The sequence below is a fragment of the Fusarium falciforme genome, chromosome 3 (genome assembly GCF_026873545.1).
Source record: "Fusarium falciforme chromosome 3, complete sequence".
NCBI classification, from domain to species: domain Eukaryota; kingdom Fungi; phylum Ascomycota; class Sordariomycetes; order Hypocreales; family Nectriaceae; genus Fusarium; species Fusarium falciforme.
In genome coordinates this window covers 555,608-1,629,418 of record NC_070546.1, presented here as the reverse complement: position 1 = coordinate 1,629,418, position 1,073,811 = coordinate 555,608, and the positions used below count along the sequence as shown (strand labels likewise).

Genomic DNA, 1,073,811 nt, shown 5'->3' with positions numbered 1-1,073,811 from the left:
ACCTTCGGCGCAAAGAAGAAATTGAGCCCGTCCAAACCAACCTCGCCAAATAAGAGTAATCTTCAAATGTGGATTTGACCAGTTTCTGTTACGAATACTTTATCAATTACGGAGTAAGGAGTACACATTCGATTATGTAGTCACATGTCAAAACCGGGGTGAAGGTTGCTCTCTTCACCCATGTCTATCACGTGATATCGCGTTGACTGAACACGCCCTTCGCGTTCACCTTAGGTCCGTGACGCTACCAATCTCGTGTGGTGTTTGTACCAAACCAAGAGACTCGTAAGCTGAAGTCTATCTGTCTGCCAAGATGCCTGAGATCGCCGAAGGTTGGTCCGAGATCCATCGTTGTAACTAATCAGTTGCTAAAATCGCCCAGTCGCGCGCATTGTCCACTTTCTTCGTCTTCACGTTGTGGGGAAACGCATTGTATCCGCTTCAGCTATAGACGACAAGAATGTCTTTGGCAAGGTTGGTACAAGTGGCGAAGAGGTTGAGGCCGCTCTCAAGGGGAAGCAGGTATGTCACTTATAGCCAATAATTGACAACCTCAAAGCTAACAACTTCAGATCGTTTCCGCAGGAAGTCAGGGCAAATACTTCTGGTGAGTTGCAACAGCCAATAGCTACCCTGTGCAACGTTGACAACTCACCCATGACTAGGATCACTTTGGATAAACCCCCACATTTGGTGATGCACTTTGGGATGACGGGTAAACGCTCAAGTCCAACTTGGCTGCACATTTGCTAACAGGTCTAGGGTGGATGCACATCAAGGATGAGAAGACGGCCTACACAAACTACTACAAGAAGATGAAGGACAGCGAGTTCGAGCAGTGGCCGCCCAAGTTCTGGAAGTTCCAGTTCAAGACCGAGGGCTCCCCTGGCGTTGAGGTCGCCTTCACAGATGCCCGTCGATTTGGTCGTGTGCGGCTGGTTGACTGCCCGGGCGATCAGATCAGAAAACACTCTCCCCTCGTTGAGAACGGCCCTGACCCCGTCGTGGACCTCGATCGCTTCACCGAGGACTACCTCCGAGGTAAGATGCGCGCACGCCACGTCCCAATCAAAGCCCTGCTCCTGGATCAAGCCATGATCAGCGGCATCGGAAACTGGGTCGCGGACGAGACCCTCTACCAAGCCAAGCTTCACCCCGAGCAGTACTGCGACGAGTTTGATGACTCGCAGGTCACTACGCTCTACAAAATGATTCGCTACGTTTGCCAGACAGCCGTAGACAAGCTCGGCGATTCAGACGAATTCCCCGAGCACTGGCTCTTCAACTACCGATGGGGCAAGGGGTCCAAGGGCACTGCGACCAAGCTGCCCAACGGAGAGAAGCTCGCCTTCATCACTGTCGGTGGGCGGACTAGCTGCTACGCGCCTGGTGTCCAGAAGAAGACGGGCCGCACCCCCGCCGGCATCAAGGAGGAGCCCGTCGACGCAAGCCCGTACTTTGAGGAGCCCAAGAAGTCACGAAAGAAGCCGGCGGACTCCGACAAGGAGGTGCGCGCACCACCCGTGAAAAGGAAGCGTGTCGAGGCGGTGAAGAGTGAACAGAACGGGAGTGTAGCAAAGACGGAGGAGGGGGCAGACGAGGCACAGCCCGACCTTCGCAGGAGGTCTACTCGACTGCGGAAGTAGGCACTGGCCAAATGATGGACCGCACCATGGAGATGTGTCTTTGGAAAGGGCCCTCTTCTGCTTCTTGACTTGGACGAGCGAAGATATGGCGAACAGCTCACGGTATATATAGTCACTTTGACCAGCAAGCGCATGCTCAGAGGCGTCAAAATTACAAAATCCCTCACCTGTCATCCCCTTGCCATGCCACTGAGCCTGCTCACCACCACTTCCTGTGGAATTGAACCGTGGCCGACCATGTTGGAAGCGCCACCTTCTGTGAAGAGACAGCTCTTGCACCCAGAAGCTACAGAAGGGCGCCTCGGCTGCGTCTCCTTGCGTCGAAGAGGCCTTGGATTGGGCCATCACTTGATGCGCAATGTGTGAATGTCACACAGGGGGCGGCAAGTGTGGGTGTCGTCAACCAGGCTGGCGCTTGTCAGGACCAGCAATTCCAGAGACTTTCCCCCGCAGAGTCTCAGAGAGAGCAGAGACCAATACTGACATTGCCAGCTTTTCAATGATTCAATTGCCATCTCTGAAATGAATGTCGACGTTGAAAAATAGTCGAGTTGCAATACCTTTTTCTTTCCTCTCCTCTCCCCCACCACGCCCAGAGTCGTGACATGTCTGTTGGTGGGCTGGTAAAAACAGCTGTAAGGTCCACCCACACTCAATTAATGGCCCTCGCATCGCGGACACGGCTTGATCGCTTCCAAGACATGCTGCAGCGAACGGCTGAGTCGGCGCTGAGTAATAATGTGTGCGAACGAGGGAAGTTCGTTGAGATAGGAGCGGGGGCTGAATTGCCAGAGCAATAATATATCTAGCTGGGTCTTCCCAATTCACAAGATGAGTCCCCTTTCTCCGGAATTCTTGAGCCGCCGGGTGAGGCCAACTGCTAAGAGTGCTATGCTATCTACAGCTTCGAGGAGTCGGTCGGGCATTGTCCTCTCCCCCCCCCTCGTCTCCTCTCCTCTCCGCTCCGCTCCTCTCCTCCTCCCCTTCGCATCCTTACTCTCTCACCGGCCTACTCCGGCCGCCTTGACAACCAGACTCGATCAAATGCCCAATAAGGAACAATACCTTTGTTCGAAGAATCGAGCGTCGAATCGACTCCCATACGAAGCATGATTGGACGATTGCCACGCCGGTCCACAGGTGAGGTGGCCGAGCCTCAATCATCCCCCTCCCTCTCTTCGTCGACAGACACAGCAAGCATCTACATTGAGATGGAACCTGTCTGCCTTGCTTCTCTTCTCTCTTGCCAGGTTGGTGGTCGTTCTTGATTCTCAATATCATCCAATGACTAGATGATCAAGGCATCAAGACTTGGACGCTGACCGCTGACCGATTCGCACCCCAACTTTTTAATATCCAATGATGTTATACAGATGGGTAGCTTGGTCTAGACGGGGGACAGAACCCGCTTGGCTAAATCGCGTCCGCATCGGATACGAACGCCTTGTTGCCTCCTCTGACGATGCATCCATGGCACGTATCCAGCGAGTGGGATGGTGTACTTATCCTGCCTTGCACTTCTCCTGATCTGTCCGGCCTTTTTGTCAAACCCCGACCCCATCCCAGACCTCTCTCCTCGACAAGCCTGGCGTTCCCTTAACCCACCTCTCTACTTCACCCAGTCCATAGGCAATCTTTCGCGCGTTTTGTCTGCCTTTATAGCTTCTCTCCCTCCAGCGGACCTCCCTATCCGAGGCCTACCGCCAGCCTTGGCCAACTGGAAGCTGCCGGCAACAGCCTACATGCCTATACTCAAACCAGCTTTGTCCTCACTCGAGCGCCGGAGTCTGCCCCTTTCGAACCACCCCCGACCGTCTCGGAAGCTCCCAGTGAAGACGGCGTCGATTTACATCGCCCTCGACCTAGGTGCGTAAGCCTATCACCTCACCTACAGTCTCTACCAGCTATACATCTTCCTACATGGGCCGGCGTGCCAAGGGCTGGTATCCTAACCAGTTCAACGATCGCCGTGAACAACAAGAACGGCGCCCGATTGCTGCCGCTCCGAGCAGCATGGACCTTGCAGACGAGTATCCCACGTCGGCAACTGCACCGCCGTCGAGCTCAACCAACCTGGGCATGTCGACTTCACTACCCATCCGTTCCCGGGGTGCAACACCAGGCCCTTCGAGAGTTTCCAGGGCCAGGCGCAACAGGTCCAGAGCCAATAGGACCAGGTCCAACGAGAATCTTTGCATGCGCATCCTTGGGCCAGATCAGACTGAGGCGGTTGCGCGAGTCCTTCTAGTCGACCACATGAAGTACATAGGAATCAGTGAAGAGTTTGTCACTCGCCACGGCATATTCTCCATTGAGCTCCGCGAGGATAAGAAAAAGTACTTTGCTGAAGGGCCAGACTCAACGGGCATACTGCATGCGGAATCTTCTGCCGATATCACGATCCTCCATCACAGTAGGGATGGGAGCAAGACCACTCTCAAGCGCGCTCTTGTCTTCAGGCCGGAGACTTTGGGACAGCCCAGCCACGATGTCAGGGTCCCCAGGAGGATGAGACACCTCTGCGAGCCTATGATCGAGGGTAAGTAGTCTTGCTCGACCTCACCACTAGCGGAATGCTTGTACTAACTGATTCATGACAAGATGTCTTTGGACTTGAAGTCGCAACCCTCAGCGACCCAGGAGACTTCAGCTCTCTTTTGGGACCTCAACAGCATCCCTGTGTATCAGGGGGCGACGCTTGTCGTTCATGCTTCGACCATGCAATGCTAGCCTCGAGCATTGACTTACCCTATCCACCAGGACAACACAGCCTACCTCATGGTGGATATAGTCCAACACCAGCCACCTCCGACTCGTCTCTGACTATGTCATCCTATCAACCGCCGCCTGGCGCTGGCGACGGCCGATGGGACTATGAGATGCAGCCGACAAGCCAGCAGCCCTGGGACAATAGCCAAGGGAACTATGGGATGCAGTCGACGAACCAATGGCCATATGACGATGGTCAAGGGAACGATGGGACGCAGTCATCAAGCCAATGGTTCTGGGGTCCCTCTTCCAACATGTGAGAGAGATGGCCTTGGCAGGCAAGCCATAACCAGGGCAAGTAACGGTGTTCCTCGGTTGGGTTTTGATGCTGTCATGTGTGTACGATTGTGTTCTTTGATGTTATGGCCAACGGAGGCGTTATTGGGAATAACAACTGGGAAAAGCACAAAAAAACATAAAAAATAGTAAATAAAAAAAGAACGGGGGTCGGAGTTGACCTCGGCCTCGGCCTCCAAACAAATGTTGTCGGTCCTATGCCCATTGTGATGTTGATGGTCGAGGTATACCCACACGTAGTAAACAAGACAGGAGGCAGTACCCAACTCGTTTCAAAGCCTACCTCGTTATGGCAACATGAAAAAGAAAGTAGAACAATAGAAGACATACTCAAACAGTGCTCCATCTATCCCATCGTGGTTGTCATCGTAGCTTTGCAGCCGTCCTTGTGTCAGGTCAAGAGAGTGCCCACAGGTCCTCCAACCGGCCGGCCGAGTCACCCGGACCCGAGCCGGCGGATGACATCGGCACAAAGCAATGTGTAAACGGTCCGCTGAGTCTCCCCACGGCCGTGGCCAGTCGGGTGCTGTTGTACCTGGGCCGTACTGTGGGTGCCGACTCTTGGGAAATCCCTGCTTCTTGGGAACTGGGAGGGAACATACTATGTATGTATGGCTGTCTGACCAAAGCCAGCTCATCAAATGCAGACGACACGTAATAAAGCCGGGCTTTGACCGGTTCCTTGGTGACGCCGTTACATCCCCGACCCTGGCGATCGCGATGGCTGACAGGGAGTCGTGAGGATCGAGAGCCTGCCAGCCAAAACTGCCTGATGTAGCGTCAACCCTGTAGACACATGGCGCGCGGAGGGGTTTAATTTGGAGTGAAATTTGACAAAGTTTGAAGCTTTTGATGAATCCTGCTCGCCAAGTAAGAGTATAATTTTCTGTCAGATGATTGTGATGATCGAGCAATCATGCATCGGCAGTTCCATCGCTCGTCCTTGGCTCCATCTCCATCCCCCAACAGCATCCTCCCCTTGTTCATTCTCGCATGTGAATCGCCACGAGCTGCGAATAGAGTCACAAGACCTCCTTCTGCATCTCCAAGAAACCTGAAAGTTTTGCCCGAACGCCCGAATTATTCCTGCGCCCAAGGGCGGCATCTATGTAAACCATTCCCTTTTCGCCCATGCCCACGTAGCAGTGACTCCCAAAATGTTTCGTCATCCAAGCCCCGTCTGCTGCCAAGATCTAAATTCGTGTATTTCATGGGCGTGGATCATCAGAGTATGATAAGAGAATCAAAAAGAGAAATGACCGAGCTGTCAGCCGAACCGAAAAAAATAAACGAGGTTCCGCCCTCTACAGTAATGACCCCAACACCTTAGAGTGCTTCCATTGATACGATCTGATCTGTTGTCGTACATGGTAAAAAGAGAAATGCTTGTCAATGCAAGGGGTATCGTAAGTATTCGTAAAGCCTGAGAGCAGCGAAGTACCGAGACCGTGTAAGTGAATCCTGACGCCGAGGGCTTCTTTGAGTAATGTTGAGTGATGAGGAGAAAGCTGATCTGTAAAAAGTAGTGAAACCGAACATTTGCGTGTACGTAATAGTTGGGGGGTTTGTCGTGTTTGGTGATAAGGTTGGGCTCCTGGTGTGGTGTTGCGGAGCCACTATCCAAGGTGGAACATGGCTATCGGATCAGACGAGGGCATTCAGAATGCTTCGCGTCGACTTGTTGTTCTCCAAGATTTTAATCTGTCTCACAAAGGAACCCAACACAGTATTGAGAACCGCTACTATCCACCGGAACTGGGATGATGGACAAGAGGTTCTTGAAGGGCTGGCCGTGCTTCTTGTAGTTGGTCACGGACAGCTGAATCTCCTGTCCGGAGAACACGGCCTGACGCATGCGACGGATGGCAGACCTGTCCGAGCTCCTCTTAGAGGCTCGCTGGCCTCCTGGAGGGGATTGCAGGAAGCGACAGTTGCGGCCCATCACCTCATGGGAAGAGTAGCCGGTAAGCTCGGAGAAGGAGTCGGAGACGTAAATGATGGGAGCGTCGACCTGGAGCATGTCACAGAGGACAAGGGCGACAGAGCAGTCGACGGGACCGAGATCGACTTGAGGGTTTGGCCGTCCAGCGACGCGAAGCTGAGACAGTTAGGAGCTGAGACTATCATCGAAAGACAAAACCCACCAAGACCGTCATTATATCAATTCCGCTGGGAGCATAGAGGCCAGGGTATATGATGGGATCTTGAACCTGACGCCAGGTGGTAGCTGATGTTACCATGGTGCCATCGGGATTTAGAGAGCCCTGTTCGGGAAACTCATACTGTCGGTCGAGTCAGTGCGCTGCTCGTTCAAAGTCAACTTCACAAGATACTCACGTTGAGGGCGTTGATCTCCCATGGATTCATAGTGGGCGGCGCCCTGGGCGCCATGGCGGACTGACGAGGGGAGGATTGCCGTGAAGAAGAAAGATTCCGAGCTAGTGAGGGCGACAAAGCGTGCATTGAGGCTGCCATTTCGAGTTCGACTAGAGCTGGAGTGAGGTGATATATAAGCCGGTATTCCTCGTCTTGTAGTACGAAGCAGCAGGTGTGACGAGCAAAGGTAGCAGTAGGATTCGTATTATGCGGAAGACAAGGTTGGATTGGTACAAGTCGTAAAGGCGAGATGCGAGAGGACGGATGAGGAGCAGAGGAGAGAGGCGGACAGACGCATAATCAGCCAGGTAAGCAACGACACGTCCAGGATGCCGGCTTGATATTGTCCCTAGGGCGTGTCAAGTGCGCAGGAAGGAGTCAAACCTGCAGCTGGGAGCATCAACACAAGAGAGGGAACCCTGAGGTGAAGAAGGGGGCGTGGCAAAAGACAGGCGGAGTGGGTTTAGACAGCAACGTTTCTTGTCATGCTGATGTTTCTGGGCATTGGATCATGGGTATCGCTGCAGGAAGAAGGATTAGTTGATTAATGGGATCCCGGGGACAGGAAACTGACATGATGCAGCTTGATGGTGACTTCCTGGCCCATTCCTGGAATGGCTTTCGCCGTCGCTTAATAGCAATAACATAGCTAATAAGAGGGCACGCGCTGTTTAGACCAGGCGGTAGACACGAGAGGACGAGTCTAGACCGCAGAACTGGGGTGTGTAGAATGCAAGATGGGTAGGGGGGAAAACTCGATCTCCTGCTCCCCCGAGCACTTGGTGAGATCGCCGGCCACAGTCTCCGGGCCCGGGATCGGGAACATCGGTGAGCCCCACTGCGCTTGGCGCCGACACGCCGGATTGGCAGACTAGTCAAGGTCCAATCGACGCTGCCATCCCATCAGAGATTCAGAGGTACATGTGGCTTTGGCTGTAGATCGGTGCATTCAGGTTGTACCTCTGATCGTGTCATCGACAAATTATAGCTCTAATCGGGGTTTGGCAACATGCTGTTTCTCTCAGCCGTTGCCAGGTGGCTGGGTTCTCACAATCGGACACTTGAATCTATGTCTTGTCAGTTCACAGCAGCAATAAAGACGCTTGGCCGAAAAGAGAGTTGAACGCGACTGGTTAGTGGTGCGACTGCTAAGGATGGCAATGCCATCATGTTGACGACTCGAGACTGCTTCGAAGGGAGCGAGCAGTCCTGCAGGAACGAACTGCTGAAACGAAATTGCAGCCAGTCTGGACTGAGTTACCGCCTCGTCGACATGCGTACGGCTGATGCTGTAGCCGATGCACCATGGTTCAATCGAGACAAGTTTGATGGTGTTTTTGGGGCGATAGCTTGCCGAGCCATCGATGCGTGGACCCAAGTCTTTGGTCCCGCGATCACGCCGCCATCCTGGCCCATCACAGGCATCGGAAGTTTGATGGATGGGGCCATGCATGAAACAAGGTTCCTCACCGTTGGCGCTCTGGCCGAACATCGAGATGGAGTGACAGTTGCCGTGCCTGGCAAACTCCAGCTTGGCAGGCTCCAGCAGCGTCAGCGGTGATGCCATGATTCGATGATGCCTGCAAACAGGATGACCGTGCAGTGGGGAAGGATATCGGTCTGATGAGATGGGTTTTCAGACCCGGGACAGCTCACTCTTCCCTCGAGACTGTCTCGATCCATAGTTGCTGCAAACAGGCCTAGCATGGGGTGTCTCTGCTTTCATCCTTGCACCAGGCCGATGCAAGCCCTGTCTGGGCTTTCCAGGGAGGCTGATGAACTGGCAGACACGGACAAGGATATCGATGACGGTTGCAAACCAGATTCGGCCAGTAATGGATGGACCCTGATTGACAAAGGGGTCCGCCTCTCACCCAAATCGACCATGTTTTGAGTTTGGACCCTGGCGTGTGGCAACAGGGATGTGCCGTCATGAGATGGATGGGTGGATGATCGACTTTGAGGTCCCGTGACACCACACTTTGAGGCCAACTTATGCGATGTGGATATTAATACAGGGACACTTTGGGCGTAATATGTCTCAAGACCTGTGTCCATTTTTTACTCAGTAGGCATTCAAGCCGTTTAATCAGAATTTCAACAAAGAATGGGAAATGAAAATATCCATAGAACTCCCCTCGTATTCTTCCAATCCAAATTCTATTCGAATTTTTCCGAATCGTGTTGCTGTGGCATGCCAAGTTCCAGTTCTGGATGTTATCGCCTACTCGCCGTTAGATCCCGTGACACGACTCTCAGCCGCGTTCACTTTACACGTGCGAGCTGCCGTGTCGCGTCGCACCCTTCTCTGGCGCATTCTCTGCGGGACAAGGACCAAGCAGGACAAAGAAAGCCCACGATGCTGACTCTCTGCAACACCGTCCCATAATCGACCTCTTCCCATTCGCAATCGCCATGTCCCGCAGGCTCCTCAATCGCTCCGGCGTCTCCTCGTCCTCGACTGCGATCACGACCACGACCACGGCCTTGCCCGAATACCAGCCGCCCTCTTGCCCCCTCTCCGACGCTGCACGCCGCGATCTGAACGACCTGTCCCACGCCCGCACCACCGTCGTCTATCAGCAGCAGCTCGGTGACTCCGTTGGCCTTCTTGGTTCCAGCATTGGCGACCTGCACGAACAGCTGAGGGAGCAGCGCGATAGACTTGAGTCCCTCCGCGCGAAAAGGCAAGAGAAGGGCAATGAGAGGACGCCCGATGAGGAGCGCCTCGAGACCCATGTTGCCGATCTCGAAACGCGGGTCAATTCCTTGACCGACTCATTTGAGGAGGCCATCCGTGTTGTGATCGATTACAAAGCCGAGTTGGAAGACGAAGGCCTCATCATCACCGATTTGTATAACGCTGCTGCCGCCGATGTAGCGCAATCCCAACGCCGTCCCCGTCGGAGTGATGATGCAGAAGCTGCCGAGGAATCAGACAACGATGTCGATAGCAAAGATCTCGCCGCCCCGAGCATCCTGGAGCGCTTCAAGGACATGCGTGCCAAGAAGAAGGCCGATTACACAGCCATGGACATGCACCAGCGGTACGCCCTCAACAACGACTACGCCGGCTTCAAGAAGCTCTGGCACGACGCCATGGCCGGCGAGGATGGACCACCGCTCCCAGACGCCTCACGTTGGTTCCGCCCCGATGGCCGACCTGTGATGCGCGCGACGACCCCTGGCGCAGCGGATGGCGATGACGATGATGACATTGCTGTGGCCCGCGAGGTCCTTAGCATCAACTGCCCGCTCACGCTACAGCCAATGAAACAGCCTTACAGCAACCGCAAGTGCAAGCACACCTTTGAGAAGGCTGCCCTGCTCGACTACTTGCCACTGCGAGGTGATGCCCAGTGTCCACAGACGGGTTGCTCAGAGGTTAGTTAACTTTTCATCTATCTCACTCTTGGAGCTATTACTAATATCAAAACCCAGCGTTTCTCACGGTCACGATTCGACCACGACTTCTACCTTGACCAGGCCATGGTGCGCCGTATCAAGCGCGCCCGCCAGGCCCAGGAACAGCACGATATGGACGAAGACGATGATGACGGCGAAGAGGACGAGGATGTTGTGGTTAGAGGTCACCAGCCAGTCCCAGGAAGAGTGCCAAAGAAGGAGAGAGTGTAAAAATCGTTGTATAGTCTTGGATGTGGGATAGAGGGAGAGAATACGGCGGCGTCATGGGGTAAACGACTTTTGCCATATGAGGATACGATGAAATGATACCCGCAGCAGACTTGCACGCCGAGGAAGAGCAAGCTGTTGTAATACAAATCGAGTATGGGCGAGGCCCAAGACCATTTTATACTGAACACAAAGTGAGAGCCCGAATAAGCAGACTTAACTCGCATGTAGGACCAGGAAGCCTTGACCATTCGCCATGCATACTACGGGCTTGAGACTAAGACATGAGGTTATCATCAGAGATATGAGACATAAATCCGAGTGGAATTTTATAAGTGTACATAGGTATCCTACACAAGGCCCATTGAGTTGACATGACCCACGTTTGAGAGACGCAGGAGCGGGGATTACGCTGGGAGTGCAAAGACGGAGGGGGAAGAATGAGGGCGTCCTCTGATTTGATCTCGTCCTGCTCTTTTGACTGCCACTGTTTTCTGGACGCCAGAACAAACCCCGGTCTATGCCATGCCAAATACCCCATGGAATCAAGAAACAGATATAGCAAAATACATGTCAAGAGATGAGCCAAGCCGTTTCGTCAACCGTCAAGCCAGACTGCCGTCACCTACCGCGTTACTAGGTACGCAAAAAGATATGGCGGTATACAATCCGCCCTGCCTCGCTCCAAAACCACAACCGCAACTTCAAACCTCTCAGCTACCGTTGGCCTCAGACCCGTTGGTCTCGAGCTTGCCCTCAGTCTTCTCAACGTAGGCAACCAGGTCGGCGATAGTGCACACCTTTAGCCCCCACTTCCGGGCAAAGGCGATGCAGGCTTCTCCCCTCAGCATGCCGTGGTTGTGGCGGACCGCCTGGCCAGGCGTCTCTTCACCATCGTCAATCATCTCGCAGATGGCGGCAGCCTGGACCTTGCCGGCGAGGCGGCAGAACTCGGTGGCGGCCTCAGTGTGACCTGGGCGCTGACGGACGCCACCGGGGCGAGATCGGAGGGGGAGGATGTGACCCGGGCGGCGGAAGCTCTCTGGGCGGGCGGCGGGGTCGGCGAGTGTCCTGCAGGCGAGGGCGCGGTCGCGGGCGCTGATGCCAGTGGACACGGAGGGGTCGGCCGAGTCGACGGAGATGGTGTAGGCGGTTCCACGAGGGTCCTGGTTGTTGGGGACCATCTGCGGGAGGTCGAGGGCGGTGGTGAGGGCTGGTGAGAGAGGTGCGCAGACGTAGCCAGAAGAGTGACGGATGAGGAATCCCATCTTCTCGGTCGTGACGTCTTGAGCGGCGATGATCAAGTCTGCCTCGTTTTCACGCGAGGGGTCGTCGAGGACGACGAGGAACTCGCCATTTCCTATGCGCAGACACGTTAGACAAGGTTTAGGAAGTGAGGAATAGAGTGTCGCATACGGAAAGCCTCGATTGAGTCAGGGATCGAGTCGAATTGGTTGTGGTCGATTGTCGCAGGCATGATGAAGGATGTGAGAGGGTTACGGTGGTAGATGGAGGAGGAATTGAGCGCGGAGGTGTATGAATTGGAGATCAAGGGCTGATAGACCGACGCGTGACTCTTCGACCTCGGCTTGAAGGAGTAGCAGTAATGCGACTAGCAATGCGACGCTTTGCGATGGCAAGTACACGAGGAAAGCGGGCTCGGTTCCGGAGGCGGAGACGGAGGCGGCGGGGAACTTTTTTTCCAACTGAGGGGAGGGGTTCGGCCCGTGATCTAGAAGACAACAACGAAAGCTGTGGAAGGAGGATGAATTGAGAAAGAGGAACAAATGTACGATCAAGTGATTAAAAGAAAGGAAAATTTTATAAAAAGACAGGCTTTAGCGGCGCCCTCGCACATAATAACGGACGACGTGCTTCCACCTCGCATGATTCAGACCCTCTCTTTCATCCTCTCCCCCTCCTCCGCTCTCCGGCTTTCACCTGCTCGGTGCCGCGCGGTGAATTCCCGGCTCTCACACAGCAAAAACCCCGGCTTACCCGGACTGAGCCTAGGCCGGGGGAGGACAAGACGGTTCCATCTGCTTCGCTCACATGCCTGGGATGGCAATTGGTTAGGTTGTCTTGCCCGGTTTGGGGTAAACACTCGGGCTCCCTGGCTCTAGCGGCCGTTTTGGTTCCCCGTCGCGCGGTTATTATGTAAGCCAGCTGGAAAACGCAGTTGGAGTCAGGAATTGCGAAAGCATCAGTCAGCGAAGGGATTGTCCCAAGGGAAAAAAAGAGCGTCAATTGCGGCAGTAGTGGGACCGATGACGGAAAGAGAGCCGAGTTGTTGAATTGTATCTTGTCACTGGATAATCGATTGATTTCCCATCCTCTAGACCCCACCGCTGGTCTTTTTTTCTCCAGCGGACGGCTTTGTCATCCTCTGATACCTCGCACCACAGAGGTCTTGGGCTGGTTGCATCACCAACCACATAAATCCTCCTTCTTCTCCAACCACCAACCATGCCGGCTCCGTCCCGGCCGGCAGGTGTCTTGCTCCGAAGTCTGACCCGATCGGGTCGACGGCCAATGTTATCATCGGCCATCCCACCACCCTCCCTCCGCATCATCGGCGCCTCTGTCGCAGCTCCACGATGGAGCTCTACAGCCTCCCCCAACAACTCCTCTCCGAACTTCTCCTCCGTGAACCCTGACGAGGTTTCACACTTCAACGCCCTCGCCGCGGACTGGTGGGATCCCCATGGTTCTTCGCGGCTCCTCCATCTCATGAACCCTCTCCGTCACGACTTTATCCGCGCCTGCCACAGCGCCCAGGCCGATGCTCCCGCGACGACCGATCTTACTTTTCTCGATATCGGCTGTGGCGGCGGCATCTTTGCCGAGAGCGCCGCGCGGCTGCCGACGACCCGGCGCGTCACTGCCATCGACCCTACCCCCGAAGTGCTGGCCGTAGCCCGAGCCCACGCCCGCAGGGACCCAGGGTTGCGCAACAAGCTCGAGTATCGCCAGACATCGATTGAGAACCTACCCGTGCCCGCGACGCCCGAGGAGGCTTATGATGTGGTCTCGCTATTCGAGGTGATCGAACACGTCGATGCGCCGGCCGCATTCCTGGAAAAGGTGCGGCCATTCGTCAAGCCGGGAGGCTGGCTCGTCATGAGCACCATCGCGCGGACGTGGATGAGTTGGTTCACAACCAACTTCATTGCCGAGGACGTGCTGGGTATAGTGCCCAAGGGAACACACGACTGGAACAAGTACCTCAACGAGGAGGAGCTGCGGCACTTCCTCGCGAACCAGGGATGGAGTCATCCCATGGTGCAGGGCGTCGTGTACGTGCCAGGCTTGGGCTGGAAGGAGGTGAAGGGCAGCGAGAAGGTGGGCAACTACTTTTTCGCGGTGCGCAAGACGGGAGAGCCATGATGGAATATGTGGTATTACTGTATAATCTACCTTTGGTGTAACGGAAAAGGCGCATAGATGAGGTTGTACTCTAGTATTAAAAAAAAAACCAAGTTCTTTCTGGAGACGCTACCAATGCGATATCTGAAACGATCAACAGGCCAAATTTATAATTGGCTCCGTCGTATTCACTCACGAACCACAGCTAAGCTGAGCTTTGGTAAGAGAGACATCACGTCATGGGATCACAATCCCAGTGATCCTTGTTTCGGTTGGTAAGATGTTGGATGCTTCTGAGAGCAACAGGCAGTCATGATGAGATTGCAGGCTCTCTCTTAAGAGATTACTTGGGGTGCAGCATGGCCGGGTCACATAGACTTCCCTTCCGCCCTTTGCTTACTGCAACCGTCGTCAAACATCCGTTGCCACGCACGGCGACGGGCCGACCCCTGCTGGAAACATGTGCCGTTGGAGATTTGCATCCATTGCAGCTAACGATCAGCCGCACGTGCAAGGGCTGAGGAATTGGCATGTGCCGACGAAGTGTGCTGAAGGATTCTAACCAAAGAGAATCGCAAAAGGAAGTCAAGAAAGAAGTAAGAATCCTTTTATAAACCATTCTAGCCATATATATCAACGCCAGTCATTCATTCCACTTGACCCGTCCAAGCTTCACCGTTGCTTGACCATGGGTAGAGCTTCGTTCGTGTGAGCCTTACGAGGGGGACCCAGCTCCCCACATGACCACCAGCCACTCCGCTGTCTCTCGGCGCCGATCCCCACTGTAACCCCAGCGCTCAACGCCCGAAAATCCCCCTAGAGGGAGGCGATGCAAGGCACAAACGATGGACGACAGCCAGTGAGGGGGTGGGTGTCAGCTTGCGCGTACTGTAGCTTCCATCCTTCGATCCATTGTTGGCAGAGCCTCGTTTCTCTCTTCATGCACCATCCGACAAGGCTTTCTTCCTTTCTTTCTTTTTACGTACCAATATCCCTTCTTTTTCGTCTCGCTTTTTTGCATTTCCGCTTTCCCTTCGCTTTACCCCGTGTCTCGGGTGCTGTCTGTCTCAGTCGCTCGTGTCTCGCCCCGGGCTTTTCATGTCTCGCTACAGCATTGTTTTGCCCTGTGATGCGTCGTCGTCAGTTTGCTTACTAGCCTGTTGTTGAATGACGACGACTCCTACCATAGAATCTCTCACCACCAGACACACTCGACCGCCCCCGGCCAGACGTTGGCCGCCCGCCGTTATGGCGCCTCCTCTCATCTTGTCCCTCTCTCTGCATCTGCGGCTTTTGCTCCTAATTCCGCTCCTCGCGTTCCATACTTCGGCGCAGTTCCTCCCTCGCTCCGACGCCGAGGCGCGCAACCTCACCGTCGTCCGTTCACCTGCAAACCGCAATGTCACAGTATCTTATAAAGTCCCCGAAGGCGCATGCGCAACCGCTTTCGATTCGCAAAAACAGTACACGGGTTGGGTTTCGGTTCCCGGTGACTACCCAACCAATCTATTCTTTTGGTTTGTTGAGGCCCGCGAGCGAACCGAGAGTCTCACCATCTGGCTCAATGGCGGACCTGGGTCCAGCTCCATGTATGGATTCTTCACTGGCAATGGGCCCTGCGAGGTTGTCGAGAAGGGTTTGGATGACTACGACACTGTTGCTCGCGAATGGGGCTGGGATCGCGCTTCCAACATGCTCTTCATTGATCAGGTGTGTCCAGCTTGGGCTGGTATCGACTTACAATACTGACTAGCAACCTTTCTAGCCTAACCAAGTAGGCTTCTCTTACGATTCTCCCACCAGAGGCACTGCCAACTTTGCTCGGGGCACAGTCGACGTGCCTCCAGTGCCCAATCCCAATTATCCTGAATGGGTCTTCCGCAATGGCACCTTTAGCTCTGGTGACAGGGAACACACCGCCAACACGACCCAAACGGCTGCCATGGCTGTATGGCATATGGTCCAGGGATTCTTGACTACCTTTCCGCAATATCAGCCTTCCTCGCGCGGTCGAAACAGTTCTCTCGGCATCAACCTCTTTGCTGAGAGTTACGGCGGTCGCTATGGGCCCATCTTCGCCGAGACCTTCCAGGAGCAAAACGTCCGACGCCAGAATGGAGAGCTGCCAAGCAATTCAACCATCGATGTCCATCTTAAGTCGCTGGGCATTGTCAACGGCTGTGTCGACATGGAAACCCAAGTGCCCTTTTACCCCATCTTTGCCAGCGAAAACTCGTACAATTACAAGGCCATGTCTCCGACCGATACCAGTTATTATCTCGACAAGTATTCTTCCGAGGGCGGCTGTCGCGACCTCCTCCACCAGTGTGGTACTGCCGTTAGTTTAGGCGATCCCGAAGGCGAGGGTGACGAAGATGCCGTCAACCAGGTGTGCTCCAAGGCAAGGGACGAGTGCCTCGACATCCAAAACGCCTACTTCAGCTCAAATCGAGGCGCTTACGACCTGGCTGCCCCCTACGCGGACCCATTCCCGCCAATGACGTTCCAGGAGTACCTCAACCAGGCTGAAGTGCACCGTGCCATAGGATCACCTGTCAACTACACCATGTCCAATACCAACGTATTTTACGAGTTTGCCGAGACGGGAGATATTGCTCGCGATGGCAATATCCCGCGCCTTGCCGCTCTCCTGAACCAGGGTGTGCGGATCGGCCTCATGTACGGTGACAGGGACTACATCTGCAACTGGATGGGTGGCGAAGCCGTGTCCAAGAACATCGCCCAGGAAGCAGGCAATGCGTACAGTACCGGTTTCCCTGAGGCCGGCTATGCGCCCATCATTGTCAACGAGTCATACATCGGTGGTGTTGTTCGTCAATTTGGCAACCTATCCTTCAGCCGCATCTACCAAGCTGGGCACGCGGTGCCAGCCTACCAGCCGGAAACGGCGTTTCAGGTGTTTGCCCGAATTATAATGGGAACGTCGGTGTCGACGGGTAAGGACATTGACGCCGCGTCGTACAACACGTCGGGTGACGCAAACGCTACGCACACGGATACTCTGCCCAAACAGATGAAGCCAACGTGTTACGTCCGCGACTACGGTGGCACCTGTGACGAAGACGCGCAGCAGCTGGCCATCGATAACGACGGTGTCGTCATCAACGGCGTGTTGTACTCGTCTTCTGGGGACTGGCCTCTCAATTCCAAGACCACGACGGAAGCCAGGACGACCACGGTCACGGCCTCGCCCACGAGCGACTTGACAGGTGTGTACACGGCCACCGAGACACCCGACGCTGGAGCTTGGAACGCGCCCAGGCCTGGTATGGTGGTGGCCTTTGCTGGCATGGCTGGTTTGGGAGCCATGATGGTGTAATCTCTACTGGTTGGATAAAATATAGGCGTTGGGTTGTTTTGAGCAAGGGACATTGCTCATGGCAGCGTGTTTTGGGGGCTTTCCCTGGCTGGTATCATGATCCCGGTACCTACATGTATATAAAACTAATGATTGAAGACGATACCAGATATGACAACAGCTCGCTGGCATCCATTGTTGCTGTGTAGGGGGCCTCAAATCCCAACCCACAGGTCGGGCCTCGTTGTCAGACACACCGGCAGGTTCCATGAAACTATCGAGTCTGGCTCGCTGAAAGGTCTAGTCAGCCATACCTCATTCATGGGGTTGTCATCCAGCTGCATCCTCAGTGGACCGCGGATCTTTGTGTTGTAAGGGATCTGGCTGAGAAGCTCTAGTTATGCTACAGCCTGCCTTGGCCAAATCACAGCTCTGCCGCGCCATGGCGTCTGCATGCTCACCTGAAGAGTTGAGATTGGGTATAGTCTTGTTTATCATCAAACGCCCCCCCTCCCGTCCCACCCACTGGTATCCATTGGTTCAGCTATTGCTAAAGATCCCAGCTAGGGAGCGAGGAGGCAACACATGGTAGAGTTCATGCACCAGTCAGCTTTGATATAACCATATAAGCGCTGTTCTCTCAATTACCTGGCATTGCCCCTATCGTAGATGATTCACCACCGCGTTAAAATCGAGGATAGTATTTGCTCCCCTGCTCGGCTAGAATGCCTCGCTTGTAACCCTTCAAGCCATTCATAAAACGTCCGACTCTCGTGGTTGATACTGCGCCAGGTTGCTTGATAACTCAATTTCCGAGCCACATAAACCAGGCCAAGGGGGTATTATTTCGCTTTCAGGCTGGGGGATTGAGCATTGAGGGTGGTTGAGATACTCTCGAGAACATTGGACGCCGTTTTCTAGCGTCCAAGTGACATGATTCATGGTCAAATATGTCGGTATCCAAGGTTCAGAGGGTGTCCAGTCCAAATACCCGGGGCTCATTGACATGAAAGACAACGCCGTGAAGCCGCCCAACATGTCAAGGAGGCGCTTTCCAACGATCATGTCCCAACCCTCGGGCAGCAACTTTGTGCTCGCTAGATTTGTCGACACGGGCGACATTTCGGGCGAGGCGCGCAATTGGATGGCTGCACACGACCTGGGCTCTACCAAACCAAGGTGAGTAGAATATATCGAGTGCGAGAAATCTAGCGGCATCGGGATCAGCAGTATCCCTAGCCGGCGTACTGTGTCCTCTCTGACCAAGGAGTGTCCCAAGGACAGGTCGAATTTCACTTGGACGTATTTCCAGCAGCCCTCTTGGTCGAGAATCTGAAAGTTGGATAGTTGACTGTGATTGTCATGATAGCCATGCCGGGTCCAGTCTGCCACGGGATGCTCGCCACTGGTGGAGAGAGCAGATGGCGAATACTCCTCTATCCGATTCATGTGAGGAGAGCTAGAGGATATTAGACCTTTCCCCTGGTGCAGAGCGTTAATATCCTCAGAGGCCGGCGTGTGATTCCTCCTCGGTCTGCGAATCCCATCGGTATCATCCTTCTCCTCGGTGCATTTATCACCGATAACAGCCTTGACGTATCTGTCGAGTGACAAGGCGGCGGAAGACTCCTGACTAACAGAAGACGAGGCGCATTGGCATGCCCTGGGCCATTCCGAGTGACGTGAGTGATATTTCCTGAAGGCGAAGTCCAGCTGTTGCACAAGAGCCTCCCTCAGGAGTGAGCGTGGGGGAGGTTTTCCGGCCTGGGGGTTTCGCCGTCGACGCTTCATGAGTTCTTTGATATTGTATATCTACAGTGAATCAGTCTCTCATGGTGAAGTTTCTTTCAGCTGAGGTTCATGTTGGGGGGGGGTGGGTGAAAGTGAGGCTGTCGAGAGTAACAGAAACAAGCACATCATGCCTCAGACACTGGTAAGACGTACAATACAGAAGAGGTTGATTCGCATCAGGGGTTGAAAACCTGTCAAGAGATTGACGACGGGCATGGGCGGGTTCCAGCTCATTCGGCCTGGATCCAATTGTATCGAGTCTAAGGTGCTTCGCTACCTAGGTAGGCAGCCTTCAACACGTCAGAACAAAAACTGACCCTTGAGCTTAGAGATAACAATTCCAGAATGACGACTTACCTTGACTGAATATGGCTCCAATGCTATAACAGAATGATGCGTTCGTACGTTACACATTCCAAGCGTCTCCACGTCTCGAAGGCACAATTACAAAAGGCCCTCGAGCCCTGACATTGCACTGACACACAGCTGGGATTGGATATGATCCAATAGCAGCCGCGAGCTGTTCCCAAGACCATGATTGGTTAATAAAATCCGCTCTGATTGGCCAATCACCTTTTGTCGAGATCGGTTGGGGCAAGGATCCATAATCCCTGTCCCACATGCAGGCTTCCCAAGTGGTCATGGCAAACGCCCATGATGCAACTCGACACAAATAATACAGCTGTATATGGAGGTCATGAGAGGTAATTCGCTGAGCCGATAAGGTGCCCCCCTCCCTAACTGCCGTTTTTTGCGCAAATTTGTAATTACAATGTCTCTCTATTTCACACATGAGGCCCTCCAAGTAGCGTGGACCAGCTGTGTAAGTCGTGTCGTATATAGTTCTCAAAAGACCAGCCCAACATCAGGACTCGAACATCAAGACAGACCGGCCAGACACATTCTACACATAACAATGGCCCCCCAACCCTCTTTTCCCCCTTACGAGGTCTCCCTAGTCTCCATCAAATCCCCGAATCAGATCCTCACCTCCGACCCCTGCGGTACCGAGCCGTCCTACCACTCCCAAAACCCCAAGGTGCTGCACCTCACCAACAGCGGCGAGTCGAGCTTCATTGGCCTCGAATACCTCCAGAAACTCCACGCCGCAAAATTCGGCTCCGACAAGGCCCTGCCGGAAATAGACGCCAGCACAGAGGTGCAGCTCCGCTCCCGATTCGTCGACACCGACGAGGCCCAAGTGACGACCCATCGCATCCTGTACGCGCCACAATACGACATTATATTTATCAGGCATGACTGGGAACGGCCGGTACAGCAATGCTGGGCGAGGCTGAACTCGGAACCCAAGTCAGGACACAAGTCAAAGAAGAGGCCGAGCCAAAAGAAGCCTCACAAACGACACCAAGCCACGCAGCGGAGAAGACGTGCGCGGACACTCAAGCAATGCAATACCGTGTAGAGAGCCCGGAGCTGAGTACGGGAGGCTGGCAGAAATATCCTTAATCCAATTGACTTTTCTTTATCGCCATGTTACATATAATCCCGGCTTTGTTATAGGCGTAGTCTGGAAAGGGGTCGATTCATACGTAAATATTCAACCGGATATACACCATAAAAATGTTGAACCGTTTGCTAATATTCCCAATATATTTGTTCCGTTCAATATTTATCCCACATGGAGCAAAGCCAAATGCATTCACTCCCGCATCCGTCTCAAGTGCTATTCTCGGTTGACAGTCTAACCAATTCTACATCCAAGTCACTCTATCCTCCTCCAAGTCAGAGCGAAGTTCCGGGTACCCCTTCCGTGTCAGGTGGCCACACCATTGTCCCATCCGCATAAGGCCAACGGAAATATGCAGGTCAGTTGGTGCCAGATCCGGTGAGCTGCAACAATGGATACCAGGGGTGGTGTCGAGCTACGCCGTGCAACCAACCTCTTCTTCTCGTAAGATCTTCCCTGTTGGTATTCTATTGCGGTACCGATCTGACTGGTCGGGTGGGTTCCGACGGTTCCTTGTATCGGGGGAACTTATGACGTACCGAACGCTGCTTAAACCATCTCGCACCATTCAACTACGTATGCGTCTGCGGTCAACACGTTGTATACAGTGCTATCAATGTGTTCTAGTAGCGTATAGGTACTAGTTCCAATATTTAATAGCATATCATATCGGTTACAAACGAGTCGGATGACCGGAAAACTTCGTGGTGGCATGCATGCTTACATGGGTGCTTGATCATCCGGCCCGCCGGGAACAGGGTGTGTTATGCCTTCACCTGCAGGCAATAATAAATCACCTGGTCTCGTATATGTACTGTAAATGTTTACTCATCGGGGACAACCTCTACACCACTTTTAAATGTGTAAGAAGAGAGTCAGACCCCGAGAGGCGTCTGTCCCATCTTGAAGCTGTATATTGCAAATACGTACACCTATATCTCACGCCGCGCGTTAACAGAGGCAAAAGATACGGTCCAGGCAAAACTGCAGGTGTAAAAACATCAATCATCATCTGGACTGTGTCGTCTTACACAAGGCTGGTTGGCGCATAGCCTCTCGATTCGTTATTTTCAAGGCTTTGAATCCATACACATTGTCATCATGGGAAAGGTCCCGAGGCTCAACTTGTAATTGGTTGGCTTAAGAGACAGATATGCTAACAACAGAAGTATGCTGCGTACGCGCACAACAGGCGAACGCGTCTAGCTTCGTAAGCCTCCATTCCTCCATCATGACTCTACCAGTGTCAGACACCAACCCCCAAAACTCCGCCCTGTCATTATGATGCCTTCAGTAAGCGAAGCCTGGCGAAGCTATGAATAAAACGTAATGGGGTACATCGAAACACCTGACCATCATGAGATGGTATGCTGATGCCTCTCACCCTTCCACCTAGGCAGGCACCCATCCATTGTCAACTGGTCGGCCTCAATCAACCTGAAAATCCGATTTGCTGCCTCTCAGGCCATCACTCTGTTGAACTGCTCTTTCTGCCAGCCAACCACATTAGGCCATGAAGTCGTCCTCAATACTACCTCGCCCACTGGGTTGGTTGAGGTTCAGTCTTGCGGCCCCATCCACAATATCTGCAGTGTCCTGCGCTCCCGGCGCAGATGTGCCCGAACGAACCTGGACCTTGACCTCTCCCTGAATGCCGTCGACCCTTATTGTTGACACTGTAGTACCTCCAGGCGGAGGTCTCAGATTGGGTGGTGGCGAAAGATTGACAAGCTCGCGGAAAAAGTTGTTTGCGGCCTCACACCCATCCAACAGCCACTTCAGGCAGATGGTCACTCGCTCCTTGGCGAAGGGGTTGTGGTCGTCGTAGGCGCAGCAGTTCAGCAACGGCACTATTCCGTTGTACTTGACCATCTGCATCTGCACGTCAGGATTGCCGGGGCTGCTCTGTCCAGGAGGCGGCTGCAGAAGTGTGGCGATGATGGTGAAGATCTGACCCTTGATTCCAGACCAGGGAAACTTGTGGGCTGGCTCTTGCAAGGGTGGCGGTGGTGGCGACGGGGGAAGGCCATCATCTCCGGTAGAGTAGGGACGTTCCACCATGGGGTTGCTACCAGTCTCATTCCGAGGTGATCGCTTTGGAAGTTCGATGAGAGGCTTCTTTGGTACTCCAGCCTCGAGTCCGCTCAAGATGGTGATGAGATCGTAAACAGCCTCCCACTCGATCAGCTTCGCCCGTGTATCCATCATCTCGGCAACTGTGGTGAGGAAATCGAGATACTGAGCGAGACCGTCCTTGGCGCGCTCCATATCCCAGCTGTCCACGGGGAAATCGGACGGGTCACAGTTCTCTTCCCGAATCTGAGCTTGGAGATGCATGAGCGCTGCGCACTCGGGGACAATACGGCTCCGGAAGAAGCTGAAGAAGAAATGCACCAGCTTGATATCGCGAGCATTGTCCTTTGAATCCTGAGAAGAAGGATTGTTGACTCGGGCTCTGAACATGTGGTTGACAAGTCGCAACAAGACAGTCTGCGCAGGCGAGATGATATCCTTCGAGATGCGCAGAGAGTTCCACGCATAGGGAATCAAGGCGCTGTGATGAAGTGCCTCCACGATCTGGGTCGTAACCTGGAAAATAAGTGATTGCTCATCCTTCTCCCAGACGGCGATAAAGACTAGCATCTCCCGTAGAAGACTCTTGCCGCAGTCGAGCGCCAGGAACATGCGGCACCGAGTCTTTTGCAAGTTTTCGCCCGCCCTGGTAAGCCCTGAACCAGCATTGTCCAGAATACAAGACTTGACAATCATGTGCAAAGCCTCGATTTGCTTTGGATCCAGGATGTTTGGTACTTCAGTCAACAAGCCAGTCAACGGTCCCTCTCCATAAGATTCGTCGTCGTCGGCATCTTCATCGTCCATCATGTCCTCAACATAGTCATGGGCATACTCATGATCATGGTGGTGGTGATGATGGTGATGGCCATGGTCGCATTCGCACTCGCACTCGTGGTCATCGTGGTCATGATCGTGTTCATGGTCGTGATCATGGTCGTGCTCGTGCTCGTGGTCATGGTCGTGATCATGCTCATGATCATGCTCGTGCTCGCAGTGATGGCAATGCTCGTGATCAGAAAGCTCTTCTTCCTCCTCCACAACTCCAGGCGGTGGAGAATGGTCTGTTCCGCAAGAGTGAGCATATCGGTGAACCAGGTTGTTGCGGCAGTGCTCCGTACGTGTCTGGGCAAGCTCCACAGAGGGCATTCCAGCCACCCAGTCCTCGTAGTTGGGGTCCCGAGCATTAAGCCACCATGTGTCGATCTCTCGAGAGACGCGGCCATACGCGCGGTCTTGCTCGAACTTGTCCGACTCATCTGGCTTCCAAATCGGGTTGATCTTCTCCTCGGGGTTGGTCATATCAGCCGGAACATCCACAGAGCCATCAGGGAGCCAGTTCCAAGCCAAGGGTCGGATAGGAGCGAGGTTCCCAGGAGGCTTGTCCGCGTGATTCTCGGCGTAATCCTTCAGGAGCTTCCTCGCAGTGTCGCACATCTTGGAGTTACGATCGAGCCAATGCTGAACCTGGCGCTTTGCAACATCTGGGCGGAACCCTGAGCCATCACCTAGGGCTTCCTCAGGGCCAGAGAGCGCACCGTCGTCGTCAAAGAGGACGTCGAACCAGAAAGACATCTTGTTTCTATCATGCTTGGCTGTCCAGTTGTGCGCCTGTTGTAGTGAGGTTACAAGCAGCTTCTTGTCTAGGGCGAGTCAGTTTAAAGCCACCTAGATGAGTAACTCAAAGGCCAAACTCACAAAGTTCTGTGACATCAGTCAACTTGAGCCTCTGGTTCTCGTCGATAATCTCGCCGTCATATCCCTTGCTAGTAACGTTGACGCAGAGGATGATTGTCTGGTAAACCATCTGGTCGAAATGCACCGCCGCGCAGATATCTTGGGGCACCTCGGGCTCTGCATTGACGAGGAGGTTGCGGGCAATGTGCATGAGCTTGATGAGGATCCCGAGGTCCTCCTTGATGGACGCATGGTGGTTGACGATGCAGGCCGTACTCTCCTGCGGCGTGACGCCCTTTTCTGGGTCGTTGAGGCTCGACAGAGGTCCCACGGATCGAGTCGTGAGGCTTGGGATGGCAGCGGCGAAAATTCTCGTGAGCCAGATCCAGATCGCCACATTCCTCGAGATTGCCTCACTACAGGCTACCATCAGTGATGAAGCCCTTGGTGGGTGCGAGTCACTTACCGAGCCTTGCGGAGCGTATGTGTCTTTTCCAGCGTCTTTGAGATCATCGAGCTCACTTTTGCTGATGTTTGAGGTCCCATGGGGGGTGACTGAGTGTAGTGGCCCTCGAGGCAGATGAGAGCGGCCGAGAAGCATCGCTCCTCGATGGTCTCGCCGGTGCCATCTTCTTGGGCCTCTACTGGCAAGCTAACATAATCGGGTAGGCGTGTCATGGCGTCCTTTTTTATGTCTTCAATATGAGGACGGCTGATATCAAGTGTGCTGCTGGTAGTTCACCGGATGTTGTGGTGACCTAAAATTCGGCGGGGCGCGGAAAATTTTGGCCGGCTTGGTCAGCACCTGAGGAGAACGATGAGGTCGGTGTGGTAGCCTGTAATTCACAATATGCTATTGCCACTTTCCAATATTATTGTTTTTGACTAAAAACAAACAGAATGATGGTATCGGCAATCAGCTATGATTGAGGGGCCTGTATGATTTTCTTCTACTTGCTGAGATATGGATACTTTGATGACCTGGGCTGGGGATGAGAATTAACCTACACAGATTCATAAAACCGGCACTACCGGGCATCGACGTCAAACAATTAACCAAAGCAACAGAGTGCCTGCAAGCATATCTCCAGGAGTAAATATATATTCTCATAGGACCTTGGAGTGAAATAAATAGATAGGTAGGTAAGCAGGCAATGTCAAGATCGAAATATACTCACAAGGTAAATATATTCAGAATCCCCATGCGATGATATCATAGCCTCAAAATCTACGCCGAAGTGTCCACGCAACCTCCCCAAACCTTGTCCTCGTTGAACTCGAAACATGTAGGAACATTTCCTATTGGTCCCTGGAAGGAACTGAACGTGAGAAACCTTATTCCGTCCTATCGATACTGTCGTGAGAGCGATATCCCTTTCAAGGTCGATAATGCCCAACGTGCCGAGCCAATGAAAGAGCCCTGTGAGGCCCACGACCCCTCCATGGAGCACGCAAGCTTGGGACGTTATCCGTGGTGGGGTAAAGGTTCTCGTCAGCGTCGGGCACGAGAAATATCTGTGTCCCCCTCCAAGCGACGACGACAACTTCTTTCCTCCTCATCGACGTCGCTCTCCTCTCTCTGACCTCGCCCTCCAGCCTAGTTCCGAGCCCGCTCCTCGATTACAGCCGCCAAGATGGGTGACCTCCCCACCACCTTTGACAGTGCGTCCACCAGCCAGCTCCTTCACTGGATCTTCACCGAATAGGCCGAAGCGCAAACTGACACGTTCTCTCAGAGCCCGTCCATATTGCCGTCATTGGCGGCACTGGTCTTGGCCAGCTCGAGGGCTTCGAGCCCATCGCCGCCCTCAGCCCCATCACACCGTGGGGTGCTCCCGCGTCGCCTATCCAAATCCTCTCCCACAAGGGCGTCAACGTAGCCTTCCTCGCCCGCCACGGCATCCACCACCAGTTTGCCCCCCACGAAGTCCCCAACCGAGCCAATATCGCTGCCCTGCGGCATATCGGTGTCCGGTGCGTCATCGCCTTCTCCGCCGTCGGTTCGCTGCAAGAGGAGATCAAGCCCATGGACTTTGTCGTTCCGGACCAGGTCATCGACCGTACGAAGGGTGTCCGGCCCTTCACCTTCTTCGAGGGCGGTGTCGTTGGACACGTCGGCTTCGCCGATCCCTTTGATGCGGGCCTTGCCAAGGTGGTCAAGACGTGCGCTGAGCATATGGAGGGAGACGGCGTTGTCTTGCACGAGAAGGGCACGGTCATCGTCATGGGTAAGCAAGACATAGATCCCTGCCGAGAAATCTGGTCATGATCTGACGAGTAACATAGAGGGACCCCAATTCTCAACCCGCGCCGAGTCGCACATGTATCGATCGTGGGGTGGATCGGTTATCAACATGTCAACCCTTCCCGAGGCGAAGCTCGCCCGCGAGGCTGAGATGGCCTATCAGGTGATTGCCATGGCCACTGACTATGACTGCTGGCACTCCTTCGAGGATGTCAACGTCGAGATGGTTGGAAAGTACATGAAGGCCAACAGCAAGAACGCCAAGCGCCTAGTGGGAGCCGTCCTGGACCGTCTTGCCGACCTTGACAACAGTGACTTGGTCCTGGCTAAGCACTGGCAGGGTGCGTCCCAGGGCGCCGTCAAGTTTATGACCAAGCCCGAAGGCCGGGACCCCGAGGCGATGAAGCGTGTCGAGTACCTCTTCCCTGGCTTCTGGGAGGAGTAAAGCAGGAGCTGGGATTGGCTAGAGTTGAAGAAACGCCAGACTTTTGGCGTTGATGATCGGGCGTTCTGGGTTCAGCGGCAGAGAAAACATGGATGTCTGGCATGACTTGACGTGAAACCACCTACCTCAACTGTGGTGGCGGCTGGGAATTAGATTATAGAGGAGACCCTTGTGCATAGACGTGGAGGACTTTCGGGATCCAAGGCCGGACTTTTGTTTCTGAAATGCTGCATACGAGCAGCCCGACTTGAATGCGCCTGCGACGCCGTCTTGAGCACGATCCAGGGAAGACAAAGGTGTTGAATGACCCCTGGTCCTTGACAAGGGGGACTCTTCTCGCTGGGGCCAACCCCCAGATGGGACCAAAATAAAAAGTCTTTCAGGCGCTTCAGTGTCTGCTGCGAACCCTTGACGTCTTCTTTCCTCCTCTTGTTCTCTCAGAGCCTGCATCTGCCAACCGACGTGGCTTTAATGCGGCTCTCGAGTTGGAAATGGCAAGGCCCACTGCGGCGCATGCATTGTGTCTCTGTTCCATGTGTTTGCGACGGGGTATCGAAGACGAGGAGCGAGCAACTTGGAGAGCAAACACTGGACGCACCTTGCAAGGGGACCAAGCAATATGGTGTGAGAGGAATGAACAGCATGAACCAAGGTTCTGCAGAGACGGCGCCGACTGGGGTTCCTTCGGGTTCCTGGAGCGTTAGTGAACCTCGACTCGGCAACGGCCCGTCCTGAAGGCTTGTGTTTGCCGGGGTCCTTGACTAATTGCTCTTGGCATTTCTTGCAGCTCACATTAGTGTCGTGGGGAAGTGAGGGCAGGATTGCAACGACATCCATGACGCCCTCCGGCTATCATGGACCTTCGATTTCTCATCACCGTGCCCACACCCACAGCCAACAGCGGGATTCCCCTTCAAGGAAAAATGTCGATGCACCTCTCATGTTTGTCTCGCTTGGTTGACAGATCGTGTGTCGAGAAACGCCACCACTTGCACAGCATCGTTTGACGATGGGGGACATAACCAGAGGGGCATCTGCCACGCCTATGAGGTCTGGAACCTCTTGCTCCCTCACACCTTACGCCCTCCTTGCTGCTGCGTGCCCTCTGCACGCAGGCGCCGCTCGCTGGGGCTGAATCGACAATAACTTATCTCGGCCGGGTCCACGGCCCAAATCCTGCAGCATCAGGTGTCAGACCTGCTCCGACTCCGCGGTCCGTCCAGAGTTGTTTGTTGTCTCGCGCTGTTTTCTCTTTGAAGCAAACCAGGCACGCCCCAACAGCTGGGGATTGTCATACAGACAAGAGTGGATTGAGGACATTGCCGAAGACCATGTCCAGGTTGGGGGCCTCGAAGTTGAACATGCCCAATGAGATGCTCGGTTGATGACAGGGCCAAGAGCCACGGCAGCTGTTATCGTAGCTCCGTGAAAATCACCGTCATCGATGCAGGAGACATCCGTATTTTGTGTGTCCGTCTCGCCGGAGGCCCCGTTTTCCCTTCCTTGCCCATGCCTCATCCCACAATCCCCATCAACGGCCAGGGACCAGCGGCCGGCAGTGTCGACGCGCGTAGCTGCAGAAGAGCGGTAAACATTGGGTTGCGGCGCAGCACAAGGTATACATGGCAATGAGAAAATATGCCGGCGGCCTGGGTCCGTCGTCTCCATTCCGGCCCGGAGCGAATCGGTTCCCGAAGACTCGAGAAACTGGCCAGTTGTCGGCCGGGGCGCCTTGGCTGGATTGGGAGACCGAAATGGAACTTCGTTCCGGATGCGGAGCCCAACGCCCACGTCGAGCCAACACCTCCGCCGAAGACCAGACCCTCACAGGCTCCGGGACCGAGAGCAGCGCTCGGCCGGGGAGGCGGCGCGGTCTGAGCGACACACAGAAGCAGAGGTAGCTGAAGAGCGTGGCCACAGTCTCGCTCATGTCTCAATGCCCGGTGTGTCGTTAGTGTTGGTGCAATGGTCAGATCACCTTGTCTGGCGAGTTTGCTTCTCTAGCTTCGTCCGTCTCCAGCCAGCCGAGCGAAAACCCACCAACTGTGGGTTAGGCCTGGCGCCAGGCTGTAGCGACGGTGTCTTATAGTGTCCACAACGTCAACACTAAAAAGTCTTAGCATGCAATGGCGGCCTTCGTGCCGTGCGCCTCTTGGATCCGGCGTGAGAGCACGAGCCGTGGGCCATGGCTCGAGCTCTTGCTGATGGTCAGCCGACTCCTTGTCTGGTTGTAAATCAAAATCCGTTGGATCTATGCCAGCGCACGATGTTGCTGGTTGCGGGATTGCGAGCTCGAGCGATTGTGAGCGTGAGATGAAACAGGATTTCAGTGGATTGATGCCCATCAAGTGGTTGGTTGTGTCAGATTTGAGTCGCGTGCGCACTGCACAACCTGTGCAGGCTTTGACCTCCAGTGGCCTCCATCTCGGGCAGTTCTTGGCCAGAGCGGTCCACAACTGTGCCTTGCTTAACCCGCGTTGTGCATTTGCACTGCCAGGTGCTGTCAATGCTAGGTGCTGCAGGCACAGATGGCCCTTGGACGGGCTCTCTCATCTGCCGGTCTCGCAGTAGAGTGAGCTGGATACGTACATGAGAGCTGCAGTAGGCTGCTGTCAACGCCCGGCGTCAAAGCGGCCGGCGAGACTATCACCATGGGCAAGCCCCGATGATCCCTCTGCACGTCCATCCGTCGACACGCCCTTGCACATTGCAATCCCATCCTGCCGTCTCGGAAGAAGATGGTTCGCCGACAGAAGGATCCAAGCATCCTGCCGGAGAAGCAGAGCCTTCCGGCAACCAAGGAGCGAATGGGTAGCACCGCCGAGGATCGTCGGTTGGAACTTTTTAGTGGGCGTTAGCTATCAAACCCACGTGGCGTGTGACGCTCCGGAAAAAGCAATGCAAGGCGAAGACCGCAATGAACGCCCACCAGCCTCTGGTAACCCATGATGCCACCGGGTCGTGCCATCTGTCGTCTCTGACTTGCTGGAGAAACGGCCCTGGGACGAGCGTGTGTGCGAGCATGCGTGCAAGGCTAGTAAGCGATGGCGTCGGGGGTTGCTTGGGTCAGGTATTCTTGAGTACTGATAAGTTTGGTGCACTGTGGTGATGCCGCCATCTCATTTGTCCATCACAATCGACAGAAATGCACCTCTTGGAGCCGGCGAGGTTCTGGGGAGAGCGGCAGGCTGTTCCGTCAAATGAGGAGAGCAAACGTTTCGGTGGTGGCAGTAGGTTTAGCTCAACGGCCGTTAAAATGTCTTGGATTACGATGGGCTTTTGCCTGAGTCAGCCGCGCTACTACTGATTGGGCCGAGACCGTGATTCCAGCTGTCGCGATGAACTGTTCCTGCTGTGTTTGTTTTAGAGTGGATGTTGGTGATGATCAAAACTCCCCAAATGTGTTTGGCGACAACGGCCCAGGCACCAACGTTGACTAGCTCCAAGTAGGACCGCATCTCGCGCTCGGGCATCTCCACGATATTCCCGAGAGGGACACCGGACGGCGTGTCCGTTGAATTCCGGCTCGGGATCGAGACTGGCCGGAAGTTGGCGCCTCGTGAGCGATTATTCACCGTCATGTTGACGTTGTTGCTTGCCTCGGTCTGTGCTTGCTTTGTTGAGGCTCTCACCACGGCCATTTGTCTTCGTTTCTTCTGCCATAGCCGTAATAACAAGGAGTCACAATCCGGACACGTCCGGTACCTGGTCACGGGCTTCCAAAGTTGCCAAGCTGCCAGGGTGTTTTTGCTGTACCCCTGCTGGCCCACCTAGCGCGGCTTCGCTTGGTGGTTGTGCTACCGCCTAGGACCTTGTAAGGCGGCCGTGAGGGTAGCTCTTTGACATTGGCAGCACGATTGTCATGTCGAGACTATCGAATGAAAGGCCCTGAAAAGACTCGGAAAGGAGCCGACCAAGCCAGGTGAGGTCAACGTTACCAGTCTGTCGGGAGAGGCAAAAAGGGAGCTTTTGCCCGGTCGTCCTGCCGGATTCGAAGCCGGGCAGTAAGTAGTCCATGGCACGAGGTAAGGCCAGGTAAGGTGCCGCACACTCTTGCTCCCCCAGAGCTCAGGGCAGCGACCCCCTATCGCGATCTATCGGACCGCCGTCTGGGGCGCAAGATGGGGGGCAGCCCAGCTCAGCAAACCCCCCGCCCCTGGCTTCCACCTCACTGCTGCTAGGCCATCTCGGCCTTCGGGTTGCGGCTTGAAGACTTCTGCTATGTGCGTGCCGGGCGACATAAATCCCTCTCAAGCGGGTCATGGCCAGCTTGTCAGGCGAGGCGCCGGTACGGTACGGTACGTTGCGGCCTGTCAGCTGAGAGTATCAAGCTGGACGGGCGTGCTTCGGTGCTGGGTGATACAGCCTGATGCTGCTTTTGATGGTAGATGGATGTTGTTGGCTGTCTGTCAATGGCTTTTTGTTTTAGCTCGGTGTGCCCGCACGCGGCCTGTCGATCTCCATCCTCGAACTCACCCGAAATAGGTAGGTGTTCTGGTGGGATGCTCGATAGTGCCATCGTCATTCGTCATGAGGCTGCCGAGCTTTCATTGACGTTCCAAGTCGCAATGGGCCCTGGATGGATGTCAATGGATGGATGGATGGATGGATGGAGCAAGCTACGCTATTGTGCAAGCGCCAACCACATTGGGTCCCAGCTAAACCATGTCGATAATTCGCAGAGTTTGGCTTTCCCCATTGTGTCAAACACCACAAACTAGGGTCTGAAGATGGAGGTGTCTGGATGGAGTTCCCAGGATGGAGGGATGGGTGTCGGCCAGGGTTGTCGTGGAGGGGTGCCAGCGGTGGTGGAGGACAAGGGCTGGCGGCCCTTCCACGACGTCACTTGTCAACCCCTGCCCATCCATGGATGGTTGTACAACATTCTGATCATTCATGCTCGGTTTAATTCTTCTGGTGATTCTACTATTACAGATGACCTTGCAGATGTGACAGTGGCGCTCTCTGCATCGGCAAAATGAAAAATGAGAGCTGCATGGTATGGATGGATGGATGGATGTAGGTAGGGAGGTATTGTACCCATGGATCATGAGGAAGGGAAAAAAAAAAGTGCTCGTCATTTCCCACCGCCATCTCATCTCATGGGGAAAAAAGAGCTTCCCAACGTCCAATGCGGGAGCAAGGCACATCCCAGTCACCTCGATTCTGTTTTTCAAGGCCATTCGAGCTCACAGGCGCGGGTCTCACTTGGAGACATCCATATCTAGAGACCTAGTCCATGCTCACCCGCTGGGAGCGAAATTCTAAATATCTTTAGCACGACGGGAGTTCCCTCGCCTCGCCTTAGTCATGATAATTTTTAGAACAGCTCCATAAATTGATTGCGCGTAGGTTTCCTATCATGTCTAAGCACACATCTTCCACCAAGAAAGCTTCGAATAGCCGCCCATGTTTTCAAGACCACGGATATGTACGTAACAACCTAACCAACGAGATGCGATGCTTATCCTTGCCCCATTCTCTCATTTCCGAAACAGGCACCGGAACCCACGACTGCTGCAGCTCACCCACGCAGGACAGACAAAAGACATACAGATACAAACAAGCAAGATGGTCTCTGACAAGAATGACACTTGGGCCATTGCCTTGACTCACACACCCCTCCTGGTCCATATAAAATCCTCGGTTCTGCAAATGCAATCTCCATGGACCCCAGCCGAATCGCGACGCAGCAGACCACACCTCCCTCAACTCAACTCATTGCAACCTCCACACCACCAACAACGTCCCGACCTGGTGCTGAGCCGTGCCCATCCCCGTCATGATTTCTCCCACAATACGTAGCATCTACGCATAGCACCCCACCACTGCCATGTGACAGGACGTTGAGATGCGACAGTGATCTGTACCGCGGCATAATGGGGCAGAGATGGGGCCAGGCCTGGTCATGGAGCCTGAGAGCAGGCTCTTCCTGATGCTTGATCAAGAGGCGGTCAACGTGTCTAGATTTTATCCCAGCGAAACCGTCTCCATCGTCTCAGAGGCCTGCTTCCAAGGTATCTCGGGTAAATCTTGAAGGTGGGCTCTGATGGGCAAGACGGCCAGGAACGGTGCCCTCGACATTGCATTGAAGATCAACGGCGCTATTGCACCACCCGCGATGCTCGACATGGAGCTCTTAGGGGCACCGAGCCTAAGCCATCATGCCTCTAGGCTGCGCAGAGGACATGCCACAGGGCCTCAGGCCCAATCAAGCTGGGCGTCGGAACCACGCTATCCTCCTGCCTGTCATGCTCATGCTCCCTGTCTTAGCGGGACACTTCTTGAACCATGACGTGCATTTCCTCCCACCATCAGGGCCGGGGTTGAGAAGCGCCACTGTAGTGCAGCCACCCTGATCGGGATTCACGGCCAGCCTTCTTGCCTGCGCTAAAGTGACCAGTCATCTCGTCAATGCTTCCTCCCAACGTCGCCTAACAAACGAAACGTTGCGACAAGACCGTACCGCGGCCGAGGGGCGGAGAGAGGTGGGAGAGACAGCGGGGGATGACGGACGAGGCCCGGAGTAGACGGACAGAGACGGGACAAGTGGAGGTGGACGCGGAATAGTGCTGAATTTAGCACCTATGGAGCGAAAGCTTGCCGATTCAGTGGAGTCGACGGGTGTGCCTATCTCCATCGTCGACGACGGGAACGGTAGGTTGGCGCCTGGAAGCGCCGTAGGTAGGCTTGTGCTCCCTCATGAGGGCGGCGCTCCCTCCCACGCGAACGCGGGACCCCATGAGCTCTCCTCCCATGGAGGGCTCTTGTTTCTCACCACACCCTGGGGGCCGCGCCTGGGCTGCTAGCGCTTGGGGGGGACAGCAGGGGACCGGCCAGGGGATGGGTATCGTGACAGATGGAGTCCAAGCCGAAGCCGGATGCCGTTGGAGGCTCTGGCCCACTGTAATGGACGTCGAGAAGGCCAGGCGAAACACGCTCTACTCCGAAGGGGAGTGAGACAGTTGCAAAACCAGTGAGCCGGGGCCCGGATTGAGTCGACGTGAGAGAGAAAAAACAAGGGTCTCGTCGTCTTCCCCAGCGCACGACGGGTCCCCCATGTCTGACGGTGGAGAGAGAGAGCCATGTTGGAGCAATGCCACCCTCCATGCATCGCCCTAATGTAGGACGAACCACTTCTGGCCAGGTCCCGGCCATGGCCAAGATTCGCCTCAAATTACTACGCACGCAACACATGCTGGGGGGTGCTCTTCCAGCAGGTAGGTCGGTAGGTAGGTTGGTAAGTAGGTAGGAGACAAACAGTGGAGGTAGGTAGTGTAGTGAGTGGCCGTACAGGGACGTAGTCGAGTTGGCGAACCGGCAAAAGGCCATCATCATTTCACCAGTCTCGTCTTTTTTTTTTTCTTCGACTCAACTCGACTCGACATTGGATGTCTGGGCACTGAGGGGCGTGCTTGGTTTCGTCGTGATTCACAGCTGCATTTGCTCTTTTCGCTTGAGGCGTGCTTTCTCCTCTGCCGCTCGCTGCAACAACACAACAGTTCAGGCTCTTTTCATCGGGTGGAGTGAGCAAACCCCAGCGGCGCTTCCATTCCCAAATCTCCTCCTGCTTTGATCGCGTGCGTGTACCTTCCACTCTTTTCTCATCTCATCTTCCCGTCGACTTCCATTGATCCTGACTGAGGAAAGTGCTCCGGGTATAAAGATTCTCCCAGCGCACTCATGCGCCTTAACACACCAGGCTCTTCTCCTCCATCATCACTACCACCACCACTCGCTCAACCACGACCCGGGCGACCACAGTCCCCTTCTTCCAGCCTAGACCAACGAATCGTATCGTTCATCGTTGCGTTGCCGTGCTTGCATCGCGCCGTTTCGTTTCCGAATATATAGATCGCCCGACGTCAAGCGGTTCTAGTCGCGCGTAATCGGGCCCCGTCACCACCTAGCCTCACGTCGACCTGCTTCCCGCCTTGACCAAGGCCATTGACCACTCATTTCCTCGAGGCTCACCCACGAACCGCGGTCGACATCATGCACTCCAAGACTAGTGTCGCCACCAATGGCACTGTCGTCGACATCGGCGGCAGCAAAATGTACGACAGCGTCGCAGAGAGACTGGCCGAAACTCTCAACGCTCCATACTCGTCCACATCCAAGCCCGTTCTTCCTGACGAGCTGCTGTATGACGACGTTGGCTTGCCGATCTGGAACCAGATTATCTTCACCCCCGAATTCTACCAGACCCACGACGAGATAGCTCTCTTCGACAAGCATGGCGCAGACATTGCGAAGCGCGTTCAGGCTGGTGTCACATTGATCGATCTAGGAGCTGGGTTAGTCAATCATTTCCGAGCAGCACACCACCATTGACCCCCCGCACTCTACCTAACCCTCCTTGGTTGGAAGCTTACCCGTTCTTCGACTAACACCCCTTCCCTCTAGTGACACGCGCAAGGTTGGCCACCTTCTGGCCGCCTTCGACAAGGCCAAGGTTCCCACCAAGTACCTCGCCCTCGACATCTCTAGATCCTCCCTGGTTCACAACATTAGATACCTGGTTGACAAGCACTCCAAAGCCAACTCCTCGGTGACGTGTGCTGGTATTTGGGGAACATTCCAGGATGGCATGGAGTACGTGCAAAAGATCGAGACACCACGTCTCTTCCTCTCCCTGGGTTCCGTGCTGTGCAACGATCCTTGGCCTGAGGCGTTGTCCCACCTCAAGTACTGGGCGAGTGCGCTTCGGCCTGACGACCTACTGCTCATTGGTATGGACGGACACATTCTACCCAATAACAGGGAGAAGATCTGGGACGCGTATCACTCTTGCGACGACCTCTACCACACCTTCTTCCTCAACGGCTTCAAGCATGCCAACCAGCTAGCGGGTGAGGAGTGGTTCCGTGAGGAGGACTGGGAGTTTCTCGCCCAGCTTGAGCATGAGCCCACGACTCGTCACCGGTTCTTCTTCCGAGCCAACAAGGACGTCAAGCTCAAGATGGGGCGCACCATCAAGAAGGGTGAGGAATTCGACTGGTTCGACTCTCACAAGTACGGCGAGGATAGCGTTCGTCTCATGTGCTATAAGGCAGGACTGAGCGTGCTCGATGTCTGGCAGGCGCCCAACTCGGAATTCCGTGAGTCCCCCTTCCTTAATCATGCCGCCTGTGGCGCCGTTTACGATTCCATGCTGACGGATGCAAGGTCAATATCTCGTACGCCGGAGAGGCGACAAGGACGAGCAAGACGACGCCGATAGCGCCGTCTCAGGAGTCAATTAATCAACCCCAAGACTCCAGTGTCACATCTTCCCCTCCAAGCCCTATAATACTTTTACCCCGAAAAAAAAGGTGGGCAATTATTGCTGCGATTATCTGAGAGAATACCACAGAGGGACATGGGAGGCGCAAAGGCGAATAGACGCTGCGGTCATCTAGGTTAGGCATAGGGTCTCCTCTTCCTTTTCATGGACGTTTGCGACGAGGTGTTCCCACCAAGGATACCTCTTGCCGATAGACTTGGGTAGGACCGAGGGTTCAGGGGGGATCTGGACATCGTGATCGATCCAGTCCCAGATGCGCTTGAGCGCTTGGTACAGCGGAGGGACGCTCTGGTGAGAAGTGGTCAGCACTTTAATTCTGTAAAGCTATTGCAGTAGACCGAGGAGTGGCAGAACCAGGCTGCCCTATAAAACGGACTCAATAAAAAGGGGAGGGATTTTGACTTACGCTGCGAACTGGCGTCCGAACCACTTCCTCAAACCAGTCTCGTGAGACCTTCTTGTGGTCGGGATGAGTAGCGAGCATGCCCAGGAAGAAGACAGGCAGTAGAGGTGCCTGAGCCGTGAAATGCGAGCCCGACGTCGGCATGATGCGGATACATTTTGCCAGGTCCGTCAAATTGGCAAGAACGTCGGGGTGGTTGCGAGGGAGCCTAAGAGTTGATTAGCACACCGTGCCTCACCATGAATCATCATCTAGCAGGAAGGGGCAAACAAGCCTCCCCCTCCCCTCCACATGACGCTTCTTCCACCTCCACCTCCCCGGCTGTTCTTCTCATATCCATACCTGAAGAGTCGACATTGCAAGTAAATGATGGCGGCAAGTCTCCACGCCTCGGCCGTCACGTCCGTCATGGCCTGGTTCGAGTCGATGATCGTGTCGTCCGGGCTCTCCCTCACCCACTCTATCACCTGCGGATGTTTCTGCGCCTCCTCCCATGTGATCCCTTCGCGGCTCCATTGTCGCATCTCCTGCAGTTCGCGGTGAAGGTATCGTGCCGTGATGGGAACGATGGTGCTGTCGGGTTCCTGCTGCAGGCGGGCAGCGCAGTATGTCACTTGACTCATAGTGTGCAGGAGCTTCTTTGAAAAGCCACAGCCGCCATGGATTTCGAGCATATCCTTCAGCGTGCCATAGAGCAACCAACCGAATCTGCCTGACTCCACCTCGGGGTCAAGTGTCGCTGGCGAGGGGAGAGCCATCATTGGTTGGGCGAGGATGACGGCTCGACCGACGATGATGGACTGAGAGATTCGCAAATCGCTATACTGGACGTTGTCGTCTTTCCAGAAGCGGCCACCCGGATCTGTCGCCTGCAAAAAGTACTCGCCTTGCTTGAATCCTTCTAACCAACGAGGCTTGTATGGTTTCTTCAGCCGCCGTTCGGTCAAAACGATCTTCATGCTGGTTAGAGCCCACCACAACAATGCGAACAAAAAAACGCAGGAAATTTCCGTCACACTCACATCTTGCATTGAGAGAAGAACGGCCATGGTAATGACTTCATCACCACCCCCAATTCTTCTACTCTCTGGAGCGACGAGAAGTTTGCTGAAATACTCGTCTGCCATAATGTATCGTTCATTGATTCGTTGTCGAATGCGTTCATCCGGAAGGTAATCATAGATATAGACACCAGCCAAACTCTGGATGGCATAGCGGATGCCTTCGTTCTTATGCATCGGGGCCAAGTCTCTCAGCCACAGGTTCGTGTTACTGAGAACACTTCTCCCAGGGCACCAGTTTTTGGTATCTAATAAGATGATCAGCTCCGGATCGGTTTTCGCCCAACACACGCCGCTTGCTCGTGAGAAACGACTGAGAGAACTTACAAAATTCAAATAACCGCCTATCAATCCGATCCATCTTGGCCTGGAATCCGAATTGCGGTGGCAGCATTCTTGGCTCATTGGTCGACATGAGCTGCATTGAAGACTCCGGGGGCGTTATTGGCGAAGATGTTGGCATCGTCGGTGATGAACCAACTGACATCAATGTCGAATCTGTACTCACAGGGGACACAGTCCCGCCGGTCAACACGGATGGCACAGGCACGGGCCCGAAGATGGTCACTGTACTAGGACGGCGACTCGCAGCTGCTAGCTGAGTTGAGTTCGTCGGGATCTCTTCAACATCATCGTCTGATGACGGTTGTATAACGGTAGACGGCCGTCTCGATGGCGCTCTTGAAGGCCAGTTGAACTTGACATAGCCGTTCACCTGGCCGTTCTCTGGGCGAATATAGCGAGGAACGGTTGACACAATTAACCGCTCGCCATTATCAGTGAACGGGCTGACGGCAGGGACATCCGCTGGCACATGCGTCTCGATGTCTCGGGCCTCAACAGCAGGCTCCGGAGAGCTGACCGGGACCGCGGGAAGGAGACGAGGCAGACGAGGCGGTTGAGAAGCTTGGTGAGAAGTCGGTTGAAGTCGAGGCGATGTGGCTGAAGGAAGGTTCAGTCCCGCAGGCTGGGGTGCTGCATGGAACGTCAGCTCACCGACTCGATAGTCTACCATGGCATGACCGGGTCAATGGAAAGCTTTGATTCCTCTGGATCGGAACTGGAACGGGAACGAAGTCGGGAACAAGATGGATGAAGATGGGTTCTGAGCCGGATTGTGCGACGGGGTGAGAGTAGGAGCGAGAGCGGGGTGGGTGGGTGCATCATGTTCTCTCTCACCTCAACGCCCAAGGTTACACGTCCATGGCCCGAGACCCATCTCAAGATCCGCCACAGGGATATGACAGGGACGACAAGGCCAAGATGAAAGGGGAGACCCCGTCAACAGGGAGAGGGAAATGGGTGAGGAGAGAAGGGGGAGGTAAAAGGAGGCGGCGGAGGAGGGACAACAGGTTCGTTTCCTCACCTGGAAAAGACGAGGCCCAAGGGCCGCCGTTGAGGTCTTCGGAGAGGCTGAAGAGCATTTGCGACGGAGACGTCAAACCAGCCGGCAGCGGCCATGTACTGTCAAATAACGAGACATCGGTGGTCATGGACCCAGGTATGCCGTCGGGGGCCCGTATATCGGACGTGGCTATATTCACTGGGATTATATCGCCATTCTGCTGCGCGTACTTGACGCGCTTCAGTGGACGTTCTGACTCCGGCGAGTCCTCCATCTGAGCCGCCCACGCAGCAGCGAGCTCAACAGGCAGCAAGCAGGGCACGGCGGCGGGGGGTACTCCGATGGGCCTGCAGCGCAGGACCGAGCAGGAAACTGCGTGTTGCAGTGAAATGGGGAGAGAGATGAGAGAACAAGAAATGGAGTGGCACTCGGAGTTGGCCGGATCAGGGCACAACGGAAGACCAGCGGCAGCGGGTGGCGGCAACAAGAGGCAACGGCAGCGGTTTGACGACGAGAGAGGCCAGTGAGACGAAGAGCCGCCGGGCACTAGGGAGCAGCAGCGTTCAATCGTTGCGGGCGCGTCACTTGCGAGCCTGTTGAGATACCAACGGAGTGGTTCGCTTCGAAGCAAAAACCACGCCTGCCGAGAGTGGATTGGGAGGGGGAACCACTGGGATTGCGGGGGCGAAAGGAGACAACAAGAGAAGCGAAGGAGAAAACAACACAACCAAGGGGCCGGCAGAGGGGTGTTGAAGCAGAGTCAGGAAGAGCGTGAGGTCATGGTGTGAGTCTGGGGGAGAGTACCTGCATTAAAAGGCACGCCGACCGGGAGCGTCCAGCTCTCTGGGACCCGTTCATAACTATACTACTAGGAGACAGGCTCGAACAGAGCCGTTGGACAACGTCGAGGCTTGATGGTTGGATTGCAGCCCCTCCCCACTTGCGACCTGACGAGCCTAGGGCCCTTAACACAAGAGACGACGGGCGCGCTTCGAAAGGCTAGCATCACGTCGCCTCACGATAACAGATGCAGTGTCGCCCGGTCACGATCGGTAGGGCGGGAGACCTGAGGGCGAATCTCACCCACCATCCCCTCGCCTGCCGCGCCTCACGCGCCTGCTGGCGCCGTCGAAACATTGAGCGAACGGGAGGCGGAGGGGATGAAGGGGGGCGGCATGGGCAAGCGTGATGGACCTGGGTCTACGGAAGCCACTGGTCGAGATGAAGGACCAGGGGTGATTACGAGGGGGACCAAGATGAGTTTAAAGACAAGGCACGAGGTACCGCAACGAGCCACCAGCGGGAAACACGAGAAAAAGCCACGGTGGATCGCCATGCCTCGCCTGCCGGAGGTCCAGGGCCCAGTCGTCCGTCCCGTCACATTGGGGGTCACACACACAAGCTGCCGTGGCAGATGAGGCAGTCCAGTGCCAACAGTACAGCAAACGGTGCCGGGTACAAGCTGTGAGACGGGTCGTGGTGACCCCCGGTGCATTAGCGTCGCCCTGGCTCTGTTGTCTCTTCTCTCAATGTCCTGTTGTCTCTTTCCCCATCCCCCGTTGCCCACGCGAAAAAGCTGTGCCTGTGCCCGGCACCGCGTGTCTTGCCTCTCTACCGGCCTCATAAGGAGCAGATTCCAAGAGACTGACGGGTCTGGCCGCAGCATCCATATTGTCGACCGTCGCTGAGGTATTACCGTCGTCGTCCCCCGCGGATCCAGAGACGCAGGACGCTCACCGAGTGACTGACAAAGCGGCCCATCTCGAGCGCCTAACCTTGTCCCTCGCCTCTCAGTACTGGCTTCCAGGCCAAAGTACAACCTACCCAAGCAAGCAGTCAGTCAGTCAGTCGAACAAGCAAGGCCGCCGATAGGTGTCCAATCTTGGAACGGTTACGCTACACGCTGCCCTTCTCTATCCAGCCCGAGCGCGCGCATCCCTTTTCTTCTGTCTTAGCAGCCCGAGTGCGAACCCCTACGTCGACAGGCACAAATCCCAACTGCCAGTCCAGTCCCCCTCCCCCTCGTCGCCACAAAAAGATTTTGCGTTCCCGCCGTCGCCGCCGCGCCGCGCCGGATCCGGGACCTGCCCTTCCTTCTTCACTAGCTTCCGTGCCACAGCTTAGCCCGATACTACTAGGTCCCGCGTGGTTGGCCCAGTCCCTCCCGAGCATAGTACCGAGTACATCTGCTCAGCTTCCGGCACTAGTATAGTCTTGAGGCAAACTAAGAGCTTCAAGCTTCCGGGAGGTACCATGTCGATCCCGACAGTTGCCCACGTCTTCGAGTCCGGAATCAACGCTGCGCCTGCCAGCGCCATGGAGAACAACTCGCTGGATAAGCTGGACGCCTTGGTCCGGCTCCAGCTTGCGGCCGCTTCCAGGGAGTTGGCCATGAATGCTGGAGACTCTTCGTCTCCCGACAACTCCAAGAACCTCATTAGTGATGTCGGAGAGTATCTCACCCAGACAGCCCAGATGTGGTTTTCCTTGACAGATAAGCTTGTTCAGGGACCTCATGTGGCGGTGGCTGCTGAAGAGGCCCACGAGCAGAGCTTTTCTAAGACTCACATGTCCGACTTGAAACCCATGGCCATCATGGACATGAACATCACCAAGCTTAGGTAAGGAACTCTCAGCCCTCAAAAGCAACGCGCAGCCTATATCCTCATTGGACTAACCCCATATCTATAGCAAGATACGCGACCTGACCGAGAAGTTCTCCCGGGACGTTGAGGAGATCTGGCGGCGAAGACCTGAGCCTGGATCGGTGGTCTCTGCGCCATCCTACCAGACCGCTTCTCCGTTTCCTACCATCAAGACCGAGATGAGCTGGACCCAGTCGTCTATCGTGGGAAGTGATGTAGATCATAGAGTCCACAGCGGCCAGAAGATGTTGCTGACGTCGCACATCGCTGATGGCCATCCGTCGCCTGGGCCAAATGCATCCGCTTCAGATGATTCCGAAGAAGACGAGGATGAGCAGTTCGCCAAGATCGACATGGAAGCTCTCAAGCAAAGAGGCAAGGGCTCTTACTACTGCCCCTTGGGACACCGATGCGATAAGGGCGGGGTGGATAAGGAGGGTAAACTGGTGCTCTTTGACAGAAACTCTTCATTCGCGTATGCTTGCCACCTGGTGGTCCTCAAGTAGGACCCGGCTGAACGAGGCATCAGCCATTCGCTAACCCCAGTCACAGGCAACACTGCAATAAGCATCGAAAGCCATGGCGATGCGATGTTCCCGGATGCCCAAATCCGCCCAAGAAACGCAAGTTTGCGCGCAGAGATGGCCTGGAAAGGCACAAAGCAACAGTCAAGCATCGCGTCATGACATGAGTCCCCTGGTCATCAGCTCGATCTTGTGCTTTGTTATGGGGTGCATGACCTCGACCGGTCAGTTCCCTTACATTTAGAGACTAGGCTATGATTGGGGGAGGATGACGGCCGGTGAAAAACACCCATGCGGCTCCTCAGAGCCCGAGCTGCCCGACATGCAGCATGAACCAATGGCGCCGCGCCCAGAAGCCTCGGCCAAAGAACCCGTTCCAGCCAGCCCCAAGCGTGGTTGGCAACGACCTCTGGTTGCACCCAGCAACCAAGGTCGACCTACACATCCATCCATTGTCCTTACAGTCATGTAGGAGATGACAATGTGGTGATGACCTGTCTGTCCCTGGGGAGGTGGAGGTAATGGTCAACAGGTACAGACCATTGTCGCTCTGCTGAGCGTCTTGAGCCACCAGAGACGGTACAACTCAAATCGTGACGCTCCGTCATCATCTCTACTGTACATATCAGCTATCCAGCATCTAAGGAGGGAACACAGCTCATCCCGGCTGCCTCGATGAGGATATTGCAGCCGGTCATGGGCTGGGCTCATCACCGGTGAAAGCCACCAGACAAAACCAGTTCTTACATATGCAGCTAGCCCTTGGGCGAGCATGCAGGGCATCATCCAGACAATTGCAGACGACGTGCGTGCTTCTGACAAACATGGGTTATCTTGCTGGGCGGCAAAATAAGTAGCTCAGATGAATGGTGTTGCATACTTGGACAACGACTCGGAAGAGGCCACGCATCCAGGCAGGACTGGGCCGTCGAAGCCCAAGAAAAGCCCGAGGTGAGGCGAGGCGCGCAGAGTAGAAGACGGATAACGACATGACCAGAGCAGAGTCGGCAATAGATGACGGACCTTGACGCTTTGGTTGCACAGCCGCTGCGGGTCGCCGACGAGTCGTACGACCGATCTACACGCCCAAATCCTTCGAGAAAAGGAAGCACCGCCACGTCTGCGGGTGAAACGGGTTTGAGGTCTCGGCAGGGATACTGGAACAAAGCTGCCAGTTCCCGCTCAAGAGATGCGTGAGACAGCGGGGGGGATGGTTGGATGGGCTGGGCTGGGCAGGGCATGCTACGGTTTCGCCCGCCTGCGGCGAGAAGCAAGACGCATCCCAAACTCGTGGGACGGTCGTGCCAAGGCAGGGCAGGCAGGCAGGAGCTAGATGACCTGCAGCCGGAGCATCTCGAGTTGCAGAAATGCGACGTTTCGATTCAGGGTGCTCTAAGGAAACTCTCCGGAAGAGAGAGGAAGGGGGAGGGGGGCAGTTGTGCAGCCTTTGCTCACATTTTTTTTCTCCGTCATCTTGGATGATGATCTCCTAGCTAGGATCATGGGTTCAAGAGACGCTACCCTGGCGATCAAAGGGATGGACCAGCCAGTTGGAATCAGCGATACCGGGGAAATGCGCACGGTGACGGGACACACAGATCATTCTGGTGTCATGGCAGCTGGGTGATTCAGGGGCAGTGGCGAGCGTGATAGGGCAAAGCAAGCGTTGGGGGGAGATATCCACGATCCAAGATGGAGCCTCAAACCGGCGTTGCGATCCGATCTAAATGGCCAATCTACGCTTCTCCACACACCCTTGACAGGCCGACGTGACTGAGAACGGACTCGCTCCGCGCAACACCCTTAGTGGCGCACGTGGCTTCTTAACGGTGCGGGACTAGGGCGTTAGTAGGTGGGAGCTTGCATGGATTGGGCGAGTGACATCGACACCAGGCGGAGGGGAGGGAGATGAGAAGAGAGCAGAAGGAGAAGAGAAGAGAGGAGAGGAGAGAGAACAGAGACGAGAGAGAGAGAGAGAGAGAGATGGGCGGTGTGAGGTGAGCCGGATGAGGACGGAAAGGCACATTGATGACACAGCGCCAACTTGAGCTTCAGCTCTCGGGAAGACGAGACGAGACGAGTCAAGAGAGAACAATCGACAGTGCGCGCCCAAGTGTCCACACGGGCACCAACAAGTTGAAGAGAAGAGTGAGCGCACCGTACTGTCCCGTACTACATAGCAGGTATGTACAGCACCTACCTGTCAAATACTACGATTCGTAGCGTCTACCTACCGTACCCAGAGGCGTGGATGGGATGGGTATGTCCCGGGAGAGCAGATCTCGTGGAGATCCCAACAGGCCAGCAGGCTAATGCGTGGCGTTTGTGGGCTTCCCAGAGTTGCTGCATGTCAGGGACCTACTGTGTAGGAGCAGTGCGGTGACTAGCGGTGCAAGTTGCAGACCGACGGCAGCACGACACCTACACAGAGTGACAGCCATTGCGTTGTCTCAAGTGCTTTTGCAGCGCTTATGTCGTCTGTCTGCTGATGGATGAGGCGGGACCTGAAGATGGACTGCCCTTCCCTGCCCTGCCCGGGTGAGGCAAGGCAAGGCAAGGAAGCACGGCGGCGACGGCGGAGGAGGCCGTGGCACGGAGCGACAAGGACGTCAGCCATGCCGAGAGCGGCAGAGGTTGATGGAGCAAGGCGAAGCTTACTGACCAGCTAGCCGGGGTGTTTTACTTTTTTCTCTCTTTCCGGGGGGTGGTAGGGGGGTGGAGCAGCTGGAGAGGAGAAGAGAGTGAGGTGAGGGAGAGATGGAGAGAGAGACGATGGATGGTCTCTTTTCTCTCGTCGCAATCGGCCGGGCGTAGATGGCAGCTGGAGTTGTCGGGTCGGGTGCTATACAGTACGGGCCGTAGAGAAGGATGCCAGGAGACGCCAGGCCGGGGCCAGGCGACAGAACAGGCCAGGGTACCGAGGAGCGAGGGAGCTGGGCTGGTTGGTGTATGTACTCTGATTCTTGTTTGAGGCACCCCCGTGCAGCCAACGAACGATACACATTCTCTGATGGGTGTTTCTCTTGCCTCGTTTTGTTCCTTTTTTGGCGGCCCCCTCCCCTGCTGATGCTGAAGCCGTCGAATCGAGACTTGAGGCTGGGTCGACACGACACGACACGTCAATCAATCTGTGTCTGTTGATGAGGGCACCCGTCCCCGTAAGGAGTACGGATACATGGCTACCCCATGAGATTGGAGGCTACTCGCCTTCCCCTGCGCTTTGGGGTTGGGCGCCTTGCGACAACGACATGCCTAGCCTTGCACAGCGCAGACAGTTCGGTACTGTACGTAGTACATCGCCCTGCTTGAGCCTGGGCGCACCAACAAAGTACCTTTTTTTTTTTTTTGTTTCCTGTCCCCTCTAAGATCAATCAACGGAACGGACCATGGATGGGTTGCTGGCGTCAAATGAGTCGACCGCTACTTGCGCTGCGCAGACAGACAGACAGGCATGGCCTCCTCCGAGTCCCGGGCCGGCTTTGGTCTGGTCTGGTTTGGTCTGATCTGGCTTGGTTCGATTCGGGTTCGGGAGTTGGCGAGTAGTTAGAGTTAGGTTTGCGATGCAATATAAAATCGCCGTGCGCGCCCACGGCAACTCTCACGGCGAAGGCGAAGATCTCCATCTAAGCTAAGCTAAGCACATAGACTACAGCTCCCCTTCAAGAGGCAATCGCGACCTTTTCACCTTCCTTTTTGTTATTCATCCTCCTTCCTCTTGTTACTCTTGGTCGCCTATTGGACATTGCGTACTCAGACTTTTCACCTCGATTTTCAGAAGAGAACAATGGCTGCTACTTCTCCCTCCCTCCTCATTATAGGAGCCGGTAACTTTGGTGCCGCTACCGCTCTGTCCCTCCTCAGAAAGGACACCAACGCCAAGGTCACCATTGTCGACACGGCCGAATATCCCAACCCCAGAGCAGCCTCGCACGATATCAACAAGATCGTCCGCGATGACTACCCAGACAAGCTGTACATGCGGCTGCTGAAGAAGGCCATGCCCCTCTGGCGGCAGGACGATCTATACAAGAAGTGGTATCACGAGGTGGGTATGCTCCGGGCCGACGCTACCTCTTTTGGCGAGGACAGCATTGCCTCGTACCGCGACATGGGCATCTCCAACGACTCGGAGATGCTGCCCGTGGACGAGGTGCGCCGCCGCTGGAACGGTGCCTTTGCGACTGCCGACTTCAAGGGCGTGGACCGGATCCTCTGGAACCCTAGCGTGGGATTCGCCGAGGCTGACAAGGCGCTCGGCGCGGTTGTGCAGGCCGCCGTGGACCTGGGTGCCGAGTACGTCGTGGGCGAGATGGCCAAGCTCGAGCTCGGAGCCGGGGGCCAATGCACAGGCGTCATGCTCAGCGACGGCAGGACGCTTCGGGCAGACCAGGTGCTCATGTGCACAGGCGCGCGGACGGCACCGCTCCTTGCGCAAAGCGCGCCGGATCGACCGCAGCTCCACGCTGGCGACAGGCTGTTGGCCACAGGCGCCGTAAGCTTCTACGCGAAGCTGCACGGAGCGCAAAAGGCCAAGTTCTCTACGATTCCCGTGCTCAAGAACTGCTTGCCGCAGGTGAAGGGTAAGGTTTCGATGCAGTCTAGTGCATGACATTGACTGAGCAGGGTGGGCTAACATGCGTCGCGCTGCAGGTGAGGGCATGTCGATACTCGATGACGGCACTATCAAGTTCAACTGCGACCTATGCTTTACAAACTTCCAAGTCTTCCCCGCGACCGGCGAGGCAATGTCGGTGGTGCCCGACCAGTCCATGTACAACACGTGGACGGGCCCTCGCTTCCTCAAGTTCTTTGAAGATCGTGCGCGGCGGACCTTTAACGGGCTCTACGGCAAGGAGGTCGAGGATATCAAGATTGAGGCCTACCGGATGTGTTGGTAAGCAGTTAACCCCCCCTCCCTCGCACTCGCCCTCGGCCAGATGGGACTCGGACTCGCAGCTGACCGGTTTCTCTTCCTTCAAACAGGGACGCATCTACGCCGACGCACGACTTCCTCATCTCGCCGCACCCGCACTGCGACAACCTGTATCTGGCCACGGGTGGCTCGTTCCACGGATGGAAGTTCTTGCCCGTCATCGGTGACTACGTCGTCGACATGCTGCAGGGAACCCTGGACAGCGACTTCGCCGACCGGTGGGCCTGGGACAAGAAGGGCGGCGACGGACACTCGGCGAATCCCACGTACCAGATTGTCGGGGACCTGCAGGACTGGACCCGCGGATGGGCTAACTAAGCCAATAATTCTCTTACCATGACGAGGACGAAGGATGAAGGACAAACGACAACAGCAACTACAAGGCCGAAGCCATGGCGTTGGGAGGCGCCAGCCCCGTCAGAGGGCATCAGAACTCTCTAGTGGGATCAGGATCAGGACCAACAGGGACAGGGTCCAGCCTAGCCAGCCTAGGCCCCCCTGGTCGACTCCCCATTGATCTACCTCTACCCCATGTCTATCGAGAGATTCACCTGGTTTTTTCATTTCTGACGGGGGACGAGCATGGCCAGCAACTCGGGAGTTGGCAGCCAAGAGAGTCGACTGCAACCCAATCAATCCACCAACCGATTGACTACGCCTTGTGCCGAAACCCGGCGTCGGGATGAGTGCCGTCTATACCCAGCCAGCCAAGAAGCGCCTCTTTTCGCCTTGTTTTTTGGCGGTGGTGGTGGTTGTCCCTGCTACGGTTGTTACTGTTGTTGCTATTTGGGTTGCCTCACTTGGCCCCATGCTTCTTCCTCGTCGTCTCCCCCTTGTTCTTCCTTGCTACCCGCCCCTGATTTTTCTTTTTCTGGATCCTTTTCTTGTTGTCGGATCTGGAAATTAAGTGTACTGTGCGGAGTCTGTGGTGGCTTTTTCGATATCCAGGGTTTACTCTCTTCTCTTTTCTTTCCCCCCCTTAGAGCTATCTATAATCTCACCTTCAGCTCTATCCCCATTTTCATTTCCATATTTCTTTTTTCACTTTCATGGGGTATCTTGGGTCATCATACGGTCAGCATAGGGATTTGTATTGTATTCTTGCGCGAAAATTGGTGTGAGGGAACGAGAGGTGCAAAGAGAGGGATATGGACATGGCATTTTGTAAAGGAAGGGATCATAGCAACATTTATTTGCATTTACAACCAGATAATTCAAGCACACGCAATTCGAATCATGTCTGGACAGGACTCGAGTCTACACTACAGTATCAGAATGTCAACCGGCATCCCTCCCTCGTTTGCATTAGGGCGGTCTGAGAATGATAGGTCCAGAGCCGACCTGCTTCTAACCCTTGGGCTTGGCTGTCTGATCGATATGTGACAGAAGCCGCGGAAGAAAAAGAGACGAGTCAATCGCGGCAAGGCAGGGAGGAGAGACAAGACAAGACAAGACGGCACACACGCCCACACGGTCAATGCGCTCGTTTCAACTTGATCCTCGATGACGACATCCCAGGCCAAGGGATGGGAATAGGAGATGGATACTACATACCATGTCTGTAAAGCCAGGTCATGCTGTCAAGTCACGAGGATGCCGATGCCCCACGATACCATATGATGGTCCAGGCCACCCCTGGAGGAGTAGCAAGATAGCACCGAGATGGGCAGATGCACGTCGACTCGGTAGTTGGTGCCTCGCTCGTCTCGCGGACACCGCTAGATGATCCCGGCGTGGATTTATGCCAGGGATCAAGAGTCAGTCAAGTGCAACTTGTGGTGCTGAAAGTCAGGGATTTGATGCAACGCACGGCCTGGAGGGAGCAACTAGAAGGAAAAGAAAAGAAAAGAGAGCTTGTAGACGAGATCTCTCGCGTCTCGTCTCCTCTGTCCCCCCCACCTCACTCTTTACTCCTTTTCAAAGTCCTGCCCTCTCGAGCAAAGGCGGTCAGAGTTTCGTTCTTCAAAGAGGGTAGGGGTCTCGTCCCTGCAACATGCGGTGCGTCCCTGTAGTTCGGTAACCGTGGCTTGAGCGTGTGAGAGTGAGTGGATACGGATTTGACTTTCTGCGCGCGTGCGTCCATGTGTGCGTGTGTGCGAGAGTTGATGGGGGACCCTGACAGGTTAGGCACGTCATTGGCATGGCATGATGGAGGGAGATGTCATGAGTTGTGTTGCTCTGAGCAAGGGGGTTTCTGTCTTCTTTTCCGTCGCCTCGCGCAGAGTCAAAAACAAGCGAGCTATCCGTCGGGGCCGACACAAAATGTCTTCACACTTCAGCTTGCTGTAGATCCGCACTATCGACGCTGAATCCTCAGGCTGGTGCTTGCTCCGGAAATCCCCCACCCTTAGGGATGTAACCGTAGCTAGGGTTCCGTTCCCAGGGAACAGGGTCGTCTCCGTGCCTAATCGCCGATGACCCTTTTTCCTTTTCTCAATGTGACGAAGAAAGAGGGCTGCTGTCACGCGGTTGGTGCCGAGAGACACGACCAACAACAAGCAACGAGATGCCTCAAACACGGGATATGCAATCTCTGTCTTTCTCGCTCTCTCGTTTGGAATTTCCGTCTCCTGCCCCCCTCTCCATCTGCGGCTGCTCGCTTCTAGCGCCAAATGCACGAGCAGGGGAGGGGGGGTCCTCTCCTCTGGAACCAACTGAGCGGTCCGACCACCACGAAGCGCATGAAGCAAGCATGTACATTGCATGTTCCTTTTCCCCATACCGGTCTGAGTTTTGAGTGCCCCACGGTTACGTAGGTGGGAAAAACCCAGGCGGTGTTGGTTGGAGCGCAAGTCAGAGGTGCGCCGGGTGCTTGGCGACCGAGAAGATGCCCTGCTTGCCGCTGCCTCTCTCCCTGCATGATGTCTGTTCTGTCTTGGATGATTTGCTTGGAGTAGGTGTTGTTGTTGTTTTTTGTGGTTGAGATGATCTCTTGGCTCTGCGGTTGGCGGAAGAGCTTCTCCTATCTCTTGACAACTCAACCCTCAGCCATTACATCTTTCAGCAAAGCCATCTTGGTCAAAAAAAAACAGCCCGCGGAACCGCGCTTCTAGCTCCATGTCATGTCTCGGGCTGGCTCCACCCCCGGCCATGGTCCCAACGACGCCGACGTCCCCGGTATACCCAGTCAGCCGGGACAGCCCTGGAGAACGGAGTGTTCAAGGGGGGGACCCCACGAGCTGTGTAATCGAACACACCCATGTCAACGAATATAGGTACTTCTGCACCTTTGTAACTGGTACATCCAGAGGGGAACTTGTTCATGGGTGGTGGAGCAAGGACGAACATGTCGAAAAAGCAACGTTTGAGAATGGGTCCTCCCCCTTGGATCTGCGAGATTGCACCTGAAACAGACGAAATCTCACCGCTCCCCCCCTCGTGATGGGGGAACAGCTTTACTTGTGGTGAGAGAGCATGGTAAACATGGGAATCCCATGTAGATCTCAGGAGGTTGTTGACGAACGATGGAGATATCACGGTGAGAGAGTATCATCATCATCATACATGGTCCGCCTGATGTGAGCTGTCGATTCCCAAATCAAACTCGATATCCATGCCGCCGATCCCTCTTTTCCACTTCCCAACCAACCAACGCAGGGCGGGAAGTCTGCATCACCATCTTCATCATGTGATGATGGCGTTGCCTCTTGCATTTGCATCTCTCACTCTCCAAGCAAGTAAAGGACCGCCGCCCCCCTGTCCATCGTGGCAGGCCTCGCAGTAGCCTCATCTTTGACGGGTTATTTTACCGTCCCGTCGATCAGAAGAGTGATGTCTCTCTTTCGAATTTCCACAAACTTGGCGACGGGTCCGATGTGGCTGCCTCTTTGTGTTTTTTTGCTTTTTCCTTCGAGATCCCTCATGAGCCCATTTCTTTCATGCCATGACTCGTACCGTATCGGATCGCTTGGACTTGCTCTCACAAATTGCTTTTTGGTTATCCTGATTAGAGAGGGGAAACGGTTCAGGACTCGTCGGACGATGGGGGTCCATTCCGTGTGTGTCCACCGGTTGATGCGGGAATCACCCACATGTTCCCACCGAGTTTGATCTCGTTTCTCCTCGGATACCAATGTCGGTAAATTTTGATCGAGATTATGTGTTTTTTTTTTTTTTTTTTTTTTTTTTTTTTGGTTTAGCCCTGCGAGATTTGCCTTTGTTGAACTTACTCCAGAAAGAGACGGGTCCACGTGGGAAAAAGTTGGCCCAGAGACACGAGTTTCGACAGCTGCGAATGCAAGTCGGCGGGAGGACCCGCAGGAGTGAGCCTGTCTCTGGTGTTTTGTGTGTCTGTGTAGGGTATGTTTTCGGATGAGTTGTGGGGGTGATGGAGGAGAGTGTCAGACTGTTCAGGGAACCGGTGAGACGGTCTCGAAGAGTAGAGTACAGCCGGTGACAACTTTCTTGAGACTAGAACCTATCGGTTAAGTAGAGATTGTCCTATTGGAGGTCTTCGAAGGTCTCGACTGAGTGGATGGCCGCATAAGCCATAACCATGTAACAAGACACTCACCTATCGACGAGAAGTTGACGAACCTGGCTCTATCCTCTCGCCCGAACAACTTATGGCTGCATGTAGGATCAGTACCGGTCCCACCAGAAGATATAACTGACAAGAGAAACTCAAGTACGCGTATTTAACCTTGCAGGAAGCTACGTAGCTGTCGTGAGACTGGACTTTGCTCTATCAATGGTTGGGTCTAACGACTGGCGTTGTCTGCAAAAGCAGCAGGAATATGAATCCAAATTGGGATGTCCATCGTCATCAAGCGAACCAATCCCCTGTGGCTTAGTTGGCTAAAGCGTCCGACTGTTACTTGCAGACAATCGGGAGATCGGAAGTTCGAGCCTTCCCGGGGGAGCATTTGCTCAAGTTCATTTTTTTGCTGGCATTTCTTTTGATATCATCTATCATGTTGCCAACTTTCTCCAGGGTTCGTCTTTCTCTTTTTGCCAGGTGGTGGTGTGAGACCTATGTGTCTATGGACAACACCAGACATCCACCTTGCTTGATGTGCTGGCATACACCATCGCTTAACACAATACACAACAACATCACCGTCACAAAATCCGGGAATGCCCTCACTTCCATAGCCAATCCCAAACAGCCAAGCCCTGCGTCGAGACTGAAAGTGTAAAGCCGACCCTGTTGCCGGCCAGATGGTCATCCACCACCACCACCAGCCAGACATACAGACCAACACGCATATACCAGGCGCATGGCTAACGTCACTCTGCTTTCAAGCCACGTTTAAAAGACAATGTCTCGTGGCAACTGGCAACAAACCTCCCTCCTCAGCATGGAAAGTCGAATTAGGCATATCCCGAAGCCCGCCACCGTTGGGCAGACACTCCTAACCACCACGACGAATTGCTGCCCGACACGGAGCAACAAAGTTAATCAAAGCTCGGGTTTCCCATTTCGCCTTTCCTTCCCCGTGACAGCGGCTTCTCCGGCTATTAGCGGGTTTCACCATCTGAATAAACTCGAGGCCAGCCAGGTTGTCGACACCCTCACATGCTTCGATGGTTGGTCCTGTCATTTCGGCATATGAGATGCTCGACGTCGATCGAGGAACTTGGATGTGATACTCCGGTTAACACCTGGTTTAACCGTTAAGCGCGCTGAGGGTCTATCAAAGAGAGCTTATGCCCAACATCCGCCGTTGTGATATGTATGCCCAATGGGTTGACACAGACAGTCCTGCTCTGGGTTAGCCTGGATCCAACGACAAAGGAGAGGAGTTCCGTGTGGATGACACGGCATGGCAGTTCACAGTTTTCAAACACCGTGTACAAGTAGATGATACCATGACTGACTATATTCAAACGCTTCAATGCTGTCTATACAAATCCAAGCACCATTTTAGACATCAATCATATCGTGCCAACATAACAAGAACTCTAGTAGACCTCGAGGACATATCGTCCCTCCTCCTTGAGCTTCTCAATCTCCTTGCGGGGATCAATCTTCTTGCCCGCAGCCTTGGCCTCGTGGGCGATGGCCTCCTCGAGCACCTTGGTCACGTCAGGAACGGGCCAGGTAGGGCCGCACAGGTAGAAGCTGCCCTCGTCCTGGATGTAAGCCTTGGCGATCTCCTTGAGAGTCTGGCGCATACGGTCCTGGATGTAGATCTTCTGAGGCTGGTCACGAGAGAAGGCAGAGCCGATGAGAGTGACGACGCCAGCAGCCAAGTAGGCCTCCCATTCCTCGCCGTAGAGGTACTCCTCGCGCTGGTGACGCGAACCAAGGTACAGGAGGATGGAGCCGATCTCCTTGCCCTGAGCCTTCTGCATGGCACGGTACTGGACAAAGGCACGGAAGGGAGCGAGACCCGTTCCGAGACCAGCCATGATGAGAGGAGCAGTGTCCTTGGTAGGAAGCTTCATCACCGAGGGCTTGACCGAAGCAGTGAGCTTGGCGCCCACCGGCAGACGGCTGAGGTAGCGAGTGGCATGACCATATCGAGTGCGGCCACGGGGGTCGACCCAGTCGACCACGACAATCATCAGGGACACCGAGTTGGGAGTGACAGCCTGGGCAGAAGCGATAGAGTACTCTCGGCGCTTCAGGGGGCTGACAATCTTGACAAGGTCGTGGAAGTTGGGGTGAGCCGACTTGAACTCCTCCAGAATGTCCACATAGGTGAGGGTGTCCACCTCGGATCGGCGCTTGAAGTCTTCGGCACCCTCCTGTCCGCCAAGGGCCTCGAGCTTCTTCTTCTCCGTCTCGTCGGTGGCGAACTCGGCAAGGGCCTCGTAAAAGCGCTTAGGAGGCTTTCCGAGGATGTCAACGTTCTGGACAAGAGCCTGGTAGACGGTGCGGACCTCCATCAGAGAAGGATCCTCGCGAGAAGGCACCTGGACCAGCTCGGCGGGGTTGAGGCCGTAGAACTCAATGAACTGGTTGACCTCCTCCACGTCGTTCTCGGCGTGGATGCCCAGAGCCTCACCAATCTTGTAGGTAAGGCCAGAGTCGCCGAGGTCGAACTCGATGTGGAAGATGTTACGGTCATAGTCCATGGGAGTGAGACGTCGGTTCTCCTTGACCGTGATGGTGGCAGTCTTGACAGAAAGGTCAGGTCGGAGGGCAGTCTTGGTGCCATAAGCCTCCTTGAAAGCAAGGGACTTGGCGGCGACCTGCCAGTCACGGAGCTCAAGGGTCTCCTCGACCTCCTCCTTCTGGTGGGCGACGAAGCTGTTGCTCTGGATGGTACGGGGGAGGTTGGGGTTGACAAAGTCAGCCTCGACCTCGGCCCAGGCAGCGGGAACCTCGAACTGGCGGAGGCACTGGCCGATAGCATCAGTAGCCTCCTCCAGAGTAGGGGCCTGACCCTCAGCAAGGATGTACTGTCCAATCTCCTTGGGGGAGATGTCAGGGAGAGCAACCTTGAGGAAGGACAGCTCGAGAAGCAGCTTAGCGAAGAGAGGATCCTTCTCGAAAGCAGGGGAGAAAGAAGCGTCCAGGATGTAGAGCTCGGCGGCCTTCTCCTGAAGTCCCTTGCGGAAAGCAACGGGGAGTCGCTTCTCAACCTCGTCATCCTTGAAGTTGGAGAGCTTGACAATGACCTTGCCGCCATCGGCGAGACCTCTGATGATATCAACCTCCTTGAGGATCTTCTCATCACCAACAACAATGGTGCTGGCCTCGTTGATGTCATAAGGGGCCTCAAGAGCCTTCTTGGAGGCTCGGAGGTCACTGCGGACGATACCACCCTGGGTAAGGTTGTCAAAGACCTCATTGACGTAGACGTTGGAGGTAGACTCCTTGGAGAGGAGGTTACCAATGACGCTAGGGGAGTTGATGGCAGGTGAGTTATCGAGCTCCCAGAAGGTGAACTGCTGAGCCTGGATGAGAGAAGGCAGCTTCTTGGCCTCGCCGTCGTTGCCAAAGATCTTGTGCAGGGTGTTGACCAAGCCCTGAGGAGTGAAGGCCTGAGCGGGAGTGTACTTGATGTCAAGAACATCAGGCTCACTGTCAAACTTGCCAGAGAAGGCAACAGCGGTGAGAACGTCGCTGTAGAGGGCGGACTGAGTAGCCTCATCCTCAACGGCAAGCTCATCCTTGACCTGGCCAAGAACAGCAATGGTGCGAGCAGAGGCGGGGATGGCCTTCAGGAAAGCCTCCTCGATGAAGGGGCGGTAGATTCGCACATTGATGACACCAACCTTGGCGCCATCGGCAGAAAGCTTGGCCAGAACCTGCTTGGTGACCTGAGATTCAACGCTGCCAAAAGCGACGAGGACGACATCAGGGGTCTCATGGCCGTGGTACTCAAACGGCTCATAGACGGTGCCAAGCTCATCGTTGAAGAGCTTGAGCAGCTCAACAGCCTTGCCGGCGGTGTCGAGGCGGGTGTTGAGCTTGCCGACTTCGGCGGAGAGCTTGGTGTACAGGTCGGCAACGCCGTTCTCGCTCAGGGCATCAACGACGCGCAGAGTCTCCCTGGCGACGCGAACACCATCATAGATGTGAAGAGTAGGCAGAAGAGAAGCCAGAAGAGTGGCAAAGACGGACATGTGCTGGGCCTCATAGGTAGAGGTGCTGGCGACCAGGCCAAGACCGAGATCCTCAGCAATGCGAAGAGCAGTGTCGTAGTTGGAGATCAGACCCTTGCTGTCCGAGTAGTCGAGAGCGGCGATATGGGCGACGAAGGGGCTGGAGACTCCATAGAGGAGAGACAGCTGGTCGAGGGTTCCGCGCAGCTGCTGGAGGCTGCCCGAGGGCGCAACCAGAGACTGGGGGATGTGTCGCTTGGAGACATCGAAGTCGGGGGAGAAGATGTAGCCAAGGGCGAGAGCACCAGCGCCGACTCGGGTCTGGAGGGGCAGAACGTCGGTGGAGTAACCGTGGATGTTCTTCTCGTTCTGGGAAGCCCAGTCCTTAAGGGCAATATCGAGGTCGAAGGTCTCGGGGGAATAGGAGAAGATCTTGTCGGACAACTTGTAGGCGATCTGCTGGACGAGCAGCTGGGCGGTCACGTAGGTCGGGCCGGAGATGGAGGAGAGAGGAACCCGCTGGCCGAAGGGAAGGCTGGACGACAGCTTGGTGAAGTCGGACGAGTTCGTCTTGGCCACAGGGGCCGGCTCCTGATGAGGCATCCTGGAGAGGATTATTCGGTGATTGACCCGAGGAGTTGGAGGATCAGATCGATTGAAGGAGGGGAGAGGTCAGAGTATCGCTCTTGACTGCAAAGCAAAAGTCAAGTGAGTGCCTCCAACTCAAAACTGCTGACTCTCAAGAAGCGAGATGAAAGGATGTAAACACAGCGTTTCCCAGCAGCGAGGAGGATAAAAAGAGCGCTGAAGAGGGAGGAAAAGAGGGGAAGAGAGGAAAAGATGTGCCCTTGAAGAGGCGACTCAACGGGGCTGGATTTGTAACGAACTCCATCCTGTCCAAACTAACGGCTCTTCTTTTTTTCTTTCGTCGACGGATCTTGCTCGGTCTTGAGAATTGTTGATGCTTCGACAGAATCACGCAATTGGTCTAGACCGAGTTAGGAAAGGTGTTTCGATGTCGCAAGATGGCATTGTGGGGTGACAAAAAAGACTCAAACAGCCACTCTACAATACGCCTTCTACAACTGTCCATAATTCTTTCCCCTCCCCCACACAGAGTCTGGCTCCTGATGGAGACCCCGAAATCCCGATGTGCCAGCCTGCTTCGTCTTTTTCTGGCCTCCTCCGAGTGCCGGCCGGGCCGTCGGGGGTCCTGTAGCCGGTTGCCGCCCGAGCGAGACTCTATGTTGAGGTCAATTGATCATGTTGATGGGGAAAGGTCTGATGAGAGGATTGAATTAGACTTTTGATCCCTTTTACTCCTCTGAAAAGCCTGCTAAGGCTTGCTGTCTGTCATGTCTTGACCGCGTGCCTGGCGAATGCACCATCTGCCGGACTAATGGCGTCCCTTGATCAACGGTGCCACCACCGAAGCAGACTTTCTTCAACCGATGTAATTGGCTAGTCCCCAAAACTTAAATACTAGAATAGTCAGCACCAATAAGAGAATGAGAATAGATTGGCGATATCTGCATCGAGTCATAGTTGTGGCACCAAATTTGAACCTCTGTCCAGGACGGATTACTCTATCCCTTTGCCCTAGCCATTGGGCACCTTGCCCTCCAATTGAGCCCGAAAAGATCAAATAACCAAGACCGCCGAGAGAATGAGAAGGGTTCTTGGAAGAGAGTGAACTGGCGTTGAGTCAACCAATCAATACCAAGGACGAATACTGAGCATCGAGGGCAAACCCGGATCACTCTGTTATGGTGCTTAAGGTTCAAATAACTGAGAAGGGGCAAGTTTCGGTGAGTAATATTGAATCACAAAATCAGAATAATCAAACGATCATCCGAAGATAAAAGGGGCCATGGATTATAGATGCGATCTCTGATAACCCGCTATCCTGTGTATGGCTTGGCTCCAGCTCAGCTCTTGGAGAACTGAGCCATCATTATCACGGGTGATTATCTCGATATCTCATAGATATACGTGCTTCTATTAAATACTCAGGGATGCTATTCTGACTTTTGAGAAGTTGTGATATTAGCCTTGCTGTCCCAACAGCACCCCGACCAGACCCGAGGCTCTTTTCTCCTTTGCCCATCAATAAGTCTGAAGAGCCCCCAATGTGTTGTTGGCCTCTCTGCGCCATGTTTTACCATAAGGCGGCTGGACTGCCTTGTCACCATCAACTGCAACCGCTATTGGTTCGTAATCCTGGTCGACTCGACACTTGGCAGAGTTCAGCTGACAGGTCCAAGGCGCGTCGAGATGCGTCTCAAATCAGGCTCGGCAATTAAAGGCAACCAGTTTTCAGCCGTTACCCCTCTCATTGTGGCTTTTTTCTTTCTCCTCTTCTCTTTGTTTCCCTCTCCTGCAGGAATACCTCTAGAGGGAGCTAGTTCAATGGTGAGTGCCCAAGTTACAATTCGTTGTCACACTATTGTCTACCGAGAGCGATCCTTACTATACCTATATCTTGATCTCCAAAAGCTCAAGGGTCCAGGCTACGGTTGCCTGAGTTGGCGCCCAGAGCCGGGTTGGGGCTAGTTAGGGCGTAAAGCTTGCAGATAACGGTGTAGAAAACGCCCATACGGAATCAAATGTTTATGAATCATTTGGAATAGTTGCTGACCTGAAACTGTAGCCCTTGAGACAACTTTATCCAGACCCGGAAAAGACAGCGGAGGATGAGGCGATTGTTGAGTATGTGCTGAGAGTCTGCTTCCCGATATCCATTTCTAACCTGCCCCAGCATCGTCGCGGTCCATGGACTGAACCCCCGGAGCAAACCTGACCAAGAGCATGCCTGGGACACATGGCGAACTCCATCTGGCCCCGAAGGCAAGCTCTGGCTCCGTGACGAGCTCCCCAAAGAGCTGCCTCGCGCCCGAATATTTCTCTATGAGTACAATTCGACGGCAGTGTATGGAAAGGACCGCACCACCTTTATCGACAAGGTGAATGGCTTTTTAGAGGAATTGAGAATCGACAGGAGGAAGACACCGCGACGGCCGTTGCTGCTGCTTGGCCACAGCCTTGGAGGCCTCTTGATTAAGCAGGCTCTGATCAACGCGCACAATAATGAAAAGTACGAGGACATCAAGGATGCCACACAGGGACTCGCATTCTTTGCTACTCCCCATGATGGCGGAAAACAGTCTCTTGTAAACATTGGCAAGGTCGCTGCCAAGATCGCCCTGGAGTTGGGGTTCCAGAAAGGCGACAATATTCTGGAAACGATCAAGTCGGGCAGCATGTTCAGCGACTTGATGCACGAGCATTGGAGGCACCGCCTTTTGGAGTACCCCATAGTTTCCTTCTGGGGCGCATTGGACACTGTACGTAAATTTTTGTCGTATTTGGTTGAAGTTTCACTGACCCTGACCCAGGTCGTCCCTAGGGAGAGTACATCGTTCGGCCTCCCAGGAAAGCACGAGAATGTGGTTTCACTCCAGGCGAGCCATGGAGGTGTTTGCAAGTTCGGAACAAGTCAACTGGACCTGGATAACTTCAAGCTCGTCCAGGCCAACCTTCAAGACCTTTACGAAAGTGCCATCGCGAATGGTGAGTTGGTTACAGTTCCCCAAGAAGATCCCGTGGATGGAGCATTGGAAAAACGCTTTACTGGACTTAGGGAGAACTAGTCCACGTCTCCGTACTCGGGCTTCCTTGTGCCCCAAGGGGTGTCACTCAAGTGTAATCAGATGGTCGTATTAGGGAATTCAGAATCATCAGTAGTATTCATGAAATCATCGAACCCTCACTGACTAGATGATCAGGCCAAGATCAATTCGAGATGAAGAAGAAAGCCGAGCGAGCCAAGCAGGTCACAAAGTTCCTGAGGAACCTGTACAAGTCTTTATACCGTGATGCCAAAGACAGAAACCCCTGGCGTGTTCAAGGCACCTGCGAATGGTTCACAAGCCATGATCGGTTTTAAGACTGGAAGGATGGGAAAACCTGTGGCCTCCTCTGGGTTACTGCAGACCCCGGATGTGGGAAATCCGTTCTGTCAAGGTATCTCGTAGATGAAGTCCTACAGGGCTCATCTTCTTCCATAACGTGCTACTTCTTTTTCAAAGACGACTTTGAAGACCAAAGGAGTGCAGTTGGAGCACTGTGCTGCCTTTTGCGGCAGCTCTTTAAAGAGAAGCCAGCCCTCTTGCAGGACTCCATCCTCACACAGTTTGGCGAAGACGGCGACAAGCTCCTCGATTCTTTTCGCGATCTTTGGCATATCTTAGTTTCGGCTTCAAGAGACCATGGAAGCGGTCAAATTGTTTGTGTCCTGGACGCACTTGACGAATGCGAGGAACGAGACCGGCGCTTGCTGGTCGAGACGCTCAATGACTTTTATCTCGAAAAGGGCACCAATACGAGACTCAAGTTTCTGGTGACAAGCCGTCCTTATGTGAACATCGAGCGAGGCTTCCATGGTGTACAGACGCAGCTCCCAATGATTCATTTGCGGGGAGAGGACCAGTCCGAGTCGGAGAAGATTGCAAGAGAGATTGACTTGGTCGTCGGGGCTCGAATAACCCAGCTGTGCACGAAGCTACAGCTCGCAGAGCCACAAGAGAGGGTTATGAGGAGAGAGATGTTGCGAAAGTCGAACCGGACATATCTCTGGGTCTATTTGGTCTTTGAAGTGCTTGAAAACTGTGCCGGTCATTCTTCCGCCCAGATCGAGGAGCATATCAGGAACATTCCCGCGACGGTGGATGATGCATACGAAAAAATCCTCTCCAGGAGCCCAGACAAGAACAAGGCTAGGAAGTTACTGCACATGGTTCTGGCGGCAAAAAGGCCGCTGAGGTTGAAGGAGATGGCTGCGGCAATGATCATCGAGAAGGATCACACCTTGTACAGCCAACTGAATATCGAACCGAAAGAACGGCTTCACACTTGGATTCGAGAACTCTGTGGTCTTTTTGTATCCATCGTTGACGACAGAATCTACCTCCTCCATCAGACGGCCGTCGAATTCTTAGTGGACAGAGTCAAGGATGGAGAGTCTCGGCACAACCCCTTAAAAGAAGGCAACATTCGCTCCGAGTGGAAATATTCATTTCCTCCTGAATCATCGAACCTCATACTGGGGTCGGTGTGCGCACAGCTTCTTCTTTTTACTGATGTTATCGATGGCATCGGGAAACTCTGTGACCCCAGCCTCCGGATAGTACGCATGTCACTAGAATTTTTGGACGAAAAGTACCCGCTTCTTTCCTACTCTGTGGACTACTGGGCTGATCACCTTGGCGATGCGAGCAGTACAAAAGACCTTCCATTGAGCAACATGCTGCAGCTATGCAGTGGGAGCGAGTCAGCATGTGTCGTTCCGTCGCCAGGATTGTTCCACTACTTTTATCGGCACGCCAAAGCCCTGACTCCTCTTGTTGTCGCATCGATTCTAGGGCTTGCGGCTGTAACTCGACACCTGCTAAAGCTGGAGTCTACTGATGCGAATGAAGGGGACCCTATCTTCAAACTGCCTCCCTTGTTTTGGGCTGTGAGTGGCCGCCGGCAGGTTGTTCTCGATACGTTTATCGAAGCAGAGAACCGTTATCAGAAGAGAATGCACCGCCTGAAACGCCTTTTTAGGGGGCGCTATGTTGATTTTGATATCTGGCATGAGGACAAGCGTGGTCTTGGACCCGAGGGCACTCCCACACCCCTGGGATGGGCCGTTGGTTTCGGAGAAGAGTCCGTTGTTGAAAAGCTCCTGGCAACTGAAAGCGTGACTGTTACAAAGGAGATGTTGTTCGAGGCTGCTAGGAAGGACCACGAAGATATCTTGAGGGCACTGCTGGATACGGGCCAGGTTTCAGTTCGATGCAAATCCAAGAATGGGCGACGACTTCTGAATTGGGCCCTTAGGTATAGAGCTGTCCGTGTAACCAAGTATCTACTGGACACAGGGAAGTTTGAGGTAGACACGGAGATGCGGCCGTGGAAAGGCGAGTTATCGGGCCTGGCTTACGCTGCCAAAGGCGGCGCGGATGAACTTCTACGGCTGCTACTGGCCACAGATAAAGCTGACATCGACTTCCAAGACGAGGCTTCTCAAGGGCGGACAGCACTTTCGTTTGCTGCCGAGGCTGGTGCCCAAGAGTGCGTCAGACTACTGCTTGCTACAGACAAAGTCATAGTCGATAGTAGGGATCGGAAAGATCGGATACCACTTTACTACGCCGCCGACAGGGGCCACGAAGGGGTAGCTCGGCAGCTTGTTGCTATGAAGGCGAATATCAACTTGAAGGACCAATACGGGTACTCGCCATTCCTACTTGCTGCTTCGCGAGGTTCTGTTTCTGAGGGGGTGGTGAGACAGATGCTAGCCATGGCCTAGGGCCTGAAATATAGATTATCTTTTACATTTATTCTACCTGAAACAGGGATTAAAGGATATCAACAATAAACGCCTGATGCTTAAGCTTAAATATTCGATACATTTAAATTATCATGGGTGGCCCTCGTGTACAAGAGACTTGATATCGTTCAAGCTCTGCTTGAAGCCTATGGGGTCAACATCACACCACAGTGCTGTGACTTGGAAGCTGCGTGGAACCGAGAGTGTATGGTTGAGATCGCAACGAGGCTGGCCAGTGTATCAAGGTGTTAAAGGCATACGAAGCTGAATAGACACCATATGAGGTTTCGTGGTTCCACGTGATCTGAATCGGAGCACTCAACCTAATTGCCTGCAGCCACCCAGCACCTGAGAAAGAGGGGCTGGGATGCACTTGACACCGGGTATCATGGTTCTCGTTTGCCTTGAATTCTCAAAAGACTCTTATCCGTATCATCGCCTCCTTCCTAACTACCTCATGCCTTCTGTTTTCATCGGCGGGTTTGTGTGCGTCAAACCTGCACAAATTCCACAGAAGAAAGCATGTAGCAATATCTGGAAAGGATGGGCGACATGACGCTCATGGTCATAGGTATCTCTCGAAGCTTTGGTTCCCCTCCTGGAAACTCAAGACCCAACATCACCAATTCTAGAGCGAGCATTATCAACACCGCACCAAACATCACCAACCATGGCTCCGCCCAAGATCGAGTTCAGTTATTAGGGCTTTCACGATGGTGAGTTGATCAGTGCCGCCATTGCTCTGTACTTGATGCTAAGTTCGCTAGCTCTCCAAGCTTTGGATGCCGAGATCGCCAAATCAGACGACCTCAAGGCAGAGGCGCCTCTCAAGCTGGTGTCCTCGGGCGGATTCGTGGCCGTCGACATGCTAGGCACTCGCGAGACGACCACCGAGATCGACTACATCCTCAGCCCCGATTCTCCCGACCCCGGGAAGTTCAGGCGGGAGCTCTACAGAGCCATCGTACATGTGGCACAGAGTCACAACATCTCTCGAGGCTGGATAAGGAACATAGAGTCATTGGTACAGGGGGATGGCAATGAAAAGCAGCGTCTTGTTCGTGATTCCATCTCGCAGGACATCGCTCTCTGGCGGGGAGCCAACCTGACTGTCTATGCTGTTGAGTGGCATTGGGCTCTGGCCCACAAGTTGAAGATGATGGAGAATGGGAGAGAGGCCGATACACGCGACGCAGTTGCCATCTTGAGCGAGCTATACATGGTCTGTCAGGGCCCTCTTCCCCGGAATATCATCCAGTCTTGGGACAACCTCGTCCACGCGCCAATCAAGGACTCGGCCATTGACGTTCTCGCTGCCGCATTCCTTGCACGATATGGATATGCCGGCGTCGATAAAGCCTAGGAGATTCCTTGACGATACATCATTTGTTTTCTTGGGAGTCTGTCCGAACAGCGTCGGCACAGATGGACCACCAATGTTGGTCCTTCTCCTCAATGAGTGGGTTTGAATTTGGGCAGCCTCTCTTTCTCGATAGTAGCGCCACAGACAATACTAGAGTTCCATTAAGCAAGCCTGACCCGATTGTGATTGGTGTACAGAGCCAAGACCATTGGTGAGATCCTTGGCTATGGACTGTAATGCTTGCCGCGTATTTCGATGAATAGCATGACTCAGGAGCTTGACATATTGTGCTTGATCGCGGAATAGGCGTGACTCGACCGCGTGAGCTCTCCCATTGGTTTGCAAGTTGAATTGTTCTGGGTGTCGGTGCATAAATTTCTATTAACACCAAGGTGCCCTTGACATGTACGGAGATGGCTTGATAGTAATGTTCACACAGGGACTTCTAGCCTAATAGAGACGATTGATTGATAATGTATGGAAATCGATTGAAACTTGGAGACTCTAGTTTGAAGCGCTCGGCATTAATTCGACTCTTCAACGGGCAGTGACACCTTAGACCCCGCTTGAGCAGAAGACGCCGTATATTCGGCCGAGAGATGAGCAGTCACTTTCATCTTTCATGACCGCAATTGCCGACCGACTACCGACTAATGTGACATCAGGATCCAGGGTAGACATGGGGCTTTGGGTGAAAGATCGACACTCTGGAGGCATCTCTTGGAAGTGGGGTTGCAAATCCCGATGTTCGTTCCAGATCATCCATAGACAATCTTGGCCATGATCGAACCCCATGACATGGGGGGGAAATGGGATGACTTAGAGTTATTCAGGTCAAGCATAAACTTCAACCAGTAATCAACTCTGCCACAGTCAAACGCCCGTAACAGCTGGCACTCTGTCATTGTCCAGCCAGCCATAGACCTCGGGGGGGGGGGTGGTCCGATGGCTTGACCCTAGACCCCTGGGCGAAGGTCCATATTCCTTCCCCCAGACGACGAGAATGGGCTTGGCTGTTGATCCATGCTCGCGGGTTCCTGCGTGCGGGTTTCCATTGCAGACATGTGGACCTGAGACAGGAATGTTAATGGGGCGTCTAGACTGCTGAGCTTACCCAGACACAGAAGAAACCAGCCCAACTCTAACGAGAACCCTGACCTTGCTTCTTTTCCATTTCCGGTCACCCAAAATCTCCTACTGGCCCGACTCTGGGACTGAGTGTTCCTGGACCCTGATAGCTTCGTGGGAGGGCGTCATGATGGCGTACACCATACCGATCAATAGCGCGGCCACGATCCCACGAAGCCGGATCAACACGTTTGCCCATCAAACTACGCAACCCGAGGAATGCACCAGACCCCATCCTCCGAGCCGTACCCTGCCCATTGGAGAGGAATCTTCCGTCGAGCTTGCGTACATGTCCGATAGAGTCTCGGGTCCCGCGTTGGCGCCTCCATTCTCAGACACACTTGTCTCTGCCCTTCCCGCGTGCAAATCCTCCGTCGGTGGTGGCGAGCTTCTCCGGTATTTGGACTACGACGGGCGTTTCTTATCCTCCAAAGAGGTATGGCTGATGACGCCTCTTCAGGGTCTCGCCCGAGAACCTGGGTGAACGCAGACACTGTCTCTGATAGCTGTGATAGCTCCAACAGCTGTGTCTTAACCTGTATATAACTCCTCGATGATGCTTCCCAACTGAGACTCTCTCTATCCAACCCACCCACACCTTCATTCCCTCTCTTTCCTCTCTTTCCTTCCTTCCCTTTCCTTCTCTTCAATCCTTACCATTCATTATGGTCAACTTCAAGAACTTCGCCATCGTGGCGACCACACTCCTTGGCTGCGTAGTAGCAGCTCCAGCTCCAGCTCCTTCCTCTTCTTCCTCTTCTTCTACTGGCCCCAGCGATATCATTCCCGGCAGTTACATCATCACCCTGAAGCCCGAGATCAAGGTCGCCAAGGTCAAGGCCCACATCAAGTGGGTTAAGGACGTCCACAAGCGCAGTCTCACCAAGCGTGACGGCGACAACGGCATCGAGAAGACTTATGACAACGAGGCTGGCTTCCATGCCTACTCTGGTACCTTCGATACCTCCACCATTAAAGAGATTAAGAAGAGCCCTGACGTGAGTGCGACAATGACCCAGTTCTGAGACAGTGACTAACATGCCTGCCAGGTCATCGCCGTTGAGCCTGATCGTCTCGTGAAGCTCACATGGAACCCCCAGGCCGGAGAGCCTAGCGAGAACAACCAATTCGGCGAGCGAGACCATCATGAGGATCATGAGGGTGAGGATGAGACCACCGAGGACACTCACCTCTCCAAGCGATCCGAGACCAACCAAAAGTCTGCTACTTGGGGTCTCGGAACCATCTCGCACCGCGCCAAGGGCTACAAGAGCTATCTCTACGACTCTGACGCAGGTATCGAGTCCTACGCCTACGTCGTTGACAGCGGTGTCCGCGCCACCCACAAGGACTTTGGCGGTCGCGCCAAGCAGGTCTGGACTGCCTTCAAGAAGGACCACACTGATCGCCTGGGCCACGGCACTCACGTCGCGGGAACCATCGCCGGCAAGACCTACGGCGTCGCCAAGAAGGCTCAGGTCCTGGCCGTCAAGGTGTTCCAGGGCGAGTCTTCTGAGCTGTCCGTCATCCTCTCTGGCATCAACTGGGCCGTCAACGACATCGTCTCCAAGGGCCGACAGGAATTCGCCGTCATCAACCTATCCCTGGGCATCGACGCCCCCTCGGCCTCTCTCAACAAGGTTGTCGAGAATGCCGTCAAGGCCGGAGTCATCACCGTCGTCGCCTCCGGAAACGCGGCCATGGACACGGCCCAGACCTCCCCCGGCTCAGTCGCCAACGCCATCACGGTCGGCGCCATCGACAGCAACTGGAAGGTTGCCAGCTTCTCCAACTATGGCAGCCATGTCGACATCCTTGCCCCCGGTGTTGGCGTCGTCTCTTGCTCGTGGAAGTCTGACACTGGCACTGCTACCGCGAACGGCACCTCCATGGCTGCTCCTCATGTTGCTGGCCTCGTCCTCTACGCTCAGTCCATCGAGGGCATCTTTGGCGTCACAGAGACTTCAAACTGGCTCAAGAAGGTCGCCACGTCTGGCAAGATCACTGGCAACCTCCGAGGCACGAAAAACTTGATCGCTAACAACAGCAACTACCTCCAAAGGAGGATCAAGGTCTGAGGTAGTCCGCAGATAAGAGACGGCATCTAAGAGATAAAAGATGGAGGGGCACGGGCATACAGCAAGCAAGCACGCATAACAGGGTCATAGACGGGCGCAACGGGGTCATTTACTGCATTTTCTTTTTTCCTGCTTTTTCTGGGGGGTATTTCCTTTTGGTCCCTCGTTTTCGGATCTGGGCCTTCAAATGTCCTTAACCTCACCATATACTTGAATCAATCAACGGGTGACTTGCATGAAACACCATGCAACTTCAACGTCCTTATCTCTCTGTCCCTGCTCGTGAACATTGCCTCGAGGATATAACCGTTGGCCCTCATCTCGTCAATATCCCACATGCAGCTTGAATCCGTGCATTCGTTTAGCCAGCCACGGTTGCAAAGTTCTTAGCAACCACGCCAGAGCATCGGCGTGTGTCCTAATGGGGCAGGTCAGTAGAAAACTAGGTGTGTTGCCTCCAAGCTTATCAGAGACAAGAAAGCCGGGGTAAATAGGCCGCGCAACTGATAAAATTAACCCTAAAAAACGTGGCCTCCCTCATGCCGCGGTACTACGTACACACACACTCTATCCGAGCATGCCGAGCCCCCATGACAAGGGTCCATAAGTCTGGGCAAGATAAGAAGCAGCCTTGGCCCTCGATTTTCTGTCCCCCAAATACCATCCAAAAGAACTGCCGACTTGATCCTTCGAACGCCCTCTTATCTCTTGGAAGCGTCATGTCACGTCACAGCGAGTGCAACCATGTCGGTACTTTGCATGCTTGGCATCCGGGGTCGACTCAGCCAAGCTTCGCCCAGCTCCGAGCAGGGATCATAGCGGCCAACTCTTGATCAAAAGCCAAGCCTTCGACCACCAACTCGTTTTCTTGGCTCTTGATTCTACATCTCAGCTGTCACATTTGCACCCTTGATCGTCACTTCAAGCAAGCCATTCGTTCATCATCAATCAATGGGTTTGTCTTGTCATTCAGTTCCAACTACTCTGGTTGGTAATACTAAAAACGATTACGCTTCAACGCCGGGCATTACACTCCCCATACGTGGATATACACAATTCAAGTCATTTACATCTTAGACCTTGTTGGAGGCGTCCTGCTCCTTCAGATCAGCCTCACGGGCCTCCTCGTCAACCACCTCAGGGGGGTCCTCGATTCCGGTCATCTTGTAGACGATCATACCAGCAAAGAGATCGCCAGAGACGTTGACGGCCGTACGGAAACGGTCGAGGAACCAGTCGATGGCCACGATGACGGCGTACATGCCGGTCAGCTCGACGTTGACGGAGCGGGCAATCATGATGGAAAGGACCAGCGAGGCCGAGGGGATGGGGCTGACACCGATCGAGGCCAGGGTCGACAGCAGGGCCACGATGATGTAGTCAACAGGACCCAGCTTAATACCCTGGGTGGCAGCCAAGAATGTGACAGCTGCGGGGAGGTAGATGGCAGTACTATCATCCAGGTCAGTTTCTGTTTTGTGAGATGCAGAGTGTGTTGCAACTTACCCGTCCATGTTAATCAGGCAACCCAGGGGGCAGGAGAACTTGTAGATGGTGGCAGGGATACCTCGCGCCTTGGCGCATCGAAGCGTCACAGGCAGAGTGGCGGCAGACGAAGCAGAACCCCAGGCAGTCACCCAGGCAGGAGAGATCTTGAGCCAGTACGAGTAGGCGTTCATCCTGGTAAAGGCGAAGAAGATGATGGGGACGATGACCAGGATGTGGATGAGCATGGTGGAGAGGGTACCGCCGATGAGGATACCCAGGTTCAGACCAATCTCGCCGATGTCGAGCTTCATCAGGTTGGGCAGGATCAGGAAGAAGACACCGATGGGGGCCATCTTGATGAGCCAGGTGATGATCTTGGTGATCATGCGCTCGATCTCCTCAGTGACGCGGATGATGGGGGACTGAGAGCTCTCGATGAGGTATCCCACAATGATGGCTGTGATGATGATGGCAAGCAGCTGGTCGTTGGCCATGGCATACACGACGTTGGAGGGAATGAAGGACTGGAACATCTCAAGGACGACTTGGTGGATGGGTCGTTCCGAGGTGTCAACAGTTGACTCCTCATCATCATCCATCCTCAGAGAGTCCTCTCCGACCTCCTTGAACTGGTGGGCCCAGACCAGGCCCGTCATCAAGCATGAGAGGGTAATGGAGATGAGGGTGGTGATGATGTAGTATCCGACAACCCACTTGGCAAGCAGGGAGCCGCCGTTGGACATTTCTCGAAGTCTCGTCACGGCGAGAAGCATCGAACAGACGATCAGGGGAAGGACTGGGAGCTGGTTAGTCACTTGCACTTTGAGGGCATCATGGCTAATGTGGAAAGGTCATCTGGAGACTCACCGACAGCCTTGAGGGACCGGAGCCAGAGGTCACCGGGGATGGAGATGAGGACACGAGCAGCATCAGGGACCTTCTCGACCTGGGTGGTGACGATGAGACCGATGGCAATGGCAAGGAGAGCAGCGGTGATGATCTGAAGAGCTGATCCGGGCTCCTTGATGCTGTGCCACCAAGGCTTCTTGACCTCGTGCTCCTCAGTCTGGACGGCAGCGACGTCAGGGCCAGAGTTGGTCCCTTCATCAGAGCTCTTCTTGTTTCTGTGCCACCATTGCTTCTTGGAGGATTGCTCCTCAGCGGCGACGGTTGGGTTGGAGTTGGTTCGCACCGGTTGGGTCTCAGTCCCGGAGATATCCTTGGACTCTGGGGCCGACATTGCTGCAACGACTTGCTCGACTTGGGTATAACGGACGAACGAGAACAGTTGACTGACTGAATGGAGGTGGGAGAGCACACGAGAGGAGCAGACTCGAAGGGCTTCCCCGTCAAGCTTTATAGCCCATCCTGACCCCCTCTTCGCCAAGACGGCGAAGCTCTGTGGGAGCAGATGTTATGGGTCACCCAGAGACATTGGCATCCATGGCAAGGTAAGGACAGAAACAACGGGGGGGCGCACGCACGGGTGACGCGCCCAGTCGGCGGATCAGTCTCCAGAATGAGTAGCGATGCGACACAACGAGAGAGCTTGGCTTGGCCCGCTGGGAGGGGAAGGTTACGAGATTTCTCTCGAGCGCCAAGGCGGACAAGCATCAGGCAAGCAACAGTCACGGTCAAGGGCTCTGGTGTAGGTCTGGCGTCTGGGCATGACGAACAAACGTTGGTCCGCCGGCTCGGGTAGGCCGAACCAGAGGTGCTCGTTGGCAGACCATGTGGAGAGCACCTGTTGATGAGACTCTGGATTTGTCCGAGGAGGCGACGATGCCAAGAGAAAAGGCGCGCAGACGAGTCGTTTGAGAGAGAGGGCCAAGACTTGAGGCAGCCGTCCAGCCCATAGCATGTTGTACCTCGACCCCAAGCCAAGACGCCATGGACGGCCAAGTACCATGGATGATGGCGGAGAAGGAGGGAGGGACCAGGTCCCACGTCGCAACAGCAGAGAGATAGGGAGGGACTGCACGGACGGGTGATCCAGTATTCCTGTTTATCTGGCTGGGCATTCTTAGCATGCAGGAGAGAGCTGGTGAAGATGCAGTTGCAGTGCCGCGAATCTCTAGATGTTGCTGGCCCTGGCGCTTGTGCAGCCGCTGCCGCTGCCGCTGAGGCTAAGGCTGAGAGATAGAGAGATAGACAAGTGCCTCCTCCGCCTGCTGAACCAAGCTAGGGTGACAGAGCCCGGCCTGTGTGTGTGCGAGCGGGCGGGAGGGTGCCTCGCCGTGAGGGAAATAACCATGGAAGGCCGGCAGATCTCGAGGTTAGGGGGCATCGAGGGGAGACGCCACAGAGTCAGCGGTGGCGTGTTGAGTGCCGTGCCATTGGTCGGACCTGCCAAAACGAGGCCGCGCTGGCTGCTGCAACCAAAGCGGAAGCTGACTAACGGCATTGCTAGTCACTGACCTTATCCTCTCACCTTATCTCGACCGCCTTATTGAGACACACGACACACACAAACCAACCGGCAGTCATTGTAGAGAGCTTGCTTGTCAGTCTCACCACCGTGTGCCTCGTGCCACTTCCCAAGAACAGACGAAACCCCTGCGGACCCTTGAAGGACCCAGGACGTTCCTTCTGCTACGTAGCAGCCGGGTCGATCGATGGACGGATGCCAGTGTCGTCTATGCAGCACCCACATCCACATGGAAGTTTACCGTCAACGGCGGCGAGGCAAACCAGCGGTCGCCAGAAAGCCTGTGATGACCATGCCTGCAATGCACCTCGTGCAAACGACGCCCGTGCAAGGGTCTCTCCCTCGAGTGGACTCGCCATCCGTCGTTACCCCCTGGGGGTGGAACCCTTGGAAACCCTAACGAACCCCGGCATCATTTCCTTGCTCGCAACCGTCCACGGGGGTTGGACTTGAATGGGGGTCATTGCCTTTAATCGCGCTGTGATGGGGCCTAGTCAGGGACAGGACATTGCTCTCATCCTCCCCGATTGGCACGGCGGCTAATCCTCACCTCGGGGTACGTATTCGTCTCTCTCCCACATCGCGCTCCTGACCTTAACTTCGGGGACCCTCCGGTGCACACTGTGCTGCAAGTACTTACCCAGGAGAGCATCACCAGCCGCAGGGTGGATGTCTTGTGGGTATCTCTTGAGTTGTACAATGCTTATGCGCCATTGGCCTGTTTATTCGACATCACGAGTATTCGTTGCCGCTCCATTGACAGTTCTGTTGGCCCGGGGCCGTGGGCTGTCTCGTTGTCTGGTGTCAGCTTTTCCATATTGACCGGCTTTAAATCTGGTTTTTGCCTCGAGCTACAGAAGGTCCAACATGGGAATTGCAGACTGGTGAGTCAAGCTGACGCCCGATGATGGAGGCGCCAGCGTCAGGAGATAACCGGGCATCGCGACGCCATCCCGTCACCTCTTGCGGCTCAATGGCATTGGATGAGCTGCGAAATGCCAAACGAACTGCTGCAGCTAAAATCGGCAGAGGCCTTCTCGTCTGGTCGACATCCAATGCAGACTAGGACATGCAGCCGTCATCCGCAGACTAATAGGCTCTAGCAAGGGTAAGGAGCCGACTTCCAGCAGTTCTGGAACAGGCCCAGAAGAACGGTCGCGCCTTGTAATGACAACAAGGCGAAGTTGACTAGGGAAAGTGCAAGCTTATCTCAAGCTTGCGAAATTCACCCTGGGGAATAATCGCCAGGATTGTCATATGCACCTCACCTCGTCCCTCGCTTGCTATTAAAAACGAGGGATATTCGGTTGTTGTCTTATTCCCCATCAGCCTATCCATCTACGGCTGAACGCCCGGACGATCCTGCGGCTAATGCCCATACGGAGGAGACCCTCCTGCACCAACAAACGGCCCATTTCGCCATCGGGGCGGCCTGGCCTCTGCACCTTTAAACAGTCGACGCTCCCCGCCGAATACTGAGTTATTACGTTTTCGAATCCACCTCTGCCCGCTGAATAGAGTAAGTCAAGAAGCTCAGCGGACTGTACGCCCTGTTATCTTTTAACTTTCGAGTCCGTGTTGGCGCCTCGTCTCATCCTGCGGAGAAAGTATCCACGTTGTAATCTTGCCGTCCTCAAATCGACGAGGAATGGGTCACTTATCTCGACCAGTCTGACCTCGTTACCCTTGCAAACACACAGGACACGCCGAGATGAACTCATACAGCCGATCTGTCTAGAGAGACAGAAGTAGCCATCTCGTTTGCGGAGAGCCGGTAGCCTTGGCGGATGGAGATTGGAGCTGGCCATGCCACAACAGGCAAGTGGAAAAGTCTTGGAAGCCGCATGGAAACTCTGGGAGGGGGGGAACGCCTCATGATTTGGAGTTGGGGTCTTGGTATTGGGGTCAACTCGACGCGGCTGTCTCTTTGGAGGAGGTGATATCAACCATGTCAGCAAGGTTTGTGGAGACTTCTTGGGGATGCTCAAGGATTCCCAAAGGAATTCAAGGATTCACAAGACAATCCCAGCCCGCCTGTAACCGCCGCTGGCCTTTTCTGGCCCTTTCGCCCCTCCCCCAGACCAAGGCCAAGTCTCTATTATGCAATTGATTCGATCCCCCACAACCAACAGATGAGAGCATCTTCTTCCCCCAGAGTTGGTACGTAATGGAGTGATAAGGCCTCCGCATTTGCGGGCGAGAAGGCCTGTTCCCAAGCACGCTCGGATGGTGAAGAGGACGACGCCGTTCGATTGTTATCGCGATGGCTCTGGCTTCCTGATTCCTGGCGAGGCTCGCCTAATAGCTGGACGATCGACCATTGCAGGTGGCCCAAACATAGGGACTTGTGTGGGCATGGCATGTCTCGCGGCTGCGGCAGTCCGAATCCACCAGAAATGCCCGGTGAATGGGTCCTGGAGCCAGGCCCTGTCCGGCATCCTATTTCCCGCTCCGCTGGCCATGTTGTGTGTGCGTCCGAGGCGGAACCGTACCTAGGGATGCAATCACGCGTGCTGACTCGAGCTGTGACACATTGCGATGGGGAAGACGCCATCGAGTGCGACGCACCACCTGATCCTGTCCCATCCGCCTGGTCGACCTAGCAGTTTCAGCCGGACCTGCTGGTCGGATCATGTTTTGTCAACTGGCTTGAGTCGACACTCTGGCTGACGAGTTCTGGAATCCTTGGCTAAACTCAGGTAGTTTGGTTTCCGCTGTTTCGCCTTGACAAACTCTGGCTGATCTTTCCTGCTTCAACCTCCTGTTTCTGTTATACATAATTATCAACGGAATACGGACTTGGGCCTCCGCTAAACAGCAAAGGAGGTGCAGCTCCCTGTGCTAGATGGTTCATACCGATCGATTCGACAAGGCACCGAAATTGAGGCTCAAGCTCGTGTCAAGTTTGGCGGGATTCCGCTCCCTGGCATCGGTATTGCCTACATACGGATGCGACTCTGTTGTTTGTTAATCGAATTTCGGTAGCACGAGGACAATCCGTGCAACGTTGGTTCGCGGGAATTCATTCGGGCGCATGATGCATGAATCACCGCGACAAGGACGCTCTTCTACGGTTACGAATTGATTCGGGTGCCGTCGTGTAGGCGCCTTTGAGTCTTTTGCGTTGTCATGGCGAGACTCGCTACAATCGCGGTCTGTGTCCATGAAATGCCATCACCTTGATGAGACCGGGCAGAGTCGGAAGCACAAAGCCGGTGTTCGGTCACGTGATGGATCATTTCCGCTCTCGCACGTGATACACACCTCACTACTCCCGCCCCGCCCCGCCCCGATGAGAAGGATGGCTCCCGCTCGCTCATGCTATCAACAGGTCATGATCAAGTTGAGGAATGACTCCAGGTTGAGGCCCTCACGACCCCTCAGATGGCAACCCCTCACATGCATCTACTTGCCAAGTCACTACCAACAATGAACCATGGCCAGATGTCGTCTTGGCCTGCTTCTCGGCTTCCGTCACCCGCCACTCTTATCTGGAAGCATCCGTCTTGGCTGAGAGATGTGCATTTGATGACCAACAGCGCCGCACAAAGAACGCAAAAGCATCATCATGGTGCCTTGGCTTATTGATTGTCGAATTACATGGACCTCCAAAAACGCCTCCGCACAAAGAGCGCAACTGGACCCTGTCGACGCTTAGCCTGTTTTGGCCAGCTGCCTGACTTCCCGCCACCAAACGTCTCCACGGGCGCCATTCACCGGGAGGCTCACCGGTGGCTCACGGCAGGTTCAATGCATCGCAGGACGGCAGAAGCGTTGGATTTCCAACAGGAAGAATGCAGAGTTCAACGTCTATTCAGTGGGCCATGGCGAAAACCGATCGTCCACAGGCCGTTTGTTTTGTCATCGACCAACAATGAGATCGGTGATGAAATTTCTGGTGTCGCTAACCCTGCACCGCTAGTCGCAAGCCATCATCATGACAGCTCCAGATTTGCGAGATTTGTGCGGATTTTGATCACGAATGCCAAATGTTAAATATTCGCCTCTAGAAGCTGCTGGAGGGAGGAAGGAACTCTCGACTATCCATCTACACCACTTAATTCCAACCATCACTTGTTTTACGTCTTGAAAAGACCATCTCGCTGCTCTTCGCTCAGTATCGTAGGGCAGGTGAATCAATCATCCTTACGAGCATTTTCACTACACGCCTGAACCAATCACATTCAGAGCTTCCATCGCAACAACACAGCAACCTCTCAGGTGTGAGAGACATCAATAAAGATGGCGCCTACAGACGTTGTCACGACTTCCTATCTACTGGGCAACCTTCACTGCCCATCATGTGTCACCTTGATCCGTTCACTCCTCCAGGAAACATACGGCGACAATGTGCTCTGGGTATCTCCAAACCTCGTCACCTCGGTGGTGACGGTCGAACACAAGGACAACACTCCAGCATCGGTACGCAACATGGAAAAGACCCTCGAAGATGTCGGCTTCGAGGTGTGTGGCGTCAACACCACTGCGAGCTCCTCCATTGATCTATACCACACATCCCAAGTTGACCTTGGCGAGAGCAGCCGCGCCATGGAGCATCCCAACGGGTTCATCGACTCCTTCTTTCAGCTCTGGCGTCCTAAGCCGTCGCCTTCAGCTGCAGAGGCGGCCCGGGCAGCTCACATCGAGAACTGCGAAGCATGCAGATCCGAAGCAATCGGCCAAGATGTGAAACACTACGAGAATGAGAAACTGGCTCGCACTTCTTCCAAGATATCTGACACCTCCACAAAACACTCCTCCTTGCCTTATCCCCTTCAAAAAGTGGTCACGGACACGACTCCCTCTTCGCTGTGGCGAGTGACTCTCTCAGTCGGCGGCATGACCTGCGCTGTCTGTGTCAACACCATCACCGAGGAGATCCAAAAATACCCCTGGATATCAAAGGTTGTTGTCAACCTGGTATCCAACAGTGCTACTGTCGATTACACTGATGGCGATCGGACACAAGACATCGTCGACGCCATCGAAGACCTGGGATACGACGCTGCAATCGATCAAGTTGTCAACCTCGAGGAACAGAAGCAATCCGCAGACGAACGCGAGGTCGAGATTCGTGTCGACGGCATCTTCTGCTCGAGGTGCCCAGATCGAATTATCACAACTCTAAAGGGTCTTGCACCAGACCGACTCCAGATTTACCAGGAACCTACCGTTAAGAACCCCATTGTCAGGCTTCGATATACCCCCAAGGCGCCAGAGTTCACGGTGAGACATATTCTCCAAGCCATTGAGGCAGCGGATGAGGCTCTCAAGGCTTCCATCTACCACCCCCCGACCCTCGAGGAGCGTTCCAGGGCTATCAGAGCCAAGCATCAGCGCGCTCTGTTGTACCGTGAAATCCTCACCATCATCTTTGCAATACCTACCTTCGTTTTGGGTATCGTCTACATGAGCCTCCTGCCCAACTCGAACCACGGGAAGATGTACCTGATGAAACCATGGACCTCTGAGCTCAGCCGCCTTGATATCGCCCTGTTCATCCTTGCCACACCAGTCTACTTTTTCGCCGCCGACGTCTTCCATGTTAGGGCCATCAAGGAGGTGCGAACTATGTGGCGCTCGGGTAGCCGCATGCCTGTGATACAGCGCTTCTATCGATTCGGCAGCATGAACATGCTTGTTTCTCTGGGAACCAGCATAGCCTACTTCTCTTCGGTAGCACAGATGATTGCTGCGGCTACCACGAGCAGACATCACCAAGGTTCCGGTGCCGAGATGTACTTTGACTCGGTTATCTTTCTGACCATGTTCCTTCTCGCGGGAAGACTCATCGAGGGGTACAGCAAATCCAAGACTGGTGACGCGGTAGAGATGCTGGGCAAGCTTCGTCCAACAACGGCCCTTCTTGTTGAGAAGGACAAGGCTGGAATTCAGACAACTACAACCGTTCCTGTCGACCAGCTCGACACTGGCGATGTAATCCGCATCCCTCACGGTGCATCCCCAGCTGCAGATGGCATCATCGTCACGGGAGAGACCAACTTTGATGAGTCGAGTCTCACTGGCGAATCACGCCTCATCAAGAAGGCGGAAGGAGACCAGGTCTTTGCTGGAACCATCAACAAATCGTCTGCCATCACTGTGCGTGTCACTGGCACCTCGGGGAAGTCCATGTTGGATCAGATTGTCCAGGTCGTCCGAGAAGGCCAAACCAAGCGAGCTCCCATCGAGCAGATTGCCGACCTCCTGACCACCTACTTTGTTCCCGTCATCACGCTGGTTGCCATCCTCACCTGGGTTGTCTGGATGGTTGTCGGTTTCTCGAATGCCGTCCCAGATCACAAGGCAGAATCCTCAGGCGGCTGGGTTGTCTTTGCCCTCCAGTTTGCCATTGCCGTCTTCGTCGTCGCTTGCCCCTGTGGGCTGGCCCTGGCAGCTCCGACGGCCATCTTTGTAGGCGGCGGAATCGCGGCTAAGCACGGCATCCTTGCCAAAGGTGGTGGTGAGGCGTTTGAGAAGGCGAGCAAGATTGATTGCGTCGTGTTTGATAAGACGGGTACCCTCACTGAGGGGGGAGAGCCACAGATCACCGACGCTGCCGTCTTCCCGGATGGTTCGGCCGACGAGAAGGAACGAGGAGCTCTGATGTCGGCTCTCAAGGCCGTCGAGGAGAGCAGCAGCCATCCAATTGCCAAGGCCATCGTTTCGTTCTGCGGAGCCGACACCCAGGCTGCTGATGTTGAGGGCCTGGAAGAGTTGCCTGGAAGGGGCATGAAGGCCTCGTACAAAGGCACCGACAACCAGCCATGTGACATTATCGTCGGGAACGAGCTTCTCATGCAAGATTTCTCCGTGGTTATCTCGGGTCGTGTTTCTTCGCTCCTCCAGACCTGGAAGACCGAGGCCAAGTCTGTCGCCCTGGTCGCCACCAAGCCCTCGGCCGGTGACACCTGGACCCTCGTCGCGGCGCTCTCCATCTCCGACCCGATCCGTCGTGAAGCCGTCGCGGTGATCCGGGCCCTGACGGCGCGCGGAACCCAAGTCTGGATGCTCTCCGGTGACAACGCAACTACCGCCCGCGCGGTGGCGCAGCGCGTAGGGATCCCAGCCTCCAACGTATTCGCAGAGGTGCTCCCGTCAGACAAGGCGGCCAAGATAGCGTCGCTCCAAGCCTCGCTCCACGCACGCGGCTCGACGACGCGGCGGGCCATGATCGCCATGGTGGGCGACGGCATCAACGACTCCCCCGCACTCACAACTGCCGACGTGGGCATCGCCATCGGGTCCGGCAGCGACGTGGCCATCAGCAGCGCCGCCTTTGTGCTCGCGACATCTCATCTCGCCGCCGTCGTCACGCTCCTCGACCTCAGCCGTGCCGTGTTCCGACGTATCCGCGTCAACTTTGCCTGGGCCGTCGTGTACAACATGATTGCGGTGCCCGTCGCCGCCGGCTGCCTGTACCCCATCACGACGGGGGACGGGAGTCACGTCAAGCTGGACCCGGTGTGGGCGGCACTGGCGATGGCCCTGTCAAGCATCAGCGTTGTGTTGAGCAGTCTGAGTCTTCGGGCGGGGATCCCAGGGGTTGGATTTCGGCATCGGGAGGTTGAAGTTGATGAGTGAGCGATGACGATGATGCATGCAGCAGGCATTTTCTAGTATAATAAGCCCTTAATTGTAATTGAATAATCCGCCCCCAAAGAAGAGATAGATACCCCGGGGCCTTCCCCTGTCAATCAAGATGCACAGCTTACTGTTGTTTCTCCAAGATGCGTGCGTGATACGACCGTTGAAGAAACGCCATGCAGTCACCAAGATATATCCCGATACAGCCAATAGCTGAAATCTCGCAATCGCCAACGACAGCAAAGATGTTTTGCCGTGTAAACACACCCCCTCTTCAAGCGTGATGCCCAGCCTCAATCCTTCCTTCGGTCCCGAGCGCATCATTTCACCAGTGAGAAGGTCAAGTAAGCCCATGATCCATCGCCCGAGAGATCCGCCTGCATCATCAGCGAAAAAAAATGCACGACTGACCCAAGTTTAGTTCACAGCCACGACGCCTGTTCTTTTTCGCATTTTTCCCCTCACGCCAGGCATAAAACAAAACATTCGACAATACTTGCCCATTTTAATCATGTAAGAAGATCATACAATTGTAAATAAACTGATTACAAAGTACAGTAGCTGAAATGATTTTTTTTCCTCATGCTTCTAAAAAAAGACTATCGAAACGCGAAACGAAACACACCTAGTTCATGCCCAAGAACTCGTATCAAATAGATGGAACCACCTTTCTTTCTATCGACGGTTTGTTGTTCGGATGTTACCCACCCTCCACATCCCGTATTCTCTAAACAAGATCGCAAAGTAAATACGCCACGCAATACGCAACCCCGTACACGTACCCGCAGGTTCCGCAATCTTTGCCCCCTTCCTCGCGCAGAATTGATCATTTGTCCTTTTGTAGATATTATTTTCGACTCACCATGACTCTTTTTTTTTTTTTTTTCTTCTTCTATTCCCTGTTTTCCCGACGGCGCGGGTTAATTCCAATTCAAGCCTCATTCTGCTTACTCTGTAGCGTAGCGTAGGTGCACCGTCGGACTCTGACTTGTCCGAACACGGGCGGCGGGCAACCCCCCCCCCGGCCGTTAACGGCGCCGCTGACTCATCGTTGATTGGTCGTGGGGCTGCCTTAAATAGCGGGTCCCTCAAGGGTCCAAAGGTCAGCCTACCAAATTTGGCAATTGGCTGAAAGGGGAAAAGGCAGATCACATGGGCTTAGATCTCGCATCCATGGCAACCCAACAGCCAACAGCCAACAGTCATGAAGGCAGACCGCCAGGCAGTGAGGAAGGCTGATCTTGTCTGTGAATTGATTGACAAGAGTCAAATCTAATTGATTGAAGATTGCGGGTCGCACACACAAGGCAGAAGAGGAGGCATTGTTTGTAGTTCATCGAGGCTCTAGTCCTCTCTTTGTATTGGATCAGTGACGGTAATGTAATCTAACTGCACCGCCCAGTGTCTGTCTGGTTGATTCCCAATGATTAACTCCACAGCCCAAACCTGTTGAAACGTGGCAGTGTATAACCCATTCCCATCCTATATGCCACCACCCATGGAGCGTGATACCAAAGCGGCCGTCAAATAACACTTGTGATCGGATGCCAAAAGTCCAAATCCTGCCAATGCCAAATACTCCCCCCTGTAATGCACACGCCCCCCGATCACCAGGGGGGCTGCCGTCTCGATCGATTGATGTGAATCCCAACAACGCCTGTAGCTGAACACCAAAACAATAATAAAAACAAGTAGAGTTGGCGAAACAAAGAAAAACTGCCGGGGAGATGAGTGCCGAAGAATCATCGATCCCGTGGTGTATCTGGTTTTCTAAAAAAGCAGATGTGAAAAAGCAAACCGACGCCATGCCAAGCTTCTTCTTTTTCAATGCGGAAATGCGTCGTCATGCCGAAAAAAACTGATCCCGTGAACGCCAGGAGTATGCATTAAGTTATGAATGTCGAACAGGTCAGGTCTAGTCAGATGGTTCATCGCACAGCGACGCTGCCACCGAGGAGACGACCCCACATGCCTCGCTTGGGACGCTGCTGCTGCTGCTTCTTGGAGGCGGCGTCTTGCATCTGGTACTGCTGGTGGTACTCGTCGGCGGTGATCTCGTAGGGAAGCATGCGGCTGCTGGCCATGTGGGCCTTGGGGTAGTCGACATCCGGGACGATCTGGACAGGCGAGTCATAGAGGCTGCCCTGCTGCGACTCATAGTAGTAGTAGGGCTCAGGCTCCGAAGGCTCGAGAGGGGTTGTAGCCTGCGAGTAGGCGGCGCGTCCAGAGGAGACCGAGGAGGCGTAGGAGCTGGTAGAGCTGCTGTAGCTGAGGCCAGGAGGAGAGATGGACCCGCTCATGTTGCGAATGTGCTGCTCGGGAGTAGCACCGCGAGATCGGGAGTGGCCTCGAGAAGAAGGAGGGCTGGGGTATCGGGCGCAGGCAGCAGAGAGCTCCTTCTGGCGTCGCTTCTCCTCGCGGTGTCGCATCTTGCGGGCGTGTCGCTCGGCGATCTTGTGGCGGAGGGGCTCGAGGAAGTCGTCGAGGTCGCGGTAGAGGTCCTCCTCAGTAATTCGCAGGTCCCACTCGAGAAGGAAGAGAAGCTGCTTCTCCATGAGGTTGACCTCGGTGCGGCTGAAGCCAAAGTTGTAGCAGTCAGTGGTGATGTGGCTGTAGTTGGCCCAGTGCTTGTTCTTGGGCGAGCTGTCGTTGAGGTACTTGGCGGCGAGGATGAGAGCAGCGAGGAAGATTCGGTGGGCGGTACATCGCAGGCCTCGGGCCATGGGCTGAAGCTTGGACTTGAGGCGGCCAAGGTAGACGAGGGTCGACATGAGAGTGGGGACCTGGACGTTGGAAGAGACGACGAGCTGAGTGATGAACTCCTCAAGAGTAGGAAGGCCGCCATCTTCGGATCGAACGGTCCGGGGCTCGGGGCTCCGGGGAGGAGTCGGGAGGTTATGTCGGGGGTCGACGGGAGCGGGAGGCATGAGGGTCGAGTCGCAGGCAATGACGTGGTGGGCGGCTTCGGCAAGATAGGCGATCATGTCGCGACCCACAGGTTGGTAGACGAACTGCTCGAGGGCAATCTTGTTGAGCTCCTCCATGGTGAGGTACCGTGTTGATGAAGAGTCCATGTTGTATGTGGTTGTGTGGGATGAGGAGAGAGGAGGAGGATGTGGTCGAGTATTATACACGGGAAGGGCCCGCGTGTAAGTGAGTGAGTAGAGGAAAGGTAGGGATGGAGGGTATAGCGGTAGAGGGTATCAAGAGGATTAGGCCCAAGAAAGGATTGGATGGCCTTTAATCCAAAAGAGACAGAAGAGCAGATGATGGGTATCAGTGACTGAGGCACAAGAAGAAAAGTGCCAGGGGTGAAGGATGCGTGAGGCTTGATATATCAACCAGCAAGAGACAGATGGCTCATGTGAGGGTTGGGGCGTTTCTGGCTTCGTAACAAGTGACGTTTTGGGGTGGAGGGGGAGTGTCCGGGGCGTGCGTGTGGATGGCGGCGCAGTGAAGGGGGTGTGGAACAGTGGAGGACGGGGGGTGGGGAGGCTGACAGGGGTCACCAGCAGCGCAGGGGTCGAGTCTGGAAAAGGCCGTCCTTAGGTCAGGTCGACGGGATGGGCCAGGGCAAGCCAAGAGCTGGGTCTGTAGGGTCTGTAGGGCTTGGAGAGGGTCTGGTCGGCGGTCTGGCCGATTTGACGGGTCGTGACTGGGTGAAGTCGAAGAGAGAAGCAAAAGCCAGAGGCCACGAGAGAGTAGAGAGTGGCAAAAGCACCAGACAGGCGGCGTCTATGTCGGTGGCTTGGTGGTCGCCGGGGTTAGATGGATGTTCCAGTTATCCTTGTTCCTGCCTTGCTTTGCACTGCGTTGCAGATGCGGTGGTGGTAGGATCAAAATGAGAGTGTCTCTGCTTTTGGCGGCAAAGTCGGCGGTTTCGGTCGCTGCTTTGGCCGGTGTCTCGCTCGGTTTCGTGAAGCGCCCGCGAAGCCGAATCAGAAAAAATAGAAGCGGAAGTAGCGAGATGCGAACAATGGGCAAGAATTAATTGTTTGATTAGAATGCCAAACAATTAATCAATTACCCGTGGAGTGAAGCCGAGTCCAGTCCAGAACCAGTAGAGCGACGGATGGTGCACCTTCTTTTTCCGTACAGGTACTGAAAGAGTTGATGCCCACTGTAGCTTGCAGTGAACAGAACGGCGATCCGATCTCTCTCGGCAGGTCCAGATTCTTGCCAGTGGTCGAGGCCTTGAGGCTTGGCGCTTTACTCGCAACGGGTCGGTGATGTGCGAGGGGAATGGATGTGTGAAAGGCACCTTTCCAAAGACGAAAAGGTCTGGCGCGGGAAATAAAACAACAAAAGCTTTTTAGACTTTTACTGCTCTCGATTGTTGCGTTAAGCTTTGCGCACTGGCTCGCAGGATTGATGGATTGTCAAAGCCCGAAGCAGAGCTGTGGGGGAGGCGTTTGTTAGGCTGAGATCTTTGACGGAGAGACAGGCACCGGAATGGTGGTTAAAGTGAATGGGATGGGAGGGGAAATGATTTGAAATAGATGGGTGAGGCTGGTGTTGATGCTTGTGAGGCTGGTGTTTTGGTGTTGTTCGGTTGAATGCAGATGAGAACAAATGTCAAACAGCTGCGAACAAGACTGGATATTTAACCAAAAAAATTTTCAATCAAGACCAGCTTGACAAGGGAAGCAATATTGATTCTTGGTCAAATTGGCTCAACCTTGGAGTGCGGGGGTGAATGATCAAAATCGGAATTCGAGATTGCATACAAAGGGAGAGAGACAAGAAGAAGGGCACCCTCAATAGTATTGAAAGGGTTTTGGCCTTTTTCGGGTTTGGTGACCGGCACCAAGAGTCGATGAACAGCGCGAGGGAGAAAGAAAGCGAAATGACTGAGACGTGGAAATCGTCACGACGGCGTGTTCTCGCTGATGAACACGTTATTTTGTTCCAAAAGGGAGAGAGCGTAGAGAAGGCTGGTGACGACGGATTTGTCTGATTGTTCTGCGGTACCTGCCAGAGGTATGCGGGATGTGTCGGAACGTGGCAACGGACGAGGGAAAAAAATTGAAACAATTCGGAAAGAAATATAGACACGGCCCAAGAATAGAATTCCAGTCCAGACCAGAGGGTAAAGAGAAGGAAAAAAAGGAAACGAGGATTGTCGAGATGGGATGAATGATGAGAAGGGGGGGAAACAGGTCATGAAACGACGTCGTCTTAATACTCGTCAACTATTCGCATGAGATTCCCTTTCTACTCCAGAATTAATCCCCCCCTTGTCAGCTATACCACGCCCAGATCCGCTAATACTACACTGAACGAAAAGCCCTACGCAGCAAGGACTTGAGAGTCTACTGAATCCATTGGCTCCTGGGACGCTGGATCCTCATATCCTTTTGCCAGCTGCGAATGGAACGACAGCTGAAGCCTGGACATGAGCCTGAACATGTCTGCTCCAACCAGCCGCGGCCACGGACGAGATGCGATAAAAGGTGACGGCCAACCAAGATGCGATACTGCCCATGTCCATCAAACAGCAAGACCCCAGCTGTCGGCTTGACTGGTTCGGGGGAGCGTTTGACAGCTGCTGGAGGAGATGGAGGGCTAATGGGGTGCTCTGATTGGCTCGTGGCCGACGCCTTGGGCAATTCTCAAACGCACCAGCAGAGCGGCCCCCGTTGCAGCCAGCCATTGCCATCCGTCTCCGTCTTTTGCAGGTGCCGCTCGATTGGCTGGTCATCCATACTTTGAAACCGCGCTGTCTGATACAAGAGCCGCTCACGACCAATCGTGACGCCTCGGTGGTCAATTTTCAAGACTTGGAGGCGATGACACTTGCCAGTTTTGTTTCTTGTTGATCAAATTTGTCCGTCTCGTCTTTTCTTGATCTGCGAACAAAAGTCTAGACTGGAAACCTAAGGATGACCCTGCGTCGCGGATCCAGGAGAACGGAATCCTTTGGATCTGGATTAAACTTCAAACATGAATGCTCCCTCAAGTTTGTTTCCAACCTTATGCAAATCCATTTCTTAAGCGCTGTTCATTTGAAGCACAGATCACCGCTTGGGCCATCATGTAGACAAGGGGACGGACGGACGGGCGGCATCGACGCCTAAAAAAGAAGCAATCTGTAAAGCCATGCGCATTTAGCATAAACAACGATGCCCGTTTCATGGGCCGTCGGGTTCACTTTGGGCTATCCTGTCCCTTTCTTACTGATGCACAAGTCATCAAAGCACAGACGTACTGCTCGCTCGCCTGAAGCCCTCGCACAAGACAGGCTCCCTCGACGCTGCATCTTGCATGTTGATCGCATACACACACACAGGCACAGACACGCGTTTCACGCAGGGGTTGCATTAGAGGCCAACAATACGTGGCTGGCTCTGTGATCGCCGACAAGACCCTTTCTTTGCTGTACCCTCGAGAGTGCAGATCAGATGTTTAAAGGGCAATGGGGTGATCATCATCGGGCACTCTTTTAGGTTCCTCATGAGCTACCCTACGGTACAACATGAACAAGAAAACATTCTTTTAAAAAATGACTCTCAAGTTGTTTCTACAGGGTTATGCCAAGCCAGAGCTGACTTGCGACAAATTACCAAACGATGATCCATCCTCTCAGGGGGTTTTGAAAAAAAATCCGACGGCCTCCTACTTGTGGTTGCGGTTACACCGCATCATCTGAAGCGAAGCCAAGATGGAGACAAACGCCAGCGGTTTCTCATCCCGTCTTTTTTAGTTGACAGCCCACACCTTTTTCTCTAGGTTGCACAATAAAAGACCAGCGCCCACGTTTTAGGTCAGCCAGCAGCAGTAGCAGATGCAACCACCGGGTTGATATTACTCTAGATCAAAGAAAACCATTGTTACGCATGCCTTTCACAAACACCGAAGCCTTTCTCACCATCTCGTCGCCTAAACATAAGCCCCCCTGTGGCGGTAGCCTCAACCCCTCGGCGCCCGTCAGAACCGAGCCCTTGGGTTAGGGACGAGACTTTGTAGCGGATGCGGACTGGAGGGGGCGCTCGCTTGTCGTTCGTCCCTCTCCGAATCACATTCCTCATCCCCCCCCGGTGCCTGTCTTTATATCACTCTCCAGGTCCGAACCCGTTCGGCGATTGCAGCCACCGAGGTTTCTCGTAGATAGAGTGCGAAGCCTCAGAAAAATCAGGTCATGGCAAGGTTCAGGGCTAAAAAGTCACACACTTGGGGAGTTTGCATCGTGTGTGAACTGTCAGGGAACGGGTATGTGGAGTTTTTTGCTCAGAAACTTGATCGGATGGCCCGTGGAGCAAGTATCGTATCGAAAGGGATCAAGCCCGCCAAGAGCCTCGACACCTGATTACCAAATCAGGCCTATAAACGTCCTCTCTTGGCCCATGGATCCTGCAGGTCATACATCCGGGACCCGGCGGCGAACCCGTCAGAGGGCCTCCTGCTTCCTCCTTCTCTGGGCCATTCATGCAGACAGACAAGAGAGACAGGCGACGCAATAGTCCAGTCCAGTCGAGTCTGGCAGGGCTCGAGGTTCTCTACAACGGCTGGATACAACGCATCCCTTACTGATGCGTGGAATTTGAAGCCCTTCTCCTGCAGATTGTCACCGCCTCCAACCTCCTCGACACCATCAGACCCCTTAGCCCTTCTCCACGATCTACGCCGTTTCACCCTTCTTCTACCCGGACTATCGCAAGAGGGAAGGAGAGAGAGCTCCTCAACACAGAAACACCTCCCGTCCTGTCTCAGTCTCGACAATAGCCCCGTAGATAGCCCCGTCCAACCCATCCGAAACCCTAGGTACGCCCCCTGCCTTTCCCGGGGCGAGGGTCAAAAAAGCCACCCCCTGCACAACACACACACACGCAAGAGAAGACGCCATGCAGCCAGCACACCCAGTTCCGTCGTCGGCAGACGCCACTAGCTCCCTCGGGAACAGCCCGTTCGAGGAATGCAGAGCGGGGGGAGCACAGGTCTCCAAGCACAAGACGTCTCAAGCGAAGGGAGGGACACAATAGCCTGCCAAGAGATGGCATTCATCTATTATAGCGAGAGAAAGCTATTGACCGGGTTCCCAAGGGCAACCAAGAAGGTGATATAACTCAGAATACAAGGAAAACCTTGATTGATCGGGAGGGCGATCGAAAATGGCTGGAATCTGCGTGCCATAGCCAGCCCAGATCCTTGCGCTAGACCTGGGCAACGCCAATGACCCGCGAAGCTGGGATCCCTCGAGCGGGCCGCCCTCGTTGAGATGCAGGCCGGGCGAGCAAGGATTGCCTCTTTTTTAACTCCGGGTTTGGCAGCCAGCAGCAAAGAGGGTCGGGCCTAGACTCCTCGCCCTCTGGTTGGTCCCGAGGAGCCTCGGACGGACGAGCCACGATTCTCGACCCGTGAGCTGATGGGACGGTTAAGGCTGTTCGATTTACTTCAAGGCTATTGGCGATCCCAGCGGCCCTGCAGAAGTCACCCGAGAATACCTCACCACAAGAATATGGTCTGGTTGAGTTTTTAAACATGATTTACTGAAATGTGACTTTTGAAAAGCTCGATTGTTTCCAAAACATGGCATCACACCAAGAGGCGATAAAAAAAATTCTCACCGCCGTTAATCTTGGTGTTGTCATGAATCACGACAACCACTGACAGCGCAGTCCCATCCATCCCATGGAGGAGATATTTCCCTGACCCCTGACCCCTGAGCCAGTCACGACAGGCCAGTAGCATCTCCATCGTCGTTTGACTCGACCTTTCCTCTTTTTCCCTCCACCATCAACGAGAGGACAGCAGCACACCCCCTCTCTCTTCAGATCCCCATCTGATTCTGTCAAGTCTAGGCTCTGATTGGCCAGCCCCGCCTTTCCTAACCCGGCGCACGCCATCCCTGACGCCTGCATGCCAACCCTCGGACGCGTGGCTCTGACTCGCTGCAAGCAGAAGGCAAGGTCTCTTTGAGCTGGTCGGTTGTGGCTGGGCATGGCTGTCAAAATAAGCGTTGCAAGGCAGCAGAGACAAATGGCTGGTGCCTTGATCTGCATTAAAGTCAGTACCCCTACCTCCACATCATGTGGCTGCACCACACCGCGCAATGCATCCGTGGCTCAAGCACCAATGGCAACGGAAACAGTCCCGGATGTGGCTAGTGGGCTCCCTGTGGCGAGGGGGCCACGTGAGTCGGTGACGACGAGATGCCGCTTGCGCATACTGCTGCTGCTACTATTCTCCGCGATGCCTTCAGTACCTGAGCATGAGAGCTTGCACCGCCGCAACGGTCTGGCTGGTTTCATCGCCATACGCTACTGCACCTCTAGATTGTAGAGACATTTTACTCAACAGAGGAGAACGCACGAGTTGCAACGCAACAGTCAAACTTGACGCTATCATGCTAGCCCGTGACATGCTCCCCTCCACATGCTGTATCCACCGCCCCCCTCTACAAACCCCATCGAGATAATGAGAAGCAGAGCAAAAGGCATCACTTGATCTTGCGGCGTACCCATCATTGCCCCAGGATCACGATCCAAGGAAAAGCAACTCCATCATCAGCCACGCTAACCTTGCCCTACCGCGGCTCATATGCCTGGAGTGAGGGGTAATTAATTACTTGTAAGCTGGGATATATCCTGCGGGACTCGTCGAGGCCCTCATGACCTGGTGTGCGCGTGGGTTATGGTTGAGTCTAGCCTCCCACCCCCCTCCCAAGCTTGTGATGGGATGCGGGGAAGACCCCGCGGATCCGCGATCGGGGATCAAAATGACTCTTTTCTCTTCTTTCACATGTGTAATAGATTGCGGTGAAGGAAAATGACTAGCAAGATTTCCCATGGTCAATGCTGTATGGTTTTCCTTGCTGCCAGGCGAATTGTGCAGTCAACGTGCGTAATGGTCCCTCCAATACGAGCATCTCATCCTCGTATTTGCCATTTCATCCAACAGGATATATCCTTACCCACATATTACCAATCATTCCCAGTAAAAAAAAAAAAAATCTTCCACGGCCTTGTTTAAAGGATTCATTGTGCATTTGGCATACCCAGATTAGGTTTTCTCCTCCGTACCCCGAAGCTTTCCCTCCCTCCCTCTCCGCCCCGGCCGGTCCCTCCGGAGAGCGTCTCCACTTAAAACCCCGGGTTGCCTCCGGATAAAAAAGCCGAGGCATAGGGCCTCCAGCCCCACATCGGTGCTTTTCCCTCTCTCCCTCTCGGCTCAAGCCGAACCCCAGCTTGCAATGCAAAGCTGGGTTTTTTTGCACAGCCGCCAGAGCTTGCCTGAAGACTATATTTCAGCAGTGTAGGGATTCTCTATGCATAATGACGATCTATTCTGCAACGTTGCAGGATTCCTATCCTAGGACCGTTCTCTTTTTTTTTGTTACTGTAGCCAAGAGCGCTTGGATCGTTCTGCTGCCTTCTCGAGCATTTTCGCTGGTAACCAAAAAAACCGTCGGAATTATTTTTGGCGTTGGGCGCTTAGATCGCCTAGGCACCATCTGTTTGGCTGCCTCTCCCCCCAATATGCACCTCCAAGCGCCTTCAAGCAACCCCCAACATGGATGTAATGCACATGTAGAAGCACGAACAGCGTTTCCCCTGCAAGACGCGCCCGCTCGTCCGCCCGGCAGAATAACGCTTCCGGGCGCGATGTCTAACTTGTCGTTTCGGATCCTGCTTGAAACATGACACCCAATCCAGGCGCTTACATGCTGCCTTTCAACCCCCTCCACTCACCCCGCAAGCGCCCAGTTTCATGAACCGCACGTCTGACCCTTGCTCGGGCGTCTAATACACCTACACGCCGTGAGGTTAGTCTCTTTCTGGGGTGAGGATGGAAATAGATCATCGCAGGGGTACGTGAACGGGCGGCTCTTGGGCGGCTCCTCTGCCATGCTTCACCCTACGGGCGCTTGTTGAAGCTATACTCGCCGACCCAACTCGACTAAGAGACGCTCTATCGGGATCCATTGGTATGAACGACTAGATCTACTGGTCTAGTGCGTTGGTGGGTTGCTGTGGCAGTGCTGGCATGCCTGAGACGGTTGGAGCCTCATCTGTTGTTGGTTCGGTTTCATCTGAGAATGCCTTCGCTGAAACCAGACCAGACCCGCACCAGCTCGTCGCCCAAGCACACTCGCTCTTAGTGTTACCGATGGGCTGGAATTGGACTGTGTTTCTGGGCCATCAACTGTTGGCCATGCTCCCAACTCTCCTCCCCATCCATATCTGCATCGCCACGATGCGGCCGCTGTTGGCCATCTCCTGTCACCTGTTGTCATCTGCTGCATCCTCAACTCCTGTTAGGTTCCCATGTTCGCATATTACGGGCTGAGTGCCACGGATCAAGTGCCAACCGTTCATCTGATTTTGTCTCCTCTCATGCTCTTGGGCCATTTTGTTGATTACCCTGCCCTGTCATTCTGGAGAACTGCATCAGGCATTGCGTGCCACCGTCTATTCTGTACATTCAAAACCACAAGCCATGAAAAAAAAGAAATCCTGCCCGTCCTAAAAATGCCTTGTCCTCGCTTCCGTCTGTCACGCTCCTCTTTTCCACCCGCCCAACCACATAACAGAAGGAACTCGCTGTTGGCTCGCTTCATCGCACTGCCTCTCAAGTCCTAGATGATGAATCCTTCGTTGGTTGTTATTGGGCTCCTCACTATGGGGGTGGATGTTGGCTAGGCGGATATGTGAGAAGGGTGCGAGGGTAGACGAGGTCCAAGGCCGAGCAAGGCAAGGTAAAGCAAAGCAACCAATGCGAGTTCCGAGAGACCTCCAACTATGTCATATCATTGGCCATCTTTCGTCGCCTGATAACGTGTGTTCCGGTTTTACGCCCATATCGTTGAATGTCCCGGGGCTCGGTCGAGGTCTGGGCACCTCGCCGTATCCTGAAAACCAAAGGATACTGGGTAGGCTCCCGCCAGTCAGCCCCGTACTGGCAAGGAGACGTCTAATGCATGTGCGTCATCGCGAAGGATCCCTGATATCCCATCTAGTGATAGTACCCATTCGATTGATTGGACGCATGCTGCTCTTGCTGTATGTACTCCTCAAAGTAAGGGTGGTTGCAAGCTGCCTTGGCCGAGATGCGTCCGGCAGGGTCGTAGACGAGCATCATCTCGAGAAGCTCGAGGCCGGCGTCGTCGAGGCTGTGGCAGAGGACATTGTTGTAGTCACGCTGCCACTTGGGGAAGGATGACTTGAAGTCGGGGTACGATGTGACACCAGGCCAGACTTCCTCCGAGGGTGTTCCAAGCGTCCTAGAGATGGTCAGTACTTGTGTTCGTGAGGTCGCATAGAAGTCAGTGCTCACCGGAAGATCTTGAAGATCTCGTCAATCTCCGAGTCACCAGGGAAGAGGGGCTTTCGTGTGCACATCTCGGCAAAGATGCAACCGACGGACCACATGTCGACGCCAGTCGAGTACTGACGTCCACCCAGCAGAATCTCGGGGGCGCGGTACCACAGGGTGACGACCTCGTGGGTGTATGTGCGCAGCGGAACACCAAAGGCGCGGGCAAGACCGAAATCGGCGAGCTTGAGGTTGCCCTCCTTGTCGATGAGGAGGTTCTGGGGCTTGAGATCGCGGTGCAAGATGCGGTGGGAGTGGCAGTACTTGACGCCATCGCAAAGCTGGAGCATGAACTTGCGGACGACTTGGTCACCGAGACCGAGCTGCATCAGATGCGGCGAAGAGCCCTCGGGGAGGGCCTTGCCTCGACCACCATCGCTCACAGGAAGAGCCTCCATGTACTTCTTGAGGTCGAGGTCGAGGAACTCGAAGACGAGGTATAGCTTGTGGCCATCGGCGTGCACGATGTTAAAGAGACGGACAATGTTGGGATCTCGCATCTCCTTGAGTAGGGAGATCTCGCGGATGGCGGTGCTGGGGACTCCTTCATCCTCGGCCTCGAGGCGGATCTTCTTGAGGGCGACGATGCGACCATTGTTGGCGAGGTCTCGGGCCTTGTAGACGACACCGTAGGTGCCTGGGGAGGGTTAGCATTGACCTTGGCGGTGACATGTCGACGGCGGGCGGTAGATGGCAACGCAACGAACCTTCACCAATCTTTTCCAACTTTTGGTAGTTCTCCATGGCTAGAACTCGGATGGGTGACGACGGGAGGGACAAGGAATGGCAAGGCGGACGAGTCGCCTTTGAAGGATACCAGCAGCGAAAGACCCTGCGTCTGTGGCGTCGATCGTCGTCGAGCTTGGGATGGTCGTCGGTGGAGGTCAAGATGGAGATGCGCGCATGCAGCAGAGGGACGTTGAATTTATCGTCGAAACGGCGCGAGGGAGGCTGAATCGTTTTCGCCGGTGACCAGCGACAGAAGTAAAGTGTGATGACACGCGAAAGAAACAAAGGCTGTTGTTTCGGTCGAGAGTGAGGCGGCTCCAACGAAAGGTTCAGGTTGGCGGGGAGGAGGTTCCAATAGAATAGCTTGGGGACCTGGTCTCCAGCTACAACGATTGTAAGCGGGGTGAGGAAGAAAGGAAATGAGATGGCGATTCCCGACTCTTGACCGAGAGTAACCAGCGAAAAAAAGGCAAATGACTCTCGTATAAACTCTCGTACGGATGCACCCAGGCCGTTAAAGGTGACCCTTTTTCTTGAATGTCGACTTTGCAGGTGGCTTTGTTTGTTCCTTCAAAGGAAGAAAAAATAAATGCATCAAGTGTCACGAGTGTTTACTTTCTTTGTTTGGTAACGAGGGGCCTGCGCGTGGGTTGCCCGCACCAGTAAAAACAACAAGACACCCCCAAAAGTCCGCTAAAGCCTCAGCGCACTCTCTCGTCCATGACAGCGGATTAGCGGACGTGGCTGTCGACACTAGACCTGAGTTACACTGTCAGCTCTGGCTGGTCAATGGCCCCGGACCAATCATTGGCAAGAACCGCCTCTTCAATTTCAAATATTTGCAGCTTTGGCCTCGCGGTGACGGGCGGCGAATCCGAGTGCGCGGAGCTGGCCAACGCGTGTCAGACGCGTTCTCTTGGGTTTCGGATAGTGTTGATTCTACTTCGGAAGAGGAGAATCATGTTTGATAGTGATCTTTGGCTGTGACTAGCTGACATTAACAAAGGCATGCGCAATACAAGGCTGGTAGTTGCTGTAAACCTTCAACACCACGTATTACATCACCAAACAAAAAGGAAGCCATCTACGCCAACACCTTGACGCAGGCGCAAAAAGAATCAATCGACGTGGGCCTGATTCGAGCAGACGCCTCCGAAGAGAATAGATTTCTAGTCTATCGCATTAGACCACTCTGCCACCACGCCTTGTGGGATTGATTTGATGGCGGCGGGTCCGGTATTGTCGCTCAACTCCACAGACAGGGAGGGAGGGTGTGTGAGAGGAGAGGACTTGACATTCCAACTTGGGTGTTTTACGTACATCTGCGGCTTCTATTGCAAGTATCTTGGGACTATGATAAGTCAGAATAGAATAATAGTTGCTAGTTGCAGTGAGGAAGCGTACAGGCCGGTGTTGCATGGAGCTAACCTAGAGGACTATGAGACATGACAGATACAAGAATGAAGGAATGCAACTCTGGCCCGATCTTTAGTTGAAACTCACTGACGAGAACGTCCCTGCCTAGAAAATGCTTGGGAATGAGTCTAGATGAGGACTACAAGCTAAGGGACGATGCATGTCATTGTGGATTGCAGAAAACCGATCGATCCATAGTCCAGGGACAAACCGATACCACATACCTTTCTTCTATGCAAGGCAAAGAAACAAGGCAAAGATCTGACACTTCCCAGCCACTGTCTTACAGCGGGAACTTTAGTCATGACAATGAGTCTGACACGGCGTCCACCTGGGAATCAAACCTGCCAGTGAACAAGTTGGCAAACTAGTTCAGATGGAATGACACCTCCATCATAGAGTCTAATAGAGCCTCATTCGAGGCATTCCTATCGCCATTACCCTAATGTCAAACATGATTACCCAGCGCCCATGTCTCGGCAACTACTAGCTGACACACCAACGCCAGCCTCATCCTTGGACTCATAGGTATCTGTCTCACGCGCTCTCCTTACGCCTTAGATCCAGTATCTTTTCCAACTTCAACGTTCCCTTGGCACCCCAGCCTGCCGGCCCAGCATCCACGTCTGGCCGCACGCTCATATACCAGCTCCAGGCCCGTCTGTCCAGATCATCTCGGCCCAGCGTGTCTGCCCAGCTCGCAAACAGCAGCCGCAGCGCGCCTAGCACGCGGCCCAGGTGCTCTTGTTTCTCCTCATTGGCTGCGGCAACTGTCTTCTTGACTCCTGTTTCTGGCGGCGCAAAGGCTCGGAGAATGTAGTTCCGTGCTCCTTCGGGTCGGTGGATAGCCATGCCCACCGTCGAGGTCGTGGGCTTCTTATCCTCCGTGTCGAGTGCCCACACAGGTTCCCCGTTGAGGCTGGATATGCGCTTCTGGGATGACAGGGCGTCGTTGAGACACTCTCTCATGAGGCGCCATCGATCTGGACCAAGCATCACGCCGCCATACCATCTCGTGAGCACAACCAACGTGTTGCTGATGTCAAGTTCGCGCAATTGCTGAAGCAGGAAATTTCCACAACCCGACTCGCCATCGTCAAAAGATGCTTCTTGCTTCAGGGGCGAGTTCCCAAAGCTTGTCCGGATAGCCCAGGCGTTGTGAGTCGCAGTTTCGAGCTCGGGCTTCTCAGCCATCAGAGACTTAAAAAGTGCTGGCCGTGCAGATGGTGATGATACGGGGATGGCGTGAGCTATAAAGACGGATCCTTTCGAGCTCAGTTTCTGGCTTGCGGTCCAGCTCTTGGGTTTCGGTGGGCTTCCTTGAAGTGTGACTGAAGAGGCGTTGGACGACGACGGTTGTGATGAGCCGGACCAGGTGTAGCCGCCTCGCTTGAGGACCGGGACTTGACGGCCCATGATGCTGATCTTTGGCTGGCCTTCCGGGATCTTCTGCTCACCTCCTGGAGGTGCCTTTTCAATGCCTATACTCACAGCTTTCGACCGCGAGTTGGCGCTCACCACGGCCTGAGCCAGACTCAACCGGCTGCTTGGTGGTTGCTCTGGCATTGTGAATCGCAACAGCTCAACCACAAACGCCAACATCAGGGGCGCCCTGTTCGTCACAACAGTCGTATTCCGAATGACCTCTTCGTCCTCCTCTAGGGGTAGTTCCAACGCTGCCTCAAGCTCATCGCCGGACATGGCGCTGTAGTCAAGATCCCGTCGATGCGCCTCCAACTTGGGTTTCTTCGCCCCAGCACCGACTCCCCCATCCTCCGCCGCGCGTTTCCCGCCGGACTTCTTCCCGTGCGCCTTGCACGCCGTGTGCAGGCTCTTTGCCGCCTTGGCATCTCCACCGAGAGCTTCCTCGACTGTTGCCAGGGACGCATCGGCGATCTGCGCGATGCTGGGTGATTAGACGCGTCAGCCTTGCAGAGGTTAGGGCTGGGGGTGGTTGAAGGCAGACCTTCGGAGGTTCTTTGTCTGAAGGGCTTTTACTTGGCCCATGGCGGCCATCATGGACATTTTGCGCGCCGTGAACAGGCGTAGCAACTCTTGGAGGTCATTCTGAGTTGCCATGGTCACGGCGTCGCCAGCAGGAGCAAAGAGATCTGATGATGAACTAGTCGCGATTATCGAGTCTTCCAGTTTGTTGTCATGTCATAGAGTTGATAGACGAGTTGTCGATATCGATGTAAGTCACAAGTTCAATCCCCTCCGTTCACAGTCCGTCGCGATGAGCTGCCTGCGCCCCCAGGATCGGGTCCACTTTTCGAACCGGCCTGTCGGATGGAGCCGACCCGCTCCGGGGCGGGAACCCCGTTCAGCGGATTTTGAATCTATTTTCGCACAGTCATTCAAACCTCAGAGTCACGACGTTCAACAGCTGCGCCGGTCGCAGTCTCGCCCAATTCCTATCCTCAATGCATACACGACAAGTAACTCGATGATATCCCCGACTAGAGGCCTCATCGCGAGGTCCGTTCGCTCTCAATGGCGCCTTGCGAGCTCTTCCTCGCGAGCTCCCCGCCCTTCAAAGACACCACACAAACCTCCGCCCAAGACTACGAGGCCCTACAAGCCGTATATTCCCTTCAAAGCACCCAATTGCTTCCAAATTAACACCCTAACACTATCTACAGTAAAACTCTAGCTTCCTCACAACCGCCACCGCCTCCCCCTCCCCCTCCGAAAGCCGAAACCCTCCTCGATCTCTGGCGCTCGACCTGGCTCCCTCTCACCGGCGCAGCCCTCGCCGCTGGCGCCCTCGGCTTCTACATATTCGGCACCGTCGCCGCGTCCTTCAAGGCCTGCCCCTGCAGCGGACCATGCGAGCACTCCACCCCGACCGGCCGGCCGCCGGCGCTCGACGGCGACAACGCCGAGCAGTTTGACAAGGAACTCAATCTGCCCGAGTGGTGGATGGGCATCACCGGTCTGCGGAAGCGCCTCGCCGCGCGTGCGACGGGACATGTCTTGGAGCTGGCCATGGGTACGGGACGAAACCTCGAATACTACAACTGGGAGCCACTGAACGAGCGTGTGTCAGAGGCCAAGGGGGAAAAGCAAGGCAAGGCTCGCGCTGAGGCGCCTCACGGGATAACATCATTTACCGGCCTCGATATCTCGGTCGACATGCTCGACGTCGCCCGGAAACGCCTCGTCAAGACCGTCCCGCCCATGAAATCATCCGCCCCGATCGTCCGCGCATCCACTATGGCCGACCATACCGGTGGCCAGCTCTCCTACCTCGACGACCAGCTCCGCCTGATCCATTCCGACGCACACCATCCTCTCCCCGGACCCTCAACATCATCGACGAAATACGATACTGTTATTCAGACGTTTGGTCTGTGCTCCGTGTCAGACCCTGTCGCCGTTCTCACCAACTTGGCGTCAGCTGTCAAGCCAGGATCAGGGCGCATTATCCTCCTAGAGCACGGAAAGGGCTGGTATGGCATTGTCAACGGCCTACTGGATAAGAATGCAGGCAAGCATTTCGAAAAGTACGGCTGTTGGTGGAATCGAGACATACAGGGTATCGTTGAGGAGGCTGCCCTCAAGACGCCCGGCCTCGAAGTGGTCAAGGTGGAGCGGCCCAACATCCTTCAAATGGGCACCCTGGTCTGGGTCGAGCTCCGAGTGAGCGAAAAGGACCGATCATGATGCGTGCTCACCGCCTTGGGGCCATGACGTTTCAAGGAAACTTGAGTAGGAGAAAGTGAGAAGGGCTTGTAAAATATGACTATGTACAGTATTATCCAAGACGTAACGTAGAGAAGCTCAATCTGAGTGGCATTGCACATTTTCCAATCCAAGATACGCGCGCGTCCTTTTTATGCGCCAAATAAATCAAGTCATGAGGGATCTCCCCCGATCCCCAATCCCAATCCCATCCCCAACCAAATCAATCCAAAACACCAGGCAAGTCTAATAGTACAAATACTTCTGCAGACCCCGCTCCATGCAATTAATATGTATGTATCGTATATCCGCCGTCGCAGACAAGGCGGAGTCGTCATCTCAGTCATCCTCTTGTAACTCCTTGCGCCTGCCCAAAGGAGTTGTCGTCGTTCAGCATGCGTCAAACAAGCAGTCGATCTCGTCAATCTCGATGCTTTCGCATGGTCTATCCCATTCCATAACCTTGCTGAGCTTCAGCCAGTTGTCTGCCTCTTCGTCTTTGCGCGCGCTCGGTGTCATGGTCGACATCGGCTTCATGGCGGGGCTGGTGAGGGAGGCAGTCGAACCAAGCATTAGGTGCTCGCCGAACCAAAAGTCGTCGCGGTAGCCATACTCGGAGGTATGGGTGCGGTCGTTGGTCTCGGGAACAGGCGCCTCTTCCGTAAACTTGCGTTTCAGCAAGAAATCAGCCGTCTGGGTGAACTCGCGCTCATCCTTTTCCAGAGGCGGCGAGTTGCGACGGCTGTCGCGGCGGTTTGGTACGTAGCGGTGATGGGAGGGAAGAGAGCCAATGGGAGTGGCGGGCATGGTAAGGTCATCGTCGCCTTCGTCAAAGTTGTGATCCGACAGATCCACCTCGGGCGATGGGCTGAGCTCACGCCGTCGGGCATCCGTGTCATCTGAACCGGAATCGTCCGTCAGCGATACCGAAGGAGTATCGAGGGCGCGACGAGAGGGCACGACGGAGCTGGGGTCTGGAATAGGCTGACGAGGGCAGGTAGTAAGGAAGAAGTAGGTTCTCCGAGGATGGACGCTCTCGAGTTCTTTGGCAAGAGGGCATGATTTTTGAGCACTCCAGCATGTGCGCTTCAGATACGAAGCCAACCGTGAGGAAATAATAGCACAGGGGTTGGCGGAGCTATGATTGGAATGTTAGCGCACGGGAGGCGGAGGGGTTGAGGGGTGTGAAACTCACTGTTGGACAGAGGCGAGACGTTGAGCCAGAACGGTCGCCAGCTCTTTGACAAGATGAGGTCGGTTTCCGGTTGACTGTAGTTGAATAATAACAGCCTCGACAATGTCGTCTTTTACCGCCTCGAGGTCAATCTTGGGCTGCTCGATGTCTAGGTCGAGGCTCGAGTCCGGTCTTGGCGAAGGAGGCGGTGTCTGCTCAATGGCAACGTCGTCGGCGTACGATCGCTTCTGTCGCTTGCTGGGATGCGATTCGGAGCCCTCGGTGCCAGATGTGGGTGGCGACAAGGCGGGCGAGGCAGAAGAGGACGACGATGGCCGTGAAGCGCTCTTGGAGGCAGCAGCAGCAGCAGCGCGAGCGGCGTGTGTCATGGGAACGTGGATGCCCAGGCTGGGTAGAGAGAGCGACTTGCGGCGCGTATTGTAAGGCATGGTGATGATGTCTAGGCGAGAAGAGGGGTTTTGGGTTGATCTATTTGCGAGAGAAGCCAAAGTCGACTTCCATGGATCGGTTGCTGGGATGGGACGGTTGTTGAAGAGCAGGCGGGCTGTCTATCCGCACGTGTTGAAGGTAGATCGAGAGATCTATCGAGTCTATCGATCTAGAAGAGGCGGTGGTGACGAGCTAGCTGGGGATGAAGAGACGAGGAGGTGAAGGAGGAGGAAAGTCGCAAGGGGATACCGAAGGGGTGGGATTGTTTGTTGTTGACGGGGTCTGAAGGGTCGAGGGGGTGGAGGAGAGGAGGAGGAGAAGAGAGCGGTCTGTCTACGGGGGGGTCAACTACAGGAAGGAGCAAGGGAGAGGCGATGGATGGATGACAAGCACGAGGAGGAACATGGAAGGGGATGGGATGGGGGCGGAAGGTGGGCGACGGACAACTGGGGAAGGCACAACGGAGCTCTCAGGCAGTCAATGAATCAATGCTTGTAAGCTGATAGGTCCAAAGGCAAGGTACTCGGATCCATCACGGACTGGAGACTTGCAGGAGCAACGCCTCCACCTTCTTTTCCTGAAGGTGAGTGATGAGGAGGGAAGAGAAGAAGAGGGACACACAAAAAAGTGTGTGTGTGTGTGTGTGTGTGTGTCTCTGTCCCCCAGGCAAAGAAAGAGCACGAGAGCTCGAACTTTTTTTTTCGTTTCAGGAGGCGCCCATTGGCTGGCACTGGCTTGCATGGCTGCCGTGGATGGGGCGCGCTAGACGTCAGTGGGACCAACCTACAACCTAGCTAGTGGGCATCTGGGAAGATCCATGTCCATGGCTGATGGGGACCCCCTGCAACTGTACATCCAGCCGCAAGAGAGGAAAAAAAAAAAAAAAGCAAGAGGCACAAGAAGAAAAAAAAAAGTTGTTCGAGGAAGGAGGGGTTCCGCAGGCAGATGCAGGCAAAGAGCGCGCACTCTTCAGGCAGCGGTGGCCCCAACCTCAGCCCAAGCAAACATGTTGAAGAGAGACTTGATTGTTTAACTTGCCCCTTTTTTTTCTGTTCTGTTTCTTGATCATGGCAAAGGCAATTGATGAGAAGAGGCAACAATCACGGCGGCTCAATCATGGCCTCGGCATTACGTTTACAATTTTCCGTCTGACTCGCCCAGCGTCTTCTGCTTCTTTTCTGTTTCGAGTTTAGCCTATGCTACTCCAACGAGACCTCGCGATCGAGCCTCGCCTCATCCCTGGCAGTAGGAGAAAAAAAAAAAGGCAGCCGCTCGCTCGCTCGCTGTTTTTTTCCCGCCTCACCCGCCTCCTTCTGGCCCTTCCGGCCGCCGGGCCACCTCGGGTCGGAGAGGGGACCGTGGTCTCTCGTTAGTTTGTAGCGCTTGGGGGGACCCTGAAATCCCATCGGACCTCTTTTCTGGGTCTTTTTTTTGGGGGGAACCGCTGAGGAAGCGAACTCTGGCTCCGGACGTGGAAGCGAACTCGAAGAGCACACCGCATTGTTGCTCTCTGGTTCCGTGCAACTAACTTACACCGCATGCCCTGCGCTTATGCTGCTGTATCATGCACGAGCGTCACAGCGAATGCAAAAGGGTCCTGGGCTGGTAGGTACTTGCAGTAGGTACGGAACGGATACGGTTCAAGGCAATGTCCCTACCAATGCAATGTACCCACCCTCATCTTGAATTCGATGGAGATGACGAGTGGGCCGAATCATCTCGAGGTCCCTCTCTTGACTCCATCCCGCCGTCGCCCATGGCAATTTCTTGTCGCCGAGGACTGGTGTTGCAGATGTCGATACGTATGTAACTGCGCGTAGTCCCCATCCATGCCAGGCCAAGTCCCTGGCGCAAACCGATGTGTAAGAGAAAATGTCTCGACTGTCCAGCCTCGGCGACCAATCACGGCGCCGGTAATTCGGTGTCGTTTCCCTTTTCTCTCTCTTCCTGTAAATCCCTCCCTCCCTCTCCAGTGTACGAGTCCTGGTGGATTTCAAGCCGCGGCATCCGAATCTTCTTTTTTGGCCCACGGCCACGGCTTACACGGTTGGCGAGCGAGGTGGTCAGTTCTTCCCCAACCCTGCATTCGCTCTGTGTAAGTCGCGGGCGGGTTGTTTGTGTCCCATTGTTGTCGATAATGTCTCTGGCGTTCATTTCAACCTTTAATTATTTTTGTGTCGTTTCCCGGTGGCATGCTGCTGCTGGAACAGTTCGTCTCAGCCCTTGTCTGGCATGAGACATGTCTTTTGTCCGCCTGTTCAGACTTAACCTGCACATAACAAACACGACCAAACACCCAAATCTCGTACATGACTTACATAGGTACCTGGTCCAGCACCGACCACCGAACAGACCCTGGCCCCCAGCAGCAACCCCTCCTTCGCCTCGCCCTGGCCGCGTCGTCATCGCCATCTCTAAAAAAGAATTCGCCTCCTCCTGATCGTCCTTTCTTGTCCTCCCCTCCTCGAACCGAGTGATTGGCACGAACACTTACCCTACACTGCAACATCGAAACAGTAGCAACATGTCACTCTCCAAGCTGAGATGCCACGAGGTGGGCTTCCATGCAGCTACTAGCTCAAGCCCCTTGCCGCGCCAGTCTCCAACTGACATGGCCCATGGATCTCTCCACTTGCGCCTAGACCAGACTTCGACCTCTCCCTGATGGATCTCGCCCAAGCTCCATCTTTCTGGCTGAGCAAACCCCCCCAAACCGGGTCAACACCCATGCCGTATCGTCTGATGTTTTTGTTGTTAGTAGACTTGCGCTGCGCTTCCAGCGAGGCTGGCATTGCCGAAGGACGGCCTCGGATATAAGTCAAGATGGAGAGTCAGTCTTGTGAATGCTACTGTACGGAAAAAGTCATTTCCCCTTCATCCACATTCCACAGCTCAAATCTCCGCCCTCACCAGCAGCCCTCCACCTGTGAAGTCATTGGCGATAATCAGAGCTGTAGATCGTCAATCCCTTTCCCTTGCAGCTCCCTCGACACTCTTCACGTCCTAGCGCCAACAGCTCATCGTTCTCCCTACCTCGAGGCGCGCCGCCTCTGCCGTCCGCGCTGCCTCAGGCCGGACCGCGAGGCTCTGTTCTCCAATTCGTCAGATCACCCCTCCCCCTCTAGTCGACACAAGGCGTCGGCTGTTCCGCTCCGCTAGACTTTGGTGCCTTACACAAGTGTAGAGGCCATGGACGGTGGGACGGTACTTGGCGTGGCCGGGTCGGCTGATTGAGTTACCCTACACCGATGGGCTCAACTCTCCTGACTCAGGCATCGCCTATCATGCCCTCTTTGCTTTTTGCTTCACCTCGACCCCACCCCACCAACATTTTCACTTCGTCACATCCGGCCGCTATCACTCTGGTGACGTCTACGTCTAGATTACAGTACAGTAGCATCTGACACCAGCCTCATCCAGCGAAGCCATGGAGTTTCCCTTTGTAACTCTCGACGTCTTCACCACGACCCGTTATCGCGGAAACCCCCTCGCCGTGGTCACCATTCCCGCCGATGTCCCAAAACCCTCGCAGCAGCAGAAGCAGACCATCGCCCGCGAGTTCAATCTCTCCGAGACTGTCTTTGTCCACGACGTCAACCCAGATGGCCCCGAGAGTGATGTCACCCGCCGGGTGATCGACATCTTCACCACCGACGAAGAGGTTCCCTTTGCCGGCCATCCCACTATCGGCACTGCCGTCTCTCTTATCCCCCAAGGCGTCAATACCATCATAACAAAAGCAGGCCCAGTTGCTCTCGTCCAGACTCGCCCTGGTCATATCCAAGCTGCCATCCCGCACAACGTTCGTCGTCATCGTAGAACCCTCGCCCAACTGCCCTCTCCCGTGCCAGGCCAGCTCTCTGCCGACCCAGCGATCCGTCAACTTGAGCTCGAGGCCCCACTCTTCAGTATCGTCAATGGTTTATCGTTTGCGCTCATCAACCTGCCCGACCTGGAGCACCTTGCCAAGGTCCGGACATGCGTCGTGCCCTTCTCTGTCGATGGGCTGCTCGATGACGACTGGCAGACTGGCCCCTTGTTCAAGTACTACTATGTGTTTACTGGTCAACGTCAAGAGAACGGAGTAGACATCTTCTCCATCCGCACTAGGATGATGGAAGCAGCAATGGAAGATCCTGCGACGGGCAGTGCTGCTTGTGCCCTTTCCAGCTTCCTCACCCTTCAGCAGCCCAATCTCCAAGATCAGACCTTTCGTTATGAGATTGACCAAGGAGTCGAGATGGGTAGGGAGAGTAACATCGTAGTCCAAGTCACGGCGAAGGAGTCAAAGATTGACAAAGTCGAGCTCTCAGGGACAGCTACCACAGTGATGAGAGGCCATGTCACCATATGAGGGGATACGCTGGTCATCTCGACAATATTCATATGCCTTCGCCCAAAAGTGATACAGTTTCGTTCGTGACCAACCATGCGCCTGGTGTTGTTTTCCGACACATCCTCAAACTACTATCATACAGTGATACAGTATTACAGCAAAATGTGATGGGGTCATGAACCTCCCCGTCCCCCCAGACGAGGTTGTCCCTGGACCGCAAAGACACTGCTTCTCTATAATTCTCACTTCTTTTTGGACCCAACGCCCCTCCCTCTCTCAACTATGTGCCGTCCCAAACCAGAAAAGTCCACCAATGGCATGTGCTTCCGTATAGGTTCGTTCCTCCTTGTGCCGTTATACCCAGTTCCCGCCATATAGTCAGTCACATCATGCATCTTAACCTCGTTGAACCACCTGGCCAAACTTCTCAGCAACCTATGGTGACACTGTTAGCCTCCTGGAAGTCTCTGCCAAACACGCCTCAAACCTACCTCAGGAATCGCCTTAATAAAAGGGAGCTCAAAGAAATTGTACTTGTCGCACTTGACAATCTCCACAACCGTAAACAGCAGGCCCCATGGCTGCGGCCAGAAACTAACCAGCCGCTCCAGGAGGACCCGCGTGATTCCCTGTCGGATCTCCGTCTCCTCGGGATCCTCCAGGTCCTTGCTGAAGATATAGAGGAGGGCCTGGCTGAAAAAGTCGGTGTGCGCGTTGGGGAAGCGTAGCTGGTTCACCACGCTGACCAAAAGATAGTATCTGGCCTCGGCAGGGAGTTCGTGGATGATGAGGGACAGAGTTGAAACCTCATGCTCGTCTCCAGATACTGTGACAGCCGTGCCAGCCTGAGCTGCCTGGTCCGCGGCGTGCTGCCCAATGTAGATGACCACGGCATTGATGACGGCAAGGTTGACTGCAACAGGTACATGGCCATATGTTGTCACCTTGGGAGCGTTGTGTGTCATGGAGTGCGTGATGTTAGCCACAATGTCCTCTGACGGGCCACTCTGGAGGGCCTGGTCGACAACGCCTAGCAGGCCAGCATCTCGGAGGATTGCAGTGGCCTCGTTCACCAGGCCGGGATGGACCCTGGACTCGTCGGATCGATCCTTGGCATTCATCTCGACAAACTTGGGACTCTGCTGTGGGTTGGCGGCCAACACGGCGTTGATCAATTGTGTGCAGTGCGGCGGGATGCTGGCGCAGATTCTGACGTGGTTAGCCGCGACGAAATCGGGGAAGTCGTGTTGCAGGATGATCAGAAGCTTGAACGCGGCTCGGTAAATGTCCTTGGCAATGTTGGATACTTCAAACACTTTCAGTTGATCCCCAAGAGACTCAAAGAGCTGGCACACGAGGTCGACGAACAGTCCCCATCCGGCGCCATCGGGCAGTTGGAGGAGTACCGGCATGAAGGCGCGGTGCTGAACAAGAGAGAGCCAGCCATAGGTAAAGCCAGGAATGAGAGCAGGGCCCATGCCGGCAAGTCGGGAGGCGATCCTGAGCAAAATGTCGCGGCGCTCCTCTTCAGAAAAGTCCTCCGAGATGGCGTGGATCTCGTGTAAGAGCATCGACAGTAGTCGGAAGAAGACTCTTTGGTTCAGTTGCTCCCCTCGCTTGACGCTGTGATGGTTGAGGACCAGTGTGATTAGCGCCATGGTCGAGTCGACAAATGACGCTCGCGTAGATGATGTGTCAAACTGCAAGCTGACAAAGGTTCCAATCAGTTTGGCGAGCGCATCGACCGTGATGTAGACATCGGTGAGAGCGCCAGGGTGCATCGTGTGCTCGAATCGCTCAACCGATGTATCGATGGCGGTACGGAGAAAGACGAAGAAATCATCACGGTCTCGGATAACCTGCTTGGCCTGCAGTTGCTGCACAAAGATCGATCCAGACGCGTCCGAAGCATTGTGGTTGTTGCACAGGTGAACCCACTCGTCCAGCACATAGTCCATCTGATCTTGTCGATATAGCGCCTGGTCGTCTGCCTGTGAAGGGTGCGACAATCCAGAGCCGATCAGCTTGGACCTGACTCGTTGACCAATAGCCGAGCCGGGGTCTTCTCTGATCCAAGCCCATGCTGCCTCCAGGGTCCTGACAAAATCAGCATACAGGGCGATAGGGCGGTTGTTGAGAAGTGTAAGGTCAAGCATGTGCTCCAAGAAGTCGAGCGAGCCCTCCTTACGGGCTTGGAGGGCCTTGGACATGGCAAGATCGATGTTCCTCCAATCCAGCAAGTCAGTCCGAGTCAATGCCGCCAGTAATGGTAGGCTCAAGAAGGTGGGCCCTGGCTGTTGGCTAAACAAAGCCCGGACACGATTGTTAAGTGCAGGGCCGGATATCTTTCTCAACGTCTCCAAAACATGAACCAGGCTCTCGAGCGTCAAATTGTCCTCCACTGGCGAGAAGATGATCTGGCTGATCTGCTCAGCGGCGTATATGGCGAATTCCTCCGAGTTCTGCGATGTCTTGATGATGTGCTGAACCAAAGCATCGACAACGTCCAGGACAGGATGGGGTCGTGGCAGGCCTTGGAAATGATCCTCGCGAGCCTCGGTTGCTACCCTCAGGAGTTCCTGAAGTAGCTTGTTAACTCGCTCAGCTAGGCCGCGGACATCCATGGTGAACCCAGGCGACCTTCCGTTAGATATGGCATTGGCTCCTGCGTGGACCGGGGCATAGGGCTGCATCTGAGTGCTTAGATGTTGCTGAATTGCAGGGGTTTCAGCAGGAGTTGGTATATTGGGCATAGCCGTGAATTGCTCCTGCAAGACCTCGTTGGCGAGAGATCTAGTCGCGTCGGATGTCGAGGGACCGTGAGAGGGAGTAGGGGCAGCGGCGCTGCGGGGTTGTCGAGCAAAGTCCTCGTATATGGCCATCTGGTCGCTGTTCAATCCGTTGCTGGTTGGCGAGAGCTTGTACGGGTGCGGGATGGTCATGGCCCAGCGGCTGAGGCTCGAGTCGAAGTAAGGTTCGTTGGGTCGCTGCATTCGGTGTCGTCGACGAGCTTCCAGTTCTCCCTCCATCATCTCCTCAATCTCAGGCACCGCCCTTTCCTCCGCCTGCTTCTCGATGATGTTGCAGGCCAAGTCGAGGTTGGAGTTGACGCACATGATTATGGTACCCTCTGGCAGACCTTGAGGAATGTCGTTCGACAGGTTCCGCATGTAATTGGTAAAGTTGGCTCGAAGTGGCTCCTTGGATGTAACAAGCGCGAGGCTTCCCGCTGTGGCTTTCACCATATTGATAGCAGAGGTTCGCACGCGGTTCTCATCGGGCTCGGTAGCGAAATCCTTGTGAATCATCTGCTGCGTTGAGATGGCAGCAATAGTGACGGACCGGTCCACAACAGGCTGAATGATATCCTGCAGGGCTCGACTGAGAGCAGTCCGCACAATATCGTGGAGTCGGGTGGAGGTGACAACCATCTCGTTGGTTGGGGGAATGTTAATGAGAGGGCCGAGGTCTGGAATAGTCGGTGCAATGGCCTGGGGGGAGAGGCCAGCCCCGACGGCGGATCCCATGCCGTTCAGAGATAGATTTTCAAAGGCATCTATCTGTTCTTGAGGCGGTACATCCGCTGGTTCCTCGATGACCGGTCGGTTGAGGATTTCTCCCGAGGGCTCGATGCTCTTGTGATCGAGATTCAAACCCTTGCAAAGGACCTCAATCTCGAACTTGAGATTCAGCTTCAGCTCAGCATGATGGTACAACTCGATCAGTAGGTGGATAATATCCATCAGCCAAGGGTTAGGAGGCCGGAATACCGCCGATGTGGCACCTTGGACAAGGACTTTGCACACAAAAGGGATGACGACGATAAGCCTCTTCGTATCATGCGCTTCGATCAGTAGCTGCTTGAATGCAATGTTCCTGTGCTTGATCGGTCGGTCGCGCGCAAGAGTCATGAGACCGAGCCAGCCGCCGAGATTCTTGAGATGCGTTCTTTCCGTAGAGTTTTGCATCGTAGCCTCTGAGTTAAGCATGCGGGACACGCTGACGTACGTCTCACGCAGCACCTCGCCCCAAAGGGACGTGTCCTCCAAGAGCCGGACGAGTTCGAGATACACATGATGGTAGTTTGGCTGCATCTTGGCACGCTCCTCGACAAGCTGGCAGGCGAACCATTGCTGATGCCTTCGCTCCAGGGTCTCTCGCAGCTCGCTGGACATCGATACCAGTGTTCCTTCCGTGATGTTGTTGAGAACAAACTGGACCTTATCCTGCTCGACTTCGTTGGGGTCCTCGAAATCCATCTCGGGGGCCGGAGGGTCGACATTGATGGAGGAGAAAGCAGGAGCTTGGCGGTCTGCATTGGCTTGTTCTTCAGAGTTTCCGTTGGGAAACGTGTCTCCTGGATAGCGGACTCCATGTGGCGTTCCCGCTCCGTTCGGGCCGCGAGAAAGATCTTCTTCATGCTCCATCACGACCTCCTCGGCCTTCTTGTGCGCTTCTGTTCCCATAAGACCCGGGATCAGGACCAACTGCCGACAGAAAAGGGGCCATTCCCGGAACCGGACTAGGAGTTGCATCAGCGCTTGCAGACCGAACTTGTACATGGGATCCTCGGGCACATGGTCCCTAACTGCTTCCAAGATCATCCCAAGTCCTATCTGGAGAGGCAGCCCCGAAATGAGCTTGTGCGAGATGATGCCGCCAAACAACACGGCTGTTGTGGCAAGGGCTTCCAGTGGATAATCGACGTAGTGGCTGTACTCGTCGAAAAGTCCATGAATCATGCAGGCAAAGACATCTTGATCCAGAGCATCCTTGGAATGCTTGTACCGATCAAGAACTTCGACGATGTTTCGAACCTGCATTTCATCGCTGTACATCTTTTTGTAATGCTCCTCCATCTTACTGTTAGCGGTTGGGGGGAGGGCATTTCCATCCTTGCCATTGGCGTCGATGATGTCGTCGTAGCCTTCGCCATAATTGATCAGTCGAGGGTACGCTATAATGCAGTGCCGCTGAATTATGATGAGCTCCTGGACAGGACCCTTGGGCAAGAGATCTTCGAGGATGTGTAATAGCGCTGATACGGTTCGAACCTGCAGAGTTGTCGTAGTCTTTGCAAGCGGTTGCCCATCAGGGCCGCCTCGTTGGTATTGGCTTTCTAGGTTGGCCTTGATCATTAGGAATTGCAGAAGAGTACGAGACATCTCGTTTCCCCGGTCTGCGTAGAATCGTGCCCACTTAGACAGGTCCAGATATCCCTCAGCGTGAGCCAGCGCAGCCAAGTCGATACCGAACCCGTTGGCTAGGTACACAAGCGAATCCAACCAGTTGTGCTTGACTGCGTGCTCAAAAACAAGGGGAAGATCAACAGGCTTGATGGCGTGCGCGTCAATCAAGCGCTGCGTTACCCACTCCTTGTCCTTCTTCCACAGGCTATCGAGAACGAAGTCGTACTCAGGTGAGCGTTTGTAGAGGAAGTTCTCGAACAAGGAGTTCAGTGTATCAATGGCCATTGCTGCCCAATGCTGGCGAGGGACCTCGAAAGCGGAAACGAGAAAGATGTCGAGATTCGGGACAACCACTTCTTGAAACAGCCTCTTCGCTTCGACGCTTGTGGAGGCCACAACGGAACTGAGTGCGACATTGAAGATTGAGGAGAGAGCAGCCACAGAAACGAGCGGATGCTTGACAGCCACAGCAGCTCGCTCGCGAACATTGGGAGGGGAGTTTGCATAGTCGTCTAGGGTAATACTGCGCCGAAGCCCAGGGATCGTCGTCGCGTCAAGCTGTTCGGGGGTTAGAGAGGCGTATGCACTGACAAAGGATAGCTGCGCCTCTGGATGCCTCCACACGCCACCCCAGAGCCGCTGGATGTCCAGATCAGAGTTTGGGTCTTGCGCTATTGGTAAAAAGGCGTTATAGAGACGCAAGAACTGCTGGGAAGAGACCCTAGCGGACGGCTGATCGAAATAACCAATCACCTCCATCCAGTCAAAGGATTTCGGCAGTACCCTCCTGAGGGCCGCCACCAGGACGTTGGGGTCATGTTGCGGGGTTTGGGTGATAGTTGTGAACGTCAGGGCGGCGGAGACTTGTTCGGCGTTAAGCTGTAGGTTGCTGGCACGGTTCTGTAGATACGAGACACAAGTTTCCTCGTCTCGCGTGAATTCGATGCCGGTTTTTTGGAGGTACCGAACCAAGCCATTGGAAGGTCGATCGGCCAGCACTCTGCTCAGGTCAAGAGCAGCTAGAACCTCGGAAGGCGGCGGTTGATCCACGCTAATATATCGCTTTGCGAGGTAGCTCTCGAGATCTCGACGAGAAGAAGGATTAAAGCTGGGAGGGTGATACTGAAGGAATCGGTCGATGATTAGGGCGATGAAGGAGGGGGTAAGGTCAGCATGGGCTTCGAGTTCGGGTCGAGAGATGATATCGACAAAGGTTGGGAAGTTTGTCGAGAGTATAGCGTCGGCTAGAAAGAGGATGAGTCTGTGGTTGCGGGATAGTGTTGGACCGGATGCTCACCTTTGGTTTTCAAGTCGGTTCGGGAGCCAAGCTTGAAGGCCAGAGCTAACAGGGTCTTTTCCAGGGCGTCGAGCTTGAAATGCTCCATAAAGGTCGAGAGGTCAAAGTCGCGGAAGATGTCTTCAGTGCCGCTCTCAATTGACTCGGCGATCTTGCTCGCTTGCTCTGGATCGTGCGCAATCTTCCGCATCTCGCCGACGAGGATGTGATAGTTGCCTGGATTCGAGACAGGCCTGTTGAGGCCGGGGAATATCTGCGGCGCATTGCCGGCGACAAGCCGGGTGAAGTACTTTGAGAAGACTTCCATACCGTGTTCATCGATGAGCTACAAAGAGGTTGCACCGTCAGCAAGACGCGGTGGCTGAGATGGGATAGGACCCAACCTTCTTCAATTGGTCAACCTGCAATTCCCACTTGGCGCGGTCCTTATCCTCCTTGATGGTGCTAAGCAGAAGATAGACCTGGGCCACGACAATCTTGGTCAGGGAGTTGGTGCCCGTCGGACTGCTGGCGCTTGGGCTTGCGCCAGCACTGAGGATGGCGGCCTGCGATGGGTGGGGAGAATGGCTCGAACCCGTCTGAAGAGTCTGCGCAGGATTGGGCGAAAATGATCCCGCTCGAGGTGGTGGGACCATGGAGGTGTATTCGCAGCGTTGGGGGATGAAAAAAGGGAGCGCCTGCCCTCGGAGTGGTGGCAGACCGAGAGGCTCAGGAAGCGAGCGGGCGAGTGAGTCTGTGGGAGGAAGAGTCGATATAGAGGATTCCTACATGGGGGAGCGGCAACGCGGGACAGCGATCGGGATCGAGAGGGGGAGGCTCGAAACGGGGGAGGCTCAAGAGGGGAGTTCGAGAGCGCGCGATCGTGCAACCGAAGTGGCAGCCGGGAGGGGACTAGAGAGCCTGACTCGACTTGCGGGTGGAGGTGCGTGTCGTGTCCAGTGATTGTCGTCGCGAGGGGTACAGCGCCGAGAACGCAGCGTATTAGGAAGCTCTGGGGGGAGCCTGGAGCGGTTCGGCGTCGGTCGACGAACAAGTCGTGATGAATATGCGTATTGATAGTTCGTCAAGAGTTGTCCATACATGCACGAATGGAATGGATGTGGTTGGGGTTAGGTGCTCTGTAAGGTAGGTCGGAGGATAAGGTAGGGTCCTGAAAATGACAATGCACCGGATAAATCCCGGTCCTACAAAGTCGGGGTCAGCCTTCCCGCCACGGCAGCCCGCATCACGTGCTTGGGGGTCGACACACGACCGTCGTCACTCGGCCGGGTCTGCAGTGCCAGCGACGCATGGCCCGTGCTTCTTGGTTGTCCCATCAACCATGTCCACGCCACTCTAAACAATGCCAGGGCCAACCACCTGGCGGTCCCATCCTCCTTATCACAGCTCCATGGAACGCTATAGCTCATGTTTCGCTTTCTCCATCTGAAGCTTGGAGTGTAGTGCGACTGAGGCTGGTCCCTTTACCGTCCTTCTGTTTTTCAACATCAATTATTACACAATACATTAGCCTGCCTGTTCATTGACTTATTCCAGGCAAGATGCCTGCGTCAATGATAGAATCACCAGCCGTTGCGCTGTCTTGTAAGGAAGCTTGCCTCGCTCTTGATGGACAAGAAATCACTAACAGGAGCAATTGCAGTCGCAAACAACTTCTGGGGCAAGGACGATGCTGGAGTTACACCACTGCTGGCTCGCATGGCAGCAGCCAAGACGACATGCGATGAACTAAGGGCATTCTACGGTGGTATGTCAAGTCTGCAAATTCCTTCTCAGGGTTTCACTTCTAACGCATGTCTCTGCAGCGCGAGCATCGATCGAGGAAGAATACGCCCGCAAGATGATGAACTTGTGCCGGAAGCCGTTGGGATCCCAGGAGACGGGCACCCTGAAGACATCACTGGATACTGTCCGAGGCGAGGTCGAGCAAATGGCCAAACAACACCAGAACATCTCTGCGGAGATGAAGAGCGAACTTGAGGAGCCGCTCGCCGCCTTCACCGGTGGCATGAAGGAGCGTCGCAAAATTATTCAGAACACCGTTGAGAAGCTACTCAAGACGAAGACGCAACAGACACAGCATGTCAACAAGGTTCGTCAACCAACCGTTAGACATTCAAGCCACATGAATGTTAACATGATGATAGACTCGAGACAAGTATGAGCAAGAATGCCTGAAGATCAAGGGCTACTTGGCTCAAGGCCACATGGTCATGGGCCAGGAAGAGCGTCGGAATAAGGCGAAGCTAGAAAAGACGCAAATCAGCCTCGCAACCTCCAACACAGAATACGAGAACGCTGTCAAAGCCCTGGAGGATACGACAGCAAGATGGAACCGTGAGTGGAAGGCGGCGGCCGACAAGTTCCAGGACCTGGAAGAGGAGCGCCTGGACTTTACCAAGAGCAGCCTGTGGACCTTTGCCAACATTGCCTCCACGGTTTGCGTTAGTGACGACTCGTCGTGCGAAAAGATTCGACTATCTCTGGAGACGATGGACGTGGAAAAGGACATTGTCACATTCATCAACGAGAAGGGAACAGGACAGGAGATCCCCGATCCACCCAAGTACATCAACTTCTGCCGAGGCGACATCAACGACAGCCAGTCCGAGGCTTCAGAGGACGACGCATACTCTGTTGCCCAATTTCCCCGGAACATCAATCCCGCCTTCAGGTCCTCTTCCCCCCAACCCTCGACCTTTGAGTCTCATCACGATCCCAACTCTGCGTTGGCCAAGGACCTTGCTCATAGAGAAACCGGTCCTTTGAGCAGACGCGAGCCTAACCCCATACCTCAGAAGTTGGTTCAACCACCTCCCGATGAGACCATTCAGGCACCTATCCAACAGGCTGCCCAGCCTCAGCAGCTTCAGCAGTTGCAACAACTACAGCAGTTCCAACATCCTGCTCAACAGCGCCACCAGCCACCAGCCCAGCACTCGCAGCAAGTGGCTCACCACATGGGCCACCACATGCCCCAGCAGATGAGGCCTCATGAGATGAGACCCCTCAACACGCAGCCTGCGGACATGAGGTTGACAGATATGAGGCCAACTGATATGAGGTACCAAGACATGAGATACCAGGACATGAGGCAGCAGGATATGAGACACCAAGATATGAGGCACCAGGACATGAGACACTCTGAGAGGCATAGCGGCGGCAGACAAGCCTTGGAAATGAGGCAGCCTGAGACCAGACCAGCCCTTGAGATGCGACATTCCGGAGAGGTTCGACCTGCACTCGAGACACGACCTTCAGCCGAGGTTCGACCTCTGGGAGAGATCCGACCCACCAATGACATGAGGCAACCCGTGGATTCCAGGACCTCGATGGAGGTCAGGAAACCAGTGGAGGACCCTTACCGTCGCCAACAGGCGGCAGCTCACACGGGGTATGACATCAACCAACATGGCCCGGTAGCCTCAGTCCCCCACGATCCCTATCCTTTGGACGGCATGACCATGCTCTGCCGAACTGGCCCAAGCCCTATCTCGGACCGCAGCTCCCAGGTCACATCCGCGCGACCATCTAGCAGAGACTCCCACAGTGATTACTCGAACCCTACCTCGCTCTCTAGCATCGAGCCGCCCAGTGGAAAGACCTCGCCTTTCAAGCAAGATCCTATCATGCCTGACCCAATCAAGTCCAATCCGATGGTCAACAAACCAGACCTCGGAAGACCAGCTCCCGCCTCAGTTCCCGCCCCAGCTCCAGCTCCAGCTCCTGTTGCTGCTCCAGCTCCTACTCCTGCCTCAGCTCCTTCCCCAACCCTGGCATCAGCCCCTAGTCCCGCCAAGGTCGTCGCCAAAAAGAAGAGCGGTGGCTTTTTGAAGAACCACAGTCCCTTCAGGCGCAAGAGCACGAAGGATATGCAGACATCAAACAGAAACACATGGCACGCGCCCAGTGCTCAAAACTCTGGCAGTCCAGTACGGAAACCACTCATGTATAATCAAGAACCGGCAAGTGTGACGACACAGCAGCGCACTCAGAGCCCAGAACCCATCGATGCTAATGCAAGCCTGGCTCTTGGTGTTGGGCAGAACGTCTTCCCTGTTTCCAACCCAGATGCGAAGAAGCAGCCTGGAGCCGCTGCTAAGGAACCAGAGGAGACGGATCCCATCGCGTTGGCTCTTGCAGAACTCAAGGGCGTTACGCTAGGAAAGCAGTCTTCGGTTCGCATCTCTGCTGATCATTACCATGGCATCTCTACACCCGCACCGGGATCTGAAACTTCCAACTCTCGGGAAGCGGCCTCGCGATCAATTCCAATCCCCGGGAACAAGGACTTGGCAGCAGCAAAGAGAGGAACACCTCCTCCGTCGTACCAGACCCAAGCTTCGACACAAATCTCGAGGCTGGGTGTGCCTCCTCCCGCTGTAACCTCTAGGGCAATGAAGGAGGCTACAAAGAAGGCCACTGCCCAGACCAGGAATATGTTTACGGAAAATGCACGCCCTGGATCCGGTGGCTTCAATTCTACTGCTTCGCGATCTAACACTCGAGCCACAGAAACAAAGCGAGCTGAGCCTGCAGCGCAAAGCACCCCTCCAGTCACCTCCAGGCCTGCGACTCGAACTACCAACCACGGCAGGGGAGATAGTTTCAGCACCTCCCCCGTTGCCGCCAGACCGTCGACCCGGGCCACAGACCATGGCAGAGGCGAATCTGGTAGCTACAGCGCCTCTCCTGTGACACGACCAGCAACTCGTGCCACGGATACTGGAAGCTATGGCTCAGCATCTATGTCACGAACACCAACTCGCTCCACGGAGACAGGTAGAGCCGAACCGGGAAGCTATAACTCGGCGTCCATGTCACGAACGCCTACTCGATCTACAGAGATGGGCCGGGCTGGACCTGGAAGCTATAACTCCGCGTCCGTTTCCCGCCCACCAACCCGAGCGACTGAGATCGGGCGAACTGATACTGGAAGCTATAGCTCAGCATCCGTGTCGCGACCTCCTACTCGAGCGACAGAGACGGGCCGAGCTGAACCTGGCAGCTATAACTCAGCATCTATGTCTCGCCCAGGCACTCGCGGTACGGATATGAGCCGAGGAGAGACAGCTGGTTACCACACGCCACCTGTGACACGGTCAGGCACTCGGGCAACTGAGATGTCTCGTATGGATACTCGTGGTTTCGACCCCCCACCACCGCTATCACGACCTGGAACAAGAGGAAGTGACATGTCGCGAGGATCCGGCATCTATGGCTCATCCCCAGTCTCTCGGCCCGGCACCCGAGGCACTGATATGCCCAGAGCTACCTCCCCGGCGCCAACACGTAGCACTTCTCCTCAGCCACCCATGAACGATTCTTCCAACATGAGCTATAGGTCGGCATCGCCAAACCCCTATGCCCCTAGCCAACGCTCCCCATCTGTGATGAGCTCTCCTCAGAAGCGTGGGTCTACCCAAGGATACTATCCTCAGGAGGCCACGAGCCGAGGGCCTTCTCCGTCGCCATACGGCCAGTACAACCGACCTCAGAGTAGCTATGCAGGTAGCGATATGGCGGTCCAGCTGGCGCCAACTGACGACCCCTATGGATCTCAGGCAAGCCGAGGCAGCCGCCCTGCTTCCAGGGCCATGAGCCACTATGGCGAGGGCAGTCCTCGTCAACGCAGCCAGAGCGTGGCTGACCCCTCACGACTCTACACTACTGACGGTAGACCTATCTTGCATTATGGTGAGTTTGCAAATCCGACAAGTTTGATGAATGAATGTATGCTAACATGAGATGCTTGCAGCACGTGCATTGTACATGTATCAAGCAGCCATCCCTGAGGAATTGGGCTTTGCCAAGGGTGATTACTTGGCCATCCTTCGTCACCAAGATGATGGATGGTGGGAGGCCGAAGTTCACGGCGGAGATGGACGTGTCGGGCTGGTCCCAAGCAACTACCTCTCGGCATGCTGATTGATTAAAACGATATGAGCGATTTAGCGGCTTGTTTGTGTGGCTTTGGACACTGGACCATTAGGGATTGATGGTTCTTTCTTGTTGACGACTGGATTATACCTTTCTTTCTTTACGCTGTCTTATTGATGGTTGGTTGGCATGGAGCCGGGGCTTTGCTTTAAGTTGCTTGTTTTGTTGTATGGTTGTCCTTGTTACGACTTGACGTTTGGTATTTGTTACGCAGGCAAAATTGTATGAGCTGCCCTTTCTCTTAGCTAAGCTAGGGATGGATACTTTCTTAATTCTCAATTCAATTTTATTATTCTTGCTTGCTGTGCATTGCTGTTGTTGTTGCTGCTGCTGTTGGTGATGTACCTAAACTGCAGTGCCCTTGTTAGAGGCGCAGTACGTACCCTGGTATGACGTGGGAGCTGTTGAGCTCCAGCTGCCCACGTTCACATGCTACACACGGCCTCAGCTCCATTGCTTTGCTTCTCCCTTGAATACTACACTACTCCAACAACCAACCCTTCTCTCGCAACATCCATGCAGTCCGCACCGTCGGACATATTTGGCCTAGCATGGTGAGTTGTCGCTCCAGAATTGGACAGACAGATGTAAGCGACTGACACTTTACCTGCGCAGGATACCCTTCAAGAGACTGCCCGCATCGTCACGTCGAAGCCAGTCCAGCGGGCATTCGTCAATAGCGTGCTCCTGGTGTCTGGTGCTGTGATCCTCCTTTGTACAGCGGCCATTGCTTCGGCTCTCTTTTTCCAGAATTTTCTCCCCCATGAGGTGGTGACGATGCCTGTCCACCTCCAGTATGGGTATGTAGCGCAGCGCATCGCATCGTAATCAATTTCAAGTTGTGGTTCGCTGACATTGCTGGCCGCAGCTCCGGCGTCAACCCATATGGCATCGCATCACTCGAATTGCCGCCCATGAAGTCGCAGCAGGAATATGACGTATCGCTGAGCTTGACGATGCCGCGATCGAACCCGAATGTGGAGCGCGGCAACTTCATGATAAGCCTGCACATGCTCGACTCCAAGGCCGATTTTGAGCTTCAGGCTAAGGCTGGACAGCACGCAGCCGAGCATGGTGGTTTTGGAACTACCAATGTCCTCTTCAGCTCACGCAGGCCCGCCCTGTTCCCTTACGTGGATCCGTTCGTCTCTCTCGCATCTCGCGTCCTCTTCTTGGCCTACCATCTATTTGCGCCGGGGTCAAGTTCGAGCACAATGATGATACCTCTAGCAGAAAGGGTATGGTTCTCTAAGGGGTCCATGATCCCAAAGTCGGCTTATATTGAGGTGGAGGCGGGCCAGACAATTCAGATATACCATGCTGCACTGCAGCTTACAGCCCAGCTTCGCGGGCTCCGCTGGCTGATGGTACACTATCGAATCTCCACTTTCGTTGCCTTTACCTTTCTTTTCTGGATCTGCGAGATCATGTTCATGGCCGTGGCCTGGGGATTATGGAGTCTTGCCTCTGGACCACCCCCCGAAGAGGTTGACGGCAAGGCATGGCCACAAGGGGTCGAAGAAGACGAAGAAGAGACGGACCACCCAGAGACGTTTCCGACGTATGGGAAGCAACGGCCTCTCAAGTATGAGCCAGATGTTAAGCACGAGCTGGACCCTGAGCAACCATTATCAGAAATTCCTCGCGCGGGAGCTGATGCCGATGATGAGGATGAGGGGAGCTTTGAAGAGGAGGAGGAGGAAGAAGAAGATGTGCAGCACAAGGACTCGGGAATTGGCACAAGCTATAGTGAGGAGGGCAGCTCGAGTATCCGTAGACGAGCATCGCGGAGTAGGATGGAGTAGGGAGCGAGGAGCTAGCTCTGGAGGGATGTTGATGTATTACTAGTGACACAACAGGATACCTTGGGTTCAGGGGAATAACTCTCTTCTAATGGCGTTTCTAGAAGACGAAACATGTTGCAGCATACGTTCATAGCTTGTGTAAAGTTTACTTTTGAGTGGGTGCGTTTCTATGACGACGTGACAATTTGGTAGCTGTAGTTATTGAGCTGCCAGTTGAGGAAGGGGAATCACGAATAAAGCATAAATGGTTGAAATGGCTCTTGTAGGTGATTCTCGGGTTAACTATTGAGAAATCTCCAATTGCGGTTGTTTGTGATTATTTATCTTGACTTTCCGAATTGGGAATTGATATGGTTCTGATTGAGGTGCCCGGGCTCAAGGCCCTTGAGGCTGAAAGGCGGTCGAGGTACTTCTGTGATTGACCCAAAGTCTCGAACATGTGGTTTTGGCTGAAACTACACCGCTTTGCTGGTCGAGACGGTACCTCGGCTGTCACTGAAAGGTACTTTCAAGCCATCGGGGATATCCTCCCTGGACTGGGCACGTTTCACGGTAGCCAGCCTCCACTAATCTCGCAGCGGGCTTTCTTTCATGAGAGTTGGAGGGAGGAGATGACCCCTCTGAAGTGGCGGGCGCCCTGTCGTGACCCTCCATTGCACAGTTCCGTGCTGTACCTGCTGTACAGTACCTGGTGGCCCAGTCCAGCCGCCAACACCCCCCGGTCCTGCCTGGGCTCATCTTGGAGCAATCGTGAACCTCCCTCTCCACTTCAATCGCACCGCACCGCACCGCACCGCGAACAAAAGTCATCTCGCTCCTCCATTCTCGGTTCATCACCGCCGACTGGCTGGGCTGCGCTTTCCTTGCTCTGTGAAACCAGGTTCCTCTTGTCACTCTCCTCTTTGGCTGCTCGCCGATTCCAACTGTCGTCGTCGTCCAAAGAGACATGGCTCTCGACCATTGATCAGTCGCCCCCACAATCCTCCACCACCGACCGCCAGCAACCCATCCATCCATTGCTAGTACTTGCTATTCACTATTGCGGGCTAACTTTCAAACTACTGCGGCCACCTCCACCGCCGCCCGCTCGTTCCTCTCGACGCCTCCTCGAGTCACCTCCAGACTAGACCATCTCGACAAGGCTTGAGCTGAGCACACCAACTGTCTTGCTTGGCTACCATCGGCGAGCGACCGACCGCCTTTGCTGCTTGCTCCTCGCTTGCTTGCGCTGAGCTTACAGCAGCTCGCTCCTGTTCGGCCTCACCCGTCCCGTCTCGTCTCTCGCTTCCGCTTCCGCTCCCGCCTCCGTCGTCGTCCTCGACCTCGCTCTCCGCCTCTCCTCATCCCGACCTTTGCTCTGCGCTACATCCCCTAACCCGCTCCCGCCACGATGCCCTGCTTCAAGGGCATTGCGGTCAGCATCCATGCGAATGGAGCCCCGCTGCCAGAGCACGGCATGCAGAAGCAGTCTCGTCTTTCGCGGATCAGCACCTACATTCCCGTGCCCCAGCCTCAGCTGGCCGAGTCCAACAAGCCCGAGCCTGCAAAGTTCGCAATCTCAATCACCCTCCTCACCCCGGGTCTGCCTATTCCCTACTCGACCCCGAAGCCGAGCGAGGCCAACCCGTACCCAAAGCCTCAGTTTGTTGGGGGTATGAACCACGACTCTCATGGCGAACGCGGCAAGTACTCGGGCGTCGTGAACCCCTATTATCCCATGACCAACTCGGACAACGAGACCATCGCTGCCTACATTTACTTTGACGGCCGAGCCAAGGAGGAGGTTGCTACTCTGCTACGACCGGGCGAGGAGACCTGGGTGAATAGCCGTTGGGTACAGGTTCCCGATTCGGAAGGGGGCGGCCTGGCTGAGCGCGAGTTCCTGTTCCGCGAGGTCGGCCTTGAGCGCTGGCTCAACGGTCTCGACCTGCAGGGACATGACGCTGCCGAAAAGCTAGAAAAGCGTCGTCAGAAATTTGAGAAGCGTCGGCGACGACAACGGGCCCTTGAAGGCAACACTAGTGACGGCTCTACCCCTCGGAGAGACACACTACGCTACGGAGCCGACGACAAGTCGCCGATCGAGGCTGTCATGGACGATTCTGATTCCTGGTCCGACGACGACGACGAGCCGCCCGAGGCGACTGGACAGATCAAGGTCGCCATGTTCCGCGTCCTCGCCTCTGGTGAAATCAAGAAGGGCGAATACTCACCTCAGTTCGACGCCCACGATGGCGACGAAGATGACATGGGCTCCAACAAGGGCAATGGAATCGACGCTGATGTCGAGCACACCACGAGTTTTGCCAAGCCAAAGACTCTTGACCCTAAGACGATCAGCACGCAGACGGTTACAGGTATCGATGGGCCAGATAAGCCATATGCCACCTTCACCTTTTTCTACCGAGGCGAGCGTAAGTATCACGGACATTCATTCTTGACCTGACAGACAGCTGACACTGCATAGGGCAATTGCAAAAGATCGGTGTTTTGCAGTCTTCGAAGAATCCTCAGACGACACCTGGCTCAGCCAAGCGACGGTCTGGCCAGCTCGACTTTTCCAACTTGGGACCTCTGAAGGCTGGAGGTACCGTTGGTTTCTCGGCTTTCCGCGACCAGGCCACCGAGGCCTCGAGACGGCGCAAGGCAAGGAAGAAGAGCAACGGAAACATTGCCGACGACAGTGACGACGATGACGACGATGATTCTGACGAAGTCTTGGCCAAGATGGAAGAAGTGGATGATAAGGACATCCATACCAAACTTGCGCCAGAAGATGTCAAGTTCCAGGGCGAGCTTGCCGAGGGCGTGGATCGTATTCACGTAAGTTCCCTTGCTGGCTTGTTCTCCCAAAGCCGAGACTAACAACAGCAACAGCTTAAGAGGGCACATTCAGCAGACCCAGACGGCAAGGCGACTCCCGAGTCTTCGCAAACCCCCAATCCCGCAGGGGCATCTACCTCCCAGACATCCACTACAGGGGCATCTCCTCTCAACAACTACCTAGCCAACGCGGCCGGCTTCGACACGCCCAGCGAGTCGATTCTTCAGAGCCCACTCAAGAAGTATCGACCCAGTGTGGACCACACGGCCGATGGCATAAATCTGTCGGCTACGCAAAACCTGAGTGCTGCGTTGGACTCGGTTGTCGGTGGTGGTTCTGGATCGGGAACACCGTCAACGACTGAGGTGCATAAACCAAAGGCCGAAGAGGAGGAAGAGCTGTGAAGGAGCGAGTCTTTTGCCTTTTAGACTGATTTTTACTCATACAGCGTCCCTTTCGGCAGATGGCCTAACACCAAAATAAATCAGGAACTATGACAAGGGGACGGGCCAAGCACAGGCGGGAAGGCTGGCGTTGGGTGTCGATGCGAATGGTATAGGATAGATACAGACCACTGGCGGGCCATGGCATCGAGCAAAAACTGTGGACAAAGGGAGGCCCTCTCGGACGGGACTATTGTGGCGCTCGTCCACAATGACAGGACTGGTCGGACTGGCGTGGCTTGTTACTCCAGTGTTGAGGGGGAACGAGGCTTGTTTTGTATCGAGGCTTCGACTGTGTGTCTTTGCAGGAGACCGGAGGCTCTTGATGTTGGAGGCATTGGGAACTAGAGGCTGGAGGATCGAACAGGCCGAGCTCTTGAGCCCGCCAGGTACCATGGTTTTTGTGTAACAGAGACATGTAGATAGTATGCTGCTTGTTCAAACAGGATATGAATCAGGTACCAACCTACCTTACCTTGGCGCCATGATTTTCCTATTTCAGCGTGAGGGACGTCAACCGACTTGACTTGGATGACGATGGCGTTGACGTAACAAGTCTTGCTCAATTGAGCATGCACTGCGTGCTGTATGTTGGTGACAACCACGCGTGTAAAGAAATAAACGACACACCTCCCGTCAATATCAAGAGGGTTGCCAACTCCTCTTAAGCATTATGATTAATTCACAGAAAGTAAAAAAGGATAGTAAAATAGTTGAGGATATATAATAATCAATGATATACTTTAGAGCTCTCTTATCTACTTCTTACAGCACTTTATCGACCATCTCTAGGGGAGGATTATCATAGGTCCTGGCGTCTCTTTTTTTCCTTGAATAGGGTGACAACCTGCATAACCATCTCCCCATCCGCATGCATGGTACGTATGATGGTCTTGGCACTGCTACCGCCTTTCTGGATCTGTTTTCTGTGACGAACCATCCCCTTTGTTACTGAACATGTCTTATTTAGGCGGTCAATTTGGCCTGTACAGGGGGCTTACATGTCTGACGGTCTTGCCTGAAAGGGCAGGCCGATGACTCTACGCCGTACGCGTACACACAAAGGACTCTGCAGCTTTTGTCCAACGCACCTCGGGACAATATGACCCCGCATCGCCATGGGAGACGACAACAATGAGGAATGTAGATACAATCCTTCAGGCTAGAGATCTCTGCGGGGATGGATGGGGTATATAAGCCAGAAAGATATCTCGGGGTTTAAGAGTGGGCTTGACGGCATGCGTTCATCAATGGAATCTTCCTGGCTAGAGCTATACCGGGCACAAGAACAACGAACGATGGCTAAAGCTAAGAACCCCTTGACTGAAGAGCTTGCCAAATTCGTCAAGGAGAAGTTGGATGAGTGGAAAGTTCCTGGCATCTCGGTTGGAGTCATTGACAAAGATCAAGTGTTCACAGCGGTGCGTCTCTACTTCTAAAAGATATAAGTGAAGCTTGTGTCACTAACATTCGACTTGCAAAAGGGCTACGGCACTGCAACACTCCCAGATACACCAGCCACACCAGAAACGCTCTGGTACGCTGGGTCTACGACAAAAGCATTCGCAGGAGCCGTCATTGCGCAGCTTATCGACTCAAAGAAGTATCCTGCCCTGGAGAAGGGATGGCAGACGACCATCAGCTCTATTCTCAGAGAGGACTTTGTCCTACAGGACGAATGGGCTACGAACCACCTCACGCTCGAGGATGCGGTTTCTCATCGCACGGGGATGCCGAGGCATGACCAGTCGGCGTCGAGGCTCCTGGATGATGGAGATGGGGGCAAGAGACATGCTACTGTCAAGGACGTAACGCGCAACCTGAGGAACTTGCGTCTGTCTGAGGAGCCGCGCGTCAAGTTTCAGTACTGTAACTTGATGTACGGCGTCCTGTCGCATGTCATCGAGACGGTCACGGGGAAGCCCCTCGGCGAGGTGATGCGCGAGCTCATCTTTGAACCCTTGGGCATGACTTCGACATATCTCTCCCTGGATGATGCAAGAGCGAGCCCAAAACACCTCTCGGCGGGATACTACTGGGATGAAAAGACTGGCAAGTATGTTCTAGTGGAGGACGTTTCCGTGATTGAGCATGGCGGTGCGGGAGCCATCATCTCCAACACGGAGGACTATGCCAAGTGGGTAAAGTGCATGCTGTTCGAGAAGGCTCCCTTTTCCAAGGCTGTCCACAAGGATATCCGCACGCCGCGCATCGTCCAGAGCATGCCCAGGGACGGGAAGGATGTGACCACGTATGCGCTGGGCTGGGATCGGGTGCTGTATCATGGCCACCTCATGTACAGCCACGGCGGAGGCATGATGGCTGCTGGGAGTACAGTCATCTGGTTGCCCGACGACAAGCTTGGACTCGTGGCGTTTGGGAATACGTCGATAACCTCCAACGCTGTCATTGACACAGTGCTGTACAAGCTTCTTGATGAGAAGCTGGACATTGCGCCTGAGAAGCGGACGGACGCGGCCAAAGGGTATGTATGCCTTGACATTTGATAACAGACGCTGACCAGGTACAGGTGGCGTTCAGTGATTGATCATTTTATTCAAAGCTACGACAAGTCTATGGACAATCTGTTTCCCAAGAGGCCTAACCCTCCCGTCCCATCGCCGGTGAGCGTCAAAGACCTCGCAGGGAAATACTACGACCCCGGGTACAAGACGATTGAGCTACGGGCCGAGCCACACCCCGACAAGCAGGGCGAGGATATCCTCGTGGCCGAGCGCGACGACGCGACGTGGCGGATCCATATGAGGCTGCACCACGTCTCAGGCACCTGGTGGATCATGTACGCCCTGGAGATGGGCAGTCCAAACCTGTTCCGCGAGTGCGAGCAGGTCGAGTTCAAGATCGGGCACGACGGCAAGGCCACGGCGCTCGAGGTGGACTTTTACTCCCTCATTGGGAACCAGCACGAGGGCAAAGTCGTCTTCAACAGAGTGAAAGAAGCTTAGTACCTAGACTTGAGGCGCCAATGTTAGCGAGACTGCTTCTAGCACCAGATGAAAATGTGAAAAATGTGAAGATGGGAAACATGTCAGACTGTTGAGCTTGATAATTTGAAATCAACATGGTGATTCAGTTGGCCGTTCTTAATGGAAGATTTTGTCATCATGAAGGAGGTGAGGCTGGTTTTGGTGTGTAGGACAAGGCGGGAGAGCTGCCGTGTCGTGGCTGTGGAACGTACCTTGCAAGTTATTCGTAGACATTGCCATCATGGCCATGAACCAGATGTAGGCCATGAACTGCAGCTAATCAGGGCCATCCTCACTTGAGGCTTCCCATGTTGAGACAGCAAATCGCTGACTGTGATTGTTGGCAGTCTGTGGTTTGTTGTAGACGGAACAAGAATTTTTTTTCCTCCAGCGCGCCTCAATTTATTCTAAAGCCGAAGCAGGGGGTCGACCCATCCCAATATCGCCCTAACCAAGCTCCATCCCGCCATTTATGCCTGTAACGGGGCCGCACTGTGCCAGCCCAGCCCCGACGCCGCAGAATCGGGCACGTTTCCATGGCAGCGCACCAACGGGCAGGTTGACGTGTGTGCCCAATCTGCACTGTGCCCCTCCCCTCAACCCCACCATCGATCTCATCTCCGTTTGCTCGTCGTCCTCGTCGTCCCCTCCCCCCTCAGGCAGACTTTGCGACAAACCCAACCATCTCCCCCCGACTCTCGTCATCTGCGACCTTTTGCTTCCCTTTCCAAACACACATAGCGATATACCCAGACCAGAAAGGTCTCCAGATTTCAAAATGGCCAACAGTGAGTTCTCGGAATGCCTTGCTGAGAGTGGCATGGGAAGAAACTAACCGCGCACAAACTTCTAGACTTTGAGGATGTCGCCAGTATGTGCAGACAGCCTGCGAGCTCAGCCGCGAGCGAGCAAGTACGTGCCTTTGCGAGTCGCTAATACACTCCGACAGAGCAGTTCATCGAGTTCTACTATAACACGTTCGATTCCGACCGCAAGTCTCTTGCTGCCCTCTACGTACGTGATGCCATATTGTGGCGCTTTGCTTCATAGCTTACTGACAAGTTGAATAGCGCCCCGAGTCTATGCTGACTTTCGAGTCTGCTTCCGTCCTCGGTGCCGAGTCCATTATCGAGAAGTTGAGCGTATGCAACACTGCTCCGGTCGAAATTTAGGACGGCCCTTGCTGACTACGTACAAATCAGTCCCTTCCCTTCGAGAAGGTCAAGCACCAGGTCTCGACCCTCGATGCCCAGCCCTCCAACGGTGAGGGTGGTATCATCATCCTCATCACCGGTGCCCTCCTGGTACGATACACAAAATTGCCTGACCGCGCTTCGGAACCGTCTTGTGGACTAACAACTCTCTCCAGGTCGACGAGGAGCAGCGCCCCATGAACTTCAGCCAGTCCTTCCAGCTGGCCCGCGATGCTTCTGGCCAGTACTTTGTCTACAACGACATCTTCAAGCTCGTCTTCGGTTAAGCCAGTCAACGACGGCACTTCCAACGCCTTTTGTTGGGGGAAGGAGGAGAAAGCGAGTTAAACAAGACACACCAAGTGGGGCGACGACAAGAGGGCAAATTAAAGCAGCGACGGCGACTCAAGACGGCTTTTCCTTTTGACGATCTGATGAATTTTAGAGCACGGGGATGTGGGAAAGAAACCAGGGGTTGGGGGGGAATGCATGCTGGGTCTTTGACTGACAATTGGTCTTCCGACACGTCTTTTTGTTCAATTCGAGACGGGCAGAGGTACCGAGCTCAGCTTTAGGCCTTGTCAACAAGCAGTAACAACAAAAATGACTTGCATATTGCGTGAAGAGAGGAGACAATGCGGTTTCTTGCTGGTACCAAATATTTGATTGGTTCTCGTCAACAGCTCGCTTGCAGGCATGGCATCAGCAGGGGTACCTAATACATTGACGCACATGTGCTCAGAGACTGCCAGAGCATAATCCTTGGACTGCCCAACAGTATTCTCTCCCTTTAACTGTCAGAGGTAGGCTAACGGAGACGCATTGTTTGTTCAGGGCCCTACTTGGGTGACATAGCAGCCACTGAAATCTGGGCGAAACACAGTCAGCACAAAGGCTGTCAGTGAAGGGAAATCCTTTTCTAATCATTTACCTTGGTCGAGACGAGAAAACCTCAATTGATTTGATTCCAATCACTTCTGACCAACATGACTATGTCATCAGGACATGATGTGTGTCACATCACCAATGGACATGTCGAGTTTCCGCCCGGCTCATGACTGCTTGTGCCCAACAAGCCTACGGTGTGCCTAATGATTTGAACCTGATTGGGGTCTGGGCAATGGAGCCATGGCATTATGCCCTGGCAATTGCTCTCGCTACGATTCGATGGATGGAAATGAGTCGTGGGCCAATAAAACTTCACTTTGCCCTGCAAGTCTTATCCAAGAGCAAGCTCATCATCTATTTTTTGAGGTCCGGAACCGGCCCCACAGGTCACTGCGAGTGGGATGGGACAAAACGTAACCCGAGAAAAATTCATTCATTTTCCATGCCCTGAACCGTGCAACACCGTTTGATCCCAGAATCGCAATGCATTGTGAGGGGTATTAAGAAAAAGCCTTAGATCTTGGTAGCAGCCTCGAGAGCCTTCTGCTTCTTCTCAATCCGCTTCTGGGCCTTGGCGCCCATGATACCACCACCCCAGTGTCGGCGGGCCTGGTCGTGCTTCTCAAGGTAACCATCCTTGACAGCGGAGACGAGCTTGGAGAGCTCGTTCTTGTCCTCGGAGCGGACCTCGGTGATGGCGAGGACAGCAGCGGTCTGGTGAGATGTTAGAAAGGGTTCGGTCGATACCTGTGGGTGTCTTGACATACCTTCTTGTGGACAACAGTGCCGAGACGGGCCTTGCCCTTGACAATGGCGTAGGGGATACCCATCTTCTTGCACAGAGAGGGAAGGAAGACGACGAGCTCAATAGGCTCAACGTCGTTGGGGATGAGGACGAGGGAAGCCTTCTTGTTCTCAATCAGGCCAACGACGTGGTTGAGGCCGTACTTGACGGTGTAGGGCTTCTTGGAGACATCCTCCTTCTTCTTGCCCTCCTTGACGGCGGTAGCCTCCTGGAGGAGACGCTCCTTCTTCTCGGCCTTGGTCTCAGGTCGGTACTTGTTGAGGAGCTTGAAAGCCTGGGCGGCGGTGTTGCGGTCGAGGACGTGCTGGAACTGGGCGAGAGCAGGAGGAACCTTCAGGCGCATCTGAAGGATCTTCTTCTGTCGCTGGAGGCGGACATACTCGGGCCACTTGACCATGCGGGAGACATTTCGCTTGGGCTGGATGTCCTGGCCGACACCGTAGCTGCGGGGTCGCTTCTCGAGGAGAGGGTTCTGATGATTGTCAGTGACCGACGATCCTAAACGAAAGACAAGTTGACTAACCTTGGGGGCCTTGCGACCAGCCTTACCCTGAGGGAAAGGGGCGGGAGCGACCTTCTTGCCGGACTTGGGAGGCTGTCATTGAGAAAAGAAGATCAGCAAGGCGTTCAAGCCAAAAGGTCTTCTCTGAACTCTAACGAGAGCAGGTCGTGGCATTTCTGCGCACGCCGCATCTCCAGCCAAGTCTTCACCTGCTCGACACCGGTCAAGGTAGACGAACAGGCGGAATACCGACAGTCAAAATCGCGAGAAGCGACGACTGCGGCTTCAATTGCGCGCGAGGCACATTTGACTCACAAAACTGTGGCCATTAGAGTCCAGGTGTGTTGTTTCATGTACTCACCATCTTGGATCTGTGGGTTAGTTGCTCGTGGGTTGAAGAGCAGAGTCCGGGATGGCGATGAGGGATGGTTTTCAAAGGGAAGAAAAGGCACGAAAAGATTTTGGTGTTGAATTAATTAGGGCTTCCTGCCGCGAAAAGCCAGGACCCACTTCTTGCTCCACTTGGAGGGGCTGGAGCCGAATCCATTTTCGTGGTCGGTGCACGTGACTGAACCTTTCACAGTGCAGCCCGAGTCATCGCCTCGAGTCAAAGGTCAGGTACCAGAGAAAGTGAGAAATGAGAGCCTAGATTCGTAAATACATCATCGACAATAAAATTGAGCATCGCTATACTCCCAACGAACTTCAAGGAGAAAACATTCGCTGGTATTCTGATATCGGGTCTTGAAATCCCCAGATCTTGCGTCAGAGGGGCAAATCTCAGATCTCCAGTCTTCTCAGACACTTTCAGCAACACCGCGTTAACACAGAAGATAAAATGCCTCCTACGCCTTGCAACCGATGTCAGAATAACAGGGCCGTCGTAAAGCGGCCCAAGAATCACCACAAGCTATGCCGAGAGTGCTTCCTCAGAGTCTTTGAGGATGAAGTACACCACACAATCACCTCCTCTCAACTCTTCTTCCGAGGAGAGAGGGTTGCCATCGGAGCCTCGGGTGGAAAAGATTCGACAGTCTTGGCCTCTGTGATGAAAACTTTGAACGAACGGCACGACTACGGACTGAACCTGGTACTTTTGAGTGTTGACGAAGGCATCAAGGGATACCGAGATGATTCACTCGAAACGGTTAAGCGGAATGCCGTTCAATACGACATGCCCTTGGAGATTGTGGGCTACGACGAGCTTTATGGATGGACTATGGACCAGGTTGTCGAGACCATCGGAAAGAAGGGAAACTGCACCTACTGTGGCGTATTTCGACGGCAGGCCCTGGATCGAGGGGCAAAGAAGCTGGCCATCAAGCACGTCGTAACAGGTCACAACGCAGACGACATCGCCGAGACTGTTCTCATGAACCTTCTTCGAGGAGATTTGCCGCGGTTAGCTCGGAGCACCAGTATCGTCACTGGCGATTCCAACAGCGACGTGAAGAGGAGCAAACCTCTCAAGTACGCATACGAAAAGGAGATTGTGCTCTACGCCCACCACAAGAAGCTGGACTATTTTAGCACTGAGTGCATATACAGCCCAGAGGCCTTCCGTGGAACGGCTCGAGGCCTCATCAAGAATCTTGAAAAGGTTCGGCCAAGTGCAATCCTGGACATTGTCAGAAGCGGGGAGGACATGGCCCGGCTCACACCAGAGAAGAACCGGGGTCCATGTGCCTGCGACGAAGGCGAAGGAATTGGAGGCTGCGGATCAGCCAACGGACGCACCTCTGGCAACGAGATGGCCGAAGTTGAGGCTAGCCTCAAGAAGAAGGCCAACCACAAGGCCCAGGAGACAGAGATCACGGCCAACGGAACTCCCAAGGAGGAGGAGGCAGTGGCCTTGCCAATAAGGACTAGGCGGCAGAAGGAGGCTACGCCATTGCAGACTCTGGGCAAGTGTGTCAAGTGCGGATACATGTCAAGTCAGGCAATGTGCCAGGCTTGCACACTGCTTGAGAACCTGAATAAGAACAGAGCAGAGATAGCCATATAATAAGATACCCCTGCTGTGGACAGCAAACTCAAGCGTTTGTTCACGATGCACCATAGCAGACCAAGTCTAATGATTGTTTGATGTTCTCTTTCATTTCTTTCTCCTATCCATTCATCCCTTTCCCTTGGCCTCATGCCCCTCATCTCTCTCATGTTGTATATGTACATTTGCTGGCTTGCGGCACTTTGGCGATTCGCATCGGCTGTCGTGCCGTTCTCTAAGCGAAGCGTTTTTCCAACTATTGTCTCGAGTTAGTATTCATGAACAGAATGCTGGGGCTCAATGGCACTCACCTTCCACGGGTTGTTCAACTCGAACCCTATGGGTGCCACTGCTTTGTCCGTCTGTCCTCGTAGACTTCCTGTAAGTCGGCGGTCACGCTCCATCACTAGTAGCCCTCGGTCAGTATCCAGATGGTCAATCGCAAGTTCGTTCAAGGCGTATCATACTTTGCTGCAGAGACAATTAGCATCAACCCAACACTTTCGGCACAGACAACCTACCTTGTCCCACTGGTCCACGGAGTAACGGGGTCGCTTGCCCTCGTTCTGCCAGGTCTTGATGACGGCAAGACCGGTACCAGAGATACCGAACATCTATCACTCAATAAGCTTCCATATTGTCGTGTCGCAGGGCCGAACCGGACGTACGCCAATCATGATGGCGTAGGGAAGAAGGGTCTCGAAGGGGACGGGCATGGTCGCGTCGGTGCTGCCTGGGCAGACTTGAAAGTATCCGCTAGGTCTCTCTTCGAGGGAGGAATCGAATTGACTAGGTCTGACCTGTCGTCCGGGTCTGTCGCGGTGGTCGTAGGTCTTCCGAGCGGCCGGGCCTTGACTTGAAGCTCACGTCGTCAACCGAGCCATTGACGATTGAGCGATTGGTTATTAGGTTGGTGCCTGAGGCGCGCATCGGGCTTGGCCGTGCAGGTTGGGCGGACAAAAAGGACTGAGCACCGCGGGTTGATGGCAATTCTGGTGAAAGGAACTTAATTACAGCAAATCAATGCTTTTGAATGATATCTATGAGTTTCAAGAGCAAATAAGCCAACTTATTTGCAGTTTAGAACACTTCAAGTGTTGAAATGGAGGTCCTGAGCATCAAGAGCCTCTCTACATTCACCAGCTGGCTCCTAGTTATTTTTGCTCACCTCTGCTATGGCCCCACATTCATCCCTGCACGTCAGGACAGTTAGCGACCACAGATCTAGCACTGTACGCTACCAAAATCTCCGGTGCATTACCCGAGGCCGGAGTCGCACGCACTGTGGCAACAAGCTCCGCGACAGCTGGTTGATATCTCGCAAGTTGAACGCGCTTTACTCCAGCGCTTCGCCTTAATCGCATCCCTACTACGGCGGACTCTAATACGGACGCGTTTCTCGAACACAGTCGACTAGCTTGATGCAATTCTACAATTAGCCGAGGGCGACCTACCCTTATTGTTACGCGCACGGGACCCCTCGATCCAAGGCCGCGTCTTCAGCCCCAAATACGATGAGCCGAACGTGATCGCATCGCGAGAAAACAGTCGCAGCGCTCCCAGAACGATCGATATGCAATATCTAGGCTCTCGCCACTGGGAATTCTTTTCTGGGTTGCGGGGATAGCTATGACAAGCGCGCAAGTGATGGAGGAAGAGCTTCAACAAAGTGTAATGGTTTCCGACGAAGACGCCGAATACGAGACAGCGGGTGATATCCCGACGATGAATGCGATGACGTCCGACGCACTTGATGCCAATATGGGCGCTGGAGGCGCTACCGGAAACATGGACGATGCTGAGTTGAGCGATCGCGACGCTTCTGGCGAGGAACTCGACATCGATGCCGAGGGCGAAGAGGACAACGACTTTCTCCTGGATCAACAAATATCTGCCAATAACACCCACGAAATAACACAAGCGGAAACCCACCAAGACGAAGAGGAGGAGGAGGAGGAGGAAGAGGATGTAGATGCGGAGGGAGAAGAATACGACGAAGACGAGGGAGTGGGCGACGTCAAGATCCAGCCGGGTGAAGAGCATGATGAAGATGCGAGCGACAGTGAAAGATCAGAGTCACCGAGTGCGCTCGATGAAGAGTCCGACGAGGATGCTCCGTGGGAAGATGCTGGGGAAGCTGACGAAGATGAGGACGATGACGAGGAAGCGGGACCATCTAACAACTGCACGTTCTGCAAGCAGGGCGAAGATGAAGACCCAAGCGAGGAGTTTGAAGTATACCTGGCATGCGCAGGTTGTGGCGTAAATGGTAAGGCTCCCGTGCTGTGACGAAGAGCTCTCGTGTTAATGAATCACAGCACATCAGCAATGCGCCCGCGACGCTGCAGCAATGAATGAGGATAACAGTGAGTATCTGCAACGCCCATCTTCTGGTCTCGCCACTAACCAGCGCAGCCCCCGAGAATTGGAAGTGCCCCGAATGCTATCATAGGGATTCCGACGTTGAAGAGCACGATGAAGATATGGACGATCAAAGTGTCAATCACGACATGGGGCTCCCCTCCCAACAATCCGATGTTCCAGATCATTCTGGAGAAGTACGGTTTGAACCAGACGCAGATGACGAGCCCCTGACTTCTCAAATCGATGATGAAGCTCTACCGGAGGAGCCTGTGGACGAGACTCGCACATTGAGAAAACGAAAGTCATCGTCACTCGAAGATGACGATAATGTCATATCGTTAAGAAAGCGACGACGTAATCAGTCGAACGAACCAACGTCTTCACATGAAGGTACAACGCGCAATGGAAGCGCCGAGCCAAGTCGACACAACCCTTCTCGCACGCTTCGTCTCAAAGTCACGCGGCCCCCTCCCGTCACTATGGAGAAACGTACACGCACATCACTTGTCCTGAAGATCCAGGTCAGACCCGGAAACCTTAAGGAAATACTTTCTCGCAAAAAGCGCGACAGGCGACCGCCCGGCAGTGCTGCCAGACCTTCGTCGCACCGACCAGCAGCCACGCCCAGAGCTAATCCTATCCCTACCCCGATAATCGCCCTCCCAACACCTTTCACATCAGACAACTACTCACAACCATTTTATTCCTTCTTTGACCGGGAGACGGACGAGATGAAGGGCAAGCCATACGGCGGAATCCTAACCGAGGCGGAAGCCGACACCTCCAAGACTCTTCCAGCACCTGAAGATCGTCGGAAGTTTGACGACGCCAACAAAAAGGCCGAGGATGAATGGAGAGCACGGGTCCTCGCCATGCAGGCAGATGCTGACATGCCAGTTCGAAAGCACAAGAAGTCGAGCGAGAATGCCAGCCAGATCGAATGCATCGAGTTTGGCGGCTGGGAGATTGACACGTGGTATGCTGCGCCGTATCCAGCTGAATACAGTCGGAACCGTGTGCTCTACATCTGCGAGTTCTGTCTCAAGTACATGAACTCGGACTACGTCGCCTGGAGGCACAAGCTCAAGTGTCCAGCTAAGCACCCGCCAGGAGATGAGATCTACCGTCACAAGTCGGTGTCTGTCTTTGAGGTCGACGGCCGCAAGAACCCTGTGTACTGCCAGAACCTGTGCCTTCTTGCCAAGCTCTTCCTGGGCTCGAAAACGTTGTACTATGACGTTGAGCCCTTTCTCTTCTACGTTCTATGCGAATACAACGACACCGGGTATCACTTTGTGGGATACTTTTCGAAAGAGAAGAGAGCCAGCAGCCAGAATAATGTCTCGTGTATCTTGACATTACCAATACATCAGCGCAAAGGCTACGGCAACCTCCTCATTGACTTTTCATACTTACTTACCAAGGTCGAGGAAAAGACGGGCTCTCCTGAGAAGCCTCTATCTGATATGGGCTTGGTGTCGTACAGAAACTACTGGCGTTTAATTCTCTGCCGCTATTTCTTGAAAGTCATGGAAACCGGCAACCACAAGAGCGAGGGACTCAGTATCAAGCGGATATCCGACGACACGGGCATGACCCCAGACGATGTCATCTCCGCCTTGGAAGGCCTCAGGGCTCTAGTCAGAGATCCACAGACGAAGCTGTATGCGTTCAGAGTGGATGTGGACTACTGTCGACAATACGTCGACAAGTGGGAGGCAAAGGGTTACGTACAACTGAAGCCAGAAGCTCTCGTCTGGACGCCGTACGTCATGGGTCGCAGCAATGCGGTCAATTTCGAGCTCGGCCCACCCATCAACACCATCGCGCCGAGAGAGGACGATGAAGCCAAGGTTGATGAAGGAGTCGACACGGTTGGCACCGAGAGCCAACCAACTACAAATGGAGAGGGCAAGAGTGTACCCGATGCAGATACAAATGGGGAGCACCCTCTGGTGAACGGCGAAGCTGCATCAACCCCAGTTCAGTCCATTGAAGAGGTTGATCCAGATCAGGAGAAGCAGCCTGGATCACCAAAGGACATTGAGATGGGAGAGACAGTAGAAGATGGGCCACCAGCTTGGGTTTTGCCATACAAAGATATTCCTCTCAGCCGGTTTGAGGTCTTCCCCGCTGTCCCTGGTGGTCGGCGAGATCGTTCGCGGCAGAGCGCCAGCCGGCCATCAGCACCTCGAACTGTCAGCAGCGCTTCAAGGCCCAAACGCAACGGTAAGAGCCACCGACCTTCGTCATCCTCTCGGCCCAAGAGCGCCTCAAAACGAAAAACTGGTGGGACGGGCCGTGGACCCGGCCGCTGGCCAAAGGGGACCAAGAAATCAGACTACGGAAACGCTGATAGTGGTCCTGGTCTACCGCCTGGGTGGTTGGAGAAGCAAACCAAGCTGCTACCCATCACGGAAGGCAACGATGCAGAGCAGGAGGCGACGGGAGAAGAGCCAGCGGAGGACTCGGTCGTGGTCTCTACCAAGACAAACGGTGCTCCGGCCAAGGGAGACGCTGTTGAGCCCAACGGCGCTGAAGCAGCGACGGATGGTGAACACCACGAGGACGAGGAGGGTGACGTCGACGCCGAAGGAGAAGATGTTTGAACGATTATCAGCGAGGGCACGGGGAATTGGGATTATGGCTGTACTATACCATGGAGGATTAGGCGCGGATTGGGGGCTACTTAGTTAGTTAGCTAGGGTCTTGAGGTCATGGGGTATTTTCTTGTAGCGAGCGGACTGATATCGATTCACTTTAGAGAATAAAAGGCCCAGGAGTCACGTCATGGAGGTTTGCGATGTATGGAGAATAGTGGTGTATTTTGTAGTACAGACAAAGGAAATCTGATCTAGTCAGTGTTTTGTTTTGGCAAGGCAGCTTGGTTTCGTCAAAAGCTCGCGACATTACCTTTGAGTGCTGGTGACCATTCCACCATCCGTATAGCAAGGGGCTAACTGCTTTGCCGATGCTTTCGTGAGCAAGTATCTATCTATCTAGTGAGCAGTGGAAGCGGGTAGCATTATACCTCCCCTTCCTCCTTGGCGTCTGCTGCGTCATCAGTTGGACTATCAGTTCGGTTACTCGTTGGGCTGCCAGTTTGGCTACGGGACAAGAACTTGGCTAGCGGGTTGGTTGACGACTTGAGGTAAGGCGGGATCAGTGTGCTGAGGCTCTCCTGATCAATCCTACCCTCGATCGAGCACCTGTCAGTCCTGTAGAAAGTGATCTTCTCGGTCACCTTGGCCACGGTGCGGCCCTCGATAAAGGTGTTCTCCCTAGGCCAGTCCTTATCACGAACTGCCATAAGGGTACAGAACGTGTCCCTCCTCTCCGGGTCCGGGTCGTCCACGTCACGCACGTCAAAGTATTCGCAGGCCAGAGCCTCTCGGCCTGCGAGGCCTCGGCCGTTGTACGAGTACAGCGGTATGCAGACGACGTGCTGGGCCCACTCTTCCACGACTATCAGCTTGCGGTACTTGGAGTAGACGATGCCGAAGCCGGAGAGGGACTTGTTGAACTCCTCGATCGACACCGTGTTCTCGCGAGCCTGGTTGTGAATGGCTGTAGAGATGATGGTACCGAGCCTGAGCTCGCTCTCTTCGCACACCCGGTCAGTCGGGCGCATGTGGCCGTGAACTACATCACCTCTGCTAATGTCGCGGTAAGCTTGACGAGCGCCATAGTATTCATCGTCTCCATCGTCACGTTCTCTTCTTCCTGTCTCATCAGCATCCTCACCCTCTCGTGGGGTTTCGATGGAATCAACAGGCCGATCAGAGAACGAGCCGGTATTCGACTCAGAAGAAACCCACGAACAAGTCCTTGATGAAAACGAGGAACTCCTAGAACTTTGACAGCTGCTTGATGCAGGGGAGTACCTTTTGTTATCGAACCGGTCCCGTCGAGGTCTGTTGCGGACATAGGTGTTGAAGTTGCGATCTCGCAGGACGTTGCCGTTCCAGTGCCTGCTCCGGTCGTTGTCGCCAAAGGATCTGATGTTGATGTTGTAGTTGTTGCTGACACGGCCGTAGTTGTTGTGCACCAAGTCTTCCCCCTCATCTCTGGCGCCTCTGTGGTCCTCCCGCTCACCTCTACGATCTCTGTGGCCATCTTGCCTGTTTCTGGTGTCCCTGTAGCTCTCTCGCTCACCTCTACGGTCTCTGTAGTCATCTTGCCTGTCTCTGCCGTCCTTGTAGTCCTCCCTCTCATCCCTCTCATCCCTGCTCGGAGTCCAGCTATCGGTACCGTTGCGGCGGTTGTTGCGGCTCCGCCAGGTTGGAGGCCGCTTTGAGATGCGGCAGGATCCATAGTATGCGTGAGTAGGCATTGTGAAGTTTCTTGGACGACAGACAGGTAACTCTCGAGTCGAAAGATACAAGTGTTATCGAAGGCAGCCAGCCAGTAGTTATCTAGATAACAGTTCCTGCAGTCTTGACAAGCCAGTCACTATGAGTTGTGGCCGAGTGTGGACAAATCGGTTCGCAGAGCAGAGGTTGTGAAGTGAAGTACCGGAGAAGATATTTATACCACAACCTTAGTTTCTTATGGATCCCATTCTTAGAAACTTTTCCAATTGTTCATCTATCTATTATGGATAAGAAGCGTGTTCAGCGACCTGGGCATTGGTGAGTTTCGACCTAGGCATTGCTTTGTGATGCACCAAGGGACCTTTGTCTCGATTTCTTTGTTCCAATAATACAGCCAGAAGTCCGGGCCCTACCAGGTAATGAACAATAGGAAAGCCCAAGCCAATAGTCCATCTGTCCGAATTAGGTGTCTTCTATCGTCAGTTGGATATCGAAGCTATCCTAAATCTCGGGCGAGATCTACTAGCGCACGTCAGCTTCACCTGGCGGGGCAACTTGGACCTTTCATCTACATGTAAGACGGCTACGAAGCCATGTCTCATCGCAGTAGAGGTTGTCTACGGTGCCGTCAACGGCGAGTCAAGGTGAAAACTCCCATATACAAGTACCTAGACAGACGTCTCATCTGACCATCAACATTAGTGTGATCGCGGCCGTCCCTCGTGTCAACGTTGCATAGCTCGCAATGAACTCTGCGTTGGGTACAGAGAAGAGGGCGATCTCATGTTTCAGCATGAGACGGAAAAAGTCGTTCAAAAGAGTCAAACCGCTTCCATTTCTACTGCCTCAACTTCATCTCCGCCCAGTCGACGGACCAGGAGCCGGTCGCTTGAGCGAGCGTCTGAGAGCTCCTTCACCTCGAGAACATCCTTGAATCTCTCTTCCGCGTTTCCATGGCTCAAAGACCCATCATCGATCAAAACTCCTTCGGACGAAGACAGAGCTGCAAGCTTATTCATGGACAAATACGTGCTATTCCCATGTAACGAGTCGTCCTCCCCAGGCTTCCTGCAGCATCTCCCTTGTTTGTTCAAGGAAGTCAATGTAGAGGGTCGCTACGCGCTACGCTGGGCCGTTCAGGCATGTGCGTTTGCTGATCTCTCACGGGAACAGTCCTCTGAGGAGTTGGTCGGAAGGTCGCTAGAGTGCTATGGCAAAGCACTAAACGCACTTGGACAGTCTTTGGCTGAGAAGGACAAAGCCCCGGATGATTACGACCTAATGGCCGTAGTCATCTTGGATATATTCGAGGTCAGAGCACATATATGTACATCATTAATCTCAAGTCTAACTCGGGAGACAGTCTTTGTTCATGCCTGACTCCTCCTTGTCTGGGTCCCATGTTCAAGGCATGGCACACATTCTACGACTCCGTGGCCATGAACAGTTCCACGACCCTCGTGGATGGGGTCTATTCCGCTTAGCACATCATCGGTTGGTGAGTTTTGGTCTTGATATGCCTAGATATGATATACTAACTGGTGGGCAGCAAAAGCAACAGCTCGCCAAACAATTGAGCCCTCTTCCAGAATCCCATGACTGGCTCGAGGCACTAAATGAAGACATTTCTTCTGTGCGACTAGAAAAGGATGGTCTGGCGATCACAGATCTATGCCAAAGAGCAAATAACCTGCTTCAGTCTCTCGATTCCGATGTTCTCACAGGCGATCAGCTCCGTGGGTTAGTTGATGAGATGCTGCGCCTAGATAAGGAGGCTGCCCTCTGGCGTGCTAAGCCTGAGTGGGCATTCCGTACCATCACTAGGGCCGATATCTCGGGTACCAAGAAGAAAGTAGTCTGGTTCCCGGAAACAGTTCAGCTTCATCCGGATATATGGATGGCTTATGAGTGGAACTACCACCGAACAGCTCGGATCATCCTCCACCAAAAGCTTGTGGCTTGCTTACGCAGAGCCTCTTTGCTAGGTTATACAAAAGAGTCCGTTGACTCGATTCTAATACAAGGATCTATAGACATCATTCAGTCTCTAGCAGGCGAGGTTCTGTCGTCGGTCCCTCAGTCCTTTGGGGATGTCGATCAGTTAGGACGGTATTGGACTGATGAATTGAAACCTCCTCGCTGGCAAGCCGTGGGCGCCTATCTGTTGCTTTGGCCCATCAAGATTATTAAAAGTCCTGATGGGTTGGCGACAGAGTCACAGAAGACGAGTGCACAGTTGGTTTTTGATAGAATCCGAGAGTGTACAGGTATAAAGTCGGAGTTGGGTCATCTTTCGGCAATATAGCTATTATCATATTCTAGAATACTCTAAACCTTCGTCGTATGCCTCCCCTTCATTTAAATACAGTCTCCTCGAAAGTTGTTCCGTCTTTCAACGCGACCTTTTCCGCACCCACCATGACACAGACAATCTTGCAAGGCACATCCCCACGGTTAATCCACTGATGGTTCACACCCTGCTGAACAATAAGTTCTCCCTCTCTCACAGTCTTCTCCTCTCCGCCGTCGAGCACCAGCACGATTTCGCCTGACATGACGACGAGGTAGTCGAGGCTCTGGGTGCGGTGCATGGGCGCGCTACCGCCGGGCTGGATCTGCGTCATGCAAAATATGGCACCTTTTGGTGGGCACCGCGGAAGAGTGTCGGCAAAGGAAGGGATTGCGTCAGTGTTGTTGGCTGGGATGTATTGACGTGTGTCAAAGATGTTGAAGACACTGGCTTGGGGGCCAAAGGGTGCGTAGGGCGTGATGTGAGTGTCGGAGGAAAAGACAGAGGTACCATCTTCCGCATGGGTAGTTCGTACGACACGAGTGGTTGCGGATTGAGCACTCATGATGGAGGAATAGATGTGTTGGAGTTGAGATGGTTTATTGGTATGATAAAAGCGTGTGCAAGTTGGAGTTGAGTAGAAAGATAATACTCTAAGAGTTGAAGTCATGAGCGATGGGTTAAAAGGAGAAAGAAACTCCAATTGAAAGAAAGACAAGCCATATTTATACACATTTTCTACACAACTCGGTCTTTCGGAATCGCGAGGTTTACGTTGTCATCATGCTTCGCCATCATCTTCAACTCGATGGATGATGGTACAGGGTTGCTCGCGTTGCTTTCCCAATTCGGAAATGGGCACGAGCTTCACCAAACATGAGTGGACGATCAGCAAGTCGCTCGGTGCTCGGCACGGGTCAGCATATCCCTACCAATAGGCAGCTAAAAAGATAATGTAGTATGATAATAAACAAAAGAGATATAAAGTATTGGATTAATTTATTGTATCATCTTATTACTATGTTATAAAGCAAAGAGGTCTTTGAGACGAGTCCTATCACTGCTGACAGGGACCTCACTACACCATGACCCAGCTGTCTGGCAAAAGAACTCAGCCGTCCTCCGACTTCTTTTCTCGGCCTCTTGGTGAGGTCTTGTTTGATTCCGATCTCTTCCGATAGACAGTTGTGAGTGCATGAAGGCACAAAGCGAAAGCTATTTGCGTTAAGCCCATCAGATTCAAGCAGTATTGAAACTTCAAGATCTTGGACGTGTCGATGCAGTCGCGGGTGAAGAGGACGTTTGCGACGAGCAAATTGATGGCAACAAAGTAGACGAGGAACTGGCTCGCCTCGAACACGGCGTCAAAGTTGCTTTTGTACCGTCTATATCTGTCCGTTTCGGCTGCAAGACGGAACATGTCAGTGGAGCACCGTCAAGTTTTGGAAGAGCATGCTGTACCTTGGGCAATATTCTTATGGCGGTTGTTTTCATAGTGCAAGAAGACGAATTGCGATCCTACCCATATCGTGGAATAAAGCAGGTGGAGGAGTGCATTGACAGAATTCATAGGCATGGCTGAACCGACTGAAAAAGGCTGCATTTTGATATTGGTGGAGATCGTGAAAGACAGTAGTGTTAAAGAGTTGAAGAGTTCTAGATGTGCGGGTGGAGAGAGTTGAAGATGGGCAGCAGGGGACGTGAATGGGCCATGAGGACACAACGACGTATCAAGTAGGCCATGGCAGGTTTTTATTGAGTTCAGGCGCAGCACAGGCAGCCATATCTATAACAAGTGACAACAACACTGAAGAATTGCACCGAGGCTTCCAACTGACTTTGTCTCTTACAGTCGTGTCATCAACATCACGTAGCGTCTTGAACAGTTGCGCGTGAACAAGCACACTATAGGTAACCGCGTAAAAGAGAATGATTGTTCTTGTCGTCCCATGTGAGGTTCTGCAAGGCCAGAGAGACCAGTGCGGCAAGCAACATGATATCTTTGAGAGCCATCTTCAAGATTGGATGACAACACAGCCCCTGACTCAGAGAAATCGTGAGCCTAATTAGAGCAAAGCAGAAAAAGAAGAAAACAGGTTGTTCTAAAAGTATTCTCTATTTTCCTCATTTTGTCGTCGCACTTCGTCTGGATCCGGTGCCAAATTCAGTAGGCCGATTGACAAGAGCACGAATAGGATGCCAAAGCTGAGGCAGTCTGGACACTAAACGTTAGTTCATAATTCTAGATTGGTCAACGAAAGGGTAGAGTGCTTACAGGCCGCTGTAGGAACCTTGTTGGTTTGAAAGGGTGCTTCTAGTGCTGGTTCAGAGGGCAACATCTTGATGTGTGAATGTGCTTGCTTGAGGAGAGTAAGGCGAGTGTTCTTTCATGATGATGTCGAGGACAAAGAAATTGATGAGCTCAAGGTAATTGTAAGGGGGAATTGAATACTTGATGAAGAAACTTCCACAAAAAGAGCTCGTCATGCTGCTGAGTTTGTGAATGGGCACAAAGGGGTACGGCCGAAAAACTTGGACGGAATCACGCCGTAAGTGTGAAAATTCTAATGCAAAGGACAAATCACCTTCTATTTCTTCGTCTTAAGGAATTACTTTTACATCTCGAGGTTAAACATGCCTGTAGGTCTCCTTTCTGGTCTTTCCTCCTGCAACTTTCTCCCAAAACACTTGAACAAACATGCCACCAAACACTACCTGCGAAGTGAGAAGCGAGGATGGCGCTTTCAGTATGAGCTGCACTCACACATATTGATGCCAAAGCCCGATCTGGCTAACTACATCTAGTGGTCATCATGCTCCTTGGAGTGGTGGCCTTGATGCCGCTTTCCAACTTCTTTTCGATTCTTGGCGGCAGATATCGCATTGAACAAGCCCTTAAGAAGCTCCGTACCCACAGGGACCCGGGTGAGGATGACAAGCCGTTCAGCGCAGTACCCAGCTTACCTGACCTTGATGTGACAGATGCTAGACTTCAAGAGTATTACGAAAGGATAGAGATGCGAGAATACCTCTATTTCATCGTCCCGTACGCTGGATACCTCACTTCCTATGCTGCAGTTTGCCTCAACTATGGAGATGGAATGTCACGATCTGATCGAATCGCCTTCAGCGCGGGGTTTGGCCTGGCTGGTCTCTCGATATACATTACCACTTTTAGCATAAGAAGGAACGCGGACTATTACGAGGAATGCCTTCAAAAAGAGATTGATAATCTCAGATGGTCTACTCGTGAGCGGGAATGCAAGGGACGACGGAGAAGCCATATGGAGGAGAAATAGACGCAATCAAGACTCGGGTCCTTGGGACACGCAAAGAGTAGAGAGATTGGTCATACCTGTACTAACTATTTACTATTTATGATGCTCTTATGCATATACTCAGGGGAGCATAGTCTAGTGCTTTTATGATGATTTCGTAGTTCCTGGCAGATAGGCTCTTATTCGCACGCCCTGATAGGCATCTATGCAGCAAAAGACACCAATTTTCATTCTGACAGGAATTCGGACTCTACACCTTAACCTTGACATACAACAGGATATTACCAAGATGGTGCAAAAGAGAACAACAAGCCACGGTGTGCTCAAACGCACTCTATTCCCCCCAGACCCCGCCTCCCAACAGTTGTGGCTTCCTTTCGGTCCGAAGCCAAGTCATTGTCGTCCAAAAGTACCAGCTGTTGTTCATTGGAATCAATTTTAATGAAAGAAATTCGGTACGTGATGAAGCAGATGCAAAACCCCAGGAATACTGGTGTCAGCTGCGCCATCAAGTCGCCCTTCTGGTCACGGCAAACTTGGCGAACCGCAAGCCAAGCGCATACGAGACCCGTGGGCCAGAAGAGAGCCAGGGCGCGGTAGAGATCTCTCTCGTGGGCTTTTTGAGCCGGGTGAATGGGATGAGGGAAATCTGAGAATGATCAGTAGATAAACCTTGGAGGGGTGAACAATTCGCCTTACTAAAAACATAGCTTGGATAAACTGGATCATTGCAGATGCAGGCCCCAAGCATGAAGAACAAGGGCACAACAATGAGTAGGATGTAATCCAGAAGCATCACTGTACAAGTTAGACAGAGACAAGAACCAGAGACAGGGAGAAGCTCACAGCATACTACAGTTGCGTTTAGCTGAGAAGCCTTCACGATGGGCATCATTGGGGTCATGAGCCCCGAGTCATAGCCTTGAACCATCATGATGAGTGATTGTTGAAGGTTGAAGATTTGTTGGTGCTGAGAGTAGAGTTGAGATTTGGGTGCGGAGATGAGATTCTTGGTCGACCATATTGCAGAGAAGAAGTCCTTATATGTCCATTATCTATCAACAAACACGCGGCTCGAGATTCAAAATGCAACGGAGAAGTCAATATGACTACTATCAAAACATGGTTCTGAGTCACTCAAGGTTCATTCACGATACAGGAAGATTTTTTATTGAGTTATTGAGTGTTATTCTGCCTAAAGCAAAGGTAATTGTTGGTAGTTAGTCTCCAACACCACGAGTTGCTATCACGATGCTGACTCTTCATTCCCATCGACTTTGGCCTCCTCATCTACCTTTCTCTCACCGTGTTGCTCATATTGCTCATAATTCTCATACTCATACTCCTCTACCCTTCTTTCTCCCCAAAATCCTTTCCCATAACTGACCAGGATCTCTTCTCCCTTTCGAATACCCCCCGCCCCCTTCTTCTTCTTCCCACTCCCTAGAACCCAAACTCCAACACAGAGCTCACCCCAGCGTTCACACCACACCGTGCGAAACTCGGCATTCGCTCTTTCACCCACGCCTCGATAATCGTTCACGTAGCGCCCTTCGTTGCCCTCACGTGCAGCGTCCACCGCGGCATCCGCTTCACGGTCCAGCCATAGATCGTAGTCACTCTCCGTTGAAGAGGCGGCGCCAGAGTGCACGCGCCCAAGGTACGCGAGGATGAAGCTACCCGGTGCTAGATTTTGCGCTGCAAAGAGACCGCTCTGGCCGTTGGCTGGATGCGAAGGGTTGGTGATGGGTTGGATTCTGACAAGAGGACAAGGGGTTGCAGTAGAGGAGGATGGGATAACTGGGAGGTCGCTGGAAGGCTTGGTGCGGAGAGACTGTATATGGGCCGGGCTCAAGCTCTTGTCGTGGAGCGGAGCATGGAGGTAAGGGAAGCCATCAGGCCAGTTCTTTGGCCTGGACATGTCGATCTTTTGTTTCGGATGTTGTGCATGCGGTTGATGGTAACAGTCATGGATGGAAACTGGAACGTGAAGCTATGAAAGTGGAATTGATGCCCAATCACCTAGTTTTTCTCTCAAACCAGCACCAATAGTTGAACCTTTAATCTTTCACTATCAACACGAGCACAATGAATTATAATACCAAAAAAAAAACTATTGAAACAGGAACAAATTTCTCTTGCAACTGCCGCTTGAGATGTTGTCGACGCGGCTTGGTCCGGCCGGTAGGGTAAGGGTCTTTTAGACGCGGCCCGGCCGGCCGTGACGTAGTTGTGGCTAGTATTTCCTATTCAGACGCAACGCCTGTGCGAAAGCCTATCAGACACCGTAACTAAGCCTCATCCGCCTTGGTCAGCCACAGTCTGGGTCGAGGCCTCGGAGTTCACATCTGGATGTCTCGGTCCGGCAAAGCGTGATGGAAAAATTGATGGAAATGAAGGAATTCACCCATAGAGGAGGCATGCCAGCTGCGCCCGTGGCCCCCTCATTGCCTACCAATAATGGATGCCTTGAGAAGCACCCGAGATGCTGTTTCGCACTCTCGACCCCCGCAAACCTTGGCGTGGCTAGTGTACTCGCCAAGGCGCATCGCCTGTCACTGCCAGGCGCTTTGCTGGCAAAGTGTAAAGCTGGCACCGCTGAGTGGCCATGTACGAATACGTAATCACCCTGCGCAGCCACTGCCACTTGCCTTCCATTTCCATGCCTTGGGCCTTGGTTCCATTGCTCCCGTCGCCGCTCGCTCCCCAACCCGCCCGACAGCGCCCACCTACAGTATTCATCCTCTTGCTCCTGCACTATCACTTACGAGTCGCGTCCAGCGTCTTTTTTTATATCGCTCAGCTGAAGCTTCTTCTTGTAGGCGGCAGACTTTGCATATCTCGAACGCTGCTCTCTCATCTCCTGAAGCGCCCTCGCCTCCCTCAAATCCGCGCCCGAGCCGCATCCCAGATCGTGCTGGACATACGTCGTCTCTGGCCGGCTTCCCCGACCTCTCCAAACCCCGACACTACCTAACGCAGGTGGCCAGTCACCCCACGACCGCATCCGCCAGCCTCTCCTCTCCACAAACGTCTTTGGCCGTAATCGCCAATTCAAACCAAACACCGGAGTTTTTTTTTTTATTTGGGGTCTTCGACTGAACCTATCGCAAACGCCGCGTCGCCATCGTCGAGAGCGGGACTGAGCATCTCGTGACCTTGGGAGCTTATTGGGACCCTGGCATACCCCCTCCCTGCGCCTCCCTCCGTCGACTTCATCCACGGAGCGCATTGGAATTTTTGTCGCCGACATCGTCTTGCTTCAGGGCCTCTGACCGGAATACGCCCTCTGAGAGCTTCGCCGACTATTGAAGGAAACCTTGCGGCGACCGATCGATTGGCGCCCAGGACGCAACCCCCTACTTATCCCTACACCAATACCCCGACCGCAAATACCAAGACTCGCCCACCATGTCGAAGGTGATGCGAAGCGTCAAAAATGTGACCAAGGGTTACTCCAGCGCCCAGGTCAAGGTCAGAGAAGGTTCGCACTCTGGTCACTACTCCTGCGCCTCGGGACGCCCGCTGACGAGTTAAACAACAGCGACCAGCAATGACCCCTGGGGTCCGACTGGCACCCAGATGAGCGAAATCGCTCAGATGACCTACAACACGTACGTAGGCGTACCAAGACCTGGTCCAATTCTCCTTGTCGCAAAGCCCCGAGTACTGACTTGACATGGCGCGATTAGTTCCACAGAGTTCTACGAGATCATGGACATGATCGATAAGCGTTTGAACGACAAGGGAAAGAACTGGCGACACGTCCTCAAAGCTCTCAAGGTTCTTGATTACTGTCTGCACGAGGGCTCAGAGCTTGTCGTCACTTGGGCTCGCCAGAGCATTTACATTATAAAGACCCTGCGAGAGTTTCAATACGTTGATGAAGAGGGTCGCGATGTTGGACAGAACGGCAAGTGGATTGACTCAGTCGCATATGGCGGTCGCTAACGGTTGAAAAGTCCGAGTTGCTGCAAAGGAGTTGACTGCTCTAATTTTGGACGAGGATAGACTACGAGCCGAGCGAAGCGATCGGAGATCCTGGAAGTCGCGCGTTACCGGACTAGAGGAGTTCGCCCCCCAGCACGCCGAGCCCGCCGCCGCACATGGGAACCGGCGCCAGCGCGAGAGGCGGGTGGCGAATGATGAGGAAGATACCGAGTACCGCTTGGCTATCGAGGCCAGCAAGTATCAAGAGGAGGAAGACCGGAAAAAGCGAGAGAGCCGACAGCATGGGGTGGATGATGATGATGACCTGCAGAAGGCGATCAAGCTTAGCCAGGAGGAGGAGGAGAGGAGGCGCAAGGAGTTGGAAGAGAGCAATGCCCACTCTCTCTTCGATGATGATCCTGTTCCACAGCAGCAAACCAGCCAGCCACAGTACACTGGCTTCAACCAAGGATACCAGCAAGGAAACCCCGTCGACTTCTTCGCAAACCCCATCGATCAGAACCAACCCCAGAACACTGGCTACATGGCCAATGCCTATACCGGGTTCCCGCAGCAGGGACAGCCCACTGGCTTCCAGTCGAACCTCAACACCGGCTTCGGCCAGCCCATGAACATGGATCCTTATGGCCAGCAACAGGCCCAGCAACAGCAACAGCAACAGCAGCTGGCCTTCCAGCAGCCTCAGCCCACTGGCTTCAACCCCTACCTGCAACAGCAACCACAGCTGCCGCAACAGTCACTATCGTCACCAGCTTCCCCTGAGCCCACTCTTCAGCCCGGCAGCAACAATCCCTGGGCAACTCATAACAACCAGGCTCAAGCGCTGCAGCCCACTCCAACTGGATCCAACAACCCGTTTGCCCAGTTCAACCGTCCACAATCTGCCCGACCTAACCCCATTTCTTCCCTGGGCTCTCTCCCTGAGCAGAAGACCCTCAATACCTTTAGCAGCCAACCCCAGCTGCAACAGCAGAACAGCTTCCCCCAGGCACAACCGACATTCAACGCTCCTCAGAAGGAGATGAACGAGCACGAGACCCGACTCAACTCGCTGCTCGCTACTGGTGACGGTATGGACACCTTTGGCAACACAGGTAACCTCCGTATCCCCGCCCAGCACACAGCCCCCGGCACATTTGTCAACAGCGCTGGTGCGGGTGTGGCCCGAATCAACGCCGAGGCAACAGGAAACAACCCATTCCTTCGACAGCAGTTCACAGGCATGCCCACCGTCAACTACGGCGCCCAGATGCCTGCGGCTACTGGACCTGCGGGCTTGAACGGCCAGACCAACAACCCTTTCGCTGCCCACCCAGCACCGCAACAACAGCAGCAGAACCAAGACCTGATCCAATTCTAACCCCAGCTTTGAGATCTTGACTCACGTCCCTCCAACTCTGCCGGCCATCTCTGGCTGAGCGACTCCTCTATTTGATCATCCACCTTTTCTTTGTTACACCTTCACCTTCACACCTTCCGGACCCGATCCGATTCCCGTGTTTTGCGCAGGCGAAGTATGGTATTCCCCTGTTCACAGTACATTTTTGTGGCTTTCGACCAAAGTTGAGCTGGTATCTGGGAGGCCTAGTTGTCGGGAATAGGAAGCTATTGCGATGATGGACTATGGGGGATTTAGACAGCGCGCCTGACGCATTCAAAAACAATTCTTAGATCTCATTGAAATCTACTCCATACTCCGTTGCAATCCTTTGCGCCATTCCCTCCCTCCTCGTCCTTGTTTAAAGCCTAACAACTAGCTAGCCAAATGCTGGTAAAGACTGGACCAGCCACTTCGCCTGACCCAGCTGGTGTGTTGTTGGTCTTGTTTGAATTCGTCACATCCCAGGGTTATGTGGACGACTGTGAGATGAGTGCTTGTCCAAAGATGACCCTGACAGTGAATAGCCCTCGACCGTCGAAAGAAGGACCTCGAAAATTGAGGTCTTTGAAGCTTGACGCGGCGAGTGGGAGGCGCGTAAACCCTTCGACGATCTGGACGCTGGTTCAGGAACTGTGGCTCCTTGTCTGCCGTGGACTAGCATGTCCATGATATCCATGCCCTTGAAGGGCCCTCTTTAAATATGCGCTTACCCAGCCTCCTCCATCATCTGGATGAATTCCTCCAGGTTGACGCCGCCCTTGCCCTCGTGGTCCAGATGTTCAATCATGCTTTGGATCTCTTCGTCCGTCATTGTCCTCTCCTCTTTAATGTCCGAGGCCAAGCGCCGCATATCCTCAAAGGATATTATGCCGTCTCCATCGTAGTCAAACATGTTGAACACCTTTGTCGCTTCTTGTCGAGGATCTCGATTGGCTAATAACTTGGCGGCGCATAGCCTGAACTGGTCGAGATAGACGTAGAGACGGTTTACGGGACAGCTGTGAGGGTCCTGCCAGTCTGGAGGCACAGTGCCGTATGATTCTAGCTCTCTGAAGTAATCGGGCTTGGACATGTCGAACCCGAGAGCTGCTAGCGAGTGTCTAAACTCGTAGCTGTTGAGCCATCCCTTTTTTTTCATGTCCATGAGGTCAAACTAGTAGCGGCGGGTTGGATGTGAGCTAAGGCGTCTTGGTGCTTTCTGCAGCTGGATGGGCGCGACCTACGACTTCATCAATGTGCTCGCGATCCTCCTCGGGGATGGTGCTGTATTCTTCGTTGGATGAAACTTGAGGAGCCACCGGTTGTCGAGACTGAGGCGGGTGGATTGAGCCACCGCCGCCTATTGACCGCACGGGAAAGGCAGGGCGTGGTGTTGTGTGCGAATTCATTGTTATTGCTGTGAGACGCAGGTGGCTGGGGAGGAATTCCGAAAAAGGCGGCGCAGGTCGATGAAGAGGGCAATTGGAAAGATGACACCGCTAGAGGAGAGAGATACTGTCGAGATTCTGGTTTAGCTATGATCGCGGAACTCGATAATGGCGGAGCAGGTCGGCGCGAAGCGGTCGAGATCCAGGATGGGCGTGGCGCAAGGGTTGCTTCGTGGTGTTGTTGCTCGCAATGGCTATGGATCCATGAGCTGAGAGAAAGCTTGCGACGCGACCAACCAAAGACGCGCTCCTAGCTTCGCGCCCGGATGGCCGAGTCTGCCTTAGCAGCACAGCTAGGGGTGCAGGAAAAAAATAGGGTACCTACAGCAAACTGGCAACTCTAAAGTGTTGAACCCGAGAGAAAAGCGGACGAAAAAGGTTTAAAGGGAAAGTAAACGCATGAGCTTTCAAAAGGGCTTTCCAATTTTACAACATAATTTTCGAAATAATTAAACGCATTTGTCTAGAGATCGAATCTTTGCCGTAAAACAAATGCTCTGCGCATCTTCACCGGGTGTCTCAACTTGTACTGAGACTGCATGCCTGTGTACCTGCTGATCAAGTCACTCTCTAGGCATACCGCAGGCACCAGTGACTCAGCCTGCGAGTAGCCCAGCCGCCGCATTTAATTGGCCAATGTTAGTCAGCACAGTGGTCGAGGCCAATAAGGTACAAAGTTATTGTCTGAGGCAGCAACGCAGCAGCTGCCAACCTGCCTGAGCACAGAGGTCCGCCCCAAAAAAAAGCTGGCTGGACTGACGGCCGAGAGAGACTGACCTCACCACCAACTCATTCATCGCCACGAGCTCGAGGTGTATAAGGGCGCCCATCTGTTCTGGTCCGCTCTTTCTCTCACTGCTCTTTCGATCATCCCCTCCTTTCCCGTTTCCTTGTTTTCCCCCTTCCTTCGTGACACACGCAGCCCTTGCTGCGGCCTCTGGCGCTCGCCCGGAAGCGCTTTTTCCACAGCTGCACTCTCCCCTGTTCCTTTTTTCTGCAGTGGTGGTGCAACACAACAGCGCGTTTTCGCAGCTCTCAGTCTTGATAAGCTCGGCGCCATCTCACCATCGCGAGACTATCCATCGTCGTTTCATCTCCGACGATCAGTTTTGCGACTACACGCGCGATTCGCATCAATTCGCCCATCGATTTCGCATCGCGAGCTATCCACAGTAACGACAACAGCGCGACAGCTGCTGCAAGCTCGCCGCGAGAAGTACACACCATCCTCTCCCGAGCCGCGTCGATAGCGTGACCGACATCATGTCTTTCGGCGGCGGTTTCGGTGGCTTCGGCCAAAATAACAACAACACGAACCAGTCGTCAGGCTTTGGCGGCTTCGGAGCCAATAATACTACCAACACCTCAGGTAAGCAACACGCCTTTTCAACCACCCGGTGGATGATGATGATGGCGGCGGTGCTGATTGGAATCGCCCGAAAGGCTTCGGGACGAACAACACTGGCGGCGGTTTTGGCCAAACGAACACGTCCGGTGGCCTCTTTGGGGGCAACAACAACGCCTCGAGCGGCTTCGGCTCATCGACCGGTACGCAGAATCTGCTTCGACGCGCCGCTGCCATCTACGATTGAGAGAGGAAACGGAGCGGCGATCAGCGATCTTCGACACAAACATACTGACGATTCTTAGGCGGATTCGGATCCAACACGACTGGCGGCTTCGGCAGCAAGCCTGCCACCACCTTTGGTTCCACTGGCAACACTGGCACCGGCCTCTTTGGATCCTCCAATACCACGACCAATACCGGAACTGGCTTTGGAGGATTTGGCAACACGACCAACAATACCTCGACGTTTGGGAGCACCAACACTGGAGGTGGTATGTTTGGAAACAATAATGCCAACAAGACTGGTTTCGGGACCACGTCCAACACCGGCGGTTCGCTCTTTGGCGGTGGAAACACCAACACCACTGGAACCGGATTTGGTGGGGGATTCGGCACTTCCAACACCAACACCCTCAGCGGCGGCGTCGGTGACCCTCCAGGCACTGCTATAACCCCTTTCCAGGCCCACACCGAGAAGGAACCAAACACCACCTCGACCAACTCGTTCCAGAACGTTCTCTTCCAGGACCCTTACAAGAAGTGGTCGGCCGAAGAGCTTCGACTTGCAGACTATGTTCAGGGACGGCGGCATGGCAATGCCAGCGGCGGCGGTGCGTTTGGCGTGAGCTCGGGTTTTGGTGGAGGTTTTGGCACTAACACAAATACTACCACGACATCAGGCTTCGGAACGAACACGAACACAACTGGCGGTCTCTTCGGAGGAGGAAACACCGCCAACAACACCACAACCACAGGCTTCGGCTCTACGGGCTTCGGCTCTACAGCCACTACCAACAACACCACCGGTGGAGGCTTGTTCGGCAACAACGCCAACAAGCCTGCAGGTGGTCTGTTTGGTAGCAGCACAACGAACACCGGTGGTGGCCTCTTCGGAGGAGGAAACACCAATACCAACACCAGCGGCTTCGGCGCGACGAACAACACCGGAACGGGCTTCGGCCAAACCAACACAAACACCGGTGGTGGTCTCTTCGGAGGTGCCCAGAACAAGCCTGCTGGTACTGGGTTTAGCTTCGGCAACACCAATAACACGACCACTACAAGTGGTTTTGGAAACACCACGAACAGCGCCTTTGGAGCAACCAACACCAACACCAACACTGGCGGTGGCCTCTTTGGCAACAATACCAACACCAACCAGACTTCAAGCCTCTTCGGTGGTAACAACAACAACCAGCAGACGAACACTGGAACTGGACTGTTTGGTCAAAACAATGCCAACAACAACACTGGTGGAGGCTTGTTCGGCAACAACGCCAACAAGCCTGCAGGCGGCCTGTTTGGCAATACCACTCAGACCAACACTACTGGCGGCGGTCTTTTCGGTGGAGGAAACACCAATACCAACACCACGGGTTTTGGCGCCACGAACAACGCTGCCGGTGGCGGTCTGTTCGGAAACAAGCCTGCCACTGGGGGCTCTCTCTTCGGGGGCAACAACACTGCTCAGACAAACACTGGCGGTACTGGCCTCTTTGGTGGTCTCGGCTCCAACAACACGAACCAGGCGACGACTGGCAGCTCTCTCTTTGGAAACACAAACCAACAGCAGAAGCCCAATGTGTTCGGTGGCACCAACAACGTCACTGGATCTAGCTTGTTTGGCGGTCAAAACGCAAACCAAGGCTCGTCTCTCTTTGGCGCGAGCACCAACCAGCAGCAGCAGGTGAACGGCTCTTCGCTGCTTGGCAACAGTCAATCAGCCAATGCTCCCCAGGGACTCACGGCGAACATTAATGATGTCTCGGCGTTTGGCTCCCCTGGTTTGTTTGCTGGCTTGGGCGGCAACGAGGTCCAAAACCCCGGCCCTCTTGCTACTCCTCTCAACGGAAGCTCTAAGCCTAGGAGAAGTTCGATCTTGCCCATGTACAAGCTGGCGCCTGCATCCGCATCCCGCTATGCCACTCCCCAGAAGAGGGGCTTTGGTTTTTCGTACAGCACCTACGGCACTCCCTCAGGCAGCCCTGCTAGTAGCATCTCGAGCACGCCCGGAAACGGAAACCTCGGCCACAGCTTGCTGGGCTCTAGCCGTAATGGTGGATTGAGCAGGAGCATGTCAACCAACAACCTCCGTCGCAGCTTCAACACTGAGGACAGTATCCTTGCTCCTGGAGCGTTTTCTAATGGATCTCAGCCTCGGTGGTACGGCAGCACTGGCTCCAAGAAGCTTGTCATCAACAGAGATATTAGAAGTGATCTGTTCTCGACTCCGCAGAAGGACAAGTCATCTGACGCTGGCACCGGATCCCGCAAGCTTTCGAAACGCGTGAGCTTCGACACAAGCAACGTCGATGCCGAGGACAGTACTCCTGTTCGTGGTGCTCTTCCCGCTCCCGAGGATGTCGGCAGCCCCTCCAACGAGGAGACTCCCCGCCAGACTCGTCCGACTAACGGTTCAAACGGCTCCAAGACTCCTGAGATGGAGGAGGTTAAGGGCAAGGAGCTTGCCATCGTCCATGAAGAAGACAACGCGGCCACCCCGGAAGCTGCTTCGGCTAACAACTTCGATAATGCTCCCGGCCAATACTGGATGCAACCCCCCAAGGAGGATCTCGAAAAGATGAACCGTATGCAGCGACAAAAGGTTGACGGCTTCACTGTTGGACGTGACAATGTTGGATACGTCTCTTTCAAGGTCCCCGTTGACATCAGCAACATTGATCTTGACGACATTTGCGGTGGCTTGATTGTTCTTCAACCCCGATCAGCCACTGTCTATCCTGTGGCAGCCAAGAAGCCACCTGTTGGAAAGGGTCTCAACGTGCCCGCGCGAATTGCCCTGGAACAGTCCTGGCCTCGTGGAGCTCGCGACAAGAGAATCTCCAACGACCCCAAGCGATTCAACAAGCACGTCGAGCGTCTTAAGCGAATCGAGAACACGACCTTCGAGAGCTACGACCAGGATACGGGCATCTGGGTCTTCTCGGTTGAGCACTTTACCACCTACGGCCTCGATGATGATGACTCGGATGATGAGGAAGATGTCACCCAGCAAGAGCCTGTGGCCCCTCAAGAAATGGCTCTTGATACCACTGGCAGCACTCCAATGGAAGACGACACGTTTGAATTTCGGATGCACCGAGGCGTGCCCGGTGGCTTTGACGAGCAGGCGCAGATGTATGAAGGTGATTTCTCTGGCCAGCAGTCTTTTTTAGGGGTTAGCTCCGCGGATTCCGCGCCCAACGATGTCAGGCTGTCACTCGATGACGAGTACGCCGAAGACGTGGGTGAGGAATATGACGTGTCCGAGGATGAAGACATGGCGAGGTCTTCCCTTGAACACCATCTTGCCGCGGAGCATGACGATGCCTCGTCCGAGGATGCCCAGGAAGCCGTCAAGGCCACTCCTGGAGGTATCCTCAGAGCTAGAATGCGAGCTGTGAAGGACTCTGCTGGTCCTGTGCAGCTCGAGGTTGCAGATGGAGATGACTGGATGGAGATGTTGAGGAAGACTGTCAGCCCTGTCAAACGAGATCGACAGCTTCTCAGGGAGCTGAACGAATCCCCTTCGAGACAGACCGGTGTGCTGATCGACCTTGATAAGAGCGGGAACGACACATTGCGGAAGTCGTCGATCTGGAGGAAGAGCACAGCCAAGAATGACAGGATGGATAATTTTGCTGCCAGTACTATTGGCATGGACAAGGGACGTGGTTTTGCGACGAGTATCGACCTCATGAACTCTCTGTTCGAGAAGCCCAAGCCAGCACCCAAGAATCTTCGAGCCTCTATTCCTGGCAAAGGCTTCCCCAAGGTCGGTTCCCTAGCAGTTGCCTGAATGGCCCCAGATTGAAACACGCTGGAGGTTTATGTAACTATGACTTATATATGAATTGATGCTAAGATTGGATAATTAGTGGCCCTACGAGCGACAAGACAAGAATTTGACTATTGATCATGACGAAAAGGTCTTCCACGACGCAGGTCGGCCGACTTGGGGACCCGATGAGACACTCGTTGTTCCTCGACCATTTGACCCCGAGAGCGGTCGACGGTCGATTCTTCGGACCTCGGACCTCCTTTCATTCAAGCGTTCTACGATTCAGACGGAAACGCAGGAGCTTCGATTGGCCACCTTCTCTTCAGATGTCAGTTTCCCCCAAAACAAGCTTTCGTGTGATCCTACTGACCGGCATATGCAGTCCTCCAAGAGGTATCTCAACAGCCAGGATAAGCTGACCGAGATCCGAGTGGTTGACGATATTCCCGTAGCCTCACTGAAGGCAGCTAGTCTGAAGGATGTTTTCCATCAACAGGACATGAATGACCCGTCTAGTATGCAGGAGAAGCATGTCTGGGACCTGGCGAGCATTCTCTTTGACGACCTGGAACCCCATCCTACCCAGCCCGAACACCTGATCCGAAGGGCTGAGCTGTCTCATTTTTGGACCGACCTGGTTGATCAAGCTTCATCAACAACCATTGGCCTTGCAGGTTCGAGTGAAGAGAAGGCTGTCGCTTGCCTTGCCGGTCATCGGGTTACTGAGGCTTGCAAGCACCTTCTCGATGGCAAGAACTTCCGCCTTGCCACCCTCGTCCCCCTTATTGGCACCAATGATGCTGCCAAGAAGGATATGAGGGAACAGCTCAAGGCCTGGCACGACTCAAAGATGCTCTCAGAGTTCTCTGAATCGATCCGGACCATCTATGAGCTCCTGAGTGGCAACGCGTGTGTCTGCGAAGGCATGAAGGGAGTTCCTGTTGAGGACCGACTGGACTCGTTTGTCATTTCCAAGAAGTTTGGTCTGGACTGGAAGCAATCCTTTGGTCTCCGACTGTGGTATGGAATCGCGCAGTTTGACGACCTGGCGGCCGCAGTCCAAGGGTTCAAGAATGATGTGGACCAGGAGAAGGAGTATCTGCCACTCCCATGGTACATCGACCAGGGCATCAAGCCACTGTGGGATGATGTGGACTCTGACCGCAGACAAGATCTCCTCTGGGGTCTCTTGCAGCTGTACGCAAACGATGCTTCTGACCTGGAGGCTATCTTGCGGCCCGAAAACTCGCAACTCTCACCTCTTGACATGCGGCTGACATGGCAGCTGGGTCTTGCACTGGTGTCGACTGGCAAGGTCTCGTTTGGGGAGAGGGCCACTGAGAAGGCCGACGCTGCTACCATCGCCTATGCATCACAACTCACCAGTGCTGGCGAGTGGCTTGAAGCCGTGTTCGTGCTGCTCCACCTGAGCAACTCGGTTGCCCGAAAGATGGCCATCCAAGAACACCTAGCCCGACACGCCGGTTCGATTGGGGATGAGACAAGCACGGCATTTGGAGTTCTGGTCGAGAAATTCTGCATTCCCTCGTCGTGGATCTGGGAGGCTCTGGCTCTGTACATGCGAAGCGTGAAGAAGGATGCGTATGCTGAAGTCCAGTGCCTTCTGCGCGCTGGCTCTTTTGTCGAGGCTCACCGGGTGCTGGTCAAGGAGGTTGCGCCTTTGGCGATTGTGGAGCGCGAGTATGACAACCTGTCAGCTCTCATCTCTCAGTTTGAGGGCCGGCACATGGCTATTTCGAACTGGTCATTGGGTGGAGAGATTTATAACCTCTTCTTGACGCTGATTCAGCACCGAAGCAAGGGCGAGACGCCACCAGCTATTGTGTTGGAGAAACTTCTTGCTGGGTTGCATGCGATGGACGAGGATGTGGCAGATTCAGAGGTTTTGCGGTACGCTGCTGTGTCGGATATGGCAGATGAGACTGCCAAGGAGATTTTGAAGGCTACAAAGAAAAAACAGGTATGTCAAGAAGATGTGATGCCTCGTCATGGATCAGTACTCACAGACTTTCAGGACATGGAACTTCGGGCCAAGATTCTCAACTTGCCCCTGACACAGGACCGCCTACTGGCATACTCAGTGGACCTGGGCATGGATCGTTATCGGGAGGTGATGTCTCATTAAGAAGGAGTGCATTGTGGGAGTGGCTGTATAGGCATGTTGCCGCATTCGGGGATTATACGATTGCGTTTTGGTAATGTTTTATTGAAGAAGCCGAGGGCCTTGAAGGATGAGGCCGGGATTGTAGATTAGTTAGATAGTTACAGGAAGAAAAAGGATTGGGTCTCTACAGCTGCCGTGTCATCCAAGGAATCAGCACAATATGAGAACGATATTGGAAGTGAACTTGTATAAAACATCTTAAAAAATATCTTGTTCTTATTATTGTTGCTTTGCCCTAATTCTTAGATAGGGATATGCTAATAGGTTGTCCCATCTTCCCCTTCTTTTTCGACTGTGAGTTATTATCCCTTCTTGTGCAGCCGTGAATCACCGTCCCTTTTGAATATATAAACACCTCTTCCATCCCCTCTTCTCTTCCTCTTCTTCTTCTTTTCTCCTCATCCCCTCAACCCTTCCACCTCCTCTTCTCCCTTCTCATCCAGACATTATGCCGCGCGCCACCTCTGAAGAGGGCGAGGTCGACCACATTGACCTCACCGCCAATCCTGAGGACCTCATGGAGCTGGATGAGGATGAGGACCGAGGGAGAGAAGAATCAAGCCTCTTTCTCCCCAACAGCATGACGCCACCTCCTTCCACTGACGTTACCTTCGTTGATCTCGTCGCCAACGACGGTGAGCCGGACGATGAGCCAGGAATTCCTCGGGGGAGATCCGATTCTAGTCTCTTTGTCCACGACGAACCCGACGACGAGGGCTTCATTGAAAATGAAAACAACGATGGCGACGACAGCGACGACAGCGACGACACTGTCATCAACGTCGACGATGATGACAACGATAACGACATGAATGACATCGATGACAACAACGACAACGATATGAATGACAATGATGACGACAACGAGAACGAAGACAATGATGATAATCACATGAACGATAACAACAACAACAACGTGAACGACAGTGATGATGACAACGAAGACAATGAAGCCAACGAGGACAACGACGACAGTGACGATAGCGATGACAGTGACGACAACGACGACGACCAAAAGGACGCGGACGCTGCCCTTCACGTGGCCCTCCGTGAGGAAGGCATCACTGAGCCCGAGTGGGCTGAAGGGTGCTTGAGGACTTGCAAGCCTCACTGGGATGAGGTCGCTCATTCATTCCTGAGATACCGTAGGCGCTTCATCCACAAGGCGACCGAGCTCCGAAATGCCAAGACCAGACGTCGTCAACGAGTCCGTGAGCTCAAAGCCAGAATTCGAGTGCTTGAGGCTCGTAAGCGGCATCGCCCACACGAGAAGGTGCGTAGCAACTTGGTGATGCATTTTCAAGATGCACTGACAGGTGAAAGTCATGGCCCAAAGTCATCCGCCTCTGGATCGAGGATAGGGAGCAGCTGCCCCCGGAGCTTCAGAATTGGGAAGCCATCTACAGGCTTTCGTGCAAGGAGGAGAACATGTCGTGGTGCTTCAGCGCGCAGAAGCCCCCCAAGACGCACCCAGGCCTCAAGCTGCGTCGCCCCAATGAGGAAGAGGACAAAGAGGAAGACGATGAAGAAGAACTCCCTGCTCCAGGCTCCGGCCGAGGGCCACCTCCAAATCGACCGCCGCTTCTAGGTCAGTCACCGCCTCCAGGAGGTCCACGGCGATCCTCCCTTGAACGACTCGACATCGAGGTGCAGATCAAGATCTTCTCCTACCTCTTCGTCTTTGAGCGAGAGTTGGTATATGTCATCTCCCGTCTAGACCCGTACCGCGAGGCAAACGAGGTGCCTCGCGACTGCAACGGTCGAGTCGCCCTCCTGCGCCGCTTCCACATCGGACAGGAGAGCGTCTCCCTGACGTTTGGGACCATCAAACCACAGGAGCTCCTCGCCCCGCTCCTCGTGTCCAAGCACTTCAACTATCTCGGGGCCAGCCTCTTCTACGGAGCCAACACGTTCGCATTCTCTTCCATTGGCGAGTAGGGTCGCTTTGCAAGCGGAATTGGCGCCAGGCTCCAGCATCTTCAGCACGTAGAGATCCTGTGGATTGGCTCCCAGCGCCTAATCTACAGGCGCGACGAGAAGGGCCGGTACACGTCGCGACGGACGCATCCCCTCGCCTTATTCAGCGAGGTCCACCGCCTCAAGTCCATCTCCATCTACACTCCCGAGTCGTCCAACGGGTACATGCGGCGCAAGCACGAGCCCCCTCACATCGTCGAGTACATGGCCAAGAAGACGGCCGGGCAGCCCAACTATCGCCGCTTCCGCGCTCTGCGAACTATCCAGGGGCTCGACTACCTCCATACGCTCCGCGGGCTCAACGGCATCACCTTCTGGGACTACGATAAGTGGCGTGACCTAGGCCTCAAGCTGCCCGTCCGCGACTGGACCTTTGTGAGAGACCTCAACAACACAGTGCGCCGCGCCAAGGCGGAGGAGGCCATGGAGCTCTGCAGACTTCGCAAGCTGGCCCCTTTTGTCATTGGATATCGCCCTCGCAACCGCATCATGAACGAGATCGAAAATTTTGTCAACCAGTACTCGCCGGGCTGTGGTGGGCAGGTCATCGACCTAACTATGGACGATGACTAGACAGGTTGGATTGCGACGGGCAAGCACATGATGGAGATGTAGGAGAGGAGGATATCACATCCAGGTTGGTAGCTACATAGGAGGCAACAGTTAGCACTGAGGGCATGATGAGCTTCATTTCAATCGAAATCTCGATTTTTGCTGAACAAGGTAGCCCAGGGACCATCTCTAGCAATTGATCGCTTGCAGACATACTCATAGTTATCGTGCTCATCCAATGAAGCTCAACAGTAGACACAAGACTCACAAAGTGATTCAAAGACATTGAATTGGCTCGAGATCTATAGGTAGCCTAGCCTAGCCTACTCCAATGCAAACCGACCTGCCCCTGTCCCTCTTTGTAGGTATACAACCGGCCCAACACCATCCGACGCGGATTCTAGCTGAAACGGAACGTACCGTGCGCGGCACTTGCAATATTCAGTACACCACTCCAATTTCTTTTCTTCAGATGCCCATGCCCTCCGAAAGCCGTCCTTGTATGTGTAGCGCGGCGTGGTATCGTTGAATGCTTCCTCTCTTTTTTGATTCTTGTCTTCTGGCTCTTTTACCCCTGTACTCCAACATCTCAGTTAGTGGGGTAGTGCCACGAGCGGAAAGTATCCATGACGGTGGTGAAGACGACGAGAAGGATACCACCTCCGGGGCCAAGACGCAGAACCTGTCAACATGTCAGCACGAGAATGGCCTCATGCGCTCTCAGCCCAGAAACTCACCTTGGGCAGGAAACCCTTGTAAAGAGCGCTGAATCCCTCTTCCTTGGCCACGGTAAAGACCGCGGGCCAAGCCCAGTTGTACTTGGGAACCTGGCCGGGGACCTTGGGGGTGTTTTGGATTCGGCTCTTGACCACGTCGAGGGGCGTGTTGAGGATGGTTCCCACGGTACCACCGATACCTCCGGAAATCATGTCGTTGAACATCTGGCCCTGCTTGGTGTCGGACTTGGGGAGAAGCTGTCGGACCTGGAAGATACAGCCGAAGTAGCCGGCGTTCCAGAGGATGTGGCGCCACATGGTGCTCTCGAGACCCTGGTATAGAGTGAGGGGGCCCTCGTTCTTGACCGTCTTGACGACGCAGTCGACCATGCCGTTGTACTTTCCAGCCGAGGCCTTGTCTTGCAGGCGGATCTTGACGAGCTCGAAGGGGACGACCACAAATGACTCGGTGGCTCCGGCCGAGGCGCCTGTGAGGATGGAGAGCTGCTGGTTCATCGAGGTGACGCCAAACATGTTTCGGTAGATCTTGCCCCATTCGTCGTTGGCAGCGAACTTGGTGGCTCGCTTGGGAGCCTCCATGAGGATGGGCGCAGAGATGCCGCGGTAGAGTCGCGAGAAGCTATCGCGGGGTTAGCATCAAGAAGAGTCTGGAGCGCAACTGCTGGCGCATTGGGCATTTACCCCTCCTGCTTGATGATCTTGCGGAAGCAGTCAAGCATGCCATTGTAGGCGTCAGCGCCGGCGGCGTTGGTCTGGAGTTGGCTGTTGAAAATTAGCAATTGGCTCGTATCTTGGGCGCCATTGGAAGTATTACACTCGGGTCTTGACCACGTCAAGAGGGTACCTAGAGAGACTTGTTAGTTGAGTGTCTCAGAGGCACGCGACAAATGCGATCATACATGACCAGAATCTACAACAAGCGGCAAATTAGCAACAGCCAACTCCAGGGCAATCGGCGCAATCATACCTCCGAGACGCCAGCAATGGCGCCTAATCACGAAAAGTCAGCCATTGAGTCCGGGCGAAGCGCCAAGTTCAACATGGAGATGCCTACCTGCGGCGAACTGGTAGACGAAGGGGAGGGGCTTGTCGTTGTTGGACATTTTGGCGACTGGACTGGGCGGCCTAAGACGGGAGAACACGGGCAAGGACAAGAAGAGAAGAGAAGAGGCTGAGCGGAGATTGTCGCGGGTTGTCGAGAAAAAAGAAGAGAGGAAGAGAAGAAGGAGAGAGAGAGAGTCAGAGCAGAGATGGCGACCTCCGAGCGAAGACCGGGCCGGGGAGGGAATTTGTTTCGGTGGTGGTGGTGGTGGTCTTATCGGGCTTAGCGATAACGGGGTAAAAGCAACTCCCCCCCACAAACGGAGGAGCTTCACGGTGGAGGTCAACGGCTAGAAATAGGACGACGCCGAAGGGGGCCTAACAAGAGTGGATTATGTTAGGATTGGATGGGATGAGTTTGACTGTGGAGATGGGCAAGAGACGGCGAGAGAGCGAGACCTGGGGGAGGGGAAGTTATTAGCTTCTACAGACCAATTCCTCGGTGAGACGGTAGGTCAGCCAGATCCCAATACGCCGACTCTTCTCCGACCAGGTGACGATCGCTTGTCTGCTGTTTTAGGAAAGAGGATGAGATCACTTGTTCCATCCAACGGTTTCTACTTGAGCCTAATGACTTGAATTCAAGACACATTTTACTGTCAGGCATGCTCCTCTCAACCCTTTTTTCTACCCAATGATGAAATAATCCATCTTGTGCTACCCCAAAAACGCCGTCATATGCAAACCCGGCTGTCCGATGCCCGCCACCGGGCTTGAGGCTCCCGACCAGAGAGACGCCCCAAGAAGCAGGAACAGCGTTAGATTTCCGGACGGGGACCCCTTCAGCTCTCTCCTCCGGTACCTGAATGGGTAGGGCATCGGCACTGGAGGGAGGGGGAGGGACCCTTGTCCCTGCAGAACCTTTCCAAAACCCTCGCCCTGTCCCTCGCCCGATAGGCTCTGCTAAAGGGAAGCCCTGACTGCAGCCACGGCTCCACGGGGCCGGGACGTCAAAAGGAAAGAAGCTTTCTTTTGCTCCAAAAGACGTGGGATGGCGAAACCGGGCGTGGGAGGGACAAGTCGGCGCGGAGACTTGCCGGTTGTGCATCCGAGCCGACTTTTGGAGAGTCGAGGTTGACGACGAGTTTCGGCCATGGTTGATTTACAGGGCCAAGAAGCCGAATCCGACACCAAAATGGGAACCCTTCCTCGGAACATTTCTGATGTGCTGTCTCATGGCATCATCATCCCCCCCGCGAATTGCTGCGCACGCGTCCGGTCAAGACACCGGGCGGCCACGGCGTCCGTCCCCCGTCGACCGAGCGGATGCTGAGCGTCTCCCCAATCCGGTCTAGCCCTTGGATTCAGCAACGCGCTGAAGACGGGGACGGGGTTTGGAGTTGAGTGTTTGAAAAGGCCGCAAAACTTCATTCATTGGCATGGCCCGGTAATATGTGTGAGTTCAGCGTACGGAGTATAGGCCAGGGCCATCAACTCGCCGTTATACCACACTTCAACCGAGCAACTCGAAAACAACATCAGAAGTATGCCCAGTCAATGTCAACAGCACTTTATTAATCCTCTCTCTAGCGTGCGCTCGTAATGGCCCCTAAAGTGACCATCGTATGGTTTCTGCGGTTCCGTATCTCCTCGACTTGCCAATCCGTTCGTCCTTAACCTGCCTCTCCATCTGAGCGTGAGTGGTGATGCTGTCTCAGCGCCTGGACCAGCCAGCCCATCCTTGACCGAGAATCCCTGGCTCCCTTGTGTCCGGTTGCGAGGGATGCTTGCTCACTCACCCCAAGCTGTGAGATGCAGCAACAACCACCTCTCATCTCCTTGTCCCAGGTGCTTTGCACCCCATGCAATCATCGAGCTCCCCATTTCTACATTACGTAGCTGTTCCTCCTTCAAAGCTACCCTTGTACCTATGTTCGCCCAGGCCATAGGTACCAGCTCTCCAGCTGCACCTGCAAACTGACTCGATGCGGGTTCCCGAATCTTTCCTAGATTATCATGACGCTTCGACCCAGCTGAGGTAGAGGTGACACGTTTGGCAGCTCATCAACTTTCTGATGCCGGGAATGCCATCACAAGTCCCCTCGGCCTCCGACTTCATCCAGGAACAGAGTTCTACAACGGCAAATAGAAGACGCCAGGTCCGACCATGTGGCAGAAGCTCGGGTTGAGTAACAGAGCTCAACAGCTGCACACCTTGTTGCCGCGAGCCATTATTGGCTCTTCTTCGACTCAGTAAAAGGGACCCTTCTGTAAGTGGTACTCCGTGGCGGGGTAATAAGGCCAGGGCCAGCTTGAGTGCGCGTTTTGGGGCTTGTTTTTGGGGCAACTGACGCGCACAATCGGCCCCTTGGTACAGAGTACATGCTTCCAGGGCTGCCTAGGTCGAATCTCCAAGTCATCATCTACCAGTGCTTCTTTGCCCTTCCAACTTGACAGAGTCTTGACTCGCAAAGTTTTGCAGCTCAAGACCTTTATCGCACCCATCAAATTCGGCTGCCAACATCAAAATCATCGAATTTTGCTCCAAAACCTCCCCCGACGACCTTCAAACGCCCCTTTCGACCCCTTGTTAGTCGCTCCCATCTGCGCTCGGTGGCAACTTATATCCAGCTCAAAACCCGTTGCGACACGCCCTGCATCAACCTGACAGCGCCTCTTGCTTCATCCAGAGCTCGTCCGACCCTTCCGAGCTCTCCAGCGCCTCAATTTGCACCTTTAAACAGGCCGTGACCCATCGAGTTCACAGCGAGGTGCCTTTCGCGCGTGGGAGAGTCCTCTCGCCCCCTGCCCATGAGTCACTTACTGTGGAAATACTACTGGGAAGATGATGTCGATAGGTTTCGGCGTCTGCTGGCCCCAACCAGCTACAACGCGCAGGCTGTGTCAAGGAGCCCGGCCATAGGAGGGTCCGGCAGCTTCTTTGGAGGAAGTTATGGCGGCCCAGGCACCTCTCCACGATCAGCTACCAAGCAGCGCCGGGCATCCGGACACCCGCAGACTCCAGCCAGGTCCAAGGACGCCAACACGAACCTCGGACGAGCCGAAATCAACAGCCGCGACCATGCCGGCCTGACTGTCTTGCTGCGCGCCGCCTCCTCGACCGAACCGAATGCTTACGAGTTCGTCCGCGCCCTTATCGAACATCCTGCCATCGACCTCTACGCCCAAGACCCCGAGAGCGGCTGGAATGCCCTCCACCGATCCTTGTATGCTGGAAATGTTTCGATTGCGCGCTTGCTGTTGGAGAAGGAACGGATCGATTTGACGAACCACAACCTGAGCGCCGTCAACAAGGTTGGTCTTTTGATCAAGACCAAGGACCATGAAGGAAACAGTCCTTTCGATGTCTACAACTCGACGATTGCCGCGAGATCGCTGAACGATACGGACGATGGAAGCAGCTCGGATAGTGACGCTGATAGCGTGGATAGTACAGGCGATGGGGCACATCAGTAGGTTCACACAGAACATAGACCCCCTGACTTGGCTGACTGTGGTCGTAGAACGCTCAAGGTCCCCCATACCTTTCAGTCTTCCATTGACGGCGACGAGCTCTTTGTGTTTGGGAGCAACAAGAATGTGTCCCTAGGAGTTGGCGACGAGGATGATCGACAGTATCCCGAGCGCATCCACCTCTCCCGTCCAGACCTCCTTGTGCATCGGTTTCACCACTCGCACCTTGAAAGTCTGGATATGGACGCTCCTGCCTCACTGGATCTTGACCAAATCCCAACCTTGGTCCGCAATCGTCCTTTAATTATTCAAGATGTGACCATGTCAAAACTTCACAGCGCCATCTTGACGACCGACCCAGTTTCAAATCTCTACATATGTGGAGTTGGACGCGGAGGAAGACTCGGTCTTGGCCATGAGAATACCCAGTTTAGGTTTGTGCCTGTGGAGGGCCCCTTTATAGACAAAAAGGTCCATCAGGTTGCCCTTGGACAGAACCATTCCATGGCAGTCGCAGGAAATGGAGAACTCTGGACTTGGGGGTTAAACTCTTGCTCGCAGCTCGGATACGCGCTGCCACCACCGATGAAGGCAGATGAAGAACCAATGAGCCTCACGCCGCGCCAGGTTTTTGGTTCCCTCAAAAAGGAGATAGTTCTTGGTGTGGCTGCATCAGCGAATCACTCGGTTGCCCACACAGGATCCTCTCTCTTCACCTGGGGGCGAAACGTAGGGCAGCTTGCTCTCATGGACGCCGACTCCAGGTCGCTCGACGTGCAACCTACCCCCAGAAAGGTTGCCGCATCCCTCCTGGCAGCCCCGATTGATATGGTCTCGGCCATCGACAGAGCTACCATTTGTCTCCTCTCCAACCACACGGTCTGGGTTTTCAGCCACTATGGCTACAACCTGGTCAAATTTCCATTCCCCGACGTTTTCACAAATCACACTTTGATGAATTCTTCCTATTCAAATCGGTATGACCCGGGCCGAAGAGAAATCAGTTCTATTGCCTCAGGAGGCGAGACAATCGCTGCGGTGACGGCACGCGGAGATCTCTTCACGCTACATCTCAACCACAAGGGGGACCCCAGCCAATCTGCCGCGTCCACCACCAACCCGGTCAAGATCAAGAACGCCCTGACTCAGCCCCAATGCATCTGGGATTCACGCAAGGACGGGGTCGCCTCCGTGGGAGTCGGCGAGCATGGTTCAGTCATCATCTGTACCGAATCAGGGGCTGTTTGGAAACGAGTCAAGCGTACTAAGGGCAAAATGACTGGGTTCGCAGAGTCGGGAGCAAAGCGCAAGGACTTCAAATTCCAGCGAGTTCCCTACATCACCAACTGCGTGGCCGTTCGAAGCTCCATCTTTGGCGCGTTTGCTGCCATCAGAAAAGACAGCAAAGTGATGGCTCAAGAGATCAAGATCTCGGAAAAGTCACTGCGCGACGAAATCAGCTCTCTTCTTTGCCTCAACAGTTTCCGGGCCCCTGACCTAGGCGAGACCACGACTGGTCTTGAAGCCTTCGAGAAGGCCATCGTCCGCGAGAGGCCTGGTTCGGTTCCTTATGAAATCCTTCGGTCATCCAACATCGTACAGCATCTGCTGAATTGGCTTTCAATGAACTCGTTCCAGTTTGACGATATGAACATGGCGGTTTGCTCGTCTGATGCACCCGAAGTGAGGATACCAGTTCATAGCTGGGTTCTTGCAGGGAGAAGTTCAGTCCTGCGGCATGGTTTATCAGAGTTGCGCAGCCGTGGTTCATTGTTTAGCACGGATTCCTACAGCCTCCAAATCGACGAGGACAAGGCCTTGCTGACGCTGTTTGGGGTTGATATTTACACCGTTCTCAACATCGTTGTCCACGCTTATCAAGACAGTTTCGTGCCTGTGTGGAGGTACACACGCGAATCACCAGCGGATGCCCCCCGTTTCCGGCGTGTCAGGACTGAGCTGATGAAGATGGCGACGAAACTCGCCTTGCCCAAGTTAGAGGCAGCAGTTCGCTTGCAGACAGGGGTGGACGAGTCTCTCGATGCCGACTTCAAGCAGGCGATTTATGACCCTAGCTTCTTTGACGATGGTGACATCATCCTTGAACTGGATGGAGAAGATGTCACGGCCCATAGCCAGCTACTATGCCAGCGATGCCCGTTCTTCGAGGGCTTGTTTAATGGCCGTTCTCAAGGTCAGTGGCTCGCCGGACGTCGGGACGGCATGGGCGAAGCGGACAAGATCAGGGTTGATCTCAAGCACATCGATCCTGACATCTTTCACTACGTCATGTCATTCATCTATGCCGACATCGGGCAAGAGCTTTTTGACGAAGTATCGGTGGCCAACCTCGATGAGTTGTCAGAGCTTGTCCTGGGCGTCATGAGCGCTGCAAACGAGCTGATGCTTGATCGGCTCTCTCAAGTTTGCCAAAGCCTCATTGGAAAGTTCGTCACCACGCGGAACATCTCAAACCTGCTCAACGAGATCAGCCCGTGCTCTGTTACAGAGTTCAAGGACACTGGGCTTGAGTACATCTGTCTCCAGCTCGAATCGATGCTTGAAAACCACCTCCTGGATGACTTGGATGAAGACCTTCTTTTTGAGCTCGATGAAGTAGTCCGTGATAACCAGCTTGCGCGGCTTCCATTTGCCCGGAGCGGAAGGGCAACCTTGCTACTTCATGAGAAGTATCCAGAGCTGGCTGCTGACATTGACGAAGAGCGACATATCAGAATCAAAGAGATGGCATTCAAGGCCATGCAGAAGGAGGATGAAAAGAAGCTTTCATCATCCTTCAAGGCACGGATTGGGAGCCTGGATGATGGTAGTCCCTTACAGACACCAGACACCCGGCGCAAGTCAAGAACTGCACGCAACGAACCGTTCAGTCCTAACCTGCGACCCAAACAGTCACAGGCTGAGCTGATCTTTGATATGGACGACGAGGATGACCCGACGCTCACCAACACGCGGTCACCCATGAATGAGCCGTCCAGTCTCCGTCTCCCCATCGACACTGAAGACATGCCACAGCTACCCAAGGCTTGGAGGGAAGCCAAGGGCAAGGAACCTTTGGATGTTGCCCAGAGTCCAACGCCCAACGCCTTCTCTTTGTCGCCCACGCTGCAGCCAACAGAGCTAGAGGTTACGAAATCTTCATCAAGTGCCATGTCAAAATCCGGTGCGCCCTGGGCATCTTCTACGCTGGCCACGTCAAAGCTCGACTTGAAAGACATCATGTCAGAGGCATCTACATCTGCGCTGACCGCCGGACTCCAGGCGCAAAAGACAAAGGACGCAACTGCCAATAAGCCCCAGACGAAGATATCACAAAAGGAGCGGAAAAGACAGCTTCAAGCGCAGGCGGCGGCTGAAGCGGCGGCCAGAGATGAAACGGCCAACCGAGTGCCATGGGAACCAGTGCCGCCAGGTGGAAAGCCTGCGCCTTGGAAGACAGCTAGCCCAGGGCCCAAGACATCGTTGAAAGAGGCAATGACGGCAGATGCCAAGATCTCCGGAGTACCGTCTGTCAAGGCCAAGCCGCTGGTAGCTTCCGAGACCAAGCCAAAGTCTGCGACACGTCGCACCGCGTCACCCGACACAAGGTTTCCGGGACAGGGTCGAACAAACAGCTCCCCCACAATTGTCGCAGGACCCTCAGCAGCCCAAGCCAGCAAACCGTTGGTGCCACACTCCAAGTCGTACATAACACCAGCACCCAAAGCCGAGCCGACTCTCGGGTTCACCCTGGCGGATATTATTGGTCAGCAAGAACGCGAGCAGGAAGCTGTAAAGGAAGCCGTTGCGAAGCGGTCACTCCAAGAGATCCAACAAGAACAGGCGTTTCAAGAGTGGTGGGACCAGGAGAGCCGGCGGACACAAGAGGAGGAGGCCAGACGGAAGCAGAAGGAGAGCAGAGATAAGGAGAGCAAGGGGGCGCGACGAGGCAGGCGAGGCAGAGGGGTGAAGGCCAAGAATGCCGGTGAAGCGGCAATAGATGGTGGGCAAGGCGGCGGCGGAGGAGCCGGTGCCAACGCCAATAGCCGGCCATCGGTCAGTGGTCGAGGAGGAAGTGGTCGAGGCAGAGGGGGGAAGGGACGAGGTAATAAATCCCAGGCTACGTGAGGGAGGATATTGGATTGGTTTGCATTCGAGGAGCATAGGACTCGAGAGGAACTTGACCAGGTTGAAGAAGTTGAGTGCTGAGTAGATGGTGTTGAGTTTACGTTTCCCCGTATCTATTGGCTTAACCGTGGCTATCTAGCCGAGGACAATGTATATACATTCATGTTTGAATGGGACATGTGAAGTCAGGGACGTAGAAAGCTATAGCCTTTAGAAGTAAAGGTTATGCTAAGCATAACTGTTCAAGGTGGCCGTAATCTCAACAGACTACCCATATCACCATGCAGGTCTGATGGCTCAAGGGCCAACCTCGATAGCATTGATTGTCACAGTTCTTTCATGCCTCATGCTCAAAGTATAGCATACGTCCGTGGGACAAAGAAATGCGCTACTATCAATCAGTGCGCCGTTACTCCAGCAATACGTTGTCATGGCTCTCAAGGGATACAAAGACAACATGAGAAGAATGGATCCATGAGCATGGCAACACCACCATGAATGGGCCCATTCATGTGAATATGGATCTGCGGGGTCTGTAGCACCAAAGACCATCTACGATCTACCAACAGGCTAGACTGGAAAGAGAAGATATAGGAGCAAAAGTCCATCCTCGGATGAGGAGGTGGTCAGGCCAGGCAGCTTATCTCGAAAGCGCCTGAAGCGAGATAAGCCCACCTCACCTCAAAGGCTTGGAAGGCGGGGGGAGAAGCGGCCATGAGTCAACCTACCGTGACTCGTTTGCTCTGTGAACTGTCACAGCGTCCATCACGAGCCAACCAGAGCGAGGAGGAGGGAGCTGCACGTTTCCCATGTAGAGCAAGGTGCTTGTTCAATGCTTGTCCATGCCCTGATGTTGCCTGATGAGAGGCGAGAACCTCTGCGGAGAGGGAGACCCTGAGTGATGCCACGGAGGAGTGGTGGAGTGTAGGACTCCCGTCTCCAAAGGTGTAGAAGAGGTCGCCGGCTGTGGGGGCCGAGAACAGGCGCCGGCCGGGAGCAATCAAAGCGCTGGAAGTCAGCACCCTGCAGGGGTACCCACCGCCCAGACGCGATTCGAAGCATCCACTGAACCGCACTGACCACGTCCCCTGGAGGGCCATGCTCAGTGGCCGTCCACTTTGGATGGTGATCCCCCATTCGGCAACGCAGGCGATCGAGGCAGGCAGTGGAGGATGGATCCAATGGATCCGTTTGCCGGAGCCAAGGTCCATCCATTGTCGTTATCTCGTCTCTCTCTCGACCCCGTCTCATCCGCGTCTTCGTCTCCTCTCATCCTTCAATTGCCGCCTGACAAGGCTGCAGCATAATCAGTCTTTGTATCAAGAACTTTGGACATCCATTAGCTCACCATAATCGGGAGCGACTCATTACATCCCAGCATTGACGCAGGCTCGACTCAGAGAGAGACGCATATGGACCTGTGACGTGCGGCTCCAGCCGATGACGACAGCCGCCCGTCCAATCCACTCCCGGTCGCCCATCACGAGGCCCTTGGTTCTTGCGACGTCGTGACCTCCATCTGCTCTACTCTGCTCTGTCTGCCATCTCCATCGACTCGAGTAAGCAACTCGTCTCTTTCATCTAGACTTTTGTTGCGGCTGCAGCGACGGGACGAACGCTGCAGCAACCCGACCATCACCATCCAAATCGTCACGGGCACAGACATACAACAACTACACAAACAAACCGAGCTAGCCCTACCTACCCTTGCGTGGGACAGGACAGTGCAGTGCTAGGCCCTCTTTGCTCACCCATCCTGTACCTTCATTGACGACAACCCTGGCGGCTGCGTCTGGCTGCCTTGCGCTTATCCCCATTTCCCTCTAACTTTGCGCCTGCATCTTGCTGTCAACGGCCCAAGCCTGAGTCGCCAGCTCACCGTCGGCATCAAAGTGTATTTTTTATTTCCCACTTTCATGCGCCTGTCCCTGACCGACCCCGGACCGATACAACTTTACTCAAGAAGCTCGCCAATCCCTTGAAACCCTCTCCGCTCCCGACCATCCTGCTCCCAGAGATATGAACCATGGATGAGCAGGTCCGTTGGCCGACCAAGATCCCTATACGTTTGTGATCATTCCCTCCCGACACCTACCACGACCCTCCGCGCACACCACCACCTACAATGCATCAACAACCCCGAGTCCCGGCACGGGTCTCGAGCCCCGGCGCGAAGCCCCAGACGAATCTCCCCCGATCAAATACTGCCCGAGAAGCCGCGTTGGGCTCCCGGCCTCGCGCTGGGTCATCTTTCTCAAGTAGAGATGCTCCGAGATCACCGACTCTTGAGACCCCACCGCCTGTGGGACTTCCCGCCGATTCTATCAAGAAGCTCGATCAGATAATACAGGTACGAATGGGATGGATACATTGAGCTCGATCCCGAGGTGCTGATGCTTCATCTGCAGAATTTCTATGCAAAGACAGCAACATTAGTCCTCGATTCCCGTATTAAGATCAAGCCTGCACGAGGAGCCAACGGCGCACGGAAACCTAACAAATGGGTATGTCTACTGGCTCTTCTACGGTGGTGTGTTGCTGACCAATGAATAGTTCCAAATCGAGACGGATGAGATTGACGACTTTAGAGATGATCTCAAGATCTGGAAGACCTGTGGCAGTTTCGAGAACCACCCACCTGCGATGGTTATCGAGGTGTATCTGGACACATCTCGCTTAAAAGAAAGTCAAAGTCTCGTCATTGTTGATGAGAATGGCAAAAGATGGGACGTGATGGAGCAGCTCAACTCCTCAGGGTCCTCGACCGACAGCTCCTCTGGCGCATCCCGGAGGAGTTCTGAGGTCATCATTGAGAGATGGAAAGTTGAACTCAAGCACGCGGGCATGCCGCCCACCGACTTTGGCCTCATCCTGCCCACCGTTTACAAAAAGGCCATCGTCTTCTTCCGCTCACTCTTCACCGCCACCCGCCTGCTTCCAGCGTGGAAGTTTGCTAGCCAGGGACCAGCTAAGAGCTCCCATCCAGCACTTACCCCTCGATGCAGAGTACGCATGTCCGATTCAGAGCGTCCACGATATGATCAACTACGGTTTTCCATCGATGGGAGACCAGATAACGTAACAGAGTACATGTTTGGTGATTTGGAGATTCCCGTGGGACGACTGAGCACTGTTGTTACGTATCGTAACGACTGCAACTTCCGGGTCGATGACTCTGAGGCCCTATTGAGCTCTCGTTTCATGGGCGTAGACGAAAACTTCTTCCGACCTTCACTTCCTCAGCAGACTGATAGGCCGCGTGTGCCGATGGCCGAGGTCGGGTCATTACGAGATAACCGTGCACGCCCGAATCTGAGTGATATGCAACAGGTTTATGGAAGCCTTTCGACGTTCCATGGAAACGTTCCTTTGGGTACCAGCCCCATCTCAGCGCTGAGGGCAGTACGGGCCCCTGGATCTGACACCAGCTCACCTCCTGGTTCTCTACCAGTGCACAATGAGGTGGATGGGCCAAACTCGTTACCAACTCGGCAGGGCTCAACCCGAGTGCCGGCACGAACGGAAACTCCTCATAGTCGCAGGCCATCAGTATCATTTCAGCCGTTCAAGGCTGGCTCGTTGTCGGGATCGCCCGTTCCCCGCCAGATCGAGCCCGAGCCAGCCTCTCCCCAGTCCCTGACGCGCCCGGGGATGATCCCGTCTCTTCGGCAACCAGGCAACCGCACGTCCCTCACGGCCGGTATGCCGGCATCTCTACGGGGTGGGCCCCCTCAGTCTGTCGACAACGCCGTCACCGGGTCTCCTCGGCCGGCCTCGACAAGCCGATACAGCAGCAGCTTTACCCACCGCCGTGGTCGCCTGTCGTTTGGAGGTGCCAGCAGGGCGGGTGATGATGAGCAGGGCAGCAGTGGAAGACAGAGTCTGGCTTCATCAGTGGTCCAGCCAGGCTCGGGACTTCTCGCTGAAGTCGCCGGCACCAGCTCCGAGTCGCTCCAGAACGAGGATGATAACATCTCCGAGTTCCTCAAGGCACTCGACAGCAAGAAGACGCTAAAGAGCTTTGAGCCTTCGAAAAAGGGAGAATCGGCCACAAACAGGACGGTGGCACAGCTTTCCCGGTTTCACATGATGAAGGACTCCAACAACGCTCTTACTGAGTCGATGACATCGTCGGTGCAGATGCATCGATCATCAAGCTCCTCTAGCCGGCAGCTGACAAGTGTGCCGGGGATGGTAGCACCAGCGTCCATGTCTGCGTCGTCATCTCCAGGAAAGCCTTTATCGCCACATACACCTCACACTCCAGCGATCCCATCTCGGCTAAGCGAGAATTCGATCATTGACTACAACAACCAAGGCCGGATCGCTGCACAGCAGAGGCAGGCGCCAGATAGTGCCCTGCCCGGGCCCATTAGGGAGAACACGGTCACTCAAGATGGTACTGGAGCCATCGATATACCCCTGTCACCACGACTGGGGACCTACCAGCGACGGGCGAGCTCTGTCGCATTACAGAACCGCGCGATGGCTGATGAAGATGAGACGGACCTGGCATTTGCGCATCGCAGCATCAGCTTGGGGGCGGATGACAGAGAGGTGCCCAGCCTGAGCATCTTGCGGGGCCGACAGGCGCAGCTGGAGGAGGAGTCAACGGCAAGGGAGTCGAGCAGACTCCAGCCAGCTGCCGAGATCGAGAGTACTGACCCACCAGAAATGATGCAACAAGGACTCTCGGAAGACAACCCTCCTGAAGGGCTCATCCCAGCGGTGACATCCAGCTCTCCCTTTGGACGACGCCGATATATGGGAATGCCTTCACACAGGCAGACGCCACCGCAGTCTTCGCGTGGAAGCTTCACTGGATCCATCAACCGGCCGGGACGTGGAGATGATGACTCTGTCGGTGAAGAGCCATTAGTCTTTGATCTCTCAGAGATGGATGCCCAAGGCCGACGGAGCATTGAAGAGGGACGGAGTAGTGCCCAGGGCGCGCCAGGCATCGGCTCTGACCGAGCGGGATACGAGAGCCGCAGCGCCTCGCGACGAGGGTGGTAAAGGCCCTGAACAACAACAGCTTGTGTACATTTTATGTGCTTTTTCGGCATACTCAAGCCATTTACACGACGGACAGATACAGCATCAACTTGCTTCAGACAAGAGGAGGAAGATATACGGGAGCCATCTAGAGCAGAGCACGTAGGTTTATTTCGAGGACCCAGGAGTTGCTGGCAGGATGGCGCATGGGTGTCACTTGGCTAGGTATGTAGGAGGTGACTTGCTGTTGATGAAGTGATTTGGCGTCAACGGGGGCTTGTAGGTATGCATTACAACTTGGAAGCACAGAATGGATACGGAGTTTTTCGTTGCTTTGACGAGGGACGGGGTCTAGCCAGGGCTGACTGCAGGGCTCTGATCTCGGACTCGGAAGTCAGGTTACTATCAGGTTACGTCGAGTCGATACTGACCTATCCAATGTTAGAGTCCTTGATAGCTGAGGCGTCCTCTGTCGTGAATTTGTTCCCTCCCCTCCCACCTGTAGGACTCGGTCGCGGCCAGTTGCGCGTCCGCGGGCTCGTGACGTCTTTGGTGTGGCGTCTGCTTCTCCAATTGTGGCACCTCGGGCTCGGAACCGAAAGAGCGAGATGAGAAATACACGTATTCCAACCCGTATGTGGAGATTGCATGGGTATCTTGGAGGTAGCTCGGGCTAGTGCTTGTGTGGCGCGTGCGTGGCCTTGCTGGGAGGGGAGAGCTGAGCCCAGAGCTCTCTCTGCCTGGTCTGACTGGCCAGAGCAAAGTGAACCGGCGGGAAGGCAGCTAAGCCCCGCTGATTCCCATGGATGACGAACAGCGCGGCGAAGGAAGGAAGGACGGACCTGGAAGCCTGTTTAAACATCCGCCCACGCAGCCTTGGAGTCCCAAAGCCAATCTCTCTTATTGACCATCCATATCCCTGCAGTCCACGACGACTTCTCGCCAAAAGGAACAGAAAAGAAAGGCCTGAGGGACCGCTCTGTTCTATTCAGCCAGAGTGACGTGTGGAGAGCCACTTGCGCAACGACGCCGACGACCGACGATAAACTGGGGTTCCTGTCCTCACATCATCACCACCAACAACCTACCCAACTACCTACCTACACCTACACCATCTCCCTTGATACGCTCCATACCTAGATACCCCAGGCATCCAGTCAAACCAAAACACCTCGGCATCTCGACCCGACGCTGCTCTTGCAGTCCCCTTTCCCCGCCGAGACCTGCCCGCACCCACCGATAGCTTGATACCCAAAAGACAGCAGCCTGCTTGGCAGCACCAACCATCATGTTTCGAGCCTCAGCTGCAGGCCCTTACGACGATGTCGTCAGTACGTTATCCGCTCCTCGTCTCGAGCTTCGTCATGCAAAGGCGTCTAGCTAGGCACCTCTTTTTTGCCCATATGCTAACTCCAGGACAGTCAAGGCGACTGACGAAAGCTTCACCTCTGAGGACTGGGGCGCTATTATCGAGGTCTGCGACAAGGTCTCGGGCGACCAAAACGGCCCTAAGGAGGCCGTCCAGAGCATCATCAGGCGCCTCGCGCATCGCAACGCAAATGTCCAGCTTTACACCCTCGAGGTACGCTGGAGCCTGTTCACAACCTGCCTGTCTCCAACTAACTCCGATATAGCTCGCTCATGCGCTTGCGCAAAACTGCGGTAAGAGCATGCACCGCGAACTGTCTAGCCGCGCCTTCACCGACGCCCTCCTCCGTCTCGCCAACGACCGTAACACGCACACACAAGTCAAGTCCAAGATCATCGAGCACATGAAGAGCTGGTCCGACATGTTTAGCGACGACCCCGAACTGGGCATCATGAGCGAGGCCTACCACCGTGTCACACGAAGCAACCCAAACCTCCAGCCCCCGAGTGCGCCCCAAAAGCAGGGTCTCACCGACCTGGATCGCCAGAAGGAGGAGGACGAGCTGCAGATGGCACTCAAGCTGAGTCTACAGGAGGAGGAGCGCAAGAAGGTTGCCGCCGCCGGCCCAAGCACACAAGCCGGACCCAGTGCTCAGACAGAGAGTCCCCCCCCTCCCGTGCCCGCCGGCACCACAGCTGCCACCGTTAGCCGAGTGCGTGCCCTCTTCGACTTTGTGCCTTCGGAACCTGGTGAGCTCGAGTTCAAGAAGGGTGATATAATTGCGGTTCTGGAAAGCGTTTACAAGGACTGGTGGAGGGGCTCTCTCAGAGGCAAGACGGGTATCTTCCCACTCAACTATGTCGAAAAGCTGGCCGACCCCACGCCGGACGAGTTGCAGCGCGAGGCTCAGATGGAATCAGAGGTGTTTGGCGAGATCAAGAATGTCGAGAAGCTGCTCACTTTGCTGAGCACCTCCAACACGGCACCCAGAGATGAGGATAATGAGGAGATTGGCGTAAGTCTCTGGTCTTGAGCTTCCTGTGCTCAAATATGCTAACAACCCGGCAGAAGCTATATCACCAGACTCTCGCTATTCGGCCAAAGCTTATCAAGCTGATCGAGAAGTACTCGCAGAGGAAGGGTAAGTCATAGGATCGTCGCGGCGTAAGTCATGTCACTAATGTGGAGCAGATGACTTCACACAACTGAACGAGAAGTTTATCAAGGCGTGCCGAGATTATGAGGCTCTGCTCGAGTCTTCCATGGCTCATCCTCCTCAGCCCAACTATCAGCAGTATGCCATGCGGCCAGGTCCACCAGGTCAAGGCTATCCCCAGCCCGGCGGATATCCTCCTCAAGGAGCGCCTCCACAGGACCCAGCACGATACTATACTCCCGGACCAGGAGGTTAGTCACCCCGATTGCCGCTTCCATCGCTTATACTGACCAACATATCCCAGACCGCCCTCAGTATCAGGCTTCATCTCCTCCACCCAACTTCCAAAACCAGGGCCAGAACCCCCAAGCACCCTTCTATGTAGCTGGAGCTGAAGTCCCTCCTGGCTCGCAGCACTTCCCCCCTAGAGACGAGGCTCCCGCTGGCGGCAAACAGCCTGCTCCCATCAGCACCTCTCCCGCACAGAACTACACTCCCTACTCTCATCCTCCCCAAGGCGCCAACCCCTATGCTCAAGGCCCCGTAGGCGGTCGACCAGGCAGCACGTACGGAGCTCAGGAGTTGGCAACATCAGTTTACGACTCACCTATTGCAACCAACAACCCAGCCTCGACATACCCAGGTCCTGCATACTCGCCCGATGAGACAGCCGACAATGCTACAGCACCACCAGGCCCCTATACCTCCCAGCAACAGCAGCAACCTCAGTACCAAAGCTACAACCCTCATGGCCAAGCACCCCCTGCTCCCACCGGTTCTGCCCCTCCCCCACCTCAGAGCGTCATGACGCCTCCTCCTCTGCAACCCGGAAACGCTGCTGCTTACGATGCCCGCCATGGTCTCCCTAGCCAGAGCGGTGGTGCTGGCGGCGGTCAACCTCAGTACAAGCCCTATGTTCCGCCTGGCGATGGACCCTCTGCCCCAGCACCGGACAGCTATTACCAGAGCGGTGGTGTGTACTAGGTACTTGTGAGCGAAGGACATGGAACCGTCGTCGATACAGCGACAAGAGGATTTCTCCATAGCCTTGGTGTTTCTTTCCCCTCCACTGGCTCTGCTTAAATTTACTTGATCTACATAGCACATGTGTGTCTGTTGGGTGGTTGGTTTCCCCAGGTCTGTCTCGTCACGTCTTTTTTTGGGTTCTTTCGTGTATGATACCACGGCCGCAACCATTCATTCTTTGGGTGATGGATGACTGGATGAGGAGTTTGTGAGCAGAAGAAGGGAAGAGACGGCTTCTGCCTAGGTAGCTAGCAAGAGAAGACGTGAATTTCAGCTAATCGGCACCAAAACATACAGTGAAGGATGGCAAGAAACTTGACAACATGAAGGCTAAACTCGACAACGCCTTTTGTAAGAATATTGTAATAACTACTAAACTTCAACACGAGAACTACTGTTGCTATTTGTACAGTTGAGATCTAGTTAGTAGTTATAGCGAGTAGAGTTGACTGGAATAGGAGGCAACAAATGTCCTCAGGGGGCAGAAACTGACGGGCCCTCTAAATTTGTTTAAGGAGCTCTGAGATCAGGTCGGACTCCTTCTCAAAGAGAACGGTCGTTTGCTCTCGCCAGACACTTCAGTCTCCCGGCTAGCGGTAAACCATCTAGATCTAGTATGTTTATCCCATAGCACCAGGGTTATTCAGTAGTGCTTTCATGATAAACTCGTGCATATGTCATTATCGGTATCTCATGTTCTAAAAACCCTCCAACGCCATGTCCAATGCACTCTATGCACGCCATCCGTAGCTCCCCGCCCCTTTCCAAGCAACCAATTGCACACAATGGTACATAGACGCTCACCACCTACGCCCGTAGACGGCGCTCTCCTCCTTTCTCGGGCGTCCGGGCCTTCGCTTGATCATAGCCGCGGCCCTACGACCCTTGTCGTCGACGCTGTCGCCATCTTCGTTGGCGGGACCGAGGAGATCATCGTTCTGGGCAGAGCCTGGCTTGAACAGGGCAATGATCTCGTTGAGGCCAAGCTTGAAGCCCTCCTTGCGCATGCCACCCTCGATGGCCTGCTCAGCAAGGAGACGCTTCTTCTCCTGAAGGTCGAGGATACGCTCCTCGACCGTCTTGGTGACGGTGAGCTTGTAGATGATGACGTCGACGGTCTGCGTGAGACGGTGGACACGATCAATGGCTTGTTCTTCAACAAACTAGGTCATGTTAGCAGACTGTTCCAAACAAGTTACGGATACAAAGACACGTACTGGGTTCCAGAATGGCTCCAGGATGACGACACGCGTCGCCGCGGTGAGGTTGAGTCCCAGACTACCGCACTTGAGACTGCACAGCAGGATGCGCGTCTTGGGGTCACCCCTGAGGCGACGTAGGCTCTCTTCTCTCTCGTCGTTCTTCATGCTACCGTCGTAGCGCACGAAGGAGAATCGTTCCTTGCGGAAGAAGGGCTCGACGAGGTCAAGCATAGAGGTGAACTGGGAGAAGACGATAAACTTGTGCTCCTTGACCTCGGCTTGCAGGATCTTGATGAGCTCGCGGATCTTGGACGACGCGAGCACTTGAGGTGAGTGAGGATCGCGCGACGGGTAGAAGATGCTGTCATCCTCCTCGGACGAGAGATCCGAGTCGTCGTCAGAGCCGGAGTCTGTCTCTGACTCCGAGGCCGATGAACCCGAAGCGGCAGTCGTATCAGCTGCTGTGGTATCAGCCGTAGTAGTATCGGCTCCCGTCGTATCGGCAGTTGTGGTATCAGCGACGACTGATGGCTCATCGTCCAAAGTTTGGGCCGCCATCCGCTTCGTAATCTCCATAACAGACAATAGAGAGCCATCCGAGTCAGATGCCTCACCCATGGAGCGGTATCCCTTTTCCTTCTTCGCAGCCTCGTCGTCCACAACAAAGCTGCTCAGATTGCTCTGCTCCTGGACCTTGCTCTCCTCGTCCTCCGAGTCGTCAGAGCCGAGCCAGTCACCTCCGCCCTCGGCGTTCTCGTCCTCCTCACCACCAGCCTTGCCAAGATGGAGAGATCCTTGCTCGCCCTCGGAGACAAGCCAGGAGCCCTCTTCCTCGTCGTCACTATCGACGATGGCATTGCGGTGTCTGGGTTGCCGAGCTGCCTTCTTGGGTGACTCGTCAGCCTCCTCGTCCTCGTCATCGCTATCGACAACGGCATTCCTGTGTCGAGATCGAGGGGCCTTCTTTGGTGATTCTTCCTCGTCGTCATCGTCACTATCGATGACAGCATTTCGGTTCCGAGACCGAGCAGTCTTCTTCGGTGACTCCTCTTCCTCATCGTCATCACTGTCCACAACAGCATTGCGATGCCGAGGTCGTCGGGCCGTCTTCTTGGGTGACTCTTCAGCATCATCCTCAACGATCTGCCTGTCAACAACCTTCTCGTCGATAATCTCTTCCTTCACCGCTCTCTTGGACTTGTGCTTCTTCTTGCTCTTGTCTTTGGACTTCTTTGGCCTCTCTGGCCGCTCGTGATTGTTAAAGTACGCCAAATCATCATGACACTCGGTGCAGATGTCTCTTCCCGAGCTGGTGTCCTCGCTGCTCAGTCCTCGTCCGCAGATGTTGCAGTCTTTGGAAACAACGCTCATACCAGCAAACATGTCGGCCATGGCATCAATATCCGCGTCTTGCGACTTCTGGCTCGAGTCTGTCGACAAGGCGTCCTTGTCCTTCTCCAGCTTGCCTTCGACAAGCTTGGGATGGTTACAAGCCTGTCGCAGCCGCAAGAGCAAGGTCAAGGCGTTGGCGTAGTTGACCCTGCCACGCATCATGGCTTCGATGCTGCGGTCGGCGCGCGCCGCCAGTCGATCGTAGAACTTGCGCTCTGCAGGTGACAGCTCTGTCGCCACGGTCACGACCTTGCGCTCAGTGACCTTGAATCCCGTAGCGGAACCTTCGCCCTCGGCCGACGGCTTGCCACCGGGGTTGAGAGCACCGGCTTCTTTGAGGATGTCCTTGGTTCGGCGCTTCATGAAGCATCTGAGAAGACTGTGAAGTCTGCGGATGGCAATGTGTCCTTTGCCGTTCTTCAGGGGGAGGTCAATGTGTTCCTTCCACTCCTTGAGGTCATCGTAGGGTCTGATACGGAGGAACTTGACCAGAGATTGTAGCTCATCCAAGTTGTTCTGCATAGGAGTACCCGACAAGCACCACCTGTACTCGGAACGCAAGGCATAGCAGGCCTTTGTAGCCTTTGCATTGCGGTTCTTGATGGTATGAGCCTCATCAAGAATGACTCGCCACCAGTGTAGACCAAAGAATCCTGCCTTGACACCATTCTCGGCGTCGGATGAATTGCCATGCTCCGAGACCAGAATCTGGTAGGTTGTGACGACAACATCGTAGAGGGCGAGGTCCTTGAACCGCTTAGTGCGGTTCGGTCCATGATGAACACAGACTTTGAGCCCATGGGATTTTTCCACTTTGTCCTTAATTTCGTGTTCCCATTGTCGGATCAAGGCCAGCGGGGCCACCACCAGTGTTGTCTTTTCGATGTTTTCATACTGCTTCTTCCAGCCAGTGCCATCCTTCTCCGGCTTCTGGTTGGTGAGAATCAGCGAGATGGACTGGAGCGTCTTTCCAAGACCCATGTCGTCGGCGAGAATGCCACCTTTGGGCACCCTGCCTCGCTTGACGGGGCCGAGTTCTCGCCCTCTCATCCACTCGACACCTTCCACTTGATGAGGCAGTAGCTTCACCTTGAGGCCGTCGACGGAGCCATCGTTTATCTCCTTGGCCTCCTCAGGTTTCTTCTCACCATCACCTTTGGTCTCCCCCTCTTCGTCTTCCCCTTCGTCCATGCCACCCTCAAGCAGAGCTTTCAAGTCGGCACTGGCCTTGGCGGGGTCTGTATAGAACACCTCATCACGGGAGTACGAAGGCGGAGCAACGGGGGCGTTGGAGCTAAACATTTGCATCGGCGGTGGTTTGCGGTCTTGGTAGGTAGGCGCTCTGGGTCCCGAGACTCTGGCAATGCTGTTGCTGCCTCGGCCGTCGAGGTGATGCTCGGGGCGGGTCCTCTGGTGCAGGAAGACGTCTGCTCTCTGCTTACGAGACGACATCATCTTGGCAGGATGACCGAATGTGGGAGTAGAGGTGGCGTCGGTTGGATTGAAGGGGTCGTTCATGGTCTTGACGCTCCCCTTGACGGAGTCAAGGCCACGCATGAGGGCGGTGATATCATCGTCGGGGGACTTTTCGCGGGACAGGTTACCGCCATCCTTGGTAGGATGTAGGGGCGCCTTGGGCGGCGCACGTTCTTTGACCATGTCTCCGAGTCACGCAGGACGGTAGAATCGTTGCGGTTTGTGTTGATCGTCTCGTCGTCTGTCGAGGCGGGGGTTGGCGGGGGCAACTTGGAGAAACTAAAGTCTTGCGTCGACTCGAGGGTGCTCTGGTGTTTAAATGCACAAACTGGTACCAGGCTTGTCAGTCGTAGGCCTCAAAGACGCGTCGTCACGGCAGCTCATGAATGGTCAAAGCCTTGAGTGAGGTGATGTGCCATCTCGTGAAACCGTTGTGTACCTGGAACTTTGGCTAGGGTCCCCGTTTGAAAGCGTTTGTTTGCTGCCCGCCCTGGATGACATAATGCATTGCCCCAGCAACTGGACCCCTCGCCCCCAATCATACGGTCGCGTGTAGCCTGGGCGCGTAAAGCACTGTGAGGCCGTGAACTGCAGTGAGCCGCACCACAAGCCACGGCGTACCTGATCCCTGTTGTCACAGTGCCTTCAACTGGAAGTGACCTAGAATCGACATGCGCCACTCACACAAGCCACCCAACGACGAGATCTTGGACGTTGCTGTCCAACTTTAACAAACTACAAACACTGTAGCCAGGTTTGTAAATGATTAGATAATACTCGTATGGGCATGAGTATATATACTAATTTTAGGTTTCTTAGCTCTCCTATCGAATCCCCTGGTCTCAAAACTAGATCAGATGTCTGAACGCCAAGCTGGAAACCGACATATAGAGGACATCGATATCCGTAGTTACAACGCATTTTTAAGCATGGATAGAGTGAAAAGAAATCAAAATGACTTTGGGGGGGGTGGATAATGGAGAAAGAGAAAAACAAAAGTCAATCGTCGTAGGAATACGATATTGATGAGCACACTTGTTAAATCCCCAAGAGCTATAAGCAACGGAATGTTCAACCTCACTCCACAGAAATGGAACCAGATTTAGATGATATATACTTTTCTATTGCAGATTCGTAAAGCTTTGTTCATGCCTACATTACACACAATCTCATCCCTATAAACCTTTCAGACAAAAACATTTGGGCAGCCGGTTCTTTCGGCCGCCATGATATGACGCCGGACCCAGATGGAAAACAGTTGCTTTAATTTGTCATGACCCATCGAAAAAATTCGCTTTCCCTTTTCTTCTTCCTCTTTCTTCTCAATCTCCCGCTTAGACAGTGGGGCCGGCCTTGACAACGTCCTCGGTGGCCTCGCTCTCGTACTTGGTGAAGTTCTCGCGGAAGAGCTTGCCCAGCTTGACAACCTCGGTGTTGAAGCTGTCCTCGCCGGCGGTCCAGGCCTTGGAGGGGTTGAGGAGCTCCGAGGGGACGTTGGGGCAGGTCTTGGGGACCTGGAGGTTGAAGACACCGTAGTTCTCGTACTCGACCTTGGCGAGGTCGCCGGAGTGGATGGCGTCGAGGATAGCGCGGGTGTACTTGAGGGGGCATCGCTTGCCGCCCTGGGCGAAACCGGCACCGACCCAGCCGGTGTTGAGGAGCCAGGCGTTGGCGTTGTGCTGCTCGATCTTGTCGGCAAGCATGGAAGCGTACTTCATGGGGTGCAGAGCAAGGAAGGGCTGAGCGAAGCAGCTGGAGAAGGTAGCCTGGGGCTCGGTGACACCGTCCTCAGTACCGGCCATCTTGGAGGTGTAACCAGAGATGAAGTGGAACATGGTCTGGTTGCGGTCGAGCTTGGAGATGGGGGGCAGAACACCGCGGGCGTCGCAGGTGAGGAGGATGATGTTGGAGGGAGCGTTGGGGGACAGGCAAGGGATCTTGGCGTTGGCGATGTACTCGATGGGGTAGGCGCATCGAGTGTTCTCGGTGAGGGTGGCATCGTCGTAGTCGACATCGCGGGTGAGGGGGTCGAAGACGACGTTCTCGAGGACGGATCCGTAGCGGATGGCGCCGAAAATATCGGGCTCCTTCTCAGCAGACAGGCCGATGGTCTTGGCGTAGCAGCCACCCTCGATGTTGAAGACACCGTTGTCGCTCCAGCAGTGCTCGTCATCACCAATCAGGGCTCGGTTGGGGTCGGCGGAGAGTGTGGTCTTGCCAGTACCGGACAGACCGAAGAAGAGAGTGACGTCGCCGTTCTTGCCCTCGTTGGCGGAGGAGTGGAGGGTCAGGACGTTGTGCTTGATGGGCATCTCGTAGAAGAGGACGGTGAAGACACCCTTCTTCATCTCACCGGCGTACTCGGTACCGAGGATGACCATCTCCTTCTGCTCGAAGTTGATGGCGACCGAAGTGCCAGAGGTCATACCCTCAGTGTATCGGTTGGCGGGGAACTTGCCAGCGTTGTAGATGGTGTAGTCGGGGTGGAAGTCCTTGAGCTCCTCGCGGGAGGGTCGGATAAGCATGTTGCGCATGAAGAGAGCATGGTAGGCACGCGCGCAGATGACTCGGACGCGGATGCGGTACTTCTCGTCCCAGCCGGCGAAACCATCGATGACATAGATACGGCTTCGGGTGTTGAGGTAGTCGACAGCACGCTCACGGTTGATCTTCCAGACCTGTAGAGATAATTTTGTCAGCCATGATTGCTCGCAGGGATAAGCTCAAGTCGGGAAGGCGGCCGGAGACCTTGCCCGTTTGGGTAATCAAGGTCGGAATCGGGAAAAGTCGTGGTCGGGGGAGAAAAGAGGGGCAGGCCACGGCCGAAGGCTTCGGGGCTCGGGGCTGGGCTCGGTCTGAAGCCGTGGCACAAGCCGCCATGTGGCTACTTTGCCGGGGAAGAGAGGGGGCAAGAAGGAAAGGGAACGAGTGCGTGTGGGTGTGGTCGTCTGCGGGGTCACGATTGCCGACCCCATGACGCCAACCCCGACCAGGGGAAAGGACTGGGCCATTGAGAGTCTTGGACAACTGCTAGAAAACCACTGGACCAAGCCTCTGCCAACCAGCGACCAGGCAATTGGGTAAGAGAATAAGCACCGGTGGGCAAGCCATGGGAGGCCATGACGCTCACGCCACGGGTACCCTCGGGGCAAAGGCAATTCTGGTCGCTGGAATGGAGGTGCTGTTCCGACGAGGGTCTAGGCGCTCGCTCGTGATGTCTGCAAATTTTCTGCTGCTGCAACCGAGGGTGCAAAACAGGAGACAAAGTGCCACAACAACGAGGTCCATCTCGATGGCCAGGGGATCGGGATCATGTTCAGACTGCGTGTGCAAGCTGTTTCTTACCTCAGGAGTCATGGGCTTGTTGACGGGGCCCCACCTGGAGATTCCATGTTAGCTGCAAGCTCATCTCGATTTGTGCCCGGCACCTGGAACTCTATTGCCGAGTCTCGGGAAATCACGTACCAGATGTCGTCCTTGGAAGAGTCCTCCTGGACAATTCGCTTGTCAAGGGGCGAGCGGCCAGTCTTGGCCCCAGAGTAGGCAGTCAGGGCACCGCTGGAGGTGATAGCGGTACCGGTCTCGTAGACGAGAGCATCCTCGTAGAGAGCAGCAACGGAAGGGTTGGGGATCTGAGAGGGCAATTGTTAGCACAAGCGTCTCTAGCGAGGCTTTTGAAGCCCAATTGAGTGCTGGAATTCTTACAATCGCGACACGGTCGTAGTCGATGTGAGCCTTGTCGTGAAGCTCCTGCTCCAGCTCGGTGTGCTCCACGTGGGGACTGTGGCATCCGTGTTAGTCGACCTGTGCTCACAAAAGCATATTGAGAGGAAACGTACGCAACACCGGTGGGGTGAAGGGAAGTCTTGTTGACGTTGTTGGGAAGCACTGCGACAGAGTCAGCAACATTTTCGACTTTGTGTGATTGTCGAGAAAGTGTGTGGTGGTAACTTCGTCATGAAGCTGGGTAGGAGAGGTAGGTGGTCGTGTGAGGCCTTCAAGAGGCTGGAATGATGACGAGGAGGGCAGAGTCGAGACTCACTCTTGAATAAACCGGTTCCTGAAGCCTGAATCTGGGACCTTGGGCCTTTGACGTTTGGTTCAGAGTAAGGAGAAGCTGTTCTGTAGACGGGGTCGTTCATGGCTTTTATAAAAGCTTCACGAGCAGCTCGAGATCTAATGGTGTACGCCCGGGGGTGTGCGGTTCGCGGTGTGCCTCTCCACAAGGTGGGTTCCTCAGATAGTGCCCGCCCGCGAGTGTTGAAACCGAGGATGGAGAGGGACGGGGAGTGATGGGGTGGGAGGCTCTGGTACGGGCGTCGAGTGGCAGAGACAAGCGCGTAGTGGAGCCGATGAGGCGTCGCAGGTGACAGGCACGAAATTATACCGGAAGAGATTTCTTGGTACACGGTGACCGGACGGTACACCTGGTACAACGGGCAAAGCCTGGGCGCCAGCTGGGATTGCGGGACGGAGGAGGAGGGTCACAGAACGTACTGTAACCCCGGTCCAAGTTTTTCCTTTCCTTTGATGGGCGACGAAGCGTCAGAGTTTGGACGGGGGAGGGGCGTGCAAGGCCAGAAAGCCCAACCAAAGGCCGAGAGGTCACAGAGGGGGGAAGATGCCGGAGAATGCAGGAGCCAGATGGGCTAGATGGAGCTCGATGGTGGTCGATGCTCGTCGAGATGGTCGACAAGCACGGGAGATGAGTGGTTGTCTGTGGAGAAGTCCCGACCAAAAGTCTTGGGATCCTTGGATTTGTGGATGATGCCGAACGGATGGCGCCTTTGGTTGACGTATTGACGTTAATGTGACGGCAAGCCCATGTACACGATAGCAGAGTTAGTGGTGTTGCTAAGCCGCAGCGTTGTTGAACGGAGCAATTGAGAAGCAGCTGATAGTCAGGTTGTTGATAGATGTGTGAAGGAGAAAGTGGTGATGACGACAATCATGGCTGTCTCTCTACTTGGGTCATTCTTATATGCGAGTTCAGACGTCCAAATCCCCCCTCTGAACTGCCAAATTCCCCCAGATGCCCGCTGCAAAGCACCTCTTCTCGATTCTAGGTTGGCCGCTGGGAGCGCAGAGTTGCCCTGGTGGCTGTCTGTCTTAACCATCCAAAAGCATTGTTTGGTTGCTCGTGGGTAAACCCCAAGCACTGTGTCGTCATGATCGCCGGCCCAGCACGAGCCAACCAGGCCCTAAACGGTCGAACCCAAGCCTCCATATCCCCTCGTGTTGGCCGCCATTAGATAATGGCACAACCTCCAGTTGCATTGTCATTTTTTTCATACCTGATAGCATCAGTTTTCCAGTTCCAAGTACGTACTCACAAAAGCACAAAATCCCTTTCGCTTAATCCATGATTTTTGGTCAACGTGTACCCCCTTTCGGATGACCGTCTCTTGGTCCCGTTGTCCGTGCCGTAACCTACCGTACATTACCGTGCCGTGCCGATTCCAGGCTCTCTTCACGCCTTGGGTCCGGCTCCCCCGTCTTCCGTTCTCCGTATGCTTGCCAGGTACCCCGATGGGTGAAGGAGCGTTCCAGCCTCCCCTCGCTTCGGAGCAGCACGGGGCGGCCGCGGAGGAGACCTGGGGCAAAGGGGAGACACAGACAGAGCTGGAGGGGGTGAGAGCCCTCCGGACATTGATTCCCTGCGCCATCAGGAGGCGCCTGCAACCCCGGTTTGACGGTAGAGGGCTTCATCACGGGGGATTGGCTGAGTGTGCGGCCCATGTTCTTTCCAATTTTGGCGCTGCTGCTGATGCTGATTCCCTGGTTGCTTGCTTGTTCGCTTTGCCTCTGTTGGATGGTGGAAGGATACGGTACACACTGCGGGACGGGCGTGGTGTGGGGACATGCAAAAGCGACCTGCAAAAGATTCTATCGAACCGGATGAATCTATTGGCTAGGTATGCAGGTGTGACGACCTAACGGGCAATCAAGGGACTAGGATACCAGGGTACCTGGGCATCGTGAAGTACACTTCACCTTGAAACCCACGAGAAACGAGAGGCAAGGCAACAGAACGGGCGCCCAAGTCATCGTAGCAGGTACTTTTACGTACCAAGATATACATGGTACCCGAAGAGACTGAACCCTTGCCGGCCAAGAACCGGCAAAGGGCAAAAGAAGGGAAAAGAAAAGCCGTCTCGAAATCAGATCACATCAACAACACGTGAAGAAAACCGCCACAGTGACAAGGAAAACAAGCTCGCCAAGGCGTCGTCCATCGACAGGAACCCGCGACGGATGGCATGGAGCAAAAGGGGAATGACCCAGGCATGGGAGCTAGGGCTGAGATCAAATTGCGGAGGAGGTGAGGGAGGAAAAGCAAAACACCAAGCGTCAACCTCCGGGCTCAGGTACACGATGTCGAGATGGGTCTGTGCTGCTAAAACTGGCTGGTCACCAGACAGGAACAAGCAGGGAGACAGTGGAGAAGACACGGAGAGAAGAGGGCTCGTCTGAATCCACCGCCACGGGTCCGCCGGTGAGAAGATGCGAAGGCCCTGCAATGCAAAGCACAACGCAGCGCAGCACAGCCTGGCTCCGGCTGATGGCGTGGCTATTGCCGGCCGCTTGTTGTGGTGTTGTTGTCGTGGTCTTCACCGTCACCAATGCTGATTCTGGTGTAGTCGCCAGCGGGTAACTTACCCCGATCTCTTCCCGTCTTCTGACAACTCAGGGATGGTGTCTCGATGAAGCTGGGCGGTAAGTGAGGATGGGCGGGAGAATGGATGAATGGATGGATTCTGAGAGGCGGCTTTCTGTAAGTCGCGACTGACACTTTTGACAACGCGCATTGCAGGCGCCTTCCCTCGTGGCGGTTTCCCCTTACCCTTTACCCCGCGATTTCCCATCTCATGGCAGTGTGGTAGGTACTCATCATGTAGGTGTAAGTCGATTCACGGGAACAAAACGGGACGAACCACCTCGTCGTTACACCGCTGGTACATTCATGACTTGAGCCTTCCCGAGATGACAGCTCTCGGCTTTCGGTTGTCCGCCTCTCTCGTGTTATTGCCCTTTTTTCGCCTCTCTCTGACCATCAAGATCAATTTTTTCTTTTACATGAAAAATCATATCCTTGTAGTCCTGTATGCAGCGTCTACTTTGAGCCGGCCGCAGAAATTTCTAAAGAATATCTTCAATGTGGCTTCTCGTGCCTGGCACTAACACGAAGACAGCGGAGGAGACCGCAAGTCTCTGGGCTACTATTTCGGTCACCACCTGGCATCTCACGAGACCTGTGGTCAAGAACTCCCCATGCTTCACCGTGGCTCAGCTTGGCCTGCCCCCTTGACAATGATGAGCTTCTAGACTCTTTTTACTTCTGCGTTTTCCTCTTCCGGCCCCGCATGCCCTTGCCCCCCGTCAAAGTGCAGAGCACCGTAGCCCGAGCCGAGTGCAATTCCGGCGTCATTCGCAAAACAGGTCGCACATGACTTTGGCTACCTAGTCAACTCCGTCACGACTCGGTGAAGAAAATTCAAATTCGTGGAGCTAAAAGCTCGGAACCAGGCATCGTGACCTTGGTCTCACTGATATTTGGGCTCGATAGTGGACCTTCATTACAGTACGCCCCGGTCCCCGCTGTCTCGATCCCCCGGTGCAGGACCAAGCCTCCGCAAATCCATGGATCTAATCATCGTCACTCGTCACGCAAAAAGGGTCACGATAATGCAACAATATTCCCGTCGGTAGCCTCTGCCCCGAAGGGTCTGGCCTGCGTGACGTACCTTCAAGACCATGAACTTGCATTCCCCTGATTGATTTTTCAGGCTTTTTGCTTCCCCACTCCTCCCCACTTCCAGGTGCCCTGTCCATCCCCCGCCACGGCGACCTGCCGAGGCGGCACTTGTGATTGGCTTCACTTTCGCCGTGTCAACACACGCCCCCTCCACACACTGCTCTCTCACCTTTGCTCGCTGTGCTGGACTGTCCCGACATTCTCCGAGCCTCCGTTCGTCACCGTTCCCCCGCGCAGAGCCTCCGTCTCGTTTACGTTTCTGGGGCTGGGGCTCAAGAACTAAGCGGGGAACGGGGGGTTCAGGGAGCCTAGACCTGGAACACGCTGCCTTGGTCTGGAGAACCGCTGGCAAAAGGTACATGCCGTGACAATGCCCCGGGACGGTCCCCCTTGACGCTTGCCACACCCCTCTTGGACTTTGGGTTCCGTTGCGGGCGCTTGTCTACAATCACTCGGCTAACTTCCTGACCTCCGTGCTCCGTTACCCGGCTCCGTATACCTCCGTCCGCCTCCGTACACCTCCGGTACACGATACCAATAACAGCCATTCAGTCGCTGGATCACTCACCTTGATCAAACCAGCGTTGCAAGCCCCCTGGCTTTCCATGCCTCGGGCGTGCTGCACCGAGATAAGTCGCTGATACGGCGGATGGCGATCACTTCTAATCGCTTCTGCGCGCAGCAAGCAAACCTGCCGTGATTTACTGCCGCTTCGCCGTCTGTCCGCCCGTCAAATCCCCGTGAACCAACAAACACGGACTTCAGCTTTCTCGAACCCCATGATCCTAGCTACTGCATCTGTTCTCAACTGCAGCCAGCAGGGGCAAAGAAAAATAGAAAAAAAAAAATCGCATCAACACACAAGATCAGGAACCACTCACTCACTGCCTGGCCTCAAACCAAACAACATGGTCCCCAGAATGCCCCACCTAGAGCCCAACGGCATCCCGTCCATCTCCGGCCGCTCGGCAACCTTCCGTGAGCCCTGGCTTTGCCCTTTGCCATTGCCGCGCTGCCGCCGGGTCTCACCTTTGGCCCCTTGGAATACCTTCATCCGGGGACCGCACAATGCACTCCTCACCTCAGCGCTTCAGCTCTTTCCCACACCTCACCACGCCCCCAATCCCGATCCGCTGGGCCGCCGCCAGCCAGAATTGGATCCGCACCTACATAGAATTTCTTCCCTTCGGTGGACCTTGACTTCCTGACCACACTCATTTCAGGTTTCCCTTTCGTCACCGCTTCCCGCTTCTGTAACCAAGCTCCTCGGGAGATGACGCTCTTTACAACGCTTCTCTCTCGAACCGTCCCGGCTCATTATCGTGTCCGTGTCGTCGCTAACAGAAATCTTTGCTTGGTGCCTCCAACGACGATAGGAACTGTTCCCCGACGTCAGCACTCCTCCAGACGCTCCACTCTGCTTCCGTTACTCACTCTCGGAGACCGTCCCCCAAACCGTGACCCCTGCTCTGTCCTGCAGATGGAGGCTGGGGTTACGTATCGCGAACTCACAGGTCGAGGCTTGCCCGCGATTATCGTGACTTTGACGCACACTTTCGCTGAGGGGTGCATCAAGGACCACGGCGAAATGGCCTCGTTGGCCGAATCTTGCATTCTGCATACCTAATTGACCGGCTGGATTCCCATCTCTGCATGGACAACGGGCTCCCTCCCGACCCAGATCCTAATCTCACGATAACAACTCGGTCTACTGTTTTCGTCTTCCCCTTCTTCTTCTTCCTTCTTCGTTTCACCCTCGACATCTTGCTGCAATGCAATCTCACCGCCATCGTATCATCAGCTTCAAGTGAATATCCGAGGTCAATTATCCCCTTGTTCCATCATCTTCTCTCTTTCTGGGGTTTCCCTTCCCTCCTCCCATCTCCCCTCGGCTCTACTCAGTTCTACTTCTTCCTTTCAACCATCTCTTCATTCTGTCGGCTCTTGCCTTGGTGATACGTTCTTACTGTTGTGACAAAGCTGGTTTTCTCGTTGGCTTCTTACGCTTCTTCTTGCTCTTGTTCCTCTCTCAAAGCTTCAAGCATCTCTAGGGTCATCTCACAAGACTCATATCCACAAGAGCAAGAGCAAACACACATGTCTTGATACACTTTCCCTCTTTCATTGCTTGCATCTATATAGGTAAAAGCTCCGGGAATGCATGGTATCCATCATGTCGCCCACCGTCTCTGTTCTTCTTGTTGCCATGTCTTGACGTCCTTTGATGGACACGACACAGGTGGTCTTTTCATCACCCTATTCAAATCCGGTATCACGCCCCTGGTTTTTCCTCTCTTTTCCTCTCGTCTTCTGCGCCAAGTCGTTAAAACCGAGGTAATTGATGATGATGATGAATATCCTTTACATCTCCCATGCCGTTTTACATTCATTCATCGGCGTCTGTCCTTTTCTTTATTTGACACGCAGCCTCATCTGGGTGCGATCCGAGGAGAATCATTATTCATTTAGGCATCGTTAAAGACGAGCTTGGTGATCTTGCCAATGGCAATGGTTTGTCCCTGAGTAAAACTCGTGTTAGTGATCTTAGATCTATCATGATGAGGAGACCCCCCGTCGATCCCACGCCACGCCACACAAGTGGCAGGTCTCCCCTTGGTCATTCCGGGAGGACCAGGCGAGAGGGAAGGGTACGGGGTTAGTCGAGGGGGGTTAGGGGGGGTGAGTAAAACCAACCTGGTCTCGCAAGGTGAAGCGACCCATCTGGGGATAGTCCTCAAACCTCTCCACGCACACGGCGCCTGCTCCGCCAATCACCTGCATGCGCGCAATGATGCTGTCGCCTCTCTTGGCGTGGGTGGGTGGGTTCTTGCTCTTGCGGTTTGTTCCCTTTTGTAGCTTGTGCAGAAGAGCCGCAAACGTCACCTCCTCGATGGCCGAGTGGACGTGCAGCACGCAGTTGAAGCCGGCTGTCAGGATGCTCTTGAGCTCCAGGATGCGGATCTGCGCCTCGAATTCAGCCACAGTATGCACCAGTCGCTTGGGCGAGCAAAGCACAAAGCCGGGCAGAATGTCATCCTCCTCGATGCCCTTGAGCCTTATCCGCACCTGGTCACCACACTGGGCCAGCTGCACCTCGTCCTCCTGCTCGCCGTAGACAGCCGCAGCTTCGACGTTCTGCTTGTTGGGCATCATGATCATGCTCATGCCCTTCTTCACCACACCGGCCTCAATCTTACCCTCAACCATGGTACCCAGGTCGCGGTACTTGCCGTTGACGGGCAACATGAAGGGGGCGTTCAACTTGCGCTCAAGGGCCTTCATGCTATCCAGATACTCGAGAAGCGAGGGGCCGTCCCACCAAGGAGCCACATCCTTGGGGATGCGGTTCTTGATACCGAGGGTCTGCTGGGCGGCGATGGGCAGGAAGTAGACGTCATTCTTGAGGTTGTAACCGGTACCCTTGAGGAACTGGGACAGCTTGGTTGTGCACTCGTTGTATCGCTCCTGAGACCACTCGACGGTAGGGTCGTCCATCTTGTTGACGGCCACGATGAGCTTGTTGACACCCTGAGTCTTGGCAAGCATGGCATGCTCACGGGTCTGTCCACCACGCTCGAAACCAGTCTCGTACTCGCCCTTTCGGGCAGAGATGACCAGAATACCAACATCGGCCTGGGAAGCACCGCCAATCATGTTGGGCACGTACATCTTGTGGCCAGGGGCATCCAGAATGCTGTATCGGCGCTTCTCCGTCTCAAAGAAGCCACGTCCAACCTCAATGGTCTTTCCTTGTGTTCGTTCCTCCTTGTTCAGATCCATGACCCAGGACAGATACCAAGACTCGCGACCAAGGTCCTTGGCCTCCCTCTTGTACTTGTCCATAGTTCGTTCATCGACCATGCCAGTGGCATAGAGGATGGATCCACCAAGAGTCGACTTGCCGGCATCGACGTGGCCCATAAAGATGATGTTGACGTGCTCCTTGCCGTAGATTTCCTTGAGAGTCTCCTGGTCGACATCGGCAGCCTGCTCCTTCTCGACGGCATCAACCTCGCGGGCTACCTTCTTCTCGCCGGCTGAAGGGCTGTTGCGGCCAGAGGCAGGGCTGGGGGACGTCTTTCCAGAGGTCTTACCACCGGAAGCAGCCTTGCCAGCCTTCTCGCCGGTCTTCTCGATAGCCTTGGTGGCCGTGGCCTTCTGGCCAGCCTCGGGTTCGTTGCTGGGCTCAGCCTTGGCAGGCTCCTCCTGCTTGACAGGTGTGGCAGCGCCAGATCCAGAGATAGAAAGCACCTTGGCCTTGGGCTTGGGTGCGGAGGAGTCGGCGCTGATGCTGATCACCTTGGGCTTGGTGGCAGCTGGCTGAGTGGGAGCTGCGGCGGGAGCATTAGCCGGTCGCTGGGCAATCGTAGGGGCGGCGGCGGGTTGCTGAGGTGGTTGCTGCTGTTGCTGCTGCTGGCCGTACTGAGGGTAGCCACCGCCGGCTGTATGTTTGGTTAATATTGGTCAATTCTAGAGTAGAAGCAATTTTTTTCTGGGGCGCAAACATCATACCATAACCTTGGTTGTAGCCGCCACCATAGCCCTGGTTGTACTGGTTGAAGCCTTGCTGGGCACCACCGTACTGAGGGTAATAGCCTTGCTGGTAGTATTGTTGTTGCTGGTACTGAGGGGCATATCCTCCATATCCCTGGCCGGGCTGGAAGGACTGGGCAGTGGGCTGGAAGGCGGCGACATTGGGTCGGAAGCCGCCTTGCGCGGGGGCGGGGTTGTTCACATTGAGCTGCTGCTGAGCCTGCTGGGCGAGGTTCTCGTCCTGAGCAGCGGGATCGTCCTCCCAGGAGTTGGGGGTCGCCATTGTGAAGTTGTTTTTGGTAGAGTGACGTTTGCCGCGGGAATTAACGAAGTCGAGGGGAGGTTCTGCGATGGTCCGTTGCGGTCTGTGACGGGGGTTGCGGACTTAAAAAGGCCCTAGATATGCAACCTATCTGGGTCGTTCGTTGTGGAAAACGGGGCTGGGTCGGTAATCTTGATGTGGCCAGCAGGAGAATAGGTCGAATGGAAGATGACGGGGGCCTCTTTTTGACTCGGGCAATATGTTGTCGAGCGAGATCCTTGGGCACCAAAGAGGCAAGGGCCGAAATGTCTGTGCCTAATGATGGTGATGGTTTGTGCTTGGTGGAGAGAGGGAAGAGGTCAGGTTGTGAAAATTCGAGCCCCACCATATGACGCCGCCCCTGCCACAAGAGAGAAAAAAAATGTACGGAGTAGAGGGGTTAGGCGGGTTGTACAGTGTTTGAGTTAAAACTTCGCACGTACAAATGTGGCTGGTGGAAGCACCAAGATCCAGGCAGAACTGGCTAACTCGATGCTGGCTTGGGGAATCCTTGAATGCGATATTCGAGTGATGACCAACTCAGCCCTATGACCCTATGCTTGACTCACATTAGGCATGATTTCTGCCTTTGTGATCGCTAAAAAGGCCTGAGCCTGAGGGAGCTGGGTAGCCATGGCAGCAACCATGAAAGCACGTGCCACAAAGGAGCAGCCTCGAAGCCAAGCAAACGAGGGGGATCCCAGCACGCTCGCACTGTACACGTCGCCCCTCTACTGTGTGCCTAGATACCTATGCACCTAGATCAAAGATTTAACTTCTCTCAAGAAATGAGAATTGTATTGAAGATATTAGATTATTATTATTTTTTGCAATCATTTATTCTTTTCTTAATCTTACTACATCTCAGTAAATAACTAGCCTTAGAGATGGATAAGCTAATATCTGTGTCCTGGTGTCTCGTTTTTCTTCGTCCCGCGTGCCGTGGACCTCACTGTAAGTTGCCCCGGGCGCTCTGCGCTGGCGGCGGTCAACTGCAGCGAGTGAATGGCTGCCAGCAGGACGGGACGGGAATCAATGCAACATCGGCCTCGGATCGTGCATCACTCTTTGTTTCCTCTCCGCCTTGAATACATTCTATTCGAAGCTTTCACATCTCTGCAAGCTCCTTCCAGCATGAATAAAACTCTTACCTCTTCATGTCGCAAGTACCCCGGTCATGGATGATTTCCTCGCAGCGGTCGGTGTGCAGGCCATGAAATATGCCATACGGTCTGGCATCACCTTGACTTCCACCTACGCCCTGGGTCAGTGCTCGCGTCTGCTCAAGTCGGTCGAGGGTAGGGCCGTTTATTCTGAGCTGAAGTCACTGCAAAGTACTCTCGACAGCAAGATCAAGGTATGATTGCTGCTGTGTTGTGCATCATGCGAGGCCCCCTACATTGGTGGCTAACCAGTCCCTGCAGATCATTTCACCGGCAATAGACTTGATCGAGTTCAAGTAGGAACATCATTCGTTACTGTTGTGCGCCGACTGACAGGCCCCCCACAGATCAGGTAGAGGAAACCTATTCCTGGAATCTGCCACCCCCCTCGCGAAGTCGCTTCATAAGGATATCGTCTCGCTAGGGCGCCGTATAGAAGCAGCAACTACACTGAGCTCGGACTCGGATAGTGATCGAGCTCAATCCAAGTCACCTCCTATCAGTCAAGATGACCTTCTAGCCATCGTCACAAGCATCAAGGCCTTGTTGGAACGGATAGACCGTGACATTCCTCTTCTCCAGTTGGCTATTACTGCATCAGGGGAGAGTCTTTCGACTTCTCTGCCGACCGGCATATCACCTTCCAGACTTTTGCAAGCAAGCACACTTCTCATTGTCGGTGACACGCAGTTTGCCCAAGATCCAACAAGGCCGGTTCAGATCGGTCCAGCCTTTACCTTGTCCCTATACATGCTATTTCTCGGGCATGCATCTACACTAACACCACAAGGCGCAACTGGAACCGCGGCAAGCAACGCAGCCCTTGCACCCAGTGGCTCGGCCCAGTCTCTAAACGACAACGGAGTTTACGGCCTGGGTGAAGGGGACAGAAAGCCATTGTGGCAGGAGGTCTTGCACAAGGCACGAGTTCGCATCTGCAGAACCCGAAGGGACTTCTTTTTTGACAGCAGAACAGGCTATCATGCAGGCTGCTTGGCCTCTCTCCCAACTCCTGTGTCATCTGAAAACAGCTGGGAATATGCATACCATCTGGAGATCATTGAGGATCTCGATGATGGGCGCCTCCATGACGACGAGCAAGACACTCGATCGTATGATGACATCCCAAAGGCAGGAATTCGCGAGTCTATCCCGGTTCATGAATTATCCAAGATATTCTACACAGATACAGGCAGGATCTTGAATATTGGATCCACCACCGACAGCGAACAAAGGCCAGTGCTACTCTTGAAACGAGATAGTCAAGCTGCCCCCTCCAAGCCTAATACCGAAGGTATAGCAGGCTTCATCGAAGATTCAGGAGATGGCGCCAAGAGCACCATGATTGAGGCAAGTGATGCTGAGGACGACCAGGCCAATGTTGACAGACAACTCCTGGAGGAGTCTCGAAACTCTTCAACCAACCCCAAGAAAGCCGCACCTATCGGAGAGCACTCTAAATGGAAGTTCCCTGCACATCTTGATCCTGAATGGATCGCGCTGGAGGTGTTTGAGGAGGACGATGAAGAAGCAGCGGAGGATGACGACGATGCATCACTTGACTCTGGGACCATGGGCAAACAGGAGACGCCTCCAAGACAGGGGACTCCTCATGACAGAAGGTCCCTTGACTCCAGGGTTGTCGACCAGATCAAGAGGCTATCACTGAGTGGCCCCGAGCAGTCCAGCCCTCCGCAGCCAGTTACCGCGGCGGAGACGGAGAACTTTGTCGCCCGGTCCCCGTTCGGCGCCATCATAACTTCTCTGTCGCTGATGGAGATGTTGATCCGACTGGCTAGTCTCCAGGAGTTTCAGCAGGCATCCCACCTCTCTATTCCGGATCACATCTTGACATTCTTCCTGGAAGAAACATCGACGACGGGTTTAGTTGGGGAGACACAGTGGAGGGCGCGGAGCGAAGCGAAACGACGAATGGGATTTGACCCTTACACGGATACCCCAACAAAGTAATCGTTGAAGCATAGGCTGGGGAGTTTAGTGAAGAGTCCGACGGAGAAATGGGAATGTTGAGATGGGCGGTGTTGCGGGGGCTCGAGAGGTGGCATTCTGTGTTGGAGAAGTTGTTAGTTGAAACTAGAGGAGACATTGGTGCGAACCGCAGCGACGTTTAGCATCAACAACTATAATGATCCAGACGTAATTCGCGTATAGATTCATTACTCTAGAGTACATATGAGCATTTAATTACCTAGTAAGGACCCTAAGGTAGGGAAGACGAGAGAGGAAAAGAGGTAAGGGGGGTGGTTTTCTGTAGGTTAGCGGGCTAGTCTACCTACCCTACGCGGGCTGACGACATCACCGACGGGACTTGGAGTTGCCGACCGGGTTTCACATCAAAACATATAAAACACCAGCCCCCGACCTTTGAATGCTGATAGCTACCGTCAATCAAGTTAATCAGACAGAGGACAAGTCGTTTAATCAGTAAGAATGGCGCCTTTAATCCCTCGAATGCATCTCTTCGAGATTGACGACCAGCCCTGGTACGTATAAGCTAGGTCCATCCGTCACCACCTCTTCCCCGCTGGAGCTTGGGCTGTGATCCTACATCTCCAAGCTGCACATTCAAGTCTGAGAGCTCCGGAACACCTGGCTTTGGACCTGAAGCTTTGCGCTATGCTATCGGAATAGGACCTCAACTGTAACTGCTACTGCCCTACTCAATACTGACCTCGTCATAGGTTCCCGGCCTTCCTTCGCGCCCGTGTCCAAGATGCCCTCACCCGCGCCTGGATGTCCAACACACCTCTCCAATCCCAATCCCCCGCCAGCCTCGCCGCCTCCCTCCTGATCGAGCACCTCGACTCATCTCTACCTGACTACACCTTTGTTGACTTTTGCGCTGGCGGCGGCGGCCCCACGCCCTCGATCGCCCGTACCGTCAACACGCACCTGCACTCGCGCGGCGCCTCGCCCGTTCGCTTCGTCCTGACGGACTTGCACCCCAATGTCGAGGCATGGGATGCTGTCACCAAAAGGAACCCGCTCGTGACATATGAGCGCGAGCCTGTCGATGCGAGCGCCGCACCGGAGCATCTCTCAAGGAGGGATGACGGGACGAAGCCGTTCCGCCTGTTCAACCTGGCATTCCATCACTTCGACGATGACCTTGCCAAGGCGATCCTGCGCGATACCATCCAGACGAGTGAAGGCTTTGCTATCTTCGAACTGCAGGACCGCAGTTTCGCGAGCTTCGTGGCGGTCACGTTGCTGGGCATCGGCGCCATCCTCAGCGCACCCCTGTACGCGTGGAAATGGCGGTCTCCAGCAACATTTATCTTCTCATGCCTTATCCCTATCCTGCCCTTTGTCCTCGCTTTTGACGGGTACGTCTCGGCGCTGCGAACTCGGACGCCTGACGAGGTGGAGGTCCTGCTACGGAGCTGTGGCGCGGATACGAGCAGGTGGGAGATGCAGAGTGGTAGCAAGGTGCATCTCTGGCCTTGCGGGTATCTCAATTGGATCATCTGTAGGCCCGTGTCGAAAAGCTGAAGTATGGAGATCGCTGTAGTTGAAGTATACAAGAAGAGACGGTTCAGGTCATGATATCATCGGAACCACCAGTTGACGGACCCGTTCAAATGCCCCCTTGACCCTTTGCTCTTGACAGAATGCCACCAGCCATTTGGGATGAACAAGGCATCCCCGGGCCCCAACTCGGCCTCGTACAACCCTTCTGGCAAGGGATCATGTTCCCAGACAGCCTCATACAGCGCTTCCCGTTCCTTCCCCTCCATCATCTCAACAGTTCTTATACGGCTGTTGCCCTGTTGTCGGATCCGAGACTGCACCTGGAAGTAGAGCCTATCGCCTAACGCCGGGGCCATGAGACGGATGACCTTGCTGCTACACAGCTGACAAAAGACGTTGGGGTTCGGGTCGCGATGCAGGGGCGTGTACGTTGGCTCCGTGCCGAGCCAAATGCTGGAGCTGTAGATGTCGCCCTTGCCAGCACTTTGGACTACATCTGGAGCTGGAAGATCCCTCTGAAGAGCTTCGGGAAGATCCGTGAGAGAGGACTGGGCAATGTAGAGGCTGACCGGTTCTGGCTGAGCTTGGTTAAACTCGAGGGCTTTGAAAAGAAGCCTTAGAGGCGCAAGGAGTTGGAAAAATGATCCGGACTCTAGCTCCTCGATGGATGGCTCGAGGATGCTGGCGAGGAGTTGGTCGACTGGTTCCTCGCTTGAGGAGAGCCAATTGCGAAACGATAGCAGGGCTTCCTTGTTGGGAGCTGATGGCGTGACGAGCTCATAAGGAAACCCCCATTCCTGGAACTGGTCCATGTATGGTGAGAATTTTGTCGAATTCACATCTAAGTCGACTGTATGCTTCTCGAACCACTTGCTCGCTGCGGGTAGCAGTGCTGTGGGAGAGTCGTCATTTCGACCAAAGAAGAATGGTTTCTGAGGTTTAAAGGCCTGTTCACGGAATTTGTCGATATTAAAAAGTTCCGAAGTTGAGGGCGTCAAGGCGATTGGCCGAGTGACTTGTGTTGATAGTCGGCGACAGCAAAGAGTGGCCGTCTTAGACAGATGGCGGATCCATGATGAGTTGATGAGGAGACTTCCCATGACCATGAGATTGGAGAACGATTGGCTCAGAGAAAGTCAATCATATATAATAAAAATAAATAAAAATAAATTGAGTCGTATCTTACATGATATATCCGCCTTTTCTCGACTCATAAATAATCGCTGATGGTTGGGGCAGACGGGATGGAAGAGTGATTGTATTGGATGCAGGCCGGAACCCGGTAAAACCCTAGCGCCGAGCCCACGGTGCAGGTGCCGGTCCACGCCAACCTGAACCCATCCATCCATCGTCGACCCTCTCGCCAGTTGCACCAAAAGGTCAACCAAAAAAACAGCTTTACTCGACCCTCCTCCTCCAAAACTCCCCCCGAGTCGCTCGACGCCTCTGCGACGCTGGCGCTCTGAGCCTGACTCTGCGATGCGATAGATGCTCGTGCCGTCCCCCGTATATATCGTGTCCTGCCCGTGGCTCTCAGAATCGCGCCCCTCACAAGACCGCCGTCACCCCGCCTTCGATTAGAAGCGTGCCCGAGCACCCTCTTGACGCTATCGATACCACGCGCCGGCCACAACCTTTACCTCGCCTCACCCCGCGCCGGCCGCCGCATATCGCGTCCCTGCGCCAGTGGGCACCCTCCCCTGATCCCTGATCCCGACTGTGGCCTTGGCCTCACCCATCCCACGCCGCCATGTCGACCTCTTCAGGCGTGCCCGAGTCTTGGATCTCTAGTTTCTGTTCTCTTCTCGGTCACGAATACTTTGCCGAGGTCTCGGAGGAGTTTATAGAGGATGACTTCAACTTGACCGGGTTGCAAACCCAGGTGGCCATGTACAAGGAGGCGTTGGAGGTATGTTTTTTTTTTTTTTCCCCGTGTTGATCTTTGTCCATGATGCAAGACTAATGCTGTGCTCCCTTGATAGATGATCTTGGACGTGGAACCAGAAGACGACGAGGACGAAGATGAGGAAGAGGAAGAAGAAGATGAAAACGAGTCTGATCCGGAGCGCCTGTCCAGGCAACCTGGCGAGCGAAGGCATCACCGTATGGCGAGCGACCTGTCCGTCATAGAGTCTTCAGCAGAAATGCTCTACGGGCTCATCCACCAGCGCTTCATCTGCTCGAGGGCTGGCATCCAACAAATGAGCGAAAAGTACGAGCTCGGCCACTTTGGCTGCTGCCCCCGGACAAACTGCGACCAGGCCCGGACTCTGCCCGTCGGCCTCTCCGACATCCCTGGCGAGGATACGGTCAAGCTCTTCTGCCCATCATGCTTGGACGTCTACGTCCCTCCCAACAGCCGGTTCCAGACTGTTGACGGCGCCTTCTTTGGCCGCACCTTTGGCTCCCTTTTCCTCCTCACTTTCCCTGAATACGACCTCACTAAGCGTGGCATCGAGGTGCTCTCCACCTCAGGCTCTCGAGTCAACGACGGTGAGGGCCTCATTAACGGCATGTATGCAAAGAACATCGGCCCGGGACTCGGCCCCGGCCGCATATACGAGCCGCGCATCTACGGCTTCCGCGTCTCGGAGCGAGCCCGATCCGGCCCCCGGATGCAGTGGCTTCGCGACCGCCCCACAAACATCAACGAGCTCGACGAGGCTCGCCTCTACGCTGAGCAGAACCCGGATTCGGACGAGGACGAGGAGAATGGCAGCCAGGGCGGCGTTAATGGCCGCGTCATGGTCCGCCGTCGCCCCCCTGGAAACGCCCGCCTCCGCCAGAGGCAGAACCACAACGGCAGCCCCATGGCCCTGTCCACCAACGGCGCCGAATCTGAGCTGTAGCGCGGCACGGCGAGAGGGCGCGCCCCCGGACGCTCCAGTCGCGGGAGTCATCCGAGGACTCTGGGAACTGGGTAGGAACACACGGGGGGCTAATCTTTTATTTTGGGCACAACGAGACGAATTATGTGGCAACACCATTGACCAGCGTGCAAGAAAGGATAGGGGCAACGGTCTGGCGATACATAGCGTTGTAGATGGTTGGAGAAGAAGGGGGGAAACAGGTAGCAAAGCGAGAGGATAGGGAGGGGACTATTGGGTTTTGCGGTATTAATGCATAGACGGCGTTGAACGTTTGATAGGCTATGAAAAAATACACATCAACAACTGCACTTGCTTGATTCAGGCTGTTGGAGGGTGAGGGGGAATGTATTGCACGTCGTCTTGTCAATCCCTAGGCTGTTGATATAATGAATACTCGGTATTGATGTCATGTCGTGAATGCTGCTACCAGATATTGATGCCATCGACGCCGACCATCCTCTCGTCATCCGTAATTGGATTCTTCGACCCTCCTTTTTCTTGTCCGGATGCCTTATGCATGTATATATCTCTATCATGGGCGTGTCGCCAGCCCAGCCCAGCCCACCCCTTGCCGCCCCTTTACCTGGTGAACCCGCCATTCATCCATTGTCTAGGCCCGACGTTTTATGGTAGCCTTGTCTTGTGTATACCACCATTACCCCTTCATCAAGCTCATCAAGACCAACTGTGCATGGGAAGATGAAGGAATCGACGCCAAAAACAAAGCCAAGAACCCAACCAGCCAGCCACCCAACACCAGACCCCAAACCCATGCTTTTCGTGTATTTCATGGCTGTCATTCCTCGCCCCGTCTATGATACCAAAACGTAAAAGACAAAGCAAAACAAGACAAGAGAGCTAGCGACATAATTGATCCTCGCTCTTCAATGCCGAACCCCCCAACGCCGCGTGTGTTTCCGATCCAGTTATATCCGTCGCATACAAGGCGTGTATCCCAAGGGCCCAAACCATAAAAACACAGAGACAGGAATAAAAAGGAGAAAAGAACGGACAAGAAAGATGCCGGAGCATCTGAGATGTAGGTACTGATCATGCTGCAGAGTGGTGCTTGGTTGAGCGCCATCAACTGCTGGGAGCAGAGGCCTCGATGTCGCCCTTGGCACATTCGCCAGAGGATGTGCTGACGCCGAGCTCTTTGGCCGCATTCTCAGCCTTTGGTGTAGTCTCATCTTGAGAGTCTGACGTGACTTCAGTCCTGGACCCAAACCAGCCTCCACGCTCCCACTGGCCTGGCTCGTATAAGCATGTGTTTCGAACGTCGACATCAGTGATGCCTGCGAGCAGAATGTTGAGTCGCTTGAAATCGATGGGCTTGAGAATCCATCCATCGAATCCAGCATCTATGTAGGTTTGCTTCTCACGCTCGACAAGAGACGCTGAGACGGCAAAGATGGAGATACGATGGTTGGTGAGCGAGAGCACTGAGTGGCCGCGATGATCTGCCGATGCTTCTATCGACCGAATCATCTTTGTACTCGTGAGGCCGTCTACGATGGGCATCTTGTGGATTGATTAGCAACTGATACAAGACAGTACCGGGCCAAGAAAATTTTCTTACCTGCATGTCCATCAAGACAACGTCGAACTCGGTTGACCTTTCACGATAGACTGTGGCACAGTCCTCGCCGTTGACAGTGTGATGCACGCCGTGCCCCAATCTCTCCAACCTCTTTCTCAAGATTTTCATGTTGATTGGGTCGTCTTCCGCAACGAGAACTTGGAGATGCTGAGTATCGGTCGCGTGGGTTCCTCCGCTGGTCACACTCTCTGTGCCAGCCTTTGCGGTGCCGCGATCACCCCCCTTGATTTCGAAAAGCACGCCAGACTGCTCACCACTTTGTGGCCTTTGAGGCATATCGGTATACTCGTCAGGTATCTTAACAGCCTGGATCGGAGTCTTGGTATCTTGGACTTCTGCCCGGCCAGGCTGTGTCCCTGGAGCACTGACTGCAACTGGGCTCTGAGGTTCTTGACGAGATGGGCTGGAAGAACGAGCACCGGCACTAAGAGCCCCGCGAGATCCGGGTCTGGCAGAACCCCCTGAGCGTACGCTGCCTATGAGAGGAAACTCTCCCCCTTCTTTTTCATTAAGGGATAATGGCGTTTGGATAGCGTCAATCAAGCGATCAGCATCGCTTTGCTGGCTCCCGTGGCTGGCATGGCTGCCTCGACTCTGTCGACTTCCTATACTTCCTCGATCGCCAACGAAATCGCTATCAATAGGTCCTGTTGTACTTACTCGGTCAACAAGCATTATCTCGCCATCTGGTGCCACCGTCAAGGAAGCGGGAGCAGAGGTCACTGGGTTAGTTGATGCCGCCGTTTTGACAGTTGGTTCATTCTCGCCTCCTGAATTTGGCGACTCGTCAGCCAGAAGGAAAGGAATCTGGACCACAAATCTCGAGCCTTGACCAATTTCTGACTTGAGACGAAGTTGGCCGTCCATGTTTCGAACGATGCGGGCCACGACGGCAAGTCCAAGGCCAAGGGTACGCATCTCCCGTGGCATGTCGGCCAACTGCGAGGGTTGTCTGGGCAGCTCCTCCGTGCTCACTTGTTCCAAGTCACGGAAAAGGGCATCGAGCTGAGCTGCGCTCATGCCGATGCCTGAATCCTCCACGACGAAATCCACCACAGCACGCCGATCTTTGACCTCTGACACAAACACCTCGACCTTGACATGTCCGTCATCAGTGTGTGCGACAGCATTTGCTGTCACATTGGAAATGGCTTGTCGGATTCGTCGTTCATCTCCGTGTACGAACTGCGGCAGCCCTGGATGTTGCACGACCGTGTAATGAATCCCCTTTCGCTTGGAGTCAACCAGGAACGGACCAGTTGCTTCCCGAATACAACTGGCCAGATCAAACACCTCATCCTTGACAAGACTCTGCCCTTCCTCTGTCTTGGTCAAATCAAGCAGGTCATTGATCACGTAGATCAGAGACTTTGAAGCTGAATGAGATCTCGCGAGGTTTTCGCGGGTTTCTTGGTCAAGCGTACCCTCAAGTGCGATTTCGAGATAGTTGATAATAGCATTTAGTGGTGTTCGGACCTCGTGAGCAGAGTTAGCGAGCAGCAAGCGGGTGAGCTTGCTGTTCTGAAGGGCAGCCTCCTTCTGTCGCCAGACCTCGATAAATTTTCCTTCCTCATGTCAGCAGGGACATCTCACAAAGATACCTCGGAGGAGATAACATACCGTACACGAGACACAACACAGCGGCCGTCTCGACTTGCTCCTCATTCCACTCTCTGCACTTGCCCACCACTGTCTCATGCCATGTCTTGAAGCTTGTTCTCGGCTCAAGATAGTCGGCAGTACCCTCACGGACGGTCTTCTCGTAGGGATTGCCAGCCCATTTCACCTCCTTAATCTGTCCCTTGCGGAAGAATACGATGAAGTCACTGCCGCCGACACTCAAAGGGACGTACAGCAGACCTGCGACAATCTGGAAACCAGGCGGATATCGTAGGTCGGGAAAATCTTCTTTGACATCCTGCGACGCCACCACAGATGTGAGCTTGCGCATACGGAGATACTCCAACATGGCGAGAGCTTCCTGACTCTGCTCAATGATGCCCATGATTTTTGTCTCCCCTTTAATGGACAGTAACCCAAAGTCTGCATCAAAGAGCTTGAGTAAATCTTCTGATGACGCGATGATGTAGCCCGAAGGATTCTTGTCGGTGGGAGCAGTGTTGATCAGCTTTCGGGCTTGCAGTCGCGAAGCATATGACAGTCGTTCGATGTTGCGAGATGCAGTGTCTCCGACCAAACGGCACATCTTCCGAATTGGAAAAGATACCCGCATACCCTGCTTCCCGTACGAATGGCACGAGATGAGACCCCATAGCTCGTTAAAGGCGTTGATAGATATCGACATTGATGACCGGACAGCCATGTTCTTGAGGTACTTCAAGTGAATTGGGGACATGGCTCGGAGGTATGAGTGGCTCAGATCCAAGGGTACATCCAGATCTTCCTTGGTGCGGCAGACGATTCGGGACGTGTCTTGATCTCGATCATAGAGTAATCGAACCTTGTTGAGCTTGTAGAGATCACGAGCTTGACGTGGGATGTCGGACGCAGGAAAGTGAAGGCCTTTGTAGAGGTCTCTTGTCATGGAAGTGTCAACAAGCTCAGTCACAACCTTGCCGTTGAAGGAGGAATCGAATTGGTATATCATGACACGATGGAATCCTGTCAGTTCCTTGACAATGCCAACCAGAATCTTGAGGAAAGCCTCTAAGTTGGGGGCCGATGAGAGCTGCTCTTGAACCTGAGACATGATGTCGAAAACCTGCATGGCGCCCTGTTCACCCCTCCTCTTTCGTGCGCTTCTTAGGATCCTGAGGGGCTTGCTGAGGACTTCTGTGCTGTCCTCGATCTCCTCCAAGGTAGGGTTCGATTGTAGCGTATCATGGGGAGTATCCGGTGTCATCTCGTCGGTGGGTCGGAGGGGGTATTCGACGTCGTCGTCCATTTCGAACTCGCAGATGATCAAATCGGGGTGCGCTGGGTTGATATGAATAGCGCACCAAAGCTTCATGCTCTTGCGTTTGGGAGGCCGAATCGACAAGCTAAACACTTCGGGACCATTGATGGCTGGGTCGGCATCCTCGTCGCGGATGAAATCGATGTGGTCCAGAAGATTATCCTGCTGCTCCTCCGTCAAAATGTCCAGGAAGTTCTTGAGTCGGAACAGTTGCCAGGGGGTGTAGCCTAATAGCCTCTCGACGTTCTCGCTGACATATCGGGCAATGAAACATCCATCATTCTCCTCTCGCAGCGCAACAAGGACACCAAATGTTTGAACAGCACCGGGCGTGTGAATCGGTTCGTCTTCACATCGTTGGAGAACACCGTCTCGGCCAGTGATGACGGCGTGGCCTTCATCGGTTACCACGTGGGTAAAGCGTGTGGTTACATGATACACATCGGTACTCGCCTGGCCAGCAGATGCGCCTGAGGGCATTTCAGGTTCTTCCTCAGTTGGACCGTGTGCGGTGTGCCCCAATGGGCCCGACTCCTCCGTTTCGTGGTCTGAGGTGGATATGTCGAGTTGTAGCGGCACTGTGCTGCTGCCATGGCGCGCAGCATCCAGCTGTATGCTTGACATTGGCCCGCTGAGGGTGTTCTTCCTGCGCATGATGGCGGCGAGGCGTTCATTCTGAGATCGGGAGTGGTAGGAAGCTGGAACAGTATCTGAGCGTCTCAGATCTGGTCCCTTGTCAGTTCGGGAAGCACCTGGGAGCTGGACAGGAATGTTCCGGCCATCACCCTCGGGCATGACAGGGAAGTAATCGTCACCGGCAACCTTACTGGTGGTGGGATCGAGGCTGATAACAGATCTTATGGGGAAGACCCGGTCGCCAGAGATATCCGAAGCGGCAGAGTGATAGCCCAGCTGCTTGTCTGAGTTGATGCTCCAGGGAGAAAAGGGAGGGTCAGAGTTGACGACGCTGTTCTGCTCGCTCGGTGCAGCAGACGAGGCAGCGCGAGTCGGTCGTGTTGGTGTTGCGCTAGGAGTGTCGGTGCGAAGATCTGCTAGCAAAGCATGGCTCGCACCTCTGAGGGTCGATGAGGATTGAGTCGAAGATTGGGGCGGGCGAGGAGGAAAAGAGGGAGGAGGAGAACCAGGAGCAGCTGCCGGGTCTTGCTGCTGAGGCTGGGAATCGTTCAACTCCTCATTCTCACGCGGCGCATCCATGGCGAACCTGGCTAATCGCTAAACCTAACAGTCGCGAAGCTTTGAAGTTCAAGGTATGAAGGGAAGGCCTGGGAGGGGCGAGGAGAAATTACTCGGGAGATGATGACAGCCCTACAGTGTCGCACATTCCCGTGATGTCCAGACTAGTGAAATTGTTGTAGAAGAAAAGAAAATAGCGGAGGGCACCGAGAGCAGCGAGGATCGGAGACTGAGTGAGGTCGATGTCGTTGGAGACTCTGTTGGAGAAGGGCAACAGCTGAGGCAACGAGGTGGAATTCAAGATCAACAGGGGGCCTAGGGTGTATCAGACGGAAGCTATCAACGGCTGCAGAGGACGGGGCCAGGTCTAGAAGGAGTGACGAAATGCGCGATTGCTCTCAAGAGGCTCGAGTTGTTCGTTTAGGTGCGAGGGCATGGAAGGCAAGACGAGGCAAAGAAACAATTTCCTCCAGCCGTGGAGGTCTTGGTGGAGGATGATGGAAGCTACACGGGCTCGGTCGGTGCAGTACCTACAGAGGGAAGGTACCCTGGGCTCGGTGCTTGCTTGCAGCCCACCTCAGTGCAGCAAGTGCCTGCGCTTGTGGAGGTGGCGATGCACAGTGTGCGAGATTCATTACCTATCGAGGCTGCCCATCGCCCGTCGAAAGAGAGTCAGAGGATCAACATGGAAGTGGGCTATCGCGCAAGGCATCACTTGGCTGCCAATCGGCCTCACATGTTGCTCTGTTAGCCCCGTCGATCTCCTTTCCCCTCCATCGAGCAGCGCTCAAAATCCCATCTTGGGACCCCGTAATACGACCAGAGTGCGGTCCTTCTTCTGGCCCTACGACGAGGATCAGCGGAACACCCTAGTACGTCGCACCAGCTGCCGACACTTTGACTGGTCACAACAGTTTTTTACCTGTTGGTGGGCACGGGAGGGGATGACACGCTCCCGCTATCAATTTCAATGTCCACGGCGGATGCTTTCGTCTATTGTCGGCGGTCTCGTGGCGGGAATCTGATGGACTTGGTGATCCCGCGACCAGGACATCAATGGAGACCCAAGCCAAAACCCAAAACCGCGACAAAGGAAATGCAAAGAATCCATTTCAAGCAATGCCACGGCAAACACGGAGGACCGAAGAACATCGGAGGACCATGTTCAGTAATTACTGAACACTAGGGCTTGGCATCATTAGCTGGGTCGGCTTCAATCGCCAGAAGTCGCCCCATGACCCTTTTTCTGCCGGCAGATTGCAAACAGAAGAGTCTTTCATCCTTAGAGGAGCGATACCGGCCAGTCTCGGTGTGTAGGGAGAAACAGTTTCGACGCACAAAGTCAACAACTGCGTCCTCTCGGACTGGAATCCTCACAACAAAGGCCCATATATCATGTCTGGAGGACGGTCATGATACGCTGGCATGGGACTGGCGCGCTAATGTCAAAGAACACACCAGTTGTCACTCATAACCTCTGCTTCCCTTAAGAATACAAACGCTCCTGATGCCGCGAGTCGTCAAGTCTGGCGCGGATCGAAGGCTTCTAGACGCATGGCTCGATTTCTTTGGCCATTCTGCTGCTGACCTCCGATAGCCCGCGCACCGCGCGTCTAGTTGGGCCCATGGCTTGAGACAGATGCCAATATCGTACTTGCTCGCACGACAGGATTGCAGAGGCGACGATTGCCTGCAGGGCCAGACCGCTCAAACATGTCGTGAATCGGCGATCACGGCGCCTCCTCCCCACTCTACCCACCCAGGGTCGCTAGAGACTCTTGAGGTTTGCTGGACCAGCCCACAGTCGCCATCTTAGCCTGGACCCCTCTTGTGTTTTCCGGGTCCAGGGGCCCTCGCCGACCGACCCTGCCGTCCATCATGAGGAGATGGCGAGGCAAGGGGTTCTTGGTGGCCATCGACTTTTCGTCGCCGCGGACGCAAGCAGAGTTGTGCCACGTCTCAGAAGGTTATGGGCCCCTCTCTTGTGCCTTATGCTTTTGTTTGCGGTGCGGGCACCTTGCGTGGGCCTGCCTGACTTTGAGGCGGCAGACTGAGGCGACAGCTTGGTTGTCTAGGTCCAGGGCGAAGATGCCATGTCCCAGCAGAAAGAAGCAAGCTCGCAAAGACGGGCAAGACGTACAGTCGGCGCGAGGCCATGAGCACTGTATGTACGCCACACTTTGAGGTCCAAGATGCATGACATCATGCATGCCGGTATGTCTGCTCCGGACGACAAGCATTCTTTGCTCGAATCAGAGGCGTTGGACGGCTCGGTCCATACCAGGCGATCGCCCCTCATCCCCTCCATATCGCGAAGATCTTTGGGCACAACCACATATGTGGCGGTACGATCAGCCCTCCATCCCACTCTTAGCTTCGGCCGGATAATCGTTCTGGTCCAACTATTAAAGCCAAGCCAAGTCAAGATCATCTTCAACGGTTACAACGCTCTCAGAACAAAGGGGTCGCCGTGCCTTTGACGGCTGGATATCGCATGATTTCCGAGTCGCCTCCTTTTCTAGGTGTAAATCAAACTCCCGCTGGCTCTCGTTTCTTCTCAGGCACGCTAATCGGCATCTCACTTGGATTGGACATCAACATCCATCCTAACGAGGCCGGCTCACCTGTCTAACACGCGTCGAGTTGCACCGTCAACGTTGACAAGTAGCTCGAAATATCGTTCCAAGTGGGTCGTGGCCAGTCTCCTCTATTCTCCCTCCGGTACCGAGACTCCATGTTCGGACATGTTTTGTGTCCGTGATACCGCTCGACCGTCTTTCATTTCGCTAGTCAAGCCTCATGCATCAATGGTGGCCCTAATACCAAGTCATGTCTGGGCATTCCCCAGATCACCCTCTATAGGCAACGCCATATTACGTTCATTTGCGACGTCTCAATGATGGAGTTACCCGAAACTCGAGCCTGGTCATCAGAAGGTTTCCCGACCTTGTGCCAAGCGACACTCGATGTCTCACCCTTGGGTCGCCGCATGTCCTAGACCAGACAAGAGCCAACACATGGCTTTGCGGGAAGCCCATTCACTATTGGGTTTCAACACAATCGAGACCGCACTGGGATCATGGATAGGGACTAACGCCCTGCGACAGAGCGGGCACCATCGTCAAGACCATGCCGGGCAAGTCTTGAGGCCCGGCACTATGGTCCAGGACTGTTCAGTGACGCGTGAATAAAGTTCCAGGCGTAGAGCCCATGGTCCTATTCCCTCTACGCTTGGGGCGGCGGCGCAAGTGTAGCCTCCCGTCTTCAGCCTCGACTGACTTGCAAAATTCTGTAACCGAGCTGACCAGATCAGCCCTACACCCTGACCCTAGTCCTCACGTAGGAACCCCTCGAACCCCTCGTTCCAATCCCCCGGGTTCACCCGCACTATATACATCTGTAGCATGATTGGGGTTCCTTACTGATAAGAATGAACCTGAGGCCCGGAAGTGTCTACCGATGCCGAAGCTGTGACGTTGATTCAAGGCGATCCAAGATGGCACTCGGCATTGCTGTCGGCATATTGAGCCTCTTTCTCATTGTAACACGTCAGATTTCCATGTGATCATTTCGGAGAATAAATTTACAAGGGTCCCAGGAGGGGCTGCCGTCATATTGATTTTGTTACATTGTCATGTCTCAGCCCTCTCGCCTGTGCCCAAGCCATCAAGCAATCTCGTTCTCAGCTCATTCCAGTCTCAACTCTGACCTTTCCAGAAGTCATGTCTTATGCCATCGTAAACGTCCAAGAGAAGAATATGTCAGAAGGTAGTTTTATTCAAGGTATCCTTATTTGTGATTTTCCTCGATCCTGAAACTATCGACTGATCTCATGGATAGGAACGAGACTGGCAGTGTTCTGATCACAGTACATCCAACGTCTTGAGATACCGTTAGGGTTAATTTCCTGAGATGAGACTTGGTGGTTACGGCCCAACATCTGTTTGGTTCACTGGGAATAACAAACGTCATTCGGGCTCTGCCCCGTCGTGTTGATATCTTCTGTGAGAACCAGCCAAACCCCGCGAATTGGATGGAGGAGCCACGTGAGCCTCCTTTCTGAGACCCGATGATCGACTGTGCTGACGTCTGTGGAGAGACAGTAGGAAACTCACCATAGTGAATAACATGCAGTTGATAGGATGGGCACTGACCTATGGAGTACTTCTAAGGTAGATCAACGCCGTTTTTTATCTTTAAGTACCACATACCTGTTCACATACTCAACAGCGGCGCCTAGTCCCCCTACTCTAGTTCGGCCTGATATAGCAGTCGTCTTCAATGCTTAGTTGGGCCCTGCCCTAAGCGTATATAGGGATATAGATTTGCATAGATCATGCTCGAGATATGCCACCGATGTTGGGTCTGTCCCTCGACCTTGGTGATTGCTTTCTACAAACATAAAGTATGAATAAACCCGTGGGAGTAGCCACGGTGATTCCCAGACAAGAATGGTACTCTCATAATTCATCTTTGTATCCTGTTGGGATGAGGTGAAAAGTATGTATATTCACTGAGTTCTGGACGCCCACTACAACTAGAGAAGCCACCCCATAACTACCACCTGTGAATCAACAGCTAGATTCGAAGTTTTGGGCGGATAGGACTTACTAGATCAACTGCCACGTGCTTAATATCTGTTTGCTCCTTGTTACGCCGTTGTTGATGTTCTGTGTATGTCCCATGGGCTCCGGGCAGTGACTGCTAGTGTGCCTCCTACCTCAAGATTACAAGGAATTCTCTACCGTTGCTCGTTGAAATGAATACAAGGCAATTCGCCAAAGGAATTTTTCCTCCTTGAAATCAGTAAGGGCCCTCTTCGTCTTGTCTAGAGTGAAGGGGGGGATAGAAAAGTCGTGAAGTGATGGCACTCTGCCCTGATACCAGCTTCTAGAAAGGGGCCTTTGGTGTCCAGGGGGGGCTGTTATGAGCGGCATTCGTTTTTAGGCCACTGATTCTTGCGTATTAGTTAAGTGTCAGATCTCATCGCGGGCCCTACCTCTATAAGTCGTGAGTCTAATTATCTCATGAGCCGACTGAATGCGATGACTACACCAGGTTCGCGTTATTGTCAGTGTGGAATTCATTCAACATGGTCTCTTTGGGCCGCACATCAGAATCAGTATTAGTTGCACGTTTAAAATCGAATCGTGGTATCGACTCAGAGGATACTTACATGACGCGTTCACTGTCGACAATGGGACCAAGAAGTAGGTGACTGAAGAAATTGTCAAGTGAGCTGGGGGATGCTGGATTGAGACTCCGCGCATCTAGGGGGCTATAAAATGAAGTCGTACTTTATTCGAAATGAAATTGAGAAGTGATATGTAAAGCTTATACTGTCCAGATGATCCTCTGTCCTTGGTAGGGCAGCACGACTCTTGACCATCGACTTGAGGATACTGGTGAGTTTGTTCTACCGGTTTGTATACACACAACACTAGGATAAAGATACATACCCAAGAGGCAATCGAACGGCATAGATGGCCGCCTACAGCCCGAGGATACCTATCGGGTCTCAAGAGGCAGACTCCCGTCGACCTTGGCTGGGTAGATTGCTTCGGGGGCTACTGAGCATATGGACGGGAGCAGTACTGCACAATTTCGATGAAGTTGGGATATAGAAACCTCGTTCCTAAAAAGTATCACGATATATTACTTTGAGGAGACCTTGCAATGTCAACTGCAGGCTTCTGGGAAGCTCCTTCAGCTCGAGGCATAGGCTTACGGGCGCCATGACTGTGGCACCCTGGGTATCAAGAATCCGAACCCTTGCTTATACATCTGTAGCAAAGGCTCAAGGCCGTACAGGTCACCCAAGCCTAATTTCTGTATGATGGATTCCTCTTGGTAGGAGATAGGTTAAGAGGCATTGCTGGACGGCCTGCGAACTGGCACGAATTTGGGAGAGGATCAATAGTGAAATCTCGGACGAGGCTCTCCGAGAAACCTGTGATAAATGCGAAATATATATACGGCCAATCTATATAGACAATTCTTACAGAGCGAGCACAGTGAAGCCCCCTCTACTGGTATTGCGTCTCAAGCACGCACCTCGCCATGCTTCGCATGGCATCGCTCATAGCTTCCCCTTGGCCACCTTCCTCATGGCCTGAGCAGACCTCAGAAGCGCGTAGAGGCTCTGAAGCCTCGGCATCTCGACGCCCCTCTCCCTCGCAATCCTCACTGGGTTCCCGAGAATCACCTCGAGCTCCAGGGGCTTGCCGGCCTCCCAGTCGAGAAGCATGCTTGGACGGGCACCCTTGTTCCGCGCCGTGCTCTCGACAATCTTCTCTGGAGCGGCCATATACTCAGGGAAAGGCCGTCCCAGGATCCGCGGCACCGCGTCCCGGATCTCGTGCATGACGCCCAGGAGGTGTCGTTGGAGCTCATCATCGGCCACCATGTCAGCGTTACCCCGTCCGCCAGAGAGAACGGCCGAGGGATTCATGGCAGAGTTGATGCACAGCTTGTGCCACCGAACCGTCTGCAGCCCGACCTCGTCGTGCGGCTCGACGTCGCGGATGCCGCCCAGGTCCGTCCACCAGCGACGCAGGGCCTCGGTGCACTCGGTGCCGCGACGGCCGAGGTCGGAGTCTTCGGCACCGAGACCGTCGGTGTAAGGGCCGATGCTGATGCGCGTCCAGCGGTTCTGCCGGATGGTGCCGGGCGACGTCTGCTCCGCGCTGACGACGGTGACGGCACTGACGATGGGGGTGTCGGGGAAGCGCTTGCGAAAGGGCTCCTCGACGCCGACGCCGTTCTGGATGAGCACGATGCACGACTTGGGTCCGACCAGCGGCGTGATGATGCTCGAGTCATCGCTGATATCCGGGAGGGCCTTTGTGGTCACAAAGATGTAGTGCCAGTCGCGCTTTGCCCCTGACGAACCCTCCGGAGCGGCGGCAGCGGCATCAACAGAGGGGAAAGCTCCATCCGGAGTGAAGGTGTAGTCACCAAAGGTCCGGGTGAGGAGCTTGACGCCGTCCTTCTGTATAGCGGCGTAGTTTGAGCGCGCCACAAGAGACACATGGACATTGTGGGATGGCTATCACGGGGTCAGCTTGTGTGTATGCCGAGCACATGAGGACCACGTTACATGATGGAGGCGGGAAGCATAGAAGCAGCCCACGGCGCCCGCGCCGATAAAGACGACATTAACACGACTGTATAACGAAACCTCGTGTTAGCCATGATTTCTCACGTAAGTTCTAAATCCATCTCTCATGGCTGAGGGAAGGGGGATGGTAGGCATTCACCCGCTGTCCGCCATGGCAACGTAATAACAATATCCGCCCACGAGGCGTTCTCTTCAATCTCACCGGGAGGATTGAACGGTGGGTACGAGTTGAGCAGACTAGGCTGATGGGTTGGTCTGCTGGTGGGATGTGCTGCCGTCTCTGCTCTGCTGAAGCTGTCTCTCTGGCCTGATACGTTTACCCGCGAGGATGAGTTTAGCAGAGGAACCCCCCGCCACGACCGACGCCCGAGGTTCGCAGAAGGAGGCTTGAGCACACCATCGCCCAGCCAAGCAGCTTACACCGCACCAGGTAGGGGCCCCTGGCCGCTGTTCCTCGCCTCTACAAGGGATATACGAAAGCGTTTGCCCGACCGTCGCCAAAACGGCCAAACAGACACAGTCAGGACACACATCATGACGTTGTATCTATTTTCTCCCCTCTCCCTCGGGCGATCGTCCGTCGTATGAATGCCCCATCATGCCTGTCCTGACCGAAACAGGCCAGTCAAATGTTGGACACTTGGTCTGGAAATCCCACTCGGAGACAGATCATTTCCCCATTTCTCGCCAACCACTGACTGCCGTAGCTCGTGCTTGCTTGGATGAACCACATGTCCCTCTGTCGGCGTGTCCATCTGGCAGCAGCTTTGACGGATGGATGCCAGAGTGGGATAGGATAGGATGGGATGGGAGGGGATGGGATGGGCCACCAGACCTTGCAACCTCGTGATGGCCCCCGAAACCTGTCCACACGGCACGGGTCCTGTAAGCCATTTGGACACTGCGAAACCTGTCTGGCTTCTGCCATCGCGAACTACTCGTGGCGTTTTTGTTGCTTGCCTGATTGCACCCCACGGACCCATGCCCGTGTCAGCATCAATCACCACCACAGTTGTCGACCTCTGTCTCTCGGGAACCGTTCCCGCCCGTACCAATCGGTCATGCCGTTCTACCATCTCCGTTGCGGCTTCGGAACACCCCGCCGATCGTTGGCGATCTGTTCGGCGTGCGATCGGGTGAGCTTCAACCAAGCAATGACGGGCGAGAACCGTCACCATCCCTCCCACGCGGCGACCGTCATACTGGACAGCCCAAAGCCACAACCACCACGGCGCGGGCGGCACCCCACGAAAGCTTATGTCGTGAACCAACTGCCGGCTGGCTGAATCTCCAAGTCGGTTCGCTGTCGGTCCGTTATCTGTACAGATCACACATCTTCACGTCACCAACGGTCCAGTTATTCCCGAAGCATGTCACTGTGGCCGACATCGCGTCGAGCATCTTCGTCCTCAACCAACAATTCACAAACAGGTTGTCATCCTGACATGCATGTGCCTACAGCTGATTCCCGGCTTGTCCAAGAAGTCAAGACGACATTCTCAAAGCCGGGTGCCCAGCAACGAGTTCAATTCATCTATGCCAGAGCGAAAACAAGCAGGCCAATGGAGAGCAAGCGCTGCATGTCGATTCTACGTTGAGAAGTCTCAACGTAGGTGCTGGCAAAAAAGGTAATTGTTGAGTATGTATGTGGTTGCTGCATGGGGTTGGTTAGTGTTGGGCTGTCAGTGTTTCGTGTATCAACATGGTTCATCACATCTCATCGCTCGCGTTAGATGAGGCTCTGGCGGGAAGGCATGCCCGCCATGTTGAGATGCAGAGCGGGACGGACAAACTGTCCGTTCAGGCACGTCCACAAATGATGCTGCTGAAATGGCGGTCTCGCACGCACAAGGCTGATGCCTGTTGTCTGAGAGTTGATGCTGACGATCCTTCCGCATCTCTGCCAGGCCACCCGTCCGGGTGGCCATCACCGCTCCGTCTCCCGCAGCGCGGCGGAGGCCGAATCCAGGCGACGACGAGGCCAAATCATGGCCATATTGCAGGCGCGGAGACAGTCTTGTCCGGGTTTTGAGGGTTGCAGCATCTCTCGGCGATCAGCGGCGATGGATGGATGGATGAGCAGCGCAGAGCAGCTCGTGGCGCTCAGATTGAGACGGTGGTTGAGATTCGTCCCCAACTTGTGTGGTTGCAGGTGGAAAATTTTTCTGTCTTGGAGCGATACGGGCGAGTTTTGATTTTGAATCAGGCCTAGTCAGCGTGGGGGTCCTGATCAGGGCTCCGTGTCTGGTTGCCCAGTGGACCACCGGGCATTGGATTCCAGGCATTGGACCCATTACGGGCCAGTGGTTAGTCAGTTAGCCCTGGAACTGCTTGGCTGTCACTGGCTCCAGCACTCAGACGCCCCCAATCCCCCAGCCGCTGGGCCACGCTGGCCAATCAGTGACCGCAGCCCCAAAGGCCCGTTTGAGTTGCCCTTTGCGGTCATGAACGACGGCGCAGGTTGTCGGTGTCATCTCGTTGCTGTTCGTCCAAGGACCCCAGGACAGGGCGAAAAAACTGGAGAACATGAGCGCCGGCCCGTTTGAGAGATCCTTCATCTTGAAATTACATCCGCGGCCAATTCCATCTCCGAGAACCGCGGCTTGCCATGTCATACCGAGCACCACGGCAGCGGCCGTCGAAATGGCTTCATGTCCATGGACGAGGCTCTGACACAGCTTCTGCAGGCGCTCCCTTTGGGGTCGTGGCCAATGCACAAGCAGATGCCACTCGCAGTCTAGACTGACTGGGCTTGCTTGGGTGGGTGGCGCTTATCCCTTCGACCTCTGCCACCTCGTTTCGTTCCGCCCCGAGCTGGTACCGAAGCCTTCGCCATCATGATGGGATGGGTGATGGATGGTGGAAATGAGGACCCTGGCCTAGAGCACAAGGAATGACCCGAGCGCCCCTCCCCCTCCTGCTTGCACTGGCTGACCTGAGACGACGAGATTGGCTATGGATCGAGGCAGATGCGGCTAGACGGAAGCGCCATCGCAAGACTCGAGGGGCAGATGCCATCGGGTCCAATTACGCAGCCGCGCCGAGTCCAGCTGTGACCAGAACAATCACCAATGCCTACTCGACTGCAACAAGTCGGCAAGTCCAGCCGCCAGAGATCCCCAACGTGATGGATGTCCTCGAGCGAGCTGTCGTCATTTGCTAGTAGCTGTCTGCAAATCCCTATTTCCCAAACGAGCACTTACAGCAGAGGTAGGGCCTCCTCCCACAGCAGATTAGCACAACGGGTGGAGGTCAGCCACATTGCGGGCGATGGCTTGCAACAGCCGTTCATATCGGCTTCAAGCGTGGAGAACGACATGACACAGATGCCGAGAGACGGAGACATGCAATCACGGGGTTCGACCAAGTTTTCCAGCGGCGCCCGCACTGGTCGGTCTCGCTCAGTCCACGGAGCCATCACCACTGGTTGGTGAGAGCTGGCATCACCACACACACACAACCACACGCGCCCAGCTCTCGAGCTGCAGCATCAGAGGAGCTACGTACCTTGCCTGCAGAAATGAGAAGCCCCCTTGGCTGCTTGGTCCAAGCTCCTCATACAGGCTGCAGGGGCGCTGGCTTCTAGAAAGACTGATGGAACCCAGCGGGAGCCAGGGCCGGGGTGTGAAGCCAAAGAAAAGCTCAAATCCTGTTTGGGGGATGTCCGCTATGCCCTTGCGGGCCAATCATGTCTTGCTGCGACGATGCGGGATGGTGGGACAGGGGCTGGGGCCCCAATGGCACGTCTGGAGACTTGAACAATCCAGGCAAGGCTTCCGGTCCATTTTCGAGTGACTTGACAGACAGTGCGAGATGGAGGCGCGGCAGACGGCCCCAGGCTGCCATGGGGAGGATATGGGATGGGGTTCCGTTGTGGTTGTCTGCGAGTTGTGTGCAACCCATCCATGCGTCGTCGTTATGCGTGTGATGGCTGAGTCTTGTGTGCCTGTCTGTCCTTGGACCGGGGTTCACCAAGACGGTGCCACCAGACAAGTGACTGATGATGAGGCTGACCTGGTCTGACAATTCGCCAGGCCATGACTGACAATGGCGGTGTCCGTGCCATCAGAGAAAAGCTGGGGAGCTAATATTCCATGGCCGCGTAGCTAGGAATGCTGTGGGTTTTCCTGCAGAGAGTCTTGTGCCTAAATGTCAACAGCCGAAGTCGCACAGCCTTGAAGCGGTTGAAGGCGGGCTGGGAGAATCGGCGCCACCTTACCGTTACCTCTGAAGCATACTTGGATACTTCGGTCTCCTGTTTCGGTAATAAACACTATCGGTGGTGCGGTGTGATGCAATGCCAGCACTACTGGAGGGCATACTGTCCAGACATCAGGCACTTCAGCGACCAGGTCGGGATACTCTCATGGCATATGGGGAGACACGGTAATCTGTAAACCCCAAGCGACAGTGGAGCCAAGGGCCATCCCTATCCCAGTCGACTCCCTGAGGAACTGTTATCATGAACAAATTCACGATGCGACTGATCTCCAGTGTCGTATTTCTCCATCATAACCAGAGACCCCATAGCGAGAATTGCGCGAGCTAAGCATGAACCCCTGCTCTTCATCCCGCGGTTCCGCCCAAGACAAGTCACAAGTGACAGTAGCAGCAAGAGCAAGGAACGAGCAGCTCAGGACCCTGCGTGAGCCTCGTGGGCATGGGAGCTTTGCGCGAGGGCTTCTGCGCGGGCGCAGGATGTGGGGATCGAAGTGAGACCTTCATCAGCCTCTCAGTGATTAGTTGATGGGAGAGGTCACCACCTTTGGTACCTGCGTGGCTTCCGTGACACTGCAGTCTCTCTTGGACGTCTCGTGAGATTCGACCACCCACTCTTGCCCCGGACAGTGAGGACAGACCATCATCGATGACCGGTCGTCTGTTCCTCCGATGCTCGCTCGGCATCTTCGTAGAAGCGTGAGGAGTGGTGGGGGTTAGCACTGCGCCTGTCGCCTTGGGCGGCTCTCTGTCACCATTCGATGACGATCTAGCGGCCGGATCGCGGAGCCCAGAGACATTCTTCTGAATTAGACAACTCCGGCTTGTCGAGAAGAGCGTCAACCTCTTGGGGTTTCTCCGGCCGGTGAGATGGTCAACGAAAGTGGGGAGACCACCACACTCCTCTGTTGCATCGCATCATTGTCATTCGCACGAACTGTCATGGGCGGGGCCAGGTGGATAGCTCAGGGATCGTAACTCCTGTCTCCACTGGCTACTGGCAGTGGCCATGCCGGCCAGCCAGAGTGCAAGCTGGCAAGCTATGATCTCCAGAAGGCTGTAGCCCATCGAACAAGTCAGCCAGCGTCTTGCCAACACAGCAACGCCGCACCACCATGCATCTGCCATTTACATGCGATGCATCAATGCAGCGGTAGAATTCGGGGCCGCCCAGTATGCCTGCTCAGCATGTCCGCCCATGTCCCGGCCGGTTTAGGTTTCCGCCGGGGCATGATTTGGGGTTGGCATGGCCGGCAGGAGACATGTATCTTCTGACAGGTGGAATGCCAGCCGATGCAGACCAGGGACCGTAACCATGACAGCAGCCCGAGAAAGCAACCCGAGTTTCCATGGCCAGAGGATATCTGCGTACGCGTCGGAAAGACGGCGGGGCGATGGCAACGACGACGACGATGACGACGAACCGGCGACGATGGCACATCTCTGTGCCAGGTATCTGTTCTTGCGCTCAGCAATTGCTCAGGCTGTTATTGCCAGTAACACCTTCTTGGAGGAAGCATACATAGGAACTTGCCCCGGCACCCGCTCGCCCGCGCTGTCCCGTCGGGATCCGTGCTGACATCGCGGGGGAAGTTGGGGAAATAGTGCAGCCTCCGGCAAAGAATGCGAGACCACAATGCGGGATGTTCATGTCACCAATACATACCCGCGACGCAAGCCTCCCGCGCTTCGGGGTGTATCCGTACGCACGTATTCCGAAACCGAGGCCGAGTGACTGGTCCGTAGTGTGCACACACCGGGCAGAGACGGGCTCTAGTACAATGTTTATTAGACGGGAACGTGACGATGCCAATGGATCAAAGGATGTCTCACCTCGCGGGAGCAGAACGCTCCAGTGAGCCTATGATGAACGGGAGGTCAGTCACAACCCGGAGCTGAGTGTGCTCAGAGTGCAGCGAGGAGGATTTCCGCTATAGCCCAGGTTCAGCCTGAGCTTGAACCAACAAGGATAGGCTAGCCAAGGTGAGGCATCGCATCGTGTCCGAACGATTCTACCAGGCTAGGCAATGGAGCAGGCGTGAGGCTTGTGTCCGATTTGCGCAGGTGATAACCAACTTGGCCAAAGTTCAAGGGGCTATGAACACCGTCAGCAAATCCAGCCAAGACTGCTCAGCCTGAACCACCCGCCCCTGGATCGGCGGTCTGTACATAAGTGCGCTTGTTGTGGTAGCACCATCAGTGCTTAATTTGGATATTGAGAGGCGCCCTAGAGAGCCAATGATTTGCAGGGTCCAAGAGGGTCCTCAAGATCACCGTCTTTGCGCATGGCAAATCCGCCATGACAAAAGAAAGCACAAGATGTCGGCTAATGTCAAACACAACAGGCGGCTGCACTCCCGGCCCAGACGTATCTTTACACTGTGCCCTTAAAGGTAGACGAACGGGCCGGGGCGCTGGGCTTCATGGGTAAAGCAATCTGGGATTATGGATTTCTGACAGTCTGGGCCTCCACGGGACAGTCGCGTGGACATGCTGACCAGGGTCCTTGGAAGCACGATGATGTCGTTGCCTGCGGCAAAATGGAGTCAGCAATTATCAAGACGGCGATGATGAAGCGACGGTATCAGACGGCAAAGCAATTCAATCCAGATGCCACAAAGCAAAGCAGAAACAACACAAGTGCCAAGACATGTTGTCAAGGCATAACAAAGCAAAACAGGGCGCATGTCCAAAGAACAAAGGCAGAATTAGAGAAACGCAACAGCTGGCTGACCATGATGAACCTTGCAGCTCGCTGCCGCACCATGCAGAACCCGAATCTGATCCAATCAATCCTGGGAGGGGCGGCGGCGAGCCTCGTCTCTTCTTGGGCGTGCTGTTTCCGCCAAGGTCCAGGGTCGTACATCGAATCCATGATCTTTCGGGATAAAAGACGGATGTAGTCGAAGGGTGAGCGCGCGCCCTTTGGAGAGGAGAGACGAAGCCAACGTGGAGAGGCATTGCATTGTTGGTGGAGTCAAAGCTGTGCTAGTAGGTCCCGTGAGAGGAGAGCTGTAGACGTACGTAGGAGGGAAGGTGCTGTTAGTTGTCCATGTCCATCCGAGACAGGAGCAGCATCGAGAGGCGCCTTCCCTGGCTGGAGCTACCTGCCTACCTCTGGTCCGGCAGGTGGCACAGAGCCTTGCATTTGCATCTGCGCTTGTACGGAGCATTTCGACAGCAATTTACATGGTGCATGCTGGGATCTAATTGACCGAGGACGTCAATAGCGAATTAATTAATGAACCCGGTCCGGTGGTAGCTTTAGAGTAAGAGCACAGCGAGTTTCCGAGTAGAAACCGACCATCTTCTGCATGTCTTGTCTGAATGGATCGTCCCGAAGACGCTCCGTTGACGGTGACGATATGTACGTAAAAACTTTTTTTTACTTTTTCCCCTTCTTCACCACCTGGAGCCGCTAAGCTAATCCGCGATTAGATTGCCTCGAGAGGAAGCCTAGATGAAAGACGTATCCGTATCTGGAGCTTGGGTCCGGCCAATGATCTCAGGCTTCCCCTGCCCTGACCCTGCCCTGGCCCTTTCGTGCTGTGGTTGATTCGCTTTTCCAGGTCCCCGGCAGGACCCAGGCCCCAAGCCCCCAGCCAACGGCCGCTAGAGTGTGAGATGTCGATGCTGTAGTGCCGTGGGAGGTGCTCCGTCCACTGCAGCACAGGGCAGGGCATGTCTTCAAGCACACGACGATGCCTGCGTGCCAGGTCTCTGAGATGCATCCGATGTCCGGCTCTCGCGGGGGCACAGGCTTGCCCTTGGATCTGACGGGCCGAGTCACAACTGGCATTCTGGCAGAAAACACTCGACATCTGCTGCCACGCCTGGCTTCTCATTGCTTTGAAGCAGAGGCCTGACTGTCCAGCGCTTCCACGGTGGTTCAGCGGCTCTGTTGAACTGGATTCGGCTGACTCGAGGTGGCTGCAACGTGGTGGAAGAACGCTGTGGCTGTTTGACAAGTTCATATCGGCCAGTCAGATTCTCCCACGAGCCCGGATTCTCCCATTAAGCATATCCGATTGGAATTCCGATCATCCCTCCATACTAATTACCGTCTTCCCGTTGCCGTCTCCTTTTCGGTAGGTGAAACCGGGACGAGCTCCTTCCAACTCGCGCTTGATGCTGGCAGTACGTACATCGTAGTAGCATGTGCTGTCCTGCCCGCGTTGCGAAGTGGAAGGAAGCAGCAACTTACCATGCGTTGTGCTGTGCTGCGGCTGCTCCTTCTCGCTTTGTGCAGTCCGTCAACTCCACCGTAGTTCAGCCTTGACCAATCTCGCTCGTTCTCCATGATCCATCCACTATCACCATGGTGGACAAAGCCACCATCCCACCGTCCCCAAGCTCCACTGCTTTCCAAGGAGTCTTGTTGAAGGACATTTGGCTATTTCCGACCACAGGCGGAGGCCACCAGCGACAGTGTTTGTCCCTCAGCGGGAGGGAGGAACCTGCCCCTACGTCCTCGGAAACACCTGAACGAGCTGCCATAGTAGATCTGGCAGGAGAGGAAGCCGGCAGCCAACATCATTCATCTCCGGTCGCCCAAATGCTTCTCCAATGTCACAACCTGAACCCTTGCAGAGCAGTGAGAGGGCGCTATTCCTCACTTGGGACTGATCCCACTCTTCACCCACGGGCCATGGATGATGGGCCACAGGCCACGGACCACTGGACAGTTTGTCGTGGTGATGGTCTCTGACACGCTCGTCATGTTCACTTCAGAACCCTTGTCCTCTGTTCCAGCCCACGCTTCCCACCCCGGCGCCCCAGCCCGGTCGACTCGCCGCTTGCGCCATTCGTCCCACACACTGTACAGCCGAGTATCCTCGATCGTGCCCGTGTCCGCGCCTCCACGCCTCGCCTTGCTATTCCGGGCAAGGGCCTCGGGGTCTTGGGCCTGGGGGATTGTGGGCAGAGGAGCAGGCCGGCCGCGGGCAGGCAAGAGGCCAGCCATTCTCAGGCGAACGCAACCAGCGAGGAGGCAAGAAATCAAAGCATAACGGGCGATGGGGTTTGGGTCGGGAGTTGATTCGATTTGACGGGATGATCAAGGGACCATGACAGGGCAAGGGACCAAGGGGGCCAAGAAACTGATTCACAGACACAGAGCCCGCTGTGACCTTGCCGCCCGCCGGGGCGTGATACCGCTGTCGAGAATATTGGACCTGGGTCAGGCTCACCCGTTCCATCGAGATTCATAAAGAGCATCATGCCCGACTCGCTATCATCTCTGCTCGAACTTGGTTCTTTTTTCTCTGCTTTTTCGACTTCCCACCTTCTGCGCGCACTCCCATCTCGCTCCTTTGCGTGTGAGAGTACGGTGTGTTCCTGTGGGTGCGCGCTTGGTTGTGCGGTGTGCTCTTTTGTTGGAACCGGCCGCCGACGTCACCAAGCTACCAGGTCGACGAACGACGCGAAACGAAAGCCTCTCCAACACTCCGACCCTCCGGGCCGACATCTCCACCCACAACGTCTCCAGCAAGGCGGCTTGGTCTTGGCTGTCGACGACATCGACCCTAGGTGGCCCCCGAGCTGAAGGCGCCAAACCCGCTTGCACACACGAGACTGAGAGAACCCCGGTCCTGCCGCCGACCTCGTCCGCCCATCCATCATTCACTCATTCCTACGGCGCACTCCCCTCCACACCCACCCGCGCTCGCACACCCAGTTTAGCCAGCGATCCAACCCGGCCACAAAGCTAGGTACCGTACCTTCACAGGAAGGACCCCAAGGCTCTGCTCTCTCCAAGGGAAAAATCCCCACCCACCGGCCGGCGCATCTCCACTCCCGTTCCTCTCTCTCATCAATTGGCTTTGTCCAACTTGCCCTCGAAAAGTTTTATTGCCTTCTGCTTCTTCTCTTTCTCCCAGTCTGCCCGTTCAGCCTTTTCCAGCTCCTGCTCCAGCTCCGCCGCGACATGTTTTTATGACTGTCCGGTGTTCCAAGCTCTCTCGACCCGTTTTCCCCATCCCTATCCCACAGCACCTAGCGTGGAAGCCATCCCTACCTGTGTCGTCGGAACACTTACAGCAACCCCTCGAGGTCGGTGTTAACAAGACAACACGGTGCCCCAACAATTTCGACAACTAGTTTCATACAACTCGTCGAATCCTCCCCGAACATACGAAGTCGCGTTCCTCTACACGGAAACTACTTCGCACTTCAATAACTTCTTCCGCCGCTCAGCTCCCGATCCGACTCCCAGCCTTGCCAAGTCACAGCCCCCGCCAACATGATAATTGACGGAGAGAAATATGCTTGCGAGGCTTGCGTTCGCGGCCATCGTGTAAGCAATTGTCAACACTCTGGTATGTCATCGATTCTTCTTGAACATGTTTCCCGTTTTGAACCATGGTCACCGTCGTCCCACGGCTGGGCCCTCTCCCATGCCGCCCCGCTGTCCTCGGGCCTCATTGATATGCTAGCATTTGCTGATATCCCGTGCTCTATAGACCGCCCTCTTCAGCATATAAATAAGAAGGGTCGACCAGTATCCCAATGCGCACACTGTCGCGCCATGCGCAAGTCGCGTTCCGCTCACGTTAAATGCGACTGCGGCGAGAAAACCAGCAAATGTGCCCACTTGCAGCCGACCGTCGAAGGGCACACCGGTGAGCTTCCTCTCGTCTCCTCAATGACCATGGACCTGAGGAGACATGATGGATTTGAAATTTTCTAAACCTTTCGCAGAGACATGCTGCTGTAACCATGGCGGCCGCTGCAGCTGCTCTCTCAAGAAGGAGCCTGCTCTTGATACCGTCCCCGAGTCCGACTCGGAGCGAGAGTCCTTGACAATGAGTGCTTCCGGCCGTCCCAAGCCCCCGGGCCGGCGACGAAGAGCGAACACCGTTCACTCGGACGGTGTCTTGACCTTTGACCAGAATGGTCACCATAAACCTGCCCACCGGGGCAGCCGAGTCTCACAGAAGTGTGGCCCCTACCAGCTCAACAGGGTCAACTCAGCCCACAGCACTGGCAGCCTCGGCACCGATAGCATGCTGAAGGGCACTCGAGAACCTCCCAGCAGCCGGGCACGTGCCGCCTCGACCCGAGAGCAGCGACGAGTCAAGTCGGAAACTGCTTCGCCGCTCATGAGCGGTGCAACAGGGTTCCAAACCCTCAACGGCAATCTCCCTCCCCTGGATCTGTCGGGCATCGAGTATCCTCCCTACATGGCCAACAGCACGTTTGACCTTTTTGGATCAGGGTTCAACTCGGAGGCAGATGCTCCCATGTACAGCGCGGGACTGAGCGCGACATCAGTAGACTGGAGCCACTACGATCTCACAGACATGAAGGGCGACAGCTTCACCCCTTCAAGCTACAGCCAGGCCGGAACTCAGAGCTTCAACGGTCTCTTCGACTTTGGCAGTGGCTCAGAACAACTGCCCCATCTTGCCAACACCACCTCGACTTCGGGTGAGGTATCTGAAGTTGAAGACTTCTTGCCTGGAGGTGAAGGCGATTTTGACGGCCTCGACGGGTTCGGTCGTGGCAACAGCTTCATGCGACAGAGCGGTAGCCTCATGGCTAGCTCAGCTGACCTCAGCAGCATCGACTACGACAGCTTCTACAAGGGAGCCGACAGTGGCCCAATGGCTGGCGCAGGTCTCTCGATGGTCGAGGACGACCCTGCTTTCTGGATGCCCAATTACAACGAGCGCAGCATCACTACCATGGACGAAAGCCCGGATCACCTCGGCCCTTCTTCGATGCCCACTTTCTGGGACATGTGAAGATTTTGGGGGATCTCGAATATTATGGCGTACACTACAATACCAATACCCCTTTTCGGTTTTTAGTTTTGAAATCATTCGGGCAACGCAACGGAAGGCGTTGAAAATACCACACGATAGGAGGCCATGAGGGGCATGGCCTCTTGAATTGAGCGAATACCAACAAAATCCATACGTTTTTACTATGAGCGAGACAGACGCTCAAACACCTTGGAAAACCGAAAGTCGGCGCACACACGGCGGGAGTCAAGTCTCGTCCGCATCGACAGACCTCTCGGGCTCCAACAATGGTGATGATGATGACAGACGACGTTTTCATCGACGAGGTAGACCAGTTTTGGGTCATGACAATCAACAATTTTATTTCCTTTCTATATATTTCATTTGGGGGGCGGTTGGGACGGGTGGTACAGGCGTGATTGGTGTTTTGGATTGGACACGAAAACAAAGCAAGGACGCACGATATCATGTTGGCCGATACAGAAGGAAGAGCAACGGAATTGATGTGCTGAGTCGAGTTTGCGAAAGAATGCGAGACCAAGGCGGGGGATACGGATACCCAGAGTCGAGTGCTGAAGCGACGGCAAAGAAAGACGGATGGACAATGGCAGGTTACCTGGCTGGCCATGTCATGACACGACGCCCAGAGCTACGACGCCCGCTTTGGTTGATATGCATGCGAATCCATGTGCGTGGGGAAGATCGAGACCAGATCAGACACATACAAGATTGAGAGGGGATGAGATGAACTGCACATATGGGTCGAGATAGACTTGATTGTCAGGTGTTTTTTTCTTCTTTATTCTTCTTGCACCGACGTTATTCTGTTGCTCGTCATTCTTCTTTACTCTCTATTTACTTTGTCTGCCTCCTGACACTAGCCGGCTACGAAAAACAGTACTCGGCGAGGACGTTTTACGCAATAGACATATGACTGAGGACCAAGACCAGCCGAGTCGAGGTCCATGAGCCAACACCACCACAAACTGTCCCGTTCCCGTCGACGTGCGCGCACGCAATTGGTGACGAAATTGACAAGGATTAATTACATTCTAGCATACCTCATTCGACGAGCTTGCCTCGGGCCTAGACGCTGGTGTTGGTATTGCTAGATATCAGACATTTTGTACAACCTCTCCCCTCCTACAGTCCGTCGCCGGACGCCCGGAGATCAGTGCTCGGATGGACCGAAATCCCGATGGGATACCCGACAAGTTCCCCTCGTTTTTGGGGTTCCTGAGCGAAGAAGGGTGCTTCTCCAACAGAACAGGCGCCCTGTGTTCCGGGTTCTGGCGCATCGTGGTCTGGGTGGGCGGAAGCAGCGAGCGTATGGACCGTAGGGTTTTCTCATTTCTCTGGGGGTGTCAGGTCAGAGAGTGGCCCAGTGCGCCGCCACGCTCACGCTGCCCTGCCCTGCCCTGTCCTGGCCACTGAACTGTTCCCCCATCTTCCCCCCCTCCCCCCATATTCTTACACCCTGTTCGACCCCGGTCTGGAATCCCTGGAATCATGGGGAGACGAGGACGTGCACCTCAGAATAGCTCGGTGGGTGCCAAGACCATGCCATCTTGGGGGTGAGTTTGATGTGTCTTTGGTTACGTACAGGGCCCGCTGGGCTTACTGGCCATTCTCATATCAAAGCCCGACCATTGTCATGAAGATTTTGGACGAGGACGAATGGAGATTGGGGGGCTGGAGACCTAACAGCAAGGCCAGCTGCCCCACCGGGCACCATCTCGAATTGTTTGCCGCTCAAATCCGTGGATGGGGATTTTGGGACTTGAGACGTACATACGTATACGTGACCTGGAGGCATCAAGAGAGGCGAATAAGCGGTGCGGCGGCTAAGCATGGTCATCCAAGGCTGAACCAGCCCTCACAGTATTGGATAATACCCAAGAAAGCCCATCTGGTGTGGATAAGATCCTCTTTTTTTTTTTTATCCTTCGGGAGTTGAAAACGCCGTCTTCTGGGCCGTCCTGTAGTTGTACGGAGCAGGTGGAGAAGATGAAGTGCCCTTCATACAGCTACAGCTCCAGCTAACAGTTTCATCTACCAAACTCCCAACAGATAGGCCAATCCATGTCTGCTCTGTTATTTTGCCGCCTCAAGCCCCTCGGGCAATGATGCGACGCAGACGGAGCTGCACGGCATTCTTTCTCTCACGACGATCCCCGTACTCGAAACAAGAGCCCGGCCGGGGCGGACAAGACAGGTCAGTTGACCGGGGCCGGGCCGGCCAGGTACAGCTAACAGCCGACTTGAACCTGGGTCTGGGCCAGATCCTTTTTTCTTTTCTCTTCTTTCTCATATCACCTGCAGATGGAGGGGTGTACAAGTCAGTCACATCTTGTTCCTGATTCCCCAGTTGGACCTATTTTCTTCTCCACGTCAGGGATTGGATCGGATCAAGATCGAGGCCTGCAAAAAAAGGCCAAATTCGATGGGGAAACCAAAACCAACGGCGTCTCCCCAACTGACCGCCCGACAAGTTGCTAATTGCCCCCAATGCTAGCCATTAGCTTATTACCTAGTCTGCCTCGTCATGTTAGAGCCATCTTTTCAGAGAGTCATGCTTTGAAACGAGCAACTGTCCGCGTCGTTGGCGTCATCCAATCACAAACCTGCGATATCGGGCGACGTTTTGTGGCAGAAACTTCTTTTCATTCTGCAGATCAGGCACAACACGGCACTGGACAATCAGGGTCTTGGGGTGGGCGAGGATACACTTTTCCTGTTTTACTCGATACACTCAAAGGCGTGTGTAATGTAATTGAATGGGGATTAGAGTTATGACGACCTTGCATCGAACTGAATGCCGGCCAAAAGTCAATTCCAGACGTTGAGCCCTGGCTGTATCTGGCCTAGGTCCCTTCCATCTCTCGGGTTCCATTTCTGCTCCCGCTCAGTGAAGGATACAATATCCATGTTGCAATACCTATTACTGCCATCTACCCATATACAGGGCATCATCCCTTCATTCAATACAGCATGCCCTCGTTGTAGCAATAAATCTCATATAGGGGCATATTACTCGTACAGCGCTTCCCACTCCCGTTGTTCCGTATCGTGATATTTCCCTATGCAACATCCAGATACCCCGATGCCAGCGACGGGCCAAAGGCGATGTCATCACCTCCCGGGGCGATGCCTTCGTGTGCCGTCGCGAGATCCGCCAGGTGCTGGAGACCCTGGCTCGCCGTTGCCTCCACCGAGGACGTTGGGCGCGTCTGCTCCGAGAGCTTATCACGGACGCCGTCCCATATTCCGGGGGGTTTCTCCGCAATGTCCTTGATCAATTGTGTCGCTTCCTCTCGCGAGCTGTCAATCTTACACAGCTTCGTTAACGACATCGAGACCAGTGAAGCAAAGTGGTTGACCAGGGGGCTGCGCAGGTGTCCGTTTGCGAAGAGCAGGTTGACCAACTCCTTGGTAGGCCACATCGTCTCGGCTGGCGTCGCCCCGGGCCTTAGTAGAGTCACAAGGAGCTTGCAATGCCAGTACGCGAGGTGAACCATGGGGTGCGAGGCAGGTTCAATATGTGCTGGCAAGTCTTCCCTGTAGTTCTCGATATAGTCCACCAGAATCGCCGCCATCGGCTCCTCTGTTGTTGATGCTCCAGGTTGAAGTGTTGATACAACATGTGATACACGGTTGAGCAGTTTCGACAGTCCTGATTGAAATGTTAGCATTCAAAGACCCGCATTCAGACAACAGTTGCTATCACTTACGGACGAGATAGAAGCACACTTCTCCGAGCATGTTCTCGAGGCCAGGGGGCGCGACAACGCTACTGTCAGGTATTTGCGCCGGCTTTCCTGTGCCTGCCGCATACCAGCGATCCATGAGGATCAGGGACCACCATATCCGCACACACAGCTGATCATCAGAGTCTGATTCTGACGCTGATTCCATGGGGGTATATCTCCAGAGCTTCATCGAGTTGGCCAGCGCGACGGCTCGAGCCAGCAGGAATGGAAGAGTTGGAGATGATCGCCAGTCAGCGTCAATGATGAGCAACAACAGCGCTTGTGCATGGACAATGTTAGTGGCCTGCGTGTGCGATGCCTCGTTGCTCTCCCACTCGTTGAGGAGAGCACTCGCCAATTTTGTATCGCCACCAGACGATGTCACAGCAGGAAGAGCATTGACAAATGCCGTCTGAACAGATGACGGGCATTGCGCGAGGAGAGCTTGCAGCCGGCTCTTGTTGCTTGGCAGTATCGGATAGACTGGCTGGACGCTCGACAGGTAGCTACGAGATTGTTAGTTGCGGATCCCAAATCAGACACAAGCTTGCTTACCTGTGCAGCATGCCCTCATCGACATCAGTCACCTCACCGGTGTCAGACATGGTGATGTCCATGGCAGCCATGGGGGGCTTAGAGGGTGTTTCATCCGTCTTGATGGCGGTAGGCTGGGGAGCCAACGAGCTCGTGCTGTAAGGAGCATATCCCTCCGATGTCCCAGGGGACGGCTGGATCCGGTGCTCCGAGCCCCATGGTGTTTGGCGTGAAGGCGTGGCAAAGTCGTTTGTCGAGATACTCGAGAAAGGCCGTTTACGGTTGGAATCCTCTCCTTGACTTTGGCGTGGCCTGTCCGAGACGAAGAGCCTATCAATATCATCTTGGCTCAGTGCACCTTCTGACTCGAGCTTGTTCTCGATGCTGTGAATGCGATCGGCCAGTTCCTTGATATATCTGGGGCGTTGTCAGTTAAACACATGAACAGAGTTATCGGGAAGATGTACCCTTTGCTTGGACCTCGTTTCTGAGGCACACGGCTGAACAAGCATCTGATGGAAGATCGGGCACAGCTAGAGCAGGGGGCTTCTCCAGTATCTGACTGAGCGTCACACTTAATCTTCTTGCGCCGGCACTCATCACATGCTCTTGACACCTTGGACCGCTTGCGAGGTGGGATGCTGTTGTCGATGGGATACTGGGGAGGCATGGGCGGGCCAACTGGGACGGGCATAGCATGTGGCACCATCGGGTCGGTAGTGGGGGTGTCTTGCACATAAGACGGAGTTTGTTGCTGGTCAGGCTCGGGATGAGGCATGATGCTCCGCAGGTTGGGGTCTTCAACATTCATGTTGGGGTCTGTGGTGGGCATCATGGAGGTCCCAGCGAGGCCCTGGCCCAGCTGGGCGGCCAGCTGCAGCTCTTCAAGATTGGCGGGACGAGTGATGTGCTGCTGAGGAGTCTCGGGCTCTGGCGGAGGCAGTTCGCCCTGATCATGCTCGGGGACCGGCACATGCTGCACCTGGTCAGGGACATGATGCTCTGGCTGCTCGTGGTGCTGCTCGTGATGAGCCTCATGGTGCTCATGGTGCTCATGGTGCTCATGGTGCTCTTGGTGATCCTGTGCGCCCTCTCGGCCTCCGGTGTTGTAGAAGGGACCGGCCTCCATGGCCTCGGCTCCAGGCGAAGGGTATGTTATGTTGGCATCCTCCGCCTCGGTGTCTCGACTCGTGCTCATGGTGGTGTACTTTTAAAGATGCAGTTGACAGAACCGAACAAACGCGCTAATCACGGGACAGTACGATCGTCACTTGGCGCACAATAGATGCGCAGTAGAAGATGGTGGTTGAGCTCAACCGTCACGACAGATGAGACGCGATATGACCGCGACCCAGCTATACCCTTCGCGACGCGCAACGATGTCACTGGACGAAGCCATTGTTAGCAGTGGCTCAACGCGATGATGACGAAATATGCGTGATGGTGAACGTGGGAAAGCACGGTAGGCAAGAGTGCAACGTGGACGCGACGACGACGGCAATGCGCTCGTTCGTTCGTGCGGTGGACATGCAAAGGGCTACATCTTGGTCATGGCGACTTACACGACTCTCTCTTTTGGGGATCGGAGCAGGATAAATGCGATGCGACGGCAACGCCTCGACGGAAGAGGAAGAACTCGGCCCCGATGACTTGGGAGCGTCGGCGGGCTGTGTGGGTGTTTTGACGAGATCACGGAGAAGGAAGAATTTTTCGGAGGCGGCGGGGAATGCTCGGCAGGCAGCGAGTGGGTGGAGTGTGTCAGAGCGGGAGGTGGTGTGCTTAGTCATCCTAGCTGGACGTGAAGGAGATGGGAGTTGCCCTCATGCCTAGAAGTGGCTGTCTTGATGCTGAATCCGTGCCAAAGGATTGAGCAAACTCATATACTACAGAAAACGCAAGTCACTCTCCTGATGTTGGTATGTGATCTTTTTGTTCCTCAACATGGCTGGTGTTTGTTCAATTGATCCTACCGATGTGAACCACAGTGGGCTCTCCCGCCAAATACCTCACCTCCCTTTCTATCGACTGCCAGCATGAATGGTTGTCCACTTCACAACTCTATTAGCGCCATCTTCAAGCGAAGCATCAGAATATCTCAAGGACTCACTCAGATCAACTGCTTGGTCGAGTATTTAAAGCATTTCGCTGCAATACCCCACGCAGATTGTTTGCCTCTCACGTTGCAACGTTGTGCCAAAGGAACATTTGAAGCTTGGGCTTTAGATCCACCGACTCTTAGGTAATTATGATCCGACAAATCGCAATGCCCAGCCGTCTTGTGATGACTCCCGGCACGTTCTGGAAAGAGATCCTAGAAGGCATGAGTAACACTTGACTCCAGGCAATGACAACCAAGTTTACTCATATTCAACATTCAGGGGCACATGAGCTGGAGGTGCGCCAGACCGGTTTTGACCATGAACCCCTTGGACAGGATGACCAAGCACAGCCAACCTTGTTCCTGCGCCAAGCTGGATAGGTAGCCAATGCCGTTTCCAGCAATTACAAGACCCAAGAGCCGGGGGAATCGCTCAACTCCCCGAATAACCTTTCGCTTGTATGGGGCCTCCTGCCTTTAACCGCTAGAGCCGCTCGAAACCCTACATATTTATCCTATGCCATCTCTGGATTTGTGTGCAGCCTACTAAGTGGTTGATGACAAAAGTGCAGATTTGTGCAAAGTTGGTTTGGTTTGCAAGCACCGCCTTAGCAGAGTCGGGTCCGACACGGAAGCCGCAACAAGATAACAACAGCTCTTCCTCTACCAACAAAGGCCAGCCATGGCATCTCACATAGGCTAAAAAGGCCGAGAGATGGATCGGTGGCTTCGGTCCTACTGGTAACGTCGATATGAAGCGACCCAGTACCGGCGGCACGACGTTGGTGGTGATGGACCCCTGACATGCACAAAGTTCTCGGCGTCGGTTCCGAAGAGGCTAGCGGGCAATAGCCTACCTTGCCTTTGCAGATGGACCCCCACTGAACAACTTGGACAAACGAGTTCGCAACCAAGGACTTGTCTCACAAAGAGCTCATGTTTGCTTCTGCTCAGTGACCTCGAGTGATGACGACCAGACGGCAGGGCCAACCAGACAGGTCTCCTGACAGTTGATGGTTGACGGTACCGGCCGGGCAAAAGCATAAATGGCGTGTTGGGCGATCCTGATACGACCAAATAGTTTGCTTTTGCTCTCCTGGTGATAATGTTGTCTCTTTCCGTCCCGGAGTAAGACACGGCCGGGGGATCCGCCGGCAGCTGCGGACATTATGAGGCTCTGTCTGAGGCCCTGCGGTGCCGCGTCTTGGAGGCGCTGACTCGCCCGACTTGTTTGGCATCGGAAACTGCCCGGGCTGGGTCGAGGTGAGCCGCTGAGAGAAAAGGCTGGATGGATGGGGAAGAAGGGTTCGTCCGAGAGAGACGGGAGAGAACAGGCGCGCGCTGAAACGTGGACGCTTCAGCAGGTCGCTGCAGAGGCGAGCATGACCCCGGGGGCTCCTACTGGCCGACGGGCGCTGTCGCGTACTGTGGTTGCAGCGAGTGGGTGCCCTGAATGCTGCAGCCGTGGCAGCACCCTTGTCATTGTCTGCTGGTCGGTCAGCCACGTCGCCCTTCCAGAAGCCAAAAGAGATGGCCTCTATCATGGGCATGGGCATCTCGCGCGCGGGTGAATGTCATGGATCCTCCATTGAATGGATGGGTCCTTCCAAGGAGCGGGCCTTGCAAATCACTCCGCCGCCCGTCACCTCATCGTCGTCCCCGTCCGCCGACAGTTAATTTTCCTAGTCCAGACTGGCCTCACTGGGGCCATTCCCAGCAGTGTCCTCCAACTGCTCCCTGCTTGGTCAACTCCTGCTTCCATTCCTTCTACCCGCCGGCACCCTACCCTTGTCCCTTGCCTGGCGAGCAGGGCTGTTAGTCGATTTTGACGGCATGGAGACTACAACGTAAAGAGGATTGGGGAGCATTTTGTTCTTAACTCCCGTGTTAGCCTCCACTTTCTTGTCTCAGGGTTCTAGTTCCGTTTCCCTCACACTTTCCATCTTTGTCTGCGTCTTTTCCCTCTCCCTTGGATTCTTCTTGAACCCCCCTTGCCTCGAGACTACATCATCGCCTTGTCCGATGGCCGTCCTCGCGTGCTGTCGTCATCTCTCAATAGCTCAGACGGCGGTTTTCAGGTCTCAATGACCCCGACAAAAAAGCCCTCCCCCGTCTTGCAATACACCTTTCTTTCTTAACGCGGGACACCCAACCATCCCAACCCTTCTTCAACCACACAATGTTATTAAGCATGGATGTGATGAAGATGCGAGACTGGACCTATCTAGAGGATCCCCCTAAAGATATCGGTCCAGCTCGACATATTCTCGAGGTATACAGCAAAATTCCTTACAATGACCTCGACGATCACATCCGCCGTGTTGTAAGTGCTGCCCTGGCTCGAGTACCCCAATTTTCGACAACTAACAGCAAATCCCAATGATCAGCGCGAGAAGGCCTGGTGCATATCCCGCTACCCCTTTGTTGGACGATGGAAGTTCCTCTACATCCCCGACCCCAAGGACCCTCGCTACCAGCAGGTCCTCTTCCGTCTCAACGTCGCCGGCTCAAGAGATGTCCTGCTCGACCTGGGCTGCGGAGTTGGACAGGTCATCCGGCAGTTCCGCGCTGATGGCGTGGATGGCGCACAATTAATTGGCACAGACCTGCAATCCAAGTTTATCGACATCGGCTACGACCTCTTTCAGGATCGAGACCTGCTCGGTGCGACGTTTGTTGCAGGCGACATGTTGGATCCCGAGGACAAGGAGCTGGACACATTGCGCGGCAAGATCACCCTTGTCCACGCCGGCAGCTTCTTCCACCTCTTCAACTGGGTTCAACAACTGTACATGGGGAAGCGACTGGTTGAATTTCTCAAGCCCGGGACGAGAAACGCCATGATATATGGCCGCCAAGTCGGGACGAACCATCCCGGTCCCTCGTCTACCAGCAATCGATCTGCCTATCTACATGACCAAGCAAGCTTTCAACAGCTCTGGGATGAAGTCGGTGCGATGACAAAGACGCGATGGCAGGTACAGCTCGAACCGACTGGAGAGCCAGTCTGTAAACTGCCCGGCTTTAACAACAATGCATTCCCAGTCAACTTTACCATTTACCAGGTCTCTTGAGAAGCGACATTGAACGGCTGACTCGGATGGAACGGCGCCTGTATTACGACCCTGGCCTCGCCTCCTTTCTCTCCGCCGTCCGTCAATGTTTTTTGGCGTCGCTGTGTCGCATGCGAAGCTGGAACTCTAATTCGACAACGAGGATCCCCACCAATATCCGTCAAGCGACTTGCCTCAATTCGGCTGACGGACAGGTTCGACTTAAACTAGCGCCAACACCCAGGCTACACATCGGATCCGCGATAAAGAGGGCGGAAAAGACGGGGCATGAAGGAGCTGACAGAATTCTTGGTTGGCCTGGACTCGACCTCGTCGACTCGCGAGTCTACAACCCTCGATGCTTATCGATTTGAGTCCGGGGCGACACGTGCGATGGCGTCCGCCTTCAGTCAACACGAGCGACGATCAAAGCTTCCCTCAGCTCTCGGGCGTACGGCTTTCCCTCCTTTGTTTTTATTTCCGCGGACGATGCGATCCCCTGTCGAATCTGGGTTGATGAAACACGACCTCGTTTACGAGAGGAGCATCAATGCGATCCTGCAAGCGGGCTCCTGCGCGCGTTTGATGAAATGGCGAGATTTCGCTGTTCTAACTTGCAATATTTAATAATGAGCCATGCGCGTCATGGACCTCGTAGCATTTCCCCTTGGACGGTGTGGCAAACGCCGAAGGGGAACTACACCATCAGCTCAGCCAACACCATCCCGAGAAGAGTTTGGCTGAAGGAATAAAATCATGTGGCATAACTAATGATAGATGAGGCGTTTGGGAACACGTGGGCGCTTGATTTCGGGGTTTGGGGCATGTGTTTTCATTGGTAGCGGCTTGCATTGATTGGCATAGAACAGCGTCATGCTGAAGACATAGAAACGAAGAATAGAAGAAAAGAAGAGAACTTTCGACCTCATCAAAGATCGAGCGAGGCTTGGAGCCAAGAGCTGAGATTGCCACGTTCTCGGCCCTGCACATCTCGTCAGATCGCGTGTTGTTGCTTGGCGCATGTGCGAGAGATCCCAGTCAACGCGCATCGAATGCGAGAACCATCTCTGTGCCGCGTCAAGAGTAAGACGATAGGTATTCGTGGATAAGCAAATGTGAAATGCAGGCATGATAATAAGCTGTCTACGTCGAATTGGGATGATAGTGACAACCCCTTCAGTCTTCCAACTCATGAAAGCTGGCGTTTCGACACTAGAAAGTACAAACGGCTGTTTCAGTGATGTGCACCACGGGGAAGAAACATTATCATGAATATCTCCACGGATGCCAGGTTCATAAACAGACCAGGGTTTGCCTCTTCCCGCGCTCCAGTCGTCCCATCCTTGGTGGCCCCCGCAAGCGTCAATTCCACCCCGCCATCAAAGTACCTCCCTGTGTAACTGCAGTGGCTGATCCCAGCTGCCCAGGCAAACAAACACAATTTCAGTCGAGTATACTTCAAAAGCTTGATTGCAAAATATCTTCACTCTCGCATGTTAAAAGACAATTGAATTTTACTTCAGCTGTGCATTTCTCTCCTCACTGTTGCCCTGCCAATCAAGTATACAAGGACCTTGAGGATTGCCCGCCGGGAGAACATCGGCTGGACCCAAGCTCACCTTGAACCGCTTCCAAGCTCAGCATCCCACTTCTGCTCTTCGTAAACATCGATATTCCGCCCGATCAGCCGCCCATTTCGCCTCTATTCTCTCTATTCCGAGTCCAAGCTGTCGCCTAGGTCTTGGCCAGCCTGGTAATTGACCCAGAGCGCTTCCTTAAAGCTATGCGCTTTTGGAGAATGTGGATATTCTGCCACAATGGACGGTGATTGGGATGAGGTATGTCTGCCCAATGGTGATGCGGCCAGCCTCGGATTGCAGAGACAAGCCGTCCTTTCGCCCTGGTTTTCGCGATCGCGATAGTATATACATTGCCAATAAACATGCTGACGGTCTGGCTCTTCCTAGGTCGCCCGGATCCAGTTTCCGCCTCCGGGCGTGCACGCGCTTCCCACTCCTGTTACGACTATGACATTTGATACGTCGCAAGAGCTCCTCTGGACTGGCAACGACTATGTATGTTGCGCCAATCGAAAATATGATGTTGCCCAGAGCGGCGCTTACATGATTCTAGGGCCGGGTTACTTCTTTCTATGGCACTGAGCTTCAGCGATACACCTCCTTCAAAGCACACGCGTCCGCCGATGGCCCTGTTCGCCAAATACTGGTTAACGAGAAAGGTGTTGTGGCTCTGGGAGCCAAGGATGTTCACATGGCGATGAGGAGGGGGGTGCCAATGTGGCATATCAAGTAAGGAACCCCGAGATCCCGAATGGCGAGGCTTCTAATGACGAGTAGACATGATGATATGGATGATTTACGATGTATGAGTTTTACGTCAAAGGGGACTGCAGAAATCATTGTCGCTGGCTTACAAGATACAATGCTTGTTATTGACCTCATTAAGGGTGATGTCGTCAAACAAGTCAGTCGTGATCGGTTCCGATTTAATGCGTCGGTCTAACATGACTTGCAGGTTCCAACTGAACACCAATATGCTATCATGAGGCGCGGCCGCTACATTTGCGCCGCAACAAACAATGGCTCCGTCAACCTTCTCGATCCCGTCACATTCGCAGTTGTCAAGACTTGGAATGCCCACTCGGCCTTGATTAACGACATGGACGCCCAGCATGACTTTGTCGTCACCTGCGGATATTCTCTACGCCAAGGACAGAATCTGATGCTCGACCCCTTCCTCAACGTCTTTGACATCAAAAAGATGACCTCGATGCCTCCTATTCCCTTCCCTGCCGGCGCTGCATATGTGCGCATGCATCCTAGGATGCTGACAACAAGCATAGTCGTCTCCCAGGGCGGACAGATCCATGTGGTGGACCTGATGAATCCTAACACGAGCAACGTTCGCCAGGCCAACGTGCTCTCGTATCTTAGCATGTTCGAGATCGCACCCTCTGGCGAGTCGATGGCATTGACCGATGTGGAGTGCTATGTTCACCTTTGGGGGTCGCCCACCAAGCTTCACTTTGTTGATTTACCTACTCCTATCGATTTCGCAACCCCTGAGGAGCCTGTGCCCAGTATCGAATGGACATCGGAGACGCAAGTTGTCCCGGCCAATATGGACTTGCTCTCATGCTGACTGAAGTAGGCCCTTTAACACCATTGGGTTACCATATTATCGAGACACCCTTGCATCTGCTTGGCCAGACATACCTTGCGATGTGGGTGCTCCTCCCGTCAAGTTCGATGCGCAATTCCTCTCCGGACTCAAGGCCACTGAATTTGGATTGTACGGCCGCAACACTCGAGGACTTCGAAGAAACCAGGCCGAGGATACTCGTAATGTCAACAAGGCCGGTAGCTCCGGACTCAAAGCTCCCAAGTTCCTCAGCGAGAAGGCCCGCGAGCTCGCTACATCGCAGGCTGCGACCTCGGACGACAAAGCGGACGAACTTGCTGGTCCCTTTACCGAACTGGAGATTGAGAGCAAGAAGTCGGAGGTGCCGGTCATGTATCGCAATGTTGAGATCAAATACAGCAAGTTTGGTGTCGATGACTTTGATTTTGGGTTGGTTCCCCCTCGAGCGATGGCTATTCATGAGCTCTGCTTACCGGACGCAGATTCTATAATAAAACCCGACATTCTGGACTCGAGATTCACATTTCAAACTCGTACGCCAATTCCCTCCTTCAGATTATGCACTTTACTCCCATCATCCGAAATCTCGCCCTCCAACACGCTGCCACCGCATGCGTTAGCGAGATTTGTCTTTTGTGCGAACTCGGCTTCCTTTTTGATATGCTTCAAAAAGCCGAGGGATCTATCTGCCAAGCAACAAACTTGCTCAAGACGCTCAGCAGTCACCCACAAGGTATGCTTTCTTATGCACATGAGTGAAATCGGTCACTGACCTGTCTAGCCGGACCGCTTGGACTTCTTGAGGAGGATCCTCATGGCTCATCTTTGAACGTCATGTTGCAGGGCCTGACCCGGTTCCTCTTGGATAAGATTGTTCACGACCACAAGTCTATCAACCCAGCATCTTCTGCCATGGATCAAGTGCTAGCGACATCGGCAACCAGTTCGATCAAGTGTATGAACTGCCGAAGCGAGTACACGCGTCCTGGGTCAACCTATGTCAATGATCTACTCTATCCATCAAACGTGAGTGCTGCGGGTGACCGTGAGCCATGCCAACTGACATTGGATCAGAAACCTGGAAGTCGGGGCGCAAAGATGCCGCGAACCACTTTTTCCCAGGTCCTCAAGAATAGCGTCGAGAGGGAGACAACCTCCAAAGGATGGTGCAGTCGGTGTCAACGATACCAGACGATAGCGACTAGAAAGAGCATCCACAGTATCCCAGCCGTGCTCATGCTCAACACGGCCATCACCAATTCTGACCATCGGATCCTTTGGTCGACTCCCGGTTGGCTTCCTGAGGAGATTGGAATCATCGTTGAACACGGCCAATTCTTTTGCTATGAAGGGGAGGACTTGAAGCTCCATCTGCAACGAGGCATGCACAATATCATGGTGTATTCGCTGATTGGCATGGCCATCAACATCGAGAGCGGTCAGACGCAAAAGTCTCACTTGGTCTCGATGGTCAATGGTAAGTCCCCTGAGCTGCATCAAATTTCATGACTGATCAAATACAGTTGCGCACGCTGAAACCGAGGCACCTGGCGAGAGTCAATGGCATCTCTTCAACGACTTTTTGGTGAGATCTGTCAGCACGGAAGAAGCCCTCACGTTCAATACGTCCTGGAAGGTCCCCTCTGTGATTGCATACCAAGTGAAGGAGGCCAACAATAAGATCGACATGTCGTGGAAGAAGAACATTGACACATCGATACTATATCAAGATTTCAGGTACAACTCGCCTACTCATCTTCAAGCTACGGTACTAACAGGCACAAGCCCTACTACGGATCCGCAGTCAAAGACGTATCAGGTCCTCAATCCCGAAACTGAAGCACCTGGACCCGAAACCATTATTGCCCTCGACACCGAGTTTGTTGCCGTGCGACAGCCAGAGATCGAAATGAACTCGGATGGTGAGAGAGAGACCATCCGACCCATTGTGTATGCTCTCGCTCGAGCGTCAGTTGTGCGCGGGCAGGGCGAAGATGAGGGCACACCATTCATCGACGACTATATCTCCATCAGGGAACCAATCGTCGACTATCTCACGTCATATTCTGGAATTACCGAACAGGATCTAGATCCTCGAGTTTCAAAGCACAGCCTCTTACCCCTGAAGATGGCATACAAGAAGATGTGGATTCTTCTCAATCTTGGATGCAAATTTCTAGGTCACGGTCTGAAGCAGGATTTCCGAGTTATCAACATTCATATCCCCAAATCACAGATTATCGACACTATCGACCTGTTTTTCCTCAAGTCCCGCCTGAGAAAGTTGTCATTGGCGTTCCTAGCGTGGTACCTTTTGAAGGAAGACATCCAGATGGAGACGCACGACTCGATCGAGGATTCCCGGACGGCCCTCAAGCTGTATAAGAAATATCTCGAGTTCCAGGATGCCGGGATTCTCGAGACTATGCTGCAAGACATTTACCGTGCGGGTCGAGATGTGAACTTCAAGCCGCCTCGCAAGGATGATTCGCACGTGCCGAGGTCAGATACACCGCCGCCTCTGCCTGCCGACACTACAGAGCCGGTGACGCCAGTGAGGAACATTGGGATCCCGGTCCAGACACCCGGGTCAGCGTTTGGGGGCGGCTCGAGCTGGACCCCTGGGAAGGGATCACCACTACCGTAGGAGGTGGATCGTGGGAGGATTTCAGGGAGTGATGAGGCGGATGATCGTGATTGGTTTTTCGCATATTGAAAGTGCGGGCGTCTCATCTTGGAGCTGGCACCCTGTTGTCAAAAAACCTGACACCAGGACTGCGCTCAGTTAAGTCCATAAAGAGTATTCACTTTAGAGCCTAACTATGAGCTAAATCAGAGATAAAAATGAGAAATAATATCAAATCTTTGAATATTACACCAGCGTGGATAGCGTTGTCTCTGGTCTAGGGGAGCTATATACTGACGCATGACAAAGCAAAACCAAGTTCATTCCGAGTGTCCTATCATGGTCTAACCCTATGCAACGCTTATGATGAGATTGATATGATGTGTGTACGAGAGGCCGACGGAGCCCGTCTCCTTCCCGAGCAGTTCGTCTCGGAGTGAAGAAGGAAAGACTGCTTAACTAGGTATCTGCCCAGCCTGGACGCCAACAATTAGCTTCTTCTTTGAACGGTGCTCTCTCTGCCCATTCCATCTCCTTCTCCCATCGTGTTCAATCACTTCATACAGCACAGTCTCCCTCTTTTGTCCGCCCTATCCCGTTATCATGCCGACGTAATTCCCCTTTTCACCTACACACCAGCATTTGCAGAGAATACACCTACAAGCAGTATATCCGAATACTTGCCTCGACAACATGGACGCCAACGACGACGATGCGACCCGTTGCCTTCCTAAGTTCCCCCACATCTTCTCGCCTCCCCCTCAGGCCGAGATCATTCTTTACCCCGAAACCCTTGATGCCGGAGGTTCATCGCGCGGCATTGCTGGTCATGGAGCCACTCTGACCAAGAAGCAAGGCCACAACGAGGTCAAGATCGAACCTGCCCCCAAAGAAGCACTTTATTCTGGCCTCGTGAGCGATGGAAGTGGAAATGCCATGGTCTAGAAGGCCAGTGCGGAAGCGCCCCCCAAGTCCCCGAAAGTTCACGCAGTGGGGGGATTGAGGTTGGAAGTTTCGGAGGAATCTACGACGGCGGGTGACTCTCTTCCTCTCACGCCTGGCCCGGAAGATGCGCAACCAGATCAGGATAGTCCGGATGAAACCACAGAAGAGTCCTCCATGACTGCTACAGTTGCTCGTAGGTCAAACGTCAGTTTGTGCGACGAAGATGACGATACGCCCCAACAGCCAAAGTCAGACAAGAGAGCCCCAGATGTCGACTCTGCAATTCATGAGAGCCCCGGCCATCCTCCACATGCCCTGACAAAGAGGCATCTCAGATCAATCCCCGAAGCAAAACTCTACCACTTGGGTGCCATACCGAATCGGCTTCAATACGAAGCATCCAAGGCTGCAACTACAGGCAGTGACACCCCACGACTGAGAGACTTTGATACCGAGTCAATTAGCACATTTGGAACTCCGGAAGCATCCCGTGAGTCCGAATACAAAGTCCACGGCGTCTTTGATACACGATCCATTAGCTCAACATTCCGCGATTCTCAAGATGCAGAAGACAGAACTTCGTTTATTCTACACAACAGACCACGCCTTTCCCACAGAGCTGAGCGGAGCTCTAGCGACATGATGAATTTCGGCCCCGAGGTCAGTCAAGACATTGTCAGGAAAGTAAGCGATAGGCTTCAAATGATTCGACACTTGAGGGAGCACCTCCACTTCATCGATGGCAAAGGGAAGCATATCCCAGCGGCGAACGGGCTATACCTAGTGGATGACGAGGATATCCGCGACATTGTGAGGATTGTGTTGGAAGAAGGTGGGAAGAGAATATCAATGGTTGAGACGGAAAGGAAAAGTACCAAAGGTTCGGCTAGAAGTCGATCCCTCCCAACTCTTGACGAGTCTTCAAACGCCTTCATACCTCAGTCGGGAACATTGGCAGATCCTGCCACAACCATTAGTCTACCCAAGACAGCCTACACGAGCATCAACTCGACAGACATGAAAGTTCACACCAAGACTCGAGGGGCGGATACAGACACCACAGCCACGGTAGTCTCGCGTCAGAGTGTTGCCGAGATTACTTGGGCCCAGAACTATCCTCCAAATTACGATGAAGCCTCAGGAAGCCATGGTCGAGTCGCGTCAGACTGCTTCTCCCCGACTCACGGTCCCTTACCTTCGTCCTTGGACGATCGTCGGCAGAGCCATCCTGCAACGGCCAACAGCGACTTTGTCTTGCGACATTATATCACTTCAAGGAGCACAGCCGAGATCCTAGCAGACATTATGTGCAACAAAAGTTTCGAGAAGCATCAACGGATAAGCGACGGCACAGTCATCACGTCGTTCCCCAAGCTCTTGTCCCGCCACTGCACCAGCGACTGGCAAAGCCCACCTACTGAAATTGGAGAATTGAATAAGCATACTTCGTTCACTTTGTACCGCCGGGGTGTTGATGCACACCGCGGTAATGAATCGGCTAGTTCCTCGGGATCTCAGAACCTACCCCTGAAGCCAGGCAATACAGACCGCTCTCTGTTTGCCGAGAACCCCTTCTATTCCAAGTCAGACTGTGGAGGCACCGATACGTCCAGGCTGACAACAACTCTGGCTGCAGAAAAGAGGCTCAGCGCTTCGCTGGGGTTAGACTCGGAGAGGCGCCGCAGCACTCAGGTAGCTGGCATCACAAACGAGACAACAGAAGTTCACGGTAGAACGCGGCCCAGTTTTATAGAGAGAATCAGGCAAGGAAGTCACCGGTTTTTTCACCGACATCATTCTCGCAAGTCAAGTGAGGTCCATGGCGCAGTCACAGAGGGAGAAACCCTGGCAAGCAGTGCGCCACGGTCAAGGGACAGCATTGTGATCAAGAACACGCCGGAGCCTCCGAGGCCGGAAAAAACAGGGATTTACGAGGCGTTGACCGGGGCCAGGCTTAACGTCCATCGCCAGAAGAAGAACACTTGCTCAGAGGATAACCGGCCGCATGTTTGTGAAGACGATTTCCTGACACCAAGCCGAGCAGGTTCCCCAGCGTGATGCACAATGGTCATTGGGCGAGGAAGCTTCTTGTTTATGGAAAGTCTGAGATACCTAAAACCCTAATCTCGAGCCTTGAATAGATAATAGACCTTGTAATTATCAAACATTGTGCAACATGTCGGCGAACATGCGGCTTCAGGGACCTATACCAAGCGCCCATTTCATCGGTGTCATTGCCTTGATACAACAGCCAGAAGTGAAGAATCGGGTTGAAGAGTTGAAGATTATATTTTGCTTAGCCAATGTCCGACTTTTTCGAATTAGGAAGTACACGGCTCCAGTCAAGCTTCGTTAATTTCGTGGTTCACATTGGATGTTGTAATTGTCTTTGCCATGTTTGACCCTCGTGAACTTCCTTCTCTCATGTCGAGTTTTGACCACAATGTTCAGTGCAACAATCAACAGAAAACACAGTTTAGAAACCTGCAACTAAATTAAAAGGACCTATCTATAGTTGAGGCTAAGTAGTATGTCCGTCACTCTGAAAATGAACAAGTTGAGCACCTCAATAAAAAGTCATATATAGGGTATGCCACGCAAATCCCAACATCCAAAAAAATCCATGATGGACAGTATAAGCAGGGAATATCTCGTCATCGTATTGAATTATCGTTGATTACATATTCTAAACGGCCTTGTTGGCCCTCGCCTTGTTCTCCCGATGCCTCTTCTCCTTGGCAGCCGTCTTGCGCCGCTTCATCCAAGACCGGTTCAGGTCGCGTCTGTTATCCCAGAACCAGGCCTGGAAGTCGCTCGAGCCCGGCGCAGGGGCCGCCGCCTCTTGCTCATCGTCGTCCTCATCGTGCTCCCGCTCTGCCTCACGCAGGGCATCTGCCATGTCGGCGTCCTCGTCCTGCTCGTCGGCCCAGAAGTTGCGCATGCGAGAGGGGTGAGCTGTATCTGGTGTGGGCGCTGCGCTTCTAACGTTGCGCCACTCGATGTCTTGACGGGTGAAGGGGGTCATAGGGGCGGGTGTGCGTTCGACGTGTTGCTCCTCTTCAATATCATCACCGTCGCCGCCGCCACCAAAGAAGCTGAACGGTTGAGGCTCTTTAGCAGGAGTCTCGGTGGCGTCGCCGTCGGGCTTGGAACGTTTATAGAGGGCCTCGAGGGGGTGGACCTTTGTGGCAGAGGGGGTGATGGGAGGGGGTATCTTGATGGTGAGGCTTCTCGAGGAGCTCGAGGACATGGGTCTTGAGGCGTCGGCTTTGATGGCTGAGAGAGGTGTTGCGTGTTCAGGTTGCTGAGGTGATTCGTCATGGTCATCTTCATCGTCAGAGGAAGAGTCTTCGGAGGAAGAATCTTGGTCCTTTTGCGGCACTGCCTTGGGCTTCTGTCCCTCTTCCTCTCCCTCGTCTTCATCCGAGGACGAACCACTACTGCTAGTGCCGCTGTCACTCGTACTGTCGTCGTCCGACTCTTCCACCGGAGGAGGAGGCGTGACCTTCTTTGACTTCTTGGGCGTAGACTTGGCAACCTTCTTTGTCTTGACAGTCTCGACCACCTCGCCATCCTCATCCACCCAGCCCTTGCCCTCGACGTACTCGACAGCCGTCTTGGGCGCGTCCTCGGGCACAGAGTTCTTCAAAAAGCTCGGGAACTTTGTCGTCTTTTCAAACTCGTGGACCGTCACCTCGCGCGACTTGCCCTTCTTCTTGCGCTTCCGGGGCTGGCTGTCCTCCGAGATGTTGGCGACGGCGTTGGGCGGCACCTTTGTTTTGAGAAGGCACTCCTCCTGCTCCGTGTACTTTGACTTTTGCCGCTTCTTCTTCTCCGTGTGCTTGCCGTCCTTCTCCTTCTCCTTGTCCTTCTTGCTCTTCTTCCTCCGCTGGTCTGCCGGTTCTGTCCAGCCTCGCTTAACCTTGCGGTCGGTCAGGGTGACGCCGTCGACGACGTCTCGGTCGCGCTTCCGCTTCCTCGATCCATCCGTGGAGACCTTTGACTTTTTCTTGCTCTTTTTCTCATCCTCTTTGTCGAGCTCGCCTGTAGGTTCAACTCTCTCTTCAGGACGGGCCTTTTCAATCTTCAGCTTGGTGCCCTTGAGAACGGCGCCATTGAGCTTCTTCTTGATCTTTTCAGCTTCCATGACGGGCAGCTCGACAAAACCGTAGCGGCGCTCGGGGAAAGTCTCGATAGTATGGTAGGAGACGTTGCGCGCCTGGGAAGCGACCGAAGCTGGCAGGACGATCTTGAGCAGGTCGGGATCGAGAGGGGAGATGTGCAGTCGCGTGAAGTCGCTAGAGGAGGCCGACGATGCCTCTGGGGACATGGCGAACAGGCTCGCCGTCGTGGGTGGTCTTTTGCGACGCAGAAAGCACCGCGAAGTGGTGATGTCGCTTCAAGGAGAAGGAATGAAAGGGCTTGATTTCCCCTGCGACTGCTAGATAGAGTCTAGACTAGATTGGCTGAAGGGAAAAAAAGTTCCAGGGACCACGGGAGGGTTGCAGGCGCTGATTGGTTGAATGGAGCTACGTTGATCCGGGCTCTCACAGCACCTGGCTGCATGGACTTGAATGTAAAAGTAAAACAACAAAAACAGTCTGGATGATTTAAAAGGGGAAAAAAGGCTAAATATTCATAAATCTAGAAAGATATACAGGGATTTTCCCTGAAAGAACAAAGATCCAAGAGATTCAGGTGTCATCCTGGTAACCGAACGTCTCAATTGGCGCTCAGATCTCGACTCGACTCGTCTGTTACAGATTCGTTGCCTAATCGGGAAAGTAGACCACCAACCTGAAGCAACCCTCAGACAAAGGAAAGCAGGAAATGCCATCGGGGCTTAGCTCAAACGGGAAACGAGGGTCGGATATGGCTGCTGAGCCACTTATATGGGGGTTTTGTTAACGCTGTCAACTGAGCGACTGCGTGGTAGTATGGCCGAAGTTTCAGATGTCCAGTTGCAAAAAGGCTGGGGATCCTTGAAACCCTCCTGCAACAAACTTGCCGAGGGGATGACCTTTGGGACGAAGAGCGCTACTAAGTTGAGCTAGTGGGGATCTGTCAAGTTCATGGCTATGGCATACCGAGAATGGAGAGAGTTCATGCTCGTATAGTGACAACCTCGACAACAACAATGCCCACAGCTTAACAGGTACCCTGAAGTACTCCAGATTATCACGATTGAAGTTGTGTGTATTGCTTAATAGTGGAAACTTGGAGGGCTCTTACATAATATTGACACTGGCGAGGTAAGTGTTGGTTCTAACTTGTACCTAGGCCATGGCTGTGAGTATTGCCGCTCTTGCCGGATGCCTAGGGCCATTTGGAGGCATTGCCAAAACTCGGGTTAGCATAGCATGGAATTGACGGCTGGCTATGTCGAACCTCTAGAGCATGGTAAGGAACACTGGCAGGACCTTCATGAACGAAAACTTAATCATAGGCGTCTTTACGCCGCAATTCGTCCCATGTGTACACCATCCGGGAGGGGATGATCATGAATCTATCGAGTTTGGGAAATGTGAGACGCCAAAACGATCTTGGGATCGTGGTAATGAGGGTGAAGGCTTCAATTGGGGCGCTGCAAGAGGAAGGCTGGCCAAAGACGGTGAGAGCCCCCCTGACTGCCTCGTCTGAACTCCATTCGCATAAACTCAGTGTCTGCAGATAACTATAATTCTCTCTTCTAAGACATTCTCTGCCTAGTATGGTTGTTTCCACCCTGCCTAAAAGCGACGCTTTCCCTAACGATGTTGCACGCGCCTCTCCTGGCGCGTCCCATGTCTCAAGGAGACTCGTCAAGCTCGGTGGTGAGACGAACCTTGTCGGGAATGGCATCAAAGCTAGCCCAAGATGAGAATACGTCTCGGTAAAAACAACTTGTAGCGCTTGGTATCAAACTCGGGTTTCAATGGGCCTTGGCTTTTGAGATAGAGTAAATGGGTGTTTATAAAAAGGGCTTGGAGATGCCCTCTGGATGGAAATGTTGTAGCAAGCCTCATCTGTTCCATTCTTTGAGTTCTCTGGAGAACACTTTTTGTTTAATCTTTTATTTGCTTTCATTCTCTCTCTCTAACCCCCTCTCAGTCTTTATCTCGACTCGCAATTCATTACAGCTCTCGTTGAAATGTATTTCCCAACTCTCATCCTCCTCGCTGGCACTGCGCTCGCAGGTATGCCCCCCCTGGATGCTTCGTTGATAGTCCGACCCAACTCACAACTCTTAGCACCTCAACTCGCCAAGCGCCAGAACGCTTGCTTCATAGTTGGCTCCCAAGCCCTCCCCGAAGAGACCTCTGGACTGGCCGCCTCTCTCGCTAGCACCGTTACATGCGACACCTCTCAGACAACCATCGACGGCGTCCCGGACGTCTCCTCCGGCGGCGTCACTTTCTCCTCCATCAACTTTGCCACCTCGGGCCAGACGCCTCTCGCCTTCGCTCTCGACCGATTCGCAACGACTACGCCGCTGGCCAACAACGACTTGCTAGTGTTCCAGAACGAGCTCAATGTCTACCTCGCAACCGAGGCTGGCATCAGATCCGTCGGGGGAAACCTCGCCATCAAGGTCCCCAAATTCTTCATTCAGTTTCAGATGGCACGCATTCAACAGGCCCAGGGCATCGTGTCTGACGACCCCGGCATGACGGTGGATCATCAGCTTGGAAAGGTGCTCAAGAACGCGGCTGGAGAGGACCAGGCTCTGCTGGACCAGGTAAACAATTTGGCCGTTACTCTGAACTAGGCATTGTCGAGCCCAATGATCCTGTATAATACAAAAGCGATATAGTTTTCCCCCTTCGCGGCTCGTACAAGTGACATTCAGTCATGATTATAGAAATACAGCCCATCCGTTAAAATCAGAGAGGAGAAAAATGCAACAAGCGTCCCTAGCCAAAACATGCATCCGTCGTGACCCAAGCACCTTGAAATCGACATCCGTTACGAAGTACCCCGGAACCAGGGCTGGGGGTCCTGCTCCCGCCTGTCGCCACCAATGGCCTTCCACCACACATCCGTGCTCCATCGGATAATGCGCTCGGCCGCGCCTTGAGGAGTCATGGCAGGACGTACATCCAGGTAGAAGACGGGCTCGCCTGTGACCTCGGGCTCACCAGAGTAGTAATCGATGACATATCGGACCTCCTTCTTCTCACCGTTGATGTCCCGGGAAACATACCAGTCGTGTCGGTCGAAAGGAGGCTCGGTGCTTGAAGTTTGTTAGGCAATATTCTGTGATTTGTCAGGGAAAAGCAACTTACCCAAACTTGGAGGGGTAAATCCAGCCCAGGACCTGCATCATGGTGGCCTTGGGAGTCAGGTCCTTGGGTCGGCCCTGGAAGCGGACTAGAGTAGGCTCAACTTCTGAGCCATCCCACTGTCGGTCCAGTTCCTCATCGAAATGAGCCTCGCCCCTCTTGCAAAGCTGCCATCCCTTGTACAGTCCCTTAGAGAATCGCTGCTCCCAACCAATGATCTCCTGCCATGCGCCCTCGTTCAGAAAGTTGTGCACTGAAACCATGCCTTCAACGGCCGTGATGTCTGTGTCTGTGTATCCCTTGCGCAGGAGCGCATTGTACATTTGCTGAGGGGAGGGGTACTCCCAGTTCCCGTCGCCCGAGCCCTTGGGGATAGTTGATTCATCTCGTGTTGTTGGTAGAGCGAAAGCCTGGTTAGGCGCGGGCTTCTGGGATAGATCGGGGAACATGTAGTTGAGAGGGTTGAGTTGGGAGATCAATGATTTGGGCTTCTCCTCGGTTTTGGCGGCATGAGGGACGGGGCAGCCTGATGCAGCTGGGGCATCTTGGGGCCTCTGGCATTTGGCGTCGGGGTTGAGTTTATCGAGAGTCTTCTTGTGCATGGGGCAGCCAGACTGAAGAAGAATTAGCGACAAACGAAGAATAGCTGAGGATATGAGCGTACGGGAGGCGCCTTGTCGGCGTTCGCGGGGACAGGCGGATGTCCAATGGGGACATGGACGGTCGCGGGAGCAGCGTCAGCCCAAAACCAACCCATTGTGAAAGATTGTAAGGTAGAAAGGCAGGTGTGATGATAAATGTGAAGAATCAAGTCCCTCAGGGTCCAAGACAAGAGCGTCAAAGAGTCGCAAGATGTGGTTGTCAATGATGACGAGGATGAAGATTTGGAGATGGTTGAAAAGAATGGACAAATGGGCGAGCAGGAAATTTGCCTGACGTTTTGCGTTATCGCCGCCCATTAAAAAATTCTAGGCGCAAAAGGCAAAGACAAGAAAGGCCGTGCCTTCCCACTTCTGTGCCGGCGCCGGGGGAACCCGCGCGAGATCCTTGCATCCTTGCACCTTCCCAGCGTGCAGCCGGGATGAGGCACGTGTTTTTCCGATTTATTCCCGAGCCCAGTCGGAATAGAAGGTACGTCACTCGAGTCAGCTCGACTCCCCCGACGTCACTTTAGTCGGTTCATGTGTCTTTGCGGGCATCCTTGCAAATAAGTCTTCGCATCATACCTACAGCGATATTTTTATACCTTGGCACATGCTATTCACCTCCCTTGGATGTCGTCCCCCCCGGATATGAGAACATGATATTGTTCGCGTCTCTATACTTCGATAACCACCTCTTTCCTTTTCCGAGATGAGGGCTGGCTCCTTCGTATGCCGGTTCTTTGTCCGTCCGGGCTTTCGAACATGCCCCAACCTCAGCGTTACACTCCTTAGCCGTCGATTCGTCTCCCAGGGTGCCCGCCGATATCGACCGATACAATGGCCGTCTGGAAGGACGAGGACAATAGCCTTGCGCGCATCTGGTGGCGCGGCGGCGCTGGGAACGGCGGCATTTGTTCAACTGTCGCAACAAGAAAATGGGAGCGGGGATGATACAGGAGAGAAGCGCATGCTCGAGGTATCGCGGGCTGAGATTAAAAAGAGCGTGCCTGCCGAGTCTCGAGGTGCCTCGAACTTGGTGAAGCGCATCACATATCTGCTGGACTTGTTGATAGTCGAGCCCGTCTGTACCGGTATTCGCTTCCTCCAACTTGTCGTCATCTTTGTCCCTGTTATCATCACAGTCCCGGCCATCTGGTTTGGAAGACGACAACGAGATCGGGATAATGAACGCAGCGGTACGCTCTGGTGGTATGGGTTCTTGGTCAATGCCATGGAGTTGGCTGGTCCGGCCTTCATCAAGCTTGGGCAGTGGGCAGCCTCACGAACAGATATCTTCCCCACAGAGATGTGCGAGATCATGTCCAAGCTTCACTCCAACGCCCCGGCTCACTCGATGCACGCCACCCGTAAGACGGTCGAGGCTGCGTTTGGGGGCCGTGCCTTTGAGGACATCTTTGACGAGTTTCACGAGAAGCCTCTTGGCGTTGGAGCCATTGCACAGGTCTACAAGGCCAAGTTGAAGCCCGACTTGGCTCGCCCGGATGAGATTGATGCTCAGGACGGTCCTCTGCACCCGTTGGCACATAACGTGTTGCGCAATGTGGACACTGTACTCAAGAGCTCGCCGCAGAGAGTACCTTCGTCTTATGTTGCCGTCAAGGTCTTGCATCCGAATGTTGAGAGAACGGTTCGACGAGATCTCCGCATCATGCACTTCTTTGCCTCTGCACTTAACATTATCCCAACCATTGAGTGGCTCTCGCTGCCAGACGAGGTTGCCCAGTTTGGAGAAATGATGAAACTCCAGCTTGATCTACGCATAGAGGCAGCAAACCTGGCCACGTTCCGCAAGAACTTCAAGGAAAGGTCTACGGCTTCGTTCCCCTATCCATACACAGACTTTACAACACGCAATGTCTTGATCGAAGAGTTTGCTCAGGGCATTCCGCTGGCGGACTTTATGGAGAATGGCGGTGGCGTCTTTCAACATGATATCGCCGACGAAGGTCTCGACGCTTTCCTTCGCATGCTGCTCCTCGACAACTTTGTTCACGCTGATTTGCATCCTGGCAACATCATGGTCCGCTTCTACCAATCCGCTCACCCGGACTTGCGCCTGCGGAAAACCATGACCAAGGCGCACCCTGATGAGCAGGAAGATGTTACCGAGCAAGTGCTCGAGCGTCTTCGACCATATAGACACCGAAAGGACCCAGCGGCATGGGAAGCAGAGTTGGCCAAGATTGACGCTGAGGGATTCCGACCTCAACTGATTTTCATCGACACGGGACTGGTGACCGAGCTCAACTCGGTGAACCGCACCAACTTCCTCGATCTCTTCCGCGCTGTTGCTGAGTTTGACGGCTACAAGGCCGGCCACCTCATGTGTGAGCGCTGCCGGCAGCCGGACGCTGTGCTTGATGAGGAAGTGTTTGCCCTCAAGATGCAGCACCTCGTCCTGGGCGTCAAGAGCCGCACCCTGGCCCTCGGCAACGTCAAGATCGGCGACATTCTGCAGCAGGTGCTTAGCATGGTCCGGAACCACCACGTCCGTCTCGAGGGCGACTTTGTCAATGTTGTCATAAGCATCTTGTTGCTCGAAGGCATTGGACGTAGCCTAAACCCCGACGTTGACCTGCTCAGCAGTTCACTACCCATTCTGCGCCAGCTCAGTGCCCAGAGCGGTACAGAGATGGTCAAGCATGGTGACTTTTCCATGCTGATGGTATGGGTGGGACTTGAGGCGAGGAGGTTTATGCAGGCCAGCATTGAAGATGTAAGTGGTTCTCCTATCATCCATGTACACTCCCATGGAAGCTTCAAAATACTAATTCTCTACAGGTTGAGCGATGTGTCAAGTACGATCAACTCTCACCCAACGTATAATGTAACAATATAATCTTTATAAACAACCATTCACATGGCATCGGTGGGCGTACGGATGGGATCAAGCGTGGTGGGTTTTGCATCCATTTTGGAGGCACGAGAGGCATGGCTCAGAGCTGCATAGAGACATCTAGACGTACACACAATCACTTCTCATGTATATCCAACCTTGAAAACTTGGATATAATCCTCGCTTGCATTGATAATAGTACCGAGACAATTTACTCGTATCATGACGTCCAGACATGACGTCGTCTTGGCCAAATCCCTTCTCTAAGTATCCCCAGTAGTTGTACAGTTTCCCATTACCCCCCTCGCGCCGTAACGCCCTCGTATCCCAAAACGTATAAACACGTGCTCGAGCAGAGCACCTTTGACCTCTGCAGGCAACCTGCTCCTCTTCTGCGCCAGCGCCTTGCTCCTCCTCTGGGTTGATATCAAGACTCCTAATCTACGGGACCACAGAGTTCCTAGTCTGTGCTCGCACTCAACTCCATCGACTTTTCCCACAGATTCCTTAGCAGGGCTGCTGTGCCGTCCTCCTCCTCGCCGCCCACCAAGCTCGAGCCGCTAAGCCGGTCTGTCAACCTGCCGTCGTCATCGCCGCCGTCGTAGCTTGATGCCGCACCGTTCGTCCGCACCGAATTAGGCCTCTTAGGCGTCACGGGTCTCCGAGCGTCGGGCATACTGACGTTGCGGGTGTGGTGACGCATGGTGAGGTCGAGGGATCGCTTTCCGTTGGCGGAGCCGAGGCTGGCGGATGGGATACGAAGCGACTTGTCCATGCCCGGGAGGCGGTTTAGGCGATCGATGGACCGTGAAATCGGATTCTGATGTCGACGAACGACAAGGTATTCCATGCCGGTGCGCTCCAGAAGCTTGCCGACTCGGGGGTCGCGGCTGTTTGCCCCGTCATAGCCGGGTCCGCCGACGCCAATCAGCGGCGTGTGGCCGACCACACCTCCGACTCCGCCGACTGCCTGTCCCGGCTCAATCACAGAGCTAGCCCGCTGGAGATTCAGCTTCTGCTGTGTCCGTGACGTCTGGGCGGGAGGACCAGCTGTCCGCCGGGAGGACTTGGGCGCTAATGCACTGTCGTCGACCTCTTCCTTCTGTTGCGGCGCGCTGGTAGGGGCCTCACGATCTCCCGAGATGCTGGCAATGGAGCGAGGTTTTTGAGGAGTATCGTCGAAGCGGTGATAGTCTCCCCGAGGCGGCCGGTAGAAAGATCCCTCACTGGTCAATCCGGACCCTGCGGCCTCAACGAAGCGAGAGGTAAGCTCATCCTGGTTACTCCCCATAAGAGTACCCGAATCTCGGCCCTCAGCCGAGGCTGGAGCGAAGCGTTGGGGCGCAACCTGCGCCAGATCCGCGCTCATCTGGGGCGGAGCTCCGTGTGAGGGAGTGCGCTGTAGGATGCGGGATGTGAGGTAGCCTTTCTGGTGAGATGTGATGCGCTCCGGGCTTGACATGGGAGGTTGCTCAAGCTGGTCCTGGTGGCCCGCCTGGGCTGAAGGGACGGGATCGACGGGGGTGATCGGTCGAGAGGTCGCGGCGTGGTCGTCGGGATGATGGACAGAGTGATTGCTGCTGTTGAGGGAGCCCTTGCGGGAGAGGTATGGCGAGTTAGACCCACTGGCATCGACCCATTCGTCGTCCTGGCCGTCGTTGCCCAAGTCGAAGTGGACCTGTGACTTCCCACCGGAGGTCTGCGTCTGGTAGACAATGGTGGTGCTTGAGGCGCGCTTCAGCTCCGCGGAACGGTTTCGCTTGCCAATCTCTGTGTGCGAGCGGTTGCGCTTGAGCTTTGAGTGGGAGGGGCTCTTGACGATCCTTGATTGGGAAGGACTCTTGAAGAGCTTGGTTTGCGACGAGCTTTTGCCGAGCTTGGCCTGCGACGAATTCCTTGTGAGATTGGCTGATGAGGACTCACGGGACGATAGTCTCGCGTCGCTGGCAGTTCGGCGGTGGGAATTGTTGCCCGAGGATGCGGTTCGCTGTATCTGTTGCTGGTTCTCGTCGGCTGGGGAGGTATGGCGACGGTTCAGCTTGGGCTGTTTAGGAGCGTTCTTGGCGGCGGGCGCGCGAGCGTGGTGCAGGTGGCCGACGGTGTGCTGTCGCTGGTGATGGCGGACGTGGTGATGTCGGCGCTGATGTTGATGGTGGACGCCGCTGCTCTCGCTCTGAGAGTCGCTCTCCTGATGGTTGAGGGGAGGCCGTTTTGATTGGCCGCTTGTCGACGATGCGCTGTCGACGTCCCGTGTGTGAGGCATGATTGCTGGCGGTGCGAAGGCAATTCGCTCTCGATTGAGTGCTCTAGATGACCAAATCGGGTTCTTTTGAGATTGTTTCGTCTCTGCTATTGTGAGAATATGTGGTTATGATCCTCCTGGCTAACCCGACGACCCGAGTGCCTGTTATCATGGGCGCTGAGGCCGGCGCAGGCAGAGAGGAATGAATGCGTGATCGGATTGGGAGAGATGAATCGGAGCCGAATCACGGGCTGTTCTCGGCAAATAATAAACAGCCTTGCAGGAACTAGAAGCTGCAGAGAAAATGTTGTTGTAGCTAAATGTAGCGGCGTTCGCTTTATAACCCGAAAGTCGCAGTGATGTCAATGGATCGGCCGAGAGAAGAATCGGTGAGGGTCGAATGCAGTGGAGGAGCGGAGACGGCCGGCGATCACTTTTGCGATCTGGGGATCCAATGCGATGCGATGCGGTGCGCGTGGGGGTAAAGGATGAGGAAGAAGAGAGGGAGAGGGCGCGTGAGGGAGAAGGGAGGAGAGTTGAGCTTCCCGCGAAGAGGAGAAGCAACTTTTTTGGGTCAAGGAACAATTCCAGACGGGACCAGTCCAAGTCCAAGGCCAAGCCCCAGACAAAATGAACAAGCAAAACGGCGCGAGATGAACTAGTGTTGCCGAGACACCGGGCTAGGACTAGTTGGTTGGCGGCTGGGGCACGTCTCTTTTGGTGGGTTTAGAAATGCGCAATCTAGAGGAGACGAGATTTGAGAGGGGGGAAATAATAGGTAGCGAGTCAAGTCTTTTGCGAAATAAATGACTGAGTGGACGAGGGGCTCGTGAGTAGAGCGAGCGAGGTAGAAGCATGTGTTGAGTGAGCCTACAGTACCACTACAGTGGGGGGACAGACGTGTCCGTCGCTTGTACAAACCTACACCATCAGCCACAAAGGCAAATACTAATAAAATTGTGTTATCTCTGGTTTATATTGAGAGGCTGCTTCAAGATGGTTACAATAGAACGAAACACGTCCTAGCAACCCATTGCGTCAGTGTTGAGAGTGGATAGCTCTGAGGGTCCGTCTTTTCCCACTGTAAGTGAGCAACACGACACGTACTGCAGGATAAAATTACTTTGACCATGCAGCTGTTAGCGAACATCTAACGTTAGGTGCGTGAGAAAGAATGGGTAAGAAAAGATGGAGTCATTATTATGGGACGTGAACACGAAGTAGATGGAAGCCTGCGAAAGACCGTTCGACTATCAGAGACGCGACTGGAATTTTAGGAATCGCCTTGCTAGGCAGGCCAAGCGTGAGCATATGCAAGCAACGTACGAATCATCCCGCGGGGGTCTTGGCCCCTCTCGTGTTTTTTGCCAACCGACAGCGCAGCATGGTGCTGGATGCGTGTGTCCCAGTGCATCTTGCGTCACTCGCGAGATACACATTGCATTAGTCTGGGGCCCTCCTTGAACGGAGCGATCAAACTCGGGGCCACCGGAGCACACGAACACACAATTCTCATCCCGGGCCGACTGTAGGCGTAACCCGAGCATGACCACCGATGTTGCAATCCCCCCGGGAAATTCGAGGACTAGAGTCAGCTTTGTGTTGTGTGTTACCAGAGCACAAGTGAGAGTGGCCGACTAGCCCAGGATTATACAACCATAAACCCTGTTGTGAGAGACGTGTATTCGCAAGTCGTGTCCGTCATGGAGGTTTGTAAAGATAAGCAGATACGACTTGCTCGTATTAAAATGGCATTATATACGTCTTCTCTAATCCTGAGACTGTCCCTTGTATGAGACATGGTTATACTTTTATGAAAAGAAATACATGAGAATAGAAAGACGGTACAACGCGCTCTCAACCCCAGGATTTGAAATGCCGCGCTATTCCCGATTGGTTAGACCCATCTGTCGGAACTGCCTATCAACCCCAGAATAACTGTTCCACGTCCAATTGATCCTAAATAATGCGGATAGATAGTATAGCTACAGATGTTTCTTCATCTATTAGGCTTGAATACATTAGAAAGGGCGATTACAACTGACCAAGAAGCACACATCCCGCTCGTTGCTGGGCGACTTCATCGCACACAGCTGGTGGCCAGTGGTCACTTAAAACAGCACGTGACGTGCACATGCAACCACCATCATCCACTGCAAACATTGGATCCTCATTTGCCCAACCAACCCATCGCCTCCCACGTCAACTTCGACTTCTCTACCACTACGTCCTTACATCTAGCATCGCATTCTCCTCCTTCACCGAATACATACTCTGCAGCCATGTCGCCTTTATCCGACCTCGAAGATGAAAAGAAGCAGTACCAAGAGCAGGTGCGACATCAGCTTTCGCCTCAAATTTGAATCATACTGACTGTTGCCTCTACAGCTGGACATCGTCCGCGGCCAACTACGCGACGACCCCGAGAACGTCGAACTCAAAGCGCTTCAGGAGGAGTTGAACAACTTCATTGATCTCCTCAATGAGAACATTGCTGAGCTCAAGCCCAAGCAGGCGCCCAAGCCAGCTCCCAAGCAGCCGTCCCCGCCACCTGAACCGGAGAAGTGGTCCCGCGAGAACCACCCCGCCTTTAAGAAAGCGACCCCGGCCGAGGAGAAGGAGGACACGCCCGTCCACTACCAGGTCAACGACACAGTGTTGGCGAAATGGGTCACCGGTGACAAGGCATTCTATCCGGCGCGTATTACATCCATTACAGGGTCCTCGACAGACCCCATCTACATTGTCAAGTTCAAGACGTATGATAACACAGAGACTCTGCGATCTCGAGATATCCGCCCTGTCTCGAATAAGCGAAAGGCAGACGGTACCCCATTGTCCTCGGCACCCGCGACTCCCCCTGCCCCCGGATTGGTGACGTCGGCCGGCGCGACAGTGTATCCTGAAGCGAAGAGAGAAGCAGAGAACAACGGCGATGTGAAGCCCCCCAAGGCAAAGAAGCTCAAGGCGAAGAAGGAGCTCGAGAAGAACAAGAATAAGTGGCAAGAATTTAGCGCCAAATCCAAGTTCGGAAAGGCTCACAAGAAGGAGAGCATGTTCCGAACGCCCGAGGGTGTTAACGGTAGAGGTAAGCATCTTGTGTTGAGTTATGAGTGCAAATGCTGACATTTGTGGCAGTTGGTTTCACAGGCTCTGGCCAGACCATGCGAAAAGACCCAACTCGAAGCCGTCATGTCTACCAAATGAACGATGAGCTGGACTAATGAGCATTCTCTCTTAGCAGGGCATTTCCGCGATATCAAATTGGCGTGCAGAAGGCGTTTGGAAGTCTCGGGAGCTATTGCTTTGTTTGGTAACATGCCTTGCATTTGATCGTGGCAGAGGCTAACGTCTTATCTTTGCTGGCGTTTTAACCCAGTTGTCTTTTTTTTCAGAATCCAAGCACATAGGAAAGCTGCGGCCTGAATGGGCCAGCCGAGGTCAATTGAATACCTGCTTCATGGCGTACTTTACTGTCTTGGAGTTGAGTGCATACTAAACTGATACAGCAGGCCGGGTTAGTTGCTATTATGGACCTTTATTGTCCATTGCTCTCTATGCGTCGGCCAGATGAAGTGGGCATCGACCTAGATGCCCACTTCACTAGTACCTAGTTATTGCTAAGGTTGATCTTGGGACAGATGTCCTGTGCGATCTTCAAGAAGGCATTTGCCCTCTCACTTGTTGGCTCAGCGACAACGGTTGGCTTTCCTCGATCGCCATCGTCTCCAATGTTGGGATGCAATGGAATATCGCCGAGGAAGTCAATCTGGTGCTCCTGACACAACTTCTCCACCCTCGCATTTGACCCAAAGATGTGTGTCTCTCCATGACAGTGAGGGCACTGGAAGAGAGACATGTTCTGCACCAGGCCGAGAATGTTGACGTCGACTGTCTTGAACATGTTGATGCCTTTGACGGCGTCTTTGGTTGCTAGAGTGTGCGGCGTAGTGACAATGACGGAACCTGTGTAGCATCAGTAACAGTAGAAGGAATACCTCGTAGGCACGCACCATCCAGTATGACTTGCTGTGTGATGGTCAGTTGTGTATCTCCGGTTCCTGGCGGCAGGTCGAGGACCAAGATATCCAGACCACCCCAGTCGACTTCATGAAGGAGCTGCTGAATTGCCTTCATCACCATGGGGCCTCGCCACACGACGGGAGCGTTCTCGCCGACCAGGTAGCCCATCGACATGGTCTTGACGCCATAGTTTGTGAGGGGGATCAACTGGTTCTCTACAGAGTTGTCAGCGTTTCAAGAACTAGCTTGATACAACGATGTAACTGACTGCTGGATAACCTAGGCTCCCCTGAAAGATCAAACAGAGTGGGGATAGACGGGCCAAAGATGTCAGTGTCGAGGATACCGGCGCGGTAACCGAGACGGGCAAAAGCGAGAGACAGGTTTGCTAAAAATGCATCAACATGGGCGTATATGAATACGACATGAGGTGATATACCTGCTACTGTGCTTTTACCTACACCACCTTTGGCAGATGACACTGCAATGACCTTCTCGACGCCAGCTATGTGGCGCCTTTGAGGACGTCGAGGCCAGTTCGGAGGTGTACCGGACCGGGGGAGACCCTACCATTGGTTAGGGAAAGGGTGATGGTTTTGTAAAGATAGTCCAGGGCATTGGTTACCAAGGGATTCTCATGCTGGAGAGCCCGAAGGGTCTGAAAGAGGCGAGCAGAAGTCGGACGCATCATGGGAGGACTCGGGTATAGATAGCTTGAACGAGGCCTCGGTTCGGCACAGCCAAGCTCTACCCAAAGCCTGTTTGACTATATCGATGAGAGAAGACTTGGAATTCAGACTCTAAGCATCTTGTTAGAACTGGAGCTGATATATCATCCAATATTGGATCTCAGCTCAGGCTTCCATGCTCAATTCAGCTTGTTAGCGGCCCTCGGCGCTATCACTCACTGCCGGCGCCACTACTACTGAGCTGTGACAATTCTGCCACCTACCACCGCCTAAAAGTTCAAGACCATCCTAGAAAATTTCCAACCTACGTGGGGGCCGCTACCATTGGTAGGAGAGCTTTGCATCTGATCCAAGACACTTTTTGTCCAAGATACATATCGACAATGGCCAAAGCAAAGGGTCGCGCAAAGCAGTTCGAGGACTTGGACGAACATATCACCAAGGGTACGTAACTCGATTTCTCGTGCGCCACGTTGCGCAAGGTTTCTAACTCGTTCCTAGACTACGATCCTGAAGCCAATGTCGATGTGAGCGAGCACGGCAGCGATAGCGAATCGAGCGAGAACGAGAACGCTGGCACAGAGCACTATGTCTCCGTGGGAAAGAGCAAGCTGAGGCAAAAGGAGGGCGTGTCGCTCGGTCCCAAGTATCAAGGCTCGCGCGTCTCAAGGGCAGCTCTAGAGCAGGAGAGCGAGTCCGACGACGAGGGAGACGAGGATGAGGATGAGGACGACGAAGCATTCGACGATCCTGAGACTGCAGACTTGGAACGCGACGAGGCCGAGGCCAACGACTCCGAGATTTCCAGCGACAACGCCCTCGGCGAGAGCGACGAGGAGCGCTTCCAGGACTTTACCTTCCGAGGGAGCTCGAAACCCAAGAAGCCAGTGAGCAAGTCCAAGAGGGCCACTGCTGCTGACTTTATGTCTTCCTCTGACGAGGGCGGCGAGGGTGGTGCCGACGTGGACGAGGACGAAGACGAGATGAGCGGCGTGGAACTCGAGGGTTCTGACTCGGAAGAAGATGACATGGATGATGGCCTCGACGCTCTTGTCGACGGCGCTGGAGATTCAGATGACGAGTCTGAAGAAGACGACGAGGAAGACGAGGAAGATGAAGACGCCAGTGATGATGAAGAGGAAAGCGACGATGATGAGAAAGAGAAAAAGGCGAAGAGTGTAAAGCCCGTCATGGCAGCCTTCTCAAACCGCACCGACGTCAACAAGGGTCTTGCCATTCGAGAACAGCGCAAGGTCTATGACGGTCTGCTCAATCTCCGAATCCGTCTACAAAAGGCCCTCATCGCTGCCAACACCTTTGCCGCCATCGAAGACAGCCCCGAGCCCGAGTCTGAGCCCTACGAGGCGGCCGAGGAGGCTGCTATCAAGTTGCTGAACACCATCAGCAGCCTCAAGGACAATTTTGGTTCGTCTCGGGCTGGCGATAAGCGCAAGCGCGAGTTGGACGCCTCGATGACGACCCAGGAGATTTGGGAGCAGATGCAGGCGGAGGAGGAGCGGGCTGTCAAGGTCAGAGAGGCTGGCTTAGACAAGTGGTCGCGCAAGGTCCAGTCTGTCGACACCACAAGAGACGGCCTCAAGTCGCGAAAGGACACGCTCGTCACTGCGCTCCGGGAGCAGCTCTTGAACCCGGACAACCGCCTCGCCAAGCGCTCCCGCGTTCCTCGATCATGCGCTCCCGCGCAGGCGGCCAAGGGCGTGACGCAGGACGACGACATCTACGACGACGCCGACTTTTACCAGGTGCTCCTCAAGGAGCTCGTGGACCAGCGCACGGTGGACGGGTCCTCAGCGTCGGCGGGCGCGGTGCCGACGGTAATGCTCACGGCGGCCAAGGAGGTCAAGACGCGCAAGAACGTGGACCGCAAGGCGAGCAAGGGTCGCAAGATGCGCTTCACGGTGCACGAGAAGCTGCAGAACTTTATGGCCCCCGAGGACCGGCGGGCGTGGGAGCAGGAGGCCATTGACCGCTTCTTTGGCACCCTGTTTGGCCGCAAGATGGAGCTCAACGAGGACGAGAGCGATGATGATGACATGGAGGTTGACGCCGAGGAGGCGGGCTTGAGATTGTTTAGAAGCTAGACTGTGTACATGGATAACTCGTGGTACGGAGTTCTTTTTTGAGTATTTATCCCAAATACCAGGTATAGAGAAACATGGTTAATAAAATCGAATGCACTCCTAGATGCACAACCGGTCCTCCTAGTGTACTCCTCGTCTCAGGCGTATCCCCCTCCAAACCGCGTCCGCTCAGACGGGTGTAAGCGCGGTAACAGGGCCAGACATGCCAAAATGCAAAAGCGATGGCGACTTGGCGGCTGACGTCGTCGAAAGGTCGGCGAGCGAATATGAGGGCGATGAGGTTGGACGTGAGGAGTAGACCGCCGAGAGACTGGAGGAGAAGGGCGGCTGCGGGTGTGAGAGGTTGGAGGTGCAAGGATGGATACAAGATGAAGGAGAGGGCGGCTGGTGTTTCCACGAGGGCGTGGATGACAAAGGGGATTGTAGACATGATTGGAGCTGTCGTGTTGGTGATAAGAAATGTGTAGTGTTGAAATGGAAGATTTAAGTTGGCGGTGGAGGGGCTCGCTTAGAGTAAGCCATCATCATCGTTGAGGCTGACATTGTCTCATGCCTGTGCGATTTTATAATTGTGGAATTTATTGAACGCTTGAAATCCATCTGATATCCATGAATATTTTCCTGGTCGCTACTGTGATAGATGGCTTGCTGTTTCAGTTTTGCCAGAGGTTATCTAATGCTGGTCAATACTTGGAAGCAGTCTCCAAAAAATGCCCTCTACGCAACTTTAGCATAGGAGCTTTAAGGATAAGCCAATTCCAATGATTTCTCCTTTTTTCTTATCTGTTAAAGTAGCGTTAGAATAGTAGAGCACCTGGCTCTGTCAATTCGAGTGTTTGGGGATGTCTAACCCTCGCCTCGAGACCTTGTCTGGGGTAGTACAGGCGGTCTCAGGCTTCTGCTTCGTGTGTTTCAGAGCAGGGTCCTGTGCAATCAATCATTGTCATCATTTTATAACTGAACGCATATTAAACTACCCCTGGAAGCTTCCCATGACGCTCTTTCTTTCAACCTCTGGCTATGTCTAAATCTTGTGCATTTGGTTGTCTAGGTTCGCTGCTCCGCCAATATCTGAACCTACAGGTATGTATGGAGGCTGAGCTATCTCTCTTCCCTCTTCGAAGAAGCTTCGACACACCACCAAGGCCTAAGAGCTTTATCCATAGCTTGTACACTTTCTACAGGCCCCTGAAAAAGAGGCGAAGCCTGATCTATCTGACTGTAAATGCCAGCCACACTGAGCCCTCATCGCTTACACGCATCTTCACCCTCAGCCTTATGAACAACCCCCGGCAGCTTGATTCGCCCCGTCGGCGCAACTGACCCGGCATCGGGGCAACGCTTCGACGGGATGACGTCGCCCTCTCCTCGGGAAGCAGCACTGCCGTGAGCCAGAAAGGTCCTCTGTATATCTTGGGCGGCCGCCCGTGACTGGGGTTGAGAGGCTGAGCCACAATCCTGGCGCCCGGATAGTCTGCTTCAGGGCTAGTCAGGTCCCCGTTTCCGGCAGATAGTCCCGAGGTACTGACAAGAAGAGAAAAATCTCACAGTAATTGAGATTAATGAATTTAAATAGTGCCATTGGCGAGTGGGAGAGGTCCTGTGATTAGACTCCAAAGATGGTTGATGCAGCGCCAAGGCGGACACTAGCCCATCGCAAAGCTTTGCATGCATCGTCAAGGCTGTTTTCTGCTACAACCCCCCGCGAGACACTTTGTAACATGACGAAACCGAACACGCGGACCCAGATAAGGGTTTGAGAACGGAACGTATATTTATACAGGGAATTCCATGCCCTGAATGCTTTGCGTCACTCACCGCTTGGTGTAGCAATAACACTGTCTTGTCTACGGTTCCCCTCACCTCCCTACCTACCTAATCGAGGATATCCGAGACATTCCCGCATTGTTCTGTAACCAGCTTCGTCGCTGCACTCATCAAACCGTTGAAAACCTTCTCTTCTTCTCCCATCTTTTTGTTTCTCCTTCTTCCCGTCTCGTCACGATCGCCATTGAATCTTCTTCCCCTCACTTCAACCCCTGTTCGTATAAGCAGCCTGGCGTCGAGATAGCGTCATCGATATTGTCTCGGGATTCCTTCCCCACGCACAAACACGACAAGATAGGATAGCACCGGTTCGAAGCGTCAACGATATTCGCAGAGGACTCAATTGACCTCTCTCGAGTCTGGTCTTCTCGATTCGGTCACGTAGAGTGGCTTTCTTGTCGTTCAGGCTCTCCTCCAATCCTTCACGCTCTCAACCAAACAATCTGTTGGGGAAATAAAAGCCCCCGACAGCTTCAGCCATGACAGCACCCAGCACATTTGGGGAGCTGAACCTCTCCATCATTGGCATCGGCACTGAATACCCCCCTTACATGCTGGAGCATACTTGCCTCGACATTCTCAGCGAGAGGTTTTACCCAGATACACCATCGTAAGTGCTTGACACAACAATATGCGCCATCCTCGCTGACCACGCTCGTAATCTTAGCATGAGAAAAGTTCTTGGGATCAACAAATACACCGGCATCGAAACACGATCTTCCATCGGGCTCCCAGACCATCCGGCAGTCAACCAGAAAAATGCGCCATCGATATCAGAGCTTCACCAACTCTTCCACTCTGACGGTGTCCCCCTGGCCATACGCGCCGCTCGCAAGGCCATCGCCGAGGCCAAGATCGATACCCGCTTCATAACCCACATCGTCGCCACGACCTGCACAGACAGCGCCAACCCGGGCTTTGACCATTTCGTTGCAAAGGGGCTGGGTATTACCCATGGAGTCGAGAAGGTTCTGTTACATGGCGTCGGCTGCAGTGGTGGATTGGCCACCCTGCGTACAGGCGCGAACCTGGCCCTGGGACATAGAGCTCGAGGTTTGCCTGCTCGCGTCTTATGCGTCGCACTAGAGGTCAGCACTACCATGGTGCGAAGTGAGTTGGATAGCATCAATGAGCTGCAGGAGACGAGGATAGGCGCATGTCTCTTTTCTGACTGTGCCAGCGCTGTTGTTTTGAGCAATGGCATTGGTGAGCCTGCCGAGTCCGTCTATGACCTGCTAGGCTGGGACCATAGGGTAATACCAGACACCGAGCATGATCTAGGGTTCGACGTCGACCCTGTTGGTACGTTATTGACAAGTACCGCCAAGATATTGCATCACGATACTGACCCCGAGACAGGCTGGAAAGTCATTCTGACCCCTCGGGTCCCAAAGCTCACGGGGGCTGCAATTGCGCCTGCATTCAACGACCTCAAGGCCTCGTTGCCGCGTTTGCCTCCAGATTATCAGACCGCCGCCGACTTTGACTGGGCCATGCACCCTGGTGGTGCTACCATCCTCACCGGTGCCGAGCAAGCCATGAATATTACCCCGGAACATATGAGAGCAAGCTATGACACCTACATCAACCATGGAAACTCCAGCTCTGCCACCATCTTCAGCGTCATGGACCGCCTGCGTTCCAAGGACATGGATGCCATGAGTCCCGGTGGCCGTCTGCGCGAGTATGTCGTGGGATGTGCTTTTGGACCTGGCATATCCGTAGAGATGTGTATGCTGAAGCGCAATCTCAGCCTTGGCTCAAGTATCGTCGGCATACAAACTCCACCACAAACACCCCCCGAAACGGAGAGCGAGCCAAGTGAGGTCGGCGACGGTGAGTGGGGCCCCGAGATGAGCGGGTCTTCGGACGGGAAGGATGCGGTGATCGAGCCCCGGGATCAGGACGCGGCGTTTGTAGCGAAAGCATTGGAGCATCTAGACCTGGATTAGAGAGACATTGGGTTGCATTGAAGGATGAGCGAGCAAGTTGAGGCTGCTGAGTAATGCTGTTCCTAGAGATATAACAAGGAAAGGATATAGCCATGGCGAGGCTTTAGGTCCACGGCGGTCGTTGACAATTTTCGACACCCATATTGAACACTGTTTCTATCGTGCTTGCTGGATGTGATGTGGCTAATACAGCAGCTCGCTTGTCGAACCGAGAGACATGGCCATGCCTCTTGTATCAAGACCCATCATCGAAGCAATGAGTGCCTGGCGGTGAAAGGAATCTTTGAGCCCCCTTACATTCGATCGTGAGTAGCGACCTGGCGGTCAAGATCTGATCTGTCTCCAGACACGCGCGTCCTTTCTGCTGATGGGAGATGAGTTGCGGCTAAGCTTTTTAGCTTGGTCGAGAACCGAGTCCGAAGAAATGATATGATGATATGCTGCGGGGGGAGAGAGTCTTGCCTGCCGGCTCACTGGCTCGCTCGTCTATGTACGGCATTAGGTACTTGGCACAAGGCATAACAATCTACCTAGGCCGCGCCAACCAGCCGGCAACTGCCGTATTTCCCAGTACATGAGGGAGGTATGGAGCCTAGTTAGTGTCCAACACGAGGAGTATCGTGTTGCTGGCTCGAAAAATAGGCACCCTTCGTCAATCGGGCAAGCTGTTGCGTGTCAGACGTGTCAATATCCCGTCCCGCCTGACTAGGCTGCCCCTCAGCATCATCGCGTGGCTTCTGGCTTTTTTCGTGCCGCCCGTTTCTTAACGCCGGCCACTAGAGAGTGCGCCGGCCGCTGTTTAGCGGTGATAAACAGGTGCCAGTCGAGGCAAAAAAGCAACGAAAGGAAGACCAGGAGACGTCAAGTGGGAAAAGGCGTGGGTGACAAGAAACGGGGCGAAATTGCCAAGAGCACCCTAGATCAGCCTTGCGAGTGAGGTGACAGGGGACCATGCCAGGGGTTTGACTCTCGCGGGTCAAGCTGAACAGCAAAGGGTAAAACAAGAGGATGATCGTTGGGCTGAGACGTTAGGGCCCTGAAACCACACCATTCTGACGGAAGAAAGATCGTGTAGACGTCATCTCAGCAGAGACACCAATATGAGAATGTCGTGTTGGCGGGAGATCTGCATCTTCATCATCTATAAACCGAGGTTAGTGGAGATCTCGCTAAAGCATTGTACGCGGATATACGTGAATAAGTGGAGAGAAATGCACCCTTCAAGGGAGTCATCCATCGTGTCTTGACTGAATCTTTTGACATCGTAGCCACCATCGAACAACAGCAACATAGCACAGCTCTCAAAGAAGGACAAGACAACACCACACGGCCACCGAAAACGAGGGTCCGATACGAGATCTTGAACAAGATTAGCTCCCGACGAGGACCCAAAGGCCAAGAAGAGGGAGACGGAGTTGTCGAGCCCACCGATGTTACTGGCTGCTCAAGATCACGACGAGTGGATTGCTGGAGATTGGCCCTTTTGCGCTGGGCTTTTTTTGCTTTTGGGTCCTGCATATAAAGCTACCATGTGGATGGGATGGCCATTCACCTCGTGGCACCAGCATGGGGGCTGATAATAAGCAAGGCCTGAGTCCCCACGACTCCGCGCCTCTAGAGCATGGCTAGAGCTTCAAGAAGCTTCTTACAAAATGAATGCTCAAGTAAGAACCGGGATTCAAAGCTTGGACTCAACAAGGAACCAGGAAGTCTTGCTCTTCAAACTCAGGGGATCTTGGAAGCCACCACCTCATAAGAGCGACGAGGGCCAATAGGCGTCGAGAAGAAGCGAGAGGCTGTCCCGAAAGAGAAATTCGTCTAAAAAAGCGCCCTGTGGTTTGCGGTTTGGCAGCAGGCCCACTCCCACCAGAGGGAAGATGCCGCGGCGTCGGGTTGATATCCCACGGACGGTTGATGGAAGCGCGGCAGACGATGGAACTTGGCTCGAAAACAGCAGATCTAGAGTCGTATGCGAGATGGGGAGGCGGCTTCGGAGGTTTCAAAGTTTGAGTCAATGGGCACCCGCGATGCACGGCCCGCATGGTGGTTGTGTTGGTCATGGCTTCCGGGAGAAGCATCAAGCTTGGAACTCCAAAGCTTGACAGACGATGCCCCTTGCTGTCGTCGCCTCGCAACAGATGTGAGACCTCCCTGGTCCTCCGCAAAGTGACAGATGCGCAACAGCAATCAAAGAAGCAAAACATGTCCCATTCTGAGCATTGTGCGTTGCGTGCGGCGCCCAGGATGTCCCACGATAGGCAGGCTCGGCGTGTAGGGTGCGATGCCGGACCGCCCGGAGAGGCCCAGTTGACATCATGGTGGCCTGAAGAGTGAGAATTGCCCTCCTGATCGGGCAACCGGGGTGGGAGGCCACGAGGAGAGGGGCTGGCTTTGGACGGCGCCCAGGGAGGGCGTGAAATTCGATGTAGGAGATGAATGTTCCCGACACTGGGCGTGAGGCGCGCGAACGAGGTACGAAGTACTAAGGTAGGTATGTATAGTCAGTACGGAGTAGGCAAGGCAGAGAGCAAGGGCGCGAGCGCGGACGTGGGATAGGTGGCTGCTGCTGAAGCAGAGAGAGAATGAGTTTCATGATCTCTAGCTCCCTTTTGTTGTTTAAGTTGGACAACATCCCCATCCGTGACCGCGTCCCCAACACCCCCATACCACACCATTCCCCAGGATATGCCGCTCGCATTCCGCGGTCTGAAAGAGAGCTGCCTTGACATGCGCAGATGCGACAGAGTTCGGACTGGACGGGAAACGGGTTGATCGACCAGGCAGGCGGGTAACTTGCGGTTACGTTTACGCGGGCATTGATCGTCGGCAGGAATCGACACTCTTGACATACATCGCAGTACCGACAGATTGGCATCTCGTCTGCCGAGATTTGGTACCAACACTGCGACAGGAGGGCAGGATACTCGAGACAAGGTCCACGAAAAGCAGGAGAGGAGCGGAAGAGGCGCAAAAGCGCAGGGCTTTGAACAAGCCACCAGCAGCCAACCGTCGTCACCCATCAACCACCACCTATCATTTGTCAACATCGGAACAACATAACAAACAGCCAAGCAACAGAAACGTCGCACAATATCATCCCGTCGATACATACCCATCATTGCAAAACTCCGAGTCGACTCCTTCACTGCCCGCCATTGTCCGCGTCTGGCCGCTGAAACAGCCCGAGCTCGGCTCAGAAGACAGCGCAACCAAGCTGGTGGGTTCGGGCGTCCGCGGACTCCCTGTCAGATCCGCTCCAGAGTTTTGGGTCGCACGTACCACGCTTCACAGTCCATCTCCACACGAGCGAATCTGGTTCGCTGCGGCTGGGGTTCCTCTTACTGGCTGGACTACCAATCCCTTGGCATTGTCGATTTGAGGATCGCTCAGAGAGAGTGTGGAGAACCAGGCTGAGGCTTGGGCTTGGAGTGGTGAAGGGAAAGACGGAGAAAAGGCAAAATAGGTCGGAGAAAAAGGTCGGCAACCCTGGAGGACTATTATCCCGTGTTCGGGGTGGGAGGAGTGGGTGAGGGAGAGGGGGATGAACATGGGCAGGAGCCAGGACCGGCAGGCGCTGCAGGTGCGATCGGGATCCCAACTCCAGCAACAGCCGGCGCTTTCCAGGCCCAAACACTGATACTGACTCTTGAGGCAGGTACTGGGAGATACCCCGGTCACGTGGCGACAGGCCAGGCCAATCCCGGCATCCGCAGCGGCGAGGGTAACACCTGGCGCAATTCCCAGCGGGCTGCGGACCCGGCAATAATGCCTTATGATGGCGGACAATTCGTGCCAGCTCCAGGAGCGTCCACTCCTATTCCATTAGCCGTGCCCGTCCCAGTCCCAGGCCCCGTCCCCGGTCACTCTCACATCCACGCTCATCATCCGCATCCGCATCCGCACGCGCTTCCCTCACATCCGCATCACGCCCACGTCCGCGCTCACGCTCACGCCTCGGCCGGTGGCCCTTTCGGCGCGATGGAGCAGATCGAGACGCAGGCCAGCGACCTGAGGTTCCTCGCCCAGGTCCCCGTCCTGAATGCGACACCGACCCCGTCCTCCGGCCCCGGCCCCGGAGTTGGGCCAGGCGGAACTCCCGGCGGCACCCCCGGCGTCGGCGTGGGTGCTTCCGCGGCGGCGGCTGCTGGCTACGACACGACGCCGCAACCACAGACACAGGCGAGCCCAGGTTCCGCCTCTGTCGGAGAAAATTCCGCCCCAAGCGTGAGTACGTCCAACGCAAACAAGCGGAAGTCGCTTGATGATGGATCTACCGCAGCGGGCAAGCAGACAAGAAGTAAGAGGAATCGGGTGAGTTGTCCTTCATTTCTTTGTGTCAGTTCCAGGTCGTCATGAAGCCAGAGTGATGAGATGTGATGACAAGATATGGATGGAGTGAGATGAGATGGGGCAGACAGCTTGTGAGAGACACACGCGCAGTAGCTTGAGTGGACACATCGTCGACCCGTTGTACTACCTACACTGATGTCGACCTGTATGGCCAGTGTTGTCACAGCCTCGTCTGACTTGACACCATGCTGCATCATCTTCATCCATAAAACGTCACGCCATCTCATGTCGTCTTATCGCCTGGCCGACATCGATGCCTCTTGACACATGAAACACTTTGCTAACCTTCTTTTCTTCTCGTCGGTATAGTATATATCAATAGCTTGGTCAGTACACTCTCGTCTCATATCTCGCTTTCTCCGCTGAGGCGCTGTCCGCTTTGACACTGGGCTTGTGCCAACAAGCCTTGCAAGCAGAAGAAAACATGTTGCTGACCATTCACGTATAGCAATGAGTGCAAACGCCGAAAAATAAAATGTAATGGAGAAACGCCTTGCCAGCGATGCGGCAATCTCAACCTTGCATGCCTATACGCCCCGAACTGCTGCTCCAACAACTTCAAGGACTCGGATGACTTCAAGCAAGTCACCGCCCAGATCGGTCGTCTCCAAGACGAGGTTGTTTGGCTACATCAAACCGTCAAAGTTCTTCAATCTGAATCGACACGTCTCGCCTCCCTCAGTGATCGTCCTATGGCTCTGGGCACCTCAACTGTCGCCCCCTCACCCTCCCAAAGTTCGAGTTCACTCAATCGGCACGACGGATTGAATTCCAAGTACGGTTCATTTCGTGGCCCGACCAGCATGGCTTTCAGTCTAGACGTTGCCAACAATACCATCAACAACATGGGTTATAGAGGCATCTCAGACGGGGACGAGAATGCCCATCACAACGATGCCCTGGGCATGCCGCTGTCTCGCCCCTTGGATCCAATCCATGACTTCGACAAGGACGAGATGGTCCGGTTATGCCGACTACACGAGGAGGAGATCGGCATCATGTATCCGGTCCTGAACGTGCAAAACGTTATAGCACATGCCAAGACTCTTGCGCCTTTCCTGGAAACAATGCGACATCAGAATCCTAGGGAACTAATCAACGATGAGAAGACCCTTCAACTCAAGATTATCATGTGCTGTGCCCTAGTCGTGGAGGAGCACGGGCACAGTGATAAAGCGATTCGGTTGTACGACAGCATGGAGTCGGTGCTGAACCGCAAGCTCATGGCCGAGGCTGCAGATGTTGCCACACTACCGCTGCTGGCTCTCGTCGCTGGCTACCGATTTTTATCTAACGATGAAGTCCTAGCATGGCGTGTGATGGGCCAGGTCGCACGATTATGCCTAGAGCTCGGCATCCACCAGAGGACGGGTCTGTTGAAGATCCAGGACGAAGAGGAGCGCAAGAATGCCCTGACAAGCTTCTGGTCAGCATATGTCTTGGATCGACGATGGGCTTTCGGAACCGGGCTCCCTTATGTGGTTCAGGACGAGGAGATTGATTCACAACTGCCCTTTCCGGTGAGTAACTCAATTCTATTTTAAGGAGTCTAACTAACGACATTGTAGGATGAGTATCCATATCTTGTCGCCATGATCACCTACTCTCGGATAGGGGCAAAGGTTTGGCGGCAGGTTTCACATTTCGGACCAGTTCTGGCACGCGACTTGCGATCAGAGGAACTGGAAAGCGTGGACCAAGAGCTTCTGCAGTGGTACGAACAGATTCCCGAGGAGGTCAAGGTTCGCAACTGGGACAAGGAGAAGCAAATAACATCGACACCATCATATAACCTCCAGCGCCTGAGGATCTGGACATATTTACGGCTCAACCAGGTAAGTAGGAAGAGAGGAGCAAAAGTCAACGTCGCTGACAGTTCTAGATGCGTCTCTGGCTATATACGCCAGTGCTACATAGCGCAACAAGCATCATGGCGCATCCGTCGCAATCAGAGCGCGTGGTGGACATCGCCAAGGATACGATTCGATATCTCAACCACCTAAATAACACGACAAATCTTTACCGCCGGGTTCAGGTCTTTTACCACCAATTCCTGACCTCGGCGATCGCTGTCGTTTTTCTCGCCTCGGTTCATGCCCCAGTCAGGTTCAGCGCCACCTGCAGAGAGGAGTTTTACATGGCGCTCGAGTTGGTCAAGGACCTTTCCGCCAAGAGCTGGGCATCGCAACGGCTATGGCGAACAATACGTTCACTCAAGGACGTTGCGCCGCGGTTTGGGTTGGATTCGGAGGACGACCCTCAGTCCACGGCAGCCTTGGGGATGATAGGGCTTGCGCGCGGCCAGCAACAGCAGCAACAGCCGTTCCGCAAGCCGTCACTGCCTGGCCAACAATCACAGGCAGCAACACCGGACTCAATGGCCCAGAACGGGAGCAGGATCGGGGCCGAGATGTCGAGGATGTTTGAGGGATACGTTGGTTTGAATGGGTTCCAGTACAATGGGAACGAGGAGCAGCAGCAGCAGCAGCAGCAAGGGCCGGGATCAAATACTGACATGTCGGCCCCTGAGACGCCGGGAGGCATGTACGGAGGTGATGGAACTGTTTTCCCCCATTTCAGAGAAATGTACTAGCGATACCTGTTCTTGAGGGCTTGGGCAAGGTTTGGGAGCATAAATGATATCCTCTGTATTGTTCGGCATGGAATGGCTCGCAGGTTGAGAGGACTTGGAGCATTTGAATACGCGCTGGGAATGGCCAACATAGATTCCCCAACTCATAGTGGCATTCATAAAGTGAATCAGTACTATCTTGCACGTTGGTGAAACACATCCAGATTGTTTGCTTAAATGCTATCCATAGATTCCATCATGCTTGGACTTTACCATGCGGAGCACATTATTCTTAATTGCTGGTCCAGGTCAATTCAAGATATACAAAACAAGGCTTGAGAATAATTCTCATGTTTCGGGGTGCAATCTTGACCTGGTCAAATTCCTCCGTCGTAGTCGACTCGGGGTAACATCATGTCCGATCGAGACGCTTTACGTCGCACTCGTGTTTGGTGAGGCTTAGACATTTCGACTTTACATGCCATCAACACCACCGAGGATGACGCTTCTCAGCATCACGATGGAGAAAATATTACTTCTCATAGCGGTGATCGCTATAATCTTGGTGGTTAGGGAGAAGAGAACGCCCAGGATCACTCGCAATGGGGAGTCTCTCAGGTTCGTAACATGACTTACGTCAACACTCCGTGTTTCATCTCCACTCACTATTTCCCCTCGCCTCAATGAGCGTCAGACTCACCATCTTGCTAGGAAACCTCCCAACACACTCCCCTTTGTAGGAAATGGGATTCTCTTCCTGCAACCTCGTCAGCGCCTCTTTGCATGGTTTGCCCGCTGCGAGCGGCTCTTTGGCTATGAAACCCTCCACATCTCGGTTCCGTCCCTCCCGCCGGGCGTCATCGTCAACGACCCGCGCAATCTGGATTTCATATTTAAGAATGAGGGCGTCTTTGAGAAGGGAGACTTTTTCAAGCAGCGCTCCTGGGACCTCTTTGGCCATGGCATTATCAATGTTGACGGGGAGTTGTGGCGGCTTCAGCGAAAGGCTGGCTTGCGATTCCTCGCTGCGCCAGCACTGCGGGCTCTCACGAGTGTGCGCTTACCTGAATATCTGGAACAAGCTGTGAGGGCTTTGAAAGAGAAAGCTGAGGCAAAGGAGGCTGTGGATTTGCAGGCTGTGGTGCATGAGATTACGACGCAACTCATGGGGCGGATGGCGTACAACATGGAGATGCACGCTGACGATGACTTTACCGTCGCCTTCGAAGACGCCTCTGGGGCCACTGCAGAGCGCTTCCAGAACCCGCTGTGGTTCCTCACGGAGCTCGTTACAGGAGGTCGGATGCGTCAGGCTATCGCAACTGTCAAGGCTTATGGACGACGCATCGTGACGAGCGCTGTGGCTGACCGTGCGAGAGCTGGCGATGAAAAGGCCCAATCTGATTCACCAGGCAGCTTGATACAGTCACTTCTTGACTCTATTGGCGACGAAGGTCTTGTTGCTGATGCGGCATTGAACTATCTCTCCGCTGGTCGAGATACTGTTGCCCAAGCGTTGACGTGGACGCTCTATCTCCTCATGAGACACCCACATGTAACAGCTACACTACGACAATCGATTCAGAGTCTACGTGATGAGGCTGGGGTTGCATCTGACAATCCTTTGGATCCTGAGCTCCTCACGCCTACACGGTTGCCCTACGTCCTCGCCGTCTTCTACGAAACCCTCCGCCTCCGTCCTCCCATCCCCTTCGAGATCAAGCAAGCCCAACAAGCCACAACCCTTCCAGACGGCACCTCACTCCCCACCGGCGCCATTGTCGTCTGGTGTGCGTGGGCCATGGGCCGCTCACAAACAACATGGGGCCCAGACGCAGATGACTTTCGTCCAGAGCGATGGCTGACGACTTCGCCGTCTGGGGACATGACCGTCGCACAACGCCCAGCGGCCGAGTTTCCCGTTTTTAACGGCGGACCGCGTGTGTGTCTGGGGAAGAAGATGGCGGAGCTCGTTGCGGTGCAGACGCTGGCGAGGTTGGTGCCAATGTTTGACTTTGTGCCTGCGTTTGAAGGGGAGAGGGTGAGCAAGAGCAGCTTGACACTACCGATGGAAGGGGGTTTGCCAGTACATGTGCGGTGTAAGTCGACATCAACTATTGAACGATTATCGTAGGAAGTGCAAAACAAGCATACTTTTATCTACCCTTGGTATCTCTATGTAAACAGTACGCTCAGTCAAACGTAATCTTTGATCCCGCAAACGTCGCCGTCTTCTCAGACGCCTTTGCCTGCTTCCTCGCGGCCCAGCTGGGATGCAGTGGACCCTCGTCATCCTTCTTGGTCGGCGGCCTCTGGACCTCAGGCTTGGAATCGGCGGCCTGTCTCGTGAGCGGGTTGCGAATGCCCTTCTTCCAGGGCGTGCGCTGCTGCTCGTCTCCTCCGTCCACGGCGCCGCGCTTCATATCCCAGCCCGAGTCGCGGCCTCCGCGTTGCTTGGCCGGTCGCTGGAGGTGCTTCGCCCTGGTGCCAAACTTCTTCTCCCAGATGGCCTGGCGTTGGCGCTGGCCGAGACGCTTCTTGGAGGGCGCGACGTCCACGTCAGAGGCGGATTCGGAGCCCGAGATGTAGCCGCCCATGAGGGAGGGGAGAAAGGTGGAATCGCGAGGGCGGGAGGGGGCCGTCTTGTCCTTCTTCTTCTTCTTTGCCGGAGGTGGTGAGGGTGAGAGGGAGACTGAGGGCTGTTTACGAGCCTCTGGTTCGGAATCCGAATCTGAATCGAGCTCTGGCTCTGCGTCTGAGCCGGAGACGGAGATGTCGTCGAGGTTCACCTTCTCCTTGCCCCTGAACTGTGCGAATCGCTCGTCGTCAAAGTCTTCGTCTTCGTCCGAAGAACCGCCTAGCAGGTTTTCGTACTTGGATAGCTCTTTCTCCTCCTCGGCTTCATCCTCGCTGTCCATCTCTTCAACGTCCTGAGCAGCTGTGTCGACATCCGAGAAGCCCTCAAACTCTGACTCGTCACCATAGCCATCCTCCTCTTCCTCTACTGATGCCAGCACATCGTCCTCGGGAGCTTCCTTCTCCGTCTTGGTGGCATTTTCTATCCGGTCAGATGGCTGCTCCTCCTTCTCCTCCCTCTTGGACTTGCGTGATCGCTTCGCTTTCTCGGGGAGGGGGACGTTGAGTGCTTGGCACACGGCGGTAACGGCGCGGTCGACAGCTTGCTTCACGGGTTCTCGGTTGTACAGTCCGCTGGTAACATTATGCAGGGCGGCCTGCTCGTCGGGGGATAGCTCGGGCTTGGGGACACCGGCGCGGATTTCTTCGGGCAGGTCGGGGGACGCGGCGAGGGTCTTGACCTTGAGGAGGGACGAGTACATGTGTGCGCGAGCGGTCTGGTGAAGGTCGAGCGACTATCAAGAGGTCAGCCAGCATCAAAAAAGCATACTAAAGAGGCAAATCACCTTTAGCACAGTCACCTCCCGTTCCAATCTCTCCTTCTTGTCAGGCCCGATGCCATCCTCTCGAAGCCTCTTGCTGAGCCTCTGCCGCTCAAAGCCCTTGGCGGACTTGAGAGCCCGAAACACCTCATTGCAGTGCTTCTCGAGCTTTTCGCCCAAGCTGGGCTCGCCGCGCTTTCGCTTGGGCATGTTGCGTGTTGTGCGATTGGGCTTTTTATGTTTGACTCGCTTCCGCAGCTGTCGCAAAAAGTTGACATATCGGAGCCGCAAAGAAACGTCTGGTGGTGCGAGAAACAGCTGATTACTGTGCTGACCCTGCAGTATCTGGGTGCAAGCACAGTGCGAAGCTAATAATGCGGGCCAGGTAGCGGCCTCATCCTTGCCTCAACCCACATGGAGATGGTGGGGGATTCGGCGATGCGGGGGCAGATGCGGCACCGCATCGTCCCGAACGACTTCATCACATGGTTTAATAGTTGTTTTCTGTGTATTCAACGTTTTGTGTATAATGATTGGCTCTTGTCTTATCTGTAGAGACCTCTACGGTGTGAATTGGGGTGTGTGGCGGGCAGTGGTCAGTTTCAAACGAGTTCTACTGGCTGAAGGATCGTGAACTGGAGGTATCGTGACTTTTTACAGCTGCAAGATCCCGTGGCTGTCTGTCAAATTTGGTCAATTGAACTAGTTTAAGATCCTTGGCATCATTTTTATATAGAAATTATTAAACCTACCATTAAAAGCTGACGTTGAGCTCATGTCAATTGCAAGTCGATAGTTGGTACTCACACAAACACAGTTTTACAGACATGTCCTCAACAAAACGACGTTGCTTCAAATGCGCTTGCTGGTCCCTCCTGGACGGGCTGAAAGTGCTGCTGCTTCGACATGTGAGATCACAGGCTTCATCCTCCTCGGGTCCAATTGAGACGCCCTCAAAGCTGATCAACCGGAACATGCTCCCTGGGATTATTCTGCATCAAGCCCTCGGGCATCAACCGAGATCAAGACCGGCAACGCATCCGCCGGTTACTGGCCGTCAGCTGCGATGGTCGTCCATGAAACCGTGTTTCAATGCCCCTCCTCCCTTGTCAAAGCGGAACATACCCGGAGGCCTCGTAAGGCCGCCCAGCTATTCTCGAGGGAGAAGAGAGGTGATGCAGAAGGATTCGCTGCGTCAGATTGCCACCTGCTCGAGTTTCCAGTACGTCATTCGAGTTGTCGACATTGAGTGAAATTCCCACGGCAGTGCTCGGTTATGGTGTTTCGACAGCTTGGAAAACTGGACACCTTGACCCGGCGGTGTATCCGACAAGGTCGAGCACGTCTCGAGTATAACCTCGGATATAGATGAAGTAGTTGCTGCTTCGCCTCTCTCTCTGCTTGTCCTCCCTGCCAAGAAGTTTCCCGAGCTGGCCTTTCATCTTTCTCGGCACCTGCCAGGACGAATAGATCGCCGAGATGGGCATGGGGGTGCATCGAGTGGTGGGCATCCTTGACGGGGTTTTTCTTGTTCTGTCATTGAGTGAATCCCTGGCCGTGGCGGTTCCAACGAGGCGGGTTGGGCACCGCGCGGGCGAGACATGGCTGGCACGTTGCTATATCTCGCGTCCCGAGCGGCCTCTTTTCCTTTCTCTTGCTCGAGACGCCCGGCTCGGCATCTTGCCGGCGGGTCCCCCCATCTGTGAGAGATGCAGCGTTAGTTACGGAGTTCCACTAACAAGCAGCGACGTCAAATGGAGAGGGAGAGCGTTGACGATTCACGCTCCAAAGAGCCATGGTCAGGACGTGAGAAGTGGAGCGGCCCGAGTGGAGAGTTGACATGGATCAGAGACAAGGGAAGAGAGAAAGCCAAGAAATTCCCGCAAGTTGAAGTCCGGAAGGGGGTCCACTCGGGGGGTGGTTGAGATCCCAAAGTTGGAGCCGGGTAGAGGCCCAAACTCAGCCACGGGGTCTGGAGTCCTGGGGTTGAAGATGTCACAAATGATTTGATGATGGGACGGTGAGGGAGAGGAATGGGCGAATCATGGCCGCGCGCTGATTCAGCGTCGCCTGATGGGCTAGCCAAGGCTGTAGACGAAGATCCTGTAGGGCTGGTCCAGGCCTCGTTCTCTTCGCACTTTGAAAGCCGACCACCCAACCAGTTTGAGGACAAAGTGAAGCGTTTTGTATTACCGACTCGACCTACCCCTATAGCTGACGGCTTCGGAAACGTGGTTTCCTTCGGACGGGACGTCCGAGGTACGACATCTGGCGATGTTGCGTTGTTGAACGGTCAGAGTCGGGTGATTTCTCGGGTCGAGTCTGATATTGGGGGGAGAACGGGCGCAGATCATGGAGCATGGCAGCGAAACCTTGCTTGAAGGCTCACTTATTGATATAGCTACCCAAAGAAGCATCTCCACATGGGAGTTTGGTGAGGCGTCAATACCCGTCTCTTACCGGCGGCATGGGAGAAGCAGTGGGATGCGCCTGTGGCCCTTGTATGGCAAATGGAATGGGGGGCAACGTCGTCTATCTCTCTACGGCACCGGGGAAATTAACGAGACGTCCGCCCAGCATGATCCAACACGCAACGACCGGGAGGGGGAGGACATGGCTGCTGCAGCGGTCTGGGAGGAACATGAGGGCTTGCATAGGTAAGGGGGTAGGCGCAGATTTCTCATCATGAGAGGCTGGAACCCCCAAAAAACGAGAGTGCTACTGCTGCTGTGTCAGTCATGATGATGACGCCCGTAAAAACAGGTCCCTCGCTACCCACACGACCCCGTATCCTATGCAAGATGGCGTCCCCCAACGTGTCAGGGGAGGTAGGTCCGAATGCGCCGGAGATGTCATGAGAGATTTCAAACCCCGCGACAAGGGGACTACAAGATAAGCACTGGAGAAGAAAAAAAATCTCGAGATATTGGGGTTTTGGACTAGGGCTGAGCTCATTGGGGGTTGGGGTCTTGGAGATTTCTCCAGGGTTTGGTTTTTTTTTTTTTTTGTCTCAACTTCGGAGTCGAGGGCCGAGAAGATGTTGCCATATTGTTGAAGCCCCAACCTTCACATGCCTGTCTATTTGTTGCTTTTCTGTTTCGTTGAAAGGCTTATCATGGATGCTCATGGATGTCTTAGTCCTGGCCTCGTTTCGGGCTCGGTCATGTCGACTCCGAAGCTTGTTCCTCGGAAACATCTTCCTCGGGGCCGGACTTGCAGAGACGAGACAAACGACGACCACACGTAGCACCTAATATGGATCATGATGAGCCTTGTCTTTCACCCCCCAAGAACCCCACAAGAATGGGCCCAAGCTCTGTAGGACGCACGCTATCTCAGCTTGAGGCTCTCTTGTGCTTCTAGGGGCCCGGCTTGTCTCTCCACTGAGCTGTACCATAGCCGCCCACTGTTGGGGATGCCGGTTGTGTATCTGCGGCTAGAGGGTGATCCCTGGCATTCACTGGATGTGTGGCGTGGGCAAGAGAGAGAAAAAGCAAAGCCGACGTCAAACAGTTGTGTTCCAACGCATGTCGACATGTGCGCTGCAGCACAGCAAGTTGAGCGGTTTGGCGTCTAAATGTTGGGCGACGTCATCGGCTATGGCGATTTCACCAGTAATTACAGGTAGTAGACAGCCAACGTGCGTTTCATCTCGAGGTCTAGATCTACGCATGTGAGTGAGAGAGTCTTGGGGGTCGCTTCTTCAAGACGATCCCCAAGATTCACAGAGTCGTTCGTTCTGACCGTATGGATGGCATTGTCCTCCTTGAGGCCCGAACGTGCGCCCGCGCAAAATCTCACTCATCAACCACGTTCCTCGGGAATTTATCATCTTCCTGTCACAGCGATCAAGAGAATGACGTGTTGTCAATGTCCGGTGAGCCCATCCCATAGGCGTCTTGCCAGGTCTCATAGCCGAGGATATTTGGTTCGAGATGGATGGGACACGGGCGGCTTTAAGCGTTCGGCTTTGCCACGGCTGTTACTCTCCAGTAATAACTTACAGACGAGAAATAAAAAGAAGGTTTCTAACGTATCCGTGCATCGTTCTAGGATTTCAATGTCCTAGTTCCTCGGCCTGCAGTTCAAACGGGTAACTGACATCCATGCTTGGTCCCTGGCGATGACCAGGGGAGGGGGGTCGTAACGAATGAGTGACGGTAGTGTAACTTATGCTTGCAAGTTCTGTCAAATGATGGAATCAGACTGCGCGGTTTCTTTGTAAATGTCCATGGTTTGATGTCTATCAGAGCCGAGCTGGTCCAGCTCTTGCATCCGAGCCGAGCGGTGCTTGAATGGAGATAACTATTGGCGAGCCGAGAGAGTGATGGACACGAAATAGTTAGTGGAGTCTTTGCATCGACGGCCCGCATCCACAATGAGCCGCGTACGTTGGACGGGATTGTGTTGTCGATGGATGGCCTCTTCTCGCATTTGGAGCTTTACCCTTCTGAGACGCTTGCTCACCAGCTAACTACGCGACAGGCATTAGCAATTCAAGCCTCTCATACAAACAGCGACAGATGGCTGAGGGCCAATGCCGTTGCCTACAGCGCTGCAGTCTCTGTGGCGCCCTCCCCCCCGCCCCCCCATGGTTTGGGCACGGCATCAAAAAGAAACGACTACAGCTGTAGGATGCACGAGAGAAAGCCCGAGATGCTTGTCTGTATGGCAGCCCCGGGCCGGGGCCGGGCTTTTTGACAGAAGCACCAACCCGGCGCAAGCGGCGGCCGTGGATGAGATATTCAGGCTGATGCTGTAGAATAGAGGATGGCATGGATGCTCGTGGAGGTTTGCCCTGCCCTGGCCTGCACAGCCGGACCTGCATGGCCTCAACCATGATGGCCTTTTCCTCTCACCACTTTCCCATCTGTGACACGAGGTTTCTGGTTCTAGAAAATCAATATCCGAAACGACGCCCGCTGAAGGTTCTCTACAGGGCAGGGGTTCGAAATCTGTGAGAGGACGGCACTGTAGCTAACCAGCTGCCGTTTATTACCGTTGTGTCGTCATCCATCGGGCGGACATTCATTCCACCACCACCAGTTTAACAGCTGGTTTTCCTTGTTAACCAAGGTTAATCAACTTCTGGCTTGGCACCTTTGGGCTGAGCTCCTCCTCCTCCAATGTCCACACCCGGCGTAGCCGCAGCCACAAACAACGCTTTGCTTGCTTTTCTAGGCAGCGCGAAGCCCCTCATCTGGAGCAGCAGTCAAGACATTTGATTCGATGCAACACTCGCTGGACGATTGAGCTCCTCTTTTTTTTTTTCGCTGTCAATTCGCAGGCAGAGAGAGTGGAGAGTGGGAAATGCAATGCGACGACTTGTGGCTTGCTTAATCGACGACCATGGCAAAGAAAAACAACAAGAAAAACCATTTGGGCGCCCGCAGAATGGTCTTTCAACAAAGGATCGCCGGCCCGGGCCAGAAGAGAGTTGCTGCTGTAAGATGAGTGAGACTGTGAGAGAGCTTCACAAGTGAGGGGGAATGGACCAACGGGTGAATTGCTGATTACCAGAGCACGCACTCCAAAACGGCCATCACACGCGAAGAGGCGTTGCCAGTTTGATCGTCCATCGCAGAGACCGTTCCCGCAAAAAGCCAAAATAGCCTTGGGATCTGTCTCAACCCCGCAGTTGAGAAGCAGGCAAAAGGGAATGGGCGAGGCGGGAGAGCCGTTCAAGAATTGGTTGAATGCGACGCTGTGGCGACGTCAACCACTCGGCAGACGACAGCTCTCAACCAGTGGCCGTCTCACCCGCTGCATTGGGAAGCACAAGAGACATTCACACTGAGGGGGAAGGTATCGACGGTCTGAACCTTGGTATGTGACGTCCCTCGGTGTGTGGCTCGCCGTGCGCCCTTGGTGGAGGGTCGCCAGTGGTTGATATCAGCTCTCCTCGACTCTGCTCGACCGCGATGGTAAGCTGTGCTGCTTGGGGACCATCATGGGAGGTCTCGTGCTTCCCCCTCTGATGCCAATGCATCAAGAGACGTCGCCGAACACCGTTCAACCGCCGAGAGAAGAGCGAGAGGAAGAAGCATTTGTATCGAGCTCTTCCCCTCTTCTTCAGACGTCACCCTCCGTGTGCGTGTGTGTGTGTGTCCCCCTCAAAGAGTCAAAGGACCTGACCTCTTATTACTGCGTCCCTCCCACCATCCAGATTTCTGCCTCTTTCACCTCCTCTGACTCGCCGATCATCGATGTTCGTAGTGAGAAAGAGAGGCTGTTGAGTTCTGTCTCAATTCCCCAACTGATAGCTTAGCACGTCTTGTATTTTGGCGTGTCAGTTCCGAAAACACCCTCCCTCAACCATCACAAGTGGCTTTTGCGCCCTCTCATCGAATCCAGCCCGAAATACCCGTGCTGAGTGAGCTGGACAGCTACAGCTACAGCACAGCTTCAGCTTCATAGCTTTGATCGCCCAGCGCCGCCCATCAATCTCCGTCTGTAAGTCCCGCCCGGCATTCATCTCTCTTGCTGTTGTCGTCGACGTCGACGTCTAATATCCGCGGCAATAGTCGCGGCAGTATTACACGGGAACTCCACATCAGCTCCCGTCTTGGTTTCTCGTCGGGTCGCGCGCCTGAAACCCCGTCATCGGTAAGCTTTGCTTGTCCAAAACGTCGTCGTCGTCTTGCCCTTGCCCTGCATATTCCTGTCTCTGCCCTCTGTCTGGTCCACCAGGCGGCGGGCGGCGGAACCCATCGCGGGATTGCACCCCCGTTCATACTCCCACCTACACACACGCCCCTCCTCCCTCCTCTCCCCCCCTTGTCCTCCCCCGGGCACCCCAAGCCTCGAACCCCCCACACCCCAGGGCCGGGCGTCCTCCGGCCGAGGATGAACCTCCGGATCTCTTCGGCCTGGACGTCATGCTATGGCTTGCTCTGTGCGAGGCCGTAGTCGGCTGTAGTCAGTACCCTCTCGGCCATTCGTGGCCATGTGCCGTGATATTATAAAGCCATGGTCTTCCCACGACCTTGCCCAGGTTCTGCACTTACACCAGACCAGTCATCCCAGGCCCAAGCTCACCAACTCCTCCTCCTAGACGCCGACTTGCTTAAATCGATCCCGTCTGACCTGAACGAGATACGATACATCACACCCGAACTCGCATAGCCATCCTCAGACCAACCCACCCATCATGAGCTCCTCAGGCTTCAAGCAGGCGGCTGAATCAGCTCGCTCAAAGACCAGCGATGTCCTCGGTGCTGCCAGGGGCGACTCGGCTGCCCTCGCCAATGACTTGCTGCACTCTCCTGTGGCCAAGGCCATCCTCCCCTTCGTCAACGGTGGTATCAGCGGCATGGTGGCCACCAGCGTCGTCCAGCCCGTCGATATGATCAAGGTCCGCATCCAGCTCGCTGGTGAGGGAACAGCAGCCGGTCCCAAGCCCACTCCCCTCTCTGTCACTCGACAGATCATTGCCAGCGGCAAGGTTCTCGACCTGTACACTGGTCTCTCGGCCGGTCTCCTGCGCCAGGCTGTCTACACCACCGCCCGCTTGGGCATGTTCGACACTCTCATGGGATCTCTTTCCGCCCGAGCCAAGGCTGAGGGCCGTGCCGTTGGCTTCGCCGAGCGAGCAACCGCTGGTCTGACTGCCGGTGGTATCGCCGCCATGATTGGTAACCCTGCCGATCTCGCCCTCATCCGAATGCAGAGCGACGGCCTCAAGCCCCTCGCCGAGCGAAAGAACTACAAGTCAGTTATCGACGCCCTGGGCGGCATCGCCAAGAGTGAGGGTGTCGGTGCCCTCTGGGCCGGAGCCGCTCCCACTGTTGTCCGTGCCATGGCCCTCAACTTTGGTCAACTCGCCTTCTTCAGTGAGGCCAAGGCCCAGCTCAAGAAGCACACGGATCTGTCAGCTCAGACCCAGACACTCAGCGCCAGTGCCATCGCCGGCTTCTTCGCCTCCTTCTTCTCCCTGCCCTTCGACTTTGTCAAGACACGCCTGCAGAAGCAGTCCAAGGGTCCGGACGGCAAGCTTCCCTACCGTGGCATGGTCGACTGCTTCTCCAAGGTCGCCAAGCAGGAGGGTCTTGGCCGATTCTACCGTGGCTTCGGCACATACTATGTCCGCATTGCACCTCACGCGTAAGTCCCCCACGAAAACTTGAGATATCGACAAGACACTGACTTATTTCGCAGTATGGTGACACTGATCGTTGCTGACTACCTTGGCTGGCTCACCAAATAAACGAACGTCCCAAGAGTAAAGAACAGTAAACTGAAACGGTCGTACGGATAGAAATCGAGAATTCAAAGGCGTTTATGGGATGGTGGGGTTCATTGTCAATCGGGAAGGGAATTTCTGAAATCGAAGGGATACCATTGTTGTCATTGGGGAAATAATTTTCTTATGTCATGAAGACTTCTTAAAAAAATTCAAAGAACAACTTGTCAAAAAAGACGCAAGCAAATAAGTGATGATGTTCTCGTGCAGGGGGAGTCAAACCATAAAATGGGTAGAGGGAATTCAACTTCCTTTGCTCCGTAGCGCTGACTAAATGGAGAATGGGTCCAGCGTCGTATCGTCTCAAATGGAGGATATCATGAGAACTAGGATATCCTATTAGAGATATGAAAGATCAGATACGAATTGCAATTCAGAAATAGTAGGCTCTCATATTTGCAGCTCATCGTATCATGGATGTCAGAGATAGAAGCCAAGAAGTTTGACACACAGCTCCACCCCACGAGTGGACCTCTGCGAAAAGCCTTCATAAGTGGCATTTGGGCACCCGGGCTTCAACCCAGCTTGTGACAAGCCGTCATCGTATAGGGGTTAGTACATCAGTTTGTGGCTCAATTGAAGCACTGAAAACGCAAGTTCGAGTCTTGCTGACGGCAAAGCATTTCTTTTTGGCGTTGCTGGGTGTTGTTTTGTACTTGGTGATGCTCCAGGTGCTTTCTTTTTGGTGCTTAGGATCAGCAGTGACTAACAGGATAGGCATCACAGTGAGGATAGGGCAAGGTAGCAGAGTGTCAAATCGTATGGATATTTGCATGGTAGGCCGAGGCTATTCTGCAATTGAGTCAGTCGGCAGCAATCACTCTCAAGTATCGCTGTCTGGCCGGTGTAAGACGAGAAGCTCCCAACCTGTGCTAGTCTCATGCCAGAGCATGTAGAACAGTCGAAGGAGGCATCAATTCAGCCTGTTTCTTGGAATACATAATAAGGTACACATCTCCACATACCCATGAGCTCTACATCCAAGTCTCTCCAGTTGCCCAGACAGGAAACTTCCCGAAATAGCAGTTAGTATCGTGATCCGATGAGCTTATTCCAACGACTTTCGTGGATAAAGTCGTTGGGAGTCAAGGGGATCCTGACACGATCATTGTAAGAAGAAAAAACATGGGCAAAAGCAATGGATAATGAATATGGCGAGGTGGGTTGTTTATTAGGTAAACCGTCAATGTCCAGCATCAAGGCTCGAAGAGGGACCAGACAAAAATAGATTCTCAGGACGCACATGTGACGACGAGAGCCCAGCAGAACAAAGAGCAAAAAGAAATGATTTGCCGTCAGCAAGACTCGAACTTGCGTTTTCAGTGCTTCAATTGAGCCACAAACTGATGTACTAACCCCTATACGATGACGGCTTCTAATTGGTGACACTTGCGTGATTTATTTTATACTAAGTAGGTACCCTGTGCGTCCGGTCAACAAAGACTACTCCAGGGTGGGCTACCCTAGAACCGTACACATCAACTCAATGGCAAACAATATTTAACTTCATTTGCTGGGTTAACGACCTTGTCTTTTTAATTTTCGTGTATTATCTTAATAAGTACTCGTATTATAAAAGTTTCTTGGCATATCGCCCATTCCAACTTGTGGTCCAGATCACAGGTGGCTTCCTTCGGGCGACTTGGATGAACTAATTCATCAACCATACATTAGATCTCTATATTCTTTGCTAACGCTAGCTGGAACAGATTTCTCCTTACAGGAACTTCTCATAAGACTTGGCAGTGTCGATGATTGTCTGCTCCACAGGATAATAGTCCTTTCCTGTCACCCTGACGGCCTTTGAACCATCAATGACCCTACTCTCGTCGTACACATAGCCAGGGTTGTATCCCTTCCCTGGAGTTCCAACCTTGATGATGTCCTTGCGTTCAGGGAAAGCCTTTCGGAGAATGTCGGCAGCAGCCTGGGGAGGGAACTGTCCTGACGTGAGCAGGAAGCGCTCTCCGTTGGCCTTCTCCGGATGGTCGACACTGAAGACGGCAACACGGGCGATGTCGCGGACATCGACAAAGGACGAACCCGGTGAGATGGGCTCGGGGATTTCTTGTCCGGAAAAGACCTGCCAGATGAAGGCTGTTGTGCCACCAAGCTTGGAGAGTGAATCGAGAGCTGGAGTCGGTCCCATGACGAAGCTGTTGCGTTGCTCATTAGCAAACCTGTAGAATAGACGACTCGAGCATCTTGGTGAAACTTACGTAGGGTTCAGAGCCGTCATAGAGAAACTAGGCTTCTTCTCATCTCGGAAGTCCCAGAAGGCCTTCTCACCAGCCACCTTGCTCGCGACGTAGATGAGCGGACTGGGAGTGTTCTTGCCAAGCGCCTTCACCAAGTCCAGAGCTCCAAGGTTCCAATCGGCCTCAGTGAAGCGATAAGGGAGCTCCTTATCGTGGGCAGCAACGGCGGCAACCGAAGACATGAGAACAACTGACTTGATGGAGGGCTCGGTGATGGCAGACTCCAAAACACCTCGGGTGCCCTGGATCGCTGCCTCGAGGACAGGATCTGGGTCAGTGAAGGAGAGGCTCACAGGCGAAGCAAGGTGAGCGATGGCGTGGACGCCTAGGAATGTCAGATAACACTTGATGAGAGCACATGTTCTGGCATACCCTTGACAGCCTCGTTAAAGGCTCCTGGAGCGATAATGTCGGGGACCTCGACAATTTCAAGAGCATCGCCGTACTGGGACAGTGCCTTGACGAGGGTGTCTGCTGAGGCCTTGGAGCGGACAGTTCCACGGACAGCGTAGCCAGCTTCGAGGAAAGCGGCAATGACTGGGCCGGCGATGTAGCCATTGGCACCGGTAACAAGGACAATAGGCTTGCTAGACATGATGTGTGTTTTCGGAGGAGGCTAAAGTGAGTTGTTTATCAAGAGACTTGAGTTGGAAGTGATGCGTGTTGAGCTGAAGAGGATCTTTCACTTTGGAGGAGCTACATATGTTCTTATTTATGCCCATCTTCTCAACACATACTTACAAATGCCGCCCTCAATGCTTTCGAGAAGCCACCTGCGGCTGAATGCGAATAACCTTGTCGGAGAAACTCATGAGTGGATAGCTGTTGCGTGACGTTGGACTGCAGACGCCATCTACCATGAATCGCATCATATTCAGCCCTAAAAACTGCACTGGGGTCGGATAGTGTATGTGAAGAGTCCGATTTTAATTATTTCGGAGTGCTGACAAAGCTGCAAGATAAGGTGGCTCCTAAGGTCATGGCGGACTTTAAAGCATGGCGGTTGGAAAAAAGATTACTGATCGTTGAGACTGACTAGGCCTCCTCCGTTGCGTAGTGGAACTTTGTCATCAGGAAAGGAAATAATTGCTTAGATGAACCGAGGTATTGATTAGTTTCTATTTAACTTGATAGATAAGCAACTTTCAATGGCAAATGGGCCTTGGAAGTTGATGGAGGGAGCTGTCGTGGTCTTCCGTGAGTCGGGCAGCGGGCCTCTCTCCTCCATCTTTCTAGTGACATAACATGCCGCCGATGGCTCCAGAAATTCACAGGAGGAAACCGCACACTATTCGATGATCGAGATGCTGGATATGAAAGACAAGTCACAAGAAACGAAGCCTCCAGCTTCTGGATAAGATAGGGAGGCATGAGTTTGGGAGTGAGAATGTTTGGAGCCCATTAAGGGCGAAGGAGCACGTGACTTCGCGATTCAATTCTGTCAGCGCGGCCAATGACGCAACACCTTCAGAAGGCAATGACACGTTAATCGCGACCCTTCCCCAGCTTCTCCAGACCACGAATCTTGGCTAGTATTGGCATGATATCGTCATGGCCGGTCGAAAGCGAATCGCGACGAGGTCTAGCACCCGGAGGGGAGCTGCAGCGACCGCGCCGACTGGGGGAGAGATCTACCAGGATATGCTGGCTGAGGCGGGCGTGAATCCTCCGGATCAAAGCTCGCCAGAACGGCCTCTGAAGCGTCGCCGTGCTGGCACTAGAGGGACAGCGGTAGTGACCGAAAAGTTGCCCGAACCTGCTCCTCCTCAGCCAGCACCGGCTCACAATGAGGAGGAGGAGGAAGAAGACGAGGATGAGGATATCGAATTTCAAGATGTAGTCCTGCCGGAACCGACCATGCAAACGATGGAACTTGAGTCAGACGACGAAGACGACGAAGATGAAGACATCATGTTTGAAGATGTCGACTTCACTGCGCCCATTCAGGACTCGGCTTCATCACAGGAACCCAAAACCCTGGAGCTCAATCTCACGGCCCATCAATCATCTACAGCGCAAGGGAAGAAGGCTGCTGAGAGACGCAGACCAGTCACCCGAGAGGAGCGCATACTTCGGAAAGATGTCCACAAAGCTCATCTCCTCTGTTTGCTATCTCATGTCGCGCGCCGCAATCACTGGTGCAACGACGGCAAAGTGCAGGACTATTTGCGCCCACACCTGACGGATAAGATGGTTAACTACCTCAATCCTGGGACAAACCTATCGCAGTTTGGACGTACCGAGAGTCTAAAGAATGGGTTGAAACAGGCTGAAGGTGTTTGGAAGACGAAATTCGAGGTTACGGAGAGGGGGCTTCGAAGGGCGCTCTGGGCTGAGGAGCTAGACCACTTGAAAGATGTATGTGCCGTGTCTCATATGAGGGCCTTTGCTAATTCATGGCGTAGTATGAGCCTCCGAGCGACATGGAATCATGTCTCGATCGCCAAGACTTTCGCGAAGCGGCAAAGAAGCTGCAAGGTTCCCGGGATGTCGGTGCCCAGCTGTATTGTGCGCTTCTCCGAAGTGTGGGAGTGCGAGCACGGCTGGTCTGCTCCCTTCAACCTCTGGCGTGCACCTCTGGAGCCCCGACACTGCAAAAACCAAAGCCTTCAAAGGCGTCGGCGAAAGCTGCAAAGAATGAGCAGGTCAAGGCCACAATGGCTAAGTACCAAGATATGGCTAACGCTGGATATGGGTCACCTTCAGGCGGCTCATCAGCGCGCCGACGACTCGGCCATCCAAATGCAACTGCGTACAATTTTACACCAAAAGCCGCTCCATCGAGACCTCAACCGACGCTTGAGACACGCAAGCGTATTAAAGAATCGTCCTATCCGGTGTATTGGGTTGAGATCCTCGATGTCGGGCACCAGAAATGGCAGCCGGTAGATGCTGTGGTCACCAACACCTTTTGGAAACCCAAAGCTCTGGAACCTCCTATCACTGACAAGGAGAACTTTTTGTCATATGTGGTCGCTTTTGATGCGGACGGAACTGCAAAAGACGTAACAAGGAGATACGCGAAAGCTTACACTGCAAAGACACGGAGATCAAGAATCGAGACTGTCTCTGAGGGCGGTGAGGCTTGGTGGAGGAAGGTCATGAAACTTTATCGGCCTCGGCGAAGAACGGACCTCGACCAGATTGAGGACAACGAACTCGCGGGTATCGAGGCTAGAGAACCGATGCCGCGAAATGTACAAGACTTCAAAGACCATCCGGTTTATGCCCTGACACGGCATCTGCGTCGTCACGAGGTACTCGTCCCAGATGCCACACCCTCAGGGACTGTTGCGACGAGTAGTCGAGGCAAGCTCGAGAAGGTTTACCGCCGAAAAGACGTCCGGATAGCGAGGACGGCCGATAAGTGGTTTCGTCTTGGCCGAGAGGTCAAACCCCTGGAAATCCCGGTGAAGTGGCTGCCCAAGAAAGCTCGACCAAAGAATCCCTTGGACGAAGAGGACGAAGACGATGCACAGGGAGAAGCTGGGACACCGATTTACACGGAGGAACAGACCGAACTCTACGTGCCAGAACCAGTCCGCAACGGCCGGGTCCCCAAGAACAAGTTTGGCAATATTGATGTCTACGTGCCCAGCATGGTTCCTCCAGGGGGAGTCCATATCATCCACGAATATGCAACGCGAGCAGCGTTTCTGGCTGGGGTTGATTACGCACCCGCTCTCACGGGGTTCCAGTTTAAGGGTCGACACGGAACAGCCGTGTTAAGCGGTGTCGTAATCGCAAAGGAGTACGAGGAAGGCGTGCGAGCAATCATCGAAGGTCTAAGCGACTTGGAGCAACAAGTAGAGGACGAAAGGAGGAAACACCGTGCGTTGAGGGCGTGGAGAAAGTTCATGATGGGGCTTAGAATCAGGGAGCAGATCTGGAGCGGAGTAGATGCAGACGAGAGGAGGGCCGCCGACGACAAGGCCGCCAGGGAAGCTCAGCTGGACCAGGAGATTGAGGATGCGCCGAGCGATGTCACCGAGGAGTTTGATATGGCTGACGACAATGACATGGGAGGTGGCTTTCTGGTGGAGTGAGGCCGTGTGATAGAACTGAGCCGAGCGGGCGTTTGTTGGAGTTCATCGATAGCTGGGTAGAACTGCTTGATGCTTACGCGTCGTGTATATGCGTGATGAGAATAGCAACTTGAACGTACCTTGATGAGATTAATGTTTGGGGAGTTGCCGCCGATGGTAGGCTATTTGACGGGCTGGATCATTACTGCAACTCTACGTTGGGACTAATAGTGGCTCTTATTCGGGATGTCTCCGTCAAGATGCATCCCTAGAATAGAATTATACGTCGAAGGGATTAATAATGCCCGGAGAGTTGCAGCGGTTGAAAGCTCTGAACGGTCCAGATCATGGCTGCAACTCCATGATGTCCAACGGTGGCCCTTGTTCGGGATACTCCCCACTCAGATCCGGGCCAGACCGATAGGGATGCATCTTGACGCATGGTAATTTACAACTTAACTGCTGACTACGGTGGCAAGGATTATATTTCTGTAGCATTGCCCCCCTTCTTTGCAAGATCCGCGCCGGGGATGAGACGATAGTGTAGATAACTGCATCTATCCGTCCTGCCGCTGTGGAACCTGAAGAGACGCTATCAATGCTCATTATGCTTATACAATCAAGAGCGGCACCTTATTAAAGTCCGCGCTCGCCTTGAGGTTCTGAAAACTCAACTCCGGGTGAGTTCTCTCAACCGCTGCCGCAATTCGACATACGTACGCATTCCCCATACGCGAAGCAATACACCATAAGCACCCTAGAAAGCGGGTCATTTTTCGTATCAGCCGTGCAGTTACGAATTTTCAAGTCTTGCAGGGAGATTGGAATGCATCGTCCACGTCGCTGGGCTGCCTCACATGGAGTCAGATACGGAACACGAAGTCGAGGCGGTGTACCCGCTGCTTTCCCGTTTCATCACGGGCGTTGTGAGACGAGGCATAAACAGTTGATCAAGTGATTGAGGCAGATGAAGTTGATTTTGCGTCAAGTGTACGCCCGACTTGGCAGAAAGTTAAAAAAAAACCACAGGCGGAGAATAGAGAGATCGACGAACTCAGCCCTGATCTGCACGTGGGGATGGGTAAGCCCATTTTCGGGACGATACCGCGAGCAGACCTCCCCCGCAGTGAGTGTGACTTGTAACCGATGAGAACGAAAAAGAGATGGTGGTGGTCTGGGAGGGAGCATCGCGACAGGGGCATGGTGACGTACGCGCGGTGGTGGCTATGCTGGGCGAGAGGTCGGAATCCGGGGGAAAATCATGCCGTCTGGCCCAGTTTTGTTGTGATTTCCATGTTGTCAGCCCAGAAACACGGACCATTGTAGTGCGAAATCCTTTGTCTTGGCATCATGATGTGCGAGTCTTGGTTGTTGTTTGGAGATCACTTGGGACTTGATGCTTGTCGATAGGGTAAGTCTGAAGACCTGCAGCGAGTTGAGAGACTAATATTATCAGTTTAATCAAGAATACAAGGGCATACGGTAAGTTTTGATAGATATTTTGTACAAAAGATGCCAAGGACAAAGAATCAAGAATGCGTCTCTCCAAATCCCAGAGAGGAAAGCCATTCGATCTTGGAACCCTGGCCCGGCTCCGAGGCTCGGCATTGAACCCACTATTATACGGGCCTCAACTCCGTACCTGTGAAATGGAATGACAAACCCACTCCCAAAATGGTTCCTTGGTAGGGTTACATTCATCCTTTGTTATCGCTCGTACTTCGTATATGTCGCAGAAAGAAGCAAGATATGGATATACATTCACGTCTCACTTATACCCAAGCACAACTCGATTGCGTGGCTGCCTGCCAGGGCCGTCGTCTGCCCCTGCTAGGGCGCCCCTTCCATCGCCGTGCCCCAGCAGGTGGCTCCTGCTCTAATTAGTGGACACGCCCAAGCCCGCGCCTTCTGGCAATTGGCCAATCCGCACGGCGCTGTTATAGTGGTCGGCCACTAAAAGGCAACTGACGTTTCGGTCGGCGCCCCCAGCACCACCTTCCCGGCGCCAAGCAAGCCCCCCTCCGACTCAAGAGTCAACCCCCATCGTCCTCCGAAACTTAAACATCTCCACGTCCCCTCGGTTCAAAAACGACATCATCATCGATTCAGAGAAGCGACCTATTTCTTTCAACGTTGAGGCCACGACCAGCTCGAAATCAGCCAAGAAATCGGTCCTTCCTTGCCGTTTAAGACCTAGGGGTGCTTTCGACGATGCATTCTCCTTCATTCTAGGCTTTCCTTTCGGCAACGGTTTCGGTTCTTTATTCTTTCATTATATCATTAAGCCACCCACATACATACATATCGCCAGTACTCTATTACGTGGCATAAATACTCTCTTACATACTCCTCGTTTCCCCTCTCGGGCCTGTCTTGAACATTTCAACGCTTGACCAAGTGCTTCGTTTGACAGTCCTTTTGGCGCTCGTCGCCTTCAAACCGCCGCCATGGCCTTCGTCAAGCAAGTCGTTACCCTGATGGGGAAAAACTTGCGAATACTTTTACTACGGCACTTGGCTCTCTGCGTCTGGATGGCTTTTGTTCTACCCATCTTCCTCGCCTCTCTCTTCACCTTTACAAAGAACCTTCTTGTTCCTCCTGCGAAATTCGGTATCGGCCACCCAGGCCCAGTCTTGAACCTCACCCAAGCGTTTGAGAGTGCCCGCAGCAACGGCCGCCTAAAACTTGCTCTCGTCGACAATGGCTTCTCAAGCGGAGATATCGACCGAGTCCTTCGTGGTGTGGAGAATGAGATCAACAAAGCTGCCGACTACATCGAGGTTGTTCGGCTCAACGACCAAGACGGGCTTACGTCTGCGTGCCGTACCAACCTTAGGGGTGTGTCTAGGTGTTTCGGCGCAGTAGTTATGGTCTCTTCCCCCGATCAGGGTCAGGGGGGTGTCTGGAATTACACTCTTCGCTCCGACGGCGCTCTCGAACAAGCCGTTGCCAAGTTCAACATTGACAAGAAGGACAATGATCAGCAAGTTTACATGGCACCCATCCAGCGCACCGTTGACCAGGTCATTGCCCAGCTCAACTCGAGCTCCAACAGTGGCAAGTTGGCCAATACTCAGCAGTACCCTTTCACCAGCCTGAGCCAGGAGGAACGTGACGACAAAATTCGGCAGATGTTCCAAAAAACCATCAAGGGATGGATGGGCGTTGCTTTTCTGGGAACTGTTGTTTGGGTATCGTACCACCTTACAGGATTCGTCGCTACTGAGCGCGAAAGCGGCATGTCGACGCTGATCGACTCCATGATGCCAGTACGGAGGCCCTGGCTTGCCATGACGGCACGAATCCTCGCTCATCATTTTTCCTTCTCCCTTGTCTACCTTCCAGCTTGGGTTATTGGGTCCCTGATCGTGCGCAGCGGCGTTTTTGCCAATACCAATGTTGGAATAGTTCTCATATTCCACATCCTCGGCGGTCTGGCATTCTCCTCCATGGCACTGCTGTTTGCTTCTTTTTTCAAAAAGGCTCAGCTCAGCGGCATCACTGCTATTCTTTCAATCGCTCTACTTGGAATCCTAGCCCAGTCCCTTACTTCCCCTAGAACCGCCGTGGTTGCTGTTCTATCGTTCTTTTTCACACCCTGCACCTTTGTCTACTTCCTTACATTCATGGCGCGTTTTGAAGAAGAGGACAAGCCCACCAACCTCGGCGCGGTGGCTCCGAAAAGTCCCTGGAACATCTCTGGTATTGTTCTCTGGGTCTTCCTGATCATACAAATCTTCGCCTATCCGCTGATAGGGGCGCTCATCGAACATGCCCTCTACAGTAATGATACACCAGGCCGCAAGGTGCTGCTGAAGCAGGACAAGGTGGATGCTCTCGGGGGGATTGCTGTACGGCTGCAAGAGTTCACCAAGATATACAACCCTAGTATTTTCTCTCGGATTTTCAATCGAGGTTCCAAGAGGAAGCAGCCCGTTGTCGCCGTCAATGGACTAAACCTGGAGGTCGGCCAAGGACAGATCGTTGCCCTCCTTGGCGCAAACGGGAGCGGGAAAAGTACAACACTTGATGCCATCGCGGGAATGAGCAAGTTGACGAGCGGATCCATACACATTGATGGGAGAGCTGGTCTAGGCATTGCTCCTCAAAAGAACGTACTCTGGGACGACCTGACGGTAGAGGAGCACATTCGGATCTTCAACCACCTCAAAGCCCCGAATGCCCGCGCCACTACTGACGCTATCAATGAGCTCATCAAATCTGTCGATCTTTGGAAGAAGCGAAAGGCTTTTGCCAAGACTCTCTCCGGTGGCCAAAAGCGAAAACTTCAACTGGGGATGATGTTGACAGGTGGAAGTGGTGTCTGCTGTGTCGACGAGGTCAGCAGTGGCATCGACCCTCTTTCAAGGCGCAAACTCTGGGATATCATTTTGGCTGAACGCGGTCGCCGAACAATGATTCTGACCACTCATTTCTTGGACGAGGCTGATCTCTTGGCTGACCACATCGCCATCTTGTCCAAGGGAACTCTGCGCGCTGAGGGCTCGTCTGTGGCATTGAAGGATAGCTCGGGTGGAGGATACAAGGTTCATGTTTCCAAGGATACGGTCACCGGGAGCATGCCTGATATTGAGGGCGTTGAGAAGAAGGATGCCTTTGATCTTGTCACTTATGTTGCACCCACGTCACAGCTTGCGGCTACCATCATCAAGGAACTCGAAGCTGCTGGTATCGACGAATATCGGTTTTCTGGACCCACCATTGAGGATGTCTTCCTTCAAGTTGCAGAAGAGATCAAGGACGAAGAAGCTTTCCGCAATGCCAGCGCTGCCGCGAACGAGAAAGCGTCGTCGGATGGGGATGACAGTGGCAACCGAGGACTGAAACTCATGGACGGACGAAGGGTTGGATATGTGGAGCAGGCCGTCATTCTCTTCCGCAAGCGCTTGACTATCATCAAGCGGAACCGGCTTCTGTACCTTTTCGCATTTATCCTCCCCATTTTCGCCGCTGGGATGACCTCGCTTTTTGTCCAAGGAGAGGATCCGCCCACCTGCAATCCAGCAGATCAGTCCACCCGGAACGCAGCGACCGAAGATGCCTTCAGCCAGGCCGATAAAGATACAACCATAACACTCATGGCTGGGCCTTCGTCAAAGATTAGCACGGATGCTTTCGCACGAGTCATCGCGCCTCTCATGGCTGGCTTGCGCAGTGGCCCTGCGGCCACATCCGCTGTGTCGAAATTGAAGATTGTTGATACTTTTAGCGAGTTTGAAAGCTTTATCAAGGATCACCCGAAAAACATTACCACGGGCTTCTGGCTGGGAGATGAGAAGCAACCCCCGACCTTTGCCTGGGTTGCGAATCTTTTCCTCACCAGTCCCCTTCTCGCTCAGGGATACCTCAACACTCTCTTGACATTGGTCCCCATTGGTACGACATGGGCTGCCTTTGAACGCCCTATTAGTGCGACGGCGGGCGATGCTCTGCAGCTTGTTGTGTACATGTGTATCGCTCTGTCAGCGTATCCTGCCTTCTTCTCCCTCTACCCCAGCAACGAGCGCCGCAGGTTTGTTCGTGGCCTGCAATATTCGAATGGTGTGCGACCGTTCCCTCTTTGGATTGCCTATCTGCTTTTTGACCTCATCATTGTTCTGGTCAGCTCTGCCCTTGTCACGGTCATTTGGGCTGCCGTTTCCAACATCTGGTTCAACCTTGGCTATGTCTTCCTGGTCCTATTCCTCTACGGCATAGCTTCTACACTCTTTGCCTACCTGATATCCCTCTTCACCAAGACCCAGCTAGGGACATACGCCTGGGCAGCAGCTACGCAGATGTTTGTCTTTGTCGTGTACATTATTGCCTACATGTCAGTGCTTACCTACACCCCCGTCACAAGGGTCGATAGCAGCCTGCGCATCGTTCACTTTGTTGCTTCTATATTCGCGCCGATCGGGTCCATGGCAAGAGCTCTCTTTGTCACCACAAATCTGTTTTCTACTGCTTGTGATGAGAACACGGTCACTACAAACCCGAGCGGTATTCTCTACTACGGCGGCCCTATTCTATACCTCATTCTGCAGTCTTTCATTTTGTTTGGTTTAATCATTTGGTTCGATACTGGATCGGCCGGTGCCTCGCTCAGGGGCCTCTTTGAAGGTCGGAGGAAGAAAGCCGAGACTGAGGAGGAAACTCCAAACGAAGATGTCGTGGATGAGCTCGGCCGACTTACGGACAACGCAGACGACAATGGCCTTCGAGTGATGCACCTCACAAAGAGCTTTCGCAGAAATACTGCTGTCGACAACGTTACTTTTGGCATCAAGCGGGGTGAGGTGTTTGCACTCCTTGGTCCCAACGGCGCTGGCAAGTCCACCACAATCTCACTCGTACGAGGCGACATCAGACCTGATCACAACGGTGGCGATGTTTTCGTGGAAGATGTCTCTGTCACCAAGAATCTTGCTGTGGCACGGAAGAATCTTGGAGTGTGTCCCCAATTCGACGCCATGGATCAGATGACGGTGCGTGAGCATCTCGAATTCTACGCCAAGATTCGGGGCATTCAAGATGTGGAACATAACGTGAAGGCTGTCATGCAGGCCGTGGGACTGGAGTCATTCTCGAACCGCATGGCGAACGCTTTGTCTGGAGGAAACAAGCGAAAGCTTAGTCTTGGAATTGCACTGATGGGGAATCCTACTGTTGTGCTACTGGATGAGCCTTCGTCTGGCCTTGACGCGGCCTCGAAGCGTGTCATGTGGAAGACATTGGAGTCGACTGTCCCTGGACGGTCGATTCTTCTCACGACTCACAGCATGGAGGAGGCTGATGCGTTGGCCGGGCGCGTTGGTATTCTTGCTCGGCGAATGTTGGCTATGGGAACACCAGATGGACTCCGACATCGTTTTGGAGATGCTCTTCATATCCATCTTGTTTCTACCAGCGCACCGCGTACAAGTCAAGATGAGATGGCTCGCATCATCAACTGGATCCGGCAGACACTACCGTCAGCCGAGGTTGAAGAGAAGACGTATCATGGGCAGATTCGTTTCTCCGTCCGCGCAAGCCAGGTCATTGCAGCGACCTCTGGCCGTGACGCTCAAGAGATGGAGAAGAGTGGTGAGGATCTCAGCCAGAGCGCAATTGGACACCTGGTTGTCCTCTTGGAAGAGAACAAGGTACAGCTAGGCGTGGGCCATTACAGTGTCAGCCCGACAACACTGGACCAAGTGTTCCTTACGATCGTAGGGAGGCACAACGTCAAAGAAGAGAACTCTGAGGAGAAGCCAGAGAGCTTCTGGAGAAAGGTTTGGATGTTTGGACGGTCTTAGTTGTGGCCGATTGTTGTCCTCCTTCTGGGAGGTGTATTGTTATCCTCTCTTCCAAGGGTTGGGAAGGGGGCCCAACGCCGAGCGTGGAGAAGAATCGAAGGCCAAAGTACCTAATTTTAATAAGTATTGTTATATTCAAACTGTTTGATGCTTTGCGCAAGTGTCGTTGCTGGGGCCTGTTATTCTGGAGCACACATGGACTGCCTTTGTTGTCGCTACTGTGGTCATGTGGACAATCCAGACCACGGTAGCTGTTCGGAAAGGAGACGCTTGTGTGAAGAGAAAGGGGGAGAACACCAGAACAACGCTCACATAGGCACTTGTACATGTAGATATATATAATTACCTGCATGTCGAGTCTTGTGAAGCGTGAGAAGCCAACGTTTTGAACAACTGACGTTTCGTTTGGGATTGCGAGCCCTCTCTACAAGCAACAAATTTCGATTTTAAACTGGTTGAGATATCTGAAGAACAGGTAAGAATGTGCTGGCAAGTTATCACTCATACACTTAGATGTAGTGTGCGGCCGCTCATCTACGATGGCATGTACGGCAAATACATCGACCCATTCGCGACGCCCACCCCATGCAACTGCGCTGCTGAGCACCAGGCCCAGGTCCAGTGCCCGCATCACGGCTGCTGCTTCCTGACGACGAAAGTCGTGCCGTGCTCTCATACCAATTGTACACAGACCTACGACATTCATCGCTACGAGCGCCCACCACGGCAACAACAAATCTGGGGCATCAATCCCATCTTTTACACACAGCCCGGCGATGACTGGGAGAGCATAGAGTATGTGGATATAGCCATCTTTTCGACCAACATGCCGCCGCAAGTGATTGACTTGGCAGACGAGTTCAAGGAACTACTTGACGATCTTATCATAAAAGGCCGCGATATCGCCTCCAAGCACGAGAATCTCGCCCGAGTGCTCACCGAGACCGATGACAAACGGAAGCTACATGCAAAGCAGCACTGCATCGCGTGCAGTGGCAAAAACTGGGTCTGCCCGGTTGCTCAAGATATCGAAGGGGAAGAACAGGTGGCGGCGAACTTGCGATCCGAGGGCCTGACGCTGTCGTTCGAGTTCAAGAGGATATGGACCGACGTGAACAACAGGGTGGTGAGGCACATGGTCATGGAGCAGGTTAATGAGATCTTCAGGCTGAGAGGAATAACATGAGCATAATGAATGCAATGACAAAGTTATATGGCGTTATCTCTGTTTTATGATCCAGGTTTTAGAAATGATGTTATGACATTCAGAGTATGGAGTAGATTCCTTATTTGGATACTTATAGGAGTAAGTTGCTGTATATATGTGTTGTATCTTTTGCTATGGACAACTGTTCCGGTTGTTGGTACGCTGGGTGTACTTAGGAACAATACAAGTTGTCAACGGGAGAATATTCTTTTGTTTCTGGATATATATATATATTTGCTTCTTTCATTGTTCTTCGAACATAGAACATGACACAAAGTACAACCAGACATGCAGCTTTCCCGGTATCAACGCGGTTCTCAATCAGCACAATTCATTGCGTCTATAACAGTTCTTGTTCTTACCCGCTGTGGCCACAGACACTGGCTATGATAGGGAGACATCTCTTTGCTACTCATATACCTGCCAGTCTTTGATCTCTCGTTCATCACAGATGTGATGAACTATGAACATTCCCGTACTATGCCCGCCTCGGTTACAGTTTTCCGGACACTGTTGGATACTGTCCTTAGTTCCCCGCGGAAAAGGTAACTTTTCCATAACTTCCAACATGCTCCTCATTCACCTTGTCCTTTTATGCCGCGGGCATCTGATCGAGTACTGCAAGGCACCAAGAGACAAAGATGCAGCAGGAAACTCCAAATGACCGGCCGTATAGGTCCCACCTCCGGCCGGCCTGTCTCCCGTGTAGGAAGCGGAAATCCCGGTGCCAGTCTGAGGCCGCCTCCGAGACATGTCTCATGTGCCGGGCGCACCGCACCGACTGCGTGTTTCCCTCCGGGCCGAGTGGGACCCCTGGTGCCCGGCGTCGGCGGCAGACCCGGTCGTTCGGGGCTTCTGCTCGGCGTAGCACGGTACCCCCATCCACAACAGACACATCGGTCCTTGAACAGTCAAGTTCGAATCCGGAGACGAGCTCACTTCTTAACCAAGTTTCTGTTCCGATACCCAACACCCCTGTTGGTGCTGCTCAGGGTTCGTCAAGAAATAGAGAGTGGCCGCCTCATCAAGACACTCAACAAGACGAGTCCCCCCTGGCACTAGGATCAAACGATGAGCAACAGCACAACCTCCACATTGTCGGGCCAGCCGTCACCTCGGACAACCAGGTCTTGTCCGACTACCTATCTGCAATGCCCAGTGCCACGCGAGGCTCCAGGATGGTCATTCCAGTGCCGGGCAACAGATCCCGGCCCGTCTTATTCACCATGGTGCAGAAGCAGCCGTTGGGGCTCGACTCGAATCGCAGCCTTCCCGCGGAAAAGCTTCAGGTGGTTGAGAAGGTTCTGGAGCCTTTCATGGCTGATTTACTAGACGTGTAAGAGCTGTAACAAGTGAGCGCTGGCCGGGGCTGACATTTTGTAGCTATTTTGAGAAAGTCAACTCATCCTTTCCTCTTCTAGATGAGACGTCTTTCCGCAGGCAATACAGTATAAACAAAGATGGGATATCTCCTGCACTTCTGGCAAGCTTGTATGCGCACTCAATGACATTCTGGGGCAGCTCTCCCAGCCTCTCTCGCCAACGACGCCCTGATGGGCGCTTTATCTGGAACCTTGCCACAGAAGCAACTTACTCGCAGTTATATCGGTCTCCAGGAATGTCAATAATCGAGGCCATTCTATTGAATGTGGGTGGACGGCCGACTACCTCTCTCATCGGTAATGGTGTGCTGCTTGGGTCTGCCATAGCCACGGCTCACTCACTGGGGTTAAATCATGATCCAATGCCTTGGGAGATACCACAGTCTGAGAAGAATCTTCGGATGAGAATTTGGTGGGCTTTACTGGTCCACGATAAATGGTAAGATATGTTCTGTGGTGTAGCGATTGTTCTAATAGGGGAGCAGGACAAGTCTCTCCCATGGAACACCTCCAACCATCGCAAAGACGCAATACGACGTGCCTTCACCTACAATAGAGAATCTCTGTGAAAAGGGCTCTTCGGCAGAGAAAGTATTAAAAGCTTCCATCTATGTGGCTCTCGTTGGATTGACCGACGTCTTGGATCTGCACTTGAAGCACATCTACCAGCTGGGGAAGCCGGATGAACTTGGAGATGTCACCCATCTAGAGCTCGCTCTCAATAACTGGATTGACTCTATGGGTGACAGAGTCCGCTGGGTCATTATCCGTGGGACAAATCTCGACATTCCAGGTGCCCCGAATCTGCGCTTGGCTTATCTCACTGTTCGGCTCCTGCTCCAACGGATCGAGCTCGAGGCCGAGAAGCGCATCTCCAACGCTGGAGATGGTCGTCTACTCAATTGCTACATGGAAGCCCGAAGGACCTCGGAGGAGATGCTCATCTTGACTCAAGAGTTACAACCTGAGCATCTTGCTGATTTCTGGCTACCCAGCAGTGCCTTTTCGTTCCCAGCTGCCGTGAGCTTTCTACTGCGATGCGCCCTCGAGACGGAGAATTCACCTTCTGGTCTTTCACAGAGCAGTTCATTAAAGATCGCTTCTGATCTTCTCGCCGCTCTCCGATCTCATAAGGAGAAAAATGCATGGGATCTCGGTGACATCTGCCTCGCGCAACATACCGAGGTTGTGGACAAGCTTTTGGCCATGGTGCCTCCCGAGGACCCTGGGCCTGATGGGACTTCAGACTTTTCGGAATTTCCTATGCTTGATCCTTCTTTTATTGACCAGTTTCTTCCGAGTCTATGGGATCCTCTGCAGAATGCGTGGTAGAGGCTTGATTTTCCGCGGGAAAGTCGACAACGCGTTTTGCGTACTACAAAGAGTCAAGGTCTATTCGTTCAATGTGCTTCCTTTGTTATATGGAGGCCAAGAACCATGAATGCCTCTGAAAGCTTCGTTTCATCAGTCAATGCATTAACCTGACTGGAACCCGAACAGCCGCCCTTACAACCTCCCCAGGAAGTGCTCTCAGCCAGTCACCCTAGAGGCTGAAGAACGGGAAACCATCTACTCTGGCTAAGAAATGGGCTTTGATGATGCTCATAGCTTCTTATACATGAATTAGTAGATGGTCTCTCCTCAACGGTAACCGCGACTCTGAAATTGGTTGGATTGACTATGTGATATGATGACGGCCGTGGACAACATGACAGAACAGCGAGAGGATCAAAGACAGAAAGAAGATTCCTAGACAAGAAACTCGACGGAAAGCTCCAACAAAAAAAGGGCAACATGCTAGGAAAACAACCGCCGCAGAAAACTCAACACATATCGCCCCAAGCGCCGAACTCCTCCCAAACAAAACACGTCTCTCTAAGCGCCTTCGCTTCCCTCGCCTCCCTCGCCAATCTATCTTCATCGAATACGATATCCAACCCGTCGAAAATGTCTTCCTCCTCTGGGTCCACAGCCTTACGATCGAGAGCTCCTTGGACGTAGAGCTCCATACACCCGCCGCACGGCTGCCTCGTGTGCTTGATGCACTTGCAGACATCGCACATTTCTCGTCGTCGGTGTTCGATACGCGTGAGACTCTTGTTGCTGCAGCCCATCATGGCCACGCACCGCTGGCAGCGCATTTTCCAAGCTGTGTCTGGTTCCTTCTCGGCCATCCCAAGCTGCTTCCAGGGGAACTTTGCCTTTGGACGGATGCGGAAGCACATGTAGCAGGGGAAGTTCTCAATGTTGGAGAACTCTAGCTCTGCCACGTCCTTTGTCCACTTGTCCCGGACGAAGCGGTAGCGGGTTGGAAGAGAGACCCAGCTGTTTGGCTTGACAATATCGTTGAGGGTGTAACTTGCCTGGGCAAGACGGAGAATATCGCGAAAGTCCAGGAAGGAAGCAATGTTGAACATAATGTGTGTCGGGAGTGTTTCCAGTCCTTGGCATTCTCGACGAGGAGACTTTGTGCAGAGGGCCAAGGCCTCAGCAACCTCGTCCTCGCTAGAACTCTCATCGAGAAGATTGCCCTGACACTTGGTAGACTTTGTCTGATACCGACAGCAATTGTGACAAAAGTAGTACTTGATGTCTCTTGTCCCGTTCCAGATACCCTTGCCGTGCTTATAGTGCTTCAACTTGCCAGAGCAGTCAAGACAGAAGCGATTCTGCCAGGCATCCCGGCCAAACGAAGCAGGACGTCCAAACTTCTTCTTTGGAAAGAAGCGAAAGCACTTGTAGCAGGCAAAAAGCTCCTTTCCAATCTCTCGAAAGTGACGATCCTGGTTCTCGCAAAAGTCGGCGACTTCAGACCTGGAGAGGATGGCGATGGGGTCAAGGATCTGGTGGAAGAAGCGGTTCGTAGAGGCGAGGTTGACTATTCCTGGGTAGTCGAGCTGCTTTGCTACTTCAAAGTGAATGTCAAAGGGCAGGTTTTGGAACCTGAGGGGGTTGTTGGGGTCCATCTTGGCTTGGGTTGCCAGGTATGGCGGCTCAAGTCCAAGTGAACTGAGAGTTGATGGTGTTAAACCTCGAAGTAGTCGCTCACGGTTGATGCGTATGAGGCGGTTGCTCAGTTGTTGTATCTTGCTGTGTATGTTTCCAATGCTGAACAATCAGGTCACGTATCATCGCTTCGTTGGTGTAACCCATGTGTGTCGCCAGTACAAATCAGGGCATGAGTCGAAACAAAAGTAGAAAAGCTGGTATATACAGATCTTGGAAAAGCGAATGCGCTACATCTTGAGATGCTCACGCACCCGCTTTCCAAGCTTCTTTTATAATGAGTGTCGATGCTGAGGTTGGCCCCCATCGCCGCCTGACTCACACGGCACATGTGTACAACGACCATGCACAGTTTGGCTCAAGCCTAGGGAAATAGGCACTGCAGCCTAGAGATGATACTATTCCTCTACTGAAGTGCCAATCACCTTTCGAGTCATTTACGGGCACTATGTTGTCGTCTTACTCAGGGTGGCTGGGGTGGGCCGGGATATAGGCAGACGATGCTAGAGACCCTTGGCGGCGGGAGTGAGTCTGGATCACGACAATGCCTGAGATAGAGGGCAGAAACAATCAAGCAAGATGCCTAGTGACAATATGTTGTGGTTAGTGGTATGAGTACCTAACACACAATAACGAAAGGGAAATCTTGAGAAGTATCAATTTGTTATCTATTTGCCAGTGCAAGTAGCAAATAAGGAAAAAATCATCGGCTTGGATCGCGCTCATACACCATACGCACATTCAAATGCAGTTTCACACCACACTTATCATTGTACCTGCATCCGGTGGTAAGACCAATACACCTCTCCGATCCTCGGCTTCCCCAGGTGACTCAGTTGAGCTTTGAATGCTAGCTGTTGATGGTAGAGCATTCTCAAGCTCTTGTGTATCCTCACTACAACAACCTGGGTGCTTTAGGAACTTGGTCGCATGAAGCGTCATCATCCGATATGGACCCAGAGCTGGCCCCGTCACGCTGCCATCAAGTCTCTTAAGCCATGAGACCCTCTCCTGGGAGATTACATGAGTGAGCTCCCGCGGCGCGAACACGGCCAAGCCTAGCCGCTAGCTCAATCGTCGTCTTCATCCATACCAAGGCCATTCGGATGAATCCTTTTACTCCCTTTGTGGCCAAGCAAAGAGTGCCAAGCCCATCCGTATTCAGCAAGATGGTGCGTCTCAAAGTTCCGCACCACCCAGGTTCTTTGTTGATGCAGTCATGCTCCAGTAGAACTTCAAACAGCATATCATTCCACACCGTTTCGAGTGTTGTATCAACAAGCCTTGGCAGAGCTATCCTTGCGCAAAGGGTCCAGCACTGATACTCGGTTCCATCGAAGTGGCCTGTCGCCAGCTATACACAAATGCGCGCAGTCAATCTCGGTTGGTTTTGTATGTTGGCGATCATGGTTGCGTTTGCGATCCTTTTGTTGGCGCTCCTTTGTGTTGGCAAGTCAAATCTAGTAATCTTACCCGGCAGGGTTTTCAAGTAGCGAGAACTGTTGAGCGACCAAGATAGAGACAAGAAAATATGTGGAATTAGCTATAAGACTGGGGTATATAAAGTCGTTACTCATAAAGTTTAGCATCAAGTGAACATGTCCAACGTTGCTCCAATGATATCCTACTCAGAGGATGAAATGCCCTTTCCCAGGCATATCTGCTGTAATTCCATATACGAGCGCTTCTCACTCGCACCTAATTTCGGTTTATGCGGTTGAACAAAGGAACAGATGGTCGTGTCGTCGTGTGGTGGTGGTAAGTGGGCTATGCCCGGTATTTTCGAGTGTCGGTCGTCATAATACTGCTCTCTTTATATCGAGAGAGGAGAGATCGTCGACTGGAAGGTACGGGGAGGCTCTCGCTTTGAGCCGACGGTGTAGCTTGACTCGCTTGACAAGAGCCATGATGCAGACTCCAACGACCATGAGGGCTTCGATGCTGAGGAGGGCGATGTAGACGATGTTGAGAATCTTCTGCTCGCGCAAATAGGCAAAGGTTGACATGCTGCTGGGCAGCGGAGCTGAACTTGGGACGAGAGGCATGGGAAGTAAAGTCTAGATTTGTTGCATTCTCTTCTTTTTTGTTGGGATATCGTCAGTCGCGTGTCTCGATGGGCAACGGGTGGCTCGCCACTCTCACCTTTGCCCTCGATCAACAATCAAACTCCAGGCGCCTCGCAAGATTGAAAATGAAATATTCGCGCTCGCAAAAGAGAAAGTGTGGTTGTGTAAAGAAAAAAAACTCTTGGGTGGCGGTGTGGGATAGTATATCATCAGCGCCAGAGAGAGAGAGAGTCGGGGGGAGGGTTCCAGTTCCTTTTAGTTTGTTTCCTTGGCGCCGAAACGAATGGAGTCGCCCCCATGGATGGTGTGCTCCTTTGCAAGGACTATTTTAATGCTAGGGTTGCAAAAATGCAGTGCCGTCCGGGGAGGGGAACGACCGCTTTGACCGCCTGGATACCCGTGTTGGATGGCCGTTTAAATGCGAGGCAGATGGGCAATAAGCCTTTGATCAATGCAACGAGATGCGCAATTACCGGTGGGACGAAGGCAGATTGTGGCCTCATTGTCACCTTTTCGTTCGAGCCTCTTGCAGACAGAAGAGAAGAGAAGAAGAGAGGAGTCTTGCTGGTGCAGGGATTGCCTGATCCTGGTCTCGGGCGAGGCGATCGCCAACCTTTTTTGCCCTGTGACCAACTTGCTTGTCCCCCCCAACGCTCGTAAACCGCAGTGGGCTTGCTCTAAGCTTGGCTAGATGAGGAACCGACAAGAACAAGGCTGGCGGGTCTCAAGCGGGCTCTCCGTCGCGTGACAGCGTTGCAGTTGTATGTGGCATCATGGGAGAGTTTCTGGCCACTGTGACATGATGGCATGAAATTTCCCCTGAAATGATCGAATCTATGCTGCAGAGATGATAAGCGAGGGTTCAGACATGGTCAGATGAAATGGAAGGGAAGGGGAGAGGGAATGTCATCAATAAAATTCCCGCTTGTGGCTCTTGCATTTGATGAACAGGGGTTCATGGGTTAAGATGGAGTCGTTACCTCGAAGGCGGTGGCGGGATAAAGGCGGTGATGAGATGCAGTATCGGTCACTCCCACCAAGAGACCGTCATCATTCTTTCGCAATAGAGCAACATCGCCATATCAAAGAGGTAAGTTCAGAGACCAAAACGAAACCGAAATGCTTTGCCTCGAAGCATCACAAGTTACGCGTGTCAAGACGCGCAACCGACGCATCGCGTGTCTCATCCGCGTGTGGTGAGTGTGCCATGTAGATGACGCCGTCGGGTGGGCATGAAGAGAGGCTGTATGATAGAGAGAGCCTCGGGAATGGGTGCATGTTGCAGATAAACCACCATCGTAGAGGGGGTCTGATGCGCAGGAAAGGGTCTTTCACATGTCAGGGCCAGACATCCTTATGCGTACTTGTTTGGTTGAGATTGTCTCATTGCCTTTGCCATGCAACGTAAGGGATGCGTTCCTGAGCGAGCAATCATCAGTGACAGCTGCTTCTCCAACGAGCAGTTGATCCCAACATTTCTGGACAGACATAAGAGGATACTTGCAGATACACATTCCACAGTGGGACAGCCACGTATCTCTCTATCACTCAAGCGCTGCACAGCCACGCCTGCACCGCCCATCATGCGACCAACGTGTCGATGACGTCGCCCTCCCCCGCATCATCCATCAACAGCTCCCTCTCTCTCAACCGAGTCCCTCTCCAAGCGCCCAAACAAGCTCCCCACCAACTTGACCAAACACGCCTTGCCTCCCGTCATCACGATCCAGGTTGTGGTGTCGTCATTCCTACAAGTTTCCGCGTGTTATTATAAAAACCCTTTGCCGCGTCACAAAACTCAAGCCCTCCAAGCCAGCTTAGATACCCCTCCATTACCCCTCCTCACAACATCCATTCCATTCAACAGCATCACCATATATCATCTACCTCCCTAACAGACACATTCACCATGACTTCCAACGCTACCGTTCACGTCAAGAACATCGCCGTCGCGACCAGCGACAGCGAGATCAAGGACTTTTTCAGCTTCTGGTAAGTTCACGATGCCCACTGGCCACATGGCATCACGGACCTCCACTAACCTCGGCCACTAGCGGCAAGATCGCTGATCTCAAGGTCACCACCGAGGGCGAGACCAAGTCGGCCGACGTCACTTTTGAGAAGGAGACGGCCAAGAAGACTGCTCTTCTCCTCCACAACACCCAGCTGGGCCCCAACCACCTCGAGGTCACCAGCGCCGGTGAGGATGTCGACGATGATGCCGCTCACCCCACCAAGAACGCCGACCGCGACTCCGACGAGATCACCCAGGAGGAGAAGCCTCGCGCCCGCATCCTGGCCGAGTACCTCGCCCACGGCTACGTGATTGGAGATGCCGCCATCCAGCGCGGAATCGAGCTAGACACCAAGCACAACGTCTCGAACCGCTTCCTCACCACCCTCCAGAACCTCGACACCAAGTACCACGCCACCGACCGGGCCAAGGCCACCGACCAGAGCTACGGTATCACCCAGCGCGCCAACAACCTATGGCTCGGCCTCAGCTCGTACTTTGAGAAGGCCTCCCACACACCCACCGGCAAGAAGATTGCCCAGTTCTACACGGATAGCAGCCGACAAGTTCAGGAGGTCCACGCCGAGGCTCGACGTCTGGCCGACCTGAAGAAGGAGGAGGCCGGTGGCAGCGCCTACAAGGCCGCAGGACTCGAGAAGGTGTTTGGCAAGGAGAAGACCTCTGGTACCACTGCTCCCGAGTCGGGTCCTGGTGATTCTACCGGCACTTCCACTCAGCCTGCTCCTGCGGAGAATATTCCCAACGTCAGCGCTCCCGAGGGTGGTGAGAAGCATTGAATATCATGAAAACGGTTGACGAGAATGGGGATTGTTGGGTTTGATAGTATATTCCTTTGTTGCTTTGTAACGAGTTATCACCTTCAAGCATGGCGCACGTGCAACATGATTTCAAATTGATTCCTCGATCATGGTTTATTAGACTATATAATACGGTGATTCATCAAGCTGTCCCTTCGTCAAATGATTCTTCCGCCAACATTAACAATCCGACCACATGAGCTCTGCAACATGAAAATCACTCTTTCTTGAAGCCCTTGGCGAATTTTTCTTTTAGGATATCCTCAGTGATGGGCTTGGGGTTCGACACGAGGTTCTACAACTGGGTCAGAATGGTAAACTCGGGTATCGTAGCCCAGAGGGGACTCACATCAAGTTGGCTCTTGGGGTCCTTGTACTCTGCCCTTTCGAGACCACCCTTTCCAGATCCTGTAGGATCCTGTAGCTGGCGACCACTCTGGTCCTGAGGAGAAGGAGACTGACGACCCTCGGGCATGTTGACTGTTGTTCTTGGTATAGAGTTGAAGGTTTGGCAGCAAGTGTAGTTGAGTAAAGACGGTTGTTGAAGGTTGAAGAAGTTGCAACGGTATTGAAACGGCGTCTCTTAAATACAGCAGCAAGGTATGGAGCTTGTGCCGACTACGGAAGAGATGATTGAACATTGACGTCGAGGCGCGAGTGTATGCCGTCATAGGGAGAATTACATCATGGCGCCAGATCGAGATGGTCTCTGCGGGTCAATCAATGGCTGAAATGCGACGATAAGATTGCATTCATCCGGAATAGGAACTCTAGACTCTTGATGGTCTAGTGCCGGCATTTTAAAACCTCGGAGTTTGGTTGATTGGTGTGAAGCTCTCAAGATGCTTCCATCACTGATATGGAGCTTGGGTTTTGGTGGTGAGGTTGGTAGATGACCGGGCAATTTCCCTGGTCATGCAATGCAGCACTACATGCCGGCAATTGAAATAAAACGATGGCAAGTAGTCCTTAATACTCTATGCATGATATCTGGGCGAATTAATTATTCATGCCTTCGGGTAATGCTGCCCAGGTATTGACTCGTAGAAGCCTCGTCGTGGAACAATGACACATACGAGGCCTTCCACGTATCTCAAGGCCTCACAACTCCCTGATTGACTCAACAACAGCAATCTCAGCTCTTCATCACGGCTGTGACAAGGCGACCGAACTCACATCACGGCCCAAGCAACAGCTGTCACCGAGTTTCAGGGGCTCTGGCAGACCAGTCGGAACTCTCGAGCCAGTCCAGGGGACAGCCCCAGCAGCCTGTTTTAGCGCCCGCCTCATCCGTTCCAGTGGTGCCAGCGGCCCGCTAAACCCCGCACCCACGGTGGGAACGCGAGCCCGTAAGGCTCGGGTTCAGGGCGGTCGAGTCCCATTCTCAAACACGCGTCGGGGCTTCGGCTTTCCTCTCTTCATGATAAACCGCCGTTATCCTCCCTTGAGCATCTTTTGCAACTTAAATCCAAGCGACACTTCCACTCTGCAACATCGAGAAGCAGCTGTAGCTTCAGCTTCATCACCGGCATGCCGGATCTCAACTCGGTTCCTCCCTCGCCTCATTCTCTCGCGGCCTCTCGCCGCCAGTCTACGAACCAGATGGCTGCTCCGCCAGTTCCCCCCTCGCCGTCCCTCAACATCCTCCCTTCGAACCAGAGCGCTGTCAACCAGTCCCAGTCTCCTTCTCTCCCATCGCCAGTCCTCACGGCTTCACAACCGCCCTCTCATGCCTCGGTTGTTCCTGGATCGGCTGGTGAGCATGGCGTTGGACCTGGCCCTGGGCCGCTGAGACATCCTCGACCCTTGACCGCCGCGGAGCTCCATCTCCAGCTTGAAAAGGAGCAGGAGGCTGTGGTAAGTAGAGAACAATACGCAATCTAAACCCCCAGCATCTAATGTTCGTCATAGGTCAACCGCCTGACTCGAGAGCTCTCCCTTCTCCGAGCTGCCCAGAACGCCTCGGTCGTTTCAAACACATCGTCCACCTCGGCCGCAAACTCGTCCCATGATGTCGCCGAGCAATCTCTCCTCTCCGGATCAGGCTTCTCCATCCCGACCGCTCGCCATCAGCGAACATCGTCCACCGCATCTCAGAGCTACGGCAATCAGCAGCTGTCGTCGTCCTACGAGGCACGGATCCATGCCCCTCGCCCCTCCTCGCACGCTACCCCTCTCTCACGGCAGAACAGTTCCGCCTCTCGCAGGAGCCAGACAAACTCGCCCGGACCGCAGCACAGCCTTGATCCTTCGAGCTACTTTCAGCATCAAAGGATCCCTGCGCCCACGTTGATTCCCCCGAGCTCGGTCGGCGCAACGCCGGGAAGCGTCAGCGAGCAACTGAGCCCCGGCATGATGCCAGCAACGATGCGATACGAAGAGACGGCGTTTTATAGAAATGAGCTAGAGACGGCCAAGAGGGAGAATGATGCCCTGAAGCATCGTATCAGAGAGCTGGAGAGGCAAGTCCGCCAGAGGAGGACGAGCGATGCCAGTCGACCAAGGAGCGAGAGTGTCAGCACCACTGCCAGCTTCAGCGTCACCCCGGCCGGAGGAGTCAGCATCGCAGGACCCCGAGACGGAGGCCTCGTCCGACCGGGAGGTGAGCGTGAGCGAGGAATGACGACGCAGAGCGTGCTCAGTGTGGCCAGTGTCGGTGTGGGCGTTCCAGAGGAGGAGCTCAAGGTTGGCGAGAGCGCGGCCAGCGCTGGAGTTGCTCCGAGTGCACAATGATTGGAGGCTCTAAGTGTCGTTACGCAAGGCTCGTAGACAGCTCTGCTTTTGGTGGTGAGTTTGGAATGAACATGAAATCACGACTGGGTATGCTGGTATTGGCGTTGGAGGAGCCTTAGAATCACAGGAAGAGCTCTGTAGATATTTTTCTTTCACGAAGCAAATGCTTAGATTTTTGGTATTGCAACGACTGCCTTGGCCCAACTTTTGTTTTCAAAGAGCCTTAAACGCCGCTTTCTCGATCATCGAGCCCCCATCCCATCCTCCACCTACGAATCTCTGTCTCGGCTCAGTCTATCAAACTTGATTTGTACATTGCCTGCAAGTGAAATGCATCCCGTCGTCCTTTGGCCATTCTTCAGATATCGAGGCTGCCTTCTGGGTAACTGTTCCCCAGACACAGTCTCTACCTGGCAGGTATTCCTTGAAGGGGTCCAGAGACGGATCCTTTTTGTTGACAAAGTCCAGAACGAGCCGTTCGGGGATGATCCAGGGTTCAACAATATCCTGGAGGTACCCTTCCTGTGAGGGGAGAACGAGGAAACGATGCAGTTTAAGTTTCTCCGCCTCTGCCGCAGCCTTGATGATCTCGGCAGGGCTCTTGTTGCCCCCGGTACAGCCGTGGATCAGAATGTGCTTTAGAGTTTCCGTATGGCCCTCCATGAATTCGACGAAGGGCTTGGAGGTCGGCAACATAGCAAAGCTGATCCTGATGGTTTGCAAGAACTTCCATCGGCAACATAGCACCCCCTGCAACACCCACTTCGAATGGCTGCTTGGCCTGGAATAGGTTCCGGTTGGCCTGAATCGCAACGACAACTCGCGAATGTTGTTAGCTTCCATTAGAAAGAATTTCAGCATTCCCTCGGAGCTGGAAGTCCCCTTCCAGTGGCCTCCGGCCGAATCAATCCGAAGATCCAGCCCTCGGAGCTTCCTCAATGGCCATCTCCAAACCATGGTAGAGGTGGAATCTAGGCCAACCATGGGAAACTGGGTCATGATTAGGCCTTTGAGAAATTCCCTACGAGAAATTGGGGTGGGAAGACCCAGGTCTTCGCTAAACAATGAGTCGACCGTTCCGCGGAGAGGCCCGGCAGGGAACGAGGCAGGTAGCTCAGTGTGCTGACCTCCCATGGCTTGTAGACACTCGTAATTGAGCCATCTCATGTAGTTCAAGGGATCTTGGCACCTAAACGAAGTGATTCTCGACTTTCGCCTGCGCATGGCGGGCCACAGGGCGTAGACGAGCCCATCTATCTGGTCTCTCTCTGGGTGGAGGCCTAGAGGCCCAAGTTCTGAGGCAAAGGTGTGCAGATTGGGCATAGCATCGATGCTCAAGAAGAAGTGACCGCGGAACTCCTTGATGTAATCTTCATGGCCGGTCCAAGCGTTGACATGGCCATGGGGGTCATCGTGTGTATCACGCGTGCCAGAGGTGATCCAGATCAGCTGTTGAACGAGAGGGGCGATGTGTGGTGAAAGGGATATGCCTTGAAGCTTCTTGATGTGCTTTTCAGCAAAGTTGACTTTGATGGTGTGAAAGAGACGGGGGAGGATGAAGGGCTCGAGGAAGGGCCAGCATAGGCGGAGGACTTTGAGCGAGGAGGGAGGGAGGTCCTTGAGGATGTGGCGGATGATCTCAGGGGGGAGCTTCTTCATTGTTTAGAGGCGTCGGGTTTTCTTTTTGACAGACTTGGAACTTTCCACGTCTATCGTTGAATAACCTAGGAGGAGAAATAGAAGATGATGAGCAGCAAGCAGTTGGGCTTTTGAACAAAGGGGCAACACTCACGACAGAGACGTGACAAAGGAGCTGGATGTCATGTTCTGTTGCCGTGAGAGCGTCGGGCAACAACATGGCAAAGAGATTACAAGTCATGTTCATATATCAAACGAAAGGTTGTGAATTCTTTGTTTGTTTGTGTGGAAGCGAGCGAGGTAGGTTTCCGCCTGGATGGCTTCGGGAACCTGCATGTAATAAGATGGCCCGCTTGACCAACTGCGCATTGCCATCGGCAAGGTGCCAGGGAACATGGTAGACAATGTTTCATGTTGATGATGGAAACTGGGATGAGAAGAGGAAACGATAGGCCTTGCTAGGTCCGCTGTTTAGCTCTCACTGAAGCAACACTTGTTCCTCAAATTCACGATATTGCCCTGTGATACACTTGCTGCTTGATCAACCGCTACCTCTGCACATTAAATTTCAACGTCGCTAGCCTGGAAGTTTCCCTGTTCCGTAGGCAGCTCGCAGTTGCGTCTGCCTATCCGTTTGCCAGCCTGGGGACTCTGCGTTTGTTCGGGTTTGTGTAGGGAGAGCATGCCTTGATTGGATCTGGTCAATGCCAATACCGGAACAGAAGATTCAAGAGATGTAACATGCATGAAAATAGGCAGTAGTTTTTGATCAGCATACAAGGATACTCCAGTTATCTCCAACAGGCTTTGTTCCAGCTCAAAGACATCAGTCAAGGACGTATACATGATGACTGACCGATATCAACCCTGACAAACAAAGAAAAATGACCCGGAAAGAAAGAGTACAAGTGGCTTCCTATAGCTCCCAGCAATAAACATGGTTGTTTGGGCAGACAACAAAGGATAGCAGGTCCCCAAACTATCCAGATTGCCCAAAAGCTCCTGAATGGTACTCATATCCCCGTAACAATGTCGCAGTAGGACAAGATTCATGCGTGTCGCCTTCTCTTGAGGCGTCGTGTCTCTCCATCATCCGTTGTCTCCTCGGTGGGCGTCAATGAGGGTGTCCGTAGCGAGTCGTTTGCTTCGTTGGTCAGAACGACACCGGCCTCCTTCAGCACCGAATCAACATCCTTCTCAACCCATCGGGGCGAGGCTGCTTTCTCTGACAGGGAGTGTAGACGTTGAATCGTGGCTTGATCCTTGAGAGGCGGTACGATCTTGTAAGCTGATTTGATGGCGATGCTGGAAACAAGAGCCTTGCGCGTCTTGTTGCGGAGGACTATGACCAGTTTCTCGATCTGCTTTCGGTAGCTCAGAACGCCTTCTTCCAGGTTCTTAATGCGTTGTTGAGAGGACTCTTGTTTCGCCTCCAGGGTTTTGATGTCTTGCTTGGCCACGATAAGGCTCTCGTCAGAGACGCGGCAGCTCTCCTTCCATTCCTAAAGAAGTTCATGAAGCTGCTGAATTTCGGCGTCCTTTTCTGTCATCTTCTTCTCGAAGATCTCTCGTAGCCCTCTGAGAAACTCTATCTCGATCTCAGACTCCAACTTGTGGTCGTTCAGGCTCTTAATCTCTTTCTCCTGGCTCTTGCACTGCTCTCTCAGAATTGCCGTCTCTGCGAGAGCGTCGGTAACACCTGCTGACAAAACATCGAGGGGAATCTTTCGCGCCATGTTTGTGTTTTCTGTGTCCAGAGAGCGCGAGGTGAGGGAGGAAAGGTAATGCAGGATAGCACGGGTGCCCTGGTGAAGTTAGCCACTTGAAGAGAAGGAATATTCGGATAAGGGCAGTACCGACGTGTGTGACGCGGCTGGATGCAAGTGCGAGAAAATAAATCAACAAAGATTTGTGTCTTAAGGGTCATCTCTGTTGTGTTGACGGGGTAAGTGCAGCTGGCAAGCAGTGCCAGGCCAAGTGGCACTTCACTGACAGCTGTGAATCATTGGTGAGGCCGAGCAGACCTACCACGACCAGACTCTGATTGATAAAATCACAATGGATTTCATGGCCTTATTTGGTCTCCTCTCTTGTTATCGATATGCTGTTAGAGTGAGCCATGACAATCAACGCTCCGCAAATACAATGGACCACAAACCCGCAGTCTTGTCTAGGTATAAATAGAGGCAATGGACCCGGCTTGAAATGATTTATCGCCTCTACAAAATATCCGTGTTTCGTATATAACAATGCTAAATTCCCTCTCTTATATAGTCATCACTTCTCATGAGCACTTTGTGCCCCTCGCAATCATCTCTCCAACTTGGAGGTGTCCGCGAGTTGATCATCGACGACACAACTGTATCTCATTTCCTCATGAGCCAAGACAGACTGAGAGAAATATGCCAACAGATTCATGAACGAAAACACCTACTTCAAGTTCTTTGTCTAAGAACAACTCTTGAATCCCCAGTCAACATCACCTGGTTTGTAACCTGGCATACTGAGCCGGTCTGGGGAGTTGTCCAACGTATGGGCCCTGGGTACTCCGTTGGACTATATAAGAAGGCGCTCGCCCTGGGTTGTATAATGCTTCGCGGAAAGCAGTAGAACATTACCGCTAAGCCAGCCATTGGCCTCGAAGACAAGATGGCTAGCAACTCTGGGGTTTTGTTTCAACATAAGTAGTAAGTCGTCATGCAAATAATACTCTCCAACACTGAGCTAACGAAGCGACAGATACAGCATCAAGGCGATCCTAGAATGGCCCACTACTCGATGAGCCGCCAACACAAGATCCCTTTCAACTGCTAAATGTGAATCCTCCGATTTCTTTTCAATTCAACAACAAGGGACTCGAGGCAAGGGTCTCTCGCCGCCGTCGCGCTACGGACGATCCCTCCTCTGAGCTGCATCATCCAAACTACATTATATATACGCGACAGGAAGGAGTCAACCATCTGGGCTGATCATCGCGTCGTCTCCAAAGAATGGCGGGCCTATCCTCGAAGCATACAAAATCCGCTCCTCGAAGGTACCATCTCTCAGTACTTTCATCAGTTCGGTATGTAGAGAGCTGAGAAGGTCAGAGGTCCAGACACGCACGAAGTTTGGATCCAACATAACGATCCAAGTCAACGCATGGTCACACCTGCCAGGAGCCGCTCTCATCCACTTCCACGCCATACTTCTTTGTATCAACTTGCATTTGCCCGCTGGAAGAACGACAGAGTTGCAATACGAATGTCCAACCTCCCAGAGCAAACAAGTGTCTCTTCCTTTTGCTATCGCAATAAGCTACAGTGGACCCGCGAACCTAACCCCCCTCCTCGAGTTCATCTGTATATATATTCTTCTCGTCACAGTGGATTCTTTTCGATCATGCTGGATATCGTGACATCAACGACCATAAGACCTAGCTCTCGAAGCATCCTCCGGTAGTCACAGGAGCCTCAACCGGCTTCTCGTCAGGGCGACGCCAGAGATCGATAGCAAGGACGAAATTCCCATAAGGATCTACCTGCTGATAATGACTATGAGCGCGCTACTGCTCCAAACCATCTAGCTGTGAAGTCAGACCTTGAGCAACTACGGCCCCAGCTCACAGGCAATATATAGCAAATCCTGAGCAGATCCCGCTGCGGGAGCACCTAGAGATGCTGGCTATTCACAAGACTCCTATCAGCGAGTTCAATCGTTCACAGCCTATGCTCTCTCTTGACTTTGTTCTGTTATACCCTGCCTTCTGGTCGGCCTTCTACTGTCGGTTTATCAAGCCAGGTGTCGTCGCCTTGACTGATTGCGTCTCATTCACGCGTCCCCTGAGAGCTGATGACAGCCCTGCCACCAGCAGCTAGAACAATATCTTACCGAAGAAGCGCATATAAGTCCTTACTGTGTGGCCATATGATCGGTTTCCTATATACCAATGCATGGACAGAGTCATTTGCGGGTCGATAAGCACCTGCTTGCCCTTCATGCCGACTCAGTTTTGTCCCTCCTCGGTTCTATATAGATGTGCTGAGCCTTGCCTCGGTGCTCGGAAAGGCAAAAAAAGGCAATAGTCTGGGCATTGAACGAGGCTCTGGACCACGATTCGGTTGAGTGTACCTGGGAGCAGGTTGTTCCAGGTGGACCTCATGCGATGGGAACTACACGCGATGGGAGCTACATGCGACCGATTATATATGGGCATTGATGCCCTGCAGGATATATAGAAGTGTGCTCAAGCTCTGCCTGACATTTGGGAGCTGCACCACCAACGGTTGGTGTCCAACTGTTGACAGTTGCAAGAGATTCTCGAGAAGTCTCTCGAAGCGTTCGCTCACCACGATTTAAGAGTGACAAGAAAGGACAGGTTGAAGCCAGACGTCAGCACTCTCGCGACGGATGTCGTCGATTCTTCCGGAAAGAATGCCAACCAGTCCTTTCCAACGGACGCAAAAATGACACCGAACGGAAATCGTCGAGCAATGCCAGGTTGGGTGTGCTCCGGCAGCCATGCCGCGCCTACGAAGCCTTCGATCGAGGCGCATGAGATGGCAGTACTGCGATGGACTTAACGGTTGACTTTGCGACTACTTTCTGGTATTGGTTAAGAATCTAGAAGCCTACTGCCAATCATGTAGTCGATATATCTCTTGTGGACTCGTCATTGAAGACAAGAATAAGTATGTAGTCGATGTGGTTACGCCCCACCCGCATCTTGCTCCCACTCACTTTAGCCAAGGATGCCGAGGCTAGTTCAGATACCAATGAGAGAGATCCAGCTAGTCAGTCACCTTATAGTAACTCAGAATTGGAAATATTGAATCATGGGTATCATTTGTTGAGTATCTAAGTAAAGATTCCGCCTATCTCGCTTTCATCACCTGTGATCACAGCCCTTCTATGATGGATGAGATTCCGCCAAAATGTGCTTTATAGGGAAACCATTGGCGATAGCTGCGCCTTGTAATTGCTTGAGCCAGGGTGCTCCATCACCTTCAGGAACCGGTCGGTGAGAAAGACTACAGTCGACAAAGATGGAGTCGTCCAGGTATTGGTAGTCGGATACTTCAATTGCACACTCGGAGAGCGAGCCAGGGAAGGGCGAGGCACTAAGCGCAGCGCAGGTCCAGGCCATTTGCTGCAGAATCTCAATCATGGTGTGCGTCCAGGCTGAGACGCTGAGTCTGATGGAACCGTCTTCGACTTCAATGTGAAGTAGGCGGAGGCCAGGACATAGAAAAGGGTCTTCGGTGCCGTCCCAGATGGACATGCCCGTGAATGCGTGGCCGTCGCAACTAGATATAGATGCTTCCTTGACGGCATCCTCTATGCAGCCGAGGAGGAGTAGGCCACACTTGGGCCACTGCTTGGCCGTGTACTCTGATATTGTGGTGTAGACGCAATCGTTTGCCGTTCCAGTGATTGCTGGTAATGAGCCCATCTTGACGAGCTGTGGATCTCCGATGCCTTCGAGAGGGCCAAAGAGCTGACACTCAAACTTGAACTGAATGACATGGAAGCCATCGGGAGGTGGTCGAAAGGGTCTCTTTAAGAGGATGTCCCATACAGCGGACTCCATGAGATGCATCTGGACATAGTGAGGTGAGATGAGGACCTCACGAATCCTCGATATTAATTGCCTGGCCGACTCTCCTGTAGTGATGTATGTGTGCAGTGAGCGCGCGATCTCATCGGGCGATCCTCTGGGTGAGCGGGCAGGGAATTCTCGATCCCAATAGCTGCATAGGAGTTGCAGGGCGAGAGGAAGATCAATGCCTCGTGCAGTTGTCGACCATGTCGCCGGTCGTCGTGAGATTCCAGGACCCAGCGTTTCCAAGACACAATGCGGCGCCTCAGGTCCGTTGAGTATTAGAATTAGTTGACATATGGGTCCATCAAATAGTTTCTTGATCTGGTCTCTTGAATCCGGGTTGGAGTCACAGTAAAAGGACCACAGCTCATCCCACAGCTCCTTGGTAAACTCGGACAGCAACCGATCCAACACCCGATCAATGTTGATGCGGACCTTTTGCTCTGGGAGGTAATAGTGAGTGAGAAGATCGTTGTTCAGGCCATCCGAGAGGGCTGTGGCGAAGGCAGCGACGACTGCGCCTCCGATGAGAGGCGGGACGAGGACCTCGGCATTGTTTGGCGACTGGGCGGTGCGAGGACGTCTGCTCGGCAGAGGAGGCTTGATGTTTATAAGGGAGGCATTCGTGATATCGGTAGCTTGGTGCTCATGTGTGGTGGAGGACAGGGGCGGGTTCGGAGGGGGCATGTCTAGTCATTGCGGTAGAGTCTAGTGGGTGGTGAAACGAAGGGATCGAGACGTGAGGTCTCACAGCGAGATCATGTTGAAAAGTCCATTTTCCAGCCAAGAAGAGATAAAAGGGATAAACTCATAGAAAGAGGAGGAACTCCCCGAAAAGAGACGACAGAGTTTATTTGCTCCAAGAGTAAAAAAATGCGGTCGGGTGTGCGTCGTCAAGCATTGCGTGGCCCGCTGACAAACGGGGTAATTCCATTAGTCGGGCTCTCTCTGCTGCAAGAGATGACGCCACCCGACGATGAAGGAGAAGATCAATTTACCGAAAGTACACGAGAGAGATTGATAATGAAAAAGAAAGAGTCAACTCTATTGCCTTGACTTGAAGCTGATGCGGCCTCGTCGACGACCTTTCACTCTGGCTGACGTCCTCACCTCGTGTAAGTGCCTCGCGTCTTTTTTTTTTGGTGGATAATGGAGTCGAAGCGCGGGATATGAAGGCCGCGTAATGAGGACGCTATGGGGCGATAAATCACACCCCGTCTCCTCTTTCTTCCCCCTCACGAAACAGATCTTTTGCTAGTGAGATGAGAACCCCGGTCTCGATCTTGTTCGGGTCTGTCGTGTAAGGTGGTTAAGAGAAAGACGAGTGTTTTCGTAAAGGAGAGAGTCGAGGGGACGCCTGCCAAGATGTGTCCCTGCGAACTTGAGATGAAGGGTGACAGAAAGGTAGACACACTATACAGCAGGTGCTTACGTGCACTTGCGCCTCATTATTTTGTCGATAAGGCCAAGGGTGTTCCTTGTTCCATTTCTCTCCAACCTTTGCCCTCAAAGACCACGTAATCGCAGTCTCAGCTAACCGGCCTCGATGCCTACGAAAGGAGTAGATCGCAATTACCGTCTGTAGTCGCATTAAGCACGACTTTTAAACCCACTAGACCATTTCCCTTCGCACCTCCATCGCAGTACCCTTGAAAGTACCCTTGAAATGACGGCTATAGACATTTTTCGCATGTGGATGAACTTCCCAGGCGAGCCATTCAGAGAGTAGAGTCATGACGGCTTGCACAGCCTCGCCGAAAAGCTTGGGTCTGAAGCTTAACCTCATGCATGAATGAATGGTCTCCATCTTCCCCTGCCTTTTCAACGTTTAATGGGTCTTTACTCGGCCGAGAGATCGTGCAATCAAGACGTGCAGAGAACTCGCTCATCTTGCATGTATCAACAGGCTGTGTGTACCTTGACTCGTTAGGACACTGGCCGATCCAATCCACCAACATTCACACTTTGGCAACCCCTTTTTGAAGAGACGAAATCATTATTGTATTACCACATCGTCCATTTCCATGTCCGTGCCGTGGATTCTCCATGAGTAAATAAATGAAAGAGGCACAATTAATTAATGCAGTAGCCACCCAAGGACATTAGAGCGCCACCATGCCTAACGCCGCCGTAAATCATTTTCATCAACGCTTTTGAACGTGTCGCTTCTAAGCAATAGGAGCACAGGTAAATGGACCCTGCACCTCACCATTTCTGAATTTCCTTATCTGAGACCGAGTTAGCACGAGTCTGAGATCAAGAGGATGATGGTTTGCACTTACCACATCGTCAACGCTAGCATATGTGCCGCCAACCAAGATGATGATTCCAATGATGAAGATCATTCCGTTGAGAAGGCTCTTTAGGATATTCTCCTTGGAGTACCACGAACCCTTCCTGATCAAGAGGAACCACATCATGGCGGGGAAATAAAAGGTAAATCCTGAGATAAACAGGGAGGAGGAGATCGATAGCAAGTTGTTGAAGAAGGGAATGGCCTCAGCGATGATCCACGCGAAAAAGGTGATGAAGATGATCATGAGCAGCCAAGTAGCCCAACCCTTGGGCGTATTGATGTATCGAATGATGGAATTCTTAAAAATTCGGCCGTGGAGATATCGGCCAACGACAATCGTGTTGATCGATCCCGAGATGAAGATGACGGGCAGGGCAATGCCAAAGGTGACCTTGCTGACGAGCTCGCCGGCTGAGAGGAGGGCCGGGGACTTTACAGAGGGTCCAACAAAGGCGTAGATGAGACTTCCGGTGAGGGTGTAGATGGTGATTTCGAGGAGGCCGAGAGACCAGATTGACTTGACGAAATCCTTTGGCGTATGCATCTCGTCCATGAAGGAGAATTGGCAGATTGCGAAGCAATACGCAAAGACGATGTTGCTAATGGCAATAAATGCTTCGGTAAACCCAAGATCCTCTTTAGGCCAGGCTGACCACGGCACGCTGGAAAGTCCACCATTATCCCGAGCCTTGATGCCGGTTGCGATGATGGTGGTTCCAACAGCCGCGATGATAGAAGCAAAGTCGATGTAGCCAAGGATAGCAACCTCGGCGAAGCTGGGCGGAATGGCAACCAGCAAGAGAAGAATGGCGGAGACGAGGCCAAAGACGAGGGAGCAGGCTCCGTCATCAGTTAGCCTGAGGAAGGCGATTGTTCCTGTTAGGCAGTGCGAGCCAACGAGGAAGATGAGCTGAAGAGAGAACATGACGCTGATCAACTCGTAGCCAAACCGGCCGTGTCCGAAGCGTTCCATAAGCAATTGACCCGCGTCTGCATAGTGGGAGACGCGGGGGAATGCTAGTTTGACCTGTCCGACAACGTAGGACGTGTAGATGGCGATGAGGCCAATGCCGATACAGAGGATGACGCCGGCGACCATGCCAAGGGTTGCAAAGGCCGCTGGGAGACTCAGGCAGCCCAGAGCGACGGCCTCGACGATGAGGACGACCGTCAACCTCTTCCAGCCTAGACGGTGAAATCGGGCGTTGCCCTCTTCTGCCTTTTGCTGCTCGACGTCTGTGAGGCCGGCGGTGGTGACTAGCCTCGCCGTGTCCTGCGACGTCTGGCGGGATGATGTATTATTGTATGTCATGTTTAGGAGTGTCTTGATGTTGTTTGAATGTGTTGCTGTGGTACAATTGGGTTCTATGTTAACCCGGATCTACATTGTCTTATATAGCACTTTCATTACGAGGCACAGCAAACTACAAGTTGATGACTTGACCTCGCTCTCGGGCTCGGTGTACAAGCGGCCGAATCCGGGCAAAGACAAGACCGCGCGGTCACGAACATCATCAGGCGGGAATAGCACGCACAGCACGCAAGTACAAGTCCGCCCGTGCCATCGTGAGCGAGGTTCTATTCCTGACGAGGTTCCCATGATGGTGGTCGAGATCTATACAGGGGTTGCGCTCTGCAAATGGGTGATCTGGCGGGTTGTCTTGTCCGAAGGATCACGCCATGGCCAGACCAGCGGGAGAGGCGCTGCTAAGAAACTCGGCATGTCCCGAGGACAGGAGAATACGGTCTTGGCGGGAAGCTCGGGGGGGATTGGTTGGCATGCCAAGGCCAGGGCCAAGAAGGGTGCTCGAGAAGGGCCGGAGACGACGGCATTCTTCGTGCTCACATGACGGCCTGCTCATGTTGTTTACAGTCAGAGATTCTCAAAGATTCGATCGCAAATCAAGCTTAAACTGAGATGGATAAAAATATGGACCGAGCTTCTGATGTCTTGCACCGCCCCGCGCCTGCTGATCAAGTCACCTTATGGCCCATGGGGTCGTTATGATGCTGAATCTTGCTATCGGAGAGTTTTGTTCTCCGCGGCATCATCGTGAGTCAGTGTATGCGCGTATTCGCCTGGTGTCCACGGATAGAGAGTCTGCCCCAGAGGATTTGTTGTAAACTTGTTGCTGATTTTGTGTGTTGATGTGGTGCAGGGTAAACTGGGCCTCGAAGCGAGGTGGAGTTGGGGATATGCAGATGGTTTTTGTTGCATGTGAAGACGGTCAATTAATTAGTCATGAAAACGAAAAGAAGTGATCGTCTCGTGTCTTTCTAGATAAACATGATCTAGAAACCTTGAAGAGACTGGTGGTTTGCATAGATTCAAGTGGGCTCTGAAATGCGAGATGCATGATTGTCACCAAAGATTGACTCAGATTTCACCCGTCGCGACGGGAATTGACTTTCACCTATTTGAACAAGAAAAATGAACAAGTTTCAAATACTGAGCACTGATTGAGACATTCGCCGAGTGAGGTATGGTGTTCTTTGGATGAGGGAAATCTGTGGTTCACTTCATAGTGAGGGAGGCAGCCCATCAGGTAAGATACTGGAGGTGTTTTTTGCCCACTTTACTCAGACATTGTAGAGAGCGAAACTAGAGAATACTAATACGTTTGATTCGATTGGGTGAGAGAGAGCGGCGATAATACCATCCAGGCTTTTGGGAGAGCGTGTAATAGGCAGTAGAACGGTTTCTATGACAGCGGTGGGGGAGAGCACCCCCTTTGGCGACTTCATCATCCCATCGCCGTCACAACTCGGACCCAATCTTATTCCCCATTGTAAAAGCACGGGAGTTTCTCGCATCCGTGTCTGAGCTTATTTGGATCTTGTTGGTCGTGCTCTTTGTGACATGTCCAACCCCCCACAGCCCTTCAAATCCCCAGCCTTTGAAGGGGTGAAAGCGAATTTCTCGCATGGTCCACCCATGCAAAACTACGTCAGTATTTCAAGCCATTGCAGCTTTGACAAGCACAACCGAAGCACACCTCACTCGGCGGGTTTCCGTATCAGAGCTTGCCGGCCAAGCTAGCTGCATCAAGGATACCGAAATGGACCCCTCAAAATTGTCTCAGCACAGCCTCAGCCCCTTCCCTTCATCGACGGCTGGGATCTAAGGTTAGACAGGAACATGGCTTGGCGGTCACTAGGCTTGTCTCGCCAAGAGCTTATCTGTGAGCAGAGATACTTGGCGCCTGGATATAAAGAACCTCCTCCCCTTGACAACCTCCAACCTGCACCAGCAAAAAATCCACTGTTATGAGCGATTTATTTCTCTCTCGTCAAGCTCAGCGCCCGCTGGCTTTACGAGACAAGCCATTTGTGAGCGGTAAATGAATCGGATATTGCATTCGGAGGCGCAGCGTGACCTTGTTTTTCTTGCCCTAATAGGGGTTGGCTCTGCTGTTGTGCTGCCATCAGAGTGAAGGCGGTGATGATCAACGGCGGCCTCCTGATGCCTCTTCTCTCACACCAACATTTGTGGCATGAGGAACTTTCCCCTCTTCTCGCGAGGGCTGTGCATAAGAGAGGGGATGGACAAGTTGGGAATAGTTACTCTAGTGAATAAATGAGTATAAAGAGGTCCTTGAGTGTGCTGGTCTGCTAGAATCCTCACTCAGCTCCTCCTACTCTTGCCCTCTGCTCTCTCCTGCTCTCCACTCTACACTACTCTATTCTTTCTCCATGGCCGATCCTGACATCAAACATCCTCACCCGGAGCGCATCCACTGGGTTGACGATGAAGAGGCGGCAACCAAGGCCAGACCGCCCGTGAAGCGTGGCCTCTCGACTGAATCCACGGGCATCCGGTCCATCAGGTCCAGACGCGGTTCGGTCGATGCCTCCGCTGTGCTGCCCATTCAATATCGCGCAGTGTAAGGCGCTCGACTTGACGGTGAAGAGGGTTTGCTGAGATGTTTCAAGGTCGATGGACATTGAAGACTATAACCAAAAGACTAGTCTTGCCAAAACAAAGAATGAAGCCGCAGCAGGTACGGAATCTCAATAGGGCTTGTATCGTGACATTGTTGTCTGACTTGTTGCTCCCAGATCTCGCCAAACTCGAGTGGCACACCAACAACGTCGACGAAGTCATCAGACGCCTCGGTTCCTCCCTCATCGAAGGTCTCTCCCCTGATCAAGTCGAACGACGCATCGGTCGCTATGGAAAGAACGCACCTTCTCCTGCCCCGACGCACAATACTAAGAAGATTGTCGGTTACTTCTTCAAGGGGTTCGGTACAGTCCTCTTTGTGGCCGCCATTCTGGTTTTTATCGCGTGGCGACCCCTCGGAAAGCCTCCGGCGCCTGCGAACCTTGCCCTAGCTATCGTCCTGCTTGCTGTTTTCTTCATCCAGGCTGCCTTTAATATGTGGCAGGACTGGTCCTCGTCGCGTGTCATGAACTCGATCAAGAACTTGCTTCCTGAACACTGCCTGGTAATACGCGACGGACAGCAGGTCACGCTCTTTGCGGACCAGCTCGTCCCTGGAGATATCCTGTTGATCAAGGCTGGCAACAAGCTCCCTGCCGATGTTCGTTTTGTCAAGGTCTCTTCCGATCTCAAGATTGACCGGTCCATCCTCACAGGTACGCGACCCCCATAACCGATACGCAACACACTTGCTAATACCTCATAGGTGAATCTGTTCCTATCCACGGCACGGTAAACTCTACAGACGATAACTACCTCGAGACCAAGAACATTGGCCTTCAAGGTACACATTGCATCTCAGGAACCTGCACTGGTCTTGTAGTCGCGACAGGAGACAACACTGTATTCGGCAGGATCGCAAAGCTCACGAATGAGCCAAAGAAGGGTTTGACTACCCTCGAGCGTGAAGTCCTCCACTTTGTGTTGGTCATCTGCTCCATCATGGCTCTCATGATTATTCTTGTCGTTATTCTCTGGTATGTAACCTGTGTAAGGCGCCTGTTATGGATGCTAACAATTGCGTAGGGCTACATGGCTACGCAAGAAGTATCCTGACTGGATCAGCGTCCCGAACCTCATCATCTCGTGCGTCTCTGTGGCTGTGGCATTTATCCCTGAGGGTCTTCCGGTCGCTCTCACGGCCAGCATGACAATCAGTGCCAACATGATGCGCAAGAACAAGATCCTATGCAAGTCACTCAAGACAGTGGAAACACTCGGCTCGGTCTCGGTCATCTGCTCTGACAAGACTGGTACATTGACACAGGTTCGTTCACAATTGACCCGATCAAGGTAGAACAATCACTGATATATTATAGAACAAAATGATTGTCACAGAGTGCGCCATCGGCGACAAGCGCATGCTAGCAGACCAGGCAAGAGACGTCATGGTCCTCAACCAGCACACCAGTCCAAAGAACAACTCCCTCAGCCAGCTCCGCGCCGTTGCCGGACTGTGCAACGCCGGTTCCTTTGACGCGGCCACCATGAGACTTCCTCTTCACGAGCGTGTCATCCACGGTGACGCCACCGACCAGGCCATCCTCCGATTCTCAGAGGGCCTTGGAGAGGTGGCTGAGCTTCGACGGTGCTGGAAGGTCAAGTATGAGCTTGCGTTCAACAGCAAGAACAAGTACATGATCAAGGCGTTCTGCTTGGCACATCCTGATGGTCTTTCGCTTGCGTTGCCATCTGACATTGGGTCGATCTTTGCGCCAGGCGATGTGTAAGTGGTGTTTGCAACAACTCTGAACACTATGCTGACGAAAGTAGGCTGTTGACGATTAAGGGCGCACCGGAGATCCTTCTGGACCGTGTTAGCTCATACGTCAACCCCTCGGGCGTTTGTGTTCACCTGGACGATGATAAGCGCAAAAGTATCGAGATGATCAAGGATGACTGGGCGTCTCAGGGTAGGCGAGTGCTGTTGTTGGCTCGCAAGTCCATCTCCAGCTCTGTGTTTCCGCCAAGCATGTCGGAGACGGCTCTCGAGTCGGAGATGTACAACCAGGCTCTGACTGGTTTAACTCTTGTTGGTTTGGTCGGTATCGTCGACCCTCCACGCCCCGAAATCCCAGATGTAGTTGACACACTCCGTACTGCTGGCATTCGCATCTTCATGGCAAGTGGTTCGCATCGAATGAATGCTATCTCAGCTAACAAGAGACAGGTTACCGGTGACTTTGCCTTGACAGCGCAGGCTATCGCGCAAGAGTGTGGAATTATCACCAGCCAAAACATTGACACAGTGGAGGCTCTGCACCGTACGGTGACCATAGATCCATCCCTCCGTGCTCTGGAGCTTAACTATGGCGCTGATGGGCCTCGAGAGGCCATTGTCCTTAGTGGCCCCGAGCTCATCACCCTTAATGAGGGCCAGTGGGATCAGTTGGCCGAGTACCGTGAGATTGTCTTTGCTCGAACGACCCCCGAACACAAACTCCGCATCGTACGCGAGTTCCAAGCTCGGAACCAGATTGTCGGCATGACAGGTGATGGCGTGAATGATGCTCCGTCTCTGCGCGCCGCTGATGTTGGCATCGCCTTGGGTTCAGGCAGTGACATTGCAATTGAGGCAGCTGACATGGTGCTGTTGGATACATTCGCGAGCGTTGTTGAAGCGCTGCGGTATGGTCGAATGATGTTTGACAACCTCAAGAAGACTGTGGCGTATCTGTTACCCGCAGGTAGCTTCAGCGAGTTCTGGCCGGTCATGACCAACGTTGCCTTTGGCATTCCTCAGATCCTGAGTAGCTTCCTCATGATCATCATTTGGTAAGCCCAACGTTGGCCATCAATTACATGAGCTAACACACCCAGTCTCTTCACCGACGCTCTCGCTGCCGTTGCCCTCGCCTATGAGGCTCCGGAGGCCGACGTGCTCCTGCGGAAACCGAGGGTGCCGGGCAAGAACCGCCTCGTTGATTGGCAGCTCATCCTGCAGGCGTACGGGCTCGTCGGCTTTATCGAGACGGCAGCGTCGTTTGCCATGTCGTACTGGTACTTGCAGCGCAAAGGCATTCCCTTCTCGGACATTTGGTTCTCGTTCGGAAACCTGCCTGACACGATCGATCCCGACTACTACCAGGCGAGGCTGAACGAGGCGAGCTCCATCTACTTTGTGAACCTGGTCGTCATGTAAGTCGCACCGCCGAGATCGGGGCTGCCCAGACTGGGTGCAATTGGAGCCACCAACACTTTCTGACACCTTGCAGGCAATGGTTCAATCTTTTGGCCGTGCGGACCCGGCGTCTATCCATCTTCCAGCATCCTCCCCTGTTCAACAAGAACACCCAGAACTGGTATCTGTTCCCGGCCATGTTGTTTGCTCTCGTCATGGCCTTCTTTTGGTTGTACCCCAAGGAATTTCAGAACGTCTTGGATACGGCCGAGGTGCCTGTCGAACATTGGTTCCTACCCATGGCGTTTGGTATAGGTCTCATTCTCATTGATGAGGCGAGAAAGTATTGCGTGAGAACCTACCCAAAGGGCATATTGGCTCGGATGGCTTGGTAGGTCGAGTATTAGTGGACGAAGGGAGTGTATTCGGATTCGATAGGCTTCGATATGCCTCGGAATAACAGTACATTAACAAATTGACGATGTCGTTGCCTTTTCCTCCACGATACATGATTCTGAGCGTAACATGATGTCGATGAGAACATGATGCTGATGAGGCCAAACGTTAAACCCCTCCTCCTGCGGCATTGATTCCACCCCTGAGGCGCATTGGCGTTTACACTGATATACGATCGGAAGCGAAATGGGCGTCATCGAAGTCGTCACGGAAACGGCGGTGGAACTTTGTAGATAGGAAAGATTCACAAAAGGGCGAGAGGCGAGAGGATGGGACGTCGGTGGGTGTGTTCACGGAGTTGAATCGGCGCATCATGTTGGTCGCACGGGGCACGGCGAGCGAGATGGCGAGGGTAGACACTAAAACTAACTCGTACTATTCTAGGAAGAGGTCGAGGGCGAATGGATCGCAGCTTGAGCAAGTTCGAGGCCCTACATGGTTTGAGGCACAGAAACCTCGTCAGTTCCGCTGCCCAATGTCTTGACACATACCGTTCTTGGCCAGCTGGCCATTTTTTGCTGTCGAGTCCTGGTTTGGCAGTTATTCCCCTTGTCGCCGGCGTGGCTGGTTATTTGCCGTTTCTGGGCCATCGGAATCCGTGCTTGAAAGTCGGTGTCGAGAAAGGTGAGCTGAGCTTTGATTTCCTGACCTTGGAATCCTGGAAGGACGATGTCATGGGGGGTCGTATCACGTGGGACCTGTTCATGGGTTGAAAGGAGTCATGGCGTCTGGGCGGTCTCTGCGACGGACGTGTACGGAATTTGTGAGAATGCAACGGAAATGGCCATGGCCTGCGTTAAATGAAGGCGTCCTCATGATCAATGGTTCAACAAATCATCCATTTTCGGCGTCTAATCGCTTGTTCTTAGCTGCCATCGGCGCTCGCCTGCCGGTGCCGGACGGGGTTTGAAGGTGGCATGCTCCTGCCTGGAGCCAGGATCGATAAGGGATCCATCCGAGGTCTCCACCCGAGGTCGCCTGTTCCCGGCCCCACTATCGGATGTTGGCGTTGGTGATGTAAGACAAGGGGGAAAGAAAGATGATGAAGATGATAGCGAGAAGCTATACGATGTTATCCTGATGGAAAGAGGAGAAGAGATCGAGGCCCCGTTGTGAGGTTTGGAAATGAAAGTATGGTAGTATGGACTAGTGATGCCAGAGGGTGAGGGGTTGGCCGGAGGCCCAGAGATGCAGAACCGCCCTCTTTATGTGGGAATTGCCTCCTTGCATCTGGCCCAGCAATGGTAACAACAGGCATGAAACCAGGTACAGAAACAGCGTCAGATGTGCTCAGGTACAAGGAGCACCGTCACGAGGGACATGGCACGCGGGGGTCAGTCATGGGGAGACGCACGTATCGGACGCCAGCACGGCAGTCAACCTGGAACGAACAGCATGATGCTGGTACGATGGGCAAAGTCGACGACGATCGAGAGCAAAGTCTCGGGCAAGGGGGTCAGAGTCGGCTGTCAAGCTACGAAAGCTTAGGACCGAATTGACACCCATCTCGATACCACGGTTGCAGAAGGGCGTTTCGGCAGAGCGAACCAGGCGAGATGCTGTTGACACGGCGCATATCAGCGCGAGCTAGGGGCATCTTTGCGGACCAATCGTCCGACCAACTTCCCCTCAATTCCATCACAAGGTTTCACGCGGCGCCCCGGGGAGGGGAGCGAGGTATGATTGTCTTGAAGCTGTCCTTGTCTGGCCTCGGCGTGGGACATGCCATCAGGTGAGCTACGCCAGCGAGCGCCAAAGCACGCATCCGCAGGCCGAAGGCTCCGGGGGACACGAGGGAGAGGGGCGCAAACTGGCGATCGCTCGTCATAGGCCGTACTTGGACGTGCCAATGTTGGCAGGCTTGTCGCTTGCTCGAATCGGCCACACCACCAAGGGATTGAGGCAACCCCTCTCAGATCTGCATTCAGGCATTGCTTTGAGCGTTTTCTTTCTCTGAAGCTCACCTGTTTTCCCTCGCTGACCGCTCGCAATTCAGACCACAGCGCGGGCTTCCGAGCCCGTCGATTGCATCACTTGATTGCCGGGCTCCTCCACAGTCCATACACGCCACCAAAACCCACAGCATCCGATCCCGGTGGGTCTGCGACAAGCTTTCCCCGGATTTACGCCCCCCACGCTAACCCGAGATGGGCAGCAAGCGGGTACCAGACCGGTACGCAGAGCGGGTTCGGCTTGCACGGTGCGTTTTGCGTCACGCCGGCGCTAGTCCCATTGCGGCTCCAGGTCTGGTCTGCTGAGCGCCGGAGTCAGGGGCGTCACGCCTTCCGTCAGGCCAAAGTCACGCGATCGTCCTCTTGCGCTCTCCCGCCCGCCGCCTGCAATCAATGCCTGCGACCGAACGTGGCAGGGGTGGATGCGAGATATCCACAATCCAATGGATGCGTGAGAGGTGAGATCACTGATCAGGGTCGGAGGGCGGCGCAGGCGCAGGGCAACCGCGCAAGCTTCCCAGCACCTTCCCCTAGGTTGCGCCTTCCGGGTGTGGGCAGTTACCCCGCCCAGTCTGACGACAGCTCACTGGTAGCAATGGGTGAGGTCCTGGATGGATGACTGAGGATCCAAGGATGAAAGCGTGATTCGGAGATAGACGACGCCGGACGGCAGGTGCGCCTGTGGTTGCAATGAATAACAACCCCCTTCCCCCTCGCTTTGTCCTTCCATCCCTCTCTCTCTCTCCTCATCACACCTTCAGATCCCAAACAACAAATCAACCTCATCCTTCACCTGCCATCACCTGCTTTTGACGTAAAGGTTCGTGGTCATTGTCCTTTTTTATTCTCGGTCCTTCCTCTTGAGGACATCATCTCCTAGAAATCACCTGTTCCATCATCAACCCAGGCATCTCGCTAACATATCTACCCCTCACTACAGCAGGCCAAGCTATCACCAAGTCGATCTCACAGATCAATCACATACAGAACCAACAACCATCATGTCGGAACCTCTCAGCAAGGTCGACTCCGCCGTCCAAGGCTTGTCAAGCTCACCAAAGGAGGAGCAACCTGTCAAGAAGGCTGGCCGACGACAAAGCTCACTCTCACCGGATGTGATGAACATCGCCGACCTCGGTAAGCTTCCAGAAGCCCTCGATACCCCTCGCATAGCTCCGACCGATGTCGGACTGGATGTCAATAGCTCTCATACTGACATTGTTTACTCCAGAGGCTCAAGGCATTGAGCTCGAGCTTGCTCCCGAGACCCAGAAGACTGGATGGTACGTACATCTCATGATACCCCGCACTTCCATCTTAACCCTAAGATGGCATTGTCATGAATCGTTACTGACTTGTTCACTTACAGGAAGATCAACACAAGTCCCAACACTGTTGAGGACCCGGCACTCCTCAAGCTGCCTCTATCAAAACCTCTCGTCAGGAAGATCGACCTCCACTTCCCCCTAGGGAAGGAAGTAACAGCCCGAAACCTCAAGGGTGTAACAATCAAGGATGCCCTCGATGCTATCCACAAGGCATACAAGAAGCGGGTAAGTCTCGACCATGTATAGCCACTTGGCCAAGACTGGCGCTGACAGTGTCTTTTCAGTCTGATGATGAACTCGACCTTCCCTACCTCGCTGGCTTCGAGTGGGACAAGGAGGAGTCATGGACCCGACTTGTTGTGCACCTCCAGGCCCAGCCCTCAACCACAGGCGGCCACTCTGGCGGCAAGAAGAAGAAGAACAAGAAGAACGAGGAATAAGTGACTTGATGCCACCCTGATATCTGTTCCAATAGTTCCCTTTATTCTTGTTGTTCGTTTCGCTGGGTTCGTTGCGAGTCGGCGCTCGGGATATTGCGATTAGATATTCTGGCCGGGCCATAATCTGTGCGACGCTGGGAGCGTCGCCTGGTGTACTCCACTACCGTTCTGTTCATCGCTGGTCGATAGATCGGCGCTGCAAGGTTCCATGACGACATGGTCCTTTTACCTAATTGAGAATTCCTCTCGGCATCGTGTCTACCATTTTCGTGAATGTGAATGTTGAAGTTGGTGTGGAAGTTGAAATTAGCATGCTTGTGTCCACAATGCCAGAACCCCGCCAGAGTTTGGTTCGCTTGGGCCCCACCAACGCTTGTGGTTGTCAGCTCAACGCCAATTGTCTTTATCTTATCGTGATGATGGCTAACGTGGTGGATGGATACCCTGAAGTTGGAGGAGCGGCACAGAGTGTGATCAACTTTGATTCCGATTCCGCGAACCCCGCGATTCCGCCGTCTGGAGAAACAATCCACACAAGTCCCGTCGTTGCATTGGATTGTTCCGACGGCATGCGACGGAAGAGAGGGGGGATGAGGTCTATCAGAAGTTGTGCCGAAATGGCAGGCCATCTGTTAATGTCGTTAGCGGAATCGAGGCGCGCTGCCCCACGGCTAACATCGGGCCGGCCTTGGTCATCCTCTGAAGCTGCAACGCGGAACTGCCGTTGGACGGCTTACACGGCGGTTGGACGTCATGCTCGAAGAAGCTCAAAGCCGTGGTCGCGTAGTTAAAAAGATGGTGTGCGGACGCTTCGGGAGCTGATCTCCTGGGCTCGCCATCACACAGAGTCGACGAACAGATCAAGCTTTAGCACAATGCCCGTCACAAAGTTCGAGACGAAGGAGAAGTACAGGTATCAGAATGGCTTCAATTGCTACCTAGAGTGAGTATCACATGCTGTTTCTGGCATTGCCGCGCTGACTTGCTGGGTAGATCGGAAGCTGTCGAGGGTGCCCTACCGGTCGGACACAATTCACCCCAGAAGGTGCCGTACGGACTCTACGCCGAGAAGCTATCCGGAACTGCCTTTACGGCGCCGAGGAACGAGAACAAGCAGACATGGTTGTACCGTGTCCTGCCGTCCTGCTCGCACCCTCCGTACGAATACGACACCGAGACGGAGAATGGCTCCAACAAGACCTTGGACGGCGCCGAGGGCAAGCTTCACTACATCCCGAACCAGCTCCGCTGGGATCCCTTCGATCATGACAAGGCTAAGCACCTGGACTTTACTACTGGTCTTAGGCTGGTCGCTGGAGCTGGAGATCCTACCTTGAAGGAAGGACTCGGCATGTACATCTATGCTGCTGGCAAGAGCATGGATGAGAAGACGGCCTTTTACTCGGCCGATGGTGACCTGCTCATTGTTGCGCAAGAGGGAGTTTTGGATATCCGGACCGAGTTTGGATGGCTCCTCGTCCGACCCATGGAGATTGCTGTTATTCCCCGAGGTGTCAAGTATCAGGTCCACCTCCCATCGGGCCCTGCTCGTGGTTATGCTCTTGAGCTGTATCAGGGTCACTTCAATCTCCCGGAGCTTGGCCCTATCGGTTCCAATGGCCTCGCCAATGCTCGAGACTTCCAATCGCCCGTTGCCTGCTTCAGCGAAGACTTTGGAGCCACTGCTTCTGAGGGCCCCAACTCATACACCGTTGTGGTCAAGTTCAACAACACACTCTTCAAGACTGTGCAGGCTCATACACCCTTTGATGTTGTCGCTTGGCACGGCAACTATTACCCCTTCAAGTACGACCTTGGCCGCTTCAACACTATCGGCACCATCTCGTTCGACCATCCCGATCCCTCCATCTTCACTGTTCTCACAGCGCCGACCAACACTCCCGGAACGGCCGTGGCCGACTTTGTCATCTTCCCCCCTCGATGGCTCGTAGGTGAGGATACCTTCCGTCCTCCCTGGTATCACCGCAACACCATGAGCGAGTTCATGGGTCTGATCTGCGGTGGTTACGATGCCAAGCGTGGAGGCTCGGGGGGTTTCGTGCCCGGCGGCGCAAGTCTGCACAACGTCATGAGCGGGCACGGGCCGGACGCGGAGAGCGGCGAGGCGGCCCGCAACGCCGAGCTGAAGCCAGCCAAGGTTGGTGAGGGGAGCTGCGCGTTCATGTTTGAGAGCTGTCTGATGGTGGGCGTGACGGAGTGGGGTCTGAAGACGTGTCAGAAGGTGCAGTCGGAATACAATGATCACAGCTGGGGAGGAGTCAAGACGCATTGGAAGTTGCCAGAGGGGTTGAAGGTGAAGCCGCATACTTTGTAGGGACTGAAAATTGGTGAGATATGAGTGATACCTTGGTGGTACATAGCCTGGATATTGAATGCTGTCATGTATGAATGAAGCTTGCTGTTTGCTGAATATCATTTCTATTCGCTTCGTGATTCTTTGGTCTATGTCGTGTCTTATGTGCTTCATTGCCCACCCGTCCTCATGAATAGGTTAGATGGTAAATCACGATCCTTGAATTCAGGATCAACGTGATAAACCATCTCGTCTCCCTCCGGTTGGAATCCCATCTTGACATATGCCTTGCGTCCCATGCTCGACGCCTCGGTGATGGCCTCCAATCCACCCCGTCGCTTGGCCTCATCAAGACCCCATTGCACCAACCGCTGCGCAATGCCTTTCCTTTGATGAGCAGGGTCGACGACGCAGAGGTCAAACACCATGACTGCTGGTGGCGATGCAGTTGCCTTTTCCTTGATGACCTCAATGCGGCGTCCGTGGAGTGAGCGGTCCAGTTGGACGAGGTAGCGCTGCTCAGCTTTGTTTCCCGGGTAAAGAGTATCCAGATCCATGACCTTGCTAAAGTCTTCAGGCTGAGGATCACCGTAGCCTTCAACAACTGAGCACTGCTGCCAAATAGCAAAACCAGCAATAACACGGCGACCTTCGGAGTCGGGGAGAGTCGCCTTGAGGAAGACGGTGTTGAGGTCTCCGTCGCGGTTTTGCGTGACCGAAGACCAGCGGTCAACGAGGCGTTTAATACCAGCAGCTTCGCCCTCAGGCGTGTCCCACCCTGGGTTCATGGCGATCCAGATGCCATCGCGAGTCTGGCGCCCAAAGGCTGCGGCGATGCAGGCAAAGGCTTCGGTGAAGTCTTGGGCGTTTGTGACGGGTTCGACTAGGATATCTGCCATAGCTGTAGAAATTGGAGATGCTTTAAAAGAGGGATTTGAAGTTCGTGAACTGGCTTTCTTGGCTATTATACTGGTTCCACTTTGTGTGGGTGGGTTATCATCCATACTCGTTCGGTGTGAGTAATAAGCAGGAATCGGCTTTACCCAAGATGGAGACGAAGCCAACCGCTGATGCTGCATCGTTTTCCATGGGATAGCTACGCCTGAACAGGGCGTCAAGTCAATCGGTAGGGCTGGATCAATTGGATTATGTTGCTCACGATAGCAAAAGCCGTTGGTCCAAGCATTGAATCTCGAAGAACCCATGGCCATTATTGTACTAGCGGTTCTGTACCTGGAAAAAGAATCCAGCCTCTTATTCGAGGGTTGACTACCGCAGATGATGATTGTTGTGGGCCGCGGGGGGGGTAACAAGGCGGCCTTGGCGGCCTCATAGCAACTCGACAGAGATGATACAGCCGTGACACAAGGCAACGACGTGCAGGGCCAAATAGGGTTATGTTTTAACTCTGCACTGCAAAGTTAACATACTTTGACCTCGGGTCCTAGGCTTTGCCTTCTATACTGCCAAGATGCTGCCAGGATGCTTGCATGGCTGTCGACGAAGACGAATACTGTCTCTTCCCGGGGTGCTGGATAACTACCTATCATGTTATTTATTAATTCTGTGGCATTGGCTGTGAGACACCGAAACCTGACGGGGATAGTGTTAGTCCACCTCTAGTTTTGAAGAACCCTGATCTCTGTGCTCTGAACCAAGGAGTGGCAACAGCTAGAGCGTTAATGCGTGACGTTATATGGCACACTACTCCTAGACTGCAAGATGATCCTCTTAGAAGGATCAAGGAACTCGACGAGCGCGAGTCCTAAACTTCAAATCCCCCCCCCTTCTCCGGAGGTCGGACCCTGGCCTTCACCGTCTACGACGGCATTTCACTGCAAACTTAGCCCGTGATAGGATTTCCACGTTCGATCCTCGATCCATTGCGTAAACTATTGCACTGCAAAGTTAACCCCCCTCGGGGGCCTGAATACTGGGGCTCTCGGTCCCACTGGAGTTCCCCTACTATCTTGGCATCCATGGCCAAGATCCTGGGACAATCAATGAAAGCAGTCCCCTTCCTGGACGTTGAACGATTATCTCGAAGCCAACCGCTGATGCTGCATTATTTGCTATGGGATAGCTAGACCTGAACGGCGTGTCGAGCCACATTCATGTTTGTCATGATAGGAAAAGCCGTTGGTTCAAGTATTGGATTTCGAAGAGCCCGTCACCGTTGGACTCTGGAGTTTTATGACTGAAACAAGAATCTGGCCGACTTATTGGTGGTTTGAGTGAACTGGCACGTCGTACTGCAAGGGGGTTCGGAGACGATATTTCACTGCAAATTTAACGCACAACAGGACTTCCACGTTCAATCTTTGATCGATCGCTAGGTGAGCGATCGATCTCGATCGTTTGCACTGCAATTTTAACACGCGCCGAGCCCGAATCCCGGAGTTTAGAGGGCATAAGGTCTCAAATCCCGACGGTAGGGCGACTGGGGTTTAACTGCAAGTTTAACTCCCTCTGACTTGGTTTTGGAATTTGCCTTGTTTATCGAGACCATCACTAAAATGTTGGGTTGACTCCGATAAATGCGGTCTCTTACCTGGATGTCAAGCAACTATCATTAATCCTGCGGCATTAATCGTGGGACGTCTCAACCAGAATGGGGTATTAAACAACTCAGTTGATACGTCTGGATTAATGTAGATTAGGTTGGCCCCGATGCCAGGAGCCGGTGGCCTGGGTCGTAATTTAGAACAGCATCATCATGCCGAAGCTGGGGAGTTGTCATGGAGTAGCAAAACGTGGAGCTGGCAACCTGGGCGACCAGCAAAGGTGCCCTTCAAATAGTTGGCGCAGACTGTGATTGGGTCTTTTTTCGCTTATCGATGCATGGCCTAGCGTTAGATTTGTTTCACAGCAAATTTAACCCGCCCCAAGGCTTCTACTGTTGAGTACCACTCAACAACCCTTGTCTTCCTTTGGCCACAATGTGACAGCAACGTCGCCAAAGAACCAGCTAATCATGGAGGATGGCGACTCTCCGTCGGCCTGGTCCGGATCCATAACCACAACTTACAATTCATCCAGCGAAGATTCGCCTGCCAACAAACAAGGCGCCCCTCGACTAACGGACGAAGAGGATCCGTTAATACCAAACCCAGCTAATGTTCATCATACTTTCTGTGACGGAAAGGCGACATGGGGGGCTTTCTTGGATCAAGCGAGCAGAATACCTTTAGGTCTCTGGCCAGCAGATGCACTAGACCCATACATCACTCTGGTAGACGTCCCGAGTCTGCCGGAACATCTTCCTCGCAGCGCTTTTCTATACGGCAGGCCTTGCTGGGAACTGCCTCTTGACATCGGGGGTACAGTGTGCGAAGACCACCATCCCGATAGTAATGTAGCCCTCGTTCACGGTCGCCGAGTCTCGTTTCGATTACAGATCGAGAATCCAATCCGCTGTGACATTTGCACAGATGGAGCATCACACGCCTTAGGTGTTGATTCGGAGACAATCAACAGCCTCGCCGTATTGGTCATGTGCTGGTTATACATCCTGTCGGTTCGACTTCTTGAAATGCAAGGCCGGCAGGTACAATATAACATGGATCGTTTGTGGCCCGATACGCCTCAGCGCCAAAGCGGGCATGTTGTCGATCTCGATCTCGAAGGCGCGTCGCCCTCGCTCATTAGGTGGCTTTGCGCGATCCTCAGTCCCAAGATGGGTTGGCGAGCCAGGGATCAAGGACGACTACCGCCATGGGCAACTTCTTTCACTGCAGACGTCCAACTTGGCATCAAGGCTTCAACCCCAGCTGTAGAAATCCGTTTGCCCCCAAACTATTCTGAAGCTACGGAACTGCTCATCGAACTATGCCGGCTATTTAATCTTGGAGCCGATGCGACCGGAGCCTCTCGCTTGGAACCGATGCAGCCCTATAAGGCGTCGTTCCTAGCCGCACTGGTGCTCCCTTTTTATAACTTTACGAAGCTTCAACCCCGGCTACCTCCTCCACATCTCACCAGGCCACAGAGAAATGGCACATTCAGCAGTTCCCATGAGAAGAGCATTCGGAGGTACCTCGATGATATCCGATATTTCATGACTCTCAGCATCCATCCTCCTTCGATTGGAACCATTCTATGGAGCATCTTTTGGCAGCCAGATGTTGATTGCAATCTGGTTAGCCCGTGGCTTGCATCCTTCTTGGATACACTGGAGCCAATAATCAAGCAGAAACAAGCCGAGGTTATAGTAAAGGTCTTTCTTTCCCGCCGGCCTCGAATTGCCATTTGGTGGGTGGCTCTCTTCTTGCTTGGCGACCTGGCTATCCTTGACTGGATTCAACGATACGCAGTGAAAATGGAAGAGAAATATGGATCCGGCTCGCTATCGCCACCAGATCCGATGGTGTCTGCCTGGACCGGATCCAAACAGTCATTCTTGGATCTTGACAAGGATTCCCTTTATATGGAACCATCCGATCCGGTGTCTAGAGCCGACCTCCTTCGGTGCCGTTTCGATCTTAAACTTCAGGATTCGGCTGGCTCAAATCTATCATGGCGACCCTTTGGATACATACAGAAGGGGCGGGTTGAACTCGAACTTTGGCCGCAACTCGAAACCAAGTATACTCGCAAGTATCACTCGTTTACCTGGTACCTTAATAAGAAGCAACCAATCTCCGACAAGGGGTTTCGAGTATGTACCGGGCAAAGCGTGAGTAACGTGCCAGACAACTTGGGAATACGCACCTCCTCCGCTGAGTCTCCAGAGAGAAATCGCCAAGCCATAAATGTTCGGCCGTCAAAAGAGTCTACTCTCAGGATGATGTCTTTTCTGGTAGAAGACGCGGCAGGTAGTCGTGATTGGGCGAATGCTGATCTGCCGGGAAAGCGTGAGCAACTCAACTGGCGACGCGACTGGGAAGGCGTTGACAGAATGGATGGAGCAGCGGTGGGGCTTGATGAGGAATCAGCCAAGCCTCCATCATGGTTCCTTGAGGAATGGATTGAGGGAAAACATGAGTGACAGGAGGCATTATGGGAGTGATGGATCCGACGCACTAGTTGCTCTGGGAGTTCAAATCACATGGTGTTGGGAAAGGAGGCCTGGAGCACCCAGGCTGATTCGAATTCGGTAATCTTCTCGTTGATCCCCAATTGAGTTTCTTGCCCTGTAAAGGCGCACGTAAGGTCATTTCTATTGTGGCTCAGAAGCCTCGGCTTCGTTGTCGTTCTCCTCTTGTAATTGCCGTCCCTCTCCTCCTGGTCTTGGTACTGCGGGATAATCTGGGGTAACCTCGCACTATTTCTCTGGAACAGGTCGAGTATCCTTACTGTTAGGGATGTCTCTCCTTCTCGACGTATTTCAACTATTTGAAATGCCCTCTCGAACTTCCAAGGGCGAGTTGTTTCTAAATCGAATATAAACGAAATTCACCTTTCTTTATAGTATCTTCCCAGAACTTGGGCTAACACGGTTGCGATACTCATCCAGGCTTGGCTATCCCTCTTGCCTTTGATCTTTACTACACCTTTTCAATTTCGTCCGATAGTATTAAATTGTAGACACTATGGCGGAAATATTCCCTTCCTCCCTATCTGCTAACAACGCAGTTGCCTACTACACCGGCCGGGTGTATACAATCGACAAGGAGAAGCCATGGGCCGAGGCCTTTATCGTCTCCCCCAACGGCATTTTCGAAGCAGTCGGCAGCGATGTCGAGATCAAGAAGATTGCAACAGAGAGAACCCTCGTAATGTTCAACCTGCGTCAGAAGTTCATCATGCCGGGCATTCACGACGCCCACACGCACCTGCTGGTGGCCAGCATGCAGAGCTTGAGTGAGGCCCAGATCGGCCACGACGCAAACGAATACACTCTCGCTTCCAAGATTAACGATGCACAGTGCGCTTGCTCCTATAACAACGTCTTTGGGGACTGGGTCGTGGGCAGCTTCTACACTGCCGACTGTTTCCCAGACCAGAAGCCCGATAGGAAGTACCTCGACGAGACTTATCCTGACCAGGCTGTATTTGTTCGGGAGGTGAGCGTCCACAATGTGCTGCCCAACACTGCCGCATTGATTAAATGCGGAATTGATCCGGAGAATGCCCAAGACCCGCCTGGCAGCAGGTATGTTCGCCGTCCGGACGGCACGCTTACTGGAGAGCTGGTGGAGAGCGCCCAACTGATGGCCTCCCGTCATCTCGGACGACCTCCGCTGGCTTTCGTCAAGGAAGCCCTCCGCTTCGGCATTGAGATGTGCCACCGCTTCGGCGTCACCTCGTGCCAGGAGGCATCGGCATCGACGGCATACCTGCACGCCGTGAGAGAGCTCGAGGCTGAGAACCACATGGGTATTGATCTGTATACTCACATCGTCTGTTATCACGATTTCCACCTCACCACGTCGGAGCCCAGTGCCAGTCTCGAGGCACTGCTGGATATCTCCGAGGGGTTCCGCAGTAAGCATGTCAACACCAGATTCGTCAAGATGTGGCTTGACGGAGCACCTCTACCCCCGAACTTCACGCACTGCAGCCTGAAGGAGGATGGCCAGCCGGACGACTTTCTGCTCATCAACTGGGAGGACCTTTTGGAGAACTTTACGAGATATGATAGCCGAGGCTTCACAATCAAAGTACACGCCGCCGGCGATGGATCCGCTCGACGGGTTCTGGACGTTGTCGAGGAAGTGCGCAAGTTGAATCCTAATGGCCCGAGGCGTGAGATGGTTCACTGCAACGCCATTCACCCTGGTACGTCGAATTTGACGTCTTCTCGATTGTACAGGAAGGAACATGTAACGGATACGAAAAGGGATCGCATCTTTGCTAACTATGATTCATTCGAATAGACGACATTCCGCGCATGACGAGACTCCGTGTCACAGGCGAGATGTCACCTGCCATATTCCATCACGGACTGGAAGCTGCCTACCCCGACATCTTTAGGTGGCCGTTCAATGAGCTCATGGCCGATGGGGGTTTGGTCACGATCGGGTCCGACTGGGTTCTGACGCCTAACCCGAGCTTGTTCGATGCTCTGGAGTACATAGTCGACAAGCTCGAGTACGCTCCCGGTGGCGAGAGACGACTCGCGGACGGCTGCAAGACCAAGCGAGAGATTGGTGGTGAGATTATCTGCGAGATCATCACCTTGAATGGCGCGAGGGCAGTAGGCGCCGACATGAGAACGGGGAGCATCGAGGTTGGCAAGCGGGCAAACTTCATCGCGGTTGACAGGGACCTGAGCAAGGGAGAGTTTGCTGGTGCCAAGGTTCTCAAGACTTGGTTTGAGGGCAAGATGGTGTATAGATCGAATGTCACTAAATCTCGAACTTTTTGACAGTCACTGAAAGATGGAAAAAGTCTTGCAATTGACCTTGCAAATCTAACGGCCTGCCAAGAAGACCTCAAAAACATCCATGATTGCCTGTCCAAATCGGCCAAGTGTTTCGATTAGGCGTGAAGAAAAAGCCACCGGGAGCTGTACCCTCTGTTCTGCCTATCCGGGCAGAACCATCTGGTTCCAAGAGAGTCGAGTCGCGAGTAGGAGTACAAGAAGAAGGACGAAGACTTCAACCCTAATTTGAGCAACGCTGTGGGAGGGCGAGAGGCGCAAGAGCGCGGTAGCATAGACGGCAGAAGGATAGTGGATAGTAGAGGTAAGAATCCTCATGGTACAATAATCTATCATTTTAGGTCGTAACTATAGTCTATGCCATTATCATACCCCCATCGCCAGCTATACTATACTAAACCAGCCTGCTGGTCCTCCTCATTTTGTCTCCATCTCACCCATTATTTTCCTGCATGAGATCGCCAAGACGCAACTCGTCGGTAATACTGCGATCCTTCATAATCGACTTCCTCATTTTCCCACCGCGCTGGCGAGTAGGTATTATCCTGAGTGTTCAGGCGTACAGCATTAGGGCGGCTGGGCCGACCATCCTCTTCATCATCCGAATCATCGCGGTCGTGCTCGTAATCAGACGTCTCATCGTCCATATCGCGCCTAGTCTTGCCATATTTGGAGTTGTTGGGCACAGGTTGGTTGTGTGATGCGCCCTTCGAGGTCTTTGACGGCTCGAGATCCAACTCTAGATCAGAGAGGTCGAGCTCAGGGAGCATCGGCTGGGAGGATGAGTGTCCCGAATGACCGGCAACAGTAGCCGGCTGCCAATTAGTCTTAGCAGTACCCTCTTGCTGCCTGAATTGCTGGCTCTGCTCAACATTCTGATGGCGAAGCGCAGTGTTCGTAGGTTGCATATCTTCTGTGTCCACCCGACGAAGTTGAGAGGAAACGAGATATCCCAGGCCTCCACCAGCTGCAAGTACAGCAGCACGATCGACCTTGCCACCCTGCTGAGTGGGTGCAGGGCTGTCGCTTTGCTCTGGCTTTGTCTCCTCCTCCTTGTAACCCTCGGCCTTTGCTCTCTGCTCCGCGGCGGGCACGCTTCCGGACCTAGGGGCAGAGGCGGTAGGAGCACCTTGCATATGGCCAGGAAGAAGCACCATAGGAAGACCTGTCATCGGGGCTGAGACTGGTCGCTTCCGTTGTGCCGGTGCCGCCAGGTTGGTGTCTATACGGGCCTCGGGCTCGATAGCGGAAGGCGGCTCGATCTCGACCTCTGGTGGCTGCTGTTGCTGTACTGGCCTGGCGAATGGTGACCTATGCCCGCTTGAAGGAAAGCTCTCAGGTGTTCCAGGTTTCGAAACGGGAGGTGTAGGCTTTTGAAATGAGGGAACACGGCGGTGTGGTGCTGTTGGTCGCTCGGGGGGAAGATGCTGGGAAACTGATGAGGCCTCGAAGCCTTCGAGGCCCAACAAGGAGGGCATGCTGTTGTTGGACTGGGCCGTGATGCCGCCTGCGGGCATCGAGTATCTATAGTTGGTCTGATTAAAAGCCCCGGTGGCCAGACCTCCAAGCCCGGGTATCATGCTGGGTGGGTGGGCTATCTGGGGCTGGGCAGGCTTGAAAGGTTGGAAGGTCTTTGTCGAAGCCGCCATTGACGGTGCCTGTGTCGCGCTGGAAAAAGGCACATAGGCCTTGTCCACAGTCTGCTCTGGCGTAGAGTTGGCCGGGATCGACTGGTAGTAGCTCCAGCTCTTCCTGTGGTCTTTGGAGCTTGTCACTCCAAGACTAGAGGGCGCCGGTCCAGGCCATGCCACAAAGTTCTTTTCGGATGAAGGGCGACTCAAGGTGACGCCAACCTCCCCCTCCAGTTCGGCGATTAGTGCAGATTGCCGATCTGAGAGAGCAGTTTCGTCCTTGTGGTCACGGGTTCCGTCCGTTGATGAAGTTGTCGAATGTGCCCGTTCGCGAGCCCCATGGCCTATAGCTAGGCTCTGAGGCGGGGTATTGAATCCAGGGACTAAGCTCAATGGAACTGCGGTCGATTGGGGCTTTGTTTGAACTGGTTCCTTGCGTGTTATTGTCTTGGGCAGCTCTGACCCAGACCGAGGACGTTCTCGGAACTCGGAGACGTGAGCATTCAGAAAGCTAAGAGCATCGTGACCGGCTTTGTCGACTTCTGGGCTCATGCCAGGGCTCCACGAGACAGCACGAGGCCTTGAGCCTGAGGGAGCCAGTGAATTGCTGCCGGTGTTTATATGCAGCTTAGGGGGCTGTTGTTTTACGTGGTGTCCCGACTCATCGTGTTGAATTCGTAAGGTCGGTAAATCTGTGTTGGATGACGAAGTCGTGATGTATGAACGTCGCCTAAAGTCTATTGAAGTTGGGAATGGTTCCGTGCCGGATGTTGAGGCCGTGCCTTCGGGGGCGTACGGCTGGTAAGCCTTGAACGACACTGGAGCGGCGGAGCTCATATTGTATGAGACATGGGCTGAGTTCGAAGTCAGTAGAGAGAAAAGTGAGGAGAATAGAATTTGGGTCGGGCTCGAAGCTCTATTTCATAGATGGGAGCACAAAGAGGCGTAGTTAATAAGGGTCCATGCCCGCTGACGGCGCCAGGATTATTAGCTTTAGCATCGCCGCGTTTCCTTCTAGTTGGGAATGGATCTGGGCTCCGTGCGTATGGGCTTTAGACGTTGGATCCCGTCTCACGCACAGCCGAATCATCCCTGCCGTCTGGCTTGGCTGACTGCAGACGCCATGTAGTGGATGCTGCCAGCCTGTCATGATCCTTCGTGAACTGGCATCTGTGTCGATTTTTCCTTGTTGGGAGCGTATAGATAGGGTGACCTGTCCTGTTTGCGAAGACCGCAATTTGAGTATCCGACATGAGTTTCGTGGAATATTCCATTCTTAGATGGAGTACGCTTTTACGAGGAACTGGCCCACTGTCGTCAGCCACCCCCAAGGCTTGTTGTGCATGCACGGGGCCACGGGATAAATCCCTGTATCTTCACCAATTATAGCCAGAGGGAGACTCACAACTGCTTCTCAAAGTGCAAGAAAGAGGCGGTTGCCGATGCCATGTCAGTGGTTCTTCACCAAATGCCGACAGCCGGATTAGACATCCACTAGCCACAAGGTAAGACAACCATTACAGCCCGCTATTTGAAATGTCGAGATGGTTGCTCTGCTTTGTCAGGTCTCGGTTAAAAATAAACACAGCCCATGCCCATGCGCAGCAGCAGTTGCCAAGCCACCTGCTGCGCGTTTTCCCCATTGACTGACGAAATCCCGCCTTTTTGCAGCGGCTGGTATCCGTGGCCGCGTCTATTGGTGTCCGGCTCGTCTAGCCCGGAGTAGTATTGACGCCGAGGGCGGCCTTGGAGGGTTCCGTTGGCCGCGGGTGTGACAAGCGCTTCAGCCCCGACTTTTGGTGTTGTCTTATCGAGTATCGCAGGTTGGGCACACGTGAGCTGCAAACAAACTTGGGCGTTTTGTGGCTAACATGTTACATTAGTTCTGGCAAGCCCAGTTGTGCGCAGCAGCTCCCTCGATGTGGACGGAACGGGACGACACGAGCATCCTTCGCGCACGAGTGTGCCTTGCGTTTGATTGAAGTGTACGCGAAGAAGGTATCGGACCTGCCTGGCCTTATCTTAAGGTTAAATCGACTAGTTTCTGGGCTGGATCCCAATAGACCGGGGATGGGAAGCCCAGACTCCATTCCTGCATCTCAGCTCGGCGACTTGAAAAGCAGGCTCTGAGCTGAGACATCTCAACCCTACAAAAACGCAAACAGACAGACACGATGTAATGAGAAATCGACTCGAGACAGCTCGGCTCAGCCTCGATCAAGAATTCAAAAGCTCTATTTCCAGAAGTGCCTTGCATCGGCTGCAGCCCTATGGATGTGTTCCCCTCGACGTTTCTTGGTGGAGGCTATGCCAATCCTCCATCGCACACACACAATCAAGAGTCCAGACTCCCCAGAGCCTGCTTCTCTAGCCGAAAGTCTGCAGCCAAACAGCCGCCCCCAAGGCCCCATAATACCGCGGAGGGCTTTCTCCCAAGGCTCTGAACTATTTCATTTGAGGCCATGTTGACCAGGCTGTGGCGTTTTTCAGCTCTTGCCCCCTTGCACAGGACCTTGGTAGGACTATAATAAAGCAAACATGTCCCGCCGATTGATCCCCCGGCAAGGCTGCGATTCACATCATCCTCCCTCGACACCATGGGTCACAGGTGCGCGGGCTACTACATTAACTGCACGATCCAGTTTGGGCAGGATGGCAGCGTGAGCAGCGTTGGCAATGTCACCCGCGGCGAGTTCAAGCCCAACGCTGATGTCGCGGGGATCGGCGTGAGTTCTTTAGCCAAGACTCGGGGTTTGTCTGGGCATTGAGACTGACAAGAGGCTTAGACCGTCTTGGCTCTGGTTATTCCCACCGGGTTTGGCCTGTTTGTGAGCTTGATCATTGGCATGGCCTTGATCCTCGATCGTGTCCCGGGCGTTTATCGATTTCTTCGCAGGTGAGAAAGGCTCCAGAGAGGATGAGTAGAATACGGTGCTGATTCCTTTATAGACGCCCTGTCCTGCGAAATCTTGTTCCTAGCCCGAATCAAATTCCTGTTGAGCTTCCAACCGACAGCCAGCCCTTGATACACCACGCGAACTCGTCGGCCACATTGGCATCGAATACAGGTTACGAGCAAGTTCCCCTCCAGGACCATCCAGACCACTCTCCTGGTCATGCGCACAGCGGAAGGGGATCTGCTGCAACCTACTACGATGACCACCCAGAGAGACCCGAGCATCGCGCCCAGCGAACGGTTCACGCAAGAAATCCTCGCCATCACTGGCGTGGCTCCCGACCAAAGGGCACGATTTACTACCGTCCCATCACACAGAGAAATGTTGAACAGGCAGTAGCAAAGCCGTCGGCCACAAAAAAGCGAAGCACTATCATGATCAGTCTGTCTCAGCTTCAGGACTTTTCAGACCGAAACACTCTCTCAGAGACACGATACGACATGTTGGAAGCTATCATGCTCTGCATCCCTGATTCGCAGCTCCTCATCGCTCTGGCTCTCGGCCTGAGCTTTGCATCCCGGAGTAAATGCACCACTTCACAGTACCACATGAACGTCGTCGTCTGGCTAAGTCTGATCGCTTGTACAAACTTCCTTCTGGCTTTTACGTTGGTGCGCAACTTCTGGCGCTCAAAGCCGGCGGGAATAATCAGAATCTGCTGCTTTACGGGGGTACTGGTCTTCCTGATGTTTGTGTTTATCTGGCAACGCAGAACGGGTTGGACGACTGAATCTTGGCCCCCGGACGAAAGAAAGGATAGTTTGATCTTGTTCAACGCCATTTGCTTCATGCAGGAGCAGAGTCTGCACAACTTTACCCATCTCTCCGATAATCAGTACAGCAAAGTGGGCAAGCTCGTTTCGACCAGCCAACCCTTTTCAGAGCTGGACTTGCTGTCATATCTGATCATCTGCATCATCTTTGTGATCACCCTGATCATCAGAGTGTACCAGTTCTTCAAGTTCCGCACAAACGGCCCCCCACGAGGGTCCCATACCGACGACGAGACCAAAGGGCTCCGAAGCCTGCCCGCCAAGACGTGGCTCATCATGGCATGGTGGCTCGTCTCGTGGCTATGCTGCGGCATCATCTACATAGTCGCGGCGCGCCGCATCTTTCACCTGAGGAGCTGGATCGCCGACTCGGAGTGGATGGAGTCGGATGAGTTTTCGTCGAATCCTGAGAACGATGTTCGTGGATTTGGTCAGGTCACGCCGCTTGTAGCGACGGGGGCTATTATTCTTGCCGCGATGGACACGATGAAGCCTCGGTAGGTTTTACGAGACGCTTTCGTTTCAAGTAGCTTTTGCTAACTGTTGACGCAGATATGTGACTTGCAAGATAGTGGAAGAAGAGCCTGTCCAGGAAAATGAGGAAGCGTAGCAGGATATTACCAGCCACTGTTGGATGTACAAGGATGGCTTCAACCCCTTAGGCGGCTCGATCCATGAGTGATTGTCCTTGTATGGGTGGGTGAGCATGTTGACCTGGTTATCACGGCGTACAATGGCGTTGGTAAGGGTATTATGATATTGGATGTTGGGCATTTGGTTACAGCGCCCATTAACAATAGAAACGAACAATTACGGTTTCTTGAACAGGGCATCATTCATGCCCAATCAAAGTTAAACAAGCTCATAAACTACCATGACCATGTGAAGTCCAATCCTTCACTTCCTGCTGCTGTTCTTCCCTAGAACGGCATAAGGCTGAAAGCTTCCATGATAGCATCTTTTGAAGAACCTCAAGCTGTACTTTAACGGGGCGATGTCTGTTGGGTGGTTCTGGTTTCCCCATTGAGCCCACTTCAAGCATCTTCACCTGCATATAATCCTTCTACCGAGCTGACGGGCCTGCAGCCATGTCCGTCAAGTCGCCAAGAGCGGATTACGCGGAGGAGGAGGAGGAGGTCTCCGGACACCTCGGGTTGAACCCCGCAAAATGAGATCTTGAAGTAAAGAAGCGAGACAAGATCATCTCCTCGTGCATGTTCTACCAACTTCCCTGCTAATAAAGAAGGGCAATATCCCCGCTAAAAGCAAGACAATAGCGTCTTGTTCTGGTCTTGGTTCGGCAAATCTTCATGTTAGCAAGCTCGTGCAAAGCCGAAGGGTTGTTTTTGCATGTGACAGGCAGAAGTAGGGAATGACTTTCTGACTGCGCCGCGCCAGTTGAAAGGGCTCACGTGGGACGGTTTCGGACGGGAGGACTGGAACAATTCGTGGCTCTTTCCGTTTTCGAATCTGATTTCCATCTGCCTTCATCACTCTCCTTTTTTTTCTTTTCCTTTTGATCCGGTCAGGTGAAAAAGAGTTTCTTGTCTGCGAGACATGCTGCTCAAGAGTGCCCTGGAGTCACAAGAGTCGCTGACGTCGCGGGGCACACTTCCAGAAGGTACATGGCCCAAAGTACCTGGGGTACAGTAATGACGCCTGGATACCGTTCAGTGGCTTACAGTGGGTAGCAGCACTTAGCAAGGACAGGACAGGAGACTTTGAGGCCGTGTAGATGGCTGCCTTTGTGAGTTGTCTCTTTCATGAATGTCATCATCATTGTTATCACCACCACGACTGCCGTCTTTTTCCCTCCCTTCTTCACTTCTTCTTCTTCAACCCCTTGTCCTCCCCCCAGTCTATCCCGTCGGCACGGACAGCCCTAGCAGGCCCCATCAGCTAAAAGTGGCGCCCCCCATGACATAAACCGTCCCCAAGCTCTTTATTAGCCTCCACTGTTAGTGACTTGGTTTGTGACCCTCTGACGTCGCGACGCGGCCTGGCTGAGCGTTCACGGAACCGAGCGAGCACGGGGACAGAGAACACCTCTCCCTCTCTCTCTGTCTTGCCGCCTCGGATTCATCGGCGATAGCTTCACTTCATCTCTGGAACTTGCTGCTGACTATTCGACCATCCCAGGATACCCCTTGGCTGTCCCATCTTGGATCGTCGCCCATGTCTTCCCGCGACGATGCCTCCCTCGGCGCATCGCCTCCCTCCTACGAATCCCATCCCTCGACTGGCGGCGCGCCCCCGACCTATGCGACTTTCTCGCCCGTAACCCTCTCCGCAAATACTCCTTCTCGATCTTCCCGTCGATCAACCATCCTCGTCCATCAAAAGAGCCCGCTGCTCCTTGCGACTCCGCCCCAGATCACCCGAGCCCTTGCCTATAGTCACCCCTTTCTGCTCCCGTTAAACAACCTAGCGGGGTTGCTCACCTGGAGTACCGGAGACCCGTGGCAGAGCTTTCTATTAGTCTGCTTCTTTTGGGCCGTCGTTCTCTATGGAGACGTGGTAGTGACATGGGCTGGGCCTGTCATGGTAGGCGTAGCCCTTATTGCTGGCATGTATGGCCGGAGGTATAGTCCTCTCAGTAGTAGTGGGTGGGCCGAACCTCGAAGCCAACACAGAGATCCTGCATCCCAAGGCGCAACTCAGACTGGTGAGGCCAGCCACCAAAAGGGGAAGCCTAGCGTCAGTGAGAAACAGTCGAAACATGTCAGGGGAAACTCCGAGGTCACCAATACTAAGCACCAAAAGACGTTGGATGAGATTGTCGAGACCCTCAAGGAGTTCACAGGGAGATGCAATGTCCTTCTGGAGCCTCTCCTCGACATGACGGATTTTCTCAGCACCCAGAGAACACCGACTAGTGCTACAACTCGACCGGCTGTGACCGTCATCTTCATGCGCCTCCTCATAATTACACCTATTTGGATCGCTCTGACTGTACCACCATGGAGGGTCATCACAACAAGGCGGGTTATACTGGTCGCTGGCACAATCATCTTGACATGGCATGCAAGAGTCATGAGGGTTTCGAGGGCTATCCTTTGGAGAAGCTCCATGGTGCGGCGGCTTGCAGCCGGAATCACCGGACTTCAGTTTGACACTCCCGAGAAGCCATTCCGAAAAGATTTGGAGGTGGCTGCTACCAAGGGCTCAGAACGTGTAGCTCAAGAGTCAGAACTTACAAAGGCTCTGGGCAAGTCTTCGAGCTTTTCGACAAACCATGGACGAAGGAATGGCCACGCCAAGACTGCTGGTGTCAAGTTCACGTTTATCATCTACGAGAATCAACGACGTTGGCTGGGTCTCGGGTGGACGAATAACCTCTTCGCATATGAACGACCTGCCTGGACAGACGAGCATAATAACCCGGTACCTGCAAAGGATGACTTTGAGTTACCCGAGGTGGAAGACGGGAGTCGTATGGAGTGGCGGTGGGTTCAGAATGGTCGTTGGCGCGTTGATGGAGTGACCGATGATCAAGGGGCCGTCGACTATGATGGAGAGGAGGGCAAGAATGGATGGATCTTCTATGACAACAAGGTACGCAAGGACAACTAATGCGGTATGAAGGAGGATACTAACACTCGCAGTGGCAAAACGGACAGCGAGGCCAGGATGGTTGGAGCCGATGGACGAGACGACGGAAGTGGTATCGTGATGCCGAGTTGGTTGAGGTGGATCAGTCACAGGATGCTCACGCCGGTGATGCGGTAGAAGCCAAGAACTCTCCCACGGTGGCCAAGTTGAGTACTCAACAATACAACTCGAGCAACGAAACCATGGTTCCCACACGACCCGACGCGGCCGATCAGGCCCACGCCGAGGACCTCAGCATCGACGACGCGAGTTCCAAAGCAGCAGAGGATTCCCTGTCAGTACACTCGACATCTTCAAGATCATTCTTCCGGTCGCCATTAATGCGGAAGCGTGTCGCTGACCGATCCGTCACGGATAAAGAACGTACTAGGAGGGCCAGTAGGACCAGCAGCTTGTACAACGACGATGACGCGAGCTCCCTTGGAGCAACTCTTGCACTGGAGATCCAGAAACAGGGCAAACCGGGCGGACAGTGGGGGATTGGCGACGAAGCACGAATGAGCCTTGAGTGACGACGCGACGAGTACCTTGACAGCGGCATCACCACGGCCAGGTCATTGGCGTTGACGGGTTTTTGCAGGCGAGTTTGTTTTATTATCTGGGTCGACGGTGCTTTGCAGGTAATTCTGAACTGTGGTTCACAGGCGCGACTGATTTATTGGTACTCATGGCTAGGTACGAGGGAACGGCGTATGGAAGCTTGTCTAGGTATGCGATGGATGGATGAATGGGTGTAAGATAACGACGGCAAGGAGAGGATATGATGAATACCAAGTCTTTGATTGACTGCATTTCTGTTACAGGACAAAGGGAAACGGCATTGGGTGTCTCCCTTGGCACAGCCATGGCCTGATGACGCCCTAGTGGGAATCAAATCAGCGCCGGCGTGATGACCATGTCTAGAGTCTAGAACAAAGAACGGGCTTGTGGTGCGACTCAACGATGACGCCTTAAGGGGATACACGGTGCAAGAGTTTGTCACACTCGGAATAAAGGCAGATTTTTGGTGGTAGCACTCTCAGTCGTGCAGTGCAAGTAACGGTTCCTTTTATATGACGTTTTCTGTTTGTCCTTGACCGAGGTCGTTTCGTGGGTTTATGAGTTGGCAGTCCGACGCTTTGCACTTTGCCAGTGTTTGTCAGTGTTGGCGACTGTCGCTTGGTCAACATTGCACAACTTTTGTATTTTAAAACACGAATTATCTCACCTTCTCTCTTGCTTCTCAAACGAGATTATTGTTTTCTCAGCTTCAAACATCTCCAAGATGGAACCTCCTCCGCTTCGAGGCCCGATTCGCAAGAAGAGAAGCACCCGCACAAGCAACCTCACAATCTCTCTCGCACCCGAACTCGCTCCTCCAACTTCTCGAAGCATCACTTCGCCCGTGAGACGCTCTCCCGCAAGGCCCTCTCCCTCACGGCAATCAGCGCCCTCGTCTCTCGTTTCTCCAGTTCGCAGTACCACCATCACTCAGCAACGCAACTATTCCGGCCCGTCGCCCGACTTTCTGGCTCCTCCGCTCAGCGCGTCGCTTGTTTCTGCTGATTATGGATCTATTCGTTCGGAACCGCCTGAGGAGAGGGCTGATTCGACGGAGACGGTTCGAGGGCCATTGACTCTGGATAGAGGAGGGACACCGCCCCTGACGCCTTTTCCACGCTGGGTGAGCGACGACGAAGGTGATAGCTGTGATGTTCGTGGATGGGAAGAATCAGTTCAGCAATCCACATCACGAATGGACAATAAGCAGCATGGCTATGATGGTCGCCATATTCCCGTCACTATAGTTCGACTTGAAGGGAGATGGATCATCAGCTCTGCTATTCACGGATTCGTTCTTGTGATGCAGTTTGCTGTGTCTCTTGGTGTTTTCAGTGCTCTTATGTGGGTTACTGTGTGGAAGGAGGATGAGCCCGGGAATGACTTTACTGAATGGTGAGAGATGTCTTTTGGTGCGTCGAGATTTGTTCTAATCAGTTGCAGGCTATGGACCTTTGTCGATCCCATTCTCGTCACACTCTTGCTCCTGTGTTCCGTCACTCTCCTCGCCCACGAGGTGAAGCTTCTCTCATCCGTTGCCCTCTTATATCTTCAATCCCTCATTCTCGCCGTTACGACCGCCGCAAGCGTCGTCCTTTGGGCGCGCTGCTTTCAAGAGAAAAGCCCCGAGGTCAAGGGCGTCTTGATGGGATGCAACGTGATGCTTTGGGGTCTTGCGCTGTTTGGTTTCATCAGAGCTGCTGTGGTGTGGAAGGCTGAGTTGAGCGAGGACGGGGGTATGGATGTTGAGAGGGGTATGGCGTATGGGACGTTTGTGTCGTGGGGTGTTGGTGATGAGCGAAGGGGTTCTCTTTGAGGGGTTTGGGAGAGTTGTTTTATTCATAGCAAGTCCGGTGGCCCGTTTAAGGGCTGAGATATAGTCTATCCTGACACGACAATGCCTCCACCATGATAGAGGGCTCTAATCACATTGCTGCAGCTGTACTATCTTCCCCGCTTGACCTCCTCTATATTTTCACCAAGTCGGTCATTCCTGGGGTTCCACCAAGGCTTTTGCACATGCCCTCCGCGGCAACCACCAGATACTCTGCCGCGACCTCGACCTTTCTGACGATTCGGCGAGGGCTTTTGCGGTGCAGTCTCCAACTGAGTGTGATTCTTTAGTAACTGACCCAATGTGCGACAGGTTGATATGTAGAGATCAACTTACTCTCATGGGTGGCATTGCCGCCCTGAAGAATCTCTTCATTTGAAGTTTATTGTACTCAACCGCATGGCGATGCCCGTGAAAAGAAGCAAATTCGTCGTACCCGATCCAACGATCTCGCATCTTTGTCCGAAGTTTGGCAACCCTTTCATCATACGTTAGTAAATCATCAGATATAGTCCTTTGGGGTAGGCAGACACATGCATTGCGTAGCCCATGCCGGTAATGATGGACATGACCTGTTTCATTAGGCCGGGCTCTTCCCCTTTTTGTAATTTTAATATCTTTTTAACATATTCCCCGGCGGCATGGTAGACACGGCTGTTGATTGCGAACTCGCTGCGTGGAGGAGCTCTGGGCTTGCCTGCTGCCAATCTCTCCCTGATGGCCGTGCGATAAGGGTCCCCGCAGTACTCAGCTGTCATCACAGGAGGGGCACTCGCAATGGAATTCTTTCCCTGGCCGATGCCGAATCGCTGCTTCGGAATGCCCATGACGAATGTATTGGCCAGTTTGTCACGGACTGGGAGCTCGCCAGTCGAGTAACGGCGAGAGAGGGTGGGTCTTTCTTGGTAGACTCGCTGTAGTAAATAGACGGCCAGACGAACGGCAGTAGGGCTGGGGTTAAGGGTGCGGAATATCTTGGGATATTCTGAGGTTTGCAGTCCCTTTGAACGGAGGAGTTTAAGAAACTCGAGTTGTGGCTTTGGGGAGGTCTCCTCTGGGAAACAATCCACTCCATGAACACAGCCGTTCCGAGAATCCGACGGTGCGTGCACTCCCTTTGGGTTTTTCTGACTATTAGTAAACCTGGCTCCCCTCTTTCCGTTGTTCTTTTTGGAGTGGTTTCGTGCTTGACGAGTGCCCAGGTTTCCTGGGCTGTTACGAGACTTGGACTGTCGGTTTCGGCGGCTCTTCTTGGGACCATTGGCTTCTGGATAGTTTCCACTACGCGGAGACTTGGCCGATGGTCGTCCCTTTCCAAGAATACCCTTCTGAATTCTGGTCGCGGGGTGAGCGGCGATATTTTGAGGATTCGCCGGGGCATTCTGTCCCTTTAGTCTGGTAGGAATACGAGGAGGCCCGAACTGACTGTTTCCCTCGCGATAGCTGGCTACTGAATGACGGCCAAGATACTGGGGGGTTGACGAAGTGTTAGGCTCCTTGGGGTTGTTAGGAACATGGAGAGACTTAGGTTGAGGGCTCCCCACGGGATTGTTCCACTGACTGGGCATGATGGGCAGGACGGCGAGAGATATTGCTTGTTCGTCGACTGACATCGTCGATCAAGGTGATAGTTTGAAGCGCACAAGAGCAATGGAGATAATTTATATTTCTGTCTGTGTTCTTCCTACATCGGTGACTAGAGGAGTTCTTTCGTGTGTTTTCACTACCTAGGGACAGGCTTCCATCCTCTATCGCCTATCGTATCACTTCCATAGCGGCACTATAGCAAAATCAAGGTACAGAACTGAGTGAAACATGTCGCGGATGCCTTCTGATGGCTCACGGGATTTACTAGGGCATAAAGAACAAAGAAGGAAGCTGCCCTGACGACCTGGACATTCCCTTGTTCTTGCACCCGTGGATCTTGAAGATGAGTTAATATCCAGGCTAGATCGGGCCAAGGATCACGTCCCTTAAGTTGTCCAATTGACAAATGCATGCGTGAACCACGAGCTATCCCAACATCCAATGGTGAAGAGGCTATACCAGAAATACGTATCACTTGAATCGTGACGGTACTATAGGCGCGAGGAAGACATGATTGCCCGTTCATTTAGCATAGTCAAATCCACGAGAGGTTGAAAGGAGGTAGATGAATGCGACAGAGGTTGTGAACTCATACTCGAGTGCCAGTTGATGCGCACCAATAACCACTCACATACATGGTAAATACGATGATACAAGAGTAATTCCTCTTTTATTAGTTAGGAAGATTACTATAAAAATGTTGGAGGCCCTTTGACGGGTGATGGAGCTGAGTTGCCTACGCGAAGCCATCTCACGTTCACCAAGCGAAGCAACACAAGCGATACTCGAGACAATTTCGACAAAAGAAATATTTTTTGTTTCCAATGATGGACTAGAAGCTAGTGAACCCCAAATTCCCAACCACAAGATGTTCCAAAACCCAACCGTTCGTGAATCCACATAAACTCGTTTTTTCCGTTTCGTCAAAAAAGACAACGCCCGAATCTAGATAGACACCAACAAGAACGACCCAACGTCTCAGACAAAGGGGGAAGAATGGTGACAAATGTCACTGTGGTATCTCAATGATTTTCGACCATGGTTGTGGTGAGAGAGGGTGGTTTGAGCTGTTTATTTGCAGCCAGAGCAAGAGCCTGAGATGGTGTTAGCGAGGTGTCAAGGGTCAGGGTCAAGAAGATGACTTACAGCTAGAGCCGCAGTTGCAGCTAGAAGCGCCAGAGCATCCGCAGTCGCCAGCCATTGTGATTGTTTTGTGAGGGTTGGGTGTTAAACCGAAAGTTGAAAGAGATTTAAAATTGCTTTTGTTTGTTTGACAGTTTGAATCGCTGCTGAAGAAAGAAAACCGACAAGGAAAGGAATCTGCAGGGCCTTATATAGAGGCTGCGGCCTTTGTGCGCTCTGCGTGTTTTGTGCGTCAAAGATCCACCGGCTGATGCGGGATCAACGTGGGATGAGGGGTCGCCGGGCGCTGGTTGGCGATCTGAGATAGGGCGCTTTTGAGTGATTTTGGCGGTGGCTTGAACCTTTGGATGCCGCGTGATGGGGTCATTTGTTACTTGTTACTGTAGCTGTAGCTGTGGTACGAGATAACAAAGTTCCGCGTCGGAGCATCGAGAAGCTTCTCGAGGATAAGCTCATGACACACTAGGCAGACAGAAACCTTGTATGCTGTTCCTTGTCATTCGTGAATGGAATCACGCTTCTCTTTGCGAGAAACATCTTTAGGTGTCCACTGGAGTTACTGTAGTCTCCCACTCGTCCGAAGAGCCAGTCAAGGCCCTTCTTTGCCACTCGATTGACCGCCACCAAAAGATGCGTCACTATCGCCAGCTCCGATCCAACTTCCCTTGCCAAGTTTCACAGCTCGTCTACCATTTGTCAAGACACGCTTGAAGAACATCGTCTCCAGATGAGACATCCCTGAACACCCCTGTCGGCATGGATGACGGACATGGAACTCTTCCGAGACGGCTTCCAATCCACCAACCATAATCTTCTCGGGTTCCCGATTGCACCCCTCTCGTGCCCCTCCTACACGAGGTTGCCGGTGCAAAATCCGCGCCATCGGGGCGGGGTTCGCAAGTCGGGCTTCACAACGTCGAGGCCGGGTCCAATTGGGCGTCCATTTTATTCTCGTGAGGAATCGTGGGGTTCTGGTCGTGAATTTGGTCTGGGATCAACCGTTCATTACGCGATTTCACTCCCTTTAGTACAAGTCTTGAAGCCATTCGCACTCTACTGGTAGCTGGTGCTGCATTGCCAAGACGTAGTCATGGAGCCTGTCTGAGACCATGTCTTGGACCCTGAAACACGACTGAAGCAACACACAGTAAAATACTTAACAGGTAGAATAATAATACAGCGGCATGTTATCAATACGTACCTATATCACATCTGTTTCTCCAGAGCTCGGCAAGGTCTTGAAACCCAATCGAGACACAAGCAATCTGTCATGGCCTGATTGCTGTAACAACCCAAGATGAATCCAAGTATATAGAATCGCGTTCAAAGACTGTCAATAGCCCAAATTCCTCTACAATCTCAACATCACCGCCTTCCCAGCACATTGCCGGCGCATCTTTAAACATGAATCAACCTCAACAACCATCCTCAACCCCTCGCTCCAACAGCCAGCGAACACACCAACCTCGACGACGAGGCACTCGCGGAGGCGGCAGGATAATCCATTCAAACTCACCCAGAGCCAGTACGTCCTCAGAGGGTACAGCTCAAACCGTTCACGACCCTGCTGCTCGGCAACAAATGAAGCAGACCATGGCCATCGCCCTGATGACCAACCCGGCCATCCCATTGCCCTTTCCACTAGCCATTCCCCTGGGAATCACCATGCTGGCATTCCCAAATGGAAAGGAAAAACCAAACGAGTCCTCTGGTTAAGCCATAAACTTGAGAGCATTTTCCATTCCGAAATCCGGGTATACTGCCACATAATTCGACGTTGGCCATGATATTGATGGCCCAAGAAAGTCCCCGTCACATGCAGGATACAAGGCGGGCTTCCAGAGACAGAAGCTTCCAGAGACAAAAAGAAGAACAATCTCGCTCGTATGAAAGAGCAGATATGTAGTAAATAAAAGGGTCATTGTCTAGGAATCATTTAGCACACACGAGGGTGATGATTCAACCTCCGCACGCTGGTATCACTTCTCCTTCAAGACTATAGAAACATAAACATGGTCTCCCCACAAGCATCGATAGTACAATCCATATCACCACACCTAAACTTGGATCTGCTTCCCTTATTCAAAATGCCCCTTGAGTGAAGTTTCAGCTGTTCGCCAACAGGGGCCATATCAGCCACCGGTGCGATGGGCGGACTCCTTGGGGACGAAGCCTCCTTTGACGACTTGTTGATTTCATCGACGCAGAGACTACATACCCATGGTACAGGCCCAAAGGGACAGTTGTGGGACATGCGTCTTTTGGCTTGTTTGATCGCTCTGGTTTCCATCTGGTCCAGTGAAATCGCAAACGAAGTCCACGGGTCGTCGACTTCAAACTCATCCTCTGTCTGTGTTTTTCTCCTCTTGGACTCATCGAATGCTTCATCGGCATTCCTTTTCTTGGTGTCGATCTTGGTCCTTAAGTATTTGTCCTTTACGGCTCGTCTTGGCTGAATCCGGGTAGGCTGTGGAGGCTCCTCGATATTCTTCTCAGGTCTTGCAGCGCTGTCTGCTTCAACCTCGAGTTCTATCTGACGACGTGCATAATTTTTGAAGTGCTTCTTGCAGAGAGGTGCTTGAATGGGCACCTGATCATCAGAACTTGTGCTTGACATGTTGGAAGTGGTAGTGAGAGATTCAGATTGCGTTACGTTGCGTAGCGTTGTCTAGAAACCGCACTACCTTGGGTGATATATCCGGCTTATCCCACACCTCAAACCATATCTTTGTTAGAATCTCTGGGTTAGGTGAGAGCATAAAACCACGCGTCTTTCAGTTTCTTCGCTGTGGCATAGTGGACATCTTTCATCTCTTTGTTCGTTCTGGCTTTGTTGGTGCTCCTAACCCTACCTCCAAATCAGCACCAAGCCATGGGGCACATGGCAGAGATAAAGGCGATAGACAATGGGCTTCTATTTTAGGGAAAGCCGTGATGGATCTCAAGGGTATTCGCTCAATGTCTCCAGGTGAACATTCAACCCTCTCACAGCCAGTAAGACTCTGGATAGGGTAACTATCTTGATTCCCTTTTGACTATTTCTTGATGAATCCCATTTTCAGGCCCATAAACTAGTTTAGCCTATTATATGAAATCTATGAGGGTGTGAAAAATCCATTCCTAGCTATGTTGCCCTCTGCTTAATGCCACGAGAACGAGGGAAAGTGTCTGATGACCGGCCTCAAGACACTGCAACTTCCCCCAAAATTGCCATTAGAATAATCCTCTATCTCATATTCCACACATTTCTATAGCTTAAAAGTCCTAATATTCGATGATTCAAGTCCACAATACCCTGTGTATCCGCTATGCAATGTTTATAAGGCTATGTTTTAACTTGGACACTATTTCGTGGAATGTCCGACCTGATGTCATTCTGCATCACCAGCGCCGCCGTATCTTCTCTATTGTGTAGTATCTATCTAGACATTCAGCTACTTTTAATCCTTCACGATCCTTTCTGCCATGTCGTCGTTGCGTAAACTTGTCGGTCAGTTACCTCTCCCCTCCAAAAGCTAGAGCTGTGTTCCTTGTCTATGCGATATGTTGCAGAGATGCTGTTCTTTTCTGTTTATGAAAAAGGCTTAGACATGAATAGAACCGCCTAGTTCTTTATTAGCCATGAATATAACTTGGCGCGCCTCAGACATGAACCTGATAGCGCGCTCCTCCCACATCTCGACTTCCAAAGGACAACCTTGAGAAACCACGTGTACCATGACTCAGAGCTAATACTCCCCCGCAATCTTGATATCATAAACTAAGCCCTGCAATCTGCTCCGCGCTTCATCTCATCTTTCCCCCAGGTTCGAAGGCGTGGCACGGGGTTCGATGTGGAGTCGCGGCAAACGGCGGACCGAACGAGATAAAGCCAACCCAATGACGTCGTTTTCCGCTCTCGCGCTTCTTCCTAATGAGGACAACCCGAATGACAAATGCCGGTGGTCGGGGCGGCTATTGTCCAACAACCTCCGAAGGCCGGCAGAAGGAGGGGTGCTTGATTAAAGGCCCGGGGTAGGGCTGCCTTGAATGTTGGAGGGCAGGATAACCTTTCTAGCACTTCTCTTGAGATATTCGGATAACGATGACGCGCAACTTTCGACTTGCTGTGTTGGAGTGTGATACTCCCTTTCCCTCTGTCAACGCTTCGCGTGGCTCGTATGGGGACATCTTTCGGGACCTTCTTCTCAAGGGCCTCGACGGCCTGGGTGAGAAGGGAAGCGACGTGAGCCTTGATCTGAGCAAATGGGATGTTGTCACGGCGCAGGAGTATCCCAACGTCGATGATGTGGATGGCTTCTTGTTGACTGGAAGCAGTGCGTATCATACCCGCTTATCTCTGAGTTGCGCAAGCTGACCTTTACAGAGTTCACTGCTTTCCACGATGATCCTTGGATTTTGAAGTTGGTCGACTTTGTCAGCAAGGTGTACACAACCACCAAGAAGCCTATTGTTGGTATCTGCTTTGGTCATCAGATTATCGGCCGGGCGCTGGGTGCAAACGTCGGACTAAGCCCGGGAGGATGGGAGATTTGCGTTGACAGGATCAACCTCAACGAGACCGGACAGAAACTGCTGGGCGTTTCGTCACTCGTATGCCTCAACATCCTCCATTTAATCTTTGTATACTAACAAGTGCAACAGGGCCTGCATCAGATGCACCGAGACGCCGTCCTGGACGTTCCAAAGGGCCTCGTCAGCCTAGGCAGCAGCCCTCGATGTGAGGTCCAAGGCCTCTACGAGCCAGGTCGCGTCATTTCCTTCCAGGCACACCCCGAGTTTGATGACTTTATCATGTCGGAGATTATGGAGGCGAGATATGAGCAAAAGATCTTTGACAAGGACATGTACGAGGAGGGCATCACGAGAGCTCGGGCGGCGCACGACGGAGTGCTTGTGTCTTCCAAGATTTGGGAGTTTTTGCTGTGAGCGATGATTTTGAGAGTTGGTCATGTCATTTTATGAGTTTGATGAGCATAGAACAGGAATAGAAGGACTATTGTCTTGGTCACATAGCTGTTTGATGATACTACTCGTCTCATCCCACTACGTCAACGTCGCACGTTCCAAGGGTATACATTATCTATTATGTACTGATACGGGCTATATATTTACATCCAAAATGTTCCCTTTGCAAAAAGAACCACACAAATATCCAAGGTCCTTAGTCTGGGCGACCCAGCTACCGTTGCCCTTCATGTCGCGACGCTCGGCACGGGAACTAAGAACGCGTTGGCGGCGAGTCGTAAAATCGCACTCCTTAACGGTAGCTCGGGTAGTGTTACCAATACACTCACTCAGGGTCGGCAGAGCGAGCTGGTACAGCGTCACCAAGAGCCGCTGTGAGGCTGTAGCTATGGTGGCCAACAGTTGCTCTACTGCTCCAGTAGCTGTTTCATGGCATCCACTATCCCACAAAACAACATGTTTATGGAAAGGCTAGAGATGTGACATCTGGAGTCTGTCCTTTTCGGCAGGTGTTTTGGAAGCCATCGGGTGTTCCTGGTCAGCGGTGTCAAGGCCTTTCGGTCCATGATCAGACTACTCGACACTGAGCACCGCACGAGCCAGTCACTTCAAATGCCTAGGAAGTTGGCCCAGAGACCATTGGCCCTTGATAGAGAGATAGGATTCGGCGCTTCTTGTCTCACGCAAATGATATCCAGATCTGGTGCTCCCGCATCGCCCTGCACAAGGTCCAAGGGCTGACCTGCTCCAACGGCTCCCGCCAGATATGCTCAAGCAGCACTAGAGTTTGCCTCATGTTCCCCAGCCCGATAGTGTCAAGCATGGTCTGTAATCGGTCCCTTAGAACCTGCTGCACAATCGGGTCTGACGTGCAGCAGCCGATGACGGCAAGGGGCCAGCAGAGACTCGTGTTTATTCTCTCGCTAGCGGGAAACTGGTCAAGTAATGTGATTGCCTCTGCCACAGCAGAATCCATCAAAGCCTTGTGGACACTGTTGTTGGCTTGTGGCTGAGGTGTGCCCAGCACTGACCAGAGGTAGAGGAGGACGGCCTGCTTCCATACCAGGCCGGCGAGTCGCGAGTAGGGACTGACTGAAGGATCAGGGAAGAAACCCATGACCTGTGATTGGAGAAAGGCAAAGTTGACGATACTGTCGGGGCTTGGGGGAACTGTTTGTCCATCTACGACTGCCAGCATGCTCTGTCCGAGATGGAAGATTTGGGAGATGAGGATGAGTAGTTCCAGCCAGCACCCGCATAGCTGACCGACATATTTCCGAGTGACGAGCTCTCTGGCTCGAAACTCAATGTCCGGACTTAGTAGTGATTGCGAGTTGTACTGGGGATCAATGGAGATCATGCTGGTGGCCGCCATGTGCATGTAGTACTCGATAAGAAAATCCGGCAAGTCGCCGTACGGTTCAGTTTGGCCTCCAGTGAGTAGCGTGCTCACTAATGACTTGGAGGCTGTAAGATGGTCAAAGATGGTTCCGTGAATGTCTCCTTTGGCGACCTGCGACAGTGTCAGTATCTAGCGATTTATGAGAAGCTGCGGGCATTGCAGACCTCGGTCAAGCACATGATGAGACTCCCGACAGTCAAGACGAGAGCGTTCTCAGCATTCCCAGAGACGTATTCATCGACGACATTCCTAAACATGCGCAACGAGTCCGTGTAGTATCTCTGGGCGACCTCATCAGTTGGCAGCGATTCAGCCGACGCCTGACGATGAGCAGCACTCTGAGCGAGGATAAGCTGTAGAACTAGAGGTTTGGAAAAGGCCAGCGGGATGAGCTTGGCGATAAAGGGGTTGACGTCTGTTGAGCCGTTGCCCATGCTGTTGGCTGTCCGTGCTAGGTAGTAGCTGAGAAGCTCGTAGGAATGATGGCCTTGCTGAGGCAGCATCGACATTGGCATGGGGATGCCGCCGTTCATGGTGAAGCCTGCATCTGATGGCCCGGCTGAAGCGACGGCCAGGGCGAGAGCGTTGGTGACATCTCGATCATACCTGGCAGCAGGAAGTATAGTGGTTGGTGAGTCTGACGAGCTAGCTGACGATGTTGTGGTTGATGCGGATGGCGAAGGTTGACCTTGATCCTCAGCCTCGTCATCAGCCTCGGCATCAATCATGTGTGCATCATCAGACGTCGGGGAGGTGTCGTCAGGGGGACCAGGCCCGTTCTGGAGCAAGCCGGGATGTGATGAGGCGGAGACGACAATCGTCGGCTGGTCCTCCGGGTCCCGCTCGGGCTCCGGCTCATGGTCCGATTCAAGCTCGGTCTGATGCCGGCGATGCTGGAGAGGCTGCGAGAAGGACCGGCGCTCAGTCTGAACCTGAACTGGGCGATGGATACCCACCGACGCCGAGTCCGGGGCGACCGAGGCGCTGGCCTTGCTAGTCCGCGGCTGAGACGATGATGAAGAGGAGTTGTTGTTGTTACTGTTAGTCGGCTCGGGCCAGTGACACTCGAGCTTGTTGCGCTTGCAGCCGCTGCACACGGGCTTCTTCTCATCGCACTTCTTCTTGCGACGACGGCAAGTGAAGCAGCCCGTCCTGCTCCGGATGATGGGCATGGGCCGCATGCCGGAGAGGAAGAGTGGGTTGACAGATACAGGATCCGGGGGACGCAGCAGCGCATGTCCCGGCCTGCCTGCACGAGGTAGGCCGTTTTGCCACACCCGTAGGTAGAAGCCAAGCAAGGGGTGGCCCTTGGGATCTTGCTTGCTTGGTCGAGCAGCAGCGCGCGGTTTGATGGCGAGCGAACGCCGTATGTCGGATGGGACCTCCGGGGTGCCAGACAAGCGAGTGGAGGTGTTTGGGCAGTGGGGGAACTGCTCGTCAGTTCTTGGTAGATACGGTTATTACGTATGGGGAGATGTATGACCTGGGAGTGGAGGCCAGGATCCCTGGGCGCTAACCAGGAGCATCAGCGAGAAAGTGAGGCGAGCTACTTACCCTAGAGCACCACGCCGAGCTTCCTGTTTGTCCTTCCAGAGCCGTTCTAGGGGCAAAAGCCATGGCGGGTCTAGACACTCACTTGGATCTCCCAGGTACCTCGAGGTAGCTCACTTCCGGCTCAAACCCACCCTAACGCAAAACCTCGGAGCGCGAGTGGGGCACCCTCCCGGACTTCCATTCCTCCAGATTGTGACTCGGTGACGTTGTTTAACTCGGTGACAATGGCGATTGATTGTTTTGGTAGGTACTCATGATCCGGCGGCGGCGCAGGAGAGATGGCTGGGTTGGGCTACGGTACATGATGTGGGACCTTTTTGTCTCGGACATGTTCTTTTTCTTTTCTTATTAGATGATAAGCTCCTCTTGAAGATTGGTTGAAGCTGTCTTTGTCCTTTTGGGAGAGCTAGTTCACCATCTCACAATACCGTCGCCATGATCAACATGAGGGCTCTTCGACAGACCGGCCAATGCCTTCGAGGCAAGCCTTCTCTGGCCAGCCGTGTCTCTACGAGAACTTTTGCTTCTCAGACAGATGTGAGAATGATTTTTTGACGAGATCATGGCCATTGATAGCTGACTTGTATAGCTCCTGGGTGCTACTCTTCAGAATGGCGACCCTGAGATCCACGCCATCTTGAAGCGCGTAAGCATCACCACCAACCTCAATTGACATACTCTAACTTCTTTACAGGAAGAGACGCGCCAAAACCACTTCATCAACCTCATCCCTTCGGAGAACTTCACCTCGCGATCCGTCCTCGACGCTCTTGGCAGTGTCATGCAGAACAAGTACTCGGAGGGATACCCCGGTGCTCGATACTACGGCGGCAACGAGCACATTGACGAGGCCGAGCGTCTGTGCCAGAAGAGAGCCCTCGAGGCTTTCCGTCTTGATCCTGAGCAGTGGGGTGTCAATGTTCAGCGTAAGTAATCGTCAATGGCTTTCCTTGGGGTAGGATACTGATGGTTTGCAGCTCTTTCTGGCTCTCCTGCCAACCTTTACGCTTACTCTGCCCTCCTCAACACCCATGAGCGCATCATGGGTCTCGACCTTCCTCATGGCGGCCATCTCTCCCACGGTTACCAGCTGCCTCACAAGAAGATCTCGATGGTGTCCAAGTACTTCGAGACCTTTCCCTACCGCCTGGACGAGGAGACCGGCTTGATCGACTATGACAAGCTCCGCGACAACGCCATCCTCTACCGACCCAAGATCATCATCGCCGGAACCTCTGCCTACTCTCGCCTTATCGACTACGAGCGCATGCGTGCCATCGCCGACGAGGTTGGCGCATATCTTTTGTCTGACATGGCTCACATCTCTGGCCTTGTCGCTGCTGGTGTGATTCCCTCGCCTTTCGACAAGTCAGATGTTGTGACGACTACTACCCATAAGTCCCTTCGAGGTCCTCGAGGTGCCATGATCTTCTTCCGCAAGGGTGTGCGAAGCACCGATAAGAAGGGCAACAAGATCCTGTATGACCTTGAGGGTCCTATCAACGCCTCTGTCTTCCCCGGCCACCAGGGCGGTCCTCACAACCACACCATCACTGCCCTCGCTGTCGCCCTCCGCCAGGCCAAGAGCCCCGAGTTTGCTGAGTACCAAAAGACAGTGCTCACAAACGCGCAAGCTCTCTCCGGTCAGCTGTCTAGCTTGGGCTACAAGCTTGTCTCTGGCGGCACCGACAACCACCTGGTGCTCGTCGACCTCAAGTCCAAGGGCGTCGACGGCGCCCGTGTCGAGCGTGTCCTCGAGCTCGTCGGTGTCGCGAGCAACAAGAACACAGTCCCCGGTGACCGCTCCGCCCTCAAGCCCGGCGGTCTCCGTCTTGGAACCCCCGCCATGACGACCCGCGGCTTCACTGCCGAGGACTTCAAGCGCGTGGCCGACATTGTCGACCGGGGCGTCAAGATCACCATCGCCGTGGACAAGGACGCCCGTGCGGCTGCCGAGGCCAAGGGTGCCAAGAACCCCAAGACCGTCAAGGCCTTCCTCGAGTACCTTGGTGATGGATCTTCGGTCAAGGAGATTGGCGAGCTACGGAAGGAGGTTGAGGAGTGGGTTGGCGGATTCCCCCAGCCTTGGCTTCAGTCGTGAGACAGGGTTATGGACGTAAAATAATGATATCTTGAGCGTTTAACAAAAAAAAAGTATTCTATTGTTAATGTGTGTCTGAGCATGTGTAGCCGGTGTGGCTGTCGTGATACTCTGGTATCTGACATCTTGACGTGTTGAGTGTCAACTGACTACTTTCGTGTCTGCAGTTGAACCCTCCATGATAATTCTGCTGCACAACTTGTCCACACCATGTTTACATCGGGGATATCATTGGGCATTGGAAAGTAACGATGTGATCATGACACCGTTGTCATACCCGGCAACTCCCCTGTCGGAAGCGTTTCTGCGTCTTCCACCGGATACCTCAGGAAAACAAACTCCAACGTAATAAAATGCGAGTTTGCAATTACCCAATTACTCATAGACGAGCATCAATTGGCCTTCGCTTGAGCCATTGTTGGGTCACGATGTCCAACAATCCGGGGTTCTAGATGGCAAAAAGTCGTGAGCAACCCTCCAAGCGCGTCATCAAGGGCCGTGCTCACCAGATCTATACTTGACTCAGTGAAAGTGCTAGGTACCGTCTACTTCTCCCTCGAAGTGGAGCACCGGAAGTGGCATCGCGGTCAGAGATTTCGGCGGCGGAAAACGGCCGAGCTGCACGCGGCACCGTCTCTGATTGGCCACTCCCAAAATGGCGAGGCGCTCCTCGGCAGATAACAAGTACCTCTACAAGTAAGCGTGGCACCCACAAGTTTCCCCATGGCCTGATAGAGGGGGATCTCAGAAGATTGTGGGGGCCCTCCAACCTCCGCATGTGAATGCAATTCAATTCATGACAACTTGCAAAAAAAGCCAGGGGCCAAACTCGGTGCCGTAAAACGCCTTCTCCGTTACGCACTAATTGGACATGAGCCGGGCGGTCTGCCGGGTCGGCCAGTGACTCCGAGGTACATCGGAGGAACCCCGAGCACGGTCATATCTTTGCTGGGAAAGGTGTGGACTTGAAAGTCCAGGACAATCAAATGCCAGAGAAATAAACAAGAAACCATCATCAAACTTCCTCTTCTCTGTAAATCTTTACACATCACCAGTCACAATGTCGGGATTCATCGCTAGACAAGCTTGGGCTACCGCCTCTCGAGTGAGGTCTTCTGCTCTTCGAGCACCTCAGACTGCCTTTGCTTGCAAGGCTGCCAGCATTGCTCCTCGACGATGCTTTTCAGTCTCTCTCAACCGTGAGTCGCACCTCCTGATCTTTCATGAGAAGCTATTCTGACATTTCACAGTCCTCAAGAGGCGATACACTGAGAGCCACGAGTGGGTTGACCTGGCTGATGACGGCAAGACCTGTAAGCACCCTTTGACTCAACAAGTTCAAACAATTGACACCTCTAGGCACAATTGGCATCTCCAACTACGCCGCTGAAGCTCTCGGCGACGTCGTCTACGTTGAGCTCCCCGCCACAGGCGACGAGACAACCGAGGGCGAGTCCTTCGGCACCGTCGAGTCTGTCAAGTCTGCGTCCGACATTGTGGCCCCCGTTTCTGGCTCTGTCGTCGAGGTCAACGAGCCTCTGAACGACTCCCCCGCGGACCTTGGAAAGGACCCCGAGGGTGAGGGATGGCTCATCAAGGTTGAGGCTGAGGACGTTTCTGCGCTGGAGGGATTGATGGATGAGGCTGCTTACGCTGAGCACACCAAGGATCACTAAGTGCAAAGAGTTCGCTAGGTGTTTTTTAGTCGGGTTAATGGTGTTTTTGAAAAAGCGAATAGATATCAAGTCCTCAGTCAAATTTGGCATCATCATGGATTTTCAAGTGAAGAAATTTTGGTGTTTTAACTTTGGTGAATTGTTTAACTTGCAATTTTTTTTTAACTTGTGTGAATTGGTTCAACTTTTATCTAGTAAACTATTGCTCATCGCAAAACTCTGCCAACCAGAGATCAATTCGCCTTTCGTTGAAGAGGTTCTAACACTGAAAACCTTCCAAGCATGCAATAGGAGCCATCATGGTTGAATATGATCTTTTTCCCGCTTCCAAAATAAACAAACGCTACCAAATCTTAAAAAGCCATCATCTATCGTTTAACCTATTATCTCCCTTTTTTTTCCTTTTACAGGTTCTCACTTCCCTCGACGGGTGGGCATGTGCAGAACAGGTTGGTATCACCGTAAGCATCATCCACGCGGGCCACAGAGGGCCACATCTTCTTCTCCCTCAGCCAGGGCAGGGGATAGGCTGCGTCCTCACGGCTATAAGGTCGGTCCCACTCGGAAGAGACGAGATCCTCCTGGGGGTGAGGCGCGTTCTTGAGGAGGTTGTTCTCCCTGGGGATCTTGCCAGACTCAATGTCGGCAATCTCCTTGCGGATCTGGATGAGAGAGTCGCAGAAGCGGTCAAGCTCAGCGCGCGACTCGGACTCGGTGGGCTCAATCATGAGAGTGCCAGAAACGGGGAAGCTCATGGTGGGGGAGTGGAAGCCGTAGTCGGCCAGACGCTTGGCGATATCGGCAACCTCAACACCGGCAGTCTCCTTGAAGGGACGGACATCGAGGATGAACTCGTGAGCGCATCGTCCGTTGGCGTTGGTGTAGACAACCTTGTAGTGAGGCAGGAGACGAGACATGATGTAGTTGGCGTTGAGTAGAGCAGTGCCGGTCTGCTTGGTGAGGCCGTCGCCACCCATCATAAGGATGTAGGTGTGGCTGATGGGCAGGATAGAGGCGCTACCCCAGGGAGCAGCGCTGATAGGAGCAACAGCAGTCTCAGCCCGGGCGGCGTCACCTCGCTGAGGGTCGATCTCAGGGTGGCCAGGGAGATAGGGGGCAAGGTGCTTCTTGACAGCGATGGGACCAACACCAGGGCCACCACCTCCGTGGGGGATACAGAAGGTCTTGTGGAGGTTCAGATGGCAGACATCAGCACCAATATCACCAGGGCTGCAGAGACCGATCTGGGCGTTCATGTTGGCACCGTCCATGTAGACGAGACCACCGTGCTGGTGAACAAGGTCGCAGACCTGCTTCACCTCGGGCTCAAAGACACCAAAGGTGCTGGGGTAGGTGATCATGATGGCGGCCAGATCGTCAGCGTGCTTGGCGCACTTGGCCTTGAGATCTTCGATGTCCAGGTTACCAGTCTTGCCGTCGCACTTGATGGGGACAACCTTCATGCCGGCCATGGCAGCACTGGCAGGGTTGGTACCGTGGGCGGAGACGGGGATGAGGCAGACGGTTCGCTTCTCACCACCCTCCTTGGCCTCGTGGTATCGCTTGATGACTCGAAGACCAGCAAACTCACCCTGGGCACCAGAGTTGGGCTGGAGCGTGGTGGCGTCCATGCCAGTGATCTCGGAGAGGTTCTTGCTGAGCGAGCTGATAAGGGCCTGGTAGCCAGAAGCCTGCTCGACAGGGGCGAAGGGGTGCATGTTGGAGATGCCGGGGTCAGAGACGGGAAGCATCTCGGTGGTGGCGTTGAGCTTCATGGTGCAGGAACCCAGAGGAATCATAGAGTGCACCAGAGAGACATCCTTGGACTGGAGGAGGTAGATGTATCGCAGAAGCTCCGTCTCTGTGTGGTACTGGTTGAAGACGGGCTGCTCAAGGTAAGAGGACTTTCGCTGGAGGGCAGCGGGGATCTCGTCGTTGAGGAACTTGGCGGAATCAGACTCGAGAGCGGCCTTGAACTCGGCCTCAGAGACACCGAAGCACTTGACAAGGTTGCCAAGGCTCTCCAGGGTCACGCCCTCGTGCAGGGAGAAGCCGACCTTGTCCTCAGCAACACGGCGGAGGTTGATGCTCTGGAGGGAAGCCTTCTCGTGGACCTTGGCGATGGTCTCGGGGGAGGCCTGAAGGGTAACAGTGTCGAACAGAACAGAGCCGTCCTCACGGAGACCATCAGTGTGGAGCTTGAACTCGCCCTTCTCAAGGATGAGGCTCTGAGCAAGACGGGTCTTGCCCCAGATGTCCTGGGCAATGGTCTTTAGACCCTTGGGTCCGTGGTAGATGGCGTAAAAGGCAGACATGTTGGCCAGAAGAGCCTGAGCAGTGCAGATGTTGCTGGTGGCCTTTTCTCGGCGAATGTGCTGCTCACGGGTCTGAAGAGCGAGACGGAGGGCAGGCTTGCCGAGTCGGTCCTTGGAAACACCAACAAGACGGCCGGGAATCTTGCGCTTGTACTTCTCCGAGGTGGCGAAGAAGGCGGCATGAGGACCACCGTAGCCCAGAGGAACACCAAGACGCTGGGAGTTGCCAATGGCGATGTCGGCACCAAACTCACCCGGGGACTTGAGGATGGTCAGGGCGAGCAGGTCGGTGGCGGCGCTGAGGAGGGCCTTCTTCTCGTGGACAATGTCGGCGAGCTGCTGGTAGTCGTGGACACCACCGTTTGTGTCGGGGTACTGGACGAGAGCGCCAATAAGGGTGCCCTCAGCCTCCCTGACGAGCTTGCTGTTGTCGGCGAGCACGTCACCAATGACGAGGTCAATTCCGAAACCCTCAGCTCGCGACTGAAGGACGGCGAGGGTCTGAGGGTGGCAAGTCTCGGAGACGACAAAGGTCTTCTTGCCCTTGGCGCGAGGAGCGTTGGCCATGGACATGGTCATGGCCTCGGCGGCGGCGGTAGCCTCATCAAGAACGGAGGCATTGGCGATGTCAAGGCCAGTAAGGTCGGTGATAAGGGTCTGGAAGTTGAGCAGGGACTGCAGACGACCCTGGCTGATCTCAGCCTGGTAGGGCGTGTAGCTGGTGTACCAGGCAGGGTTCTCCAGAACATTGCGCTGGATAACAGCAGGGACCTGGGTACCATAGTATCCAGCACCGATGAAAGACTCATAAACGGTGTTGTTGTTGCCCAGCTTACGCATCTGCTTCTGGATAAAGGCCTCGGAGCGGCCATTGGGCGGCACAGAAGTCTCAGCGCCAGACTCCTCCCACTGCTCAACGAGGTTGAGGCCCTTTTGCTTCCTCCGGACCTGAGGGGGGATGGTCTGCTCGAGGAACTCCTCCATGGAGCTCACGGGCGGGTCGAGGACCTTGAGCATTTCCTGCTGCTCGGCCGACTCGCTGCCAATGTGCCTCCGCGAGAAGAGCTCATGCTCGGCAAGCTGAGTGCTGGTCTGGGAGTCGACGAAGCGACGGGGAGAGGCCTGGGCGAGGGGCACAGACAGTGAGAATGGCCTGCTGCCCGTCAGACGGAGGGACTGAGTGAGACGTGGCTGGAGGGTGTTGACGTTGACACGGCGAGACTGACGGCAGAGCCGCTGTCCGAGACGGGAAGCCGACATCATGATGGGCCTGTTGGAGTCGTCTCAGCCGGTATGGAAGATGTAGAGATCAAAGATGGTCACTCCCTGAAGCTGTGAGAGACGGTATAAGACGTGCGCCGCAGACAAATTTTAAAGATAACATCCATGGTGGCGTCGGCGGTCATGGTCCGAGGGCCAAGCCAAGCATGCGGCTTAACTGTGTCCCTCCCGGCGGCAAGGAATCATGACAACGAGAAGCCTCTGCCGGGGGGTACATCGAGGTACAAAGAGGTACAAGCCAGCCTCAGAGAACCATCGGGGGCTAGTTCCAGAAGGATCAGGGCACGTGCAAGGGTCTCTCAGGGCGGACCCAGTGACTCGGTGAAAAGTAGTTGCGGGAAATTATCGCCCATTGACTCGGTGAAAAGGACCCTCCCCAAACAAAAAGGTACGCGAATTTCTTGTGCGTCTTCACCGAGTCAACATGTCACCGAGTCAAATCGCGAATCAGGTGGTCGGCAATGAAACCACTGCGTGACTACTGCAGCTAAAGCACGTTGTGTCTAGTCTTTTTTTTCCCAGGGGCCGAGACCGTCTATCGGAGCTCCAACCGGAGATGTCTCCCCAGCCGGGAGTTTTGTTCGGGGTGTGCTAACCGATCCATCCCATGACATAATGGTTGCTATTGGTGATGCTGGCGAGGGCATCACGGTGGGAGCTTGATGGCACACGCAACGCAGCCACCACCTCAGTACGTATTCAGAACCTCTATGAGTACGTGATCATTGCCTACACGAGTATGTACTGCATTAGTACTGCGACTTCGGGGGAGATTTTGTTATCAATCGAATCCATTCGGGTTGTGGATCGGCATCTGGCATCATGTACCCCCAAATCTCGAGATGACAGTATAAGTGAGCGCGTCCTCGCGATCTAATCTACCATGACTTTGAAGCAGAACAATCTCAATCAATTCAACATTTTCTTCTCTTCTCTCAAATTAGTTCAACATGACCATCGACCGTCGCCAGCCCTGGGTCACCACCCCCCTGATCAAGTCTCCTCACCTCTCCAAGACTGCGGGATGGTACGTTGAACAATGCTCAACCTTCCTACATCCCAATCCCTTCCATCAATAATTCCCATGTCACAAAATATCCCACCTGTCTCGTTTTTCTGCTTGTAAAGCCCGGATTTCTAAATCGTAGAAGTAGAGTACTCCTTAAGCTCGACAACCTGCAGCCCTCGGGCTCTTTCAAGTCCAGAGGTATTGGCAACTACCTCCTCCACCGTATCCGCGAGAGCGAAGAAGTTGGCAGGCGCCCGCACTTCTATGCCTCTTCCGGTGGCAATGCGGGCATCGCCTGTGTTGTTGCTGCCCGATCCCTCGGTTACGAAGCCTCGGTCGTCGTCCCAACTACAACCAGCCCTGCGTTGATCGCGAGACTACACGCTGAGGGTGCTAGCGAGGTTATCCAGCATGGCCTTAGTGTCATGGATGCCGACAAGTACCTCAAGTCGGTTGTCCTCGCCTCAGACCCAGAGGCTGTCTACGTGCCCCCCTTTGACCACCCTGATATCTGGGAGGGAAACTCTACCGTGATGCACGAGATTGCAGCACAGATGAATGGCGAGAAGCCTGATGCTGTCGTCTGCAGTGTCGGCGGCGGTGGTTTGATGAATGGAATCTGCCAGTCCCTCGATAGCTTGGGCTGGACGGACGATGTCACCGTCCTAGCCCTAGAGACTGAGGGTGCAGACTCCCTTTCTCGATCACTCCAAGCAAAGAGGGTCATCACCATGGACAAGATCACGTCGGCAGCTAGAAGCCTCGGCGTCGCAACTGTCTCGAAGAAGACCTTTGAGTATGCCCAGAGACCACAGGTGATCAACGCTGTCCTACCTGATGGCGAAGCAGCAAAGGGTTGTCTGACCCTGGCCCGTCATGAGCGGTTGATGGTCGAGTTGACAGCCGGAATCGCTATCAGGCTGTGTGAAGACCAGCTGCTGGAGAAGCTGATGGGCCGGGAGCTGGGCCCAGATGCAACTGTTGTGCTCTGCGTTTGTGGAGGTAATGATATTTCTGTCGAGATGCTCATGAAGTGGCAGGAGCAGTATGGTGCTTGAGACAAGGGTTTTCATTTGATTATTTCTTCTGTTTGAGCGACGCTATGAAAAAGATGGCCACGAATGCACATGAATTATTGTTCTTTACACTTCGAGTTTTGTCACGTTGTTTGCCAGTATAGGTTAACTTGCTACCCATTCTTCAAATTAGCATGAGTTTTGGTACGTCTTGCGTTCATTCAAGTACTTGAATAATTCCCACTCGAGGCTGGTCGGTCACATCAGTCTTGATGTCCAACGTGGTTCGCTCGATCTCGCGCGAATGATTATCATGCGCAACACTCCCATGATAGTAAGCAAGAACAACAACTCACAAGAGAGACTGATTACCGTGACTAGCATAGCCTTCACCTTGAATATTGCCAGTGTCTACAGAAGCGCGCTCTTCGTCACTACCCTAGATCTTAAGGGGTAGTCTCTTTAAGCGCGGAAGTTATCCTCGGCACTTTTCCCATGTTCTGTAGCTCATTTAGAAAGAGTAAAGGTCTCTTCCTAATGGAAAGTACAGACTGAAAGCATCCTAGAGAAGATGCTTATAACTGCACTCAAAACTTGAATACGCGCCAGATGATCAAAAGTTCCCAAGAAGAACCAGAAGATTCGAACTTCCGAAGTCTTATCAGCTGCTTTTGGTTAAACAGGAAGTAATAACCTTTAACTTTATTAGCACCTCATCATACGAATAGGCTCATGATCGATCAACGCATATATCGCCCCTTGGAACGAGCCCAAGGAAGCCCAGCCCCAGAAACCCAACTTGATGGAAGGGCGGCATCGCGGCTCGCTTATCAGACCTCTTGAAACCCTGCTCCTCCTGAACCGCGGCTCGCATACAACAGGTGGTCATTGCTGCTCCAGCTAATCACACGTAAAGCGGGTCGAGCAGCATCAGAACCGAATGGGCTCCGTCCCGGCCAACCCGCTATCTAAGAGGAGTCAATGCGTATCTCGTCGCGTGGGTATTACCTTTAGTTTCAAATGTCCATTTGTTAACGTTTCTAGATATCTGACAACACCCCCCGGAAATGCGGACCGCGGTTGGCAACTCTATCAGCGCGGCAACGCCCGCAATTGGTCATTTCCCACGGATGAAGCTAGAAACCCCCTATCGTCCTCTGACATTAGTCTTGATGTTTTATCCCTGTTCCCCCGCGTTTTCAGCCCCGAACCCATGCACGCCATGAGCGTGGGTGGTTCCATGCCTTGTTCTAGACGGCGTCATCCGGCTCCTGGGGGAGGGAGCTTGGATGCTGATGCCTTGGCTAAAATGCGTCGTATCTCGCCTTGTTTTTTTTTGTTTTTGTTTTCTTCTTTTACTCTCGTGAGGGCCTGATCACCTCGGACAAACTGTACTACTTTACCAACTAATTCTATTGATACCCTTTCTCTGATCGTTGGATCTTCTAGTCCCCCCCTATTTTGAGTTCCTGAATTCCATCCACAGTCTCTTTTCTTGGCGCTGGGCATTCTAGTCCCCTATCTTGTCTTGGCACCTGCCACCAACAACCTCAACCCAATCACCATGGGGTCGTCCACCCAATTGGGGTATGCCGTTGAGCTGCCCAAGACTCTCAGCATGATGAGTATTCTCGGCATGTCTTTTGCAATTATGGCTGTTCCCTTTGGCTTGTCGACAACATTCTACATCACTCTTGTCAATGGACAAGCTGTTACCATCATCTGGGGCTGGGTTTTGGTCTCCTTGATCTCTCTCAGCATTGCCGCATCACTAGCTGAAATCTGCGCCGTCTATCCAACGGCTGGAGGTGTCTATTATTGGTCTGCGATCCTCAGTACTCCCAAATATGCACCGGCCGTTAGCTTCATCGACGGCTGGATGACATTGGTGGGCAACTGGACTGTTACCTTGTCTATCAACTTTTCAGGCGCCCAGTTGATTCTCAGCGCCATCACAATTTTCAACGAAGACTTTGTACCTAACGAATGGCAAACTGTCCTTTGTTTCTGGGCTGTCATGTTGGTTGCCGCTCTTATCAACGCGTTCGGATCCAAGTATCTCGACCTCTTCAACAAACTGTGTATCTACTGGACCGGAGCCAGCGTCGTCATCATCCTGGTTACACTACTCGTCATGGCCGACACCAGGAGATCCGCTGACTTTGTCTTTGGCCACTTTGACGCGTCTGCCAGTGGATGGCCAGGTGGCTGGTCCTTCTTTGTTGGACTGCTCCAAGGTAAGTAGACATTTTGGACTCTGCTCTCATTCTTGTACTGACAACGTTGTAGCTGCGTACACTCTTACAGGATACGGAATGGTAGCTGCCATGTGCGAAGAAGTCCAAAACCCCGAACGCGAAGTGCCCAAGGCCATGGTCCTATCCGTCGTCGCAGCCGGCCTCACCGGAGTTGTATATCTCGTCCCCGTCCTCTTCGTTCTCCCCGACGTCACCGCCCTCCTCGCCAGTAGCCAACCGATCGGACTACTCTTCAAGACCGTCACAGGCTCTGCAGCCGGAGGCTTCGGCCTGCTCTTCTTGATCCTCGGAATCTGGCTCTTTGCTGGCGTTGGCGCTCTTACCGCTGCCTCTCGTTGCACTTATGCCTTTGCCCGAGATGGTGGAATCCCTGGAAACCTGTGGGCCAAGGTCAACAAGACTCTCGACGTCCCTCTATGGGCCATCATCCTTTCCACAACCGTCGACTGTCTCCTGGGATGCATCTACTTCGGCTCGTCTGCCGCTTTTGGCTCCTTCACCGGTGTCGCAACCATCTGCCTCTCGGCTTCATATTGTGTGCCTATCCTGGTCAGCGTGGTTCGAGGACGACAAGCCGTGCGATCTTCCCCATTCCCCCTTGGCAAGCTGGGCTACGTCTTGAACTACATCAGTCTCGTTTGGATCTGCCTCGCCGTTGTTATCTTCTGCATGCCCGTCTCGTTGCCGGTTACACCTTCATCGATGAACTACGCCAGCGTTGTTTTTGCTGGATTCGGAGCCATCAGTGCTGTTTGGTACCTTGTATATGCCAGGAAGCATTTCAAGGGCCCAATTATTGTCGACATGGGCGCGGAAGAGTACAACTCGAATGCTGTAACTGATGCTGAGCATGAGAAGGGGTTGAACATCTCTGACAACTCGGCCGATGAGGAGTCTAAGAAATAAGCCTGTCGATTTGAGCGAATAAGTAGTATGTATTTTAAAGCATTGAGTTCTGTCAATTCATTCGTTAAGCTTTCCATGCTGAAGCTGAGACCTGACCGTTGAGTGATGACCAGACAGTGCTGAACAATAAGTGATCATTGCTTTCTATACACCTTTACGTTCCTCCGAATTACCTATGTCCTTTTACCACATAGCTTGACATGGCAAGTCTATTACTCTAACGTCACATGGTATCCTCGACATGGTCCGGTTCTGTGTCGCCCCCTTATGTGTCAAGTTACAATCTCGTGGTAAGATATGTGGCCGAGTCCTTCCACTCCTCAATGCAAATAAAACAACAGAGAAGAAATTAATCAGCCCTCTCAGCGTGTTGATGATCCTTCAGTGCTCCTCTTTCTTCTGTCAACCTGGGTTGGGCTTGGCGCAATGTTCTCAAGGGGAATGTTCTGCAGTCTGCTAAAAAGACCTGGCTTGCCACCGGCTGAGGTTGGTCGCGGGGTAACAGAGGCATCTGAAGAAGACGTTTCTGAGGTGGCATCTGATAGAGGCCGGTCGGCAGGTCTGATAGAGCCGGGCAACTGGCCATTAGTTGGCGGTCGCTCAGCCACTTCCTCCTCGGAAGATGCCTGGGACTTGGGCAAATACTGCACATCTGGGATATACCAAGAAATCCATGCCGACAGAAGCATCAAGGGTATCAAGGCAAGCAGTCTGATTCCAAGTGCCCTCTCCCGGCTCTTCCACGCAGAGATGATGCCACGGATCAAGATGGCCCCCATCTTGCCCGATGCTGCCGCGATGCCGTTAAAGGTTCCTCGGTAGGTTGTTGGGAAGATCTCCGCAGCGAGGACAAAGATGAGCGTGTTTGGACCAATGTTGAAGACGAATTGAAGAATCGCATAGCAGATAATGGCCGCAATATGCCCTTCTCCTTCCTTGTCGGTGAGAAGCGTCGCGCCGGTGATTGCCAGAAGGATGCTGATCACAAAGAAGGTGACGATGAGGATCACCTTTCTGCGGAAGAAGTCAATGATGAGGATAGACCCAAGACTGCCAAGGATAGAGGCAATCGACACAGTCAGGATGGACCTCATGGCATTCTGCTCGATCATTCCATCAATGGTGTTGTGGAGGTTCCAGTAATCCTTATTCCACCTCTGCGTTTCGCAAGTACCATTGCCTTGTAGTTTCGACTCGGGGAAGTCTCCAAATGTATGAAACGCAATCCCGGCACATTCTTTAGGGCCTGGGCGGTGATACAGTGTGGCCAAGGCGCTGCTCAAGTCCATCGTCAACCCGTACCAGGGGACGTCCATGATAGCCCAGAGGAGAGAAATGATAAAAAGAGGTCTCCAACCTTGCTTGGGACCTGTCAAGTATTCCCAGGCGGTAGAGTACCAGGCGTGCCAGGGCTTGTCGCGGTCGTCTTGCTCTTGTGTCGGAGCGGCATTGAGTTCCTGAGCCTCTTGGCCGGTTCCGTTGCGGGGGTAGAGCCTCATGGCAGTCAGCACACCCTTTCGTGAGTCCTTCATGATGGCCGCGTAGAATCGTGGGGTCTCGGGAATTGTGAGACGAAGTACGATGGCTATGGCGGCTGGGATGAGGGCAACACCGACTGTCCATCGCCAGACCTGGTCGGCGACCAACTTGTGTCCTGCCTCATCCTCGGGATCCCAGTTCCCAAGTGTGGTGCGAAGGGCGCCTAGACTAACTCCTAAAGACAGGAGGCGCCCAAATGACTGCATGGAGAATACTGCCGACAGCATGATGCCTCGGGACTGAGTCGATGCCCACTCGGCAGTGATGATACTCGATAGAGGATACTAGAAGACACTGTAAGCTCACAATTGCCCCGAATAGCTTTACCATTTGGTTACTCACTTCAGCACCGATGCCAAACCCGAGCAGGAACCGCCACCAGGATACCCAGGAGTAGATACTCATCGATCTGTCAGGTCCATTGCCATTCTCCGCCATCAGGCCCTCAGATGACTGCACCATGCCCATGGTAGCAACAATCAGAATAGCGAGCTCTGCCCCGTACCACTTCTTTCGTCCAGAACGGTCAGCAAGATGACCCATCACCAGCATACCCAGGATGGTGCCAACGAGGGTAAGCTCGTCAATCACCAGGCTAGGATCTCTTCCCAGCCTATCATTGGGTGGGTAGACGTAAAACAAAGCAATTGAGAGAAAGTCGACGGCAAAGAGACTGTAGGACGATGCCAGGAAGCCAGAGGCGGCGACAAAGAAGACCCTAAACTTGAAACCACCATCGTTGACGATCTTGGTGATCTGTCTCTCGATCTCTCGGGTGGTCTGAGCGGTGTTTTAGCCTCCCCGCCGTTGCAATGCATCAGACGGTGCTGGGATGTCTGTGGGGAAAACGTACATAGTCCTGCTCCGGTCCCAGTTCCTCGGGATAGCTCAACCAGAATCGATATCGATGTCCAGTCCGTCGATCAGTCTCACTCTCGGTCCGGGAAAGGGGGCTAGCCATGGTGGAGTTGCGCCGCTGCACGGGAGAGCAGTTGGGAGAACTTGCATGGTGACAGGAGTCGGTTCGTCCGAGTCCATATAGCGACGGTAGGACTTTTCATGACAGCTGCGTACACAGCCTTGTTTGATTAAGCCACGATCATCCCACAGGCTAATTTAACCAGGCGTGCCGAGATGTGATACTGCCTTGCAAGGCCTTTTCGCGAGACCTGGTCCCCTCGAATCAGGACGCGGCGTTGCCCCTCGTGATAGGCATGGCGTCTTTTATTTGCCCTCAACTCCACGACCTCGTCAGCCGCAACAGGGTTGAAAGGGTGTCATCGGGGCTCAATATCGTTTAGGTACGTCTGCAGGTAATGTGACAATTTGTGCCATATCACCCTGCCTGATTTCACTCAAAGAAAGCCCTACGAGGCCTCTTCCCCACCAAGAGAATCGATTCCTCACCGAGAGACAGTGGAGAGAGCCCACCTCTTGCAACATGTTCTGCAAAGCATGGCGGAACTTGCGTTAGGGGTCGTGTCACTGACCTTTCAGGTTGTTTCGCTAGTCAACTCTGTCATTGATAGCTTTGATCGCATCCAGAATGCCCCACAGGAGCTGCGAGACTTTCGCCAGGGCGTCGTGCGTCTGCAGCGGCACTTCGAGTTCCTCGGCGCAGACGTGTCCGGCGTGCCGGATCTTGGCTTCCTACACGTCGACGATGCCACGACTATCGAGGAGACCCTCACTCTGTGCAAGGACCTTCTGCAGCAGCAGGTCAACCGCCAGGAGGGTATGGTGACCAAGGTTGTTCGTGGCGTCTGGACCCTTCGGAACAGTCAAAAACTCGTCAAGTACAAGAACCAGATCAATGATCACTATACACAGATAATACTACCCAGCTGGCTGCGATGGATAAGGTGAGTTTGTCTCAGCAGAACCAACAGGGTATCCCTTCCTGTCACTGACCGGGATGGCGATCGACTAGTGCGAGGAACTACTACCAACCACCACAACAAGAGTACTTCGATCCGACTGTGGAGGTGGAACCGGACGATCGCAGCTCCTTGATGTCTGCACAGCAGTTGCAGAGCATGTCTCAGAGTCTTGATGAGCTTACAGCCGCCTACAGCAGGGAAGAGATTGAACACCGGCTGTTTGAGATCGACAACCAAGTACGAGCATGGCGGGTTGAGCTCGGTCTTGACGATGGGGCAGAGGACGACGACTATCTATTCCTCAGACGTAAGTGCAATATTTGCGACGAGCTATGGTTGTTGGAATCAAACGTTTACCGTGACTAACAGTGGAAACTAGGCCCATCCACCTTGAGTTACGAATATGCACCAACCACCCTGTATGTTCAAAATTAAACTTTTATCGTCCCTAGTATTAATACGAGTATAGATACTTAGAAAGTGCTCCCCCACAACACCGAAAAATCCGACTTGAAAGACTCCATATCATGGCTCGAGACGACGAGTCCCGCATCCTACAGTACCAGGACCACGACGCGACCATACACGTCACGCACATCGGTACGCGGTTTGCCTCTCTTCCCGTCACCGCTTAACCTTGTTAGTGCCCTTCGGGTCTATCCCCTGGACGCCAGAACTATCCTCGAAGCGAGTTTCCTTCCTCAAAGACCACTTAATCACCGTCGTCGATGGTGAAGGTTATCATCTCTACCGATTACATCCCAAGTATAAGTTCCACGACCAAGACGCCTGCGAGAAATTTCAGTCGACGCTCCGAGAGAGAGATTTTTGCGGGGCGTACGAGCCCGTCGAGATCAAGATGGGCAGTCGGAGTCTCCGGACAGTGGCTCGGAGGCAACTGATACGGTTCTGGCACAGATCTGGACAACAGAATGTCCCCACGACCAACACCATGACCTTTTACAAATCTTCGGGCAGCCAAACAGGGTGCCATGAGGAACTCAACCTGGCAGATTTTGAGCCTATAAATATGCTCCCCAGGCGCCGCAGTCTCTCTGGTTTCGGAAAGAAGCCCGCGGAGTCCAGCCTGGTTGAATTATACCCCTACAACCCAAACTCGAAGCGCCTGAATATCAAGTTTGAAACTCCCGAAGGTGAATATTCCATTCTAATACTTTACTCTTCCCCGTCTAACTGCAGCACCAGAAGCGGCAGAATTCAAACAGCGCTTTGACTCGATACAAAGAGGAACATATCCTCCACCTCCGCCGATACGGAGTGAGTCCAGAAATACAGGGTCATCGCTAGCCCCTACCCCATCTCTTACAACCTCTCTAACTAGTCCAACCCCTTCAACCGCACCCAGTATTACCATGGATATAGACCCGTATGACGAAGCAAACTCGTGGGGAGCCGCGTTTGTACATTTCAGGCCCCAGTCCTAGAATGTATAGCTGTACTAATACAACACTGTAAAACACTCTTTCACTTTACAGCTGATTTGAAGGCGGAGGCGAGGAGTAAACACATATTGAGAGGGATTGCACAGACTTTGTTGGTTACATGATAGCCTATTAATATGTTAATGCAACGTCTTATTCTTGCGCCTTGACTTGCGTTCACTGTTGCTGTTATGAGACGGGTTTGATTACGGCATTAGCATGAGCACACCCACTATAACTTAATGGCTTGAGTCTTTTTTGTTTTAGGCAAAGCTTAGCATTGTCTTCAGAATCCCCGGTAGAAATGGATGTGCGTGGCCACCGCGGAGATTCGGAGGAAGCTGCCAACAAAAGTGAATTCACTACCATCAGTTCCACAACATGCGGGCAAGCCAACTACCGCTCTTTCTTCCTCCCTACCACTCCAGTGCACTATATCATCAATCTGGGATGCATAGCGAAGTTGGGTGTCAACCGGAACCACCGGAAGGATGATATAAGGGCGCCATATGCTCATTGAAGCTAACTTTGAATCGATCGAGCCAGAGACTCGGTCAGGTCCGAGCTAATGGGTTCAATTGCACATGTGAGTTGGATGGCGTCTGACAAATCGATCCTTTCGCTGCTGAAGTTGGCTCTTGATAGCAGTGCCGAGGTTGACATGGGTGTTGGTTGTGTGTGCCTCGGCCAATTGGGAGTCTGCCGCATAACATGCTCTCGACTTTCTTGTCAATCCCAGGCACTGCCGTTTGAGTTCCTTGAATTGAGACATGACTAGCTTGGGGAGCAGGGGCATGGGCGGTTGACTAGGGCGGAACTATTAGAGCGCGGAAGCCAAGCGTGCGCGCTGTTGACGTCATAGAGGTGAAGGCTGGGTGGTCAATTGAGTCGAACTGGCATGATGACTGCTGCACTAGCCAAGCCTGGAGGTTGCAGTTTTATGCGGCTCTGGTCTCAATTCATCCAAGATCTTCGTCAGACTAGCGACGCAGCCGAGACATGGATGCTTGATTTGCTAGGATATGCTGGTTGATGGGCGGGGAACGCTTGCAAAAGGCCTCGAGAGAAGCTGGAGATCGCGATGACGGATTTTATGAAGATTTTTGACGGCGCTATGACGTCCAGAAAGTCTCATCGGGAGGTGACTCCGAGCTCTTATAAAGCTCTTGGTCGTTGCTGAGTTGGAACAGATATCGTGCCCATCCGAGTCAACCTTTGCCTGGGTCTTTCTCTTGCATCCTCATGCGACAACCTCAACTGCCGACACCCCAGAAAACATGGCTCCGCTCCTCTCCCCGCAGGATCTAGGCTTTGCCAAGCTTCTCGCTCGCGCTTCCGCGACGCTCTCCCCGCCGACGCTGGTGGTGCGACAGAATTCCCCAACCACGACCGTCGCCGTCATCTCGGACGACGACGGCGACAATGGTACACAGTTGAGCGGCGGTGCCATCGCAGGTATTGTCATTGGCTCAATCTTCGGCTTTCTACTCCTTCTCTGGATCTTCCGTTCATGCATGAACCTCGGTGCGCCGCCTCAAGAGCGCGAGAAGTGGTATCACTACAAGGAGAAGTCGCCGCCTCGACGACATTCTCACCGTTCGCGGAGCAGAAGACGACGTTCCAGCATTTCGGTGCCGCCATCGGTCGTTGTTAGGGACTCTAGACCGCGCAGTTATCGTCGCAGCGTGTCGCCTGGCTACTATTACAGCGACTCCGATCGCGGTCGTGGTTCGCGATACTACGTTTAAGCGGGCCAACAAGGCCTGTTTCCACATGTCGCCTTTTCGGATACCATCGATCAATTCAATTGCTTGGAATTGATTTGTGGAATAGACGGGGATTGGATCTGGTGAAAGGTCGACGCAATACTACAATGTGACGATTTATGAGATGAGCTACGACACGAAGCGAGGGAATGTGCAACAAAGAGACAAGTTTCGACAATCGCAATTGAGATAATGATACGGCATGGAATACATATAAAATACTATTTCGAGATCATCTTGCTGTCCATGTAATGACTGACTCGCGCCAGAGCATGGGATACAACTGACAGTGGTAAAGACGATGGCTGCTCTCAAACAAGCTTAAATCAACCCTTCCTATACACCCGACCGGACCCAAAAAGACCTTTAACGCCTCAACCCATATCCAATTTATGAATGCATTGGAAGGGCCTGATACTTGAACGGTGCCGCCCGACGTAGCACTCTGTTGATACCACGATGAATTGTGAACCGGAAGACAAAGACAATGCAGACACCAATTGCTGCGCCGAGCATACTGAGGCATAGAATGTGCAAGGGTTCCATTCGGCTCCCTCTCACCGGCGCATCAAGCAGCCTGGTGACGGTGTACTCGTTCTTCGACACGGGTGTCGAGTAAGTGAGAACATGACCGTCCCTGTCAAGGGCGGCCACGCGAATAAACTCATCCGCGTCTTGCGGGATGCTAATCATCATCTCAAAGGCCGTCTTCTCGGTGAACCCGAGATCGCGGAATTCATCAATCGAGGCGTCAGAGGCGCTCTGCAGCAACCAACTATACACCTCGGTGGCGCCGTTCCAGCTGACAAAAAGGGCATTCTTTTTTGGTCGCATTGCGACATCCGGAAGGGTCTTGGGGCGTCCGATCCATGGATACTTGAACGTGCGGTAGTTCTTTACCCAGGAGCAGACGTCAAAGTTGATGGGGCCGATGTGTGTGTCGCAGAGGACTTCGCCTTCTCGTGAGAACTCGGTGAAGGAGGGGACATGACCCCATCCAACAAGGACGTTGCCATTCGGGAGCACTTGGACGGATCCTTGGGAAGGTGAGAGCATCTTTTGAGGAGAGATGTACTCTTGTTCCAAGCTCACTGTCATTGAGTCCATGTCGAGATTGATCATGAGACCGCGACTGAGCTTTGCCGAGTTCTGCTGGCCGTTTGAACCATTGTCAAACACTGTCAAATTATTCTTTCCCTGCCAGGCAGCATGGTGGTTCCATGTAAAGTTGGAAGCAGCTCCGTCGGAGAGGTCGTCGAATGAGCTATTCGCACCGCCAAGCTGCCAGAGAACACTCCCATCCTTTCCGCCGATCGCGGCGACGTTGCAATAGTAGCGCGACGATATTATATAGTCTCCCGCCTCGTCCTTGTCAACGCTGTTAATATGGAAGAAGTCGAACGCGTTTTTCGCCGTCTTGCCCTGTCCATTGATGGGCGCGAGGGTGTCGCCGATGGGAAAGTGGTCGGAGGCGTGCCATTCGAAGACGAGCTCGTCCGTGTTTAGGTCGATCTCCTGGAAGATGCTGTCAAAGATCCAGCCGTCGGGGATTCCGTATGCGGACAGGTCGGCGGGCTTTCGATTGTAGATGGTCATGAGCGCGGTGCCCTCTTCAGTGATTCGGAACTCGTGAAGGTCGCCGGTGAAGTCGCCAATGGGCACCACTTTCTTGAAGACTTCATACGATTCATCCAACTAGCGGCGCAATGTTAGTTGCCTCTTCGCATCCGGAGTACGTGAGGTCTTGGGTTTGGCCATTGCTTCCGGTCGACTTTCAACTCACCATCAAATAGTATCCCTCACCAAATGTACCATTATCTGTTCCATGCCAAAAGGTGATGTAGTCCTTTCCGTTGAACCGCTGCACCTTGACATCCATGGCCTCTCCCCATCGAGTCTCCATCCACACAAGATTGCCGGCATTATCGAGTATCACGGGTCCCGGCGTGTCGACATAGAACCCTCGCGGCTCGGCGAAGATGTATCCGTTATCGCATCGCTGGTCCGTCTTCACCACCAGCGGCCATGGTGATTGCGCGCCAAACGATTCGTAGCTTCTGTGTGGATAAGCGCCGTACCAGCCCCAGTCGAACCACGACACTGAGCGCTCGTCGTTGGATTGAGCGACAAGACTCGACGCTGAAGCTGAAGAGAAGAATGCTTGTAGATGAAGCACAAGGGCCAGCATTAGCTGGACTCGGAGGGAGACTGGCAACATGGGAGAGTGACCGGGACTGTGGTCAAGGCTTCTTTGCGGGAGCATGAGATGGCGACCTGGGCATCTCTTTCTGGTTCCGGAAGCAGTTTTCCCTTTCTATCGATTTGATTCAGAGTGAGATATGTTCATCAGACAGGACGAAGGGGAGGAGTGGGTTCATAGTAACTCATTCGCCGTGGGTACCTCCAGGAGAGATGGACTGAGGGCACTCCGCACACCAGCAACCTCCGTCTTGGCTCATCTGAGCATCCCACTCTTATCCCTTGGCGGGATGAAACGATGTAGATTGATAGAGCCATGTCCCATGCTGAAAGAGCGTGGGATGCAAGATGGGGAGCGTAGTGTAGAGATCAGCATGCTGCGCCAGTGTGCTTGCGTCCATTATTGCGTAAACCTTTGTTCAAATGTGAGCGCGTCTAAGGCGGCATGTGGGATGCCAACTTGTGGTGATGCGGTCCGTGGGGAGGAGAGAAAGCTCCATGTGTTCCCCCACCAAGCTCCTCCATGATGGATGCCCAGTCAAAGCTCTGTTCCTGAGCACAGCTACCCAGATAATATCCGCTTCGGCCGTAAATAAGGTGATGCCGACAAGACTAACATCAAATGTCAGCGACATCTCACCACGCAGCCGGGAACCACCAGGGGCCCCATGGCCGACTCAACACCCCAAACAGGCAAGCAGTCACAGACATGGCTGCCAAGAGCTTCGATGTCCAGGAACCGCTGCGAGCAAAAGACTTGGCTTCTTACCAACAGGTGGGACACGGTGGTTTGTGCGTTCCTCGGGGCGAAATGACCAAGAAGAGGCATCGTCCTTCCGAGTGGAGGCCCAACACGCGTACAAAAACTGGGGATGCAAAGACGGGCATCCCACTTCCCTTAGTCTTCCGTCGACATGCGTGTAACGCGGGTGAGTCTTTTACCCGCGTGGCGCGTGTGTCATCTTGATGCTTCTTCCCAGGGTGCCAGTGCGCATGCGTCATCTGATTGCAAGCCGACAAGGGTTGAATGAAATGGCAGAGACGATAAAACCACCAGCGATGAGAATAGGCCGCATCGCATGCTGAGTATTGTTATTAAAGAAAATATTTATGCATAAACTATACTCTAAAGTCGTAGGCTAATTAAAAGCCAGATTATGAAACCAGAATTATTCCAGAGACGTCGGTACAGGACAGAGCACCTCCGTCGATCTTCGGGTAGGTAGCCACGTCGCCCAATCGTTTGTCCACCTTGGCCATTTGGCAACGTCGCCAGAGAAATTGGCCCCAACTCAATCGATGCAACAACAGTTGACCGCCCGACCGACGAACAGCTGGACCTAAAATCCCCGGGAAAACAGGGGACTCTGGCTACAGAGGAGACGGGCTTGTGGAACGCGTCGACGTGGGACAATCACTGTAGCCAAGGGCCAGGGACATGGCTACCGTTAAGACTACAATATCAATTCTCGATTAAGGCTTCAAGGCTTCCTACTCGCTCCGTTTGATGACATTCCCCGACACTTCCACATCACAGTCGCCTGACGGCCCGACAACCAACATCAACTTGAAATCGCATTGGCGATACGCCGTTCTGCCCTGCCAGGTTCGCGCGCCGGCACTAGGTATCACACCTGGGTGGACTTCGACATCGACGCCGTGGAGCTCCTGCATTCCTCGCTTCCATCCTTCGGCTGATTAGCACTGAGCGACGATTTAGCTTCGACACGGAACACTCACCAGCTTTCACCTCCTTAGGTAGGGATGATTTTTTACCATCCAACCACACAACCTTCTCTGTCCATCGCCACGGGTCACGCTTCTCCAGGCGCTTGGTGATGTCCACGGTTATTGGCCTGCCGACCTGGATGGTATCACCAAACTTTACCAGCCAACGAATCTGATCGGTGGCGAATATGGTAGTGTCCGCGGGGTATTGCTTGGTATTTTCGCTGGAAGAAGACCCTTTGGGTAGCTTTTCCTCAACGATGACACCATAGTTCGCTCGTGCTTTGTGCTCTCTGAGTGCGCGAGCCTGAGTTTTTCGATCGTAGAGAACGCCTTTGACCACGGCCGTCCGAGCATCACCCTTATCTCTGAAGACCTTTGATCCTATGACGCAACTGTTCGCTTCATTTGCCAAGCCCCTGAAGTACGTGGTCAATTCTTCCAAGACGTAGTCGGAGCTCCCCAGGCCACCTGAGAGAACGACGTAATCCTGGCCCCAGATTAGAGAACGACCGATGTCCGAATTGCGGCTCAGACTCACCACGTGTCTGACTGTGCGATCGCTGGCTTCAAATTTGTCAAGTGCGTCCTTGATAAGACCCTTGATTTCCTGCAGTGCAATATCGAAGCAGCTTTCGAGCTGCCGCCTATTTTGGGGTCAGCTGAGGCTTGGCCTCGTCTCTTCTTGCGGGCGCCTTTCGACAAGAAATCGTACCTTGTAAAGTACAAACAGCCTTCGCGGATCCCAAGGCCCTCGTGGCTGTACAAGTCTTTGCCTGTCGCCTTCCTGATAAAATATTCATCACCGAACTGATCGCAGTCCTTGGGCCCAAGTTTGTGCTTCCAGGTTTGAAAATCGAGGCTTTGTGATACTTTCATGGAAAAGTTTTTCGGCAGCTGTCGTCGAGTCTCGGGATGCTTCCTGATCCGCTCTTCGATGAGCTTCTCGAACTCGCTGTCGATTGTTATAGAACCGGTGCTGGCACCAGTGACGGGACGTATCTCCTCCAAGGTGAGTGAGTCGGCTGTGTCGGCTGTTGCCCTGACGAAGGCAAGGTCGGTTGTTCCTCCTCCTGCATCGATCGATAGGACGACGTCGCCCTTCTGGACTTTGCCGAATGTCCCCGGCTGGCATGTAAAAACCGCACAAGCCTCAGCCTCTGTTAGCCCTAGCATAACGCTGTGGAGTTTCTGCTCGCCAAAGCCTGCTTTGGAGACTATGCCCCTGAAGCATTGGCTGACGGTCGCTTTCCAGGTCGTTGGGGCGCTGAATATGAAATCTATTGCAATAGCGTCCCATTTCTTGCTCCTGAGCTGTTGGCTGAAGGTAGGATCGGGCTTGATGGTCTTGGGAATCTCGTTGCTGATGTGGGTGTAGATCTGACGCAGATACAGTGTCACAAGCTCGTGTAATTGATCTGTAGTCCTTGGCACCCAAGACGAAGGCTTGATATCTGTTAACTTCTTTTTGTGTAGCTTCGGGTCCAGAAGCAGCTTGAAGAACCTCCATTTTTTGTCCTCAGCCAACTCTTCACAGAGAAAGCCCCATCTCGTCTCCCCTCCAACTGCGTCTTTGGCCAACACAGTTGGGACCTTATCTTCGTCCCCAGCCTCTCCAGGCCACTGTTTGATGATGTGAATATCATTGCTATTCTCCTTTGGGGTGCTCCAAGAGACACCTTTGAATGTCAGACAATTGAGGTAGTTCCGTTCTTGGTCAGATCGAGGCATTCACATACCTGTATACGTGGTACCGAAGTCTATGCCGACACAAAGCTCCGGCTGACGGTTGTTCATAGCGACTACTCACCAATACCCAGCCAGCATCGAGCGAAACGGCGAGTAGGGAATGTGGTTGGAAGCTAGGAGATACCAGGAGTCGAAAACCAGAGGGGGGACTGCCAGCAGGTTCCAAGGGTTCTCTGTGGCATATAGCGACAAAAGTCAACCGGGTTGAGCGCAAGGTAAGATGGACGGAGAAACATGCAGCACGTTGGTCAAGGTGGAAGCCGAGCTGCAATTGATAGATCATACAACTACCGTACCAACTCAATAAGTTGATACATTAGGGTGGAGACGCCGGGAGGTCTTTCAGCTAATTAGCTATAGCACGAAAGATCACTACGAATGACAGCGCCAGATGTGTCTCTCCGACTAATCAATTTATTCAGCCGGTGTGGCTTTCAGCTTCAGACTGCCAAAGCAGACACCCGCCATTTTTCTCAGAGGTCGCAATTTAATTGGACGTCCCGCGGGGGCGTCTATCCGTCACAGAAATGAATGTTCGACGTGTATGCCCAGCCTCTCTCAGCCGCTTGCAAACAAAGAACCTCCTTTTCTCTTTTCCCACCTTACCAAGAGTCTCAGGAAGCCAGCATTTCAGAATTCAGCATCCATCATTTCCAGGCCATTTATCACGATTTTAACAGCAACTACTTTGCCAAGTTTCAAATTGCCAGCAACTCCCCTTCTTCGCAGAGCCATGTCGTCCTATCAGAGAGATGAGTCTTCGAGTCTTTCGGGAGCCTCTGCTTCCCCCTCCAGCTCAAGTTTGAGCGCGGCTTCGACTGGGGTGTCTCCGGATGCCACCGATACAACGTTAACGACAAAAGTCGTAACAGAAACAGAAACAAGAACGGTGACAGCGACAGGAAGCAGCACAGGAATATCAAGAGCTATCAGTGCCGGGATTGGGGCGGGAACGGGAATCGCGGTCACCAGCCTGATACTGCTTTTGGTCGCAGCCGTTGTCTTCTTCCGCCGCCGGAAACGACGCCATCTTGATCCTGCACCACCTACACCAATCGCCGAGACAAGCTCCAGTGTGTCGCTTGACCCATTGCCAGGTCCGCAGGTCACTGGACTCGCTGCGCTCCCATACAGTTGCCTGCTGTCGGGCAGAAGCCACAGTGATATCGGGGAGGATCTCTACTCTCAGGGCCTCCTGATCGAACATCACGTCAAGGGTAACTACCACCTCGACCCCGTTCTGGTGAGACCAGAGACTCTCTATGCGTCCCTGTGCCAGCTTCAGTTGAGTGAGGACACCTGCCGTACGGTTGTGAGATTGTCCATCGATCCAAACACCCGTCACGTCGCCATCCGTCATTTATTGGCGCTTGTGATATTCTCGAACCTCGATACTCACTCTGTTGGCTCTCTTTCTCTCCTGCCACTGGTTCTCAAGGAATTCTTCGAATCGCGGCCCGAGGCTCACAGGGAGAGTCAGGACTCTCTTGGTAACCATACCCATCCACCCTCACGCATCTTTTCCAGCTAACTCTGAGTGTCCGATCCAGTTGAAACGGCACTTGTGGGCTGGAATCGGCTTACCGCATTCCTCATGCATAACAATCCCCAAGCTGGGACCCCTTTGCCGTTACTACCAAGCGTGGAGTCCCAAATCAAGACACTTGCCACTCTGCTCCATGAACTTTTAGCACATTTCGCTCACACCGACGATGATGGCTCCCATGGCACCCAGCAGGCTCGTCTCGAATACACCATTAGAGATTGTGTCAAGTTCGGTTACGACCTCTTTTCGGATCCGTGTGACTGGAGGCTTACATTCCCACAACAGGAAAGGGGAGTTGTCGTTCTGCCAGGCCTAGAAAGACATAGCGGCGGGATGGTGGGAAAACTGTATGATTCACCAATAATACTTTTGGCTCCTGAGGTTGTCACGGTCGATCTCATCAACGACTAAGCGCTATTCTCATGGCGAAAAGGTCAACCGAGGTATTCGTAACAGCCGGACCTGGGGTCTCTGTTTGGGATACTACTTAGCACTACCGCAGGTGCACATGTTGCAGAGAAGAAGGACACGGAATACATGGCAAGAATTTAAGCTTTCATTTGATCTCAACCCACGTCTTGTCACTGTAGCCAAGTGATCGTCCTCTTGATGTAATGGTTCCTGGTGGTGGAACGTGAACCCCCTCCCTCCTTTCCTCCAGTCGTTTGCCACGTTTGAACTAGGCTCGTGAGCCTAAGTCGGAAACTCGCATAGGCCCTCATCATACGGTTCAGTAAAAGGTATTGTCCAGCCGATCAGGCGCTCATATAGATCGGGAGGTGCAGGTTGTTGGGAGCTGATGGCCCCCTTCATCTGTCGAAAATGCCTCTGCACTTGGCTATTGTTCTCTTCCATCACTTGCTGTAATTTTTCATAATCCTCCCATTCCCGTGAGCCAAAAAACTTTTTCCGAAATCGGGCGGTGGTAGTCTGATTTTTGTGCGCGTGAACAAGTTTTTCCGCCCTCTCCAAGGTCTCGAAGGTCTTGGTTATCGTGTTCTGAATGGTCTTGGTAAGGTTAACGTGTTTATTGAGGACGTCAAGATTCTCGTCCAAGAAATATTCTAGATTTGACACATTGGTGTCGTAGATGCCAATTTCTCTCAGAGCGTCGTCAATGCTGCGTTGAGAGGGCGAGCCGGACCCTTGGCAACCTCGCAAACGCACTTCAGAATCAAGGGCAGTATAGAGAAGCCAAGAAAAGGTACGAGGATGCAAAGACTCGGCGCAAAGAGCAGCTTGAAGACAACCATCCACATCTGCGATGGATTGAGGCTCGTCTCAACGAAGCGTCCGAGGAAGGAGAGGAGTGGTAGCCGGATTCCAATACTTTATGTTAGTTCTTGCAGATGAAAGCCACATTTTTAATTGCCTCTTTGATTCCTTTTTACCACAATATCTTGCCATGTAATCCTTAGCAACAGGCAGATATGGATGGAATGACGAGGCCAGGGAAAGAAATCCGGGCACCGTTCAACAGGACCGGCCAGGTGGCTCACGTTCAAATCACAGTCTGTCCCCCAGCAGAGAACAGGGAGGGTAGAGAATTTTTTCAAGTGATACTTTAAGTGCAATGACGCAGTATTGGCAACGAGGCGCTCCTCCGTCTTTCTACTTTGATCACATGTTGAAGTCTGTCTTGAGTAGTTTGACCGTACTCTGGCTTGTCGCCCAGTCGTCCCCCAAGAGTGAAGGTCCCAGTATTGTGCGCCACACTCGCACAGGCCAAATCAGGGCCGGAATATTGTCTGGATGTTTCCTGGGATTGCTTCATGAGACGTTGGCGTTAGTCCACAGTAAAAACAGAGTGAGTCAACACGCGCGCAGACTGCAGAGAGCACATCTCATCTCTTCTTACGTACACAAGGCGGTTAAGCATTCAACCGACAGCCATAACGCTTACAAACATTTCATCTCTCACTGGCCAAGAAAATTCTTTCTTCTTTGCAAAAAATCATCTTTCAGTCGTCTTCGCGGCACGATCTGCCGTACGCAAGGCCCGTGCCGCCATGCATGTCTCGCATTCATATACCGTATTTCCGTATATCCTAATTCTCCGAGCCTCTTGTTTTAAGCTTGTTTCTTGAAAATTTTCTTTCCATGTGGTGTTGATCCGTATTTCCATAATGCCGGATCCGTTTTTGTTGATCGTCATGTACGTTCGTGGGGCTACATGCTCAACTTGAATCTTGCATGACCTCGGAAAGATGCTCAACTCATGCGGTGAATCACAATTAGTCACATAATCTCTGTCTGGCGGGATATCCCACTTGAGGGTGTTTTATGGAAATGTTGCAAGTTGCAGGTATAAAAGCCAGGTAGTGAAGGATGAGTGATTTCAGAATCTTCAAGGACAGAGTGATATAGCTTGTTACAACTTCGGATCGAGATGTTCAGAGCCACTTTCCTCGTTTTCTTCCTCTTATTCGGTGCTGTTTTCAGTAAGATAACCTTCTTCCAGGACTTTCTTAATCATGGCTCACATACTGCCTTAGGTCACCCTCACAAGGAGCCCGATGCTGAATCAATCAGGGCTCATGAAGAAGTCCGCCGGAGATGCGGCCCTCGCGTGGCAAAGATGAAGCGAGATCGCCTGGCTCTTAGACGCCGCGATGATTCCGTTGATGCCGACTCAGGAGATACTGTCTACAAAATCAACGCCAAGGCACCCAAGTACAACAAGATCAAGGACTGGACCAACATCCTTACACCTGAGACGAGCCGTGGTCCTTATTTCCTGCCTAGAAGCCAGACTCTTCGTCAGGATATCCGAGAGGATGAGCCTGGCGTGCCTCTGTCTTTGGAAATAGGTGTCATCGACATTGACACATGCGACCCCTTGGATAGTGTCTTGGTTGATATCTGGGTAGGTTTGCAAAGGAAACATTGACACCAGATCAAAAACTAACAGTTGGAACTACTCAAGCATTGCAACGCTACCGGATCTTATAGCTCCTTCACGGGCCTATCTCCCAACACTCAGTTCCTCGATCTCTACTCCGAGCAGACTGGCAATGGGACACTTGATCTTCATCAGGGGCTTCCAGACCTATCCGTAAGGATCTCCATATTCTATTGCTCAACAACAGCTCTCTGACAGGTCTAGTGGCTCTCGACTGATGAGTCAACCTTTTTGCGTGGAATGTGGCCCACGGACAAGCACGGAGTGACCTCCTTTACGACAATTGTCCCTGGATTCTACGTGAGTTCTATGCAACCCCTCGAGGGTGTAATTTCTGACCAAACATCGCCAGGTTCAACGAGCTATCCACATCCACGTCCAGATCCATACCAACTGGACAATTCTATCTAATGGCACTCTTGCTCATGGGGCAATCGTCAGCACGGGTCAGATCTTCATCGACGAGCTCCTTTCAAGACAACTCATGGCTTTGGAGCCATACGTCAGCCACACCGAGATTGAGCGAGTGAAGAATGCAGACGATGGCATCTACAACCAAGAATCAGCTAGTAAGTCATCATCCCCTGAGTTTGATGTGTGCGGCGCCTGACAACATTCATTCTTAGCCGGTGCTATGACCCTCCTGGACACGGAGCCGCTTGATGGGAAGGACTATACGAAGGGCGTTTTCGGATACATCACTCTGGTATGCTATTCAAGCTTTTTTGCGGGAAGAGCCAACTAACAGACTCCAGGGTGTTCAAATGAGCCAAATCAGAAACGGAAGCACAATTGATGCCTGTAAGTCTCTCACTAAGCATGGGAAACCAATGTTCATGTCTAACCATAACTTTAGTACCCGAGGTTCCTGTTCCTGCTTGATCTAGAGCCGCTAGTAGCCTATCAAAAGGTGTAAAGAAGAACAATCATCATTAAAGCCGGGGAACCGAGTTGTAGATGGATCAGAGATTACATCTTTATTGTGCCATAGATTAAGTCAGGCAACTTTCAAGCCTACTTTAAGTATGCTTGACAATACTACATACTGACCACAGATATTCATTCTTCCTCAGAGTCCTATCCTAATGGCCGACCATGGCCTGATGGGCCGGACCATATCTGTTGCCATGTGGCTTTGTAGAATCAATGATGCGTCTCAACTCTGCCTTGTCCTCATCAGTTAGTTCAACATCCCTCGAAGCCCAGTTCTGTTCTAGACGCGTGGCCTTTGTGGTGCCTGGGATGGCGATGAATCCCTGAGCGGCAACCCACGCAAGTGCAATCTGGGTGAGTGTAACGCCCTTTCGGACGGCGATTTTCTTGATCTCCTCCACGATGGCCTTGTTCTGGTAAAAGTTGTCGCCCTGGAATTTTGGTGCTAAACTGCGTATTAGCCATTGTTTTAATTACTGGAATAACGAGAAACTCACACTTGCGACGGAAATCGTCAGGTGCAAAATCATCAGGGGTCTTATAGGGAAAGTCATCAACCAGCCAGCCGTGGCCAAGGGGGCTATAGGCGACATAGGCTATGCCAAGTTCTCGCGCAGTGTCGATGAGGCCGTCAGTCTCGTGCAGAGTCTCAAACGCAGAGTACTCGGCCTGAATGGCATCGATCTTGGCGACTGTGGGAAAACGTTAGTCTATTCCGCCTGGAACTAAGAGCACTGGCACTTACTAGAGTTGGCCTTTCGGAGAGTTGCAGCAGAACTCTCAGACAGGCCAATGTACTTGGTCTTTCCTTGCTTGCGAATCTCATCGAGAGCAGTGATGGACTCTTCGAGGGGAGTGTCTGTATTGTATTAGCCATCATGTTTCGGCCGCAAATTCGAATGACTAGTTACTTACTGGGGTCAATGCGGTGAAGATAGTACAAGTCGGGGGCAAAGCCAAGACGCTCGATGGTGCCCTCAATGTAGGTCTTGATGTGGGACGCAGAGTTGGTGACGCCGCCGTCGCCAAAGACGTCAAATCCGCACTTGGAAGCGACTGTTTTTTGTTAGGGATTGCGATAAAAAGGATCATTTATAGCTTACTAAAGACCTTGTCCCGGACATTGTGCTTCCTGACGAAATCTCCCAGGAGCTTCTCATTGACACCGGCTTGGTAGACGACCTGTCATTCGGTATGAGCCATTATAGTAGAGAAACTGTTTGAGGTCTAGGCGTACAGCAGTGTCCCAGAAAGTGCATCCCAGCTCAATGGCCTTGAGGAGAACAGGCTCGGCCTGTTCAAGAGTCAAGTTGCTTCCCAGACCGAAGCTGAGACCCATGGCTCCGAAGCCGGGGGAATTGACGGTAATGTCAGCGAAGGGGAGTGTCTTGACCATTTTGACCGATGTGAGAGAAGTGATATGAAGGAGAGATAGTAGAGTGAAGTTCGTTCATGTCATGATGTCGCCGAGTTTATATATCTCTCGGATCGCGATTTGTTCACAGCTAGAATGGATGGCGTGACGTAGCGATGTGTTAGTCGGCGTGCATGCTAAGTCCGCCATTAACTCCGAGCGCGGTCGTCATGATGGGGTTTGAATCATGAAGACGCAAACAAAAACGGACTAGATTATGAGAAACTGATAACTCTATACACGACGAAAGAGGGGTTTCCATGCTTCCAAAGCGAATTTTGGAGCACGATGACGCTCTCTACTGGTGGCCACGGTACGACATGATCCACATGTAAGCAGCTTGCGTTAACTCCAGACGCCAGCTTCAAGAGAATAAGGCAATATTTCGCCGAAGTTTAGTCGAGCAACACACAACTATTCTCTAGCTTCGGTTCAAGGTCGGCTTCAGAAGATATTTCGCCCAATTCTCCTGGTTAACGTAACATGCATGAAAATATGGGTGAATCTACTTGAGAATGCAACAGGTTTGGGTCGTCCGATTGTTGGAGTGCTGTCTGAAACACCAGCTATTTACACGCAATAGTGCTAAGATCCCATCCCGTTCTAGGCATGGGAAGCGCGGCACGACCTGGCATCGGATACTGCCGAGTACGAAAAACGAACCTTTTCGCAATCGGGGAGATAAATAGTTCAGCTGTAGCACAAATGTCTTTTGAAACACGGAGTTGTACCCCAGTCGGTCCAGTTAACAGGTACATGCACATAGGGCCAGACAGAGACACTGTCTAAGTACTTTTGACCAGCTCCTGCCCAGGTTGTTTCCCTTCAAGACTCCACAAGCCGCTCCACACGCCAAGACGGGGGATGAAGAGAGGATGGAAGGGAGGTATGAAAAAAATGGTAAAATAGACCTCAAGTCTTCATTCTTATTGAAAAGTATTTATTATCTTCGTGTTCTCTATCTAAATTCTTGTGAAAAGGAAGAGGTCTTTGGTCGGCCCTTAGCTCTATACTTGTGAGTTGAAACCCACCTTAATTCCGATGCTTTCTCCCCCAGAGAGGTGCCAAGCGATGCTCCTGCATGGGTGAATGAACCGGCTAAAGTCGCCTTAGATCTGCTAGCCCTTGTCGGTACGTCTTGAATGATCCCCGACTAAATAAGGATCGATGGCTTTCAAGCTCTCCATAATTTTTCCGCGGCTGCTCTTATTACCCACTCTCACAAACACCACGAAATGCCCCCCTCAAGGTCCAAAGCATCCCTGGCGTGTGACTGCTGTCGAAGGCGCAAGGTCAAGTGTGACGCGTTAAATCCGTGCGCCAACTGTCGTCTCTCGCATTTGTCTTGCGAGTATACCATTCCACAGAAGAGGCGAGGACCAAGAGTTCCCAACATAGGCCGTCGTCTCGGAAATGTGCCCGAGGTCGAGAGAAGCCCCGTTGTCGAGGAGGAGCAGCAGCCGCCGCCGCCTCCTACGAACCCTTCGACTTGGAGAGACCAGACTGTGCTGGCTCGTCTCCAAAACCATGTCACCGCGTCTCATAGAGGAGGTCCCTCTACCCTTACCAGACTATCCCGGATCATCGCCGAGGGTTTATCGGCCTCGATCAAGTCAGAACTCCCCGACCTATCCCTGGGAACTATCACCAACCACTGCATAGACCTGTACATGCGCTTCACCTTTCCAACCGCCCCGCTGATCCATGAACTCACGGTGCGGAAAGATGCCTCGATCTTCTTTTCGGATGCGACCGTTGATCCCTTTGAGACAGATGGCGAATATCAACAAATCGCACGGATGAGGGCCTTTGCCCTTGTCACCGCCCTTTGTGCCATGGTTGCGTCCGTCATGCCAGAGAGCCTGCTGCCCTACCGGGATCACCTCGCCGGACCGTTTCTGAGCGCTTCCCGAGAGATGCTCTCGTGCTTCGAGATTCATGACCTCGACTCTCCCACAGCAGCATCCTTAACCATCAGAATTTTTCAATCGGGGGCATTGCAGCACGTCACGGGTAAAGCCAACGCCGCGTGGCACATCCACGGGCATGCCACCCTCCTAGCTCAGCGCCTCCGCTTGTATAGTGAGCGCTCAATTGAGCAGTATGAACCCCCTGAGGGCCAGCTGTTGCGGTTCAATTTTTGGCATCTCTACTCATCCGACATGACCGCTGCTGCTCTGCGAGCGCGCCCGTTCACTCTCCACGAGACCCTCTTTGACGAGACCATGAGCGTCAAGTCTGAAGGAGAACATAATGTCCCCTTGCTTGATTCAACTAGTGCATTTCATGACGAGATATTTGAAACTCGGCTCCTGGTTGGCTTCCATCTGATCCGACGCATAGCTTCTGAGGCTTCACAGCTCGTCTTCGGCATTAGAGCTTACCAAAGAGAAAGAGGGGGAGCCGTCAGGGCCCTGCTACTGCGACAATACATGGATTTTATGAGTCTCTTGGACGATCTCCCTCCCTGGCTGCGCCTATCTAACATCATTAGCTCTTGTGGAAGTAGCGACGTCGGTACGGTCCATGAGTCGTCGTTCTGGGTTCAAAGATGTACCATACTGGTTTCATATCATTGTTTGAGAGTGGTCATCCTGCAGCAGTGCATCGAGTCCGAGTCGTATGAGATTGCTGGGTTCGATGGGTACACTCCGGCGTTGCTCTTTAAGAAGATGGAGATGGTCCAAGATTTTATGCGGACACTGGACGACATCCCACTTCTTTATCTACAGGTCAAAGGTGAACCTCATGTGAGTGGTGATCTTCCGTTGAATAAAGACAGGCAGCTAACGAGGTCCATGTAGGTAGAAAGAATGCGCAGAGTTGGGGCGATCCTCCTCGAGTTGATCCAAGTGGTTGAGGATGAACATTTACAGTCTCGAGCAAAGGCACTCCTACGGCGCCTGCTGGATACTTTGGCAAAGCTAGACTCCAAAGCTTGCGAAGACCTTTGCCCTTTGGGTACTGTTGAATAGAATCATGGAGCTGAGCTCGATGAGGTAGAATTAGGTTGTATCAATGCAGGCAAGCTAAGCCAGCCAACAAACAACCTACACTCCTTCCCATAAATAAGTCTCGGACAGATAGAATGATGCGCGCAAAATCTCATCCTTCGGGTTAGAACTCGATGCGATAATGACAACATACTCGCCGGCCTCGGCCTTCCACTTGGAGCTCTCTTGTGACCAGAAGGAGAGCGAATACCTATCCAGAGACAACTGAACAGTCCTCGACTCCCCGCATGCAAGGTGAACCTTGTTAAAGGCCTTGAGTTCCTTGATTGGACGCTGGAGAGTGCTTTCAGGATCCTGAACATACGCCTGGATGACCTCTGCTCCATCGTAAGGGCCGACATTTGCAACAGTGAGTGATATCGTCATGGAGCCATCCTTCCCTCCTGGAATCTCCTTTGGCACCTCAAGGTCTTTGTACTCAAAGACAGAATAAGAAAGCCCGTATCCGAACCAGAATAAGGGATCTCTGTCTACCATTTCGTAATAGCGGTGCCCGATGAAAACCCCCTCACCGTAAACGATATCATAGTCAGCCTTGGAAAAGGTGAGGTACGCCGGGGTGTGTTTGAGCGACTTTGGAAAGGTGATGGATAGCCTTCCCGACGGGTTTTGCTTCCCGAAGATGATATCGGCAAGGCCGTGGCCAGTCTCTTGCCCCCCATACCAGGCGTGTACCAATGTGGTGGCACTGCTCTCCCAGGGCATCTCAATCGGGCATCCAGACTGCGTCACAATGATCTAAAGGATTTATGTCAGAAGAGAGCACATAATTTCGATGGGAGAAAACCATACCGTGTTTGGGTTGGCCTCCAGAACAGCTTGAACCAACTCGTCGGTGCGACCTGGAAGACGAAGATGTTTCCTGTCACTCGCTTCATACTCCCAATCCGATGACAGACCAGTGGCAAGAATAGCAATATCAACATTCTTTGCCAACTCCACTGCGTCTCGGATGCGTTGGTCCTCATCAAAGGGCTCAAAGCCGCCGACGCGGCCAGCAAGGGTCAATGCAGTGCCGACACCCCCAGAGATAGCTTCGTTCACCATGACCACCTCGAGAAGAACAGGTTTCTCAGTGACATCGACCATGCAAAACTTTTCCATGCATAGTCTGTTGAAGCAAGGGGTTGAATCCGTCTTTGGCAGCTGGCTGGTCCATTGATCGATGATGACCTTCCCATCAACCTTCAGGACGCCTTTGCCGGAAACGCCAAATCCAAAGCAGAACTTTCTTGAAGCCTCAGGTTTATACATCGATCGAGCTCGGACAAAGTACTTTTTGGGGAGTGCGAGGTTTTCAGGCACATCGATCAGGGGCTTCTCGGCAACTGTCGTCAGGACAGGCTCGGCCTTGGGGTTCTCGTCTGGGTTTTCGCCAAAGATCTCGATAGACCATCCGAATTGATTCGTGCTGGGGCAGGCGAGGCGCTCTAGGAGGGGGCTAAACCGGAAAGCTGAGAGAAAATTAACAACGACTCCAAATTTAGAGCTGTGAATACGTACTGTAGCACCCTGGAGCATACGAGACGTTGGCTTCTCCGACCTCTTCAACTATCGCATCATATGGGGTGACGGAGTAGTAAGGCTCGACTTCCGAACTGCCACCACCGCATAGAGCGGGATGCTTGATGTGGTCTCCGATCAGACCAAACTTCTTCCCCTTGATGTCGGTGAGTGGAAGAAACTTGTTGTCGTTCTTGAGCAAAACTATCCCTTCAGAGGCAATCTTTCGGATTAAGGCTCGTTGTTCTTGAGAGTCGGATCTCGGCGGCGTGGAAATGTGCTCGACAGCTTTGGCTTTGTTGATCAGAGTCAAAACGTTCTTGGTTGCGTCGTCGATAGCTCTACGTGAGACCTTGCGGCTATTCACAGCCAAAGAAAGAGCCTTTCCACGCCACAGTGTCGGGCCAGGCATTTCCAGGTCCATGCCTGCTTTGACAGACTCGCTGGTGCTATAGGTGCCAAACCAGTCACTCATGACCAGGCCGTTGAACCCCCATTCGTCCCTCAAGATAGTTTTGAGTAGAAAAGAGTTTTCACTAACATGAACTCCATTGATCTTGTTATAAGATGCCATAAAAGTCCATGGGTTAGAGTATCGCATCGCAAGCTGGAAGGGGAGGAGGTGAACTTCGCGCAGTGTTCGCTCCGTCAGAACTACATTGTCCTCGACGGAGTTGTCTGACTGATCATGAGCCGCAAAGTGTTTGATACTCGTGGCCACACCTTGACCTTGGATCCCGTTGATATACGCCGCGGCGAGTACTCCACTCAGGAAGGGATCTTCACCAAAGGCCTCGAAGCCTCGGCCAATGAGAGGCGAACGCTGAAGGCAGACAGTCGGGGCTAGAAGCACGTTTATGCCTCGAAACCTCGCTTCTTCGCCGAGCAGGTTCCCGGCTTGACGGAGCAGGTCGATGTTGAAGGTGGCGCCCATGGACGTGGCCGACGGCAGCATAGGACTTGGTACACGGCTAAAAGAGCGTGTTCCACGGATGCCGTGGGGACCATCGGATGTCTGCATCACGGTTAGTCGTCATCGATCAGGATGGGGGTACAAATGTGACATACCATAAGAGAAGGAATTCCTCTATGCGGAAGCCCCGTGGTCCTGGAGGCACCTTGGCCAGCCAGCAACTGGACTTTTTCGTCAAGTGTCAACTCTTTAAGTAGAGAGTCGACATCGAGAGTGGTATTGGTAGCTGGGAGCGACATGATAGATGATGGTAGATAAGCACAAGGTTGGAGCAAGAAGTAACAAAGAGCCGAGAGACCAAGTACACTCTCACAGTTGTCTCTCTACCCATATATATATTAAAGTTCCCATGACAGTCTCCACCTTTTCTCCGCAGGATGCGGGATGCCAACGACGCTGAATGACCTCGTCAGGCGTCTTAATCGAGTGTCGAAACACTCTACCATCCAGTGTCAAATCAGAGACCCTCGACATGATCTCAGTTGGCTCGGAAAATTGGTGGGTTTGCATCCTCCATGTGAAGCCAAGGCCGGATTAAAGGTGGGTAAAGGGTTGGCCAATCGGGGGTGAAAAAGCAAGGGTCAAGTCACTAACCCCGGAGTTGAGCATCGGCAACGTCTCCGAGGCTGAGTGCCAAGTCCCGCCAACCCTGCAGTTACAGGCTATTTGTTCCTCGTTATAGTGTTTATGGCATCAGATTCCAATGCCGGCGTGGGATATGAATTCGCTTGTTATTGCCTCCCTCAGGCCCTCTTTTGAAAACAGAAGTCTTATTGCTATTAGCAAAGAGTACTGGCTGCCATGTTACTAAATCTCTATTAACACATGTAGTTATCTTGGTCTGCTCTAAGTACTCATCAGATATTCTCACTTAGAGGACAGTGGTAGAACATATCAAGTTAAAGTCACATCCAGACATGCCCCGACATATGCCAAGTCATTTCCCCGTCAAATCAAAGTTCTACTACCAGTTATTGTCGAATTAATCTAAGTAATGCTGCTTCCTAAGTTCTGAACAATATTATTTATATGTCTGATAGAGATATCTGACTAAATAGGAGGATTGACAAGGCCATAATGTCACATATCTTGTGCTACGGAGAAAAAGGCATAGTTGAGTCAAGTGGCAACCAATACAAGGACCTGGGCATCAACAGCCACACGGCTGAAAGAAATTGGTACTGCTGAGCGATTCTCTTGTTGCGAATATATATGAATGTAATGGTTTAAATGTATTTTTATCTAACTTTAAAACAGAATCTAAAATCAAAGGCCTGCCAAGTCTAAAATACGATTTCTAATCGTAGATCTATTCTATGGCTTAATGACCTTTCATATCATCCTCAGCATTGGAAGTGCAAGTCGTATCGGCCATGGAGGCTCCCTCCAGAGTAGCACCGTCTTGGTTCATCTCGATGAGGGGACCCTTATAGTTCTTCCTTCCGTCGACGATCCAGGTGACAACAGCGATGAGCAGGATGATGCCAAAGGCAGCGATACAGTAGTTCATGTTGGTTGCAGTGACGGGGAGCTCGGGGGGGAAGACGAAGAGGACGGTGGTGAGGATGGCCCAGGCAATACCGACCAAGCTGCAGATCCATCTGACGGGGGTGCTGAGTTTGAAAGGTCGGTCCTCGGGAAGCATGTTTCCGCCGCGGCAGAGGTGGATGAAGGGAGGGATGGCGTAAGTGACACCTATTGAGTGTTAGCGACAGTGACAAGATTATGAGAAAGGGCAAACTAACCAAGAGCAACGACGGAAGCGGCGGTAATGGCATTGAAAGCACTGGAGCTTCCCAGGAGAATCAGGCCAAAGATGATAACCCAGGCGGTGGTCCAGAGAAGGGCGTTAAGGGGCACATCAAGAGTGGGGTGAACAACAGCCCAAACGCTGCTGAAGGGCAGACCGCGGTCTCGGGCAAAGGCATAGGTCATTCGGGCGCTGGTGGTCATGATGGCGGTGGCAGTGAAGACCATGCAGACAATAGAGAAGACGATGAGGCAGACGCTTCCGGCCTTGCTGTTGGTGGCATCGAAGTAGATCTGGAGAAGAGCGCCGGCGGGAGACTCGATGACGGTTTGGACATCCTTGAGGACGAAGAGGAGGCAGGAGAGGAAGATGAAACCGGAGGCCATGCCGATGAGAATGCACCAGATCATGATGCGAGGGCCCTCCTTTCGTGCGTTGGGGATCTCCTCTGTGAAGGGTTAGCAAGAGTTGTGAGTAATAGATGCCAAAACCGGCACGTACCAATCATGTGAGCCGCAGCATCGAATCCAGTAAGAGCAAAGGCGCCCTGAAGAAGTCCAAGGAGCCAAGATAGACCATCGGGCCAGCCAACCTCATTGATGAACTTGCCGTAGACGAAGCCACCGCTCTGATAGTTGGGAGAGGCACAGGCAAGGACAGTGATGCTGATGATGACGAAACCAGAGATACTCCACAGGAACGCAGCCTTGTTGAACAGTGGGAGGAGGCGGTTGGCAAAGGCGTTGATGAAGAGGGCGATGAAGGTGAAACCGAGGTAGATGAGGAACTGATGCCAGGTCTTGGACTCGTAGGTCGGATGCATAAATGAGATGGTGTCGATAACGAAAGTGCTTCCGAGAAGGGGCGCGGTGGCAGTCAGGATGACATAGCCAGCAGCGTTGATCCATCCAGTCACATAGCTGATGCCTCTAGACCATCTAGGCCAACTGATGAGAGCACTCCAGTGATATTGTCCACCAGCTGTAGGATAGGCAGAGAGGAATTCGGCCAAAGGAGCGGCGAGACAAAGGTTGCAGATACCGGCGACCATCAATCCCCAGATGACGGCGCTAGGTCCACCAGAGGGGAGGGCGAGACTGATGGAGGCGGACAGGGCGGTCCAGGTGTTGAGAATGGCAAAGGCAAGACCCAGCAGAGAAACCTTTGAGAAATTTCTCTGCAGCTCTTGCTTGTGGCCAAGCTGCTCGAGGGCGGCCGAGTCGTCAAAGTGGACATTCTTGTCCGCGTGGTTCTGTTGCTCCTCCATGATGGATATTGTCGACAATTGCTGTGAAACAAAATACAAGAGTGAAGGAGAAGGGGGGAAAAAGAAAACTAGCACTGGGGCGGTCGGGCATTTTAAAAATGTTCCCAAGTCTCACTAACGAGTTCCGTTAACGGAGGATCACTCCCCTTGTTGGAATAGTAGTCCCCAGTCCCCCAGCTCCTTAGTAGAGGGGAGTAGTATCATGGAGACTCAGTAATGTGGTTGCGTAACAAGCTTTTTCCCATGCTATGCCCGAAAGCGTGCCCCATAGGAGAATGACGTTGTGGGTATTTTGCCCCGGGCCGGGAGGCGATTAATCTGTTTCCGTTCTAGAACGCTTTTTTCGAGAGAGGGCATTGCGGCTGCCAACGACCCTGCAGGAATAGCCGCGGCTCATGCAGGCCATGCGATTCCTTTGGGCTTCTAGAAGAGACGGGCAGGGGAACATTCCACCTCACGCCATCGTGTGATAGGACGAGAGGCTGTCTCGTGTTGGAGGGTGGGTGATGCTGTCAACGAGAGCACGTCAATGGAGGTTCAGCAAGCGGATGGATTTGATTTGATGGAGATTTTGGCCATTCGAAGTTTTTATAGTAAGCTTAAAGGGACTGTAGTTACTGTTCAGTACGTCTCTAGTCAATGATGGTGACATGGGAATCAACCAAGTGCCGAAAGCGACATGCATATGCAGATGTGTTCGGCACACTAACTCCTTACCATGCGCGTCCTTCTCACATCAGCTCTGTCCCTAATTCCCTTCCAAATCAGCTTGAAACATGGTCAATGCTTAAATCGGCCACGACATTATGGTCAGACGCGACAGATAGTGCAGAGCGCGAGCGCGCAATTCGGAAGTACGGCTAGACACGAGACGCCCTTGGGGACACACAAGGCGCGGACTAGCAGATAATACATCAGGAGACGAGGCAAAATAAGTCTAATCGGCCCCATGGGGGTCAAAAATACCTCAATGGTCTAAGCAGCAGATGGTATCTGTCCCCTGGAGATAGACAATATCAATCCCATTGCTCGAGAGAGGTTGGAGCCCCAGGAAAAGAGCTCTCCACCGAACCCCGGTCTTGGCTCCCTATGCAAACACGAGATCTAACTACGGCTCCGAAAAGATGTTACTCTTGGTTATTGCTCATGGTAATAAACGGCCATGGGCTTATACTGGCCTGTGCTTGTAAACCCCCCCGCCCATAGGCATCCGACTTAACCGACTGCTCGAGTCAAATGACGCAGCTGATCCGGTCGAACCGGGACATATCAGCGCCCGCTGGCAGTTGTAGTAGACTGCCTAGCTCTATCTAGGCGCGGCTCTGTGCCACGAGGACCGGCATCGACCGGCTACGCCAGCGGCGACTCCGTTCCATTAAAGAGGGTCTCGGTGGCAACATCTCACCTTCAGAGAAAAAACTCCACGGACCCCAGGTGACCGTGTCGAGACTCGTCCAAACCACTGGAGACGAACCCCTGATTCAGTGGTTTCTGTTACGTTTGGAATCCGCTGAACTGGCTCAACAGCGAGATTCTCGCCCATGGGCTACTCCGCGATGTCCCCCCGGACCCCGTGTACTCTTCCCCAAAGTCTCCAGGAATTCGTCTCTGCATCGGGTGGATTTCTATTGAGTAATGGATTGCTCGATTCAGCCATGGTTTGCTCTGCGGTGAGTATTGGCGACGTCGGAGGATGCCCGTTGAAGGACGCAAGGTGAGAGCACCGGGAGGGATATGAGCGCGCTCCGGCCATGATGAGATAGTGGAACGACGATGGTTTAAAGCCTTGGCGAAGGTTGGCCGAGGATAGGTCGGGAGGGATGCCGATCTTAATGAACGCCGAGAGAGCCGAGGAGAGCTGAGGGACGTGGAAGTTGAACGGGACGTCGTCGGGTTTTCTGGAAATTTCAAACAACTTGACGATTCAATATTGCAACTAATAGCACTCGTCTATTTAGTCACCATTTGAAGTGGCACTCCCTATTCAAGCTAAGCAGGGTGTGGCATCAGGCGGGAGGATGGGATTATCTTGCTTCAAGCTTGATTTTCAGACCAATTCAGAGCCAGACACTATGACCTTTTCGATCCCAGGCATCACATTCTGTTCCCGCGGCGTCAATCAATGATTTTGAGGCTCTGCTACGAGACGCTAGGGCGCATCGCCAAGCACGCCAAGAGATGATGCCGCAGGCCATCCCGACGGATCCTTGAGGCTCGGCGGCGGGTGGCGTCCTCAATCCTGATAAAACCAACCATCCACGATAGGAAGGCAGATAAGAAAATATAGAATCAGTGCAAGGGCTGGGTAAAAGAACCAATTTGAATATATAGAAGTGAATATAGTAAATAAGAAACTGCTATTTAAAACCATGCAGCATCACTTTCTATTGGGTCCACCCAACTTCGTGGATGAGAAACTTGCTCTGATATTTACAACATCGAAGGTCTTATCGCAAACCAAATAACGCATGCAAACAAGAGAACTTAATAGTTCAAGCTATCTCGTCACTACGTTCGCCCATTATTTGAACCTTTCTGCCAGTTTTCAGCATACCTCTTTTTAAGAACTCCTACCCGATACCCACTCACAGAATCTGTAGGTGGTGGCACACCAAGGCAACCACCTCTTGGAAAAATTCTGCTGGGGTCCTCATGGATCCTCTTAGAACATCCTTTCTCATTTATACTCTGGAAGCTCACTATCTGGTTGTTGGTAGTTCCACTTGGTGAGTAAGGCTTCGGAGGCAGGTTAGGATGAAGAGAGCAGTAGCCCAAAGGTTTAAGGACATTATATGGGAAGGATCATAAAATAAATTAAACAAACAAAAGATTCTAGCGCCCTAATCTTTATAATATACTCACTGCTTTTCTCACAATCGTTGTATATATTTCTTTATTATCAAACCCATATCATTTTACATCAGCATGGTCGAGTGGCCATGTGCCGAACCGTGGATAGGAGATCCAGCCATTGTGTCTGAAATGACTTCCTCATTTAACATTCATGCTGAGGAAAACATTCTTAATGTCATGTGAGCGGAGGCCGACGGCAGATACAATCTGTCGTATAGTTTCCTTGATCCGTCTCCCTCAGCCCGACCCTGAACCTGAGTCTAAGCGCCAAATGGGTGATGGTGAAGGCAAGGATAGCATTCACGATGGCGCCGGTAAGCTACTGGCACAGTATTCAAGTCGTCTCTCCTAGTTGATATCCTGATATCTCTGAATGAAATGGTTATTGAAGCTTCACTGTGGTATGTGTGGTGTTAGAACAAATTCACATCTTGCGAGAATGTCTACACCCTTGTACCAGGCCTGCTAAACTTGGAACTATTGCAGTGCATTCTCAAGAAGCAGGGCGAAACTCATCATTTAACCTTTTCTGTTTCCTTCTTCCATCTCTCTCCTGGTAGCAACTACGAGTGTTATACAGAGCTTATTCAGAAAACTCGCCAAACCATAGACGCTCCTAGAAGCGGCCCTCCCAGCAAGCACCAGAGATTTCATCTCGCCAACTCAGGTTCCGTGGTCTAGTTGGTTATGGCATCTCGTTAACACCGAGAAGGTCCCCGGTTCGATCCCGGGCGGAACCACTCTTTTTGCACCTCACCATACCCTAACAACCACAACTCCACCATCGACTCTCTTTTTTTTTTTCCCTACTCCCTCGGCTCCATCCTCAGAGGACATGAGCCCCATACGCTCGGCGGGTTTCCATCCAACAAGATAGCCTCGGTTCCGTGGTCTAGCTGGTCATGGCATCTCGTTAACACCGAGAAGGTCCCCGGTTCGAGCCCGGGCGGAATCACGATTCAGAAAGAATCAAATCCTTTCTTTTTGTTCATACTATCCAGGCTTGTCATCGCATTCACCGAGGGAGTGTGGTTGGCAAGATCCGACCATCAATTCCATTCGTGACTATCTTTCGAGTTCATTCTAACTATTCCCTGAATCAACGACCCTCCTCACTTTTACCTGCTCCTGTTTGTAAAGTAGTTGTAGCTGGAATCAACCATCTCGAGCGCCCTCTTAGTAGCCTCATCCAAATCTTCTTTGGGAAGTCCAAGCACATCGTTCGCAAGACCATATTTGGCCTCGATGTTGCCGTCACCGTTGGGGTAAAAGGTCCTGGCATACATGCCCATCGCCCAGCCCCTTCGATCACCCTTCTTTAGCATGTCCATCGCCCGACTCCAGCGTTCGTGAGAGCCCTCATACTCAATCTCCCAGTCCTTGTCGGTGGTGCCTGTCACGCGTTGGAGGCTGTCGAGCATTTGTCGCTGGGAGATGAGGAAGCTGGAGATCCACATAGGCTTGTTTCGCCACTGGGAGATGGTTGGTGACTTGTCGCTTTCGTCTTCAGGTAGCTCCTTGAGGCTTAGAAGAGCGGCAATAGCTCGACCGCACTGAAGCCAGGTCGAGGTGTTAATCTGTGTCTTGCCGTCGTCATAAAAGGTCACCTTCTTTTGGTTGTCGCTAAAATCGAAGCCATACCACTGCGGGCCCTGAGCGATGGAGAACTCATACCAGTAAGAGCAACCCATGGCGATCCAGGATGACACACCAGCATCCTCAATGGCCTTGATGCCTGGTAGAACTGACTGGCCAGTCATGTTCTCCTCTGCGAGAGATGCATTGGTGAAGTCAGTACCGTAGCAGTTGGGCATGACCCAAGGAACGCCGGCCTTTGCAGCGGCAGCGATGATCTTTTCCTGGGTGCCAGGGGCAGCGGTGACGGACATGGAGATGGCGAGGAATTGCTGGCCCTTGAGGGCGGCAACAATAGTGTCCTCGTTTTCGTAGTCGACGATGACGGATTTAGCGCCTTCAGGAATCTTGCTAGTGCTGCCTTCACGAGTGATGGCGGTGACTGTGTGCTTCCCGGTATTCAGCAGTGCCCTGGCCAAATATTGACCGACAGAACCACCAGCCTGAAGTTGGCTGTTAGTTGTTGATGCGCTTCGCGTGGGTTGAATTACTCACTCCGACGATGGCCACTCTCTCGATACTGTTAGTAAAGCCCTCAGGCTGGTCCTTGGCGTACTTCCGGGCCATGGTGTTTAAACAAGATACAAGATTATATGAAAGTGAAGATGGGGTCTTGGTTGATGTGAAGACGAGGTTGCTGGGTTGTGTATTGTATTGATGCTGGCGATTTCCCCTGCAATACAGAGCCCAAAAGCATCTTTATATGTCAACCTGGCCCGAAAACCCGTTCCGATGTCTCGGAGATAGATAGTTAATCGCCATTGAGGCTCTCTCGACTCTCGAATACATCGGACTCGGAGCGGACTGAGAATTGCCGGATTGGGTAATCGCTCGGCCGGCGGCTCTCCACATGCAGCCGGAGACGTCCAATCAACGACCTCTGAATACGACAAACGGCTAGAAAAGCGATGGGAAACACGCATCGACTTGGCGCGAACGTGTTAGTTGATTGGAAATTCGTCAGAGGCCGAAAGAGCGAGATGCCCGTGTAGCCTGATTCTCGCTTTTAAACCTCGCCCTTCGGAGTTTGCTAATGGCCGGATTTTACATGGTGAATCATGATATCTCGTCTCCGAATATCCGACACTCGAGGTTCCAGCTACGTCAAGAACTATTTGTGAAGGGCATTGGCCAGGTGAGTGTGATATTCCTCGGCTTTCATATGCATATTAAATTGCTGAATTGTGGTAACCTACCGAACAATGGTTATCCGTCACTCGGCAGGAGCCCCTGACAGCCACGATAAGACATGGAATTCTCGCCCTTCTTGTGTTGTAAAGCCGTGGTATCCGCTGAACTGAAGTCTTACCATGTTTTGTAGCTATTTTTATGTTTTACATCAGTATCTGAGTTTCTACATCCCCTCTCACTGTTCCCATTCTACCTAGTCTTTCTTTTGTCACTGCGGAGTCTTCATCAACCGTGGAGGGTGTTTGTTACCAGCCTGCACTCACAGAAAATGACTTCTAGACACTTTCCACCTATGCTAAAACTCCCAGCCTGTTAGCTAGAGCTGGTGTACGACTTTCCTAGAGGAGCGAACCCGGACTGTTTAATCCGCTTATAGATACTCTCCAGAGGCTATGCATATACTCGAATTTCACTGACCTCCTACACTCAAACACGAGCAGATTCAAAAGAGGTTCAAGCTATCAGACATTCAAAGAGCAGAGGAAAAGGCCTACGAGTATTTTCAGACCAATCTGGAGGGACGGCTGAAGAGCATCGTAGGAGATAACCCGAGATTCTCAATTTGTCGCATAGCACTTGCGGACACGGAAGAATGGACGCTAAAGTATACTACCACAGGTAAAGCAGTCTTATTAAGCAGGTTATCTCATATTAACGCTTGATACAGACTCTATGGGCTCGCAAGCCCTGGTTCAGAAGATGGCGCAGCAGCTTCGTAGCCGGGACCTACAAATCCTCTGGGTTGCCACTCAGCAGAGAGACAACTAGGCCAAGCTGATGGATACGCATTAGTCACGGTGAATTATACTGGGTACTGGCTAACCAACATCGGTAGATGGAATTTCCAACAGTATCTCCCTCTTCTGGACAGCGCGGCGAGTCACCAAGGTCTCCTACCATCCATACATCTGCCTCACCGGCCTCATCGGGGTTTGGGAGATCCTTCACAGCAAAGCCACCAAGTGCTGGGGTATCGCCTCATGGAGCTTGTTGCCTTCTCCTAGCAAAGCACTGGACTCGATCTTTCAAGGCACTGGAACCCTGAAAATCCTGGTCAACGCTTATCTAGCGGCATGTAACTGCTTCGTCTCAACCTCTCTCCCTGAAATCAGCAAGATTGTCATGAAAATGGTGATAGGCGTTCATCTCATCGGGTATTACCTGCGTGAATTGGAGGATCGAAAGGGTTCCCATTTGACCTCAAAGGAGGTCGAGGCAGCCATGAGGGACTTTGAGGGGAGTGTCGCTAGGGATAAGATGGTGCGTGGGATAAGCGAAGAGATCGTGCTTAATCCCTTTAAGGAGCAAGACTGCACCGAGGACGTAACTAGGGCTGCTATTCGGATTACGAAGGAGGCGGCTGTTGGTAGCTTAGGATTCCTGTTTGAGGAGATGCGTCGAAAAGAGTGAGGTTAGTTTTAAAGACTCGATAAGTAAATCAAATAAGAATGTTTAAACACTGACTTGAAAATATATAGCAGATGTGAGGAATTGGTTTACCTTTCTATGCTATTCAAGATATTGTAAAAGCAAGCACATTATTAGTTTCTTATCTGGCTAGTAGGAGATGGTAGCTATTTTTCCCTTCGAGTCTCGGGCTCTTGCAGTATTATAAAGATCTTTTAACATTGATTTAACCATCAGCCTCTAGCTTTGCCTAGCAGGATCAAGCGTGACCTTGTTCTTGGTTACAGCATCAATCTCGTCAAGAATCTCAGGCGTCAACTTGTCAAGGATCTTGAGAGCTCCTACATTCTCCTCCAACTGCTCCGGTCGGCTCGCTCCCGTGATGACGCTGCTCACGTTGGGGTTCTTCAGACACCACGCAACGGCGAGCTGGCTCTGGCTGACACCCAACTTATCCGCAATGGGCTTCAGTTGTTTGACCTTTTCGATCTCCTCCTTCCAGTCGTCGCTTCCCATACGATCGCGCATAAAGTCGGCAAACCCGTCCTTGCTCGCTCCGAATCGCGAGTCCTTGGGCGGTTGGCCGTCGACGACGTCGTTGTACTTGCCCGAGAGGAGACCCATCTTGATGGGGCTAAAGGTGGTGAGGCCGAGGCCGACACGCTCATACAAACGCTGGAACTGGCCTTCGACCTTGTCGCGTACGAGCATGTTGTACTGGGGCTGTTCCACGATAGGGGCAATCATCCTCAGGTCGCGGGCAATGCCAACCTAGTCTGTTAGTTATTGTATTGAGGAGCTTGCTGGGGAGTGCTTACAGCCTCTGCAATCTCATCGGGACTCCATTCAGAGGTGCCCCAGTAGAGAGCCATGCCCTGATCAATTACAAAATTGAAGGCCCTCACAGTCTCTTCCATGGGGGTCAATCTGTCAGGTCGATGCGCATAGACAATGTCGACATATTTTAGTTGAAGACGGGAGAGTGAAGCCTCCAAGCCCTCGATGATGTGCTTCCTCGAAAGACCGTGGTTGTTGACCAGGATCTCTCCATTGACGGCGCCCCAGTTGATCTCTTTAATACTATTAGTATACCAATTAGTTGATGGTAGAAAAAGGTCGCTTACTTGTGCTGATAACCAGGTCACTTCTCTTCCACCCAAAATGCTTGATAGCCTTGCCCATGACAACCTCCGACTCGCCAGCGGTGTAGTTCTCGGCCGTATCGAAGAAGTTGACTCCCAGGTCGTAGGCTTTCTTCATACAAGCAAAAGCCTGTTCATCTTGAGCATAACCTCCATAGGTCATCCAACCGCCGAGACTGATGGCAGAAACATGTAGTCCAGACCGGCCGAGACGGCGGTAGATCATGCCCGTGTTTCGAGGTTCAGCCCAGGCCATTGTGAAGGATGTTGACGACAGATGAGGAATGTCCAAAAGTGCTATGCTTCCTTCAAGATCTTTGACCAAAAGCTGCTCAACTCAATCCATATACACTCAGCCAAGCTGACGGAGAAATTCTCGGAGTAATTCACTAAAGGCGGGGATGGAGTCACACCGAGCGACCAGGGTAAAATGACGCAAGAAATCCCCCGAAAGGTGTCATCGCGCGGCCCTAGCGAGGTCTTTTGTTAGCTTGGGAGTGGCTGGTCCTCCTCTGAGACATCTCTGGGCATCGATTCCAGCAGCATCCGAGTCAGCGGAGACGGTGACCGGACGAGATATCCCAGGTCCAGCGGCGGCCAGCAAATCTGGGACGCTTGCTCCTCCATGAATTGATACGTAGGCATAGAAATATTTGACTGGTTCGCCAAGAGTTCAGCCGTGTCAAATCCAGGTTGGGCGTTCATCTGGAAGACAATGGCATCGTCGTTCGGAGTCTCAAGCATAAGCCTCGACCCAGACACGGCGTCCATCTTCATCGTGAGAAGCGACAAGAGAGTCCGATTACCTCCTCGACAAGAGGATAAAATGTCTCGCAGGCGGTGTAAGATTGGCCCTGGTTGATCAATTGGAATGGCTGAATGATTGCTGGCCATTGCATCTATCACCGCCGTAGCGATCTCAAACGTCTTGAACTCCTGCTCTGTGTTAGTGATGCATTGCCTTGGATCAAGAGCAGACAACTGCTTACCAGAGTTGGACCGTGAGACTCAAGTGCAGCCTTTGGAAGCTCAGAGACCAGGCTCAAAAAGTCCTTTGCAATGTCAATCGGATTCATGCCCGGAATGACAATCCCAAAGCGCAAAGACGCCCTCCAGAGAACAGCACGCATCCACTGTCGGGTGACAAACATGTCCGCGCGCTGAACTTGATTGACAGGGCCCCAATCGTCGTTGTCGACTGAGTCGAGAAGCTTCTGCTGGAGGAGCTCCAGACAGCTCTGAGCCACGGATGCCATGTTGGGAATGTCCGAGTCTGTGTCTGCATTTCGTAGAATCTCAAAGATTCCGGATTGATCGAATACCCAGAATAGATGGACCAGCTTTAGAAAGGCGGGCAGGACCTCTGCCTGGTCGTCGGCTCCGCCAAACCATGGGAACAGGATGTTGGGCCTCAACACAATGGGTAGTTTGTGAAGGAGCGCGACGCCTCTGAGATAGGCTGTCAGTAGAGGATATCGTGTGGTAATTAAAGTTATTTGGCGCACCTTTCTGTAACAAAGAGTAGCCAGAGAACTCGTCGCGAGACATGTTGATCTGCCTCAGAGAGCGAGGCATATGTCGACTCGCGATCAAGTCGGAGGATTTGAGCCTGCGTGATGGCCTCGCGAAGATAAACAAGCGACTTGGTACCTCCAGGTGAAGCGTTCTCGTGGTATATGTGTAAGAAGAATGAGATGCGAAGGCTGTCAAGGAGATCGAGTGTCTGATTCAGCCCACTGGTTTCTACCTTGTCCACGCTGGGCTGCCATGCAGTTTCCAGTCTCAGCTGGGCAATGGTGGCCAAGGCTACTGCATTTGCCAGTAATCTTGCTGAATCATCTCTGCTAGGGTTCTCCTTTATCTTGTTGCGCAGGTCAGCAGCATCGCAGATAGGCCAGATAGGGAACAGTCGTTCAGCGTAAACGTCAAGCACGTCAACCACGCAGGTTATCTCATCAGTTTGTTGTTCTCTGTCCCCATTCTCCCCACTGCGATCTGCACACTTAACATCAACTTTGCCTCGACGTCTCCGCTCAATCTTGTCAAGGGTCTTTGCTCGAAGCCCTCGAGGACCGCGAGTAGCTTGTAGGCGGTTAAAGGTACACTCTATCCCCGAGGCTGCACACCCCGTGCAGGGGGGTGTCTCTGAACATCGAATCTTTCGGATCTTGCATGAGTCGCAGGCTCTCCTTGCAAGTTTCTGGCGCGATGCTGAGGTGTTCGGAGTTGTTTTCGGGGGCTGATTCGGAGCTGGACTCGGAGCGGCATCCGGATGTGGGGGCATGGCTCCGGGGACTCGTCAAACCGCGACAGGAATGGATGAAGGATCGGCTTGTGAGAGGATGATTTCTGGTACAGAAAAAAAATCAGCAAATGAAGAATCCTCCGAGAAGCCTTCCCAAGCTGCCGGTACCTTGGACCGCATCCTCCTCGATGACGTGATTGCAGGTGATGAGCTCGCCTTCGACGTCTACCCCGGATTTGCTCCACTCAAGCTTCGGCAGCTCAGTAGCGCCTCGCAGCTAAATTCATCGTCGCTATAGTCTCGGTCGGGGAAATAAGAGTATGGTGGACACGGAGCGGACATGTAAGCAGCAATATTCGGCTTCCAATTCGCAACTGTCGAGGTCAATCAGTGTATACAGCCATGCCAGAAGGGAACAGGTTTGGCTTCACCTCTTGCCCAGGGTATATATCTCTTCCACTCTCTTTTGGCTTCCTTCCAAAGACGTGCAGCCCAACAGGTCACAATGAGGTCCAAGTCTCTATCGCTTAATACTTGCAGCAGCCTGAGACTTGGCGTGGACATCAACACTCCACTCTCCATCAGGATGGCCTCCTCTTCCACGGCTATAGTACGTCCGGTATCGTCCTTCCACTTCATCTGCTTGTTCTTTCGCCCTCGAACAGAACCGAGGTAGCCTGCAGCGCTACAGGAGGACCAGCCAGTAATCCCAGGATGGAGCTTGACATGGCTGTATGTGCGACTATCCCTTGTGTTCCCATTAATGGCAATGTGCCTTCGCGTGTGTAAACGGAATGAAGTATCTCGACAGGTATACAGGTCGTCCAGCCGAAAGCGAAGTCTTCCTTGTCCATTGTTCCTCGACAACCGATAACGGAGTTTCTTGATCGACAAAACTGAGGATGTTGCCCCACGAGGTGAGGCACTCAACTCATAGCGAGGGAGAGCGCTCCCAGCTGGATAGATGGAACGACCATCTAGTATGAGAGATATCAACTCGCTTGTTGGTAGTTGTACTCTTGGTCCATGACGGGACACTTCTTGGTATGTGGGTGGGCTAGGAAAGGCCATGAGGAATTGCTATCACAATCAACATCACAAGCCCAACAGCCAATATGAGCAATTAGGAATCTTCATTATTTAAACTATCAACCCATGCGTCCCTCCATAGGAACTTGTTATCACCCCCTCCATTGTTCTAACATGGTTCACCAGCTTGACGATAACTGGGTGCAACAGATCATGCTCGAGTCCCGGAACAGGCGGCTGTCGAGGGGTTGCTCCCAAAAGAGAAGAAAGCACGGCAAATATAGTTGGCAACAATCGAGTTGATGGGCAACAGTATGTTTCTTACATCACTATTCCCCCAGCCTTTCCATAACACCGATGCGACATCCATGGACCGCGTGACAGCGGCATAGCGAGGAGGCGCACCTGTCACTCGTGGTGGTATCGAGCTACGGGAACAAGGAGGGTATTAGAATGAGGAATGCCGAATGGCCGAGTATTGCAATTTCTAGAGGGATTTTTGCGTTGTATCTGAAGTGCTTTTGGCAATCAATCGGGTGACGAGAGTAGAAGCAAGGGTGTCTTCCCCTCTCGGCTTCTTTCACGGCTGTTCTCATAACTGATCACGATAGAAGAACATGGGGCATTGAAAGATTGAACCCTTTTAGAGCAGCTTTTGTGTCAACTTGGCAGGCGACAATCCTGGTTTCACAAATGCGGGAGACGGGTATCAGATGCCAAGAAATGCTTGTTTGCCTCGAAACTCCTATCGGCCGGCTTCAATCACTTTGTGGCAACGCCTCCAGTGAAGTGCCAGCCAATAGGGGCGATGATTTCAGGGTACAAAAGGGTGTCAGTTGGCATGCAAAAGAAATCCCGCTGCAAGGGTATCTGCACGAAACTAGTGACATATCAATGGTGGTGTAGCAGTGACGCCATGATGAGCGTGTCCGGATGGTCAAGAATCTTCAGAAGGGTGGACGGAAAGTCATAATGATGATGCCACCAGTTGTGCCGCATATCCGTGGCGAGAGGGATAAAGAAGGGCGGCTTTTTCGGTTCTGACGGATGCCAGACTTGAGTCGGCCATTCACAACCCCAACCCATGTACTCTGTTGGTTGCTCCCGCGGGAGTTGAAACGCTGCGATGGCATCTCGGGGAGGAGAGCCGAGGAATCACGAGAGTAATCCTGTTTACTGTGCATTGTGTTGTTACTGTGTCTATCAGCTTCCCGACCGGTCCAGGGTCCGATAACCTTGGTTTTGGAAAGGTAATGGAATCTTTCAGCCGCTGGCACATCCCGTTGAAGCTATTGCAAGGCGTCCGGATAACTCGGCCGGGATGGAAACCGCTCGCATGCCATAGGACGGATGCTTTACCGGATGTCGAGGAGGGGGAGCGGCATCTACGGGTGGTTACAGTTATGATCGTCACTCATCCAAATGGGTGAAGGCCAATTCTGGTGTGCAGACAATAAATAGCAAAGTCGCGCCGTGGGCAGAAACGAGAGATATCTGCAGATCATCCTGTAGAATACATACAGCTCATTGTAAGATCAATTGAAGTAGCAAAAGTGCATCAGCCATGCCTGGTCTGTTCCACCGCAAAAAGAAGGCTGGCGAAGGCGATCTCGAGGCTGGCGCCAGACGCCAGTCTCGAGGCCGCATCGGCAGCATCTACGTCCCAGGCGTGGAAGACCTCGGCGAATATCCAGCTCTGGACCGCTACATCAGCGTCTACCGCGATGAGCGACGCCGCAGCGCGACAGAGGAAGACACCACCGGCAAGAGTCGCAAGAAGCGATGGTGGCAGTTTGGAGGTGTCGATGCCGAAGAAACTGCCCCTGTTAAACAGGGGATACCAGAGTCTTGGCTCGAAACCGACATGACTACTGGCATTGCGTCTTCGGAAGTTGACATCAGGAGGAAGAGAGCTGGTTGGAATGAGCTCACAGCCGAGAAGGAGAACATGTTCGTCAAGTTTCTGGGCTTCTTCACGGGTCCAATTCTTTATGGCAAGTTGCTACTTTCTGTGCATGAGAATGGGATCGCTAACAAGAAGCCAAATAGTCATGGAGGTTGCTGCGCTGCTGGCTGTTGGTCTCGGCGACTGGGTCGACTTCGGAGTCATCCTGGGAATCCTCTTCCTCAACGCCTTTGTCGGGTTCTACCAGGAGAAACAAGCCGCCGACGTTGTTGCGAGCCTCAAAGGAGACATTGCTATGCGATGCACAGTTGTGAGGGACAGCAATGAGCAAGAGATTCCGGCTCGTGAGTTAGTACCCGGAGATATTGTAAGACACCCCTCCCCCTTTAACCGAGAACCATGTCTAACAGGTTGGCCAGCTCATTATCCAAGAAGGTGGCACCGTCGCCGCTGATGCGCGTCTCCTATGCGACTACACCCGGCCAGAAGACTTTGAGGTGTACAAGCGTCTCAGAGCCGAAGACAAGCTCGACCGCAGCGAAGAGTCGGACGAGGCAGAGGGAGACGAAGATCAAGAGCACGAACACAGCCAAAACACCGAAGCCAAAGGGGGTGATACAAATGGCAAAGAGCGCGATGGCGACTACCAACCTCAGGAACTTGGGTACCGCAGTCGTCCACTCGTTGCCATCGATCAGTCTGCCATCACTGGCGAGTCTCTTGCTGTTGAGAAGTACCTGGGCGACATGGTCTACTATACCACAGGCTGCAAGCGCGGCAAGGCATACGGCATCGTAACTCACACAGCCAGAGAATCCTTTGTCGGACGCACCGCAGACCTAGTACAAGGCGCAAAGGACCAGGGCCATTTCAAGGCCGTCATGAACAATATCGGCACTTCCCTCCTGGTTCTCGTCATGTTTTGGATCCTCGCTGCCTGGATCGGTGGTTTCTTTCATCACATCAGAATCGCAAACCCCGGATCGCAGAATCTCCTTCACTACGCCTTGGTACTGCTCATCATTGGTGTACCTGTCGGTCTGCCCGTCGTCACGACCACTACTCTTGCCGTGGGCGCTGCCTATCTGGCCAAACAAAAGGCTATTGTGCAGAAGTTGACAGCCATTGAGTCACTTGCTGTGAGTCTCAGACTTCCTCATAACATAGGTACACGAACTAACAAGGAATTACAGGGCGTTGATATCCTCTGCTCAGACAAGACAGGCACATTGACGGCGAACAAGCTCAGCATCCGTGACCCCTTTGTCTCTGAAGGCCAGGATGTCAACTGGATGATGGCCGTCGCAGCTTTGGCATCCTCTCATAACCTCAAGACGCTAGATCCTATCGACAAGGTCACCATCTTGACATTGAAGAGATATCCTCAGGCCCGTGAGATCCTGCAGCAGGGCTGGGTAACCGAGTCCTTCACGCCCTTTGACCCAGTCTCCAAGCGAATCACCACCGTGTGCCGTTTGGGCAGTGACCGGTTCACCTGTGCCAAAGGAGCACCCAGGGCTATCTTGAGGTTGGCAAACTGCTCAGAAGCAGACGGCAACTTGTACAGAGAAAAGGCTCAAGAGTTTGCTCGTCGCGGATTCCGTTCCCTGGGAGTCGCGTACAAGAAGAACGACGGCGACTGGATCCTCCTGGGTTTGCTCTCCATGTTTGATCCTCCGCGTGAAGATACGGCGCAGACCATCATCGAGGCTGGACATCTTGGTGTACCGGTTAAGATGCTGACGGGAGATGCCATCGCCATCGCCAAGGAGACCTGCAAGATGCTGTCGCTAGGCACAAAGGTGTACAACTCGGAGCGACTCATTCACGGCGGCTTGGCTGGCAGTGTACAGCACGACTTTGTCGAGCGTGCCGATGGCTTCGCAGAAGTATTCCCAGAGCACAAGTACACTGTCGTTGAGATGTTGCAACAGCGAGGTCATCTCACAGCCATGACAGGCGATGGCGTCAACGATGCCCCATCCTTGAAGAAAGCAGACTGTGGAATCGCCGTTGAGGGCGCTTCTGAAGCTGCCCAGGCCGCTGCCGATATCGTGTTTCTAGCCCCTGGCTTAAGCACCATCGTGCTGGCCATCAAGACGGCTCGCCAGATCTTCCAGCGCATGAAGGCATATATCCAGTACCGTATCGCGCTGTGTCTGCACCTCGAGATCTACCTCACGCTCTCTATGATCATCATCAACGAGACTATCCGCGTCGAACTTATCGTCTTCCTCGCCCTATTTGCAGACTTGGCCACGGTCGCAGTAGCCTACGACAATGCTCACTGGGAACCGCGCCCAGTCGAGTGGCAGCTCCCCAAGATCTGGGTCGTGAGTGTCATTCTGGGCATCCTCCTCGCCATAGGCACTTGGGTCATTCGCGGATCCATGTTCCTCCCCAGCGGTGGTATCGTCCAGAACTTTGGCTCAGTCCAGGAGATTCTATTCCTCGAGGTGGCTCTCACGGAGAATTGGCTCATCTTTGTCACACGAGGAGGCAAGACCTGGCCATCCTGGCAGCTCGTCGGAGCCATCTTTGGCGTGGACGTCATCGCCACCATCTTCTGCCTGTTCGGCTGGCTCTCCGGCAATGGAGAAGTGACTACTCCCAAGGACAACTTTAACCAGAGCAGCAATGGATGGGTAGACATCGTCACCGTTGTCATCATCTGGCTGTACTCGTTCGGTGTTACTGTCATCATTGCCATCGCGTACTATCTCCTGAACAAGATTTCCTGGCTTGACAACCTCGGCCGGAAGAACCGCAGCAAGAAGGACACAGCCATCGAGAACATCATCGGGCATTTGCAGAAGCTGGCTGTTGAGCATGAGATGGATGAAAAGACGGGCAAGAGCAGATATCTCCTCGTCGAAAAGGCTGGTGATGAGGAGGACGATATTTAGACGCACGCACACGATTCTACTGCTCTTATTCACATCTGGTCAGCATGGTATAGGTGGTTCATAACTCAAACATCATTTCTCTCGTATATTTTAGTTAATATACTTTCTTAAATTCCCAATGCTTCCTTGCGTCCCTTGCTCGTAGTATCAAGATATGGCGCTTCACCCAAACTGCAGACCCGGTCACCAGCCCGAGCCGCATCGTAGTCGTACGTAGCGCAGTGCAGCGTCGACCTATTATCCCAAATGGCGCAGTCATTCTTGCTCCATCGATATCTCACCTGGGCATCGTGGTTCTGCGTGACGAGGTTGAACAGGTAGCTCAGCAGCGTGTCGCTCTCATCTTTGGAGAGGCCGTTGATGCGCTTGGTGAAGCCCTTGTTGACGTACACTGACTTCCAGCCTGTGACTGGGTTCGTTCTGATGAGGGGGTGTACGGCAGAAAGGTTTTCGCCCTGGTTCAAAGGAGAACCACGGATGCCCTTGCGTAGAGGGTTGCCAAGACGGGCAGCTTCATCATGGAAGAAGGATGCGTCGTGGGTTGCAGTCAGTCCTTCGAGGAACTGCTTCATTGGTGGCGATAGCCGGTCGTAAATCTCGTAGCCAGAGGCCCAGAGCTAAGAATCACATTAGTACTTGCACTTGTTTGACTTGAGCGACCCAAGTAACATACTGTATCACCTCCAGTCGCTGGCAGTGTGTGAATCTTGAGCATTGCGTAGTCTGACGGGACCTTTTCAAAGGTGCTATCCTCTAGTCAGTATTCTTCCATCGTGCCATAGTTTTGAGGTGCATGTTAATTACTTACATGTCACTGTGCCAGCCTGCACTGGCAAACCGACTCACATCACTCAATTGATGCGTCAAACCACCTCCCTTCTTCTGCTTCTCGCTTGAGATGACACTGATCTGATCACCAAGCTCACTACCCTCCTCTGTTAAAGGATGAATATGCAGCCCAGAGCTAGCAGGACACCCAGCGACTTCTGTAAGACGAAGCATGAAATCCTTCATCTCTTCGGGAGTCACATCTTGGTTCTTGAGGAAGACAACTCCACGTTGCGAAATAGTGACAGCAAGGTCACGGATGAGCCTCTCATCCCATCGCAGCAGATCACGAATCTGGAGTCCAGTGTATTCACGACCAATTACGGGAGTGACATCGAGTTGTTGGACGTCGTCAAGGCTTCCCGTGTAAGTCAATGGCTGCGAGATCCGAGGCCGACTCTCTGGGTGGCCACCGAGGATGTGGTCGCCCAGGGTGGGATCTGCTAGTGAAGGTGCGGCAGAAGGCATGATGCAATATTTGTGTACAAGTTTTAATGAACAAGAAAAGGCATAGAAATGAAGGAACAAAGTCGTGCAATTGAATGGCAGTCAGTGAGGCTATATCAAAATCGGAGCGATCTTCCGCGATACTTGGTACCAAGTACAAGGACCGGCCAGGCTATCCCCGGACCGTTAAATGTCGAGTGGCAGCGTCGAATCACGGCGCGCGGCAAAGACGACATCGGGACTAGGAATGACATGCGAGGAGCTTTGGGCACGACGGAGAAAATCTCGGAGAGGAGAAGCCATCCCCACACCAACCCGAAGGAGTAGGTGAGATGACGCTAGAGGGGGGCCTCTGCAAGGCGCTGTATTGATGCTGCTATTCTTCAGTGTAAAGACGACCTCTTGCGTGAGGTACATGTAGCACCTTTGGCCGGGGCCCTTGAGATGGGTCATGAACCATTGCCAGAATTGGCTCCATGTCCATCTATGGCGTGCGCGGTCGCGCCACGCCCGTTCACTGGGATGTCGCCGCGGAGCGTCTTTCGGTAGACAAGAGGCCATGGGCAAAGAGTATATATCTTGACTAGAACCCCGAGTTGTGTTCCATTATCAGCGACAATCATCTCAGCATCGTTTCAGTGCATTCGATCCATTGCCAGTTGCCAATTGATTACCGATTACACCCGCATCCAACATGGGCACTGCAGATATTGAAGCAAGCCCTGCAGTAGCGGAGCGCTCCTCGGTGGATATCGCCAAAACCCAGGTCGGCGTCGGCAGACAAGAGCTTCACTCGGCTCTCCCTCCGCATGATACCTACGAGGGTGGTCACCGATGGGACCCGTCAGCCACATGGACTCCGGAAGAAGAGAAGAGGGCTGTGCGAAAGACGGATCTGCGTCTTCTCACTTGGCTGTGTTTGATGGTGAGTCTTGTCCTTGGCACTCGTACGAGATGGGCACTTACACGAGTTTCAGTTCTTTGGTCTTCAACTTGATCGTGGAAACCTTAGCAATGCTCTTGCAGATGACCTCTTGACCGACCTCGGTTTGACTACAGATGACTACAACAATGTGAGTATAAACGTACATCATTCTTGGGGTCTCTTGCTGATTCCGCTTCAGGGCACAACCATTCAGCTGCTATGCTTCCTCTCTGCCGAGTTCCCTGTGCAGTTCCTCACCAAAAGATTTGGCTTCAAGCGTGTCCTGCCAACAGTATGTCCACTTCGTTCTCTTGGATAACAAAACTCGGAAAACTAACTGGAAATTGTAGCTGATGGTATGCTGGGGGTTGGTCTGTATGTCTTCACTCTCCCTCACCCAACCCCAATCGTTTCGTTATTAACAACCACAAAGCAACTTTTCAAGCCTTCATGACAGGCAGAACCGGCTTTTACATCTCCCGAGCATTCATCGGTCTCTTTGAGGGCGGTTTCATCCCCGGTGTTATCCTCATGGCGACATATTTCTACACTTCGAAAGAGTTGTCCATTCGACTGGCTGCATTCTGGAGTACTCTCAACATTGCCAGTAAGCGCTTCTCCCCCTCAACACAAGCATCAAGCAGTACTCACACGTTTCAACAGGAGTCATCTCTGCCCTGCTGGCTGCCGGCTTCCTCGAAATGCGAGGCGTCGGCGGTCGCCCCGGCTGGTTCTGGCTTCTCCTCCTCGAGGGTCTCCTCACCGTCGTCATCGGCCTCGCCTCAATGGCCTACCTCCCCACCAGCCCTACAGGCACAAAGACGCTCATCTGGCGCAGCTCCTGGTATACTGAGCGCGAAGAGGTCATCATGATCAACCGCATCCTCCGCGACGACCCTGCAAAGGGCCTCACGGCGCTGACCGAGCCAGCCACCTTTGCAGATATCAAGGCGGCGTGGACTGACCCTTCGCTCTGGGGATTGTACTTCATCGGTCTTGTCGCTTATATCCCCGCGACTCCGGTTACGGCTTATCTGACTTTGACGCTCAAGCGTGTCGGCAACTTCAGCACCTTGGCTAGCAACCTCCTCACTGCGCCGTCGGCGGCCCTCCAGATCATCACCATGCTGGCTTTAGCGTACAGTTCAGAATACTTCAACGAGCGATCCTTCCATTGCCTTTTTGGGGAGATCTGGTCGCTTCCTCTCTTCACTGCGCTTCTCACGCTCCCAGATGAGGGCCGCGAATGGGGACGTTTCACCATCATCACCTTGATCTCGGGCTACCCCTACTTCCACCCTCTCGTCAGCTCCTGGATCTCTGAAAACTCATTCGACGTGAAGAAGAGAGCAGTAGCCGCAGCGACCTACAACGTGATCGTGCAAATGTAAGCCACCTCTCCAGTCTCTTCAGCCAAAACAGGTGCTGACAACCAAACAGCGGAAGCGTGATAGGCAGCCAGATCTACCGGTCCTGGGACTCGCCCTACTACAAGAACGGCAACAAGGTGTGCATATCGATCTTGTCGCTCTCGGTCGTCGTCTTCCTCGTGCAGCGCCAACACCTCATCCGCCTAAACAAGAAGAAGGAGGCACAGTGGGATCAGATGACGCCTGAGCAACAGATCGAGTACCAGACGGACAAGGAAGCCAGAGAGGTTGATGGAAACAAGCGACTTGACTTTCGGTTTGCGTATTAGAAGTAGATGTGCAAGATGTTGTGTATATAACTGCTGGGCAGGGCAGGGCAGCCACTCATTCTCTCTGATGGAGACGCACAATTGACTTACATGGTTCCTAGTCCTATCGCCCATCTTGCCAAGACTTTCAAACCACAGCCAAATCCGGTGGCCGCCACTCATGGTCGGTCAAATGCCCAACCTCGGCGACTCCGAAGGAAACAAGGTTGACTTGTCTCGTTTTTTCACATGCCCATGTCCAAGTCTCAAAAATGGTCTAGTATCTCTCGTATTTCCCCTTCGCATAATTATTCATCCGCTTATCCCAGTAATCTATCGTGAACCTATGTCTCAGGCTTCAAGCCAACCTCTCTCTCACCGCACACTCACTACAATTCACCTTCCAAGACATTTATAATCTTCCCCGGATAATCCAACCATCTCTCTCAAAATGGGCATCCTCGGAAACGTCGCCACCGGCCTTATCGGCGGCCTACACAGCTACATCCTCGTCCTCGAGATGTTCCTCTGGACAGGACCCCGCGGCCGCAAGGCATTCGGACTCACAAAGGAGTTCGCCGAGCAGACAAAGAGCCTCGCCGCCAGCCAGGGCCTCTACAACGGTTTCCTCTCTGCTGGGCTCTTCTGGTCGCTGCTCCACCCGAACCAGGAGTTTGCGACTCAACTCTCGACCTTCTTCCTTGGCTGCGTCGTCACTGCTGGCGCTTTTGGAGGCGCGACGGCCAACCCTCGCATTTACTACGTGCAGATGGCTCCTGCTGCCGTCTCGCTCGGTCTCGTTCTTCTTGGTCTCTAAATGCGAGAGTTTTGCGTTTTGGAATGGGGGAAAGGGCACAGCATCTGCATCATTGTTGTTTCAGTCGCGTGGGTGTAATGAGCAGGGTTGAGAGGACTAGGGTTCTCGCCATTCAAGCCGCTTCTTCAACGTCCATGCAGCGACATATCCTCGCGCAACGCTTGAAATGCGAAAATCGCCATGTCATCTGACACATGTCCCCCGCTGATCTTGTCAAGAGACACCTTGAATCTCACACACTCAGACAACTCAATCTCAACCTTCGGCTCTGCCCTACAAAGCCCCCATCCCTGACTCTCGACGCCTGTGACAGTAACAGACTGTATCCTCGTGAGGGCCTTGATGTCAAACCACATCAACTTGTTTTTTACAATTCGGACAAGGCGAAGATGAATACAGCATTGTTGTTGGTCGAGAATCGAGGCTGTGTGAAATAGGTGTGGATTGGATACCTGCAGGGCGGTGTGTCAGCGGACTCAGCCATCAATTCATTTACCATTTACCGATTCCTATTTTTGTTTCTCGCGATTCAACAACTTCAATTACCTATAATCCCTCCACGTCCTCGACACTACGTCCTTGCGACATGTCTTTCGCTTCTCTGCCAACCGAACTTCTTGAAGAGGTCGGGAAATATTGCGACGGTCAACAGCTTGCTTCCTTCGCTCAAGTCAATCGCAAGCTTTATGCCATCTTCAATCCTCTTCTTTACAGGCATAGCATTGCCAACGACTCGCCCTCCAAGGAATGTGTGAGGTGGGCCGTAGAGTATGGCTCGCTCAACACGCTCAAGCACGCTATTAGTCAAGGGGCAGACATCAACGGCTCTTGCGCGATAACGGAGGGATATGTTCTTTCTGGAATATCTTCAACACCACTGCATATCGCGACCGCGAACGGCTTCCATGAGATTGTGCAGTGGCTTCTTGACAATGGCGCAAGTTTGCATGAACCATCAGTCAAGCTGTGCAAGTGCAACGTGTTGGGCACTTATAAGTCGGGCCTCTTGTGGTATCCTCTGCATTTTGCAATATACCATAGCGATGAGGCCATGCTGCGGCTTTTCCTCCAGAAAGGTGCCTACTTCTCGGCGCACAGGATACCAGGCCTGCGATGCGCCATTGAGAGTGAACGGCTGGATATAATCGACCTCCTCATCCAGCAACCCAGCTTCGATCCTCATTACCAAGATCTGTATGAACAAAATGCCCTTCATTACGTCTCCAATGTCCAAAACCCCAGCGCCGCCTACCAGATCGTCCACAGGCTGGTCGATCATGGAGTGCCAATGAACGTCATAGCGCAAGGCATTACACCTCTCACGCTGCTCGTCACCGAGGCCAAGTACAAGCCTGCAATCGCATTGGTCGAGCGTGGTGCTGATCCCTACTTCGACGGCCACAATGAGAAAAGGTGTACACTGAGCTGGTGTTTTAATGATAGATGTATCGACCCGTCAGAGCCAGAGTCCGTGACCAAAGAGTTGAGGGAGGACCGACGCAAGCTGGTGTCCCTGCTCATTGCGAAAGGGGCCGACGTGAACAGAGTCGCGATTACTGGAGATGAACATCCCACGCCCCTCTGCTGGGCACTAGAAGGGGGTCAAGACGTCGAATGTATCAGGATTCTCCTCGATGCCGGAGCCAGCATCAGGAACGCTGTTACATATACAGATGGTTCCAAGACCGAGGGTCTGCTCCGTGTGCTCTTCCGCAAAGTCGGCGGCTTACCCCCATGGATTCCAAGGGTGGAGGGCCCTAGCGAAGCATTTTTTGAGCCTTACAAGGACTCTGTGCGTCTCTTGTTGGAGAATGGTGCGCGCATTGACTCGGTTGATGATGAGGTGTCAGCCTTGGGGATATGCTGTCAGATGGCAACTCCAAAGATAGGAACCTGGGCCCTCGAGTTTCTCGTGGACAATTCTACGCGCCGAAATGTCACGCTAGAGTTCGTTGAAGCTATTTTGGAGGATACGGAGGACGAGGCGGTACGCACGCTGTTGGGGCGGCTGCGAGACAAGTTAGCGGGAGATGGTGAGGATGATGAGGCAGAGACGGCTGACGAATAGAAAGAAAGATGACAATAATACAAGCAAGACTACAGCCTCACATCTTTCCGTTAATGCTTGCCACAGTTGCCAAGAAGCGATCCCTGTTTGTTCTTTATATGTTCCCACCTTGGCACCAGGACGATGTCTGTAAGTCTTAAGAGGAGTTAGGTCTCCAAGCCTCCTTGCCATTCTGGCGTCTCGTTTTTTCATTAACCCGTGTAACCAGGTAAGGCTTGTGCTCTTCGCCCATTGTACACAAAAACCCTTGTCTTGCCTCAGTTATAACCTTACCCAAGGTAAAAATGCGATATTCATCATGGCAATAATCGGCATCGGGAGTCTCACCCGTGTTGATACACGCTGATTGGCTGATATGTTCCACACCATCCTCGCCTTGCTCATCCAACGCGACAAAAAAAAATGTTGGACCCCGTTTGTGCTCCCAAGAACAAGACCAAGACGGCAACACACGTCGTCAGTGCCATTGCGAGGCGGATCACTATGACCCTTGGTCTACGCATCGCCAATGACTGAACCATGAAGACGCCATCAATATATTCAAGCCTCCGGGCGACGATGCGCCTGCCACAATTGGCTCGCGGCTCAGTCACGCCTTCCGTCGGGCCCAGCAACGCCGACCCGCCGATGATCCGTCACTTCCATCTGCAACGACCCCTCCCCCGCATCAGCTCTGGAGCTTCATCTCACCCATCAGCCTCAGCTTATTCTTCACTTCTCTCCAAAACACCTGTTGCTCACCATACTCGAGAACAATCTCGTTCCTTTTTCTCGAGCTTGACTGCAGCTTCCGCTCCCCGTACTGTTCTTTCTCGATCTGCTTGCGTCTCCCTTGGCCTCACCCCACCTACACCCTTCTCTTCTCTCCCTCGCCAGCAGCAGCGTCACTGCTCTTACCGCCGAGCCATGTATCGCAACGGGTCTGACGTCGCCAGTGCTAGCCTCGACATTCGTCGTGGTCGCGAGGTCCTCCCCAAGAACGTCAAGCCGCTGCATTACGATCTGACCCTCGAGCCCAACTTTGAGACCTTCAAGTATGAGGGTACCGTTGTTATCGATTTTGACGTTGTCGAAGACTCTACCTCTATTGCTCTCAACACTGTAGAGCTCGACATTCATGAGACCATCGTCGAAGCCAACGGCGCCACTGTCACGTCCTCCCCCACCCTCGACTACAACAAGGATACCCAGACCACGACCATAACCTTCGAGCAGACGATTCCTGCAGGACAGAAGGCGAGGTTGACTCAACGCTTCACCGGTACTCTCAACGATGATATGGCAGGCTTCTATCGCTCGTCATACAAGGATGAGCAGGGAAATACCAAGTACATTGCCACAACTCAGATGGAGGCCACCGATGCACGCCGTGCATTCCCTTGTCTTGATGAGCCAGCTCTCAAGGCTACATTCACCGTCACCCTGATCACTGACCACGACTTGGTTTGCTTGGGTAACATGGATGTTGCTTCCGAGAAAGAGGTCGATTCTGCGATTACAGGCAAGAAGCGCAAGGCCATCACCTACAACAAGACTCCCATCATGTCTACCTACCTCCTGGCTTTCGTCATTGGCGACCTCAAGTACTACGAGACCAACAACTTCCGAGTCCCGATCCGAGTTTGGTGCACGCCTGATCAGAATGTCGATCATGCTGTCTTCTCTGCTGAGCTTGCTGCGCGGACACTCGAGTTTTACGAGAAGCAGTTTGGCAGCGAATATCCCCTCCCCAAGATGGACATGGTGGCCGTTCCTGATTTCGCCGCCGGTGCCATGGAGAACTGGGGCCTCATCACTTACAGAGTTGTCGATCTTCTTTTGGACGAAAAGACCAGCAGCGCCACGACCAAGAAGCGTGTGGCCGAAGTTGTGCAGCACGAGCTGGCCCATCAGTGGTTCGGCAACCTGGTTACCATGGACTTCTGGGATGGTCTGTGGCTAAAGGAGGGTTTCGCAACATGGATGTCATGGTACTCTTCCAATGCCTTCTACCCCGAGTGGAGAATCTGGGAGGGCTACGTTATCGAGGACCTGCGCTCTGCCCTTGGTCTTGACTCGCTGCGCAGCTCGCATCCCATCGAGGTGCCTGTCAAGCGCGCAGACGAGATCAACCAAATCTTTGATGCCATCTCATACGAGAAAGGTTCGTGCGTTCTGCGCATGATTTCCAAGTACCTTGGCGAGGATGTCTTCCTTGAGGGTGTCCGACGCTATCTGAACAAGCACGCCTACGGAAACACAGAGACTACTGATCTCTGGGCTGCCCTCAGCGAAGCCAGCGGCAAGGATGTCGAGCGTGTGGCCGATATCTGGACCAAGAAGGTTGGCTTCCCCGTCGTTGCGGTCACCGAAGATGAGTCCAATGGCACCATTCACGTCAAGCAGAATCGTTTCCTTAGAACGGCCGACGTTAAGCCAGAGGAGGATGAGGTTCTGTACCCCGTGTTCCTCAACCTCCTGACCAAGGAAGGCCTCCAAGAAGATCTCGCACTCAACACGAGAGAGGCCGACTTCAAGGTGCCCGACTTTGACTTTTACAAGGTCAACTCGGCTCATTCCGGTATCTACCGCACTTCTTACACGACTAGTCGGCTTCAGAAGCTTGGCCAGAACGCCAAGGCAGGCCTTTTGGGTGTTGAGGACAGAGCCGGCATGATTGCCGATGCTGGTGCTCTTGCCGCCGCTGGCTACCAAAAGACATCCGGCTTGTTGGCTCTCCTCCAAGGCTTTGACTCTGAAAATGAGTTTATTGTCTGGGATGAGATTACACTCCGCATTGGCTCTCTCCGAGACGCCTGGATCTTTGAGGATGAAGAGGTCACCAAGGCCCTCAAGGCTTTCCAGAGAGATCTGGTCAGCAAGAAGGCCAACGAGGTTGGTTGGGACATCACCGATGCTGACGACCACATGACCCAGCGCTTGAAGGGTCTCATGTTTGGAAAGGCCGCCATGGTGGAGGACGAGCCCACCAAGAAGGCAGCCTTTGAGCTATTTGACAAGTTCATCAAGGGAGACCGAGATGCTCTACAACCTAACCTACGGCCCAGCGTCTTTGCAGTTGTGCTAACTTACGGTGGCGAGGCTGAGTACAATGCCGTGGTCAAGGAGTACGAGACGGCCAAGCAGAGCAGCGAGCGAAACACAGCACTTCGGTCCCTCGGTTTCGCCCAGGACCCTGCCCTCATCAAGCGTACATTAGAGTATACACTCAGCGATCAGGTCAAGACCCAGGACCTGTACATGCCTCTCAGCGCCCTCCGTGCACACAAGGAGGGTGTCATCGCACTCTGGACGTGGGTCAAGGAGAACTGGGAGGTCATCACTAAGCGTCTGCCGCCTGGCATGTCGCTTCTGGGTGATCTCGTATCCATCTCCACAAGCTCCTTTACTCAGGAGAAGCAGACTGCTGATGTGAAGAGTTTCTTCGAGGAGAAGGGCACCAAGGGTTTCGATCTTGAGCTGGCGCAGAGCCTGGATGCTATCAAGGCCAAGCAAAACTGGCTTGCGCGGGATAGAGAGGATGTCAAGGAGTGGCTCCGCGAGAATAAGTACCTGTAAACTAGAAGCACATGAACCTATAGAAAGGACAAGATGCTAAACATACGACACCACTAGAAATAGGTAGTCACAATCAAACCGTCAACATAGTAACGTGCTGTCTACTGTTGGCTCATAATTCGACCCTACTGATCATAATATATCTGCACAGGCAGGAGAGATTGACGGCTTACAAGAGGTCTCAACAAGCTTCGTCACATAGTCTCAAGTGAAACTGTTGATCAAACAAGGCATTTCTTAATGTGTCTGTTATACATGTACAAGTATACACGGTCGTACAACCTCGTCCCCATATATTTTTCTGTTCATATCTCATCTCTTCAAGCCTTGCCAGTGAGCCAATCACGCTCCATATTCTTGCCCAGCCCACCTGTACCAGTAACGGGCAGATCACGCTTCCGCAACTCCTCCTCAATGACCTTCCATCGGCCGACAGCGATCTCTCGGTCAATGGGGCCGATCCTCTTGCTGTGCACCTTGACGTTGGGCAGCGAGGGGAGATCAGTCCGGGCCTCGAGGATCTCGGCCAGCTTCTTGCCGCGCTTGGTGTTGTTGATGGTCAGGGCGAGGAAGTGGTGCGGGGTGCGGGCGGCACCGAGCTTGACGTCAGAGATGAGGCGGCCGGTGAGTTGGTAGAGACGCTTGCGGATCTGTAATGGTTGTTAGCATGTGGCAGTGGGTGTAAGTAGGGGATATCATACGGCAAACTTGAGGTGGTCGTTGAGGGCGACGGTCTTCCATGAAGCATCCCACGCCTTGACAATCTCCTGAGCCTCCTCGACGGAGATCTTGGCCACCTCCTCAGGCTGCTCAGCTTCGCTCGTCAACCGTCCAGTGACAGCTGAAACATCGCCCTTGAGCGTAGCCTTTCCATCCTGGACCTGGAGGTCCACGGCCAGTGTCTGGTCGAGCTCGCTCCTGTCGCTAGGACGCCACTTCTTGGCCACCAATCCCTCGAGCAGACCCGCCTCCTGTAGCGAAAGGGCCTCAACGACGGCCTGGCGCAGGTACACCTCCAGCACGGCCTTGTCCTGCACCTTGTCGGCGCTGCCGAAGCCGCGGAAATCGCTCTCCTCGCCCCAGTGTCCGGGCTGCTCCCACCACGTCTTGAGCGGCTCAATCTCCTCCAGACCATCGATAGTAGTAGCCGGTGTGTAGGACGGGTCGACAGACTGAATCTCTTCCTCTGTCGCAGCCTCTGTGCGTTTAGGTGGTAGAGCAAGACGAGATTCCTTGATGGCTCGAGGGGTCCGGTCACGCCGCGGCTGGTACTCCAAAGCCTCCTCCGGCAGGTTCGACTCGTCCACGGGCTCGGGACGCTGTGTGTAGGGATCCTCAGGCCCGGGGGCCTCACCCTTCCAGAGCTTACCACGGACCCATTCCGTGTTCTTGCCGATGCGGGCGGGGGACGACGTCGAGAGGGCGGCGGCGCGGGCGGCGAAGGGGATGCGATTGACGGATGTCGATGGCGCTACGGCCGATTGCAGGGACGATAGACCCCGCACCCGCGGTATTCGAGGCATTGTGAAAGTTAGGGAGTGGACTTTAGGACGTTCCTTTCGAGGATGAGGTCGAAAAGATGGTGGTACAAGGTCCAAAGGGAACTTTTTCCGGTGTGGTCGCATTAGCCAATGAGATGGGACGAGGCTGACAAGTGACCCACTTTGCCGCGGGCTTGTCGATAGCCTCAAGTGAGTGACGTGCGACCTTCCACTACATGAGGATCTATCAAGGGAACCTCGATCCGACACTTGAAACTCTTCCAGAATGGCGCGCATATCATTCATCATACTCCTACTGGGAGCCTTCATATCGCTAGCGGCAGCATGTACGTTCACCCCTGACGCGCGTCTCCAACAACGAGGTGTCTAACGAGTCGCAGCCGCGCCGACCTTTTGCAAATGCACATGCTTCAAGAACAGCACCATCATCCCCCTCGGCCCCAAGGGTGAACGATCCCCTTCCCAGCTCCGCCGCTCTGCAGTCCTCGACTACGGTGACTTTACCCCCGCAAACGAGATCCGCTCTGAGCTGGAGCCGCGCTCCAAGTCCAAGTCGTGTTCCGAGTGCACAAAGGCGTTCTGTCTCAAGCAGGGCATCAGCTTTTGCAAGGGCGCTACAGAGGAGGATGTCACTACCCTGTGCTTCCAGCGTGACAGTAACAAGGACAAGATCATTGTGTGGGGATTCATCATTGGCACGGTCGGCTTGCTGGGCTGGGCTGCATTCAAGAAGGTTGTTTCGTGGCGCGAGGGCCCTGGACTAGGAAGGCAGAGCTACGCCCCGATGCCAGGGAATTTTCGATGAGGTCACAGAGTTGTTTATGCGGTGGCTGGCTCTGACTGCGATACGGCTTGATTTCGCCAACACGAGGATTACTGGTATAGAACGGAGTTTGGAGTTTGATCTGGGAGGGTATCATGACTATCATTTTGGCTCCAAGTGTGTCAACTTTCAATACAGACTACACAGGCGCTTTCCTGGACGCTGTGTTTTCGTATCCATGCAAAGCATGCATATATCCAAAAGCATCCATCGTGACAATTTTTGAATGCAAACCTAGATGCGCCGACTCTTTTGTTTTCCACCTCTCGACGTATCCACGTGAGTCCAAGTCAATAACTCCCAAAGCCCGGCCCTCACAGCTCGACTAGATCCCTTTTTCTAGCTTGAAACTTTCGAAACGATAACACCGATCCCCTTTTTCCTAAACACTACATTGTTACGCCAGACACTTAGGCGCTGTTGACTGAGCGGCGAGTGCGGACAGCGTCAGCGAGATCCTCGAGGACAGTGACGGTATCCTCCCAGTTGATGCAGGCATCAGTGATACTGACGCCCCGCTCAAGGGCGGCGGGGCCCTCAGCAGGGACCTTTTGGTTGCCCTCGCCAATGTTGGACTCGATCATGACACCGACGATGGCCTTCTCACCCTCGCGGAGCTGGTCGCCAACAACCTTGGCAACCTTGGGCTGGTTCTTGTGGTTCTTCTGAGAGTTGCCTAGTTGTCAAAGTTAGCATTAAGAGTCAAAAATCAGTATCAGGGGAACACATACCGTGGGAGCAGTCAACCATGATGGCCAACTTCTGCTTCTTGTCCTGCAGGGTCTTCTTGGCAGCCTGGACGTTCTCCTTGTCAAAGTTGGGGCCCTTGGTACCGCCTCGCAGGATAACGAAGCAGTGCTCGTTGCCCTTGGTGCGGGTGATGGCGGCCAGACCCTGCTTGGTGACACCCATGAAGTGATGCTGAGCAGCGGCAGCGCCAATGGCGTCAATGGCAACGCCGAGGCCACCGTCCGTGCCGTTCTTGAAGCCTACGGGGAAAGACAGACCAGAGGCCAGCTCACGGTGAAGCTGGGACTCGGTGGTTCGGGCACCGATGGCACCGACAGAGATACAGTCGGCAAGGAACTGGGGGGAGATGGTATCGAGCATTTCGGAAGCAATTGGCATTCCTCGGCTGGTGAGGTCGACAAAGAGCTGTCGCGAAACTCGGAGACCCTTGTTAATCTTGAAAGAGTTGTCGATATCAGGGTCGTTGATCAGACCCTTCCAACCAACAGTCGTCCGGGGCTTCTCGAGGTAGGCACGCATAACGATGCAGAGGTCGTCCGAGAGCTTGTCCGAGAGCTCCTTGAGCCGGGCGGCGTACTCGTGGGCGGCGGCAGGGTCGTGGATGGAACAGGGGCCTACGACGACGAGAAGTCTGTCGCTGGTGCCGAGGATGATGTCGGCGGCATCGTTACGGCCCTTGACGACTGTGTTGGTAGCGGCCTCGGTGAGAGGGATCTCGGAGGTGAGGAGAGCAGGAGGGATCAAAGGATCCTGTCCGAGGACTGAGGGTTTGAAGTTAGCGAATGGGTTCTGTGTTGGACAAGACGAGGTTGCGCAAAGTCATGGGGAGAAGACAGAGGAGCCTATGTGAGCAGCACAGCATAACAGGAGCGGCGCATTGAAAGCATAGTTTCAGATCAGTCCGTCAAGCCATAATATCCTCGTGCAAATTTCTCTTGAAGAAGCATGTCCGTTCGACCGCGTCCCGCGAAGAAGTTTGTCGAGTCATCATGGCTCCTCCGACGAACCCAACCACCAAGCAAGGAGGGGAATAACAAGCGCAAAGAACCCAAAAACTAACCTCTGGTATCATCGGCAGCGATCGTCATGTCGGCTGAAGGCATTGTGAGCTGTTATTGTTCTCTCTCAAAGAATAAAAAAATCTGGATTTTTTGGAGGGGTTTGGTTTACATTGGATCGGTGGAAGGTGGGGGAAGCGGTAGTTCAAGTTAATATTTTAGTGCAGCTCCGGCGAGGGCGAAAGACGATCACGAAAGAGGCGTAATTCTGTGTTTGAAGAAACCTTCGGCAAGGGCGCCACGAGGCTTGAGATTCAAGGAGTCGATGATGAAAGATGAGCTGCAAGAGGATGATCACAGGTCAAGATTCGAAGAGAGAAGAAGCTGCCCAAGCAACATTCAATTTCAGGTTGTGACTCAAAAAGCCTGAAAGCGAAAGGTACACACTCATACGGGCCAAGCGACCGGAGCACCTTCGGAGGGGTCCCCACCGAGGGGTCACTACAGGGGCCTTTTCTGGATGGCCGTGGTTACTCTGCACGGGTCCAGGCCAGGGAGTTACATGCAAGCTACCTGGGCCACTACGTCAGGGTTCTAGAAATTTGCAATTGCCAATGGTCTAAGCTCAATTGGCTCCGGTGTGTGTCCGTGAGAAGAGCTCGAGGCCGTGGAGATTCATGTGAAGGTGAAGGAAGTGAAGAGAAAGTAAAAAAAAAAAAAATGGTAGAGTTGACGAGAATGGAGGCTGACCCTAGTACTTCGGTTGGGCTTCTCTCGTCCTTCTTCTCTGCAACGGCATTCCAGCCTCTCCCCGAATCGGAGCTTCGTAGTCGGCATGAATGCAAGGAACGGGTGATCTTTTTTTGACCGCCGTCTAGTTGACCTCTCACCTCAGGGTGCAACCCTCCGCAGTTGTGGATGAGTGGCCGCATGTTGGAGTGTTGCATGGGACATCTAGGTTTGCCCATTCAGGCAGGCTTCACGGCGATACCGGCTGGGGACAAGGTATGCAGATCAATCAGATGGGACGGGGAAAAGAGAGGAGAGCAAATCGTCAAGTCATGGCCAACCAACGAGGCACACCGGTAAAGATATTAGTGGCCCAGTGTTCAACCTCCTCTTCTCATGCGAGAGTGTGCATTCTATCCCTTTGCCTTCTAGTTGAGAGGATAGCGGCTCGGGCTTGCGGAGACTGCTCATGAACGGGTCCATGTCTCTGTTTGGAGGTTCAGGGTCCCTCCCCGACGCACTAGTTGGGACTGGAAGCTTAGTGCTCGGCACCACCACTTTTCCGAGCATCACACCAATTGACGCCTCTCAGAAACAAACGTGAACAGGCCCAAGTCTTGGGCAGATCGCTACACTCTCTTCCCTCATTTTGCGCTGATAGGAGTCGCATCCCCGAGATGGCAAAGGGGTAAACGTCGCCGTGACGTCGGTATGCAGAAAGATATTATGCCATGGCGATACGGTATCGTGGCTGCTCGTAAAATCTCTTTGCGCTCAGATCTTGAGGATCCCTTCGTGGCACCAGGAATGTGGTGTCACCAACAAAAGGGGGTTGTTGAGCATCACGGACCCTGCAACTCGCCTAACGAAATCTCCTAGAGACCACCCAAAGCCATTAGTCTTGCACCACAAGCCCGGATGGTGGCGATCGTGTTTTCTTTACTACTTCAGACCTGAGTCTCGTCACCAACTCTTGTCCGGACGACGCTACCCTATATCTAACTGTGGAACAACCGAGGGAACCCCAAAGGGCCCTTCCCTTGTCTAAGACACTGACACCAATGCCGTGTCGTTTGTGACGTCTCAGATGAACTCTGGCTCTGCTGAAACCGCAGCCAACCAAGCAAAACAGAACTGAAACCCAACAGACAAGATCAGTCAAGAGGATTGACAACTCTCAACTCCTTTCAAACATGGTGAACCGTGTCGTGTCTGAGCGAGCTATCTAGCGCACTCTTGGCCACGGTCCGGATCTCATGGTCCGTGTGCCCCGGGGCTGTCCACTGAGCCCGCCGATTCTCGTGATGGATGATGGGCATGACAGACCCTGGATAACCCATGACCTAACGGGGAGGCAGAGCATGATTACCTACAGCGCCAAAGATCCATGCCCTTGGAAGGGCAAACGCTCGGGTTCTCGGCGACCCCACGACTTGCCTTGCCTCGAGGGCCCTAGCATGAACAACAAACAGAATCGGATCGTCTGGTGCGAGACGAGACGCGCCATGGCTGGATGGGCTCCATACAAACTCTCTACCATGCTGTCTTGATTCTTCCATCCACCCACACACACACACCACACTCAAGCAAACGGCCCCCTTTTTCTCATATTCCATTCAACAGTGAACCATTGTAATTCATCGTCCATTTAGTTTCTTGCGAGCCTCTACTAGGCTATTCACAGTATTCACGGTTGTCACCAGTTTGTTTTTCTAATATCTAATTCGTCGGTTCTTATCCCATCATCCTCCTTTTTTTGTGGTACCTATTGTTTACACTCGCCAGCCGATCTACAAAAGTGGCTGAAGATACCAACAACCGACCCTCTGCACTTGCAAGACATTTCAGAGAACCCTCTTCACTCGCTCCTTTCTCTTGTCTCACCTCATTCTCTTATTAATCTCCTTCTCATCTCTGTCGCCCTCACCTTTCCCGCCCGCCTGCAAAGAAAAAAAAAAAAAACGTCAAAGCCGGCACTCCGCCCCAGCCCAGCCTCCGCCCATACGCCTCCGCCCGCCGGCTGCCTGCCTGCGTTCCAGGTTCCTTCCCCCTCACAGCCTGTGGTCCACCACCCGTGCCTTCCAGGTTCCTTCGCCGACCACGGGGCCGCCACCTTCCTCGTGAACTCAACTCTAACGACTCTCTTACGCCAACTCTCAACTCTCTTCAGCTCAGCCCAACCCCTTCACTTTTTTCCCACTCTTTGAAAGACGATTTCCGCATACATAATCCCACACCAAAGCTGTCCCGTACTCGACTTGAGCATCACATCACGCTACGACATCGCCTTGCATCGGATACCCCCGCGATACGGCTTCCCAAGGGACCTTTCCCTCCCTCGCCTGCTCCACCTGCATTAACACGCAGGGTCCGACAGCAGTGTCGACATCACTTGATCCGCCTGCTCGGTTTTTTCTCCAGTCTTTTTTCTGTTGGGCAGGCTCTTTCTACAGCAAACACCGTCAAGACCAGCCCAGCATGTTTGCCGTTGAATCTGGAATCGACCAGCGGAAACGGGCCCGTGAGGAGGAGGAGCTTGCCAATGGCAATGGCTCGACAAGTTTCGGCGAGCACCGAAACGTGAGTTTGCTTCATTTGATTCTGTCCGACATGATCTCTGAGTTCGAGTATTGACAATTGTGTAGAAACGAGTCCAGTGTCTCCCTCTCCGTACCTCTCCCCGGGCCTCGCAGCAATGGCTCCCCTCTTCAGCCATCACACCCCAGAGCTCCGACTCGGACGAACAGTACTCGCAACACAATTTTTCACAGTGGTCTTCGTCAACGGGCATATCGCAGCCTCAATCATATGCCGATATGGCTCTGATGCAAGCCTCTCTTCAGCAGCAGGGCCAATTCGGCCCTGTCGGCTCCGAGTCTGACAACACCAACGGCCGTATGCCGACTCCAATTCAACCCAGCTTTGCTGCGCAGGTTAGAGGCCAGCAGTGCGAGTGGGCAGGACCTGGCCCGACTGTGACCACCCTGAACGGTGTTGTGAATCTCGGCCATCAACCGACAGATTTCACTGATGATCAGTGCGTCCCTCGTACCATGGCCTCGGGCTGGCAAGCCGTCCAGAACAACCGACGTCTTCCCTCCCCCATTTCCGAGTGTGACGACTCCATGGGGGGCCAACCCATCACACCCACCGTCATGGAGTTCGACATCAGCGCCCAAGGCAACCCCACGCCGGATATGGAGCACCCCAACCTGCCTATCGAGTCTTCACCTTGCCACGAGATGGAGCACCCTAACGCGATGATGGATGTCGAGGCTCCTTCAGCTCAGTCGGGTGATGCTGAGGGTGATCCCACAACTCCCTCACCTCGGAGGAATCACATCCGCAACCGACACACAATTAATAATTGGACGTGGCAGCCCGGCATGAAGAAGAGCTTCAGCATAGGATACCGATCAGACTGCGAAAAGTGCCGTCTCAAGGTTCCTGGTCACTTCAACCACATTATCATTGGCTAGGGGGATCAGAGGATTATCGTGGACCCCAAGGAGAATCCGTCACTGTGGAACGATCATGTGGCGCCCTTGGACCAGCGAGCAGCACGGCGACGCCTTGGTCAGTCTGTGGTTAACTCAGAAACCGAGTCGATGATAGGCACGGCTGTGGAGAAAGAAGCGCCCAAGCCCAACACTCCGAGCATTACTGCCTACAAGGAAGAGCTGCACAAAATATTGGGCAAGGGAAATCGTTTTATTAGGGATATGATGCATGCAACCAAGGGGGTCCTATTTTGAGGAGACACGACCCTGGCCAGCAGAGTGCGTAAAGGCGTTTGATGGTTTCGGAAGGTCAATATTTTTATGGACTTTGGTACAGATGGGCTATGGATACGGACATACGGACATACGGTCTTTCAGCTTTTCTTTGTATGCGGCTTTGGAGTTAAGGTCCGGAACAAGCGGTCATTTGCAGGCAGCGTTTGCTCAGTCGACAGTTTAGTCGCCAACACGGAAACAGGGGGACAGGATTCACTAATACGATCTGGTTGATCGTGAGGTATAGATGAAAATACTAGTACCGCATAGCGTCAATACAAAACATAATATTAGAGCTGTTGACGAGCTCACAACTTGATAATCAAGAACCACCCGACGAGAATGTCTTTACTCTTTCATTCGCTTGGTATTTTGAATAGATATGGTAAAGTAGGGCTTGTTTCCCCGTGATAGTACATACAAGATGGTCCCCCGACGCCGTCTAATGCACTGCCAATCTACACGATATGATACACTCTTCTTTTTTGTGACCGTGTGACGTACACCATCCCTCTGGTCCCTTACCTTGTCTTTTGGTCTTTCCAATTCTCTTGCTGCAGCTTACCAAAACTTCCACCAGGACTTCTTCTGAGAGGATGGGCCTCCCGCCGTCTCGAGACCTAGCTGGTCCAGGCTGCCACCCCTCCTTTGGTTCTCCTTCTCCTTCTCCCAGGCTTGCTGTGCCTTGGCTTCGATCGAGCGCACCAGATCACTGTCTCGCACGCCTGTGGCATCGTCCTCCTCGCTCAGGCTCTCATAGCCCAGGCGCTCCTGTGACGAACCCACCTGCTCGCCCTCCTCCTCACGGCTGAGCTTGCTGGAAAAGAGACCCAGGACACCCTTGCCCCCCGCCTTTGCAGGCTCATCCTCCTTCTTGCTGCCCTCGAGAGCGGGCTTGATGTTCTCCTCAAAGTGTGTGCGGTGCGAGGGGGCGGCCAGAAGGGGTGGTAGCTTCTCGCCCTTGGCTTCGGCCTCGCGGTTGGCCTCCTCAACGAGGAGGATCTGCTCCTCTGTGGCCTCACCCTTGAGGTAGGCTAGACGGGCGCTGGCTAGCTCATCGGCTTCGAGTTGCTTCTGGGCCTCGACCCATTCGGCGCGGCGGGCGCGGTTGTATCGGAGCATGTCCCATACGGAGTAGATGGAGACGACACCGGCGACGGCTAGTGCAATCCTTCTGTCAGCGACAGTCTTCCACCTCGGTCCAGGTAAAGGACGTACCTGTGAATATCACGATGCCTCCGACGGTCCACCGGTGCGCAACATCGAGGAACCTCCGGGAGGCGTCGATAAACTTGTCCGTCTTGCTGATCTGGGCCTTTTGCGCAGCGAGGTGCGCCTGCCGCAACCTCCTCACGCGCTGCTCGGGCGTCTCGCCTGGGATGCGCGGCACCTTGGGCGCAACGGCGGACCCGCCAGTGGCCGTCTTTGAGGTTGCGTGGGGGATGGTGGACGTGAAGCGGGTTGCGTCCTTGACGCTCCTGGGGCCCATCCTGGAGGCCATTGTTGCTGGACAATGGCAATTGAGGGGGAGGAGGAGTGTCGGGGGGTTGGCGATTTGAATTGACGTTCGTCGTCGTCGTGGGGTTCCTGAGGCGAGTTCGGGATGGATGGAAGTGGTGTCATGAGATTTTTCGGGCGAGGTGCGTGGGACATGAATTGCGGGTCTGTGATTGGTGCGGAGTAGCTTCGGGTGAGAGGAGGTGAGGATGGTCGGCGATTGAAGCTTGACTTGGAGGAATTGGGGAGATTTTGAGATACATGGCTATGGGTGATGCATTGCTACGAGGATGTGCTGGTGTTGATGTTTGTTTTGATGCGGGATAGCTTCATTTGCAGCACAATTGAGGATGGATGGGAATGTCAAGCAGGGGTTGGATTTCTGCAGACACACAGACACGATGAGCAGAGCTGTTCGGGCAGACCAAGCATATGATATGCAAGGGCATCGCGCAGGAGAGCTGATGGTGTTGGCAAGCTGGTGTTGCATGTAGATTGATAGCGTCGCGAATACTGCGATGCAACGGCATCCGGCGAAAGATCGATTGGCAATCCATCACTGCTGGGACAGCATCAATACCAGTAATCGACTCAATATGAACGTCAACGAATAAACAGCAAATCTCCAATCAACACCCACAGACTGGCCACAGCTTAATTCAACAATATGTCCTATTTCATCCATCACGAATCACTGACACTCTTCTTCATGCCGTCACGTAAAGCGACGCACACAATGAAAAGATGTGATAAATCAAAAATTACACCCCCCATGGCCCCGAAGGACAATGGAGCGTGGAGCGACTCCGCGCTGTGCAATGCAGGCCCTCCACACTGATTCCCCCCATTCTTGAGCGGGGTGAATCGGAATAAGGTAAGTATGAAGAAGAAAGAGAAAAACAAGCAAACGCCGGGAGGGAGACGAGAATTTTATAGGCGAGGGAGCCGGGGGTTGGGGCCTGAGGGTTTAGGCAGAAGGGCTGCTGCCTGGGGCTAGGGAGTTGGCGCATGGGCCAGGTAATTTCCAGAGTGGGTTCGGAGTGTTGAGGAAGCTTCAGTCTGTGAATGCAAACCTTCAAGGCAAGAATTATGCTGCATAAACTGCAATGCGTCATCGACCAACTGTGATTCAGTTCGATTGCAGTCACAATCTGGATTTGCGCTCTCCTGACTGTCAATGAGAGGGTGAAGCCCATCCGATGTGGATGGCCCACGCCGTCATCCCCGGCGACTGACCATCTTTGAACTGCCTCCATCGACAACCTCAAACTTCACCCTGAGCCTGCAGATGTGCTTGGTATTGCACTGGTGCTGGCTTGTTGACATAGCCCGTGCATTGCTGGGATGATGGCACGCAACCTTGTGTCATCAATTACGCCTCCAACGAACCCTGGTGCTCCATCTTCCAGCCAAGCAAGACCAAAAGGAGCCTTTCCTTCCACATGCACACCTTTGCAACTCGATCAACGGACAGAGTTTGGATGCCATCACATGCCAAAGGGCAAACGTACTATATACCACATAGAACACAGGTGCAGCGTCCTTATCAAAAACGACGTTTTGGCTGTGCTGGAAGGCAAGCTTGTCGGTTACGTCAATAACCTTCTAGGGTCAGGATTACGTTCGTTCTGTCCACGATCCATTACAGAGCTGCCTCCCCTTTAGGGTTGTTCTAGTGCAGAAAGCCGTAAAGCCCGCCTTCCATGAGGTTGTTGGTAAGTTTTGGGGAATGTTACCTGATACTGGCTCCCCACTACGAACATTGAGAGGGAATCGTGACAGCGCATTTATTATCATGAGTGGTAACAGTGATGGCTCCGTCAGTGACGGCAACAGCACATGGTCTTGGCAGCCGTGAAAGTAGGCAGACGAGCACTTCCTCCCCAAGCATGCTCAAAGTTGACGCCTGATCTGCCTGTGGTTTCTTTGACAAGGGAGGCGTGTAAGTCATTGAGAAGGACATATGGTTGCGAGATCTCGTGAGGATACACTTTCCGATCCACTGCTGTACCACCAAGGCCAAGAATGTCGTTCGGTCTTTCCTTGATGACGCCGGGGCTGCAAAAACTTCTTGATCTCGATCGAACGCTCGTCACCAGAGTCTTTTCTCATTCATGATGGCTTCCAATCGATCTGACCACCACCAAGCGATTTGGCGCAAGCGAGGTTTTCCGGAGCCCGCTGCAACAATATTCCGCTCATGAGTGAAATCATGATTTTGATGGTCGTGCCCCAGCGCACAACACGTGACCCACACGATGCATTTCCACCTCTCGCCTAACCCCACCAGTACGTCGCACGTGTAGGGCATGAAAACCCTTCTTGGAATTTGACAAGCCTCAACTCTCCGAATTTCCCACGCCTCACGACCCGACCGACCATCGACAATCGGAGCACGTTTGATCGCAAGCAGACAAAATGGTATGGACTGGCGCACCCAATGCGATGCTCATCATCGCCATCAAAGGCATTCGCTGACTTGATTTCCCACAGGCGATCAAGCACAACCAGAAGCTTGTCAACAACCGTGAGCACCACCGACGATGAAAACCGACGAGATCAAGGACTCCAGCGACTGACCCCTCATACAGACTTCCGCAAGGATTGGCAGCGCCGGGTTCGAACCCACTTCGACCAGGTATGGCGATACCCTGACGAGAGAAGACGATGCCGTCTCGAAAAAATTCCATCATGAGCTTGAAATATTGACTTGTGTGGTATAGCCCGGCAAGAAGTCGCGGAGACGCACTGCCCGCCAGGCCAAGGCCGCTGCCCTTGCTCCCCGACCCGTCGACAAGCTCCGACCTGTTGTGCGATGCCCTACCATCAAGTACAACCGCCGTGTCCGTGCCGGCCGCGGTTTCACCCTGGCTGAGCTCAAGGTATGATTCTGCCACTTTCTCAGTCAATGCGAAATTCCACAAAAAAAAATCGCCGACGAGAAGAGTATACGAAATTTTGGCGCACAATCTAACACTCACACAGGAGGCTGGTATCCCCAAGGCCTTCGCTCCCACCATCGGCATCTCCGTCGACTCCCGCCGACAGAACCTCTCTGAGGAGTCCCTGGCCGTCAACGTCGCCCGCCTCAAGGCCTACCAGGAGCGACTGATCCTCCTCCCCCGCCGGTCCAACGCCCCCAAGAAGGGCGACACCAAGACCGACGTCTCCAAGATCGAGAAGGCTTCCGCCATCTCCGCTGTCCTCCCTATTGCCCCCACCGACATCGCCGTCAAGGAGATCAGCAAGAGCGAGATCCCCGCCGCTCTCAAGGAGGGTGCCTACCGAACTCTCCGTGTCGCCCGAAGCAACGCCCGATACGAGGGTGCCCGACAGAAGCGTGCGCGGGATGCGGCCGAGGCCGAGACGGCCAAGAAATAAACTTGCAAAAAGGGAACTGGTGTTTGAGGGTTTTGCTCTTTGCGTCTCTAAGGGAGGGGCAACGTCGGTTCGAGGCTCTGATGAAAGGCTTGGCCGGGTTTGGAGGGAGGATTCTCTAGGTCCAGCTCAAGAAATTTACTGCATGATCACCGGCTTTGTTCTGTAATCAGTTGGTCAATGGATGCATCGCGTGTGCACAGGTGTCTGCTTTGTCAAAAGTTATCCTTATCGGTTCCAACATTGCCCTGCCCTATCTTCCTTGGTGACTCTATCTTGTTTTGTCTAACACTATCCCTGACTATGGTTACTGACATGATGTTTTACTCCTCTGTCTTGGGTTGTGTGAGCAGCTGTGTGCCCTGTCGAATCAAGTCCTGCAACAAGCCCTGCTGCGTTGACTCGATGTCTTCCCCATTCTTGATAACTTCGGTACACAGCACCAGGCAATTCTCCCTGTCCACCTTGGTCATATTAGCCTTTTGCTTAGGGTCGACCTGTTGAGGCTGAAGGCCGAGTCCTTCAGGGACAACTACAGGAGCATCAGACTCGGTCTCTCCAAGAGCTTTCTGTTCATTGTTTGTGGCCGCTTTGCCTGTGACTGCATAGCTGAGAGCATCAGTCGCTCCGGGAACAGTGAGGACACCGCTAACGACCTTGGCGCCCTCCTTGGTTCGGGAGATGAGTGCAAAGACGAACCATGCCTCGGATCGAAGGATGGGCCATTTCTCTTGAGTGATCAGGAAAGCAAGCGCCTTGGACAAGTCATGCGTAGTATAGAACAGACTCCTCGCCTGAGTCTCGTCGGCCTCGGTTGAGTTACCCTCCTCTGCCTTCCAAGAGGGAAGTGCCTCCAGAACAGGTGTCGTATGGAGCACGCGGCAAATAGCAGCGACGCTACGGGCAGCTTCAAGCTTCGTTGGCTCCGTATCACTTCGATCAAACACTGAGAGAATATCATGAAGACTCGTGTGCTGATCCGAAGACTCTCCAGACCGAGGCTCACAAATTCGCCGGACATTGGGGGCGCAGTTGACAAGAAGCAAGCGGACCAACGACACGGCAGAGAACTGAACCTGAGGAAGAGTGTCGAGGGTCAGTATCCGTGGGACACTTGCCGGCTCCAGCGCATTGCCGAGCAGGGGCTTGTTCTGAGCCGGGATGGCGAGGTTCTTGAGGAAAGACAGGGCCGAGTGGAGGTGCTGAGCGTCTTTGACCGAGGCATCAGAGAGAACATCGATGAGAGGACGGTGAGCCTGGTGGGTCTGAACAAGAGCCAAAGATGTCTCATCGGAGCGAGAGAGATTTCCAAGAGCCAGGCAAGCTGCCGACTGGAGACTTGGGTTTGTTCCCTTGAGCCAGCTGAGGAGTTTCTGAGGGACAGAGCTGTCGAGGGGATAGTATTGAGGGAAAGCGTCGGCGGCTGTGAGGTCGGCGAGCGTTGTAAGCAACGAAACGCACAGCTGGCTCAGCTCCTTGTCTATGCTCTGCTCCTCGGCTTGCCCGTCGAACTGCGTGAGCGCCAACTCAAAGGCAGTCATGAATGTGTTCATCCGCTGTTCCTTGAGGAGGTTCTCCTGGAACGTCTCGTTGGCGAGATAGCTCGCTGCGGTAGAGACAAGAGCCATAAAATCCTCCAAGTCGTCATTGAAAGGAGGGCTGGCGGAAAGCTTGAGGAGGACTTCAACTGTGTCGGGGTCTGCGATGGCAGGCTCGCCGTCTTGGGTAATCAGGAGGGCAAGGATCTTGCAGAAGTAGGTAATGATGGCACTAAATTTGGAGATGCTGGGGGACTTGAGAAGAGAAATGAGATGGCTGTTGAGTCGTGATTGCGAGGCTAGAAGCTGGGCGGGTTCTACGGATGTGAGCATTAAACCCAGAGATCTTGGAGGAGATCACTTACCATAGTCGACAAGGACATTGTACAGGACAGGAATCAAGTACGGAACGAGGTTCTCGTCTTGAAGGTGGTTGATGATAGAGATGATATACTTTCCTTCGACAACTCGGGCACGGTTCTCATCGGTATCAGCGCAAGAGTTGCCAATGATGCGCAGGGCATGGACCTTGACACCATGCTTCTGCTGCTCGCTAGAGGCGATGATGTCGAGGAAGAATTCGAGTATCCCAGACTCTCCATATGGGATTCTCCAGGCCACTACGCCATATTAGTGGACGATGTTCTTCGTATAAGCGTTGGCTTACCGTCTCGACTCCCATCACCGAGAGCCTTGGCAATGGCCTCAAGGTCCGGCTCTGGCTGCTTGGATGCTTGCTGGCATGTTTCTAGTACACTAGATAACAGCTGAATCCTCTTGGGGCGGGCATCCTCAGGCTCCTTGGTCTCGTCGTAGGTATCCGGTGACAGTCCACTACCCTCCCGCTGGAGCAGTGCGATAACTTCCTCGGGGCTCATGGCCATGGTGGCAGATGGACAAGGCGCAGGAGAAACTAAAACTGAATGTCCGATGTGTATGTTCTGGATGTGAGATCGAAGTGTTGTTGTGCTTGGGTGAAGGCAGATTTACCCTAAGGTTGGTGCTGGGACCGAGGTGAAAGTCCTAGACCGTCTTTCAAGGAGGGCCAGGGGAGAGGCAAGGTAGTTATGCGAAGTCCTTTACCACAATTTCTACCCTGGGAGCTTTTGATTTGAATTTAATTGAAAGAAAAAGAGACACCTGCGTCTGCTGATGCTCGTATCCGTGAACCCAACAATCTTCATCAGCCAAACATCCCCTCCACCTCCGACAACCCGCTAAGCGGAGCTCTCGGTGAAGGTCGGTGAATCGCGGTGAACAATTCTCATGTCTGCACCACGGCTAAACATCGGCTGAATCGGAGGCGCCGGTCGGTCGGAGGGTGCAAAATTCCGACCTCGGAATGACCCGCCAATTCTCTTTTGCTCCCGGGGAAAAAGTCGAAGACCGGGTCTCCAAGTCAGAGAAGCAGCCCGCCCCATCCCCCACGATCCCTCCTCTTCCCCGTCGCAAACGAGGGTACAATTCTTTACGTCGCTTCCTAGCGATCTCTCGACATTGACCGAGTTCTAATCTTTCTGATTAACCCTCACAATGGTATGCGCACCTTGAGCCGAAAGCCGACAGAACCTCGCCCCTCTACCTCTTCCCGAATTGCCGCTCTCTAGCCCGGTGGTCTCTACACGAATTCACTGACACTCTCTCCACAGGCGCACAAGTTCGTCATCACAGCCTTCCTTACAGGCTCACGAATCCTCGGCCGCTCCTTCGTGGCCGCCTACAAGCAGGCCTCTGCCGCATCGGCGTACCAGCGCGCCCAGGCCAAGGCGGGCAACACCACTGGCGGCGCCTCGCTCTCGTCGGGCATGACCCTCGATGAGGCCTGCAAGATCCTCAACGTCAAGCCCCCCGCCGGCGGCCAGGCCAACATCGAGGAGGTGCTCGAGCGTTACAAGCGACTGTTTGACGCCAACGACCCCCAGAAGGGTGGCAGCTTTTACCTCCAGAGCAAGATTGTGCGGGCAAAGGAGCGCTTTGAGCGTGAGGTTGGCCCCGTAAGAGAGAAGTTGGAGCAGGAGGCCGAAGTTAAGGAGGGCTGGAAGCCCAAGGTCTACAAGGACCGGTAGACGAAACCATGAGGAGGAAGTCTCTGACTAGTCATGATACTGGTTGAGAGGCGACACTGTATGATTTGGCCAGGGGAGCACGACACCACCACACAAGCGTCTCAGGCCTCGAGGAGTTCTCGGCGAGAGGGGGTTTCGGAGCTCATATTGTGGGAGAGGGGAGGGTTTTTTCTCCGTGTATACATGTACATCTTCACTCGACTGCGGCATGGCACGGCGTTTTTTGGGATATCATGGCCGCTGGGGGCTTGGTTCTTAGACGAAGAAAAAAAAAGACAGACGACCTATGTTATGTGATAATACAATTGTACGATATCGACTGCGGGTAGAAGGAGATTGTTCGGTGTTGGTATTCCTGGGCAGGTGTAAAGCTGCAATACCCGGCCGTTTGTTGTACCTGAAAACTCAACAACTCTGATTCACTGAAGGTACTCGTGACTTATGTTTTGCAGCCAACGGAGAGTCATGAAAGTCAAACGGCTTGTTCAGTGTACCTCAACTAGTGAATATGCGTGATTCTAGAACCTCATGGATGATCCAACGCAGGGTAGCTGAACTCAAACACTCGCAGAAGAAGTGTTTGCAGAGTAAAGAACTACGCCCCCATCCCATGGAAGTAGGAAAACAATAGAAGTGTAAACTAGGTAACATGGATAAATATTCTCGCGATTTTTAATAAAGGGAAGCAAAAGGTAGAATTTCAAATTGCATAACAAATGTTCACCATGGCGTCAAACAATGTGAATAGACAAACGGCGTCAATGACTAAAATCTGCATAACTCCTAGTACCACCCCGAGAATCCCCCTGGTCACTCGGTTGACTATAAACACTGGAAGTATACCCATCAACTATCCCATCGATCGTGTCCCTGCCTTCAGCCGCCTCGCTGGGTGACAGCTCCGAGACGGTCCGGTCAGAGCGCCGAGACGGGGACCCACTTCTCCGAACTCCTCCGGCCAACAGATCTCTGCTGTCCACGACCTGCCGCTGCATCACGGGCAGGTATATCTGCGAGCCCCGTTCCGTTGGATCAGGGTCCGGTCCGCCGACTAGGCGGATCGTTGGTCGGCGTGACGCTGCCCGGTGTTTGCGACGGCGGCACAGCAGGAAGAGGAGGATGACCACTATGACAACCACCAGAGAGGCTATGGTGCCTGTGACGATGCCGATTATTTGGCCTGGGGAGAGACCAGGAGCAGTCCCAGGAACAGTTGTCGTCACCTCTGGGGTTGGCCACTCCTCCGCGGTTGTCGTGGCCCGCGGAAGTGTCGTGAACGAAAGGCTTGAACCAGTCGACGAACTCGATACCGATGGTAGTTCCAGCGTCGGTATCTCGAACGTCGTCTCGACATTGGTTTCGTTGGCGGTCTCTCTCCCGAGTGAGCTCGTATCATCCTCGTCCACCAACGTCACCGTGGGAAAGGCCGTCTCATCCTCATGAGTCACCGTCTCCGTAGACCAAGTATCCTCCAAAGACGTCTGCGGAGCGAGACTGATCGTCGAAATAAAGCCAAAGAAGTTGCCAGTCGTAGATTCCTCATCCCTATCTTGGTCAGCGTTCCACACTTTCGTGAAAGGACTCTCAGACCAAGGGGAGTCGGACTCTACGCTGCCAGTCGAACTTTGAACCTCGCTGTTGCAAAGTATGAATTAGTAAATGTAGAGACATCGAGTGTTTCTGAGCAAACTTACATGGGGGACCCTTCAGGAAACGGAAACAGAACAATCTCGCTGGCCGTAGTGGTATCGCTAGACAAGCAGCCAACTGACAGTACTTGCCAAAGGAGAAAGTAAAGAAACCACATATTAAAATGCCGATATGAGAGCATGGTAAAGTAAGTATCCTTAGACAACTGAGTAGTAAGAGAGAAGTGTTGTCTTTAACAAGGTATGGGAAGCATAGTTTGACGAGATTCTAAGAATTGAGAGATTCCCAGGGACAAAGGCCCAATATATAAACACGTCAAGCCCGACTGATTCATTGCGAAATAAGTCAACTATTAGGAGTAGCAGCACGTTTGCCATGAATGATTTGCGAACCATGGTCGACGCATGCTCGTTGGCAGACATTTATCGACGGTTTGCAAGTGTGGTGTAACGCCTCGACGGTTTGCCAAAAGACCAGACGATGGGTGTCTATTTTTTTATTCTTATTGTCTGGTTAAAACGCATGTGCTATGTCTTCCTCCTGACCAGACCCTTCCAGTAGTCAAAGCTATTCTCGTCACTCTGCAGGGTCCAGATTTTGCCCGTTGCCCTCCCGCTTGCGTCCGTTTCCTCAGCCCTCAACATGCCCCAGTCACGTGTGATGCCTAAAACGCGAGCCTTTACACCACCTTCAGCTTCAAGCGTGACGGCTTGGCCTGTGTGTAGCCAGTGACGGTAGTAACGGGCCTCGAGGTCGCGTGAGAAACCTTCCCGGAGGAACTGGGCATAGATGGCCTCGAGGCGGGTTAGTACACGGGCAAGGAGGGTCTCGAGGTGTAGCTCAGGGGCACCGGGCGGGACGAGATCGGATATAGACATTGTCGGACGAGGGTTTGTGGTGTTGAGACCGATACCAAGGATGATTTGGTAGGCGCCGTTGAAGTAGAGGCACTGAGACAGGATGCCGCCGACTTTGACGTAGTGAGGCTTGTCTGCCGACTTTGTGGGATCGAGAGCATCTATCAGACTGTCAGTATCGAGACTGTAACAACGATAGTCTACTACTTACAAAGGTCGTTGGGCCACTTGAGCTTGATGGGGATGTTCTCATAGCCGCGGTCGTACGACTGGACGGCTTCAACCATAGCCACGGCGGCAATGTACTGGATAAACACCACAGGGCGAGATACGGCGAGGTGAGCGGGATGATTGATAACGACGGAGTAGATGAGCATTCCAGGGGGTGCAATCCAGACATTGTTTCCACGACCTCGGCCGGCAACCTGAGTGGTGGCTGCAACTGTGAAGCCAGTCGGGAGTTTTGACATGAGCTTGGGGTTTCTAGCACAGTTAGTATTGACTGATAAATAGTGAAAGGGTATACAGCTACGTACTTCTCGAGGATGGTGTTTGTGCTGGTCAGGACCTCGCCATACATGAGCAAGTTACCCCAATCCTGAGCTGTGGGCTCAATCTGTCGGTAACGCTTCAACCCTGAAAAGTACAGGCCATGATTGAATTGAGGAGTAAGCTTCGGATGCGGATGGCCCTTCTCGTGGGGAAAGATCTTCTTGATGACTTTTGTGTAGTCGATGATGCCATTTTCAGACATGCTGGAGCCGTTCGTCTCTGCTAGGGACTGTTGCAGACCCTCAACACTCCAGATGGTATCCTCGTTTTGAATGTGGAACGTGTCCGTCTCTGCCCGGATCCATTCTTCGCCGTCTTCCTTGTCGATGATGTCGGCCCAGTCGGCTAGCAGCTCCGATACTCCAGTGTCGTCGATGGATGAGATGTGGAGGCGTGAAAGAGACGGGATACCAGAGTCATGCTGGCTGACCTCGAGGCCCAACTTGGTCAGACATGCCTTGAGAAATTCGGCTCGAGGCTTGTCAGCGTCGGCTAGCCTGCTGATCAGCTCGTCATAGCCGGGGATGGTCGGATGGGGGTGCAAGTTGATGGCAGCGAACCTGGACGGTGTTAGTGAGTTCATGGCAAGGAACACTGGGGATGGTTCTTACTCAGGGTGAGGACCAGTGAGTAATGCCTTTCCACTGCCAACGGTGCAGAGAACAACAGCCGCCTTGCCATCTCCGCCATCAACATCTGTCTCCTCTTCATAGGAAGCCAGAACCTCGACCTTTCTCTCCTTGATGGAAGCAGCATCAACAAAAATGCCACCACCGTTGTAGTACGAGACGATCTCGGATTCGACTTCCTGCTCAAAGGCTTCCTTGAATACCTTGAGCTGCACAACCCTAGCTCCGCTTTCACTGCGATACTCAAAGCCCTTGAAGGCTCCTCCGCGACAAGTTCCAGGGAAGAAGCCAAGCTCCCTACTGCCGATGACCTCGAGAGGCTTGTTTCCAACTTCAAATTCGCATCTTCGGCTTCCGTAGTAGCCTCCGGCGCAAAAGCCCAGGTATGCGCCGCCCTTCCGTACAAAGTCGCTGATGCGGCGATTTCCCTCGCCATTCAGCGCCTGGCAGTAGCCCAAGTCACCACCACCCGGGAACACGAGCATGGCGCATGTTGACGCCCATGGTTCCTTGAGTAGAATAGTCTCAGTGATGGGAATAACGGCATAATTAGGTCCGAGCAGACGGCGAAGAGTCCATATGCAATGCTTGACAGACTCGACAGTAGTGCCGAGGCCTTTTTTTGCAAAGTTGAATCAGCACGAGGGAAATCGAGCGAGATGAATGAGGCAATTCGAACCTGTATAGACGAGCACGTTGAGCTTGGCCGGGGCCATTGTTGGTCTGTGTTGTTCCGCTTCCGGGGTGTGTTGAAGTCTCTCGATGAGCTCGTCTCTTTTCTTTGTCACTTGACTTTTTGTTGGATCTCGCCTCGGCCAATTTTCCGCCTCGAACCACCTGACTTTCTCTTTGCAACAACAACGACGACAAGAAAAAGATACACGTGATCTTTAAATATACGATTAAAAAAAAATGACCAAGGAAGAGAGCCAGGCGCAGCAAAAGGCGGAGGAGGAAGACGACGATGAACCCGATGAGTGGTGAGTTTGCCCTCCCTTTGTTTTCACCCGAGAGTATCTCCTGCTAAAGCCGAGGACCTTTAATTGCCGCTGATGCAGGGACAAGCGGATCTTTAGCACCGGATGCGCAGGTGAGTTTGCAAAAGAAAAGAAATCCACACAAAGACTTGGATGGAGTTGCGCGGTTGTTGCGCTTTACTTATCCGGTCTCGGTGTTGGGGTTTATTGTTGGGGGTCAAGGGAGATTTTGGTGGTTGCTGACTCGGATGTATAGAAGAAAACACCAAGATGACGGATTGCTACTTCGAAAAGAAGGATTGGCGCGCATGCGCTTCAGAGGTGAGTTAACTCCCATATCTACTGCTTCTCTATCATTTTAGAGACTCTTCTCTAGGCTCATTAAGCAATACTGATGGTATCCAGATGGAGGAATTCAAACGGTGCTGGAAAGCTCACGACAACGACAAGCGCACCGATATGAAGGATGCTTAAGAGTCGAATACTGGACTGTACGATAAGAGTGTCCGATTATACCGGAAGTGTATCAAAAGTGTATCATTAGAGCTTCTCAAGCCCATCTCTTCACTCTACCTCCTCAAGAATGAAGCCATCATGACAAGCCCGTGCACTGTCTCCATACTGTGTCCCGGACTTTCTATTCGCCCGACGATACTGTCATGGACCAAAATTATCACCAGCGCTCTCAAGCAACTTTTCTAGGTGTATATCCTCGACGACCTCTCCCCACCCCCACCGTCACATTCACCATGTTCGTCCCTCGCCGGGCTCTCTTCGCGGCCCAGAGGCTGCCTTTCGCCCGGGCTCGCCCAATTGCACCTCTGATGCGCTATTCCACCGAGGCGACCAAGACCGCCGCACCCTCTGCCACCGCCGTCCCCTCCACGACGGAGAGCAGCGACAATTCGAGTGCGAAGCCTGATGTTACGCTTCAGAAGCCCTCCGAGGACGTCACACAGGTGAACCAGGAGGATGTCTCGAAGCCCGCTGTAAAGTCTGCAGCGAAGTCTGCCGCCAAGCCAGTCCCGGCGCCCACATACGCCAAAGCGAAGCCCGTCTCCAAAGCAAAGCCTTCTTCTTCCAAGCCGGCCGCAAGCACCTCAAGCGGCCCGAGCAACCCGTACCAGCCTGCGCCTGTGGCTGAGCAGTCACTGAGCGAGTCAAAGCCGCGCCAGGAGCCTCTAGGCTCGCCTCGCATTTGGGATGGCAAGCACGCGGATGCGCCCCATGAGGTTGACTGGGAGAAGAGCTGGTTTGGAATTGGGTCCCGGCCCGTCACTGCGGAACAGAATAGGGTCCTCGCGCGGCCAATCAACCCGGACGACGTTGAGGTTAAACCTGATGGTATCGTCTATCTGCCAGAAGTCAAGTACAGGCGGCGGCTGAATGAGGCGTTTGGACCTATGGGATGGGGTATGGTGAACCGTGGAGAGGTGGTTGTGGGAACTAATATCGTGACGCGCGAGTACGCACTCATCGTCAACGGCCGGTAAGTCTCCAATGCTTTGCCAATAGCAACAGAAACTAACACATGGCCAGCTTCGTCTCCCAAGCGCAGGGTGTCAACAACTACTTCTCTGCCGAGGGTCTCCCCGCCGCCATCGAGGGCTGCAAGTCCAACGCCCTGATGCGATGCTGCAAGGACCTCGGTATCGCTTCTGAGCTCTGGGACCCCGTCTTCCTGCGCTGGTTCCGCAAGCACTACATGGAAGAGCGCTGGGTCGAGCACGTCACGACCAAGAAGAAGAGGACCTTTTGGTACAAGAAGGGTCTCGCCGAGCCAGTGTTCCCCTACAAGCTGGTTTAAAGAAATGACATGTTTAACGCCATGACTAATTGGGTAGGGGAGATGTATCACTCCCCGTGTACTTTTCATGTGTATAGAACGAGGATTGGTTCAGGGTAAAAAAACGTTGGACGACTGTAAGATATATCAATGATGCACGGTATGGATGAAACAGAAACATGTGGGTTTGGCGAATGGAGCAAACTGTCGCATCAGGGGACATGACTGAAGAGAGGGGATATACACCTCGTCTATAGATGTGCATATCGATTCTGCTCAACCTAATTCCTGGATGCGATTATCAATGTCCTCCAATGATCCCAATCCCATATCAAGAAACACCTTCAGGTCCTATTGTCTACCCGCAAGACCAAAACTCCTGCAATGCCTGTCTCCGAGAACGGCGTCTCTATCTTTCCATTCCGGAGGACCTCGCTCCGCCCCCGGGAGAAGCGTCACCACCCCATCCCCACGGAACCCATGTGCCAGATGTGTTTCTAGTACCGGCTCCCATATTTCGTCGGCGCACCGTGCCGTCGTCCTCGGTACCGCTCTCGGCGTCAATCCTCTCAAAGTCGGTCTCGCTGCGGCTCTTGCTCATGCCGCTCCATCCGCTGAGACCGCTGGGAGGTCGCTGGGTCGGCTCGTCGTCTTCGGTTCCGTCGTAGGACATGGATGGTGCGCGGCGGTGGGCTGCGCGTGTTTGCGCCCGCTGGGTCTCGTTGCGCAGATCCTGAGCCTCACGGTCTAGCGCAGTAAGGAGAATGTTTAGACGGTCGCGCTGAGCAGAAATAAAGGTCATCCTCTCATTGGAGTCTCGGAGGTGAGGTGGGATCAGGGTGCCTGTGTTGGTAACATTGCCGCCGGCAGTCCTCGTGCCAGCCGCACTTGCACCCGCGTTGGTAGCGGCCGCGACAGCACTGGAAAGCAGACTGTAAAAGTCGGTGCCGGTGCTGTTGTTGGCATCGCCAGTCCATCTCGCTGCGGGGACGCTAAACCGCGAGAGCAGCGACTGGGTGTAGCTCTGGGCAGGCTCTGGAGGAGGCGAGGCCTGCTCCGAGGGCGGGAGGCCGAGGACCTTTGTCTTGAACTGCTCGATGGCGAGCTTGAGGTAGGCGATGCCGGCGGCGGTCAAGCGTTCGTGGGCGCTCGCGATAAAGTCGTCAATCTGGGTCTCGTTCTCCTCGAGCCACGGGTGGATCTTGTCCTCGTATATGCGCCGGGCGCCCTGGGTCTGGGGGAGGATGAGGTAGAGGAGGAAGAGGAGGCGGAAGTAGCCGTAGAGGGGGATCCTTGACAGGAAGTTAGCTAGAGCTAGCGGAAGTCAAACTGGCGCAAGCTCACCATGACACAATGAACCAGACCCAGGATTCAGCGAGGAGACAACAGCTGAGCACGACCCAGTACATGAGCCATGGTGTCAGCTCGGCGGGATCATGGGTCTTGAGTGCCTTGTAAGAGGCAAAAATGGGGAAGAGAAACGAGGCGACAGAGCTGGAGACAAACAGTTAGCGATCGGAGGTGGTTCTGGTCACCGTCGCGGGTCATGACGGCTCATGACGATGGTGGTGGGACAAGCTTACGACAAGATCATAGGGAAGAGGTCAAACATGATTGCGACAAAAAGTCGAGGAGCGCCTCGACGTCCTCGGTTCTTATAGAGATTGAGAGATGTAAACAACAAGGAACCGATGGACGTGTTTATCGGCCGCAGCGAGGAAGTGGAGAGAGGGAGGAAAGAGGGAAAAGAAATGTTGCGAGGGCCGATGCTGATGGTCAAAAGATCTGAGGATGCTCCTATTCCGGCCTAGACCAAGATCTTGGAGAGGTAGGTATGCACCGAAGCATCCGCCGGCGGGGGCGGGGTTGGAACGCGTGACGGCCGCTAAATTAGAGGGACTGACCCACTGAGAGCAGCGCCGCTAATCGCCGGGAGCGGACAGAGACTCTGACAAAGACACGAGGATGATCAGCTGAATAGGTTTGTCTATCAGTCATGAGACTAGAGGGAAATATTGTGCTGCTTTTCTATTGATTGCGGCCGTTCGTATGCAAGAGAACACGGTTTTCTTTCACTCTCAACCATTCGCTTCGTCATTTTGGCTTACCTTTATGGCTGCCTTTTCAGCTACCTGCGGCCCATGACGCGGCTTCGCAAAAGGCATATATCAACTTTACATCCTACCCAGGCATCACTTTATTTAGAGCAGGGGGATAGCTGGTTCGTCTATTCCTGACCTGCACAAGCGGCCACATTTGCATTCTGCATATGCGGGCGAAAAAGAGAGCGGGCCGGCTGAAAAGACGCGTTTCTACGACAACATATGCGACCTTTTTGGCCGAGCAAGTGTAAGCGATGGCCTCTGGGATCGGCCTTGTAGATAGATGGTGGAATTGCTTTTGGCCCGGGTTGCTGGGCGAGGGGATACAGACCTTTTCTTGCAGGTATTGACTAGCAACAGGAAATAAACATTGAAAATTGATTGGTAAATATGATGAGATTGATCTATTTTCTCTATGTTTGCGCAATTATTACTCTCTTGGTTTTCTGCTATTACTGAGAGAATTCCTCCACTCTCCTGCATCACATATGCAGTTCGCTCCTAAACAACAGAGCATGATACACGCGCAAGAACTTCCCTCAACGAATCAAGCCCATCTTGAGGTTTCGTCGCTGCTCTCCAGGCAATGTAGCCATCAGGTCGCACGAGTACAGCTCCAGTGTCGTCCACACCAAACGCCTCGCTGAATTCCCCCTGGTTCGTCTCATCGACCTCATCGCCAATCTTGACAAAGCTGCACTCGATACCCGTTGCCTCCTCGGCAGTAGTCCTCCATGCTTCATCCTTGGAGACGAGGACCCAGCCCTGACCAAACAGGTCCAGGCTTGAGATGGTTTCTCCTCCTCTCTGCATCAAGATGTGTGGTGCCCGTGTTCCAGGCTGTCCTTGCCACTCATCGGGTCTTTTAGCGGGTGGCAAGTTCTCGTCTGCTCCACTGATGGATTTAGAATGATAAATCTGTCCGAATTCCATGGCAACGTCATCTAGGATCTGCACGCCCTCTGACTTCCACTCCCGATCGACCAGGAACCGCTGGTAGTCATCCCGTGCAAAAATCTGATCGTGACGCACCAGAGCCACAGGATGACGCTCTGCATCATACGTGTCCAGAAGCTCTGGGCTAGAGTGTCCCTTAAGAATGGCGGCGAGCTTCCAGGCGAGGTTGTGGGCATCCGAGATACCAGTGTTGGCGCCGTAACCTCCTCTGTTAGGCGGGAGGGCATGTGCGGCATCACCAGCGAGAAAGATGCGGCCAGAGGAGAACTTTTCGGCTACGAGACCACAGAGATCCCACTCGCCTGTTGTGATGAGCTCGATGTCGCTGTCGGGTATATCCTTTCCGATGGCCTTCCGGATAGAGTCCTTCTGTGTAGCCTCGTCCATGGGGTTGTCTGAAGATCCTTCTGTCGGGTTCCACATCAGAGCCCATCGCCTTTCACCATAATTTGTCATGAAGCCCTTGAAGCCATCCTCTCGACCCTCGATCTGAAACTGAGAGTAACCACGGTCGAGATAATGGTCAATCGGGGCGCAGCGGAAGAGGATGCTGCGGAGAGTCTGCAAGAAGCCAACTCCATCGCGCTTGATGCCGAGCTGTTCGCGGATGGGACTTCGTGCACCGTCACAGGCCACGAGATACTTTGCCTCGATTTGCCTTTCTGTGCCGTCGCTGCTGACTGCGGTTACAGCCACGCCGTGGTCATTCTGAGACCAGCTGGTGACCTTCCAACCCAGCCTCAAATCAGCGCCACTCTCAATAGCGCATTCCCGCAGCACAGGTTCAATCTTGTCCTGAGCGCTCGCGATACCAGAAACCGGCGAGTAATCTTCCTGACTCTTGGGTTTCGCACCATCCTTGGGACCTGCGGGCTTGGGCGTCCAGTGCTTCTCATCCTGCCACTTGCCCGTCAAGCTCTCGACAACGATCCGACGGGGAGGACCGCCCTTCCACTGTGCCTTTGGGAGACGGGACTCTACGTCAAAGGAGCGTAGGATCTCGAGGGTCCGGGCTGTGTAGCCGATGGCTCGCGGGTGGGCGCTGCTGCCCTTATGGCGCTCGAGGAGGATGACGGGGACTTGCTGCTTGGAGAGGAAGAGGGCGGTTGAGAGGCCGACGAGGCTGCCACCGACGACGATGACTGAGGTTTTGTCTATGTTGCTCATGTTGATTCTTTGGAGGATTGGTTATATGATTAGGGGTTTCAGATTGTGTAAGTGGGTAGGCATTGGTAGTGATGGCTTGTTTGGTAGAATGATAGAAATCAGGAGATGAGGCCATCTTTATACTTGAATAATCAAAGAGAATCAAGTCTTTCAAATGCCCGAATCCGTCATCTACGATCGCAGCCTCGCCCGTCCCAAACATGTTTCTACCGACCGATGCGAATCTATACCCCGAACTCGGTCCCGGCAGATCAGCCATAGAAGTGGGTCCGTCGCAGTCTCCGGGACCGAAGGTAAGGGACTCGTCCGGGTTGGCTCAGCCCTATGACCGGGACTTACGGAGGTCCGAAACCGGGTCAGCCCGGGGATGTATGGGGTTTTCCTGCAGTTGGCCGATGTTTTGAGAACCCCGAGTAGGTGTGTGGACTTTTCCGACGCTCTTCGTTTCACATCTCATGATGTTGCCGAGACTTGTCGCGTCCCTACCCACCCAGGAGAGAGTACCACCCTCCAAAACCCAGCTGGCCGGAAGAGTGTGCCACAATCAGCCATCAGCTTGTTACCCTTGAGGATACTGATCCTCAGTGTTTGACGTGGATTCTCTGTTTCATTAGATAATATCGAGTCAAATACAAAGTTATGCTGCAGACCCCTGAATGCCTCAACTTATTCCCACGCCTTGGCATCTACCCTACAACGACGGCGAAATTCCGTCCCAAATGTTGCATTTGCAACTCTATTTATCCGCCCATCCACCCTTTATATTTGAATGGGCCAATCGCAAATTTTTATTTAATCAAAAGTGGAAAGACATCAGTGTTGCAATCACCGCCTCTGGACTGCATGGCGGTAGATCTTTGACTCGGCCCGATCTAAGCGACCCCAGCATCTTGGATGCAATATTTGAGATGTATCTCGTCTGTTGATGATTCCCCATCTTTCACGATATCGATATATATTCTACTATCATCCTGTCTTTCGTTCCTTTTTTCTTCTGTAAGCACTTTAAGTTGTCAACTGTTAATTCCTTAACCTAACCCACTCCGCTCGTCATCATGAACCACCTCTTCACAACCCCCCCTAACCTCCCAAGCCCTCAGCTTCTCTTGGCGAACAGGCTCAAGAACCCCATCTAATCGAAAGAATCTTATCAATCAGATCGCATTAGCCCTGACTATACCGAAAAGCATCGCCCACAGCCTCAAAACCCCCACGGCCCCCCGCGGACACCGCCCTCGACAAACGGAGGCAGCGGAGCAACTGAACCTCTCCGGCTCCGCCCCGGAGCACCTCTCCCATCCGTTCCCTCGGGCCCACCGAGACGTCATGAACCCTGACTCTGCCTTTACGGGTTCCGTTTCCGTCCTCTCGTGGTCTGACCCCCCTGGCTAAACGAGCTTTTCGGTTCGCTGCTTCTTTCATGGTGTAGCGTGATTTGACGTGTTTTGCCCCGACGGGGCATTGATGGATCCCGAGATCTTGGAAATATCTGACACCTTTTATTATTTTTCTTTTGGGTATTTTAGATTTAGATCTTGACTCCTCCCCCCTTCAAGTCTCTGACTTGTCTCCCCAACGGAGCTTTCGATGCATATCGCTCGATAAACGTCTACCAAGGGATAGCACGCTGCACTGCGTCACTCAGCTTGGATCCAAAACCCACGGATAAGACCACCCGCGCAGCAAAATCGCCCTTGTACTCAACCTCATCTCCCGCTGCCTAAACCACGCCAACAAACCGACCATCTTGACTCAACGAAGCAAACATGACGAGCATGACCCGACTGCCCAACGGGCTCATCACCTTTGGCCCCTTGGCCAACTGCACCCTCGATCTTTGTCCTCTCGAGGCCAGTCTCTTGCGATATCGGCCCAGCATCCCCGCCAACGCCGTCTTCATCGCCATCTTTGGACTGTCAGGGCTTGTCCACGCCTTCCAGGGCTACAAGTTCAAGACCTGGGGCTTCATGTCGAGCATGCTGGCTGGATGCATTCTCGAGATCATTGGTTACGTCGGGCGTCTCATCATCTACAACAATCCTTTCGACTTTAATGGGTTCCTGATGCAAATCAGTATGTGCATCCACCACCATGAGATATTCGGAAGAGGCGGCATCTCGCGAGAGAAGAGCTATTGAGAAAAAGAATGATGTACTGACTTACTCGATAGTTTGCATCACTGTAGCACCCGTTTTCTTTTCCGCCGCTATTTATGTTCTCCTGTCACAAGTGTAAGTTCGCTCGGCCAAGCCAGGATCCCATGTCATGCAACCAGCCTCTAACACCGACCCGCCAGCATCAACTTCGTTGATCCATCTGTCTCGCGGTTCCCAGCCGCTTACTTTTACTGGGTCTTCATCCCCTCCGATATCATCTCCCTCGTCCTGCAAGCGGTGGGCGGTGCCCTGTCTTCGACTGGTGCAGACAGAGCTGCCGTCAAGGTCGGCGAGCACATCTCCCTTGCCGGCCTCATCTTCCAGGTCGTCACTCTCCTCTGCTTCTGCACTCTCTTCGCCGACTACGTCGCTAGAGCTGCTCGCTCACCCTCCAAGTACCGACTCAACAAGTCCATGAGGACTTTCCTCATCTTCCTCTTCCTCTCCACCGTCTTCATCCTCATCCGATGCGCCTACCGTATTGCTGAGTTGGGCCAGGGTTACTTCAGTGCCCTCTTCCGAGACGAGGGCCTCTTCATCGGCCTCGAAGGTTGGTAAGTGTCACTCCGAATTTCTCAAAGCCTACGTGCTTTGTTAACACTTGTTTAGCATGATGTGCGTTGCTGTTCTCCTTCTGAACGCTGGTCACCCTGGATTCGCCTTTGACCATGGTGAAACAGCCGTCCATGAGAAGGATCCCCCTTTCGAGTCCCTGGCAAACGAGACCAACGAGGATATGTCCATGACAAGCCTCGACGCTGCCCAGAGGAACCAAAGCTGAAGGAACATTGGTTTTTAGACGACTCCGGCCACGGTCGAGGTCAGTGGTGAAAAGTACGACTCCGTACAGACTGTTTCATTTGAAAGATAGCGTTGGAATACTGGTTTCCCAGAATCCTAGACATCGCTTATCAGCACCTCGTTGGATCCTGGTAAAAGGCGTTGTGGCGTTTTTTTGGCAATGCCCGATATGTAAAAGGGCACATACACTCGCACTCGCAAGCATCCGCAGGTAGATTGGTATATAGATCTCATTATTCTCACCAATACCATGTCCTACCCCACGTCTCCAAGTCTCGAAGAGTCTGTGCCAGGGTCATACACACTACTGCTACGCTTGTGCAGCATCGCGAGATCCAAGGCGTCGGGCGTTCGCTAGTGCATCTTTCACCGTCAAGACTGAGATTGAGGCACTCTCAAGATCTGATGTTGGCTCCCCGTCAGTGAGCTGACCGCCAGTCGGGTGTGAGGACCCTGGACCGCCTCGTTGATTTATTCCGGCCGTCTCATCCCAGGCTTCTGTGGATGTTCCATCTCCCGTCAAGGGCACAATCAGGCCACCTGGACCCTGGCGATGGCGCGGGCTTGGGCGAAATGAACAGTGGCTGCATCCAGTCCAGTTTCTCCGCAATGGCGCTCATTCTGGAAGCCAGGGCTCCATTGCCATCAGCTGCTTCTTCAGCGGATGGGGCGAGGTCTCAAATGATGAAGTGCGGCGCCTGCATTCGCCCTGCAGAAGCCATCTGCAAGGACGATTCGTAACCTGGGTTACCGAGAATAAGTAAAAGAAACCAACGGTTGCTGTGAAGATGACGAAGAGCAAGGGAACGATGGTACGCATCTTCTGCCACTCGGCCATGAAGATCATACTTGTGCTGCCGTCTTGTGTATATGATCGACATACGTATTCTCAAGATAGCTGGTAGTCGATCACGGCTGTACCCGTTGGGGTTGTGGGACTGGAGCTGTCAAGGACATGCCGGCTCTGTCCCCAACCTCAGTTCGAGCGCTTGTAAGTTTTTTGTCGTCGATCAATGAGAAGAGCTCCTTTTCCGAGACCCTCATCGCTGGTAACTCGTGCCCCTGAAGGGAGAGCCGAGGGAAGCCAATGGCGCCGCTTTCATGATATGACAGAGTCGCATCACGCAACCACGACCCCATATCGCAACGAAAGATCGAGGATGCAACTTTGCCGACCCCGCGTCGCGTCGCGTCGTCGAATGCTTGTTTACTTTGAATTGAATGTTTGCTTCGTCATCCATCCCCGCGCAAGTGGACTGTGGTGGACTGTAGTGAGATTAAACGGAGCGGGTGGCTTTCGACAGCCAAAGTCAAACATCGACGGACCGGGGAAACAAGTTCAAGCCAGGCTAGCGTGGACCGAACAGTTCTTGAACCAGCTGAGCCGGGATCGACTCACCACCACAGAATGAACTGCTGGCATGGGCGAGATAGTTCTCGCCGAGTCGGCATCGTGGTCCAAGAAGGGAGCTGTATCACGAGGGCAAACGAGATGGAAGCTCATGATTTCTCGGCGGAGATTGTTTGCTCCCGCCTTGTTAGTGCGTGCAGGGGAGGGGGCGTGAGAGCCAGGGAGTCGGGTCTTGATTGAGACCAGCTGGGCGCAAATGAAGATGCTGACGATGACGCAGACAACTTGGTCAATACCTCGCATCGCGAACCGATGCAAGAAACCTCGTAACGAGCAGAATTGCATACCAATTCGTGGGAAACCGAAGGCGTAATGTGTAATTGCCAGGCTCGACCGAATGATTTCAGCAGCACACTGTCTGCGGTGTGGCGGAGAAAACGTCCGAGAGACACCATTTCAGCCGGGAGAGATGAGCTGGGAAATGGGCCTCACCAGCTGACCGCGATTCCTGATCAAATGATGAGCTATGCTGTTTGATGAGGCTCGAATATCTTGGCCAGAGTCGAGTACCGGGATTCCGGATGAAATGGAGGAATGAAGCGGACGTCACATTTAGAAAGCCTCGAGAGTTCCGGGGCCATTCCATGACCACCACGCTGGGTTTGCGCCAGAAGCTAGACAGCCTACCGTCACCACCGTAGCCAGGACCGCACGGGGAAATATTATGCGATCAACTGGGGGGTCATCGAAATTGAACCATAAGCTGTCCCCAGAAGACATGTAAGAAGCACGGCAGAATGGTGGCAGCCGGCAGGGCTTGACGCTCGACAAGACTTCTCGGACATGCCCAGCAGTCCAAGGCTGCATTTTGGCAGGGCGAGGGCCGAGTGTCATGTCGGTTCATAGCGAGGCGAGCCGTTAGGTGGTCCCGGCGAGTTGGGAGAGGTACCGGGGTGGGAAGCTCTACGCTATTCGCAGGCATGATCAGCGAACGACGAGACTGGACGAGTCGACAACCGGTCGATTGGGATGGGATGGGATGGGATGGATCGCTAAGCCGAGCGAAGTGGCCCCGAACCATTTTTGTGGGAAGGATGAAAAGCCCTGGAACGGACACCGTTTGTCATTGGGAACCGTCAAGAGAGGAATTCTTCTCGCGAACCAACTTGAAGGTTAGCGTTCAGTAGCCGACAACGCCACGACGGTTCTCTTTTCGCTGAACCGAACTGAGCTGGTGCCACGGATAAGGGGAATTAATTAATCATCAATAACAGCCACATGAATAGATCGGCAGCACATCGAGATGAAAAGTGAGGGAGGGATGACGCTGGTGGTTGCGATGACGGATGCTGAGGTCAAGATTTTCCGCGACACATGAGCACCTGTTCTGTTGAACGAGGTTAAAAGGCAGATCCGATTTCCGCGATGTCACCTTTTGCACGCACAAGCAGGCACGACCATGCGCGCGCGGATGCAGGCACCAGAGGAAGGAACCTGAACCAACGAACACACCTCTCCTTCCCCTGTCCAAAAGCATCTAAAATAGCGGGGCAGAAGATGGCTAGGGCCATATGGGGAATAGTGTCAGGGGAACTACCTCCACCGTTGCCGTTCGGACAGCTCCCAGGGGGCGTCTCTAGTAATCGGGGTTGGCGAGTGCCTGTGCCTGAGCCTGGCCGTGTCAAGGCGGCCCCAGAGAACCGCCCCCGAAGGCTAGGTCATCATTCCAGGCTCTTCTTCAGCAAAAGAAACTGAGTCTCCTGTTGCGACACGCCGAGGCCGCGCGGCGGAATCGGAGCGTTTGGAGTCAAGAAAGCGGCTGAGGCTTTCCAAGGGCGATTCACATGCTGCGCGGAGCTTGGCAATGACATCCGTTGATCCCTGAATGCCATCATCGTGTCTCGAACATGGCACTATGGCGGCGGCAAAAACAGTTAGCTAGAGTGTCTTGGACGGCAGTTTTGCGAGCCGCCCCCGAAGACGATGCACCGCGGCTTCGTGCTGAGTGAGATCGAAGCTCGGGAATTGTTTGAGCTCACGAGTGGAGTAGGCCATCTTAAAAAGTGCAATGATCGACCAGCCTAGGAAGGATGGAAGGATCAGGCTGGCTAGGCTTCTGGGATGGCGGTTTGAGATCAAGTAGGAAAAGAAAAAACCATTTGACGAAACTTCAAGACGAGGCACAACTTAGGGGAAGGGGGTTGTGCATTGCATCTGTGCCGTCGCCTCTAAACAAAGATCCTAGACGAGCTGAAGCTGAAGCGACACGACTACCAAGAAGATCCAACACTAGTTGGCGAGATAAAAGAAAGGTGAGCAGAGAGGGGAAAGACGTGAAGTCAATCCCAAGCTCTTACTCGTCCAAGAACCTCACGCAAGCAAGGACCAGTGAGGTAGTAGTAGCATGTATGTAAGTTGCAGGAGGCCAATGCGACTGCATATCGCCCGAGTTGCAGCACGGGAAGACGCTTGATCCTAGAACCCAATCCAGGGGGGCCAGTGGCGAGTGTGGAGAGTGTCACCAGGTTTGGTGTGCGACACAGAGAATAGTAAGGAGAGGAACTGGTTGGTCTGAGAAGCGGGATGCGAAAATTGATCTTCCAGTGACTGAATTGAGGCTCGAAAGGGGTGCTCTAAGAGGCCTGTCTGGTTGATGCAAGTTGTGAGATGTTGGATCCTGAGATGTGTAATGTGACGCTGCGATTTAGCGCTCTGAACTCCAACGCCTCACCCGGGATGACGGGGCTAGATGGGATTGAGCAATCAAAGTTGCTGCAAAGTTTTGTGGTGATAGACGCCCTACCATGTTACTGAAGTTCTCTCTGCATCAATTGACCCCTTAAAGTTTGGAATCCTTTACACAGAGCTCGGACGTTGCAAATTGACAGACAGAGCGTTCTCCTTACAGAAGGTCGAATTGACTCCAGGAGATGGATAACGGCTGTCAATCGATCCAATCCTCGTTGGTCAACTTCAGCGAGCTCTCGTTCTGCTTTGGTGCTTAGAGTTTGCGTCCGTCACAATTCCCACCTCGCAGCGAGGCCTAATGGAACCCTAGGCGTTGCACCCGCCGACGCACTAGGGGACGGATGGCATGGGACGGAAATGTGACCGGAAGCCGTTCCTTGCAGTAGCCTCCAACGGCTGCACTTGTGGCCTCAGCCTGGAAGCCGCCCGCTTAGAAACCCAAGCAAGCCTCACGCCGCCCCTATTCACAGCAGGAAGCTCAAAGAGATAGCAAGGACCTATGGCTCTATTCCCTCCCGCAGCCGCGTTGCTCTCTCTTCTCGCAGAGAAGTGATAGGGCGGTGGCATCTCCCCCAAGACACCATGGCTTCATGTCAGTGTCAGACCTTATCCCCAGCCCATGTCGCTCGCACTCCAGTCAACAACCCATGGCCATTTTTCCCATGCCGCAACCTGAAATCCGAGACTTGGTCCCTTGAGCCGTACAGATCCCACGGAGGTGGCGGGCGGGTATGTAAGACGGGAGAGACCTGGCGTTTGCAGGATGCATGTTGCCCTCTGGATGGGTGCGAGCAAACGTGGGTAGAGTCCCTGAGTGCGCGGTGGGAGAGTGAATGCCCGTGTGTGTCTCGAGGGCATCGAGACCTTTGGATCCCCTCGGGTGAGACGCGCATGGTTCGTGTCGCGCTTGGTATGTTGGACATAGGTAGCATCTTGTGTTTCGTGGGCAGACCGTGGTGGTGGTGAGGAGCGTCAATGCTGCCAATGCGTAGGTCGTGGACGTGTGAGGCTCATTTGTTTTCCATTGGCATGTCGCCGGCCCCTGAAGTCAACATGACGCGATGCTTTCGAATGATTGACCATCCCGCTCAGATCTTTATCAAACCCAACAGCTTGGAAAAATTCCAGAGGCTGTTGTCAACAACGTGGGTGAAAGTTGATGCTCACCACTGTTTGACCAGCCATTTCCAGAGTGGAGGGCTCCAGCGCATGCCCACTGGAAGCCTGGGCCAAGTCCGCTGAGGGAGACGCCCAAAATCCACCGACCGCGCCCCGGGCAGCCCGCCGAAGTGCCTGTTGGGAATGGGCCGTGAGCGGTGGGCATTCACCCCTGATAGCTCTTTCCATGGATGGTGCTTGTTAAGCACACACCCTGTCGCATGCCCCGGAGGTACGTACCGTGCACTGTTCATCCCGTCCCAATTTCTTCCAGGTTGTTCTTGCAGTCCTCAAAATCCTTGTCCACCATGAGCCATCGTTCCATTCAGCGCTACATTACCACTGGAATTCAGCGGTTCAAAGTTGATCGCAGCAAGGAAATGCATCAGAGTTAAAATGTAATCCCTCGTGTCTTACATGTCCCCTCAAATCGCCCGGGCCCTTGAATGGCATCACCGGAACAAAAGGAGTACGTACTCATCCTAAACCATCCCCTATCCCAGTTCAGGACTAGCCTCCAACGTCTCTCTGCCTGTCCCTGCTCACACCCCACTCCACCCCGGAGCGCCCTGTATCCCCCTGGAGTCATCTCCCGTCAAGGAAAACTCTGGGTTAGTTCAGCACAAATCATCCAGCGGCTTACCTTCGTTTGTTCTTTGTTCAACCATTCGTTTGTTCATTCCCCCTTCATCCCCAACTTCTCCTCTCGTCAAGGTCAACTCCAGCCTGTCGGGATCACGAGTCTTCTTCTCATTCGGAAGATCCTCTCCTGACCCCAAGGTACCCCCATATTGATGAGACCGAATCAAGCTGCCGGCCAGACAGTCCCCATTTGAGAGTCTCTTTTCTCGTCATTTATCTCCTTCTCTAGACTGCCTCGACTTTCGCTCACCGTCCTTCTCCCTTGAGATCCGCAAACCGGAACCATCCCAAGCCAAACAGGGCCCATCCGACTCACAACAACCGACCAGCGGCAAACTCGGGCGCCTTGCTTTGTTCATTCTCCTGCACCGAATCTGAGACAAACCTCCTTATCCGCCAGACTTGCCTCCATCGTTTCCCCTTCTGGTCTCAACGCCCGCCGGCTACTTTTTCTTACACATTTTTACTGCCGCCGCCCGTCCTCGGCTTGCAGCAAACTTGAGATCGTGCGACCTGTATTTACGACCCTGTTGAGCGACGACGGCCCCGACACGATTTCCCTCGCCGGACCTCACCACCTTCGAGCGAGTACAAGTGACCCCTCGCGTGCCCTGCTTTACGGCCGTGCTTCCCTTCGCTCTCTACAACCACGCTCGGCTTTGATCACGATCTAAGCTTCTGTACACTAGTCCTTTGACTGGGTCCATCTCATCGGGAGACAAACAAATACAGGTACGGGAAATATCTTCATGTTCTACAGCTGGGTGCACGCACTGTGGGTGGCATCGATCTCGTTGCAACCAATTTCACAGGCGCTCCCAAGGCATCTCTATGCCGAGGAGCTGGCGTTTACAGGATCCTCGATCAAAATCGGGCGAGTCTCAATCCGCTCAACGTACTCGGGCTGACTGGCATAGTGCTCAACGCAGAATTGGTATTGTTGCCAATTTCGATCGACCTCACCGATACCCGATCCTTGTGATGAATTAATCGAAGCACCGAAGCGTTTTCTCTTATCTGCCCTCGATTTCAAACGACATCACACATAGTGTTTCTGGGACCAACCCCGTTTCTATGAATATGAACCGATTCCGAGGCCGAAAGAAGGGCAAGGATGAGCTCGACGCACCTCGGCCGTCGGTCGAGTCCGAGTCGTCAAGCCCATTCAAGATGTTTGGCAAGAAAAAGGCACCAGAGGAAGAACCGAAAAAGGAGATCGACCTTGCCTCAGCTCTTCCATCAACCGATGAGTTCCGAACTAGTCTGCTCATGACCAACCTTTCAGCCCGCTTCTCCATGTTGCGTGAGCAGGATGACCCCAACACCAAGGTTGGTAAGGCTAGCGACGACAGCGTCCTCTTCCCTAAAAGGCAATCAAGAATGATGGACTTTGGTTTCAGCGCTGGGTTGGGAGATATTGCCGAGGTTGAATCTATCCGAGCCCCCTTTGCTCGATCATCCTTTCAGTCATCAGATGATGCCGCTTCAACATCAGGGAGCATGATGGGCCGCTCAAAGCCCACAGAGGGAAACAACCTTTTTGGAGGTCGCCAGAAGATTTACAAGATTGCTGCGGGAGGCAGTGGAGCCATGAGTGGTCGAGCCCTTTACGACGACGACGTCGCTCAGTCAGCGTTCCAGAAGTGGCGGCAGGCCGAAAAGGAGAGACGACAATCCCTTGAGGATCTGGACCAGAATGACTCGGTGGAATCAGAAACCGCTCGACCAGAGTCTCCTGCACAGCCGGATTACAACAGGAAGCGAGAGACCAACTCGACCACTTCCTCTGGCCCTCGAAACTCAACAGCCGCAACCTCGGTCAACTCCTCACAGCCTGCTTCTGTAAAGGACTGGCAATCCTTCGCTGGCACATCACGTACTGTCAGCCCAACTCCCCCGATGGAACGGAGTGTGACCCGGACACGTCGACTGTACGAGCAGAGCCTGAACCAAGATGTCCAAGATCAGCAGTCATCCGCTCTCTCGAGACTGGATACTCTCTCAAGGCGAACCCTGGGCAACCGAACACCAGACCTCACACCCACTCTCCCTTCTCCAGCCAGTGCTACGTTTGGAGACCGATTCGTGAATCGATCGATTCTCGCCAAGGCCAGTGCCCCGAATTTGAGGTCTTTCAGCCCCCCGACATCATCTCAGCTGGGCCCTGTTGACTCTGCCAACAAATACCCTAGCGTCGAAGAGAAGGCTTTTGGCGCCACTCCGCCTCTCAGCCCTCCTATTAGTGAGACGGGAGAAGCTCAGCCACTTGATCGAAGCAAGCTCCTCAACGGCAGGTCAAGCGGTCAATATGATGAGAACAGATATGCCCAGCGACAGGTGCAAATGCAGCAGGGTCGAGACACTCCTACCAACCGTTTCCGCGCCGAGTCAAACGCCTCGCAACCAGTTAGCGTCTCCCGATCATCTTCAACCAACCGAACTTTTGAGAAGCACGACTCTTCTCTGCTCAAGACGGAACCAACTGTTCAGGAGGAAACCCAACCTTCGACTTTCTTTGACGATGATGACGATGATCAACCCCTACCAAGCGAGGTCCCCCCTCCCCAAAACCCACCACCTCCCCCACCTCAAGTCCATGTTGAGAGGCCTGCCGATCATGAGCACCCAGCTTTCAGAAAATCTGCACTCCCAACCCCTCTGTCTCTTTCTGACAGACCCGAAAGCATAGCTTCTCGCGCCAAAGATGAGTCCCCCGAGGACTCACCCACCCTGGGACCCGCCTCTGGGGGCTTGAGCGGCATGGTGCGTCAACATCTGCGAAACGACAGTACTGCATCGTCTGTTTATGGCAGCCTGCCAAACGATGCTGATCTGGCGTCACGATTCCCACCTGAGCGCCCCGATGCGCACGCTTACGAGCCAATGACGGTTAACGCAAATGCTTGGGAAACCATTGAGAGGGATCTGGCCATGTCGATTGATGGCAGCGTCACTAGCCCTACGCGATCCTCAGGCTTGGTGGAAGCTCAGATCCTGTCTGCTCCTAACTCTGCTCGAAACTCCAAGTTGGAGAATGACCAAGGGGACGAGCCGGACGAGTTTGCTCGACATCTTGCTGATGGTGCAAGACGTGTTCGGGAGAGACTGACCTCATATGTTGAAGCTGACAGCAGCAAGTTGGTGCCGGCCGCTCCACCTGTTTCTGAGCTTCCCCCTCCACCTCGTCCCAATGCCCTGGGAATTCTGAAGTCCAAGTCAAGCCGTGGCTCTCTGGTTGACCGTGGCCGAATGGATCGAGAAACCCAGAGCCAGTCAAAGGCGAAGAAGCTGCTTGGCCTCCGTGGTTCCTCTCCAGCCCCTGCGTCCGCCTCTCCCCGACGTAGCTCGTTCGAGTTTAGCGATGAAGCCCAGCGATCCCCTGAAGACAGAGATGACAGAGATGGTCAACAAGGCCCCGAGGAGAAGGAGAACATGCATGCCGGTCTCAAGGCGTTCCGACAGGCTCGACGCGAGCTTCAGAGGATGAAGGAGCTTGAGGTCCAACAGCGTTACCAGGCCCCGCAGAAGGCCCCTCCAAGTCGAGATCGAGCACAGACGGCTGGCTCACGACCGCCATCACAGGAACGCAGGCCTCCCCCAGTCACGTACAACCGTGTGCCAAGTGAGGAGGTGAGAAACGGGAGCAACTCTCGTTCTGCATCCCGAGCGCCCTCCGAGCGCGACCGGAGCGGTTCCGAGGCTAGTAGTGGAGGTCGTTCCGGTAGTCGACCACCACGCTTGAGAAACGGCTCGATCCCGCGTGATGATCACCACAACCCTCTGGCCTCACCCATGGGCCCCAATGGTATGCCTCGACAGGGTCCGATGCTGAGATCGCAGATGATGCCGGGACAGGATATGCGACGCTCCCCACACGTGCCACCTCAGTCATTCGCTGTTGGCAATGCTTCCCCTGGGAGATTCAACCGCCCAGACAACAACTTGCACATTCAGCCTGGCCACGGATATGATGCTGGGCAACCATCCCCAATCACGCCTCTGAGCGGAGCCCCGTCCCCCTATGGTCCTGGCGCTGGTCCTCGAGGGCCCTACGGTGGACCATACCCTGGCGGTGTCATGCGAAACAGAGACATGTCGGAGCCTTCGATCATGTCACCAACGTCGCAGATGGGTCCTCGGGATGCCCTTCGACCAGGCCCTGGAGGTCTCAACGGCGGCGCGGCTTCAACACCCAACCTGCATGGCAACATGACTGCACCACCCCTGCCACCGATCAACCCTCGACGCAAGAACACTGGCACCACCTTGGGTGACGGTACAATGGGCTCTCACCACCCTCTGAGCGCTGCTGGTGGCGATGAGCACCGCGCCGGATTCCGTAGCGAAGATGACGATAGCGCCGGACTCTACCGCCAACGACTACGAAAAGCAACGAGCGAAGCGAACGGTATGAACGTACGAGCGAGATCGATGCGACAAAGCCCTCCCCATCCGATGGCCCCTCCGCCTCTGCCTCCTAGCATGAGCAGCAACGTGCTTCCGGGAGGCATGATCTGACGGCTTCAGCAGGAGCCATGTACCTGATATTTACCTTCTTTTAATCCCTTATTTGCCGACACAATGAGACTCACGACGAAGATACCTCACGGCCCTTTTCTTTTAGCCAACACTTTTATTCCGCTGTCCTCAATTCACCAAAAAAAGAATGGGACGACGGGTTCCCAAGCAACTGTATAATTCTCGGGGCGATTAATACCTCATTCCCTTTTTCTGTATCGTTTTCTTTGTGGAAGACAATTTTTGAATCAGTTTGTTGCTAGGGCAGGTTGGAATCTAGTAACTGGCGCAGACAGACACACCCGGCCGGCGAAATGGATCGAGCAGGCCTTTGATTCGAAGTGCTGGCGTCGGGGCGAAATGTGGAGGAAAGCAACAATGTTTGGAGGAAGAATGGAAAGGAATCAAGCGCGAACGCATTTCGACGGAGCACTGAGGAGAGGTGTTTGGTTTGTACCTATGTATAGGATGGGAAACTGGCGGAGACCTTAAAGGCGCGGTGAGGATACCACCTTGTTCAATTTACAAAACTTTGAAACTGAGCGGTTGTTTATCGCTGTGTATGAGTCCTGGATGATGATGAGTGGTATGCGATCGATATAGTTGCATTTGCAGGCATGGTAAGTATCGAGGAAGCAGATGTCCTCATTGGACCGAGAAATGAGCACTATTGCTAAGCAGATAGACAGTCTGGCACGCTATCTTGATTATCAGCCAAGTTGATAGCGCCAGGCCGGACTATCTGAGGTTGAGGTTGTCACGGAACTAGCGGGGTAGCACGTGACCGTGATGGGCTGCTCTTGTGAGTCGTATCCCCCGCACTTGACCTGACTTCCGCTTGCGCGCGTGCTCCGGGGACGGACATTTCACGGCATCTCGCAAAACACTCACAAAACACTCCCTTTCAACTCTCCTCCATCAATCCAACTCTCCCAAGTCATAGTCTTGAGCAGGAGACCCAGTCTCACCCTCCGACATGGCTCTGGTAACTGTCGCGGCGGCCACGCTGCCCAGCATCCCGCTCGACTTTCTCGGAAACAAGGAGCGCATTCTAGAGTCGATCCGGATCGCCAAGGACAAGGGTGCCACGCTGAGGACCGGTCCTGAGCTGGAGATTCCTGGTTACTGTGCTCTCGATCACCACCTCGAAGGTAGGAGCACGAGTCCTGAAACCCATGTTGAGGGTATCTCGTTAATTGATTGGTCGACTAACCACACCTGGTCCCCCGGAAATAGGCGACACCTTTTTGCACTCTTGGGAGGTGCTTGCCGACATCATCTCGGATGAGGTTTGCAAGGGGATGCTTATTGATCTTGGTGTAAGTCTGCAGTCCCTGATTGATTGTTCTGGTGTTGGCATGAGTCGACAGTCAACGTCTCAACAGCGAAATGATACCTGAATGCAATTACTAATGCAAGGATAGCTTGGAGTGCGCCATCGCAATGTTCGATACAACTCTCGCGTGTTCTGCACGTATCGCAAGATCTTTTGCATCAGGCCAAAGACTGCTCTTGCCAATGATGGTCTGTATCGCGAGGCCCGTCATTTCACTGCCTGGAGCAAGCCGCGACAGGTCGAGACTTACTATCTCGATGGCCCTGTGCGAAAGGTGACTGGCCAGGCGTCAGTACCTATTGGCGACATGATCCTGTCTACGCCGGATACGGCCGTGACTTGCGAGTCTTGCGAGGAAATGTTTGTCCCTCTGAACCCATCTACGTTCGCCGGCCTCAACGGCGCCGAGATCATCCTCAACTCTAGCGCCTCTCATGCTGAGCTCCGAAAACTGCGAACTCGACTTGAGCTTATCGCCAACTCTACCAGAAAGTTGGGTGGAATTTATGTCTATGCCAATGCGACAGGTGTTGACGGTGATGCTCGCATGATGCACGACGGAAGCAGCATGGTTATTCAGAATGGCGAAGTTTTCGCTCAAGGAAGTCAATTCTCCCTCGCATCTGTCGAGGTGACTGTGGCTACTGTCGACATCGAAAAAGTCCGCAGCTTCCGCAGCAGCATCAGCCGAAATGTTCAGGCTGCTGCACAGCCCGACTTCCCTCGAGTCGAGTGTGACCTCGTCCTATCGCGACCTGCCGAGGAAATCTGGCTGTCCAACCGGCCGGAGATTTCTCCAGCTATCCAGCTCAAGATCCTTGACCCTATGGAGGAGATTTACATGTCTACAGCTGTTTATCTGTGGCAGTACCTGACACGAACAAACTCCCCTGGCTTCTTCTTGCCACTGTCGGGTGGTCTTGACAGCTCGAGTGTGGCGCTGTTTGTTTACGGTATGGCTCGCCTTGTCATGGTTTCGATCAAGGCTGGCGAGAACACCACACTCGAGGCCCTGAGACGGGTTACGGGTGACAAGGAGTTCACTCCCACTACACCCCAGGAGATTGTTGGCCGCCTTCTCCACACGTGTTATATGGGAACGGTCAACTCGTCCGAGGAGACTGAAGGAAGGGCCAAGAAGCTCGCAGAGGTTCTTGGTTCTTACCATTCGACTATCAAGATCGATGAGACCGTGGCTGCCAACGAGCTTATGGTTGAAAAGGCGCTCAGCTTTAAGCCCAAGTACCAGGTTGAGGGTGGATCTCGGGCTGAGAACCTTGCCAAGCAGAACATCCAGGCTCGCAGCCGTATGGTGATTGCTTATTCCTTGGCTCAGCTGTCGACCACTGCCAGAGGTCTCCCTAGAGCTGGAGCAGCTCTTCTTGTCTTGGGATCTGGCAATGTCGATGAGGTGAGTAAAGTCGTCTATGGGTTCGACTTTCTGATGCTAACTATACGTAGAACCTGCGTGGATACTTTACCAAATACGTAAGCTATTGAATCCAATCAATAAATAACTAGGAACTTGGCTAATGTTTCAATAGGATGCCAGCTCGGCAGATCTTGCACCCCTTGGCAGCATTTCCAAGAATGATGCTAAGGATTTCCAGCGATGGGCCCGAGTCAACTGGGACCTCCCAATTCTCACCGATTTCATCGAGGCGACACCTACTGCTGAGCTGCTGCCGCTCTCTGCAGGCGTGCAGGACGACGAGTCGGAGCAAGAGATGGGTATGACGTACGAGGAGCTGTCTGTCTTTGGAGTAGGTTCCCATCACTTCCCCTGAATATTCCGGATGCTAATAGTGTAGATCCTGAGAAAGGTTGACAAGCTTGGACCGTGGTCTGCTTACCTGCGACTCCTGAGCGACTGGAGCCACCGTCCTGGCTATGGCCCAAGACAGATTGCGGAGAAGGTGTTTAGATTCTACAGATTCTACTCCATCAACCGCCACAAGTCGACCATCATCACACCTAGCATCCACCTCTGCCCCTACAACCCCGATGACAACCGACATGACTTGCGGCCCTTCTTGTATGTGGTTGACTGGCCTTGGCAGTTTGGCAAGATCAGGGCACATGTGGAGCAGCTGGAGGCGAAGCTAGCGGAGAAGAAGGATGTAGATTAAATTGTCAAGGCCAAGGAGGCATAGAAGTGTACTCGTGAAATACTCAATTTGGAGGCTAGATCAACTTGCAGAAGATACTTGGTTAACATTTTAGACATTCATGATCTGCTGTACTATGAGATTGGTCTCGTGTTTATGCGCATTCACTTGTCTATCAACAATTGGCCAGCAGTTGCTGCACGCATTTATGCTAAATGCGGGGAGTACATCCATGATGCGCTCCTTCGAGGCTGATTGAGGGGACATGCTTCATTTGACAACAAAGAGCACCTACACAGACGACGATCTCTGTGTGCACTGTTGGGATATACCTTGAGGACAAAGCACCTGATTGATATAAATATGGCTTTCATACGACCTTATGAGGTACGGGACTTTGACGCCATGACGCACATTGTAAGTCTTGCCTCTGTACCTCGTTGTCGTTCAATCTCACCCGTCAAAGTGCTGCGAGACTTTACCTCCCACACTCGACGCGTCCAAGGGGGCTCACCACTTTGCGCCTCTTCTGTGGACGCACCCATACACGTACCACTCGCCGTCGACGTGCCTCGTCCTGGACTCTGGTGACGGCACCGTCGTGGGCTACTGCATTGCCTGCCCAGACGTGCTCGCCCTCAAGGCCGCGTGGCCATCATACCTCGCTACCGTACCTCAACCAGAGATTCACCTCGACGCAGATGACGACGTGGGGAGACACCTGGCAGAACTACTCCACGACCCAGAAGCACTACTAACAAAGGGCTGCGAGGATCTCATCCGACAGGGCACCCGAGCGACGCTGCACATTGACCTCCTCGACGAGTGGCAGCGGCGGGGCTGGGGAGGCAAGCTGATCTCGGAGGTGGTGGCGAGGCTGACGGCGGCGGCTTGCGACGGGGTAGGAGGAGTGTACGTTGGGATCGCGGGAGAGAATGACAAGGTGGTTCCCTTCTATGAGCGCATGGGGTTTCGGATCTTTGGTGAAAAGGGCCGAGAGACCATCTTGATGGTGAGGGAATTTTCCGGGGCTGGAGAGGGACGAGATCGGGAGAGATCGGACTGAGCGCAAGAGAGTGGAGGGTTTCGTGGTGGTGGCAAAGGACGATGCGACAACAGAGGGTAATATGAACCGGCGTTGTAATTGGAGCGTTTATATCGTGGGTCTCGACAGAGGCTCAAGAGTCAAGCTTCGAGGTTGGTTCAGCCGAGACGGTTCAACGGAGACGGTCGAAGGGACAATATGCGCTGAGTGTGCAGTAGAATCGTTCGAGAGAATTCAATGTCTATTGAGAGGTTCAGCGTAGTTCTTGCAAACGTGCCCGTAGTAAAAATTTGCCAAGAAGGTTCAACAATACAGAGCCGTGAGGATCCAGTGTGTCAAAGATCGAAAGGCTCCATCAGAGCTTCGGCCTTATTGTGGGCTTCAACAAGTCAACACGCTTCACGTTAACAGGAAAAAAAAAAAGAATGCAGAAAAAAAGCCTTGGTTTCTTTCTCTAAATCGAGCCGTCCAAAGACCGCGGGTATCGATACTATACAATCAATCATCCGTTGCGATTCATTTCCCTTTCGCGTCCCATCCCAAGGCCCAGCACCAGTAAAACAAAAGAAGAAACGCCCTATTGTCCAGATCCAAAAACCATTTGAGGACAGGCGTTGGTGTTCATTCTTCGGCGCCGAAGCATACAATACAACAAGAAGCCGCCGCGTTGCTGAAGATGGCGAGGGTGAACGGTTGCTTTGACCCAAAGAAACTGGGGCGTACGCCGAACCGACTCCGAAAAATCAGGGTATCAAAATCGAATGACGAGTAAGAGAATTCCAGGTGAAAAATGGGAGGAAAAGGTGACGACAGGGTAGAAGTTGAAGGCTGAAAATTCCAAGAGCGAAACCCGAATGCGCCAGTCGTACAAAGTCGTCAAGTGATGGTTCAAGATCGAGCGAGCGTGTTTAGACTCTCATCTCGAGGTGTTTTTTTTCTTCTTTTTCGTTGTGATCCATGATGCGAGGAATTCGAGACATCTGGAAGCGTGTTAATGGGGGGTCCTTTGTTGAAGCTATCGACGAGGGAACGCACCAAGGAGTATGGTCAAACAGTCGAGAGCGAGCCCATTGTCGTCGCCGACAAGACTCTCCCATGGGCAATTTAGGACATGGGGCAGCTAGGGCACTGCTTGTGGCCGCAGGCGGTGCAGGTGGTGCTGATGACAATCATGCCTCCACACTGGCAGCAGTACTCGTAGGCAGGCATGTTGGTGATGGGGGGTTGTTTTGGTGTTTTTGGTGAAAGTGGTGAATTTGGTGTAGGTTGAAAGTGTAGAAGAGATGCTGTTGGCAAGTCCGTAGTCAAAGTGTGATGATGATGAGGGAAAGAAATCAGAAAAAAGGAGGGAGAGAGGAGAGTTAAAATAGTCGAGAGGAAGGAGAGAGGAAGGAGCAAACAAACTCAGGACTCATGCTTCGGAGGAACCCCCCCTCCTCCTCTGAGTTCGGATGCCATGGACGGATGGACGGATCAGATGGGGGTGGAATCCACAACCAGCAGAGCAAGGACAAGGAAGGACAAGGACAAGCTCAGCCTTTTCTCCCCGAGGGAAGATCTCACGGTGCAGCTGTACCCTCCATGTAGCCTCAAAGTTTAGCCTCAGGCTCTTCTCTTACATGGGAATGGCTGGGCTTGTCTTCCCACTTACACCCGCAGTTCCACCCTTGACACAAACGCCGAGCTGGGGGGCGGGCCCCGGTTTTGGGGGGAAGAAGCTAAGCTACCGTGAGAGTGGGTGTGGTTCCAGGGAGGGTTTGATTGCTCACCCACACACGAGAGAAAAGGCTCGTCTCTTACTGGTTAAGATGTTGAAGATGAAGACATATACTTTTTACAGAACGATTTTCCTTCTGGGGGTGGCTTGGATGATTATTTCTCTCTCTTGCCTTGTACAGTAATAATAAACCTTGGGGGGGCGTCTTCTCTCTCTCTCTCTCTTGGGGGTCCATTCTTTTTCTGCTGTCTGAGAGCTTTTTCGCCTTAAGCTTGACCTGTGCAGAGTGGACGCTTTCATTTCATTTACTCCTGGGTCTTGCAGAGAGATCATCCACCCCCGGCTTCGCCTCATTTTTCTTTGTTTGTTGGCGCTGCCACGGCCACGGTTTGCGGCTCGGGCTAGACCCTGGGCGTCATGGATTAGGACCTCCCCCCAGGCTTCTTTAGACGTCATCGTGGGAGTGACGATATGGGCAATGCCTGGGCTGGGCTTGAAAGGAAAACGACAAGGTGGCGAGGCTCTCCCGTTGAGAGACATCATGATGAGAAGGAAAGAGACATGAGACATGAGTGACGAGCAGCGGCAGTTGGGTTTCAGAGACAACCCTTAGAGCCAATCTTTCCCGTCCGTTGAAGATCCATGCCTCCAGACTCAAGCGCTCGATTTCCCTCGAGGCAAAAGATCCGCCCCCCAGCTCCATCCCCATCTCTCCTCCATGGGTGCTTTCGGCCAATTCCATTTCCACGTTGACGGAGGCGCTAGAGATTTTACCCTTGGCCCTTGTCTCAAACCTCTGTCCAATAACTGTCCATATTAACGTTCGCTTCCCAAATCGAGGCCCCCCTCACCGCAACCAGCAGCTCTGGGGGAACCCACCATCAGCACGCAGCCGAGAGTTGAACTCGGCTCTCTTTTTTGCTTGTGGACTTGAGCTGCTGCCCGCATCTACACAGAGCGTAGCATCCCATCCGCAGCCGCACATGTGCATATGTATGTATGCACGTACTTGGTCCAAGAAGAACGCCAATGCGACGCCCCCCGACCCACGCGGAAGGAACTCCAGCTCTTCCGAAAACGACTACGACTCGAAAAGTGATGCTGCCGCTGCCTACTTCCCGCCTCGAACAAAACCCCGTCATCATCGTCAGCCCGTCCGCCCGCTCTCTGACAAGATCGTCGTCGAACAAGAGACATTTGCCCATCTAGAGGGTCCCCTCCCTTCCCTAGGGTGTTTGCGGGGTAAAATAGCACCAAGCCCAGTCACAGAAAGTCAAACCACCACAAGTCCAATGCCGAGGGTGAGAGACGGCCGTCAGTCACTTTTTGTCTGGCGCCCGTGGATTGGATTGGTCCATCTGCCGATCTAACCCCCTTACTCACCCCGGATTTTCGCCTCCTTGATCTCTCGAAGAGAAGAAGCCTGAAAATCAACAGAAAAGCGCACACCCCTTCAAGTTCGAAAGCTGTGTCTCGCTTGCGCATTCCTCCCCCTTCTGCCTTGGATCTCCCCATGGCTGCGCACTACGCTACGTGCGTGAAGGGGCCTCACTAGCGGGAACGGGATGACGCATTGCTGTCGGTAATAGCAAGACAAGGACTCACAGGAGCACAGGCGGGCGACGAATCGGATGCCGCGAGAGGCACAACGGCCTGCATCTGGCGCCTGCGGCCATGCCCCCAGGGCATCCCTAGGGTCCTCTAGGGTCCCTCTGCGATGGGCCGGCGCAACGCTGATCTTGGCTCTGCGTGCTCTGGACCACCCCGGGCGAGGACAGACATGTGCTAGAGCGGCGCCAAGCAAGCAGCCCCCCGCGCCACCGGGCATCGAGTTCCACCAAGCCAAGGCCAGCCCATTATGAAACAGTATGGGGTAAAAGTGTCGAATTCGATATCTCTCGCCTGTCACCGTCGAGCATTTACAAAAAAAAAATGTTGCAGGGGGTGCCTGAGCTCCGGTCCAAGGTTTGTGGTGGTTTGCTCGGAGTTATGATTCGGACAACAACTCCATTTCTCATGGGTTCTGTTGGTTCTCTGCCGTAACGCCGGTCTTTCGGGCGAGTAGAAGCGAAGGGGGAGCTCGGCGAAACACGCCGATGTTTCTTTTCTTGTTAGGGGAACGGCGGCAAAGAGAGGCATTCTGTCGTGGCTGAATCTGTGGTGATGGCTGTTGGTCGTGGTGGTGAGGGTTGGGTTTCACATGCGCTGTTGGTGCCGTTGTTGCACGTGGAGGCTAGGATACTTTTCGTTGGTTGATGTCAACGCCGACTGGTCCGAATAGCGAGCATAGGAAAAGGAAACATCACCAGATCCATAGTTGTGGTGTTGTTAATGGCTCATTGCTCTCTCTGTGGTGTTGCGAGACTTTGTGCCCATTTTTCTCGTCTTCATTAATTCAGGTTTATTACCGCGTAACTCGGCTAGATTAACCTTGTATTTTTTGTGTCACCAAGAAATCACCAATGCAACGCAGCTCGCTCCTGCCCTTGCCCTGTCAATGCGGCAACTCCTCGAACGCCCCAACTCCAGTTTTTTTTCCACCAGGGCCCCCCATGCGCCGCCTCAACATTCGCAAACTTGCATCTCACTCCCAATGAAGCCCCCCAGGTCTCACTTCTTGCAGGCCCGCGAAATTCCGATCGTTTCCTCCTCCGCTCATCGGAGCCCCCGTTCAACGTCCGCCAAAGTCAAGTGTCTGAGGTCAAAAGTCAAACACACCTGGCTGGAGGAATCTGGTGTTGAATCTGCTGCCTGCAGCTCGCCCCTGAGGAGCCTCCACCATCTGGAAGTCACTGGTGGTGTCGAACGTGTACGAGGGCGCTGGCTGGTTGGCGATGACGGTGTAGGACTGCCCATGGGTCTGCGAACGCTGGAAGATGCTGGAGTCGCTCGACACGGGAGCGATTGTTCGTTGGATCTCTTGGCGGACGATCTCGCGGATCGTGGAGGGGAGGTTGACAAGTGCTCGACCTTGCTCGCAGAGGACACGACTGTGTTCGGCCAGTACTCGATTGTGCTTCCCTTGTTGTTCGGCGATGGAAGAGATCAGCTTCATGGTGGTCTCTGTTGGAGGGGGTGAGGTCTGGGTTCCGAAGTTGCGGGAACTGATTATTGGCAGACGTGTAGTTACGGCCTCATCAATTCTGGCTACGCGGGCTGCGAGAGCCTCGTGTTCGGCCTTGGAAACCGTTCGCTTGGGCGGGTGCTCGGTTGGGAGATCATCGGCTTGTCTCTTCAGCCCCTGAGCAGCGGTGGAAGAGGCATGAGGCGCGATTTGGTCGAACTCGATTGAAGGCAGGATAGTCTCCTGCTTGACCTTGGGTGGCTTCGGGGGTGTACGAGGCGTCTTTGGCAAGCCTTGCTCGGTCGAGGCGAGCCTATCCTTCAACTCCCTGATTGCCCACTCTCGCAGGCCGTGGCTAGCAAGCGCCGTGCGGAAGTTGGAGGGCGCGTTGCTCGAGTAGCAGTCAAAGATGGCCAAGACGGCGACGGCGTCCTCAAGTTCAGGACGGGCACCCTTATTGGTTAAAGCTAGCCAACCGATGAAGTTCCTGATGAAGCCACTCTCCCTCCACCTCTTTGGCTGGCTGATTTTGCTTGATCTGATCTTGGCGATGACCTTTTCGTATAGTTCGGGGTGCTTCTTGGCCTCCGGGAGGATGCAACGGATGATACGCTTTTCCTCTTTGCGCAAGGCCTTGAGGATGTCGGTCGCGGGCGAAGCCTTCGAAGAAGTCTTGGGGGCTTTGGGAGCCGAGTCGCTGTGGCCGGCCTCGGCGGTGTCAGACGGTTCGGAGGACATCGTGCGAAGGAGGCGTGGCGTGGATGAAGGAAATGTTGAAGGGTGGAAGAAGAGGTGAAGAGGTTGAACAAGTGAGAGATTTGCTTATATACTACGGGTTGTAGTTCTAGTGAATCACTGTCAAAGGCTTCAAGCTGTCTCCTTCCTCCTTCGTGTGAACACTCGAGCGAGCGTTCAAGCGCGCGAGACGCTCCAACCGCGGCCTCGGCGGCCTTGTTAGGCGCTGTCCAACCCGTCTCCTCCTCAATCTGATCTAAAGCTCGTATCAATCATCCTAAATCCCGACGAGTTGGTCCTAAGAATCTAAGGGTCTTAGACAAAGTCTGATCATAAAGAATCTAAATCAGATCGTAATATTTGATGATGCTCAGGAACGTTTGGATCCACGCACGCACGCCTGATCGGCGGGTGGGTTAGGGTAGCGTTGGGTATAAGGCACGCCAAGAGCAACATGATCTGATGCATCAGAAACATACCATCTTGGCTCGATGTGAGCCACCAGTTGATTTATGCCAATGCATGTATTCTCGATTGTTTCTTGGTCATGTGTAGGAGCATGAGGCCATAAGTGGTGTCAAGGATGCAGCAGATCGTGGGGTGAGGCGACGAACCTCGGGATATAAAAGTGTGGTATCCCGTCGGTTCACGACCACAGATTAATGTTCTTTGTTCTTTGTTGAGTATTATTGAACATTTCAACTTGCTTATTTATATCAAACATTGTTTTCTATAAGCTTTGACCTGAAAAGGTTGACCTCAAGTACACTTTGCGATACCTCGCCTGTCGACGACCTCCCGCATCACCCGCCAAAATATCCAACATGGCCCGTACCATTCGACTTATCGAGCCGACAGGCAAACGTCGGCCTGGCTCTGCATCTACCAGAAATTCTGCCTCCTTGACCCGCCAAGGAATCGCACAACGGCACCCGCATGCCACCCCGCCTGAGTTTGTATGAACCATCACCGACCTTCACCTTGCAAAAAAAAAATATTTCCCCCGAGGCTCTCCTTAACTCGACCGTTTTTGAGCTTGCTCTACAGTCACAAAGTCACGGATCCCCAGCGAACTCTCTAGGCAGTCTCTACAGCAAGAATCTTCTAGGCTCTGCCGCCCTACTCCTAGCTCTGCATCCGCGCTCAGCACTCAAGAAAAACAACAACACGACTCCTCGTTTTCTCGAAAACAGCACGCTACCGAAGCCCTTTGTTTACCCACGTCGACGACGACCTCATTTCTTATTTGGCTGTCTACCAAAACACTTGCTACGACTCCTCTGCAAGATGGCTTCTGCTCGCAAGATCCGCGGGCTTGAGATGCACCCTGACAACAAGAATCACTTCCAATTCCGCCGCGCCAACGAAGGTGCTGTGGCTCTCACTTTCACTATCCCGCGTCGACACAAGTCGCGCCGCGACCTGGATGACAGCATCGTCCAGATTACCAACCTCCTCAGCCAGGTCCGAAAGGAGATGACCATCATGGCCTCCGAAGGGCCCCTTAGCACCGACGCCCTCGGCGACCTCGTCGAGGAGGCCCGAACCATGGTGAAGGGGGCAGTTTTTGTTATCACTAGATTCTACCATGACCGTGAGGAGGGCCTCCGCACCGCTCGTCAGCGCGAGTACGCCCTGCTCCGCCAGGAAGGCCGCGGCTGTTTCCTCTACCGAATCCACCACGCCCTTATTACGATTCGCTACGACTTCGAATCCCACGCCTCGCAGATTCTCGCGAGCCGCGATTCCCGTATCGCCAAGCTTCACGACGCTCTCCACAAGGTTGAGGTTCAGAAGCTTGCCCTCGTGGCCCAGGGAGGCACCACCCCTTACTAGGCGTAGGGGACCGCCTAACTACGGCATCACTCAAGGAAATCTGTCACTTTTTGTTTTCTGCCATGTTTTTCGACACGAGGGACGATATTATGCGACACTGCCAGGGTTGGTCTGACTACTGGGTCACTGAGGGGGGATTATCGATTTCTGTTGATTTTCGGCATGGCACTGGAGTTTGGGGGGATATGGAACCATCTGAGCATTCGCTGCGGAGTTGGGGACTGGAATACCCGGAGTTTGGAGGGTTGATTGACGCTCATGGAAGGAAAGGGCAGTGAATGGATGATTTGTCCTCTTTGATTTGTATCTAGTGCAGTGTTCACTGGTCCTTGGTCCCCAGCGGTGAACATGGTTCCTCCGACGCTGTCCTCTTTCACGAACATTCAAGGGCTTTAAATTTTTGCAATCTTCCCAACTCGTGCTGCTTAAGCTTCTCGTAACGTATGGAGTGACTTGTCCGTCACCGAGGCTTCGGATGTTGATGTTTTCCTGGTTGCTGGGTCGTCACAGATAACGGTTGAGGCTCAAACCTTGTCCCGCAGACATGTCAACTTTAACCATGTCCCTGGTTCACGGGAGGAATGACAGTTGGCAAAATACTCGTGGAAAACTTTAACCCGGCCAGAATCTGACCTCATTTGAGGAGCACGCGCTTGGGTGGGTTGGCGTGCTGATGCGCAGGCTATGAAGCTACGTACGTCACCAGGCATCACCAAAGTAACGCTGAGGCAGACGTAGCGTCAGAGTTTGATTCGAGGAACATGCTCTGATATGGGAGCTGTTGGGCTTTAATTCCATGCACCGTTGACTTGTAATAAGTATCTATCGAGACTACCGCCGAAAAGTTACTACGCGCTGCTTTATTGGAATTCGAGGACTTGGGATGTCGTCGTCAGATAACCATAGATAAGATAAGATGTGACTTGGCAGGTCGGGATAGTCCGTCCCTAATCCTAGTCCAAACTATGTCCTCCAATGCAAAGGGGGGCTCCCATTCGCCATCCACAGACCAGATGCGACATAAGATGACGGGAGGACAGGCTGAAACCCGCCAAGGCGATTAAGCATTCAGCTCTAATCCATCGTGCGAATAGCATCCCGGACGCCTCCGCATTCCTCTCCACCACATCCATGTCGTTCGAGCTGGGGAACAAGCGCCCTGCATCCGCTAAGCCCCCCAGGCCAACAACACGAAATGCAGGTGCCGTCTCATGATGCTAACCGCCGGCTGCGGGGGCGTGATGAGGTGATGTGGCTCACGGGAGTCACAAACGTTGGGTGACCGAGCTTGCGTTTGTTCCTGTGGGCTTTGGGCGTTCTTGAGGTAGAGCACAACCTTTCGCGACACACGCCTCTCATTCACACAGTCGAAAATCTACTCGTTATCAGATCATCACGCCATGGATCGCGCCAGGCTTGCGGAGAATGGCATCTTTATCGAGGACGGCGATGGAGGCTGCGAACTGCTTCCTCCTCACGTCGAGTCGCTCCAAGACGCGTTGCTCGACTTTAGACGGACTATCCCAGACAAGTTCGGATTCACCGAAGAAGAAATACTCCAGCTCCTCGACGAGGACGGCATCAATGCGCGCGACGACATCCCCGGTGATGACCGCGCCGAGATCTCGGCTGACTTGGAGTTTTGCGCCGGCGTCAGGGAGTTGACGAATCACCTTGTCCAGGCGAACCAGCTTGGGTTTAGCGAGTATAGTGAGTATGACTGGAAGGTGCAATTTAAAGAATTGCTTCTTGATACGTTGGTGGAGGAAGCCCAAGTTTGTGACGGAGACACGAGGCAGTGAGTCTACGGTGCCCGGGTGCGAAAGGCTTGATTTACTGACTGTTGCAGAACAGCACGTGCTAAGTTCTACTACGACTCGTTCCAGGAGTAAGATACATGTCGTTGATCTTGCCAATCTGCTTGGGTGCTGATGACCTATGCCAGGGCACGAGATCGACCATGGACGTTATTCGGACCAGACGGCTCTGAAGGAACGCAAGGTGATCTACCAGCGCCGAAGCCAGGATGGGTTGCGCACTTCCCCGTCTACGTGATCTCACCGGCAGAATACAACCATCAGCATAGCGGTCTCCAACAGTTTGCCTCTAGTCACTCAATCGTTGACAACTTTTCGCAAGTGACCCTCGAACATCTTGCTGGTCATGGACTGCAGCCGAGTGCCACGGGAGTCACCAAGACGGGACGAAGGGGGGCTACCTTGTCCTCGGAGTATGTGCTCTTTCCGTGGCTGATTGTCGAACACATGAAGGATGAGTACAAGGGCAATGCGGAGCTTTGCTATAGCCATGCAGCAAATGCTGGCGCGGCTGCACTGAGGATGCTCGAGAATCTGTCCAGACACGACAACCAGTCCCTTGGGGACATTCCGCCTGTAGTGACAATGACAATCAGGCGTGATCTGGTTCGTGTCTGGATCATGCATTCATCACATTCTAAAGGCACTTGTGTAAGTAGGATTAGCTCATGGCTCTCAAGTTACTAACGCGTATCCGCCATGTAGGAGATGCAAGTCATCTGGAGGGGCTCCTTAACCCGCATGGTGGACATTCTCGAGCTGAAGGCAATTCTCGAAAACTGCCAAACCTGGGCGACTCGAGTGCTACGGCCGTGGATCTCTAGACAGATTGACCTCTGGAAACAGCAATGTCCAGACGATTGTCCCAGACCATTCGACGCCTCTCTTAGACGCCGAGCTGCGCAGTCCAGAAACTCGAGTAATCGCCCCACAAGCGACGAGGACGTCCCCGAGAAAGAATTGAAAAAGAACGAGAACAAAGACGTGGACTTGAGACAGATTATCAGAGAAGAACATGATTGGCTATTGCAACAACTGTCAAAGGACCCAGTCGAGACAAAGAGACCGACCCGATCGATAGCTACGCAGACAGGCCCCGATGACGACAGACACCCCCTGGAGAAGTCGGCCGTGCAGCCGATGACCCTGAATCCCACGACGCCCTTCCCTAGGAGGGAGATTTTGGATCCGAAGCCACGGCTTGCCAAGACAACTGCCCCCTCTGGGTCCTCCCTATCTTCCGACAAGGGGGGAACTGCACCAACGAACACTCGACAAGAGACGCATGGCAGACAACGACAAGCCAGTAGCGTCGATATTTTCAAGAATAGGATGAAAGTATATGATGAAAAGCGCATAGTTGTCATTAAGCTGCCTGATGTCTCGTCGGATGAGATTTTGGCACAGAAGCCTTGGCTAGGGGCAAAGAAGAGTTCTGAAGTTGAGAAGCAGACCGAGGCAGCGTTGACACAGGGGAGCCAAGAGAAAAAGGGTGAAGTGGAGGAGAACACAGTTGAGAAGGACAAGGCTAAGGAGCAGGACGACAACGGAACTCGTGACAAGGACGAGACAGAGGGGGATGAAACCAAGGCCAAGAACACTTACAACAAAGACGACAATGGGAATAACGGCAAGGTGGATGACGAAAAGGAAGGCAAAGAAACAGAGCTAATACCATCGCTGAAAGAAGCAACAGAAGTAAGTGCAACGAGTCTCTTGTACGAAGAACAAGAAACAAGACTGACAAGAACCAGGAGATCAATACGGGCTCGACTCTGACGACCGACGACAAAGGAGAGCCGCCAGAGGGCAAAACCGGAGCTGTACCGATTCCGGCGGAGGAAGACGCGAAAGGGGATTCGAATCCCGAGCCGCTGACTTCTCCAAAGGAATCTTCTACATATACCACAGAGACGACCGAGAACGAGAGATCTAGCGAGATTGTCAAGGAAGAGAACCCCGAGGAGAGTATCGAGGTCGAGCGAACTGAGGAGATTCCCGCGAAGAACCTTGACGAAGTTATCGAGAAAGGTAACTCCGAGAAGGGTACAGAGGAAGAAGAGAAAGCAAATCCCGAAAAGATTATGGAGGAAGAGAAGCCTGAGGAGGTCACCGAGATGGAGATCTTCGAGCAGAGAGCCAAGCACAAGAACTCCAAGGAGACCATCGAGAAAGAAGACTCTAGCGAGAGTATAGTCAGGGAGAAGAGCGACCAAAACCCTGGTAATATGCCAACCAAGCTCCCGCTACCGACACCCGAGCCCGAACCAGAAGATCCTTCATCTCCTAATCCGCCGGCACCAGCTGAGCAATTGGTCTGGCGCAAGGATTATGGACAGAACAAAGATGACGATCACAAGGAGTTGGATCAACCCACTGTCAAGCAAGATACACCACCTCCCAGAGATGGAGTGGTCAGTACTCCGCCAGGAGATACACCGAATACCTCCAAAACATTTCAAGGCATTCTTTCTCCTCCCGCAGAGACGAAGCCACCAACCGTATTCGACGCGACACAATGGACTCACACGAAGTTTGCATTTGGCTCCTCGAGCGATTCGAAGGAGCCGCCCTTCACATTCAAGATGAAGACGGAGGGCAGTGCCGAGGATCCAAGGAACTCTTCAATACCCAGAACTCAGGCAAAAGATGCCAGACTCTTCGACTGGCCTAAAGGAGACGACGAGGACGGGCACACGCTTTCAGAGAATCCCCGACCAGTGAAGCTGATCAAGGGGAGTGGGAGCTTGGCACGGACAGGAGGGGGGACGATAATAGGCGAAGGAGAGCCCGAGTTTCTCAAGACCTCCAAGTCCAACACAGGATCAAATCCTGGCCCAGGCAACGAGGACTCTCAATCTGGAGGCGGTGATGATCCGACTCTGAGTAGTTCGAAGGGGACCGACAAGACTCCCTAGTCTAGGCAAGAGGTGCCTCAGGGGGAGGCCTGTCCAGAAACCAAGATGGTGGTTGAACCTAGAGCGTCATCAAAGTACCAGCGCAGAGTTCTTCGGTTTGGTGTCCTTTGCGCCTTGTTCGATAGTCTGAATAAATATGAAGCCTGACCTTCCAATCGTCATCTTGTCCGCGAAAAGCCGGATCGTCAGGGGCAAAGTGTCCTCTCAAGCTTGAGCTTCCGGATACCGGCGAGAAACTATCTAGGCTACCGGGGCGAATATTGAAGTTGAAGGATTTTCGAAGCCAATGCCGTCAACTATGACCCGGGTTGTTAGCACGAATGTCTGCGCTAACTGAATTCTCCCAAGCCCAACCTGGTGATGTCAACGACGGGCCACGCGACCACCGAAGGATTCGCTCACAGTATCGAGACGAGTCGAATTAATCTGTTAACCAACATCTTCTGTTAGTCTGTACACATCTGTTAGTATGCAAACCCGACATCCGAAGGCTGCGAGTTGTTGGTTAGTCCTGATAGCACGGATGTTATGGAAGCAACGCTGCCATGACAGAATAGGCAAGTATTTGGACCAGCTCTTATCTACCGGAGGCTGAAAGAGACTGCCGTCCAGTCGTTCGCATGCTCTCTATTTAACATGAACCACAAACTACCGGCACCCGGCACTGTCCACGGTGGAAGAGGGGGAGTATTGAGAAATTGAGTCTTGGCTGCCTCTTACGGTCTAGCGTCCTCCGGTATCCGCTCCGCCCGGTTCCGGCCACGGGCCATTACAAGGAGCGCTGAGCCCGGCTGCAACCAAGCAACGTACGTACATACTGCAACTCCCCCTCCTAGACCACCAGACACACTTATTACCTTTACTAGGAAACGTGCTCATCGTTCGACTGATGAGCATGCGCGCCCTGTTGGTCAATAATTGTGGTTTCTGGCCCCTTGCTGCCGATTCCGCTGGCCCCTAGGCGCTTTGCTTGCTTGATGCTTATACGCCGACCCCTTGCTTGGTCGTCTGGATCTCCTCAGTTGCTCCCGTCTTGCTTTCCCATCCTCTACAGCGCCCCATGGCTCCCGGAGGCAGTAAAAAGGGCAAAAACGTACGATCCGGACCCGTTGCCGACAAGCCGTGCCACAACTGTCGCCGGCGACGGCTTCGCTGTGACCGTCTGGTCCCACACTGCGCCAAGTGCGAGGCCAAGGGCGTCGAGTGCCTTGGGTACGGGCAGCTCTTTCAGTGGACGGGTGCCGTTGCGTCTCGGGGTAAGCTCGCCGGCCAGCAGTCGAGCGCCGCCCTGTATACCCCGGTGAGGGGTGCGGCAGCCCGCTCGAGAGCCTCAATATCTTCCGTCTCGTCCCTCTCCTCTGCCTCTCCTGCATCTTCATCTGCCTCGTCCGCCTCGTCCTCCGCCGCCTCGCCGTCCATCCCGCCGTCATCGCCGGCTACCTACGTTGCTCCGAGTCTTCCTGAAGTCAGAGAGGTTGAGGAGCTAACTTCAGACAACTCGGACACGCCAGATGCCGAGTCGGAGTTTGACGTCTCTCATGACCATGCAACCCCCGTAGCGAGCTGTGACACACAGCTCGTCTGTACCACGACATCCAGCCATGCCCTGGCTTCGGAGGCGTCGACGTCGACGCCTTGGGTGCTTGTCGATCCGCTCTACCAAGACATCACGAGCAACCACAGGCAGTATCTCGCTTATTGTGGGCAACCCTTGGCCCCCCTCTTGGAAAATGAGAGACAACAAGTGATCAACAGAGACATGGCTGACCAGCTCTTGCAGTCGATGCGCGGCTCAGTCGAGACTTTGTAGCCTACGACGTGCCCGACAACCCGTTTCGAAACCTCCTCAAATTCACTCAGGCCCACCCTCTCCTCCGTCAAGTCATCATCGCCGCCTCGGCGACGCACATGTACAACCGCTCTCGGCCCTGGCTGGCCCCGGACTCTCTCGACAGGGGCCTGGGTCCTAGGAACCTCCTCATGGACGCCCTCGAGGCCAAGCACCAGGTGTTGCGCATGCTGCCGTCGGCCTTGCAGAGTATCGAGTCAATCGGAGGGGACATTGTGCTCGCCGCTATCTTGTTTCTCATCAATGTCGAGCTGATCGAGTCTGGCAAGCACAACTGGAAGGCTCACTTTGATGGGGCTGGGAGGATCATGAAGCTGCTAGGACCAGTGTCGGATGTTGACGAGAGCCTGAGAGATTATATCGTGTCTGACTGCTTTATGTGCGTCAAGAATCTTGCTCTAAATGACTCAATGGGCTGACAATTACTAGCTACTATATCCTAGAGTCCACATTCCGGCCCACGCCCACGGACTCGCACTCGTACTTTCAGTCGTGTCAGGCGTTGGACATTCTTGGGAAGACGACCAACAGCTACTACTGTTGTCCACCCCAGCTCCTCGAAATCATGTTGATAGCTTCCCGACTCTCTAATACGAGGCATGACGATCTTGTCTCGGCTGATATGGTGACGGCGGCTGGAGCAGCCCTGTTGGACCGAGCTCAGAACTTTGACGTGCTCCCTTGGGCACGACAAGTTAACAACATTCCCTCTACCGAGCCGGATCCAGTCTTGAGTCGATTCCGAGTAGCATCCTCTCATCGCCTGGCAGTGTGCCTCTACATCCTCCACGCGATACCCTCCATGCAAGCCTGGGTGGGCGAAGAACTAGCCGACACCATCTTTGACGAGCTCCACCAAACGCTGTGCACGATACCCGACGACGATACCAACTTTAAAGCCACGACGTGGGTGACTTTTGTGTTTGGGGCGTGCGCCAAGACACCCGAGATGAAGGAATGGGTCACGGTGCAGATCAAGAAGCTGATGCTCGAGTCCCCTTGGGGATTCCTCTACGCGGCGAGGGATGCCCTCCAGATGCTGTGGGGAGTTCAAGCCGAAGGCACACAGACGAAGAGCTGGGTCCAGACCTTGAGAGATCTCCACATGGATTTCTTGATTGTCTAATGCTGTAGCATGGTGAAGGCCATTGGGGATGATCTGTCTTGTGAGCATTGAAACTCACTTTGCAAGCAATTTGCCACCTTCTATTGGTAGTTAACGACGTTATTATACCCTGGACGATGGATTGGCGTGGGTAAGGTTTGGAGGAGTACGGTTTTGCCTTGATCAATCTTGGGAGCTTGATTTGAGCAATGGCTATTGAGTTGCATTCTTGAGAATGCATGGCTAACTAAATGTACAATAAGTTGAACGAATAACGAAACTATTTTATATTTTAACAATCCAGCAATTTTGATCGGCAGGCTGGCCATCGTCCTCTTATGCGATCGAGTCCACATGCCCTGGTCTCTCGCATGAGCCTCAACGTGGGCCTTGTGGCTAGGATATCGATCCTACACTTCAACCTCAGCCTGGACTCCCTCGTTCCACTCTCCCTCCCTCTGGAAGGACTGTCGTCGGAAATAGATGCGCTTGGCCCATTTCCAGGCCTCGGACAGAGTCATGAAGACGATGACGTCTATAAACACCACAGCCCACTCCCAGCTGATACCCGTATGCTGGAACACGACATGGTTCAGCTTGGGGATATAAAGAACGGGGAATACAGTGAAGAAGACACCAAAGACGGCCCAGAACAGGAACTGGTTACCCCAGAGATGAGCCAGCCAGGCCTTGAATCCCTTGGGCATGTAGAAGAGCGAGCGACGGAAGTCGATAAGACCCCAGGCGAAGAGGAGGAAGATCCAGGTCATGGTAGTGAAGCATGTGGCGCGAGCGCGGTAGACGGCATCGCATGCCTCTGAATAATCGCTGTTGCAGTTCTCGCCGAGGTTGCCGTCGCTGAAGCCAAAGATGACGATGGTGAAGGAACCGAGGACGCAGCCAGCCATGATAGTGCCGTAGACGACCATGTCGACGAGGAACTCAGGGGTGAAGACGCCGTATTTGAGCTGTTGATGGTTAGGATCTGGACTTGAAAGGGGGCAAGTAGACTTACATTCTGAGGGGGTCGGTTGAGGATGTCAGGGACAGCCTTTTCAAAGCCAAGGCCAGTCTCGCAGAAGGCGCCAGTGCCCATGAGCATCCAGATGATCTCGACGGGTGTGAGTTGATACACCGAGACTCCGTTCTTATCCTTGAAGGCGAGGCCGGCGAGAAGCGTCACGACAAAGCCAATGTTGGCGGCCAAGACGTGTAAGATGAACTTTTGGATGTTGTCAAAGATGCGGCGACCTTCCTCGATGGCGTTGAGAATAGACGTAAAGTTGTCGTCTGTGAGAATGATGTCTGATGATTCCTTGGCCACGTCTGAACCAGTTCCCATTGCGATACCCACATCAGCTCGCTTCAGACTCGGGCTGTCGTTGACGCCATCACCAGTCATGGCGACGTAGCGCTGACGACGGTGCAGAGCCTCAATCATCCTGACCTTTGTGCTCGGGGCACAACGAGCTACCACAAGAGGGAGCTGGGGCATGTCATCAATCTGGGCGTCGGTGAGGGCGTCGAACTCATGGGCAGCCATCATCATGGTCTCAGCCACATCGGCAGGGAGCAGCTGAGTCTGTTCAGGAGAAGGCAGGATACCAACGTCGATGGCGATGGCGCGCGCAGTCTGAGGATGATCTCCTGTGAGCATGTGGACGACGATACCGGCTCCTTGACAAGCGCGAACACTAGGAAGAGACTCTGGGCGAGGAGGATCGTAGATGCCAATGAGGCCTCGGAAGATGAGGTCTCGCTCAAACAGGTCGCGGTTGGGAACAATGTCGTCGACAAACTCGGACTCGGAGACGATGCGACTGTTGATTTTGTGGGCGAGGGCGAGAACGCGGAGGCCTTGACTTGCGAGAGCTTCCATGTTGAGGTGGATGTCTTGGCTGATCTCTGAGGTGAGAGGTTGGATCTTGTCGCCGATGGCGATGAACTTGCACGAAGAGATGACTCGTTCAACGGCGCCCTAGCAAAAATGTTAACAACAGAAACAAGAGCTTACGGTCATATACTAGCCTTGGTAAAGATATGAGTCTCGTTGGACTTGACATTGTGAAAAAGAACCGTCATTTTCTTCACATCCGAATCAAAGGGATACTCGGCGACATGCTTCCACTCAGCCTTTTGGCCCTGGGTAAGCTCCAGCCTGTTCCAACCAAAGCGACCAGCAAACACCTCGATTGCAATCTCAGTGGGAGCACCCTTGGCCTTCCACTCGCCCGGGTTGGCAGAGCTGCTGTCGCTCTGCTCGACGGTGGCCAGGTTGGCCAGGGACGCGACGTTGAGATACCACTGCAGGCTGGGATTTGAGGCCACCTCGTCGTGGGGAGAGATCAGGGACCCCTCGCTCTTCTCCTCAGCAGCCTGCCTGGGCTCGGAGCCGTCGAGAAGGACCTGGCCGGCCGTGGGGTTGTACACCTCACTCGTCGTCTCGACCGAGTATGTTCCACAGCCCGGAACCCATGCCTTTCGTACCACCATGCGCCCCTGGGTGATGGTCCCGGTCTTGTCGGAGCAGATGTCTAGAGGGGAAGCGGTTAGCCGTTTCGTTCGCACACAGGTGCATGATAGAGAGACTCAACTCGTCACACCGCCCAGGGCCTCGAGACTAGAGAGGTTTCGGACAATGACATGTCGTTCAAGCATCTTCTTTGTGCCGGCCGCCATGGTCAGGGTAAGGACGAGCAGCAGAGACACGGGGATAGTTCCGATGGCCGTCGTGATGGCGTAGATGATGACATCCCTGCGCGAGTCGAAGCTGTTGGCCCCGAGCACGACGATGGCGCACACGATGGCGAAGACGAAGAGGGACAGGAACAGCTGCGAGAGCTTCTTCTGCAGAGGCGTGCCGACTGTGAGACCCAGGAACTCGCCCATCCAGCCGCGCACCGCGTCCCACACCTTGAGGACTGCTGAACGCTGGGTATCGTCACGGTGCCCCTTGAGGTCGGCTCCGGTACTGCTGAGGGCTCCGGCGATGAGGCCGATCTCGGTGAACATACCAGTAGCAAATACTACACCGCGACCACGGCCCTTCGTGATGGTGGATGAGCTGTACACAACGTTGAGACGGTCGCCAGGGCCGGTATCGGCATCAAACGTCAACTTGGGGATCTTGAGGATAGGCACCGACTCTCCAGTAAGAAGAGCCTCATCAGCTTCAAGGTTAACAGCCTCAATGAGACGAATATCAGCAGGAACCGAGTCACCAGTAGCCAAGTCGACGATATCTCCAGGGACGACATCAGAAGTCTGAATGGTGATTGTCTTTCCGCCGCGAAAGACTTTGCAGTTGGGCGTGCCAAGAGTTCGCAGAGAGTCGATTGTCTTTTCAGCCTGAAGACTCTGGAAGAAGCCGATGAAGATGTTGAGGATGATGATGCCGGCCAGAATACCTCCCGGGATCCAAGCCTGGATGCCGAAGCTCGCAGCTAACGCCAAAACAAGTACCTGGCTAGCCCGGCGGCCACTGTTAGAAGGTGTCACAATGTAAAAGAGCTTGAGTGTAAGTCTAGGGTTGACGCACCAAAGTCATTGCGTTAAAGACTTGTTCAAGAAAGATCTTGACAGGTTGGACGCCCTTCTTTTGCTCCAGCTCGTTCGGCCCCATCTCCTCCAGCCGCTGGGCAATTTCTTCGGGTGCAAGACCTGTTGCTGCATTGCTGCGAAGTTCGTCGAGTACTTGCTGGCTCGTCAAGCTGTGGGGAGGTTGAGAAAGGGGCTTGTTGGACTGGCCCGAGACGTGCTCTCCCAAGACGGGAGCATGGACTGCTCGTTTGCCCATGGTTGAGAACTTGATCGATCAAAAGTTGAAAAGCTTCAATTAGTGACAGAAAGCTCAATGCCAATTGTTAATCAAGGTGGAGAGGGAGCTGCCATTAAATAGTCGAGGATCGCCGAGTCAACGCAGCGTGTCGTTATTCCCCCACGTAACCCTGAGAGATCAGTCACTCGTCATAGGATGCATACGAAAGATCTTACTTGGCCACCAACGATGACCCCAAACGGCAGGGCCGAAGACTTAAAATCGGAAGAAGCACCATCGCCAACCTCTCGGCACTAGATGGCGCCTAAACTCTATGGGGATGCCAAGAAACAAATTAGTGGAGCTTTCGAGTCAAAGACTAGACATGATTCGCCATCCTTCAAAACCTGGAGATCAGCAGCTGGCCCTAGCCACCTCCCGCCCGGTCCGTTGTCTTGCTTGCCCACGGGGTAGCATGTAACCAAGCAATTATATAACTTCCCAGTCCGGTCCATTGTCTTGCGATTGGGTAATAGAATGCTGAATACTCGGCCAGAGGGAAGGATATGATCCAATGAGTTTGTCTGGCTGTGAAATTAGGCTTTGTTGGAGGTTGTGCCCTGGCGCTTGAGTACGACATTTTGACATACCGCTACTCTGGATTCTTGTACGTAATAACTTGCCATTCAGTCTTGAAAACGATTTATGCTCGGTTTGCCTAAATGAGAGCCGAGCCATGACGGTGGTTCTGGGAATGTTCAATTCGAGAGTCGGCTATTAAGAAAAGTCGATTCTGTGTAACTTGGAAACACAGTATTCAAACAGTATTACAACGTGCCATAGATCGAGTACCTCAACATCAATATAGTAACGCCAGCAACTACCTGTACATGCAAACACTCTAACCCTATAGCAACCAGATATCTCCAAGCAACTACCACCTACCCATATTATATGGCCCAGCCATACATAAACAACCAATAAGAGAATAAACACATAGCCTGCAGTCAATGTCTCGCAGCAACCCTTGTCCCATTCTTAGAACACAACGCCAAGGCGTACAGCTCCATCCAATCCCTATCATCCCTCGACTCCAGCCGAGTATACGTCTGCGCCATCCTAGCCACAACGTAGTGTGTTTCCAGAAGCGCATACTGTTCTGTCATCTAAACCGTCAGCCTTGTACGACACACCTCTTGAGTCAGACTCACGCCCAATGCAGGCCCGGGCGCCGCCGTTGAAAGGGAGATATCCCCAGCCCGGTCTCAGGTCCCGCCACCGCTCGGGAATAAACTCGTCGGCGCCGGGCCCAAAGACGGCCTCGCTGCGGTGCATGGCGTAGACGTTGTAGAACATGGCGGTGCCCCTGGGGATGAGGAGGGGGGACTGTCCGTCGGCGCCGCCACCACGAGGGATGGTCGTGTCCCTGACTGCGACACGGGCGTTTGTGGGGATGACAGGATGCAACCTCAGGGCTGAGGAGGTGTTAGAGGGCTGACGGTTTGGAGAGGGTGGCTTGACTCACATTCGTTTACGCACCACTTCATGTAAGTCATCTCCTTGAGTTGGTGAGCTGTGGGGGGTTCGTGGCCAGAGATGGTGAGGACTTCTTGTCGAAGCTTGGCAAAGATGTCTGGGTTCCTGGATAAGACAAAGAAGAGATTGCTCAGTAAGCTCGAGGTAGTGTCTCTGCTTGCCAAGAGGATGTGGAGGATCTGATCACTTAGACCCTTGCGGTCCTTTGCTATAGCCATCATGTCTGCCAAGAAATTACCCTCAGGGTTGTTGTCTTTTGAGTGGTGAAGAGACTCGTCAATAAACTTGTCGAGATACTTATAGACTCTTTTCTTGGCCCTATTGGCTTTGAAGTTGAACTTGAGCTGGTGTAAGGGACCTAGTTGCATCTGCTGGATGATCTCCTCGGAGCAGACCATGTAGTCATCGACAAACTGTTGCTCCCGAGAGTGGTTGACTTTGTTACGGAGCATGCCTGTTGAATGTCCCATGAGAAACTCTGTTGCAACGTCCATGGTGAGACCTAGAAACAGGGGCTGAAGGTCAACTTCAGACCCATCACTTGGAACATGACTGGTAAAGGCTTGAAAGTTGCGCTCCAGAGTTTCAAGGAAAGGTGCAGGGTTTTCTTTCTTGAAGCTTCGTCTCAGAACGGTCCGAGCATGCTTCCATGTGTGCCCTGAGAGGACAAAGATACCCCGGCCGAAGACATGTCCAATGACCGAGGTGCGAAACTCTGGAAGATCAAAGTCCTCAGAGGCAGTGGCAAGAATCTGCTTGAGGTTTAGAGGGTCGCAGGTGTAAACACACTGCCAAGTCCACCTCTTTTCTACGTACGTGGTCCCCATCTCCTTGAACGCCGCCCACGTACTCTCGAGGTATCGCTCCGGGGCGTGGCCGAACAAGGCTCTGTACAGAAAGTCAAACCCGATGATGGGGTCTTTGACGGGAACTTTGCTTGTAGCTTCCTGGCAGCCTCGGGCCTGTGCGAGCCTCCATCTCCGCAAGTATGTCTCAAGGGCGCGGAGAGGGAGTGGGACGAGGGTAAGGACGACGGTGAGGACGAGGTGTTGCTCGAGGAACTTGGTCAACATCAGGCTCAGCATCTTGATAATAGACACAAGGAGAACATGCTAAAACAAGAAAAGTACAAGGGTCGATGAGAGTGAAGGGGAAAAAGAGGCTTGACAACCACCGGAGGTCCCGTGGTGGGCTCGGGGAGGTAAATGTAATGCTCTCGAATTATCCCCGACAGCCTGAATCAATGTCCCAGATCCGGGCCACAAGCATACGCCCCCTTATTGAGCCGTGCCAGCACCGAACTAGCATCCATCCATTCCTCTAGCTTGCCGCTGCTGGGCTGTGCCGTGCCGTAGTTTCAGCCTGCCAAGATGCCATGGCTTTGAAGGGAGGTAGCTGATGTCACCTACAGATCCTCTCCTCGTCGAGGACTTGTATATCTCGGCTCCCTATCGTATTAAAAAACGACAACACCAAGGGGTCCATTGGGGTCCAGCTTAGAATAGGGTCCCCTGGACTATGCCTTGCCCCCACAGCCTTTTGAGCCGGCACTAACAATACCTCCTGCGGTGAAACAAGAAAACAAGAAAGTGGCATCATGGGTATTCCTCTCGCCCTGAAAAAAAAGGGGGGAAGACGAGCTCGTAGGATGGAGACATGCCGTGTTCCTCCAGTGACATCGGGACCTGACGTGCTCAGGGCAGTAGCTCGCAGATCTAAGGGGGGCATGATATGTGCCTCGCTCCTGGGACCTTGTCAGCGTCTTCTTTTCCCGGCTGTGCTCGTAATTGCTTGGTTCCTAGATATAGTCAGCTGAATGTATTCTGAGTCTGACCAAGCCACACATAATGCCTGCTGTAGTGTCACGCAACTGCGTCCTAGGGATAGGATTCTCTTTTCCCTTCATGCTCAGGGGCAAAAGAAAACCGGGAACTGACAGCCGGCTTGCCGGGATCCCAATGACAGCGCAGAGAGTGCACATGAACACACACAGCACGCAAGATCCCAGATGCGGCACGGTCCGAGACAGCGTAATTGACCATGAGACAGGGTCTACCAGAAGTCTGCCGCCCTGGGGAGAAGTAAAGTAAAAAATGCTGTGCGCGGTGAGATTCCAAATTAGAGTCCCTCCTCCGAAAGGTTGGACTAGATGGCCTACCTACCTGAACCTGAAAGACGGGGGAACTCTTGCAGACGCCACTGAAGAATCTCGCAGCAAAACTTTGATGTCATTCGTTGTCTTGAGCCGAGATGCCTAGAAATAGCCTATATAGCACGGAACTAAAATGTCCTGGGAGTCGTAAACGAGGCAGCCGACGAGGCAGAGATATTGTTCAAGCTACGGGTTTCTATCATTGGAAACAAACGCCCCGTTCATGCTTAGAGTATCCAGAAACCGGTCTAACCTGGCGTCGATCCGCTTTCCATGCGTATCTTGCGCATTGCGACGGGGTATACGGCCCACAGATCCCCCATGCTTGTATGCACGGCATCGCAGCTTCACCGGAACGTCAAAGACACACGTACCGGCGGCCGGAGACGGGACCTTGTCCCGTGTGTGTGGTCTCCCCCAGAGCAGAAACCTCATAGATACTACGCTGTCAAGTGGAATTCCCCAATCTACAGGTGGATTCAGGCTGTTGGAGTCTATGAGCAGGGGTCAGATAGTAGACAGATCGATTGGTTTCTCCAGCAAGGTGCCCTCCGGTGTTGTTGTTTAGCCTATAAGTGATCGACATGCTACAGCAGGGATTCACATCCTGTTGGTTTGTTTCCCTTCTGTGGCGCCGCCCTTCCCTTGTTCTTGCAGAACTTCAACGGCCATCTCAAGCCTCTTATCATCAGCCCGGCGGGGACACATTTTCCACGTCGATCCTCTCATGTATCGAAAACGGTGACTGAATGTCTCAGATTGAGTTGTCTCAGTTGCCCACCACGCCCCCCTCCACAAAGCACCTCGACGATCCTGCAACTTGGGGGATACCGGCAAGCTTCCCCAAGAGAAAGAGAGAGACAACTGCTACTCAGTGCGTGATATCCGGAAAAGACACGCTGTATGACGGGACGAAAATAAATGCGCCTCCGCCGTTGGCTCCCAGGGCGAGTGGCTGTCAACTGGCACTGTCGATTGGATCGGGTGCACCACCTGTGCGACTGTCTCGACCTCGTCTCCGACGTGTACAGTGTCAGCACGGCTCGGGCGGCCCAAGCTGTCGGGAACCCTTTCAGATATGACAATCTGGAGTTGCATGAATCTGACATGGATACAAAAGCCCCCCTAGCAAGAGGTAGTGTCAAGATGCTGCCTGCGAGGTAACTCTTGCGCCGGGGACTTTTTATGTTGTCTATGGTTCATGTATCGTATTTAACCCTGCATTGTTCTCTCTTTTATGGGCATGAAATTTGCTGTTCATCATCGATCCATTCTTTGCTGGGCTTGTTTCAGTCGACAGCTGTACCACTTACACGCATGCTCAATATTGTTTCTGATTCAGCCTCTTTTGTTTCCCATCTCATAAGAGCAAAAGGCTTGCAATCTTTCTTGGCCATGGCGTCGACTGTCCCACCATCCATCGAGACACCAGACCAGCAAGTGCAGATCTCAGAGGTCTTTGGCAGCCTTGTTCCCGACTTGCATCTGACCCTCTGGGACCTGTTCCTCAATGCAGCCACTCTACACCCGCACCAGGACGCCATTGTCTCTCTGTGGCAGCCATGTGATTCTTCCGCAGATACCCTCCGTCATGCCCCAGATGGCAGTGACGTCTCATACCTCAGATGGTCTTACTCTCAACTCAGGGACAAGGCACAGCGTCTTGCAGAGTCTCTTCAGACCTTGGGCTGTCTCCCGGGCATGCGACTGGCCGTTGTACTATGTAACTCGGCCGAGTGGGGTCTTTTCTTCTGGGCGGCGGCCAAGCTTCAGATGGCGTTTGTGCCCATCGATGCAACCGTTGTCCAAGACTCCAAGGCTACGATCATTTCCGTTCGTCCACATGTGGTTGTGGTACAAGACGCAAAGAGCGCAACAGCCCTAGATTTGTCCAAGACATTTCTCTCAGAGCCAAGTCTCTGCATCTTATGCACGGGAGAAGATGTTGACGGGTGGGTTAAGCTATGTGATGTTTCGACTGTTCAACATCAGGCCGACTCAGCTTCCATCTCCAATGCTACAGACAGCATTGAAGATCATGGCAACGACGACCAAGCAGCTTTGATCGTCTTCACCAGCGGAACAACCGGCGAGCCAAAAGGATGCTGGCACACAACCCACAACCTTGTATCCCAATGCTGCGACTTTGACCCAGAGGTCAACACCATGGGACCGCTGAGGTGGCTCGTCCACACGCCCGTCTCACACATCTTTGCTATCAACAACTCCCTCCGCGCATGGCGCTGGGGTGGCACGGCCGTGTTCCCCTCGAGGACCTTCAACGTCGACGCGACCCTCGACGCCCTCGTTCGGGAGCAGTGCTCCGTCATGTCAGCGACTCCCACGTTGGTCAAGGCTCTGATGGCGCACCCTTCATTTCCGGCCGTTGAGAAGCTGGATCTGAGGATTGTTACTATTGGAGGGACCTTTATTGGGCCTGAGGATATACGTCTATGTCGTCAGGGGCTCGGCGCCAAGTGTGCCATTCAAGTGTATGGGATGAGTGAGGGAGCTCCTCTTATTACATGGCAAAGAACAGACCCTGATCTAGTTGATGGCTGGCATCCAGGGGTTGGAAAGGTTCTCCCCGGTGCTGCTGCGAGGATTTGCAGACCTAGAACAAGGGAGATACTACCTCGATTAGAGATTGGGGAATTGCATATTGGCGGGACATCTGTCATTGCAAAGTACCTGAACAAGGATAATGACAGCGCCATGTACCAGGATGAAACGGGGTCCTGGATGATGACGGGAGATCAAGCACGAATGGATGATAAGGGTGTGATATATATCCTTGGTCGATACAAGGACCTCATCATTAGAGGGGGAGAGAACATCTACCCTGCAAAGATTGAACAGAAGCTGCAAGAGCTCGACGGCTTGCAGGTGGGTTTCTCGCACCTTCGAGAGATAAATACTGATAGTGTACAGGTCCAAGTTGTTGGAGTACCTGATGATCTTGCGGGTCAAGTACCAGTCGCCATTGTCATCCTGCCTGAAGGCGTTACCACGGCTCAAGTGAGCGAAAAGGCCAGAAGCGCAGATTCAAGATACGCCCTGGATGAAGTCTACACTCTTGAGGAACTTGATCTCAAGACATTTCCGGCAACGGCCCTCGGAAAAGTAAAGAAGCAAGAGTTGAAGAGGAGAGTTCTGGAGCTCCGTCAGAAGAGCCAATCACAGGAACCACAGCCCAAAACCAAAGCACCTTCACAATCACTTATCGACAAGCTCCTCGATATCTGGTACAAGTTGACGGGGGCTCGTCCGACTATCACCGAGAGTGTCAAGTATCTGGCTGACAGCATCACTCTACTACGCTACTGTGATAACGTCTTACGTGCTTGCGGCCAGCGGCTTTACTTGCAAGACTTTGCAGAGAACGACACAGTTGAGAAGCAAGCGAATCTCCTCCTATCTCGAGAAATGCAACAGCTTCGTCTTGGTATCACCTCCAACACTCCAACACCATCCAAGCCCCTCAACAAGCCACACCTACCCCCATCCCCAAGACAAGACCAAGCCCTCCCAAAAGACACCAAAATCTTCACCGCAGCTCGAAAAGCCGCCATCCACGCCGGTCTCTCAGCCTCGGACATTGAAGACATCCTCCCCATCAGGGACTCGATGCACCGGACGGCCATTGGGCCGCGCCCGCAGTCCTACCACAGCCGCATCGTCTTCCGCGTCGTCGGTAACGTTGGGCAGCAGGAACAGATTCGGCGCGCCGTCGAGAGGGCGCTGGCTTCGCGGCCTATGCTGAGGACCATTGTGTTCCCTGGTTCCGATGGGGCACCGTTTCACGCTGTGCTTTCACCTGGTGATGCGCTGTTTGGGGAGATTGTTCGCGAGGTTGATGTTGATTCGGAAGATGAAGCTTGGAAGCGATTTAAAGACGACACGGCGCAAGGTCATTCATCGCCTTTTATGTTTCAAAGTGAATTGATCAAGACCAATTCAGGAGAGATCTATCTCTGCTTCACTTTTAACCACTCTGTCATCGACGCCCTCTCCCTCACCCAATGGCACCACGAGCTGGATCGTTGGATCCAGGACATCAACGTCAACATGCCTGCTCTTACTCCCTACAGACTCTTTTCGGATCTGTTCAGTCAGTACGAGGAGAGCGAGCCTGCGCAAAAGAGCGTCTCCTTCCAAGTCAAGCGCCTCCGAGGCATCTCACGCTTCAATCGCGCTTTGTGGCCGCCTCAAAGAGCACCCGGCATGATGATATGCAATGATGAGGGCGGGCCACATAAGAAAGAGCGTTCTATAATACGTGATAGAGTGTGGTCTGGCGAATGGGACACGCGCGCTCACGAGTTCCAGTATCCTCGCTCTGGCCGTGTTGTTGCTCTGCCGGGCCTCGCTAGCATGAAGGAGAGGTATGGCATACACCCATCTCTCTTTGCAAAGAGTGCAATAATTCTCTTCAACGTGTTACAAACTGGCTCGTCTCATGCTTTGCTCAACGTTTGGGAAAGCGGGCGCTCTTGGCCATTCGTCCCTAGTTGGATGGAGAAGCTTCTCCCACCAGCAATGAGCATTGATGGCCCAACCGTTCAATGGATACTGAACATGGCTGAAGTTGTCCGCAACGAGACACTATTAGAGTTTCTGCAACGGATGGGCTTTGAGCAAGAACAGGTCAGGGAACATGAACATGTCCCTTGGAACAAGGTTGTTCAGGCTCTTAGAGACGAAGGTGATGCTGCCGTCGAAGCGTCCTTCAGACAGGCATTTGTCTGGGATGTCTCCATAGCTATGAGCCTGGCACGCGGAGATCAGACAGATTTTTCTACTCTTGAGCCGATCGCTCGTTACGACTGGCCAGACTGGTAAGCATACATAATTCTCTAAAAGGCCATTACGGAACTGACATGGCTCAACAGCGGATTCTTTTGGAACGCCTTCATGATCGACTCTGTAACCTTGTATTTCATTGCTTCGTGGGACACAGCACAGATGAATGATATCGAGGTTGACGGACACTGCGACTCCTTGTCTGATGTGATGCGCAAGCTGGCGGATGAGCATAATTTGGAGAAGAGTGTAGGTGAAGTCTTTTCTATCTGAGTAGAGTCCTATGTTAGTACAGTTCTATCTAAGTAAAGTCTATCTGAAGGATATTGATACATGGAGCTGTTCCCTTTACAACAAGACCGAGCACATTCTATCTCTCTAAGAAAGGGAAAAGCCCTCCCGCGTGGGAGTTTACACCAAAATTCTATCTCACACACAGCCAGTCTCAAACCCCCAAGTTCTGCGCCTCACACATCTTCGCGTACATCCCGCCTCGACCGATCAGCTCCTCATGTATCCCGGCCTCGACTACATCGCCTCCGTAGAACACAAAGATACGGTCAGCACCTCGGATAGTCGACAACCTATGGGCCACGGCAACTGTGATGCGATCTCCCGCAGCTGCCTCCATTAGCGCCTTCTGTACCACCCTCTCGGACTCAGTATCCAGAGCACTGGTCGCCTCATCCAGAAGGATCACCTTTGGTTTCCGTACCAAAGCCCTTGCAATCGCTACGCGCTGCCTCTGACCCCCCGAGAGCTGGTTACCGCCTTCGCCACAGGGTGTGTTTAGACCCTCGGGTAGGGACATGACGAATTCCCAGGCGTTGGCCGCCCTGCATGCCTCCTCTACCTCAGCTTCCGAAGCCTTATTGTCGTCATCCTTGCCGTGGGATATGTTATCCCGGATGGATCCCGGAAACAGAGTTGGTTCTTGCTGGACCAGTGCAACATGTTGACGGTAGAGACGCGGGCTGAGTGATGAGAGAGCCTCAGCTTGGTCAACAACAATCCTTCCGCTTGTTGGGTCGTAGAACCGCTCTAGCAAGGAGATCATGGTGCTTTTGCCGCAACCTGATGCGCCAACAAATGCCACAAACTCTCCGGGTCGAATCTGCACACGGCCATTAGCTTGGGGGCTCGCTGACCCGGAGTTGGAACACTCACGTCTAGTGATACCCCTTTCAGCACCTTGATGTTGGGAGCCAAGGGGTACGAGAACTTGACCTTCTCAAACTGTAGAGAAGTGCACCCCTTTGCGGGTCCAACATCGCGATTGTCGTTATTCTCGGTGATCTCAGGCTCCAGATTCAGTATCCAGAAGTAGTAGTTGGAGGCCTGAACAGCCTTGGAGAAGCCTATCAAACACGTCAGCCTAGTCAATGCGAAGAGGTCAGCAACACCCACTGCTTGAGTACACAAACATCTGCCCCGCGCCCTGGCCGCAGAAGTACACCGCCATGAACGACGCAATGAACTGGTAGAATGTGACCTTGTCCTCACTGATGAGCTTGGATCCCCACCTGTACACCCTGTTAGTCAAAGACCCAGCAAGTAAAGGTTCAAGGTAATACTGACCAAAATCCCAATCCAAGGATAAAGAACTCAATAGACTGCGTCAACGCAAACCAGATCATCATGTGGAACAACCCTGGAATGGAAGTTGAGATGGCTGTATCTAGTTCATGGGCATAGCTAGCCAGAACACCCCGTTCCATGGCGAGCGAAGAGACTGTCCTGATAGCCATGACTGTCTCTGAAGCCACAGCTGAGCTTGCAGCGTACCTCTTGGACATGCTAGCATCGACTTTCGCGTCAAGCCGGACTCTTGCATAGCCTGCGACAAGCATCGGCGGGAGGGCCACGAATACGCCAACAACAGCAACTCTCCAAGAGATGGCCAACGCCAGCACAGAGCTACTGAGGACATTAATGCCAGCCAGAACAACAAGCCCAAAGTTTATACCCATGAGTTCCAAGATAGCTTGCGGGTACGAGTCCAGTCGGCTCATCAACGCACCAACAGCATTCTCGGGTCGATCGAAAAATCGCAGGTCTTGCTTGAGGACCTGGTCGAAGAGCTCGAGACGGGCTTTCCTACTCAGGGTCTGGGCGATGATGTTTGTCCCCCAGCCCATGATGAAGTAAGCGACGAAACATCCGAGGCCCATTACGAAGAACATGAGGGCGAAAAAGTTGCCACGGGACACCATGTTGCTGGATGTTGATGCGTCCAAGATCTTGGCTAGCAACAGAGCCTGCCCAGGGAAAATCGCAGCTAAAATTCAGGGGTCAGCAATCTGAAGGTGCACTCGAATTTCCATCAAAGGTAAACTTACCGCCCGCAATACAGGTGATTATTGTGACGAAATACCAGACGGCCAGTTCTGGGGTCATAGAGATCAGTTTCGCAATGGAGCGAATCAGTCCCAAAGGCTTGTAGCGATCAAAGTCCTCGCGGTGCCTAAGAGACTGCAGCGTTGTTGCCTCTCTCGTCGAAGTTTTCGTAAGGGAAACGGGAATGGCAGCTTCTGTATCGCTTGTGTCGTCTTCGTAGGCTGTGGAGCTCTCGGCATCGCTTGATGGTGCAAGGTCTTGAGCTCGAACCAGCTTTTCATACAACCCACCGCAAGTAGACAGGTGCTCATGAGTACCCTGCTCTGAGATTCTCCCGTGAGACATGACAACGATATTATCTGCACCGCGTATCGTGGCGAGCTTGTGGGCGATCGTGATGGTGGTCCGGTTCTTCGAGGCGTTATCCAGAGCTTGTTGGACGATATGCTCAGCTTGTGGATCGAGGGCGCTCGTAGCTTCGTCAAGCAGGAGGATTTTTGGATCAGAGATGATACTCCTGGCGATAGCAATCCTCTGTTTCTGCCCTCCTGAAAGCAGGCCACCTCTTTGGCCGATGGTGGTATCATATCCCTGGGCCAGCTCGGTAATGAACTCGTGCGCAAACGCAAGCTTTGCAGCATCCTCTACCCGTCTCTTCTTCTCCTCAACGGGGGCACCTTCCCAAGCTGTCCCTATCAGGCCGGTCACAATGTTGTCGTACACGCTTCCGTTGAACAAAACTGGTTCCTAAGTATACAGTGTTAGCCTTACATTGAGCTAGTCCACAAACAACATCCTCGCAAACCCATCCATGCTTAGGTACAGAGCATCAGCTATGGTTGACTTCTTACCTGCTGCACGAGACGGACGTTTGTCCTTAGCCATCTGAGATTTAGGGCCTTGATGTCCCGCCCATCGAGGGTAATTGTGCCTTGGGTTGGATTATACCACCGTTCCAAGAGGCCGATGATCGTACTCTTTCCAGACCCGCTCGGCCCCTTCTCTTGTCAGACTTATTTTCGTGAACGGGCCATCTGCAGGACTTACCACGAGCGCAGTAACTTTGCCCTTTGGTACCGTGAGGGCGAAGTTGTCCAGGACTGTGACATCGGGTCGGCTAGGGTAACTGAAGTGGACACCCTGGATCTCGATATTCCCTTCAACTTCGTTGGGCTTCTCGCCTGATTCTTCAAAGGGATTGATGGACGACTTTCGGTCGATGAGGCTAAACATCTCGACCGCAGCACTGGCGGCTCGATTGAAGACGAGCAGGTGTGGCACAATTGATGTGATGGTCTGAGCCGCGACAATGACAGAAAACACAACCCTATATTACGGTTAGCATAAGGATAGAAAGCGAAAGATCGGGTGACTTACGTGAAAACGGTGCCAATGTTTGCAATCTCGCCCTGGCTAAGCATTCTAACACCCTGCCAGAAGGACAGGCCCATTCCGCAGTACAAGACAGAATATTCACCACCAAAGGCGAATCCATACAGAACATTCTTCTTCATGCCGCGGTGGTATGCGTCCTCCAAGTATTCCTTATACTTGGCGACAAGGCGTCGACGAAGGCCAAAAGCTTGAACAGCGCGCACGCCACCCAGAGTGCTCTCAGCGTAGCCGCCAGCCATGCCATACACCTTGAGAATGCCTGTTTCGACGATAACATCGAGCCATGACACGACACCACAGATAAGAATGACCACTGGGACAATGCAAGACGTGATCAAAGTCAGCTTCCACTGGGTGCTAAAGGCCACCACAAAGGCGGCGATGAAGGCGGATACGGCCTGTACGAACATCCCGAGCTTTTCAGCCACACCCGATTGGATCAGCTTGCCGCTTGAAGTCGTCTGCATGGATATTGAACCGCTCGACCCTTGGTCGAAGAAGGCAATCTCCTGGCTGAAGGCAGAGTGAAGGTACCTCCAGCGGATGTTCCTTGTCAGTCGGTGGGCGACATATGTGAACAGGGACGAGTATATATATGTGCCTCCAAAGCGAGCGATTCCAATGTAGACGAAACGCAGTCTTCGAGTGTCAGTCTTTCTCCAAAGAGAATATGGATCGCGAGTGTCTTACGCAGAGGTCTCTACCCGGGACATGAAGTCTGCTCGAGCGGATTCAGAGGTCAGAGGCTCGCTAAGAAGTGTAACAAAGTTGCCGAGCACAACGTTTACCATGGCTAAGGCAACGCCAGCAGCAATTGCGGCTATTACGGCGATGAACTCGAGAGTGTAAAGCCATGTGTCGCCGTATGTGAAAACCCTCTAACAGACAATTAGATCATACTGCGAAAGAAGAGAAGCTTACTCACAAGATAGGCCCCAAACGCCGAAGGGCTTTGTTCTTCTCCATCGCCCGTTCCAATCCCTGCTTTCTTTTCCTCGGAATCTTTTTCTCCCATTGTGATCGAATGTGTGTCTGTCATTGGTGTCGTCGGCTTGCGTAGAGCCTGCTCGACAACAAGGAGTCTGCCACAGGTGATAGGATAGTATGTGGAAAACTTGCAAGGGGGCAAGACGCCCCCTTATATTTGCGATGAGTGGCCATAATCGATGAGTGTTTGAATTGTACCAGCACTGTCGACTGCGTCCTGGGTTGAATGCATCTGCGGAGCTCGGAGACCCCGCGCTCCGAAGTCATCATCGACGCGGAATCCGTGTTACATAAGCCTCGATTTGCGGAGACCCGGTGCCTCCGATTCCCGCCCACGGTATTAGAGCAGGACGGTTCCTACCCTTCATCACTTGTTCAACAACGGATGCTCCGAGGCCCCGAAAATATCGTCTACGATGGATCAGCAAATTCAAGATGACGACAGCCCGGGACATAACGATGAAAAGGAGGGCGTGACGGAGTTCTTGCTTGCTGTAAGCCCAACACCATTCCTAAGCGCTCCGACGTATACATTAACAAAACCAGTGCGACCGATGCCGTCGGAGAAAGGTGAGTCTCGTTCTTGTCATGTTTCCATCCCTTTGTGCCATCTGAGAGAAGTTTGCCAATACTTCCTACAGGTGAAATGTAGTCGAGGTCAACCCTGTGAGCAATGCACCACAGCGGGAGCATCATGCGCCTATACCCTAGGCCTCAAGTCGAGAGTTCGCAGGCAACGAGTCACACTCGCCAACGACATGTAAGCTGCAATCCCCCCTTCCTCGTAATCGGCCAGTTTCTCACCTCTACAAAGCGAGAAAAGTGTTGACCATATCGCTCGGACTGTGGATGAGCTGAAAATCATGGTGGAAGATCTCAGCAAACAACGTCCCTCATGTCCATCACCAGCACAAGAGGCGCCTGCGTCATCATCCAGAGGAATTATTACCCCGGCAGCCTCACTCCTGACATCCTCTCAACATCGACCAGCATCTGTTCAGACCCTCGGTGCAAGCCCAGCCAGTGCACCCACGGTACCGCCGACCGAGTACAATGGCGAGTCGTCTCCATTCGCACATGTCCTGTTCGCCACTGCCTTTTTCCAGAACGCCGTTGGGAACAGCTCCTCATTTCATGTCACTACGGAGATGGGTCCAGTAATACAAACCCTGAACAGCATCGCCAATGCCCAAAAACAAACCAACGATCCTGTTGAAGTGCTCTTCCCTTATGCCAGGCCGCTGGAAGACGGAAGAAAGCCCTCATCATTCCCGTCTCCGCCACTCGACAGCGTTTTCGCATGCCTAAAAATGGCCCAAGGTGGGTAGAATTCCGAGTGTGCCCCCTAATATCGAGATGGAGGACTGATTCCAAAGACAGAAAGCAACAAGGTCGACGCCATGTGGATCGCCGAGTTCGAAAATCTCAGTCATTTCACCGAATATGCGATCAAGGCCTGTGGTCCTGGCCCCTCATCTGAGGAGGAGATCATTATCGCGAACGCTGGCCTGTATTGGTTGTTCCTCGAATGTGCCAGTGTGGCCGATGACGAAGCGACTGTGCTTGATTTCGAAGCTCAGGCGACCTTGTGCCGAGAAAACCTCGAGACAGCCTTGGCTCATCTCGGATTTCATATAAAAAGCACCCTAGACACAGCATACGCCCTCAGCATGGCTGTGAGCTGAACATGACCAGACCCACGACGTTTCGTTGGCTGACATACTACAGGCAACCTATTGTCTTCAGACGATGAAAACATCTGCCGCATGGGGTTTCATCGTCACAGCATCCCACATTTGCCAGGCCCTCGGTCTGCACCGCGCGACAAACCTCTCTCCTGAACCTCCGGTCCAGCAACGGAGGAAGCTCCGGTTGTTCTGGGCGGTATATTGCTCGGATAGGTGGATCGCTTTGCGCATCGGACGATCGTCGTCATTCCGAGATAATGATATAACTGTCCCTCGGCCACAGCGAAATCCCGGGCCCGACCTATTGATAAACAGGCTGCTGCCTGTATGGATCGAGGTTGGGTTTTTGCAGGGGCGGATATACGACGACGTGTACAGCCCTGGGGCTTTCCTACAGCCTGAGCATGTTAGATATGCTCGGTCACGCGCCCTTCTCTCAGAAATTCACGGGCTCATGGAGGCTGAAGATGCAATTGAGGTTTGTGGTAGTTATGCTTCTTCATGGCAGATGCTAACTCAAAGTCCAGAAAGAGAATGAGGCACAGTTTGCGGCAGCCGGCCAACCAATTCTTACTCAGATTCTATGGCGATCAGACCGTATTTCGAACTTGAGCATGCTGACACTGGTCTATCGAAGCCTCCCTCCTGCCGAATACTCAAAGTCATCCTTCTCGGAGGAGTGCATCAGTAGCTGCAGGGAGGCTCTAGAGGAACACCAACAGTGCATGGCCCTGATAGAGAGTGACGGTGCAAAGACGGCCTTTATTGAACTTTTCATTGGCTGGTAAGACCTCTTTCATTCATGAGATCAGGTACTCAAAAGCTCACTTATTGGCATAGGTCCCTGCTACGGTCGCCCTTCATACCCTTCACAATCCTCTTCTGCCACATCATTGAGTCTTCAAACGCATCCGACTTCGGCGCTTTGAAGAGATTTATCGACGCCAGTGAGGGAACAACGTACACTGCGCGCCATCCCTCAACCCGGAATCAACTGCGACTTTTCCAGGCATTGTACAATGTGGCGGTTCGATTTATAAACCTCAAACAGGACAGTCTATCAGGAGAGGGCGCTTTGCCGAATACCGACAGTCACAGTGTCGCAGGCACTTCCTCCATTCCCACCACAGGGACTTTCGTGCCTGATGCGATGGACTACAGTTCAGCAGCTCCCGAGATTCAGGGGGCGGTAACAGAGGCAGCCACATTACAACCAGGGGAGGATCAGTTATTTGCCAATCATGGAGCACAATTTGACTCGTCAGGGGGCCTGTTAGCGAACTGGTTCATAAGCAATCAGGAGATCATGAAGATGCTCGAGAATAGCTAGAGCTTATCTGTCGGCGTATCGTTGCAGTGTCTGGGATAGTCGAAAAGGTGTGCCGACTCGAGGGAGCCTGGGAGAGCTTTTCCGCTGCAATCGCCTTTCGACTTTCGCCGTCCATGAACAAGGAAAAGTCGTATGCTCATGGCAACTGAAGACGTGGTGTGGTCCGCCCAGTTCGAGCCGATCTTGGAAGCCCTGAACTCCCAAACCTTGTCTTTCAGCTCTGCCAGAGACGACTCTGGAAAAGACAATATCCCCAGGGCCTTGGATCGCTCAATCACACGTGTAGAGCTTGATGACGGGAGTTGGGTCAGCACACAGGGGTTGGTCTTCTCCAGTCTCGGGTTCCTCTATTTGTCCGACCCCGCCTAACTCGCAAGTTCTATCAACCTCCCTAGTCAGGACCCTATGTTCCAGTTTTCCATTAAAGCCAATCACAGTTAGTCGAGTTCCTCAACAGACCAGGGGTAAGCGGAGCATTCGATGGCCGAGAACTACCCATTTATCACGTCAATCCCTTATCCGGCTCCCGCATCGCGCGGATCGCGAACTCATCAGGTCGGCGACGCCTGTCCATGGGGTTTGATTTCTAAACATTGGATGTTCGTCAAGTCTAGAGCTTACCAATCCGACGGCCGTTGACTACCGCAATCGGAGTATATAGAGGGAGCATTTCAATGGATTTGGCTTTTGAATACCCACACAAGAACTTATCCATTCACATCTTGCATGAGCAATATATTGGCAAACCATTACTGCCATGCTGGTTCTAATCGCGGGGGCCACTGGTGACCTTGGACAACGGCTAGCCAACGCCGCCATCGCTCGAGGGGCCCAAGTCAGAGGCCTGGGGCGTAATCCTTCGAAACTCCCTTCAACCCTGCTTCAGAAGCTCGAATCATTCGTTCAGTCCGAAAACTACTACGACATCCCAGCAATCGAAGAAGGGCTCACGGGGGTAGACGCCGTCATATGCGCCTATTCGACCGATCCAACTCTCTACCTTGATGGTAGTCTCCTTCTCCTACGCGCTGCAGAGCGAAAAGGAGTCAACATCTTTGTAGCTCCAACATGGAACAGCAACTGGACCAACATATCTTACGGCGACTTTCCGATATACAACAGCCTCATGGCATTTGCCGATCACGCAGCAATGACAAGCACCGTGCGCCCAGTCTACTTCATCAACGGCGCCTTTGCAGAATACACCCTCGTCCCGGACCAGGGGCCACTGCGCAAGAATGGCGAATCGCTCGAGTATCACTACTGGGGAAACGTACACGAGCAGAAAACACCTTGGACTGCCATGGACGATGCAGCAGCGTGGACGATTGAGGTATTGCTGACGGATGAAGGTGTGAGAGCTGGAAAGGGGGGATACTTCAAGTTTTACTCTGGGATGAACTCGGCGGTAGAGCTCGTCAACACTTATGAAAGTGTAAGTGGGACGGAGATCAAGTTTGTCTGTGACGGGACCGCAGAAGATCTGGAAAAGGCACTGGAGAAGGCAAAGGAAGAGGAAGTGAAAGTGGACTTTTTCGAATCTCTCCATCTCGCTTGGAGCAAGATTGCTCTTCGAGGTTTATGGCAAATCCATGACCCGATCGTGCTGGATCATGCCAAGAAGCCAACAACGTTTGAAGAGCACTTGAAAAAGCGTCTCGGGAAAGAATAGGATACTTAGTGGACGAGGTCCACTTAACGAGTCAGAAGATGTAGCTAGACTCCCTGGCCCGGGTTCCTCAGTCTAGCCTACTACTTCTATTGTCGTCCCACGATCGAAGTCAGGCGGGCGTTAATCATGCTATCCAAGTCATTGCAAGATCGATTAGAAATAGAATTAGAAAAGAATACTATATTTATAGACATTGGTGTTACTTATCTTTATGAACAAAGGGAACAATAGTATAGCAGAAGATTTACTTCTTAGAAGATGCAGAATCCTTTCTCAAAAACCCAGGCTTCAATGAGCTACCGCTCCTGTTCAGTCTTCCACTATCACCCTTCATCGAGACATTCGAAAAGACTCGTGCAATGCCACCCTGTGGCTTGAGGAACAGCTCGCACTCCTCGCGGTGAGTCGTGTATCCGTTCTTCTTGCGGAACGCAACCGCTTCCTTGACGAGGTTGCCCATCTCACGGGTTACAGCTGCGCGGAATCGGGGGTTGAACAGAACCGGTGCCCACTCGGCCTTGAGCTCGTTAGGAGTGCGGCAATTCTTCGTCTTGAGAAATGACTTGACCTCGTCGTCAAGGTGTGCAATTGCTGCCATGATCACACCATCCTGTGGGTCAGCTCCTCTAGGACCAAGCTGTCTATCAAACTCGGTAGACACGAAGGTAAGAAAGTCCTCGATACGGAGCAGGCTGGCTACGTCACTGATGTGGAAGCTTCTATCCTCATTGCGATTCTGCTCGCCGGGCTCATTGCCAAACAGGCGTGTCCAGAGTCTATCCTTGTACTTGGGTCTCTTGATACCAACAATACATCCTGCGAGCACCTTTGGCGGCTTCCCGCATAGGTTCAAATCGTCTCTAAGCATTAACTCGAGACGACAAAGCCGACGGCGCAGCACTGCAATCTCGACACGAGCATCCTCCTCCTTGAGATCCTTATCCAACTCCGTCTTGAGACGCCAATGAGAAACATCCAGGATGAGATCCACAGCCTGTGCGAGATTCTCAGGGTTGATGGTGATGTGGTTAGGCTGAATCCGTAGCATCGAGTCATGAAAGAACTGAACCTGCAACCACAGATCATCAAGCTCCATCCTCGTTCTTTCCATTCCAGTCTTTTCCCGCACGGATTCTAGGAACGTGTCTCCTGAGGAGGCGTAGTTCGCGTTGAAGAATCCTGCAATAGTTGAGCGAAACCTCGAAACGTCAACCAGGTCTCCCTCACTGACTGGAATACGTACCTTTGCCAGACCGTCCGTGGCACCTGCAAGTGCCTCCTTGCTACCATTCACAGTAGAGCCAGCCGAGATGGGAGCATCGGGGCGAGGTTCGGGATTTGGAGACGCCATTTTTGGCGATTGAGATGGACTAAGGATGGGATCTTGCGACATGCCCGTTCCAGGAAATGCCAAAGTGCTCGATAAATCGAGGTTCGCGTTGCTTGCTAGTGCGCGTTCCTGAGCTGGGTTCAGGAGCGTGAGACGGTTGGTGTTGAGATGCCTCACCCATTCGGACAGGGGTGCAAGAGATCACCAAGCGTCTAGTTATATGGTCTTCCAGGGAGACAAGTCACTTTAAATCTTTGTGGGGGGTTTAGTTAGTTCAATTGACAAACACGAGTGTTCATTGAAGGAATCTTCATTGCAGGCAGGGGACTTATGGGAACAAAGCATCTGCACCATGAACAAAGACTCACTGCAAGGAACTCCTGCAGAACTGTTCCACGTGTATTTCTAGATATGTCACTACACAATGTTTGTTGTCGGATAACACATTTTGTATCTTCACAAGAACACTCTTGCCCATATTCTCAGGTAAACCCAACTACGCAGTTCAGCACATGTCACTTATCATATTCTTCTTCAAGTGTATCTTTAAAGAGAACAACCTCATTTTTCGGTGCCATCTCTTTATCTAAAACGCCATTGTTCAAAGAATGAGATGGAGATTCACCCCCAAGCAGGCCTCTCATTTATAATAAAAGTTGATGCTGCAGCTCAACGGGACAAGAGCCTCTCTTGTCCCAATTTCTTTGCCAAACCAACAGCGCCAGTAATTTGCCAGCCCAAGATTGATTGCTACTATTCTAAGGCCTTCAGCGCCTTGACATCTCTATCGTCCTAGGAACCAAGCCTCTCGGTCAACACTGCCATGGCCTCCAGCCCGACTCAAACCCATCACGACTCCGAGGAACCTTCAACAAGTTCAGACTCGAGGACTAAAGCCAAATTTGCCGCCAGAAACTTGCGTGTTGACACCCATCTCCTCTACAAGGACGATGATCCAGCTACATGTAAGCTGGTCAGGGGCTCGCCAGTCACCACTATCCCACCGGTCCCAGCCAAGTCAGAGAAACGCAAGAAAGGCCCCAATGGAGTCCCTATGGACTCTTTACTAGCGCCCAAGTCAGTATTCACTCCGCCTCTGCCATTCAGGTGCCATAAGCCCGAGTGGCGCCCTCCTCGGTTCCACAGGGGTAGTCGGCCTCACTGTCCAGAGAAGCTCTGTCTCTCTGGCATTCGGAGGCGACGCTACATTGATAAAAATCAAAGACGAGTCTACGCTGCTCGTGGCACAGCCTCACTGTCGCCTCAGGCCATCCCGGCAGATGTCCCCTTGATTAGGGTTCCCGCAGTTCGTGTTCCCCAGGCGACGGTTTCTGGGGCGAGGGTCCCCAAGACTGAGGTCCCTCCAGCTCAAGTCTCCCCGGCGAAAGCCTCCCCGGCGAAAGCCTCCCCGTCTGTGGCCTCGACTGAAGCTGAATCGGTCCTGGGCGCAATACCGTTCACGGATCCACAAAGTCCCATCTACTCCTCCTCTGGTGACTCCTTGCCCGAAATCATGACAAGACAGAGGAAACAGAAGAAGCAAACGACGCACAACGAGGAGCATTGCGGGCAAATTTACCAAGCCCACTATGCCCGGTCATCCGCCACAGAAAGCCCATGCAACCAAGAGTCTGTGGTGTGTCGACGAGAGGAACGGGATGAGTGCGAGTGCACCTTGTGCGAAGACTGCTGTCTCGTCCTCGCGGCAATGGGTATGGGAATGGCAGTTTTACTGTCAGTGTCTACTGCCATTTCAAAGGTTGGAACCTGGCTGGTGAGTCTAACTCCTCCAGAGGAATATCGGCGATATTAAAGATTTGGGGCCTGTCCAAGAGTTAGACTGTCTGAATAGGGGCAAGTGTAACTTTTTATCGAATGGGATCAATAGCACAGTACCAGACCAATAGGTTTTCTTGTGTACATACATATACTGGCCTTTCTATCCTTTTTGTTGCTCAAGACCAACATACTTGTGGACAATGCTCACAGCCACGACCCTTCACTTGTGTTGAAGCAAAATGCACTAGACAATACATTAATTAAATGGATATCAAACTACCAACCATGCCGAGGCATCAAGCCTTTCCCGTCCAATTCTTATACAGCGACCCATATACGCCCAACTCCACACAGCCATGATCATACATCATTGGATTACTCCTCCTTATCCTGTCCCTCCTCGTCCTGGTTCTCATCATCATCGACGCTCCAGTCCCTCCAGCCCTGACCTTGCAGCCAGCTCACGCCCTTTCTCCAGTTGTTCTCCCGGATCGCCTGAGCATCCTTCTCGTACACCACACCGGTCACCATGAGTGCCAGCATGAACACCCACACGTCACCGCCCTTCATGCTTCTCCACCAGCGTCGCTTCACACCAACCTTCCAGAGGCTGTCAATGCTTGCGCGCGCGCTGTACAGGAACAGGCCACGGCCGCTTCGTCGCTCAATAAAGGCCCACAGACCAGCAAAGAAACCACCAAGGAAGAAACGCTGAGTAGCAAGAACATGACGGGGGAGCCAGTTCTGGAAGAAGCAGATAGAGGCCCAGGCTGTTGAAATGGCTCCTGTAGCGAAAGTCGACATGCGGAGAGCTTTGGTGATGATACGCTGGAAAGTGGCCAGAGGGCTGTGGTAGATTGATGAGAACCGGGGGATAACCGTCAAGGCCGAGTAGAGGAGGACGAAGAAGCGAGCAAGAGGCGGGAACGAATTAAGCCAGAATGTGAGATATGTTCGAGAACAAGATGGGTCGCCAGGGTGCAATGTCGCGCATGACAGAGATGTGATGAGTGGGTGAGCACGGGATGTCAATGGCGCAATTGTGCTGAGGCTCGGAGGAAGAACTTCCTTGTTGGGGAACAAGGTTGGAGAGATATAAGCACTATCAAAGTCAGTTATTGTCCCTTTTATGCAGGTTTCCATCACATACGGCCAGTTCAAGCGCGCCATCTGAGCCAGGCTGTCGACGATCTGAGACGTCTGAGGCCACTTGAGACCGGCTGGCCAGTCCTGCGGGCGCGGGTGGAGATAAGCCGATGAGCTCTTGAAGATAAAGTCGCCATAGGGCTACATCTGTCAGTACGTCGTTCTTACGAATCTCTGATGTTAAACGTACCTTGGGGAAGCAGTCGCGGTCAAAGACAGCCGCATGAAGAAGCTGACCAAAAGCAAGGGGCTGCAACATCCAGCTACCAAACCACCAAGGTCTATCCCTCTTGACGCCATTGCTCCGTCCCCAGATGAATCCCTCAGACTCGCACAGATTATACGCAAACTCTAGTGCGCGGAAGATGGTGTAGATGGCAATTGAAACGCGCATCTTCTCGCTGGGGTAGATACCAAGAGCGAGACCAGCGAGCGACGCACCGACTGCTGGCGCGTATGGCGATGTTAGTGTCGCCGCGGTTCGCGGGTTGCGCATACGGAAGGGCTCAACCTGGGGATCAAGCAGGTGTACGCGCAGACGAGTGAGGAAACGGAAGAGTAGCCTATAAAGCAGGAGAATGGTGGAGAGTGACAGTGATAGTCTCAGGGCGGGAGACTTGTAAAATGGCTTCTTCTTCGCGTTCGCATTAGATCTATCGCGACAAATGTTAGCAACCCATTGCGCCGCACAGAAAAGTCATACTCACTCCTCCTTCTTCATCCTCTTGGCCACGACATCCCATCCCTTCATACCCAGAAAGGTTCCCACAAACACCCTCAGCGCATGGCGCACCGCCCTAACATTGTAATCATCGCTCCCCTTGGGCGGTTGAAGCGCCTTCTCCACACGGCTAGGGTTAGGAGTCGCGCGTCGGAGCACTCGGGACCGCGAGAGGATATACTTGTGCAGGGAAGCGTACTCGCGCGCCGAGATGGTGTAGCGCAGCGTGTTGCGGAGCACGGGATCTGTGGTACCAGCCGAAGACCTCGAGGAGCGCGAGCTCGAGGCGTCGCCCGATGGAGAGGGCGAAGCCATTGTGATGGAAGCAGTTGCTGTAGATGGATGGAAGTCGAAAATCGCGGGTCAATCGTGTTGGTGTTTCGAAGTGCTCTTATGGCGCAGGCGATGCGGTTGCACGAGCTGAGCTCCTGTGGCGCATTCGGACAACTGTTGGAGGCATCCAAGCGACGGCAGAGTCGGAGACGATCAGTTGCACAGGCTCGTCTCTATCGCAAAGATTTAAATCGCAACGTCTACCGCAGAGCAAAGGAGTCGCGTCAGCAACAAGAAAAAAGAAAGAATGATAACACGCAAGGGGAGGGAGGGATGAAATGGATGGATCACAAGAAACCCAGGACGGGGGACCTTGGAAATGAGGGCCACGGCCAAAAGTGGAGAGCCTCGGCTGCTTGGGCTTATCACGGAGTCCACCCGCTTTTTAGCATCTGCACATCAAAAGAGATGGGGACCCTGGCACTGGATCCCAATTAATTCGCCCTGGCGAATTGAAAGAGGAGAGCTGCTTTAATGGGCTCTTGGTCCTACAGGGGTTCCCCGCCCCTACGTACCACAGACGCACTCGAGCTCCATGCTAATGATATCAGAGATGGGCGTGTTCCAAGGTTTCATCCCACCATGAACCACACATCTGAAAATCACATGAACAAAAGATGCCAACGTCAAGTTTCCGTTGCTTTTCCTAAATGAGACTATTCCCCCGATCGTAGTCTCGTACTAATTTCCCACCATTCCAGCAGAGGTTGTACAACACTCGGGGAGGCTGGCCGCATAAGCTGCATTCTCTAGACACCAACCACAACAGCTTGAATTCAAGTGCACCAAACAGACATCACCTCATCCACACCTCAGGCCACTCACCCGTCCTTGGCTACCTTTCATTCATGCAATTGTCTGCAAAGCAAACCATAGGCCTTCTTGCAGGCCTTATTATCGGCCTCGTTACAGGCTGTTACCAGCCTCATTGTAGTCAAGCAGTCGGGGTATCAAATCAGTCTTGAAGATGCTACCTACTACTGCCTCCACCAGCAGAATCGCAAAGCATACTCCAGCCAACGTCATTCATGATTTCCAGTCCAGTTCCTGGGCTAATCACTCATTCATCATCAAACCTGGCATCATCAGATTGAGCCTCCAAATCCTAATACCCTCAAGAATCATTAAGTGCTTTTTTGCTGCTTCTTTTTTTGTCCATCCCTGCCTTTTAATAATCCGGTCAAACAAAACACACCTGGCTCCAATTCCGCCGCGCCGTCCCACCAACGCCATCCATCAACCCAAGTTCACCCCTTCATCCTCCCCACAAGCGGTATCATATGCCATCCTCTGTATCGTGCCTACGACAGCAGGCCATGTTTGGGAATAAGAATTGTCTTGTTCCGTTTCGTTTTCTGGTCATCTCGGTCTCATCACTTTCCAGTCTTCGGGTCAACCTCATCGCATCCGTGGACATGCTTCCACGTTGTCTACCAACTGACCGCATTACTCACGACGCCTGAGTCTCGAAGCGGCTTCAATCCATCGAGCGGCGTTGTGTCTTGTCCCCAATTCACCAACCTCGCCTTCTGCACACGGCAGAGGATCGCAAGTCCCTCCAACCAAACTCCAAAAATCACCACTTTGTAGCAGTTCCCATTAAAGATTCATTTTTCTTGAGGAAAGAATGTGAATAGACCAATGCGCGGGAGCTCCAAAGGGCTCAAAATGCGACTGTGGTCAAAATGCAATCATGATGTGATTTCTGATGCCATATCCACAAAACCCACAACATTGCGAGTCAAATTGCAAGCCCTTGTCCGTCTAGCGTACTCAAGGATACGCAGCTTGGGCGCTGTTCTGTGATTCCATGAAGAGAGGAGTCCAGCTGCGGCTGAGGGCTGGGCTATCAGAAGGTCCAAAAGGAAGAACCTCCTCCTGCCAACCCAGAGCGGTCCACAGACCAAAGTATCGCGGCTCGGGGCTAGACAGCTGTTGCCAGATCACCTCCCAGCCGGGAACCAGTCCTGCTTTAACGGATGCGACAGCGTTGAGTCGACGTCGTTCCCGCTCGGCGATTGCATCCTTGACAGCGCGGTACACGAGTTCCGCGTTAGGCCACCCACTCGCCTTGTTGGAAGATGCGGTTTCGAGAATCATCTTGAGAGTCGCAAAAGGGACGTTGAGAAGGACACGAGAGAGCACCGAGGCGAACGGAGACCGTTGCTGCTGCGATGCCATCGAAGTATCCGAAGCAGGCGAGATCTTGCCGTCAGCCAAGGAGAGGTCTCCGAACTGGATGCCGGCGATTTGCTGAGATCGACGGCCCTTACCCAGGTGCACCGAAGATCCTCGAGCGATAGGAGGCGATACAGATGTCTGGGCTGGGCTGGTTGCGGGAGGGGCGGGGTGAGCTGGCAGGCGAGAGTAGTTGTCGGGGTCGGAGACTGAAGTGTCGAGAGCAAAGTTAGGGGTGAGGTTGCTGATGATGAAAGAAACCGTCTCGTTCAGAATCGCTCTAGATCCATCACCGTACTTGAAAACTTGATGCGAGCCCTCGTCTCGGTGCTGCTCCAGAGCAAACTCCAAGGCGCGCTCGAGAGTCTGCCAGGAAAGCAGCTGCATAGCGATCTCGCAGCCACGTCGGGTGACAGGATCCCAGTGAAGGAGATGGCCAGCAGCGGCGTAAGAGAGAGCGAACTCGAACCGTTCCATGATCGAACCAGCATCCGAAATAGCCCCCTGCTTCAGGCCAGCGGGAGGAGGCGGGATAGTAAACAGTGGCATGCCATACAGGCGCTGGACGGCGATGTAGAAGGAATCCGATCTAATCCACTTGCTTTTGGTCTCAAGAGTAATTTCAAGCAGAGGTGGGCTATCGCGGGTACGCTGAGCCGCCTTCTTCGTGATGGCGTTTGCAAGCTCGGCGCTTCGGGAAAACACGAGTCGATGACCAGGGATGCGAACAGGCGGGGCTCGATCCTCCGGGTACTTGAGCTCCAAGACGCAGTCAGCAAATTCGGGAGAGCCAAACTGCTGCTGGAGATGACCAATGAGGCCATCCGCATCGTCGACCGGGGACATGAGGGGTGGCGGAGGGCCAGCGTTCAACATCATTCTGGGATACTCGAGGCCACCAAACATTCTTCCTGGGTGGCTCGGGGAATGAGAACCATCAGGTCCAGTCACGCCGTTCCTGGCGGGTCCGGGATACTGGTTGTACATGCTGTTCTCATCGGGGGGGCCCGATGCCTGCGAATCATGGTAGCTGTGAGGAGTCGATGGGCCAAAGTTGTTACCAAACGGAGGGAACGAATCCATCGGCCCATAGGCCATGGAGGGCCTGCCATAGCTGTCAAAGGTAGTAACCGGGACCTGCTCAGAGCCATATGGCATCATGGGAGGGAAACCGTTAGCACCTGGGCCCATGTATGGAGGTCGGCCATCTGGAATCGGCATGCCAGGGGGAGGCGCAATGCCACCGGAAAGAGGTGCGGGTGAAGAGCTGGTAGAGCCATGGAAGGTGCCGAAATGGATGCTACCGTTGCTGGGATGTGGCTGATGCATGGGCGGCCCGCTGGGGATCGGGTGCCGGGGGCCACGATGCATGTCACCGTTCGTAGCTGGTCCCAGGGCCCTGTTGGCAGGTTGGAAAGAAGGAGGCATCTGGTATCGGGACGGCGGGACGGCGGGTGGAGGACGAGACTTGCTGTGAAGCTTCGGAAGAGGCTGGTTGTCTGTGTTTGTGGCATAAGTGTCTTGAACTTTGTATATCAGTCGGGATGCCTCACCAGGCCGATATCTAGGTTCATCGGCGGCTGTGACTCCGTTGACCTTTCCAATTGCATCGGCGGGGGCGTGCTTGTCGGAAGCTTGGGCGCGAGGATCGACTTGGGGGGCGGAGGTGGGCTGATCAGCATGGTCCGAGATGGGTTGAGCTTTGTGGTCGTTCTCCTGGTCACCACTGGTGGATGCCTTTTCCGAGACGGATGCGACTTCGGCAGCTGTCACAAGATGGGTAAGCAAGATGTTCCTGTTATTGTCTTGAGTAAAGGACATGTTTTCATGGCACATACCAGAAGTGTCTTGGTGGCTAGTCACATCCGTAGCACCACTCAGGGTCTTTGGGATATTGTCTGCCTGTTGTTCGGTGGCCTCTTTGACAGGCTTCGCAGCGCTGGAAGCAGGGCTTGGGATTGGGCTCGCAGCAGCTGGTGCGGTGGTGTCCTTGTGTGCCTGGGCAGTTGCAGCGCCATTCGTGAGCTTTGTTTCGGGTGACTGAGCGGCGACGAGCTTCTCTGTCGGGCTGGAGGAGGCAGCACTGGCACGCGCAGCAGCGGTGGCAGCCTGGCGCTTCACATGGGGCAGAGGAATAGCAGGGACGACAGGCTTGGAGGAGTGAGCAAGCTTGCTCCCTCCAGGTCGGCGAGTCTTCACGGTGCCGTTGAGGGGCGCCATCTCATCTGGCGAGGTCGTTGACGGTTCGGCGGGGGAAGGATATCGACGAACAGGGAGGGGGGCAGGCGATTCGAGCCAGCCCGCGCCAGACCTGGATGAAGGATTCGAGGGAGGGAGGGAGACTTTAGGGATCTCGAGAAAGAGGCATGGGGGACAGTCTTCGTCGCGTAGACCGCCCTGGTGCTGGATCTGGGCTCGAAGGTGGAGGCCGTGGATCGGACAAGGCGAGCTGGCGATGCAGTGGAAATGAGGGTCCGAGTTAAAGCTGCTTTGTGCGGAGAGCGGAAGCTCGACCAGGAGCGGGACAGGATTCGAGGGAGGACGGTGAAGGGAAGGAGAGTCAGGTAGAAGAGATGAGGATAAAGCCCAAGGAGCGGACAGGTACAAGAGGAGGAGATGCCGAGGGATGGGCAAGAAAATGAGAACAAGTTGCCTTCACCAACAAGGGGTGATGATGATGTCGGGGTTGGAGGTCTGGTCCTTCCAACGGCTTCCAGCACTGGAGAACAAGTCGCAAGGTGACAAAAAATTGGGGCTTTCGTCACAATTTTTCTTGAAACCCCCCCGCGTAAATGGCCTCCGCTAAGCTCTATAAGTTAGTGCGCCGCAACACTGAGTCTAGCGCCAAACGACGGGACCAAACAAACTTCATTGATGTGCCGGTTGAATTTCGGCTTCCGGCATCCCGATGCTTGATGTTTGAGGACAAGCATGGCTTTCTTTGTTGTTGAGTTCAGCTCGGATACTAACATTCTTTGTTTGATTCTACGCTTATAGCACACTCTAAACATGTCAGGCTTATGGCTGCCTGCATCGTTCTGGAACAAGTAATCGCTCTCACCTCCTTTACGGTGTGAGTGAAGCCAAGGGTGGAATGACAACTCAAAGCTCACACATCACATGAACCTCATTCACTCACACAACTCACATAACCACAAGGTCCAAGTCTATTAGTTGCTTCTACCTGATTACATCAACATGTCCAGGTGTCCATCGTCATTGCCAAACTCCATCGAATTTGAACAAATTATTGTCAGCGTGCCCCAAAAACGCCATCCGCAAAGACGCGAGTCCTTTGATATCTGGCTTGAAAAACCGCCTTGCGCCCGCCAACCCGCCAGCAATCAAACTAAAATCAATGAGTTGGGTTCAAACGCGGGGAACCCAGTGCACCAATCACTCTGGTTACACCGCTATTACGCATCGCCCCTCACAAGTCGGGCGATGAGGACGTAGATGAAGATGGCCGCTCCAGCTACGACGAGCTTGTTCCGGTATATCCACCCTGTTCCGGCATCTCGCTGCTGGTTGACCACGTCCACAACAGCTTGGGCCTGGTGTCCGCTAGTACCAGAGATGCCCAGCTGAGGTCGGCATGATCCATTGTTGTCGGCGTCTAATCGGTTGCCCGTAAGGGGGTCGACCTTGTTCTTCTTCATCCACTCCCAGTTCTCGGTATCCACCTCGGGCCACTCAGCTCGGAACTTGGCACCACCATCGCCGGCCTTGACGTTGCCCTTGTTGGCGGGATTGCTCTTAGCGTTAGAGCCGTTGCCGGTCGAATTCCACCAACGCGATCGCGCTGCGAGATATCGTCGTTCGGCCGCTGTACTAGAAACGGAACCAGTCGTCATCTCTTCGCTCGTCATGAAAGACAGCAATCCGATTAGGATGGTGGAAACCTCCCATGCGGGATTAAAAGATTTGGGGTGAAAGTCGGAGATGGACAGGCATAGTCGCGTTGAAGGTTGGAATCGGCCAGAAGGAGTGTGCATTCGAATGGCGGGCGGCGCAAACGGATAGTTCGGAGGGAACATCAGAGTACCCCAGTATTGTCCCCCATGATAGGGTGTATCCTCAGGACCAGTGATGATGTAGTGCCATCTAAGCAGACAAGTTAGCAAGTAATTTGATGTGAATCGGCGGTGACGACGTACTCGAGGATGTTTGACTCTGAAGGATGAGCAGTGATGTAAGGCGGTGGGTTCTCGGAGATGGCTTTGTATTCGCGTGTCAACTATAGAAAGTCAGCAAGTCCCATTTGTCTGAAAATGACGGTCAAGACATACACGCTTGTTTGCAGCCTTACTAGCCATGGCGGCGAGATAGACAAGGTCAGACTAGAGATTAAGAAATGAACAGATTGCAGGTCGCGTGAGAGATAAGGCAAAGCAGGAAAGGTTATTGAAAGTAGAAAGGAAAGGAAGAGCGACTCCGACGGCTCTTAAGGAGTGAAAAGAGAGATCCTTTGTAGCAGATGCTCTCGCTGAACGATCTACACTGTTCGCTGGCGGGTTTTGGTGATGAATGACTTGAGATGAACAAAGAGGGAATGCGCAGGGAGGGCGGCCGATGACCAAACACCCCGGATGAGCGCTAGGCTGGAAATGTGGCTGCGGATCACATGCTATGACGGCGTTTAGTGCGCCACAGAATCAACGCCACAGTTAGGTACCCAGGTACCCAAAGTTTCGCGGGCGAACCTGAGGAGCTCCAGCCCACTTAAGTTCTGTACGGTGAAGTGTACGTACCCACGCCCTAGCCGGTCCGTACCGAGACGAGCTTGGGTCCAGTGTCGTCCGACAATTTGGAAACGACATCGTGACGGCTATCACAAGCAGCAACTCGAGTCGTTGAGCCAGCGACAATGGCTGCAATTCCTAGCCCGAGCGGGGGCCTCGTCAGTCCATCATGGCATTGAAGTTGGGACGAGTGTATTGCTAACCAGCTGCAGTCCGGGGACCCCTTGAACAAGCTCCATACCGATACTGGCTCATTGCTTCACGAGGCCGAGTCGAAGCCTGAGTTTCAACGGGAACAGGAGGAAGCCAAGCAGCGACGCATAGCCCAACTAGTATGGATCTTGAGGAGTGTGCCGCTACTCTCTTACTGACCCTATCTAGGTCGCTGACCAAAATTTGGCTCCTATGACCGTCAACGAGATCCGTGTGCATGGCGCCGTCAACACACGCACCGATTTCCTCGATCCTCTCTTCCAACCCCTTGTCCGAGACGACCAGAATGCTACTTCCACGGTTGGCGAGGTTATAAATAAGCTTCGAATTGCAAGCAACAAGCTCGACGCACTTCGTACGTTCTCTCCGACCACCCGCTGCAATACCAAACTAACTGCAAGCCAGAGATCTTTCAGCCTCAACCCGAACTGTTCCTCACTTCTGCCCAACAGACCGACCCCTCCACCTCGCCTACAGACGTCAACGTTGATATCCGAGTCAAGGAGCTCTCTCGGTTCAAGCTTCAGACTGGCACGGATGTTGGAAATGGCGAGGGTTCCGCGTACGGCTCTTTGCTGTGGCGCAACATGTTCGGCGGCGCCGAGATGTTGACCCTGAACGCAAAGGCTGGCACACGTACCCGGTCCGCATACAGTGCCAACCTTAGCATGCCCGTCGCCAGTAACCCCGATTTGAGGATATCACTGGAGGGTGTTGCTTCGGCAGCCGAGAAGCCCTGGGCCTCGCATGAGGAGGTGCTAAAGGGCGGAACCGTGCGGTTCTCGTGGCTTAACTCTGAGCGAGATACTCAATCTGTCGAGTATTCTCATGCATGGAGACAGATAACCGGCTTGGGCGAAGGTGCCAGCCCGACTGTCCGCGCCGACGCCGGCGACTCTATCAAGGCCTCTATTAAGCACAGCTTCTACCGAGAAAGGCGCGATAACCCTCAACTTCCCCAGGACGGCTACATGGTCCGAACTGGACTTGAGGTTGCCGGTTTCGGACCTCTTGTTGGTGACGTCGCTTTCTCCAAGGGTGAGGTAGAGGTTGGCGGTGCCATCCCTGTTCCTCTGCCAGGTATTAAGGACCGTACTGGCATTTCAATCGGTGGTGGGCTCAGACTAGGTCTGCTCTGCCCTCTTCCACTTGGCTATGATTTTGGAGGCAAGCTTGGCCTCAGCCGCATCAACGACCGCTTCCAGCTTGGCGGGCCAACAGACGTGCGAGGTTTCAAGCTCGGCGGTCTTGGACCTCGTGATGGTGCCGACTCTGTCGGCGGCGATGTCTTTGCCGCAGGAAGCGTCAACATGCTCCTCCCCGTGCCATACAAGGGCCCCGACTCAGGTCTGCGCTTCCAACTCTTCGCCAACGGCGGTCGTCTGGTTGCTCTCAAGAACCCCAGCAAATCTTCCAGCGGAGCTGCCACCCAAGCACTCAGGCCATCCGCCGTACGAGATGGCATGCTCAATGCCGTCGGCGAGCTCTTCAACGGAGTACCAAGTCTCGCGGCCGGCGTGGGTCTTGTGTATGCCCACCCTGTTGCGCGATTCGAGCTGAACTTTAGCCTACCGTTGGCGCTGAGGAGGGGTGAGGTATCAACAAAGGGACTGCAGGTTGGCGTGGGAATCAACTTTTTGTAAAATAGAGATATCCCGTGAGAGCTGAAATTCGTAAGATAGCGCACAGCCATTCAATTCAATCCCAGAGATGTGGTTCTGCAGTCATCTAGCCATTGACGTAGTTACCACATGGGTTAAAGCCACAGTTCCACCAAGCAGGAGGGCTTGACGTTTGATATGCATGATAATGTATGATTATGCTTATGTACAGTTAAGGGCGTGGTGTGCTGTCGATCTCTACATGATCTGGTGGATGTCATTCAAGGGAATAGCTGGATACGTGATTGAGAACTATTCGAGACCAAGGGGCCTTCAGGATACCATGCCTGCGGCACATCCTTGTTTCTCTACGTGATACTTCACTTGGTTGGGCAATTTTGTTTTGGTGTGTGTGATTGATACATGATCCAATGATTTTTTTGCAACCATTTGTAGATGACCACCGCAACTCATGCATAACACTAAGTCATGATTTAACAGAACGAAGGGCAACATAGTGGGCATCCTAATACATCTCAGGCCCTTAATATGTATCTTTTCCCTGTAAAAATCCTCTATTGAACCTTTCCCATAGTCCCTTGCTTACTTCCATGGTACCTAGTGTAGAGTGTTGTGCTGCGGACTACAAACTACCCTACATCTTGATGAGATCCTATCGTCACGCTTGGGCATAACCTCCGATACATATGGCCCATATCTGGAGTACATCATTAGAAAGCGACTAATTGGACGTAATAATGACCTCGCTAGTTTTTAAAAATAGATGTGGGTGAGTCTTTGCACTCAGTCACCAATCGCGCACAATAACGGGTTGCTTAACGGACAGGCACATGCAAACAACCATAATGCATTAGGTTTCCTTCCATTGCCCGCTTGGAAACCAACTAGCCTACCCACGTAGTAGCGAATGACATTCATGGACGGGCAGGCAGCTATGCTGGGCTACTGTATACATGATGTACGCTTCCGTGTATCTCAAGCAAACTTGTAAAAGCTGCGATGCATTAGTTATTGGCCCTATGGAAACATCGCAAGTCGTTGTGCCATTCCCATAAGCAAACACGCAATAGATAGTCTGCCCACTCTGGATACCTGCAGCAGACGTTATCTCAACTCCGTCGGACTCGGTCCAAGCATCGTCCGTATTCCGGACTGTGGACCCTGGACCCGGACGAATGCCGGGCTCAAATCGGAAGGTCCACCTGCCCGGACAAATTAGAGCCCGGGCAACAACCGCTACTCACCGGAAACAATAGGCAGCAGAAGAGAAGGTGAGAATCTGCTCGGTCTATTCACGACCAACCTTGGGGGGGTAGGATCGGCGGGCTTGCATCCGGAAGCAATCTGCCCGACTTGGCGCACCCTTCACGAGCTCAGCAAACGGAATGGGAGAATTTGCTCGGCATTAGGCTATGATCCCCTGAGCTCCACGTGTTCCAGCTGTGCAAACCACGCTCTGGAGAGTGATTGACGACGGGGCGTTGGCGGAGTTGCGGAGCGGGCTTTGCTACCGTCTCGGGGTGTCGTGTGTCTGGTATTTTTTGCGTAGATCATCCACTGGGAGCTTATTCCCTGCTGGTGGTCTCTGCCTTGTGGAGAATTGAAAGGGGGGGCCGTTTGCTTGGGGCAGTGGGGACTTTGCATCAAGCAGTGAGATTGAGGGTTTCTTTCATTTCACTCTCGAGATCGCTTTCGGTTTCGCGGTTACATTGGCTTGGCGATACGCGGCAATGAGATTGTCACGGTGTGCATCGATGGAAGAGAACCTTGCTAGCTTTGTTGATTGTTGACCCTTTTTAATTCAGGTGCCTGCACACAAAAGAGTGTTGCCTGGTATGTGGTTCAGGTTATGTTCTGTTGAAGACGAAGCAGAGTTTCGCGGCTCTCTTGGCCGGGGTTAAACAGGTGAAGGAGAATGGATGGACGGGCCAGACGTGGCACCTTGCTGGTTGTACATACCATGCCCATGCCATGATCGGATCTCGATTACCCCGATGATGATGGCGTGCCATGATGTTGTCGGGCGGATGGACCAGTGTGATTCTTGCACATTTCACTTGGGGAGGGGCAGGTTGATAGGTATGGGCACTCTTTTTGGTAAAATCAGATTGTGATGATGCACGTGAGCGTGATTTCACTTAGACTCAAGCTATGAGCTGTGCTTTTGCTTACAGTACCCGTATAGACGGTGCTTGAACATGTCATGGTGCCCTCACACATCACAAAAGAAAACACACACCATCGGGTACAGTACCTACAAACAGAGACGAGACACATTTTTAGAGTGTCCCCATCGACAAACATCCCCGGGCGCTGACTAGCGGGACGGGTTGACAGGCCTCGGGGTCGCATGGCGGGTTGTCGGGCTGTTCGAAGACCCCGATGAGCTAGCAGGGGGTGTGTGCCTCGAACAGGGAAGAGATCTGTGATTGGTCCTTGGCCCTTGATCTCTTTCATGTCAATCAATCATCCTCACTGCAATGAAGGAATCCTTGGTGCTGACAGCCGAGCCTTTTAAGGATGAGTTGTCATTGGGCTGGTCGTAGCTCCTCTCGAGCAAGGATGAAAAGTCTGAGACCCCTTCCTTTTGGAAGATTTCGAAACCAACCGAGTAGGGAGAAAAGTAGTCCAATGCAACATTCAAAGTGGATGCGGCACGCTTCGCCCTACGCGCAGCCAAGCAAAGCATCCATCTTCCAGCCGGTCGGATTCGGTACGACGTCTAGCGTCTGATTGGCGGGACGGGACGGGTTCTTTCAAGGCCCCGACCACGAGGAAATACGCGGTTTCGTGTTGGTAGCAGGACAAGCTTTCTCTTGCTTCTGTTTCAAGATTTACATGGCGGAGGCGAGGAAAAAAAAAGGAGCTGAACTTGACTCAGGTTTGTCTGCCGTGTTACGGGAGTGACCGGGTCATGGCAATGTCTATGTTTAAAAGTATGCTCTTGTATGTTATTTAAAGAGTCGGTTGTTGAGGCGCACGGAGATGCCGTGAACGTTGATACATGGCTACCACTCATAATGACTCATTTTAAGGTGATCTTTTGCAACAACCATGACGAATCGGGAGAATGATGGCTCGCCGTCGCTTGTTTAGCCTTGATCGTGACTTTGATACAGATAGACACCTCTATAGGTAAACCGGGCCGTTGATCATATCTTAAAGCTCAATTAAGTTAACGATGTGACGGGAGCTGATGTGAGCCACCACAATCGCTCACAAACACCATGTCACAAATGGCCAATGTCTTGTTATTCACCAACAAAACAACAACAGGAAAAAAACAGGTCTCTGCCTCAACACCCCACGTTACATACGTTGCCCGTCGTCCAGGGGTGCCATTCCTCTGCGGAGTTCCGGCGGGTGGAGAGTGGAGTCCCCAATTCCCTGGAATCCAAGGATCTTGTCGCTTAGAGGCTGCATTGTCGGACTCTTGTGCTTGCCCGTTATCCGCTTAGACCTTTTTCTCTACTCACTCACTCCACACCAAGGGGGACACCTGGAGGGCTTTCCCCTGGACTGGCTGCAATCGTCGTCATCATGCTCCCCCTGGTCGTCGGGTCGGGAAGTTGATAGATTGCGAAAAATGCCTCCAGGTGTGAATTGGTGCTGATATCTCCCGGAGACTTCTGGCAAACGGCGTAAACTCCGTCGATACACTCGACCGAATTGCGGAGGAGGATGCGGGTTGTTCACAGCCAAGCACGGGAGATTGCGGAGTTCAAGATGGAGGCTGTAGAGATCACGACATGTGACGCCAAAGACGGGACGAGGAATCAACTCACGATAATATGTAAGAGAGCTATGTGCCTACTATTCCCAAGATGCACTATGTGTCCGAACACGATCGCCAAAGAAGCCCTTGAATCTCTCCGAAGGCGACTGTAAATCGGAGTCTATTGTTGCACGCCCCCTCCCAGGTCGGCCGCCCCTTAACACACCGAGACTTGTGTGTGAGAGGCAGACGCTGCAGCCGCACCCGCCTTCCGCCTGAATTTGCGCTAGAATCCCGGCCGAGCGACCCACTGGAGCATCGTTTATTCTTCGCTTTCAGTGCTAGTGCGAGGCCCCACGCGAGTTTATCGGGCTTCATTTGCTGAGGTACTGCTGAATGGCGAGCTGAGGCGACTGTACCAGTTGGTAAACCGACTCATATTTTATCACCAGGCGTCCTCCCTCTTCTTCTTTTCCTTCTTTGCACGCCTCTTCCCCTTCCCGCGGGACTGTCACCTCTTCTATCGTCGTCATCCCCTTTCTTAATCGATCCTTTCTTATTACTTTAATACCTTTTCCATCTTGTGCTGCTTTAGTCCTTCCTCGGTCTGGACTGACAGCCAATTCACCAAAACAAGCTTCGATACACACCACTCCGAGTCTCCTTTCGCATTGCATTACTGGCTACCGAAACGATCCCTCAAACTTACTGGGGCTTCACTCACCCTCCCCCGAGACTCAATTGCGAGATCCTAGAGTAGACCTGGCCGCCCCCTTCGCCCATCATGTCGGCCGTCTACGGGATCAACGCCAACAACGACGCCACGGCCGCTAGGCAGGGCGTCCCCGAGGCAGGCGGAGCCCACCCTGCGCATGCCGCCGACGAGAAGCCCAAGGCGGGCTCCGTCACCGATGCCGGTACCGAAGATCTGATCAACGAGAAGCCATCGTCTTCCCCCGCCGATACCCTGGGAAAGGAGGACGATGATGACGATTCCGAGATGGAGCGACGAACCTCGATTGTCCAGGCTCTGGCGCGATCTTACTCACATGCCTCTGCCGCTCAGTTTCCCGGCCAGAACCCCTTCCAGGCCGACGAGAACTCACCTCTCAACCCCAACTCTGAGAACTTTAGCGCTCGCGAATGGGCCAAGTCCATTGTTGAGCTGGTGAACCAGGACGGTCATGCTTTCCGACACGCTGGTGTGTGCTTCCAGAACCTCAATGTTTATGGTTTCGGCGAGGCCAGCGACTACCAGGGTGATGTCGCCAACGTCTGGCTCTCCGCCGGCAGTCTCGTTTCGCGATTGACTGGCAACGGCCGTTCGCGCATTGATATCCTGCGTGGTTTCGATGGTGTTGTGCGCAACGGTGAGATGCTGGTTGTGCTTGGTCCTCCTGGTGCTGGTTGTTCCACCACCCTCAAGACCATTGCTGGTGAACTCAACGGTATCTACGTCGACGATGGATCCTACTTCAACTACCAGGGTGAGTCAAGTTCCATATCTGAGACGGGAGAATCATATAGGTTTCACCGGACTCGATCTTCTGTTGCGCGTCTGTTGTTGAGCAACGTGGGTCTTGCCCGTGTGAAACCGACGATCACTCGTATGCGACTGTCAGCAGCGGCTAACACTTTTGCGCATAGGTATGACCGCCAAGGAGATGCACTCTCACCACCGTGGTGAGGCCATCTACACCGCCGAAGTCGATGTCCACTTCCCTCAGCTGTCGGTTGGCGATACCCTCACTTTCGCCGCCCGAGCTCGTCAGCCTCGCCAGCTCCCCCAGGGTCTGAACCGAAACGACTTTGCCGATCACCTGCGAGATGTTGTCATGGCCATGTTTGGCATCTCTCACACCGTCAACACCCGCGTCGGTAACGAGTACATCCGTGGTGTCTCGGGTGGTGAGCGCAAGCGTGTCACCATTTCCGAGGCCGCCTTGTCTGGCGCTCCTCTGCAGTGCTGGGATAACTCAACTCGAGGTCTGGATTCGGCCAACGCCATTGAGTTTTGCAAGACCCTCCGTCTTCAGACCGAGCTCTTTGGCAGCACCGCCGTCGTGTCCATCTACCAGTCTCCCCAGAGCGCCTACGATCTCTTCGATAAGGCCACTGTCCTTTATGAGGGTCGCCAGATCTTCTTTGGCCGCGCTGACGCTGCGAAGCAGTACTTTGTCAACCTAGGTTTCGAGTGCCCTGCTCGTCAGACCACCCCCGATTTCCTCACCTCCATGACAGCTCCCCTGGAACGTCATGTGCGACCTGGATTCGAGGGCAAGGTGCCTCGCACACCTGATGAGTTTGCTACCGCCTGGAAGAACAGCGCCGAGTACCGTGCTCTCCAGGCTGAGATTGAGGAGTACAAGGTGGCTCACCCCATCAACGGCCCTGACGCTGAGGCTTTCCGTGCCTCCAAGCAAGCTCAGCAGGCCAAGGGTCAACGACAAAAGTCTCCTTTCACCCTCTCTTACAAGCAGCAGATTCAGCTGTGTCTGTGGCGTGGTTGGAAGCGACTTATTGGTGACCCTGGCTTGACTGTCGGTGCTTTGATTGGTAACTTTGCCATGTCTCTCATTATCGGATCCGTCTTCTACAACCTCGACGAGAACTCTAGCAGTTTCTTCCGTCGTGGTGCCCTTCTGTTCTTTGCTTGCTTGATGAATGCTTTTGCCAGTGCCCTCGAGGTGAGTTGTTACGGAAGCATGGGTGTTACGTTACTGACAATTCTAGATCTTGACCTTGTACGCACAACGCCCAATTGTCGAAAAGCACAGCCGTTACGCTCTTTATCATCCTTCCGCTGAGGCTATTTCCTCCATGCTTTGCGATATGCCCTACAAGATTGCCAACACCATCGTCTTCAACTTGTCACTTTACTTCCTGACAAACCTGAAGCGTGAGCCCGGAGCGTTCTTCTTCTTCCTGCTCATCTCGTTCGCTACTGTCTTGGTCATGTCCATGATCTTCCGTACCATCGCCTCGGCCTCGCGCACCCTGTTCCAGGCTCTCGTCCCTGCTGCCATTTTGATTCTGGATCTCGTCATCTTTACCGGTTTCGTCATTCCTAAGCGTTATATGCTGGGTTGGTGCAAGTGGCTCTACTGGATCGACCCCATTGCCTACGCTTTCGAGGCCCTGGTCGTCAACGAGTTCCACAACCGCGATTACACTTGCGACGAGTTTATCCCCCGAAACGACGTTGAAGGCTACGCCGATATCCCCTCGGCCAACCGTGTCTGCAGTGCTGTCGGTGCTGTTGAAGGCCAGTCTGCTGTGAACGGTGACCGTTACGCCGAGCTCAACTTTGACTACAAGTGGGAGAACCGCTGGCGCAACTTTGGTATCGTCATTGCCTGGACTGTTCTGTTCCTCATTACCTACATGGTTTCTGCTGAGCTCGTCTCTGAGAAGAAGTCCAAGGGTGAAGTTCTGGTCTACCGCCGCGGTCATAAGCCTGCTGCTGTCGCCAACGCCGAGAAGAAGCACAGCGATCCTGAGGCCGCCATGGCCCACATTGGTCCCATCGTCACTGCCGAGCGAACCCGCAGCCGAACCGCCAAGGATGGTGGTGTTCTACAGGAACAGACTTCTGTTTTCCAGTGGCACGATGTCTGCTATGATGTCAAGATCAAGACCGAGACTCGTCGCATTCTGGATCACGTTGATGGTTGGGTCAAGCCTGGTACTCTGACTGCTCTGATGGGTGTCTCTGGCGCCGGAAAGACGACTCTTCTGGATTGTTTGGCCGACCGTACTTCTATGGGTGTCATCACGGGTGAGATGTTGGTTGACGGATCCCCTCGTGATATGTCCTTCCAGCGCAAGACCGGTTATGTTCAACAGCAGGATCTTCACCTTCAGACCTCGACCGTTCGAGAGGCCCTCAACTTCAGTGCCCTCCTGCGCCAGCCCGCCCACGTTCCCCGCGAGGAGAAGCTCGAGTACGTCGAGCAGGTTATTAAGCTGCTTGATATGGAGGAATACGCCGATGCCGTTGTTGGTGTCCCTGGTGAAGGTCTCAACGTGGAACAGCGAAAGCGCCTGACTATCGGTGTCGAACTTGCCGCCAAGCCCCCGTTGTTGCTCTTCGTCGACGAGCCTACCTCTGGTCTTGATTCGCAAACGTCTTGGGCTATTCTCGATCTTCTTGAGAAGCTGACCAAGGCCGGCCAGGCCGTCCTCTGCACTATCCACCAGCCTTCTGCCATGTTGTTCCAGCGCTTCGACCGACTCCTCTTCCTGGCCAAGGGCGGCAAGACTGTCTACTTTGGTGACATTGGCGAGAACTCTCATGTCATGACCAGCTACTTTGAGCGCAACGGTGGACACGCGTGCCCTCCCGAGGCCAACCCCGCCGAATGGATGTTGGAAGTTATTGGTGCCGCTCCCGGATCCCACACTGAGGTCGATTGGTTCAAGACATGGCGCGAGAGTCCCGAATACCAAGAGGTTCAGAACGAGCTCGAGAGGATCAAGCAGGAGAAGCAGGGCGTTTCTGACATTGACGAGGACCCCGCCAGCTACCGCGAATTCGCCGCCCCCTTCATGGTCCAACTCAAGGAGGTCCTCTACCGCGTTTTCCAGCAGTACTGGCGCACCCCTGTCTACATCTACTCCAAGGCCGCTCTTTGCACCCTCGTCGCCCTCTTTATCGGTTTCGTCTTCTTCAAAGCCCCCAACAGTATCCAGGGTCTCCAGAACCAGATGTTTGCTATTTTCAACCTGCTCACCATCTTCGGTCAACTCGTTCAGCAGTCGATGCCGCAGTTCGTTATCCAGCGCTCCCTCTACGAAGTCCGTGAGAGACCCTCCAAGGTGTACTCTTGGAAGGTTTTCATGGTCTCGCAGCTTATTGTCGAACTTCCCTGGAATGCGTTGATGGCCGTCATCATGTTCTTCTGCTGGTATTACCCTGTCGGTCTCTACAACAACGCCTCGGCCGCCGACCAGCTGACGGAGCGAGGCGGTCTGATGTTCCTGTTCCTGTTCATGTTCCTCATCTTCACCTGCACCTTCTCGACCTTCATCATTGCTGGATTCGAGACAGCCGAAGCTGGCGCCAACGTCGCCAACTTGATGTTCATGCTTTGCCTGATCTTCTGTGGTGTCCTCGCCCCCAAGGACTCGATGCCCGGCTTCTGGAAGTTCATGTACTACGTGTCGCCATTCACCTACCTAGTAGGAGGCATGTTATCCACTGCCGTCGCCAACGCCGATGTCGTCTGCGCCAGCAACGAGTGGGTATCCTTCACTCCTCCTAACGGTACCACTTGCGCCAAGTTCATGGAGAGCTACATTGCCCAGGTCGGCGGCAAGCTCCAGGACCCCGAGGCCACCGACAAGTGCAGCTTCTGCACCATCGCCTCTACCAACGTCTACCTTGGCGCCGTCAACATCGACTACGCCGACCGCTGGCGCAACTTTGGCCTCCTCTGGGTCTACGTCTTCTTCAACATGGCAGCCGCCCTGTTTGTCTACTGGCTTGCTCGCATGCCCAAGAAGACCTTCAAGAAGAAGGAGAAGAAGGCGTAAATATTGTCGGGAATGAAGAAAGAAAAGTAAATGAGATGTGGATTTTTTGTTTGATGTAACTGAGGCTCTGATGAGAGACCTCTGGACATAGAACGGCAAAGAGAGATTTTGCCCATGTACACACGATTTTTGTTCACTAGACACACACTGTAATACCTTCATGATACAGACAGACAGACAAGAGGGAGAGAAGAATACCCAGACCCCACTATTCAATGAAATCATTTTCTTTCGACCAACTGTAAAGGCATCTAGGCTGTGACTGTGACATGCGTCAATCAGGAGAGCTTCGCGTCGATAAGATAAGTCATGATGAGCATCATCCCAAGGTTTAGGTCAAGATGGTTTCTTAGTAAACAACGAGGCATCAGATGAGACAGCACACATAGGCGGGCACCTTGTTGGATTTGTTTTTCTTCATCTCAAACAAACCAAGCCTTCACATCTCTCAGCGCGAGGCCGACCAAACTGCGCTTACGGACCGAGCTACCAGCCCAGCCGCAGAAGAGGGCATCACCATAAGTACCTACTCACTGAGCTTGGTGTTTTGATTTCTCTGACCCCTGTGAAGGCTACTCTATCCCCGGCTTGAGCCCACCCGGCCTCCACGATTCCTCTCCCAGGTCCCGTCCCTGCCCTTGAAGAGGAAGACTTTGTTTATCCTGACGAGTGGCTCCACGATGAGGACGACCCTCGCCACTGTGCCGAAGCATGGCTTCTTGATATGAGCCTCGAAGATCCTTCTATCATAACCCACGAGGCGATCTTCCGGTTTCTCGGCAACTGCTTAGGAGCTTCTTCGACTTTGCGATTGCAGCTGACCTTTATGCAAGGGTCTGCTGCTGCAATATTTACGGATCTATCCTGGCGTTACTTTCTCGAGAGATCTTATTCTGCTTTTCCCCCCTTTTCATCATTATATCCCGTTGACCGGACCGGACAAGACGGGCTAACATGTGGAAGGCTCTTTCCTTAGTAAAGGAAACGCGTACCGCCCTCACGGCGCCGTTTGTCACTAGCAATGTGAAAACGGCTTCTTTAAATGATGGGTCGATTGGTCCTTCTTGGCCATGTACAGAAAATTCACGGAGTGCTTTTCGACAATGAGAAGGGGGTTGATAATAACCGGCGCGACGAGAGTTGTGAGGTGATTGTAAGAGCACCAGACAGTCTACCTTGGCAGCCCAGACCTAAAATCGTACTTCGCAATAGATGAAAGTGGAACCACAGTCAAATCTGATGGAGAATAGAGTTGCGAAATAGGGATGGAGTGTCACGGCGGCACGGGTCCTATCATTGCCTCAGCGACCACTACATACACACATGAGGGATCCTTTCGCTCGTAAAGGGATAAAAGAAGGATCCGGTTCACGCTTTCAATCCTCTAGCAACCTGATCTCATGGGGGGGAGGGAAAAAACACAAGGAGATAACAATCGAGTCGGCTCACGCCGCTCGACTTCCAACAACCTGATCTCATGAGGCAAAAACAGTAAAGACTGGGCCCAGGCCCCTCCACCACCTCCAACAACCTGTTTGCTCGCGACGGGAAAGACAAAATGAAGAGATGGATGTGTCTAGTCCATTGATGACATGAAATCGAGAACGATTTTCCCGAAGTGGGAAGGACTGCACTCAAGCTCCTCGGGCTTGCCTTCAGTGACCTCCTCTTTAGTCTCTGGCATTGCGACCTCGCGGTCGACAACACGGATATCTGCCTCCCATTTGTAGATATTAGGGTCCTCTGTCAACAGAGGTGCTCCCTTGGTTGCTGTTACTTGGCGAGGAAGGTCTTGAGGGATAGTATTCCCGAGTGCCTCGTATTCCAGCATTGCCTTCGTCGTAACGAGAGTCGCTGCCAGCTGAATGAGGCAGGGGGGTTATGCCCGGCTTGGCAATACTTTGAGACTGGAAGGCCGCTCTCGGCACGTTCCTTGGCTCGTTGGAAGCACTTAATGCGTTCGCTATTATCTTCCCTAGTCTCCGAGGTGAAGTGCAGTGGGTTGATGCAGAAACCCCAGCTGCACGTGTGGCTTCTCCCCTCCCGTCCGGTGAGGGCATGCTGCAGTTGGATGATGTCGAGCTTGTCGGAAGCGATCCAAGTCTTTCGGTATGGTCGTCCATTAACTCTGATGTCCAGGACAGACACGGTCTGGTTCATATACTAAATAGAACCTCCGGCACCTCATCGTGTGGTCATCAGTGCCTGGATAAAGAGGGTAAGGGTGGCCTCGGGGAAGGCGTGGAATACGCCAGTGAAGCAACGAGATTCTCCAAACTTGGAAATGATCCACTCAGAGTAGTCATTAAACCGACAGCGCTCTCACATGCGTAGGTAATCTTGGTGGAGTTGGTTGATATGGCCATAAAAAGCCGCTGGGTCTCGCTCATAGATCGCCTTGAGCTGAGTGAGGAAGTTATCACTCATCCAACCTGTTGCCCATCGTGGGGCTGGGAGTGTGGAGTTTGTAGATGACATTAGCGCTGAAGACGAAGACGAAGGCGTAACGGCGTTGATAATTCGTCGTCGCCTCTTAGTTGAGGGCCTCTGGGCTGGGGATGGATGGGCTCTTGCCCGCTTCTTTCCGTTTCTGAGCCGACTAACAGGCGGTAGTATATCATCTTCGTCAGAGGAGTTGTTGGATGGGTGGGACTCATTTCAAGAATCCTCTCCTATGCCACGGGTCGGGGAAGGGACGTCGTGCGATTGAGGGAAGGTACCCATGGTGTCTGAAGGAAGGACATCTTGTTCTCCAAGGACAGCGCCTTCCGTCGTTGTAGGAGCACTAAGATCTCGCTCCTGCGAGAATGCACCCTCTTGGAGGAGGTCGCCCTCGGTGGTGGCCACGGGAGAAATGGCTTGCTCTTGTGGAGTGCCTTCTTGACCTAGTGGCGGGGCGGATGTTGAACACACCGACCTGTCTCTTTGGCGCCCCTTAGGCCTGTATCTCATCATAAAGGTCGTGGAGAGTATGAGAGACCTAAACAAAGAATTAGAAGAAATCATAAAATAATTTAACTAATTTCCTCTTAATTCAGGATCACTCTGGTCTAAATAGACTCCCAGTCAATAGCATCTGACTTGCGTGATAGTGAGAAGAAGGGAGTTGGGAGATCAAGGGAACTGTATTCTCAATAAGGGAACTCAGCCATGGATGCATATGACAAAGATTATGAATTAGGGATTTATGAGATAGAATGACGAGTATCCCGGCACTGTACTTTATATTTGACCCAAATACTTTTATTCAGTCTGTCCTTTGGCTCAGGGAGACCGGAAAAGGCTAACAGCTCTGGTTTATACTTGTGCCAGAAATTGTGGTTTCATGGTGAGAGCTTGGGCTACTCATGCCTTCAGCCTACTGGCTCTCATAGATATACATTTGCATAGGTAGATCTTAAGACTAGACTCTGTGGACATTGCTGTAAGCCAGACTCCATGCGGGCCCTCATCCAGGGGTGAACGAAAGAAAAGGAATTTCGTCTCCCGAAGGAGGCCTTGGGAACGTGGATCGTCAAGAGGTTGCCCTTTGACAAGTTGCCCACTCACTATAAGAATATGAAACACATCATACACGTCTAACCGCCAAAGAAGGGATATTTGGTAATACCACAGTCCTATTCACGCAGGGTCCCAATTAGGACACCGCTATAGGTTTCATACTGCCAGTGTACCAATTGCTCTGCTCTCACTACTTATCGCCGCATTAACAGCCAGGATGTACCTAGGCAAGTATGTGCAACATCCGAAGCAAACCACCTCAGAGCTCCTTACGCTCCTTGTCAGGCACCTCCTCGATTCCTTCTTCCATCTTGGAGTCTAGAACGGGGTGCTCCGAAAACATCCGGGCGGTTCTCCTGTCCTGCCACCACACGACGCCAATCCATGCCGCGAGACTGACGGAAACAACCACCATGGCGATGGTACCCTTTTGAAAACCCTTTTTTATTTGGTCAGCATTTGGTGATGGGTTGGGGAAGCGGACAACTCACAGTGGCTGCGTCCTTAACGGGATACAGTGTGATGCCCCAGAAGGAGAAGAGTACGGAGGAGGCACCTGTGCATCGTTAGCAGATGTTGGCAATCAGACAGGAGCACACTGACCGTTCATGGCGTAGAGAATCACAGCTCGTGCGGCATCATCTCCGTCTCGGGCTAGAACTTTGTTGGCCCAGGTGAAGACGACCGGCTGAATCAAGTAGGCAGTTCCAGCAAGGTCTGCATAAGTCAGTAACACAAATCTCAACAATTTGAGGAAGGGGTTTAGGAGGCGTACAGAAGGCTGCCATCTTGGCTGCCGTGCCGACCATATTCCAGCAGAGCAGGACGACGCAGGTGATGATCTGAACGCCGCATGCAATGAAACCATAAGGCGCATGAACTCCTGTGGCGTCAATTGCCACGGAGGTGCACAAAGTAAGAAGAATACCTAGAGGCGTGTTAGATGTGTCGACCACGGTCCATTGATCTGGTAACGTACCGATTGCGGTGATTCCAAGAGGGTAGGTGTTGTTCTGCGGCACCGTGAACAGGCCCGAAGCCTTCATCCAGAGGACCATGCATGTCTGAGTCGAGTAGGCCTCGAGAGCACCGCCCAGCATCCAAAAGATGGTGAAGATCCAGCTGGATTACGCATTAATGCATGTTCGAATATATCTAGTGGACAATGCTCACAAGTTAGGAGTCAACAAGACTCTCTTGATGATGGAAACTCCAATCTTGTGACCCTCGGGGTTCTTGGGTGGCAGGCGGCTCAAGGCAAGCTCACGCTCGTGGGGCTTGAGATAGAAGGCCTTGGTGGTTTCAGGAAGATCAGGGAAGAACATGAAGCCAAAGATCGCCACAGGAATGGTAATGATGCCGTCGATGATGAAGGACTGTTGGTTTCGTTTAGCAAATCAAGATGAGCAAAGGGCGAGGGGGTAAAGCCTCACCCATCGCCAGCCGGGTAATCCAGAAACTCCATCCATAGTCTTCCAGATAGCCGTCATCAAAATGCCTTGTAAGGTGGGTTAGAATAGCCTGGATAGTTGGTGAGTAGAGCCACATACCGGCAAACATGGTACCAACCATGCCCGAAGCCTGGAAAAGTCCAACTCGCTTTCCGACCTCGGGGCCCTTGTACCAACTTCCAATGATATACTGGGTGCCACTGTATGTTGAAGCCTCAGCAATACCCTGGAAGAAACGCACGGCAGCAAGCTGGGAAAAGTTGTTGCAGGCGCCGCAAACCATGGTCAGGGCGGCCCAGACGAGGGTCATTAGGGGGAACCAGATGCGAGGAGCAACCTTCTGGATGACGAGACCGTGAGGGACCTGACCGATGATGTCTTTGGCTTGTTAGCAGGCCGTCCTGTTATGTCTACCAGAGAACTTACAGCCAACAGCGAGGCAAGTAACCAAAAGATTGTACTCATCACCTGTGAGGTTGATATCTTCCTTCATCCCAGAGACGTAGGCATTACCCAGTACAGCACGGTCTGCAAGATATCAGCCAAGAGACCCTTCATCATGGGAGATCAGGAAGACGTACCGAGGTAATTGAAGAAGAATGCCACACAGCAGTATGTCTGGAGTCATGATGAGAAGAGTTTTCAATCCAGCCTAACGAACGGCCACATACCAGAATGAAGAAGTCGACCTTTTGCAGAAGCTATAATTGATCATCAGTTTCCAATGCCTTTGCTCGAGTTTTATCCATTGATGGGTATGCTGACCTTTCGCTCCTCAGGGGTGTCAGGCGCTTCGCCCCAGACGGCGATGCGCAGCTTGCGAAGACCTTCGCCCATGATGAATTGATAATTGAAAGACAGTCCGAGAGCAAAGTTGGAAAAGATTCAGAAGTACTCGCAAGAGTTGACCTGTCTGAGGAATGAAGAGCGTCGAGGATAGACAGGAAGTCTGGCGACTCGCATGGATTTAATAGGAAGTGACAACTCGGCCTCACATCCGGGGAAGGCCTGTTATCAAGTTAGAGTGAACTTGCGGCTTACCACCTTATCTTGGAACAGATTGGAGCACAGATACCTAACCACCCTCCCCCAGTTTGAACCCCGCAAACTAAATCCTAGCGCGGAGAGACGGTGGGAACAGCTGAATTCCGAGGTCATGGGGGCGGAACCTTGCATTACTCGGGGTAAAGGCTTCCTCTCTCCAGGCCTCTAGTTGCCACCAGCTGGAGGCTTCTCTCCAGTGAACAGCCCGGCATGAATAACATTGGCCCAGCCGACTGAGTTCTCACCTGTCGTGTATGCTCTCAAGGGTCCTGGTCTGGTCCACTTTAGCTCAGTTGACCATCCCATTGTGGAGTTGATTAAGTTGGCATGGTTGCATCCGCCTTCCGAGGGCGGCGGCGGATAACCCGACATTTGACGCGGCACCTTTTTGATATTCAGGAAACCATTCCGCCCAACATGGGCTGACAAGGATCACAGTGTTGTGTAGGGTCGGAAGCGGCAGATTAGTCCGGGCTCCAGAGCAACGACCTCGCTCGCTTGGGGGTGGTTGAGTGTCCATGTAGCTCTCTTTGATATTTGATATCTTTTCACCTTCATCTACAAACCACTGATAACGAACGGAAGGCGCATATTTCGGTTCCGCGTGTTGGGCTGTCCTTATCCACACTTCTTCCAGCATGTCTCCTTCAGCTGTATGCGAGGCCTCGCCCGAAAGCCAAGATCTTGTGAAGGGCCACAATGGAAATGGTAGCTTTACGGCTGTTAAGCCCAGCAACGGCACCGTCTCGCTTGCAGAGAGTCTCGCGGGCCTCCAGACGGAGCAAAAGAACTCAAAGACAACAAATATTGATTCCATGAGTTCGCTAGAGCTATGTCGTAAGCTTGACTCCCTTGGGAAGCGCGGAAGGATACTGACCATTGACTGCCTAGGCGTTATCAACGAAGAGGATGCCTCAGTCGCACAAGCAGTTCAGACCTGCCTTCCGCAGATTGCTGATGCTATTGATATTATCGTGCCTCGACTCTTGAGTGGTGGTCGAGTCATCTACACCGGGGCAGGGACAAGTGGGAGGTAAGAGAGCTGGCCTAAACTGACTTGGCGATCCCTTCTGACTTTGATTGACCTTCAGGCTGGGCATCCTTGACGCCTCAGAAATGTGAATATCGCCTCTCTTCTCAGCTCAATTTATCATCAGCTTACCTATTATAGTCCCCCTACATTCTCGGCCCCTCCTGGACAGTTCGTCGGTCTGATTGCTGGGGGAGACTACGCGATCCGAAACGCTGTCGAAGGCGCCGAAGACTCGGAGGAGTTGGGAGCAACAGACCTGGCAGAACTTACGCCGCCGCTCAGCAAGAACGACACTCTGGTGGGAATCGCCTCGTCGGGGAGAACCCCATACGTGCTGGGTGGCTTGAAGTACGCCCGCTCCATCGGAGCTGCCACGGTCGGTCTGGCCTGCGTCAAGCCCAGCTCGCTCAGGTCCCTATGTGATGTTCTGATTGAATGTGTTACTGGGCCTGAGGTCGTGACGGGCAGCACTCGACTCAAAGCAGGAACTGCGACAAAAATGGTGCGTATTCTCTGCCGTGTCTTTCTTGTCTATTTTCTATCCCACCAACTCATCATGACTTGGTAGATTCTGAACATGATCTCTACCGGCTCCCAAATTCGCACAGGAAAGACATTTGGAAACTTGGTGAGTGATTCCCGAGATTCGAGACCCATATACAGAATCTAACCTTGGCAGATGGTCGACTTGAAAATGTCCAACGAGAAGCTACAAAACCGGGCTCGCCGGGTCGCCCGAATGGTGGTCCCTCCATCATCGGCTCTAGATATCGAGAGTGAAGAGGTTCTGGATGCCGTCCTGGCTGACTGCGATGGTCAGGTCAAGCTCAGCATCCTCGTGGCGACTCTGGGCTGCTCGCCCGCGGAAGGACGGGCTAAGTTGGAGGCTGCCTCAGGGTCATTAAGACAAGCCCTGCAAGGAAACCTAACCGATTGACACTGGAATTGTTGCTGTTCTTTTTTCCTGGGTTTGTATATAGAGTAAACTGCATAGAGTAGAACTTTCTTTATCCTACACAATCAATATCTTTTCAACTAGGAACTCTGTACGACAATTTGTGACAAGCTTGAAATGGTCACTTTTTGCGTGTAGATAAAGTGAAAAGGCAGCAGATCCCTGACCCCATCCAATCTCGTCACCAACATCCCAAGCCGTCGGGTTTTCCGCTTACTGAGGGGTTTTGGACCCGCGGAGAAGCCGTTGCGCGGGGAAGACCTGTCCCCCAGGCAGAGTAGCCGCCATCCTCATCCTCATCCTTGTGGCAACGCGAGAGGGGCCTGGCGTGTTCAGGCTTGCATGGAATACGCAGTCGAAGTGCCAAGTTCATCATTGGGAGAATCAAGCTTCACGCAAACACACTGGGAGGTCGCCTTAACCTAGACCTTTAAAAGGTTTGATGCTTGCTGCACAACCCTGGGTCGTTGTATTTGAGCCTTAGTTTGTGAACCATCTGATTTACTTGGTCTCAATATTCCGTCACTAAACAAGCGATATGGTCGCCCTCAATGTCCTCGGGCTCAACTGCGGCACAAGCATTGACGGTATGTCTTCCACTGTAGGCGGCGGCCATGGTGATGCACGCTGACAACCCTGTAGGTGTCGATGTTGCGCACTGTCGCATATCCTCTGTAGACGCTTCAAATGATATAAGGGTGCAAGTCCTGGCATACACCGAAGTCCCCGTAACCCCTGAGTTACGGTCTCAGGTCCTTCGCCTATGCCGTCCTAACCAAGAGGGCGCGGCCACTTCCATGGCAGAGGTCTGCGATCTCAACTTCGCACTCGGACGAGAGTTTTCTCGCGCCGTCAAGGAATCCGGTGTTGATATGTCAGAGGTTGACATCATCGCCAGTCATGGCCAGACTCTGTGGCATCAACCACTAGGTGAGCATCGATCTACACTTCAGATGGCCGAGCCTGCCGTGATTGCTCGTCAAACGGGAAGGTACGAACTTTCGAATGGGGAAGACAATTGTTGTTTGCTTGCTAAAAAAAGGCCAGGACTGTTGTGAGCGGCTTTCGAGTCGCTGAGCTTGCTGCCGGACGCCAGGGTGCCCCGTTGGCAGGTTTCTTTGAAGCGGCTCTCCTCTCTGACCCGAAGGCCACACGCATTAGCCAGAATATCGGAGGAATAGGTGTGTAGAGCCTCATAGTGGAGCGATGAACCCCCTTGTTGACGATCTCGGTGTAGGGAATGCAACCGTGCTGCCGGCATCGAGCGCCACACAGCTTGGGAAGTCGGAGTCGACATACATGGCCTTCGATACTGGCCCTGGAAATGTCTTCATCGATGCTGCCATGCGCATTCTAACTAATGGCAAACAACACTACGACCGTGATGGAGAGCTAGGCGCCAAGGGCGAAGCAGACATTGACACTGTTGTCGTCAATGACTACTTGGCCAATGAGCCCTACTTCCAGCTGAAGCCTCCCAAGACCACAGGACGTGAACTCTTCTCTGATGACATAGCCAAGGCCCTGGTCAACAAGTTGAAGGATGCGGGCAAGACCCCGGAGGCCATCATCGCCACCATCACGCGGATCACGGCAGAGTCTATCGCAAGAGCCTACGAGCAATACGTCCTGCCACATCTCGGCAAGGATGGGAATATTGACGAGATTTACATCTGCGGTGGTGGAGCTTACAACCCCAACATTCTCAAGCACTTGCAGCAACGGTTTCCCAAAAGCCGAGTGTTGAAGCTCGACGATGCACCAGTAAAGATAGATCCCAGCGCCAAAGAGGCCGTGTTGTTTGCAGTCCTGGGCTTCCTCGGGGTCTGTGGCCGTACGGTTCCCGTTGCTGCCGACTCGGAGTCGACGGATCCTGCCATCATGGGGGTCGTCACTCCAGGGGACAACTATCGCGATTTGATGGGAGCTGTGGTTGGGGACTCAGGATTCAGTAGCAGAGGCGTCTTAGGGCGCATCTTGATGTAGTTGAATAGAGTGTTCTGTTCCTTGTTCTCCCCTGACCCTACACTCATAAGCTATGTTTCCTCGGACCAGGGCTTGAACTCTCCAATTGAGCAGAAGAACTATCAAGCACCTGGCACAAGTTTAGTCATGTCTTGGGTACTGGAAACTTCGATATTACGCTTGAATATTTAGACTCGATCTGGCGCGAAATGTTCCTTGAAGTGGCCTTGGACTGTGAAGAAGAATAATCGGGTGTACGGCAAGTGGTCGAAATCCTGCCCATCTGCCCCCATGGGCCCGACGCGATATCCAGCTCCCTGGTTCTCTTGGATCACCATGATTCAGAAGACGTAGTTTAATTGAAGGATCAAAGTGATATCCAGCCGCGGTTTCCCAGATAACGCTATCGGCGGAGAACCCGACCGAGTCCTGGTCCAGGGGTTCTCGAAAACCTACCAAAGCCCGCTTGGAGGCGGAAATCCCGACGACCCAAGACCGTGGGCGTTGTCCACTGACGGCTAGGAAGAACAAATGGCGCCTTCGATCTGCGCGGTACAGGGCTCAGGCTTGACGCAACGTTGGATGGGGATTGAGTCCAATCCGCCCACTGCCCGACGACTTTGACAGGCGTGAAACTATTTGCACATGCAATAGGCCGGACAGAGACATATGTGTGGTCTCATGGAGCTTCAATGCCCCAAGTAGCAGAATACATAAACGTTCACGGTGGTGAAGCTGCTCCCTTGGATTGACTTAGACCCGAGCCGAGCTCCAATACGAAGAACCACCAACTCAGAAGACATCGCTACATCGCGCCCCTTCCGCTTACCTCTTCACTTGTTCCTACTCCTGGTTCCACTCAAGATGCCCTCCGTGATCTCTTCGGGCGGCATCACCAAGTTCACCAACTGCCGCCTCGCTCGTGGGGACAATCTTGTATGCGAGGACCTTTGGGTGAGCTCTCACACTGGTACTATTCTGTCTAGTCAGGCGACCTTTTTCGATTCTGGCACTCTGCCCGACCGTATCATTGATCTCGGGGGTCGTATAATCTCTCCTGGTTTGATCGACGTCCAGCTCAATGGGGCATTCGGCTTCAACTTCTCAACATTGCCCGATGACATTTCGGAGTATCCTAAGGCTGTCGCGGATGTGAATAAGAAGTTAACCACTACGGGTGTCACTTCATACGCCCCGACCTTGACTAGTCAAAAGCCAATTCTCTATCAAAAGGTGGGAAACCGTATGTGCGCGCAGCGAAGCTGGTGTTGACAGGCTCTCCAGGTGCTACCTTTTCTTCGTCCAAGTCGCCTTCGGTTTGCCCATGACGGAGCAGAGTCCCTTGGTGCACATGTGGAGGGGCCTTTCCTCAACCCCGGGAAGAATGGCATCCACGATGTCAACGTGCTCCAGGAGGCCTTCAGCTTCCAAGATATTGAAGCCTGCTACGGCATTGAGAATTTGGGCAAAAAGGGGGAGGCAGACGCTGAGCCCGCCCCGATAAAGAAGATCACACTTGCCCCAGAGCGCGGCGACATGACGCGCCTCATCCCTGAGCTGACAAGTCGAGGCATTATCTGTTCCATCGGACATTCCGAGGCGACGTACGAGGAGGCTTCGGATGCCGTCGCCGCGGGCGCTACAATGATCACGCACCTGTTCAACGCCATGAGGCCTCTCCATCATCGCAATCCGGGAATCTTCGGCGTGCTTGGCGTTGTCACCGACAAGCTCCCAAGGCCTTACTTTGGCATTATCGCCGATGGCATTCACCTCCACCCTACCGCCATTAATATCGCTTTTAATGCTCACCCGGAGGGCTTTATTCTCGTCACTGATGCTATGCACCTGGTTGGACTTCCAGATGCCGCGTATCCCTGGACTAACGGCGAAGTGGACAGTAGGATCGTCAAAGTTGGGCCGACGTTGCTTCTCGAAGGAACAAACAAGATTGCTGGAAGGTCAGTATCCCCTCCCCCTGTCAGCAAGTGTTACTGGCTTAGGTTCATCTAGTTCCATCACCCTGATCGAGTGTGTGAACAATTTTCTCAAATGGTCCGGCACTTCAGTCGGCAAAGCCCTCAAGACAGTCACTTCAACGCCAGCAGCCATGCTCGGTGTCGAAGACCGCAAGGGGAGCTTGAACGTGGGTGCCGATGCTGATCTCGTCATCTTCTCCGAGGAGCGTATGGCTGAAGGTATCACGCAGCTGGTAGTTGATGAAGTGTGGAAGCTTGGCACTCAGGTCTACTTGCGAGAAGGGGCTGCCGTGATGGGGAAGAAGGCATAGCACATTAGTAGTCCTGTTCACAATCTTGAATGTCCACCTATTTTTATTGGAACGAGGCACAAATATACGCACTTTCTAATTAATTGGTTCACAGATTGTGTAGCTACTGTTCTGCCTATGTCCATCCAGGAAACACTATGAGCTGGTTGAGCCTCGTCTCCTACCACATACGACCATACCCACTGGAGAACTCGGGATCCCGTCCGCTCTCCCATAGATAAGCCAGTGAGGGGCGGATTAGTAGTTGGGTCGGTGACGACCAGCGAATCCCCGCTGTTGTATGTTTTTTTCTCTTTTTGCTGTTTTTTTTTTTTGTCTTTTGTTAACGTATGGCCGAAGAAGAGTGGTAGTGGTGGGGCTGATGTTGAAAAAGGGGGGCGAGGTGAGACGACAATGTAAGCTGGGCATAACGTGGACGACAGAACGAACTGGCTAACATAACAGTATCCTCCTAATATCCTTACGATATCCTCATAGTATTCTCATGATATCATCATAAGATCCTTATAATACCCCCCGCGATATCCTCATGACATCCTCACAATACCCTCATGATATCCTCGTGGATAAGAGTTGTTACTGGGCTTGCTTCTGGGGAATAGCGAGTTCCGCTTTATCCATGGCAAGAATGAACCTTTCGTGGTATGCTCGAATCCGGGGGGCCACAGGTTTTGGCTCTCGCAGTTTCGGGCATGAGTTGATGCGGATGGTTGGCATCCCGTTTGGGGCTGAACCATCCTCTGCCCACTGGATAACCAGCTGTGACCAACTCTCGGTTGTAGTTGTCGGTCAGGCGTTGCTCGTGGTAGTCATAATTCTTCAGGCATCGGATCTTCCAACCCTCCAAGGTGAGGCCTTCGCGGAACTTAACGAGGTGGTTGGGGGCGGCCTGGCCGCAAATGTCCCTCCATTGCCACCTCGGCTCACCACTCTTCTCATTGACGATGACGGAGAGAAATGCCTTGGCACTACTGCGGCGTGCATCTTTCCGGTCTTGTCGCATCTTCTTCGGCGACCCTTGGTTGTCCTCGACTTGTCGCTTCCGCTTCTTGGTCGGCGACTCTGCGGGTTCGTCTTGTTTGGTAGCTCCGAAGAGGTCTTGGATCCAAGTCCCACACTCGACAGATGATTCCCACAGCTTCTTCTTCTTCGGGAACTCGCCGGGGGGGGGGGGCAGCCCCTGAAGGCAAAAGAGAGGCCCGCGCCGGAGAACCAGTTGGCAAAGGTAAGAGATTATCCACTCGATCTATCAATTACATAAATGCACATAAAATCAAGCTACATCTTACACCACAACCGTAAGCTACTCGGGTCTGCCCTACCTGACTTGCTATCGATCAAGGGTGTTGCGATCTCTCGGCCTACCACCTCACGGATATCTGCAACCCATCTATAGATGCCTGGGTCTTCGGTCAACAGAGGTGGTCCCTTGGTCGCTTTCAATTGAGGGGGAAAGGTCTGCCATATTCGTAAGAGCAGTAGGCGTAAGAAGCTAATGATGTCCTCCCCCATATTGTTGTGCCTCAACTACTCCTACACACCCTTCTAAATAATCTCAAGCAGCCCTTTTCTAGCGCCAATGCCTTGCCTTGCAGCAGGTAAAAGTCACTAGAAATGGTGCCCAGGGTATAAGAACGTCCTCGGCGACGGGCTCACCGACAACCTGGTCAAAGCCGGGAGCGCACTAGGGACGACTTACACTCGCCTGACTACGCCTCAACCAAAGCCCATCACGTTTGGGAGACACGGGACCCCATACTGTCTAGAGTGGGCTCCGGTGTGACTGACCTAGATGTAGGCTGAGCAAGAACAGGACTATTGGCCCGAAGCAAGTAGGCATCGATGTTCGCTGGCTTCAGGGCGATAGGAGAGTGAACCCCGTTCACCACAACGGAGCCATTGACGTGGACTCCATTGGCCCCTTTTCCTTTGCGGAGTCCTCTCGGCAGGCCCTGCTCAAAGCCTTGCTGGCGGGCGATCTGTTCGATGGACTTGAAGTACTGTAAAACTGTGTTAGAGACTTGCAGATCATCCGCCGAGGGTTGGTGGCAGGCTCACTTTAACAGTCTTGACTTGCAACTCGAGTGTTGCATCCTCGTCGGCCACAATCATCGAGTGTCGGTGTAGCTGAAGACCCGACAGCGTCCACATGTGGTTTACTCCTCCCTCGATGCACTTCTGAAGGGCGACGGCTTTGCGTGCGCCAAGAGCCAGCGTGACCACCTCTCGGGCGTCCAGGACAGTTTGAACACCAACCGTGAGCGCCATTCGAGGCACTTGGTTCACATCGTTACCGAAAAAACGAGAGTTTGCGAGTATCGTATCGTATGCTAGCGTCTTGACCCGGGTTCGGCTTGCAAGGCTGGATCCAGGTTCATTAAAGGCGACGTGACCGTCCTCGCCGATACCAGCGAGGAACAGGTCGATGCCTCCTGCTTCCTGGATAAGATCCTCGAATCTCGCACACTCGGCCTCGAGATCAGGGGCATTCCCATCGAGTATATGCACATTCTCAGGGCGGACGTTGACATGAGAGAAGAAGTGAGTCCACATGAAGGAATGGTATGTCTGTGGATGGTCTCGTGGTATCCCGACGTACTCGTCCTAAGCGCAGGAGCTCAGCTACATGTTGCCTAAACGTTGAAGCGAACCGTTTCTTACCATATTGAAGGTGACCACATTCTCAAATGAAACCTACCAATACCTAAGTCAGCCCTATTTAAGATAAGAGTAGCGCCTTGCCCACTCACTTCACCGGCCTTGTAACTCGCGGCAAGAAGCCTGTAGACCTCGGTAGGGCTGCCACCGGTTGGCAAGCCTAGGACAAATGGACGCTCGGGGGTTGGAGCATATTCTTTGATGCGCTGGAGGATGTAGCTGGCGACATATTCGGCAGCTTCAGTGTTGGTATCGCGAACAATGAGTCTCATGTTTGCTGTCTGGGTTGCGCTGAGGGCGTCTTTAGAACGCCGGGCGGCGCGGCCGCTTTAATATCACAGAGCATTCTGAGGCAACCCTTTGGTTATCGCAACGTACGAAAAAGCTCACCTTGTTGGATGATTATTGGACCTACCTGGAAGGGAGCGCAAGTTCGGCTTCAGTGTGACGATCCATCCGATGCTCTGGCGGCTTATCCGACGACCCGACTCCACATGTCGGGTTCGGATCAATCAACCCCAGCAAGTCGGATACAGCATCAAGGGTCGAAGGAAGCAGGGAATATGACCAAGGATTGCTGGTCGGACCAGTGGGATGGTACGAGTTGGGATGGTCATTCATCCAACTTAACCCTCTTCCAACAGGACGCAGACAAGGGGAGGGAAGTAGACCATTTCGTGAAGACAAAAGTATATTCGAATCTATACAAACTATGTACACGAATAGAAACGGGCCTTGCCCTCATTTCTCAATATTTCGCACCTTCACGCAGAAAGGCGCCGACTTCACAAAGTGATGAACAACCGGTCGATGCAATATGAGGCTAGCTTATCGCCATTCGTTGAACCCATTGCGTCCAATTCCTGTGCGAAGTCTTTTTCCTCTCTAGGGTGAATCTCCCACGTGCGCTTAGTTCGGCCATGGCACATTTCGTCCCAAGCTCTTGGCAACCCAGTAGCCCATAGCTCGTCGGGCTGGGTTGTTGGTAGCCCAATGTCTGCTGGGATGCACACGGTTCGCGAAATGGAGCCAAAAGGTACCAGAGGGACGGTCAATGGCGAGGGTGGTTCCAGTGAAGCCCGCATGGCTAGCGGTCTTCATGCTCTGCATGCTTCCCTGCGTGTATGTCTGGTTGAGCGCGAAGCCAGCGCCGTAGTTGTTTCCGGGGAATTGGGCGTTGAAGTCGGTGAAGATGAGATCCACGGCCTTCTTGGACAGCACCCGGTGGCCGTTGTAGATGCCGTTATTCAGGATCATCTGGCAGAAGATGGCAACGTCACCCACGGTGGAAAAGATACCCGCGTGGCCGGAAACACCGCCGAGGGCCCAGGTGTTCTCGTCGTGGACAGTGCCACGGACAGGCTGTGGGCGCTTGGGCTCTTCAGGACCCTGAGCCTCGATCTCAAACTCAGTTGGGGCGGTGCGGTTGTGGAATGGGTTGAGAGGGCCTTCGAGGTTGCCGCGGTTGAAGAAGGTCGATCGCATTCCCAGAGGGATTGTGTAAGAGTAGATGAGCAGCTCGTGGTTCAGACCAGTAACTCGCTCCAAGAGGTAGCGCAGGGTCATGAAACCGATGTCGGAGTAGAGGAACTTGGTGCGGCGCGGCTCTTGAGGAGCCAGAGTGAGCAGTGTGTGAACTCGCTCGTCGATTGACGAGTAGTATGACTTCCAAAGATCAGGAACCGGCAGGGGCATCAAGCCGCTGGTGTGAGTGAGCAGATCAATGACCTTGATGTTGCCCTTGCCATTGGCCGCGAACTCGGGGAGATAGGTCGCAACGTTCTCCTCAAGCTTGACGCGGCCAGCATCAACCTCCCGAAGCACGGCGACTGCGGTAAACAGCTTTGAGATGCTGGCAAGGTCGTAGACGGTGTCAAGTGTGGCATCCTCCTGGTCTGCTGGGTCGAGGAGGGTACCATTGGCGTCGGCGTACAGATTCCTCTTGCCCGTAGCAAAGGCGCTCACTATGACTCCATGACGAGCCACAATGTTTGCAGATCCGGGCTCGACAGCTCGGACTTCATTGTGGGATGCGTCGCCGTAGTTCCTTGGCTTGCTGTACTCGGTGATATTCTGGATCATGTCCTTGAGTGGCTTCGCCAGCATACCGACTGATGAGGGTTGGCCATGCCTGAGCACGAAATCGGCCGTGGCAGGGTTTGGGGTAGCAGCCAAGACGGCCAGCAGAGCAGCGTGAAACTTCATGAAGACGGATTGATGGGCAACAGTCCCTTGAATCTGAAATGCAAGAAGATCAATGTTGATACGATGGCCCTGAAGATCAGAATCGGGCCAAGAGAGGAGACTTGATGAATGATATAATGCCTCTTCACCTGGTCGCTCCCCTGCCTATCGACGTGCTATCCAAGCTGTCGGGTAATCCGCTATCTCGACGTTACCCCACGTTCTCGATGCATTTGATAGCCAGGAACGTTTCCACTCCAGGTTGAAGGCCATGAACGCCCCAGATTCAATCCCAATGCGAGTCATGGCCAGTCAATTTTGCTGGGGTTCATGATAACGTGATTAAGTTGGCCGGGGGCACTCTTATCCTTGGTCGGCGTGTCTGGGCTTATCGAGGGTTCGGAGCGGAAAAGCCGAGCGACCGGAAGAGGGTTGAGATGGAACCAAGAAGAGTATAACCCCATCGGAACCCGCATCTTCGGGTTTCCCGCTTACCTCCAGCTTTGACGCGCGAGACATCATCATGCGCCGAACATTTCTGAGGACTCCACAAGCATGCGATGCATGGTATGTTCCACTCAAACTTCTTGAGGCCCCTTGGTTGTCATTTTGTCAATCTAGATCCTGATTGGCATACAGTCGCCGTCGCAAGTCCAAGTGTGACGGCATCCGCCCTCGTTGCAAGCGATGCGCATCTAGGGGCATTGCATGCGTCTGGTCCACTCCAGATACTTCTCAGGAGCCCCGAGCAGCACCCCAGACGCCTTGTTCCGTCGTCCAAGAGCCTCAAGACGTCATCCCAGAGCCCAGGGTAACTGTCCAGACGCCCCGGACAGTCGCGCGAGTGCCCGTCGTCGACGCAGAGCCTCTCGATATCACCTCCGACGGCCTCAAAGCGTGCCTAGGCCTCTTCTTTGATCGTCACTTTGCCAGTGACTTTTGCTCTTTTGATCACCGACCGGACTTTGAGCAGAAATGCATGCAGGATCCTCTTCTTTCAGCTACTGTTGTCGCTCTCTGCAGTCGTTACCTCGAATCTCAGGATGCACTCTCCCTGTTCCAGCTTCCGACCGGCACTGCCGTCTCCAAGCACTATCTTCAACAAGCCCGATTCCTGGCAAAGATGTCATCGGACCGGCCGACCGGTAAGCACTCTTCGGCATGGCATTTAGCGAGCCGAGAGCTAATTCGACACTGTAGTCTCGAACATCCAGGGCAACCTCTTGCTTGCCCAAGCCGAACTCCTCTCCAATTCTGGATCCCGTCATTGGCTCTTTGCTGGAACAGCTATCAGGATGGCTGAAATCATGCGCCTCAACAAGGACTTCCACAAGAAGCACAGCCTCAAGGAGCAGGAAGTCCGTCGACGCACGCTCTGGGCTTGTCTCATCTTTGACAGAGCGTTATCATATTTCCTCGCAAAACATCGCACCATTGACCTCGAGAATGTCGGGATACCCGTTCCCAGCAATGATGCATCGCTGGTCTATCATGAGGAGACCAGGGGCGTCACTCTTGGTGATCTTGCATCCTACCGCCGTCCATCCGACTTGGGTTTGAGTCCGTACCTTATTAAGACGGTTTGTCTTTGGAGCGATATGGCCGACTTTGCTGTGTACTCGCGAAGAAACCTGGACAAGTTTGCACCCACGGATCCCCGAAGCATCCTCGCCGTTCGGTACCATGCGCTTCAGACCTGGGTCGAGTCACTACATCCTAGCCTCTGCTGGAGCACCGCGAATTTCCATGATCAGTGTACTCTTGGTGCGGGAACAACCTTTGTTGCCATGCATTTTTTGCTTCACAGTGCTGCCTGTGTTGCCCATCAATGTTATCTGCCTCATCTAGCCATGTACACCCAGCTTTGTGACCTCGTCGACGGCGCCGGATGGTCCTACCTCCACAGGGAGCAGTCACTTCTGGACATTTGTGTCTCGAATGCCCTGAAAATCGGGGAAATGCTTTCCTACCTAGCGGGCCAAGAACAAGGAGGCACGTTTGGCCGTTCTTCGCTACAGACCATCTGGGTTGCGTCCTCACTGCTTGTTGCCGCCAACACGTTTCTCTGGCTTGAATACGCCCAGGATGAATCCTACTCAGGTGAAGACATCCAGCAGAAAGCCAAGACCTACTTCCAACTAGCCGAACAGCTCATATCCTCGTGGGTATCCGAGTGGAAGGCCGCCAAGCAATGGCTGATAGCCCTCAACGTGATGAAGACCTTGTATAAGGCTGGCTACCGGGGTGAGATTCACGAAGACATGCTCAGCCCGGGATCGTCCTATTCTGATGATGATTCCGCCGATGACTTCCGACCCCAGCCTGGAGATGGGTATCCTTCACTCATCTCCCTGCCACATCTACAGGCTTCCATAAAGTTTGCCACGGGCGACACTTCGGCTAAGCTAATTGACATGCAATCGATCTGGCTGCAACTCTCTAATGGATGGCCTTATGGGTTCAGTGCGCCAGCGTGTTTATTGACATCAGCTGGCGGGACTGGTGAAGCACAGGTTAGCTACGAGATACTAGATAACTAGTTAAATGGAAGATACAACTTGTGGTGAGGAAGCATGGAGTCATTGAGCATTGGCAGCACCGGCATTACTATACACTGCGGACCACTGCGCCCAAACTGGTTTCTGCTACCCCTCACACCGGACGCTCGGCGATGACCCCCTTGAAATATACTTAGAGGTGATTTATAACACCATGGGTGTCTGTATCGTTGAAAAGTGCATCGGCTGTTCAGGATCATCAGGCTTTAGAGTTGTGGTTTTCAATGTCTTGTCCCCATGCAGTCACTTTCACATGATGGCGGACGGTTTGAATGGTTGAGGATCTTATTATAGCACGAATATTTATTTCCCATTCGCGGAACTGTTTTTTTCTAGCTAGAGATCAAGGATAGAACTGAGATGGCGAGGCAACTTGGGGGTTGAGAAAAGGGGGGGTTGAAGATCGTCGGTGCAAGTTAAAGACCCAACTCCGGAACCAATAGACAATGGACATCACTGTATCTGAATATTTTTAATGCTTGCTACCTATTTCTATTGCTCTCCATTGTTCTCTCATTGATGCGGCTCCGTCTGCATTCCCCTCCGGTTATTTACCCAAGACCATGGCAGTGCCAGCCCGTCAAACAACAGTGCCGGCCGGTCAAACAGCAGTGCAAACGCGTGAAAACATAGAAATCTCACGAAACTGATGAAATTAGGGCATCGGCTCGCTTAAATTTTGATTCTGTTATTATTGAGGCATCTCACACTTTTCTTTCTCTTCTACCTCCCCTCACCATCTCCAATCTCAACCTCCAACATCCACACCAACACCGTACCTCGCACGATCACCTTTCGGTATGCGCGCAATCTTTTCATAGCTGTACCCATCTATCATCTGCAGCAAATCTGGCGATTCAGTAGTCTTTATCATCTAATCGTCCATCACCATGTCTGGCGACGTTGCCATGCAGGATGCTACTCCCAAGGGGGAGCAGCAACGAGTGGTTGACATTGTCAACAACGACACCGACGTGAAGGAGTCACGTCCTCCCAACACTCTGATCCTCAAGGCTAGTGATCTCACCAGAGACGAAAAGATGCACCTGGCGGACCTTTTCGAATTGTTCATGACCGCCCACAAGCCTCTCCGCAAACAGTCTGGGGAGACCCTGTCCTACCAAGATTTCCTTGGTGAGATCTTTGCGTCTTGGTCATCCGACCACAAGGAAAACAACCCGCCCGAAATTGCGTCCCCCCGCCTCGAAGACACAAGCGTTCAAGCTGGCGTGCTGCGGTGTGACAGCTCGAGTGGCCGGTACCTGGGCAAGGGTTGCCTTCCTGGAGGCCCCCGTTTAGCTGGCGCGCCTGTTTTCCTGGATTTTGTTTTGATTCCGTACTCAGACGTTCTCATGAATGGACTTTGGGTTGATGATTGGTGTGACGACATTTGGGGTGGAGTGAACAGTCAGGACGGCGGCGACAGATGGGGGTTTCTCTTCCGAGACGAGAACGGCGAGCCTTGCAGCGAGTACAGTGTCAAGCTCACTGACGAGTTTGACGACGCGGTGGATTTGCAGGTCTCGGTCATGCAAAAGTACGACCAGGACAAGCGCGAGCGGGTCACAATGTACAACCGTGAACTGGTTGTCAACGCGGCCCGACGCCGCATTTGCAAGTGGGCCATCGACGGCACGGAGACTACAGCGAGAGTCGATGAGGATGACCGCGTGTCAAAGGATGAGATTGACGATAAGCCTATTCTTGCTTTTGGATGTGTTCGAGAATGGTTTGAGGACGCCGAAGAACTCTACACCCGCTTCAAGGCTGCCTCTTCTTGATTCCATCATCGACGACCGCTTCCTATCTTCTCGAAATCCGTCGCCCGATGCCAGTAATTCTCCGGTAAGTTACACCACCAACAACACATTCATACTTTGACCGGGCAACTCACATCTCATCCACAGCTAATACCCAGCCGATGGTGGTTCCCCGGCGGCATGAGCGCTCGTGAAACTCGCTCCGGCAAGTATCCCACACCTAGACCTTGACCAAGCTGCTTACATTTGGCAGAGAGAGGCTCCTAGCATCATGGGCACGACTAGACTTTCCTGTCGCCGTAGGCAGCTCTACAACCGCCTTTGGTATGTTGCTCTACCAACTCTGGATTCACGCAGGTCTTGATCGTGCTGCAAACATACCCTGTCATGGCTAGATACTCTTTGCATTTCCTTCGCGACACGAGATCCATGGGCTAGATAACTGGTACAGAGGAGAGAAAGGAATGGGATAATACAAATGGATGGCTTTCTGGGACCTGATTGTGGCTTGCTCTTAATAGATGCGACTGTCCTGCCGTCCAAGTTCCATTGCATTTGATCAATGCTTTCACTTTCATCCTTTGCGTAGTAATACCCACACGATGTTGACTGCCTCTGCCATAGCCAAGGGTGATCCAAGTTGAGCAGCCATCCGGCTAGCCAGGCTGAAATAAGAAGTGCTCGCCATAGCACTTGTCAATAAGGTGATCAAACATTTTCCGCTTGCCTTATACGCCAGCTGGCGATTAATAGTTTAAGAGCCCATGAACTTTAATAGCCTCATGCTTTTACTCTGTCCCTATGAAATGTTGCCCGCGTTGTTAGGTAAAACTGCATTGCCAGAGTCTTCGTGGGTGTGATTACTGCCATGGATGCTGGCCTACTGCCATAGAACGTAAGGCCAACCTTTCGTTCCACCTTAGGTCGACCTAACGTAGAGCTGAAGGTGGACCCAAGTTAGACAAATGGTTGATGCGCAGGAGAGTGCCGATTTGGCCTGCGTTTGACTACCTACCAAACGGCCCAAGACTCGCTTCGCCCTTGATCCCACTGAACGTCTTGATGGATCTTCTCCCCGTGATATGACTTCGGCTTTGGTACCCTAAGGAATCACTCTCGCCGCGAGAAGCGTCCCTGCCCCCCCCCCCCTGATCCTTAGTCTGTGCACCCTAAGGTCTTGCCTCTATCCACTTCAGCCAACTTCTACTGAAAGAGAGCTCCTTCCTCAAGTTGTGGAAGGTGCAAAATGGTCTACTCCTTCCTCATTGCTCTTGTCCTTGACTGCCACTGATGTCCCAACTGGTGCCCCAACGTATTTTCATCGACGACATGTCCCCATCCTTCCTTCTCGAAACCTCACATCTACAACCATACCAACTACAACTTGAAGTCACTGGGCTTCAATCGACTTTCAATCAACGGTAAGTAGTTATTGTTGTCTTTTTTGAAATAAGATTATTATTCACAATGCCTCAGCTCTTGCCATGTCTTCGCAGAGTCCCCCCGCCAGGCTGCCAGGTGCCGCCAGCAACCCCATCATCGTCCCAGACGATGAAAATCTGCCCTCCGCATCAGAGGCAAGGGCAGCCGACAACACTGCCGTCATCTCGGACGACGGAGATGAGGATGAGGAAGAGGACAACGTCCCCCCACCCAACCCTACCGACAATACCAATTCCAGAGCGCGAGCTCAACCATCCACCGTCCCTGGCAGTACTGTCTCCTCCAGTATTGTCATTGAAGACTCCGATGACGACGCCCCTCCCACTGGCGCTCCCCGGGATAGCAACAAGAGGGAGAGATCCCCATCCTCAAACAACAGCGCAGCGGCTCGCCTTCGCCTGCTGTGAAAGTTGAGAGTTCGCTTCCGCAGACTCGACCTTCTTTTGTTTTTTCGCCCTTCATGCCGACGACGGCACCACAACTGACCGACCGACCGACCAACTCTATCCCCCGTTGAGAGGTGATAGCCTCAGGCGATTTCTCAACTCTTTCAACCATTGGAAGGAATGTGTGTGTGTGTGATCTAAGCAGGATGGCGGACTTGGGCCATGAAGTTCTTTCTTTTTCTTTTTCTTTTCAGCGAGAGCCAGCCAGATGTATTCACTCTTCTCAGTTTGACACGCGGCGCGAGCCGGCGATTGTTGTTGGGGTCTTTTTTTCCTCTTCAGCGAGTCTGGTGTCCATCTAGGGTCTGTTTTCTTGTTCTTTTCTTTGCTGAGTATGGAGTTCTTAGTCGATGGGCGAGCCCATCCATGGCGCGAGCCATCCACTGCATTATCTTTAAGCCGCCCAGGCACCTAGCAAGACGTGACTGTACGGCCCATTGTCGGTACCTACAACAACCTGAAACTCCGCAACTACACTTTGTCAGCTGTCCAAGATCTTCCTCCCCTCACTCTAATGGAAGTCCGCCATTTCTTCCCGTTAGTGCTCGATCCAGGATGAGTGGCAAAGGCCAAGATGATTCAAAGTAAAAGTGTAATAATATTTATAGAGAAGTTTAAAGCGTAGGTAATATATAGTATTCTAGCCGTTTCGTCCATCATCGAACAACCCCTTACCGCCGAGGAGGGAACCCATCGCTGGCATCGCCATACGACCCGCTCGCAACATCATAAGGGTTCCAGATGGTGCCGCCACGACCCCTATCCTCACAGTTGTTGCATCCGTTAACAGTAATGTGGCATCCGTTGTTCAGATACGTGCTTCCGCAACCCTTGGCGCCGTTGAGGTTGTAAATGTTGAGCATCGAGTCCTTGATCTGCTTGCCCGTCATACCACGGGAGAAGGCATCGTCGTTGTCGCAAGTCCAGATGACTGTGCAGCCGTAGTTGATGCCAAAGAAATCTTCGATGGCTGGGCCGGCGATGGGGAAAATCATATTGGCGATGTCTTTTCCAGTGTCATCCGGCCACACAGCAGAGGTATATTGGTGATAGACAATGTCGTCGACGTAACGAGAAGCAGCCAGGAGACAGGTGTCCTTAGAGATGGACCTGCAGATGGCAGATCCGTCATGATTGCCGTGATCCTGCGAGGCATCGCCAGGGGCCGGAGCGACGTAGGGATTCGTGGCGGGGCCGCTGTTGTTGGGGTCAGGAGAGCTGCAGCATTGATCAAAGATCTTGTTGTTTCCAGCGTCGTAAAGACAGCCATCCTCGCCGAAAGTGACATCGCCATAGTTGGCGGGCCAGCGAGCTTGGAGCTGGCAAGTGGCAGTGGCGTGAAGGTGGTTGTCGTTGTTGGCGTCGAAGCCGGACAGGACTAGCACAGTGCTGTAGGGCTCATCGGGGCTGGAGGCAACGTCTATTGAGAATGAGGGTTAGAGTTTATTCTGCGTCGGTGATCTTGGAATCAAACAACGTACTGTAGGAGCTCTCGTAGACACTGGAGATGGCACCTGCATCGGAAGCGCATCGAGGGCTGTTGTTGATGAGAATGCATCCTTTTTGAACGTGCTATTGAACTTGTTAGCTAGCTTTCGCATTTGAACTTCGAGGTTAGTACTTACGACATTGGTTCCAGCAGGGTTAGGAGTTGGTGTCTCGAGAGGCTGACAAACGGGGTTGTTTGATCCCTCAATCAGCACGCAGACCATGCCATTGGTGGTAACCGTCTGCGCGTTGGGCCTCTTCTGGGTACTTGTAGACTCTTGTTGCTCCGTCGTCGTCGTTTCTTCAGCAGCTTGACTGGAGGTAGTCGCAGTGGAAAAGGTCGTAGACGTGGTTTCCTGGCTGGTAGATGTCTCGACAGCTTCTTCGGTTGTGGTGGTTGCCTCGGCGACTTCCTCCGTCGTGGTGGTGGTAGCTATAGCCTCCTCAGTGCTGGTCGGCTCAGCCGTAGATGTGACCTCCTCGCTAGTCGTCTCCGGCTGGTTCAAAGGGCATGACCCATCTCGTCCCCAGAGATCCCGCTTGGCAAACTTCATAGGATCTCCACCAGCGCCCGCCAGATCCCTATTGGCAAGGAACGAGTAATGGCCCTCGACGGCGTAGGGGCTCTTTGCGAACCCCTCATAGTTCTTCAGCAGCTTCTGGGTATCCTCATCGTCAGGGTCAAGCTCCTTGATGTCCGACTCGATTTCGGCACTCCAGTGCTGCACAAACTGCCAAGCCTCAGCCGTTCCGCGGTCAAGACGGTCAGCCATGAAGCTCTCGTACAGCTCAGCGAAGCTGAACTCGCCGCCGGAGATGGTAATCTCGTTGTCTCGCACACGGTCGTCGATGCCTCGGAAGGTGTTGTACAGTCGCTGGTTGGTCCTCTCGAAGAGTGCCTTGACAGGCCCCTGGTTGAAGATGTCGACAGAGATACCAATAGTCTGTAGGGCTTCGATCTTGAGATCAGTCGAGCCCGCAAACTTCGCAGTGAAGCCAGGCTGCTCAAGTTCGCCAATCTTGAAGAATGCGCCCTTCATGTTGTTGAGCTCTCGCTGCATAGCAACAAACTCGGCATTATTAGGGCCCGGGACTTGGTTCACGACCGTGGTCAGAATGCACTTGGGGAAGATGGCGTTGAACTCGTCACAGGTGAGCTTGGGGTTGCTGTTCCTGCCACCCGGCAAAAGCTGCGTCTCGAAGAAGTCGGTGAAAAACTTGAGCTCCCAGACATGGTCGACGTTGAAATTGGCAAGTCCCTTCTCCTGCGCCTTGACTTCGGCCGTGTTGATCTGCTCCCAGCCAGGTCTCAGATCCTCATCACAGCGCACCTTGCGATCATACCACCTCTGCACATCCCTATTATAGTTCCCGTTGGTACCGGCCCTAGGGTGCTGCTCAGCCTGGTCAAGACCTTTGGCATTTGGGTTGTTTGGGAACTTGGGGGTTTCGGCGGGCTTGCAGTCTCCAAAGAAGGGGCTTCGTGCCCTCTTGACAAGGACGGCGCGTTCCTCGAGGTAAACTCGTCCTGCGATAGACCGCTTCATCTCTTCTGGGTTATCCGTCCCATCAGCCTCGTCAATCTCGTCGGGAAGCTCGAGCTTGTAAGGGAGGGCGCTGCAGCTGCCGGTGCTGGAAGTCGTGGTAGTGGTCTCGGTTGATGACATGGCTGTTGACTCTTCTTGAGTGCTTGTCGGTTTGTCTTCAGAATCAGTTGTCTGATCGTCATCATCGTTGTTGTCGCCATCATCGTTGTCAAAGTCCTTGATGTCGTCCAAGGCGTTTGACAAGAGCTCGCCAGCAGCAACGGCGGCAAAGGCCGGCGCAAGTTCAGCAAAGACTCCAGTCGCCAAAGCCGGTGTGGCGACAACCGGAGCAATTGCTGAAAGCTGCGTCGAGTACCAGGCGAGAAGGGCAGCTAATCCAGCAATAGACTTTTCGACCTTGTGGGAGTCATCCTCGCTAAGGCTGTCCGGGTCAATCTGCTTGAGCTGAGCATCGATGTGAGAGAGATCCTCGAACTCATCCTGGGCTTGCTTCTGGAAAGCTTCGATCTCTTCGACAGAGGGCGATGGGTTGGCGGCGATGGCCGAAGCCGCAGCAGCGACGTCGGAGAAGGAACTTGCCGCGTTCGTAGCAGCAGGGCCCACTCCAACAAAGGCGGCGGTGCCGGTGGGTTGGAAGCCAGTAGGGAGACTGGCACTTGGGACAGTAATGACACCGGGGATGGTTACCTCTCCGCCAGGTCCGATAGAGATGTCGGTCGTGGGGACGGCGGTCTCAGTAGGTCCAGCCTCGGTCTCGGAAGAAACCTCTCCGCTAGTTGAACCAACCTGGCCAGCCGTGTCGGTAGTAGGAACAGACTCGGTAGTGCTGCTCTCAAAAGGGAGAGGGAAGTGAGACGTGGTAGTCTCCGGCTCGGGAGTTGTAGTGGCATCCGTCTCGGCTCGGGGAAACAGCCGGGGAATGCCGGCCTGGGCTCCGGAGAAGAGCAGGGCGGCCGCAGCCAACCCCAAAGAGGGCCGCATGTTTGTGAAAGGTAATGAGTGAATGGATGGTAATAAAGAAGGACTGTTTTGGGAAAGGAATGACAAAAACAAACAAGAGAAGGAGAGTTGGGTCAAGGCTGGCAGGCTGAAACCTGACTCGGTGATGCCATGATCGGGAAGTCTTATATCTTACACGCAGACACCCTCTCGTATCAGCCATCCAGTGACTGAAGTCGGGCATCTCGGCGGGCGGCACTTACAACTCCGCCGTCGCCGCGCCGCGAGTCACATCGTGAGCCGCCCGCGGCTTTGGAATCAACTCATTAGTCCCCTTAACTGCCGCGACCAAGGTCGGGAAAGCATGCCGGGACCTGCGTCTTCCGCTGATCAAAATCCCAAAGTCCCAATTTTTAATACAAGGAACCCTCTTGTGTTGCAATCGTCGGGTCGGCTCAGCAAATCACAACCGAATAACAAATACCTACCCATGAATGACCAATGTTTCTTGGTCAGCCCTAGACTGCCACTCTCACACGCTAAGTGGTCAACTTCGCTTCAGCTCTTGTTCAGGAGTCAAGCCTGAGCTGACAAGACAAATCGACTCCCGCACCATGGCTGCCGCTAGTCTGATCAGCCCTACCAATAAGCCATTCCCGTCCCCATTGTCGGAGATTTTGAGCCAGTCGCAACAGAACATGGTGTTTAATGTCATGCACGCCAAATGATGACGCCGTCCCTTCAATTTCCATTGTTTATAGCCGCCGGTTGCTCTCATGCAGAAGCCTTACAACTCTTGACCAAATGCACCCACCCTGATCAACTCCAGCTCGATTATCCCAACATGGGGTTCTCATTCGTCTATTGCGTTGTGTGTGGCTGTCCCTTTGACATCCCCCCTCGCGACGAAGTCTTTGATGAAGAACACAACTGGGCATCCGAAGACTCTCTCGAAGATGAAACAAAGCAGGTAAGCATGTTGCTTTTGCAAGACAAATCTCTTGAATCTGTCGTCCTGCCTCTTTGGGTTGTTGCAAGGATCGGCCGCTGTGGATGCAACTGCAACGCGCCCCCAGTTTTTGGGATCAAGGAGAAGCCCAAGCTTCGGCACCTATTTTCTTACTTGCTCAACTCTTGAACTCAGCCCTTTCTTCTTTCAGATTATTAATCGTTACGATATCGACCACTGACCTTACTATTTTGGCAGTGGCTATGTAGGTTTCGGCTTCTCGGCGCCACATCGAGCTTGGAGAAATTTACCACTCCTCCCTTTCGCATGTATGTAATATCCATGACCTGGAAAGACTAGAGGTTCCTTTACTCAATCAGTACACAAGTTTCATGGTGCTCGTAAGACGCTGACATTCCAACCCTCAGGCCGAGAAACGAATCCACAACTCCAGGGCTTTTCGTTTCCGATTTTGCCGACTGGGCCTTCACGGAAGGTTTGTACTTCCGACTCGGAGGAAGTTCATACCGCGTCCTATCCTCTGCTAAGGATACCAACGATGTCTTGTTCCCGTTGCATGATGCCTGCTTGACCATCGTTCAACATGTCCTCACGTGGTGTGCTCGATTCTCCCCTGAGGGTGGTTCACCTCCAAGCTTGAGCGACGTTTACAAGGCCTTATGCGCTCAGTTTGCCTTCAATGTGCAAGAAAAGAAGATAATCGCTAAAGAGAGAGGCTTCTATGGTTCAACCGACTACATGGAGTATGGCCTGGAGTTTGGCCATGGTTACTACGGCGCTCGCGAGTTCTGGGCCTCTGAAGGGTGGGAACCTACCAAGGCCAACGAGGTTTGTCCCTGTGAATTTGATTCTTTCAGTACCGAAACAAGACGTCACCAACACATGCTAATAAACTTGTCTCTTGATAGTGGTACTGCGATGATCCGATCAACGTTGAAAATCTCTCAGAGTTTGTCTCGACGCTGCTTGCCGAGGAACCCTTCGAGGCCAGGCATAAAGAAAACGCCAGGCCAGGTACCAACTTCGAGGTTTCAAACCTGAAGGTATCACTTCAGCCAAGTCTGGAATACTTGCCTCGGGAGATACTGGACCTTATTGCTTCCTTTCTCCCTGCGGCATCTGCTCAGCGCCTACGGAGGTGTTCCAAAACTCTGTTATCGCGCGTCGTACTCGACCAACAGTTCTGGCGAAGGCAACTGCTCGATGGCTGCGTAGCCCCTTACAATTGGGAACTCGGAGATGTTCACAGGTATTCAAAGACCCCAGTTATCCCAGCTGACAAAACTCTGGGTCACCATAACTGGGAGGGTTTGGCCAGAAAGTTGGTATGCAACAATCAAATTATGAGGGGGGATGAGTCCATGCCGTCTCCGCCATGGGGACTGCGAAACCGATGCAGGATCTGGTCCCTTGCTTCTCATCTCATCACATCCTCTGAGGGTTAGGTATGCTGATATCTCGTCCCTTTCTTTGACGCCAGCCACCGTACTGTTTGGTCTCTTCCAAGGTTGGTGTCTTTGTCATAACAACCAATCGTACAGACGCCGACTATAAATTTGGATCCAGAAAACGCAATACAATACTGCCAAAACATACCCATTCGCACCTATTGTCTTGCAAAGTATACAAAGTCTAGCACACGTCCCAGAAGTCACTCAAAATGGAAACCACTCCGGTGCTTTGTGTTTTCATCAGACGAGGCTGTGTCAGCTCATGATCATCTCCCGCAGGAACATCCCAATGTCCCGTCCGACTCCCCGATCACCTTCGGGTCTCCCGGGCTAAGGACCAACAAGGCGGATCGTCGATTACCTGTTCCCTGTTTCAAGCCATGGGTAAACCCCAATCATTAAGCTTATGAGTTAGCTGTCATCTGGCAGGTCAATCATTTTGCTACAAATATTGTCTCAACGGAACATTGAGGTTTGCTGCGCCTTGCTCAAAGCCATGGAAAGATTGCAGCTATCACAGGGTTCACGCCGAAAAGTCGCATAAAAATCCCGCACAAAACGTCACTGAAGCACCATGAGCAACATGAGATACACCATATCCGGAACCTGAATCCACAAGGTCTCAATTCCTCCGGCAACTGGTGACTGGTCAGCCGGCAAGGCTGTGCAACAATGTTGGATTCAGCTCGAGATTATGACGTATGCAGTTTGTTAGAGAGTGGGCATTGAAGGGCCGTTTGTATCCCTGCTTCCACGCACGTACGGACGCGGTATTGATCTACTATCGCGAAGCATGCCAAATTCGGCTTGATCCTTCCATCCATGCTTACTAGACTTCAACCAGTAAGAGAATTCTATTGTTTCCGTGCGCGACAGTTATAATCTTGTCGAAACTGCTCAATAACCTTATCAAGGATGAAACATAAACTTATCGTCCCCAAAAAGACAGCCGTATACCCATCTATAAGTCAACTAAGAGTCAGACTCTTATCTGATCTCGGTGCTGTCTTAACATTACTGCCTGTGCACAGACCTTAACAAAGGAACCTAAGAAACTAAATCTCCATGTCCTATTGGCCCTGTTTCAGTCCAAGCATTGTAATACCCCAGCTTTTGATCCATCGCATCACATTCACCCCCACAGTCCATCTCTTTCCTTTTCAACTCAAAACTGGACCGAGACTCAGCCCCAGGAGGTGACAGCTGAATCCTTTGAAGCATTGGCATATCCTCCGAGGCATTGATCAGCTCAAGGCAGCGTCATAGCTGGCCTTGATCGACGTGGTTCACTGGAACTTCGAAACGCGCAGTTGTTTCTTGTCTTGCTATTGGTTGGGAGTATCCACTGCGATTCAATTCCTAGATCCTTCAGCTTTATTTGCGATGATTAGAGGAGTATCCAGAAATGTTTGATATGCTACTCTTGCTTAAATCAAGGCAACGAGATGCCAAGACAAAGAAGAGAATTCAACTATAAAAGTGCCAATGGCTCCTCAGTATTTGACAAGACAAACACAGACAACAGCATCATTCACTACATCCCTCTACGAACAATCAAGACAAGATGAAGTTTCTATCTCTGACGCCCATCTTGGCCTTGGCCACTGGTGTCGCCGCAACTGAGTATATTTGCGAGACCACCAATGGAAGCCCCTACCTCCACCACGTCAACCAGTTGATCGACGGTCTTAAGGAGAAGAAGTTCGAAGCAGCTTGTCTCGACTACGGCCTCGGATCTAGCGACTGCGGTCCGACTATCAGAAGCTACTCAGGTGAAGACGGCGGTGCAGCTTGGCAGCTCTGCAAAGGCGACCACGCCGAAGAACACCAGCCACTCCGAGTATGAATTTCCCCGAGAACAGCGGTGAACTTTAAATAATAATATGACTCTTCAGTGCGAGTTTGACCCCGGTGGTATGCCCTGTGCCGCCTGCCGGCCTTCCATCACCATGGGCGTCGTCGCCGGTCACTTTGAGAACCTCAGAGATCAGTGCCAGGGCCCAGACTCCAAGGGTGACGTTCGAGTGGGAGGTATCGTCAAGCTTTCCTACGTCGATGAGAGCACCGGTGGGGGCGAGATCCGACTCTACTCGATGCCTGGTTAAGTTGAAGCATGGGAGAGGACTTGGGTTTGAAGAGAGAGGTCGGAAGTTGAGGTGGTTGCTGGCATTCCATTCAACATAGGCCTAACAAGGATTCACCCTGTACATATTCTTCTACAGTCTGCGATTTCACATTGATTCAATCTCAGAGCTAAACCATGATAACTGGAGACTCTGCGTGAATAACAACGACAGTCCATGTGTTGTGGCATCAGGGTATCGTTGTCGAGAATTCACCTATTCATGAGCATCTTTTGATTATTGTAAACTAAGAGCCATCTCAAGTGAAGATGAAGCTATCAGAAATTTTAACTAATCTTTATGAAAACCTTAGAAAAATGTCTGAGTATGTTTTTCTCTTACTTTAAAAGTACTATTCTCATTTAACCACCCCAAGTATACCATAACCTTCTCGACAAGCCTCAAGAACGATGCAAGGTATCGTCTTGCGTCAAGATTACGCCCACATCGATTCCGCAAACACCATCCCAGCCGCCATCAAAGGAAAAGTACCTCCAACACTCCTCATACACGGGCGACTTCATCTGTAAGACGTGAAGGGGTTCATGTGACCCCACCCACACCCACGTGATTTCCATCTTGTCATGATGCATCGCGACTGCAGCGAGCTAGCTTCCTCATCATCATCACAGTATATTACTCTCTTCGCCCTTAAGCCTTCTTTCCGCACCACTCTGTTCAAGGATGAACCAGGATCTCTCTTCAGCCGCGATCCGAGAGGGCATCAGGCAGTGGTTCTAATCGTGAAAGGGACAAAGCATGTTGTAGGCAAGTTGCGTTTCGTTTGAATCCTCGTTTCTTTAACTGACCTAATTTCCATAGTTGTCTTGCCGACCAGCATCCTCCAAGAAGACAGAACCTTTCGCACCCTCGCCAAGCAGACAGAGGATCTCCTGGACATGAAGATTACCCCATCCGTCAATCTCCAAGTTCAACTCTCTGGTTCGGTGTTTGACAACTTTGTGCGATCCTTCTGGTCCTCGCTCGCGAAAGAGACGAGCGCGCTGAGACAACTCCGCCTGAAACAGAGAGACATGGACGACTACTTTGGAGGCCCTCGTTTGCGTGACAACGTGGAGTCGATACTGTCTGCCGTTGTGCCTAAAGTCTGAGAGGTCCTCCAGCATGGCACGTTTTCACTTCAAGATCTCCTGGGTCTCCCTCAAGTCTACCCACACATGATCCTGCCTGGCCTATGCATCTACCTTCGGATCTACAGTCATCTTGAAGGGCAACTGACTGAGTCTCACGACGACGCGACACAAACGGGGATAAACCATGGAGTCGCGTTCTATATTGGGAAAGCCAATGACATTTGGCGGCGGGCAACACAGCATGAGACTAACACGGAAAATTGCAGCTTCTCGGGTCTACACTACTCTACTGCCCGGAAGTCACCCCGACAGCACCGACACATGGTCCCCCTCATCGTTTTCTAACAGCCGACTGTTCTCGAGGCTGTTATGAATATGGGTGAAATGAGGGAGTAAAGCTAAGTGTGGTTGGAAAGGGGAGCCCCTTCGAGGGCGGTTGTTCCGAGGCAATGGCAGCAACGACATCAAGTTCATACTTTTGCTCAACGCTACCTGACTATTATCAATAAATATTTATGAACATCCTAAGATGATTTCACTTAACAATAATCAAATGCCAAGAGAAAATAATCCAAAGAAAAGAGAGACTTCTTACAGAGTCTCTTCTAACTCTTTATTGAATCTTTATCTTAACGTACGCGGTTCCATGTGAGCCAAACTCAATGTCAACCCATTAACAGTTCTAGTTGAGAGGCCCAAAGATGCAATTATTGTTGAAAAATATGCGAGCAAGACCGCCTAGAACTCTTCTTCCTTCACTCATAAACACCACACGTATTTTCATCGACAACACCACGCTATGCAACAGGGGCTCTTCCATGTCCCACAACTCCTAAATACACTTTCTCTTTTATGCATAAGCCTCTCAAGGCTTGCCAGGCCAGATCTCATGAGCAACATCGTTGACAAGCTTCAGCTTGGCAAACATCTTCTCCTCAGTCATGCCCTCAGCGCCAACGGCGACACTGGCGAAACCGCACTGGGGGCTGACACCGACTTGCTCGAGAGCCTCCTCGAGGCTGCGGCCCTGCCCCTGGGCGATGATCTTGGCCGCATCCAGCACGCGCTGCTTGATGACCTGCGCGTCCTCGAGCTCAGGGTCCTTGGTGGTGACAACTCCAAGGACAACGTTCTTGTGCTTGGGCAGGAAGCGGAGGGGCTCGAAGCCGCCTGATCGGGGGTTGTCGTACTCAAGGAAGAAGGTGTCGTAGTTGAGGGTGGTGAAGAACTTTTCAGCAATCTTCTCGTAGGAACCCTCGCTGAAGTGCATCGACTTGGAAAAGTTGCCTGTAATTGTGAGTATAAAGACCGATTAATCGCTGAGAGAACTCACCTCTGCAAATGTGAAGTCCAACATGCAGACCCTCAGGGCGGTCAGCAATGCAGTCATTGTGAGCCTTCAGGTACAAGTCAAACAGCTTATCGGGATCGACACCCTCAGCCTTGAGAGCAGCAAGCATGTCGTCGGAGCAAAAGTAGGCGAGAGTGGGGTCATCGATCTGAATGTTGCGCACACCCTCGTCATACAGCACCTTGAGCTCTTGACGGTAGGCCTTTGTCAAATCGGCAAAGAAGTCCTCGTCATTTGAGTAAGCCTCAGGGGTGTAGCACTTGCCCGACGCCAGTCGAAGGTGGAAGTAGCAGGGTGGCGGCATGGTGAACTTGCACTCGCTCCATTGCTCCTTGGGCACACACTCCCGCAGCATCTTCCAGTTCTCGAGATAAGGGCTCTCCTTGTACTCGATCTTGCCCTCGCAAAGCGCGGCCATGGGGTACTGCTTGCCAGCCTTCTTAAGGGCAGCAATTGGGGGCGCAGAGATGCGCGCAAGCTCCCACGGCACAGGGCTCACCTCTCGGAAGCCACCGAGCTTCTCAAAGAAGCCCGAGAAGTAGTACTTGCGGTCAAACTCGCCGGAAGTGATAGCTCGGACTCCATGCTCCTGCTGCTTCTTGACAATGTCGGCAATGGCAGCCTTCTGCGCCGCGACCAGTTGCTCGGGCGAAGCCTCTCCAGCATCGGCTTGCGCCTGGGTCCGCGAGAGAGCCTCAGGCCGGATATAGGAGCCGATGTGATCGGCGTGATAAGGAAGCTTTGTAATGGCCATTGTGAGCTCTGTAATTGAACAATCTGTGAACAGAAATGGAATGAGAGAATCGGAGAAATTTGCAACAACCTTTCAACCGAGGTCAACCTTACTCCAAGGGCATCTTTCCTTATAAAGACCATGACGGATTCGCGGGCGAACCCTTACCCCATCTTGATGACATGCGTTTTTCCCCAGGAGCTAGAGAGTGGCCAAGCCCAGGCGTGATCCAATCATGGTAGTGCCGCGAGACGTTGGTCTCCATTCTTTTGCGTTGTAACCCCTCCCTCTCCGCAAAGCTTCGGCTGTCAGACACGGCTGTTGAGGTCCAGGGTTAGGGTTGCTAGAGGTGCGGTCGCGGTGGTGGGATTGGAGTTGGTGAATGATGGGTTCAGAGAGAAGTCATGACAGCGCAATTGATTGGAACAAACCCTCTCAATTGTTACTGGCATGTCAAGCAAATCTCTGTCCAAAGCATTGCTTCTCATAGGCCGGGTAGGAAACCCAGCGTCGGTCGTCAGCGCATCGCTAGGCGTAGTCGCAACATGGACATCACTAAAGAACAGAATATCTCAATCAGTCGCTGAATGAAGGGGCGCTGGTGTTGACATACTCACCGTCTGGAAAGGTCATGGCCCGGATGTCGCATTGCGGATGTCGCTAGGCCAAATGATGCATCTTCATGCAGGTCAATTAGACACTACAGGCCGCATCGAGTCCCTGCCCAAGGGCCGACCAGACATGAAGGATAGTCATCATCCTAGAATTGACGGCCTGGCTATTGTAGACACTGCAATCTCGGTCGACACATTGACCAGGGAAGGCCTCCTGATCTCTGCTGTTGAAGGGGGAAAGAAATGAGGGTCAGGCAATCTCAATGCATCGTCGAGGGGGATGTTGGCAGTATGCGCGCATCAAAGTGCAGTGCCTGCATGAAATTGCATTGCCACTGTTGATGTTGACCGATCTTGTTATTATCAATAACAAAACAGGGACAACGCTTGTTTTTGCACATGCACTGTCAAAGGGGGGGAAAACATCCCAGCAACCAGGGGCGAAGACTGCTGTCTCACCTCAATAAGGCATCGCGTGGCTTCCAGACTTGCATATGTTCCTGCATTTCAGTCGCCACGGAACTCGGCATCAGCGAGGAATCACTCCAGATCGCCCAAGAGGCAGATTGAGTAGACTTCTGCTGGGTGCTGATACGCAGGCGTTCCAACGCAAGGGATTGAGTGCGGGGATATCGACAGCCAACAATGCGCTCTCTCCCTTGACATGGCTTGGCGCAAGTCAGATCAAGCCATCTCTCCGTTGCTTTTTTACCCGTTGGAAGCCAACCAGATCAGGCCTTAGCTGCCATGCAGGCGATTCATTACAAGCCTGTCAGATCGAAAGGCCTCCCTCTTCGAAGCCCGGAGCTTGGCAAATCGGGTTTCGGCCTTTGAGGCGATGACACCAAGTTAAACGAACCTCGTTCAACCCACAAAAGGAAAAGGTGGAAATAGCAGTGGCCTCCGGGGCGTTTCTTGTGTTGACATCTGGTGCTGTGGAACGCGGTGGAACAGGCATGATACCTGACATTCCAGCCCTTCGGGTGTTGTTTTTCAGGATGCGCCCAGTCTATCAGCTGCTTTTCCAAGCCGACGATCCGTCGACTGTGGATTGCTTCAGGGGCGAAACGTTGCCACGCGATGATGAGGCTCCGATGCATGATCGACAGGGACGAGGAGAGTCAGGGTATCATCCAGAGCCTTAGCATGCCTGTCGTGATACAGCCGCGACATCGGGATTATTTCTGTCGCACATTACATGTTTCTTGCAATACACTGGCGCTCGAGGTTGGGAATGAAGGGGAGCTGGCTTGAGTTGGGCCGAAAGGGCTACACAAAAGCATGGTTTCAAGATGATCTCTCTCAATGAGCTGAAGCTGACGGTGCTACATGATGTCACAGGAACAGAGGATGGCTGCATTAGAGTTACAAGCTTACTCGATATTCGAGCATCACGCCGTTATTTCACCTCGTGCATGCAGCACGCATGGCATGGCCCTTGCATGGTGCAGCGGGTTAATCTGGTAGCCACAATAGGCTTTGTTCATGTTGTGCAAATGGGTTTGCTTATTCAGTGGAAATTGGCTATGTGAGGAGTCTCGAGAACCAATTAAGTCGTGTTGTGGTGATGGTATGGAGTCGTATTGTTTGACTCTGAGCGTTGCTTCTCTAAGCGAAGCCTCAACTTGCATCTTAAAATAGACCGATGAAGCTGGCAACTATGGAGGAGATCTAGACTGGGCAGAGCACCCAATAGAAGCTCGAGGAGGAACTGTGTAAACTGTGATTTTTCTGGCTGACTTGCATCATGGTAAACAATTGGCTCAAGTGTGGAGGATTCGGATCGCCTCGAGCTGGACTCTCCCTGCGTATGCTTGGCTTTGGACTATTGATGCAGACTCTATCAGCCACAACAAACAGGCCTCGAACAAGAAGTATCTCGAGGTCATTTGAAAACTTCAGTATTAGCATAGAAGCGATTATTCTACAACAAAACTGCTACTGTATTGGAGCGGTGTCGAGCGGTCAAGAAACTACCCTAGATGGCCTGGGCCAGCTCCGGGAGGGCCCACTTCTTCAACTGAATGCCCCACCCGGCGCCGGGCTGCTCGGCGGCGGCCGCAAAAAATGTCGGACCGCTCTCTGTTGACCGCGACCTGTCTCATCTTCAGCCCCAGAAATTCTGCAGCCTCTCCCTTGAGTGAAACAGGCTTTTCTGCCTTTCCCTCTTGCAATCTCCCGTCTACGAAACCCCCTCGATACCTCTCCCCGGAGACGGCGCTGTCTTAGACTGCGTGGATTGGACGGCAGATCGGAGATCGCCAGAGGTTGGGCCACACCGACGGAGGACCTTTTCCCCGGATGTCGCTTCGAAGAATGCTTGCTTTCGGCTGAAGGGGGAAGTAATCTGGAGAGAACGGCTGATCACCATCTCGCTCAATTCTATGCTCCTTCTGCGGCTGAAAACGCCCAGTGCCGGGTCAACATGATCTGAAAAGCACGGTTGGGGAATGGTCGCCGGATGCATTCGTGGAAGCCTCAAAGGTTGTCTGGCTATTCTTGGTGGAAAATGACGTGCATTCTCGCGGCAGATTAAACGCTTGTCACATATCAGTGAACACCTACGACCAGGGAACCTTCTTTTCTGGGGAGCTAGAGCTAGAGCTAGAGCTAGAGCTGTCACGCAACCGTGCCGTTGGACGCTTTCAGGAATTTCCTAGCTGCGCATGCGGAGAGACTGTTCTTGGCGTTGAATCTGAAGCCGATCTACCGAACACCGACAAGCGAAGTGTCATCAGAGCTGGATTCAGCCATACGGGAAATCTCGTGCGGCCCGGATTCGTTGGAGACAAGTGAAGTCGGTGTAGTCCAGCCGCAATGGCTCCGAACCTTTGTTGAGGGATGACCGAGGGAGCCGGAGAGCCATGTTTCAGCGGCCGCCTTGTGGCTCCGCCGACGGTTCCTAGGCGGCCGGCTTGGTCAATGCCTCAACGGACGACAAAGCCGCATCTGGAATTTTGGGTAATCTTAGAATGCGAGAGAGAGAAAAGGGTGTACTGCAAGCTTTGGACGGCGGGGAATTCTTCGCGCAACCAGAGCACAGCAGACTTCTCCCTCGAAGGCCATGTGAGACAACTCAGGGGCAGATTGGACCACTCGCAGGAGAGCTCACATTCTTGTCTCCTGGGAGGGAACGCCATGTCTCAACAGCCATAGCAGACTGACCCTCTTGCCCGTGCTGGCACTGGTGGATGCATTCGTCGAGACTCTGGAACCATGCGGTCGTACTTGGTACTCGAAGGGGGGAGAACAGCTGAGGAGATACGGCTCAAAGTGTGAGTCGAAATCTCTATAAAGAGAGGCCTCGAGTCCGGCCAAATCTCAACTTCTTCCTTCCCTCATCATCAAGCATCAATCGGCCTCGATTCCTTCGCTCCTCCTCCGAGAGCTCCCTTCCCAGTCGTTACTTCGCCTAGTCATTCGCTACAGAACAGAGATCAACCATCCAAGATGCGTTACACTGAGCTACTTGCCCTCGCCATGGGCAACCTGGCAGCTGCCCAGTTTTCCACCACTCAGTTCACCAACTCGTCTACCATCGCCACCAACACTGAGCCGGCGACTGACACTGCCACCTCGGCCAGCAGCACCAGCACCAGCACCAGCGAGCCTAGCCACCCTGGCACTGTCGGGAACTTCAGGTTCTATGGCTGTGTCGCTTCTGACGACGGCTTCCCGACGTTCGTCCTGGCTGCCGACACTGAGGACAACACTCTCGAGTCTTGCGCCGCTGCTTGTGAGGGTTCCAACTTCTTTGGTGCCTACGACAAGTGAGCTCACCCTCCCTTCTACTACATATACTTGCTAACATTCTCTCCAGCACTTGCTATTGCGGTGTCGTCCTCAGCGAGGCTACCTCTGACATCCTGAGCCCCGACTCTTGCGACATCCGCTGCCCTGGCGATGAGAGCGAGTCTTGCGGTGGCATCCGGTCTTCCTCTCGTCTCCGCCGCCGCCAGAGCGTCGACATCTCTGTTCTCCTCAGCATCTACATCTCGGTCAACTTCAACCCCGATGGCACCACCGACACCGTTACCAACACCGTGACTGCCGTCGAGACCGAGACCCTGCCGCCTGTTACCACCACCGCCACTGTCACCACGGTCGTTGACGGCACCACCACCGTCACTACCGCTACCACAGTCATCGCCGTTGTCCCCACTGATATCGTGATCATTTGCTACGGCAACTACTGTGCTCCTCAGGTTCACTGCCCTACTTGCACCAAGTGGCAGATTGTCTGTGAGGATGGACACTGTGCTCCCCGGGAGTGCCACGACAACAACTGGGACAAGCTTGTCATCTGCGAGTCTGGTCTCTGCCACTACGCCGATTGGAAGGATGAGGAGTGCAACCAGCGCATCGTCTGCTACGGATCTGACTGCACCTGGGACCGAACTCCCCACAAGGACTACCAGAAGAAGTTCATCCGTTATGAGGACGACTGGTGCTTCCATGAGGAGTGTACCGATGATTGCTGGACATACAATGTCTGCACAGAGAACTGTGTCGTCGTGCCCCCTCCTAAGAAGACCCCTATCACTCCTCCCAAGCCTTGCCTTCCCGGAGACAAGGTTATCCTTCCTCCTCCTGTCAAGGTCACTCCTCCTTGCAAGGGTGATCACTGCCAGCCTCCCGTGGTTATTCAGCCTCCAGTTGATTGCACCGGCGATAAGTGTGTTCCCGTCAAGCCCGAGCCCAAGCCGTCCAAGCCAGTTTCTCCTCCGGTTTCCCCTCCCGTCCAGCCCCCTTCAAAGCCCGAGACCCCCGAGACTCCCGGAAAGCCAGAGACTCCCGGAAAGCCGGAGACTCCTGTGACTCCCGAGACTCCTGTGACTCCCGAGACTCCTGGAAAGCCAGAGACTCCCGGAAAGCCTGAAACTCCCTCGACTCCCGAGACACCATCCAAGCCCGAAACCCCCTCGACTCCTGAGAACCCCGAGGTCCCTGTTGTGACCGCTGGCGCCTCTGCCATGCTCCCTGCCTCCGGCCTGGCCTTTGCCATCGCTGGTGTCGCTTTCCTCCTGTAAAGGACGAATCAGCGATTCAGCATAGCATCACACATCCTCTCTCTCTTTCGAGCACGCACAAGCACGCATAACGTTAACGTTCTGGTTTATTCTTACACCTTTCGGAAGTGGTTGGTCGCTAGGATGTCGACAACGATGGATTGGCCTGGTCAACTTGCGATGGTGGTATCTTTTGGCGATTAGGAAGTAGTATCGGCTTTAATGTGGCTTATGACATTTCAACACTTGTGTCTCTGTGCTAGTAACTGTGAAACTATCTGACAAACTCCCCATAGCGATCAGTAAACTGCAATAGACACTCATGGCCTTGACTTTGCAGTGAGTCATCCATTGGTGAACATGCGAAGCAAACATTCTCTCACTGACAGGCTTTCGCTGACAGCAATCATTCGAGTCTCAGAAAGCATGCAGGGAGTCACTGTTCCTTGCATATGCAAGCAGGTGATTCGCCCATTCAGTAGCTCACGTGAGACAATCCTCCCTACCTTTGTCAAGCACCTCTGTCAACAGAAAAGCATGTCGCTGGCCTTGGCAAGCCCATGATCCATTCAATTCTTCTTTGGGAATCTGTACCAACTTACCCAGCGAGAGGAGGCTTATCATAAAGGGTGGGGCGTCTCGTGGACTTTTCTCAGCCGTTGAACGCGACGGTTGCTCATGTTTAGACTGTGGACTTAGTCAGCGACCGACTCTCTTTCAACCCCCGGCTTGAAGATGTAGACAAATGAATGCGTCTCCAGTTGTCGCTTTATTCCAGAATAAGCAAGCGGGAATCTGAGGCATGCTGCAAGGCTTTGTCCGTGTCTTTGTACGATGTGCTATGTGACCTCCTCTCCCCATCGTTATGGTCCCCTCTTCCGATGGGTTTGCGTATTCTGCACCAAATCGTGATGATAGATGTAAAATGACGGACAGGATTGCTGAATGACTTCGACCAAATAGATGAATGGCCCAACAAGGTCCTCTCACAACATTCACAAGTGCTACGGAGTGCCTTGGCTGAGATGATGAAAAGCTCAGACCACCGGTTCGTTCCCTGTTGATATTGCCCATTTGGTACACCTGCCTTCCACTGATTGGCTGAACAAAAGGAAGCGGTCGGCGATCGGACACGGCGCCGGTTAGGTTATATTTTATATAAAATACATAAAAAATTAATAAGTTATTAGTTAATACTAAGTTAACTTTATAATAGTATTATATAAAATTACATAAAATTATAATAACTTAAAATTCTTCTTACTATTTTATATACTTAGCATAAGTTTCTTATAAAGCAAGTAATAATCCTTGTTTTTTGCCATACAGAAACTCGCATGCCTTGCTTAAGCACGTTGTGAGTCTACGTTGATACACGCCGCCCCTCAAATGGGCAGGCTCAAAACTTGTTTCCCTACCTTGCCGATGCCCTGCAAACGACATTTTGTTCCGTCAGCGTAGAGTCAAAGCATTAATTCATGCCATCAAGCCAGTCGAGAGGGAAATAGGTAGATTATAATCGGCCCATAGCCCCATCATGGTAACACCTGGATCGAAACCAAAACGCGCTGAAAACCCAGGCTGCGCGGTTCGTATCTACATGAAGGCGAGGGCATCAATAGAACTTCAGCAAGAGCCACACCCTCGCGGCTGGTTCTGCCCCAGCAAAACAACAAATCGAGAAAAACAAAACTTCGCACCCTCGAGGCTGGTATCCCGCAAATAACAAAGGTAAGAAATGCAACAACAGGAAACCCCATGGAAAAGCGCAGTCTCGCGGCTGGTACTCCATACAAAGAAAACGAACGCCTGGCATATCCCACATGGAGAGAAGAACGTCGGGGAAAGCACAGCCTCGCGGCTGGTTTTGTGCTTTGTTCAATGTGACAACCAGATCAAAATGAAGATGCCGGTGATAGCAGAGTGTCGCGACCAATCACTAACCATAGAGGGTGTGCATGAAATGTCGAATGCGTGTGCCAAAAGTTAGTGGGCTACATTCGAGAGGCGGTGACTTGCCGTCGAAAACACCTGGTTCGACCAAGGGGCATGTGATGTCGCGATCTAGAACGCGAACATGGTCTATTCAGCTGACGATTCGGATGTTGGTGGCAAACAGTGCCGGTCCCCTGGTGGGCTTAGTTTGCGGGGGCAGGTCCTGGACAGCTGGGTTCCCGAGACTCTCGTACTCGGTGATGATCTTTCCTGTTGACGGCTCACATGCAAGCTGTAGCAAGCATGGTGGGGAGTGTACTGCGCAATGTTTTCGAATCTTCATGCCCTTCTCAGCATCTGACCTCGCTTGGGCGAAGCATTTCCCCCGGTCCATGTTGTTGGCATGAGACTCGATGGTAAGATGCGTGGGGTTGATGCAGTAGGCGAAGTCACAAAGGTGTGAGGTCTCCCTCGTACCAGTCAAGACGTGCTGGAACTCGATGGGTGTGTAGTTCTTTGTCGCAAGGAAATGTTTCTTTGGGATGCGCGAGCCGGGCATGGTGAATTCTCGCAGCGCGATCTGCCACTTCATGTAGGTGGCAACTGCCCCGGTATGGCCCCTTACCATGTCGATAGCTTGCAAGCACTCAGTGAGACTTGCATAAGGAAACGCATGGATGATTCCAGTGAAACATCTCGACTCATTGTAGTTTAGGCGGATCCAACGGGAATAATCATCCACTCGCGCGATACTGATATTCGTCTCGACCCGTTTGAACCAGATATCGATATAGCGGTAAAACTCGTTTAGGTCTGAATCATAGACTTCTTTGAGGTTATCGAGCCATAGTGGACGCCTGAGGGGCCACTCTGGCACCACACGGCTTACCCCAGAAGATGTTGCTATGGTTGCTAATGATGAGGTCTGGTGAGACGAGGCGGAGGAGGAGGAGGAGGCACCATAGTTGTGGGCGGGAACAAGTGTTTGCCTTTTCGAGCATGAGGCAGCAGGTGGGCTGTGGGCTCTCGCCCGTTTCAGGATGATGCCGGCCCAGGGTAGCTCTTCTTCATCGATATCGTCTTTTACAACAATAGGAGTGGATGGGTTGGGTTGAGCTCGTGTTCGCTCCTTTCCTTTGCGTGTGGGACAGGTCGGGCAACCATCATCGTCCATGACCAGGCCAGAGGAGAAGTCGGGGGCGGCGCTGGGCGTGGCAGCATCGTGATTGCAGAGGCCCCCGCATGGGCATCTCCCAGGGGAAGGAGCGGAGGAGAGAGATTTCGTGCCGACAAAGATGATGTCGCCGTCTTCGTCAAGTCTGGGTTTCCCCTCGATCTTGACATGGGCGCCGCGTTTGGGGCAAGCTCGCGTGTGATACCTGTCTCAACCTTGGGAACAGGCTCGGTCTTGATGGCGCCGTTGAAGTTCATTGTGTAGGCTTCACCATGGTTAGTCTTAGCTTTGTCTCAATGGATGGAACGCTTGCCTTGGCGATGCCGTTGTTTCAGTTGTGTTTTTGCTAATGGTGGCAGTGTCTGTGTTGATGATGGTTGCGTCTGGGATGATGTTGGATTGGGATGTGAACGAGGCAGAAATGGACGTCTGTTGGGAATCTTTGCGCGCTCAAGCGCTCCTGGAGGAGCTAAAAAAAAGAGGAAGGAGCTTCCCGGTGACCAAGCAGATGGGAGCGAGATCAGGAAGATACTAAAGGAGGAAGGAGCTCTTGGGTGCCCGAGCAGATGAAGTGGGGCTGCGAAGCAGAGGAGGAAGGGCGGCCACCCCAACAAAGCCAAGGGATTGAATTGTGAAGGCCAAGGTGCAAATTGAGGACAAGGGTGTTGGGTTATCGTTCGTGTTGAAGTGTAAGAGGGAAGGTCAAGGGGGGGCAAGTAAGCTGAAGCCGAAGTGAGGGCAGCAGGGCCTTGAACAACCGGTATACCATTCGTTGACTCAGCGCTCTACAGTAAGTCGACCATGTGTTCGTCAGCAATCCGGCTTATACTTTGTGTGGTCGGCTTTTCACGTTGTTTTTGCGCTGGGCTTTTATTTACGGCACGGGTGAAGAGCGCGACGCATAGAAGGGCTCTTGGGCGGCAGCATGGCAGTAGGACAGCAAGGCGATCATAGGACTGAGCCATTCTATTTCTACCCACGACTATGTCCTTCTAGCTATGCCACTTAACTTGGTGTTAGTGATGGAGTAGAAAGTCTGGCTATAAAAGGATGTGTTAGCAGGTCAACAATGTAGATCTTGGACTCGTATGGCAACTTACGGAGAATGGCCAAGAGCCGTATCTCAGAAACCTTGAAATCGTGACGTCCAGGTTGCTTCTCGCTACCTATGGAAACATGTCAGCGGCGGTCAAAGCCACGATCTGGGCTTGGTGTCACAACATACCAGAGTGGGTGACGGTGCTTCTACTCGCCTGGGATGACTGGGACATCGCGATCCACTGTTGTATCTCCCAACTACGCAATGTCAGCAGTTTGGTCAAAGATCGAATGCAGGCCGTGTATTGCAACCTACCGGAGAGAACCGCGAAAACATTCATTGTCGGTTGGCCAAATGCAGATGCGGGTCTGGTGTTACAACTTACCAGAGGCCATCACCGAGGTGTTTACCAGGATGGAAAAGCGGGCTACGAGCCAGATCCACGGTAACCCTCACTGTGAAACGTAAGCACCCTAACCAGAATCTGAATGGGGGGTTCGTGGATTTAGTCGTCATCTGTCTGCTCGCGCGTGGATTAGTATCGCTCAAGCAAATCGACCAACTTGAGCTTCTCGTACGTCAAGTCACCGGATCTTCGGGTGGGATTGTCAGGAAGACGTGATTTTCCTACGTCGGTATCTGAGCCGATAGCATCAATCAGCAACTGATCCTTCGTGGTCCAGCAGTAGCTGACGAGACGACAGACATGGCGATAGAGGATGATGGTAGAACTGATGCCAGAGGTCGAACAGATGCTGGCGAATGCGGCGTCGGGCCGCGCTCACGACGATTCGGATGTTGTACGACATGATCCTCTGACGCTGGTTGTCATTGTAGAACTCGATGGCGGCGGCTCTGGCTCTCGGCATGCTGAACTCGTCATCGAGTCGAACATATCTCGGGTTGATGAATTTGCCATTGGTGTCTCGCCAGAGAAACGCGAACGATCCTTCCTCGAGGTACAAGGTCAGGCCAAGAATCGCTGGCGTGCCAGGAGCGCAAGCGGGCGACCTCGGGAGTTGAGGGATAACCCTTCCACTGCCTGGCTCAGGGTGGTTGACATCGAGTACACCAACTTGGACACTCGTCTCCGGGAATTTGGGCTCGACCAAGGTGGGGGGGGGGTGGTTGTTACGATGGTTGGATGTCCAGTTTTTGAAAACCTCTCTCTTAACCTATATGCTAGATACGCGACCGCTCGTAGAGTTGGGCGTCATTGTGTACAAGCTCATGCGCCACATGCTTACGCATAGACTTGAAATGAATAAGGAGGTCGGCGAGGTGCATTTTCTTATTCATGGTTAAATGATAGGCATGTAGTCATCTAAGAAAGTATGCTTCATACCTAGCCAACGGTCTAGATACCAAATATCTGATGGAACGGGTGAGAAGTTCTCAACACTCAGTATAGGCTATTGCTGACTGCTTCCAGCCTCGTCATGCTCAATCCCCCAGAGCTCACCAAAACGGCTTCCAGGTGTATCAACCAATTCTCTCGGCCCTCCAGATTCCACCACGGCGCCCTTGTCAAGCACGACAACCCTATCAAAAAAGTCCATGACCATCTCGAGTCGGTGCGAAACCATGACAATGGTGTAGCTCTCAAACTCATCACGGATAATCTCCTGCATCGCCCTGTCTGTCGCCTTGTCGACGCTGCTGCTCACTTCGTCCAAGAGGAGTAGACCACCCCGTTTTTCACTTCCTGCGAGTCTGTCTCTGACGCGGCGTCGGAGGATCGCCCGGCCGAGACTAAAGAGTTGCTTTTGGCCTGCACTTAGATCGTCAGCGCTCATACCAGCGTTGAGACCGCCACGGTCTTCGATGAAGCCGGACAGGCGCACGGCGTCGAGAACTTGGATGCATTCGGACTCTGTGGCCCCGTTGAGGGGATCAATGTTGGCCTTGATGGAGCTGCCGTCGGGGAGGAAAACCGCATCTTGAGGGATCGCGATTATGCGCTTTCGCAGGGTTGTTCTGTCGATTTGGTACAAGGGTATGCCATCGATCTCCATGTTTCTCGAACAGGACTGGAGAGGATCAAGGAGCCGAAGAAGAAGCAGAATCATTGTAGACTTTCCACTTCCCGTTCGACCGCAGATTGCGACTTTCTGGCCTGGAGTGATGCTCAACTTGAGGTTGCTCAGGGCAAGCTTGGCCGGTGATCCAATAACAACCCCATCTTCGTTCAGAGACTCGGGTTCATACGAAGCCGACACGTCGTTGATCTCGATGTTTCCACTCTGCGGCCAGCTCTCAGGCGGCTCAACATCTTCTCCAGGCTGATCCTCTGGCTTCACATTTTCGCTAAATGACCTTAAACGAGCTACAGCCCCGAGCGATGTCTCGAGAAGAGTGTAGCTTCGAATCAAGTTTGTGACGGAATCACTAAACGAAAGCAGAGAAACGAGACTAGCACCTGTGATTCCTGCATTGCTTCGCATCTGAGTCGCAAGCGCGATAAGCAGGACGGCGAGGCCCGTGACGACGAGGTGGAGCGTTGAAATGAGCCACTGCTGGATCGCACCGAGCAGGTAGGCGGGTCTCTGAGATGTATCGAGGAGATGGTGATTATGGGAGATATCGAGGTCTTGCCAACCAAAGGCTCGAATTGTAGCAACGCCCTTGATGGTGTCTATAAAGTGTGTGCTTTCATTTGTTAGCTTCTGGTGAAACATGGGGGCAGAGGACATACTATAGTGGACTCTTGGCCTCAAGATCCAAAAGTCGAACCTGGCGTGAAGTACGCAGATAAAACTTTTGCACAAAATACAGAATAATGAACAGGAAAGGATAGCCTGCTGCGAGATACGGCGACGCAGATGCAATGACGGCCGCCATGCCCATAGAGTCAGCTATGTCAAGCGTAAAGTTTGTGAGGGCCAGAGGCAAGTCATTGTCGAGAAGAGTCATGTCCTGCGAAAATAGGTTCGTCACGATGCCAGAGTCGGTGGTAGTGAAGAACCTCAACGGCGCTGCTACAACCGTCGTGATGGCGCGTTTGTGGAGCTCAGTGCCTGCTGACGCCGTCATCCAGATGGTGGTTGAGAGACCGTTGCAAAGAAGGAATAGGAGGTTCACAACGCGGAATAGAGCGTAGACGCCCACGTAGAAGGCTGTTGGTCTGTTAAAGGTATCCTCGGACCAGAACTTAAGCCACACGCTCGAAACGTTTGAAGTAGCTCCAAACATGATGCCCGCAAAGATGACTGTGAAAGCCGCCAGGAACCCAACACTCTTGAAGTAGTGCGTGTAGATGGACCAGTCGCCTTGCTGTCTCGACTTGTCATCCAGCTCGGTCTTGATAGCTCTCGAAGGGGGTACGGCGACAGTGTCGGCTTGCTCTTTGACGCTCTCCGCGGTTGATGGAGTATCTGTGCCTCCGTGCTTGACCCCAAGACTGTGAACGTACTTGTTGTTTTCCATCAACTCGGGGAATGTACCCTGTTCGATGACGGTGCCTCCGGAACCGAGAGCGATGATGTGGTCAGCGGTAGGCAGATGTCGAACCGAATGCGTGCAAATCACGACTGTGACGTTTCTTCGGCGAGTAATACCGCCTGGTCCATAGACACGACGAAACAGCTCAGCTTCTGTATCGTTATCGAGGCCACTCAGTACATCGTCAAAGATCATGACATCGGCCTCGGAGTACAGAGCGCGGGCAACAGAGACGCGTTGTTTCTGGCCACCACTGAGCATGATACCATTGCTCCCGATCTTGGTATCATGACCCTGTGGTAAGAGAGCAACATCGACACTGAGCATAGTAGCCTCAATAATCTCGTCGTATTTCTTCTGGTCAAATGCGCAGTGGCCGATGATGTTTTCCTTGAAGGTGGCGTTGTAGAGGAATGGGTTTTGTTCGCAGTATCCGATTCGAGAGGAGGGAAAGAAGGTCTGAATGGTTCCAGATGATACGGGAACCTCTCCTAGTAGAGCTTTGCAAAATGTTGTCTTTCCCGAGGCGACTTCACCAACCACGATGGTGAGCTTGTGGGCTGGGATGGAGCAGTTGATCTGGTTTAAGGTCGTCTTCTCACCACCCCAACCAAAGAACCCGTTCTCAACGGAGAAGGCTAGGACAGAGTCCTCTGACCCATCTTGAGTCTTTTCCGAGTTGGAAGAAGAGGACTGGGAAGCATATCGATTACGAAAGTCAGTCCGAGACTCGGCGACGAGAAACATCTGAATCCTGGTCGTACAGGTCAAGCCAGCAAGGACACGAGGAAGATTCTGGAACATGTTGATCAATGGCGAGCTCAGCAGGATAATGTAAGAGAGAGAAGTAAAGATGGTGCTGACGCCGAGGGACGCAGACGTAAAGGCGAGCGTGACGACCGGCGACAGGGCGAGAGGTGCGAAACCCAAGACCGCGGCGAGGATCAGTAGCAGACGGAAGCTATTGCCGACCTTGAGCTCACCCACGCGCAGGCTCTGGATCAGATCCGCTACTGGGCCGGTAATGCCTGAGATCTTGTACAGCTTCATGTGAGATATGGCATTGGCTGTGAGCCCGACTCTGTTCTGGATCCGCTTCATCCACTCGTTCTGTCTTTTGCCGACGAGGGCCAGGATCCATCCGAGTATAGCGCCGGAGATGATTATAATGACAAGAGGCGAGACGAAAGCCACGCCGACTTTGTTGTACAAGAGCCAGCAGCCCACAGAAACCTCAATCGTGTTGGCCCAGAGCTCGTGAGCCGCCTCAGCGCCGTGGAGCACTCGATCGATGTCGGTACTCATGAGCGTCAAGGCAGCAGAGTCATCAGCCGAAATCAACTTCATCTCTGTAGTCTTGCGATATATCGCAGCACACAGACAACCGCGGATCATTGTGAGAGCCTTCTGTCTGTAGTACCCGTAAAAAGCGAACGAGAGGGCGATGCCCGAGTAGATGAGGAAGACGGCACCGATCAAGCCGTAGCCAATGTTGTTTGTTGTAGGAGTCTCGGGCAGTTGGAGGAACTCGAGGGTTGCGTCGATGAAGAAGGGTTGGCAGAATTTAAAGGCGATGAGGGCGATGCGAGGGGCGACGGGGTAGAGGAACGGGCCTGGAAGTGTCCTACACAGGTCCTTCAACAGCCCTGAATTTGGCTCATTGGGGTACTTGTGAGCCCGAATCTTCTTTGCGAACCGGCTGTAGAGCTTTCCAGCAGCCATGCCCGCGTCAAGAGGGTACAGATCGTCGATATCCATGACATCGCGATATCCTCGCAGGAAGAGCTTGTTCAACCAAGCATAAACACCTAGACTAAGCACACTGCTCGATTCTTCAGGGCTGTGTTCATCCGCATTCCAGTGAATCCATCTCGTCTTTGGGATGGTTTCGAGACACAGCACCACAAGTTTGACGACGATGGACGCGGTAAAGAGGCGCGCTTGGATGGTTTGATGTGAGTTGGTGATGATGAGCCATGCTGTGCGGGCTTGGACAATGTCGAAGAGCAGGGTTAAGAGAATGTAAATAGCGAGCAACGTCGATGGTCGTCGGGCGGTTGAGTGTTCTGTGTATGACAACGAGACGGCAAAAAGCGAAGCGACAAAGGTGAGACAAGAGCCAGCAAGAGATAGATCATGGACGATGCCTCGAGTTCCCGTGGCCACGAGGATCAAAGTCGCAAGCTGCGCGATGGAATACACAATCAAGAATCCCTATCACATGGAAGTCAGATAAAAATGACACGACACTCGCATTTGTCAACTCACGGCCTTGAGCGACTGCAAAACAAGACCCCCAACAATCCTAGATCTCTGCGACAGCACAACCACACGCGCGAAAGCAGCCGCTATAAAAACAGCAGCAGGAATAATCTGTAAAAAGATGCGCTCAAACTTTTGCGTAAAGTCGAAATCCCCACGACATCCCCGGACACCTGGTCCAAGGGAGCCGTCGTTGAGACAAAGACTCTCACTCATGGTTTATTGCAAACTGTCTGTTTAACTCAAGCAAGACATGCGGCTACGACTCTCTCTTAAAGGTTACAGATCTTGAAGGATTCAGCGGGGTTAGGATCGCCGCGTGTTGTTCGTCATCTTTGACTGGGTAGGTTACGCACGCAAACGAACCGAGATAGCTGTCTTGGATGCAGGCGTCGTCATAGGGCTGATGAAGCAGCAAAAGGTCCATGAGTTTCCTCGCATTTTGCCTGGTCGCGTTGGCGCTTGTCCAAAGAGGCAGGTCAGATCATTGCTGGGGTTAGAGGTGAGATTGTTGCAGGGAACAGTGACGAATTCAGGTGCCTTATCAGAACAAAGGGTCCTGAAGCTTCACATGATGGGAAAATAGAGTGTTGTTCAAGTCCAACCGCATTAATTCAGTGACTGGTAGTGGTGCCTGGATGCAAGCAAGCTTAACTTGTATCCAAACTCGCCTCTGTCCAACCATCGCCTCCCAAACAAACCAAAAAGAGTTCACCGCTCCAATTGCGCCATTGTGGTGGCATCCAATGCTGGCCACTGGCCCCGAGGCCGTTCTAGAGGTAGGTAGGTAAAATGTAAACACATGGTACGCCAGTTAATGCCCCCCCCTCCCCAAACTTGCTTGCTTTGATTCGTGCTTGAGAAGATGTATGCAAAATGCACAATGTGTCGTTAGTCGTCATGACATTCGCAGCGGTGTCGTAAGCTGCTGTGTGGTAAAAACTGGTTGCAGATTTGCGCCTGCAAAGTGCTATCGGCTTAGCGGTCCGATCTCCCGACTCCGCTTCATGCCTCTTCGGCGCTTTCTTCGGCGGCTGGTGTCCTCCGCGGCGCTTCCGTTGAAGAGGGGTTCAGGGGCTTTCGCGCGTAGATGCTGTGGAAGGGGTAGTAGGTGTGGTACTTGGGAAGGCCGTTGACCTCTTCGGTGAGAGCCTTGCGGACCTCTATCAGAAACATCTCGATCTGGATCATGGTCCATTTGAGACCGTCGCGGAATGGCCTCCGAGACAAACCCACGAGACCCCACATGATAACATCGCGCAGGACGTGCCCGCACTCCTGGAGCCGTGGCTTTTTGGGCCACGGTCCTACGGGGCACTTGAAATTCTTTCTCGTGATGCCCTCAAAGCCCGCTTCTGCGAGCTCGCCCTCGACGTACTGGATGCCGTGGATGTCAGTACCCAGAGCTGCCATGCCCTCCTGCAGGTACCGGATGAAATCCCGCCAAGCGTAGGGGCCATCGCATGAATTGTCGTCGCAGGCTGCTATGTAGTGAAACTCTTGGACTTCGACATAGCCCCCCGGTTTAAGGTGTCTGCGCAAGAAGTCAGCTTGAGTGGCCAATCCACATGAAACTCGGCATCACTTACTGGTAGATGCGCTCCCAGAGCAGGGGCCTGTCCCTGATGGAGTGGACGGTGTGGCGAATGTGGATGTAGTCAAACTTTTCCTCTGGGTACGTCCAGCCGCCCTCATGCTCAATATCGTCGACGACAAAGATGGCATTCTCCGGGACCCAGTCAGGCTGAATCGGCGAGAGATCCATGCCGTGGAACTGTGAATTTGGATAGTTGTCGGCGACTGTCATGGATTAGAAATCATGGCCAAGTAAACGAAGCTCGCTTGCTGCGCTGGGAATGCTTACGGTCGATACACCATTTGCCTATTCCTGTGCCCAGATCCAATACTTCAGCGCCCTCTTCCAAAAGATCCTCGATGGGTGCAAAGAACATTTGGCCGTCGCACAAGTACACCGTCAGATTGTGCTTCAGCTCCTCTCTATCCTGCTCAGCCTCATCGTTGGGAAACAGGTACTTCCCCGCATGGTAGGCATGGTAGCGCAAGCCGCCGTCCACAATATGCTGTCGAATACTATCGGTAAGGCTGCGAGTCTCGTCGAGGTCGTTGGGAGCGTAGTCGCCTCGTTCGATGCTCTTTATTAAGGCGGCTTCATGCGTTGATCCGACGGCGAGGGGAGAGGTTGACGAGGACGGAGAGGGGGGACTGAAGGGGCGGTTGTTCTGTCTCGACTGGACTGTGCTGTCGTCACCATCTTCGGGTGACATGCTCGCAGTTCGTTCGCAGTCGTTGGGCGACCTCGAGGTGTTCTTCTTTGGCGAGGCAGATGCTGCTGGTTGGCCATTGGATTGGCCCAAGATGGAGTTTGGCGGCGAATTCATAGTCTGCCGCAAATGCGATTGCGCATGTCGCGCGACGAGGGGCGGCTTTGGATCCTCGGCGTTTAGCGAGGAGGGGGATTGAAAATGAAGCAAGCGATAGAGAGAGAAATGAGAGATCAACAGGTTGGTCAAAGAGCAAGGAGATAGGATGGGAATGAGGAGTGCGCTAAGCTAGGTTTCCCTGTGGAAGCTGAGACGGGATGGCGTCCGATGATCTTTGGGCTGACGTCACCGTCTGGATAGTAGAGTGAGCACTGTGGGCGATGCCGGAGAATGCGCCTGAAAGACCATGTTAGACAGTGTGCAAACGTGGGGGGAAGATATGGGAGTAGCAGCACGTACAGCTTCAACCAGCGAAATAGACTGACAGACAACCTGAGTAAGGAACAGACACAGATGCCAGGATATCAATATTGCATCCAAATAAATAATAACATAAATGTGGTGTCGAGAGGGGTCAAGAGAAAAGAAAGGGTCTAGGCGAGGGCGAGGGCGAGGGCGTGGGCAGAGCCTGGTATTAAAAAGAGACGGTGTGTCAAGACGAGGCTAGCACCAGGAAAGAAACCGGACTAGCGTAGCTTTTGGATAAGAAAAAAAGAGGAGATGCTTCTTTTTTGACTCGAGAAAAATGCCCATTCGCCCCCTGTCGGCTTTGAACCCCCAAGGAAAGGATTGTCGGTATCAGGGCGTAAAGAGGCCCAAGGCAACGGAAATGGACAACACCCGCTTTTCTTGACTCGCTGGATCTTGGAAAATTTACTTTTTCCCTTCCCATGAGATGGGTCCTCCCGTCTAGCCTACGCCTGGAAAGGGTCTGGAGACCCATGGGTGCATCCGCTGCGTTGGTAACCTCGGCGCGTAGCTCTTGAACAGCACTCGCTTGGGTCTTTGATGGTAACGTCACAGCGGGTTGGAATTTTCATCACGCAATCCAGATTTTGTCATGCAAAATCTCCTCTCCCACGGCCGCGGATGCAAAACCCAGTGCCAGAGTCCTGGGAAAGTCTCCCTCCCAACAGACAGCAAAATGTGGCTGTCCCAGGCCCCAGGGGAGTTCCAGCGTGTTGGTAATTGGTACAGGGTCCGGTCCTGCTGTATGACGACCCCTCTCCCCATCCATCACGCCGCAACACCACGGGAAGGGGGCTCCATAACGGTGGCCATGGCATAACCCAGAGGCAGGGCGGTCACACGGGGGAGCAGAGCAGCCAGACAGAGGGGCCACCTCGGTTCCGCAGTGGAGGGGTTGGACGTTACAACGGGAGGGGAGGGGTTGATCCCCGCAGGCATGAGTTGCAGGGCCATGGAAGAAGGGTCTTTTTTCTGGGTTATTGCTTAGATAAAGAGGTCGTCAGCGAAGCTATGGCCTCCAAGCCCAGGGGAAGGGCTAGACGATGGTGCTTACAGTTTGTGTCTATCCTAATATCTGTCCAGAAGGCGTTCAACTCAAAGCCATGTCTTCAAACATGGGCGTTCTCACAAAATCCCATCACGACGGTCACAATGTCCGAGCGGCCCGCGACCTCATCCTTGGGCCCTCCCTCATGCAGCCTCCCACAGAAATCGACTGAGACAGTCCAATCAATATCCGAGGCCCAAGACAAACAGCACTTGGCCTTGCCCACGGCAAAAAGCAGCTCACCCAAGTTTCGAAAGTAACAAGCATCAACTCGGTTCGGCGAACTAAGGGGTGGCAGACGCACTGGCGGTTCTTTTGTGTCGTCTCTTTTCCCAGCTTGGGCCAGTAATAGATCCAATGTCGTGATTGTGCCTCTTCGCCAATCTATAAACGGGAGGATTTGCTCCGTTGGCAAATTCTCCTCAGCAGGCCAACCCCTCTCCCTGATAGGAGGCCAACCACCTTGAACCACCGTCGTACCGACACAAGGGAACGCCAAGGCCCGCTGTGGGTTCTTCGCTGTCCGTTGCAGATTGCAGCAGCATGAGGCGATGTGCTGGCACCAGAGGGACCCGCCATGACGGGACACACACACTGGGGGGGTTCATTCCCTGAACCCTGAGAGCAAAGCCCGAATTCCACGAGATGCCGGTGCAAAAGGGGCGCCCTGGCAATCAGGGAACTTTGCGTGGCTGATAACTTGCTCACAAAACGCACCGTTGGTTCCTTTTCCTGTTTATTTTTCGCAAAAAAAAGTATATCTATACCAAGAAATCGTACGGGGGTGGTCCCTTTGTGATCAGTCACTTTCTGGCAATCGTCCCGCACCGTGGTTGGACCATGGGGGCGCTTCGAGGCCACACAACAACAGTTCGAGCAGGTTGGCCGAGAGCGGCCAATTACAGCCTCACACGGGCTTTTGTCCTGATGCGGGGTTAGGGACCGGGTCGTCGGGTTTGAGAAGCCACAAGTTCTGGCTTGATTTTTGAGCATTCCTGATGGTTACGAGGTGAATGCTTACTGTGGTTGTTCTTTATCGAATCACGTTCAGCTTGTGACAACATGAATGTAAAGCAAGCCCAAAGCAAACCGCCTCACTTTCCACGCTGACAGGCGGGTCGAAAAAAACACCACCAGTCCCAGCACCAAAATTGTATTGGGAGAGCGGCGGTGATTTCTTCGACACGCCTGGCTGACTCAAGAATACCAGCCGTCAGCCCTACTGGGTTACACATTCATCACCTTTTTAGGATTACGATAACGGTGTAGACCCGACACTTTGGGTCCCATGATCATGGCACCAACAGAGTGCGTCCACAACTCAGTCGCCGCAATGCGAGAGCAGCCCCATACGGTGGGTCACTGGACGTCGACCTGTTCTCGAGACCTGCGCGATGAACTGGCCCGCGTTTGGAGGCGGCTCGGGCCATGACTGTCAGTGACTTAATTAGCGGTATTTTTGTTAGCTTAGGGCTGAGTGCCGTGGTGGTTCACGATTCACGTTCACTCGATGTTGGTCAATGAAAGCGCTTCACTGTATTAGTTTCAGTATTACTACGACCTCGTAATTAACCACCGGTTTCCCTTTGCCTTTCATGAGCATAAAATAGGCAGCAGCCAGTTGCATTGACACGTCCCTGTATCTCCATTCCCCAAAGCTATCCTCATCGTCTCGGACCGTCGTAGTGCTCACCGTGGTGAGAACGTTGATGCCGTAAAGATCAACTCGGCTATTGTCAATACCCACTGAGAAGTGGCCCCTAGCTGCTAACTCTGTTAGAAACTTGATCAAAAACAGAAGCGGGATCATGTAGTAACTTACTAGAGCGAAAGGGGTTACTTCTCGTCGTCTTCTGCAGTAGCTCCCAAAAGAGAAGAGTGGATCTGGAGTTGATACAGTTCATCACTGTAGAACGTATCAGTAACTCGGTTAATATCTCGGTACAAAAATCGTGATTGACCTACCAGAGCCCAGGGATGCCCCATGACGAATATTCGGCGGACAGTAGTGCTCTTAGCAGCCATTAAGCAGCCACCATGCTACGCCGTTTCTTGATCTCAGCTGCTATTTCAGCAGCATCGCGAGCAGTCCTGAGATACACATCGCTTGCAAGAACGAGTGAGAGGATGCAACCTGGCCCAAGCTTGTCACTGCTGTCAATGGCATCGCCATGGGATGACCCAGCTCGAGCCCATTTGTGGATGCGACGCCGTGCCGCGTTGATAATCTGCTCGCGGTTGTACGAAGTGATCCGCTTTCGCTCGAAACTGTCGTAGTTTTCAATGGCCATGAGAATGGCATTATTCTTGGTCACGCCTTGGGGGAGCCAACGTTGAAGTCTTGAGGACTTCATGATCTCATCGTCGTCGTCCTCCCAGGTCCACGTGAATGTTTCCTCCGCAGCGTTGAACTCCATGGTGAGGGAAGTTGACTCGCAAATCCTTCGCTTGCGAGAAACTTTGGTACGGGGCATAGGAGCGCGATCGCAAGGGCTGTCGGTGGTCGCCTGCGGCTTGCTTTCGGCCCAGGAAGCGTCGATTACGATATAGGTCTGCTCCGGGGTTTGCTCTTGGAGAATAGGCCTGTTATTGACTCTATGGCTCGATACCCAGTACTTGAAGATCTCACCGAAGAACTCTTTGTAGAACTCAGGAGAAAAGGATACATAGGAGTCTTGGCCAGGCATGTCAACGTACTCGAGAAAAAGATCTTTCAGAAGGAGCTTCTCATCACGCGTCAGATCGCTAGGCTTGCTGATGATGGCGTTGGGCGGGCGCGAGCCCAACACGCCGGTATCCTTGAGGAAGAGATCCATGAGTTCGTCATACTCGTCGTCAGGCATCGCGATGGATCTTGCAGAAGTAGGCACCTTGTTGGCTCTATCCCGGAGGTCAGGTGCTTGGGGTGAGGGTCTGCATACGATGCCTTTCGTTGTTGCGTGGAGGAGGTTGTGAGAGGAGGAGAGTTGGAAAACCGAGAAAGTAGTTACGACATCATTTATATTCGCCTGGATGGCCGTGAACCCTCGGGCTTAGCTAAGTCTTTTTTTGCTCTGTCACTGCTATGCAGATGTTTGCAAACAAATTGACTCTTGCGTTGGCCTTGCTGGTTGGTTTGGGAACAAAAGGGGACTTCGCCGCCGTCAGTGAATAGGCAGACCAGCGCGATGCCTTCTCCCAATTATAAGAATAAGTAAATGAATACAAGCATGGTCTGAAATAAAATGGCTGTAACGCTCACCTCTGTCGTCATAGGGAAAGCTGGCGAGTAACCATCTCGTTCATCAGATACGGAAGCTCAGCAGCTCTATCAGTTACACCTCTTCCTCTATTTGCGGTCCATGATATATCTAGATGCAAACATACCTCAACCATTGCATTTAAAAGCTTCAATCCTATAAGGAAATCCATCGCCACCACTTCCCCAACGGATGATAAGATCCCGCACCTTTGTTCAGTTGCTTTCACCCAACTCACCGGGACTTCTTTTAGCAGAGGTGCTCTATTATTTTTCTTATGAAACCAGCTTGCAGGTGCTTAGATGTGAGATTCCTGAGTTTCTCATACTCTGCCAGAAGCTTAAATGAGATGGATGTTGCTCTGTTCCGGGGAAGTCAAGATTGCTTTGACACACTTCGCGGGCTGCCTATCAAGGCCTGGATACGCCGAGTGTGAGTGGCCTTTGGAAAAGCTTATGATAAACTGGAGAAATACTACAAGTCTCCAAAGCCCAGCCGTCGTAGTCTTCATACGTGTGTTTGGACACGGTTCAGCCGTAGACGGGGGAGGATTCGTCCGCTGCGCAATCGAACCCAGCTGACTTGCCACCCCTTGACTGTTTAATCCAAGCAATGCGTAAATATTCTCCTCTCTAGGTACCTAGGTAGTCTAAGGTACGTATATCTCGTCTTTGCGCTCTGCGGGAGTCCTCATCTTCGCTGTCGTTCACCTTCCCCACCCTCATCCTTAGCACGTACACCCTAAGGCTTCACCTTTGTCCACTTCCACTGACCCAAGTGCACCTTCCTCTTGAGAGTTCCTTCCTCAAGAGAGTCCCTTCCCCATTCTGGATCACTCTACCCTAAGGCAAATGGTTTCCCACAGAATTCTTTTGTCGCGTTCAAATTCCTCTCCCACATCTCACAACGCACCTGTCACGCCAGACATACGAACATCCAGAATAACGATACAACACATGTATATGCTCTTTCCACGGTGACAAAACTGTGACTGACCATATTGAAGCGCTCGATATGAATTTCAAGACTGAGCCAGTCAAGACCGAATCGGTCAACATGGAAGGTTTCATGGCGATCAAGCGCGAGCTTGTCCCTTTTCCCAACAAGAAGGCTGACCCTTCCGTCGACGCCGACAACGAAGTAGTATTCCTCGGCACCACGCTTCCACCTTCTGCGCCTCCGCTGGGTACATGTTCCTGTGGACGCCTGTGCGACCACGTTCTTGTCCCCGTCCTAGACACGAAGCCTGTCACCAAGACAGATGAGCCTTTTGCCGCAAGCTCCCGGGCCTTGGAAGTCATCGACCTTATCTCAGACGATAAAAAAGACGTCTACTTTTATTTGCCTCCCACGCGCAAGGGAAAGGAGCGAGCGTAAGCCTAGGCTAACCTATCCCCTCCTATTATTATCAAAGATAATAATAATAAAGAAGAGCTAGCCTCAGTCGGCATTATCCTAAAACAGGCGAGAATATATAGCCCAGCTATTATCACATCCTCAAGGAGGCAGAGACTTCTGACTACCTTCAAATACAGTGCCTCCTCCTCCTCCGCCTCGTCTCTCCCAATCTTCTCACCCTCTTCACCTTGACCGACCTCCTCGTCTGCCACCTCTCATCAGGCCTCACCGTTGGCAACCATGGCAGCATCTTCCAGAGTGAGCCGTGTGGTGCCAGCATGGCCCTCCAGGCGTCCACAGTGGCTCGATAACCTCAAAGGGGTCTACGACTCAGACCTAAACGAGTTTTATCGACACATCGATACCTGGTTCGAACAGGTCGAAACAAGTGTCAGCATCGCGCGAGCAGACGATTACTCCCGTTGGATCGGCTTGAACTACAATGATTCCAGATGCTTCACTGGAACCTTCCATTCCTTTCCTTACGCAAGTCTCACCGAGTGCTTGCAGTCTATCGACGTGTTCAAGGGTCATCAAGGACAGCCAGTCCCGGACCGAGCTCGATGACGAGGCCATCGTCACGGCCGGCCACGTCGTGAAGCTTGTCCCTACCAATGACTTCCCTAACGACTGGCGGGATGCTCCCAACGAGACGATGGACGGTCGGATGTCAAGTGTCGAGGAGCATGTTTCTAGTCTTTTGATGCCTGTAGAGAAGGTATCTTATTCACAGCATAGATAGAGCTGAAAGGATTATCGAGGCCAGTATCAAGTCATCAAGTCTTGTCCATATATGCAGGATATGTCCACAATATTATTTATTTAGTGCTAGGTGGCCAACTTTTGTCTATGTCATTACAAGCCTTCCCATTTATCCAAGGCTGCATTTTTGCCGTACGCCATATAAACACATCAACGTCGGTTGAAGTTGAGGAATCGACTCTGCGCAGAATTAGCATCATTCTTGTTACGGTACAATAGGTAAGACTTACACCCAGGAGGAGAATAATTATGTTGCTTCCGATGAAGCAGAGGTAAATACCCAGGTCCCTCCAGCGTTTGTCGAAAGACAGGTTAAAGGTGCTGTAGAACTCGTCGCCGACCTTGTAGGCACAGTACTCACACTCGCGCGTGTTGTTGTTGATGAGATATCCAGAGCCACCGTTGGCGAAGAAGGGCTCCATGTACTCGCCGCAGGTGGTGTTCTCGGGAGCTGTGAAGGGATTCAGCTCGCCCTGCTTGCAGACGACAGGGAGGTCGTGCAGTGCAGTCGTCACCATGCCACTAATGAGACGGGTAAAGGGGTCCAGCTGGTACAGCCAGGCGCGCCAGAAACCAGGCATCTGGGGAGGGGGAATGGTGACACCGCAGAAGAGGGCAAAGTTGATGATGATGAAGGGGTCGAACTGGGCAGAGATGAAGGGCGAGGGGGTGATGGACGCGAGACCCTGACCGAGAGTAACGGCAAAGACTTCAGTGATGAGAACCATGAAGAACTGGTAGCCGGCGCGGGAAGAGTCGGTCTGGAAGCCGGGCATGTAGTACAGGGGCAGGAAGAAGGCGACAGCGCAGAGAATCGAGTAGGGCATCTCGGCGGTGATGATGGACACGACAAAGCTGAAAGGCGAGTACATCTTGGACGAGGACTCTCGGAAGAAGAGGGCGCGCTTGATGTGGAACATGACTTCGACCTGGGTGATGATCAGAGCAGGAAGGACAGTCACCTGGAAGATGACAAAGACCCTGTACTGAAGCGAAGATCGAGAGTCATCTAGGTTGAGATAGGTCAGGCCGGTGATGAGAGCGACAGCGACGTGGCTGAAGACACGGGTGAAGAGGTAGTTGGGCGAGCGCCAGAAGGATCGGAACATGCGTCGAGACACAACCTTTAGTTGGTGGCTCATAGGGGAGGCATACTCCTTCTCGAGCTCAGGATTCACCTGGTTGCCAGCAGCCTCTCGCTCTCTCTTCATCCGGATGATAGCCTCCTTAGTTTCCGCCAGCTCGGGGCTCTCCTCCCAGATATCAGCCCAGTCACGGTTACCAACGCGAGGAGCGCTACCAGCACCGATGGCCTCGAGCATGTACTCGGCGACGTTGTCAGTAGGACCGGCCTCGGCTCCGTGGCTCTTGAGATAGTCTCGGAGGACGCAAGCATCCTTGCCAATATCACCAAAGTAGACGGTGCGGCCTCCACGCTGGAGGAGGAGGAGACGATCAAAGTTCTCAAACAGAGCGGCGTTGGGCTGATGGATGGTGCAGAGAATAGCCTGTCCAGAGGAAGCTAGCTTCTTGAGGAATCGAACAATGTTGAAGGCGCTCTGGCTGTCCAGACCCGAAGTAGGCTCGTCGAGGAAGAGAAGCAGTTCAGGCTTGGCAGCAAGTTCAACGCCAATAGTCACACGCTTACGCTGCTCGACAGTAAGACCAAACTCAGCAGCTCCAATGATGCAGTCGGCGATGGTCTCCATTTCAAGCAGGGAGATGATCTCTTCGACGTAGGCGTAGCGCTCGGCCATGGGGACGTGGTACGGCTGACGGAGTTCGGCAGAGAATCGGAGGGCTTCGCGGACGGTTTGTGTAGGCTCGTGAAGATCAAGTTGCTCAGCATACGAAGTGGAACGCTGAAACTGCTTGCCAGGCTTGACGGCATCGACGAGAACGTCTCCAGTAATAACACCAATGTTCTTTCGGGCAGCCAACACATCAAGAAGGGTAGTCTTTCCAGCGCCAGAAGCTCCCATAAGAGCAGTCAGCTCACCGGGTCGAACATAGCCAAAGACATTGTTGAGAAGTCGTCGAGTGCCGCCAGGGACAGGGACATCGTAGTTGAGGTTCTCCCAGGTGAGGATGCTCTCCGACTCAATCTTGAGCTCGGCACCGTTCTCGTTAGACTTGTCCTTGCGCTTAGCCTCACGCTTTTCGAGGAGCTTCTCGTTGAGCGTGGTACGCTCCTTGTTAGGCTTGTTATAAACCTTGATGCCGACTCCGCCCATACCGAAAGTGACAAACTCACCCAACACAACGTTGAGGATGAGGAAGAAGATGATGAGAGCCATGATGATTCCCCAGTTGCGCCAGAGGTCTCCGGGGAAGTAGGAGAAACCCTGGGCAATGTAGTCGCTTCCAGAAACAAAGGTGGTGCCGCCACGAGAACCGGGAAGGGTGCAGACCTGGTAGTTGATATCGTCGTAACCAGGGCCAGAAGGAATGAGCGAGTCGGCAGTACATGTCATATCGATTCGGCTAAATTCGTTCTGCATCATACTGGAAAACGCCAAACCCAATGCATTGATCCAGTAGATCCAACGCAACCAGACCTTCTCAGACTGATACTGGATGATATATCCTGATGTCGTAACGAATAGCGTTATAATAATTACGGCCAATTTGATAGCCGAGTCGAAATCAGGACTGATACAGCCGAGAATTCTGAAGAAAAGTGTCATGGCGATGTTTCCGGAGAGGATCATGAGGTAGAAGGTGAAGAACGCGCCAGCGTCACGCACCAGCCCAGTCATGAAGTAGACAATGATTGAGAAAATCAAAATCTGACTAGCTGCAAATGCCTGATCAACAAAGATCTGTGCAATCCAGAGGGCGGAGGGTCGGTGGAAGGCGTATGCTTTGTGCTTGTTGACGATGGCGCGGCCGGTCATTGTACCAGCAAGCTCGGAGAAAGCCTGGAAAGCGTTGAACAAGAGAGCGATGAACAAAAGACCACCTTTGCTAAAAGCACTGGCAGAGGTCTTGCCGAGGTTGAGGTACAGGGTTCCGAGAACAATAGCAATGACGATGCTGCGGAACCATCCGACGAAGAGGTTGAAGCGGTCCTGGAGCTTCAGGGTGAATTGGCGCTTCATGAGAGCCCAGACTTGCAGGTGGAAGCCGACCTGGTAAACAGAGCGCTTCGAGGTGCCGCGCTTGCTCTCCTTAACAGCAAGCTGGAAGTCGTCGTGCTTGTCGGTCTCCCGCTGAAGCGTGGCCTTGTACTCAGCCATCTCCGCATCGAGAGCCTTGCTAGCATCCGACTTCTTAAAGGCCTCCTCAAGAGTGAGAGGGCTGTGAGGCGCGTTATCGGGGGATCGTCCAGGGGCGTACTCGCGTTCGAACTCGTCGGTGCAACCAGTGAGGTAGTCGGCGCTGGTCTGTCGGGGACGGGGGGCGAAGCCGAGACCCTCAAAGTAGCTTCGTGCAGTCGTGGCAGGACCAAAGTAGACCTGCTTACCCTCATCGATAACCAAAACCTTGTCGAAAAGGTTGTAAATATTCTCAGAGGCCTGGTAGAGCGAGACAAAAGTGGTGGTCTTGTACAGGTTGGTCTGGATACGCAGAGACTTGACAAAGTCGAGAGCAGTACTGGCGTCCAGACCACGGGTGCTGTTATCCCAGGATAGAATACAAGCGTTGGTGATCATGCCCTCGGCGATACTGACTCGCTTGCGCTCTCCTCCAGAAACACCACGGACAAAGTGGTCACCCACGACCGTCTTGCGGGTGTGCTCAATGTTGAACATCTTGAGCAGCATGGAGATGACGCTCTCCTTGAACTCTTCTTTAGACATGCCGCCGGGTCGCTTGGCGGGCATCTTGGTGTCGAGGGCGAATCCGAGGGTTTGCTCGACTGTCAGGGTGGGATGGTGGATGTCGTCTTCGGCATTGTAGACGGCCTCACCACGGTACTGGTCAAACTCCTTGTTGGTCCATCGTCCGTAAAGGACTTCTCCCTCAACGCCAGTGTATCCATATCGCTGGTTGGCGATTGTCTTGAGGAAGGTGGTACATCCAGAGCCAGGCTTGCCCAAGACGAGAACCATCTCACCGGGCTTGCAGACACCACGGAACTTGTCCAGCAGAGCAACTTCAGTGGGCTTGGGACCAAGACCGAGGAGGCGGATCACGGGGGTGATGACGTCGAAGAAGCCAACAAAGGCATCAGGGAAAGTCGGGACAAAGTTGGACATGCCGCCGTAACCCTTGACAGTGAGTCCATCCCAGTAAGCACCGATGTGCTTGGATCGGATTCCAGCCTCCTTCTCAGCATCAAGACCACCTCGAAGAGCGGCCTCGAGATCAAAGATGGAGACTTCGTCGGAGCCATCAGCGCCGTCCTTTTCAGGGTCGACACTCTTTACGCTCTTGCGACGACTGGCACGGGAGACACCAGTAAACTCCCGCTGAAGCTCAGCAAATTCAGCTTCAGCCTGCTCGACCGAGACACCTTCATGGTGCGCCTTGGAGTGACGTCGCTCAGTGCTAGGACCATGGGTGGTCGACTCGGTATCCATAGACGCTCGGTACGCAGGGTCGGCCTGCTCAGTGTGGTGGTTGGCCGCGATGGCCTCTTCGGCCTTTTCGAGAGCCCTCTCGGCCATTGCGAATCGACAATGTCGTGACGGTGATGGAATTGAGTGTTGTTGGTATATAACTAACAGTGCTCTATACGAGACTGTGTTGGGAGCCCAAGGTCACCCACCGCGTAGTCCAAAGACTGAAAAGACGTGTAACCAAGAGATGAAAGAATGTAAGGATGAATTACAGATAATAGATATTAAAAGAGGGATTAGACACACAACCCAATGGACCAAGGCTTGGCCGTTTGCTCAATAACAAAGAGAGAGGCAAAAGGGGCGGACCTTAAAAGTTTGCCGATATCCGCGTTTACATACTCATCCCTCATCCCACCTTTACAACAAGAAAAAAAAATATGGAGAACACACCAGGGGATCCATCCTGACTCCCTCTGCAGCATTACCAATCACCAGGGAAGCCAAGCCCGCGCGGAGGTTAGGCCTTAAGACCGGGAGTGAAGAAGGTTGTTAGTCTCCACCCCTTCGAAGGAAGGGGAACCGATCAACCGCAGTTCTCCCAGACAGAAAGAAGTCTGCCTGCTTTCTCGCACATGCGGCCGAATCGCGAGGCAAACCCTTGTCACCGCGGGACCTTGTGTCAAGGCAGTGGGTCACGCTCAGAGATTTCGAGTCATCCGGTATCAAGCCCAAGCCTGATCGAGGCTAGAAAGGCATCTCTCGCAGGCCGATTGGCTATGGGGCCAGGGGTGCTAAAGATTGCCCAGACAGGGCAAACGTTGAGCGCATGGAGAAAGCTGAGAGGGTGTGGAGAGGATGCGGCAGAGATTGGATGAATGATTTGGGGCACGCACTGCGGCAGCACCCGCATTGTCGGTTCGGAACTTTATTTCCTAAAGCAAATGAGTCAATTGGACATGTTGGAGGCGTCGAGGTCGTCAGTAACATGTTCAGAGGGCTCGGTCTTATCGTTGTCCTCTCGCCAAGAGTATCAGATTCAGCTGGGGGCAATATCAAAACACGAAAAAGGACCCTGGAGCCGACGGCTCAATCTCAGCTTGTGGAGCCGTGTGGGACACAACAATGTTGCCTCCACCGGGTAAACCTCGCCAATAGTCGTCAAGAGCCGGTTGTTTTTGTTGTTCGTCTGTCGGAGCCATCTCAGCGACGTGGGGAACTCGATGCAAGCCCTTTCAACCAACAAACCAGCTAGACCACTTCTGGGCGCGTCATCTGAAAGTTGCCCGATGTCTGAAAGTCTTTTCTGCGTATTCGGTAGAGACAAAAGGCGTCAGGGTGACATCAGGCAACATTTTGCGTGCATTGCAAGCACACACGTCTTCTCACCGCACTTCGCGACGTATCTTTTTTCTCACGGTGGCAGTGAATAATCCTCCGTATCCGGCTCCCTCCCTAGCCAGGGAAGAGATTGCCGATGGAGTCCTTCATCACCGGCAAGGGACAAGGGTTGACCAGGCCCCTGGCCCTCAAAACAATCGCTCGCAATCTTGGCAAAGAGCGAGGCGACGCCCCCGTTCCAGTGAACCGGGAATAGACGGGAAATGTCACGTGGCTTTTTTTCTTTCGTCTTCGGGGCACCGGCATAGTCGTCCGGTCTTCGGCCGAAGAAGATTAAAAACATCGGCCGAGTGTCCTTGGCAGAGACATCTAATCTCGCCGTGTTGATATGGATTATGGAATCAGGACGCAAAGAGTTCATCCGTGTATTCTCAATTGACCCGAAAACGGGTGATATAAGCTTAAAATAACGTTAGACTTGACATCCATCACAAGCCCCCGTGCCTTCCGGCCGACTCCTGTCAAAACACTATCTCCGGGGCGGAGCATCGGCAAACGACCTCCGTCGCGTTCCGGTCTTCTTCTTGGGAGTCCCATTGGCCCGCATCTCCTCCCGAGCTTCCAGCACCGTGCCCTGATCGGACTTGAGGACCACGCCCTCGAAGATGACTTCGCTTTGGGTGACGACTTGCGGGAAGAGCACCGCCAATGATGAAGGCTTTGCGTTGCTCGTTGCCGGCTTGTCGGTGCTGGAGGGGTCATAGTCCTTGTGCTGACCGGCTTCCTCGTCATCCGGAACATCGGCCGTGATGAGATCACGGGAACACTGCGCGTCAGCCCAGAGTCCAACAGCCTGTCGAAACAGAGACGGCACAGCGTTGTAAAAGCCAGCCTGCTTGTACGCCACAACAAGTGGATGCAGCGTGCTTCGAACCTCATTGCTCGCCTTACGAACAATATCCTCTCGGATCTGGTCACCTTGCTCCGAGTCAGACACGGACCCGAGGATCTGGCACCGGTACACAGTCTGTCGTCTTTCGTCCCCGTCAAAGAAATCAAGCATGGCTGATGCCGTGGTCTTGATCTCGTTAGGGACGTAGAATGGGACAAAGACGTGCGCCAGGAGCGCCTCGGCGATGACGGCGTCAGCAACGGCGCAGCGCATCTTGGCAGCGGCTCGGGTTGTGCGGGTCGAGAGGGGGATCTTGGGGAAGCGAATGTTCAGCTCCAGAATCTCACTGGCAGAGTCCTTTCAGATAGTTAGTATTAGACGTAGATGGAGTGGAAATCGCTTACCTCTGCGCCGTCGTGGTCGTTAAAGTACTCATTGACAAAGCCATGAACCTTTTCCAAGAGATCTGCAAGGTCGAGGCGTCTGCTCTGGTCAGCAATGCACAAACAAGCTGCGTTGAATACTCACAGTTTCTTCAACTCTTCCAAGCCAAACTCTCTCAAGATGCCTTCTCCAAGATCACTCTGAGCCTCCCCGAGCTTCTTCTTACACACTTCAAGCTCCGCATCACTAGCCTGCATCCTCGACCGATGAAGCTCACACTCAGCATTCATCTCCCTCATCTCATCAACATGACTCTTTTCATCCTCTTCAAAAGTCTTGACCCTCTGCTTCAACTTCTCCAACTCCCCATTCCTCCCCTTCTGCGCCGCGTCCGACGCAGCCAGCTTCTCCCTCACCTCAGCAACCTCTGCCTCCATAGCCTCCACCGCGGCCTTGTTGGACTCGTAAGTCTTGAACTTTTGCTCAAACGTGGCAACAAGTGTTTCGCTCGCGGCGCTTGCGGCACTCGCCTGGTTCTTTTGGTCTGTCAGATCGCGCATCACCTTGTCGTTCAGCTCACGGAGGCGTTGGTTCTCGCCCTGCTTGGCCTCGAGCTCCTGCTCCAGCGCTTTCCTCCCCTCGACTGACTTTTCATAGTCTTGGATTGCCTCGGCGTCCTTGGACACCTCCTTTGCTAGGATAAGGAGCTGTCGCAGCTTGGATTGCTTGGTAGACGTCTTATCAGAGACATGATTGCCATTGGCATGGTTGCCATTGACGTTCTTGGACTTGGGATCAGCCATCATGTGTTGCTAGAGATACAAAGATAGGGATATTGAAGAAAAAGAACAAATTCTACCATTATCGCTAGGCATGTCCACGTTTAATAAATCTCATCACCAAGGTACATACAACATTATCGGGTGCTCCATTTTGAGGCCATCGCAGAGCCTCACTCTGCGTTCATGGGGCTTGAAGGACAACTCATCACCACACCACTTCCCTGCCCGTCATATCCCCCGCCATCTCATCCTAGTGGTCGCTTCTGAGCAATCAGGCTAGACCGCATCAAACGCCGTTACACAGTACGCGGGGTAACCCCAATGGCATCCAGAGGCGACCGTCTTATCATGCATAGTGAAGCTCTCACAGCAGCCACAAGGCAAGGCCGTCGAGGCTCTTGACCGTGTCCATCGTTACTCGGGCGTCAAGGCGAAAGCATTGCCCAGAGTATTGGCTGTCGTTTTCTCGGAGAAATGGCAGTATCTTCGCCTTGCCTCGTACGATGGTGGGAGCCGTGTTGCACTCAATCAATGAGGCCGCCTTGAAACTCGGTCAGAGCATCCACTAGACGCCTAATCCCTCTCCCTCTCCTTCCCTCCCCTCCCTTGGTCCCTGTCCTCGCTCAGGCCAGACTTGTCAAATAGGTAAAGCTCGACAGACTGAGGCGCACCTCCAAGCACAGGCAGTGGCATCACTTGTCTGTGAACGTTGTACCAGCCGTCCTTGTCCATCAGTTCAAACAGGACCTCCTCCGACTCGTGACGTGGCTTGGTGGCCAAAAAGACCTTTGTGGTAAAGGGCTCCCCCTCGGGGAAGTGGGTGAGGTTGTTGGCGTGAATGGCCGAGAGTGTCTCCACTAGAGCAGGGAGCATGTCGACATTGTAAGTGCAGTCGCTCAGCATCACCAAGTCCCAGGGCTGCGATCGGGCCTGGGGACCAAAACGGCCCTGTCTGCCCTCCTCCCAGTCCAGATTCTCGTACATCATTCGGACAGGCTTCTCCTGGAACCGGACGTGCGAGTTTTCCACCCTCTTCATGTTGGACCTAGCCCGCTCCTCGGCCTCGGGGAGATCCGTCATGAGGATGGTGCAGTCTCCCGGCGAGGGGGCATGAAGCTGGGGGTACACGGCAGCCAGTCCAACACTCAGGATACCCACGCCGCAGCCCAATTCCAGCACGCGGATCGTCCTTTGGCGACTAAAGATGTTCTTGAGAGTCCTCATGCAGGGGTCATTGCTGGACTCGCTATCGGGAGCCGTCTCAATGCCCACGATCGCCGACGTCGCCACTACGCCGGCATCCCAGACGTGGCGAGCGATGCTCTCCCCAATCTCTTCCTCAAGTTCGATGGTACCCAGGCCGTCGGGTGAGTCGCCCAGTTGAAGTCTTCGGATAGACACTTCTGAGCCAGGCTCGGTAAGCACCAAGGGAACCCAAGCTGGCATGACGGCGCCCTTTGCAGCAGCCTCTTTTCGATACCGCATCTTCTCAGCGGCCAGTGCCAGAACCCGTGGGGCACTTTCAGCAGTGTGAATGGGCTCTGCTGCCCTGACGCAGATGTGAACCCTCATACCCGTTTCGAGAGCTCTCTCAAGAGCAACAGGCAGCTCGAGAGCCGGCTTCGCAACGCGCATGCCAGGCTCCCAGTCCAAGTGGCCGGGGTCCGAGAGGAGCCATGTTGAGCTGCCCTCAGGTGACGCAGCGACGGCGACGACCTGCAGGTCAAGAAACCTCTCCGGGTAGAGGAACGAGTCTCCAAGGTCAGTGGTGATTGTGAAGAGCAGCTGGACCAAGGGTCCGCGGCGATTCTTCAAGACCTTTGGGGCCCGAAGGAAGCGGATGTAGTGCATTGTTGTGGTCTGATGCCGCGTGGGATTGGCCAAGTCTGGGTGGGCTCAGCTCGGTCCGGAACAGAGTCTTGTTCCGTGTATGTGATGAAAAACACCAAGATTCAAGGGATACGCGTCGCTCACTGCAGTTTTCTTTCCCTGATTCGTTTTGTTTGGCCTCGGTGAGGTGAAGCTGGATGTCACGCATCATCGGATTTTTGGCGCAGCGGCCAACGCGTGCTTAGTCATCGGGCTGGCTGCATATCCTTGTTCAGCTGAGGAGGCTGGTGAAGTCTCTGGTTTTGAGGGAGAAAGCTGAAATAAGTGATTGAGCTAATGGAAGTGATGAGACATTCTGGGATAAATGGGGAAGACATATGGAGGTAGGTAGATAGGCTATACTGAGCTGATGGGAATGATTCGTTCGACGAGTCGACAAATACCTCATTCTACAAGGTTCATCTAGCGACCGGCTAGAATCATTCCCGAGATGCGATGAGAAACGGTTTCATGGGATAAACAAGGTTCGCGATTCTAGACATTCCAATAACGATATCTTTTTATAGAAACTGAGTTGTGATAGTCCGGTTATGGTTGCGAGTTGTGCCAGTCAGACTCTTAAAACACACCCCAAAACAAACCATCACATGGCAAATCTACGATTGTAATTGTTCCAGTTCTACTTCAAGTAATGGCATTCTTCATTCTCCATGGTCAGAGGTTGCGGAGATTCGATAAGTGGAGGTAGTTATCCCGACTATCACGTCTTCGCCCTAATGCATCAACTTGAACTGAGCATCAACATCAACTCACCCTAGACTTCCATCCAACCCACAGATACAATGACTCCCTCTTTGGAACCAGATCAGAAGAAACTCCTCGAAACTCTGCAGACCAAGACCTGGTTTGGCTTTGATCTCGATGACACCCTCCACGAGTTCCGCCGAGCCAGCCGAGCTGCAGTAACTCACTGCCTTACTCGGATATCCAACGAGAATCGCCACATCAAAGTCGAGGATCTTCAAGAGCAGTATCAGATAATACTCAAACAAGGAACTTCAGGCGCATTCACAGATGGAAAGACTTCTCACGACTACCGTCGGGAACGCTTCGGTGCAACACTGAGTCATTTCGAACTCAATCATGGCTCGATCGAAGAGCTATTACAAGACTATGAACGCGTCCTAGTCGAGAACCTGACTCTTAAACTCGGCGCATTATCCCTATTCAAGGCCATCAAAGAGTCCGGCAGAAAGATTACCGTCATCACAGAAGGCCCGCAGGACGCCCAAGAGCGGGCCGTTCGGGACCTGGGGATCGCCAGCTACATCGACTTCCTAGCAACGACCAACCGTTTTGGCGTGGCCAAGACGTCAGGAATCTTTGGAAAAGTTCTGAAACATCTTGAAATTCAGCCTAGTGAGATTGTATATGTCGGAGACTCGAAGGAGCGAGATGTTGAGCCTGCGACTGAGGAGGGGATTTATACGATCCACCTGCGGGAGGATGAGACAGTGTCACTCGCTTTAAGTCCCCCAAGCATCAACTCTTTAGAAGTTCTTGCACAACTTGTACCGTTATTGGGACAAGTATAAAGCCTGATTATTGGCCGGGGCAATTTATTGATCAATCTAAGCTTACAAAGACAATTAAACAACATGCCTATATCACGTCTCCTCCATACCCTACACAAACACAACCAAATCCGATGTCCCGGACTGACACCCCATGATCCAAACACATTCATGTCGTTCGCCGGCAAATTCCCAATAAAGCCATCTACCCCAGCCTTCCTACTTATTCAGTATCAAATCAAGTTACACGCCCAGCAAACAAAACCACAAACAGCTGTGAATCCGTGTCACCCCAACCAACACAGTTAACCATCCCTGACACACAAACTCCCATCCAAGACCTTGTAATAGCCACAGTCGAGGCCAGAAACCTGTACTCTTTCCATCTAATAATATCCAGAATCCATGTCCCTGCACAACCACAGCTGACGTTATCCAGCGATGGAACCCCCTCCCCCTCCCTCACGATTCGGTCCGCACGCCAAGCCTCTCGCAGCTTGGGTACGGATACAGGCGGTTACATGTGAACAGCCACCCCAACGTGCAACCCAAAGTCTCGCGCGGGGTCGTGAATTTTTGGCAAAGAATAACCGAATACACTGTGAGTGAGGCTATATCCCTGCCCATCATCACACGCCAGCCTCCAAGAAACAAACGCAAAAGAAACGTGCAAGCGCCCGGATTAGGAGAGACTAGGATGTACCGTTCAGCCCTTCTTCTTTTCTGGTGTGAACATTGGCGTGTAGACGACGCACATGGACAGCAATGTGTGCTGTCACATCACAAACATGGCTTAAGGAGGGGTCACAGAGTCTGGGATTGGGCACTTCGGATCCGGGAACTTTTCTTGCACGCCCAACGAGCCCGTCCCAGCCCTGCGTTATTCCTTCCAGTGTACAGTGCAATCCTTCTCGAGTCTGGCTGGCTGGGGAGAAATCACGCATCGTTTTGAGCCTAGAAACTCTACTGCAGCCTCTCCCTTCTGAGACGGGATTCTCCCACCCCCTTGTGTAGTCCACCAAACTGCACGACATTCTCACTGTGAAGAGAGATCCTTCTCGCCCCCAACACGTGGGATAGATGGCCCTAATAGCCGCTCGCTGCACACCCACACCGGGTCGGCTCTCCATCCCGTCACAACGCCCCGGTGTCACCGTCTCCCCCTCCCCAACCTCCTCTAAATCCGGCGGCGGGACATCATCCCCCCGCTCAAGCATAGGCCGTGCGTAGAAAAAGCTAATAACAACAGAGGGCGGGGAGCAAGGCCCGTGGCTTGTCTGTGTGTTTTTGAATCAATGCACGGGATAAGAGACAAAAAAGCAAAGTAGGATAAGATGCGAGGCAATTCGTAACGGAGCGAGATATCCGAAAGGTGGCGTTGTATCAAGTCAAGATGTGAATGTCAAGGGAATCAAGTTCAATCTCTACACAAGCCAGCACCGCGACATGTTAATATACCATCGAACCTCACCTCACAAACGGCTCGCTGAAGAATTCTTGCCATCTGAAACCAATTCCAATTTCCCCTTCAACGTCGCAAATCCTACCCATCGAAAAAGCACATACTAACAAAGTTTTACCCGTTCCACAAGTTGCATTCCAGTACCGCCGAGCGCGCGCAAGCACAAAATTCGACACTCGCAAGTGTAAAAGAGGCGTTAGACTGACGTGCAAGTGAAACAACGCGATACTCTGTAGTTTACGGAGTAGCTCCCTTGCCTTTCTCAAAGCGGTTTGCAATTACATCACGCCCTCTGGATGAAAACGGCTTCCTTTCGAAAAAGAAGAGAGACAGCGGCCGACCCCGCGACCCATGACCTGCATGACGCAGCCCTCCAGGGGTCGTCCGTCCACTCATGACCTCATGGTTTCCCTCCCCCCTAGCAAAAGAGAAGTCGGATCGTCACCCCCAGCGGCACGCCGCTGCAAGACCGAGATGCTTGCCTGGAACCAAGCCAGATGCGTGCATTGCCGGCCTGGTTTTAGTTCCTCCTCGGCACACGCGGGGTTCTCCCACCGGGAACGAGAGGGGGTATCACCAAAGAAAAAATCAGGTTGTTATTCGAACCATGCGTTCAATGAGTCGACGGCTTTCTTCGTGATCCGACGGTTGGGATCAGTAAGACCACGACGTCGAATGTTGGCTGGGCTTCATGTCATGATCAAGGTAAGGATTAAACGAAAAAGTCACATCACAATCAGTCACAAGCGAGGCAAGACACATCAAGGTTAAGATAAGTTTGCAATTTTTTTCGAAATAATTAGAATCATCCCATAATATCCAAGCTCTGAAAATGGTATAATCAAGTCAATCAAAAACAAACAAGCCAATTCCATGGCTCCCCCAACTCCTTCATGCTCACATTGTTGCATGATACATTTCCCTTTCCTATCCATCAATGAGGAACATTTGTAAAGACAACGAAACCTCCATATTACCGTGTAGTAATGTCGTGTTCCATCCCGATCTAAGTGCGAATCACTTTTGATATCCCAACGCGCTGATCCCAAGTAAAAAGATCCAAGCTCCAAAAGACAAAATCCGAAACGAAAAATCAAATCCTTTCCACTTCTTCTCCGTGACAAAATGTCGTTTTTCACCTCTCCAACTGCTCGCGTCCTTCCAAACGGAAAAAACATTGTGGGTATCTCTAATTGGAAAAAAGTCCCCGTGATATCGATGCCCTCCTCCGCGTGCGCGTTCGCATTGGTGGTAGTACAGGTCGCCCCGTGATTCTTTCTGGAATTGTTCCGGTAGACAAGTCAAGAGAAAAGAAACCGCTTCCCCGGGACGAGGTAGAGACGTCAAAGTAAAAAATCGGAAATCCATGTGGCGGGGAGTCCATTGGAGATCCAGGAATGTGAGGTAGTGGTACAGTTTGAGCGGGCCATCCAATCCGGCGAGTATGGGGGGATGTGATCACTGGCCGGCGTCAAAAGACTCCTCGGGTATAGTAGATGTGTGTATGGTTAAGTGAGAACAGGAAACAACAGGGCCAAGTCCTGGATAGTCCTGTGGGGGCGTAATGTGGTCCGCTTATTTGGTAGGGTTCCGGAGAATCTCCTCGCAGTTGGCGTCGAACCGGAGGTTGAAGAGTCTCACGCTCTGCATGAACTTCTCAGTCTTGTCAAGCTCACGGTCACGGCCAAAGAGGGTCTCGACAAATTCGACACCGGCGTTTTTGCCAAGGCCAGCCTGTTTCCTCTTGGCGGCCTTGAGCATAGGGGCCTCGCAGGCCTTGAGGAGGGCACGGAGCTTCTCGGTGAGGCGCTCTCCGGACTCAATGAACTCGTCAACGAGATCCCGGTTCTCGGCGCTGCGAACTCGACCGACAGTCTCCTCAGCTCGCTTGACCTTGCCGGCAAGCTGGATAAGAAGAAGCCACAGCTCGCCGGCCATGTCAGAGATGGGGGTGGCAGGGCCCTGGTGGTAGACAGTCCAGTCGTAGATCCACTTTCCAAGGCTGTTAGCGTCAAAGACACTGCCTAGCAGCAGAATGGGCTCCTCGCTGGGGTCCCAGTTCTTGAGTGAGTATCCAGCCGGGATGCGGTGCTTCCGGGCATCGGCATCGGTGGCCTTGGGGGTGGCAGGGGCAGCAGGCTTGGCGCGGTGGGAGCTGGCTGGGCGCACGGTCTGGGGACGCGGCGGAGGGACAGCGGTGGAGGAGCGACGGCTGTGGCCGAAGCTGGTAGGAGGTCGGGGTTGGGGCGACTGCTGGTACATGGGAGGCATCTGCTCACGAGAGTTGTAGGGCTCGTCGTAGATAGCGGCGGAGGCGGCACCCTGCAGGTAGTCGTCGTAATTAGTGTACCATCCCCGATCATCATCAACAAGTTCTCGTGTGTAGAAGGCGGATCTGCGGTGATGATGGTTCTTGGAACGGGACTGTGCAGGAAGCACATAGGTGTGTCCCAGAGCCTCGATGATCTCGTCCTCGTCGGATTCTCCATATGGGGTGGAAGCCCGGACATAGGTAAACGAGAATCGGCGGTCGCGCTTGGAGCGCGGAGATGACCCGGAAGGCCTGCGCGACGAAGAAGTAGTTTTGGGACTCACATCTGCCGTGCTATATTGCCCGATGCTGTTGTAGCGAGGGGAGTCCTTGGGGGGACGCGGACTGAAGTCACCCTGCTGGGAGTAGCTGTTGAAGCGTCCATGGGCCGCTCGAGTCGCCGGTCGCCGTGGCGTCTGCTCGGCGGTCCAGGTTGGCCTCGGCGAGGGGGTGGGGGTTGCGGACGACATCCTCGAGTAGACGCTGTCGTAGTCGTGGATCGGCGTCGATCCAGGAGTTCGTGGAGAAGGGTAACTCATGATCTTGTGGTGTGGCGATGCCCAACTGACATCCGCTTTCAAGACTTGCATAGAACAACTGCTGCTCTCCTCCCAATCTCCCACAGTTGTCTGGTGTTGGTTTTTTTTTTCGATGCGCAGGTTCTTTTTCGCTTTTTTTTGTTCTTTTTCTTTTTTTAGTATGTGAGTGGTAGATGCGGTGCAAAGTTCGTCAAATCTGCATATAAGCAGTAATCAACGGTCAGGTTGCGCCGGGGAAGAGACGCCCGAGAGGAGGTGATCGGCCAGCCCGTCACCTCGGTATGTAGTCGGAAGAGAAGAGGTTAGAGTATTGTCTTGCGGCGGCGAACATGACCAATGGGTATTTTATCCTTTCCCAACCGAGGAAATCGAAACCAAATCCCGTAGAACCTGGTCGTTGTGTCGAGAAGGCGCTGGATGCTTCGAGAGCCCCAGCTTGGAGGTTGATTGGAAAAAAGAGCGATGACGTCGGCACACGATGTGCTGGCGAGGCTGAGATATGTTGCTTTGAGGGAAACTGGGTGATTGGCAAGCGCCAAGATACTGGAAAGAGAGGAGGAAAGGAGGGTAGAGCGGGAGGTGGTCGAGATATATATTGTCACGGTCCTGGGAGATTGTGTGCGGCCTCTGTGGGCACCGTTTTTCTCCCAAGCCTGCCTAGCGGAAGACGACAAGGATCCGGTAATGGAGGGAGGGGCCTAGCCGGTATGCAGCAGGGGGACTGAGAGACAGACAAGGGTGTGTGCGCTAAATAGGGGCAGGGATTCTCTCTAAAGGGCCGCCCGGGGTGGGAGTGTGTGGGACAGGGGTGCAGGGGGGCCCGGTTCTTGCAGTGTCCTCACTTGCACTCCCTCCTTTTATCCTTTTTCCTGGTCTCTTGGTGACTGATGTCTTGTATGACTTTTCCTAAGCCTGAGAAAGGAGAGCAATTCGTTGCTCGTGACGTCTAGAATGAACTGGCAAATGTGACTGAGCGAGGCTGTGTCGAGATAGAGTCAACCTCCGTATTGCGCGTATTGCTAATCTGGGTGTGCGATGAGCGAGGCTTAGTCACATCCTGCAGCCTCTCATCAGCACAAGCAAAAGGATTGGCACCGTGTCTCCTTTTCGCGCCGCACTGTCTTCTCTCTCGGAGCTTGTTTGGCGAAATGACGGTGGACGGTGACGCAGTCCGTACAGTACTAGGTAGCGTACCGGGAGTCCGCTGCAGGGCGCTGTGCTGCGGCCAAGTTTCGTTGGCTCTTTTTTCTCTCTCAGGATTTGTTGTGGATGGCTGTGTTTTTCTTTTCGACACCCTATTGTTTCCGTAACCCAATCTCTTTGGTTGGGCTCGATAATTCGTGAATCATCCAGATCCCACGCGCAATTATGAGTCAGTGCCCTTGGATCACTCGTCAGCTAATTCAGACCTTGTATGGCGAGAGGCGAAAAGAGATGCGAAAAAGGGGTAGAGATAGAATCAAGAGATAGAGCCAGCGATAGGCTCAACGGGAACGAGGCAGCCTCGTGAAAAGGAGGCAGCGCAAAAATGGAAGCTGGTAAAAATGGTGACTGATTGCAGCAACGGATCCGACTCGCTCAAGGTTCAGCTGGGAATCATGGGGGTGGGCATAACACTGTAATGTCCGGAGGGCGCTCTTTCTCTCAACAGACAGACAACAACAAACACCTCCGTCCCCTGAAGTGTACACCCACAACGCACAATTAAAATTTTTCGCCTCTCTTCTGTCACTTTTTGCTGCTGTTTTCTCATACTTCTTTTTTGCTTCGTCTTCTCTCTTACGAATTGAAACCAGCCATCTGAACGAGGGAGAGACACCTGCAAGGATGGACAAGGGAAAAAACTGCGAACTGAGCGGATCCTGCGACTGCGAAAAAGAAAGCATATGAGGGCCACAGAAAAGTTTTCCAGAAAAATAATATAAAAAATAAAAATATTACCGTACTTGTGGATGGCGGGGTCGAGTGCCGGCCATTGATTTCTTTTTCCTCAACTGGCTCGCTCTGGGCTCGTTTCTCCCCTGGCTCGAGGTTGTCAATAACAGACGCCTCGCCAGAAAAGGTCACCTTGGGGCGGAACAATGGACTTTTTCTCAACTCCACTGAAGTGCCAGTCAATTTACCAGCGGGGAGTAAGCGAGATTGACGGCCTGGATCCAAATCCCAACGTCCGCGGTCCCGGATGCCCGCAAGTCTGTTCCGGTGAAAAATTTTCCTTCTGCTTGGGCTTCTAGGCGCGCGCCGGCGGCAACAGACCCAACAGGGGTGCACGGCGGAAGACGGAGCAGCGCCGGGGGACGAAGCGGCTCGGTGTGATTCAGAGCCAGACAGGGCGCTCGGTAGGTAGGTTGTTACACCCCCTGGAAGGAATCCTGGACTGCGAGATGTTAGTCTCTTGCCTGCTGGGCCGTCTGCGAGATGTGTTGATGTTGAATTTTTTTCGGTGGCTTTCAGGGAAGAAGAACGAGGTGCGCACGGGAATACGAGCTGACGCAACAGCACCGTCAATAGAAACAAGGGTACGAGATGCGATGGCCTGGGGACACGGATCTTCTAGAGTCTGTGGCCCTGGCCCTCGTAACCCATGCAAACACTCACTCAAGCCCGGCCCTTAATAGACTTGGACTACACAAGTGCGACGCGAGGCTGGCAAAGGCTACCCAGCAGTCGTAGCGCCGCCAGCCGAGTCAGTTCGTGAGTGGTTGGGTGTCGCAAGGCAGCCGTGTGAAACCCACCCGTTGCTAGGGCTCGACGTTTATAGGCGACGACAATGTCAACAAGGCTGGAATGAGCGACCGCAGAACAGAGGCGAGACAGCAATAGAGTTGCGAGTGTCGATGCCTCGAGAGGCACGCGTGCCTGGTTGGGTTGCCAGGCTGCCAGCGATGATGCTGATCAACTGAGTTAATGACACGGCCAAGCGGTGATGCCTTCCAATGTCCGGGGAGAGACGGCGGCGGCTAAAGTGACGACTGCGACAGCGATCGATATCAAACCAAGACGTGGCGGAGAATTGACGTTGTTTTGGTGTTTGCCTCCGCCAGGCAGAGACGACGATGATGACAACTCCGCAAGAGATGGAGTTGCGGAAGGCACGGATGAAACCAAGACGGGATGGGGTTCCAACTCCAGTTCAGTTCCAGGGAAGGTGCTGCCCGGTCCAGCTTTATCAATCTGCCTCAGGTTCTCCCCACCATCTTGGACCATCCATCACACGCTCATGTCCGTGTCGCACTCGCAGGCAAGGCGCGCAGATGCTACATCATCAGCCAGAGCCTGGTGGTGTCGTGCATCTTATCTTATTCGCTTCGCTCGGCGGTCCATGCATGCAATGCTCGCTCGCCTTGTGACAGGTCCTCCTCCTCTCCGAGAGAAGCACAGCCCTCACGCTGCACCACGACCACCGTGAATATTCCAGCTGCCAATCGGTGCAAGTCGTCAACGAGCGAGGCTTCGATCCGAGAGCGCACCATTTTCCAATCGCGGCCATCATCTTGCGCATGTGATGAACCCCTCCACAAGCGAGCAGTCCAGGTCGAGCTTACGAATCCGGAAAGATACGGAGGCTTTCCTTTTCTTGCTTCTTTTCGATTTCTTCCTCTCAAAGATTCCTGATTCCTGAGGTTCTCCCGAACAACCCGGTCGCAAGCTCTTCTTGGTCCAGCCTTTGTCCGGCGTGCTCCGTTCGCCGATACCGAATCTACCAGGGATCCTCCGCTCGGGACTACGATGGCAAATATCGAGTTACATGACCCAACACCCAACATCGCGACAGAGAGAAGGCGAGGTTGGAGGTTCATGGTCCCCTTGCATTAGTGAGCAGCGAGCGCATCGGCTGCCTCGTGGAAGAGAGACCTTCCAAAGTTCGACATCATCGCCACCGATCTGATGCTTGCAAACTGCAACATGCCGGAAAGGAAACCAGATTGGCTCTAGACAACTTCTCCGCACGGCGGGGATCAGAACAGGATGGAGACATCGTGCATCGAGGTGCGCTCCGTCGGTACTGGGCAGTGGACGACTGGAGAGCGGCAGCGGAGAAGACACACATCAAAACCCTGCACCGGAGCGGCGGCTCGCGAATAGGGTCGTTTCCAGCAGCCTGCGACACTGAGACTAACGACTAACGACACCAAGGCCTCCTTCCCAGAGATGGACAAGCGTGCCCCCGAGCCGCAGCTGTCGACCCCGACTCCTCCGTTTCTATCCATCCATCCATTCACCCACTCGCCGACCCCCCTATCCCCCAGTCAATTCCGTCCGCATCTTTCTCAGTCGAGACTGCGCTAGTTCGTCTGGCCGCTGAAGACTTTCAAAAAGTCTCTAGTCCTGTCATCTTGACCTGCGACACACAGCGTAGTCTGTCCTGATCAGTCAACAAGTGAATCGGCGCTACTTCATGTCACGCACGTCAACCACAGGCCTCCCGTCTTTGGTACTTGACAACACGAGGAGGGGTAGCAGGAAAGGGAGACTGCGCCGCCCCAGGAATCACCTTTTTCTCCCGTGTATTCGAGTCGGCCGAGATGGGCCTCGGCCCTTGCTCCCTGTCTGTGCGACTTGAATAGGGTATTGGAGTTGGCATCTGCTCTTCATCTCCCCGGCATGCCATGATGATTGGCCACGATACCGCAGCAAAAGCAGGATTCGAAATGGAAGTCGTGTCTCACCGGCTCACCGTCTCGGCCCATCTCAGATTCCATGCCATGACCATCTCTCATTTCGTCTCAGATCTGGCTGGCAATTTTCTAGGACTCCTTTTGCGTCTGTGGCCAAGATCTGTAAAATTCCAGCTAACCTCTCAGGCCCCCTGCGTCATGTTTTACTCTCCAGACAAGACACAGCGAGGAGGAGCTCATGGAACGCCTGAGCCAACGTCAAGTCGACGCTGCCAATACCCAGACATGTCTCTGGAATAAATGTGTCTGCGGTCGATACCACAAGACTGCCAGTACTCTAGGGTATCAACTCTTATTGTCGTTCAAGCTCTGACGGTTCTGAGGCATCCTCCAAGCTTATTACGAGTGTCGGCGCTTTGTCCTACCCTACTCTCAACAACATCCAGGATCCTAGAAGACTCATTATCCGGCTCTGGTTCTCATTACCCACTCATTACCAAACCTGCTCTTTGCTGCTGGGGGATGACCGGACCGAAGATTGCCTGCGCCCCGGACACAGGGAGCCAGGGTTCAGATCAAAAACACCCATGGAAATGTCATGGATAGGGCTTTCATGCCCGGCGATGGGACGGAGACCAGGGGATGGAGAGAAAATTCCTGGAGCCGGAGCATGGAGCTGGAGAGCAAGTGCCCGCAGCTTGTCAGCCGCAGGGCCGGAGCCCGTGGTCAAGGCTAGGGGGGCACTCTCACATCAAGTCCATCCAGACTTGTCCAGGGACCCTGACTACCCGCCCAGGGTGCCCCATGCGCTGAGACGGCGTGCCTGCGTCCCAGAAGTCGGTCACTGAGGTTTAGCGGCCTTTTCCACCCAGCGATATGCCCTAATGCACCCACAGTGACAGCGGCCCAGCGATCCAGACACGGTGGACGGCAGACGGAGGAGTCGATGGGACGCGGGGACGAAATGCTGGCCTTCCAGAGGCTCGACACCCTCTCCAGAGGGCCTGGATGTTTGTTCAGTGGATGCGCGGACAGCGGATCGCAGCCGGAGGAGTCCACAGCTACACCAATATTACCCATCCTCAACCCCAGTCCTGCCCTCTGCGAGATTGGCAACCAGAGAGAGGGCTCGATATTTTTTTCCATGTGCTTTTTTATTATGTGTGTGCGTCCGTGTGCGAGGGGCGCCCACAATCTGAATCGTCAAAATCCGTCATTTTGCAGATTTTTCTCGACCAGGGTTTGTTTTCCACCGTCGACGGGCCATGGGCGTCACCCGCAACAACACCAAGATAACGACAACAACAATGCCAGCACAACCCTAAATAAGGGTTGACGATGCAACCGTACAGTGCACACACCCAGTCTCTGGTCGAGGACCCGGCGGCTCGGTCTGAGCTCCCTTCACCTTTGCCTCAAGTCGCTAGGCCCGAGATTAGGACCAGAGACAATGGGTCGACGGATCAAGGACACCCTAGCCGGCGGGAAACACACCCCTTGCACGCCCCTCTCCGTTGGGCCCGGCCGGTAATGATAAAATCGCGGCCCAACGCGACGACGCAATTATCCTGCTGGGCACCATGTTTCATACGCTAATAATAAGAAGGAAGCGGGCAACGACGCAATCACGCCTTGCCCTTGTTACGACGAGTCCCTGTCGGCATGTGGTGCACAGCCGGATCTAAGGTAAATTATCTAGGACTATCCATCTCAGGATACGGACGACGATGGTCATGTCTGTACGGCTCACTGGATGCGGGAGGCACAAGAACCTACAGAGTAAACCTCGACAAGACTCGTCTGGGTTAATGACCACGCCCTGTTTCGGTTGGGTTACACTCGTCCGAGGTTTGAGTTTTCCTTTTGATGCTCATCATTTGAATTGGAAGGACTCGGAACAGTAAAAGAAACGAAGGAAGGGAAAAAAAGCCACAGCCTCGGGGCTTGCTTGTGTCTTTGCGCCCTGCAACGGTCCAAGCTGACGGATGGACGTCTAACGCTTGCAACGCACACGCCCTTACAGCTTATTACCACATGCGCGCTCGGAGTAAGGGCCCGGGTCGACGACGATGGGCCTTGTTGTTGGCCTGTCGAAATGGAATTCCATCCCCATTCCCATCCTTGTCCCCATGCAGTCCTGTCTGTCCTGGATAGATCCTGGCCGGCCGGCAATCCTGGTCGAAAAGTTCGGACATGATTTTTTTTTTTCTCTTTCTGTTGCATTTTCCTTTTCAGCAGAGCTTCTGCCTTGTGCAATGTCATCCTTTGCCGAGGGATTCATTACGGCAGCCTCGCGGTTTGTCATACTCGTGGATGATAGATCCATGGAATGGCAACCTGTTGCTCCATGCTCGACTGTCGGCAATCCACAGCACTGTGGTGCAGTCTAGGACGGGACCTTTGTCGGCCTTGTTCAACGTCGTCGCGCCATGGCATCGCTTGTTGAAAGTGGATGAGCGGGTGACTCATAGAGCGCTTCGCTTGTTGCTGGCAATGGTTGTTAGGGTGGTTGCTGTCATGAAAATCTGCACCTTGCTGCTTGTGCCTCCCAACGAAGGTCTGGCTGCTGTATTCATGTCCAAACAAATGCGTCCGCCCCGTCATATCGGTCCCGCCATGCACCCCAAGATGGATGCCGATTGGCATCCACACCGCACACAGCCTGGCAGAGACACGTCGCTTGGTGCATGCTGATGGGATGGGATGGGTTGGTGAGAAGAAGGGCGACAAAGAACAGCGCCGGAATGGAACAGCAAGGACCCCCGGCGTGTCAGTCGGTGGAAAGGTCAAAGAGCCTTGGAAACCACCCAGATCGGGTCCCACCAAACTTCTGTTCTGCGGACTTTGATATCCAAAACCCTGGGCAGACCGCTGCGAAGGCCACACGGACACACAGACGCACACAGGACACTGCTTGTTGGTGTGTTCCCCGTCTACCCTAACCCAACGGCCGCTCTCGATTCGCTCCCTTGACCGAAAAGAAGAGCTCCAACAACAACAAAGGCCGTCGACCCTGTTTACCCCTCCAAAAATAGGGCCCTTGACAAGCGACGGCCCTTCCAGGTTCCCCTCGGTGTTTTGCCCCTCCTCCAGCAGCCAGCCAGCCTACTGCGGACACATGCACGCACTCCGGTAGCCCAGCCCAGGCAGGTTGGCGATTTGACCTTCTCCTCACCGACTCTTTTGGAGACAAAGAGACGAAGGCCGTTGCCCGGCTGCGCGCCGACGATGGATGCGCCATCGCGGGGCCTTGTTGGAGACGGGCCGCTTTGGTGAGCGACAGGCCAGGCCAGGCAGCGCTTCAAGGAGGGACAAGGACTCTTGGACCAGCTGAAAGTGGTGGCCCCGGCATGCAGCTCCCCGATTCCTGATACCGACGTGGACGTCAAACGGGCCAAGGCTGAAGGCATACATGGACGCAAGTTGGCAGCACAGTGACGTATGCAGGATGCCTCCCACAGATTCTAGGTCCTGGCCTTTCTTCAGTGGACGGCGCTGAGATGGGATAGATTGCGGCCTCTAGCAGGAGTGAGGTATCCCTGTGCCTGAGGGATCCTATCAGCTCCCTGGCCAAGGTTGTTTCAAGTTCCAGCGACGGGAGCAGATGCAGCCCTTGACTAACATGCTACATGCCCAAGCGCCAAAGATCTCGACACCGCCAAAAGACAAGCTCTAATAAATTTTACTCTTGCAGCCGCGGTTCGGAAGCTGGATGCAGCGCCCGGGCGATAGCGTCGACAGGGGTGGACACATAGAATGGATATCATGACGGGCATTGCTTTTTCGCACATTAGAAAAAGATGCACCATGGGAGAATTTTCCTTTCCTCGGCAGAGAAGGACGTTCCGAAGGGGGGCGTGTTTGCGATCTGGATTCCATTAGGGCAAAAGAACGCAGGCTGCATGCATATCGACAATGAGAGGAAAAGAGGGTCTCTCTCGCAGTGCAGGCTGCACTCCCGCCCGTGAGATGGATGAGTGAGAGGGAAAAATTTTGTACTGTGCCGGTTTGGAGCAGCAATGTCCAATCCGAGTTCTGATGGGATGCATCACGATGGAGTCGCATCTGGCACGTGTCGGTGACGAAAGAGAGGAAGCTCCCTTCTGACCCGGAAGTCCCGTGCTCGCCATCCAAGGATGATAAGAGTCATCCGCTGCGCAGGGCAAGAGTAAAGAACAGCCCCTCCAGTTCAAGGCTCAGACGCGTTCATGCCCAGCGGAGCGAGGTACGAGTGGTGTGTGAGTGAGATGCTAAGTGGTGTTGTCTGCGTTGTCAACTTGAGATGGAGGGCCCAGGAGGGGTCTCCCGGAGGCGGCCGTGGACAAGTAGATTGGGGCCGGGAGCCAATGGGCGGGATATCGAGGGTTGCAGTCAACGGCGGCATCTGCACGCCGGGAGCCAGGACTGCTTCTGTTCCCGCTCCCACGTCACATCTCGACCAGGCATTCTTTCGGGTGAGCCAATAGAGATGGCTCCTCCAGCAGAAGGCAAGGGCCGGTTGACGAGCCCTGAACAGGGCAGGGCAATTGGGGACGGGCATGAATAACCCTATACCACAACATTTTTGGATGAAATTGCCATAACTGGGCGAGATGATGTCTCATGTTCCAGTTTACAGTGGGAAAAGTCTAGACCTGTAAAATACACTCGGAGCCGCAGGTCCTAAAACTGCAGCAAGCAGCATGCGGCAAGTGTGGTCTGTCTGTCTGCTTGCCAAGTCTCAGTTTTCAGCGCTTAAAGATCAGTTGCCCGGTAGAGTCGCAGGCCTCAATTACTACGGCGCCTCCCTCAAGTTGCACCCTTCGGCCCAATCCGTAATCATGTTATTGTCAGAGACAAACACCACCACAAAATAAACATGTTCCTCACCGTTGTTGTCAAGCCACGTGGTTGGCGCCTGTGGCTGTGCTGCCGGTACTGCTCAGCCACCTCGACCACTCGGCCGGGACCACCACCCGCCACCCGATCTTGTTTCTCGCCCCCAATCCCGGAGTCCCGGGGGATCCACTTCGGGCGCGGCAGGTGATCGGGCCCTGCAGATTCGAATGTGCAACTCCCGGGTTCCCGGTTTTCTGGGTCTTTCATTCCGGGAGCTGCTGGTTTATGCTTTCTTGGGCAGCGAGCGAGTGACGCAAGAGCTTTGAAATCAAATCTGGCTAATCAATAGATCTGACTTGATGTGTTGGAGTACTCATCTTGGCACCCAGCTTACATCTCTTATCTGGACAACATATCCATGTCCTGTTTTTTTGCCGCCTTCTTCCTGTTTCGCTTTCCTGCTGTGAGAGGCCTCTCGCTGGGATTGGGCATCTTTCGCTCCTCGTGAAATAACCACCAAGACCAACCTACGCCCTTTTTTTAGTCTGGTACTGCTATTGATTCGACGGGCGCTGCTGCGTGAGTCACACCACTTCTCATCTCCGGAACCCGTGAAATTGCGCGGTTACCCTAGGGGCACAGGCATCGCCACAAGACACGTCGCGCATATCGACGAATAGAGGCACTTCTTTCTTTTTGGGGGGCATTCAGGAGCGCGACTGATATTGGGGAGATGACTGGTCCATAAGTGTGCAAGGGGGCTCGGTAGGCAGCAGTCGAGACATTCACGATGACGCGAAAGGAGATATCGATCGCGACGCGTCCGCCTTGCAAGGCAGAAGTAAAGTGAAACGTCAAAAGGAGATTGGCTGGAGCGAGTTGCTTCACATGCAAGTTTCCTAGACGCAGCGTCCAATGCCATCTCGCGGGGTAAAAGGACTCAGACTGACGCCCGTCGGAGCAACATTTCACGGTCTTATGGTCTAGTGGCAAAGGTGTCAAGGGGTAGTTAGGACTTTTTCGCCGTCGGGGATCACGGATATGCAGCCGGAGGAGGTTGGGATAGTGATAGCGACACTCCCAGATGGTGAGTCTGAAAGGAGAAGGCCGGGGGGAATCTCTCGCACTGGGTTGAGAAGAATCATCTTGGAGATGTTGATGGCTGAGGCTCAAGGTAAGGCAGACATGAAGAGTCACGGGGTGTAATCAGGAGGGATTTAATGGACTCAGAATGGCTCATAATGATCACGGGATCCGAGAAGGAACGGAGAAGAGATGCTGGGCGATGCTGCCTTGGATTATAGGTAACTCCTCTATAATGCGTACACTTTTCAGAAAGAACCCAAAAAGCCCAGCTATGGAATCAAACCTACTGGTCAAGAGCCTGGTTTTGACACTATTTTTTGGTTAGCCCATAATTCTACTAGTTATTCATGTGAGACGTACTATCTGGTAATAGACACCTCTCTTCTTGAGAAGCTGTCCATGACTCCCCTTTTCAAGCACATGACCACCCTCACCAAAGACATAGATTACATCAGCATTCTGCACGGTGGCAAGCCTATGAGCCACAGCAATCATAGTCCTCCCCTTTGCCGCGCGCTCAAAGGCAGCCTGGACGAGCCTCTCGCTCTCAGAGTCGAGAGAGCTGGTGGCTTCGTCGAGGAGGAGGACTTGGGGGTTGCGGATGAGGGCGCGGGCGATGGAGACGCGTTGCTTTTGGCCACCCGAGAGGGAGACGCCGCGGGAGCCGATGTTGGTGTTGTAGCCTTCGGGGAGGGAGGCGATGAAGTCGTGGATTGAGGCGTCGCGGCAGGCGGCGTGTAGCTGATCGTCGGTGATGGTGCTGGGGTCGATTCCAAGAAGGATGTTGTCTCGGAGTGTGCCTGTTGCAGATAGTTAGAGGATAGTGTTAGATAGAGAGAGAGAGCACCGACCCTGGAAGAGAGTGGGCTCTTGAGCGACGAGAGACAGATGCTTGCGATAGGTATAGATGTTAACATCCGAGATATCCTTTCCATTGCAGAGAATCTGGCCCTTCTCAGGCTGGTAGAGTCTCTCAAGCAAAGAAATAATGCTTGTTTTGCCACAACCTGAGGCACCGACCAAAGCAACAAACTGCCCCTTTTCGATAGTCATGTTTAACCCGTTCAGAACAGGCGTCTTTCGACCGGCGTACCTCAAGCGGACATCACGAAGCTCAATCGTGATACCACCCTCAGCGTCAGGGATATCCCCCTTCCCAAGAGGTTCCATCAAGTGAGACTCCCTCGCATCTAGGATACGGTTCGACGCAGCAGCTGCTTGGGCAGCGTTGGGACCGAAACTCAAGCTCTGGCCAAATCCCTCTGCGGCATTCATCATGGCCATCAGACACACAAAGAAGCCCATGACGCCAATCTCTCCCTGAGTGAGGAGCCGACCGCCGTAGTAGAAAATGAGAGCTTGGCAGCCTAGAGTAGCGCTATCAGAGAACCCGAGAATAATGCTGACCCAGCGAGCCTTTTTGAACGCCGAGGAGACGTGGCCGTGGCATAGCTTTTCGAAGCGAGCAGAGATAGAGTCCTCGAGAGTTAATGAGGAAACGGTTCGGAAGGCGTTGATAGCCTCAGACGCGAATTGCGAACTTTCGGCAAAGACCTCGTCGTTCATCCTCTCAAACTGTAGCTCATACCGGAACCGAAGGTAGCCCGAAAAGACACACACTGGGGTCACAGCAGCCATTGACACGAGGCCGAGCTTCCAACTGTACACGAGGGCCATTAATAGACCACCGATGACGTTGAAGACGGCGATGCAGACCTGGGCGATGTTGGTGCCCATCATTTCCTCGAGTTTCAGGGGGTCATCCCTCACGCGTGAGACTAATGTGCCGTGGGAGTGCCCGTCTTCGTCAAAGTATGCAGCTCGCTGGAAGATGAGCGAAGAGAAATACTGCGTCTGGTACTTTGCTCGGATGAAGGATGCGACGCGACCGGAGGAGATGAAGGTGAAGTAATAGGCGATGGCGGCAGAAGCTGCAAAAACAGTCCACATGATACCCATAAAGTCCACCTTGTCCATGAGCTTGGAGTGATCATCCTGATACTTGAATAGATCAATGGACCTGGAAAAAATCCAGGCGTACAAGGGCTGCGCTGTACCCGCTGCGATAGAAGCGATGAAGGAGAAGATCATGAGGCCCCAGTAGGTCTTGGACTCGAAAAAGAATCGGCCAAAGCTTCCAAAGAAACCACGGTCCTTTCCGCCTTGGTGCTTGTCGGATTGTAGGTGATCGCCGTATTCAGAGACTGCATGGCTCTTTTCGCGGCTCAGAGTGTCCATGTCTTCCGTGTCAAACCCATCATATATGTCCTCCTCTGAAGAGTCCCCAGAGGATAGAGCCTGAGCATTGACGAGGCCAGCATAGACACCATCTGCAGAGATTAAACTCTCGTGTGTGCCAGACTCAACGACCTTGCCCTTCTTGAGAACCACGATGCGATCCGCGTTCTTGATGGTGGAGAGTCGATGGGCGATGATGATGGTCGTTCGACCTTGGGCGGCCTTGTTGAGTGCCTCCTGTACGATACGCTCGCCACGGACGTCGATGGCGCTCGTTGCTTCGTCGAGAATGAGGATGGAAGGTCTCTTGACGATGGATCGCGCGATTGCGAGGCGTTGACGTTGGCCACCTGAGAGTCCAGCGCCGCCATCACCGACCTTGGTATCGTATCCCTAGAACAGAAAGTCAGCTGAGATCCTTGGCCTATTGTGTAAGCCTGAGGCACATACCTGGGGAAGCTTGTCAATAAACTCATCGGCAAAGGCCTCTTGACAGGCTTTCTTGACGAGCCCCCTCTTGACCTCTTCGGGCTCTTCCTCCCAGCGAGACCCGATTAATCCTCTGGCGACATTCTCGTAGATTGTATCGTTGAACAAGAACGGTTCTTGCTGAACGAGACCAATTTGCGATCGCCACCACTTGATGTCGATCTCGTCAAGAGAATGGCCACAGGTCGTGACACTTCCCCGCAGCTCAACTGCATCTCCAGTCTCCTGTAATTCAACGCCGGTCGACTCATCACCTTCCTCCTCCTTCTTCTTTTTGTTCTCCTCATCCTGTATCGCCTTGATAATCGCATATTGCTGTGTGAGGGAGTACCAACGCTCAATCAGACCAACGATGGTGCTTTTCCCAGAACCCGAGGGTCCCACGATGGCTGTGATCTTGCCAGCTTCGATGCGCAAGTCAAGCTCATCAAGAATCTTGACGTTAGGTCTGCTCGGATATGCAAAAGTGACACCGCCAAAGATAATATCGTCCGTAGCAGATACCTGAGGCTCCCTAAGTGAGCCTCTGTCAGGTGCAGGTGCGTCGATGAGGGAGAAGAACTCGCAGGCGGCGAGGGAAGCTTTCCCCATGGCTTGCATGGGGGCCGAAACACGGTCCATGGAAAAGAAAATGGTGGTGAGATTCATTAGAACACTGTTTTTGTTAGCTTTGATTGAGTTTAAGATCATGGTGTTCTTACACGATGATAACACCGACGTCATCTAGTCTGCCCTTGGTGAAGATCAGAGTGCCATACCAGAACGTGAGGGCGACAGTGGCAAAGACACCAAAGAACTACACGGTTAGCTATACAATCGAATCTGTGAGTCTTTTCATTGAGACCTACTGTCAAGGCAAATTGGAGCGACGTGAGCGGGATTGTAGCTCGTGCGTGCTTCTTGGCCTCCTCAATCGAGGCGCCATACCTGTCCACCATCTGCTGCTGCGCACCACATGCCATAATCATGCGAATACTAGCAAAAGACTCGCTGGCAAGGCCTGCTGCCCGTCCTTCCGACTGGGCTTGGCGGGCTTGGCCTTTGACGGTGAGGGGAAACAAGGTGCCGACGATCAGGACGATGACAACGAGGCCGGATAAAGTGACGAGTGCCAGTTCCCAGTTCCAGGTCAAGGCCACGATGAGAGAGGCGATGATGAGAGAAGTGTATTCGATGAATGTGCCGAGCTTCTCAGAGACGCCAATTTGCAGGGTGTTGCTGCTTGACGTGATGGTGCCGACGGCGTGGCCGGGTGGGAGGGAGTCAAGGACATGAATCGTTTGGTTGAAGAGGTGTCGAACATAGTGAAGTCTGATAGCTGCCGAAATTCGAATACCAGTCATGCGGAACGCAAACCTGTGAATAGCGCTTAGGCCGAAACGGGCGATGAAGAGGGCAAACACGTAGAGACTATCGACGGTAAGCGGATGGATGAAACTAGAGGGTGTCGACTTACCATAGCTTGTCGAGAGAGTCTCGGAACCCATCGAGGCCCTCGCTGATGTCTCCATTGGTAAAACTAGTAAATTCCCCAACAAAGCTTCCTGTACCTTTGTTAACGAGGCAAACCCCATGATACTTGTGGTATCTCCGCTTACCAAACATGACAAACATCATGGGCGTGGTGACTCCACAACCGATCGCAGCCACCACGCCAGAAGCGTAGACGATGAGATCCCAATTGTTTGCATAAGAAAAGACACGCTGAAATCGTGAGCGAACATTCAATGTTATTCGGAAAGGAGATGCTCACAAAGTAGTCTTTGAACGTCGCAGTTCGTGTAGGCGAGGGGCTTTTCTTGGAGTTGCCCTCTGCAGTGGCAGCTTGGTCTCCAGGAAGGAGATCCCGTTTATCAGATGCCATGATGCAGCTGCTGTTGAAGAAATTGAGCAAGGATCGAAGAAGAGTTGAACGAAAATGGTTGGGTTTGGGGGTGATGTGATCAACAGCGAGGGGAGAAAGGATCGAGGGATGGTGGCGGGGGCACGATGTGCAAGCAAATAAAGAGAGGAAAAACAGTTATTAGGAGATAGAAAACGACGGAATAATCGAGTTGGACGAGGAAAAAGAATGTGCAGAAGGGGAAGAAGGTGAAAGATATAGTACGGCTAGAATCAAGCAAGCCCCTTCAAGTCGCCATTTATCGCCCCCTTATTGCTAGCCCCTTCAAATTGACCAAAACTGCATTGGTTTTCATTCCCACATGAGTCATACTCGTGCCGATATTGTAATCACTCTTTCACTGTTTTACTGGGAACATCTCAGATGGCGCGGCGACGGGAAGCAAAATGGTGTCCGGGCAAAAGAGAGTTGGCACGGCCCCACTTTTCCGGACACCTTTTTGCTTCCCGCCCCGCGAGCCTTCAACCTCGCCTCCCCCGATCAACAGACCAAGCAGTTTTGCTTCCACCTCTTGACGGTTTACCTACCCCTAGCTTGCAGATATGTCTAGCCCCTTGCACGTGGACAAGCCCCGGGCTTGCTCCAACTGTTCCCGGGCCAAGGCCAAGTGTGTCTGGCCAGCCACTGATGACGAGGACGGCGAGCCAGAGACGTGCCAGAGGTATGTGCCTCTTCCTTTGCCTTTTTTTCTCGTATCTTACTAACATTGGTTACCTGTTTGCTCTAGGTGCTTCAAAAATAGCCTTGTATGTTCCAGGTCGCACTCTGTGTCAAAGAGAAAGCGAGGAAAGGCGACGTAGGTTACTCCAATCCCGAGGCTGACAGGAAGAGACTGACCAGAGCCGAATTCAAGTCAATCAAAAGTCATTGAGCAGAAACTCGACAACATAATGGCCCTGCTAAATCGAGAGCGTAACCAACCAATCGAACCCCCCTCCTCGCTTCCCAGCAACGGCTTTACATCTGCCGTGATACAAACATCCCATCAAGACATGACGTCGGCTCCATCACTACACTCCCCGGCATCATACCCACAACAAGATGCCTTCATCAATATTGTCCCGGGATTTCAAGTTTCCTTTACAGAGGCGGGTCAAGTGCTCCAAGAATACATGACCGAGATGCTCCCACAGTTCCCCTTTGTTCCCCTACCCTCTCTCGACGCCTACGATCTATACAAACGTAAACCTCTTCTGCTCAAGACCATATTGTGGGTATGCAGGCCTCCTACGCCTGAGGCTTACGCCGCGTTTGAGGACTGGTTTCGTCAGCATGTCGCCTATCAAACTGTCGTGCTGATGAACAAGAGTCTGGAGATTATCCATGCCCTTCTGGTATTTTTTGCTTGGTATGGACCCCTCGATGATGCGCCATCTGAAGAGTTCTCCCTCTATACCCTCTGCATGAAAGCGCTTTGCTTCTCACAAAACTCATATATTGCTAGGAACGACATCTTCTTTTACGCAAATTCCAAGGATACAAGTCTTCTACAGCTGGCTATAGGCTTGCTGGCAGACCTAGGACTACATAAACGCCCTAGCACCACGCACCCAGCGTTTGGATCAATCGTTGATGATGCAGCTGATTTGCGGAATGACCTTCAACCCCAACCGGGACACTCCAGTGATGATCGTCGAGCTGCACTGGGTGTTTACTACATAGCATCTATGTAAGTCTTTATCCACGGGTACCTTTTGAGTTGTGATATCTAACGTGGACATGTTAGACGATGTAGTATTCTTGGGAAACTCTCTGGAGTAGAGTACACGTCGCGTCTCGACGAATGCACTCGACAATTGCTGCAGGATCAAGAATATCCAACCGACTTACTCTTAGTCAACCTCGTACAGATACGGCAAATCGCGATCAAGGTGAACGATGCTTTTGGGAATACGGGCGATACACTCGGCGACAAAACTTCTGGGAGCGTTCGCGCAATAGTCGTTGCCTCGATACGAAACGAGCTAGATACATTTACCAACTCCTTGCCAGAGCATCTTCAGTCAAATCGTAGGCTTTCCCTACCACGAGTATATTGCGTCATCTTCTAACTCAATATATTAGACCTCTTACGTAGCCATTGTGCTGCCGTGCGCATACGCCTACTGGAGCCTGCTAACCACGGAAATCGACACGATCCTCTTGAACCCACCCACCTGAGATGTCGCGCAATGTGGGATTGCCTGGAGAGTACCCAAGCCCTCATCGACGCATTCCTCTTGATCCCAATCGAATCCTATCCTTCCCTCACCTTCGCCTCCATCCTCAATCTTGCCCTTGCAATCATAAAAGCCTTTAGATTACTCTGCGTGGAAGATCAAGCCTGGGACCTGCATACCGCCCAGACCATGTATAACCTCCCGGACATTCTGCAGAGGCTGAGCAAGCTGTTTGAGGAAGCCAGTCGTATTGGTAGACCACGGTGTGGCATAATGGCTAATGGTAGACCCCTGTTCTGCGAGTATGCCGAATCGTACAAGGGAATTGAGCATTGGTACATGTCCAAGGTGGGTGTGGCTCATTCCGACTTGATGGACTCGGTTGTTGCACATGATGGGGATCAGTACAAGGGCTTTGATTTTTGGAATCAGCTATCTGATTTGACGTATGGACTTGGGCCCTAGGATCGGGGCTCTTCTTAGTTTACTCGAGGAGTAGTACCGAGATGACTTGGGTCCTAAAGATTGGCAAGAATCCTCTGCGCAGGCTCTGGCCGACTCAGCTTCCATTGCTGTTCCCCAATTCCAACCCATGAATTAATTACCATTGCAGATTCTTTCTCGGCGGTTCTTGCGAGTCATCAGCTTCACAGTAAGATGGAGATGACAGCAGTCGTCACGGTAGGCGGGCCTCACGAGAAGCTGGCGAGGGTGGGCGACGCTCACGAGAGAAGCAAAGTTTCGGGGAGAATTTTATATCTTCAAGGCGTTCTCCCCAAAAACGCTATTGCAGATAAGGCGAGGCTGCATATCATGGTTTGACGGCGCGTGGTCAACGACGCATGGGACCATGGGCATCCAGGCAGCACTTGCGGTGGCTGTCGACGGCTAACTACGGAAGATGAAAGAGGATCAATGTGAATCCTCTTGGGGTTTGGCCAAGGAACTGGGGGAAAAGGGTGATGTCCTGGGATGTGAAATGAGAATAGCGTCATGTATCTATCCCCTGGATGCTACCAATGATGGGCCGGGCCGCCGGGCGATGCCACCTTCCGTCTATCTAATTCCGTCTCCCCATGGGGAATTCCTGTTCGGCAATTCATTGAAGGCTGCATAGAAAATTTTTTAGAACTTTTAAAGTTGTAAACGCCGTCGTCCCGAGGAAACGGATGTAAGTTCCAAGTCACGTGTGACCTCATCTCAACAACATGTTCACTGGCAGGATCACCACAGACCACCATCATATGAGTTCTGTGCGGTAAAACCTAGTCATAGCGTGGAAACTCACTGGGGGGTCATGTCTATTCACAGTGGTAATCGAAGTGGCTTTGTTGGGGACTTCTCGTGAGAATTTCATCTTGCATCGTCAAATCCACTCGGCCGAGAAATTTCATTTTGGAGAGGGTGTTTCGGGCGAAAGGTGCGGCTGATGTCTTGACAGCGCATATGGGCTGGCTCACATGAGCCTACGCACGGACAGGGATGCCATAATGAAGGACCGCTTTCTGGGGTGAAGGAATTCGCGCTGATAGCAGTCGTCCGCCATTGCTGGATAGGGACCGGACCATGGAATTAGCGATGATAAACGTCAATTCATTTAATAAATTATCAATAAATTAAAAAAATGAATTTGGCCATCTCATCAGCCCAAAAAATTACGTTCCCATCACTTTTACTGGCTTCAATTTCAAATCCTCGATGCGTAGGTGCTTCCGCTTCCCACAGCAGTCATTTTCATCCCGACATTGGAGGGAGGGGCAGGCAACCATGAGTCCAAGCCCCTCGCTCTCAATGTTTGAACTGATCTACTCTTGACTTCACTCTAATTCTCAAATCCCCCGATGCCGCCCCCCCTTCGGTGAGATGTCAAGGCTTCTCTGTCCGCCTCACTGTTTGCCTCTTCTTCACGTGAGTTCTTTGGCCAATGATATGCCATAAAGCTTTGGCTTTACGGGAAAATCTTGTATTGGATTTGCTTATTATCAGCACACGCAAATATCTCAAAAAAACTCTCCATTCATGGCACCTCCCCGACACCCCCTCCGACACTCCCTCAGATGATTACGACACCATGTGCCAAATCTAATACTGCACTCTGTAGTCCTGCTACCTGAAAATGGCCTGCGAGTCTTTCAGATCAGTGAGGTTTCTGGCGGAAATGGAATTGTAGAGTGTCTCGTCCGCGAGTCTCGCTCTCCTAATCCCTCAGGCTGCCCGAGGAACCTGTGACTGATTTGGCCCATTGCTTCCATGTGACAAGTAAGAACTGACGCACCTAGGCATATGGCTTCGGGGAGTTGTGAGTGCTCTTTTGGATTCGGTGGATCTTGGTCAAAGCATGCACCCAAATCTCAGTTCCTACCACACCAACCAACGACACCCACAATGCTCAATTGGGGCCAAGAATAGAACCAGATCAAATTTGAAAACATTTTTGTGCTCTCTTAATCCAAATTGACCATTACCATTTGGTTCTTTGTTTTCTGTGAACAGATGGGATGAGTGATGGGCAATGAAGCGGCGCGTGCTGCTTCCTTGGACAAGGACGTGTAAAGCTTCTTCTCCCGAAGAGTCATATTCTGCTCACAAAGATTAACCTCGCTGCGCCATGTTAGATTATGATGTTCTGCATCCCCTAATTCTACCCCCTCTTCCAAATGACTTCCCCGTGGCGTCTCCTCAACACCGTCAAACTTCAGATCCTATCTGGTCATGCCCCTTCTGCCTCTTCATTGATCTCAACAAAGTCAAATAGAATCTAGACATATAATCTCCCTGACTCCGGGGATTCTGATGTTTTTGTTCTCTTCTCTTAGCTATCAGAAATCTCGATTACGACCATCCAGCGTTCTGATATTTAAACCACACAACTTCCACTTCACTCAACTTCTGATATCTTGGTCACTTGACTTCTGATATCAAGACAACTCAACCTTCTGATATTCAGATCACTTCTCTATCTGATATAGACTTTACTTCACTTCTGATATCCAGATCACTCAAGTATCTGATATCAAGACAACTCGACCTCCTCAACCTCAACTACCCTCTGATATCAGAGCAACACCCCTCCTATTCTTCTCCTTCAACTTTCTCCTCTGAAGAAATGGACTCCCGACCTTCTTGTGGCCGCTTCGACATTATGCAGAACGGCCGACCAGTCTCCATCCTCAACCCCGTCCAACCAGAAGGACGTGGCCCCTGGGCCGAAAGGGACAACGGCCTTTTTGTCTTGGCCGACGCCGCCGTCGCGAGGGGGGACGCCGCGGTGATGGCTGGGAGAAGGGGGGCCTACGGCCCTTCCAACGACTCTTGGGTCCGGAGACGCTCGCAGGAATACCTCGACGAGCACTACGCCTTGGACGATAGTCCACCCGAGACTCCTTCCCCTCAATCGAGGAGTCTTCCTGGTTGTCCCTCCGAGCGCCCCAATAGGGGTCGTTATTCTTTGGATTCCTCTCGCCGTCGTTCCGCGCCCGTTCCTGCCCCTGCCCCCGCCCCCGATGCCGCTCCCGCTCCCGCTCCCGCCTCCGCCCCCGTCGTTCGACGGGCTCGTCCACGCATGGTTGAGTGTGGTGTCAACGGCTGCGTCCGCATGTTCTCGTCAAAGAACATTGCAGACCACCGGAAGACCCACATTCTGGAGGCTGCTGGTGGCTCTAAGCCAGCTCGCCAGCCATGCAAACCATGCGCTGGCACTGGCAAGGCTTGCATGGTGAGCAGCAGCCCAACCAACGTGGCGGTGAACACCTACTCCTGCCTGGCCTGCCTCAAGTCCCATCGGGGATGCAGCCACAAGGAGCATGGTCGAGCCCAGCCCCGACCTCGACGCCACCCTGCTCTGGACTTTCCTTCTCATTAAGGGGATATCTCCTGAGTTTTTGTCGATGGTTTAATCTTGTGTGGGAGTTTGAGTACTGGAGTCCAAAAGTTTTGGTGTTGGTTGACCGAGTGATGGTAATTCCACTCGAAGAAAAAGTTATTGGTTTCATTCTTGGTTTTGTTTTTTGGTTTGGAGTTGAGGATTATTGATTGACGAAGTGAGTCTTTTGGGAAGAGGGTTTGGTTATCAGTCATCAGGTGTTGTTACTTCTGCGTTGCTCTCGACTTGTTCCTGGGAATAGAGGTTGCTCATTAGAGCTGATTCTTAGAAGGCACCCAAATCGGGCACGCTATCTATACTCCTGTGTTGATGCAGATTAGCCAGTTTTGAGAAATCAATGTGGTTCTTTTTCACTCTTGTCCTCTCATAACTCTGTGCCTTGTTGCCTCAACTTTCATCTGTGACCTCTATCTCCTATTCCTCTCTACTCTCAAAGCCTACAAAACTTGGGATGAGACATGTTTTAGTCTATTTTAATACTTTGGTTTCCTGAAATTTCTCTTCTCTGCTGGTTCCAGTTAGCTTTCTTTTTATTCATGGATCTTGGACTGCTTTCGCTTGACAGAAGGTCCGTGACACCATCACATACACATGGATGGTCATGGTCAAGAGGCCACATTCCTCAGTGGAAAAGGCAAAGTTCTCACCTTCATAGATCAAGTTCAATATACTAGACTAAATTGATGCTCTGACGCGCGACATTCGGTCGGGTCCTCTTCGCCATGGTGCCTCGCGCGTTTGAAATTCCTTCTCGCTTACCATCCGATGCCAGCTAATAAATGCCAGCCCTTTGAGCAACCAAAGAGCAACTATCAATACACGCCAGGAAAGAAGATTAACTAAGTAAGAGTAAATCCTTATTTTCAATTTGATGATGTGCTCTTTCTCCACAAGCTCACGAAGCCTTTGCGAGCCGCTGATATGGAATCTTGTTTTTCCAAGCACCCAAATGGCCGCCTGGCACCTTGTGTTTGCCGCTTGCCATAATGAAATATGTTTTTGAATAATCAAACTGTATGAGTCCTTTATGCGCAATTCACCCAACTAGATTTCTTTTGATCCAAGACAGGTTGTTGGGTATCAGTACGGAGTAGGTATGAGGAGGATTGGACTCTGGCTAAGTGTGCCTGATGTGCGACCGTACCAAAGAGTGAGAGCGTGCACACATCATGAGGACTGGAATCATGGCATTTTCGACGGGGTTAAGCCTACAAATGAAGCTCTTCAATCACAAACAATGCACAGAAAATCCTGCTCCTGTCTTCTTGCTCATCATAGAAACATGAGCGAGTGTTCATCGTCGTTCCCACTTTTGCCCACCATTCCCAAAGTGCGACCGTAGTGGCGCGGCAATGCCTCACTGTTCCCCGCAACATGTGGAAGGCCCCCGGAAGCCGCCCGAAGCCGGATTGTAACATCAGATCATGCAATTCATCGGCCATGGCAATGACAAAGATGACCAAGTCTGACAGAAAAGCGTGGGTGCCGAGGTCCCGGTCGCCGCTCTCGCTCGATCCGAACACACGTTCTTTGAATGATACATGGGCCGACAGAGAGATCTCGTGTTCAACTCACCCCCGGTCGAGACCCAATCCAAGGCATGAATAAGGCTGATCTCTTTGGGGGTCGTCATCTTTTAAAGACCAATTCCCCCCACTGTGTCAGGTGCCTGATCGCCACATTCGCCAAAAGGTTAACAGAACGTCACTTCTACAACATAGCCGAGGACCCGAAGAACTAGGGAAACACCAAAAAAGCAAACACCAAAGAAACTACGTCTGGATAGGCAAGACACATCTGAAATCATGTGCATCGTTCTATTCACTACCGCGCATCCTGATTATGCGCTGATCGCCATCGACAATCGGGATGAGTACATCCTCCGCCCAACTTCACGGCCGAGCTGGTGGACCCACGCCACGTCTGGCCGTCCCGTTTTGTCTGCGCGAGACCTTCAGCGAGCGGAAAAGGGAACATGGATGGGAATCACCAAGGATGGTCTTTTGGCCGTGCTCACCAACTACCGCGAGACCAACGTTGAGGATGTGAAGCACCCCATCCACGCTGTCAAGAGCCGAGGCGGTATGGTTACCGCCTGGCTGGGAGCCCCACCTGAGGAGAGCATCAAGGACAGCGTCCACAACCTAGTCAAGGACGACGGCGTCAAGGGCGTCGGAGGCTTCTCCATGGTGTGCGGAAAGCTGAGGAAGAAGAGCGAGGGCATTGCCATCGTCAGTAACCGGGCGGGCAACGTCGAGGAGGTGCCCATTGTGGGCAAGGAGCGCGGTGAGATCTGGGGCTTGAGCAACACGGCTTTCGACGACACAGGGAAGCGGGATGAGTGGCCCAAGATTGCCGACGGCAAGAGAATGTTGCGGGAAGCTATTGACGAAGCCGTCTCCAAGGGATCGAGTGAGGATGACTTTATCGCCAGCCTCTTTACTATTCTTGACAGCGACACGCTGCCGCAGAACGAGAATGCCAGTCTCGTCGAGTACATCAGCCAACTCAAGCACAGCATCTTTATCCCACTTATCGGCGACGAAAAACATCGGAAAGCGATGGAAGAAGCCATGTCAAAGGGAGCTGGCGAGTGGGCGTCGGAGGACCAAGTGGCAGCAGAGGAGCTCATGGTCGAATGCCGACCGGACCCCTCCACCAGCTCCATCATGGGCTTCGAGACGGGGATGTACGGCACTCAGAGGCAGACAGTCGTATTGGTCGACTGGAAAGGCAAGGTGACGCTGGTCGAGAGGGCGCTCTGGGACGGCAACGGCCACGCGGTGCCTCGTGGGGAGGGCGATCTCAAGTTTGAGTTTACGATAGATGGATGGGAGGATGAGGCGTGCAACGGCAATGCAGTCAATGGGGAGAGCAACGGTCAACTGTAAAATGGATTCACTCGAGTCGGTTTTCGTGGAATCGGGGGCGGCGATAGACATGGCGGCCTGGCACTCGATGTAGAGGATATCACGGAATTAACGAGGCAACGATTGTTTTATCATGACATCCAATGGAAACGACGGATAGAAATCTGATAGGTAGAATTTGAGCAGAAAGAAGGAGACGACGCTATTTGTCGCTCCTTCCTCATCTTTTTTTTCGTTGTTGATGCTGGGACCGTTTTTGAGTGTCCGCCAGCTGGCAAACCTCCTCGCACTGCCAACCATCGACAACAACAACAAACAATAACAACACCGACCACGACCAAAAAAAAACTCGAGAAAAACATTAACAAAATATCCCATCCGCGCCTATCACGACCAACCCTCGATTCGCGACTTGTAGATGCTTTCGAGCATCATGGTCAACGCCTCTCACAAGCCGGAGCTCAACTAGAACTTGGCCGACCATTTCCGCCGCTGCATTGAACACTCTTCGGTCGCCGTCGCCTGCATCGCCTGCGTTGCCTTGGACTTTTTATTTCGGATCGGTTCGAGACTTGTTAGCACTGCATCTCCGAGCAAGAGACGCTTGCGGAAACAGCGCCAACACGTTGCCGAGTTGGGTGATCGCATGCGGATGGCCTCGCGGCTGCTCCTCGTGGTTGGTGGCACTGTATTGGGTGCGCTCCCCGTGCTGGCTCGTGTCGTCAACTTTCAGATCGTCGATTAGTTGAGACGGCTGCTTTTACTTGTTGACTAGGTCTCTCGACAACTAAGAGATCGTCTCAGCGCCATCCCGCAACTGAAGCTCAGCTAGATTGCCACAAGTCGGCTCGACATTCCACGTCCGACACTATGGAGTCCTTTCGAGCTGGACTAGAGAGCAGAATGGCATCTCGACCACGACTGCAAACTCCGGCCAAAGTCCTGGTCAGAGTCAAGAAGAAGCGCCCGACCATCTCGGCACCAATTGGTCCCATCAAGAACTCCCGTGGCCCCGATCTCACTCGCAGCGAGAACTTTATGATCGTCCCCGGTATCAAGGACTGCACCTCCGACGAGATCTTCTGCGACAATGACAATTTCGAAGCGAAGAAAGCTGCGAGACGCATCTCGGCCGGCTTCTCTGACCACGGGTCCCTAGCCAGTCCCCCGACGGTTGCCAAGTCGGCCTTCAACGCCACAAGGACATCCAGAATACCCTCATCGAAGAACTCTCCTCCGAGTCTTTTGTCTTTGCGACAGACTTCCAATGGCTCGTTGATGACAAGCTCGAGCTATAGCGGCTTCCCGAGTCTCGAGACGATCGTCCAGGATGAGAACGTCCCTCCTCTGGGCCATGAGGACTCGCCTCCCCTGAAGGAGAACACCAAGCCGAAAAAGAGTCGCCTTCCCAAGTCGCGGACTATGAACGCTCTGAGCGAGCTCAAGAACTCCATCTCCAAGCCGTCATTGAACGCAAGACCGGCCGGTATTCGTCCCCCCGACGACCAATCCCGTCAAGTGTCTTCATCATCATCGTCCATGTCAATTAAAATCTTCACCTCGAGCTCCTCACGTCTTCGCCTGCCACGACCCTCCTTGACGTCCCTCTCCCGCCGATCCAGCGGCTCGAGCACTCTTGAGAACCAGGAACCCCCTGATCCTCGAAAGGTTAGCACAGCGCAGCCATCAGAGTACTGGTCTGGTCGTTTCGTTTCCCTCAACGATCGTTTCGCAGCCGAGGAATTTGAAAAGGACATAGCAGCTTTACCCTTTTTGCCTCCATCCGAGCCTCCTCAGAAGCAAACCATCAAGCCTGACCGTGCCGCTGCCAACTTTCGACCAACTCACCTCTCGCACTCCACCACCACATCGGCGCTGACTGCCTTGACGTCGTCGAAGCCAGAAGAATCTCTCGAAGATGATGAAGACGCTCGATGTATCCGAATTTTCCGACACCTTGACTGCCTCTGCTCGACGAACGAGGCTCGTCGTTCGCTGCGAGATTGGCAGCAAACATACGCCCGTCGCATGGGGAAGCCCGGACTGCTTCCCAAAGGAGGTCGAATGGAAGACCAGACTCTCTTGGGAAAGATATTGAGTAACCTACCCCGAAAGAACGACAGACGAGTCTTGTCTGCGATGCGCGAGGCTCCGAATGTGCAGGGTGCGAGAAAGCCCAACGCTATCCCTACTGCAACTATCGCAGGGCGCAAGAAGAGGTTGACCATCCACTGAATGGTCGGTGTTGGAGTACAACCTGATTGTTGAATCAGCCGGCTTGTCTGTTTACGGGCCTGTTTTTGTTTGGACTAAAGAGGGAATTGTCGCGAGACATGCATATGGTTTACCATCCAATGTGGGAAGGATTGAGCCGGCAATAGGCGTTTTGGTTTGTGTTTTCGTCGACTCGTTTAGTATTATTTGCGAGGCGTTGGGGTGTGTAGGCGATTGTTTGACTGTCAGTGGATGGGATATGTACCTTGAACGAGTTCACGAGGGGATAGAATAGGGGGAGGGCTGTATCGATAAGTAGACAGACATTGTAGAGTGCACAAGACGCTCTTATCGGCTGTTAGAAAGCCAGTTAATAATGACCTTATTAGGTTGTATATCGGCATGTGTCATGTCTGTGATGGATGGCTTCAACTAGGTAGGTAGGCTACGGTATGCTTCACTGGACGACTTCAAACTGCAACTATTATGAATGCTTGGAGATTGGCAGTCTAGCGGTATACCTACACCAGCCTGACCCAATGAAATACTGGCATGACAACCCCAAAGCCATGCTGTTGTGTACCAATACTCCCTCCTTTTTTCGTGTGGTGCCCTGACCCTGGAAACGCAATCTTGGAGAGTTCATTCTAGATCTCCATACCAACGCCTTGAACTCCAATGCTGTTGATCACCGCCCCCCTCCCATCGTGTATGAATCTGTTTTTCGATATCCCGATGCATTATTCACAATGAATCTACTCGGCCTTCTTGCGGATGCGAAGGTAATCACGAATCTGCTCGTGCTTGCTCGCAAAGAACATGCCCTTGACGTCGTTGCGCCAGACTAAAACACCCACCTCCTCAGCAAAGCCAGCGACGGCCATGTACTCCTTGTGATCCTCGAAATCCTTGAACAGGAAACCGCTAGTCGTCTTCATGCGCTCGTTCTCGAGCTGCCACAGGCGGATCTGGTCGACGACCGTCGGGGGCAGGACGGGCTTGTTGTTGAGCGCGGCGGTGCGGTGCATCTGGTCGTGCGCGTGGGCGGCCAGGTACGAGATGATTTGATCGGCCGTAATGCCAAAGTTGATGGCTTGGCGGATCGACTGGCGCGAGAGGCGGCCGGCGACCATGTCCGGGAAGCGCATCGAGAGCTTGGAGAAGAGGGCCAGGACGGCGATCTGGAGGGTCGACTGGGTGTAGGCATAGATGCGGTAGTTTGTCTCGATAATGACACTGCCACGCTGCTCCTGGCCAGAACCTGTCGTGCTACCACCAGATCCACCGGATTGGCCTGGCTGGAGAGCAGCAGCCGTGGCGGCTGCTACACCGTCGCTAATGCTGCGCAAACTGTTGCCGCTCGACGTGAGGGTCGTTGCTAGACGAGTCGGGAAGAACATGGAGCGCTTGTGGTTAGGAATGTAGATGAGGCCAAAGTCGACGAGAGACGGAAGCATGTTCTTACGCTGCTCGGTCAGCGCATTTGTGTCATAAGCGCGGCCCAGCTCCATGCTAGCGAGAACAAAGAGAAAGGACAGCATATCGGTGGCCTCGAGACCAGCGCCCTTGTTAACGTCCATGGCCTCGAGCCAGAGAAGAAGCAGCGTCCAGACCTGGGCGTTGGCCTCTTGTAGCAAAAAGGTAAACCCAGCCTGCGTGATGCCCACCATGCCGTTGGGTTTGCGGTCGACCAGACGGCCCGCGATGAGGAGTTCCTTCACACTCTTATTAGGTCCGGAAACGTCACCCGCGCTCTTGTACCCGACACTGGACACGACAAAGTGCAGAATATCCTCCCATTTCCTCCTAGCGTAGCGGTCGAGGAAGGTGATGTCGATCTCGGGGGGGACCTGGAGGTTCGAGGGCACACCAAACGAGTTGTGGGTGCCTCCTCCGGAGAGGGCGAGTCGAAGGGAAGTCTTGAAGTTGGCAGTCAGCTGCATCTCCTGCGGCCTTTCTTTCGAGGGCGCCGTGATCTGGACGATGTAGAGGACGCGCAGGATGGAAAGGGCCTGGTCCTTTTGTCGTTTGGCGCTCGGTTTGACCCAGTCGTCGAGGTCGGTCAGAAGAATCGGCTTCGGGGAGTAGAGGATGCGCATGACAAAGGTTTTTGCTATTCAAAGAGAGAATGGCCGGGTTAGTGACTTGCGCTCAGCGAACTGGGCATCAGAGGAGACACACCCAGGTGCGGAAGCATGCGGCGGAAGATGGCAAAGGCTGTCGAGGGCTGCTGGTACAGCTTCCTGAACGTGGTACCAGGGAGCTTCTCCAGGTACTCGGCCAGCTGGAGCGACGGCGCCGGGCTGACTGACATGTTGGGCGACGGGGGGAGCGCGGCGCAATCAGTCAGTCAGGGTTGTCGTGGGGTGTTATCTCATGATAGATGGAGGTTGAGCTCGTGAAGAGATTTGGGGGGGTCGTCGGGCGAGGATTAACGTGAGAGAGACGGCTGAGAGAATGTCTACGTTTGAGGGGCGATATGGCTTCTGTGGGAGCGTACGTTTGCTTTGAGCTTCTCGTGTCCACGGTCAAAAAAGTTGAGATTGATCTCGAACTTCACGCTGGTGTTGAGCACGAGCTCTCCAGGCACCAAGGCCATATAGAGTTTAGCGTGGAAACATGGGAAGCTATCGGCAGAAGCTCGGCTAATTACGTCACCTACGACGGGCACGTACTGGTCGCTGCCGTGTCTGGCATTGTCAACTCTTCAACAAACCAACAAATGTGGTGGTGAGAACACCCGTAAACAAAGTAAGAATCTATTAGATCCCAGGGCTTCTCGAATGTCTTATGGCATGAGTCCCTGTCGGCTTGGAACACCAAATACGGCTAGCCCACAAGTGATGATGCCCACCCCTACGATCACACACCATCGGGAAGCCTCCCGAGATTGTTGCCCAATACGGCATGTCTGCACGATCGACATCGCTCACCCCCTGTCGTCTCATGCTCAGCGCCAAACCCACACAAACCTACAAGAATCCTGCCTCGGACGCCCTTCGAAGTCATCTCATCCTTGGCTTCGGATCTTGATTGAACCTTGGTCCCGGGTCGTGCGACGCGTACCCGCACTGCGTCATCCAGACCTGCGGAATTAGACTCCAAACACTGACCGCTTAAATTGGCAACCTGAAGCTGTGATCTTGGCGAGGCTGTAAGCTGAGCCCGGCTGGTCCGAGGTTTTGGGATTGAGCTGAGATGATGGCGGGGGCGTTCAGACCCCAGACGGGGTGGTATGCCAAGTCTGGGCTTGCTAGCTCATGTCAAAGGCCAGTGGAAGCATTCAGGCCTGCTCCTGCGTTGCTGGACGCTCTCTTGTACTTCATGCTGTGCTGAAGCTGACGCTGAAGTGTATGACTCAGCGGCCCCCTTCTATCACAAGTGTGTCAACATCACTGGAAACTGCCAGTGTAGATGAGATGATAAGTTCATGCCGGTCCAATTGTTGGCCAAAGTCTTCCGTTCTAGTCTGTACAGTATGAGATAAGCTATTTGGCTCTACTGTCCTATCCTTGCTAGTTCACTCTATGGATCAGTGGGATACTCTCTAAGCTATGGTATCATTCGGGCGAGATAAACACCAAAGACTCCGATGAGCGTTATCTTGATGAGTCACTGAGCGTGGGAGGGATGCAGGTAAACCCTTGCCGTAAGCGAGAGCAAGGCTCCCCACGTTCTTGTCTTGACCTGAGGATAGGAAGAATAAGGTACTCCGTACTATTTCGGACAAAGCGGTTCACTAGTGGAGCCAACCGAACTGGGTGTCATCTGGTAAAGGGTAACTCAATTGGACGCGTAGTCTATCTATGTTGAACTGGTCTTTAGGTCTTCAACCGCCAGCGACGAGGTGAATTGCGGGTTGAATCTATTAACTCGTGGAAATCACCCTCTGGCAACTCAAGTTGCCTTTATCGATATTCGAGTCTGATGATTCTATTCTGCTGCGAGCATTAATTTCCCTTTCACCTGTGAAGCGACCTTCTTCGTCCGATGTTACAACTATCAATGCATAAGGGGGCAAATACATAGCCCGTCAAGTCTAGATACCCAAAGGCTGGAAGAGGGCATTGCGGCTACACCAACGAGTTGACCATATTCTAATTATTACCACCTTGCGCAATCGAGAGTTTCGGGCTGTTGAGAATTGACATAACTGGTTCAACTAAGACCAAAGCCCACCACACACTAGTGCAAACCTATCTTGTTGCGACTAACCCAAGACCGGGTAACAAGCAACTATCTATGTGTTTCGAAAATGGTTTATAGACTAAAAAGAGAGGAGCTAGATGTTGTATCTGAGAAAAATCTATTTCACAATTTTCAACGTGGCTGAAGCTGGGATGGCCATAACAACTCAACTTGTAAGCAATGCCGATTCCAAACCCACAGTTGACATGACTGGATTGAAACAATAAGTAACGATGAGGATACATCATGATACTCTACATGCGCAAGTGAGTCAAAACGTGACAGGGATTTTGAGTCTTCAGGAGAAACCAACGTTCGTTATGATCTGACCCCCCTGCGCAGGCTGTTAAGGTAGTAGCCGAGACGAACAATTGTACCAGATGCTAATTATTCCGTTTAACAGTTGGTGGTGGCGTGCATTCCCTCGGCTAAGCTCCATGCTAACAGCTGGTACCCCAGATATCCTCGTCCGGGGTAGATGCTGTGCCGTCCGTCACGACACTGCGTGTGTTGGTTGGCAGCAAGTGGAGGCGACATATGCGGGCAGGTAACCCAACGGTTCCATAGACAACCTTGCCCGTCAGGCCAGCCACCCCACAAATGAGGGAATACAACTGTGACTGAGACAAATGCAAGGATGGCTAGGTCCAAATCAGCAGGAACTTGCAGACAACAGGTGAGGAGTCCTGCCATGTATTCTCTGGTAGCAAGGTTGTCCCACCTTTGCCGTCCGTTTTTAAAAAGGGCACAATGGGCCAACTGCAGAAAACCCTCAGCGTGAACCCCTTCAAATCACGAATTGTCCAGAGGTTCAAACATGTCTGGTCATAGCAGCCCCAAATCGCGAGCTGCAGGATCGCCCCCGGGTGAGCAGATCATCGAGGCTGACGACAACCTGCAGTATGAGGAGGATGGCGACTCGGCTCTCGGGCAGGACGCTAACAGCTCCACTGCGTCCATCACGTCCAGCATCCTGCACTACCGGACCATCCATGGAAGAACTTACCACAGTGAGAGGGGAAACGCTTCCTACTGGTATTTGCATCTTAGTTCCGTTGTCAGGAGTTGAAGTTGATTGGTGGCAGGGGATCTAACGATGAAGCGCAGAGTGAGGCAATGGACATCGCGTGAGCAGAATGACGATTAATTGATCGCGAGACAATATTAACGGCTCACAGCCATCACATGTTCACCTTGTGCAAGGATGGGAAAATGCATCTTGCGCCTCTGAAGCCCAACATCCAGGTAAAAGATGGTTTTGTGTTAAGCACTCTTGATAACTAACTGGGCCATAGAAAGCTCTTGACGTCGGGTGTGGAACCGGTAAGCACTAGTGGTCGCATGACTTGATCAAGGACTAACGCGTCAACCTATGCAGGAATGTGGGCTATGTGAGTTACCCAATGGCAACTCAACGTTCATCGATTAACTCCCTACAGCGACTTCGCAGACCAATATCCTGGCTGCGATGTCATTGGCACTGACGTTTCACCTATCCAACCAGCATGGATCCCCCCGAATTTGAAATTGTAAGCCCATATGCCCTCTACCGAGCCATGTCTTTACCCCTCGCTCACAACTTTTCTTCAAGCGAGATCGAGGACTGCACTCAAGACTGGACTTTTGCCCCCAACACTTTTGACTATGTTCATATTCGGTACCTGATTGGCTGCATCCCGGATTGGAATCAGCTCTTCAAGGAGGCTTTCAAGGCCATCAAGCCTGGTGGATACCTAGAGAGTTTCGAAACGGCTCCTTACATCGAGAGCGACGACGGCACTGTCAAGAAGGACTCGGCACTGGACCGCTGGGGAAACATTTTTATCGAGGCGTCTAAGAAGACGGGCAGGACTTTTACCGTGCTGGATGAGGGTATCCAGAGGAAGGCGATGGAGGAGGCAGGCTTTGTGGACATTGAAGAATGGAACTTCAAGGTACGCTCCGCGAGCTTATAGTGTTTGAAAACTAACAACAGGCTAGTGCCCCATCAACCCTTGGCCCAAGGACCCGAGACTCAAGGAGATTGGCGAGTTTGGGCAGCTCTTTGGCACACAGGACACTGAGGGCTTCATTGTGTTTGTGGCTGACATGCTGGGATGGTCCAAGGAGGAGGTGCAGATCTACATCGCCCTCGTCAGGAGAGAGCTTCGAAACACCAAGAACCACGCGTACTTCCGCCTCAGATCTGTGTGGGGCCGCAAGCCGGAGGAGAAGTAGAGAGACCTAGAAGTAGGGTATGGTGTTGATGTTGATTTAGCCTCGATGATAACAGTCATTTCCAATATACAAGCCCGTGCCAAGCTTCGAGTATTTATCTCCTAAAGCAATTTGTGTACCTCTCTGAATGTATATCTATGTTGACCATAAAGTTTAATAGGTAGCAGCCTGCAGAGTGAAGCCCCTTTCCCCAGAAGGACAATTGACTTTTAGATATAGACGTGACGATGGCTTGATCAATTAGCGCATAAAGGTGAAACGGATAGGTTAATAAAGCTCAAGCACGATAGTCTCAAGTTCAAAGAACGACGGAACATTTTCAAGAAAAGTCTCCGGTAATAAGAGGGCTGCTGTAAGTGCCACCCACTTTAGCTCCCCAATGCCGGCAATGACTTGTGGCAGGCTTAGTCCCTCCCCCTGAACATTGCAAACCATCGGATACCTTACCGACATCCTGGAACCCGCAGGAGATGCTTATCATGCCTTGGTGTGTCTAGATACTGCAGCCTTGAAGGAATCTCGGTGGAGTTCTGCGGATTTCCTCCGCCCTGACTCCGAGCGGGATAAGAAGTGGGATCATGGCATCTCGAACGTTCAGCCTCGGAGGTACAGACCATAAAGATCACAGCTAGGCGCTATTCAGAGTGGAAATCGGGTTAGCTTACGCGCCTCGAACCAACACTTGGCAAGCCCTCGGACTGTCGGGATTCTCCACGCCACTCCAGCTCCACCAGACGATCTTTGGTAACCCAAGCTTTTAGTCGTTTCCGATTGTAAGGGTAGGCCCCTGTTGATATTTGCTTACGCTATGAAGACGTGTGTAAATCACGTTGGGGAGACCTCGTTGATAGAGCGGGAGCTGTAATTCAATTCTATATGCGAGCTATTTGGGTATTTTCTTGAGCAATTGAAAACAAGCCTGGCATGACAAATAGGAAAAGTAAAAAGAGGTAGTATCAAACCACCTCACAAGTTTAACCAGCAATCTACTGAAGTATTCTTGACACTTAGCTGCTTAGCAGTTAGAAGATGGCATTGTCACCACAGTCAAAGACTCCACGGACTCCGCCTGCCTTGAAAAGGTCAAGCATCTCGGTTATCGAAGACCAAAGACCGGCACCGTTGAGAAGCAGAGAGAAGCCAACGAGGAAGACATTGACAAGAGTAAAGGTGATCTGTTTCCATCCGCTGAAGTAGCGGCCCTTGTTCAGGTGGAACCACAGGAGGGCAGAGATGCCGTAGGTGAACCAGGCATAGGTGGTGGCCGAGCTAATAGACAGAATAGAGTCAAAGATAGGAATGACGTTGGAGATGAGGAAGGACAGGATCCAAAAGACAGTCGCACAGCCGAGCCAGAGACCCCAGGCAAAGGAAGAGTTGCTCGTGACCTGGTCGGTCCTCTTGAGCCAGCGGAGGATCTGCACGAAGAAGTACTTGACACCGATGTGACCGTTTCCAAGGCCGGCAGTCATGACAGCGGGGATAACAATGCCGTAGGCAACCTTGGCTGGGATGATGGGAGCAGAACCCAGCGCAGGTGAGGTGGTGTACTCGCCAGCGAGGCAGTAGATGGCGATAGCGAGAGTCAGGTAGAAGGTGATGGAAATGGTGATGAGACCACTAAGGGCATAGGGGAAGTCCCTCACTGGGTTTCTCATTTCAGCCATGAAAGAAGGGAAGGTGATGTTGCCGGCAAAGGCAAAGACAATCTTCAGACAGGCGTTGAAGATGGTACGGAAGCTGGGAGAGGCGACGACAGTGATCTTGGCATCCCAACCATCAGGCGCCTTTGCAGGGTCTGAGACTCCGAGACTGATCATGACAACCAAGGCCGCAACGACGATGCTGATGACGGTCGGCACACCGCTGTAGGCGATGAACTTGGCCGTCCGGGGTACGCAGAGCAGGAAGCACGCGATGCAGGCAATGCCGATGAAGCCAACTGTGCAGGTTCCATGCTCGCTCAGGGTGTTGAGGGCGACTGAGAGCGTGACAGCGGTAGAGGCACAAGTCATGAGGAGCTGGATAACGAGGCCAATGGCGGCGACAATCTCCCAGGGACGTCCGCCCATGACTCGCACCATATCAATGACATTGACGCAGTGAGGATAGCGGGCGTGGAATAGGAGCAGTTCATATCCAGTATATCCAGAAAGGCAGCCGATCAAGATGATGGCAATAATGCCGGGGATAATACCCAAATCTCGCAGGGCACCAGGGAGGCCTAGAACACCTAGGCCAAACTGGTTGCACAAGAGGGCAAAGAGGGCATCCCAACGGCCCATGTTTCGGAAAGACTGTCCGTTTTCGCCGTCAAAGATACCGCCGCTGGCTTCCTCATGCTTGCCGGCTTCAAAGTCGTGGGTGCCAGAGGTGTCGGTGTTGTTGCCGAGCTTCTCGTCCATGGAGGAACCGTCCTTATCTTTACGGGCGTCGACGACGGCCTTTGTTTCAGGGTTCTCGGAGGTATGCATGGTGGCGTTCGATAAGCTGTAGCAGGGTTGCAACGCGGGAAGGGCTAGCTGCGAGTTGGTGATGTGCCGCGTTCTAGAAGGCGTCTAGACGCTGCAGGTGGCTTTGATGATCGAAGCTAAAGATTGAAGAATCAAAAGCTTGATGTTTAAAGAAGAAGGAGGAGATCTTGATGCTTCTGGTTTAGGAAATGAGAAAAGACCGGTTGATCGACTGTGGCTCCCAAGCATTTATATACCCAGCCAAGAGTTTTTACGCAGCATTGGGCTTTGACAAGAACGATTGAAAAGCGCTCAACAATGGGTTCTGCCCAAGACTCTTCAGTTTCAGGGTTCACACGCATTGGCATGGGTTGCTTGGGTATTCCCTCATGGGAAAGCATTCGATATCCACCTCCCGGGCTCCCCGTAAAAGGGCAGAAGACGGCCACCCGGCGACGTCATAGCATGGAGAGAGACTGGAGAGCCAAGCAGTTTCGACCCCGAGTATCCCACCTTCCCCATGGGGCGTCCACAGTGGTACTAGTTTCGCCAAGTAAGAGGAATTGGAGGTGGTGATAGATGATAGCGGCTACGCTAACCGTTGGTGTTGAGACCGTCGGGAGGACTCCCGACTTTGACAGGGGGAGTAAGTCCCACACGGGAGGGCTGCCGACGTTCGTGGGCTGATGATAAAGGACGAACTGCCTCCGCTTGCTTGAATCTGAGAGGAGCCAAGAGCCTTGGAACAAGTGTACGTAATTTACGCAGAACGGGGACCAGGCAGTGAATGGAACGGCAGAGAGGCAATGTCCTGATGGTGAGCTTACGGTTCGCAGAGCAAGGGTGACTCCTTGCAAGACAACCATTTGCCGCTATTCAGCCTCAAGAAATCGGAACCATGCCGCTGTGCCCACCAAGTCCACGAGTCAGCATAAAGCCTCACTCTTTCTTGCCTCGACCTCGTTGCCTAACTCGCCGCCGTGAGACCGCTGGACCACTTAATCATGGAACCGGCCAGTAAACCAGGTGTTTCCTCTCGCCACGGCCCCTCATCCCGGTGAAGCGCCTTTTATCTCTCAGACACCCTTCCAGACTGTCGTTGCCATTATGTAAAACAAGCCGAGCCTTGCTAGATGTTTGGGATGGAGACGCCGACGTTGCGAGTCTTGGCGAGCTCAAGGATGGCGTTGCCGGCGGCGAGGTCCGTCACGCTGACCCCTATACCTTTGTACACGACGAAGCCCTCGCCAAGCCAAGACTCGAGAGACTCGGTGGACTTGTTCCCCCGTTTCCAGCTTAGAATCTCTCCCACCTGTACGATCTGCTCAGCCTTGAGTCCGCTCTGTATAACCTCTCCCGACTTGACGAGACACTCCTCCAAATCGTCGACGAGAATGCTGCCGCCTGCTCCGTGTGGTCTGTAAGAGTCGTCCCTCGAAGCAGCGTGCCGGAGCATCTCTGGATCCAGCTCGATCATGTCAGGTTGCCATGAGCCGATGGCCCCAACAAACGGAAGCCTGCTTCGGGATCCTTTTCCTAGGATGGACTTGAGTGAAAACAGGGGCGTCGTGGATCCAACCGTGCAGAAAACGGTGTCAGCTGTTGACAGAAGAGCCTCCAACCGTTGGTCATAGTCTGACTGGGAAGGATCAAGGACATTGAGAGTGGCTGAGGACTTCCAGTTCTCCTCTGTAACTTGCTCGACCAGTGCCTGGGCTCGAGCCGCAGATCGATTAACAATGGTGATATTCTTGATCTCATCACCTCTAAGAGCCAGTGCGAGACGAGTATGCCAAAGCCCTTGCTTCCCAGCACCAAAAATAACAACTTCCTCCGTACAACGTCTCCACATCCACGGGATCAAGGCGGACAGTGTAGTCCGGTATCCGGTAACCTCCGCGGCATTGAGCAGGCCCGTGGGCCGGCCGCTCGCATCGCAGAGGGCCAGCACACCGTTTAGCGGGGGGTTGACCGTCTTCCCGGAGGCGTCCTTGACGGGGGCCGGGGTGACGACGATTTTTGTGCCCACGGCGTCCGGGGAGCTGAAGGTGCGGAAAAGCGTTTTTTGTCCGGTTGGTCGGTTGACGAAATCTGGTGTGGGTTGATACTTGCTTTCCTCACCGACTGTAAATTCGAGGAGTGAATCTTCGAGGGCGTGCTGGAACTTGATGATGTCGTCCTTTGGAAGGCTGATGAGGAGGTCATGCACGACAGAGTCGTTCAGCACCACCAAGTTGTTGGCCATTCTGAATAACCGGATTAGGAGCCGACGTTCTTCAAGATGACTGTAGCTGTTATTAAGATAGTTGGTAAACCGTGGGCTGTTGTATATCAAAGTGCTAATCCGAAAGTAATACCCTAGCAGAGAAGACGTTAAAAGATTCAGGATGAAAAACATGCGTTTATAGATATATAAACATGTGACCAGCAAGGATCGGGACACACTGCCGTCCCCGGGAACCCCGCAACTCCCGGCCGAAACCTCCGAGCCCACGATCCCGGGATTGGGTCCCTTATCAAAGAAGCCCGTTCCCCAAATGGGAAGTTGGAGAAAACGCCCATTGTACCCCCGCGAAGAGACGTGCGGCTAAGCTAAACACCTCGAGTGCGGGGAAGCACGCCACAGAAGTCTGATAAGATCAGTCACGGGAGAAGGACGAGATTGTTGTGTTGCAGATATTGGGTGGGCTTCTAGACGTTTGTGGAGTTTTTGAACTACGGCTATCGTTGCCGATGTTTTGACGGTATATCCGACTTTGAGGGGACTTTGGGGTATAAGATGCTCTTGGTTGCTGGTCTTGGTATTAACGGTTGAACCATAGACCCTGACTCTTCAACTCTTTTGACATCTCTTTTCTAACTTTCTATTATACGCAAAATGCCTTTCAAGCGTAGCTTCAACACTGTCGGCGTCCACTGTGGCGGCGAGGTGTGCGATGTCGTCGTCGGAGGCGTTCGCGACGTTCCGGGAAAGACCATGTACGAGAAGATGATGTACTTCTGGAAGAACGAGGACCATCTTCGAAACCTACTTCTCAATGAGCCCCGAGGATGTTCTGCCATGTGCCACAACCTCGTCCTACCCCCCTGCAACCCTGAAGCCGACTATGGCTTCATCATTATGGAACACGAAGATTACCCTCCCATGTCTGGAGCCAACACCGTCGCCACGGCCACTTGCCTCCTGGAAACCGGCATGGTCCCCATGCAAGAACCCGAGACGGTGGTAAAGCTAGACACTCCCGCCGGTCTCGTCACAGTTTACGCCAACTGTGAGAACGGCAAGTGCAAGAGCGTCCGGTTCCACAACGTCCCAGCCTTTGTCTTTGCCCTCGACAAGGAGGTTACGGTCCCCGGCCTCGGTGCCGTCAAGGTCGACATTGCCTATGGCGGCATGATTTACGTCCTTGTGGACGCCGCCTCAGTGAACCTCAAGATCAAGAACACCAACGGCGCGCAGCTCGTCGAGGTTGGAGAGCGCATCAAGCGGGCCGTCGTGGAGCAGACAGAATGGGCCCACCCCGAAAACTCCAGCATCACGAGTATCACAGTCCTCGAGTTCACGGAACCTCTCGAAGCCTACAAGGACGGAAAGAGGGCCGTCAACACAGTCGTCGTTTCTCCTGGGCGTCTCGACCGAAGCCCCTGCGGCACTGGAACCTGCGCCCGACTTGCCGTTCTGCACGCAAGGGGAGAGCTAGCAGAGGGCGAGCCTTTGTACCATCGCAGTGTTATTGGAACAGAGTTTATTGGCAAGGTAGAGGGTACTACCAAGGTGGGAGACTACCCTGCTGTGTATCCCTCTGTCACGGGTAGTGCCTGGATCACGAGCTTCAAGCAGGTCGTGCTGGACTCTACGGATCCCTTCCCGGAGGGCTTCCGAGTTGGAGATGTGTGGCACCTGGACCCTGAGGAGTAGAAAAATTGTATTTGCAGCGCATAAAAGCAATTAGTTCTTAGCCATTACCTCAGCACCACCGTCCCAGCCGATGACAAAAGATGGCGAGTGTTGGTACCATCAGAGCCTGCCTCGGAGCAATTGACAACCGCCAAACGTGCCTAAGTGAAAGGAGGGAAATATTCAAACCAGGCCTGCATCTTGCATCCATTCTAGGCTCCTGTACCAGGCGTCACAGACCAAGTCTCGGCGGTGTAAGCGAGATGTCCTGAACGCTCCAACCTTGCCGGGTTGACATAGACTCTCAACTGCACTGCGGCCTTCTCGACCTCATAGACGCGGAATACCACATAAATCTTGTCCTTGTTGTCTTGACACTCGTGAATCTACATCAATGGTCAGCGCAAGAGAGCGTGATTGGGTTGGATGACTTACCAATCTGTATTGACTCTTGCTCATGTAAAAAGGAGCTCCGCATGGTCCCGTCGTGGTCTTGACCTCTAGACAATACCTTGGCTTCTTGTTCTGCCAGATATCTCTCTCCAGGTACCCATTTTCGATCATCAACTCAGTCAGAGCGCCTTCTCTGTCATTGTATTCGAGGTCTGAAGTCTCTCTGTGATTCCAGGGCTGAATGTCGGTATAGTCTGGATGCGCCGAGACATATTTCCGGATCGTGCTCCTCCAGTTTTGCATGGAGAAGCCAGGGAGCCCAGGACTCAGGTTCTTCAATAGCTCAAACACATAGAGTTCACCAGCGGCACCGATCTTTCTGTCACGCTCCTGCTGGGATGAAGACCGGAATGGCAAGAACTGGTCGAACGCATCATAGCTGCTATGGTCCATAACATCAGGTAGGGCATGCGACATTCCAGTCATGTCATATGCCCCCTGGGATGGGAGCCTGGGACTTCCCCGAGCAGCGGCTACAACCCGCTCCAGCAGGGTCTGATACTGGGCCGTCTCCTGGCCAACTAGGGCAGGCAAATCAAGAATAGGTCGAGTGGCCGGTTGGTGCCTGGTGATGGTTAAATCACTTCTTGCTTCAATGTAGCTGAGATCCGGAGTAAGGTCGGAGACAGAGAATCGCGTTGGCCTTGTCGGTTGGTGCCAAACTGTAAGGCCTGTAGCCATTTCTCGATTGACTGTGCTTGGGGTAAAGAAAGGCTCATGAATAAGCTTTTGTCTGCCCGGCGTGGCAAGTCCTGACGAAACAGGGGTTTCCAGGCCAGGAGTCCCCTCAGCTTCCGTTTCGACCAAGGCTGGGGTAGCAATTGGATCCTCATCCGAAGAGCTAACAACATCTCCGACAATGTAGGATTCTTCGACAATGTGAGTCTTCTCAGCCACAAGACGTCCTTCAATGGCCTGCTCTCCCTCAACCTCTTCGGTCTCCTCGACCTCTTCGTAATTGTCCTCTAGTTCACCGGGAGCGATTCCCTCATCCTCCAAGATATCAGATAGAACAGAGTGACTGGAATTGAGCACGCTTGCTGTGACTCTGAGTCCTTTCTCGTCCAGTGCTACCCGGCTCCCGTCTAGAGGATTCATGAGCCATCTAAAGAGACCCAAAGGAAGCTTCCTCGCGTAGCATGACTCTTTGCTCCTCTTGGAGCGAGGAACAAAGATGTTAAGTTGCCCTCCTTCCTCCTCGATGTGAAGATCGCTTTGGGCTTTTTCGTAGGATCTTTCGTGGCCATCTTGGTTGATGTACAGTGTTGCCGCAATTCCGTCGGTTTCGTAGACTTGCGCGTTCTTGAGAGTCTCGTAGAGGATATCGGCGCCCTGGCAGAGTCGCGGACTGTTGTAGTGGTATGCAATGCTATATCAACGATTAGTTAGACGCTCAGCAGGGAGTTGGTTGGTTTGGGAATTACCGGTACAGTGCATGCGCTCTGGGCTTGATGCTCCATACAGGGGCGGAGAGAGGCTCCTCGCTAGCTCCCCGTATTCGAGAAACCTCCCGGACCGCCTCTGAAAGGTGTCTCTTCCCCAAACCTAGCCAGTTGAGAGTAGGTCCAAGTCTTCGAACTTGATCAAGGCCAAAGTCCAATGTTTTGGCCATGGGCTTGAAGATGTCCCCCAGCTGGGTACGATCGACGATGGCAAACTCCGCCGTTGCTGTCTCAAGCTGGACATGACCGTCTGGGTGCCGAACTGGGAAGATCCTTCTCCAAAGAAGTGTCTTTGGGTCTGGGGGCTGAGAGCCTGCCGAGATGTACGAGTTGAGGATCCAAATGTTGGGCTCAACCTGGTCTCGGGTGGTATTTGAGGATGAGCCCAAACGGTCAAGCTCACTGTAGACCAGCTCTACGCTCAGAGTCTTGACACCGAGGAAATTCACGAAGAATTTGTACAAACCCTTGTAATGAGGTTTGAGAATTGCCCACCCTGGGAGCTCGCTTTCGCTCGCCCACAGGCACTTGGCCACTTGGTGCCAGGTTCCATGCCCCCCCTTCTCGGCATAGATAAGGTTTTTGTTGACGAATACCGATCTGACCCGTGTTAGGCAAGACCGCATGTATAATAATCGAGGCTTACTCACTTGATATCCTCCTGGACCTTCGTGGGTAGGTTCCTGCTCATAGCATGTAGCCGCTTGTATAGACCAGAGACAATTTCCAGCTCCGAATCCTCTTTGTCGCTCAAGTATTCCAGCTCACGCATGATATGAGAATAGTCACAGTCTGGTATCTCTAGAACGTCAACAAACAAGTTTGGCAAACTTGTAAATTTGACTAACAAGGCTTTCATGCGCGCTTTGAGGGGATGTCTGCTTCTCGAGCATAGAGGGGCTTCCCACAAGCAATCGGTCAGTGGAGCCCAGATACACTCCGCTCCGTTCATAGAGGGAACTATAATTAGACTGTTCTCTTTGAAACAGGACCTAAGGAATGTCAGACATCGATCAAGGGTAAGAATGGGATACCACTCACTGAATGGCCTTCTTGCTAGAATCCTTGAACATGGTCTGGAGGTAATTGCCATGCATGGCACTGTATAGCTCAAAGGCTCTTCGACAGTCGTCTTCCGTCGGAGATTTCACGGTGCTGAATGCAAGCAGAACCCTCAAGTAGAATTCAAGATCGACTGTACTTTTGATCCCAAGGCTGCCGGTCATGGAAGCCCAATGCAGGCTGTATTCTTTCCGTTCTATCGGTTGTTCAAGCTGAAGGTACGGGAAGTCAGCTTTCCCTGTCAAGAACCTGTCGGACTGAAACAAGAGGTCTGGGAAAGGAAGGTATGTCTCTTCAAGTTCAAACATTTGTCCCCCTTGACACAAAACCTTCATCTTTCTCAATTTTTGTTGAAGTTTAGCGCTTGTAATAATGGAATTCCTTTCCTGTGGCCAATGGTGAACCAGGAAAGCAATAAACTTTTCTGGTCTATATTTTGAAACATAGTAGCAAGCCTGCGACAAATCTGCGGGCGATGAGTCCTTATTAGCGAGCCGCAATAGTCGTCGCACGCCCATGACTTCAACAAGCCAGTCCCTCCAGGTGAGAGAACCTTGCTCTGGGGGGGTTGGGACTCCCTGGAGATACAACTCGTGTAGAAAGTTGACTTTAAAACCTGGGGCTCCTTTGGCGGAGCTGTCGTCGCATACGATTGGTTTGAGGAGCTCTCGCGGCCCGAGGGGATCATCGTCTGGTAGGTAGACATCAGCACTGGCCCTCGTCCTCTGATTGATACCGTCATCAATCAGGAGAACTTCGCAATAACCATTCATATGATGGGTCTTGCGATCATGCGTAGAGTATAGGAACTTGAGCTGCTGCACGTAAAATCCAAGTCTTTTTCCAGGACCATGCCAGTACGACTTGTGCCGTTGGAAGATTCGTTCCCGAACACTATTGACACTGAGGGACATAACGCCAAGACATCCGAAGAGTTGACGCCATTCCGGGAGAGCTGCTGGCGACGAATTAACAAGGCTGAATTCAAGGTCTTCGGGAATTGCGAGTCCTGCTGTGTCCGGGAAGAAGACCTTCTCCTCGGTTGTCGCGGCAAGCCAACGGCCATCTCGCAAATGAATGATGGGCAACTTCTCAATCATGGACCTTGTCGAGTCATTTTTCGTTGTTGCGTAGTAACTATGAAGCATATGGGCCACCTTCGTTTGTACGGGGGCCCAAGAAATCCTAGCTTTGATCCAAGAATCTGCGGACTGGAGATCTTGGTCGACCATGCGAATGAAGTCTCGCCAATCAAAGTTGACCAACCCCAGGTTTTCGAGAATAGCAAGACTAGAACGACCATAGTGACGAGATATTCTGAGCTCTGGGGTAAGATCCCTGAGCAGAAGGTTGTTTTCCTCGTCAACGTACTGAGGACATGGATTGCGAAGGCTGTTGATGAAACGTAAAGGTCCTCCACTGTCCGGCCGAACCAGCGGCGTTTCGCGAACTTTTGCTTCAATGTTTGTGACCAAGGTGGACCAAAATTCAGAGTACACTTTGTTTTCCTTGTCGGGAAGGAACTGTATCCAGGTGTATTGAAGAGTCTCGTGGTTGCAAAACTCCAAGGCCGCTTTGATAAAGGCTTCGCAGATGCCGTCACGGAGACCAATGTTGCGCGCAGCAGTGGTGACGATGTGTTCTCGGCTGGCATTTGCCATGAAATCGCTTTGGATCAAGAACTGTCCCATTGGTTAGCTTAACAAAATAACAAGGGCAGAAGTCTTACAGAGAAGCCCGCGGTTTGGACAGGTAGGAATGCAAAGACCTCCTGCGACTCGATGACGGGCTCATGCTCGGGCGTGAGAGGGAACGCCAGGACGACTTCGGCAGTGGAGTACTCCTTCAGTCGATCCTCTTCCTCCGAGTAGGTACGATTCTCGTTTTTGGAGAGATTGGGTACTTGGTGTTTTGTGATGTGGTAAAGGGTCGAGGAGGTATCCGAGCTATTGCTATCGTCTTGCGCCACTGTCCTGAGTATCCTGATCCTGCCATCATAGGTCTCGCTTTTGGAGAAGACGGTTGAGGTTTTGGTCCCATCTTCGTCGATAATGATGTGAATCTCTTCCAGCTTCCTCATGAACAGCAGAACATTTCCGTTAAGCTTGCGGAGTTGCTGACGGATGTTATCCCGCTGGGCCGAGATGGTTTGAAGATCACCCTCAGTATGGAGATGGAGGGTCATTCTGGTCATGTGCTGAGGCAGCTCCTCAGTGGGCTCCTGCCAAATTGGTGTGACCATTCCAATGCCTCTATCAGACGGACGATGCTGGAAGTAGAAGGAGTAGGGGCCAGACTGAATGTGCACTTTCCACGCCGCCATGAACACAGACTTGAAGCCGATGCCCTTCTCGCCAATGTATCCCTTGGTGGCCGACTTGGAGCTTTCTCCAACTGAGCAGATAGCCTCCAGATTGGCTGGGGTGAAGCCATCTTCATTGCACTCAACGACCAACTGATCTTTGCTCAGGTGGAAGGAGACGTACGGGCGGCCTTCGGCGTGGAGAAAGTTGTTGTCTTCAGCATTCTGCAAGAGCTCAAACACAAACCGAGCCGTACTACTATAGAGACTCTTCGCTAGCCTAAAGATGATGTGAGAAACCTATCAAACTGCTGAATTGACATCTTGATTATCTTACGACTTGATGGCCGGCTCGAATTGGCCCTGGAGATTGCTGATGGTTCTCTGGCACACGGCGCGACCCTCTTCACTGAGCTCGTCCCAGTGCTTTTTCTGGACGAAGCCGTATTTACCCCTAAGCTTTGCGATTAACTCGCGAGCGCGAGCAGACTCTGACTGAGGTGTATCTGACTCCATTAGTGTTGTGCAGGAATGGCACCTTGCTGAGCGCAGTATCCATGGAACAGCATGACTTTGGGGACTCGGCTGGGTTAAATCACTCATCCTCTGCAGTTTCAGAAATTGCTTCCATGCACCTCCAGGGGGCCCAGAACATGAGGAATCTCTCAAAAAGGGAAGCAGCAGCGACAACCCTGGTCATTGTTGGTTCTGAATCTTTATCCCGGAAGAAACGTTAGGTTTTGGTATCCAAGCGTTCCAATTTAGCTTCCATTTTTAGCATAGGAGGAGATAAACCTTCTATGGTAGGTGGGTAGGTAGTAGACATCGTTCATTATCAGCCAGCCTGTGAGACAGACCTTGCCCGGCCTCGGATGCTACGCCACGGTGCATTTTACTCAGGAACCGAGACGATACCCATGTACATTCGATGAAACGCTGGCCCGCAAGCTGAGTTTTGAGAACGATGTCGACTCTGTTTCGTTCACGAGGGGAGGAGTGTGTGGTTACTTCAACCGTAGTGGTGTCATCAGCTGCATGTTAAAGGGGCTGTCATCTTAGCTCTCGGTGCCAAGTCAGCTCAACATTGCCTTGCCTGGAGTCTCATCTCATTGCCTACGCACCCTTCTCTGAGTTAGCATCAAGGCAAGTGGTAAAAATAACAAGGTGTTAAGAATCTGGGGAAGAGCCCAGTGTGATTACGTCAGTCTCGGCTCCGATGAGAAAAGCGGGTCGAGCAGTTCCGCGGGAACAACCCCGTGATCCGGGTATTCGAGGGGAAGCTATCTCGATAGTAGCCGAGTTGGAGCTTGCATCAAAAACAGTGTAGAGCAGTTGTGCCAGGGACAATTAACCGTTGGATCTTCACCATCCCGTGTGACTTATAAACTTTTTCGCTGCGTTTATCTGTCTCATCTGCTCTCACAATGGCCAAGAAGCTCAACCCCACGCAGTTCACCAAGGCGGTGCGTATTCCCTGTCGCAATCTCAGTCGCGTCGACTCTTCAGGGCATCAATTGCATTCCTCCTGATACCATAACCTGCTTGGACCCTAGGGCTAACATTTTGCCTCATCTCAGGTGGTGCGCTCCTTCATGGCCGACTCTGGTCTCGAGCCTCGGTACGTGGCCTGAATAGCATCAAAGGCTCGACCGGACATGCAACTCCGACAGCGGCACAAGACGAATTGCTAACATCAAACGCTTCACAGACTTCTTGGTAAAAACGTACATCTTCCTCTGCCGCTTTAACGTCACGGACAATGTTGACATCCGCACAGTTCCGCGTTCTGAGTGCCGCCGAAGGAAGAGTCGACTTTGAGCTTGACATCCACAAGGACCACACCGTTCGTGCCCTCAGACGAACCGTCAACGTATTTCAACTAATCCTCTTCAGAACCGCCTTCAAACCATTCACGGTGGCACCATCGCTAGCCTTGTCGACCTCGGCGGCTCCCTCGCTGTCGCATCAACGGGCCGCTTCGCAACCGGCGTGTCAACCGACCTCAACGGTGAGTCCCCAAGTCTGCGCCACCCGTGTATGTAGCTGATTCGGGCAGTCACATATCTGAGCCCCGGTGGCCGCGTGGGCGACACCCTCAAGGGCACTGCCATCTGCGAAAAGATTGGCAAGACCTTGGCATTTACACAGGTGACCTTTACCAACAGCAAGGGTCAGCTCGCCGCCCGAGGAAGCCACACCAAGTGAGTTATCTTGTGCCCCAACGTCAAAACTACTCCGTACTGATAACTACAGATACGTAGCTGGTACAATGGGCGAAGCCGGCCCCTACGTTGCTCCCCCCGAGTTCTCAGACGTGGATTAGATTGAGTCACCAAGGCGAAACGGGCATTGCGTTGTTCAATAAATGATATAGAAGGGTGTATTAAATCCCAAGCAACAGCAAACTAAAGCATAGATTTCATGGTATCACTTCGTTTATATCAACAGAAAATCCGAAATCGCGACGTTACCAGCCGTGTTTTCCAGTCAAATCAAATTGCAATTTCCATTATCCTAACCCCCAATCAACATTTACATGCTAGCCTTGTTTCCGTATGGCTGAGGTGAAGCTGATGGAGGGGTACCGTCGGCTTGGTGATTAAAACCCATGGTCTCCTCGTGGGGAGGCGGTGACCTTGTCTGCGTGGAGGGGGTGTACGCGCTGTATGTTTGCTGAGGTTGCTGAGGCTGCCAGCCTTGTTGGACTGGAGATACCGGTTGCGGCTGCTGGTATTGTTGTTGATACTGCTGCTGTTGTGGTTGCTGGTACTGTTGTTGCGGCGGTTGCTGATACTGTTGTTGCGGCGGTTGCTGGAACTGCTGCTGTTGGGGCTGTTGGAACTGAGGCTGTTGTTGGACCATTGGAGGCGCAGTCGGCTGAGGACCATTGTTGTAAGAGTACCCCCAAGCAGTCTGCTGGTTGCCCTGTGGAGCGTTGAAAGGCTGGGGAGTAGACCAGAGCCCGTTGCTCTTGGCGGTGCCCAAGGCAAAGACCATGCAGAGGACGGTGAATTGCGGCCAGACGCCAAAGACGACATCAAGGATGTTGTAGTAAAACTCGTAGCGGTCGTTTCTGCTATTAGAAAAGTCGGACCAGGCAGCGATGGACGCCATCATGTAGGTCGTGCGCAGGAGCCAGGCGACGGACATGGCGATGAGCATGGTCGAGCACTGCGTCGGGTTAGTAGCTGGAACAATACCGGGAAGCAGATAAACTCACCCAGGAGAGGGTCTTCTCGGCCTTTGGCTGCATCTTGACCATTACTGATCGGGCGACAATTCCAAGCGCTGCAACAAAGACCAAGACACGGAACGAAAAGTCAATCTGCCGGGCCTTGTTGAACGCATCCTCACCTGGCACCTCGTCTAAATCAGTGCGATAGAAAGAATCGCCGTAAAAAGCAGCGACGAAACGAATCTGAAGACCAAGAACAGCAATTGTCAAGATGGCCAACAGGGAGCCAAAAGCGTAGGACCCAAGTCGCAGGATCTTGCCAATCGGACCAGCATGGCCGGACTGGGCGATGACGATGCCGGTGCTGATGCGCAGGAGCATGATCATTACGAGGATGTCGACAATCTTGTCAAAAAAGTTGGCGATGACGCTGGTGCTGCTAGCGGTGATTTGAATGGCATTGATGGCATCGTACGAGTCGTAGTAGTAACCGTCGTTTCGTGCTCGCACTCCAGCGACGGTCAGGGCGGCTGTACAAACTTCGAAGAAGGCATAGCTAGGGAGGTTAGCCACATCCACGAGGAAGAGATATTCAGAGATTGAAATACCCGGCGAACACAAGCAGGGCAAGCTTGAGGTAGGTGAATGCCGTTCTCGCGGGATCCTTGCGACGACGGGTCAAGCAGAGAGCGCAGAAGAAGAGGATGCTGGCGGGGATCCAGGCCGTCACGACCATCAAGGCGCCGCGAGCGATCAGGTATTTCTCTAATGGATAGAGCGCCATGGTTATTGATGACGAGCCTCGTCGAGGACCGAAAATGTGATGTTGATAAGTGTGTACGATGCCGTGCGATGTTGTGAATGTTCAGCCCTGTGAGCTGCAAATGGTTGGATCGTTATCGCCAAGAGGCTGTGATTTGCCAAAGCACAACGAGACGCAGGTGCCCAAAACACTGGCAATCGCGCCTTGAATGACTGACTGCCAACGAACAATGGCTCACAGAGCGCAAACGGTGAAGATGGAGGAGCGGGAAAGGGACCTCGACACACGATGTGCGCCCTTGGACCATTTTACATTGGGCGCCTACATCCCTTCACTAGCCTCTCTATTGGTCCCGTTTCAGAGCAACGCCTCTTCCGCCAGAAGCAATCCATTCGTAGCAGCCTTTTTTCAGCTGCTGAAGTAGGTAATCACCACCCAAGGAGCGAACAATACACAGGCTGCCACAGTATAAGGCACGGACGCAGGGGTTGTCGATATTCAACCAATCAGAGAAGTCATTCCCATCTCAAGGATGCCCTGGGCTCATGGAAGGCCCCGCTGATGTACCGGCACTGCCTCTGTAAGGCGCTTCAGAGGCGTCAAAGCCGTCTCGTCATTGGCTCTCGTCGGCAGTGGCGCCACGATCGTCCAACGCTTGACTTGTAATTTCTTTCCTTCAATCTCTCAGCCAAGACCCCGAGCTCGACCCCGTGATTTGTTCAAGGCGTTTTACGAGGCTCTCTTCTCCTTGGCCAGAGTTTCGTCTTGACATTCGTGAGAGGTGGGCGCAGCTCCACGGCAATCCTTGTGCCTAGCGTTGCCGATCTGGCCTTGCTGGGCTCAACACCCACAGGGCGGTCGACTGGAAAGGGAAATGCCCGGTGCTACAATCATCCGTATTACTTTTACAGCACGCGCCCGTTGTAAGAACTGTAAATCATGCATGTTCGTTTGAGCCTCCACTGTTGGCTCTGTTAGGGAGAGAGCACGATGGCCCACCTTATTAATGAGACTGGTAGCCATCGTCCGAGGTTCTCGCTCATGGTAGATTCTCTATCAATCTGCAGAGTCTTCGGGAATGGCTTAGCCCCGACATCCGCCTCTGTCACGTCACAATGAGGCTCCGCCTCCTCCTCTCTGTTAAAGGGCTCCAAGACAGTGGCTCGACAGGTGGCTCAATATGAATCGTACCGACTCTTGTCGTAGACAACACGATAGAGTCTCCAACGTCTCAAACATGGCCTCCTTTCCGAGGCCTTATCCGAAACCCGTCTCATGTTCCATTTAAGATAGCTTATCTATTTGATCCAGCATTGGTCCTCACCCACACTAGATCATGAGCTCTCCAACCCTATACCAACATCACGAAAACCGTCGCTCTCCCTCATATCATCTCAAGTAGAACATCACCATAGACCACTGATAACATCCAAATGTCTCAATAACAAGCCCGAAGCTGTCGCGTGGTTTATTACAGCTCCATGAAAGTCGCCCAGGTGACGTCACACGGACATCGCACCTACACCATCAAGAAGTGAGCATGACGACGTCACGACTTTGCGCCCCAAAAAATCCAGGAACGGGGCAGAAGGACAGAATGTAAATAAAAAGCACGAGTACAGGATTGAACATGGAATTTTCATCTCTCGATTTACTACTACAGCTTTATACTTGCCAAACAAAAAATACCTGTCTACACACACAACAAGATCAAAATGGCCATCACTACTGCTATTAACGACCTTCTCAGCTCCATCTACGAGCTCCTCGCATCCGTCTTCGGAACCGTCTACGCAGTCATCCACTCCGTCATCGTAGCACTCCTAGGCTTTGTCCGTGGCCTCTTCAACCTCATCGGCGACGTCGCCTCAGGTTTGGTAGACGTCGCAGGCGGCGTGGGCAAGTTTGTTGCCGGTATGCTCTTCTTTCTCTTCTGTAATTGCGTTCTTGCCCTCCCCTGCGCATTCTGCAGTGGATGGATAATCCCAGGCGATGCTGTCTTTAGTACAAGAACTGACTGTTATAGGCAATGCTGCTCTTCTTGCTGTTGGCGCCATCGCGGCGTTTGCCTATGTGAGATACACGGCGCAGGGACAGCGTATCGCGAACAAGAAGACCCAGTAAAGTGCCAGATACAGCCTCGAGCTTGGAAACATGGGAAGGGGAGTTATACACGATACCCGGATGTGATTTGGACCATGGATGGGATTCTCTATCAGACAGGCCGGCTTAAGAGACGTGGAGTAAATAGGGTCAATGGGATTTCAACTTTGTGATTCACGTATTTCTCGTTGTAAATGTTGCCTACCTGCTCACCGTGACATTGCAAATTCCACTGTCAGGGCTTCTTATCTCGACACCTTCAGCCTTATTTCCAGCTGACCTTTCAGACTCTAAGCTCCGTAGGCTCAGTCTCACTGGTTATCGCGGCTAGTGCATGTTCTAGATCCACCATCTTCAAGTTCACCTTATGGGTTCATCTTATTGGTTGCTGATGCACATGTGATGGTGAGCCTCGTGATCGAGTCATGATGTTTCATTTGAGCACCATCCATGCACATAGTCAGACATTCACAAACTTTGATACAGGCCTGGAACCCTTACTGTCTGGGCAATGTATGAGGTGTCATGGCTTCGTTAATTCTTGTGGTTTTCCAGTAAATACCCAGAACAAGTCTATCTCTCCCAGTCTCGTAACATATCGTCATGTGCCATTCCTTGTCCTTTATCCAACCCCAAAGCCAAACATGTTCTGTTATTGACACGAGCAATCCGGTGCTCTCCCTCCAAGACGTAAAGACTCCAACTCCTGATAGATTCCCAATCAATTTCGCTCCGTTATCGTTCCCGTCCAACGTGATTTCATACATTCGATACATGTCCCTCAAGTCAGGGTCGCAAGCATGGCCCGCATGAGCTTGGGAGGAGGTCCTGTGCAGCTCGGTCAGCCGCACGTTCTCAAGATAGAGGATAAACCAATGCGCACCTTCAACGGAACTTTGGTACGCTAATGGAAAGCCTACCTTTCTTGTCCTTTTCAATTCGCGGAGGCTTGCGGTGCTCAACCACCTTCTCTAGCTTGTCCTCTACAATGACGACTTGTCCGTCAGGTAGTCGCTCAGCGTGGACGATCTCGCCGCCCGTGCTGGACCGTCCTCTGGGTCGGTGAGCGAGCTCACGCTCTAGAGCGCGAATCTCGGCACGAATCTCACGACGTCCATTACGAGATCGGGAGCGAGACTTGTGGATGAGCTCGCCCTGGTGATGGTGATGGTACGAATCCCAGCTTGACATGGTAGTCGTAGAACGAGATGGCGAAACATCGCGAATGATGGTCTCGGTCTCGTCCACAATTTCGACAGGAGCAGGCTGAGGGTTCATGTAGATGGGGCCTGGAGGAGGTGGCATGGGCATCGGGGCCGGGACAGGTTGCACCTGGACCGGAGGCGGAGGAGCCGGAGCCGGAACGGGGACTGGAGCGGGGGCCGTTTGGGCCGGCGGCGCTTGAGGAGGGGGAGCCTGGGCTGGAGGTGCTTGGGGCGGAGGAGCCTGCTGAGGTGGGGGCTGTTGAGGAGGAGGGGCCTGTTGAGGCGGAGCCTGAGGCGGTGGTGCTTGAGATGGTGCTTTCGGAGCTGGAGGAGCCTGCTGAGGCGGGAGCTGCTGAGGAGGAGGTTGAGGCTTGGCCTGGGGTGGAGGAGGAAGAATAGCAGCGGCTGGCTTGCGAGCCGCGGCGATCTCTGCCTCAACTATGGAGCTTGTTAGACATAGACTAAGAGATGGCCAAGGAAACATACCCTTCTTGTAGTCCTCGCTGACCTTGAGGAGCTCGTCAATGTTGTCCTGGCCGAGAGCCTTTTGCACAATGATAGTGTGACCCTGTTGAATGTTAGACATGAATAGACACGAGACGTTCATGTTGACAAACCTCTTCAAAGAATGGGTATCCGAGATCAATCAGAGCCCTCTTGGAGACGAGCTTGGCAGGAATGCGAGTCTTGCCCTTCTTGGGATACTCGCTGCGCACAGTAGTGCCTCCACTGCTGCTAGAAGACCGGCTGGAGGAAGACGAGTAGGAGCTGCTTCGCACGGAGCAAGTGCGGGTAGAGCGGGAATCTCGGCTGCGGCCACGGCTGACGGCACGGCGGCTGCGGGACTTGGTGTACTCCTTCTCACGAACCCTCTCAGGGTAGGGTCGGAAGTCGTCGTCGCCGTAGAAGTCGGGTTCGGCAACCTTGATGTCATCGTAGAAACCCTGGTCGGCAAATCGGCGGGGTGGAGGCAGTCCGCGGGTCTTGGGGAGCGGGATGGGGGTGTAGGCCGGAGCACGGTATTCATCCCGGCTGCCTCGGCGGACGTCCTCTCGGCGAGCGGGAGGAGGGTACTCCTCACGCTCACGGAAGAGACGGCTTGGTCGACGGTCAAAGGTGTCAAGAGAGGATTGGCGACGGAGGAAGCCAGGTCGTCGAGGAGGAGATTCGCGGCGAGGGAAGTAGTCGCGCTCCCTCTCCTTCTCTAGTACACCACGGCGAGCAAATGGTGGAGGTGCTTCTCTTTCTCGCTGAGGCATGTAACGAGGTTCCTCGCCGTAGTAGCGACGATCTCGGACCATGTCATCCTCGTCGAAAGAGCGGTTTGTTCGGCGATCGAATCGCTCTTCTGAGTGTTCACGGCCTCGTCCGCCGCGCATGTATGATCGGTCATCGTCAAAGCGAGACCTGTCGCGGGCTCGCTCAAACATGAAGCGATCCCGATCCCAGCGTTCGCCCATTGTGAATGTGTTGTGAGGCTGCTGCGAGCCGGTAGAAACGTATAGAAGAAGACGGCCTTTCTGGGCCTTTGGTGTAAAAGGCTAGACCCTAGTATAAAACAAGGCTGAGCCTCTGGTGTTGATGATGTCAGTGACGATCAGAGCCTGATGCTTGGATCGAGAAGCGATTTTCAGTCGTGCCTCGTCTGGTCTGGTGTGGGTGATGGAGGAAAGAGCAGAAGAGTGAGGAACAGAGGAGGAGAAGGAAGAAAAGATGTAGGGGAGGGTGGGTGGAATAGTTGATCAGGAGGGGAGTTAGCCTTCGATAATGAGCACGGATGACGGATGATGGAGGGTGGACGAGGATGGCCGATGACGTTGACAGACAGCGACGCCCCGCTTGTCGCGACTTTACACGGCGGAAGATTCCAGCGACTCGTTGGCTGATGACCCCGCTGCAAGGGTCCCCCAGAGCCGCTGGCTTTCGGGGGCTCTGCAGGCTCTGCACTGGAGGCTCAGCGCTCCAGTTGGCCGGCTGTAGTGGTGGTGTCTGCTGACGAGGGCCTGTGATAGGCTCTGGCCTGACGCTCTTTGGTGTTGGCCGAGGAGGTTGCTTTGCTGCAGCGTGAGACACTGCGAGACAACAACGAAGCAGACACCTGATACCAGAAATCTGGTAAACAGCCGAGTTTAGCAAGAAAATACTTGAGTGGATGGAATTTGACCCAGGTGTGCTTTCGTCAGGGTCCTGTCCTTTGTGAAGCCACCCACACGGGAAACCACTTTCTCGTATGGAGTCCCCTCAGGCACAGCGTCAGAAAAGCACGCCAATGCACAAAACTGGATCTAGAAAAGATTGCGTACATGCCGAGCACGGCTAGTTCAAGTCAAAGTGAAAGGGCACTTTTCCCCTTGGAACATGATTTTTCGCCGATATCTGGTTCTGATATTGACCCTGTCGTGCTTTGCGCCCAAACCAAGGCCAAGTGGGTCAGCATCCAAAAGCCGGATTTTTTGGCACATGAACACAAGGATTGGGGTGTAGTGAGGTTATGGTGGCCAAGCGTGATGGATGGTAGGTGTGAGATGGGGAGAGATAGAAATTACACAAATATTCTTGGAATTTTCCATTATCTTGCATGTTGATGAGGCATTCATGCTGGTAAAAGCCCCAAACCAAGCAGATTCTCATCATCCTAATGGTATTCAATCACGTGAGAGCCAAACCTCCCACCTGTAACTGCCTCACCATCTCCCTCTTATCCTCCTCCATCTCGACCCTAACACCCAACTGCAACCCTCTGGGGAACAGGCTTTCCATCATGCAGGGCTCTCCCCTGGAGCCACTCGACACCTCATCGAGCCTCAAAGCGCCATCCTCGTCTCTTCGCACTTATTTGTTATTCTGCCCCCTTGCTCACCTGCAATGCGCGACCTCGTTCTCGTCGCTGCCGAGCTCTAGCGTCGTCGCAGTCCTACTCTCTTTGATGCCGCCATCTTCCTGATCGGCCTAGTTTCGACCCAAGCTCCGCCTCTCGGGCATCTTTTGGTGATTCTTTGTCCTCGGGCCACGGGTTCCAAGTACCGCTGTCGTTGCGCATTGGCCAATGTCTGTCTGCGCGCGTACATGCTCGGTGTTGCCTTGTACAGCATCCCGATCATGCTGGCGGCCGTCTCCATGGTGATGGAATTTCCCTTTGTCTGTAGAGCTGCCACGATGGCCCATGTACGGGCCTGGCCAGCTACGTTCTGGAACTTACACTGCGTTTCCCAAAATCCAAAGACGTGCCGTCGGGGAATCCGCAACTGCTTCCTCGCAGAGTGACACATCCAACCAGAGCACTCGTTTCACCCTTCAACAGGCACGAGAGGCGGCATGGCTGAACCCTGGTCGAGTGTCGTGGAAGCAAGGAACTCGGGTAGTGAAACGTCCTGTGCGATGACGTCGGGCAGCCAGACGCTACACCCGGTTCGACACCTGATCCCCACACGACTCGCCGGCCTCGGCCCAATAATGGCGGCAGATCAGAGGACCTCACAATTGGCTTTGGGCTCTTGAGGACGCGCGCAGCGACAACCGCTGGGTTTACCCCAGAGTGATCATCACCAATCTCTCGGTAGGGTCCGACGTTGGGCAAACTTTTGCTGGTACCTGATCATCTTTCGTTTCTTTCGAGAGATCTAGCTCTCCGCAGGACCCCTGCTGGGCCTCCGCCTGCTTCTCTATCGGGCACGAGCACGAGCTAGGAGAGGCAAGCTCCCTTTGTTCCTTGGCCTTAGTTAGACCCTGCAGAAGCAGCTCAAGCGACGTGTTCCACCTTGGCTGCTCATGGAATTGGAATTTGCCCATTGTCGTCAAGGGATTTGGAGCTAGTTCCTGTCAGAATCACGGTCCAGCTCACATGCAGGGTTGTCCTAGGTGGCCGTTCTTCATGGGTTCAGTATGCCCCGTTCTGCACGACTAGTTCCCTTTATTTCGAGGTCATGATCGAGCTTCCTCTGCTCGATCTTTCTGCCCCTGAGGACCTGAAGCTCGTCGGGCAAGCTTTGACCCAGGAGAGCAATACAGCTCTGCGGCGCACGTACACACGATTCACAGTGAGGCTGTCAACATCGCACGAACAGCATGCCTTTTTACTTTCTTTGTTAACGGTTTGCTGAGCTCAGTCCTGGCTGGACCCAGCAAACATCTATGCACGCCACTCATAACGCCGTCAGCCATCCTATTCCTTAGATAACCCCAAAACTGTCTGATCCAAGCCCCTAAAACGCTGCATGAGCACTACTCTAACATCCAAGCTCGATGGCGTTGGCAAACAGGGCGTATGTGTCGGCGTGATTGATGTTCTGGTCAGCGCTCAGGCTCTGGATGAAGTTGTAACCATAGCCACCGTAGTCGGAGGTGCCCTTGATCTGGTTCAGATGGGTCATCTCATGCACGTTGGTTTGGGCCTGGTCCTGGCCGTGGCAGGAAGTGGTGGTGGCGGGCAGCTGCTGGAAGTACAGGTCGCAGTAGGCCATGTAGCTTGCTCCGGGGACAGTGTAGGCGAGGACACCGCTCTGGCAAGCGCCGTACACGTCGGTGCAGTAGTACCGGGAGTCGCCGGAGTTGGTGGATCCGCATTCGGAGGCGATCCGGCCGAAGACGTCGGCAACGGTCTGTCGGGTCTCGTAGCTGTCCGACTTGAAGTACTCCTTCACCTTATCGCCAGAACCGCTAGCGGCAGCCTGCTGAGCCTTGGAGGCCATGCTGGCGCAGCGAGACAGAGCCTGCTGAGTGATGGCGAGCTTGTCGCCGGAGCAGTCGCTCTGAACCTGGGTGCGCTTGTGGTGGAAAGCGGTGCGGACGGAAAAGGCCTGGGGACCGTCGACTTCGGCCTCGATGCGATTCGAGTAGAAGGGCACGGAGCCGACGAGCTCGGTGCTATCATCCTGGGCGAAGGAGAGGGCACCCTCGGCGAGGATGTTGAACTTGCCGCCAGCGGAAAGATCGTGGAACTCGGCGATGTCAAAGTCGACCTCGATGGACTCGCCGGAGGGGATGCGCTGGAAGGCAGTCTCTTCCAGGCGGCTGGTGTCGAGAGCGACGCGGACGCCGTCGAAGGGGATGTTCTTCTCTATTGGCTGTTAGTGGCTGGGTAGAGCAAGATGTTGGTGGTGGATGAGAGGGAGTCTAGGACCAAAGACCAATCACCCAAAGCATGAACCAGATCAACTTGATGTTGAGATTGTATCCCGTGAAACGAACTATTTTGGTTACATGAATCTCAGGGTGTCGTCAAGCTCATGGCAACATGCGCTTTTGGAGATCAAGTCTTGGCATTGTTTCCCTCTCCAACACAAGAAGAAAGCCTTACCTCCTGAATACACCTGAGCCTTCTCGACAGCAGTCGAATCAAGGAAAGTGCCCGACTTCAACAGCTTGAGGTTACTCTTGCCGTTGTTGGTGATGACGGCCTTGATCTTGGAGTTGCCCTGCATCTCCAGGCTAACATTCAAAGGGGTCGGGGCACGCTTCTCCACCAGGGGAGCGGCGACAGCCATCGAGGCGAGAGCGAGACCAGCAAGCAACTTCATTTTGAACGAGGGACTGTAAAGAATGAAAAGAACGAATGAATAGAGGGGAAAAAAAAAAAAGAATGAATAAAAGGAAAGGATGGGGTTCAGCTGAGAGAGAACGAGAGGCTTGTCGAGGTTGAAGCATTTGCGGTGTCAAAGAATACTTATAGAATGTTGCTCGCCAGATGCGAACCCCAGTCGGCTCGACATGATCCTTACCAGGAGGGCCTGTTGTTTCTCCGTGATTGAGCCTCGTTGGTGGAGACGAGATCAGGGTATGTTTCGAGGGCCTCCTAGCGACTTCATATGTTTGATACGGATGTCATGATTAAGGCTGTCCTGGGTAATATCGGTCCATGCCTTGATCTGGCCAACTGGAACGTCTACAAGGCACCTTTGTTTCTTTTGGTTCCCGATAATCTTTCTGTTTCGATTCCTGCAAACAATATCATTGTGGCAAACTGCATCACATTAAAGGGCAGGCGTTGTTATGCCCTCCGCTTTTTTTCGTCTCGACTCTGATGCGAAACCACCAACGTATCATCGCCGGCAGGGTTCACGACGCATAGCCTCGGCCTGACACGCCAAACAGGGGAGTATCGGTCGATTAGCGATTGGTGGGAAAGTCTACGACAGACCGGAGGCAGCACATTTAAGGCTGTGATGCGAATCAAGGTTAATTCTGGGGCGCATGCGACGGGAGATTGGAGGGTGCGCTGTGAGTATATTAACCAAGGGCTGTCCTCTATCTCAAGAGGCAACCAAGAAGGCTGTGAAACTCGTCAACCTGAAGCAGCGACGGCCTCTATTTGCTCGGCGTGTGAACCTCTTTTGCATGGCTTTTGCTCTTTTGTCGCCATGTGATGATGAGTTGGTGAGGGATGCCTTGGCGAGAGAGCACGGCGAGTCCGACGAGTTGGGCACATTCATCTGAATCGGAGACGTCTATGCGTGTTGGTTTGCAATTCAGTCGGCGAATTTCTGCTTGTGCGACCGATGACAAACTGTCTCCCGACGCCTTGGTTGTCAAACGAGATCGGAACGGTAACCGGAGCCATGCATATTGACATGTTCTCTCTGTTGCGGCTACTGCCTGGGATGAATCTCGATGCATCACACACCGCGATCACTGGAGAGCAACTCTAATAGCAACTGCAACACTTATTCATCCAAACCAGGCAAGGTCAACTGCGGGCCTATTTTAGTTTCCATGAGTCAATCTGACACAACGAAAAATAAACTTGAGACTGTCTAAAAAATCGAGGCCAGTTCATGAAACATTCCAAGCTGCCTATTCAAGAATCCATGAGGAGAAAGCTGAACATCCCCTGGACCCCGGCCCCTGTGTACTGTAATTAAAGTTGCCGGTTAGCGGGAATAATCATGCGCCGAAACACGTGAGGCGATCAACCCAACCCCCTTTGAGATGCATTCAAAGGAGGCCACCCAAAAACCGACTCAATCGATAGCGATTCTATACGAACAAGTTGTGCTTGCAATTACAATCGCTATACGGGCTACCTCATCCCCGTTCTTTAGCTTGATGACGTCAGCCGTCCCCCTTTAGAAACGCCAAGAAGAACACCACATATCATGGGTCTTCTCGCTTCAAACAGTCTCCGTCTACTCCTCGGCTTGATCATAACCATCAGCCTCATCGCCTTCCTATCACCATCTTCAGTACCAACCGTCAAAATCCCCGACTCAATTCCCTTCAGGATGCCTGCTGCCTTGCGCGGTTTGGAAGTCTCGCTTGAGCAGACGGAAAAGTCACCCCCCACGCTCGTGGTGAGCGTCAAGAACAACAATGAGGGACCTGTGACGCTCCTCACATACGGATCGCCCCTTGATCCTTTAGCGCCTCAGCTCGGTATGCTGTACATCACGCCCGAGGCAGAGACGGAGCCGTTGGAGATTACGCAGCTAGAGGTTCAGAGGCAGTGGCCGCCTGCCGACGACGCTGTTGTGGAGATTGCTGCTGGGGCGAAGAAGGAGCATGAACTCACTCTCATGGAACCTGTTATTCCCATGGACCTGGTGTTTGGGAAGGCGACTGTTCAGCTCAGAGGCAAGTGGCAGGCTGTCTGGCCCACTGAGAAGAGCGCTGTGAACCAGACGGCCCTGGAGGCTGGCGGAGCGGGAGAAGATGCTCTCACGGGCAGTTTTGAGTCGAACATCATCGACATTGCCACAGACTAAGGCAGTCGAGGGGTATCCAGATCTTGTATTATCGGGAAGGCGTTTTGGTTAGCAGTGTGAGCTTCACTCAGCAGGCTGAGCTCTTGAGGCTAGGATCGGGTAAAACATCTCGAGGGAAAACAGGCGTCTTTGAGAGAGTTGTTCAGTAAACAAACACGCTTGTCTGTGTCACTTAGCTTGTTGTCTTGATGTCTCTGCCTGGAAGTAACTTACCCTAGGTAGAAGATGCGGCTTGACCAGCGACGCACAACGCAAGCTACATCATACATCTGGATAGTTTACATAAGCGCAAAAAAGTTTCCTTTCGATATCCATATCTATGAACAAGATTTCACAGTCTAGGCTAATATGGATGTGATGTTGGACGTTCATGGTTCTTCACTCACCTACACTTGAGGCTGTCACACACATTGGCGTGCGGTCATCCAAGTTCAAGGCAGTCCACCAATCACTGTAATTTCTCACCACAAGGGAAACCGATATTGATGTTAAACCGTCAAGTGAATGAAGCTGGTGGATTATAAGTACGTGATGTACAGATCGTAACTCCTACGCCACACAGCCCAACACAGCGCGAACAGAGCTGCCTCATCACCATATCCTCTAACAGCGTCTCACCTCCCATAACTAACCCTCACAAAAGCAACCATGGGAGGAGGAAAAGCTCTCGGAAAGGTCGTCTGCATCTCCGCAGCAGACAAGCTCCCGGCCGGATACAGCCGCCTGGAGCAAGGCAACGCTTACTTGACGAACAACTGTCGCAAGCAAGCCACAGAACAAAAGAAGGACTACTACCAGTGGCAAGAAAAGGGACGCCAGATCATGGCCTTTCCGACCAGCATCTTGAAAGCCGCCAAGCAGGCAGACCGACGCACCAAGTCTCGACGACTCCGCGCCGTGCAGAAATCGGATAACAAGCTCCGGAAGGAGTTTCTCACCACCTTGCGCGCCGACTATCCCGGCATGCCGCGGGGAGAGCGGACTCAGCTTGCGAAACTACAGATGGAGAAGGGTCAGAACCGTATCGCGCGGAGCCGCAAGCTTCCCATGGCGAAGCGGGTTGAGGTCGCTGTTTGGGCCCATGCCTGGCATGTGCAGGAACGAGAGGGGAAGCGATCGGTTGAGATTCTACGAGAATGGCAGGGAAAGGCAAAGAAGATCTGAAAGCATGTCGCTAGTACAAGGAGTGCTTGGGACTTGATATGTCTAAGACGGTGAGATGAGGCTGGTGAGGGCCCTTGTCGGAGCGTCACTGGCTTGGGAGTCTGTCATCTGGATACGCGACTCGCCTTTCTTTGGGCTTGACTTATTATGATTGACAGTATGAAACTGTGTCTGTATTTAGAGGCCACTTGTGATGGTCTTTCCTCTCAGATAGATAGGTGATGGCCAGTGTTACGAGAGATCGATCAACCCTGCTGTTATCTAAGCACAATGGAAGAAGAGGAGACTACTTGACTAGAGAGAGAGATCTACACGCTTCTCCATACGAGGTGCGCAGTAGCCAAAACCTTGATGAACATGTATCCGCCATTGTATCATTGTTTACATGATTGATACCAATTTACACGTACCGCATGATCCTACACTCTCCCAGATCCTATCAAGCAACACACGATGCGGGGACTGAGCATGTGCCCAACCAACTGGCGCGATACGACTCGCGCATAGATACAGCTGCAGCTGCAGCATTTAGCCGGCTGGGGATGTCGATCAAAGACCATCGGGGAATATCGCCCTTAATTGTGTCACTGACCTGTGGCGTGTTGTAGCACGATGCCCCTCTCCCCGCTTCCTACTTGTCATATTGAAAGACACTGGATACATAAATGGGAGGAAGCTCTTTCGATAGTTCTCATATAACACAGAGCTGCATACCCTTTATTGCACCAAGTTTTGATTGATTCAAGAAAACCTATCATATCTTGTGAGAAGAAAGCAGCTGCGCACATCCCTCTAGTGAACCACGATGTCAACCGCAGCAGCGCCCCCCAAGATCGGCGATGGCTTCGACTTCAATTCAGCTACCAAAGCAGTACAAGATGGCGCCCTAAATCTCGACTCAGCCGCAAAGGCTTTGTTGTCTCGCCTTGACCTCCAAGAGCGCCTCGGACTTCTCGACGGCGACCAAGACTTCTGGCCTGGCCTGTACGGCATGAGCACTACAGGTTACAACCGAACACCCTACATCCACGGCGAAGTCAAACGTCTCGGAATCCCTGGCGTTCGCTTCGCAGATGGCCCTAGAGGCTGCGTGATGGGAAAGTCGACAGCTTTTCCTGTTCCCATGGCTCGTGGTGCGAGCTGGGATGTTTCCCTCGAGGAACGCGTCGGTAGAGCCATCGGTCGCGAGTGCAAAGCCCAGGATGCAAACTTTTTTGGAGGTGTCTGTGTTAATCTTCCTCGACATCCGGCCTGGGGTCGCATTCAAGAGACTTATGGCGAGGACCCTGTCATTCTTGGCGAGATGGGCGCTGCCCTCACGAGGGGCATTCAAGAGAATGTCATGGCTTGTGTGAAGCACTACGCCCTCAACTCGATGGAAAACGCACGCTTTCATGTCGACGTCAAGATAGACGAGGCTGTTCTGCACGAGGTCTACCTCGCCCACTTCCGTCGCATCGTGGAAGAGGGTGTCGCGAGTGTCATGTCATCATACAACTCTGTCCGCGGCGAATTTGCAGGCCAGAACAAGGAACTTCTCCTCGACATCCTGCGAGATCAATGGGACTTCAAGGGCTTCGTCATTTCAGACTTTATGTTTGGACTGAGGGATCCGGCGCTCTCCCTGAAGAACGGACTCGACATTGAGGCGCCGTTTCGCCAACAGCGCGCGTGGAAGCTTGAGGCGGCGTACAAGAATGGGGAGATTGACGACTCTCACATTGAAAGAGCTGGGGTTAATATCCTTCGGCGTGTCATTGAGGACCAGGTGGTTCGTGGAGATGCAAAGCCTCAGCCTGATGTTGTGTTCAGCGAAGAGCATCGCCAACTGGCTCGGGAGGCTTCCGTCAAGTCCATGGTGTTGCTCAAGAATGATGATGTTGACGGCATCCCGGCCCTCCCTCTCAAATCAGACATCTCCAAGATAGCCGTTGTGGGACGCCTTGCGAACTCGACCGACACTGGAGACAAGGGATCCTCAGCGGTGCGGTGCCCAGAAGTCGTCTCACCCTACCAAGGTTTGAAGAAGGCTTTTGCACAGGCAGACGTAACTCTTGAGGAGTCCGAAGATCCCGAGAAAGTCAAGGCTGCGGCGGGCGCTACTGATGTGACTGTCGTCGTCGTGGGCTACAACTTTGAAGATGAAGGAGAATTCAACGTGCCGGCATTCGAGACAAACCCAGCTGTGAACTCTGTCCTTCCGCCAAGTGACGGTTCGGAAGAGTCAAAATGGGTGTATGAACAGTGGACGGTTCCGAAAGAGAAGAAGAAGGAGAGCCATGCGGTTGCGACCGGAGGCGACCGGACGAGTCTGAGACTACGACCCCAGGACGTCGAGGTTATCAAAGCCGCTGTCGAAGCTAACCCACATACGATTGTCTCCATCGTCGCTGCTGGAGCCGTTATCACTGAAGAGTGGAAGCATCTCCCGCCAGCTATTGTTCTCAGCTGGTACTCGGGTTGTGAGGGTGGTCATGCCCTGGCTGACCTGCTGCTGGGCAAGGTCAACTTCAGCGGCCGGCTCCCATTCTCGATCCCCACGGCGGAGAAGCATCTCCCTCATTTCGATAAAGACGCGGCCGAGATTGAGTATGACCGCTGGTTTGGCCAGCGACTGCTTGATCGACTTGATGTCAAGGCGGCTTACCCTCTTGGCTTTGGGCTCTCGTACACGTCCTTCGCTGCGTCGGACTTGGAGGTCGAGAAGAGCAAAGAAAACCCTGAAGAACTGATTGTTAGGGTCAACGTCTCTAACACTGGAAGCCGGGCTGGCAGATACGTCGCTCAAGTGTACGGAGTAGTTGAGGTGTCCGACTGGCCTAAGAGGAGTCTTCTTGGATTTCAAGCAGTGAATCTCGATGCCGGGGAACAGAAGAAGGTGGAGATACGCGCGTCAACCAGACCTCTTCAGAAATGGAACCTGGGATCTTGGGAGCTTGTGAGCAAAACAGTCGAGGTCGAGGTTGGAGGCTCGTGTGGCGACGTCGAGAGTGTGAGGACTGTAGTTGAGCTATAAGGGTTCACTGGCAGTGACGAAAAGGTAACTCGAGGAATGATAGTACCTCGGTGATTGATAACCTGTAGTATAAAAATACTGGCTCTGTCCGATACACATAGCCCCGATGTATTGCACGCGACCTTCTTCGCCTCAGTCTCACTCAATTCTCTCCCACTATTGGCGTATTGGAGGGCTCATTGCTCTCTGCAGAGGCCTCAATCGCAGGAGAGACGTCCTTCTGGGAAATTTCCATAACAGGGTTGACCTGGTAGCCCTCGCTCAACGTTTCGTAGCCAAGACGTGTCTTGACCTCGTTGTCTTGCTGAACCAGAGAGCAGCAAGGACACCAATACGAAGCGCAGCAATCAGAAGTTCTCGATCCCTTGATGCCGAATTTGTCGCGTATCTCCGTTCGTTTCGTCATGTTGCGTCTACACAAGTTAGTTCTGACTAGAGCCAATTGCGAGGAGGACTCACATCTATCCGCAACAGGGGAGAGTCTGTGGGAGATAAGAAAAGATGCAATCGCTTTTGGCGTTTTCCACATTCTGAGAGCTCGAATTTCGTAGGCGCGCCGTAGTGCGTTTGGAAACTACGCACTAATCAGTCACCTCGAAATCGGTGCCGTGCTCCTCAAGTTCAGCATACGGAGATCTGGGAAGAGCAAACTGAGCACACATGAGCGGCCGGGAGAACAGCTACAGAGTGTGTTCTGCCATTCTTGAGTGCGCTTCGGGATTAACGTGGGGATGGAAGGGAAAAGTTGGGCGAGCTTGTTGGGGACGGCGAGGAGGATGACCATTGCGATAATGATGGAAGAGAGTGAATGTTTGATGATGACTGCCACTTCGGCGAGAGGATATACAGGGAGTATTGATGAGTATGATGGAGAAACCGTGGGATGGTGCATTCTCCTTGTTTCCTGCCATGGCTAGCGACAGAGCCCATGGAAGGAGCATCACTCGTGTTCTTTCCAGAGCGGTCATCCCAAGTCCAGTAGGATCAAAGATTTTCCTACGGCTTGTCGTTCGGGCTGAGCTTGCAGAAGGAGAGATAGTCCGTGTTCCTATCAAGCGATGAGTGGATTGACAGACCATATGCGAAGCGAGTGGAAGGTTGAACAGCAGTTATCGCAACAGAGTGAAAACTCCAGTCATGCATTGAAACCCGTGATTTGAACTGCCCGTGACTAAAATACGATTCACTCCACCAACACTGGCGAGCGGACCTATCGCCAACCCAGCTCTAACACGAAGCTGACAACACCACATCGGTATTCCCAATTCCGATACCAGGTTGTCTGAGAATGCCCATTTTTATCTCGTATTTTTCGTCAATCCTATAAGCTGAGAATAGTTCGTGCCGCAGTGTTACTTTGACTAGAAGCCCTGATATCATTGGTCTTTATGATCCTTGTCGAGATGTAAGATTGATGTTTGCGGACTTGTATAAAGAGGGTAGACACCCCGCACAAATGATCAGCATCATAAATCAACCGCATTTCATACTTAACCATGTCTGTTCCATGTGTCCCATCATCTTTCCCAGCTCCTAACCTCCTCGGAGCCGAATTCCTCGCCATAGAAGCAGCCATCGTAACAAACCACTCAGCCTCAGTCCCAAAAGGATGGCGCTTCTCCCAACCATCAGTCGACGTGCACAATGCCACCTTTTGCAACGTAACCTTGACATATACCCACCCCGGCCAAAACGACACCCTCAACGTCGAGGTCTGGCTTCCGCTTGCTGAAGAGTGGAACGGCAGGCTTCAGGCTGTCGGGGGAGGCGGGTGGAATGCTGGCCGGTTTCCGCTGAGCTGGATGGGTATGGCCGGGGCTGTCGCTGATGGCTATGCTACTGCGACTATGGATGCTGGGCTGGGTGATGCCTATGATCCGTTGCCTTGGAGCTTTGTTAGTCCGGGGAATGTTAATCTGTATGCGTTGCAGAATCTTGGGCTTGTGTCGTTGGGTGATGAGGTAAGTGAGTTGCTAGCAAACACTTGAGTTTATCTAACAGTCAAAGGCAATCATCGCAAAGGATGTCATCAACAGCTACTACGGCAAACCACCTTCATACTCTTACTGGAACGGATGCTCCCAAGGAGGTCGTCAAGGCGCAATGCTAGCACAGCAGTTCCCAACAGCATACGACGGGATCATCTCTGCAGCTCCAGGCGTATACTGGGCCGAGATGTTTTTCAGCAACATATGGCCTACGTTTTACATGGAAATCACAAAGCAATATCCTCGAGGCTGTGAGCTCAATGAGCTCACGGCAATTGCCACGTCGATCTGTGATCCTTTGGATGGTGTTAAGGATGGACTCATCTCGGATCCTGAAGGGTGTCTTGCTGCTTTTAATCCCTTTGATCATGTCGGAACTTCATTCAAATGCGTTGAAAACGGCTTTACCGATACAATCAAGATTACAAAAGCGGCTGCTGCTGTGGCAAACGCAGCATACAAAGGACCCGTCTTCTCCAACGGCAAACCCCTCTGGTACGGCTTCGAAATCGGCTCGGATCTCAGCTACATCGCATCAACAAACTGCACAAACACCGGATGTGTCGCCACAGGGCATGCGATAATCGAGCTTTGGCATAGTTCCTTTGATGTCACCAACACTCCGCTTGATTTCTCCAACCTCACCCACAAAGACTTTGACAACATGTATCGAATGGCAAAGAGAACGTATGCGCCTTTTCTCGCTACGGATGAGCGTGATCTGTCCGAGTTTCGGGACGCTGGAGGAAAGATGATTACCTTTCACGGTCTGGTAAGCCTCACTGGGATCAGGTTGCGGGAGTAACAGTCACTGAGCTTGATAGATTGATCCTATTATCCCGGCCAAGAGCTCTCTCGCTTACTACAAAGCCGTATCATCCTTCCTCGACGATACTCAAGAATTTTACCGGTACTATCGCGCACCAGGGCTCAGTCACTGCTTGGGAGGTTCTGGTGGTCAGCCCGAGCGACTATTTGCGCAACTACGAGAATGGGTAGAAAATGACAAGGCCCCCGAAGAATCACCCGTCCTCATCACGACGCCAGACAACAAGACTCAACAGCAAATATTGTGCAATTTCCCCAAAAAGGCAGTCCTGGGCTCTTCATGTTCCGACGCCAACAGCACAGAGTGCTGGTCCTGCACTGATGAACAACAAATCCCTTCCAAGCGGAATGGCCAACAGATACTATACTAGCCAGACTTTTGCAATTTCCCCTCAATCTAATCACGACCTCTCCTAACACATCAATTCCCGTGTCGGTTCCCCTTCTGCTCAATCTCACCCTCAAAGCCAAAAGTGAAGGGAACCTGGTGGCCGATGAGCCTCTCGGCCTCGTCCCGTTTCGCCGTGCCGTAACCCATCTTGAAGCCCCTCACAGAATGATTGACCTGGCCCCTATCAAACAGAGGACCTCCCCATTCCACCCTGTTCAGTCCATGTCCACGGGTGGCGGCCAAGATACTAGAGAAGCGCGAGTCTCGCCTCAAGCCGCCGTTGTGCCGCAGGGCAATGGTCCCGGCTGCGACGCCCAAGGATGCAAGCAGCACAGAGACGCCGTAGACTGCCCAGAGGGTAATAGCCCTGTACTGATATCTACTTACTGGCTGCGATCGCCTACATGGATATTCGCCGCTGTCCTCATTGAACAAGACTTGCTTCTTCATGTCAGCGGCCCAAACAACCGCAGCCCACTGCTGATTCGAGAGTAGAGAAAAGAGCATGTCCTCGAAAAGGCTAGGCACCACTTCTTGGAGATTCTCGGCTGGGAAATAGTCACCGTTGCTCGTAACCTTGGTGAATAGAGCAGGCGACTTTGCGCTGACAGTAGGCATCTCCACAGTGCCCCTAAGGACACTGCGGAAAATATAACCGAGAGCGTGGTATGCGGCCGTCTTCTTGTACTGGGTCGTATTCCCGAAGAGGACATAGTTCTCTTGAGGCGTCGCCGTGGTTGGGTCGATGGTTTCGTCGTCTCTGACGCCCCTGCGAACGGTTGTGTTGACCACAGGCGACAAAGGAGTGCGTTTCACAACCTTGATCGACTGCGAGCCGTCGACATACTGGTACTCCAGCATGTATTGCGTTTCGTAGTACTCGCAAGCCATGAGGGTGGGAATTAGAGCATCTCCATCCTTGCCGGCCCTTCTAGGATCGAGGGGCCTTTCGATACCCTTGGCGGTTTTGACATATCCGATCCAAACGACGGGCTCTGTGCGGATGGCGGCAAAGTTCTTGGGCCAGCGCGTCGTCGGGCGACCTTCGTCATCAATTTTCTCCATCTGCGGCGCACTATACTCTCCTTCGAAGACGAAACCGTGGTAACTTTCATTACCAAGTGGGAGAAGCACCTCGGTAAAGTTGAAAGGGGGACTTATCTCCCCGGACTGTTGGGAAAGGTTGCGCGCCTCCGATCCGACTCCAGAGCCGAGTTCAGTGCAGTTGTAGCCTGGACCCTTCATCTCAACCCTGACGGTGCAGTTCCACCCTCTTTCGCAAGTCTCGAGCGTCGAGTTGGCGTACGTGACTGGCCGCCGTAAGACCGTAGATGCCTGACCCAATGATACCAGCTGCTCATCAGGCCCGTTATAGTAGCCGATTGTTTTAGCCAGATCGCGATTGGTGTCGTTCCATGTTGCCAGGTTCAAAGGTCTTAGCCCGCTCTGCTCTTGGCCGGCACCGAGCGGCCAAGTGTACGCCTCTTCAAGGTCAAAGTTCAGACTTCTGACCCCGCGGCACATTCTATCTTGATGCATGAACGAGGGTGGTGCAACGAGGAGGGTATTTGCGGTGATGATGACGATAGCTGGGGCACACCTACACACACAACAGTCAGACGAGCCATGATATAGATGGGTAGCCGACTTACCATCCGAACAGCGCCATGGCAACGGCCATCTTGGCTTTTGTCAAAAGCTCAAGGTTGAGCATATCCAGTGGGTTCTCCGTGGCCGCAAACATCGAGTCGAGGGCAACGACAGTCAAAAACCTGGTTCTGACTGTTGCCCACACTTTTTGATCAAAGGCAGATAGGACTGCAGCTGTCAAGCTGGCCTTGCAGGCAAACGCGAGCGCCGTGCCCCAGCGCAGCATGCGAAGCTGGTCGTCGACGATCTCGCCGTCTAGTGAGGAGTAGAAGAAGTGATGGCCAATCGCAAAGCAGACGCCGACGACGAGAAAGAAGTACATGCTGTAGGTGGCGACCCATGGCGAACTAGGGAAGCGCAGCCATACCGCCCTCTTCTGAAACTTTGGCAGAGGCTGTTGAGTCGGGTTGTAGGTGCCATGCCCGTTGACATCTACTGGGACAACGGTAGGAACAGCAACAGACTCGAGAGGGATGGACTCTCCCCCGATTCTCTGAGCAGGTATATGGATCTCATTCCAAGACTCAACGTCCTGCGGCCTCGGTGCGGGGGGTGAGGCAGGATACCCGGGGGGCGGGCTTGGGTAACCGTCGGGCCTCTGCATACTGTATGTCTTTGTGGAACACGACTTGAGACGAAGATAATCCTTGGAAGAGAACATTTTCGCCAGAGCATGACCGATTCTTGACCTCTTCGGTTGACCAAATGTGCAAATGTCTAGACCCAAACATGCATGAAGCTGAAGAACTAAGCCCTCCTCCACACCAAGCATATGCAGCCGCATACATGGGACAAGAGGCTCTGAATGGACCCTGTGAAAAGATGTGTGACACGGGGCATATGGCTCCCAAAAGCCACTCAGAAGCTGGGCATCCCACTACACACATCCCGCGAGTGAGGATGGCGGACCCGTTATGTGACAACGTCGTTGATGCAGATGGTGGAGGCTCACGCTGTCACTTGATGTGATTGCCAAAAAAGAGCATTGGACAGAAGATCATGCATGTTTTTGGCTGCATGTTGGCGCCATTAGGGATTGGAATGATGATGAGAGGCGCCTGTCGGCTGTGACTTGATCCTCCAGATCCTATCAGGCTGAGGCATCGAGTTGCGCCCAAGGCTTTGATTCCATATGCCGTCGTAAGCTGACCGTCACTCAACAATTGCACAACTTAAGAATCACTGCCATGTTTGGTCATACATCTTTCTATTGAGGCCATTGTCGGTACAATCCTATTCCCTCGTGGCCGAGGACTAACTAAAAAGACGAGGAATAGGGCGGCCAACTTGTCACACCCATGAGAGAGGGTCGCCAGGGTCCGGAGTTGTCCTGTACTGAATCCACCACTGCTTTTGTATTCGAGTCGTCAAAATGTCACCGTAGATAGCTCGTTCATTGCCCCAGTCCTCGTCCTCGGGCCAGTGTGCCTCTCCAAACGCCCGCTCTGCCTCCTGCCATTCCGAGGATGACATCTGCTTCTCTGTTCTCGACCTGACCATTGAGTTCCATTCCATCTGAAGATTGAAAACATCTTCTTCGACTTCTATCCGCTCTTTCCAAAGTATAAAGTGCTCGAGAAGCGGCAAGACATGGACGGTTCTGGGACGCGGAATCTTCCATGGTATAATGACGTCGGTCGTTTCTGTAGAGATCAAACGGGTCATCTCGTCGATTAATGCGCTTCGAATTTTATCCTCTGCTTCTTCGAAATAAGTCTTTTGGTGCCTCATCACGTTGTGTTCGCTCAGAAGGAAACTGTTCAGGCCTGTTGATCTGAGGTTGCCGAAGCAAGGTGGCTCAGCGGAGAAGAGGCGAAACAAGCCATCGATTTTGGCAACATCTACACAGAGCCAAAGCCCACGAATATCGTATGGGTGTCGTCGCCGATGTGCTCCCTCCAGTTTCTCCTTATCGACGGTCCTTGTAAAATCACCCTTGGACCAATCCACAAACAGCAACTCGTCAAGACCGCTGAATAGCCTAAGAACCGACGAGAGCTCTTGAGCGTGACCACCAAAGGAGTGAGGATCGCAGTTGAACAGGGTTAGATAATTGGCAGCTCCCCACAACGCCAGCTTCCGGACCTGTCGCATCTCTCCGGGATCGAACTGGCCAATGTCCCACAGGCTGCTTCCTTTGAGTGACCGGGATGCGTCATCATCTTCTGGGGGTTCGGCTTGCAAGTACAATGTGTCTCGGTCGAAGTTGAACCATATTCTTGGCCCACTCGACCGCGTCCGAAAGGCGAGTTTGTAACCCATGTTGATGAGCATAATGCGGGACTCGGCGCAAGTGTGCAACAGTGCGGGGATGGGGGTGTGGCTGTAAAGGTGGCATCTTCTCGCGAATTCCCAGACGAAATCGGGATTCTCACATAACCAGTCGAGGGGAATCTCAGGTGCGGAGGATGTAGGCACCCATGGCTGAACCAGTGGTTTGGCGCCAGTGAAGCCGAAAGTATCAAGGGTGAGTTGCTTGCTTCGAGTCGGAATGTGGTCGCGCCAGTTGAAGGCAAAGTCTTTGAGGGAGCTGTCGAGTTTGATGGGGTTCAGGGTTGTGCGAAGACTGTCGCGGAAGTCCTTCTAGGATTCTTCGGTATGTTCTTCAACATGAACAACCCGAGGTGGTGTAGCCAGCAGGTATATGTCTCGGCGGATATCAGGAGGGAGTGATCGGAAGAGTTGGAATTCCTTGAGGGCCATGGTGCCGCATCGATGCGCTGTGAAGTTGTGGCTTGGAGTTGAAGGCTTCTGTTTGTTTGTCTCTCTGCCTGTTTATCTTTCTGCCTGAGAATTTGCCAAGGCAGCAAAAACCGTGTGGCTTGATATGCATGAGGCTCGTGACAGTGAATCAGTGGCGATGCTCTTTACCTAAGGCTTAGGTTTTGGCTCCTGTGACGCACTCTGCCAGCAGCTGAGGTTCTCACCAACCTCCATAACGACCGAATGCCCAAGCCCCTTTTCATAAACAAAGACTGGCGATCACGCGCTTTCTTACTAGCATACAAGATTTCAGATGACATTTTAGATTGTTGATACGAGCAATACTACTGTGTTTTTAATTCGTAGAAAATGATAGCAACTACGAAACATTGCTCTCTGAGTCAAGGTGAGATGGACCGGGAAGGTCTTTGAAGGACACCTGACGGTCCAGAGAAAACTACCAAATGTTAGCTTGCCTTGTCTTGAAAGGAGATGGTTTCACACTCTTATTCCCTTCCCCATATCCATAATTAGAGCTTCTCGCGAGAATAGGATAAAGCTCTTGTGCAGGTCAATAAGCCCATGCTGGGTAACAGCTCCTTCGAATTCCCTTTGGGCTCTCCTGAGCGTGGTCACAGATTCCGCCCCTGTGAGGAACAGCTTATAAACCAACGCATACTGAGGCATATCAGCACCACCAAAATACGCGTTCAGATCAAACTTGTCGGAAACGGCTCCGACATTGCAAACGACTCCCCCTATATCAGCCTGGCAGTAAGTCTCCAATGACTTCAGTAGAAGAGGAGTCACAGCTTGCTCTCGCTTGCTTCCGTCTCGAACATCATCCGGCGTGGAAATGAAGTACATGGCGACAGTTGCATTGCCGACATCTAAATCGGCGTTTCCAGCCTTGGCTCTCTCCTCAGCTGCTGTAGTTTGCACTGGTATAGCTTTTTCGTATGCCATCAGAACAACACTGGTTTCAAAGTCTGCAAAGAGAGGTCCATCCGGCCCGATGGTGGTCTTCACAAATTCCGAGGAAAAGCAGCTTGTAACGTGGTCCCAGTCCCGAAAGAAGAGCTCGGTAGTGTCGTCTCTTCCAACCCAATGTTGATTGGCATTTAGTGGTCCATCAGGGCGTGAACCGAAAGCTGAGTCGAAGACTTGAGTCTGGATGTACTTGCTGGTTTGGAGGTTTAGCGACGTTCGTCAAAACGCCATGAGCGCGACGTAACTACCAACGAACTTGACGGTCGGGGATTGACATACTGCGGTTTATCGTCCTTATTCTCGGTACCATCCGACAAGCTTCCGTGAATACGGAAACGGTGATCGAAGTACTCTTTGCGTGTCATGTTTGGCTTACGCCGACCAGCAGCAATTTGTTTAATGCAGCCCGCCATGTTGTTAAGAGAATCAACTAAGCCTGAAGTAACGATAGAGTAAGATTAGAGAGTAGTAAAAGTTCAGACCTGAGATTGTAAGACTACAAATATATGTGCATCCACCCAACTACTGAGAAATAGACTTGATGAACCCGAACTATCGGCTCCAACGTTTTGACATACATGATATTCGGCAAAGTGGAGCCGACGCTGCCATGACCACAATGCGGCTTCCCGATGGAGATGAGCGAATTCACCGACGGCGTTTTAGAATTGGAGTTGATTGTCTCGGTCATTCGGCTCCAACGCTCTGGGGCCGTCCAGAGGGCATGGCGATCCGGATGCTCGGCACAGATCATTAGGCACCTGACTTCTCCATGGAGAGGGAAGAACAGCGTCAAATATACACTCTACGGTCTCACTGACATCGTCGAAGAACTTTGGTCATTTGAGTAAGGGTTCTACCTATACTGGGTGCCTCTACGAGACAGTACCACCTCTCACACAATATACGTGACTAGCTTTCTGCGCGCTTTCCCGCTTTCTAGGACCTCCAAGCCATCCTGAACACTCTTAAGTCCATCAAGTTCTTCATACTCGAGCGGCGTGATCTGATTCGACTTTATCCATTGGTCAAGATTCCCCCAAAGCCACTTTCCAAGTTCAAGCCCAGCTGCTGATGGCAGACCGCCCATCGTCTTTCCCATGATCTCACCACTGTAGACCGGGGTTATCTGAACTCCGTCGATTTCAGGTCCATTATACTTGATCGCGGCAGCCACCTTTGCGGGCTTCTCACAGCATTCAACAATCTTAGCCATGGTGTCACCCGTGACAACCGTATCGAAAGCGTGTCGCAGATTTGGCGCAACAGCACGAATCTTTCTTACCAAGTCCGACTCGGAATTCGAGAAAACATGGTCAGCACCCCTTGATGCAACCTCTGCCTTGGTTTCATCTCTCGACGTAACCACAATGACAGAATAGCCAGACAACTTGGCAAGCTGGACGGCTAGTTTGCCGACGCCGCCATTGGCACCCTGTTACAAAGTCAGAACCTTTACCGACTGACGGGGAACAACACGAACCCAAATGAGCACTTGATTATGAGTGGTATCAGATTTATCGGCGACCTTCGCGAGGCCTGCACTAAGATACAAGCCACAAGCCGCAGTAGAGAGACTGAAGGGAAGAGTCGAAAGGCCAATGACGGATATGTCAGAAGTAATCTGCAACGCTTGATTAACATTTCTCTGTTTCTATTCTCTGGCCTATCGTTTAGAAAGGCTGTTGTGGATAGGTTCGCTGACCTTGGCGCAATAATCCTCATGAACCAGCGCATGTGTCTGAAAGGAGCAACCATCGCTGTAGCCGACCGTTCCAGGTGCTACTATCAGGTCCCCTTTCTGAAACTTTCGCGACTGGCTGCCGTCTAGGACATGCCCAACAATATCCATGCCAAGAACTAGGTTGCGTAAGTTGGCATTAATACAAGAGAGCTCGTCGGTCTGAAGCACGGAATTCCTCCGTGTGGTAAGTGAACATACCATGGGGAAATTCCGGGATGAAGAGATTTTTCTTTATTCTCTTCCAGTCAAGATGGTTTAAAGACGTTGCTACAATTTTGACCTGGATATATGAAGGTCCGGGGGGAGTCGGAGCGTAAGACTCAAGCTGCAAGCGCTCATAGGGGGATCGGAGGACAAGTCGTCTTGTTATGATAGCTGTGTGTGTAATTAAGGATGGATACTCGAGAATAGTCTCTTCTACTTGATGATAATCATTGATCTTCTGTCCTTACATGTTCCGGCCTTCCGGAATGTGGTCCGAGATGCCGACTCTGGGTCGGACATGTTAACTCCGCTCCCCCGCTCCCGCTGTAGAGGTTGAGGGATGAAAGACGATATATGCAGTAGCTTGAGAGATGCGGAGAGCAAAGGGATGTGGAGAGCATAGGGATGTGGAGGAAAGGGATGTGGAGGAGAAGGAGATAGGAAGACTAACGCCGTCGAACATATATACGTTCAACATTGGTGATGCACACCACCTGAGAGCGATTTCCAACGAAGTTTCTCAACACTTAAGAAACAGCGCCTATTAGCCATGCCTTCATCGCAGGAAAGTCCCCTCAACGTGGTTATCGTCGGTGCTGGTCTTGCTGGACTTCTCGCCGCGCGAGTCTTGCGCGAGAAACACAACGTCAAAGTGTATGAGCGGGCCTCTGCACCGGCCGAGGTTGGTGCCGCCATCAACATAGGACCAAACGGTGTTCGAATCCTTGACACCTTGGGCTTCGACCGTCTCAACGCGGGGTCACAAGCAGTCGGCGCCACCAAGATCTTTACGAGGGAGGGGAAACTCACACTTGATGAGAGGCACAACTACGCCGAGAAATATGGAGCCGATTGGCTCTTTCAACATCGGGCGGATCTAAGGAACGAGTTTCTGCGACTTGCGACAGAGGAGACTGCCACCTCTGGCATTCCGGGGAAGCCAGCCCAGATATTCTGGGATCAAAAGGTTGTTGACGTCTCGCCGGAACAAGGCTGGATTACGATTGACTCTGGTGAAAAGGTCCACGCCAATCTGGTCATTGGTAGGTCTTCATCAAAACTACTAAGGAGATCGGGCTAGGAGGCTAACTATGAGGAACAGCTGCCGATGGCATCAAGTCCGTAATACGCCCCCATGTAGTCGGCGACGCTGCATTTCAGACAGCGAGACCATCAGGCCTATCCGCGTTCCGATTCACCTTGGAGGTGGATGAGATCAAGCAATCGCTGAACAAAATCCCCCAGATTCTCCAACCTGACCAGCCGACGTGCTTGTCCATGGTCTATTCCTTTGACGACACCATGCGCTCTATCATCATGTATCCTTGTCGCAACTTCCAAATTCTCAATTTCGTATGCATTGTCCCAGACAGCAGCTTAAAAGAGGAAACCACAGAGTCATGGACCGCTTCTGGAGACAGAGAGGAGTTGCTGTCCCTGTTTAGTGACTTTCCGGTATGGGTACAGGACTATCTGAGGTATGAGCTGCAATTGCGCAACGTTGACACAATGGGAAGTGTCGCCAAGAACAATGCTAATCGTGTTTACCAATAGAATCGCAAAGAACATCAAACTGTGGCAGCTAAGAGACCAAGATCCGTTGCCAACCTACATTCGTGGGCGAACAGTCCTGATAGGCGACGCGGCTCATGCCATGACGCCTCACCAAGGGCAAGGAGGAACACAAGCCGTCGAGGATGCCGAGGCGTTCAGATTGTTCTTACAACCAGGCGTATCCAGTGCAGACGTGCCGCAATTGTTGCGAAATCTTGATTCGGTGCGAAGGCCGCGTGCAAGCCTGATCCAGAACAATACCAGAAAGGCCAAGAACAAGAGAACTGCAGAAGAGGTGTATATGTTTGAGAAGATTAACTGGACATACCCAGGTATCTTTGAGGGGTTGAAAACTGCAAAAGTAGCTTAAGAAATAACCTTGAATACATTAAAGGACTACTGCTTTGTGTAGCAAGAGACGCTGGAATAATTCATGCCGTGGCGGAATTATTTAGACGCGAGACGACATCCTTCTGTGCCAACGTTGAACTCTTTGCCGAAAGTAGCTCAGGGGCCGGTATTGACACACCCATGAAGCTATCGGCGTGTCAGTCCCATGTCTCTGGGCGGACGGCTTGGCATCAACGTTGGGGCGGGACAAACGACCAATTTCTCCTGTCAATAAGGGAACAGGATAAATACTGGGGTCTAGATCAACCTGAGGGCCTTAGTACGTATTTCGTCAGTTTAGGCAGTTATAGATCTCGCCTATTTGGCGTCGGAGGAGATGAGCCTCGTGTCGTGTTCTGGTAAAGGGGCATTGTCAACAACAGCGGGTAGAAGCATGCTCAACCAACAATGAAATGCCGACACCCGCGGGGATTGAATCTCCAGCCAGTCTCACCGGAAGACATGGGCAAGCTGCAGAATGCAATTGAACCTCTGCAAACAAAAGCAAAGTGAAGCCCTGCAACATGTCATTCTCAGGGGTTCCTCCAAATGAAGAACCAGTTCCCGTGGGACGGGATCCGCCACCGCCCAAAGCGGACAGCTTAGCGGGGGAAGCTCGTCCCGCTAAGCTGGGAACCCGCCCTCTGGAAGGCCGCTAAAGAGCCGCTAGCGACCTGAGGGCTCGCTTCTTGGCCGGCCCCACGTGATGTCAACAAGGGGAAGGAGCCCATCGCGTCGATGGCGGCCGGGAGTTTCTCCAGGGGCCCGACAGGGCAATTAAGATGAACCCCTGGAAATATGGATGTTTTGCTTGCTGACACTGCAGGTTGGACAATCACGTCTTTCTTCTCATGACATTGATTCAGATCCTCAACGTCTGCCGTTTTGTTTGCTACAACTTCCGTTTGACTCAAGGCTTGTGTGTTGTGGCTCGGGTTCGCCTTGCTCTTAGCTCCCGCAGCCATCCGCCGTCCACCCGCCAACGCTAGGACACTAAACAATCCATCGAAACATCCAGACCCCTCAGGACCCCTTGGTTTACAAAGGGGAATTCGTCCCATCTCAATCCGCCCTCGTCCAACAACAAGAAGCATTCCTCCCGGATAGACACGATAGGGGTCTGTGCCTTTTCTGGCCAGCTAGCTGCTGCGACACTGCTGTTACTCCAAGACGCTTCACGGGCCCACGACTTGGGCCTCCTGCATTGATCATGGAGGATTCCTCACAGAAGCGCATGAGCGCTATTCCTCGTCTCTCCAAGCTCCCCGTGCCACGTCCAACGTCTGGCATTCCGAAGCCCACGTCGGCCCTGCCAAGACCGGCTTCGATTATTCGCCCTTCGCCTTCAAGAGAGAGCCTAGGAGGTGGAAGTTCTGCCATTGGAGGCGAGCTGCGGAATCCACGGCTGCGGCCTTCCATGTCGCAAAACCAACTGCGTAGCAGCATTGGCAGCTCTTCAGAACTACGAAACCCTCGGTTACGATCCGCCACATCCCGAGAACAGCTCAACATTGGGACAAGACGAACCTCTCTAATCTCTAGACCTCCTCCCCAGGCAGCCGCCACAAGGCCCATTTCCGCAAGAGCCCCCTCCACGCCTCGACGGCCGATAGAGCGACAGCCCGATACAATCGAGGAACAGTCCACAACACCTCCTTACGACCCGCCAGGCGAGGCGATTGGTGTCGAGGATGACGGACACATCTTTCACCGCCGGTTGACTCTCACGCGGAGACCGTCAGAGGTTTTTGCAACCTCACCGCTTCACGACCCTGCCAACAACATCTTTGACCCCGAGCAGTCCAGACCGCCGACGGCCTCGACTGATGATGGAGACCGCCAAGATACTCTCAGAGTTCGTTCTCGGAAACCGCGGCCCTCGCTCTCGGAGCGAACGATTGAGACTCTTGCGTCAATCCCCTCTTCGCCAGCCTTGAGCAAGAAGTCATCCACCTTTTTCGATCAGGGTAGATCAAGATCTAGAGCCGAAAGCAGGCCACGATCCCGAGCCGATAGTAGGCCGCGATCTCGGGCAGACAGCGGAGCCTCTCGTCCAGGATCGAGCTATGCATCGGATACATCAGCAAGACTCTCTTCGAGGCCAGGAAGCCGGCCAGGCTCCAGCTCAGGCCCGGCCGACATCGGATTCTCGAGCTTCCGAGCTTCAGCAAGCTCTTACAAGCCGCCCCTGAGCACAATCAGCGGAACTCCGCAAAAGAGATCCTCAGTGATCTCGGGGGCCAGGAGCCCGGGTTTTCGAATGTCGACTCAGGGTCCCCCTGGTTCAGCCTCCAAGCTCTCGGCGCTCTCAGCTGCAAGGAGTCCAAGTCCAGGCAAGCCTAATATGCCTCCTCCAAAGGCAGCCTCCAAGTCATTGGCTGCACGACCGACCAAACCAAGGGCTCCTGTCAAGGGTCTTTTCAAGAAGCCATCCCTCCCGGCACTGAGCCAGGCGTCTCTGCATGGAGCCAATCGTGCATCTGGAAGTTCGTCAAACACCTCCTGGGACGGCACAATTCCGTCCAGCGCCTCAACAACAGCGTCCACTAACACCGCTTTGACAGGCGACTTGGCCGAACCAGGAACACCACCTTCTACCCGCAAATCGTCTGCCGCTCTCCGAGAGCAGATTGCAAAGGCCAAAGCGGCGAGGCGCGCTCAGTTGAAACAAGCCGCCGAGGCCCAGAAAGAGGAAGGAGACCAGGAGGCGCCAATTGTTCCATCCGATACTGGCTTCGATTTTGGCGTCAATCATGATGATCCTTTCAATACCCGCCGAGGTGAAGACCCCAGGAAAAAGGTCATTCAGAACCGTGTCAATGCAGGAAGAACCTCAGGCCGGCTCAATATTGCTGCTTTGAACCTCAAGGAGATTCCCGTGGAGGTGCTGAAGATGTACGACCTGGAGAGCATTGGCACTTTTGATGGCAGTTGGGCCGAGAGTGTGGACTTGAAGCGCTTCATCGCTGCAGACAACGAACTGGAAGAGCTAGACGACTTTATCTTCCCTGATACCAACCCCTCGTCATTTGATGAGGAACAAGCGAGTCATGGCAACATCTTTGCTGGCCTGGAGAACCTGGACATGCATGGCAACCTCCTTGTCGGGGTTCCCCTTGGTCTACGGCGACTCACCTGCCTGACATCGTTGAACCTGGTATGTAGACTACCAATACTCGTTTTCTGGCATCGCTAACATTCGTAGTCAAACAATCGTCTTACCAACAACAGCATAGACACGATAGCACAGGTTACCTCGCTCCGTGACCTGAAGCTGGCCAACAACCTTTTCTTTGGACCACTGAACTCGATCCTATCAAACCTCAACCAACTCGAGATTCTCGATGTCCATGGAAACAACATCTCTGCTCTTCCCCACAAGGTTGAGAACATGTCTCGACTTCGCATTCTCAACCTGAGCGAAAACAGCTTCGAATCACTTGCTTTTGACGGCCTTGCCACTCTCCCCATTACCGAGCTGAACCTGAGGAAAAACAAGCTGTCTGGCACTCTTATTGAGGAGCCAATTGGCTGCCTACCTCAACTGCAAAGCTTGGATGTTTCTACAAACCAGCTGCAAAGATTGGTTCCTCTAGGCTCCGCCATTGAGTTCCCTGTCTTGCACTCCCTGTCGCTATCGATGAACAGGCTCCAGGGGCTACCAGACATGACATCTTGGACAAGTCTCTTGACGCTGACGGTGGACGAGAATAATATTTCAGGTATCCCCAACAGCTTCATGAGTCTCGAGAAGCTTCGTCATGCCGACTTCTCCAGCAACGACATCAGAGTGGTTCCTCCCGAGGTTTCGAGGATGGAGAACCTTTCCATGCTTCGCCTCAGTGGCAATCCACTCCGTGACAAGAAGTTCCTCTCCATCACGACTGATGAGCTCAAGGATATTCTGGCCGGAAGACTTGAGCCACCGCCACCTTATCAGCAGGAAGCCGGTGCTCAGGTTGGCGTTGTGGGCATTTTGGGTGATAACAAGGTGGCACAGCCGCAAAACTCCGAGAAGGACATGAAAATTGATGATGAAGACTACCGATCTGATGATGACTTTGCAACACCCCCTCAAAGTCCCTCTCGGTCTCGCTCGCACACAGTATCAAGTCGCCGTTCACGGTCACACACACTTTCGAACCAGTCCTGGCCTGTGAAGCCAGGCGGTATCCTGGATCGATCGCGAACCGAGTCCTCGTCGCTGCATCCTGTTGTGTCTTCCAAGGTCGCAGCCGAGAACCAGATTCGACAAGTGTTTCTCCATAACAACCTGTTTGCTACGCTGCCCAACTCTCTGAGCTTCTTTGCTGAGACATTGACTGCTCTGTCGCTATCGCATAACCAGCTAGTAGGCGAAGCATACCTGACTGAAGACCTGGAACTCCCAGCCTTGAAGGAACTCAACCTATCATCAAATCACATTACCGGACTTGGGGCACTCACCAAGTTCCTCCATGCGCCCAAGATGGAGAAGGTGGACATCTCATTGAACCGCCTCAATTCTCTGCCCACGAATCTGAAAGAGGTGTTCCCTGCACTCAACGTCTTGCTTGTGGCTAACAACCACATCGTGGACCTTGAGCCGGATATGATCAGAGGGTTGAAGATTGTGGATGCTAGCAACAACGACATTTCCCATTTGAACCCCCGAATCGGTCTTCTTGGCGGCCCAGGAGGCCTGGAGAGGTTTGATGTTATGGGCAACCGATTCAGAGTGCCACGATGGAACGTCCTGGAGCGGGGGACAGAAGCCACGCTGAGGTGGCTTCGGGGACGTGTGCCGGTGGCGGAGATGGCGTCTTGGAAGGGAGATGACGAGGAGCCCGAGGCTGATTAAAACGGCGGGCGTTGAGTTGGATTGAACTGAGCATGAACCTCCTCCAAAGAGCAAAAAGCGCGGCGTATTTCTTTTGAAGCATTACGGGTTGGTTATTCTCTTCGCTATACATATTCACTGATAGTTGCTTTTATTACCGAGGGGGAATGTTGATATACCACGTGTACTTCTGAAATAGTAAAGCATTATCCAACTACACAGGCTGACATGTCTTGGCTGAGAATGTGGCTACAGTCTCGTGAAGGGTACCTCCAAGTCAAATTGGCGTTTACGGCCCTGATTCGGGGCGTCGTACTTACAGGCCGAGAGCATGAAGAGGGGAGTTTCAAAGCCCCCGTGCAAGGGGCAGAAGGCGCATATTAAGTTTACCTGTCGTTTGGGAAGGTGGCAGTGTGAGAGGCTCCTGCTCAGGAGGACATTCTGGCATGAAGCTTCAAATATGCGGCCAAACGCCGCCATGTTACGTTTGACGCGAGGGTTCTCCAGTGCTTTGCGCATCGGATTCAGTAGATATTTCGACGCGGTTGACGCGTCTTCATCACTATTCAACACGAATCTACGGTCTTCAAGTACGACTTCTCAAGACAGTGTCTACGACAAAAGAACAGCTTAACGAATCAGCACAACTCGAGCTTCGAGGTGCTCTACGATCATACTCACATACCTTCTCCACAACGACCAACACCAAGCTCAAGATCACATCCTCCATTTCGCTCAAATGCTGCTATTCAGCCCTTTATTCCCCCGAATGGTCCCGGGAGTATCCTCTGTCGACCTCCCCGAGGACAGCAAGAAATTCAACAGCCACTCGCCAGATCCACAAACAATCACCAAGATCGTCATCACGGCATCGGTAGTCGGCTGGTTCGTCTTTGGCATCATCAGCATCCTCGTCATCAACGGCAACGGCAGAGCGGGAAGATGGGTGCCCGAGTGGTACCTCGACTCGCGGGGAAGAATGAAGCACAAACTCGCCGTGCTGGGGTGGTGGGTGTTTGTGGTGCTGTTCTGGCCACTCATCTGGATCGGGTACACGGTGAAGAAGATTGTGGGGGTTTTTGCGTATTGTGTGGGGAAGTGGAGAAAGAGGGGTGATGGGTTGAAAAAGTTGAATTCAAAAGCGTCGGCGGATGAGAAAGTATGAGGTTTTCGGATGGGTTCTATGGAGAATCGTGAGATTCAGGATGTGGTGTTTTGGCGTTCTACAGGGCAAGGGATATGATACAGTCGTATAGTCTAGGATGTTTGAAACATCCGTTTACAGAATAGACGATTGCTGGATTTGTTGATTGTTTTGATTTAGCTTGGCGTTTCATTGGGTCATGTCTGTTGTGCGAAACGTCCGATGATCCTCCCCTCTCGGCATGTCTCACCGAGCATCCACCGTCGGATGCAACCGGACCCCTGTCAGTTCACCTGTGTCCTGATTTGGCTTAGATCGCTCATGCCAGCCTTCCGATTCATTATTGGCCAAATTTCGTCTCGCTCCACCAATCAGACAAGGTCCCTCGACCAGCCGCGCACACTCGACGGAACAACTCATGTTCCTTGCCCTCCCCCAGCTCTAGGTCGTTCCTGGGTCTGGACCTCCTCGACCTGCTTCATCCACCAAAAACGACGGCGTCACAGGCCGAAGCTTTTGATGCTTCTGCTTCACACGAGCTGTTAGACCGCTTTTCGCTATTGTCCTCTGAATGCTTCTATTCGCTATATTTTTCTCACCCTCGCTTGGTGTTGTTTGTTTAGACTCGCGTGTGTGAGATCCTGACCAATTCGACCTGGCCACGACGGTTGTTGGACCCATCGCACGCGACTTTTGGCGGAGGATTGAGCCACGACGGACGCGTGAAACAGGAAAAATATCAACAAGTTTTAAAATACCGCCTTTTTGAGATCATAGCTGCCCAAGCTTTTTGCCCTGAACCGACCCGGGCGACTCGAGCATCGGCCAGAGCCATTGTTGACGCGCGACTCACATTCAGGAGGCACCCATCCGCCGACCACGACCTCCTTGTCAACATGGCTTCCAACGTCGAGCTGCTCCATGGCCAGCAGAAGCCCGAGGTCATCGTTGTTGACGACGATGTCGAAGCACCCACTCGACCAGCTACTCCTCAAGAGACAGGTCCTCAAGATCCTCCCCAGGTCACACTACCATCCACCGAGATTCCACAATCACCTATCGATCCGAATGAGTCTTTCAAGACCGAGGTCAACGAAGACCGACCTCCCGTTACTGTCATCCCATCATCTCTCACTCCGCCTCCCTCGACACAGGTCAACAATCACAACGCCAGCCAGACCGGGCCCTCTAAACGCACCTTTTCCAACTCTCAGCAGTCGAACCTCTTCTCTCCCCCCGCGACCATTCTCAACAACATCCCCGAGCGTCCCTTGACGTCCGAATATGTCCCACCCGCTTCCCAGCAGGTGCTCGAGGCTTCAGCCGACGAGCTCCGTACCATGCTCCAGACATGCATCACAGAGAACCAAAAGCTCAAGATGGAGACAGCTCACCACAAGTTGCAGTACAATTTGTTGAGCCTCCAGGCTGACGAGGATTCGAAGAGAGCGGCTGTGGAGCACGAGATGATCCGTCGCGAGGTAGACGCGCTGCGGACTGCTGAACACACCCGCCAGGCTCGGAGGGAGCTCAGCACTTCGTCTGAGTCAACACAAGCAAAGTATCTGCAGATGAAGATGTGGTACGAGACTGCCCTCGAGGACAACGCGACCCTTCAACGTCGCGTCAAGACTGCCAAGAAAGTTATACAGCAGAAGGAGGAGGAGAACATGGCGCTCGCTGAAGAGCGAGACGTCTTACTCAACCGGATACGCGAGAACCGAGAACGCATGCAGATGCTCTGTAGCCCTGGCGGTATATTCCACGGAGCCTTGACCCCCAAGCAGCAGATGGCGGCAGCTTCGACACCACACCGCAACTCACATCGCCAAGCCCCTCGGACGCAAGCACGCCAAAGAGAGGGAGAGTATGGTCTCTCTGCTCTCTTGCAGGCCATGAGCCAGGATAACAACAGCGCTCCTTCGACTCCAATGGCTTCACATAAACCCGCGCCGCGGCATGTTGGAAGGCACAGCCGCAATGCCCAGTCCATGTCTTCGCTGCCTACAACGCCTATGAACCGGCCTCTAGGCGCACATGGTGGACTCTTGCCCTCAGTTGACTTGGTCCCTCAGTCGGAGCCTCAACGATACACACAACGGCAATTCATCCCCACAACCCCAGTTGCCAAGACGGACAGTAGGCGTAAGAGTCGCGAAAGCACGATTTCGATTGACGACACTGAGGAACTGGCTAGACAGGCTCTAGAATCAGTTGCTGCAGCTAAGACTTTCGCATCACAAGCATCACAGGGCTCGCAATCGCGGAGCCACGAGGAAGAAGACAAGGAGGTCTTTGACAGCCAAGCCAGTCAGGCGGCCACGGAGCTGCTGCGGCGGGATCCGCGTCAGAGTTTTGAGGTGGCCAGCTCAGCGGGATCCAGGGATGGAACACCAGGTCCTGTCGAAAAGTCAGCACGGATGCAGGCCAAGCTGCTCTCGAACTACAAGGGAGACCCCGAGAAGCGCAAGTTCAGCGGTAACTATACCTCCACTGAAGAAGCCCGGCGGGATCAGGGAAGTCCAGCTAAGAAGTCACGCGTGACGGGGTCATTCGTCGACGAGCGTAGAAGACTCGGTCTTGGAATCCAATACGGCCAGTAGATGATGGCATCTTGGAAGGGTTGGAGGAATGTAACAGGGAAACAGGTAGCGTGGATGGCGGAGTTCAGGGGATTTTGAGGGACAATATCTGATGATCATGGAACACGGCACAATGGCGTTTACAAACAGGGTCGGCGGGAATGACCTTGGGCTCAAGGACGCGGGATGGTATAAGCCAAGTTTGTCCCAGTCGGTTTTTAGGGGCTTCATAGAGGAAAAAGACTTTCTCACGATTTGTGCTTTGTTTGTCAGAGACATTTCCCCGACCCTCGGCATGATGACTCCATAGCTTCATGCAGCACCGCCACACTTGATCCTCCTTTGTGCAGTTATCAGCCACAACCAAGTGTCCGTTCCGCGGTTCAGGGGTGCTAGCCGATGATCAAGCCACACTAGAGTGTCAACAGCCGATGTCTGGAGCCGGGCGGAGACCCGCCTTCGGGTCGGGGGCCGGGGTATGTCGGCTTTCGGCGGGGGAGGGGGGACATTTAAAGGTTGGATGATTGCTTACCCGGCTTGAACATTTGCCCATCATGACCAGGAGACCTCTTTCCTTTCTTTTTTCTTTCCATTGACTCAATTGGCATTGATCTTGGATATTGGTGTTGATGTACCTGAAAGATTCGGGCTTGGACGATTGAGCTTCTGCATATCCTCTCTCTCAATACCTCACTCACCGCATAAACATCATGCCTCAGCTTCCCAAGGGCCTCTCGGCCGTCCTTACAAAGGCGCCCTCCGATACCGTCATCCTCTCCGCGGTCCGTACTCCCGTATGCCGGTCTTACCGTGGTCACCTCAAGGATGCCTACCCTGAGGAACTCCTCGCCACTGTTCTGAAGGGAACACTTGAAGCCAACCCTTCGCTGGATCCCGCTACTGTCGACGATGTAGCGGTCGGAGTTGTGCTCTCCGAGCTCGGAGGTTCCAAAGCGGCGCGCATGGCCCTCAACCACGTCGGCTTCAAGAACACAACCAGCCTGTACACTGTCAACCGCGCTTGCTCAAGTTCGCTGCAGGCCATCACGGCTGTGGCGGGCCAGATCAGGACAGGCATGATCGACACCGGTATCGCAGCGGGCATGGAGAGCATGACGAGAAACTACGGATCCAAGGCCATCCCCGTCGACCTGTGGCCCGAGCTGCGGGACTCGCCCAACCACCACGCCCGCGACTGCATCATGCCCATGGGCCTGACTTCTGAAAACGTCGCCGAGAGGTACAACGTCTCCCGAGCGGACCAAGATGCGCTCGCTGTTGAGTCTCACCGACGAGCTGCTCGTGCGCGGAGCCAGGGCCACTTTGACGGCGAGATTGTGCCGGTTACGACGAGGTTCCAGGAGGTGGATAAGAAGGGTAACAAGATTGGCGAGGAGCAGCAGATTACTGTCACTGCTGATGATGGTATTCGGGAGAGTGTCAGCATTGAGGCGTTGGCCAAGTTAAAGCCTGCGTTTAAGCCTGATGGTGCTTCGACGGCTGGAAACTCGAGTCAGGTGTCTGACGGTGCGGCTGCGACGCTTCTCATGCGAAGAAGCACTGCTACAGCCCTCGGTCTTCAGGATCAAATTATCGGCAAGTTTGTATCTGCCGTGACAGTTGGCTGCGACCCAGACGAGATGGGCATCGGCCCTGCCCTCGCAATCCCCAAGCTGCTAAACCAACACGGCCTCACAAACGAAGACGTCTCCCGGTGGGAGATCAACGAGGCCTTTGCAAGCCAAGCGCTCCACTGCGTGCGTGCCCTCGGCCTCGAGGACGCGTGGGCCAAGGAGAAGGTGAACCCCGACGGAGGAGCCATTGCCCTTGGACATCCCCTCGGTGCTACTGGAGCTAGGATGACGGCTACGTTGTTGCATGGGCTTAAGAGGGATGGTGGAGAGCTTGGTGTTGTTAGCATGTGTGTTGGAACTGGTATGGGTATGGCTGGGTTGTTTGTGAGGGAGTGATTTGGAGTGGGAATAGAGGTATTGGAATAGAGGGTATAGGTAAAAATACATTTCCGGCATTTGAGTATATGGTTCCAAGTGATGCTTTGGTGTCTCGATGTTCCTTTCGTGACCAAGTGTGTGCCTATAGGGGAACCGGGGATATTGTCTAAACTCTTTCAGACTAGGGATACTCGATGGCCTTTACTGCTTGCTTGAGATCTTCAAGATTGTAGCAATGCGGAGTGTTAGTTACCATACGGGGCAGGTTCATGGTAGTGTGTTCTGAGACTGTGAGGGAGCTCCCGGGTAGGCGATGGAGGTGTCTCGGAGAATGATAAAAGGCATCCATTTTCTCACATATCGCTAGCATGAGTAGATACTATTCTAATTGCTACACTGTGGGTACCTAGCGTTTAGCCGCAATGTGAGTTTATGGTACTACACAATTACCTGGCCTTGCAGGGCAAATGAAGGGCTTGCTTCTTCCAACCATGTCGAGAGAGGAGATCAAGACTGCACAGGCATGTAGCGAAGCAAAATGTAGTAGTAATAATACATTATATCCCCCGATAATATTAACTACATACTAAAATACTCATGTCTTCATACATCTTCATTTACACCCTTGTTGGGTGCTTTGAAGCCTCTAACCAATCCCGTGTCTTGATCTCTCTCAACACCTCCTCCAATCACGACACCGTGCCTGCGGCGTCCAAGAGCCAAAAGACTCTTTCCGACATTATTATAGTCTCCAAAGAAGGAGTGTGCTCGAACATCACTACCAATGGTCAAGCCATGGCCGAGAGTCACACCCCACATGTCACCAACGCGAATAGCGTGGGCGCTCGAGTTTCGGTCCCGCTCCAGCAGGACGGAGTAGACACATCCAGTGTAAAGCACCATGCCTTCAGCCGCGTTGGCTGGGAAGCTCCAGCGCTTCCCGTCGTTGGACACCGGATGCCACGGTGTCACAAGAACCTTGCCCATTCGGCATAGTAACTCCTGCTCAACAGGTGTCTTGAGAACCATGGCGACTCGTCTTGAGCCCCGGGGTGTTCGCACTTTCATACCCCGACGGAGCTTCCTGATCTGTACAATCCTACCCGAGGCGAGTGTCACGTCTGTCGAGGCTGCAAAGCACACGCCGCTGACGTTACGGTACTTGCTCATGTTGATGGATGAGGCCAAGAAGCTCGATCGTGTGCCGCTGGATCGTGAGCCACGGGCACGACCGCGATGTTGCGGCATTGGCACTGCTCGTGATGGTTCTGGGGCAGGCAGATTGTCAAATGCCTGGTCGAGCAGATCCCGGCATGAAATAAATAAGGGGCTCTCAGTGCCATATTGTAGAGGCCCAGGATCCTTGAAAGAATTGCATATTTGACGGGTGTGTCCGTTAAGGAGGGATGGGAGGAAGTGGCAGCCCCATTTGTTAAAGTAGGCCATACTCTCAAGGGCCAAAAAGACCTGACCCTTGGGGTCTTCAGACGAGATTTCTTTTTTGAGTGATTCATTCTTTGGGTCATCAAAAGGCTTGGCAGGAAGATTCTCGATGAGGGCGATTAACTCGTCCTTTTTAGATTCCGCAAGCTTCTTGGCGACCTCGTGTTCGCCGTCGGGTTGGATGGGGAAGATTGATGAGATGAAGCTGCAGATGATGGCTCTGGATTCATGGTAAGCAATCTCAGATGCGGGGAGGTCGCTGGTGTCGAGGACACTGCGGCGGACAGATTTCACGGGTGTGAAGGGGGTTTTCTTGGAAGCGGCATTGGGGGTTGTGGGTTCACCTCCAGGCTTGAGGTAAGCGATGGAGGCATTGACGAGTGAACTCGAAGCATCTTTCTCCTTCAGAGATTCCAGTTTGGATATGTTATTGACGCGGAGGAAGATGTCTCGAGACTGGCCATATTGAATGTTGCCGAGGTTCAAGGTCAGCTCCATCTCGCCATCATCGGAACCGTCCACGGGTTGAGGAGGCTGCTGTTCCACGGACGCGCCAGTCGTCTCCTCCAACTCAAGGGCTTTAGAGTATGTGAGTTTCAGGACGGCGCGGGTGGCAAACGTGCTCTGCAGATTTGCAACGGCGTGGACAAACACGGTGCCAATCATGCCGGCGTCCGGAATGAAGGCATAGTTGCCCCCGCCGATCTCGGCAATAGACTTGAGCAGCCCTGATCTGAGGTGGTAGCCAAAGCCAAAGGTGTGAATGGATGCTGGGAGCTGTCCCATGGCGCGGAGCTTGGGGACGAAGCCAGCCGCAGGGTTCCTGGGAAACGTTAGTGTGAGATTAGAGGACCTGCTTGGGCGACTTACATGTGGTTTGGCATGCCATCGGTAAGAACCATGATAGCAGGAACATTGGAGGATTTGACATTCTTAAACAGCTTGATACCTTCGAGCAGACCGTGCCAAAGATTGGTAGCATCAATGGGTCTCATGCTCGTAACATTCTCCCTGGAACGCTCCTTGTTCTCGCTGGTCATGGAAAGAAGCGGCTGCACAACCTTGGCCTTGCTTGCAAATGTGACTATTCCCAGACGGTCGCCCTCGTTCATTGTCTCGATGATTGTGCGGGCGGCATGCTTGGTGAGATCCAGGATGGAGAGGCCGGTGCTCTCGTTTGTTTCCTCTCCAGGGACGGGAGCAGCTCCAGCCATACTGCCCGAGACATCAATGACGAGAACAATGTCGCAGGGGACGTGTGGAATTTCCGTGGAGGGGGCAGTTGGGGGCTGGACTTTGACGATTAGGCCTTTTCTGTCGGGGACAGGCTCTAGGTGAAGGGATGCATCGTCGGATACGATAACAACAGGCGGTTGAATGGCAGAGGGACCCCCAACAATCTCTTCAGACTTCTTCTCGCGGATGGGCAATTTCTCATTGACTTGATCATTGTTGTCGGTGTCGCTCTTCTTCTTGCTGACTCCACCTGTAAGGGTGCTCCAGAAGGGGATTTTCTGCCGCGAGTTAGCTGGAAATAGTTGGAGTTGCAGACAGACTTACCACCATGATGGGCTAAAACAGACGTCTCAAAGGATTGATTTGTTCAGGTATATAATCCAAGGTGCAAAAGGAGGGATTGCTACCTTTTCTCAATACCTCGCCAAGTCCGAGAGGCCGTCTGTTGTGATGGAATGAGCTGACAAGACAACGCGGAGACAGCTGACCTTTAAGCTGCAACCTGTCAGAGCCTCGCAAAGGATGCTCGGACTAGGAAATCAATTCGATGAGTCGATGCAAGCCCAACCCACCTTTCCGGTGCCGGGGGCTGTGCGCCTCGTTGCCCGCGGGCGCATCAGCAGTGACGCCTCCTCCCAAGCCAAGCCGGCTCAGCTAGGACCTGCCCCTATCGCCTAGCGGAACTCGTAGGCTAATCTTTTGCCAGTTGCGGGGTTTCGTATGTGTTGGTGCCGGTTTGTTGTTATCCCGTCATCCAACAGAATGGTCCAGCCTAGACGCTGTCACCTGCGAGTCAGACTTTCAAGGCCAGACCATCCATCTACAGTACAAGACCCGTCATGGTGAGATTTGAGCTGCGGGGAAACATGTCTGCCTTGAAGGCAACAGGATAAATGCCTATATCGCCTCCTTTGTCACAAAGATCCCAAAAGGTCCGATTCGATGGATCGTATAGGTAGGAGCCAAGACATGAGGAACTAATGATTGGCGTTAATCTCGGTGGTGTTGAAGGCGATAGAGCCAAGAAAGCGGTACGTACCCCAAGGCAGAACGGATGGCGGACTGCAAGGCGGCGCAGGCTGCCCACTTACGAGGCAAGCCGCCACACCAATGTCACGTGAGCCCCCTGCAGGCTACACCCTGGGACATTGGAATCAATGGATGCAACTCACAGCCGGAAAGATGGGGTCGGGACTGATTGAGCCTCAAAGCATGCCCTTCACTTAGCCCTACATCTGGGAGTGTACACGCATGTACACGTGGGGTTCTAATTTAAGAGTGATTCGATGCCTTGTCTTGTTTCACTTGCATGTTGGGTGGTCGATGAAACCGCCTATCAGTCTGCCTTGACTGTGGTTGGATGAGGCTGTAAGTCGAGGGCATGACACATCCACATCCAGTTGCGTCTTTCAAGCAAAATACGGTCCCAAACAGCGGTGTCATCAAGATTGTGCCTGTATAGTTTCTCGCCGAACCATGATGTGATGGAACATGAGGGTGAAAGAACTTTTGTAAATGACTGGGAATCTTACTAACAACTACCTTGCTGGGTCGTGGTATATGACCTATTAGGGGAGTTGGACGAGGCTGTGCTGAGAAGTCACTGAACTGCTGTGCATTGTCGTACCGAGGATCAATTGATTGGACATCAATAGGGGCCATGGGTGAATGCATGACCACAGATAATATGCATGTCTTAGACTCTAATGAACTGCAAGAAAAAGAGAAGCTGTATTTTGCGCACAATTGTCAAGTTGTGAAAACATAGCAGCTGGTTTTGGGTGAGTGGACATAGGGTAGCAGTCTGACACTCGGCTAGAGGTTGGGAGGCATTGTTCGATGCGAATAAATTTGGAGTGCTGATAATAGTTACTAGCTTCTACGGACTATTTATAGGACTGTATGGAAGCAGTGCAAATCGCGAGGAGCTAGGCAATGAAGTGTTGTGTCGCGATAGATTCACGATGCCCAGCATGATCAGTGAGAGGCAGCGTGTATGATGCGTAGCTGAGCTGCAACTGGCAGTCTCTCACATTCGAGTTTTAAGCATCTCTTATTCTCAGCCCTACTAATCTAGCATTAGTGAGACAATTTCTAACCCTCAAGCAATTACTGTCAATGAATCTTGGTCGATGGAGCAATGAACAACAGCCGTCCTTGTCCAACTACCATCAATCAGACGTGAGTTCCTCCACGAAGTTCATGTTCGTCTGCATATATCAGAAGCTCTGTCCAATAGCTTAGTGCCTTGCCAAATCTCAGTGAAGACAACAAGATCTCAATCATGCCTACAAAAGTGAACCCTAGAGACATTCCCATCGCTATAGGCAGTTCAGCGGGCCTTGAAGGTGCGTTTGACCAGGCGAACAACGCACAGGTCGAAGAGGCTAGAAATAGATATCCGGCTGCTTTCCGTGATCTCCTCATCCCGAACGATCCAGGAGTCGCGAAAGTGGCTATCTTTAAGCAGTAAGTGCAAGAATATTGAGTTGGAGACGTTGGCCGATCAGCTCAGTTACCCCTTCTTCAGGGAGATGAGCGAAGGTGAAGACGAGCCTGTCATTGGCGGGCCGCTCATCGAAGGTCCGGTTCACGTTGACAACGGGTTCCGAATTAATGTTTCGAACTTTGCAAACATGCTCGGCAACTGTATAATCATATACACGCCGTTTTCAGATGTTAGGTTTGGTGAGCATTCGTGGATAAATCCAGGCTTAACCATTATCGCGGCAGAGCGCTCCCAAAGTGTCAACGACAAGAATGGTAAGCCATTGACTGTTGGCCGCAAGGTGACAATCGGTGGCTGCTCTTGGATTGGAAATGACGTTGTCATACTGTGAGTCCTTATACTGTCATATTCACAGGCTCATAGCTAATCAGGCATTTTAGGCCCGGGGTTGAGATCGGCCATCACAGCAAGGTTGGTCACGGCAGCGTGGTGACCGAAAGTGTGCCACCGTACCATTACGTGAAAGGAAACCCAGCTGTGGTGGTAAAGAGGTTTGACAAGAACATCGCAAGTGGGACAGAAGATATCCACTTCAGCGATCAACTTGCGGAGTGGGGAGTCAAGAGGTGAAGAGCTGATGGTAGGTCTCACGGATAGTGGAATTGCCGGAGGCGGAGCCGTCTTGGCAGGAGGCGAAGAGGTTTGAACGGGAGTAAGAAAGGCTAAAGACATTAATTGAGGCGGAGGGGGCCTGGATAAGGTTGAATCAGTTAGGTATTAGACTAATGTTATCCTCCATAAAAATGATGAAGCTGTCATGACAATTCTTGAACCGGTGATTTGACGGAAAGGTCGGCGTTGGAGTGCAATGTCACAGCGCGTTCCGCCCGCTGAAACAATCCCTGCGTCGGCGGCTTCCGACGGTGATTAGTGGATCCCCCGCCTCGGCCGCGAGCAAATCGCGGAGAGCTCCATGTCCCAAAGAGTGCAAGAGCCAAGGAACAGGGAAAGAAGGAAGGAGCCTGCCTGTGAGAGAAAAAAAAATTGTGATTGAAGATCCCCAGTTGCAGTTTTTTGGCCTCGGCCCTTTTTCCACTTCTTTTCTTTCTTTTCTTGGGCCTCAAATTTCTCTCCCCCGTCGCCAAACTCTCTCCTGCTTGTCTCCTCGTTTCTTTACCCTCTGCGACGCTGTGATACCCTGGAAAAGACCGTCAAAATGGTTGAGAAGCTCTACGTCACGTACAACGATGTAAGAACATTACCCCGCCACCCCGCCTTGATGATGAGGGCGGTGATGCGCCTCGAACGCGCCCGACCAGCGACGTGGTTTTTGATGAGGATTCTGCGAGAGCTATGAGCTGCAGTCGAGTGAGACATTGCTGGCTGTCAAGTTCTTGGCTTGATTCATCGTCTAGAGACATCATAAGGAAAGCTCCGCTAACATGGCTCGTGATTCCAGGTGCACAAGATGTGCCAGCAGTCGGCCGACAAGATCCTCGCGGATTTTGAGCCCCAGCTCATGATCGCCATCGGCGGCGGTGGCTACGTCCCTGCTCGAATCCTCCGATCCTTCCTCAAGAAGCCCGGTTCTCCCAACATCCCCATCCAGGCTATCGGCCTGTCTCTCTACGAGTCGCTCGGCAACGACGAGGTTGAGGCCCCCGGTACTAAGGTTACCCGGACTCAGTGGCTCGACCTTACTGCGCTGGGCGAGATGGAGAACCTTGTCGGCAAGCGAATCCTCATCGTTGACGAGGTTGATGATACCCGGACGACCCTCGAGTACGCCGTCAAGGAGCTCGAGAAGGATGTCGAGATTGCCCGTCAGCGCATGGGTGCCGGCGCTCCTACTCCCAAGACCGAGTTCAGCATCTTTGTGCTCCACGTATGTGCCAACCCCAACGACTCACGATCTATACTAACAAGGTGTAGAACAAGGACAAGGTCAAGAAGGGCAAGCTCCCCGACGACATGCTTGCCAAGCGTTACTCGGCTGCCTCGACCGTCGGCGACGTCTGGATCAACTACCCCTGGGAGGCTACGGACATTGACGAGCACGACAGGCTCGCTGGCCAGCAGCCCAAGTCTAACTAAGCGGCTTTTTATGTGAGATTTTGGAGTTGGGAATAAGGGCACGTCACTTTACGCGCATTGATTGATCATGATGAATGCATTATGGAGTAACAATCCAAAAGAACTAGATCATCATCTTTTCGTCCATTGACCCCTTTGACTCCTGTCTGTTTGAGTACAGACTTGGACACCAACGCCAACTAATCCATGGCATTAGCTCACCAACGCCTACTTACCTTTAGGTTCTCGACCACTGTCGCCAAGCAACATGCTTCGCTTCGGCCTGCTCGTTCATGAGTTGCTTGACCCAGACAAGCTCTCAACGTCGCTGCCAGCCTGTCGCCTCCTCCACGACGATTCAAGCTTGTCAACAAAGCGACGTGGGCTTTCAATCTCGGATAACCTGTTTTGTTTATATAGGATTATCCGACCCGCCTGTTTGTAGCCCTCTACAAAGTTTTTCCACGCCCGCCCGATGCCCATGGCCCCGTTAGGATCTCCGTCAGGGATGAAGTTGGGGGCGAAAGCAGGTCGTGGCCATGTCGGGTTATTCATGATAGCACTCAGACACTGCCGTGATTTCCATCCCTCGGGCTTCATGGGCTTGCAATCACCGAAATCGGTCGCCCACAAGCACGGTTTGGAATTCTTCCAACAGCCGAGAACAAAGTTGACACCCTCGCCGTCAAGACCACAGCTCCAGTGGAAGGTGGCCAGCATCACACCCATGCCCACCGCCCAGCGCAAGACGGCCTGTTTTCCTGCTTCGAGCCGTAGCTGGTTGAAGTAAACAGGACGGAACAGGAGCTGTGGATTCAGGTGGTCGTTGGGCGGAGACATTTCACCCATCCGGACCCGGAGTCTCACCTCTGATATCCAGGGATCATTCATGACCCTCCTCCTGATCGTGAGGTCCAGAAAAACCTTAATCAGGGGCATGCAATGTTGAGGATTCAGTGCCGGAATAGTCCGTGTCATGAGCCCTATCAGGACGTCGGTGATGCCAGCACGGCCCCGGGCAAAGATCCTTGCGGCAGGCCTCGGGACGCCGACACGGGGGCACCTGGTCCACCCTGCTGCTTTGAACTGAAGCCAAAGTGATTGCACAGCCGTGTACACTTTCACATGATTCCGGACCTCGGCTTTCAGGAACCGCGAATTTTCGTATAAACTGACGGTATAGGCCTTGTATTTTATCTTTGTCTGGCTTGGATGGACGGCTGGCCTGTACGTGACCCAAAAGAACGAGAGCGTATGCTCTGTTTCTTCTGACTCGGACTCGGGAGTCCGGTTCACGGCGCGGCTGTGTTTGTTGGTGGAATTGTTGCACTCTGCTTCCCTCAGGATACAGATATCGGAGCGGCGGACAGGTTCGGCGGGTTTAGCGCTGATGTAGTATGTGTCGCCGCGTTTCCCGAGGGCGTATTTCTGGAGCTCTTTTGTCTTCTGCTGTCGTCTCCAGGGGAAGATTGTCATGATGACTTTAGAGTTGAATCTGGATGTAGGCGCGAAGAGACAATGTTGAGACAGGTCCCCTTTGGTATAGTGCTTTGGTGAACCGTACGGCAAAGGAACTCTGGGATTGTTTGAGGGGGGAAAGAGCAAGATGGTGATGAGAATAAGGGCATATTGTGCTCATAGAGTTTCACTGCGTGGTGACGTTGAGAGACAGTAAATGACAATATCAAGTCTTTCCATGATTCTATTTCGTCTAATCGTCAACTCTATTGAATGTAACCACTCGGTACTTGAAAAGCCATGACAGGGTATATACTCTTTCGTTGATACGCACATCTTTTTGGTCTAACCACCCACCGTGCCCTCTCTAGCATGTCTCTCCTTGAGTCGCTTCTCCTGCTTCATAAACTCTCTGATGCCAACCGGCACGCTCTCGTACAGCCTCTCGTCCCAAAAGTCCTTTGCGATCTTGGTGTCGCCGACGGCCGGCGCTGGTGCGGTCCAGTTGCTCTCTGACCCGCCACCGTCCGAGTCCATCGACCCCTCAACCTTTTGCAGAGCCGCCTGCGCCTCGTTGTTTTTGAGTGACCACTCCTCCATCTCGTCGCGGAACCGGTCCCATACGCAGTTGACGCAGCCGCTCATGCAGCAGTTGTCCGGCTCCTCTGGCTTGGGGGGCACGAGGACGCCGGCTATCAATGTCGATTGCGCCTTTCGCGCGGCGAGGCGGTCGGCCTGCTCGATAGGTCCAAGCAGCCGAGAGCCAAATATGATCTTGACGCGCTCCTCTGGCGTCTGCGGCTGAGCTGCTGCTGCTGTTGTTGAGTCGGCTGGTTGCTTCTTCTCGGGCGGGAGGACCTCGGGGTCTGCGGTGTTTGGAGGATCTTCTGGCTTCTCTTGGGGTATCAAAGAGGGGTTGTTGAGTATTTGCTCGTAGTATGGGCCTAGTGGGGATCTCTGCGGCCATTCTTCTGCGGTCTGTCTCGGTACTGTACTTGCGAACGTTCGTGATATCGTCACGGAGAAGAGAGGGCGTAACCTCGGCGCTAACCGGGCGCGAATCGACATGGCTGAAGGAAGGGAAGAGCTCAACGTTCTATGATTTCGGCGATACTTGAAGTTGAACAGCAAAAGAAGCGCGAGGTGTGAGATTGAAATTGTAGAGGAATGGCAAAAAAAAGTTTTGGTTTGGTTTGTAATTGCGGCTCAACGGGGGGGACCAGGGGAAACTTGGTGTTGAAGTCTCGGAAGTCCGTCATTTTTGCCTCGGACGTCATCGGCCGGGGTGTGCGCATCAAGAGACAGGGGGTGGTCGGATGCAAGTTTTGAAGGGCACTCCCGCTTCTCCGCGATTGGAGAATGTTTATGTCAGCTGTGCCTGATTGTCAGCACGTGATACACGTCACATGCTTTCGCGTTGGCTTGTGATGGACAGAGTTTGGAATTGACAGCTTCACGAGACGCGGCTGGTGACTTCAATCACACGAAACAAGGCGTTTTTTTTTTTCTATCTTTGCCACAAATTGCGGGTGCTTTTGTCATTCAATCTCTGACATCTGGTTTCGGCTCAGTGAACACAGCCTACCCTTTTCGGCAGGCGGTGAAGCCCACTAGGACGCGACAGGGCCAAGTAAACAACGGCCAATGCGACAAGACCGAATACTGACAGGACTGTGGGATACTAACACGGACATGAATATTGTTTAAGGCGCTCACGACAAAGGCATCAATTTCACACCATGGAGGAGTCTGCGCCAAAGCGGAGGCGTACGTCGCCTCGCACTTCACTCGAAATTGGAGGAACTCCAGCATCGCCTGAACCCGCGTCACCGCGACGGAGGCGTCCATCTTATGCATCGCCAACAAAAGCGAGTCTTGCGCGTCATAATCCAGAAGTCTTGGAGAGGAGAAGGTCCAGATCACCACAAAAAGCGCCAAATCCGACATTACCTTCCTTGGACTTCGGAGTTGAGCAGAGCCCCTCAGAGGTTCTTGCAGCGCGCTTGGCCGGGAGTCGCTTGGTGAGCGATGCGCCGACACCAACGCGTCCTAATGAGGCGACGCCGGGTTCAGGGAGGTCGCTGCGGCGTGTTGGAGGCAGTTTGGGTGCTCCCGCCCGGCGAACTCCTTCAAGGTTGAACCCGCGCCCAGCACCCGCGCCGGGGCCTGAAGATGATGACTTTAATCCTTTCCGCGGCAAGATGCTGCGGCGATCACCACCTGCTGGAATTTCCATGCCGGCTGATGAGCCCCCGGCTTCTATGCCTGAGCCCGAGTTACCGTTGATTGAGGCTTCCTCACCTCCTCAGCCTCCAGCTTCAATGCCTGAGCCTGAGTTTCCATCAACAGATGGTCCTTTTTCTGAGCCTGAGGCTGGGGCTCCTCGCTCGCCTGAAGAACCTCCAGCGCCAGAAGCACCAATAGAACCCGAGAGTCCGCCTCCTGTTGAATCCCACTCACCGTCCGAATCCCCGTCTGGTCCTTTGCCTGAGCCCGAATCTGAGAACGATTCCCCAAGCCAATTTCTCGACCAAGCCTCTCCCTCACCCGAAGACGACTCTCCAAGTCGAGTCCTTGAACAGGCATCTTCCTCGCCCGAGCCCATTCCAGCTTCAATGCCCCAACCTGAGCTGCCATCAATGGCTCAACCTGATTCTCAAGAGGCAGCTCCATCCGCGTCACAGCCTGTACCAAAACTTCCGCCATCAGCTCGCGATGCTGCCCTGCGAAAAAGTTTTCGCAACAGTCCAATTCGTTTTCGGGAGTTGTCTCAGCCCAGGGATTCGCCTCTGGCAAAGCCGCCATCACGACTTCTGGACAAGCCGAGAAAGAGCTTCCAGCGAGCTGGAGCATCTGCTAGAATCACAGAACATAGGCCCCCCGTTGAGACGAATGTACCGGAAGCCAGGAAGCCCAAAGCCTTCGATCCGGATTCGGCCAAAAAGGCAGAGAGGGATGCTCTTCTAAACGAGATGGAAAAGCTTAAGAAAGATTTGGAGACTGCGCAAAAGGAGAATGAGCGGATTCGAGTGATGCAACAATCTGGTCGAGTGCTAGCTCCTTCGAACCAGGAGGCAGTTATCGATCTTATTCAACGCCAACATCTTTCCGAAGCCGACAAGGACCAACCTGTGTCTCAACAACTCGTCCAGGCGGCATTAAACCCTACTGCTCTCCTACCTTTCGGCAAAGCCATGGCTCCCACGCCTTCGGTGCCTGTCGAGGATAAGCAGGCCGAGATCAAGTCACACCACCCTGTCGCCCTGACAGCGGAAGAGGAGTTGCCTTATCTTGAGCTGTTCACTCCATTCTCAATATCATCAAACATCGCTGTCATGCCTGTAGAAGCAGATCAGCCTCTAAAGCAGCTTCATTCCATCACCTTTCGATCTCGCGAGATACCTGGGGTTTTTACAGCGCGAATGGACATGGTTGTTAGCGCAACTGACTTGACCATCCTGGACCTCAACATGACAGCACTTGAGCCGGCCTCGAAGCCCGAACTGGGTCCTTTTGTCGAAAAGATTTGCACCGGCGACTGCAATCGATCTATGCAACAGAACGTCGGTATCCTATCTTGGGCCATGGGTGAATGGCTCCGTGTTGCTGTGGACAGAGCAGAGCTCTGGTGCCAACTGGAAAACAGCCTTGGCTCCAAGGATGGCGTGTCGGAGTCTACGAGCCAGATGCGCGCACGCAAGTCAAGGCGGAGAAAGAGTGACGAAGAAGATGAGGAGTCTGGATTTACACACGTGGAGTCGGTCAACAAGGCAGACCTTATCCGCTACATGGGCCAGCAATACTTTGACATCTCAATACCCCAAAACGACACTGAGGACTCGGGCGTAGTGGTACGGTTGGAATGGAAGACTGAGTTTGACTGGACGGGAGAGGCCGAAAGCAAGCTTGCGGTTTTGACGGGCGTTCCAGGGAAATGTGAGTGCACACGATTATTACCTCTTGGCCTTTTACTGACATGATATGACAGGGCACCAGATGGATGAGCGAGGGTCTCTTGGAAAGATTCCCAAGCTTTTCGGTGAGCTTGTTCATGGCGGAGAGAAACCGGAAACGGCTATACGGACCATTGTGGCTTTGGTTGCGGGCGAACAATCATGATAGATGTCAGGATGCCAACATGGAATTCCACCACGAACGACTGTAGACCAAGATGAGTTCTTATTGCGCAGGTCGCATACGAGAAGACGAAAAAGATACCATAATATTGTAATTAATTTGTATTTTGGCCACGGCGATGGCCTCGTGTGCCTACTGTATCGTACCCCCTTTTCCCTCTATCCATTAAAGAAGTCTGGAGCGCAACGCAACGCAACGCCCGCGAAAAGCAGCTTAGTCGACAGTGACACCCATCTTTCGCAATTCGGTCTTGGCCTGGTCAATCTCGGCCATGAGCTCCTTGTGGGCTTCCGGCACGTCGTTGAAGGTGAGGATGCCCCAGCCGAGGCGGAAGAGGAGGAATGCGCCGAAGGAGACGAGCGCCCAGAAGGGGAGCTAGTGTGCACGGTTAGATTGGGGCGTCGCGAGAAAGAGGGAGGTGGAAAACGTACGACGGGGACGATCTGCTCCTGGATCAGAGGGGGGAGGGGGATGAGTTCGAGAAAGAGGGCGAGGTAGAGCTGTTTTGCGCCAACGGATTAGCAAACATGTTTTTCGTATCGAGGGGTAAAGGGGTTTGTTTTTGCGTACGGAGGAGACGAGGAGGGCGAGAGAGATGGTCTGCTGGGCGCGAGTCATTGTTGCGGTTTTGCTGCGGAAGCGTGAACGAGAGTGAAGAAGCGAAAGAAGGAGCGGCGGGTGGGCGACGATAATGCGATGATGTCGATTATCCAAATCTTGAGGAGACGTGTAAGTTGTCAGGGGTTTGGCGCGTTGGGTGGGAAATTTCGGATGACTAAGGTGGGGTGGGTTAGGTAAGCAGCTTTGGGCTTATGTCGAGTTCACGATGACTTCATTCCACTGAGGTCAACTAGTTACACGACGACACAGATGGATACGTGTATCCTCCATGTGTCGCTTCATAGTATGTTGAACTATTGATTGTTTCTCACTGCCCCCCGGGTGCAGCGCTTCAAAGTTGGTGCTGGACAAGATTCCCCAAGTGGGAGTCACGTGACTGATGTTCAGCCGGCGTGTCTTCGATTCACCCCCAAGCTTCTGTTAACCGATTTTTCGCAGAACTTGAGAAGGCATGCGCATGATTTAAGCCTCGTATCTACGTAGCTATATTTATGATACTTTAGTGAGAAGTATTACTTAGTCCGAGATTGACCGCTTGTTCAAATTACTGTTAGATATCAAGCCTCGAACTCATTGTGTGCCCAGGAGGAACAAAGTTAATTAGGAATGTCCACGGGCTGATGCCCACTCGGGAGTTGTCACAGCTATCTATTGGTGATTTCGATGACTCCAGCTTGACTTGCGTGTGTTTAATTGGCAACGCCAAGCACCAGGGTCCTGACCTTGTGTTAACCCCGAACTGTAAAGCAGTTAGTGGCCAGCAATGTGTGGATTATCTGCGCCCCAGGATGGGGAGAAAATGATAATCTCAGTTAAACCTAATCCACAACTGCTAGGATTATACGAGCAGTTGTTATAACTGAATTAGGCAATAGGGAAGAGATGTGACTCACCATTGAAAAACAAGTCAATGCACTCATCTAATTAGCTTACGACTTCTGTCAGTGACTCAGAGAGCTGAGAAACTGCGCCTATACATTGGTTAGAAATAAGTACTTAAGAACTATACGGTCTTCTTCAGCTCATTTTATGGCCCCAACCCGAGTAACTCCTCACCAATGCTCATTCGCAACGCTACAAGGGAAGACATTCCCGCCGCAGGGGCCGCTGCAGCAGCGGCATACATCGATGATGAACAGGATGCCTTCATGTTCCCCGGCCGCAAGAAGCACCCTCAGCGATATCTCAAAACAAAAGAGAGCATTGTTCGCCATGGCATGAATGACTCCACAGCAACGGTGATTGTTGCTGTACTCGAAGAGGGAGATGAGGGCTGGAGTGGAAAGCCTGATATTGTTGGCTTTTGCATCTGGTTTCGCGAAGATGGCGAGGAGGAGGGTGAAAAGGCCAAGGGTGTTGAGAAGAAGGCTTTACTATCGAGTGAGTCCTAGTGCTGTTTTCTGACACTACTACTTCTGAACATGACTGATGCAGCGGTCAGGGATAAAAACTTTCATCTTTGGCTCTGAAGTTTTTCAGTACGCATCCGACCTGATAGATCCACTGGTATCAGCTCAGAATGCCTCCATCATGGCTCGGACATGTCGCCTCCCCTCCTCTAACCTCTACTTTTGCTCCAAAATCGACAACTTGCCTCAGTACGGCATCATGGATATTGCTGTGCACCCCGACTTTCAGGGTCACGGCATCGCGAGGAGGCTCGTTGAGTGGGGTATTAATAAGGCAAAGGAGGAGGCTATTCCCATCGAGCTCTCTGCGACGCCTGCGGGATCGGGATTATACGCTAAGCTGGGTTTCAAAAAGGTTGGCGTTTGGAGATGGAGGCCGGGTATGGAAGGTAGTGATGGTAAGGGTGGATGGGATATCATGAGGTGGCAGCCAGAACAGTGACGTGTTTCAATACTGGATAGTCGGTTGTTAGATTCTTCTGGTCACTGTGAAATGGTTTAAAGCTGACGAGCACAAGGACTAATACTACGCCTCTTCTGGTCCCATCTCTCTGGGTGCGCTTGTATGATAAGCCTCAAGCAGTCTTGCTGGGTTCATCATTGCCAGGCTATTTTTTTTTTTTTTTCACATTCCGTGATTCCACGAGAACGCACACAGAAACGTGACCGAAAAAAGAAAACAAAGTCCCACTCTTTCGTGACTATCAAGGCTTGAACTTGCCCGAGTGTTAAGTCAACCGCCTGTCTGCCCCGTTCGCCACTCTTGCACACTGAGGCGCTGCTTTCACCGCTGGGCGGACAGCTTCTGGAAGCGCACCCCTGCGAGAAGGCAACCGGGAGGTAGTTAAGCGCCTGTTTTCTCCGCAGAAGCTGAATATATACTGTAGCTGGCTCAGCCACCACGACGCAGTGGGGGGCACACAGCCGAAGAAAAGGCGCAATGCCATTGGGAAATGCTTTGGGAGCTGGACGAGTCCATTTGGCTTTGGCGCGAGACAAGGATATCTGCAAGACTGTCGAGGCTGTCTCGTAGCTGGACCGTCGGCAGGCTGACTTGGATCCTACACCTCCACGACGACCATCATGTCCGACGACGAACTCGCTGGCAAGTCGTGGCACTGCTTCGCTGGATGTCGCTCGCGGAGTTCAAAAACGCCAAAACTAAGACGGGGAGACTCTAAGATTGTAAATGGGCCTGTTTTCTCATCACAGAGTAGGTGAACAAGTATCTATGAATGCTTCGCGAGAGCGTCTGCCAGTGCTCGCGACCCTGCACCTTCCTTCACCAATGCTCACATCCCCTCAATCTCGACGTTGCCATCATCCGTCATTACCAAGGCTGCCTCACCAACACCAATTCCAATTGACCGGCGACAGAGCGGACAACGTACCGCACTGAAAGACGCTGATGCCATCTTTCAGGGGCTTTGGATGCTGCACTTGAAAAGGCTCGACAGTCCGAGGAGGACAAGCATGTGGCTGAGATCATTGACGCATTCACAACCACGGCCATCGGAGATGAATCTCTGGGAGCTCGGAGGCATTGATATATCCTTGGACCCTGATATTTGACGCCGCCTAACACGTCAGATGAGGAACCTCAAAATGCAGTGGCTCACACGACGAAACGATTAGGATTGGCAGAACTTGCGGGAGCACAATGGGAAAAAAAGCGGTGCACCTTGGCATGATGTTTGTTGGGCGAGCAACGTGTGAGAGCATTGCATGGTCGGTCCCGTGAGCATCTTGCTTGACGAAGACAAAGGATTGGACCAGTGTTGCTCTTATCGGTCGGTCTTCTGGCTCAGCTATCTCATCAAGAACCGGGCTTCAACTATAAAAAAAAAACACAATATTCGCTCTTGTCTAACCTCCATCTCTACCCATCCCTAGAAGGACGGATCACTTCTGTGCTGCTAATCATTTGTCCCAGATTTTCATACATCCAGCGGCTCACATGCACCTCACTCTTGTCCAAGCCACCATTAGCCGTGGCATATACTCCCAGAAGCGAGCCTGTTGCAAATTCATATTAGCATCGGGCAACTCACAGCGAGAAGAGTAGGAATGTACTAACCTCCCCATCGCCCCGCGCCTCCGCTCGTGGTGGAAGTTAGGGCGGTTCTGGACATGTAGAAGCCTCGATCCTGGCCATTTTCGTCCAATATTATCACTGAAAATGTGTATTCGAGCGCGTTCTCCGCCTTGATGCTGAGTTTGATTCGACCAGACGAGCTATCCGGAAGAGGAGTCAAGTCGTCGTCGGAGCATGATCCGGTCTGGCGGAACCGAAGATGAGGGCGCAGCACAGAGTGTTCGCTTCTCACCCAGGTGACACCAATGCTTGCGTGCTGTAGCTCCGTGAGGAACACGGTCACGCCTACTTCTTCGTTCTCGTAGAGAATAAGCGGTGACTGGAGCTCGATGCTGAAGTTGAATAGGGTTGATGTTTGTCGACGACCTACAAACGTCAAGCCTTGGCCGTCCTTGAATTTTCCTGCCAAGGATTGCTGAGAGGATACAAGGCGAAGGCTTTTGACGTGACCAGGTGGTGAGATTGTGACGGATCCTTCAGGGGGAAATCGCCAGTGGACAAAGTGCAATGGGAGGTTCGAGCCTACGGAAAAGTCCAGCTCGTCTCCCTCGTCGACTAATTGCCTGTACCCAATAATTCCAGGATCGCTCTTGGGTAGGTACAAAGTATTCATTCGTCCTCTTACTGGCTCCGGTCGAGGCCAGTCATTCTCTGCCCAGGACACAGGGAACAAGACAGTCTCTCGGCCCATGGGGTAATTCACATACTCAGGTCCCGAACGTGTCGCCAATGCCACCCCCCACCAGTTCCCATCTCCGTCCCGAAAAAAGTCGGCATGGCCAATCGTCTGGAAGTACTCGCTCGTGTTGCGGTTCGTGAGTATGGGGTTGTCTGCAAAACCCTCAAACGGTCCACTCGGGCTTCGCGATCGAGCGATGGTGACGCAGTGAGGCAGGTCTGTACCGCCCTCGGCGATGAGAAGATAATACCAGCCGTCTTTCTTGTACAGGTGCGGACCTTCTGGCGCTATCCCTCCAGTACCCTTCCAGAGGGTCTTTTCAGGTCCTGTTGCTCCGGTGCCGAGGTCTATTTCGAACTGGACGATTTCTTGACGAAATGATGCCGCTTGGACGAGGACTCGGTCATCATCATCCCAGAAGATATCAGGGTCGAGGATTAACTGAGGCTGTCGAAAAACGATGGGATCAGTCCAAGAATCTGGGTCGAATGGATCTGACGAGGAAAAGATAAGGCCAAAAGAAGCTTCAGCATCTCCGATTGTGACGTATTCGACAATCACATAGAACCTCTCGTCATGATAGCGTATGGTGGGAGCGAATATGCCATTGTCCTGTGCATCATGTAAACCAATCTCAGGAATCTGTCCGCGGCGGTTCACGATGTTGCAGCCGAGCTTCCAGTTGACAAGGTCCTTGCTTGAATATAGAGGAAGGCCAGGGAATATCATGAAGGATGAAGTCACGCAAAAGAAGGTGTTGTCCCACTCTGGAACAAAAATGCAGCTGGGGTCTGGATTCCAACCCGGGAGGATTGGGTTGGTGAAACCCCGAGGTGGTGAATGCTGGTCCATAGCGTTACTCGTAGATAGATGTTTTGACGGATCAAATAAAACGTAAGTTTCAAGAAGATTAAACACGCTTCTGTCTGTTTTAAATAGTAGTCGCTCTGTTAGCCCAGGCTGTCAAGCTCGGGAGAGCTAGGGCCGAGCTGGATACGTAAAATCGTATAGGAGGGCACATTACTCGCTGCAGACAAGCCTGACTTGTAATAGAATCGATTGATTGAGCCATTGTTTGAACGAAAATTTACGCTAGGTAATTCCAGCCGTTAGGTACTGCGTCAAAAAAGACGCAGGGGGCTCCCCAAACCTGTCTGTTCAACTGGCGGCATCCCGTTCGTCTACACATCCAGTTCTGTGTAGTGGCCCATTAAGTTGAATGTTCCTGCACAGCTATGCATATCTATTTACGCTTTACATGTTAGCCGAAGAAGATTCTCTCTAAATTCATCCAAAGAGGATACAAGCCATATCCTTCTTTGACTGTCAAAACCAAATCCATGATGCCCGCTTACTCTAGTTTCCCACATTCGGCTCGCAAACCTCGGCTTTGGTGCCCTGAATAACACCCCTACCTGAACTGGCTTGGCCGGGGTCTGGATTGGAGGAAAACTGGTCAGCTTGACAGATCCGGTCAGACCAGGCGACGACTAACTACTCGTGTCATAAAGGCTAAGCGGTGATACTAGGCAAATAAATTCAGTCGCTCCCCTCATGGTCTGGACATTACTAGACTTGTTCTCATCTTTTATGGCCTCGCATATGTACAAAAATGCCGTCTATTGGAACTCTACTACAACTTGTCGGCTTGACCAGCATCGTCTTGACCACTTATCGAATTCTTAGCAATGTCTCGCTTTGGCTTCCTTTCAACACGAGCCTCAACCGCTACAATCGAGACCCGCGTGCTTGGGCTCTGGTCACAGGCGCCTCTGCTGGAATAGGACGAGGACTCGCCGAGCAGCTTGCTGCAAAGGGTTTCAACGCCATTCTACTAGGGCACAAATGTGACGAGCTTCAAGAAACACGCGATAGCATCATTGCGAAATTCCCGGACACCCAGGCCAGGATATTGGTTGTTGATGCGGCGCAGGCTTCACCTGCTGAGATTGAGACAGCGCTGGTTTCCGTTTCGGACCTTCAAATCACTGTCCTTGTCAACAATGTTGGGGGCATGCAAATGATTGGAGCACCAAGGTTTCGGAGACTGGATCAGTACTCGGCTGAGGACCTAGACGGCGTCGTATTCCTGAGTGCTCGATTCATGGCTCACGTCACGCGCCTTTTGATCCCGCTTCTGGCAAAGAACGGCCCGTCCCTGATCATCAACGTCAGCTCCGGTGCTAGGATGGGCATGCCCGGTGTTGCTGCTTACTCTGCTACGAAGGGATTCATAACCTCCCTCAGCAACGCCGTGGCCAGGGAGATGAAAGTAGACGGACTCCCAGTCGATGTGCTAGGTATTGTACCCGGTGATTTCGAGTCACAGTCGAACAATGTTGGCCTGCAGCCTGGCTCTCCTAGTTCGAGACAGTTTTCCAAGGCGGTGATGGATCAAGCCGGACGGGCTGCTTCCAGAGGAATTCTCGAGATTTGCCCATGGCCTATCCACGCGATTCAGATTGCCTTTTTCAACTCCTTGCCCTTGTGGTTGTCGCAGAAGTTGATGTTTGACGTGTTTGAGAAGAAGAGGGCTGAAGATGGGTTGAAGAAGGATTGAGGGAGTGAGCAGGCTTTTGGCACGTCCACTTGGCCATCTGACGCAGGTTCATGGCTTTGACCTCGTTCTAAGGATGATGTAAACGGTTCAAAGGAAAATCTTAAGCCCCGTGTTTTACATGCAGCTTTTCTTAGATTTTGCAATAGCTATAAAAGAGAATAGATACATAATAAGACGTTTTGATTGGCGGCGCCTGTTGTTCAAGAGCGCGCCTAGTGCTCTGAGCTCCTGTTACGAAAAGGAGGTTTATAGCATGCATGTGCCCACGTTTGTTATTCAAGGCTGGATAATATACATTAAGCAGAGAGAATAGTCGAACATGGTGACAGCTGACATCATCACTAGGAGGAGTAGAAATTATACGAAGACATATCATTTAGATGGATCGTTATTAGACTACAGTAATGTTCTCTCAGGCTAAAGATGCCAATCTGGTGGTTTTCCCCGACTCAAACTCGAGCAGTCCTCTCCGCAGGCTCCTTCTGGTCCTCACCACCGGAAGCAATCTCCTCAACAGCCCTATCCTTACCAGCCTCTCTATCCAGACCCCAGTCCTCGATCTCAGGGTACTTTCGCACATAGAACCACATTCCCATGATGGCAACAATGCTTCCAATGCTGAAGGCCGCAGCCAGAGGGAAGCCGATGGGGTATTTGGGGGAGTCAGCGACTCTCCAGGCACGGAGCGGAATTGTGGCGTGGCCAACGTAGACGAGCGTGACGGCCATGGCGACGAGGATGGACCGGACTTCGGGCTCCTTGCGGAGGATCTCTGCGAGCCAGGCAATGAGCGCATAGCCCCAGGCGGCCGTTGCAAAGGTCAAGAAGTAAAAGGCCATAATGGTCTGCCATGAGTTGGGCCAGCCTGACAAGACCGAAGTTGCAACGAGTTGAAGAGTCGCAGCGCCGACACTGACCTGCCATCGCCAAGCCTTCCAATCACTCAGGGCATTGAGGCCGATATTGCAGACGATGCTGATGGCGTATCCGCCCAAGGGAATCAGGTTGACCGTGTAAACCGAGTATCGTGGGGTTCCGTCCGCCTTGGTGAGGCCCTTGAGGAAGAGCAGGAAATATGCGTTGGCGCGCTGACTCCAGGCAAACTGAAGATACGCGGCAAGAAAGAGATATGAGAGCGGGCTCTTGACAAGCAGCTTCAACTTTTGAACCAATGTCTTGAATGGGATCAGCTTGGACGTCTTTGTTCCACTATCGCTCATCCGCTGTCGAGACAGCTCCCTCTCTTCTTCAGTCAGGTACAGCGCTCGGGTGATGGCTGGCGAGTCGGGGATGATGACGAGACCGACGAGGCCCCAGAAGATGGTCATGGCTCCGGAGACGATGAAGAGCCACTGCCAGCCTGCAAGGCCGAGGTGGCCGTTGAGGTTCTTGTACAGAGCTGCTTGAACGATGCCGAGAAACATGTTTCCAGCGACACCGCTGACACCAAAGATTGCCAAGCGCTTGCCAAGCTCCTCGGGGCGATACCTATATCATGTTAGAAATAACCAATCAAAATTTCTTTGGATGTTACAAGTACCAGTTGAAAATCAAGTTTACGATGCCAGGCCAAGACGTCGACTCAAACACGCCGAGGAAGAAGCGCAGCGCAAAGATAGTCTTTGCGTTGCCGGCCTTGTAGGTGAAGAGGGTGAACAAACCCCAGATGATCTCGCACACGGGGAGGAAGAGCGAGGGGCGGACGCGGGTCTGGATCAGCTGGGAGGGCACGATGAAGATGGCGTAGCCGATGGAGAAGTAGGTGGTGAACTCGACGAGCTCGTTGCCGAAGAGGGAGAGATCTTCTTTCATGCCCGAGACGTAGGCTGCGGTTGTGGCGGATTGATCCATGTCCTGAAGTTGTGTTAGTTGGTGAGATTGAAATGGGTGTGGGTGTAGCTTGTTACCTTGAATAGTCCGGCAATGAATGCCCAAACGAGGAGTAAAACGTCAAGCTTCAAAACCAACACATGGGAGGGATCCTTAAAGTAAGGATGCACCTTGGCGAGCCATGATGTCGACTCGACAAAGGCGACAGCTGGTCGCTCACCAGACGTCGAGTCATTCTTGAGACTGGTGGTCGGTGACATGTTGGGCAAAACAGTCAAAATATCACCAGAGAACAATCGCGGTTTGAATTGATCAACAGCAAGAGCAGGCACAAGGTGAGAGGCCCGTATTTAAGTTCACGGACGATATAAATGTTTTTACATGGCGTCTTATTCGTCTGGACAAGGGGAGTAAAAGCTTGTAGGCATGGTCTCGCTAATTCCCCCAGCTAATCGCTTCCTATGTCGAAGCTATTATGACGAGATCAGTCTTGACGATTCCGCAACGGGGCAGAAATGACTGTAGTCGACCGATTCAGCAGCAGATTTGTCCCACGGTCGCTGTCTCTCGCAGGGTCCAAACTCCCGCCTTTCAAAGCAGAAGCGATCCACATGAGACTCCAAGCGTTGAATCAGAAGCAATTCCATTGGACGGCTCCAAGGGGCGGTTACATGCTTCCGATGGAGAGTCGATGTCGTCTTCAACCCTTGAAATGATGATAGATTTTACCCCGTCTAGCGCTGCGTAGGACGTCTTGGCGGCCGATGACGACAGCCAGCGTTTCCGTTCTGGTATAGGTCGACGGTTGCTGGATCCGACGGCGGAGATAAGCGACCGGTTTAACAAGAGGGCACATTTGCATTAAACAGCATACGATTCTCAGCACAGATCTTCAGTCAACAGTCTGATCAAACCCGGTATCAATTCATCATGTCTGAACCTCTCTACCCTGCCTACCTCCCCACCAGGTCCGACGGCTACGTCGCCCCTCTGGCCGTACCCTTGTTCGACGGCGACGAGCCGGGGCTCCGCGCAGATCCCGCTAAGCCCTCTCTTCTGAAGGCCGGCGCTACTGTCACCGACATTACCCCCCGCATTGGCACTGAGATCCGGGGTGTGCAGATTAGCAAGCTGAGCAGCGAGGGTCTTGATGAGATTGCTCTGCTAGCGGCTGAGAGAGGTGTTGTTGTTTTTGTGAGAAAATACATTGCTCCTGCGCTTGCACACGAGCTAACAATGTCATTAGAGAGACCAAGATTTTGCCGATGTTGGGTTTGACCGACAGCGAGAGATTGTGAAGCATTATGGCCCTCTTCATCTGCATCCCACCATGGGATATCCCAAGGGCACCGGTCCCGAGTTTCACGTCGTCTATGCTGACGAAAAGTCGTGAGTTTATCATGAACACATATCTACATGCGACATTCGATATCTAACAGACCCCAGCGGCAACTTGAGAAGCCTCCTTGGTCCTCGCACAACTTACGACCTCTGGCACATTGACCAGACCTTTACCCCCAATGTCCCCTCAACCACCTTCTTTTGGGTTTTGGAGATTCCCAAGTCTGGCGGCGGTGACACTGCTTTTACCTCTCTCACACACGCCTACGAAGCCCTCTCGCCCGCCTTCAGGGAGACCCTTCTAGCGCTAAAACTCCAGCACACTTCCGCCTCTGAAGGCGAAGTCAGAAGAGTCGGCACCGAGCGTGCCCTTGCAGAAGCCATCAACACGACTCACCCCCTCGTGATCAAGCATCCCGTAACCGGCAAGCCCGCACTCTTCGTCAATCCCACCATCGCCCGCCAGGTCGAGGGTTTCCTGCCCGAGGAGTCACAGCACCTGTTGTCGTTCCTGCACAACCACATCCGCAGTCTAGACTTTAGCTGCCGCGTAAAGTGGGAGAAGGGGACGGTTGTTATCTGGGATCAGAGGTCGGCGGGACACTCTGCTGTGCCGGATTTCCAGGATAGTGAGAGGAGGCATATGGTGAGGATGATTCCTTATGGATCCAAGCCTGAGCCCGTGTCCAAGTAAATTCTGTGTTAGATACCATGAAGTATGATGTAAAAGCTTAGATGAATAACCTGGATCTAAAATCTTGCTCTGGATTGCCTGTTCAGTTGCGTGAATTAGGATATCTGTACTCTTTGATATCCATTCAAACGATAGCCACAACGAGTCTCACATCATAGACATCGCTAAAGCACTTACACTGACAAACAAACTTAAGCCATGTTTTTAGTTGCCGCCTCGTGGCTGACCCCTGCCCAGGGCGTGTCTCATCAAGCGCAGAGCCAAGGCCAGAGGCGTATGGTTATTGGACTCCCGGGCGTCCCGACAAAGAGGCACCTAATGCAGGTAAGAAACGACCGGTCAAATTGCGGAACCTATTTTGCTAGACTAATGTACAGTTGCATATTCCATATTCCACCCCTCCAGTTTTCACCAGTATTCTACTCGTACAATCCCCCTACTCAAGTTCAAGCTCCCTAGCCCATTCTGTTGGCAGTGGTCCAGCGATAGGCTGGATCCACGACGTGCTTCTCAACCTCAGTGACGGGCATCTCACCGAGCGTAGAGCCGCTTGCTGTTGAGTCGATGGATCGACGTTGCTCGTTTCGATGGCCCATGACTTGCTTGTATCGCCTAGAGGCAGGTGACAGGGCGCTGAGAGAGAAGCGGCGCTTAGAGCTATCGGTGTATGTTAGTAGAAGATTGAGGTGCCTGTGTCGGGTTGGTCTTACTTGGGAGCCATGATGAGTTCTAGACAAGTAAGAAGTTTATAAGGGTGTGCTCAAGATGAGGCAGATGTAGTTGTTGAGTTTTGTGAGGTTGATTGTAAGTAGTGTTTTTGAATTGTCAACCTCTTGATTTACAAGGAACACAACGGGGTTTATATAGACGAAGCTCATGATGATCAGTACCATCCAAAGACCCTCCGATTCCATATATGACTGCCTCGATCATGAACATTCGCCTCCATGTCGTACTCGTGTCGTCTATCATTACCCTCTTCCGCCACGCAAAGCCTCACATGAACACCACCCACAAGCCACCCAAGACGTTGGCAGTCGAGTTGAGTGTTAAAGTGACATCAGCCCGAGTGCTTAGTCCTTACATGTTTCCAAAAAGAGTACACCATGTTCTTGACCGTGCCGCAGAGATGACGTTGCCTAGCCATTTGGTGACGAAAGGTACTGTTTGGCGATTTATCCAGGTAAATAGCCGCCCAATAGCAGCCCCCTTTCCACAGAGTCTGATGACACCTCTGATTTAGATGAGTGCCTTCGATTATTCTAGTAATGATAATCACACGGTAGCTTTGCCTTGGGGATCTACCAAGCAGTGGCTGGTGGATCAAGGACCCTGGAGATCCCAAGAGGCGAAGTCATGAGAGGGAGGCGCATGTATTTAACTCCTTTTTTTTTTTTCAACTAAGATACATCCTAAATCCTGTTATGACTTATGTATCTTGGTTGTTATTGTGACGCTGGTCTCAGAGTGCTTCCAATCCCTAGCACTATTTGTCTCTTCTCGCAAGATGTTGCGCTGACTGTCCCCGTCGTCAGAGTCCATCCGGGCTGGGTCCGGGACATTGACATAATTGCGACGGCCCATTTCAAAATTATTTGTGCCACCGGTGCCTGAGGGCCCAGTCCCCGCAGAGGGCCCTCGGAAGCCAGAACTGCGTCCATGACTGCCAAACGGCAAGTATTTGATGAGTGGACGGAAGGCCACCAGGGAGGCGGTTAATATGGATAGACCAAACTCGAGGACAGAGCTGAGGTTATAGTCAGTAAGGCTGGGCTTGAAGTTGACTTGGAAAGGAAGATGGTTGGACATGAGGAAGGAGACGTACTAGATGAAAGATTCGAGCTGGAGATCCAACGCAGCGGCAATATCCTTGGACCCGACAATTTGAATCAAGCTCTTGAGCCGCACGATGCTGACAATAACAGTCCCAGCGCCAAGCCCCAGCAATATAATAATAGCGACCTTGGTCCTTGTTCCCATCTGCAAGCCCTTGAGCAAAAAGACCGGCAGTACGGCGTAGAATAGCGCCGATGCAATGTCCAGGGCCGACACAGCAAAGCCCAGCCCAGCGAGTTGTGAAGAAGTAAGACACCTCCCAGTGCCATCGCCCCATACTGCCTTCAGTGGGATGCACTGCAGCACATCAACCAGAAGGCAGCCCAGAGCGTAGACACCGACGAAGACCATGGATACCACGAGCAAACGTTGGGTGCGAGGCCATCCCTGAACAATTCGGTGCAGGACCAATGCCACGCTGATGCGAACGATGGGAAAGCCGGCGACGTAGGTGATCTGGGCGATGGTGAAGTACCTCGAGGCCTCCATGACGTTGTAGTTGTCGAGTTTGGCGATGACGAGCTGGTCGGTTTCGCCGAAGCCGTACGAGAGAGACATGAAGCAGAAGGAACACATGAGGATGAATCCTACGAGTGCCACTGCAATGACATAGTCGTCGTATCCGAGTGTGGTCAACTTGATACGCACGCCGAGTCGCGCGAGGACCACAAAGACGTCGATGCCAATGAAGGCGGCCATCACCGGAGAAAGAGTGTCGCGTGTGGCCATGGTTGTCTGTGTTGTCAGCAATTTAGTTGTTGTCACATACAGGAAAGGAAAAGGCGCTTCGCTTACAGAGAATAGACAACAGCAAGCCGTTTCGTTTAAAAAAGATAACAACGATCAAAGATAGGTAGCCGCAATCGACGAGCCGGCGCGGGACGGCGCTGGCTTATTTAGACCCGCCGATGGCCAAGAATAACTTAACGCACCGTTGATCGGCAACAGGCGAGAAGCTCACCATCTCCCCTTTATCCTCCGGAAACACTAGTAGTTCATCCGGGCCCAAGGCCCTGGTCCCTTGCCGAAAATTTTCTACTGGTGCTGTCGGGTAGTAGTGATCCTTCGATTGTGGGTTCATGGTGGGAGGGTGCAAAACGATGGTCTGGTACAAGAGCTGCAAGGGGTACAGAGCTGCAAGGATTATACCGCTATCCTGGGTCCAATATCCACAGCCAAGAGCGAGGTTTCTCAACGGGCAGAGAGCTATGCAAGATATATTGCCACAAACAGCCAATCCCTTCTTGTCATGGTGAAAGGTACGAGTATCAGTACCCTTTTCACACTTGTCATTCTTGAGACCTTTCCCAAAGGTCGGTTCCGTGGTTTTATGGGGTGATCTAGGATCCCCCCTGCTCCCTAGGACTGCGACGTTGACGACCCAGTTCAGCTAGCTGCTCTTGTCCAGGGCCAATGCAAACTAGACAAGACAAAAGAAAGGAAAAAGAACGGTGGCTGACAATGAGCTGATGAAGAAAACGTGAAACAGGGGCATGGAGTGACCTGGGGAAAAGCCTCATGGGTAAGGCGCTGATCAGGACGGGGGATCACACTGAGCTTCGTATTGAGTTTTCGGGAGAAATGCCTTGTTAGTTATAAGGCATGCTTGGCTCAATTCAGCAGCAGTCAACATGAGAAGAAGCTATCCCAAGCACATACCTACACATGGTGGATTCCGCCAGGGGGCATCGCTCTCACCACGAACTACCACAAGTTGCGGACCTGGTCTTTGAGGTTGCAAAATACAATGGATTATAATCGTGACTCGAATTGAACTCGGTAAAACAGACTGATTCCAGTCGTTTACGGATAAAGATCGGGGTTTTCGTACGAGACGCTGGCTAGGCTAAACTGCCGGCTTGTCCCGTCTTCCATAGCACGGGGATCACCCGTTTTGAAGGCAGGCGTTACATCTCTCGTCAGGGGGATCAGAATAGCCGAGATTAACCAGCCGCATCAAGAGGCTAGGATAACGTTCTCAGCTGATTTTCACTCATAACCCAGCTAGAAGAAGCTTTAGCTGTGTCGCGGCAGTGTTATGTCTGTTGGTTCCCCCCGGCTTCTTCGAGCCTTGACCAAGTAACCCAACTAGGGTCGGGGCAGGTTATACCCAAAAGGGAGACAGACGAGCCGATGGATCAGAAACCCTGGCTCTTTTTATCTTCGGTTCCATTTAGCGGTTCTGACCTCCACCCCCGGCCTCTGGAGAACAGCAAGGTACACTTATTGGCCTCGATCATATGAACCAACTATCGAAGTTGACATGTAAGAACCAACAGCCAAATAAATAAATCCACTGCCCAGGGGGTCGGGAAACCGGGGGTTGGGAATCCCCCGTCTTATCCTATAACAAGAGCCCCTTTCCTCACTAGCCCACACATTCTCCTCATTACTTGCTTCTTCCACGCCTTTACATGACGATCACCCAGTTCCAAGACGACAGAAACCAACAATGGCAACTACCGAAGCTCTCCCCCGTCTTCCCGAGGACATTACTGCCGAATGGCTCTCCCCCAAGATTGGTCTCAAGAATGCCAAGATTGAAGTGAACAAGACCGTCGCCGGCACGGCCACCTTGGTGCTCGTGACCGCCACGCCTGAGGATGATGACGAGAAGAAGCCGATGAACGTCTGCGTCAAGGGTGGTTTCAACCCTACTATGCTGTCGCAGTTCCCCTTCATATTGTCCCTCTACACTCGCGAGGTTGACTTTTACAACAACCTGGCACCTCGAGTACCTCATCTCAATGTACCAAAGAAGTTGTGGGCTGAGAAGAATGCAGAGAACGCCGTCCTGATTATGGAGGACATTGGTGCTGCAGGCTATTCGTTTGCCGACCCCGTCGACACATGGCCCGTTCACCGCGTCAAGAAGGTCATAGAGGACTTTGCCGCCTTGCACGCCGGCACCTGGGGATTCGACGCCGCCAGCGTCCCCTGGTTGGATAGTCACTACGAGACCTCGGTGTTGGGACTCTGCGCAATGTGGGATGCCATTGTGCTGGCTGAAGATCGGCCGCCTGTGCCCGAGTACATGAAGGACCAGAAAAAGATGACAGCCGCCATAGAGAAGTGGTTTGCCACCCGGAATCCAAAGTTCCAGTGCATCCTGCACGGAGACGCACATCTGGGCAACATGGCGTGGTCTGAAGAAAAGGATGCGCCCATGGTTCTCGACTGGCAGATCATTCACTCCGGATCGTGCTTCACAGACGTTGCCTACTCTGTCATGACGGCACTCACGATTGAAGATCGCAAGGAGCATGAGATGGATGTGCTCGACCACTACCTGGCCAAGTTGCATGAGTTCGGCGGACCAAAGCTCTCGAGGGAGGATCCTGAAGTTATGGAGGAGTATCGCAAGTCGTTGATGGCAGGATATTCTTGGGTCCTCTGTCCTTATACTATGCAGAAGAAGGAGCGAGTATGGGCTATTGTGTCCCGGTTGGTACCGGCTATGGAGGAGCACAAACCGGTTGAATTGCTAGAGAAAGAGTAGATAGATTAAGCTAGGCTTAAAGGGCTCATGCCATAGCCCTAAGATATCCCATGAGGTGCCATAAGCCTCCTCTCCGTCCCTCGTCCCAGTGTTAAATCGTTATCAGAATGAGCGTAACGACGGTGGAATGATGCTCTGATCTGTTATGTTCATATATGCTAAGCACTTTATCTAAGATGAGTCTGGGGATTCTTAGCTCCCTAGATTGCTTCATTTAGCTATTAAAGTTTAAAAATTGGTTCAACTAATCGAGGCCAATCGGCACCCCTTCCTTAACCCCAGGGGCCGGGGGATGTTAAAAACTAAGGGAGATCAGGAATCCCCCGACTGATCTGCACTACCAAAATTAGATTCCAAGCTCATGGCTATCAGATATTCCAACTATTTAGTTAAGTTTATTTTACATAACTGAGTTTTATGATATTTGAGTACCCGAAGAGAGTATATAGATCTCATAAGACTCGAGAACTTACCTACTAAGAGGCACCTGGATCTGATATTCAATCCTCTGATAATAAATTCCAGGAATCAGACATGGAGGCCTGTGTTGTGAAAAAATGATGCCAGTCCTGAATTTCACAACCTGAGTTTCTTTGGCTTCCAATTCAATCCAGAAGAATAAGTAAATCATACGCTGTCACAGCTGCCATGGTCATTTCCACCCTCATCTCACAACTCAATGTTTGAGGTTACATCCTTCATCCAGCCAACATGCCCTTCAACTCTCCCAAATACTCATCCATCTTAACTACAACAGTCATGTGCGTCTCCCCCTTCTGGACCCTCAACTCAGAACCCGGCATCAGCGCCACCGCCTTCTCGGCCATGCTGATCGGTACATTCACATCCTCATCCCCATGCCAAAATATCATCCGCCCCTTCTCAACCTTGATGTCCTCCAGCTTGAATCCCCAGTCACTCCCGTAGAGGCGAGCTTCCCATGCTGTCGAGTATCCGCCTGCCTTTGTGGCTTCTCGCATCGAGCGAACAATGACCTCCTTCATCTCTGGGTAATTCTCCCACATGTCTCGATCCTTTTCAGGACGCCCTGAAAACTCTTGGTCCAGCAGATTCTGCATCTTCTCCGGGTCCTCATCTCGAGCTGCTGCTCCCATCTGTCCATCCACCAACCATCCCAGAAGTCCAGTAGCCCAGGGTGCAATACCCAGCATGATGCGGGTCTTCATCAGCATGCCCGCCGTGCCCAATGACGAAGGCATCAGTCCAGCAACAAGACCAACGCCCACAAGACGATCACGTGGGATCCCTCTGAAACACGCGATGGCGTACGGACCGCCTCCAGACACGCCGATGATGGCAAACCGGCCAACAGACAGATAATCGGCCAGCGCTAGAATGTCGCTGGGATAGTCGGCGAGGCTGCGGTTGGGCTGAAATGTAGACATGCTGCTTCCAGGCCGCGACGGGGCGATGACGCGGATGCCATGCTTAAGAGCGGCGGCGTTGGATTGGTATCCCTCATGGTGAGAGCCCGGAAAGCCGTGAAAGTAAAAGATTGTAGGTGCTGCGACGTCGTCGACGCCGTAGATGGCATAGGCCATCAGCCTACCGTCGGGCAACGTGATGGTCTTGTCTTCGAACTTGTCCATTCTGGTGATGCTGTGAAGATGTCGGAAATGGTTTGGAAATGAGGCCACGACGCTCCAGCTCCCTCTTATGTGTGCAATTAATCGACACGTAATCTTAGGTGCACCCTTGCAAGGCACACTCGAGCTGAAGGATTGGTTTTAGCCTCATTCGCGACCCTGGCGGGCTGTCACGTGCGCCGTTGGTTCGATCAGAATAGGTGTTATCTGGCGACGCTGCAGATGAGACATCTTGGATTCGTGAGTGTAGAAGTCTTGATCGTATCGCGACCAAGTCCATCGAGCGGGGATATCGCAAGTGTAGATAATGGTAGAGCATGGTGACTCCGGAAGGAAGTGTAAACCATTCTCTCACCCATCTCCTTAAATCAACTAACGAGTTTGATATGATACCTAACTATATGGATCAAACGAGCAGTTCATTTCTCTACCTTGCAAAATTTATGTATCTACGGTGTTTTATGGTATTGGGTTTGGTTGTGGTCATGCATTGATAACTGTATCTTGTGCTGTGGTAACTGATGGCCTCTTTTGGAGTCGTCGTCAATGAAGAGAAAAGAGTTATATACACAGGTCAAGAAGATTGTGTTTCCCTTCACTGGAGACCACATGCCGTCTTTCACTGTTTCCATAACACAACAGTAGCCGATCCTTGTGCTACCTGCTTTCCTTTTGAATTCATCAGGTAGTCCACCATCTTACCCACCCTCCAAGACGATCTAGACTTGATCATTCAGTCTCATTCAGCCACAGAGCAAAGTGACAAGCATACTTCCGGGGGCGCTAACAAGTAGTAGATACCTTCACATTACGGACATGTTCCGGATCTCACAATGTCTTGTGGCCTCCAATCTCATGTCTCGGCCTCAGACCAGCATAAAGTAGATCCGAGCCCAACCCCCCAATCAATCAATGCAACAAAGCCATTGATTATTGAAGCTATAGATGCATCTATAAACTAGAGAAACGCCTCTTGTAGTTGGAAATATTTGAACATAATTCGCGGACTTCAAATCAAGCTCCGAGAAGCTACGTCAGGTGAGCGGAAACCCGGCGTTGTGAACCCCGCGATGCGATGCTGTGACATGACGCTTGTCAAAAGCCCGAATTTCCGAATGACGTCGCCTCAACAAGTGAAGACATGGCGCTAATGAAACCTTACAGAGGGTAAAACTCCGAGTCGGGCCCAACGGGGACCGTACTCGGAACCGATGGGGCCGATGATCGGTACACACTTTCAACACCAAGGGACAAGGCAAATGGTCAAAATCAATGCTCAATTGTGCCGGGAATATCATCAAAACTCTATATGGCCCAATATGTAGTACCCAAATCTCCGTAAAGCTTTCCTTTTCGGGTCCCACACTGACTACCTTCCTCCGCCCGCTTCTCTTTTTCTCTCGCTAATTATACACGTCGGCAGCGCATTTACCAAGGCTTGACCTTGAGCATGCTGCCCTCCTCGGCAAGGGCCTTGTGGAGGTCAAAGGCGTTGAAGAGCAGGTGAGGCTCGTGGCCCATGCCCTTCTTGAGGCACTCGAACTCGGCCTTGTCGTAGTAGTGGTTCAGGATGGGCTGGTACTTGGGGTGCGCGCACTTGTTGATGATGACCTTGGCACGCTCGCGGGGGCTGAGGCCGCGAACATCGGCGAGACCCTGCTCGGTGACGATCACGTCCAGGTCGTGCTCGGTCTGGTCGATGTGAGTGCACATGGGGACGATGCACGAGACACCGTTGGGGTCGGTCTTGGAAGGTCGGCTGGAGGGAGTGTGCATGATGGAGTACTTGGAGTTGCGGAGGAAGTCGGCGGAACCACCCAGACCGTTGAGCATGCGAGAGCCGCTAACGCAGGTAGAGTTGGCGTGGGCGTAGATGTCCACCTCAACGGGGGTGTTCATGCCAATGACACCGAGGCGGCGGATGATCTCGGGGGCGTTGGAGACGGCCTGGCTTCGGAGGAGGATCTTGTCGGCGTAGGCGTCCCAGTTGTCGTAGAAGCGCTTGAAGCCGTCGGGGGAGAATCGGATCGAGGTGGCGGTAGCGTAGTCGAGCTTGCCAGAGTCGAACAGGTCGAGGAAGGTGTCCTGGATAACCTCGGTCCAGACCTTGAGGTTCTTGAACTTGGACTCGTTCAGGCCACCGACGATGGCGTTGGCGACGTTGCCAATACCGGACTGGAGGGGAAGGAGGTTCTCGGGCATGCGGCCCTGGGCGACCTCGTGCTCGAAGAACTCAATCAGGTGGCTGGCGATCTGGCGAGAGGTCTCATCCTCGGGGGCGTTGGGGCCGGTGGCATCCCAGTAGTCGGACTCGACGATGGCGACAACCTTGGAGGGGTCAACCTTGACCGAGGGGGATCCGATGCGGTCCTCGACGGCGGTGATGTTGTAGGGCTTGCGGTGGGGGGGAAGGTCGGTGAAGGTGATGTCGTGGAGACCCTTGAAAGAGGGGATGGCGGTGTTGACCTCGATGATGATCTATACGGGCGCAGGCGCGCAATTGTGAGCTCCTGTCTCCATTTTCCTGTCCCCGTGGCCTGACAGGCGATAGCGGGGACTGGCTAGAGATAACATACCTTGTCGGCCATCTGGATGAGCTCAGGGGTGGCACCGACCGAGGCACCGGGCACAAAGCTGCCATCCTCGAGAATGTCAGTAGCCTCGACGACGGTCACGTCGAGGTTGGAGTTGGCGCGGTCCTTGGTGTAGTAGCCCTATTTCGCAAACAAGTCAGCTCAATTGCTTCCCAAACAGCTTCGCAACCTCGGTGTGAGATTAAGGCGAGGCCGAGGGGCTGGCCGGTGGGGCCGAAGGAGCGGGCTCAGGTCATACGTAGACAAGGTCACTGGGGAACATGGACAGATGCTTGTCGAAGAAGTTGATGCGGCCAGAGTTGATGCCCTTGGCAATGTCCTTGCCGACCTGGTGAGGGCTTCGGCGGTTGATCATGTCGAGAGCGGCCCATCGGTTCTCAGTCTCGGAACCGGCCGAGGCGCCAACGAAGAGAGAGTACTTGAGCTTGCTCTGGAGGTTGTTCTGCTCGACATAGTCGGCCATGGCGACAGGGACCTTCCTATTGTCATGGGGACGACCCGGTCAGCTCATGATCCCATAATTTCTGGTCAATGCTCGGGTAATGTGAGGCCGTGGCAGACAATAGCCGGTGGGGAGCCGTATTCCAGCCGGGATAAGACGAGGCGAGACAACAGCTTCAGAAAAAGGACACGCAGAACTCTGCGGTTCCAGCAGCAAACAAGACTTACTTGGGATAACCGACGGCGGTGAAACCAGACCAGCCGATATAAGCGCCATTGGGGAAATGGTGCATCAGATCCTCAGGTCGAGCGAGCTTCTTGAGGAGGGCGGGATTGCGAACGCGCGCCTTGAGGGCGGCGGATGCGACAGGGGACGCCATGATGGAGAGCTATGAGAGGAAACGCCGGGACGGAGGAGAAAGAAAGAGGAGCGGAGATTGTCCAAGAAGCACACGGAGAGAGTCGAGGATGAAGGGAAGAAGGAGAGAGGAAGTGGAGGAGGAGGAGGTAGAAGAAGAAGACCAGAATGCGGCAACACAAACTCCAAGGCCGGACTAGTTCGTCGGGGTGACGAGACTGTGGAGCTCCTTCCCACCCCTCGGTGGGTGCTTGTATTTTTTCTCTTTGCTGCTGCTCGGTGGCGGGCTTTAGTGGACGGTTCAAACCACGCGGTGGCAGATTTTGGGGGGTCTTTACTCCAAATTTAGTGGATCTGTCAGGTACCCTCCACCCTGGCCTCAGCCCACGAGGTACATTTCAGCCACAAGCGGCGGGGGTAAGGGAAGTTTTCTGCTGAACAAGACCCCGCATCGCTGCGCCACATGCAGCTTGACAGCGCGGCGGCTGCTTCGGGTTTACAACTCCGCCTGGGCCTGTACGTGATGCATCCCTCCAGACGAGCAGGTCGCAGTTACTGTTACTCTACGGTATCCTCCACCGCTGTAAAAGGGCAGATCTACCGACGGTGCCGAGAAAAAGGTGCATCGGCGATGGGATCTAACGCCGTAGGGATGGGTGTTGGCAATGGCCTGATTCCTGCTTCACGGGGCAAGGATCTGGGCGATTCAATCACACATGAGTTAAGATTGCAGAAGGCAATCTGGCCCAACACGTTGATACCTATTACGAACTTAATTCTTGCTCTTTCTCTCTCCTTTTCTCCCTGAAATTGACCTGATCAACTCACTTCCCTCCTCAGCCACACCCGGCCCTTCCGTTCGGGGCTCCGTCAACCGAGCCCGAGCCGGAAGTGGATCCCGCTTCTCCAACTCTGGGCGCCCCTCACCTTCCGCCCGGCCGAGACGGGCACAGACCATCATCGGCATCACTCGGTTATCAACCGACCAAGCAGAACCTGACAATTCAGTGATTCACGTCTCGGCTCCGGACGCCTCATTAAATTCGAGAACGGTCGGAGCCTGGTGTCGGTCGTCTACCCCGGGATCAGGTCGGCAATGGTCCTCGAATCACCGTGCTGGAATGATCCCGGACTCCAGGGTTTGACTGGCTTGAGATTTGCTAGATCTGGGGTAATGCGCTCTGGAGATGGTCAGGTTCTTGGGCTTGACTGTTAGTGGATGGTTTGCAAAGCGCTCATGGAGAATAATCACCGAAGGGACTGTTGGTGGTGTGTATCTGGGGAATTGTCAATTTACTACGCCACTGTTTCTGCAGATGCAGCGATATGCTCTACTTACTCAACTTGCCTATACAACATCACGATACTCACCGTGATAACATCTTACCCCCAGATTACGTCGAGCCTCCTCTTCTCACTGGGAACAGGAGCTTGGCAGTTGAGGACATGATCCTCGTGCCCCTTGGTGACATCTACAATGTCCTCGTTTTTACGAATATGGGCACCGATGGCTTGCGCCGCTCTCCCGAGAATCGTTCCAACCATCTCGTTCGTTAGACCCCAGCAGATGAGACGCGCAACCCGCTCCGTCTCTTCATGCGTCCACTCTTCTCCGCCTTGATCTCGAAAAGGTTCGGCGGTCTTTGGGTCGGCCATCATTTCGTAGATCGATGACCACTCACCTTCAAATTCGTCTCCAGGACCCGCGCTACGTTTCCTTTCCATGGTCTGTTGGCGCGAAAGTGTCTCATGGGAGGAGTGAAAGTCCAAGCCGGGAGGCCAGCGTCCATGCCCTTGTCGGCTCCGCCTGCGGATGAACCGTTGCCAGTCTCGGAGGTCGTACTAATCGCTGAGTGAGTGGTTTAGTTGATGCCTTGCTGTTGAGTTTGCCGTCTCGTAGTGTGATCCCCTTGTCGAGTGTAAATGCCAACTCTACAGACCCATCACCACACTATATACTTTCAAGGCAGTGTTCAATACAGCTCGATCTAATTGCCAGTAAGTACAAATATTAATGCACGGCTCTTTGTGACTGTTTAATACAATGAAACAATGCATTTAACTTGTTGTCTTGAGATATGCGTGTAGGTTCGCTAGGTGAACAGTATGCTTGCCATCCAGTTCAAGCGCCTCGGTCGATTTCTTCACTCGCCGAGATGTCACTATTCACACCGGAACCGAGCATAGAACAAAAGATGTGTTCCCGATTGATAACTTTTGACCCGTTCGGGAGATGTCCGAGGCCAAACGGCATGGAACTAGCAAAACCCACATCCTTTTCCACGCGTGGTAAGATGCACATTCAACATGACCCCTAGCGCCGGCAGTCAGATCGCATGCCCTTGCACTTCCCCGGACTTCATTTACAATCAAGGATCAGGCGTCGATATGGACCCGGAACTCGATGGCCTTGATGTATGTAGTCTGCGAGTTTTGGCCAACCACCCTAGACCTAGCCACCACCTAACGTGAGAATTGCGTTCGGCCGATGATGCTTCTTACACCTCGGTCCACATTCTTTGTTCAGTCAGATGTTATAGGCTTGATATGTGCTGTTCATCTGTTCATGTTGTCATCCTGTCCTGGACTCACCTAACCATTCCCGTCTCTTCCATCATCCCCAACACCATGCCTATACGGACCTCAACATGGATCAGGCATCGACAACATTGACAAGTAAGCTTTCATCATATTCGACATTATCAATAAACTAAACATTAGATATCCGAACGCTCAACGTGCAGGAAAATGTCATGAGTCCCAAGGCCGTCCGAACTACGCTCCGCTCGAAGCGACGCGACAGTCCTTTGTGTCACCTTCTCGATTGCGTCACCACCACATACCGCCACGGCAACGTTTCCGGGAACATTACCAACAGCAGTCCGGATAAACGTTGCGATGTCAGGTCGTCCTTGACTATGCTCTATTGATGATGCGTCGTAGGCATACCCTCCATCAAAGCCCAGTTCCACCTCTTCCTTCAGTAGCTGGTCATCTCGTTCGCTGCCTGATGAGCGCGAAGAGTCGATCGAAAAGCGTTCCAGCTCGATACTCGCCCTTCTACCTGCTTGTTGAGACTCTGGCTCAATCAACCTCTCGCGGCTTTCGTCGACGTCGTCATGCAGTGCCGTCTCAGTAGCGCTCTTGGAGCCCTTGGTGATGGCGACCTCGACCCTCACAGATATACCCATCTCCTTGGCCCTGGATAGCACTCGAGAGATCTGTTTGAGGTATGGATCGGCGTGGGCTTTGCGTCGGACGATGAACAGGGCATTGATCTTTCGAACACAGCCGGGCGTCTGTGATGAGAGTAGGTCCTCGAGGATAGGCGTGGTGAAGGATCCTCCCGTGGAAGCCGCAATGAGGACCAAGTTGTCGTATTGTCTCCAATTGGGAACGACTCCAAAAGGTCCTGTTAGAAAGACTCTTAGACTTCCATCGCCGCCACTAAACTCCGTCTTTCGAGCCCAACTGTTGAGCCTCCTTGTCAGCCCATTCTTCGCCTTTAACGTCAGCTGAACATCCTGCGTCGACGACTCGACATTCGGAATGTTGGAGATGGTGAAGGGATGTGGTGATTCCCACCGAAACGTCGGCGTCCAGAGAAGGACGTGTTGTCCCGGGGTCCACCTGAAGCCGACGTTCCGAACTGTGACGACAGTCAACTCATCGTCAACGGCCTCGACCTTGGCATCATGCGCGCATCGAATAGAGGGACCTGCCGAGAGTCGTAGCCGGATGTTGCGCCAGATCGGATTCGCCGAGCGTGTCACGACGTCGTACACAAAGACCCCCACGGCGCACCAGATGCTGAAGAGATGGTGTTCTGGGACATGGAGGACCAGGAGCACCAACAACAGAACAACGGAGAGGATATGCTGTAGCACAAACAACTCGTACTTGATGCGTCTGAAGATGGGAATTGTCGAGATGACGGTCCAGAGCAACACAAACCAGGCCCCGATGCCGGGTATCACCATCTTGACCGTCTGCAACTCTTTCCAGAAGAAGTTGGCGGCGAGCCACTCGTAAGTGAAGAAGCCGCCATGGATAGTCGCGCTGGCGAAGAAGATGCGAGATGCCCATCGGTGAAACCAATTGATCCTCTCGTAAGACGTGCCCAGTAGGAGACCGATGGGGTTGACACGGACGGCTAGTAGAAAGGGCAATGAGGTTTGCGTTACCGTGATCCAGGCTGCGCGGAAGCCGACTCGCTCGAGGAAGTTGCCGTCATGCTTGATAGACTTGTATGTTATCAAGAATGCGACAAACGCAGCATATGCGACAATGATGGTGGCTTTCCGTAGAGGGAGAGTGGCTAGCCAGAGTGTGCGTCGATTTGACTGTGCGACGAGATACTTTGGAGTCTCTAGCCACTTTTCCACCACAGAGACTGACGCATCCGAACTCGCTCCCAAATCTCGTTTCTTGATTCTGTAGACTTTTAGCTTCCGTCTCATGTTCTTCTCATGCCAGTGCTCACCTCTGCCGGGCGATAAACGCCGAGAAAAGCCTCGAGCCGAAGCCAACGGCTAGCACTGTCGCCAGCACATACCAGTAAAGACAAGCTAGAAAATGCTGCCTCACTGAATCTTCACTGGGATGTCCGTGTCCGTGACCATGTTCCTCCTCCTCATGACCATGCCCATGGTCGCCGTGTCTCTCAAAGAGGCTGCTCATCGGGCCTTGCAAGGGTATGGATCCGCAGCGCGACAGGGATGAAGAGAGACACAGCGTCGCGCCCGACGTTTCAAGTGACGGGAAGAAACGTCGAGATGAGACGAAATAGAAGGATATAAGGAATTCGAAGAGGTGAGATGTCCAGCCTCCTTCACCTGAGGAATGGAGGCTGAACTAACCAACAAGGTCCAACGCTTTGCCGATTACGTGATGCTAATTTTCGGAACCTCCGGCTTGTCGATTGGCTAATTGGGGATGAGGGAATCTTGCTCAAATGGACTCAGCCACATAATACGAGAGGGGCGACGCGGACGACGCTTGGCGATATATCAACGTCAGCTCTGGTGGGTTTTCTGTCGATATATCACTAATGCATAGTCAATTTGAACCTTGATGGAACGGTCATCACCATCATGAGAAGTCTAGTGCACTTCTGAAAGGCAAGATTCAGGAAACAAGTCAATTTAAAAGCTCTTGAATCAAGAGCGAGAAAGCGTAACATAGCCCTTCCCTCCAGTTCTCACCGATTTCATAAGTCATGATGCCCCGAGCTGTGTAGCTCTGCCTCGATGCTGTCCTTCGCACCACGCAAACTCAGCAAAGCCAGCTCGCACCTCAATGTAAGGGCCCATTTAAGAGTAGGTGTCGATGGTCTTGCCCAGAGTCTCGTCAAGATCCTCGAGGTCCTTCTTGGCGCCGTCGGCGCAGGTGGGAACGGTGCCGATGATGGTAAGGGCCACCTTGTCGACGACGTTCTCGAGGACACGGAGGACAGCGGCGATGGGCGCGGTGAAGGGGGTGTTGGAGAGGAGGCCATTCTTTCCGATGATGGTCTCAAGCAGATTCTGGTGGACCTTGACGAACTGCGACAACCCCGTTAGCAACCGTCAGTATTTGGGGGGCAAGGTCAATCATACGCCGGTGAAGGCCTCGCAGATTTCACTCTGGCCCGACTCTGGAAAGTCAGGGTCTTTGGGGAGATCGCCGAGCATAGAGATGGCACCGGTAACGGTGGATACGATGTTCTTAAAGTTACCGATCAGTTGCTACGAGCGTGTCAGCGCGATTCTCACGTCCCTTCCTCCGCCTGGGGGACGTACAGGGACCTTGGTAAAGATCTGGACCGGGTTGGTGATGGTCTTGGCAATGTCGTTGGTGTCGCTCGACAGGTCAGTGACCGTTTCGAGGGTCTTGACAATGTCGGAGGGCGCGATGGCGGCCTGCACAGAAGAGGCGGCCAGAAAGGTGGTGACGGCGGTGAGGAGCTTGAACTGCATTTTGGCGATTTGCTAAAGTGTTGGTGGTGTGTTTGTTGGTGTTGTTGGATGTGAAGATGCGATGAATGCTGATGGTAATGAGATTCGACTTGAAGACGAGAGCATCAACCTCTTTTATACCCATCATCTACTCCTTCGACTTCCCTTCTCCATAACTCAAACTCCCATAACCTTCACGTCTCGGAAGTCATCTCCTCCGCAAGATAGATCGATCGCCAACCTTGCTGACGATCTAGGAGGCAAGGGAGCCGGAGTCTCTGGTATCCGGATGGGAATATTCACCGGAGTCACGCCGCCAGGCCGTCTATGTTTGTTGGAGTTGAGCATTTTGCTTACGTTGTCTTCGAGACAGATAGACTGTCTGCCTTGGAAGTGAACTTGCGAAGCATCTTGTTGACTCACTTGAGCTGTAGATCGATGTTGTCGAGGATTTGTGCGGTGTTGTGGAGGACTTTCCTACAAGTTGATGGGAAGTTGGGATGTGTGTTTTGAGCCTCGGGATGCACCCAACTGGCGAGAATAGAGTCTTAAGACCTAGCATTGATGGGTAACTCTCCAATGTGGTCTATGAAGAGACAGTTACAAAGCGCCATGCCATCAGCAGCTCACGATTCTCAAGAACAACTCAAACTCGACCAAAAGAACTATTCTACTAGGGTTCAATAGTTTCGACAGCAATCGGCGCATCTGCGGAGAATTTCCCATCCTTCATGCCAGGAAGGGGGAATGTCTCTCTTCCCATGGCAACCCGTGTCTGAGATTGCCGACCCTTTTTTTGCGGTCAAGTTGACGATGATCCTTTAGAGGGGTTTGAGGGAACATCAATCATTTGTCAGCTAAAATGGTCGCTGCAGGTTAGCCTAGTTCCCGTCTGCGTGAGAACTCTGTTTGACTTGTTCAGAGTCGGGCTGCAGACCGTCATTTTGGCCTGGCGGGCTTGGAAGCTGCTTGGTGACGAGCTAGATTTCTTGGCTCACTTGATGGCGTCGAACGGTTTCTTTGATGATAATCGATCATTGGAACTCCTGCATCTGTGAGCGTTGTGATATCACTGCCCAGCCTCCAAAAAGTGCATTCATCACAGCTCCTCGTTCATCCTCACCCTAGAGTCCATGCCCAAACAACTGCCTCTGGTTCGCTGTGCGCTGGTGCACATGACCCAAGCCACTGATCGCCGTGGTGCATGAGAGAAGGGGGGGTTGCATTGTAAACGAACATGTGAAGGGCAATTTTCGCAAAAAGGATGCGACATTCTCCTTGATTTCCTGTGCGACGATCAATTTTTTAGCATGTCCGACATCGCCTCGACACGATCGAGATAGTTACTCACTAAATGTCTTGTTCACGGCGGGAGCGTAGATGGCGGACCGTCGCCCGACATCGTGACGCCCTTGGTCGCGACGCCATGTCTGAACGGGTAGATCCCGCAGTAGCTCTTGGACGTGCTCTTCCCGTCGTGCAAAATGTCGGTCGGCGACGAGCTGAGTGTGTGCGTGTGTTCGTGCCTGGCGACGGCCCCCAGCCTCGTCCTCGTCAATGGCACACGCACGCGACCTCTGCCACCATCATCTATTTACAGAGGCCAGAAATGTCTTAAAGGAGCAGCCATCATTAGGCATCATTGAGGGATGGACCCTCGGCGGCTAGGAGCTTCACATGTCAAGCCAGAAATATCTGTGCTGGGTCACTTCCAAGGCCTCGTAATTAATGACCTATGCACTGGAGCGGCTGGGACGCGTCTCAATTCTGCTGAGTTGTACTGCATCGTGTTTGACCCTGGCTGCCAAGAATGTAGATCTACCGTGACACGACCCTTTATCTTCAATCACTGACTGGGGGCTATCGCGATGCCTTCAGTGCTTCACAATCTTGACCATGGCGTCTGTCGGCCTGCCTCGGTCCGGCGGGAAGGCCCGGTAGTCATCGAGAAAAGCCTCTTTGCGCTAGGTAAGAGGGAATGGCTCATGTTTCAGACGTTGGATCATTGCAAGGAAGACGCTACTGACGTTGTTGCTACGTGACGCGGGTCCGACGATGCGTGAATTTCGGCAGAGAGGATTCATTCATTCATGTGCATGGAACTACCCAGTGAGTGACATTTCATGTTTAGCAATGAAACGCCTCATCACGGGCAGAGTGAAAGCTGACGAGTTGTCGCGTGTGGGAGAAGCACACGCCACGAGCTGGTTAGTCACTGGAGTAGCCCCCAGCTTGGGATGAATATGCCGGATGCTAATCATTCGGGCTGCTAACTAAATAAGAGGGACCATGCTGCATAATTTGTTATGCCGGCCCCCCGTCGCGTCTCGTCTCGCTCGTGTCCCACTTGATGCTGGACACGTGGGGACCAGGGCATTCAACCAGGAGGCAAACGGCTGAAATCGAGTCCACGTCGACGAGGGGGTCGAGTAGCTCCTTGTTATGGAGAGTAACAAGGTCCAGCCTTGGGCGGAGATGCCCAGTCCGTCTGGAACGTCACTGTGCCTCTAGGCTGCTTCTACTCCTCTTTGTGTGTGTGTATCTTTCACGTTTGTAGGACTGGCTGTCGCCATCCGTCGGGCGGGCCGGCCGATATGACAAAGGGCGCACGCAACAGAAGCGCAGGAGCGGGCCGTAGAAAAGCCAAGTCTGTTTCGCCAAACCCAAAGAGAAGGGCCCCTGGGCGTTATCGACTGGACGGTTATTCACCGGGAGGGAGTCTGTTCCTTGCTCTGATTGTGCGGGAACCTTTCAGGTCGATGGAGCTGAGCGAGTGAGTGAGTGGTACTGCTGCATTCTGCATACCAGACCCTGCAGGTAGATCGCTGATGTTGTGTGTGTTCTCGATGCAACGAATACTTGCTCTTACGCTTCATGTACGTTCCGTCTCTCGCCGAGTTTGTTCCTGACCCTTGCTGGTGGCACACCATCCTTCAAATCCAAGCTGTAGGAATGTCTCTGCTTAGGCAGTTGATACGGCATTGTCTAGCTAGCTGCTGTCGAAGTGAAAATACAGTCACCCCACACATCCACCACGCCCCGATCCCCCCCCAACTCCGCCTCTGACCAGGGCCATCCATCGCTAGTCAATGGGCACAAGGCGTTGGTTGAACAGTTCCCTCCCCGACCAGTTCACTGCTGGAACCAGTCTCTCTCAGCTATGGGACAGAGTAGAGAGCATGTGAAGAGCAATCTCACGAGTGCCTTGTTCGGTAGGACGGAGAACCCCTCACTGTCTCGTGCACGTCATATGACGGGCCTGCCACGCGCTCAGGCACCACAAGGAGATGTGCCATATTAAGTCCTAGAGGCCTCTTCCAAAGTCCACCTGAGCGTGTTATCGAGCTGCTTCTTTCTCGGACTAATTTCTTGATCCTGCCGCCGTCACGGTTGCTGCATGCAACCTGCAAGTCCCCATCTGTTGCCCTAGCCGATCATCGACAGTCTCCGCCCCGGCTACTGTGCCATTCATTTTTCGCATCCTCGCAAGAGAAGCCGTTCCGTCGTCTGCTCGCCACTGAGAGGCCCCACAAAGCGACATCGGATGGCATATTCTCGCTAGCAAAGGCGTTGGGAAAAAGGGTAAGGTGACATTTTAGCCTGCAAAAGAGGGGACCCGGCAAGAAGATCAACAAGACAGCGTCGGGCTAACAGGTTTGAGGTTAAAAAGAAGTGTATTCGAGACGACACGCGAGATACAGTTGATGGTCATTGTCCGTATCGTGCCACAAGCATCAGATCCGAGATATACAGGCGCCACCGCCCATCTACATCTCGGTCCAACCTCTAGATACTCCGAGTATCGTATCTGAACAGCTTCAAGGACTGCAGACTCCATCCTGTTACTCCATCCGCTAGTCAACCCGGCTTCACTGCCGGCTCTTCTTCATCTCCACCACCGGCTTCAGTCAACGACCTTATTCACAGAGAGTGGAGATATTCACAGACGAGACGCAGACCAGACGCTCCCCTCACAACGCTATTCTCGTGGTGCATGACACCACAGCCAACACCAGCCGTCCCCATCAGACATTGGCGAGTAGCCGTGCCTTGACCCCCAGCGTCTCGCTCTGTCTCTTGTTTTTTTGTCATTTTTTTTCTTGGCTTGTTCTATCCACCAGAGCGCATTCATCCATATCCCTCACCGCCCAATCATCCCAGCGGCAAAGTCCACACACAAGACCCCCCCTGGCCTGTCTCTCAGACCCGCCCCCATCAGACCCCTACAAGCTCCTCCAACTATTCCCGCATCCACAGCCCCCCTCCTACTCTAGGCTCTAGCCAGCCGGGTTGCGTTGCCCAAAGAAAAATAAAAGGGCCCTGGCTGTGCTTGTGCTAGGCCGCTACTGGACGTGTCGAAGCCTTGTTCGTAATAAGAAGGCCTGCAGACCGCAACTTCTTGAACCTGGTCGACTCGACGCACCCAGTGTCTCCCGCCAAACCAAACCTAACCTCTCGCTCGCTTGCTTTTCACCGCGACCGTCTCCTGAACTTGGCTGGGCTAGGGATCGGAGATTGCGTCTCTTTGCCCGCGTCCCGTCACTTTCGGGCTCCAAGAGAACGCGCATCAAAAGCTGTTATAGGCCGCGAGAATCCTCCAATTCCAACTTGTCCAAAACTTGACCGCCACCAACATCATCGTCGCCTTTCACCTTTAGTCGGTCCTTTGTTATACTTATCCACCAACCTACCTCCAACAAAACAATTAACCCCACCTCTTTTTATCCTTTCTTTAACCCCAAGTTCAAAGGTAGTCGTCGAATGTGTGCCCATCATGGAGGAGAGGTGTAGCTCGAGAGCTTCGGGAACAACCTACCACAGCTTCAACGACACTGAACTGTTTGTTGAGCCCCCGCGGCCTCCCGTCACATATGACAGCAAGAGTCTACAGCAGCTCGAGCACCTTCAGCTCGAGCTGCAACGACAGCAACGCGAGGCTGTGAACAGAGAGCAGCAGGCACGACGTCCGGGCACGGCTACAAAGATGCAGAGGCAGGACTCGGGATACGAGTCCAACACGCCTCCTCGACGTGCATCCACCTCCAACACATCCAGCTCCAACTCTCGCCCCTCGGTCGCCCGTCGCTCGTCTAATGGATCATCCAAGGACAGCAGCGTCGGAGGAGTGAGGTCACGCTTCCGCAACCGCCCTTCTCTTCGTCGCGCAGCCAACACGACGCATCCTGTTCAGACTGCCCGCACAAGCAATCAATCTCTTCACCTCGTCCGCACAAACACGGCAACTCAACAACCCGCTGCCTTCTTCCACTTCCCATCCCCGGACCCCGTCCAGCTCGCCGACGCCGCCCCCGAGGTCGACACGGCCCCGACGCCCGTCCCTTCGCCGCCTCCCCAGACGACGCATTACTGGACGAGCGACCGCACGCGCCGTCTCGAGTACGCGGCCATCGACGCTGCGACCCGAGGCGTCAAGGGCTGGATCATGAGACATCTTGTGCCAGACTGCTTCGTGTCTCGCGAGAACCGGCACGTGTCCTTCGACGACGACTCGGGCAGCGTGCGGCGGTACAGGCTGGAGCTCGAGGACGATCGCGATGAAAAGGTGGCTGGCGACAAGCCTGTGCGTCGACGCAAGGGATGGCGTTTCTGGCGCCGCCGCAAGGTCGAGGCCCAACCTGCCGCCTACATTTGAGTGTCTGGCGCATATCTCTCACTCCCCGCTGCTGCTGCCGCTTGCAGCTGGGCTTTTTACCTCTTGGATTTACTCGACCTTCTCGCATTGCAGACGGAGTAGCATCGTTGGCGTTTTATACCCGTTGGCTTATTTTGTTGTCATTGGCATATATACACAGGCACACAGTTCCGCATGATACAGGATAATGATTGAAGCATATGGAGCGTATACAGAAAGTATGAATCTAGATGATGGATGGTGCATGATTATGGTGAGGAACGTTGTTCTTTTTTATTACTTATAACTCTTTTTTATTATCTTGCTACTACTTCAACAAATATAGCAAACCGAATTGATCTTTGAACCACATTTAGCATTATCAAAGCAGGGGGATTGACCGCTGGCACCGAGAGGCTCTGCCATTCGGCGGATTGATGAGGTCTGTGATGTTCTTTGTTCTTGAGCCAAGCCAACAGGCGGTGTTGGTGTCTTGATAAGAGAGAGGGGTCCTCAATTGACAAAGAATTGCTTTTTCTTGACTACTAATCTTGTTGCTCCTTGTGCTTGAGGCATTGAGTGTAGAGTGCCTGTTGTTATTCACCTTACAGGACGAAGAGCCCTTTACCCAAGACGATATTCCCCGATGACCGACCCTATCGATCCTGCCCTCTACCTTCTCGCCCCGAGCAACGACGCATATCATACGAATGCCGCCCCCGTGCTTCTCTCCCCGGATCCATCTCCGGAACCCTCCGCTGTGGACCGCCCCGTCTCGGAGGATCCACACCGGCTCCCGGCTCCGGCCGCCTGCCCCCAACCGATCGATCCCATACTAGACCATCACTCACTCGAACTGAACTTTGATCTTTTATATGCAGATAAGGAAGGAGAAACCATTCGGGAGAAACACATCGATAATGCTGTAAGCCAGGTTCCTTTAAGCCTCGCCCGCGTCGTCATCAACATCCAGGAACACTATGCGTCGGAGCTCGAAGCGGAGAGGCAAAAGACAGATCAACTACTGGCACAAAATGCAATGATGAAGAAAAAGATGGATGAAATGGAAAAGAGAATCGAGATGCACGTCGTCATTATGGACGGCTTCGTAGGGTTCATGAGGGACGTCAAGGAGGGCAAGTTTGCCATTGGCAAACAGGCGGTTCCCACCGAGCTGGAGATCGCGAAACACTTGGGATGCGAACATGCCACAGAAGTCGAGACGATCGCTTCAAAAAGCCGGCCCAAGCCACGAATCGTCCACCCCAGTGTAGAGCATCCACTGCTCAATGAGCAGGCTCGGCCTACTTATGACGGGGAACTGCAAGAGGAAGAACCGCTTACGCTGGAGGGCACTACTACGCGGATCACGTCGCAATGCGTCGATGCTGTAGAAGATTTCTTTGATCAGTTGCCGCCTACCCCCGATATGGACACGGCTCCCGTTCGAAGTACTGGACGTCGAGCACCCCGGAGGAGGAATCCGCCCTTGCGGGTGAGGCGCCGAGCAAGGCGAAGCATTGGGACAGCATCGCGAAGAGCCCCCAGACTTGAAGAAGTTCCAACTTGGACTGCCATCAACGCAACAGATAGCGATCACGATACAGCACAGTCTTCGACGCCAAACCTTTACCTCGCGGCAAGTCCAGAACAGGAGGAAGACAATGGGGACTTTGACGATGAGCCCGCACTTGACGATTATGCAGAGGACGAACATTTGACCCTTGTTGCATCTCGCTCCTCATCGCCTTCTTCCTCGGTAGAGTCTCCTCCACCTGCACAAGACTACAAGCCCCGCTACTCCGTCCCCCGATCCGTCGGATACCGCCACGCCACCGGTCCTCCCGGCCGCCGCTTCAAATACCACCGTATGCCCAAAACTGTAGCCCTCGTTTGGGCAGAATGGAAAATAGGCCTCCACGGAAACCCAGCCATCGAGGAGCTTGAGCGCAATCACGGCACCACCTGGAGGCTCGGCACATTGCAGGAGCGCAAGTACGCAAGCAACTATGTTGGTGTGCGGCAAAAGATTGTGCGTAAAGTCGAGGAGATGTGCGAGGAGGGGGGTATTGGGGTTGAGGAGGCTTGTTGGAGGTTGGATGAGAGGGTTGACGGGAGAATGCAGCTTTTGATGGCGGCTTTGAGGAAGGGGGAGGATCCGCTTGAGGTGATCCCAAAGAGGAGGAAGAATGGGACTCCATAGCATGGTGTTTTGCCATCGCTTGAGGAGCTTGAGGAGCTTGAGGGAAATGATGATTGTTCTGGCCAAGTGGCCCCCGAACCCCCGAAAAGACTTGAGCACCCTGCGTGTAAGGGACATATAGAGAGGGGAGGCCTTTGGCCATTTACTTGACTTGTTTTGCAGCTGTCTCTGACATGATTTCTCGTCATGTATACATAGAAGTCGGTGGCAAACACTCTGTCAGAGGGCTCGAAGAAGCGTTTGGGGGAATGGCTTCTGAGCAATCCAACGGAGATAACAGCCGTAACACAACTGAAACTTATATATTTTATATACCTTGATTGCTATAGGTACTTGGCATAAGTACTATTTGCCAAGTCTATCCCTGGGCAGCAAAGCTGCACAATACTTTACTCCCAGCCAGCATACACCACCCCCTCGTGAGGCTTGAGCTCAACACCACCAGCCTTAAAGGTCTCGGTATTCTTTCCAAGCAATCTCTTCCACCCAGTATATCCCTCTAGCTCAACATTCTGTTCCTCTTGCGAGAAATTCAGCAGGACCAGCGCCACTCTCCCATCGTAACTTGTCATGGTATACGCAAAGAGCTGCTCACTGCGCTCATACTCGGGCAGTATGTCGAACCGACCGTACACAAAGACATCTTTCTCCTGCTGCCGGAGCTTCAGGACCTGTCTCCAAAACGCCAACACGCTGTCTTCATCATTCTCCTGCTGCGCGACATTCCAGTCACTGAAGTCGTCGTTGACGCGCATCCAAGGCTTCGACCCTTTGGTGAAACCACCGTTCTTGTCTGCGTTCCACTGCATGGGTAGTCTTCCATTGTCGCGCGCCTTCAACCTCATTTCTCTCATGACGTCCGACATGTCAGCGCCGGGACCTCTCTTGTCAAGTTCGCTCTTGTAGTAGTTCAGGCCTTCGACGTCTATGTAGTCGTCAATTGTCCACGACTCGGGCGCATTCGCCATGCCGATCTCCTGACCCTGCAGGAGGAACAGCGTGCCGCTCAAGGTCCCCAGATAGACGGCCAGCATCTTGGCCGCGTCCTTCCTGTACTCGGGAAGATCCGATCCGTACCGCGAGAGGGAGCGGCCCGAGTCGTGGTTGTCCATGTACACCGAGTTCCAGCCGTCGACCTTGGGCATGGCGCCCTGCCACCGGCTGGTTATGGCCTTGAGCTTGGAGAGCCTGAAGTCGTCCCGCTCGTACTTGTGGTTGACACCAAAATCCATGTCCACGATGTCGCCTGTGAATAGCATGTTCAGCTCATGCCTGTCCTTGGCGACGTAGCTTGCCACACTGTCCTCGTCCTTGGTGAAGCCCAGCTCGCCAACCGTCATGCAGGCGTATTTGTCCAGGACTTCCTCGCGCATCTCCCGGATATAATCGTGCATCCGTGGGCCGCTGGCAAAATACTTGTCTCCCGGTTGGAACTTCGAGTCGGGCCGCGTGATGGGCGCGTCAGGGAGGTCTGGGTGCTTGGACATGAGGTTCATCGAGTCGATGCGGAAACCGTCAGCGCCCCTGTCGAGCCAGAACTGCATGTCGGCGTAGGTTGCGCGGCGCATCTCCTCGTTGGCCCAGTTCAGGTCGGGCTGCTCGGGCAAGAAGAGGGAGAGATAGTATTGGCCTGTTGGCTCGTCCCATGTCCAGGCACTGCCGCCAAAGATGGAGGCCCAGTTGTTGGGCGGTTGGCGGGTGCCGTCCGAGTCAAACTTGGGGTCACGCCAGAAGTACCAGTCTCTCTTGGGGGATGTTCTCGATGAGCGTGACTCTCGGAACCATTCGTGCTCGTGGCTGGTATGGTTGACCACGAGGTCAAGAAGAACTTTGATACCTCTCTCATGGCAGCCTTGGATTAGGGCCTCGACGTCTTCAACTGTTCCATACGGGCGGTGGATATCTCGATAGTCTGAGACATCATAGCCCATGTCATGCTGGGGACTCTTGAAGATGGGCGACAGCCAGATGGCGGTGGCTCCTACTGATTGAATGTAGTCCAGCTTGGAGATGATCCCTGGCAGGTCGCCCAGTCCATCAGCGTCTGAGTCGAGGAAGCTTGCTGGGTAGATCTGATAGACCACCAACTCCTTCCACCATTGCCTGTCCGGAGAGGTAGATGTCGGCATAGCTGCTGATGGTGCGATAGTGGTGTGGTCTGCTCTCCAGATGAGCCTGAGTTTACGTATTGGGAGGAACTAGTAGTTTGTTCATGCGCCTCTTATACCCGATTGCCATTGTCGGTCCGCCGTGGCCTTGACGGTTGAACCGGTCGGTTGAATTCGTCATTGGACTTGACGCTGAGGATGATCGGCTGCACTATGATGGCTGAATTATGATTTGCTCGGGCGCTCCAAGAAGAAAGACTCTTGCCGGACCGTCAAGAGACAGACCAATGATAATTCAGCCTGCCCGCACCCACTGAGAGAATTCTTAGCCAATGGAAATTCAACCATTTCACCCACAGCGCTAGGCTAGGATATATCACCATTTTCTCGGTGCGAGAACATAGCTACCCCATGCCCATCGAGGGGCGGGCTTAAACCTATTCGATGGTTTACTTTTGTCTCACCTGATTCCCCATGGGGCGAGATGGGAGAAAGCTGGGGGTCACGAGTCATGATGCACTAGAGCCGACGACATGAGGACTGGACATATAAAGACTGGACATGATGCCCTCTACAGAATAACGGCAGCATCTCCCAGCCAGCCTCAGATCACCTCAACTCCTTCCTCAAATCTCTTTGCATCTCCAACATAATGGATACCAAACCAGAGCCGGCGGCGACTGTGTCCTACCACATCGAGAAGGGCCCTGTTGCAGACTCAACCGCCGTGCAAAAAGCCATCGACGCCCAAGATTTCACGCCCAAGCAGCAATACCAGCGCTTGTGGGCAAACCTCAAGAAGGACAAGTGCTATGTCTTCTGGTCGCTCTACATCATGTCCCTCGTCTTCGGATGGGGTTACGACTCTGGCCTCTCAGGCGTTGCCATCGCCTTTCCCGAGTTTCGCAAGGCGTATGGAGAATACTATTCTGTCGGCGACCAATATGTCATTCCGGCGCTTTGGCAGTCTCTCTGGAACGCGGCTAGCACCATCGGCCAGGTGTTTGGAGCCTTCCTGACTGGTCAGTTTGCCGACTATGTCGGTCGAAAGGCTGTGCTATGGACTGCTGTCGTGCTGTCCCTAGCTTCGTCCTTTGCGCTTGTCTTTTCCCCGAATCTGCCTGTCCTCTTTGTCTCCAAGCTTCTGCTCGGTCTCTCAGTCGGCCTGTCAACCGTCACACCTCCGCTATATGTCACCGAGAACGCACCTGCTGCCCTCCGAAGCTCCCTCAGTTCCCTAACAAACGTCATCATCGTGCTGGGCTTCTTCCTCTCCTCCATCACGGGCTGGGGATCCTCCAAGATTCACGGAGAATGGAGCTACCGACTTGCTTTTGTCATGACGTTCCTCGTCCCCACACTCTTCGCTGTTGTTCTCCCCTTCCTCCCCGAGTCACCTGTTTGGTATATCAAGAAGGGCAGAGATGACGATGCTCGCAAGGCTATCATCAAGCTCTATGGCAAAAGTGTAGACGTCGAGGAGCGGCTCAACTTTATGAAGTCCGAGTTGGAAGTTGCAGCTGGCGAGGCCAACATGGCCAAGCAGACAAGCTGGAGTGCTATATTCTCCAAAGAGCACCGATCGCGAACCCTCATTGCTGTGATGGGACTGCAATCTCAGAATTTCTCTGGAGGTTACTTTGCAAGTGAGTAACCTAAACCGCACACTTTGTCGACCAATTGCTAACCTCTGCAGATACGTACCAGACATACTATTTTGAACTCATCGGCCAGGCTGACCCCTTCGGGCTTACCGCGATTTCCTCGACCCTTCAGTTTCTTTCCAACTGCGTCGCCGTCTCTGTCTCAGATGTCCTCCCTCGCCGAAAATCCCTCATCGGTGGTGGCACACTGCTCTGCTGCTGGTCCATCATCATCGCCGGGACCTCGCTCGCTAGCCAAGCAAACAACGCTGCCAACACTGCCCTCCTCGCCTTCATGATCACATGGTCGATGCTTTACACGGCGACAGTGGGCTGCTTCGGCTGGGCGGTTGCTCAAGAGACTGCCTCGCAGGCGACGCGTCCCAAGACCATTGCCTTCAGTCTGGTGTGCCAGCAGCTCACTGCGCTCATGCTGTCGTCCGTGTTCCCATTCTTTATCAACCCGGATCAACTGAACTGGGGTGGCAAGGTCATGTTCTTGTTTGTTGGTGCTGAGGTTTTCATCCTGGCAACTCTGTTCTGGTTCCAGCCTGAGACGAAGAACAGGACTTATCACGACATTGACTGTCTGTACGCCGAGGGTGTTCCTCCGAGAAAGTTCAGCGAGTTTATTGTGGATGATGGAACCGTTGTTCGAAGACCGCGCGTGTAGAGCGGTAGTTGACTCAGGGGCTTTGTTGATAGCTTGGATGGATAAAGCAGGGTTGAAAGGATTCGTGTCTTAGGTAGAGGGCAACCCGGGAGTTTATATCTGCGGTGCAAATAAGAAGTGGATAAGTAAGCTTATAGTCTTTACTAAATTAAAGGCCATGACTGCACTGAAGACGAGTGATGATGTTAAGCTGGGTAAGAGTGGTGGCTAGGTGTGGCTATTCCTGAAGCTGGCAAGGAACTCCACTCCAACCAGGCCAACCAGGTCATTCCGGGGGGTTCAGGCCAGGAGTAACAGTCATAACATAGTGTTCTAACAGACGAGATTATTCTTACCGCCTAATTCAGTTACCCCAATAACAACACTAGGCCGAGGTACGAACCGGCCAGCTTTAGGGAGAGTGGCTAGATTTAAGCTGGCTTCTAATTGGCTATTAATAATGCTACCCCACAGCTCCCATTTTATTCTCCAGTCATGCAACTGTAATGTGTTCCCCAATCCCAGTCACATTCATACCATGACCCGCCCAACTGGTTCAACGGGACCCAAGAGGCCATACAAAGTCCGACAAGCCTGCGATGCCTGTCATGTACGCAAAGTGCGCTGTGACGGCTGCAAGCCATGTATAAACTGCCGTGAGACATCGGCCAATTGCACCTATCTGGCCGTACACAAGAAGACGGGGCCAAAGGGCGGTCCACGACATGCACGGAGGCTCCTTCAACGACAGCCTGCCCCGATGCCGCAATGCGACCAGTTCAGTCCCAGCGAAGCATCTAGTTGCTCCCAGGTGCCTCGCTCCAGGAGAAGATCAGATGCCGCCTTTCAGCCATCTTCTCGAATCACCAATCAAGTTATCCGATGGTGTCTTGACGCTTACTTCAAGCACAAGTATCCGCTCACGCCAATCCTCCATCGTGGGACAGTCGAGCAAACTCCAGTCTCGCCCGAGCAGTACGGCCTCATCACGGCCTGCTGTGCTGTCATTTCGCTTTCTCCAGAAATCCTCCCGCCGGCATCTCCCCACAATGAGCTAATAATTCCATCTGCCGACTTCCTCATCTCAGAAACCCTCCGCGCAAGGCAACACTGTAACCTCGTCGAGCACCCATCCTTGACCCATATCCAGACGTCATTTTTCCTCTACGCTGCCTTCTTCTCCCTGGATCAGGATAATTCAGCGTGGTACTACCTGCGAGAGGCCATTACCATCTTGCAGACGCTGCGGCTGCATGAGGAGGCCACCTACAGCGACATTGACGATCCGTTCTTGGCTATGTACGCCCGACGCATGGCCTGGGTGCTCTTCATCACCGAGAGGGGCTACGCACTGCAGAGGAATCGGCAGATTACGCTGCAAATTAGCTTGAACGTACCCATGGTCGATCCATCATGTTCGGGTGCTGAGATACTCCTTGGGTTCCTCGATCTCATTTCTCTCTTTCGCCACTTTGACGCCGATTTTATCGCACACCGGAACTCTGCGACTCCAGAAAACACTCAAGATCCTGGAAATCTAGCAACACTACAGAGTCTTCTCAACTGCACACCCCCCAATGTATCCAACTATTCCCAGGTCCAGCAAGCAGACCTCTTGGTATCACGGCAGTGGCTCAAGATCATAGTCTGGAAGCTCTGCGCGTCAAAAACTCTGCTTTCGAGCGCCTGCAGCGAAGACGCCATGTCGCTGCATTATCCCGTCACCATCGCACGCGGAATCGTGCTTGCCTCGCAGCTGGTGTCGACCCAAGCTTTCGAAGCCAATGGCATCGGGATACTGGAAAAGGTCTTTGAGGTAGCATGTTCGCTGGCTGATCTTTTGTCATTGGTGCCTGTGGGCAGTCAGGGATCGGCTATGGATATTGGTCCTGTTGATACTTTGATGGAGATGGTCAGGATTGTGGGCTCAAGATTCGGGGGCAGTTACAGGCACCTGAATATCTTGGCTGACAAGGCTAACAGGTGTCTTCTTATGAATATAGATAGGAGTCTGCCTCTGCCAGTCGACGACGACGAGCCTGTTGATAGCATTAATTAAGTCAGGCGGGGGGTAATAAGGGCCATAAAAGCGGCCATCCAGGGTAACCAAGACCTTAGTTGAGTTTGTCTCAGGATACGCAAGTATTCTTCTGCAACGTCTCGTTACCATCGAGCATGTATACACGTATTGTGGTAGTGCAAACTAATTATGCATACATGACCTACTTCATCTCAGGGTGGTTGCTTTGGCAGTCCTATCTGTTCTTAGGAGACTGCTGTGGCATAGCTGAACCACAATCAGCACATGTTTTTGACGCCTCCCTCATGATATCAATATTGGTTAGGTAAATACCGTATTTATGCATCAGCCACATTCTTAATCATTTAAATAAGAGTGACAGCCTACCCCCTTTGAATTGATAAGCTATCAACCCAAACAAACAAGGAGGCGCTCGCCCATTTCCACCGGCATGAACTTGAATCCAGCAGTGTTATTCTTCAACCAAGCGAAGCTAGTCGGGGGCTCGACGGCCGAGTTTGCCGGAAACGCTGCGACAGGTCTCCTCCAGAAAGCCAAGTTTTCGCGAAAGAAGATACCCAAGTTCCAGTACCGAGATAAAATCCAGGCAGACAAGATACGCCTTATCAGATTCGTCTGGGACCCTGCTTGCGACCTAAAGATATCTGATGTCGTCCTGTCTCTGGAGACGCATGCAATTGGCCCGACTTGTCCTAGCTATGTGGCCCTTTCGTACACTTGGGGCCCCCCAAAGCTAGCGGCATTTTTCACTAGAAACCAATACAGCGATCTTGAGAAGAAGGCTTTGTGGATTGACCGATGCCGGTTTGAAGTGCACCCTAACCTGTATGACGCCTTGGCACATGTTCGCGACTTGTACCCTCCCAACACGCTCTTTTGGGCCGATGCCATTTGCATCAATCAGGAAGATTCGGATGAAAAGATGCAGCAAATCCGGATTATGGATCTTGTATATGGTGGAGCAGCAAAGACGGTTGTTTGGCTAGGGAAAAAGAGCCATGATATTGCCCAAGCAGTCTCCATACTGAACCGCAACGCAGAAGCAACGCGACGAGGGGCTCTAGAGCTGCTAAAGACTCATGGCGAAGGACAGTACACAGAGCCTATTTTCATCACCGACACAACTGCCTTCTTACGCTTCGGCATCACACCATTGTCCTATCAAGATTGGAAATCGCTTGCCGAGCTGTTCTCGAGGCGGTGGTTTGGGCGAGCTTGGATGGTGCAAGAAGTCGCCCTGTCAAATCATGTTGAAGTTCTTTGCGGTGATATTTCACTTGACTGGGATGCACTCGCCTGGTTTGCTTCTTTTGTCTGTCTCACCCATACCGCAACCAGTGTGATGCAGTTCTACCCGAACAATACCGATCTCCTCTTCATGTCGCTAGGACTTACTTTTACCGTTGGTTTGCAGCTGGCTCGCATTTGGACTGGTAAGAGTTCATCTGAGGCGTTGGATCTGGTGAGAGAACTTGATTTCATGGCTGGCCTTGAGGAGAACGGTCCAGGTAGCGTTCTTCTCAAATTGGTCTTTGGCTGCTATGGGTTCATTGCCACAAAGAGGCGGGACAAGCTTTACGCCTTTCATGGCATCCTGCACGCAATTACCGGGTTCGACTATGCCCAACATCCCGACTTCACGCCCGATTACTCTACTTCGACCACGGAAGAGGCCGTCTGCATGCAAATGTGCAGAGCAATTATTGAAGAAACAGGAACTCTCAACCTCATCACCTTGGCGGGTGAAGCTGGATACAACGTCCTCTTCCCACGACTACACCCCCTTCCGTCATGGGTCCCAGATCTACAGCCTCTCCGCCAAGCTATTCCGCTCCTCTGTCCCAACTTCCGCCGCACGCGAGGTTACAATAGCGGCGGGTCACAGATACTGCCAGTGATGAAACCCGTCTTTGACCCATCCAACCCTAGCAAGCTCTGGGTCTATGCCAAGAAGCTTGGTACAGTTTGCGCCGTCGGAAATTCCTGGCAAGAGATGGCGGTCCGCAATCAACTGAAGAAGACTTTTCAAATGCTCAAGAGCCTCCCCCCCATCTACCCACCCACTGGGCAGCACATTGTAGAGGCGTTCTGGAGAGTGTTGCTGACCGACAGTGACATGGCGAACCGACCAGCGCACGACAATTTGAGGGCGTATTTTAGAGACTGGCTCATGTACAAAATAATCAAGCTGGTTCTCAATCAGGTCGATTCACTTACCAACCGGCGCTCTAACCCCGTGGAGGAGCGGATCAAGTTCTTCCAGGAATACGCCGAAATGGAAGACTTGGCTATGAACGACCCTACTTGTACCATCCCTTCAGAGGCTGAGGTTCAACGCCGTCTGGTGCAGATTGGTCACCCGGCCGGGGGCCAGACGATACTTGTCCCCAAGGAGACCAAGACGCGGACATTAGACCTCTGGAAGATGTTGAGCCATAGGTTCGAGCCATTCGCCCTCTACTTTGCCAACTACAAGAGAGTGTTTGCCCTGGATTCAGGGTACTTGGGGAGCGGGCCCCAAGACCTTATGGTTGGACGGTCGGTGTGGCTATTGTCCGGCTGTCCGACGCCTCTTCTTCTCCGTGAAGTAGGTGGTGGTGAGTCCTTTAAAGTGGTTGGCGAGGCGTATGTACATGGGGCCATGTTCGGTGAGGCCATTTTTGCTGGGATGTGGTGGGATCAGATTTGTCTCGTTTAGGTACCATTACATTATTACATATTCAACCTCGTTCTCACCAAAACTAAAGGCACATATCTCCCATGTGTCCTCCCGGCATCACTTCTTGGACCACTTCGTCACTCTGAACAGATAGTACGTGACAATCGCCACCATCATGTTGAACCCGATAAAAGCCCACATGATGCCGTAGTTGCGCCATCTTTCGGACCAGTAGATCCTGGAGCCTGCGAGGTATTGATCTGTGTAGCGGAACGCGCAGTATCGACATTGCTCCGTGGCAGAGGGATTCTGGAGCTGGCCTGGGACCTGAGATAGAATTGGGTTGAGATACTCTCCGCATGTTTCGCCTGATGGAGGATTGAAGGTTGATGTCTCGGTTGAGGAACATTCGACTGGTCTGCCGTGTAGCATGGTCGCCACGATACCGGAGATCCAGTATGTAAACGGAGACAGGCGATACATGAATATCCAGAAGCCAGGAAGAGCGCTAGGAGTCTGTAGAACACCGCTGAAAATCGTACTCATCATGGTAAGAATAGTGACGAGACTGCCCGCTGTCTGCGCATCTGGAAGTGCCGCGATGGTCATCTGTGCAAAGGCGCTGGCGTAGATGAACAGTTGGATGACGAAGAGCAGAACGAGAACTTGTCTGTCGGAGCTCTGGATGCCTACGACGGGGTAGTAGAAGCAGCTCCAGATCAGAACGCCTGTGACGACTTGGTATGGGATCTCGACGATGATGTTGGCGATGATAAAGGCCTTCCATGAGTATGCCTTGCTTGGCCGTTCTCTGACTTCGTAGAGAGACCGCTGAGTGACGAAGTGTGGGATAATCTAACATAGCAAGATTAGCACACGACTCTTCAAGGAGGTCACCTTGTCGGCTTACCTGTTGCACAAGTGTCGTAAAGATTGTAGTCAGCAAGAAGACGGAGAAGATGACATTCTGCATTCCCGCCAGCGAAGTCGACGCCTGGAAGAACGAGAAACCAATAAATAAGCCGGCTACGATGCCAAGCATGAACTTGGCAAAGATGTAGGCCGGCATGCGCCAGTACTGCTGGAAGACTCTGTACGAGACGGCCTGCAGCTGGGCAAAGAATGGCATGGCAAACTCTGCGTGCGAAGAAGCATCGTCTTCCCCAGCTGCTGCCTCATTTTGCTTCTCGGCGTGGATCCTGTCGATTTCAGTCTCAACTGCTTGATGCTCTTCGCTGCCTTTCCAGACAGAGTGCCAATCTTCACCCTTGTTGTTTGTGACGTTGCTGATGACTTCGAGGATGTACTCGGCTGGGTTCTCTTCCTTGTCGCATATTCTTGCTCCGTGCTGCTGGAAATAGTCGAGTAGTGTCCGAGAGTCCTCTCCAATATTGCCAAAGTAGACGGTTTTACCACCTTTGGCGAGGAAGAGAAGGCGGTCAAACTGTTGGAAAAGAATAGCACTCGGCTGATGAACTGTACACAGTACAGCCTGTCCAGAGTTTGCCAGTTTCCTCAAGAAGGAACAGATAGCCCAAGAACTCTGAGAATCGAGGCCACTTGTGGGCTCGTCAAGAAACAAAAGCAACTTGGGCTTTGCTGCCAGCTCGACACCAATGGTGAGCAACTTTCGCTGTTCAACGTTCAAACCCTCGCCTGGGACTCCGACGATGGCATCCGCATATTCTTGCATGTTGAGCATCTTGATGACTTCTTCCACAAAGGCGTACTTTTCCTGCTTGCTGACTGACTTTGGTTGTCTCAGCATAGCGCTGAACCGAAGGCTCTCGCGGACTGTGGCAGTCTGCAAGTGAAGGTCTATCTCATGTTAGCTTGATTTTCAAGGAGTCGATGGACATGTCTTGCCTTGTTGCTGTACGTAGCCAGTCTTGCGTTGAAAGCTGGCATCAAAGGGCTTTCCGTTGACCAACATGTCGCCCGTGATGACGCCCATCGTTGTGCGCTGCGCCAAAACATCGAGAAGGGTTGTTTTGCCTGCTCCACTAACACCCATTAGAGCCGTCAAGGTCCCAGGCTTGACCCATCCAGAGACGCCATCTAAGAGTCGACGTTGTCCATCCTTGACTTGGATATCGTAGACGACGTTGCGCCAGGTGAAGATGTCTTTCTGGGGTTCGATTGCTCCCACATCTCCGCTCGATGAAGTCTCTTTGCCAGCCGGGCGCTGGAGCGATTCTTCATCCTTTGAACTCTCGCTTTTACCGGCTTGGAGATGTGGTGGGATGTGACCTTTTTGGAAAACCAGCGCCTCGGCCGTGCTTGTCGATGCTGAGTTGAGCTCGGTGGCCACGAGGTAAATGACGTTGAACCCAATCAAGAAGGCAAACAGAATACCCAGGTTTCTCCAGACATTCGAGTAGTAATACTCATAGTTGGCGGCGATGAAGGCATCACCACTGACCGTCCATTCACCCGCCACAGCACCAGGAACTGTGCAAATCCAAGAGTCTCCGATGTTTGGCGTATACGGAGGAAAGATGCTCGAGCAAGTAAACTGTTGGCCGTGGAACTCATTAGCGACGAGAATCTCGAAGGCGTAGTAGATGGGGTTGATCCAGCGAATCCAAGAGAACCATGGTTTCATCTCTGGAACCGTGATGGTGAAGCCGACGTAGACAACCAGAGCTAGAATCATGACTCCCGAGAGGGCCATGGCCTGCGATACCGTTTTCGAAATCGCAGCCATTGTACGGAAGAAGGCGATGAAGACAAAGGTGCATATGTAGGTGATTAGGAAGTATAGGAAGAAGTTTCCTGGTTCGCGTCTGAGGCCTGCGAGAAAGTACAGAACAATGTTAAAGACGACTGCGGTTACAAATTTGATGGGGATCGCCGCAGCTATACCAGCAGCTCCTTCTGCAAACGGATGGTAGAAGGCAAAGGAGGCGTGCTTTGTCACGATTTCTCTCTGGGCGTACAAGCTTGCAATCTCGGAGATGGCTGTCAAAGCATTGAGAAGGACAGCCATGAACAGTACTGAACCCTTGGCATAGAAACCAACAGTAGCATCCGGCGTACCGTAAAAGATTGATCCGATGATGAGAGCCATGACGAGCTGAGTGATGCAGGCTGTCGCTGTTGCGGAGATGTCGTTCCAGATTCTTTGGTATGCTCTCTTGGTGCAGAGTCTCACTTGCATTAGGATGCTGATGGTGTATGGCGATCCTGGCCTCACGTGCTTTGACTGACGGAAGTTCTTTTGTTCTCGGAGTGTTGCGATGCTTTCGCCGGGTCGGTCGACAAGATAGTCAGTCTCGTATTCTTCGATTTCTTTCTGAAGAGACTGAAACTCGGGAGACTGCTTCCAGTAATTTTCGAATTCCTCGGGCGTGCGTGGGACTCTCTCTTCCATTCCAGGCAGGGCGGTTCTCTCACTTGGATTCGTGACAGATGTGAGGAAATCGCCGGTGGTCTGTCTTGCCGGGCAATGCCATCCTTGTCGCTCAAAGAAGCTCCTAGCCTCGTTTGCTGGGCCAAAGTAAATCTGCCGGCCCTCGTAGAGCACGACGGCTTTGTCAAAGAGATCATAGATGGCCTGGCTCGCCTGATAAATGGCAACGGCGGTAGTCACACCACCGAGGTCGGCCGCCATGCGCAAAGCTTGAACAAACTTGAGGGCAGTAGCAGAGTCGAGACCTCTGGTGCTATTGTCCCAAGCAGAGAATGGAGATCCAGAGAGGATCATCTCGGCAATGCTGACTCGCTTCCTCTCTCCACCAGACACGCCGCGGATAAAGTCGTTTCCGACCTTTGTGTCGGCGGCGTGACTGAGTCCATATGTGGCCATGACGACTCGGGAGATGTATTTGCAAAAGTCGTTGCGGGACATGCCGTGGATGCGATGCGATGGCGTTCGAACTGAGGCGGCAAACTCGAGGGTTTGGCCGACGGTCAAGTGCGGGAAATGCCTATCAACCTATCGCCAGTCCAGTTAGTCACATTCATTTTGGAAACGGGTCTTTAATTACCTCTTGATTGTAGATGGCCTCTCCCTTGAACTCCTTCTTCATGACCTTTTGCGGGATGCCGTTGTAGTGAATCGTCGAAGTCTCAGCAATACTCAAGCCATGAAGCTCGCCGCAAAGCGTCTTGAGCAAGGTACTGCATCCAGATCCAGGTCTGCCGAGGACAATCAAGAGTTCTCCGCTCTTTACGAGTCCATCGAAGCTCCGGAGGATGTGTTTTGGCTCCTTCTTTCCGAAGCTGAACAGCTCGCCCAGTCGAAGGGGTGCCATCAACATGGACAACACAGTCTCTTGGACTTGCAATGCGGCTCCTGTACCAGACACATTGAGGTTTTTCCAGGCCACACCCGTCTTTTTTGCTGTGATGCCTTGGTTTCTGAGAGTTTGCACAAAGTTCTGCAACCATTCGTATATGTCGAATTGACTGCTGGTTGGGTCGAGGGCGGGTACATTCTCATCTTCAGTCACGAGAGTGTGGACGCGGGACGGTTCGCCAGTGGCGATGGAATAGCGACGCGAGAGAGCTGTGGCGATACGGACGAGTTCGTTACGGTCGGCAGTATCGAGAGCGACGTGGGTCGTTTGACGCTTGTGAAGTCTGGGACGCGCTGGATGCTTGCGATGGCCGACTTCGTCTGGGGGGAAGCTCCCGTTGCTCCCGGATCCATCGTTGGAGGATGTCGACTGGCCATTTCCTGAGGATTCCGAGTCGTGCCGCTGGGGAGATTCCTCAGCCTCTGGTCTTCCAGTGTTGGAGCTCACTGATTGAATGGCATCATCCTCCTGCGACTGAGAGTGCGCCATGATAAAGGTATGAGAATTGATTGATCAATTGATGACCCGAAAGCGCATGAAGCATCGCTCAGCTGTCCAAGAAAAAGGGAGAATCACTCGAGGGGCGATCACGCAGAAGTACTCTCCAAAGGGTCCAATGTCTCACACCAATACGAGCCTCGGCAACTCTGTCAACAGCCATGGACAAACAAACTTTCTGATCGTTTCGTGGGGAAAGAAGGTGATGCTTGCGGCGCGCTCCATACCCAAAACAACAAAGGCTTTCGAGGTGGAAAGGCCGCTAGGGGCGACTGGTATGGAACTCACTGCGGTAACCGAGCAGATGTGATTGCAATGTCTTCAGCGGAAGCCTCCAATTCGCCGAGATGGGCCAGCTCAGCACCATGAGATTTTGGCGTGAAGTCATTGTGACAGGTGACTACGGTCGCGTCGAGGTGCGCGGCATCGGGGGCTGTCAGAACCCTCGCAAGGCTATCTCCGTTTGGTTGTGCGAGTGTGCCTCGAGTGACGAAGCTCCAAGCCACCTGGTGATGGGTGGTTGAATGCGATTGGTGTGTTGGACTAGGCTTAAATAACCTCTCGAATCGTTGACCTGAATCGATAAGAGGGTTGCAGTGCGCTGTCAATGATGCCCGAATGCTCCTGTGCCTGAATATCATTGGTACTGTGCAGGGATGAAGCTTCTATCTTCTGGCAGGATGTCTTTGTACTGTACGGGTTCGAGGTGCAGCTTCTCACAGACGTGAATGGCTTCCCAGCGTGTGGAGAACAATTGGGCCATGTTGGAACCGAGTCAGGAGCTGCAGAGCGCTATCTCGCAGCTCTAGAACGGAAGGGTCTTGAGGAGGCTTATCGTCATTTGAGTGAGTCCCAACGTTGGCTGAACTGACTTGCCGTGGCGTTTTGTGGGGAGCTGCTGCGGACGACGGCCTCGGATGGTTCCCATTCACATGTTGTGAGGGTGCGAAGCGAAGTGGCTACCCTGTAGTCGCGTGAAGAGTGAAGACGGAGGTCACGGGTTCGAGTCACAAAGCTTAGGGATTCTTGAAGGTCATGGGTTCGAATCGCGAAGATTGCTAGTGCGAAGACCTCGGGTTCGAATCCTGATGTGGCCACTGCGGTTTATACAAGGGTAAAATGCAACTGGAATCATAATATGAATGACGATGCAAGAGGTGCTAAGGTAAGAATGTCCAGGCCAGTAAAAAGGGTGGGATTAATCATGGGCGACTGGGGCTCTCCACCAACATCGTCAGCGCGCGCCCTTGCGCCTTACCAATGACATGAGCCAAAATGACCCACATGTTCGCTCTCTTATAAGAGCTTCAAAGAGATGTGAGTTCAAGCCATTCAATATTGCATCATCTCTCAAGTTCTTTCATTTCTTAATCCATCTCAATCAAAAACAAGCACAATGTTGCAAGCAACTTCTGTCCCAGGCGTCCTTGCCTCCTTCACCGAAAAATGGTCACCTCGCCTCGTCGCCGCCATCAACGATCACCACGTCAAAGTTGCCAAGATTGACGGCGAATTCATATGGCATTCACATCCCGACTCCGAAGAGGTCTTTTACCTCCTCTCTGGAAAGCTCAAGATGGAGATTGAGGGCCAGGATCCCGTGTTGATGAACGAAGGAGACATGTTTGTGGTCCCAAAGGGTGTTCAGCATCGACCTGTTGCCGAGAATGCGACAATTATGATGATTGAGCATGAGAGTACTGTGAACACAGGAGATCAGACCAACTCTGAGAGGACGAAGCAGGTGCAGGATGCGAGGGCGGATAGTTGAGGTTGTGCATGGCTGTTTACGAGGCGCTTATGGGTACTTGGGCATTGTAATACCATCGAATTCACGATATAGGGTGCGACAGGACGTCCGGGAGAGAAGGTATCGTCCGATGGTGCGGAAGTATTATTTCTCTAAGCCAGATAATACCATTTCGTGCTTATCATGTCGCAAAACACAGCCGCAACACCATGGTCGTGGCATGGTGATATCTTTCTACTTGCACGATGATTGACAACATGCCAACCATGAGAGGGGGGGGAAGAGAGAGCAATCGCCCTCTCGCAATATGGGCATTTCAATAAAAATACCAAAATTATGCAAAAAGTAGTCCGAAGACGTCTCCACTAGCACCTGTCTCGCCTACTGGAAAAGCCTGAAGGGTCATCGAGAGGCCGGGCAAGGGCTTAAGCCGCTACGCCAACGGACTGGGCCTGTTGGTGACAATAAGCTGCGAACATTTGAGCTATAGACCTATGCTTGGGTAGTTATCGTGACGCTTTGCAGGTGGTTGACAGTGCAAAGGGCCGTCGCGAGCTGTCGGGCGAGACGCCAGCGTGTGGAGCCAATTACGTGGCTCTACGGCATTAGTAAGCACGTGAGAGCTTGGAAATGACTGGAAAAAGGGGGTTTGACGGCATTGACGCTGTGTTGGGAGTGATGGTTTGCTTTTTGAAAGATCTGAGTGTTTTTCAAGGAGAGGAAGTGGACGAACTCAGATATGTGGAAGGGGTTCCTCTTGGCTCTCTTGGCTGTTCTTAGACGGACTTTTATTGATCCAGCCAATCAATGAGCCCCAAAGTCTGCCCTCGCGATTGGCGGTTCGCCCAGCAATTGCGTTCTTCATCTTCCCACTTGCGACTATCCCATCAGGTCTCGCAAATTCAGGAGATGGATGAAGTCAATTGGACGTATCTATATTCTCTGAGATTTTTGCTCAACAAGGGTTCTTTGCCAACTGTCGATTTCGGAGTTGGGGCTTTAGTGGACCGATCCCACCCTGCGACGGGCCGAGCTCAGTACAAATACCGCCCTGTCTGTGAGGTCTACACCCAAAAACTGGAAATGAACATCGCATTTCGATCTAAATAGTGACTATAGTAGGATATTCTCAAGTTAGGACTTGGTTGCAAAGGCGTCCTCTATCCCTCGAGGACCAGCCTCTTAACTATGACATCACATTGAGGACCGTGAGCGGCCAATGCATCCTTGACAACCAAGGATGTTGAAGCACTAGAGATGCATCTCACACATAGCTCCGGCTGCCCCCGTTTCGTATTACGGCTTACTCCTCTTCAAACGGCTTAGTCTGGCTGACGATGACTGCTACGACGCAAGTGGATATCGCGTGATGCCGAGGAGGACACCGCAACTTTATGTATCAACATTTCGGATCAGATAATCGGAAGACACTATCTCGGAATTCAACTAACCATGGGTACTTATTCTGTACAGGACGAAAGCTATCGCATCCTACGCGAGCATCTTCTGGGCGACTCGCGGCTTGCCTTGCCGCCCTCTTTCGCGGAAGCGGCGGAAAAGATTACTTTCACTGGCGACGATCCGAAGCCTTTTGTTCCTACGCCGTGCAAGATAACCGAGTCTGCGTCTTCGCTGACAGCTCTCGTTGCGGCTGCAGCTAGTGCTATAGCAGCAGATCGATATGGGATCGATTATCAGGATATCGAGGTCAATACGTGAGTTTACGGCGTGGGAGACTAGACGAGATGATTTGCTGACGATGTGTGAGTGACCTTGCAACACTGTTCTTGGAGTCGGTCATGCTTCCAACCATCAACGGAAAAATGTTTCTTCAGAACCCCCAGTTGATGGCGGAAATCAAGAAAGGGGATTTATACGACAACCAGAAGCCTATCCACCAGCAATCCACGAATGTCTACAAGACCAAAGACGGCCGTTTCTACCACCTCCATGGATCAATGAATGCGGGCCCGACGATGAAAATGCTTGGCGTCGAGGAGCAGGATATTTCCAGAGAGGAAGCCATCAAGATTTACGCCGACAAGGTAGCGCAGTACGATGCAGAGGTCCTTGAGAAGCGGGCCAATGACGAGTTTAAACAAGCTGGCGTGACTTGTCTCACCCCGGAAGAGTTCTTTGAAACGGAGCAGGGCAAGATTATAGGCGCTGAGCCACTATGGAATACCAGGTCTATTCCTGCACCGAAGAGCCAGTGGCCAGCAAACGAGAGCGAGGGCCCAGAAGCCTCGGGTTTCAAGCCACTGGCCGGCATTCGCGTCATCGACTTCTCGCGAGTTATCGCTGCGCCCGTCATTTCCAAGATCCTTGCTGTCCTTGGTGCGGATGTCATCAAGGTGACAAGCAAAGACCTTCCCGACATCTCACCACTGTGGGTGGACCTCAGCACTGGGAAACGAGACACCGATATCAATCTCAAGAGCGAGGAGGGGAAGAGGGTCTTTTCAGAGCTTATCAAAGGCGCTGATGTGTTGGTTGACGGATATCGCCCTGGAGCATTGGCGCGGCTTGGATTTGACTCTGAAAGTCTCCGCAAGGTGAACGATAGACTGATATACGTGCGGGAGAACTGCTATGGATTCAAGGGTCCTTTGAGTCATCGGTCTGGATGGCAGCAGATCAGCGACTGCCTTGTTGGCATCTCCTGGCTACAGGGGCAATTCCTCGGTCTCAATGAGCCGGTCGTTCCGCTTTTGCGTAAGTACTGTCGTTACATCAAGCGAGAAAGTGGCAAAAAGTGCTAACAGGGTACTGTAGCAAACTCGGACTATCAAACTGGGCTTGTTGGTGCAATTGCAATCCTCCAAGCTCTACTGCAGCGCACAAAGGACGACGCCACCTTTGACATAGACGTCAGTTTGACACAGTATAACATCTGGTACTATAGACTTGGCCAATACGACGAGGCGCAGGCAAAGGGGCTCCTGGAGCGCAACGAAGACTTCTCGGCTCGCCACACCGACGACATGCAGGTCTTGTTGTTCAAGACACATGCTGCGATGCACAAGGCCAGACCGGATCTGCTGAAGCATCCCGAGTACTTTTGGAGCATACCTGGGAAGGAGTGGGGTCTTGAAGAGGACATTACAATCTTGGCGCCTGCATTCAAGTTTGAAAAGTCGAAACTGGGATATGCTGTGCCTTCAGGGTCGAGAGGAAGATCCACGGCTGAGTGGTAGATTCTGAGCTACTCTCATGGAGGAACACTTGGAACTTAGAAACAATCGCTCTTGAAGTAAAACTAGCAGTTATCTCCCTCCAATCGGCGTCATCCCCTCGCCACAAAAGGACACATTGATAGATTAGTACCGAAGGTACCAAGGACAGTGAGAAGGCGGAAAGAGGAATCGCGACGAGGAATTCTGACTCATACACTAGTGTCAGCGGCTCAAATCTCCCTGCGAAAACACGACAGCTGAATAGGCACCTATGCCAAGAGGGATGAGCAGCCCTTTTGTTGTGCGTGTTATAAGGGTCGTGTTAATCATACCCTTTCTGAGTGAGATATGAGCGGGAGAGCTACGGGAGCTTGTCTCAGGACGGAAGTCGCCCCCAATTGAAGATCAACGGGGACTAATAATGTGCTCACCTGTCGGGGCATCGGGCCCTCTCCTCCTTTAGATGGCTAGGAGGTCTGTCTTTAGCAGCATCGCATTGGCCCTGAGCGTCCAATCATATCGTTACGCACGAGATACTTTGCTCTAATGCAAGTGAGCCCCGATACAAAACGGAAAGCCAAGGGCCGTGGACGAGAACACTTGTCAACCTCGTAAGCATCGTATTCGGGACCTCGGGGTGGCAATATCGGAATGCCAAGTGCTGAAGGACGGAATCTGTGTCATTTTGCCGTCCACATTGAAGACAAATCCACCTGCTCCATCATGTGTTCCATAACGTCGGACCCCCCACAACCGACCACTTTTTTACACTAAAAAGTTATTTCTCTAAATAATTAACAAAAATAGCTATAACTATATAATCAATATATAAAATTATAGGAAGAATTACTTAATATAATAAAGAGGATCTTATTTATTACTTTTAAGTCTTAAATTAATTAGAAATTTTAAAAGTTTGTTACGCGGCAGCCAGGCAGTGGCTGCAGGGTAGCAAGACCAATTGGTCACTTGACCAAAAGGTCACCTATGACCTCGATCCATCGAGGTCATGACTGCCTAACGCAGTATATCACGGAAGCTACCCTATAGGCGCCGGCAAATCAGCCGCGCCCTAAGACGGCACAACCGTAACAAAAAAGGTGGTCGGTTGTGGGGGGTCTGACGTTATATCACGAATTGTTGTGAGGTGAGGTGAGACAACAAGACCCTGTGGCGTCTCACCGCCCCGCCTCGCTCACTTGCGCCAATCCCGCCCTCGCTGCAGAGAGAAGATGAGGGATCGTTTAGGGTATTGACGGACTTTTGAACAAGTGTCTCGCAAATTCCGTATGGGGGAGCTGAACTGTGGGCCACCATGGTACGATCTCCCGAGATCTTGCAGCTCCATAGGATGAAGTCCAGATGAATCAATCAGCCATCGGTGTGCAACTAGGCCTGATGCTAATCTTGTGTTAGGTAGTATTCTTGTTAGTACTGCTGGATCTTCAAGAGCAGATCCTGTGAACCAAAAACGAAAGAATCAGGGGTTGAATCCTTGGGACTTATTTGGACTTGGGGTTGAGTAAATCCTTGGACACTATCATTAGATGATGCCGTGTTTTAGGTTTGAACAGCTAAGGAAACTGATATAATTGTTGCTGTAATCATTATATGCACAATGGATCGTCGTCTTACTTTCCCATTGATGGATGCTCTGGCTGCGGACGCCATATACCCAGGGGATTAGGTGATGTACGCAACCCCTCTCTTTATTAGAGAGGGGGCGTCAAAACCTAGAACTCCGTCGCTCCTGTAACCACTGTCAACCCATATAAAATTAGCTGCTTGACAAAAATAACCCTGTAAAATATTCATTCTAAAAGTGGGCCTAAAGCTTATTCTTTTTTGATCGCTTATTTTTGTCTGATAGCTAATTTTCTACAGGTTGACAGTGGCTACAGGAGTGACAGAGTTCTAGGTTTTGACGCCCCCTCTCTAATAAAGAGAGGGGTTGCGTGTGTCACTTACCTAACCCCCTGGGTAGTGCCTAATTCGGAATGTGAGGTGAGAATAATTCTTACACAGACCAGCCCGAATTGTCTCCATCTATGCATGCGAATATCCTCCCTTGTGAACACACCCCACGGGGTATCCCCACTGAGAGATGAGATCAACAGAGGAAACAACAGGAGGCAAGAGGGAGGAACTTGTATAAATTCGACCATCTGGCCATTAGTCTGGCATCATCATCAACCAATAGGCTCACTTCGAACATCAATCCCCACAACAATTACCACACTCAAAGCCCTTCCATCAAAAAACCATCCAATTCATCAACATGAAGTTCTCCGCTGTCGCTCTCCTCACCCTCGCCCACGGCATTCTCGCCATGCCCCAGATCTCCGACAAGACCAACGAGATGGCCAAGAGGAGTGCACAGATCCACAACCCGGACATTTGCTTGCGGGTTTGTTGGATTGAGGAGTCCCAGTGCCCTGAGGCCTGGGTAAGTGACATATCTAAAACCATCTTGGTATTGAGCCGTGCTAACAGTATCACAGTACGCGAGCCAGCAGGTACGACGGTCTCATGTATTCGTGACAGGTGAATTTACTAACATTGTGACAGGGCGAGTGCTGGACTTGCTGCCGGCGAGGAGAAGTAGATGGAAGCTTTTAGTATTTGAGGATACTGGCTGCTGTGCGGATAGGCGGTGATCTTTGCTTCAACGCTCAGACTTCACCTCGTGGTGCTGGGAGGGCTAGAGGCGTATACCCAACGTTCTATCGACCAGCATGTTTCATTCACTCCATCTTTCTAGCCCCCAGTTACTGGCCACCGGGCAGTTTTCTAATACGAGATTCATTCCTTGTCTCGAACATTGAAACCATTTCGTCGCTGTAACCGAGACACTGACCCGGGATATCTTTTTGAGATGACTGCGTTGCCGTACTACAAGGTCTTTGTTGGTCAACCAACCTCCCGTTATACATTGCTACATGACAACCTTTGCAAATGCTTCACCGACTCCCCTCTCATTTAGCCAGGCCTCGATAGCTCTCATGTCGCTGCGGTTCGCCCTCTCTCCTCTCTTTTCCCCAACCGTATCCGTAATCTCCTGCATGTCGACAAACGCTCGCTTCACGTCTGGGCCATCTTCTCGATAGCGCTCGCTGACCTTCTTGTGATGTGCTGGAATATCACCCCAACTCTCCGTCTTGATGAACTTCATAAAGTCATCGATGGCTTGGGAACCGCCTTCGAGGCATAGAATACCGGGCTTTCCAGCGAGAAGGAACCCGGTGAGGCCGTATGTGGGAGCGTAATTGACGAGGTCGTCTCGCTTCGCTCGGGTGCTGATTGAGGGGAAGTAAAACCATACGCGAACCGTTGACTTGTCCGTACTTAGTGTATCATCGTTTGCTTGCGTTTGTGATGACAAATGTTGAGACGCTGCGTCCTTGACGTATTCAATGACGGTCAATATGTCTTCATTGGGGATCTCGGCAGTCAGACTAGCGACTTCGCCCTTGCTCATCCAATCTGGTTGTTGTATCCTTGTTTTCACTGGTGGTGGCTCATCTGCTGTGATCTCTCCTCGATCAACCAGAGGGACGGACAAGTGTAGTTGCAGAGATTTTGTCTGGCTCTCTTCAGAAATCTCGAGAGTGAGAAGCATATTTATGCTTGATTGAGTGAATTTGGGCATCTCCCCGTCATTCTCGCACCAGTCCCGTAGCATCTCAAGCAGAGTTGAGGATGAGGCATCGGTCGAAATAGCGTTGTCCGATTCGTACATAGCCATCAGGAGATCGATCTGACCCAGTTGGAGGACCATGAGGTCTTTGGGTAAGACGCCCGGTCCATTTTCTTCGGCTGGCATTATCGATTTAAGCGCAATCGGCTCGGGGGACGGGTATTAAGAGCAGAGATGAGGTAGAGAGGCTTTGGATGAGTTCTACTTCGGTGCTAAATCTCATAATTGGCTCAAAAAGTGAGAAAAAAGAGACCATCACGTGATATGCGAGGCGGTGGCAGACGACTACAATTCAGCAAGACCCGACTCTTCATCTCTAGGTCAAGAATGAAAAATTAAGTATAATGTTCGTGTCTTTGCTGCGTTATATAAATGGATAGATAACCAAGGGATTAGAGAGATAGCATATAAACTTGGAACTTGTAATGACTTCACACGCTGTAGCCTTTGTTATCCTTTAGAAAAGCTTGCACGCTGGCGTGAGACGACGGATACCGTGTATCGCCAATGAGGGGTGGGGTTTTTTTCTAAAATAAGGTCTTGAAGATTTCCCAGAGGAAGACTTTATACCTACGAGTACTATCGTCGCCATTGAGCCTGAGGCATTGATTGGGCCAAGGCCTACGGGGCTGTCGTTGCCTTGCCCAGTTATACGCTCGCCCCGAACACCCCCTCCCCAGCGTTATGCATGGCTCTTGGGAAGTCCTAGTCCACCTTTACAAGGTTGCTAAGAATGATTTTGGTGCAAAGCTCGATGGCCCTGGTGGAGGCTTTGTATTGGGCGGTTGTAGTGCAGGTGCAGCCATTACTGCTACTACCTATGTTGGGGGTTCATGTTTTCGGTGACGGCAGGCGTGACTACGAGAAGCCGTCCAAGCCGCTCACGGGTGCTTTATCAACACGCCCGTCGTGGCCGTGGCAGTTATTATCCCCGAGAAATACAAGGGTTCGTGGAAGTCGAGAAAAGAAAATGCTATTGCAGAGGGAATCACGAGCGAAGGAATTCAACAATGCCTCCGAGACTTAAACCCTGACTATCGCTCACCATGATTTTCCCCTTGAATGCCATCGCAAAATGCGAGGATGCCCACAAGGCAGCGGCTTCTTGTCCTCGGGTGTATATCCAGACTGGCTACTTGGATCCGTCGCGAGACGATGGCATTATTCTAGGTAGAGCACTGTCCGATCTTGGTGTTAAGTCAAGGAAGACTGCTTCTCTGAGGATGGCCATGTGGCTTGGACAACGATGGGGATTCCTGCTAAGACTTCGGGGGTGCCTGAGTGTGCGATTGGTGCCATGGGTTGACTTTTGGGTAAATAGACATGCGAGCATTTACCAGCAGATACTCTTGACAAGCTATTTGAATAGTAGTATTACCAATAGCAACACGTGTGAGTCCAGATAATAGTACTCCGCACTCTTAAAGAATTACGAGCTGATGTGGGGTGCCAAGACTGTGTAAATCCTGCATCAACTTACGAGAGCCTGTTGAATGTGCACGTGGGCTCGGGAAAGGAAATCATTTCAACAAGTGGCTTCAAAATATCCTATCAAAAGGCGCATTTGATTCAGCTCGATTGCGCCTTGCTTCAGCTGAGGCTTTTTCACCGTCTCATAATCTAACGGCTATAAGATCTGGCCCGTATCCGACGGATAACAGCCAAGCGATTGATAGGAGACACCGCCATTATCGCAACCTCTAAAACCGCTTTCTAGACCAAATACTAAACATGGGCCAACCCGAAGAAGTCTTAGATACCGTGGCTCTATCCACAATACCGGGCAAAGATGGCATCGTGTTCCCCAGCACTTTCACAATTCGCCCTCAAGACGAATCAAAAATCAAGTTCAACATCCGAGGAGACAGTGGCTCTTCACCTTTATCAATCGTTTGCGAATATAATTCCTCAAGGGGATCGATGGATTGGGATGCGGAGGAATCCACTTTATATCTTCTCTCGGGCCAAAGTCGACGTCTGGCCACGATCAAGCATTTTAGAGGATACGCCAACGCCACGCTCCACGACTTCTGCGAGTTCAGAATCAGCTACAGCGTACAAGGCGATCAGAAGGCGGTGCATCAATTTTCGATTCCCCAAATTGGCCACTTTGAGTGGCGAAAAGGCGAATCGGGCTGGGAACTGGTGCAGCCTGCCGAGCCCGGCTTGGTGCTAGCAACGGGAGCTCTCAATGTTGGCAGCGACAAGCCTCCGCGTTTTGCGATGACAGAGATAGGGTCGAGGGCAAATTTTGGAGACAGTTGGGAGCTTGTGGCTATTGTGTCGTATTTAAGAGTGTGGGATAGGATGCGGCTGGCTTTTGGGAACCCGGAAGGTGATGAGGCGGCGATGGTTGCGTGCGCGTGTTGCCTATGCGTAATTTTGTAACGATTCTAGGGAAGTCTGTACCATATTAGATTACGTCTTTATTTACGACTTTTCTGCCCTTCTCCGGTTCTAGAATTGTTAGATGCAACAGGAGCTGTTGAGGCTATTCAGAACATGAACAAAGGGAAATATCGTTCCTGGTTGACCATGTCGCTTATCGCCCCATTCCGACTCGGTAATTCAGCTGTCGCAAAACTCATAGACGGAATGCCCCTTATTATATCCGACAGCTGAGTTGCAAATGCATGCATTACCCCAGCCCCCTGTTCCTGTCAGCCTATTATGACGAAGCAAGGGTTTTGAGTCTCGATGGTCAATCAAATCCTGCAATCTTTCACTGCGAAAATGAAAATGACCCGCGGCGAGAACCCCTTGCAAACTGTGGAATGGAGATGCCTCAAGTGCCGTTAAATACCCTGGAATGGCAGGGAGTGGCCGCAAAGCTCAGCAAATGGTTTATCCATACAACATCATGAGTCTATCATCGCTCTCGAAGCTTTAGCAGCCACAGGCTGTTTTCTCTGCCGGATATTTTATACACGTTACCTCGCAAAACTTGAAAATGGCAGAAATGACTCCATCTCACGGCTAGGGCCTTCTGACACATGCACGCTGTACATTGGCATGAACTGAGGCCCGGCTACAAGATCAGGTCTGTGAGCCTGGATCTCAAAGGCTTGCGAGAATCAGGCACCTACATGAACTTTCCAATAACTCAAAGGAGTCCGTACTCATGATATGATATGGAGGGATACTTTACATCAGGCTGGCACTTATAGGACTCACACCAGATACCTTGGACGAAGACCTGGAGTGGATGGTCAGAGAGCGTATCGACCCATGGATTGCGGAATGTCTCACGGGCATTGGCCACCACCAAAGGGGTGGCCTTCGAAAGCAACAAGACGACCAATCTTTTGAGCTTCCAACCCGCCTGATTGAGGTGGACCAGATTGGCTCCCCCATTGTCAGGGTGAAGGTACCTTTAAGATAAAAATGGAAGGTTAGAGCTATCATACAGGGTCCAATCCGACAATAATTGTCAGGCGAAATTGGAAGCGAAACCCTGTCGTAGGCAACAGGTATCCTAAAACTGTTACCGCCTATTTTCGGTATGACTATCTATTTGCCCACAGCGCGTAGCTGAAAATCGAAAGCGATAGACCCTATAACAACACCCATTGTGTTCTTTCTCTCGAAGTGATGCCAGTGTTCCAGCCCTTTTCTCGTTTCTTCTGTTCCAATATTGAGTTGTTCTAGCACCTCAGCCACCACAGCGTACAAAATCTCGAGGTTGCCGTCGTCGACCTTGACGGAAATACCCATCGATCCCTTTGCCCCCAAGCGTCTCGTCTGCTCAGACTCGCGTATGCCAACCCCATAGCAGCCATCTGCCCCAACCTTACCGATCAACTGTCCCTGATACGCTTCCATCAGCTCCGTACAGAACCGCCCATTTCCTCCCACAAACTCCGGGTAACGCGTCATAGCATTGAATACCCTAGCAAGATCCCTCGTCCGCTGGGAGCGTGACTTCTCTTGCTCGGTAGAGGCTGCTGCCCTCGCGAAGATAGCATACATATGCGCGAGGTATAGGAGGGGAAATGCAGGAGCAGGGAGATTACAGCCATCGATGCCCCACTGTACATGAGTGGGGTCGGGGCAAAGCTGCTCTACCACCTGTTTTACCCGAATTTGCATTGGGTGATCCGGGAGGTGGTAATCTTTGATACTGGCGCCCAAAGCGATAGCACCAGCCATCATACCGGCGTGTTTTCCAGAGCAGTTATTATAGATACCTCCTGTGATATCAAGACCCATCATAGTCCAAGCTTGATTGACGGCTGGACTTATCGAGGGATGCCCGCCGCAGCGGTAGTCGGCTTCCTGGGCTTTCGCCCTCGCTAGCATGCTTCTAGCTCGGTCGATGTGTCTGTCCTCGCTGTTGTGCGAGGCACACATAAGGGCAAGGTCGATATCGTCGAAACTCGCATTCTTGAAGCCGCCAGTCTCAAGAACGGCGAGGGCTTGAGCTGGCTTCGCCGCTGAGCGAGCTAGCGTGATTCTAGAGGAGTTGCCGATGGCATAGAGGATGTTGCCGTGAGAGTCCGTGACAGCGACATGGATGCGGTGGATGTTTTCGACGATGCCACCTCTGTCAGTGACAACGCGGTTATTATCGGTGTGCTTGGTTTGTGTCATGATCATGATACTGGGTGACTATCTTGCCTAGAGAAGATGCGGGGTCTCTAGATGTTCGATTTGAAAGAGGTGTAAGACAGAAATACAGCTGAGAGGAAAAAAGAACAGGAAATATTGAAGGTAATCGGAGTCGGCAGGACCTGCGCAGGCCATGATAACGACGTCTCTCCGCGGTTCCTTTCTGCACAAATCTGCAACGCCTTGTCATTCTCCATACCCACAGCCCGGGCTTTAGTCCTGGTCGTTTTCCGTATCCACACATCCTGCTAAACAACAATAGCAGTTCCGTACCCACCCTCGGTTCTCATCCGCTCGCACAGGCTCTCCGTACCCACCTAACTCCGCACTCGCTGCTTCCGGCACCCTGGTTCGATCGGAGATAAGCGGCGAGCTCAGTTGACAAATATGCATCTTGATAACAACAACAAACGTAGTATTAACGAAGCTAGTAACCTTGGTCCCAGAGCCCGTTTTGGAGACAGTCATGTGATAGCGACTCAATGTTGAAAAGCTCAAGGTCCCCAGGCATAGCGAACAGAGAGTCAACGGCGTCAATGGCAGAACTTGCTGGCTGATTGTCCTGGCCGGAGTCCTGATCCTCATGTAAGGGCATGACGAAGTGGCTCTTGAGGTACATCTTCGAGTCAAGATTGCGCGAGGCTAGCTCTGAACTTGGATGCGGTGAGCCTGTCAAGGAGGAATAAATCCTCGGATCCAAGAGGTCCCATAGCCAGGCAGGTTGAAAGCTGATCGTTGTGCCATCATTCGAGTGTTGTCTGCGGTTCTCGTCAGCTAGAGCCTGCAATTGCCGCAATGTGCCGAGCTAAAGGTCGATGTTAGCGGTCGACGTTGAATAGGATATCTTCCAATTAGACGTGATTGACGGCCTACCTTTTGAGCGAAATGGGGCCAAGTGACGGCTGCATGACTGAGAAAAGTATCGCACTTCTGCAAATCGTCCCGTGCCCTTTGGGCGATCTTTGCATCATTCGAGAACTGGAACAGCCACGGTACAGTTGCGGCCGCAGCTACGAACTCAGTGACCATTGGATCAACCACGTCCATCAGGTCCATGAACGACTGAAGGACCCGAAACAGCCAGCCCGTGTGAAATAATGCCATGTCCACCTTCTGCTGGAGAAAGAGACACGACGGTGGGACCTCCTTGGGAGACCTCAATAAGAACAAATGGATAAAAGGGTGGTTCAGGATAGCGTGAATGGAATGCCAAATGATCTGGCTCGCCATGAACGGATCCCAGTACTCGCGATGTCGAGACACCTCCGCTATCGTTCGGTTGGGTAAAAAAGCTTTGCAAAGGAAATATTTCGAGTCGATCAGGGCCTCGTGCTCGAGTAGCTCAATGTTCAGCTGTGATTGTATTGACTCTGGAGCCCATGGCTTCTCGGTCGCACCCTGCCGTAAGCGGAACAAGTACAACTTGAGCTTGCCCCAGATGCCAACTAGACGCAAGTGAACTCCGATGATACCAGGATCACTGCTGAGAACGTTCCTTGTTGGGGCTTCTCCTGATTGTGTCCGGCCTGGCGTGGCATTCACGGTGACAAATGAAGGCGGGGGTGGTGTTGGGGCACTGACGGGAAAGTCAGGAACTCCGGGGCCAGAGAGGTCGGTTGTCCAGGGTACGAAAAGCCGTTCCAGCATAAAGGTACTCCAATGAGCTCTAGAAATTGAGTCGTCCGTAGAAGCAGAGGTGGCATCGCAGGAGAGGATCCGTAAAGCCTCCAATCGTGAAGCAGTGCCGGTAGTCATCCAGGCCCGCGCCAGCTGTTGGGCTGTAATCCCGATAAGTTTTTGATTGCTCTGTGGAAGAGTAGTTCTTACTTTTGAGATGCTTCAGTGCAATAAGACACAGGGATTTTGTGAGCTCTGGTATTAGAACCCCTTCGGAAGCTAGGCTCTTAATCCTTTCCTCTGCCGTACAAGTGTAGAAGTCGACTGCAGCTGATTCTTGGCCCTCGTAGAATGGATGAGTAGAAAACATCATCGTGAGCGCCATGAAGCTCCATAGAAGAAATTGCGGCCCGGTTGCTAACTGTTCCTCAAGGCCTTGGACATTGAATAGAGGCAAAGGCTGAAGGTGTAGCTTGGTACGATAGACGTCGACAAAGTGCTTGAGCGCCTCTGGAGTCGGTTCGGGCCTTGCACGTGCAGATGATGTCAGTTGCATGCAATGTTGTTTTGGCCATCAGGAGGAGGAAGAACCTTGATGTCGAGAATTTCCGGGATTCGACCCCAGACTGGAAATCATCCTGCGGGTAATCCTGCTGCGGTGGGATGCCTGACAACTGGGACTCGTCAGGTCGTACGATGGAGGAGAGAGTGTCGCCATGGCAAGCCTCGAGCTGGTGGTAAGCCGAGGGCCCAGCGCTGACAGGATAATCGACATAACCCCTGTGGCCAGAGAGATCAGTTGCTGATTGCACTCGTGTACTCCTTCTTGTCGTATTGGCACTATTTGTGGATGAGCTTATGTGCTGCCCTGGATTTTTAGGGCAACAACTTACACGTTATTGGTCTTTCGTCCTTTGCCATCAGCGCGTGCTCTCGGCAAGTAAAAGCATTGAATTCGCAAACGTTGGCAATAAGAGCAGATGGGCCTCTCGGCGGTACACTTGGTCTTCTTCCGGCTGCGCAGCACTGGTAGTGAGCGGAAGAGTCGTGAGATGACACCAGGGTGAGCTGGACTTACCGACATGGCTCGCAGGCGTGGCGTGTTAGCGGTTCCGAGACCTTGCTGGTTGGTTGCATATCGTCTATTCACCCTGAGTAGTATCGAGCGGGTTGATTGCAAGATGCTTGGAGTGGAGAAGGATACGGAGAATATTCAAACGTGGGTACGGAGTATCGCTGTAACCGAGGTGGATGAGCGTGCTAGGCTCTTTCCAGTATCTACACCCAGAAGATAACCAGTAGAGCCCGAGACCAGCTTACAGCAAACCCTGCGGATGTCCGGCACTAGCAAACCCAGTCGTTCCGGACGAGACAGCATGATGAACATGGGGTGAACACCTCATGCACGAAGCAGGGCTTGCCCCAGATTTGCCCTCAGCGCGCACCGAGACCGATCCCGACCTACCTTCCCCGCGTTATGCCCCAGGATACTAACCAACAGGGAGACGGAACCTGGCTGGTTCCGGGGTAAAGGCCCAAAGTGGTTTGTCGCGACTTGTAGTTATAAAGCTCGCTTCGTCCGTCCGTCTTGAACCTCCTCTCACATATTAGTCTCTCATCCGTAGCATTATTCCATTGAGCTTTATCTCTCGCCCCTACTCTTTACTCTTACCATGTCGATCACGGCCGATGGAGAAAAGGCCATCTCTGCCCGTTTTGATGACGGGCAGAGCGTCAAGAATGGTGAAGGGACATCATCTCAGGAAGATGCTGGGCACAGCTTGCAGAGGAATCTCCACTCCCGCCATGTCACCATGATTGCCCTTGGAGGCGCCCTCGGGACGGGTCTCTTGGTTGGAACGTAAGTTTTGACACGAACGCTGGATTCTGGCTTCTCTTGGTACTGACGACGTACTTAGTGGTTCCACTCTCGTCAAGGCCGGTCCTGCATCCATCCTGATCGACTACAGCATCGTCGGCTTCGCCGTCTTCCTGGTCATGTCCGCCATGGGTGAAGTCATCTCGTTCATGCCGCTTGCTCATGGCTTCGGCGGATACGCGTCGCGCCTCGTCGATCCGGCCCTTGGGTTCGCTACAGGATACACCTACTTCTTCAGCTTCCTCGTCGCCGTGCCGAACCAGATCGCGGCGTTTGCTCTGATAATGAAGTTCTGGGTCGGAGAAAGTGTCAGTCCAGCCGTCTTCATCACCGTCGCTATTGTCAGTATCGTCATCATCAACAGCGTTGGCGTCAAGGCCTTTGGCGAGTTTGAGTTCTGGCTCTCGGCATTAAAGGTCATCATCTTGATTGGTCTCATCCTGCTGCTCCTCATCCTAGCAGCTGGTGGTGGCCCTACTGGTGACCGTCCGGGCTTCCGCTACTGGAGCGACCCCGGCGCTTTCGCCGCGTATAGGGTTGAAGGTGCGACCGGACGTCTCCTCGGCCTGTGGAGTGCAATGATCACCGCTGTTTACGCCTTCACCGGTACCGAGCTTGTGGGAGTGACTGTAGGCGAGACACAAAACGCCAGACTCGCCATGCCCAAAGCTATCAAGCTGACCTTCTACCGCATCCTGTTCTTCTACGTCACTTCTGTCTTCCTTCTTGGCCTCGTGGTCCCCTATAACAGCCCCGAACTTGCCTTTGCCACCACACACAAGACAAGTGCCGCCGCATCTCCCTTCGTGGTGGCTATCAAGCTGGCCAAGATCAAATGGTTAGATCACATCATTAACGGCTGTCTGGTCGTGTTCGTTTTCTCGGCGGCGAACTCGGATCTGTACATCGCCGCCCGCACGCTATATGGCATCTCGGTCGATGGAAAAGCTCCCGAGGTCCTCTCGCGCACAACCAAGAACGGCGTTCCGTATGTTTCAGTTGGGTTCTGTGGCCTCTTCTGTTCTCTCGCCTACATGTCGATATCTGCGGGCTCTCAGACCACTTTTCAGTACCTTTCTAATGTGGTGTCGGTCTTTGGTAGGAACGCAACACCCGGCTTTCCGTGCACCCCGCTAATAATTTGACAGCCATTCTAGCCTGGGTCTCTATCCTGGTCACGCACATCTTCTTCTGCCATGCCATAAAGGCCCAGCGTATCGACTCTGCGTACATCCCCTACCGAGCTCCATTTGGAGTGATGGGATCATATGTGGCAGTAACCTTTTTCGCGATCCTGGCTCTCACGCAAGGCATTAACTCATTTGTTCTGGAGTTTGACTACCGAGGGTTCATTGTCACATATATAGGTATTCCTCTGTATTTGGGCTGTATCTTGGGCTTCAAGTACACCCGCAAGACTAAGCGTGTTCGAGCATGCAGCGCGGATCTGGTTACTGGTGTTCCGACGGAGACTGTGAAAGAGGAGAGAGGCCGTGTTGAGGCGGCCAGGAGGGAAACAGAGTCGGCTGCTACTCGAAGGTATGCCAAGTTCTATAATACTATGATCTACTGGCTCTTCTAGTCTAGAGTTAGTTGGCTTGGGCCTTGAGTTGTTTATTACTTAGGATAAGAGTTTATATTTAATTTAAAATATATAAATATAATACTAGTTTAAGAATAATTTTTGTAACTTAAGAAAGGCTTAATTTATATATAAATTATCTAAGAAATATTATTTTATTAAAAGAAAGAGCTAATTATATAACATTAAGGTTAAGATATTTTACTTTAAGCATAATATATATATATTACCCGAGTACAATAGTCCACCAAGTATAATAAAAATCCCTTAACCTCTATTCTTACTATTTAATTAATTAATTCTTAACTACCTAGTATATTTTAAGGTTTTATTAAGGCTAGAATCCTTCTTGCCCTTTAAGCTGTATAAAATAACCTATAATTAAGCCTCTGACGAGTTATAACTATTATAAGGTCTATTATTAGACCTGATATTGCTAATAAAAAGGCATTTAATCTTAATGTAATACTATTAATTAGTCGTATTAATTATTTAATCTAGAGAAATAGATTTTTATTTAGTTTATTTTTAACCTAGATTTATAAGGATTCCCCCCTACCTATATAGTATAAAAGAAATAGCTAATTAATTACTTATTAATCGCAATATATTATTAGTTAATATATATTAGGCTTTAAATTTTATTAAGTAATACTTAGAGAAGATATTTTCTCATTCAGGGGATTGATATTAGAGCTGTGGTTGATGACAGGTGGCCACAGATTTGCTGCTTCGGATCTTGTCAGTTAAGTAACCAGGGAGGCACATATTGATCAAGCATTAGTTTACATCGCTGGAGGCTGATGAAACGAATATCATACTTGCATCATTTGAGGCAACTATGTGTGCTTTGGCATAATGGATAACAACTCCTTAGCATACGCAGCTGCTATTGCCGCAGCGTACCGTTGCCAGCCCTTGTTCTTGTGGGAATCAGCATAGTCGCATATCCCACGGATAACTAAACATGGAAAGTTGTTCATAAGCCCAGCCGCCTCCATCTCGACGCACAGTGCGTTTGTATCCTTGCGGAGTCGTTCTCGAGCAGCCCCGTCGCGCATCACTCTATTGGCGGATGCTATCATCCCATAGTGAACCTTTGGCCATTCGCTTCCACGCGGTGGGCGGAATTCCAACCGGGCTGGGTCACAATCCACGCATGTGAGAGTGTTTCCTTCGTGATCGTAATCGCTGTTGAACAATTGATCGTTCTCCACGCCTGGATATGACCAGTTGTATTCCGAATCAGGATATTTGGCTTCAAAATGGGCCAAGTGTCCTAAGATGGACAACGCCAACGCAGAAGATCCTATAGCTTCTTGGCTTGCCAGCCGTGAAACGGCGTTGAGTAAAACATTCGGCGGTCGGTTCAAATGGCCTGTCAGCACAAAGCGACCGTCCGTGATAGCTTTGCCATAATCATACTGGATGATCCGTTGGCTGACAACAACATCTCCCAAGCGCACGTCAGAGTTCTCGCTCGGCATACCACCTCCCACACCCACCAACAAAAAACATTCCAATGCAGTGAAGGTTTGGCGCATGTGTCCTGCTACCATGGTCGCGGACGTTGTACCCACATCCCCAGATGGCAAGCAAACCACGACAATCTTCAGATGCGCAATCTGGCCAACAACGTAGTTGTTCTCGTCCTGTCTATGTTGCGGGGGGGTTTGGTAGATTTTGTCGAGCATTCCTTGAGCTGCTGCCATCTCTGTCGGTAGCGCACATATCCACCCGACTGTATAGTCGTGAGGTTGAGGTGAAAATATGTTTGCTACTGCGCCTGGCCTAACATGCTTGAGATTCAGGCCAGCAGTCATCGTTTCATTCCTTTGGAAGCCTTCGGTGTGAGATCGAGCTTCGATATTATTGTCGACATTAGTTGCAACAGTCTTGTAGGTAGAGTCAGAATCTTGTATGCGACGGTGAGCCTTTGAATTAAAATGCTGTGCCGAGAGCCGTTAGCGTGAGAAACAACTCAAAGCATGTTTGTGAGCAATGCCAACCATTTTCAGATCATTTTCGTTCGAGAATCTGCGCTCGCAAGGCTTACAGTAGTTCTTGTAATGGTTCTTGGCGGTCATATGCTGGTTTGCTGCTTCATGCGTGGGGAACTTGACAACACAAGTTTGACAAGGAATCTTGGAGGCCCAATGCCCAACTTTTGTCATGTGCGCTTCTGCTGCACTCCGATCTTGAAACAGTTTATTGCACTGGTCGCATTTCTTCCTCGGTTTTTGATGGCCCTTTTCAGTCATGTGCTGCTTGCACGCTTCCTGAGTAACAAACGTTCTCGAGCACGTCTCACATTTAGGCATCTTGACAATCCGATGGTAGTTTCAGTGGAGTATGTCAAGATCAAAATAACTAACGCTTAGCGAAGTGAAGGCTGAAGTCGATCGATAACCCCGCACGGCGAAAACTCAGCTCATTGGTTGTCGGCTGTAGGTAGTCAGATTAGGTAGAGATGCATAAAGGCATATCTTGGAAAGCAGGGTTAAGCTAGAATTATTATTAATTATTATAAATCCCTTAGCTTTAATAAGAGATTAAAATATTATTAAAAGTAAAAAATAAATAACCAATCTTAAGAATTATTTTATTAAAAAAATATAAGTTATAATATAAAAAAATATATAAAAGTAATCTAAAGTCTAAGTTATTAATCTTATCTAATAGCTACTATCCGTAGATCTAACTATTATAGAGCTAGACTTATCACATGGCTAGGTTATATAACAAATAGCTCTAAGGGCGGTCACGTGCCTTCAATAGCCGACTGGGTGATCCCCGGCTCCGGGGGCAGACTAGACCCAATTAGGAAGGGCGACGTCGCGGTCCCAAAAGGGATGAAGGGAATTATCTCAAGAACATCACAAGCAATACACACACAGGTTGAAGGATAAGCCTACCTTGCAACAGCTGGCTAAACGCTAAATGGGTTGGCAAAGTGGGGTGCAACGGGATAAACATTCGGAGCGCTTCGGCTATTGGCTAAACACCGCTTACCTGGCATGGCTGCTGGGAGATGGCGGCTAAAACCAAGTAGGAATAGAACCTGAACCTGAATCTGAACCTGACTGGAATCTCAAGGTCTGCAAATCTCAGGAATCAGTCGTCAGCTACGTCTCCGAGATCATGGCTGAACAATGGCACGCAAGGCAAGTCAAGGCTGCTGGACATGTAAACGCAAGTCTCTACCCGCCATGATTCTTCTTTTCGGCGTCTCCGCTTCTGACATATCTCAGACCGCAAGATTGGCTGCGACAAGACTGAGCCGAATTGCAGAAACTGCATCCGCACAGGCCGATCATGCTCCGGGTATGGCCTCCGACTGACCTGGCCCGACAGTCCAGACGGGAGACGGAAGGGCCGCGGTAGCATTGCCCATGTGCTATCACCAGGTCATTCCATTCCAAGGCGACCGTGCGGCAGTCACTTCCTCAACACAACATATGAGGACTTTGCCCTGGCACAACTTGGTCCCGGTGCCCGCTCCTTACCACTTGGCAGGCCGCGTTGTAGCCTTTCAAGTCACACGCCACTATCTGGCCAAGATGGAATGTTCCTTCGATACTGTAAGCATCTTGGCTCCAGAATCACTCTCTCGATAGCTCACATCTGATGATCAAGACGAAAGCATCATATCTCCAATGGTCTCGACTACCCGAGCCCGGAATAGCTTCACCACGGAAATTCTCCCGCGAGCGCTATCAAACAAGTCACTGTCCGCAACGGCGCTATGCAATGCAATACTAGCAATCTCGACATTCCACTTGTTCGGCTCTGAAGCCGCCTTGCTTTACAAGTCAAAGGCAGTCTGGCATCTCTCTAAATCACTAAGCCCTGCCACTTCCCTCGCACTGCCTGAAGCTACAGAAACTCAGTTAGCTGCTTGTATGATGCTGTCCATGTATAGTGTTTGTATTCCTCATAATAGCCGGGGCGACGATGCATTATCTGATTCTGTGCAGGTATTCGACGAGAAGGAACCTAGCTGGCATATTCACCTGGACGGAGCCAAGAGGATGCTCGACAGCTTCAACTCGACTCAGGCGTCGCTCTCGTCCGTCTTTCTCCCGTATTGGTTTTTGTACTATCAAGTACTAAAAGACTTTACTCGACCTACCCAAGAGAGCCCTGGTAGCAGCGCTGTGGATTCGCTGTGGCTATGGCAATTGCCAGGGCCCGACAGATCCTGGGTATGCCCTTGATTTCCCTTTGACTATCGATTGCTAATGTTGTGTCAAAGGTCATCGGATACTTGGGCTGCTCCATCGAGGTCTTTGAGGTCCTCAGCAAAATCAACCGGATGAGGTTATCATCAGGCTATAAAGATAGCTCGTCGCCGTTGCTGGAGCTGACCAAATGCCGGCATATGCTGGAACTGAGACTGAACAACCTACTCCAATTTCTTGATCCCGAGGAGGAGCATTCTACCACACCGATTGAACGCGCCCGCACCTTGGCCAAGGCAGAGTTATACCGACTAGCAGCACTGCTCTACCTTCTGCGTGTCTGTCCTGCGGATGGGGACGACACCGCGAGGAACGCTTACCTTGACCAGGCGCACAAGGTTCTCGACATGCTGCCCGTTGTGTCAAGCCCTTGGCCTCTTTTCATCGTTGCCTGTGAGTCGCAGACGGATGAGCAACGAATCATCATTCTCCGCGTACTAGATGATATGGAAAAGGCACGGAATATCGGAAATATTCATGTCGCGAGACGCATTATCGAAATGTTCTGGAAGCAGAAAGACCTTCAGGGCCCTGGGAGTCGGCTCATGTATTGGCATCTCATCGACAGGGATGACAGGGTTCCCTGGTTTGCATAGAGGTGGCTGAGACCTATAGAAATTTTACTACCAGCAGGAAACTGTTCTCTATTTTTGGATTCATGCTCGCAAAGTTTGGACCGCTTACGATAGACAAGGACTGAGTTTAGCTTCTCAGAGCTGGTTGGCGATTTTCAAACTCCCCATCCGCAGTCTTTCTCTTGGCCATGTCACGTCACTCAAAGACATCCGCGGGACGGTACTATCACCTTGATGCTTGGCATGGTAGTACGGCTGTTCTTCCCGTCTGAGAGAGTTGTTTCTGGTAATGGTGCACATGGCCAGTAATCCGTCAATCAACCCGGCTTGTAACAAGAGGGCGCCTTTTCGGGTCGCATTTGACGCCCTCCCGGCGACAAGTCCGAGTAGGCCAGCCCAGGTTTCTGCCCAGTCGGTACTTTGGTTACCCATGGCCTTGATCAGCTGAGTCGCCAAAGACAGGATACTCCCTCGGGTTAGTCGACCGAGAAATTTCGGGTTCACTAACCGAGAAACCAAGATCGAAGTCCATGTGGGTTATTTCGGAGAGGTTCCTTACTGACCATGCCGCCCAACCCAATGGCAGTGCCAACATCTCCAACGGCGGTGACCTCTAGCCCGTGACCCAGAACCATGTCCATTCAAATGATGCTATCGGTGAGGCCACCTGGGTGGTATCGCTTCGCTAACAGCTGTCGATAGCCGCGTTACTCCCATCACCAGTTGAGCGCACCACTACCTAGTCGCTTGACGGGGTGTGTGTTCCTGACTCGCAGCAAACGATGTTCCCTTCTGTTCAGCTGCTCCCAAAAAATAGTATCGTTCTCTCCCACAGTCCGTGTTGTTTTGTTAGTCCAGAGCTCAGGGAACCTCTACTCACGGCATATTCAACTGCGACAACGAGTAAAGCCAAGCCTTTTTAAAATACAGAACCTAAATTGCTGATGTTGAATCTGGGGGTGCGATTTTGCCTGACTCTAAAATACGTAGGCTATTTATTGGAGCCTCCACTCCCACCTCCAAGCCCGCCCACTGTCCCCTTTCATGGCCCCAAGCCTCACTCCAGTAACTGCGACAGCAGCCGAAGCCATCAAGGTGCCGACCAGCGCTGCCATGGCGGTGTAGCTGCCAGGATCTCTAGATACCCCGTGTCCCGGAATAAGCACACCAGCGACGGGCGTGCCCACAAGGGCGGCCAATCCCTGCAACATATACATAACGCCTGCAATCCGTGGAAGTTCCGTCACACCGAATAGCTCGATAAGGGCCGCCGGAAACAGGCTGATGAACGCGCTCGCGAACAATCCGTACAGGACGGTAAAGCTGATGAAGAGATTCCTGGCCACTGCCTCGTCGTTGGCCCCGATCAACGTGCTGGGAAACCCAGAGGCCTAAACAAACAAAGGCACTGAGCCAAGTTGTTAGGAAGAACGAATTGAGCCTGCCCAGCCTGTCTGCGATAAATCCCACGGCAATTTTACCAATGGCATTGCATGCATTGCTCACGGCCGTCAGGTTCGCACCATCCGTCTCGTCGTACCCCAAGGTCTTGGCGTACACGACGGTGAAGAAAACAGGGGTATAATAGGCGGCGCTTTGAAACAGCGTACTAGCAGCTTGCGCGATAAAAAGCCGCTGTTTGGCGGTTCCCCAGCTGGGAAGCGGAATCCTGAAGAGGGCGGTCGTGGGGGAGAGGGTCTCATTCTGCGCCGAGAGGTGCTTCGCCATGGATACCTCCCAGTCGAGGAGAGACCCCGAGAGGCAGATGAGTGCAGCAGCGACACACCCGGTTAGCCGCAACGTGTTGCGGAAGCCCATGACAGTAATGCAGGCCGAAATTACAGGCGCCCAAACGAGGCCGCCAATGCCCGTCCCCGCGGATACTATGCCCATCGCCAAACCTCGGTGCTTATCGAACCAAGTTGGGGAAACTGTCATGGACGGTACGAACGAGAAACCCGTCGCAAGCCCCATCAAAAGCCCCTGCGTAAGCTGAAAGTGCCAAAGGGCTTTGCCAAAACTTGCCAGGACGGACGCGATACCAAATAGCACCCCGCCGGCACAAACAACAGGTCGAGGGCCGAAGTATTTGGTCCATGCCATAACAAAGGGGGCCACTATCGTCATCAGCGAGGCCGACAGAGTCCCTATAAGATCAATGGTAGCCGAGGAGGCCCCGGTAAAGGGAGTGCCTGGCGTGGGGACCATGGTTTCGTAGTGCTCTTGGTAGACGCCGAAGCCAAAGAGAACACCACATGCTGTGAAGTTGATAAGGAACGAGGCGAACACGACTGATGCGTATCTCCTGATATCGAGGTCAGCACATGGCGATGACTGTCAGAAAATACATATAGCCTACCACTTCGAGTACTGCAGCTGATTGGCGTCGACATCCAATCCTGGGTCTGTGGCGGTCATGCTGGCGCTCTGTTGTCTGCCTGCAAGAGCGTGCTATTGAAGATGCTGTTGAATCGCATTGAGGGATTACTGGTGTTGTATTTAATAGAAGAATTCGGCTGCCATGGCTTGGTCCGGGTTGACGGAAGGCTGGTTCAATAGGGCCATGGCAGCAAAACCAAGCTGTTGGCTATGCAACCCGTCAGCTTCCACGCCTGGGGTCGGGTGGTCCACCTCGCCTTGACGCCCCCCACAGTTACCTAATGCCAGGACATGCTTTGGCAGGAGTTTGCGATCAGGTCCCGCCTGTCTTGAAGTTCAGTCAGCCGATTGGTTTCCAAGTTAACGTGAGCCAATTAGTGTCTGATCCGGCCTAGCCTAACTTGGATGCAAGAGTACGCCCTCTTTCTTTGGCTCCCTAATGACAAGATTATTCGCTGTACCAATTGAGAGAAAATTCTACGTAATACGACAGCCACTACCATGCGGTTGAAAGCCGTGGTGGATTCTTCCCGCACCTGGGCCTAGCGCTGAGAATTTTGCTGCGGCTTCCGCGCTTCGGCTTATCCGTATTCTCGGCCGCACGCTGTGAACATTCCGTTTCGTACTCTATTAAGTAGCTTTCAAGGGCGCTTTCTTCTACACTCATCTCCTCTTCCAGGCCCCATTACCATAGACTCACCTCGATATTATTCTTCAAGATGACGTTAAACCCTCCGCCCCTTGCTTCCTCTGCCCTGGATATCATCGGAAACACGCCAGTTGTCCAACTCAAGCGCGTAGTCCCTCAGGACGCCGCTGATGTTTTCGTCAAACTCGAGTTTCTCAACCCGACAGGCTCCTACAAAGACCGCATGGCAAAATCCATGATCGAGCAAGCGGAGCACCGCGGAGACCTGAAACCCGGCATGACAGTCGTTGAAGCCACAGGTGGCAGCACCGGCGCATCCCTGGCCTTCATCTGCGCCCTCAAGGGGTATGCGTTTCTGGCGCTGGCGGCCGATGCGATTGCGCCCGAGAAGCTGCGTACGATGGCTGCGTTTGGCGGAAAGCTCGACATCACGCATAGCCCCTCGGGGAAAACAACGTCGGATCTGATGGCGTCCATGAACAAGAGGGCTGCCGACCTTGGATCGCGCGACGAGTATTTCTACACCGACCAATTTGCCAATCGGGATGCGCTCGTCGGGTACACCCAAATCGGCCACGAACTAGTCCGGCAGTTCCCCGACAGTTTTGATGTCTTTTGCGGTGCTTTTGGCACAGCGGGCATGGCGATGGGCGTGTCTAGCGTCATCAAGACTCATGACCCAAGAGTCCGCGTTGTCTTGCTCGAGCCCGATTCCGCGGCCCTGCTGGCAAAAGGCCGGAGTGGCTCGCATGGCGTCGATGGCACTGCACCGGGTTTTATCTCGGCCCATATTGACCGAGAATTATACGACGAAGCCCGGACCGTCCACGAGGAGGACGCCCGCGACATGTGCCGCCGTCTAGCCAAGGAAGAGGGGCTGCTGGTTGGTACGTCGTCGGGTCTGAATATTGCTGCTGCTATTGAGTTGGCCAAAGAGCTGGGCCCTGGGAAGAAGGTGGTGACGGTTGCTTGCGACACTGGGTTAAAATATCTGACGGGGTCCCTTTTCTCAGAAGACCGAGAGTAGCCGTGGTGTCTTCACCGAAAATTAAGCAGCTATAGTGAACCCGGATGAAATTCCCCAAATAACTAAACATGGACAGGTGGCTGTCTGTTTTCTCAGACCCTATTCCCTAATTTTGTTTGCTTTTCTAAAGATACTACGCTATCTTTCGCTTCCTTATGTGCGTTTACTGAAGGCGAGTTAACACGTCTCGCTGCCTAAAGTTATCAAGGGAGAGGCGCACCCAGCACTAATTTTTGTACAAGGTTTTCCCAACATCGTCACTCGAAAATACCTGGTCAACGGCGTCTTAGGAGGTGGGCTGCCTGAAATTTCCGAGGTCGCATTTCACTCCATCGGACGATGAGTTACCCATTCTATGAAAAGCCGATTGGACTTTGTTGGATTTGGGCGCAGCAGGCTCGGGAATAACTAACCTAAATTAGTGAGACAAGCAAGTAAGGCAGATTTAAAAGGCAATAGTTTGCGAAGTGGATGCCAATCATTAGGCTCGACCGTGATCCCCCCACTATTTGGTAATCCTCATCTTTCAGCCTAATGTAAAGGAAGATTTCGCCAAGAGTTCCAAATTTGGAATAATTTCAGGCTTACCCATTGTGCCGGCCTGGTAAACTCTTGGCATCATTTGACGGAAAGAAGTGAGGTCATATAACGTCTTCCTTGGACGATTATGATATCACGAGATGGTTATGTAGGGAGGAGTTCTCCCCAAATCTAGTTTGGCAACTGCTTTCCAGAGAGGTTCCAGGCCTGGGCTCCGTGGTCAGGGTCTGAAAATCTGTCTTATCGCTAGACATTTCCGCTGTATGGTCCCATGCTCAAGGCCACGTTGGGCTGACGAGCAGTCCTGCCCATTGCTCGGGGGTGTGGATAGCACAAACTTGACCATGCAAGGGCGAGATCCCACTTTAATCGGCAAACTCACCTCAGCAGCCTTAACAGGTCACAAGGGCTAGGCGGGAGGGACACTTGCTTCTAGCGCCATACTGCAGACAGAAAAACTGGCAACAAATTGCGATCGGAGAGCACATGAGCCAATCGAATCCCTGGGGCATATAACTCTCCCGATGCACAGCTGCCATAAGAACACCGCACTTCGGCAAGCCAAACGCGCATGTGGCAAAGAAATATCTTTGCCGCTGCGTCGAGAAGTTGCCGGAGTTAGCGTTCCTAAACTGCTCATCGTCCCTGAATACATTTGTCCCAGCTGTCATCGAACTTCACCGATCAACCCAACTCCCTCTATACTTCAAAAACCAAGACAATGGAAACCCGTACGTGTGCCAGAAACCAATATGCACTTACTGCGGCGGCACCCCTGATAACCGAACCATCAGGCGAGATTCCAACAAGTAACGATCTGTTAACGCCGCCTCTCACGGGTTCTTTCCTCGCCTTCGCGTTTGGCATAACCCGCGCCAAAGTTACAAAGTGGACAGGACACGAGAACTATTGTATACAGTACGGCACACCGCTCCGTCTTGTTTTAACTCCGCCTTATATAATTATAGAAACTATTGTTCGATTGCCCAGTATTCCTGGCTTATGAGCGTGCTGTGTCTCGCTCTCCCTACAAGGCTAGGAGTAGACACCAGGCGCTGCGCGGCCATGGCTGTAGTGTATGGAATCTCGAAGACGTCTCTAAACCAGCCACTACACCCCCTTGCAAAGGAGTTATGGGAGGAATTTAACAAGAAAGAAAGCAAGGAAAGTAAAATTCTTGCAGAGGTTGAGAAGATCACGCTGCTCTTAATCATGCTGCGTTTTGATGAAGCCGGTAACCATGTGGAGGGTCTACCGGACTTATCAGATATTGTTGAAAATGTGGCGATCCTGAAGTGCGATACTGACGAGATCCTTCAAGGGTGGCTTCAATCTAGGGGCAATAACAGAACTCAGCCTGTGGATAACTCTAGGCGATGGAACGGAACGTGGCCCGGTGGCATCGACTTGGAATCCAATCCCGACTTACGAAGCGCACTATATATCAGGTCTAACTTCGCCACTTTCGCCTTCATTGCTAGCCAGCTCCTAAACAGGAAGCGGAGAGTATGGACACGTCATTGTAAAGGGTCAGTTACTATCGACTTTCATTATATAGTTTTATATTAACGTACTAAATAGGGAACTGGCCTCGGTTGCTGAACATTCCTGGATGATAGCAGCGCTTCTCCTGGCTCTCCCTGAGAAACAGGAAGTAGACATTACATATTGCATATCAATGGCCGGTATACATGGTATGGCGAAAGGCTTGTTGGGTGACGCCGTCCCTACAGACGATGCGTGCAAACCAGAAGATTATCTACACGAATGCGTCACTACGGAACTTATTTTAGGTTATCTACCTGGTTCTTGGGCAATGAAACTGTGGGAGGAGTTCGAAAGAGGGGAAAGTCTTGAGAGCCGGGTGGTTCAGAACATGGGTGAGATCGAAATGATGGTACAGGGCCTGTATTACGAGAATGTTTCTGGCTATGAAAGCGACTTATTAACATTTATGGGAACTGGAAACAGGATGGAAGCGCTGAGGAGTTTAGTTACACACGTTTGGCAGGGCTGGGAAGGAGGTTGGGATGTAAGGATTCACAAGTCGTGATCTGTCTACTTAGTACCATTTCAGAGCGGCCACGGGGGGTTTGTCACTGCAGGATGGAGAAAACTAAAGTCAAGATCAAAACTCTAAGGGAATCCTACCAGACAGTACGTGTATTCGGTCCATTGGTTAAGTTAGTGTATTCGTGTTATGTTTGTGTTCTCGTTGAGTATCTGCCCTGTACGCAACAAGCTCACGTGGAACCCGAAGAAGGAAATTAGCCCAATTAGGCAAGAAGGAGGGGGAGCTGCGTACATCATGAGTGGCGATGACCTCAGATAGTCAGATCGAACTCAACAAGAACAACAACACAGTTGTAGTCATCTTGGTGCCACACGTTCTTTCTGACAATTATCACTATTGTAGCAATTACAGTAGGTGCTTTAGCTGCTTATAGGAGCTTACGGCGCTGTTCGGATAACCAAGCCGTAACAGCTGGTATCTGGTTGATTGCCAAGTTAGAGTCCCTTGGTTCGCATGAGGCTTCATAAAGCCAGACAATTACGTTATAGAAGGTGAGTCGACGAGCTGCTCAGAATATGCATCCTTGTGTGCGATGACTAATAGTGCATGCAATGACACTATGCTTCTCGACGGATTACCGGGATGTGAATGGGCCGCAGGACACTGATCGCATTCTCCTTCCCTCCAGCGGGAGGCTCCACTTTGACTCATGCGTGTCGGCACGGGCTTCGGCATTTCCATCATTCAACTTAACCAACACGGGGGTTGGCTTGAGTAGGTATAAAAAGCAACGTTTGAACCATCAACTATGCTGATGGTCTGCAATCCAGTTCCATCTGATTTCCGTCAATATACAGTCACAACGCCAAAATGCCCGATTATTCCGCGATCGAGACAACCTTGGCTTCCATAGTCGCCTCTCCCCGCACTCTGGACCTCCTCCGAGACCTACATAAGCAGGCACTAGACGAGCCGCCGTATGTGAGCACAGACGGCCCGGCTTCGACGGCCCTTGATAAGTTCGTTGCCTTAGACCCTGATAAGTGCGCCTTTGTCTACCTACTCCTGCGTTCTATGCAGGCACGCTTCGTCGTCGAGGCAGGAACGTCATTTGGCGTAAGCACTATATACCTAGCCCTTGCTGTAGCGCAGAATTCCGGCTCGCAGCCTGGAAAGGTCATTGCTACGGAGAACGAAGCGACAAAGTCGGCTAGGGCTCGAGAGCACTGGAGCGCTGCTGGTGACGATATCAAGAAGTATATCGAGCTGCGAGAGGGAGATCTGCGAGAGACTCTAAAGATAGACCTACCAGAGCAGGTAGACTTTCTTCTCCTCGATAGTAAGTTTTTCTTCAACTAGAATATTCTCGTGGATAGCAGATTAATATCTTATAGTCTGGACCCCCTTGGCCCTACCTACGCTTAAGCTGGTTCAACCTCGCATGAGACCAGGTGCCACAGTTGTCGTCGATAATAATCTAGCAGCCAAGACGGGGTATAAGGACTTGGTGACTTATCTCGAGGATCCCGCCAATGGGTTCAAGATGTCGACAGTCCCCTACTCAGGTGGCCTTTTGGTTGCTGTCTATGTCGGGAACTAGAATGGAGTTCTGAACGTTGGCTGGCATGTAGTCTAACGTAATGTCCTTGAAAGGTTATCGCCCTTTCTCGCTAAATTGAACTACGTCCGTTGCATGTTTTATTCTTCAAGGAGCTATCCCCCGGGGAGGATGATCTCCAGCTGTTGATAACACCTTCATTCTAACTAGCCCATAGGAAGCCGTGACAAATACCATCTAGGACCACCTAATGGATAACCCTGTTGAATTGGGCCCTGTACGCAACAAGCTCACGTGGAACCTGAAGAAGGAAATTGGCCCAATTAGGCAAGAAGGAGGAGGAGCTGCGTATTGTTGAAATGAGCATGTTGTGTTGATTGAAGAAGAACTAGCGCTAACCAGCGAAAGCGATAGACAAGAAGACATCCACGTCCCAGCTACCAATGAATTGGAATAGCCATTGATCCGTCAAAGCGATGGATCGGATAGCAACGAGGGACTTTTCATGGAACGCCGCATGGCAAAGTACGAGACCAAAAGCTGCATCATTGGTTTCGACCAACAGAAGAATGCATATAGGTATTTGCCGGTGTTGGATCTCAGCGCCAGCCAGGTAATGCGCAAAGCTCCGCTCATGAAACGAGGGTGGTGTATGCAGGAGAGGCTTCTATCTTGTCGGATCTTACACTGGACAAAGGATTGTCTCTGGGAGTGCCCTGGGACCCCTGGTAGATCTGAACTGTTGGAGCCATCTCTCCACAAGCCTACACGGCTCGACGGAAGTAGCCACGATGTCTTTGAACAACCCACAACCACAGACACAGCTATGCTGACCAAAGTCAAAGACGACTGGTTGAGACTTGTCACCAGGTACAGCAACATGAACTTGACCTATCAGACTGATCGGCTTGCCGCCATTCACGGAGTTGCCTGCAGGCTCCTCAGCATTCACAGAGGTGGTTACTTTGCAGGGATCTTTCGCAACAATATCACCTCGGGACTCGCGTGGATGGTGGAGTGGACAGACTTTTACGAGCCAACTGCTGGTAAGGTACCTAGCTTTCCGACCTGGTCGTGGGCGTCGTCAGATGCACAATTCGGGATCTCTTTTCCTTCTTTGGACGAGTCGCTCGTTCGATGCTTAAACCCTGAAGCCTTTGTATCAGCACCCGTGTTGACTAGTTTCAAGGACGAATCGGAACGCATCCTTCATCTCAGGGGCCCTTTGTTCTGGTTAGATGTCACTTCATACGAGAGCTACGGACAGCAATACCGGAGACTGAAGAAGTGTCGAAGCGAAGAGTGGCATGTTGAAATTGAAGCTGAGTATGACGCGCATGATATGGAGCCCGGTTGTCCAAGTCGACTATGCGTGTTTATTCTGGGCCGGCATCAAGAGAAGTTGATGGGGATCATGTTGCGGCAGAAGGGTAGTTTCCATGAGCGTGTTGGGATAGTAACAATGGGAATCCCAACACGACTCATTTCAGGGAGGGCACATAAGGATGAAGGGAATATTGCATTGGGAACCAGATTCGAAGAGTTCAACAAGGAAGTAAAGCTCATCTGAACCATTCCCTTTCGCCGTCAAGGCAGGGTGGGAGGTTCTGAGTGGTTGGATGGTATGAACCTTGGGTTTAGAGATTCGACTGTAAGTAATACGACCCACGTTGGCTCGTGTATCACTTGAGTTTGGCCTTAGGATACCCTACTAATAAGTTAGCATACGTGTCATGATGATAACCGCTCGGCTTATCCTCAGCTCGGAGCTTTGTCATCGCCTTAGCCGGTCAGCTTATAAATCCCCCAAACTTCGACCGCGGGGGAGCTATAAAATTGTACCGTTGGCATTTATTCCTCTTCTCTTGAGACCGAGACAACATCAAAACGATGGGCGACCATAAAATCCTAACCGTGATTGAGCGACCCCTTCCAAATGCGGTCACTTACGATCTATCAACAACCGGGCAGGTAAAGATTACGCTTCGAGAGCCCTCGACCTGGTCGAGCGGCCTGCACTGGCACGAAACCCACGACGAGTACCTCAAAGTCATCAAGGGTACGATTCGCGTACAGCTTGGGAGTACGATACAATACATCAGCGCAACCGAAAATGAGAAGCCTGAGATCAAGGTTGCACGCTATGTGTGGCACGAGTGGCAGCGCGCAGGACCCGATGGAGAAGTGGTGGTGATTGAGAGGACGGAGCCTGACGATAATGAGAAGGCAATCTTCTTTTGGAATCTCAACGGAGTCATCTTGGATGCCCCAAGACTGTTGAACGACTCTTCATCTCTTATCTCGCGGCTACCTGGCAGGGTTCAGGGGCTGGCCCTTGACTTTTGGATAACTCTCAACCTCTTTGTTATTTTCAAACATCTCGACAATATCCCCGTCTTTTTCAACGCACCAAGCTTCGCCAAGGGATCCAGCGGCACTATTTTATCCTTGCTACAGGGTTTGGACTGGCTTTTATCTCACACCGTTTTGTTTGCAGCGTCTTGGGGAGGGTGGGCGCTTGGAATACAACCAGTTCACAGGCAATTCACTCCAGCCGACGTCTATAGCAAATGGTGGTCAAACAAAAAAGAAATACGGAACAAAGTGGCCTAGAAAAGGGCAGAATGGAAGCCCTACAAGTGACGGTGTTTCACGTTGTTAGCTAGGTAGGTATAACATAGTTAGTACCTATCAATTACACGACCTAGTCACTATTCTCACGAGCACTTTGCCTCTGAAAGAATAGGGGCGTAGGAAGAAAAAAAAGCTGAGGTTCTACCTACTCCCATCGGATGCACCACCACTGCTTGATGACAATCGTTGGCCAAAGCGTTCCAACTCATCGGGCACCCACAATGACGACGGAACAGCGTCAGGGAAAACATCAAGTATTTGATCAACCTAGAGTAAAGAAGCCTTGTCTTAAGATACATCTATTGGTAGGTCGCGACTGGTTCCCCAAGCACATCCAACCGAGGAGTCACCCCAAGCCCCGGCGTGTTCGGCGCCTCGACAAACCCGTCATGAATCTCGAAAGCGCAATCGGCCGTCTTGGGTATAACCATCTGGCTGCTGTGAAGGATAGGTCTGAGCATGCGGCTTGGGATGGTCTGCGATAGATGGATGATGGCTGCGAACGAGATATCCGAACCACACGTCTCCTGGACGGAAATCGTGATACCCGAGGCCAGACAGATGTCGCGAACTCGGCGGCATCGGGTGAGTCCGCCGACCTTGGAGACCTTGAGATTGATTGCTTCTCCCGCGTCAGAGGCAACAATCTGTGAAGCCGCCGCCTCGTTCAACAAGAGCTCGTCGATGAGAAATGGAATGCTGGTCCGGCGGCGAAGAGACATGATCTCCCTCCAAGTGGCGCAAGGGGCCTCCAAGACAAAGTCCAGTGCCTCTGGCAGCAGTCGTAGGGTCCTCAAGGCAGTCTCGACGGTTAATCCACTGTTGGCGTCGATGGTGAAGTATTCACCCCGTTTCTTATCGGCTAGAGCTGCCTTGATTCTCTCAGCGTCTGACTCAGGGTCTTGCCCAATCTTGACAGAGAATCCCTTGTATCCTTGTGCGCGTACGTCGGCCACGAGCTGACGCGTGTCCTCGGCGTTGGCGACAGGAACAGAGAGCAGAAGTGGCAGCTTATCACGTGTACTGCCGCCCAGAAGCTGACAGACAGGGAGCCCAACTGACTTTCCGAACACGTCCCAGCAGGCGACGTCGATGGCCGCTTTGGCGGTTTCATTGCCAAGCAGTGCAGCGTCCATCGCATCGTTGATACGGTCCACATTTCTTGGGTCGAGGCCGATCAAATGAGGAGCAATCTCGGCGATGCCAGCCCTAACGCCCAAGGCGTGAGAGGCAATAAAGTTGGACCCGAAAGGAGTACTCTCGCCCCAGCCCTGGATTCCGTTCTGGGTGGTGATACGCACGATGGTGCCGTCAAAGCTCTTGTAAGTGCGGCCACCGGAGAGGTGGTACACACCGCCCGAGTAAGGCAGGTCTACTTGGAAGACGTCGATGCGGGCAATCTTAAGCTCAGTCATAGTTAAAGAGTATTGGGGGTTTGAAATAAGAGCCCACAGAGATGGTGCTGTTGTAGATTGAGCAAAGACGGGTCATTAACAGCCTTTTTATACCTTGGACATTCCCCTGTGCAGCTGTTGAACAGGTCATAGTCACTGGATAACTTTGCCCATTTAGGACTGTATATCCCACTTCCGGTTGTCTTGGGCGGTATTCGATTCCGGTGACTTCGGATTGACTTTTAGCTGTAGTTGGCTAGGCACATCGACTGTGATACTGGCTATGATCTGATATTGTATCCTCACTGGTGCGTCAAAAGTAGAACAGAAGACGTACGCATTTTGCATCCGACGTGGAGTTTTTCGACGGACTCTGTATCCGAGAGATAATGGGCAGGGGCCGCGGAACAGAGCAATTCCTCAAACCATCAGGTTATACTAGAGACCATTCGTAGCCACACGAAACCTAATAGGAAGCTGGAATTTGCGGAGACGTTCTATGGAGAGTCCTGGTGGCCGCTACGGTAATGCTAACCGGCCTTGGAGCTACTCAAGGCCTGCTGGTGGAGTCATCGGTATTGTAACCCGATCCGAAGTTGCACGAGCGCCGCGGCAATGATTACTTACCGGGGATTCTGTGGCATCGGGATTGTTGAGACTTTCTGAGAAAAGACGAATCTCCGGGTTATAATAAAAACCGTCGATGGCCCAAGTCTTATTCAACCTCAAGCGAAAGGCAAGTCATTCACCTATGATTTAACTGTGACTCTCCTCATCACCTCACTCTCTCACACTCGGGAAGGGCTCTTAACCACTCCTTTCTTCGCCATAAACTTCCCCCAGTACCATCATTATTAAAGCAGTCATGGGGCTAGAAGAACAGAACAGCACAATCCTGCGTGGGACACCCTACGTCGACGGCACCGCCTCAGGGAAGCTCTTGGCAGCGAACCTCGAGCTGAGTTTCTGGGGCGGCGTCAACCCCAAAACGGGAGAAGTCATCGACCGCTTCCATCCCCTCAGCGGCCATCTTCTCAAGGATACCATCCTGGCGATTCCCGGAGGACGAGGATCTTGCGGCGGCAGCGTCATCATGATGGAGCTTATCCTGAATGGTTTGGGTCCCAAGGCCCTCGTTTTTCAGCGACGCGAAGAGATCATTACGCTTGGCGTTATTGTTGTTGAGGAACTTTTTGGCAAGACGGCTCCCGTGGTTACGCTAAAGCCTCATGATTTCCAACAGTTCCTGGGTTGGGATGGAGAAATGGTGCACATCAAGGGAGGCCAAGTTTCGAATGGTCCGCTGGAAGGCAGCGATAACCACAAACGCACTCTTGGTTTCGATATTCAGAGTCTTGGCCTTCAGTTGTCCGCTTTCGACCGGGAGATCCTCAAGGGAGAGCACGGTGAGGCGACTATGGTCTCGATGAAAATTCTCGTTCGGATGGCAGATATGATGGATGCTCCAGAGATGATGGACGTCAGCCAGGCCCATGTCGACGGGGCCTGGTACGGCCCTGGAAGTGTCGCCTTTGGACAAAGACTTCGTGATTGGGGTGGCAAGTTCCGGGTTCCGTCAACTCTCAACTCTCTCACCATTGACCACCGGCGCTGGAAAGCCCTTGGTATCGATGCGGAGCTCGGTTCTACCTGTCAAGAACTGACTCAGGCTTTCCTGGATATGGGCGCCAAGGTGTCATTCACATGTGCCCCTTATCTGCTTGAAAGTGCCCCAAAGCAGGGGGATGCTATCGCCTGGGGCGAGTCCAACGCCGTCATCTACGCCAACAGTGTGCTAGGGGCGAGGACATTGAAGAACCCAAACATGTTGGAAGCTCTGATCGCATTGACCGGACGTGCCCCCAAGGCCGGCGTATATCTCGATGAGAATCGGCAGGCCTCTGTATGGATCAACGTGCAACCAGTTGATGACGCCGATAGCTCATTCTGGCCAATCCTAGGCTACACCATCGGTGCCAGGGCATCCAGTCGCATCCCCGTCATCACCGGGCTTGAGGACATGAAGCCATCCACAGATGACTTCAAGGCGTTTTCAGCTGCATTCGCGACGTCCTCGAGCGCGGCCATGTTCCACATGGTCAATCAGACCCCCGAGGCCCCTACTTTCGAGTCTGTATGTCCCGATGGTGTTCCAAGAGAAAGAATAGACCTGGATTGGAAGGACCTGGACTCATGCTGGGAAGAGTTCAATAATGGATCCAAACCCCGGGAAGTCGACCTCATCTCCTTTGGGAACCCGCATTTCTCATTTCAAGAGATCAAGCAGCTCGCGCATCTCTGCCGAGGGCGAAAAAAACACGACGACGTGGCCGTCATTGTTACTTGCGGTCGTGCCCAGCATGGGCTTGCCACTCAGGCGGGCTACGTTGGGGAACTTGAAGACTTTGGTGTCCAGTTCCTGACGGATACATGTTGGTGCTCAATAGAGGAGCCGGTGATTCCAAAACCTGTAAAGGTCATCATGACCAATTCTGGAAAGTACATTCATTATGGACCTGGGCTTACTGGTAGGAGATTCTGCTTTGGGAGTTTAGAGATGTGTGCTGAGGCGGCTGTGTCTGGATGGAGTACTGGAGACCCGCCTGCGTGGCTGCAGAAGGCTAGACGTATCTAGGAATTGATATCCGTAAATCCGTAGAAAGATCTGTCTTTCTGTGGTGGGACTCGGTGCTTATCAGATTATCACAAAATGAAGGATACGGATTGTGATATGACAGTCGAGACTTGACGTGACGACGAACTATTGTCCTTGGCCCCCATAGCTTTTCCCAATGCGTGCATGCGCCGAAGCCACCCATCCGGTTTTATCCTCTCAGGTGAGCCACGACTGGAACCAGCCCCAGCGGGACAGGGGTTGAAGGGACGGGCCGTGCAGTAGTTCGCCTATATTCTGGTGGGACTATCTGCTGAGAGAACCATGTGGTGGCGGCTACGCCGCTGCGGCATTCGTCAGCCAGTTCTAGAACGGGCCTGAACCGCATCGCTACCAGGACTAGAAACAGAAGCTGAAAATGCGCAGCCCGCTAGCTTGGCCACTGTGCTTTCATCCTCCGAGCGGGGTTGAATCTAGAGCGGCTCTAGTTCCAATGGTGGCTGGCTGGAGACCTCCTAGACCGATAGAATGTGAAACATTTGGCCGAATATCGCTAACGTTTCCCACATCGGTTGAGCTATGGACTCTACGAGTGGCCATAGTGCGGTGCTGAGTGTCTTGGGTTCTGGTCTTGGTCTTTGAGGCCATAGCGATTCTTGGGGAGAAGATGCCGACTCTCGGAGCCGCGTCAGCTATCGAAACTCTCGAAAACGATATAAAAGCAGCTGCTCGACCTCTGTCAGCGCAAATTCAGACAGTATCCTCCAACCCTTTCCTACCTCGGAACTCCAACTGTGCTTCAACATGGCGGAGTCTAAGTTGCCCAAGACCTACGCCATCACCGGTATTCCGGTTGATAACGTCAAGGTCAAGACCAAGAAGATCCCCTATGCCCCCGGCACTCCCATCCGTCGTGAGATCAACAGCCTTTGGCCGTCTGAAGACCCCCTCACCAAGAAGCAATGGACGCTCTTCATCTTGGGCTTGGAGAAATTCAAGAACATGTCTGTTGATGAGCGACTGTCGTACTTTCAGGTCGCTGGTATCCATGGCTATCCCGAGACTTCTTGGGATGGAGCACCCGATCCGCCAAAGGACCCTGTCTGGGATCCTCCTGAGTCGCAGCCTGATGGTGCAAACCCGTACGGTGGATATTGCCATCACAACACCATCGCGTTCCCTACCTGGCATAGGCCCTACATGCTGCTCTATGAGGTTAGTCTCCATTTTTCTAAAGGTCTCTTCATTTGCTAATCATTTCTCCAGCAACTCATATGGGAAAACATGCAGAAGGTCATCGAAGATGACTGGAAGCTCACTGGAGACCAAAAGGACGAGTGGATGGCCGCGGCAAAGTCTTGGAGACTCCCATACTGGGATTGGGCCCAAAGACAGACCTACGAAGGTTATGAGAACTCCTTTAGTCTGCCCTATGTTTGCATCCTGGATCGTGTCCAGATCTACCCTCCCACTGGAGATACGACTCACCCGAATCCCTTGACGGGATTCGTAAACCCTGAGAAGGATGCCAACAACCAGCCTCTTCCTTTTGGACAGATGCCTCCTGGCAAGGAGCGCTGGAAGATCAACGACAATGCCACTGACAAAGAGCACCCCCCTTTGCCTGTAAGTGCTCCCTTCCAGCTTGGTCTTCACATGACGATACTGACTGGGTAATTTAGTGGGGCCAATGTAGTGGCACCAGTCGCTATGGCGTTAGTAATAAGGAAGGTGGAGGCTACGAAGGTCTCCAGGGCGTCAACAACTTCAAGACAGCAAACCTCACCCTCAACGCCATGTCGGATACGACCAACTGGTACAATCCCTACAGGCAGGGAGACCCTGACAAGGACCCCAAGTTCAAGTCCAAGCCCCCAGGCACCCTGGCTGACTCCATCAACCGCCTGTTCTCATCCGAGTACAACGACACTTGGGGCAGCTTCTCGAGCACCAAGTGGTGGGCGGAGAGTGCTCGGACCCTCACCACTGGGTACCTGTCGCTGGAGTACATTCACAACAATGTCCATGTAAGCTCCACTCTGACTATCCTATATGTGTCTGTTGCTTGTGATGCTAACTCTTGTAGAATGTGACTGGCGGTGGCGATCTTGTGGAGTCTGGCCTTGGACACATGTCGGACGTGCCAGTTGCCGCCTTTGACCCCATCTTCTGGCTGCACCATTGGTAAGTGGCTTGATTAGCATGTACGGAAATCTCTAACATGACTATAGTAACATCGACCGCCTTCTGTCCATGTGGCAAGCCCTCAACTGGGACAAGTGGTGGGACACGAAGGAGCCACCACCCCCCAAGGAAAACGACCCGACTGGGAATCCGAGAACAAATCTCCCGGACCCTGAGCCCTGCGATCCTCTTCTTCCCTTCCACAATGTCGAGTCCGACAAGCCCGATGGAGAGCCCGATAAAGGGTTCTGGACGTCCAAGGGAGTTCGTGACTGGACAAAGCTTGGTTATACATACGACATCCTGACCCCAGCCCCAATTGCCATTCTCTCAGACGAGACCCTCAACGAGGAGGTCTACAGAGCTGAGTTGCTGGCCAAGATCAACAGCACCTATACCAGCACGGGCGAGTACTACAGAAAGCTTCTTGAGGACGAGAGGATCGAGAACGAAGCATTCTTTGGACCAAACAACACCAAGTATCACTCCTGGAACGACTACATCATCAACGTCATCTATGATCGCTACGCGCTCAATGGCTCTTCTTACACCATCGAGTTCTGGCTCGGCGGTCGCGACAAGGATAGGGAAAGCACATTCCGTGACCCAGAGAACCTGGTCGGTCGGGTCTACTGCCTGGCTGGCATGACTCCCTCGACCTCCATCAAGCCTGGAGGTTGTGCCAACTGCGGTTCGCAGAGGGATAACAAAGTCCTGTCGAGGGGTCAGGTGGCTCTCACCATTCCCATCATCTCCCAGGCTCTCAACGAGGACTACAAGCACCTCGACACCGTGCGAGGCCGCGATGTCATCCCGTACCTGGAGAACCACTTGCATTGGCGATTCATGCCTATCGGTGGTGGGCCTGAGAGGCCGGCCAGTGACTTCCCCGACACTGTCATCTCCGTCCTCAGGGGAACTGGCAAGTATGAGGGCCTGTCAAAGACCAAGAAGGTGCTGCCACCCAAGTATGCCAATTACAAGCTCCAGTACGCTCCCACGGAGAACAAGCCTGGTGGGCTGACCAGCGACGATGATGTACTGGGTAAGGAGCACGAGAGTGAGCTTGCTTTTAGAACTTTTTAGACCGAGAGCCGTGTTCGCTCGGCCACGTCTGGATTGAAGGTCTTTTAGTTTTTTAGTATGTCTGCTAGTCAGAGGTACGACCATGCCTGTCATGAGTTATACTATGTATTGAACAATAAAGTGTTTTTTAGTCAAGTTGAATTTGGATCTGCATTAAGAACGCTACTCCTGATTCTCATCTGGCACACCTTAAATGATGTCTAGTGTCTGATGAGAAGCCAGTTTTCTGAAGTGTTGCAGAAACTCATCGCGAACTGCTGCATGTACCGATTTTTGTTTTTCCCCCAAGGCGATCCAGGCCTTACTTGGGAGAAACCCTCCTGTGACATCTGTACAAAGAATGCCTACTCGCTCATACTTCGTTTCCGTCTCATCAACAGGCCTGACTATCAAGTATGAGCGCATCCAATCTGGACCTTCATAAGCTGCTTCCAGCTTCTCGTAACTGAGTAGATGTAATACTAAAGCAAGTGTACCATCCAAACTGCTTAGATAGTCTCTGCTGGTGATGTCCCACTGAAAGGGATAGCAAATATCTGATGTTGACTCACCAGAAGTTGCCGCGCGTTGGCGGTTGAGACGGAAACCGAAAACCTCCTCACCAGAATCTTGGTCCTGCCTGCAATGCAGAGTAACCGGAGCAACTAGCCCATTGACCTCCAGCACTGCCACTTCAAGCTTGCCCGAAAGAGAGGGATTGCTAGGAACACATTGCTTCATGCTGACTTCAGCTGCATTCACCAGGAGCATGTTCTCGTGGCCAGCCTGACCCCAAGGACCTTTCATAAAGTACGCTTCGATGAAGGAAAAGGATACATGACCCTGGATAGACGCCCAAGACCATGAAGGTGTGTCTTTCAATGTCCTTGGCTGCCCAAAGTTTTGAGTCGCCCAGCAGAGCCAAAAGAGCAACCCTTCTTCCCAGAGACCAGCAAGATATCTCCCAGGTTGCTGAGACTGTCTCATCAAAGTCGCAACTCCAGAGAGAGCCGGAAGCTGATCACTAATATGAGTGAAGTTCAGACTGGTGAGGTTCTCGATCTGCTCAAGCCAGAGAAACATTATTTTGTCGACTGCGAGTTTTCCTTCGGTAATGGCGAGAGCCTGGTTTGATGTCTCAGCTCCGGAGGGATTCATCTCGAGAGCAGCTTTACCACCGCCGCATTGGCAATTAACTTCCTCGTGGCATTCCCAGTGAACTTCTCTTGGTCCGAAGTGGAGGAATCGTCGTGATAAGATTCGTTCCTGATACACCCAGCCTCTTGATAAGAGTGGAAATCGGTCCACGATTTTCGTGCGATCCTCCAAAGCGTCGTGGAGATGAGCTAGGGGTCTCCGTGCTCCCACACGAAACTCGCTCTGAGTTTTGGGATCGAATCCCTCAATTTCGATAGCAGTTTCAACGAGGGGGGTTGGGTGATACAGACCCCCAGCTCCGTCAGTCGAGGCTGTCGCGGCAATGGTAAACTCGCTGTTGCAATAGTATGAAGCCATCTTGACAGCTTCCGCGGACCAATCTTCAGCACTGTTCTGAATGATGCACAAGGAATCAATCCAAATGCTTTCAACACCCATCAAACCTGCAAATATGATGGCCTCCTGGAACGTCTTGGATAGTTCACCCCATGGAATTTCGTTCTTATACTGTTCAATATTCGTTGTCTTTGTTGTGATGATGGGATTTTTGCCCCAGCAGTGACTTAGGGTGATGTATTGCCCTGTTTCTCCCTGGGTCGTCTCATGGAGCTTTACTTTGGGAGGATTGAGAGGGTCGGCAGGGTTACTCTGAGGCATAATTCGAACGACTCGCGAAGGAAGAGTTCCAGAATATTGAACAGCACATTTTGGATGGTTGTCGCGACAGCTATCTAGCCATATGCGGGCTTGGTGGATGGCACTTTTGAGGTCGAAATTGAAGTGATCAGCAGCCCCAACTTCGTCCCAGGGGCAATAATCGTCTGCGAACGAGTCAACTTCCATCTTCCCTTGTAGAATATTGACATGACTTATGGGGATTACCTCGACGTGAGAATAGTTCAATGAACCTGTTTGTTCTTGAAACAGCTCGAATGTCTTCTCCTGGATGAAACAAATCCCATCGCATCGGCCCTTCGAAACCATGAAATGCGAGCCTATACTCTTCAGGCTTGTCAAATACGTAAGGGTAGCAATGCTGCAATGCCCTTAGCAGGATGCCACATGTAGCGCAACCTTCTGAACCCGTATGCGCTATTTTGTCGGGGTAACTGAAGAAGACGTCGAAGGGGTTGCTCTGAAGCTGGTCCCAGTCGAAATCCCCACAGTTGGGGCAGCCCGTGCGGCGGCGTAACCTTCTGCGTGAGCTCATGGTGATTATTCATAGGGTTGTGAGGGAAGATTGTCTCGGAGCCAGAGACCTTGAGTCTGATGATTCTTTTAATCCACTACAGTCACTTTTAGCATAAATGGGCCATCTTATCTACCAGTGTCACAGGGATCCATTGTCAGCTGCCCAGACTCGAACTGCCCAATTAGATATGAAGCACAGCCGCTCTGCCGCCAGCTTCCTTTGAAGGATTGCGGGGTAACGCTGTATTCTTATTGTCAGACTCGTACGGTCGCATATTGGACTTGAACTTATCTTGACTGATGAATTCATGTCATGTTGACTCGAAGACGAGCCTATACAACTACCCAGGCCACTTCAAGCATTCGCTAAATCAGTAAGTGTGATTCAATAATGGTATTATACACATGATGTTGACCATGCTAGGCTAGAATGGACCTTTTAAACCAAAGACTTTGCGTCTTTTGTCGTTCTTTGGAGCCAACAGATGAACCATGTCCCTCGCTTAAGAATGAACAATCGACCACGACCATCGCTGCCAGTCCTCTGGAAAAGACTCTCCCATGGACTAGGAAAGATCAAGATCTTTTAGAGCAACTCCAGCAAAGCCCCAGCTCTCTCTGCAAGCGCTGTTCCGGCTTTGACATCCTGAGAGCCTTCAACGAAGCGAGGCCCCTGGACCAGAGTCAACGAGCTGACCTTCAGGGAGAAAAGCATAGCGGATATTTCGAGATCCAAGAGAAATACAGGCTGCGCTTGGGGCTTCTCTCCGCTTTTGTCGTCACTCCTACCTGTCCGCTGTGTCGGCTCATCTATCGTCTGATTCCTCGGCCACCACCGGATCATGATATGGACGTTTTAAGCCTGACGCCATTTCGGTGGTATATTCGGCAGGACCACTGGGAGACTGTTCCGGAGAGTAGGAGAGAGAAGTTCGCCGTGTGGCTCGGGCTCTTGTCTCCGGAAGTTGAGGGACCTTCCGGACGCAGCTTTTTCACCAGTGGCCAAAATCTCAGAACAGCAATGATGACTGGGGAAGCCATCGCTCTGGCACCCACCCAACAAACACCGGCTGAAGAGACTTATACTGCGAGGAAGATCAACGGGATGATTGACTTTGATCATATTCGAAAGGGCTTGGAACACTGCCAAAATCATCATCCTGAAGCATGCCAGGCCAAATTCGACAAAGGCCTGCTCGCTACCCGCATGATCGATGTCTCAACTCGAAGGGTTGTCAACTGTCCAGACCAATGTGACTACCTAGCCCTCAGCTATGTTTGGGGTGGTGTTCACCCTCAAGATGGCGCCTTGGAAGCAGGAACTCTGCCTCAAACGATTGAAGATGCCATCACTTTGACAAAGGGCTTGGGAAAACAGTACCTATGGGTATGAAATTCCAGATTCTCGTCCATTTGCACGCTAACCGTTGCAGGTTGACGCCCTATGCATCGACCAGAGCTTGAACCCAACACCGGAACAAGCAGCTGAAAAGGCCAAGCAACTCGGGCTGATGCATCTTATCTACTACTGCGCGACCATTACCATTTTTGCCGTGGCTGGTCCACGATCTGACTATGGCATTCCCGGTGTATCGCGTCCTCGCGTACATTCTACAGAGGAAGTCATTGATGGATACACCATTTTGACTGTCCCGCCCCAAATCATGGCCGAGGTCAAGAACTCTGTTTGGCAGAGTCGTGCCTGGACCTGGCAGGAAGATGCACTCTCCACCCGAAAGTTGTTTCTCACCGAGACTCAGTACCAACTGCAGTGCAATGAGACACTGGGCTGTAGCTATCACTCTGAAGCATGTGATTCGGTGCCTGACCTTACATGGACGCACATATCAGGCGGCAAGGTCAAGGCCGGATTTGTTGAGGCAAGTGAACACAAGGGGGTTCAAGATGGTGAAGCTAACGATATACGCAGGCCGACAACAAAGATTTTCTCGACAGGGCCGATTCCATCTTTGAGTCAATCCTTTCCAGTTACACACCCCGATATATGACCAACGATGACGACTCTCTGAATGCTTTCCAAGGCGCCCTTACGCGGTTCGGCTTGGCAGCTTACCCAAAGGGCTTTGAGTGGGGAATGCCACTGAAGCAATTCCCCCAGTCACTTGCCTGGATACACGATTTCACTGTCAAGCCGAAGCGGCGAGCCTCCTTCCCAAGCTGGAGTTGGGCGGGCTGGGGCGGAGGCGTGCATTATCCGGTCGGTCTAATCGCCAAGGAGACTGCCCAAGTCGACCTGGTCCCACGAATGATTGGAATCAATGGCAAAGAGGTCACTCTTGAGGGCTGGGTGGCGACGCTTGACATTCGAACCGAGCCTTTTAGTGAGCTTGTCGTACATGGGAGTGATACGGCAGTTGGATGTATCACGGAGCGAAACTTTAAGCACAACAACACCATTCCGTCGGGGAAGTACAGATGTTTGGTCGCAGCAAGGGTGAAGAAGGAAACATTAAGGAATGGGCTCCAAAATCAGCAGGTATTTCTGGTGATTCTCCATGGAGACGAAGGGCCAAAAGTCTATGAACGACAGACGGTAATTACAGTGAGCAGGCTGGCAGTCGAGGGCAAAGACTTTATGGATTTTGGTCCTGAGCATACCACTGTCACACTAAAGTAGGCCATTTATCAACCTATGATACGCAACGCAATGATACTTCAAATTTTGATCACAGGGCGTCACGTTGCCATCGCAGGATGCGTCCCGTCTCATTCCTAAGCGGCTGGTAGAGAAGAATGAGGAAGGTCGACAGCTTATGGCTTGCAGTGTCTCGGGCCAAGCTCGAACACGAGATACAAAAGGATGTTGTGCTACCCCAATATGACATTGTTGTCTCACATGTTTTCTTCTATGGAACAGTGGTAGTGGCCACCGACGGGCGTCAGAGGTTTGATTTGGGACCACATCACTGTGAAATGCTCTTTGCTTACCGTGACGAGACACCTGATCGTCATCTTAGATTAGTGCTCAAGGTCATCTTCGGGGAATTGTATCCAACTATGATCTGTGGAATCCACCTTGTTGCTAGAACAGATGTTGATCATTCACAAGGCAGGACAGCCAAGTGTGGTCCACGTAATGCGACGCAAGGGGAATAAAGGATACTCACTATCTGCCAAATGGCTGAGTGAATTGCCACCTAAATGTAAGAATGGATGTTATCCATGAAATTATGAAACGAGATGGCAGTATCGGCATTTCTGAAATGGCTTTGCATGATAATAACACGTCTTCACACCATTAGTCTCGCCCACCTTTTTAGCAGAATAGGGGAGTCGACTTTAAGCCTTGCTATAGTCAAGAATCTACGGGGCCTCAAGGACGAGCAGGCATGGGCTGAGACAGGTCAGTTGCCGCGCTGCAGTGGACTGTGGAGATACATGTCTGTTTGAGAGCGGTAAGCTTACATGGAGAGTTTTGATCAACATCAGCTGCGGCAGTGGGGGCATTGGTTTGGTCAAATTGGGCAGGTAATTTCTGGTGACTGGTCTCAGACTAAAAAATTGACGATTCTGGCTGTCTAGCTCACGGGCAGATCTATTTAACATCTTGATTCCCACCTGCTGGTCTCATCTCATTTGCACAAACACACCTCACAAGCTCCTTCTCAAACATCCCTATTCTACGTCTTTTGTCTCCCTATAAATCCACGATGAAGTTCATTAACGCCATTCTCTTTACCCTCACTGCCGCTGCTGCCAACGCCTGCGAGGAGACCATGTGCGCCGATGCCACTCTCCAGATAGAGATTGAGTGTCCGGAGTGCATCACAGGGCCATGCCACCTTTACAGCTGTCCCGAGTCCATCTTTTCGGTAAGGTTCTACGTTGGATTTGGGTTTGATAGCATATTTGCTGACAATGTATAGTATATCTGTGGCGAGGACAAGACAAAGTGTGAGCTGATTTCTTAAGCTGGCGCTCATTTCAATGCAGAGTAAGGAACCCTGTGTTCTCTGATGAGGAAGCTGCAGATGTAGCAAGTGTAGGAAAATATCGGGATATTCCTCGTTTACCATCATCTGCGGCCGCGGGCTTGATTATTTGATGGGATCTTTGAATGAGAAAGGAGGAGTCTCGGGATTAACATTTATTGTCGTTCATTACATCATGGCCATGATGAGCTTATTCGGATTCAGCAAGATCAGCTAACAGACTTTTCTGCTTACAATGTCTCTCCTGTGCTCGATAGAGTAAAACTAGTGATTTCTTTTAACGTTTTAATGATCACACCAAGGCTAGGGATGATTAGTCCCTAGACTTCACGGGCCTTCACTTCACGATACAGCACAATAGAAGGATCGATACAGGTAGAATGTCAAACAACGCTTTTTTATTATGACCCTCTTATTATGAGAGTAGGGGCCGCTACATCGATAATAATGGCCCTCATGGCTCGACCCGAGTCTCAAATCTTCAGCTCGCCAAAGGCGTTCTTAAAAGCAGGCTGCTCAGACAGCGCCTTGAGGTATCGGACAGTCTCGGGCGCCTTGCTTCGCTTCTCCTCGTCAAACAGGAAGCTGAGAGCGAAGGACAGGGCACCGAAAACCATGATATCGGCGAGGGTGACTTGCTCACCGACCAGGTACTCCTTGCCGCCCGCAAGAGCAGCCTCCACCCGCTGGACTCCCTTCTCAAACTGAGAGACCATCAGGTTAAAAGTACCCTCCTCTTGGGGAATATACTTGTAAACAGTGACGCCAGCGACAAAGTTCATGGGGACAGCGATGTGGGCCTCGCAAAAGGCAACCCACTCGTTGATCCGGGCCTTTGTGCGGACGTCAGCGCCGTTGAGCTGGTCGGCGGCGGGACCGCTCTCGGCGATGAACCGGCAGATGGCGATGTTCTCGGTGAGGCAGAAGCCATCGGTGGTCTCGAGGGCGGGGACCTTTCCCTGGGGGAACTTGGCGAGGAACTCGGGCTCCTTGTTGGTCACGCCCATCTTAAAGCCCTCGGCGTCGACGACCTCGAGGCCATTGAGCTCAGCAGCGACCTTGGCCTGGGTGCGGTGTTAGTTGTTGATGTTGCTATTGAGTCGATTTTACTCACGCGCTGGACCCGGTAGTTTCCAGGGTAGGTGTAGATCTTGGCAAAAACCATGGTGAAGGATTGTTGACTCTGTTGGTGATAATGCTGGGTGTAGATGGAACTGGGTCGTCGGTGTACCTCAATGAAAGGCGTCGGGCCGTCGGGGGAGCAGCCTTTCTATAGGGCGAGCCCTCCGATGAGGACGGGCTGATGAATTGCTGAGTGCCGAGTCATGCATAAAGGGGAAGAAGGCGGTGTGAGCGGGTTTCTGCGTCATATTCTCCATTATTTCGCATGAAAACTCGGCGACGAGCCAGTGGTTTTTCGTCCTTCGTAACACGCTGTTTGAGGCCGGTGGGATAATATCCAGAATAGGCGATGCTTAATAATACGATCGAGCCTCGTAGAAGAAACCTGAAGTATCCATTCTGCAAATACTTGCGGGTCAAGGGGGTCAGTTGAGTCGAAACAGATTGACCGAGATCCGTTCTCGCCAATTTGATGCAAGGCAGTGAGTGTTTTGGTTGTGTGTGACAATTGTATGCAATTCAACCCAGTCGGGTCTTTTGCGCTTAGCCCTACAATCGGCGAGAGAGTGGGATGCGAGAGTCTAGGGTGTATTAGGATGCATCTCACCATTCATACAGCAGAGGACGTGATATCTTAGCATATCTACTGATCATGTCTATAGTGGCCTGACGCATTTGCAGTTATTTCACTACCTTTGGCCCCCAAAACGCTATGGATCATTAGTCGGAGGCCGCATTAACTCAGCCTTGGACCAAAGTACTAAAGGAATCCCAGCCGCGGGGAAAATTAGAAACACGTCTGTGAGAACACCGCTAACACAGCCAAGTCGGCGGGCTAGCGAACGGTGGTGCATCAAAGCGCGGGCGCAATCACGTCGGCGGCAATAATAGACTGGTTTGGCGTTTGCATTCAGTCTCATAAAGAAGATGTAGTGCCCGAGATGAATCTGCGCTTTCTTTTGTTCTCGCATCTTCAAAATTATCGCCATTTAGACGAATGCGCGTAAACAGTCGCTCAACCATAAAGCCAGGATTCGCCATGGATTCTCACAATCTAGGTACGTTACTTGCCTCCTCTGCTCGTCCAGAGAGCTAACACCTTTTTGACCTCTCAAATGTCAACATCGCTCTCTTACGGCTTCTTCCGGGGAAACCTGGGGACGAGATTGTATGCGATGTTAGTACAATGCCCTTAAAGAGCGATCCGAGTTACGAGACGCTATCATACGTTTGGGGCGATCAGTCGAATACTCGCCAAATCACTTGCGATGGGTCACCCCGAACCATTACCGAAAGTCTTTACCTTGCACTCTCGCGGCTACGTTTGCGCGACAGACCAAGGACAGTGTGGATTGACCAACTCTGCATCGACCAGACCAACGACGTCGAAAAGTCTCCCCAAGTCAGCGTTATGCGTGATATTTACAGAAAGGCATCGCGCGGACTGATCTGGCTCGGCGAGCTTCCGGTAGAAGAGCAGACAGGCTTCCCGGAGACTCATGTAGCCCTCGTTTTCCAGTGCTTGACGGAAATGATCACCGATTTGCCCAATGCCGGATCATCGGCCGAGGGGGTGCCGCCTCGGGATCTCGGCGAAGTCATCCTTGCACTTATGGGCTCTCAATGGGCGAAATGGCAGGGCATCAAATAGTGGCAACGCATCTGGACAATCCAAGAAGCAAAATTACCAGTGGAATCCGACCTTATGTGGGGAGGCCACACCCTATCCTTTGATATCTTGAAGAGGGTCGCTGTTGGTCTTGTCAGGATCGACTCGGGCGTGGGCCAACGATTTGAACAATGCTTTGCTCTTGGCCCATTATCCGACGAGTTTTGTATCCCAATTATGGACCTTCAGATCAACGACCCGGCGCCGATACTCGGACCGCTGTATCGCTGGCGTTCTCGCGATGCGACGAATTCGTTAGATAAAATCTACGCTTTGATGGGGTTGCTTCCCTTTAAGAGCGTGCCCTTCTGCGACTATACCATCTCCGAGACCGAGTTGTATACTCGAGTCACTTTGGACCTCATCCGCCATCACCGAGGCTTGCTTCCGGTGTGCGGTCGTCGCGGCGAGCCTCGCATGACTCCTGGGCTGCCATCCTGGGTTCTTTGACTGGACATTCGCCGACGACCCGTCACAAAGGACAACGGGTTACTTTGGCCATTGTTGGAGATATAATTATTTCAACTGCGCAGGTGGAAAGTACGTTGAGCCTGAAATAACGCCCGAGGGCACCGGCCTGGTTCTTCAGGGTATGCAGGTGGACAAGATTGCGGTGCTGGGATCTGTCAATTACCTTCTTGACCACCGACAACTCAACTCTGAGGAATACGACGAGCACACTCTACAAACAATCAGCTTATGGTCGTCTGTGTTCTACAATTGGCTAGGCGATCGATCGATAGACGAGCCATATATTGGTAACAAAGCCATGGCATGTCTGGAAGCCGTCTGTCGCGTCTTGATTGGAGACCTCGTTTACCACGGCTCTGAACCAAACCATCGCGCTTCACAAGAAGATGTAGCGAGAGTTCAGAACTATGCCCGGGGTGGCTGGGACCCTAACATTGCCTCCAGTGCACGGGATATGGCAAGAAGTCAGGCATTCTTCATCACAGAATCTGGGTACTTTGGCATTGGACCTCCAGATGCAAAGATTGGTGATAAGGCTTGGGTGTTTCTGTGCGGTAATGTGCCACATGTCATACGGAGAAGCAGCGATCGGGGTTTGGAGTTTGAGTTCATCGGGGATGCATACGTCCAGGGCATAATGGATGGGGGGGTTATAGCCAAGTCGGCCACGGCTATTGAGACTGTCACACTTAAATAAAAGGCATGATATACGACAGTAAGCGTCTCAATAATATGTAGAGATGTTAAATAATCTTAACTCCATTTCGATAACAATATGAGGGATTGTCGTGAATGTGTGGCGGGATAATTACATCAACGTATTTACAGAGCCAGGTTTGCCAATGTCCATCTCCAGACTCCCACGTGCAGAGTCCACTATCCAACATTCCCATGTGTTACAGCCGATAAAATAACGAGAAGGTCGAAGGAGGGCAAGTATTGATGCGTCGAGATGGATTCGCGGGTTATGACGAGGTAACAGAAGACAGCCAAATACTCCAATGACGACATTGCCAGGCATGCGCGCGAGATTTAGGACTTCTTGCACTCGCGCTCGACATGGTGCCACTTCTCTCCCTTGGGGCAGCGGCACTTCTTGTGCTTGTGGTGATACACCTTGCCCTTGTCGTGGCAGACGCAGGACTTGGTGGAGCCGCTCCAGGAGGCGTGGGAGCCGCAGTGGTGGATGATGCTTCGTGCCTCGACGTCTTGGTTGTCGGCGTCTGGGTTGGGGAGGGCGCTGACCGAGTTAACGGCAACGAGGGCGCCGAGGAGGAAGCGGTTGAGAAGCATGGTGGTGTTTGTTGTAGCGTCGTTGTTGTTATTGGTTTGTGTAAGTTGGTTAAGGCAAATGAAGTAGTGAGTTGATTTGGGAAATAGATAGATATCGCCGTGAACAACACATCTCTTTATACCCGTCTCAACTGCCTTCAATTCTAAAGTCAGTTTCCGTCTCGGCAGTCAGCGTTGGTGTAGCCACTCAGCAGCCGGCAAACTCGGCTGGTCGGCAGCTATGCTTACAGCTTACAGGTGGTCATCTAGAAAGGCACGACCCGGCCGTCATTTTTGGATACGAGACAGTATTCGGTAACTCGGCAAGCTCGTTGCCTGTCCACCGGCGCACCGTAGGTTGGAGGCCGTCAAATGTTGCTACAATACGGTCCAGCGAATGAGAAGGTTACTCAAGAGTGATCCTGCCAGCTACAAACCATACACAGCGGTAGACTTCAGTCAGCTGCTATTGTTAGCTGTCGTCAAAATAAGCCGAACTCTTTCGGCTGGTCGGCATGCGGCCTCCCCCGCGTTGCATCGAACCTTGGAGTCCAACTGATACAGAGTTCAAGCGCCCCCTTTTATTTCGTCATAGGTCTTTTCCAGCCCGTCAGGCACGCATAGTCCCGTTGTCAGAACTAACGAGTGACGCGCGTCCACTTCACGCCACTTCAGGTTGTTTCTCTTCAATCATAGGCGTCACTTGTCGGGTAAACGGCCTCAACGGCCTAATCCGCCGAAACCTTGTTGGTCGTTTCCGCAACTACTCATTATGTGCTCGTACTTTTCCCTCATTAGTTTAGAAAGAGAAAGGCCATTACCAGGTGGCGATTTGCATAGAGGCTATAGGGATAACCAGATTCACGGCTCTTCATAAAGGTATCCAAACGGGGAACAAGAATTTAATGAACCCTATTCCTTCATCACACGCCGGAACTCTATAATACCTGTTGGAAGTTGTAGTAGGTCGTGTTGCCAATAGGTAGAGAATAAAACATTTGCTTGTGAGTTATCTCTTGCATAAAATGATGACCACGTAAATGCGGCGCGTATGTCATGCTCAAGACGGACCTCCAGTAGATCTTAAAATATTCCCCCCTGGCTACAGGAGGCTATTCACCTCTATGAGAGCTGCTTATTTTGTACTTATAAATATTTTTTCCATGTACCTACGCGCGCGTTTGATGTTTCTTAATCAGGAAGTCGTGGATCAAGCTGCATCTCATCTGCTACAACACCTGCACTTGGAGGGATGAAGTACCGAGAGCGCTGTCATCACTCTTTTCTCCTCTCTAACTAATACAGCTACCACATTGTACCTGTGTGGCTTGAAAAACACACACCTACCCTACATTCCATGGCATTATGATTAGTTTTGGATACTTGTCCCACGATGCTACAGGGCGCTCAGGAGCATTTCGAAAGCTTGACTAACCTAGTACAGAAGGCAAAATCCGTGTCGGATATGAGCCCTGATTAGGAGGCATCATCATCGTTTTAAGCAACATTCTAACATCAACTATTTGAGTAAAATCCATTACATTATCTTGCAAAATTCTCTCCCGCTCAGCTTTGAAAGCTCGGGATTATTAAATCCCGAGCTCCCGCCGCTGACCTATCGACTCCCAGTCAAGTTTAGATGATAAAGACATTTTACCAGCGAGTTTGCTACTTTACCGCATCCTGCGTAATAGAGGAGGAGGAGGGGTAGTTCGTTCCGCGGCGCGATGATCATGCCGTCTAGGGTGGCGTCCCGAGGATCCTAATCCCTGCACTATACAAGCTTATTCGAGGTAAGATTATCCAGACATTGCGAACGCCATGCGGAACTGGGCTTGGGTGGATGATTATATGCAGAAGAGAGCGAAGTCGGAGACAAAGATTATAGAGAGTCAGCTTGAGTCTATTAGGCTTGACCGAGAGATCTCTTGCTCCCGCGGAGTAGTTGAAGGATTGTCGGATTCTGCCTCTCCACTCACTTCCTTATCTTTCAGAGGTCCACTCAACGGAGGAAGCCCCGAGCACGGAAGCGAGCCCGATACAAGATGCAACGCTTGTGGAGAGCTTATGAGCGATAAACTCCTTCCCCGGCCTCTTCGAGAGCAATAAGGTGACCTCACCCTCCGGACAACCATGACCGCTAACCCCAACATGGCTTTGGGTTAGACCCCACTACGGGCTACCCCGGCCTCGTCAACGGACGGCTTGCATGTTCGGCAATGGAAATGCGCCGGTGGTTTGATATCATCGACATGTTTACATGCCTTATTAGGCAGGTTGATATAAACCATCGTGAGGGGAGCGCGGTCTCGGGGTATAGTTCTGGCTCCCTTGGGTTCGGTCAACTGTTTGCCAAGGCGAGATGATCAAGAGACTGAATGCATGACTCGCATTATTGATAAGTGAATTGAATAATTGCTCGTTATTGGAGGGGAATGACTCCTAATTTTATATAAAGCCGACAGTCCCATCAGCGGTTGTGTTACTGAGCGTCTAGAGATTACCGCGAAGTAGCCTCATCTTGCTCGCCCCAGGATTCTCTGGTTGAAATTGTTATATCGGCTGGGCTTCTGAATTCATCGAAATGGTTCGCATTGAGCAAGCCAAGGGCCTCTTGGTCGCTGCTGTTGGGCTTGCGTCAATCACCCCAGCCCTGGCCGCCCCTCAGAACTCTCTACAGCCCCGCCAAAAGAAGAATGAGACGAGTCCATACTTCGATGCTGTCTCTGACTATGTCGATTCTATTGAAAAGGACATGTGGTCCATCAACAAGGAAATCCACGACAACCCAGAGCTCGGTTACAAAGAGTTCAAAGCGCACAAGCTCTTGACGTCTTTCATGAAGAAGCAAAAGGGATGGAGCGTGAATGATACCGTCGGTGGTATTGATACTGCCTTCATGGCTGTTTTCGAGGGCAGCGGAGATGGTCCTGTTGTCAGCTTTAACGCCGAATATGACGCGCTTGAAGGACTGGGCCATGCATGTGGTCACAACCTTATCGCTACAGCATCACTCTCTGGAGCTTTGGCAACCGCCGAGATTATGCGCAAAGAGAAGCTAGCCGGCAAGGTTATCCTATTCGGTACCCCAGCCGAGGAGTCACTGGGCGGGAAGGTTAAGATGCTGGAGGCTGGCGTTTTCAAGGATGCCAAGATCGACATCTCCCTCATCTCGCATCCCGGCAATGGCGCCGACACACCATACATGCTTACAATGTCGACCGATCGCTTCGATGTCGAGTTCATTGGCAAGGAGTCCCATGCTGCGGCAGCTCCTTGGCAGGGTATCAATGCGCAGGACGGTCTGCTGCTTGCCAACAGCGCTCTCTCCTACTTGCGACAGGAGATGCGACCTACAGACCGCGTCCATGGCATCATCCAGTCGGGAGGCAGTCGCATCAACGTCATTCCGGCTCTGTCATCGGCCAGCTATCAGATCCGCTCTGCTGATGACGAGCAACTTGAAGAACTGACTGATCGCGTTGTCAACTGCTTCAAGGCCGGTGCTCTCGGTTCAGGAGCCAAGCTGAACCTCACTATGCGGCCATATGGCTACGCCAACATGAACAACAACGATGGTCTTGCAGCTTCGTACACTCGATGGTTCGAGGAGCTTGGCGGTGACTTGCCCGATGCTGACATCGACAAGACTCGCCAGCCCGGAGGCTCAACCGACCAGGGAAACATCAGCCACGACTTCCCCGCCATCAGTCCCCAGTTTCAGATCACCTTTGCCAACGGTACCGTCCCTAAGGGTGGACCTCACACAGAGGATTTTGAAGAGGCAGCTATCAGCAAGCCTGCGTTTGAGAAGGCGCTTATGGTGGGCAAGAGTCTTGCGGGTGTTGCTGTGGATGTTTTGACGGTGGATGGATTGTTGGATGAGATTAAGGCCGAGTTTAAGAAGTCGAAGCCTTCTAAGTTGAGGAGGCGCGACTATTAAATGGAATGGTAGAAGTATAGGACGCTGAGTAGAATGAGCGAATGAGTAGAGATGAATGATGAGATCACGATTTTAGTAAACTAAGAATCTGTTCAACCCATTGAATCGTGGCAGCCCCCCTCAAACTTTCGTTCTCACCGAAACCCGAAAGTTGGTTGGCTTGAGAAAGAAGTAGTTCTTGGTAGTCCACTGATGTCCCAGTCCCGAGATGTCATCGCAAAGCGTGAAATCAAAGTCCTTAATTAACCGTGGAACTAACTTGGACATCTGAAGTGCTGCGATATGACGTCCAATGCAAGTTCGAGCTCCAGCTCCAAACTGCAAAAGCCATCTGTCAGCACTGATCAAATCGACAGAAAGAAGAAAAGTCACTTACTGATATCAAGTTTTTGTTCATGATACTTAGCTGTTCAGAGTCACTCGTGAGCCAACGCTCAGGCTTGAACTCGTCTGCGTCTTCTCCAAAGATAGCTTTGTTGCGGTGGTAGACCCAGTTGTTGATTCCTACGCATGTCTACACGTCCTGTCAGCTTGTTGAACCTGGAAATATGGGAGTCACTTACACCTGCTGGGAAGTAATGACCGCAAATCTCTGCACCTCCTTGAGGCACAACTCTTTCCATTGGCAATGCCACGGCTGTGTGCAACCTCAAGGCCTCCTTTATCACTGCCTGAAGATGTGGCATTTTCTGACTTTGGGTCCAGGCAATGGTTCGACTGCCAGAATCTTCGTGGTCAACTTCTTCAATCTCTTGCCGAAGCCGTTGGAGTGCCTGAGGGTTCTTGAGTAAGTGATACAGAATGCCTGAAAGGCTAGTAGCGGTCGTATCTGAGCCCGCAACGATGTTGGAGGCACACCCTGCGAGGACGTGATACATGGTGAACTTGGCCGGGTCCTCCATATGTTTGCCAAAGAACTTGGAAAGAAAGTCCAAAGGAACTTTCTTTGCTTCAGCGTCCTCGGTGGTGACAACGTGCGGTCGAGCTTGATGCTCAATAACTCTCTCTTTGGTAAAGTTCATCAAGTACGTGCGACCAGTACCTTTCTTCCCAGCTAGCCAGTTTCGAATGGGAAAAGCTAACTTGTGAAGGAAGCTGTAGACTCCAACGACGACAAAGTAAACCATCTCGTTGTCGATGGTCTTGATGATGCTTCCTACATCCTCGCCTCGGTCCAAGAAGCCAAGACGCTTTGAGTAAGTGATGAGACCGATGACATCAAAGGCAAAACACTGGAACCAATAGCCCATGTCAGCTTGAACGCCAGCATCTGCAAGTTCAGAGAATCGAAGTGAGAAGAGGTCGGCGCATTCATCAACATAGGCTTCGTAGGTGACAAGTGAGGACATGGAGTAGGTGCTCTGGTAGAGTCGACGGTGCCTTGCATGGCGTTGAATATCTTCATCAGCGAAGAGAGTCCATCTTTCAGGGTCTGGAGGAGCGGCTGGGCGATAAGAAGGGGACTTGGGGAATAGGTGCGTGGCACTTGGTCCGTAGATGGCCTTCAAGGCGTCGGGGTGAGAGAAGGAGTAGCGGTTGGGTCCAAGACGAACGATAGGACCTAAGATATTGTCAGAACTTTCAGCTATCGGTAATGGAGACCTGTGGTCATTACCATATCGCTCATGTAGCTCGAGGTTTTCTTGCTCGAATTGGCCTCGGTAAAGTCGCGAGAGGTACCAAAGATCCGTGAAACGAGTCAAGAATGGGCCGGGTATGGCCCGCAAAGGTGAAAGCCCGGCACGGAGAAGTGAAAAGAGCACAGCGAAGATAGCCAAGGCGAGAATCGCCCTCAGCCAGATTGGAAACCCGCTGACAGAGAGTAGGTTGCTGAGGGTATCCCAGTCTGTCGCCATGTCTTTGGAAGAAGGCATTCCCTTGCTTTAGACAGTGGAAAGATCTTTTGCTCAACTTGAAAGCCAAGGATCAAGTTGTCGTCAATGTGATCGGGTGGCATGGAGTGGGATGAAATCATCGGGTTTGAAGGTGGGGGAGAAAAACTGGCCAGTAGCGTGAGGCTTTTTTCCCAAGCTACCGAATTGTCTGATGTCGACAAACGGTGATATTCATCATCATATGCCTTGTAGTTGACTCGCTTGGAAGATTTAATATGCCTTTTGATGGCCTAGCATCCCAAATGCTGATTCTAATCAATCAAGCTACCCAAGTGCTGAACCGATCAACAACTTCCCCCCGTCCACTCCTAAGGATCATGATTGCTCATCGACTGGCTCGGACAAAATGGAATCTTCCTCAACCTCGTTGTCCGAAGGAAGCTTTTCTTGGTCTGACTCGTTCAAACGCGCCAGTTGCAGCGACGCCTTGTCAGGAGTGAGATATAGTCTGGCGTCAAGTGTGTCTCTTGTGCTTGGAGCACAACTTGTACCGCTGGTCAGCAAACAAAAGCGGCGTGTCCATGGGTTCGGGCCAGGATTGTCTCCCCCGGCATCGCTGACAGTTTAACGAGTCCAGAGTCATCTTGAAGAAAGGATCGTCGCTCTCGGTCCTCTCGAATTCCAGGTCTGAAACCGTGTCGACTACCGCAGCGGCAAATTTCCAATTGTCGGCCTTGATCGATTCTTCGATGAGATGGTTCATTGCTGCTTCCATATTCCGCTTTACCACCAAGGCGCTGAAAAACCAGAACAAAATATTCTTGGTGGTGTCAAACGGCCATTCAAACACGGCTGCTTGGGATAGTGCTAGATGGAGATTAATAATGTCCAGTTGTTCGAACTGGTCTGCCTGTTCGGAGCTGAATAGATCAACGCATTGTTCGAACAGGAACTTTGCGCTCTCGCTCGAGCCGTTCCGTAAAGCAGTGCAGAAACCGCCCAGCGCTAGTTTCTCCATCTCGCCATGGTCTTTAGCTGCCTCAAAGAGTTCGCCTTGTTGGAAGCATCGGGGTTTGAAGAATGACCGTAAAAAGCCGAGGCTTTCCTCGTCGTTTTGTTCTGCCGCAATATCGACAATGGACATCTTATTGCTTGTCCTCGCAGTGAGAAGACTGCTAGATTCATTCTGTAAGCCTGGAAGACGAAACCACTGCGGCTTGGTAACGGCGGACAAAGCCACGAGGGCAAAGTCTCGAATACACATGTCATCTTGCGCGACGTAGCCCGTCGGTATGAGCTTGCAGAAATCCAGAAGTCTATTCGTCGAGCATTGCCTGTGTTGGTCATCGTCGATACCTTTCTCGGAGGCGGAAGCGGGCCAGTGCGAAACCCCGGCGGCGATGCAAAGTGTCATGGTATGGACCAGCTCATAATGAAATAGATGCTTCTGTAATCGAGCGAAGCAGCGATTTGGGCAAGATGAATGCTTCCCTTCCAGTGCCAGGAACAAGGTGAGCCACCTGGTTATGGGAGACCCTTGGCGTTTTTGTATAAATGTCATGAAAGCGCAGCAGGCCAAGCTCTCATGATTGTTCTGAACAGCGTAGACGGCTAGGAATGGGAGGCTACCAATTGGTGAGAGGTCGCTCATCGGGTCCGGTGTTGGCTGGGCCTGCAAATATCTCTCTGTCTCATGAGGCATGAAGAAGTACTCAGATGGGACGAAAGATTTAGATGGATCGACTAATTACAGATTTAAATATCCCCGCGTCGTGATAGACTCCCGCCAACGCAAGTCCTTCCAAGGCAGGTTTTTGCTTTGACGTGGGCTCCTGAGAAGCCGACCAACGAGATTCCACATGCTGTTCTCACCTCGGCCAAGAGTACGGTCAAGGCGAGTCCTATGGCGAAACCAATTCTCCTCGGCATATTCGAGAAAAACATACTCAATCCCTTTCGAAGCCGGAGGCGCATAGCGAAGGCTCCCGAGAGTCGAGTGGATTGCGACACCCCCTGCTGAGGGCTGGGCGGAGCGTGAGGTCGACTTGACGACACGGCTTGTCCAGCGACCTACTCGGGCGCCCATACTTCCACCAACTGCTGTTCGAACTGTCTGCTCGCTCAATCCTTCCATCGTGACTGTGACGGTAGGGGGGGGCTCGGCCTTTTCGCCCTCAATGAGCGCTGTCTTGAGGTTCTCGAGATGGAGATATGTGATACAGACTTCACCAACATGGTGGTCAAACTCTTCAAGATTAACATGGAAATCTTTCAGGTCGCCGGATTCGGGCTTGAGAAGGTATTCCCGGATCGAATGATGACTGAAATGGACTGTGTTGTCCGTCTCCTCAACACACACCAGATTCTCGCACCAGACGGTGATACGATCCATACCGCTGATCAGGCCATCTGGATGCAAGTTGTGTTGGCCAACCTTGACGGAGAGGGCCTCCTGGAGTTGGGTAAGGGTCAATGGCTGACGAGCAGCTGTGGTCCACCCAAATATTTCGCTGGCAATTTTTTGGTTGCGACGTTTTGCAATTCGATTCAATGCACGGTCAAACGTTGTTGGAAGGTCTGTCGGGATCTCTTGAATCGACTCTCTAATCTCTCTGTCGTTCGTTCCAGAACAAATGTCTTCGATGGCCAGAAATGCCCACAGGAACCTATTCGAAGAGATTAATTAGAACCCACCCAAATGACACGCAGAGGATTCACACTTACATTCCTTCCTCCTTGGATGCAATTGCGTCGAGAATATCACCAATAATGTCCTCATCTCTCACGACCAACTCTCCTCGAGCCAGCTTTGCGACGATGACATTTCAGCAAAGGCAACAATGTCGGCGCTTGTGTTGGTCGTCCCAGTAATCAGCCTCCCTACGGAACCAAATGACCTCTCGATCTCTTGTTTTGTCGTTTCTCGACTCGAGAATAGGATCCTAATTCGCTGTGGCCCTGAACAATTGTTAAGGAAGCGAGATAAGAAGTCATATAGTAACCGCTGTTGCTCGGATTCGCACTCATCCACACCGTCGATAAGGATAAACCAGTCCTGTGTGAACTTGGAAGCCGTCTCATAGAGCTTCCCAAGAGTGTCGAGCGAGAAAAAGTTGTCCTGGGCGTTCTGAAGACAGTCGGCGATCTTGGATGCGAGAGTTGCGTTCATCGTTTCCATGGGAGCCATGGATAGCAATTGTTGGACCAGTGAGCGAATGATAGTATCAGAAACCAATGTTGTCGGATTGTCGAATCTAGAGAAGAAAAATGAGATGAACTGATTGGGTTGTCTGATCTGACATAAGTGTTCAACGATTGAAGACCTTTAGGGCAAAGTTAGCAACAAACACGGTCAAGAGGAGAAACGGTATGCACTCACGCCAATATTGTCTTTCCAGATCCAACTACAAAGAAGTCATTAGTTATAATGGCACGTGTTAGCCTGGGCCTGACGTACTTTTCCCTGTCACATGAAGAACTACTGGTCCGTCACCTGTGAGCCAGTTCTGGAACTGGTCGGTGTTGAACGCCCACTCAGCAGTTCCGAGATGACGCTTGTTACGAGCATTATTGAATGCGGATGTATAGTTATGCGATGAGAGGTCTTTGAGAAGACGACGCCGGCGTTGTTCTTGAATCATTAGCGGCGCATTTTGAAACAAGGCAGTGAGGCCCTACCTGCAGTCCCTCTTGTTCCGTGCTCGCCAATGAGTCTCATTTCTGACCTATCCTTTGTCAACAAGGAAGAGATGCGGCCGTGACTCTCTTCTGCCTTCTGCCGTGCCTTGGCTTGCAACTGATGCTCTTCGCTATCGCTTTGGGCTTTGGCGAGCTAGATGTCATCCCGCACGATCTCGGCCTTCAACTTGATATCGTCAACATATCCTCGGATTTCACTTTGGAAAGATTAAGTAATAGCCATCCATGCTTGTGATTTCACTATGATGATGTCAGTAAGGGGCCAGGTCTCCGCGTAGCAGAACTAACTTAGCCGGTGTGTCACCAGCACAATCTTTCGCAGCAATTAACGACGGAAGAGTGAAACGCGCAGATGGATGTTCTAAGTCTAGGAGAGTCTATGAAGATAACTTGGTGCTCAGCAAACCTGGAACATAGGGAACCAAAGCCAGACAGTAGCTCGACAAAGGACTGAAAGTAGGATGTCAAGTTGGCGAGTAGCTGTTGAGTCTCAGCAACGATTCAGAATGCCTTGCTCGGTCGCCTACCTGGAAGGTGAGCTTAACAGACCCCCAGACCAGCGCCGCAATCTCAGGATTGGGCTGGATGTAGGTATCGACGATAGGAGTGAACTGCTCAATCGTCTGCAGGAATGAGGCCAGCCTGGAGGCGACACTTTTGCCTCTGCGCTTTGGATCGAACCTGTCAAGGCTTGCCGTAAACATGATGATGGATTGCGCATCGTGGGGCTCGGTTTTCAACTGCTGCAGATTCTTTCGGTCATCATCGGTCAAGATCGCCTGGAACCTAGCAATGGTGTTCTCTAGGCCCTTGACGGCTGCCATCTGATCGGCTTGACGAGAGGCACGCTGCGACAAGACAACATCTTGCGAACTGGAGGTGTTCAGGAAGTTCATGTCTCGGGCATCTCCGCGTTTTGCGACGACGGGAGTGGAGAAGTGTGGGAGACCATGAACGGCCCAGTTGTCGCAGTACCTGTTGAAAGGTGTCTTGCGCCTTGACCTTTGGTGTAGTATTCTATGTTGCAGGGCAGGATGGAAGGAAGAGATGCAATCTGTGACACATTTAGAGGAAGTCGAGGCGGGGAGATGAGGCTTATTGACACAGCCTGGTTGTGAGAGAGCTCACGTGCAGCGAGTAACAGGACAAGATGATTGGCCGAATATCAGGCTAGAAAAAAAGGCGAGGACATGGCCATGAGATCATCCATTACTTAGGGATCTTGAAATTGATTGGCTGGGCAGGTACCTATCTTGATTTGGAGGGAATGGTTGAAGATAACGGCCTTGTAAAAAGGGTAGTAAAGTACAATGACCCGTGTTTAGTTATCAGATCAACTTGAGTTGGCGACCCATAAATCGTTCGTACAAGAAATAGCCCCTGTTTGTTTCGCTGCGAGGCCGCCCAGATCGCAGCACGGTCCGCTCTGCATAGTCGTGGCTGTGCCCCGAATCCGTCTTCAATTTTCAGCCTCTAGGGTTGGTGACTCAGCAGCTTCAATTCCACACATCAACCCTGCGATTTTGTCTCATTTTTCGACAAACAGGGTTCCCAAATGATGTCGAGAATATGAGGGAATAATAGAAGTCGAGTTTGCAGGCCAGTCCAGAAGTCAGTTGATGGCTGGCGTGATTAACATTTACGTACGGAAAAGAACATGTTGAGACGGTACACCCATAGCTTAGGGCTACAATACGGGATTAAATATTCGTCGAATCGTCAAGACAGTTTGTAGCCGGCTTCTGACGCGCTTCTTAGCCGCTGGACCTACCAGAAGTAGCGTTGGCTCTAACCCAAAACGAGAGGCACAAGTAAATACTGATATCCCATCTATTGACAAGGCCTAGAGCACAGACGCTCGATATTTCCATGTAAGTCTACTGGCTCTATGTTGCTTGCTCGCCGTTGACCTTGGCGAAGTGGGGCACCGCGGATCAATACTGATCCGAGGGGCTTCGACTGTTGGCCGGACCCCGCTATCCTGGCGGCTGCCTGGCATATTCTTAACTATAAGACCAACCAAGCTTTCCCAAAACATAAGCACATTTAAAAGGCAACAAATTTCCCCAGACTTCACAAGCGACTCAAATGGGTCGGTTAGCTCCATTCGTAAAGAATCGCTTAGAATGGATGGATATCCAGGAGCAAAGACACAATGGACATAGTCTGCGCGACCGGGCCACCAACGGCAATGGGCTCGACATTTCGACATCGCTCACACCTCAGATCTTGCCCAAATATGACTGGGTGCCTAGTGGTCTTTCGAAAAGGCTGGGATTATCTGTCACCAAGTTCTACTCGGACCAGCAGCAATCTTTATTACTTTCCAGGCTACCCAAGGAGATCCGGATATCGATTTGGGGCTATGTAGTTGGTGGCTACGACGTGACCATTGTAAGAAAGATAAACAAGCTGTCGCATGCGATTTTACCAATGGATACGGAAAGGGTCAATAAAGCGGAGCTGGTGCCAACTCGAAAATCATGGATAGGACCAATAGGTTACGAGAAGCGATACAAGGCTACCGAGACAATGTCTGAGCTCGACATGCTACCCCTTCTCCAAACCTGCAAGCAAATGTGAGCCCCACTACATTGGCATCCTACGTAACCTGAAAGAAGCTAAAGGTTCCTGAAGTTATCTCGAGGCTTTACACATCTTGTACAGCCAAAACTCCTTCAAATTCCACACAATGGAGGCCTTCTACCGGTTTCTCCTGCTCTCACCTCACGACGGCCTTCAATCGATCCGATATCTTACGATCCAGTGGCCAGGCTTTGCTTACTGGGCGGTATACCAAGACGAGGATACGGGAGAGCCCTTACACGAGCATGATCAAAGCTGGCAGGAGATCTGTGATGCGATTGCTGCCATGGATAACTTGAAATCCCTGTCAATCGTTGTGCCGTTGGGAATCAACAACAGCTTCCGGAGAGGGAGAGTGAAGAAGCACGATGTCATAACCAGAATAAGCCTACCGCTTGCTGCTCTGCCAGAGCACGTCGACTTCACGTTTGCCATTCCCGAAGGCCATATCCGCCCGCACTCGCAGGCTTTGCTGTCCGAGCGAGGATGCCGGAATCTGCGCCTCGTTGGCTTGGATTCTCCTGTTGGATTTGGACACAACGACGATGACTCGGACTGACTTTGCTTGGCGCTTCCAATCATGGGGAAAGAGGTGTATCATAGCCCCGTAATATTTTAAGCCTAGCTTTTGGATTATTCTTCGATGGCGATGGTTGGACCTATGCGTCTAATGTTCTATTGCGTTCAAGGTCTTTCTGATTTTGTTTATTGGTTTTTGAAAGGAGTCACCTAAAGCTTCTCCTCCATAGCTGCGGCACCCTGGTTCTGCATTTGAACCTCCGTCACAAATTTCTTAAACTTCCTAACTGGAACCTTTTTGGTAAACATTTCATCCAGCTCCCGATGTGACCTTCCTCCGGTCTCGGGCTGATAGAACCAGAGATAAAGCAGGGACACAGAGCAGAGACCCCCCAAAGGCGAAGGCGATCTTGGCGCCCATATTGGCTTTATCGGGGTTAAACATGTAGGGAATAGTCCACTGCCACATAACGTTGACAAGACTCTGCGACGCGCTGGCGATGGCAATAGTTTTGACGCGGAGTCGAGGAGTCGATATTTCCGATATGAGGGAAAATACCGATGAACCGATCGACACGTTAAACTACTAGCTGAAAATGAGGATAAACGCCACCGTGCCTTGGATCATGGGCTGGGTACTGCCTGTACCTAACCCTCCTGTGATCATCAGGAAAATAGTGAGTACGAGGAGGCCCCAGAAGGTCAGATCACGACGGCCGACCTTCTCGATGATAGCTGCGGCCATTAGGTTGCCGACGATGGACATAACTGGCTGGGCGATCTGGAGTCGGAAGCTCATCTGGGTGGAGTAGCAGCAAGCTGCAGGTAGTACTGGAGTAGGGGCATGGATTAGTCTATGTTCCAAGCAATATGAACACGGAGCCAATCACGGTAAAGTAACCGGCGACAAACGAGATGCCGGTGAAGGTGTGGATCCAGAAAGGCACGATCGTGAGAAGTGTGCGCGAAGGTTAGACTTGCGGAAGCACTCCATGTAGGTGACGCCCTCGGTCTCTTTCTTCATCTCCTCCAGAGTGGTCTGGATCTGTGCCAGCTTCATACGCCCGTGCTCTCCGGTATATCCAAGACCGTTAACAGCTGCCAGTGCGCGGTCGTCTCGGCCCTTGGACGAGAGCCACCAGGGTGACTCGGGCATCCAGTAGACAAACAAGGAAGCGACGACAGCAAAGAACCATTAAGAACAGAACACGGCACGGTATGCCCACCGAGAATCCAAGTCACCAGTGTACGTGATGATGATGAAGGCAGTAAGAGGGCCGAGACCGAAGGAGACACCCACACCGCAGGTAAAGATACCACGCAAGGCAAGTGGCGAGATCTGCGATGGTTTGGTCAGTAAGCTCAACTAAATAGCATTGGATCTGGAATTCCAGGTACCTCGCTGATATGACCGATCATGACACTGTATTGAACCTGTGTGTATCTCAACCTTACCGCCGAACCGAGAGGTCGCAGAGAGTCACCACATCCCTGCAAGAGAAGTTCAGGCATGTGTGCCAGTGATTATCAATCGGTTCATCTTTCGCGTTTCGCTTACGCGCGCAAAGATACACGAATCGCCTGAAACAGTGGCGCTCAGGCGCTTGTCCTCCACCACAGGCCGATCAGTGGAGTCGGGGATGGTCACCCAGCACTACGGGTCTTTGACTGACGTGCGAGGTGAATATACAAAGAGAGTACCGGATGGATGATGACTATCTCAGTGTTGCTTTCTCATAACGTGAATCAAAAAAAACTACAGACATTCTTGCAACTTGTCTCTTACAGAGTGAATGCCACTTCATGGTCGAGAACAAAGGAATCCAACCTTCACATTTAAAGGTAGGTACGTAGTTAGAATTGAAGTGACACTAAGCTGAAATAGGCATAGAAATACCCAGGCAATTCGGCCCATTGTCGTGTGCATGTAGTCCAGGGCCACCCACCTTCATGTCGTCGTCTTGATGTTGACCTAATCCCTCATCGGTAACGCCCAAAGACTTGACAAAGGGTAATGCTTCCTGATTAAGAAGTTGAACCGACGAGAAGCCAGGTTGCCCCGCACACCTTGGATTAATTCTTCACATCGTACGAGTTCGCACAGATTACAGGGTGTTTAAATTTCAATCATTCACCAACCGAAAGGTATCGGTACTTTCTTCTCCGTCATAGTCCTGTGGTTTGTAAAGGTATCTATCATTTCTTACCGCCGATCATCAAGTGAACACATCACATTTTAAGGTTTGAGACCCCTGCGTCGCGTGGACCTCGTGTAGGACCTGACCAAGACAATGAAAGTAGCGCCATCACCTTCAACAGAGACAGCAGACTCGCTTTGATGATTATCCGAGCTGCCGTTTTTTGGCCTTTCTAATCTTTTGTCGAGTATGGTGGGCACCGCAGGCATGGATCCCATTCGGCAAAGATGACGGGTTGAACGCCCCCTGAATCTCCAAATTTCATCCTCGAGGCCAGCCGCGCTTCATTCGGCATCCGCACATTTACGGACACCGAGATTTTTCGCTCAGTGATCTAGACCACCCACCAATCCAGGGAGATAAGTTCGGCCTAATGAATGGCGAGGGCCATGTTGGTGTGTAGCAAGTCGTCTACAGAGCAAAAGATATCAACCATTGGAGGAATCTATAGAGTTGGCTCATGCCCTCTCATCGCCCATTGTAACTGCGTCTCATGCCAGTCATGAGTGAATTAAATGGTGCTGTTGACGTATCTGGCTTCCAGAATAAAAGGAATACTTCCTCTGAAGCCTTGAGCATCACTAAATCGGTTGGTTCCGAGTTGGTTCCGAGGAGATGTGATGTTGTTTTGGGTCCGGGCCGGTATCTACGCCGGTTGGATGTAGCTGAGCAGGGCACCTACGTCAGGGAACGTGAGTTCGGATGAAACAAGGTTGTTCTTTTCTTGGGTAGCGAACCGGGGTAGGTATCTAGGGTATGTGGTCTATGTCAATCTCGAAGCTTACTTCGCGATGGAAGAGCATGATGGTTGTAGGTTTCGGTGTCTTCGCTTCAAGTCGAACCGATGCAAGAGGACTTTCACGATGCCTCTACTATGTCGCATCGCGCTCTAATATGTCGATTAACAAGTTTTGTATGCCATAAGAAACGGCTCCTCAACTTGTGGATGATGATATTCATGAAACCACAGCACTCTTATCGCAGCATTTCTCCCATTTATTTCAGACATGATCGAAGTTAAAAAAATGAGTTCCTTGTATTTCAGTTTCATCTGACGAATCGATCCAAAAGGCAAATGCCATCTTTTACCACAGTCTGTTGATAGGCGCCAAGGTGGCTTTTCTCAACAACGATGATGCCACTGCAAGGGACCTCGACCCCCGAGTTTATCAAAGAGGAAATCAATGCGCGCCTATGGGACAACGACCAGTCTCTTTTTTGGGACAATGACCGTAACGAGCAGCCAAACTCTCTTCATCCCCAGGACGGAAATGCTTGGGCTGTTATAACCGGCATTGCTAACAATACCAGAGGAGCGGCCATTTCTGAGTCTCTGAAAGCTCGTTGGATCCGCCCATACGGTGCGCCGGCGCCCGAAGCGGGCAACACCGTCTCTCCCTTTGCCTCTGGGTTCGAGCTTCGGGCCTACTACGTGGCATGGTTTCCAGAGAGGGCCATAGAGCTGATGGAGCTGATGTGGGCGGACCATATGCTCGACAACCCCGCCCGCCATGACGAACAGTAATTTCGTTGAAGGTTACGCTCCGGGTGATAGGTTCTATTATCCCCCCTATCCCAACCTAGCCGGCGTTAGTGATGCACACGCGTGGGCCACGACGCCAACATTCGCCCTCACCTTCCTAGGCGTGGGCCTTGAAATCACATCGGCCTAGGGAAAGACATGGAGCGTGACTCCACGCTTGGGAACCTTGGGGAGGGCGACAGCTGGGTTTGAGACTTCATTGGGACAGTTCTCTGCGTCGTGGACGAGTAAGAATGGCCGTCTTAGAGGAACATTCAATACCCCATCGGGCACGCGCGGCACTTTCTGTTGGAGACGAGACCCTGCGCATCTCGGGGCCTCGTGGCGACCGGAAGGTTCCAGCCAGTGGTAAAACTAGCATCACCTTGGAGAATTTGGTCGGTGGCAAGTATCACGTTGAGCTGGCCTGATTTAGATAGCTGTAGCTAGAATCAACCACTGCTCTCACCCGCGCTTCACGAGGAGTCTTCTCAGGCACGACATGTTTGTGACACGAGGGTTACAATATAACCCTTGGCATGATCTTGTAGCAATAACTGCTTTCTTTGACCGTATTGCCTCTCCTAATAATGGTTGCAAAGCCGTCATGACAGTGGTAGCTTCTCGGGCTCTGCTACATCCTCATTTCTTAGCACGCATAGCGACTTAATTTCACTGCTCGATGCTCGGAAACCAATTCCGGTCCTTGTCAGGCTTCGTTCGGAAACCAAGAAGACAGTGAGTATCCCCTTGAAAAACCCGGGATCTATGAGGTGATTGGCAATGGTGGAGTTTGTTACGGCGTAACATCACAGGCTTGGACCTGGAATTTGGGACGGCCGCGCGGCAGACAAGATGCATAACCAGTTAGAGTTTAGAGTTATTCAAGGTGGGATGAATATTTGTAATCTCCGCAATGCAAAGCAAATCAGTGCTTCTAAGAGAAGACAAGGATCCTTGGCTAGCCATGCCGCTACTAAATTCTAGAGAGCTAAAGTGGCTGGGCCGAGTCTTCTTTCAGAAGCTCTCTCCGATCTACAACCATGAAGTACGCCGACATCGCGCGCGGTTGCTGGCCAAGTCAGCCAGCTAAGCCACGCGTTCGTCATCTCGGTCAAGACAACCGCGGGAGTGGGATATGCGGGATGAATTTGATGAATGGAAGATGAATGAATATAAAATCATTCAATTCCTGACAATAAGAAGGACATTCATTCCCCTTAACTCACATCATTCTCCACATCCAAACCATTCAGCAAACCCGCCTAAAGATGCGTCTCCTTGCCATATCTTCGTTCCTCCTATGGATGGGGGCGAATGCTGCCGTTAGCCCCTCGGTAAGATGGGTGGAGAAGCGATCTCTCGCCCAGATCTATGATGCCGCCCTGGCAGAGGGCGGCGTTGTCACGGTTTGGCATGGAGGTGATGAGCCGAACCAGATGGACGGGCTCAAAGCTGCTTTCGAGGACGCCTTTCCCGGCATAACGCTTAATCTTACGATCGACTTGTCGAAATACCACGACGGTAACATCGATAAACAGCTGGCACAGAAGAATGTCTTTGTCGACAGCGTTATTCTCCAGACACTGCATGACTTTCCGAGATGGAAGGAGCAGGGCGCTCTTCTCAATTACGCTCCAGTTGGCTTTGACAGAGTCTTTCCCAGTCTTAAGGACCGCGACGCGACGTATTACGGATATATTGGACTGGGCTGGCAGCTCGTCTGGAATGCAGAAAAGCTGCCAAGCAATCCCATCCGAGACTTCACCGACTTCTTGCGTCCCGAGCTCAAAGACAAGATTGTGTTGGCATATCCAAACGATGACGACGCCATCCTCTTTGCATTCGACTTGATGTAAGTTCTCCCATTCTCGCTACGAGAGAAGCAGGAGCTGACTTTGAATGTGCTAGTATCAAGCAGTACGGGGAGAAGTGGTTTGAGGACCTTTTGAGCCAGAATCCTCGCTGGGTCCGCGGAAGCTCTACTCCTGCTGCGATCATCGCAGACCCTCAGTCCCCCTACGCTGCATCCTTCACCACCATGCTTGGTCTAGGTGAAGCACCCAGCCCGTTCAACGTCACGTTTCCTAGGCAAGGAAGGCATGTGACATGGGCGCAGACGGCGGCGATTCTCAAAGATGCCCCTCACCCAGAGGGGGCGAAGCTTTTCCACAATTTCCTCCTCAGCAGGGATTTCCAGGCCGCGAACGGATTCTGGAGCGTGAGGTCCGACGTGCCGGCCCCAGCTGGCCAGCGGAACTTGATCAGCCTGCCGCGCAGTAATCCGGTGGAGTTTAGGGACTTCATGGCGGACCGGGCGAGCGTTGAGAGGCTCAGATTTTGGTTTGAGGACAGAATTGGCACTGCACAGGGCCTCACTCCTCTGGGTGATGATTTGTAAACGTGGGGCCTGGTGTCAGGGTCATGGGGAAGCGTACCGCTAAACAAATGTAGACAGAGCCAGACATGCACTCGGCATTCTCTTTTCATTCTAACAGCTTCGCCTTAGGTTCTGCCTTTAGGCAAGATAATTAGATCATCTCCCGCTTCAGAGCGCGCAATGAACGAATCTTCAAGTAAACAAAAAATCAGAATATCGGTATATCATAGCATTCTATCCCGATGACAACATAGTGGCCTCTTTTTTTAGTCTTTATGCTACCTGCAGTAGAAGACGTATACCTTGCTGCATTATAAAAGGGCATTTTACCTCTTAAAGGGTATTTAACTGCTCTAACCTCCGTACGGAAGAATCCCTCATTACAACGTCGACTCTCTGCTTCTGCGAATAACTGCCCCCATAGATACTAGGAGACTCGACAAGGGCTGACCTCTTGGGTTAATTTTAAGAACTACAACATATGATTAGAACCGAGGCAAAGAGTTGCAAAGAACCTCACGTGCGACTCCGGGGACCAAGAAAAGACGGCAAGATGATTGGTAGGATCTTGGCTTACAAAAACGAGGAAATGTGCACAAAGTCATGTAGAGGCTCAGGGATAATATTAATAGTTAGTCTTACACAAAAGAAGACATGTGCCCACTTCGACTAATCGAGTCGAGTATGACAGCTTTTAAGAATAGGTAACCAAGAATAGTAGCTAGACTGACACGGGTTAATCGGATTTAAACTGGGTTGACGGCCATAAATCCTTGACGAGCGAACTCTTTAGCGTTATCCCCTGCCACGCTTCGGTTCGCCTCTAGCCGGTGGCTGTGTCCCAAATCCTCACGAACCCACCGGATGAACTTGATGACGGTTGAGCAAGGGGATGAGCCGTACTTTTGCTGGACCAAGCCAAAGATAGCCTAGATCCCTGTGTCAGTAGCCTTGCTGATTGGGTATTCTGTGCTGAGATGGTAGCATTTCAGCCCTGCGTATGGGCCTGCATGATCAGGAAGCGAAGCCCAGTTGGGGGCCAAAGAATCCTTCAACGTCCAAGAATAAATAGGTAACTCGGCCGCAGCAATGGCATCTTCAACCAGCTCCTCGCTTTCTACGGCAACAGATTGCCAATATATCGCCGAATCCATTGATGCAGAGTGGAAAGAAGGATGCTTCCACGTCTCTTCTGCTCTCGGCACGCGACACTCCAATCTCATCTCACAGTGGCGGTCTAAATGATTCATCCTTCTGGCCAAGCCATCCTCGTCCTTTGGCCATTTCATGGTCCGACTTTTCATTGGGTTTCCTTCCGCTGGTTATCGTCCCAGTTCCATTCATCAGTAGGCTATACTTTATCCTCTTGACAGGTCATGGTTCTAATCCAACGTTGAAGCTCTCGCCGTTTACATGTACCAATTGAACAATCAGCCAATCTCGTCACATGGAGGAGATGTTCTTGATGCCATGGGCGTGGCATCTACAATATGGCCCATCGCTTTCGCTGCAGTTATCGGTGCCCTTGTTCGAACTATAGCTTTATTCAAAGCAGAGAGAGGAACAAGCCTCGGTGTCAGTTGCCTCACTCCACTCACCCAGCAGACCTCAGACATATGCTAACTGATCTCAGACCCTCGAGGTTCTGTTGGGTAGCCAAACCCTCACAAACACTTTCAAGAGTCCGTTCTTAATCCGGCTCCGTTCTCCCTGGACATTTTCCTGCTCATCTTATGGAGTATTAGCCCGCTCGGTGGTCAGGCCGTTCTTCGCACTAGCTATACTGCATCACACGCTGAAGGCCAGAGCTACCCTTTAATGTACAGCCCTGCGGCAACTGTTGGGCCACCACTCAACTACGGCCTTTGGGAGAGTGCATCGTATAGAGGCACGACCCTTGGTACAATCGTCCCCATGTTCCGAACCGCGCTCTCTGCGCCCAGCGCCCTTGGCCAAGCTGCCAATGGTTCCAGCCCAAACTTCGACGCCGTGATAGAAAGACTTGGAGGAGCGGTGGTAGCAAGCGCCGGCGCGAGATTAGATCTCTGGGGTAACGTGCGTGTGCCTGAGGTTACTTCCTTGCCGGGGTATCGCTCAAGTGATCCGCATAGCTGGATCGACGTCCCTACCGTCCAACTGGTGAATTATGAGTCTCTTGTGGGCATTCCGCTTCGAGGCATGCCTACAGACTCCCCTGGAAATTTGACACTCGAATTATCGGCCGCCTATCTGGCCCTTGAGGTGAGTCCCTGCAGTGCTACAACACTTTGACAGTGTACTAATCAGTATCACCAGTGCTCGCCGTGATTTAACACAACGCAGTGGCTGTTGGACACCAAAGATGGTCTGTGGATTTACAGATACTCAAATTCGAGCATTCCCCGAGAAGACAATGTTGGCTTTGGAGGCGGTAGTCCCAACGTCTTTATGGATATCCCAGGCCGCCCAGGCCCCCATCGTGGCTTCAATTTCTCGTCCAAGGATATAACGAGCAAAGGAAACATCACCCAGGGTACGTTGGTATTTGGGAGCGCCCAGAACTCGACTATCTGTGACATCAGTCATGTATACGTTGATGTCAGCGTCGAGTGCGAACGATCACAACAACTTGGTACGATGGCTTGTCTTGCGACCTAGGTCCGCCATCCACGCGGGTATCGGATTCCAATGCCTGACACAGACTTGACTGCTCTCAATAGAACAGGCCCTGCTGCGATCTTTGCCGCCCTCCCATGGCTTACACCCTCTTACCACAACGGGTACAAGTCTCCCATTGAGAACTATCTCGCCGACCCTGCTCAAGGCATATAAGCGGGAGAGGCAGACGAGGGCGTCAAGGATGAGTAGACCAGCCTTTCACTCGAGGTTTTCGCTCAGCGTCTTGCACTGATCATCAACACGGCCTTGCGTGTCTCTTATTACAGTCCTGCTGCGGTGGGCTTTAGCAAGGTAAACCAAACGGCCATTGCGGCCACGAGAGCAACTCCCAGATATTCCTACACATACGGCAATGCGACTGGTGAATTCATTACTAGCGAGAGGAGATACTGGATTCAGACCAGCTGGATGGCCATGTACGTGGTATCCCTTATCTTGACGATCCTAGCCATAGTCGTCGTTCTTGCGCTCAGGTTGATTATCTGAGTGCCTGACTTTCGGATCAATGTTTCGGCCTTGACAAGGGACTCTGGGTATATCAATGTGCCGGCAGGAGGAAGCACTCCTCCAGCTGGCGAGGAGCGAGCGCGCTTGCTCAAGGATAGGCGGTTGAGGATTAGAGATGTACAGCCAGGGCAAGAATTTGGGTATGCTGCGTTAGCAGACGATGTTGGGTACGAGTCAAAGAAGAGGCTCAAGATAGATGGTCGAGTATACACATCACCTCACACAAAAAGGCAATCTTTCTCAATAGAATGAGCCTATAATTACTCGATCCAAGTCCCTCTCCTATCTAGATACTATAGTTCTCACCTTACAGCTGGTCCTGCTTCTCGGACACAATCTTTGCATCCACCTCTTGCATAGCATCTTCTCCGTCAAAAAGAGTCGCAACCTCCTCCAAGCTCAGTCGGCGTGTCTCAGGGTAAGCAAAGTAGACCACGAAGAACCAGACGACAAGCAGACATGCAAACACGATGTAGTATTTCCATCCAATAGCTTCGAGGGCAATCGGGTTGGCGAATCCGTTAAAAACGGAGCTGGCGAACTGAGAGACGTTGAAGATTGTGAGTCCCTTAGCACGGAGGGTATAGGGGAGAACTTCCAGAACGTAGGCCATAGGGACGGGATTCATGCCAATGTTATAGAACAGGAAGAAGACAAAGATCATAGTGACCACTCCAATACCCAGGCCTTTGTTCTGGAAGTGCTGCTGCTCATTCTTGGCCGAAATGGCCGTCCAGATGATAAAGGCAAGCGTCATTCCAGCAAGTGAGAAGAGAAACATGCCACGACGGCCGAAGCGGTCCACGAAAAAAGCCGACGTGATGGCGACGAGATAGTTGAAGATCTGAAGGACGCCATTGATGATATTTTGGGTTTCGGGGTCGGTGATGCCGACAGACTTGAGGACTTGAACAAGGTAGACAGATACGAGGCCGTTTCCACACCACTGGATGATGAAACCGATAGAGATGCAAATGAACAGGCGACGGCGGTTTCCATCTATGGTCATGTTAGCAAAGGATACACATCGAAGGACAAATAGACATACTGGTCTTCAAGAAGTCCATATAGGAAGCAGTATTCTGAAGCTTCTCGTTCTGAATCGCAATCGTAATCTCGTTCATTTCGGCAAGCACCAGCTCATTGGGCTCCTCCAAGCCAGCATGGTATCTGCTAAGAATTCTCTGTGCCTCCTGAGGCCTGTCGTGCGCGACGAGCCATCTGGGGCTTTCTGGGACAAAATAGATGCAAGCGACTTGAATGAGGGAGGGAGCAGCTTGAAGGATACAGGGAATTCTCCAACTCCAGCTGTTGGGGATCTTAAAAGTTCCATAGGTAACCCACGCAGCGACGATGGAACCCAGATACTATCATCCAGTTAGTATCATTCCTTGCAGTTATGAAGGGAAAGAATACTTGCCCATGATGTGTTGTAGATGGCAGTGATGATCGGGCGATGAGATGGATATGCAAGTTCGCCAATCATTGGTGCAGCAGCAACAGCGATGAAGCTGCTACCAAAGCCAACGAGACCACGACCTCCAAGAAAGGTGCCCATGCTGCTACCGCCACCTTGGATACCGGCACCAGCGACGATTATGAGAGACCCAATTAATATCCCATGACGGCGGCCGAGTCGATCGGCAAGCATTGGGGCGAATGGCAAAGCAGCGATACCGCCAACGACTTGGATGGTAGAGACTATTCCAAGGACGCTTCCGGAAGGGTGATCAAAGTCTGGAGGAGGAGAGTCAGCATAATGCGGTACGACTTGCGTAACATGAACGTACCTTCATTCCAGGAGGGCAGACTCTGCATGCCGTTCAATAAACTCCCGTCAAATCCTGTTTTTAGAGTTAGATGTTGAGTATGTGCTGTCGGCTGAGATGACAAACCAGAGACGTAAGATGTCAGAAGAGGAACGAGGAGGAGAGCGTTCAACTTCAGAAGATGAGGAACCCTGTACCAAGGTTTCCCATAGTCGGGAATGAGGTCAGCAATTTTGAGAGGTGCAGCATCCTCGACCATGGCGTCAGACGCCGTATGGTGTTCGTGTTCCTCGAGTTTGGCCATGGTGCGTCCAATGGACAAACAAAGTCCGAGAGTAGTGGAAGGTGATGGAATTGATCAAAAGTAAGAGTGTAGATCTTGCTCTCTGTAAGAGATGAGCCGTTTTGAGGCCAAGAGGAGACCTCGAGTCCTTATATGCTCAATGCTGAGGGGCAACCAAAGAGAGATCATGAGGCTGTCATCAACCGAGCTTAGGCCAAGAGGAAAACCTGGGGCCCCAGCTCATAACCACACTAATCCCCAGATGATATGATTTTCCGGGACAGACGACATCAAGCGAGGATAAACTATTCCGAAAATACATGAGCGAGAAAACCTTGAGAGGTCACGGATGAGTGCCAGACAAGCTTTGACAGCGTCTTCCGCGGGGTTTCTGTGTTTCGCCGCGGCGTAATACTAGTACAATTGCTTCCTGAGTCGTGTTTTTCTGACTTATTGGTCGGAAATGACGCTACCGGGGGAATTGAGGGCCGTGGTATTTCTCCGCGCAGGAACTGAGGGGCGAGCTTGTGGGCCAAGCCACAAGACCCCTGAACGGATCATGGCTGGATGAGGAGATGAAGCGATCATGACAGCCATCCAGGACCTTTCGGTAGACGAGAGGTGTCAAATCCCGGTATACGGGCCATTATAACAAGCTAACTGCAGGGCAGCTGACCGAACCATTACCTCCTCATCCTCTCGTCATCACTTCTGCAGGGGTTTACGGCATTTGAGCCTTGCACCTTTCGTTGTTGAATACTTTCAGACTCGCCGAGCATGTTTCTCATCAATATCGAGAATGCCCTAGAGCAGTTGACTTTGGAGGAGAAGGTCAAGCTTCTTGCTGGGCAAGATACCTGGGGCACCTGGGCAAATGATCGTGTCGGCATTCCCCGAATCACGGTAAGCGCATTTCCACATATCGACTTGTTGATGGCATGATACTAACTACTGGGTCTGTCGGGTAGACCTCTGATGGACCTCATGGCGTTCGCGGTACGAGTTTCTTCAACGGCCCTCGTGGCATGCTACTCCCCTCTGCGACAGCCATGGGAGCGACATTTGACCCCGAATTAATACACGCGGCCGGAGAGCTATTGGCAGCCGAGGCAAAAGAAAAGAACTGCCACGTCTTGCTAGCTCCAACTGTCTGCATCCAACGTTCTCCGCTTCTCGGTCGTGGATTCGAAGCTTTCGCAGAAGATCCATGGCTTAGCGGAACCATAGCATCTGCATACGTCAATGGTGCCCAAAGCCATGGCGTAGCTTGCTCGATCAAACATTTCGCCGCGCACGATCAGTCAACAATGGCAGTGGAGGACGATGTTCGAGCGTCAGAGCGGACTCTGCGCGAGATGCATCTCCTGCCGTTCCAGCTAGCCGTCAAGAATGCAAGCCCATGGGCTTTCATGATGGCGTATAACAAGATCAATGGCATCCACGCCACTGAGAATTCTTGGCTGATCAATCTGGTCCTACGACAGGACTGGGGTTGGGATGGACTCGTTATGAGCGATTGGTTTGGCACTTATAGTACCTCCGAGTCTCTCAACGCCGGTATGGACCTGGAAATGCCAGGACCGTCAAGGTGGAGAGGCGACTTGCTCTCTTGGGCCGTCATGAGCGACAAGGTCAAGAAGCCGACGATCGACGCCAGCGTGCGAAACCTTCTCAAGCTCATCAACAAGGTCCAGCCTTGGAAGGATGATGCCCCGAAAGAAGTCGGAGATACTCAGCGCAAGCGAGATCTATGCAGAAAGGTTGCCGGTGAGGCGATAGTTCTCTTAAAGAACGAGCGCAGCGTTCTCCCTTTAGACCCACAGAAAAAGCAGACATATGGTTTGATCGGGCCAGCTGTTGGAAACCCAGCCATTAGTGGAGGCGGCTCGGCTGATTTGACACCGCACTACGTGAGCAGACCTTTGGAAGCCATCATCGATGTTGTGGGATCGGAAAATGTCAAGCCTGCGATCGGATGCCAGGGTTAGTACCGTCACAACACCTCCTTCGACAGTGAACTAACTAATGGCAGCCCACCTCTTCACTCCTCAGCTGTCGAAGGACATTGCTGTACCCAACAGCACCGAGCCGGGATACATTGTCTCCTGGTACAAGGAAGATCCTATGCTCAACCCAGCTGCTGAGCCCGTCGCCTCGGTTACCACCATTCAGGCCCAGATGTACTTTGCCGACAACCTCCCAGAAGCAGTACCAAAGACGTACTGGCTTCAAGCAAAGACCATCTACACTGCACCAAAGTCCTGCACGATTGAGCTTGGCCTTTGCGTCCTCGGCAAGGGCAAGTTGTTTGTCGACGGCCAAGAAAAGATCGATCTTTATACTAGTCAGCCTAAAAAGACTCTGCAGACCCCCATGTTCGACCAAGCTAGCATGGAAGTGACTTCTGAGATTGAGGTACAGCAAGGGAAGCGGTACGAGATTCTAGTCTATCTCAAGAACGAAGCTGCTGTCGCGGGAGTGGGGGCGCTCAACTGCGGCGGATTGAGAATTGGCTGCTGTGAAAAGTTTGGTCCTGCTACTGCTCTTGCAGAGGCTATCAAGCTAGCTTCCGAGGTCGATGTGCCTATCGTTATCGCCGGACTAAACAGCGACTTTGAGAGCGAAGCTCTTGATCGCAAGTCGCTTGATTTGCCACCAGCTGTTGATGAGCTCATTGCAGCTGTAGTCAAGGCAAACAAAAACACGGCAAGTCTCCTTCACCAACAGCCTTCTCGAAACTTCTAGCTAACTGTCATCAGGTTGTTGTAACCCAATCAGGCTGCCCAATCCTCATGCCATGGCTCGATGACACCCCGACACTCGTTCACGCTTGGTTTGGCGGCCAAGAGACGGGCAACGCCATTGCCGACGTGCTCTTTGGCAAGACCAACCCCAGCGGGCGACTTTCTCTCACATTCCCCAAGAGGCTCGAAGATACGCCAGCGTTTTTGACTTTTGGCAAGGGCGAGAGGGAGATTCACTATGGAGAAGGCGTCTTCGTAGGTTATCGCTACTACGAAAAGCTGCGGAACCCTCCACTGTTTTACTTTGGATTTGGTCTCTCTTACAGCCAGTTTGAGTATTCAAACCTGCAAGTACCGGAAAAGGTCAACTTGTTTGAAGCAGACTCCTTCCATGTGTCGGTTGACGTCACCAACACCAGCAACCGCGGTGGATACGAAGTTGTTCAACTCTACGTGGCTGACAAGGCCAGCACGGCCCCCAGGCCACTCAAGGAACTCAAGGCATTCAAAAAGGTTTGGATAGACACCGGCAAGTCCCAAAAGGTGACGATTTCCCTGGATAAGTATGCATTGTCTTTCTGGAGTGAGATCGAAAGCATGTGGCTGGCGGAAGCGGGAGTGTTTGAGGTTATCATTGCCAGAAGCTCGGATCCTAAGGATGGATTGCTTCGTGGAGAGATTGAATTGGTCAAGAACTTTACGTGGAATGGCCTTTAGTACTTGGTTGAGCGTATATGCTATAGTTGGACAATCTGAAGATGATCCTGATTTTACCTCCACTTCCCAGCTTTCTCATGACAGGTTGAATGGACAACTGGAAATACTCCGACATACAGAAATACATGGTCGTATGCAACTGGACAATGTGGATACCCTTCCCCAGAATGGTGCCTGGTCACCTGTCATGCTATCACTCGCGCCAGGGCTTAAGATTGCCATATCCGGCCAAGACCTCGGATCCATATTTTTAGCTCATATTTCTCCTCGGAGGATTTGAGGGGATTTCGCCGCCTTCTTCGTCTCCCCATTCGCATTCACCAACTACCGACTTCAAGATGCCGCCCAGAGCTTGTGATGCTTGTAAGCGACGCAAGGTCAAATGCAACGGAACGCAGCCATGCGGAACCTGTTGCGTTTCCAACATCGCCTGCCAGTATACCATTGTGCCGAGAAAACGAGGGCCCAAAGTTGTGCGCCTACCCGAGAGGCTTGAACATCCGTCACGACAAATGGCTAGTGAGGGTAGTATTCGGAGTCATCTTTTCCGAGAGCATCACAGTCAAGGTCAGCCTAGTACGCCATCAACCGCAGATCTGCAGTCGGGATACAGTCCTCGGGAATGGCCCTCACCGGGCGTCCCTGTTTTTTCACCAGGCTCTGACGCAAGCAACCTATCTCAGCCATTTGGGTCCAATCCACAGATGATCTGGGAAATGCTTGTTAGCAGAGTCAACTCGGTTCTATCATCAGTCTCCATGCGCGACGTTGTGGACTCCTGCATCGACATCTACATGCAATATGTCTTCCCATGCTGCCCGATTGTTCACGAGAAGAGCCTTCGGGAATCTAATGTGGAACTCTTCTCAGCACAATCCAGCTCATCCATGTTTAGGACTGATAATGAGCAGCAACTTGTGCGTTGTATGAGGGCCTTTGCTAGCTTAACAGCGGTATGTGCAGCTGTTTCCGCCATGATGCCTCAAACGCTACTCCCATATCGCCACTTGGTAGTCCAGCCATTTCTACGGGCATCGAGAGATATGCTCTATATTTACGAAGACTACGATTTGGAGCATCCCGACTCAAGCTCACTGAGTATAAGAATGTTTCACTCGACCGCTCTTCAGCATACTACAGGGAAGACAGGAGCAGCGTGGAGCATCTCCAGCCAGGCTGCACTCCTCGCACAACGCATGCGCCTCTACAATGAGCGAGACATCAGGCGGAGCGACCCCATCGAGATGCAATTGCTGCGATTTCGGTTCTGGCATCTCTACGTATCGGATCAAGCGGCTTCATTGATGCGCAATAGGGTTTTTGTGCTGCAAGAATCCCTCTTTGACGGGGACATGACCCTGGATCCATTTGGAGAAGGAGGACCAGGATTATTTGACAAGACTCAACTCAGGTATCAAGACTCATTTGAGGATCGCGCATTCTCGGGTTATCACTTGACAAGGCGCCTATGGGCATCGGCAGCTGGGTTGATGGCTTCAATGCGCAAGTACGCTCGTCAAGAAACCCATTACGAGCCAGATGCAAAAAGACAAAAGAAGATGAAAATGACGGGACAGTTCTTGGAATTCACGAGCATGGTCGATGAACTCCCCCCATGGCTTGAGTCTCCCGAGACATTCGAATTTTCTCAAGACAAAGACGTTCTTACGTTCCAGAGGACTTTTTTCTCGGTCCAGCGCAGCAACCTCATGTTGGGGCTTCATTGCTTCCACCTTGTTCTTCTTCAGCAGGCGATCGAGTATGGGTTGTCCGACATCATGGGCCTACATGATCAAGACCTCACGCTAGCCATGAAAAAGACCGAGATTATTCACGAGTTTCTCGTCGAGGTGAACAGGGTCCCTCTTCTCTGCCTTCGTGTTCAAGGAGAGCCAACTGTGAGTACCGTGTTGCAGCAATCGCCCGCCCTAAATACTCATGGTCTATGGTCTAGGTCGAGCGCTTTCGAAGAGTCGGAAGTGCTCTTCTTGAAGTGATTCAAAATGTTGACAATGAGACAATCAGGACACGATCAAGGTCGTACTTGACGCAGCTCCTTGATACACTGTCGAGGCTGGATTCCAAAGCTTCAGATGAGCTCAACAGCGAGCAACTGGCATAGCATTGGCTTTCCCTAAAAGAAAAAAGAAAAAATCAATGGTGTGTAGTGTTGTTAGTGAGTGAAGACCAACAAGCCTTCGCACCCAATAACGAACGATATTTCCTTGCTTCCCGCTGGCCCGATGTGGCCTAGTGGGACCCTGGCTATAAAGGTCGGCGGTGCTGCCTTGGAACTGCACCACGTCATCGCTGGATGGCTGAATTCCAAACTTGCTGATTTCCCTTTGCCAAGACACGCCTAGCTTTGAGCATCTCTACCGCCCTAAATCTCGACTCTACAGATCGGATAATGTCCACCAGAGAAGAATGGATCCTGTCGCAAGTTGCGCCCACAAAGGAGGAGCTGTATGCAGGCGACGGCTGTCACCTGGACGAAGCGATATGCCTAATCGACTACCTCAACAACAACATAACAGCTCAACAGGCTGCCACCGCCATAACCAAACCAGTTCTACAAGAAGCTGATCCACAGGACCAGCTCTTCCGCTTGATGGCCCTCCTCTGTGAAGCCCCCGTTGAGCTTCCTGCCGACCGCGACAAATTGTATGATCTGCTCTTTGCCATTCAAGCGCTTCCACCCGAAGCAGGCATCAACTGGGTAGATCTTCCAGGTTTTGCATCCATGTGGACCGATTTGCTTAGACTTGGTGTTTATGGAACAAATACCTGGAAGGAGGAATCGCTCTCTGGTGACAGGAAAACAGAGCTACGCCAGCGCTTTAAAGCTGTTGGAACAGTCGAGGCAGAGCTGTACTTGCGCAATCTTGGAGGTGTATCAGATGTTTGGGCTTACGAGACCATAAACCAGGTGTGCTCTTGGCGTCCCGGGCTGGATATCGTCATCACTGGAATTCACGCGTGGCTCAAGGTCGCCGGATCCAAGTTGATGGCGGACATGAAGCCAAAACACATCCAAACCTTTTCGAGCGGCCGTAGGGGGAATTGGGTCCGGAAGCATGTTATGGTAGACACTATGGCTGGTTTTTGGGACCATTGGAGGAGCACATTCATGCAGCTGAGCAAAGATGAGGAGTATCTCTCAGCAGAATCTAGGAGGCTTGCGGCAGAGTGTCATGATCTGATGCAGAGAGGAACTTGATTGATGGCAAGCGCTTAGTAAAATAATAGCCCAGAGACCACTTGAGTATAGCCAGTGGGACAAATGTGAAAGTGTTCACGGCAGTTGACAAACACATGAGGCTAAGAGAAATGCGCCAGCTGCCAGCCCACACCGAGCCACGGGATATAGGGTCTAAAGAACTCAGAGATGAGGTTTAAGAATACTAATATTTATTTGTATTATTATCTTATATTAATACTTTATTAGCCTAACCTAAGTTAAGGCTTATTTTTCGTAATACAGGACTTCAAGATCTTAACATGAGGTGCCTCACTTCACAGCGCCCATGTCGATAATATAATAGACAAGTCAGGTTAGGTAGATTTGCAACGGAAAGGACTGCCTCCTTGATGTATTTCTTTGCATACGTACTGCCGAGCAACACCCAATGAGACAAAGACAGTTTATTTCCGACAGGTTAGATTTACAAGTGAGGGGTAATTGACAATCTTATCAATCATTGGGGTTGCCAGCCAATCGCAGCGGGGGTCAATCACGTCTCCTATGCTCAATCTTGGCTCATGAATTGCGTCTTCACCTGGCTCGTTTGTGTAAAGTATAGAATAAGGATACAGGGCTTGTCATTCATGTTAGATTTAAATACCACCTACTTAACTAGCCTTATCAAGTTGTTCATCACAATTCCAGTTAATACGTTACACTACTTCCACCTCCCTCGAATAAATATAGTCGGAACAAGATGACGGCCGATGCAACCAACCTTGCCCAGGATAGTGAGCACCTGAGCAACGTACGGAAACGCTACGCAGAAGAAGCCAGAAAACGTCTCAGGCCTGAGGGCTCTGCTCAGTTTATCCAACTGACAGAGACGGAAAACAAACGGCTCAACGCGTTGGTCGAGGATCCTTGGGCAGACCATGAAGCACTCAATGCCCAAGATCCGCCCATCAAACAACACGACCTTCACAAGTTCTTTGTCCTCGGCGGCGGGTTTGGCGGTCTTCAATTCGCCGTCCGCCTCATCGAGAAAGGCATCGCCACTGCTGATGACATCCGTCTTGCCGATGCTGCTGGGGGCTTTGGAGGCACGTGGTACTGGAACAGATTCCCCGGTCTTCACTGCGACGTCGAGAGCTACATCTACCTACCACTCTTGGAGGAAACGAGCTACATACCCACGCACAAGTACGCACCCGGTGACGAGATCAGACTTCACGCTGAGCGGATCGCAGCGCAGTGGAAGTTGAAGAACAAAGCCCTTTTCCGCTCTGATGTCAAAAGCGTTGAGTGGGATGACAAGGGGCAAATCTGGAATATAAAATTGACGCAGCGACGAGGTCCTCTGACTCCTAAGATCGACATCGAGTTCCGGGCTGAGTATGTTTACCTTGCTGCGGGCGTGCTCACCAAGCCTCAAATCCCGGACATTCCTGGTCTGCTGTCATTTTCCGGGTCCATCTTTCATACTGCACGCTGGAACTACAAAGTCTCTGGAGGCTCTCCAACAAACCAAACTTTAGATGGCCTCAGGAACAAGAAAGTTGGTATTGTCGGTACTGCTGCAACTGCCATTGGAGTTATCCCCCAGGTTGCCAAGTACGCTGGGGAACTCTACGTCTTTCAGAGAACACCAGCCTGCGTCAATCCCCGTGGCCAGCATCCAACGGATTCCGTGGACTTTGAGAAGACGGTCGCCACAGGAAGTGGATGGCAGTTCAAGAGGCAGACCAACTTTGCCACGTTCGTCAACAACGCCGCCGAGCCTGGAACAGCCAACTTGGTTGGGGATGCCTGGACGACTATGCCAGGCTACTCTGCTGTTGTCGGGTCACCCAACTATGGTATTGTTGACCCTGCACCTGAGAATCTTGCACAGCACGTCGCAAACTTCCACGCCCTTGATCTGCCGCACATGGAGGACGTTCGTACCAGGGTCGAGAACATTGTTCAAGATGACGATACGGCTGAAAAGCTTAAGCCTTGGTATCCATCGTGGTGCAAGCGACCGACGTTCAGCGACGCATATCTACAGGTTTTCAACCAGTCGAATGTTCATCTGGTCGATACAGATGGCCGAGGTCCATCCAGGGCAACCGAAAAGGGCCTTGTCGTTGGCGATAAAGAGTATCCCCTCGACATCATCATTTTTGGCACCGGATACAAGACTCCGGCTTCTAGTCTGGGAAGTCCTACGTCGAGAACTGGTGTTTCCATCATTGGTCGTGAGCGACTCCCTCTAGACGACAAGTGGCAGGCCAACGGTCCCGCTACGCTACATGGATATGCCACCAACGGATTCCCCAACCTCTTCTTTTCGAGCTCTAACCAGGCAACCCAGACGGGAAACAACGTCTTCATGCTCGGTCTCATCGCCGATCACATCACGTACATGATAGCCCAGGCTCAAGAGCGGGTCGGACCCGGTCAACGTCCCATCATCGAGGTAACTAGCCGGGCTGAGCAGGCTCATACAGACGAGATTCTGAAACGAGCTCCGTACTACTCAGCTTTGGCAGGTTGCACGCCGGGCTACTTTAACGGGCATGGAGAAGCATCTAGGGTTACGGATCCTGACGAGAAGAGAAAGAGGGCCAAAGCCAGCGCCTGGGGTGAAGGAACGCAATCGTTCATGAATTACATTGAGGGCTGGCGTAATGAAGGCTCACTCGACGGTCTGGCGATCGCGCCAGCCGTGGATTCGTCCGGCAAGGGTGGGCTTCTTTCTAAGCTTTGATGATATATATAGCCATTAAGAGGAAGAAATCTCTTGATACATTACCAAATTTCATCTCCACGTAACTGCCTTTTCAAGGCCATCAATCCTCGATACTTCTTTGGTGACAACCACACCCTTTCACCTTTTCATCCCGCATCACAAATCCATATTGTCTTGGATTGTGACCAAGTTGATCGGCATATCCTCTGTCAGCATTGTGAGAAGCGTTATATTCATTAGCGAGGTGTCCAAGCTCTGAGTCGAGTTTGCTGCCTTGATAATAAAGCCCTTTCTTACGTTGATGAGTACAAGCATCCACGGTATCTGAAGCCCCGCGTGACTTGGGCCTGAGGAAGCATCAAGATATTGTCCCCGCCGTGCGCTACAACATCCCCGCATCAGAACATTAACGTGCATCATGGCGCAACACTATTGCGCAATCAAGGAATTTTGTTGATTTGTAACGCCTAGATAGCTATCTATGGATGCGATTAAGACGAGTTTGCAGATAAACCTTGTTCGTCCACATTTCGAGAGGATACAATGCATACAGCCTTATCAACTCTGCTAGCACCCAATGCCAGCACTTTTGCTTGGGGCTAGGAAATTTCTCTAGTGTGTTCTACTCGTTTAAAGCATTTCGAGCGAGTCCGAAAGGCAGGAACAAAAGCCTCAGTACAAGTGCGTCGATCTTCTCACGGTTGAACCTCAGGTTGTGTAAGGTGCCTTCGCTTTTTCGGAGTGATCAAGCCTTCGCAGCAGAATTCTTACAATGAGTATCATCAATCAGTGCCAACAATCAGGCATGCAAAACGTATACAATATGATTGCAGGTGCCCAGTGAGCGAAGATTTGCTTGGCAACAGGCTAATAGAGAGAGGCAGATGGTTAACAGAATGTAGGTACATGGCAGTATCAGTGTTCGACCTCAAGACTGGCCTCAGAGCACTTTCTCAAGCTCTTCTAGTGCCGCATCAAAGTCCGTGATATCATGATGCTGCCAATTCCGTCGATCCCAAAAGTCTTTCCACAAACCTTGCGCAAGTTGATCCGTCCGGCCCCTGGAGTCGGCTAAATCCACGTTCCCACATGGGTCGTCGACGGCATCTTTTGGAAGCTGAATACTCTGGAGCCATTTGAAGAGGTTATCCTTATCCCAGATCTCCTTGATGCGTCGCAACTCCTGACGATTCTCCCCAAAGTACGCCCTCTCATAGCCCCCTTTGAGCAAGTCTCTGTCGGGGAAGTTGAAGAATGCGGCGGCCTTGCCGAGCGAGTATGGGCGAAGTTTGTTCCTCAGCTTGCTCATGAATCCCCTCATGTCATTCTCCATCCGCTTGTCCTGCCAGAGGAGGTGTGATAGAGCGCCTCACGCCAATAGAAAGCCGTGTCTGCGGGCTTTGGCCTCGATGCTTGGCCTTCAGTGTAGATCCAGACAATGTCAAGATTGACGGCTGACCTTCTGGCTTTGCTTGGCTTGCTGATGGAATGGGCAAAGAGCGGGTAAAACGCGTCGATGGAACGTAGTCTGATGCCCAGGACTTCCGTATGAAGCACATCGGGAGATGGCGTGTTGATAGTAAATGCAGTTGCATGCGTTGAACTCAAGTATTTGGGAGCACATTGCGAACCGCGCGAGATTTGATCTGAAGAAGAATCTGTCTCGAGAGGAAGGAGGGTTTACTGACTTTTGGTAAGCAGAGTCAGGCCAGGCAGGGGTTGAGAATACCAGGTCAGCAAATTGCCAAGAATCGCAAAACCCACTCCAATTAAAGAGCGTATCCTTGTAGCCGTAGGGTTGCCTGCCTGTCAGGCATCCTTGGCACGCCGTATATGCTGATACCCACGCAGCCCTCCCTAAACACCTGCCAACATTTTGAAAGGCACGTTGTAAGCTTCCTTGCAAGTATGCTTCTGATTCCTTGGCTTCTTAGAACTCTTCGTAACTAGATAGCGTAGTAAGATGAGACTCCATAGTCATGATTGATCTAGGCGAGACCCAACCTCAATGTGGTTCACGGGACTAGTCCTAACGATTATGTTTATCTCAACTATGCCAAATACAGTGATGAACCCCGAAATATTCTCGTGACTACATGGTATTAAACGAGAGGCCTCATCTCGACCTTGAATCTCGGAGTCTGGACCTGCGATCGCTTATCTCGGCCGAGACTATTGCTTCGGCCCGCTCACTAGTTCCCTTGCCAAGCGCCAGACTATTTCTCGGGCTTGTCCGTCTTGTCGATCTTTTCCTCTTTTTCCGTTGTAGATGACCAGCTGAGATGTTAAGCGGACTGTTCTATTTGGTCTAGAAGTTCATTCTCTCTCTATAAAGTCGCATTTCTAGTCCTCAATGCACAATCACAAACATCCTTCTCAAGTGCCCTCTCTTCATCTTCTAAACCTTTGTCAACCAAAACACTACCAACATGCCTCGCGGAAGAATCAGTCACATTCTCAAGCTTAGCAAGATCGAGGAGGGCCTGAAGGTGTTCGTCACTGACGTCCGCTTCACAATTCCTGAAGGAAACGGCAAATGGGCGCCCAGCCTCAGTACCCCTAAATGCATCTTTCATACTGGCATGGCCGTAAGACACCCTAGTCCTATCGCCTGGTGAACATTGTGCTAACAAGTCACGGCTAGGATGAGGAGAAGAAAAAGGCACTGCCGATCGAAATTTCTCAGGGATTCCGCGATGGGTACATCGGAGAGGTCTGCTTGACGTCGACCAGCGTCTTTGATTCCGGTATTGGCCCTACCGTGGAAATTGATATTGCGGTTCTTGGAGAAGTTTCAATCAAGGGAGAGTCGAGCCCGGTAGGCCAGAAAGGCAGCATTACCGTATGAAGCTCCGAATGGGGCGGCTGGATGTCTCTCTGGGGCAACGCCGACACCGTCATGGTCGCCTACAGTCTCATCGACTCTGGCACGGTACTGAAGAACTTTGACATTCCCGTCTCTGGGCACACAAAGCCTCTTCATCTGGGGTTGGAGGTGGACGAAAAGAAAGAAGTCCTCGCTTTGAAGCTGGATATTGAGTCGAACTGGATCTTTGACGGAGTGAATTTGCTGCTTGGAGGTGTTTATTACGCTCACGATGTGACGTATGGGTATGTGTTTGGTGCTCTTGGAGGATGGCCGGCTGCTGTTGGCTACGTTGGAGGAGATGGGCTTCGAAATCTGATTTTTCCTAAATGAGTTGCTCAAGGCAAAGTTCCGGTCAATGATAGGCATGGGTGCGGCGTTGGTTGGTCATTATCGAGTACGTTTCTTTCGAGTTAGTTGCAGATGACAGGCAGTGAGCGAGAATAATAAAAGTGATAAAATTCCTTGCCAACTCCTTGATCCTTGCCTGCTATATCCGTAACCTCATCAAACCAGTTCACTGATACTCCAACCCACCCTGAGGCTCGCCGACCTCTTCAGTAGAAAATCCGCAATGAAGATACACACCATCCACGTCACTCTCGCTCTTGCCCATGACACCCCACTTCAAAGGGTGATAAGGCGCCTCCGGTTGAGGAACACCATCAGGATGATGACATGACGCGGCGATAGCCAAGCTACAGCTCCCGACCACGGGAATTGCAGTTGGCAGTCGACGGGTAGCTGTGATGATGACAGCAGCTACCATCACCAACGAGACAAGCATAACGCAGATGATGGCTACCGGGGAGTATCCACAGGTGGCGAAATTCCAAGACAACTTTCGCGTGTAATCGCCGTCTGGAGTCGTCTCGTAAATGTCCATGTTAGGTCTGTCAGTCTCGACAGCAACAACAAAAATGCTCTGAGAAAGCACCCAGTGCATCAATATCGAGAGGAGGACTAGTGGGATACTCCATCGGTAAGGGAGCTGTAGGAAATATCGGGAGCGCTGTTCGCCGACAGGCTCTGAAGATACTCGTAGGGCCTTTCTCTTCCAGCCAAAGTCTGACCATTCCTTGGCTGATAGCATACACGTGAAGAGGCCGTTGTATTGAAAATAGAGAACCGAGAAAGTGATTTGGGGGATGTTGGCCAACAGAACGCTAGTGAGAATCTCATTATCAGAGTTGTCGCTGCTGGGTTGAAGCCCAGAAATGAGGGCCTTGTCGGTGATGGCACCAAAGCCCATCTCCCAAAGGGTCTTGACGCTGTGCGAGCCGCTCAAAGCTATGATTCCCCATATTAGGAAGAAGATTGCTACACCGAGGGCAAACCCGTATCTATCACAGGTGTCAGTTCAGGCTTGGAGGAAGTAGAAAGAGACCTACAGTGAGCCGCTGATCCACCAACGGGTACGGCTTATTGCTGCCGCCCACCGCCTCTTTTTTGATACCCAGCGCGAAGGTTTCATAGACGCCCAGGCTCCTTGTGTTTTGACGTCGTGGATGGAAGCCAAGCACATATGCTTGGAGAAGGGATCCGGTTTTCTGAGAAAGGAATGGATAGCATCTCCAAGAACCAGCAACGGCTCTTCGGGTGGTTTGAAGGCCACGTAGAGGAGAATGATTGCCTTGGCCGCGTTGGCTATAATGACCCCAATGGCGACGGGGATATTGAAGTTGACCCGGCAAATCTCCTCTCTTGGCTTGCTGAGGCAGTACTTGACACGGTTTGTATATGGCCTCCAGTCATTTGCCTGCTTCTTATACTTTGGTAGCTCTGCAAGGCACCCTTGAGCATTGCATTCCATACCTGGGCAGATCCACGAGTAGGCCGTGGAATAACAGCCCGAGCCCACCACCAAATCATGGTATTGGGACCACTTGTCGAAAATGTTGCTCCCATTTGTGTTTGGCTTTTGGTCGACGACGAGGATGACGTCGCTCCTCGAAGTCAGGAAGGCTACGCCGTAGTCGGTGATGCATTGTTCGGTCGTGATGTTGTCCCACTTTTGGTCGCGGGCGCGTTTAATCATCTCGGCTGATTGGGGGTCGTTGAATTGTTCGCCGATGCGGTAGACGCTGTAGTCCATGGTTGATAGCGACGAGAAGACGACCGAGTTGTACCTAAGAGCTGTTAGCGCCTGGTGACCACATACAGGCTGGAAAGACCAACAGAAGGTGGAGAGGGATCGAAGACATGGTGAGGAGAAACCACAGGATAGATCGCTTCCGGGAGACGCCGCGTAGATTTCGCACGCTGAGGATGCCAATGTCCATCCACCTCTGGACGGCGTGGGACTTGTCGACCTCGGCGCGGTTCGGCGCAGTGAGGCATTGCATGCCATAGCTGCTGGCCGCGAGGAGTACGGAGCTAAAGACGTTGATAAAGATGTGCAGGACGACGTTTAGCTTCCGAGACTCCTCGCAAGACCCCTGGAAGAGGACTCTGCGGTTGTTGGATTGACGGTCTTCGCTGTTTTCGTCTCCCTTCTTCAGCGTGCTGGACCAGATGGTGACGCCGAGGTTAATTAGCAGCACAACGGTCGACGCGCCGGCTCCATAAACGAGACTGAGTCTCCATCCTGAAGAGATCTCAGCCCATTTGGTGCGCTTTTTAAACTTCGGATCTTGGAGGAACGGCTGAGCCTCGATCTCGCCGTACCCTGAGGCCCTCATTGCAAAGGTGTTTAAGCATGCAAATGGTTCAACAGCTAAAAAAGAACGGGGTTGGAGCTGGTATTGCGCGACACATTGAGCGGGGACCGTGGTCCCTTTTAATCAAGCTTAGCGTTACATTCCAAATGAATAGCGTCCCGCTGATCAACTCTAAGCGATTGGTTCGCTGAAATAGATTGGGGGCCGTTTGAACTTTATGTCAGCCTTATCATCCAGGTGTTCCGTCATGTTTCGGAATGAGGCAAAGATGCGCTACTTTTTTGCCGTCGAAATTGAGTTTTGAAGGTTTTAAGGTGTTAGTTAGCGGGTAGGTGGCGTAAACGTTGTAACGGCCAGTTAGCGATGGAGGCTGTGAACAAAAGATGGGTGGCAATGCAGGGATGCGAATCCATTCTGAGATGGGGTGTGTCGATGGTTCAGATCTTGTTTAAAAATATTGACTATTTGTGGCTGTGCTGTCGAACCTTGCATCAGCTTCGCCCTTCCTGTGCATCACCAGCCGCATCACATAGATGCTTTACCATGCTGCCGTGTGTCGATGGGCAAGCGCCAGAGGGACATTGTCAGAATCAGGTGTGTCACCTGTGGCAATGTCTTCACCATGCTTCTTGGTTTCGCTAGGCCGCTTCACCACCATGAAAGCGTGTGAGAGTCGATAGAGGAATCCCTTCTCCATGCCAACTGTGAGAGGGCAATTAGTGTTGTGATGAAGGCCGGTAAGACTCGAGGTTAGACTCACATATGATCAAGTACAAGTACTTTGATAACACCGGCGCCCATATTAGTACCGCGATCACTTGACCAATACCCCACTCATCTGCACCAACTCTCCTTTGGAGAGCTCCGAGTGACATTAGACTGTTCAAAAGCGAGCCAATGATGAAACCGTCGAATCCCAGGAATAATAGGTAATCCAAGGAGTCAAGGACACCCATCATTTTCCTATATGTGCGTCGCTGCCTTGGGGCGAGGCGCCGATACATCTGGTCTGCCCAAGCCATCTTGGGCACCAGATCCACAAACATGTACAGCCAAGTAGTGATGACTGAAACGACGCAAAGGTAAATGTATCCAGGCGGCAATGGACTCAGAATATATCTCCCGTGCTGGGCACAAAATGATCGAAGTGAAGTGTTGCCACCGCATTCTGAGATATGATTTAATCCTTTGAACAACCTATATGCCTCGTCGGCAGTCAGATCAGTGGTTTTAGAAACTGCCGCAGTGGCCAATACCAGAGCAACGGTAGATAGCGCCAGGTTGTAGACGGAATTAAGCCGTGCCCGGCGCAAGGATGTTTGAGTCAGGATGACAGACCAAGCACCTGTAGCGCCAACGAGTTGAATCAAGTTTCTAAATTGGTCTAGATTCCCCCAATTGGCTGACTCGCTGGGAAGGCTCCGGGACTTAGCATAGAGCAGCGCGATCTCGATGCTGGCGACAAGGAAGCACTGAGCTTCATGGAACTCGACCAAGAAAGTGCTTGTGGCATAAATCAAGTTTAACCACAGGCTTTGTAAAGCCGGCAAGGGGCCAGTGAAGGATCGGATTTTGAACCAAAGAGTAGAAAATGTGCGTTTGAGGGCAGATGGGACATAGCGGCTACTGGGTAGCGCTATGAACGCCCATACATATACCGCCATCGCTGCTTGGAAGATGTATGAGATGACCACCTATCAGCCGGTCAGTTTTGATAAAGCCACCAAGTCACGCTGCACTCACTCCAGGCCCGGCTATATCAGCATCGATCTCAACCTCAAGGCCTTCACATAACTCCAAGAGGGACATGCCTAGGACATTCAACTGGACACGACCATCCACGATGTAGCTGGCATCGAGTTCCCTCATTTTGCACTCCTTCTTGCCGGAGTTACAGCTTGCCAGGGCACACTCAAATGTGTTGTTGAGCACAACCTCGCCAGGGAAATCAGCAGCACTAGTGATGGATAATTGGCGTAGCGCTGCGTGGATGAGTTCATGAGACGAGTCGTTGAGGCCCAGGAACGACGTGTCTGCTATTGCCAGTGAGGCAAGGGTCAGACAATGCCATAGCGTCTTCCATGAACCGAACATATCTGAGCGGCGGCTGCATAAATCGGAACAATTTGTGGTGGCACTTGAAACATCCCCGCAAACCCCAGGCATGAGTGCGATCCTTGACACATCGCGTGGCAACTCGGCACTTGAGCTTTCATTAAGAAGCTGGAACCAGATCCACGATCGACCGAGAGTACCAAGAGTTATAGCGTCAATGCCTTCATTGAATTGATCGGTATCCCATGTGAAGACAGTCTGAAACTGGGGGGATGCTGGCAGCGGGTTGACGCGGCCGGAATATAGCGTCCCTTTCGACTGGTCCGAAGACATGGAGAACCATTTATCAGAAATAATTTTGAATTATGCAAGATTAGAGCCCGAAAGCAGGTCAAGAAGCGATCATCCGATTTCAAGGTAGTAGGGAGGAAGGGAGGAACTGGGGGCGCTCGAAACCACTCAGCTCGTTTTATGTTGGCGCCTAACGCCAAGGACGCCCACTGCAGCCACATTCAGCTGTCCAAGGCATAATCGCACACGGTCTGCCAACTTTGATAATATGCAAAAAGACTGCCTGATTGGCAGGGCAAGGGAGGCACCAGACAACCGAGCAACGCCACATTCTGCACCTTAAAACGAGGCTCTGGGTCGCTGCGGTAATATTTTTCAGTCATGTTCTCATTATGAGAACAAAAATGCAGAATCGTGGTATCAATAAAATAGGAAACTATCAATAACCTTATTCTCCTCCTCTTTATTGAACCTGACGCGGTCCCGGGTCTCCTCCGGTGACAAGGACTCCCTCGCCGTCGGGGAAGATGACATGGGCGTCGGGGGTTTCAGGCTCCGTGGCTTCCAAGACTAAATTTGCTGTGCATTGCCCCTCATTCCATTCCATGGATACCAGCCAGCCTGCTTTCGCCCGCACTCTTGCCACCTTGCCGGATGACCATTCAGCCGGCCAAGCTGGGAAGAGACGAATCTCAACCACCCCCTCGAACCTGATCCGGGACTGCACAAGACATTCCAGAATTCCGGCACAGCCTCCAAAGTTCCCGTCTATCTGGAAAGGAGGATGATTGTCAAGCATGTTTGGTAGTGTTGAACCTCCCAACAGCAGGTTCATGTGCTGTTGGCAACCTTCAGCGTCGAAAAGACGGGCGTGTAGGTTCAATAACCAGGCTCTGCTCCAACCAGTGTGACCTCCTCCATTTGCGGCTCGTCGTTCAAGCACCCTCTTTGCTGCGGTGGCTAATTTAGGCGACGTGATGGGATCGATGTATTCTCCAGGGTAGAGGCCGAAGAGATGAGAGACATGACGATGGCCGGGCTCATGTTCTTTGTAGTCCTTCAAACCCCATTCTTGTATCAATTCGTCGTCATTAATAGTTAGCGGCGGTAGCTTATCAAGAGCTTCCTGAACCTGGCTTCGGAGGGGATGATCTTGGTTGAGAATGTCCGCACTGAGAAGGAAGCTCTCGAACGCGATGCGAACAATCGTCATATCAATGACAGATCCTTCACAGAGAATTCCAGGCTTGCCAGACTCCGACAAAAAGGTGTTCTCTGGTGAAAGTGAAGGGTTGGTAACAAGATACTTGCCGCACGCAGATGGAATGAGAAAATCGAGTAGAAACTCGACACAGCCTTCAAGCACTGGAGCAACTCGACTGTGCAAGGCAGAGTCATACTCATACTTCAACATATTGAAGACATCAATGCAGACCCAGACGCCTCCCAACGACCAAAGACTGGCAGGCATCCATGTATCTTGGGGATCTGTATCACCCCAAATGTCGGTATTGTGGTGGGCGCACCATCCTCGACAGCCGTACATCGTCTCGGCAGTCTTTTTGCCTCGCTCAGCCATTCTTTCGAGGAGATCCACGACTGGTAGTGCGCACTCGAGAAGGTTGCACTGTGCAGCCGGCCAGTAGTTCATCTGGAGGTTGATGTTGATGGTGTACTTGGATCCCCAGGGCGGCGCGAAGAAGGGATTCCAAATGCCTTGCAATGTCGCTGGTAAGGCCTTGTGCGAGTTTCGGCTCGAAGAGATGAGGAGGTAGCGGCCATAGTTGTGATACAATGCCACCAGCCCAGGGTCTCGCTTGTTCTTTATTCTCTCCTCGGTCGGAATATGGCTTGCAGCTGGCCACATTCGCAGCGACATTCGGCCAAAGAGATCGGTATAGTCTTGTCGATGTCGCTCGATCAATTCGCTCCAAGGCCTCTTGAGAGCCTCGTCGACATCGTGGAGTGCAGATGCTTCTGGGTCGTCGACTCGATACGTCGTCTGCGCGCCGATAGCAATCACACAACGAGTCGTATTGACGATCAAACAATTGCCGATCGCTTCAACGCTCCCATCATCCGCATCGCAGGAGACTCCAAGCACGAGGGCCAATTGATTGCTGTTTCTCCCGCCCGGCGTAGCGTGAAGAATAATGCGACCGTCCTCTGCCCTGATGCTATCGAGAAACTCGTTGGTCTCCCACTCGACATCGCTCCTTCGCGTCAATCGCACAACGAAGCGCGTCTTTTCCGACGCTTCAAATCGAATCGCCAAGACATTGTCTGGAAAACTGGCAATAATATCCCGTCGGTAAGAAACACCTCGGCGCGTGTACTCGGTGGTGTTCTGAGAAGTGCTCAGATCAAGACGCCGCCTAAAGTCGCTGACATCCTCCTCACCATGGTTAAATTCAAGAGTGCAGTTTCCCAATGGCTCATAATGCCGCATGCTAGTTGGCGTGGCGAAAAAGGCCTCCTTCACAAGGGCCTCGGCCTCCTCGTGCTTCTCGGCTCTAATGAGCTCTCGAAGCTTGGCAAGGTTGCGTTTAGCATCCCTGGGGGTCCTATCCTGCGGGCCGCCGTACCAAACAGAATCCTCGTTGAGCTGGAGCAGCTCGGTGGTAGTTCTCCCGTAGATCATTGCCCCCAGCCGGCCGTTGCCTACGGGGAGGGCCTCGGACCAAGAAGATGCGGGGGAGGTGTAGTGCAGAGCCAGGTCCTGATCGGCGTCGTCCATGGCTGGAAACGCGCGCCGGCTTGCCGGTGCCTAGTGGTTGCGGGGACGGGAATCAAGCTAGAATGGGGAAAGGGACAAGAATGTAAGAATAGCCGTCTTGTTGGTTGAATGTGAGGATGCTGCGTTGTGCCTTTGCTAGCCTGATTGTGTGAATGAACTGATCCTCCACGAGGACCGTCTTGCACCGCTGTTTTTAACCCCAGAACCACCAGAGCAACCCACATACCGAAGTGGGCGGCTGGGGTACGAGGGTAATTGGGCCTCCTGATTCGAGGAATTATTGTCTACAGGGGGGGAACCAACCCCAGAGTCAGAAGCTTTGGGCAAAGCTTGGCTCTTCTCGACTTTAGCCGTGAGTGATCGGCAAAGCATAGAGGACCCATTTCGGGTAGGGTTGACCAGGAACTTTGCAAAATGCCCCGTGGGCACATGAGCAGGTGGGTTGGTTAATTGTCTGGGGCATGGGCAAATGTAATGCTAGGGTGCGGCACCGCAAGTTTAATCCCGTGGACGCGGTACCGGCTCCAGCACATCTGCCTTTCGGTCAAGACTAGAGGATGATCCAACTGCAACGGTTGCATTGGGCGTCTCTATATAAGTACCGGCGAGACACTTGCGGCTCCTCGCCAGACAAGGTTTCACTCTTCATCCCTCTTCGCTCAACTACCTTGAACCATGGCGAGAAGACAGCCCGTTGCACACGTTGAGCAGCACAACGTCTACCAAGACGTCAACGCCGATGCCGCAAAGGCTGGCGTTGCTGTTGAGGAGGTTGTCGCGGCTCGCATCACCGAGGACCACTTGGTCACCAAGTCGAGAGAGGCCTTGAACCTCCGGTCGAGAGCCGGATTTCGTCTCTGCCTCATCATGCTTGTCATGGCCGTTAACCAGGCTGGGTGAGTGCCTTTGGTGCTTGACATGGCACGATATACTTCTGTAAACAGCAACTGACCTTGGCACAGCTACGGTATCGATTGGGGTGTAATCAGCAGTATCAACTCCAACACCCACTGGCACGACTACTTTGGCTTCGAGAACAAGGGCTCCACGCTCGGCGTCATCAATGCCCTCATGACCATTGGAAATTTCTGCGGTGCACCTTTCCTCTGCTTGGCCGACAAGATCGGTCGACGCAGCGTCAACTTTGCCGGTTGCTTCCTCACTGTCGCCGCCGCCGCCATCCAGGCTGCTTCGCCCAATGTTGCTTGCCTGATGGCTGGACGCTTCATCCTGGGCTTCGGCACTGCGCTTTGCACGAGTTCGCAGTACATTGCCGAAGTTGCGCCTCCGCATATTCGTGGACAGTGAGTAGGACCTCTACCCTCGCACCTTCACTTGACTCACACAAGAGACAGCATCGTCGGTATCTTTGGTGCCTTCTTCCAAGTCGGTTCCCTCGCCATCATCGGAATCATGATGGGCTTCACCCACTGGGAGAGCAACTGGAGCTGGAGAGTCGCCTTCCTCATCCAAGCCGCCTTCCCAGCCTTTGTCTGCTGCACCATCTACTTCCTCTGCCCCGAGTCTCCTCGATACATGGTCATGAAGGGACAGAGGGAGAAGGCTCGCCACATGATCTCACGCTATTTCACCTCCTCTGACGACGTCAACCATCCTTTTGTCGATGTCATGATGTCCCAGATTGACGAGTCCATCGAGACCAGTGTTGTGGGTTTCCGTGCTACCTGGGATTTCCGCGTCTTCTTCACCAAGGCCGCTGCCTTCCGTACCTGTATCCTTGCTCTGTACTCTGTTTTCCAGCAGTGGAATGGTAAGTCACGCATCGATGTGCCGAAAGAATAATGTTGACTCTTTTAGGTGGTGGCATTATCGGCATGTACCTGGACCCCGCCCTCGAGACCATCGGAATCACCAAGAAGCTTGATGTTCTGGGTATCAACCTCGGTCTGACGGCTACCTACTTTGTCTTTACCCTCTTCGGTGCCTACATCATCGAATATTTCCGTCGACGCACGCTCATCTTTGCCGGATTGATCGCCATTATTGTCGCCCAGATCGCAGTCACCATCACCAGCTGGCAAGTCGAGCAGCAGGAAAATGCGCGATACCTGTCGTATCTCACGGTTCTCTGGATCTATGGCTTCCAGGTCTGCAGTGCCTCGTTTATTGCAACCATGCACAACCTGTACCCAGTTGAACTGCTCTCCCTGGCCCTCCGAGCCAAGGGTATGGCCATGTACACCATGTTCCAGGTAGGCATTTTATGTACACCCATCTCAGCACAACACTAACAATCTACAGGGCGCTGCTGGTGTCGTCCACAACTACGGCATCTCAGTCGGTATCCAAAAGATCGGCTACAAGATCTGGGCCGTCTACATCGTCTACAACTTCTGCCAGCTCATCATCGCCTACTTCGTCTTCCCCGAGACGGGCAAGCTCAACCTCGAGGAAATCGACCACATCTTTGAGACCAAGGGCGCCAACCCCGTCAAGCTGAGCGTCAAGGTTGCCGACGCCAAGTGGGGTTCGCTCAAGGCGGAGAAGCTCCGTGCGCGGAATGGGGGCGTTGTTGAGGTGTAGGGTGTGTCGATGAGACCACTTTGTTTACGATATGAACCATATGATACCTTAGTCTGCTCGGATAGTTTGCTCTCATGACCGTATAACTAATCTCAATAACATTGGATTTGTTAATCTTGCAATAACTTGGTCTATTTTTGTGAAAGGGGGCTGTAAAAGTAAGGGATTCAACGGTGGCATTTTGACTTGCACCGACAGCAACGCTTGCAATATTGCCTATCCATATATATCGGATCTCGGTCGATACTACACAACAAACACTGCGAGTAAACTACTCGGGAACTCTTAAAAGAAGAGCTCATGAATCCCCACATCTTGCCAAGTAGATGGATTCTCGTATGGAGGCTCAAGTAATGGGGGTATAATTGAGATGCTTAACCTTCTCCTCTTCACCACGGCAGATACGCGAGACAAAAGACGTTCCTGATCCGACGGCACGGTTAATTACCATCCAATGAAAAATGAGCCTTGTTCCGGCGGGGTTTTGTTGTTGGAGGGTCCCCGGATTCCTTCCGGGATAACGGACCGACGGCCCGCAGCATGCGAATAGTGGCTCTCACACCATTCGTGCGCAAGTGAGAGGGGTTCGGCTACTCATAAGAGCCAATATCGGGAGAGTTTGGCCCGATCCTTCAACGAACCATTTCTCGTGGACACGGGGACGGGCGCTCGTGAGCACAACCTCCACTACTGCATGCATGCTTTCCCCTCTGACAACGCATGATGGTGAAATCCAGTGTGGTCACGTTTTTGGGGTTTTATTTCTAGACTGAGTAGGCTCTGCGAGTAGGCTTCTTGCTTCAACATTGTCCACTATCACGAGTTTCTGACAATATGGCTTCTCAGGAGTTTGACGAATCCATCAAGGGAGCTCTGCCTCCTGACTTTATCTGGTGAGTTTATTTATCAGACTAAGAGCGCGATCTGACATCGACCAGGGGATGGGCTACGGCAGCTGCCCAGGTTGAGGGCGCTTGGGACAAGGATGGAAAAGGCCCATCCATCTGGGATACCTTTGCCCACACGCCCGGCAAGGTGAAGGACGGGAGCACTGGCGATGATGCCGTGCGGTCCTACGATCTGTACAAGACAGATGTTGCCTGGCTTAAGAAGTATAGAGCTACGGGTTACCGCTTCTCGCTTGCATGGTCGCGCATCATTCCTCTTGGCGGAAAAGACGACCCTGTTAATGAGGAGGGCATCGCTTACTATAACCGACTCATTGATGAGCTTCTTGCTCACGGCATCACCCCTTTCGTCACCCTTTTCCACTGGGATATTCCGCAAGCCCTGGAAGATCGCTATGGGGGTATGCTGAACAAGGAGGCTTACACACCCGACTTTATCCGCTACGCGCGAGTCTGCTTTGAACGATTCGGAGACCGCGTCAAGAACTGGATCTCATACAATGAACCGGGCGTATACTCACTGGCTGGCTATGCCGCTGGAGTACACGCGCCAGCTCGCTCAAGTTTCCGCGACCGCAACGAAGAAGGTGACAGCAGCACTGAGCCCTTCACTATCGGCCACACAGAGCTCGTCTCTCACGCGTATGTAGCAGACATGTATAAGAAAGAATTCAAGCCGACTCAGCAAGGAAAGATCATGATCACTCTCCACGGCAACTGGTCTGAGCCTTGGGATGCCGATGACCCTAAAGATCAAGAGGCCGCGGAACGGGCACGAGAGTTTGAGATTGCCTGGTTCGCCGATCCTTTGTACAAGACGGGAGACTACCCAGCGTCGATGCGAGCTCAGCTCGGTGATCGTCTTCCGCGATTTACACCAGAGGAGAGCAAGCTCGTTCTTGGTAGCTCTGAGTTTTACGGCATGAACTCATACTCTGCGTTTTACGTTCGTCATCGCGATGAGCCTGCTGATATCAATGACCACAAGGGCAACATTGTGCAGTCCGATGAGAATAAGCAGGGCCAACCTCGAGGACCAATGAGTGACACATACTGGCTCCGCACAACACCTTGGGGATGGGCGAAGCTCCTCCGCTGGATCTGGAACCGTTACGGCGTGCCAATCTACATCACTGAAAATGGCACCACCGCCCAAGGCGAACACGACTGGAAACCCAAAGGACCCGACGACGTCCTCGAAGACCCCTTCAGAATCGACTTTTACAAGAGCTATCTCACCGAAGTTGCCAAGGCGTCCCAAGAGGGCGTTGTCATCAAGTCGTATTTCGGGTGGACATTTACGGATAACTGGGAGTGGGCTGCGGGCTACTCGGATAGGTTTGGATGTACTTGGATAGACTTTGAGAGTCCAGAGAAGACGAGGTATGCCAAGAGATCGGCTTACTTTCTGGGAGACTTTTTCAACCATCTCATTCGCAAGGAGTGAGACTTGCACGCTAGAGTCTGAATCGAGTCTTTTATTGAGAAGGTTTCTATTTTATTCTAGCAACTGGAACCCTGTTTGTGAACTGCCTACAAACCACTACTTTCGAGGCCCTAGCAAACCATGACATTGAGCTCAATTTCCTAAACGCCGGGGCCCTTTGTGGCTTTTTTGCTCTCCCTCATTTATTAAGAGTTATCCTGAAGCCATGGCGAGATAGGAGGCGCCGCATTAAAGCCGACGAGACTTTCCAGTTACCATAAGCTCGCCCTTATTGGATGTCCGATCCCTCAGCACCTTCCTCGGCCACTTCCTTATCCTTCGGCTTGAGGTCTTCAATCATTCTCTGGCAATTGGTGCATTTACAGCTCGGATCCCGAATTATGTCATCGTTGACTAGCTTCTGCTTCAGCTTCTCGGGTTCTCTCTGTGTTGTGTCCACGACCATAAGGGCAGCTCCCCGAGTCAACATGTAATTCGATCCGTAAATCTCTGTGAGGGCATCTGTAAAGACCTTTTGGTCATAGATCCACTCCATGGGTATTTTGTGGGTGGTATAGTAGCCTGGCCAAACAGCGGACATTTTGCGACGCTGGTTCCTTGGTGGTCTGATGGATAGTTGAGAGTTTGATTTGCTGCAAGTTGTTCTTTGCTAGTACTGAGTCTGCTGAGGTCAAGTGAGTGGGCATGTGCAAGAGTATTTATATCCCAGGCCGAGACTTGCTCAGGGGTTGTGTAACACTGATGCAGAGACACGAGCAGTTGGAGAATCACAAGATGTGAACGAGCGTACTCAGTCAAGGCTTCGTGATTCATAATAGGACGGGAACCAAGGTTTGGCATTGAGTAATTGCCAAACGGGTTGGTGGTTGAATGTTGAACGCGGCAGACAAATCCAAGTGCAGTGGTGTATGAAATGTTCTCACGTAACCCCCGAGTAAAGCACCGTGACAAGCCCTTAATAAAAGTCCCGAGGTCTCTGAGCGAGGCTAAGTGGGAAAGATTCGTACCGAGATACCTAATTTGCAATGCGCATGCATATTTATTACGCCTTTATAGCTGGTAAAGGTGGTCTTATTAGTGTGGCATCTTGCGAAAGCCAAGAGTCTAGCTTCTCGACTTTCCTGCCATGCAGAGGATAAAATGCGAATATATTACGGGAACTCAAGACTACGTCAGTGTCCGAAGTTCTCAAGGTTCCATGAAAGCGCGAACACCTCTTACTTCATCCTCAAACATCCGTACAAACGAGCCACAAAAATGAACTTTCGAACCAATGACCTGAATTTATTATTTCTAAATTATTCTTTATTATTTGGCAGCCTAGGGAAGAATGCAAGAGAACATAACCTTTAGAATTTGCTCCTTGGCTCTTAGAGATGCAACCCAAGCAAAGGTCCTAATAGGACCAGAGACAGTCTCTTGCTTACAGGAATTCTCAACGCCGCGATGGTGCTAAAAATGTTACTCTCTTGTCGTCATTGCAAACAATAATAACAATAAAAAAGTTACTCCTGCAAGTTGCCCTCCCATTTACCTGAAAACCCATTTCCCGGCATATGTCAAGATACCTAGTCAACTTTCAAGCCCCATTTTACCATCAGAGGGAGTATTTCACCTCTTTTCCAAACTTTCAGTTGTCCGTTTTCTGCAATGCCCTCAACGTAGCCTTCATCAGGCTCAACATGCTTGCTTAATGGGGCACTCAAGACAACAGATTCAACGTTGGCAAGACCCGAGAGGAGTGTCCTCAGCTTCCCAAAGTCCACCTCCTCAAGGCCGGTGGGATGGGTAAATAAACCGCCGTACAGGTTACTGTTTCTGGTAGAAATCCATATTTTCAGACTCCTTAGGTTTCTGAACCTTTCAAGGTGTAGCCAGTGAAAGTCACAGGGCTCGTGAGCCTCGGGCTCCAGGTCGTCGCAAGGCTCGCCTTCTGAGAACCTCAAATGCTTTTCAGCTTCTTTTCTTGTGGCCATATTCCAGCAGCAGCGATGGTGCAGAGGGTAGTTCCGGTCAAGCGAAATTTCGATGTGACGGGCATACTGAAGGAAAGCTGGGGGCGGTTTTATGCGGTCTTCGTAGAAGCCCCTCCGTTCCCTCAATATTGGGTGTGAGTTGCAAGACCCGAAGAGCCCTTGGATAGCCAAGTAATCCGTTACAATGAAGGTTGTGGATTGGTAGATGGATCTTAGGCATTCTGAGGATCTGTACTTCCTTGTTAGATTGAGTGCAATGGGGTTGTCGTATTCACGCACATGAGCTTGCATGTCAATAGCATGGTCATATACGAGCCTAGAGCAGAAGAATCTTTTCGTTTGGCCGCCATCTGTTTCTTGAGATTGCACCAACATTCATAGTCATCGAATTCCTCGACTTTCTCACAATGTTCAGAGTCCCATGGCTCGACCACACATTCAAAGAGTCTCTCCTCGCAGGACCAATGGTCCATCCACAAGAAAAAATATCTTCGACGATAAGGAATGTTATTTGCGAGCCTGCCGACAGAATTGAACATTGCGATAGGCAAGGCATCGACCTCCTCTTGCAGGCGATTCCCGACGTAAAATTCCGTCGTACACGGCCATCGGGTCAAATGCACCTCGGTCAGTTTCTCAAGGCGATACCTTGCATGAGCGACAATGTGTTGCCGTAGGCCGACACAGCGCCAGAGTTCGAGATAAATAGCTTCACGAACCTCGGACGGCAGACGGGCGACGAATGGAGACTGAGATTGCGAGTGGAACGGCATGATAGAGCCAGAGGAAGAAGCAATTCAAAACTGAGAGGATATCAAGAGGAGGAGGGAAAATGTGTTCGTTATGGGGGAGACTGATGCCCTCTCTTGATAGCGGGGTTCTTTCTGAAACGCGCACATGATCTGAACTTGTCCAATTGGCTAACCCTCACCCTTGACTCCCTGCCAACACCATACAGGGTTTCCAGGCCATGGCCATATATCTACGTCTTCTATGCAATACCTATTGAGAAAACGGTACTGAAAATGCAGCATCCATATAGGACTGGGATGCTAAACGACGGAGAGCATTCCGATCACGCGATACAGTCAGCTCGGCGAAAAAGCCGCGGTTAATCGTTCTTAGTCATCTTGTAAATCACCGCCTGTTAAATCCGGTTAAACCGCTGCACCCAGTTACCCCGAGAGCACCGAGTGAAGGGTCCTGGCACTCTCTGATTGGCTAATTGTCGACTCCTACGTGGGGCCCTCGACACTGTAAATAGTTGGCCCCGCCTCTCGGTGGTTGATCCCCCGCGAGGTTCAAGAAAGGCATCACTGAACACATAGCAACAAACATCTTTTTCGAACTATCTCCATTGAACAATAATCTCTTCATCATGGTATGTGCCTGCCCATCAACAGCTTGTTTACTGCTCCACCACGCAAGCCCCAATTGGCTAACACAGACCAGCCTAGCAGCGAGACTCAACAGGCTGGCAAAGATGCTTCCAATCTTCCACCAGCAACGGCAACGGTGCCCGTGGATTCAAAGCCCGGAGAGAAACCTCCTCTAGACTCGTTGATCAGCACCCTCGACTTTGAAGAAGTAGCTTCAAAGACCCTCGACCCCAAAGCATGGGCCTTTTACTCTTCAGCAGCGACAGATCTGATAACAAAGGGCATGAACGCAGCTTGCTATGATCAAATGATCTTGCGTCCTCGCGTAATGGTTGATGTTGAAAAGGTTAGCACGAAGCAGAAAATCCTTGGTTGCGACAGCGGTGTCCCGTTTTACTTCTCACCTGTTGCCATGGCCAAACTGGTTCATCCTGAAGGCGAGAAGGCGGTTGCGCGAGGATGCAAGGAGAACAATGTCATCCAGACTATCTCAACACAAGCATCGTACCCGGTCGAAGAGATTGTCAAAGAAGGAGATGTTGGTCAGTCCTTCTTTTACCAGCTCTACGTCAATAAGGACCGGAGCAAGAGCGAGAACCTTCTTGCACGAGTCCAGGCACTGGGAATCAAGGCCGTATTTGTCACTGTCGACGGCCCAGTTCCCGGTAAGAGAGAAGCAGACGAACGAGCGAAGGCCGAAGAAGGTCTTTCTATTCCAAGTGGCTCCAAGGCCAAGAGCGATCGCAAGGGCGGCGGATACGGGCGCATCATGGGTAACTGGGTGGATGCGTCACTCAGCTGGAAAGACATCGCTTGGTTGCGGAAGGCTTGGTCTGGTCGTGTCGTGCTCAAGGGTGTCATGACCGCCATGGATGCCAAGCTCGCGGCCCAGCACAAGCTGGACGCTATCGTTCTAAGTAACCACGGCGGCAGGAATTTGGACACAAGCCCAGCGACCATCCTACTACTTCTCGAACTTCAGAAGAACTGCCCTGAAGTATTTGATCAGCTAGAGATCTTGGTAGATGGAGGTATTCGACGTGGAACCGACGTCTTCAAAGCATTGTGTCTGGGGGCTAGAGCCGTGGGGGTGGGTAGGGGATTCTCGTATGCTCTCAACTATGGTGAAGAGGGTGTCAAGAAATATGTCGAGAGTAAGTACTTGTTTGGAAAACTGACATCGGCCTGAGCTAATTACTTCACAGTACTCAAAGACGAACTTGAGACAACCATGAGACTTTGCGGTATCACTGATCTCTCTCAAGTCCACCCTGGGTTGGTGAACACGGGGGCCGTGGATCACCTCGTTCCTGGCCTAGATGGACATCCATATGCGAAGTGGCGTCCTAAGGCATCGCTGTAAAGGGATTGGGCTATTTGTTGCGTGGCCACATTTCAGGTTACGGTGTTTTATGATTGCAGTTGATGCTGTCACGTGTAGATAGCTTTGTTGGTTGTTAATTTAGCTGATAGCCTCTACTAGAGACGTGATTGAACCAATGACGATAACTAAGACCTTTTGCCTTTCAGAGGATTACTACGCAGCAAGGGCGTTCGTATCGACTATACGCACGGGTGATGATCCCTTTACAGGTTCCGGCAAGTTTTCTGAAGAGGGTAAGATTCAAATGCATCAAGTTTTGATGTCACTGTAGGGTAGGTAAGTCTCGCCAAGTGAAATACTGAGCAAGACGTAACGCATGACACTCAAGGCTTGTTGAGTGGAACTTGAACAAGAAAATCCATGTAAGCCCATATATATTTCCAACAAGTTCTTTTGAACAAAGAAGTCAGTTACCAACCGCGCTTGCCGTCGCGGTGTAGGGCTTGACGGCGAAAAAAAAATCCTCTCCGTATCCACCTACACGAGAGGAATTTGACAAAAAAAAGGGAAGTTGAGCTTGATCATTCGACCACGCCAGGATTCGAACCTTTTGACAATGTTAGTGGGGAATTCGATGGCTGATGCTGTGAGTGAACTAACCTGGAATCTCTAGAGAGTTCGGGAGCTCAGAGACCGAAATCTAGCGCCTTAGCCATTAGGCCACGCGGCCGATGGGAAGCGGCTTCGTTAAGCAAGTTGATGGGGTCCCTCTGCATCGTGAGCAGATTTTTCATGAGTGGATGCAAGAATGACCCACGTTGTGGACCACATCGTCGTCCCGGAGGTGAATTCGGCCGGAGATGACGGAGCGCTGAGAGCCGCCGATAGTGCCCCACACCTTTTCTCGGACCATCGGTCTTGGTCCGGGCCCGGCTTGAGTACGTCGGACATGTGAGAGGGCAAGACGCTATGTCTCGCTTCATCATATGCTTAGAGACAATTTGTAGATATCGAAGCATCCATATGAAAACGGGAGATTATGATCACCACATAACTGTCTGGTGGCTATGCTCGGCGGGCTCTGTTTCCACCAACAGTTGGAGATGAGACTCTTGCACATCTGCTCAACAAAGAACGATGTTTGCTGAACTAGGTGATTAATGGTGTATGATCATGAGATGTCTTTTATTTATCACCACGAGCTGTATCCCGTGAGTTGTTCCCCTCCCGGTCCGTTACATCTGCATCTAACCGTTGCCAACAACTGCTCCATACCTACGTGTCATTGACATGAGGTGCCAACCAAACGTGGCACACGGGCTGAATGACGCTCAGAGATCAGGATATTCATTCAAATACTGCATCTTCATTGCAAGCTGGTTACTTTTTCCAGGCCCAAAGGGGCCATTCTTTGAGTGAAAGGTCTAGTTCGAGACACTAGCCATGCAGCAACCCGGGACAACGGATACGTGGCGTGCCGCGTTTGATGTTGTGGCATAAACGGCACACCTCTTTCTTTGTCACCGGCGTGAGGTTATGCCACTTCTCGTAGAGTGTACGCTCGGAAACCATCACGACTGTGGGCCTGAATCAAGAGCCAGCATTCTATCATGGGCAGGTCGCCACATTCAAAATCAGCCAACTACTTAAGCAGCTTCAGATCCCACAAGAAGAGACTTTTAACCCTTTCTCAACGTCTACTTACTTCTACATCTACAACATTTCTGAGAAACGACCTTGACCTAAACCATCAACATGGCAACTCCTGACAAAATCGTCGGGCCCTTCACGCAATGGAATCCCGACATCCAGCGGTCGGACACCATCAAGTTGGATGACTTGGAAATAACCGTCAATCGCTTCACTCCCGTTACTGATGACTCCTCCCTCAATGATATGCCTCCATCAATTGGCTTGTTCCCGCTGTTCACTGCCAGCGATCACCCAGTAAAGGTCGCCCAGAGAGGTGACCGTGTCATTACCATGTCTCGTAAGTCGCGCTCTTCTGATACCAATGTAGCAAGGTGCTGATGGAATTGATATCAATAATTAGAGCGCGAGGCCATGTCTGTCACCTTCTCCTCTCAAAAGGAGTACACCATCAAGATCTACTCGGGCAGCGTCAACGACATCTCAGGAGAACTGGCCGTTGAGGCTACGGAACCCCCCCTTCATCGCCTGAACCTCATTCAAGGTGGGAGTTTTACTCAGAGCTACACCCTGGTACCCCCGCTGAACTCTGTATCTCAGGCCACTGGTCATGATACCGTGGGGATGCTGCACTTTGAGATCTCTCGCCTGGACCGTTCTCCGACGGAAAGTTATGAAAGTCACTTCCAAGGCCCGAGATTCGCAATCAAATTGCATGGTTTGTATTCCAACATGTTCTTCTCGATTCATGACGGCACCCCGGTCAGCGATCTCATATTCACGCTTCGAAGCGTTGGTTGCAAGTACCGTGACACTCGGAACCTTTCCTACCGGATCCTCCATAACGGCAAAGCCTTCGGACGTAGTGACACATCCCTCCAGCATCCCTTGAAATCGTAATATATGTTTGCTGACTGCCTTAGCGGATGACACCTTGGGCGACCACAAAGTGCAGGATGTACGCCAGCCAAGTTGCTTCCCTTTTATCTCTTATCCTGGCGCTAACATTGACACAAGGGGACACGATTCACGCCTCTACAGACCGACACAGCATCGTCGGAATGCCCGGCTATCCAGAGTATGGCGACAGTGCCAGAGAGATGAACACCGTGGCATTCAACATCCAGATTCTGAACAGTAGTGCCTCTTGGTGGGTGATAGGAAACCCACAAACACCGTGCACTCTTCCTACGAAGGCCGATAGCCAGAAAGACCGACCATCTCGAAACAGCCAATGCTGCAGGGGGATTGTGTTGTACTTGTGGTGGCGAGGGTGCCTTGAGTTGGGAAGAAAGAGAACAGAACTATGAAGCATGGGCAAAATTTGTACGGGGTATAGAGAGAGGTGGACTTTCCATGTGCTGAAGATGAAAACACTTTTAAAAAAAGCCTTGTCTGCCATCACCCAAAAGTCCGTAATTGACGAGTAAGTGACTACCCCTATGTCCGAGCCCGAAGTCCCAGGTACCATGCCAAAGTACCACTCGGGATTTTCTTATCGTTAGTTTTCTAAGTCGACTTAACCAAAGGCTCATTTCCCTCTACCTTACTCGAGGCTCGAAAAGGTGAGCAACGATCGACGACGCCGGTGATTCGAACGCTTCCTGAATTAACCACTTGCACCAACGCTAGTGTCTAGAACTCGGTTCCCCGCCTGCCGCCGCATCCTAGCTTCGGGAGAGTCACACAATCGATGTCGATCTTCACCCCTGTTCGCTCGCTTAACCTGTCAAATTTCTTAGGGGCGGCCACCGCCCTCGGGGTAATTCGACGCGAGTGATGGACGGCTTCTGATAAGTCCCGAATGATGATTGTCAAGCAATGGCTGTTATTACTTTTCTTTGACGTCACTCTCCTCCGTCGTTCCGCGCTCTCCGCGGGCGTCTGTGAGCCGGCCAGCCTCAGAATCTATGATCATACCTTTCGAGAATTTATACAGAGGTATAGGCTTATGCCTGAGATCCAGCAAAGACAAATACGGTAAAATACTAAGTAATAAGGGACAAAATGAAAGAAAAAGACTGCTTGGAGTCAAGTAGGAGAGAAAAAGAGGGGTCAACCCAGAGGAGACATTCTCCCTGCAGAGCAGGATGATGACCACAAGCTTCTAGCCCGCCCTTGCGTAGGCTTGGCCAAGCTCACTGATAGCATCACCCTTCATCAGAATGCCGTCGTAGAATCCAAAGTACGCATATCCACCAACTGCTTCGTTCTGGTCCAGCCAAGGCACAACTTCTTCAATGAAAGCACTGCTTGTCTCGACCTCGGCTCCCGTCATTCCAAACTCGGTAATGTAGACCTGCGAAATACCGTACTTTGCGGCGAGCTCGATAGTACTGTTAACGTGACGCTGGAAGTTCCACACTCCATTCTGTTCCACCCCATACCAGTGGGTTACGAGGAAATCGATATGGCAATCGTTCCCGCACTGGTCGAGGAACCGGCTAAGATAGTCGAGACCCCGAGGAGCGGGGTTGTTAGTGACGGCCGGTGAACCGAGGAGAGCTCGCCCCTTGAACGTGTTCATGTAACTCTTGTATCCCTCAACAGCCTGCTCCACTGGGATGTCGCACTGCCCGTGTTGATCTGGCTTGTTGAAACCCAGCAGATGCTTAGATCCAGAAGCGATGGCAGCCTCGGCATCATTTGTCCAGCCGTCCATACCGATCTTGGTGGGACACCAGACCATGGGATAATACTCCATCTCCTTGGGGATGTCACCTCGATCGGTCCACCAGTTGTAAGCCCAGCCAATCTTCTTTTGACCCCAGGCCTGTGCCACGTCTTGGTTGGTGAAGGACATGCCCTTCTTGGGTCGCTTGTCGGGGTTGATAGTTTCTGGTACACCACTGGACTTAACCGCCACAAGTGAAATGGTGGGAGCAGTGGGCTGCACAGTAGTGGCGGTGGTGGTCGACACGAAAACGAAAGCTGTAGTTGTAGGTAGAGACGCCTCCACCGGAAGGTTGGAGGATGAATGGTGCTCGATTGGACCGGCTGTACGAATAAGTCTGGCCAAGGTGGTCACATTCAGGGATAGGGACGAGGGAGTGCTGTGCCCATACGAAGCGATAGCTTCATCCGTTGAGATGCTAGGAGTACCTGAGGCCAGCTCTCCTCCGGGCAAAGTATAGTTGCTGCGATGGTACAAGAGATGCTCATGAGACTTGCAACGCACAGCTCGACTGGCGGCAAGGGCCGCATAGGTAGCCAAAAGAAGCGATTGGATTTTCATTTTTTCTTTTGTCTTTGAATAGTTGTTTTCTGGTTCAAGAATAAGATGATGAACGTGATAAGCACAAGAAGTAAAGAGTGAACTGCGTACAACGCCTGTGTTCTAAATGAGTGTGGGAAGAAGTGGAAAAGAGTGACTGGTTTGAAAAAGCTGTTGTAACCAGGCTGGTTTCCGATGCTTGGATTTATATACTATCTTGTATTATCGTTAGTTCTCACACGCACTCATCGTTATCCAAACTTTTGGAATGTTCCACCAACCCATGCTCAAGTGCGGCTCTCATTCCCAGACTCGAATCGTCTGATGAGCGTGGATCAACTGAATCTGAGACAAGGGGTTGGCGCAAGTGAGATTGAAGAGGAGGTGGAAAGAAAGCACGAGTGGATATTCCCAGAGAACCTAGTATGATGAAAAGGTCATTAGTAACGCCCGTTAGTCTCGACGGCTCACGCATTAGCGCAAGCACCCTCGTATCGCAATGGACCTGGTTGAGTGCCCTCGCCTGAGCCACGTGTTGGAGGCTCAAGTGATGTATTGATCGGCAACTGGCAATTCCCGATCAAGAAACGCAGCCATTAGTTTTTTCTTTTGGTCTCTGACCGAGATTGCTGTGACGTGAATTTGTCCAACTTGTATATTGCGTCAAATCAGAGCTGCTGATGTTGGTCGTTGGGATTTTGACCTTGTTGGTGTAGTTGATCTGAACGCCCGCTTAAGGGCCCAAGGAGACCAGAGACAGAGCGCCGCAATCAAATGGCTGATGTCTTGTCTTTTTTGAGACGCATTATTACAATTAACGTAAACGAGATGGTAGGCTAGAATTGGATGCTTCACCAGGGCAGTACATGCATGACACATCATGGAGCACCAGACGTCACTGCTATATAACCATGGCGGGAGGGCCGGTAAAAAGCATGATATCCATCGAGACGGGATACTTTACTCTGTCTAGAATAAGTACCAAGGTAATCCTGATATATGAACCGCCACTGATACTAGGACTACCAGGTACATATGCGAGTTGCCATTCCATTGCTATCCCTCCGAGATCCTCACCGAAAACACATGCAAGATCGACCTAGATAATGACCTTGTGCGTTGCTGGCGCTTCAGCCTCGTCACCAAAAAGGTTGATGTCCCACCGTGGCTTGTCTGTTCGGATTTCCCTCGATCAGTATCATCGCTTGCTCATGGTCAACCCAGCTATCACTTACTTGCAATGTACGGGATGTTGAACCGTCTCTGTTCCTTGCCTACTCCCTCAACCACTCGGAGGTCGTCAGGTGACAGATCAATTTCTTCAAAGTTTGAGGCGATGCGAGCCGGGGAGACCGACTTGGGAATGACGCTGTGCCCACCGCTCTGAGCCCAGCTAAGCCTACGACAAGGTGGAAGTGCCGTGTTAGATTGATGTGTACTGATATCCTGTAAAGATACGCGACGATGCTTACAAGATCTGAGTGGGGGTAATATCCTCGCCTCTCTCGCGGGAGAGTCTCTCGGCCAGTGATTTGATGTCTGGATGGGAGAAGAGCAACGGGACATTGAGCATGTTGTTCCCGAAAGCCTATTTGCAGAGTTAGTTCAACCCCTAACAAGATGGTAACTGGGAGGATATACGGAATAGGCGGTAATATGGATGTTGTTCTCTTTGCAGAAGGCAATCAGATCGTCCTGCCTGAGCAGGGGATGGCGCTCAATCTGATTGACTGCTGGAACGACAGATGTACCGTTGATAATTGCCTTGAGCTAAAATAGTACAGTGCTTCTGTTAGCCCGTCTAGAAGCATCACAAATATTGCAGTTCACGTCAACTTACATGTTCAATGCTGTGGTTGGACACTCCGATTGATCGAGCCTTTGATCGAGGTAACTTGGTCATGGCTGCAGATTCCACCAACATGAGTGACTGGAATTAGACATAGGTAAGGGATGTTTACTTACCTCTCCAGGTGTCAACAATCGAGATTGTGTCGTCAATGGCGACGTCACCAACGGGCTGATTACCCCCGGTGAGTGGGAACAAGTCTTGGCCGACATGGACGGAGCTCCGCTTGAACGAGATTGGAAAGTGAACGAGGTAGAGCTTGGAAGTGTTAGGCTAGCAACATCGTGTCGAGGTTCATGTTCCAAAAACTGCTTACATCAAGATACTCGAGACCAAGTTCCTCCAAACAGTCGTCGAGAGCAGATTCAACAACTTCGGGATCATGTTGACTAGGTAGGATGTGAGTGAAGCAAGTAGCAAGATAGGAAAAGCACGCACGAGTTCCACAACTTAGATGTCTGGTTACACGACCTGAGTGAGCTGCTGAGTTCCAGTCGGGGAGATGGTACATACGATGAAGATGTCCTCACGTCGAAGACCTGGAATCTCCTGAAAAGCCCTCTTCAAACCCTGAGCGACCTCGAGCTGATTTCCGTATCTGCAAACGACATTAGCTTTGGAGGAACAGATAAGCGTGTAAGAGGAGCAATCCATACACTTTGGCAAGATCCTGATGTCATGTTAGTAGGGCACGACACCACTAACAAGTAATAATTATGAACTCACCAAATGCCTGTAACCAACTTTCAGGGCCTCAAAAACACCCAAGGCAACCTCGCCGGGCGACGACTGCCAGGTCCCATAACCCAGCTGGCTATCACCCAATGCGTCAGCCATCTCCCCGCCTTGCGGTAATTTTCGTCACTCACGGGATCTTGTGCCCGCTGTTGAGAAGGACTCTCCTGCCAAGAGACATTGTGAACGAGGGTTTCCGGTATGAAGTTGCGATTTGTTTCAAATTGGCGTGTTTGAATGAGATTGTCGCTTGGATCTCAGGGCGACCGAGGCTTTATATGCGCACAAGTATCGCAGCGGCAATTACAAGATGTGTTGCTCATAGAAGAGCGATTTATGGATTACAAATCCTAGAGCCTGGAGTTGAGGCGCTCCAATCACATTTCCCGATCAGCTTAGAGGTCTGGGCGGAGAACGCCCAAGTTCATCCAGCAGTGGCTTAAGAGTATAGTACCTCTTGAGGTACCTCCATGGTACTTGTAGCCTGAAGGGCTTGGCCCTCCCAACATGACTTTCTTGACGACCAAGCACGAGCTGAAGTCAGAGGCGCTCCCCCCATGCTTGGAACAAGCGGCAATACATTGCCCTCACTCATCTCCACCATGTCTGCTACGACGGCAACCACAGGCTTGGGTGTGACAACGAGGTTGAGCTGTAGAAGCATCTAGAGATAGAGCGACATTTCTTTGAGTAGGCATCAACCGGTGCACACCATCTTCCCAGCATTCAGGCTGCCAGGGTTGTCACCATCTCACCACTTATTGGCTCGGATAACAAGCTAGGCTGGAGCTACTAAACTTGCATTACCCCGACTGTGTTTCATCTCCCCAACAGGTGCCCGCAGAGCCGAAGAAACATGCTCTTCCTTTCTATATGTTAATTAATTACTTATATACCGTACTCGGACTATCCCGTATGTGTCGAGTACTCATGATTGTAGTATCGGCCGGGCAATCCAAGCCGTTAGGCGGCAAGATGGTCCTGAAAAGAGAAGTTTGGCCCTGGCGCTGGTGATCTCTAGACACGGTTAGTGTAACTGCCATGGACCCCTGGCTCACCAATCACACAAGACCTCTGCCTTCAAGTGCACGCGCACGCTTTTGACTGGGAGGTTGTCAAGAAGCTAGAACAGGAATGGAATATCTCCTGAAACCTCGTCCTTGTTATCCAGGATGGGAATGCTGAATCGGTCTTCTGGCTCAGTTCCCATGGAGGGTCGATCTTCAACTATAACAAAGAACACATTCACTGGTGGGGATGCTGTTGCCCTGGGAATCAAGAACGTTGAGTCGTGGAGTAGGGCAAACCGACCACCAAGTGACTCTTGGCAAACCTGGGGTGGCCAGGTGCAGGTCCAAGGTCTCCCCTGACGCTTTCACAGTACCAAGCCTCATCCATCAGATGCCAGTAAACGCAGTGGCAAGCCCGTCGCTTTGAGCGCCCTCGAGGTCTTGCCAATCTACCGGAGGTCAGGCTGGGGCAAGGCTGGGGTGTCAAGGCGGGCCGTTACAATGTTTACTCGCAACTCGTATTCAGGTAACCACGGTATTCTGAGCTACATATGCGGCATGGTGACCGCTGATTCGAAATAACAGAACGACAAGAAGAAAAAGAAACCGACGATATCCAACAATGACAAGCACCCAAACCTTCACACTGCTTGCTCTTCCCCTACTCCTCATCTTCGCCCAAGCCCATGAGAAGAGGGCGCATGGTATGGCCGCCATCGGCAAAGAAACTAACACCCTCACTCACCTCCTTCCCCTTGCTGTCAACTATTCAGGGTCAGTGGTATGACTCGGCCAACTGTCTGGAGTTCTACTCACTACAACGGAATTTCACCTCGGCCGGCTTGATTGTCGCCTTGACGAAAAAAAGGAATGTGACGTACGACTCCTGTCGCCAGGTGGTAAAATCCTCGAGCGGGTCGGAATGTTCGAGGTCGACGTGTATCAAGACACGACTCTGCGGGTGATCTTCAGCTCCGTTAGCTTGATGTACACAGTATCTGGGTGAGATTGCGTCGTTGGTATACCCTTCTCGGATGGCGAGAGACTTTTGTCTGGAGATGCTACGATTTCAACATCGCAGACTCTCGGTGCATTGATCTTGAAGGAGGCTTTGTAGGGATGCGTAGCCTCGCGACCGTTGACACCTCTGTCACCCTGGGATCGTATCAGCAGGCGGGCATCCTTAGACAAGGGGTGCGGTGAAGTAAACTGACTTGCTTGATGAACCAATGGACACCACTAACAAGAGTGTCTCGACTACGATGAAAGCCCCATGGCTTGAAACCTCTGAACTTTGATCTCAATCTTGACACCAGCGATTTGTCATTTGGCATCCGGAATACCAGGCCGAACGACGTTCGGCAACAGATCTCGGCCAACAGCGTCCGGTTGCTCATAGCATCGTAAACAAGGCCCATTGAAACGGCCATGCGAGGGCAATGGGACACTACGACATGTGTGTTCTTCAGGTCGTCGTGTCTGGCGCAAAAGTCCCGGAGTTTCTTTTGGACGTAGGCCGAGCTACCCAGTCCTCCAGAAAGCAACAGGTAGTGCTGCCTGGATTGTTAGTACCTTTGAAGTAAAAATGAACCTGTAAAGCTTGCCAGTCTACCGCCTGTATGCCAGTTGCTCATCAAATCTCGGATACGCTGTTGTATCTTGTCAAGTTGCTTATTGAAGGAGTCTTCTAGTTCATTCCTATATTGCGTCAGCTACGTGAACATTGGCTTCCATCTTAGGAACCTACTGGATGCCTATTAGCATTCCATCCTGAATTCGATCCCCCAGACCGCTCTCAGGGTCCTTCAGGTGAGGCACAGGAATTCCTTTCTGTGCCTCATTGGTGCCAAACTGGTGTTTGGCTTGCTGAAAATGGACGCTGGATCTCATGATCCAAGCAGCAGTGAGGGCGTCGCAGTTTATGTGACTACTGTAGGGCACTAGGATGTTTGCTATGCGGGTTTGCAGCTCCTGGTCAATGTAGGCTGAGCCAATCTTGCCGCCTTTCGGGGCTTCAGTCAGTTACCGCCATCACCACCAGAGGCTAGAGCCCACTTACCATAGACAGGGGACTTCTCGTCCAACCGAGAAGCGCCCCGCTCATCCTTCCTGATTCTAAGAAGGGAGAAGTCCTGGGACCAGTCAGCCAGAGAACGAATGGCACTCGGGGGCGAAGCTGTACTCCTGTGCCGGCGCCAGCGTCGACGACCATGACACACTGTCCGTTCTAAGTAACAGTTATCAGCAAGCATTGGTTGACCGGGTTTGGGGCTCCTCACCTTGAATTGGACCGGCGCGTCTTTTGCGCAGAGGTGGAGAGCTGCTGTTGCTTGCGGCTCAACGAGACTGACATCAACTCTCCGGACCCCGCGGCCGTGGACAGCAGTTTGGGCTTGGCCAAAGCCTGTAGCTTCGACCAAGGCCTTGAAACGACCGACCATAGCGGTATCCCAAATGCTGGGTGTACTGAAATGAAAAGCGATATTCGCCTCGGCCCAGGGCTTCCCACACAGTACATCGCTGGTAAACCGCCGGGCCAGCTCTGCATGGAGTCGACTCAAATAGTCGAGAAATAGCTTCTCAACTTGTGTTTGGTCAGCTCCTGGGCCCCCGAACTTTGTCTTGAACCATTCTTGTATGAGTATGGCCTTGTTGTCCATGGGAATGTCCGTTCCCCAGGCGATGAGCTCCCTTCTGTGGCCGTCTTGCCTGTAAGCAAGTCTCGTTGGGATTTTCTCGATCGTATCGTCGGTCCCCCAGAGGAGGCAGATCACATCCTCGCTTTTGGTTAGGCCAAGGGAGCCCCCGGGTTGATGGTATGCGACCGCCGTCCCTGTGTCGGCACTGGTTAGACTGTGCGTTGGAACGAGTCAATGAGAAAGGGGCCTTACCGCTCATGCCGAAATCAACTCCTATGATCAGATCGAATTCCATCTTGGGTATGCTGAACAAACAAATCCTGGATCGACTGGATGAAGAAAGACTGGGTCGGCTGAACGAAGAAAAGACTGTCGAGGAGATGAGAGAAAAGCAGGCTTGGAGAGCATATCGATGGCTGCCCTGGCCATTATGACACTCTTTGCTGACCGACCGACTTGGATGCCTCAGGAAACAACAGGCAAGCCTAGGAAGTCGCCAGCCAGATGGAGCTGGAGGTAATAATTCCAATACGTGACTTTCGGAGAGCTGCATGGATGCCATCACCAGGAGTCCAAAATTGGTTAGTCCTGTTGAGGGGAGTATGTATCAGGTACCTCAGACATCAGTCGACAAACCCCCAAGGGTGTCGGTAGTTAGCACACCTCCATCCCCGGCCGCTAACAGCACAAACAAACAACAATACCAACATCAATAACTTGGGGAGGGCTGGGAGGCAACGCAATTAGCCACGCTACCACGGCACAAACGCCTCCTTATGCAGGGAGGCACAGTCCTTCTTTGCCCGCGGTTGTGTTGGTCTGAGCAGCAGGCGAGCCAGTTGTACAAAAGCAATCCGGAGCCCCCAGCGCATCGACTGACTGTCCAGCATCGCATCCCCTTCCACATCTTCTTCACCTTCTGCACCTTATTTACCTTCACCATGGGTCTCACTGTTGGCCAGGCTATCGGTATCGGCTTTGTCGCCGGCTTTGTCGGCTTTGTCGGAGCCTTGGTTCTGGTCTTGTACATTCCCACCCCCTCCGTCCAAGTCGTCAAGGACGGGGAGCCTGTGCATACCATCCCAGAGCCTCAAATGATCAAGCGAGAAGCCGACCCCAGAACCGATTCATTGAGGTGGTTCTCTCGTCGTATGCACCCCTTGGCGAGCGTTCCCCAAATCGCAGAAGTCGTCGAATTCGAAGACTTTATCAGTTCATTTACCGAAACGTGCATCGAAACCCCCTTCCGACCACAGCCCCTTGTTCCAGAATCTCTCTTCGACGAAAACGAACTCGTCTGCATGGCCGGGAAGCCTGTCAATGGCGGGACTTGGTCCGCGTCCATCTCCAACACAGCTACACGAGCCTCCGCAGTGAAATGCTTCCTGGCACAGTTGATCTTCAAGCGCATGAACCCGAACTGTCCTCCTCAAGAATGTCTGCTGCCCCCAGAGATCGCTAGCTGCTACCAATTCATATGCGTCCCTCATGATAACCGACACAGTAAGCTGAAACTCGACTATAAACACAAAATCCAGATTAACAAGAGCGCAGGAGAGGACTTGACTGCTATTTGGCGTGAAAGCATGTATCTTCTACTGGAGTCCCTCTTAACCCTACTCCCGCTCCCGCCTCGTTGGTTCGAGGAGGGTGATCCAAGGGAGGAAAGAACTCTCGCCATGGTTCCCGTCATTATCGATGCCCTGCGCCTGGAGTCCCTCAGAACCGACCGGGGGCCCGAGGATAGGATCGAGAGGTGCATCACAGGAATCCTTGAACGATCTGCCAACAGCGCCCTTCATCTTCTGGCTCAGCCCTCTGAGTGGGAGGCCGTGTGGGTCGCAAATGAGCCTGGGTTTATTGTCTTTCCCGAGATTCGACTTGTTTGGAATGGCTACACCAAATTTTCGAAGCCTGCTGTGGTGGATGCCGATACTGTCTGGCCGATACCCTCAGACGACAAGGAACAGGCAGGCGACAAGCAACATCCGGAAGTCAACGCCCCTGAGCAGCCAAAGCCTGACACCGAGAAGCTGTCCAGTCTCGAGGATGGTCACTCGGTGACTTTCGAGGCCGGCTAGGAGCCAGGCCCAAGTACCGCCAATCAGTGAGGTTACGGAGCTGGCCTGTCTTTCCCTCCCCCTTTCAGTTCTGTCCGTAGTCATGGTGTTTCAAGCAGGTAGTTTGTCAGCAATGAATGGTGCTCTATCCCAAGTTGTGTCCTGATTAGTACTGCCGTGACCTGCCACGATCTTGTCACTCAGTTAACCCATCAAGGGCCGGGCTTCAACTATAATAAAGAACACATTGGTGACCTGCCACAATGTCTTCTATCCCTTTTTGGGGACATCAATACGCACAGGCGGAGTGAAGAATCGAGTCCTCTCCCAAAGGCTGAGAGAAGGGGGAATGAGAACATTTGCGGCACTGGGATAGAAAGCCGAAATGAGACCAAGGAAATAATCAATTAGTAAAAAGAAAGCCTTGAGAGAAATAGTTGAAACTCTCTCTTGACCGCTTTTTGAAGGTGATGCTGCTTTCAATCTGCTTTCCAACGCGCTCCGCATCCAGTCAATTCGGCGGGATAGATTTGACTGTGCGGATTGAAGCGGCCGCAGGAGGCTGCGAGCCGCTCTGCGGTCGCTGAGTGCAAACTTCAGATTCTGTCTGAACCCTTCATGCTTCAGGCGTTTGTGGAATTTCTTCATGGCCTCCTCCGTTTTGCGAATTGCGGCCATAGCGCGTTCCTTCAGTAGTTCCTCCTTTCCCACGTATCTCATAAGCTTCCTATGAAACAAGTAGGCATCGTGAATGTCGTCTAAGACGTTGCTCTCGAGCATGACGAAGGCTTCTGCATCGTTGTCTGTATCGAGCAGACTGATACTGAACTGGGCGAAAAACTTGCCGCAAAATAGGGCGATTGGAACGATGATTTCTGCTCCGGACATTATTATTTGTAGAGATTTGCGCAAATCAAATGTAATGGGTGTCGGTAACGGGGAACTGGTGGATGAGGATGGTCAACCGGAGGGCAGCTTGGTTTCGATGTCTGCGACGAAAACAGTTGGTTGAGTAGGGACTTGTTTGCTGAACGACCGTGGACAGTGAACGGTTCTTGCGAGGGAGATTGAATGAGAATATCGAGTGAGAGGCGGAATCTAATGATGAACAGAAGAAGTTGCAGATCGAAGCTGCGGTAGGAGGGAGAAGCTCCAGCATATTTAGATGCTCAGATTCCCAACCCACCTCAACACCCTGGCCCCCCAGAGGCTGACCTACCAAGCCTGTGACATTATTTTGCTCTTTGATACTGTGGCCAACGGAGATGCCATTGATGACAAGGAGCCTGAGGTATCAGACGCTCCAGGCCGCGAGAAGCCACTCCCCTCTCAGAGTCCGGCTGGGAGAGGAGAGGAACCAGCCCCACAGGCTCAGGCACTGGTCTTGACATGAGTGAGCCATGATCCTTGCATGATGGCGACTTAGTAGCCCACCTTAAGAAGGCTGGATAGACATGGATGGCACCAGAGCTGAGAAACCCCGGGAAAAGGTCACCCCCGCTCCTGTTGTTGTGCAGTAGGCGGGCGGGCCACATGTGGCCGTGTTCTGGCCAGCGACGCTCTGTCTCAACCGCTTTGCCTATGCAGGACTCATATTTCAGCCTGGCATTTGAGAAATAGAGTTGTAGAACGACAGCACAACCGGTCCAAGATGGCCAGGCCCCAAAGGGACCACCGTTGGGTGAGGGGCCGTGAGTGGACTGAAACCAAGCAAAAGCAGTTCCTAGAGGTCTACTCCGTAGGTGCGCGGGGACTCCGGCTCTTGGGTGCCAGATGATAGAGCAGGGGTAGTCTGGCACTAAGGGACGGGGAGCAGGCTGACAGCTCGTGCTGGTCAGGGGTGGCTCTGTCCAGATGTATGGCATGGCTGCACGGTTCCGTCGTGCTCACCCGTATACAGCGGCTCGGCCTGCCTGGTGAATAGCTTCATGATCATCTTTTCTGACAGTTGTGTTTCTATTGAGCTTTCTGGCTAGGCTTGGGCATAGTGGCCTCTCGCTATTACCCCTTCTTGTGTAACAATTCCTGACACTGTAGTTGGTCAAAGTTTCCAAGGACACGCTGGATGCCTCTTCACTGCAGGGACATTGGTAGTTGATACAGGACGCTGGATCAAATTTCTTCTTTGTTCAGCGGGACATGGCGCGCAACTCTACGCATCTCGCAAGAGATGCCGCCAGCGCTCTGCCCCAGGCACTGTTGTTGTTGGTATTAGTGACGTCTTTGTCAGGAACAGCATCAAAGAACACGATATTGGCCTAGAGGCGGCGGATACAGCCAACTGGCCAATGGACTCACCTTCCCGCAGGGGCCTCCTGCGTGTATGAAGCAGTGAAATGTAGTGGGCAGGCTTGGGGCGTGGCCAGTGGACCGTCGCCTTGCGCAAGCCTCAGAAGACCTACTCCGCTTCGCCAAATGAGCAAACAAGAAAACAAGAAGATTCAAAGAGGCCAGGGTGTGAGCACCAAGTGGATGCTCCCCTCCCCTGAGTTTGGGCTTGCCGACTCAGGGGATGGTTCGGCCAGACGTCACCAGAGCCCCAACAGCCGCTCATACAGAGATGGGCATCCAGCAAGGCCAGGGTACCGAAATACGCTGGCTCATCTTACAAGCAGTCCCAACTACGCGCCCGAGCAACGCCGCAGCGATACGGAGGAGCTGCTAAGTGACGAACACCCATGCGGAGGTGACTAGCTGTCTTTGCCCTGCAGCCTGCGCGAAAGGCTCACCCCGCCTGGTCTAGGCCCTTTCCCTGCCAAGGTGACATCCGTGCAAGAGGCGGATGAGTGCAGATCTTGCAGTAAATGTTTGCTGGGGGTGTGAGACAATCGGGAGCCTCAACTTCAGGTTCGCAATGCCAGGTCCATTGAAATGGAGACAACCTCATTCATCTCAGGCGGTGAGCATGGCTGCAAGGACGGAGGCCCATCGAAATGACATGTAATTTGGCTTTCGTTACACTTGGCTGTTGGGCCGCCTCTGATTGTGTTTGGTCCCATTGCCTCTGCTCTGCTTACCACAGCCCGGTCCAAGTAAAAGCCTTGTCTTGCGTCCCATCTCCTTTCCCGTGGCCCAGCCACACACATTCATCAATAGGACCTTATTCTCTGACTGACCCTTGCGCCACGCTAAATTCTCTGCGTGGATGCAAATAGTCCAGGCAGTCTAGCGAGCTCATGCTTGTTTGCCATGAGAGCAGGGTCGCACGTTTCTTCTAGAGGCTTGGGTGCATGAGTCAATTCAAGCATTTTCCTGAGTCCTCAAACGCTACTAAAGCTTTACGAGCGAGGGAACAAGCCAATGAGTGTGAGTGAGCGAGCCCGGCGTTGGTGGCTGCGACCTGTCTGGATGAGCTGAGGTGACTGCTTGTGCCCAAGGCTTCCAACTGCTTCACCTGCAAGGCTCTGAGCTTGGGGATTTCACAAACATGGTTTCTTGCCGTACCAGGGTTAAGTTGACAGATTCGCCGGGGCGAGTTTCGGGAATGCGTGGGACAAATGTCCTCATAAATATGGATTGGAGACGGGTCATGCGACAACGCTGGTCCGATTCTGCCCACAGGTCGTGCAGGGATCTAATGTTTGTGTGTGGAGAGGTATCCCTTACGCGGGCGGCAATCCCCTGACAGGCATCATGAAGGGGGATATGGCATGAAGCCCCAGCTGAGGGATCGCCGTCGTTTCTTGGACGCTGTGGTCTGACGACCTTATTGCTCGGGATTAGCTTCATTTTTACATGCTAGATGTTGTTTTCAATGCCTATATTACAGGTAGTAGACTTGTTAGAAGCCTGGACGGCCTCGGATTTCTCTCCATCGGCATTTGGCATGCAGGGACCCTCAAGGACGATGGCGTCCGCTCCCAATCAGCCGGGCTGGGGTTCATAGATCTGCAACTTCCCTCCAAGGAAGACCCCGCAGATACCGTAGAGCGGTCGCCACTCATCGGCTGAAGCCATGGCTATACATATGAGCGAAACCGGAGTAGTCTTGGGAGAATGAGGAGAACCATAAAGACAAAAACATTTCAGGTGGACCCGGCGGCGTACAGGGCAAAAACTGATCAAACGGTAAAGGAATAAGGCCTTTCTTTCCGTTGAATTTCTTTGAAGCCCCTGCCCCCTGGCCTCATGGAGTCTTTTTGACTTGGTGCCTAGTGCTTCTCTCAATTGGGTAGCTATGTGAAATAGGTATTTGTGCTGGCTATACTTGTGAGACAAAGTTTGATGATTCCGTCAAACAATCAAGGCGAATTACCAGTCCATGCCGAGCAGGATTGTGTATAGTTTTGCCCCAGTGTTAAGTCGACCCCTGAGATTAAAGTCGTGCACATATGATTGCCCTAGCTCCCGAAGCATTGACGAGTTCCCGGGTGACGTGAGCAGTAGCCTGATGCACCAATCTTCATCCCCTGCATTCTCCTGTGACTTTTCAAACAGGTCCAAGAAAGTCTTGAGAGTCTGCTTTACGTGCTCTCCGGCATCCTGGCTGATAAAGTGCCACCCGTCCACCACAACGATGCACTCTGGGAGCAAACTGAGGAAGCACCGCATGTACTGGAGTGCTAGTGGCATGCTCTCCATGGACAGTTGAAGATCAGTAAATGGCCGGTCCACGCCGGTAACGGCTAGGGTGGGGATATCTTCCAATTGCTGCAACAGCTGAAAGAGGAGCGAGTATATCATCCGGTATAGCTTCTCTTTGTCCGTGAGTAGTCGGCCACCGGCAGCGTGGCGTCCCGAGAAGGCAATGGTGGGCCGTCTTTGATCTCGAACGGCCATGTAGGCTACGGCACTAACGGCGCCAGCCTGATCGCCATGTAGCCACAAACGCGGCGGGATTGCCCCTTTGTACCAATTGGTGAAGATGTTTTTGACGTGATGATCAGCCTTCAAGTTCATCACCCTTGTTTGCAGGCCCGCACTCACAATCTCATGAGCAAGACTCGTGAGATGAGAGAGCGCTGACCCGACTGTTGGCTCAGGCTTGGCTGCCGAAGGAATGCCAAGCTCAGGACCAGTGTGGAGCAATGACACTTGTCGTTTCTCCTCCTCACTCTTGTTTAGATCCAGCAGTCGGTTCTGCGCAGGCCCCGTTGCAATCACAGTCACCTGTTCCAGAATGGCCTTGAGATATTTCAACTGTGTTTCGTGGTACACCCCTTGGTTAGCCGCCAGCTCTTTCATAAAAGCACTTGTCCCCGAAGTTAGCTTTCGTACCTCTAGCATGAGTAATGCTTTTCGATTCGAGGGAAGAAACTCACGTGCTGATTTTTTGATGTAGATCCGATAGGGGAGCGGTGAGTTCCAGTATATGCTGAATCAAACTATCCACCTCGCCCTGATTTAGTGTGTACCAGCGCAGCTTGTGGATCTGATCCATCGGCCAGTCGCGACGACGTTTCTTGTTGGCCGGCTCCAGGCGCAAGTTACAACCCTTGGCTACCAGGGCTTCAAGCTTTCCGACTGAAACTTTGAGGCCGACAATAATGTAGCGGATGTCATCTTTATCCATACTTTCGAGCAAGCTGGCTTCCTCGGTCTCAGTCAGGGGGTCCGGGCTCGTGTCCTCTCCCACCACCTCGCTTAGGTACCGTAGCCGAAACTGAATGGCCCTCAGAGTTGATGCAGACCTTCGGTAATGTTCTGGCGCGCCTTCTTTTCCGTCTAAAGCCTTGTACAAGCTCCAGAGGAGTTGTGATGCGGCGAAAACATCTCCAGCGCTCCAACCAAATGACATGGTCACAGATGATTCACAATGGAGATCAATGCGAAGGGATACATGTGGTTATATGAGGGGTTTTATATGTGTAGACATCCATCATCAGAAGTTGTGTGGCTGAAGCAACCTGTCAACAGCCAAGGCAGCCCTCCACAAGGGGTTGAGCTAATGGCGGTGATCAAGGTTGGGTTTGAGTTAGAAAGGTATCGTTTGGGTTGCACCGAGTAGGCTGGAAATGAGATGGCGAGCCGCTAACCAATGTACCTACGGGCAGCGAGCTGAGAAGTCGTCCATTCAACACACAATGCTCAAGCCTCGTTTACGCCCGAGGCAGCCCACGGCGTATTATTGCATGAGTCGTCATCGGCCTCTAATTAGTACCCCGCACCGGCACGTTCTATAATTAATTATCGAGGAGACAGCAGTTTTTCTTCTTAGACCGTCTAGAAGCCCGCTTTCATATGGCGCATCTCTTGTTTTCCCTTCCATACCTATTTTACAACCCTTTCCGCTGGTACTTTCAAACAGCTAAAGAAGAACATGACTTCTTCAGAACGCACTAGGACGCAAGAGGCTGAGCCTGTGGTGTCAGCACATCGATATCACGAACAAAACTGGGCAGACCAGTGTGAAAGAGGAATACCATCACAGGATATTCAGCCTGTGGTGTCAGCACATCGATATCACCAAACAAACGGGGGATACGTGGATGAAGAAAGAGTATCATCACAGGATGTGGATCAGCTAGGAAACTGGGACCTCTTATTGGAACAAATGAGATTTGGCGTGGCACCTGTGAATCTAGCATTCGAGGACAAGTGTGACGATGTGCCACGAGGAAAGAAACAGGAAACTGGCCTCTCCAGGTCATTTGATGAGCCCGTCAATATTGGTTCCAACACTGTTGCCATATCCGATGAAAAGGAATATATCCCGACTCAATTTCCGTCCACTGGAAACAGTCAGGAGATCCTTTATCGTTTAGTTTGCAAGTCAGTTGCCCCCGACAGAGTAGTCCCCCAGACGTACTGATTAGTAGTTTGCAGCGAGGGAGGGAAGAAGACATTTCGATATTCCTGGCTACCGTTTAAGGGCCTACGGCAAGATGATCGTGAAAGACGTGAAAGAAGAGACCTCGCTGTTCTGGATATTGACGCCTGGGTAGATGGTGAGCACTTAAAGAACCCCCCTCGCAAGAGCCAACGTCGAAAGAACTTCTCCATTGAGGATCCAGAGGAGTTCAGTCTGGATGTTGACTTTCGGGCGCGCACAATATACCCCACACGGATTCGTGTACACTCGCCGTATATTCAGAACGTGTTGCGGGCACTGATTCGTTACTATCCCGGCTACAACATTCAGGATCACGAAATGACGTTCGTGTACCCCTTCAAGGAGCTTTTCCACTACTGGGATGACTTGCATTATCTTCTGGGCCACCGGGATGCCACGGGCCAGAGCAAAGCCGTCGTCCGCAATCCGGACACGGGATCTCAAGTCAGAGTCTCTTGCGATGAGAGAACCTGCAAGCATATCCAGACGTTACTAACGGCTCCTCCGGTACAGGAGGCGTGGGACAATATCGTCAAACCTGAATTGGATCTGTACAGCTCTGGTCGGGCATCATACGACTTCCTTTGGCTTCTTTTTAAACCGGGGGATATTGTTTTCTTGCGATCGCAGGGCAGCGACAAGAAGTTGGCCGGTTTCGTTGTTATGGATTTTCTCTACTTGTCGTTCAACGGAAGCCAGTCACCACTCGTTGATCCACACCCTACAGACCGCTGGCAACTGACTCTTTGGAACCTTGCTTATGATAATGGGCGCCTGCGGCGGCGGGCCCGCATCATCTACATAAACCGCTTCTACGGTGTGCAGGTCATCACAGACCTCGCTGCATTCCCGACCAAGTTTGCGCCCGACCCGGAAGCTTTACGATCCCAGCTGATCGAGCGTGGAAAGCGCTATTATCGCATTATCTGTGATCAACAAAGCTACATGCGGTATAACGGACTCGTCATCAGTGACAAGCCGTATCACGTAAGTGGATTTAGCTGAAATTACACACTGCAATCTTGAGCCCGAGACTAAGACTGACCGCCACTATTGTAGTATCAAGGAGACATCATCGTGGATCACCAAAGCTACATGCTGGAGGCTCTGGACTCGCCCAACTTGGTAGTGCCAGATGTCTCTGGTGAAGAACCCCAGGATCTGCACGGGGAGCCGCTCTTCTCAAAATTCAATGACATGGAGTGCTCAGCGGCCAATGAGCTTGACCTCGCTCATTATCTCCTTCTTCCGGTACATGTTCTGGGATTTGCACTCGGGAAGCGAGAGTGGGGTGAGTGGTAGCCTACGTTGATCACCGTCCTTTGAAATCTCTGACTTTCGCAAGCGATCTTTGATATGAGCTTCGTTGAGGATCTAGTTATGGACAGCAACCCAATGAAGCACTTGATCATGAGCCAGGAGAAGCAAGAGATGATCGAAGCGGTGGCTGGGTCCCCTCGAAAGGGCACTGCTCTGAAACCATGGACCACTGATTGGAGCGCAGACTTTATCGAAGGTAAAGGACGAGGACAGGTCATATTTCTTCATGGTATGCCCAGGCTTGATGCTTACTCCTACTTCTCTTCTCAGGAAGCACAAGACGGAACAGGTACTTACTGAGGAGGACAGGTTCTCCGGGGACTGGAAAGACCATGACGGTGGAGTTGATCGCCAAAAAGACCAGACGACCCCTCCTAAGTCTCTCTGTAGCAGATCTCGGCACGGAGGAAGTTCAGATGGAGAAACGGTTGATGAAGTGGCTTAGCCGTGCAGCTATCTGGGGCGCCATTGTGCTCATTGATGAAGCTGAGGTTTATATGGAACAAAGGGAGCCTGGGCAGACTGGCCGCAACGCTCTCGTTACTGGTGGGTTCTCATAACTTGAGATTAATGCCTCTGCAGCACTCCTCTCGCTGTACTAATATCTGTCCCGTAGCCTTTCTTCGTTCGATGGAATACTTTCCAGGTCTTTTATTTCTCGTGAGTATCGGTTCGACTTTTCTCATTGTCGTATTCCTCTAACCACATTCTCTATTGCGTCTAAGGCGTCCAATGGAATCGGCCTCTTCGACGAGGCTGTGATGTCTCGCATTCATCTAGCAGTGCAATATGAGCGTCCCACCGATGCGGAGCGGACAGAAATTTGGAGAAAGCTATTCGACAAACTGGACCAGGACCAGGAAGGTGGTTCTGAATCTTCGCAAACTGGTGGCTCAGCCATTAAACCGACCATTGTTGTTCGATCTACGGCACGAGACGTGGTTTTAAGCAAGGAACAGTACCCGACCAATCTCAAGCTCAACGGGCGAGACATTCGGAATCGTAAGCCTGGGCCACGTTCTAGAAATGAAGCCGTCAGAATTGCTAACACTGATTGATGAAACAGTCCTGGTTAGTGCCATCAGCTTGGCACGGCATAGGAGTCTGAAAGATGCTGTGGACGGAAAGCCTCCAAAGAAGATTGAAGTCATGGCTAAAGATCTGGAGGCTGTGCTGAAAAACAAAGGGGAGTTCAACGACCACTACAAGGAGGCAACCGGGTCCTACCCCGATGAAATGGCAGCTCAAAAGTATTTCCGAGGAGAGGGCAAGTTATGATGGCGAGGATCTGAATTCCATCGCCCAAAGCCTTCCCTCTTACCCCAGCTACCCTATGTTTTTAACGTGATCGTACGGCTTCTCGGCATAGTGAAATCGACTTAGGATGTGTTTCCTACAGCCAAGCTTAGCGTGACCTCCATGGAGATCTGTAAGGACAATTCGAACTTTCCGCCCAAACACCTTATAGTTTTACGCATGACACGAACAGCACTCCCGTGGGGGCTCGAGACCCGGATTTATTAAACACATCACTGCTTATGTGGCGAAATAATGTTCGGAATCATCTTTCTCCTTATCACTACCTAGGCCCTTTATACTCCAGCTAAGCTTCACCCTGCCGATGTTTGGCCAGCGTGTCCTTGACATGAAGTTTCATGTCATAGCTTAGGTGATTTAGTAAGGCTCGTCTCGGTGTCTAAGAGCACAAAGATACTTACAGATTCATTTCATCGATGGTGAGCTTATCTTCCTCACTCTGCACGGCGTAGACTGTCGTATCCGTGTTACTCGAGAAACCTATGACCAGTCAGTGCATCTACTCCCGCGGATTTGATTTGCGCCATGGATCTCACCAATACGCTCGTTGATGTTCTCTCTGGCCCGGGCTGACGCGGCTTGAACCTTGGTTCCCCGCGGCTTCCTGACCTCTTCGAACACTTCGAGTGCCTCACGGATGTCGCCGTTGAAGTTTTCTTTGCTGAAGACTAGACCCAGAGCGGCGGCATCTTCAATCGCCTGGCACGCGCCCTGACTTTGATCGGGCATCATCTAGGGCACCAGTTAGCAGCACGCCGCTCGTTCGTGGCAGGACATGGACTTGGTACCGGATGAGCTGCGTCTCCCAAAATGCAAGCCAAGCCTTTCTGCCACAGTGGGTACGGCTCATGGATCCATAAACGCCATGGGCGCACCTCGTAGCTGATTTCTAGGTGCTTAAAGACCTGGCGATCGAGGTCGGGATATGGCGCCAGCAGCTCCTCGACAGTCGCCGCCTGGTCCCAGCTCTGGTGTGCCAAATCGCTAGCCTCCCGCGGGAAGAAGCAGTAGTAGGACAGAAGGCGACCGCCGTTACAAGGAGAAAGGACGATCTTGTAGTGCGTGTTGTAGCCACCCCAGTACTCGATAGCGCTGTTTTTGGAGTAGTCAACTAGGCCGAGCTTGACGGCTTTTTCAGTGTCCACATTGGAGTGCAGACATGTGCAAGTGGCTGGGTTCCTGATTGCCTTGATGCCAAGCTCTTGACGAACTGTCGACCCGATACCGTCGGCACCAATGATGACGTCGTGCTTGACCTTGTTTCCGTTGGTGAAGGTAATTTCGCCTGTTTCAAGGTCGACCTTTTCAGCCTAGGAAGATATCAGATCCATGGATGCATCAGTTTGGGACCTGGACCACTCACCTTGTGGTTGACAACGAGTTTAGCCGGAATGCCCTCTCCTTCGCCGCTGGCACTATCCTTGAGCATTCTATGCATGTACTGCCGATGAAACATGTAGTAGACCTAATGGGGGTAACAGTTAGGTTAGTATCAGGCTGATAGGTGACAAGCTGAACATACATATCCCCAGCGCTCCTTGTAGTCAGACAGGTCATAGACGCTGACGGGTTCGCCCGTCTTCCAGTCACGGCTAATGAGCTTCTTCAAGATGACAGGATCACCGAGTTCAATGTTGACGCCCCATTCCTCAAGCCACCGAGTGCCATTCGCGGCACAGGAGATCGAGGCCCCGACTTCACCGGCGAAGTCTGCCCGCTCGTAAATGGTGACCTTGTGACCCTGCCTTCGGAGAGCAGTCGCACAAGCTTGTCCACCTATGCCGCCTCCGATGATAGCGACATCGAGTTGTCTCCAGCGATTAGTTCCAGTCATGATGATGTTTGTCGTTGTGTCCCTTGAAGGTGATTTGTTCTATTATCCTGAACATTTGGGGTCATCCTTTCTCCTTTAGTATTGTGCCATCTTGTGACAAGAACGACCGCCGGAAGCAAGCAATTATTGGTCAACGGCTTAATCAGCAGCGTTTGTGATGGTCGGATGTCAATCCGGCGCCGGCATCCGATTTACCCCCGTCCGATCAACCTTCACAATGCCATCCATGGGCCAAGTACCGGCCGGAGCACGATCAAGTCCCTGCGTAAGGTCAGTCACCTTCATGCCGCTCAAAATCGCCCGGCGGAACTATTTGTTCTCCCAAGTTCGGAACCTCCTTTGTCTTAGGAATGTTCCGATGTTTCGATATTCCGACTTTGGCTAGCAGCGGGGTATTACCAAGATGCTGAATAGCCAGCTTTCTTAGTATGTATGTGCATGAGAACCACAGTCGCCTCCTGGTGATCTCAATATCTTCCAAGAGCATTTCCTTAGATAAAGAAACCATTGCTCCTCAAATTCCCGGGCTACACAGCTTATTTTCTCCATCTCCAAAGAAAACAGACATGGCGACGACAGCATTTGCAAGTGTACGAAGAGCCTTTGATCTAACGTCACGAAACTACGTCGTGACGGGAGGTGCCCAGGGAATCGGTTTCGCACTGGTTGATGCCATCGCCCAGATGGGGGGCAATGTGTTGGCAATGGATATCAAAGATAAGCCAAGTCTGGACTTTTCCACCCTTTCAAAGCAGCATGGCGTCAAGGTCAAATACGTCCAGGCCGATGTAACAAACGAAGAGGGCTTAAAAAGAGCCTTCCAAGAGTCAATGACCGTGCTGGGGAGCCTAGATGGGTGTGTTACCTGTGCCGGCCTGGCTTTGGAGAAGCCATTTGAGGAGACCAGCTGGCCAGAGGCCCGGAGGATCCACGATGTCAATGTTTGTTTCAACCAGGCAGGCTCGTTAGCAGCGACTCGAGACTAATTATATTTGCAGGTCATTGGAACATACTTCACAGCACAACTTGCAGCGGAGCAGATGAAGAAACAAGGGAGCGGTGGAAGCCTCGTCTTAATTTCCTCCATCACCGCCCATACTGTTCTTCCATTCCACCACATGTCAGCGTACGGTGCAACCAAAGGCGCAGTCAAGACACTATCTGAGGCTCTGGCCGTCGAGCTGGCACCAAGTCGAATTCGAGTCAATACCATATCTCCCGGGTTCATCGACACCGAAATGACGCAGGAGGTGCGAAATGCGAAGCCTTCTATGGCCGAGGTCTTTGAGAAGAAGCCACCCTTACAGCGCATGGGGAAGCGGGATGATCTCACTGGTGCTGTCATCTACTTACTCAGCGACGCCGCGAGTTACACCACTGGCGCTGATATCGCAATCACCGGCGGTCTGCATGTAGGTAGGATTAGCACGTAGGCGGTAGACTTGGCTAGTAAAGATAGGCAGAATACATATTTCAAGGGCAATACTCCTGCGACCCCGAAGTGGGAGAAACAGGTGTTGTACTAGATAGATACAGTAGCCACTTCGCGTCATGTGGTCCAGTTGACATTCATCTATGATGTGTCGATGCCGCATCCGACATCTAGTCATTTCGTCTACTGTGGAGTTTCGCATTTCTCTCATGCGTTTCTTACTTTCACGCGAACCTGAAACCCGACCTGGTCCACATATGGTTTAGCAGGGAATTGTTGAGAGGGAAATCTAGGTAGGTCCAAGATCTAGTAGAATCAACAGTCTGTCCGATGATATCATAGAGCTTTCTCTCCAAACTTTTTCACTGTGTCAACGGTGAGAACAAGCGGTTAGACTTCTCATATGCTCATCTCTAAGGAAAATGCCACTGAAGCGGAACATCCACAGCCGCCGGACACGGTAGGATATTGGGCTCGCTTGCAGGTAGGAACACGGATCACCTTGATGGCGTTGTTCCGACCCTGCGACGGAATGGGGCCGTATCGGAACAGGGATTCTGAATCGGAATGTGGCCTGTGTTGATGCGCGTTCTGAATGGCTATCATATGCAGGTTGGAGACCCTTGTTTTGGGGTCTATGCCTTAACTTAGTTGTGAATAAAGCGACGTGCCAACATTGCTGGCAGTCGGGACCTGTAACGTGAGCTCATCATGAACTGTATCAAGCATTGTCGGGCAGACTTCGCTCGGAGCGTCCAAACTCGATCACATCGAGGCTATCGAAATATCTCGACTAAGCACACAGTTCCCCTCGTTATCAACGGCAAAGATATCAAATCTTCCAAGTCGTTCCCCGTCATTAGTCCACTGACGGGGAAAGAAATTTGGTCCATGTCATGTGCAACCAAAGATCAGGTCAACGATGCCGTTGAAAAGGCGCACGATGCTTTTACGAAGTGGTCCAAGACCAAGGCCTCGGCTCGGCGCGATATCTTCCTTGCGGCTGCCGATGTCATGAATAAACGACGAAAGGAGCTCGGGGAGTACATGCACCACGAAATGGGGGCTAATCAAGACTACCAAGACTTTATCCTGGGACTTTCTATTGATGGCCTCAAGGATACAGCTGGTAGGATAGCCGGGGCAGTTCAGGGCACTGTACCGGAGTCTAACCACGAGGGAATGAGGGCTCTGGTTTACAAGAGGCCATACGGAGTTAACCTGGGGATTGCACCGTGGTAAGCATGCCTACCTCTTTCCTCGACTTGTGACAGCGGGACTGCTCACACAAAGACACCAGGAACGCACCATATCATCTGGGCCTTCGATCCGTCACCTTCGCGCTGGCAACGGGAAACACAGCCATTCTAAAGGGAGCAGAGTTCTCGCCCCGGTGTTACTGGGCCATTGCAGACGTCTTCCGTGAGGCAGGCCTACCAGATGGCTGTCTGAACCTCATTTTCCACTCCCCCATGAACGCGTCGGACACCATCAACAGCCTTATAACTCACCCGCATGTCAAGAAGATAAACTTTACCGGAAGCACTAGAGTCGGCAGCATCATCGCTGAAACGGCGGGCAAGCACCTGAAGCCCGTGCTGATGGAGCTCGGGGGGAAAGCTAGTGCCATCGTGCTCGAGGACGCCGATCTTGAGAAAGCCAGCTTGCATTGCGCTCGAGGGGCATTCATGAATGTAAGTATCTTGCTACCGTCTTTATGATCTGTAGCAACGACTAATGCGCATCAAAAAGGCGGGCCAGATATGCATGTCCACTGAACGAATCCTGGTGCAGGACTCCATCGCGCCTGAGTTCCAGAGAATTCTCGGTCAGACAATTCAAAAGCTTTTCGGCTCTGCGCAAGACACACCAGTCCTTGTCACGGCAGGATCTGCCCAGCGCAACCGTGAATTGGTTGCGGATGCTGTCTCCAAGGGTGCTAAGTCAGTACCTCTATTCGACGATAGCCATACAGACCAGGTTGAGACACGGATGAGACCTGTCCTTCTGAACAACGTCAAACCCAACATGCAGCTCTATTCAGGCGAATCATTCGGGCCCAGCGTTTCTCTCTTCACCTTCAAGTCCCTCGAAGACGCTGTGGCCCTGGCAAACGACACAGAATATGGCTTATCTGCGGCCGTCTTCACAAACGATCTGAGCAAGGGCTTCCGGATCGCCGACGAGCTTGAATCAGGAGCGGTGCACATTAACTCCATGACCGTACATGACGAGCATCCGTTGCCGCATGGTGGTGTCAAGAAGAGCGGCTTTGGACGTTTCAATGGCTACCAAGGGCTAGACGAATTCTTGTATTACAAGACGGTAACTTGGATGGACTAGTGTTGAGTCAAGCACTTGGCTGAGCCAAGGTCTCTGCCGAGTTAAATCGGAACCTGAAGAGGGCCGTCGACCTGAATGTCACCCTAGGATAATGCCTCCTTGATGATCCCAGCAGCTTATGCGGTGGATCCTTGTCAGTGATTAGTGCGTAAATAAAGTGAGTGTAACTTGCTCCTCTTCTAAACATAATGATGCATGGACAAGTCCTCAGTTTAGATAGTGAATATACTTGCGGCCATGTTCATTCTTGTCTCATGCTATGTCAAGTTTGCCCAACTAGAAAAGTGATCCATGTCGAAACCGGAATCTCTATTTGAATCTGGCTACAGGCGGCTTTGACGTCGTGTTATCTTCCTTGCGTAGGGGTGACTATCTGTTGGCACCAAGTGATCAACTTCAAGAGTGTTGACCAAGTCTGGGTGGGCGTCCCTCATCAAGTCCGTCATTCCGCATAAACGCATCGTAGTCTCGATTTCATCGCGCAAAACTATAAGCGCGTTTTTCAGTGTCTCTGCAAACAGATATAGGGAGCTGATGGAAACCTACTGGAAATGGCATGCTCTACTCCTTGCTGGCCGTAACTCAGCGAGTACAGGAAGCTTCTGCCAATACCCACAGCTGATGCTCCGAGGCAGATGGCCTTAACCACGTCGGCGCCCCGGCGAAATCCGCCGTCAATCAGAACTTCCATAGACTCTAGTACCTCGGGACAGTTCTTCTGAAGCTCTAACAAGACCAGAATTGCTGGGGGCGCATGGTCGACGGCCCTGCCCCCGTGGTTGCTGATAACTATTCCGTCGCTACCATGCCTGTGAGCCATCCTGGCATCATGAGCTGTCTGGATGCCCTTGACAATGATGGGGAGAGAGGTCAGGCTGCGGAGCCAGCTGATGATGCCCCAATCAACACTGGGGTCGATGAAGGAGCCAGTCTGTCGCGCAAGACCAGCGCCCTTTTTGTCACCGCCCTTCACATCTACCTTGACTCCCGCTATAGATAATGTCTCGTTAGACCTGATTCGCTCATCTGCTTCCCGCTTTGGAACAACAGGGACATCCACGGTGACCAAGATAGCCTTTATTTTGCCAGAAGCGTCCATCTGTTGAATCGCCGTTTCTGACTTCTTCCGATCCTTATTCACGTAAAGTTGGAAGAAGGCCCTCTTTGGAGTCTCATCGAGGATTTCGTCGTAGGGGTATGAGGATGGAGTTGCAAAACAGTGAACGATGCCGCCAGCAGCTGCACCACGGGCTAGAGTAAGCTCCCCCTCTGCGCCGCCAGTCCTCGCCGCGCCGGTAGGGGACATGTAGACGGGAATATCCAGCTCACATCCAAATAGTGTCGTATTTGCCTTGACGTCCCTCACATTTCGCATCACCCGAGGGCGTAGCAAAACCTTTTTTAGGATAGAGCGGTTTGCATCCCTAGTGTCATTATCGTTGGAGCCACTGCTGATGTAGCCTATGGCCTTTTCACTCAGAGCTTTCGTGGCTGCATGCTCAAAATCATCCAAGTTGATGATGGCGTCCAAGTCTGGTTTCTCACGTGGGTCCTCGGCTTGAGGACGACTGGGGACCTGCGGTTTCCGGGGCACCGTGGCCTGGTCAACAGTCCCGATGTGGAACTTGACGTCCAAAGATTTTCGAATCAGAGATGGTCCATGGGCTTCATTGTAGGTGGCCGATGCATCAGCTCCAGCGTGCTGGTATATAACTAGGTAATGAAAAGACGGTTAGCTAGGTCGCTGATGGGGTGGGACTTGGGCTTACTCTCCGCTCCTCCGGGATGCTCGGGCGCAAACTCGGTCATGTTGTAGACCATTCCATTGACAGAAATCCAGACGTCATCTTTCTTGTCATGTCTGGCTAGTTCTGATGCTGCGATGGCGGACGTCATTGTGGCCGCGGTGGTCAAACTAACGGCTCCAGTTTCGCGTCAACGTTCAGTTGGCTACCAAGGTTTGCTCACAAAATGACTTGATATTCCTGGGCAACTGTAAACCAACTGGTCGGAAACAGACTTCAGTTGCTGTTCGCTCGAAGTCAATGGATGTCTGGCGGAACGGCCCGGAATACGTTGACTACCCCGCTCCGCTGCCGAGTCCGCTGCCGAGTGTCGGGACCGAGTTTCGGTACATAGTTGTTTTCCCTGTCGGAACGCACCGTGGAAGTTCCGACTTGACAAGTCGGCGAGACGCCCGCCAATCGATTACTTTCAGACCATTGAGCAGGGCTTCGAGATGTTGTATTGCGGACAACCTGAGACGCAGGAGTCGTATAGAGCCACAGAACTTGACGGACGTACGAATAGGAATTCTAGTACATATGTATGTTTAAAGGATGAAAGCCGTCGTCCCCGAAATCTTATCATGTCCTCTCACGGCTTGATCAATTCCGACTACTACTCTCCCCAAACCAAGAAGCTATCACTGCCATCATGTCCAGCCCAAACCAGCCACGGTACGCCACCCAGCCAAAGTATCCGTCCAAGGTGCTCGTCCGTGGAACACCTGACTACGAGCGATGCCGCCGCAACAACCCAACCGCTGATACTCCGTCTCGATTCCCGCGAGAGATCCATCTTGTGGAAACACCCCAAGATGTTTCACATGCCTTCAAGAGAGCAACCGAGTTGGGCGTTAAAGTCGGCATTCGAACTTCTGGCCACATCTTCAACGTACCCAGCCTTATTGAAGGCGGCATCCTGATCGACACAGTCAACCTCAACCGGCAGATCGACTACGACCCCATCACCCAGGAAGTCACATTCGGGCCATCGTGCCGTGTAGAGGAGCTCGCTGCTAGACTCCAAGAGGTCAAGAGGTTCTTCCCTCACGGCCATGCTCCCACTGTCGGATCAGGTGGATTTCTGCTCGCTGGAGGCCAGGGTTGGTTTGTTCGAGGATGGGGTGCAACAAACCAAACATGGATCACCAAGCTCGAAATCGTTGTTCCTGATGGCCGGACCGTGGTTGCCAGCCGCACTGAGAACCGGGACCTGTTCTGGGCGGCCCGGGGCAGCGGACTCGGCTTCTTCGGCCTCGTCACCCGTTTCTGGGGAAGGACGATCAAAGCCTCACTCATGTGGGAGCGAAGTCTCAAATTCGAAATCAACAGCGACAATTACATGACTCTCATGTCATGGGCCATCGAGCGAGGCCGCGACACGCCCAAGTACGGCACCGATCTCAACCTCACTATCGACTATCCTGAGAAATTTGACCCAGCCTATACCACTGACGCCATTCCACCAAACGCGAAATTGCACATGACTCTGAACTTGCAGTGCTATTGTGATACACTGAGGGAGGCTAGAACATTGCTCAGTGCCTATGACAAGCTGACCCCTGAAGTGCAAGAACATCTGCTCAAGTTTGAGCCTGTGCAGAGGAGGACATTTGACGAGATTTTTGCACGCAAGCGTGGCTTTTTGGGCAACGCCAAGAATGATCGCTGGCAGATCAACAGTATCATGAATGACCCCGAGGTTCCTCTTGAGCGGGTGAGTTTTCCTTGTTGAGCGGTGCTTTGTCGATTGACTAACGTGGAACAATACACAGCTCCTGGAAGCTATCAAGCCCGCAATGCTCGAGCTTCCCACGAGGACTTCTTCCGTGTTTATGTGCCACTGCGATATTGTACCTGATGAGGAAGATGCTTGTCTTAGCCTGCCGCAAGATCTTTACATCTCCACCATCACTGGCTGGACAGACCCTAAGCTTGAGCCAGGCATCTATCAGCCAATGCGTGACCGATACAAGCGTGCATTCCCTGTTGCGGTGGGTCAGTACATCACAGAGATCGATGTCAACAATGACGATGCCAACGTATGTTCCTCCGAATGCCCTCTCTAAGCCATGTCTCTAACTGTATGCAGTGCAAGGTGCTTAGCGATACTGCCCTAGCCAAGTTCCTGAGGATTAGGGAGAAGTGGGATCCCAACGAGCTGTTCCCCAATTATAAGGCGTTTGTCCGGGCGCACGACAAGATCAACCGCATGCAAAACCGGTCTCAACTGTGAATTTTCTCTTGTCCACTGGAAGTTGCGAGTGGTCTGGAACTCGTTTATATGACTGAGCTTACAATCCAATGACGGTAGTAGACGTGCTTCTTCGCCGACCACCAAGTTATTTGACATTGTCTATCGTGATATACTCATTTCACTGCTCTTCTCTCCTTATTGTCCACGTGAGACTCGATCCAGCCCCCTGTTATGTAGAAGATGTATTGTTTGTAGCCTGAACTTGGCTGCCGCGATGCCACAACAAAATATCACAACGTTATTAAACCCCTACCACGTTTCGGCTGCGAACACGTTTCGCTCTAAGAATGCATTTCAATAACTTTAGGAGACGCTCATCTACGTTGAGGAACCATGAGAACGCAACTGTCAAATTCATGCACCAGTGTCAAACCGACACGTCCCCTTCTAGACGGGCTCAAATCCCATAGCGGTCCAGTTAGACTTGACCCTGTTTTTGACATCCTCAGGGTAGCTCCTCTCAAAGTCAACCCCACTAAACGATCTTTTCCCCTCGTACTCCATGGGGAACAGACAGTCAGAAATCACCTTTCCTCCCTTCTTGGGGCCTCCACTCCCATAAGACATATATGGAGTCATGGGAAAGCTCGCGACATCTTCAAACAGGTACTCATCCTGGCCTGGACGGCATCTTGTAACCAGGGCCCAAATGATATCCTTGAAGTTGCCGATGTCTACATCGTGACCGAATAGCAGAATGCGATTGATGAGCATGCAGCTTTTATCATTGAAAGCAATGCGGCCCAGTTTGTTGCAGAAGTCTTTGGAGTTCGTTTTCATCTTGGCTAGCTTGTCGACATCCACTTGGAGCGCACACCAGGTAGCCATGGACTCAAGAGGTGCGAAGGCATCTATGATGGGAAGATCGTGATGCTTGAGGAGCGTTAAGAGCTCCTCTGATGCGAGTGATGCAGTAGTGTGCTGTGTTTCAAGCTATGTCAATCAGACCGCTCAAACATGGAGACTGATCTTCTTACCGATTCATCCGTTATTCTTCCCGGCACTGAAACTGGTAGAATAGCATCATCTCTATATGTGATTGCGTTGACTGTAAAAAGAGGATGCAAATGTTTGTCGTGATCGAAGTGCAGTCCAAGATAGTCCTCAAAGGGACCTTCATAGGCTTTGTCTTTGAGAGAAAATGTTCCCTCAAAGATAATTTCACTGTTTGCGGGGACAAGGAGGTCACTCAGCTCACACTTGACCATGTCCAGAGGCTGCCCAACGAGTGCTCCGACATACTCGCCTTCTGACACCCCTTCCGGGATAGGGGAGGCGGCAGCCAGACTTGCGGCAGGAGGGACGCCCATGGCGAGCGCCCACGGCATCTCCGTTTTGCCCTCTGCCAGCCACTTGTCCCTAATTATGGAGTTGTGCTGGCCTGAACCGACGAGGCACACAAGGCGCCTGCTGTCATGGATCATGCCCCGGAAGATGGACCAGTTTGTCCAGGAAGCGTCCGGTGTCTGCAGCACATGCAATCCATATGTCTGTAGGTACTTCCCCCCGTCTCTCTGGTGTAGCAGTGGTGCTGGAAGCTTATGCAGATCGATGTCTTTTTGAAGGATCTGGTTCTGCTTGCACGGCCCAGTTGATAGAATCCGCGGGGCTAAAGGGGGTCGAGCCTTTCCCTCCTGTGTTCTCTCCAGAATAGCCTTCCAGCTTGAATCGACGGGCAGACCTAACGATCGAGCAATCCTGCCGTACCTCTCTTCCTCGCGGGCCCGTAGGCTTGCCGCATTTCCAAACATCCTCCACAACCCGTCCTTGGCACCCTTGACATTGTTGAAGAGGGGTGCCTTACCATTGACCTCGCTCACGCGCCGCACGATTGCGCCCACTTCAAGATGGGGGTCAACTTGGCGCTCGATTTCTGCCAGATCGCCGTCTTCGCGCAGGACATCGATGAATGTTCGAAAGTCGAGTTGGGCAGCAATGTGACGCGGCTGAGAGGAAGCTCCTTCACTTTTGGTACGGATCGATACTGGAGCAAAGATTTGTCTGACTCGGGCTTTTGCGCGGCTCGAGGGGAGTAGCGTGCAACGTCCAAAAGCAACAGGCGCCATAACTTGTTGTCCCAATTCGATTACTTGGCATAGTAAGCTGGGGGGAAGAATGCATAGAGTAGCCGGCCACCTTGCTTAGATGAAATGCCATGCCCGTTTTTAGTCCGTGAGTAGATCTCGTTATGCGGAATGGGTTGCAATGGTGCTGCGGAGATTCCGGCCCCTATTCTAGGAACTTCATTCCGGTGACTTTATCAACCACCTTATCCGTTAGCCGGCGTTAGGTCACTCGCAAGCCGGTTAGGCGAGAAAAGAAAGGCTCCGGGCCACCATACCAACTGTAAGTAAGAGGGTGGAGCATAATTATCATTACATTGGAAGCGCTACTCGAGGTTCGGACGAGGAGTCATCCTTGTCGCTTCCCGCTTGAATCAGGGCCAGCCGATCGATATTTACATCCAATCACTACAAAACAATCTCTTCCTGGCCCTGATATTGGTCCCGGCCGTTTCCCTTACAACTCGCCCCAGAAAATGCTCAGCCTCCGTCTAGCCAAAGCTACTGCCACCGTAAGAACACCCCTTCTTCCTGGCAAACTCAGCTTTCATACATTTGGGCCCATCTGTCAACGATTGCCAGTCGATGGCTTGGGCGCATCATCAAGTCTCCTTTCGTCTGAAGAACAGACGCGACAACATGATCCAGTCCGAGAAACTCAAGCCAGGCCACGAAGGATCGTGGTAGGAATTACAGGCGCTACTGGAACTGTATTCGCCATCCGAATCCTGTCCATTCTACGCCAGCTTGGCATTGAGACTCACCTCGTTATTAGCAAGTGGGCTCTAGCTACAATGAAGTATGAAACGTCACTAAGCGAGGTCGAAATCCGCGGGATGGCCAGCACAACATACACTGCCAAAGATGTCTCTGCTAGTATAGCGTCTGGGTCTTTTCAGCACGACGGCATGATCATCGTGCCATGCAGCATGAAAACTCTGGCTGCGATACGCTCTGGCTTCTGCGATGATCTGATTTCCCGAGCTGCCGATGTCAGTCTCAAGGAAAATCGCAGGCTAATCCTAGCGGTTCGGGAGACTCCTCTCAGCGACATACACCTTGACAACATGTTATTCTTGCGACGCGCTGGTGCCGTCATCTTCCCGCCAGTCCCGGCTTTCTACACGAGACCTAGAGGGATCCAAGATGTCATTGATCAGACGGCTGGGAGAATGCTGGACTCTCTGGGCATTTTCACCGAAGGGTTCTCGCGTTGGGAAGGATTCCAGAAGAGTTCATCACGGGCGCGTCCGGTACTGAGAGGTGCAGCAGAGGCTCAATAAACGGAGAATGCAGGGCAAGTAATACGTCCCATGAGTCAACAGCAAGTAATAATACCAACGCCGATCATTAATACACCTGAAAGAGTGGCGCTAGAAAATACCCTCCGAGAAAATAGTACTGGTATCCCCAACGGGCCATTGAAACCGGAGTGAGTCTGTCCAACTTGACCTCGGTTGTATCTCGACATCTGAAGTAGTAGGGAAAACCGTCCCAAGACCTACGCTGGTGTCGCGTGTGGTGAAGGGGGAGGTGAACGATGGGAAAAGTTGTGTAGTTTGGGAGAAGGGTGTCTTTTGTGTGGTTCTGGCCGTGCTTCTCTGGGTAGACTCAATTCCTGCTGCGTCGCCCGAGCTCGACCTGTTGAGGAGGCCCAGATTCAGCAAGATTCCCCTCATCTCGCATAACCTTTTTGATAGTCTCCGCGCTGCCCTCGACGTCTTTACGTAGTTATCCGTCAAAGTGACCGCCATTTCGAAACTGCGACTCAGTGAATCGAGGAGGTCCGGAGATAGACTTGGCAGCAAGTCAGTCCTGTGTTGTTCAATAAGCGCTACCAGTAGAAAGGCAAGTGCTATCGCGGACGCCAGTAAATGTTGATAGTTGGGGTGTTGTTTACGGTATATGTCAGTGGTAGTATCGAGGGTGTAGAGAACGTTCACAACTTTGAATACTAGTTCCGTCGCAGGCCGGATGTGTTTAGTAATTTTCCCAGGATCAGATTCTGAGAAGAAGAACGGCTTGAGCAGCAAACTACGAACAGACTCAGCCCTGAGGTTCAGAAGAATTGACCATGTGGGAGGCTTCGTCGACGGTTCGGTTTGCCACTTGTCAGACTGAGAGAGTATGTGCTCCCCAACAGCCTTCTTCCTCCACTGCTCGATTTGGAAACTCATCAGTTCGAAAGCTTCATCATCACAATACCCTTCTCCCTTGGCAGCTTGCGCAATAGGCTCACTAAATTTGTCGCTGATTAGGATAAAGGCACGCATCGCCTTGACATGAGGGTTCTTGATCTGCCACAGATTAGCGCGTGGTGACTTATAAGACACAAGTTGACTTACGCAAGACATTGGAATTGAGCTGAAGCTGGAATTGTTGAAATGGGTTGGGAGCCCAGTTGCAGAGCTCCATTGGCGATCAATAATGAGGATACAGCTGATCAAGTTCCAAGCTTCTTCTCTCTGGGCGTTCAATTCCAAGAGATGGTTGGAGACTTCACCATTGTGAAACCCCAGCTCCATTAGCATGTGGCCAGCAATTCCACACATGCGCCAGGCGGAGCGTGGCATATCTTGAAAGAATTCATAGAAGCCCTGCATTTCGAGTTAGTGAGGTGACGACCGGGTAGACGGGTTGGTAGGTACGCGAGCATACATTAAGCAGGACGATGGTGACATGCCTGATGCTATGGGGAGCTGTGCCGAGTTTTGCATTGACGGCATCTTGAAAACAGTTTCGGACAAGAGTTTCGACGGAAGAACTTTCCGGATTAGAGTCGGCTCGGAGGGCTATGGCCAAAGCCAGGTTCAAAATGACAAGATTCTCGTCTGAGGCAGCTCCCGATTTCCTAGCAGAGACATCCCAAACCACAGACTCTGGGTCTGCATAACAGGACCGTGCTAGGGAAGTAACCTCGTTGAGGTCAATCAGCGGATGAAGGTCTCCTACAACCTCTTGATACACATGCAAAAGACGAATTGCTTCTTGTAGATCCAAAAAGGAGCGGAACTGCAGTAGACGCCCGAGGGCCTCGCGGTCAAGGACCCGCGGTGGCATAGCAGGGCTGGGGGTGTCGGCAACCTCGTCCTCATCCGAGGTATCTTCATCGATGCTGGCCAGCTGAAATTGCCGTTGCTTGAGTGGGGCGCCCGGGAAGCTGTTTCGACGGAGTTTCAACTGGGCTACGTTCAAGCTGTAGTCTGGACTTGTCGGTCCGTAAAAGTGCTGCGCTGAACCACGCGACTGCTGTTTGGCCGGGTGTGCGCTATCCTGACCGACACTGGTGTCATTGATGAGAGTAGCAATGAAGTTCTCATCACCGCTACAATCAGCTGCCAAGGTTGGTGATGGTGAGTCGAGCTGGACCTGCGTGGGCGGGCGCACTTGGGACGCCAGAGTGTCCAACTGCTCCTGGAGAATCGATAGCATCTCCACGAGTGCATCTCTGTTGCTATAGTAGGTTCAGGTCAGTTAGATGGTAGCACATGTGCATCCATGGTGGCATACTATGATACAGCTGAGCCGTGTCGCCGGTTATCAGACTTGCCAGTCTCCCGGCCCGCAGCGACAACCGCTGTCGGTTGCCAACCTTCGGGCGCGAAGCTGCTGCTGTAGCTACAGTCTTGTCCTCTACCCGAACAATGGCCGCATGGCTGTCGTCCATCACACTTCCCTTTGCGGCGTCTGCAGGCATCACAGGCCCGTAGAGCATATGGGGCCCTCCGCTTGGCCAGCTCCCCATTCTGGGTGCCTGACCGTTTGTGAACTCTGTTTTCTTTTGCCTGGGGCATGGTACCCTTGCACACTAACGGAGAGGAATCGAAAGACGAGAAGCAGAGGTTCGGAATGACGGGACAATAGCTCGCAAGCGAAGAGTCGGATGACAATGTCGGGAGACATGAGGCAACCGTTAGAGCGGGACCCCATTTAATATCGGCACCGGGGGGAAGCCGGGATGAGGTCCGCTACGCTAGAGTGCGGGGAACAGATAAGAGAAGGCGAAACTAAACCGAAACCGTCTCATGGGTGGACCGTCCGTATCACCACACTTCATCACCCCTGGCTTGCATGGTTCGGACAAGTACTACGTACTCACTTTCATATTCTGGACGATCAGTTCAAAATGCGTTCGTACGCGTTAAGGTCTCTTAGATGAACCAAACAAGTGGGAAATCTAAGCTTTCAAGTGATTTGGACTAAAGTGGGTGGTTGCGTTACAAGATAAGGCAGGCAAGCAAGTTAGTAGTGCTGGTGCAGGGTTAGGTCGGTGGTGATTTCGGTCAGTCTACGTTGCACATGAGCCAATGGGTACAAAAAGAATTCTAATCAGCTCCCGTATCCACAAACAGGAATACTTGGTAGTCTGTGTTATCTCTTTCCGATTCATCTCCACCACGTCGCCCTCACTACGATGGATCAATGGACTTGGAGGTCGGATGTCTGGAAAGCTCCCTCCAGCCAAATGGCTAGTGTCAATGGACCCAAGTTCCCCCAAGCTCATAGGTGTGGCCCTCAATGTTGGAGGACCATGTCCGGCCACCGATACGGTCCCGGGCCTCCAAACGAGCACTTTGTTAAAAAAGGCTGCAAAGGCCAGGGGACGGAAGCCCCAGAGCAAATCAACAGAAATAATACAGCTGTAACACAACTCCGGAACGCTTCATCGGAACTACCGAAGTGGAGATGTCGGCATTTGCTATGACCGAAAGTCCGAGGGAGGGGACCGTTGTGTTCTGCATTGCGACACTAAGGTGGCCAGGGTGGGCATAGCAGCTCAGGGCGCAAACAGAAAACGCTTCAAGCAGAGTTAGGATCGGTGTAATTTTCCTCAGTTCAGCTTCGAAAAAGCCAATTCAGGCTGAGAAAAAACCAAACAAGATGCTGCAAGCTATTCAGGTTAACTACTTGTAATTAATAATTGCAATAAAGGAGATAATAAAGACACTTTCTTGGGAAGACACAACGTACCTACCCGAGGGTGCGAACTAAGTAGAGTTGATGATAAGATAAGATAAGATAAGGCTAATCATGATTACAGAATGTCACTTTATTCGCTGAGCTGTGGCTACTCGCCGCGCTCACCAGGACCCCTTCAGCCTAATCTCAAGGAGTGCTGAAACACCATTCTGGACTCTTTCCACAGCCTCCGGCAGTAGACGACCCAAGTCTTCGATGGAGCACACGACTCCAGCCCAGGCATTGCCCCCAGAAGCTGCCTTTCCTATACCTGAATAATCGGGAGTTGGGGAGAAGGAAATGTTGAGGTCTTCGTTCGAGATCTTGGACCCGTATCCGTCAGGATGCACCAGGGACATTGAGTTACGCGGAGCGTTCCAGCCTTTTCGGTGTCAGTATAGATGGCCAGTGCACGTGTGTGTTCAGACGTACCTTTGTTGCTAAGCACAATTGTGAGAGTAGGCAGCTCGTATCTTCTGGCGATCCAGTATACAGTACCTGGCACTCCAAACATGTATGTGCCGTCGCCCACAATGAGTGTTACGAACTTGCCTTTGCCCGTGCCGCCAGAAACCCAGTCTGAGGCGAGCTTAACGCCCAGTGTCGCTCCCCCGGACCACCCGAGCCCGCCTCCGCCGCCATTGAAGAGATGGCCTGGGTCGTCAACCTGCAGCTGCTCATATATAAAAGGAGCATTTGTGACTGCCTCGACGCACCAGATTGTATCCTTGGGGCACGTTCTGCGTAGTTGAGCGCACAAGTAAGAGGTACTCGGTGACGAGGATTCGTCTGAAGGTGCTTCCGCAAGGGTTGCAATCTTGTCCATGCGTTGCCGATGGGCCTCAGCCAACAGATCCCAACGCTTTCTATACGGCTCGAGCTCAGTCAGTTTGGAGAAGTGCGCATGCATCGAAATGTAGTTGTTCAGCTGCTTGATAGCTGTTTCTGAGTCGACACGATATCTGCGGAATGCAGGTATGTAATGCAGAGGCATGTTTTGCTTGAGGGGGTCGACATCGAGGTGAATGATCTTTGCATCGGCACGAGGCTTGCACTGGGTTGGAATCCATGGAACGTCGCAGTCAATCACGACGATGACATCTGCAGTCCTGATGGATTCGTGACGTCCAATTCCAACTCCCAAAAAGGCGCGATGACTCCATGGGAAGCAGACGTCACTTCCAAGGCCATCCAGGACCTGAACACCAGGAATGGACTCAGCCAGCTTGACCAGTGCGGGAACAGTCGCCGGGTTACGGCCAGTATAGCCGACAATGACAAGCGGGCTCTCCGCTTCGGCCAGGAGAGAGACAATGAGCTCCGGGGCGTCAGGGGGAAGACCAACTGGGGCCACGGCGTTCCACACATCTTGATCCAGATGGTATGGCGTGATATCCTCCTCCATCACTTCTCGAGCACCAACGAGATATGCAGGGCCTTTGGGATCGCTTGTCGCAAACTGCAATGCTCGGTTGAGCACCTGCTTGATGTTTTTGCCAGATTTGAACTCGCCTGAGAAGCGACAGAACTGAGAAACAATCTGTTTCTGGTCAGGAGCGTCTTGAAGCCAATGGATATACTCGGTACGGGAACCTCTCATTTCACCTTCGAGGGTGAAGGGAGACAGGCCTGCAAACACCAGGACCGGGCATCTTGCAACGGATGCATTGTGCATAGCGCAGCCGAGCATCTGTGTTCCCACATCGACATGGACTAGGACGCACTGAGGTTTGCCTGTCACACGGGCAAATCCGTCAGCCATGGACATTGCGACCATCTGAACATACTTGTTAGTGACTTGCGTAGAGCACTGGGCTCAAAGCCGTTGGGGCACAGACCTCATGAGGGCAAGTGATGACCTTGGGGAAATTGACACCCTTCAAATGGGCTCCGTGTGCGAGAGCCTCCATGATGGCCGGATGGTCCGAACCCAAGTTGACAAAGACATGGGTAACACCAGCCTGCTCACCATGTAAGAAAACTGTCCATAAAAAAGGGCAAGGGCGCACGCATACCTCCCAAAGACCCTCGAAGAAGGCGAACGAGGCCGAATATTTCCCGCTTGTCAATAGCACGTCAGTCATTCATTCATCGGAGCAAGCTGTACAGGGAAACTCTTACAGGTTGTGCATATCTGTTGATGGTTCAAAACAGGTCTTTTGCTGTATTAGGTGTCAAAAAGATGTATCAACGTCAAGCACAGGGCAAAGATAGAGAAGGAAGGGCCTATATCTTGCAGGTACCTGACTACGGCTGCGTGGACGGAACGAGTGGGGATGTCATACGGGATCATAGGCGGAACAGGAAAGCCGAGTTCCGAGCCCAGCCCAGTCAATCCTTTCCTAAAACGTTTGAGAAGAAGACGGAATGAAGGCAATCAATTCAATGTTCTGTCTTTCCGTGGGCCAGTCCTTAGAGCCAACATCCTCCGCGTACCATCCCTTGCCAGTCTTGCGGATCAGGCGCCAACGTCCAAAGCGAGAGGGATCCCAATCACAACTCCAGTCCCGACGACGGGCATCTGAAACTTGTGGCGTCCAGAGATTACATAGTAGGCTAAGCCAAAGAGGAGCCATCCCATTATGACCACAGATGAGTAGTTCATGTTAGTGGGGGTAACTGGCATGACGGTCGGAAACGCACTGAACAAGACACACACCATCATCCAGCAAACGCTCACCACGTTCAGAAAGATCCCAAGGCCTTTCCCAAGTCGAAAAGGCCCATAGTCGGAAGCCTTAAGACCGCTCCGGCCTCCGAGAAGCATGGCGACGACGGGAAAGAGGTATGATAGGTACATGCCGATAATAGCCATGGAGAGAACGGCATTGAAGGCTGTTGAGCTGGCCAGATAGATGAAGCCCAACAACATCTGTAGGGCTACGATGGTCCAGATGGCTCGTGTCGGGATTGCTTCACGTTGGTCTACCTTGCTCAGAAATCCCGAGAATGGGGTAGCACTGTCCCGGGCAAATGCCATCAACGTCCGCGACGTTGATGTGATGCCGGCAACCGTCGCAGCCATGGCGATAGCGATGACGATCAAGGGCAGAATCGTTGCCGCGACGTGGGACTTGGTGACATGGAGGAAAATCTGGATATAGGGAAATCCCGTCGGGGTTGTGAGAATGCTTTCCAACGGTCCTGTCGAAAACAAAATCATGGTGGCAAACGCAAGGCCCATCAAGCCATTGAGGCTAATGCTGCCCATGATTGCAAGAGGGACATTCCTAGCGGCATGAGGTATCTCCTCAGCCAAATGGCAGGCAGCATCATATCCAAGGAATGGGTAAACGGTGCTGAGCAGTCCCACCATCCAGGCCACCCCGTCACTGGACCAGCCGGTTGAGTTTTGGACTTGGACGAAGACGGAACGTGCCGAGTTTTTATCTGCCATGACGGCGAGCACAATGAACGCAGCCACGAAGCCAACCACGTGAAGTGCAGCTAAATCTGGTATTAGCTTCACGACTTGACAGGCATGGTAAGTTGTTTGGAGCCCGACCTGATATCAAGTTTGATGACGGCAAACTTCGATGACCCCATATGTTCATCGCGGTGGCATAAGCCAAGAAGGCCCAGTATAATAGCATCCCTTGCCATCTGGTGCCAGTATAGTCGTCATTGTTAAGGACGATCAGCCCCTGGATCATTAGGCCGCTAGCCATGGCTGCCGACGCCGTAAAGACGATCTGGCCGCCGATCGAAATCCACCCCGTGACCCAACCGATGTGTTTTCTACCCCATGCAGGAAACAAAGCCGTGACCCAATGGTACTGTCCTGTCCGCACCGTCAATGATGGAAAACGACGTGGAATGGTATTGCTCACCTCCTGCGGTTGGATAAATGGACGCGATCTCGGCTAGGGAGGCTCCTATGGCAAGACTGCAAATGAAACTGAGGAGGCTATTGGCAAACAAGATGTCAGCTCCAGTTAGTTACAGACGGCTAAAGAGGAAAGGTGACGCACAAGTTGTAAAAGAGACAAGGAGCGCCGCCGCTCAGCAACGCCTGGGCCAGGACTGCCGTGCTCGCTTCCCACGTGGCCATCAGACAGAGGCAGAGTCCGATCAGAGACGGTAAAGAGAATGATCTCTCGAGCTGACTGTTTATGCCAAGTTGTTCCAGGCGCGTTGCGTCCGAGTTGGTGACTGTGCGGTCGACAGTCACCTTGTCAACAGAAGTGACCTTTTTGACCTCGGTAGTGTCCGTCATGATTGTACGGCAGCAAGTTTGTTGTGAGTGTGATTAAAACATGAGATTTGGTATTCTTCCATAGATGGCTGTGAGAGACTAAATAGTCTCAGCCTGAATCATGGTAATCCGGGGAACCCTGAACAGGGTGTTGAGGCCAGTGCATAATCGTCATCTTCTTATCTTGCGACGAGCCGTGTTCCGCGAGTTCCGCCTCATACTATTGGTTCGCCACCCTCCTTATCGCTTTCATTCCTAAAGTCGGAACCGGGGTTCTTTATCTGTACCTTCTCAAACTACTCCAAAACTTACAGTATGTATCCTGCTACGACTGTTCAAGTCCCTTGGAGAGGAGATAACCGTACTCACAGAGAAGCATGGGCGGGCGCCTAATGCAACTCAGTTCGGTATTTTAGACATGCATTCCTGCATACCGAGATGTACCAGCGCAGCGGAAGAACAAGTAAGGTTCTAATGAATCAAAGCGTCATGATTTGGCTGAACGCTATGAGACACGGCAAGCTTGATCGGCATAACTCTCAGTTACCATTCAGACTAGTTCGCGACACCTACAGTTTGGAAACTTGAAACTTGATACATTTGACATGAGTCCACTCATCCAGAGCATCCCGGCCTAGGTCCCGACCAAACCCGCTTTCCTTGACGCCGCCAAAGGGCGTGTTCACATTGACAGTACCCCACATGTTGACCGTCACCTGTCCACTCTCAAGAGACTCACCGACTCGTATGGCCCTGTTGACATTCTCTGTGAAGACGGCTGACGCGAGACCGTACGATGTTCCATTGGCTAGCTCGATAGCCTCTTCCTCCGTGCTGAAGCGAGCGATGCAAGCTACTGGGCCGAAGATCTCCTCCTGTATGATGGAGGCGGTAGGATCAACATCGGAGAAGGCAGTGTTAGGAACGAAGTGTCCGTTGCTTGGTAGTTCGGAGTCATCTCCCCCATGAATCAACTTGGCCTTCTCTCCGCGCCCCTTTCGGATATAGTCCATAACCCGCTCCTTTTGTAGCTTGCTGATGAGAGGACCCTTGGTAATATCAGCCAGCAATGGGTCGCCTGCGATGGCATCCTTGGAGCGTTGCGAGAATTCGCGTACGAAGCGATCATAGATCGTGTCCTGCACGTAGATACGGCTTCCAGCCGCACATATCTGACCGTTGTTCACCGTAATGCCAGCTGTAGTCCAAGACAACGCATTTTCCCAGTCTGCATCAGCAAATACAATGCTTGGTCCCTTCCCGCCCAACTCAAGGCTTACTTTCTTGAGGTTTGTCTTTGACGAGGTGGCCAAGAGCTGGCGGCCGACCGCCGCGCTTCCGGTGAAGGAGATCTTCCGAACCTCTCGATGTTCAGCCAGAGCCTGGCCTGCCACGGAACCTATGCCACAGATGATGTTGATGACACCAGGAGGAAAGCCTGCCTCCACAACGAGCTCTGCAAGTCGCTGTCCGTATAATGGTGAGTTCTCAGGCGTCTTTATAATGAGGACGTTGCCGGTGGCGATGGCTGGTGCGAGTTTCCAGAGTGTGATCATCCTAGATAAGCAGGTATAATTAGACAGTCAAGTCGTAAAACCCGGCATGCTTACTTACAAAGGCGAGTTCCAAGGCACGATAGCAGCACAGACACCATAAGGCTCGCGCCGAGTGTAAGCCATACCATTGGCAATATCTAAAGATTGACCATCCATCTTATCCGCCCAGCCCGCATAATAGCGACATGTCTCGGCAGCCTGTGGAATAAACATATTACTAGAGTCTCGATAGAGGATTCCTGCGTCGACCGCCTCAAGGGAAGCGAGAACATCGACGTCACGTTCGATAAGCTCCGCAAGTCGGTTCAACAAATTTCGGCGCTGCTGAGGTGTCGATGAGCGCCATGTCTCGTTGAATGCCTTGCTGGCTGACGAGACGGCCCTATCGACGTCAATAGCTTGAGCGGCGGAGACGGATCCCAGCTTTTGGCCGTTGAACGGGTTTTCGATGTCCACGACGGCGTTCTCGTGGGCTGAAACGAAGACATTGTCGATAAAGAGGCCCGTTGGCACTGTGAGGTTACTAGTCAGCCGTGAAGATTTCAGAATATGATGGAGACGCAAACCTCTGATTTGACAACCACCAACGCCCGAAACGGTGATGGTCGGCATGGTTCCTTTCTCGTTAGGGGTTCAACTGCTCTGAAGACACCGAAACAGGATACGTCTCGATCCTTTGTGCTACTCAACGGATTGCAAAGCTGCCGATAAGTCACTTAAAACCAACCATCGGCAGTTCTGTATTCTTGATAGAACCTTCCGGATACCCATTCGGAGGTTCCGCGTGCAGTTCCGGCGCTGACGAAACCAGTCTATCCGGGCTTGATTGATGAGACGCAATCAACTCATGCAGATGTAGTTCCGTTCCGACTTTCCTACTGTAATAACCCCACCCCGGTGGCGCCGGTTTGCAGATCCGTCTCAAGTTTCGGGCCTGCCGAACCAAACTTAGTTATCAGTTACCGACCAAAGACAAAGGGTAGTAATGGTTGGCATTAACTGCATTTAAACCCTTTTCGTGTCGATGTCAGTGCTAGAGAGGTATAGAGGTAGTCAGCCACAAAGCCCCATCGCAATGCCCACCCTGAAAATGAATAGCAAATACGCAGTTCTTCCGTTCCTACCTGAAACCCGACTGAAGCAGTTTGCACCAGGCCTCACAATCTTGCAGCCACTCTCCAGGAAGGGTGTGGGCCCTGGGCTCATCCTTCTAGTATCCGACACTGGTTTAGCCGACTCCTTGACCCTGGCCATCGAGAACGGCGTGCCATCACCTCTGATGAAGTGGGCGGAGGAAGGCTATACGGTGGTCGAGGTCACCAAGACAGCACTAGCTAGACCTGATGACGCCATCAGATGGGCTCTGCAGGAGCTACAATCATGCAAGACGGTCGATATACAAGATGTGGTCGGCCTGGTTGGTACGTCTTAAACTATTACTATCTTAAAACCGCTAGTAGTGTACTAATGCTAACAATAAATAGCCTACAGCCCGGAACTTTGGAACCGAGTTGCACCCCAGCTTCAGCTATTCCCACAGATCGTTGGTGCCGCAGTCTACGGCAATCTGCACCATGGCCAGTCGACGTTGGCGCCAGCTTCGGTCCCTCAAATCCATCATCTTGCTGGCAAAGCCTCGGCGCTTTTGCAACGTGCCAAGGACTTGACCGTGTACGACTACCCCAGCGCCAAGTCCTTCCTATTCGCAACCCCGTTCCAGGGAGAGTTCAGCTACGCGTCCGAGTCTATTTCCCATACCAGGAATCTTTCCTTCTTGAAACAACTCATGAAGGGACCCTATTTCGATCTTGAGGCCATCTGGGATGAGCATACATATTACGAATTTGACAACCGGTCTGTAGAGTGCACCATGGGGACAATGGTCCAGGAGCCCTACGTAAATCACATACCAACGGTGAGCTTTGCAGAATTTCATCCTGGTTCTGTGAAAGCGTTGCTAATACCTTCAGATGACGGGTGGAATTGGCAGAGAGCGATTAACGGCCTTCTACCGTGACCATTTTATTTTTCAAAATCCAGCAGACACATCCAACGAGTTGATCAGTCGCTCAGTGGGCATTGATAGGGTTATTGATGAGTTTATCTTTAAATGCACCCATGAGACCCGTATAGACTGGCTGTAAGTTCCCTACACTTGCTCGTGTTTATGATTCTAATACTATGCTTAGCCTTCCCGGCCTTGGCCCTACCGGACGCAAGCTCGAGATCCCATTCACCGCGGTTGTCAATATTCGCGGAGACCGGCTCTATCACGAGCACATCATATGGGACCAAGGTACTGTACTGGCTCAGCTGGGGCTGATGCCCGAATATTTGCCTTATCACTACCCGCTCCCTAATGCGACCAAGGAGGAGCCAACTAAACAGCCGCTTGAGTACCGTGTCCCTGTGGCAGGACTAGAGACCGCTGCTAAAATGCGAGACAAGGACGCTGTGGAATCAAATCAAATGATTTTGTTCAAGGTTCGCGAGGTATCGGGATGAGGGTCTAGGTACAAACAGTTACCCCCTGTGCCAGTAACATTACATTTCCCCTGCTTTAGAAGGATAGCCCTGGTTGTTGAGTCAAAGTCGCCACCTAGCTTAAGCTGTGAGCTTAACGGGCATTCTTCTGAGGTGAACTGGCGCGAATATGTTCCCCTACGGCTATATAAGTGTGTGCTGCGTGATTTCAATTGAGTTGTTAGCGTGTTCTAGCTGTCCCCACATTGATGCTAGCAAAGGGCGAAATGGATGAGAGAAAAGGCGAAAAAGACAAGCGAAAGGGCAAAATGGACAGGACAGAATCTTTCATCAAAAGTTTACTGACTTCTTTGCAAAAATTTCCCCCTTCCTTTACTACTCTTGTGTTGGGTTTTAGCCAATTCTCCCCATCTCCGGTACCCTCGTGAGCAAGCTTACCGATCTCTGTAATCAATGACAAGGCTCAACATAATCTATTAAAGAACAACGGCAATTAAACCTCTCAGTTGGATTCAGATTCTATCAACGTTTCTCTTTAGCTCACGACCCAGCGAATACGATGCCTGAAAAACTGCCTAGTCCGCTGCCAGCCCCTCGACCTTGGCTACCGAACGCGCCAGACGAGGATTCACACAATGAGAAAGAAAGCAACGAAAAGAGACAAGCGACCGAAGAGTTGGTACTGCCCAGTAGCCAGTCATCTCAGACGAGTGTGGCATCTACCAAACACGCTGTGCCAGAGGAGGAAACCGAGCCAGGCTTGGCCAGCAGGGTGCTAAGCCGCATCACATCAAGGACAAGCATCACGCCTGGTCCTGCCCCCGATGGAGGCTTTAGGGCGTGGATGTGCGGTAAGAAATTCCCAGACTCCTCATTCAAAGAACCATCGCTGACTTGAGGCCGCAGTTCTCGGTACGCACCTGGTCGTCATGAACACTTGGTATGCCACTTTTTCACTTCCTGTATGACAGTAATAACCAACAGAATTAGGGGCGTGATCAATTCTTTTGGAGTTTTCCAAAGCTACTACGTGCAAGCCCTTCAACGACCGCCATCCGACATCGCGTGGATCGGGTCTATCGAAGTCTTTTTCCTCTTCTTCATTGGCACCTTTACTGGCCGCCTCACTGACGCCGGCTTCTTCCTCCCCATCACTATCCTAGGCTCCATTCTGGTTGTTCTCGGAACTTTGGTGACTTCGGCATGTACGCAATATTGGCAGGTATTCCTCGCCCAGGGTGTATGCGTCGGTCTGGGTAACGGGTGTCTCTTCTGTCCTGCTATTGCCATCATCTCGACCTACTTCCAGAAGTATAGATCGATCGCAATAGGCCTGACAGCTTGCGGGAGTGTAACAGGAGGTCTAGTCTTCCCGGGCATTGTACGGGGGCTACTTCCGCGTGTAGGATTCAGCTGGACGCTTCGGGTTATTGGCTTAATGCAGGCAGGATGTTTCGTCATCTCCCTGCTATCGCTAAAACCCAGAATTCCACCGCGAAAGAGTGGGCGACTGGTTGAGTGGTCTGCGTTCAAGGAGTTGGAGTATACATATTACACTCTGGGCGCATTTATGGTAAGCTGCCGCGCTTCCTGTCCACCTATTCTGTGCTAACATGTATTGCCAGTGCTTTTGGGGGGTATACTTTGCATTCTTTTTCATTGCTGCATATGCTCGCGATATTCAGGGAATGTCTTACTCCAAGTCCCTCGACGTTATCATGGTCATGAGTGGAGTCGGTATTCTCGGCCGCCTCGTACCCAACTACTTTGGCGATCGGATTGGAGCATTGACCGTCTTTGTACCGACGGCTGGGCTCGGAGCTTTGCTCGTATGGTGCTGGATAGCTGTCAATTCCCAGGCTGGTCTCTATGTTTGGGCTGCTGTTAGTGGCCCTGCCTTGGGAGGCATTCAGGCCATGTTCCCTTCAGCGTTGGCGTCTTTAACGACGGACCCAAGCAAGCAGGGTACGAGAATCGGCATGGTTTTTACCATCGTGAGTTTTGCGGTCTTGACTGGTACCCCTATCGCGGGCACACTTATATCCGCCATGAACGGTAGATATATTGGTGCGCAAGCATTCGCTGGGGCTTGCTTGACTCTTGGCACTGGTTTCTTAGCCGTTGCGAGGGAGGTTAAAAAGAGAAAGCAGGGGGATGCAGCACAGGTTAAGGTGTGAGTGTGAGGGTGTGACTTGGAAATTGGGAAAGAAGGGCTTAGAAGTTGAGTCATTGTACACACAAAACTTACCTTTATCCTACGAGCTTGTTCACAGCAATCACTTGCCCTACGCTGGCTTCCAGGGCGAGACTTCATACTAAGTGTTTTGTACCTTTCCATATTGCATTTGTTGATAGATCTCGTACACAGCTACTTAGCTGTACCCGTTTACCATTTGTCTGAAATATTGATATTTCGCATCGACGATAAAATCCCAAGAGTTTCTACGGCAGCAAACGTTGTGCTGGATAGGTCGAGATGCATGTATCCATTATCACTGCCCAAGTGATCCCAAACAGGCCGCTGAGTGGCATGACAAGTTCAATGTCTCTGTGAAACATCTAACTGTGCACCGCTGTACAGTCATACACTCGTAATAAATAATGCGTTACCGAAGAAAACTCGTGGCGGATTCTATTTTTGTCGGGTCGTCCGGCTATCACGGACCCAGTTGGCGGTACCGATAGCTTCACCAACAACACAAGGAGATAAGGAGAGTAGAGTCATTCACAAGGATCGCCCCACGCTCTAGCAAAGGCTCCCGCACTTCAATCAATCTCGCCCACTTCTTAGTACCTATTGATACTATTACAGGGCTTCATTCACCCACTCGCTGCTGTATTGCACACCACTGAGCTTAAACAGCTGTGTGATGGGACATCGACGCTCAACCTCGGACACAAAATGCTGAAATTCGGCATCACCCTTGGCATCACTCTGCACCCGCACGGTAAGAGCTACGCTCTCCCAGTTGGGGTTCCCCTGCTGACCTCCAACCAGAACCGCAGTAGGGAGTTGGCCATGGGCTGTCACATGCCACTTTCCGAGCGTGATGCCGTGGTCCTTTGCAACCAACGAGCCAGTCACCTGGTTGCAAGAGGTCAGGCTGGCGAGGGCGTAAGCGACCGGTGAAGGGTGCGAATCCGTACCGCCAATGACGGTATACGTGTCTGCCGAAAAGGTGTATGGTTTGTCTTTGACAGAGATGGACTGGATTGTGCCTCTTCCTTGGCCCGAGATTTGGACCGGGAGTGATTGGAGCCTGCTCGGAGAGGTTGAAAATCGACGACGGCTGGCACTCAGGCTATTGGCGCAGGCTCTCGCCAGTGGGTTAAGTTGAGCTCGCAACATGTTGAAATACGAATATTTGCTTGAGTTTGACTATTTCACTCCGTTAGCCATGTTCTTTCAGGTAATAACCAATGTTTGGTCGAACAACCTACTATGGCCGGTGTTAAGATTCTTGAGTGATTTGGCTGGTGAAGTTAAACCCCATGCTATAGACCGAACTCGTCTGCTCTTATAGCTTGGTGGTTTGGTAGCTGCTAAAGATTGCGTTATTTGAAATGTGGATGACGGCAGTTCTCGGCTAAGCCAGCTGATAATAAGCGGTTAGTATCCCTGACGCGCTCGGACTGTTATGATCTGACCATGCGCCTGTCACGTGCCCAAAGCTCTGGTGTAAAGTTGCCTCGGTACGTGTTAGAAGGTATTCTCTACTTTTGCCATTAGCATAGGTAGGTAGTAATTGCTGTGTTTCATACGTATCATTTCTGTGCTGGACATTAAATTGTGGTAACGGTTAAATATTAATATAGTAAGAGAAAGCCTCTACCATCACACACAACATGGCCAATGGCGACAAAGCAACATGTAAAACGAGCGTGTTGAGCGGCCAACAGAGGATCGCGTCAGGCATTCTCAATGGAGCCTTCCTAGGGCCAAAGCAATGAATCTCCCGCTGAGGTGAAATCGAGTAGGCATGTCAAATTTGCCATCAGCTGAACCGCCAAAAGCCCTGACTTGACAGCATCATCGCAAATTGCCCCGAGTGAGGAAAGTGTTGGTTCCAAATGGCCCAGATATCGTCGGCCAGAAGCAGGTTAGATAGAGAGACGGTCGGTCAAAGTCAGGTGGTAATCAAGGATGATGGAGAGAGCATTGAGAAGGCGTGAAATTGGAACGACGTTGGAGAAGAATTCGGTCAAGGGTGGATATATCCTGATGGCGTTGTTCGGCGCCGAGGTGCAAATGAAGTGACCTAGGGGGCCAAGCCAGTAAGGCACGTCAAACGACTCACGTCTTTGGGGGTTCGCATTCACGGCCGTCTAAGTTGCCTTGACTATGACGGATGGCTTCACCATTATAAACGGTAGATCAGATCTAAACAGAAAATTTCTTCCACATTGATGAATAGGGGAGTGGGAAAGGAGAAACAAGACTAGGGCGATAGCTATTAGCTATGCCTATTTCCTTGTTTTAACTTTAAATTTTAGGAATTGCAAGCCGCTTGCTTATTATGACTCATCCTGAGCCATCCGCATTCGTCGATACCCGGATGCGTCTCAGACGCGTGGTTGGGTATTTCAAGATCTCGCAGCAGCCATGCTATATCACATTCACCTTTCAACGTTCCCTCAGCTCGATATTACCATCCTATCAGACTCTTGAGAATGGCTGGCCCAATCACAGTGGGTGTAATAGGCGCCACAGGCAAAACAGGTTCGTCCGTGGTGGAAGGCCTGCGCTCCTCGCCAACAAACTTTGTACGTCGCCAAGCCGCCGGCACTAACTGGAAGCTGCTAACTTGCTTAACAGTCAGTGACCTCCCTCACACGAGCCACGTCGGTCGACAACTCTACCGACCAGCAATTTGCCGCCAAAGGCGTTCAGAACAAGCGGGTGTTTGCATACACCGAGGCTCTCAGCATGAATGATATGTAGGACACCATGGCAAAGGCAAGCGGAGAGATTTCCGCCAAGGACTATGTAAGCTGTATTCTGAGGGCCGAAAAGGGGAATCGTGGGCAGCTAACAGTTACATCTAGATCTCAGAAGCCGAAATCAACCAGGTCATCAAAGAAACGCGACAGAGACTGGACGCAAGCCCCAAGCCCGTGACGCACCCGGACAACATCATGGATATTGCCAACTACAACATGGGACAGTATCGCATACCGTGGTGCATCCGTGGGGACAACACGCCGGAATACGCCGACTATCTGGGAAACGTCAATTTCTGGAACCTGTTCCCTGACTTCCCGCGGGGCAGAAGCCTTGCGGAATTCTACCAATACGTTCTGGACAATGACTTATCGGATCTGCCGGGGTATCCGTACACAGCGGCCGGAGTTCACAAATAGGGGCAGAATCCACGACATTGTCGTGATAGAATGAGGCCGGCTTCTCTTTGCAAAATAAACCCACGTTGAGACGTGTTATCATTTGGATGCTCATAGGTACTTACAGATATGGCTGTTTGGATCTCTCTACCTGGCGCCATTGCTCATTTTTGTGCTCGTTTGGTTGATCCAGCGTTGGGTTTTGCCGTTGATCGTAGCAGTCAGGGTGAATCCGAGAATACTTCGTCTGCAATTGGGTGCCATGTCAAATCTTCCAATATGCACTAAATGTGTCCGTACAGGCTCTTCTCACACAAGGCTAATCCAATCCAAGTCTCGGCCTTCGTCCATCATTTCCCCATCCATGATCCCGTGGGCGTACGCCTGTCCAATATACTGATAAGCAACGCCCCCTTCATGTCCCTCGACCTGGCGCAGTATGAATGGCATATTACCTCCTCCTAGAATACCAATAAAATCTCCTGCTCGTATGTCCTGGTTTCCAAGTCCAATCATGCCTGTATTCGTGGAAAATCCCCTCCTAGAACTGGCGACGACAACAACCTCATATCTTAATTGCCCTAGGTCATTTTTCGTTATTTTTTCGAGGTCGTCGCTTGAGTTCAGCCTTCTGAAAGATGTCTGGCCCCGATAAATGTCGCCCATGAGTGTCCGCACGGAGGCTTCCTTGTATGTTCCTCCGTGAGGATACTCGCTGTTGTGTTTCTGTTGCCACTCAGACATCGTATCCTCGATCCTACTATATTTGTCTAGAATAGGTCCCACTGCCGAAATGCGATCCAAAACCAATCCTTGTAGGTCCAAGAATGCATCAGAGAACGAGACCCTGGTTGCCGCCTTGACATCTCCTGCCGCTCTATAATAGGGGTACAGGTGGAACCAAGTAAGCTCACGGGTGTATCGCCTTTCGCTGAAGTTAGCACACCAGTCTGGAACCCATGTCGGCAGGGTAGGAGATCTTTTCTCTTCATCGGTTCTCAAAAGACTTTTAAGAGTTCCCGACTCTATAATGAGCGATCGCGTTGCAAGTTTGAAAACTTCCTCGTGTGGCAGGGAATAGTTTGCTAGGATCTCACTTCCAAACCCGAGATATGCGTACACTCTGTCCCTTGGGTCGGACGCATGCCGAGGTCTGAATATATTGAGGGCTTCGCTGACGGAGAATTCCCTGGATTGGACACGATCCCGGGCACAATTGATACTACACAGCTGGTTCCAAATTGGTTCTAGGACCTTGACTCGTCCGCAGCAGCCTCGTAGGTAATGAAAGACGGAATTGCGATGTGCCGGCCGGAGCAGTGGAAAAGGCAGCTGTGCCGTTCCACACACGACTGTGGCATTTTCCGGAAGAATCGCCTCCTGAACAGTCCAGGCTCGATGCCACCAAGGCAGCCGGAACAAGCAACACAGACCGGCGATGCCCCTGCTAGTGAAATTCTCATCTACTTCTTCCTGGCCACTGTCATAATGATGGTTGGCAGCCAGCGACTTGAGGAAAGCAAAGGCCGCTGTCGCCGTTGCACGAGGGATCTGGTTCGTTGTTGCGATTGATCCATTGGAAAAGTCTCCCAGCCAGAGTATTGCTCTCTTGGTACGCGAGTAGATTTTTCTCATCAGGTTGACCTGGTGGGATTTCTCCACATCGTCGTCCTGGTTGATGCACAAGGCATCCGCCCAGAGGCGACGTTCGCGTCGCGGGTATCGCAATCTTCGAAGGGCGTGGTACAAATTGACAGTGATGCTCTTTTTCCTGCCGTCTACTTCGACAGAACGGCAATCTAGGGGGTCTCCCCAAGCATATGACAGGGCCTCGTACGTGGGGTTGTCATCGAGGAATGCCGTGTGGAGGACACAGCGAATGGGGTCTTTCGGTTTTCCGGGAAGGAGATGCAATATCCGTATCTGGTGGCTCTTCAAGTCAAGTTGTCGGTATGGCAACGGACTGGGTACATCGTCCAGAAGCTTCCGTACTCGTTTGGGAGCAGTGGGAGGGGGCGTCTCGTTGCGGCGGTGTCTTTTCCGGGTCTGGGCCCGAGTTTGTGGCATCGCAATCGAATGGGTATTATGACTCGAGACTTTTGCTTCGATCTCAAGTGATGATGAAGGGAGTCAAGATAAGCACGAGTTGAGGAGGGAATGAAATGCCAGCGTGGCTGTGCTGGCCAAGCCTCCTCCTGATTCTGCCTTGGCGTTTCGCCTGTCCATGCAAACGTGGCTGGGGTTGAAACGTGGCATATAATTGGACAACAACTTACCTTGAAAACTGCATTGTCAGTGATTACAGGTTAAGCGACTTATCATAACCCCGAGTGTGGTCAAGATGCATGCAAAGTTGGGCAGAACACGAGATCCTTGTCTACCGTACACTCCTATTCAAAGTCATGTCTAGATAGGTAGCCTGGTAAGAACCGCTGGCCTCTGTGGAAGACATCCATGAACAAAAGCGTGCCCTTGCGATTAGCGGCATCAGCCCCAAGGCCAATGAAGAAGGAGGATCTTCCTGGAAATGTTACCCGCGTAATCCTAAGCCTTGTTTTCAAAACTCGGAGCCTTTCTTTTTTGCATCTTCAACAACTGAAGTCTTTGGCTCGGCCTCTTCGAGCATAGGATCACATTGGTATGTTCGATACTTTCGGGGGGGCGGCATTGCTTCAAACTATTTATTTAGAAACAAACGTTCCCATGGGGAAGTGGATCAATCGCGCTAGGGGCACTACCTCCGATGGGATCAACGCTGACAGGGATAGTCGTGGTCGGCGCATTGGATCCGATGCTTCGGCGCAATATGACCGAAGAAATGTGAGAGGTCCGCTCAAGAGCAATCGGTGGTAATGCTCCGGGCGTTGGCATGCAGGCTATTTCTGCACATTGGGTGAAGAATGGACAAGGGATAAAATAATGCTTCTATCTAGAGGGCCTGGCCAGTTCCTAGTTCCAAAACACGCCATAGGATTCAAGCCCCCGCCGTTTCGTCAACATGGAAAGGCTCACCGCTTCAACTATCTGGCCCTTTGTGACTGTTTGTGTTCTGTGCTGGATTCTGTTTACCTTGATACGGCCATTCGTGTCTCCTTTGAGGCACGTCCCGGGGCCGCTTCTTGCAAGATACACAAAGCTATGGCTTTTCAAGGAAACTTATCGCGGTACCTTTCCTAAGACGAATGCGGAGCTTCACAAGAAACACGGTTCAATCTCCTTTCTGACATTTTGTCGCTCCTCTGACTCATTGCCAGGCCCCGTTGTTCGGATCGCGCCGAATGAATACAGCATTGATGACCCAGCCGCAGTAAAGCTCATCTACGGGAGTAGTAAGGGCTTCGTCAAGGTAAGTTCATATCCAAAAACAATCCACAAAGATAGAACAAAGTGTATGCTAAGTCTGCTTGTGGCAGTCTCCGTGGTATCAGGCGAGCGGGAATCCATATAGTACAACGACAAACATCTTTTCCGAGCCCAATCCACATCTCCACGCCGCAGCGAGACGAAAGATAGCCTCAGCCTACTCTATGACGAGCTTGGTTCAAGTAGAACCATTTGTCGACGAATGCACCGCCCTGCTCATACAAAAAATGGATGAATTCGCCTCGAGCGGAGCTTCAGTGGATATTGCTCACTGGATGCAATGTTTTGCCTTTGATGTCATTGGCAAAATGACGGCAAGTTCTCCAACACATCAAGATATCTCATAACTAACGACAAGATGCTGCAGGTTGGTGAGCGATTCGGGTTTCTCGACTCTGGTGACGATGTCCAAGGGGTCATGGCATCACTCTCTGACTACCTTGACTACTGTGCCAGAGTCGGCATATTCTCAGAGTGGCACAAGACGCTTTACAATCGCCTGAAGCAGTCCAAGAAACTCACAGGAGTCTTAAACGTTCGGAAGTTTGCAGTAACTCAACTTCAGGCAAAGTACGGCAAACTCGAGTCCGACGAAGAGAAAGCAGATCCAACGAAGCCGACCGATTTCATAACCAAGTTCCTCCGGATTCACAACCAGGAGCCGAGCAAGATTACCAAAGATGACATATCTACCGTCTGTGTCATGAATGTCGGTGCTGGCTCAGATACAACCTCGATTGCTTTCACTGCTGCACTGTTCTATCTGGTCAAATATCCAAGTGTCCTTGGGCGGCTACTCGAGGAAATCAAGGTCTTTGAGGCCCGGGGATTGATATCTGATCCCATCTCTTTTTCTGAAGCCCAGAAGATGCCTTATGCGCAAGCCGTCATCAAAGAAGCCCTGAGAATGCACCCCGCAACTGGACTGATTCTTGGACGGGTTGTGCCACCGGCTGGCGCGACCTTGGCAGGACAGTACTTTCCTCCAGGAGTATGTACTCTTATCATCTTCCCCTATGGTTGCTTGACTCTCTTGACTAACGAGGGCTAGACTATCGTGGGTATCAACTCGTGGGTGGCTCATGCCAACCCAGACGTCTTCGGCCCAGACGTGGACATATTCCGTCCGGAAAGATGGCTGGAAGAAGAAGAAGTAGTCAAGAAGCGCGATGTATACTTTATGGCAGTCAGTTCAACTCCCCTTATCTTTTCAACTGAACCAGTCCAAGCTCACAACTACCTCTCAGTTTGGTCAAGGTTCACGGACTTGCATCGGAAAGAACATCAGTATCATGGAGCTTTCAAAGGTGCTTCCGCAAGTCATCCGTCACTTTAACTTTGTTCCAGACACGTCATCTGGCAAGCCAGAATGCAAGACGGAAAACGTGTGGTTTGTGAAGATCAGGGGCTTTTATTGCAAGGTCCGTAAGAGAGCTGCGGTTTAGAGGGTTCCAAATACATATCAGCTGCAAGAATACCGTCCAATCGCCATCTCCTGTGTTTCAGCTCATCCTCGACATGATAATCATACTTCGTGGGAGAACGAGCCTGAGATTTCCATGAGTTGATCCATGAAATCTTTGTCCGTCGTGACGTCGAAAAAGTCAAAGTTGGTAAGCAGATTCCAATCTTCGGTGACATGTTGCTGCACCGATATCCTATATACTAATAAGAAGCTTTTCGCAAGACAGGCTTTGCGTCTTCGTGTTTACATACCTAAAGTCGTCGCTGGTCGGCTCGCGAAGGTCGTTGAGGTTCTGTAGTGGCTCGGTGCAAGAATCATGGCTTTGGCCATCGTTGTCGCTATAAAGTCCTAGCCTTTCAAGCTCAAAAAGGGTCTCCGGAAGCAGATGCTTTGGGCAGCCATGGGCGCCGAGAGCTTTCAGAATAGAAATGCATCGTCTTACATGATGCTGGTGATCTTCAGCAGGGAACAGAGTTGACGCAACAAGGATGACTTGAAGCACGGCCAAGGCAAGGAAGAAGTCGAATAGTACCAAACTAGAAATGGATGCCTGGTTCACCATTTCGTCCAGGATGTGAATGGAAGTTGTGGCAGCAGACACGCAAGTTTTCGACAGGTCGTCAAAATACTCCCGCTTGTCGATGTCAACCAACTCACTGCCTCGCAAAAGGCGACATAGTAAAAATGGTCTCGTGACAAGCATCACTGTGCTCCAGTATCGGAGATGCAGCAGCGCGACGCATCGTCGATACCGAGGTGACCCTGGCAGTGCCCGGTCAAGATGCGGCGGTAGATCTTGGAGCCATTTATTAAGGGACTTCAAACAGTCGTCGACGTGGCATCGGCTCAAGCCGTGGCCTTGCTGTATGGGTCCATTATACAGTTTGTGTCGGATCTCTGTTGTGAGTTGGGCAAGGCTGACGCAACATCCAAGATAATCTTGGGGAGTAAAGGACCCGGGACTAACAATCTATGAGCATGTCAGTATTTTGATATTTCATCTCTCCTCTGTTACCTACTTACTTGTTCAGAAGGTAGAGGGGGCCGCCAATGGCAGACTTCCGATGATCCCGACATGCATGGTTTTCCCATCTGGAGAGAAATATCATGGTCAAAAAGAAACAAGGTCCACCATAGACGCCTCGCATATGCTTTAGATATAAGACTGTCTGAAGGTGAGTACTTGTCTAGGTGCAGGCCAAGCGAGAAGGCGATGCGAGCCGCAGTTCCACTCTGCAAGTATGCCGAATTGAGGTATCCATTGGATTGCAGAGCCAATGCCTGTACCTTTGTTAAAGCCCTGATACGAATGAGCTTTTAAGCGACCCAGGTACTCACCAGCAGGACGAGCGCCCTGATACTATCAAGATCCGCTTCGTCAGTAACTCTAGACGCGTAAAGCTTCGCCGACTCTAATGAGGTGTACGCCAACTGCAAATGGAATAACTCTTCGGATGCCGGCATCCCTGATGCGCAAAGTGCCACCAGGCTGTGAAGTGAGCAAAGCCAAGAGTTAGAACATAGACTTTCGGGGTCTGAGTACGTGTTCTCGAGACGCAGGTAAAAGTCCTCTGAGGAGAAAAGCCAGTACATGGAGTGCACCTCCTCAAAATACCGGCTTGAACATGTCAGAATAACGTCCTTCGATGGCAATTTGGACGGTTCCCACGTCTGGTGGCCAGGCTGAAGTTGGAAAGTTGCCTTGGGCATGACCACTTTGATCATAGACGGTATCCTGTCTTTGCTCTTGTCGTGGACGGCATTGAAAACCCAAGACCTCACCGCCGTGTTGAAGCCCACGCCAGACTCTGCGCCCATATAGCCTACCCAGAAACGAAGTCAGCGTACCGATGAAGGAGGAAAGGGGAACAAGACGCACGGTAATTGCCCTGTGCGTCAGCCATCAAGCAGCCGAGATCATTATGAAGGCTAATGATTTCAGGCAGTGGGACGTCTGTTCCTTCAGGCGAGGCCACCGTGGGGGGTTCGGGATTGCAGGATGGCGTATCCTTGATGACATAGGGTGACTCTTCGCCCTGAGGGTTCATGGTGACGGATTGGGAGGTCAATTGTCGTAGATTTGAGATGGACAAGGGCTGGTTGGGAAAGGTTTGCCGGCACAGCTGATACAGCAAGCGATACTCTTCCTCCGAGACAAAATAGAACGGCTTTTTGCGTTTCTTTCCGGCTTCAAATGAACATTGCTCGTTGATACTGCGACAGTAGTCACAGGGTAGACCGGCTTTGGGAGGGACATCAAGTCAGCTCCACGATGCTGTCTTTGGGAGAGGCATCAACGATAAACGCAGATAACCATACCTGATTTACAGCACTAATGGTTATAAAATTAGCATGGTTTGAAATATGGCTCTGCAATGCCAACATACCTTTGTCTTTCGGCTCCGGCAACGATCACAGCTCATCGTACTCCGGTTAGGGGCCGTTCGTTTTCCGACTCGAGACATATTTGCCGCCACTTGTTTGTTGGCAGGTGACACGACTGGCATGTGGTTGCTCATGTTATAATACATATGTTGTCGTAAATAAGCAATCGGATTCACACCCTCAGTCGCTACTTTCATGAAGAGAGGTGAATCCCCGCAGCATTTATTAAAGGCCTGTAGATCTATTTCCCCGCTTGACTTGTCTACTTTATTTATGAATAGATCCGGGCTATCCTAGGCCCCGCTCGACTTTTCCGTCTAGCAGGCAGTCAGTCGGCTAATGTTGCCGAGACCAACCACCTCGCTAGCATCCGAGATTGCTGTTTCGTGCCGGCTGCCCTGCCCATATATATTTCAACGGGACATCGTAGTCACGAAGAGTTGCTATTATTTCAAGAGGAAACGAACCAACTGATTGCAGGGAGCACTGTTGAGCCATTCCATCGCGAAGCTTGAGTCAAATGTCTACCTAACCTACAATCGAACTATTTCACCATGATCAATCCGCCCGGTGCATTTCCCCGTATTTTCGACCTGTTTTTTCTCTCATATATTCTAAGATCCTGAAAGATCCAAGTAGGTCAGGCTGCCGGATGTATGATGCCCTGCCATAGACATCCATGTTCATAAAGTACTCTGCACAGACTTCCTCAGCATTTGGGAAGAGGAAGTCAGGAGCATGATTGAACCATCCACAGCGGGTATGCGCTTTGAACATCTGGTTTTGGACTAGAGGCGTTGAAAACTCTGAGGAGTGTCCTTCTAGCCACGCCTTGAGTGCGTCCATAGAAAAATTCTCAGACACCCAACCCTCTCCCTCGCTCAACCTACGGTAGGTAAGAAGCTCGGTCTGAATCGAGGCCCAGAGGAGGCCGATTCGTGGACCGGTGCATGGGAGCTCAAGCCAGTAATTGTGAATTCTTCGTTCGAATTCTATGTCGCACGAGTCAACATCCGAGGACTTGCCGACGACTGAAACTGGTGTCCCTAGGCACCCGTTCACCGGTGGACTCATGGAGCTTCTTTGTTGAGGGCTGCTTGGTTTTTGACGCTTTTCCGCTACGGCAAGGGCAAACACTTGAATGAGACAACTCCAGCCAGTACGGCACTTTTCGCTCCAAGCTTCAACGACATCTCCCGGGACAGCCTTCATGAGCTCAAGCGGAGACAAGGCCGTGTGACGACACTGCCCGTCATCTGGAAACTTCAAAATCTCCGCAACAGAAACATTCACCTTCGCGGAAACATCTGCGCCGAGGGTAATAAGGCACACCATTACCGCAAGTGCTCCAAACAAAGTCTCCTCTGGCATTCCCGACTGCGCCAGGTAAAAGGCTGCAACGACAAGAGTATGAAGCGGCCCAAGTTTGAGCTCCAGGCCACATGTTGTACAACGACGCACAAACAATCCGCTCTGCGCGTTGATGTTCGGGGAGGTTGGTGATGCAAAGATGGCAATTATGCTGTGACAAACGGCTTGCACAGCTGTGTGGCAGAAGGGATGTTTCCATTTGGCAGGGATCCGAGCATATCCTTGTTTGAAGAGCTCGCGGACATTCGAACTACTTGCATCCCATCTACCGCAGATGTCTTTTTCCTCCCCAGGAAATCGGTTGGGTGACTGAAATCCGTAGCTGACATCGTCCGGGTGAACACTAGTGTGGGAGCGAAGTATAGACACAACCAGAGCATCCAGAATTGTATGCCCAAGATCATCAATGTTGTGGGAAAAAGTAAAGGGGGGGGGAAGGATCTTGGATAAGGCAGTAAACATCCCGCAGCATTCGTTGCCGCCATCCAGGAATGCAGCGGCAAGGTGGAAAGGATAAATAGCCTCGATTCCTCGACGCGACCGATTATCGTTGCCTCGATAGAGCTCGAACAAAAGGCCCACATTTCCTGCCATTATTGCCAGCTTCCAGGCATCCAGACGAAGAGGGCTTGGGCTCCCTTCCAAAGACTTTGCAATCATGTCCTGGGCGAGAGGGAGGTCTGCTTTCGGTGTGGTAGTAAAGTCATTCGAAGCCATAGATTGGTGCAGAGATTCGATAAATGAGGTCGGTGTCACGTTGCCGTATGAGACATGATTGGTGGACTTTACATGGATCGACCATTTACAAAGCTGTGTCGGGGGGCAGGAAATATTGGAGACTTCGGGAGATGAGGGCCCGGAAGAAAGATTCAGAAATGCAGACGGCGTCCATGGATTCGATATTTGGGGTGTGAGGGCGAGTGCTCGTGTTGGAATTGGGTTCAATAATTCCTGATTCCAATTCTTCGCCAGGATCAAGCCGTTCATGTAAAAGTCATGGAAGTAGTTGACCATTGTTCTGAAACTGGTCAGCAAACTGTATCATCTGTTGGGTAGAACCAAAATGAAGCACACAATAAGGAGGTGGGCAAGCAATGGAAAATGTTGTCAACACACCTGCGGTCTTCTTTGCGCATATCAATCAAGAGCTGCTTGAGGTGCCCTTGGAGAAAGAGGCTCGTACAGTGCTCTTTGTGCTTCTCATACACAAGCTGCATCTTTGGTGATGGGCCGGCTGTCTCACGACCGGGACTGGGTTCCTCGGGACTTTTGATGTGCAAGTAGTCTGGAGTTGGGCCAAGAGGTCCGAACGGGGAGGGTTCGTCCGGGTTCTTGGGCAGGGAGGCAACAAGGGCCGCGTAAGGGAGGTTCCATGATGACAGTCTAGCAAGATGGGTCAGCTGTGATTTGAACTCGTCCCCCCTTTCAGGTCCAGTACATACAAGCCTGGGGCGACTTCGAGACAGGCCTTCATGCTCATCAAATGCCTTTTCAACTTTTTGTGATCAAGCGCCTTACTTTGACCGTTGTGCTGGGTAGTGGCGTCGGACATGCTCGCTGCAGGTCGTTTTCTTCTGGCGAGAGCACCAATGATGGCGTCCTTGTCCTCTTTCACCATGCGCTTACCAACGCCCCAGAGTCGGAATCGCGGTGGATACTCGGAGCACCTGGAATTGGAATGCAATAACATTAGTTGAGTTGCAAGCAACGGGTGGCATGGGAGCAAGAGGGTGGCAAGACACATACGCCGCATGGAAGGAGTAATGGGTCCTCATGAACTCAACCACCTGGTCCAGGGTTGCCGATCGCTCATTTCCTCCGTTTCTTCCCGTGTAAAGCTCGACAATGACTGGCTTGAGGTGGTTCCATCGCTCTTCGTGAGAACAGGAAAGGAACTTGTCATCATCTGATTGCGGAAGTAATCCGGCTGGGATGGGGTCCATGACGTGGTAGGTAAAGAGATAAGAGTGATGGGATAGAGAAAGAAGATGATTTTAGCAATTGAAATGTGCAAATGAAGGTTGCAAGATAAGACTGATGAAAATGAGGAGTTAACTGCCACGGAAGATTGCAAAGAAACAAGGCTTTATAGTGAAATTCCCTCCAGTCAAATTTGCAACGCCCGCTGCCTCGTTTCCCCTCAAAATCTGGGCGAACCACCTCAGCCAGGCACCTGGGCGCCTCTCTGTCTTAGAGAAATGCATGGGCCTGAATGAACAAAACGCCACGGTCCAATCAGAGTCCTCCAACACAGGTGCTCCGTCTTCCCTCGTAGCCCACAGACATCCGAGACAACAGAGGCTGACGCAAACGGCAACCTCCAAGAAAGCCCCAGTGGACCCGAACAAAACGTTATGGACCAGTCAGAGAGGAGAATTCCATCGCTGACGAATCAGGACACTAGCTAAACTTGGTCTCGCAGCCGCGGTGAGGCTTCCCCGTAGGTGCGTCGATGGTCAAGGATCGACACAACGTGTCCGGATGGCAAGGTGCATAGTTAGCAGCCAATGGTATCCTCCTGCGATACTGAACAAAACATCGCCGACCAATCATGAAAGCGAATCTCATCTCAATCAAATCAAGGTCCAAGTCAGACTCGGACTCGAAGCCACCGTGAGGCTTCACCTGGGATGAGTGACCAGATACCGCCCTGACCGACATAATTGTCTGCATGGCCGATTAGCGACACAGAATCCAATTAGCTTCTCCAGGGGCCCCGAACAAAACTTCGCTGGTCAATGAATAGGCTTTGCTGACCAACACCGGGGCAGGGTGGATCGCGGTGCCTTGCTGCTGTTACAATATTGGGTTCATTTCATCATGCCTACCCCTGTTAGACTCTCAGCTTGACTTAGTGTGAGTGCCTTTTTGCGGCTGGCGACTGTCTCTAGATGCCCGGGCTGTTGGCTGCTTACTCTCGGCAACGACGCCCAAGCAGAGGGGTTTTCATTTCACTTGACAATTCTGAATATCATGTACTTTATCGACCGTCCATAAATATCTAGTCTTTCACCTTGTCATAGCCTGTCTTGTGTCTTGGTACCACTGGACCCCCAGCTCGAGTATAAGGGCCTTCTGCTCATGCTTCTCCCTTGGCGACACCACCTTTTTACCGCCGATCTATATGTATATTTGACAGCCTCCTCAACGTTCGGAACGTCTTTTTTAAATATCGTTTGCCTTACTGTCAAAGCCCCTCCTCGTCAAATGCCCAATCTGTATGTCCACCGGTTTCATTTCTGTCCATGACCATTCCACTTGTGAACTATCAGGCTCACTTCACTGGACAGCACTGAGACAGAGAGCTGGAGCACTGTTGTTCGCAGTGGTTCCCCTAGACCTCCACCGGCTGGGGATATTACGGTTACTTCATTCATTTCTGGTTCTGATCCTGGGGAACCTTCTTTTAAGGAGGGCGAGAAGAAGAAAATGCAAGATGAACTCTTGCTCGGAGTTGGCGCACACTTTGGGTCCGGCGGGTCCAAGCCGGCCTCAGGCTGACTCGACTTTGGTTTTCTCATGAACATTCTCCGATGCTTTCTATTGTATTCCTAGTGTCTTGCTTAGGCGTTGGACTTGTAGACATTGGGCGCCAACCTCAAGATAGGGATAGGGATTTAGGCACTATCACACAGTACGATACTATCCAGCCCTAGACCTCTCGAAGACCTCTTGTTAGTATCTCCAACGTACATATGTTCTCTTAGACTATATGTTGGTCCAATAGGTGATCCTGCACGACTGGCCAGTTTGGGGAAGTGCTTGAGTGAAAATAATTTAGCTGGTCCACTGGATGATAAGTGCGACATGACGAAGGGTATTCTACAACAAAGGACACGCAGGATGTTCCTCCGCACAACTTATCTTATGTCCGAGCTCCAAATAAGGACTCTAAATAGAGTAGCGTTTACATAGCTAGATATGTTGCTGGTCTAAGGAGCCTATTAGTTAGTTTCTGGAAACTCAAATGACAACACTATTAGGTTGGTTTTATAGAATATCTCATTGCAATAGCTAGTCTGACAACATTGAAATCCTGTGAGTATTTGATGTACAGCAGAGATCGCCCAGCAGGTAGATTTGCAACTGAGAAATTCTAGGCATCTAAAATGCCTCATACTCCCTCCCATCCACCATCTACAGGTCGAAGTCGAGGTCGAGCTCGATCTCACCATCATCACCGCCATCATTGCCGTCATGGTCACCATACCACCATTCAAGCAAGTACACCAGAGGGTTGACGGGGACCCAGTCGGGCATGTACTCGCCCCAGCCCCAGTAGTTTCCCATCCCCATGGGGTGATCAGCGCACATGCGGACCATGTCCGGGGTCACACCGTCGGGGAGCTCGGCGGGGTCCCATTCCATAACACCAAGCCGGCCGCACTTTTCTTTGGCGCCTGGATGATGGTCTGCAAGCGCAGCGCCGGCAAAGAGGGGAACGAGCAGATTCTGGGCCTTCATGTTGAGGGCTTTGCTGTGTTGGTGAGCTATATCGCGGGAGTACGTAAGTAGCTGGTCTTACCAGGTCTAAAAGATCCCGTGGTGATTGGGCGAAGAGGGTAAATGCACAAGACAGCAAAACAGATAAGATACTGACAGTTTGCGGTTTGAAAGGTGCCAAGATAATGCGTGAAGGAGACAGACGGGAGAGATTTAAGTGGGTGTCACACTATATATGTCACATGGTACACATTCCACTACGTGGCGTTTACAAAAGCAGGCATGGGGTGCGCCCGTATAGCAACGCGGGTGCCTAAAAATCGCTGAGATAAAATCTGTTGGTGGCTTGTCGTGTTCTTTAACCGAGGTCGTTATTAACAGGGGTCACTTTACTGTGCCGCAGAGATGGTGATGGTGACTCATTTGTGCTGGATCAAGATGAGATAAAGCCAGATCTCTGGGATTTGCCCCAAAAAATGATGGAAAACATCAGCAGGACGTCCGGGCATGAGTATAGTACATTGAACCACCCCTGTCTATCTGAAGCTATGCTTATAGTGGCGTTGGCAGAATACGAGATCCATGTCATAAGAAGCAAGTTACTCAGGGCTAAGAAACAGGGCGCGCCAGTTAGTTAGTTGCGTCAGTTGTAATTCTTCTTCATAGCTTATTTTTGGTACTTTATATTACAAAAAATGAATCAAATATCTTTATAAAGTTATCTCGTTTCTAGGGCTATGTAGCTTCTAGGTATTTCTTATTTCTAGGGTAGTTGGCTTATCATATGAGGGTACAGCCTCGTGGCGCAGACAGTTCCAGAGGCCCAATATAATGAGATGGAAAGTCCACCAAACATCAGAGCAGTCTGACAAACAGCCATAATCCTTTATCCTCGGATCACTAGAGCCGCAAAACACGGCAATTCTAATTCGAGACCCTTGAAATGGCAGAGGTCTTTGGAATAGTGACCGGTGCCATCGGCCTCGAGGGTCTCTTCCAGGAATGCATAGAATGCTTCGAGTATGTGCAGTTGGGTCGAGATTTCGTCCAAGACTTTGGCCGGTATCAGTTGAAGCTGGACATCGCCGAACGGAGAATAGATCGATGGGGAGAAGCTGTCAACATCGACGAGAACCCTCGATTCAGCACCCGGGCCGGAGATGATACATTGGTTCAAGAGGTTGAAGCCATCCTAGAAGAGATTGCTCTACTCTTCCAGACTATCCAAAAGTCCTCCAAGTGCTACACGATCAAGGCCCCCAAGGATGATTTGGAATGCCTTACCGAAGCGAACCTGCAGCCCGTGTTCCGTCGCCTCCGTGCTGGATGGACCAATGCTGCTCGTCGTCCCAGTCAGAAAAAAGTCAACTTGGCTAAAAAGGCCTCATGGGCGCTCTACGATGCAAAAAACTTTGAGAAGTTGATTGAGCAGATATCGGGGTTTTTGGATGACCTAGAGAGCCTCTTCCCTGCCGAAGAGCTTAATCGTCGTCGTCTTGTCAACCTGGAGATTAAGGATATGGCCGACGAGGAGAGTCTGACAGTTTTGCATCAGACTGCAATTGAGGCCGACCCTCTCCTGGCGGATATGGTCAAGGAGAAGGTCAAAATCATCAATGTGAGAACTCCGTGAAAGCTATCAGTACTAGTGAGGACGCCAATGTCAGACTGGGAAACAATTGGAGCACTGCTGCTCTGAGTGCCGCAATCGGACTGGAGGATCGAACCCGTAATGAGGCAGATTCTGTATCTGCCAAGGGCTCGTCTACAGTTTCACATTGGAAACAATTATGGTTGATATGTAGTATAGAACACCGATGTTGCCTGAATACATTACTAGCTCTCACGTACAAAGTTTAAGATCGAGTCTTCCTTAATCACGGCCCATGCCTACGACGTTCCCGACATGAGCATCTGCTTCATCAGCAGCGTCATGTTTCTTGATCCTATTCATAACCCCCTTTTTCTTCAGCCAGGCAGGCATGTCGCCTGCGTACCTGTCTCCAACGTGCAGTGCTGCTTTGCCTCGAAGCTTCGACTCCTCAACCTCATTCATGTTTAGCGCATCAGCGGGACCGGATGACCTATCTGGGACTTCATCAACTACGGTGTCTGGAAGTAACAGAATGGTGAGTCACCCTTGGGGAAATTGGGTAGCTTGGAGAGCAATACGTGGTGTCACAGACTTCTTGCCTTCAAAACTGAGCGTCCCGCTTCTTTCGGCAGGATCTTGAACGAGTCTCCTGTCGCTCACTTCCTCTGACATCTCATCAGCGGCTTTGATTCGGAAAGTAACTCATTCCGTATCGAAGTTATGAGGCGTTGCCCGAAGCAAACGCTTCAAGTCGCCGACAGTGGTGTTGCTCTCGTAGGTGAGCTTGACTGCGTCGGCTGCCTTCCCTACGTACACATGTCAACCCTCACCGAAAATGGTGGTCATCCAAGGCAATACTAACCATTTACAAGACGGATAGGTAGTTCCATAACGGTTTCCGTTAAACTTCTTCCAAGGCCGGACATGGTAGTGATTGTAGACACTCCCATTCGCAGGTCAAGTGTCAAGTGTGTTTCTTTTTCTTCAAACGAGGGGATTTCAGAGCCTGACTGACTTCATAAGTGCTAATCTGACGATTGGAGGCCTCTCACTCCAGAGCCTGATGAGATACAAGGTGGTGTGCCTCCGCTGAAAGCCTCGGGCAACCTGGCCAGTCATCTTTCTTAATTCCGCAGTCATTCCGCGAACCTCGTTTCAAGACGCCTACCAGATCACAGCACTATTTGCTACATGTCAGCTTAAAACCTACTGCGACTCGCCTAGTGAACAGCAACCTATGAGCCTATCCGCTTGGACTCGGCAGGAAAGCTTGCGGTTTCAGCCATTTTAGCCATCCTCTCGCCTTGACTTCATTTTTCCGCTGCTTAATTTCCTTTGCAATTGTTTCATATGATTCCCGTTTATTCTCTACGGCCCCGTAACATCACAGCCTGATTCAGTACAAGCGACTTGCGACTTGCTGCGCCTCCACTACCAACCAGCTGAAACATGTTTGCCCAATCACATTCAGTAGCCAAGGTCTCTAGCCGCCCGCGCTTGAGCTTTCAGCCAGTGGAGTAGGCTGGTCAACCCCATAATGTTGCATTGGATCTGCCCTACGCCTCTCACACCTCGGATCTCATTCTTTCTCCCCGCATTTCTCAACACTACAGCAACTTTCAACGTTTCATCTTCTCTTTACCTACTCGGGGAGTCTCTATTTCTTCGCAACTCACACACAATAGTCCACAGACTAAGGCATTAGAATTACACTGATATTCCTTGGAGGATCCTGGCAGGGTCCTCGCTCTGTAGGGGTCTCGCTCGGTTACGTTGCCTTCCCCTTCGAGCTTTTCCACTACCTATGATTTATCATTCGCTCTATGAGTCGTGTCCACGATGGCAAAGAACAGCGTCAAGGAATTATCCGCGTCTGAACGCTCGCAGGTTCACGTTGGCGATAACTACATCTTGAGCCCGGAAGACAACAAATGCATGATTGACCTGCGAGGCACCGATCCACGCCGGGATAAAGATCGCATTGAAGAACTCAAAGGCGGCTTACTGGCAAAACCCTGCGACTGGGTCTTTGCCGATGCGTGCTTTGCCCAATGGCGGAATCCCCAGAGCAACCGTCTCCTCTGGATCAAAGCAGACTCTGGAAAGGGTAAAACCATGCTGCTGTGCAGCATCATCAACTGGCTTCAGATTAACGAAGAGGCGACGTTGGCGTACTTCTTCTGTCAGAAGTCGGATGAGAATCTGAGTTCCTCCGCTGCAGTTCTGCGGGGGCTTGTCTACATGTTGGCCAGAGAGCACGGCACCGTTCGAGAACTTGTGCAGGATGAGTACAAGAACGCAGGAAGGAGTTTGTTCTGTGATCACAATGCCTGGTACGCGCTAAAGGAAATCCTTAGCAAGGCTCTCCACCAGGAAGGCTTAGGGGACATCGTCATCATTGTCGACGCTCTCGATGAATGCATGATTGGCATCCATCAGCTTCTGAATCTCGTCGCCAAATTCTCCTCTGAGACTCCACGAGTGAAATGGATCGTCTCAAGCCGGAACGAATCAGACATCGAACAACATTTCGACGAGTTTATGGAGGATCCTATCTTACGCATTGAGCTCGGCGCCAGCTCCGAGGCAGCTAGTTTTCGCACCTATCTGCAGTCCAAGGTCGATGAACTGGCAGAGGCCCAGTGTTACGGCAAAGAGACAAAGATGGCCGTCAAGCTTCATCTGGAACGTAACGCCAACGCCAATCTTCACTGGGTGACGCTCGCATGTCAGACACTAGAGCGAGCTAGAAGGGGCCAGGCGATCGACACAGTCCATCTATTCCCTCCGGGCCTGGATAACTTGTATCTTCACCTATTCCGCCAGATCCTTGAGTCCTTTGGCGATAGACCATGTCAAAAAGTACTTGCTTTTGCAGCAGTTGTCAGCCGTCCGATCTCGCTGACAGAGTTTTCATGTCTGGCTGGCATTGAGAAAAACGAGACGGTGCAGCTTGTGGGCATTTGTCACGCGTTCCTCACTCTGCAGCACGAAACTATCTACTTTGTTCATCAGTCAGCCAAGGACTTTCTCCTCTCCTCATCAGCTCCCATCGAGGTCGCGCCCACGCACCGCGAGATCATCGAGAGGTCATTACAGGCTATGAACTCGACACTAGAACGCGACATTTACAAATTGAAGCGGCCAGGTGTCTCAATCGACGAATTTGACGTACCTCAGCCAGACCCGCTTGCTTCAATTCACTACAGTTGCATCTTTTGGGCCGATCATCTAATCACATTGGCTTCAGAAGGTCGTGAAGCCATATCAGACCTCATCGCCGACGGAGGTCCTGTCGATCTTTTTCTGAGACAAAGCTTCCTCAACTGGGTCGAGGCCCTTTCTCTGTTGAAGAGTTTCCCGTCTGGTGTCCGTTCAATTGCAAGATTATTATCACTGTTAGAAGTGGGTGTTAGGCTTCATCGAGTGTCAGAATTCATCCACTAACATGACTAGGGACGGCAAGATGTCACCAAACCAATTCTTCTATCCAAGCTTGTAGAAGATGCACTCCGATTTATGAGATTTCATCAAGTAGGGATTGAGAACTACCCGCTTCAGGTGTACTCCGCTGCCCTCATCTTTAGCCCCAGCAAGAGTCTCATTAGGCAGATATTCCAGAACGAGGAGCCAAGGGACATACTTCTAAAACCGCATACCGGAGATTATTGGAGTTCAGTTTTCTCGGCTTTCGAGGGCCACGATGCCGATGTTGTGGCCATGTCCTCAAGCAGCGGCCCCAAAGGAACAGTTGTGGCCTCAGCATCGACCGACGGGACCATAAAGGTCTGGGATGCAAATACAGGAGAGTGCTTCCATACTCTGACCATTCCCTGCGAGCACAAATTCCCGTTCGGTATCTTCAGCAACCCCAGCCTGGAGAGTATCCTCTTATCCTTACCGGAGGGCAGTTCCGACAAACTCCTCTCAGCCTCAGGCTCGACAGTTTCCATCTGGGATCCCATCACGGGCCGGCAAGAAGGAGTGTTGGAACACCCATCCGTGGTCTCGGTTATTGCTCTCTCTTTCTACAATGGTACTACAACCGAGTGTGTCACATTATCTACCGACTGGACCGTCACCGTCTGGGATTTGAAGACACGCAAGGCTATCAAGAAAATAGTCATTGATTCAGAAAACACTCGTAAGATCACACTGGGACCTCTTTCCTTCGCAAAGTTTGCATGTAGCAGTCGCGGAAACGGTCGAATTCTCATTCAACCTCGCTCATCAGGTTTCTTCCTCCTACAGGTTGGACCCTTGGCGGTCTGGGAACTGGAGACCGGTAATTGCCTTCGGGTATTCGAGGATGACAGCACCATGGCCGGCACACATCCTCGTGATCAGTCGAGGATTGCACGTTCTAGGTCTAACATAGCGTTCTCGCCCAACGGAAAACTAGTAGCCACAAGTGGCACGACTGGCTGTATCAGAGTCTGGAGCGTCGATACCGGAGAGTGCATTCACACTCTGGCACTAAAAGATGGGCCGTTCAGCCAAGCTGGCCTGCCTTATATCTCCTTCCCCGGCGATTTGGCACCAATTAGTCTTGCATTCACCAGGACATCTGCCCAGCTGATCTGGATAGGCTGGTGGAGATCCCATGGTTCGCTAGGGGTTTGCAGTGTTGATACTGGCAAAAGTCTGCCCATGCTTCACGTTGCAGGTTCTTACAGTTCGAATCTGTGCGTGTTGGGAAGCTCAAACAACATTGTTATTGCCGACTCTCAGATGATCAACGTTATTGATCCAGTTTCTGAGGGAAGCGAGATGCCCGAAGGTGCAGCAGCCAACCAGCATGTGGTAATATCAAACAACGAAAGATACCTGGCATACTTCACCCGGGATAATACTCTCCAGATTCATGACCTGGGTGTACCAAAGCTTCTCATGGAGCGTACGTTGAACAGACGCTCGGACTCCATGTACTTCGACAACTTGCAACTGTGGACGGTTTCCTTCGATCCGTTTAGTGGAAATGATGATTTGCCATGTCAATACTTGCCTGGACTCTTGGAACCTAGGCCGATACCTCGCCACAAGTACCAGATTGGGGGAAGTTGGATCTTCAGAGATTCAGAAAAGCACCTGTGGCTTCCTTACAGATATCGCCCTTCAAACAAGGGCTTGGCACACCAGCATCAGGATGTCCGGGGATCAACGCTGGCTGTGCGCTGGGATCCGAGCAACGTTTACTATTTGAGATTTTCAAACAACTCAGAAGAAGAGAGTCGGCCTTAGACGATTACGAAGGAAGTTGCCAGTGGCAGCCTGTTAATAAAGCTATTAAAGCTAATTTAAATACTTGAGGTTTACATCCAAGAGGCTAATAATTTGCAATAATATCTCTTTAAAAGATGCCCTCTAAAGCACCACATCTTCCTACTTGGTCGAGTTGTCAACCTCGATAACCACAGGATCTGAGGAATCAGAACAGTCCCCGGAGTACTTTCTTGCTGTGTACCCATCGAGCTGCGAGTCATTAGTATATAGCCTCCCAGGAGGATGAATCACATACCCAACGAACAACGAAAAGCCAGCTTGCAAGAGCTGTGCTGATACAAATCATGGCAATATACCCCTTGCGCCAATACGGAGCGTCGTTGGCCGGATACAAGACAATACCCCAAAACGTCCACAAAAGCCCGTCACTAGCGGCCATCGAAGCGAGGATGACACTGCGGGCAGCATCATCGGCGGTTCGGGCAACGATGTTACTTGACCAGCTGTATAACAGAGGGTTGATACCGTACGATGTAGAGGAGAGGTAGAGAACGGTGAGGTTTCCGGGTACGGACATGTTTGGAACCAGTAGGACGATCGAGCAGATAATCTGAATGGCGCAGAGAGTGAATCCGATGGTTAACCTTTGGTTGTATCGGTCGATGGCCAACGAAGACGAGAGTTCCGCCACGATTCCGATAGCGTGCGTCGCGATTGGCAAGGTGTTGACCTGGGATTGACTGAAACCATCAATGTCCTTGCGATATTTCAGGTAAAGCAGCATCAGGCCTTGGACAATGTAGGCTTGCATGGCTGTGGAAAGCACCGAGAAAGTGCAGCAGACGTAGCTAGGAAAACGAGGTTAACACACATCTATAGCACAATATTGAACACTCACATCAGAGGTTGCCCCAAGACTCTCTTGATAAGGCTCCATGCTTCAATGTTGTGCCCATCCTCACGCTTGGGCGGCAATCGATCGAGGGCCAGCTGGCGTTCCTTTTCGTCAAGATAGGGTGCCTCGGTAATCTCCGGAAGGTCAGGGAAAAAGAAGAAGCCAAAGATTGCGGTGGGCACCGTGATGACGCCGTCTATGAGAAAGACCCATTGCCAGCCTTGGAGCCCGCCGTGGCCCTCCATCGATTCGTGGATTGCCGCCATCATGGCGCCGGCAAACATTTTACCAACTTGGCCCGCGACGGTGAACATTGCAGTTCGTCTTGCAATCTCATCAGATTTGCTAGTACCAGGTCAACATTGTTCCGAATGCAGGCAGAGCAAAAGACATACTACCAAGAGCCCATGATGTAGATAGAGCCAGCATAAGTACTTGCCTCTGCGAGACCCATCAGAAATCGAACGGCACAGAGTTGAGAGTATGTCTTGCAGCCAGCGCTGGCCATGGTAAGGCCCGCCCAGACGACCACCATAGCCGAGAGCCATATCCGGGGTCGAATCTTCTGGATGATGAGACTGCTGGGGATTTGGCCGACCAGCATGCTGGGTGGAAGGTTAGTCCAAGCTTCGCCGGCTCAGGGTCGGTGTAACTTACCCGGCCGAAGCCATCGAGAGGAGGACATTGTACTGGTTTCCAGTGAGCTCAAGAGCTTCTTTCAATCCGGCCACCTAAGGGTACGGTTAGTACAAGTAGAGACATGGTTAGAGGACAAGGCTTACATATGCATTCGCAAAGGCTTGTCGGTCTTCAACTGCATTAGCTCATCCCTGGTGGTCTGGAGTGAGGGGAATAACGTACCGAGGTGATTAAAGAAGAAGCTGAAGCAGCAAAAGGTCTGTCAGGATTCTCATCTTAGCAGGGAACTCAGGCCAGGGTCACATCAAGCCTTACGAGGATGAAGAAATCTGCAAGGCGTTAGATGAGCGAAATCACTCGATGTCATCAGGGTGCCTACCAAGCTTGCGAATCAGCTTCTTCTCCTCCTTGCTAGTATCGCCCCAAAGGAAATCCGTCACTATGGTTGACGTCTCGTTAGTGCACGACATGCATATAAAGTGGCTGAAACCTACTCTTTACCCTTGTATATGCACCAGCTATTGGATGGTTTTTGCAGCTGGCTAGATGGCGCACCTTGGTTTTATGCGGAATTTCAAGCCCTGTTTAATAATGCCGCATTTACGATTGGGCGGAGCGAATAGTTGCCAAGTGGGCTGACGGGGGGAGCATAGACGTGTCCATCAAGGTTCTCGGCCCGTTTATCTCGCCCGTTTTGCGTGGGACTCGTCTGAGAAAGATAAGATGAAGAGGATATAAACCGTGATCATCCTGGTAGTTTTTCTATGTTTTCCTAGAGTTTTGATACTCGTGGGGGTTTCTTTTGTAGTTTTGAAGTCTGAGATTAAGTTGTTTCTTCCCCATGTGCCGTTCAAAATACCGGACAACGCCAAGCACTTACACCGGATACGAAGAGCCAGAGCCAATGCTCCCAACGACGTGGCACTTTTGGCTACCTTGGACTGACGATATCTAATACTCTCTTCAACTCATGCATTTTAAACATACGAAGCCGTGCCGTGATCACAAGGTGGCGTTTCAATACGTAGCTGTCATCGTGTGGGTGGTGATGCGTCTGCCCCCCACGCCCAGAACGTAATCACCTCTCCTTGGCAATTTAAGCCGAGATTTGCCTCGAATCAAACACGTCGGTTAAGAAATTCAGAGAGTGTGAGCCGTCGTGAACCTCCACGTCCCGAAGAACACCTCCACGCGGGTTGAGTTCTGTCTTGGTGGGAGGACGATTTTGGTGGCGGGCGTGGCCGGCGGCCCGCCGGCAGATGAAATTCCTATCAGTTATACGAGGTGAGCTATTTTTTTCAACCTCAAGACCTCAGAGGAGGTCAGCCTAAGCTGGTAGGAGAGCCAAATAGCCAACCTTAAGATGGACAATATTACACGAGACAGGTTGTTCACGGCATTTACAATTAATTTCCCCGCCGAGCTAGGCGTGCCTCGGATGAGCTTATTTTCGCACACGGCAGCCAACACTAACCTTAAATCCACTGCAACTCTCACTTTTTCGGCGTGACAGCGCTGAAGCAAACATTTTTCTAGCCACCAATGCATGTTTTCTCTTGCCATGTGATTCGAGTGGTGCATTAGCCTTCTAAGCCCCTTTTAATACGCCACCGTTTCCGAGCCACCTTCGTGAAACGAACCACATCTACGGAGCCACGACTTCAGTTCATCTGCCGCCGACTTCCTGTCACTTTCTTTCTTTTTTTTTTTTCATTAACCTGGCTGAAGAGTTCCCTCCGCTCTCCTGCTTCATTATGAAAAGAAGCTAGCCTTATTACACCACACGCGGATCCGGCTGACGTAGGATCTACTCCTAGCCTAGCCTTGGATAACAAAGAGGCTACCATGGTTCTAGGATAGCTCTAGGCGTCGCTATGATACTATCGTCGTCCCCGTGATGATATGGTCTGAAACAGGGTGGCCTAGGTTCCGGCGTCGGCCTAGCGCCAGAGAGGGTATAAATAGGGCAAGCAACGACTGGAGTTATAGGGCTCAGAGATTAATTTACTTCCTAAAGCACCTACTATAATTGGTCATAATTCTCAATGACAAGGATTTTACGAGCTTGTGCAGTTACGAGCCATCAGCCCTCCCTAAATGGCAGGGCGGAGTTTAGCTGAAAAAAAGAGACAGGGTATGAAGCTCTTATAGATGTCAGCCATAGGGTCGTATTCTTAACTAAAGGAGGAGGACAGAATGAGTCTCTATGTTATGGTTTGCGCCTAGTACCTGCCGAAATCATACCTTTCAGCACTATCGGGGCGGAATATGTAGAGCTAGGTTCTGAGCCCACTGTGTTAAATATGTGTTGTTGCTCTCATAGTCAGGAATATTCATTATTCCAGTGAAGTATTCGCTGTGGTTTAGGTAGATGTTTGATTTATTGACAGTTTGCTATTGATCTAATGGATTCTTAATAACCTTTTTCCACATATCACTCCATCACTCAGGTTCTGTTCCACCAAATGATCAAATGAGGCAGCCATTGAAGACAGCAGCGAAGGCCTCGAAGGACACTTAAAAGATCCCGTACATCTTATTTTTTACAGGCAGCCCATTTGCACTGAGGCTTGGAAACAATGTTAACAGTGAGAATACCGTGGCTCTTCTCATCGTTGTCGTCCGGAAAAAAGACTGGAACACTGCCGCATTTCTTGCAGCCGTGATTAGACAGCTCTACGAGGAGCGAACGGATTGACGTGCCGGGCATGCCGCCAGTATTCTGCAGGAATGCACAGAGGTTGTCGGCGCATACAATGTGCTCCCCATTTTGGTACCAGCGACTGCGGTCGACATAGTTGGCAAGGTTGACTAAATCCCCAAGAGAATTTGTGCTTATACCGCAGCTGCTGCTTCCTCTGCAGTTGATGCCAGCGGCTGCCTGTCCTGCTGCCAGGAGGGCGGTGGCGATGATTGCCGTGATTTGCATGCTACATCATTGTTAACATTGCTGGTGTGGATATGGAGACTGGCGCTGACCTGGCGTTTATGAAGGTAGAAGACTGTTGAGTTGTTGCTGAGTTGAATGAGAAGAGTGAAGTAATTGAGATGAGGATGAGTTATCTCGACGAGACAGACTCTTTTATATGTGAAAACCAGGGACCGAAAGAGTATACAATGCATAATAGTGAAGTTGAGCTAGAAGTGCATACGATCCATTCTGTTTGTGTCAAGCTCAACAGCCCCACGAACGTCGGAACATCGGCAATGAGGGTCGTATGCCTAAATGCAGGCCTTTACATAAGTCCATCGTAATCGTCCATTCCAAAATGTATCCAATCATACCTTCTACCCAATGCCCTTCTGATTTAACACCTTCCGTCTTTGTGAACCTCTCAAGGATGGTAAAAATGATTTCGCGGAGTAGATTACTCGAACTGGAGGAGCTTTTGTGATTCTGGAACCCGGCGCGCCAAGGTGGTGAGGCTCACCGATAATGTACTCCACTTACCGCTCGTATATGCGGGCGGCCGCTCAACCCCTGTAGATCTAGAATCTCAATATTCCCGCTCTTCCATCTGGTTGTCTTCTAACCTATCGCAAACCAGTATCGATTTTTTCCCCTTTTATGCACATGGTTTTTTTCAGAAAGAACTGCATCAGTCTGGTGTATTAAAAAATTTTCACTACTTACCTCAGCATCTGTCAACATCATGTACCTGGCTTTTGTCACCGACTTTATATGGCATGATGAGTAAATACTTGGAGACTCAATAGGTATATAACTGCCGAGATGTCGACGTGTTGTTCAACTTTGATCAGAAGAAAATCAACACTCTTCATTAAAACTCGTCCTCAACACAGAAATCTTCACTGCAGTCCAGACCTATTTTCGAGTAACATCTGTAAGCCACCACGCTATTCATCCGATGTTTTTTTTACCTTGTACTAACAACTCATCGAAACATAGCACACTCCAGGATGCATTTTTCAACTGCCTCGGTGCTCGCTACACTGATCTCTGCGGCTGCCGCTGCCAAGCAGATGCAGATCAACTACTACAGTGACACCAAGTGCAAGTCTTATGCTGGCCAGGTCGATGTCACTTGGGCCCAGAGTGTATACTCGGGCAAGACCAACTGTTTCAATTATCATTACGGCACGGCTATGAACATCGCGGAGTGCCAAGCTGGGGGGTGCTTGTGCAACCTTTACAGCGGGAAAAACTGCAACGATTACATGGATCAGATGCGGTACGGAGGCGAGTTTAGTTGTCGCCCTTGGGCTGATCGGGTGCAATCTTATGCATGCTACTATGGTGCTTGAAGAGCGTTGAACTGGGTGGTGTTTGGTTCTGCAATGACAAGGGGGTCGGCTGTATGTGCCTGATAAGACTTTTGTATTGAAACTAAGCAGCTTTTATTCTGTTTGATAATAACGAATTGTCTATCGGCCAATTGCTATATGACACTGCTGCTACACTTGCTTATTTTTCCGGCCAAAGCCTGGGGTGCGGCCGTATCACCTTGGAGTCTCTGAGAAGCGGGCTGCTGGGAGTACAAGGAATAAGCAGATGGCAGATCTGTCTGCGAGGACACGACTTGCAGATACTGGCTGCTGTGGACATAGATAATTTGTGGACTGGATCGAGCGTTGGAATGCCATGTTTTCATCTCACGCTACACCATTCATTACCGGGATGTAATACACAATAAGCGATTTACAGTCAGCTGAGCTCCGAGACAATAAGTATGTCCATAGACCGATATCAAACGTACGCTGCGAGGATGCCGAAGCCGTTGAGAACCCGGAGGTATTCTACGCTTTTTTGATCCTGAAAGAAGGCAAATTAGCATCCCGAATCGTCACGGTCCGAAAGTGCAAATGCGATGACGCTCGCCATAGCTCCCAAACCAAGAATTAGAAGGAGGTAGATTATTCCCTCAATTGTTGAAAGGCTCCCGAAAGTACCTTGCCTCGCATGACACTGTCACATGACAGGTACATGACATGTTCGTCGTCACTACCGAGGTATAGGGTTCGCCAAGATCCCAGATCAGGCGCGACATGAGCAGATGGAGCATTGGTGCGACTCGATCACGGGCGAGGACTACGAGCAAAGTGCGTCGTAAGGTGACATTCCTAGCCTTTTCGTACTTCCCAAAAGCATTCATCTCAACATTGCCAACGGTTGTTACAGCTAACTCGAGTCACATAACATGATCGTAATATGAGATGAATTCCTTGTCCGTGCGCTAGATACGTCTATCTTTAAGACACGATGGTCTGTGCCCTCATCAGCCACAGCCGCGATGTGTGTCGACGACACCTCGACAATTGTATACGCGCATGTCTGAAAGACTCGTTCCGAAGGTCTGATGGCGGGCCCGTAGGGACCGACCTCGCTTCTAACCACGGCAAGCCAAATCAAGCCACATAAGGCCGCAACCCAAGCTCATGAGCCACTTTAAGCCACTGCTCAGGCGCCACAACAATTGAGCCGCCTGGCCTTGGAACTGAGTACATTTGGCAATCAGCAGACCGGTCCCCCTGCCGGATCTGCCACGCCTCCTTGGAACGAATTGAGAGTTTTGAGTAGTAAAGCACCTGGCACTTGCTTCATGGGCGATCGGGAGACTTTGGCAGGTGGCCGTGACTCGGGGGGGGGTTTGTTTTCGCCTTTTCGACCGCAAAGCCACAGTTCATGGGCCACAATCGACACGCGAGCCACAATAGTGGAACCACCGCTCGTTCCTCCAGGCATCAGGCAGGCACGTTCTCATGGTCACAACATTATACCATCCACATCCTTCAAGCAATATTCCCCTGCTTTCATTAAATATGCCCTCTATCAGGGACGTGCACGATAATGAACGCCAGGTAGACCTCAGTGTCCGAGGTTTTCCATAGGTCACCGAAAATATGCTAGACTTTCGAGATTGAGCGGGACAAGGCTGCTTTCTTTGCCTAGAGAGTCATAGATATGGAGCGTATGCTACTCTTGTGCCGTGTCTTCGACCAATAACGCCCGCCAGATAATAGGAATATCTAAGATACATATAAAAATCTAAAACTAATCTATAAGACGATAATGCCTTGGGATAGTGCCTGCGAGTTAGATAATAATATCTATTAGAGATTGGTAGACATATGTTACTAGCCTTTGGGCTAGTGGAAGAGATAGCTGCCTTACTATGGAATTACTAAAGTGCTAGAAGTTAAGGTTTATATAAATGGTACTTTTAGATCTTTAGGTAGGGGCCCTTAAGCTAAGGTAGGGACTAGCTAAGCTATGCCTAAGGCGAGCCTAAGTTACCTTCTATAAAAGCGGTGACGCTTCGCGTTAATATTCTTTTTCTAAAATACTAAACTCAGGCATCTCAAGCCATAAACCGCCTCGCAGGAGATCTCCCAAACTCAATGCAACGTCATCTTATCCCCGAAGCCCCTATCTCCGACGCAAACGACGCCCTCCTCCTCGAATTCCACCTCTACCACCTCGAGGGTTGGACTCTCCCCTCACACACTCGAAGCAGCTGGGTTCATAATATCGACTGGAACCTGTCTCGTCCGTGGTGAAGAAATAATCCGCGTATCGCTTGCAGACATCTACACCATCCGTCTCATCGGGAGTGTACTCGAAAAGTTTGCACGACTCGTCAGAGCCCTGATCCTCGATGCAGCTCTTGGCGCAATCTTCCAGAGAAGTTGAGTCGCCATCCGAGAGACCGTCTCTTGCATCGCGACCCACAATGCCACAGTTGAGGTCACCAGTGTCGTCTTTCAGCGTGTACGATGTGCATGATGAAGTCGCAGTCGTGGACGCAGTTGTGGTAGTCGGAGCTTCCGTGATTGTCGTCGATATCTCAGCCGTAGTGCTTGATGGAATTGATTCCGTTGTAGTTGTTGACGCGAGAGCCGTTGAACTTGAGCCAGGCTTACACGCGCCTGCGTGGACCCCCGATGCAGCCAACGCCGCAACGGCGAAAGACTTGGCAGAAGGCATTGAAGAGGTCAAGAGAATGGAGATAAAGAAGTAGAAAAAGAGCAGAAAAATACGGGGTCCGCGATGGATTTATCAACATTGCCCCTGAGCTTTGACGCCACCTAGTCCTAGTGTGGTCAAGCAAAAGCAATAGTTCTGGAACTAGTAGCACAACCCCTGAGAGCTGAATTATCTGTCCTATCACGTTGGAGATTGCAATACGAGGATGACGTCGGCGCGATCTGAATATTGTTACAACATAAATATTGTTAGAACACTTCTTGAGTTCTTCCCATGGACACAGAGAGTGAGAGTTGATATGTCGAGCTCATTATTATCGTCGCATAAAGGAATGGATATCATAAAAGAGATATGTGCGACTAGAAGATAAGCCCCTTCTGCAAAATATCTTCAACAACTTTTCGACCTCAAAAGAAGGTAAAGGTATCACAACATCAACGCTTCATCAAAACCACCGCTACGCTTGCTCAAGAAACAAGGCTCAAATCTCTCAATTCTTCTCCTCCTTTCCAACCTCGACAGCCTCGCCAGTTCCAGGGGCCACGACAGTGACTTTTCCCTTTTCGATATCCTTGGCGAGATTTTCGAGGCGGCTGACCTTGTTGTGCTTCTTCCAGGCTGGGTGGCCAGAGTCGAAGACATCGTCCATTTCTTCGAGGGTGAAGCCCTTTGTTTCGTGGGCTGTGAGGAACATGTGGATAAAGGCTGCGGCGTTGACTGTGGGATGTTAGCTGGAGTTATTTGGGAGAGTTATGGTACCTACAAGTGCCAAAGATGTAGTACATCTTGTAGCTAGATTGATCAGTTAATGACATATTCCCAAGGGTTTTTACCAAGGCTTACTTGATGTTCCACACTATTTAACTTGTTAGCACACCACTCAGCACTTGAAATGTCGGATAAACCTACGCAGAGGCGGCACAGCAAAAGCGAGCACCATGTTCCAGAACCAATTAGTCGACGTGCTAATCGACACAGCCTTAGCACGAATCTGAGACGGATAAATCTCAGCAGGGTACGTCCACGAAGTCGGGCCCCAAGTAGTGGCAAAGGTAGCAACAAAGAGGTACGAGCACGCAACGATGGCTGAAGAAACGGGTCGGTTGTCCTTGACGACCCAGCTGACATCTGAATCGGGATCGTCCTCGGGTTGTCCATAGTATTGCTGCAGAGCACCTATTCCCTGTTAGCTTTAAAACCTTGGATGATCATTGCTCGAGTAACTTGCCCGTAATGAACAGCCAGGTCATCATGAGGAATGATCCGATGACCAAGGCGGGACGACGACCAAACTTGTCCAAGTACAAGATGGCGGGCAGGGTCAACAGCACGTTGATGATGTACTGAATGGACGCCGTCAGCAGAGGAGAGGCAATGTTAGCGCCTTCCATAATGTAGACGATGTAGTCTGTGCTCCGTCAGTAAGTAAACTTAGGAGAGTGTCATGCTCACGTACACATCATGATGTTCATGCCACAAAGCTGACTCCACGCCTGAATACTCATGCCCAAAACCACACGCTTAAGCATCCTCCTCGTAACCAGATTCTTGTAGCTATTAGCAGCCTCCTCACGGTCAAACCGCAGTGAATCCTCAATCTCACGGTACTGGGCCAGGACTGTCGGGTGCGTCCTGTCGCCTTTTCCGTGGAGGTTAGCCAGCGTCTGGAGTGCCTCCTCCCACTTGTCTTGCGAGGCGAGCCATCGGGGACTGGACGGGAAGAAGAATAAACCGACCAGGAGGACCCAGGCTGGGATCATCTGAACGCCCCAAGGGATTCGGAAGGCTGCTGTTGACTGGTTCTTGTCGTCGGGTCCGCCATCGATGCCGGCTGCGGCGCCGTATTGGATGAAGTACTGGATGAGGATACCCCAAGTGATGGCCCATTGTTGCAAACTAAAATGTTAGGATGGCTTAGGTGGTGTATGAAAGGGGCAACTTACCTGACAACTCGTCCTCGGATTTCCTTGGGCGCAATCTCGGCCTACACCTGTCAGTAGTTGAAACAGCATTATAAACAAACTTAAACCAACCTGATAGACGGGAACAACAGCACTAGCAATACCAACGCAAAATCCAGCAACAACACGGCCCGTACACAGCATGCCAATATTCTGCGAAGCACACTGCAGAATACTACCAATGATCCATAGCACACAACTAATCTGAAGAGCAACCCTTCTCGAGTACCGATCAGCAAGAAACGACGAGAACAAAGACCCAACGAGGGATCCAGCTGGCATGGAAGCCGTGATGGCGCCCTGACGATACGACTTGGGGTTGTCAAAGTACTGCTTATAAGCCTCGGTGCCAAGAACACCCGACATGGACGAAATGTCAAAACCGAACAGTCCGCCGCCTAACCTCAAAGTCAAAAGCTGCCAAGAGCGGGGGGGCCTCAAGGCCTAGTCAAGCCTTGCAGGAAGGCTTTCTCATGAGGCGTACCTATGGCGGCGAAGCCGCAAATGAAGTAAACATTTGAAGCCTGATACATGGCGTTTATGTGGCGTAAGGGGTCGAGTATTTACTCAACAAAGTCGACGCATGTGGTGACCCCATGGTTTTTTCGGGCGCTATGTGCTGCTTAAAAGACGAGCGGGACATCCCCTGCATTCATATGTTTGTTCATGGGTATTCAGGCCACGCGCCGTATGTTGAGTCAGAAGATCCTCAAGAGAGGGGACAGGCCAACCAACCGTTGCACGGGCCGAATCAGCAGTGGCTTTTGTGTAGCATTGAGGATGGAGGAGGTTTGGTTACCTGCTTGTATGGTAACAGGATCAGCATATTGTCAAGTTCCACGAGGTGTTTCTGAGCAAAGCGCATGTTCTCGCCAGATTGAATCATGGCCTGGAACCTTTCGTGTAGTAAGGTCACACGCAGTAACACGCAAGGGGGGTCTCGAAAATAGGCAGAATTGTTCTTGTCATGTGTGAGTGGACCATGCCATGGGAATAGCATCCTTGGCGATATTCCTGTCCGGCATTCGGCACCCAAAGTCCCCCCCCCTTTCAACATCACTCCACGGTTGAAAGTTCTTTCCCCGCAAGATCGACGTCAGCAGGATCCGATCCTTGTTACATGATGGGCGGCACTCGCCGAGGTATATCGGCTCAGGGGGGTGAGGGGGGCAGCTCCGCTCTGCCAGGAGGTTGCGGCGGGTAAGGGACCGTCCGGGAAACGAGAAATCCTCCACCGTTGACTGTTAACGGTCCGAGTATCCCCGGATCGTCACAAGCCTCAAATCAGTTCACTTGTACAGCATCCTTCACTCTCACGTGTCATCACCAATCTCGCCTGATGCAGGACGCCTCCCCTGTGGCTGGTTCAGTAGGGCCGATTCTCAACCCCGGTCCTGCATAGATCTTCAATTGCAGGAATAAAGAACCGCGCCCTGGTTTGCTTGTCAGGGGACAGGACAGGGATGATCAAGTAACCTTAGCATCAAGCTTGCTTCAACTGCGTGCTTCCCACCTTTCCCCGGCAATAATGTCCCCGACCATTCGGTTTACCATTCTCCCGATATCCGACGCGGCATGACAATCCATGCCCGACAGGGACAGTGCAACGTTACGCTTCCTTGTTCGCTGTCTGTCAGCAATGGACTGAGGTTCGCATTCTGATCGCCGATTCGTTACACATGATGGTGAACACATGTCTTCGGCATGTAGCGGTTGTTCTAGGCATTCCTCGAAGGAGTTGGTGATTCTGGCGTGTTACCATCACCATCCACTTCCTTCACCGCCAGGATAGGATTCCTCTCCACCACCCTGCGTAAAGCAGAGCAAGCAGTGAGAAAAGGTGTCGTCCAAAGACAACGAGGTATTCATCAGCCACAGGCCGGCAAACAGGCGTTGAATGCGAATCTTGCGGCCAACGCCAGACGAGCAAGGTAAGCAAAGGTTCTAGGAACTTGTCAGCAAGGCAACCTGTGCAACAGGAGCTGCCATCACATCGACGTCGCGAGGTCATCGTCACTGCAAGCAAAGGTCAGTAGCCCAAACAAGAATAATTTGTGTCATTGTCGGCCACTAGGCCGTCATCCGAGGGAAGCTGATGTATGCGGAGAGACAGCATAGAAAGCTGCGAGCCATTTGCGCCAAACTCGAACCAGCCTCCAGGTCATGACGGCGTTAATTTACAGATTGCGAAATCAAAACAATGCAAAAGCAAGACCGTGTCTTTGCTGCCACCGGGTCGTCGTCAATGCCTCCCGTCTAAACATCCATTTTCGTATCCGCAACTCCGACATCAAAATCATGCATGAATAACCGATGGGTATAATGAAGTGTTGGCATCAGCAAAAAGTGAATCAAGAAGAACAAGGTCCGATGAACTGTTCGTGGCAGTGTCGGAGAAAGTCTCGCTGCATCTGGAAGGACGAGTAATCGCCCTCTAGTATCACCTCCAGGATGTTTCCTCGATTCGGGTTCCGGGCAAGAGCCGTCATCCTATCACGCAACGTGTTAAACGCGTTATGGAAACGGGACAGGATGGCCGGGGTGTTGGATGATCCGCCTGAGATATCGTTGCCAGGGTTATTGGGGTCGATGATGGACAGGCGATCCTTGTTCTTGTAGCTGAAAGTCGACACGTCGTTCTGAAAGCTGGTCAGCAAAGTGGAGGGAATAGATGCAATGAAACACACCTTTCGAATGTACCCAACCGGTCGGGTGAGAGAGATGGCGTTGGTCTCGTAGCGGAAATCACGGCCGTACAGCTCCAAGAACTCGAGGAGCATCTCGCCAAGATTGTGCTCGGGGACGAGACTGCGGCTTTGGACCTGTGGGTTGAGTTGCAGCATGCTGACGACCAGGCAGATAACCGAGAAACCACCAATGCCTCCATTAACAGGCTCGTTGAGACCACGCATGAGAAGGAAGTGCTTGATCACAGTTACGAGAATGGGCATGGCAGGATAGAGCTGCTTCCACCGCAGGAATGTATCGACGGCCTGAACACCGCCCAGGTTCTCAAACGAAATGTCCACTTTCAGGCCAGTTTGCTTGTCAACGTACTTAACCAGGGGAACCCGGGCATGCGCAATGACCTCGATTGAATCGGCATCTGCAACGCGTTGACTGGTGAGGAATTTGGAGAACTTGTACAGCCAGCTCTTGGCTGATAGATAAGTCGGCGGACCACCTCTCATGTAACTTGCTGAACAGACAACCAGGTCCATGTCTGCAGTGGGGAGGTAAAGGCCGGACATGTAGGATCCAAAGGGATGGACCGTCGCGCTCGCAAAGTTTCTACCGTCGCGTCGCATCGCCTTTCGCAGGTTCTCGACCAGGTTGTCACGGATGCGTTGCTCGAAATCGCGGGGTCTCACGTATTCGTAAAAGTCAATGATCTCCTTGTGTAGCCTAGAATGCGTCAGCCTGACTCAATGGTGACTGTGTCGATGTGCTGCCGGGGCCAATAACTGCAAGCAACACGCGATATGTTGGGGTGGTGCAAACTTACCGAAACGCCATGTCTGTTGTAGCAGAGTGGTCAACTGTCGCCCAAGGGCAGGGATCCTCGTTCGACTTGGGCTGCCAGTTGGACAGCAGCATGCCCTTAGCAGGTTTGGTGCTGATCTTTTTGAGTTGGCCATAGTCAGGAGGCTTGATCTCGTCGTTTGCTGTTCGCTTGCGAGAGCCGAGAGGGCCACCAGTGTCTCGCGGAGGAAGGGCTTGGTGCTTGGGTCCAGCTGGCAGAGGCTCTTTTACCGCGTTGAGAGGTCCAGTCGAGGCCTTCGGCCCAGAGGGGGCGTTTGTAGGCGGTGGCGGCGGCGGCGGCGGCGCTTCACGCGGGGGAGGGGGGACTTCCACCACTTCGTCCTCACTGGCCTCATCTTCAGTGAGATCAAACGAGATAAAGTCCTCAGCTTCGGTTGAGGCGGCAAGTTTGGCAGCGGTTTCATCTTCGACTCGGGCCTTTCGGATCAGCTTCACCATGTCTCTCTTCTTACGCGTGCTCTCGTCGGGGCACGGAAGTGCTGTGTATGGATCGGGATTGGACCACTTTGGCGCAGCATCACCAGATGCAGAGTCGTCGCCGGTTTTGGCGCGCTTCTTGGAAGGACCCTCTGTTTCCTCGGAGTCGGAAATGTCCATCTCAAGCTCATCATCGTCCGAAAGCTCGTCGATGGATCGGAACTTGGCTGTACCCTCTTCTCCTAGGCGCTCCTCAGGAAGGTTTGCTGTCGCGCCAGAAATGATGGCTCTCTCGGAAGGATGAGGCGGTGGCTGCCATCGTCGGCCACCTCGTCCACGACCTCGGCCATCTCGGCGCGGGCGATCGTTGCGATAGTTGTTGGGTGGGTAATCCTGGATTCCAGCGGGCTTATCAACACGGAAAGTGAAGTCACTCTGAGGCATTCGCGGTCTATATGAGTCACCTCCGCCAGGCCGGAAATCATCGCGCGGGGGAGGACGAGGAGGCAGGTCGTGTCTGCGGTCGGGTCGCCAAGTGTCAGATTCGATGCGACCGCGATCATGCGGGGGAGGGGGAGGAGATGGGCGATAGGATCTGTTATTCCTATTTGGAGGTCCTCCCTTCTTCTTGTTCGGTTTGTTGCGCACCATGGTTGCGGTGTTTCGAGGGCGTTGTTGATTGATGAAACAATTTTGGCCTTCGTCGCGAAGAAGAAAAAACGAGGCTCGCGATCATCGGAAGAAAAGCGCGCTAGACGGAAGTGGTGGGGGGCGAATGGAGGGGGGTTAGTCAGCAGAAAGTGGATCACGGGTTTGGGAGGGTGCTACCCTAGAGCCACACTCCGGGCTCGAAATGTGCCGATTTTGCGGCGTTTCTCTTTATCGTGGTAGCTCGTTGTCATTGAATGAAAGGTGTTCAATTGTTTTGCGGCTGGGATAGTCATGTTACGTTCAAAATTAAGCATAGTCAACGTTGAACTCAACTATGTGTGCTTCAACACTCATGAAGTGGGCCTTAGTGTCAAGTGCTCTTGCGGAAAACAATAGCCTTGCTTTACTACTTAACCATGTTCAAAGTACCTAACCAAGTGGTATTTTAATCCATAGCTGAATGTGATGCAAATATTGCAGTTTCCCTCTTCAACCTCACGCCTTGGGATCATGCGCCGAAACCTCAATCTCAACCGCCATGCCGGGCGCACCCAGCTCTTTGACACCAATCTGGGTCCAGATGGGCTTGTGGTTGGGCATCCACTTCTTGAAGTTCTGGCTCATCCTGGCTGTGATCTCGGGCGTGATCGAGAGATGGTACGAGTTAACTCGGAAGACCTGATCCCAGCCCTTTCCTCCAGCAGCCTTGAGCGCTGTGTCGACGTTGACAAAGGCTTGGTCGATTTGCTCTTCGACGGACTCGGAAAAGTTGGGGACGCCGTTTTCGGCGGTCCAGCCGCCTGTGATGAACGTGTTAGTACCCAAGTGAGACAATGTGCCCTTGGAGTCTTACCCTGGCCGCTGGCTTCAATTCTATCACCAACTCGAACAGTCTGCATGTAGCCCAGGTTGTCGCGGGCCCACTCGCCGGCGCCCTCATAAGCTGAATACTCGAGGTGAGACATGATGTAATAGCTAATTGGTAGTGAGAGGGGGGTAAGTTTGTAGAGTTGTGAGTCTGTTAATCGATGGATTGATGAATTGAGCCATTCTAATTGAACTTTACTTGAGTTTATATACACGCATCCTCCATGGCCGTACTTCGTACTCCAACGGATCTTCCATGTCGTGGACCCTCCGACTTGGAGGATCTGACATGGACGGCATAATTTTCGCATTGGCTGAGTAATTACCGCTCTCTCACCACATTGCGGCGAAAGGTTACTCTGCCAAGACGGAGCAACAAGACGATCAATCTGACAAATTGACCAGATCGAAGGATTCCATAGCATGCCATGGGGAGGGTTTCGTAACACGCCGTCTGCGGCAAAGCCTCCGATGGAAGCATCCGAAGCGTAATCCACTCTTGGTGGAGCGGTGATGGTCCTTCGTGAGTGGTTCATTTGCGATTAAAGATTCCGATTAAAGATTGAGTTATCGCGGCCTGGATCTTGGAGTCGGGAGAGATCAGAGGCGTTACGCGACATTCACCGTAAAGCATCCGAAATGATTGCAAAAAGCCTCCCTCTCTTCATTAATTACGTACCATTCAATGTCCACAATCATTCTCTACTGATTCTTCTTCTTGGCCGCCTCCACGTACGCGTTCACCTTCTCAATCTCCGCTCTCGCGCCATCCCACTTCTTGCGCTTCCCGTCAAACACGCGCCACAAGAACGGAGTGTAGATACCGTCCATCAGCATCTTATAAAACGCCCGGTCCTGGAACCAGAACTTCCATCCCGTCAATCCCCATCCGAGGTGTTCGTTGACCTGTGTGCCCGCCGCCTTGTTGGCCCACGCGATCCATTCGTGCTGGCGCACCCATCCGGGGACTGCGCTTCCGTCTTTGGCGATGCTGCAGATGAAGTCGTGCTGAACATCGACGGCTCGGTTCATCTCCTTGATGGATGGGAGGGGAGAGTTGCCTTTCCAGACCTGCGCGACGGCCATGGAGCAGAGGTCGTACAGCGGGAATGCGCCCGTCGCAAATGCTACGGTGCCCATGAAGGCGAGCGACTGGGGATAGTCGAGTGAGAAGACGTTCTGGTAGAGACGAGCTAGAGGCTTCCCGCGCGATCCGATGCTTGCCGCCCACTTGGGCGTGGTGTTGCGCGTGGGATCAACACTGGGATCGAGCAGATTGAACTCGGTCTTGTATCCGGTGCACCAAATGATGGTATCAGCATCAAGACGCGTGCCATCATCAAGCTCAACCTCCTTTGGTCCCACGACGCGCTTCAGACCGCTGACAGAGATGATGTCTCCAGACTCGAGAAGATCCACCAGATTGTCAGAGATGATGGGCACGGCGTGCTTGATCGGCGGCGCGGGGTTAAGCTTCCACTCCGGACGGATCTTGAATGCTTTGTCCTGCATCTTCTTGCACATGGTGTTGAACATCCACTCAAAGAAACGCGGGAAGTTGAGCTCGAGGAAGCCGGCAAGTGCAGCCTTGCGAGCCGTTAGGGTATGGTCAAAGGGGGCTCCATTTACCACGCGTGGCATCTACGAGTTCAGTCAATATCGTCGCCATGGATGGGGGATATTGGGATACGCACCACCAAGGCTCCATGATTGTGAGACACCCAGACCTTGTCGGCGTGACCGCAGAGAGCTGCTGCGGTATCGGCGCCCGTGTTGCCCAAGCCCACGACAACCACCTTTTTGCCCTTGAAGAGCTCAGGCCTGAATGCAAGTCAGAGTGAAGCTCTTGGTGTTTCAACAGGTAAAAACGTACCTTTTAAATGCACGCGAGTGCAAGACTTCACCCTCAAATTGCTCCAGGCCCTCTAGCTTGGGAACATGAGGACGAGAGTTGATCCCCGAAGCGATAATGACCTTGTCAAAGTACTCTGGACCCGACCCTTCAACGTTGACTATCCAGCGATCGTGCTCATCGTCGCGATGCACGCCGGTGACTATTGTGCTCAGTCGCAGCCTGGAAGTCAGGTTGAAGCGCTCTACATAGTCTTCGAGGTACTTTTGCACATGACCGGCTGTGCAATGACTGGGTGTATCGTCGGGGAAAGGAAAGTCTGTGAAACAGCCCTGTTTACAGTGAGTATGCCGACTGGCGACGGTTTGGAGTCAGGCGGGTTACCCTTTCTTTGGAGATGTTGATGATGGTCGCTGCCAATTGTTAGATGATGCATTCCGTGAGAGGTGCTGGTCTTACTGGGGAGAACGGAAGTCTTGTCCTCGTCTGTGTAATGCCACAATCCTCCGACATAGCTGTTCCGGTCAAAGCCCGTCACATCAAAGCCCTCTTCAGTCAAATTTTTGACGGCCACAAGGCCAAGAACGCCTGCCCATCGTCAGTACAGCTCCGTATGGCTTTGACTAGCGTGTGAGGTACTCACCAAGGCCGATAACGGCTACGCGAGGTGATTGTTCTGCCATCTCTATAAGCCTCTTGCTTTCCGCCTTTGCAACTACCAAGTGGCTTCAAGCAGAAACACTTCGCGTGATATTTTATGTCTCCCAGCGTTAAATGCCCAGCTGAAAGCCTGAGACCCCATCAGGGTCCTGCAGGGCGGAATTCCCGCGGGTCCGCCCACGACGCATCACAGCGTTTACGCCCAGAGCGCGGAAATATGTCCCGCGCGTTTAGACGAGCTGACCTATGAGAACCGGCGACCCTGAAATTTGATGAGATGGATTAGATAAAACGCGGCAATCTCACTGGAGAGATGTGCCGAGCTGAGAATCCATCAGGCCACGCTGCCCCACGGTCGCTGTGAGGAGTTTGCCCGACTCCGGGGGTGTTTCTGGTCCGCGTGTCCGATTTTGGGGAATGTCGGTCGGTGGTGACATGTTTCGCCGATGGTAAGAAGATGTACGCGATTCAGGAATGTGAATGTTGTGATTTGGGTGTACAGAAAAGAGTTGGGCTTGCTTACTTGTGCTTGAGATCAACATAAGCGCCGCGTCTTCAATTCGGGTCATCCCTTGCGCATCTCGGCACAGCTTTTCCTCGTTGAGCCCTGCCGATCGACTCTGTCGGACGGATCAAGGCGACGAGCCGGATCTCCGATGCCGCTGTTGACCTTCGGATTGAAGCTTGCCCGCCCTTCGCTTGTGCTGGTCTAGAAATGTTCCAGAAGTTTTCCAGCCAGCCTTGAAGGATGTGATCGTCATCTTCGGATATGCACCGCCGCTTTGGCTGGTACATCCGCTAAGCACCTCCTGTCGAAGATCGGAGTGAGATCAGGAGCCATGGACCAGCAGACCTTAATTCACCCTCTGACACCGATGTCATGAATTAATTGGACCGTCGGGTCATCAGCATCCGTCTAGGGTACGCAGGTCACTTCATCTGGCAACAGAATTGAAGCTATGTAAAAAAACAATGGAGCAGAGAGAAGCATTCTGACATGACAGATGGGGTAGCGAACTTGGATTGTTTATGCATTATCCCAAGCCGTTTCCCACCATGCACTCATGTTTCGACATTCCTCGTGTCAATGCAAACCCCGATTCCTTTCCCGCTCATAATTAAAACATTATCTCCTTCTCATATCTAAGTCTAGTATTTTTTTCGTATGTCGCCTTTCTAACCCAATGCTTTTTGCTCCATATAATGCTCAACCGTCCACAATGCTCAACCCAAAGCAACCAACGCCGTATCTAATGCAATCTACATCTTGGTTTTGAAGGTAGTAAAGTTTCCAATGAGCAGACCTCGGGCCACAGTAAAAGACACGCCCGCGAGAAAGACAATGGCAAGATAAAAGCATGCCAATGGCTGAGCGCCCAGCTTCTCCAGCATGATGCCACTGAGAGGGTTGGCCAGCAGCAGTGCGATGCCGACGGAAAAGTTGGTTGATCCTGATGACTGGTTAGCATTGGAAGGGAGAACAGAACTGCTCTACTACGCACCATAGTATCTCGCATAGTCTTTGGGCTCGCATGTTTTACCTGTGCAGACTGATCCATGTTAGCTGGCTTCAAGCAGTTGTCCGAGCAGACTTACCAGGCGAGAGTGCGTAAAACGACCCCGAGCAGTATCCCCAAAGTGCACTGAAGGTGTACAGCAGAGGAGCTGACGTGGTACTGAAGGGAATGAAGATCGTGGCCATGAAGACAATGGTGAGGATCATGACAGCGATCATCGAGTTGAGAGCTCCTAATCTGTCACCGATAAAGCCCATGCTGAAACGGCCAACACAAGAGCAAGCACCCAGGATGGAAAGAAGGGTATATCCATCCTCGGCTGTAAAGCCCGCGCCGGTTGAGATAGTTGGCAAGAGCCCACCAATGCCGAAAACAACAAACTCGATCAGGAAAACGCCACACGAGACGAAAACAAAGGTCGGGTTCCTCCATGCTGATAAGTCAAGCGAGAAACCTTCAGACTTGGCCTTGGTGGAGGTCGAGTTGGCGGCAACAAGTCGGTCGAAGGGGAGGAAGCAGATGACTCCCAGTACTGACACGATGCCTACGACCAAGGCCACAATTCTCATCGACCACGCCCACCCGAGGCTCTGAAACGTGGAGCGTAGGAGGAGGGGAAAGATGATGGAACCGAGGGATGTTCCCAGAACCGCTGTGCCGATGGCCAAGCCACGACGACGAACAAAGAGCTTTCCAACCACACCAATAGCCGTGGTGCAGTCGATTCCTGTGCCAATGCTTCCAAAGACGCCAAAGCATAGCATAAACTGCCAATAGGTCTTGCACTCGGCCAGCAGGAGGAATGTGGCCGTGGAAAAGACACTCCCGAAGGGACTGAGAACCCGAGGTCCGTATCGATCTAGGATAGATCCGATCTGGAAGTTGAAGATGAGGGAGAGGAAGAGGTATACTCCGCTAATCCATCCAACTTGACTGACGGAATAGTTGCTCAGTTGGTTGAGGCTGAGGTATGACTGAACTGTTCCGATGGAGGCCATGAAACCTGTCATGCTATCAGTTGCAACATCATGATAGTAAGTCCTGGTGCACATACCAAAGGAAGGGATCAGAAACAGCAAGGAGCCCAGCACGCATACCCAGGCACCGAGGTCTCCCTCGATGTCTTTCCCCATCGAGTCCAACGAATCATCCGAATCTTGGCCTGCATCAGGGATAGATGGAGGAGACGAGCTCGGCGCACTCTCCACGTCAACGACTGGGCCCTTTTCAGGGAGTGTCGATTCGGCAGCGGAAGCCATCTGCTGGTCCTTCATGGCAAAAGTTGCAGTCTCAAAGCTTGTGGTTTTCCCTGGAGATTCTTGCCCTGATACCCCAACACAAGAGCCTCATCACCGCCATATTTATACAACATCGGATCCGACATCGTCGACACCCAGAATCCACACGTTTACGTCTTCAAAACTCCAACTCTGGGTCTCGACTAACTCATTCGGAAGCTGTTTTGAGAGCAGTAGTAAAAATTTAAGCTTACAAGGCCAAGACCTAGTCATCTATTTCTGGACCCATATGTCGCCATTGCCGCATCGGGAAGCTGTTCTGAGAGCCGTCAAAATTTGCCAGCGACGTGATCGGCCTGGGCCGGAGAGCATAGTCCACTTTGGTGGGTCGGATCGGGAGACTTGCCGAGGGATCAAGCCATTGGGCGCTGGGAGATTCATCACGGGGGCGAGAGGAGGCGGTTTGAGTCGGTAATGGATGGGGCCAGTGGAAATAGTGTCAATATCAACGTGGTTGATGCCATGCATCCATGTTCATGTGAGGCTCAAGCTGCGAGTTGGAGTGGTGATACGTGATGGGGTGGGGGTTACAGTCACGTGTGCTGGGTGGATATACTGGGTCTGGTCAAGCTAATTCCGAGAATGATCCTTCCATCTTCTGAATAGCTTCATTTTGGGCCCTGGTGTTGGCATGCTTATCTGATGGCGCTGGTACCACGTGATAGGTAAGAAATCCAGCGGCAGCAATATCAGCTCTGGTTGTAAATGCCGAGCGCTTTTGGACAGCATCCCTGTATACTAAGTGCCATGTGGGTAATGGACCCCTGAGAAAGGCACAGGATGTCACATCTCATGCTTTGCGGTCTGTTTGAAGGCATACCGCTGGCCAATACAAATATATGACAACAGAACAATTATCGACATAAGGTAGAATTTGAGAGGTGAAAAATGGCCAAGTTCCTATCATTAGCGCCAGTCATTCTTTGTGAGGCGTCGAGCGGGGAAGGATTAGTCCGGTCTTACAGCCACCGTGACGTGTGGGCTTACGCGATTTCCTGAGGCCAAACATCACAACGTGATTAACGATTTCAACCTCTCACTCATTAGTTACGCCAAGCAGCAACCATGGAACTCGCAAAGTTCACTCTGCTGCCTCCATCGCCAGCAGAGTCATCGTCGGAGAACACTCTGACGGACAAGACTCCTCGGACTCGAACCCGAGGACGCGCCATACCCCGAAAAGGTCACACGAAATCGAGGAAGGGGTGCCTCAACTGCAAGCGACGGAGGGTGAAATGCCCAGAGACGTTTCCAGAATGCGACAACTGTAAACGACTTGGTATAACATGCGAATACTCGAGCATGATTCCCGCCAAGGCTCTTCAGTCAACGCCGACTCAATTCAACATGGAGGACCTGCGTTTCTTTCACCATTTTCTATCTCATGCTTATCCACCGTTACCCATCAAGGGAGATGATGTTTGGAAGCAGGTTGCTACTATTTCGCACAACGTCTGTTGAACTATTTGAAAGAGAGGCTCGAGCTAACATTTCTTAGTTCGATTTCTTGATGCACGCAATTCTTGGATTAGCAGCTTCTCACTTGTCCCTATGCGATACCACAGAGTTCTCTTCTCAAGCGCTGACACATCGTGTTCACGCCATAAGGCTCTTCAACGAGCGGTTGAGCAAGCCATGTGTTTCGAAAGCTGAAGCCGATGCTCGATACGCCACCATAATGGCCCTCACCTTCCAGTCCTCGTACATGCCTGAGGCTATGCTCGAATTCATGATCATGCTCCGTGGCTGCACGGTGGTTTCTCATACTGTGATACCGGTATTGGAGGAGTCCCTCTTTTCTGGCTTCACCTCCGAGAGCCATACCGAGAGAGTCCTTTCGCTAACACGGCACGATCCTATTGATGCACTCATCGGCGATGTTCTAGATGCCGCCCTCATATCAGTCAACAACCTAAGGCCAATATGCCACAGCGTATTGGAAGTCAGATATCTTAGTGTTCTTGACAGGATCTTGAGGTTGTCAAAAACGTCACCTGTCGAAGGTACAGCTTGTCCAGCCCCAACACCGAAATCACCTGCTAATATTGTGCAAATAGGCTTCACAGAAATCTGCTTGGCTTACACGCTTTTTGGCGAAACAAGCGAGGTCGAGTTTAACTACTTCACTGAGCGATCGAACTATGCCGCCCAAATCATCATGGCTCACTTCTTTGTCATCGAGTACATGCTTGCAGTCATCGCACTGAAGCCGATAATCGACTCGTTTCCCTTTAGGAGGGTCATTATTGCGGCTTGGACAAAGGAGATTTCTCAAAAGCTGCCATCTGGCTACGAAGAGTATATTCGTTGGCCATTAGAGTTTGCAGAGTTGTGTCACCGGAAACATGGGCCCTGACTCGACGCTGTCAATAGAAACCTTCTCAATCTGCTTGTCACTTGTTTCGCGTGCTCTGATGTCGATTGGTTTTTGACTGTGGTCAATTTTCGACATTGTGGTCAGGACAAAAGTCAGCCTCGGCGCTGCTAGTCTCGGACCAGTCTATGCATTGGCAAAGACATTGCACATCGCTCAACATCTCCTCTGCTACGTCCGTGTGTAAAATCGTTGTACGCGGCCATGTTTGAAAAAGACGAATTATCTCCCCTTGTGATGTAAAAATCAGGTGGTGAAATCAGGAGGCTGGGGCCACAGTGGCTGATTCAGCGACGAATCACCTGACGAGCCGCGTTCCCCGGAACCAACGGAATTTTAGTTGCAGTTCGTCAGGCTCCTGCATCATGACATAATCCAGCAACGACAACAACGACAATGAGACTTTCCATGCCTTGAAGAGAGAGACTATTCTTGCAGACGATGGCTCCGTTCATCGACACTGTGAGGAATGCCCTCTTGGACTCGGCTGCCCGATCCCGTCTCTGGCTCGATACGCCTCAAGCTCGCGGAGTCTTTAAATGCACCATCGCCTATACCATCGCCAGTCTCGCGACTTTTGTTCCCTTCTTGTCGAATTTTCTGGGCAAGCCGGATGGGAAACATGTTGTGGCAACTATCACCGTCTATTTCCATCCCGCCCGGTCCGTGGGGTCCATGATCGAGGCTATTCTCATCGCCATCGTGGCTGTTGCTTACGGCGAGCTAATCTCGATTCTGTCAATGGTTACTTCGGTCTTTTTCGGCTCTACCATGCACCTAGTAACTGTCTCGCACATTCTAGTTGTCGTCATATTTATTGGCGGCGGGTTTGGATTCATGGGCTGGGTCAAACAGAGGATGCAAAACCCTCTGGTCAACGTTGGTAGCACCCTCGCTTCGCTCGCTATCATCGGCGTCGTGACTCGGGAGAACCATGTCATGTCCAATGTCTTTTCAAATGAAAAGATCCTTCAGGTCTTCAAGATGCTCGTCATGGGAATCACCACTACGGCTGCGGTGAACCTGTTACTGTGGCGAAGTTCTGCTCGGCAGTCGCTTCGTCAGACTATGAACCGAGTTTCGGTTCCCCTCGGGGACATGCTATACATGATCACCGGAAGTTTCTTGAGTGGCTCTGAGGCTGGGCTTGTGTCTGATGGCTTCGCAGCAGCTACCTCACACTATTCCAAGTCGTACGCTCAGATGATGAAGGATATGAGAGAAGCTAAGTTTGAGCATTATTTCCTTGGTCATGAAGAGATTTATGATCATGAGAAATCTGTTGCAAGGTCAATGGAGAACTTGGCACAATCCCTTGGTGGACTGAGGAACGCTACCAATACTCAACTTGAGCAGTTAAAGCATCCAAAGCCAGCAAGCCCGGGTGAAACGGGACAGTCACCTGTGAACCATGCTCGCGACCTGTTTGAGCTATTCAATAGCTCAATGAGCATGTCTATGACTTCGTTGCGACAGAATCTCTGCAGGATCCTGCATGAGCCGCAATTTGGGAGACCACCGAGCTATGAGATCAACATTGACGAAGACCTTCGACGAAATTTGATGGATTCGCTTGACACTTTCAACACAACTCGAGCGGATGCGTTGCAGGGACTGTACGACCGCATCGAACAGATGGCTTCATCCCCAACAACGACCAGAGCAAACCTGGAAGAAGTCGCGGCAGCGTGCGGGCACTTCACTTTCAGTTTGCAATCATTTGGAGAAGAAGTTCTACAGTACCTGGATGTCTTGGATGACCTGGAGTATGTCATATTGCACAAGAGTCGAAGCTGGCGATGGCTTCTCTTCTGGCAAGACCGGAATGCAGCAGACCACAATAATGCCATCAGAATGTTTGACTCGGCAGAGGCGGACACTTTGATACGGACGAGATCGAGATCTCTCAGCTCCCCGGAGGAATCCAGAGCGCTCCCCACGAGAGTTGACGTTGCAACTTGGTACAATGCACCTGATGTGAACAAGGTGCTGGCTTGGTTTTGGCGGAATCTCTCGGCCTTATTTAAGAAGATGGCACGAGACGAGAGTAAGTGAGAAAATTGGCATGTACGAAACTTGACTAACATTAGTAGTTCAATTTGGACTCAAAGTCGGCATCGGCGCTGCTATGTGGGCTATGCTCGCTTTCCTCCCGCAGACTCGAGAGGTATATAACCAATGGCGCGGCGAATGGGGCTTGCTGTCGTTCATGATTGTCTGTTCCATGACGGTTGGGGCCTCCAACACCGTAGGCTGGGCACGTTTCATAGGCACTCTTTTTGGCGCCCTCGCATCTGTCATCAACTGGAAAGTTAGCCATGGCTATGCATTTGCCTTGATCTTTCTTGGCTGGCTCGCCAGTTTTATCAACTTTTACATCATCATCCAGCACGGAAAGGCTGCCTTGGGGCGAATCAGCTTGCTCGCGTACAACGTGTCGACACTGTATGCGTATAGCATGCAAAGAAAGGCGAACGGCAAAGACAGTACAACCGACGAAGAAGTTGAACAACCAGACATTGTCGACATTGCACAACATCGAGCCATCGCCGTTACAGCCGGTATCATCTGGGGTCTCGTCGTTTGCAGACTCATCTGGCCTATCTCGGCCCGCCAAAAGTTCAAAGAGAGCCTCTCGGTGCTACACCTTCAGATGGGTCTGATCTGGAAGCGTGGGCCTCTCGCTGTGCTGTACCGCAGTGAAGGATCTCAGAGCTATCTCAAGTCTGGCGAACAGGCCGCTCTTCAGAGATATGCGGCTGAACTGGAGAATCTGAGACAGGCTGCAGCGTCCGAGTTTGAGCTGCGAGGACCCTTCCCGGTGGATGTTTACGGGCGTGTTTTACGAGGCACGGATCGAATCCTTGATGGCTTTTACGGCATGAGTCTTGTGGCATGCCGTAAGGGGCATATCACAGAGGGAGAACGGGCGTTGTTGCAATACACAGCTCGGGAGCGTGCGATCCTGTGCGATCACATATGTCAGGCCTTCCAAGTCGTGGCCAGTTCAACAATGTTGGAATACCCCTTTGCCGACGCAACCCCGAGCATTGTATCAGCACGCGAGAATCTTCTCAGCAAGATCTTTCAGTTCAGAAAGGAGCATTCGTCAAGGCCACCAAGCCATGACAGTGGGGATAGCGATGATCCGGCTGAAGTGTTGGTCGAGGAGAGGGATTATGCTCTGCTATACGCCTACGCCCTGGTCACGGGTCAGGTGGCAGATGAGCTAAGGATGGTTGGAAAGGAGATTGGAAGCGTTTTTGGCGTGTTGGATGAGGATACGCGTCTTTTGCAGTAGTGATAGAGACCGCCTCTCGCAGGGTCGGAATAATAGATAGAGTATAGCAGAAGGAAAGAAGTGTGTTTTGTACATAATGATTCACTTCTGCTCCTGTTTCTCACGAGATCCGTTGGCTATGCCTGTTTATAAGATGAATGATGAGAGTTGCCTTATCCTTCCTTTCGCCTGCTCGAATCCCTTGTTTGGTTTTTCCACTAGGAAAGTAAAGGCTTGGTTGGCTTACTGCATGAAGTATTTTATTCTTGTTACATTTATGTATTGGTTATGACCCCTTGAACGTCACGGGCTGCAAGACGCTGATCCAAAATTCATAGACGCATGTATTCATTCTAGGATTGCCTATGAACAGTAAGACCCTTGTATCCACAAACCCACTAGAATGAAGTAATATCTCTCAAGATAGCTTCAAGTCATCCAACATGGACCAAAGATCTTCGATCATCTCATCCTTCGCCGTCTGACGACGCTTCCTGAGGAATCGGGTCCGCCCACTTGTACCAACCCAGTCAAAAGGTTGATGGAATTGTGGCCGTAGCATTGGTAGCCGAGACCTGATCTCTAACATGCGATACTTCTCGGGGTTGAATGGTTTGGGGTCTTTTTTATCCCCCAACAGCCTCACCCTGTTCTTTGAGAACATGGCGGCCCAGATGAGACACTCCGTGTTGCCATGCTTCAACAAGTCGATGGCTTCATCCAGCAGCTCGAGACTGAAGAGTGGATTCGCTCTCTGGTAGAGCTTCTTGGCAAGTAGTTCTGTTGAAAAAACGTAGGCTTCGACCGCCACCAAGTCGTAATTGGAACCACCAGAGGCTTGTAAACTTGACTTCGCCCTCTGCCTGACCTCCAGAGCAAAGTCCTCCACGCGAGTGGGATTTGAGGTCCTTGGCAACACAGGATGATAACTGTTGAGGTCTCCGGCATCGATGGTTGTTTTGGTGAGTATCATCTCCGTATAGCCGTGCAAGATGGATATTGCCTCCGGGCTGCAAGGCCCATACGACTGATCAGCATGCAAGCTGATGTGTCGAAACATCTCGTTTAGCTTGTCTCCTTGGCCGCCCTCGATGAACATGTCATCTTGGCTCGAAGACTTGATGTAGTGCGACCACATTCTCAGGACGATGCCATTGTTGCTTCCCACTATTCCTTCCAACCCTTTTATAGTCATGCAGTATCCACGTTCTAAGCCCATTTTAAGCCTTTCTGGCGAACGTCTGAAAATAGTGAGCAGGGCAGCCATGATGTCGCATGTAGGATCCTGCGAGCCAAGATTTTCAGCCAGATGCTTCTCCCATTGGCCCAAGAAGGTCGGAACAAGAGGGTTGAGTGACAGGCTGGACTGGCCATCGGCTGTTTGTACCCGAGGTAGGTGCAGGCGTGCCTTGAGAAGTTCCAAACACATCCTCCACATGTAAATAAGTTGAAATAAAAAGGTTTTTGGCCCAAGCGAAATATTCAGCCCCTTGACGTCTTGTTTCAGCTGATCAAGGGCCGCCCTAAGCTGAGCATAAAGACCGATCCCTGAAAGGGCAACAAAGGCAGCGCACTGGGAGTTAAGGTGTTGCCACCTCCGCGAATCGTTCAACTCAGTAGATGGTGCAGTGAGAGTGACCTTGTCTGATGTCCATTTCTCATTCTCATTGGCTGATCCAAATGAACCCTTGATGATGGTGTCAATGGCGATTTGCATTTTCCATAGCTGCTGCTCCAGGTCGTCGGACCAGCGGAATTCGGGTGAAGGTTGATGCCGACAGGGCTGTAAGTCGAGGATCAGCCGTTGTCCGTTCGATGGAAGGGCTTGGGCTGCTCTCCTTCGAGCGTGGTCAGAATCTCGATCGGCAGTTGAGCTTGAGCTTCCCTGAGTATTGCTCTTTCTAAACCCCCATTTTTCAAGTCTGATTCGATACTCTTTTTCTCTGTGGCATATTAGCTACACACTGAAACTACTATGGGATGATTGTGTCCAATCCCAGGTCAAACGTACGTTGCGATGAAGCCATGTGTGTTGGCCATCCCTTGGATGAGAAGCTTGAGAGTCTGCTGTTCTACCATGTAGATCCGCTCGATGGTTTCCTTCCACTTCTCCCACTCCTCTTCTGGCATTCTAGGGCGTCTTCCCATTGCGCTGCGTGTGGACTTGGTACTGGTAAGCTCCGCTGTGACCGATGTTTTGAGCAAGAAGGGGTGAGGACGAAGGTGGGAGCGCGAGTCTTGCCAGGGCTTCAAGAACCTCAGGCTCAAAAGATGGCAGCCCGAAAGCAAATGACTGCTGCTTAGAAACATGGCCAATAGAGCCTGCACGACATGAAGACAAGACTCCACCTTCTTGCAGGACTCTGACTGTGTTACGATGATTGGGCCGATGCTAAATGCCCTTTTCCATTTTAACGAATCAGCATCGTTCAGAGTGGTCAGGTTCAGAAGGTGTTTGATATCTCAAGCAGTTACGGAGGTACGGCAACTGACGTTGGCTTGGTGTTGGCTCAAGCATAAAAGGCAGGTAGACAATCACCAGAGGAACTGTGAATTCATGAACTCTTTCCAACATTTCAGAGCACTACTATTATCTTCTAAAGAAAAGTTTCCTGGTAGCCATCCTGGTCCGACAGCTGCTCTCTCTACACGCTATCCGTTATCCAAACATGCCTGCCAGTCCCCTAGGTCGTGCCACTGTACGTCCATAACACTGCAATCTTGACGCTTGTCACTAACAGAAGAAATTAGATGATGGTTCACTTGGTTCTCCGGCCCATCATATTTCTGTTCGCCATCTTTGTCTTCTTGGCAGTTGATGTCTATCACCGTACTCGTCGTGTTTGGCGATCCGCACGGTACGAAAATCGATTCCCAAACTTCATATACTACCTTCTTCCTCAGACTCAGCCGTACCAACAACTATCTACTCGAGATGAGATCAGTCGCGGTTACTACTATCAGTGGCGTGTTGGAACGATGCTTCGTGTTTATATGGAGGATGTAGTGACTGTCGGTCTGTATATCTTTGTTTTTCTAGCTGTCTGCGTGTCCTTAGGTTTTTGGGTCATCCAATACTGGCTAGCTAAATGGCTCTTTGGATGAGATCCTGGATAAGCTAGGGATGTACTTAACTCTGTCACGTGGAAACTCTTTTGCCGATTCGCGCATGTAGGGTTTGTAACAGGCAAAGTATGTCATGGCTCTTTACCAAAACGATCCTCCTACATCAATGTAGAGTACCTTGGCTTTGGAAGGTAAAATGAAGTTGTACGATGGGGCGTGGCTGCTGGGACGATTTGACATGCCACTCAGCTTCTCACATAGTCATTGAGGATCAAAATACAATGATAAGACGGTAAATCAGTCGCTGCATGGTTATGAGTATATGAACACACTTTCATAGTGCTTGGAATAACCCCTCTTGGTCTAGAACATGCACCCCACTGAGCATGGTCTGGCGGCGTGGTTGACACATGGTGTTTTTAGTGCGACTTCGGCTTTGAAATCGGCAATAAGAACCGTCTCGCCACTTCGGATAAAACCAACTCAAGTCCTCCGATACGACACACACTTCTCCAACCTTAACCTTGAGCCGCCCAATGTTTCGTTATAATCATCTGCCACGGGGTTACCATCCAGGAAATTCCATACTGACTTCGCCTCATCAGACCACAGCCCTGAATCACCCCATTCTTCATGTTTGCCAACTTTGAACTTTATTCAGGGGGTTGGGTGGGCGCCGAGCAGAAGCGAAAACGTCGACGGTCTCGAAAAGGATGCATACCATGTAAGGCCCAGTTCTTCCATTATGAAAGGAGGATACATCTGACACATTCTCATAGGTCGTGAACGACGCAAGAAATGTGACGAGGCCCGTCCCTTGTGCGGCCAATGCTCTACGCGTCGCGTCACCTGTCGTTGGCGCAAAACCTCCTCAGATGAGGGACTCGATTCCTCTGCCGAGAATACTCAAGACTCACGGTCGCCAAGCCCAATAAGTTATCAGTCGCCATCTTCCGGAGTTTTTGGATCAACTCCATCCGTGAGCGATATTGGAGACCTTTGCAACGCAAGTAGTCCAAGCGACATGGCTGTTTCTTTTCCACTCCACCACCTCAGTCTGTCAAACGTGTTTTCCGAATGCGCCAGAAGCCTACCATCATGCTCAATGGTAGACTTGCTGCAGGTTTTTGATCGAGCTACGTCGGGTCATGATTTCGGCGGAGAATATTCTCTCCTGACCCAGGGGTTCCCTTGGTTGTCGAGATCTCCAAGTATGCTCCACGCTTGGCTCTCATGCTCGGCAATGCTCATCTCACAGTTCCAAACAAGTTGGCGAGCACATGCACTTAGACAGTATACACAGGCTATAAGGGAATTGCGACGAAGTATCGAGAATGGTGTTTCTGTTGCAGACGAGTCGACATTTGCGACTATCCTCATACTCCATGTCTTTGGCGTAAGTTTTCTCATCTTATGAAGACACGCCCTATATCTCGAAAAAAAAAAACTGACAATTTCCTTATCAGAGATTTGGAGACGTTAACAGTGACTCGTCCATGGCACACCTATCTGCAGCAGCCAGGTTGAATGCCGCCATCAATCGACCTCCTTCAAATGCTCACCAGGGGTTGATTGTAGAGGCATTCATCTATCAGATTGCAAAAAACAGTACCTTTCGACCTAGCCCCTTGGAAAGCTACGGCGACCTCTCAAGAATAATACGGCTTTGGTCGGATTCTTCTGTGCTACAGCAGAGTACCTCCAGCCCTCAACTCAAGAAAGCCGGGCTATCGGCTTTCCTCCCTATCTGGACTTTTGACATCATATTTAAAGCCTCCCATATACTACACAACAGGCGTAACATCTCTTCAGATAACCTGGAGAAAAAGCTAAATGAACTGCATGTGCAACTCGACAAGCTTCAGCAAGGACTATCACCTCCTGACAGTCCCCCTGAGGAGAAAGCTGTCAAACAGATGATCCCGGAGACCCACGAAGAGGCAGTAGTCCCGTTCAAGCTGGACACAAGCTCTTCCTATAAAGACTACGCCGATGAGGGCTTCCACATGCGACAGCTCTACTTCTTGGCAGCGAACCTCCTCATCTTGAAGCTGGAGCGCCTAGCCACCACAGTCGACGATCCGAACGTTACGACAACCTTCAAATCCGCCTTGTTTCATCTCCGTTACGTCCGAACCGATATGACGTGTCTACTCTGGCCAATCACTGTACTTGGCATTGCCGCTTCGTCAAGCCAAGACAAGTCAGTGATTATTGCACACGTGGAAGCGATGCGTCACTTCGCAGGTGAACGATCGGCAGCGTCAGTTCTGCAGTTTTTGGCGTCGGCATGGGGAACTCAGGATGCGACGTCTGCTGTTGACTTGGAAGACAAAAGTCAGGAAGGCTTGGGAAAGGAGAGAGCCGGGTCCCCAGATGGGTTTGGCTACAGCACTGGAGGTTCGGACAGTGGTTTGGGGCTGGATGTTTTATTCAACGAGTCACTTATGAGGACAGTCATCGTGTAGAATAATAATTATCTACTAATACTGTTTCTATAGGCTGTACGGGCATCTAAGTTTTGCATGACTTTGATGTCCCCTTTTGAAAGTCCTTCCTCACCCGAGCAAAAAGGCTGTCGTCCACCAAGATAGACCACCCCGTGACAGCCATAGCCTTGGCAGCCTCAAGAATTCTCTCATGGGCCTCTACAGTGCCGGCGGCCTCCGCAAAAGTTCGGTTATGCATGGACGCACCTGGAGGCGTAGGAATGCCAATTATACCGTGCAACCCAGGCACTGCTTGACTGACATTACCCATGTCCGTCGACCCGCCGATGGTTTCACCCTCGCTAGGCATGGAGATGGGAACACCGAGAGTGTCCATCTGTTGCTTGAACAGAGAGCAGAGAGGCTGATTGACCCAAAGATCCGCGTACGCAAAGTTCTCCTTTACTGCAACCTCGCAACCCGTCGCCGTCGCCGCGGCCTCGATGCAGCTTCGTACGCGACCAGTCAGCTTACCTAGAGACTTCATACTAGCGCTGCGGATCGTGTATTTGACCTGGGTGTAATCTGGAATAGCGTTGGTGAACCGAGGTGCCTCCATGATGCAGCCGTGGATGCGCTCATCGGGCTTTATCTGCTGCCGCAGCATCGAGATGTTGTTGTATGATGCCACAAGAGCGTCGAGGGCGTTGATGCCATCCCATGGGTTTGCGGCAGCATGGGCGCTGGACCCTTTGTACTCGGCGACTAGGTCGGTGACGGCGATGGAAGAGGGACCGGCTGAGCCAAACGTGCCTTGGTGTTGATAGTCGGCTTCAATCATGGGGTGACTGTTGTGAGGATGAGCATGGGCTGCGACAAGTTGATACTATGGTGAGGTCTTACATCATCAAGGAAACGTCGGCATCTTTGTATGCCCCTGCATCGAGGAGCAAAACCTTTCCTCCGCCGTCCTCTTCAGCGGGGGTGCCCAGCAGTTGTGTCCTACCCTTGATGCCGTACTTATCCATGACAAACGACAAGGCTAGATAGGCAGCGACACCAGCTGTTGCGATCAAGTTGTGTCCGCAAGCGTGGCCAAGCCCTGGGAGGGCATCGTATTCAGCGTTGAAGTTGACGCATCTGCCGCCAGTTCCATGTGTCGACTCGAATGCGGTGGGAAGGTTGTATGCTCCTCGTTGCACCCGATGGCCTTGGGATTCGAGAAAGGCTGAGGTGTGTTGTTGGGCTTTGAACTCTTCAAAGGCAATCTCGGGTTCATCGTGGATCTAACGCGAGTATCTTCGTGTTAGTCCAGCTTGCTAGCTAGTCCTCGAGATCCAATGTTGCTCGCTCACCTGCTTGTTCAATGTCCACAGCTTGTCCGACAATTCTTGGATGTAATCCGCTATGGCTTGGCGGACCTCATCGAGATCAGGGTTTGGGGTAATCTTGACAGTCATGATAAGAATTCGAGACGGAGAGATGATAGGAAAGAGGGAGATAAAGGGGTTGGTACTGGGTGACTGATCTTAAGACAGGGGTCGATGAGGAGGAGTTTGATCTCTTATATGCCATGACTGTGTGGGTTCTCTCCATTTAATCAGCGACATTGCCCTGGTCGATCGTAAGCACATCGAATCCTAGCTTGAACCCCTGCTCGCCAATCTTTTTCGGACCCAGTTTCGGAATCGGAACCTTGGAGTTTTTACGTAAAAATGAGTTATCGAAATGATGATATCGCGGGGTATGAAGCTATCCCCAGATTTCCGCCAAGTTCTTAGCGTGTCGGAAGACCTATCTGGGTTTAGCTCCATACCAGGGAGTTGGCGATGGTATCGCGAAGGCAAATTCCGACCCTTGGGGCCCATAGAGTTTGACTTTTAGCGTGTCGGAAGACTCTTTTGGGTTTAGTCTCTATGAGTGCGAGATAGGAAACTATCACCAGCTCGACTCATTCATTCATCGTCCGGCAACTTCGCTCGGCAGGTTATTGATAAGAATCACTGCGCTATGGGAACTCGTCTTGTCCTACGTCCAAGTCATTATAAGAGGGAGGAATCATCAGCTGGAGAAAGCTCTTCACATCGCCTCATCCATCATCTCTGAATACTCAAACCGGCATCACTACCAAGTTACTCTATGGAGTCCACCACACGCGACCATACGTCTGATTATGACATTGCACCCGGAACGGTGTACATCGTCGAGCAGCCGTCCGCTTTGTCCGCCGACTCGACCGCTGCTGTCATCTTGATACCCACTCCGGCCGATGACTTGACAGATCCCTTACGCTGGTCTGTCTGGCGCAAGAGGTATCACCTGTTCCTCCTGATCGCCTATGGTACACTCATGACTGCCCTGGGCAACTGGGAAGCCTCTATCTATGTTAATATCCAGGAGGCACTTGGGACGACCATCACCCTTCTCAATGTTGGCATGGCTTTGACTCTGTTGATGCTTGGTGTTGGCAATGTCTTTCTGACTCCTCTCTCCCACAGTGAGCAAAGCATTGATGACCTTGTTATTGACTCGACTACTGACAGTAAATAGAACTTGGTCGCAGATTCACCTATTTATCCAGCCTGATTATCGTCATCGCAAGCAAGATATGGCTCGCCAAAGCCAAGAACTCTGGCGATTTCATCGGCGCCCACGTCCTCTTTGGCCTGGGCCGCGCCCCCTACGAAGCCTTGATTCCGATTTCGATCGCAGATGTCCTCTTTACCCATGAGAGAGGCTTCGGACTCGGCATCTACTCATTCGGTCTGATGTTTGGATCCTCTGTCGGCCCCATCGCCTCCGGCTACATGGTCAAGACACTGCACTGGCGTTGGGTGTACTGGTGGGGAGCCATTCTCTGCGGCGTCGTCTGGGTTGTCATGTTCTTGACTCTTGAGGAAAGTTGCTTCATCAGAAAGCCATCTCAAGTCGAGTCAACCACCTTCGATCCCGATGAACGAGGCACGCCCACTCAGGAGTCCAGTTCAGAAGATCACAAGACAGCCCAAGAAGAAGTCAAGGACGAAAAGAACGATCTGCAGCACCACGGCAGCAACACTTCTGTCCACAGGGTGGGCGAAGTCTTGGATGCAGACAACTTTAGGTTCCAGACCAGCCTGTGGACCGTCTTCCCAGGTAGTCTTGGCGTCTTGGCCAAGCAATGTTATCAGCCACTGCAACTGGCTTGGTTCCCAGTCATCCTCTGGGTAAGTACGGCTTAAGGTGCTGACGCGGCAATACTGATGCTCAATAGTGTGGGATCATGTACGGAGCCTCTGTCTCGTGGATCAGTGTTCTGGGCACAACCACTGCCACCATGTTAGGCTCGGCACCTTACAATTTTGGCAACGATGCTCTTGGCCTTATTTGGCTCTCGCCACTTGTTGGCGCAATCTTTGGGTAAGTTTTGACGATAACCGCATAACAAAAAAGGCGCTCTAACCATCGCGCGCCTTTAGTTCTTACTTTGCTGGTTCCTTCAACGACCAACTCACCATGTTTCTATCCCGCCGCAACCGTGGCTGGCGTGAGCCCGAGTTCCGTCTCTGGGCTTTCCTACCAACGGCCTTCATCATGCCTGGAGGTCTGATCCTCTACGGCGTCGGTGCAGCTAAAGATCTACCCTGGATTGCACCCATCATCGGCATGGGACTAGTGGGATTCGGCCTGTCAGTTGCTGCAGCACTCACGGTGGCCTATACTGTTGATTGCTACCAAGCCATTGACGGCGAGGCTGTCACTACGGTTATTCTGATCCGAAATCTCATTGGCAGTGCCCTTACTTTTGGTATCCAGCCTTGGATCGACAGCATGGGGGTAACGGATACATTTATCACGGTCGGGTGCCTGTCTTTTGTTATTACCATGGCTGCTGGATTGTTGATTGTGTGGGGAAAGAAGATGCGTTTCCTGACCAAGGCGGCGTACATGAACTTTGCCTGCTTGTCGGGATAGTTTTTAGCTTCTGGTCTTGAAATATGGCATACTGGAGGAGCTGGACCCTGTTTCTATCTGCAGATTTCTAGCTGAAACGCGCTGTGAAACCCCCTTCACGTTCGCCAAAAAGTCAGTAGAGAACCCACCAACCCATTCCGCCTCGATCCTCCCTTTTTTCCCGCCCGAGGCTCGTCCCAGCTGATTTTATGCCCTTGAAATTCGCATGCTCTATTATTGGACCATATGAATATTATGCCATGGCTTTATGTATCTTGGCGGGTTGGTCATGCGACCACAAGGCATCATCCAAGCCCACCTGCTGAAAGCAGGCTACGGTACCCCAGGTTCAACATTGGCATTCTTGGCTTCTTATTAAGGAGAATTACGGCGCTTTATCAATGGACTGTTGGCATTCTTGTACCTTCCGTTCCTGTCGCTTGGCGGTACAAATCACGAGATAGAGGATTGCATTGGCACTCGTCAGGATTGGAGAGGAGCATCTTGGCGTAAGAACCGAGTCGCCAAGCTCATGGATTATTGGCATGCTGTGCTGGGGTATATCTTGGCAACGCCATTGCCCTCGATTACCTTCCTTTCAGAATCCAATGATGGAACAATTGCCTATCAAACGGACTTCTCGGCAACCTCTCCAAGATCTTGGCTGGTCTGGGGTTGCACGTCACTCTTCCAGCTCTGATCTGGGGTATATATGGAACGATCTGCTCCACCATCCTCCTCCCTTCGAAGAAAGTTCCATGGCTCATCCCCATCTTCCCTGACACCCACTTGTTTTGCATTATCCTGCATAAAGGGTCCTCCTCACTCTGTTATTCTTCCCCCTTTATCCCTACCGCTCAACATGGCGAAAGCCGAGGGTGGCCCGAAGCCGGGCCTGGCAAAGAGAATCTTCTTGATGCTTGCACCAGACTCGGCAAAGGATGACGATGGTCGCGACAATTTTAACTCGCGATCGCAGTTCGTGCTCTGCGCTATGGGTGGTGCTGTCGGCCTGGGTAACCTGCTTCGATTCCCATCTGTCGTGTTCAACAACTACGGCCTGCAGTTCTTCATTCCATATGCCGTCGCCCTCTTCCTTATTGGAATTCCCATCCTCCTCCTCGAAATCACACTCGGACAGGCCTACCGTGGTGGCTGTGTCATTGCTTGGAACAACGTCAACCATCGAGCAAAGGGTATTGGCCTGTCCATGGTGTTCAACGGTTTCAGTGTCGTGGGCTACTATGTCCCGATTCTAGCCTGGGCCATGACATATTTCCGGCTATCCTTCAAGAGTCCCTTGCCTTGGGCGGGTGGAGACACTGTCGACTTCTTCTTGAACGAGGTTGTTCGTAACATCCCTCCAACCGGAGGTGATGAGGATGGCGGTGGTCTCAAGTCTTATCCCGGCCGCGGCATCATTGGTGAGACCTTTGGCTGGGGTATCATGATTTGGTTCGTCGTCTGGATGTGTACCTTCAAGGGTGTTGGCCTCACAGGACGTGTCATCTACATCACCATGGCCTTGCCGCTCGTCATGATTGCAATTCTGGCTATCCGATCACTTTCGCTTCCCAATGCCTCTGATGGCTTCAAGCTGTATGTCGGCATGTGGCGAAGCGAGTCCCTCGAGGGTCCCCGAGTATGGCAGGATGCCTTTGGACAAATGTTCTTTTCGATTGGCGTTGGTTTTGGTTACTTCACGTCATACGCCTCATACAACAACAAGTTTGCCAACGCCGTCCAGGATGCTTTCATCATCGCACTGAGCAACTCAGCCATTGAGATCATCTCGGCATTGGCTGTCATGGGCGTTGTCGGATTCCTGGCCATCAACCCTGGCGAAGTAGATCCCTTGTCTACCTTCAGCTCCGGTTTCTTCTATTACCCAGAGGCTCTTGCACAGATGCCTGGGTCCAATTTCTTCTCAGCATTGTTCTTCATCACCTTGGTTCTTCTTGGACTCACATGTGTGTTTGCCTTGGCTGAGGTGCTGGTCACGCTCCTCTGTGACACCGACCTCGGCCAACGTGTACCTCGCTGGGTCATCTCTACCTCGGTCATTATCCTGGGTGCGTTGACTTCACTCATCTATAGCAGCGAGTTTGGCTTCAACACTCTCGATGCTGTCGATATGTTTGTCAACGACGTTGCTCTCTTCATCACCGTCTGGTCTGAGACCTACATGGCCTGTACGCTTTACCGCTGGAGAGACCCTGTTGATCAAATTGGCGCCATCAGCTATTTTGTCTACAATGGCGGTTATGTCGCCTCCATTGTCATCGGCCTCCTCCTTGGTCACCTTGTGAACCCCAGTGTTGGTGCTGGCGTTGGTTTTGGCCTTTTCATTGCCTGCGCTCTATTCTCTGCCTTTGTCAGCAAGACTCCAAATGTCCCTGCTCCCAGATTCTGGGGCGGCAACCCTATCCTCAGCCGGTTCTGGTATGCGGCTTTCTACTCGGTATGTACATCTCCTTTTCCAGGATATCTCTATCGTGTATCTGACGATTGTATCTAGGGCAACCAACTCCGCCGCGACCTGAACCGTGCCATCCTCGGCGGCTCCAAGAACTGGAAGATTCATTGGATTTGGCCCATCTGCCTCAAGTACATCACCGGTCCTGCTGTGGCACTGGTGTTTTCTTTTGCCTACCCCAAATTCCTCAATGGTCACGCCGACGACCCACCATTCATCTACAGTTTTGTGCTTATGCACATGGTTGTCATTTTCATCGTTGGTGCATTCATCGCTCCGCGCTTTCTCAACATCCTCATCCCGGGCCACCGTGTCGAGCGTGGTGATGGCAAGTACGAGGTGGCACCCCAGATCACCGTGGGCGAAACCCCCATTCTCAACAATGGCGGCCTCGAAGGTGGCAATGTTCTCGAAGGTGACGTTGCCGATCAGAACAGTGCTGATAGAAGCAGCGCAGACGCTGACAAGGCTGTTCGGAGGAATGATGTCGCCATGGCTGAGCCTGCGTCTGTGGAGTACAAGCAGTAATTACTTGCTCTCCGTAAAGGAAAGTTTTCACTTCATTACAAGGGTCACGAGGACAACTGGGTAACTATGGAGTGTTGAAGTTGAGAAGGGCTCCATTGCCACATTCCCTGCAATTAGCCGGTGGATTGTAGATGGCTCTCAACTCATAGGTAGCAGCCATAGCAATAACCGACGTTTATTATATCTTTAATCTTCTCGTACATTTCAGATGTTCAATAATCGCCTGTCTCCTAGTCGAGGGATGCTGAGGCAACAAGGGGCTGGCGAAGGGGAGATACAGACTAATAAGTTCTGTTGGCTTGACCCTACTTTCTGATAACCACTTGTATTTGTGAAATGAGCATATCGCTAAATCCACCTTTTCAACCGCGCATAGCCCCGTGGTGGGGCCACCCCGACTAATCAGAAGCTGCTTTCGTGCAACACTCGCGAACTGCGCCTCGTCTCAGGCCACACATCATGGATGTAATTCCCCTCCATAAACAGCCGAGCTCGCCATCCTCATACAGCACGGCTCCGAAAGAATACTGTTTTAATCCTCAATAACCTTGGCAATACGTCCTCGTTGACACCATGGAAGCCGTTGGACTTGCACTAGGAGCCGTTTCCCTTGCCGGCTCCATCTCCGGCTCCTTCGTCTCAATTATTCAGTGCTTCGAGTACGTGCAGCTCGGGCGAAATTTCGGAAGAGACTTCAGCAGGTGTCAGACTCGGCTGGGTGCCCTCAAACTCCGTCTCACCAGACTCGCCGTTGCGTTTGGGGTACTTCCAGACCCTCGAACTGGCCGGGTCTGCAAAGTTCTCATCACTCATGAAGAAGCCGCGCAAGCAAACAGACTCGTGGACTCAATATTGCAAGACATGCAAGAGATGGAGCAGAAATCAAAACGCTATGCTAATACGAGGCCACAACCGTCACCGAACAGCGAAACTTTTGATATCTGCGTCGCTGGCGAGTTGCATGGGTCTCAGCAAGCGTTGAACCAAAAGACCGACGACATTGTTTCAAAGAGATTGAAAGGGACGTCGTGGACGAAATTGACGAAGTGGGCGCTCTATGAGAAAAGACATCTTGACATACTCTTGACCGACATTTCTGAGACACTTGGCTTGCTAGAAACGCTATTCCCAACCGTCATCGAAGCTCAGAAAGCCCTCTGTGCCATCGAGGTTAAAGAACTGCAAGGGAATTCCCAGGAAACACCGGCACTAGAAATGCTGCGCAAGGCGAGCGAAGAGAATGCAGACACTCTTCTCACTAAAGCTATTCGGGACGCTATCGTTTCTAGAGGAAAGAAGCATCATTACGAACGGACAGAGGTGGATGGAAACTCGTTTCTCAAGCAAGGCGATTACATAGCTCGGGACTTCAGTGGCTGGACACCTGTTGGCAAACTTGGCCATGACTTCGGCACCACCATCATCAAGGGCCAGTCGAAGGCGAGACAGGGGGATACGTATGGAGAAGGCGATGTCTTTTAAGCCATCTTCATACCATCTTGTGTCATTCGACTGATTGTAATTGTGGTGATGCATAATGGTGTATGGCGGCAGTGGTCGGACCCGGTGGTGGTGTATTTACAGGTAATGAGCAGTGTGGCCTGTGTATGCCTTTTCAACGTCACAGCTCTCGGATAGCCCAGTACGTGGTAGTAGTAGTTAACGAAGAGTGTGATAAGCAACCAGGCATCTTGATGACTGAAACTACGTCTTGAAAGAGGATAGTATAAATATTTAAAAGCAAAAGCTAAAAGCTCCCCAAACCAATTTGTTATTGGACGACCCAAGTGATTGGATCAGCAGGGATAGGCTCAAGCTGGCAACTTCTCTCGATGAAACTCGCATACAATATCCGTAGGCCACTTGATAAAAGGAACCAACATCCAAGTCAGTCTGAGGGTTCCTCCGCATTCGCAGATGTATTGGTTCCGTCGCCAGCCAAGGCGGACTGTCCGAACTTGTTGCCTTGATGGAGACTGCCTCCCTTGGAGAAGGTGACTCCGAAACGATGGTTACCGGCGTTCCTAGGGGCCGGCCCGCGCCAGCCATCCTGGATCGTATCGCCTTGGATGTGATTCGTGTTCTGGGTAGACGTTTGCTCATACCAATTCCCACGATGCTGTAGGCTACCAGCACTTGCTCCGCCATTCGGCACAGCGTATTCTTCACCCTGTTTCTGAGTGTGTTGGAACGCGTTCCTAGGCTGATACTGATCGCCCTGTTTGAGAGCGCCGTCCTTGCTCCGAGTGTCCCCAAATATGTGTGTACCTCGATTTTGGGGTACTTGGCCGTTAAAGCCTGGATCGATCGTGTCTCCTTGGTGGAGATCGGTTCCATCGACCGTCGTCGTTCGCCACTGATGCCCTGCAAAGGGTTCTTGGCTTTCGGCTTGGTCGGCCAACAAAGAGCAATCCTGCACATGGAGGGTGCTCTTGTGCTTCAGTACGGATCCGATGTCATCGCCATCGTTTTCAACGTTGATTGGGCCGGAGGGTAGCACAGCCCACCTCTGTCTCTCTTGAGGTATGCCGGTTATCTCTTCGATCTTTTGCTTCATTTCTGAAATGGATAAAGTAGTTTCGACCATGATGAGGCGCCGACCTCCGCCTGCAGGAGATTACTCTAAGTATCATAGGTTATAGAGCTGATAGTGAGTGTGAAAGACCTACCCGCTTGAATGTATAGCTGCAAGTTAGTAGTGGTAGTAGCTGATGCACTATCGGTACTTGTTGAAACCATTGCTGATACCTCTTTGGAAGATAAAGTGTAGCACCTGAAGGTAAGTGATGGGTTGGGTGTGTTACATAATTGATGGTCTCTAGCTACCTCTGAAGAAGGGGAAAAAGGATGCAAAGCAAAATTCGCAGTCAGGCTCTAGAATGACTGGCTCACATTTAGTCACGTGCGCAAGACCACCCTCTTGAGGGTGTGCCGTGTCTGGCCCTGGTCGCAGCCTCGTTTGTTCATTGGCACCACGAGATGCCCAGACATGACCCTCACGGTGATGCCAAGGCCGAGGCCGCGAGCCTCCCAATCCAGCTTGAGATCTGAGAGACGGTCTGCTACGAAAGTGAGGCGATATGTATCCCCAAGGACCCATGAGAGGCTGATCTCACCACTCTACCTAGAGAATACAGCGTCTTCTAGGTCTGCAACGGGAATTCTAGCCCGGCGGTTAATACCTCGTTCTGAGCTTCTTAATTATTTTAACTAAGCGCTCAGCAATCTATGGTAAGATGTTGGGCTGAGCGGAGAGAGAGAGAGAGATTTTGCCCAAGAACCCTGCACAAGGAGGAAAAAGGCGTTTTCTTCTGGCTGTGAGTGGGTGTGATCTGTTCCTCCAAGAAAAAGAAAGTACTTAAAGAGATTATTAATAATCTGCTTTTCATTATACCCCGCACTTGGCTGGCTCACGCGTGACGTGTTCTTGTTTATTTATGTCTCTGTTGGGTAGTTACATTCGACACATGGCAACACTCTCACCCTCAAGCCACAACGAACCGACGGCCTTGCTAACTCAGCCGATGTCCCAACGACGCTCAAGGCGGGGATTACAAAAAGCCTGATACCAAAATGAACCCAAACAGATCTACGAGTGGCGGTGATAGGGCCTACGGTACTAATACTAATTACGGCGGCCACCTGCACCAAGGCGACGTTTACGGATCGGTTCATCACCACCGTGAGTCTCATCAACCACGAGCCGGTTCTCCCATGGCATAGTCTGAAAGGACTATTATAAACAAGATTCTGACCAAACTTGCTGACAATCAACCATTTTGATAGATGACGAATCCAGCCAGATTCCACAATGTTTGGCCGACCTACCAACAATCGATCCTCAGGACCACAAAAGCGGTATTGAACGAGCGACCCGCGCTCCCATCAAAGAAGTGGACAGCTGGATCCTGGATACCGAGCACTTCCGACAATGGCAACACAGTGAGGACACCAGCCTGCTGTGGATAGAGGGCAACCTTGCCACAAACGAAACGATGCTGCTGTGTGCTATCATCAACGAGCTCAGCCGCCGGTCAGTGTCAACAGATGTGAATGAACCGAACGACAGCCTGGTTTTATCATATTTCTTCTGTCGACCCAACCCACGCACCAACAATGCTACAGCAGTATTGCGTGGGCTTCTCTATCTTCTCGTCGAACAATGTCCAGAGCTCCTTCTGCATCTCGAAAGGAGGTACAGTGTCTTGAAGGCGAACCTCTACGAAGGTCCCATGGCGTGGCATAGCCTTTGCGACGTTTTGGCAGACATGTTGAATGCCTTACATCCGCGAAAGGTTTGCTTTGCCGTCAGCCAGCTCAACGACTGCACAGAAGGACTCTCTGGACTGCTGGACCTCATAACCCGGAAAACTGCGCTGTCAACACTGAAATGGATCATTTCCAGCCGACCGAATGTGACCATCAGATCCCGACTAGAGCGGCGACCTCTCATGACGAAGCTAGATCTACGAGTTGGGGAGAATGCGCAGCACGTGTCACGGGCCGTTGACGCATTCATTGATTACACTCTACCCAATATCCCATGCCTGTCCGATGACAACACGCTCTTCAAAAGGGTTAGAGAAGAGTTGAGGCGCAGGTCCGGCGGGGTTTTCCTATGGGTGTCATACGTCATGAAGGAGCTGAAAGACGCGGAGACCTGCGACGTGGACAAGGTTCTTACCCAAATCATGTCATATCGTCGGGAGTTGGCGCAGGTTGAGCGACTGGAGGAGGGGAAAGAAGCCGACTACTGCAGCGACATTCTCTCATCTGTCGTTGCAGCGTACCGCCCGCTGAGCCTTCGCGAACTGGGCATTCTGTCGGGACTTCCGTGGGACCTGGCGAATGACGACAAGTTTGTAGCCAGGCTTGTTCATATGTGCGGTCCCTTGCTCGACATTCGAGAAGGTATCGTTCACCTCATCCATCAATCGGCACGGGACTTTTTGGTCGAGGAGCAGAATTGGTGGACTGAGAGCAGAGACCTCGACCAACTCGAGGGGGAGTCTGGGACTTGGAAAGTAACCAGCAGGCCTCCCAGGCACATTCACGTCAAATTCGCCGAGAGGTCGATTGAAGTGATATCTCGGGAACTACGACGCAACATGTTCAATTTGCCTGTGCTCGGAGCGTCGATCAAGGACTACAGTCCCCCCAGTTTGCCTTCGTTGGGAGATATTGAGTATTATATGCTACACTGGTCTGACCATCTCAGCGATGCCTGGGACGATGACAGAGACCGCCGGCTCAGACCACGATACAGACATGACTGGACTACGCTGCAGCTTCACTATGACGATGACCCAACCCCATGGATTAAGCGCCAATATGTGACTCCTTTCTTGAATCAACTGTTCCTGTATTGGCTGGAAACTCTGTGCGCTACTGGAAATCTTGTCGTTGGTGTAGCAGCGACAGCAAAGCTATCAAGAGTCTTCGAGCTCGGCCATACTTATGCGTTTCAGGACCCCGATCGTCGTGCAGATGCAGATATCAAAAAATTGGTACTTGATGCCAATCGACTTCTCCGCTATTTCAGCCCATGTATCGGGACCTACCCTTCACAGCTGTATTACGCTGGTCTTGTGTTTGCTCCATCCACGAGCTCGATGCGCCGGCAGTTTTCGAAGGAAAGGCCGCCATGGATCACAACAAATCCGGCTGTTGACGCAAACTGGAATGTCCCCCCACAGATCATTGAAGGTCTTGATGGCCCAGTATTGTTCAATACCTCGTTCTCTCGCATCCATGGGATCGCCACGATATCCGAAGGCGGGATTGTGCGGCTCTGGGATAGGGATTCAGGCATGATGCTGCACACGCTCAACACCCGCACCCAAAACGTCTTGTCAGCAGATTTCTTTGACTATGTGCTGCTGGTAGCATCGAGCGATGGGACGGTACAAGTCTGGGACGCTCGATCGGGTAGATTACTCCGAAGCATACAGGCCAACCCGAGTTCGGTTTCCTCTGCCGCCTTCTCCCCTAGTTGGCCTCGTATGTTGCGGTCTGGTTGGCATTGTTGGTTAGCGCTTGGGTGCTACGATGGTGCTGTTCGACTTTACGAGGGTGAGGGCAATATTGGGGACGTATCGTCGCTAAAACTACATCGGACGTTTAGCACCGACGGCGGCTCGGTCAGGTCGCTCGCGATTTCACACGACCACCTGGTGTGCGTGTCGAGCAATCACTCCATACGAGTGTGGGGGGTATGGAAAGGCGCCCAAAAGCACGCCATTACCGGCCACACTGGCTGCCGCTTTTCGGAAACCTGCTCGCCTTTGTCAGTCACCGTAACGAACGAACACATCGCGGCAGGGTTGAGTGATGGCACGGTGCGTCTGTGGCACATCGGCTCTGGTGAACCATGGCATACTCTACAAGGACACGAGGGTCCGGTTTTGTCAGTCAACTTCTCGCGAGCAGGCCAACGGCTGGTATCGGGGTCTGCCGACAAGACTGTCAGGCTCTGGAATTGCACTCTGGGTACGCTTCTCCATACCTTTGTGGGGCATAGCGGTTCCGTCCTTTCGGTCAGGGTCCTCTCCGTTGATGGACGCCTAATCCTATCATCCGCATCTAAAGACGGTGCTGTACGAATTTGGGATACTGCGTTCAACCCGAGTCCAATGAACAGCGATGACCGTTCAAGAAGCTCAAGTGGCAGCACGATGGAGCTAGAGGGTACACAGGCAGCGACAATGTGTGAGACTGACCTGGCTGGACCTATTGGTCAGCTATCAATAACAGGTGGCTTGGCCGATGCTTCCAACGCTGTCGGTATTGGAGAATCTTGCAAGTCGAAGGGCTGGAACTTTAGTAGTGATAGATGCTGGATCATGTGGAAAGAGCACAAAATCCTTTGGGTGCCCCCTGATTACCGCCCAGTGGCATTCTCCAGAGAGCCAAATGGGCTTACGTTCAGGTGCGCATCGGGTCGTACTCTGACAATTGGGTTTTCAACAGATGCTGGGAAATCTGTTGAGGAACTGCGATGGTAACTTGTGAAAGTAGTTATTTATTAGACTCTCTGCTCGTTGCTGATCGGCTGTTCTAGTGGTCGAAACTCAGTCAAAATCCTCTCCTGTTCCCAGAACCCGTTCCTCGTATCGTCGCACACAGCCACCTCAGTCAGTAGCAACTTGGCATACGCCGCCGCCGTCGCAGCCGCATACTCCTGCCACTCCTTGCTCTTGTATGAGTCCGCATAGTCGCAGACCCCACGGATAACAAGGCACGGGAACGTATTCATGACCCCCGCTGCCTCCATCTCAAAACACAAGATACCATGTTCTCGCGCCCAACGGTCCCGCACTGCTGCGTCTTTGAGGACACGGTTTGCTGAGGCGATGAGGCCGTAGTGTATCTCCGGGTGGTCAGTTGGTCGAAGTGGGCGCTTTTGGATGTGATTGTTCATGTCTGTGCAGTGCCCTGTCTGACATGCAGAGCATACAAATGAGAACAGGCGGTCGTGTTCTTGTCCAGGATGCATATATTTCAGCTTCCTTGAGTCCGGCACCCGACTAACAACATCATTCAGGAATGGCTGCAGTGGATCGGAAGGAAGATCAGGGTTTGACCTTAAAGAGCTGATGGCAGTCATCAGCTGTCTGGGAGGCGGTTGAAGAGCCCCAGTAAGTTCAAAAGTACTGTTCTCAATCCTTCCCCCGATCATATTGTATGACGCCAGGGAATCTCGCAGTCGGAAGACTCACGACTACATCACCGAGCCGGATATCGTTCTGTGGTGTAGGAGCACCGCCGCCTATCCCCACGAGGAGACAAAATGTTATGCTCGGAAAGCTCCGTCTCATATTAGATGCCGAGTCGGCTGCGGCGTTGGTCCCGTACTCCCCCGCTGGAAGGCAGGCGGCGACGACCATGTGGCCGCTGATAGTGCCCAGTGCGTAGTTGTTGACGTCTCCACGTAGGTTCTTGGGCTTGCTGTGCTTCGTGTCGAAGAGAGCCCGCACAGCGAGAAGCTCTTTAGAGAGGGCACAGAGAATGCCGACTGCATATTTCCACTGAGGGTACGACTCCAAGCTCAGAGAGGCTGTTGAGTCGCATAGAGCGGCTTCGGCATCGGACCCAGAAGGAAAACGGACCAGGTTTGGGGTGCTTGATGCGGAAATTGTGGCCCTGGGGTCCAAGTCCGACAACCTTCTGTTTGAAAGCTCTGGATGCTGTGCGGAACCTGGAGGGTGGTAGGGCGCTGCATGGCTAGGGGACAAACTGCAACTCCTCTCCAGCCCCAAGGTGAGTTCCGCGTTCTGCCGAGAAGCCTCAACATTCGTTTGTTGGTTCAGCGTTTGTATCGTCTGATCCCAGCTCGCAAAGTCCAAAGTTTCGGCAAACTTATCCAAGTCATTGATCGAGATCGAACTATAAGCCTGGCTCAACTCAGTCTCCAGCGGCAGGACAACCTTTTCGTAGATTCTGGATCTCAACTCGTCGCTACTGAGGCTGCCTCCATCCTCAGTCTCCCACACCTGTGGATCTAGACAGCTCCCCACGGCGACATAGAACTGTGAATTCTCGGGAATCTCTGTTCTGCATGCCTGGAAGACTACGCTGACGTCGAGATGTTTTGTGCTGCTTTGTGGATCGCCTAGGTCGACCTTGCACCGTCTGGCTAGAACATCGAAGGGCGTGGCAAAGTAAATCTCTAGCAGCATCACCGCAAGGGTCACGAGAATCGGGCATCGGTGCATCAGCCAGTCATCTGGGTCCATATCATCTGGGTCAAAATCGTCAGGATCCAAATCTTCCGAGTCAGTTGCATCCGGGCTGTGTTCGCGGCCATCATGCGGTGGCGAGAAATCCAGAAGTGAAAGTTTGGTCTGAATGAACGGTCGTAACGTGACAGCTGATGAGGAGGTCTGGAAGAATAGCACATTGGATGAGTTCCAACTCGGTTCTAACCACGGGGTGTTGTGCAAATGAAACACAGTCGAGCTGAGGATGACAGCTAAAATTCGTTTCGTCCTCTCGGTGAAGTTGCGCGGTCTATCCCTCAGGAACTGGTCTAAAGAGACGGGATGTTTCGTCTTGTCGACAAGAGACTCGCTTCTCTCCGATTGCAGCTTGAAAAGCTGATCCTTGGTGACTTTGAGTTGAAGTCGGTATCCCGCCATGGTGCTAACTCTCGCAATCGGCTCACAAAGCTGCTTCACCACCATACTCCTCGGGGCCCTGTGTCTCTGTCGCGATTGATCCACAACAATCCTGACGGCTCTGTCTTTTGCTGTATGGATGTGTGCTTCATGCCAATCTTCCTTCATGGAGAGAAACATGTCAAAGTCGACTTGGTCATCAGCCTCACAATCAGGCTTCCGGTGAGTCCCCAGACAGAGACGAGCGCCAAAGTCGTGGGTGGGTGTACAGACGCAGTCTTTGCAGGCTACCAGCGCTTTGAAGATGGACTGAGCGGCGCTCCAGACTGCATATGATGGTTCGTTGATCTTGATTAAAGGGCCAAAGTCTTCTGGGGCCCACTGTGACATGTCCTCTGGGTATCGGGTTTCGAGTTCCTTTTCAAGGCCGCTTAGCGACTCCAGAAAGTCGTCACGTTCAATTTGCGTCGCTCCAAAATCCAGGTACGGCTGAAGAGCCCCCACCTTCGCTCCATTGTCTGCCAAGCCTTGGATGTCGTCTCCAAGCTCATCCAAGCGTCGCAATCTGGCGTCAGATGATAGTTGAAGAAAATTCCGTGTAAATACAGACTCTATGCAGTCCAATAGTTGACTTTGGACATCATTATCGATTGTGACATGGCTGCTGCTGATGTGTTTGAGGTGGTAATAAATGACGGTGAAATACGCATGAAGCTCAGCGTAGAAGCCCCTCAACTGAGGATCATGCTCGCCCCGCCGCAATGTCCTGGCAATCTGCGTCAATATGTTGTACGTGACCTGTAGGGAGTCGGCGGCGTCTCTGTCTCGACTCGAGGTCATCGCCGCGGTTCATCTGAGGGGTTTGTTGTAGGATCGTCGTACGAACCCCTGCAACATCTACCAATGAGATAAGCCAACTGAGAACATTGTGCTTGCCTCGAAATCGAGGCACCCTTGCCTCAAGCTCCCCCTCTCTCACAATTCGTCAGCTAGTTCGAGTGGTCAGTTTCAACTCTTTATCAGCGAGATGGCGACCCAGGCGGCTGGCTCGCCGCCCGCAATAACAACAGTCGCTGGAAGTGCTCGATCATGTAGCAAGTCTTTCCAGAATTGCCTCAACAAGGCCGCCCAAATCCACCACCGTGAGCTATCGCTTGTGGAGGATCAGCATGCGAGATTTGCCATCTGGGCCGCCAATATCCGGGTGTTCAGTGCCGGCCGGGATTCTTTGGATCACCGATTACGAGAAGCCGCAGATGTGCAGGATGCTGTTATAGGCCTTCTGCAGGCCTTGGATTACCGGATCCAGAATTGTGGGTGATGATTCCATGGCCATCTCACTGACGGCTTACTGACCATGCCGCCCTAGGCTTAAACATCCTTGGGCCCATCGCCGAAAAGACTACAGGGAAGCTTCCGGAAAAGACCCCAGAAGAATTGGACCAGGCCATCGAGGGAATCAGCAAAGAACTGACCCTTCTGCACAAAATCTCCAATACGATCCGCCGTGCAAGCAAAGAGAAGCAAAACATCCAAGCCGAAAGCTCATTCAAGATCCAAGATGAGGAAGGGAACGATGCCGAACCATTTCTCCGCCAGTTATTCAGCAACCAGATACGAGATAGATTCCCTGGAGCCAGTGACAATATCCAGCAACGCCTCGCCAACAGTATGGTTCTACGACGGAAGCGAATCTTGTACCGAAGAAAACGCTACGACAAGAAACCAATTCGTCCCCCAGAGCTGCCAATGCCTCCTACAGTGTCGGCTCCCAAAGTCAAACCCAACGTTGGTGTGCAGAGGCAACCTGTCAATCAGCAACCCGCGATAGTTCCCACTCCTAGCACTGTTCCATCAGTTCCGCAGACGGCAACAACATTGGTTGCCGAGAAGTTTCGACAAGCCGCCGCCCCCTCAGTCATCTCCGTCTCCAAGACCGTCGCACTGAGCAGCCACGACCAACTTCAGTTCCCGCCTGCTCCGTGTGGTACTCTTATGAAAAGATACCGGCGGTTCAAAAATGAACAGGAAGAACAGCTAAAAGTTATTTTGGAAGCTACCCCTGGCTACTATGGACTGAGAAAGTCCCCAGCCCCATGGGCACGGGATGCCGTCAGAAAGCATCGTGCTTCTCACAAGCAGACATTGGACGGCTACTGGGATGAGTGCCTCAGAGCAGTGGGGGAAGTAGTCTGCCAGTTTTGCTTTTATGCTCTCCCAGTTCGGGATGTGGTCCAAGAGTCGAAATGGAGATTGCACGTCAAGAATGATCTCGACCCCTACGTCTGTCTCTTTGAGGAGTGCGACTTGCCCGAGAATCTGTACAATCACAGCGATGCTTGGCTAAAGCATATGAAACAGCACGCCGTGCGATGGCGTTGTACATCCAAGTCACATCCTGCAGTCGTGTGTGATACAAAAGAAGATTATCTCAACCACCTGAAAACGAGCCATGGGGACAAATTCAACGACGCCCAGCTTGGAGTGTTGGCGGATCGGAACGGCCGCGCCACAGGCCCGCTATTCACGTCTTGTCCTCTTTGTGGTGTGGAGGAGGTGAAGGGTAGCATGGAAGAGCATGTCATCGGACACATGCGGTTCCTAGCCCTCAAGTCACTGCCGGCTACCCAGGAAGAACTGGACGACGAGTCAGGCTCTGATGACAGTGCAGTGGCATCGAAGCCAGACAACCGAAGCACAATCGACAATGATCAAGAACGATACACCCCGTTCGACCCAGACGACCTCTTTCGCCTGCTAAACTCGAACAGACAGCACGACGAATCCATCGATTTCGTAGACGAGGCTGTCTTTAAAGACGTTCCTGATGACGAGTGGCGGCTTTTCGAATGGGGCTTCATCCCAAGCTCTCACGGAACAGCCCTAGATTACAACAGTGATCCGATCGTCCTTTCATTCTTCTTTGCCGCGAATGCGCCGATGGGCATGAAATCTACCGGCCAGTTCGATTCTTCAAGGAGCCTTGACTATGGCATGGATCCCGATTGTGCTATTTGCCACGCGCCGGCGTCTATGGTATGCGATTGCGAGGCAAAGGGCCTGGACCTAGCTGTGAGGCAGCAAGAGGACAGGGTCATGAAGCCGATGTACCGAAAGACAAGAGAATGGGCGCGGCAAAGGGCGCAGAATTTCATAACCAACGAGTTCAAGACATATGTGGAAGGTGAAGAGTTTAAAACGTATGTTGAGACCGGAGGGTCGGCCTCCGAGGGCCAAGACACCGCGTTGGGCCGTTCCAGGCAGGAAACCAATGAAGCTTGGCGGGCCAATGTTCTACGGTATCCCGGGACACTTGAGCACTTCTTCAGTCTTGTGAAGTTTACACTTCCAAGAGACGACGATCCTGCGGTGAGAGATCCGAAACCGAGGCCCCCACACACAATATTCCCTCGCCGCAGAAGAACCTCATCGTCTCCATCCAGCAGTGAACGGAGAGTATCAAGAAGTAGAGAGCCAGGCCTAGAGGGCAATGGGTCCCCTTCATCCCGAGCCGAAGAGTTCGAGCGTTCTATCTCGGACAGCCCCAGAAGCAACGCGTACCTGCCAGCGGGAAGCCGAAATACCATATTAGACGACGAGCCTACGGTGGAAGTTCCGCCACCAAGGCCCTCAAACTCAAATGCTCCACTCCAAGCAAAACAAGGAGAAGGCAAAACACGGTGGAGGGGTGTCGCTTATGTCGAGGACGTCGATGAATCGGATGCCTCGGATTCCATGCTGGCCAGCACTGGAAGCAAGCGCTCCTACTTCCAGCCAGCCCCCTCGAACTCAGGCGCTCCACTCCAAACAAAACAGGGAGAGGGCAAACCACGGTGGAGGAGTTTCGATTATGTCGGGGACGTCGATGTATCGGTTGCCTTAGACTCCATGCTGGCCAACACTGGAAGCAAGCGCTCCGACTTCCACCCACGACCTCCCATGGGCTCCCCGCAGTATCACACCGCAGATGTGGATCCCCAGACCCTCTATTATGTACGTCTTTTTATTCGCTTTGATCTCTGAAAATTTTAACAATTGTTGGCACTGGTATGCTGATCATGCAAATTAGCGAGATAGGTCAGTCCCAGTGAAGGGGGAGCGGCCATACGGTATGGAAGACGTTCGATATTCGACATATCCCCTAGCTTCCAGGAGATATGAGAAATATACAGTGGAAGACGTTCAATTTTCGACATATAACGTCGACTCAGAGGAAACAAAGCCACAATCCCCTCACGATTCTGCCTTGAGCCGCCCGAACGAAGATGGACTCCCTCGCCCATCCTCCTCCGATCGCATAGATGAGAATCAAGAGGAGACAAAAGAGAAGGCAGACAAGTAGGAATAGCTAATGCTAGATCTCGTATAAAATAGAAATACTTAGCAAACCTCAGATTCCCCTTGGCTAGATCTAAGACGCTCAGGGCTAAATAGCACTCGGGCTTAACCCAAGGTCCATGTCTTGCGTGGACTTTCGGGCTGTATGTAGGTAGCGACTAACATCCGAGGAGCTAGCCATGGTCAACCATTTTGCATGATGCATGATGGGTCATTTCGCTGAGTATATGCAAATAAATGTTATAAGTCGTATAAATGTGGATGCTAAATAATGTCCCATCTCGTTCACACCGTTGTAGACGCAAACCTGGCTTAAAGCCCCTGTCCAAAATGTCGGCGTGCACAGAAGTCACCGTTCTTCGTTTGCAAGAAGCGACAGCTGCTTGAGTCCTCGATCGATCGAAGGAAATCGGGTAATATTTTCTCGGCGCCATCCAGGAAATCCAGGACATCCGCGGAGTTCAGAAAGTTCATTGCTCTCTGTCAATCGAAAGGCCAAACAAACTATGGCCCCTGGCTGACTGGGAGAACGACGAGATCTGCCAGAACAAGTCGTAAGTCCCGTTTGACACTCGCATGGGAGGAACCCAGATAATCATGTAATATCTGAATAAGGTTTCTGAAGGTATCAACACATTGCTGGAGCCATTCCTCAAAGACAAGACACCGTCCAGCAACCACTCTTGATTCAGAGAAAAATGTTGAACCCCTGATTTACCTCTGTGGTTATGAGAAACAAGGCGAATAAAATTACTCTATGAGGTTTGAAATCACCACATGAAGAGTTGGCACATATCTTAATAGACGTATCTGCCATCCAGGATCATCTGTCATGTATGTGCGATCTCTTCCTTAAAGGCTTCTGAGGTGTACGAGAACATAACGAGCGGCATTGTCATCCAGTGGACCCTCCATGGAAAGCTCAAGCATAATCTAAACTAACGATATGCTTAATTTGCACGAGCAAAACTCAGCCACCCCTGATTCGAATGTTCCAGAGCCGCACGGCCCCTGGATCGGGGACTTCAACAAGTCCGACTTGCAGGGCAGCCAATCAGATCTGAGTCTATACGAAGCCCCGAGAACGTCTCATATCTACGGAGTACTCGATGGAAAATGTCACTTCTACTGGCCTGCGGAACGACGTAAGCTGGCGCCCTCCTGCTCCAGCGGTTCCGGCTGGTTGAGGCTGAGTTGGCCCCGTAGCAACGGACCCAGCGTATTGCAGAGGTCAACCGATCAACACACACGTCATCAGTCATATTCGCGCCCAGATCCATCAAGTACATAAGATATAACAGGGGCCTTGAATCAGCGATGTCTAGCATCCCATTCTCTTCATCACAACAAACACGTAGATACTCACACAAAAAAACTAGACTCCCAGCCTACCCCTTCCACCCTGATCGAAAATGGCGAAAAACTATTACAAGTACGAGCCTTCTATGGCAGCAGCCGTCATCTTCATCATCACCTTCTCGGCTTCGTCTCTGCTGCACGCCTTCCAGATCATCAAGACCAAGACATGGTTCTTCATCCCCTTCTTGGTCGGTTCATTGTGTGAGTCGCCAGTCACTAGCAATCTCGTGATTAGCAATTTCTCAGCTAACAAGAAGACTTGTAGTTGAAACGATCGGCTTTGTCGGACGAGCTATAGGCGCTGAAGAGTCGCCCGATTATACTTTCGCCCCATACGTGATACAGCATTTGCTGCTTCTCCTCGGACCGACGTGCTACGCCGCTTCTATTTACATGATTTTGGGGCGACTCATCCGCCTGCTGGACGCCGAGAGATACTCGCTGATCAGGTCCAGTTGGCTGACCAAGTTTTTCCTGATTGGAGACTTGCTTTCTATCGCGCTACAGGGCATTGGTGTGTACCCCTTCACGATGCTGCAACAAACTTTGTTCGCTGAAATTTTGTAGGAGGCGGGAAGGTTGTAAATGCCGAGACCGAAGACGATCGATCGACTGGAGAGAACATTATCATCGCCGGACTTGTCGTGCAGATCATCTTCTTCAGTCTGTTCATGATCGTCACATGTCTCTTCCACTTCAGAATCAGGAAGAACCCAACTGCCAGAGCGGAGAGCATTAATACCCGCTGGGAGCTGTTTCTGGTCATCCTGTACATCACCAGCATCCTAATCCTGATCCGTTCTCTATTCCGTCTGGTCGAGTATGCCATGGGCCACGACTCGGAGCTGCAGTCTAAGGAGGTCTACATCTACGTTTTGGATGGTGTACCTATGTTGATTGCAAGCACCCTCTTCAATATCTTCCATCCATCCAAGTACCTCGTGGCTGGGAAGCAGATTGTGGATGGGTCGGATTCGGAGTTGCAGTTGGCGGATCATGATACAGCGTATCGGCCTGTCGCTTGAGCTTCGGATGGGGAAGGGCGATGGTTTGGCGGGGGATTGACGACCAGACTGCAAACGGCGTAGCAGGTTGGTGGGGATATGGACTTGGGTGGCATGGGAGGGACATAGGAATTTGGTTCGAGGTTCGTTTATGGTACAAAGAGACAGGGAGAATAACAATTACCAAGGGTAAAGACTATACCTGGATGCTGAAAACCTCCCCCAGGGGTTTTGATGAAGAAAATGGCGTCGTCTATGGTACGATGGCGTATTGAAATGCCGAGCCATCCAAGATACGCGCTGCAAAGGTGCCCCGTTACGATATCTAGTTAGGAGCCGAAGTCTCAGGTTTCTGGCCCCAAACAACCTTCTGCTTGAAGTACCCGTGGTGCTTCTCAGAACGCAACTCGCGTCGAAACTGGTCAATGTAGAGCTGGATCTCATCTCTTGACCAGCCCAAAGTGTGAGCCATGAACAAGACGAAGCCTTCGGTATCAGTCTCGAGACCATATTTGGTGTAGGGGCCCATTTCCTTCTCGATCGGGTCCGAAGACCAGCCACCAATAGGGTTCTAGTCCGTCAATTAGTTGAGATTCGCATTTGATGCATTATGCCCTTTACCTTGAAGTCGAATTCTTGAATGTTGATGAAGCCGGCTTTCTCCAAGGCCTTCCTCTGCGTTCCGTCCTCCACCACCGTGAAGTTTGTCCCTATCTTCTTGCTACCTTCGATGAAAAGCTTTCCCCACTGCCCCATAGCGGAGTTTCCGTCGACCGTGTTGTCGTCGCTGTCGATATTGGAGGAGGCCTCGTGACTTTCAACCCATCCACCGGGTTTGCATACCCTGAATGCTTCGGAGGAGAGGAAGTCCCAGTCTCTGATGCTGCCCATTAGCCACCTCATATGGATGTAATCAGTAGAGTCGGACTTGAAGGTCCATTCTCGAGTACAGTCTTCGATCTCGCTAAACCGTATCGTTAGGCAAGCATCAAACGCCGTTTTAAAGAGCCACTTACAACCGCAAGTTAGGCGGAACCCAGGAAGGTTGGATGGGTGAAATATCTGTTCCCGTGATTTCTGCGTCAGGGTAGTCATCGGCAAAGTCACTAACGACTCGTTAGAACAAGGTAGATGGATCGGGTGGAGTATTGCTCAAACGCACATGGCCCAGATACCTATTAGAGACAGGTTAGCCTCGCGTCCACTAACGATAGTTGCTGCCGTCTGAAACATGTAGGATTCGAGAGTCCGTACCAGTTCCGCACCCAATATCAATGGCTTGCTATCTCAACAATTAGCGCTAACATGGAATCTTGCATGGTTAGCTTACATGGACCTTGCTTTTCTCCAACGGTGCCAGATGGAGTTTGTTTCCAAGCCCAAGAGTAAGAATATGATGGCTACATTTGAGGTCAGATTGTTGCTAGTTTCTGACCTGGGAGACCAACTTACGTCACGTCCATCAATTCACGCTGTGGTGCGTCGTTGGAACCCCTTGATGGGCATTAGCGACGCTCAGTTCATAAACGCAAAAGAGGCACTTACCAATACTGCGCATTTCCTTGTTCACTGTTGTAGGTTCTGCCGTGTATCGTCCTATACTCTAGGATGCTCGAGGTGACCGACGCTGTCGAGGAATTATTGTCGGCGTCGACGATGGAATCAGCATCGGTATTGCCAGGCTCTTTCTTCACACAGGGTTAGAGATCAGCATGCCTGTTTCGCTGTGAGATCAATCTTCACAAACCTGTGCAATTTCAGCCCAGTGCTCGGGGGGAAGAATGTTGCCATCCCCGGGGGTTTGGCGGCTTGTAGCTTCATCAGACATGGTGGACGAAGGGTGATAGCAACTCAAACAGTTTGCAAGTCTTGCACTATGAGCCAGATAGTAGGTAAGCCTTGGAGCAAACGAGTGGTGATGGCCGGTTAATATATCAAAATGCCGCCCAGGGCTTCGGACATAGTGGCCTGATACGTGCGGGGTTGGCTTCGATTTGCATAATCGAGCAGTTCTGCAACAGTCACTAATCCGGAACAAGAAGGTGTAACGTCATGTTCCTGGTTCAACAGCAAGCCACCGCGGCAAGTTGAAGATGGCATTCTTGACATATGAAAGTATACAAGGCTTACAAGAAAGTCTCTCCATTCTTCAGCTTTCCGTCGCCCCGATCGGTTCAGGGTAGTGGAACTAGCTGGATTTCAAGCCAACCAATCAGAGACTCGATGAGTGGGCCGAAATGTAAGATTTACTGCCCGATCTCACTCCCAGAATCTTGGAGTTTACAACTACATACCCCCTTACTCCGTATGGGATCCGGTACAACAGACTCCCGGGGATTCGGGCGCAGTCAGTCGCATACCTTCTCTGCCGTCACGGCGCACCAGACATCGGAGATGCCCAAGTCCACCATGGAATGAAAGCCAAGGATGATTTCTTGTTCTACGGGTGGAGAAAGATGCCAACGACGCATTTCATCACTTTCACTGTCAATTTGATTAACGAAAACGAGGTCATGGTCATGGACAAGGACTTCTTAGAAGTGGTGCATTTGTAATAGTGAGCTCTACTAAACAGACGGTCTGTGGCTTGCAAAGAGTGACTCGGCACCAGCCACGGCGCGTTAAGTATCATGCCTGCCATACCTCCTAGAGCCTTATGAAACGCGTGCGAAGCCCCTCGGCACTGTTTCGATACAGAGACGAGACTGTGAAGTGATTACAAGAGGTACATCAACTACCGTCCTGGGTACGGCATTCTTGGCGTCGTGGTGAATTCCAAAGAACTCGGAGACGAAACTTAAGCATGCCAAAACTTATTTCCGTTTCTAGAACTCGGCTCCTGCCGCTCTAAGCTGAGTTGGTGTTGAGGTCGGGTTGAGGGACCCGGAGTTCAGGCTGAGGCGGTCTGAGCTTGGGCTGAGCTTGGGCTGAGGTGTCTGAGCAGGCCCATTTTTGGGATCACATCCCTATTTTGGGCCCCGGTTCGACTTTCCTACGCCAAGGAATCTGACCTGGGTGAACCCATATCCTGAGAGCTCTGCATTCGACGCCGTCACTGCTTAGACTATTTCCCTGGCCTTTTTTTGTATGATAACCTGACTTAATGCCCATCATTATTATGTACATAAAGGTTTTACTCTAAGCACTATTTGTGAGGAAAGATACTTTTAAGGACATTCGCAGCGTCTAGCTAATGTTAACCAATTTCCAGTAGCTAGCCTGCCTCAACTGCAAGGTACCACAGTACTCCATGCATGATGGATAAAGCAAGATACAGGCTATAAACTGGGGGTCGGACTCGAGAAGACGCCATGCAAGCTCACATTCATATCTAGGTCCCCCTCCTCGGTGACATCGGGAACTTGAATCTACTGTGTAGTACAAGGCTGCGAGGGATTTATGGATGAGGATAAGCAGGGAAGGGAAGGCAATATGATATGAAAGTCGAGATGCACTAGATGGGTCCAAAGGGAGGCTTATTCTAAGATGGACTGCTGCCTGGCTGTGCATCTTTGCATAAACGAGGTGGCAATGAATGCCCACTCACTATCGAATCCTGGAGCAATAAGGAGAAGAACGCATAAGCAGCGCCCTTTGGAAGTAGATATAGATGCTCTAGAGCCAACAGGCTCATATGAGCAATCTTACGGCAATATTGGCCCCTCGGCTCCACTATGCCATCAACCTTAACGCCCTAACAAGGATGTCTATGGTATTAGCAAAGGTGCCTTTAGCTTCGGCCCACGGTGTCCTCGTGTCATCTTCAACTGGCTGTCCCGAGGCCTGCCTCGCTCCCTGGCCCACACTACTGCCTATTGATTAACCACGCGTCATATCTCCGGCCATCTATTCATGCGCATAGTATTCCAGCACGCATCCTAGTGCGGCAGATATCTGCCTCGCCTTGGAGTTGCCCTGGAATATGTAGCCTTGAATCATGAGGGTGTGTAGTCTTTTACCATGTCCAAAGAGTGATGCGGAAATCCTACTGTGAGAGCAACACCACAGTGAGTTTTACAATAAATCTCAATTGCACTGGTATGAACTAGCTGCGCTAACTGCTGGTGGCGAAACGATGGGTATGCAGCTCAAAGACTTTGGCATATGACGCCACAGATTTGAAGGTAACTTTGGAGTCCCAGCCCCTAGATGACGTACTGCGCACAAGTCAGTCGCGAATTTCGCTCAGTTTCGCGCATCCGTACAGAGTAGAACTTACAGGGATGAAAAGGTAGGGAACCTCGCGCTCGTATTGGGCCCAAGCGTCGCCGTACTTCTCACGGCAGCGGCGGGCGTCGCGGATGGCGCGGTGGATGACCATGATAGTAAAGAAGACGGAGTAAAACCAAGGGTAGGGGCTCTTGAAGCCCGTAATCAGGCCCCAGGAGAGGGCGAAAAAGATGTCGCAAGTGTAGTGAATCTTGCGGGCGTAGCCGAGCCAGCCGTCGACCATTATCACGTCACCCCTCGCCGAGGTGATGGTCTTAGGGTTCTTGACTGTCTGCCACGGCAGCTGGGGGAAGGTCTTGCGATTAATAAGCTGGTCGCGCTCCTGGGCGCGAAAGCCGTTCTTCTGGCTGTTTGTGGTATCCCAGACCCAATATACGAAGAGGTACGAGACAGAGAGGGCTGCGAGCGCAACGGGTTTCCACTTGTACTCGGATGGGTGGTGGTTAGCCAGGAAGATAGCACAGTGACAGTACGACATAGGGACACCAGCGAGGTTCCAGAAGATAAGCATAAAGCCCCATTTCTCGTAATAGATATCCCTAGAGTCGTGTTAGACATTCTCAAGTAGGGGGCCAGAAAACTCCTACCAACTCGAGATAATGAGCTGCTCGCCCTTGGCGCAGGCGTTTGCGTAGAGGTAGTGTGCTACGACTAAGAAAAGCACCTCGCCTGAGATATATCCGTATTTCTCGTACTGACGTGCCGCGGTACCGCAACTTAGACCGAAGAGAATGAACCATGGGATGCGGACCATAAAGAACATCTTGAAGTCTAAGATACCAAACATGCGAGGGTTCAGTTCGGCGCCGAGGAAGAAATCGTAGATAGGATACCCAGTCATACGATGATGGGCGCCTCTCCAGAGAGCAGAGAAGTACGCGACAAAGGACACGAGGAAGCCGCTGAAGATAGCCACGGACAGTAGAGGGCCAAACTCGTCGATAAAGGTGTAGAGCGGGAAGAGACCACTGACGTGGAGGACAGCCAGGGCGGCAATTGTAAAGTGGAAGCTGACGTAGCAGTTGCACAAGTACTTCAACTGCCTTCCGTTCTCATGAGGTAGAGGCTTCCCCCAGGCCCAAACGCCCGGCAGGACGCAGTAGCAGATAGCCTCAAAGATAAAGAAAGTCCAGTAGATACGCCAAGCGCGGAGGGTAGGGAAAGCACCGGTGTAGACGAGATCGGCTACCTGCCTGCCAAACTCGCCCCAGCTTTGGCCCTCCTCGCGCGAAGGCAGCTTTCCATCGTAGTAAGTGGCGCCAATCCACATGTACCACATAAGCAGGGGGAAACCTATCATCAGGCAGAACACGCCAACGCTACCACCGAATTCAAACACACCCGAGGTATCGACTTTGGGGTCAGTGCCGACCTCCCAGCCATCTATGAGCTCGCCCTTTCGGTAGATGCGGCCGGTGGGCGCCTTCGATCTGGTGACATGGATGGCAGACGCAGCCTCTGGGGACTTATCCCTGGTGTGAACTGGATGAGGAGTCTCGACAGTACCCTTGAATAGGTTCTTCCTCCTGGACAATAGGTTAGCGAAGATTGTAAGATAAATTATTACGATGGGGCTTCACCTAGTGGAAGGTTGACCGAGGGCCGCCATGGTTCCGATTTGCGACAACTGTTGTCTAGACAAGGCGTACTGATATGGTCGTACGGTGATATTGCGACAGGCCAAATGTCTCGAATCAATATGTAGAAAATAGTAGGGATCGCTGTTTGATTGATCTGGGGGTCTGCCGTCGTGCTGCGTAACGACCCGTGAAATCGACGATCTAAGCTTATATACACAAGCCCTAGAGGTAGGGTTATGCACCTTTCGTGCAGAGGAGAGACAAGTCTGCGTGGCAATCGTGGATCTTTAAGAAGAATGTGGATGCATTAGATTAGCAGCGATGAAGGTATCAAACCGAGGCGGGACGAGATGGAAATCCGAATACGACCAGTGTCGTCGGTGCATATCATACAGCGTGTCCTCGGCGATCGATTAGCCTCCGGTCGCTGCGCTCTTACGTAGTAAAACTTTTACTGATATTTGTATCTGTAACTCTGCCGCTTCATACTAGGATCTATCGGTAGTCTTCTCGGCTGGATTCTTTGGCAGTAAAGACCCACCCACATATGCACGATTCGTATAGATGGTAGCCCAATTAGAAGATTGCCATTGCTGCTATTAGGATTGCGGGCTTCGGACCCCTCGCCCAACTCGCATTCTCGGGCCTCCGAACTTCCGGGGAGGTGGGGGTGTTGAGATCCGTTGCTTTGACGGATCAATGGCTATTCCGATCCATTGGTGGCTGGGATGTGGATGTCTTCTTGTCTATAGCTTTCGCTGGTTCGCGCTAGTCTTTCTTCTTCTTTAATCAATACAACATGCTCATCTCAACAGGTTATGAGCCCGGAAAGCCACCTTACAGCTGAGTATCCTCCTAATCATAATTTCCAATATAACTCGAGGTCTAACCGCCTCCTTCCACTGCGTTAAAGATACTCATCACACCTTACCCGAATTTTCACTGAATACTGCTAGCCGCCTTATCTAGGAATCAAGTGCTTGATTTTGCACGCCTCCCGGCCTCATCCGTCACCAGCCTCTCGACCAAAATACTTGCGCAAAATTTTTACTCGAGACTCGGCCTCATGATGGCCTCACACGACTCTAATTTGAGAGCTAGACCGCTCTAGAAACCGACATTGTTTTGTTTCCTCCACAAGCAACATTTTCCTCATCGTGTCGCTGACTTTGACAAACTTTCCGCTGTCGAATTCTGTTGATGGATTGCACAGGACCTTTGAGACCTTGCATCTTCGAGTGGTCCTCTCTCGGACTGGAGTACTTGATGCGACAAGCCGGACGTGAAACCGCATGTGAAACCGGATGAAACGGGATACACGACCTAAGGTCCGAGCCGCGTTTCGCATCGGTCGCACGAACCTGGTGGTGATATGCGATATCCTACGATCTAAGTGAGCCCTCAGTCCTTCCAATAGGTTCTAGGGCAACCCACTTGGACACCGACGACTCGCTTTCAGACGCAAGTCCAACCAGCATTTGGAGCCTTGAAGCTGCCTCGATTGCCTCATCAGAACCAGAACAAATCCACGTTACATCCAGTGGGAGTTCTGACGCACCCGTTGCCGATACCATCAACAACGATCAGAACTCCAGCTTCGCGCTCGCAAGAGACATCGCTACACCGAAAAGGGAAGATTCACCTGAGCCTACCTCACACTCTTCCTACGCCTTCTCTCGTCCAGCCATCAAGGAACCCATCCTCAAGCATGTCGGCCTCGAAGGAATCGACTGGAACACTTGGCAACCTAGCCAACATCCCGAAGCTAGAATCGACAGCCGGATGGATCAACTGGAGCCGAGAAATGAAGGACCATCTCACAATGTCGGGATACGGAGACTTGTTCAAACGAAACAAGGACAAACCCACCGGCACCAGCGCCGCGACCGTCGAAAAGATCGACAACTGGCTCTCCAAGCAGGAACGCGCGTGCGGAGCCGTCCTCAATCGACTTGGATACAACGCCAGGGAGCAGGTAAAGGACAAGGAGACCGTCACGGAGATGTTCGATGAGCTTGAGAAGCGCTTCAAACCAAAAGGAAGTGCGGTCTTCCAAGAGCTCGACCGACGATACAACTGCCTCACCCTAGACCAATGCTCGGGAGTCATGAACTTTGCAGAACGGCTGCGAGAAGCTCAATCTGAACTCTTGCAACTAGACGAGACATGCAAAATCGGCACGCCTCAATTCATCAATAAGTTCCTAACCGGACTTGGCCCCGAATACGAAATGTTCCTCACTGCCTTCTACCAAAACCACAACTTGCTACCCGAGCGAGGCTCCAACGGAGAAATAACCAAACCTGCCGTAACATTCGAAATCGCTCTTGCCGCCGCAGAGCAAGAGGAAATGAACATTCAACAACGAGAAAAGGCCAAGACGCAAACGGCTCTGCTGGCTAGAATGCGTGGCCCTGGAAAAGAACGAGTAGCTCAGACGTGCGGCCACTGCAACAAACCAGGTCATACCAAGGCCGGATGTTTTGGCCTACACCCCGACCTTCTTGAGGAGTTCAGAAGAAAACGAGCACTTCGGAGTGGACGACGAGAAGCCAAGCTTGAGAAGAGAAAGGAGAACACCTCGTCACTGGAACTCGACGAGGATCACACTGCCGCCGTCGCCTTCTTAAACGCGGCCCTTCTATCCTTTCAACCCCAGTTTGGCCTGGCTGCATCAGAGCCGTCCGGGCTGCTCGAGCGAATTCACGTATTGGACAGTGGCGCCTCCTCCCACACGTTCTGCCGTCGACAGAACTTTACATCACTCGAGAAATTCACCGGCTCTGCCATCAACGGCATAGCTGGCTCGGCCATTATGCCCGCGGGGCAAGGCACATACACCCTCAGAACCATACGGAACAATGCCAAAGGAACAACGATCTTTCATAAGGCACTTTACGTCCCAGACGCTCACTGCAACCTTGTCTCGGTCTCAGCCCTCGAGGAAGATGGAGCAACTATTTTATTTCGAAAAGGACGAGCCGTCATTACAAGCCACGGTAAAGTCATCCTCAGCGCCACTAGGAAATTTGGTCTGTACGTGATCGACGAGGACGACCAACAACTGCACACTGCCATGGCCGCATACTCTGTCAGCGACCCCAAACTGCAGATCTGGCATGACCGACTCGGCCATTTGGGAGAACAGAACGTGCATTTACTCATGAAGATGTCCACGGGCATCACTCCTCTATCTGACTCCAACGTCTGTGAAGCGTGCGTAAAAGGGCGCATGAAGGAAAGGCCTCACCGCGGATGCATTCGAAAAGGAACAAGACCACTGGAGAGCCTGCATGGCGATATCGCTGGCCCCTTCCCAGACGAAGGCATCGACGGCCATAGATACTGGGCCTGCTTCATAGACGATTTCACCAAAATGACCTGGGTCTTCCCAATCAGGCAAAAGTCCGAATTTGGCAACTGCCTTCGACAACTTCTGGAACAAGCCGAGACACCAACCCGTCGCTGCCGTTACCTTCGCCTCGATCGAGGGGGAGAAAACCAAGCTGATGCAATCACTCTCTACTGCGAAAACAAGATGATTGAGATGATCTTTTCTGCTACCGAGCAGCACGAACAAAACGGAGTGGCCGAAGTAGCAAACCGTGTCCTACTCGAGAAGCTCACAGCGACTCTCATCCATTCAGGACTGGAAAAGAAATTCTGGCCATACGTCCTCAAAGCCATGGCATACGTACGAAACCTCTCACCAGCCTCGGGTCGTCAAATCACACCTTATGAAGCATGGCACAAGGAAGTGCCGGATCTCTCCCATCTCCGAGTTATCGGCAGCCGAGGCTTTGCAAAGATGCCTTCAGCCAAACGGAAGAAGATGGACGACAAGACAGTCCCCTGCCGACTCCTCGGCTATCAAGGGAGCACAAACTACGTCTTAGTCGACGACGATGGAAGAATATTCTTTGCGAATAACGTCGTGTTCGATGAGAAATCCCTGCTGAGAAAACGAATTGCATCCGAGCAACCAACTGACGAACCCAACGCAAAACGGATGGATCTCACACCATCTCTTCCAACTATACCCCTAACCGAAAACATCAGAACAGACGAAGAGATACAGTCAGCCCCCAGCCAATCCTATCAACTGAATCAAGACGAGCCAAGCTTCCATGTGGAACTGGGGACTCCAGAAAGAACACAAAGCCCCGACAGTGCAGTCGACGAACACCAAGTCGTTGCGGAAGCAGCCGACGGTCATCCCCAACAACGTTTTCCAGTACGGGAAACCCGAGGACAAATTCCATCAAGATACACAGTCCTAGCTCAACAAGACCCATCAGCCCAACAAAACCAGTGGCGCTTCACCATGATCGCCATTCACCTGGCTATGATCGCCAACAACCTTGAACCGACCGAACCCAAAACCTTTGCCGAAGCAATGAACTCGCCTCATAGCGAACAATGGATGCAAGCCATGATTGACGAAATCGACTCCTTGATGAGAAACGGCACCTTCATACCAGTCAGCCTGCCTCCAGGAAAACATACCCTCCAAGGCAAATGGGTGTATAAGCTCAAACGGGGAAAGGATGGCGAGATTACCAGATTCAAAGCTCGCTTCGTCGTCAGAGGCTTCGAACAAAAAGAGGGAATCGACTACCACGAAACGTTTGCCTCCGTGGTCAAGCCGATGAGCTATAAAATGATCTTCGCCATCGCTGCGGCCCTAGACCTTGAACTGGAACAGATGGATGTCAAAACTGCCTTCCTTTATGGCGGCGTCAAAGAAGAAATCTACGTGACTCAGCCACAGGGTTTCGACGACAAGTCAGGCAGAGTCTTCCGACTGCGGAAAGCTCTCTACGGCCTCAAACAATCTCCCCGAATCTGGTACCAGACTTTATCTGATTTCCTGGAAACCCTCGGCTTCAAACCACTCAACGCCGACGTTGGCGTCTTCATCCGTGGCACAACCTACATCGCCGTCTACGTGGATGATCTCCTAATCGCTGGTCCCGATAAGGAAGAAATCCGCCAAATCAAAGCCGCCTTGAGCGAGAAATTCGAAATGACTGACCTTGGCCCGTGTCAGTACTATCTGGGAATGTCCGTCCGGAGAGACAGACGCAACAAGGCCATCTTCCTCTCCCAACGAGCATATGTCGAGAAGGTCCTACGGGAATTTGACATGTGGGAGAGCAAGCCAGTCACAACTCCCCTGAGCACGTCAAAATTCCAACCTGTCCCAGACGAATACAGAGCTCCTAAAACGACGAAACTATGGTACGCAAAAGCAATTGGGTCACTTATGTACGCCATGCTTGGCACTCGCCCAGACATCGCATTTGCCGTCTCCCTCTGCAGCCGATATCTGGGAAACCCAACCAACGAACACGTCCAAGCCGTCAAGCGCATCATGAGGTACTTGCGAGGGACGATCGACTTGGAACTCACCTTCAGCGGACCACTCAGACCGTTAGTTGGGTACAGCGACTCAGACTGGGCTGGCGATCACGACACCAGACGATCAACGGCTGGCTACGTCTTCAACGTCGGCACAGGCGCCATCAGTTGGAACTCCAAACGACAACCAACGGTCGCACTATCATCCTGCGAAGCGGAGTACATGGGACAAACACAATGCACCAAAGAGGCGATCTGGCTACGAGGGTTGCTGCGCGAACTTCTGGCCCAATACAAACATGGAGACCTTCAAACAACTATTCTCTACGGGGACAATCAAGGGGCAATTGCAATGGCCAAAAATCCACAGTTCCACGCCAGGACTAAGCACATTGATCTTCAATGGCATTACGTTCGAGAACGAGTCTCGGATGGAGACGTTGAACTCCAATATGTCCCAACCGAGCAACAAATCGCAGACGGACTTACGAAAGCTCTCCCAAAAGACCGGTTTATCGTGTTTCGCAACGCGCTGGGCCTCTCCAACCCATGATTCGCTGTTGGTCACGCAAGTATGGATCATGAGAAAAGGAGGTGGCCGGGAACACCTGGCCAACTGACACTCCGCGATCTCTCGACAACCAAGTAACCTACCAACAAACTGACTTGGGATTTGGAAGCAGCGGCGTCGAAAGTCTATTATATCAAGTTCACACGATTTCTCTTTTCTTTTATCCCTTTTCATCATGCCCCAAGTGGGAGAGAATGGGTGCCCAACAGTCTATCTCGTTCATCGAGCCTCCAAGCGACCCACAGGTCCTCAGCTCGGAATTCCTCGGCTTCTTATAACAAATTCTACAACAATTCCAGCTATAACTGAACGCTCAATACGTACATACAAGAGCCATTTCATTCAGAAACGGATCACACAGGATCCAATTGCAAAAGAATCCCATTGCAGGTGCACATGGCCGAGCTACAAAACTACAAAACTACAAAACTACAAAACTACAAAACTACAAAACTACAAAACTACAAAACTACAAAACTACAAAACTACAAAACTACAAAACTACAAAACTACAAAACTACAAAACTACAAAACTACAAAACTACAAAACTACAAAACACAAAAACACAAAAACACAAAAAACGCAGCGAACGCCGCTGGATTGGCTTCTTCAGCCTTAACAACCACAGTCCTACGAGACATACAACGGAACCTGCTCAATCGGATCCGGCCAAAGAAAGCAAGACAGTTCGACTATCGTAGTCAGCCGTCAATATCAACAAAGGATAGTATCAATGTCCTCTACATTTATTTCGGAAAATATAAACCTAGAATGGAGTGGGAGATCTGGAGTGCTAAGGCTCCAGTGATCGAAGATTCCAAGGCTTCATTCAAACATCAAACATCAAACAAACGTTAAACCTAGGATGAAGTGGGAGATCTGGGGTGTTAAGGCTCCAGTGATCGAAGATTCCAAGGCTTCATCCAAACATCAAAACCACCTGTCCGTGATGAAGTGGGAGATCTGGGGTGCTAAGGCTCCAGTGATCGAAGATTCCAAGGCTTCATCCAAACATCAAAACCACCTGTCCGTGATGAAGTGGGAGATCTGGGGTGCTAAGGCTCCAGTGATCGAAGATTCCAAGGCTTCATCCAAACATCAAACAATCTGGAGGATATGGGGTGCTAAGGCTCCAGTGACCAGAAACTCAAGGCTGTCCGCCTCACAAATATCAAATCATCAAACAATCTGGGGGATCCAGGGTGCTAAGGCCCCGGCGACCGAACAATCCAACGCAGGTGTGGTAATAGAAGCTCTTTCCTATTTTTCACCCACGAAGGTGTTTTTGAGGTTTTAATGAGGCCACACTCTGTTACGCAGAAACATCTCGCACCAATGGCTCGAGTGGGAGTGTTGAGATCCGTTGCTTTGACGGATCAATGGCTATTCCGATCCATTGGTGGCTGGGATGTGGATGTCTTCTTGTCTATAGCTTTCGCTGGTTCGCGCTAGTCTTTCTTCTTCTTTAATCAATACAACATGCTCATCTCAACAGGGGGTCCGTCTAATAGCATGTGGGTCTACAATATCCGGACCCGGAACGACGGGGTTCTCGGTCCCCGGCAATCCAGCGCGTATATTTCGGCGCGCGAAACTCCGCTAGCATCATCAGAATTTTTATCCTGTCTCTTGTAGACGTGCAATTGTTGTCTGATCTTGAAGCAAGACTATTATACGCCCGGGATATCGCGAAAATTAGCCTTTGCTATCGTGTAATCTGATTCGATTAGCCGCATACCCCCCTAACTCCCGCGCACCTAAATCCGCTCAGCATGTCCGACTCCCAAGTAATGGCAGGTCCTACCGTGGACGGCTCAAACTCGCCACCATCTCCCCCCTCCCTTCGGAGAGCCGTGAGCAACCTCTCTATTTCAGGCCTGCGCATCTACTGCTGACACATCTCCAGTGCGACTCGTGTCGCTCCCGCAAAGTAAGATGTCTTCTTGACCCGCTTGCTGGGTTTGCAAGCATCAAGTGCCTGGTGGTCGTTATCTGACATCGTTTAAGATTCGATGTGATAGAAACTGTCCCTGTTCCCACTGCGTTCAAGCGAACATCCCTTGCACCAAAGGTGTGAGACGGCCAAGGGAGAAGCGTAGCCGTGCGCTGGTGTCTACCAAATAGTTCGTGTCTCTTCACTCCATTCAAACCGTTTGATGTTCAAATTATGGCCTTTTAAGCTTTAACCTAGGTTCAATTGTCTTGAATTACTCTAATTTTGAATATGTTAGTGAGGAAAAAATCAACTCCATAGATCACCGGCTCGAGGGTGTAACCCGACTACTGCAGGATCTAAAGACTAGCATGCCTTCTCCCGATGCCCAACCCGCCCCTTCCGTATCGACAGCTGCCAGTAGAATGGACACAACGGCCCATACACCGTCGTCAACACCATTTGGGGGATTATCGCAGTCGACTGTGAACAGTCCGGTGGTTGAAGGAGAGTCCTCTCTCGCCGCCCATTCTGCCTTTGCCAACGATTTTTTTCGAAAGGCAGTGTGCAACAACCCTGTGCAGGCCTCGGATAGAAGTTTGAGTGAGGCGCTGGACTCGTTACATTGCATTGTCAGCGCACTGAAACATCGAACGTCCAAAACTGAGATGTCATATCCTTTTGCGAAGCCACTTCGTCATCCATCGCCCCGGGACCGCGAGCTACCACCAATTGAAAAGGCGGCGGCTCTCATACACGCGGCCAAGAGTAAGTCCCAGAACCCTTAATAGGTACTTGTTTCTGTATTCTCGGTTTCGGTTCGCTAACCCGACTTTAAGCAGACCTCGACGCATCCGCATGGATCTGCGATCTCGTCCCAGTAGAAATGTTCTCCGATATCTGTCTCAGAGTATACTTTTCTGAAAAATTCTCGGAAAGTGACTTAATCATCGCTAATTCTGGTCTCCTACAATTGTTCTTAGAGCGATCTGAGACCACATTGGAGGGGAAAAGTGAAAATGATAGCTACACGCTCATGTGCCGCATTAATCTCGAGTCGGCTCTGGTTGACCTGCCGCTCCATCTCCCAGCAACTGCGGATATGATCACGGCTTTGCTGCTAGGCGTAAGTACCTATATTATATTATTCTCTAAACTCTTTTCTAAATTGCCGTTTCTTTTAGGCCATGCATGCCATTGAGATCTCGAAGCCATCGCTTGCCTGGACCTTATCATCAAAGGCCTGGGAGCTATGTCAAACCCTCGGGTACCATCAACTTTCTCCCAGCAAGTACGATACCATTTCCGACGAGATGAGGCCTAAGCAGCTTTTGTTCTGGATCCTTTACTTTATCGATAAGAACTTGTCGTTGCGCTTAGGAAGGGCTTCTAATATCCAGAACTGGGACATTACTACGCCAATGCTTCCACTACATGGCACTCGCTCTCCACTCGGCGCTACTGTTGCTATGTGGATTAACACAGCTCGGTGTCGAGGCGATGTGTACCAGAGCTTGTACAGTCCAGAAGCTCTTTCACAACCCAACCATGTCCGACAATCTCGAGCTGAAGCCCTCTCGAGCGAGCTACACGAAATCGAACGCAAGTCACGTGAAGTAAACGTAAGGCTTTTCTGGCCCGCATTAACACATAGTGTGAAGCTAACTTTACCTCCAGGATCACTACCTACAAGAAGCCAGACAAAGATTCGGTAACCGTATCGTCGAGTTCATGACTCTCTGTGATGACGTACTACGCCTTTCACTTCTTACTCTTATCTATCGGGCAAGTCCGCCTCCTGAAGAATCTTCTTCAGCGTTCATCCCACACTGCATTGAAGCTGCGAGAGCTACGCTACAACGACACCAAGATTTCCTCAGCGTCTTCAAAGATGTCAACTCGCTATACTTCTCGACCTATGTGCATTGGTGAGTGGGGAGCCCATTCTCTTACTATGGTATGGTGCTAATAACTGGTCTTTTAGGGCACTGCTCCTTGCACCGTTTACTCCGTTTATCGTGCTGTTTTGCCATGTTATAGAATGTCAAGATGAAACCGATCTCAACCGCCTTCAAGCTTTCATAACATCAATGGAGTCAACTCCAACACTTTCGGAGGCTGCGGCGAAGATGCATCGCCTCTTTCAGGTACTTTATCAAGTTGCCCTGCGCTACCTCGAGAATTTCTCTTCAGATTCGAATGGAGGACAGCCGCAGTCTAACGCCACACTCAACGCCTATTTAACAACTTTGGGTTTGCCTATATTGAACCAGGATATTCACCATCAAGGTAGTTCGGCCTTGTCATCCAACAGAAGCCCAGGCGTCAACTCTCAGCAGGCTATGGAAGGCGCATTAGATACTCTCAGAGGCCTTGATGGTCAGGAAGGAATATATCCGACTGTTTGGATGGGTAACAGGAATGGGCTTGAAGAATGGTTCAACGGAAATCACCAGATGATAGATCTACTCGAGGAGCCCAGCTTTAACTTTCCTCCTCAGAGTCAGTAGAACCCTGCCTCCAATCAGATACGTTCAAGCGATGACGTCACCATACTGTTGCTTGAAGTTTAGCGAATGTAGATGACGTGCAAAAGGTACGCTGCTACCCATATTCTAATTGCACCATGTTTTCCGATAATGTTTAACCGCCTCTGTAAGCCCTAATCACACTCTGTGTTAAACTTGCACAAGACTTGCATGAGGAGTCAGCCTTCCGTTCTTTAACGTAGCGCAGTCCTCACCAATTCTAAGTCGTAGTACGTGGCTGGTAGCCTGGTACACACCACAAGAACACGCATGCATGTAGGCTGAGATAGCATCGGTCAGCCCGACCTTCTCGTCACAGCAGTCTTGTCCAGGACAGCATGGCCAATGCTGGTTGAGACGGAGAGCACGTCGAGGGCTAGAGGACCTTTCTTTCCAGATACAAGTCACATCAAAATCCAATGCACTCACTACTGCGCACACTTCATCATGCTGACTCTCAAGCTTTGGAATAGACTGTAGATAGGGCTGAGGTTACAGGGAGCTGGCCGCGGAGAATATGTTGCAGATCTTCACTACCTCAGCCTTATGCAGGTGATGTTCGATATTATGGCTACCCTAGGCTATTAAGCTTCAGATGTTCTTCATCCAAGGATCCGAAATAATTAGTACGAGTCCTCCACCATTTTTGAGCTTTTCCCACCGGGTACTCAAGAGGAAACACCAGCCGCAAGGATTTCCAAGGTTGTGTATTGTCCGCATTCGATGAGGGATCCATTTGAGTCTGAGATCAGATAACGCTGTCACTTCCAACAGCGATGTTGGATCCCCGTGTTGTCCGGTCCGCAGCTTATGCATGGACTAAAGCACGGGGAGGCACGATCTCGGACACCCCGCGTCTCGACCGGGGCAGCAATAGTAATGACTTGGCAGACATCGTACCCATGGATTCTCACCAGTTATAGGATGCTTAAACTCCTTGTCAATGGTTGCCAGGCTAGTTGCCTGTGAGTATGGGAAGCTGGGGCAAAACTATTTGGCGTTCTTATGCAAGCATTGCTCCGGCCTAGAGGAACAAAGATGTTAGGAATCAAACACCTCACCAGCCAATATAGCAAACTTCTATAGCATTGGCAAAGTGTCTCTCTGCTAGCAAACTTTAAGTAAAGCAACATTATGCTGAACGTCTTGATGCCACGCCGTCTCGAAAGAATTCCAACCCCTCTACTAAGGAAACGGACTCACGAGACCTTGCCGGAGCCAATGCGATAAGTGAGCCTCAGCTGATATGGGGTAGAGCGAAAGCGTAAGTAATTACGTATAATACTTGCGAAAGAAACGCGTCTTGAGGTCTGGATGCCGCTTGAAGTTAGAAGCCCATCGCTGGCCAATAGGTGATACATCGCGGTCGGCAAGCACTCATCACATACGTTAATGCTCCAAAGCTCATATCGATTGCGCCTCGAACGCCAGAATCTCAGGCCGGAATTTAAAGTTTAAGAGTACCGGAAGAGCAAAACTAGCCTCATAACCAGCTGTGTTGTACGGGTTTTCGGTAACCCGAATTTGCGGTCTGTTACAACGCGGGCAGCCAAGCGGAGCCAAGAGCGTGTCAAATTTGGCGAATATGCTGACCATCCTGGTCAGCGGGCCTTAGCTTCAGCCTCCACTTATCTCCTTGACTGCTGCGGGGCATCTTGCTGCAAATCAGGGCTATTGCTTCTGTTGTTCTTGATGATAATTCCCTCTTTCCCTTTTGGGCCGCGACGTGGCCTTCCTAATTGGGCCTAGTCCGCCATAGAGCCGGAGATCACCCGGCCGGCCATTAAAGGCACGTGACCACCTTCTGAGCTATTGTACAGGTCCCAATCCAACAACTTTCTCACATATTCTTTCTATGCCCCGAATTGCCTCAGCGGTGATGAGGGGCTCACTCTAGCCGAGGCTCCGTCAAAGTCTCGGCGGGCTTTTGCCGGGTATGACTAATCCTATGTACATGGCCTTATCCAACAATAATACTAGTAGTACGGATACGCAATACGAAAGAACAAGACAGAATGAGAGCGGCCTACAATATGTAGCGAGGCCGGAGCCGCCTGCAAGCCTGTTCAGCGGGTCGCGATGGGGCTGAGCAGGAAGCAGCGGGGAAAAATGTGTGGTACGCACCAGAGAGCTCGGCCAATTCTATGACGGGGGTCCGTGTATGATCAGATCGACTCTCCGTAACAACGCTTTCAGCAATCTAAGACTTTCAAATCCAAGTCTAATCGCACACCCAGACTGACAACTAAGTGACCTACGGGGCTAGACTAACCTACCTAGGTGTAGCCTGTCGATTCAATGTCAAGCTGGCACCCTGCCAGACCAAGCCCCCAAAAACTCGGCTTGGCTTGAATTGTTGGGGGAGGGAGTGGTTGCAGCCCGTAGCAGCCTCTTGACCCTGGACAGAGGTCCATGAGGCCTGATCATGCCGCTGCTGGGCAATCAAAAAGTTCGGTGTTTCGGACGCCGTGCAGGGCGACCATGGCCGAACGCATCGCCATGTGCTATCACCGTTAGTTTCCGTCAGCCGTCTATAATAACAATAATCTTTTCTCACTGCCCTCTGGCTTGTTACTTAAGTTTTATACTCGCCGCAAGTTCCTGCTTCCCTGACCATCTAGCCATTCGCGGTTTCAAGTAGTATTACTTACTGCAACAACTGCGATATTACTTGTCTCTCTCTTCTCCTTTTTATCCCTTTATTACCTCGCCTTTCCGATTCAGATTGCAGTCTTTCAGTTTCTTTTCGCGGGTTCACCTGACTCTTCTTTTGCTTTGATAATTTTATTCGTCTGCTCGCCTCCTATTTACCAACAGTCGAGTCCATCTTTCTTGCGCCGTCGCGTCTTGTCAACATTTCAACTTGCATCGTCGTTTCTACCCGTCACCACACCACCGGAACTGAAGATATGACCGAGCATGAGAAGCAGGGGCTCGATTCCCCTGATTCGGTCCGTTCTGATGGAACGGCCATGGAGGAGCAGGTCTTGGAACGTGTTCAAGAGAACGGTACTCATGTCACAAACGACGATGCGCGTGTGGACGAGGAACTCACTCAGCTGGCTCGTCGATACACGTCCAATGCCCAGCATCCACAACCAACTCTATTCCCTGCCCCCGCTGAACCGTCTCTTGATCCTCAGAGCCCCGAATTCAACGCGAGGAAGTGGGCCAAGGCCTTTTTCCAGCTCCGTAGCAGCAGTGTTGAGGGCATCAAGCCCAGAACTGTCGGAATCGCCTTCCGGGACCTCAGCGTGCACGGGTTTGGCACCGCGACCGATTATCAGAAGACGGTGGGGAACATCATCTTGGAGGGCGTCACCTACTTCAAAAAGGTAGTTCTGCGTCAGAAGCAGCAGCGTATTGATATCCTTCGCGGCCTCGAAGGTGTCGTTCGTAGCGGCGAGATGCTGGCCGTTCTCGGCCCCCCTGGCTCTGGCTGCTCGACTCTTCTGCGAACGATAGCTGGAGACACCCACGGCTTTTACATCAACGACGAATCCATTATCAACTACCAGGGAATTAGACCTAACCAGATGGCAAGCCGTTTCCGAGGCGAGGCCATCTACACCGCAGAGGTCGACGCCCATTTCCCTCACATGACGGTTGGCGATACCCTCTACTTCGCGGCACTTGCTCGTTGTCCCAAGATAACCCCGCTCGGTGTCTCTCGCCGCGAGTATGCCGAGCATCTTCGTGATGTGATGATGGCCATGTTTGGTATCTCGCATACAAGGAATACCCGTGTCGGTAATGACTTTATCCGTGGCGTTAGCGGTGGTGAGAGAAAGCGAGTTACCATCTCTGAGGCCGCTCTGAGCCACTCTCCTCTCCAGTGTTGGGATAATAGCACGAGAGGTCTGGATAGTGCCAATGCTCTCGAGTTTTGTCGAACCTTGCGGACCCAGGCGGATGTTTTAGGGACAACCGCTTGCGTTGCCATTTATCAAGCGTCTCAAGACGCGTACGAGGTATGTGGGACTGAGGATTCAAACCTGAGACTTGATTCTATTCATACGATACCAACCACCGAATATAGGTTTTTGACAAAGTTGTGGTTTTGTATGAAGGACGGCAAATCTACTTTGGCCGCACCGACCAGGCCAAAGCCTACTTCGAAGACCTCGGCTTCATCTGTCCTGATCGTCAGACAACGGCCGATTTTCTCACTTCTATGACCAGCCACCGGGAGCGCGTTGTCCGCCCTGGCACCAACGCCCCACGAAGCCCTGACGAATTCGCCCAGGCGTGGATGCGAAGCCAGCACCGGGCTCATCTCAATGCCGAGATTGACCAGTACCTTGTCCAGTATCCTTTCGACAGCGAACACTATGACCGCTTCTTGACCTCACGACGGGTCGACCAGGCGAACTCGCAGCGCGAGGGCTCGCCTTTTAATCTCTCGTACTGGCAGCAAGTCAAGCTTACTCTATGGCGAAGCTGGATTCTCCTCAAATCCGACCCGAGCATGACTCTGACGATGTTATTCACAAACCTATTCATGTCTCTCATCACGGCCAGCATTTTCTACAACTTGTCCAATACTTCTGCAAGTCTTACGAGACGCGGCACTCTTCTCTTCCTCATTATCCTAAGCAACGCATTTGGCAGCATGCTAGAGATCATGACGTTATATGCCAAAAGACCTATCGTTGAGAAACACAACCGATATGCGCTATACCATCCTAGTGCTGAGGCTTTATCGTCGATGATTATTGATCTGCCATATAAAACGGTCAACGCGCTTATTTGCAACATTGCAATTTATTTCATGACCAATATGCGTCGTGAAGCTGGTCCTTTCTTCTTCTTTTTGCTGGTTATCTATATTATCACGCTTACAATGTCCATGATGTTTAGGCTGATGGCATCGCTCACTAAGACTATTGCCCAGGCTTTAGCTCCAGCGTCTGTCATCCTCCTCCTCATCTGTCTGTATACCGGATTTGCCATCAAGATTCAATATATGCAGGTATGGCTGGGATGGCTGCGCTGGGTCAACCCTGTGCATTACGGGTTCGAAAGCCTCATGACCAACGAACTTGTGGGACGCATGTTTGAGTGTGTTTCCTTTGTTCCGACCGGGCCTGACTACTCCTCGGTCGATGCAAGCGAGCGCGTCTGTACCGTGCCCGGTTCTACTCCTGCTGCGGACTTTGTCAGTGGCACTTCCTATCTTGAAACGTCGTATGGCTACCAGAATGCCCACAGGTGGCGTAACGTTGGCATTATGATCGCCTTCTGCATCGCCTTCATGATCGGCCACCTAGTTGCGACTGAATGTGTGGCATCTGAGCGCTCCAAAGGTGAAGTTCTTGTCTTTACACGCAAGGGGATCAAGAAGCACACCCCAAAGGTTGAGGATATCGAGACCACTACCGACAACCGGTCGAGTAAGGAGGTTGTCGCTGGCGATGGCGCTTACGAAAGCACAGCGAATATTGACAAAGCAACGTCCGTCTTTCACTGGCAGGATATCTGCTATGACATCAAGATCAAGGATGAGACTCGTCGCATTCTGGATCATGTAGATGGCTGGGTGAAACCTGGAACCCTAACGGCACTTATGGTACGTATCTGCTACCCGACCCCGAGTATGAAGCATACTGACATAGCATATTAGGGCGTCTCAGGAGCTGGTAAGACTACGCTTCTTGACGTGCTGGCAAGCCGTGTGACAATGGGTGTCATCACTGGAAGCATGTTGGTCAACGGAAACCCTCGCGATGCCTCATTCCAACGTCAAACGGGCTACGTCCAGCAGCAAGATCTGCACTTGCACACGTCAACTGTCCGAGAAGCCCTGACCTTCAGCGCTCTCTTGAGACAGCCGCCAAACTACTCAAAGGAGGAAAAAATAGCCTACGTGGAAACCGTCATCGGGCTGCTGGATATGCAGCCATATGCCGATGCCATTATTGGCGTGCCGGGCGAAGGCCTCAACGTTGAACAACGCAAGAGACTCACAATTGGTGTCGAGTTAGCTGCCCGACCTAAGTTGCTACTCTTCCTCGATGAGCCTACGTCAGGTCTTGACAGCCAGACATCATGGTCTATTTGCGATCTGATGGAGAAGCTTACAAACAGTGGCCAAGCCATCCTCTGCACCATCCACCAGCCCTCTGCTATCCTCTTTCAGCGTTTCGACCGGCTACTGCTTCTTGCCAAGGGAGGCCGCACGGTATACTTCGGCCCGATTGGCAAGAGTTCGCAGACCCTTCTCGACTACTTCGTTCGTAACGGCGGCGCTCCATGCCCGCCAGAGGCTAACCCAGCTGAACACATGCTGCATGTGATTGGTGCCGCCCCCGGCTCAGGCAGCGACATCGACTGGCCTGTGGTGTGGCGCAACAGCCCAGAGTACCGTGGAGTGCAAGACGAGCTCGCCAGACTGTCGTCCAATGCTCGCTCTAACGAGGCCTCACAGGGGCTGGCCCACATATCCGAGTTTGCCGCACCTCTCGGGCTTCAGTTCAAGGAGGTCTGCCGCCGTGTCTTTCAACAATACTATCGCAGCCCCACCTACGTCTTGTCGAAGGGATTCCTGTCTGCTGGAGGAGTAAGATATTGCCGTTCCGCTCTACCATTCTTTGAATTTACGCTGACATGTATTCATAGGCCCTGTTCATTGGCCTGTCTTTCCTCAACATTGGCAATACCCAGAGTGGTCTCCAGAACCAACTCTTTGGAGTTTTCATCTTCCTCACCATCTTCAGCCAGCTTGTTGACCAAATTCTCCCCGTCTTTGTCTCTCAGCGTACCATGTATGAGGCTCGCGAGCGCCCTTCGAAGAGCTATTCATGGGTGGCCTTCATCTGTGCAAACATGCTTGTTGAAGCCTTCTGGAACTCGGTAAGCCGGCATCCCAAGGCTAGTCTGTAGTCCTGTCCACTGCTAACACACTATAGGTATTTTCACTCTTGAGCTTCTTTTTCTGGTACTTCCCTATGGGCCTGTACCGCAACGCGCGATATTCTGATGCTGAACATTCTCGTGGCATCTTGGTCTTTCTCTTTATCTGGGTCTTCTTCTTGTTCTCAAGCACCTTTGCGCATCTCATCATCGCTGGCATTGACAGTGCTGAGGTGGCTGGCGGAATTGTCGGACTTCTGACCGTCATGATGTTCACGTTTTGTGGGTATGCCTTATATCTGTTCCTCTGTCCCCTCTTCTTCAACGCACAGCTACTGACCCATCACTGCAGTATTCTTGCCGGCCCGACACAGATGCCAGGCTTTTGGATCTTCATGTATCGTGTCAATCCGTTCACATATTTCGTGGATGGTTTTGTCGGTACAGCCCTTTCCAATGCACCAGCCACGTGCTCGGACAACGAATTTGTCTTCTTCAATCTTCCCAACGGTACGACATGCGGCGAATATATGAAATCATATATCGACATGGCCGGCGGCTTCGTACAAGACTCCAGCGCCACCGGCGAGTGCCGTTTCTGCCTAATCTCAGAGACCAACGCGTTTCTCTCCCATGTCAGCATTTCTTTTTCGAACCGATGGCGCAACTTTGGTCTCATGTGGGTATTCGTCGTCTTCAACGTGTTTGCCGCGATCGGACTATACTGGTTGGCTCGGGTGCCTAAGAAGTCAAAGGTGAAGAAGGAATAGAGGACTGTCAAACGCCATAGCCTCGGGCTGTGGCTCCAATGGATTATTACGACCATCGTGGAGTTATCGCGGAAGTATCAGCCTAGATAGGCTTAGTGCGATTTTCTTTCAGGTAGAGGTTAGAACATTTAGGCGAGAGGGTTTAGAGCTGTATAATGACCTCCTTCAGAGAGGTATTTGCAGATTGTATACAAATTAATACAGATGATTTTATCTGATACAAACACGTAACTGCATTATAGTTTCAAGCAGTATTAGCTACATCTCTCGATGTGATATTGCTTGACAGAACTCTCAAGCCATGGACGACCCATAACAACCTGAAATTGCATCGTGCAACGGACTCAAGATACGAGTCGAGCACATGGATCGTACAATTGTCGACAGCGTGAAGCCGGGTTATGCAGAGCCAGATCATGGCATTACTTACAAAGAAACTCATCTCAAGCGCAAACTGGCTTCGCGTCACCTTTTCGTTTGCTCGATCATCCTCCCGGCTCGATGTTGCTTGCTAATATGCTGCTTCTGTGAATTTTAAATGATGCTGGTGATTGGCGGAGTCACTGGACCGGACTATTTTGTCAGCATGGGCAATGGCTTATTTCATGCTGGCCCTGCTGGCGTGACATTGTGTTTTGCTGTGGTTGAGACTATTCTCTGGGCTGTCATGCAGACTAATAAATAATAATATAAATAACGCTAAGAGAGAGTAGCCTAGAGGAATAAAGGCTACGCCTTTTAAAGGCCCAGATATGGGATCAAGAGCGACCAGTGGGCTCTGCTCAGCCAGAGGGGTGATCAGACCTGATGGGGGTTGATGAATAGCTGAGCCGAAGCTGAGCCAGCGTGTGAAAAGGCCTTGAAAGCGGTGATCTATGTTAGGTCATATGTCGCTTGAGTTTCGTCTCATAATGCCATATAAACTCAGGAGAACAAACATGATCAAGGCCTTCAAACTTTAAAGTCTTATGCTTAAGAGTCAGTCTTTTATGTAAACGACCATGACGTAATGTGGTACCGTGCGCAGGGGATAATGTAGCATCCCGAGGCATCCGAGATATGCAGGGCAAGGCATTCTGACACTGCGGGACGCGCTGTTAATTAATTGCAAGGCCGCCTCAACTTCCCCTTGAAAAACCCTAATTGCTGGTCTAAGCCTTACATCAAAGTCTCCCGGGTGCTAAGCCACGATTGTCGTCGTCATTCGCGCGGCACTGATTAAGAACCGTCTTGCCCTGATTTCGTGCCGAGAAATACACCCAAGACGCCGATATCTGTCATTCTCGTCCCCTTCTAAAGCCGCGACTCTAGAATGTCTCCGACGACGATGATTCTGGATAAAGTCGACCAGCTAACAGCCGACAAGAGCCCATGTCCCCGGGTCCGGCCCCGTCCCGAGGGCCGATCGCGCCGGCGACATCACAAATCCAGAAGTGGCTGCCGGCCCTGTAAAGGCCGCCGGGTAAAGGTATGCATTTTATCCAGCTGCGCGGAGTAGACGGAAGACTTACAAACTGCCTTTCCAAGTGCGACGAGGCCCATCCCGCCTGTAATAACTGCACCAGGAGGGAAGTCGCTTGTGAATATTTTGACACCTGGCGCTGCTTGATCGATCGCCCGGGCGAATCACCCAAGATTCTCCCTCGACTAGACCAGAGCCGAGATGGATCTACAGTGTCACCGGCGCCCTCGACACAGACCGATTCCTCGGGGATCCCCAGCAGCTTAGCGCCATCGCAAAATCTCTTCCCCGAGGACGTTGGGGCCCCGGAAGACCGCTTGCTGGATCTCCGTCTCTTCTGCCACTATCTGGAGATGACGACACGGTCGACAGACGTGCAAATGTCCTGGGCTTTCTGGATAGTGCAAGAAGCATCACGATCACCGCCCGTCATGGACGCTCTCCTCGGTTTTTCAGCCTTCCATCTGCGACGTCACCACAAGCACGATGAGGCTCTGCGTGACGCCTCTCACAGGTTTATGGCTCGCGCGATACGACGCCACAGAGAGCAGCTCAGGGCGGGATTTAACGACACCAACGCTGCGAGCATCGTCGCGACCTGCGCCTTGGTGACTTTCCACTCAAGCGTGAACCATTCATTGCTAAGTCCAGATGATGGCGGCCACCGCCTACCTGTTCACTGGTTCCGCTCATTTCACATGACGATGCAAGTCATTCGGATGGCACGTTTCTTCAGCTCAGACTCGGACCTCTGCCGAAGACTTGCAGGGATTGACAGGCTCCAGCACGAGATTATGGAAAGGGAAGTCGGTGGCAAGTTCAACTTTCTCCTTGAATATATTGATCCGCTGGGTCCCTCAGACGAGGAATCTCTGCTGGCCTATGGCCAGACTGTGGCTTTGCTCTCGTCATTCTACTGCAACTTGGAGCATGCAACGCCCCTGCTCTTCTTCATCACTGTGTCGCCTCGATACGTTGACCTCTTGGCGGCCAAGGACCCCAGAGCGTTGGCCATCCTAGGATACTTTTTCATGCTTGTAAAAAAGAGTCGACAATTCTGGTGGTTAGACGGAGCCCCCGAGTCCGAGTTTGCTACCGTTATGGCATTATTGCCGCATCGATGGAGGCAGGTGATGGATTGGGCAGTGCTGGAATTTGCCCAGCAAGAGTCGTCGGCTTAGGGGCTTGGTTTCACTCCCAATAGGACGTGAGTAGAACCCGGAATTATATTGAATATGAGTATCTAAGTCTTAATGCCAGCTTGGTAGGACAGGATTAGGATACCACCATATTAGAACCAGCCCTGAGTCTATCCTTTTCAGCCTTGCACAAACAACCTGCCATGGTAACCTCCTGGATAACCCGTGCGTTTTATTATGAAATGTTGAATCAACGAACCATGGCCACGCCTAAAACCAGTACCTTGTCGATTTCATCCTTACGAGCTCCAACTATTATTGTCTACAATGATGACAAGAAGACATCAGCCACAACAGCAAAAGCCATTGTTGTCAATCCATGACGGCATTAAAGTCCAATACCGTAAAACACTGTAACGTAGTGAAAATGTTATGGGGGGATAGGTTGTCGAGCCAAACTTTGCGAAGGGGACTGGGCAATTAGATTTGGGGAATGAGTCGTTCACCCCGAGAGAGCTCTCGTTCGCAGCGTGGAGTTCGATGGATGGCAGGCATGCACCAGCAGGGTTTATTCTATTCAGGGAACAGCTGCAGTCCAGCAACCGGTAGGGTTATCTAGTTGATACCTCAATAAACTAGGTAGGGTAGGGGTAAGCCGTCATGCAGTAGTGTTAGAGGGGTTACATGTGGGGTGCTTAGTATAAAGCTACTAGTTATGCTCAATCAAGAAGGACTATATCCCTTAAGGTCGCAAGGCTAAAGCAAAAGAAAAGGTAGCGGTACGTAACCTCGTACTACCGGGGTCGCATGAAGATCAAACTCGTGTGCAGGGTACAGGGGTAGTGGCCGTTTTTGGACTTTGGTCAAGGCACCAGTCGAAAACCTGCAAGCATCACCCTCATCGCCTCCCTTGCAGCAGAGCTGAAAACAAGACCTTATCATTGCGGTCGCCAAGAGCTAAGCCTTGTCCCGCCCTGTTTTCAAAAACCTGTTTTCTGGTAGCACGGCATGGAACCGAGTCAGCATGGGCTTCTGGAAACGACAAGCCCAGCCAATGGAAAGTCGCACATTTGACAGAAGCCGCCTTACCCGGGCGTTGGGCCATGCGCTGTGATTTTCAACCTGCAGTGTAACAGCCAAGTGAGGCCTTACAAGACCTGGTTACCTTAGTGCTTTGGTCCCCCAAGGCCCAACATGGACCCTCGATTTCCCCAGACTTCTATCAAAGACTCCATAGCCGACACCATACCCAAACAAAACATGGTGGTGACCCTCCCCCGCAAGAACCTTATCTCTGCCCCTGGATGCAGTGCTTCTAGACTCAATAGCCAAGACTAACGCGCAGCGACTGATAGGCAGGCTGCCCGCCCAGCCCTGACAACAAGTGTGACCATGACCCTCCCCCGCAAAGCCGGCTCAAGTTGGGTGATAACGTGCCGTAGAAAATGCAGATGATCCCCCGCACAGCCCGCTCAGAGACTCACTCTGCCTCGATGCCGCTGCCTCGTGGCGTGTTTCAGGCGCCTTGCGTTATCATTCTGCCATGAAAGGCTTTCTTTATTTCAGCAGAGGTATTATAATCCCAAACCCCTCCTTTTGATGGCCACGACCTCGTGAGTCGCAACTCAAACAATGGCTGGACTTCAAAACAACGCCTACGCTGCCGTGTCGATCACCTGGGGAGCGGCCCTCATCGCGGTGATCCTGAGGATCTACGCGCGGCGACTAACCAAGCAGGCCTGGTGGTTTGACGATTACTTTTGCATCTCTGCATTTGTGAGTGTGGTTGCATTATCAGTGGAGCTTGCACTTACAGTCTCAAGGTGTTTGGTAGTGCGTACAACAGCATCATCGTCGTTTGTAAGGCACCCGACAGCTGATGCTGATCGTCAGTATTGACCCATTTAGGGACTGTCGACTGGCATCTTGGCCAGGAACTTGATCCGACCCTCTCTGACCAGCAGAGAGAGCATATCCTTCTGTACAACAGGCTCCTCATGCTGTGCACAGAGTACTGCTACGCCTTCTCCATCGCGTCATCCAAGTTCACCATCCTGAGCCTCTACTGGCGCCTCTTCAAGCACTCCTCGATCAGGCTGCCGATCCAGATCATGCTGACAGCCTCTCTCGCCTGGATCCTCCTCCGAATATTCATGGTCTCGCTGCAGTGCATCCCGCTCAAGTACTTTTGGGATAAGTCGGTCGATGGGCGCTGCGGTATTGACGAGTCGCAGTTCTTCTTTGGGACAGTTTTGACCCATTTTGTCATGGATATTATCATCTTGATCATGCCAGTTGTTGAGGTTGGGAAACTGCATCTGCGACTTGGGCAGAAGCTGGCTGTCATCTGCCTCTTCCTGATCGGCTCTATGTAGGCCATTCCGCCCATCACTTGATGCGCAACCAGCTGACGATGCAGTGTCTGTCTTGCCTCGATATTCGTCCTCATTGAGTCGATTACCTATGACGAAAAGACCACACAAATGCCCCGCGACGTTGCTCTCAACTTCATCTGGGGAGATGTCGAGGTCAACGTCGCCATCGTCTCTTGTAAACCAACACTTCCCACCTCAACCTCCCGTTCCATCGCTAACCCAACCCAGCTTGCTTCCCTCTCCTCCGTCCCGTTTTCCGCCGCATCCTCCCCAAGTCCTTCCTCAGCTCCTCCGGCAGCCGTCACCCCACCAGCCGAGCGACGCGTAGCCACCACATCAAGCTAGCCACGATCCACACGATACGGACGAACAAAGAGAAGGGAATCGACGAGTCGAGTTCAACGCATCAGCTGGGGGATCCGGAGCAGGGGTATGGGGCTGAGCCGATCCAGACGATTATCTCTAGTCACCTGCACAGCTCGCGGAGCTCCAGCAGTAGAGAGGGGGACATGGAGGGGATACATGTGAGGAATGATATGGTGGTGAAGGTAGAGCCTGCGTGTCCCATGAGAGGATGATGCCTTGAGCTCTTGAGATTCTATGAATATCATCTGCTTTGTTCTTACGTTGAGTACAACCCTTATTCAGTGAACCTCACATCTATGTGAGGAAATTGCCTCCCAAACTCATTTTATTCCTGGTCTTCCAGACACAACGTGTAGCCAAAGGCTGTATGTTTGTTTCCAGCATCGAACTGTATCATGGCAAACTAATACGATGTAGTAAACACGGCAAGTAATGCCAATGGAAAGATACCTGGTGACGTAAAACTAACAAGAGCCATGACAGTTGCTTAGCCGCACGTCCCAAAACATGGCGGTACACCAAGTATGCCGCACTTAGTTATTCATGGGACAATAAAGAAGATGCCGCCATGCAGCTCAAGACAGAGATGGAACTTTGCCAGCCACATGGTACTGCCTGTTCAGTACAATGGCTCAAGAGTACTCGTCGCTGTCTCTAACGTATGAATCCGATCGACTGCCAGTCATATCAGGATTTGTGAAGCGAATCGGCGAGGTTACCCACGACAAGTACCTGGGAAGGTTGTGGGAGAAGACCTTGTACCAAGACTTGTTATGGAACAAGCTGAGCCACCCAAGTCTCAGCTTAGCTGGCATTGTGGCTCTCCACTCTCCGTCATCTGCGCCTCTGGCGCCGTCGTCGAGTTGGGCCTACTCACCTGGCGCCCACTGGTCGGGGTTAGTATACTGCTACTTCCTTGGTGAAGACGGCCAAGTCCAACCTGAATATGACGAGATTGAAGGCCGAAGGGATGTTATTGGCTCCAACCCCTATGGCCAGGTCAAAACTAGTATAATCAAGATTAGCACCGTTGCTAGGTACTTTCCGTAGGACGGCGAGTGTCGGCTCACCAGTGAGGGAGAGAACATTAGAATGATGCGGCCCGCGAGTTCCAGGTACTTTGCCACCTGCAGCCTGGACTGGAAACTCGACGAGGGCGTCGTGGCTACCAGGTCTCGGCCATTCACCGGAGGCTTGTTCTTAATTCTGCTGTCGAGCTCCTGCTCTGATTCCCATGAACAAAATAGGAACGCCTGGGAGCTGGTACTTAACCTGGTACTATTCATGCCAAGAATTTACATTCGCGTGGAGGTCTTTTATTTCGCGGGTTGCCAACGGTGGAGGTATGGATCTGTTCAGGAGCTCCAACGTTGAGACATTTGAAATCATCTATTACGTGGAGCTGCCTTGATCTATCTGAAGCCCACGGACTTTGGGTATAGAGTGGGGTGAAATGACTCTTCAATATAGTGTTTATAATTTATTTGGGGTGTGGGATTTAACCAGACTGCTACCTGCTATGTAGAGTATGGGTGTTTACCTGAGCCACGATGGCCAGTTGTTGCAGTAATATTATTACCCTCCAACTCAAGTCACTTCACTCCATTAGAGCTCCTCCCGCAAGGCGTTGGCGCACTCCTCAATCATCTTCTGCGCACCAGGCTCCAAGATGTACTTTTCTGCGTTGGTCACAGTCCGGTCAATAGCCTTGACGTCGTCCAATTCTCCAATATCCTCCTCAACCCGCTGTCCAAGCATCTTCCACTTCCACACGCCATCCTCTTCGACGTAGTCGGGAAGTCCGTCGCCGACGTTGAACCTCCAGTACTTCTTGCCCATCGGCCTGGGAGCAAAGGCGTTGATGAGCGAGCGGAAGAGAATGTTTGTGATGTCGCTGTTGGTGGCGATGCCGGCGATGCTCTCGGCGAAGCCTGCCACGTTGCGCACATCGCCGACTGATTTGGCTGCTGGGATGCCGGTTCCGATGCTGAGGAAGCAGTTTGTTGAGCGAGCAGGGCCAAAGACACTGAGGATCTCGTTCCACAACCTAGACATGTGAGACTCTAGCTATATGTACACAAGGGATGAACGGACTCACCATCCAAGGGGGTTGTTGGCTTGGAGCCCACCATCAAGGAACTCGTGGCCATCGACCTTCAGGGGAGCAAAATACATGGGAGCGGCAGAAGTTGCGCGAGCCGCCTCCCACAGCTTGATTCCTGGAAGAGCCGACTTTTCCAGAGGGTTCTCGTAGGAACGGAACACCATGGGTGCTTGGTTGTTTGCGCCATCTCTCTTGGTGGCCATGACGAAGCTACCATTATCATACCTTGTCAGCGCGCTACCGAAAAAACAACAAGGAAGGAAGGGAAGTTTTGAGCCACTTACACCTTGCAGGTCTTTGCAGACTCCTCATCAAGGAGAAGCACTTCGTCAGGGTTTCGACCGAGCTGCTCCCGCACAAGATCCTTGATGCACCTTTCTAGAGCGCTGGCGTCCCATTTGGAGCCGGTGGCTATCAGACTGGCCTTTGTCCACCGCTTGGCAGAGAAGACAATGTTCATGAACTTTCGGTAGCTATCAAGACAGTCTTTGACTGACATTTGCAGACGTCCAAGCATGATGGCGATGAAGCTGGCGACGACATTAGCCTTGGTTCAACGGAAGAGTAGAATAGAAACAACACACCCTCCCGTGCTAGTACCGCCGATCAGGTCAAACACCTCGCATGGCTTCTTGCCTGGAGCAAGCTTCTTCATGACAGCATCGAGATGCATCAGGGCCGCAACACCGCGAACACCGCCACCATCTGTACAAATTAGCGGCAGTAATGGAACGGACACCATATTTGCGTCTTACCTAGTGACAAAACACGCAGGGGCTTTTCACCGGCTGACGTCAACATCTCAGCACGGAACAGAAGCTCCTTGGGAGGCGTAGATATTTGCATAGAGTCCGGGAGGATGCTGCCGTTCACCTCCTGGAAGACCTCCTGGATACTGAGGACCGTCTCCTTTGTCTGGCCAAACTCGAGGGGATCTCGAGCAAGCGGCGCAGCAATGTCGAGGACCAGATAGCCCGCTCGGGCCTTGATTTTCCAACCCGCGAAACGGGCACATAGACGAACTGCGATGCAGTTGCCATCCTTCACAAAAGTAAGTCATCAACTCAATCCAAGCAGTTGAGAGAAGGATGAAAACTCACCTCGAGAAGTCGGAAAATGTCATGATCCTTGGTAAACTCGACACCCTCCTCCTAAGGACGGTTAGTTCTGTCTCTCGATTTATTAAAAAGAAATTCATCTAGTAACGTACCCAGTCATACTTGTTGGTTAGGAAGCGATTCTTGTGACTGTCCCAAACAAGCTTGATGCCGTCCTTGATTCTAGGCTGCTTCGAGTACTTATTTTTGAGGATGGCAATCTCGAACCAAGTCCAATTGCCGGCAAGCTCGTCATCGCAGTAACCTTGGTCACGGGACTCGGCTACCAGCCTGAGGCTGTGAATTCGCTCGATGGTGTGTGCATCGAGGGGCTGGCCGACAATTAACATGGGCTGAGAGAGGTCTGGTTAGGCTGGCATACCTGTGTATGGAACCAGATGGTATCTTCAATCTCGGGACCAGTACCCTCAAGTTCCTTCTTCTTGTAGCAGGGGACGGCGTAGGTTCCCGCAGGAAACTCAACAGTGGTGTCGCCGGGGAGAACGGGGAGTTCTTCCAACTCGGAGGCGGTAAGCATGATGAATGGTGGAGGTGTAGATGTGGAAAAAGATGAGAGTGAGCTGTGATGATTTGAGGAAAACTAGACTGGGCTCAATCCAAGATTATATATTGTCTCGTTCTCGTCTAGAAAGGGTCATCGTCCGATGATCTCACTCTTGGCAGCTCTAGACTTTCTCTTCAGCATTCCTATTTGCAACATGGCTGCTACCCATGGCTGGCTGGACACGAGAACCCTTCCTTTTCCTAGCAGTTCGACCCGCCACCAAGCAACGGCCCGCACCCGTCTTGCCGTCTTGCCAGGTCTCGACGGTTCGCGGGGGGCGCTGTTGTGGACCTTGATCCGGCACTAACGAAGACGCTATTGCTTTGCGGCTGGCTATCGACCCTTTTTGAGACCATTGACGCACCTTAAGGTCTAGACTAATTACTGCTCAATCAGAACATGTGAGGCCTCTTGGCCGAGTCAAAGCTCAGCTCAGACAATGCCACAATAGCTCGCTCGCTTAGTGTCGCACTGTGCGTGGTACAAGGACCAAGGGCCAGGTAAACGATAATGAGCAGTGTAAGCATACGGCTAGATTACTAACGCAGTTGTTTCCTGAGGCCATCAAGATCATGCCCACCCTGCGATAAAATTTGTTTATCCTTAGTTAGTCTCGGATAACCTCAAACACAGTCTTGCCTAGGCCTCCCTTCCCCTCATAAGTTAACTGGCATGCCTCCCGCACCTTTTTGATATCCCTCATGTCCACCCTCGCACCCACCACTGGCAATAGCTTCCCTTCTTCAACATACCCCGTAATTGTATCTAGGTCCTCCGCGTTTGGATCAAGGAACCAATACATATATGTGACGCCCCAGCGACGTGCTCGTAGTTTACGCAGCGTATCGCCCGCGTCGAGGTACATGCGCCCGAATAACGGGATGCGAGGATTGTCAGGTCGTTGCATGACAGACGACTCCTGCAGGGTTGCGGCGGATGGTTTCGTGGAAATGGATACAATCATGCTTGTGGAGGGAACCATCAGGGAGAGGAACTGCATAGATTGGCCAGTTGTGTCAAATAGAAAGTCGACGGAATGTTGGGGGATGATCTCAGTGGGATCATGTTTTGTGTAATCAATCACTGCCACCGGACCAGGTTAGCGGAGTGAAATCGAGGAGCATTGGTACGCACCCTGGTCTACGACGCCTTCGCCGAGAAGCTTTGCGACTTTTGGAATCTTGGACGTTGAAACCGTAGTTATGACTTTGCCGGCGCGGAAAATGTTCTTGGCAAGTTGGCACGCAAATGTTCCCGTCCCGCTCACTGAACAGAATCATTATCAGTACTGATTAATAAAGGGATAATACAACCTACAACCGGCGGGTATGAACACTGTCTTTCCTTCTAGTGAGCCATTATACTTCCTAAGTACCTGCAGCGCCGTGACGCCGGCGAGCGGCAACGATGCAGCATCACTGAAGGAGAGATTCTTGGGCTTGAGAGATACGTAGCGCTCTGCACATTTGGCATACTCGCTCCATGAACCTGTAAAATTATGTCAGTTCTCATTCATCATCATCTTGTTCATCATCGCCACGAGCCAATGCCCAATGGCACTCAGCGTTACCTCGGCCGATTTCCGGCAAGCGCGTGTAAACCTCATCGCCAACTTTCAAGCCTTTCACATCTTCCCCTATATCCACAACTACACCTGAGGCATCGTATCCAATCTGATATGGAAACCTTGCAATGGTCGCATTAGCTAAAACTTTTACATTCGGTGGGTTATGAACAGTTATCAATCTACTCACTTTTCCTCTACTGCCGACTTAAACACACCGGCAGCCTTCTTCACATCCACAGGATTAATGCTCGCTGCATGAACTCGTATAACCACGTCCGTCTTCTCCGTGGCCGTAGGTCGAGGCACACTAGAGAGCTCATACCGAGATGGGTCAGTGTAAGTCGGCGCTGTGATGGCGAGCATTTCCATTGCCATTGTTGCGGCTTTTCAGCAGTTGAAGGGGGGGTGAAAGCTAATGAATGTGGTAAACAATGAGAGAAAGAAAACCAGCCTCGAGAGGTCCAGGTTATCATAAATATGTAGAGAAATGTCCGGTTTGCCCTCATCGCCATCACGGTTTGAGATCAGCGCGTGTGGGGCAGCAAAGTAAACTCCGCTTGCGGAGTTCAGGACCATTCCAAGACGGGATTCATTGTCGTAGAAGGTGTGCCGAGGTTGGTGGCCACGGACTTCAGCTTTCCTGCAATGCTGGTGCGTCGGTTCAACCCCACGCCCGTCGGGGGTTCTCTGTCCCCAGGGAGCTAGCCAGATCAGTGATGCTACGACCGAAAGAGTTAAGCCGCACCGGTCGGGGTGGCGGGTTGAATTAGACATTTTCAGTACAGTGGCAACAATTAATATCCATTTCAACCTCGGCACAAATTGAATATAATTTAAAAGTTCTGCATTGGTATGGAATGTTCCTGAAGGTGAATTTGGAGTCCGACGGAGGCGGGCCTACTCTAGCCGACGGAGTCCAGCCACCCCCAGCTATCGGGCCTTGCTCTGATGCTATCTCTATCTTTATTGTAATGTCCAGCCGAGTATCAGCTATTGTTGCCATGCCGACAGTGTCAGTAACGGAATACGGGATTCATGATTTGGAATCCGCCGACGGGGAGAAATTTAGCAACGCATCTCACCCAAATAGATGGCGAGACGGGGATGGCAATTTTAATTAACGGTAATTGTATATTGGCTGGCGGAGACGGATATAAACAAATCGCCGGTTACAAGTCCGCTCTTAAAATTATATAAATAGTGTATCGCATCGAGGGCGCTGAAGTTATTACGGCAGTTTCATGCAACCTAACTCAGATCTTTACCACTCTTTCGCCACATTTACTACATTTTTAAGAAACAGAAAACTCTGCATCTTGTAGTTGAGATGATAAATCTAAAAGCTACATTACGTCATGCCTGCCCCTATGTGTTCAAGACCTCCTCAAGGCGTTGCTGAAAATCCTGCCACTTGCTCTGTTAGCGGGCTTGTGAAGAGCCTATGATGCATGATACATACAATGCAGATTCGCAGCACAGCTTGTGAGATCACATCTAGCACTCGTCAACCGAGCAGAGGTAATGGATTGAGCCCGAACAAGCAAAGTTCCAACCGTTGCAGTACGAGGCGGGACCGTTTCTCCCCTCACAATGACCAATGATCTTGTTCCGATTTCCCGCCCGGTAGATGTTCCTCCCGCTGCCGTTGGGCACGAACTCGTAGATTATGCCGCCGTCGCAGGGGTTGCATGGGCTGCGCCCATACCATACGCCGTCCTTGCGCTCCATGGAGAGGTTGCAGCCCTTGCAACCGTCGTCGCCGACGCGCTTGATGGTGCCATAGGACCACGATCCCGGGACAGAGGGATGGAAGCCAGTGTCGCAGGCGCCCTTGATGAGCTCGAACTTGACCGCTCCACCCAGAGAAGGCAGGAGAGCCACAATCAGGGGAAGAGGTCGCATGATGGGCGCGAGAATGGAGGACCGAAGGAAGGATACGTTTAGAGAATGCAGAAGCTCGGAGAACTGAGCTAGAAGACGGGTAGAGGGAAGGTCTGAGGTAATGTGGTGCTGCTGTCGGGCAAGAACTTAATTACGAGGAATATGCTGGTTTTATATTCTCTTGGTTCTCGTTAACCGAACCTGAATTGGCTCTGAGTCTTGGCGAGGAGAGGTCTGATTCTCCACAGGATGCATATACATGCTTCTACTTTTGAAAGAGGAAGTTGAAGAACACACCCCTACCCGCAACTCAGGTATCTTGATGAACTCTTCACTATACGCGGGCTCTCATGTCACAGTACACTCGTTGTGAAGTTTCAAGCCCTTATGCCATAGGCCAATAATCATGGATCCCTCTTCTGTGCAAGCGATCTTCAGGCCATACCAATCTCCACACCCACGCCTTGGCATTCCCCAGATATGGATCGGTATGATAAGGTGGTCGTGCGGTGGCACTCACTCGTAAACGCACCACAGATTTGCTTGCCACGAGGTCCTGCGCCGCATGTCCTTCGCCAAGATATATCCAAAGGTCTAGCCAAGGCTCCTGCATGCCCACTTCACCTCCAGGCATTCATTGATGCTGGATTCTCATACGAGGAAGTTGGTATTCCGAAGGATTCGCCAAACTCACAGGAGGATCAAAAGGCAACCCTAGTCTCGGCCCCAGGCCCCAGTCCCACTCTCCCTCAATCGCAGGGACTGCACGTTCCCTTGAAGCGGAAGGTTCCATTCAATGCTTAACCGACGGGCCGTCGCGCAGGGTGCAGATCAGTCAATGAACCGGTACCGCAGACTCGATTGGGCACTTTACGCGAAATACCATTCGTCAGTGATTTAATAGAAGCGATCAAATAAGTACATGGCTATGCTGGCGCCAAGCGAGGCTGCGCTGGCCTCCAAGTTGAGCGGCCAAGTCACCATGAGGTCGTCGCAGCTGGAGACGAGCCGGATCCCACATTCGTTCTGAACTTCCGATATTAAGCTTCTGGCCAAGCTTGGTTCTCCAGGATTAACGCAGGCCATCAGGCCATCATCACTTGTAAATAGATATCTAGAAGGCCACATAGTGAAGGCATGTGCGAGAACGCAGGAGCGTGATAAGCTCAATGGCATTGGATAAACTAAACCAGCAAGGGCTCTCGTAATAGTCTATGGTTAGATCCCAAACCTAACGGATCAAGAGGACAAATGATTTTTGAGTTCCAAGGTTATCAAAATGCCAAGGACGGGATGCTGGCCCTGGCCTGCTCCGAGGGCTTGTATTAACATCCTGAGTATGGTTTGAAAAATATGCATGGCTTAAAGAATCCCTATATTTGTTATCTCCTCTCCCTCGCCTAATCGTTCAACTGTGACCCATACTTCGTACAACCAATCCCCAAGAAACTCAACAAGCTCAAATCGGGGTTGGATTGCATCGCCATCTTGAGTAACATATGAATATTTCTCCCTGCCAAGGTAGTTTCTCACATCGAGCTCTGTACCCGAGTTATCGTAGTAAAACTCCATCAGCAGTGGCTCAAGATAATCAGCCGATAATATTTCTGAATAGAGGTCTTCCATATTGTCTCCTTGCCAAACCCTGAGCTTGTTTTTCAGAATAGGCCCCGTTGGAATGATACGATCCCACAGGACACTTTCTCGTTCCTGGGCTCTTGATAGAAGGCCGACAAGTAGGAGATGGGAGCACAATTCTCCATCTTGGGGCCCGTAGAGGAATATGGCAGCATGGACAAAAATAGTATTCCAGCTCGAGAGGTTGATGCTTAGAATCTCCTTATGTGGCGATATACGACAGGGCCCAAACTTATATTTCTGCCTCATTTCAGGTTGTGTTATCTTCCCCAATCGTAGTTGGAGAATTCTTTCACGACCATGCGTATTGCCAACAACGTCATGATGTCGAAGAGTGATTGACTTTTGCTCAAATGCCGCGGGATCTACCTTTACTACGCCACCCAGTTAGCGTTCACAAATTGATCATTTGATCTTCGATGACACACCTCCCGATAGTTTCAGCGGCCTTTCATAGTGAAAGTTCAGTGGCTTGTGAGTCCCCACGATTTCCACCACCTCAGGCTCGGCTTCAGGCCTTATCATCATCAAGCCTGTGGATCGATGGCGGTAGTAACCGTTGGTGTGATCCAAAATAATCACGGGCCGTGCAAAAGATCCCGTGCCCTCGTCAATGCGGCAATCTAGGACCCCCAACGTTACGAATTCTTCAACGCCATGAGGCTCCCCTGTTGCGATAACTTTCTGGACATGAAGTGTGACCTTGACACCATCTTGGACTAGGCCAATGTCTGTTCGGGCTGTCCACCGATGGAGTTTGCAGCCAATGTCGAATGAAGACGGCTGGGATGCAAAGATGTGACCCGATTCCCTGTGCAGTAAAATCGAATGATCTTTCGATGTGGTTTGCCTCAAAATCTCTTCCTGGAGCCTTAGAAACGCTTTGCGTCCCTCGCCGTATAGCAGTGGCATGTTTACCTGAAATAGCCCCAACAAGCAGTACGCCATGTCCTCTGTTCTTGTCGTGGTTCGTCCAGCAGCCCAAGTCATTCTCTGGCCGATGGGATATGTCTCAAGCGGTGTCTGCTGTCCAAATTTCAACACGTGCGGGTCGATGCGAGTGATCTCGGAGATTGACTTTGCCAACTGGTCACGGCGACCAAGGAACTCCCAAGAAGAGGTGAAGAATCGAACCTCGCTCGGGGCGATGAGCTCTTGAAGAGTCCATCCTCGAGTGAACCAACGACTGAGCCCAAGAAGTGTAGCATCGGGTATAAGTATGTCCTCGAGATATGCGTAGCAAACTCTGGAGCGTTTATACCAGGCATACATGGAGTTGATGGCCTCTGAAAGTTCTGCACTGCTACTCTTATCGATGCAACAGGTATCGATCCAGATGTAGGTGTAGCCGTCTGATGCCGCTTGTGCAGCAGCACCTAGGACTTTTGAAGCACCGCGCCGCTCTCGCCAATACTGGATGGGCCCAGATTCGAGGTCTTGGAAGAGAACCTCATCGTCACCCCAAGTGTGTGACAAGATGGCATACCCTGGAGTTTTCTTGCCGATAAACGTCTCAAGTTGAAAATTCCGGGTGTGGAGGAGCCGCATTTTATTGAGGAAGCAAAGGTGCCTGAAGCCTTCTTAATAAAACTCAAAATGAAGGAGGCTCCCTAAGGGGAACAAGGTGAGCCCACGCAGGGTGCAACGCAGATGGGAATGGAAAAATGAGGTCATCCCAAATTGGTTCAGCTTTGGCCTCAAACCACTCAAATACCAATCCGAAGCTTATGTAATCCAAGTGTTCATTCATCCCTAGCCCACAGCATAGCAGTAACAAAGAAATAAAGAGAGTGTTAGGGACGCGTTATCATAACTCCGCCCTCTAATTGGTCTATTTTTCTAGCTTTCTGTATAGATACTTTACTGAATTCTATTACAAAATCAGCCCTCCGCACCTCAGGGTAGGTCTGGAAGCCCAACCCGCGTCCCCGCTAAGTCCACCCCCGTCAACCTTGGACCTGTGACCTATTATGTGCGAAGGATAGCAACGCGCTGAAATCATGGGCCCCACAGATAGAGCCTGGGCTCGCTTATCGTTATTAAGGGGGCCAAGTCGAGGAACATCACTATATGCAAACGATGCCGGAACGGAAGGAATGCGAGGCACACTCCTTTGATTAACTCCTCTTAGACCGTCGAGCTGCAGTAGCAGACAGTGATCTAATGAAGGCGTAGAGAACATCTGAAATGACCTACGGCTGCAGTGGCTGGGTCAAAAAGGCTCGAGCTGGAGTGGAAGTGCTGCTTCTGCACTGTATTTTCATGCGTACTTGTCTTTCTCTATTTTAAGTACCTTCTTTACTCTTATTTGCTGTTAATATAGCGAATGTGTCGAACCCAGAAGTCGCTACCGAGGCTTTTATATAAATAGCCAAGTTCTAGTTATTTATCACACACTATAAGTTCAGGAGATATGGACGATTTCGAGATAAATAACTCTGGCTCATGGTCTCCAATTGTCATGCTAAAGTCAACGAAGAAATTCTATGCCTTCTCTTACTATATCCACGGGTCCAAAACGGACTCGGCCCAGCCTTCCCTTAAGGATGTCACCTCGCCGATGAAGGCTTTTCCCGATGAATTGGCATATCCGTCGGAATAACCCGGAAGTGTAAATGGAGCGTAGAGCAGCTCTTGGGCCATGTGTGAAAGATGGTTTACATGGCTTTCGTTGGGGGTGTATCTGCAAAGCTCTTTGGCCGTATTTCTGGCGATCAAGCTCACGAATCGCACGTGTGGGGCGCATGACGTATTCCCGGTGATAGGGCGGTGGCCAGTGATCAGCACATGAAGGTTGTTTAGAGTCGCATCCACCCAGTCACATAGGGAGATTTCGACTTGGACACGCTCAGTTCCCGGGCTGATGGTAGCTCCGGGCTCGAAGAGCGACACCTTGAGGTATGGCTCCCTGTTCCGTGTAATGACCCAATCCAGATTCAAGAGCAGCTTATCAGTTGGATCAACAGGTGTTCCTTCAAATGCCCCCAATGTGTCTATGAGAGTTTGGGCAGACGCTGAGCTGTCGACAGAATCTTGGAACAATAGGAGAAAACCTCCCAGAGTCTGGGAAATGCTGTAGCATGGGCCACCATCTCCGACCGGCGGCAAGATGAATGACTTGGGGTCCCGGAACGCCACCTTGTCGAGGAAGAGACGCAGAAGGCGACATTGACCCTCTACGACATGACGTTGTCCCGCTTCGCTCCGGATCCCATTTGGGAATCTCATCCAGCCATCGGTGCAAGTCATATGCAAAAAAAGTCGCGGAACGGCTGACGATTCGTTTTGCTCTGCAGATAGCTGCTCGGAAGCGTATTCAAAAAACCCGTAACAGCTCGCCTCCACCAACATGTGATGACGACCGCGAAGAGTGTGCCAATGTTTGGCTGTCTCCTGAAGGCAGTGACGTATCGTACTGGGCTCGAGGAAGTCACAATGTTCTGCAAGTGTATCGAGCGGGGAAGAGGGTTCCCAAAAGCGTTCTTTGAATCGCTCGCCAATTAGATAAGTTAGAGTTAGTGCTAGATAAAGCTTGGTGCAAGCTGAATCATAAGTCATCCCATGGTTTGCCCAAAAAGTTCGCCCCTGTTGGGTATCAGTGAGAAAGTCCTGGGCGGATCGATGAATGAACCGAATACGGTCATCAAAAATGGCTTCGTAATCCGGGTCAAGTTGAGACATGCCGTATACGTCGTATACCTCTAAAAGACCAGCACTCCTGACCTGAATCATCTTGACAGTCGTTTGGCATCTTATTCTGAGTTCTTCAACTGGGTAACGACGATGTATCAGATGATCCTCTGGGCCTTCATCATCCATTGCGGCCATCAGTTGGAGAACGGTTGGCGTTAACCCAAATCCAGGCTTCTCTTTCCAGCCCAACCCGACTAGACAGAGATAAAGCAACTTCGCAGATGACTCTCGATAGATTTCATCATCTCCGTTCTGCCTGAGCCACATGTCCAGGTACAAGCCCTCAAGGTCGCGTGGGAGAGAGTCGAGGCGCTGAAATAGCTCGTTACGAGAGTCACCATTTCGGAGTCCTCTGGATAACGAGTTGCTCACAAGGACAGTCCAGAGAAAAACACCATCGGATGCCCAGACAATTTGGTTGATAATAGTTCTGATATCCCCGCTGTCAAGGTTTGCGTGGGCTGATGCCTCGCTCAAGGCCTGAGTGGCATATTTCTCGAGGTCGTTCTGAATCAATTCGTGCATTTTTAACTGGGGGTAATCGCGCAGACGATTTTCCAACAGGTGCTCGCGTCTACTCGAGACACAAAGTTTGAGATGATTACTGTTTTGAAGGAGTGTTTTGAGCAACGAAACGAGGTTATGGACGCCGTCTTTGGGCCAGACCTCGTCAAGGCCATCGATGAATAGGCAAAATGCCGCCGAGGGACACTGCAAGCAGTCGACCAGCAAGGCCTGCAGCTCCTTTGGATCCCAGTCTGACGGTGAATCTTTCCAGCATAGCTCTCGCCGTATCTTGAGGTATGATAATACTTGGCCCTTGTCTTGAACAAATATTTGATGCAAGAGTGAACAGAGGAGGCCTTTAATACTCTGCTGGAGCTCTGTACCCGGCCTCCAGAAGAAATGGGAAAGTATCCGGACATTGTCTTGCCATTTTTGTAAGAGCGGCTTCGTTTGGTCATGGGACAAGATAAACTTCATAAGTGTGCTTTTTCCTGATGCTGGCTTTCCACTGACCCAGTACACTGGTTTAGATGATTGGAGCCACTCAACCAAACTGTCCCAAGTCCGGGCTTCAGAATGGTTTCCAGCATTGTTGTCACACTTGGGGTCTTGAGAATTAAGAATCCAGTGAAACGTCTCTGGACAAGCATGAGAGACATGGTTGCGCCGGGCCTCCATTTCTGGGAATTTGAGGCTGGTGAGAAGACGCCGATAGGACTCCTCCAGCGCGCGAGAAGCGCTCTCCCCTTGAGCATGCCTCTCTGCAACAATTTGAACATTATCGAAGGCCTTGGATATGTGGCTCTGCATGCGGTTATCGTTGCGGAGCAATTCGATAGTGATGTGTGTCTTTGTCGAGGCCTCAGCCTCTGTGAATGACTTGGACATCTCCTCTTTTATCTCGCGTGTCTGTCGGAGAACCAAGTTCGAAAGACTTGTTTGGCCGTTTGACAGCTGGCGGACGAAGTGCTTGAGGTCGCGACCCATTTCATCGCTATGCAAGATGTTGGCGTCCAGACGCTGGCGCAAGCCGACAAGCAACTGAGTTTCCATGGCGGATTGGGACCTTGCAAGGTCCTTCTCCCAACGATTGAGGTCGTTTTGTTTCAACATGCTCTTGATGGCAAGTTGGATGCTTGATCCGATGGTTTTCTTCCCAGCTGACTTTGACACGGATGCGATTTGGTCCAGCAAACCATTGGCAATGGTTGTGCATTGGACGGCCAAGTCTCGAAGTCGAGAGTCATCTGAGGATAGAGGGCCCACAGCCTTGCTGAGCTGTGTTTCTAGCGCATTGGAAACGTCGCGGAGCTAGCTGCTGTAGTCGTCGAGTGCCGGATCAGGTTGTCCGGTCTGGTAGATGCGTTTACAGGTGCCGACTGTCTTGTAGGCGACCTCAACGACCTGCATGACGTTGCAGGCGAGGGTAAAAGCCGCAACGGCTTCCAGACCCGGCATTGGGAGTGACTGGAGTGCTGTTTGGTCTCTGAGCTTGTGTTTAGTTGATGTTGGAGGGGGATGAAAGAAGTGAGTGCAAAGGTGTACCGCGCAGCCTGATCTGTCGAGAAGTCGAGCGGTTAACTTACCTTGCTGCCTGAGGATTGAAAAGTGTGGCTGACGCCTTCCATTTTGTTTGGTCAGTGAAAATGCAAGCATACCCAAGGCGTTCTCACCCTGGGAGACTCAGCCGCGTTCTGATCATGAAGATGGAGGCGAAGCATTTACTCCCCATGTGGTTTAGGTGTGCAGTCATAGTGAAGATTGAATAAAAGCATATTCTTCTGTTGTGATATGTCAACTAGAAATTAAATCAATAATATTCGTGCCTGTATGTGTTTCATCGTCGTTCGCCAACACCAAGCAGACTCTGGCTTGCACCGTCGTAGCCGCCAGCACTCTTCCATGACAATCAGGCCCTTCCACGTAAACCCCAGCACACACCCCGATTCTTCTACACGCCGGACCACCGCTCGGAATCTTAGATGGTGGTGCTCGCCTGCCATGCATCCCGCAACTGTGAATGGCCAGCAGACTCGGATGAAGAGATGCGAAGGGATTGCTTCCAATAACTCGAGACATTTTGCTACCGTTTCTTGCATATTGAGATCGCTTCCAAAAGCCTCATGGGCGGTCACAGTCTGCAGGTAGACTGAAGCGGCATACGCATGGAGAAGTGTGACCCAGCAGCTATCTGCTTCGAGACCTGAGTCCGAGTTCGTAAATGCAGAGGCTGCCTCTTGGATCAAATGTCGAATGTCAAGGGCGAGAGCCTTTGCTCTTTCGGCTGCCCCGGATTGTTGGTCTTTCTGCATAGAGATAGAAAATAGGCTGACTTTTTTTATGGCGATCATGACCGAGTTTCGACAACCCATTATGCTTCGCATGTCGATGGCATCGTTTTGGAGTAGAGTGAGGTATTCGAACGCCCTCGGCTTACTGTAGCTGGTTCCATGTACTGCCTCTGCCAAAATGTCGGTCCAGACGTAAGTAGCGACGAAAAGTCCAAGTGCTCGAGTCTCAAAGGATAGTGTGGAGTTGCTGAGAAGCTCCCCTATGGCACTGGCATTGTCGGGAGTGGCCAACTGCCTCTCAACCAAGTCCAAGACTGTTCCAGCTGCATTCAGATGCACTTCCCATGTGCCTTCGGTTTCTCCATAGATCTCGAGACTCGAAAGCAGCAGAATAATTGCAACAGCGTGAACCGCCTTTAGTAGAGACGAATTTTGTGGTTTTTGTTCCTGCAACTCGGCGATGCAAGGTTGAAGTCCTTGTAGTGCAAGTAGCCGTGATTTTCGAACCTCGGGCGTGATATGACATGTGCCGTTCGTAAAGCCAGCTTTCACGCCAGTCTCGAATGATATGCATAAGCCCGAAGATGCATGATACATAGGCTCTGAGGCGATTATGATGTCAAAGAGCCATCTGCGATCTGGCTGCTTGCAGAGAGCAAAAAAGCCCCACTGAAGGGGAAAGATGACATCAAGAAAGGTTTGAACGTGTTGGTAATTCGGTGCATAATCGCAATCTCGCAGGGTTTGCGTGCAGTTAGACCATGTGCGGTCAAGTATGGTGGTCGACTGCGCGGGGTGGCCGAGTTCCTTGACATCTTGGACAATAACACCAGCGGACCAAGGAGCTGTGTGAAGATTCTTCTGCCTACGGCGGCTGTAGGCTTTCTCTGCAGCGTTCTTGATAGCTCTCGCTTCGTCGGAGTTAAGAACGTGCTGCCAGCTCTCCTTGCCGAGCATCCACGCGGGTTTCTGGTCATAGCCATAGCACTCTAGATTTCGCGAGGTGCAGTTTACACAAGCCGGTTTGTTTTCGTCGCACTTCTTACGGCGCAGACGGCACGTCCAGCAGCCGGTTTTCGATCTTGATCCAGACATCGGCAAATAGGTACAGTAAGTTGGTAGAATTGATGAAGGATAAGATAGCAGCAGTTGCGCAGGTAGATTGCCAGAGCGGGGTGAGCGAGCCTCAGTGGTGTTGGTAGAACAGCCAACTCGGATCAACCCCGTGCCGGAATCCTATTGTAACGCTGCTGCATTCTATCATTAAAAGATACCCAATCATACACAAACAATTCGACACACACCATTGGGCCTTGAGGCTAAGGTAGGCTTCAAAGGTCGTAATGCTTGTTAGATGTGTTGGTGACAGGGACCTCCCCAGCTCCCGCACCAACACTGCATATCTCCTCTGATCGAGACAACCGTCAGCACTAAATCTGTCTAGCCTTTCTTGGTCGACTGCGCTTAGGCTACGCTGCTTTGGGCCGTGGGTGTGCCGTATGTCCGGTCCATATACATGAGTTGCTCTGTATGAGATCCAAGATGAAGCAGAAAACTATAAAACAAGTCGCTTCCTCTGACCTCGAGACTCAATGGTCGTCATTCAATTCGGTCTACCCCAACATATCACTAGCACCTAGAGCATTGCGAAATCTCCATTCCCTCTTCAAACCTTTCCATCATCAACTGTCGTCATGGCTAGCCTCACTGCAAACCTCCGTCTTTCAGACCGTGAAGCCATCCCCGATGCCCTCTATCGCAGTATTTTCGGCCTTGATTCCAATGATAAGACTATCTTTGAATCAGCCTGGCACCAAGACGCCGAATTCATCTTTGACGGAACACCCCCAATCCAGGGGCTTGCCGCCATCCTGGACACCACCTTCCAGTACATTGGCGTCGGGCTCGACACAACGCACATGGTGAGCAACGTCCGAATCGACCTGAAGCATGGTGCAGACACTGCAAAAATGACCGCCCATGCTTTGGCTCAGCACTATCGCAAGGATGAAGGGCGGAAGCCAGGGGCGCCGCGCTTCTTGACGGGCAACATGTACTGGATTGATCTGATCAAGGATAAAAGTGATGGGCTTTGGAAGATGACAAAGTTTGACATGAAGGTCATTTGGAGTGAGGGAGATGCATCGATTATTGGACAGTAACTGGATTGTGAAGGAGTGGTCACGTGGAGGGTGTGCGTGCCTGGCTTGATAAGGTCAATTGAAGATGACATCCAACTTCGCTTGGCCCATTGAAAAGGTCAGATGGCCAATTGTCTTGAAAAGGGGACCCTGTCTTGCTAAATATTCTGAAGCTGAGGGAACAAAGAAGCTTCAGGTGGTTAAGATAGAATGGCTTGTAATATTTTGGTTGAAGACGTAATGAACATCAGCAAAAATGACTTGTAATATGCCACCGTGTCAGGTGAATATTGTCTTGAAATAAAAATCAACCACCGTTGCGTAATACAGTCATTTTAGTGTCGGATGAAACAGACAGAGATGTCTTCTAGGGGCTTCCAAGGCTTCTAGGGCCTCCAAGGCATCTTGCACACGCGTGGTCTAGTCAAGATGTGGCCTTCATCCGTGCTAATGAAGCCTCAGCCGTCACACACGTTGTTCGTTCCCTTGCCATGTCAGTACTCAGCCTCAAACGTGTCGGAATCCCCGGTGCGTCGTTTCAATAGTGCGAAGTTTGCACACATCCCCAGGCCTTCACCTGTAACTTGAGGCTTTTGACGATCAGGAAGTTTTGTTTTGGATATCAGAACAAAGAACAGCGAGCCATGTGATTTGGATAGGGGCTTCTAATACGACAAAGAGTAGCTATGAGGCATCCTGGGTACTGAAGTTGTGCGTTCCTTCTATGGTGGTATAAGGAGGGGTGCCTGAGTCCTACCATCTATCACTATTTCTTTTCTATCCCCACCAGATATTCCTCTTTTACAGAAATCCAAACATTACTGTCAAATGGCAACAGCCAGCGCGGGGTCTCAGTGTGCCGGCCGCTCGCAACCAACCATCTCCCCCAAACAGCGACACTTCCGAACAGAAGAGAAGATCTACATCTAGATCGACCACTCCAACTTTTGGATCGAACCTTACAATAGGAGCGGGTATCAGTGAAGGTACGACATTGCAAGCTTCCGCTCCCTCCTTATTCGATTCGCCGCGAAAACGGGCAACGTGAATCGCCGTAATGTCCAAGTCGAAGTCAACGCCTACGGCTATGTCCTTGACTGTCTCAAACCCATTTGGAAAATTCAAGGTGCGAGGATTCATGAACTCTGGTAATCCTTTGCCGCAAACCTCCACAAGGGGATCGAACGAGAACACGGCGAGAAAGAAGTGGACACCTCCCTTGTCGCCCACTCAGTTCGGAAGGCCATCGAAGCCTGGTAAGATGAAGTCCCCGAGGCAAAAAGCGTGTTTGTCATTGTTTCTGGCGACAGGGATATGCGTCCTGCCGTGGAGCAGATCATCGAATGCGAGCGCCCTGTGCACGTACACTATGTCCAAGGTTTACGAAGACTTGGGCTGTGACCAAAGTCTTGTTACGTTGCACCGACTGGATGATTACACACACCGTTTCGTTCACAATTGAGTCAACCAAGATGAATTCTTGGAGGACGAGGGAGTTGAGGTTGATAAGGCGGAGGAAGAACCAGTGCAGAATTTCATTGTTTGGCGCATCTAGAGAGGGGAAACTGGCAATAGACATATCTTTGGCTCGGCATACTAAGTCATATAGAATCATCTCATTATTTATCTTAATGCCGTCCCTGAAAGATGTCAGCCACCACCACAAAAGCCATGGTGATTAATACCTAAGAGCAGTAAACTACAAAGTTGTCCTACAATCCAGCTTTGGGTGGATAGTTGAGCTCCTGATGCAGTAGTTATTGAAAGTGAAGAAATTTGATATGAAGAACATCTGGAGTGAAGGTTGAAATGAGGGAACAAAAGATAGCCCCGTGATCAATCATCACAAAAATATTGACCCCTCACATAAGCTTCCTATCACATGAATGCCGTGTTCAAAGAACGATCACCTCCATTGCGTGATGAAGTGGAGCGAGACTCTCGGCAAATGCCCATGTAGTAGATAAAGATGCTTCTAGGCGACGGCCGTTCCAAAACAAGGCCCCAGGTAGTAGTCTTTCCCATCTGGCCCCTCAAGGATCAGATCAGGGAAGCCTCGTGGGCAGAGAGGCGAGGAGCAGGCACTACTGAAGCTAGGCTTACTGCTAAAGACTTCGCAAACGCGGCCACCAAGTCTGAAAAGCACACAATTAGGTCTTGCATAGCAAGACTGGCAACACGACTTTACAGCATCAGGTCCGAACGCGTCTTTAGAAATGGTGACTTGTATGCTGGAGCCTGTAATTGCCTGTTTCATAGGACTCCAACTTCCGGCATCGTCGCAAGGGTTTTTGGTAGCCGTAGCAGTGGCGGTCTCAGTCTTAGTTTGAAGAACAATTTCAGTCACGTCCTCGAGCTCCGTAGCAGTTGTTGTCTGAGAATCTGTGACGGTGGTGAGGGTACGGTCGGTTTGGGTGACAGTAGCAGTGCTGGTCGTGGTGGTCTCAGGAGCCGATACAGTTGGGCCAGCCACATAACGGAAAATAGTGATAGTTCGAGAGATGACCTTTCGGGGTCCGCCAAACCTGTACACCGTGTGGGTAACAGCAGGCTTGTTCTTGGTAACAAAGGCAGTCTTGGTGGCTGCAGGCTTAGTGGTGGTAAGGAAGCAAGCTATGGCAATCGTAAGCATAGGTCAGTGTAGTGGAAGGTTGGACATTGGCTCACAGCATGAGGTTGGCAATGACTTCCCAAGAGCACGTGCTCGCTTTCTGATAGTACAAACATGTTGGTCAACAAACGGAACGGTAGTAGTGGAGGTTGAGGTGCTGTGATGATGTTAGATGTGACAGAGGATCGACTTGCACAAACCTACGAAGTAACAATTCTGGTATTTGTGATACGATTGGTTTCAAACTCGGTAGTTGTGCGTAAATCAACGGTTGTGGTACTATCAGTCAAAACGGTTGTGTCGATCTTGGTTGACGTCGCGGTAACCGTGATAGTCGGCAGAGTGGTACTGGTTATCAATTAGCCCAGTACAATTCGGGAGCTTCCATTCCCTTTTTGTTTGGATGGTATGCGACGGATAAGAGGGACATACGGCTTGCCAGTCTTGGTTATGGTCTTGTAAACCTTGGTAGTTCTTGGTGGCGGCGCCACAGTCTTGGTGGTAACGCTAGTAGCGCATTTGGTACGAGTTGAGGTAACAGTCTTTGCTGGAGGCTGGCATGTTGCGATGTTGATATAGCTCTTGGCTGAAGACGAGATAGTCAGTAAGGATGGTAGAACATCGTTGGTAACTGGGCCTTACCAAATAGTCGCCGACATTCATTCGCGTCGCGATTTGAAGTGTACTTGCAGTACGAAGGAGCGGAACCCTTGCATGTCGGCGGCGCTGTGGCCGAGACAGCAGCAGTGAATAAGACGACAACGTTTTGAAACTTCATCTTGATTCTTGGCCAAGGAAAGAATAGCCTGTACAAGAAAGAAAGCCTGTCTTGAGAAAAGCACAGCACAGATTTGGGAGATTTTGCTCTTATTTGTAGTTAAACCTCCTCACTTAAGGACTGTCTACCTCCCCTGTCCCGCTGCATCAATATCATGTTGGTTGCTGGATGTTGCTGTTGTTGGTTGAGTTCTTGACCAAGGTGCCTCGGGAGCAATCCTAGCGGTCTGGCGGTTTGGCCGGACCTAAGAGAAACCTAACAGATTTTGCTTAGTCTGTCACGGTCATCTGTTAGTAGCGTAACAGCAGTCATCTGAGTCTAGAAGCGCCGATAAGCTCAGCTGCCAAGGGTCCCCCTTAAAGTGGAGTAATTGCCGTGTTTGGAGGCGCCAACTCATGCCCACCGCAGACTATTGGCAATAGCTTCAAACAATATATTGGTTGTTTGGTCGTCTGGATCGCCATATTGCATCTCAACGAGTCCACGCGCACTTTGCTCCTAATTTTAACATGCAGCTATTCCGAATTTGTAAGCGTCAGGCTTTGTTCGCCTTCGGGTAAAAAAGAACCATGGAGCAATACTCCGTAGCGCGAATGCAGTAGGCATAACCGAGCGCCATGTCCAATGGAGCCTGTTTGTGATTTTTCCTGCCTGTCCAATGGCAATCTCTTATAGCAAAGATGTCAAAACTGTGAGAAAGACAGTAATAAACCAACAACCAGAGCTCTCTTGTCTAACTTCTACTCATGGTGCCTATATTCGATACCTATTCACTCTGATGTATCTAAGCTTCCTCGGGAGAGGGATATAACTCACAGCAATAGCTATGAAGAAATTTGTCATGAGTGCGTGGATAAAATAGCTTACCCTAGAGAACTCACAGGAATCAAGATACAGGCGCTCCCCCTATATTTTGCTATCTACTTAATTAGCACGTTGAGGAGAGGCGACCAAGCCATGGTGGATGACAATTACAAAGTGAGGGCATTCACATCTCGCATCGTTTGTCACAGACACAGATGCCACCAGGAAAGCGGTTAGAAGATCGCGGTGTGGAACCTCTGATTTAAGCTGCGATGGGGAATCCACCAATCAGGGTCAAAAGGTTGAGGGGCGCAAGGGGATACGATCAGCTTCGCTCAACGGCCGATCTATCCAACCTGCATCAATTGTGTCGGAGCTAACACTGACTATTGATCTGTGGCGTCGGATGAATGCGTGCTAGTTCCCCCTCTCCCGCCGCTACAAAAAGAAGCCGGCCGGGAGGCGTTAGCCATGGCTTTTTTCTCACGATGGTCCTTTTGGTGTTTTCACTGTAGTCACTCTTTTACCAATAGTTGCGATGCGATCTGCAGCTTTCCTTCGTTTTGCTTTGGGCCTATTGGCCGGTGACTCTGCGTTTGCAGGCCCATGTAGGATTAGTGAGTCTGACTCATCGTGTGACTTATCAAAACAAGTACTCAAGCCTCGTTGTTAGCTCCTAGGATGACATCCATCAGCTGTAATCTCGGCCGCGTCTATCGATACATCCTCAGCCTCGTCCGTTGAATCAGGTACGTCTATTGAATCAACCATCTCGGTTGGCTCTGCCTCTTCGTCGGTTGAGACGTTGGCATCCTCCACTTTCACCCAGTCCTCGATCGAGACATCTGTGTCTTCGGTCATCACCCATTCGACGATTGCCACCACGACCACAACGACGCCCACAACTTCGACTGAACCTGCCTGGGTCCCTATCCCCACTTTTAGCATCATCGCAACCGGCCAGGGTCCCGTTGAAGGCAAGGGCCTGCGAACATCCAACGTGGATAGCTTCTCAGCCTCCTTCGACCCTGACTTCGGTCTCGAAGTACGCCCCTTCGCCATCGATGACCAGGGAAGGATGATCAACAACCAAGGCTGGTACTCTGCGGGCAATACGCCGGAACTGTTTACAACCCCAACGTCCCCGCTGAGGTCGTCACCTGCGACAGCGAGCAGCCGTTGTCGCGGGCTTTCCTGACCTGTGCGCAAACTGAGGATCGAAAGGTTACGTGATCCATACCGGCCGTCATCCACGAGGCCCAACCAGGTGATTTATTCTTTGCAACTTGCGAACCAGCTCCTGGTACATGGAACAATTTGTATACCAGGAACACAGGGTCGGCTTGCGTTTTGAACATTGGAGACAGTAGCGCTCCTGACTACTACTACCCTATTGAGTTGAATGTTGAGGCTGCTTAGAAGGTCCTGGAGTCTTGTTCAAGATTTAAAGATAGGCTAGCACTCATTCTAGTCTTTTGATCGGGCCTCAATCTTATTCATATCATAATAATGGGGCAATCTCTTTGTTTCATGACATAAATACCCTTCGAAATGAAGACTATCAGCAGTGTTGGCTGAGATTCCCTTCAACCACTGATCTGCGAATTGTTCAACGGTTAATTGCAAGCCACCATGGTAACGAAACAAAAGGACAGTCAGGAGGAGAGAGGCCCCTGCATTGATGCCAACAAGATTCCTTCCCACACAGGACCTGGAGTTAGAAGCAGGACAACGAAACATTTCGACTCCTCAATCGCCTGGGGATAAGCGGTCTTGGCACACCTCTCGAGACGTCGATTCATATCGGGGCTTGGCTCGGACAACAGAACAGTCTCAAAGGATGTATGTGATTCAAAGTATGTGGCCTTCCTAGATTACCTGCTCTCCCTTCTTAGCTTGCATCCTCCGTTCTCCGAACGAACCTGTAGGCGTAGTATTGTCGACTTGAACGACATGCCGCCAACACGCTTGGGGCCGCCATTAACAACCTGGCTCAAACATGCCACTATTCAGGACACGAGAAGCTCTCCGCCGCTGTCACGTCGCCGTGTCCGTCATATTTTACCAGTGCCGGATACGCACAGATGGGGCGGCTCACCTGCTGATCACTCGATGTAGCCACCACCTCACGGGGCGCCTCGTCCTTCTCCACCCACCTGACGAGCTTGTCAATGAACTGTTCAGGCTGCGGGAAGGGGATATTGGCCTGGCCAGCGGAGCCTGACACCGGGCTGCAGTGGCCCATGCCGGGGACGAGGAACAGTCGGTGGAAGTCTGCCGCCTCTTGCAGTCCCCCCGTGGCATTGGCAGAGTTCTCGTAGTAGGCTACCGTATGCGGCGGCGGCGAGTACGTGTCCGCGAGGCCGTGGTAGGTGATCATCTTGCCGCCGAGGCGCTTGAACTCGCTGATGTCTGGGTTGTCCGAGTTCATGTGGATGACCTCGTCGTCAATGGCCTTGCCGGCGAGCATGTACTGCGTATAATCATGGTACGTCATGTTCACCCAGGCATTGCGGCCGTTGACAAAGTAGTTCGGGTCTCCCAGGCTCTCGTTGAGGAAGGCAACCGGCAAGAAGATGCCCGGGACGAAGGACGGGCTCGTGACGTACAGAAGCCGGGTGCCGCGCAGCTTGCCCCAGTACACCTGTGAGTCGGGCCGCTTGAGACCCGTGCCGTTGTCCTCGGCCGGGTCTGGATAGGAGCCGTCCGAGGTGACACCGTACCAGATTTTGTTTAGTGCGCGGGCCTGAGCGATGGAGAGGGCCCAGGCGTCTGTGCAGTTGCCACCGTCCTCGACGCGTAGGATGCTGGCGTCCTTTTCGGGGTTGTAGCTGTTGCTCTGCCAATCGGTGATGTAGCCGTCATGCTGGCCTGTGATGGCCGTGTCGCCGTGTGCGATGGCCTTCTGAGACACTATCTCGAGCTGCGTCGGGGTGAAGGAGAGGCCATCGTTATTGACCACGATGGTGGTATAGCCGATGCTTGGATAGTATAGGGTGCCGGTGACTGAGGGGGCAACCGATAGGAGCCCGTCGTAGTCGGCAGGGAATCTCTGGGCGACGTCGTAGACCATACGGCCGGCGGTGGAGCATCCAAAAAGGTAAGCCGACCTGTGCTTGCGGCCGTAGTAGGCGTTGGTCAGCTCCTTTGACTTAACGGCGAGGAGGTGCGCGGCCTGCCAGCCCACGTTCTTCCATCCTTCGACGTTATATTCCCCATCCTTGATCAGATATGACGTGTCCACAACGCCTATGTAGGTGACATTGTCCAGCGCGGTGAAGTGACCCCCGTCTGTGATGCCCACAACGAAGCCGTGGTCGGACGCCCACTGTGAGTACAAGGTGGCTGTGTTTCCGGACGTGGCCGAGTCGGGGTCAGTCACATGAGGGTTGCCCATGAAGCCGCCGTCAGCGAAATGGAGGATGCGCCCCGTCCAGTTCTCGGGGTCTGGGAACCAGAGCTCGATCCCTACATCGGTCCCGGCCGTGGGGTCCGGAGCAGTCGGCGCCTTGGCCCCAGTGGTCCGGATGAAGAACTTGACCACCGTCACCCCCTTATCGGCGGGTGCGATGGTAGGTTGCTGAGGCCCAGAGTCGGGATAGGTAGGGCCCCCAGGGTTGGTGGAGAGCGTATAGTCTCCGGGCTCAAAGTGCTGGACGTGGAGGACCGAGACGCTCTCGTCGTTTCCAAACACGTCGTTGAGAGCCTTATGCATGGGCGCGTATGATAGGCACGTGCGGCCCCACGACAGGAGCAGTATGAGATTGAAGAGATGCAACATGATTGCAATGTGGCAGGGAGAGGGCCAAGTCAAGCCGTGTGACTCCAAGCTTTGTTGGTTCCTGAGGTGGTTTGAGGATGCATCTTTAATAGGGGGGCAAAGCCTCATTTAAGAACTCGGGCCAAGTAGACCAAGTGAATGAATCTGTCTAACTAAGTTCTAAGCGGTTCCGAAGCGAAGAAACCTTGAAACCTAGAGGTCCTCCCACTAGCATAACCAACGAGAGAATCTCCGTCAATCAGAATAGTTGATATCGCCGTACGGCCACACCGCTTCCTTCCCCCGCCTTCCATGCAATAAAAGAGTCTCGCTGCGTGGCTTGTAAAGAGTTCGTTCATCCCTGAGTTGACGGGATGTTCATTCGCATCTCTTCCCAATCCGGAAAGTCTGGGGTACCGAGTCTTTTCCGTCTTCATCCTAGCGGATCCCACGCTCGCGGAGCCGAACCCTGCTCCGGGAACTTGATGTTTATGGCATGAAATAGTTGTTTCGGCTACTCCTTGCCGTGGCCTTTGTACACTTATCCCTCCTAACTCCGCAGGCGAGAGTGCATGCGTCATAAATGGGTCTATTCTCGCAGCACAGCTCCCATTCTATAGCTCCCCCTCACGATCCTAGGTAGACCGAAAACCCAATCCACCCCGCCTTCTGTTAAAAAAACACAGAGACCTGTATGTTATAGTAGATTCCTGTAATCTCGTTCGACAAGGCAGAATGATCTATATCACAGTCCGATCAAAAACTTTCGCATCAAGGAGCTGTCATGAAACATGCCCGGGATTCATAGGTCGCGCACAACACATGGTGGCTGTCAACTATCGAACATCGTCTCAGCCAGTAAACGATGTGAAAACGAAAAGCATTCTTTATCATCGAGCCAGAGGCTTCATACCTACTAGCAAGAGTATTAGTCCACGTCCGAGCCGGGTCGTAACTAGTCGTGATAAAGGTGGCATAGCCCCCTCATTCAGCACTTGCCTAATTCGGCTTCCGTGCGAAGCTCATAAGATCAGCAGGAACTTAATAGTTAGGGTCCCAAAACAGGGATGGATGTGTTCCTAGAACTTGGCCTCGTAGAGGACGCTTAGAAGGGTAGGCGATCCCAAAAATGGGTAGGTCTGCTCAAGGACCCCTAGGTGTCCAAGATAAGCCTACCTAACTAAACTCTGGATCCCTTTGCCCGAGTTTAGCACTTACCTAGCTTAGAGCGGTAGGAGTTCAGCTCTAGAAACAGAAATATATTTTGGTATGCTTGAGTTTCGTGTCTGACTTTATTAGCATTTGAGCTCACTATTTGCACGGCGCTGCCAGCCGGCGACATGTTGGGGATCAACGCAAGCAAGCCATCAACTCGACGATGCGAGGCTGGAAACGATTGTATAAGGGCCGCATTAATCTTGTGCAGTAGTTGGATGAAAAACAGCCTATATAATGTTCAAAAGCCTTCCATTGGATGTTTTGTCCTTGCACCTACAGTCAGCCTGCCCAAGGCGACTCAACTACCTAAACTCCAAGATCAGTCAGCTTGACAACGCTGAGGCTGACCTGGTTGGTGCTACTAGGGGGAAGTCTTCCTCCTCCGATAATTAGCAAGTAGTTATCATCTTCGCGGAAAGTCATCAAGCTCCTTGTGTACGCGTTAGGCTGAGGCGTGGCGTACTCGACCCACGATCCATCAGCACCGAGGTTCTTGTTCACAAAAATGGCAGACTGGCTTCCAGAGCTAACGATGATGCTACCATTGGGTCCGCCAACTTTGCTCCAGACGACAGTTGGTGAGCTCACGGGACGGGTGCCCTTGTCGGAGACGAGGGAGTGACCTGGTGCGCTGAGGATGTTGAGGGGATCAGATGAAAGGCGGTAGTGGACGCGGCAGCCGTCGGTGCCGCATACTTCGTAAACGTAGATGTACTGGCCGTTGGGTAGGAGAGCAAGCTGGGGCATTCCAGGGCGGGCAGAATAGTTGTTGTCGTCGACCACATCGTTAACAAGCGCGGACCACGAGAGGAGGTCCTTGGTGGTCTGGTGGACGAGCTTCTGGCCATACTTGGGGTCTCGCTGGTCAGAGTAGTAGCAGACGAGCTGATCCTTGTAAACCCTGGCGCATTGTTAGCATCAAAATCTTGAGGGTGATGATTAGTGCACATACATCATGTAGGGCTCCCACACGGGGGTGAGTCCATTGTTAGGTCGAGCCTCGCCTCCCTCAGCGATAGAGCTCACAAACTTCCAGGTCTTGCCACCATCAGTGCTAGCATAGACATCAATTTTGGTCTTGCTAAGATCCGTAGGGATACTGTTGCCAGAGCCAATAATAGTACCCTTAGGGAACTTGCCAATGCCACGAGGCAGCTCGTACAGGTCAGGCTGGTATCTCAAGCCCCAGCCGTTGACCTGGTCCTCGATCTTTCCAATCTGAGTCCAACTGACACCTCCATCAGTGGACTTGAAAATGGGAAAGTAGACCAGAGGTGGCTCAGGGGAGTAGTTTTCCCAGGTAGATAGAAGGGAGCCATCTGAGAGCTGGATGGCACGGGCGTAGAGAACGCGAGGATCCGTCCAGCCGGCATTGGAGGGAGGTGAGAAGATGACCTTGTTGGAAAAGGTCGAAGTTGGGAGCGCACGCTTCACGAGAGTAGGCGGCGCATTGTCAAGGGAGTTTGGGGCGGCAGCCGGAGCAGCGAAAACAGCAGGGAGGCTGAGAAGGCCTCCCAGGAATAGGGACTTGACAAGCATCTTAGAAGAGGGACTCAACGATGGTGTTGTGTGTCCTGGCGTGTTTGATGTCTATGCCTTGTTGTGCTACTTATAGTAAATAAATATGTCACCTTCCGGCCTCGGCAAGTTAATAACACGAGAAACCTCGTGATGCAATACCCCTGACACCTCCGCATCTGCCGTCTACCGACGCAACCACGGAGCTTGTCCCTCTAGCGCCAACACGCCAATGGTGCGGTAAATAAATGACGTCGACTCCCCAGTTCCGCGTTTCCGCATTCAGATGTAACCCCCCTTCTTCTGGAAGCTCCCCCGGGAAAACATCTGATATCCTGGTAAACCTTCGTAGTAGTGCGGGGCCCCGCGTGATGCGGAGATGGAGTTGAAACAAGCGCTCCAATCAATCTTGAGAAGAGGTTATGGAAACTTTTGGAGACGGGCTGTGAGTGGCCGAATAGGGTTGGGTAAGAGGGGTTTATAGGGATCGGCGTCAGTCGATATCAACAAGGTTAGAGGGATATAGAGCGGAACAGTTACTCGAACGGTGAATAGCTTCAACCGCACCACTCGGGAGAACGGGAACCGAACCTCAAGTGGTCAGATTGTTAACCCCGCCAATGTCTGCAAAGGAGGGAGTTGGTTGCAAACCTGGGGTTAGCTATATATCCGCAAGCCACGTCCGCAAGTACTAAGACTAAGTTGGCCAGGGACTCTTTAGCATCCCCAAGCTTGCAAAAGATGAAGTCAATTACAAATCTTGCACTTTGGTGCTCTTTTTTCACGGCTGGAGTTCAAGCTTTCCAGAACCCTATCCGAAAGCCTGGACCTGATCCCTCTGTGGTATATGCTGATGGATACTATCACCTGTAAGTGCTATTCTTTCGTGTCCAGCGGCAACATGATGCGTGGAAGGCAATTCTTCGCAATTGTGTAGAGATGCGATATTAATGCTCCTTAGAACATACACGACGTATAACCACATTGAGATCACAAAAGCCAAAAAGCTTGGGGATCTCATCAACGGAGAAACAAAGACGATATGGACCGACACCAACAGAACCCGCAGCGCAAACATGTGGGCACCTGAGATACACCGGATCGATGACATCTGGTACATGTTCTACTCAAGCTGTAACGCGGACCTGCCGTGCTGCGATAGCTGTCAGACTCGAGTCCTGAAAGGTTGCGATGCTGCAGGTCCTTCAGACTGCGAGTACGAGCATCTGGCGGACCTGGTTCCTCCCAAAGGTTCGCAGGGACAGGCAGATGGCAACTTCGCTTTCAGTATTGATGGGACGTACTTGGAGATCCCCGGCAAGGGGCGTTTCCATGTGTTGAGTATTATTAACAAGGACCTTTTGCAATCTATCGCCATTACTCGGCTCGATACTGAGAATTGGACGGTTGATGGTTGGCATGTGATTTCTGTTCCAGACCAGCCTTGGGAGATGAACACAACCAACTCCAACCCCAATTCTATCACTGCTGTGAACGAAGCTCCTCATGTGAGTTATTCTGGTTGAAAACGACAACAGAAATGTTTGCTGACAGGACAGCCTCTTTACCACGGCGGAGAAATCTGGCTTTCTTACTCTGGGTCGTACTGCGGGACGCCCAACTATGCTCTTGGGCTCCTGCATTATAACGGAGGAGATCCCTTGAAGGCTTCATCATGGGACAAGATTGGCCCCGTATTCTCTCAAGCTAATGGAAACTATGGCACGGGACATAATTGTTTCTTTACTTCGCCCGATGGAAGCCAAATCTGGGTTGGTTGTTCAGGACCCGGAAGTGTAATGACCCAGCTAACAGCTTTTTAGAACGCCTTCCACGCAACCAGCAACTCGAGGGGCTCCTGCGGTGGGGACAGATTTACCCTGGCTCAGCTGGTCACTTTCAAGCCTGGCCAAACCCCAGAATTTGGTGTGCCGCAGCCCCTCTCTGCAGTTCTGGATCCTCCCAGCGGAGAATAAGTTGATGAATGACTCACTGAGTAGTGCGTGCTTAGGTGTTGATGGACATTATGAAGACTTGGTTTTCGTATACTGCTCGTCTACAGGTGAAAAAAATACAAAGAACCATTTTGCGAAAACTGTTTGCAATACTGCCCAAGGTTTATCTGACTTTGACTTTCTACTCTGCTCACAAGTTGGGTTTGCGGATCAAAGTTTGGTGGTTGTGATAAGATGCATCCTGCCTGAAGTGATTCATCCTCGTTTGTTTACTTTTCACCGCAACAAGTAACAACAATTTCGCGTCTATCTTTCTCTGAATCACCGTCATTGCTCTGCAGAGTTTTTACACGGGGAGAATATCTGAAGAGCAGCATCAATCAGCCACAAACTGCAGACAAGCAAGCATCATTTTCATTACCAGCAAAAATGAACAATCAGCCAACACCAAGACCGCTCTTTGTTTACGGAACCTTGAGAGCCCTGCCTCTCTTGGCCTGGGCCCTGACTGGCGATGCATCCAACACTAGTGCCGTGGCCCGTCTTGCTCGCCCCGCCCAGGTCCATGGCTACGCACGATATGCCGTCAAGGATCGCGACTACCCGGCTGTTGTCAAGCACACCGATGAAACCTTGACGGTGGACGGATACCTTCTCACGCTGCAAACATCTCAACGCAAAAAGCTAGACGACTTTGAGGGCGAGACCTGCAAGGTCGCAGCAGTGGCAGTGGAGTTGGAGGATGGGACTACGGTCGATGGGGATATGTATGTATGGGATGGGGACATGGCGGCTGTCTCGACGGAGGCTTGGGAGCTTGAGACTTTTGTCAAAGAAAGACTAGACGGCTGGGTCGATCTTTTTGAGGGGATGGAACTGATCGGAGAAGATTGAGATCCCGGCTCATTGATGGGGATAGAATCCCAGCTACATTTGAAGAAAGCCGCTTTCTGCACTCAACTACTGCCTCATCTAAGAATCTTGATAATCTCAAACCCAGTTTATTGGACCGAGTGCGGGTTGAATCTCTCTGTGAATGACTCAAGCTCGAACAGATCCTTCTTCGAAACACTTGGTCGAATCCTCTGCAGGGCTTTGGCAAAGTGGGTGAGCCCAAGACGCATTTTATCCGATTCACCCGAAGAGGCATTCTCATGGCCTTCCTCAGTATGCTCAATGGCCCAGATCAGTGCTGCCTCTGCACACAGACTGCGCAGGTCAGATCCCGAGTAGCCCTCTGTCTCCCGAGCCAAGGAGTCAATCTCGACCAGAGGCTCCAGCTCTTCGCCCTCGAGAAGCACCCCTAGTATCTTGGAGCGCGATTTCGTATCAGGAAGACCGATCGGGATCTTCTGCGGTAGTCGACGCAAGAAAGCCTTGTCTAGTGTATCGGGGCGATTCGTAGCAACAATAACACACGGCGCTTTGTTGTTCTGTGCTAGCCCATCCATCTGTGTGAGAAATTGAGTCACTGCGCCGCGCTCCCAACTTCTCCTAGCCATTCCGCGATCGTAGAATAGAGAGTCCACTTCGTCAATGAAGAGGACACAGGGATACAGTTTCGAGGCCAAGGTGAATGCTGCCTTGATGTTCTTCTCAATCTCGCCGACGTATTTGGACAATAAGGCGGCGCCGTCAACGCAAAGCATGGATGCTCCAGACTCTTTGGCGATTGATCGCGTTAGATGCGTCTTGCCTGTTCCTGGAGGCCCGTAGAGTAGTATGCCCTTGATACGGGCCTGACTGAGGAGCGAGGTGGAAGGTGTCGAGGGCGCAAGATATGCTGTGGATACTAGATGCAAGACTGTTTCCTTGAGCTCGTTGTCGATGATTACTTGTGAATAACTCGACCGAATCTCGTCTTGAAGCCGCCAAGGTTAGAGATGAGGCGTACCAAGCCGAAGGCCTTTGCCTTGATTTTTGACTTACCCGGATTGATGACGCAATCCACCAGATTCTGCTCCGCTGGGTTACACTCTTGGCGAAGGGCTGTCATCTTGTCCTTCCAGGTCTGTTTTATATCCTTGACTGGCTCCTCGCTGTCAAGGTCCCCCCAACGTCTTCCGGGGGCGCTGGGTTGTTCTTCTTCACTGGCTTCTCATGCTTGTGAAGACCTAATCTTGACAGTACAACCAGGATATCGGCTGCTTCTAGTTTCTCTTTTCCAAAAGAGCGACCGTGTAATTGTAGGAATGCTCCATAAATCTTCTCCCAGATCCATTGTTCATCACCAAAGCATTGCTCAGGTTCTTTGCACACCAGCTGCTTCCAGTCCGCGTGTGGATGAAGGATTTTAGGGTCAAACACATGGGACATGGTCTGTCTCAAGATGCGCTTCAGTCTGCGAATGTTTACCGAAGCCATGTAATCCGTGTGTTTGAAGTTGATCGGGCCGACGTTGATCGGGTTTACAAAGTGATTGGAAAGCATGGTCGCGCAAGTGTTGTTATAAACAGGCTTCCAATTGAGGTGATCGCCGTCGACACACTGCTGGCACAAGCAGTCGAGCACGTTCTGTGCTGGGATGGTCAGGACAACCGCAATGGTCTGGCCTTTTTCTCGTCGCTGTTGGATGCAATCGCATAAACGACCTAGAAAACGATACCCGTTTCCCAAGGCCAACATCGTTGCGGCTTCGCGGACGTGGACTAAAACTGGCCAGTCGAGTCAGATTGTTCATCTCGTGTTTTTTCTGTTGCGTCTCCATCTTCCGGGACAACTGCGGCTTGATTATTTGAAACAGCGTTAAGGATCGTTGAGTAGCTCCTTTGCGTTCTCTCCCAGACTTCTTTCTTCGCGTCGGTGTCAAATTCAGAAGATGACGAGAACCAGTGCTTAGCCATGAGAGGATCCCAATCCATCTTCTTGTCCATTCTCTTATCATGTTTGCTTTTCGAAGGGTCAGCGGGGCTTTGTAGACTAAACTCGAGGGCCAAGTCTTCGAGATCTTCGTAATCATACGATATCAGGGACGTGCCGATCTCTTTTGCCAGAGCCTTGACGAGTTCGTCGAGAAAGTCGATAGGCGCCGCCTTAGGTCCACCCTCGAGGATGACAAAGGACTGTTTTGGGTCTAGGCGACCCTCGGAGTTTCGCGCAAAGGCTGACGCCAGGATGTCGCGTAATATGGAGAAGGTATCAGAGGATACCTGGCATTTCGTAGGGCCTTGAGGCTGTTTTTCGGCTTGGTCGTTGCCAGCTTTATTCAGAAGCTTTATATCTTTCGCTCCGGTGGTGTCAACCATCTCGATTTTGGTATGTGTCTCATCGAGTTTTGCTGTCAAGGTGATGTTGCGGTTGAGAAACCACTCTGGGAGTTGGTTGTTGACACTCATGGTGAAGCTTGGACAATGATGAGAATGGAAGGAAACTGCTTACAATGACAGGATGATGCGACGAGGGACGTTTTATAAAAAAAAATGAAGAACTGTGCTTATGAAATGAATCCCGGGAGCAATGAGTTATTGCGGGTCTGCTGATGGATGCCTAGCTGGTTGCTTGGGTTGTTCTCACTGTCTCAGTCCTGATTGGCGGACTGCACCTCGCAAACTAAAACATGCGAGATTTGTGTCACTGAAGAGACGGAAAACTTTGTTCCCTAGCCGTCGTCGGGAGATTTTAGTTCGGCGATATGAGCTTGCAGATAGAGGCATGTTTCCTTGGGTCTATGTCTTTGGTCAAATCTTGAACTCAAGGTTTCCCTCTGCACAAGTTAACCCTCTATGGTTAAGGCACAAAAGGCTACTATTATATATGCCGTGATATATTACCATCATATTTACTGTTGACTCGTGTTGGTTTTTATATTCGTTGTTGTTCATGATAAACCCGGTTCAAACCGCCATGGCAGGTACTCAAGAGCACCGAATAGATACTTAACCACTCTATTGGACCCTTTACCTTCGTGTGGTAGTCCCTAGAACAACTCTTATGAATTCTCTAAGTCTTTCTCCAGCAGAGTAATGACACCCGAGTACACCTCTTGGCAAAAGTCCTCACTCCCTGAATAGTAACTATTATTATGCAACTCTCCTCCTAAGCAACGTGTGACTGCGGTTCTATAGTTGGAACTGGCCATCCGAATCTCGCCTAAAAGCCGGTGCGCGGTGGAGTAGTCGATGAGAGGGCTGGATTCCTCTTGGGTCGTAAATGATGCAAGAGTTCTTCCTAGAATGAACTCTATTAAGAGTACCCCCAAAGACCATAGAGCCGGGTTGCAGAATGGTGGTGAAGCTTCTCGGCCTTTCTCTGCAGCTGCACTATTGCCTCTCATGAGAAAGGGTCTCGAATAGATGGGGTAGTCCTGCTTCTTTAGGAAGAAGATATCGCTGCTGGTGAGGGTATCTGGCAACCATGGATTGCCATGGAGCTGCAGAATACTCGATGAGGCCACCATAGCGAGGTGCAGACGGTCTCGATAGGGCAAGTGAATTGAGTCGTCTTTTTGTTTGAGGATCTCCCTTAGTGAGATGACTGAGTGGCAGGGCTTATCTGAGTAGTCTGAAAAGTGGATGGGAGAAAGAGAATACTCCTTTGCTCTAAGTGCTAAGTTGTCGAGAATTGTTCCATAAGAGCTAATACCGGTCTGCTTTCCGCTAACTTTGATCCTTTCGCAGAGGCTAAGATGCCCCATGACTGGAAGACCTATGCCTGACGTCCCGCAAGGCCCGGGCATGTTTAGGCTCATGGCTGCCATGCTGCTCTGTGTTTGGATAAGTAGGGTTGTAGATGGTGATCCCCCTGCTGAGCTATCAAAATGGATACTTTTCTTGCCTTGGTGAATGTTGGAGCGAGCAGAAGGATCGGGTAAACCGGGTGAAAATGTTGCTCTCGCAGCTACTATGTTAGGTTTGACCCGGATTTCTTCCTAAATCGTCGCGTTTTGGGCGTTCTTAGAGTAGGAAAAGGCGATTTTGAACGTGGCGAAACTTATTAGCCTGTCTTTATCCCCAGGGGGGAAAACCATTGTTGTTTGGCTTTCTAGTCTAAGACTAATGCTGTGTCCATAGGCATAGTTGAGACTGGTTCTTAAAGCACGGTAGAGACTCTCTGATATGGTTCAGAGTAGAATAAAAAGCTTTCCGCGAGACCGCCCTCTCCTTGCGGGTTTAGGCTCTATGTTGCGATCTGTGAGGTTCTCAAGGTTGGAGATGCTGTCTTTAATTTCAGAGATGAGGTCCGCGTATTGTGAATGATGTAGTGTGAAGACGGCCCGCTTAAACTCTGAAACTATTCCACCCCGTTGGGAATCTATCCTCCTGGCTATATCATTGATTGTTGTCTTGAGGTTGCTTATCGTCGCTTTGAACATCTTGAAACCTTTACTGAGCCGGAATTGGATCTTGCGCAAAGTTTCTTCTTCCCTCTAAAGGTCTCTCATCGGATTACTGATCAGGGCTTCGATTCTGGAATGTGGAACTAGGCCAATGAGGAGCTTTTCGCAAACGTTCTGCAGCTTGATCCTCTCGGTCTCTCGGTTACGGATTAGGCTTTGCAGTTCGCGCTGATACCTACGCCATCTCTGCAGCGTGGAGAGGCCTGCGCCGTAGTTCTCGAGCGTGGAAATGACAAGAGGTATTGAGCCAAGAATAATGCCTGCGATTTCGAAGCTAGATATGATGGAAACCGTGTCCAAGGTGGCCTTCGGAGTGAGAAGGAGAGGTGAGGTCCTCAAAGTGAGGCTAGGCATGGCAGGCCTCAGCTGGAGCGGGGAAATCTGCACATTCGGCTCAACACGTAAGCAACTGACCTCTTTCGGTAGAGGGGAAGCCTTATTGCGTCTTTATACCTCCCCGGAACTGAATGTTCTACCGAGTATCACTTGCTTCGCCCACAAGCGCTCTATAATGGACGAGAACATCGCCAGTCACGTCACACGCTGTCTTGGCCTCTTTGCTAACGCCGTCGACGCCTCCGAAACAAGCACGCTCAATTTATCGGTATCTTTTGACCGAGGCGTCAGAGATGAGTAGTCAAGGTTTAAAGTATGGCCTGGTAATATTGGGGCTCATCGCATAGGATCGAGCTCGCTTAATCACCGCCTCCGAGACTCTTTGAATATCTGAAACCAAGTCATAAACCTCCTTCGCGACCTAAACGGACTCCTCGAAGACGCTATTGCCATTCTCACTAGGGAGGAATCATCTTAGGACCAGATCGGCAGTAACAGAGGTGTTTTCTTAAATCAAGATGCCAAGGACAGCGACTTAGTCGACATAGAGCTCGAGTAGATTTCTGCCGACTTCGCCGATGTCGTTAATTATCTTCTTCGCCTGAGCGTGGCCATCCGAAATCCCGCGCCTTATGATCGTTTCGTCGCATTATATGTAATAGATATATCGCACTATGAGCGATTCGATATTAAGTATATCTATTTAAAATTCAAATTAATTAACCTAGGACTTGCAGAAAGATTAGGCAAGGCCATAAGTCGACGCCGCCACTTCTTCAAGTATAGAGAGGCTCATCGCATGAAGCTCTGACATGGCCTTGACTATTAGTACCTCGGAGATGCAGAGATAATTGTATTATCGCTACCGGGGCACCTTAAGGATAGACTTGGCGTGGGCTAATTTTTTTGGTTGCCTATTCTTAAAGATAGCTGCTCCGATGCTGGACTCTCCCAGACGTCGTATATAATATCTACAGCGTGTTACGCGGCTTTATTCAAGCCCGCGCAATAACAGGTTTATATGCCCCAACCCTCTCGGCGGGGTAGCATAAAGGAATCCTTTATCTTTCGCGATGGCTACTATTATCTTAATTTTAGTAAGCTTTAATATAATATAACTATTCTACCTACCTAGCTTTATATAACCTAAGAAGTTATAATTATAATAATTTTAAAGCTTCTCTTATAAGCTACTTAAGAAAATAGTGTTTTTAAAGATAGCCTATAAGGGTATTAAAAATTCCCCCTTATTAAGACTTATAGAAGGTAATAATATTATTTATTTTTAACCTTAACTTAATAATAAATCTAATAAAATAATTATAATTAAGAGGTAATAAGCTAAAATTAAGAAATATATTAAGTAGCTAAAAGAATTAAAGTTATTATAAGATAAAAAATAAGTTTTATTAGAATTATTATAATTATTATTAAATAAAAACTTATTAAAACACCACTAAGTATTATATACCTTAGTTATAGGGGTACCCTATGTACTAAGTCTTACTTTAAAATAGTTAGACCTAACAGCTATTAGATATGATCAGCAACTTAGACTTTAGATTACTTTTTATATACCTTCTTTACAACACAACCTATGTTTTATTTAATTAAATAGCTATTAGAATTAGTTATTTACTTCTTGCTTTTAGTAATATATTAACCCCTTATTAGAGCTAAGGGATTTATAATAATTAATAATAATTAATACTTTTTTTAATTTAATCTATGCTTTATTTAATAAACCTTATATTAAAAATAAATAAAGTATTAAAAAGAAGCTTTAACCTTTCTTTTAATACTAATACCTATTATATATATTTTTATTAATTAGGCTAAATATATCACGGCCTAAGAAACCTCTAGGTCATATAATAAGAGGGACCTATATAATCCTACTAACTACAGGTGGATTAGGGCGGATTATATCCTATAGGCCTTAATCCCCTTTGATCTAGCAAATAGAATTATAATAGCTTAGGACCTATAGAATATAATCTATTATAATCTGCCTTACTATACTAAGTATATAAGATATACTTATTATACTTTCTTATATAATAATTACCTTAGCTATTAATATAACTTAGTTATACTTAATACCTTTAAATATATTATTAAATATAACTTATATCTTATTACTTAGACTATACTTAATACTCTTTATTAATATAAACCTAATATAATTAGTTTATCTCTTAAGAAATATATAATTATTATATATTAATAGCTTTTATTTAATAATATATTATATACTCTAAGTAATATTATTACTATAGCGCTTAATATTAGATTTCTTTTTATCTCTTATAATAAGCTACTTATTACCCTTTAATAAAAATAACCTATAATTAAGCTAAAAGAACTTAATATCTTAATAGATATAAATAATAATAATAAGAAATATATTATTTTAACCTTATATAAAAATAAAATCTAAAAACTTAGAAATAAATATAATTATTTAATTACTTAATATAATAACCTCTTAAATAATATATATAATAATACTAAGATTACTTAAAAATAATTTATAAATATAAAAATATCTATAAATAATATATAAAAATATTTCTATTAAGCTATAAAATAATAATAATAATAATATTAATAAATAATTAATAAATAATAAAATTAAATTAATAAATTTATTATATTCTAAGCTTAATAAAATAACCTAATATAATAATAAATCTATAATCTTAGGAACTTAATATTTAAATATAATATTATTAATATATCTTATAAAGATATTAATAAATTATTAAACCTAAAGACTTAAAACCCTTTAATAAATAAGCTATTTATATTAAGATATTTTTTATATTTCTTAAAGTATATTAATAATATTTCTTTATTTAGATAATTAATATTAAAAATAAGATCTTATATATTAATAAATATCTTATAAGTAATATATTTATTTAATTTAAGCCTAAGCTATATACCTTTTTTAAAAATAAACTTAATAAAAAAACTTAATTTTTTTTATTAAATATAAAAACTTTAAAGATATAATTAAATAAAACTTTAAAATTATTAATAAAAAATAATAAATTATATAAAAACTTAAAAACTTATAATAAATAAAGGTTACTTTAACTTATATAGCTAAATTTATATAAATTATTTTATTTTTTAATTAAGAAATAAATACTTTTTAAATTATATTTTATAAAAAACTTAAAAATAAAATTAAAAATAAACTTTATAAAATAAATAAACTAAATAACCTTAAAGATTATATTAATATAATTATTAAGATTAATAATTAATAATTTAAATAATATATAAAGAAATTTAATAAAAAATAAATCTTATTATGGCCTAGGAAACCTCCCGGCTATATAACTAAAAGGGACCTATGTTATTATACTAATTAGGAATAGATTAGAATGGATTATGCCTTGTAGTCTATGATCCCCTCTGATCTAGCAAGTAGGATTATAATAGCTTAGGCCCTATAGGCTATAATCTATTATAATCTATCTTATTATATAAAGTATATAAAACGTATTTATTATATTTTTCTATATAGTAGTTATCTTAGTTATTAATATAACTTAGTTATATTTAATACCTTGAGCATATTATTAGATATGACTTATATTCCTTATTGCTTAGACTATGCCTAGCACTCTCTATTAATATAAACCTAATACGACTAGTTTATCCCTTAGGAAATATATAATTATGATATATTAATAGCTCTTATTTAGTAATATATTATATACTCTAAGTAATATTATTACTATAGCGCCTAATATTAGATTTCTTTTTATTTCTCATAGTAAATTACTTATTACCCCCTAATAGGGATAGCCTATAATTAAGCCAAAGGAACCTAATATCCTAATAGATATAAATAATAATAATAAGGAGTATATTATCCTAGCCTTATATAAGGATAAAGTCTAAAAACTTAGAAATAAGTATAATTATCTAACTACTTAATATAATAACCTCTTAGATAGTATATATAATAATACTAAGATTACTTAGGAATAATTAGTAAATATAGAGGTATTTATAAATAATATATAAGAATATTTCTATTAAGCTATAAAATAATAATAATAATAATACTAGTAAATAATTAATAAATAATAAAATTAGATTAATTAACTTACTATACTCTAAGCCTAGTAAAATAACCTAGTATAATAGTAAGTTTATAATCTTAGTAGCCTAATATTTAAATATAATATTATTAATATTACTTATAAAGATATTAATAAGATTATTAAGCCTAAGGACTTAGAGCTATTTAATAAATAAGTTATTTATATTAGGATATTTCTTATATCCCTTAGGGCATACTAATAGTATTTCCCTACTAAGATAACTAATATAGAAAGTAAGGTCTTATATGCTAGTAGATACCTTATAGGTAGTATATTTACTTAGTTTAAGCCTAAGCTATATAACTTTCTTAGAAATAAACTTACTAAAGAAATATAATTTTTTTTTACTAAATATAAAAACTTTAAGGATATAATTAGATATAACTTTAAAATTATTAATAAAGAGTAATAAGTTATATAAAAACTTAAAAACTTATAATAAATAAAGGCTATTTTAACTTATATAGCTAAGTTTATATAAATTATTTTATTTCTTAACTAAGGAATAAGCGCCTTTTAGATTATATTTTATAAAAGACTTAAAGATAAGGTTAAGAATAAATTTTATAAAATAGAAAAACCTAATAACTTTTAGGATTATATTAATATAGCTATTAAGATTAATAACTAATAGTTTAAATAATATATAAAGAAATCTAATAAGGGATAAATCTAGGGTAATAAGAATAATACTAATTAGTCTTAAAAAAGGGAATAAGCTAAGGGTAATATATCCTATAGGACTTATATAGGACCTATAGAACTTAAAGTAGCCTAAAAAGATAATAAAAATATTAAGTATTATTATTACTATAAAAAGGGCTATAAGGCTAATAAATATTAAAAGAAATAATAAGATATTAAGAAAGGATATTATTAACTAAAGCTATAATAAAACCTCTTAGAAGGTAAGAAATACTTAAATATAATTAACTAAGATAATAACTCCTAGATAGCTATTTATATTACTAAGATACTAGGAATAATATAGAAAGGATATAATAAAATAAGACTTTAACCTAGAGAAGTTACTATATCTTACTAAGTTGCCTACTTAATAAAGGAATAAGCTATTAATAACTATATAGTTAATAATATTATAAAAAAATAACTCTATAAACTAATTAAGCCCCTAAAGGTTTACTAATTATATTTTACTAACCTAGATATATAAAACCTTTTATTAGAACTAGATAATAAAAAGGAAAACCTTATTAATAAATAATAAATAATTACTATTATTTAGCTAAATAGATATTATAAACCTATTAATTATAATTAATATTTCGCGGGAGTATAAATATAGCGGGAATAAGATATTATATAAATCTATAGATAATAGCGTAATTAATATATAATACTTTAAGAGGATAATTATAAGGTATTAGTCTATAAAGGGATTAATAAATGCTATTAGCTTAGTATAGCTACTTAATATATTTAATTAGCTAGAGAATAATAAAATATAAATAATATAAAAGATATCTATATATAGGTATACTATAAGGAAGTAATATTAAACCTAAGATAGCCTAAACCCTATTATAACCTATAGGATAACTTATATATAATATTTATATACCTATAATATAAAGAAATCTCTTAGGTATTATATAAAGATTATTATTATAATATATATATTATAGATAAATAATAGAATAATTATTTTCTAGTCTAATTACCTTAACCTAATATTAAACTTTACTTAGCTTATAAAACCTTTTAGTATAAAATAAAGAAATAATATAAAAGACTTAGTATTACTATGCTATGCTTTTATTCCTTAAAGAAAAGAGCTATTAGCCTAGAGCAATAGATTATTATTACTATATGGCGAACTATAATAAAGTAAGGGGAAATATAAAATAAGAGCTATTTTAATATAGAAGTAACTCTTTGCTATAAAGAAATATACCTATAATATAAATAATAAGTATTAGCTATATATAATTAGCTAGAATATATAGCAAAGAAAGGATTTAATTTCCTAATTTACTAAGAAAATACTATTAATAAGAAATAATATAAAGGTATTTAATTATACCTTAGAAAAGATTATAGACTTATAGATAAGGTCTTATAAGAATATACTAAATATATCTAATATAAAGGCCTTAATAAGGCTTACTTAGAAACCTAATAATTAGATTATAACTATAGTAATAATAAGGCTATAAAATAAAGTTATTAGGAATAGATTAATAGCTAAGTAAATAATTATAATTATAAAGCCTATATAAATAATAAATATAAGTTTAATTATTTTAATTATATAATATTAAAAAACTAGATAGCTTATTTAATATAGGGTAATAAATAAATAAATAAAGATAAGAATTACCCTAGAAGGCCCTTTACTTTATAAATAAAGTATATAGGTAATATTACTTAGAACTAAAAGTATAAGTTAAGGGAAAATAATTAAATGCTTTAGTAGATAATAGAGCTAAGTAGAATTACTTTAATTTAATAATAATAAATAGGCTTAAGTTATTATAGAGATATAAATAAATACCTTACTTAGTTATTAACCTAAAAGGAACCCCTTTTAATTATAATAATAATATTATTAATAATAAGATTAATTACTTTAAAGTTTTTATTAAAGAAAAGAACTAAGGGATATTATTTAATATTATATTAAATAAGTAATATAATCTTATACTTAGGTATTTATAGTTATATTAATTTAACTTATATTTTAACTAGAGAATTAGCTAAGTGCTCTCTTTTAATAATAAGATACCTTTTATATTAGATAATAACTTAGATATAAGATCTTAAATTTTTATTAGAGACGCTAGAGAAGTTAAGTAGAGGTAAATATAAGATATTTTTTTACCTAAAGGGATGTAATATAAATATTATAATAGATAGAAATAATAAAATAAATAAATAATTATATATATTATATAATAATTCTATAAATTAGAAGAAAACCTTAGGTAAGCTAAGAAGATATTAGAAGAAGAATAATTTAAGAATATTTTATTATAATATTATATTTATAAGAAACTCTTTATAAAAGAACTTAAAATAGGTTTACCTAAATATATATATTATAACCTTAAAATTAAGTTTATTAATAAAAAGTAACCTAGCTTTAGTAAACTTTACTTATTTAATAAAATATAATTATTAATATTAAAGGAATATATTAAAGATATACTATAGAAAAGATATATTAAGAAAAATAAGTTATTTATTAGATATCTTATTATATTTATTTTAAAAAAAAATAAAAAGCTTTAACTTTATATTAACTTTAGAATATTTAATGCTATTATAATTAGAGATTATATATTATTGCCTCTTATTAGTAAGTTAAAAAATTAACTTTTTAAGATAAAGTATTTTATAGTATTTAACCTTAAAGGAGCCTATAATCTTATTTAGATTAAAAAAAGATATAAATAAAAAACTACTTTTTATACTAAGTATAGACTATTTAAGTACCTAGTTATGCCTTTTAGACTTATTAATATATCTATTATATTTTAATAAATAATTAATAATATACTATAAGAATATCTAGATATATTTATTATATATTACTTAGATAATATCTTTATTTTTTTTAAAATAAAAGAAAAATATATAAAATATATTTATAAGGTATTATAAATACTATAAGATATTAAGTTATTAATAAAACCTAAGAAAAGTAAATTCTATGCCTTAGAAGTAGAATTTCTTAGATATATTATTTTATATAATAAGATATATATAAACCCTAAGAAGGTCTTAGTAATTAGGGATTAAAAAGAATTAATAAATATTAAGGAAGTATAAGCCTTTCTTAGCTTTATTAATTATTATTATAAATTTTTTTAATAATTTAAGAAAATTGCTATATTACTAATTAACCTTATAAAAAAAGATAAAATATTTATATTTAGGGATAAGGTAAAAAAAGCCTTTAATATAATTAAGAAATTTATTCTAAGTAAACTAATACTTAGGATATTTAACTTATCTTAATAGATTAAACTTAAAATAAATACCTTAGATTTTATATTAGGCGCCTAAATTAAATAATAAGATAATAAAGGACTTTTATACCTTATTATATTTTATTCTTATAAGTTATATAGAGTAGAACTTAATTATTTTATTTATAATAAAGAATTCCTTATAATAATTAATACCTTTAAGGAATTTTAATATTATCTCCTTAGAAATAAATATTAAATTAAGGTATATATAGATTATAAGAATATTACTTACTTTATAAAAACCTAAGAACTTAGTAAATAATAATTATAATATACTAAATATTTTTTAAAATTTAATTATATTATTATTTATATTAAGGGAATAGAAAATAATAGGGTAAATATTATTAATTAATAACTTAACTTAGATATTAGAAAGATTAAAGTAAAAAAATAGCTTTTATAGTTTATATAAGAAGGATACTTAAAGTAATAAATAATTATTTATATTAAGTAATAAATATTATTATATTATTTAATAAATAAATAAAAAGATAAGATTATTACTAATAATACCCTTAGAGAATTTAAGAGACTTATAATTAGATAAATAGACTAAATAGGAAGCTAATAAGGAATAATTATATATTAGAAATATATTTTTATACCTTAGAAATATATAGAAGAATTTATTAAATATTATTATTAAATAATAAAATATAATAGAAAACTTAATAATAGAGATTTCTAGGAAATAATATATTAATATTTTTATTAAAAAAATCTTAGTATAAGACTTAAAAGCTACCTTAATTATAAAATATGCTATAATAATATATAGCTAGGAAATAAGGATATATTAAAATTATATAAATATAACTAAGTTATAGAGATATCTTATATTATTATTAGAAGTATTTATATAATAAAATAAAGTAATTTACTCTTAAAATAAATCTAAGAATATAATATATAACTCTTAGATAATAAGAAAACTAATAGGCAATAAGTCTTAGATAAATTATATTATAAACTTATATGCGAAATATATAATTACTTATTATATAAATACTAAGGAATTAATAAAACCCTAGAGTAAGTTAAAATAATATTTATATTTCTTAATATAAAAAAAATAATTATAATAATTATTAAATAATATAACCTCTATATAAAAACTAAGATATAATATTATAAACCTTATAGAGAATTATAATTACTTTTAGTTATATAATAATTATAGGACTTAATTATTATAGATTTTATTATAAAATTACTTTTATTAAAAGAATTAATTATAGAAAACTTCTATAATAATATTCTTATTATTATAAATAGACTTATAAAATTTTCTTATTTTATACCTTATAGAGAATTAATAATAGCTAAAGAATTTATTTACCTTTTTTACTTTTATATTACTAAAATATATAATATATTACTTAAAATTATTATAAATTAAGGATTATTATTTACTTAAAAATTTTAATAAAGCCTTATAAGATACTTAGGAATTAATTATAAACTCTCTATAGCTTATTATAAGGAGATAAATAAGTAAACTAAATATATAAACTAAATACTAGAATAATACCTTTAATACTATATTAATTATAGATAAACTAATTAAGTTAAGAAGCTATTAACTATATAACTAGCCTATAATATAGTAATAAATAAAAGCATAAAGATTATATTAGCTTATACTAACTTTAGGTTTATATTAGATGCTTATTAATAAATAAGAGATATAATTATTAACCCTAAAGTAATCCTTATTAGTAATTAATTAAAAAACTTATATAAAGAAATATAAATAAAACTTAAATTTATTAGAAATAAAATAATAAAATATACTAATAAGAAAAGAATTAAGAGATTAATCTTCTTAGAGAGAGATATAATTTACCTTATAATAAAAAATATTAAAATAAAATAATAAAATAAGAAACTTAATTATAAGTATATTAGACCTTATAAAATTAAGTAAAAAATCTTAAAATATAATTATAAACTAGATTTATTACCTAAGGTTAAGCTTTACTTAATTTTTTATATTTTATTATTTAAATTAATAGAAAAAACTATTTAAGTTAAAACTAGTAATAAACTAGAGATAGAAGTTAATAGGCTAAAAGAATATATTATAAAAGCTATTCTTAATATAAATAAAATTAATAATAAAATAATATATTTTATTAAATAAAAGAATTACCTTAATTTTAAAAATATATAAGAACCCCTAGAATACCTTATTAGTATATAATACTTTCTAAAGGGCTTTTATTAATAATATTAAAAGGGGAAATAAACTTAAGGCTAATAATACTTTAGTTAATAATATCTATAATACTTATAGACTACGTAGTAATTATAGCCTTTAATTTTGCCTTCTTAGTTACCTCTAATTTATCTAAGGAGTAAAGTCCCTAGATAGCTATCTTAATACTCTTAGTATATAATTAGTATTTTTAGTAATAAAGCTAGGTTAAATAAGCTAAAACTTTATTTACCCTTACTTAAGCCTCCTATGCCTCTCGCTATAGATATAAAAAGTTTTCTTTAATATACTCTTCTTTAGAATCTAGATAATTAGACTCTTAGTAAATATAATTTACTTAGAAAATTATTAATAATAAAAACCCTATAAGTAGGAATATATAAATAGGCACTAGAGATATTTGCTAATATATTATATAAAAGGCTATAATAAGTATATTCTCTATAGTAATTTAACTTCTTAGGTAAGGCTATATAATAAAGGCTATAGGAATAATAAAATAAGTAAGATATAATCTTAAATCTAAAATAATTAATAATATCGCCTAGTTTAATAATAGTTAATTACTTTTTAGAAAGGGTAAAATAATTAGATATATTAGTAAAAGATTTTTATAGGTTAAAGATTAATATATATATATAAAATAACTAAGGTTATAGATATAGCCTTAAAGATAAGATTAATAGAGGGGAGATATTATATTATAGCCTAGGAAACCTCCTAGCTATATAACTAAAAGGGACTTATATTATTATATTAATTAGGAATAGATTAGAATAGATTATGCCTTATAGTTTATAATCCCCTTTGATTTAATAAGTAAGATTATAATAGCTTAGGCCCTATAGGCTATGATTTATTATAATTTACCTTATTATATAAAGTATATAGAATATACTTATTATACTTTCTTATATAGTAGTTACCTTAGTTATTAATATAACTTAGTTATATTTAATACCTTAAGTATATTACTAGATATAACTTATACCCCTTGTTGCTTAGACTATGCCTAGTATTCTTTGCTAATATAAACCTAGCATAACTAGTTTATCCCTTAGGAAATATATAATTATTATAAATCTAAGGTAATAAAAATAATATTAATTAATTTTAAAAAAAAAAATAAACTAAAAGTAATATATTTTATAAAACTTATATAAAACTTATAAAACTTAAAGTAATTTAAAAAAATAATAAGAATATAAAGTATTATTATTATTATAAGAAGGGCTATAAGGCTAATAAATATTAAAAAAAGTAATAAGATATTAAAAAAAATATTATTAATTAAAGCTATATTAAAACCTCTTAAAAGATAAGAAATACCTAAATATAATTAATTAAGATAATAACCCCTAGATAGCTATTTATATTATTAAAATATTAAAAATAATATAAAAAAAATATAATAAAATAAGACTTTAACCTAGAGAAATTATTATATCTTATTAAGTTATTTACTTAATAAAGGAATAAGCTATTAATAATTATATAATTAATAATATTATAAAAAAATAATTTTATAAATTAATTAAACTCTTAAAGATTTATTAATTATATTTTATTAACTTAAATATATAAAACCCTTTATTAAAATTAAATAATAAAAAAGAAAATCTTATTAATAAATAATAAATAATTATTATTACTTAGCTAAATAAATATTATAAACCTATTAATTATAATTAATACTCCGCGGGGGTATAAATATAATAAGAATAAAATATTATATAAATCTATTAATAATAATATAATTAATATATAATACTTTAAAAAAGTAATTATAAAATATTAATTTATAAAGAGATTAATAAGCATTATTAACTTAATATTATTACTTAATATATTTAATTAATTAAAAAATAATAAAATATAAATAATATAAAAAATATCTATATAGAGGTATATTATAAGGAAATAGCTATAAACCTAAGATAACCTAAACCCTAATATAACCTATAAGATAACTTATATATAATATTTATATACTTATAATATAAAGAAATCTCTTAGGTATTATATAAGAATTATTATTATAATATATATCTTATAAATAAATAATAAAATAATTATTTTATAATTTAATTATTTTAGCTTAATATTAAATCTTATTTTATTTATAAAATTTTTTAATATAAAATAAAAAAATAATATAAAAGACTTAATATTATTATATTATAAGTTTATTTAATTAAAAAAAAAGCTATTAACTTAAAATAATAAATTATTATTATAATATAATAAGTTATAATAAAGTAAAAAAAAGTATTTAATAAAAATTACTTTTATATAAAAGCTATATTATATTATAAAAAAATATACTTATAATATAAATAATAAATCTTAATTACTTATAAATAAATAAAATAAATAATAAAAAAAAGATTTAATTTTAAGATTTATTAAGGGAATATTATTAATAAAAAATAATATAAAAATATTTAATTATACCTTAGAAAAGATTATAGACTTATAGATAAGGTTATATAAAAATATATTAATTATATCTAATATAAAGACCTTAATAAGATTTACTTAAAAACCTAATAACTAGATTATATTTATAATAATAATAAGGTTATAAAATAAAGTTATTAAAAAGAGATTAATAATAAAATAAATAATTATAATTATAAAGCTTATATAAATAATAAATATAAGCTTAATTATTATAATTATATAATATTAAAAAACTAAATATCTTATTTAATATAAGGTAATAAATAAATAAATATAAAAAAAGATTACCTTAAAAGGCCCTTTATTTTATAAAGAAAATATATAAGTAATATTACTTAGAATTAAAATAATAAATTAAGGGAAAATAATTAAATACTTTAATAAATAATAAAACTAAATAAAATTATTTTAATTTAATAATAATAAATAAGCTTAAGTTATTATAAAAGTATAAATAAATATTTTATTTAATTATTAACTTAAAAAGAATCTCTATTAATTATAATAATAATATTATTAATAATAAGATTAATTACTTTAAAGTTTTTATTAAAAGAAAAAACTAAGGGATATTATTAAATATTAAATAAGTAGAATAATTTTATACTTAGGTATTTATAATTATAATAATTTAATTTATATTTTAATAAAAGAATTAACTAAGTATTTTCTTTTAATAATAAGGTATTTTTTATAATATATAATAACTCTAAATATAATATAAGATCTTAAGCTTTTATTAAAAATATTAAAGAAATTAAATAAGAATAAATATAAGAAATCTTTTTACTTAAAGAGAAATAATATAAATATTATAATAAATAGAAATAATAAAATAAATAAATAATTATATATATTATATAATAGTTTTATTAATTAAAAAAAAACCTTAAATAAGTTAAAAGGATATTAAAAAAAGAATAACTTAAAAATATTTTATTATAATATTATATTTATAAAAAGCTTTTTATAAAAAAACTTAAAATAAGTTTATTTAAATATATATATTGTAACCTTAAAATTAAGTTTATTAATAAAAAATAACCTAATTTTAATAAATTTTATTTATTTAATAAAATATAATTATTAATATTAAAAAAATATATTAAAGATATATTATAAAAAAAATATATTAAGGAAAATAAATTATTTATTAAATATTTTATTATATTTATTTTAAAGAAAAATAAAAAACTTTAATTTTATATTAATTTTAAAATACTTAATATTATTATAATTAAGAATTATATATTATTATTTTTTATTAATAAATTAAAAAATTAATTTTTTAAAATAAAATATTTTATTATATTTAACCTTAAAAAAGCTTATAATTTTATTTAAATTAAAGAAAAATATAAATAGAAAATTATATTTTATATTAAATATAAATTATTTAAGTATTTTATTATACCTTTTAGACTTATTAATATATTTATTATATTTTAATAAATAATTAATAATATATTATAAGAATATTTAGATATATTTATTATATATTACTTAGATAATATTTTTATTTTTTTTAAAATAAAAAAAAAATATATAAAATATATTTATAATATATTATAAATATTATAAGATATTAAATTATTAATAAAACTTAAGAAAAATAAATTTTATACCTTAAAAATAAAATTCCTTAAATATATTATCTTATATAATAAGATATATATAAACCCTAAGAAGGTCTTAGTAATTAAGGATTAAAAAGAATTAATAAATATTAAGGAAATATAAGCCTTTCTTAGCTTTATTAATTATTATTATAAATTCTTTTAATAATTTAAGAAAATTATTATATTATTAATTAATCTTATAAAAAAAATAAAATATTTATATTTAAGAATAAAATAAAAAAAGCCTTTAATATAATTAAGGAACTTATCTTAAGTAAATTAATATTTAAGATATTTAATTTATTTTAATAAATTAAACTTAAAATAAATACCTTAGATTTTATATTAAGTACTTAGATTAAATAATAAGATAATAAAGGATTTTTATATCTTATTATATTTTATTTTTATAAATTATATAAAATAAAACTTAATTATTTTATTTATAATAAAAAATTTTATATAATAATTAATACCTTTAAGGAATTTTAATATTATTTCCTTAGAAATAAATATTAGATTAAGGTATATATAAATTATAAAAATATTATTTATTTTATAAAAACCTAAGAATTTAATAAATAATAATTATAATATATTAAATACTTTTTAAAATTTAATTATATTATTATTTATATTAAAGGGATAAAAAATAATAAAATAAATATTATTAGCTAATAACTTAATTTAAATATTAAAAAGATTAAAATAAAAAAATAACTTTTATAATTTATATAAAAAAAATACTTAAAATAATAAATAATTATTTATATTAAATAATAAATATTATTATATTATTTAATAAATAAATAAAAAAATAAGATTATTATTAATAATACCCCTAGAGAACTTAAAAGACTTATAATTAAATAAGTAAACTAAGTAAGAAGCTAATAAGAAATAATTATATATTAAAAATATATTTTTATATCTTAGAAATTTATAGAAGAATTTATTAAATATTACTATTAGATAATAAAATATAATAAAAAACTTAATAATAGAGATTTCTAAGAGATAATATATAAATATTTTTATTAAAAAAACCTTAATATAAGACTTAAAACCTATTTTAATTATAAAATATACTATAAGAATATATAATTAGGAAATAAAAACTTATTAAAATTATATAAATATAACTAAGTTATAAAGATATCTTATATTATTATTAAAAATATTTATATAATAAAATAAAAAAATTAATTCTTAAAATAAATCTAAGAATATAATATATAACTCTTAGATATTAAAAAAATAAATAAATAAAATATTTTAAATAAATTATATTATAAATTTATATATAAAATATATAATTATTTATTATATAAATACTAAGGAATTAATAAAACTTTAAAATAAATTAAAATAATATTTATTTTCTTTAATATAAAGAAAACTATCTTAATAATTATTAAATAATATAACTTTTATATAAAAACTAAGATATAATATTATAAACCTTATAAAAAATTATAATTACTCTTAATTATAAAATAACTATAAGACTTAGTTATTATAGATTTTATTATAAAATTACCCTTATTAAAAAAACTAATTATTAAAAACTTTTATAGTAATATTTTTATTATTATAAATAAATTTATAAAATTTTCTTATTTTATACCTTATAAAGAATTAATAATAATTAAAGAATTTATTTATCTTTTTTATTTTTATATTAGTAAAATATATAATATATTACTTAAAATTATTATAAATTAAAGGCTATTATTTATTTTAAAATTCTAATAAAGCCTTATAGGATATTTAAGAATTAATTATAAACTCTTTATTATATACTATAAGGAGATAAATAGATAAATAAAATATATAATATTAAAGTAATACCTTTAATACTATATTAATTATAAATAAACTAATTAAATTAAGAAGCTATTAGCTATATAGTTAGCTTATAATATAGTTATAAATAAAAATATAAAGATTATATTAGCTTATATTAACTTTGGATTTATATTAAATATATATTAATAAATATAAGATATTATTATTAACCTTAAAGTAATCTTTATTAGTAATTAATTAAAGAACTTATATAAAGAAATATAAATAAAACTTAAATTTATTAAAAATAAAATACTAAAATATACTAATAAGAAAAGAATTAAGGAATTAATTTTCTTAAAAAGAAATATAATTTATTTTATAATAAAAAATATTAAAATAAAATAAAATAAAAAACTTAATTATAAATATATTAGATTTTATAAACTTAAATAAAAAATCTTAAAATATAATTATAAATTAGATTTATTATTTAAAATTAAGCTTTATTCAATTTTTTATATTTTATTATTTAAATTAATAAAAAATATTATTTAAATTAAAATTAATAATAAATTAAAAATAAAAATTAATAAATTAAAAATAAGGAATAAAAACGTATTAACAAAAGAATAAGGTGAATTAAATTACCCTATAGTATGCTTGATCTTTTTTATTAAGTAGTTTTATTAAAGATTTAGTGTCTCGTTTGAGTCGGATACAGTACAGTAGGGAGGCAGAGGAGCAAACTGAACGACGCATCAGTCAAGCACGACGCCAGCGTCACCAAGTCTGAAGAATCCTTGGCGAGTGCGGAAGCGGGTGGTTGGGAGGTTAACCTGGAGGGTGTTGCAAAGATGTGGGAGCGCTCGTAGGATCATTAGGTTACAAGATATTGGCTCTTCGGGGGGGTGGGATCATATTAAACACATTTTGAGCGTAACGTGAACAAAAGCGTTTGAAGGTCGGGTTTGGAGGCGCATGGAGCAGTGAGATAGTTTCCCAGCAGTCAGTAAAGGGGTTACTTCTGCTGCATAGGTGCATTATGAATAGAGACCCTTGCTATACCTGTGATAGTCATGTTTTCCTCCTGTAGGGGGGTATTAACCCTCTTGGCCATGTCATGTCAGACTGAGTTGACTTAGACCCGCCATGTTCGAGTCCAAGATTCTCAACGCCATCTCTTAGTAGTAAACATTGCTGATGCTGGCTTTAATCACGAGCCATATCAATTCTTACAATGCGCTATCGGGCACGAGGCAAGATTAGCGGGTCGTTTGATTCTATTTGCCCCTGGCATGATTTATCATGAGGCAGGGACCGGGCGTGTTGCTTATTGTCACTCGGCAGGTAAGTTGGCCTCCTCCCATCAGTATGGTTAGTTATATGGGCATGCTACTGATAGAACCAGACGCGCCGGTGGCACTGTTCAAACTCTGATGCTTTGTGAGCATGGCTGACAAGCACAGAGTTTTATGTTTCATGAGCAGTCCTTGAAATGCCATACTTCAAGCATTTCATACCTCGACGGTGAATTGAAGTGGTGACGAGCTCTGTCCA

The 1,073,811-nt window shown here is 51.9% G+C and overlaps 324 protein-coding genes and 12 pseudogenes across 336 annotated transcripts, besides 12 other annotated features; 180 read left to right on the top strand and 156 right to left on the bottom strand.

The window, feature by feature from the left end:
- Positions 1-313: 313 nt before the first annotated feature.
- On the top strand, positions 314-1,646 carry NCS54_00383300 (DNA-(apurinic or apyrimidinic site) lyase; the record flags this gene model as incomplete). The annotated part of the gene is made up of 5 exons (XM_053149389.1): positions 314-332; positions 383-522; positions 573-607; positions 666-715; positions 763-1,646. 5 exons carry the CDS (start codon positions 314-316, stop codon positions 1,644-1,646), a joined length of 1,128 nt encoding a protein of 375 aa, XP_053005364.1.
- A 1,920-nt stretch (positions 1,647-3,566) lies between these two features.
- On the top strand, positions 3,567-4,675 carry NCS54_00383200 (Hypothetical protein; the record flags this gene model as incomplete). The annotated part of the gene is made up of 2 exons (XM_053149388.1): positions 3,567-4,185; positions 4,248-4,675. The coding sequence occupies 2 exons, from the start codon at positions 3,567-3,569 to the stop codon at positions 4,673-4,675; spliced, it is 1,047 nt and encodes a 348-aa protein (XP_053005363.1).
- Positions 4,676-6,408: 1,733 nt separating this feature from the next.
- NCS54_00383100 (PAS domain-containing protein) lies at positions 6,409-7,187 on the bottom strand (the record flags this gene model as incomplete). Its single annotated transcript, XM_053149387.1, has 3 exons — positions 6,409-6,810; positions 6,857-6,994; positions 7,050-7,187. The coding sequence occupies 3 exons, from the start codon at positions 7,185-7,187 to the stop codon at positions 6,409-6,411; spliced, it is 678 nt and encodes a 225-aa protein (XP_053005362.1).
- Positions 7,188-9,503: 2,316 nt separating this feature from the next.
- On the top strand, positions 9,504-10,724 carry NCS54_00383000 (SP-RING-type domain-containing protein; the record flags this gene model as incomplete). Its single annotated transcript, XM_053149386.1, has 2 exons — positions 9,504-10,472; positions 10,530-10,724. 2 exons carry the CDS (start codon positions 9,504-9,506, stop codon positions 10,722-10,724), a joined length of 1,164 nt encoding a protein of 387 aa, XP_053005361.1.
- A 710-nt stretch (positions 10,725-11,434) lies between these two features.
- NCS54_00382900 (3,4-dihydroxy-2-butanone 4-phosphate synthase) lies at positions 11,435-12,198 on the bottom strand (the record flags this gene model as incomplete). Its single annotated transcript, XM_053149385.1, has 2 exons — positions 11,435-12,081; positions 12,138-12,198. 2 exons carry the CDS (start codon positions 12,196-12,198, stop codon positions 11,435-11,437), a joined length of 708 nt encoding a protein of 235 aa, XP_053005360.1.
- Positions 12,199-13,187: 989 nt separating this feature from the next.
- NCS54_00382800 (Ubiquinone biosynthesis O-methyltransferase, mitochondrial) lies at positions 13,188-14,108 on the top strand (the record flags this gene model as incomplete). The annotated part of the gene is made up of 1 exon (XM_053149384.1): positions 13,188-14,108. One exon carries the CDS (start codon positions 13,188-13,190, stop codon positions 14,106-14,108), a length of 921 nt encoding a protein of 306 aa, XP_053005359.1.
- A 1,146-nt stretch (positions 14,109-15,254) lies between these two features.
- Positions 15,255-17,427, top strand: NCS54_00382700 (Carboxypeptidase; the record flags this gene model as incomplete). The annotated part of the gene is made up of 2 exons (XM_053149383.1): positions 15,255-15,797; positions 15,853-17,427. The coding sequence occupies 2 exons, from the start codon at positions 15,255-15,257 to the stop codon at positions 17,425-17,427; spliced, it is 2,118 nt and encodes a 705-aa protein (XP_053005358.1).
- A 2,686-nt stretch (positions 17,428-20,113) lies between these two features.
- On the top strand, positions 20,114-20,620 carry NCS54_00382600 (Hypothetical protein; the record flags this gene model as incomplete). Its single annotated transcript, XM_053149382.1, has 1 exon — positions 20,114-20,620. The coding sequence occupies one exon, from the start codon at positions 20,114-20,116 to the stop codon at positions 20,618-20,620; it is 507 nt and encodes a 168-aa protein (XP_053005357.1).
- Positions 20,621-22,171: 1,551 nt separating this feature from the next.
- Positions 22,172-25,093, bottom strand: NCS54_00382500 (Hypothetical protein; the record flags this gene model as incomplete). The annotated part of the gene is made up of 3 exons (XM_053149381.1): positions 22,172-24,381; positions 24,437-24,831; positions 24,882-25,093. The coding sequence occupies 3 exons, from the start codon at positions 25,091-25,093 to the stop codon at positions 22,172-22,174; spliced, it is 2,817 nt and encodes a 938-aa protein (XP_053005356.1).
- Positions 25,094-26,049: 956 nt separating this feature from the next.
- On the top strand, positions 26,050-27,105 carry NCS54_00382400 (S-methyl-5'-thioadenosine phosphorylase; the record flags this gene model as incomplete). Its single annotated transcript, XM_053149380.1, has 3 exons — positions 26,050-26,077; positions 26,152-26,643; positions 26,702-27,105. The coding sequence occupies 3 exons, from the start codon at positions 26,050-26,052 to the stop codon at positions 27,103-27,105; spliced, it is 924 nt and encodes a 307-aa protein (XP_053005355.1).
- A 7,995-nt stretch (positions 27,106-35,100) lies between these two features.
- On the top strand, positions 35,101-36,350 carry NCS54_00382300 (Hypothetical protein; the record flags this gene model as incomplete). Its single annotated transcript, XM_053149379.1, has 3 exons — positions 35,101-35,402; positions 35,512-36,206; positions 36,274-36,350. 3 exons carry the CDS (start codon positions 35,101-35,103, stop codon positions 36,348-36,350), a joined length of 1,074 nt encoding a protein of 357 aa, XP_053005354.1.
- Positions 36,351-36,502: 152 nt separating this feature from the next.
- Positions 36,503-39,918, bottom strand: NCS54_00382200 (Hypothetical protein; the record flags this gene model as incomplete). The annotated part of the gene is made up of 6 exons (XM_053149378.1): positions 39,222-39,918; positions 38,183-38,830; positions 37,817-38,103; positions 37,137-37,747; positions 36,798-37,002; positions 36,503-36,679 (listed from the first exon to the last, which is right to left on the bottom strand). Exons 1-6 carry the CDS (start codon positions 39,472-39,474, stop codon positions 36,503-36,505), a joined length of 2,181 nt encoding a protein of 726 aa, XP_053005353.1. The 5' UTR covers positions 39,475-39,918.
- Positions 39,919-41,453: 1,535 nt separating this feature from the next.
- On the top strand, positions 41,454-42,536 carry NCS54_00382100 (Hypothetical protein; the record flags this gene model as incomplete). The annotated part of the gene is made up of 3 exons (XM_053149377.1): positions 41,454-41,821; positions 41,892-42,320; positions 42,398-42,536. 3 exons carry the CDS (start codon positions 41,454-41,456, stop codon positions 42,534-42,536), a joined length of 936 nt encoding a protein of 311 aa, XP_053005352.1.
- Positions 42,537-46,144: 3,608 nt separating this feature from the next.
- On the top strand, positions 46,145-47,620 carry NCS54_00382000 (annotated as a pseudogene). Its single transcript has 3 exons — positions 46,145-46,949; positions 46,993-47,263; positions 47,353-47,620.
- Positions 46,145-47,620: a sequence feature.
- Positions 47,621-53,206: 5,586 nt separating this feature from the next.
- On the bottom strand, positions 53,207-56,404 carry NCS54_00381900 (Hypothetical protein; the record flags this gene model as incomplete). Its single annotated transcript, XM_053149376.1, has 1 exon — positions 53,207-56,404. One exon carries the CDS (start codon positions 56,402-56,404, stop codon positions 53,207-53,209), a length of 3,198 nt encoding a protein of 1,065 aa, XP_053005351.1.
- Positions 56,405-58,210: 1,806 nt separating this feature from the next.
- On the top strand, positions 58,211-62,156 carry NCS54_00381800 (NACHT domain-containing protein; the record flags this gene model as incomplete). Its single annotated transcript, XM_053149375.1, has 6 exons — positions 58,211-58,213; positions 58,452-58,510; positions 58,560-59,145; positions 59,197-59,371; positions 59,587-59,673; positions 59,890-62,156. 6 exons carry the CDS (start codon positions 58,211-58,213, stop codon positions 62,154-62,156), a joined length of 3,177 nt encoding a protein of 1,058 aa, XP_053005350.1.
- Positions 62,157-62,847: 691 nt separating this feature from the next.
- On the top strand, positions 62,848-63,540 carry NCS54_00381700 (Hypothetical protein; the record flags this gene model as incomplete). Its single annotated transcript, XM_053149374.1, has 2 exons — positions 62,848-62,872; positions 62,945-63,540. The coding sequence occupies 2 exons, from the start codon at positions 62,848-62,850 to the stop codon at positions 63,538-63,540; spliced, it is 621 nt and encodes a 206-aa protein (XP_053005349.1).
- A 1,709-nt stretch (positions 63,541-65,249) lies between these two features.
- NCS54_00381600 (Hypothetical protein) lies at positions 65,250-66,746 on the top strand (the record flags this gene model as incomplete). The annotated part of the gene is made up of 2 exons (XM_053149373.1): positions 65,250-65,666; positions 65,718-66,746. Exons 1-2 carry the CDS (start codon positions 65,334-65,336, stop codon positions 66,744-66,746), a joined length of 1,362 nt encoding a protein of 453 aa, XP_053005348.1. The 5' UTR covers positions 65,250-65,333.
- Positions 66,747-67,819: 1,073 nt separating this feature from the next.
- Positions 67,820-69,474, bottom strand: NCS54_00381500 (Amino acid transporter; the record flags this gene model as incomplete). Its single annotated transcript, XM_053149372.1, has 3 exons — positions 67,820-68,198; positions 68,253-69,030; positions 69,102-69,474. 3 exons carry the CDS (start codon positions 69,472-69,474, stop codon positions 67,820-67,822), a joined length of 1,530 nt encoding a protein of 509 aa, XP_053005347.1.
- A 5,430-nt stretch (positions 69,475-74,904) lies between these two features.
- On the top strand, positions 74,905-78,246 carry NCS54_00381400 (Hypothetical protein; the record flags this gene model as incomplete). Its single annotated transcript, XM_053149371.1, has 1 exon — positions 74,905-78,246. One exon carries the CDS (start codon positions 74,905-74,907, stop codon positions 78,244-78,246), a length of 3,342 nt encoding a protein of 1,113 aa, XP_053005346.1.
- Positions 78,247-80,177: 1,931 nt separating this feature from the next.
- On the bottom strand, positions 80,178-81,323 carry NCS54_00381300 (Cyclin N-terminal domain-containing protein; the record flags this gene model as incomplete). Its single annotated transcript, XM_053149370.1, has 1 exon — positions 80,178-81,323. The coding sequence occupies one exon, from the start codon at positions 81,321-81,323 to the stop codon at positions 80,178-80,180; it is 1,146 nt and encodes a 381-aa protein (XP_053005345.1).
- Positions 81,324-90,201: 8,878 nt separating this feature from the next.
- Positions 90,202-91,841, bottom strand: NCS54_00381200 (Cyclin-dependent kinase 1; the record flags this gene model as incomplete). Its single annotated transcript, XM_053149369.1, has 3 exons — positions 91,269-91,841; positions 90,523-91,198; positions 90,202-90,469 (listed from the first exon to the last, which is right to left on the bottom strand). Exons 1-3 carry the CDS (start codon positions 91,303-91,305, stop codon positions 90,202-90,204), a joined length of 981 nt encoding a protein of 326 aa, XP_053005344.1. The 5' UTR covers positions 91,306-91,841.
- A 1,402-nt stretch (positions 91,842-93,243) lies between these two features.
- Positions 93,244-94,785, bottom strand: NCS54_00381100 (UPF0029 domain-containing protein; the record flags this gene model as incomplete). Its single annotated transcript, XM_053149368.1, has 2 exons — positions 93,244-94,612; positions 94,673-94,785. 2 exons carry the CDS (start codon positions 94,783-94,785, stop codon positions 93,244-93,246), a joined length of 1,482 nt encoding a protein of 493 aa, XP_053005343.1.
- A 157-nt stretch (positions 94,786-94,942) lies between these two features.
- NCS54_00381000 (Hypothetical protein) lies at positions 94,943-96,372 on the top strand (the record flags this gene model as incomplete). The annotated part of the gene is made up of 2 exons (XM_053149367.1): positions 94,943-95,289; positions 95,349-96,372. 2 exons carry the CDS (start codon positions 94,943-94,945, stop codon positions 96,370-96,372), a joined length of 1,371 nt encoding a protein of 456 aa, XP_053005342.1.
- Positions 96,373-96,780: 408 nt separating this feature from the next.
- Positions 96,781-98,013, bottom strand: NCS54_00380900 (Hypothetical protein; the record flags this gene model as incomplete). Its single annotated transcript, XM_053149366.1, has 2 exons — positions 96,781-97,528; positions 97,586-98,013. 2 exons carry the CDS (start codon positions 98,011-98,013, stop codon positions 96,781-96,783), a joined length of 1,176 nt encoding a protein of 391 aa, XP_053005341.1.
- Positions 98,014-100,857: 2,844 nt separating this feature from the next.
- On the top strand, positions 100,858-102,368 carry NCS54_00380800 (Hypothetical protein; the record flags this gene model as incomplete). The annotated part of the gene is made up of 2 exons (XM_053149365.1): positions 100,858-100,865; positions 101,435-102,368. 2 exons carry the CDS (start codon positions 100,858-100,860, stop codon positions 102,366-102,368), a joined length of 942 nt encoding a protein of 313 aa, XP_053005340.1.
- Positions 102,369-102,746: 378 nt separating this feature from the next.
- Positions 102,747-109,471, bottom strand: NCS54_00380700 (Hypothetical protein; the record flags this gene model as incomplete). Its single annotated transcript, XM_053149364.1, has 4 exons — positions 102,747-102,785; positions 102,842-108,783; positions 108,837-109,161; positions 109,220-109,471. The coding sequence occupies 4 exons, from the start codon at positions 109,469-109,471 to the stop codon at positions 102,747-102,749; spliced, it is 6,558 nt and encodes a 2,185-aa protein (XP_053005339.1).
- Positions 109,472-110,377: 906 nt separating this feature from the next.
- On the top strand, positions 110,378-114,764 carry NCS54_00380600 (Hypothetical protein; the record flags this gene model as incomplete). Its single annotated transcript, XM_053149363.1, has 5 exons — positions 110,378-110,420; positions 110,479-110,583; positions 110,642-110,928; positions 110,984-114,533; positions 114,595-114,764. 5 exons carry the CDS (start codon positions 110,378-110,380, stop codon positions 114,762-114,764), a joined length of 4,155 nt encoding a protein of 1,384 aa, XP_053005338.1.
- Positions 114,765-115,261: 497 nt separating this feature from the next.
- On the top strand, positions 115,262-116,581 carry NCS54_00380500 (Hypothetical protein; the record flags this gene model as incomplete). Its single annotated transcript, XM_053149362.1, has 3 exons — positions 115,262-115,330; positions 115,392-115,576; positions 115,645-116,581. Exons 1-3 carry the CDS (start codon positions 115,328-115,330, stop codon positions 116,579-116,581), a joined length of 1,125 nt encoding a protein of 374 aa, XP_053005337.1. The 5' UTR covers positions 115,262-115,327.
- Positions 116,582-117,971: 1,390 nt separating this feature from the next.
- Positions 117,972-119,809, top strand: NCS54_00380400 (Hypothetical protein; the record flags this gene model as incomplete). The annotated part of the gene is made up of 3 exons (XM_053149361.1): positions 117,972-118,995; positions 119,049-119,404; positions 119,459-119,809. The coding sequence occupies 3 exons, from the start codon at positions 117,972-117,974 to the stop codon at positions 119,807-119,809; spliced, it is 1,731 nt and encodes a 576-aa protein (XP_053005336.1).
- Positions 119,810-121,146: 1,337 nt separating this feature from the next.
- On the top strand, positions 121,147-122,814 carry NCS54_00380300 (Beta-lactamase domain-containing protein; the record flags this gene model as incomplete). The annotated part of the gene is made up of 3 exons (XM_053149360.1): positions 121,147-121,269; positions 121,333-122,333; positions 122,379-122,814. 3 exons carry the CDS (start codon positions 121,147-121,149, stop codon positions 122,812-122,814), a joined length of 1,560 nt encoding a protein of 519 aa, XP_053005335.1.
- Positions 122,815-123,469: 655 nt separating this feature from the next.
- Positions 123,470-124,315, top strand: NCS54_00380200 (Nuclear transport factor 2; the record flags this gene model as incomplete). The annotated part of the gene is made up of 6 exons (XM_053149359.1): positions 123,470-123,623; positions 123,689-123,706; positions 123,785-123,849; positions 123,906-123,977; positions 124,038-124,139; positions 124,205-124,315. The coding sequence occupies exons 1-6, from the start codon at positions 123,614-123,616 to the stop codon at positions 124,313-124,315; spliced, it is 378 nt and encodes a 125-aa protein (XP_053005334.1). The 5' UTR covers positions 123,470-123,613.
- Positions 124,316-125,429: 1,114 nt separating this feature from the next.
- Positions 125,430-126,650, bottom strand: NCS54_00380100 (60S ribosomal protein L8; the record flags this gene model as incomplete). Its single annotated transcript, XM_053149358.1, has 4 exons — positions 126,585-126,650; positions 126,245-126,316; positions 125,684-126,193; positions 125,430-125,630 (listed from the first exon to the last, which is right to left on the bottom strand). The coding sequence occupies exons 1-4, from the start codon at positions 126,585-126,587 to the stop codon at positions 125,430-125,432; spliced, it is 786 nt and encodes a 261-aa protein (XP_053005333.1). The 5' UTR covers positions 126,588-126,650.
- A 411-nt stretch (positions 126,651-127,061) lies between these two features.
- On the top strand, positions 127,062-128,228 carry NCS54_00380000 (Cytoplasmic tRNA 2-thiolation protein 1; the record flags this gene model as incomplete). Its single annotated transcript, XM_053149357.1, has 1 exon — positions 127,062-128,228. One exon carries the CDS (start codon positions 127,062-127,064, stop codon positions 128,226-128,228), a length of 1,167 nt encoding a protein of 388 aa, XP_053005332.1.
- A 217-nt stretch (positions 128,229-128,445) lies between these two features.
- NCS54_00379900 (NADH dehydrogenase [ubiquinone] 1 alpha subcomplex subunit 1) lies at positions 128,446-129,067 on the bottom strand (the record flags this gene model as incomplete). Its single annotated transcript, XM_053149356.1, has 4 exons — positions 128,879-129,067; positions 128,725-128,824; positions 128,522-128,616; positions 128,446-128,466 (listed from the first exon to the last, which is right to left on the bottom strand). The coding sequence occupies exons 1-4, from the start codon at positions 128,924-128,926 to the stop codon at positions 128,446-128,448; spliced, it is 264 nt and encodes an 87-aa protein (XP_053005331.1). The 5' UTR covers positions 128,927-129,067.
- A 772-nt stretch (positions 129,068-129,839) lies between these two features.
- On the top strand, positions 129,840-133,183 carry NCS54_00379800 (Histone acetyltransferase; the record flags this gene model as incomplete). The annotated part of the gene is made up of 3 exons (XM_053149355.1): positions 129,840-130,479; positions 130,529-130,576; positions 130,626-133,183. 3 exons carry the CDS (start codon positions 129,840-129,842, stop codon positions 133,181-133,183), a joined length of 3,246 nt encoding a protein of 1,081 aa, XP_053005330.1.
- Positions 133,184-133,599: 416 nt separating this feature from the next.
- Positions 133,600-134,907, bottom strand: NCS54_00379700 (Hypothetical protein; the record flags this gene model as incomplete). The annotated part of the gene is made up of 1 exon (XM_053149354.1): positions 133,600-134,907. The coding sequence occupies one exon, from the start codon at positions 134,905-134,907 to the stop codon at positions 133,600-133,602; it is 1,308 nt and encodes a 435-aa protein (XP_053005329.1).
- Positions 134,908-135,904: 997 nt separating this feature from the next.
- Positions 135,905-137,192, top strand: NCS54_00379600 (Hypothetical protein; the record flags this gene model as incomplete). The annotated part of the gene is made up of 3 exons (XM_053149353.1): positions 135,905-136,198; positions 136,251-136,385; positions 136,437-137,192. The coding sequence occupies 3 exons, from the start codon at positions 135,905-135,907 to the stop codon at positions 137,190-137,192; spliced, it is 1,185 nt and encodes a 394-aa protein (XP_053005328.1).
- A 49-nt stretch (positions 137,193-137,241) lies between these two features.
- On the bottom strand, positions 137,242-137,835 carry NCS54_00379500 (Cupin-2 domain-containing protein; the record flags this gene model as incomplete). Its single annotated transcript, XM_053149352.1, has 1 exon — positions 137,242-137,835. Exon 1 carries the CDS (start codon positions 137,740-137,742, stop codon positions 137,242-137,244), a length of 501 nt encoding a protein of 166 aa, XP_053005327.1. The 5' UTR covers positions 137,743-137,835.
- Positions 137,836-141,701: 3,866 nt separating this feature from the next.
- NCS54_00379400 (Hypothetical protein) lies at positions 141,702-142,376 on the bottom strand (the record flags this gene model as incomplete). Its single annotated transcript, XM_053149351.1, has 1 exon — positions 141,702-142,376. The coding sequence occupies one exon, from the start codon at positions 142,374-142,376 to the stop codon at positions 141,702-141,704; it is 675 nt and encodes a 224-aa protein (XP_053005326.1).
- Positions 142,377-143,866: 1,490 nt separating this feature from the next.
- NCS54_00379300 (ENTH domain-containing protein) lies at positions 143,867-145,766 on the top strand (the record flags this gene model as incomplete). The annotated part of the gene is made up of 4 exons (XM_053149350.1): positions 143,867-143,939; positions 144,000-144,069; positions 144,148-144,368; positions 144,418-145,766. 4 exons carry the CDS (start codon positions 143,867-143,869, stop codon positions 145,764-145,766), a joined length of 1,713 nt encoding a protein of 570 aa, XP_053005325.1.
- Positions 145,767-146,493: 727 nt separating this feature from the next.
- Positions 146,494-147,175, bottom strand: NCS54_00379200 (Hypothetical protein; the record flags this gene model as incomplete). Its single annotated transcript, XM_053149349.1, has 2 exons — positions 146,494-146,940; positions 147,011-147,175. The coding sequence occupies 2 exons, from the start codon at positions 147,173-147,175 to the stop codon at positions 146,494-146,496; spliced, it is 612 nt and encodes a 203-aa protein (XP_053005324.1).
- A 1,302-nt stretch (positions 147,176-148,477) lies between these two features.
- NCS54_00379100 (Peptidase S59 domain-containing protein) lies at positions 148,478-154,708 on the top strand (the record flags this gene model as incomplete). Its single annotated transcript, XM_053149348.1, has 6 exons — positions 148,478-148,583; positions 148,658-148,762; positions 148,865-152,556; positions 152,660-152,890; positions 152,945-154,543; positions 154,598-154,708. The coding sequence occupies 6 exons, from the start codon at positions 148,478-148,480 to the stop codon at positions 154,706-154,708; spliced, it is 5,844 nt and encodes a 1,947-aa protein (XP_053005323.1).
- A 487-nt stretch (positions 154,709-155,195) lies between these two features.
- Positions 155,196-157,297, top strand: NCS54_00379000 (Hypothetical protein; the record flags this gene model as incomplete). The annotated part of the gene is made up of 3 exons (XM_053149347.1): positions 155,196-156,020; positions 156,071-156,681; positions 156,775-157,297. The coding sequence occupies 3 exons, from the start codon at positions 155,196-155,198 to the stop codon at positions 157,295-157,297; spliced, it is 1,959 nt and encodes a 652-aa protein (XP_053005322.1).
- Positions 157,298-157,865: 568 nt separating this feature from the next.
- On the bottom strand, positions 157,866-159,116 carry NCS54_00378900 (Hypothetical protein; the record flags this gene model as incomplete). Its single annotated transcript, XM_053149346.1, has 7 exons — positions 157,866-157,958; positions 158,014-158,632; positions 158,695-158,775; positions 158,828-158,857; positions 158,913-158,923; positions 158,981-159,003; positions 159,068-159,116. The coding sequence occupies 7 exons, from the start codon at positions 159,114-159,116 to the stop codon at positions 157,866-157,868; spliced, it is 906 nt and encodes a 301-aa protein (XP_053005321.1).
- A 2,692-nt stretch (positions 159,117-161,808) lies between these two features.
- Positions 161,809-166,656, top strand: NCS54_00378800 (BTB domain-containing protein; the record flags this gene model as incomplete). Its single annotated transcript, XM_053149345.1, has 2 exons — positions 161,809-162,527; positions 162,579-166,656. Exons 1-2 carry the CDS (start codon positions 161,866-161,868, stop codon positions 166,654-166,656), a joined length of 4,740 nt encoding a protein of 1,579 aa, XP_053005320.1. The 5' UTR covers positions 161,809-161,865.
- A 2,125-nt stretch (positions 166,657-168,781) lies between these two features.
- NCS54_00378700 (Autophagy-related protein 13) lies at positions 168,782-171,672 on the top strand (the record flags this gene model as incomplete). Its single annotated transcript, XM_053149344.1, has 3 exons — positions 168,782-169,006; positions 169,065-169,160; positions 169,210-171,672. The coding sequence occupies 3 exons, from the start codon at positions 168,782-168,784 to the stop codon at positions 171,670-171,672; spliced, it is 2,784 nt and encodes a 927-aa protein (XP_053005319.1).
- Positions 171,673-172,939: 1,267 nt separating this feature from the next.
- On the top strand, positions 172,940-175,160 carry NCS54_00378600 (Class E vacuolar protein-sorting machinery protein HSE1; the record flags this gene model as incomplete). Its single annotated transcript, XM_053149343.1, has 6 exons — positions 172,940-172,982; positions 173,073-173,233; positions 173,286-174,035; positions 174,089-174,161; positions 174,212-174,427; positions 174,481-175,160. 6 exons carry the CDS (start codon positions 172,940-172,942, stop codon positions 175,158-175,160), a joined length of 1,923 nt encoding a protein of 640 aa, XP_053005318.1.
- An 842-nt stretch (positions 175,161-176,002) lies between these two features.
- On the bottom strand, positions 176,003-179,455 carry NCS54_00378500 (Hypothetical protein; the record flags this gene model as incomplete). Its single annotated transcript, XM_053149342.1, has 2 exons — positions 176,003-176,365; positions 176,420-179,455. The coding sequence occupies 2 exons, from the start codon at positions 179,453-179,455 to the stop codon at positions 176,003-176,005; spliced, it is 3,399 nt and encodes a 1,132-aa protein (XP_053005317.1).
- Positions 179,456-180,606: 1,151 nt separating this feature from the next.
- Positions 180,607-183,462, bottom strand: NCS54_00378400 (Phosphoenolpyruvate carboxykinase; the record flags this gene model as incomplete). The annotated part of the gene is made up of 6 exons (XM_053149341.1): positions 183,315-183,462; positions 183,112-183,160; positions 182,978-183,053; positions 182,738-182,904; positions 182,618-182,651; positions 180,607-181,950 (listed from the first exon to the last, which is right to left on the bottom strand). The coding sequence occupies exons 1-6, from the start codon at positions 183,412-183,414 to the stop codon at positions 180,607-180,609; spliced, it is 1,770 nt and encodes a 589-aa protein (XP_053005316.1). The 5' UTR covers positions 183,415-183,462.
- Positions 183,463-189,493: 6,031 nt separating this feature from the next.
- Positions 189,494-191,844, bottom strand: NCS54_00378300 (Eukaryotic peptide chain release factor GTP-binding subunit; the record flags this gene model as incomplete). The annotated part of the gene is made up of 3 exons (XM_053149340.1): positions 189,494-189,547; positions 189,723-191,470; positions 191,541-191,844. The coding sequence occupies 3 exons, from the start codon at positions 191,842-191,844 to the stop codon at positions 189,494-189,496; spliced, it is 2,106 nt and encodes a 701-aa protein (XP_053005315.1).
- A 1,195-nt stretch (positions 191,845-193,039) lies between these two features.
- NCS54_00378200 (Hypothetical protein) lies at positions 193,040-194,996 on the top strand (the record flags this gene model as incomplete). The annotated part of the gene is made up of 3 exons (XM_053149339.1): positions 193,040-193,219; positions 193,287-193,321; positions 193,373-194,996. 3 exons carry the CDS (start codon positions 193,040-193,042, stop codon positions 194,994-194,996), a joined length of 1,839 nt encoding a protein of 612 aa, XP_053005314.1.
- Positions 194,997-195,476: 480 nt separating this feature from the next.
- On the top strand, positions 195,477-196,538 carry NCS54_00378100 (Hypothetical protein; the record flags this gene model as incomplete). The annotated part of the gene is made up of 2 exons (XM_053149338.1): positions 195,477-195,529; positions 195,728-196,538. 2 exons carry the CDS (start codon positions 195,477-195,479, stop codon positions 196,536-196,538), a joined length of 864 nt encoding a protein of 287 aa, XP_053005313.1.
- Positions 196,539-196,594: 56 nt separating this feature from the next.
- On the bottom strand, positions 196,595-197,614 carry NCS54_00378000 (annotated as a pseudogene). Its single transcript has one exon.
- Positions 196,595-197,614: a sequence feature.
- Positions 197,615-198,267: 653 nt separating this feature from the next.
- On the top strand, positions 198,268-199,366 carry NCS54_00377900 (Casein kinase II subunit beta; the record flags this gene model as incomplete). Its single annotated transcript, XM_053149337.1, has 2 exons — positions 198,268-198,426; positions 198,500-199,366. The coding sequence occupies 2 exons, from the start codon at positions 198,268-198,270 to the stop codon at positions 199,364-199,366; spliced, it is 1,026 nt and encodes a 341-aa protein (XP_053005312.1).
- A 1,104-nt stretch (positions 199,367-200,470) lies between these two features.
- NCS54_00377800 (Hypothetical protein) lies at positions 200,471-205,119 on the bottom strand (the record flags this gene model as incomplete). The annotated part of the gene is made up of 3 exons (XM_053149336.1): positions 200,471-200,908; positions 200,967-202,552; positions 202,608-205,119. 3 exons carry the CDS (start codon positions 205,117-205,119, stop codon positions 200,471-200,473), a joined length of 4,536 nt encoding a protein of 1,511 aa, XP_053005311.1.
- Positions 205,120-211,177: 6,058 nt separating this feature from the next.
- On the bottom strand, positions 211,178-212,371 carry NCS54_00377700 (2-dehydropantoate 2-reductase; the record flags this gene model as incomplete). Its single annotated transcript, XM_053149335.1, has 3 exons — positions 211,178-212,146; positions 212,198-212,264; positions 212,358-212,371. The coding sequence occupies 3 exons, from the start codon at positions 212,369-212,371 to the stop codon at positions 211,178-211,180; spliced, it is 1,050 nt and encodes a 349-aa protein (XP_053005310.1).
- Positions 212,372-222,677: 10,306 nt separating this feature from the next.
- NCS54_00377600 (Hypothetical protein) lies at positions 222,678-224,181 on the top strand (the record flags this gene model as incomplete). The annotated part of the gene is made up of 3 exons (XM_053149334.1): positions 222,678-222,753; positions 222,898-223,056; positions 223,136-224,181. The coding sequence occupies 3 exons, from the start codon at positions 222,678-222,680 to the stop codon at positions 224,179-224,181; spliced, it is 1,281 nt and encodes a 426-aa protein (XP_053005309.1).
- A 3,080-nt stretch (positions 224,182-227,261) lies between these two features.
- On the bottom strand, positions 227,262-229,662 carry NCS54_00377500 (Zn(2)-C6 fungal-type domain-containing protein; the record flags this gene model as incomplete). Its single annotated transcript, XM_053149333.1, has 4 exons — positions 227,262-227,854; positions 227,913-228,436; positions 228,486-228,881; positions 228,932-229,662. The coding sequence occupies 4 exons, from the start codon at positions 229,660-229,662 to the stop codon at positions 227,262-227,264; spliced, it is 2,244 nt and encodes a 747-aa protein (XP_053005308.1).
- Positions 229,663-232,741: 3,079 nt separating this feature from the next.
- Positions 232,742-233,636, top strand: NCS54_00377400 (Hypothetical protein; the record flags this gene model as incomplete). The annotated part of the gene is made up of 2 exons (XM_053149332.1): positions 232,742-232,885; positions 232,950-233,636. 2 exons carry the CDS (start codon positions 232,742-232,744, stop codon positions 233,634-233,636), a joined length of 831 nt encoding a protein of 276 aa, XP_053005307.1.
- Positions 233,637-235,432: 1,796 nt separating this feature from the next.
- Positions 235,433-239,424, top strand: NCS54_00377300 (PAN2-PAN3 deadenylation complex catalytic subunit PAN2; the record flags this gene model as incomplete). The annotated part of the gene is made up of 11 exons (XM_053149331.1): positions 235,433-235,453; positions 235,583-235,690; positions 235,749-235,924; positions 235,973-236,099; positions 236,151-236,737; positions 236,787-237,206; positions 237,260-237,510; positions 237,559-237,803; positions 237,852-238,254; positions 238,301-238,514; positions 238,563-239,424. 11 exons carry the CDS (start codon positions 235,433-235,435, stop codon positions 239,422-239,424), a joined length of 3,414 nt encoding a protein of 1,137 aa, XP_053005306.1.
- A 672-nt stretch (positions 239,425-240,096) lies between these two features.
- On the top strand, positions 240,097-242,406 carry NCS54_00377200 (Hypothetical protein; the record flags this gene model as incomplete). The annotated part of the gene is made up of 2 exons (XM_053149330.1): positions 240,097-240,315; positions 240,349-242,406. The coding sequence occupies 2 exons, from the start codon at positions 240,097-240,099 to the stop codon at positions 242,404-242,406; spliced, it is 2,277 nt and encodes a 758-aa protein (XP_053005305.1).
- A 628-nt stretch (positions 242,407-243,034) lies between these two features.
- NCS54_00377100 (Hypothetical protein) lies at positions 243,035-244,678 on the bottom strand (the record flags this gene model as incomplete). The annotated part of the gene is made up of 1 exon (XM_053149329.1): positions 243,035-244,678. The coding sequence occupies one exon, from the start codon at positions 244,676-244,678 to the stop codon at positions 243,035-243,037; it is 1,644 nt and encodes a 547-aa protein (XP_053005304.1).
- A 1,800-nt stretch (positions 244,679-246,478) lies between these two features.
- On the top strand, positions 246,479-247,096 carry NCS54_00377000 (Hypothetical protein; the record flags this gene model as incomplete). The annotated part of the gene is made up of 2 exons (XM_053149328.1): positions 246,479-246,524; positions 246,579-247,096. 2 exons carry the CDS (start codon positions 246,479-246,481, stop codon positions 247,094-247,096), a joined length of 564 nt encoding a protein of 187 aa, XP_053005303.1.
- A 197-nt stretch (positions 247,097-247,293) lies between these two features.
- Positions 247,294-248,367, bottom strand: NCS54_00376900 (Holocytochrome c-type synthase; the record flags this gene model as incomplete). The annotated part of the gene is made up of 3 exons (XM_053149327.1): positions 247,294-247,561; positions 247,614-248,224; positions 248,275-248,367. 3 exons carry the CDS (start codon positions 248,365-248,367, stop codon positions 247,294-247,296), a joined length of 972 nt encoding a protein of 323 aa, XP_053005302.1.
- Positions 248,368-248,963: 596 nt separating this feature from the next.
- Positions 248,964-251,101, top strand: NCS54_00376800 (Hypothetical protein; the record flags this gene model as incomplete). The annotated part of the gene is made up of 2 exons (XM_053149326.1): positions 248,964-250,991; positions 251,057-251,101. The coding sequence occupies 2 exons, from the start codon at positions 248,964-248,966 to the stop codon at positions 251,099-251,101; spliced, it is 2,073 nt and encodes a 690-aa protein (XP_053005301.1).
- Positions 251,102-251,571: 470 nt separating this feature from the next.
- On the bottom strand, positions 251,572-253,374 carry NCS54_00376700 (Hypothetical protein; the record flags this gene model as incomplete). The annotated part of the gene is made up of 1 exon (XM_053149325.1): positions 251,572-253,374. One exon carries the CDS (start codon positions 253,372-253,374, stop codon positions 251,572-251,574), a length of 1,803 nt encoding a protein of 600 aa, XP_053005300.1.
- A 2,033-nt stretch (positions 253,375-255,407) lies between these two features.
- Positions 255,408-256,577, top strand: NCS54_00376600 (Tudor domain-containing protein; the record flags this gene model as incomplete). Its single annotated transcript, XM_053149324.1, has 3 exons — positions 255,408-255,686; positions 255,742-256,441; positions 256,492-256,577. Exons 1-3 carry the CDS (start codon positions 255,636-255,638, stop codon positions 256,575-256,577), a joined length of 837 nt encoding a protein of 278 aa, XP_053005299.1. The 5' UTR covers positions 255,408-255,635.
- Positions 256,578-256,963: 386 nt separating this feature from the next.
- NCS54_00376500 (Hypothetical protein) lies at positions 256,964-258,064 on the bottom strand (the record flags this gene model as incomplete). Its single annotated transcript, XM_053149323.1, has 5 exons — positions 256,964-257,319; positions 257,367-257,591; positions 257,645-257,764; positions 257,816-257,942; positions 258,002-258,064. 5 exons carry the CDS (start codon positions 258,062-258,064, stop codon positions 256,964-256,966), a joined length of 891 nt encoding a protein of 296 aa, XP_053005298.1.
- Positions 258,065-258,409: 345 nt separating this feature from the next.
- Positions 258,410-260,167, top strand: NCS54_00376400 (Protein BFR2; the record flags this gene model as incomplete). The annotated part of the gene is made up of 2 exons (XM_053149322.1): positions 258,410-258,509; positions 258,567-260,167. The coding sequence occupies exons 1-2, from the start codon at positions 258,449-258,451 to the stop codon at positions 260,165-260,167; spliced, it is 1,662 nt and encodes a 553-aa protein (XP_053005297.1). The 5' UTR covers positions 258,410-258,448.
- A 2,306-nt stretch (positions 260,168-262,473) lies between these two features.
- Positions 262,474-263,946, top strand: NCS54_00376300 (Hypothetical protein; the record flags this gene model as incomplete). Its single annotated transcript, XM_053149321.1, has 3 exons — positions 262,474-262,604; positions 262,662-263,296; positions 263,354-263,946. 3 exons carry the CDS (start codon positions 262,474-262,476, stop codon positions 263,944-263,946), a joined length of 1,359 nt encoding a protein of 452 aa, XP_053005296.1.
- A 3,765-nt stretch (positions 263,947-267,711) lies between these two features.
- Positions 267,712-270,889, top strand: NCS54_00376200 (Casein kinase II subunit beta; the record flags this gene model as incomplete). Its single annotated transcript, XM_053149320.1, has 5 exons — positions 267,712-268,257; positions 268,606-268,622; positions 268,745-269,816; positions 269,865-270,131; positions 270,179-270,889. The coding sequence occupies 5 exons, from the start codon at positions 267,712-267,714 to the stop codon at positions 270,887-270,889; spliced, it is 2,613 nt and encodes an 870-aa protein (XP_053005295.1).
- A 478-nt stretch (positions 270,890-271,367) lies between these two features.
- Positions 271,368-273,002, top strand: NCS54_00376100 (Hypothetical protein; the record flags this gene model as incomplete). Its single annotated transcript, XM_053149319.1, has 2 exons — positions 271,368-271,486; positions 271,580-273,002. 2 exons carry the CDS (start codon positions 271,368-271,370, stop codon positions 273,000-273,002), a joined length of 1,542 nt encoding a protein of 513 aa, XP_053005294.1.
- A 58-nt stretch (positions 273,003-273,060) lies between these two features.
- On the bottom strand, positions 273,061-274,515 carry NCS54_00376000 (BUD22 domain-containing protein; the record flags this gene model as incomplete). The annotated part of the gene is made up of 2 exons (XM_053149318.1): positions 274,291-274,515; positions 273,061-274,239 (listed from the first exon to the last, which is right to left on the bottom strand). Exons 1-2 carry the CDS (start codon positions 274,474-274,476, stop codon positions 273,061-273,063), a joined length of 1,365 nt encoding a protein of 454 aa, XP_053005293.1. The 5' UTR covers positions 274,477-274,515.
- Positions 274,516-281,416: 6,901 nt separating this feature from the next.
- On the top strand, positions 281,417-282,472 carry NCS54_00375900 (Putative mitochondrial 2-oxoglutarate/malate carrier protein; the record flags this gene model as incomplete). Its single annotated transcript, XM_053149317.1, has 2 exons — positions 281,417-282,369; positions 282,424-282,472. 2 exons carry the CDS (start codon positions 281,417-281,419, stop codon positions 282,470-282,472), a joined length of 1,002 nt encoding a protein of 333 aa, XP_053005292.1.
- Positions 282,473-284,125: 1,653 nt separating this feature from the next.
- NCS54_00375800 lies at positions 284,126-285,382 on the bottom strand (annotated as a pseudogene). The gene is made up of 4 exons: positions 285,139-285,382; positions 284,728-285,091; positions 284,230-284,664; positions 284,126-284,159 (listed from the first exon to the last, which is right to left on the bottom strand).
- Positions 284,126-285,382: a sequence feature.
- A 935-nt stretch (positions 285,383-286,317) lies between these two features.
- NCS54_00375700 (Hypothetical protein) lies at positions 286,318-288,812 on the top strand (the record flags this gene model as incomplete). The annotated part of the gene is made up of 2 exons (XM_053149316.1): positions 286,318-287,124; positions 287,172-288,812. The coding sequence occupies 2 exons, from the start codon at positions 286,318-286,320 to the stop codon at positions 288,810-288,812; spliced, it is 2,448 nt and encodes an 815-aa protein (XP_053005291.1).
- Positions 288,813-291,238: 2,426 nt separating this feature from the next.
- On the top strand, positions 291,239-296,089 carry NCS54_00375600 (Hypothetical protein; the record flags this gene model as incomplete). Its single annotated transcript, XM_053149315.1, has 1 exon — positions 291,239-296,089. One exon carries the CDS (start codon positions 291,239-291,241, stop codon positions 296,087-296,089), a length of 4,851 nt encoding a protein of 1,616 aa, XP_053005290.1.
- A 544-nt stretch (positions 296,090-296,633) lies between these two features.
- Positions 296,634-297,275, top strand: NCS54_00375500 (Hypothetical protein; the record flags this gene model as incomplete). Its single annotated transcript, XM_053149314.1, has 1 exon — positions 296,634-297,275. The coding sequence occupies one exon, from the start codon at positions 296,634-296,636 to the stop codon at positions 297,273-297,275; it is 642 nt and encodes a 213-aa protein (XP_053005289.1).
- A 1,247-nt stretch (positions 297,276-298,522) lies between these two features.
- NCS54_00375400 (Zn(2)-C6 fungal-type domain-containing protein) lies at positions 298,523-300,010 on the top strand (the record flags this gene model as incomplete). The annotated part of the gene is made up of 3 exons (XM_053149313.1): positions 298,523-298,632; positions 298,680-299,117; positions 299,164-300,010. The coding sequence occupies 3 exons, from the start codon at positions 298,523-298,525 to the stop codon at positions 300,008-300,010; spliced, it is 1,395 nt and encodes a 464-aa protein (XP_053005288.1).
- A 491-nt stretch (positions 300,011-300,501) lies between these two features.
- On the bottom strand, positions 300,502-301,644 carry NCS54_00375300 (Hypothetical protein; the record flags this gene model as incomplete). The annotated part of the gene is made up of 1 exon (XM_053149312.1): positions 300,502-301,644. The coding sequence occupies one exon, from the start codon at positions 301,642-301,644 to the stop codon at positions 300,502-300,504; it is 1,143 nt and encodes a 380-aa protein (XP_053005287.1).
- Positions 301,645-305,659: 4,015 nt separating this feature from the next.
- NCS54_00375200 (Hypothetical protein) lies at positions 305,660-306,561 on the top strand (the record flags this gene model as incomplete). The annotated part of the gene is made up of 2 exons (XM_053149311.1): positions 305,660-305,742; positions 305,805-306,561. The coding sequence occupies 2 exons, from the start codon at positions 305,660-305,662 to the stop codon at positions 306,559-306,561; spliced, it is 840 nt and encodes a 279-aa protein (XP_053005286.1).
- A 238-nt stretch (positions 306,562-306,799) lies between these two features.
- Positions 306,800-307,156, bottom strand: NCS54_00375100 (Hypothetical protein; the record flags this gene model as incomplete). Its single annotated transcript, XM_053149310.1, has 2 exons — positions 306,932-307,156; positions 306,800-306,877 (listed from the first exon to the last, which is right to left on the bottom strand). The coding sequence occupies exons 1-2, from the start codon at positions 307,055-307,057 to the stop codon at positions 306,800-306,802; spliced, it is 204 nt and encodes a 67-aa protein (XP_053005285.1). The 5' UTR covers positions 307,058-307,156.
- Positions 307,157-307,998: 842 nt separating this feature from the next.
- On the top strand, positions 307,999-309,315 carry NCS54_00375000 (annotated as a pseudogene). Its single transcript has 2 exons — positions 307,999-308,439; positions 308,494-309,315.
- Positions 307,999-309,315: a sequence feature.
- Positions 309,316-309,612: 297 nt separating this feature from the next.
- NCS54_00374900 (Hypothetical protein) lies at positions 309,613-310,974 on the bottom strand (the record flags this gene model as incomplete). Its single annotated transcript, XM_053149309.1, has 1 exon — positions 309,613-310,974. One exon carries the CDS (start codon positions 310,972-310,974, stop codon positions 309,613-309,615), a length of 1,362 nt encoding a protein of 453 aa, XP_053005284.1.
- Positions 310,975-312,002: 1,028 nt separating this feature from the next.
- NCS54_00374800 (Hypothetical protein) lies at positions 312,003-312,689 on the bottom strand (the record flags this gene model as incomplete). Its single annotated transcript, XM_053149308.1, has 2 exons — positions 312,003-312,420; positions 312,478-312,689. The coding sequence occupies 2 exons, from the start codon at positions 312,687-312,689 to the stop codon at positions 312,003-312,005; spliced, it is 630 nt and encodes a 209-aa protein (XP_053005283.1).
- A 3,152-nt stretch (positions 312,690-315,841) lies between these two features.
- Positions 315,842-317,221, bottom strand: NCS54_00374700 (Hypothetical protein; the record flags this gene model as incomplete). The annotated part of the gene is made up of 1 exon (XM_053149307.1): positions 315,842-317,221. One exon carries the CDS (start codon positions 317,219-317,221, stop codon positions 315,842-315,844), a length of 1,380 nt encoding a protein of 459 aa, XP_053005282.1.
- A 1,481-nt stretch (positions 317,222-318,702) lies between these two features.
- NCS54_00374600 lies at positions 318,703-320,211 on the bottom strand (annotated as a pseudogene). Its single transcript has 2 exons — positions 318,817-320,211; positions 318,703-318,762 (listed from the first exon to the last, which is right to left on the bottom strand).
- Positions 318,703-320,211: a sequence feature.
- A 2,282-nt stretch (positions 320,212-322,493) lies between these two features.
- On the top strand, positions 322,494-326,289 carry NCS54_00374500 (Cation-ATPase-N domain-containing protein; the record flags this gene model as incomplete). Its single annotated transcript, XM_053149306.1, has 9 exons — positions 322,494-322,714; positions 322,764-322,831; positions 322,890-323,429; positions 323,480-323,750; positions 323,800-324,040; positions 324,093-324,499; positions 324,547-325,548; positions 325,594-325,911; positions 325,989-326,289. Exons 1-9 carry the CDS (start codon positions 322,524-322,526, stop codon positions 326,287-326,289), a joined length of 3,339 nt encoding a protein of 1,112 aa, XP_053005281.1. The 5' UTR covers positions 322,494-322,523.
- A 3,014-nt stretch (positions 326,290-329,303) lies between these two features.
- Positions 329,304-330,070, top strand: NCS54_00374400 (Hypothetical protein; the record flags this gene model as incomplete). The annotated part of the gene is made up of 4 exons (XM_053149305.1): positions 329,304-329,439; positions 329,534-329,585; positions 329,672-329,855; positions 329,915-330,070. 4 exons carry the CDS (start codon positions 329,304-329,306, stop codon positions 330,068-330,070), a joined length of 528 nt encoding a protein of 175 aa, XP_053005280.1.
- An 875-nt stretch (positions 330,071-330,945) lies between these two features.
- Positions 330,946-332,405, top strand: NCS54_00374300 (Homogentisate 1,2-dioxygenase; the record flags this gene model as incomplete). The annotated part of the gene is made up of 2 exons (XM_053149304.1): positions 330,946-331,013; positions 331,064-332,405. 2 exons carry the CDS (start codon positions 330,946-330,948, stop codon positions 332,403-332,405), a joined length of 1,410 nt encoding a protein of 469 aa, XP_053005279.1.
- Positions 332,406-332,554: 149 nt separating this feature from the next.
- Positions 332,555-333,283, bottom strand: NCS54_00374200 (N-acetyltransferase domain-containing protein; the record flags this gene model as incomplete). Its single annotated transcript, XM_053149303.1, has 1 exon — positions 332,555-333,283. The coding sequence occupies one exon, from the start codon at positions 333,281-333,283 to the stop codon at positions 332,555-332,557; it is 729 nt and encodes a 242-aa protein (XP_053005278.1).
- A 4,632-nt stretch (positions 333,284-337,915) lies between these two features.
- NCS54_00374100 (Amidohydro-3 domain-containing protein) lies at positions 337,916-339,693 on the top strand (the record flags this gene model as incomplete). The annotated part of the gene is made up of 2 exons (XM_053149302.1): positions 337,916-339,104; positions 339,203-339,693. 2 exons carry the CDS (start codon positions 337,916-337,918, stop codon positions 339,691-339,693), a joined length of 1,680 nt encoding a protein of 559 aa, XP_053005277.1.
- Positions 339,694-340,148: 455 nt separating this feature from the next.
- NCS54_00374000 (Hypothetical protein) lies at positions 340,149-342,176 on the bottom strand (the record flags this gene model as incomplete). Its single annotated transcript, XM_053149301.1, has 1 exon — positions 340,149-342,176. One exon carries the CDS (start codon positions 342,174-342,176, stop codon positions 340,149-340,151), a length of 2,028 nt encoding a protein of 675 aa, XP_053005276.1.
- Positions 342,177-343,936: 1,760 nt separating this feature from the next.
- NCS54_00373900 (Hypothetical protein) lies at positions 343,937-345,679 on the top strand (the record flags this gene model as incomplete). Its single annotated transcript, XM_053149300.1, has 4 exons — positions 343,937-344,065; positions 344,126-344,235; positions 344,289-345,566; positions 345,622-345,679. The coding sequence occupies 4 exons, from the start codon at positions 343,937-343,939 to the stop codon at positions 345,677-345,679; spliced, it is 1,575 nt and encodes a 524-aa protein (XP_053005275.1).
- Positions 345,680-346,804: 1,125 nt separating this feature from the next.
- NCS54_00373800 (Peroxin/Ferlin domain-containing protein) lies at positions 346,805-349,193 on the top strand (the record flags this gene model as incomplete). Its single annotated transcript, XM_053149299.1, has 3 exons — positions 346,805-346,816; positions 347,209-348,624; positions 348,675-349,193. 3 exons carry the CDS (start codon positions 346,805-346,807, stop codon positions 349,191-349,193), a joined length of 1,947 nt encoding a protein of 648 aa, XP_053005274.1.
- A 752-nt stretch (positions 349,194-349,945) lies between these two features.
- Positions 349,946-351,037, top strand: NCS54_00373700 (Hypothetical protein; the record flags this gene model as incomplete). Its single annotated transcript, XM_053149298.1, has 2 exons — positions 349,946-350,616; positions 350,665-351,037. 2 exons carry the CDS (start codon positions 349,946-349,948, stop codon positions 351,035-351,037), a joined length of 1,044 nt encoding a protein of 347 aa, XP_053005273.1.
- Positions 351,038-351,546: 509 nt separating this feature from the next.
- Positions 351,547-352,623, bottom strand: NCS54_00373600 (Hypothetical protein; the record flags this gene model as incomplete). The annotated part of the gene is made up of 1 exon (XM_053149297.1): positions 351,547-352,623. The coding sequence occupies one exon, from the start codon at positions 352,621-352,623 to the stop codon at positions 351,547-351,549; it is 1,077 nt and encodes a 358-aa protein (XP_053005272.1).
- Positions 352,624-355,781: 3,158 nt separating this feature from the next.
- On the bottom strand, positions 355,782-356,402 carry NCS54_00373500 (Hypothetical protein; the record flags this gene model as incomplete). Its single annotated transcript, XM_053149296.1, has 1 exon — positions 355,782-356,402. One exon carries the CDS (start codon positions 356,400-356,402, stop codon positions 355,782-355,784), a length of 621 nt encoding a protein of 206 aa, XP_053005271.1.
- A 1,467-nt stretch (positions 356,403-357,869) lies between these two features.
- On the top strand, positions 357,870-358,714 carry NCS54_00373400 (GATase domain-containing protein; the record flags this gene model as incomplete). Its single annotated transcript, XM_053149295.1, has 3 exons — positions 357,870-358,101; positions 358,152-358,378; positions 358,430-358,714. The coding sequence occupies 3 exons, from the start codon at positions 357,870-357,872 to the stop codon at positions 358,712-358,714; spliced, it is 744 nt and encodes a 247-aa protein (XP_053005270.1).
- Positions 358,715-359,432: 718 nt separating this feature from the next.
- On the bottom strand, positions 359,433-361,573 carry NCS54_00373300 (Zn(2)-C6 fungal-type domain-containing protein; the record flags this gene model as incomplete). Its single annotated transcript, XM_053149294.1, has 2 exons — positions 360,320-361,573; positions 359,433-360,266 (listed from the first exon to the last, which is right to left on the bottom strand). Exons 1-2 carry the CDS (start codon positions 361,334-361,336, stop codon positions 359,433-359,435), a joined length of 1,851 nt encoding a protein of 616 aa, XP_053005269.1. The 5' UTR covers positions 361,337-361,573.
- A 571-nt stretch (positions 361,574-362,144) lies between these two features.
- On the top strand, positions 362,145-363,810 carry NCS54_00373200 (Serine hydroxymethyltransferase; the record flags this gene model as incomplete). Its single annotated transcript, XM_053149293.1, has 4 exons — positions 362,145-362,246; positions 362,299-362,355; positions 362,404-362,635; positions 362,687-363,810. 4 exons carry the CDS (start codon positions 362,145-362,147, stop codon positions 363,808-363,810), a joined length of 1,515 nt encoding a protein of 504 aa, XP_053005268.1.
- Positions 363,811-364,870: 1,060 nt separating this feature from the next.
- NCS54_00373100 (Glycine cleavage system H protein) lies at positions 364,871-365,486 on the top strand (the record flags this gene model as incomplete). Its single annotated transcript, XM_053149292.1, has 3 exons — positions 364,871-365,009; positions 365,061-365,123; positions 365,170-365,486. The coding sequence occupies 3 exons, from the start codon at positions 364,871-364,873 to the stop codon at positions 365,484-365,486; spliced, it is 519 nt and encodes a 172-aa protein (XP_053005267.1).
- A 404-nt stretch (positions 365,487-365,890) lies between these two features.
- On the bottom strand, positions 365,891-369,064 carry NCS54_00373000 (Glycine cleavage system P protein; the record flags this gene model as incomplete). Its single annotated transcript, XM_053149291.1, has 1 exon — positions 365,891-369,064. One exon carries the CDS (start codon positions 369,062-369,064, stop codon positions 365,891-365,893), a length of 3,174 nt encoding a protein of 1,057 aa, XP_053005266.1.
- A 968-nt stretch (positions 369,065-370,032) lies between these two features.
- Positions 370,033-371,149, top strand: NCS54_00372900 (PALP domain-containing protein; the record flags this gene model as incomplete). The annotated part of the gene is made up of 2 exons (XM_053149290.1): positions 370,033-370,109; positions 370,234-371,149. 2 exons carry the CDS (start codon positions 370,033-370,035, stop codon positions 371,147-371,149), a joined length of 993 nt encoding a protein of 330 aa, XP_053005265.1.
- A 1,474-nt stretch (positions 371,150-372,623) lies between these two features.
- Positions 372,624-374,271, top strand: NCS54_00372800 (annotated as a pseudogene). The gene is made up of 2 exons: positions 372,624-373,344; positions 373,397-374,271.
- Positions 372,624-374,271: a sequence feature.
- A 362-nt stretch (positions 374,272-374,633) lies between these two features.
- Positions 374,634-376,771, bottom strand: NCS54_00372700 (MFS domain-containing protein; the record flags this gene model as incomplete). Its single annotated transcript, XM_053149289.1, has 3 exons — positions 374,634-376,094; positions 376,153-376,590; positions 376,664-376,771. The coding sequence occupies 3 exons, from the start codon at positions 376,769-376,771 to the stop codon at positions 374,634-374,636; spliced, it is 2,007 nt and encodes a 668-aa protein (XP_053005264.1).
- A 455-nt stretch (positions 376,772-377,226) lies between these two features.
- On the top strand, positions 377,227-379,135 carry NCS54_00372600 (Hypothetical protein; the record flags this gene model as incomplete). The annotated part of the gene is made up of 6 exons (XM_053149288.1): positions 377,227-377,672; positions 377,741-377,997; positions 378,070-378,109; positions 378,160-378,290; positions 378,335-378,844; positions 378,897-379,135. The coding sequence occupies exons 1-6, from the start codon at positions 377,266-377,268 to the stop codon at positions 379,133-379,135; spliced, it is 1,584 nt and encodes a 527-aa protein (XP_053005263.1). The 5' UTR covers positions 377,227-377,265.
- Positions 379,136-380,409: 1,274 nt separating this feature from the next.
- NCS54_00372500 (Hypothetical protein) lies at positions 380,410-380,880 on the top strand (the record flags this gene model as incomplete). Its single annotated transcript, XM_053149287.1, has 1 exon — positions 380,410-380,880. One exon carries the CDS (start codon positions 380,410-380,412, stop codon positions 380,878-380,880), a length of 471 nt encoding a protein of 156 aa, XP_053005262.1.
- Positions 380,881-381,288: 408 nt separating this feature from the next.
- NCS54_00372400 (Hypothetical protein) lies at positions 381,289-383,161 on the bottom strand (the record flags this gene model as incomplete). The annotated part of the gene is made up of 2 exons (XM_053149286.1): positions 381,289-382,593; positions 382,682-383,161. The coding sequence occupies 2 exons, from the start codon at positions 383,159-383,161 to the stop codon at positions 381,289-381,291; spliced, it is 1,785 nt and encodes a 594-aa protein (XP_053005261.1).
- A 1,427-nt stretch (positions 383,162-384,588) lies between these two features.
- NCS54_00372300 (Hypothetical protein) lies at positions 384,589-386,622 on the bottom strand (the record flags this gene model as incomplete). The annotated part of the gene is made up of 4 exons (XM_053149285.1): positions 384,589-384,785; positions 384,838-385,472; positions 385,541-386,504; positions 386,565-386,622. The coding sequence occupies 4 exons, from the start codon at positions 386,620-386,622 to the stop codon at positions 384,589-384,591; spliced, it is 1,854 nt and encodes a 617-aa protein (XP_053005260.1).
- Positions 386,623-390,509: 3,887 nt separating this feature from the next.
- NCS54_00372200 (INTRADIOL-DIOXYGENAS domain-containing protein) lies at positions 390,510-391,904 on the top strand (the record flags this gene model as incomplete). Its single annotated transcript, XM_053149284.1, has 8 exons — positions 390,510-390,561; positions 390,616-390,986; positions 391,032-391,175; positions 391,227-391,322; positions 391,375-391,591; positions 391,649-391,728; positions 391,778-391,823; positions 391,879-391,904. The coding sequence occupies 8 exons, from the start codon at positions 390,510-390,512 to the stop codon at positions 391,902-391,904; spliced, it is 1,032 nt and encodes a 343-aa protein (XP_053005259.1).
- A 200-nt stretch (positions 391,905-392,104) lies between these two features.
- Positions 392,105-393,351, bottom strand: NCS54_00372100 (Hypothetical protein; the record flags this gene model as incomplete). Its single annotated transcript, XM_053149283.1, has 6 exons — positions 392,105-392,400; positions 392,453-392,647; positions 392,701-392,814; positions 392,871-393,011; positions 393,059-393,137; positions 393,193-393,351. The coding sequence occupies 6 exons, from the start codon at positions 393,349-393,351 to the stop codon at positions 392,105-392,107; spliced, it is 984 nt and encodes a 327-aa protein (XP_053005258.1).
- Positions 393,352-396,419: 3,068 nt separating this feature from the next.
- Positions 396,420-399,098, bottom strand: NCS54_00372000 (Beta-glucosidase; the record flags this gene model as incomplete). Its single annotated transcript, XM_053149282.1, has 4 exons — positions 396,420-397,121; positions 397,176-397,837; positions 397,887-398,901; positions 398,955-399,098. The coding sequence occupies 4 exons, from the start codon at positions 399,096-399,098 to the stop codon at positions 396,420-396,422; spliced, it is 2,523 nt and encodes an 840-aa protein (XP_053005257.1).
- A 1,082-nt stretch (positions 399,099-400,180) lies between these two features.
- On the bottom strand, positions 400,181-401,876 carry NCS54_00371900 (Hypothetical protein; the record flags this gene model as incomplete). The annotated part of the gene is made up of 3 exons (XM_053149281.1): positions 400,181-400,554; positions 400,605-401,057; positions 401,111-401,876. The coding sequence occupies 3 exons, from the start codon at positions 401,874-401,876 to the stop codon at positions 400,181-400,183; spliced, it is 1,593 nt and encodes a 530-aa protein (XP_053005256.1).
- A 3,971-nt stretch (positions 401,877-405,847) lies between these two features.
- On the bottom strand, positions 405,848-406,931 carry NCS54_00371800 (NAD(P)-bd-dom domain-containing protein; the record flags this gene model as incomplete). Its single annotated transcript, XM_053149280.1, has 2 exons — positions 405,848-406,807; positions 406,860-406,931. 2 exons carry the CDS (start codon positions 406,929-406,931, stop codon positions 405,848-405,850), a joined length of 1,032 nt encoding a protein of 343 aa, XP_053005255.1.
- A 466-nt stretch (positions 406,932-407,397) lies between these two features.
- On the top strand, positions 407,398-408,965 carry NCS54_00371700 (Hypothetical protein; the record flags this gene model as incomplete). Its single annotated transcript, XM_053149279.1, has 4 exons — positions 407,398-407,499; positions 407,996-408,173; positions 408,223-408,270; positions 408,391-408,965. The coding sequence occupies 4 exons, from the start codon at positions 407,398-407,400 to the stop codon at positions 408,963-408,965; spliced, it is 903 nt and encodes a 300-aa protein (XP_053005254.1).
- A 237-nt stretch (positions 408,966-409,202) lies between these two features.
- On the bottom strand, positions 409,203-412,388 carry NCS54_00371600 (Hypothetical protein; the record flags this gene model as incomplete). The annotated part of the gene is made up of 6 exons (XM_053149278.1): positions 409,203-409,733; positions 409,781-410,034; positions 410,087-410,432; positions 411,011-411,040; positions 411,094-411,553; positions 411,610-412,388. The coding sequence occupies 6 exons, from the start codon at positions 412,386-412,388 to the stop codon at positions 409,203-409,205; spliced, it is 2,400 nt and encodes a 799-aa protein (XP_053005253.1).
- A 2,554-nt stretch (positions 412,389-414,942) lies between these two features.
- On the top strand, positions 414,943-418,190 carry NCS54_00371500 (Plasma membrane ATPase; the record flags this gene model as incomplete). The annotated part of the gene is made up of 4 exons (XM_053149277.1): positions 414,943-415,376; positions 415,420-415,651; positions 415,704-416,423; positions 416,478-418,190. 4 exons carry the CDS (start codon positions 414,943-414,945, stop codon positions 418,188-418,190), a joined length of 3,099 nt encoding a protein of 1,032 aa, XP_053005252.1.
- Positions 418,191-418,297: 107 nt separating this feature from the next.
- On the bottom strand, positions 418,298-419,486 carry NCS54_00371400 (TauD domain-containing protein; the record flags this gene model as incomplete). Its single annotated transcript, XM_053149276.1, has 3 exons — positions 418,298-418,807; positions 418,864-418,936; positions 418,999-419,486. 3 exons carry the CDS (start codon positions 419,484-419,486, stop codon positions 418,298-418,300), a joined length of 1,071 nt encoding a protein of 356 aa, XP_053005251.1.
- A 673-nt stretch (positions 419,487-420,159) lies between these two features.
- NCS54_00371300 (MFS domain-containing protein) lies at positions 420,160-422,089 on the top strand (the record flags this gene model as incomplete). Its single annotated transcript, XM_053149275.1, has 7 exons — positions 420,160-420,390; positions 420,443-420,538; positions 420,590-420,682; positions 420,741-420,765; positions 420,824-420,997; positions 421,054-421,777; positions 421,831-422,089. The coding sequence occupies 7 exons, from the start codon at positions 420,160-420,162 to the stop codon at positions 422,087-422,089; spliced, it is 1,602 nt and encodes a 533-aa protein (XP_053005250.1).
- A 430-nt stretch (positions 422,090-422,519) lies between these two features.
- On the top strand, positions 422,520-422,885 carry NCS54_00371200 (Hypothetical protein; the record flags this gene model as incomplete). The annotated part of the gene is made up of 1 exon (XM_053149274.1): positions 422,520-422,885. The coding sequence occupies one exon, from the start codon at positions 422,520-422,522 to the stop codon at positions 422,883-422,885; it is 366 nt and encodes a 121-aa protein (XP_053005249.1).
- Positions 422,886-423,471: 586 nt separating this feature from the next.
- NCS54_00371100 (Hypothetical protein) lies at positions 423,472-424,953 on the top strand (the record flags this gene model as incomplete). Its single annotated transcript, XM_053149273.1, has 1 exon — positions 423,472-424,953. The coding sequence occupies one exon, from the start codon at positions 423,472-423,474 to the stop codon at positions 424,951-424,953; it is 1,482 nt and encodes a 493-aa protein (XP_053005248.1).
- Positions 424,954-425,664: 711 nt separating this feature from the next.
- On the top strand, positions 425,665-428,511 carry NCS54_00371000 (Aminopeptidase; the record flags this gene model as incomplete). Its single annotated transcript, XM_053149272.1, has 1 exon — positions 425,665-428,511. Exon 1 carries the CDS (start codon positions 425,860-425,862, stop codon positions 428,509-428,511), a length of 2,652 nt encoding a protein of 883 aa, XP_053005247.1. The 5' UTR covers positions 425,665-425,859.
- A 320-nt stretch (positions 428,512-428,831) lies between these two features.
- Positions 428,832-430,034, bottom strand: NCS54_00370900 (Hypothetical protein; the record flags this gene model as incomplete). Its single annotated transcript, XM_053149271.1, has 2 exons — positions 428,832-429,161; positions 429,213-430,034. The coding sequence occupies 2 exons, from the start codon at positions 430,032-430,034 to the stop codon at positions 428,832-428,834; spliced, it is 1,152 nt and encodes a 383-aa protein (XP_053005246.1).
- Positions 430,035-430,278: 244 nt separating this feature from the next.
- On the top strand, positions 430,279-430,818 carry NCS54_00370800 (Hypothetical protein; the record flags this gene model as incomplete). The annotated part of the gene is made up of 2 exons (XM_053149270.1): positions 430,279-430,339; positions 430,394-430,818. The coding sequence occupies 2 exons, from the start codon at positions 430,279-430,281 to the stop codon at positions 430,816-430,818; spliced, it is 486 nt and encodes a 161-aa protein (XP_053005245.1).
- A 428-nt stretch (positions 430,819-431,246) lies between these two features.
- On the bottom strand, positions 431,247-432,689 carry NCS54_00370700 (Phospho-2-dehydro-3-deoxyheptonate aldolase; the record flags this gene model as incomplete). The annotated part of the gene is made up of 3 exons (XM_053149269.1): positions 431,247-431,512; positions 431,568-432,347; positions 432,647-432,689. 3 exons carry the CDS (start codon positions 432,687-432,689, stop codon positions 431,247-431,249), a joined length of 1,089 nt encoding a protein of 362 aa, XP_053005244.1.
- Positions 432,690-435,791: 3,102 nt separating this feature from the next.
- Positions 435,792-436,792, top strand: NCS54_00370600 (Hypothetical protein; the record flags this gene model as incomplete). The annotated part of the gene is made up of 2 exons (XM_053149268.1): positions 435,792-435,893; positions 435,959-436,792. The coding sequence occupies 2 exons, from the start codon at positions 435,792-435,794 to the stop codon at positions 436,790-436,792; spliced, it is 936 nt and encodes a 311-aa protein (XP_053005243.1).
- Positions 436,793-437,650: 858 nt separating this feature from the next.
- On the bottom strand, positions 437,651-438,776 carry NCS54_00370500 (Hypothetical protein; the record flags this gene model as incomplete). Its single annotated transcript, XM_053149267.1, has 2 exons — positions 438,308-438,776; positions 437,651-438,249 (listed from the first exon to the last, which is right to left on the bottom strand). The coding sequence occupies exons 1-2, from the start codon at positions 438,588-438,590 to the stop codon at positions 437,651-437,653; spliced, it is 882 nt and encodes a 293-aa protein (XP_053005242.1). The 5' UTR covers positions 438,591-438,776.
- A 2,228-nt stretch (positions 438,777-441,004) lies between these two features.
- On the top strand, positions 441,005-441,967 carry NCS54_00370400 (60S ribosomal protein L13; the record flags this gene model as incomplete). The annotated part of the gene is made up of 5 exons (XM_053149266.1): positions 441,005-441,007; positions 441,080-441,113; positions 441,178-441,224; positions 441,310-441,468; positions 441,572-441,967. 5 exons carry the CDS (start codon positions 441,005-441,007, stop codon positions 441,965-441,967), a joined length of 639 nt encoding a protein of 212 aa, XP_053005241.1.
- A 320-nt stretch (positions 441,968-442,287) lies between these two features.
- On the bottom strand, positions 442,288-444,386 carry NCS54_00370300 (Hypothetical protein; the record flags this gene model as incomplete). The annotated part of the gene is made up of 3 exons (XM_053149265.1): positions 442,288-443,819; positions 443,868-444,122; positions 444,170-444,386. 3 exons carry the CDS (start codon positions 444,384-444,386, stop codon positions 442,288-442,290), a joined length of 2,004 nt encoding a protein of 667 aa, XP_053005240.1.
- A 649-nt stretch (positions 444,387-445,035) lies between these two features.
- NCS54_00370200 (Mitochondrial import inner membrane translocase subunit TIM16) lies at positions 445,036-445,568 on the top strand (the record flags this gene model as incomplete). The annotated part of the gene is made up of 2 exons (XM_053149264.1): positions 445,036-445,038; positions 445,152-445,568. The coding sequence occupies 2 exons, from the start codon at positions 445,036-445,038 to the stop codon at positions 445,566-445,568; spliced, it is 420 nt and encodes a 139-aa protein (XP_053005239.1).
- A 758-nt stretch (positions 445,569-446,326) lies between these two features.
- Positions 446,327-449,972, bottom strand: NCS54_00370100 (BPL/LPL catalytic domain-containing protein; the record flags this gene model as incomplete). Its single annotated transcript, XM_053149263.1, has 7 exons — positions 446,327-447,203; positions 447,263-447,423; positions 447,764-448,236; positions 448,287-448,558; positions 448,612-449,187; positions 449,239-449,872; positions 449,936-449,972. The coding sequence occupies 7 exons, from the start codon at positions 449,970-449,972 to the stop codon at positions 446,327-446,329; spliced, it is 3,030 nt and encodes a 1,009-aa protein (XP_053005238.1).
- A 196-nt stretch (positions 449,973-450,168) lies between these two features.
- NCS54_00370000 (Hypothetical protein) lies at positions 450,169-450,707 on the top strand (the record flags this gene model as incomplete). Its single annotated transcript, XM_053149262.1, has 4 exons — positions 450,169-450,236; positions 450,315-450,346; positions 450,490-450,554; positions 450,639-450,707. 4 exons carry the CDS (start codon positions 450,169-450,171, stop codon positions 450,705-450,707), a joined length of 234 nt encoding a protein of 77 aa, XP_053005237.1.
- A 185-nt stretch (positions 450,708-450,892) lies between these two features.
- On the top strand, positions 450,893-452,040 carry NCS54_00369900 (Hypothetical protein; the record flags this gene model as incomplete). Its single annotated transcript, XM_053149261.1, has 2 exons — positions 450,893-451,722; positions 451,773-452,040. 2 exons carry the CDS (start codon positions 450,893-450,895, stop codon positions 452,038-452,040), a joined length of 1,098 nt encoding a protein of 365 aa, XP_053005236.1.
- Positions 452,041-452,428: 388 nt separating this feature from the next.
- On the bottom strand, positions 452,429-453,631 carry NCS54_00369800 (Protein YOP1; the record flags this gene model as incomplete). The annotated part of the gene is made up of 3 exons (XM_053149260.1): positions 452,429-453,311; positions 453,364-453,513; positions 453,603-453,631. 3 exons carry the CDS (start codon positions 453,629-453,631, stop codon positions 452,429-452,431), a joined length of 1,062 nt encoding a protein of 353 aa, XP_053005235.1.
- A 991-nt stretch (positions 453,632-454,622) lies between these two features.
- Positions 454,623-456,245, bottom strand: NCS54_00369700 (FAD-binding-3 domain-containing protein; the record flags this gene model as incomplete). Its single annotated transcript, XM_053149259.1, has 1 exon — positions 454,623-456,245. One exon carries the CDS (start codon positions 456,243-456,245, stop codon positions 454,623-454,625), a length of 1,623 nt encoding a protein of 540 aa, XP_053005234.1.
- A 1,766-nt stretch (positions 456,246-458,011) lies between these two features.
- Positions 458,012-459,182, top strand: NCS54_00369600 (Hypothetical protein; the record flags this gene model as incomplete). The annotated part of the gene is made up of 4 exons (XM_053149258.1): positions 458,012-458,318; positions 458,416-458,476; positions 458,542-458,955; positions 459,011-459,182. 4 exons carry the CDS (start codon positions 458,012-458,014, stop codon positions 459,180-459,182), a joined length of 954 nt encoding a protein of 317 aa, XP_053005233.1.
- A 6,999-nt stretch (positions 459,183-466,181) lies between these two features.
- On the top strand, positions 466,182-469,619 carry NCS54_00369500 (Hypothetical protein; the record flags this gene model as incomplete). The annotated part of the gene is made up of 1 exon (XM_053149257.1): positions 466,182-469,619. One exon carries the CDS (start codon positions 466,182-466,184, stop codon positions 469,617-469,619), a length of 3,438 nt encoding a protein of 1,145 aa, XP_053005232.1.
- Positions 469,620-470,595: 976 nt separating this feature from the next.
- Positions 470,596-473,084, top strand: NCS54_00369400 (Glutamine-dependent NAD(+) synthetase; the record flags this gene model as incomplete). The annotated part of the gene is made up of 6 exons (XM_053149256.1): positions 470,596-470,770; positions 470,856-470,938; positions 471,044-472,366; positions 472,417-472,443; positions 472,500-472,718; positions 472,767-473,084. The coding sequence occupies 6 exons, from the start codon at positions 470,596-470,598 to the stop codon at positions 473,082-473,084; spliced, it is 2,145 nt and encodes a 714-aa protein (XP_053005231.1).
- Positions 473,085-473,426: 342 nt separating this feature from the next.
- Positions 473,427-474,129, top strand: NCS54_00369300 (N-acetyltransferase domain-containing protein; the record flags this gene model as incomplete). Its single annotated transcript, XM_053149255.1, has 2 exons — positions 473,427-473,480; positions 473,530-474,129. 2 exons carry the CDS (start codon positions 473,427-473,429, stop codon positions 474,127-474,129), a joined length of 654 nt encoding a protein of 217 aa, XP_053005230.1.
- Positions 474,130-474,996: 867 nt separating this feature from the next.
- Positions 474,997-475,317, bottom strand: NCS54_00369200 (Hypothetical protein; the record flags this gene model as incomplete). Its single annotated transcript, XM_053149254.1, has 3 exons — positions 474,997-475,088; positions 475,144-475,196; positions 475,238-475,317. 3 exons carry the CDS (start codon positions 475,315-475,317, stop codon positions 474,997-474,999), a joined length of 225 nt encoding a protein of 74 aa, XP_053005229.1.
- A 3,209-nt stretch (positions 475,318-478,526) lies between these two features.
- Positions 478,527-479,627, bottom strand: NCS54_00369100 (Hypothetical protein; the record flags this gene model as incomplete). Its single annotated transcript, XM_053149253.1, has 1 exon — positions 478,527-479,627. One exon carries the CDS (start codon positions 479,625-479,627, stop codon positions 478,527-478,529), a length of 1,101 nt encoding a protein of 366 aa, XP_053005228.1.
- Positions 479,628-480,448: 821 nt separating this feature from the next.
- Positions 480,449-481,460, top strand: NCS54_00369000 (Hypothetical protein; the record flags this gene model as incomplete). Its single annotated transcript, XM_053149252.1, has 2 exons — positions 480,449-480,580; positions 480,672-481,460. The coding sequence occupies 2 exons, from the start codon at positions 480,449-480,451 to the stop codon at positions 481,458-481,460; spliced, it is 921 nt and encodes a 306-aa protein (XP_053005227.1).
- Positions 481,461-482,860: 1,400 nt separating this feature from the next.
- Positions 482,861-486,195, top strand: NCS54_00368900 (Hypothetical protein; the record flags this gene model as incomplete). The annotated part of the gene is made up of 5 exons (XM_053149251.1): positions 482,861-483,258; positions 483,310-483,348; positions 483,406-483,928; positions 483,983-484,975; positions 485,032-486,195. The coding sequence occupies 5 exons, from the start codon at positions 482,861-482,863 to the stop codon at positions 486,193-486,195; spliced, it is 3,117 nt and encodes a 1,038-aa protein (XP_053005226.1).
- A 1,060-nt stretch (positions 486,196-487,255) lies between these two features.
- NCS54_00368800 (Zn(2)-C6 fungal-type domain-containing protein) lies at positions 487,256-489,170 on the top strand (the record flags this gene model as incomplete). Its single annotated transcript, XM_053149250.1, has 3 exons — positions 487,256-487,895; positions 487,976-488,423; positions 488,474-489,170. 3 exons carry the CDS (start codon positions 487,256-487,258, stop codon positions 489,168-489,170), a joined length of 1,785 nt encoding a protein of 594 aa, XP_053005225.1.
- A 389-nt stretch (positions 489,171-489,559) lies between these two features.
- On the bottom strand, positions 489,560-492,945 carry NCS54_00368700 (Cation-ATPase-N domain-containing protein; the record flags this gene model as incomplete). Its single annotated transcript, XM_053149249.1, has 5 exons — positions 489,560-490,117; positions 490,165-491,127; positions 491,178-491,683; positions 491,744-492,611; positions 492,688-492,945. The coding sequence occupies 5 exons, from the start codon at positions 492,943-492,945 to the stop codon at positions 489,560-489,562; spliced, it is 3,153 nt and encodes a 1,050-aa protein (XP_053005224.1).
- A 968-nt stretch (positions 492,946-493,913) lies between these two features.
- On the bottom strand, positions 493,914-495,527 carry NCS54_00368600 (Hypothetical protein; the record flags this gene model as incomplete). Its single annotated transcript, XM_053149248.1, has 3 exons — positions 493,914-494,065; positions 494,118-494,381; positions 494,432-495,527. The coding sequence occupies 3 exons, from the start codon at positions 495,525-495,527 to the stop codon at positions 493,914-493,916; spliced, it is 1,512 nt and encodes a 503-aa protein (XP_053005223.1).
- A 2,462-nt stretch (positions 495,528-497,989) lies between these two features.
- NCS54_00368500 (AMP-binding domain-containing protein) lies at positions 497,990-501,670 on the top strand (the record flags this gene model as incomplete). Its single annotated transcript, XM_053149247.1, has 3 exons — positions 497,990-499,480; positions 499,526-501,432; positions 501,487-501,670. The coding sequence occupies 3 exons, from the start codon at positions 497,990-497,992 to the stop codon at positions 501,668-501,670; spliced, it is 3,582 nt and encodes a 1,193-aa protein (XP_053005222.1).
- A 172-nt stretch (positions 501,671-501,842) lies between these two features.
- NCS54_00368400 (Hypothetical protein) lies at positions 501,843-506,168 on the bottom strand (the record flags this gene model as incomplete). Its single annotated transcript, XM_053149246.1, has 10 exons — positions 501,843-502,511; positions 502,565-502,755; positions 502,805-502,920; positions 502,976-503,675; positions 503,737-504,481; positions 504,586-504,732; positions 504,782-505,061; positions 505,112-505,768; positions 505,820-506,007; positions 506,055-506,168. The coding sequence occupies 10 exons, from the start codon at positions 506,166-506,168 to the stop codon at positions 501,843-501,845; spliced, it is 3,807 nt and encodes a 1,268-aa protein (XP_053005221.1).
- A 364-nt stretch (positions 506,169-506,532) lies between these two features.
- NCS54_00368300 (Zn(2)-C6 fungal-type domain-containing protein) lies at positions 506,533-509,134 on the top strand (the record flags this gene model as incomplete). The annotated part of the gene is made up of 8 exons (XM_053149245.1): positions 506,533-506,610; positions 506,663-506,686; positions 506,758-506,876; positions 506,931-507,436; positions 507,497-507,792; positions 507,845-508,282; positions 508,332-508,588; positions 508,645-509,134. The coding sequence occupies 8 exons, from the start codon at positions 506,533-506,535 to the stop codon at positions 509,132-509,134; spliced, it is 2,208 nt and encodes a 735-aa protein (XP_053005220.1).
- A 757-nt stretch (positions 509,135-509,891) lies between these two features.
- Positions 509,892-510,806, top strand: NCS54_00368200 (NmrA domain-containing protein; the record flags this gene model as incomplete). The annotated part of the gene is made up of 1 exon (XM_053149244.1): positions 509,892-510,806. One exon carries the CDS (start codon positions 509,892-509,894, stop codon positions 510,804-510,806), a length of 915 nt encoding a protein of 304 aa, XP_053005219.1.
- Positions 510,807-511,050: 244 nt separating this feature from the next.
- On the bottom strand, positions 511,051-512,157 carry NCS54_00368100 (Hypothetical protein; the record flags this gene model as incomplete). The annotated part of the gene is made up of 1 exon (XM_053149243.1): positions 511,051-512,157. One exon carries the CDS (start codon positions 512,155-512,157, stop codon positions 511,051-511,053), a length of 1,107 nt encoding a protein of 368 aa, XP_053005218.1.
- Positions 512,158-514,290: 2,133 nt separating this feature from the next.
- NCS54_00368000 (Hypothetical protein) lies at positions 514,291-516,097 on the bottom strand (the record flags this gene model as incomplete). The annotated part of the gene is made up of 4 exons (XM_053149242.1): positions 514,291-515,017; positions 515,066-515,202; positions 515,252-515,714; positions 515,769-516,097. 4 exons carry the CDS (start codon positions 516,095-516,097, stop codon positions 514,291-514,293), a joined length of 1,656 nt encoding a protein of 551 aa, XP_053005217.1.
- A 1,791-nt stretch (positions 516,098-517,888) lies between these two features.
- Positions 517,889-520,513, bottom strand: NCS54_00367900 (Hypothetical protein; the record flags this gene model as incomplete). Its single annotated transcript, XM_053149241.1, has 1 exon — positions 517,889-520,513. The coding sequence occupies one exon, from the start codon at positions 520,511-520,513 to the stop codon at positions 517,889-517,891; it is 2,625 nt and encodes an 874-aa protein (XP_053005216.1).
- A 1,196-nt stretch (positions 520,514-521,709) lies between these two features.
- Positions 521,710-522,609, bottom strand: NCS54_00367800 (UBC core domain-containing protein; the record flags this gene model as incomplete). The annotated part of the gene is made up of 3 exons (XM_053149240.1): positions 521,710-522,397; positions 522,451-522,530; positions 522,583-522,609. 3 exons carry the CDS (start codon positions 522,607-522,609, stop codon positions 521,710-521,712), a joined length of 795 nt encoding a protein of 264 aa, XP_053005215.1.
- A 551-nt stretch (positions 522,610-523,160) lies between these two features.
- Positions 523,161-524,891, top strand: NCS54_00367700 (Hypothetical protein; the record flags this gene model as incomplete). The annotated part of the gene is made up of 4 exons (XM_053149239.1): positions 523,161-523,193; positions 523,248-523,367; positions 523,417-523,603; positions 523,654-524,891. 4 exons carry the CDS (start codon positions 523,161-523,163, stop codon positions 524,889-524,891), a joined length of 1,578 nt encoding a protein of 525 aa, XP_053005214.1.
- A 4,478-nt stretch (positions 524,892-529,369) lies between these two features.
- On the top strand, positions 529,370-534,120 carry NCS54_00367600 (Hypothetical protein; the record flags this gene model as incomplete). The annotated part of the gene is made up of 3 exons (XM_053149238.1): positions 529,370-530,072; positions 530,233-531,272; positions 531,319-534,120. The coding sequence occupies 3 exons, from the start codon at positions 529,370-529,372 to the stop codon at positions 534,118-534,120; spliced, it is 4,545 nt and encodes a 1,514-aa protein (XP_053005213.1).
- Positions 534,121-537,880: 3,760 nt separating this feature from the next.
- Positions 537,881-539,909, bottom strand: NCS54_00367500 (MFS domain-containing protein; the record flags this gene model as incomplete). The annotated part of the gene is made up of 12 exons (XM_053149237.1): positions 537,881-538,060; positions 538,113-538,177; positions 538,225-538,338; positions 538,397-538,549; positions 538,601-538,743; positions 538,795-538,997; positions 539,055-539,119; positions 539,172-539,450; positions 539,499-539,600; positions 539,654-539,690; positions 539,744-539,773; positions 539,838-539,909. The coding sequence occupies 12 exons, from the start codon at positions 539,907-539,909 to the stop codon at positions 537,881-537,883; spliced, it is 1,443 nt and encodes a 480-aa protein (XP_053005212.1).
- An 845-nt stretch (positions 539,910-540,754) lies between these two features.
- On the top strand, positions 540,755-542,086 carry NCS54_00367400 (SIS domain-containing protein; the record flags this gene model as incomplete). Its single annotated transcript, XM_053149236.1, has 6 exons — positions 540,755-540,953; positions 541,008-541,149; positions 541,208-541,234; positions 541,288-541,651; positions 541,718-541,777; positions 541,829-542,086. 6 exons carry the CDS (start codon positions 540,755-540,757, stop codon positions 542,084-542,086), a joined length of 1,050 nt encoding a protein of 349 aa, XP_053005211.1.
- A 556-nt stretch (positions 542,087-542,642) lies between these two features.
- On the top strand, positions 542,643-544,090 carry NCS54_00367300 (Hypothetical protein; the record flags this gene model as incomplete). The annotated part of the gene is made up of 4 exons (XM_053149235.1): positions 542,643-542,691; positions 542,747-543,095; positions 543,152-543,285; positions 543,342-544,090. 4 exons carry the CDS (start codon positions 542,643-542,645, stop codon positions 544,088-544,090), a joined length of 1,281 nt encoding a protein of 426 aa, XP_053005210.1.
- Positions 544,091-544,933: 843 nt separating this feature from the next.
- Positions 544,934-546,359, top strand: NCS54_00367200 (N-acetylglucosamine-6-phosphate deacetylase; the record flags this gene model as incomplete). Its single annotated transcript, XM_053149234.1, has 3 exons — positions 544,934-545,302; positions 545,354-546,030; positions 546,083-546,359. 3 exons carry the CDS (start codon positions 544,934-544,936, stop codon positions 546,357-546,359), a joined length of 1,323 nt encoding a protein of 440 aa, XP_053005209.1.
- Positions 546,360-548,089: 1,730 nt separating this feature from the next.
- NCS54_00367100 (Glucosamine-6-phosphate isomerase) lies at positions 548,090-549,289 on the bottom strand (the record flags this gene model as incomplete). Its single annotated transcript, XM_053149233.1, has 4 exons — positions 548,090-548,359; positions 548,418-548,963; positions 549,021-549,053; positions 549,110-549,289. 4 exons carry the CDS (start codon positions 549,287-549,289, stop codon positions 548,090-548,092), a joined length of 1,029 nt encoding a protein of 342 aa, XP_053005208.1.
- A 637-nt stretch (positions 549,290-549,926) lies between these two features.
- On the bottom strand, positions 549,927-551,222 carry NCS54_00367000 (Beta-lactamase domain-containing protein; the record flags this gene model as incomplete). The annotated part of the gene is made up of 1 exon (XM_053149232.1): positions 549,927-551,222. The coding sequence occupies one exon, from the start codon at positions 551,220-551,222 to the stop codon at positions 549,927-549,929; it is 1,296 nt and encodes a 431-aa protein (XP_053005207.1).
- A 502-nt stretch (positions 551,223-551,724) lies between these two features.
- NCS54_00366900 (Zn(2)-C6 fungal-type domain-containing protein) lies at positions 551,725-553,741 on the top strand (the record flags this gene model as incomplete). The annotated part of the gene is made up of 3 exons (XM_053149231.1): positions 551,725-551,768; positions 551,841-552,346; positions 552,402-553,741. The coding sequence occupies 3 exons, from the start codon at positions 551,725-551,727 to the stop codon at positions 553,739-553,741; spliced, it is 1,890 nt and encodes a 629-aa protein (XP_053005206.1).
- A 3,262-nt stretch (positions 553,742-557,003) lies between these two features.
- NCS54_00366800 (Hypothetical protein) lies at positions 557,004-557,369 on the top strand (the record flags this gene model as incomplete). The annotated part of the gene is made up of 1 exon (XM_053149230.1): positions 557,004-557,369. One exon carries the CDS (start codon positions 557,004-557,006, stop codon positions 557,367-557,369), a length of 366 nt encoding a protein of 121 aa, XP_053005205.1.
- A 710-nt stretch (positions 557,370-558,079) lies between these two features.
- Positions 558,080-561,424, bottom strand: NCS54_00366700 (Hypothetical protein; the record flags this gene model as incomplete). Its single annotated transcript, XM_053149229.1, has 3 exons — positions 558,080-558,828; positions 558,890-558,980; positions 559,034-561,424. 3 exons carry the CDS (start codon positions 561,422-561,424, stop codon positions 558,080-558,082), a joined length of 3,231 nt encoding a protein of 1,076 aa, XP_053005204.1.
- An 802-nt stretch (positions 561,425-562,226) lies between these two features.
- On the top strand, positions 562,227-563,797 carry NCS54_00366600 (F-box domain-containing protein; the record flags this gene model as incomplete). Its single annotated transcript, XM_053149228.1, has 4 exons — positions 562,227-562,352; positions 562,590-562,660; positions 562,760-563,180; positions 563,261-563,797. 4 exons carry the CDS (start codon positions 562,227-562,229, stop codon positions 563,795-563,797), a joined length of 1,155 nt encoding a protein of 384 aa, XP_053005203.1.
- A 1,522-nt stretch (positions 563,798-565,319) lies between these two features.
- Positions 565,320-565,908, top strand: NCS54_00366500 (Hypothetical protein; the record flags this gene model as incomplete). Its single annotated transcript, XM_053149227.1, has 2 exons — positions 565,320-565,643; positions 565,699-565,908. The coding sequence occupies exons 1-2, from the start codon at positions 565,368-565,370 to the stop codon at positions 565,906-565,908; spliced, it is 486 nt and encodes a 161-aa protein (XP_053005202.1). The 5' UTR covers positions 565,320-565,367.
- A 1,977-nt stretch (positions 565,909-567,885) lies between these two features.
- On the bottom strand, positions 567,886-569,146 carry NCS54_00366400 (annotated as a pseudogene). Its single transcript has 2 exons — positions 568,354-569,146; positions 567,886-568,307 (listed from the first exon to the last, which is right to left on the bottom strand).
- Positions 567,886-569,146: a sequence feature.
- Positions 569,147-573,168: 4,022 nt separating this feature from the next.
- Positions 573,169-574,748, top strand: NCS54_00366300 (WSC domain-containing protein; the record flags this gene model as incomplete). Its single annotated transcript, XM_053149226.1, has 2 exons — positions 573,169-573,488; positions 573,539-574,748. 2 exons carry the CDS (start codon positions 573,169-573,171, stop codon positions 574,746-574,748), a joined length of 1,530 nt encoding a protein of 509 aa, XP_053005201.1.
- A 2,065-nt stretch (positions 574,749-576,813) lies between these two features.
- On the bottom strand, positions 576,814-578,093 carry NCS54_00366200 (Zf-His-Me-endon domain-containing protein; the record flags this gene model as incomplete). Its single annotated transcript, XM_053149225.1, has 2 exons — positions 576,814-577,867; positions 577,954-578,093. The coding sequence occupies 2 exons, from the start codon at positions 578,091-578,093 to the stop codon at positions 576,814-576,816; spliced, it is 1,194 nt and encodes a 397-aa protein (XP_053005200.1).
- A 748-nt stretch (positions 578,094-578,841) lies between these two features.
- Positions 578,842-584,794, bottom strand: NCS54_00366100 (Hypothetical protein; the record flags this gene model as incomplete). The annotated part of the gene is made up of 8 exons (XM_053149224.1): positions 578,842-578,876; positions 578,937-579,002; positions 579,062-579,132; positions 579,261-579,330; positions 579,582-579,917; positions 580,338-581,524; positions 581,571-584,530; positions 584,585-584,794. 8 exons carry the CDS (start codon positions 584,792-584,794, stop codon positions 578,842-578,844), a joined length of 4,935 nt encoding a protein of 1,644 aa, XP_053005199.1.
- A 789-nt stretch (positions 584,795-585,583) lies between these two features.
- Positions 585,584-586,977, bottom strand: NCS54_00366000 (Hypothetical protein; the record flags this gene model as incomplete). The annotated part of the gene is made up of 3 exons (XM_053149223.1): positions 585,584-586,112; positions 586,168-586,378; positions 586,443-586,977. The coding sequence occupies 3 exons, from the start codon at positions 586,975-586,977 to the stop codon at positions 585,584-585,586; spliced, it is 1,275 nt and encodes a 424-aa protein (XP_053005198.1).
- Positions 586,978-590,400: 3,423 nt separating this feature from the next.
- NCS54_00365900 (Hypothetical protein) lies at positions 590,401-591,219 on the bottom strand (the record flags this gene model as incomplete). The annotated part of the gene is made up of 1 exon (XM_053149222.1): positions 590,401-591,219. The coding sequence occupies one exon, from the start codon at positions 591,217-591,219 to the stop codon at positions 590,401-590,403; it is 819 nt and encodes a 272-aa protein (XP_053005197.1).
- A 2,706-nt stretch (positions 591,220-593,925) lies between these two features.
- Positions 593,926-598,388, bottom strand: NCS54_00365800 (Hypothetical protein; the record flags this gene model as incomplete). Its single annotated transcript, XM_053149221.1, has 2 exons — positions 593,926-593,955; positions 594,006-598,388. 2 exons carry the CDS (start codon positions 598,386-598,388, stop codon positions 593,926-593,928), a joined length of 4,413 nt encoding a protein of 1,470 aa, XP_053005196.1.
- Positions 598,389-600,150: 1,762 nt separating this feature from the next.
- Positions 600,151-601,700, bottom strand: NCS54_00365700 (Hypothetical protein; the record flags this gene model as incomplete). The annotated part of the gene is made up of 3 exons (XM_053149220.1): positions 600,151-600,870; positions 600,918-600,996; positions 601,042-601,700. 3 exons carry the CDS (start codon positions 601,698-601,700, stop codon positions 600,151-600,153), a joined length of 1,458 nt encoding a protein of 485 aa, XP_053005195.1.
- Positions 601,701-602,252: 552 nt separating this feature from the next.
- On the bottom strand, positions 602,253-603,530 carry NCS54_00365600 (Hypothetical protein; the record flags this gene model as incomplete). Its single annotated transcript, XM_053149219.1, has 1 exon — positions 602,253-603,530. The coding sequence occupies one exon, from the start codon at positions 603,528-603,530 to the stop codon at positions 602,253-602,255; it is 1,278 nt and encodes a 425-aa protein (XP_053005194.1).
- Positions 603,531-604,351: 821 nt separating this feature from the next.
- NCS54_00365500 (Hypothetical protein) lies at positions 604,352-605,104 on the top strand (the record flags this gene model as incomplete). Its single annotated transcript, XM_053149218.1, has 1 exon — positions 604,352-605,104. One exon carries the CDS (start codon positions 604,352-604,354, stop codon positions 605,102-605,104), a length of 753 nt encoding a protein of 250 aa, XP_053005193.1.
- Positions 605,105-608,120: 3,016 nt separating this feature from the next.
- Positions 608,121-609,395, bottom strand: NCS54_00365400 (Hypothetical protein; the record flags this gene model as incomplete). Its single annotated transcript, XM_053149217.1, has 1 exon — positions 608,121-609,395. The coding sequence occupies one exon, from the start codon at positions 609,393-609,395 to the stop codon at positions 608,121-608,123; it is 1,275 nt and encodes a 424-aa protein (XP_053005192.1).
- A 10,806-nt stretch (positions 609,396-620,201) lies between these two features.
- On the bottom strand, positions 620,202-624,509 carry NCS54_00365300 (Hypothetical protein; the record flags this gene model as incomplete). Its single annotated transcript, XM_053149216.1, has 9 exons — positions 620,202-620,228; positions 620,279-620,718; positions 620,770-622,549; positions 622,607-623,300; positions 623,347-623,441; positions 623,494-624,055; positions 624,102-624,189; positions 624,244-624,349; positions 624,399-624,509. The coding sequence occupies 9 exons, from the start codon at positions 624,507-624,509 to the stop codon at positions 620,202-620,204; spliced, it is 3,903 nt and encodes a 1,300-aa protein (XP_053005191.1).
- A 581-nt stretch (positions 624,510-625,090) lies between these two features.
- NCS54_00365200 (Zn(2)-C6 fungal-type domain-containing protein) lies at positions 625,091-627,172 on the top strand (the record flags this gene model as incomplete). The annotated part of the gene is made up of 5 exons (XM_053149215.1): positions 625,091-625,209; positions 625,276-625,344; positions 625,402-626,217; positions 626,275-626,558; positions 626,613-627,172. The coding sequence occupies 5 exons, from the start codon at positions 625,091-625,093 to the stop codon at positions 627,170-627,172; spliced, it is 1,848 nt and encodes a 615-aa protein (XP_053005190.1).
- Positions 627,173-629,813: 2,641 nt separating this feature from the next.
- Positions 629,814-630,569, top strand: NCS54_00365100 (Hypothetical protein; the record flags this gene model as incomplete). Its single annotated transcript, XM_053149214.1, has 1 exon — positions 629,814-630,569. One exon carries the CDS (start codon positions 629,814-629,816, stop codon positions 630,567-630,569), a length of 756 nt encoding a protein of 251 aa, XP_053005189.1.
- A 1,826-nt stretch (positions 630,570-632,395) lies between these two features.
- On the top strand, positions 632,396-633,481 carry NCS54_00365000 (Hypothetical protein; the record flags this gene model as incomplete). Its single annotated transcript, XM_053149213.1, has 1 exon — positions 632,396-633,481. One exon carries the CDS (start codon positions 632,396-632,398, stop codon positions 633,479-633,481), a length of 1,086 nt encoding a protein of 361 aa, XP_053005188.1.
- Positions 633,482-634,330: 849 nt separating this feature from the next.
- On the top strand, positions 634,331-635,695 carry NCS54_00364900 (Hypothetical protein; the record flags this gene model as incomplete). The annotated part of the gene is made up of 1 exon (XM_053149212.1): positions 634,331-635,695. The coding sequence occupies one exon, from the start codon at positions 634,331-634,333 to the stop codon at positions 635,693-635,695; it is 1,365 nt and encodes a 454-aa protein (XP_053005187.1).
- A 734-nt stretch (positions 635,696-636,429) lies between these two features.
- Positions 636,430-637,988, bottom strand: NCS54_00364800 (RNA polymerase II transcription factor B subunit 2; the record flags this gene model as incomplete). Its single annotated transcript, XM_053149211.1, has 2 exons — positions 636,430-637,787; positions 637,856-637,988. 2 exons carry the CDS (start codon positions 637,986-637,988, stop codon positions 636,430-636,432), a joined length of 1,491 nt encoding a protein of 496 aa, XP_053005186.1.
- Positions 637,989-640,679: 2,691 nt separating this feature from the next.
- On the top strand, positions 640,680-642,079 carry NCS54_00364700 (Hypothetical protein; the record flags this gene model as incomplete). The annotated part of the gene is made up of 8 exons (XM_053149210.1): positions 640,680-640,897; positions 640,948-640,989; positions 641,041-641,107; positions 641,158-641,185; positions 641,241-641,253; positions 641,302-641,391; positions 641,454-641,796; positions 641,843-642,079. 8 exons carry the CDS (start codon positions 640,680-640,682, stop codon positions 642,077-642,079), a joined length of 1,038 nt encoding a protein of 345 aa, XP_053005185.1.
- Positions 642,080-643,101: 1,022 nt separating this feature from the next.
- NCS54_00364600 (Aa-trans domain-containing protein) lies at positions 643,102-644,553 on the bottom strand (the record flags this gene model as incomplete). The annotated part of the gene is made up of 1 exon (XM_053149209.1): positions 643,102-644,553. The coding sequence occupies one exon, from the start codon at positions 644,551-644,553 to the stop codon at positions 643,102-643,104; it is 1,452 nt and encodes a 483-aa protein (XP_053005184.1).
- Positions 644,554-645,661: 1,108 nt separating this feature from the next.
- Positions 645,662-646,777, bottom strand: NCS54_00364500 (Shikimate-DH domain-containing protein; the record flags this gene model as incomplete). Its single annotated transcript, XM_053149208.1, has 1 exon — positions 645,662-646,777. The coding sequence occupies one exon, from the start codon at positions 646,775-646,777 to the stop codon at positions 645,662-645,664; it is 1,116 nt and encodes a 371-aa protein (XP_053005183.1).
- Positions 646,778-647,410: 633 nt separating this feature from the next.
- Positions 647,411-648,451, top strand: NCS54_00364400 (Hypothetical protein; the record flags this gene model as incomplete). Its single annotated transcript, XM_053149207.1, has 1 exon — positions 647,411-648,451. The coding sequence occupies one exon, from the start codon at positions 647,411-647,413 to the stop codon at positions 648,449-648,451; it is 1,041 nt and encodes a 346-aa protein (XP_053005182.1).
- Positions 648,452-648,642: 191 nt separating this feature from the next.
- NCS54_00364300 (Hypothetical protein) lies at positions 648,643-654,205 on the bottom strand (the record flags this gene model as incomplete). Its single annotated transcript, XM_053149206.1, has 8 exons — positions 648,643-648,816; positions 648,866-650,252; positions 650,308-650,925; positions 650,976-651,124; positions 651,174-651,285; positions 651,367-653,069; positions 653,117-653,969; positions 654,027-654,205. 8 exons carry the CDS (start codon positions 654,203-654,205, stop codon positions 648,643-648,645), a joined length of 5,175 nt encoding a protein of 1,724 aa, XP_053005181.1.
- A 908-nt stretch (positions 654,206-655,113) lies between these two features.
- On the top strand, positions 655,114-656,012 carry NCS54_00364200 (4HBT domain-containing protein; the record flags this gene model as incomplete). The annotated part of the gene is made up of 7 exons (XM_053149205.1): positions 655,114-655,152; positions 655,267-655,307; positions 655,360-655,405; positions 655,467-655,532; positions 655,583-655,697; positions 655,746-655,890; positions 655,943-656,012. The coding sequence occupies 7 exons, from the start codon at positions 655,114-655,116 to the stop codon at positions 656,010-656,012; spliced, it is 522 nt and encodes a 173-aa protein (XP_053005180.1).
- Positions 656,013-656,221: 209 nt separating this feature from the next.
- NCS54_00364100 (Hypothetical protein) lies at positions 656,222-657,648 on the bottom strand (the record flags this gene model as incomplete). The annotated part of the gene is made up of 3 exons (XM_053149204.1): positions 656,222-656,860; positions 656,910-657,420; positions 657,473-657,648. The coding sequence occupies 3 exons, from the start codon at positions 657,646-657,648 to the stop codon at positions 656,222-656,224; spliced, it is 1,326 nt and encodes a 441-aa protein (XP_053005179.1).
- Positions 657,649-659,273: 1,625 nt separating this feature from the next.
- Positions 659,274-659,751, top strand: NCS54_00364000 (Hypothetical protein; the record flags this gene model as incomplete). Its single annotated transcript, XM_053149203.1, has 2 exons — positions 659,274-659,541; positions 659,654-659,751. The coding sequence occupies exons 1-2, from the start codon at positions 659,343-659,345 to the stop codon at positions 659,749-659,751; spliced, it is 297 nt and encodes a 98-aa protein (XP_053005178.1). The 5' UTR covers positions 659,274-659,342.
- A 760-nt stretch (positions 659,752-660,511) lies between these two features.
- NCS54_00363900 (Hypothetical protein) lies at positions 660,512-662,395 on the bottom strand (the record flags this gene model as incomplete). Its single annotated transcript, XM_053149202.1, has 4 exons — positions 660,512-660,558; positions 660,651-661,373; positions 661,422-661,503; positions 661,553-662,395. The coding sequence occupies 4 exons, from the start codon at positions 662,393-662,395 to the stop codon at positions 660,512-660,514; spliced, it is 1,695 nt and encodes a 564-aa protein (XP_053005177.1).
- A 2,766-nt stretch (positions 662,396-665,161) lies between these two features.
- Positions 665,162-666,451, bottom strand: NCS54_00363800 (Neutral protease 2; the record flags this gene model as incomplete). The annotated part of the gene is made up of 2 exons (XM_053149201.1): positions 665,162-665,991; positions 666,232-666,451. The coding sequence occupies 2 exons, from the start codon at positions 666,449-666,451 to the stop codon at positions 665,162-665,164; spliced, it is 1,050 nt and encodes a 349-aa protein (XP_053005176.1).
- Positions 666,452-668,026: 1,575 nt separating this feature from the next.
- On the top strand, positions 668,027-668,632 carry NCS54_00363700 (Hypothetical protein; the record flags this gene model as incomplete). Its single annotated transcript, XM_053149200.1, has 1 exon — positions 668,027-668,632. The coding sequence occupies one exon, from the start codon at positions 668,027-668,029 to the stop codon at positions 668,630-668,632; it is 606 nt and encodes a 201-aa protein (XP_053005175.1).
- Positions 668,633-669,280: 648 nt separating this feature from the next.
- On the top strand, positions 669,281-669,796 carry NCS54_00363600 (DUF2293 domain-containing protein; the record flags this gene model as incomplete). The annotated part of the gene is made up of 1 exon (XM_053149199.1): positions 669,281-669,796. The coding sequence occupies one exon, from the start codon at positions 669,281-669,283 to the stop codon at positions 669,794-669,796; it is 516 nt and encodes a 171-aa protein (XP_053005174.1).
- Positions 669,797-670,601: 805 nt separating this feature from the next.
- Positions 670,602-672,812, top strand: NCS54_00363500 (Fn3-like domain-containing protein; the record flags this gene model as incomplete). The annotated part of the gene is made up of 1 exon (XM_053149198.1): positions 670,602-672,812. One exon carries the CDS (start codon positions 670,602-670,604, stop codon positions 672,810-672,812), a length of 2,211 nt encoding a protein of 736 aa, XP_053005173.1.
- A 1,496-nt stretch (positions 672,813-674,308) lies between these two features.
- Positions 674,309-675,999, top strand: NCS54_00363400 (Carboxylic ester hydrolase; the record flags this gene model as incomplete). Its single annotated transcript, XM_053149197.1, has 3 exons — positions 674,309-674,773; positions 674,820-675,572; positions 675,625-675,999. The coding sequence occupies 3 exons, from the start codon at positions 674,309-674,311 to the stop codon at positions 675,997-675,999; spliced, it is 1,593 nt and encodes a 530-aa protein (XP_053005172.1).
- A 50-nt stretch (positions 676,000-676,049) lies between these two features.
- On the bottom strand, positions 676,050-678,330 carry NCS54_00363300 (Hypothetical protein; the record flags this gene model as incomplete). Its single annotated transcript, XM_053149196.1, has 2 exons — positions 676,050-677,619; positions 677,672-678,330. The coding sequence occupies 2 exons, from the start codon at positions 678,328-678,330 to the stop codon at positions 676,050-676,052; spliced, it is 2,229 nt and encodes a 742-aa protein (XP_053005171.1).
- A 629-nt stretch (positions 678,331-678,959) lies between these two features.
- Positions 678,960-681,775, bottom strand: NCS54_00363200 (Hypothetical protein; the record flags this gene model as incomplete). The annotated part of the gene is made up of 4 exons (XM_053149195.1): positions 678,960-680,252; positions 680,761-680,829; positions 680,877-681,555; positions 681,642-681,775. The coding sequence occupies 4 exons, from the start codon at positions 681,773-681,775 to the stop codon at positions 678,960-678,962; spliced, it is 2,175 nt and encodes a 724-aa protein (XP_053005170.1).
- A 482-nt stretch (positions 681,776-682,257) lies between these two features.
- NCS54_00363100 (PKS-ER domain-containing protein) lies at positions 682,258-683,307 on the bottom strand (the record flags this gene model as incomplete). Its single annotated transcript, XM_053149194.1, has 3 exons — positions 682,258-682,797; positions 682,846-682,986; positions 683,305-683,307. 3 exons carry the CDS (start codon positions 683,305-683,307, stop codon positions 682,258-682,260), a joined length of 684 nt encoding a protein of 227 aa, XP_053005169.1.
- A 553-nt stretch (positions 683,308-683,860) lies between these two features.
- Positions 683,861-685,234, top strand: NCS54_00363000 (FAD-binding-3 domain-containing protein; the record flags this gene model as incomplete). Its single annotated transcript, XM_053149193.1, has 3 exons — positions 683,861-684,353; positions 684,413-684,788; positions 684,865-685,234. 3 exons carry the CDS (start codon positions 683,861-683,863, stop codon positions 685,232-685,234), a joined length of 1,239 nt encoding a protein of 412 aa, XP_053005168.1.
- Positions 685,235-686,464: 1,230 nt separating this feature from the next.
- On the top strand, positions 686,465-690,094 carry NCS54_00362900 (Hypothetical protein; the record flags this gene model as incomplete). Its single annotated transcript, XM_053149192.1, has 3 exons — positions 686,465-687,740; positions 687,819-688,411; positions 688,460-690,094. 3 exons carry the CDS (start codon positions 686,465-686,467, stop codon positions 690,092-690,094), a joined length of 3,504 nt encoding a protein of 1,167 aa, XP_053005167.1.
- Positions 690,095-690,842: 748 nt separating this feature from the next.
- On the top strand, positions 690,843-691,238 carry NCS54_00362800 (Hypothetical protein; the record flags this gene model as incomplete). Its single annotated transcript, XM_053149191.1, has 1 exon — positions 690,843-691,238. The coding sequence occupies one exon, from the start codon at positions 690,843-690,845 to the stop codon at positions 691,236-691,238; it is 396 nt and encodes a 131-aa protein (XP_053005166.1).
- An 875-nt stretch (positions 691,239-692,113) lies between these two features.
- NCS54_00362700 (Acetyl-CoA C-acetyltransferase) lies at positions 692,114-693,820 on the top strand (the record flags this gene model as incomplete). Its single annotated transcript, XM_053149190.1, has 1 exon — positions 692,114-693,820. The coding sequence occupies one exon, from the start codon at positions 692,114-692,116 to the stop codon at positions 693,818-693,820; it is 1,707 nt and encodes a 568-aa protein (XP_053005165.1).
- A 689-nt stretch (positions 693,821-694,509) lies between these two features.
- Positions 694,510-695,769, top strand: NCS54_00362600 (Acetyl-CoA C-acetyltransferase; the record flags this gene model as incomplete). Its single annotated transcript, XM_053149189.1, has 1 exon — positions 694,510-695,769. The coding sequence occupies one exon, from the start codon at positions 694,510-694,512 to the stop codon at positions 695,767-695,769; it is 1,260 nt and encodes a 419-aa protein (XP_053005164.1).
- A 585-nt stretch (positions 695,770-696,354) lies between these two features.
- Positions 696,355-698,760, bottom strand: NCS54_00362500 (VWFA domain-containing protein; the record flags this gene model as incomplete). The annotated part of the gene is made up of 3 exons (XM_053149188.1): positions 696,355-698,017; positions 698,065-698,708; positions 698,755-698,760. 3 exons carry the CDS (start codon positions 698,758-698,760, stop codon positions 696,355-696,357), a joined length of 2,313 nt encoding a protein of 770 aa, XP_053005163.1.
- Positions 698,761-700,714: 1,954 nt separating this feature from the next.
- Positions 700,715-701,509, top strand: NCS54_00362400 (Hypothetical protein; the record flags this gene model as incomplete). The annotated part of the gene is made up of 3 exons (XM_053149187.1): positions 700,715-700,899; positions 700,961-701,266; positions 701,320-701,509. 3 exons carry the CDS (start codon positions 700,715-700,717, stop codon positions 701,507-701,509), a joined length of 681 nt encoding a protein of 226 aa, XP_053005162.1.
- Positions 701,510-701,963: 454 nt separating this feature from the next.
- Positions 701,964-702,973, top strand: NCS54_00362300 (Hypothetical protein; the record flags this gene model as incomplete). Its single annotated transcript, XM_053149186.1, has 3 exons — positions 701,964-702,128; positions 702,339-702,764; positions 702,812-702,973. Exons 1-3 carry the CDS (start codon positions 702,096-702,098, stop codon positions 702,971-702,973), a joined length of 621 nt encoding a protein of 206 aa, XP_053005161.1. The 5' UTR covers positions 701,964-702,095.
- A 270-nt stretch (positions 702,974-703,243) lies between these two features.
- NCS54_00362200 (Hypothetical protein) lies at positions 703,244-704,428 on the bottom strand (the record flags this gene model as incomplete). Its single annotated transcript, XM_053149185.1, has 1 exon — positions 703,244-704,428. The coding sequence occupies one exon, from the start codon at positions 704,426-704,428 to the stop codon at positions 703,244-703,246; it is 1,185 nt and encodes a 394-aa protein (XP_053005160.1).
- A 327-nt stretch (positions 704,429-704,755) lies between these two features.
- On the bottom strand, positions 704,756-705,478 carry NCS54_00362100 (Oxidoreductase-like domain-containing protein; the record flags this gene model as incomplete). Its single annotated transcript, XM_053149184.1, has 1 exon — positions 704,756-705,478. One exon carries the CDS (start codon positions 705,476-705,478, stop codon positions 704,756-704,758), a length of 723 nt encoding a protein of 240 aa, XP_053005159.1.
- Positions 705,479-706,149: 671 nt separating this feature from the next.
- On the top strand, positions 706,150-708,529 carry NCS54_00362000 (Hypothetical protein; the record flags this gene model as incomplete). The annotated part of the gene is made up of 2 exons (XM_053149183.1): positions 706,150-708,346; positions 708,399-708,529. 2 exons carry the CDS (start codon positions 706,150-706,152, stop codon positions 708,527-708,529), a joined length of 2,328 nt encoding a protein of 775 aa, XP_053005158.1.
- A 231-nt stretch (positions 708,530-708,760) lies between these two features.
- Positions 708,761-709,273, bottom strand: NCS54_00361900 (Dolichol-phosphate mannosyltransferase subunit 3; the record flags this gene model as incomplete). The annotated part of the gene is made up of 3 exons (XM_053149182.1): positions 709,118-709,273; positions 708,979-709,047; positions 708,761-708,922 (listed from the first exon to the last, which is right to left on the bottom strand). Exons 1-3 carry the CDS (start codon positions 709,163-709,165, stop codon positions 708,761-708,763), a joined length of 279 nt encoding a protein of 92 aa, XP_053005157.1. The 5' UTR covers positions 709,166-709,273.
- Positions 709,274-710,226: 953 nt separating this feature from the next.
- NCS54_00361800 (N-acetyltransferase domain-containing protein) lies at positions 710,227-711,019 on the top strand (the record flags this gene model as incomplete). Its single annotated transcript, XM_053149181.1, has 2 exons — positions 710,227-710,548; positions 710,610-711,019. 2 exons carry the CDS (start codon positions 710,227-710,229, stop codon positions 711,017-711,019), a joined length of 732 nt encoding a protein of 243 aa, XP_053005156.1.
- A 1,437-nt stretch (positions 711,020-712,456) lies between these two features.
- Positions 712,457-714,203, bottom strand: NCS54_00361700 (GH43-C2 domain-containing protein; the record flags this gene model as incomplete). The annotated part of the gene is made up of 2 exons (XM_053149180.1): positions 712,457-712,593; positions 712,655-714,203. The coding sequence occupies 2 exons, from the start codon at positions 714,201-714,203 to the stop codon at positions 712,457-712,459; spliced, it is 1,686 nt and encodes a 561-aa protein (XP_053005155.1).
- A 760-nt stretch (positions 714,204-714,963) lies between these two features.
- On the top strand, positions 714,964-715,911 carry NCS54_00361600 (Hypothetical protein; the record flags this gene model as incomplete). The annotated part of the gene is made up of 1 exon (XM_053149179.1): positions 714,964-715,911. One exon carries the CDS (start codon positions 714,964-714,966, stop codon positions 715,909-715,911), a length of 948 nt encoding a protein of 315 aa, XP_053005154.1.
- A 449-nt stretch (positions 715,912-716,360) lies between these two features.
- On the bottom strand, positions 716,361-718,001 carry NCS54_00361500 (MFS domain-containing protein; the record flags this gene model as incomplete). The annotated part of the gene is made up of 3 exons (XM_053149178.1): positions 716,361-717,399; positions 717,452-717,765; positions 717,819-718,001. The coding sequence occupies 3 exons, from the start codon at positions 717,999-718,001 to the stop codon at positions 716,361-716,363; spliced, it is 1,536 nt and encodes a 511-aa protein (XP_053005153.1).
- A 670-nt stretch (positions 718,002-718,671) lies between these two features.
- On the top strand, positions 718,672-719,776 carry NCS54_00361400 (Hypothetical protein; the record flags this gene model as incomplete). Its single annotated transcript, XM_053149177.1, has 3 exons — positions 718,672-718,935; positions 718,988-719,130; positions 719,188-719,776. 3 exons carry the CDS (start codon positions 718,672-718,674, stop codon positions 719,774-719,776), a joined length of 996 nt encoding a protein of 331 aa, XP_053005152.1.
- Positions 719,777-720,231: 455 nt separating this feature from the next.
- Positions 720,232-720,497, bottom strand: NCS54_00361300 (Hypothetical protein; the record flags this gene model as incomplete). Its single annotated transcript, XM_053149176.1, has 2 exons — positions 720,232-720,433; positions 720,487-720,497. The coding sequence occupies 2 exons, from the start codon at positions 720,495-720,497 to the stop codon at positions 720,232-720,234; spliced, it is 213 nt and encodes a 70-aa protein (XP_053005151.1).
- A 701-nt stretch (positions 720,498-721,198) lies between these two features.
- NCS54_00361200 (Hypothetical protein) lies at positions 721,199-722,341 on the bottom strand (the record flags this gene model as incomplete). The annotated part of the gene is made up of 2 exons (XM_053149175.1): positions 721,199-721,523; positions 721,602-722,341. 2 exons carry the CDS (start codon positions 722,339-722,341, stop codon positions 721,199-721,201), a joined length of 1,065 nt encoding a protein of 354 aa, XP_053005150.1.
- A 1,723-nt stretch (positions 722,342-724,064) lies between these two features.
- On the top strand, positions 724,065-725,111 carry NCS54_00361100 (CHK domain-containing protein; the record flags this gene model as incomplete). Its single annotated transcript, XM_053149174.1, has 1 exon — positions 724,065-725,111. One exon carries the CDS (start codon positions 724,065-724,067, stop codon positions 725,109-725,111), a length of 1,047 nt encoding a protein of 348 aa, XP_053005149.1.
- Positions 725,112-725,809: 698 nt separating this feature from the next.
- Positions 725,810-726,730, bottom strand: NCS54_00361000 (AB hydrolase-1 domain-containing protein; the record flags this gene model as incomplete). The annotated part of the gene is made up of 1 exon (XM_053149173.1): positions 725,810-726,730. The coding sequence occupies exon 1, from the start codon at positions 726,719-726,721 to the stop codon at positions 725,810-725,812; it is 912 nt and encodes a 303-aa protein (XP_053005148.1). The 5' UTR covers positions 726,722-726,730.
- Positions 726,731-728,146: 1,416 nt separating this feature from the next.
- Positions 728,147-730,133, bottom strand: NCS54_00360900 (Acetyl-CoA hydrolase; the record flags this gene model as incomplete). The annotated part of the gene is made up of 4 exons (XM_053149172.1): positions 728,147-729,196; positions 729,295-729,432; positions 729,551-729,791; positions 729,982-730,133. The coding sequence occupies 4 exons, from the start codon at positions 730,131-730,133 to the stop codon at positions 728,147-728,149; spliced, it is 1,581 nt and encodes a 526-aa protein (XP_053005147.1).
- A 2,695-nt stretch (positions 730,134-732,828) lies between these two features.
- Positions 732,829-734,893, bottom strand: NCS54_00360800 (FAD-binding FR-type domain-containing protein; the record flags this gene model as incomplete). Its single annotated transcript, XM_053149171.1, has 2 exons — positions 734,595-734,893; positions 732,829-734,545 (listed from the first exon to the last, which is right to left on the bottom strand). Exons 1-2 carry the CDS (start codon positions 734,789-734,791, stop codon positions 732,829-732,831), a joined length of 1,914 nt encoding a protein of 637 aa, XP_053005146.1. The 5' UTR covers positions 734,792-734,893.
- A 530-nt stretch (positions 734,894-735,423) lies between these two features.
- On the bottom strand, positions 735,424-736,068 carry NCS54_00360700 (Hypothetical protein; the record flags this gene model as incomplete). Its single annotated transcript, XM_053149170.1, has 3 exons — positions 735,424-735,654; positions 735,709-735,837; positions 735,892-736,068. The coding sequence occupies 3 exons, from the start codon at positions 736,066-736,068 to the stop codon at positions 735,424-735,426; spliced, it is 537 nt and encodes a 178-aa protein (XP_053005145.1).
- Positions 736,069-740,821: 4,753 nt separating this feature from the next.
- Positions 740,822-741,700, top strand: NCS54_00360600 (Hypothetical protein; the record flags this gene model as incomplete). The annotated part of the gene is made up of 1 exon (XM_053149169.1): positions 740,822-741,700. One exon carries the CDS (start codon positions 740,822-740,824, stop codon positions 741,698-741,700), a length of 879 nt encoding a protein of 292 aa, XP_053005144.1.
- Positions 741,701-742,325: 625 nt separating this feature from the next.
- Positions 742,326-743,882, top strand: NCS54_00360500 (GCR1-C domain-containing protein; the record flags this gene model as incomplete). Its single annotated transcript, XM_053149168.1, has 1 exon — positions 742,326-743,882. One exon carries the CDS (start codon positions 742,326-742,328, stop codon positions 743,880-743,882), a length of 1,557 nt encoding a protein of 518 aa, XP_053005143.1.
- A 389-nt stretch (positions 743,883-744,271) lies between these two features.
- On the bottom strand, positions 744,272-746,011 carry NCS54_00360400 (Glycoside hydrolase family 13; the record flags this gene model as incomplete). Its single annotated transcript, XM_053149167.1, has 1 exon — positions 744,272-746,011. One exon carries the CDS (start codon positions 746,009-746,011, stop codon positions 744,272-744,274), a length of 1,740 nt encoding a protein of 579 aa, XP_053005142.1.
- A 631-nt stretch (positions 746,012-746,642) lies between these two features.
- On the top strand, positions 746,643-748,306 carry NCS54_00360300 (MFS domain-containing protein; the record flags this gene model as incomplete). Its single annotated transcript, XM_053149166.1, has 2 exons — positions 746,643-747,636; positions 747,687-748,306. The coding sequence occupies 2 exons, from the start codon at positions 746,643-746,645 to the stop codon at positions 748,304-748,306; spliced, it is 1,614 nt and encodes a 537-aa protein (XP_053005141.1).
- A 739-nt stretch (positions 748,307-749,045) lies between these two features.
- Positions 749,046-750,344, top strand: NCS54_00360200 (Zn(2)-C6 fungal-type domain-containing protein; the record flags this gene model as incomplete). The annotated part of the gene is made up of 1 exon (XM_053149165.1): positions 749,046-750,344. One exon carries the CDS (start codon positions 749,046-749,048, stop codon positions 750,342-750,344), a length of 1,299 nt encoding a protein of 432 aa, XP_053005140.1.
- A 412-nt stretch (positions 750,345-750,756) lies between these two features.
- Positions 750,757-753,024, top strand: NCS54_00360100 (HET domain-containing protein; the record flags this gene model as incomplete). Its single annotated transcript, XM_053149164.1, has 1 exon — positions 750,757-753,024. One exon carries the CDS (start codon positions 750,757-750,759, stop codon positions 753,022-753,024), a length of 2,268 nt encoding a protein of 755 aa, XP_053005139.1.
- A 78-nt stretch (positions 753,025-753,102) lies between these two features.
- NCS54_00360000 (Hypothetical protein) lies at positions 753,103-757,775 on the bottom strand (the record flags this gene model as incomplete). Its single annotated transcript, XM_053149163.1, has 4 exons — positions 753,103-753,840; positions 753,896-754,803; positions 754,843-756,922; positions 756,975-757,775. 4 exons carry the CDS (start codon positions 757,773-757,775, stop codon positions 753,103-753,105), a joined length of 4,527 nt encoding a protein of 1,508 aa, XP_053005138.1.
- A 1,405-nt stretch (positions 757,776-759,180) lies between these two features.
- Positions 759,181-759,555, top strand: NCS54_00359900 (Cupin-2 domain-containing protein; the record flags this gene model as incomplete). Its single annotated transcript, XM_053149162.1, has 1 exon — positions 759,181-759,555. The coding sequence occupies one exon, from the start codon at positions 759,181-759,183 to the stop codon at positions 759,553-759,555; it is 375 nt and encodes a 124-aa protein (XP_053005137.1).
- A 1,431-nt stretch (positions 759,556-760,986) lies between these two features.
- Positions 760,987-762,731, top strand: NCS54_00359800 (Hypothetical protein; the record flags this gene model as incomplete). The annotated part of the gene is made up of 3 exons (XM_053149161.1): positions 760,987-761,249; positions 761,303-762,249; positions 762,310-762,731. 3 exons carry the CDS (start codon positions 760,987-760,989, stop codon positions 762,729-762,731), a joined length of 1,632 nt encoding a protein of 543 aa, XP_053005136.1.
- A 2,257-nt stretch (positions 762,732-764,988) lies between these two features.
- NCS54_00359700 (Hypothetical protein) lies at positions 764,989-765,329 on the top strand (the record flags this gene model as incomplete). Its single annotated transcript, XM_053149160.1, has 3 exons — positions 764,989-765,156; positions 765,212-765,226; positions 765,279-765,329. The coding sequence occupies 3 exons, from the start codon at positions 764,989-764,991 to the stop codon at positions 765,327-765,329; spliced, it is 234 nt and encodes a 77-aa protein (XP_053005135.1).
- A 316-nt stretch (positions 765,330-765,645) lies between these two features.
- On the bottom strand, positions 765,646-766,533 carry NCS54_00359600 (DUF1115 domain-containing protein; the record flags this gene model as incomplete). Its single annotated transcript, XM_053149159.1, has 1 exon — positions 765,646-766,533. One exon carries the CDS (start codon positions 766,531-766,533, stop codon positions 765,646-765,648), a length of 888 nt encoding a protein of 295 aa, XP_053005134.1.
- Positions 766,534-769,917: 3,384 nt separating this feature from the next.
- NCS54_00359500 (Hypothetical protein) lies at positions 769,918-770,997 on the bottom strand (the record flags this gene model as incomplete). The annotated part of the gene is made up of 1 exon (XM_053149158.1): positions 769,918-770,997. One exon carries the CDS (start codon positions 770,995-770,997, stop codon positions 769,918-769,920), a length of 1,080 nt encoding a protein of 359 aa, XP_053005133.1.
- A 445-nt stretch (positions 770,998-771,442) lies between these two features.
- On the bottom strand, positions 771,443-773,716 carry NCS54_00359400 (Zn(2)-C6 fungal-type domain-containing protein; the record flags this gene model as incomplete). The annotated part of the gene is made up of 5 exons (XM_053149157.1): positions 771,443-771,820; positions 771,889-772,793; positions 772,843-773,159; positions 773,224-773,412; positions 773,526-773,716. The coding sequence occupies 5 exons, from the start codon at positions 773,714-773,716 to the stop codon at positions 771,443-771,445; spliced, it is 1,980 nt and encodes a 659-aa protein (XP_053005132.1).
- Positions 773,717-774,305: 589 nt separating this feature from the next.
- NCS54_00359300 (Dicarboxylic amino acid permease) lies at positions 774,306-776,093 on the top strand (the record flags this gene model as incomplete). Its single annotated transcript, XM_053149156.1, has 3 exons — positions 774,306-774,493; positions 774,552-775,609; positions 775,660-776,093. The coding sequence occupies 3 exons, from the start codon at positions 774,306-774,308 to the stop codon at positions 776,091-776,093; spliced, it is 1,680 nt and encodes a 559-aa protein (XP_053005131.1).
- Positions 776,094-779,245: 3,152 nt separating this feature from the next.
- NCS54_00359200 (Transcriptional regulatory protein moc3) lies at positions 779,246-780,930 on the top strand (the record flags this gene model as incomplete). The annotated part of the gene is made up of 5 exons (XM_053149155.1): positions 779,246-779,285; positions 779,345-779,674; positions 779,730-780,016; positions 780,071-780,298; positions 780,349-780,930. 5 exons carry the CDS (start codon positions 779,246-779,248, stop codon positions 780,928-780,930), a joined length of 1,467 nt encoding a protein of 488 aa, XP_053005130.1.
- Positions 780,931-781,904: 974 nt separating this feature from the next.
- Positions 781,905-783,327, bottom strand: NCS54_00359100 (MFS domain-containing protein; the record flags this gene model as incomplete). Its single annotated transcript, XM_053149154.1, has 3 exons — positions 781,905-782,300; positions 782,416-783,214; positions 783,269-783,327. 3 exons carry the CDS (start codon positions 783,325-783,327, stop codon positions 781,905-781,907), a joined length of 1,254 nt encoding a protein of 417 aa, XP_053005129.1.
- A 680-nt stretch (positions 783,328-784,007) lies between these two features.
- Positions 784,008-784,964, top strand: NCS54_00359000 (Cysteine synthase 1; the record flags this gene model as incomplete). Its single annotated transcript, XM_053149153.1, has 1 exon — positions 784,008-784,964. One exon carries the CDS (start codon positions 784,008-784,010, stop codon positions 784,962-784,964), a length of 957 nt encoding a protein of 318 aa, XP_053005128.1.
- A 3,424-nt stretch (positions 784,965-788,388) lies between these two features.
- Positions 788,389-789,118, top strand: NCS54_00358900 (Hypothetical protein; the record flags this gene model as incomplete). Its single annotated transcript, XM_053149152.1, has 2 exons — positions 788,389-788,857; positions 788,913-789,118. The coding sequence occupies 2 exons, from the start codon at positions 788,389-788,391 to the stop codon at positions 789,116-789,118; spliced, it is 675 nt and encodes a 224-aa protein (XP_053005127.1).
- Positions 789,119-792,009: 2,891 nt separating this feature from the next.
- Positions 792,010-793,125, bottom strand: NCS54_00358800 (MR-MLE domain-containing protein; the record flags this gene model as incomplete). Its single annotated transcript, XM_053149151.1, has 1 exon — positions 792,010-793,125. The coding sequence occupies one exon, from the start codon at positions 793,123-793,125 to the stop codon at positions 792,010-792,012; it is 1,116 nt and encodes a 371-aa protein (XP_053005126.1).
- Positions 793,126-793,969: 844 nt separating this feature from the next.
- NCS54_00358700 (Hypothetical protein) lies at positions 793,970-795,739 on the top strand (the record flags this gene model as incomplete). The annotated part of the gene is made up of 1 exon (XM_053149150.1): positions 793,970-795,739. One exon carries the CDS (start codon positions 793,970-793,972, stop codon positions 795,737-795,739), a length of 1,770 nt encoding a protein of 589 aa, XP_053005125.1.
- Positions 795,740-796,522: 783 nt separating this feature from the next.
- Positions 796,523-798,988, top strand: NCS54_00358600 (Tyrosinase; the record flags this gene model as incomplete). Its single annotated transcript, XM_053149149.1, has 5 exons — positions 796,523-796,933; positions 796,985-797,344; positions 797,401-797,745; positions 797,805-797,902; positions 797,950-798,988. The coding sequence occupies 5 exons, from the start codon at positions 796,523-796,525 to the stop codon at positions 798,986-798,988; spliced, it is 2,253 nt and encodes a 750-aa protein (XP_053005124.1).
- A 189-nt stretch (positions 798,989-799,177) lies between these two features.
- NCS54_00358500 (HET domain-containing protein) lies at positions 799,178-800,782 on the bottom strand (the record flags this gene model as incomplete). Its single annotated transcript, XM_053149148.1, has 1 exon — positions 799,178-800,782. One exon carries the CDS (start codon positions 800,780-800,782, stop codon positions 799,178-799,180), a length of 1,605 nt encoding a protein of 534 aa, XP_053005123.1.
- Positions 800,783-802,340: 1,558 nt separating this feature from the next.
- NCS54_00358400 (HET domain-containing protein) lies at positions 802,341-803,954 on the top strand (the record flags this gene model as incomplete). The annotated part of the gene is made up of 3 exons (XM_053149147.1): positions 802,341-802,703; positions 802,750-803,196; positions 803,247-803,954. 3 exons carry the CDS (start codon positions 802,341-802,343, stop codon positions 803,952-803,954), a joined length of 1,518 nt encoding a protein of 505 aa, XP_053005122.1.
- Positions 803,955-805,742: 1,788 nt separating this feature from the next.
- On the bottom strand, positions 805,743-806,434 carry NCS54_00358300 (Hypothetical protein; the record flags this gene model as incomplete). The annotated part of the gene is made up of 2 exons (XM_053149146.1): positions 805,743-806,333; positions 806,384-806,434. 2 exons carry the CDS (start codon positions 806,432-806,434, stop codon positions 805,743-805,745), a joined length of 642 nt encoding a protein of 213 aa, XP_053005121.1.
- Positions 806,435-807,577: 1,143 nt separating this feature from the next.
- Positions 807,578-808,042, top strand: NCS54_00358200 (HET domain-containing protein; the record flags this gene model as incomplete). Its single annotated transcript, XM_053149145.1, has 1 exon — positions 807,578-808,042. The coding sequence occupies one exon, from the start codon at positions 807,578-807,580 to the stop codon at positions 808,040-808,042; it is 465 nt and encodes a 154-aa protein (XP_053005120.1).
- Positions 808,043-808,237: 195 nt separating this feature from the next.
- Positions 808,238-809,228, top strand: NCS54_00358100 (HET domain-containing protein; the record flags this gene model as incomplete). Its single annotated transcript, XM_053149144.1, has 2 exons — positions 808,238-808,501; positions 808,602-809,228. 2 exons carry the CDS (start codon positions 808,238-808,240, stop codon positions 809,226-809,228), a joined length of 891 nt encoding a protein of 296 aa, XP_053005119.1.
- A 335-nt stretch (positions 809,229-809,563) lies between these two features.
- Positions 809,564-809,887, bottom strand: NCS54_00358000 (Hypothetical protein; the record flags this gene model as incomplete). Its single annotated transcript, XM_053149143.1, has 1 exon — positions 809,564-809,887. Exon 1 carries the CDS (start codon positions 809,822-809,824, stop codon positions 809,564-809,566), a length of 261 nt encoding a protein of 86 aa, XP_053005118.1. The 5' UTR covers positions 809,825-809,887.
- Positions 809,888-812,387: 2,500 nt separating this feature from the next.
- Positions 812,388-813,746, top strand: NCS54_00357900 (Peptidase M20 domain-containing protein 2; the record flags this gene model as incomplete). Its single annotated transcript, XM_053149142.1, has 1 exon — positions 812,388-813,746. The coding sequence occupies one exon, from the start codon at positions 812,388-812,390 to the stop codon at positions 813,744-813,746; it is 1,359 nt and encodes a 452-aa protein (XP_053005117.1).
- Positions 813,747-813,866: 120 nt separating this feature from the next.
- NCS54_00357800 (Hypothetical protein) lies at positions 813,867-815,602 on the bottom strand (the record flags this gene model as incomplete). Its single annotated transcript, XM_053149141.1, has 4 exons — positions 813,867-814,064; positions 814,123-814,260; positions 814,310-815,307; positions 815,362-815,602. The coding sequence occupies 4 exons, from the start codon at positions 815,600-815,602 to the stop codon at positions 813,867-813,869; spliced, it is 1,575 nt and encodes a 524-aa protein (XP_053005116.1).
- Positions 815,603-816,095: 493 nt separating this feature from the next.
- NCS54_00357700 (NACHT domain-containing protein) lies at positions 816,096-820,176 on the bottom strand (the record flags this gene model as incomplete). The annotated part of the gene is made up of 11 exons (XM_053149140.1): positions 816,096-816,897; positions 817,528-818,247; positions 818,306-818,388; positions 818,466-818,904; positions 818,961-818,985; positions 819,039-819,212; positions 819,260-819,390; positions 819,479-819,520; positions 819,569-819,593; positions 819,694-819,760; positions 819,808-820,176. The coding sequence occupies 11 exons, from the start codon at positions 820,174-820,176 to the stop codon at positions 816,096-816,098; spliced, it is 2,877 nt and encodes a 958-aa protein (XP_053005115.1).
- A 1,171-nt stretch (positions 820,177-821,347) lies between these two features.
- Positions 821,348-822,425, top strand: NCS54_00357600 (Hypothetical protein; the record flags this gene model as incomplete). Its single annotated transcript, XM_053149139.1, has 2 exons — positions 821,348-821,859; positions 821,918-822,425. Exons 1-2 carry the CDS (start codon positions 821,369-821,371, stop codon positions 822,423-822,425), a joined length of 999 nt encoding a protein of 332 aa, XP_053005114.1. The 5' UTR covers positions 821,348-821,368.
- Positions 822,426-822,695: 270 nt separating this feature from the next.
- NCS54_00357500 (General substrate transporter) lies at positions 822,696-823,541 on the bottom strand (the record flags this gene model as incomplete). The annotated part of the gene is made up of 3 exons (XM_053149138.1): positions 822,696-822,968; positions 823,071-823,216; positions 823,298-823,541. The coding sequence occupies 3 exons, from the start codon at positions 823,539-823,541 to the stop codon at positions 822,696-822,698; spliced, it is 663 nt and encodes a 220-aa protein (XP_053005113.1).
- A 3,835-nt stretch (positions 823,542-827,376) lies between these two features.
- On the top strand, positions 827,377-828,506 carry NCS54_00357400 (Hypothetical protein; the record flags this gene model as incomplete). The annotated part of the gene is made up of 2 exons (XM_053149137.1): positions 827,377-827,960; positions 828,017-828,506. The coding sequence occupies 2 exons, from the start codon at positions 827,377-827,379 to the stop codon at positions 828,504-828,506; spliced, it is 1,074 nt and encodes a 357-aa protein (XP_053005112.1).
- Positions 828,507-829,955: 1,449 nt separating this feature from the next.
- Positions 829,956-831,296, top strand: NCS54_00357300 (Hypothetical protein; the record flags this gene model as incomplete). Its single annotated transcript, XM_053149136.1, has 5 exons — positions 829,956-830,060; positions 830,119-830,171; positions 830,231-830,726; positions 830,808-831,096; positions 831,166-831,296. The coding sequence occupies 5 exons, from the start codon at positions 829,956-829,958 to the stop codon at positions 831,294-831,296; spliced, it is 1,074 nt and encodes a 357-aa protein (XP_053005111.1).
- Positions 831,297-831,957: 661 nt separating this feature from the next.
- On the bottom strand, positions 831,958-833,723 carry NCS54_00357200 (MFS domain-containing protein; the record flags this gene model as incomplete). Its single annotated transcript, XM_053149135.1, has 5 exons — positions 831,958-832,649; positions 832,699-833,017; positions 833,071-833,387; positions 833,441-833,494; positions 833,546-833,723. The coding sequence occupies 5 exons, from the start codon at positions 833,721-833,723 to the stop codon at positions 831,958-831,960; spliced, it is 1,560 nt and encodes a 519-aa protein (XP_053005110.1).
- Positions 833,724-834,479: 756 nt separating this feature from the next.
- Positions 834,480-837,163, top strand: NCS54_00357100 (Beta-glucosidase; the record flags this gene model as incomplete). The annotated part of the gene is made up of 4 exons (XM_053149134.1): positions 834,480-834,605; positions 834,671-835,685; positions 835,735-836,412; positions 836,448-837,163. 4 exons carry the CDS (start codon positions 834,480-834,482, stop codon positions 837,161-837,163), a joined length of 2,535 nt encoding a protein of 844 aa, XP_053005109.1.
- Positions 837,164-837,921: 758 nt separating this feature from the next.
- On the top strand, positions 837,922-839,285 carry NCS54_00357000 (Zn(2)-C6 fungal-type domain-containing protein; the record flags this gene model as incomplete). Its single annotated transcript, XM_053149133.1, has 2 exons — positions 837,922-839,061; positions 839,118-839,285. 2 exons carry the CDS (start codon positions 837,922-837,924, stop codon positions 839,283-839,285), a joined length of 1,308 nt encoding a protein of 435 aa, XP_053005108.1.
- A 288-nt stretch (positions 839,286-839,573) lies between these two features.
- On the top strand, positions 839,574-840,383 carry NCS54_00356900 (Hypothetical protein; the record flags this gene model as incomplete). The annotated part of the gene is made up of 1 exon (XM_053149132.1): positions 839,574-840,383. The coding sequence occupies one exon, from the start codon at positions 839,574-839,576 to the stop codon at positions 840,381-840,383; it is 810 nt and encodes a 269-aa protein (XP_053005107.1).
- A 721-nt stretch (positions 840,384-841,104) lies between these two features.
- NCS54_00356800 (Hypothetical protein) lies at positions 841,105-843,099 on the top strand (the record flags this gene model as incomplete). Its single annotated transcript, XM_053149131.1, has 1 exon — positions 841,105-843,099. The coding sequence occupies one exon, from the start codon at positions 841,105-841,107 to the stop codon at positions 843,097-843,099; it is 1,995 nt and encodes a 664-aa protein (XP_053005106.1).
- Positions 843,100-845,510: 2,411 nt separating this feature from the next.
- Positions 845,511-846,280, top strand: NCS54_00356700 (Hypothetical protein; the record flags this gene model as incomplete). Its single annotated transcript, XM_053149130.1, has 3 exons — positions 845,511-845,669; positions 845,726-845,889; positions 845,932-846,280. 3 exons carry the CDS (start codon positions 845,511-845,513, stop codon positions 846,278-846,280), a joined length of 672 nt encoding a protein of 223 aa, XP_053005105.1.
- Positions 846,281-846,464: 184 nt separating this feature from the next.
- NCS54_00356600 (Hypothetical protein) lies at positions 846,465-848,628 on the bottom strand (the record flags this gene model as incomplete). Its single annotated transcript, XM_053149129.1, has 3 exons — positions 846,465-847,290; positions 847,339-848,076; positions 848,126-848,628. 3 exons carry the CDS (start codon positions 848,626-848,628, stop codon positions 846,465-846,467), a joined length of 2,067 nt encoding a protein of 688 aa, XP_053005104.1.
- A 517-nt stretch (positions 848,629-849,145) lies between these two features.
- Positions 849,146-850,995, bottom strand: NCS54_00356500 (Hypothetical protein; the record flags this gene model as incomplete). The annotated part of the gene is made up of 3 exons (XM_053149128.1): positions 849,146-849,309; positions 849,368-850,301; positions 850,351-850,995. The coding sequence occupies 3 exons, from the start codon at positions 850,993-850,995 to the stop codon at positions 849,146-849,148; spliced, it is 1,743 nt and encodes a 580-aa protein (XP_053005103.1).
- Positions 850,996-851,416: 421 nt separating this feature from the next.
- Positions 851,417-853,690, bottom strand: NCS54_00356400 (Glyco-hyd-65N-2 domain-containing protein; the record flags this gene model as incomplete). The annotated part of the gene is made up of 1 exon (XM_053149127.1): positions 851,417-853,690. One exon carries the CDS (start codon positions 853,688-853,690, stop codon positions 851,417-851,419), a length of 2,274 nt encoding a protein of 757 aa, XP_053005102.1.
- Positions 853,691-854,365: 675 nt separating this feature from the next.
- On the top strand, positions 854,366-856,234 carry NCS54_00356300 (MFS domain-containing protein; the record flags this gene model as incomplete). Its single annotated transcript, XM_053149126.1, has 5 exons — positions 854,366-854,586; positions 854,653-854,994; positions 855,046-855,461; positions 855,509-855,903; positions 855,953-856,234. The coding sequence occupies 5 exons, from the start codon at positions 854,366-854,368 to the stop codon at positions 856,232-856,234; spliced, it is 1,656 nt and encodes a 551-aa protein (XP_053005101.1).
- An 834-nt stretch (positions 856,235-857,068) lies between these two features.
- Positions 857,069-858,589, top strand: NCS54_00356200 (Hypothetical protein; the record flags this gene model as incomplete). The annotated part of the gene is made up of 2 exons (XM_053149125.1): positions 857,069-857,127; positions 857,173-858,589. 2 exons carry the CDS (start codon positions 857,069-857,071, stop codon positions 858,587-858,589), a joined length of 1,476 nt encoding a protein of 491 aa, XP_053005100.1.
- Positions 858,590-858,857: 268 nt separating this feature from the next.
- Positions 858,858-859,169, bottom strand: NCS54_00356100 (Hypothetical protein; the record flags this gene model as incomplete). The annotated part of the gene is made up of 1 exon (XM_053149124.1): positions 858,858-859,169. One exon carries the CDS (start codon positions 859,167-859,169, stop codon positions 858,858-858,860), a length of 312 nt encoding a protein of 103 aa, XP_053005099.1.
- A 2,774-nt stretch (positions 859,170-861,943) lies between these two features.
- On the top strand, positions 861,944-863,307 carry NCS54_00356000 (FMN hydroxy acid dehydrogenase domain-containing protein; the record flags this gene model as incomplete). Its single annotated transcript, XM_053149123.1, has 3 exons — positions 861,944-861,946; positions 862,018-863,098; positions 863,150-863,307. 3 exons carry the CDS (start codon positions 861,944-861,946, stop codon positions 863,305-863,307), a joined length of 1,242 nt encoding a protein of 413 aa, XP_053005098.1.
- A 1,716-nt stretch (positions 863,308-865,023) lies between these two features.
- Positions 865,024-865,818, top strand: NCS54_00355900 (Hypothetical protein; the record flags this gene model as incomplete). Its single annotated transcript, XM_053149122.1, has 2 exons — positions 865,024-865,258; positions 865,322-865,818. 2 exons carry the CDS (start codon positions 865,024-865,026, stop codon positions 865,816-865,818), a joined length of 732 nt encoding a protein of 243 aa, XP_053005097.1.
- Positions 865,819-867,025: 1,207 nt separating this feature from the next.
- Positions 867,026-868,153, bottom strand: NCS54_00355800 (Glyco-hydro-cc domain-containing protein; the record flags this gene model as incomplete). The annotated part of the gene is made up of 1 exon (XM_053149121.1): positions 867,026-868,153. One exon carries the CDS (start codon positions 868,151-868,153, stop codon positions 867,026-867,028), a length of 1,128 nt encoding a protein of 375 aa, XP_053005096.1.
- Positions 868,154-869,231: 1,078 nt separating this feature from the next.
- Positions 869,232-870,897, bottom strand: NCS54_00355700 (Aldo-ket-red domain-containing protein; the record flags this gene model as incomplete). The annotated part of the gene is made up of 12 exons (XM_053149120.1): positions 869,232-869,305; positions 869,368-869,531; positions 869,605-869,720; positions 869,774-869,902; positions 869,973-870,037; positions 870,098-870,239; positions 870,298-870,370; positions 870,420-870,439; positions 870,495-870,579; positions 870,638-870,651; positions 870,708-870,795; positions 870,851-870,897. The coding sequence occupies 12 exons, from the start codon at positions 870,895-870,897 to the stop codon at positions 869,232-869,234; spliced, it is 1,017 nt and encodes a 338-aa protein (XP_053005095.1).
- Positions 870,898-872,387: 1,490 nt separating this feature from the next.
- On the bottom strand, positions 872,388-874,660 carry NCS54_00355600 (Hypothetical protein; the record flags this gene model as incomplete). The annotated part of the gene is made up of 10 exons (XM_053149119.1): positions 872,388-872,491; positions 872,543-872,692; positions 872,752-872,881; positions 872,941-873,279; positions 873,331-873,424; positions 873,474-873,729; positions 873,786-873,858; positions 873,909-873,953; positions 874,006-874,559; positions 874,618-874,660. The coding sequence occupies 10 exons, from the start codon at positions 874,658-874,660 to the stop codon at positions 872,388-872,390; spliced, it is 1,788 nt and encodes a 595-aa protein (XP_053005094.1).
- A 646-nt stretch (positions 874,661-875,306) lies between these two features.
- Positions 875,307-876,446, top strand: NCS54_00355500 (Hypothetical protein; the record flags this gene model as incomplete). The annotated part of the gene is made up of 1 exon (XM_053149118.1): positions 875,307-876,446. The coding sequence occupies one exon, from the start codon at positions 875,307-875,309 to the stop codon at positions 876,444-876,446; it is 1,140 nt and encodes a 379-aa protein (XP_053005093.1).
- A 249-nt stretch (positions 876,447-876,695) lies between these two features.
- On the bottom strand, positions 876,696-877,313 carry NCS54_00355400 (Hypothetical protein; the record flags this gene model as incomplete). The annotated part of the gene is made up of 1 exon (XM_053149117.1): positions 876,696-877,313. The coding sequence occupies one exon, from the start codon at positions 877,311-877,313 to the stop codon at positions 876,696-876,698; it is 618 nt and encodes a 205-aa protein (XP_053005092.1).
- A 3,363-nt stretch (positions 877,314-880,676) lies between these two features.
- Positions 880,677-882,162, bottom strand: NCS54_00355300 (Hypothetical protein; the record flags this gene model as incomplete). Its single annotated transcript, XM_053149116.1, has 2 exons — positions 880,677-881,616; positions 881,687-882,162. 2 exons carry the CDS (start codon positions 882,160-882,162, stop codon positions 880,677-880,679), a joined length of 1,416 nt encoding a protein of 471 aa, XP_053005091.1.
- Positions 882,163-882,684: 522 nt separating this feature from the next.
- NCS54_00355200 (AAA domain-containing protein) lies at positions 882,685-885,795 on the top strand (the record flags this gene model as incomplete). The annotated part of the gene is made up of 8 exons (XM_053149115.1): positions 882,685-883,136; positions 883,191-884,184; positions 884,257-884,488; positions 884,543-884,746; positions 884,827-885,063; positions 885,134-885,177; positions 885,243-885,519; positions 885,584-885,795. The coding sequence occupies 8 exons, from the start codon at positions 882,685-882,687 to the stop codon at positions 885,793-885,795; spliced, it is 2,652 nt and encodes an 883-aa protein (XP_053005090.1).
- A 325-nt stretch (positions 885,796-886,120) lies between these two features.
- NCS54_00355100 lies at positions 886,121-887,707 on the bottom strand (annotated as a pseudogene). Its single transcript has 6 exons — positions 887,357-887,707; positions 887,198-887,299; positions 886,710-887,144; positions 886,371-886,566; positions 886,236-886,314; positions 886,121-886,181 (listed from the first exon to the last, which is right to left on the bottom strand).
- Positions 886,121-887,707: a sequence feature.
- Positions 887,708-889,811: 2,104 nt separating this feature from the next.
- NCS54_00355000 (Aldedh domain-containing protein) lies at positions 889,812-891,443 on the top strand (the record flags this gene model as incomplete). Its single annotated transcript, XM_053149114.1, has 3 exons — positions 889,812-890,338; positions 890,401-890,794; positions 890,853-891,443. 3 exons carry the CDS (start codon positions 889,812-889,814, stop codon positions 891,441-891,443), a joined length of 1,512 nt encoding a protein of 503 aa, XP_053005089.1.
- A 323-nt stretch (positions 891,444-891,766) lies between these two features.
- Positions 891,767-893,339, bottom strand: NCS54_00354900 (Hypothetical protein; the record flags this gene model as incomplete). The annotated part of the gene is made up of 3 exons (XM_053149113.1): positions 891,767-891,930; positions 891,990-893,156; positions 893,213-893,339. The coding sequence occupies 3 exons, from the start codon at positions 893,337-893,339 to the stop codon at positions 891,767-891,769; spliced, it is 1,458 nt and encodes a 485-aa protein (XP_053005088.1).
- A 540-nt stretch (positions 893,340-893,879) lies between these two features.
- Positions 893,880-895,463, top strand: NCS54_00354800 (FAD-binding PCMH-type domain-containing protein; the record flags this gene model as incomplete). Its single annotated transcript, XM_053149112.1, has 3 exons — positions 893,880-894,944; positions 895,003-895,269; positions 895,320-895,463. 3 exons carry the CDS (start codon positions 893,880-893,882, stop codon positions 895,461-895,463), a joined length of 1,476 nt encoding a protein of 491 aa, XP_053005087.1.
- A 408-nt stretch (positions 895,464-895,871) lies between these two features.
- Positions 895,872-897,550, bottom strand: NCS54_00354700 (Ferulic acid decarboxylase 1; the record flags this gene model as incomplete). The annotated part of the gene is made up of 2 exons (XM_053149111.1): positions 895,872-896,417; positions 896,462-897,550. 2 exons carry the CDS (start codon positions 897,548-897,550, stop codon positions 895,872-895,874), a joined length of 1,635 nt encoding a protein of 544 aa, XP_053005086.1.
- Positions 897,551-898,341: 791 nt separating this feature from the next.
- Positions 898,342-898,830, top strand: NCS54_00354600 (Flavin prenyltransferase PAD1, mitochondrial; the record flags this gene model as incomplete). The annotated part of the gene is made up of 1 exon (XM_053149110.1): positions 898,342-898,830. One exon carries the CDS (start codon positions 898,342-898,344, stop codon positions 898,828-898,830), a length of 489 nt encoding a protein of 162 aa, XP_053005085.1.
- A 448-nt stretch (positions 898,831-899,278) lies between these two features.
- NCS54_00354500 (Pyruvate decarboxylase) lies at positions 899,279-906,722 on the bottom strand (the record flags this gene model as incomplete). Its single annotated transcript, XM_053149109.1, has 14 exons — positions 899,279-899,344; positions 899,386-899,844; positions 899,893-900,144; positions 900,206-901,001; positions 901,058-901,165; positions 902,633-902,888; positions 902,939-904,283; positions 904,345-904,467; positions 904,522-904,567; positions 904,628-904,668; positions 905,187-905,953; positions 906,039-906,287; positions 906,337-906,413; positions 906,478-906,722. 14 exons carry the CDS (start codon positions 906,720-906,722, stop codon positions 899,279-899,281), a joined length of 4,830 nt encoding a protein of 1,609 aa, XP_053005084.1.
- A 548-nt stretch (positions 906,723-907,270) lies between these two features.
- Positions 907,271-908,869, bottom strand: NCS54_00354400 (Aldedh domain-containing protein; the record flags this gene model as incomplete). The annotated part of the gene is made up of 3 exons (XM_053149108.1): positions 907,271-908,258; positions 908,316-908,769; positions 908,824-908,869. The coding sequence occupies 3 exons, from the start codon at positions 908,867-908,869 to the stop codon at positions 907,271-907,273; spliced, it is 1,488 nt and encodes a 495-aa protein (XP_053005083.1).
- Positions 908,870-909,332: 463 nt separating this feature from the next.
- Positions 909,333-910,762, top strand: NCS54_00354300 (Carboxymethylenebutenolidase; the record flags this gene model as incomplete). The annotated part of the gene is made up of 4 exons (XM_053149107.1): positions 909,333-909,678; positions 909,742-910,172; positions 910,228-910,397; positions 910,447-910,762. 4 exons carry the CDS (start codon positions 909,333-909,335, stop codon positions 910,760-910,762), a joined length of 1,263 nt encoding a protein of 420 aa, XP_053005082.1.
- Positions 910,763-911,300: 538 nt separating this feature from the next.
- On the top strand, positions 911,301-912,918 carry NCS54_00354200 (Hypothetical protein; the record flags this gene model as incomplete). The annotated part of the gene is made up of 4 exons (XM_053149106.1): positions 911,301-911,592; positions 911,648-911,681; positions 911,732-912,314; positions 912,367-912,918. The coding sequence occupies 4 exons, from the start codon at positions 911,301-911,303 to the stop codon at positions 912,916-912,918; spliced, it is 1,461 nt and encodes a 486-aa protein (XP_053005081.1).
- Positions 912,919-913,547: 629 nt separating this feature from the next.
- On the bottom strand, positions 913,548-914,090 carry NCS54_00354100 (Hypothetical protein; the record flags this gene model as incomplete). Its single annotated transcript, XM_053149105.1, has 1 exon — positions 913,548-914,090. The coding sequence occupies one exon, from the start codon at positions 914,088-914,090 to the stop codon at positions 913,548-913,550; it is 543 nt and encodes a 180-aa protein (XP_053005080.1).
- A 1,322-nt stretch (positions 914,091-915,412) lies between these two features.
- On the top strand, positions 915,413-916,102 carry NCS54_00354000 (Hypothetical protein; the record flags this gene model as incomplete). Its single annotated transcript, XM_053149104.1, has 4 exons — positions 915,413-915,505; positions 915,558-915,641; positions 915,699-915,728; positions 915,788-916,102. The coding sequence occupies 4 exons, from the start codon at positions 915,413-915,415 to the stop codon at positions 916,100-916,102; spliced, it is 522 nt and encodes a 173-aa protein (XP_053005079.1).
- Positions 916,103-919,079: 2,977 nt separating this feature from the next.
- On the top strand, positions 919,080-920,889 carry NCS54_00353900 (Hypothetical protein; the record flags this gene model as incomplete). Its single annotated transcript, XM_053149103.1, has 5 exons — positions 919,080-919,287; positions 919,336-919,427; positions 919,803-920,435; positions 920,496-920,630; positions 920,692-920,889. 5 exons carry the CDS (start codon positions 919,080-919,082, stop codon positions 920,887-920,889), a joined length of 1,266 nt encoding a protein of 421 aa, XP_053005078.1.
- An 80-nt stretch (positions 920,890-920,969) lies between these two features.
- Positions 920,970-922,957, bottom strand: NCS54_00353800 (Zn(2)-C6 fungal-type domain-containing protein; the record flags this gene model as incomplete). Its single annotated transcript, XM_053149102.1, has 6 exons — positions 920,970-921,102; positions 921,161-921,879; positions 921,933-922,190; positions 922,248-922,527; positions 922,579-922,732; positions 922,789-922,957. 6 exons carry the CDS (start codon positions 922,955-922,957, stop codon positions 920,970-920,972), a joined length of 1,713 nt encoding a protein of 570 aa, XP_053005077.1.
- An 895-nt stretch (positions 922,958-923,852) lies between these two features.
- Positions 923,853-926,608, bottom strand: NCS54_00353700 (Clr5 domain-containing protein; the record flags this gene model as incomplete). The annotated part of the gene is made up of 4 exons (XM_053149101.1): positions 923,853-925,683; positions 925,782-926,048; positions 926,108-926,332; positions 926,412-926,608. The coding sequence occupies 4 exons, from the start codon at positions 926,606-926,608 to the stop codon at positions 923,853-923,855; spliced, it is 2,520 nt and encodes an 839-aa protein (XP_053005076.1).
- Positions 926,609-928,802: 2,194 nt separating this feature from the next.
- NCS54_00353600 (Hypothetical protein) lies at positions 928,803-929,302 on the bottom strand (the record flags this gene model as incomplete). The annotated part of the gene is made up of 1 exon (XM_053149100.1): positions 928,803-929,302. The coding sequence occupies exon 1, from the start codon at positions 929,127-929,129 to the stop codon at positions 928,803-928,805; it is 327 nt and encodes a 108-aa protein (XP_053005075.1). The 5' UTR covers positions 929,130-929,302.
- Positions 929,303-930,051: 749 nt separating this feature from the next.
- NCS54_00353500 (Hypothetical protein) lies at positions 930,052-930,741 on the top strand (the record flags this gene model as incomplete). Its single annotated transcript, XM_053149099.1, has 1 exon — positions 930,052-930,741. The coding sequence occupies one exon, from the start codon at positions 930,052-930,054 to the stop codon at positions 930,739-930,741; it is 690 nt and encodes a 229-aa protein (XP_053005074.1).
- Positions 930,742-932,541: 1,800 nt separating this feature from the next.
- NCS54_00353400 (NACHT domain-containing protein) lies at positions 932,542-935,943 on the top strand (the record flags this gene model as incomplete). Its single annotated transcript, XM_053149098.1, has 2 exons — positions 932,542-934,107; positions 934,159-935,943. The coding sequence occupies 2 exons, from the start codon at positions 932,542-932,544 to the stop codon at positions 935,941-935,943; spliced, it is 3,351 nt and encodes a 1,116-aa protein (XP_053005073.1).
- Positions 935,944-936,084: 141 nt separating this feature from the next.
- NCS54_00353300 (MFS domain-containing protein) lies at positions 936,085-937,981 on the bottom strand (the record flags this gene model as incomplete). Its single annotated transcript, XM_053149097.1, has 10 exons — positions 937,954-937,981; positions 937,839-937,898; positions 937,775-937,788; positions 937,682-937,718; positions 937,603-937,634; positions 937,478-937,551; positions 937,216-937,425; positions 936,824-937,165; positions 936,221-936,773; positions 936,085-936,174 (listed from the first exon to the last, which is right to left on the bottom strand). Coding segments are annotated over exons 1-10 (1,413 nt in total). The 5' UTR covers positions 937,955-937,981.
- Positions 937,982-941,112: 3,131 nt separating this feature from the next.
- On the top strand, positions 941,113-941,725 carry NCS54_00353200 (Hypothetical protein; the record flags this gene model as incomplete). The annotated part of the gene is made up of 3 exons (XM_053149096.1): positions 941,113-941,153; positions 941,279-941,304; positions 941,370-941,725. 3 exons carry the CDS (start codon positions 941,113-941,115, stop codon positions 941,723-941,725), a joined length of 423 nt encoding a protein of 140 aa, XP_053005071.1.
- A 3,170-nt stretch (positions 941,726-944,895) lies between these two features.
- Positions 944,896-946,899, bottom strand: NCS54_00353100 (MFS glucose transporter mfs1; the record flags this gene model as incomplete). Its single annotated transcript, XM_053149095.1, has 9 exons — positions 944,896-945,122; positions 945,169-945,197; positions 945,249-945,261; positions 945,315-945,581; positions 945,688-945,813; positions 945,862-946,301; positions 946,349-946,389; positions 946,439-946,764; positions 946,851-946,899. The coding sequence occupies 9 exons, from the start codon at positions 946,897-946,899 to the stop codon at positions 944,896-944,898; spliced, it is 1,518 nt and encodes a 505-aa protein (XP_053005070.1).
- Positions 946,900-948,717: 1,818 nt separating this feature from the next.
- Positions 948,718-950,977, bottom strand: NCS54_00353000 (Polynucleotide adenylyltransferase; the record flags this gene model as incomplete). The annotated part of the gene is made up of 3 exons (XM_053149094.1): positions 948,718-949,005; positions 949,054-949,771; positions 949,872-950,977. The coding sequence occupies 3 exons, from the start codon at positions 950,975-950,977 to the stop codon at positions 948,718-948,720; spliced, it is 2,112 nt and encodes a 703-aa protein (XP_053005069.1).
- A 495-nt stretch (positions 950,978-951,472) lies between these two features.
- On the bottom strand, positions 951,473-951,942 carry NCS54_00352900 (Hypothetical protein; the record flags this gene model as incomplete). Its single annotated transcript, XM_053149093.1, has 2 exons — positions 951,473-951,777; positions 951,831-951,942. 2 exons carry the CDS (start codon positions 951,940-951,942, stop codon positions 951,473-951,475), a joined length of 417 nt encoding a protein of 138 aa, XP_053005068.1.
- Positions 951,943-952,546: 604 nt separating this feature from the next.
- Positions 952,547-954,379, bottom strand: NCS54_00352800 (Hypothetical protein; the record flags this gene model as incomplete). The annotated part of the gene is made up of 6 exons (XM_053149092.1): positions 952,547-953,485; positions 953,539-953,665; positions 953,718-954,028; positions 954,081-954,109; positions 954,156-954,284; positions 954,340-954,379. The coding sequence occupies 6 exons, from the start codon at positions 954,377-954,379 to the stop codon at positions 952,547-952,549; spliced, it is 1,575 nt and encodes a 524-aa protein (XP_053005067.1).
- Positions 954,380-955,616: 1,237 nt separating this feature from the next.
- On the bottom strand, positions 955,617-957,147 carry NCS54_00352700 (MFS domain-containing protein; the record flags this gene model as incomplete). The annotated part of the gene is made up of 4 exons (XM_053149091.1): positions 955,617-955,807; positions 955,859-955,906; positions 955,953-956,876; positions 956,928-957,147. 4 exons carry the CDS (start codon positions 957,145-957,147, stop codon positions 955,617-955,619), a joined length of 1,383 nt encoding a protein of 460 aa, XP_053005066.1.
- Positions 957,148-958,236: 1,089 nt separating this feature from the next.
- Positions 958,237-959,527, top strand: NCS54_00352600 (Zn(2)-C6 fungal-type domain-containing protein; the record flags this gene model as incomplete). The annotated part of the gene is made up of 3 exons (XM_053149090.1): positions 958,237-958,623; positions 958,670-959,174; positions 959,229-959,527. The coding sequence occupies 3 exons, from the start codon at positions 958,237-958,239 to the stop codon at positions 959,525-959,527; spliced, it is 1,191 nt and encodes a 396-aa protein (XP_053005065.1).
- A 438-nt stretch (positions 959,528-959,965) lies between these two features.
- On the top strand, positions 959,966-962,846 carry NCS54_00352500 (annotated as a pseudogene). The gene is made up of 2 exons: positions 959,966-961,592; positions 961,639-962,846.
- Positions 959,966-962,846: a sequence feature.
- Positions 962,847-963,243: 397 nt separating this feature from the next.
- Positions 963,244-964,973, bottom strand: NCS54_00352400 (Clr5 domain-containing protein; the record flags this gene model as incomplete). The annotated part of the gene is made up of 2 exons (XM_053149089.1): positions 963,244-964,768; positions 964,837-964,973. 2 exons carry the CDS (start codon positions 964,971-964,973, stop codon positions 963,244-963,246), a joined length of 1,662 nt encoding a protein of 553 aa, XP_053005064.1.
- A 521-nt stretch (positions 964,974-965,494) lies between these two features.
- NCS54_00352300 (Hypothetical protein) lies at positions 965,495-968,359 on the top strand (the record flags this gene model as incomplete). Its single annotated transcript, XM_053149088.1, has 4 exons — positions 965,495-965,524; positions 965,577-965,845; positions 967,203-967,287; positions 967,358-968,359. 4 exons carry the CDS (start codon positions 965,495-965,497, stop codon positions 968,357-968,359), a joined length of 1,386 nt encoding a protein of 461 aa, XP_053005063.1.
- Positions 968,360-968,405: 46 nt separating this feature from the next.
- Positions 968,406-969,780, bottom strand: NCS54_00352200 (Peptidase M20 domain-containing protein 2; the record flags this gene model as incomplete). The annotated part of the gene is made up of 3 exons (XM_053149087.1): positions 968,406-969,168; positions 969,224-969,606; positions 969,676-969,780. The coding sequence occupies 3 exons, from the start codon at positions 969,778-969,780 to the stop codon at positions 968,406-968,408; spliced, it is 1,251 nt and encodes a 416-aa protein (XP_053005062.1).
- A 679-nt stretch (positions 969,781-970,459) lies between these two features.
- NCS54_00352100 (MFS domain-containing protein) lies at positions 970,460-972,274 on the top strand (the record flags this gene model as incomplete). The annotated part of the gene is made up of 4 exons (XM_053149086.1): positions 970,460-970,817; positions 970,871-971,526; positions 971,574-971,719; positions 971,779-972,274. 4 exons carry the CDS (start codon positions 970,460-970,462, stop codon positions 972,272-972,274), a joined length of 1,656 nt encoding a protein of 551 aa, XP_053005061.1.
- An 841-nt stretch (positions 972,275-973,115) lies between these two features.
- Positions 973,116-975,257, top strand: NCS54_00352000 (Hypothetical protein; the record flags this gene model as incomplete). Its single annotated transcript, XM_053149085.1, has 2 exons — positions 973,116-974,714; positions 974,772-975,257. The coding sequence occupies 2 exons, from the start codon at positions 973,116-973,118 to the stop codon at positions 975,255-975,257; spliced, it is 2,085 nt and encodes a 694-aa protein (XP_053005060.1).
- Positions 975,258-977,145: 1,888 nt separating this feature from the next.
- NCS54_00351900 (Hypothetical protein) lies at positions 977,146-978,089 on the bottom strand (the record flags this gene model as incomplete). Its single annotated transcript, XM_053149084.1, has 2 exons — positions 977,927-978,089; positions 977,146-977,864 (listed from the first exon to the last, which is right to left on the bottom strand). The coding sequence occupies exons 1-2, from the start codon at positions 977,994-977,996 to the stop codon at positions 977,146-977,148; spliced, it is 789 nt and encodes a 262-aa protein (XP_053005059.1). The 5' UTR covers positions 977,997-978,089.
- Positions 978,090-978,830: 741 nt separating this feature from the next.
- NCS54_00351800 lies at positions 978,831-982,036 on the top strand (annotated as a pseudogene). The gene is made up of 2 exons: positions 978,831-978,939; positions 979,044-982,036.
- Positions 978,831-982,036: a sequence feature.
- A 245-nt stretch (positions 982,037-982,281) lies between these two features.
- NCS54_00351700 (PNP-UDP-1 domain-containing protein) lies at positions 982,282-985,213 on the bottom strand (the record flags this gene model as incomplete). The annotated part of the gene is made up of 2 exons (XM_053149083.1): positions 982,282-982,695; positions 982,976-985,213. 2 exons carry the CDS (start codon positions 985,211-985,213, stop codon positions 982,282-982,284), a joined length of 2,652 nt encoding a protein of 883 aa, XP_053005058.1.
- A 150-nt stretch (positions 985,214-985,363) lies between these two features.
- NCS54_00351600 lies at positions 985,364-988,333 on the top strand (annotated as a pseudogene). The gene is made up of 2 exons: positions 985,364-985,686; positions 985,743-988,333.
- Positions 985,364-988,333: a sequence feature.
- A 1,790-nt stretch (positions 988,334-990,123) lies between these two features.
- On the top strand, positions 990,124-991,095 carry NCS54_00351500 (Hypothetical protein; the record flags this gene model as incomplete). The annotated part of the gene is made up of 3 exons (XM_053149082.1): positions 990,124-990,271; positions 990,336-990,584; positions 990,638-991,095. The coding sequence occupies 3 exons, from the start codon at positions 990,124-990,126 to the stop codon at positions 991,093-991,095; spliced, it is 855 nt and encodes a 284-aa protein (XP_053005057.1).
- Positions 991,096-991,399: 304 nt separating this feature from the next.
- NCS54_00351400 (Hypothetical protein) lies at positions 991,400-992,902 on the bottom strand (the record flags this gene model as incomplete). Its single annotated transcript, XM_053149081.1, has 9 exons — positions 991,400-991,645; positions 991,696-992,038; positions 992,091-992,180; positions 992,237-992,249; positions 992,284-992,356; positions 992,405-992,474; positions 992,527-992,568; positions 992,620-992,762; positions 992,822-992,902. 9 exons carry the CDS (start codon positions 992,900-992,902, stop codon positions 991,400-991,402), a joined length of 1,101 nt encoding a protein of 366 aa, XP_053005056.1.
- Positions 992,903-995,219: 2,317 nt separating this feature from the next.
- On the bottom strand, positions 995,220-996,913 carry NCS54_00351300 (Delta(24(24(1)))-sterol reductase; the record flags this gene model as incomplete). Its single annotated transcript, XM_053149080.1, has 4 exons — positions 995,220-995,231; positions 995,294-995,843; positions 995,892-996,830; positions 996,885-996,913. The coding sequence occupies 4 exons, from the start codon at positions 996,911-996,913 to the stop codon at positions 995,220-995,222; spliced, it is 1,530 nt and encodes a 509-aa protein (XP_053005055.1).
- An 8,505-nt stretch (positions 996,914-1,005,418) lies between these two features.
- NCS54_00351200 (Fungal-trans domain-containing protein) lies at positions 1,005,419-1,007,260 on the top strand (the record flags this gene model as incomplete). Its single annotated transcript, XM_053149079.1, has 5 exons — positions 1,005,419-1,005,518; positions 1,005,590-1,005,876; positions 1,005,935-1,006,372; positions 1,006,428-1,006,678; positions 1,006,735-1,007,260. The coding sequence occupies 5 exons, from the start codon at positions 1,005,419-1,005,421 to the stop codon at positions 1,007,258-1,007,260; spliced, it is 1,602 nt and encodes a 533-aa protein (XP_053005054.1).
- Positions 1,007,261-1,010,097: 2,837 nt separating this feature from the next.
- On the top strand, positions 1,010,098-1,014,900 carry NCS54_00351100 (annotated as a pseudogene). The gene is made up of 6 exons: positions 1,010,098-1,011,249; positions 1,011,318-1,012,847; positions 1,012,902-1,013,837; positions 1,013,897-1,014,130; positions 1,014,187-1,014,416; positions 1,014,483-1,014,900.
- Positions 1,010,098-1,014,900: a sequence feature.
- Positions 1,014,901-1,016,212: 1,312 nt separating this feature from the next.
- Positions 1,016,213-1,017,543, top strand: NCS54_00351000 (Zn(2)-C6 fungal-type domain-containing protein; the record flags this gene model as incomplete). The annotated part of the gene is made up of 2 exons (XM_053149078.1): positions 1,016,213-1,016,368; positions 1,016,428-1,017,543. The coding sequence occupies 2 exons, from the start codon at positions 1,016,213-1,016,215 to the stop codon at positions 1,017,541-1,017,543; spliced, it is 1,272 nt and encodes a 423-aa protein (XP_053005053.1).
- Positions 1,017,544-1,019,133: 1,590 nt separating this feature from the next.
- NCS54_00350900 (Hypothetical protein) lies at positions 1,019,134-1,020,454 on the top strand (the record flags this gene model as incomplete). Its single annotated transcript, XM_053149077.1, has 5 exons — positions 1,019,134-1,019,277; positions 1,019,325-1,019,361; positions 1,019,410-1,019,872; positions 1,019,921-1,020,051; positions 1,020,105-1,020,454. 5 exons carry the CDS (start codon positions 1,019,134-1,019,136, stop codon positions 1,020,452-1,020,454), a joined length of 1,125 nt encoding a protein of 374 aa, XP_053005052.1.
- Positions 1,020,455-1,021,847: 1,393 nt separating this feature from the next.
- On the bottom strand, positions 1,021,848-1,023,981 carry NCS54_00350800 (PNPLA domain-containing protein; the record flags this gene model as incomplete). The annotated part of the gene is made up of 8 exons (XM_053149076.1): positions 1,021,848-1,022,289; positions 1,022,341-1,022,571; positions 1,022,631-1,022,876; positions 1,022,931-1,023,051; positions 1,023,102-1,023,387; positions 1,023,447-1,023,497; positions 1,023,557-1,023,775; positions 1,023,826-1,023,981. The coding sequence occupies 8 exons, from the start codon at positions 1,023,979-1,023,981 to the stop codon at positions 1,021,848-1,021,850; spliced, it is 1,752 nt and encodes a 583-aa protein (XP_053005051.1).
- Positions 1,023,982-1,024,615: 634 nt separating this feature from the next.
- NCS54_00350700 (Alcohol dehydrogenase) lies at positions 1,024,616-1,025,950 on the bottom strand (the record flags this gene model as incomplete). The annotated part of the gene is made up of 5 exons (XM_053149075.1): positions 1,024,616-1,025,091; positions 1,025,143-1,025,274; positions 1,025,326-1,025,496; positions 1,025,579-1,025,694; positions 1,025,763-1,025,950. The coding sequence occupies 5 exons, from the start codon at positions 1,025,948-1,025,950 to the stop codon at positions 1,024,616-1,024,618; spliced, it is 1,083 nt and encodes a 360-aa protein (XP_053005050.1).
- A 1,119-nt stretch (positions 1,025,951-1,027,069) lies between these two features.
- Positions 1,027,070-1,027,477, bottom strand: NCS54_00350600 (Hypothetical protein; the record flags this gene model as incomplete). The annotated part of the gene is made up of 1 exon (XM_053149074.1): positions 1,027,070-1,027,477. One exon carries the CDS (start codon positions 1,027,475-1,027,477, stop codon positions 1,027,070-1,027,072), a length of 408 nt encoding a protein of 135 aa, XP_053005049.1.
- A 2,022-nt stretch (positions 1,027,478-1,029,499) lies between these two features.
- Positions 1,029,500-1,030,642, bottom strand: NCS54_00350500 (HET domain-containing protein; the record flags this gene model as incomplete). The annotated part of the gene is made up of 1 exon (XM_053149073.1): positions 1,029,500-1,030,642. The coding sequence occupies one exon, from the start codon at positions 1,030,640-1,030,642 to the stop codon at positions 1,029,500-1,029,502; it is 1,143 nt and encodes a 380-aa protein (XP_053005048.1).
- Positions 1,030,643-1,031,593: 951 nt separating this feature from the next.
- NCS54_00350400 (Hypothetical protein) lies at positions 1,031,594-1,036,680 on the bottom strand (the record flags this gene model as incomplete). Its single annotated transcript, XM_053149072.1, has 2 exons — positions 1,031,594-1,034,605; positions 1,035,382-1,036,680. The coding sequence occupies 2 exons, from the start codon at positions 1,036,678-1,036,680 to the stop codon at positions 1,031,594-1,031,596; spliced, it is 4,311 nt and encodes a 1,436-aa protein (XP_053005047.1).
- A 599-nt stretch (positions 1,036,681-1,037,279) lies between these two features.
- Positions 1,037,280-1,037,747, top strand: NCS54_00350300 (SnoaL-like domain-containing protein; the record flags this gene model as incomplete). The annotated part of the gene is made up of 1 exon (XM_053149071.1): positions 1,037,280-1,037,747. One exon carries the CDS (start codon positions 1,037,280-1,037,282, stop codon positions 1,037,745-1,037,747), a length of 468 nt encoding a protein of 155 aa, XP_053005046.1.
- Positions 1,037,748-1,039,701: 1,954 nt separating this feature from the next.
- On the bottom strand, positions 1,039,702-1,041,115 carry NCS54_00350200 (Hypothetical protein; the record flags this gene model as incomplete). Its single annotated transcript, XM_053149070.1, has 5 exons — positions 1,039,702-1,040,339; positions 1,040,394-1,040,494; positions 1,040,542-1,040,685; positions 1,040,770-1,040,923; positions 1,040,980-1,041,115. 5 exons carry the CDS (start codon positions 1,041,113-1,041,115, stop codon positions 1,039,702-1,039,704), a joined length of 1,173 nt encoding a protein of 390 aa, XP_053005045.1.
- A 6,088-nt stretch (positions 1,041,116-1,047,203) lies between these two features.
- NCS54_00350100 (Hypothetical protein) lies at positions 1,047,204-1,048,436 on the bottom strand (the record flags this gene model as incomplete). The annotated part of the gene is made up of 2 exons (XM_053149069.1): positions 1,047,204-1,047,798; positions 1,047,850-1,048,436. The coding sequence occupies 2 exons, from the start codon at positions 1,048,434-1,048,436 to the stop codon at positions 1,047,204-1,047,206; spliced, it is 1,182 nt and encodes a 393-aa protein (XP_053005044.1).
- A 720-nt stretch (positions 1,048,437-1,049,156) lies between these two features.
- Positions 1,049,157-1,050,391, top strand: NCS54_00350000 (Hypothetical protein; the record flags this gene model as incomplete). Its single annotated transcript, XM_053149068.1, has 4 exons — positions 1,049,157-1,049,284; positions 1,049,377-1,049,923; positions 1,049,975-1,050,187; positions 1,050,239-1,050,391. 4 exons carry the CDS (start codon positions 1,049,157-1,049,159, stop codon positions 1,050,389-1,050,391), a joined length of 1,041 nt encoding a protein of 346 aa, XP_053005043.1.
- A 408-nt stretch (positions 1,050,392-1,050,799) lies between these two features.
- On the top strand, positions 1,050,800-1,051,264 carry NCS54_00349900 (Putative gamma-glutamylcyclotransferase; the record flags this gene model as incomplete). The annotated part of the gene is made up of 1 exon (XM_053149067.1): positions 1,050,800-1,051,264. The coding sequence occupies one exon, from the start codon at positions 1,050,800-1,050,802 to the stop codon at positions 1,051,262-1,051,264; it is 465 nt and encodes a 154-aa protein (XP_053005042.1).
- Positions 1,051,265-1,051,371: 107 nt separating this feature from the next.
- On the bottom strand, positions 1,051,372-1,052,366 carry NCS54_00349800 (AAA domain-containing protein; the record flags this gene model as incomplete). Its single annotated transcript, XM_053149066.1, has 2 exons — positions 1,051,372-1,052,231; positions 1,052,300-1,052,366. 2 exons carry the CDS (start codon positions 1,052,364-1,052,366, stop codon positions 1,051,372-1,051,374), a joined length of 927 nt encoding a protein of 308 aa, XP_053005041.1.
- Between the last annotated feature and the right edge of the window lie 21,445 nt (positions 1,052,367-1,073,811).